Here is a 1,119,052-nt window from a genome sequence, read left to right as displayed (position 1 = left end):
AGACACTTTTGGCCTGATGAAACCACCTTCCCCTCTCTACCTGATCTTGGCTGGTCACACTCTGATGACTCCATCTTGCTCTCATCCCTCTTCTTCTTCTTCTTTAAATCTGAACTGGGCGAGTCGTCGGTCCATCTTCTTCTATTCCGTTGTTTCCTCTTCTTGCCACGACCAGCCTTAGGATTTGTTGTCTTCTTGGGCTCACTCGGCTTCCTCTTCAGAGCCCGTCTTCCTGCCATCTTCTCACTCACTTGCGCTTTTCCTCCAGCAGCTTCCATGTCCAGTAGTAGGATGAGCTCAGTCTTCCAACTGCCGTTCTCCACTTTGAAAGTTAACAGCCGCGTTACCCTGACTACAGGTGTGTGATGCCAGCGCACGGGCATCATGTGATCTCACCAGTCTTCCCCATATACACTATAATGTATTTATTATGGGAGAGGGTCTGTGTTTTAGAAAGTAGAATAATTTGTAGATTGTCTTGTAATTTTACTAATTGTATAATAGATTGAGCCCATCTGATATACAATTACTTATGTCACTGTAAATTGGGAGTGGTGCCTATGTTCATTTTCCTATGTTTTTATTACTGGATATCACTTCTCCTCCTGAATCAGCATAATTTCCCTAGAGAAAAGCAAATCATCCCCCCTCTGTCCTCTGATACCCTAACATGTTGCAGCTTCTCCAGAGTGTCCCCTCACCATGGGTATCATTTACTAGCCAGGTAATCTGGTGAATGACTGTGAGACTGCACGGTAACATGACATAGGCTCCCATGGCCAAACACAAATAATATGCCCCACAATGGAAGGATCACACATTGAGGTCTGACTGCAGAGCTAGAAATTTACATTGCAATGAAACAAATGTACATGTTCTTCTAGTATGTGAGAGTATTATTCTATGTAAGGGATGAAGGTGCCCATTCATCAGCCGATCTGGGCCTGTGCGCTCCATCACAGTTAGTGCTGAAATTACTTCCCCCTGCACGACAGATTATCTCTATGTGATATAGGTGACGTTCTGTGAAGAAGTTTCTCATCATGGGCCTGATTCTGAAGGTGGGTACACACCTGACAGATATATCTTTAGATGATGGTCGTTCATACACACTGAAGGACTATCATCTGCATGCTGCCACGGCCCCTTTGGGAAAAAAAACATTTGCGGCGCTGGGGAGTGGGGCGCTGTGTGCCCCTCAGCCCGGCACACAGCCAATGGGGAGTGCGATCCACGAGATAGCTCCACCCTTTGGCATAGGAGACTGCTCGGGCTGCTGCTTTAGCAGCCTCGGACAGTCTCCCAGTGCAGCCCAGCACACAGCAGCGTGTGGTGGGCTGCTGTGGATGAGGAGCTGTGCCGGACCCGGGTAAGTAGTACCCACTCGTGGCTCCCCCCCCTCTCTCTGCACCCCTGTGTACGGGTAATCAGCTGATCGCCCGTGCACACTTGCCGATGGACAGATATGTATGCAGACATATCTGTTCATTGGCTGTGCAGTACAGCCAATGCAATATGTCTGTGAACGACGTTGTTCACAGACATATCGTCTGTACACACTGGCCAACAGGGGCACGAAATATTGGCCGATCAATTGATTGGCCAGTGTGTACCCAGCATGAGTCACACACAATCCGCACACAATACTGATGATTATGTAGGTCTCCTTTTATTGTGAAGATTTATACAAAGGCCTATGGCATGGGCATTACATAGAGTGTGCGCACAAAGATGCTGCTGCGATCGGTACAGGTGCTATCAGAAATGGGGCAGAAAAGCAATGGGGGTTTCTGGGTGGTAATATTATTTAGCCATTACCAGGTATTTATATAGCGCACACATACCCCGCAGCGCTTTACAGGGAATATTTGGCCATTTTCACATCAGTCCCTGCCCCAGTGGAGCTTATAATCTATATTCCCTACCACATGTACACGCACATACTTACACACTAGGGTATGGGAGGAAACCCGAGTACCCGGAGGAAACCCTTATAGTTAGGGCCTTAGGCCCATATTCAATTGCCGGCGAAAAGTCGCCTGGTGTACTTTCTGCATACATCGCTGGTTTGGGTTCTGGAAAAGTATCGCACGCGTCCCCGCTATTCACCCTATTCAATTGCAAAGGACCCGAAAACGCGTCCCGACGAAACTTGGAGAGGTGGTAAGTCCAGTAAAAAATGGGGAAATCAGCCTGACACCCCCCAAAAGATGCACTGACATGGGGGATCACTGTGGATACCCCCGAATAGCCCTGCTGAAGGTATTTGGGGTACTTGAATGGTCTCTCAATAGGTGCTATTTAGCGTCTTTGCACAAGTGGTGAAGAATAGCATTTAGCAGTGTATTTTGGGGAAAAATAAGTAGTCCCACCAAATTTGGGCTACATGAAAACGGGTGCAACCATGGTTTAAAATAGCTAAAGTGCATTTGTAATAGAGATGTGCGGGTTCAGACCTAAGAGATCCGAACCCACCCGAATTTGGGGATCCGGGACGATCCGAGCGCAGCTGCCCCGGATCCCTGACCCAAGGCAAAACTTTGCAACCCTTCTGTCGAGTCGCGAGGTTTTGTTTTCAGCGGGCTTAACGCTGATTGGCTGAGAGAGCCGTCTGTCACGACTCTCAGCCAATCAGCGTTAAACCCATTGAAAATAGCACAAAAGAAGAAAAAGAAGATGGCGCCCATCATCCCCCAGCGCCGGCACCCTCCGCTGCCAACACCGCCGGCACCTCCACTGGCAACATCCCCCGCTGCCGACACCACCACTGCAGACACTCCTGCACTGCTGCCCAACGTACTGAGGACACCGTCAGCGACCCTCCCACTGCTGACACTCCCACACTGAGGACACCACCAGCACCCCTGCACTGCCGACACAGTCAGCAAACCTGCAATGAGGACACCACTGGCACCCCCGCTCTGCCGACACAACGCCGGCACCCTGCATTGAGAACACCTCTGCATTGCCGGCACAGTCAGCAAACCAGCAATGAGGATACTGCTGGCACCCCCGCTCTGCCGACACAACGCCGGCACCCTGCATTGAGAACACCTCTGCACTGCCGACACAGTCAGCAAACCTGTAATGAGGACACCGCTGGCACCCCCGCACTGCCGACACAGCCAGCGAACCTGGACTAAATACACCGCTGGCACCCCCGCACTGCCGACACAGCCAGCAAACCTGCACTAAAGATACCGCTGGCACCCCCGCACTGCCAACATCACCGGTACCCTTCACTGAGGACACTGCCAGCACCGCAGCACTGCCATTCCATGTACTGAGGAGGACACCGTTAGCAACCCCGCTCTGCCGACACTGCTGTCACAGTAAGTGCACTGTTGGTGATCCAACCAACACTGTATAACACAATGTATCAGTGTTGGAAATTAGAAACTGAACTGCCACATGTTAGTGCTGCCCACTGTGTCACTTAGCTTAGTCAGCCAGCTAGCTGGATGCAACCTTTTGGCCTTAACTAGATGAAGCAAATAATATTGTGAGGTGGTCAAAATTGATTGGAAATTACTGGAAATAAATGTTATTGAAGTTAATTATACTGTAGGAACAAAACCAGGCCCATTTTATGTGATTTTAGCTGTTTTTATGATTTTTTAAAGAAAAAATCCAGATCCGAAAACAAACCACTGAGGTGAGGTTTTGGCAAAACCAATCCAGATCCAAAACCAGGGTAGATCCAGATCCAAATCCAAAACCAAAACACAGGGGTCAGTGCACATCTGTAGTTTTTAAACAACGTAAAAAACGCACCTTCAGCAATCACCTGCAATCAAAAAAACACCTGGGGCATACTTGGGGGACTCCTGGAGTTTATTTCACTAGTTTTAAAGTTTGTCCCCCAACTTTGGTATTTTTCGCCCCCGAAATGAAAGTACTTTTTTTGGGGTGTTCTAAAGTCTTTTTAAAAAAAAATTTACGCAGCTTACCTTTGGGGGACTGTCCCAAGGCTGCAGAGGTGTTGGTGCAACTTTGCACCCCAAAACCCCAATTCTGCACTTTTTCTCACCTGCTTTCATAGGCGAATCTTTTCCGCTGGTTACAAGGCTGGTTACAAGGCGCAGACTTTTCGCACCAGCAGAAAGTCTTTGCAATTGAGTTGGGTGGAAAGTTTCCGCCTGGCGAAATTACGTCATCGGCGAAACTTTTCTGCCGATCGCGACTTTTTGCCTGCAATTGAATACGGGCCTTAGTTTTGAATTTAACCCACGACCTCAGTGTTGTGAGGCAGTGATGCTAACCAATACGCCGTCTGTGCTGCCCAAATAGAATACAAGTGCATACAAAAAATATCAATCTCATGGATGTAATGGGAGTGTCGCGGGCATGTCAGGGACAAGTTACTGCATCCACAGACGCAGCCAAAGCCTGATGTAGGAGCTGTACCTGCCATACTGTGTTCATTCCTTCCATCTCTTCTTAAGTGTGCAACTGCCCCCACCCCACCGTCAGTATATTTTCTGCTTTATATAGAAATACTGGATATAATTGTAAGATACCAGTTAACTGGAAAGTGATAAGTTTTGTAATGCAAATACAGGTTTCTTGAATGCTCTTAAGCCTGTAGGGACCCGGACTATTTTCATGTAATTCTCTTTTCATAAATCCCACTACGTTTTTCTCTCTTCTAAGTAGTTCTATTTGTAAAAAAAAACCCATCCTCTAAACTGGATGATATATGTAGTATAGTATTATATTCAACCAGAGGCGGAATTAGGCCTCATGGGGCCCTAAGCAAGACACCAATGTGGGGCCCCCTTCCTCAAACAATACATAACACTATATTTTCGTCTCACACAACACTACCCCTAACCCTGCTCCCGCTCTCTGCACACACTGTACTACCCTTAACTGTGCTCCTGCTTCCCACTCACACGACACTACCCCTAACCCTGCTCCCCGCTCACACGCAGGGCAGTTTCTAGGGTCTGAGGCTCCCAGTGCGAGCAGTCAAAATGCGCCCCCCCCCCCTTCCCTCAAGAAGCAGTAATATTGTGGGCATGGTCTAATCATGGGGGGTGTGGTACCACAGTAAGGGAGCGTTGTCTTGAAAGACCACAGAATGTCAGCTGCTGTGACTACTGAGCCCAGGGGTGGCTAACCTGTCAGAGGCAAAGCGCTGAAAAATTGGGGTGTGGCCTAGCTGTCACAAGCCCACGCCGCACTTGTGTGTGCATGCCTTTGGTGTGACATTTGCAGAAGTAGGACCTTGTATCACACCAGTTTTTACTTTTTAGTAAGGTTGGGGGTCGAGCCCAGCACATTGAAGATACAAGCCAGATCCACATAAAATACACTGAAAAGGCCACTTAGGGATTACACTGCAACAAACCACTTCCACATAAAATATATTGGAAAAGCCAGAACCACAAACTATGTTTTAAAACCACACGTGCCCCCTGTATTTATGCCCCTTATGCAGTGCCCACAGTGGTAGTGCAGTGCACCCAGTAGTAGTGCCCCCCGGAGTGGTGCCCCCTATGCCATGACCCCATTAGTAGTGCCACCTATAGTCTTGTGCCCCCTGTAGTCATGTCCACATTAGTAATGTCCCCAACAGTGATGTCCCCAGTAGTAGTGCCCAGGTGCCCCCAGTGGTAGTGTTTCCCCCAGCACAAGTGCCCCCAGAGTAATGTCCCCAGTAGCAGTGCCCAGGTGCCCCCAGTGGTAGTGTTTCCCCCAGCAGAAGTGCCCCCAGAGTAATGTCCCCAGTAGTAGTGCCCGGGTGCCCCCAGTAGTAGTGCCTCCCCCAGCAGACATGCCCCCCCCTCCAAGTATTGTCCCTAGTAAAAGCCGCGTGCACACACACCAAAAAAAAAAACACCAATACTTACCATAAGCCCCGCTCCGGCTTCCGCTCCGCTTGGCTGCTCCTCTGCACTATGGGAAAGACGTCATGAGTCATGACGTCTTTCCCATAGTGCACACTGGGGGAGCCGGAAGCCGGAGCTTCCATCTCCGGCTGCTCTGCTCTGCCCTGCCGGGCGCCCGCTGGTAACAATCTCAGCAGGCGCCCGGCAGTTCACAGGCTTTCTACAGCAGGGGTCGGAGGAGGCGCGCCCCATGCGATTGCACGGGTCGCCCGGCCCTAGAAACGGCCCTGCTCACACGACACTACCCCTGACCCTGCTCCTGCTTCCCGCTCACACAACACTACCCCTGAACCCTGCTCCCGCTCTCTGCACACACTATACTACCCCTAACCCTGCTCCTGCTTTCCGCTCACACTATACTACCCCTAACTCTGCTCCCGCTCTCTGCACACACTATACTACCCCTAACTCTGCTCCTGCTTCCCGCTCACACGACACTACCCCTAACCCTGCTACTGCTTCCCGCTCACACGACACTACACTACCCCTAACCCTGCTCCAGCTCTCTGCACACACTATACTATCCCTAACCCTGCTCCTGCTTCCCGCTCACACGACACTACCCCTAACCCTGCTCCCCACTCACATGACACTACCCCTAACCCTGCTCCTGCTTCCCGCTCAAACGACACTACCCCTGACCCTGCTTCCGCTCTCTGCACACACTATACTACCCCTAACCCTGCTCCTTGCTCACACGACACTACCTCTAACCCTGCTCCTGCTTCCCGCTCACACAACACTACCCCTAAACCCTGCTCCCGCTCTCTGCACACACTATACAACCCGTAACCCTGCTCCAGCTTCCCGCTCACACGACACTACTCCTAACCCTGCTCCTGCTTTCCGCTCACACTATACTACCCCTAACTCTGCTCCTGCTCTCTGCACAGACTATACTACCCCTAACTCTGCTCCTGCTTCCCGCTCACACGACACTACCCCTAAACCTGCTCCTACTTCCCTCTCACACGACACTACCCCTAACCCTGCTACTGCTTCCCGCTCACACTACACTACCCATAACTCTGCTCCTGCTTCCCGCTCACACACACTACCCCCTAACCCTCTCCTGCTTCCAGCTCAAACGACACTACACTACCCCTGACCTTGCTCCCGCTCTCTGCACACACTATACTATCCCTAACCCAGCTCCAGCTTCCCGCTCACACGACACTACCCCTAACCCTGCTCCTGCTTCCCGCTCACACGACACTACCCCTAATCCTGCTCCCGCTCTCTGCACACACTATACTACCCCTAACCCTGCTCCTGCTTCCCGCCCACACGACACTACCCCTGACCCTGCTCCTGCTTCCCGTTCACACAACACTACCCCTAACCCTGCTCCCGCTCTCTGCACAAACTACACTACCCCTAACTCTGCTCCTGCATCCCACTCACACGACACTACCCCTAACCCTGCTCCTGCTTCCCGCTCACACAACACTACACTACCCCTAACCCTGCACCCACTCTCTGCACAAACTATACTACCCCTAACCCTGCTCCTGCTTCCCGCTCACACGACACTACCCCTGACCCTGCTCCCACTCTCTGCACACTATACTACCCCTAACCCTGCTCCTGATTCCCGCTCACACAATACTACCCCTGACCCAGCTCCTGCTTCCTGCTCACACGACAGTACCCCTGACCCTGCTCCCGCTCTCTGCACACACTATACTACCCGTCACCCTGCTCCCGCTCTCTGCACACACTATAATACCCCTAACCCGGCTCACGCTCTCTGCACACACGACACTACACCTAACCCTGCTCCCGCTCTCTGCACACACTATACTACCCCTCACCCTGCTCCCGCTCTCTGCACACACTATAATACCCCTAACCCTGCTCCCGCTCTCTGCACACACGACACTACCCCTAACCCTGCTCCCGCTCTCTGCACATGACACTACCCCTACCCCTGCTCCTGCTTCCCGCTCCCACGACACTACCCCTAACCCTGCTCCTGCTCCCCGCTCACACGACACTACCCCTAACCCAGCTCCCGTTCTCTGCACACACGATACTACCCCTCATTCTGCTCCCGCTCTCTGCACACACTATAATACCGCTAACCCTGCTCCCGCTCTCTGCACACAAGATACTATGCCTAAGCCTGCTCCTGCTCTCTGCACACACGACACTACCCCTAACCCTGCTCCTGCTTCCCGCTCACACGACACTACCCCTAACCCTGCTACTGCTCCCCGCTCACACGACACTACCCCTAACCCTGCTCCCGCTCTCTGCACACACTATACTACCCCTGACCCTGCTCTTGCTTCCTGATCACACGACAATACCCCTAACCCTGCTCCCGCTCCCTGCACACACTATACTACCCCTGACACTGCTCCCGCTCTCTGCACACACGACACTACCCCTAACCCTGCTCTTGCTTCCCGCTCACACGACACTACCCCTAACTCTGCTCCCGCTCTCTGCACACACTATACTACCCCTAACCCTGCTCCTGCTCCCCGCTCACACAACACTACCCCTAACCCTGCTCCCGCTCTCTGCACACACTATACTACCCCTAACCCTGCTCTTGCTTCCCACTCACACGACACTACCCCTAACCCTGCTCCTGCTTCCTGCTCACACGACACTACCCCTAAGCTGCTCCCGCTCTCTGCACACACTATACTACCCCTGACCCTGCTCCTGCTTCCCGCTCACACGACACTACCCCTAACCCTGCTCCCGCTCTCTGCACACACTATACTACCCCTGACCCTGCTTCCGTTCTCTGCACACACGACACTACCCCTAACCCTGCACCTACTTCCCTCTTACACGACACTACCCCTAACCCTGCTACTGCTTCCTGCTCACACTACACTACCCCTAACTCTGCTCCTGCTTCCCGCTCATACGACAATACCCCTAACCCTCTCCTGCTTCCGGCTCAAACGACACTACACTACCCCTGACCCTGCTCCCCGCTCTCTGCACACACTATACTATCCCTAACCCTGCTCCTGCTTCCCGCACACACGACACTACCCCTAACACTGCTCCTGCTTCCCGCTCACACGACACTACCCCTAATCCTGCTCCCGCTCTCTGCACACACTATACTACCCCTAACCCTGCTCCTGCTTCCCGCCCACACGACACTACCCCTGACCCTGCTCCTGCTTCCCGCTCACACAGCACTACCCCTAACCCTGCTCCTGCTCTCTGCACAAACTACACTACCCCTAACTCTGCTCCTGCTTCCCACTCACACGACACTACCCCTAACCCTGCTCCTGCTTCCCGCTCACACAACACTACACTACCCCTAACCCTGCACCCACTCTCTGCACAAACTATACTACCCCTAACCCTGCTCCTGCTTCCCGCTCACAAGACACTACCCCTGACCCTGCTCCCACTCTCTGCACACTATACTACCCCTAACCCTGCTCCTGATTCCTGCTCACACAATACTACCCCGGACCCTGCTCCTGCTTCCCGCTCACACGACAGTACCCCTGACCCTGCTCCCGCTCTCTGCACACACTATACTACCCCTCACCCTGCTCCCGCTCTCTGCACACACTATAATACCCCTAACCCGGCTCCCGCTCTCTGCACACATGACACTACACCTAACCCTGCTCCCGCTCTCTGCACACACTATACTACCCCTCACCCTGCTCCCGCTCTCTGCACACACTATAATACCCCTAACCCTGCTCCCGCTCTCTGCACACACGACACTACCCCTAACCCTGCTCCCGCTCTCTGCACACGACACTACCCCTACCCCTGCTCCTGCTTCCCGCTCACACGACACTACCCCTAACCCTGCTCCTGCTCCCCGCTCGCACGACACTACCCCTAACCCTGCTCCTGCTCTCTGCACACACTATACTACCACTCATTCTGCTCCCGCTCTCTGCACATACTATAATACCCCTAACCCTGCTCCTGCTCTCTGCACACACGACACTACCCCTAACCCTGCTCCTGCTTCCCGCTCACACGACACTACCCCTAACCCTGCTACTGCTCCCCGCTCACACGACACTACCCCTAACCCTGCTCCCACTCTCTGCACACACTATACTACCCCTGACCCTGCTCTTGCTTCATGCTCACACGACACTACCCCTAACCCTGCTCCCGCTCTCTGCACACACTATACTACCCCTGACCCTGCTCCCGCTCTCTGCACGCACAACACTACCCCTAACCCTGCTCTTGCTTCCCGCCCACACGACACTACCCCTAACCCTGCTCCTGCTTCCTGCTCACACGACACTACCCCTAATCTGCTCCCGCTCTCTGCACACACTATACTACCCCTGACCCTGTTCCTGCTTCCCGCTCACACGACACTACCCCTAACCCTGCTCCCGCTCTCTGCACACATTATACTACCCCTGACCCTGTTTCCGCTCTCTGCACACACGACACTACCCCTAACCCTGCTCTTGCTTCCCGCTCACACGACACTACCCCTAACCCTCTCCTGCTTCCCGCTCACACGACACTACACCTAACCCTGCTCCCGCTCTCTGCACACACTATACTACCCTTCACCCTGCTCCCGCTCTCTGCACACACTATAATACCCCTAACCCTGCTCCCGCTCTCTGCACACACGACACTACCCCTAACCCTGCTCCCGCTCTCTGCACACGACACTACCCCTACCCCTGCTCCTGCTTCCCGCTCACACGACACTACCCCTAACCCTGCTCCTGCTCCCCGCTCGCACGACACTACCCCTAACCCTGCTCCTGCTCTCTGCACACACTATACTACCACTCATTCTGCTCCCGCTCTCTGCACATACTATAATACCCCTAACCCTGCTCCTGCTCTCTGCACACACGACACTACCCCTAACCCTGCTCCTGCTTCCCGCTCACACGACACTACCCCTAACCCTGCTACTGCTCCCCGCTCACACGACACTACCCCTAACCCTGCTCCCACTCTCTGCACACACTATACTACCCCTGACCCTGCTCTTGCTTCATGCTCACACGACACTACCCCTAACCCTGCTCCCGCTCTCTGCACACACTATACTACCCCTGACCCTGCTCCCGCTCTCTGCACGCACAACACTACCCCTAACCCTGCTCTTGCTTCCCGCCCACACGACACTACCCCTAACCCTGCTCCTGCTTCCTGCTCACACGACACTACCCCTAATCTGCTCCCGCTCTCTGCACACACTATACTACCCCTGACCCTGTTCCTGCTTCCCGCTCACACGACACTACCCCTAACCCTGCTCCCGCTCTCTGCACACATTATACTACCCCTGACCCTGTTTCCGCTCTCTGCACACACGACACTACCCCTAACCCTGCTCTTGCTTCCCGCTCACACGACACTACCCCTAACCCTCTCCTGCTTCCCGCTCACACGACACTACCCCTAACCCTGCTCCCACTCTCTGCACACACTATACTACCCCTGACCCTGCTCCCGCTCTCTGCACATATGACACTACCACTGACCCTGCTCTTGCTTCCCGCTCACACGACACTACCCCTAACCCTGCTCCCGCTCTCTGCACACACTATACTACCCCTAACCCTGCTCCTGATATATGTAGTATAGTATTATATTCAACCAGAGGCGGATTTAGGCCTCATGGGGCCCTAAGCAAGACGCCAATGTGGGGCGCCCTTCCTCAAACAAGCCATAACACTATATTTTCATCTCACACAACACTACCCCTAACCCTGCTCCCGCTCTCTGCACACACTGTACTACCCCTAACTGTGCTCCTGCTTCCCACTCACACGACACTACCCCTAACCCTGCTCCCCGCTCACATGACACTACCCCTGACCCTGCTCCTGCTTTCCTCTCAAACGACACTACCCCTGACCATGCTCCCGCTCTCTACACACAATATACTACCCCTAACCCTGCTCCTTGCTCACACGACACTACCCCTAACCCTGCTCCTGCTTTCCGCTCATACAACACTACCCCTGACCCTGCTCCCGCTCTCTGCACACACTATACCACCCCTAACCCTGCTCCAGCTTCCCGCTCACACAACACTACCCCTAACCCTGCTCCTGCTTTCCGCTCACACTATACTACCCCTAACTCTGCTCCTGCTCTCTGCACACACTATACTAACCCTAACTCTGCTCCTGCTTCCCGCTCACACGACACTACCCCTAACCCTGCTCCTACTTCCCGCTCATACGACACTACCCCTAAGCCTGCTACTGCTTCTCGCTCACACTACACTACCCCTAACTCCGCTCTTGCTTCCCACTCACACAAAACTACCCCTAACCCTCTCCTGTTTTCCGCTCACACGACAGTACACTACCCCTAACCCTACTCCCGCTCTCTGCACACACCATACTATCCCTAACCCTGCTCCTGCTTCCCGCTCACACGACACTACCCCTAACCCTGCTCCTGCTTCCCGCTCACACAACACTACCCCTAACCCTGCTCCTGCTCTCTGCACACACTATACTACCCCTAACGCTGCTCCTGCTTCCCGCCCACACGACCCTACCCCTGACCCTGCTCCTGCTTCCCGCTCACACAACACTACCCCTAACCCTGCTCCCGCTCTCTGCACACACTACACTACCCCTAACTCTGCTCCTGCTTCCCGCTCACACGACACTACCCCTAACCCTGCTCCTGCTTCCCGCTCACACGACACTACACTACCCCTAACCCTGCTCCTGCTTCCCGCTCACACGACACTACACTACCCCTAACCCTGCACCCACTCTCTGCACACACTATACTACCCCTCATGCTGCTCCCGTTCTCTGCACACACTATAATACCCCTAACCCTGCTCCCGCTCTCTCCACACAAGACACTACCCCTAACCCTGCTCCTGCTCTCTGCACACACGACACTACCCCTAACCCTGCTCCTGCTTCCCGCTCACACGACACTACCCCTAACCCTGCTACTGCTCCCCGCTCACACGACACTACCCCTAACCCTGCTCCCGCGCTCTGCACACACTATACTACCCCTGACCCTGCTCTTGCTTCCCGCTCACACGACACTACCCCTGACCCTGCTCCCGCTCTCTGCACATACTATACTACCCCTAACCCTGCTCTTGCTTTCCACTCACACGACACTACCCCTAACCCTTCTCCTGCTTCCTGCTCACACGACACTACCCCTAACCTGCTCCAGCTCTCTGCACACACTATACTACCCCTGCTCCTGCTTCCGCTCTCTGCACACACAACACTACCCCTAACCCTGCTCTTGCTTCCGCTCTCACGACACTACCCCTAACCCTCTCCTGCTTCCCGCTCACACGACACTACCCCTAACCCTGCTCCCGCTCTCTGCACACACTATACTACCACTCATTCTGCTCCCGCTCTCTGCACATACTATAATACCCCTAACCCTGCTCCCGCTCTCTGCACACAAGACACTACCCCTAACCCTGCTCCTGCTCTCTGCACACACGACACTACCCCTAACCCTGCTCCTGCTTCCCGCTCACACGACACTACCCCTAACCCTGCTACTGCTCCCCGCTCACACGACACTACCCCTAACCCTGCTCCCACTCTCTGCACACACTATACTACCCCTGACCCTGCTCTTGCTTCCCGCTCACACGACACTACCCCTAACCCTGCTCCCGCTCTCTGCACACACTATACTACCCCTAACCCTGCTCCTGATATATGTAGTATAGTATTATATTCAACCAGAGGCGGATTTAGGCCTCATGGGGCCCTAAGCAAAACGCCAATGTGGGGCGCCCTTCCTCAAACAAGCCATAACACTATATTTTCATCTCACACAACACTACCCCTAACCCTGCTCCCGCTCTCTGCACACACTGTACTACCCCTAACTGTGCTCCTGCTTCCCACTCACACGACACTACCCCTAACCCTGCTCCCCGCTCACATGACACTACCCCTGACCCTGCTCCTGCTTCCCTCTCAAACGACACTACCCCTGACCATGCTCCCACTCTCTACACACAATATACTACCCCTAACCCTGCTCCTTGCTCACACGACACTACCCCTAACCCTGCTCCTGCTTTCCGCTCATACAACACTACCCCTTACCCTGCTCCCGCTCTCTGCACACACTATACCACCCCTAACCCTGCTCCAGCTTCCCGCTCACACAACACTACCCCTAACCCTGCTCCTGCTTTCCGCTCACACTATACTACCCCTAACTCTGCTCCTGCTCTCTGCACACACTATACTAACCCTAACTCTGCTCCTGCTTCCCGCTCACACGACACTACCCCTAACCCTGCTCCTACTTCCCGCTCATACGACACTACCCCTAACCCTGCTACTGCTTCTCGCTCACACTACACTACCCCTAACTCTGCTCTTGCTTCCCGCTCACACAAAACTACCCCTAACCCTCTCCTGCTTTCCGCTCACACGACAGTACCCCTAACCCTGCTCCTGCTTTCCGCTCACACTATACTACCCCTAACCCTGCTCCCGCTCTCTGCACACACTATACTATCCCTAACCCTGCTCCTGCTTCCCACTCACACGACACTACCCCTAACGCTGCTCCTGCTTCCCGCTCACACGACACTACCCCTAACCCTGCTCCTGCTCTCTGCACACACTATACTACCCCTAACGCTGCTCCTGCTTCCCGCTCACACGACACTACCCCTAACCCTGCTCCTGCTTCCCACTCACACGACACTACACTACCCCTAACCCTACTCCTGCTTCCCGCTCACACGACACTACACTACCCCTAACCCTGCACCCACTCTCTGCACACACTATAGTACCCCTAACCCTGCTCCTGCTTCCCGCTCACACGACACTACCCCTGACCCTGCTCCCACTCTCTGCACACTATACTACTCATAACCCTGCTCCTGATTCCAGCTCACATGGCACTACCCCTGACCCTGCTCCTGCTTCCCGCTCACACGACACTACCCCTGACCCTGCTCCCGCTCTCTGCACACACTATACTACCCCTCACCCTGCTCCCGCTCTCCGCACAAACTATAATACCCCTAACCCGGCTCCCGCTCTCTGCACACACGACACTACACCTAACCCTGCTCCCGCTCTCTGAACAAACTCTACTACCCCTCACCCTGCTCCCGCTCTCTGCACACACAATAATACCCCTAACCCTGCTCCCACTCTCTGCACACACGACACTACCCCTAACCCTGCTCCCTCTCTCTGCACACGACACTATCCCTACCCCAGCTCCTGCTTCCCGCTCACACGACACTACCCCTAACCCTGCTCCCCGCTCACACGACACTACCCCTAACCCTGCTCCCGCTCTCTGCACACACTATACTACCCCTCATGCTGCTCCCGTTCTCTGCACACACTATAATACCCCTAACCCTGCTCCCGCTCTCTCCACACAAGACACTATCCCTAACCCTGCTCCTGCTCTCTGCACACACGACACTACCCCTAACCCTGCTCCTGCTTCCCGCTCACACGACACTACCCCTAACCCTGCTACTGCTCCCCGCTCACACGACACTACCCCTAACCCTGCTCCCGCGCTCTGCACACACTATACTACCCCTGACCCTGCTCTTGCTTCCCGCTCACACGACACTCCCCCTACCCTGCTCCCGCTCTCTGCACATACTATACTACCCCTAACCCTGCTCTTGCTTTCCACTCACACGACACTACCCCTAACCCTTCTCCTGCTTCCTGCTCACACGACACTACCCCTAACCTGCTCCAGCTCTCTGCACACACTATACTACCCCTGCTCCTGCTTCCGCTCTCTGCACACACAACACTACCCCTAACCCTGCTCTTGCTTCCGCTCACACGACACTACCCCTAACCCTCTCCTGCTTCCCGCTCACACGACACTACCCCTAACCCTGCTCCCGCTCTCTGCACACACTATACTACCACTCATTCTGCTCCCGCTCTCTGCACATACTATAATACCCCTAACCCTGCTCCCGCTCTCTGCACACAAGACACTACCCCTAACCCTGCTCCTGCTCTCTGCACACACGACACAACCCCTAACCCTGCTCCTGCTTCCCGCTCACACGACACTACCCCTAACCCTGCTACTGCTCCCCGCTCACACGACACTACCCCTAACCCTGCTCCCACTCTCTGCACACACTATACTACCCCTGACCCTGCTCTTGCTTCCTGCTCACACGACACTACCCCTAACCCTGCTCCCGCTCTCTGCACACACTATACTACCCCTGACCCTGCTCCCGCTCTCTGCACGCACAACACTACCCCTAACCCTGCTCTTGCTTCCCGCTCACACGACACTACCCCTAACCCTGCTCCTGCTTCCTGCTCACATGACACTACCCCTAACCTGCTCCCGCTCTCTGCACACACTATACTACCCCTGACCCTGCTTCCGCTCTCTGCACACACGACACTACCCCTAACCCTGCTCTTGCTTCCCGCTCACACGACATTACCCCTAACCCTCTCCTGCTTCCCGCTCACACGACACTAACCCTAACCCTGCTCCCACTCTCTGCACACACTATACTACCCCTGACCCTGCTCCCGCTCTCTGCACACATGACACTACCACTAACCCTGCTCTTGCTTCCCGCTCACACGACACTACCCCTAACCCTGCACCCACTCTCTGCACACACTATACTAACCCTAACCCTGCTCCTGCTTCCCGCTCACAAGACACTACCCCTGACCCTGCTCCCACTCTCTGCACACTATACTACTCCTAACCCTGCTCCTGATTCCAGCTCACATGGCACTACCCCTGACCCTGCTCCTGCTTCCCGCTCACACGACACTGCCCCTGACCCTGCTCCCGCTCTCTGCACACACTATACTACCCCTCACCCTGCTCCCGCTCTCTGCACACACTATAATACCCCTAACACGGCTCCCGCTCTCTGCACACACGACACTACACCTAACCCTGCTCCCGCTCTCTGCACACACTATACTACCCCTCACCCTGCTCCCGCTCTCTGCACACACAATAATACCCCTAACCCTGCTCCCACTCTCTGCACACACGACACTACCCCTAACCCTGCTCCCTCTCTCTGCACACGACACTATCCCTACCCCAGCTCCTGCTTCCCACTCACACAACACTACCCCTAACCCTGCTCCCCGCTCACACGACACTACCCCTAACCCTGCTCCCGCTCTCTGCACACACTATACTACCCCTCATGCTGCTCCCGTTCTCTGCACACACTATAATACCCCTAACCCTGCTCCCGCTCTCTGCACACAAGACACTTCCCCTAACCCTGCTCCTGCTCTCTGCACACACGACACTACCCCTAACCCTGCTCCTGCTTCCCGCTCACACAACACTACCCCTAACCCTGCTACTGCTCCCCGCTCACACGACACTACCCCTAACCCTGCTCCCGCGCTCTGCACACACTATACTACCCCTGACCCTGCTCTTGCTTCCCGCTCACACGACACTACCCCTGACCCTGCTCCCGCTCTCTGCACACACTATACTACCCCTAACCCTGCTCTTGCTTCCCACTCACACGACACTACCCCTAACCCTGCTCCTGCTCTCTGCACACACTATACTACCCCTAACGCTGCTCCTGCTTCCCGCTCACACGACACTACCCCTAACCCTGCTCCTGCTTCCCACTCACACGACACTACACTACCCCTAACCCTACTCCTGCTTCCCGCTCACACGACACTACACTACCCCTAACCCTGCACCCACTCTCTGCACACACTATAGTACCCCTAACCCTGCTCCTGCTTCCCGCTCACACGACACTACCCCTGACCCTGCTCCCACTCTCTGCACACTATACTACTCATAACCCTGCTCCTGATTCCAGCTCACATGGCACTACCCCTGACCCTGCTCCTGCTTCCCGCTCACACGACACTACCCCTGACCCTGCTCCCGCTCTCTGCACACACTATACTACCCCTCACCCTGCTCCCGCTCTCCGCACAAACTATAATACCCCTAACCCGGCTCCCGCTCTCTGCACACACGACACTACACCTAACCCTGCTCCCGCTCTCTGAACAAACTCTACTACCCCTCACCCTGCTCCCGCTCTCTGCACACACAATAATACCCCTAACCCTGCTCCCACTCTCTGCACACACGACACTACCCCTAACCCTGCTCCCTCTCTCTGCACACGACACTATCCCTACCCCAGCTCCTGCTTCCCGCTCACACGACACTACCCCTAACCCTGCTCCCCGCTCACACGACACTACCCCTAACCCTGCTCCCGCTCTCTGCACACACTATACTACCCCTCATGCTGCTCCCGTTCTCTGCACACACTATAATACCCCTAACCCTGCTCCCGCTCTCTCCACACAAGACACTATCCCTAACCCTGCTCCTGCTCTCTGCACACACGACACTACCCCTAACCCTGCTCCTGCTTCCCGCTCACACGACACTACCCCTAACCCTGCTACTGCTCCCCGCTCACACGACACTACCCCTAACCCTGCTCCCGCGCTCTGCACACACTATACTACCCCTGACCCTGCTCTTGCTTCCCGCTCACACGACACTCCCCCTACCCTGCTCCCGCTCTCTGCACATACTATACTACCCCTAACCCTGCTCTTGCTTTCCACTCACACGACACTACCCCTAACCCTTCTCCTGCTTCCTGCTCACACGACACTACCCCTAACCTGCTCCAGCTCTCTGCACACACTATACTACCCCTGCTCCTGCTTCCGCTCTCTGCACACACAACACTACCCCTAACCCTGCTCTTGCTTCCGCTCACACGACACTACCCCTAACCCTCTCCTGCTTCCCGCTCACACGACACTACCCCTAACCCTGCTCCCGCTCTCTGCACACACTATACTACCACTCATTCTGCTCCCGCTCTCTGCACATACTATAATACCCCTAACCCTGCTCCCGCTCTCTGCACACAAGACACTACCCCTAACCCTGCTCCTGCTCTCTGCACACACGACACAACCCCTAACCCTGCTCCTGCTTCCCGCTCACACGACACTACCCCTAACCCTGCTACTGCTCCCCGCTCACACGACACTACCCCTAACCCTGCTCCCACTCTCTGCACACACTATACTACCCCTGACCCTGCTCTTGCTTCCTGCTCACACGACACTACCCCTAACCCTGCTCCCGCTCTCTGCACACACTATACTACCCCTGACCCTGCTCCCGCTCTCTGCACGCACAACACTACCCCTAACCCTGCTCTTGCTTCCCGCTCACACGACACTACCCCTAACCCTGCTCCTGCTTCCTGCTCACACGACACTACCCCTAACCTGCTCCCGCTCTCTGCACACACTATACTACCCCTGACCCTGCTTCCGCTCTCTGCACACACGACACTACCCCTAACCCTGCTCTTGCTTCCCGCTCACACGACATTACCCCTAACCCTCTCCTGCTTCCCGCTCACACGACACTACCCCTAACCCTGCTCCCACTCTCTGCACACACTATACTACCCCTGACCCTGCTCCCGCTCTCTGCACACATGACACTACCACTAACCCTGCTCTTGCTTCCCGCTCACACGACACTACCCCTAACCCTGCACCCACTCTCTGCACACACTATACTAACCCTAACCCTGCTCCTGCTTCCCGCTCACAAGACACTACCCCTGACCCTGCTCCCACTCTCTGCACACTATACTACTCCTAACCCTGCTCCTGATTCCAGCTCACATGGCACTACCCCTGACCCTGCTCCTGCTTCCCGCTCACACGACACTGCCCCTGACCCTGCTCCCGCTCTCTGCACACACTATACTACCCCTCACCCTGCTCCCGCTCTCTGCACACACTATAATACCCCTAACACGGCTCCCGCTCTCTGCACACACGACACTACACCTAACCCTGCTCCCGCTCTCTGCACACACTATACTACCCCTCACCCTGCTCCCGCTCTCTGCACACACAATAATACCCCTAACCCTGCTCCCACTCTCTGCACACACGACACTACCCCTAACCCTGCTCCCTCTCTCTGCACACGACACTATCCCTACCCCAGCTCCTGCTTCCCACTCACACAACACTACCCCTAACCCTGCTCCCCGCTCACACGACACTACCCCTAACCCTGCTCCCGCTCTCTGCACACACTATACTACCCCTCATGCTGCTCCCGTTCTCTGCACACACTATAATACCCCTAACCCTGCTCCCGCTCTCTGCACACAAGTCACTTCCCCTAACCCTGCTCCTGCTCTCTGCACACACGACACTACCCCTAACCCTGCTCCTGCTTCCCGCTCACACAACACTACCCCTAACCCTGCTACTGCTCCCCGCTCACACGACACTACCCCTAACCCTGCTCCCGCGCTCTGCACACACTATACTACCCCTGACCCTGCTCTTGCTTCCCGCTCACACGACACTACCCCTGACCCTGCTCCCGCTCTCTGCACACACTATACTACCCCTTACCCTGCTCTTGCTTCCCACTCACACGACACTACCCCTAACCCTGCTCCCGCTCTTTGCACATACTATACTACCCCTAACCCTGCTCTTGCTTTCCACTCACACGACACTACCCCTAACCCTTCTCCTGCTTCCTGCTCACACGACACTACCCCTAACCTGCTCCTGCTCTCTGCACACACTATACTACCCCTGCTCCTGCTTCCGCTCTCTGCACACACAACACTACCCCTAACCCTGCTCTTGCTTCCGCTCACACGACACTACCCCTAACCCTCTCCTGCTTCCCGCTCACACGACACTACCCCTAACCCTGCTCCCACTCTCTGCACACACTATACTACCCCGACCCTGCTCCCGCTCTCTGCACACATGACACTACCACTAACCCTGCTCTTGCTTCCCGCTCACACGACACTACCCCTAACCCTGCTCCCGCTCTCTGCACGTACTATACTACCCCTAACCCTGCTCTTGCTTTCCACTCACACGACACTACCCCTAACCCTTCTCCTGCTTCCTGCTCACACGACACTACCCCTAACCTGCTCCCGCTCTCTGCACACACTATACTACCCCTGCTCCTGCTTCCCGCTCACATGACACTACCCCTAACCCTGCTCCCGCTCTCTGCACACACTATACTACCCCTGATCCTGCTTCCGCTCTCTGCACATACAACACTACCCCTAACCCTGCTCTTGCTTCCGCTCACACGACACTACCCCTAACCCTCTCCTGCTTCCCGCTCACACGACACTACCCCTAACCCTGCTCCCACTCTCTGCACACACTATACTACCCCTGACCCTGCTCCCACTCTCTGCACACATGACACTACCACTAACCCTGCTCTTGCTTCCCGCTCACACGACACTACCCCTAACCCTGCTCCCGCTCTCTGCGCACTCTATACTACCCCTAACCCTGCTACTGCTTCCCGCTCACATGATACTACCCCTAACCCTGCATATCAAAGAGGGATTTATGTGCCAGAGGATAGCTTCAGTTAGTGTAGGCTAAGCTGTGAGGGACAGATCATTGGAGGTTACAGGCAGGGAAAGTAATTAAAGGAAGGCAAGTGCTGCCCCTGCCTCGCGGCTGAGCCCCCTATCTTAACCACCCCCCCCTCACAGGGTGTGTGGGGGGGGGCACAGCACTTGCCCTCCTTTAATTGCTTTCCGTGCCTGTAACCACAAGCAGGGGAGCGGGGGGTGGGGGGGCGGTCGCGAGGGGGGGGCAGGCAGCACTTGCCCTCCTTTAATTACTTTCCCTGCCTGTATACACGAGGAGGGGAGCGGGGGTGGGGGATCCCACGGGAGGGAGGGGCGGACGCGAGGGAGGTGGCAATGACACGGGACTTACCTTGTATTTCCGCAATGTACCCTATCTGGACACACGCACCTTGCCTTCTAGGTTACATCTCGGCTCCTCCTCTCCTGTGTGCGTAAGATGTCACGCGCAGCACACAGAGCAGAGGACACAGTGAGCCACCAGACAGAGCGGCATCCGGCTGCTGTCCAATGTGCTGACAGTCTGCCGCTGCCGGTAATTTATAATGCAAGCCTCCTTTACGTAGCCCTATCAGCGGGCCCCCTGAGACTCGCCCTGCCCTAAGCAGCTGCCTGTGATGCCTAGCGGTAAATCCGCCCCTGTATTCAACCATAAAACTTAGAACATATCTTTAACTCTATAATCTAGGTTTTGTACCTAAAATAACATGATATTAAGTAGTATTCAAAACACAGGTAACACATCTGTAAATCCAATAAATATTTATGTTTAACAATGAATAAAACCAGTAAATATTTGTGGTTATTTGTTGTTTGGGGGAAAAACCCTGTACATTGCCCTAAACCCATTTAGAGCTAGGAGTATGTCCAGCCAATTTTTATTTATTTATTACCAGTTATTTATATAGCGCATACATATACCACAGCGCTTTACAGTCCTTCGGCAAACAAACTGCCTTCTGTTACAGCCAAATGTTTCAATTTTGACTCATCAGTCCTGAGCACTTACTGCCATTTTTCTGCACCCCAGTTCCTATGTTTTCATGCATAGTTGAGTTGCTTGGTCTTGTTTCCACGTAGATGGGTGTACCTGGGTCCCACTGGTTTCTGCCAGTTCTGAGCTGAAGGGCTGGAGAGCAGTACAATAATGAGTGTCTGCAGGCAACAGTGAAGCATGGTGGAGGCTCCTTGCAAGTTTGGGGCTGCATTTGAGCAAATAGAGTTGGGGATTTGGTCAGGATTAATGATGTCCTCAATGCTGAGAAATACAGGCAGGTACTTATCCATCATGCAATACCATCAGGGAGGCATCTGATTGGCTCCAAATTTATTCTGCAGCAGGACAACAACCCCAAACATATAGCAAATGTTATTAAGAACTATCTTCAGCGTAAAGAAGAACAACGAGTCCTGGAAGTGATGACATGGCCCCCACAGAGCCCTGACAGAAGGATTTAAGCAAGCCTACATCAACAGAAGATCTGTAGTTAGTTCTCCAAGAAGTTTGGAACAACCTCCCTGCTGAGTTCCTTCAAAAACTGTGTGCAAGTGTACCTAGAAGAATTTATGCTGTTTTGAAGGCAAAGGGCGGTCACACCAAATATTGACTTGATTTAGATTTCTCTTCTGTTCATTCACTTTGCATTTTGTTAATTGATAAAAATAAACTGTTAATACTTCTATTTTTGAAAGCATTCTTACTTTGCAGCATTTTTCCCACACTTGCCTAAAACCATTGCACAGTACTATATGTCCAGGATCACTATACCCCCACCTATTCCAGCAGGGAGTATAATGATGTCTTGGTGAGTTCCAAGCTGTCTCAAGGCTTGCCACTCGTCACTCGATAAGTTGGAATGAGTCCTGGAGGTTTTCTTACTCAGGTCAGATACCTGGATATCTGGGGCTTTAATAAACCCCATTATTGAGGTATTGTTGGAGACAGGGTTAAAGACTGATTTTTTTTCTTGAATTACTTGTATTTGTTTTCTGTAAATACTGGAGAATTTCCTTAGACGTGTAAAAATGTTGCAATCTAAATTGGCGATTGAAGCAATAGATATCAATTTTCCAATCCAGGTCATTGAATTTGTTGATGAAAAATTACTGCGCTCCAATATTTAAGTTGGGATCTAGGAACAACACATAAATGATATGTGTTACCACGCTGAGTCGCATATGGTTCAGTGTCCTGAATACCCAGGGACTGTGCTGATTCATCTACAGGTATATCATCGGCTCTAGCCATACCTAAGCTTACAGTTCTACACTTTGCATTCTGAAACGCCTATGAAGAACCAGCATTTATTATTATATAAGCCTATACCGGACTGTATGATCAGCTCCTATATACAGTATACGGCTGAGTTATGTTATAATGTCTGTGACTTTGCTATATCTGGCCGGAATTACCACTGTGACGGGCTCAAAGTATTAATGTAAATTCATTGATGGGGAGAGCTGCCAACAAGCTATAGGATTTCATCATTGCCTTTCTTATACTACAAAGATACAACATACCATTTGATAGAGTACCTAATGAGGTTTCTCTAGCTATACAATCTGGGACTGTTTTTGTACAGACATAAATTTTTACTAATTATTTGGAGATTGAGATACAATTTATTGGAGCCTGATCAACTCCTTTTATTTGTATTTATTTTCATGTTTTTCTTTCTTTTTTATTTAATATGGGCTAATTAGTGGAGTATATGTGACTATTGGTCTCCCATTTGCATATTTTTCATGTGTTTGGTACACTTTTACATATATTGCATCTTTTATAGGTAAATAAAATTCCAATCAATTTGTTATATCATTTATGTGTTGTTCCTATGTCCCAATTTAAATATTGGAGCACAGTAATTTTTCATCATTGTTTCTGCTAGCGAGGTTGGCAATCACTATTTACTGCTGTACCAATATTTGATTCTCTGGCTTGATTAGCGTTATGGTTTTGTGTGTGTGTTCATTGAATTTGTTTGCAGGAACAAAGGAGAGTCCTTTATTAAGAACTGATTATTCAGATGGAGATAGTTCTCTTTTATAAAGATTGAAACTTGAATTTTCTTCTGGCGTCCTCTCCTTCCCACGGAAGCACTATCACCCAACAGAGTGGACTGTCTCCTGTCTGGCGCCTTGCATTGGTATTCACCCCTAAAGGGCGTTTCTGGGTTGTATTTGCAGGTGCCAATTGGTCAGGACCCATTTCACCAGCAGAGGAGTATGCATAACTCGTGGAGACTGAATGAAGATTATGGTGTATGGGAAACTGTTTCCTTTTGAACACTTTTGGTCTATCTCTGTCTCCTGATCTCCCAGTAAGCCCTGGTTACAGCAGCATCAATTAGTCTCTCTTTGAAGAGTATTGCTTCTGTCTTGGTCTCTGAGAAGCTTAGCATGCCACCTAATGGTAATTTACCAACAACACCAATATCTGAGGTTGCTGTAGAGGGTTAAATGCACAACATTCTTAAAAATCAGCTGTCCCAGTCTTATGCCCCCTTTATGGTGTAAGTGACTGCGGTGCTAGACAACACCAACATAGATTAACCCATGCTGATCGGGTTAGTCCCAAATGTAGTCCCAGGGGCACTCTAGTACAAAAAATCTTATTTCCCTGATGCACTTAAAAATAATACATTATTATCCCTGAAAAAGCACTCTTCAGGCTTGAGCATTTCGAATTATATTTAATCCATCATCAGGGTTCACATAAACAAATTATACAGTACCAATTCTTACCTTATATAAACTATCATCTATTTGAAGGAAAAAAAAATCCTTGATTAAAAGTTGGTAATATCCTATCCAAGGATGGTTATCATATTAGTGGTGCAACTCATTAGCTTAAATATGAAGTACAACAAAAGGGAAAGGAAAGCTATTAACGGGTGCACCCACCAGTTATACTCTCAGTGTTAAAATATATGGTTTATATTAGGCATGCATTCAAAAGGAATTAGCATGTCGCCTCTATACCCAAACACTGCTCAAACATTAATAGGTATCAACGCAAGAATTCTTCAGATAACTAATAAAACTGTAAAAAAAAGCAACATACTAAAATATAGATGAATAGAAAGTGCAAAAACATTTTTTTTATATATGTGTAATAGTGCTTTGCCTTGTCCTCAAAGGTGCGTCTTACTAGAAAAGTATTCTGACATATAAGTGTGGTTGAGCGGAAGCTACTATACATGTAATATACTATTATGTAGAATAGCTGTTGCAGAGCAGAGTACAAAGTCTGGTAAATTCAAGTATCTCCTGCTTCTATGTTGGACATATTGTAACCGTGAATTAGTAACAATTCTTGATACACTCTGGGCCTGATTCAGAGATGGACGGAATTGCAGACCAACACACAAGCAGCTTTGCAATTCCGTCCATCTTAGTGCAAATGCAGAAGGAGGTGTCAGACACCTCAACCATCATCAACCGACAGTCGTGATGGTTGCTCCTTTAGTCAGGCTGCGGGAGCTGAAGCTTCCAGCAACCTAATCAGTGGCCACTTCAGAGGCTAGGAATTTGTATCCGTCAACACAGACCCTGGCCTCCTCCCTCCTGGGAATGGTGCCCAGCCACACCCATTCTCCACCCCCCAAACACCGCAGCATGTCAATCGATGTTTATGGACACAGACCCATAAACATCAGATGAACGTACATCTCTGAATCAGAATGAGATAACACAAAACAAAATATACCTGGTGCCAATCTTGTATGAAATTTAATTTAGAAAACTAGGATTTAAATGAAATAACAGAATTTAAAAAGACAATCAATTTATTGCTGAGTCTGCGGCTCTCTCAGTTGGAGATCTACTCAAAAAAACCTCCTAGCCTTATAAAGTAAAACAGAAAAAAAGAGAGAGAGAGCACTGAATATTCCTATTTTTAATTAGTACATTCACATATAACAGTTGCCGGCCAGCAAAATACAATACAATAATTAGTTGATAATCTCCATCAAAAATTGTATACCACACAGATAAAAAAACCTTATACAGAGTCAACAATAAAAAAAAACTTTTTTGAAAAGAGGAGTAATTAAACTAAAACAAATGATAGCTGATAAATAATTGTCTCTTATTGCCAAATAGAGTAATGTCTATTCAAGATTAGCCACAAAAAAATGCAACAATGTGCAAAAAGCAGTTATAAAGATACTTGTTTAGCAATAAGATTCCTTTTTGTTCTAGGATGAGTTGATACACAATATTTAGCTCCTGCTGTTTGATCTAGTGCAGAGCTTTCTAACAACACTCGTTTTCCAATGGAAATAATTAAACTGTTTCACCTGAGAATCAGCTTGAAGCGGCTTGATGATTTGCATGGCGTTTGCAATATTGTTCTCATTTGTGTTTCAGATAAGCACAATGTTCAATATAAATAGGCAATCAACAGTTACATGATTTTATATATGGATAACTGTTAGGTTGTACATTTGCCTAAAACAATATTTACAAAGCTCCTGCAGTATACGTTTTTTAGCAAGGTATCCCTCATGGCCATGTGGTAAAAAAAGAAAAAAAGTTAAGTACAATGTTCATTTACTGGGATGTTGAACCCGCAGGTTCCAAGGATTCACAAGACAGTCAGCCCGCTGCTAGAATCTAATACTTGGGGGCCCATTTATCAAAGGGAATTTGAGATAAATTCCCCGAAAACACCTGTTTTCGGGGGTTTACCTCAAATACTAAGTATCCCCCGGATGTATGAAGGAGGGACCGCAGCAGGTATCTCCGATACTTGCTGCGATCCCTCCATTGCCGCTGGCAGCCGCCTCCCCCATAGATTTCTATGGGGGATGTGATGCTGCAAAATGTATCAATATCGGGAATGCGAAGCATTCCCGATATTGGCCCCAGCAGCTAACGCTATCTAAAGATAGCGTTAGCCGCTGTAGCCTATGGGGACCTACCGCATATCAGCCGGCGGAGGGATCTGCCAGATCCCTCCGCCGGCAATGGGCACCGCTCATGTGCAGTCCGCGGGACTGCGCATGCGCAGAAGCCCCGACTGCCCTCCGGAGACATCGCAGGGACGGGCTCTTTTCGGAGCCCGTCTCCCTGCATGTCCCGGATAATACATCCGGCAGATAGGATCGCATTTTGCAATGCGATCAGGGGCGGCACTGCATGCCCTGATCGCATTGCAAAATGCAATCATTAATAAATGGGCCCCTTGGTCGCTTGTCTCCAGGTTTTTTTTTCCGTTCCCTCTGAGCATACACGGGCAGGTATGAGGTCTCTGCCGAAGTCACCTGGCAGCCTGATGATAAGCCCACTATTAGCACTCAGCGCTTAGTCACTCGTCTCCGGAGATTAGCAGGTGTTTGTTCCTTTGGGCAAATGACTGGTCAGTGTGGATCAGTGTTAGCCGGCACCACTCGTATAAAATGCGTTTCTCCACCTCTAGATTCGGCGGCTTCCTCAGTCAGCATATCTCCGCTTTATGCGGGACCTTCCTTTTATCTGTCTGTCAGGGTATGCACATGTGCAGCTTCACTTCTTATCCAGGACTCAATCTCATCTTCATCTACCTTAGCATTAGTTTTTTGCAGGCTGATTTATAGCTTTATATTTTGGCTTCTTATAGCTCTCTATCATAGAGCAATAGCCTATTTTTTTATTTATATATGGCGACTCAAATATAAAATTTTCTCTCCAGCATGCAGTATGTCCATATATAATAATAAACATTGATTTTTAAAGAATACCTGGTATAATAATTAAAAGTAAAAATAAAAATAAAAATAAATATATATAAATTGTTAAAGAAATATACATGAGGTTACTAATAAATTATAAAAGAATTATATAAATATAATCAATATACATGTTACTAGTAATAAATAGAGATGATTGTATGAATCATCATAAAGTGATTATGAAGGGTTAACACAACATTACCTTATAAGAGAATTATTATACATATATATATAGATTTTATAAAGTATGTATATATATAGAATATTGATATGGTAGTTAATATAGAATAAATAAATAGAGAATAGCTAGATAATAACTCCCCTCTGTATATAATATATTATATTAAATATAGTATAATCCAGACTAGAGACAACCAGAATAATAATGGTATATTATGGTTTTTGTATATACATGAATAATATATAGACATCTACTCATATGGAAAAGACAAAGAAGGAGAAGGGATAAGTGAGAGGAGGGGGAAATTATTTCTCATTGACTACATAATCTCCCAATAGGGACTGTATAGTCCAAAGGGTCCTTTGATCCTAGCCAGTCTCTGCGGTGGAATATAGGCATGGAACTTAATGAACATTGTTGAGTTCAATTGTGTCATTGAGACCTTCTGGGAATAAGGTTCCCAGTTGGTATATCCATAAGGCTTCTCTCTTGCAGAGATGACTAAATCTGTCTCCCCCTCTCACTGTAGACTTAATTTGTTCAATTCCTATGATGTTAATATCTTTGTTGGAGGTTTCCTTACAGTAAGCAAAATGACTCGAGAGAGGGTGTGTTTTTATTCCTTTACAGATATTCCTCCAGTGTTCCATAAACCTGATCTTGAGTTTATGGGTTGTTCTCTCCATGTATTGTTTTCCACAATTGCACTGTATTACGTATATCACATAGGAAGATTGACAATTTATAAATTCCTTAATTGGGAATTTTTTATTGTTTGTATGTGATACACTTTCAGTTGTTTTTTGTTTTGTGTGACTACATGTTTTAATTTTTATTTAATACACATCCCACTATACCCACATTTTATTTTTTACCAAAAATTCACAAATCACTCACCTCACCCCCGGAACGTCCTGTTATTTCTGGTGTAGGGTCATTAACTAATAATTTATCATCGTTTGTAGATTACTATCTGCAGAGTCACATAAGGAATCTAAAATCATATATAAAAGATACTAAACACTTTCTGAATGAAATAAATAATGTAATATGGAAAGAAAATTATATTTTATTAATATGTGATGAAGAAGCACTATATTCAAATATCCCCCACAAAAAGGGAATAGTGTAGTAGAACACTATCTTAGATATAATTATAGTATTTTGGATTCCCTGTGTGACTTTGTTTTACAGTCAATTAAATTTAATTAAGCACACAATTATTTTTTATTTCATTCCAAATTTTATTTACAAACCAAAGGTACAGCTAGGGGTACCAGGTTTGCTCCGAGCTTCGCCAACTTATACATGGGCCACCTAGAGGAGGAGCTTGTGTGGGGCAGAGAGTTCGGGGTGAACCTGGTATACTATGGAAGATTTATAGATGATTTATTCATTATTTGGGATGGGGATAGTTCACAGCTAGAATCATTTGTTGACACTTTAAATCACAATTTATTTGCTTTAAAATTCACTTATTCGGTCAGCACCAAAGAGATTAGTTTCCTGGATATTGCGCTTAAAATTAATGAAGGCAAACTGGTGACAGAGACATTTATAAAACCAGTAGACCAAAATAGATATCTAAACTATGGAAGTTCACATGCAAAAATATGGAAAAGAAAAATTCCAAAAGGGCAACTCATGAGGATCAAAAGAAATTGCTCTACGGAGGAGGCATTTGATAAGCAAGATCTTTGTTCAATTCTTTCAGTGAACAAGGATACCCGATTAACATATTACAGAAAGCCTAGAGGAGGTTAAGACTATTAATAGAGAAGATCTATTAAATACAGAAGGTAGAAAGGAACAAGAGCAACGGGAATATCAAAGAGGTAATATAGTAGGTGACAGGTCACCAAATTCAACAGCTGCAAACAAGAAATTAGATGTGTTATAAGGAAAAATTAATCAATTTTACAGATGGATACCATCCTTAAAGGACAGGTGGATCTAGGAGGCAAGGTTATTTTTAGGAAGTCGAATAACCTACAAACTAGTCTGGTTTGTAGCCATTTTGAAGTACCCCAGCAAAAGCTAGAGAGTAGGAATACCTGGTTACCCACAAAACCTAGGGGTTTCCACAAATGTGGGAGAAATGTATGCAATACATGCAGTCACACAAAACAAAAAACAACTGAATGTGTATCACATACAAACAATAAAAAATTCCCAATTAAGGAATTTATAAATTGTCAATCTTCCTATGTGATATACGTAATAAAGTACAATTGTGGAAAACAATACATGGGGAGAACAACCAGTAAACTCAAGATCAGGTTTATGGAATTAAGGATACTGGATGTTAACCTCTATACGCACCTACCTATACCTTCTAAACCCTGCCTATAAACCTCTAAAATTGACGCTATTTGCGTATGCAGTCATACAGTAAAATAAAGACTTTAGACCTTGAACATGTGTTCCAAAGCACAAAGTATTATTCAAGTAAAGTACAGTCAGTTACACGCTGTGATCTAAGTACAATTTAGCGCAAAGAATTATACAAACCCAAGATACAGTCATACATACGCACGCGCTCTGGACCAGATACCGGCATCAGCAAGAAACCTCCATCAATCAGCAATCAGCAAGAAGACTAGAAACCCAGGGTCAGAGCACACATATATATACCCCCCAGAAATAGACAACACAATAGAGGAGTTTGTTGCTGATCCCATTGGTTCCCAGTGCGGGTGCATTTGTTACAGGGCATTTAACAGGTTGATTCAAATGGCCACAGTCCAGCCTCAAACAGCTGGTTGCCTTTGTTTTCCCACCTCATGCAAATCTAGACTTGTGAAATGAGTACTTGTGAAATTAGTATTCCTCCTATATTCAATTATTCTAGGGATACTGTATTTGTACACAAATTCCTGCAATTTAAATTCTGTTATCAATATCTACTGCTCTAAATATTGCCTGGGCCCCTGGGTTGGACAGTATTCCGAGTATTTGACCTTAGCCTGATATGGCTGCCGTTTGTCCTTAGCGACCTTGTGTCCTGTGTGTGAGAGATAAAGCACAACAGTTTAATATCATTTAAACATGACCTAAAAACTGACAGTCAGGGTGTTAGGGCACAGGGAAGAAAGCAGAACAGAGATTGGGTATCAGTTACATCAATTACCATTACCAGTATTTTTCCTAGTACTTCCCGTCAACCTGTCTATCTGCAGATCACAAGTATGATCCGACTTCTAGCATTGGCTCCCACTTTCCAATAAAGCATTAATGGCCACAATTGGAGCTGGTGCCTGTTGGACATTTATTGGTCTCTGTGCATATCCCTTATGGGGATATCCAGGTACTCCCTGGTTTGGGGGTCCTACCCTCTTTGCCGTGCAGCTCTTACTTATGAGTCCTGGCAGGTTGCAATTAAAACACTTCCGTGGGAAGGATTGTTGTGTGGGTTGAGCAGGAGAGAAAGGTGGTGGGTATGGGTAAGGATATTGAGGAAAAGGATATTGTGGGAGGTATGGACCTTGTGGGTAGTATGGGACTTGTGGTTGTGTAGGATAAGTGGGATAAGACTGTGTTTGCTATGGTGTAGGATTAGTGAGGGCGTATAACTGTTCAGGTGCAGGTGTGGGTGTGGGTGCAGGTGTGTCTGCTGGCTGTGATGTTACCGTCATTCCTTCCAGAACTTGAATACTGACAGCCATTAGTTTCTCGCTCTGTGTCTCTCTCTTCTTTGAGATGTTTTTATCATGTTCTATGGCGGATTCTATGAGGGTATCTATTGTGACTCCCCTCCAGTCAGGCTGTGAGGTCTGAACCCGGGTTTTTAGGTTCTCTTTAAGGCCATCCATGAGTATGGTGACAATCATTCCCCTGTGGTGAATGCTATCTTTAATATCCTCTAACCCAGTGTACTGGGTGATAGCCTACAGAGCCCGGTCACAATAATCTTCTGAAGATTCACTCTCCTTTTTCTTTATGGTGAAAATTTTGTTCTAGTTAACTACTACTGGAAAATATATACCCAATTGAGTTATAATGCGGGAAATATTACCTTGGTTTACTTGGTCTGTTAAAGGAACGTCACCATCCAATACACAATCTGTGATAAATTTTGTCACGTCGATATTGCGTGGTAGACAGGCCCTTAACACCACCCGCCAATCTTTATTGGTGGGCTCATGAGAACTACCCAAATTTCTCAAAAATCTTTGACATTTGGCTAATTCCTTTTTGGGATCGGGGAAATCATTTATGATGGAATTTAGCTCTGCTCTTGTCCAAGGACAATGCATTACCACATCCCTTGTAGGTACAACTCCGTTCACGTCCGCATTCCCATTCGGAACAGTGATTGTCCGAATGGGATGCAGACCGGCCGCAGTTCTACCTTTGACCTTATTACCTGGCTGGGGGTTTAATCTGTTGCTGCAACGTATCGTATTAACAACTTCCTCCACGGGTGCAGAGGAGTTTAACACTTCCCGTGCTGTTACAGATGGAGATGGTGGCACCACTTGAGCTTGTCGTGGTGTCGCATCTAACATGTGCACAGCATGGGAAACGGCAGACATAACAATAGGCTCATCAACCACATCATAAACATTTTCTTTATGGTTACTTAAGAGAGGGTACAAGTTGCTTGTTACATTTTTATGAGTTGTTTTTCATGACTGTATCTGCACCTCCATCCAGATAAGGTGGCGGTGGTGCTCGTGAACTACTGGCAATACGTTCCGCAATGCTACCTTGCCGCACGTGCGCACCATTTTGCGGCTCGCACGCATTCCAATCCAGCGCCGCGGGTGTATTTGCTGGCAATGCGCTCGCAACACTAGTTTGTGTCACTTGCACATTTTTAAGCCATGCATCCCCTTCATGCTGCCACAATTTTAAACATTCATAATTTTTTACTTTTTTCTCTCGAGAACGCATCAGACTGATGTGATCCCGGACATTATCCAATACATCTTTATCAAAACTACCAATCCTGGGAAACGGTCTAACACTCTTCATCGTTATTTTAAACCATACGTCACAATGCCTTATTGCATAAGTACCGTACTTAGTATGTATAATACGACGGGCCGATCCAAGCGGTGCCTCCATTAGCAGCACATCATTGTCTAACATTTCTATTGTTTGCGTGGTTTCCATCTTGGGACAACTCCTACGTTTTTCAGTAAAAATTGAAACTGGTGAAAGACAATTAAGATACTTTCACTTACCTGCGGACGCATTTGAAAAAGGATATATCCGCAAACCCTATGGAGGACTTCTAGACGCTTCCACTCACCTACGGAAGTAAAGGCCGCTTCCGCTCAGCAATCCCTTTTTGACTACCTTTCAACTGCTAGGGGGCAACTGCTAGGGGGCAGCAAAGTACCCTTTGTGTTCCAGTTAATTTCTTCCACCCTCCCACCAGCTCACAATCATAATCTAACCAAAATTATGCGTTATGTTCAATTATAGTGTTCAAATGAGCCTAACAGATCACACACATTGATTACTGAAAACTGTAATCACGCTGGGGGCCAAACCCTAACAAAAATAACAACCCATACACCTGCTTTGTGTAAAGTAAAAAGTAAGCTGCTACCAAGCCACTAGGTCAACTCCTGGGCCTAGCACTTAAGGGTCCTACGATACCCTTAACATTTAGGTCCCGTTTTACACCCTAAACAAATACTCACTGATACACACTTTTTTCCTGCGCAGAAAAATACACGTTAACCCAGATATTAGCAACAATTGATAATGTAAACTCAATGGCTTTGTTTAAACACGTGGCAGCACAACCGGAAATACGTATACGCTATTTGTGCGACTAGTCGCATACACAATAATGTAACTAGTACACAACCGTATGACTTACCCTTAGCTGCGTACGCAAAAGTGCATCCCTATTGCGTGCAAAAATGCGACTTAGCCACGTGCGCAATACTACGACACCCCTTTTAAACGCAATATACTATCAACAAAGGAAAACAAACTTCTTCCTCTCTTGTCCCTGGATTCTAGTCAGCGTCTCTTGGTCACACGATAACGGGTAGCGATCTCTCAGCATCAAATGGTTGCAGGTAAGACTGCTTGTGGCCACTATCCACCCTTTGCTGAGATATAGATATCCGTGTATATATAGTGTGATTAGGTACGTGACTTCACTATGAGCCCCCAACTAAGGATACTGGATTTCAACCTCTATATGCACCTCCTATACCTTCTAAACCCTGCCTATAAACCTCTAAAATTGACGCTATATGCGTACGCAGTCATAAAGTAAAATAAAGACTTTAGACCTTGAACATGTGTCCCAAAGCACAAAGTATTATTCAAGTAAAGTACAGTCAGTTACACGCTGTGATCTAAGTACAATTTAGCGCAAAGAATTATACAGACCCAAGATACAGTCACACATACGCATGCGCTCTGGACCAGATTCCGGCATCAGCAAGAAACCTCCGTCAATCAGCAATCAGCAAGAAGACTAGAAAGCCAGGGTCAGAGCACACATATTTATACCCCCCCAGAAATAGACAACACAATAGAGGAGTTTGTTGCTGATCCCATTGGTTCCCAGTGCGGGTGCATTTGTTACAGGGCATTTAACAGGTTGATTCAAATGGCCACAGTCCAGCCTCAAACAGCTGGCTGCCTTCATTTTCCCACCTCATGCAAATCTAGACTGTTGGTTTTACAAAGTACATTTTGGTTCTTTATGTCTTTACGGTCCATAAGTTGCGAATGCATGTTCCGATCTTCACACCGATGGTACCGGAAAGCTGTGGATAAAGTGCAGATCAGTATAATATCAAACACGGCTTACTTATCATGTATTAAACCTTAGATACCAAAATAGTCTTTATTTCACAGCATTTGTAATAAATGAATAAAACTTGGATCTTTTACTTTATAGCTATGGAACCTTTTGTGTAAGTGTACATTATGTAAGTATTAGGGATATGAGAAAAGACGCTAGTTAGGTTTATCTGATTTGGGGCAGATGTGCATGCATGCAGCTAATAAACAGCGTTCACATGCAGGATATTGTGCATTCGCTATTGAGCGTCATGTTAGCAGCGCAACTGTGCGTAATGTGCGGTGTTTATGCATGAGATTCTATCTATGACGGACTTAACATATACATATATATATATATATACATATACACACACATATCTCATTCCTTACTAACAGTTTCAAACTGCAATGCAAATGTGTTCCGGGCAGTGAGCTTCACTTCTCAAACAAGGTGGAGACCCCCAGCTGTGAAGCTGGGGCCATTCTGTCTGGGAGTGAGACTAAAACCTGTTTAGGATTCAGACAAATTCAATTGTGTAGATCAATGTCTGGGTTATATTACAATTGCCACAACTATACTTGTCTATATACAGGGATTCCCAATTTGTATGTAAAACACTCACAGTATTCTGGTGTATTGTCTATTCTATTTACTTTTCTCAGGAGGCTTTTTTTCTAGTTGTTTTTGGTATTTCTCTATGCAAGGTGGTCCCCAGAATGGTCCTGTCATGGCTTCTAAAAAGATTATCAAAAACATTGTCATCTGTACTTAGCTCGTGAGTTGTAACTTAAAATGGCGCTGATCGCAAAATGGCGTCTTGCAGATTCTTATTTTTAACATGGAGTCTGGTTGCCATTCGCAAGATGGCGTCGCTCCATGCTAATTTTACACTGATTCTGTCTTAGTCACTAAACCAGCTTCGACAGAACACTGGAGGAATATCTGTAAAGGAATAAAAACACACCCTCTCTCGAGTAATTTTGCTTACTGTAAGGAAACCTCCAACAAAGATATTAACATCATAGGAATTGAACAAATTAAGTCTACAGGGAGAGGGGGAGACAGATTTAGTCGTCTCTGCAAGAGAGAAGCCTTCTGGTTATACCAACTGGGAACCTTATTCCCAGAAGGTCTCAATGACACAATTGAACTCAACAATGTTCATTAAATTAAATGCCTATATTCGCCCGCAGGGACTGGCTAGGATCAAAGGACCCTTTGGACTATACAGTCCCTATTGGGAGATTATGTAGTCAATGAGAAATAATTTCCCCCTCCTCTCACTTATCCCTTCTCCTTCTTTGTCTTTTCCATATGAGTAGATGTCTATATATTATTCATGTGTTGTACCCCAGGCCTTGGTGTACTCGTGCATGTTGTGTCCTATATGTAAATACTGTATATAGAATATGTAAATACAGTGTGCTCTGTGTATGTGGCAAAGACTAATCAATATAAACCATATTGTAACTGACTGATAAATTGATGCCCCACCAGAGACCGGGGGCAGTTACCCATATACCTATATGTACTGGTGCAGGTAATATGTGGTGTGTCAGCAGCAGGTCACATGACACAGAAGCTGCTGGAATCAGCTGTAGTGGGCGGAGTAAGACAGTTACGTCGGTTGCAGGGAGCCCTGAGAGGATGGTGAGGAAGGAAGGAGTCGCGCAGCAACGCTCACCGGAGTCTCTGCGGACACCAGAGTAACATCAGGAATCAGTAGCGCTGCACATTACAACTGGCTGCTAAAGCTCCTGGCGGTGTGCCTGTGATCCGAAAGTGATGTACAGTGCTTGTGGCCGGAGGTGGAGAGTGGAAGGTGGATCCCTTCTATCTGGAGGCCGGCTTTGAGCCATCTCTCCCTCCTACAAGGCGTGCAGGGAAGTGAGCAGGGAGCCCGATGTCAGAGCTGATATGAAGGAGGGCAGTGATCTTATTAGCTGATCCTCATTTCCGGACAAAGGTGACGGCTGGAAAGGTCTGTAGTCACACTAATCATAGCCCTGCATTATAGCACCACCTCCCAACTACTACACAGTAACAGCCAGCGCTCACAGCAGAGACTACCTCATCTCCCCAAGCCATAGTGTCTCTGTATAAACAGGATAGTTACATCTGTTCCTAGGACACCATTAGTAGCGCAAAGCAGCCAATAAATACTGTACTGAAAGACTTGCTAAAGTCACTGAATAGTTCTCAGTCCTCAAATTACAGTGATATGCCAAGTGTAACTTTCACAGTGTCTTGTGGTGGCAGAAAAGAGATAGTAAAAACTGTTTTAAGAATAATTTCTTTGCCACAAACAGAGCCAGCAGTTTTGGGATTTTCAAGGCCCTCTGCAGGGACAACTAATAATAGCCACTTCCCCTGGACACACTATCTGAGAATCAGATCTGCAACGTACAGTATGTGCACCACCTCTACAGATCCAGCGGGGTAATAGTACTAGAGAAAGTATTGACTAAATTAAGTTTATAGTAGTCTTAAAGGGTTTTATGCAAAAATGCCTTTTACGTTCCTGTTCCCTCCAACCTACTAGTGGTTCGGTCTAGATAAGCCGTTTAGGTGGTTTAAATTATAACTAAATGGTACTTAGTAATGTGGTAAAGTTTGGTTAAGGTAACCTGCATTGGTATTGTCAAACCAGTTTTGTGTCCTCAGGATCACATAGATCCAACAGTTGATAATTGAAGAAAACTTTGGATCTTGCCGAGTTCCAGTATAATAAACCTTGCTACATTGTTATGTGTATGTTACTTATCCAGAAATACCTTTTGCATGTATTTATTTTATGAAATGTATTGTAACTATATCCCTAATATTACTTCAACTGTGCTAATGAGTTAATACTGTCAATAAATAGAGTCTTGTTTGACACTAATTGGCATAATTCATTGGGTGAAGAATCAAACTCCTCCTCTGCTGTGAAGATAACCCTTGTAAGAGCTAATACAGAGAGTGACCAACCATCTATTCCTTCTAGTAAGATACATGAACCTCACTTAACAACTCTACCCTACCTGGCGGGGTGTCACACATGTATATACAAAAACCTTAATATACCATTATTATTCTGGTTGTCTCTAGTCTGGATTATACTATATTTAATATAATATATTATATACAGAGGGGAGTTATTATCTAGCTATTCTCTATTTATTTATTCTATATTAACATTCTATATATACATACTTTATAAAATCTATATATATATATATATATATATATATACATGTATAATAATTATCTTATAAGGTATTGTTGTGTCAACCCTTCATAATCACTTTATGATGATTTTTTTCATACAATCATCTCTATTTATTATTAGTAACATGTAAATTGATTATATTTATATAATTATTTTATAATTTATTAGTAACCTCATGTATATTTATTTAACAATTTATTTATTTTTATTTTTATTTTACTTGTAATTATTATACCATGTATTCTTTAAAAATCAATGTTTATTATTATATATGGACATACTGCATGCTGGAGAGAAAATTTTATATTTGAGTCTCTATATATAAATAAAAAAATAGGTTATTTCTCTATGATAGAGAGCTATATGAAGCCAAAATATAAAGCTACAAATTAGCCCGCAAAAAACTAATGCTAAGGTAGATGAAGATGAGATTGAGACCTGGATAAGAAGTGAAGCTGCACATGCGCATACCCTGACAGACAGATAAAAGGATGGTCCCGCATAAAGCGGAGATATGCTGACTGAGGAAGCCGCCAGATCTAGAGGTGGAGAAACGCATTTTATACGAGTGGTGCCGGCTAACACTGATCCACACTGACCAGTCATTTGTCCAAAGGAACAACAACAAACACCTTCTAATCTCCGGAGACGAGTGACTAAGCGCTGAGTGCTAATAGTGGGCTTATCGTCAGGCTGCCAGGTGACTTCGGCAGAGATCTCATACCTGCCCGTGTACGCTCAGAGGGAACGGAAAAAAACCCCTGGAGACGAGCGACCAAGTAATAGATTCCAGCAGCGGGCTGACTGTCTGGTGGATCCTTGGAACCTGCGGGTTCAACATCCCGGTAAATGAACATTGTACTTAACTTTTTTTCTTTTTTTACCACATGGCCATGAGGGATACCTTGCTAAAAAACTGTATACTGCAGGAGCTTTGTAAGATACTATTTTAGGCAAATTTACAACCTAACAGTTATCCATATATAAAATCATGGGACTGTTGATTGCCTATTTATGTATGAGTTTTTTTTCATCTGTGTGGTATACAATTTTTGATGGAGATTATCAACTAATTATTGTATTGTATTTTGCTGGCCGGCAACTGTTATATGTGAATGTACTAATTTATCTCTGAATCAGGCCCTGTATCCTCAGGGTACTTATTGGTTAAAGTAACAACATAAATTCCCCTGCAATTATTAGTGAGAGTCCATCTCAGTAGATTATGGGCCTGATTCAGACCCACTTGCGAGCGCTGAGCGCTCGCAAGTGGGTCGATGGTGCCCTAGTGCGCATGCGCACGACGGAGGGAGCTCCATCGTGCGCATGCGCAAGACGCGAATAGCGAAGGCCAAGCCTTCGCTATGGGTCTCGCACCAAAGGGGGCGTGCTGTCGATGGTGAGTGACAGCACGCCCCCTTTGGTGGGCGTGCCGGGGGCGTTGCTTCCCAGACGGAGGCGTTCCCATGGGAATGCCTACCGTCTGGGGCCGGCCCCACTGACATCACTAGTGATGTCAGTGGGAGTGCTTTTGGCTCTGATAGAGCCAAAAGCACTCCTGGGCAGGGTCTCATCGCAAGCCCAATGGTTGCGATGGTCTTGACCATCGCGACCATCTTTTTGGCCGCTCGCATAAGCTGTGGGTGGTAACCCACAGCTATGCGAGCGGCCAGGAGGCCGCTCCAATAACAGGTAAGAGGGCCCTGATTCAGAGCGAGCGCTCTTGTCAGAGCGTCCGGCTCTGAATCAGGCTCTATATACCTTACAAAATAGGTTATGGTGTTAACAGGTTACGCTGCCAAAGGGTTATGTTTAAAGGGGCTTGTGTCTGTGATAGGTCTTAATTTACTCATAATATTGATTAAATCTCCAGAGATCATCCATCTAGTAAGATTCTCACTTATAGATGTCAACTGGGGAAAGCAGCAGAATTTCCTGTCAGGAGTTAACGATGTATAATGAATTGTTACTGCACTGAGGCCAGTGTGATGTGACAAGCCAGCTCTGTGCAGCAGGGTGGCACCAGGCTGGAGAGTTGCCGCTGCCTTCTTGATTTGCCAGGGGCATGCTGAGATTTTGGTACCAGCTGGGTCCCAGCAGCTCCCTCCCTGCAGTTGGAGGATACAGCTCACTCCTGAGCTCCAGTTTCCACAGAGTGTGTAGGGAGAGATGTCATAGTGCCAAATGCGAGGAGCTGTCAGACAGTGGCGGGCGCAGGAGCATGGCTTAAGGTAAATACAGTGCTGGATGCCTGTGTGGCATAATGTGTAAGGGGCTTTACTAGTTTTTTGGTATAATGTGTAAGGGGCACTACTGTGGGCATTATGTGTAAGGAGCACTACTACTGTGGGCATTATGTGTAAGGAGCACTACTACTGTGGGCATTATGTGTAAGGAGCACTACTACTGTGGGCATTATGTGTGAGGGGAACTACTACTGTGGGCATTATGTGTTTAAGGGGCATACCACTGTGGTATTATGTGTATAAGGCACACTACTACTGTGGCATTATGTGTATAAGGGGCACTACTACTGTGTGACATAATGTGAATCAGGGGCACTACTATGTGGTGTAATGTGAATCAGGGGCACTACTATGCGATGTAATGTGAATCAGGGGCACTACTATGTGGTGTAATGTGAATCAATAGCACCATGTGTGGTGTAATGTAAATAAGATTGTGCTACTGTGTGGCATAACTTGATTTGTGGGTACTATTGTGAGACCATGCCTCTTTTTGCAGTGCTCTCCTTCGGCATGTGGTCCATTTATAAAAAGTGGGAGGGCGCAAAATTATAGTTTGCAGGAGGTCACGGAACACCCTAGCACCAGTCCTGACTGCACTCCACTATCCACTATAAAGCTCTGTATCTAAGCTTATCTTGTTTAATACCTAATTCAGGTTAATTAGTAGCAATATTGTGCTGACCAGGGTTGCTGGCCTTTTATCACCCTGGTTTTCCACACACAGATAATATACTTAGTAGGAGTCCCCTTTGTGAAACTGTCGCCTCTGGTTATACTCGTATTACTTGTATGTTTATCACATAGTCACATCATCACATAAGCTGTCCCCACATGAGTAATCCACTTAAAGAGAGTCCCACAATGTGGGATGGAGAGCACAGTATGAGGTGTTGGGTAGGGAGCATAGTGTGGGATGTGGGAATAGGAGCACAGTATGAGGTGTGGGGTAGGGAGCATAGTGTGGGATGTGGGAATAGGAGCACAGTATGAGGTGTGGGGTAGGGAGCACAGTGTGGGGTGTGGGAATAGGAGCATAGTATGAGGTGTGGGGTAGGGAGCACAGTGTGGGGTGTGGGAATAGGAGCATAGTATGAGGTGTGGGGTAGGGAGCATAGTGTGGGGTGTGGGAATAGGAGCATAGTATGAGGTGTGGGGTAGGGAGCATAGTGTGGGGCGTGGGAATAGGAGCACAGTATGAGGGTTGGGGGTTAGGGAGCACAGTGTGGGGTGTGGAAATAGGAGCACAGTGTGGGGTTTGGGATAGGGAGCACATTGTGGGATGTGGATTACAGTATGGGATGGGCGCAGGGGGTGGGATGGGGAGCACAGTGTGGGATAGGGAGCACAGTATAATATGGGGCGGGGTGGGATAGGGAGCACAGTGTGAATGGGGAGCATAGTATGGGATGCGGGGTGGAGAGCACACTGTGGGATAGCGAGCTCTGGGTCTTATTCAGAGATGGACGCAATGGTGATTTTTATGCATATGGAGCGATTGTTTGCCATTGCATACGCAGCGATCACAGGTTGTCAGCGTTGGGAGGTTGTCAGGGCCGGCTCTTGGGGTATTTGACCAGTGTGGTCGAATAGGGGCACCACCCCATAGAGGGCGCACCCCCTCCCAACATCCCAATTTCAGCGGGACAGCACTGTCCCGCTGTTCCACCCATGGGCCGAAGTGTCCCACGAGTGGTCAAATCGGGAGGTTTGGCACCCCCAATGCCGGTGCCGGACCCCAGAGTAGATTAATGGATGCAGCGTGCATGCGCGCGGCATCCATTCAGTGCCGGTTGAGGGCTGGGGGAAGCCCAGTTAATGACAGAGTACTGGGCTCTCCCCCAGCCTGATGTTACACATCTCTTGGGGGCGTGACATATGGTAATTAGGCCACACCACCATTTCCAGTCATGTTTGGCTTCGCCACGCATGACTAGAGGCGCTTTACACCGAGCCGGCACAGGGCACTGCTACCCAGGTGCCGGCCGTGGAGGTCGTAACAGGGGTGGTCAGAAAAATGCAGGTGTGGCTGTACGTTTTAACATCACTTCATGGGCATGCATAAATTAGCCACTGTGATTACATATGCGGTGGGAGAGCCCTCTGCGTGTCAGGAGAGCTGCCGTGTCTGCGGCTAGTCACACCTTCCCCAAGGGCCAGATGGCTGTTCGATGTGCATCGTTGTTACAGATATTATTTATGCAGGTAAGCGACGTTGTACACAGATAAGAAGGCAGCAGTGGGCGTCCCTGTGCTCGGGTGATCTTTGGAACCATTAGATTATTTTTGCAGCTGTGTTCCGTACGAAATCGCAGCTGCAATCGCATTAACGTCCATCTCTGAATCAGGCCCACAGTGTGGGATGGGGAGCACTCGTGTACATGTATGAGTGTATTTGTGTGTATATATGCAACAGTACATGTGTATATGTAATAGAGCTAATACCAGCCCCTTGTTGTTCAGGTTAAGTCCTTTGAGAATCAAGTAGACGGCGGAGTCAAGCCAATACTGAGAGGGGCAAGAGAGGATCTGGCACTCGGCAAGCTGAGGAGTGGCACTGATCCCACGGGAAAAGGTCGGAACACCTCTGTGCCCACCAGGGATGACAGAGCAGGCAAGGTTCCAGTGGGACACCCTTTCCATGTATATTTAGTTTTTCATACAAAAGCCGGAGATTGCTTGCTTGTGTTTGCCACCCAGCCTGAAAGCTGCAAGCCTGCTCCCCACTCCTTACCTTCCCTCCCAGCCAGTCATCAGATCAGTGGTGGATTCAGGACCCCTTGCTGTCATGTGGGATGCGACAGCTGGAGAATTTGACCTTCTGGTTCTGCAGGCAGCAGGAGGAGTCCAGAATGCAGGACAGGAGCCATCCAGCAGTGCTGTAGCTGTCCTTTAGGGCTTCAACACAGATCTCCTTCCCCTAGGCTTCACAGGTGTCAACACTACAGTGACCATTGTAGCAGCACAGCAAATGGTAAGTGCTTGATGTCTGTCCTGTCTGTTTGAATCCTGTCCTGTCTGTGTTCCATACCCAGTGTCTGCCAGTCGTGTCTGTGTTCTATATCCTGTGTCTGCCGGTCCTGCCTGTGCTCCATGTCCTTAATGTCTGTCTGTCCTGTATGTATTCTATATTCTTAGTGTCCTGTCACTGTTCCATATCCTATGTCTGCCTGTTCTGTCTGTCTGTGGGAACTGGACCATGGCCCTGATTCAGAGCCGGACGCTCTGACAGAGTGCTCGCTCTGAATCAGGGCCATCCCTGCTCCTTTTTGGAGCGGCCTCCTGGCCGCAGCCACCCACAGCTATAGCGAGTGGCCAAAGTGATGGTCGCGATGGTCAAGATCATCGTGGCCATCGGGCTTGCGACAAGACCCTGCGGTAGGGTCCCGCTGCTGCAAGCCCAGGAGTGCTTTTGGCTCTATCAGAGCCAAAAGCACTCCCACTGACATCACTAGTGATGTCAGTGGGGCCGGACCCAGACGGTAGGCGTTCCCATGGGAACGCCTCCGTCTGGGCAGCCATGCCCCCGGCACGCCCACCAAAGGAGGCGTGCTGTCAATCACCATCGACAACACGCCCCCTTTAGTGCGAGACCCTTAACGACGGCTTGGCCATCGTTATTCGGGTCTCGCGCATGCGCATGACGGAGCCGCCTCCGTCGTGCGTATGCGCACTTGGGCACCATCAACCCGCTTGCGAGCGCTCAGCGCTCGCGAGCGGGTCTGAATCAGGCCCTATATCCTGCATCGTCCTGTCTGTGTTCTATATCCTGCATCTGCCTGTCCTGTCCATGTTCCATATCCTGTGTCAGCTTGTCCTGTCTATGTTCTATACCCTGCATCTGCATGTCCTGTTTGTGTTCCATATACTTAGTGTCTGCCTGTCCTGTCTGTGTTCTATATCCTTAGTGTCTGCCTGTCCTGTCTGTCTTCCATATCTTGTGTCTGCCTGTCCTGTCTGTGTTCCATGCCATGTCTGTATTAACTACATTCCCCGAGTCCCTGGCTCATTCAGTTAGTACTTAGAGGTCCCTTTGAGGGGACAATAAAGTGTGTTCTGTGGCGGGTTGGCAGTTTTTCAGTGGGCCCCTAATATTGCATTCCCCTGGTGGGCCCTTCATGTTCCATTCCGACACTGCATATCATAAAATTGTATTGTGAAATATAATGGACTCTCACTAATAACTTAATTATAGAGGAATTTATTGTACTAACTTCACCCCGTTGCCAGCACCCACGTATCCAGGCCAGACCTGCTGCAATAGAAATAGCAACAAATGCAGCACTCAGAGGATTCAATATACACAATGTGTTTACTCCTGTGGTCAACGTTCCTATTAATCAACACTTGATGAAAATGTTGATTCATTGAAGGATATAGACACATTAGAGACGGTACAAAGAAGAGCAACTAAAATGGTGCATGGCCTACAGCACAGAACTTACCCAGAAAGACTAAAAGATCTTAATATGTATAATTTGGGACAGAGAAGGGAAAGGGGGGACATGATAGAAACTTTCAAATACATGAACGGTTTTAACAAGGGACAGGAGAGAAGCATTCTTCAAAGGAAGAGATGTACAAGAACACAAGGACATGCACTGCAACTAGAGGGTTGTAGGCTCAGAGGAAATTTAAGGAAAAATTACTTCACAGAAAGGGTAGTGGATAAGTGAAATAGCCTCCCATCAGATGTGGTTGGAGGTAAAACGGTGGAACAATTTAAACACGCTTGGGATAGGCATAAGAATATCCTTAAGAGAGACGTAAGGAGTAAATAGGGTTGAAGTTGCCTAAAGGAGATATGAAAAGGAGCAGACTAGATGGGCCAAGTGGTTCTTATCTGCCATCAAATTCTATGTCTCTGTGTTTTTATTGAAACGTTGACCACAGGAGTAAACACATCGTGTATATTGAATCCTCTAAGTGCCGCGTCTCTCTCTCCTCTCTTTCTCTCTCTCTCTCGTAACATTGGATATTGAAATGAGGACGGCAGGCGCTTGGTGAAGCAGTGTCTTTTTAATAGCAGAAAACACTGCACCTTAGCATACGTGAGCATAGGCCTGCCCACATACAGGCACATAATATTAAATAAACAAACAAACATAAAAGTCTCAGCACTCCTTGTGCTAATCAGTCAGCAATGGCTTGCAGCCACAATTTGGGCATGCTCTCCCAGCATAGCCCTTGGACCCTGGCTCTACAACACTGTGTCCCTATTTTCTGGCTGCTACTAAGCATCAGGGCAACGAGCATCAGGTGTGTGACAGTTTTAAACCCTTCCTGTGCTCCAGTGATTATTCCAATTGGGTCTGTGTTAATGTGAAAACCAGGAATTCCACACCTTCACTGCTAATGCAGAACGCACAGGTTTCACTCCAGCCTCCCTTTGAGGGAGCTGATTCCACCAGAATGTGGGTAATTCAGGTGAGAGACAATCCCTCTCACCACAATATTTATATTGTTTATATATATAAATATATATTAAATGTATATCTCTTTCAGGTTGCTTAGCAATAGTATGCTATATGAGTACCTATATACATATACCTGTATGTATGTTGATATTGTATACATCATCAATTGTGTATTACATCATCCACACCCCCTGGTATATTCTGGTGACACTATCATAGTAAATGCATGCATACTGTGTTTTTTGCAAACCTCTGTTGTGAGGTATAACCTTTACACTGACCAGTTGCATAACTTTGATTACATTGCAGTTTTTGGCCACTAGGTGGCGTCTTAATTTGCTGTGCTCCTACATCCAGGTGCTATTTAAGGAGGATCCTAGACCAGATGGTAAGGCCAGAACTTAAAGTCCCCATACACCTACTGAGGGATTGTGGGATCCTGCGATTGGATCGGAAAGGCCGACCAACTCGCGGCCATCGGTGTTCTGTGATCCGTCACAGGATCAGTGAAATCTATCATGTAAAATGTAACAAATTTGCAAATCACGATCATATTTTGATCGAGATCGGCAAATCTGTGAAATCCAACATGTCATCTTGATCCCCGGAACGAAACGATCTGTCGCAGATGTGTGGGGGCCTTAACTGTTCTATTATTCTCATAACTAAGATTCCAGAGGGGATCAAAGCGTTAAGAGGGGATGCTACAGTATGTTTAAAATACCTTCACTAATGGTGGATTACAGATATATTCTTATGTAGTCTGGTGATGGGATCCTGGTAATATACCTACGGCCAGGATGCCGGCTGCTGAAATCCCGATCAGCGTTAGAAGACCGGCACAGGAATCCTGACTTAGCTGGAGATGCCGACAGCCGGCATCTCCATCATAAGTACAACAGGGCCGGGTAGGTGTCAACCGCACTTGGGGGGGAGAGAGTTAGGTTTAGGCACCCCGGGGGAAGTTAGGGTTAGGCTGTGGGAGGAGGGGTTAGGGTTGGGCATTAAGGGGGGGTGGGTTAGAGTTAGGCACTAAGGGGATGGGTTAGGTTTAGGCACATACCTGCAGGCTTAGGGTGCGTCGTAGGGAGGGTTAGTGTTAGGGTGCAATAAAGGAGAGTTAGGGGGTGAATAGGGCAGGGGAACTCTACTTACCATTCCCCAGTCAGAATTGTAGGCAACGGGATGCCACTGTCAGGCTATTGACAGTCATACCGATTCCCTGGTGAGTGCCTCTCTAAACTCTTTAGCTTTATTTTGGATAAAGATATGTGTTATTGCGTGCAAAAATATAGACTAATATTAACTCAGAATACACATGAGGCTCTTAGGGCACATTTTTATCAAATTGTTGAGGACCATCTGCCAAGACCTGGACTCCCCGGGCCTCAAGCGTGATACACACTTGGTGGGCTTCTCTACTGGTATTTAAGGTATGTATTTTATTTATTTGTTGCTACTTACACCTTGACAAAGGGGTGCTTTAGGCCCCGAAATGTTGGTGCTTTGGATTAAACATACGTTTTTGAACGTTTGAAGTCTCCGAGTGCTGGTGCTTGTTTGTATTGCTTTTGGAAAAAGCGGAAATGAAACTCATGAAATGTTACGGCAAGCATACTGTGGAGAAACAATTAGCTGTGCTGCAGTATTTCAGTGGTGGTAGCACTCAAAGAGGGTAATATGCGAGTGACTGATGAAGCGCGTTCTGTGAGACCATCCACTGTGGTTACAGATATCAACATTGCCAAAGCTGCGGAGATGTTGCAAAATGACAGAAGGTTAACTCTACGCAAACTTTTGGCTTCACATGGCATGTCATTTGAACGGGTTCATTAAATTGTGACAAAGGCACTGTCAGGTTGCGGGCTAGGATTGGCCATTACTCACCGCGGTGTCGGCTTCCCCTGATCCCTCGTGTGGTCATATGCCAGGTGTAATGGTGGGTGACGTGCTGAGCATTATTCTTAGAGCCATGTGGACATCCATGTGCCGCGCCGTGCCTTGGTTACTGTGGTCGCCTTCATGGACGCGGCCATGACAGTTCACATCACATGACTACCCTTTACCCAATGGTAGCATGGTAGTGGTCAGCTGACGCTGTCCACCAATGATCTGCTACCTTAGGGTATAAAGCCTGTCTCTGGACAGAATGAAGTTGGCTGTGCAACGTTGTCTACTCGTTCCAGGTTCCCTCTTCATGATATCCTTGAGTCTACAAATACCAACTCCATGTGTACCAGTGCGTCCTAACATCTTGCCCGTGTGCTAACAAGTGCCAACTCCTTGTGTAACAGTGCGTCCTAAACATCTCATCTGTGTGCTAAACAAGTGCCTATCCATTGTGCAACAGAGCTTATTTACATCATTGCCTGTGTACCCACCAAGTGCCCTCTTGGTGCGCAGTTGTGCGTCAGGACACCACACCGGTGCGTAATCACCTGCGCCACCCTTTGGTGCAACTCTGCATCAAACCACCTTCATTTGAGTACTATTATGATTACCACCTCTCGGTGCAACTGTGTGTCAAAAGACCTTTCCAGTGTACAAGTTGCAATCTCCTCATTGGTGCCGTTTACCTCTTACAGAAGTAGTTCTCTAGGGCCACTGTGGTAATTTCTCTATTCCCGTGGGTACTGGACACCTGACCAAAGGACCGCGACCTGCCAGATGGGTGAAGCTAAACCCATATCCCGCTGGAGGGGTCACTGGTGAACACCTCCCAGCTGGTTAGACTCCGCACCATTGGTCAGGTCTCGTCAACGTCCGGTATTTGTGGATGAGGAGATCTTACATACAGGCCCCACGCCTCCGATTCCTACATCAGTCCGGGACCTCAGCTTTCATCCCCTCAGCAGGGGATTCCACACAGCCAGTCTTGACAGTTTGCACAGGCCCAATGGAAGCTACTGGTTCACAGGCGGCTGGGGTATTGCAAGACCTTGTCTCACGCATGGATTCTAAAGAGACGGCTCAGCGTCAGGTGGGACAATATCTGAAAGAAGTCCCCAGTCAACTATTGGCCATACAGGCGACCCTAGCTATGCTTCACCCTCCACCTGCTGTGGCAGCACTGACTAATTCTCCAGTTCAACTTTCGGGTTTCAGCCCCCTGAAGTCTTGTTATCAGTTGGCATCCCCTGAACGCTTTGATGGGAATCCCCGACGATGCCGGGGGTTCATCAACCAGTGTGAAGTTCAGTTTGAATGCCTGCCACAGAATTTCCCGACTCCTAGGTCAAAAGTGGTGTACATCATTTCTCTACTGACTGGAACTGCATTGGACTGGGTTTCTCCACTATAGGAACGTGCTGATCCGCTAGTCTCTAATTACGATACGTTCATTGCGGCTTTCAAAAGAATTTTTGATGAGCCCGGCCGTACTGCCTCAGCCTCTGCTGACCTCCTTCGAGTCTACCAAGGAACCCGTACTGTAGGACAGTACATGGGGCCTGATTCAGACCCGCTCGCGAGCGCTGAGCGCTCGCAAGTGGTTCGATGTTGCCCAAGTGTGCATGCACACGACTGAGGCGTCTCCGTCGTGCGCATGTGCGAGACCCGATAGCGACGGCCAAGCCGTCGCTATAGGTCTTGCACCAAAGGGGGCGTGCTGTCGATGGTGATTGACAGCACGCCCCCTTTGGTGGGCGCGCCGGGGGCGTGGCTGCCCAGACGGAGGTGTTCCCATGGGAACGCCTACCGTCTGGGGCCGACCCCACTGATATCACTAGTGATGTCAGTGGGAGTGCTTTTGGCTCTGATAGAGCCAAAAGCACTCCAGGGCTTGCGGCAGCGAGACCCTACCGCAAGGGTCTTGTCGCAAGCCCGATGGTCGCGATGGTCTTGACCACCGCGACCTTCATTTTGGCCGCTCGCTATAGCTGTGGGTGGTCACCCACAGCTATGCGAGTGGCCAGGAGGCCACTCCAAAAAAGAGGAGGGACGGCCCTGATTCAGAGCGAGCGCTCTGTCAGAGCGTCCGGCTCTGAATCAGGGCCATGGTCCAGTTCCAAACTATTTCCTCCAAATTAAAGTGGAATGAGGAAGTCCTTAAAGCAGCATTCCTACACGGGCTCTCTGAGAAAATTAAAGATGAACTAGCCTCTCGAGATCTTCCAGAATCCTTTTCGGAGGTAGTCTCTCTATGCATCAAAATCGATTTACGGCACAGGGAACGTTTGACTAGCAGAGGGTGAGGGGACTGTTTCCAAGATTGTTCCTCTCTGGAGGCCCATCCTTCTTCACCTGCCGCCAGTAAAGAAGAACCTATACAGGTCAATAGGTTTCGCCTGTCCACGGCTGAACGAACCCGTCGGTTCCAAAACAAACTGTGCCTATACTGTGCTACTCCGAGTCATATTGTTAAAGATTGTCCTCTTCTTGCGGGAAACGCCAGCCCTTAACTGGTGCATGGGGCCTCCAGTTAGGGGTTTTGATCAAGCCATCCCGTGTAATGGATAGTCTATTTCCAGTATCACTTTCCTATAAGAACCGGACAAAGGACTAATGGTGCATACACACGATCAGATTTTTTCTTCAGATATGGACGATAACGATTTAAAAATCGTTCAGTCGTTCATATCTGATGGAAAATCGTTCATATCTGACATGCCTGAACGATGGACGATCAACGATGCGCGTTCCCGATGGTCAGATAACGATTTCTGACATCTGATGGGTTTGCAGTCAGACTTGGACGATTCCATTCATTTTAATGCAGTCAAAAATCGTTCAATCGTTCAAATCGTTCAAAACTTTGGTAAAATCGTTCAAATCGTTCAGATCGTTTAATCGTTCAATCGTTCATCTGACAAATCTGACAAGTCTGACAAATCTGACCGTGTGTACGCTCCATTATGGTGCATACACACGATCAGATTTTTCCTTCAGATATGAACGATAACGATTTAAAAATCGTTCAGTCGTTCATATCTGAAGGAAAATCGTTCATATCTGACATGCCTGAACGATGGACGATCAACGATGCGCGTTCCCGATGGTCAGATAACGATTTCTGATATCTGATGTGTTTGCAGTCAGATTTGGACGATTCCATTCATTTTAATGCAGTCAAAAATCGTTCAATCGTTCAAATCGTTCAAATCGTTCAAAACTTTGGTAAAATCGTTCAAATCGTTTAATCGTTCAATCGTTCATCTGACAAATCTGACAAGTCTGACAAATCTGACCGTGTGTACGCTCCATTAGAAGCATTAATTGACTCCGGAGCTGCAGGAAATTTTATTTCTAAATCCCTGACTCATTCTTTAGGTATTCCGGTAAATCCACTGCCCAGCAAGCTAGCCCTCTCTGGAGTTGACGGCAGTATTATTTTGGGAAGCTCTATTTCTTCTATTTCTCATACGGTGTGTCTTCAAGTTGGCTGACTTCATAAGGAAAAAATTTAATTCCTAGTGCTTCTTAAAACTTCTTATGATTTAGTCCTTGGCCTTCCCTGGCTTAAAAAGCATAATCCTACATTGAACTGGTCAACTATGCAAGTCCTCGCTTGGGGTGAGAGCTGCTTCCATCAGTGTCTCTCCCACGTACTGCCTATACAGACCCAGCAAATTCCTCTGGAATTTCCTCCAGCTCTTAATCAAGTGAAAAACCTCTCTGCCTCGCTTGCCGGAAGCATACCAAGAGTTTACTGATGTTTTTAATGAACAAGCTGCAGACCAATTGCCTCCCCATCGCTCTTCTGACTGCGGCACTGATCTTGTTCCTGGAAAAATGCCTCCTCGAGGTCGTATTTACTCTCTTTCTGTGCCGGAGATGGCAGCCATGTCTGTTTACATTAAGGAAAACCTTGCTAAGGGGTTCATCAGACCATCTTCTTCACCAGCAGGAGCAGGTTTTTTCTTAGTCGAAAAAAAAGGAGGACTCAGACCTTGTATTGATTACAGGGGACTCAACAATATTACCTTTAAGAACCGGTATCCTCTACCGCTCATCTCTGAATTGTTTGATAAAGTCCGGGGAGCCTGCATCTTCACTAAATTGGAACTCCTTGGGGCTTATAATTTGATCCGCATCAAGTCCGGATATGAATGGAAGACGGCGTTTAATACACGTGACGGTCACTTTGAATATTTGGTGATGCTGTTAGGTCTATGTAATACCCCTGCAGTCTTCCAGGGTTATGTCAACTGCATTTTTAGGGACATACTGTACAAATTCATGGTTGTCTACCAGGACGACATATTTATTTTCTACAAAGACCTACAAAGCTATCGACGCCAAGTCAAGGAAGTTTTGTCTCGTCTTCGTGCCCACAGACTTTACGGGAAAATTTCCAAGTGTTTATTTGAACAGTCATCCATTTCATTCCTGGGGCACATCATTTCCGGAAGTCCTACAAATGGATCCAGATAAATTAAAAGCTATCCAAGATTGGCCTCAGCCAACATCATTGAAGGCCATCCAGCGCTTCCTGGGCTTCTCTGATTATTACGGGAGATTCATTTAAAGAAATTCTACAGTAGTTTCACCGATCACAGCCCTCACTAAGAAAGGTTCGAACCTGTCTCGATGGCCATCTGCAGCCATAGCTGCTTTTCTAGCTCTTAAGACAGCTTTTTCTACAGCTCCGATTTTGTGTCAGCCACAATTGGATAAGATTTTTATTCTGGAAGTGGACGCCTCTTCAGTAGGAGTTGGAGCAATCTTGTCACAAGTTGCTGAAGACAGGAAGAACCACCCTTGTGAGTTCTTTTCGCGTAAGTTTTCCCCAGCAGAAAGGAACTATGCCATTGGAGATCAGTAGCTGTTGACCATGCGCTTGGCCTTGGAGGAATGGAGACACCTGTTGGAAGGGGCGAAATTTCCGTTTACCATTATTATAGATCACAAAAATCTGGTATACCTCCAGACTGCTTATCGCCTCAATGCCAGACAAGCCTGCTGGTCTCTCTTTTTCTCTCAATTTACTTTCAAGCTCCAGTTCCGCCCAGGAATTTTAAACATAAAGGCTGATGTGCTTTCAAGATCTTTTTTGTCACCTCTAGAGGAGGATCAATCTCTAGTCCAAACTATATTAGATCCTCTTGTGTTTGCTCCCACTGAAGGTTTGTCTCCTCCTCCTGGGGAAATTTTTTGTTGTTCCGCATCTTCGAGAGAGATTGTTGACCTGGGCCCATGCCTCACTCTTTGCTGGTCACTCGGGTATCCTGAAGACATTTAAATTCTTACAACGATCATACTGGTGGCCTACCATGAAAGAAGATGTTCGGAGCTTTATCATATCTTGCGCCAAATGCGCCCAACATAAATCAAGTCGTAATATAAGGTCTGTGCCGGAAGCCCCTTGGACCCATATTTCTATGGATTTCATTTCAGTGTTACCACCTTCAAAGGAGCCCAATACTATTTGGGTGGTAGTGGACCGATTTTCTAAAATGGCCCACTTCATTCCCTTAACTGGCCTTCCGTCTGCCCCTCAATTGGCAAATTGGATCCATAGCTTGCCTAACAAAATTGTTTCCGATCGTGGAGTACACTTTGTGTCAAAATTTTGGGGGGCTCTATGTGCATCCTGTGGGATTAAACTAGGGGTGTGCACCGGCCACTTTTCGTGTTTTGTGTTTTGGTTTTGGATCTGGATCTTTCGTCGTGTTTTGGATCTGGATTGGTTTTGCCAAAACCACCCTTTGGTGTTTTGGGTTCTGGGTTTTGTGTTTTGGATCTGTATTTTTTTTTTTAAAAAAAGCATAAAAACAGCTAAAATCACAGAATGTGTTGATTTTTCTGCTCCTATGCTATTATTAACCTCAAAAACCTTAATTTCCACTCATTTCCAGTCTATTCTGAACACCTCACAATAGTGTTTTTATGTCCAAAAGGTTGCACCGAGGTAGATGGATGACTATGCTAAGCGACACGAGTGGGCGGCACAAACATGTGGCCCATCTAGGAGTGACACTGCAGTGGCAGACAGGATGGCAGTTTGAAAAACTAGGCCCCAAACAGTACATAATGCAAAGAAAAAAAAGAGGTGCAAGATGGAATTGTCCTTGGGCCCTCCCTCCCACCCACCCTTATGTTGTATAAACAGAACATGCACACTTTAACAAACCAATCATTTCAGCGCCAGGGTCTGCCACACGACTGTGGCTGAAATGATTGGTTCGTTTGGGCCCCCACAAAACAAGCTGGCAATTAATCTGGCCCTGCACAAACTGGCTCTACGGAGGCAAGATGTCATCCTCATCCTCCTCATTCACCGATTCCTCACCCTCTTCAGTGTTGTGTACATCCTCATCCTCACAGAGTATTAATTCGTCCCCACTGGAATCCACCACCACAGGTCTCTCTGTACGTTCTGGAGGCTGGTCTCCCTGGAAGAGTTGATAATTCATTTTTATGAACATCATCTTCTCCACATTTTGTGGAAGCAACCTCCTACGCCTTTTGCTGACAAGGTTCCCGGCTGCACTAAACACTCTTTCGGAGTGCACACTGGAGGGGGGGCAACTCAGGTAAAATAGAGCCAGTTTGTACAGGGGCCTCCAAATTGCCTCTTTTTCCTGCCAGTACATGTACGGACTGTCTGACATGACTACTTGGATGCTGTCACCGATGTAATCCTTTAACAGACAGGCGCATGCTTGTCGCTGCTGCTTTGAGGATGCAGGTGTGGCTACAGCCCACACAATTCACAAAGACAGGAAAAAAAAGAATTTTTTATTTTTTGTGGAGCGCACTTTGATGGTTACACCACCCTTTAACAGACAGACGCACGCTTGTCGCTGCTGCTTTGAGGACAGTATCATATGCAGTGACAGTAGACTTGTCAGAAATTGTTGGCACGTCCTTCAGTCCGGACCAGATGTCCAAATCGGCCCTTGACTTATGACACAGGCGCACGCTTGGCGCTGCTACTGTGTTGATGTACGTGCGGCTACATCGCACACAAGTCACAAACACATAAAAAAAATAGTTTTTTATTTTTTGGAGCACTTTGAGGGTTACACCACCCTTTAACAGACAGATGCACGCTTGTCGCTGCTGCTTTGAGGATGCATGTGGAATCTAGACGGGATTTGGAACCGGGGACACACTACCTCCATCAATTGTCTAAATCCCACTGCACTAATGGCGGATACCAGATGCACGTCTAACACCAACATAGCAGTCAAGGCCTCAGTTATACATTTTGCTTCAGGATGACTGCTGTCGTACTTCATCCTCCTCGCTAGAGACTGTTGGAGGGTCAATTGTTTAGTAAAAGTAGTGGTGTTCCTACTTCCTCTCTGGGATGATTAACAACTCCCAGCAGCAGCAACAGCACTAGAAGGAAGTGGTTCTTGATCTTTCCCTATTTTATTTTCATTGGAGAAAGTTTGGTCCTCCATTTATGTTATATTGATATATACGTGCGCACACAAACACAGAAAATATTTTTTTATTTTTGCTGGAGAGTAGAGCACATTGTGGGTTACACCACCCTTTAAGAAATGAACCAGCTGGCCCTTTACTTATGGGACACAGGCACATGCTTGGCTCAGCTCCTTTGTTGATGCACGTGCAGCTACAGCCTACAAAATTCACAAACACAGAAAATATTTTTTTATTTTTTTTGGAGTGCACTTTGGGGGTTACAGCACCCTTTAATGGTCAATCCAGCCGGCCCTTTATTTATGGGACACAGGCGCACGCTTGGCACTACTTTGTTGATGCACGTGCGGCTACTGCGCACACAATTCACAAACACAAAAAAATATATATTTTTATTTTTTTTGGAGTGCCCTTTGGGGGTTACAGCACCCTTTAGCGGTCAATCCAGCCAGCCTTTATTTATGGGACACAGGCGCACGCTTGGCACTACTTTGTTGATGCACGTGCGGCTACTGCGCACACAATTCACAAACACAAAAAAATATATTTTTTTGGAGTGCCCATTGGGGGTTACAGCACCCTTTAGCTGTCAATCCAGCTGGCCCTTTATTTATGGGACACAGGCGCACGCTTGGCACTACTTTGTTGATGCACATGCGGCTACTGCGCACACAATTCACAAACACAAAAAAAATATGTTTTTATATTGTTTGGAGTGCCCTTTGGGGGTTACAGCACCCTTTCACGGTCAATCCAGCCGGCCCTTTATTTATGGGACACAGGCGCACGCTTGGCACTTTGTTGATGCACGTGCGGCTACTGCGCACACAATTCACAAACACAAAAAATATATTTTTTTATTTTGTTTGGAGTGCCCTTTGGGGGTTACAGCACCCTTTAGCGGTCAATTCAGCCGGCCCTTTATTTATGGGACACAGGCGCACACTTGGCACTACTTTGTTGATGCACGTGCAGCTACAGCCCACACAATTCACAAACACAGAAAATATTTTTTTATTTTGCTTGGAGTGCCCTTTGGGGGTTACAGCACCCTTTAGCGGTCAATCCAGCCGGCCCTTTATTTATGGGACACAGACGCACGCTTAGCACTACTTTGTTGATGTACGTGCGGCTACTGCGCACACAATTCACAAACACAAAAAAATATATTTTTTTATTTTTTTGGAGTGCCCTTTGGGGGTTACAGCACCCTTTAGCTGTCAATCCAGCTGGCCTTTTATTTATGGGACACAGGCGCACGCTTGGCACTACTTTGTTGATGCACATGCGGCTACTGCGCACACAATTCACAAACACAAAAAAATATATTTTTTTATTTTGTTTGGAGTGCCCTTTGGGGGTTACAGCACCCTTTAGCGGTCAATCCAGCTGGCCCTTTATTTATGGGACACAGGCGCACGCTTGGCACTACTTTGTTGATGCACGTGCGGCTACTGCGCACACAATTCACAAACACAAAAAAATATATTTTTTTATTTTGTTTGGAGTGCCCTTTGGGGGTTACAGCACCCTTTAGCGGTCAATCCAGCTGGCCCTTTATTTATGGGACACAGGCGCACGCTTGGCACTACTTTGTTGATGCACGTGCGGCTACTGCGCACACAATTCACAAACACAAAAAAATATATTTTTTTATTTTGTTTGGAGTGCCCTTTGGGGGTTACAGCACCCTTTAGCGGTCAATCCAGCCGGCCCTTTATTTATGGGACACAGGTGCACGCTTGGCACTACTTTGTTGATGCACGTGCGGCTACTGCGCACACAATTCACAAACACAAAAAAATATATTTTTTTATTTTGTTTGGAGTGCCCTTTGGGGGTTACAGCACCCTTTAACGGACAAGCCAGACGGCCTTTTACTTATGGGACACAGGTGCACGCTTGGCGCTGCTCCTTTGTTGATGCACTTGCAGCCACAGTGCACACAATTCACAAACACAGAAAAAATTATTATTTTTTTTTTTTGCACTTTGGGGGAGCACCCCTGACGGACAGAGCACCCCCTGGACAACACTACAGCACACCTTTAGGACTGGGACACTGCACAGGACTTTGGAGTGGACACAGCCCCTATGGACAACTGACTGCACAACACAGTCCAGCCAGCCCCTATGGACTTTGAAGTAGTGGAGACAGCCCCTATGGACAACAGCAGCACAGCACAACACTACACTGCACTACACTACACTACACTACACAGCCCAGCCAGCCCTAACTCCCACCCTCCCTCTTCACTGTCCACAGCCGAGTGAGAAAATGGCGCCGACGCGGGTACCTTATATAGGATCCAAAACCCGCTAGACCCGGAAGGCGGGATGATGACGTTTTGCCTCGATTTCAGATCCGAGTCACGCGGGAAAAGTCGAGCCTGACTCGGATCGGCCTCGGATCAGGGGGGCTCGGGGGGGTTCGGATTTCAGAAATCCAAACCCGCTCACCCCTAGATTAAAGTAAAATTTTCGTCTGCATATTACCCTCAGACCAATGGCCAGACTGATATAGTGAATCAGGAGTTGGAAACATTCATCAGACTATTTGTGTCCTCTTCACAAGATGATTGGATCAATTTGTTGCCTTGGGCAGAATTTTCTCACAATTTTAGATATCATTCCTCTTCTGATTCCACTCTATTCCTTACAGTATACGGTAAACATCCATGTGTGTTATGTGTATGCAAACATCTACAATGTATTAAGGTCCATTTTGATACAGCTTCCTGGCATATAACCAGCTTTATGGGTTATCACTATACCTTTTGATTATTGCCAACACATTATATGCTCACTAATTAGAGGCTATTGGTAGCCATTCATATACATATATATATATAGATGGCTTTTTGTGTGCATGCAGACACGTGCACTTCTCTTGTGATTTAGGTATAGTTCATTGTTAATTAATTTCTCTGTAGAGAGCTAGTTGTTCAAAATTACAGCATGAACAACATGTATTTATTGATTTTTAACATGCCCAGATTGTGATTCTTCGGTAATATGATGTATTTGTGGATTTAATTATACACAGCTATATGTACTTAGATTGATTATTGATTAATTTACCTAGTTTTTTTGTTTTTTATTTTTCATCATTAGGAGAAAATACATTTCTTTCAGGAGAGTATATCTCCACCGATCCTGACAAGGATTGTCAATTTTGGCGATATGAGAAATCTGTGGATTCTATAACACAAAGTGATATTTATCTTGATCGATTATCGATTTATTCGCCCTATTGTCTATTAGCAGGAGAAAACACATCTCTCTCTGGAGAGTATTTTCTCCACCAATCCTGATAATTTTTATTTTATCTATGTTTGATTGTGTGTTTGTCCATATTTTGAATTTACGCTGATTACCTCTTTTAATATCATGTAATAAAAGTTAAATTTTAGCTCTTGTCATTTGACCATATAATCTCTACACCTATTGTGTGCCCCCACACAGAGGGGGTCATTCAGACCCGGTCGTTAGCGCCGATGCGCTCGGACCGGGTCGATGGCCCCCCACAGAGCATGCACACGACGGCACCGGTGCCGTCGTGCGCATGCGTGAGACCCGCTACGACCGACAGTGCCGGTCGTAGCGGGTCTCGATCCAAAGGGGGCGAGCTGTCCATGTTGATTGACAGCTCGCCCCGTTTGGAAGGCGGGCCGGGGGGGTGGCAGCCCAAACAGAGGCGTTCCCATGGGAATGCCTACCGTTTGGGGGAGGCCCCACTGACATCACTAGTGATGTCAGTGGAGAGCTTCCGGCTCAGACAGAGCCAGAAGCTCTCCGGGGCTTACGACAAGGGAGACCCTACCCTAGGGTCTCGTCGTAAGCCCCGAAGGTCGCGATGGTCTATGACCATCGCGACCATCACCGGAGCGGTCGTTAGAGCTGTGGGTGTTAACCCACAGCCTAACGACCGCAACAGAGGCGGGCGGTCAGGATGCAAGCGGCCGCCCAGTTTCTGAGCGACCGCTTGCATCCTCCGACCGCCTCTGAATGAGGCCCAGAGTCCTTTTCTCTTTTCTTTTTGTTAGTTCATATATTGTATATTGACTCTGGGGAGCACCATGGACTCACCATATAATAGTTTTTTCAGACTGAGGTCTTATAAACTAATTGGGATATTCAGGACATACAAGTGTTTATTTATAAAGTCCATTTATAGGTTTATTCAGATACATACATAAGTTTCTATAGACACAGTAGCAGTAATTTTGTTTCAGTGCGGTTCCCATTCTTTTCTTTGTATATCTTGCCTGTGTGCTAACAAGTGCCAACTCTTTGTGCAACAGTGCATCCTAAACATCTCGCCTGTGTGCTAAACAAGTGCCTAATCCATTGTGCAACAGAGCGTATTTACATCATTGCCTGTTGCCCTCTTGGTGCGCAGTTGTGCGTCAGGACACCACACCGGTGCGTAATCACCGGCGCCACCCCTTGGTGCAACTCTGCGTCAAACCACCTTCATTTGAGTACTATTATGATTGCCACCTCTTGGTGCAACTGTGCGTCAAAAGACCATTCCAGCGTACAAGTTGCAAACTCCTCATTGGTGCCATTTACTTCTTACAGAAGTAGTTTTCTAGGGCCACTGTGGTAATTTCTCTATTCCCGTGGGTACTGGACACCTGATCAAAGGACCACGACCTGCCAGATGGGTGCAGCTAAACCCATATCCCGCTTGGAGGCATCACTGGTGAACACCTCCCAGCTGGTTAGACTCCGCACCATTGGTCAGGTCTCGTCAACGTCCGGTATTCGTGGATGAGGAGATCTTACATACAGGCCCCACGCCTCCGATTCCTTCCTCAGCCTGGGACCTCAGCTTTCATCCACTCAGCAGGGGATTCCACACAGCCAGTCGTGACAGGCACTGAAAATGCATTGCATGTGTTCCAGGTGGGTACCCAGAAATCTCGCAGAAGAGCAGATGGGATGATGAGTTGAATCGTGCAAGAACACCGTTCAAATGTCGTAGAGGATACCCGATTTCCTGACACTGATTGGATTCCGGATCATAATGACAAATCTACGATTTGTCACATGTCACAAACAACAGTCCAGTGATAGTTAGAGAAGTATAAAGAAACTCCTATGTGTGAAGTCTTCACACATAGGAGTTTCTTTATACTTCTCTAACCATCACTTGTAATATCACACTAGTGTGATGCCATGGGGCGGTTCTTCTGGGCTGGCCTGGGGGGACCCGTGCCCTATACTAGTTCCATAGGAGTGTTAGGGACCTGCCTGATAGAGCTCACCTGGATGCTGGAGTGCCGGGGCAGACATTGGGAAATATTTAACCTGATAGTAAGATATGGGACGGAGTTTATCCAAGGCACCTGACCATAAGTAATGTCGAAATTGGTTTAGTGGCTGAGACAGAATCAGTGTAAAATTAGCTTGGAACGACACCATCTTGCGAATGGCGACAAGACTCCATCTTAAAAATTAGATTTGCACGACACCATTTTGCGAATGGCCGCCCAGCGCCATTTTAAGTTGCGGCTCACGAGCTCAGTATATTTGGCAATGTTTTAATAATCCTTTCAGAAACCATACCCTGATGTATCTTAGGACAACCTTGCATAAAAAAAATACCATAACAAACAGTATTCATGCAGAGTTTAGTAAAACAGCTTCCTGAGAAAAGTAATTAGAAAAACAATACACCAGGATACTGTGGGTGTTTTTGCATGTAAATGGAGAGACCCCACATGTAGACAGGTGTAGCTGTGGCAATTGAAATCTGAATGAACAATGGTAAGAAATCTGCTTGAAAAGAACTGACACAGGTATCCTAAAATAGGCAGAAGAGAACTTTTGAATTCACTGTCAGACGGGATGGCACCAGCATTCAGTTGGGGTCTCCACCTTGTTTGAGTGTGAAGCTCACTGCTCATAACCCTTGCATAGTAGTTTTAAAATAAACATGTGTTGGAAGGGTATGGTATGTGTATATATGTATGTTATCCATCATAGATAGACTTGCACACTGCACACTCACATAAAAGGTTCCATAGCTTCAAAGTGTAATATTCAAAGTTTATTCATTTATTACTAATGTTGTGAAATAAAGACTATTTAATATCTATGGTTTAGTACATAATAAGCAAACCGTGTTTGGTGTTGTACTGATCTACTCTGTCTCAACAGCTTTCCGGTATCATTGGTGAGAAGATCGCAACATGCATTCTCAACTTATGGACTGTAGAGCGTTAAAACACTAAAATGTACTTTGGAATGTTAGCAGCTTAGATTTGCATGCAGGGGGAAAAAGGAGACAAAAGGCTGTCAGAGGCTGAGCTGTGTCCATTTGAATCGACCTGTTAAATGTCCTGTAACAGATACACCGTGATGGACAATCAATGGGATCACAACAAACCTCCCTATTGTATTGCCTATTTCCGTAAGGGTATAAATGTGTGTTCTGACCGCAATCTGGAGTCTTCTTGCTGATGCTGTTGATGGAGGTTTCTTGTTGATGCCGGTAACTGGTCCCAGTGCGCGTGTGTATGTATAACTGTACCTTGGGTCTGTATAATTTCGTTGCGCTAAATTGTCTTTAGATCACAGCGTGTAACCTACTGTTTTTATGTTAAATAATATCCTTTGTGCGTTAGAAACACATTTCAAGGTCTGAAGGCTTTTATTTACTGTATGACTGCTTACGCAAATAGCGTCAATTCTAGAAGGTATAGGCAGGAGTTAGAAGGTATAGGCAGGAGCGTATAAAGGTTTAGAAGGTATAGGAAGGATTGTACCAAGGTTTAAATACGTTATAACAGTAACTACCTCATCGACATCTGTCAGTTGTTTTTCTGCACTTTACTTATATTGCTTGGTTGCACAGAAAGATTTTTTGCTGCACAATTTTTTGCACGTGCACTTTATTTTGCTTTTTTGCATATATAATTGAGCACTTTAATATTGCGACCCCTGAAGGAGATGGTGATTTTACTTAATTTTTTATTACAATGCAACAACTATGAGCCTTTGCGTTTCCCAGATATTGATGCTGAAAGCATTCTACATAAGGATCCTGCTTTGACTGATGAGTCAATTAATTCCAATTCAGAAAGGTTTAGAGATTTATTCAAACTAAAAAAGGACTCTGTCAGACTATTACCATGCTAAACATATTCCTCGTGGGTTCAGGTACATAATGTACCCACAATTGGATGATACGATATGGCTTTTGGCAAGAAGTGGATCTCTATTTTAAACAAATGTTGTATGGACTTAATTTTATTAGTGATCGAGGGAATCCACATGTGAGTTGAATTTTACCAAAGTAAAAATTAATGCCTTTGAAGTAGAACAACTGGCTACCATGACATTGGATCCTGCCACTGAGTGGATGACTAAACTAAAAGAACAGCTGGATACATACAGAATGGATCTTTTACAATATAAGAAAGAAAAATTCAGAAATGTCCAATTGAACTATTCACAACATAGGGTGTATACTTGGCTAAGCAACGCTCCTAGGACAGCTAATAATTTCCGGGTACCTCAGTTTAGAAAATGGAACACAAGGGTACGGTTTTCCAGTACCTCGGCCAGTTAATCTGAAGAAGCTCATTTAGCTCACCAGAGATCTGCTCAATCGTTGACCCGTTTAGGGATGAGTACTCGGGCTGAGGCAGCAGCCTGAGGAAGAGACCTACCAGACGAGGGGGCCAAACAAGGAGGCGAACAAGCAAGAAAGCCACCAAGATCCAAGAGGATCTAATTTTTAATTTGTCGTCTACCCTGCTGACACCTGCTGAACACAGTGTGTTAAGCAGAGGATTAACATTTGTACCTACGAATAAAGCAAATGCCTTTAAATGGAAAACGGATATGTATAAGTTACAGCCATCATTAAAATGAAAAGAATATTTTTCCAAACAGTAACCCCTTTCCTGATTCCAGGGTTTTACCTCCCAGCGTGATGAAGCTAGGTGCTAGATCCAGGTTTGACCCACAGACATCTAATGCATTGATTAAAACATTCTATCAACTTTTAGAAGACTCGGCTAAGATGGACTCTGGTTCTATTCATCATAATCCATCTATGGAAGAGAAAAAAGCTTTACAGTCTCTTAGTAAGCGTCAGGACATCGTTATCATGGTAGCTGATAAGGGGGGCTCTATTGTAATTCAGGATACGTCTATTTATATTGCTGAATGTGAACATTTACTCAGTGATGCTAACACATATGTACTACTTGTTGGAGATCCCATGGTGAGTTTTAAAAAAAAGATATTGATTCCATTCTTCGGCAAGCGGTTTGTCACGACCAGGGTATCGCGGCGTGGAGGTTTGCAGTCCTTACTGGTTAAAGTGCTGTGGCGTAGTCCTTCTGGCAAGGGAGCTGGCGTGTGGAGACGGGCAGTGGGTATGCGCAGGGGTCTGCCAGCGTTGGGCCATCCTGGCAAGGGTAAGTCTAGCAGTGTCTCAGCACCACAGGTACATGGGCGTGTCCATCTTGCCTCAGGTCACTATCCTGATGCGTCAGGTGATTTCACCAGCCATTCATCCTCTGCTGCTGGGTACTTAATGGGGTTTAGAGCTCCCTGTAGTTGCCAGTGCAATGTGTTTCAGCATCAGCTATGAGAGAGTTCTCTGCGCTCCTGAACCAGACCTTAGCTTCGGTGTTACCTCAGCTCCTTGGCAGTCCCTGGCTCCCTGCACCACTCTACCCTGCCTTGCTCCCTGCCATGGATCAAGTCCTGCTCCTTCTACTTACCCACTCCTCCCTGAACCTGAAGTTCCCAAACCTACCCATTCCTTCCTGAACCTGTAGTTCCCAATTACCTACTCCAGCCTGTACCTGAGTTTTCAGCAACTATTACAGCATTTCCAGATTACCCTGTTTAGCCATCATCTCAGCATTACCTGCTTTCCCTTTCAGCAACCATTGCAGAATTTCTGGATAACCCTGTTCAGCCATCATCTCAGCATTACCTGATTTCCCTTTCAGCTATTATTACAGTATTCCCAGATTCCCTACCCTGCTATTACCACTGACTTACTGGACTTTTCCTACAGCTCCACAGTTACCTCAGTTAATCAAGACTTTATTTTAATCCTGTCACTGATCTGGACATTCATTCATTGCATCACTATTGTTCCTTCAGTCACAGATGTTAATCAGTATTATTCTTGTATGTGTCTACTAGTACTTACATTAAACAACCTACTTTTCACTTTAAATCTGTTCCGGTATCTGCTCCTGATACCACCCCGGGTCCACAAAAAAAACACAGATCCTAACATGGTTGATGAGGGGGTTATCACCTCTGAGATTGTTGATATTCTTAGTGTGGCATTTCCAGTGGTCCTTATCTTTTATACTTTGCCCAAAATACAGAAAGGCGCACAGAGGCCCCCGGGTAGACCAATTATTTCTGCCGGGGGTCTCAGTGTGAACCTATTGCTATTTATTTACATGCATATTTGCAGCCTTGCATCCAGGAGATATTTACCCAACTTAAAGATCCCAGCACTTTATTGTGTAAATTGCGCAGTATTGGCCGGGTTCCTGCAAATACTAATTTAGCCAATTTAGACCTTACTAGCCTATATATGTGCATTCCCCCATGAGACAGGGTTGATGGCAGTGAAACATCTTCTTATGGGAGTTTGTAAAACAAGAGGCCTGATGTTGGTTTCCTAGATTATTGGAATTTACACTAAAGCACAATTATGGGACATTTTACAGACAGAGCTCGGGTTGTGCAATGGGCTTGGCAGTAGCCCCCTCCTTCGCTATCAGCTATATGTGGGAGGTTGAAAGAGGTTTACTTTTTTAAAAAAATTCCATTATGACAAACGCTATTATTTTATATTTTTAGTACATTGATGATGTATTAATTTTTTGCAAGATGATTTAAGTTTGCTATCTGAAGTTGTAACCAAGCAAAATTTGTCCGATAATCCTATAAAATTGTTATGGTACTGCACAAATTTGCTTCTGGATATTTTGATTAAGTTTAAAGATGGTGTTACAGGTACCACATTATGGGCCTGATTCAGAGCCGCTCGCGGCGCGTGCGCATCGACCCACTTGCGAGCGGGTCTGAATCAGGCCCTATATTCTAAGCCCACAGATCACAATATGCTGCTGCACTAGGAGAGTTTCCACCCGTTAGCCACTGTTACAGGTCTGCCCTATTCAGTTTCTATGTGTCTGTAGATGTAACAGTGGTAGGATTGAGACTGAGAGACAACTGGATTTAATGATGATGAAATTTGTGGATAGAGGATATTCCTTGGAAGATTTGAAAAAGGCTAGATTGAAAGCTTTGTCAGTGGATAGGGAGAGTCTATTATCCACTAAATAGCCTAAGAACCCTAGGAAGGGTTAACTAGTATAATACGAAGAGCAAACACACCAAAAAGAGAGCAAAAAGTCTGTGGCAAATTATTACATCTAATCCAGACCTTTAATGCCTACATGAGACCTGTTTAACCACTTAACTGACACTTTTTTTTTTCTAAAAACCGTTGAGCAACATCTAATTCAACGGATTTAAGATTTGTAAATATATATATCGGTTTTTCAAATATCAGAACAACCATCGGCAACATCACGACCATCACGACTTTCAATTTGACAGCGGTTTTAGGCACCAGGTACACTAAGGGGGTGAGGGGGGAGGTTAATTAACTTTTTCCCAGTGGCCGCTAATCTTTGCAGGCGCTTGGTAGGGGTCCTGCTTGGCTGACCTATCAGCAGTGATCGGCAGCACAGCAGACACAGGGGGAGAGGGTATAGGCAAGCAGAGGTACCGAAAGGTCCCTCTGAGAGCAGCAGCTGCGGGATGATTCTCTTCCTGCAGCCGCCCTCATATTTATCTGACTGGTCAAAATTTTGCAACCAGAGCAGATAAAGGTAATGGTTGGGTAGGACTGCGCTCTACTGTGTGAGCAGATGTAGTGTGTTAATAAGCTGAAAGGTGTGGTTGATGAGTTTGTGGGGTGCTGTACTTCCTGATCGCAGGAGTACCGGGTCCTGCGTATATTTAGATAGAGAATATGGGGGACGGAAGGTGCGCTCGCCCTGTGAGTGCAATGATACTTGGGGAGTGTTGGATTGTGTATGTGGTTGCTAGTGTGTTTGGTGTGGTTGTGTGGAGAGGGGTGGACCAAATGAATGAGAGAGGCGGCAGGGCCGGATTTCCAGCTAGAAATCCTAGGCTCTCACGTAGGGCCTGGCGGGACTCAAGGGGCCCGTGGATGGACCCCTTTGTCCGAAGAAATCTGCCTTATCACAGTGCTCCCAGAGGAGCACTGCGCGAGTACCGCATGACGTCATGACGTCACGTGGTCCCGCCTCCACTTCCAGAGAGTCCTGCGCCGCTGTCTGCACGGTGCGCTCTCGGGGAGTGTATGTGCAGACAGCAGACTGTCAGTGTGCCGCTGCCGCCTGCTGTCACCGGGTCCCTCCCAGCTGATCCAACTAGCACCGCCGCTGCCCCCCTCCCCCAGCAGCCACTCTGCCAGGCCCGCTGATGCCCACCAGCAGCAGCAAGGCCAACCAGGTAAGGACCAGATAGATTTAATCTACATGCTATATATTAGATATATATATATATATATATATATAATATGAGTGTATATCTCAATGGGAATAATCAACGTCTCCCATTACTCTGTTGTGTGTGTGTGTGTGTATATATATATATATATATATATATATATTTTCATGTAGTGACATTGTAAAAACTGCACATATCCAGTGGGTGTTACTAGTTCAAGACTTGACCTAGTGATACAGGTATATAATCGGGAAGCCGGCTGCCGGAATCCCGGCAGCCGGCTTCCCGACTGCTTTATCCCACCGTGGGATAAATGACCGGCGTCTATATCTAGACGCCGCTCATTTCCCCGACGCCGGGAGACAGGCGCCCGGCATCCTGATTGAGCGGATGCCGGGTGCCGCGAACGGACAGCCACGGGGGGGAGGGTTAGGTTTAGGGCACCCGGGGGGGACTTAGGGTTAGGCACCCCCCCGGGAGGGTTAGAGGTAGGCTAGGGGGAGGGAGGGTTAGGCACCCCCCGGGGGGACTTAGGTTTAGGCAGCGGGGAAGGGGGGGGTTAGGGTTAGGCACTTAGAGGGGGGATTAGGGTTAGGCACAGGGGGGAGGTTAGGGTTAGGCACCCATAAGGAGGGTTAGGGTTAGTGGGTTAGGTTAGTAGATACTTACCTTACCACGATCGGGATTTCCAGTGCTGTCTGGCTTCCGCTGCCGGGCTCTGCTGTTTTGTCGGGCTGCCGCTGCCGGGATTCGGACTCCCGGCCATGTGGAAGCCGGGATATCATACCGATTCCGTGATATCTACTGGATATATGCACAGTTTTTACAGTGTCACTATATATATATATATATATATATATACATATATATATATATATATATATTTATATACACACACACCAGAATAGTGGGGGAAATGGATTATTCACATTGATGGCACTAGATGAATATATAATATATATATATATATATATATATATATATACTGTATAACGTAGGTATGAAAACGGTATGCACTCCGGGACTCAGCAACGAATAATAGACAACCAGTCAAATGGTCAAGGGTCAACGTTTCAGAGAAACGTTGACCCTTGACCATTTGACTGGTTGTCTATTATTCGTTGCTGAGTCCCGGAGTGCATCCCGTTTTCATACCTACGTTATTTGGAGTTTTTCTCTGGGAGTGCACCTGTGCATGCCGCTCTGCCACAATTTGAGTGCCGGTCTTCTACTACATATTTATATATACTGTGTGTGTATATATATATATATATATATATATATATATACACACAAAAAAATGAAGGCACTACCCCATCAATTCAGCTTTTTCATGCACTGTTATTCTACTCGTCACCACCCAGTAAAAAAAATACCAATGCTGTTTACTACGTCCAGCTATCAACAGTTCATATATACTTCATAGTACTTATATTGTCATCTTGTCTGTGAACCATGCTGCTAATGTGGTGACAACTTGTTGGATGTCTAGAATGGCCCCCAGTTGGACCAAAGTCGACAGATGCGATGACAATATAAGTACTATAAAGTATATATGAACTGTCACTTGTCTATGATAGCTGGATGTAGTATACAGCATTGGTGGGGTTTTTTACTGGTTGGTGAAGATTAAAATAACACTGCATGAAAAAGCTGATGGAGTAGTGCCTTAATGTTTTCAGATATATCTAATGGGTGTAATGTGTACTGGTACATCTATTGAAGAGTACCCCAGGGATGGGAAGGGGGGCCCAAACTTGTATCTTGCCTAGGGCCCCATGAGGTCTAATCCGGCCCTGAGAGGTGGACACAAGGTGGGAGTAAACTGTTTTATTGGAGTAATAATAATAATAATTTTATTTATATAGCACTTTTCTCCTAAAGGACTCAAAGTGCTTTACATTTACAGTACAAAATACAAAATAAGCTTAAACAAGGGACATTAGTGAAATGCTTGGGTGAATAGGTGAGTCTTGAGACTATTTTTGAAGGATTCTAGAGTGGAGGCTTCTCGAACTGTGCGAGGAAGTGAGTTCCAAAAGGTTGGAGCCACAAAACTGAAAGCTCGACCCCCAGACGAATTCCGTGAGATTCTAGGTACTGTCAATAGTCCTTCATCAATGGATTGCAGTAATCGAGAGGGACGGTAAGGAATCAGAAGCTGCTTCAGGTACCCTGGGCCATGGTCATGTAGGGCTTTGTAAGTTGGCAAGCCAATCTTGAAAACAATTCGCCATCTGACAGGCAGCCAGTGAAGGGAGTAGAGAGTGGGTGTTATGTGGCTGGAACACGGCTGGTTGGTTAATAGCCTGGCAGCTGCATTTTGTACCATCTGCAAGCGGTGCAATTCTTTTGCTGGGAGACTGAGGTAGAGGGCATTGCAGTAGTCTAGGTGTGATGATATAAATGCATGTATGACTTTAGGCAGATCTTCTGAGGGAATTAAGTGCTTGATTCTGGCTATGTTCCTCAGATGAAAGAATATGGATTTGATTGTGGCTTATACCTGATGTTTAAGTGTCAAGCCACTATCCAGGACAACACCAAGATTCCGCACATGTTTAGTGTTTTGTAATTCAGAACCCCCAAGCGTAAGTCCTGTTGGTTGGCTATGCTGTAGCCCTGTCCTGTGACATATCATAAGGGTCTCTGTTTTATCAGGGTTAAGTAGCAGCCAACTGGCACTCATCCACTACTGAAGCTCTGCTAGGCAGCCATTTAGGGTTGTTATTGGGTCCGTTGTACCTGGAGCAAAGGGCAGGTACAGTTGTGTATCATCTGCATAGCAGTGGTAGACCAGGCCATGGCGTCTGATTATTTCACCCAATGGTAGCATGTATACTGCAAAAAGCATGGGAGATAGTATAGAACCCTGTTGGACACCGCATGGAAGTGGCACTGGTGATGAAGAGTTTACTCCAGAAGAAACACTCTGTGACCTGCCAGTGAGAAATAATATGAACCAGCTAAGGACTGTGCCATCCAGTCCACAGAAATTTTTCAGGTGCTCATTTAGAATCCCATGGTCCACAGTATTGAATGCTGCTGAGAGATCCAGAAGGATTAAGATTGAACAATCACCTCTGTCTCTTGCCATCAGAAGATCATTAAGCACACATACCAGGGCTGTTTCAGTGCTATGTCTTCTCCTGAGTAGTCACAATGCTTCTCCTATGTGGTCCCAGGCACAAGGTAGGTGTGGTGGTGGGTGAGAGAGAGTGAGAGACTGGGGAGGTGGGTCGACTCTTTCAGGGTGCTTCTTTCCATGCAGTTCAGTAGACCGGCAAGTTACCCCTGCTGGACCTTTGGTCGACAGACTTAGGAGTCTCGGTGGGTGGGAGGGGGGAGAGAGATTGAAGCAGCAGGTATGGTGGGTGGGTGTATACACCTGGCGGCGTCCCGCGTGTATATCAGAGTCTCGAAGTCTGATACCTACCGGTAGGTACGGCCTGAAGTTGGTTAGGCCGTTGGGGTGTTGCGTTGCTGCAGGTCTGTGTTGCCTGAGTGGAGCTGCTGCGGTTGTTGAGATGGGTTGTTGTTGATCGAGATGATCTCTTATTCTGTGGCGGTCAGCGACCGGGTGATGTTGGTAGTTGTAGATGCAGTTGCGGGGGTGACCTGCTGTGGAAACTGCCACTGGTGCCGGGTCACTGAGGTGGGGTGTAGGTGCCCCTGTGAGAGCCAGGGGTGCGGTGTGGGTCGCCCTTCTGGCAGGGGATGGACTGCCTGGGACGGGCTGGATGAGTAACACTTCTGGGGTGTAAATGGTAGGAGTGGAGGCGCTTGCACCAGCAAGTGCGGGGGCGATGAAGATGGGACGGCTGCGGCCAACCGGAGGTCCCTGTGGGGATAAGGAGCTTTGGTGGGAGTAAGCTGTGGGTCTCGAGTGTGGGCGTGGTGGGGTCTCCAATGCATTTCGGCAGGGGTTCTGCCTTCTTCAAGGAGGTTAGGAGACTGGTGTTGCAGGCATGGGGTTTAAATTCTGTGCCTGGTGATCATATGATGTGGGCGGCCAATGGTGGTCAAGGAGGTGGGGGATGGGTGTGCGTGGGGATTGGCTGCAGAGATAACTGTGTAGTGGGGCATGGGGAGGTTGGGCTATATCTGGTGATGTGTGCTGCTGGTCCGTGGATTGGTGGGAGGGGCCATGGCTGCACAGGTGTCTGTGAATAGCGTGTAGCTGTATGCATGCTGGGGGGCTGGAGCCGTGTTAGCGGCTGTGTATTCCGAGCGGCTGTCACGTGGTGTGGGCAGCTGAGGCATAATCAAGGTTGTGTGGGTGTGTGTTCGGGGATCTAGTGCGATTGGGTGGAGGGGGCGTGGAATGCGGGTGATGTGGAGGCTCCTGGTTGGTTGCTTGTGTCATGGCAACCATGGGGAATACGTACAAGCTGTCATGTGGTGTGGGCGGTTGCTGGGGAGCCGGGCTGAGCGGGTGTGAGCTGTGGGATAAATATGATTGGGTAAAGGAGGCGGGAAATCTGGGTGACGTGATGGCTCCTGTAAGCTAGGGTCGCGGTTGTCATGGCAACCATTCGGGGATGATGTGCAATACTGACCGGGGGGCTGGGTGGACAGGGGTGTGAGTTGTGCCTTGTGGTACAGTGTGTGGACGTGGAGAGGGGGCTATGTGAACATAAGGTGATATTGTGTACAGGTGAGGGGGGGAGGTGGGTGTAGTGGTGAGTAGTGCTGCCGTTAGATGTAGGTGGAAATGGTTGGTGTTTGCTGCGGTGGTCAGATGGTGCGTTATGTAGGGGATGTCGGTGTGTGGTGGGGCCGGATGTGGTGTGTGTCCCTTGCGTTTAGCGAAGGTGGGGTGTTGTGGTGTGAACTGTGGGGGGGTGGTGGCTGGTAGGATGCAGAGGGACCGCTAAGTGATTGATAATATACAAGTGAGCTGGATGTGGGAGGTGGGCTGTAACGTGTGGGGGGCGGGGTTTATTGGTGGGGTTGGGGGGCTAATATGTAGATGGTGTTGTGGGGGGGTTTAAGGCGAGGCGGTGCACTGCGGGACCCAGGTGGGCTGGGAGGGTGATGTGTAGGCTGCAGGGGATGGGACGTTCGGTGTTATGTGCTGTGTATATGGGCTGGATGTGGGATTTATGATGTAGATGTTGGGGTGTTAAATCTGGTGGGGTGGGGGAACTGGTGTGTAGGCAGGGTACATGATGGGGTGGAGTCTTAGTGTGTTATGGTGGGGGGGCCTTGGTCACGAGTGGGTGATCCTGTGTGTGTGGTGGGGTGAGTGTTGTGTGTGCGTCTGGGCAGGGATGCTGGGTTTGTGGCGTGGCTGGGATATGTAGTGTCTGTCTGCGTGCAGGTAACGTGGGGTGGGCTTATTTGGTGATAACTGATTTGACTTCATTGTCGATATTGAGTCCTGTGGGTGTCAGTGTTTTGAGTGTAAAGATCCACCGGAGTTCCTTTTTATTGAGGATTTTGATGTGGTCGCCACCCCTCCAGTGTCTCGTGACGTGAAATGGATGCCTAGGGTGTTGCTCTGGTGGTGTTCTTGGAAGTGTATGGGTATGCTATGTTGTCTGTTTTTTTGGTGATGTTTCAGAGGTGTTCCGCGATCCTGGTTTTGAGTGGTCTTGTGGTTCTTTCTATATACTGTTGGTTACAGAGGCATTGTATCAGATAAATGACGTTGGGAGTGTTGCATGTGATGTGTTCCTTTATTTTATAGGTCTCTCCTCTTTGTGATGAGGTGAATGACGTGGTGGGGGTGGTGCTGTGATACTTTAGGGTTGTGCAGTTCGTGCAGGTTCTGCAGTGGAAAAAACCTGCTGTGAGTTTGGTTTTGTCGATGGTGCTCTGTGTTTGTTGCGGGGGTGGGATGTGATTCTGTACCAGTTTTTGTGGATGTTGGATGCTTTTTTGTAGATGACTTTGGGTCTGGTGGTTAGGGTGTCTGCAAGTTGTTCGTCTTGTAGTAGCAGGTGCCAGTGCTTGTTGAAAATGTGTTTGCTGCTGTTACCGTGGGTGTTTTATTGCGTGATGAATGGGATGCTGTTGTGTGTGTCTAGTGTTCGTGGTTTGTAGTCTAGTAGTGGTTGTCTGTTGTCTTGTCCTATCTGGGTGAGGGTGAGTTCTAGCTTGTCCGGTTTGTACCCTTTGTCAATGAATTGTTGTGTAAGGGTGTCGGCTTTTTCCTTGTAGTCCGTGAGTCTCATACAGTTGCGTCTGATCCGTTTGAATTGTCCTGTGGGGGATGTTGTCGAGCCATGTGGGGTGATGAACACTGGTAGATAGAATGTAACTGTTGATGTCTACGGGTTTCTGGTAAGTTCTGGTGTGTATGTGTTGGTTGTCAATAAATATTTCCAGGTTGAGGAAGTTTATTGAGGTTTGGCTTTATTGTGTAGTGAAAAGGAGATTTCTATTGTTGTTATTGATGTATTTGATGAAGTCAAGCAGTGTATCAAGGGGACCTTTCCAAATGCAGAGTAGGTAGTCGATATATCTCATCCAGAGGACCAAGTTTGCGGCCCAGTCATGCCCCGTCCATATGTGGGAGTCCTCCCAGCTGCTCATGAACAGGTTGGCATAACTGGGCGCGAACTTAGTCCCCATTGCGGTGCCAGTCCTCTGCAGGAAGAAGTCCGCATTGAACCAGAAATAGTTGTGTGTGAGGATGTATTCGATGCCTAGTAGGAGGAAGGTTAATTGGTCTTTGTCCAGTGTATCATCTTGATTGAGGTGTTCTTTGATGCTGTTAAGTCCTTGTTTGTGGTCGATGATAGTGTATAGTGATGTGACGTCGCTAGTTACCAGCCAGTGGTCATCACCCCATGTGATGTTGTTGAGGATTTTGAGGATGTGTGTAGTGTCTTGGAGATGTGAGTGTTGGTGTCTAACGTATGGTTGGAGGTAGTGGTCGATGTATTGTGACAGATTGCTTGATATGGAGTTGATGCCGGAGATGATCGGACTGCCTGGTGGGTTGGTAATGTCTTTGTGTATTTTCGGGAGGTAATAGAAGACTGGGATGACGGGGTTAGGGTTTTGTATGAAACTATTCGCGTTTGGTCAGGATTCCTGTGTCTAGTCCGTTCTGTAGTATGCGCTTGAGTTTCTGATTGAATTTCTGTGTGGGGTCTGTGTTGAGGATTGTGTATGTGTTCTTGTCTTGTAGTATGCGTGCAGATTCTGCGATGTAGTCTGTCTTGTCAAGGAGTACTATCCCTCCTCCCTTGTCTGCCGGTTTGATAATTAGGTTTTTGTCGGTTCTGAGTTCGTTGAGTGCGTTGCGTTCACCATTTGTTACATTGGGGTGCTGTTTGGTCCGGGTGTTAAGTTTGTTCATGTCCTCTGTTACTAAGTGTTTGAAGGTGTGTACTAGGTGTCCTTTTAGATGGCTGGGAAAGAAAGTGGAAGGTGGTTTGAGTGACGTATGTTTGCATTTGTCGGGGGGGGGGCTCTGTGGTGGATTTGATGGACAGAAAGTATTTTAAGGGTGAGTTAAAGATAAAGAACTGCCTGGTGTGGTCAGAAAATTGCGACCATGCCAGGCAAAATGGCTGCTTCAAATGTTTGGGATGCACCACCTGCTCATACTTGAGCATTGGTGATACAATTTTGCACCCTTATTTTGACAAGAGATTTCAAATTAAGTGGCCACTGACATGTAGTTCAAGTGATGTTATCTATGTGATTTTTTTTGCCCGAGCGGTTTAGATTATGTCAGGAAGACGGAGTGCAAATTTAAAATCAGAATAGCCCATCACCGCTCAGCAGTACGGACGGCATTACAGTCGGGTACCAATGAGCAACCAGTGCTTTGTTCCACCATAGTATGGCCACTTTAAAATATAAAATCAAAGACTACGTACCAGCATCCATTTGTGGTGGTGACAGGGCAAATAATTTATTACAACTTGAATCCAGATGGATTTTCCATCTAGATATTTAGCCCTACGTGGTCTTAATGGGTCATTAGGTTTGATTAATTTTATTTAATATGATTCATCTTTGAAATATCTGCATAGCTAGTTTGATTTGTATATAGTTTAAGCTGGTAATATTCCATCTAATCACTAGATGGCGATAGTGTATACAGTATGGTTTGCAGTATGATGAGGTTATACGTATATGGTATTAGAGGACTATATGTGTGTTTGAGGGCATAGGCACACGCAGGGGGGGTTCCGGTTGCCTGGAAACCCCCCTCCCCAGCTCATAACCACAATAGAATTTGTAAAATAATAGAATTTTACTGCATGTTCTTCTCAGAATCACAAATGAAATAAATAGCACCCCCTGTTGATCTTTTAATATGTGTCAGCCATTATTAAATACACCTGTACACCAACTAGGAGATCTGGAAAACATGCACTGTTAGGGGTGCAATACTATAGACCATCAATAGGGTAAATTATTAATATAGTATAATACACTATTCAGTGCATAAGAAGACCAATATGTACATATATGCCCAGGGTAGTGCTAGGTTCTTCTGCTGCACCCTAGACTTCCGGACTTGCTCCAATGCTCTGGAATGGTGCCTACATCTGAAATAAAAATATTTAGCTCAGGCAGGATGGCCCTACTGCCACATATAATGGCTTACTGGGATCGCTGGTCTTGGATATGCTGGAATGATGCACATTACACTTTGTATGACACATATTAAAGATGGTTAAGTGGTAATTATTCATGGACTGGCCACACTCACTCTAAAATCAAGCATTTGGAAACCTCCCTCTAAAAATCCTGCGTTTGCCACTGGAGGGTTTCGTTTTTTAACAAGTATTGTTCACCTTATATTTTTCTAAGTTTTCACTCCATTTATGAGTGAACAATATATGTTTTATTTGCACTACAGTCTACTATGTCAGAGATTTGTGTAAATTTTAAGTGCTTTATATATAAGGATGGCCAGGGGGACCGAGACACCTACTAGGAGATGGGGGTAAGTTTGTTAAGACATTTGTACACCTATATAAGTTTGTTTTTTGCACAATGTGTGGTTATGTTTGTCCCTGGTGTACAGTTTTACTGGTTTTAAGTCTCTCTTTGTTCTCCCATTTTTTCTTTTTGTCTTCTCTCCTCTTTCTTTCTCTCCTGCTATTTACTTGTCTCCTCTTTCTCTTCAGCCCTCTGTCTGGCTATTTTTTGCATGGCAGACCTAACGTGCATGTGTGTGTGCTGGGAACGTGTGTATCCCTGTGTTTATCCTTTCTTCTATACCAGAGGTTCACAAACTTGTTTGAACCACAGCACCCTAGAGTATCAGCATTGTTTTCATGGCACCCCTACACCAAAAATTTGTTGACAAGAAATTCAGAAAAAATGTAGTAAAGTGAAGTAAATTGTGCTTAATTGTCATGCCTAGGTTCATTACATTGACCATAAATAATTTGATTTGGTGCTGGACCACCAATCTGAGGCACCCCTGCAAGTGTCCTGAGGCACCCCAGGGTGCCACGATGCACAGTTTGGGAACCACTGTTCTATATTGTTATTTATTTTTTTTAATTGAGTTGGGTTTTTTTTGAGTTTTATGAAGATACAATAAACTCCATTTATATAAATAATAAAATAAAAAAAAGAGTGGCAGAAATGTAGATAAACATGGTATACATAAAAATATGGGGCAGAGTGTAATGCAGTATAAGAGCAGAATATACAGATCAGTATATACATATGACTGCAAATCATATAAATAAAGCATGCCAAGTGCCCGAAGGTACCATTCTGGTATTTCTACCAAAAGAAAGAAAAAAAAAACACAGTACATAGCAAAAAGAAAATGACACAATTACCCCGTTCACATAGTTACTATATATATATATTAGATACAAAATTAACCCTTATATCGCCCGTACACTGGTTCAGCTGCACCAATTAGGTGGACCTCTGCTAGTAGAAAACCTAAAAATAGACATGGAAGAGAAGAGGTACCTTTGGTGCGCTACAACTTTGAGTATTAATTGAATAGAATAAATTTCCACCTCTTAGGGGTATTTATTGCAATATTAGCTGTTGGTCAAACACAACCTTCTAGTTAGTCTTCAAATCACCATAAGTTTATGTTTTGGATATTATTCATAAAATAAAAGCCCTATGGTAGCCCATAATTCTTATACCTGAATATTTTATTCTTGGTATATCAACAGAGGTATAAATATAAACAATTTACATACAAATCAATACATAAATAGCATAAAACATACTTTAGTAAACCTGCCCCAGTACAGAAGGATAGATGTTATCTGCCACCTACACCTTTACAGGTGTGAGCTCTTAGGTGGACCTCTTATGTGGTAGGTGCAGGTTTTTCAAAGCGATGATCCTAAGCGTTTTGTCTACCTATGGGACTTCATCATGGGGAAACACAAAAATGGAACTGGTCTGAATAAACACTTGATGATATGGAACTGGTTAGAACACTCAGTGGTATAAGCTTATTTTCTGTCCCCTTGATAGGGAGAAATTCCTAGAAAGGCTCTTAAAAGCCAAGTAGTTCTTATAACAATTTTACTGGAACGATTAGATGGATGTTTCTCAACCAATAAATGTAACTCTATTCAGTCCAATGAAGTGTATGTCTCCCTCTATTAGCAGTAAAACTACTTTACAGGTATATAAGTATCCTAACATGCTCCTGAAGAAGTCCTGCCATATCTGTGGCTGACGAAACGCGTTGAGGGTTATGTGGTGTTACTGATCCATACTCTACAAACAGATAAGCTGATCTCCTTAAACTTTAATGTATGTTTTAGATATTTTTTTTCTATTAAATGTATTTGTCATAATACTTGCTGGAATTATCTATATTTGTCCAAACCATATACAATATATGAGTGACAGTGTGGACGGCAGGACGAGATCATGAAGTCCACTGGTATGAGCACTTGCACGTTATTTTTGGTTTTAAAAGGACTATTGGTCTAGTGAATTTTTGCACAAAGCACGGTGCACTTGGAAATTTACTGTTTGCAGTTTTTTTGCACAAGCACGGTGCATTTTATATATATTTGCTGCTATTTTTTATTTATATATATATATACATTTTTTCTGCACATAGCACTTTGTTGCAGTAAGAGTGACACGTATGCACTTTTTGAAACAGCAGAGTGAACTGCTGATGAAGATTCTATCACGTGTGGGTGATGGTATTTATATTTGAATAAGATTATTTTCTTTTTATTAATACACATTTTTATTTCTTTTTTTGATCGCTGCTATATGGGAGTTGTCCTTGTAAAGAGATAGCCTCCAACCACAATATAGTGTTATACTGGATTCTATACACTAGAGGGCACCAAAGCCTCACACCTTTTTGACTATATATATATATATATACATATATACATATATACATACACACACACACACACACACACACACACACGCACGCACGCACGCACAAGTGATCCTGCACTCACAGCAGTGAAATCCAATATACCTGTATATACCAAAACAAAGTCATACAATATATAACAAAATAAAAACTGACCACATCTACTAATCTAACAAAACTAAACAAAAACCCCTTAAAACAAACCTTCCCCTTAACCTCCCACTCTGTATAACCTAACCACAACCTAAGCATACCTGGATCCCCGTAACACATCCCCCCCACCTTAATATAAGAGATAATAAACCCACATTCAATAATTTAATGACCTTAAACATGGCCAACTCTCTGGAAGAAAAAAAATATTACTCCCACACCTTAAAACATTAAAATACAAACTCATAACAAATCAGGATATACAGGTATAAGTATAAACAATACATTGAATTTGCACCAAATGGACAAAACAACATACATAACAAAAACATCAGCAGTGAAACAAAACAAAATATTTCAAAATATTAATCGGGCCAGGTCTCAGCCTCTTAAGAAAAAATATATAGTAAAAAGTCCCTGCATAGACCACCTGAAAACACATAGAAAAATACCTAGAATACTGAAATGTAAAGTCCCAGAACATTGTTGTAGCTGATCAGAAAAGTGGTGCAGATTTAAAGTACCCAATAGCTGAGTGATCTGCAAACTTGAACACATTTGCAGCTGCGGAATATGTGTGCGCTATATAAATAACTGGTAATAATAATAAATAATTTGCAGAACAACATAACATGAAAAACAAAAGATGTGAGAAAACCCCGAAACTTCCACATCCGGTATACCTCCCCCAACCTAAGCATACTTATAACTCTAAACCAATTAAAAAAAAAAAAAAGGGATATTAAAACTTAGAATGCACCTACATTTCTATAAACCATACAGGAAAGTACAGTATGTGGAGGAGAGCCTGGTGGGAGAGGCCTGGTAGGTATGCAATGTGCTCTTTCCACAGCAAGTTGAGGAGTAAAAGATTCACGGCCAAATATATCAACCAGCAATTTCAGCAGAAAATCCTGTGGGTCAGAACCTTCTTTTTCAGGAAGACCAATAAAGTGCACGTTGTTCTGCCTCAGGCGGACTTCCATCTCTAATATTTTGCTGTGCATGGCAGTCATCTGAGTCACCAAGGTGGTGACCTGTTCTTTTAAAGGAGAGAGAGAGAGAGTCCTCCAGTGTGGAGATGTGAGTCTCAGCTTCCCCAACCCGTTCTTGAACTCTTTTGAAGATCTTGGCGTAGTAACGAAAGATCCAGTTGTACCTTCTCCATTTTATTAGACAGATGCTTTTCGGAGGTGACAGCTTCTAGAATCTGCTTCAAGGAAACTTTAGGTGTAGAAATCTGCTCAGAGCCAGAAGATGTAGAAGCAGGGGGTGAAGAGGAGTCTTGGGCAGCACCTCCAGGGGGCGGCTGTGGGGCAGAGAAGCTTGTATATATTTCCAGCTTAGCAGCAGCAGCCTGCCCAGACTTCCCCATTGTGACACCCACTATACGGCCACGTAATGCTAGGTGTGGTGTCATAGCTTGTTAGCTTACCAAATAAAGTTCCTGTTTTGTCGGGGAATCTTCCAAATTATTCAAGTCAGATATCGACAATAAGTTGAACAATGAGGTGAATTTATTCACACATTACAATTTCACAAGAGAGCAAATTTGTACAATACAATATTAAATAAAAAATTCACAACACAGTAAATGCACTCAGGTCCTGGGATAATTTTATTAAACTGGAACACTTCGGTCTTGTGCTGTGAACAAATGGGTTAGTTTTACCCTTATACACTGCTAGCTACACATATAATGACCCAATACCTTAACCAATAGTAGAGTATAAGGTGGAACGAAGGTAGCGCTAGTATCTAAACCTGAACACAGGTAGCTGCCCCAAAAGAGGATAAAAATAGGGGCTCACCTTCCCTTAGAGTTTTATAGATAAATGTAGTTATAATAACAGAATAAAATTTGCAATAATAGTCAAAGTTATGTCTAAAAAAAATAGCAATTTTATTGCAATAATAATAAAAATTTGCACCTCTGTGCTAAATCAAAAACACATAAAACAAACTCACTCACAAACAAATAACATAAAACAGGACACTATGCAAATATATTCCAATGTAGAATGACAGACACTCTATATTAGCATTTTACTCTGCCATCCTATGTGTTATATTCCATTTGGGTATTTTTCATAAAAATGATAGTCATGTATTTGTCCCCTGGAGATAATTCCAGTATAGGAAAGAGTCCAAGTCCGAAGAAAGCTGATGCTTACCGTGTCTTCAGAGAGAAAGAATCAGTCAGGTTCGTTTGCCAGCAAACTAGGGGATAACTTACATGCTGCAGACATGAACAAGATGCCCCTCCACTGTCAACGCGTTTCACCTAATGATAGGCTTCTTCAGGATCTGGAAGAGTAAAATGCTAATATAGCTATTTTTTAGACATAACTTTGACTATTATTGTAAATTTTATTCTGTTATTATAACTACATTCAAATTACATACGGAACCCACAGGAAGCGCCAGAGGATATATCCTTAATCTATAAAACCTTAACCAATGGTGCATACCAGCATTCCATACCTAGTGAGCTCAGTAATCCCTAAAGTCTGGCCAATACCCCTTTTACTTGGTGCACGTTTGCATTAACAAAGGTGTTTATGGTATAACTCCCTGACGACTGAGGATGACTGCTGTACTGAGACTTTGTCCTGTCCCTTATGCTGTCACTTTAACGTTGCAAGCCCGGGCCTGTGAATGCCTTTAGGTAGACTGTAGCTGTCCCTGAAGACGACTGACTTTGCTTATTATGGATATACCCCTGTAGTTTTATTAACCTCTCATGAGCTGTTATGTGGCACCACTTTGCATTAGTTTCCGGAGCACACCGTTTTGGCTATCCTGAGCTGTCACTGTCCTTGCTTAATACTGTGAATTTTACTTCAGACAATTAAGAAGGCTAGATGGGAAGAGATTACTCCTCTGCTATAAAAGTTGCTGAGACTTTAATTAGCTAGAATGCTCTATCCACACTGAAGGCCGGTGTTACATTTGCCCTAATTGTCTTCAGAAGCTACTGTAACGAGGGGATGACAGGTAATTAGCCCTTTGCTCATCTTTTTCTACCAGCAATTTCTTAAAAACTTTGTGTGGTGCAAAGACACTGTGGGGGGAATTCAGTTGTTTGATCACAGTGTTTTTACCCGTGATAAAATTTAGTTGCTATTCAATTGAACATTTTTTTGGCCGTGATAATTGTGATTTATCACTCCTACATTTCAGACTATCTGTAACATGGCAAGGGCTATTCAAATTGTTGAAAATTAGGCGTGATAAAAAAATATTGGTTGACCTATTTTTCACTTCATCACCTATCACTTCTCACCACCCCTAAGGGGAGTGAGTTTTTAATAGAAAGTATTTAAGTATTTAAATTTTATTTATATTTAACTGGTATGTAATTGTTAAGGGTTATTATCAATTATTTATCCAATAAAATAATTTTTTTTTTTTTGCCTTTTTCATTCCCTTCTTTTGCAGGGGATGAAAGGTTTCTTAAAAGAAACTACAGCTGTGAGGAGGGTTACAGACAGACCCCAACAGCTTGGGAACACAATTTTATATATTTTTTCTTTTTTTTGGGGGGGGGGGGTTAGTTGCAGACAGTCTGGGTCTGTCCGCGGGGCTAGCTAGCAAGGATCCCCGGGATGCCCACCGAAACCCCCAGCTGAAGCTGGCGTTGCGGCACCCGAAGGGGTGATGGAGCGGCAGCGCAGGGCGTCCTCTGGACAGTCTGCTGCTGCTTGCTCAACAGGAAAAGTATAAAAAATAATAAATAGATCATGAAATAAAAGCTTTTTGGGCTGCCTAAGCAGCCCACTGCATAATGGCGGTGAGACGGCGACCTGGCACAGACGAAACGGAGGTGCCTCTGGATCCGGGTATAAGGGGTTGGAGCAGTGCATCCTGGGAGCTGAAAGTTTTAACTGTGTGGTGCATGGTCCTCAACCACCTATAGTGTTCACTCTAGGTCCGGCGGCAGGCAGGGTGCCGGAAATAGAGTAAGGGCACTTATGCGCCCGCTGAAGGGGGCATGACTAATGAAAAAGGGGCATGTCTTTATGATGCATCCCCTTTTCATCACTCTTGGTGGCGTGCCAGTGCTTACGGACATGCCTCTCAGCCCCCAAGCTCCGCTGTCACTGTGAATGGATGCCAGTCGCATGTGCCCGGTATCCATTCAACGGCGGTGACCGCTGCTCTGCCATTTTGCCCACCCACGGGACACTGCAGCCCGCAGCTGGAGGACAGAACCCACAGGCTGTTTCAGCGGGGCGCCGCGCTGGAGGGCAGAGTGCTTTCTGCCCTTCAGAGATCGGGCAGGGTGCAACCCCCTGCTGAAACAGCCTAGCGGGAATGCTACACCACCAACATTCATCATATAGACACTGATGAAATGCCGTCATTTTAGAATGTCGACATATCGTCCCTGGTGGCCCAGTGGTCACTTGCCTGGTCCTGACAGCTGCAGTGGCCATCATTGCAGTTTCCTGGTCCCGACGGTCATATGACTGTCACTTTCAGGTCAGACCTCCGATGCGCCAGAGTTCTGGTGAACATTTCTCCCCTAGTGCCTACCCCTAACTCTCCCGTCCACAGCCTAACTCTATTGTCTACATTCTGCCTGTTGAGTTTAACAATGATAATACCATAACTGTTGGGACTGTGGTGTCAACATTGTAAATGTCAACCTATATTGACTACATCCCATCTATGACATATGCTATATCTCAGGCTCTGGTATAGGCAGAAATACGTTTTGTTTTGTTTTTTGCACATGCATTTTTAGAATAGTAACACTCTAATTTTGCAGCTGACTCTGCATAAGCCCCAGGTAATCATATCTGGCAGTTAGGGCCCCAAAATACTGTTTCAGAAGGGGTGTATTTTTATTCTAGAGCATGTAACAAACTGTGAGCTAATTATGACCCTCAAAATCACTTGTGTGGCCCTCATCTCATCACCTAGTATAAAAAAAAAAAAATATATGTATCTCCTGGATGAAGGAGAGCACAAAAAAAATCCCCCATGGCTGGGCGATAAGAAAATATCCTGGGCATCCAATCCCAGCTTGTCATCTGTGTGATCCTCCTCAGCAGCCCAGAGTCCACTCCTGGTCACTGCTCTAGCGCTGCTAGAACTGGAGGAAGAAGAAAATATTTTGAGCAAGACATAGAGGGTGACAGGGAGAGGAACGGGGTGACAATGAGTGGCAGGGTTAGGTAATGGGTTGATGGCGAGGCAGTGGGTGTAAGCTGCTGCCATATTGTGCTGCTCTCTCAAAGCCGTATGTCCTTTATTGTGTTTTCCCCTATCTGTATAACCAGATATGAACATACTAAAAGAACACACCACATTGACGTACTGATTACACTTATATTCAACAGACTAGTGCATCCCTAGAAATGTGTATCATCCAAAACAGCAGGTCTCCAGGCAGACATGCAACATTTTACTTCATGTTTCGCAGCTCCCTATTTAAAGCCCTGCTACTGGGAGAGGAATGGAGGTGAAACATTATTGAATATACTAGGAGTTAAATAACAAAACAAAAAATAAAACAACCTAATCTCATCAAAAATGTCTGCCAGACTTCTAGGAGTCTTCATTTAAAAAAAAAAAAAAAAAAAAAAAAAAGCTTATACTGCTATAATAGCAGTTACCATCTCATATTTTTTTTTTAGAAAGCAGGATATTGGGGGTAAGAACTTACCCTTGTTATCTCTACGAAGTCCATAGGGCTCCACAGTATACCTTGGGGTATAGGCGATGGGTCTGCCGTCAGGCACCACACAGTTAAACTTTTAGTCACAGGATGCACCGGGACCTCCCCTCCTATACTCCACCCCCAGGCCAAGGCACCTTCAGTTAAGTACCAAGCCATAGGCCGGAGGAGGAGAAAAAGAGACGGAAATCTGGAACACACTCACATAGGAGGAGACTGAAAAACCGGTAACCAGAACCAAACCCATATGAAGCACAAGTGCGACAGGGCGGGAGCCCTGTGGAACCCTATGAATTTCGTAGAAAGAGCTAACAAGGGTAAGTTCTTACCATCTCTCATATTTTCTACTTCAGGGTAGATAGGGTATCCACAGGATACCTTGGGGATGTGCCAAAAGCAGTATCCTTCATGGGTGGGGATGCTCTTGTACAGAAAGGAGAATCCACCTCCTGAAGGAAGCATCCTGAGAGGCGACGGTATCAAAAGTATAATACCTCACAAAAGGTATTGACAGTGGCCACCTAACAAAGCTGAACAGCTGAGGCACCACGGCACACTGCCCACGAAGGACCCACAGACCTCATAGAATGAGCAGAAACAGAGGGCAGCACTGGAACGCCCTCATGAGTGTAAGCCTCAGAGATTGCCATGCGAATCCACCTTGCAAAAGTTTGGATATTGGCAGGCCAACCCTTCCTGTGGAAGCCGTAGAGGAACCAACAAAGGGTCCGACTTCCGAAGGAAACTGGTACAGCCCACAAAAGTCCGGAGAGCACGTACCACATCCAAAAGAGGCTTCACCAGCTGAAAAGGTCAGGTGAGTTAAAAGCTGGTACTATAATTTCCTCATTAATGTGGAAACTAGACACCACCTTAGGAAGGAAGCCAGGGCGATTCTGAAGCACCGCCCTGTCCCGATGAAAAATCAAAAAAAAGGAGGGCAACAGGAGAGAGAGCCCACAAATCTGACAGCCTTCTGGCCGAAGCAATAGCCAGAGGAAACAGCGTCTGTGCTGTAAGCCATTTGAAATCCGCTGAGCCCAGGGGTTCAAATGGCGGTCCTTGGAGAGCCCTCAGGACCACAGCCAATCCCAAGAAGCCACTGGACGGATAAAGGGAGGCTGAATGCAAATGACACCTTGCATAAAGGTGCGGACATCAGGAAGAGGAGCAATCCTACTCTGGAATCACACTGACAGGGCAGAAACATGCACCTTCAAATTAGGCAAGGCAGAAACCTTGATCTAAGGCCACCTGCAGGAAAACCAGAATCCTGGATATCCGAAACACCTGGGGATCGTAAGCAGTAGGGGGGGGACAGAGCAGCACTTTTAAGGAAGCGCAGCACATGAGAATCCACCGCATTTGGAGGTGATTCCCAGTTGGTACAATGTTCCTCAGAAAGGAGATAGGCATAAACTAGGTGCCTTTGAGGCTGGTATTGTCTATGCGCTCCACTAGCTGATCAGATAAAGGCAATTCCGCAGAAGTAACCTTTATATCCCTGAACAGAACATTTGGATCGAGGAGCTGGCGTTCGCCCTTCTAAAACCAAGGCAGAACGGTAACTTAGACTCGAGTCCTTTCCACAAGAGGCGGAGATTGACATCTAGAATCTCCCAGATGTCATGTCATCAGTTAGTGTAGACAGCGATGACGGCATAGGCCTGAAGGCCAGACTAAGGGATTTATCCCCCTGTAGGGCAATAGATCTATCCGCCAGGGTCTGCACTGTGGTAGAGAGTATTTACCCATGGAGAAGGCACAGAGGGAACTCGCATGGGTGTAACTTGTTGAGGCAGGCCCTGTGAGGGCAAAACAGACTACTGTGGGAACCCAATCTGGGGAAACACAGGTGGTACTGCTAAACACCTCACCATGAACGCCAAAGCAAAGGACGCCCAAGAAGGCCTATGCAAGGTGACTGAGACAATAGAGGGGCCAGGAGGATAACACAACCTCACATGAAATCCCTCTTGCACCATGTCTCCCACACCCAACCCTGCAGCACATGCGTTGCATGACAGCAGAGCAGGAGTAGAGTTGTGCACACTATATGTGACAAACCACACAGATACTGACATAAAGGTGAGGTTAAAAAAAAACACACCCAGACCACCCCTGCACTTTATGACATACATGACCGCAGGACTGGGGTGGAGACGTGCACAGCTTCCCCATTACGGACATAACAATGGGGTAAGTGTACACAGATTGTGACAAACCACACAAATATATATTTTTAAATGCGTGGAATAGAAACACCCTGACAAAAACAACGTAATTGTAAGGGCTTTAGAAAAAGAGAAAAGGTATAGTTATATAGTCTGACAGACAACTACACACAGAGTGGGTGTCTGGTAGGCTATAGTGCTACATACACTGACCTTACTGGAGGAGAGGTATGTAGAGGGGGGGGGGGACCCTGGCTACGCACCACATAGAGACCAGCGCTAAAGCTCATAACCTAAGGGGGGGAGGGGAGGATCTCTGCAACAGACCGCAGAGGAAAGGCACTGTGTGCAGCGGGTAGGAGCCGTCTGTGCCATACAGGGGAGGCATGCAGTGGCATGCTTTTAACACCCGGGATGCTGCAGTGTGTTCCGCAATGCTGCAGCCCAATATCCCTGGTGGTCTAGTGATAGCGCAGGCTGTGCCTGGCTCCACTGATGCTATCCCCAGGGAGCCCCCAGCCCTGGGGACCAGCTAGACTGTGCACCAGCGGGCGCCTGCCGCAGACGCTCACTGCTTACCTGAACGTCCCCCGTGCGATCCAGCCACAGTCCAAGATCCCCGGGGATTCCTGCTTGCGGAAACCCCTAGGAGCCCATCGAGTTCCCCCGGATCAGTATCGGTGGCTCGACGCCGGCGGGGTGTCGGAGCGGCAGCATGGACGTCCTCTGGACTGTCCGTGATGACTGCTCTTGTAGATCTTCAGCAGCCCCTCTGTGCAGTGACCAGACTCCGGCCGGGCACCTACGAAACTGAAGGTGCCTTGGCCTGGGGGCGTGGTATATGAGAGGTGGTCCCGCTGCATCCTGCGACTAAAAGTTTAACTGTGTGGTGCCTGACGGCAGAGCCCTCGCCTATACCCCAAGGTATCCTGTGGATACCCTATAGACCCTGAAGTAGAAAGGTCTATCCTAGTATCCGGCTTTCTGAAAGAAAAGTTAACAAAACTTAATAATCCAGTCTTTGATCTGGAGATGGTCGAATTAAGGATATTCTGCAAGATGTGAGAAATAAGGGGATTAATGGATGTTTTAAATGCAAGAAATTTAATGTATGAAAATGTATACAAAAGACCCAAGATGCTATTTAGAACTAATAGCCATATAAAATTTAAATACATTGTCTATATGTTGAGATGCACCTGTGGGTTAACTTCTATAGGGAAAACCAAAAAAAAAAAGCTTTTAAAATGAAGAATTCAGAAGCATATGAGAGGGATAAACGAGAAGTTGGTCAGTTATTAAGTCGCTAAAGGCAGGTAAACACTACACAAGGTCTAGAGTGTACCGAGCTTGTTTGCTAGAAGACCTGGTGGGGTTTCTGCATCGGCAAGTGTATACACACTTGCCGATGCCGGAAGCAACAGCGGGGGCCATTCTGCATTCAGTAGCATGGCCCCCGCTAACTTTAACACCCACAGGCAAAGTTGCCGACGACGTGCAGGAGTGCGCATAATCAGCGACATAGCAGGTACATAGACCAGGGGTGTCAAACTCATGACTCTCCAGCTGCTGCGGGACTACATTTCCCAGCACGCCCTGCCACAGTTTTAGCATGCCCTAAAAGCAAAACGGTGGCAGTGTACGCTGGGATGTGTAGTTCCACTGCAGCTGGAGGGCCGCTAGTTTGACACCCCTGCACTAGACAATGTGCCTGATACATCGCTTCGATCCGCCGGATTGGACGAAATATAGTCGTGTGTACCCCGCTTAACATTTTTTGTAGGTACATACTGATCAGGCCAGTCAGGCTTATTATGTAAGGCTATGGAACATGTCACTCTTGGTATAAGAGGTATTTAGGTTCTCCTTCAGAGTGACTGCAGCTGGAAAATCCTGAACATTTCTCTCATGATAAAAAGGCTTGGGCCCCTATGTATCAAGCGGATTTTACGTACCAATAAGCTCAATGCAGGAAGTTTCACAGAAATCTCAATGGGACTATGATATCAGCCCTATATACTAGCACCGGTAGCTTACACCATCTACTGTAAGCCTATGGGGGCTCCCGATGCAGGAGAGAGATCTTTCTGTCTCTCCCCCCCCCTGGCCAGTTTCGGAAGCTGACACTGCACATGCGTAGTGTCAGCTTCCCCCGAGGGAGTCTCACTTCTGTGGAAGACTTCTTCTAAATGCCGGCGATATAACTCCTGGGGACGGCGGTTACCACAACCCCTGTCCGAGAGTTGGGAACTCTATGTAGCACATAGCAGGATATTTTTATTATAGATTAAAAATATGCCCCGGTACATAATGATCTCGGCAGTACTGCGACTGCTGAATCGCAAATGAAATTGCTCCAATTTTTATAATCCCCCCCCCCTCCACATTTTTATATTTTTCTCCCCTTTATTATTGTTTTATATAATGTATTATAGTCAAAACCTCTGTTAAACCTTATATACCATATAAAAACAACATTAACTCTCAAGATCCAAGTGTCAGATAAATCACACATAGCCGTATCTACTGTATAATACATTAATCCAGGAGATATTAAACTAAGGTGACAAACAAATCAAATCCAAAAATGGCCACGGTTATAACTTCTACTATTTCGAAAACTGGTCTATACTAGTACAAAAGTCATTAGCCGGATATTCTGCTTTCAAAAAAAAAAAAAAAAAGTCTATCCTAATAAATAAAATACAAAAACAAAATATTACAAACTAGGTTTAAAAATGCTCCAACATTGCTTAGTTGAGATCTGCAATTTTTTTTTTACAAATAAGCAGCACTCAGATGTCTCCACGTGCAGCTCTTTATTAACATTATTATAGGTCAATAAACTTTAACAATTAGGAAAGATTGACAGAACAAGAGCAAGAAAGGAGATAGTGTCTGAGGCATGGATCTCTCCACGTACATAGTTGTATCAAGAATGTCCCACAGCTCTCTGTTGGCTCTTCATAAGGGGAGAGCAGAAAAGGGGATGCCGGCAAGGAGAAGGTAGACCAACTCTTAACATGAGGGGAGGTGGAGGGGATGAAGGAGTCATCACCGGATGGCAATTAAACCAACATCCATCAGTTTTTGAATTTTCTGGGCAATAACTGGGTTCTTCAAATGTCTAAGAAACAAAGAAATGTGTGTTAGTCAAGAGAGATTTACCCTATTGCAGTGGTTCCCAAACATTTTTGAATCATTGCACCCTAGCGTATCAGCATTGTTGTTCAGAAAGAAAAAAAAAAAAAAAAGAAAAAATCTAGTAAAATAGTAAAGTGAAGTAAATTGTACTTATCTGTCATCCTTAGGTTCAGTTATAGTATGTAGTGGTGGACAGGTTTACACTCCTGTTTGTTCACATATTTACATTACAAAGACCATAAGTAATTGAATTTGGTGCTAGACCACCAACTTGTGGCAACCCTGCAAGTGTCCCAAGACACCCCAGGGTGCCACGGCACACAGTTTGGAAACCACTGCTCTATAGTATATACAACAGTGCTCGAAGTGTGGCGGTATGCAACGGTATGGCATACCGCCACTTCAAGCAATAAACCTCTCTCTTTTTTTTTTTTTTTTTAACTAGTTTATATAGCAGTGGACTGAGCAGCAAAGCTACATGTCTTCTCCCGCTAGGCTCAGTGATAAGGGGTGGACTGTGTCAGTGTGCTGCTGCCCTTCCACTCGTTCCCCACCGGAAGGTCTCTGGAGTCCTCCTCCCCAGCGCTGTTGTGGCTACTGGCTTGTGTCTCCAAAACCCCGACCGCCCGTCCGCGGGTGCCGCGTACCTTTCCCTGTCCAGCATTTTGGCTTGCTTGTGCCTCCAAACCCTTACTCATGTGTTCCGGGTGCCTGTTAATCGCCCAAGCCGGGTGTTTGTTCCCTACCTGCCCATGCTGGGTACTTGTCCCGCCGAAGGTCTGCAGCATCCATTACATGCTGCAGTGCAGATGCAGTCTGGCATCGTGTCTCTGTCAGTGGCCTCCCTTCCGGCCATCAGCGAGTGCCCATCCCCCCCTGGTTACAGTGATAGGAGCCATAGTAATCCAACTCCTTACTGGCCTTCGCGGTGAGGGTGACTGCGCTGGCTGAGGAAGCCCTGGGGCTTGGTTCTACAGCTGGGGGCTGGTGGGGCTTCCCCCTCCCCAGTACAGCTGTTGGTGCCACTGGCTCCCTGCTTCCTTCCTCTGAATAAATCGGACAGCCTCATCCTCAGCTCTGTTGCAGCAGCTTTCAGTGAGTTTTATTCTTGTTTTAAATTATTTTTCCTATGTATTGTGTACCCCCCCACCCCTGTGTACCCCACCTCCTGCGTGCCTCCCCACCCCTGTGTACCCCAGTGTGTGTGTGTGTGTGTGTTTTCCTGTAGCCTAGGCATTTCTTTATTTTCCTATTGGTACTATTAGGGGCAATTCAATTTCGTACAATGTTGAATAGCGTCGGGTAGGGGTTCCTGGAGCTATTCAATTGACTGCACTGTAAAGATGGGTACAGAGAGGATTTTTTGAACGATCTGGGCATTTCCGATGTATCAGAACAACATATTGTTCAAAATAGTCTGTGTACCCACTATGTCGACCATTGCGTTCTCCTGTTTAGTAGTCAGCCGCATCATTGGGTCATCTCTGCATGCAGTTTAACCTGACGAAGCAGCTGACAACCCCATGCAGCAGGATATGGCAGGGGCCGACATATCGGGTAGTCGGGCACTGCAACGTCTAATGTGTCCTGGCCACCCAATATGTCGGCCAGTCTCTGTAGGGGGGGTACCAGTCGCATCATTGGGTACACATCGTCTAATGTGTACCCAGCTTAAGTCTGACTAAAGGATTTATGCGAGCAGAAATCTAACTAATGTGACATCCGTGATGCTGTTTTTCAGTTTAGCGAGGTGCTTTAGTTGGAAAATGCTGGTTAGCACGCCTAAACACCTGGCTTAGGGTGCACTAACCGGCATCTCGCAACTAAGTGCTGGGCACGGGGGAGACAATTGAATAGCTCCAGAAACTCAAAACCCATGGGGGAAATTAAATTCCTCTGGGTGATGTTTAAAGTAATGGAGGTCCAACGGATCAATACTATTTATTCGGGCATCCATTACTTTTGAAGCACCCTGAAGCACTGGGTTTAGCCATGCATAGCGGCCAAACCTGTCTAAACTTATGGTATCAAACCAGACTTTTCGCAGTTTTTCGCGCCCCGTCAGGAAGCTGCGTGAAGCAATGTGTCATCCACAGTAATGAGGTAGGTGTAGCATGAGAGTGATGTGTGTGTGTGTGTGTGTGTGTGTGTGTGTGTGTGTGTGTGTGTGTGTGTGTGTGTGTGTGTGTGTGTGCGCGAGCGCCAATGTGGTTTTTTTTATGCAAAGCTTATGGGACTTATCTACTTTTTGCTGCAGGACCTATGTGTTTGGTTTTTCCTATGGGTGCCAATGTTTTTTATTTTCATGTAAAGCTTATGTGATTTTATTAATTTTCTGTGTGGCCTATGTGTTCGGTTTTTCCCTATGGGTGCCAATGTGTGTGTTTTTTTCCCCATGTAACGCTTATCTGATTTAAATACTTTCTGCAGGGGGCCTATGTGTTTGTTTTTTCCTTATGGTTACCAATGTGTGTGAGTGTGAATGTGTGTGTGTTTTTTTTTTTTCATGTAAAGTTTATATGATTTAAATATTTACTATGGGGGCCTATGTGTTTCCTTATTCCCCTATTGGGTGGGACCCTATGGATTATTTTTTATTTTCTTATCGGTGCCAATGTGTGTGTGTTTTATATGCGAAACCTATGGGGCTTATGTAATAGGTTTATGATCTGCAGTTGCTGCGGTGATTTATGCAGATCTTCCCGTATGTTTTTAAGTGTCAATTATTTTAAAGGCAAAACCAAGGTAGTTTTGCTTTTAAAAGATGACAACTGATTACCTAAGCCCTTATGTGTGTTTTTGTTCCAGGCATGCTGCAGTGAATCAGGTAATGAGTATGATGCATGTATAATGAGCGGTGTATAACATGTATATAGCATTCAGTGAGTCTATAGGGAGTGAGAGAGGGAAGGAGAGAGTAAGAGGTACAGGGGATGAGAAAAGAAAACGGAGTGAGAGATGCAGGAGGTTACAAATAACTGGAAGTGAGAGGTGCAAAGAGTGAGAAATGGAAGGATGGAGTAAGAGGTGCAAAGCTTGGGAGATGAAAGGAAAGAATGAGAGATGGATGCATGACAACCCAGTTTTGAGTGGCCACACCCCTCATGACACGTAGCCACACCCTGGTGTGACCACGCCCATTTCTCCCACACGCACGCACACTGAATCCCCATACCCCCACTTCAAAATTCCCACTTCGACCACTGATATACAAACACTAAAGCCAGGGCCGTAACTAGGGTAGTGCGACCAGTGCCATGGCACAGGGCACCGCAGGGCAGGGGGCGCTGTTCGGGCTGTCAGTTTTCCTGTTTATTATCACTTGTAGCTTCCACTTTTTATCCCCAGCATCTCTTCCCTGGCCCTTCCCCATGAGGCCAATAGGACAATCATTATTATGAGGAATACTTTTCAATACACCCTGAATTAGAACATGCTAGGGAAGCTTAGGCATTGAGCATTTGGGGAGTGTACATGTAGGACCAGAGGAGCAGACTTGAATGACTAAAGTATTAGTTATAGCAATGTAATAATATTAAATGTACACGGAGACTGGGGTATATTTACTAAATGCTGGATTCTCAAAGCAGATGACTGTAGGAGGTTTTGCCAGCAGAGTTTAAAAACAACAAAAATACTCAATGCAAAGCCATGCCTGGATGTCTATTGAATATTGCAGTTTTAAATTCAGTGGGCAAAAGCCTAGTGGTAGATTTACTAGCTGCCATTTAGTAAACATACCCCTTGGGGCCCAATGTCTATTTCCTAGTGAAAGGCTCAGTCACCGCTTTACACCAGTTATTGAGAGGTTAGCCCTGGGGAAATCTCAGACTTCCTCAGCCAAAGGGTACAGCTTAACACCATCCCCCCATAGACTTCTATGTGGACAACAAAAGGAGTCAATTTATGAAGCATCGAACTAATGACATATCAGATGGTGAACTTTTCAATGGAGTCTAGTGGAATCAGAGGCCTGGGCCTGGGCCAGGTTCCTTGCATAAAGAGGAGGAAAAAAAAAAAAAAAAAAAAAAAAAAAAAAAAAAACACACATTGCAGGGGGGGTGGGGAACATTTTTAGCAGTAGATTTTCATGAGGAGGAGGGGTTGTAGCGGTACAACATTCTCCATCTCTGCAAGGTGTCACATTATGGTAACGGTGTGTAATCTGGTCACACATATAATGGTGTTCATGTAATCATAAGCTACAGTAGTCACACAGGCTGATTGTGGTGGTCAAACTATTTACCAACATGTGCAACAATGACCTTATCAATATGAGTCAGGAAAACATTGAAATAATTTGACAGATATGCCCGCATGAGCGGTCAGCTTTTGAGATGTTCGACAACCACTATTTGATTAGGTAGTTTTGCTGTCAGATATGCGAGTGCTGGAGGAACAGCATTCTATTAAGCTGCTTTGCTCTGCTTATACAACTTAGCATTTCCCCCTCCCAAATCTCCTTTTGCTGGAGAAGTCTATTGGTTCCTTGCAACTTTGAAAGCAATATACTGCTAACAGTCTTATGGAGGAATCAGCTGAAGCTGTACAAGCAAATCACATATTTTTATTAATTTATATAGATCTTTTTCTCACTAATACAAAGATCTAATTTAAATTTGGGGAGGCAGTGTGTATACAGTAGTGCTGAAAATGTACTCACTCGCTCAGTGCCTGCGGGTCCTTTTGCATCTGTTCCAGTATAAGTCTCATTGCTGGATCACTCATGATCTGTTGCACTTCTGGATCACCCATTGCTCTTCGCTTTACATCCTCAGGACTGTCATTTCGGTGGTACTGGGACATCATGCACCTCTGATAACCATCAGTTGCTTCCTGTGTATGAGAGTGAACACATGATATTAAGTGATAAAATCTAGGAACCCTAAAAAATGATTGCTTGCTTTCCACTGTCAGCAATCCTACAAAAGTTACTTATATGCGGGCGCACTGCCCGCCAGAAACAGCCTACTACCTGGCACTCTTTTCCTTGCTACAGTTACTTAATAAACACTAAAAGAAAAAAAAAATGTTTTTGCAATAGTCCCTTGAGATGGGGAAAACATACAAATGGTACACTGGAGAATCACACTCTCATACTGAGAAGGAAACAAGTGACCAAGAGAAGAAACCAATAAAAGCCAGGTGCGTCAGGGTGGGTGCCCTGTGGACTTCGAAGAAAGAGTTAACAATGTTAAAGCTGGCCACACGCACAGCGATATTTTACCCAATCTGGCCGATTGACACATTGGAACGAAAGATTGTGTAAAATATGGCCAAATCGTGAGTCCCCACTCACGATCACGATGCGATTCCCCACTGGTCGCACATCGCATAGTCAGATCTGCCGTGCAGTAGGGCAGATCTGACAATCTAGGAGGCGATGCACTGTGAAAAGTTTGGATGCAGGAGAGATCTATGAAGATTGGACACCAAACTGTGTGCAGAGCTGCCGGGGAGAGTTTCAAGGGAAATCGTACACATCGGTTGATAGTGTGCAGATCGCTATGTGTGTGGGCACCTTAAAGTTTTACCATAACTCCTTTTCTTCAGGGCCCATAGGGCTCCACAGGAGAACAACTGCTTTTGGACATCCCCATTGTCTCAAGGGAGAGTAGAACCCGGCGCCCGAAGGAAGCATCCAGAGAGGCAAATGTATCAAGGTTTAAAACCTAAGAAAGGTGTGGACAGAAGACCACGCGGCCGCCTTGCTTAACTGTTCAGAGGCGCCACACCGGGCTGTCTATGAGGGACCCTGGCCAGAGTGTTTGTTATACGGATTCCATAAAAAGAAATGGCCAGCTAAGATGAAGAGGGAGTCAGATTTCTTGATGGAACTAGTACGGTCCACTTAGATCTTCAGAGCACGGACCACATCCAAAAGAAGCCTCACCTGCCGAGAGATCTGGTGATTGAAAGGCCGGAACCACAATTTCCTCATTAATGTGGAAACGAGAAACCACCTTGGGAAGGAAGCCCGGGCACGTTCTAAGAACAGCCCTGTCCAGATGAAAGAATAAAAAGGGGGAGAGACATGAAAGCGCCCCTAAAGCAGATACCCTACGGGCAAGATGCTATAGCCAGAAGAAAGTCTTTGCAGCGAGCCGCTGATTCCAGGGGTTCGAATGGAGGTTACTGAAGTGCGTGGAGAACCACTGACAAATTCCACGGAGCCACAGGAGGGACAAAGGGAGGTTGTATGTGTAGAACACCTTGTAGGAAGGTGTAGTATAGTCTGCGCACCCGGTGCTGTAAGGAAGATTCTCTGAAAGGGAAAGTCCAGGAGGGCTCCCAGATGTACCATACTTTAAGGTGTCAAGGAAGACTTTTTCCAGTTGATCAGCCAACCGTGCGTTTGTAGAAAGACAATGGTTACATTTAGATGGTTGTGAAGAATTTCTGGCGTGCTGGACAACAGCAAAAAATTGTCTAGGTATGGGAGCAGTCTAAACCCTTAATGACGAAGATAGGCCGCCATAACTGCCATGATCTTGGTAAAGACCAGAGGAGCCGTTGAAAGGCCAAAAGGCAGAGCCTGAAATTGGTAATGTTGCTGTATTATAGCAAACCAGAGAGATCATTGAGGAGTAGGCGCTATAGGTACATGTAGGTAAGTGTCCTGAATGTCTAGAGACACCATAAAGTCCCCAGGCTCCATAGCCAGGACAATAGAGCGGAGGGTTTCCTAACAAAACCTGGGCACCCTGATAAACTTGTTCAGAGACTTGAGGTTGAGGATAGGCAGATGAGACCCTTCTGAACTAAGAAAAGGGAATAATAGCCCTTCCCTCGCTGTGAGGAGGGCACCGGAATTATTACCCTGAGAGCAGTAAAAAAACTGAATGGCCTTTTGGAGCAGTAGTGCCTTGCTTGGGTCCGATTGAGGTCCTCAGGAAGGAGAGGGCATATCCGTGGGAGACTATTTCTCTTACCCAGGCATCTGATGTAGTCTGACACCAGAACTGGGTGATTTGAAGAAGTTGGCCTCTCACCCTGGGAGGAGAGGCCCACCCAGTCAGGCTGAAGGCTTGTCCTCAGACATGGTAGGTGGACGTCTAGTAGCCCAGATAGGTTGATCCTAGGCTTGGAGGCCTTCGTTGATGCCCGATTCCATGGAAAGGACTGACCTTTAGATTTTCCTTGAGGACGAAAGGATGACATCCGAGGCTTTGTATTATATGGGCAGGAACGCAGTCTTGGAAGTTGCCATGGTCGTCACATTTGTGTCCAATTGTGGGCCAATCAGGATATCCCCAGAATGACAGCGACTCCAATGCCTTTTTAGAGTCAGTCTCTGGCTCCACTCATGGAAGGCAAACAATACAGCGGGCTACTACAGAAGTGACAGATGCACTGGAAGCTAGGAGTGCCGTATCAAGAGCTGCTTCACCCAAATAGGAGGCTGCATCTTTAATAATGTGAGATATGTAGGACAGCTGTTCCCTCGAAGTATCAGAGAAACGTCTCTTCTAGGACCTCTGCCCAACTCTCAATGGCTTTTGCCACCCAGGCCGTAGCCCTAGTAGGATGAGTAACCGCTCCTGTAAGAGAGTATATTGATATTAGACATTCTTCTATCCGTAGTCTCCTTCAAGGAGGTTGCAGTATAGAAAGGTAAGGTAGCATTCTTAACCAGACGTGTCACATGGGAATCCACTGCTGGGGGAACTTCCCATTTAGTGCAATCAGCAGCAGGAAGAGGGTAAAAGGAACTTAAACGTTTAGGCAGCTGAAATATTTTACTGGCAATATTCCATGCCTCACTTATATGATCAGATAGCTGATAAGAGTGAGGGAACTCTGGTAAAACTACCTTTTGTCGCTTAAAGAGCGGATCTTGTCTTAGGAACGGGTTCTGTTTCTTCTATTTGAAGAATAGATTTTACAGCTCTCATAAGTGCAGGTATATTCAATTTAGAAGGGGGTTCAGTGTCTCCAGAGTGAGAGAGGTGAGTCTTCTGCCTCCCCAGATAATTCGGAATCGGATAGCTGGGTGGACTGGGAAGATAACAGCACGCTTAGTAGGTTTACTAGGTAAGGGTCTCTCCTTTTGCAGCATTTGTTGAAAGGCTGTAGGAGGTATGTGCCAGACTCTGCACGGAGGTAGAAAGTACATCTACCCATGGGGGAGGCAAAGGATTCTGCAGGGAGTACCTGCTGTGGCCATCCCATAGGGAGAGCTACCACAGGGACCAATAGGTGGTCCGCAATTTTTGGCAGCACCTGTGAAAAAGTAGCCTAGGGCAGGTCCTGAGGAGAGGACACCAGGGCTGTTGGGCCCGGGGCAGTATAACAAGATGCACAAAGACCATCCTGAATGAGGTCCTCTGAAGCTAAGCCCGCTGAGCAGGACGTACAAGACACCAGAGTGGGAGTAGCAGGCTGCTTGTTATTCTTGCCTCTGCCAGACATCGCTGCAAGAATAATGTAACACACAATCTGACAGTGCAGTGAGCAACCTAGGTGTATGTTTAATATGGCACAGTGTAGTGCGCAACAGCAATATATAGTATGCGACAGCCCTCACAAATATAGGGAGATATGAGGTACAATGAACCCCCTATACCAGAGTAGGCCAGGGTTATAGTGGAATAAAGGGAAAGGTATAAGCTGACAGTAATATGAAAAAAAAAAAGAACACCGACAGCAGCACTAGCACAAGTCACATACAAATGCAGAATATACAATATAAATACAGTGGGCACTAAAATCGACTACACAGACCGCAGTGGCTGGTAGGATATAGTGCTGTATAAATCTGGCCCTTGGGAGAGGTATACAAGGAGACTGGTCCCAGAGTACCCAGAGACCTGAATGCAGAAAATAGCTGTCGTGAGTCTGAGGGGGCGGAAAGTGAGGGAGGAGCAAGACCGCAGTGGAATGGCACCCTGAGCTGGGGGAGGGGCCGCAAGGAGAGCCCTTACCCACCGGGTTCCCTGGCTTTAATTGTGCCCTGTGCCAGTGCTTCTAATGCCCTGGTGGTCTAATGGATTCCCAGGCGCACTGGTGTCCACATCAGTGCCTCCGGTCTGTCTCCAGAGACAAGACTGCGCATAGACACGGGTCCCCGCAAGGGGGGGGGGGGGAATCTCCCTTACCCGTTCCCTTGAGTCCCGGCTGCAGTCTGGGGTCCGGCCCCGCCGGGAGTACCTAGCCAAGTACTGGCGTCACGGCGCCGCGGAGGGGTGATTGAGCAACAGTGCAGACGTCCAAAGGACTATCTCGCGCTGCTGCTCAGTAGTAAAATATTGTAAAAACAAGTTTGGACTGCTTAATAGCAGCACTGTTAAAACTGTGATCCTGCCGTACACCAACAAAACGGAGTTGCCCTCAGGCTGTGGCAGGGTAAGGACCGGAGCATCCTGGGATTGAAAAGCTTTGCTGTTGGTGTCCGGTCCTCCAAGTCCCACCTACACCTCCGTTGTCTCCAAAGTGACATCCTATGGACTCTGACGTAGCTGCTTTAGAGACATTTATTGAAAACTGTAAAACATGGCTTTTGTGCTGCTCTCTGCAGCAGTTTGTGGAGCTGGAGAGGTGGATATTCTGCTCAGACTGTTACTTACTGTCCTGCGATGGCTGTAAGAGTTTGCTATTTCTATCATCTTATTTAACATCACCTGAAACTACATTTTTAGTTTTGGGTAGAGTTACCCATTAAAGCTGTGAATAGATCTTAAAAGCACAATGAGCCTTCATTTAGAGTTAGGTGTAAATCCAGCTAAAGTGTCCGAATTAGTACATGGTAAGCCATGTTATGATGCAAAAGGTGCAGATGCAGAGAAAAATACTTCCTCCATGTACATGTAGTACAGAAACACAACAGCTACAGTAATTTTACACTGTGTGGAGTTTGGCCACCTGCATAAGGGGGGCTCATCCTTTATATATGCTTACCCCCTCACAACAAATATTGCAAGGGGCAAAACTCCATCTTGATGCAGTTACTCATAGCTGTAAAATGAGGAAACAGATAATCTTGCTGCTTTATTTCTAACATGATTTTTTTTTAATTATCATTTGAAAAAAAAAAGTAAATTATAAAATGTAGCATGTTTCAGGGGAAAAAAAAAACAAAAAACTACCATGTCGATTGTGGTTTTAAAGTGATGTAGACTGAAACAAGAATACATAGAATAGTCCCAATCATCCATGTAGGATGGATCAGAGCATTAAGTACAGTTTATCACATATTATAGAACAGTGATATTAATCACCAACAACATTTCTGGCATCGTCCAAATTGTGTCGCAAACTGCAGCAGCATTTTGTGCCCTACCTTGCATGCAGAGTCCAGATCCAGTGCTTTCTGATAAGCATCCATAGCCTTAGTGTAATCTTTCATGGCCTCCAGTGCTGCAGCCTTGCGAGTGTAGCCTTTAACTGGAGTGAAAAAAGGCAGGGTTATAACATGCTCAACAATGACAAAAGATATACCATTTTATGCTAAGTATTCAAGTGCAGACAGAAAATTAGTTATGGTAAGAACTTACTTTTGTTAACGCTTTCTTCGAACTGCATAGGGTCCACAGGGAGACCTTGGGGTGTAGGTGATGGAACTGAATCTGGGCACCATGCAGTTAAAAGCCTTCAGCTCCCAGGATGCATTGGTCCACTCTCCCTATACCCCGCCCCCGAGCCAGAGGCACCTCAGTTGGTAATAAGCCAAAGGCCAGAGGAGGATAAGAGAGAAGGAAGACTGGTCCACTCAAGAAACACTCAGAGAAAAAGACGAGAAACAGGTGACCAGCAAGACTGCCCTTATGAAGCCAGGTGCGTCAGGGCGGGTGGCCCGTGGACCCTATGGACTTAGAAAAGAGGGCTAACAAAAAGGTAAGTTCTTAGCATAACGCATTTTCTTCTTCAGGGTCCACAGGGAGACCTTGGGGATGTCTCAAAGCAGTCCTTTTAAGGGTTTGGACGCTCCTGTGCTGAAAGGAGAATCCGGCGCCCAAAAGGAAGCATCCAGAGAGGCCAAGGTATCAAAGGCATAGAACCTTTGTAAGGCGACCACGTGGTCTTCTGTTCAGACCTTTCTAAGTTGAACAGCCGAGGCACCACGGCGAGCTGCCCACGAGGGACCCACAGACCCAGTAGAATGAAAATTAACAGAAGTTGGAACAGGCAGGTCCGCCTGCGTGTAAGCTTCGGAGATAGTCATACGAAACCATCTAGCCAATGTTTGTTTGTTGGCTGGCCATCCCTTCTTGTGAAATCCATAGAGCACAAGTAAGGAGTCTGATCCGAAGGGAACTGGTACGGTCCACATAAATCCTGAGGGCGCGGACCACATCCAAGGAGGCCTCAACGGCAGAGAGGTCTGGTCATTGAAAGGTCGGTACTATAATCTGATTAATATGGAAACTAGAAAACTTTAAGAAGGAACTCAGGGCGAGTACAAAGCACTGCTCTATCCTGGTGAAATATCAGAAAGGGAGAACGACAGGAGAGCACTCCCAATTCTGACACCTTCCTGGCAGATGCTATAGCCCGAAGAAAAAGTCTTAGCCGTCTACCACTAAAGTTCCACCGAATCTAATGGTTCAAATGGAGGACACTGGAGGGCCCGAATAACTACTTCCAAATTCCAAGGAGCTACTGGGGGGACAAAGGGAGGTTGAATCCGGAGGACACCCTGGAGGAAGGTGTGGATATCCGGGAGCAGAGCAATTCTACGTTGGAACCACACTGACAGTGCAGAGACATGCACTTTCAACGAGGCCAGGCGTAGGCAGAGGTCCAAACCAACTTGAAGGGGCGCCAGGACACTGGAAATCCAACACACCTGAGGGTCGTACTCTCTAGTACGACACCACTGGAAATATGTATGCCACACTCTGTGGTAGATCCTGGCAGAAGCACGCTTACGCAGTCTAAACAGTGTTGATGACAGAGCTAGAGAATCCTTTGGACCTTAGGAGGGATGTCTCAAGAGCCAAGACGTCAAAGACGGACTATTCAGGTCCGGGTAAAGGCAAGGACCCTGAGACAACAGGAACAGAGTGTCAATGGAGAGACTCCGAAGATTTGAGTACCAATGAGGTCTGGGCCAAGCTGGAGCCACCAGCAGGACAGTGCCTCAGTCTTTCTTGAACCTCCGAAGAACCCGAGGAAGCAGGGAGACTGGCGGAAATCGGTACGCATACCGGAAGGTCCATTTCACTGACAGAGTGCCCACCATGCTTTCTTTGGCATCTCAAATTCTGGACCCGTACGCTGGCAGTTTGTTTCGGAAGGCCATGAGGTCCACCTCTGGGAGACCTCATTTGTCCACTAGAAGTTGAAAAACACCTCTTGGTGCAGAGACCATTCCCCTGGATGCACGTCGTGACGGCTGAGAAAGTCTGCTTCCTAATTGAGAACTCCCGGAATGAACACTGCCGAAATGGCCGGAAGATGAGATTCTGCCTATATCAGAATGCATGACACTTCTGTCATTGCTGCCCGACTTAAGAGTGCCTCCTTGATGGTTGACTGCGGTGGCGTTGTCGGACTGAACCTGCATGGGTTTTCCATGAAGAATGTGCTTTGCCATCATGAGTGCCCTGTACACAGCCCGAAGTTCCAATATGTTGATAGGCAGGGATGCCTCGACCGATGTCCACTGGCCCTGAAATGAGTGTGGACCGATCACTGTGCCCCAGACCCGGAGACGGGAATCTGTTGCTAGGAGTGTCCAATCCGGGATCCAAAAGGGGCGACCCTTTGTTAGATGAGACGTCAGTAGCCACCAGGACAGAGACTGGCACACCTCTGGAGAGAGCACAATCGTCTGAGCCCTGATCCAGTGGGGTAATACGCTCCACCTGGAGAGGATGAGCCCCTGCAGGGGCCTAGAATGAAACTGAGCATATTCCACCATGTCGAAGATGGACACAATGGATCCTTGATCCTGCATCGCCGAGTGGACTGACACCCAGCGACTGCGGAGGCATCTGCGTACTCGTTGCTGTAGCTTAGAGGAGATCTTTTCTGGAGTCCTGGATTCTCACCAGCAGAGAATCTTTCGAAGGGCGCTTAAATGAACCATCCTCTGTGAGGGAATTAGGGAGGACTTTTTCCAATTGATTAACCATCTGTGCACCTGTAGAAAAGCAATTGTCAGTTTCAAATGGTGGCGAAGTACTTCTTGAGAACTCTGGATACCCCGACTTCGCAGATGGACCGCCATGACAGCCATCATTTTGGTAAATACCCTTGGAGCCGTGGATAGTCCCAAAGGGCAGCACCCGAAACTGGAAGTGTTGCTGCAGTATAGCAAACCGTAGAGAACGCTGGTGAGAAGGCTTTATGGGAACATGTAGGTATGCGTCCTGAATATCCAGTGAGACCATATATTCCCCAGGTTCCATAGCCAGTATGATGGAGCATAAGGTTTCCATCCTGAACATGGGCACCCTGAGAAATTTGTTCAGAGATTTGAGATCGAGGATAGGCCGATGAGACCAATTCGATTTCTGAATCAGAAAGAGTTTAGAACAACCACCAGTCCCTCATCGAGATAGTGAAACTGGTACAATTACCCCTGCTTGCAGCAAGGACCGTATGGCTTTCTGGATCCGCAAGGCCTTGTTCTTGTCCGAAGGAGGACCTGTGCAGAAAAACTGGTTGGGAGGTCTTCGAAGAAATGAGAGTGCATACCCCTGAGAGACCACTTCTCTTACCCAAGTGTCCTTGGTGGTTTGACACCAGCACTGGGCGAACTGAAGAAGAAGTAGTCTGTCTCCCACTCTGGGGTCCCCCAGAGGGAGGCCCGCACCATCAGACTGAGGGTTTATCCTCTGGTTTGGAGGCTGGAAGTCTTGTGCTCCAGGCCTGTTTCTTAGGCCTGGCGGACTTCTTGGCAGTGGACTGTCTAAAAAAGGACTGCCCTTTGAGTTTTCCTTGGGGGATGAAAAGGACCTAAAAAGGAGGAGGTTCGAGACTTTGAAGGAGCAGATGCTGAAGGCAGAAACGCAGATTTTGATTTTGCCAACAAACTTGTCCAGGTCTGGACTAAACAAAATCTCCCCATTATAGGGTAAGGCCTCCAGGCCTCTCTTAGAATCGGCATCTGCGCTTCAAGAGCGCAGCCACAGGGAACGGCGAGCAGCCACGGCCAAGACCCTGGAGGTCAGTAGACTAGAATCCACCGATATATATGCAGCCGCATCCCGGATGTGGCCAACCAGTGACACCAGATTCTCTGGAGCTTCCGAGGGGAAGGAGTCATCAAGTGCATCCGCCCAACTCTCTATAGCCTTAGATACCTAGGAGATATCTATGGACGGGCGGGCAACAGCTCTTGAAAGTAAATTTATTTCAGGCAAGTTTCCACTTTCTTATCTGTAGGATCTTTCAAGGAAGAATTCATAGGTACTGTAACGTTGCGCTTCTAATCAATCGTGTAATGTGGGAATGCACTGCAGGGGGAGATTCCCACTTCTTACAATGAGCCTCAGGAAATGGGTAACATGAGGCCAAATGTTTTTGAGGTTGATAATCCTTACCAGATTGCCTGGCAGCAGTCATGTGATCCACTAGCTAATCTGAGAGGGAATACTGCCGAAGGTTACCTTTATCTGTTTAAACATAGGGTGTTTGGATTTAGGGGCTGGCTCGTCATCCTCTATAACCAATACGGATCTGACCGTACACACACCGAGGCAAGAATATTAATCCTTGACTTAGTCTCCGCCTCTTGCAAAGGGGAGTCTGGGTTAGAGGCATCAGCCACTTCTCCGTAATCAGATGACATCTCAGACTCAGATAGCTTTGTGGATTGAGAAGACAACACAGGATGCTTAGCTGGCCGGACAGGTTTCTCACTCTGCAACATTGTCTGAATGGCCGTAGAGGAAGCTGCCAGACTCTGCACTGAAGTAGAGAAAACAGCCACACATGGTGGAGGTATACCCTGTGGTAATCCTGGTGTGGGAATGACAGCCTGCTGTGACACAGGAGGGGTCTTGCATGATGAACGGTAGTCCCTGTGAGGGAATTACAGGCTGCTGTGGTAGCCCCATAGGAGGAAAAGCAGCTGGGACCGCTAGACAGCCTGCAATGGAGGCCAGCATGAGACAAGACTAACCAAGGGGACTCCTGTACAGATGTTGGGGGGAGTTTGAGGTACCTGGTGGATTATAACACCTCACACAACCCATCCCGAACCAAATCCTCCTCATTGAAACCTGCAGTACATAATCTGCATTGCAGAATGGGTGCAGAAATGTGTTCATTACCCTTGTCGGACATCTCTGCAGGAGTAAGATAAAACACAATATGGCACTGGGTACAATACAACCACGAGTATGTACGAATACTAGCAGGGAAGCAATATACTGGTCCGGTCTTTTATGCTTGGGTAAGCGGCAGGGACCTGCTGCCTAAATATGGTACAGTGCAGTACACAACAGTATGTGACAGATACAAATCATCTCAAGATTTGTGAGGTCTATCTCATGTAATGAACCACCCTAACACCTGTATTAGGGCATGAAATAGAGAAAGGATATAGCCATAGCCTGACAGATAGAAAAAAAGAGACACAGACAGGCAGCGCTAGCACAAGTCACATACAATGTAGGAATTACTGCAAATTGGCACTACACAGACTCAGTGTCTGGTAGGAAATAGTGCTACATATGCTGACCCTGGGGAGAGGTATGTAGGGGGACCAGACCACGCGCTGTCCTGGGAGAGCTGCAACTGCACCATGAAGAAAATGGCTGCCAGAGACCTCAGAGGGGACGTGGCCTTAGGAGGAGGAGAACAGCTCAGAGAAGCCAGACCTCAGAGGAAAGGCTGAGGGGAGGAGCCGCTTAAACAGGGAAGCTGTCTCCCCTGGATGGTTATTAACCCCTGGGACGCTGGTTTCCCGCACCAAAATGTCCCTGGTGGTCTAGTGGATCGCGATGGCTGGAGCCTGTGTCCACAGTCAGCCACCTCTGGTCTATCCCCTGAGACTGGAGGTATCGACTGCCTTAACATGCAGGTCACCGCCCACCTTACCTGTCTCCTATAGTCCGGTTGCAACCTGGGTACTCTCCGGGGACTCTGGCTCCACTGACCCCCAGAATGCCTGCTGAGATCCCCAGATCGGTACTGGAGTCGCAGCACCGGAGCGGCAACGCAGACGTCCCTAGGACAGTCTGCTGCTGTGCGCTCTAGTTGAAGAAAAGATGAAACAAATCAAATCATAAAAAGAAGAGCTTAAGGGCTGCCCAAGCAGCCCTCCCGTGTAATGGTGACCCGACTCTGGCCGGGCACCAACGAAACTGAGGTGCCTCTGGCTCTGGGTATAGGGAGTGTGAACCAATGCATCCTGGGAGCTGAAAGCTTTTAACTGTGTGGTGTCTGGATTCAGTTCCATCACCTACACCCCAAGGTCTCCCTGTAGACCCTGAAGTAGAAAACACCAACTTATGCATACACACCTATACTGGGCTTATACTGTACACAAACAAGTTCTGTGGGCCACAAATAGATGGCCTTATTTAGCAATTCCAGAAAGTAATGCTGGGTACACACTGGCACATATATCAGACGTTCAATTGTGGGCACGACGGCAGGTGTGTACCAGCGATATGTCCGTGAACAACATAGTTCACGGACATATCACATCGGCTGTGCAGCACAGCCGTTGGCTGATATATTGGTGAATCGTGCAGTCTGTATACTGGCTGCAGAGGCTGCTGATGATTGACAGCTGAAGTGGGTGGACACGTGTAGATGCCCGCCCACTTGTGATAATCACGACACATCATGCCGACAATTGGCAAGTGTGTATGCACTTAATCGTCAGATAGGATGGCAGAATGGCCAATCAGTCGTCCTAGTGTGTACCCAGGAAAAGCAGCATTAAATGTATACTGTTTCCATGTTTAATTAGTAACATTATACACTATCTTATTGTCACATCTACTCTTATTATGTGACACTTTAATAAAACTTGTTAAAAATAGATAAATAAATACTGGGGCATGTGTCAAAACATGGTCGTAGCAGCATGTACCATGCAAAAAAAAATAAAAAAAAATTTAAAAATAGGTTGTATACTTACTGAATGTGGGTTCTAGTCGTATACATTCTTCACAATCCTGGATATAAAAAAAGGAGGGGTTACTCCATGGTTACAATTAAGAATCCACACTATTATTGCAGTCATACAAACATTCTGAACTTGAAGTTTGAACAGATAAAAATCCAATCTAGAATTTTAATTTACATTGTTCATATTATGAAACAAAACATTAAACAAGGATGTTTAAGACATGACAAAACAGGAAAGGGGATTTAGAAGAAGGACACTGGCTTGTGTCAAATAGCCCTGAGCTTGCCTGATCAATTGAGACCTGGTGCATAAACCTGTGGCAGTCATACCTTGTGACGTGCACTGCAGAGGTTTATTTACCACCAGTTATTTATATAGCGCACACAAATTCTGCAGCGCTTTACAGAGAATATTTGACCACTCACATCAGGTATTGCATATGGGAATGAGACACACACACACACTGCTCTACGGCAGTGCTCTTCATTATTTGACAGGATGCTGCTTACACTACAGGTACAATGGATGCCTATAGTGTAAGCAGTATACATTCCATTTTGTTTAATACTGTTCTGCTGTACGAGTGTCTGACGGGATGGTGTTATGTGACCGCTGGTCACAATCCCGACAGCAGAATGCCAGCTAGGGATTCATGACAGGCGTCGAGATAACGACGCCTGTCACAATTCCGATGCCGGAATCCCGATTGTCGCGGACGGGGTAAGTATTCACTTAGCCGCCGCCGCCGCCTCCCCCCCTCCCCCCCCTTCTTCCCGGAAGAGTTAGGTTTAGGCACCCCTAAGGGAGGATTCCGTCCTGAGGGGCTAGCCTTGTTGGGATTTGAACCATCGGCATAACAATACCATGACATCTGCTGCCTGAAGTGGTGTATATTTAGGCTTGGCAGATAATCCCTTTAATTCAGGACAGATATGACTGAACGAACAGATTTTGTGGCTGGATGACCTTACATCTCTATTTCACCTGGTTTTAATCAGCCACAAAACCTGTGTAATGCACATGTCCCGAATTAAAGTGTAAAAGAATAAAGTGAGGGGTCTGGATAAAGATACCCCACCTGTTCTGCTACAGTCACCCATCTACAACTTTCATTTTAGAGTCAGCGAGTCCCAAACACAGGGAGTGGCTAGTAAGCACCAATGCAGCACTCAAGGTGTAGGTTTCATAAATTATTATCACTGCGCCAATCACCTCACCAGTCATAGGTCTGTTAGGGCCTAAACACAACAGCATTAGTGATTAGTGGGTGGGACTACAACTGGGAAGAATTAAATTAGCTCACCAAAAGCACTAAGGGGAGACAATTTCCTTTTTGCATGGACAAGAATAGCCACACCCCAGTATAAGGAGACTTGCTTCTTCCTCTTCTGCAAAAAGTAATGGGGAGGCACAACCTGTGGCAGCATAATTGACTGAGCAAACCAGTGTAACTGATCTAACCAAGTTTCAGAGGCAATTACTACATATAAAAAAAAAAAAAAAAAAAAAAAATCATTGCATACCTAGCCTCTGAAAATACAGAGAAGTAGTATTTGGGTGTTCAGAGTGTTAATGGCACAATATACTGTAGAATATAGTGTGTTCTGTCAGTCTTGTTTTTTTACGATTTTGTTAAGAGGAACAATATATGCTGGTAATCATTAAAGAAATAGAAAGATCACATCAAATCTGGACTTAAGACCCCCTACCCATCACACAAAATCATAGCAGACGTTTTTGACTACAAGGACAGATATACGATCCTCAGGTTCAGCGCATATATAAAAAGATACAGCTATTGCAATACACATGTGGGTCTGTACCAGCAGTGGATGCATCAGGTTCACCTAAAAAGCATACATCATCTATACTCAAATACGATTTGCATGTTTCGAAGTAAAAATAAATGGTCAAAAGCCTTAAGTTTCAATAAAACATAAAAAATTCAGACACTTGCTAAAACACGCACACAAAGACCTTTACATATGCGCAAGCAATGAAGGAAGTATCTGAGTGTCTGCAATGCATTTGTGATCAGCCAGTTGCTAGTGCTGGCAATTCTCATCATTGTGTATTTGCATTTTCAAATAATACGACCACCACAGATTTATATCCATCTGTGTGCTGATCTACAGGTATGTTCAACTGCATGGACACACACTTACTGTACTCGGCCAATGTTAGAGAGGTAGGACTTGGGAGGTAATGAACTTTCTAAAGTAACGCTTTTCTACCCAAGCCCCGGGCCTGGCCTGAAATTTGGAGCAGTTTCAAAACTGGTCAGACCCCTTTTCCACTGCGGCACCAATCCGCGGTTAACAAAACACATAGGTGCGGTGTAACTTCTCCCGGCTCCGAGAACACTGGAAGTCCCCATGCTGTAAATGGGACCCAGGTCGGACGACCAGGTTACCCGTTTACACTGCAGGGTTACATGGGCCGTTCCAGTGTTAAACCCTGCAAGCTACCCGGGTTAATTTGCCGGATCACTCGACCCAGAAATCCAACCCTTGCCCCTTTTACAGCTAGCAGCAACTCGGATTAACCCTGCAATATCCCAGGTATTAGCTGTGGTGTAAAAGGGGTATTTGTGAAAGCAGGAATTGGTGTTAAAATCATGCAAGTCTGGATAGGTGCAAGTTTTTGGGGCATGCACAGACTGATTTTACACTAAACAAACTGGAATAATCGGCAAAGAAGCAACCCTTCGCTGGAACCAGCCTGACAGCGCAGAAACCTGCACTCTCAGGGTGGCCAGGCGGAGACCATGGTCTAGCCCAGCCTGGAGAAAAAGTAAAGTACCCAGGAAACCCTAAAAACATTAGGGTCTTACTTTCTTTTGGAACACCACTTACCAAATGAATGCCAAGTTCTAAGATGCGGGCAGAAAGGTTTTTGTGCCCTAAGCATCGTTTGAATCACAGAGCTGGAGAAACCCTTGGCTCTTAAGATGGAAGACTCAAGAGCCACACCGTTAAAGACAGATGGGGAAATTCCGGATGTAGGCAGGGACCTTGCGCCAACAGATCCGACCATAGAGGCAGAGTAAACGGAATGTCTATGGATAGATTCCGCATGTCGGTGAACAAATGACGTCTGGGCCAAGTAGGAGCCAGCAGTATTACTGTTCCGCCTTCCTGCTTGAATTTCCTGAGGAACCTTGAGAGGAGGGAAATCGGAGGAAAGAGATACGCCAGTCTGAAGTCCCATCTTACTGCCAGGGCATCTACTAAGGCAGCTGAGGGGTCTCTTGTCCTGTACCTGGGGACTTTGTGGTTGCGCCGTGATGCCATGAGGTCTATGTCCGGTAGTTCACTAGGAGTTGAAAACCCAGTGTATGGAAAGCCCACTCTCCGGGGTGTATGTCCTGACGACTTAGGAAGTTTGCTTCCCAATTGACAACCGCCAGGATGAATATTGCCAAGATAGCCGGAAGATGACGTTCTGCGCACACCAGAATGTTTGTCACTTCCCTCATGGCTACATGACTTTGCGTGCCTCCCTGATGATTGAGATCGGACTGGATCTGGACCGGCCTGCTATGGAGCAGGTCCTGTGCCATGATGAGTACTTTGTATACTGCTCAAAGCTCCAGATGACTTTTCTGAATTGTCCAATTCCCCTGAAAGGTGAGATGACTCATCACTGCCCCGCCATCTGCGAAGACTGGCATCCATGGTGAGAAGCACCAAATTTGGAATCCAGAATGGGCGACCTTTGTCCAGATGATCCTTTTGTAGGCACCACTAGAAAGAAAGACAAACCTCCGGAGTGAGAAGGATCCTCTGGGACTTAGAGGATACAGTCCGTTCCACCGAGAGAGAATCAATGTCTGCAGAGGCCTGGAGTGGAACTGAGCATATTCCACCATGTCGAAGGTGGATATCATTGACCCCAGGACCTGCATTGCTGATAGAATGTATACCCTTTGATTGCGTAGCAGTTTGCGAATTCGCAGTGATAAGGCCGCAATCTTGTCCTCTGGCAGAAACACTCTGTTCCTGAGAATCCAGATATACCCACCATCCGCTGTGTTGGAAAGAGGATTTCTTCCAATTGATGATCCAGCAGTGTGTCTATTAGACAGGCCATGGTCAGCTGGAGATGGTGTTATAGAACAGCTGAAGACTGTGCCAATATCAGAAGGTCGCCCAGATTTGGCAGTATTCCCTGATGCCGGAGGTAGGTCGTCATAACCACCATTATTTTGATGAAGACCCGAGGGGACATTGATAGACCAAAGGGCAGTGTCTGAAACCGGTAATGCTGTTGCAGGACAGCAAATCGTAGAAACTGTTGGTGGGATGGTTCAATATACACATGCAGAAACGCATCCTGAACGTTCAGGGAAGCCATAAAATACCCAGTGTTTTCAGATTTAGAATAGGGCCGCAGCAGGGAGCAAATAGCCTCCTGGAGGGCCAAGGCCTTGATAGAATCTGATGAGAGAGTTGTGCAAAAAAAAAAAACTTCTGGGGACAACGCCTCCAGAAAGTAAGGGCATACCCCTGAGAGACAACTTCTGACCCAAGAGTCTGTTTAATGCCAGTAGTCCGCAAACCGGAGCAGTCGGCCCCCCAGGAGGAGGCCCACCCCATCAGGCAGAGGGTTTGTTGCCAGGCTTAGAAGCTGGACTACTGGCCGGCCAAGACCTCAGTTTAGTTCTCGCAGGACAACCAAGAAGCGGACGGTCTGGAGGAAGACTGTCCTTTTGCTCGTCCTGAGGGACGAAAAAAAAAAAGACTGCCTAGACTTCAATGTAGCTGTTGATGGCAGACCTGCAAGTTTTTAAGCTGCCAGAGTAGCCATTATCTTATCCAACTCTTCTCCAAAAAGTATAATCCAAAAAAAAGTTAAGGATTCCAAAGCCTTCTTTGACCCTGTATCTGCTTTCCAGGATCTTAACCAAAAGGACTCTACAAGCCACAACTGAGGTTGCCGATTCCTTAGAAGCTAGGAGCCCAGCATTTATTGCAGATTCTCCCAAATAGGAGGCAGCTTCCCATATGTGGGAGATATAGGTCAGCTGTTCTCTGGTCGTATTTAGTAGATTCTCTACCAATGCCACCGTCCATTCTTTAACAGCCTTGGCTACCCAAGCCCCAGCTGATCGAGTATTCACTCCATATAATGAAAACCCCGCTATAAAGATAGGTATACATTTTTCCCTATCTGTAGAATCTTTAAGAGAACATGCTGACGAAATAGGCAACGTAGCATTCCTGACTAAATGTGTCACATGAGCATCCACAGTAGGAGGGATTTCCCACCTATTACATTCAGAAGCTGGGAAAGGATACAACAACGCTTATCTTTTTGCAAGATGAAACAGTCTATCCGGGTTACACCATGCCTCTTCCATAAGCTCAGTGAGCTGCTCAGATTTAGGAAACTCAGAAAGGATGTATAGTAGGGGCAAACATAGCATGCTGTGGGTATCCCATTAAAGGAGGCAGCAGGGGCGTAGCCAAAAGATCTACTAGCTGCGTCATCACCTGAGACAAAAAGGATGGCTTTTGTACAGAGGCTGGTATACTGGACTAGTGAGGTGGTTCTTTATAACAGACACCACACAAACCATCCTTAATAGAGTCCTGACAACACCGCCAAACAGCATATACATGAAACCAGCACAGGGGCCTTCAGCTCCTGTTTCCCTTTACTTTTTGACATAGCAGTTATAGAAGGTAACAATGCAATGTAATGCAACAGCCTTCACAAATAAGTAAATGTGAAGTACAGAGAAAAAACCCTCACACACCAGCAACAGATTGATGAGGAGATAAACAGTGATAGTTATAAAATGGACAGTCATAAATAAAAGGCAGTATCACACACACCAGTCACATACAATACACATGCAATTTAGTTGCAATGGGCTCTGAAGCTTGGTAGGATATAGAGCACTATATACCTGACCCAGGGGAGAGGTATACAGGGAGACTGACAAAAAAAAACCCGAGATCAAATCGCTTCAGCAGAACACCAATAGTGGACTGTAAGCTTCTCATATGCACGAGGAGGGTAGGAGGAGCGACCCAGACGCGGGAAACATATGAAGGATATGAGTCTGGGTCATGGGAGGAGCTGCCAGGGAAGAGCCTACTTCCCATAAGCTGCATCAACCGGTCACGTATGCTGGCCTCATGGCAGCAGAAGCGACGATAAGGCCCCGGTGGTCTAGTGAGGACGTGGACTGCAGTGGCTTCCGGTGAGTCTCCAACGCCGGAAGCAAGGACTGCCACGAGCAATTCCCAGTAAGCATGGAATCACCTTACCAGACATCTCCGTGCGTCCGGTTGCAGCCCGGACCCCAGCATCGCTGCTAGCTCGCTCAGCCGTGAGGTAGACTGAGTCGCAGTGCATGCATCTTAATACAGACGCTCAGCACTGCCAACTCAAAAAACATAGAAATAAAACATAAAATAAAAAAGCTTGAGAGTGCCTGAGAAGTTCCCCATTACAAAGGTGCGTTTGAATCCTGCTTCACCAAACGAACAACTGAATGCCTGTGGCCGGGGTATATGTGTAGGAGGACCAGAGGCAACCTGGGAGCTGAAAGCTTAACCATTCGGTGCCTGGATCTCTCCATCCACATTATCCCCCCATGGTATCTCTGTGGATCCTGAAGAAGAAATATCAGTTTTTGCAGGTAAAGTGGTGGAGCAGAGATACGTAGCTCTCTTATGGCAGAGGATGCGCCTAGAAGTTCTTAGTTAGGGCAAGATCTTTAGTACTAAAAAGGTCTCATGTTCAAACGATTTAGTGTCCACAGCAAGGGACATATGTGCAAGACTGGGTGCTCAGACCGCATTGAGGTGTATGGGTGCTTATTCAGAAAGAACTAGGTTTTGTCATGAAGACACAAAGCAGTCCCATGGGCCTGTTGGTGTTTAGAACACAATCAGGAACTCCTGTTAATATACAAACGGCCATTAGCAGTGAACTGAGTGCAACTGGTGTTTTTGTCAGTGCAAGAACGGTATGGAGAAGACTAACGGAGGTTGGCCTAAAAGGTAGGATTCCCCCCAAAAAAGCCATTGCTGAATAAAAAGCAACGGCAGAAACAGTGGGCTAAAGAATACATTGCATGGACAGAAGGTCAGTGGAAACCAGTGATATGGAGTGACTAAACTAAGATAGATATTGGGTAATGAGAAAATATGTGAGACGTCCCATCAGGGAAGAGGTACATCCAGATTGCATTCAAGCGACAACAAAGAATCCTACAAGTGTTATGATCTGGGCATGTATGACAGCAGATGCTGTCGGCTGCCTTTAGGTCATAGATGGCACACTGAACAGCAGAAAGTACACGGACACCATCCTACAACCAATACTTCTACCAGGGATCTTTTTTCAGATAATGCCCAATTTTTTTTCAGCTCCCTGCCACACTGCACGGATATGCAAACAGTGGTTCAAGAAGAATGACATACAGGTGCTGGGATGGCCAGGAAACAGCCCAGACCTGAACCCCATAGAACATTTTGGTTCAGTTTTAAAAACAAACAAACAAACAAAAAAAAAAAAAAAAAAAAACACTGGTACATATGGAGGCGTCCATCCAATAAAATAATTAATTCAGGCTATAATTGTCTCATGGCACCACATAAAGGAAGAGCTCCAAACATCGGTTGGCTGAATGCCATGTCGCTGTGCTGCGGTCTTGAAAAATAAAGGATACCCAACAAAATACTGATAGGACAGTAACATCATAAGTACACAGGGATTTTCACCCTAAGAGGGGAATTCAATTAGAGGCGAAAAGCCATATTCGCCTGTTTTTTTGTGAAAAATTCACCTAAAATAAATTCGCCAAATTCAATTCCAGGACAATTTCGCCTAAGTGGAAACAATTCTCCAAAAATGATTCTCCAATCAATAGCTGGTGAAAACAAATGCAAAATCTTTATTTTGGGGTGCAAACATGGGGAAACAACTCAGACCCCTTGGGACAGCCCCCAAAGGACAAATACGCAAAAAAAAACAGAAACTAAAACCTAAGAACACCCCAAAAAAGACATGTCATTTTTGGGGTGTAAATTTAAAAAGTGGGGGGATAAACATTAAAAGTAGCGAAAAATACTTCTTGGGGGTCCACAAGTATGGGTAAGGTGTTTTTGGGATTGCAGGTGCATGCAGCAGGTGGATTTTTCACGGTTTTTAAAACTTCACTTTAGAGACATAAGAATATGCTAGCACCCATTTTCAAGCTCCCCAAATTTGTCTGGACTACTTATTTTCACCAAAAAATACAGCTTTATGCCATTCTTCACCACTTTTACAAAGACGCTAATAGCAGCCAATTTACACAACTTAAGTACGCAAAATAGTTTTATTAGGGCTATTAGTACACATCTATATTGATTCCCTATGTTAGTGCATCTTTTTCTGGGGTACAGACTGATTTCCCCAATTCTTTCAGTACTTTTCACCTGTTCCGCATTCGCCTATTTCCGTGTTCGCCTGTTTTGCAATTGAATTAGGCGAAAAGCGGGGACGAGCACGGAATAAATTCGCCTCTGAAACAGGCGAATGAAGCGAACAGTCGGACAGGCGAAAACTTCGCCTCTAATTGAATATGGCTCTAAGTGTTGTTTTCACTGCATAACTTCCATTGTAATGCAAATATTTGACCTGTTTATTGTGTCGAATTCAGCATTAAATTTCCTTTCATTTAATATATGAATCATAGCACTGCATGAAGGCTAACAGTTTTTATAAGCATTCGAAGTTGAAAAACATTCAAGTTTCAAGAAGTGTCCACAACTTTGGCCTGCTTAAGAGAAAAAAGGATTCAACTGTGCTATTTGGGGGGGTCCCGCTATGCGCACATCGGCAAGCTGACTGACAGCTCCCGCCAGCACTCACACTGTGTGCCGCTACAAGCACAGACCTCAGTAGCATTTGTATTTGTAAATTTTGTTTATTTTTTAAACTAAAAATGTGCCCTACTCTGTGAGCACCTAAAGAACACTGGAATTGTGGATTGCAGGGGGGGGGGGGTTGCTTACTTTTAAAGCTAGTTTAATTTAGGTGTCAGGTCCAGTCTACAATCCTATTGTCCAGTGTTCCCCAGCCTTGCTGCAAGAGAAACAGCACTTTTCCAGATAACCATTAACAGTGGAAAAACGAATACACTCGAACATTGTGAGCATAAAGAATCACAGTATCATCTACAGGAAAAATATAGCAACATTTTGCCAGAGCAATTGCTAAACTATAAAAGTTACCCACACCCTAATTACCTTAAGTGCGAGCTGGAACTCCAGTAGTTTGGTGTAGCATGCTGCTCTGTTGCTGTACAGTTTGGCATCTTTAGGATTCCTCTTAATTGCCTCTGTGTACTGTTTTGTTGCTTGTGGATAGTCTCCTGCAGAGAGAAATTACAGATCATCCATACAGTAACTGCCGGCTTTATATTTTATGTTTGTCTAATGTGGGTTTTTTTTTCTTTTCAATATGCATTTTTAAAGTTTTATGCTTTTACTAAAGTTAAATAAGAATTAAAAAATTATTGGTATGATCTCCAAATTTGTAGGCAACATGTCTCATTAGTGAGCCGCTCTCCTACTAGGCACAATGCTCCCCTCTTACTCCTCCACCTCATTCCCTCAGAGAAACTTCTATTTTCTTCTTCTGGGAGACACTTGAGGGTTGAGGAGCCAGCACTTAATGAGTTAATTTCCACAGTTTTCATTAAGTGCTGATAGGAGAAGGTTGGCACTAGTTCGCTTAGTATTTGTTTCTTTTCTTCTTCACATTTGCAGTCTTTCCTTCCTCTCCCCCCCCCCCCCCCCCCCCCCCCCCCAAGAGTGTGTCTGTAGGTCCACCCTGTAAATTTGGGCCTCAAACCCTCTCCTTACCCGACGGTCTGGCTGGCAGCAGGGACTCCGACTCTGTGCAGCGTGGTGGCAGATGAACGGGGGCCTGGAGGAAGAGGGTGCAGCAATGGCACTCCTCTCAGCGGCATGCAAGCTGTAAGACACTGGGCACCCTCTCAGAGTGGAAGCGGCCATTACAGATGACATCTGCCATAACACAGGAAGTAAGCTCTGGGACCAGTCCACACTGCCTAAAGGGGTGTTAACGGCAGGCTACTCTCTCACCCTATAATGAAAGTGTTTAAGAGTTGGAGTAGATGCCCTCAGGGCCTACCATTATTCAAAAAAGTAATGTGCTGAGGTAAGAAGTCAGGCTGAACAGGGAAGTTGAGCCAGAGGATTATTGGTACAGTCCTACAGCTGAAAAGACGATCTGCTGATTAAAAATGGCAAATTTCCTCTTCCCTCTACTTTGTGACGCCATGCGGCATGGAGACTAGAGAAATATCTGACAAAGTTTATTTTACCTCAGATAGATAGATATATATATCTATCTAACAGTGTTGTGACTATTATACAGTCACAACACTGTATAATACAGTGTTGTGACAGTTAAGCTGGGTTCACATTTAACAATGTGAACCCAACCGACCTATCATGCGACAGGACACGGCGGGGGTCCCAGCATCGGCAAGTGCATACACACTTGACGTCGGGAGCGATAGCAGGAGCCATGCTGCATTCGGCAGCATAGCCCTCGCTGACTATGGTGCCCATCGGACCTGTATGCACAGGAGCGCGCATGGTCAGTGACATTGAGGGTACACACTAGACGATGTTGCAGACATGTCATCCGAACTGGCCGGATCAGACGACATTGTCTAGTGTACCCGGCATTACCTTGTAAAGGTTTGGTTATGTCTGAGAAGGGAAATACTTCTAAGGCTATGCAGGAGGGAAGTCCAGTCTGCAACATTTTTGTTCCAGTTGTCATTCTAAATTATGTTCTGGGGACACGCATGCTCGATGTGCTGCTTGCGAGGAGGCACGTGGTCCGTGACTGGTTGCTGAGAGGCCTGCCGGTCCGGTGGAGGAACCAGATTGGGTCAGGTCTTTTTCCTTTTCCATAGCTTCGGTTATGGGAGAGGAATTGTCTAATTTTGTATCCACTCATAACATAAGTGTGATCCACAACATGGTGTAGGCAAGGTAGAGCAAGGTCCTATCCTGTTAAACAACCATTCTCCTGGGGAGGACCGGACTCTTTAGGTCTTCTGGAGGCTCCCATTCTGGGCCACAACAATAGAAAGGAAAGCTTTAGGCTTAGAAAGAACGTCCTCTTTACTGGAGAAATAGTTATCCTCAGGTGGGCCCAAGTCACGCAAGCGACAGTTTTTGGGACAAGTGCCTGGCTTCTCAGAAATCTGATTTTCTTGGATGAGGAGTGACAAATTGAAGATTCTGGAGGTAGACAATTTAGTTTCCTTTATTGAAGAAGCATTTGGTCCCCAGGGAGTGGAGAATTTGGTTATTGCAGTCCGTCCAGTCCTTGACCTAGAGCAGGGGTGGGGAGCTATTTTGATATAAAACATTTGCGGGCGCGATGCAGGCCACACTACCTCTGCGTGACATCACACGGAGGCAGGGGCACAATCGCCGGTGATTACAGTAATGCCCGGAGCATCCTCGGGATACTGTGGGGAGTTGTAAGGGCAGCGAAGTGTCCGTCTGAAGCGTCCTAAGGATGCTCCAGGCGGCACTGAATAGATTCTGGCAGCAGGGTACTGTTCTAGGCACTCTGCTAGCCAGATAAGGATAGCAGAAAAAAAGATTAGAGGGCCAGACCAAATTATTCCGCAGGCCTTATGCGGCCCCCGGGCCTGAGGTTCCCCATCCCGAGGTTCCCCATCCCTGACCAAGAAAATGGTGACGAAAATGTATCCAATTATTTGTTCAGAACAAAAAAAATAAAAAATAAGATGGAGGTCCATTGTTTTGCCCTCCTCTTCACAAATTGACCGATTTAATTGCAGAACCATGGTCAATATGGAAAAGTTGTTCCTGGTGTCATGCAGGTTTCCTTCCATGTACCCAAATTCAGATAAGGATATTGTATATAGAGAACAAACCACCTAGGAGTAGATGTTCCTATAGCAAGATTATCCAATGCTCTCCCTAATTCTGATGGAGTCGCTCTTAAAAATAGCTCTGACCGTAAATGTAAAAGTGTGTTGAAATCTGTTTATGTAGCAGCTGGTGCAGCTTTAAGACCTAGTATGGCCTCCGCCAGAGTAGTGAAGGCTATGGAGAAGTGGATCGATCTTTTATGAGGCGTGATCCAGTCAAACAACCTTCGGTGCCAATTGTGGTCTAAGGCAGAGCCACTCAAAATGGGAGAAGCTGCTTTGGATACATCTTTGGTTCAGTCAAAGATTACAGGTCTAGCAGTGGTGGCTAGATGTGTGTTGCGGTTAAAATCATGGGACCAGGGGGTGGGGGGCAGGACCGTACACCCAGAAGTATCTCGGGTAGGTGCCAGTTTGCTGTCATTCAAGGACCAATGGAGCATCTTCCTCGTACAGGAGGGAAACAGATATTCTAGACAAAGGGTTACTTGATCAGTCTTTCGATTCCACAACCAAAAAGGGGTTTTTTCTCTCAACATGTTGGTCAAACAACAGACAATGTCTTGAGTTAGGTAAAGCAATAAAGGTTCTTCAAGATTCAAAGCTAATCATCCCAGTGCCTAAATGTCAAAGAAAAATAGGGTTTTATTACAATCTGTTTTTAGTCCAAAAACCAGATTGGAGTTACAGCCCCATTTTAAATTTAAAAGGATTTAAACACCAAACTGAGAATAGACAAATTCAGAACGGAGTCTATAAAGGTCAGTCATAAACTGATGTCTGTACATGCCAAAGCTTAGTTTATCTACATTCAAAGATGCCCATATTTATGTGTCTATTTGGGAAGGCCATCAAAGTTGCAGTCAGACAAAGAAATTTCCAATTCAAGGCCCTGCAGTTTGGTTTAACAGCCGCATTCTGAGATGTTAATTACACTAAAGGTGCGTACACACGGTATGATATCTATGAACAATAACGTGTCGATGATAAATCGTTAATTTTTATGTAGTGAACGACCAACGATGCGCATTCTCGCATGGACGATAATGATTTCTATGGTCGTCCGTACATGCAGGCCAAATTAGATGATTTCATCACGATGTGCAGGTTCAGAGATGTGGAAGGATGACTTCACTGAAAGATATCTATCAGAGATCTTTCAGTGTGTACACCCAATATAGTTTGTCCTGCACTACAGAAAGTTCAAGGGAAATCGTTAATCGATATTGTTGGTTGTGCAGATCGTACCATGTGTATGCAGTTTTAGGAGTTAGTCAGAGACCAACCATTGACTATAAAATAAATTCAGATGCCAGTTTCCAAGGTTGAGTGGGGGGGCAGGGAGTTAAGCAGTCAACTTGATTCATCATTTTCAGGGTCTATTGACCTAGCAAGGCTTCCTATCACTGTATTGGAGCATATCTAAATACACTCTAAAAAAAAAAAAAGAATAAAAAAAAAAAAAAAAAAAAAAAAAAAAAAGAATGGTTAAAACAATAGCGTACATAAATCATACAAAGAGCTCCCCTATCTATGAGAGAAACACTTCAGATTCTGTCCTAGGTAGAGATCAGGAGTTCCAGCCATATAGTTAGTTTTTATTACGGGAATAGAAAATTGGACAGCAGACTTTCTTAGTCGCCAGTCAATTCTTCTAGGGGAAATGGCCTCTGCATCGGAAAGTTTTCAACATGCTGGTTTTGAAATGGGGTGAACCATAAGATAGATTTAATGGCTTCTCGATTGAACAAGATGCACAGGTTTTGTTGCAGAACCAGGGATCAGTTAGCCTTCCAAATAGATGCAATGGTGGTTCCTTGGAAGTTTTATCTGGCCTACACATTTCTAGTGTTGCCACAAGAATGCAGTCAGGCCCCCGTATGTCTGTCTGATTGGCAGTCAGAGGAGTTTACGGGGTGTTGCAGGCCGTCCCTGCATTCCCAGAAACAGGACTGCATCACCCCCGTTTTTCGGGAGTGGCAAAAATCAGGATCTCGTTCGCAGCACTGGGATTGCAGATGCAGCAGGTTGTGTCAGACACCTCCCGCTTCATTTGCATTTGAGCAAAGACTTAACTGAAGAGCTGCTTGTATGCGGCTTTGCAATTCCGTCCTCTGTTGAATCAGGCCCTCTATTAAATTTCACGCCTCACAAAAGATCCTAATGCCATCTAGCAAAGATCTTTACTGTACCCTGAAAACTCAGTCTTTTCATTACTGCCTTTCACAAAAGGTGCCTATGCCATCTTGGTACACTGACCAACACAGCTATTCCTCTCGCCACAAACAAGGATAAAAACATACATAGAGTGCATAAATAAACCAGACCCTGGTTCTACGAGCTCAAACAGCGAACCTCAAGCCAACATTTGAGACCAGGCTTGAGACCATACCCAAAAAAGATTACTGCAGACGTAGGAAACGGCTACTATACAAAACAAACACCTGTGCCAATCTCTTCTGGCCTCAATTACAGGCACTGCACATACCTGGGAACATGAAAAATAAACTCAACTATATCTTTGCAAGGCTTAAATGCAATGCAAATCCCACTCAAACAGTATTTATAACCAGTGCATATGGTAGCTACCAACCACTCTCTGCTTATTAATGTAAAGCTTGTCTCAACTTCTGGCAAATAGATTCGTTGCAGGCATATGCCTCCTAGAAGGTGTATCTGTCATGTGGCTACATCTAATTCGGTTGTAAATATGTTAACACGCCATTACTGTACTATTCATACACTTACCAGCTCTCAATGTATGCCTAAATTGTTGTTGGTGTGCATGTGCAGTATGGTCTTTATAAAGACAAAAAAAGTCCCTACTGGTACAGTTCCTGGCTCATACAGTATTAGGATACATTGTGCTTACCTTTTTGAAAGGCTTCATTGCCCTTATTCTTTGCCTCTAAAGCCAGCTCAGGATTGATGTACGCAAGACGCTCTTGTTCTTTTAGGATTTTCTCCCCCTAGACACAAAGCCACGCACAGAAAATGTACAATTCAACATTACATATAGCTGAATGTACCCCCAACTGTCAAGTTAAATTGAACAAATGACACAATGGCCATTTTTTGAGTAAGTAATTAAGCCAGGGGACTGAAAGTTCAGAAGTAGGTGGCCACCACAATGGGCTGCTTACCGCTATGCATGGGCAACAATGGGCATGTGCCCACCTCTTGGAAAAGTAGCCAATATGCTTACAATTACCAGTTAGTACTTTACCTAAATTATTTAACTTTAGAAACCAATTAAAATAGATTGCCGGGTGAGAGGTCATTAAAATTCCTCTGGTGGACTTAAACATGGTGAATCGGGGTCTCCATGCTGATTAAAGGTGGTGTCTAAGCCAAATAAATAATTTCTATGTTTTACATTGTGAGGAAAATGCATAATAATTGGATAGCTCCGGGCATAACAGAGCTTTACCTGCGTGGTGAACATCGCGGCTAATTAAAACGGACAATGGGGCAGATTCTTGTTTTAGTAATTTAAGATCTTAATGTTGACCAGCAGATACATGTGCTACTGAAAATACATAGCCAAAAACACGATTCTATAGCTATAGTTTTCCATCCTTGTTTCTAGGGCCATCTCTAATTGATGTCCTACTGTATATATGTTATACATACAATGCATTTTTTTTTTTTTTAAGTAAGTTTCTAGAGCAGTGGTGTCAAACTCGGGCCACCCAGCTGCAGTGGAACTACACATCCCAGCATGCACTGCCACAGTTTTGCCATTATGGCATGATAAAACAATGGTAGGGCAAGCTGGGATGTGTACTTCCACTGCAGCTGGATGGCCAGAGTTTGACACCCCTGTTCTAGAGCATAGTGTGCTTGTCTTATACATGAAAGACTAGTGTTGGGTGAATTAAAAGTTTGCTCCTATGATTAGTTTTTCTAGAATATTGATGCAGTCTTTGGGATTATATGGATACAATGCAAAATTGCTAATGTTACGCTTTTTACACACCTGCTGACATTTCTTGAGTACTTCTGGCGTTCTGTGCTCTGCTAACGATTTGTTGTAGAAGTGAATTGCTTCTTTGTATTTATCTTCTTTGTAATAGGAGTTTCCAATGCGGGCATACGCTCTGTACAGAGAACATCAGTGACGTTATGGATACATAGGATAGCTTTTGCTTCCATGCCTGCTTGGGGGGGGGGGGGGGGCACAAATCAACAATCCTACATGTTGAAAATCCCTGACTTGCTGATTCTTATGATTTTTGGGTCGGAATCAGCAAATAGAGATTGTCCATCATGTTGGACTTTGATAATCACCCGATTCAGATATAGGCAGAAGGAAGTGCCAGATAGATACTAGATGTATGACCAGCTTAAAGCCCCAAATGTCAACTACTGGATAATCCAGTTTATGGTAATGGCAACTTGCTGTAAATTGGATCTTTAAAAGTTGCAGTGCACCACATGCCCCAGTGCTAGATTATGGTAAAGGCACAATTCACCAATAGATGGAACCCTAGATTGCTTGTTCAATAAGGGTAAACCTACAGAATGCCCAATAACTTCATAGAAGTATGCCACAAAAAAAAAAAAAAAAAAAAATTATGAGAAGGAAGCAGGAGGAGATCATTCAGCACCTGCTGACTCAGCAGAGAGGGACAGCACCATCTCCCCTCCTATTAACAAGCAGGCTGGGAAGGGCTGAAGCAGAGTTAGCTGTTCACCTCCTCAACTTGAAAGGTCAAATAGGAGCAACTACGTATTAAACTGTAAAACCTGGAAAGTAGGATGGGCGAGATGTGGGTCACCCCACCCATAATACATAAAACAGAAGACAAAATTTGCAAACTATTAGAGAGTAATCTGGAAACTTCCTGCCCATCAGCCTATAACCCGTTACACTTACTTGGCAATCTGTCGATAGTCCTCACGATTTTCTCTTCCTACTTCAATGGCCGTCTCACATAAGTCTCTGCACTGATTGTAATTCCCTTGTTCAAAATGTACAGCTGGATAATAAAGAGTGAACACACTAGGTTAGGGACAGATTAGAAAATCGCTATATCTTACATAAGACTTCTGGCCAGACGAAATTATATCTGAAACTAAAACGCTACAGACTACATGCAAGTTAGAAACTTACCTGCCTGATTGGTAATATAGGCCATATTAGTTGGATCAAGTTCCCTGGCCTGTCCATAATGTTTCAGAGCTGTATCAAAATCTCTCTTCTTGTAAGCTTCATTGCCTAGCTCTTTTTCCTTCTGAGCCTGAGGGGAACAAAAACACTGTTTCCCTTTGCCAAATATCTGGGGCTCAACTTGATCTATAAGGCTACCATTCTGGAAATCCCTTAAATTCAAGAAGATTTTTATTAATTGCATATTATATATGGTGACTGCACACTTCCAAGAGAATTACTTCTTGAAAGCTCAACTATAGCACAGTGTTATATATTTCTAATTTGATCAAATTATAGAGAAATCATTAAGTAATCCCCTCAATAATATGCCTAAAGAGGGCAACACACCACCACTTGAAATAAATAATAATAGCAGAAGAAAAAAAGAAAAACCTTGCTTCTCCTATGCAGTCTGGAATTAGACAGTTGGGTTGAACTAGTTTTGGCATCATGTTGCTGGAACCACCATCACCATATTTTTGCTCATGTTTCGGTGCATATCACAATCAAAATATATTTATTGCAATATTCTACAAAAAGGGAAGTCCCATTTGGCAGAGTTATGGCTGTTGTACTTTATCCAGAACATATTTGTAGGGGAAGAAAAAAAAAAAAAAAAAAAAAAGGGGGATATATAGGCAAGACTTGTAAAGGTGGAAAGGTCACAAAGTGGACATGACACCATTAGTTCTCCTGAAACTGAGGAGCAATGCTGTGGAGGAGGTCGACCCAGAAAAGGACATAGAAGAAGGTTATAGCTCAAGAGCTTTTTTTTCCCTCCTGTCCGTTAAAAGTTTAGCATATCAGACAGTTTATAATAAAAACACAGCACCCACACTCCCCTCCATCTGGTGATCGGTTACCCAGCTTGCAGAACACCGAACCATTCATAATGTACAAATTCTTACCTGTTTTTTGTTTTCAGGGAGATCTTCTTCCATTGGCTCAGGCTGGGTCTTCTTTGGAGGTTGTTGGGGAGGCGGAGCAGGAGGCTCCTCTTCTTCATCGTCAACACTTCCAAGATCCACGCCAAGTAGCACACTAAGAGTGGTCATGACTCGTGGGTCCTGCAGCTTCCTGGAAAGTAAAAAGTCATAAGTCAGGCAACATCGGTTTCCCAAAGTAATATGTCATCTTACTAAGGACCGCCAGTTTGAAAAATCAACACTTAAGACAAACAAAAAAAACCCCTACTCACTCATTCTGGGAAATATAGCTTACAATATAAATAATTTATTATGTATTGTTGCTGTACGTACATGTCCTTATCCTCTGCCTGCTCTTGCATAGTACATACTGCTCATTTTCAAGAGATCTAATAAAAATAAAACCTAAATAATAATTGAAGATCTTACTCACGTGCCAAGATCAGATGGCTTGTTTCTCAGTTGCTCTATCAACTCTCTGTAACTGGGATCACTAAGGAGGGCTCGTGTACGTGGGTCAGATTCCAGCTTCTGGAATAAGTTGGGGGAATTGAAAGGATTCATAAACTTTCTCTCTGTGATAGAGTAAGAGGGTAAGAGAGAGAGAAAGAATTATTGTCAGACATATGAAAGCGAGAAATCATTCCTCCCATTCCCATGAGCTATTTTAGTACCGGCTAGCCTTGCTTCCATATTCTGCAGACCCTCTTTCAGTTGCGCATTTGTTGGCTCATGCCTAAGGCCCTCTTCATAAGTCTTCTTTGCCTCTTCAAAGCGATTAAGAAATTCCAGAGCTGCTGCTTTTCTTGAATACCCCTGTATGAGAACAGACATAAGTGAGCTGACAGTTCACACACACACACACACACACACACACAACACAGCATTTTGCGCCTCATTTCAGGCTTCAAACACGCTGTTGTGTATCTTACACTTTAACAATAGTAAAACTACATAGCAAATCCATTGTAGGCTTCTCTGTTTAAATGTGACAAATGCCCAAAAGGAGGAAAAAAAAAAAAAAAAAAGACAGGCAAAATGAACACATCATGATGACCAGGAGACACCAACCACTTGTGGAATGGCATCAGGAGTAGCAGAGAATGATAAAGGTGCTAAACAGAAAAAGTGGTTCTAAACTGACACCAATAGATTTCTGAATCAGTCATACAAAACGCCCAGTGAATGTTTAGAATGTAAGTATTACATATAGCTATACACATGTACCCAACTTCTACAAAAATGTGTTACTGACTGTAGGCAAGCTTAACTGTAGAGGCACAGAGGACTAAGAGCCACATCTACCTCATAATCTAAACACCCCTCTCTCTCATTTCAGTATTATGTGATTGCATCAGTCCTGTGGCCTAGGTGCAAGAGAGGTGTCCGACATAATTATGAGGAGTTAAGGAGAGACATGGTCAGAACAGAAGTGGTACAAAGATTGGGAGGCAGGAGTTTTCCCCACAGAGTGTACATAAACATACTTTCTCCAGCATCCAGCACCAACATCTGACATTAGTGTTTTTGAGATCTGTTCCTTCACAGACGTGAAGGTTGGAGTTTCTAAAATTATAAATCTATGCCATACTATACAGTACAGGCTAAAATTGTATGCAGCTCCAAAAGCTATCTACATTATTCACCTAGCAAGGTTTGGAAATTTGCATAAAACACTGTAGACTAATGATAAAGCTATCACTCCACCCATAAACAGAAATACCCTTGCACAATCCTGCCACAGAAACACTGACCACATATTTTGGAACATGAATGAGCAAGTGCTACATGATTCTCTGAGAAGTTTTTGTCAGAGGACATTTAGGCCTTGTACTGCCCGACGGCTTTGGCTGCATTGTATGGGCTTGCCAGTTTGGTATCCTTCAAGGTACAAAACAAGGCTGTCCTCTCGCCCTTAATATTTGTACTGCTGATCATCAAGCTCTTTGCATGTAGAACTCAAGGTCAAGCAGGAATATGTGGCATCACCAATGGCCAGTCATAATCTACGCCGAAGAGGTCTACTTATTGGTGGAAATAGCAGGGTTTAGTAGGTGCTCAAAACACAATGAGATTGTCACTGATACAGAGACTACATTGGAAAATAGTTTCATGTTGAATTACAACTGAGAAAACAAAGATACGCAAGTGTATTCCACACAAAGCAGTTACACCAATTTTCCAGGCCCATTTTCTTCCTCTTCTAGTGCAAATCAAACTGACCAAATTAAATGAGCATTTTACATTTCAGTCATACACAACCCAGTTGCATCTCAAAGTGCAGCTGAAGAGGTGTAGAGACGCATTCACACACAACGACATGCCAAAAGTAGCCTAGGAGGGTGTGTCAAGGCTATGCTGTGCTGTGTGTACATAAAGTTCTGTCTGATTTGAGACCATGGGCCGTATTCAATTTGTAGCGAAAAGCCATTCTCTGCAAAACCTCCCCCCCCCCCCCCCCCCCGATAACTTCATTTTCGCCGATTCCACTTTTCCCCGTATTCAACTTAGGCGACTTTTCGCCGGTGCAAAAAGTGAATGCATCAGACCCGGCGAAAAAGTAGCACCTAGGAAAAGATGGCGAGAAAAAGTGCAGAATTGGGGTTTTGTGGTGTAGACTTCTATAAACCACCCTCCATCCTTGGACAGTCCCCTAAAGGTAAATCGGTGTCAAATTTTTTTTATTATTTTTTTTTTTTATTAGGACACCCAAAAAAATACTTGCGTTTTGGGGGCGGAAATAAAAAAAAAAAAAAAAAAAAAAAAAAACAACTATTCACCACCTTCTTAAAAACGCAAAAAGAAGCTATTGAGACAGTTTAAATACTCCACATACCCCCGAATAGCACTGCTAAAGGTACCAAAAGATAACCCCCATGTCAGAGCATCTTTTGGGGGGTGTCAGGCTGATATCCCCAAAAATTACTGGACTTTTCGCTGATTTTGAATTCGACAGGTCCAGTTTTCGGCAATTTCAAATTGAATACAGGGATACGTGCGATACTTTTTCGCACCCAAAATCTCAAATGATGGCGAAAAGTCCGGCATCTCACTTTTCGCTCCAAATTGAATTTGGCCCCAAATCTCTAGGGCTGGTGCAAAGGTGTACGGATAATGATGATCGCTATGAAGCCAGACATTTGGATAGGGGTGGTGTGGACGAACAGAGGGGTTTAACTTATACAGGCGAATGTATATCTTTATGTCCACGCACGTAATGCAAGTGTAATATAGCTGCTGACTTGCATGCAACTCTGAATAGGCCCCTATACATTGAAGATAATTTAATACAAAACTTTGATCTTCATATGGGCAAAAACGCCCCAAAGATATAGGTGTGCATCTTCCAGCACTCTGCCCAGGTCAGAGGCCTGGACATTCCAAGAGTCAAGCACTTTACTGAACGTGTCCTAAGACCTCTAAAATTTAGCCTGCAATTGAGGTAAGAGAGTCAGGCAGAGTCGTTTCCTCCCCTAATAAGGCACAATTTATTATTATTATTCCGATTCAGGTGGCTCCAAATTCATACCCCATAGTACCAATATTCCCTCAGGTCATTTGGCAATTGGTTGGCAGGTAACATTAGATAGTTTAACAGCCTTGATTGCGGCCAGTCAGTTGCAGCCCTTGCAGAAATAGAAATCTTTCATTCCAAATGATACAGTTTAGTCTCAGCTAAATCATTATTTTACAGATGAGTCTGTCTGAGACAGGTTTCCAGAAAAGGTCTAATTAGGACTCTATATAGTGAATTTATAAAGCCCAGGGCTACTCTAAAGCTGGGTACACAAAGATTTTCTGTCCAACCATCCAACTAGTTGATTGGTTGGAATGAAAATCTAGTGTAACTGATGATCAGCAATTTGCTCCTAAATACCAGAAAACAGATGAAAATGGTCATCAGACAAGTTTGTTAAATGCTTGATCTAAACAATGTTTTCAGTTTTTGTCCATTTTCCGGCGTTTGGGAGCAAATTGCTGATCATCAGTTACTCCCATACCTTATCAGATTTTCATTCCAATCAACTAGTTGGATGGTTGGACAGAAAATCTTTACGTGTGTACCCAACCTAAAAGACCCATACAAAATGTGCCTCGAAGACCACATTTGGAAACCATAGATGGTGAAAACAGAGGGAACACTGCCAGCAGTTCACTTTGCACCAAAATAGAAGTAAACTACACACTATTATTCTGTTGGTGTACATGCCAACGATATAAATTTTGATAGATCATATGCTTGTTGGCTGAGATGTTCTTCTGTTGGTTCCTTTTTCCACATTTGGTAACAGTGCCCCATACGGATCTCTTTTTGGAGAGACAAGCTTGGGGACAATTCAATTGTTTTGGGCTCCCCACACTGGGCATCTATACGATTGGTTACGCGAGGGAGCAAATTCAAATTGTTGGTCTATTCAGATATCTAAAGGGTGTGGGTGGTGATAGTTTCTTCTCGCAGCCTCCTAAGGCGCGAGAAGAAATGTGTGCAAAGTCCATCGTTAGTGCGCCCTAACAGTAGCTTGAGCTCCCAGACGTGCGCTTGGGTGTCCTAACCACTTCTAAACCCAGTGCTTTAAGTTACGTTAAATACTAATGGGCGCCTGTACGGAGAAACAATAAATGGCTCAGTCAGGCACTTATGTGTATAGATGCCCGGCAAGGGGAGCGCAGCTTAATTCTGGATCTAGACATTCCTTTGTCTCTAAATATTTTCTTCTACCAATGAGTGTAGTCTTGTTTACCGGACAATATTAGTGGTGAACTGGAAATTTGCAGCCAAAACAGACAAGCAAACCTCAGAGTTTGGCATATCAAGTGTAATTTATAAATTGGTGGCCCAGTACTAATTAAAATTATTCAGCTTCAGCTCCCGCAGCCTGACCGAAAGAGCAACCATTACGATGGCTATCCCAGCCAGCGACGTCAGTCGCAGTGCTGGGATGGCAAATGCAGCAGGGTGTGTCATACACCTCCTTCAGCATATGCATCACAGATGGACAGATTTGCACAGCCGCTTGTATGCAGCTCTGCTAATCCGTCTACCTCTGAATCAGGCTCATTAATAGAAACATACTAACCTAGAATAGTACCAGTCCCCTCAGCACAGGACATTTCTGGCCAATTATGCTGGGCTTATTTAATTACAGCACCTGTCAAATCAGTTACCAAGTAGAATCTAGATTTCAGTTTGAAGAAAACCAATGTCATCAGCAAGACTACACCAAAGAAGTCACTTCACTGGTCTCAAAGTATTTCCCAACTCAACTCCTCCGCTCAAGATTTGAGTCTCTCATCCACACTCATAACCTGCTTCCGTTCCAAATTAAGAAAATTCTATGGGGCTGCACTCACTCTGCGGAATGACCTCCCTCGCACAAGGATTTCTTATAATTAAAAAAAAAAAAAAAAAAAAACCACTTACATGCATCCTCTTTATACACTAAAACATTCCTCTGACCCCAGAACGACACTGATGTGTGGTTGGACTACATAGCCCACCAAGCACTTCATACCTTTGCAATCTACCTGGGCCAATATTCAGCATGTAGCACTTGTCCTCTTGTATTACACTCCCATTACCCAATAAGACTACAAGCATGACCGTCTTACCTTTATGTTACTACTCAGTCTAGTTCTATTATAGAGTTTAGTCCCAATTGTAAAACGTAAATATGCTGGTGCTATATACATAACTACTGAGCCTGGATGTCCAGCACACCTTAGTTATTTTTAAAATAGATAGTTATAAAAGGAAATACATTGCTAAATAATGAGACATTAACTGGTGGAGTGGAGGTAGAATACATACAAATCACTTCTTTGTGATGCAGCACATGGATCAGACCCAGCTTTAACATGATCCATTACTTTGGAAACAATTGATGTCTATGCGAGACCAGGTCATACCTTGCCCCAGTCGGGTTTGAGCTCAACAGTTTTGCAGCCATCTTCCAGTGCTTTGGCATATTCTCTCTTTTTGGCATAAGCTGCAGAGCGATTACTATACAACACATGGCTTTTGGGATCTAGTTTGATGGCTTCTGTATAGTATTTCACAGCTTCATCCAAATTACCAGCTGAAAGAGCTTTGTTGCCTTTCTCCTTCAATTCATTTGCCTGATAAAGGGATAAAATAGAATAAACAATTTTTAGATAAAATTAATCCACAGCCTGCAATTTATAATATATTATTTACGCTGTAAATAAGATAAATGAAGTGAACAAGTGTAGCATATTTTGTCTATATATTACGATGAAGTGGGTAACAAAAAGCAGCAGCCTGTACAATCCCTCAGACATGCCAAGGCCCCATCTGTCATACCAGGGCCTGAATGAAACAACAAAGCTTCTGTGTGGTCCTCACCTTACAATCCTCAGTGTACTGTAGGACATTTTTTTAAGTAATATTGCACTGCTATATTTAACAACTATGTGGTTCAATAATCATGCAGCAGTCTTCATGCTGACAGCAGTTTTGTGTGCCATATAATGAGAAAACACAGCACATATTAACCTCTTCCCTGCTAGTGTGCTGCATTCAACCCCAATAGCCCTTCAGCGCTACCACCCCCAGATCTGACTCACTCCGGGCAGCGTGGGTTGGATAGAGAAAGAAAGCAGTTTTAACGATTTTCTTTTCCACAGGCAACCATACAAACAGTGAGCTGCAAGGCTATTATCATAAGCCTCAGTACACTATAATTTTAGTACTTAAGTCAAGATCCAGATAGGGAGCAGAAAATAGTGAAAAATCATTAATTAAAAATAAATAAATAAACCACAATCTACTAATCTGAAGAACATATTCATATGTGAATATTGGTAAGGTGGCAGGAACACAAGCCAACTATTATTTAGGAATGTGAACAACTATAAAATGTGATTTAAATGTGGCTTCTCTGCAAGTACAAAGAATAAATTGCTGCAGTGAAAGCACAATATAGCAGCCTCTGCCCTCTTTCCATTTAAGCTAAATACCATTTTTAAATGCCAGTGGAATCAGTCAGTGTGCACATCCTGACGAGACCCCCTTCATATTCTGTTTAGAAGGATACTATTTATCAAAGCATTAGAGCAGCGGTTCCCAAAGTGGGTGCCACAACAATAGGATAGGTCACAGGTTCGCAAACTCGGTCCTCAGGACCCCAAACAGTGCATGTTTTCCATTGAATCAAGTGAAATAATTAGCTCCACCTGTGGACCGTTTAAAATGTGTCATTGAGTAATGACTACACCTGTGCACCTGCTGGGTGACCTGCAAAACGTGAACTGTGTGGGGTCCTGAGGACAGAGTTTGAGAACCACTGCGATTGGCAAAACCAGTGCTGGTGGCTGCCAATCATAAAATATGTGGACAAACCGAAGCGGAACCCTGTCCACCACTACATAACCTAAGAATGACATATAAGCACAATTTACTTTATTATTGAGAAATTCAGCAAAAATTATTCAATAAACATTTGGCATAGGGACGCCATAAAAAAAACACCTGAAGCTCTATAGCAGGCCTGGCCAACCTGTGGCTCTCCAGTTGTTGTGAAACTACAAGTCCCAGCATGCCCTGCCACAGTTTTGTTATTAGGGGATGCTAAAACTGTGGCAGGGCATGCTGGGACTTGTAGTTTCACAACAGCTGGAGAGCCACAGGTTGACCAAGCCTGCACTATAGAGAGCAGTGTTACAAGAAAGTTTTGGAAGCACTGCATTAGAGGGTACTTACATTGCAATAACTGACACCTGGATGTTTTTGTTTGTGATTCAACAAAAAAAATATAAAGGTCTATGTTTCCAGAAGGTGTATGAACTAGTCTAGTGTCTGGTATTTCCAGTTAAAATACTTATGGAGAGAGAGGAAAAAATTAATATATATATATATATATATATATATATATATATATATATATAAAATTGGAACATAGGTATGAATAAAAAGATACTGCAGCATATATGCTCTAGGTAGGAGGAAGTAGAGCCACACACACACAGTAACATTGTTTTCTTCAATTTTGCAAAACGTAGACTTGTGCAGCTGCAGACTAGGCTCAGCGCCGCGGCATGCCATTTACACAAGACAAGTCCCCATCCCAGGCACCTCTGACGCTGCCATAGTGCCATGAAAGTGCTGCAGCACCGAGCCTGGAGAAGTGCAGTGTAGTTACGATGTCCTACATGCGAACTGTTAGGAATCTGGCCAATACAGCAATAATACATAAGGTAGCAGAAGCACAGCATGGCAGCCTCAGGGCGGAGACCAGCTCTGTGCAATGAGGGATGTCAGGAAACTGGCCGCAAAGTTTAACAACAGAGCTAGCAGGCCGGTCACCGCTCTCATTCATCCTGGGCGACCACACAACAAGTCGCAGGACAACCATTTCACCGCAACCATTAGACGTGGTGCTTGCCTTCTATCACTCCCACCCACTGAGCTGGGCACAGCTCAGCCTCTGCCCTCTTACCTTCTCCATAGTTGCTGTGTGACGCTCTCCGGCCTTTCCACGCGTCTTCTCGAACCTACTAGAAGATGACAGTTCAATGCCCACCCAGGAACCGTGATATCATTGGTTGATGGCTTTAATTGTCCTCAGTTGATTAGCTGGAACGTATGTCCATCAAGAAGCCGCTCCTCTCTCAGCCTTTCGCAAGGTGTTGCCGGGTGTCCTTAAACCCCGCCTGCCACAATGCTATTGGTTTAAGGTTATCGTGAACTGGGTAGAATTGGCTGGTGAATTCTGGAAGCTTCTAATCCGCGGATTGGTCGCCTTCAAGGGCTGCCGTGTGCATTGGACCCATGTGCTTGTCAATCAAGATATCCCGCCCTTACTGCCTTCATTGATAAAATGTGATGTCATCAGACTGTTCATGGACTTTATTTCACTGTTGGTTGTTTCCTATCACAAAGGAACCCATTTATCAATAATCAGATACTCAATTCGCAGAGCCGTAACTAGACTTCTTGGTGCCTTGTGCTAGAGAGAGCATTGGCTCCCCCCCCCCCATTTTTTTAAATAGGGACATAAAATAGTGCACATGAAAAAGGGCCATGGCTTCATGGGGAAGGGCCAGCGAAGAGATAGGGGAGACCAGGGGAAGAGGAGGAAGAAGAGGAAGCTACAAGTGAGAATTATAATAAACAGGAAAATTGACAGGCCCAAACAGCGCCCTCTGCCCTGCACGGCCCTGTGCCATGGCACTGGTCGCACTACCCTAGTTATGGCCCTGTCAATGTGATCTGGCCACGATATTAGCACCCATGATCGTACTGCAATATGCGATAACAGCAACAGAATGTATTGGGGACACGGGGTACGAAAGGAGCCCGTCCCTGAGATGTGCTCAGAGTGAAGTGAAGTGATTGTATTAGCAGTCTCTTCACTCCTGTGCCATGACTCCTGCACATGCGTGGTCTACTGACTACGTATGTGCAACAGTAGTTATAATACGCAAGTGAGTATGGTGCCAGGTAGAAGAGGGTGCCAGGGTCCCTGCAACAAGCCACCTGGCCAGCAACAACCCCTGCGCTCCCTGCAAGGAGCAGCACAGAAAATATCAACCACCATCCCGCCTTGCTTCTGTGCCGCCTTAGAGTGAGTTGGAAGCATACTTGCCTACCCTCCCGATTCGGCCGGGAGCCTCCCAAAAATCCCCCGGAAAGGCAGGCAAGCCTCCCAGCGGCTGCTGACCCTCCAGCCCCCCCCCCCCCCGTGGTTAACATAAAACCACTGCAGCGAGGGGGGCTGCAATTCGGCATTGTGTAGCGGGGGCAGGGACAAAATGACGTGATTCTGTGTCCACGCACCCCCGCTCCGCTCCCATTGCCGTGTAGTATCTCCGGCCTCGCCCCCTCTACTGCGCCATGCCCCCTCCCGGAGGGAGCTGCCAGAATGTCTGGGTAGAAGGGAGGGGAGTTGAGAGGGGGAAGGGGCGCATGATGTGCTGCTTACATATTCCAATTGGGTCAGTCCGCCCCTGTGCAGCAGCCATTGCCAAGGAGGGTTCCGGAGGAACCTTCAACCGTTAGTTTTGCAAAGTGTAGCCCTTAGGCTACAGCAGCACAACACCGTCTGTAGACAAGGCCATGCCTCTTTTTGTGCAAGAGGATGCCTGATCCCCACACCGGGTGTCCCGAAGGTTGTGACGCCGCTGGACTGGAGCTAAATTGGTAGAATCCATTGAATTGCCCCTTATGACTTTTTTGGGAAAAAAAGCTGCCTGTTCCACTAAGATGTAATGATATCTCATCACAAACACATTTGCCACAGGAAAAGATCAAAACGGTTCACGTCATACAGATTATCAATTGCATCTGTTACTGATGACTGCCATCACAAAAGATACAGAATGTAATCCAAAGATGCCTTGCCTCGCTAACACCTTACATACAGTATGTTACCAAAAGATGCCTTGCCTCTCTAATGCCTTACATACAGTATTACCTAAAGACGCCTTGCCTATCTAACACAGTAGGTTACCCAAAAACACCTTGCCTCTCTAACACCTTACATACAGTATGTTACCCAAAGACGCCTTGCCTAACACCTTACATACAGTATTACCCAAAGATGCCTTGCCTAAAACCTTACATACAGTATTACCCAAAGACGACCTTGCCTATCTAGCACCTTACATACAGTATTACCCAAAGACACCTTGCCTCTCTAACACCTTACATACATTATGTTACCCAAAGATGACTTGCGTCTCTGACTCCTTACATAAAGTATGTTACCCAAAGACGACTTGCCTCTCTAACACAGTAGGTTACCCAAAGACACCTTGCCTCTCAAACACACAGTAGGTTACCCAAAGACGGATTGCCTCTCTAACACCTTACATGCAGTAGGTTACCCAAAGACGCCTTGCCTCTCTAACACCTTACATACAGTATTACCCAAAGACGCCTTGCCTCTCTGAAACCTTACATACAGTATTACCCAAAGAGGTCTTGCCTCTCTAACACCTTACATACAGTATGTTTTCCAAAGACGCCTTGCCTAACACCTTACATACAGTAGGTTACCCAAAGATGCCTTGCTTCTCTAACACCTTACATACAGTATTACCCAAAGACGCCTTGCCTCTCTAACACTTTACATACAGTATGTTCCCCAAAGATGCCTTGCCTCTCTGACTTCTTACATACATTAGGTTACCCAAAGGCACCTTGCCTTTCTAACACCTTACATACAGTAGGTTACCCAAAGACGCCTTGCCTCTTTAACACCTTACATACAGTATTACCCAAAGACGCCTTGCCTCTCTGAAACCTTACATACAGTATTACCCAAAGACGTCTTGCCTCTCTAACACCTTACATACTGTATGTTGTCCAAAGACGCCTTGCCTAACACCTTACAAACAGTAGGTTAACCAAAGATGCCTTGCTTCTCTAACACCTTACATACAGTGTTACCCAAAGACGCCTTGCCTCTCTACCACTTTACATACAGTATGTTCCCCAAAGATGCCTTGCCTCTCTGACTCCTTACATACATTAGGTTACCCAAAGGCACCTTGCCTTTCTAACACCTTACATACAGTAGGTTACCCAAAGACGCCTTGCCTCTTTAACACCTTACATACAGTATTACCCAAAGACGCCTTGCCTCTTTAACACCATACATGCAGTATGTTACCCAAAGATGCCTTGCCTCTCTGAGTCCTTAAATACAGTATGTTGCCCAGAGATGCCTTGCCTCTCTAACACCTTACATACAGTAGGTTACCCAAAGACGCTTTGCCTAACACCTTACATACAGTATTACCCAAAGATGACCTTGCCTCTCTAGCACCTTACATACAGTATTACCCAAAGACGCCTTGCCTCACTGACTCCTTACATACAGTAGGTTACCCAAAGACGCCTTGCATCTCTAACACAGTAAGTTACCCAAAGACGCCTTGCCTCTCTAACACCTTACATACAGTATTACCCAAAGACACCTTGCCTCTCTAACACCTTACATACAGTATGTTACCCAAAGATACCTTGCCTCTCTAACACCTTACATACAGTATGTTACCCAAAGACGCCTTGCCTCTCTAACACAGTAGGTTACCCAAAGATGCCTTGCCTCTCTAACACAGTAGGTTACCCAAAGACACCATGCCTCTCTAAAACACAGTAGGTTACCCAAAGACGGATTGCCTCTCTAACACATTACATACAGTAGGTTACCCAAAGACGCCTTGCCTAACACCTTACATACAGTATGTTACCCAAAGATGCCTTGCTTCTCTAACACCTTACATACAGTATTACCCAAAGACGCCTTGCCTCTCTAACACTTTACATACAGTGTGTTACCCAAAGGCGCCTTGCCTCTCTAACACCTTACATACAGTAGGTTACCCAAAGACGCCTTGCCTAACACCTTACATACAGTATTACCCAAAGACGACCTTGCCTCTCTAGCACCTTACATACAGTATTACCCAAAGACGCCTTGCCTCACTGACTCCTTACATACAGTAGGTTACCCAAAGACGCCTTGCCTATCTAACACAGTAGGTTACCCAAAAACGCCTTGCCTCTCTAACACCTTACATACAGTATGTTACCCAAAGACGCCTTGCCTCTCTAACACCTTACATACATTATGTTACCCAAAGATGCCTTGCCTCTCTGACTCCTTATATACAGTAGGTTACCCAAAGACGCCTTGCCTCTCTAACACCTTACATACAGTATTACCCAAAGACGCCTTGCCTCTCTAACACCTTACATACAGTATGTTACCCAAAGATGCCTTGCCTCTCTAACACCTTACATACAGTATGTTACGCAAAGACGCCTTGCCTCTCTAACACCTTACATACATTATGTTACCCAAAGATGCCTTGCCTCTCTGAATCCTTACACACAGTACGTTACCCAAAGCCGCCTTGCCTCTCTAACACAGTAGGTTACCCAAAGACGCCTTGCCTCTCTAACACAGTAGGTTACCCAAAAACACCTTGCCTCTCTAACACCTTACATACAGTAGGTTACCCAAAGACGCAATGCCTCTCTAACACCTTACATACAATAGGTTACCCAAAGCCGCCATGCCTCTAGCACAGTAGGTTACCCAAACACGCATTCCCTCTCTAACACAGTAGGTTACCCAAAGACGCCTTACCTCTCTAACACAGTAGGTTACCCAAAGACGCCGTGCCTCTCTAACACCTTACATACAGTATTACCCAAAGACGCCTTGCCTCTCTGAAACCTTACATACAGAATTACCCAAAGACGTCTTGCCTCTCTAACACCTTACATACAGTATGTTGTCCAAAGACGCCTTGCCTAACACCTTACATACAGTAGGTTACCCAAAGATGCCTTGCTTCTCTAACACCTTACATACAGTATTACCCAAAGACGCCTTGCCTCTCTAACACTTTACATACAGTATGTTCCCCAAAGATGCCTTGCCTCTCTGACTCCTTACATACATTAGGTTACCCAAAGGCGCCTTGCATCTCTAACGCAGTAAGTTACCCAAAGACGCCTTGCCTCTCTAACACCTTACATACAGTATTACCCAAAGACACCTTGCCTCTCTAACACCTTACATACAGTATGGTACCCAAAGATACCTTGCCTCTTTAACACCTTACATACAGTATGTTACCCAAAGACGCCTTGCCTCTCTAACACAGTAGGTTACCCAAAGACGCCTTGCCTCTCTAACACAGTAGGTTACCCAAAGACACCATGCCTCTCTAACACACAGTAGGTTACCCAAAGACGGATTGCCTCTCTAACACATTACATACAGTAGGTTACCCAAAGACGCCTTGCCTCTCTAACACCTTACATACAGTATTACCCAACAACGCCTTGCCTAACACCTTACATACAGTAGGTTACCCAAAGATGCCTTGATTCTCTAACACCTTACATACAGTATTACCCAAAGACGCCTTGCCTCTCTAACACTTTACATACAGTATGTTACCCAAAGATGCCTTGCCTCTCTGACTCCTTACATACATTAGGTTACCCAAAGGTGCCTTGCCTCTCTAACACCTTACATACAGTAGGTTACCCAAAGACGCCTTGCCTCTTTAACACCTTACATACAGTATTACCCAAAGATGCCTTGCCTCTTTAACACCATACATGCAGTATGTTACCCAAAGATGCCTTGCCTCTCTGACTCCTTAAATACAGTATGTTGCCCAAAGACGCCTTGCCTCTCTAACACCTTACATACAGTAGGTTACCCAAAGACGCCTTGCCTAACACCTTACATACAGTATTACCCAAAGACGACCTTGCATCTCTAGCACCTTACATACAGTATTACCCAAAGACACCTTGCCTCACTGACTCCTTACATACAGTAGGTTACCCAAAGACGCCTTGCCTATCTAACACAGTAGGTTACCCAAAAACGCCTTGCCTCTCTAACACCTTACATACAGTATGTTACCCAAAGACGCCTTGCCTCTCTAACACCTTACATACATTATGTTACCCAAAGATGCCTTGCCTCTCTGACTCCTTACATACAGTAGGTTACCCAAAGACGCCTTGCCTCTCTAACACCTTACATACAGTAGGTTACCCAAAGACGCCTTGCCTCTCTAACACCTTACATACAGTATTACCCAACAACGCCTTGCCTAACACCTTACATACAGTAGGTTACCCAAAGATGCCTTGATTCTCTAACACCTTACATACAGTATTACCCAAAGACGCCTTGCCTCTCTAACACTTTACATACAGTATGTTACCCAAAGATGCCTTGCCTCTGTGACTCCTTACATACATTAGGTTACCCAAAGGTGCCTTGCCTCTCTAACACCTTACATACAGTAGGTTACCCAAAGACGCCTTGCCTCTTTAACACCTTACATACAGTATTACCCAAAGACGCCTTGCCTCTTTAACACCATACATGCAGTATGTTACCCAAAGATGCCTTGCCTCTCTGACTCCTTAAATACAGTATGTTGCCCAAAGACGCCTTGCCTCTCTAACACCTTACATACAGTAGGTTACCCAAAGACGCCTTGCCTAACACCTTACATACAGTATTACCCAAAGACGACCTTGCATCTCTAGCACCTTACATACAGTATTACCCAAAGACACCTTGCCTCACTGACTCCTTACATACAGTAGGTTACCCAAAGACGCCTTGCCTATCTAACACAGTAGGTTACCCAAAAACGCCTTGCCTCTCTAACACCTTACATACAGTATGTTACCCAAAGACGCCTTGCCTCTCTAACACCTTACATACATTATGTTACCCAAAGATGCCTTGCCTCTCTGACTCCTTACATACAGTAGGTTACCCAAAGACGCCTTGCCTCTCTAACACCTTACATACAGTAGGTTACCCAAAGACGCCTTGCCTCTCTAACACCTTACATACAGTAGGTTACCCAAAGACGCCTTGCCTCTCTAACACCTTACATACAATAGGTTACGCAAAGACGCCTTGCCTCTCTAACACCTTACATACATTATGTTACCCAAAGATGCCTTGCCTCTCTGAATCCTTACACATAGTAGGTTACCCAAAGCCGCCTTGCCTCTCTAACACAGTAGGTTACCCAAAGACGCCTTGCCTCTCTAACACAGTAGGTTACCCAAAAACACCTTGCCTCTCTAACACCTTACATACAGTAGGTTACCCAAAGACGCAATGCCTCTCTAACACCTTACATACAATAGGTTACCCAAAGCCGCCATGCCTCTAGCACAGTAGGTTACCCAAACACGCATTCCCTCTCTAACACAGTAGGTTACCCAAAGACGCCTTACCTCTCTAACACAGTAGGTTACCCAAAGACGCCGTGCCTCTCTAACACCTTACATACAGTATTACCCAAAGACGCCTTGCCTCTCTGAAACCTTACATACAGAATTACCCAAAGACGTCTTGCCTCTCTAACACCTTACATACAGTATGTTGTCCAAAGACGCCTTGCCTAACACCTTACATACAGTAGGTTACCCAAAGATGCCTTGCTTCTCTAACACCTTACATACAGTATTACCCAAAGACGCCTTGCCTCTCTAACACTTTACATACAGTATGTTCCCCAAAGATGCCTTGCCTCTCTGACTCCTTACATACATTAGGTTACCCAAAGGCGCCTTGCATCTCTAACGCAGTAAGTTACCCAAAGACGCCTTGCCTCTCTAACACCTTACATACAGTATTACCCAAAGACACCTTGCCTCTCTAACACCTTACATACAGTATGGTACCCAAAGATACCTTGCCTCTTTAACACCTTACATACAGTATGTTACCCAAAGACGCCTTGCCTCTCTAACACAGTAGGTTACCCAAAGACGCCTTGCCTCTCTAACACAGTAGGTTACCCAAAGACACCATGCCTCTCTAACACACAGTAGGTTACCCAAAGACGGATTGCCTCTCTAACACATTACATACAGTAGGTTACCCAAAGACGCCTTGCCTCTCTAACACCTTACATACAGTATTACCCAACAACGCCTTGCCTAACACCTTACATACAGTAGGTTACCCAAAGATGCCTTGATTCTCTAACACCTTACATACAGTATTACCCAAAGACGCCTTGCCTAACACCTTACATACAGTATTACCCAAAGACGACCTTGCATCTCTAGCACCTTACATACAGTATTACCCAAAGACACCTTGCCTCACTGACTCCTTACATACAGTAGGTTACCCAAAGACGCCTTGCCTATCTAACACAGTAGGTTACCCAAAAACGCCTTGCCTCTCTAACACCTTACATACAGTATGTTACCCAAAGACGCCTTGCCTCTCTAACACCTTACATACATTATGTTACCCAAAGATGCCTTGCCTCTCTGACTCCTTACATACAGTAGGTTACCCAAAGACGCCTTGCCTCTCTAACACCTTACATACAGTAGGTTACCCAAAGACGCCTTGCCTCTCTAACACCTTACATACAGTATTACCCAACAACGCCTTGCCTAACACCTTACATACAGTAGGTTACCCAAAGATGCCTTGATTCTCTAACACCTTACATACAGTATTACCCAAAGACGCCTTGCCTCTCTAACACTTTACATACAGTATGTTACCCAAAGATGCCTTGCCTCTGTGACTCCTTACATACATTAGGTTACCCAAAGGTGCCTTGCCTCTCTAACACCTTACATACAGTAGGTTACCCAAAGACGCCTTGCCTCTTTAACACCTTACATACAGTATTACCCAAAGACGCCTTGCCTCTTTAACACCATACATGCAGTATGTTACCCAAAGATGCCTTGCCTCTCTGACTCCTTAAATACAGTATGTTGCCCAAAGACGCCTTGCCTCTCTAACACCTTACATACAGTAGGTTACCCAAAGACGCCTTGCCTAACACCTTACATACAGTATTACCCAAAGACGACCTTGCATCTCTAGCACCTTACATACAGTATTACCCAAAGACACCTTGCCTCACTGACTCCTTACATACAGTAGGTTACCCAAAGACGCCTTGCCTATCTAACACAGTAGGTTACCCAAAAACGCCTTGCCTCTCTAACACCTTACATACAGTATGTTACCCAAAGACGCCTTGCCTCTCTAACACCTTACATACATTATGTTACCCAAAGATGCCTTGCCTCTCTGACTCCTTACATACAGTAGGTTACCCAAAGACGCCTTGCCTCTCTAACACCTTACATACAGTAGGTTACCCAAAGACGCCTTGCCTCTCTAACACCTTACATACAGTAGGTTACCCAAAGACGCCTTGCCTCTCTAACACCTTACATACAATAGGTTACGCAAAGACGCCTTGCCTCTCTAACACCTTACATACATTATGTTACCCAAAGATGCCTTGCCTCTCTGAATCCTTACACACAGTAGGTTACCCAAAGCCGCCTTACCTCTCTAACACAGTAGGTTACCCAAAGACGCCTTGCCTCTCTAACACAGTAGGTTACCCAAAAACACCTTGCCTCTCTAACACCTTACATACAGTAGGTTACCCAAAGACGCAATGCCTCTCTAACACCTTACATACAATAGGTTACCCAAAGCCGCCATGCCTCTAGCACAGTAGGTTACCCAAACACGCATTCCCTCTCTAACACAGTAGGTTACCCAAAGACGCCTTACCTCTCTAACACAGTAGGTTACCCAAAGACGCCGTGCCTCTCTAACACCTTACATACAGTATTACCCAAAGACGCCTTGCCTCTCTGAAACCTTACATACAGAATTACCCAAAGACGTCTTGCCTCTCTAACACCTTACATACAGTATGTTGTCCAAAGACGCCTTGCCTAACACCTTACATACAGTAGGTTACCCAAAGATGCCTTGCTTCTCTAACACCTTACATACAGTATTACCCAAAGACGCCTTGCCTCTCTAACACTTTACATACAGTATGTTCCCCAAAGATGCCTTGCCTCTCTGACTCCTTACATACATTAGGTTACCCAAAGGCGCCTTGCATCTCTAACGCAGTAAGTTACCCAAAGACGCCTTGCCTCTCTAACACCTTACATACAGTATTACCCAAAGACACCTTGCCTCTCTAACACCTTACATACAGTATGGTACCCAAAGATACCTTGCCTCTTTAACACCTTACATACAGTATGTTACCCAAAGACGCCTTGCCTCTCTAACACAGTAGGTTACCCAAAGACGCCTTGCCTCTCTAACACAGTAGGTTACCCAAAGACACCATGCCTCTCTAACACACAGTAGGTTACCCAAAGACGGATTGCCTCTCTAACACATTACATACAGTAGGTTACCCAAAGACGCCTTGCCTCTCTAACACCTTACATACAGTATTACCCAACAACGCCTTGCCTAACACCTTACATACAGTAGGTTACCCAAAGATGCCTTGATTCTCTAACACCTTACATACAGTATTACCCAAAGACGCCTTGCCTCTCTAACACTTTACATACAGTATGTTACCCAAAGATGCCTTGCCTCTCTGACTCCTTACATACATTAGGTTACCCAAAGGTGCCTTGCCTCTCTAACACCTTACATACAGTAGGTTACCCAAAGACGCCTTGCCTCTTTAACACCTTACATACAGTATTACCCAAAGATGCCTTGCCTCTTTAACACCATACATGCAGTATGTTACCCAAAGATGCCTTGCCTCTCTGACTCCTTAAATACAGTATGTTGCCCAAAGACGCCTTGCCTCTCTAACACCTTACATACAGTAGGTTACCCAAAGACGCCTTGCCTAACACCTTACATACAGTATTACCCAAAGACGACCTTGCATCTCTAGCACCTTACATACAGTATTACCCAGAGACACCTTGCCTCACTGACTCCTTACATACAGTAGGTTACCCAAAGACGCCTTGCCTATCTAACACAGTAGGTTACCCAAAAACGCCTTGCCTCTCTAACACCTTACATACAGTATGTTACCCAAAGACGCCTTGCCTCTCTAACACCTTACATACATTATGTTACCCAAAGATGCCTTGCCTCTCTGACTCCTTACATACAGTAGGTTACCCAAAGACGCCTTGCCTCTCTAACACCTTACATACAGTAGGTTACCCAAAGACGCCTTGCCTCTCTAACACCTTACATACAGTATTACCCAACAACGCCTTGCCTAACACCTTACATACAGTAGGTTACCCAAAGATGCCTTGATTCTCTAACACCTTACATACAGTATTACCCAAAGACGCCTTGCCTCTCTAACACTTTACATACAGTATGTTACCCAAAGATGCCTTGCCTCTCTGACTCCTTACATACATTAGGTTACCCAAAGGTGCCTTGCCTCTCTAACACCTTACATACAGTAGGTTACCCAAAGACGCCTTGCCTCTTTAACACCTTACATACAGTATTACCCAAAGACGCCTTGCCTCTTTAACACCATACATGCAGTATGTTACCCAAAGATGCCTTGCCTCTCTAACACCTTACATACAGTAGGTTACCCAAAGACGCCTTGCCTAACACCTTACATACAGTATTACCCAAAGACGACCTTGCATCTCTAGCACCTTACATACAGTATTACCCAAAGACACCTTGCCTCACTGACTCCTTACATACAGTAGGTTACCCAAAGACGCCTTGCCTCTCTAACACCTTACATACAGTAGGTTACCCAAAGACGCCTTGCCTCTCTAACACCTTACATACAATAGGTTACGCAAAGACGCCTTGCCTCTCTAACACCTTACATACATTATGTTACCCAAAGATGCCTTGCCTCTCTGAATCCTTACACACAGTAGGTTACCCAAAGCCGCCTTGCCTCTCTAACACAGTAGGTTACCCAAAGACGCCTTGCCTCTCTAACACAGTAGGTTACCCAAAAACACCTTGCCTCTCTAACACCTTACATACAGTAGGTTACCCAAAGACGCAATGCCTCTCTAACACCTTACATACAATAGGTTACCCAAAGCCGCCATGCCTCTAGCACAGTAGGTTACCCAAACACGCATTCCCTCTCTAACACAGTAGGTTACCCAAAGACGCCTTACCTCTCTAACACAGTAGGTTACCCAAAGACGCCGTGCCTCTCTAACACCTTACATACAGTTTTACCCAAAGACGCCTTGCCTCTCTGAAACCTTACATACAGAATTACCCAAAGACGTCTTGCCTCTCTAACACCTTACATACAGTATGTTGTCCAAAGACGCCTTGCCTAACACCTTACATACAGTAGGTTACCCAAAGATGCCTTGCTTCTCTAACACCTTACATACAGTATTACCCAAAGACGCCTTGCCTCTCTAACACTTTACATACAGTATGTTCCCCAAAGATGCCTTGCCTCTCTGACTCCTTACATACATTAGGTTACCCAAAGGCGCCTTGCATCTCTAACGCAGTAAGTTACCCAAAGACGCCTTGCCTCTCTAACACCTTACATACAGTATTACCCAAAGACACCTTGCCTCTCTAACTCCTTACATACAGTATGGTACCCAAAGATACCTTGCCTCTTTAACACCTTACATACAGTATGTTACCCACAGACGCCTTGCCTCTCTAACACAGTAGGTTACCCAAAGACGCCTTGCCTCTCTAACACAGTAGGTTACCCAAAGACACCATGCCTCTCTAACACACAGTAGGTTACCCAAAGACGGATTGCCTCTCTAACACATTACATACAGTAGGTTACCCAAAGACGCCTTGCCTCTCTAACACCTTACATACAGTATTACCCAACAACGCCTTGCCTAACACCTTACATACAGTAGGTTACCCAAAGATGCCTTGATTCTCTAACACCTTACATACAGTATTACCCAAAGACGCCTTGCCTCTCTAACACTTTACATACAGTATGTTACCCAAAGATGCCTTGCCTCTCTGACTCCTTACATACATTAGGTTACCCAAAGGTGCCTTGCCTCTCTAACACCTTACATACAGTAGGTTACCCAAAGACGCCTTGCCTCTTTAACACCTTACATACAGTATTACCCAAAGATGCCTTGCCTCTTTAACACCATACATGCAGTATGTTACCCAAAGATGCCTTGCCTCTCTGACTCCTTAAATACAGTATGTTGCCCAAAGACGCCTTGCCTATCTAACACCTTACATACAGTAGGTTACCCAAAGACGCCTTGCCTAACACCTTACATACAGTATTACCCAAAGACGACCTTGCATCTCTAGCACCTTACATACAGTATTACCCAAAGACACCTTGCCTCACTGACTCCTTACATACAGTAGGTTACCCAAAGACGCCTTGCCTATCTAACACAGTAGGTTACCCAAAAACGCCTTGCCTCTCTAACACCTTACATACAGTATGTTACCCAAAGAGGCCTTGCCTCTCTAACACCTTACATACATTATGTTACCCAAAGATGCCTTGCCTCTCTGACTCCTTACATACAGTAGGTTACCCAAAGACGCCTTGCCTCTCTAACACCTTACATACAGTAGGTTACCCAAAGACGCCTTGCCTCTCTAACACCTTACATACAGTATTACCCAACAACGCCTTGCCTAACACCTTACATACAGTAGGTTACCCAAAGATGCCTTGATTCTCTAACACCTTACATACAGTATTACCCAAAGACGCCTTGCCTCTCTAACACTTTACATACAGTATGTTACCCAAAGATGCCTTGCCTCTCTGACTCCTTACATACATTAGGTTACCCAAAGGTGCCTTGCCTCTCTAACACCTTACATACAGTAGGTTACCCAAAGACGCCTTGCCTCTTTAACACCTTACATACAGTATTACCCAAAGACGCCTTGCCTCTTTAACACCATACATGCAGTATGTTACCCAAAGATGCCTTGCCTCTCTGACTCCTTAAATACAGTATGTTGCCCAAAGACGCCTTGCCTCTCTAACACCTTACATACAGTAGGTTACCCAAAGACGCCTTGCCTAACACCTTACATACAGTATTACCCAAAGACGACCTTGCATCTCTAGCACCTTACATACAGTATTACCCAAAGACACCTTGCCTCACTGACTCCTTACATACAGTAGGTTACCCAAAGACGCCTTGCCTATCTAACACAGTAGGTTACCCAAAAACGCCTTGCCTCTCTAACACCTTACATACAGTATGTTACCCAAAGACGCCTTGCCTCTCTAACACCTTACATACATTATGTTACCCAAAGATGCCTTGCCTCTCTGACTCCTTACATACAGTAGGTTACCCAAAGACGCCTTGCCTCTCTAACACCTTACATACAGTAGGTTACCCAAAGACGCCTTGCCTCTCTAACACCTTACATACAGTAGGTTACCCAAAGACGCCTTGCCTCTCTAACACCTTACATACAATAGGTTACCCAAAGCCGCCATGCCTCTAACACAGTAGGTTACCCAAAGACGCATTCCCTCTCTAACACAGTAGGTTACCCAAAGACGCCTTGCCTCTCTTACACAGTAGGTTACCCCAAAACACCTTGCCTCTCTAACACCTGACATACAGTATGTTACCCAAAGACGCCATGCCTCTCTAACACCTTACATACAGTAGGTTACCCAAATATGCCTTGCCTCTCTAGCACCTTACATACAGTATTACCCAAAGATGCCTTGCCTCACTGACTCCTTACATACAGTAGGTTACCCAAAGACGCCTTGCCTATCTAACACAGTAGGTTACCCAAAGACGCCTTGCCTCTCTAACACCTTACATACAGTATTACCCAAAGATGCCTTGCCTCTCTAACACATTACATACAGTATGTTACCCAAAGACGCCTTGCCTCTCTAACACCTTACATACATTATGTTACCCAAATATGCCTTGCCTCTCTGACTCCTTACATACAGTAGGTTACCCAAAGACACCATGGCTCTCTAACACACAGTAGGTTACCCAAAGACGGATTGCCTCTCTAACACATTACATACAGTAGGTTACCCAAAGACGCCTTGCCTCTCTGACACCTTACATACAGTATTACCCAACAACGCCTTGCCTAACACCTTACATACAGTAGGTTACCCAAAGATGCCTTGATTCTCTAACACCTTACATACAGTATTACCCAAAGACGCCTTGCCTCTCTAACACTTTACATACAGTATGTTACCCAAAGATGCCTTGCCTCTCTGACTCCTTACATACATTAGGTTACCCAAGGGTGCCTTGCCTCTCTAACACCTTACATACAGTAGGTTACCCAAAGACGCCTTGCCTCTTTAACACCTTACATACAGTATTACCCAAAGACGCCTTGCCTCTTTAACACCATACATGCAGTATGTTACCCAAAGATGCCTTGCCTCTCTGACTCCTTAAATACAGTATGTTGCCCAAAGACGCCTTGCTTCTCTAACACCTTACATACAGTAGGTTACCCAAAGACGCCTTGCCTAACACCTTACATACAGTATTACCCAAAGACGACCTTGCCTCTCTAGCACCTTACATACAGTATTACCCAAAGACACCTTGCCTCACTGACTCCTTACATACAGTAGGTTACCCAAAGACGCCTTGCCTATCTAACACAGTAGGTTACCCAAAAACACCTTGCCTCTCTAACACCTTACATACAGTATGTTACCCAAAGACGCCTTGCCTCTCTAACACCTTACATACATTATGTTACCCAAAGATGCCTTGCCTCTCTGACTCCTTACATACAGTAGGTTACCCAAAGACGCCTTGCCTCTCTAACACCTTACATACAGTATTACCCAAAGACGCCTTGCCTCTCTAACACCTTACATACAGTATGTTACCCAAAGATGCCTTGCCTCTCTAACACCTTACATACAGTAGGTTACCCAAAGACGCCTTGCCTCTCTAACACCTTACATACAGTAGGTTACCCAAAGACGCCTTGCCTCTCTAACACCTTATATACAATAGGTTACCCAAAGCCGCCATGCCTCTAACACAGTAGGTTACCCAAAGACGCATTCCCTCTCTAACACAGTAGGTTACCCAAAGACGCCTTGCCTCTCTTACACAGTAGGTTACCCCAAAACACCTTGCCTCTCTAACACCTGACATACAGTATGTTACCCAAAGACGCCATGCCTCTCTAACACCTTACATACAGTAGGTTACCCAAACATTCCTTGCCTCTCTAGCACCTTACATACAGTATTACCCAAAGACGCCTTGCCTCACTGACTCCTTACATACAGTAGGTTACCCAAAGACACCTTGCCTATCTAACACAGTAGGTTACCCAAAGACGCCTTGCCTCTCTAACACCTTACATACAGTATTACCCAAAGATGCCTTGCCTCTCTAACACATTACATACAGTATGTTACCCAAGGACGCCTTGCCTCTCTAACACCTTACATACATTATGTTACCCAAATATGCCTTGCCTCTCTGACTCCTTACATACAGTAGGTTACCCAAAGACGCCTTGCCTCTCTAACACAGTAGGTTACCCAAAGACGCCTTGCCTCTCTAACACCTTACATACAGTATTACCCAAAGACGCCTTGCCTCTCTGAAACCTTACATACAGTATTACCGAAAGACATCTTGCCTCTCTAACACCTTACATACAGTATGTTGTCCAAAGACGCCTTGCCTAACACCTTACATACAGTAGGTTACCCAAAGATGCCTTGCTTCTCTAACACCTTACATACAGTATTACCCAAAGACGCCTTGCCTCTCTAACACTTTACATACAGTATGTTCCCCAAAGATGCCTTGCCTCTCTGACTCCTTACATACATTAGGTTACCCAAAGGCACCTTGCCTTTCTAACACCTTACATACAGTAGGTTACCCAAAGACGCCTTGCCTGTCTAACACCTTACATACAGTATTACCCAAAGACGCCATGCCTCTCTGAAACCTTACATACAGTATTACCCAAAGACGTCTTCCCTCTCTAACACCTTACATACAGTATGTTGTCCAAAGACGCCTTGCCTAACACCTTACATACAGTAGGTTACCGAAAGATGCCTTGCTTCTCTAACACCTTACATACAGTATTACCCAAAGACGCCTTGCCTCTCTAACACTTTACATACAGTATGTTCCCCAAAGATGCCTTGCCTCTCTGACTGCTTACATACATTAGGTTACCAAAAGGCAACTTCCTTTTCTAACACCTTACATACAGTAGGTTACCCAAAGACGCCTTGCCTCTTTAACACCTTACATACAGTATTACCCAAAGACGCCTTGCCTCTTTAACACCATACATGCAGTATGTTACTCAAAGATGCCTTGCCTCTCTGAATCCTTAAATACAGTATGTTCCCCAAAGACGCCTTGCCTCTCTAACACATTACATACAATAGGTTACCCAAAGACGCCTTGCCTAACACCTTACATACTGTATTACCCAAAGACGACCTTGCCTCTCTAGCACCTTACATACAGTATTACCCAAAGACGCCTTGCCTCACTGACTCCTTACATACAGTAGGTTACCCAAAGACGCCTTGCATCTCTAACACAGTAGGTTACCCAAAGACACCTTGCCTCTCTAACACCTTACATACAGTATTACCCAAAGACGCCTTGCCTCTCTAACACCTTACATACAGTATGTTACCCAAAGATACCTTGCCTCTCTAACACCTTACATGCAGTATGTTACCCAAAGACGCCTTGCCTCTCTAACACCTTACATACATTATGTTACCCAAAGATGCCTTGCCTCTCTGAATCCTTACATACAGTAGGTTACCCAAAGCCGCCTTGCCTCTCTAACACAGTAGGTTACCCAAAGACGCCTTGCCTCTCTAACACAGTAGGTTACCCAAAAACACCATGCCTCTCTAACACACAGTAGGTTACCCAAAGATGGATTGCCTCTCTAACACCTTACATACAGTATGTTACCCAAAGATGCCTTGCCTCTCTAACACCTTACATACAGTATGTTACCCAAAGATGCCTTGCCTCTCTAACACCTTACATACATTATGTTACCCAAATATGCCTTGGCTCTCTGACTCCTTACATACAGTAGGTCACCCAAAGCCGCCTTGCCTCTCTAACACAGTAGGTTACCCAAAGACGCCTTGCCTCTCTAACACAGTTGGTTACCCAAAAACACCTTGCCTCTCTAACACCTTACATACATTATGTTACCCAAATATGCCTTGCCTCTCTGACTCCTTAAATACAGTAGGTTACCCAAAGCCGCCTTGCCTCTCTAACACAGTAGGTTACCCAAAGACGCCTTGCCTCTCTAACACAGTAGGTTACCCAAAAACACCTTGCCTCTCTAACACCTTACATACAGTAGGTTACCCAAAGATGCCTTGCCTCTCTAACACATTACATACAGTAGGTTACCCAAAGCTGTCTTGCCTCTCTAACACAGTAGGTTACCCAAAGACGCATTCCCTCTCTAACACAGTAGGTTACCCAAAGACGCCTTGCCTCTCTAACACCTTACATACAGTAGGTTACCCAAAGACGCCTTGCCTCTCTAACACCTTACATACAGTATTACCCAAAGACGCCTTGCTTCTCTAACACAGTAGGTTACCCAAAAACGCCTTGCCTCTCTAACACCTTACATACAGTAGGTTACCCAAAGACGCCTTGCCTCTCTAACACCTTACATACAGTATATTACCCAAAGATACCTTGCCTCTCTAACACCTTACATACAGTATGTTACCCAAAGACGCCTTGCCACTCTAACACCTTACATACATTATGTTACCCAAAGATGCCTTGCCTCTCTGACTCCTTACATACAGTAGGTTACCCAAAGACGTCTTGCCTCTCTAACACAGTAGGTTACCCAAAGACGCTTTGCCTCTCTAACACAGTAGGTTACCCAAAGACACCATGCCTCTCTAACACACAGTAGGTTACCCAAAGATGGATTGCCTCTCTAACACCTTACATACAGTATGTTACCCAAAGATGCCTTGCCTCTCTAACACCTTACATACAGTATGTTACCCAAAGATGCCTTGCCTCTCTAACACCTTACATACATTATGTTACCCAAATATGCCTTGCCTCTCTGACTCCTTACATACAGTAGGTTACCCAAAGCCACCTAGCCTCTCTAACACCTTACATACAGTATTACCCAACGACGCCTTGCCTAACACCTTACACACAGTAGGTTACCCAAAGACGCCTTGCCTCTCTAACACAGTAGGTTACCCAAAAACACCTTGCCTCTCTAACTCCTTACATACATTATGTTACCCAAATATGCCTTGCCTCTCTGACTCCTTAAATACAGTAGGTTACCCAAAGCCGCCTTGCCTCTCTAACACAGTAGGTTACCCAAAGACGCCTTGCCTCTCTAACACAGTAGGTTACCCAAAGACACCATGCCTCTCTAACACCTTACATACAGTAGGTTACCCAAAGACGCCTTGCCTCTCTAACACATTACATACAGTAGGTTTTCCAAAGCCGCCTTGCCTCTCTAACACAGTAGGTTACCCAAAGACGCATTCCCTCTCTAACACAGTAGGTTACCCAAAGACGCCTTGCCTCTCTAACACCTTACATACAGTAGGTTACCCAAAGACGCCTTGCCTCTCTAACTCCTTACATACAGTATGTTACCCAAAGACGCATTGCCTTTCTAACACCTTACATACAGTATGTTACCCAAAGATGCCTTGCCTCTCTGATTCCTTACATACGGTAGGTTACCCAAAGATGCCTTGCCTCTCTGACACCTTACATACAGTAGGTTACCCAAAGACACCTTGCCTCTCTAACACCTTCGATACAGTAGGTTATCCAAAGATGCCTTGCCTCTCTAACACCTTACATACAGTATGTTACCCAAAGATGCCTTGCCTCTCTAACACCTTACATACATTATGTTACCCAAATATGCCTTGCCTCTCTGACTCCTTACATACAGTAGGTTACCCAAAGCCACCTAGCCTCTCTAACACCTTACATACAGTATTACCCAACGACGCCTTGCCTAACACCTTACACACAGTAGGTTACCCAAAGACGCCTTGCCTCTCTAACACAGTAGGTTACCCAAAAACACCTTGCCTCTCTAACTCCTTACATACATTATGTTACCCAAATATGCCTTGCCTCTCTGACTCCTTAAATACAGTAGGTTACCCAAAGCCGCCTTGCCTCTCTAACACAGTAGGTTACCCAAAGACGCCTTGCCTCTCTAACACAGTAGGTTACCCAAAGACACCATGCCTCTCTAACACCTTACATACAGTAGGTTACCCAAAGACGCCTTGCCTCTCTAACACATTACATACAGTAGGTTTTCCAAAGCCGCCTTGCCTCTCTAACACAGTAGGTTACCCAAAGACGCATTCCCTCTCTAACACAGTAGGTTACCCAAAGACGCCTTGCCTCTCTAACACCTTACATACAGTAGGTTACCCAAAGACGCCTTGCCTCTCTAACTCCTTACATACAGTATGTTACCCAAAGACGCATTGCCTTTCTAACACCTTACATACAGTATGTTACCCAAAGATGCCTTGCCTCTCTGATTCCTTACATACGGTAGGTTACCCAAAGATGCCTTGCCTCTCTGACACCTTACATACAGTAGGTTACCCAAAGACACCTTGCCTCTCTAACACCTTCGATACAGTAGGTTATCCAAAGACGCCATGCCTCTCTAGCACAGTAGGTTACCCAAATACGCCTTGCCTCTCTAACACCTTACATACAGTAGGTTACCCAAAGACGCCTTGCCTCTCTAATACCTTACATACAGTAGGTTACCCAAAGATGCCTTGCCTCTCTAACACCTTACATACAGTATTACCCCAAGATGCCTTGCTTCTCTAACACAGTAGATTACCCAAAAACGCCTTGCCTCTCTAACACCTTACATACAGTATGTTACCCAAAGACGCATTGCCTTTCTAACACCTTACATACAGTATGTTACCCAAAGATGCCTTGCCTCTCTGATTCCTTACATACAGTAGGTTACCCAAAGATGCCTTGCCTCTCTAACACCTTACATAGAGTAGGTTACCCAAAGACACCTTGTCTCTCTAGCACCTTACATACAGTATGTTACCCAATGACGCCTTGCCTCTCTGACACTGTAGGTTACCCAAAGACGCCTTGCCTCTCTAGCACCTTACATACATTATGTTACCCAAAGATGCCTTGCCTCTCTGACACAGTAGGTTACCCAAAGACGCCTTGCCTCTCTAACACAGTAGGTTACCCAAAACGCCTTGCCTAACACTTTACATACAGTATGTTACCCAAAGATGCCTTGCCTCTCTGACTCCTTACATACATTAGGTTACTCAAAGGCGCCTTGCCTCTCTAACACATTTCATACACTAGTTTACCCAAAGACGCCTTGCCTCTTTAACACCTGACATACAGTATTACCCAAAGACGTCTTGCCTCTCTAACACCATATATACAGTAGGTTACCCAAAGACGCCTTGCCTCTCTAACACAGTAGGTTACCCAAAAACACCTTGCCTCTCTAACACCTTACATACAGTTGGTTACCCAAAGACGCCTTGCCTCTCTAACACCTTACATACAGTAGGTTACCCAAAGCCGCCTTGCCTCCTAACAGTAGGTTACCCAAAGACGCATTGCCTCTTTAACACCTGACATACAGTATTACCCAAAGACGCCTTGCCTCTCTAACACCATATATACAGTATGTTACCCAAAGATGCCTTGCCTCTCTGACGCCTTAAATACAGTATGTTACCCAAAGGCGCCTTGCCTCTCTAACACCTTACATACAGTAGGTTACCCAAAGACGCCTTGCCTCTCTAACACAGTAGGTTACCCAAAGATGCCTTGCCTCTCTAACACAGTAGGTTACCCAAAAACACCTTGCCTCTCTAACACCTTACATACAGTAGGTTACCCAAAGACGCCTTGCCTCTCTAATACCTTACCTACAGTAGGTTACCCAAAGATGCCTTGCCTCTCTAACACCTTACATACAGTATTACCCAAAGACGCCTTGCTTCTCTAACACAGTAGGTTACCCAAAAATGCCATGCCTCTCTAACACCTTACATACAGTAGGTTACCCAAAGACGCCTTGCCTCTCTAACACCTTACATACAGTATGTTACCCAAAGATACCTTGCCTCTCTAACACCTTAAATACAGTATTTTACCCAAAGACGCCTTGCCACTCTAACACCTTACATACATTATGTTACCAAAAGATGCCTTGCCTCTCTGACTCCTTACATACAGTAGGTTACACAAAGACTCCTTGCCTCTCTAACACAGTAGGTTACCCAAAGACGCCTTGCCTCTCTAACACAGTAGGTTACCCAAAGACACCATGCCTCTCTAACACACAGTAGGTTACCCAAAGATGGATGGCCTCTCTAACACCTTACATACAGTATGTTACCCAAAGATGCCTTGCCTCTCTAACACCTTACATACAGTATGTTACCTAAAGATGCCTTGCCTCTCTAACACCTTACATACATTATGTTACCCAAATATGCCTTGCCTCTCTGACTCCTTACATACAGTAGGTTACCCAAAGCCGCCTTGCCTCTCTAACAGAGTAGGTTACCCAAAGCCGCCTTGCCTCTCTAACACAGTAGGTTACCCAAAAACACCTTGCCTCTCTAACACCTTACATACATTATGTTACCCAAATATGCCTTGCCTTTCTGACTCCTTAAATACAGTAGGTTACCCAAAGCTGCCTTGCCTCTCTAACACAGTTGGTTACCCAAAGACGCCTTGCCTCTCTAACACAGTAGGTTACCCAAACACACCTTGCCTCTCTAACACCTTACATACAGTAGGTTACCCAAAGACGCCTTGCCTCTCTAACACATTACATACAGTAGGTTACCCAAAGCCGCCTTGCCTCTCTAACACAGTAGGTTACCCAAAGACGCATTCCCTCTCTAACACAGTAGGTTACCCAAAGACGTCTTGCCTCTCTAACACCTTACATACAGTAGGTTACCCAAAGACGCCTTGCCTCTCTAATACCTTACCTACAGTAGGTTACCCAAAGATGCCTTGCCTCTCTAACACCTTACATACAGTATTACCCAAAGACGCCTTGCTTCTCTAACACAGTAGGTTATCCAAAAACGCCTTGCCTCTCTAACACCTTACATACAGTAGGTTAGCCAAAAACGCCTTGCCTCTCTAGCACCTTACATACAGTATGTTAGCCAAAGATGCATTGCCTTTCTAACACCTTACATACAGTATGCTACCCAAAGATGCCTTGCCTCTCTAACACCTTACATACAGTAGGTTACCCAAAGACACCTTGCCTCTCTAACACCTTAGATACAGTAGGTTATCCAAAGACACCATGCCTCTCTAACACAGTAGGTTACCCAAATACGCCTTGCCTCTCTAACACCTTAAATACAGTAGGTTACCCAAAGACGCCTTGCCTCTCTAATACCTTACATACAGTAGCTTACCCAAAGATGCCTTGCCTCTCTAACCCCTTACATACAGTATTACCCAAAGACGCCTTGCTTCTCTAACACAGTAGGTTACCCAAAAAATGCCTTGCCTCTCTAACACCTTACATACAGTATGTTACCCAAAGACGCATTGCCTTTCTAACACCTTACATACAGTATGTTACCCAAAGATGCCTTGCCTCTCTGATTCCTTACATACAGTAGGTTACCCAAAGATGCCTTGCCTCTCTAGCACCTTACATAAAGTATGTTACCCAATGACGCCTTGCCTCTCTGACACTTTAGGTTACCCAAAGACGCCTTGCCTCTCTAGCACCTTACATACATTATGTTACCCAAAGATGCCTTGACTCTCTGACACAGTAGGTTACCCAAAGACGCCTTGCCTCTCTAACACAGTAGGTTACCCAAAAACGCCTTGCCTAACACTTTACATACAGTATGTTACCCAAAGATGCCTTGCCTCTCTGACTCCTTACATACATTAGGTTACCCAAAGGCGCCTTGCCTCTCTAACACCTTTCATACAGTAGGTTACCCAAAGACGCCTTGCCTCTTTAACACCTGACATACAGTTTTACCCAAAGACGCCTTGCCTCTCTAACACCATATATACAGTAGGTTACCCAAAGACGCCTTGCCTCTCTAACACAGTAGGTTACCCAAAGATGCCTTGCCTCTCTAACACAGTAGGTTACCCAAAAACACCTTGCCTCTCTAACACCTTACATACAGTAGGTTACCCAAAGACGCCTTGCCTCTCTAACACCTTACATACAGTAGGTTACCCAAAGCCGCCTTGCCTCCTAACAGTAGGTTACCCAAAGACGCATTGCCACTTTAACACCTGACATACAGTATTACCCAAAGACGCCTTGCCTCTCTAACACCATATATACAGTATGTTACCCAAAGATGCCTTGCCTCTCTGACTCCTTAAATACAGTATGTTACCCAAAGGCGCCTTGCCTCTCTAACACCTTACATACAGTAGGTTACCCAAAGATGCCTTGCCTCTCTAACACAGTAGGTTACCCAAAGATGCCTTGCCTCTCTAACACAGTAGGTTACCCAAAAACACCTTGCCTCTCTAACACCTTACATACAGTAGGTTACCCAAAGACGCCTTGCCTCTCTAACACCTTACATACAGTAGGTTACGCAAAGCCGCCTTGCCTCCTAACAGTAGGTTACCCAAAGACGCATTGCCTCTCTAACACAGTAGGTTACCCAAAGACGCCTTGCCTCTCTAACACAGTAGGTTACCCAAAAACGCCTTGCCTCTCTAACACCTGACATACAGTAGGTTACCCAAAGACGCCATGCCTCTCTAACACAGTAGGTTACCCAAAAACGCCTTGCCTCTCTAACACCTTACATACAGTAGGTTACCCAAGGATGCCTTGCCTCTCTGACTCCTTACATACATTAGGTTACCCAAAGGCGCCTTGCCTCTCTAACACCATACATACAGTATGTTACCCAAAGATGCCTTGCCTCTCCGTCTCCTTAAATACAGTATGTTACCCAAAGGCGCCTTGCTTCTCTCTAACACCTTACATACAGTAGGTTACCCAAAGATGCCTTGCCTCTCTAACACAGTAGGTTACCCAAAGATGCCTTGCCTCTCTACCACCTTACATACAGTAGGTTACCCAAAGCCGCCTTGCCTCTCTAACACAGTGGGTTACCCAAAGACGCATTGCCTCTCTAACACAGTAGGTTACCCAAAGCCGCCTTGCCTCTCTAACACAGTGGGTTACCCAAAGACGCATTGCCTCTCTAACACAGTAGGTTACCCAAAGACGCCTTGCCTCTCTAACAAAGTAGGTTACCCAAAAACGCATTGCCTCTGTAACACCTGACATACAGTAGGTCACCCAAAGACGCCATGCCTCTCTAACACCTTACATACCCTATGTTACCCAAAGGTGCCTTGCCTCTCTAACACAGTAGGTTACCCAAAGACGCCTTGCCTCTCTAATACAGTAGGTTACCCAAAAACGCCTTGCCTAACACCTTACATACAGTAGGTTACCCAATGATGCCTTGCTTCTCTAACACCTTACATACAGTATTACCCAAAGACGCCTTGCCTCTCTAACACTTTACATACAGTATGTTACCCAAAGATGCCTTGCCTCTCTGACTCCTTACATACATTAGGTTACCCAAAGGCGCCTTGCCTCTCTAACACCTTACATACAGTAGGTTACCCGAAGACGCCTTGCCTCTCTAACACCATACATACAGTATGTTACCCAAAGATGCCTTGCCTCTCTGACTCCTTAAATACAGTATGTTACCCAAAGGCGCCTTGCCTCTCTAACACCTTACATACAGTAGGTTACCCAGACACCTTGCATCTTTAGCACCTTACATACAGTATTACCCAAATACGCCTTGCCTCTCTAACACCATACATACAGTATTACCCAAAGATGCCTGGCCTCTCTAATACAGTAGGTTACCCAAAAACGCCTTGCCTCTCTAACACCGTACATACAGTAGGTTACCCAAAGACACCTTGCCTCTCTAGCACCTTACATACAGTATGTTACCCAAAGATGCCTTGCCTCTCTAACACCTTACATAGATTATGTTACCCAAAGATGCCTTGCCTCTCTAACACAGTAGGTTACCCAAAGACGCCTTGCCTCTCTAACACAGTAGGTTACCCAAAAACGCCTTGCCTAACACCTTACATACAGTAGGTTACCCAAAGATGCCTTGCTTCTCTAACACCTTACATACAGTATTACCCAAAGACGCCTTGCCTCTCTAACACTTTACATACAGTATGTTACCCAAAGATGCCTTGCCTCTCTGACTCCTTACATACATTAGGTTACCCAAAGGCGCCTTGCCTCTCTAACACCTTACATACAGTAGGTTACCCAAAGAAGCCTTGCCTCTTTAACACCTTACATACAGTATTACCCAAAGATGCCTTGCCTCTCTAACACCATACATACAGTATGTTACCAAAAGATGCCTTGCCTCTCTAACACATAGTAGGTACCTTTAGTACATAGCAGAAATATTTTCATTCAAAAATAAAACATCCATCCCAATATATAATGCAACATGGCCACGATTATTAATACATAGGCCCGTTATCAGAAAATAAATCATAAGATAAAATAAAACTACAAACAGGACAAACATTATGTAAATTTTTGGTCAAATTGGTACAATGTTGATTGTGTTCCAGTGTCTATTTTTTTTTTTTTTTTAAATCTGTTTTTATTGGGTTTTCAAAGAAGACATAAAAGACATACAAAAAATTTCGATGTAGACAAGAATTAGATCAGATACAGTCATAATCATGGACAAAATGATAGGAAACAGTATAGGTGTTCCAAGTTGGACACTTAAAAATATATAAGATCCAATGGTATATGAATACCAATAACAAATATCTGAAACAAAAATATAGCCATCTTAAATTTGACCATAATTGGAATTTTTAATTATTAGAGAATATGGTCTCTGTAGCAAAACATTTATCTAAACATAAAATCATAAAAGGATAGAGATCAGGAGGGGGGCGGGGGTGAGGGTTTTTTGGGATGTGGTGGCAGATGGTGTACGTCTGACTATAGCTATAAGAATTTTCTATTGGTGGAGTGGGAAGAGGACCGGGCATACATTGGTTTTCCAAGCAATGTTAAGTACCAGGATGATTGTCTGAATCAGCTAGGAGTTTTCGGTACAGGAACCAGTCAGTATTTTCGAAGAGCTTGAATATTTTGGTTTGGGTATCAGGCTCCAGGGAATCTATGAATTTTCCCCAATTTTTGTAGAAGCGGACAATTCCTTTTTCAATGTCAGGAAGGGTGGACTTCCTTTCTAGGTATAGTAAGTGAATTAGGTTTTGCTTAACTTCTGATGGAGAGGGGGATGAGCAGGAAGTCCAATGCAATAAAATTACTTTTTTTGAGATAGTAATTAATATTGTTAGAAATGGGGTTACATATTTACCACATGGATCAATGTTCCAGTTTCTAAAATTTGCTAATAAACACGCTAAGGGGTCAGGAGAGAGAAAAATAGAGAGAATGGTTTTTATATAGTTAAGAATTTTATTCCAAAATCTTCTGATCTTTCCGCACGACCAGAAACAGTGGAATAGTGTTGCTTCCGAGTGGTGACACTTAGGGCTTTGAAGTAGGCTAGAAGGGTCTATATGTTTATATTGGGTTGACGATATGTATGCCCTCTGCAGCGTACGTGCATGTACTTCCTGTAAATAAGCTGAACCTAGAGCTTTTAAGGTTGAGTCATAATAGTGAATTTTTCTCGCAAGGTTGAAAGTTGTTTTATGTTGCCTCCTGGGTCAAAAACTTTTGAGGCTATATTGAGACCTTTATTTCTCCATGAAAGAAAATGTGTGTTACAAAGTGAGGGGGCAAAGGAGGGATTTCCCCAGAGAGGTGCGTAAAGGGAAGCATATGGATTCCTTTAAAAATTTTTGTTAAGTGAGATCCACGATTGGTAGGTGTCATGGAAAATTACATGATTAAGGATTTGTGTAGGGATATCTTTTGGTTTGGAGTGGAGGAGAGCGCTGGGGGAAAAGGGAGTGAGCAATGCTTTGTCAAGTAGATAGTCTGTGTAAGATGATTTGTCAAGAAGCCAGTCAGCAATGTACAGTGTCACGACCAGGGTTTTTTGGCATGCTGTGGCGTGGTCATTCCGGCAGAGGGGCTGGTGTCTGGCGGCAGTTGTCGGCTGTGCGAAGTGTCCTGAAGGCAATGTGTCATTCTGGCTGGGGTAAGTCTGGTGGTGTTTGCATTCCGCTCTGGTATGGGCGCCGCCATCTTGCTTCTAGTCATGTGATTAGATGCTCCAATCCTGGCATGTCACATACTCTCTCCAACCTATCACGATCCTGCACTGGGTACTTAAGGGAGTTCAGAGCTTCCCATAGTTGCCAGTGCAACGTGTTTCACAGCACATGCTGTGAGAGAGTTCCTGTGCTCCTGAGACCTGTCTGTTCCAGTGCTTGCCTGTGCTCTTGCTGGATCCCAGCTTTCGAGCTGCCTTCACTGCTCTGCCTGCTCCCAGCCTCGTGCTGGAACCACCCTGCACCTTCAATCAACCCTTTCCCTGCCAAAAGACCTGAGTGTGCAGTTAACCCTGCGCCTACACTGCCTCCGCTTACCTAGCTCTCTGTTGACTCATATTGCAGCTAATCCAGTTCTACACTAACCCATCTTAGTACAACTCTCCAGTTAACCCAACAGCTATTACTATTCAAATTACTCCATAACCTCTCTGGATTTTATCTCACCTGTATCAATTTGTAACCTGATATTCTGTCTGCAGCCTTGCAGTGACCATTTGGATTACAAAGACTTTTTATTAATTCTGCCACTACATGGACATTACCCATTCATACTTCACTACAGTTTCTAGTCATCACTTCCCTATCTATATTCTGGACTTTATATTATCTGTGTACATGTCTTCACGTTCACACATTAAAAAATCCACTTTTCAGTTTAAATCTGTCAGGTGTCTGCTCCTGGTACCAATCCGGGTCCCCAACAAACTCAGGGCCTGATTCAGAGCCAGACGCTCTGACAGAGCGCTCACTATGAGTCAGGGCCGGGCATTTTTTTTTTCAGAACGGCCTCCTGGCCGCTCGCATAGCTGTGGTTGACCACCCACAGCTATAGCGAGCGGCCATGATGATGGTCGCGATGTCAAGACCATCGTGACCACCGGGTTTGCGACGAGACCCTTGTGGTAGGGTCTCGTTGCCGCAAGCCCCAGAGAGCTTTCGGCTCTAACAGAGCCGAAAGCTCTCCCACTGACATTACTTGTGATGTCAGTGGGGCCGGCCCCAGACGGTAGGCGTTCCCATGGGAACGCCTCCGTCTGGGCAGCCACGCCCCCACCACGCCCACCAAAGGGGGCGTGCTGTCACTCAACAACGACAGCACGCCCCTTTTGGTACGAGACCCGGAGCGACGGAGTGCCCGTTGCTATCCGGATCTCGCGCATGCGCACTGGCCTACCATCAACCCGGTTGCGAGCGCTCAGGGCTTGCGACCGGGTCTGAATCGGCCCTTAGATCCTAACATACAGTATCTATGAAAAATGGATAAGGAGTACGTAGAAAAATCTGGGACTCCGAGTCCACCAATTCGGCGAGTAGATTGCATTCTGGTTAATGCTATCTTTGTTTTTTTAGACTGCCATAAGAAATGAGTCATTATTTTATTGATATGTTTAAGATCATTAGCTTTTAGGTGAATGGGGAGCATTTGCATTAGAATACTTTTGGGAATATAACACTTTTGAGTACTGCCATGTGACCCATGAGGGATTGGGGGAGGAGGTTCCAGCTATCCAGCATAGTAGCTATTTTAGAGATGACAGGGGTAAAATTTAAATCATATAGATTAGAAAGGTTGGGGGAAATGGTAACTCCAAGATAGGTATCTTTGTGGAGTCTATATGAAAGGAAGATGCGGATTGTTTTTGGGAGAGTGGAGGTTGAGGGTCCCCTAAAGGCATCAGTTCAGACTTTGAGATGTTGATTCTATAGCCTGAGATTGCTCCTAAAGAAGATATAATCCTCATCACTTCAGGAATGGAGGAAGTTGGGTCCGAAATGAAAAGGTGCATGACGTCCGCGAAAAGCGCTACCTTCAGTTCTACATCTCCAATCTGAATGCCCCTGAAAGAGGGTGAGGTCCTCTAGGCTATTGCGAATGGTTCTAGTGCAATGGCAAATAATAGAGGGGATAAGGGACACCCCGGTCTGGTGCCTTTCTGGATAATAAAGGGAGCGGAAAGGTGACAGTTACATGAAATTTGGGTTTGAGAGAGAAAGTAAAGTAATTTTATTGTCTCAATAAAAGGGTCTGGAAAGCTGAATTTCCGAAGAGTACAAAATAAGTGTTGTCAGGGTATGAGGTCAAAACCCTTCTCTGCATCTAGGGAGAGGATTAACCTGTTGGAGTAAGTAGAGGAAGTAGCAGACGCAGAGATAGCTGTTATTACTATTCTAACGTTTACTATGGAGTGGCGCTCCCATACGAATCTGGTTTGATCCGGGTGAATGATATGGAGTAAAATTATTTTTAAGCGGTCTGCTAGAATTTTTGCTAGGAGCTTGTAATCAAGATTTAGTAGGGAAATGGGTCGGTATGATTCTGGGGAGCAGAGATCTTTACCTGGCTTTGGGATTAGTTTCAGGATAGCTGAGTTAAAATGGTCTGGAGGGGAATTTGCGGACGACATGGAGTTCAGTACAGATACTAGTGCGTCATCTAATCAGGGGAGTAGGATTTTATAGAATTCGCCACTGTAACCATCCGGGCCAGGGGCTTTGTTAGGATGTAGATGTTGAATAGCCTTACAGAACTCCTCTAAGGTGATAGGGGAGATTAGTGACTGAGCCATTCAGCTGCAATATTTGGGCAAGTCTGAGATTCCTAGGAGTTGGGGTTGGGGAGGGAAGCAAGAGGAGGGGACTGATCTGCTAGACCTTTTGTAGGGGGGGGTGCAGGGGGTTGGGAGGAAGAATATAAATTATAAAAAAAAATGATCACATTACTTTCGCAATCTCTGCGTTAGATTTGGTCAGGGTACTGGATGAGGTTTGTAGGAGGTTGACAACCATTGGTGATCTAGTACCATTAAGTAGATTTAATAGAAGGTGACCTGTTTTATTGACGAATTTGTGGAATTTATGTTGAACATTAGGTTATAAAAAACTTGAAACGTGTCTGAATAGGTATGCAATATATTGCAGTACAGTAGTCAGTACAATCTCCTAATGCAAAGTTAAACTTTGACTAATGTACAGGAACAACTGAGTGTTAACTAAATGACATCCACTCAAGTTGGGTTGCTAAATGACATATATATTCAGTCATAATTTCACTTACAGTGAGCATGGAAGGATACTAAGAATTGAGTAATTCGCAGAGTGATTACTCCTTGATCATCACCTTGGGTTAGCTGTTGAAGTATCAACATCATGCATGGTGGAAAGCAAGAGTTTACGCAAATATTCCGAGGCGTCATCTGATGTAGATAATTCTTTGTATTCTTTATCCTCATAAATGCGTAGCCTGGCGGGGTAAAGCAATCCAAACTGGCGACCTTCCGAGATCAAGCAGGAGCATAGTGGTGAAAAGGCTTTGCGGGCCCTTGTGAGTTCTGCAGAGTAGTCTTGAAAGATATATAGATTATTGTTCTCCCATTTCAGCCCTTTTATATTTCTAGATGCAGACCAGATGATTACCCTGTGTAGGTAATTAAGACATTTAAAGAGAACAACCAGTGGACGAGGTTTAGACATGCGTAGGGGCGGGGCCCACTCTGTGTACCCATTCGATAACCATGTCTCTGCATTCAGCTTCAATACCCAGGAGAGATGGTAAGGGATTGCGTACAAAATGATCACGTGCTGTTCCTTTAACTGTTTCAGGGACGCCTACTAGTCTAATGTTGTTCCTTCTAGCCTGTTTTCTAGGTCGTCGGCCTTATTCCATAACTGGTAGTTTTCTTTGTGGAGGGTTGAGACTGGGGGCCTGATTCAGAGGCGTACGCTATTTGCATGCGCTCGCTCTGAATCAGGGCGTCCCTATTTTTTTTAATTCCAGCCTCCAGGCCGCTCACACAGCTGTGGGTGACCACCCACAGCTTGTTTGAGCGGCCTGACGATGGTCGCGATTATCGCGACCATCGGCATTACGAGGAGACCCTTGTGGTAGGGTCTCAGCACTCGCAATGCCAAGTGGACTTCCAGCTCTAATAGAGCCGGAAGTCCACTACTGACATCACGAGTGATGTCAGTAGGGCCCCAACAAATGGCAAGCGTTCCATTGGGAACGCCTCCGTTTGTTCAGCCACCCCCCTCTACCCGCCTACAAAACGGGGCGAGCTGTCGATCAACATCGATAGCCACCCCATTTTGCTGTGAGCTCTGGAGCGAGTGAAGGACTATGCGCTCGCTAGCGGGTCTGAATCAGGCCCTGAGTTCTGGAGATTACCAGTCTCATGTTGTGCTGCTGTTAGCTGCTGTTCTGTATCTGAGACTTGTGTAAGCCTATTGAGCTGGCCTATGATGACTGCTTGTGTGAGTAATGGGGTCATTGTGTTATTAATGGCCTCAACTATATCCCCATCTGGAGCACGGCATACCTTGTAGGGAGAAGAGCCCTCTCCCTTTGCAGCAGCTTTTTTGTATGCCGGGGACAGCACTTCTGACTCGGCGTCCGGCATCATGTTGGCAGCAGCGCGGCACTTCTCCTGCCGAGTTGTCTGCACGGGCTGGTGCTGCTGGGTGTAGAAAAATTTGTCCATGCGGGTGACAGGTACTACTCGGGACTGGACTGGGGGTGCTATCGAGGCCTTTAGGGCCTTGTAAAGGGTGTCACTGGGATGCAGTGCGGGAGCCCTTGTCATGAGTCCTACATGGATAGAACAAAGAGTTTATGGACTTATGGTTGGAGTACACCTTGTAGAACGGTGTGGCCACTGGGCCGTGTAGCAGCCTTGGGGGCTGGTAGCAGATGCAGATATTGGATAATGTAGCAGCCTTGAGGGCTGGTAGAAGATGCAACCACTGGGCTGAGTAGCAGCCTTGAGGGCTGGTAGCAGATGCAGATACTGGATAAGGTAGCAGCCTAGAGGGCTGGTATAAGATGCAGCCACTGGCTGTGTAGCAGCCCTGAGGGCTGGTAGCTGATGCAGATACTGGATAGTGTAGCAGCCTTGAGGGCTGGTAGAAGATGCAGCCACTGGCTGTGTAGCAGCCCTGAGGGCTGGTAGCAGATGCAGGCTCTGGATAGTGTAGCAGCCTTGAGGGCTGGAAGATGGTGTAGCCACTGGGCTGTGCAGTAATTGATGCCATGGTGCGGTAAGTGCCGCCAAGATGACACAAGCTTGGAGACGAAACATCGGAGGTACTGCTCAAGAGACTGGTTCACTCGTTCCATTTGTCCGTTTGACTGTGGATGATACCCGGAAGACAGGCTGATGTTGATACCCAAGGTAGAGCAAAAATTTCTCCAAAACCGTGCCACAAACTGAGTCCCTCGATCGGACACGATGTCAACCGGCAAGCCATGGAGTCTGCAAATATGGAGAATAAACAGGGAAGATAATACTTTAGCAGACTGTAATTTGCTGAGTGGAACGAAATGAACCATATTACTAAAACGATCAACAATAGTCCAAATAACGGAACAAAGGGAAGAAGATGGAAGGTCCACAATAAAGTCCATGGCAATATGGGTGGGGGGCTTAAAAGGAGTAGAAAGAGGAAGCAGGAGACCAGGAGGAGTGGTGCGAAGAGATTTGTTTTGAGCACAGGTGTCACAGGCTAACACAAACTCACGAACATCTTGACTCATGGACTGCCACCAAACTAAACAGGACAGTAACTCGGTTGTTTTAGCGATGCCCAACCAGTTTAAAAAAATGAAAGTCCAACAAAACCGTCCTCCGAAATCTCTCCGGGACAATCAAGACCCCTTGTGGCATTTCTGCTGGAGCTTCGGACTGACAGGCACAAATGAGATCCGCAAGACTTCTAGTCACAGCAAAATGGATGTTGGAAGCGGGAACAATGGTTTCATCCAAAACAGTGAGCGGTTGAATAGGCTGAAAACTACGAGACAATGCGTCTACCTTTAGGTTCTTGGAGCCAGGCCAGAACAAAATGATGTAGTTGAAGCGAATGAAGAACAATGCCCACCGAGCCTGTCTGGCATTCAACCTCTTGGCGGTCTCGATATAAGACAAGTTCTTATGGTCGGTGAGCACCATGATAACATGATTCACTACTTCCAGCCAGTGCCTCCAATCCTCAAATGCCCACTTGATGGCCAAAAGCTCATAGTTCCCCACATCATAATTCCTCTCGGCAGAGACGAACTTCCTGGAGAAAAATGTGCAGGGATGTAATTTACCACTCTCAGGATCTTTCTGTGATAGGATATCACCCACACCGATCTAAAAAGTATCCACCTCTACAATAAATTGGTAAGTTCCACAGGAGGAGCGATAATGGACGAGCAGGATCTTATAAATCTTCTGTAATAATTGGCAAAGCCAAGTGAGCATTGTACAGCTTTCAAATTGGTTGGTTGGACCCAATCGAAGATGGCCTTGACTTTGCCTGGATCCATTGAGAACCCCTGGGACGAGATGATGTATCCAAGGAATGATACCTCTTGGATCTTGAATTCACATTTCTCTGGTTTCGCGTATAAATAATTTTCCAGGAGTTTGAGTAGCACCTGTCTCACATGCTGACGGTGTTCTTCCAGGGAAGCAGAGTAAATCAGAATGTCATCAAGATAGACGACTGCGAACACTCCAAGATATTCTCTCAACACGTCAGTGATGAAGTCTTGGAAAATGGCTTGAGTGTTGGACAGACTGAACGGCATCACTAGTTATTCATAATGACCGGAATGGGTGTTAAAGGCTGTCTTCCACTTATCATCTTCCTTGATACGTACAAGGTTATATGCTCCTCTGAGATCTATTTTGGTGAAGATAGAGGCCCCTGGAGCTGGTCAAACAGGATGGAAATAAGGGGCAGTGGATAGGAATTATTCACAGTGATGTTGTTCAACCCCCGGAAATCTATGCACGGTCGGAGGGAGCCATCATTCTTCTGCAGAGAAAAGAAGCCCGCTCCGACCAAAGATTTGGAGGGCTGAATAAAGTCTTTTTCCAAAGCGTCCAGAATATACTCTTGCATCGCTTTGCTCTCCGGAAGAGACAGAGCATACAATCTGCCCTTAGGAAGCCTTGCTCCAGGAAGCAAGTCAATTGCACAATCACAGGAGCGATGAGGTGGTAGAGTATCCGCTTTTTTTGGAAAAGACTTCTGCCAAATCTCGGTAGGGAGCCGGAATCTTGGAGGACAATTCAGACTGAACGGCAGCAGCCAGACGGACAGGAAGAGTGATGCAGGTAGAAGAGCAGGTTCTTCCCCATTGTGTTTCTTGAGCCATGGTAGGCCTAAGACCAATGTCGCAAGTGGACACTGGAGCAACAGGAACGTAATTTCCCCAACGTGCAAAGCTCCTATGGATAATCGGAAGGAAGCCGATTAAGAAAAAATATCCATCCTGGATAGTTCTTCACCACTGAGACCAACAACTGAGAGAGGTTGTGTTAAAGGCTCGGACGCCAATCCCAAGGTATTAAAGAAAGAGATGTCCATAAAATTTCCTGCTGCACCACTATCTAAGAATGCAGAGACAGGAACTCGATGATCTTTCACCTGAATTATTGTGGGGATAAGGACTGAATTAGTAGGAGAGACAGAGGCAAGCTCTAGATGTAACCCTCCCAATACACCTAGACCTTGCATTTTCCTGATTTGACTGGACAAATAGAGGCAGTATGTCCTTTTCCTCCACAGTAAAGGCAGAGACCTTGGGAACGTCTTCTCCATTTCTCTTCAGCAGAGTGGTGGTATGCCCCCAATTGCATGGGTTCCTCTGGGTATGGAGGAGTTGCCCACACTGGTAACTGAGGAGCAGAGGTAGGAAGCTCCTTTTCCATCCTTCGTTAGGTGGCGGTCTATTCAGCCTGTTAGATGCATAGGGTCATCCAAAGTTTCTGGCACTGAGTGCTGCACAAGAATGTCCTTTATGGAATCTGAAAGACACAACCGGAATTGACTCCATAGTGCTGGATCATTCCATCCAGAGTCAACTGACCACTTATGAAATTTGGTACAGTAGTCTTCTGCAGCTTTTTGCCCCTGTGTCAAAGACCGAAGGTTAGACTCAGCCAATGCTGCCTTATCAGGGTCGTCATATAGTAGACCCAAGCTGGAGAAGAAGGCATCTACTGTCTGAAGAGCATTGTGCGTTGGAGGGAGACCAAAGGCCCAGGTCTGGGGATCATCCTGAAGCAGGGAGATTATTATGCCAACTCATTGTATTTCTTTTTTTTTTTTTCAAAATGTTTTTATTTGAGTTTTCAAACATTTTAGTTATGCATACTGTAACATTTCAGATAGTAATACAACAATATATTAGTTGACAAAAACAAAATTACATCATCATATAAACCATTTAAATTGGAATATAATAGTTTACATTTCAATATTCATAAATCAATAATGAGAGAAAAAGAGAGAGAGAAAGAAGAAAAAAAAAAGGGAAGAAAAGAAAAAAGGAAAAGAAGGGGAAGAAGAATCACCTGTTGCCTCACCTCATAGTTACATTTTTTCAACTAAGTTGAACAGGAGGATCTAATTGAAATAGTCTGGTTTCATACCATAAGGTTGTTCGAAAACAACCATGAATTTGTTGTTTAATTCAAAGTGTCAATAAAGGATTCCCAAATTTCAAAAAATCTCTCCACACATTGTTCTTTGTGCAAGGATGTTTCCGTCCAATTCATTTTAAAAGTGTGGAAAAGTTTTTCCTTGAACATTTGTATAGACGGAGGGGAAGAATGTATCCAATGCTGTAATATACATTTCCTTGCTACGGCTGAGAGTATCAAAAGAAGTTTCGCATCCTGGTGAAACTTTTGAACCTGTTGTTAAGATTCCAAAAATAGCCCACGCAGGAGTCAGTGGTAAAAAAATTAATTAAATCTGCATTCGCCAATTGTTTTATTTGGTACCAAAATTTTTTATAGAAATACAGTCCCAGAGACAGTGATAGAGTGAAGCTTCAGAGCTTGTGCGTTTCGGGCAGATTGAAGAGGAGGTGAGACCAATTAAATGGCAACGAGAAGGTGACATATAACTCTTATAAAACAATTTAAAAAACATTTCTTGGTATGTAACAGCTGGAAGAACTCTATTAGAATATAGAAGTGCCCTTAGAATTGTTAATTCGCTGAGATCCGGGAAGTGTCTCTGCCAGCGAGTTATACCAGTTTCATAATAATCGCTGTAATAAGGAGGTTTCAATATTTTATAAAATAAGGAAATAGCTCCTTTGGAATTATCTGGGGACTGGAGTGCCGTGTCTAACCGGTTCGCCCAGTCCACGGAAGAGAGAAAAGAAATTACTTTGGATATGTAATGCTGTGCCTGCAAAAAGGCTAAAGGGAGAGGAAGACAAACCATTTTGAAAATCTGCATTCCCAATAATGGGAGGAACAAAGAGTGAGAAGCATACAGCACAGACAGCATCCTGATGACATGCATATATCACAGACACAACATCCCAGTGACCACAATACAGTATACACTTTTAGAAAGCTGTATGCTCCCCAATGTGCATACATGCTGGGCACTAGGACCCATAGCATGCTTGTCTACTTTTCAAAATGCTTGTCAGGGAGATTGTGAAAGCAACACCTATGAGCGCGGCAGTAAAGTGGGCGTGTACTGCTACATCTGAGAGGTGTGTCATACAATTGACTTACATCCACATATAAATGAGCCCCAAAGCAATTAGTAATATCTACTTGTTGATAAAAAACAGACTGATACTTTTCAGAAAATGCATGTAGCCATAGGGATCGTTGTGCCTTATAACCAAGGCAGGAAAATTATACTAATGAACCCTTTTGAATGTATATATCTCCGTTTTATTAATATATAACAGCTTCATAATGGGGTTAAGATGCAATCAGGGAATAGAATATAGAAGTGCCTTTAGAATTCTTAATTCGCTGAGATCTGGGAAGTGTCTCTGCCAGCGAGTTATACCAGTTTCATAATAATCGCTGTAATAAGGAGTTTTCAATATTTTATAAAATAAGGAAATAGCTCCTTTGGAATTATCTGGGGACTGGAGTGTCGTGTCTAACCGGTTCGCCCAGTCCACGGGGGAGAGAAAAGAAATTACTTTGGATATGTAATGCTGTGCCTGCAAAAAGGCTAAAGGGAGAGGAAGACAAACCATTCTGAAAATCTGCATTCCCAATAATGGGAGGAACAAAGAGTGAGAAGCATTGAGTTTCCATTTATTACGGATAATATGCCAAGCTGACCATACCGACATTAGAAGAGGATTATTTAACACCTCCGTAGAAATTTCAGATTTATTTAAATGTAAAAAACTTATTAGTTCAATGTTATTGAGGAAGGATTCTTCTATTAAGTAGTTAGAATATAAACTAGAATGTGAAATCCGGTCTTTGATTTGTCTACAAACCGCTGCTTAATTATATATTTCCATATTTGGAAAATTAATTCCTCAATCTGATCTATCACGTTGTAATAATTGGAGACTAATACGAGGCCTTTTTCTTTTTTAGATAAATTGTCTAAATGCCGCATCAATCTGTTTAATATCCGCTTTAATGAAAACTACTGGCAGAACTTGTAAAGGATATAATAGTTTTGGGAAAAAAATTATTTTTATAAGGTTTGCTCTACCTCGATAGAACAATAGTAGAAATTGCCAATCCTCCAATTCTCTAATAGCTTTATCTATAATATGCTTGATATTAAAAGAGTATAGATTGTAAATATTTTTGGGAAGTCTAATCCCCAAGTATGGGATGTCAGTGTTCGCCAATTGTAATCTACCAAAATCTAAGCTATTTTTAGTAATGGAATTATTCAAGGCCATTATTGTGGATTTAGAGGAATTTATGGTAAAACTGGAAATATAACCAAATTCATCCAATTTTGAAAGAAGGGGAGCCACACTGTCACTTGGGTTGAAAATGAAAAGTAGAAGATCGTCAGCAAAAGCTGCGACTTTGACTTCAACTCATTGTATTTCTTAACCAGACGACCTAGGTTGTAGTCTAAAATATAACCGTCTGGTTTCCCTAAAGTTTAGGAAATCATTACGTCTGCCAAAGAATCGGTCTGGTAAATTTCATTTTGGCTCCAGAGGACCAGCTGGAGCAGGAGCAGCTAGAGAAGGAACTGCTTGTGATTCTTCGACCTGGAGGGAAAGTTCCTGGACTTTCTGGGTCAAGACCTGGATTTGGGCTGCAAGAATTTGAGCTGGGTTCTGGCCAGGTTCCATGACCACAATCCTGTGACTCAGAATCACTCTATATTTTTTATGGCCAGTGATAATGCTATGAGTCCTACGTGGATAGAACAAACAGTCTATGGACTTATGGTTGGGGTACCCCTTGTGGAACAGTGCGGCCACTGGGCCATGTAGCAGCCTTGACGGCTGGTAGAAGATGCAGCCACTGGGCTGAGTAGCAACCTTGAGGGCTGGTAGCAGATGCAGATACTGGATAATGTAGCAGCCTTGAGGGCTGGTAGAAGTGCAACCACTGGGCTGAGTAGAAGCCTTGAGGGCTGGTAGCAGATGCAGATACTGGATAATGTAGCAGCCTAGAGGGCTGGTAGAAGATGCAACCATTGGGCTGAGTAGCAGCCTCGAGGGCTGGTAGCTGATGCAAATACTGGATAGTGTAGCAGCCTTGAGGGCTGGTAGAAGATGCAGCCACTGGTTGTGTAGCAGCCCTGAGGGCTGGTAGCAGATGCAGGCTCTGGATAGTGTAGCAGCTTTGAGGGCTGGAAGATGGTGCAGCTACTGGGCTGTGCAGTAATTGATGCCGTGGTGCGGCTAGTGCCACCGAGATGATACAAGTGGCAGAATGCTGGTGTGTGGCTAATGTTGCCGGGTTGACACTAGCGGTTGATGTCGCTGGAGTGCGATCTGTACCGCCGGGATGACACAAGTGGCAGGATGCTGGAGTGCGGCTAATGTTGCCGGGTTAACACTAGCGGTAGATGTTGCTGGAGTGCGACCTGTGCCACCGCGTTGACTCAAGTGGCAGGACGCTGGAGTATAGCTAGTGCCGCCGAGATGACACAAGCAGGCTGGACGCTGGAGACAGACAGGCTGAGGTACTGGACACTCGACCAACACGATGCAGAAACCGAAACCGGAAACACGCAAAATGCTTTCACCGGCACCTGGGCAACGCTCCAGCAGGACAGAAAAAGGAGGAAGCACCAATCCCACTCCAGCAGGGATGATGTACCGCCTAAAGGGAGGGCTTCATGAACAGACAGTGTGGCATGTCTGTTTCCCAACAACCAGCCTGATAGAACCACCGTCCAACGGAACGTGGCTGCGGCTTGTGACAGCCCTGAGATGGAACTGCCTCACTCCATCAACCAGGAACCAGAAGTCACTCTATAGTGTCTATTCTTAGAGGAAATCCAGTAAGTGACTGAGGATTCAATTGTTCGCTCATTTTTTTTCCCCCATTCCAACATTTCCAGATGTAAAGGTGATCCTTCACTGATTCCTTCTGATGTTTGTAAATGAGTGTCATTTCTCTCTTCACACCAATCTTGCAATCGTTATATTCAACAAACAAACATATATACACGTTAGCGATGAGTGGTTTGATTTTGGTTCGAATCGTCCTGCCAAGTTCAAACCTTAGAACAAGGCAAAACATCATCTTTTACGGACATCTCGGCACAGGTTCCGAACTTGGTTGCAAGATCCGAGCCAAAACTGAACGGCTCATAAAATTGAAGCATGATATAAATTAAGTCATCACGGACATTTTTGTGATAACCTAATTGCAGCTGAGCAACATGCATGTCAGTCCTAACCTTTGCGGCTCACCCCACAGCTCCCACTGCACGCACTGTCCATGTTAGGTGTGATAATCACATGAGTGCCACACCGATGGGTCTTTAAAAAAATTTAGACTGAAACGTTGGATCACTTTGAAATAGACCCTGTGTCACATCTATAATTGACTACAAGTACCAGTGAATGCCGACTCGTTGCATTTTGTTACTGTATATCTATACCCCCTGTGGTTGGTGTATTATGCGCACGCTTATATATAGCTGAAATATGTTCAAGTGTTCAGCAGCGTAAGGTGAGCTGGGCAGAGGGTGGCCCCCAAAGCCAGAAACAGGACCTTATTCAGAGGCGGCCGTACGGTCTACGACCGCACGGCCGCCTCGATGTTTTGCCAGTGCGCATGCGCATGAGGGAGCCGGCTCCCTCGTGCGCATGCGTGAGACCCACTACGACCGACAGCGCCGATCGTAGCGGGTCTCTTTCCAAAGGGGGCGAGCTGTCGATGTTGATTGACAGCTCGCCCCGTTTGGAAGGCGGGCCGGGGGGTGGCAGCCCAAACGGAGGCGTTCCCATGGGAACGCCTACCGTTTGGGGGAGGCCCCACTGACATCACTAGTGATGTCAGTGGAGAGCTTCCGGCTCTGACAGAGCCAGAAGCTCTCCGGGGCTTACGACAAGTGAGACCCTACCCTAGGGTCTCGTCGTAAGCCCCGATGGTCGCGATGGTCTCTGACCATCGCGACCATCACCCGAGCGGTCGTTAGAGCTGTGGGTGTTAACCCACAGCCTAACGACCACAACAGAGGCGGGCGGTCAGGATGCAAGTGGCCGCCCAGTTTCTGAGCGACCGCTTGCATCCTCCGACCGCCTCTGAATGAGGCCCACAGTCCCTTTCCTCCTTGCACCCAATGTAATTAGGCTCCTGGTGGAGCGGTACTAGTGGCGGATCCAGAAAAAAAATCACAGGGGGGTGGGGCACTTAATAATAGGTAGGAGGGGAGAGCTGAGCGGGACTGTGGATATGCCCCTGGGTATGGGACCTTGTCGGCATTGCTGTGTGAAAGTTGTAAGAATCCAATACAGAAAAACGTGACCTTGCTGTCCTGGTGCAAATAGCTAATACTGCCTTCTTTATATATGGGCTCCTAGCGTAAAAGAATATTATAGCAAAAGAGATAAAATAAAATCGGCACAAAAGGAAAAGCACACCCTGGGCCCCTCACACAACCACTACATAACATACTGATATTCACAATGTTATATAGCACACAGAACAATATAATGAATGCATACAGCACAGACAGCATCCTGATGACATGCATACAGTCAGGTCCATAAATATTGGGACATTGACAGAATTTTCATATTTTAGCCATTGTTCACCACCACAATGGCTTTGAGATGAAACAAACAAGATGTGATTTAACTGCAGACTTTCAGATTTAATTTGAGGGTAATTACATCCAAATCAGGTGAACGGTGTAGGAATTACTATGGTTTCTATATATTTGCCTCCCACTTTTTAAGGGGCCAAAAGTAATGGGACAAACTAAACAATCCTAAATCTAACTTTCACTTTTTAATACTTTGTTGCAAATCCTTTGCAGGCAATTACAGCCTGAAGTCTGGAACGCATAGACATCAACAGACGCTGGGTTTCATCCCTGGTAATGCTCTGCCAGGCCTCTACTGCAAATGTCTTCAGTTCCTGCTTGTTCTTGAGGCATTTTCCCTTCAGTTTTGTCTTCATCAAGTGAAATGCATGCTCAATCGAATTCAGGTCAGGGGATTGACTTGGCCATTGCATAACATTCCACTTTTTAGCCTTAAAAAACTCTTTGGTTGCTTTTGCAGTATGCTTCGGGTCATTGTCCATCTGCACTGTGAAGCGCCGTCCAATGAGTTCTGAAGCATTTGACTGAATATGAGCATATAATATTGCCCAAAACACTTCAGAATTAATTCTGCTGCTTTTGTCAGCAGTCACATCATCAATAAATACAAGGGAACCAGTTCCATTGGCAGCCATACATGCCCACGCCATGACACTACCACCACCATGCTTCACTGATGAGGTGGTATGTTTTGGATCATAAGCAGTTCCTTTCCTTCTCCATACTCTTCTCTTCCCATCACTCTGGTACAAGTTGATCTTTGTCTCATCTGTCCATAGGATGTTGTTCCAGAAGTGTAATGGCTTTTTTAGATGTTGTTTGGAAAACTCTAATCTGGTCTTCCTGTTTTTGTGGCTCACCAATGGTTTGCATCTTGTGGTGAACCCTCTATATTCACTCTTGTGAAGTCTTCTCTTGATTGTTGACTTTGACACATATACATCTACCTCCTGGAGAGTGTTCTTGATTTGGCCAACTGTGGTGAAGGGGTTTTTCTTCACCAGGGAAATAATTCTTCTGTCATCCACCACAGTTGTTTTCCGTGGTCTTCTGGGTCTTTTGGTGTTGCTGAGCTCTCCGCTGCGTTCTTTCTTTTTAAGAATGTTCCAAACAGTTGATTTGGCCACACCTAATGTTTTTGCTATCTCTCTGATGGATTTGTTTTGATTTTTCAGCCTAATGATGGCTTGCTTCACTGATAGTGACAGCTCTTTGGATCTCATATTGAGAGTCGACATCAACTGATTCCAAATGCAAATGTCACACCTAGAATCAACTCCAGACCTTTTACCTGCTTAATTGATAATGAAATAATGAGGGAATACCCCAGACATGTCCAGGAAATAGCTTCTGAGTTGATAGTCCCATTATTTTTGGCCCCTTAAAAAGTGGGAGGCACATATTGAAACCATTGTAATTCCTACACCGTTCACCCGATTTGGATGTAATTACCCTCAAATTAAATCTGAAAGTCTGCAGTTAAAGCATATCTTGTTTGTTTCATTTCAAAACCATTGTGGTGGTGAATATAGGCCAAAATCTGACAATTCTGTCAATGTCCCAATATTTATGGACCTGACTGTATATCACAGACACAACATCCCAGTGACCACAATACAGTACAGACTGGACCTCATTCAGAGCCGCTCGCAAAAAGCGAGCGCTCGCTCCGAATGAGGGCGGCCGCTTTTTTTTTAAAAGCCGGCCTCCTGGCTGCTCGCTAAGCTGTAGGTGACCACCTACAGCTTTTGCGAGCGGCCAGGTGATGGTCGCGATGATCGTGACCATCGGGCTTGCGATGAGACCCTTCTGGTAGGGTCTCGTCTTCCACAAGCCCCAGTGAACTTTCGGCTCTAATTTCGGCTTTCCCGCCCACAAACGGCTTTCCCGGCCACAAACGGCAGGCGTTCTTTCAATAGACCAACACCACTGGTTAAGTATCTGGGCTGGTCATAGTTTGAGTCATCCGCTGGTGTGAGCCTATATAACTCAGTATCAACACCTGCACACACATCATTTCCAACACAGATAGCAATCCAGTTATCGTGACACACTGACACAGTACACATAGAATGCCAATGACTGCTATACAGCAGTCAGAATCACTATGACCACTATAAAAGACATTGAGCATCCCAGTGGCCGCCATACAGTATATTGATCATATAATGCAAATTGATTGTAATGTTAAATATATATATAGGCCTCCCACGTAATTTCAAGATACAATGGTCCCACAGGGTTCAGCTTCTGGTGGACTACAGGAACCCTGCAGCCTGTCTCTGTAATGCATTGCATGGGCTCAGGCCTGCCAAGAGCTGTTGCCGGGCTCGGGTAAAAGGGGGTGTGGCCTAATCAAGGGAGGCGTGGCCATGCCTCCTTAGGTAAAAAAGAAAAAGAAAAGTTTTGTAGCGGCGCTGCCCGCTGGTGAGGGGGCGCAGTGAGCCCCCTCAGCCCGGCGCATTATTAGTGGGGTGCGCAATCAGCTTGATCGCTCCCCCCAAAGGCACAGGAGACTGCTGTGGCTGCTTCTTAGCAGCTGCGAGCAGTCTCCTAGTGGAGCCCAGCACACAGCAGTGTGTGCTGGACCTATGTGATGTAAGAGGAGGGGGCCCGGAGGGGGGCCCGGTGTCGGACCCGGGCCCCCTCCAGCAAGCCCGGGCCCAGGTAATTAGTACCAGCTCCCTCCCCTCGGCGCCCCTGCATCGTCTGCACAGTCATAGGCAGTCCCAGACTACGTCCAGCTACACAGCTAAACAAAAACTTCCCTGCCAAACTGGTATACATAAGATGTAAAAACTGTTTAATGAGGAGTGCTTTGGCGCTATCTCAATCCATAGGTAAGCAGACAGACTGATTCGGCAGTCTCTAGGACCTGCCAAAGCACAGCCAGCAAGAGCGACCTTTGACATGCTTTATTATACATACACGTAGTTTATGCACGTTACCTATACTGTATTACTCTATGCTCTGTGGCTATTCAGGTTGTTTGGTTATACTATTGTGCTGAACCTGTATTGGTTTCCCTGTGCTGTGTGCTATTTTTGTCTTGGGCTGGTTCAGAAAAGGGTGCTGGTTCCAGGGCTAGGGTTCAGTGTGCAGTGGGCCCGATTCAGACCCACTCGCAGCGGGTCGATGGTTCCTCACTGCGCATGTGCACGCCGGCTCCGGCTCTGTTGCTACGGGTCTCGCACCAAAAGAGGGCGGCTGTCGATTTTGATTGACAGCTCGCCCCGTTTTGGAGGCGGGCAGGGGGGTGGCTGGCCAAACGGAGGCGTTCCCAAAGGAACGCCTGCCGTTTGGGGGCGGCCTCAGTAGTGAGCTTCCGGCTATATAAGAGCCGGAAGTTCACTGGGGCTTGCGATGGACGAGACCCTACCACAAGGGTCTCGTCGCAAGCCCGATGGTCGCGAAAGTCGCGGCCATCACCTGGCCGCTTGCAAAAGCTGTGGGTGGTCACCCACAGCTTAGCGAGCGGCCAGGTGGCCGGCGCACATAAAAAAAATGCCGCTCTGAATCAGGGCCATTGTACCATTATGGTCTGTACACAGAGGTGTTCAGTAGCTGTATTACTTGTCCTGACTCTCAGTTTCTGAGTTCCTCACTGGTTTCCAGTTCCAGGTCTTGTGTCAGAGCAGCATCAGAGATGCAGCTTCCTCAAGCTGTACTCTGACAACATTAGACTCTGATTCCTGGCCTGAGTTCTGAGTTCTAATCTACCAGTACTATATTGTTTTGAGTCCTGGCGTTCACCTTGTTTCTGTAGTGTATCCCAGGTTTTGCTGACCATCACAGGTCACTAGACATGGGGGTCGCTCAGTGGACCTGGCCTGTTCATTCTGGTTCCAGTTCAGTATCCATGCATATCACAAGTCTGTGGTTCCTACATCGTCACTAGTGTGCCTACACTCCTGTTTATACCCATGAGCCAAGGTATCATTAAGCCTCCACGTTTCCTATGCACATCCGTCATACCTAAGGGTCCCAAGTCAGATATACATAATATTAAAGCCAGTGGCACACGCAGGATTTTGAAAGGGGGGTTTCTAATACTTGGTTACAAAACCAATGGTAAAAAATCTAAACACATACAAGCAGCAATCCTCCTCCTCCTCCTTCTCAATAATCCAAGTTTGTCAATCCATTACTGTGCTACCTTTCAGATGCCTTGACAAAATATGTAATAAATGTATCAGAAACGTGGCACAGAAATGGATTAATAAACTTGGATTATTGAGTACACGAGGAGTGCTGCCTGTATCTGATTGTATGAGACTGAGCTATGCTTAGATCTTAGGATTTGCACCCAGTCTGTTGAATATATACAGTATATATATATATATATATACATACATACAGAGGTCGAAGTGGAAATTTTGAAGTGGGGGTATGGAAATATCAGTGGGGCTTTGCTTAGGCTTACCCAAATCTTGAATCCCCCTGATATTTCCATATCCCCACTTCAAATTAAGGACAGTGACCTGGGCCTAATGCCTAGGGTCACTTACCAAGGGAACGGGCTCTTTGCCTGCTAAACAAGCACCAAAGGCCTTGAGACTGACTGGGCCCACGGGCCTAGTGTCCAACAACCCCGGTGGTCTAGAGAGGATTAAATAGGTGAAAGTGGGCGAAGCCACCGACCATGGCTCTGTGAGAGGCTGCAGTGGGGAGATTCATTTAGGTCTTTTCCTTTCCACCATTGCAGCATTCTCCGGTCCTCAGCTTCTTGATCCTCATCTTCTTGCTGCTGGTCCGTCCTGGCCAGCGTCGCCTCCTATTCTTGGCCAGCTCTTCCTTCTTCTTTTCTCTGGAAGTCTTCTTTCTTCCCTCTCTGCTCCTCTCCCTTTGCAGCAGCACACCTTTCCTCACTGCAGCACTCACCTCTCCTCATGCTCACACCTCCCCTCCCCACAGCACTCACCTCTCCTCACACCTCCCATCACCACAGCACTCACCTCTCCTCATATCTCCCCTCCCCACAGCACTCACCTCTCCTCACACCTCCTCTCCCCACAGCACTCACCTCTCCTCACACCTACCTTCCCCTCACAGCAGCACATCTCTCCTCACACCTCCCCTCCCCACAGCACTCACCTCTCCTCGCACCTCCCCTCCCCACAGCACTCATCTCTCCTCACACCTCCCCTCCCCACAGCACTCACTTCTCACTTCTCCTCACACATACCTTCCCTTCACAGCAGCACATCTCTCCTCACACCTCCCCTCCCCACAGCACTCATGTCTCCTCACACCTCCCCTCCCCACAGCACTCACCTCTCCTCACACCTCCCCTCCCCACAGCACTCACCTCTCCTCACACCTCCCCTCCCCACAGCACTCACCTCTCCTCACACCTCCCCTCCCCACAGCACTCACCTCTCCTTAGTGGCGGGCTGGGCTGGGGGGCAGGGGGCCATGTGCCCCCCGGGCCGCAGCGTCATGCGGGCCGCGGGCCATGGGCAGTCTGTGTCACTCACTGTGACACAGACTGCACCGCGTGTGTAGCGCTGACCGGACGGAGTTCGGTCAACGCTACACAAGTGACAAACACACAGCCGCCGGCTCCGGCAGCTGTGTGATTGTTTTGATTAGCAGCCAGTGAGAGTCTGTCAGACTCTCATTAGCTGCTGCTGCGCCCACTGCAGGAGCCGCTCCATCTTCCGGCTCCCGCAGTGGGCAATGGGAGAGGCGTCATAACGTCATATGACGTCTCTCCCATAATGCAGAGCGGCCCGGCATGGGAAGGACAGACGGAGGAGTGGATGGCAACGGCGGGAGCGGGGATTCAGGTAGGTATTTTTTTTTTTACTATGTGTGTCTACTGGGGGGGAGGCTGGCACTACAAGGGGGGAGACCACTACTGGGGGCACCACAAGGGGGGAACCACTACTGGAGGCACTGCAAGGGGGGACTACTACTAATGGAGGCAATACAAGGGGGGGGACTACTACTACTGGGGGCACTACAAGGGGGAACCACTACTGGGGGCACTACAAGAGGGAGGGACTACTACTGGGGGCACTACAAGAGGGAGGCCACTACTGGGGGTACTACAAGGGGGAGATCACTACTGGGGGCACTACAAGGGGGGACCACTACTGGGGATTATAACTGGGGGCACTTCAAGGGGGGACCACTACTTGGGGGACTACTACTGGGAGCACTACAAGGGGGGGGGGACTACTACTACAAGGGGGGACTACTACTGGGGCACTACAAGGGGGGGACTGCTACTACTATAGGCACTACAAGGGGAGGGGACAACTACTAGGGGCACTGCATAGGGGGGAGGGGACTACTACTAGGTGCACTACATAGGGGGAGGGGACTACCACTGGGGGCACTGCATCGAGGGACCACTGCTGGGGGCTCTATAAAAAGGGCAATACTGGGGGTACTGCATAGGGGGGAGATTACAACTGGGGCCACTATTTAAGGGGCACTGCATAAGAGTTACCACTATTGGGGGCACTGCATGGGGTGTGGACTGCTACTGGGGGCACTATATAAGGAGCACTGCATAGGGGGTACCACTACTGGGGGCACTATATAAGGGGCTTACTACTGGGGGCACAAGGGTCACTGCACAGGGGGGACCACTACTGGGGGCACTGTATAAGGGGCACTGCATAGGGGGGATCACTACTGGGGGCACTACTGGAGGCCTGCATAAGGGGGTCCTCTCCTGGGGCACAGGGGGGCACTGCATATGGGCACCACGACGGGGCTGTCCCTAATCTTTATTTTTACTTTACATTAATCCCATATGGCCAGCCTCCTCCCTGGAACACTTGAGTGGGGGGCGCCGTAGCATGCACGTTCTTCGGGCACCCTGGCTACACGATACTCCTCTGCCAGGGCCACCTGCATGCATTTGCCCCCCAGGCTAAAAGTTGGCAGCCAGCCCCTGCCTCTCCTCACACCTCCCCTCCCCACAGCACTCACTTCTCTTCATACTTACCTTCCCCTCACAGCAGCACACCTCTACTCACATGACCACTCACCTATCCTCACACCACTCACCTCACTGCAGCATTCACTTGTCCTCCCCTCACCACTCACCTCACACCACCCCTCCCCTCAGCGGGATGTAGTCTGGAAGCCGATAGTCTAAATGCCGAGCGCCGGCTTCCAGACTGCTTTATCCCGACTAGGGACGAATGACAGGCGTCTAAATCTAGACGCCTGTCATTTGCCCGATGTCGGGAGACAGGCGGTCGGCATCCTGGTCGAGCGGATGACGGGCACTGCAGCGGACAGCTTAGGTTTAGGGTTCCCGGGGGAGACTTAGGGTTAGGCACCCTCCCGGGAGGTTAGGGTTAGGCTAGGGGGAGGGAGGGTTAGGGTTAGGCACCTCCCCGGGGGACTTAGGTTTTAGACAGAGGGGAAGGGGGGGTTAGGTTTAGGCACTTAGAGGGGGGTTAGGGTTAGGCACGGGGGGGAGGTTAGGCTTGGGCACCCGTAAGGAGGGTTAGGGTTAGGTTGGTTAGTAAATTCTTACCTTTAGGATGATCGGGATTTCCTCCTTTGTTGGGCAGCCGCTGTTGGGAATATCACACACCCCCAGCAATCACCACAGCACTCTGTTCCCCTACACACACACCCTCTGTTCCCCTACACACCCTCTGTTCCCCTCACCATATGTACCCACAACCCCTCACCATTTGTACACACAACCCCACATACAGCCCCTCACCATCTGCATACACAGTACACACAGCCCCTCACTATCTGATCTGCATACACACAGCACCTTACATCTGATATGGATATACAGTGTATATGCCGAGCAAATGTAAGTTGCTGTGTGTATGCAGATTAGATAGTGAGGGTTTGTGTGTACTGTGTATGCAGATGGTGAAGGGTCTGTGAAACAGCCCCTACACCATCTGCATACACAGTACACAGAGCCCCTTCATCATCTGCATACACAGTACACACAGACCCTTCACATAGCCCCACCCCCTCAGCACTCGCTTCACTGAAATGGTGTGCTACACACTGCACCCTTCCCTTCAGGATCCCCGGTGGCACTTTAGAATAATGCGCCGGCTGTGTGGACCGACAGCCAATTAGGAGCGGCCACGTGCTGCTCCTGATTGGATGCCAGTCCGCGAGCCGTGATTTGCTCGCGCGACTGGCATTAGTGGCCAAATTTGCAGCCGGGTGCCTTATTAAGCTGCTCGGCGATGGATCGGCGGGCAGGGGGATTTCTAGGTACTCAGAAACCCACCCTGCATGCACACCTGAAAGCCATGACAGAACCCCAGCATTGTGTTAATTCTATACTCTGCTTATATTTTATGGGCCTAGCATGCAGCATGTTGACAGACGTTTGCTGAGACACCGCTTAAAGAAGCACAATAAACATCTCTCTAATCACCAGGCTAGCGCAAGTGGGTTCTGTACCAAGGCTGTTGCCATGCATGAATCTGGCTGTCAAAGGTACAGAGGGCCTGATTCAGAGCCGGATGCTCTGAACGAGCGCCCGCTCTGAATCAGGGCGTGTTTTTTTTTTTGCGAGGCGGCCTCGTGGACGCTCGCATAGCTGTGGGTTACCACCCACAGCTTATGCAAGCGTCCATGATGATGGTCGCGATGGTCAAGACCATCGCGAGTTCGCGACCATCGGGCTTGCGACGAGACCCTTGCGGTAGGATCTCGTCTGCTGCGAGCCCTCGAGTGATTTTGGCTCTATCAGAGCCAAAATCACTCCCACTGACATCACTAGTGATGTCAGTGGGGCTGGACCCAGATGGTAGGCGTTCCCATGGGAATGCCTCCATCTGTGCAGCCACGCCCCCGGCACACCCAACAAAGGGGGCATGCTGTCAATCACCATAGACAGCATGCCCCCTTTGGTGCGAGACCCATAATGGCGGCTACCCCGTTGTTATTTGGGTCTCGCGCATGCGTGCGACGGAGGCGCCTCCGTCGTGCGCATGCGCATTTGGGAAACATCGACCCGCTTGCAAGCGCTCAGCACTCTCGAGCGGGTCTGAATGACACCCAGATTCCCTTGGTGTGATATAAACTGATACAATTATCAGCAATGCTGTAAACAACATGGAGCAAGAGGATCTGAGTGAGTACAGAAAGAATCTTGATCAGTATGATAAAAAATGTAAAGTGCAGCCTGGATCAATATGAATTTTGAGGAGCTTGCAGGTGCAGAAAATTACATGGAAGTTTGCCATGGAGATGCAGTTAAAATATGAGAAGATAGGGAAGGTCACTAGCAATTCTGGTAAAAATCCTAACTCTGAAGAAGTAGATAGAGCTACGGGGACAATTGGTCTAGCAGTGGAATCACATGTCCTCTATTACTGACAGTGAAGCGACAACACATGATAGGTGGGTCACTCTACAGATGACTTATGAAGATAAAGGATTAATGATAAGAATTAATTTGAGGTGCACATTGTATACAACAAAGCTTAGTGCATGTAACAACATGAGTGTATACACATACAGAATATTATCCATTTCTTGGCATTTAACTCCTGTTGGCATCATAATAGATGATGAAGAGGTTGCTATGGCGATGCTGCAAAATCTTATGCAAGAGTAATTGCCCGTACACATGGTCTGATCAGATATCATTGTCTGATTGTCCTGCATGTGCTGGATGTCGAACATCCAGCAACATGCACCAACCCCCAAACGACATAGCGACCGCGATCAATGACCGTGGGTGCCTTAGTAAATAGGCTAACCTGGTCAATATCGACCAGGTTGGCCTGCATGCACGGGCAATAGTCGATATCAACCATCCATGCCCGCGCATCGACCATCGTTTGGTCGTTGGAGGGGTTAAAAAAAAGGATGATATAAATGATCAAACAATATCGTTATCGTTTATATCCTCTTTTTTATCTGACCATGTGTATGCACATTAGACTTTTTAGTAGTAGCTTTAAAGTCAAGTACTACGAAGCTAACCACAAAGACTGTGCATGCTAAATTATTGCAGTTTCAAGAGCACATACCTACAGAAACAAATATTGAGAATTTTGTCCTATTGTCTAAAAGTTCAAAGAACAGAAAAAAAAACTTAGTATACAGCCATGGCCAAAAGTTTTGAGAATGACACAAGTATTGGTTTTCACAAAGTTTGCTGCTTCAGTGTTTTCAGACCTTTTTGTCAGATGTTACTATGGTATACTCAAGTGAAATTACAAGCATTTCATAAGTGTCAAAGGCTTTTATTGACAATTACATTAAGTTTATGCAGTCAATATTTGCAGTGTTGACCCTTCTTTTTTAAGACCTCTGCAATTCGCCCTGGCATGCTGTCAATCAACTTCTGGGCCACATACTGACTGATGGCTACCCATTCTTGCCTAATCAATGCTTGAAGTTTGTCAGAATTTGTGGGTTTTTGTTTGTCCACCCACCTCTTGAGGATTGACCACAAGTTCTCAATGGGATTAAGGTCTGGGGAGTTTCCTGGCCATGGACCCAAAATTTCGATGTTTTGTTCCCCAAGCCACTTAGTTATCACTTTTGCCTTATGGCAAGGTGCACCATCATGCGGAAAGGGGCATTGTTCGTCACCAAACTGTTCTTGGATGGTTGGGAGAAGTTGCTCTTGGAAGATGTTCTGGTACCATTCTTTATTCATGGCTGTGTTCTTAGGCAAAATTGTGAGTGATCCCACTCCCTTGGCTGAGAAGCAACCCCACACATGAATGGTCTCAGGTTGGCATGACACAAGACAAAGACTTTTGGAGGATGGCCTGGTGTCAAGAAGGGCAGCAAAGAAGCCACTTCTCTCCAGGAAAAACATCAGGGACAGACTGATATTCTGCAAAAGGTACAGGGATTCGACTGCTGAGGACTGGGGTAAAGTTATTTTCTCTGATGAATCCCCTTTCAGATTGTTTGGGGCATCTGGAAAAGCGCTTGTTCAGAGAAGGAAAGATGAGCGCTACCATCAGTCCTGTGTCATGCCAACAGTAAAGCATCCTGAGACCATTCATGTGTGGGGTTGCTTCTCAGCCAAGGGAGTGGGCGTGCTCACAATTTTGCCTAAGAACACAGCCATGAATAAAGAATGGTACCAAAACATCATCCAAGAGCAACTTCTCCCAACCATCCAAGAACAGTTTGGTGATGAACAATGCCTTTTCCAGCATGATGGAGCACCTTGCCATAAGGCAGTGATTCCCAACCTCGGTCCTCAAGGCACACTAACAGTCTTGGTTTTAGTGATATCCTTGATTGTGCACAAAAGGTTAAATCAAAATAACTGAAGTACTAATTAAGTCACTTGTGCTCAAGTATGGCTATCCTTAACACCTGGACTGTTAGTGTGCCTTGAGAACCATGGTTGGGAACCCCTGCCATAAGGCAAAAGTGATAACTAAGTGGCTCGGGAAACAAAACATCGAAATTTTGGGTCTATGGCCAGGAAACTCCCTGTCACAAGCCGCCGCACTGCCAATGCTGTGCAGGGTGACTGCCGGGAAAGCGTTCGCTGAAGTCTCCTCCTTCCTCCTGTTTGGATCTGTGATTAGCAGCATATTGTTTGCAGTTCCAGTCCTGGTTGCTGCTGAGCCTCTGCACTAATTACTGCCTGTCTGTGTTCACTATCAGATGCACACTGATTGATTCTCCTGTCTGAACACAGCCCAGGTGCTCAATAATCTGTCATTAGGGAGACTTGCTCTGGTTGGGCCCTGTTCCTGTTAAATTCCAGCCAGCCCTTCACTCCATGCCGGTGATAGTGTTCCACGTGTTTCTGGTTCCAGTGTGGTCTCCTGTTTTCAGTTGAGTTACCTATGACTAGTCAGCCCCATTGTACCAGCCGCTTGTGTCATCTAGGCGGCATGGTCTGCCATAAGTATTACCAGCCCTTTGTGTCACCTAGGCAGCTCGGTCTGCATTCCTGTCTCCTGCTGTTTGTGCCATCCAGGCGGCACGGGTGCACCTCAGCGTCCTGAGTACGCAATCTTGTGTACTATTGCTGGTGTCTTCCCGGCGGCACTAAGCGTCCCGAGTACGCAATCTTGTGTACGATCGCTGGTGTCATCCCGGCGGCACTATGCGCACTTCAGAGTCCAGAGTACACTACCCAGTGTACATCCGCTGGTGTCATCCCGGTGGCACTCAGCGCACCCCAGCATCTCCTTGCCAAGTTCATTGAGCCCTCAAGGCTGCTGCACAGCCTGGAGGCTGCCTCACAGCCTTGAGCTGCAACTCATTTCAATGACTGTTAGTACTGGCCCTCAGGCCACAACCAACCCAGAGGCTGCTACCGGCCCAAAGGCCGCACCTCATCGTACTGGCCCTCAGGCCACAACCAGCCCAGAGGCTGCTACTGGCCCAAAGGCCGCATCTCATCTTACTGGCCCACAGGCCTCAGCAAACCAGGTTACTCCAGCCCTCGAGGCTGCTTCTGGCCCAAAGGCCACACCTCACCCTACTGGCCCATAGGCCACAGCCAATCAGTTATCTTCAGCCCTCAAGGCTGCTACACAGCCGCATCAAGCCAAGGTATACCGGCCCTCAAGGCATATTTGCCTACTCTCCTGGGACAGACTCTCCTACTCTGTCGGGAGCCTCCCGAAAATCGGGTGCCGCTCCCAACACCCCGCAAGACTAGGCAAGTCCCCCTGAATGGATGCTGGCACCCCGCTAGCCCCCGCGCCAGCCGCAAAAGTGGGCGGTGCAGGGGTGTGATGACGCGATTCGCGCTGAATTATGTCATCGTAGCACCACCCCCTGCCTTATAATGCCAGTAATATTGGCATTATAAAGTGGGGGTCAGGGCCACTATGACGCAGTCGCATCGGCACGCCCCCGCTCCGCCTATTTAACCCGCCCCCATCCTCCCTGCTGGATGGAGTTGCCAGCCCCCTCCCGGATTCCCCTGCCGAAATTTCAGCAAGTATGCCTCAAGTCCATAGCGGAACTAATACCCAATTATCTGACCTGAGCCTTAACACTCTCCAGACCTTAATCCCATTGAGAATTTGTGGTCAATCCTCAAAAGGCGGGTGGACAAACAAAAAACCACAAATTCTAACAAACTCCAAGCATTGATTAGGCAAGAATGGGCGGCCATCAGTCAGTATGTGGCCCAGAATTTGATTGACAGCATGCCAGGGTGAATTGCAGGCCTTGAAAAAGAAGGGTCAATACTGCAAATATTGACTCTTTGCATAAACTTAATGTAATTGTCAATAAAAGCCATTGACACTTATGAAATGCTTGTAATTTCACTTCAGTATACCATAGTAACAGACCCTCCAACATGACTCGTTCCATTAGGTACAAAATACTCTGCTCCTGGAATTCCTTCTTAATGTATGATTGCAGTCACCTGTGGGGAAACACCTGTCATCAATTAACTAGTTCAACACAGGTGATTGCAATCATACATTAGGTGGAAAGTCCAGGAGCAGAGTGTTTTGTACCTAATGGAACGGGTCATGTTGGAGGGTTGGTAGTAACGTCTGACAAAAAGGTCTAAAAACACTGAAGCAGCAAACTTTGTGAAAACCAATAATTGTGTCATTCTCAAAACTTTTGGCCATGGTTGTAAATGTTTCAAATGTCACAAGTTGGGTTTAATATGAGTGAACACGGTGGCTGCATAAAGCATAATCTCAGTGCTTTTTATTGCAGTGAGAGGAGGGGTAAATCTCCAATGCTGGGGCTCCAAGAAAATGGCTTCCGGTACGTGATTTTGCAGACATTTCAGTACTAAAACCCTACTACCTAGAGTACTAGACCAATGATAGACGTTTAGCTCAGACGTCAGAGAAATGAACCGCATTTGCGTTCCAGACCCGTTTCCTGCTAGAGAGTCGGACTCCGAGACTCGAGTCGAGTTGCTGCCAGTAGTCACTTATAAGGAAGAACCTTTTGTCCGAGCTAATTATAATCTGCCGCCAGCAGTGTGTCCAGCCTGTGTGCTATATTTATCCACATGACTACTAGGGTGATCAGAGACCGCTGGGTGCTCAGCCCCTTGCTGCTCTATTCTGCCAGATCTGTGACAGCGGTCACCTGGGCTGCAACCCGCCACTTCGGGGTTTCTGCCTTCACTCGAGCTACGCCGCCCGTACCTCATCCCCAGTGCCCTAGAGCAGTGCAGCCGCCGCGGAGAAGCGCCCCTCTCCATAGCCCCCCGGCGTTCAGCTGCTTCTCGCCTATCACCGCCGCCCGCCAGCACTGTACCCGCAGGATTACCAGGGAAGGTGTTCTGCTCCCTCCTTGTAGTGCACCTCAGTCTGCGCTGCTGCGTATATATAGCGCTGCTCTGCGCTGGTTCATTTCAAGGCCATTGACTATTTCAGCTTGCACCATGGCTGCCAGTGGGAAGATTGACCTGAACTCTCCCTCCATCAGCTGGAAGGAGGCCAAAAGTGAGAACACAACACTGCACTTATGTCTAACACCGTCTGCTGTGACTCGTCCTAACACCTTGCCCTGCTTACATACAGTAGCATGACATTCTCCATTTTTATTCGGCGATGTTCTTGTTGGGGCAGAGTTGCTGTACATCCCTATTTACTAAAAAAAGAATAGTGGGATGGTCTCATTCAACTTGGATACCTTTGCTTATTAGTGACTTTTAGCCACTGGGAAATGCATGACTGCTAATACTTTGTATTTAATTCCAGGGACAGCCACAGTCAAGTGTATCTAATAGGTTATGTGGTGCAGATCTTGTAGTGCTACAGGGTCTATCATGAACTTTTCAGTGAACATGATTATAGTTGGTGAATTTTATATACACATTATTCAGGAACGTTGAGACAATAAGGAACTGTGTCTATAGATACAGTCTAAAATAAATCTGTGCTGTACAGTCAATATTAAACATTTCCTGAGACAAATCTTTAAAAAATTGGGACTGAAAGATTAGCTGCTATTAAATTGTTATTCCCCTTGTCAGCCAAATCATTATGAGAATGAAAAAAATGTATGGCCTTTTTTTTGTTTGGCCAGAATCATTGTTTGCATTTGTTACATCCTCATAGAATTCTCCCAATGCTGAGAAGGTTTTGATACCTGTGTATAATATCGCTATGGAGAAGAAGTTAAAGAGAATTATCATGTGAAGTAGAGTTTCTTCCCCTTTGGGAACTATACCATATTGTAGATGTAATATTACTCTTGCTCCACACTCTGCTGCTATTGGTCACTATCACAGAGTTCATCGCTCGGAAAAGAGCTCGAGGTCATGTAATTGATTCAAATCAATCTGGTTATTAGGGATGTTGTTGGTACAGTTGAATGAGGCCAGAAGGTGACCTGTGTGGGAGTTCATCATCTTACCACACTATTATCACCGAAAGGGATCCGTCTGCCCGGTACAAGTGTTCAGGCTGAGCTGCAGGATCCCAGTGCATGTGGCCATCATAAAGGAATACATTGCTTATGTATTACTTTCACAGATATGAATAAACATTTTATTTTTTGTTTGGCTTGGTCTCTTTTGAGTGATCTGGTAAATAACTGACCTGGCCCCGTACACATGGGCTTTGGGAGATAACACCTGTTTTATTAAGTCAAAACCTTGTACCTCGTCCTCACTTCTAACAGTGTTTTAAAGCATGTACTCAACGCCCACCTACATAATATTATATTAAAAAGTGAAGGAGTGTTATTAATATTAATGTTATTTTTTTCTTGTCTATACATAGATTACCTAAAGGGCCTCAACAGCAAGCAGAGGAGGGAGCATTACGCTGTGAAAGATTTTATCAAAATTAAGGAGATTCCAACATGGAAAGATACTGCAAAAAGTGAGAGACAAATGTCTAATCTAATGCACATATGCTTAATAATGACATGTTATGTAAGATATATACAAGTCTCTGCGATTTAACGAATTTTAGTTATATTAGACTTAACAGAGTTAAGCTGATTGGGGGAAGAGCATTTTGAAAATTTCAGCAAATAAAAGTATGTGATTTAGGGCAGCTTTGGTTGTAGTTTGCAGTACAATCACTGTATTACTTTACGGCGCTATGGACAACTTGTGGCGCCCGATAAACAAAAGATAACACTAGGATGCTACACCTCTTCTCGCAATGCAGTTTTGCTGTGACAGGCTGGTAGTAGTGATGGATGAATACAAACACTGTTGCATATAATCCTCTCCAAGGGTTTTCTTGGTAAGGCCACTTACATAGGATGTTCTTTGTCAGCGCTGGATCACTTGCTCTATAAATCTGCTGGTTGTGGCAGTGCCTTAGGTGTCTGCCATGTAAGTGACTTTTACCAGAGGTCTCATTCTCCAAGATTTTTTTATATTCTCCATAAGGAACGTTGTTTGGAATTTTTCATAAGTTATCTCCTTGTACTAGTGAGGCTGTATAGTTCAAAATTGACCACAAATGCAGAAGTGCCAGGAGTGCTTTTATTTTTTAAACAATAATCCCTGTGATCTCATCAAGGACGCTTGGCTGAAAAGTAGGCCAAAGTAGTTGCATGGTGGAGTACAAGTACTTATATCATACAAAGCATTATAAAGAGATCCATGTCTTGGACTTAATAATAACTGCTTTTTGTCTTGACGTTGTTGACTGTGTTATAGTGTAGCACTGCGTAGGGACGGCATTGAACATCCATATTTAGCAATCGATGTCTGATGGGTTTTTTTCCCCATCGAAGGTGAGTGAATGATGTTTCCCCACCATCCCTGGTTATGTTCCGATGTTAGTTCATTTAACTTCCTGATGTGTTCTGAAGGACGATGTCCTCTTAGAGAATGCTTTGACAGCCCCTGCATACCCCTACCGAGTTGGCACTCCACTGTGTTACTCACTATCCTGCGTCAGTAAGCAGTTGCAGTGTTTTGTATACACATCTCCAACACGCTAGCGTCTTGTTGATCCATAAGCAAATTTTACATAGACATGCAAGTGGCATGTTAGCCTAGAGGATGCCAGAACCTCATTAGTGGCTTCTGGACTCAGCAGGATACCTCACAACATACATTAGTAGTTGCGTGCCTGGGTTGCATCCTGGTGCTCTGGTTCTGATGTTCTTTACCAAGTTTGAAGTTGTGTACACCCATAAACATGAGTCTGTTGAATATCGGTGTGAGTGACTTGCTGGTGTACCTCTTCAGTACTCCAACTTTGCAGGTGATTCAGAGGTGCACACAGCTGCAGTAACGTTGCAACTGCTACTGCATCTTTATGTTTATGCCACAACTAATGGGCATCCTATTGAGACACTCACTGGCAGCGATGCAAATCCGCCCATGTGCATACAAAGACGCACTATTAACGGATCATCGGACATTGCACCTGCCTATGGCAGCCCAAGGGACCAAGGCTGCTGTTGTCATTTTTTTTAAGAATTCATTTATGCACAATACTGTGCAAGAGTTTTAGACAGATGTGTAAAAAATGCTGCAAAGTAAGAATGCTTTCAATAATAGAAGTGTTAATAATTTATTTTTTAGCAATTAACAAAATGCAAAGCGATGAACAGAAGAGAAATTTAATTCAAATCCATATTTGGTGTGACCACTCTTTGCCTTCAAAACAGCATCAGTTCTTCTAAGTACACTTGCGCAAAGTCAGGGATTTTGTAGGATTATGGTCAGGTGTTCGATTAGCCAATCATACCAAACAGGTAATAATGATCATCATTTTCATATGTAGGTTGAAACAGAGTCATTAACTGAAACAGAAACAGCTGTGTAGGAGGCTTTAAACTGGAACTGCCAAACTCTGCTACAAAAGTGAGGTTGTGGAAGACCGTTTCAGGTCATACACCATGGCAGACTGAGCACAGCAACAAGACACAAGGTAATTATACTGCATCAGCAAGGTCTCTCCCAGGCAAAGATTTCAAAGCAGACTGGGGTTTCAAGATGTGCTGCTCAATCTATTTTGAAGAAGCATCAAAGAAACGGGGCAACGTTAAGGACCGTAGACGCAGTGGTCGGCCAAGGAAACAGTGCATCAGATGACACATCATGCTTACTTCCTTTCCAAATCGAAAGATATGGAGCAGTGCCATCAGTGTGGCCCAGGTACACCAATCTACTGTTCGGAGAAGTCTGGCCAGAAGCGGTCTTCACAAAAGAATTGCGACCAAAAAGCCATACCTTCGATGTGGAAACAAAGCCAATTGAATCAGCTATGCACGAAAACATAGGAACTGGGGTGCAGAAAAATGGCAGCAGGTGCTCTGGACTGATGAGTCAAAATGTGAAATATTTGACTGTAACAGAAGGCAGTTTGTTCGCCAATGGGCTGGAGAGCAGTACAATGATGAGTGTCTGCAGGCAATAGTGAAGCATGGTGAAGGTTCCTTGCAAGTTTGGGGCTGCATTTCAGCAAATGGAGTTGGGGATTTGGTCAGGATTAATGGTGTCCTCAATGCTGAGAAAAACAGGCAGGTACATTTCCATCATTTAATACCATCATGGAGGCATCTGATTGGCTCCAAATGTATTCTGGAGCTGGACAATGACCCCAGACATACAGCCAATGTCATTAAGAACTATCTTCAGCGTAAAGAAGAACAAGGAGTCCTGGAAGTGATGATATGGCCCCCACAGAGCCCTGATCTCAACATCATCGAGTCTGTCTGGGATTACATGAAGAGACAGAAGGATTTGAGCAAGTCTACACCCACAGAAGATCTGTGGTTAGTTCTCCAAGATGTTTGGAGCAACCTCTCTGCAGAGTTCCTTCAAAAACTGTAGGCAAAGGGTGGTCATTTAGATCTCTCTTCTGTTCATTCACTTTGCATTTTGTTAGTTGATAAAAATAAACTACTTATCACTTCTATTTTTGAAAGCATTCTTACTTTGCTGCGTTTTTTTCACACCTTCCTAAAACTTTTGCACAGTACTGTATTTCATAAATGACTCCAAAGTTTTCAGTCACAAACATCATCGTTTTGCAGCTGCTCTTTACCTGCCATTGATGGTAATATCAATGTTAGTGCTTCAATGCCCCATCCCTACCACCACGTTACCACTTCTCACATGTATTATTTTTAATTAGATTAACCACTTTTTTGTATGTTTTATTTTCCTTGCTCTTGTCTTTATTTTATTGTGTAACTGACATTTTTTTGTTCTCACATCCAGTCCACATTGAATCAGTTAATGGCAGAGTGTTCATTCTAGCACCCTGCACCTGTCACAACTGGTGCAGTTCCACTTTCTTGCCTGTCACTCGATGCTCTGATGCTTCTAGCACGCTCTAGTCTGTATCTCAGCAGTTTGTCGCATCAGAAAGCGACACCCTAGGCAGCAAAGCGTAACTGCATGGGTTGTGACAGGTGTAGGGTGCTAGAATGAACACTAGCAGAGTCTAATGAATAGCTAGTGTCACTCCTGTAAAAAAAAAAAAAAAAAAAATAGAAAAAATGATTATTAAAAAGAAAGGTATAGCACTGTTTTGTACATATAACTTACTGAACCTGAGTACAGTATACATATGTGGCTAGGTCTGGGATTGCTCCAAGTATGTAAATAATAACAAATAATAAATATTGTAGAATTAAAGAAAACTATATTTGTGTGATTTTTGTCTGTGTTTTTTTGTCTGTAATAATAGAAAGATTAGATTAGGCTAGCAAATGAAAAGTTACTGTTAGCAGGAAAAAAAAAATGTATTCGGGCAACTAAATGAAAGAGTTGTTACTGACAGAATTGGAACATGGCAAAAATGTGAAAGTACAAAGCTGATAAAGACCCTTACTAAGCGCTCCCAATGGGTGCTACCTTATTTATACAAAAAGTGCCACCTAATCAAAAAGTATCTATGTTCCTCAAAAACAGTATTAACAGTGGTGCTCTAATATACATACACAAAATTAAAAACTCCTGTTACTATGGAAACAAGTTTCTACAAATATAACATTTGAATATTCTCATATATGTGTGTGTATTAGGGGCGAGCGGGTTCGGATTTCTGAAATCCGAACCCCCCCGAGCCTCCCGATCCGAGGCCGATCCGAGTCAGGCTCGACTTTTCCCGCCTGACTCGGATCTGAAATCGAGGCAAAATGTCATCATACCGCCTTCCGGGTCTCGCGGGTTTTGGATCCTATATAAGGTACCCGCGTCGGCGCCATTTTCTCACTCGGCTGTGGACAGTGAAGAGGGAGGGTGGGAGTTAGGGCTGGCTGGGCTGTGTAGTGTAGTGTTGTAGTGTAGTGTAGTGCAGTGTAGTGCTGTGCTGCTGTTGTCCATAGGGGCTGTGTCCACTACTTCAAAGTCCATAGGGGCTGGCTGGACTGTGTTCTGCAGTCAGTTGTCCATAGGGGCTGTATCCACTCCAAAGTCCTGTGCAGTGTCCCAGTCCTAAAGGGGTGCTGTAGTGTTGTCCAGGGGGTGCTCTGTCCGTCAGGGGTGCTCCCCCCAAGTGCTAAAAAAAATATATTTTTTCTGTGTTTGTGAATTGTGTGCACTGTGGCCGCACGTGCATCAACAAAGTAGTGCCAAGCGTGCGCCTGTGTCCCATAAGTAAAGGGCCGGCTGGATTGACCGCTAAAGGGTGCTGTAACCCCCAAAGGGCATTCCAAACAAAATAAAAAAATATTTTCTGTGTTTGTGAATTGTGTGCACTGTAGCCGCACATGCATCAACAAAGGAGCAGCGCCAAGCGTCCCATAAGTAAAGAGCAGGCTGGCTCATTTCTTAAAGGGTGGTGTAACCCACAAAGTGCACTACTCTCCAGCAAAAATAAAAAAATATTTTCTGTGTTTGTGTGCGCCTTAGCCGCACGTATATATCAATATAACATAAATGGAGGACCAAACTTTCTCCGATAAAAAATAAAATAGGGAAAGATCAAGAACCACTTCCTCCTAGTGCTGTTGCTGCTTCTGGGAGTTGTTCATCATCCCAGAGAGGAAGTAGGAACACCACTACTTTTACTAAACAGTTGACCCTCCAACAGTCCTTTGCGAGGAGGATGAAGTACGACAGCAGTCATCCTGAAGCAAAACGTATAACTGAGGCCTTGACTGCTATGTTGGTGTTAGACGTGCGTCCGGTATCCGCCATTAGTGCAGTGGGATTTAGACAATTGATGGAGGTAGTGTGTCCCCGGTTCCAAATCCCGTCTAGATTCCACCTGCATCCTCAAAGCAGCAGCGACAAGCGTGCATCTGTCTGTTAAAGGGTGGTGTAACCCTCAAAGTGCGCTCCACAAACAATAAAAAAATTCTTTTTTTTTTTCTGTCTTTGTGAAATGTGTGGGCTGTAGCCGCACCTGCATCCTTAAAGCAGCAGCGACAAGCGTGCGTCTGTCTGTTAAAGGGTGGTGTAACCCTCAAAGTGTGCTCCACAAACAATAAAAATATTCTTCTTTTTTTTTCCTGTCTTTGTGAATTGTGTGGGCTGTAGGCGCACCTGCATCCTCAAAGCAGCAGCAACAAGCGTGCGTCTGTCTGTTAAAGGATTACATCGGTGACAGCATCCAAGTAGGCATGTCAGACAGTCCGTACATGTACTGGCAGGAAAAAGAGGCAATTTGGAGGCCCCTGTACAAACTGGCTCTATTTTACCTGAGTTGCCCCCCCTCCAGTGTGCACTCCGAAAGAGTGTTTAGTGCAGCCGGGAACCTTGTCAGCTAAAGGCGTAGGAGGTTGCTTCCACAAAATGTGGAGAAGATGATGTTCATAAAAATGAATTATCAACTTTTCCAGGGAGACCAGCCTCCAGACCGTACAGAGGGACCTGTGGTGGTGGATTCCAGCGGGGACGAATTAATACTCTGTGAGGATGAGGATGTACACAACACTGAAGAGGGTGAGGAATCGGTGAATGAGTAGGATGAGGACGACATCTTGCCTCCATAGAGCCAGTTTGTGCAGGGCCAGATTAATTGCCAGCTTGTTTTGTGGGGGCCCAAACGAATCAATCATTTCAGCCACAGTCGTGTGGCAGACCCTGGCGCTGAAATGATTGGTTTGTTAAAGTGTGCATGTCCTGTTTATACAACATGTGGGTGGGAGGGCCCACGGACAATTCCATCTTGCACCTCTTTTTTTTTCTTTGCATTATGTACTGTTTGGGGCCTAGTTTTTCAAACTGCCATCCTGTCCGCCACTGCAGTGTCACTCCTAGATGGGCCACGTGTTTGTGCCGCCCACTCGTGTAACCTTTTGGACATAAAAACACTATTGTGAGGTGTTCAGAATAGACTTGAAATGAGTGGAAATTAAGGATATTGAGGTTAATAATAGCATAGGAGCAGAAAAACACACAAATTCTGTGATTTTAGCTGTTTTTATGCTTTTTTTAAAAAAAAATACAGATCCAAAACACAAAACCCAGAACCCAAAACACCGAAGGGTGGTTTTGGCAAAATCAATCCAGATCCAAAACACGAACAAAGATACAAAACCAAAACACAAAACACGAAAAGTGGCCGGTGCACACCCCTAGTGTGTATGTATGTATTTCATATATATATATATATTAGGGATGTGCAGGCTCGGATAGGTTCGAGTTTGCACGTGGAGTTCGGATTTTTCCCTCCAAAAAAACGGAACTCAGAACGAGGCAAAACGTCATCTTACATGGACGAACATCATCATTCCTGGACAAAAGACCAGGAATGATGATGTTCGTCCATCATTATCCTTCTGTGAATAGGTATCAAATCCTTTGGGAATGAAGTGCAGTGTAGTGTGGAATCCAATTAATAAATAATGAACAACATATATAAAGAAGGAAAGGAAAAAAATGCATTTGAGTGTAGTTTATTGTGTAACAATGGGGGCGGAAAGGAGAAGCGTTGAGTACGGACCACCAAGACCTCTGTAACAGAGATTCCCATTGGAGACTGGTGGTTTGCAACCATCAGTGTTTCCGATTCCCATCTGAATCTGTGATTGTGATGGTTGCCTACCATGGCATGCTTCTGTCCTATTCTCATCTGATGGCTGCTGACAAGCATTCTGCTGCTGATAATGCACACCAGTTAACCAGAGATGTTTAAGCTATCGAATGTTTTCTATGTGTTGGCTACTGTACATGCCATGGCAAAGCAGATTGCGATGGCAGTGACACCAACACCTATGCATTGGCCACCTGTGATGACTGTACTAGCAATGTGCTTTCTGGAAAAAAAAAATTCTACTGCTCAGGTTTTGCTTGTTTGTGGCTGCTTTCTGTGAAACGTTTTATAATAATCGATCTAGGAATTGTGTTTGTGTTTAGTTCTTCTGATATTACTACTTTGGTAAATCACCAATCACACAAACGTGTTTCTTTGCTTTTCATGTAGATCATTATTAATAGCACGGTAACACCTAACTTGCCAGAGAAAATTTTATATATGCAAATTAGTCTAGTTAATTTCATGAACTTATGTAAATGCTGAAAGTGCAGCTTTTAAACAACAATTATTGTAATGTCTGGCTGAATCTGAGCACAAGCATCAGCACTTCGTTGTTGCAGATAATGATCTTGTATCTTCACAGCATAAACACGTTCCTTCAGGTAACCTCAGAGAAAGAAATCCAACAGAGTTACATCGGGGATCTTGGTGGCCACTGGACTGGACCTCTATGGCCAATCCACCTTTGGGGAAACTGCACATAAGCATATTCCCTGACAATGAGTCCATATTGAGGTGGGGCACCATCTTGCTGGAAGAAATTAGGATATGACCCATCCTCTGATAACAATGAAGGAAAAATCTCTTCATCTAACAACCTCTTGTAAAGTGCTGCTCTTAATGTTCCATCAATGAAGAATGGTCCACAATATGGGTACCCTACAAACCACATAATACCAACTATTTTGCAGAGGCTACAACCCTACAGGTATCTATCCAGGGAGGGTTTGTCTCTGACCAGTACATATGGTTCTGATTATTTACCTCACCACTGACAAAGAAATTTGCCTCATCACTAAACAATACCTGGTGTGGAAAATGAGGGTTTGTTGAAGTTGCCGTGTTACCCAGTGTGCAAACTCCACCCGATGGTCTGGGTCATCCTCGGTCAGGTGTTGCAACATCTGAACCTTGTAGGGGTGCCATTTATGTGTAGGCAAAATTCTCAATTGGTCGTACGACTAACCACACATTCACGAGACAGACGACAAGTGCTACATTGTGGGCTATTTGATAATGATGCCAGCACAACAGTTGTTGTGGCTTCATCAATAACCGTTTTTGGTCAACCACTTTTGGTTTCTCTGCAACTGATCCGGTTTCTTTAAGTTTGGCAACTGCACTGTGAGTAGTGGGTGGCGTCGGTTGAACTAATTTATTTATTTTATTTATTACCAGTTATTTATATAACGCACACGTATTCTGCAGCGCTTTACAGGGAATATTTGGCCATTCACATCAGTCCCTGCCCCAGTGGAGCTTACACTCTATGTTCCCTATCACATGCGCGCACACATTATTGATACCTTTTAATCGCTATACCTAAATGTCGCTATTTATTGCTGCAAGTCGCATAAGAAATAAATGCTTTCAAATCCAATTGTGGCTCCAAAGCACAAAAAGTTATATTATTCAAGGAAAAGTATAACGCGCTGTGATCTAGACAATTAGCGCAAAAAGCAAGTGAATAAAAAGGTACAAGCCGATACATACGCGTGCGCCCTGATCCCAGTATACAGTCATCAATCCAGAAGCCTACGGTCATCCAAGGAGAATGGCTGTATACTATAATCAGAACTCAGGTTATATACCTTACAGAGTTCAGCTCTAACAAAGAAACTAGTTGACAGATTTCCATTGGTTCTTGCTCCTAGACATTCTGGTACGATGCAGGTCATAGGTCAGTTCATATAGTGTCACTAGTGGTATGTCCCAGTTCCTCAGAAGTTGCTTTGTGTGGTTTTTCCACTGGTTTAAACTAGCCAAAGACACTACATACAGAGGTATACATTCTAATCACTAATTCCCTATAATTCATAACTTGCGGACGCATGATGCGATCTCCTTGCCGATAGAACCGGAGATCTGCGAATAAACAGGGATTTAGAATGGTACCAAACATGACTTGTCTACTAGTTTCTGTACCTTAAATATCATATACATTACATTTCACAACATAAGCGTTTGCTAATAAAACCTCTAATAAGCTTAATGTGAGGGAACCTTTTTATAAGTGCGTGCATGTATGAGTGTGAGAATATTGTGTAATTTCGCTAGTATGCGTTGTGCATCTATGTGTTTTGTGCTTATCTATAGGCTTTGATGTACAGCGCAAGTGTGCGTTGTGCGTATTGTATATTTTATATGTATTATCTAATGTGCGTTTAGGTTTTGATTGGACTTTCAACAATATGCAGTAGCATAGACTCACAACGCTAATAACCAAGTATGGGGTCGTACACAATGGTATATTGTGCTGACGACGCAAAATGGCGTCGTTAGAGGCGATGCAAAATGGCGGTAACAGATATTAATTTAAAAGATTTGGTCTCAGCCAATCATCTGGCTTCGACAACATACACACACACATACACACGAGGGTTAATTTTGTGTTGGGAGCCAATTAACCTACCAGTATATATTTTTGGAGTGTGGGAGGAAACCCATGCAAGCACAGGGAGGATATACAAACTCCACACAGGTAGGGCCGTGATGGGAATCGAACCCATGACCTCAGTGCTGTGAGGCACTAATGCTAACCATTACACTGTCTGTGTGCAAAATCATGTGTGCTTCATTCTCCAGATATCAAGACAATCTCAACACTGTTGTGTTAGTGCCATTCTCATTAATGTCACTACCTGCAAAAGAGAACTAAGGCCCTGATTCAGAGCCGTTCGTTAGAGGCAGTACGCTCGTTGCTTTCCGATGTTGAGTAACCGCGCATGCGTCGGTGTTACACTGCGCATGTGCGTTCGGCAGATTGCGAGGCTTTTTTGTCTCGTTCGTCAAATAGCGTACAGGAAGTGACATGTCAAATGTGATTGACAGAACAGGCCGTTTTTGGGTGTTGACGGGGGTGGAGATGGAAAAACGCAGGCGTGGCGAGGCGTTTTTGGGGCGTACATACATTAACAAATGCGAACGTCAAATGTGTTCGTACAAACTCATACGTCACTGGATGATCCTCTTTCCCTTCAAAATGCTCGCACAGCTTAGGGGCTGGATAACTCGACCACAGTGGCGATGGCCTTCTCCTCCGTCCCGGCACTCCACGATGTTGCATCGATTAATCACGGCTTGTCAGAAACTCAATTAGTGTTGGATTGAAAACCGGCTTGGTATGTGTTTGGAAAGCAGTTTTTTTGGATAGCACAAAACCGAACGCAGGTGGAAATCATAGCTGCTAATGTCAGGATTACACAATCAATTAGCGTACATTTGTGGTGGTGTATTTTTCCCGCAATGTGTTCGTTTTTGGACTATTGTAACAATAATGTCATCATGTTTAGGTTTGGTCCCTCATTTTGTGTTTGCAAGGTGTTTTTTACTCCTTAGGTAATGTTTTAAACGTTCCTTAACGTGCACTTTTTTTTACAATGTGTAATTTTTTTTTTTTTTTAACGTTGTTGGCTTGTGGGCCCGGATTAAAAGTAACCCATTTTGTCAATAATGTCAGAATACAAAGTCGTACATTTCTGGGAAATTTATTTGTATCCACCCATAAAAAAAAACACATATTGAACTCCAACATTTTGGGCAGTGTTCCACAATATTTATTAATTGTGCAAACAATAATTTTTGAATAAACGTAAATGTAAAAATTAAAAACAATTCACAAGAAAGGAGAGGGAAGTTTTGGCCAGAAAGGAATATGAGGCAAGCACAGAAGGAGTGTGGGAAAAGTAGCCAATGGTGTCACCGTTTTTTCGCCCGTTTGGCTGGGGGAGGGAGGGCGCCAGACCGGGTCCGGGATGTCATTGGGCTGGCCTGTCCAGAGGCAGATGTTGTGGCCTCTGGACTAGGCACAGGGCTAGGCACATTTGGAGGATTGGCTGATGTTGTGCCAGAGGTGGAGGATCCTGATGTTCCGGCAGGAAGGGAGGTCGGCTCCACCATGTGCTGGCGAACGAGCTGCTCCAGGGCAGTGGCGATGCGGATATTTTCCGCCCGGGCCTGACCAATGGTCACGTTGGCCGCAGCATTTTGCTCCAGGGCCTCAGCCACCCGTACCAGACTGGCGTCCATCCTCTGCAGAATCTCCGTATGGAAATCCGATTTAAAATTGAGTTCTGTGAGGAGGGACACTGCCTGCGAGGGGGATTGCCCTGGACTGGCTTCTGCAGGGTCCTCAGCCGGATGTACTGGTTCCTCCCCTGCAGAGCCAGCAGAAATTCTGCGGCCAAGGCTCCCCTCTGGAGCAGACTCATCCGCCTGTGTCTCTGTTGGAAAAATGAGAAAAGACTCACATTAGAATCGACATATTGGCACAATAACATTTCACAGTTGGTGACATCACAACATTTACCTGGGACAACATGAGGAGCCGCAAAGTCTGGCATGTCCGTATCCATGTTGGACACGCCAAACACCTCCACAGGCTGCACACACCCCTGTGCCAGCTCTTCTAAATCAGTAAACTCCAATGACACAGGGGTGGGACCTCCACCTGTCCCCCTTGCATGCCTAGCCCTGTGTGCCATTTTTTGTTTCAGGCGATATTTGAAGTCTTGCCATCTGTGGGTTAAATTGGAACCATTACTTTTTATTTGATTTGGTTTTTGGTTTTAGGGTGGTCAAGTGTTTACTTACCGCCGTTTGACATCCCGGGCTAGACGGACATAATCACCCACCCTATTGACATCCACGGCTACCTCTTCCCACATTCTCCACTTCTGGCTTGCACTCATATTCCTGTCTGCCTGTGGCAGGATGTCCACACACTTCTGAATCAAAACCTCCATCTCCTTTCTTGTGAATTGTGGCTGCCTTTTCTTTTTGTTAGCTTTGCCCGGAATACTGGGCCCAGCAGCCTCTTCTATGTCATCCTCCTCACCTATTTGGGGTAATTTGAAGAAATCTCAACTTCCCAACTTGCACAATAATATGTTTTTAATTAATCATTGAGTCAAAATGCATGAAATACTTACCGCGTGACTGTTGTCCATTGTTTTCCTGGTCTGTATCCATGTGTGTTGTTCAAACTAGAAATACACCAGAATTGTGTTTTTGTCTCGTGACGTATTTATACATGCGTCCTTATTTTGCGGCCGCATCATTGATTGTGCGTTCCTCTGATCCTTCCTTAATTTGGGCGGGAAACAAAACACTATTTATGGGTTGGGGCATCTCGACTCGAGGTGGCGTTTATTGAATGTTGGAGGTTACGTTGGTTGGAGTTGATTGTTGGCTGGTGTAGGAGATTGCGTTTATTGTTTTTTTTGGGGGGGGGTTAGCGGTTTTCCTTGGTTTTCCGTTCCTTTTTTTTCACTTTTGGTTTTTTGGCTCGTTTCCAGTTTTGGTAAGTTTGGGGAAGTATAACTTCGGCTCAATTTGTCTCTCATTGTGGTGTCGATTTTTCTAATAAGTTTTTTCCCTCATTTCATCTCTCTTAGGTTTTTTTTTGGCTCTGCCCCAAAGACATTTTGGTCCGGTTTCTTAGATATTAGCTCTTGGTAAGTTCATGTGTTAAATTTTTTCGGAAATGTTCTTGTTTGTCTGTACGCAACTTTGGTTGGCCTTCCACATGTAACGTTGTTTTTTGCCAAATCGAACTCTGTGTTGTTTGATCTTATTTTTTGCGGAGTTATTGTGCCCTGTATTTGCGAACTAATTAGCGCATTTTAAGTGCTTGCTATTGTGCCCTGTATTTGCGAACTAATTAGCGCATTTTTACTACTTGCTATTGTGCCCTGTATTTACGAACTAATTAGCGCATTTTTACTACTTGCTAATGTGCCCTGTATTTGCGAACTAATTAGCGCATTTTTACTACTTGCTATTGTGCCCTGTATTTGCGAACTAATTAGCGCATTTTTACTACTTGCTATTGTGCCCTGTATTTGCAAACTAATTAGCGCATTTTTACTACTTGCTATTGTGCCCTGTATTTTGCGAACTAATTAGCGCATTGTGAAATGTGTATTCATCCCTTAATAATGTTTTGTTCCGCCTGGAGCATTGGTTGATTACATTTGGCCTCTATTTGACGTAGTGTGTGTAACGTCGTTTTGCTCTTGGCCCAAATGTGTGTGTGTCCCCTTTTATGTTTTGTGTTGCTTAAATTTGTGATAATGACATGGCCAGCATAAAATGATGTATATTTTTGATGTTATTATTTGCAGTTACAACATATCATGACAATACCTCGGCATGTAAGCATCAATGGATGGTATTTGAAAGCAAAGTTGCATGTATTTTTATTGGGTGTTGTAAAAAGGCAGACCTTCTAATGTTGTCATTTCAGGTTGATTTGGGTCGGATTGTTCTGGCCCTGCTCCCGGAAGCCGACCAACCTCAATCTCGTCCCAGGCGTAGGCATCGTAGGCGTGCAAGGCCCCAGATATTTCGAACACGTGTCACCCTTTTTGGAATGCCAGATGATGAGGTTTTAAGACGATACCGTCTTCCTCCAAAAATCATCATAGACACTCTCTCATTAATAGAGAGTGATCTTGAGCGGCAAATTGACAGTCCTACAGCAATTCCACCACTTACGCAATTAATGGCGGTGTTACATTTCTGTGCCTCAGGATCGTTCCAAACAACGGTGGGAATAGTGGCGGGCATCTCACAATCCTCCTTTTCCCGGATCCTGAGGGCAGTGATGGAGGCACTTTTCAAGCACCTCCATCATTTTATTCAAATGCCTTTGGATATGGGTGCCCTTAGTGTGGCCAAGGCCAATTTTTACCAAATAGCTGGCTTCCCACACATCATAGGGGTTGTGGATGGTACTCACATACCACTTCAGCCTCCAGCACGGCTGGAGGCAATATTTAGAAACCGTAAACACTATCACTCCCTCAATGTAATGGTGGTATGTGATGCCTCCCTCCAGATCCTGTCCCTGAATGCAAAATTACCAGGAAGTGCACATGACTCCTTCGTCATCCGGCAATCAGGGATATGGCACAAATTAACCAACCTACAAGCTGGTGATGCGTGGCTTCTGGGTAAGTGGAGACCTTTAGTACATAACAATGTTAAGCTTCATACAGAGTGAGCCTGATGTTGTCTTTTCGTTTTCACAGGAGACAGTGGCTACCCTTGCACGCCCTGGCTGCTCACTCCTTATTTGGCTCCCACACCAGGCCACAAAGTGAGTATAATTCCGCACTTACAGCCACCAGGCAAGTGGTGGAGCGCTGTATTGGCCTTTTAAAAGGCCGATTCAGATGCCTCCACCGCTCTGGTGGCGAACTCATGTATTTGCCGGATATGGTTTCGAAAATTGTGGTCCTGTGTGGGATATTTCACAACATCGCCATAAGGAGTGGTGTCCCAATGCAGCCAGAGGATGCCTTACCTGAGGATGGCCCCCCCGAGGTTGGTCGGAGGTCAGTATGTGGGGGGGCCATACGCGATGATGTGGTGGCCAGATTTTTTAGGTAATTATTTGCAAAAAACCAGTGTTGATACCTAATGTGTTTGGGTTTGTTTGAGAGCATCTAATTTTTTGCTAATTTTTTTCACCCTCTTCTGTTTTTTGACATAATCTTTGGCCCTCCAACGATGACTACTTGCTACCCTTACAAAACCTGTATGTGGATATTTTGTGGCTATATTCTGGAACACTTATTGCCACGCCATATATGTGGAATCATGTTGGCATGGTCCTTCGTCAACCAGTTCTTGATTTTTTTTTTTTGATGTTTGTTTTTTGGTATGTGTTGTATTTGAGATTATCACTGTGTGTTTTGTTTGTGAGTGACCACTTTGAATTTTCAGTTATGTTGCTAATAAATGTTTTTAGAGTGAAATGTTGTCCCTTTTTTGTAACGTTACCACCAAGTGTAACCAGGTTCACACACGTCACATTTGACTAAGGGGTAATCCAGTACTGACGCCATTTGAGCAAAAATGAATCCTTTATTCAGGGTCCAAACCAACACCAAAAGGAAGCCTGTACAATCCTTTTGCTTCGTAATATTGCCCTAAGCTGCTTGCACACCAACTAGGAACCTGGGAAATGTAGAAATATCTAATTGTGACTACACCAAAAAAGGGAAATCAGATTTGTACTGTTAGGTGTTTCTTGTGGCTGTTTGACCAAAAAATACAACACACACTCTTATTGGCCCAAATTTGAAATCCTTGCAGGAACACTCTACTTATGTCAGGGTAAAGAATATGTGGTTGGGACAAAACGAATGAGCCAGAACGTAACTTCAAACAAAACAATTTATTTACAGAATGTAGAAAAAAAAAAAAACTACTCCCTAAGGAGGACCGACATACGGTCAAGGACCACCAGCACCCCGATGATAGTGCTGTGCATCTGGGCCACACAGCCGGATAAATTGGCCCGAAGCCTCTGTTCCTCTGTGGGTGAGAAAAATTGGGGGATTAATACAACAATAGTGAAACCACATTAAAAAACAATAAAAAAAAAAGAAAACATTTTAACAAAAATGCATTAAAAATCATCACACTAAAATGGTGTAGGGCAAAAATACAAGGCCTATGTCCAAATTCCGACAGGTGTGCTATGTGTATGTTGAAAACAGCAGTAACGGGTTACGGCAATCGGCCAAAACCACTTAATTTTTGTAAAAAAACACACAAAACAAAAAAGTTAGAAAAAAAAATACAAACAGTTTGTGTCGATAAAAAACAGCAAAATAAAACATACCGGAAGACCCAACGCCAGCTACAGAAGGCCCTCCATCGTCCTCCTCAGAGGTGGGTCCATTCCCCAAAGATCGGGGCGGTGTAATGACCGACTCCGGGGAGGGGGTCATTCGAAGAGGGGTGGTTGGAGGAGAGGGGGAATTAGGACGGAGGGGAAGGAGTCCAGAAAAATCTGGCGGAGGGTGTAGGAAGGCTGGGGAGGAGGGGGGAATAGGGGAAGGAGTGGAGTTGGAGTGTTGGCTGGGGGTGGGGGAGAGTGGCCGTGCTCGCCGTCTGGCGGGACGCTGACGGCGTAGTCTTCGCTGGGCCCCTAAAAGATGGGAAACAAATTGGGGTTAGTTCCAACACAAATCCGCAAAAAAACCCAATTTCAAATGCACCCCCAAAAACAAAAAAAAATAAAAATTGAGGAGAATGAATACATCTGAAAGACAGGGAAAACATGGCCATGCAGATAGGAGGAGAATGAATAAATATGAAAGACAGGGAAAACATGGCCATGCAGATAGGAGGAGAATGACTAAATATGAAAAACAGGGAAAACATGGCCATGCAGAGAGGAGGAGAATGAATAAATATGAAAGACAGGGAAAACATGGCCATGCAGATAGGAGGAGAATGAATAAATATGAAAGACAGGGAAAACATGGCCATGCAGAGAGGAGGAGAATGAATAAATATGAAAGACAGGGAAAACATGGCCATGCAGATAGGAGGAGAATGAATAAATATGAAAGACACGGAAAACATGGCCATGCAGAGAGGAGGAGAATGAATAAATATGAAAGACAGGGAAAACATGGCCATGCAGATAGGAGGAGAATGAATAAATATGAAAGACAGGGAAAACATGGCCATGCAGAGAGGAGGAGAATGAATAAATATGAAAGACAGGGAAAACATGGCCATGCAGATAGGAGGAGAATGAATAAATATGAAAGACACGGAAAACATGGCCATGCAGAGAGGAGGAGAATGAATAAATATGAAAGACAGGGAAAACATGGCCATGTAGTTAGGGCCACAAAGACAAACATGAAAACCACAATCCATTAAACTTACTCGCAGCGATCTGCATGCGAAAGCATGCCAGCAAGCGGGGCGTCCGCCGTTGCAGGTCCGACCACCTGCGCTCCAGCTGCCCGATATGGCGGCGTGAGCCGAAGGAGCGCAGGCGGGCCCGAACCTCCGCATATGCGGATCGTTTCTCGCGGTTGGTGATGGGTGGAGGCTGGCTGGTGATCCGCCGATCCATCACCTCCGTAAGCACCAGCAGCTCGCGCCTGGTGAATGCGGAGGCTCTCATGATGGCAATGGAGTTTTTCATAAAAATCATTTTTGATAAATTGCTCAAAAATTTTCTGATTGGCTAAAGTATTTAGGAAATTAACAGGAGCAATTCTATTGGTTAGTGTATGAGTCATGTGTTCGACAGGGCCAGAAATCTGTGGAGACTTATGATAGGCTTAATGCAGTGACATGCGTAAGCAAATTTACATAAAGAAATGAACTCCATGAAATATGCGGGGCGAAAAACAAATAGACCAATTATTTAATAGGGGTTAACATGTATTTTGACAAATAAAAGCGAATGTTTAAGCCGTACGTATTCTGCGGGTAAACACAAACACGGACATAAATAAAGTTTATTGCATTGTGTAAAAAAAAAAAAAAAACAATTAAGGTAATTGATATATTGATTGGCATGTTACGATTGAGGGAGGTAGGCAGAATAAACGAGCAGTTAATCGAAAAATGTCGCAGTCCAACTTCCGGGTAGTACTAGTGCGTGCATTCCCTTCCAACCACTTCGGGGATGTACGCTCGCTATTTGGCACGCTCGTTAGTTAGAGGAGGGGTCGCCGGAGTTTGGGGAGGATGTTTTGATGCGAACGAAAATACGAGCGTGTGCCTGAATTTAAATATTTTTTTACGTTCGCCTAACGTACGAACGGCCACTTGCGTCCGGGTCTGAATGAGGGCCTAAGTTAAAACTTGAGAATTAATAAAGGTACATTAAAACAAAGAACACAATTGTTTTTCTTATGAAATTCCACATCTGTTTGATATGTCACATGACTACCTTCCCAATTAAAAAATTAGAGTTGCATCCAAGATGACCAACTTAAAGATGGCTGCCATACTGGTAACATACCCTAAAAAGTTTCCCCCCACTACCATATCATATGTATAGACGCTGGATTAATATTTCCTTACTCATTTCCTTTTTATAAGGGTATTTTCACACTGATGGAGCACCATGTACTTTTGATTACAACTCTAAGTGTAGTCTTAACTTAATTAAATAAATTAACTTGTTGTTTTGGAGTTATCTCCTTTTTGTACAGTGAACTTTTACTGGGATTATGCTATTTTTTGTGTCACATGGTATGTCGCCTGGTCCTGGGGTCTTAGCCAAAGTGCAGTATTTTATCACTTGCAGCCACCATAATTCACCCCTGTTCTTAAAATAAATATGTTGATTGTGCTGCAGCTTTTTCACCTATACAGGATTGCAGTCACGGTGTATGAGTTTCCTACCTTTGTCCCCACATCTGCTTCCATACACTGATTATCTGGGCTATATAAGATTTTTTTCTACTTCTGCGAAGGCCGTGCAAGTAGTTACTCTGTATGTCACACATATACAGGCCCTTAGTGCCCTCCTACACCACTAAGGTATGGCTGAACCAATTTTGAAGCTGCGTCATAACTAGGGGTGTGCACCGGCCACTTTTCGTGTTTTGCTTTTGGATCTGGATCTTTCTTCGTGTTTTGGATCTGGATTGGTTTTGCCAAAACCACCCTTCCGTGTTTTGGGTTCTGGGTTTTGTGTTTTGGATCTGTATTTTTTTTAAAAAAAGCATAAAAACAGCTAAAATCACAGAATTTGTGGGTTTTTCTGCTCCTATGCTATTATTAACCTCAATAACCTTAATTTCCACTCATTTCCAGTCTATTCTGAACACCTCACACCTCACAATAGTGTTTTTATGTCCAAAAGGTTGCACCGAGGTAGCTGGATGACTATGCTAAGAGATACGAGTGGGCGGCACAAACACGTGGCCCATCTAGGAGTGGCACTGCAGTGGCAGACAGGATGGCAGTTTGAAAAACTAGGCCCCAAACTGTACATAATGCAAAGAAAAAAAAGAGGTGCAAGATGGAATTGTCCTTGGGCCCTCCCACCCACCCTTATGTTGTATAAACAGGACATGCACACTTTAACAAACCAATAATTTCAGCGCCAGGGTCTGCCACACGACTGTGGCTGAAATGATTGGTTCGTTTGGGCCCCCACAAAACAAGCTGGCAATTAATCTGTCCCTGCAGAAACTGGCTCTACGGAGGCAAGATGTCGTCCTCATCCTCCTCATCCACCGATTCCTCACCCTCTTCAGTGTTCTGTACATCCTCATCCTCACAGAGAATTAACTCGTCCCCGCTGGAATCCACCACCACAGGTCTCTCTGTACGTTCTGGAGGCTGGTCTCCCTGGAAGAGTTGATAATTCATTTTTATGAACATCATCTTCTCCACATTTTGTGGAAGCAACCTCCTACGCCTTTAGCTGACAAGGTTCCCGGCTGCACTAAACACTCTTTCGGAGTACACACTGGAGGGGGGGCAACTCAGGTAAAATAGAGCCAGTTTGTACAGGGGCCTCCAAATTGCCTCTTTTTCCTGCCAGTACAGGTACGGACTGTCTGACATGCCTACTTGGATGCTGTCACCGATGTAATCCTCCACCATTCTGTCAATGGTGACAGTATCATATGCAGTGACAGTAGACATGTCAGAAATTGTTGCCAGGTCCTTCAGTCCGGACCAGATGTCCAAACTTTGTCCTGCCTGCCCTGCATCACCGCCAGCGGGTTGCTTAGGATACCTAAGTTTTTTCCTGGCAGCCCCAGTTGTGGGAGAAAATGAAGAAGGAGCTGTTGACGTGCCACGTTCCGCTTCAGCTGACAGTGTTTTCACCAGCAGGTCTTTGCACCTCTGCAGGCTTGTGTCGGCTGGAAAGAGAGACACCACATAGGCTTTAAATCTAGGATCGAGCACGGTGGCCAAAATGTAGTGGTCTGATTTCAACAGATTGACCACCCTGGAATCCTGGCAAAGCGAATGAAGGGCTTCATCCACAAGTCCCACATACCGAGCGGAATCGCTCCGTCTTAGCTCCTCCTTCACTTTCCCCAGCTGCTTCTGCAAAAGCCTGATGAGGGGAATGACCTGACTCAAGCTGGCAGTGTCTGAACTGACTTCACGTGTGGCAAGTTCGAAGGGCTGGAGAACCTTGCACAACACGGAATTCATTTTCCACTGCGCTTGAGTCAGGTGCATACCCCCTCCTTTGCCTATGTCATAGGTGGATGTATAAGCTTGTATGGCCTTTTGCTGCTCCTCCATCCTCTGAAGCATATAGAGGGTTGAGTTCCACCGCGTCACAACCTCTTGCTTCAGGTGATGGCGGGGCAGGTTCAAGAGTGTTTGCTGGCGCTCCAGTCTTCGGCACGCAGTCGCTGAATGGCGAAAGTGGGCAGAAATTTTTCGGGCCACCCAAAGCGTCTCCTGCACACCCCTGTCGCTTTTCAGAAAATTCTGCACCACCAAGTTTATTGTGTGAGCAAAACATGGGACGTGCTGGAATTTGCCCAGATGTAATGCCCGCACAATATTGGTGGTGTTGTCAGATATCACAAATCCCCAGGAGAGTCTAAGTGGGGTAAGCCACTGGGCGATGATTTCCCTCAGTTTCTCTAAGAGGTTGTCGGCGGTGTGCCTCCTACTGAAACCTGTGATACACAGCGTAGCCTGCCTTGGAACGAGCTGGCGTTTCTGAGATGCTGCTACTGGTGACGCTGCTGCTGTTGCTGCGTAAGGTGATACATCTACCCAGTGGGCTGTCACAGTCATATAGTCCTTAGTCTGCCCTGTTCCACTTGTGCACATATCCGTGGTTAAGAGGACATTGGGTACAACCGCAGTTTTCAGGACACTGAGGACACTTTTTCTGACGTTTCTGTACAGTCTCGGTATCGCCTGCCTAGTGAAGTGGAATCTAGACGGGATTTGGAACCGGGGACACACTACCTCCATCAATTGTCTAAATCCCACTGCACTAATGGCGGATACCGGACGCACGTCTAACACCAACATAGCAGTCAAGGCCTCAGTTATACGTTTTGCTTCAGGATGACTGCTGTCGTACTTCATCCTCCTCGCTAAGGACTGTTGGAGGGTCAATTGTTTAGTAAAAGTAGTGGTGTTCCTACTTCCTCTCTGGGATGATGAACGACTCCCAGCAGCGGCAGCAGGAGGCGTAGCAATGCAGGATCCTCCAGAGGAATCCCAGATAGGAGAGTCAGTCATGCCAGTGACATGGCCTGCAGGACTACTTCCGATCCTGACTAAGGAGGAAATTGACGAGGAGGGAGTTGACGGTGTGGTTTGCAGGCGCTTGGATACAACAGGACAACGGGATTTAGGTGTCCCTGGACTGCTTACGGTCTTAGCCAAAGTTTCTGAACTTGACAGTAACTTTTTATGAACGCGCTGCCGGTGCCGTATAAGGGAGGATGTTCCTAGGTGGTTAATGTCCCTACCCCTACTTATTTCACCTTTACATATGGTACATATGGTAAGACAGTTGTTGTCCGGATTTGGATAGAAATATTGCCAGACCAAAGAGGTGGAATGTTTGGTCTTCTGCCCAGGCATGACCGTGATGGGCTTTTTCATCCCACAGACAACAACTGTCTCCCCCGGAACCTGATTTAAACAAACCACATCACCATCAGAATCCTCCTCGCCAACTTCCTCCTCAGCGCCAGCTACACCAGTATCCTCATCCTGTTGTACTTCAACAGTGACATCTTCAATTTGCATATCAGCAAGTGGACTGTGGGTGCTCCTTTCAGCACTTGCAGGGGGCGTGCAAATGGTGGAAAGAGCCACCTCTTCCCGTCCAGTGCTGGGAAGGTCAGGCATCTCAACCACCACCACACTTGGACTCTCCTTGGGGATTTGTGATATCTTCTTAGAACGCACAGTTCTTCGCTGTGCTTTTGCCAGCTTAACTCGTTTGATTTTTTTAGTGGGAGGAGGGCTTCCATCGTCATGTGAAGCTGAACCACTAGTCATGAACATAGGGAAAGACCTTAGCCATTCCTTGCCACTCCGTGTCGTAAATGGCATATTGGCAAGTTTACGTTTCTCTTCAGCTGATTTAAATGTTTTTTTCAAGGTTATTTTCCTGAACTTTGTCATTTGGGATTGTATGTGCCCTCTACTATGACATTGGGCATCGGCCTTGGCAGACGACGTTGATGGCATGTTATCGTCTATGTCATGACTGGTGGCAGCAACTTCAGCACTAGGAGGAAGTGGTTCTTGATCTTTCCCTATTTTATTTTTATTGGAGAAAGTTTGGTCCTCCATTTATGTCATATTGATATATACGTGCGGCTAACGCGCACACCAACACAGAAAATAATTTTTTGTTTTTGTTGGAGACTAGTGCACTTTGTGGGTTACACCACCCTTTAAGAAATAAGCCAGCCGGCCCTTTACTTATGGGACACAGGCGCACGCTTGGCGCTGCTCCTTTGTTGATGCACGTGCAGCTACAGCCACACAATTCACAAACACAGAAAATATTTTTTTATTTTGTTTGGAGTGCCCTTTGGGGGTTACAGCACCCTTTAGTGGTCAATCCAGCCGGCCCTTTATTTATGGGACACAGGCGCACGCTTGGCACTACTTTGTTGATGCACGTGCGGCTACTGCGCACACAATTCACAAACACAAAAAAATATATTTTTTTAATTTGTTTGGAGTGCCCTTTGCGGGTTACAGCACCCTTTAGCGGTCAATCCAGCCAGCCCTTTATTTATGGGACACAGGCGCGCGCTTGGCACTACTTTGTTGATGCACGTGCGGCTACTGCTAACACAATTCACAAACACAAAAAAATATATATTTTTATTTTGTTTGGAGTGCCCTTTGGGGGTTACAGCACCCTTTAACGGACAAGCCAGCCGGCCTCTTGCTTATTGGACACAGGCGCACGCTTGGCGCTGCTCCTTTGTTGATGCACGTGCACACAATTCACAGACACAGAAAAAATATTATTTTTTTTGCACTTGGGGGGAGCACCCCTGATGGACAGAGCACCCCCTGGACAACACTACAGCACCCCTTTAGGACTGGGATACTGCACAGGACTTTGGAGTGGACACAGCCCCTATGGACAACTGACTGCACAACACAGTCCATACAGCCCCTATGGACTTTGAAGTAGTGGACACAGCCCCTATGGACAACAGCAGCACAGCACAACACTACACTGCACTACAGTACACAGCCCAGCCAGCCCTAACTCCCACCCTCCCTCTTCACTGTCCACAGCCGAGTGAGAAAATGGCGCCGACGCGGGTACCTTATATAGGATCCAAAACCCGCGAGACCCGGAAGGCGGGATGATGACGTTTTGCCTCGATTTCAGATTCGAGTCAGGCGGGAAAAGTCGAGCCTGACTCGGATCGGGGGGCTCGGGGGGTTCGGATTTCAGAAATCCGAACCCGCTCACCCCTAGTCATAACCATATTTGAACATAGTTAACATTTGCCAATTTGACCTATACTGACTTGTGAATAGGGTGTGCTATGTTATGACGTCATTTAATATGCCAACACCATTACATTACCAGGTTTTCATTTCAACCAGCCAGATTGGACAGATATCTGACAGATAATTGCATAGTGTATGCCCAGCATTACCCTTACTGCAGCCTAACCCGGTCCCAAACCCTAATTGCAGCCTAACCCGGTCCCAAACCCTAATTGCAGCCTAACTCTGTCCCAAACCCTAATTGCACCCTAACATAATCCCTAATTGCACCATAACATAAACCCTAATTACACCCTAACATAAACCCTAGTTGCAGCCTAACCCAGTCCCAAACCCTAATTGTAGCCTAAAATAGACCCTAATTGGAGCCTAACATAAACCCTAAGTGGAGCCTAACATAAACCCTAATTGAAGCCTAATGTAAATCCTAATTGCAGCCTAACATAGACCCTAATTGGAGCCTAACATAAACCCTAATTGCAGCCTAACATAGACCCTAATTACACCCTAACATAAACCTTAGTTGCTGCCTAACCCAGTCCCAAACCCTAATTGGAGCCTACCATAAACCCTAAGTGGAGCCTAACATAAACCCTAATTGAAGCCTAATGTAAACCCTAATTGCAGCCTAACATAGACCCTAATTGGAGCCTAACATAAACCCTAATTGCAGCCTAACATAAACCCTAATTGGAGCCTAACATAGACCCTAATTGGAGCCTAACATAGACCCTAATTGGAGCCTAACATAAACCCTAATTGAAGCCTAATGTAAACCCTAATTGCAGCCTAACAGACCCTAATTGCTGCCTAACTTGGTCCCAAACCCTAATTGCACCATAACATAAACCATAATTGCACCCTAACATAAACCCTAATTGCAGCCTAATGTAAACCCTAATTGCAGCCTAACAGACCCTAATTGAGGCCTAACATAAACCCTAGTTGTATCTTACCATAGACCCTAATTAGAGCCTCACATAGACCCTAATTGGAGCCTAACATAAACCCTAATTGCAGCCTAAGATAAACCCTAATTGCAGCCTAACATAGACCCTAATTGCAGCCTAAGATAAACCCTAATTGCAACCTAACATAGACCCTAATTGCAGCCTAAGATAAATCCTAATTGCAACCAAACATTAACCCTTATTGCATGTCCACATTGTGACTCAACATTCACCATTTTGACATTTGAACACGTAGACAGTTATTATTATTATTATCATTTATTTATATGGCGCCACAAGTGTTCTGCAGCGCCTTACAATGTACATAAACAAAAAGGTGACCAGTGACTTACAGTACAATACAATACAATACAGGACAAGGACATGGTTAATATACATTGCTACATTAGCGACCATACAGTTAGTCAGTGTCCACATTCTGAACGTTGACATTATGGTGACGGCAGTTTGATTGCTGACATTCTGACTAGTACCCCGTGAGTGCTGTTAAGCTTTTACATATTATACACTTGTAGCTATATTGCAGGGAAATAACATAAAATTAATCTACAACTGTAAGAGTACAGTATGGGCAGCACAGATGGTGTAGTAGTTAGCATTACTGCCTCAGCACTGAAGTCAAGTCCCCGTCATGGTCCTTCGGTGTGGGTTTTGTACATTCTCTCTGTGGTTTCCTCCAGGTGCTCCGGTTTCCTCCCATACTCCAAAAACATACTGGTAAGCTAACTGGTTGTTAACAAAAATTTAACCCTAGTGTTACATTGTAATCTCCACTGGGGCAGGTACTGGTGTGAAGGACTGAGATATTCTCTGTAAAACGCTGCGGAGTACATACATTACAAACGTAATAGATGGGGTCTAAAAATGTTAGTGGATTGCTGAGGCTAGTTTGATAATTTGTTTGGAGGTGAAGACATGGTAAAGACATGATTCAGTATTTTGTACTGGTATTCCATTGTGAGCTGGACTAATTGAAATTACATGGAAGTGACCATATGTTCAAAAATAACTCTTCCAAAGTTCAAAAAACATAGTGCTTATCTGATATAGATCAAATTATACACTGGATATAACTCCCAAAGTAGTTTTCAGCATCCAAATCACAGAAATATTGGAGTTTATATATCTTGTGGTATTTTGACTTGTACTGTAAATACTACACTAGGGGGCGCCAGTTCTCTTGATTTGTTTTAGATTTTTACCTGTTGGAACAATAGGATCCTAATCTAAAGGCAGCATCAGAAACACTGGATTTCAGACAAGACTTTTTATTGGACTATATTAAAAGGACAAATAATTTAGGATTAGTGTAAATCACTTTTATATATTTTATATACTTTAGTAAACTGATAATATACTATGGGCCTGATTCAGACCCACTCGCGAGCGGCTGTCCGCTCGCAAGTGGGTCGATGTTATGCACTGAGCATGCGCACGACGGAGGGAGCTCCGTCGTGCGCATGCGCCAGACGCGACGAGCGAAGGAAAGTCCTTCGCTCGTTGTGTCCGATCAAAGGGGGCGTGCTGTCAATGTTGATTGACAGCACGCCCCCTTTGGTGGGCGTGCCGGGGGCGTGCCTCCCTGACGGGGGCGTTCCCACGGGAACGCCTCCCGTCAGAAGCCGGCCCACTGACATCACTAGTGATGTCAGTGGGAGTGATTTTGGCTCTGGATTGGTTTTGCCAAAACCACCCTTCCGTGTTTTGGGTTCTGGGTTTTGTGTTTTGGATCTGTATTTTTAAAAAAAAAAAGGCATAAAAACAGCTAAAATCACAGAATTTGTGGGTTTTCTGCTCTTATGCTATTATTAACCTCAATAACCTCAATTCCACTCATTTCCAGTCTATTCTGAACACCTCACACCTCACAATAGTGTTTTTATATCCAAAAGGTTGCACCGAGGTAGCTGGATGACTATGCTAAGCGATACGAGTGGGCGGCACAAACACGTGGCCCATCTAGGAGTGGCACTGCAGTGGCAGACAGGATGGCAGTTTGAAAAACTAGGCCCCAAACTGTACATAATGCAAATGCAAAGAAAAAAAAGAGGTGCAAGATGGAATTGTCCTTGGGCCCTCCCACCCACCCTTATGTTGTATAAACAGGACATGCACACTTTAACAAACCAATCATTTCTGCGCCAGGGTCTGCCACACGACTGTGGCTGAAATGATTGGTTCGTTTGGGCCCCCCAAAAAAACAAGAGTCTAAGTGGGGTAAGCCACTGGGAGATGATTTCCCTCAGTTTCTCTAAGAGGTTGTTCGCTGCTGTTGTTGCTGCATAAGGTGATACATCTACCCAGTGGGCTGTCACAGTCATATAGTCCTTAGTCTGCCCTGTTCCACTTGTGCACATATCCGTGGTTAAGTGGACATTGGATACAACCGCATTTTTCAGGACACTGAGGACACTTTTTCTGACGTTTCTGTACAGTCTCGGTATCACCTGCCTAGTGAAGTGGAATCTAGACGGGATTTGGAACCGGGGACACACTACCTCCATCAATTGTCTAAATTCCACTGCACTAATGGCGGATACCAGACGCACGTCTAACACCAACATAGCAGTCAAGGCCTCAGTTATACGTTTTGCTTCAGGATGACTGCTGTCGTACTTCATCCTCCTCGCTAAGGACTGTTGGAGGGTCAATTGTTTAGTAAAAGTAGTGGTGTTCCTACTTCCTCTCTGGGATGATGAACGACTCCCAGCAGCAGCGGTAGCAGTAGGCGTAGCAATGCAGGAGCCTCCGGAGGAATCCCGGATAGGAGAGTCAGTCATGCCAGTGACATGGCCTGCAGGACTACTTCCGATCCTGACTAAGGAGGAAATTGACGAGGAGGGAGTTGACGGTGAGGTTTGCAGGCCCTTGGATACAACAGGACAACGGGATTTAGGTGTCCCTGGACTGCTTCCGGTCTTAGCCAAAGTTTCTGAACTTGACAGTAACTTTTTATGAATGCACTGCAGGTGCCGTATAAGGGAGGATGTTCCTAGGTGGTTAACGTCCCTACCCCTACTTATTTCACCTTTACATATGGTACATATGGCAAAACAGTTGTTGTCCGGATTTGGATAGAAATATTGCCAGACCAAAGAGGTGGAATGTTTGGTCTTCTGCCCAGGCATGACCGTGATGGGCTTTTTCATCCCACGGACAACAACTGTCTCCCCCGGAGCCTGATTTAAACAAACCACATCACCATCAGAATCCTCCTCGCCAACTTCCTCCTCAGCGCCAGCTACACCAGTATCCTCATCCTGTTGTACTTCAATACTGACGTCTTCAATTTGCATATCAGCAAGTGGACTGTGGGTGCTCCTTTCAGCACTTGCAGGGGGCGTGCAAATGGTGGAAAGAGCCACCTCTTCCCGTCCAGTGCTGGGAAGGTCAGGCAACGCAACCGCCACCACACTTGGACTCTCCTTGGGGATTTGTGATATCTTCTTAGAACGCACAGTTCTTCGCTGTGCTTTTGCCAACTTAACTCGTTTGATTTTTTTAGCGGGAGGAGGGCTTCCATCGTCATGTGAAGCTGAACCACTAGTCATGAACATAGGGAAAGACCTTAGCCATTCCTTGCCACTCCGTGTCGTAAATGGCATATTGGCGAGTTTACGTTTCTCCTCAGATGATTGAAATGTTTTTTTTAAGGTCTTTTTCCTGAACTTTCTCATTTGGGATTGTATGTGCCCTCTACTATGACATTGGGCATCGGCCTTGGCAGACGACGTTGATGGCATGTTATCGTCTATGTCATGACTAGTGGCAGCAGCTTCAGCACTAGGAGGAAGTGGTTCTTGATCTTTCCCTATTTTATTTTTATCAGAGAAAGTTTGGTCCTCCATTTATGTTATATTGATATATACGTGCGGCTAAGGCGCACACAAACACAGAAAATAATTTTTTATTTTTGTTGGAGACTAGTGCACTTTGTGGGTTACACCACCCTTTAAGAAATGAGCCAGCCGGCCCTTTACTTATGGGACACAGGTGCACGCTTGGCGCTGCTCCTTTGTTGATGCACGTGCAGCTACAGTGCACACAATTCACAAAGACAGAAAAAAAGGAAGAATTTTTTAATCTTTGTGGAGCGCACTTTGAGGGTTACACCACCCTTAGACAGACGCACGCTTGGCGCTGCTGCTTTGAGGATGCAGGTGCGGCTAAAGCCCACACAATTCACAAAGACAGAAAAAAAAGGAAGAATTTTTTATTTTTTGTGGAGCGCAGTTTGAGGGTTACACCACCTTTTAACAGACAGACGCACGCTTGGCGCTGCTGCTTTGAGGATGCAGGTGCGGCTAAAGCCCACACAATTCACAAAGACAGAAAAAAAAAAAGAATTTTTTATTCTTTGTGGAGCGCACTTTGAGGGTTACACCACCCTTTAACAGACAGACGCACGCTTGGCGCAGCTGCTTTGAGGATGCACGTACAGTGCAGACAATTCACAAACACAGAAGAAAATGTTTTATTTTTGTTGGAGTGCACTTTTGGGGTTACACCACCCTTTAACAGACAGACGCACGCTTGTCGCTGCTGCTTTGAGGATGCAGGTGCAGCTACAGCCCACACAATTCACAAAGACAGAAAAAAAAGGAGAATTTTTTATTGTTTGTGGAGCGCACTTTGAGGGTTACACCACCATTTAACGGACAATCCAGCCGGTCCTTTACTTATGGGACACAGGCGCACTCTTGGCGCTGCTCCTTTGTTGATGCACATGTAGCCACAGTGCACACAATTCACAAACACAGAAAATATTTTTTATTTGGTTTGGAGTGCACTTTGGGGGTTACAGCACCCTTTAACGGTCAAGCCAGCCGGCCCTTTACCTATGACACAGGCGCACGCTTGGCGCTACTTTGTTGATGCACGTGCGGCTACTGCGCACACAATTCACAAACACAAAAAAATATATTTTTTTATTTTTTTTGGAGTGCACTTTGGGGGTTACAGCACCCTTTAACGGACAAGCCAGCCGGCCCTTTACTTATGACACAGGCGCACGCTTGGCGCTACTTTGTTGATGCACGTGCGGATTCTGCGCACACAATTCACAAACACAGAAAAAATATTTATTTTTTTTGCACTTGGGGGGAGCACCCCCTAGACAACACTACAGCACCCCTTTAGGACTGGGACACTGCACAGGACTTTGGAGTGGACACAGCCACAGTCCAGCCAGCCCCTATGGACTTTGGAGTAATGGACACAGCCCCTATGGACAACAACAGCAGCACAGCACAACACAGCCAGCCCCTATGGACTTTGGAGGAGTAGACACAGCCCCTATGGACAACAGCAGCACAGCACAGCCAGCCCCTATGGACTTTGGAGGAGTGGACACAGCCCCTATGGACAACAGCAGCGCAGCACAGCACATCACAACACTACACTACACAGCCAGCCAGCCCTAACTCCCACCCATCCCTCTTCACTGTCCACAGCCGAGTGAGAAAATGGCGCCGACGCGGGTACCTTATATAGAATCCAAAACCCGCGAGACCCGGAAGGCGGGATGATGACGTTTTGCCTTGATTTCAGATCCGAGTCAGGTGGGAAAAGTCGAGCCTGACTCGGATCGGCCTCGGATCGGGGGGGCTCGGGGGGGGTTCGGATTTCAGAAATCCAAACCGGCACACCCCTAGTAGAGACATATGATAGGTAGGTTGGGGTAGTATTAGTAGTAGGGGCACATGACAGCTGGTGTTGTAGTTATAGTAGATGTAGAGACATCGAACAACTGGAGGTAGTAGAAGTAGGAAGATAGATGTCTGCTGGGTAGGGCGTAGTAGTAGAGAGATATGATAGCTGGAGATGGTAATAGAGGTATGGGCACAGATGACAGCTGGGGTGGTAGTAATATAGTAATAAAGTAGGAACACATAATAGCTGGGGGCTGCATATGCCATTTGATTTAAATTGGCACTGAATTGCTCTATCAAGTTCTCCTTTACACTATTATTGTGACCACAGTGTAACACTCTCCAAACAATCAATTCTTATGTATAGCTTGTAAGCATTTAAGCTGTCTGCAAAGGGCTGATGACAGAACTGCACTCGCTCGTCACATACCTCAACACCCTCCTCCTGCTTCCCTGCAGCCTATGCGGCCAGTGTTTGTAGTACACCGCTCAGTAAACAGTGCACTGAATACGGCACCGTGCTGCCATCACGTCACTGTGGGTAGTGTGAAGATGGCAGTGATCCGATCGGTGGCAGGCAGTGGGGGGCCTTACAGAGAGAGGGGGCCCCCGGGCTTGTGCCCCCCCTTTAATCCAGCACTGCCACCGATAAACATACATATAAATACACTATATAGACAGAGAAGAAGAGCTGCTCTTTTGTGCAAATAAACTACAGTTTTTGCAATTATTTCCTGCTTAGAGTGCCGTTCTTCTCCGTCTGATTATAATTCCCTGAGTTAGACACCAAGATATATAAATAAATGTATTTTCACAAGAAGAAAACAGCACTCCAGGATCACATTCCAAACACCAAAAGTGTTTCTGTCAGCTATGATCTTGATAAAGGTCCATGTTAGCATTTTATCTTGCACGATGGTACTTGCTGAATAAAATATTGCTTTGTTCAAGACTGGTGAGTGCACCGGATAATGAAGCTTACGGAAGTTTAGGAAAACGCATGGTTATTTTTTCTTAAATTATTTCTATCTGTTAAAATTTTTGAAACTTTTTCATATATATTTGTACATTTTATTAGTGGTTCTTTAAAAAAAATATATTTTCAAAATGTATAAGAGCCCTAAACAATGGAACAGTACAATGTTGGTAAAAATGGGATTTTGGAGTACTTACTCTTGAATCCTTTTCTCTGAGTCAGGCTGGGGGACACTGGGCCATGGGTTGTAGGTGGGAAGACATGGATTTAGCACTAACACTGAAATCTATAACTCCTCCCCTCTGAAACCCCTGACTTCAGTACAACTTCAAAAGTGCTTGGTTAGGAGAAGCACTCTGTCACTCCAAAAAATAAAAATGAAATTGACGGTTAATACGACCCAAAATCATAAGTCATACTCAATACCGCTGAGCGTGAGGGAGGAAACACAGTGTCCCCCAGCCTGACTCAGAGAAAAGGATTCAACGGTAAGTTCCCAAAAATCCTATTTTCTCTCTCGTCTGGGCTGGGGGACACTGGACCATGGGATAGAACCGCACAAACGTGTGGACAGAGTACCAGGTAGCTGCGCGACAAACCTGTTCAGCCAAGGACCTGTGACGCGCCACCCAGGAGGCCACCACGGCCCTAGTGGAATGAGCCAACACCCCAGCTGGTGCTGGGCGCCCCACCTCTGAGTAAGCCCTTGAAATCACTGAGTGGAGCCATTTTGTGGCTGGCGAGCTCCGTCTGTGGGTGTCGTAGAGAACCAATAGAGAGTCCGTCTTACATAAGATCGAAGTTCTGTCTAAATAAATGCGTAGGGGCCGGACATCATCCAACAGTGATAGATCGTCCTGGTCCCCTGAGGACTGTGAAGATGAGAGAACAGGAAAAACAATCTCCTGGTTTAAGTGGAAAGATGAAACCACTTTCGGTTGAAAAGAAGGAACTGTCCTGAACACAGCCCTATCGTCATGGAAAACAAGAAAAGGTGGTTTGCAGGATAAGGCCCCCAACTCAGAGACCCGTCGAGCCGAGGCAATGGCCATAAAAAAAAACACTTTCCACGTTACGAACCGAAGGTCCACGGATTCCAAAGATTGAAGCCGTAAGCCGGCCTCCAGATCGCCCTGCAGAAATGCTAAAAACCTTGGGAGGCGGAACTGGCACTATGTACTCCCCGCTGCTCACACCACACAATATAGGTTTTCCAAACCCTGTGGTAGTTCTGCGCGGAAACCTGCTTCCGTGCCCGGAGCATGGTCCTGATGACTGAAGGGGAAAAACACCTGGCCTTCAAGAGCCCGGTCTCAACAACCAGGCTATTAAAGTCACCCGAGGTAGACCCTCGTGACAGAATGGCCCCTGTAGCAGAAGATCTGGATGCAGAGGCAAACTCCAACTCGGTCCTGCTGCTAGCCTGAGAACCGTGGCGAACCACGACCAGCGCGGCCAGTTTGGAGCCACTAGAATGACTGAAACCTGCTGCTTCTTGACTCGACGGAGTACTTTTGGTAACATGGGAATTGGAGGAAAAATGTAGGCCAGACGGAAGTTCCAGGGAACTGTCATGGCATCCACTGCAAATGCCAAAGGATCTCTGGACCTTGCACAAAATCGAGGGACCTTGCAATTGTGGCGAGACGCCATCAGGTCCACCTCCGGCAGCCCCATCTCTGGGCCAGCTGCTGGAAAACCTCCCGGTGGAGAGTCCACTCCCCTGGCAGGAACATAGTCCTGCTGAGGTAGTCTGCCTCCCAATTCTCTATCCGGTATGAAGACTGCTGAAATTGCCGGGAAGAACGTCTCCGCCCAAGAGAGAATGAGACTTGCCTCTGCCATGGCAAGTGCGCTTTTGGTTCCGCCCTGTTGGTTTACATATGCCACTGCCGTGGCATTGTCTGATTGGATCCTCATTGGTCGGCCCGCCAGGAGTGCCTGAGCCCCGCACAGTGCCCGATCAATGGCCTGGAGATCCAGCATATTTATTGGGAAACCTATCTCTGATGATGACCAGGTCCCCTGTAGACAGAGGTTCTCCATCACCGCTCCCCAACCTCTGAGACTTGCATCTGTGGTGACAATAATCCAGTTGGGAGTCACCAGGGACCAACCCTGGAGAAGGTGATTGGTAATCAGCCACCAGCGAAGTACTGATGAGTGCTGTCTGACAGAACCAGTAACTGAGAAGAAAGGTCGTCTGAGCGGCCTGTCCAATTCCGGATAATCTCCCACTGGAGAATCCGTGAATGGAAGCGGCCATACTGGATGGTCTCGAAGGTAGAGACCATCGTGCCTATTAACCTCATGCCCAGCCAAACGGATGGCCAAGGGGCAGACAGCACTTTCCTGACTAAGTCCTGAAGGGCCCAGGCTTTGGGCTCTGGCAAGAAAACCCTTTCAAGTGCTGTATCGAAGATCACCCCCAAAAACGTCAGACGTTGGCACGGCTTGAGGTGACTCTTCTCAAGATTCAGTATCCACCCATGATAATCTTTGTGAAGACCCGCGGAGCTGTAGCCAAACCGATTGGCAGAGCCTGGAACTGGTTATGGGCTCTTCCGACCGCGTACCTGAACAGAGATTGATGCCCCGCCCAAATCGGTGTGTGGAGATACGCATCTCTGATGTCGATAGATGGCAGAAACTCGTTTGCTGACATACCCTGGATCACTGAACATTTTGAAGTAAAACTCCTGTTCCTGTTGAGACTGTGGAACAGGAACTATAACCCCTTCTGAACAGAGGGAACTGATAACCTGGTTTAAGGCCCGTCTCTTCTCCGGCTCCCTGGGTAATACTGTAGCGAAGAAACATTGTGGCGGCTGTCCCCTTAGGTCGATCACATAACCTCGGGAGACAAATGCCCCTTACCAAGACATCTACTGCCGAAGCTACCCACCTGTCTCGGAAAAGAAGGAGACGGCCCCCTACATTCCCTGAAACCGGATGAGCTGAGATCCTGTCAGGGACTCGGCTTCTCAGATGCCCTAGCACCCGGGCACCTGAATGTGCCGGAGAATCTAACCCGGGGGGCAGAACCCCTACTGGGAAAAGATCGTCCTCATGCCCCCTGACCTCTAATCGTTCCCCCTCCTCAAAAGGAAGAACAGAAGACTCGGAAACGTTAGCCCTTTAGCTTTTGGGGCACCACAGGCAGGAAAGTGCTCTTTCCACCTGTCGCCTGGGATATAATAGTATCAAGCTCAGAGTCGAACAGGATGCCTCCACAAAATGGCAGAGTCTCTAAAGCGCATTTAGATTCGGCGTCCACCTCCCAGGTGCGAAGCCATAGTGCTCTGTGTGCCACGACTGTCGTGGCTGAGACTCTAGAGGAAATCTGCGCTCCATTTTGTGCGGCCTCACACACACAGTCTGCAGCCGCACGTATCTGTTCCGCCAGTACCAGTAAGTCCTCTCTGGATGAGTCACCGGCAAGGCCTGCCACTAATTTGTCAGCCCACTTCTCCATGGCTCGAGAGACCCATGCAGATACCAATAATGGGCGAATAACCACTCCAGCGCCCATAAAAATACTCCAAAGGCATCCCTCCAATTTTTTATCCAGCGGATCCTTAAAGGAGGCCGCCCCTTGGACCGGCAGAGCAGTGTGCTTTGGTAAACGAGCCACAGCCGCATCCACTATTGGAGGCAGCTCCCACTTAGCGACCTGCTCCTTTGAAAAGGGATAAAGGGCTGCAAACTTACGAGGAGTAGCATACTTTTTATCTGGGGTCTTCCAGGCTTCCTCTACCAGATCTGAAAGATCCTGAGACTCTGGGAAACAAACGACCCTCTTATGCCTCCGCTTAAACGGCCCTTCCTCTCAAGCTGAGGCGTCAAGGTCCAGACACTCCAAAGACTGTCGTACTGCCATAATAAGGTCCTCTACGCCCTGACTTGACGCAGAGTCTGAACCTTCCTCGTTGGGCAGAACCTCCTCTTGGAGTTCCCCCTCTTCCTCTTCTTCTTCTCCCTCAGGATCTGACTCCAACAAGATACTGGAGGACGCTTATGCATAGTGCGTAGTTTAGACTCCTCAAAGAAGCGTTCCATAAAGGCCGATACTTTCTCAACCCCTACTGCCGAGTGCTCCATGGTACGGACCCAAGAAGGATCAGTAGAAAAAAATAGCAATTGATATCACCAGCGCTCCTTTAACATATCTCAATGGTTCTTAATGATTCTAACATAATGCAGCCAGAATTCCTCAGCTGTTATCCTGAAATGCACTCCCTTTGATTGCTCAGAGAAGAGGGGAGAAGAAAAAGGGAATATATAGTATAAAACCCTGGGAGCCTGCATTTTGCCATTGGAGAGCAGGGGGAACCAGCAGCCATGGCTCCTCCCCCTGTCATACTGAAGCGAGCCTCACTGCTGATTCCTTCAAGTGTTAGTCCCCTCAGTGGGGAAAGCACTTGGACTGACCCGCATTTACCTACAGCACCTGGTATTCCCAGGTGGTCTCCCATCCAAGTACTAACCAGGCCCAACACTGCATAGCTTCCAAGAACAGCATGTCTAGTGAGGTGTTGCTGTAGGTCTCTCCTGCGGTCGGTCTGTAGTCGGCGCTCTCCCCACAGGAGCCGCCAACAAGAAACCCGCAAGATGGCTCCCGCCATCCAGGACCACGCTGACTGCCTGCACCTCTACCAGGTAACAGCAGCGCGCTATCCTCGGGCCCAGACTGTCTCTTCAGAGATCGGAGTGTGTGGAATGGGGGAAGCACTCAGCGCCATCCTCCCCTTAGATGCGGCTCTCACTGCCGCTTTACACTCCAGCTGAGTGCTGCTATAAGCAGCGCACAGTACCTAACGTAAAAAATAAACATAACATTACAAATAAAGGAAAAAAAATCCCTAAGCTAAACCAGGGCTGCAGAGCAGCGTGCCTCTCTCCACGGGCACTAAACTTACACTGAAGTCAGGGGTTGCAGAGGGGAGGAGTTATAGATTTCAGTGTTAGTGCCAAATCCACACCTACAACCCATGGTCCAGTGTCCCCCAGCCCAGACGAAAGAGAAATGGCTAGACATTATGCAGGATACTTCCTTAAAAGACAGAAAAATATACATACATACATACGTATACAGTAGTCTCAAGGAACATCTATTCAGTAATGCAATCAACAAAATTATAGCATCAGCACAATTCCAAGAGAGAAAAAAAATAAGAAAGAAAAGGGGGAGGGTAGGGAATGTGTCAGAAAAGGTACACCAATAAGGTCCAATATACAGTTCAATTCAGGAGTTTGCTTCAAGTTGTCTATATACAGTATGTGTATGTGTGTATATATATATATATATATATATATATATATATACCAGTTGGTTGACTCAAATAGTTTAGTGGTTCTTTTGTTTAAAATAAGGTGTATTTCAAGTTTAATTGTCCTTTACGATGCTCTTCTCCATCCTATAGAGACACATGCCAAACAACCTGAAGAGGTCAAGTTCCCAAAGAACAAGGATCTGAATGAGAAAATCTCAATCTTCAGAGGTGACATCACTAAGCTGGAGGTAGATGCCATTGTCAATGCAGGTAAGCAGAGCAATGTGCCAGTCCCATGTACGTTCTAAGAGGTGAGGTGGGAAAAAGGATAAGTATGTGCACTGAATTATTTGCAGTTAGAAAAGCAGTTTCAATGATAGAATCTTGAAATCTTCTTGAATTGCAATCTTGAATCTTGAAATCCTATTGAATTATACAGTGTATCGTTGTATGTAAACACCGCTCACCTAATAAATGCAAATTCTGAAAAAAAAATTCTGTTGTATGTAATGGGAGGATACTCTTTTAAAAGGTCAACTGAAAAATAAAATATAGTGTATCAGTATAAAGCATTTTAAGAAGTGTAATGAATTAACCCAAGATAAGTGGGTCTCATCCTCCTGATATCATCTAGACTTGGAAGACTAGCCCCACTCATTCTCTGTAGTGGCGGGTGTAGAACCCCAAAAATAACGTACCTTGTGTCCACACGTCCAGGAGATGGGTAGGACGTCCTTGCAGCAGCCGCTGGCAAATTTGGAACTGCTCCCAGTATGCATACGCACCTCAGCTCAAGTGAAAATGGTGGCAGGAGGGACTTTAGGTACCTCTATCTCCTTCACCATATAACATATAAAGATAGGTTATCCTCATTTGAAAGAGGGTAGTCTCCTCTTTCAAACGGTGTGCCCAGTTAAAGGCTAATATTTAGTTACCACACTGATCAACAGACACTAACAACCTGTACTACAGAAAAATAATATAGTCCAGGCATGGATCACCAGACAATACTATTCTGCTCTATGGAAAAAAGATATATAAAGTATACGGGTGGGATGGCACTATATGTTCTATCACACCCATTTACACATGGGGTCACTAAAATATGAAAGAGGAGAGTCTCTTCTTCGAAATTATGTGGCCCCCTTCTCAGCTGTTGTCTATTATAGAAATATCACCCAGCTCTACAGAAAAAATTAGTTTTCCTTAGATGGGGGAAGGGTACATTATGTCCTATGTCTCTCATACTGGCCTGTACACACATGGGGGCACCCTGTCTTATAGGAGACGAGTCTCTTTCAAACAATGGGGTCTGTTTACTAAGCCTTGGATGGAGATAAATAGAATGGAGATAAAGTACCAGCCAATCAGCTCGTAACTGCCATGTTACACGCTGTGCTTGCAAAATGACAGTTAGGAGCTGGTTGGGTTGGTACTTTTTCTCCATCCACTTTATCTCCATCCAAGGCTTAATAAATAAACCCCAGTGTGCCCACTTAGTAGTTATTTTCTGGTGATCAACAGACAATACCTGGAACAGTAAAGCCCATTTCTTCTTCAGGTTCCATAGGGTCCAAAGGAATTACCTTGGAGTATGTGGTTGGAGTGATCCAGGCACCTAACAGTCAAAAAGCTTTCAGGTCCCAGAATACCCTGGTCCTCTTCCACATATATCCTGCCCCCAGCCACAGGCATTCAGTTTTTCGTTTGGTGCGCCAGGATTCAGACGCAACTTTATAACAGGGGGACTGCTCAGGCAGTCCCATGCTTTCATTTTTTTGTTTTATTTTATTTCTATTTTATAGAGTCAGCAGTGCTGTGTCTGAATAAGACGCTTGCACGGCGACTCCATCTACCTCCGCCGGTACCGCAACACCAGTACCGTCGCTGCGGTAGGTTGTCTAGTGTATAAAATGGTGGTCTTGTTGGTCTACTATATTCTTTGAACACATAGAAAGCGTTTGAATTGAGACAGTAAAAATTTGTTAAAAAATGCATTTTCATTTCAAGTGCAGATTTTTTCCTCAAAACCTACACATAGAATCCTGGTTTTTACTGTTTTGGAGAGGTGGATTATTGGTGAAACAAGAACCACAAAGTATTTCTTTGTGATGTTTAGAAGATAGAATAAAAAATCATGTTTGCTTTTGTTTCTTGAAATATCAATAAAAAACACTTTTTGGCAATTTGGGTAAAAATGTTGTGATGTGTTAGAATGAATAAAAGAGCTAATGGTATTTTCTGATAATACAAAGTCTTCAGAAAAAAAGCAAGTTAGAATTTGTGTGTGTACCGCATATAAAATCAATGACATTGATGTTGGAATGTGACGAGCACAAATGTGAAACAAATTACCTCAGCACAAGGGTCAGAAACCCCTCAGCAGCGAAGGTTTTAAATGGACCTTTTGGCTTTCTTATTTTCTTACCTATCTCATCATTGTGACCCCCTGTTCCTGACACACTCTCCCCTCCCACCTGCAAATCCAAATACAAGTGGCTGCAAAGTGTCCAGGCTAGACATCCTTTTCATGCAACTTGCTTGTTTTTTTCCTAAGTCATTCCCATGATGGTCATTTAACCACAAGGTATCTGTATGTAAATGTAGAATCATTTGGTATGAAGATACTCTGCTAAATCTTCGATTTAAAATATTGAGTGTTTTCTGTTTAGTGAATAAGGTTTGTGAGAGGAATTCTACCACAACCAATGTTTTTTTTACTCGTTTCTTAATCTTTCCTTTTATTTTATGTTCAGTTTATTGAATCATGAAATCTGTACTTGATTCTATTGAGCGCATATTTTTCAAAAATGTATGTGGCATTACTAGTGATTTTGGATTAAAATTTTACATTTTTCTCATGGTGAAGTTTTCTATGTATATTTCACTATTGGAATTGTAAACGCTGGCGCTCATACATGTTTTGACATCTACACATATGTTCTGTAAATGTACTCGGTAGAATATAGACTTTAATGTTTTTACTACTTTGCTTCACTTGCTCCACATGTTGGACAAACACAATTAAATAACTTTATTTATAACAAAGTAATTTGACATATGTCACATTCAGTTCCAGAGAGATATGAATGGCAAGGGTAGATTATACTGAGAGATGAAACCTGTATTTATGCCTAAGGGCCATTTGTTTACACTGTGTTAGTTACCCACTGCAAACAGTGTGATTTCAATTTTCAACTGACTTCTAATGTATCTAGTTGTAGGCTACAAAATGAACGCAAACGTCTCATTGATTGATATGCCATACAGCACATTTCATCGTGTTATTAAGTTAGCCCATTGATGTGTAAAGACAAATGTGTTCATGGTAATAATAACTATACTGATGTATGGCAAATTGGCCTTTCCCTGCTACTTCCCAAACCTCTCAGGGCTCGTTCACACCTGTCCATTGTTCTGCACTTTTCAACCAGTAACGCGTGAAACCTGCATTAGAATAAGGATAAATGCTTTCTTATAGGCTTGTTTCCACCGTTGCATTCTACACTGCATTTACATTTTTTGAAAGAGCCCTTACCTATTTCTCATGCGTTAATGCATGGTAGCAGGAGAATAGATTATAATGGTAGAGTTGTTTTGCGTTCATTGACTGTTATGCATTTAATCATAGAACATTCATGACTGAGCCATGTGACAAAAGTGACTGGGTTCATTTTATTAAATGTTTGTAGCAGCCAGATGGATTCAGTACATATAAAAAATAACTGACACAGAGACCTACCATTTTCATGTTAGTAGGGTTCATACTTCTCTCTTGTGCCATAAGAAGCTACAATTTTAATATCATCCCCCAGTACCATTCTGGTTTCTCTGATCTGCAGAGAGAGCAGAGGATGGCGACTCACACCATAATTAGGGGAAATGGAGGGAGGATATTGCGACTTTCCCTCTCTGGCCCCTGTACTCACAATTACAAGCTAATGGTGTGTCATACTGCCCCTTTTCCTGCTGTCATTGTTGTAGAGTATATACATATTTGTTATCTGTAAATGTTAGCAGTCGCAGAATAATAATATATATATATTGTGGGTTGAATTAATTTCTTGAAAGTAACGAGAAATATAATGAATGTTTTTGGAAATCTTTTCCTTTTTTCTCCCATATACAGTAGTAACCATAAATTGATTGTACTATTCTACCCCAAAAAAAATATATTTCTGGTGAACAAGCACGTGTCCTCTCTTTTCTGGGGGAAGAAATAATAAATTAGGAATTTCACCGGCTTTTGTAGTAGAGACGACTATCCCACCCCTTCCCACCCCTTTTCATCCTTTCTCTTCCCATCCACCCCCCCTTTTTTTTTTCTTAAGTGTGCATCGTTTGGATATGTATATTATACTTGCTTTAATTGCTTTACTGTTCATGCTATAAATAAAGAATATATAAGGTGTTCCAAGGCTGCTAGGGGTCACTTTAAAATGAATTAATTTGCCCCTCAGCTGTCCCATCTGCCGGAGTGAGTAGGGAATTCTCCTGATGGCATGTTGGTTGCTTGCTTGCTGGGTGAGCAGATGGGGTTAGTCTGTTCACCTTTGCAGTTTCTGCTTGTAGACTCCATTTCTGGGAGCATAGTTGCCAATTAAGGCTGCCTCCTCCAGAATGGGACAGCCATGTGTAAAGTGCAGGGGGCATGATGCCACAATCACATTATCGTGGCATTGCCCCCTGCTATACAGTTCTGGAAGAGGTGTCATGCAGGGGTCTGGCTTACTGTCTCTAGAGTTACGGAAAGCCTTTAAAGTTCAGGAATCTTGCAGACATTCCAGGAGAGTAGGTAAGTCCAGGAGGATTCCTCCTATCCTTAGGCAATCACCATTTGGAAATGTCAACGGGCTCTTGGGCTGGCCAAACATCGATCCTGTACTCAATTTTGTTTCTATAAGATATTCCCTGACAGTCTTGTGTATGTAGATCTGAGGACAGTACGGTATTAGTGGTTTTCCAGTTGAGGATTAGTACCAAATACTTTGTAGGAATCAAGATGCTACCTTAGATATCTCTATGTTCTCCATAGGGTGTTTGTTTTAGATGGGTAAGCGTGCTTCTGGAGTGCCCTAGATGAAGTGACCCCTCTGGCTCTTTTCTACACATGATTTGGCAGTGTCCTCCAATTTATAACCTCTGGACATTTGCCTGGGAGTCATTTCATAGACACGGGGTAGAGGTACCCATTTAGCCCTAAAATACTGAAGGAGGGGCTGGGCGGTTGTTGGTGTATGTCTTTTACTTTGGATGGCAGACTGCCTCCACTTCTCTATTTTTAGGTACTATTGGTAAATACTACTGAACAACACAAAGGCTTTACTTACAAGATTAGGTTTACCCTTCAGGAATTCCGTAAAGTCTGGTCGCCATGGTTCCACTCTAGACTAGACGTATATATCCTTCTGATGATGATATAGACAACTTGCCAACCCTGTACAGTCTACATGGTGATCATACAGTATGCAGCCCTTATTTAGATTTTGACGACTCTCAGGTTGCCCCTGTTACACTGAGATGGCGGGACAATTTTGTATTTTGGTTTCCCCTCATGTGATAGTGGTGTTTATGCCGATTTTTGTTCCCCCTTACCTCATTAACTATGCTGGACCTTTGACTCAGTTACTTGTCATGTCATGTAGCTAATTTATTTAGTACATAGGTGCAGATTCTAGTACTCTACAGTTTATGCTCATTTTCATTACTTCATTTATTTTTATTATTATTTCTTATATATGTATTTGGGGTTGAATTTCTGTTGTATGTTTTAATTGTTACAAAATCTTCATATAACCACAGAAAGTAAAGTATTGCAAAACTGCATTGGGGCACCTCCTCAGGTGACATTTGGCATAAACCCCTGTCAGCCTAAGGGTTAATAGTGTGAAACAGAAAGTGTCAGAGGGTGTAAAAGAGAGCAGGAGAGAGAGAAAGCAGGATGATAAAGCAGGATAAGTGGAAGAAAGAGGGATGGGGCGGTAGAGGAACAGAGCAGGGAGAGTCTCGTTAGCCAGCTGTCAGGAGATAAATTGCATCTATCATGCTGCGCCACTGACATCCATTACTGCTGGGAACAGAACTTCACGTGGCATCATCTCACCTGGGACTGTCACTGTACGATTCTACTCCCAGATAACTCATGTTTTTTTTTTGTTATTATTATTCATGTTTAACTATAACTGTTCTGGCTGTAAATAAGTTTAACACTTCAATAAAAGCAGAACCCATGTAATTAAGGTATTTGTTTATATTGGACGTGCCCCCATGAATTAACATTTTCTTATATAATCGTATATCACACATTGTTTGTGATTTATAGCTACTGAAAAATGCTGCTGTACATTACATGTTTTTTTTTACACAAATGGGCCTATTTCTCCTCTACATATATGCCCTCATACAGCTAGCCTCAATACGCCATCCAGAAGGAGTAGCCATCTTTTTCTTAAAATTTTGTGTCTTATTCGCATCATGTACACAGCAAAACACCATTCAAACGGGAGTAGATTTTTAGGCCCTGCACACGTGCAGCAGCCGCACTGCGCGTGCGTAAGCCCCGGAGAGAGAGAAATTCTCTCGCTCCGGAGCTCATTACAAAAGGGGCGGCTGTCGATGGTGATCGACAGCTCGCCCCATTTTGTAGGCGGGGAGGGGGTGTGGTTTCACAAACAGAGGCGTTCCTTAAGGAACGCCTGCCGTTTTGTTGGCGGCCGCACTGACATCAGCAGTGATGTCAGTGGGGAGCTTCCTGCTCGATCAGAGCAGGAAGCTCCCTGGGGCTTGCGGTTGCCGAAACCCAATCTTAGGGTCTCGTCGCAAGTCGCGATGGTCTTGACCTAGCTTAGCTAGCGACCAGGAGGCCACACTTTAAAAGAGAAGCAGCCGCCCACATTCAGAACGAGCGCTCACATTATGCGAGCGCCTCTGAATGAGGGCCAAAGTGTACTACAAATGCTGGGCTGAGACTTTAACACGTACAAAGTCGCCGATGAAGCACAGCGCAACTTGGCGTGAGATAAAGCAGCAGCCGCTGCATCGTAGCACTTCTTATACAGATTCTCGGACTCATTCGCGCACACATGTACAAATGTAGCACATGAAATTAATCAGTGCAAACTTGTTTTGTCGCTTCCAGTTGTTTTATTTGTGTGAATACGGCACACACTTTGATGCTCGGCGTGGCCCTGCATCTTTTTTGCATCTCAACTACAACAAAATGTTTATGTTTATAGTCATGAGAGTGAGGGTACAGTACTTTGAGAGTTCATCAGTTAATTTATGATTGTATATTCATTATGTTTTATAAATGCTTCTTTCCATTTAAAGGGCACTTAGATGGTGCAAATGGTGGTCCATGGAAAGTACTGGTTGGCTCCTGATCTTCATGATCTCCTCAGAGGACCTGTACAAAGCGAGTAGTTTAGTGAGATTGGAGTAACTTTGCACCTTGGGAACCACAGTGTTGCACTGTAGGTGGGTCAGATATAAAATGTGCAGAGAGATTAATATTTGAGAGGGACGTGTTTTAGCCATACTTGTCTACTTTTGAAAACTAGTTTCAGGGAGATTGTAGGTGGTAGCAGAATGTGCCACATGTTTGGGGCGTGTCATGTTCCGCCCAGGGGGCGTGTCTAGCTCCACCTATGGGTGTGTCCGTTGTCATTTAGGGGCATGCCCTGCAGTGGCAGGTGAAACCTATAGTACTAAGAGCAGCATGCCACCAGAGCTAGTTTTTCTATTGGCATCATACTACCATACTATTGTTTGAGGACATTTTATGGTTAATATCAGGCTTGCCTACCCTCCCAATTTTAGCAGAAGGCTCCTGAAAGTACAGCTGGCTGTTTAAATATATATATAACTCAAATATTGACTATTGTTAACCATCAAATGTCCTCAGACAATAGTTTCCAATGATTAGGGACAGCTGTATTTTTAGTCAGAGCTCCCTTATTGTGATATATATCCAGTGACCAGTCACAAGCATTAACTGCACTCTGAAAGGGCACTCACTGACAGCCATCCATTTATTGGCTGTTACTGAGTTCCCTTTCAAAGTGCAGTTAATACTGCCTATGACACTCAGCCCCGAGCCCCCATCAGTGTATATGATGCAGGTGACAGGTCTCATTGGCCGCTTATAAGTACATTGAGGCCACTGTGGGGGGAGAAAAGGCCACCACACCTGTCCTGCGCTGATGTCCCTGTACAGTGCAGAGCTGCTGGCTCGGCTCTGCTCCAGTCTGCCCGCCGCCATGCCCAAGCACACTCCGTTTGCGTGCTGACTAGCCGGCCACCGCTACCCACAACCCCACGGTGGCCGGCCATTAAGTATCATGGCGTCACGCGGTGTGACGTCATGACATTCCCCCTTGCAGACTCCGCCCCCTGACAGTCCGGTTTTAAAAAGGGATGAAGAAACCGGGAGTTCAAGTAATGTTTGCGGGGGAACGGGAGGGTGTATTAATGTCCGAGAAACTCCCGCTAAAATTGGGAGGGTAGGCAACCCTGGTTTTAGCTCAAATCTAAATTGATGTGTACAGTACTAATAAAGCTGTCCAGCATTTGTAGGCTACATGCAAAGAGCAGACAGTATTTATCCTGCATTCAAAAACAATAACTGTACAGACGTTGGTACCCATCGACGAAAAGAGAACACATATTTTTCTCTGAAATAACTTGAAACTGACAAAAGTAATTGCCATCCATCATTGTTTATTCCATGTTTAATAGAAACCAGACTTTGATTTAACAGAATATTTTAAATAATAAAACAAATGAAAATGACATGGACAAAAATGATGGGACCCTTATCCTAATATTTTTTTGCATAACCGTTAAAGGCAATCACTGCAATCAAGCAATATCTGTAGTTCTCAATGAGACTTCTGCCCACTCTTCCGGAGCAAACTGCTCCAGCAGTCTCAGGTTAGATGGGTGCCTTCTCCAGACTACAGGCTTCAGCTCTTTCCATAGATTTTCGATAGGTCAGGGCTCATAGAAGCCAATTCAGAATGGTCCAATGTTTTGCGCTTATACATTTTTGGGTGCATTTAGCAGTGTGTTTTGGGTCATTAACCTATTGGAGGGCCCATGACCTGCTACTAAGACAGATTTCACACACTGGGCAGTATGTTTTGCTCTCAAATGCCTTAATAGACTAGTGATTTCATTGTGCCCTGCACAAATTCAAGGCATCCCGTGTCAGACACAGCAAAGCAGCCCCAAAACATAACCGAGCCTCCCCCATGTTTCACAGTAGGTATGGTGCTCTTTACAAAGCTTATTATTTTGTCTGTGAACTGAAAGCTACAGCTTGACTCATTTGTCCAGATAACATTTTCCCAAAGGCATGTTGGCTTGTCAGTATGCATTGTAATATTTTGCAGTCTAGCTTTTTTATGTTGTTTTTTTTTTTACAGAAGTGGAGTCCTTCTGGGTCTTATGTAGCCCACTGTTGCTCAAACAATATGAGATGGTGCGATCATACACTGATGTAACTTGACCTTAGCATTCAGCTTGTATCTCTTTGGAAGTATCAGGATGCGGCCTATGATCGTCCGCTACTCACCTCCGCACCGGCGCCCTTGGGCTTAGGTGTTCAGTCGCTGGGAGTGGAGGTGAGTGGTGTCTGAGCATTCTCCCCAGGGTCTGCTAGGGCTTCCGTGTGTGCGTCCTGGTTTCAGGTGTGCCGGGCATGGACGCAGCCATGTTGGTCCATATCACCTGACTAGTCTCTTTGAATGGTAGTTCTGTGGTCACTCAGCTGATCCTCTGATCCAATGACCAGCTACCCAGGGGCATTTAAGTCTGACTCCAGGAACAGGAAACTGCTGTTCAACTTCGCTGTTCCAGTGATTGTTATGCTCACGAACTATGTACAGTGTGTTATTTCAGCCCTAAAGCTGACCACCAGTGTTACTTGTATTAGTTCCCATGCTAAGTCCCTGCATGTTAATTCAGCTCTCACTGAACTCCAGTGTTTCTTGTAAATCCCTGTGTTCTTTTAGTGTGCTGCTCAGCTCTCTAACTGCCTCCCTGTGTTCATGTGTTGTCAGCTTTCATGCTAATTACTAGGTAGCTCTCGACTGGAGCTCTAGTAATTCCAGTACATGCCTGTATCCACATTTCTCTGTGTTTCTCTGTGCAAGTCAGGACCTGGATCTCCTGTGCTCAAGTATTCAGTTCATTGCTGATCTTCTGTATACAAGTATTCAGTTCATTTGCTGATCTCCTGTATTCAAGTATTCAGTTCATTTGCTGATCTCCTGTATTCAAGTATTCAGTTCATTTGCTGATCTCCTGTGCTCAAGTATTCAGTTAATTTGCCAATCTCCTATGTTCAAGTATTCATTTCACGCTCATCTCCTGTGTTCAAGTATTCAGTTTATACACTGGTCTCCTGTGTTCAAGTATTCAGTCCTAACTGATCCTTTGTGTCCTAGCTATATAGTTTTCACGCTGGCCACTAGTGTTATTACATTCTTTGGGTTCCCAGTGCTAATTAATTCTAATATAGTTGTGGTCTTCCTGCCACTCCCAGGTACCTGTCCAGAGGGCTGCGACCTGCTCACTTGGTGCAGCAAAACCCATATCCCAACTGGAGGGGTCACCGGTGAAGACCACCAAGTGAGTTAGACTCCGCGCACCTGGGCAGGTCTAGCCAAACCTGTGTTTGACCGCAATAGGGAGACCTAGCACTGTCACTCAACTGCTTGTTTCCTAGCCACCCTAACCCCCTGGCTTTTTCCAATACGGTTCCTGACAGGAAGTTTTACTTGGCTCTTTTTTCTACCATTCTCACTATGCTTCTGTTTAATGTTGGAGTCGATTTACCTCTTGCAGCTGCGTCCAGGGAGGTTGGCTACAACCCCATGGACTTTAAACTGTAGTCACAGGAACATCAAGCTGCTTGGCGATGCTCTTATAGTCTTTACCTTTAACATGCTTGTCTATAATGTTCTTTCTGATCTCCTCAGACAACTGTACTTTTTCTGGTCCATGTCAGTGCGGTGCACACAATGATACTAAACAGCAGAGAGACTGCTTTCGCCATTTAATTAGGCTGAATGATTATAAGATTAAAGACATTTGTGATACTAATTCAAGACAGCAATTAGTTTGAAACATCACTATATTCCAATTATTTATTATCTGTTCTAAGGGATACCATCTAATCTGTCCGGGACATTTTAGAATGACTTTGGAGAATAAGCAATAATTTATCTATTTTCACAGTTTATTTTCTTTGTTTTATGACACAATAAGGACAAGCAGGTATACATGATACATTAGTGTTTAATTGTATCGCCTTTCAGGAGGAATGACGCACTGTTCCAATGAGCTGTAAAGCTGGCCACACACTAGACCAACTTACATCCAACCAGCCAACTAGTTGATTGGTTGGAATGAAAATCTGGTAACGTATGAAAGCAAATAACAATCTGCAATTTGCTCCAAAACGCTGGAAAATGGACAAAAACTGTTGTTTGAACAAATTGTTTACATAAAACATTTAACAAACTTGTCTGACGACCATTTTCATCTGTTTTCTGACATTTGGGAGCAAATTGCTGATCATCATTTACTCTCATACCTTACAAGATTTTCATTCCAACCAATCAACTAGTTGGCTGGTTGGACAGATAATCTTTAGATGTGTGGCCAGCTTAAGGGTACTAACAAATTTCTCCATGTCTGTATTTGCACCCCCTTTTATTGTAACATGGTTTGTCCAGGTGCAAAGTCACTTGATTTTTTTTCTTTACTCCCAACTCAGAATCAAGTTAATATCTTTTGGGGTGCAGGTGTACTGAGAATAAAATAAAATAAATGTAGTTTACAGTAGAAGTTGCTAAATTAAAGTTTGTGATGATTCCCGACTCTTTTGGTGAGATCAGATATCAGTTTAAGGAAGGTAAGGATGCACCCAGTAGTTAGGAGTAGTTCTTGTAGAAGTAGGTAAACATTTCCATTTTAATCCATTTTAATTTGGCTAGAATTATTCTTAAACTAGACATATTTTCGATGGAGCATAGTGGATGGCTTAGATGAAAATTTACGCATACGGGAAAGTCAGCACAAACTAGATATGTATCCTAACATTGTCCTTCCATCTATAGACAGCCTCTAAGTAGTGTAGCCTGATGTTCAAAATGTAAAATTAGTAACACACATAACAGCCTATTATCAGAGGAGATAACATGTTCTATATTTTTTTTACAATATTTTATTGAGGATTTTACAATACAATAAGAAAAACTATACACAATAAATAAATAAAAAGTTGAGGGAAAATAAAATAAACGCCAGGGAAGAGACGACATACAAAAAAAATGCAAAAGTAGATTAAAATTGAAAGAATGCTTTATTTAATTAAATAAAGGCTTTTTTTCTCTACTGACCCCTGATATCACCATCCTGAGATGTGTTGCTACAATCAATGTTAAATAGGACACAGCATGCTGTGCATGGGTGAAGTTATCGTCAGAGGAGGCCAGCAATAGCTCATGGCGATAACTTTTGCCAGCTTCAGGGCTTGTTAAATAGGACAAGGCCCTATCTCCTGTGGGGAAAAAAAAGAATATTTGCCTGATTTAAGGTTCTTATGTCTTTAACAAATACATCCCTTTTGTATGTCGTCTGCAACTCTCCAAAGTGGAGTGAATTAATAGGAGAGATGATAAACAAGCAGCGGCAATATAACTTGTGTCCAGTAGATGTAGCTGTAGAGCCCTCTTATGCACCCAGTGAATACTTATAGTTAAATATAACTTCTATAAGATTTGTGTATACTGTACAATTGTTAATCAAATTTGTCATTTATATATGTGTTTGTGTGTGCATATATATTATCTATGCCATGTATGTATTTCAATATAATCTAACCACATTTTACAAAACTTGAGGATGGAACTGCAGGAGAATCTTGTATGTTTTTTGTCAGGGATCTTTCATGGACTTTACACTAGTAAGCACCACAGAACTGCTATACCCAGAATTATAATCATAGGATTCTATGGTGCTGCATTTCTTATGTGGACTTGACCTTATTAGTTTATGAGCATTACCTAAGGTTACTGCTACTGGTTGACTGTTTCCCAGTACTGAACATACAGCTATTGAAAAAAGTATTAAAGGTATATTATGCTTGGGAAAAAAAATAGGTTTAGATCAGTACAGAAAGCATCTACAGGCTTATAAATAATTGCAGGGTTCCCAGTGTAGGCAATTGTTTGTGCCTTGACCGCTGCTCATTTTACTTTAGTAGTGTTTATGCTTGTTATACTTGCACATGCTTGTTTTGTGTGTTATCTTGTGTGTACCAATTGGAATGTTTGTGCACTGGCCTCATTATTACTAGAACATCTTGAGGAATTTATGATTTGTTTGTTTCTCACCTTGCTATTCAAGTTATTGTAAAAGTATTCATTATACTATGCAAAGCTATTAAGCCCTCTTACCATTTTGTCTCACTATTAATACCCAGCTTTGTTTTATTACTGTGTTCGTTCCCTCTGTTGAGTATACAGACACTATTTCAATAAAGGTTAAGAAATAATGAGAGGGATGTAGTCAGGATCCCGACTGTCAGAATGCCGACGGTAACAATACAGACAGCTGCATCCCGGGATGCAGGATAGATAGCGATCTGTGACAGCTGGGTTTTAATACAGTTCAGGTTAATGCCAAAAGGCCAATGGTATACATATCACTCAGCAGAGGTAGTGCCGAGGAAGCAATCAGTATGTAGGAACAGTCCCATAATAGCTGTATTGAATGAATCTAGATGCTATAACAGACAAAAATGAAAGTGCAACAACTTTATTTTATACATTTCTCATGTAAATAACACATAAATAAAATCACATTTTTGCTATAGAGGTAGAAGAATGACATACTGTAACATAAGGTCATTTTAATACACACACATCCTGCAGCACATATCCTAATCCACTGCTCCATGCTCCTTCCTCACTATCTACTCCATCTGTGTCGCCCCTGTCTGTCTGTCCCTCCTCTTTAGAATGTAAGCTCTCACAAGCAGGGCCCTCGTCCCTCACGTGCTAATCCTTCCCCTACTTATACTATTATTTAATACTAAATCCCTACAAGGAACCTAACACTTGGTTGCTGATGCACTGCTGCTTATTTCAGTGTTATGCAGCAATGTTTATATACCATGTCCTTGTCCTGCATTGTTTTGTACTGTTAATAACTGTTTCTCTTGTGTGCTAATTTGTTTATGTATTGTGTAAGGCGCTGCGGAACCCTTGTGGATGAAAAGTGCAACAACTTTATAACAGAATTTTATTTAACAACTAGTTCAGCATAAAATCACATTCCATATGGGTAAAGGATGGAGGCTTTTACCAGAAATAAGTTCATTAGATGCATACAGATATACCGGTGGATATAAAGGCTCCGGAACCCCTTCAACTCAGCACCTAATTTCACCGACTCCTTCTATCTCAGATCAGGGAGTCTTATTTATTCTTTGAAGGTGAACTTCAAACCAGTGGTGCCTGGGTGCATAGAAGAATATTCTCATAGAGGAAGTTAGCACTATGGGCCTGATTCAGAGCCGGACACTCTTTCAGAGCACTCGCTCTGAATCAGTGCCCGCCTATTGTATTTTTAGAGCGGCCTCCTGGCATAGCTATGGGTGACCACCCACAGCTAGTGCGAGCGGCCAGGATGATGGTCGCGATGGTCAAGACCATCGCGACCATCTGACTTGCGACGAGACCCTTGTTGCAGGGTCTCGTTGCTGCAAGTCCCAGTGGACTTCTTGCTCTTACAGAGCAAGAAGACCACCCAATGACATCACGCCCCCTTTGTAGCAAGACCCGGAGGAAGGGCTTGCCCGTCGCTATCCGGGTCTAGCGCATGTGCACGAGGGAGCCGCCTCCGTCATGCGCACTGGGCCAACATTGACCCGCTTGCGAGCGCTCAGCGCTCGCGAGCGGGTCTGAATTAGGCCCACTGTTTCTTAACGGGCACACATAATGTGTAAAAAGGTCGTTTGAGCTTCCCATGAACAAAAACTACAAAGTGAAGGGAAGTATTACTCCACGACTATACCTTAATTAAGGGATTGTAGGTGTGAATTGAAGCTCTATTATTTGAACCATATTGCGTATCAATTATTAGGGGGGAGTTTGTATGTTCTTGTCATATTGGAGCCTCATCGCAGACCCGCAAATTGCGGGCTCTTCTGTAAAGGGGGCTGGGCCTAATGACGCCTACAGTCTGTCCGCACCTCTTTAAGCTGTGAGCAGCATCTCCTCTCTAGGCTGCTCCGGTAAGTATAACTCTAGTACAGTATGTATGGTGTGCAAGTATGAGCTTTAGGGAGTTTAGAGTAGGGACTGGTATAAATGATTTCATATTATTTGTACAGCGCTGCATAATATGATGCTGTATAAAGAAACAATATTGCATACACACAAGTGCGTAGTTATAGTAAATGCAGAATGTGCGGCTGCTACGGGGCCTAGGCCACCTCTAAGGGCCCGGACGTCTCCCTGCACCAAGCTACACTGCTATCCCCGAGCCCCGGCTTTTCTATTCTCACTAGGGTGCTGTTGCAGGGCATCTGGGCCCAGAGCTGTTCTAAGCTACAGCCATCTCTAGCTGCTCCCTGCATGCATTGTGATGTTCTCTCAGTGCAGGTCACAGCCCTATATAAAGGAAGCCCAGCTACTGGCAGCCATTTTGTGGTGACATTTTGTTTTACATTGATACTCTGAGTAGTTCCTGCTTTATTAATGAAACTTTGGATAACGACTACTTTTTGGATTACATATTCCAATAAGGTCCTGAACGGCAACATCTTCAGAAAAAAATATGAATAACATCTTCAGGTAAGGATTATATAACAAATTTTGGCCTGTCACGCTCACCTCCTCAGACACCTCCCTCCATTGTATCTGCAGTTTTTAATTTAGAAACAATGAATAAAGCAAATTATTCACCTTATATGATGGTGCATGACTTAAGATAGGTACACACATGTGCAATCCTCTTGGGTTCCATCTCCAGGCCAGACTGTTGACACAATCATACTGGTGGCCTGGGCACAGATTCAACATCCTATATAGGCTTACACATCTGTCCAATTGTGCAGCAGATCTCAAATCTGCATCTGCTGAAATAATTTACTAAAAGTATTGTGTCACTGTACACACTCTTCCAATCTTTGGTAGACCAGCTGCCACTCACAGGCAAAGGCGTAGCTACAGAGAATGGGACTGCTACGGGGCCCAGGCCGCCTCTGGGGCCCGGCCCTCTCCCTGCACTGAGTTATACTGCCATCTCCTGAACTTTTCTCACCATACTGCTGCTGCAGGGCATCTGCTGTCACTGGCTCAGCCGGCTTCACCTCTGTCTCTCCTCACTGACTGATTTATTAGTGAAACATAGCCGTCTTATATACCATATTATATTATAATAAATTAGGATTAAGGAGACTATATAATTGTTTTCTTTTTATATATTTTTTCATTTATAATACTTACGATATGCTAATCACCATTAATTTAATCCTGCATGTCAACTAAGTAATCAATTAGTGCAAATATTAGATAATTTACAATCAAAATGGATAAACTGCTAAATCATTTGTACAGAGAGGTCCTGTGGAAATTTGCTATAGGACCCTTATAGGTCTTACTATGCTCTTGCATACACATACCATTTAGCCACATCAATATAACTTGCACAGTTATTCTTTACTCCATGCACCAACTATTTTGCGAACTACTACAGTACTACAATTTTGATTATCTTAAAGAAGCACAAAACACCTATTCTTAAAAAAAGAAAAAAAAATGTAGGCTACTCAAAGTGATAGAGGCAGACATCCCCAATGCTTTCTCTCTTCTTCACCTAAATGCCACTACAAAAAACCCTTATTGATCCACATCTTGAATTCAAGTCTTTCCTTGCGGTCATCGGATTCCAGTCCATTACAGTCTTCTGAAAATGACCTTTTCATTCAGTGACTGAAATGTATTGAAGAAATTGAGTAATCATCAACATCAATCAAACCTATATATATTTCTCTACTTTTAATATTAACATGGAGTTCCGGCTTTAAGTATGTGTGCATGTGTGTGTGTATATATATATATATATATATATATATATATATATATAGCACTGCACAATACTATAATATACAGTCAGGTCCATAAATATTGGGACATTGACAGAATTTTCAGATTTTGGCCTCTATTCACCACCACAATGGTTTTGAAATGAAACAAACAAGATGTGCTTTAACTGCAGACTTTCAGATTTAATTTGAGGGTAATTACATCCAAATCGGGTGAACGGTGAAGGAATTACAACAGTTTCAATATGTGCCTCCCACTTTTTAAGGGGTCAAAAGTAATGGGACTATCAACTCAAAAGCTATTTCATGGACAGGTGTGGGCTATTCCCTCATTATTTCATTATCAATTAAGCAGGTAAAAGGTTTGGAGTTGATTCTAGGTGTGACATTTGCATTTGGAATCAGTTGCTGTTGACTCTCAATATGAGATCCAAAGAGCTGTCACTATCAGTGAAGCAAGCCATCATTAGGCTGAAAAATCAAAACAAAACCCATCAGAGAGTTAGCAAAAACATTAGGTGTGGCCAAATCAACTGTTTGGAACATTCTTAAAAAGAAAGAACGCACCGGAGAGCTCAGCAACACCAAAAGACCCGGAAGACCATGGAAAACAACTGTGGTGGATGACAAAATAATTATTTCCCTGGTGAAGAAAAACCCCTTCACAACAGTTGGCCAAATCAAGAACACTCTCCAGGAGGTAGATGTATATGTGTCAAAGTCAACAATCAAGAGAAGACTTCACAAGAGTGAATATAGAGGGTTCACCACAAGATGCAAACCATTGGTGAGCCACAAAAACAGGAAGACCAGATTAGAGTTTGCCAAACAACATCTAAAAAGCCATTACTGTTCTGGAACAACATCCTATAGACAGATGAGACAAAGATCAACTTGTAACAGAGAGATGGGAAGAGAAGAGAAGGAAAGGAACTGCTCATGATCCAAAACATACCACCTCATCAGTGAATCATGGTGGTGGTAGTGTCATGGCGTGGGCATGTATGGCTGCCAATGGAACTGGTTCCCTTGTATTTATTGATGATGTGACTGCTGACAACAGCAGCAGAATGAATTCTGAAGTGTTTCTGGCAATATTATATGCTCATATTCAGTCAAATGCTTCAGAACTCATTGGACGGTGCTTCACAGTGCAGATGGACAATGACCCGAAGCATACTGCAAAAGCAACCAAAGAGTTTTTTAAGGCTAAAAAGTGGAATGTTATGCAATGGCCAAGTCAATCCCCTGACCTGAATCCGATTGAGCATGCATTTCACTTGATGAAGACAAAACTGAAGGGAAAATGCCCGAAGAACAAGCAGGAACTGAAGACATTTGCAGTAGAGGCCTGGCAGAGCATCACCAGTTTGAAACCCAGCGTCTGGTGATGTCTATGCGTTCCACACTTCAGGCTGTAATTGCCTGCAAAGGATTTGCAACAAAGTATTAAAAAGTGAAAGTTAGATTTAGGATTGTTTAGTTTGTCCCATTACTTTTGGCCCATTAAAAAGTGGGAGGCACATATAGAAACCATTGTAATTCCTACACCGTTCACCTGATTTGGATGTAATTACTCTCAAATTAAATCTGAAAGTCTGCAGTTAAATCACATCTTGTTTGTTTCATTTCAAAGCCATTGTGGTGGTGAATAGAGGCCAAAATATGAAAATTCTGTCAATGTCCCAATATTTATGGACCTGACTGTATCTATATATATATATATATATATATATATATATATATATATATATATATATAATATATATATAAAATAGAAAAGCCAGCACTCCACAATACTATAATATAGATGCCCTGGTGCCCTTTATAGTACAGAAATACCTCACATGTATATATAAGATGCAGCGGCACTCGCAGGTCTTGTAAAGAAGAATGACTTCACAACTGCTGTGCTTGTTCGCTTAAATATATATATATATATATATATATATATGTACACACACACAAACGTTAAGCCTGAACTCCACATTACTATGAAAAATATGCCCAGGTGCCATCATAAGGTAAATAAAATACCAATGAATAGAGAGTGAATAACTGTGAATAACTGCAGCACTCACGAAGACTCCAGATAAAACATGTTCTCTCTCTCTCTCCCTCTCTCTCTCTCCCTCTCTCCCTTTCTCTTCGTCCTATGTGAAAAATAAGACTTGGGTGCAATATAATATATATTAAAATATATTCAAAGCTTCTAACCAGTGTAATTACACCCACAATTCCTATGACAAACCAAAACAATATTACATAACACATTACCTCTACCATGCTTGACAGATGGCGTCAGGCACTCTTCCAGCATCTTTTCACTTGTTCTGCGTCTCACAAATGTTCTTCTGTGTGATCCAAACACCTTAAACTTCGATTCGTCTGTCCATAAGACTTTATTCCAATCTTCCTCTGTCCAATGTCTGTATTCTTTTGCCTATATTAATCTTTTCCTTTTATTGGCCAGTCTCAGATATGGCTTTTTCTTGGCCACTCTGCCTAGAAGGCCAGCATTCCGGAGTCGCCTCTTTACTGTAGACGTGGACACTGGCATTTTGCGGGTACCATTTAATGAAGCTGCCAGTTGAGGACTTGTGAGGCGTCTATTTCTCAAACTAGAGACTCTAATGTACTTGTCTTCTTGCACAGTTGTGCACCGTAGCCTCCCACTTTTCTTTCTACTCTGGTTAGAGCCTGTTTGTGCTATTCTCTGAAGGGAGTAGTACACACCGTTGTAGGAAATGTTCAGTTTCTTGGCAATTTCTCGCATGGAATAGTCTTCATTTCTAAGAACAAGAATAGACTGTAAAGTTTCACATGAAAGTTCTCTTTTTCTGGCCATTTGGAGAGTATAATCGAACCCACAAATGTGATGCTCCAGATACTCAACTAGCTCAAAGGAAGGCCAGTTTTATAGCTTCTCTAACGAGCAAACCCTATTTCAGCTGTGCTAACATAATTGCACAAGGGTTTTCTAATCATCCATTAGTCTTCTAAAGTGCTTAGCAAACACAATGTACTATTAGAACACTGGAGTGATGGTTGCTGGAAATGGGCCTCTATACACCCATGTAGATATTCCTTTAAAACCAGATGTTTGCAGCTAGTATAGTCATTTACCACATTAACAATGTATAGAGTGTATTTCTGATTAATTTAATGTTATCTTCATTGAAAAGAACAGCACTTTTCTTTAAAAAATAAGGAAATTTCTAAGTGACCTCAAACTTTTGAACGGTTGTGTGTGTGTGTGTGTGTGTGTGTATATATATATATATATATATATATATATATGTGTGTGTGTGTGTATATGTATGTATATATATATATATATATATATATATAACAATGGTATTGATGTAGCGCTACAACCAAATAATTTGTATATGGTCGTGTCCTTTTCTTTGTTCCAATACACTCCCCGTATTTCAGGTTCAGGTGGCTACTGTATGTTCTCCTTGGAGACCATCATTGAAAAAAATCTCGATGTGGATGTGTACTAAAAGGGGGATGAGAAAGAAATGCCTTCTAGTGTGGTAACCTTAGTAATAAGTAATTATCATATCTAAATATCAATATGTGTACCGATCATAGGTGTTAAAATAGGTCATGTGCAAATAATCACATGAAGGTATAACTGTTATCCAAAGGAACTACTTTTCCCTCTGTTCCTAGGTTTGTGTCATGATGGTGCTTATCTCCATAAAGCCTTATTTTGTTTCTTCTATTACAGTGAGTGTGCATTCCAGTTAGTACGCTTTTTCTACGTTCCACTGTGATTGCAGGATCAGACTGGGACTGCTTGCCTGGGTATGCTCTCTCCTCTCAGTCAGTCTCCCCCTGTGCAGTGTGATTTCTGTGAATGATGGCCCTGGTGAGTAGTAGAAGCTCCTCTATTTGCTTGTTCCTTTGTCCATCAAGTCACAGAGGAACGTAGTAGAAGCTTACAAACGGAAATGCACACTGATAGAAGAAACAAAACAAGGCGTTATGGAGATAAGCACCAACGTGATACAATCCTAGGTCAGAGGGAAAAGAAGATAACGGTATCCAGTACACCTTCATGTGTTTTTTTTAGCTATTTTAACACTTATTTTCGGTATGCAGACTGATATTTATATATGCTAATTACTTATTACTAAGGTAACTACACTAGAAGGAACTTCTTTCTCATCCCCCTTTTAGTGTGTGTGTGTCTGTGTGTGTGTATTTATGTACAGTCAGGTGCATAAATATTGGGACATTGACAGAATTTTCATATTTTGGCCTCTATTCACCACCACAATGGCTTTGAAATGAAACAAACAAGATGTGCTTTAACTGCAGACTTTCGGATTTAATTTTAGGGTAATTACATCCAAATCAGGTGAACAGTGTAGGAATTACAATGGTTTCTATATGTGCCTCCCACTTTTAAGAGGCCAAAAGTAACGGGACAAACTAAACAATCCTAAATCTAACTTTCACTTTGTTGCAAATCCTTTGCAGGCAATTACAGCCTGAAGTCTGGAATGCATAGACATCACCAGACGCTGGGTTTCATCCCTGGTGATGCTCTGCCAGGCCTCTACCGCAAATGTCTTCAGTTCCTGCTTGTTCTTGGGGCATTTTCCCTTCAGTTTTGTCTTCATCAAGTGAAATGCATGCTCAATCGGATTCAGGTCAGGGGATTGACTTGGCCATTGCATAACATTCCACTTTTTAGCCTTAAAAAACTCTTTGGTTGCTTTTACATTATGCTTCGGGTCATTGTCCATCTGCACTGTGAAGCGCCGTCCAATGAGTTCTGAAGCATTTGACTGAATATGAGCATATAATATTGCCCGAAACACTTCAGAATTCATTCTGCTGCTTTTGTCAGCAGTCACATCATCAATAAATACAAGGGAACCAGTTCCATTGGCAGCCATACATGCCCACGCCATGACACTACCACCACCATGCTTCACTGATGAGGTGGTATGTTTTGGATCATGAGCAGTTCCTTTCCTTCTCCATACTCTTCTCTTCCCATCACTCTGGTACAAGTTGATCTTTGTCTCATCTGTCCATAGAATGTTGTTCCAGAACTGTAATGGCTTTTTTAGATGTTGTTTGGCAAACTCTTATCTGGTCTTCCTGTTTTTGAGGCTCACCAATGGTTTACATCTTGTGGCGAACCCTCTATATTCACTCTTGTGAAATCTTCTCTTGATTGTTGACTTTGACACATATACACCTACCTCCTGGAGAGTGTTCTTGATTTGGCCAACTGTTGTGAAGGGGTTTTTCTTCACCAGGGAAATAATTCTTGTCATCCACCACAGTTGTTTTCCGTGGTCTTCCGGGACTTTTGGTGTTGCTGAGCTCTCCGGTGCATTCTTTCTTTTTAAGAATGTTCCAAACAGTTGATTTGGCCTCACCTAATGTTTTTGCTATCTCTCTGATGGGTTTGTTTAGATTTTTCAGCCTAATGATGGCTTGCTTCACTGATAGTGACAGCTCTTTGGATCTCATATTGAGAGTCAACAGCAACTGATTCCAAATGCAAATGTCACACCTAGAATCAACTCCAGACCTTTTACCTGCTTAATTGATAATGAAATAACGAGGGAATAGCCCACACCTGTCCATGAAATAGCTTTTGAGTTGATAGTCCCATTACTTTTGGCCCCTTAAAAAGTGGGAGGCACATATAGAAACCGTTGTAATTCCTACACCGTTCACCTGATTTGGATGTAATTACCCTCAAATTAAATCTGAAAGTCTGCAGTTAAAGCACATCTTGTTTGTTTCATTTCAAAGCCATTGTGGTGGTGAATAGAGGCCAAAATATGAAAATTCTGTCAATGTCCCAATATTTATGCACCTGACTGTATATGTTTTTTTCAGTATGTCCTACCTTCTGCTGTTAGTTAATCAGCCTGCAGTTTCCGGGAGTGCCCATGTACTTTGGCCTTTCTTGCCTTCTCCGAAAGTTCAGGAAACTCTGCCTAAGAGAGTGGATCAACTTCCAGGGTCCCTCCCACTCCTCAGTCAAGTGAGTGGTCAGGGGGTTTGATGATAAGATTCACAGCTAATTGCATACTTATGGCCCAACCACATGTTGTGTGATTATGTGTGGCTGCTCTGTGCAGCAATGGGCAGACCGCAATGATGTGAATCATGTCACCACATTCCCCCTCTCCCCCTCTCCCCCTGCACTCCTCAGTAGGTATACAAAGGAAAATCCCCCCCAATTATTTTCACTTCTCCCAGAATATACATTTATCTTCGACCAAAGGACACTGTAATTAACCTGTTTTGGCTTTTTTTATAGCAGCTCATTATGTTTTAATTTTGTGCTTAACATAATTTGATAAGAGCTTAAAAAAGCCTGTAGTCCCAAAATATCCATCCCTGTACCTCCTTCTACTATGTTGGGCTTAACTAGAAACAGAGACAGTGGGGTTTATTTATGAAGTTTCGGGTTGTAAAGCACAAAATGTATTTTTGTGTTTATGCCTGATATTTAAAAGGGCAGTGCTTTTACTATCTATGTCTTGTGAGTTAAAGCACTGCCCTTTTAAATATCAGACATAAACACGAACAGAAGTGTCGGGTTTTACAACACAACATAAACCCCATTATCTCAGTCAGCCATGCAAATAAGCCCTTTACACTCCCTTTATTCAGTTCCTAGCGCTGTACACCATGTGGCTTCGGAATGGCTTGGGCACATCACAACATCGCTTATTGTACCTTGCACCCGTACAGGGTTGCTCTACCATAATGCTGAGTGATGTGCGATTCCACACATTGTGAGCCTACATTACTTAGAAATGAATTGTCCCGTATAACTTGTGTCTCATCACTTGACTGATTTGTAATAATAATAATAAAAAAATCTTACATATTTTAGACATTCCATTCCATCTATTGTTTGCTATGATATTATCCTTGTTTATATAAGTCAATCTAACTGAGTGTTTCCGCAGACAGTGAAGAAATAAATGTTGCATTGTAGCTAAATTTGATTTGTGCAATGTACTTGATATTCCTCCTAGATGCAGAATGACAATGCGTGGTTAAACATTCACTTTGATGGAAAAGTGGCTGGATACTTGACAAGCCTCTTAATCTTAATAAATGAAGATAAAAAATGATTCTAGACCATTTAGGCACATATCTACTCATTTGCTGTAATTTCTTCCTTCCGCAGTAGCTTCTTTCTCACTTTGCTCAATGCGTGTTTTTTTCCATATATATACAATTTAATCCTCTCCTGCGTGAATCAATGCTTTTTTTTCAGAGCTGGAAAGCTCTCAGGTCGGCTTTTAAAGACTGCGCGGTGACAAATTATTTTCTGAGCTGGGCATTCATTAGCTCAGAGTACTTGGTGCCCTGGCACACCTTCTTGTTTGTTTTAAGAAGCACGAATCTCAATTTTGTACGGGTAAAGGGCATCGTAGAAGCTGAGCATCCTGCACCTCACACCCCCCTCCTCCGCTCTGTTTCCTCAAGGCAGGAAATTAATCTCTAGAGACTATAAATCACCCTGTTTATTAAAAGAATAAAGAGCTTTAACTAACAAGAGGTTTTGTCAGCGCTCCATAAATCTGTTCTCCTGCCTTTTGGATACCCATATGTGCTTAATTCATATGTATAAGTCCAGAGCGTGAATATAATACTTGTCCATTAAATTCTTCTTGACCTGATTAAAGTCATTAGCTGTGAATAATTATCTCCTCTGCGTTTCTATGCTGAGACGATATAATGCAAATGGCCTCATCTCTACCACGGATGAGAAGTGTTTGCTAGGCGATTGGTTTCAAAAGAGTGTTCTCTCTTAATAAATCAAACCTGGGCTCACTCTTACCGTAAAAATAAATGTGTTTTAATAGAAATGATAGCATATGCTCTTTTCCTTGCGGAACTGCATAGAAACATAAAAGATGATTATGAAGACTCTTCTTTTGCTGTCTTTGTTGAGAGCACGCAAGTGGAATGACATTTATTCTGACTTCTGCAAGTGCTGTATTCTTATAAAAGACTTAAGGTTTCTATGGAGTCCATTCCTGAGGAGACCAAATTAAATTATAGATTCTGACTTTGTTAATCTAACTCAAAGCCATTATCAAACAGTAAGTAGGCAAATTGACATTGAACTTCAATAGGTTGAATTTTCCCATAGTAAAGGACACAAAGGGTTTTTTTATTTTATAGTAACCAAGTGTTTTGTTTAAGTTTATGGAAATGGGGCTTGTTGTAGATAAATAGTTGGGTAACATTTTTACTGGTGAGTGCTTGGTAATGACAGAAATGTTTCATTAAGATTTATCGGTAAGGAAAAGATCTCCAATGGTACGATCGGGGTTGGATTAGAGCCCGCTTTGCAACACATGGGGCTCAATTCAATTAGGCACGATAGTGTCACACCTCGGAGTGCGTGGCTATATGGCACACACACACGGTACTTTCGGACTTGCTGATTTTTGTTCACAGCCTCATAGGGCTGCGGACAAAACTCGATGAGTGAGGGGTGGGATTGGGCCGCGAGGAAGGCAAGTACAGCTGCCGTTGCCCTCATCCTTAATTAAATTAACCCGATGGTGTCAAATTGGAAGACACCTAGATGTGTCCATTACTCTTTTTCATGGCAACTGAGCCTCTTAGAACAGCCAGCAGATGACTGCACAGCAAGGACAAGAGGCCATCTTCTCTCATCTTCTGACTACCTCTACCAGTGCCCAAAGAGGATTCAGATGGTTTTTGATTTAAAGCTTTGACTAAAATAACATGCCAGGAAGTTTCTTAATCACATTACTGGCGTGGTCGCTTTGGGATGCTGCCGCAGGCAGCTGGGCTTTAGCTGACACGGTCGCATCAGAGGTTTTGACATCAAAATTGAAATTGGCACTAAGGGCTTTGCACCTAATATTAGTATGGCTTTAAATTTTGAGGTCATTGCCTCTGAGAAGCAAGCTTCCACTTTGTAAATGTACCCCATAGTCATAGGGGTATATTTACTCAAGTGAGAGTTTTTCGAAGTGGAGATGTTGCCCATAGCAACCGATCAGATTCTAGCTATTATCTTCTAGAAGGTGCTAGATTACTGTTAAGTAGAATCTGATTGGTTGCCACAGGCAACATCTCCTTTTCTATGAACTGTCACCTTAGTAAATATACTTAGTGAGGCAAAAATCTTAAAAGAAGATGATCGTTTCAAGTAAGACTATCTCTATGCATGCGTGCAGTGTCATTTGATGACACTTGTTGTCGGCGAGGGATCGCCAGACTCCTCTCCTACAAGAATGCCTACATAGGCCGAAAGCAGTTAACGCCATCTCAAAAATGGCGGAAGCCAACAGAACCAAACTTTGAAAAGCAACAATTTTTGGAGCTTGGTATTTAGGGGCCAGACCACCTTCCCCATTGAGAAAAATGGGCGTTTTGGTTGTGCTAATTAGCCCTTTGCAGGACATTTCTGAGATATCTCCTGTTTGAACATAGCCAAGATACTTAAATTCATGCAGACACTGAAGTTCCGGCATGATTTTAGTAGATGTGATGTTTTGCTAAATACCCACAAAGTACTGTATACTGAGCTGAGCGAAATTTCATGTGAAGGTTTCTCAGTAGAACCAGCTGTTATGAAGTAGTGTGAACTTCCGTTGATACAATCTTTAAATTCCCCTTTTACTTAGCTCTGTGGTGTTGTTAGATAGTGAATAAAGATAAGACTAGTACAGCAAAAGTAGTCAACACAGTAGCCAAAATTTATACAGTTGAATTGGTTTAGAGTTATAGTACTAGAATCAATATAAATTAACTGTACTAGTCATTCGTTTTTTGCCTAGTGACTACCTGGTGCGCCTTTTGGGCCTGATTCAGCATGGATCGCTGTTCTACTTGTATGCATGCAACTGCGTTGCTAATATCAGTGGTGATATGTAAATGTTTGCAATCGCAGCCTAACATAAGGACGCCCACTTCCCCTTACATCCGTATACTAGGGCAACATAGCGAAACATCGAGTAACATCGGACCCATACGCACAATTAAGTCAGGGCAGACTTCACTCAGGAATTGCTAACTTCGGCGCACGTTATGAGACTTCTGGAGGCGTCTGGTATCGCAGTGGTTAATTAATGCATTCCCATGCAATGGCATTGAAAACTGCTGGCACGCCTGTGTTTGCCAGACCCCCCCTCCCCGTCACCACCCACAAACGGCACTTCCTGTCAATCACTCTGTCATGAGTCTGCATAGCCTCTACGTACGCAGTTCTGAACGCAGTATCTGGCTCACGTGCTGCGATGCATGCGCAGTGCGAATTAATCGACCGATTGTGTGCATATTAGCAACTGCATTCCTTGCTGAATCAGGCCCATTGTTCACTGTGAGAATTGCTCTTCCTTGTTGTAATAAGTCATTTTAAAGCCATGTCTGTGGTCAGTGGCCCTTGGCAGTGGAAATGTTCTGCACCATCTTTGTATGCCTGTGTTGCTTTTAAGTAAAGCAATGGGACTTCTCCCTTATTGTATTTCAAATTTGGGACGTGTATAGATTTTTTGGCTCATTTGCCACTTTCCTATATTTTGCCCAATTGTTTCCTGTTACTTTAAAAAAGGCAGTATATTATATATGAACATTGCCAGAAGGGATACATTTCAATTTGACTGTAACTAAATCATGCATGTAAAGAAATGTTCACCAGCAGAAGTAGTTCATTAATTTCCAGGCAAGCAAACAATACCTGCATCTGGCTACAGCTTTATACTTTTCTTTTTATTGCTTGTGATCTGATAATGTAGTGTGTAATGCATCAAATTGATTCGATTTTGTGTTGTGTATTTCATTATGTTTTGCTGACAAGATTCATCGTTTTACAAAAATATCCCCAGACCAATTTTTCAGCAGATAAATATTTTCTGTTAGGCAGTTTCTTGGCTTTGCATACAGGAGATAATTCTAATAAAATATCAAATTAAGACACAAAATATTAAAAGTTTTTCGTAAAGTGTTAATTGTTATTGTGCAAATGCTCCATATGGAAGCAGGGTAAATTGCATTGGCATACAGTTATGGAACACTCCCATAGACTGGCAAATGCAGGAGATTTAGGGAGGGAGGTATGTGTTTTGTATGTTTCTTTGTTCTCTCTCTTTCTTCCTATTTCATCCCCCTCCTTTCTCTCTCCTTCTCTCTCTCACTCCACAGCTATCTTCTTCATTCTTTCTCCCGATGAAACTACTGCCCCTCTTTCTAGCCCATTTTCTTTGTATTTACCACTTTCTTGCTCTCTTACTGTTTTTCCCCTTCCCCTTATATATTGGAGACGCAATTGAAGTGCATCCTTTCTGCTTAAGTTCAAGGGGTGGAAGAAAAATATTGTATGAAACCTTTGGGAATTGCACCAATTTTTATACACAATTCCCTATTTTTTGGGGCTCAAATGTAATTGGACAAATTAACATAATCATAATTAAAATGTTAATACTTTGTCGACACTTCTTTACAGGCAATGACTGCCTGAAGTCTGGAACCTGTGGACATAACCAAATGCTGGGTTTACTCCTTTGTTACACTTTGCCAGGCCTTTACTGCAGATGTCTTCAGTTGTTGGTTTGTGGGTCTTTCTGAAAATCAAATGCATGCTTAATCAGGTTAAGATCAGGTAATTGACTCAGCCAATGCAGAATATTGCACTTCTTCCACTTCTCCTTAAAAAACTCCTAGGTTGTTTTCGCAGTACATTTTGGGTCACTGTCCATCTGTAATGTAAAGTGCTGTCCAATCAACTTTCCTGAATTTGAATTAATCTCAGAAGACAGTATATCCCTATATACTTCAGAATTCCTCCGTCTGCTTCTGTCTTCAGTCACATCTTCAGTAAACACTAGTGCCCCAATGCCATTGGAAGTCCTGCATGCCCATGCCATCACACTGCTTCCACCATGTGTTACAGATGATGCGGTATGCTGTGGATCATGAGCCATTCCGAGCCTTTTCCATACTTAGTTCTTCCCTCCTGGTACAGATTGATCTTAGTTTCATCTGACCAAAGAATACTACTCCAGAACTGTGCTGGCTTTTTAAGATGTCTTTTTGTTTTTTTGCAATGTCTAATCTGGCCTTTCTATTATTGAGGCTTATGAATGATTTGCACCTTAGGGTGAACAGGAATGGGTTTAACTGCGAAGACAGGCTCAGGCAGGAGTGGGTCTGGTGGAAGGTGCAGGGCGATCTCCACCAGAGTGCAAGGCAAGGCAGAGCGGTGCAGGATGCAGGGAGCCGAAGGCAGCACTGGAGCACAGGTGTCAGGTTCAGGAGCGCAGGAACTCTCTCTCACAGCTGACGCTGTGAAACACGTTGCACTGGCAACTACAGAGCGCTCCAAACACCCTTAATTACCCAGCAACAGAACGTGATAGTCCAGAGAGAGCAAGTGACCCACAGACGATTGGCCTGCTATGTCACATGGCCAAAGACAACATGGTGGCGCCCAGACAACCGTGACTTGGAGACGCCACTAGTCTTACCCATGTCAGGACGGCCCAACGCTGGCAGACCTCTGTGAATATGCAATGCCAATTTCTACACGTCAGCTCCCCCACCAGCAGGACCGCGCCACCGCGCCCTCACCGGTAAGGACCGCAAACCTTCACGCCGCAAAACCTGGGTCATGACAACATACTTACACACACAGCATACTTAGTATAACCGAAGCCTGAGGGATTGCTACCCAACTCAATCAGAGCTCTGTGTCTGAAGAGCTGCGTTGCGAGACGTGGCCGGTGCAGAGAGACCGCTATTATTTGGTCCATCAGGGAAGGTTTTAGGGTACTCAGAACCCATGGACCAACCATCCCCCCAGGGGGCGCCAATTTTAATGATCATATTTCATGATGATACAGATGTCTCCACATACACATTCTCAAATTGCAACTTTTATGGCACCATGGTGGACTTTGCTAAAACATTAATCCTAAGTACCTAGGGCCTGATTCAGAGATTGACGCAATGTCGAAGTTGGACACTGTGGAGCAATTTTTCTGGTACTGCACATGTGCCAAAGTTGCACTGTGCATGCACGGCGATGGGTTATCTGCACCGGTCGCAGAGAAGATTTATTTGCAAAAATATTGAATGGTAGCCAGCGTTTGGGGTAGTTAACGGGTGGATGGAATAATGCTGGGCATCCTCTAGAGAGTCTCTGCGAATTCCTTCTCAGCTGCAGTTGCCCCAACATCTTAGGAGAGCCGCTCTGTCTGAGACAGCATAGGCTTACTCAGAAGTTCAATGTGTGAATGATCTTTCCACTTTTGTACGTAAGCGGTGTGTCACAGCAATGCGCCCCAGCCTGCGCTCAGATACGCCAACCTGATGCAGGTGGGTGGTTGTGACATGGGTTTTACTCTAGCTGCCACCACGAAGAGTATTAGAATAGCGCTCTTGCGATCGCCAGACACTTAAATCCTTCTTAATAATCCACAAATAATTACACAAATGTAGCATGGGCCTCTTCAGGCATGTGAATTCATAGAGATCAAAGGTACGCTGATAAATTTTTAGGATTTATTGAGAAAATATCTCCAGGGTTAAGTTACAAGGAAAAACAGGTAAATAAACAAGACATACAGATATAAAATGCACAGGCTGATTTCAAGTAAAAGAAAAGGATATAAAGTCAGAACCCTAAATGATCTTACTCTGAAGTTTAGGTGATCTGTGTGGAGGGAGACCACAGGAGAAAGAAAATGGGGAGCACTCCTAGCATGAAGCTACTCCCTTGTAGAGTGAACACAGTAGTGTGGGGTGCTGATCCTTATAGTTCCACAACTACCCTCCCCCGCAACAGCGACCACCCTTTTCCGGGCTCAAAAGGACTGTCTTTTTGTTCTCCACAGATCTGTGTAGATGTAAACCAGAATATCTACAGAGACCTAAGCGTCATATATCTTCATGGCTTAAAAGGGTATTTGCAGGACAGCTGATAAACTGAAATGAAAAAAAAATTCACTCTATCAGCTTGTTTGTCTGTGTGTAGGGCTTGAACAAGGGCCCCCTACGGTGAAAAGCAAACACTCTAACAATGAGGCTTTTGTCTTCAAAGGACCACCTAGCCCTTCTCGGTCCAGTGAGTAGCCAATACAATGCAGACACAGATTTGATCTACCAATTCATGTTGACCAGACATTCCTGAACTATACATTTTAGGGAAATTTATAATACACATTATGCTCACGGCCAGGTTTACTCATAGTAACGTGAGCACACTTTACCCAGGGTACACAGAATGCACACAGTCATGACACATGATCTTGAGGAATCGCCGTAACCCATGGCGATGGTCACATGGTGGGTTTCCTAATGCATCAAAAGATCAGCTAAGTTGGGTTAGTGTAATTGGTTAGTTATACTTTATAATATTGGAGGTGGCATATGAAGTTTCTTGGCTTCTACTGAAAGCCCACTTGACCAGTGCTTTAGTATGTACTACTTTCAAGTGCTAGAAGTTCCCTACAGCTTAGATCACATTACAGTTTTATTTTAGAGATTCATTTTAAAGGTACCAAATCAGCTAGACTTGGTACATGATTTTGCATCATGTTATAATAGATTCTAGGCACGGTATCTGGAATATCCCAACCTCTATGCATCTTGAATAATAGCCCCCATACCTGTATGTGTATGTTGCATATGTGCTTTTCGTTTAATTGATTTTCAATTGTGAAAAGGCAGCAAATGTTGAAAGTACATGAAAACCATTTAATACACAGGACTTACTTCATTATGTGACCACTTCCTCATTTGCAGCATGTAGCGTCAGGTTGGATTTACAGCTGGGGATCCAATAATGGTGGCATATGTGCTTAACATGTGGATGTGATATATGAAAAAAGTGGATCTGTTATGCCTACACTGTCTCCTTAAAACATTTAAGATTTCTTTAGATCACTGTATGTTATAAACAGTAATAAAGAAAAAGAGAGTGTCAGGTTGCGGACTAGGATCGGCTGTTACTCACCTCGGCGCTGGCTTCCCCTGACCTCTCGAGCAATCAGACGCCAGGTGCAGCAGCGAGTGACATGCTGAGGATTATACCTGGGGTCTGTTAGAACATTCATGTGCTCGCTCCGTGATTTGGTTCCTGCGATTACCGTCATGGGTGCACATCACCTGATTGCCCTTTACCCAATGGTAACATTTGTTGCTGTCAGCTGACACTATCCTCCAATGGACTGCTACCTTAGAGTATTTAGCGGGGCTCCAGACAACAGCCTGTATAACTTTGTTACTTCCAGTGTATAATAGCTGTTGCAGCGTTCCAGGTTCCAAGGTCCTTTCTTCCAGTGATATTCTCCTAGTGTTATCCACGGTGTGTGTATGTACTCAGTATGTCATCCGAGTACTACCTCCGAATTGTCATCATCCTGTGCCAGTTCTGCGTCTGAAGCCACAGCGTGTGTACTTAGTACGTCATCCAAGTACAATCTCCTAGTGCCATTCTCCTGTGTCAGCACTGCGTCTGGATCAACAGGGTGTGTACGCAGTACATCACCCAAGTGCAAAACTTCCAGTATCATTCTACTGTGCTTCCCCTGTGATAGTGTTCTTCCATTTCCCACTTCTGCCGGATACCTGACCAAAGGGCCGCGACCTGCTTGCTGGGTGCAGCTTAAGCCCAAATCCCGCTTGGAGGGGTCACTGGTGAACATCTCCCAGTAAATTAGACTCCACGCCTTTGGTCAGGTCTAACCAACATCCGGTACTTGTGGATGAGGAAGACATATATCCAGACCCCTCTTCTCAGATTCCTTTCTCAACCCGTGTCCACGTCTTCTAATCCCTCTACAGGGGACGACCAGAGCTTGAACGTGACAGAGAGAGCTCATTTATATTAAGGGCCTATTTATTAAAATTTGTGGCCAGTGTCCGTTAACCTTCCCTTGTTATTGCTGCGATAAAAGATGAAGTTTCGGGGTGATCTAAGCCACTAGTACCTCCAAAAAGAGGCTGTCCCAGCTATCACTTTACTTCCCAGTACTGGCCCAGCTTTTACATTGTGCAAAAATAATCTCGCCCAAAATGGAGAGGAAGAGCTGTGCAATCTCAAAAAATCTGTGTCCGGTGCTGAATCACCCATAGGTAAACCTAGCGACATCTTCAGCTTTTGTTAGAGAACTATGGAAAGGTTGCTGCGATCGGTTTAGTACTGGCCACAGAAGATCTCTCTGTTATCTGCTGCATTACAGTATCATAAATGGCAATGAACATTAATGTTGCTGTAATCCTGTGAGAATATGGCATTACAGTAGCTTGTCTTACTCATGGCTGATGCAGCGATAGAAAGGGATCTCCTCATCCCTGCCTGGGTGGTTGAATAGCTCTTCCCCCTCCATCTTGGGCAACATTTTTTTTGCACATGCATGTAGTGACTGTGGTGCAGTGTGCATGCACAACAAAAAATCCTGGATGGGCTGGATGGTTTTCATAAATAGGCACCTTATTTCTTTATTATTGCTTATATAAATGTATTTGTCTGTTTGATTGAATCTTACAGTTGGGTTTTCCCTCATCTTTCTTTAGTACGTTTATATTTAAGTCACTTTATTACAATTAGTGTGTGGTACGACCATACTTTCCAGTGTGTACCAATAGCCATTTCTTGTCTTGGCTTGTGAACATCAGTCACTTTCACCTGCTGTCACATCCGGCATACCTACACTGATGCAGCCTTACCTAAAAGGCGTCTAACTGGGGAAATAATGTAATATTCCTGATAGATTCCCTTTAGGTAATGGTCAAAACTCAGCAAATTGAAAAGTGCATCTTCTTCCAGATGATAACTCTCAGAGCTTTGAAAATGTCACCCTATATATAGTATAGTGAGGATTCAGGAAAATGGATGGTTTTGCAGGTTTCCATTTCATTCAGTGATTCAGCTGTGCCTGCTTTGATTTCCCTGCTGTTTTACATGGTGTTAGAGCGCAGAGATCTGTCCCCCCTGTGAGATACACATGAAGCCACTTTCCATTCAATCTCTACATCTATTAATTGGGAATGCCTTCCCCTCGAGATATAACCTGCCTATGAGTCAGCTGTTACATGGTCTCTTGGTGCCGTCGTCCCATATACATCTAATATATATATATATATATATATATACATACATATATATATATATATATATATATATATATAGTGCTATTTAACTATGACGTAATGTCCTGGGCCAAAATGTATTTTCCATAAGGTAAGCCTTCTTTTGTAAATACAATATATATATAAATAACATACCTGTGTAGAATCACAATGCTATCTGGGTGCTCTCCTCATGTACGTTGATACACCATATACTTAACCAACGATCAGAATCTTAGCACTAATTAAAAATGATAAAAAACAAACAACATATAATATTAGTGACTAATGAATAAAGATCATCAAGAATAATCTTTCTAATTCAAGCAGCAGATAAAGACAATGTGCCTGTAGCAGCACACTAAAATACACCTGGCAACCAGGTTTACCAAACATAAACACAATAAACTGAATATCTGCGCTAATAAAGTAGGTAGAAAGAAATTCCAAAAGGATTGATACAAGCAGATCACCACAAAGACAAGAATTACAATGTAAAAAATAATTTTACTATAATAAATTCAATTTGACCGGTCAATATAGAAACAAATAATAGTCACATACAAATGGCAATAGCAATATTTATAAGCTGAATAGCGAATGGATTACTAATTAATACCAAAGTTAATGTTAATAATAATAATGATAATAATAAGAAAAAATTGCTGGAGGAGGTGGATCCCAAAAATATATATTAAAAACATAAATGTTGATCCATAATGTCCGCATCTATATTAAATGGCCTTCAATCTCACCGGGTAAGATGAGCTGTTTGTTACAAAGTCACAGATTGCCTGTATCCTCACTTGTTGTAAGCATGTCACATGCGTAACGTACAAATCATTAGGTTCATGTTCAAGCAAATAGAAAGCTGTAAGCGGCGGAGGAGGCTCCGGAGAGACAGGGTATAAGCTGCGCCTTACTATTCAGGTGTTGTTAGTATCAATCCGGCCGTGTCTCAATCCTGCCTCGACTCCTGGCTGCTGGCTGATGTCCAGCGGGACCGCGAATCTCACGTGCCGGTGAGAGGATGATAGGATCAAATATTAGATGCAGATACAAAGTCCAAATGGGTCTGAAAATTAGTCCACTGACGCGTTTCGCTCCGCAAATCTGGGGCTTTTTCAAAGAGTGAATCTATTTGCTTGAACATGAACTTTGGTATTAATTAGTAATCCATTCGCTATTCATCTTATAAATATTGCTATTGCCAATTGTATGTGACTTTTATTTGTTTCTATATTGACCAGTCAAATTGAATTTATTATAGTAAAAATTATTATTTTTTACATTGTAATTCTTGTCTTTGTGGTGATCTGAATCCTTTTGGAATTTCTTTCTACCTATTTTATTAGCGCAGATATTCAGTTTATTGTGTTTACCATATACTTAACCCTGCAAGCGGCGTCACTCTCAGGACTTAGACAGATAATTAAAGCATACTGCAGACACACAGATTATCAATCCAAAGTTTCAATTCTTTTAGGAATTTTCATCAGGGATACACCAAAAAAGACATAGACAACTTACCCTTAAGTAGGTACACCCAAGATGCATCGAAGCATCCCGTTCCTGCAAGCCGCCACGGCCAGATGACGTCATCGGAATGCACCTGACTAGTAACTCCCGGCCCCCTGCCTTGCGTCACTGGCTACAGGTTTCCAGGGCCGGCTCCAGCCCTAGCCGCGCCCTGTGCGGCGAGGGACCCCCACGCCCTATCTGTCGACCAAAAAGGGGGTGTGACCTAATAAACATGGGCCATGCCCCCTAAATTACGCTGTTTAACGTCAGGCTGGGGGAGAGCAGCATGTATGTACGCGGCATACATTTTTGTTTCCAGCACTGACGTACAGCTGCAGCAGTAAGGTGCACAACATCCTGACCAGCGGGACAGTGCCCGAAAAACGTGACTGTCCCGCTGAAATCGGGAATGGCTGGGAGGGGTGCGCCCTCTATGGGGTGGCGCCCCTGTTCGACCGCACTGGTCGAACATGCCTCAAGCCGGCCCTGGCGGTTGCTATGGAAACAGATGCTGAAAACGTTTAACCATGCAAACCCATTACCAATAAAACAATACATTACCCGTACCTCCCAACATGACCCTCTCCAGAAGGGACACAGGGCCTGATTCAGACCTGCTCACACGCGCTATGCGCTCGCAAGCGGGTCGATGGCCGGGCAGTGCGCACGCGCGAGCCCCAGAGCGAGTGAGAAATTCACTCGCTCCAGGGCTCGCTACAAACGGGGCGGCTGTTGATGCTGATAGACAGCTCGCCCCATTTAGTAGGCGGGGAGGGGGGGTGGCTGGTCAAACTGAGGCGTTCCTGAAGGGACGTCTGCCATTTGAGGGCGGCCCTACTGACATCACGAGTGATGTCAGTAGTGAGTTTCAGGTTCTATTAGAGCCGGAAGCTCACTGCGGCTTGCGGCAGACGAGACCCTACCACAAGGATCTCGTCGCAAGCCTGATGATCGCGACCATCACCTGGCCGCTTGCAAAAGCTGTGGGTGGTCATCCACAGCTTAGCAAGCGACCAGGAGGCCGTTTTTTTTTTAAAAAACGGCAGCCCTGATTCAGAGTGAGCACTCGTTTTTTGTGAACGGCTCTGAATCAGCTCTGGTCCTGGACTTCCCTGGTAAGAGGTGAGGCTGCAGTGCAGTTCAAAATCCAAATAGGGGAGAAACACCAACTGTCATTTCAGATGCTGCCAAACATCACTGGCTGGGACTCACTGGCAGTTGGTGTGACTCCCCTATTTGAATTTTGGACTGTGCTGCAGCCCCACCTCTGGAGCTGCCACCAATCATAACTTACCAGGGAAGTCCAGGACCAGAGCATTGTGTCCCTCCTGGAGAGGGTCATGTTGGGAGGTATGCATTACCCAAATATCAAAAAACTGTTATAGTCAAAGCTAACCTGCAAGTCCTATCTAGTAAATGTAATATTGGTAAACATCAAAGTCCATAGCAATAATGCGTTCTGACAGTCCTAGTGTACTGTATCATATCAGTTAAAAAACAAACAAACAAGCAAATGGCAAATTTTAATTTGATCCATAAGGTTGGACCGTATCTAACTTAAAAGTCCAGTGTGCTTCTAGTTGCAGAAGCATTCGGTCTCTGGCCCTGATTCAGAGCCGGACGCTCTGACAGAGCGCTCGCTCTGAATCAGTGCCGTCCCTCCTAGTTTTTGGAGCGGCCTCCTGGCCGCTCGCATAGCTGTAGGTGACCACCCACAGCTATAGCGAGCGGCCAAAATGATGGTCACGATGGTCAAGACCATTGCGACCATTGGGCTTGCGACGTGACCCTGCGGTAGGGTCTCGCTGCCGCAAGCCCTGGAGTGCTTTTGGCTCTATCAGAGCCAAAAGCACTCCCACTGACATCACTAGTGATGTCAGTGGGGCCGGCCCCAGACGGTAGGCGTTCCTATGGGAACGCCTCCGTCTTGGCAGCCACGCCCCGGCACGCCCACCAAAGGGGGCGTGCTGTCAATCACCATCGACAGCACGCCCCCTTTGGTGCGAGACCCATAACGACGGCTTGGCCGTCGTTATTCGGGTCTCGCGCATGCACACGACAGAGCCGCCTCCGTCGTGCGCATGCGCACTTGGGCAACCTCGACCCGCTTGCGAACGCACAGTGCCTGCGAGCAGGTCTGAATTAGGCCCTCTGTCTCCAACCCTCAGACTTGGGAGGAAAAAGTCAATGATTTTATACTTCAAGGCGGATAGATTATGTTTGAAACTTTTGAAATGGTGAGTCACCGGTTGGTCAACATCCATAAGGCTCCCATCCACTTGTAGATGCAGAACCGACGGCACGATTACGACATCGTAATCGCGCCGTCATCTCCCTAGGGGTGAAGTGCCTACACTGAATGTTCAGACGTTCAGTGTGTGCACATCAATCATCCCTGAACATGGGCAACCTGACGACGGTTGTCAGGTTGACCGTCATGTTCGGGCGATGATAGATGTTAGAAACGACCAGCGGGCGCGTGCCTCGCTGGTCGTTTTAGACATTTAAATGCCCGATTTGCAGCCGATAACTGAGCGACTGCACGGCCACGATGTCGTGCAATCGCTCAGTATTATCTGCAAATGGATGGGCACCTTAACTCTTAATCGCCTGTCTGATTGCCGATCGGTCGAGCGCCATTCTCTCCTTGAATTTACGAGAGATGTTCCCTACATACAGATGTCCACATGGCATCTGATGTAGTATATGAAGTAACTGCTTGTACAGGTCAGGGTGTAATTGATTTTGAATTTTCTTCCTGAGTGCGGATGCACAAAGGAATCTCCGGTTTCCATATATCCGCAAGTGGTGCATCCTAAGCACTTAAAACAACCTTTTTTCTGAGAAAGAATGTGTAAGCCTTCACTGCTAGTGCGACTGGATATGTCCTTGTGGACTACCCAGTCACCAATGTGTTTTCCACGGCGGTAACAGGGTAACAATTTAGAGTCTCTTAACAACAGGAGATCTTTGTCCGAATTTACTAGTGGCCAGGCCCGCTGAGAGCTGCGGCGGGCCCGGGTAATAGGGGGCATGGCCTAATCGCTGGGGGGGGCGTGGCCACGCCCCCTTCCCCCCAAAAAAAGATGCGCTGCGCACTGGGGAGGGGGGCGCTCTGGGCCCCCTCAGCCCTGCTCAAAGCCGGGGGGCGCGATCAGTGTGATCGCTCCCCCCCACAGGCATAGGAGACTGCTATGGCTGCTGATCAGCAGCCACGAGCAGTCTCCACTGCAGCTCAGCACACGCTGTGTGCTGGGCTGCTGTGAGGGAGGGGGAGCGGTGCTGGGCCCCTCAGGAAGCCCGGGCCCCGGTAATCTGTACCCGCTCCCCCCCCCCCTCTCGGCGCCCCTGCTAGTGGCCAAAGCTGCTTTGCAGACTTCATTACAGAACGTGTTGTATTATTATAGTCCTTAACCCATACTACGGTTTTAGACATGTCTTTCTTAGCTCTGGAAACAAAGGTGTCCTTTCTGGGAATAGCTCGCACCTTGAGTTTGATCTTCTGTAACTCCTTGGGGTTATACCCCCTCTCAACAAATTTATCAATCAAATGATCCAGTTGCTTGGTGGTTTCTGTGATATCATCTGATATGCGATGTATCCTTAGCATTTCGGAGAATGGGAGGCCTCTCCTGAGTGGTGAGTGATTAAAACTATCAGCATGCAGCACCATATTGTGGCCTGTTGGTTTGTGAAATACTGTTGTATGTATTTGATTATCAGACAGAAAAATTTGTACATCCAAAAAATGAACTGAATTTTTGTTTATGTTCTAGGTGAATTTTATGTTCTCATTTTGTGCATTGATTTCCTCCATGGTGTCCAAAAATGAACATTCAGTGCCTGACCAAATTAAAAACAGGTCGTCTATATATCTCGTACAAGAAAAATATATTTTAGTTGCAACCTTCGGATTTTTGAAAAATAAGTCCTTTTCTAAAGAAAACCTAAAGGTGTATATATATATATATATATATATATATATATATATAGCTATATAGCTATTCAACTATGAAGTAATGTCCTGGGCCAAAATATATTTATATGTATGAACCAAATGGGAGGCGGCAGTCAGAAGACGACACATGCAGCAGTTTGAAGTTACCAACGTTTCAATGCTGGAGGCAAAGCAGTGGCCCATCTTTAAAAGGTGACTTTAGATATAGAACATGGGCTGATATATTAAAATGCAATAAGCCATTTTGGCAGAGAAAACAGGTATTTAGCATTCGAAAAATACTTATTTTCCCTTTTTTACTATTTATTACCTCTCATGCTAGCCTTATATACCAAGAACCATTATGGTACTCCCATTTTTGCTAACACCTTATATCATACTTGCCTACTTTTGAAAAAGCATTTCAGGGAGATTGTGAAAGCAGCACCTATGAGCGCGGCGGTAAAGTGGGCGTGTACTGCTACATCTGAGAGGCGAGTCATAAACTGACTTACATCCAAATGTAAATGAGCCCCAAAGCAGTTAGTAAGATCTATTTGTTGATGAGAAAACACTGATACTTCTCAGAAAATACATGTAACCATAGGGATCATTGGGGTAGATGTACGAAGCCCAGAAGTGGTATCGGCGCACGTTATGTGCGCTGATACCGCTTCTCCCCGATGTATGATCGGGGGTCTGGGCGGTAATTGACAGGGGCGCTATGCGCCCCCGTCATTATCGACGCTGCTATCTACAAGATAGCAGCGTCGATAGCCTGGGCTATGTACGAACGGTCATAACGTCTGACCGTTCGGCCGACTGTAGCTGTCGTTAGCGACAGCCACAGCCTGGTGCTAGCCTATCCCCACAGCAGGGACAGCGCTGTCCCTCCTGCGGTGGCTGCCGGCTCCAGGCTCAACGTGGGGATCTTGCGATACTTGCGAGATCCCGCGCATGCTCAGTGGAGCCGGCCGGGAAGAGACACAGCGCATCAGCACTAGGCTGATGCGCTGCCATCTCTAGTGGGTAGCGCCGGAGGGGGGGTTAACGCTCCACCTCTCCGGCCGATGAGATGTTTATACATCTCATCGGTAGTGCTTCCTGCTTCGCCTCGGTAAAGAGGCGAAGCAGGAAGCGTTATAGCGGCACGGTAAGTGCCGCTATAATACATCTACCCCAATGTGCCTTATAACAAAAGCAAGGAAATTATACTAATGATCCCATTTGAATGTATATATCTCTGTTTTTTCTTTTATATAACAGTGTCATAAGGGGGTATGGTAACATGAGGGAGATTGGTAGACTCTTCAGAGAGTCAGGGAGATTGCTTCTATTTCAGGTAGTCTCCCTGACAATGAGGGAGAGTTGGCAAGTATGGCTTATATGGCGTTACCAGAACAGAAGCATTTAAACAATGCTTTATTTTATGCAGTACTGTGTAAATTATTTTATTTACAAAAAAGAAGGCACTTTACTGAGCTCACCAGTTCTTTACATATATATTATACACAGAAGGCTTACATAAAAGTTCCTATATTTCCTCTCTGTCTCTTCTCTCTCATCTGTCTTCTATTTGTTCTCTCCTGGGCTGGCTAAGACAAGATGTCAGTCTCCGATGCGGGAATAGACCTTATGGTTTCTATTCTAACTCAGGCTGCGCTATTACATGCTTCTGCCTATACAGCCCAACACACAGTTCAGAGGGGGCAGACTGCAAAACACATGGGGAGACATTTGTAAACATAGAACAGTGAAGACAGTGATAAGGGCACCAATGTGGGCAAAGAAATGAACAGACATACAGAAATAAGAAATGAGAGCTACAGATGCACACAGATACAAGAAGGGAAGCAGCAGCAGACATTTGGAGACAGGTAAACATACGAAATTGGAGACAAATGAACAAAAATAAAGGAGATAGAGAGACAGAGATGACAGATGCATAAAGGATGGGTGGGGAAGTCAGCTGCAGAAACCATCTATTGTTAACATGGCGGGGAAGAAAGAGTTGTGTGATCTTGACAGTCAATGGTAAAAAGTGAGCGCTCTACTGTACTGGTTGATTCTTATTCAGATCAGTGCTCGAAGTGGGGCGGTATACGGCGGTATGACATACCGCCACTTCCCGCCGCCACTTAGTTTTGCCACATTAGAGATTGTACCAGCGCTGGGATCGCGTATGGGATCCCAGCGCTGGAACAGCAACGGCAGTGCGTGGAGATGCGTTCCGCTGGGGACATATCTCATTGGCTGCTGCTCTGGGAGGGATGGAGACTGGAGGTACACTGCAGGAGGGATGATGACTACAGTTAGCACTGGCATGATTGACTCACGGAACACAAACCAATGAGAAGCTGCCAAGCTTCTCATTGGCTTGCGGCCCGCGCAGATTTAAAATGCCGCCCTGTCTCTCCACTGCACTCGGCTGTAACTCATTCACGAGTGCTACTTCGAGTACTGAGCAGCCGGTGTCAGCGTGCAGCTCACAGCAGTGTGCCCAATCTTCCCCCATAATGACCAAGGCAGCAGGGACATTACAAGGCAGGGTGAGTATGTATGCAGTACACGGGTTACCACTCTGGCTGACACATGCCCAACTGCTATCACATGCTCTTGAGTTGGACCATATAGCATATGAGTCCTTAATATTGACACAATAATTAGCAGGTCAATTAAGTTGTGTAGTGGATGCTACTGATGTTACATAGTGCCCTGTGACTGCAGTTTAGGAAAAGCCCATATCCATACTGTGCTGCATCTCTATAGGGGAAGTTACAGATATGCAAATTGATCTTTGATACATATTTAAATCCAGAATGGAGAGAGTACCATTGATCCTTTCTGTGTATAAATGTTTTGTGACTGACTTAAGATTTTATTTACCACCTATCAGCCTGCTTACTGATTTTGGTTATCACTAATGGATGACCTATTTATTATGGGGGGGTTGATTCAAAATTCCATACCCCCACCTCTAAATTCCCACTTCGAGCACTGATTCAGATCATAAAAAATTTTCTCTGTGATAATATCTCATATGTACCTATAGAGAGTGCTACTTCTGATAATCCATCAATCAATTGGAAGCCAAAATATAATTAAATATACTTTGTTATTATACAACAAATAGAAGAGTGATGGTGCTGCTCTTTTATACTTCTATACCAGGGGTGTGGAAACTTTTTTTCTGCCGAGGGCCATTTTGATATATATAACATTATTTGCGGGCCCGGTGCAGGCCACGCCCCCTCAGTGTGATGTCACACAGGGCGGGGCCACAATTGCTAGTGATTACAGCAATGCCCAGGGCATCCTGAAGATGCTCTGGGGAGCTGTAAGGGCAGAGGTGTGACCGTCTGAAGCTTCCTAAGGATGCTCCTGGCAGCACTGCTGCATAGATTCTGGCTGCAGGGTGACATTCTAAGCACCCTGTAAGCCAGATAAGGCTATAAGAAAAAAGCTCTGAGGGCCTGACAAAATGATTTTGGGAGCCTTATTACGGCCCTCGGTTCCCCATCCCTGTTTTACACAATCAATACAGACAATTCGGGAAATATATAATATCTGTATAGAACCCCAATAGTTAGTGAGGGTTCTGTCACACTTTCTCACTACTATAGGAGGATGGGAGTTCAGTTCTTTAGTAAGCCAATGGGTGGGTCAGCAGAATGTGTAGATACAAATGGAGACAGAACAAGCACCTGATAATGTAATATGTCACAGTAATAATGAAATGGTTGAAAATCATATGATGATGATATGCGTACCAAATATACACTTGTTCAAAAGCTTATCTGCAGGATTTTAACTTTTCAGGTTTGGCACTCCTCCCAGAAGAGAATACTTTGTCACTTATGAATGGAAAAGCTTCTGCTTCATCAGATGTCTGCATGCAGCCTCATATATAAATAAAAGATATCTCCATAGCATAGTATGTACATTTAAATATATAGGAACATTTATTTCAGCAATAAATAGCTTATCTGTGAACCAAAATCTGAGGGCAAAAGTGCAGTACAGTAGGATGTCTCCTTTTGAGATGCAAAAGTTCAGCTCAAAAAGTCACCCTTGAAGAATCCTACCACTGGCGAAATGCGTCAGTCTTACCTACATCTACTTATCTCCATCAAGGAAATTTACTTTATGGACTGAAGTTTTGGCCAATGTTCACACAGATGATCCGATGCTGCGTCCTCAGACATTGCAGCAGATCAGAGAAGGCGTCATGAGATTACTATTTACACAAGACTCCTCCTGCTGCATTAGCATATTATCACACAGCCACTGCATGCAAAGATGCAGCAGCTGTGTGACATGACCACAGTGTCTGTTTACACTTTATAAACACAGGTTCAGTATAAGCTGCTACCTCAGGATATCAGTTCTGCCATAGAACAATCGGCTTTAGGGATTGTGCGGTGCATAGGACAGTTAATAGAAGACATTGGGACTATGGCCAATAGAAGACACCAGAGGGTGAAGTCAATACATTAAGCTGGGGTGGAGAGCCAGTGGATGCCAATAGAAGTAGGCAGTGAGGGATGGCCAATAGAAGAACCAAGTGAGGAGGACCAATAGTCGAAGCCCGGGGGTAGGGCCAAAATAGAAGCTGGGAGGAGGATCAATAGAGGAAGCCAGGGGGCTGGGTCGTCAAGTGCTCAGCAAAAGGCTGTACTTGTGTTATATAAATGGCCGTCCTACGTCCTTTAGCCCTTCAGGTCCCGGCAGCCGGACCAAGATATAAAAAATGGGTCAAACCAGGAGTTCATCTGCCTCCTGCACAAGCCCCCCCAGAGCCTTATGTATGGCCTATATTAATCATAATAGTGATTACATTGGAACTGTCTTTATTAAATGTGGAAATTGGGTTTTTGTGAAACTCTTCATTACATTGTTCAGAGTTCACTTCTCTGCCAAAGAGCAACATAGAGGAACAAGAGGCATCCCATTAAACATATCGGATGAGACACGATGACTACAAGGTTTGACCTGGTGCAAATCTAAACTACACTTGCTGATTATAAATGGCGGTGGTCTCCTCAGCACAGAAAGAATCATCCCTAATAACACGTTCTCTCCACCTTTTCGTCTCATTTCACTAATCTTGCTCGGCAGAAGAAAAGATCTACTTTGTCCATTTAGTCCATGCCGTTTATTAGATACCATGCAAACATGGGCCTTTGTATGATCATGAATATCTTTTAATATAATCATTAATTGCAAAAGGGGATATCCAACGGGGATATCCAACCTGATGGCTAAATCATTTAGAAAATTGTTTAAAGTCCATATAAGGACAGAGGGGAAAGACTCACATGTGACCTATAATATCCCATATTAAAATGTCTTCGCAGTAATCTATTTTATGGATTTGCCTTGGCAATGGAGATGTTAATGTATTTTCTTTGCATTGAGCTAACAGCTGCAACCACATTACCCAGGCAAAATAATAACGATAAAAAAAAGGCAAATAAGTTAGCAGGCCTTGTTTTGCAAGCTGACTTAATTTCCCTCGGTATGCATAATTATTTATGAGCAGTGAAGATTAAATGTGGTATTTCTGTTTGCTCTCTAGTGTTACAGGACACTTTAATTCTAGAGAGAACAAGTCCCTGATGTTTGTTATTTCACCAGCTTGATAAATGTTGGTTAAATCTTTGACTGTGATTAAATATACAGGAGTATGCAGTGATGCTGAGTATCCCTGTGTGGTGTGCAGATATCAATGTTTCTGATGTGTGTTCTCTCTATCTAGCTACTGTATAAACCAAATTGTCCCATTCTGTAAGCACTGCTGTAGTACATGTTCATAGTACATACCGCCTAGTAGTGACAATACTTCAAGCACTCATCCATCTGTTGTAATGGTTTAACTTCTAGCACCAATGAAAGCAGGTCAATTGGGAAATAATACCTGCAATATCCAAATATGTGTATATATATATATATATATATATATGTGTGTGTGTGTATATATATATACTGAGGACAAAAGTCCAGGAATGATGATGTTCGTCCATGTAAGATGACGTTTTGCCTCTTTCTGAGTTCCGTTTTTTTGGAGGGAAAAATCCGAACTCCACGTGCAAACTCGAACCTATCCGAGCCTGCACATCCCTAATATATATATATATATATATATATATATATATATGTATATAAAATGTGTGTGTTTTGGATTCATTATGTGCATGAACTCAGGCCCTGATTCAGAGGCGGACGCTCTGGAAGAGCGCTCGCTCTGAATAAGGGCGTTTTTGTTTTTTTTTGGAGCGGCCTCCTGGCCGCTTGCATAGCTGTGGTGACCACCCACAGCTATTGCGAGCGGCCAGGATGATTGTCGCGATGGTCTTGACCATCGGGCTTGCGACGAGACCCTTGTGGTAGGGTCTCGTGACCGCAAGCCCCAGAGAGCTTCTGGCTCTAATAGAGCCGGAAGCTCTCCCATGCCTACAAAAGGGGGCGAGCTGTCGATCAACATTGACAGCCGCCCCTTTTGTAGTGAGCCACAGAGCGAGTGCTTTTTGCGCTCGCTCCGGGGCACGCGCAGTGCGCACTGGGCCACCATCGACCCGCTTGCGAGCGGGTCTGAATCAGGCCCTCAATCCTTACTTAACTTTCCATACCATCCCCTTCCTCAAATAACACAATCCATGGGGGTCCAGGATCATCACCGTTGGAACCTAAAATAGAGTTGTCCATTAAGTAAATTCTGTAAGAGTAGTTAATTGCTTTATTACATAGAAGGAAATGGTGTACTAAGCGCTCACCTATATATAAGGAGTATAATGGAGTGAGTATATTGTTGTGAAAATGATAAAACAAGAACAAAGAGAAATATGGTTGTAGAATGTGATGCTTTATTCCTCTGGTAGGCACAGTGCTCCAGTATAATCATTCAATCTGTGTAAAATCCCCAGAAATGGGATTGGTTGCTAGGATGGTTAGAAGGGTCCTTTAGGGTGCCTCTATCCGAAGGCAGAATACACTACGTCGCCTCTGGGGCACCTGTGGTGTAGCAACTAGATATATAAACATATTCCAATGTAGATAAGTCAATTAGATGTCCGGGTAGTAGGTGTGCCCTTTGAGGGGGTTACCTTCCGTAAATAAATACGTTACCTTATGTCTTGCAATAAAGACTGGTGTGTGGTCATCTGGGGATGTGAGGATTACCTTATTGTATAAGGTGCCTCTCCGTATGTGTGTAAGTACATATGTGTCCCTACACTGTCATGTGCAATGTGTCCTGTTTGACAGTGTGCAGCCGCAGCGTCCCGCGTGTGTGGCTTACCGCTGGACGTCTTCAGTAGCCGTGTGATCTCCTCTGACCTTGTGGTGTCTGAGCGGGGGAGCGGTGTGATGATGTACCCTTATCACAGCTTGTGAGTCCAGCCGCAATGACCAGACCGGATGCTCTACCCTCTGGCTTCTGCGATGTGTGCAACCCGGATGTGCAGGTTTGCCGGGTGCTGGATCCTGAGTGGAAAGTAGGTAGCGGCAGCATGAGGCTGTGCACTAGTCTCTCTGATGTTCCTGTATTGCGTGTGAGGCAAGGTCATGTGACGCGTTTAGGCCAATAGGGCCTTCTTCAAGAATGGGTGTATGCAGATGTGGTCTGGTTGATAAACTGTGATTCAACCAATCATCTGTAGAGTGGGTGTGTTACTGGCTAGTGCGTGGAGTAACTGAAATCTTCTACATAAAAGATATTGGGGCAAATGTAATAGGGTGAGAGTTTAGAAAATGTGAGAGTTTAGCAGTAAACTCTCACATTAGTTGAGTTTTATCTTCAAAATGGGAAAACATCTGAATGAGATTTTAAAGCAGGAGAGTTTTCTAAGTCTAAAAAAACATGCAAGTTCGCTCTGTTACTTTGTTTTCGGACTCTATTACATTTACAAAGTTTAAAAAGTGTCAGAAACTCTCACTTTTCTAAACTCTCACCCTATTACATTTGGCCCATTGTGTTCCTGTTTCTATTGTGCTAAATATGTGTATCAACAAACTGTTGCATATGCATGCATGTTTCAAATGATTAAATGATCATGGGGATATCATGCAAGTGAAATATAAAATATATCAACAGAATATAAGAAATAAAAATATAAGAGTTTAGAATATGCAAAAAACTTGGTGCCAAACGTTTTCTTTTTATGGTAGTGTGTCTGATGTTCTGAAACCAGATTATTTGATTGTATCATTGTGATTTTCAAGTTCATTAGCAGAATGGTGGGAAACCTTCCCCTAGCGTAGCTTAATTTTTAAATGACAGTGATGACTGCCATGTAAGATTGGATAAGTGTCCTTGGTAATCCAGTCCAGGGACAGCAGTTTTAGTACCCACTCCTTTGAATATTCTATGGTGGATATAAACAGAGCTGCTGAGATATTGGGCAGGCCCAGGTACTGGGTGGCAGGTCTATGCCCCATTGTGGTGCAGGTTTCTATGTTACTTTCGTGTTATGCCTCTATTGCAGTACCAGGCCCTTATAGAGTCCCAGGCCCAGCTATTTCCTTCCCCCTTTCCCCCTCATTTAAGCACCCCGGGCTATACAGATAAGAATAAAGATTATTGCAATTACTATATATGGGCGCTGCTTTAAGTAGATAAATAATTAAGTACTTCACTCTAGGATAAAAGCAAAGATTCAAATAATTCAAATAGCTGAATTTTGATCACAATGATGTCATATAAATCGATTTATTGAACCGCACATGTCACAGGACATACTAATACATGAATAATACAATAACATTGCTAAGCTAAAATTCATCAAGGCTGTTACTTGTCATCAGGCTGTACTTCTAAGCCCCGACATGTCTCCCTTCTTGCATTCATCAGGGCTACAAGTGCCCCCCATGAATCCCTTAAGCAAGAGTGGTAAGAAACATGTCATCCTAACAATTGATGACAACCCAGTCTTTGGTACCATTCATCCTGTGTGAATTACCTGAGGCTGGAAAATCAATTCTATGTTTGTTCTAAACTACATTGTCTTGTGGCAGCACTGAGTTAGATATGTGATGTAATGATCTTTGGGATATATATAGGAATTCTGTGACTGGCATATAAAGTGTCAGAGTGTCATTAACCCTTTCAGACCTAGAGTGTGTCACCTGGGGGGAGCGGGGAGTGATACTATCACAAGGCGCTTTTTAACTATACTACAGCTCATGTACCACACACCTGTTTATGCTTTAAGGATATTCCATTGCCATATATGCTGTTATGAAGTTGTATATATATGCAGATGGTTGTTACTTAACTATGTATGTTTTATTTCTGTTTCCATGTGAAATGCACATATTCATATTCCCTGGGGGATATGTATTAGTATTCTGCAAGGTAATTTTTGATACATTTTTCTGTTAAATCAATGTGAGTGCCATTTAGCTATTTGAGTCCCTCTTCTCCTTATTTGTAGCTCTACATTAAACATCTGGGCAGATATGTTCAGAGGATGGAGACTGTTGGTCTGCAGCTTTGTAATTACTGAGTCTCAGAACAATAAATGTATATAATGTTGATTTATAGCCTAAAGCTAAATAACACATTTCTTTTTTTCTATTTTTAAATTGTTTTCAAACATGTTTTTCTGTTCTTTAAAGCCTCTAATGTAACTATATATAAATTGTATATAGTAATCAGACAAGATAAAGAGCAAAGTATATACTTCTGTATGTAGCAGTATGGATGCCAATTCATTTTATTCACTACTAATACACTTCTACAACACAAGTTGTGTGTCTGAGTACATCCAGTCTGCATCAGAGTCTGAGTGCATCCAGTCTTTCACTTAGCCACAGAACTGGTATAATCTAATTAAGGGGATGACTTGGTAATTTTGTGTTGTACAGGTTGAGTCTCCCATATCCAAAAATTCAGAAATACATAATATTCCGAAATGCAGATTATTTTTTAGCATGACTGAGATAGTGACACATTTGCTTTTTGATGATTGTGTACACAAACTTTGTTTAAGGCACTAAATTATTAAAAATATTGTGTAAAATTACCTTCAGGCTCTGTGTATAAGGTTTATATGAAATATAAATTAATTTCATGTATGTACATGTATGTTTGAGCCACAATATTGTATAAAATTACCTGCAGGCTGGGTGTAAAAGGTGTATATAAAACATAAATGCATGCTCTGCTTAGATTTGGGTCCCATTCCCAAGATATATCATTATGGTATGCAAAAATACGGAATATTCTGATATCCAAACTACCCCTGGTCCCAAGCATTTTGGATATGGGAGACTCAACCTGTACTTGTAACGGTGCAATGTTGTATATAAATGCTCTGTATGGGGTACAGATAGGATTCCTACAAAAGTAATGCTGTGCGTCACAATTGTATCTCTCTGTTGTATATCAGATCAGCTTAGGAAAGTGTACCAAATATATGCTTTATGGCTTCATCAGTCTTTACCGAAGGCAATGGAACACTCATTCTATTTTCTTAAAGAGCAGCATTGGAAAGTCCGGGTATCAGGGCTTATTAGCTTCATGTAAGATACTGTATATGGACTAGATTGTTTTTGGTGTTCTGCTTTATACTGAAAGAGAAGATAAAAAAAAAGAGAAACAATTCCCAGCTTTATGCTAGCCAAGACTCAATACAGTTACTGTATTACAGTTGTGTAATAAAATACTACTCAATCTCATTACTGAATTAGAGGAGAAGGCTAGAGAACCACACCTGAATAATACTCCTTTTCCACTAGATTGCCGGGTCACACCCAGGATATGTTCATGCGCCCATCCCGGCTGAGACCCCTGTCAGCAGGGGCTGGCTGGCAACTTTCAGCCTGGGGGGCAACACAAGCAATGGGCCCGGCTTTCTCCAAAAAAAAAACAATCAACCTGTGAATATATATATATATAAATGCAGGGACTGGCACTCCACCAAAACATGTGTAAAGAAAGTACCTTGCCTCGGTTTGAATCTCCTTTGTTTATTCATTTATTATTTAGGGTCCCTGAGGAAGATCTCCAATAAAGGAGATTGAAACGCTGGCATTAAGAAAATGACCTAGTGAAATTTTATTGAATGGATTGGAGTCCCGTCTATATATAATGCCAAAGGGTCCGGCAGTGCGCCTGGGTGCCTTGCCTGAATAAATCAATACAGTTAGCCGAGTGGATGGCACTCCAGGTCTATGGATCACTTCATACAAAAGAAAGGCTGAACCAGTATGACTGCCAATGTTTCAGCGATTCAACGCTTCTATCAAGACAACGTTGAAACGTTGGCAATCATAATGGCTCAGCCTGTCTTTTGTATGAAGTGATTCATAGACCTGGAGTGCCATCCACTGGGCTATCTATCTATATATTCGTATATGAATAATATATATTCATGCACACATTCTTACATACATACATACAATCATTTAGACCAGCGGCACTCTCCTTTGTAAACAAACAGCAGGATGGGATTCTGCCTCTCGGAGAAAACACTGCCTATGTAACAAAAGGCGCAGGAGGGAGGGGATGCAGAGCAGATGGATAGGGGGGAACCTGGGGTGTCTGGGGAGGGGGCTGCCCTAATGATGGTGGGAGGGTAATAAGTGGTGGCTGCAGTGTTCCCTGTTAGGGAGATAGTCAGCTGGATGAGGGGGTAAAAACTGTGAGGGAGTGATTTATGAGGGTGATACTGGGCTGGATGAGTGACAGTGCGATGGGGGGGACACTCGGCTGGAGAAGGGGGGACACTGTGACTGGAATAGCTAGGGGTTCTAGGTGAGATGGGGCAGTGCGCTGGTTGGGAAGGGGGGAGACACTGGGCTGGTTAGATGGAATTTGGGGGATTACTTATAGATGGGCTGGATAAGGGGAAGACACTGGGTGGGGGTCGGTGATATGGGGGGGCACTGGGCTCGGGGGATGGTTGCACTGACCTGGGTTTGCTGCTATTACAGTAGATGGCATGCCTGGTCCCGCACACACTCTCCAGCACCACACACATTGACAGCTGCCTCCTGAGCAGCCCCTGCTTAGTCTCCATCTCCCTGCTGCGGCTGCTGCTGAGATCAGGAAGAGGTAGCTGCCTCACTTTTTGGCCAGTGTTTGTGGAGACTTTTCTATAGGAGCTGGGGTCACGGCCAAGGGGAAGGGGGGTGTGCGGGTAAGGTGTCAGGTCGGCTTGGTTGGAAGAGAAGAGACTCTGGGCCTGATTCAGACCCGGTCGCAAACGCTGAGCGCTCGCAACCGGGTCGATGGTGGCCCACAGTGCATGCGCAAGACCCGGCTAGTGACGGGCAATCCGTCGCTCCGGGTCTCACACCAAAGAGGGCGAGCTGTTGATGTTGAGTGACAGCTCGCCTCCTTTGGTGGGCGGGCCGGGGGGGGGGGGGGGGTGGCTGCCCAAATGGAGGCGTTTGGGGGTGGCTCAACTGACATCACAAGTGATGTCAATGGAGAGCTTCCGGCTCTGTTAGAGCCGAAAGCTCTCTGGGGCTTGCGATGAACGAGACCCTACCACAAGGGTCTCGTCGCAAGCCCGATGGTCGCGATGGTCTTGACGATCGTGACCATCATCATGGCCGCTCGCTATAGCTGTGGGTGGTCACCCACAGCTATGCGAGCGGCCAAGAGGCCGCTCCAAAATAAAAAAGCACGGCCCTGATTCAGAGCAAGCGCTCTGTCAGAGCAAGCGACTCTGAATCAGGCCCTCTGTTATGCCCAGCCAGGCCAGGCATGCAGCCAGCCACCGTCAGAGGCAGAGCTGAAGAGCGAGGACTGGAGGCCTCCCTACAGCTCTCTCTCTCTAGTTGGCTGAGGGGTGGCTCCCAATCTGCGCTGGCCAGGGCACATGCTTAAGAAAAATAAAATAAAACAACGGCCCCAAACTCCCGCTGAGGTCTACAGGAGACATGCAGAGGATGCTCCCCGCCTGCTTAGTTTGTTATAAGAGCTTCAAGGACGGCTGCACTGATTGTCCTTGTTACACAAACTGAGTGGCCGGGGATCATCCTCTGCATGTGTCCTGGGCATCAGACATGTATGGAGCATAAGGTAACTGCCGGCCCCATAACACTGAAATCATACCGGCCCGGGGGCAGATGGCATCCTGCCTCCCCCGGCCCGCCCGCCCCTGCCTGTCAGATAGGCGGCATGACCTTCAACTAATGCCTGGGTCGAGGACGCCATCGGCGTCACGTGATGAGCCGACACTTGGAGATGGTCTCACCTCCAAGGGCCAGCTCTTCCTATGCAGAGAACGGGACCTGGGTCACATCAACCTGGGTTACCTGTTCACACTGCATCACAAGCAGGGTTGAACACGTGTTAAATCATTCTTGTGACCAGGGTTGAAATGTTTCACACAGCAGAATAACCTGGGATGCTGTGTGCTCACGTGCAAACACCCGGGTGATTGGAGCTAGTGGAAAAGGAGTATAAGTGACTATAGATTGTAGCCAGTAAGGAAGCAGTTTGGAAACCACAGTGTGATAAAACATCTTAGTGGAAACTGGTGCAATTTTACTTTGACTGTTTTTAATAGCATGAAATTATAATTCCCCTTCATGCAGCATTCGTGTAGCAGTTCAAGGATGTGTTTTCTTAAATCTGTTCTAATGTGGCTTTTTATTTTTTGCTTCTTAGCCTAACTAAATATAGAATTTCTTAAATACATATTATCATAATGTTGCATTGTATTGTGCACTAGATATGGTGCTTTGTATAATGGTAATGTTAAGATGAATATGGCACTTTGTCTCACGCTGAGTGTCTATGCGATGGTAATGAAGGTTTAATGTTCCTGAGTATCTGTTTACACACACTGTAAAAGATGCTGTGTGTCTCTCTGCATTTACAGTGACTCATTCCTGCTGTCTGCATACACTGGAATACGACCCAGGCATTGGAAGGGCTTGCATCTGCCACTTTAAATACACATTGCAGCTTTGCAAAGTGACTCGAACGGGTGAAGGTTAATTAATTCAGACCAAGCGTATGTTTGTGCAAAATAAAACACCACTTCCATCTCCTGCAATTAGCAGCCTTTCCTTTCTGTTCTCCATCACCATCTTCGGCTTAAACTTTCCACACTCTGACATGTTTGCTGCTTCCCTGAAGAATAATCTAGTGATTTCACATAGAGTCCTGATATTATGCTGTCATAGAGTTTGGAATTTAGTTTGCAGCTCTCTTCTTATGCTACGTTTGTTATAATTACTATCATTTATAAGGCGCAGTACTAAACATTACTCTAATACCACACATTAGGTAAGGTGGGGACAAAATGATAATATGACATATATGACCATTGCAAATAGGCAGAATAACAATGAATGGATGTGATTTTTACCAAATTACAAGGCAAACGGAACAATTCTGCATATGACATGTAGGGCAGGCATGAACATAACACTTAAGATAAAAAGATTCAGCTTAATTAAAATAAATATAGAACCAAATCAGCATAACAGGGACACGTGAGGAAGAGGGAGAAATCACAGACAGGAGATGTAAGGTAGGGGACCCTGGCCGTGAGAGCTTATATTATTATTATTATTTATTATTATTTTTATTATTATTTTTAAACTTATATTTATTCAGAAAAGAGCAAATAAAAATAATACAGAAATCGTACCATAACCAATGTAATGTACATGGAAGATACAATAGTTGGCAAATACACAAAATCATATAATATATATCAAATAAAATAAAGTACCTGGCATTTAAAGCAAAAACCAGCAATGTATACATTAAACGGGTTAAGTAAATGATATCAAAATCAACAAGCGTGATCGGCAATTCTGTCAGAGAGAGCGTATATTCTTACAGGTGGGATTATAAGTGACTATAGGAGCCAGTGGGACAATATGTATAATGGGGGGCAACTGGGGTCTGGATGGTGTTAGATTGGAGCAGGTAACAAGATATCTCTATTATAATGTTGTATATAGAAATAACCTTGCAGTATGATAATTATAGGTCTAGCACTAGATGTTTGATCAGTGGGCTATCCTTAGGAAATTAAGGTTGAAGATGATTTATAAAGCGAGCCTAAATGCCTTACAATAATTAGCATGAACTCCTTGTAGTTGCTTTGCCGCCTTTTCTGTGTCTCTGGAAACTGTGTAGAGTGCCCACCTTCCCCGATTATGGTGCTGCTGCTATCCTCACACATATTTTCTCCCTTCCTGTCCAGCTTCAGAGTGGATAAGCCAGAGAAGTCCATCTCTTTATGCAGATGATAGATCGATCGATTCGGCTGAGCTGGCCCACTTGTAGGACCATTCTTGATGTTATCTGTTTTACTCTGCCTCAAACGTAACTTGGAAATATACTGTATCTGATACTGTACATCCTTGTCAAGACTTTCCCTCTTTTTGGGAGTCAAGATATATATATATATATATATATACAGTTGAATCTGTGCTTTTTGTCTTATACTGTATATGCAGCATTGGTCCACTGTTTCCTCAAATTTAAACAGTCATATCTGTTTTTAAATGTATGTTTTTTTCACTTAAGCTGGATTACGTATTTCATAACAACAATCCAGTTCATGCTGTAGTTTTGATAGCAAATTGTTCCTTGGCTTACTGTATTGGGGCTATGGTTTCTTAGGGGTCAGCCTTGCCATGTATAGGTGGACTTGACTATTCAGATTTATATTTATGCTTTCTGATAACTCAATTGGTTTATGATAATGGGGCTGCATTAGCAGATGCAGTCACTGGGCCCCTATGAGGTACATTTCTTGCCACCAACCTCCTGGAATTTCCCTTCAGTAGGAAATTATATAGTTTATACAGGTTATATCTGAGGTTCAGCCTTTTAATGTTTTGCAAAGAAACATTACCCTTCCTTACCGTATATATATTTCTGTCATACTGCGTCCAAGCAACTCCGTAACCTCTTTGCTACAGAGGCGCTATCTGCTTTTAGTAATACTAATTCTTCTTTCAATCTTAAAAACTCAGCTTAAGTTATTTCGCCTTTAGCTTAAAATGTGGTGCAAAAAGGGCACGTTTGTACACATGACCTGGCAGTGTCCTCAGGCCTCTTCTCTGAGAAGAGTTCAGTCCTCGTGTTTTCTTATTGCAACTCATTTTTCCTTACAATTTGCTCTATTGAGGTGAGCTTGGTAGACCTACTGTATGTGCACGTGCCCTTATATTCCGACAGACCCTTTCCGTCTTACCTTCTGAGCCAGGAAGGCAATTTTTTTGCGCATGAACTAATTAGCCTTAATGGTTTTAGCTGGTTAATAAATTTCTGAAATGTTAGAAATTGGCCTTGCTGTTCCCAGTAATCAATAAGACCTGAGGCGGGTGTTTGGACTGTGTTTCATACTAATGCTTCAATGGTTCAAAGCTGGCCATCCACTATACAATTTTCTGTCAGATATCTGTCCAATCTGGCTGGTTGGAATGAAAACCTGGTAATGTATGGGAGCAAATGACAATTGTCCATTTGCTCACAAACACTGGAAAATAGCCAAAAATGGTAGTTCAGACAAATTGATTAAAACACACAAATTTAACCAATTTGAAATAAAATGTTTGTCCTTTTTTCAGTGTTTTTAAAACCATATGATCGACTGTCATTTTTCATTTTCATTCCAACCAGCCAGATTTGACAGATATCTGACAGAAAATTGTATAGTGGATGGCCAGCTTAATTCAGAGGTTCTCAAACTGAGTCCTCAGGACCCCACACAGATAACTTTTTCCAGGTCACCCAGCAGGTGCACAGGTGTAGTCATTACTCACTAACACATTTTAAAAGATCCACAGGTGGAGCTAATTATTTCACTTGCGATTCTGTGAGGAGACATGGAAAACATGCACTGTTTGGGGTCCTGAGGACCGAGTTTGAGAACCTGTGGTCTAATCTGATGCTGGTCAAATAATAAGTATATAAACCATCTTGTTCTAAATAGACATTTTAATTCTAAATATAATTTTTGTCTTTAAGCTTGTAAAATGTAACATGTACGCAAAAGGTTATGCGATAAGAAGTATTTATTCAAATACTTATTTTAAGGTACTCTGCTGTTAATGAATAATGGACCTCTCTCTGTGAATAGCTGATGGCTTAACGTGTATTCTGAACAGATGTGTTGCCTAAGCAATTTGAAAGAGTATAATTATGACTACTTGGTTAAGATAAACAGGGGTATTCAATATGGGTGCGATAACATCGTTTTTGCGTTAATATCGGAGGTATGACGTCATTATCGCAGGTTTTACTTTTACACCCTATTCAATTTCAAAGACTTATCGCAGTTTTGACAAGTCTTTGATAGAAACCGGTGATAACTTTTCACCATTGAATAGGTGTCGAAAAAAAGTGCACAATTGGGGTTTAGGGGTGCAGGCTTAAAAAAAATAGCCTGCACCCCTGGGAATGACATTTAAAAAAGAACTGTCTCAAAAAAAGTTAAAAAAAAATAGGGACACCCCAAAAAATTAATTTAAAAATTGGGGTAAAAAAAAAAATGGGAAAAAATTGTTAAACAATAGGGAAATAGGTTCAGGGCTATTCTGCAAGTATGCGGCAGATGTTTTCTATAATAGAATTATAGCGGCAGGTGCACAAATGCAGAATTTTTAGAAACTGACTTTAGGGACATAAAAATATGCTAGTACCCATTTTCATGTACCCCAAATTTGATGGGACCACTTAAAAAAACGAAAAAAATAACCTAAGTGCTCTTCTGCAACACTTCTTCAGTGTCGGGAAAAAAGCACCTGCTGCGGCTATTTAAATCCCCGACTTTCAATTAAAGGCTAAAACGGGGGTATCCATAGTGTTCCCCCATGTTTTTACAACTTTAGGGGGTCTTACAATTATTTTAAGGAAAAATTCGTAACTTTACGCAAATCCAACTTCGGAGTTTCCCGTTTTCTTTCATTTTATATTGAATACGGGGATAAGCGGGAGCGCACACCATACCTTAACGCAGAAAAAAACTCCGATATGAAATGTTAACTTCGACAGTGAAGTTAACGTTTCATATTGAATACCCCTCTAAAAGTCAGAGAAAGATCCGTGCTACACAGTCTTTGGTGTGGTGTATTTTTTATCTCTCCAATTGATCATTAGAAAGCTTTGAGGGTCGCCAGAGCTCAGTCCATTTAACCATAGTTATTTGGGCAGAATTGACAACTTTCTAGTCACTCTGAATTTTGTATATGAGTGGTTATAAATGTTCTGATGCCTTATTTATCATTACAGATTAAAACATTAAGGGCTGATTCTGAGGAGCAAAAAAGAGCAAATAACTTTGCAGGGGTGCAAATACATTTATTGTTTTGCATGCAGGGTAAATACTGGCTGCTTTTGCATGTATTAGCTTTATTTTTACACAGCAATTTCGATTTCAATTTGGATGCCCCTCCCAAATGTAAATCTCTCTGCACATTCCAAACATATACAAGCAGATTATGAAAAGAATCTAGCGCACCAGAGATAATGGGGCATGGTGTGCCACAAGTAATTAAGAAGTGCCCACTAATTCTTATAGGTATAAATGCAATAATGCAAAATAACTGCGCTCACCCCTAAAGTGTTCTGGGTGATAGTCAGTCCTAAGAATACGATGTTAATCTGTATGGTCTAATTATGATAACCTGTTATTCATCTCACAAGACTGGTATTCTAATTAGTAATAAATCAATTTAATATATTGATAGAGTAAAAAACATGTACAGGTTGAGTCTCCCATATCCAAAATGCTTCTGACCAGGGGTATTTCGGATAACGGAATATTCCGTATTTTGGAATATTTGCATTTAATAATGAAATATCTCGGGAATGGGACTCAAATATAAACACAGAATGCATTTATGTGTTATATACACCTTATACACACAGCCTGCAGGTACTTTTATACAATATTTTCAATAATTTTGTGTCTAAAACAAAGTTTGTGTACAGAAATGAAATTCATTTATGTTTCATATACACCTTATACACACAGCCTGTAGTTAATTTTACACATTTTTAATAATGTGTGCTTAAGACAAAGTTTGTGTACATTGAACCATCAAAAATCAAAAGGTTTCATTATCTCAGTCATGCCAAAATAATTCTGTATTTTGGAATATTTGGATATGGGAGACTCAACCTGTACATGCGAATAGCTCATGAACATGATGCCTGAATGGTAACACAATTGCAAATAAAATTGATAGCAGATGGATCGAATGCCTAGCAATTGGTAAATGGGTGCTAGCGGTCTAGCAATATACATACATTAATATTTGTGCAGATGTACATTAATTAGAGCAGGGCCGGATTAAGGTCTGTGGGGGCCCCTGGGCAACAAACGTGTGGGGGCCCCTATCAATAAAAGTAGATTTTTATATAGTATGAAGGACAGTACACACATAGGAACAGTAAGGGAAGGACTGTATATACACAGGGGGGTAGGGAGGGGAGGACTGTATATACATAGGGGAACAGGGAGGGGGGGACTGTATATACAGTACATAGGGGGACAGGAATGGGAGGTCTGTATATACATAGGGGGACAGGGAGGGGAGGACTGTATATACATAGGGGGACAAGGAGGGAGGACTGTATATACATAGGGGGGCAGGGAGGGAGGACTGTATATACATAGGGGGGCAGGGAGGGAGGACTGTATATACACAGGGGGCCAGGGAGGGGAGGACTATATATACACAGGGGGACAGGGAGGAAGGACTGTATATACACAGAGGGATAGGGAGGGGAGGACTGTATATACACAGGGGGACAGGGAGGGAGGACTGTATATACACAGAGGGATAGGGAGGGGAGGACTCTATATACACAGGGGGACAGGGAGGGGAGGACTGTATATACATAGGGGGACAGGGAGGGGAGGACTGTATATACATAGGGGGACAAGGAGGGGAGGACTGTATATACATAGGGGGACAGGGAGGGAGGACTGTATATACATAGGGGGACAGGAAGGGAGGACTGTATATACATAGGGGGACAAGGAGGGGAGGACTGTATATACATAGGGGGACAGGGAGGGAGGACTGTATACACATAGGGGGACAGGAAGGGAGGACTGTATATACATAGGGGGACAGGAAGGGAGGACTGTATATACACAGAGGGATAGGGAGGGGAGGACTGTATATACACAGGGGGACAGGGAGGGGAGGACTGTATATACACAGAGGGATAGGGAGGGGAGGACTGTATATACAGGAGGAAACGGAGGGGAGGACTGTATATACATGGGAGCAGGGAGGGAGGACTGTATATACACAGAGGGATAGGGAGGGAAGGACTGTATATCCATGGGAGCAGGGAGGGAGGACTGTATATACACAGAGGGATAGGGAGGGGAGGACTGTATATACACAGGAGGAAAGGGAGGGGAGGACTGTATATACACAGAGGGATAGGGAGGGAAGGACTGTATATCCATGGGAGCAGGGAGGGAGGACTGTATATACACAGAGGGATAGGGAGGGGAGGACTGTATATACACAGGAGGAAAGGGAGGGGAGGACTGTATATACATGGGGGCAGGGTGGGAGGGAGTACTGTATATACACAGGGGGACAGGGAGGGTAGACAGTGCAGACATAGTGACAGGGAAAACAGTATGTGCACAGTAAAAGAAAGGCCTGTGATATACTCGTATGTCACCTTTTTCCTCCTCCTTGTCGGTGCCAAGTGGCAGCAGGATTTAGGTGTGTGGCGGAGTCCAGCTCCACACTTATGATCCCCTAGTTGTTAATCAAGTGAAAGACAAGCAGCACATTGATACTGCTAATCTGTACCTTATCCTTGGAACCAATCTACCAAGCAGAGGTAGACGCCCAGCGGATCACCTTTAAAAAGTTTGCTGCATCCCCTGTGAATTCAGTATGGACTCCATCACTCCAAGCACCAGCTGTATCCACCACGCCACACGGGATTGGTTCCAAGGATAAGATACAGATAAGCAGTATCAATGTTACTCCCACCTCAGGATCAAGCCTAATATCTGCAAAAAGAAAAGTGCATCCTAAAAAAAAAGACGCATTCACTGGTCGCAACACGCCCACGACATGTCCGTGTCTGACTAGCTACAGCCTTATTACCATAGCAACCAATCAGATTCTAGCTATTATCTTGTAGAAGGTGCTTGTTACATATTAAGCAGCATCTGATTGGTTGGTATGGGCAACATCTCTTCTAAAACTCACTTCTAAAAACTCTCATTTTAGTAAATGTACTTCTAATTGTCCGGTGTTTAGTCTCGGTAACCAACACTCTCTGACTAAAGTGATGGCCACGATGCTGTTAGCATACATGCTAAGCCGGAAACCAGCATCGTGGCACTACTTAGTCGGATTTCTAGTTGCACCTCAGGTGGGGGTACGAGCAAAAATGCTCTAGTCGGGAGTTTACAGCATGGTCAGTTGAATAGCACTGGGAACTCCTTCCCGGAGCTACTCAACATCTCACTGAATTGAATTGCCCCCATACTTTCTTTGTGGTCATTCAAAGGTCTACTTGCCAATACAGGTTGAATCTCCCTTATTGGCACCAGGGCTATTTTGGATATCGTAATATTCTGTATTTTGGAATATTTGCATACCAGAATGAAATATCTTGGGAATGGGACCTAAATCTAAACACAGGATGCATTTATGTGTTATATACAACTTATACACACAGCCTGAACGTAATTTTATACAATATTTTCAATAATTTTGTGGCTCAAACAAAGTTTGTGTACATACATGAAATTCATTTATGTTTCATATACACCTTATACACACAGCCTGAAGGTTATTTTATTCAACATTTTTAATAATTTTGTGCTTTAAACAAAGTTTGTGTACATACATGAAATTCATTTATGTTTCATATACACCTTATACACACAGCCTGAAGGTTATTTTATTCAACATTTTTAATAATTTTTTCTTTTAAACAAAGTTTGTGTGCATTGAACCATCAGAAAACAAATGTTTTAGTATCTCAGTCATGCTAAAAATATTCCGTATTTCGGAATATTTGGATATGGGAGATTCAGCCTGTACTAATGATGTGGGAGGAGCGTTGCCTGTCTGTAATGGAGAGCGGAGGACTGTGCAGTTGTGTTGTGTGGAAGATAATGCAGAACCATGAGCTCCACTGGAGCAGGACTGGTGTGAATATTAAATATTCTCTAAAAAGCGCTGCATAATGTATGAGTGCTACTGTATATAAATCATGGTTAAAAGTAATAGGTTAATAATAGTCTGACCTATAAAAGCAATGTTGGTAATAGCAATGTTTGTAATAGTAATACCTTGAAAACAAAGGGCAACCTGTGATTTCATAATATCCAGCATTAAAGTGTAACGGGTAAAGCATTTGCTGTCCTATATGACCACAATTAATATCAGTATTCCGCTAACTCCTTATGTTGCCTAGCATAATTTTCCCCATTTGGCTCTATCGCTCCTATTAATCTCTCTATGTTTGTCTTCATTTTCTAGTCTCACTAATGTAAATATTTTACTCCGTTTTACTAGTAAAGAAGCCACAAAGCTCCCGAGGTCTCTCTGTCAGTGCAAAGGATTAATTGTGGTGGCCTAATTTAGCAAAACTGTCCAAGTGTTCACCACATTCGTTGTCTTTCATTACTCAGGGCCTATTTTATTCACTTGGGTCCTGCTTTAAATAATTTTATTTTTCCCATTTATTCTAATCACTTGGCTGTAGGACTAGAGTAAAATGAAATGTAAATAAAACCATGCTGTACAAAGTCTTTCATCTAATTGTGCTTATTTTTTTCCTGTGCCTTAAAAATATGAAACTGAAACACGCTTGAACTACATATTCACAATGAGCTTCCTGTGCTGGTGGCTCCACTAAAATAATATTATATATACATATATACACACACACACACAGTATGTTGGTACTGTAGGTCATACGCATCAATTCCTGCCCCTTTGCGTCTTACAGTCAACATTCCCTACAACATACACGCACATCTATTTTTCACAACCTATCAGTACATTTTTTAACTTAGTGAGAGTTTAAATGGAGTACCCGGAGTAAGTTCATGTGAACACGGAAGAACATACAAAATCCTCACAGATTTCCGAGAACATCTAGGAGACTCTCACAGCTTATGGACACCAGGAAGATTAAGTGATCCTCCTGCAAACTTCCTATTGAAATTGATAGGATGTTGAGCATAATATTGCAGATTGTGGGTCCATGAGGAGGTGGTGTGGCTAATATGACACGATTCTACGAAAATACCCTCATTTTGGCTCAGCCCCCTTTTCATAGACCTGAATTTCATAGACCTGAAATTCGCTGTGTTATTACTAAAGGGTATTATTACTGTATTATTACTGTATTATTACTAAAGGGGTAGGGCCTAATGACAAGAGGCCCAATACCCAAGTTCTGTGAGGCAGCAATGCTAACCACTGTGTCAAAGCACCCACAGTCATGACCATTGGTGGGACCTTCTCACTTGAAGAGAAAGATAGGTGTGGGCCAGGACTATTATTATTATAGCTATGAAAGTGACACGGGAGTTCCATGGTCATATAAAAGCAAGAGGCTGTGAGTCGAGTAAATGGAAATCAGAGGTGATATCTGATATCCATAATAATGTACATTAGAAGGTGTGTTATTACTTATAATACAGGTTTTCATTTACACAGAAGCAGGGGTGCTTCTACAGAGGAGGGGGCCCTCGTGCAGTCTCCGACACGGGTCCCCTCCTCTCCGGCGGCCGGCAGCGCACTGAGCCAGCGCCGCTCTTATAAACTCTGGGCACTAGAGTGTGTCTGGAGTCTATAGCGCATGCGCAAATCACCGGGAAAATGGCAGCGGTGGCCATTTTCCTTGTACTGCGATTACGCAAGCGGCGGGCATTTTCCAGCCGTTTTTACAGCGCCGGCTCCCCGCGCCGACGTGGGACTCTGGAGAGGTAAGTATACTATGGGTGCAGGGTGTGCGGTGCGGGGCCCACAGGGGTCTGTGTGCCCCGCACACCCTGCACCCATTATAGATATACCCCTGCCTTGAAGTAATGACGATATAACTCACCAATTATATAAACATTATTTGTGGGACTATCGCTTTTGCTTTAGTAATGGTTCAAGACCTGTAAGCAAAACACAACATTTCTGTAAACTAAAACAGGTTGAGAGAGTCCCTTAGTCAGGTGTGTGTAACACCATAAATTGGTATAAATACAACATCATTTAAACTCATTATACAACCAATTAAAATTAATTACTTTTGATCTTAAGGGAAAAAAGTCACAAATTAGTACCACATACTGTATAGGATATAAATAGTCTATTTTAAGGATTGCTAAGCAACAGGCAAACATATTTACGTATATTAACAGACAAGTGTACAGTGTAATATTAGCTACATTTCATTCAGCCCTAATCATTTCCAATCCATATTAAATAAATATAATAATTGGTACAAAAATAGCTACTACCAAAGTACAGTAAGCAGTAACTTAGAGAAACAGTGGGACTAGGCTTTAGATCACGATTCACGACTATAGAACAACGGGGTTGGCAACTACCTGGTTGAAACGGCCAAATACATTACAGACTGTGCTCAGTGCATTACAGGCTTAAGTGTTGTCATGTGATCTCACATCCAAATATCCACCTGCACTTTTTCTGATGAAGGACGTGTTTAAAACCTCTTGCATATTGTTCAAATTCAACCCAATTATAGTCACTTGTGAAAACAGGCATTTGCTATTATACTGTTATTTATCTTCTTTGCACGTTAGGCGTAGACAAACAATATATTTTTTTCTTTATACATTTCCCCTACTTTTATTGCTTTTCTGTTGTTTATTTATTTATTTTTGTCACTGCATACTTGCTCCTAACTTAGCTTCCAGCTTTGTTTCAAAGAACAGGCATTTGTTTAACACTGCTTGGGGCCTCATGTTCTACAAGCTACTCTACTACTGGGAAGCTACCCTGCTAGTGTCGCAATTCTAATGATGGACGGAAAGCTTCTACAGTGCATTACACTCTAAACTCATTAAATCAATGCGATTTCCTCATCTAATAGAACCAAAGTAATATTCTATTGTATATGATTTGCCAATTAAATGTTTCCTTTACTAGCAGGACTGTATGACACAGCATACATGTTGGTACAGTAATTAAGGATACCAGAATGTTGTTATTAAGATATACGCACACAAACATTATTGTTTTTAATATAGTTGTCCTGGTTACAGCAGGGATCAGATATGGATAATACACCAGGCTATTTTTGCTGGTGTCTTTGCCCAGGAAATAAGAGTTTTATTTCTGCCACTAACACATCACTGTTTTTATAGATTACAAATAGGTATTAGTTTTATGTTTACTGTTTGTGAATGGTAGAAATTAGTGTCCTCCCACTAGATAAATAGCCGGATTTAAAGCATTGCAAAATAGTGTCTATGCGCCAACCAATGTTAGGATTATTATCCAGACTCATACAGTCACCAATGGTATCCACAGCTAAGGGATATATTCACCACTCCATATAGGACGACCATCTGTTCTTCTGTCTTTAAAACATTGGATCCACTTTCAACATATGTAAAGAAAGTCAGAAAGGACTCATATGGTGAAGTACTTCTAGATATACACAAATGATGAAAAGGTAAAAAAGTAAAAGGTAGACCTATACCTATCACCTGATAGATAGGCCCCGTACCGTAAAATGCGGGTGCAGTTCCCAGACACCCAAACAGGCATGAGATGTTATACTCCATGCTTTCCCGGGCAAGATCATGGACCTCCTGGTAGTCTGGAATATCACTGTCCCCCAAACGGCACTCCACACACACCAATGCGTTTTAACTCCTACAATGCTGGAGTCTTCCTCAGGGCATGTGTGTGTTGTGCCATGCACGTCTTTAAATACACCTCCCTTAAACCTGATTGGTGGGTTAGGGAGAAATTTCCTGAAATACGCTATATACACAACAGGGGTTCCTAAATCTCCTTCACTACTATATCCGTTTGTGCACATCATATATTTCATTATTGCAAGTTGATACAAACGATAAAACCAATATAAAACAATTCATTACCTATACAGCGGGGTTTGCGTTCCACTGTGTGTTCCACTTGCTCCCTTAGCTGTGGATACCATTGGTGACTGTATGAGTCTGGATAATAATCCTAACATTGGTTGGCGCATAGACACTGTTTTGCTTGTATTTACATTTGTGGAAGGGGAACAATTTATGAGACTTTTCCCCTAGTGTCAAGTGCTGCCGACTGTAGAAGCGCTAGGGATAGTCTATTTTTGTTATTGGATTTAAAGCATTGTTCATCACAGACGATAATGTAACATAGATTGTGGGGTCTAGTCATTGTTCTCCTGTTTTTCGTGGTGCTTAACATACCTGTTGCACCAGTGCAATTTATCAAAATACACCACAATGAAAAGTAATGCCCACTGCAAAGCCATGAAATTGCCTTTGTGGGCAGCATAATACCCCCCGTGAAAGGCTCCATTACAATCATATCACAATTCTTTATTCCACATGTGGAGACCCCAGAAGACATTCTCACTCAGCACAATGGGCGCTCCGGGTACACGGGGAAGATAGAGACAAAGATGACTCTTCTATGCTGTTTCTTCTCTCCAGCGGCTGCTCCGCCATCATAAGACCAGTCTGAGATAAGGTTATGTTTTAAAAGAAACAGCAAAAAGCTTAGCTTTTCACAGTTTGATCAATGTAATAACCTACTACATAGTCCTCATAGCCAGCTATGGGGATGGTGGAAACAAACAATAGAGGGTTCGCTAGAAAATTCTGTATTTTTCTGCAGTTTCCCTCTTGTTAAATAGGACGAATCAGTGATAACCTGTTTCTCTGTCAAAAAAAATAATGGAGAGGAGAGGGTTTATCACTGCTTGATAAATAGACCCCTATGTGACTTGGGAGGCATTTTTATGTCAATAGATCAATACAAATTTAACTTGCTGACATGTCCTGAAACCCTACAAAAGGAGAAAGGCAGGAAGTCAAGTTTCCCATCATTCCCTGACCAAATCAGATTTGTTCAAAACGCTAGAATGTTTTGCCATTGTCGAGTACTGTAGATGGATAGTGCTAAGTTATTTATTTTTACTTGTAACCATATACCTTATAATTACTCACTTAGAGTATGCAATTTTGTATATCTCCACCAGAGAGCAGCAATCATGGCATTTCGGTGTACAATGATCGTCCTTTTCCTGTACACGGCGGATAATTATAGCAATGCATATATTCCTCCCCCTTATTTCATGAAAGGACGCTCAGTAAGTTATGCTGCTCCTGAACACAGCTAAGGTGTTTGTAAAAAATTAGAGAAATCTCGGAGCAAACACAATCATAAAGCTATTCCTTAACAGATTTATAGTGGCTAGTATAATGTAATACTTAGCAATCATGCACTGCATGGACAGTTCTGTTTCTCAAACTTTACATTTAATTAATTCTCAATGTCATGACTGTTTTAGTGTTGCGAAGAGTGGAGATAACAAATCTTTTTTTCCTTAACTCTATTCCACCTTGTGCTAGGAGTTTTCTCCCTCCTCTTTAATTGCTCAGCACTTTGAAATACATGAATAGATGCCCAGGACGTTTAATAAGTAATTTAATCATCATCTGTTTATCTCCACTTTAATGTGTGCCTTTTTTATGTATTTAAAAACTGACTAATGTAATGAAATCTATTAACCTAGCAACATGCACTATATAAATTTTTATGCACTCACAATATTTTTACTGGGTGTATTATAAATGAAATAACATTTATTGTGGGTCTTTGTTTGTACCATACTTGTTACCTCTCCGAGGCTCGATGACCAGATTTGCACAGTGCCATGATTCTTGGTGTCATGCCCCCTACCCCGCTCACTGGGCATCCCCCATATGGGTAAAACGTATGTGTATTCATAGTAATATGTATCCTGGGTGTAAGACATCTCCCTCTATGGGCTATATTCAATTAGCCACGGGACTTCACCCGCAACTAATTGCCGGGCCAAAGTCCCGCGGCGCGGGGATTAGCTATTCAATGAAATAGCTTTTTCCCTGAGTCGTAAAATCGTGACTCGTGCGCGAAAACTGCGGAATCGGTGCGTTTTTCCCTCACGCACGAGGCCGATTAGGCCCTCTTTACGCGGATTTTACCTCACACCTCCATGAGGTGCGTGGTAAAGTCCGACTGCGGGGACTCTCGCGGCTAATTGAATATGGCCATAAGTGATGCAAAAAAAGACACCTTATTTTTTTTTCCTATTACATCTTAACAATTATGTGGTATATATATTTCTTTGGCAGACATTAGTCAGTGATAACTCTGCTTCCAATATGTCTCTGTAGAGGCAGATACTGTAGGCCGCTGTGAAAGTGTAGTGTTTGCATCCTCGTGCATTTCACTTTCAGATTCTGATCCAACGATTGTCAGAAGAGGAGTGATTGCTGAACCCCATAATGTTCCCTGGCTGTGACCTTGCACAATAATCTCTTTTCAGGAATTTATTCTCTGCAGTAATTCAGGCTGGCATTCATAAATCCTTTGCCGTTTTATCCCTGGTATATTTTGCTTAAACCCAGAGACAGTTGGAGCACAAGGTGATTAACCTTCAGATAAAATCTTGCGTGTTCAGATTTAAACCCTCAGCCGCTTCTGTTATAATAATTATCGTTATATTGTATTAATCATAAAACCTACTCTTTATATTATAGGCAATATCCTTCATGTGAGAGAAGTGTACATTTATCCCAGCCTGTGGTAATACATTATGTTGCCCCAACAAATCTCTCCATGATGGAATGGTTGTTTACACATTTGTTAGAGCATCTCGCACATTAGTGTCTGTCTCTTTGTCGGGAAATAATGCTATACTATAATTACACTCAGTATTTCTGCTGTCTGCCATTTCAACAGATGCACATGAAATATATGAAATCTCATTTTCATAAACTAAACTAAATCAAAACGCTCTAAAAATAGGCAAATTCAGTTGTATGTTTACAGCCTTTGCATATTATATACAAGCACAATGAAGCACACCACGATCCAATCTATTGGATTCAGGTTTAGTTCCCAGCTCCCGATGCTGATTTGCTTACTGTTTTAATGTATACTGTAGAGTTGACCAAAAATGACAGCCACCACATATTCATGTGTACTAGGCTTATTATCTATGTAAAGATTCCATATTGGCTTTTATGTGCAAAAGCCTTTGTCTTGCAACCAGGTGGGGCCCAAGTACTTGAGGATGCGAGGCTAAATTATGGAGGCCCACATAGGATTCCATGTCTTGCCTGGTCCCTGGTTCTAGCTGTTTGCAAGCTGCCTAGGAAATATTGCTGGTTTCTTCATCTGCTAAGTATCCTGACAGGGGTGTTTTAAGTGAAGAGGGTGCTCGTGTGCACTCCTCTATGACAGCGCACAGAGGGCCTGATTCAAACCTGGATGCTATTTGCGTCCGCTCGCTGGCTAAAAGGGGCCGGCTATTTAAATCATGTGCACGCACTGCGTCGCGTAAAGCCGCCCACTAAGTAATAGCGAGCAGCCGCACTATGCGCTCGCACCTGTATAAAGACGCCCCTTTGCCACTCGCAACACACGTCATCTCTGGCAGTTGTAGGATTAATCGGTAACATTGAGAGACATCGGAGCTGCTTGCATTGCTTGTGGTAGCCTTTTCCTACCACAACATTGCTGGCATGTTCTGGCTAAAATACAACCCAGTCACGTGTGTAATGACGCTACTTTGCTAATTATGCATATCCATTAAACGCCATTCTGACGGTCGGGCACGCCTGCGGTCGCACAACCACACACCCTTTTTCAAGCATCTTCACTTGTTACCACCCACAAATGGCACTATCTGTCACTCAAAATAGCGGCCCGATTGCGGGCTACGAGCGAGCACTTTCCCATCGCAATGACTGTTTCGCGCATGTGCATTGCGACTCATATGCATGCGCAGATTGCGAAAGATCGCTCAATGCGAGCGAGCACAGCATAGCGTCCAGGTCTGAATCAGGCCCAGAGTGCGGTAGATTCTGGCTTACTACTGAACATGCACAGGTCTCCGGGAAAATGGCGTCCGTGCCTTATTCCCGGAGATTTCTTTTCTGTGCATGTGTGAGTCACAGGGAAAATGTCCGCCAACATTTTCCCTGTGATTTTTGCTGCTCTGCATCGCAGCACTCTGAAGATGGAGGAAAGGTAAGTATAAACAAATGTGTGCAGTGTAGGCCCCCCTGCACCCATTATAAATATGCCCCTGTATCCTGGATACATTCTATTACAATTTATTGCTAGTAGATATACAACTGGCTAATATACTACTTTGGATAGTCCATGTGTTTTGAAATGTCATCCTGCAGTTTGCTGCATATCTAAAGAAATTGCTGAGTTTTGCAATTACACTCATGTTTATTGAATTATCATTCTGGAATTATTATTCTTGCTGAAGTATGTATATATTATTAATGTAGTGAAAATATTACTGCATACCCTTCTGTGAGTTGCTTAATTATAAGTAGCTAAATTGACCCCTTGGGGCACATTTATCAAAGATCATTTGAGGTAAATTCCCCGAAAACACCTGTTTTCGGGGGTTTACCTCAAATACTTAGTATCCCCCGAATGTATGAAGGAGGGACCGCAGCAGGTATCTCCGATACCTGCTGAGATCCCTCCATTGCCACCGGCAGCCGCCTCCCCCATAGGTTTCTATGGGAGATGCGATGCTGCCAAATGTATCAATATATTGACCCCAGCAGCTAATGCCATCTGCAGATAGCGTTAGCCGCTGTGTCCTATGGGCACTTACCGCATTTGAGCTGGCTGAGGGATCTGGAAGATCCCTCCGCCGGCAATGGGCGCCGCTCATGTGCAGTCCGCGGGACTGCGCATGCGCAGCAGCCCGGAATGCGCTCCGGCCACATCGTAGGGACAGGCTCTTTTCGGAGCCCTTCTCCGTGCATGTGCCGGGTCATACATTCGGCCGGTATGATCGCATTTTGCAATGCGATCATGGGCGATACTGCATGCCCTGATCGCATTGCAAAATGCGATCCTTAATAAATGGGCCCCCTTGTTTGTTACTAGCTTGCAGTGACATTAACTGCAGGAGAGTATTCTGGTAATCACTGATTAGGAGTGCTATTTGTATGTCTACATTAATTAGCTGTAGACTGACTGACTTCTGTCTACCTTGGGAAGCTAAACAGCAAGGGCTTGGGTTTATTCCTGGATGGGAGACCTCCTGAGAATGTAGATATAGTTCCCTATATGAGGTCTTAGAGTGTCACATTCCTTTGTCTACATATTGATACCTCTGCTTCCTGCACTATTAATTTAAGTGCGAAGTCCAGGCGGCTGCCGAATACCTATGAATAAGTGTGTGTTCCGGGAAAGGGTGTTGTTATTGGTGAAGGGGCTTTGTTTAGGTTTTGACAGTGCAGGAGTTAATCAGATATAATAACAAGTTAAAGCTGCCTATCTGAACCCTCTGCAGCCCAGCACACAGCAGAATGTGTTGGGCTGGGGAGAGAGACAGGTGAAAAGTGTTACGAGTGTGTGTGTATGGGGAGTTTACTTAGTACCTGCCCCCCTGTGTGTGTGTATGGGGAGTTTACTTAGTACCTGCCCCATATCTTGCGGATATTCAGGGGTTAAGTGATGGTAGGCTACTATATCATTTAGTAAATTTTCTTCCTAGTAATTATGTCAAAGCTAGCACAGTGCATTGCTACCGTTAGTCTGTGTTGGGATGGTGATGTCTTCTCGCAGGTTTGATTACCCAGCCACGGATTAATCTGCAAATCTGCACTGAGGACCTGATTCATTACAGAGTGCAACTGCAATAGCGTACGCAGATCGGCCGATGGTGCTTACTGCTCATGCGTATGCATCGCAGTGCACGCACGTGATTTAGCATTGCGATTGCACTGCGATCACCCACACAGATACAAAGCCATCGTAGATTGAGTGACAGGAGGTCAGCGTTTGGGGGTGGTTGGAGAAACGCAGACGTGCCTGTCTGTGTGAACGCCTTTGCATGGGCATGCATAAATTAGCCACTGCAACGGCATACGCAGCCTGAGTACTCTCTGCGTGCGTCGAGGTTAGTAATTTCTGAGTAAGGTCAGACCTGTTGTAATTGTGCGTGAGGGGCCGATGTTACTCAATGTTCCCGATGTATGCGCAGGACTGCAAGGTATTACGGATGTGAGAAAGTGGTAGTGGGCATCTCTATGCTGGCTGTGCGAATGCATTCATTAGCATATTTTCGCAGCAGATCTGCATGCGTAATCGCAGCCGCGATCGCAATAGCGATCCATAATGAATTGGCCCCTAAGAATGAACACTCATAATGTAAATCAGTGCCTCCCTGAAAGGATAAGAACCAAGTGTTGCTGCCAAATTGCTGCCAAATTGTTAATGTTGCTCACAATGGACAGCACAAGTACACCGTATTGATTAACAAATCCTCTTCAAGTTAATGCCTTAACTCAGAAGGTATGTACAGTGTATATATATATATATATATATATATATATTGCGTGTAAGATTTGTTTAACACCAAGCGTTAACTTGCTGGAGAACTAGCGTCCGCTGCGGATCTGTACAGGGGTGTCCCAGTCCCTGATGTGGGTTGCGAGGTGTAAGGATATGGATGACCTGCGCTAATGACCAATGTAGGTTTAAAGTAGTTTTGCTTCTGTGTTTATCCCAATATATGTTTATCCCAATATATCTGTATTGTCTCTGTCTTTGTAACAATATATTCGTCACAGATGCCTTTATAGTATGAAGAACAATCATGTATGTTTACTACAATATTTATTGAGTCACAATGCTCATGTTATAATTGTATATTACAATCTATATCAGAGTCAAATCAGTAACGTCATATACCGTACAATATAAATGTAAATGCCATATAAATATAGAATGATGTCACTGTCATACAGTGAGGGTCAGTGTGTGGATTTCGTGTTAAATACCTCAATACTAATTGTTTGTTCAGGTGACACGAGTGGCCGGTGTCCCGTGCCCTGTGATGAATATATTGTGACAAAGACAGAGACAACACAGATATATTGGGATAAACACAGAAACACAACTACTTTAAATTTACATTGGTCATTAGCGTGGGTCACCCATTTCCTTACACATATATATAATTAGCCTGTGCTTCCAGGAATATCTCATTTCTACCTTTGATAAGTCTCACGGCAGAACAAAGCTTTCCAGCAATCTTCCTGCAATTGCACGAACACAGAACTTACACTGGTCACGGAGGAGTAAGCTTTATCTGAGTGCCAAGGCAGACCATTCATTTTCAGTTTATGGCAAATGGGAAAAATCAGTTGGGCATGATAGTGAGGTCAGTATATGTCCTCACAGACAGCCTGACAGTGGTATTCTGCCAACCAGATTTCGGTCATGTCTGCAACCAGTTTAGATTTGGTCATTATCGGGCATCTTGGCAATGTGTTGTTCACTGTAACATTCCCCCAAGTTTCACTTTTTAACCTGTTTATGGAATTGGAGAATGATAGTTCTTTGTCATGTTAATAGATAAACAGCACAAAATCAGAAGCTGTAGCCTTCCATCTCTTCTATATACCTTGAAACCAGTTTAAATATAAATTTTCATAGAGACCTTTAGTGATCCTCTACTAGGGCATTTTTCAATTGCAAAGAATTATAGCCAATTATTCAATGCTAACTATTCCACCTTTACTATTAGTATTAAGCCAGATGTAAAAGCCTGGAGTCCTGTTTATATCTCATGGCAGGCTAAATACCATTACAAGGAATGTCCTGCCCAAGCTCCTGTTCTTGTTTCCGACATTTCCAGTTACAGACCTAGCTTCCTTTTTTATTTTTTACAAACCTTGCAGTTTCACTGCTGTAATTGCATTGGGTTGGGGGAAAAAACTAGAACAGAAACATAATTTAGCAAAACCCTTTTTAGTGTAAGCACTAAGTTTCCATATTCTTGACTGATATTATGAAGCCACGCAATTAAGCCACATCATATCCTTCCTGTCCATGTCTAGAGAGATGGGTTGATATTGTGGATGTTTTGATCAAGGCTTGAGCTTTCTCTCTTAGCTTTATTTATTGGGGGTTAGGGATAGTGGGAGTACTTCTGCACCAGAGGGAAATGGATATCATGAATCAGTTATCTTCAATCTCTAGGACATCATTTCATTCGTATAACTCCGTGGGTGCTGCCAGAGACAAGAGGTACAACTAAATATAAACAGAAAGGAAAGAATGTCTCTGTTGGCACACTGAAAAAGATTATTTTACTAAAATATAACTTTTATTAGTTTCAATAACGTAATATGCCCCTTAAAGTGAAATATTAAAAACAAAGATATGTGAAAAAATGTGAATAAAGAAAATGTGTATATCTGGATATATAAAAAGATCTCGCTCGCTAGCTCTATTTGTTGCACAATCTTGATCTAGTACATCATGGTTAATCCATTGGGTTATTTCACTTTGGACTCTTTATTATAATCCCAGTATGTATAACACCCAATAAAATTCTGTGTCCCCCTGAGTGATTTATTATCCATTCATTTATATATCCTGTATTTTTCTTAAAAGTTAAGGATAATAATAATGCTAAAATAACTCATGAATTACATAGTTTAGGGATACTACTAACACTAAAGAGATGGAACTACATAGTATATTAATAAAATTATAGTATGCATGAGAGATAAACAAATCATTTAGAGCAAGTATTTCATATAGAACAGGGCATGGACCCATTAATGTGTTAAATTGTATATGATTGCAATAAACTCTGCTTACTCTATTTTTCAATTCCCTTAAATATTCTGAGGTTCTTTAACTTACTGTACACGGCAGTGGCAAAAGTCATGGAATAGATGCTTAGTATCTTGTAGGACACCCTCTAGCCCGGCAAAGTACAGCAACTCAACGTGGCATTGATCCCACAAGTGGACGGATGACCTCTAGAGAGATGGTGACCCATGCCGTCTGGATAGCTTCCCACAGATCCCTGATATTTGTAGGAGCAGGATCTTGGGTGCAAATGGACCTCTCCACCACAACCATAAATGCTTGATTGGGTTCATGTTGGGCAAACATGGTGGCCACACCATTCATCGGACAACTTTGTACTGATGACTTGGTGCATTATCCTGCTGGAATATTCCATTATTGTGGGGGTATATGAAGTCTATGAAGGGCTGCAAATGGTCATCAAGCAATGCAACGTAGCGGTTACCGGTCAGTGACGTGTTCAGGTTGACCAGTGGATCCAATCCATGCCATGTGAACACACCCCTCACCATTATGGAACCACCACCAGCCTGCACTGTGTCTTGTTGACAACTGGGGTCCATTGTCTCATGTGGTGTGCGACACACCTGAACCCTACTATCGGCCTGAATCAACTGGAACCGTGACACATCGGACTATACCACATGTTGCCAGTCCTCCAGGGGCCAATTAGCAATGTCACGATCCCGGGTTAGGTGCTGTGTCCGGTGTTGTAGTGTTAACAGGAGCACTCTGGTAGATCTTCTGCTCTCATATCCCATGGAAACTAAAAAACGCTGCACTGACCTACTGGATATGTGTCTGGTACCTCCTGCATTGAATGTGAATGTGATTTGAGCCAGTGTCACTTGTCTGCTGGCCAGACGCTTCTGGTCACAATCATTAAGCACCTGTGGGCAGCCACTGCACTATCCACGGTGGGTGGTAATGCCTTCCATGAGGTATTACTGGTACACACGTGACACCGTAGATGAGAAATGTTGAATGACCGCAAAACTTTGAAAATTGAATGTCCCATCCGTCGGGCACCAACTATCATGCCCCGGCCGAACTCCGATAATTCACTTAGCTTTGCCATGAGCAGCCTAGTCTGTGTTCAAACTGACTCATGAGATGTCAGATTACAACTGATGCAGGTCTGGGCATTTCTGAGATGTCACAGTACGGTGATTCCACCTACTATTACCTTTACATACTGCTATCTCATGACTTTTGGCCTTTCAGTGTATATCCACAGTAAAACTAAATGTTTATTTCCTTTCCTAAAAATCACAAAGGACAAGAACAGCCTTTTCGTTTGTTAGACTGCTTGTTATACAGTATGTGTCTTCCCTTTCACCTGCATGTAATGAGTCTGAGAATTAGATAACATTAGGTAAGAGTCAGAAGGTAGAAGGAAAAGGTGTATAATGAACATGCTGTATAGGTAAATGTTACACGAGTCCACTTTAGTGAAATTTTGTAGGAATTATAGTACTGTAATCTGGACTTCATTCAAGTTTCTATTATTTCTGCTCTTTTATGATATAAACTCCTTCATAAACTAACAATAAATGCAGTACTGCTTGTGCTTTTGTGTGACGGCATATGTGGGAATGTTCGGATGGAAATGCTTTCTGTTATCACTTTATCTCTTGTATCACTTCTGCTTAGCAATCTCATTATAACTGTAGTGTAGGCCTTCAGCCAGTACAGCTACTGTATCCTTGTTCTTTTACTCTCAGCCTTCTAATATCAAGTTGTATTCTCTCTCACCTCCCTTCCATGCACACATTTTCCACCATCCCACTACTTATATCCACTACTACTACATCCCACTACTTATATCCACTCTTGCCGACATCTTAATTCTATTTTTCACTTACTTTCACTGACTGTACCATTAAATGCACCTCTCCCTCATTGTGTGTGATTTGTGACTTTTGCACTTTTATTGATCGACTTTACTACTAAATGGTTTTTGACTGTTCCTCCTCTTGGATGTGTTAATCCCACTGTTCCCTTCCCTTCTTGCTTTCTGTCACCCTCCTCCCTCTACACCACTTTAATATTTAAATAAAAAAAAATTGTAGAAAACAAATATATAAAATGCTCCTACCCTTACGCTCTCCTCACTGCCCAGGCAACCAAGACAGGAACGGCACCCTGAGGGGTATATTTACTAAAAAAGAGTTTTTAGAAGTGGATCTGTTGCCGTATAAGTCCCCCCAGAATGATTTGGTCTGGCCCTCTGAGCTTTTTTCTGCTAGCCTCATCTGGATAGCAGGGTGCCTAGAATGGTACTCTGCAGCCAGAATTTATGCAGCAGTGCCACCTGGAGAGTCCTTAGGACGCTTCAGACGGTCACCCCACTGCCCTTACAGCTCGTCGGAGCATCCTAAGGATCACTGACGATTGTGGCCTGCCCCCGTGTGACATCACACAGAGGGGGCGTGGCCTGCACTGAGCCCACAAATAATGTTATATATATCAAAATGGCCCTCAGCAGAAAAAAGGTTCCCCACCCCTGTTCTAGAAGGTGCTAGTTAAATGGTAAGTAGAATGTGATTGGTTGTTATGAGCAACATCTCTACCTCTAAAAACTCTCACTTTAGTAAATATACCCCTTATTCTCACATTTCCCCCACTATCTGCTCAGATTCCTCTTTGCACCACAGAACCTTCCACCCACTGTGTACTTCCAACCTTTCCAACTTCATTGTCATCTGCTGCACAATGATTCTCTAGTCTAACCTACCAACCCGATTCACCTCTCTCATCACTGATAATTAACCTTGCATCTTTGAACATAGGTTCATCTCTCTACTCGCTCAGCTACTGCCCCATCTCTTTAATTTACTTTGCTTCTATATTACTCGAGTGCTTGTGTAGAACTGATTGACCCACTTTATTTCCATTCACTCTGATTTGGTTCATTTGCAATCAATCTCACACTGTCTGTGTTCCACCGAAACTGCCCTCACTAAGCTGTCTGATGATCTTTTCATGGCTAAGTTGAAGGGTCACAGCTCCCTACTGATCTTCCTTGATTTTTCTGCTGCTTTACATACAGCAATACACCCTCCTCAATGTTCTTCGCTCCTCCACTACACTCCATCTATCTATTAGGGTTCCTCAAAACTTTTTACTCTGTGCTTTCTCTCTTCATATGATTTCTCTTTGTAAACCTCCTTTGGCCTCCACTATCACCTCATTGCAGGCAACACACAAATCTACCTGTCTGCCTCTTTTTCTTTTTAATTCCATGTGTCCAACTGTTTCTCACCCATCTCCACCTGTCCCAACGCTGCTAAAAGCTCCAGATATCCAAGAGGGTACTCAGCATCTTACTCCTCCTTTACTTTTCCTCACAATTGACAATATCACATTCTTCCTTTATCCCCAAGCTTCCCCCTCTGCAGTGTTTCGCTTCTACAATCCATCCTAAATGCTACTGTGAGATGGATCTTACTCTTTTGACATTTCACATTTGCTGAATAACTCTGCAAATCCGTACACTTGCTCCCTGTTACCAGAATTCAATTCATGCTACTCATCTTCAAAGTTCTCAACCCTTCATACATTTGTGACCTTGTCACAAGATAACATTCCCTCTCACCGTCTTCTATCTACCTCTCCTTATGCCTCTCCTCCATAGGGTGTCTTTTGTTCTAGTAATTGCATAACTGAAATTTTTCAAAGCAAGATATTAATATGATAGACCAACGTACTTCTATAGATTATGGTGTTACCTTTGTGATTGTGTCAGGCAGAAAGGTCTGGCCCTGAGAAATTCTGGGCATGTTGTATAGTGTTTGCTTTTGCATAACATAACAGACTTTATATCACATACATAGATGCAAAGTTTGACATTTTAGGGGCATAATGCAACAAATCTGGGGATGTGTGGCACATAACAATGACGATAAAATGTAGAAAATAAAGTGCTCTTAGCTAGACTTTAGGCGAATTATAATGACATGTAAGACAATCATCAAAACCGTCTCACTGGTTTGCGCCTGGCTGTTTGATGCTAAACTTCCTTTTGGATTTTTAATCTAAGGCCTAAATGTGCTCTGAGAACTGCTGATTTGTATTTCCATCAGTGCCAGTCTCTAATCTTGTAAGCAGACAGCGTGATCATGGCCTTGATTTCTAAAACAAATTTTATTAGCAGTAGGATTCAATTCTACCACAACTTTAAAAGTTGGAGATAGAGAAAGCATCTGCTATAATCATTTTCCTTTTAATCTACAGTACCTCATATTTACTAAACTATGCATCCCAACCTTTGGAAAATATAAAGCAGTGAAGCAGTGCAAAGCCAAAAGGAGACGTGTATGCATCATACATGCCCCTGGAACATGCATAACGCTTTGAAAGTGCTAGGCCTTCACTCCTTAAAAACACAACTTCAATGTGCATTGATACAGCAAACAAGTGTAATGCTGGGTACACACTGCACTGGCAGATATATTGTCAATTGATCGGCCAATATATCTTGTGTGCGTCGGCCAGTGTGGACCTATTGCGTCGGCTGTGCTGCACAGGCGATGACCAATATATCTGCAGATATATTGGGGCATTGTGCTGTGTGTATGGGTAATCAGCCGACTGCCCGTACACTTGCAGCAGAGGCCACGGGGAGGGGGGCGCAACCCCCCCCCCTGCTAGCCAGCGGGACCCACGGCCAGATGACAGATGATGATTGTTCATCTGTAGATATATCTGTTAGGTGTGTACCAAGGTGCATACACACTAGATGATGTGTGTACACAGCGATGCGACCGGCGAACCCCCCGCTGATAGGCTGACATATCAAGCGGCCTGTACACACTAGACCACAGGTTCTCAAACTCAGTCCTCAGGACCGCAAACAGTGCATGTTTTCCATGTCTCCTCAAAGAATCACAAGTGAAATCATTAGCTCCACCTGTGGATCTTTTAAAATGTATCAGTGAGTAATGACTACACCTGTGCACCTGCTGGGTGACCTGGAAATAAGTGACCTGTGTGGGGTCCTGAGCACCGAGTTTGAGAACCTCTGCACTAGACGATCCGGTGCCCGACCACCCGATGGGCAAATGTAATAGGGCGAGAGTTCAGAAAATGTGAGTTTAGCAGTAAAATCTCAATTTATTACATTGGTCGAGTTGTCTCTTCAAAATATATCTGGATGAGTTTAAATCGTGAGAGTTGTTTAAGTCTGAAACACATTTCCTAAACTGTCACCCTATTACATTTGGAATCCCGCTGCGTGGGGTCATCAGCCGCATTGTCAGGTCGGCCTGCATTTAGGGCTGTCCTGACAATGCGGCTGACGACCCCACTGGAGCGTGCACCGCACGACATAGTGCGTACAGACATAATGGTTTTAATGATTTGACGCTCAGTCGGAATTGGGTGAATCGTTAAAAAATTGTTTAGTGTGTACGCACCTTTAGTCCTGATAATCGGAATGATGGCTCAATCAGCTAAAATTGGGACTGTCCAATCTAAATTGGGTTGATTGGGAGGTATGACTATACTCTTCATGTTTTATCATCATCATCGATCCTGCCCTCTTCTTTGTTTCCAATATTCAGATTAATACTGAAGTCTAATGCTGGGTAGACACTGGCAGATATAATGTTTCACTTGACTGGCCAATTTATATTGTGTACAACGTCGTTCACAGACATATCACGTTGACAGTGCTGCACAGCCGATGCAGATATATTGGGGCATCTGCTGTGTGTATGGGTGGTCAGCCGACTGCCCCTACACTTGCAGAAGAGGCCGCAGGGCGCCACACGCCCCCCAGCCAGTGGACCAGATGACAGCTGATGGTTGTTCAGTGTGTATGAACAACCATCATCTGCAGATATATCTGCACATCACTTGATCTGCATATTTATCTGTTAGGTGTGTACCCAGTTTAATAGTTATCAATTAATACAGTAAATAAAACTTCTGTTTGTTAAACAAGGATCCCCCAAGCTATGAATAGTCTGGAAATTGAGGACATGATGCTAATCATCCTGCTGTAGCTCAGCAAGGACGTCACGGTAAGAAGACTTTATGTGAAGCACATCTATCTCTCTCTGACTACAGCTGATTCTTCCAGGAAAGGCTCTCAATATAGTGCCGCTACTGATTTTCAGAGATATTAGATATTGAGTGACCTATCTGTAGCTGGAATTTTTCTTTGCCTGGAGACCACTATGTCTAACAGTTTATTCAGCTTTCAGACTCCTCAAACACCAGATACATTATACAGAGACTACTCAAGAGTTTTCTAATCAGTGTGATTCAAGTGCTCTCCTGATGCTGATTTTATTATTTCTTTTTTTGTCTTTAAATGGAAAAACCCTGTGTTTAGACATCTTTTTTTACCACACATTTCTTACTGCAATCGCACATGTTTGTAGTGAATTAAAAATGGATTATTTTGAAACGGCTGAGGTAGATTATTTTGTGGATTGCCCTAATATGCTATGAATGTGTGTGTTATGTTCGATTTTTGTTCCATGACATTTGGGGCTATATGTACTAAAGGTCAACTTTAATTGATTTCAAATCGATCTAAATTGATGAACAACGTTGTGTTTCTGTGGCTAAATCACACATTAACTAATGCTGGCCATACACCCTACAATTATCAGGCCAATCTGCCCGATATTCGCGGATCGCCCCGATAATTGTAGTGTGTGTGTGGCCGACTGAGGGTTAAATATCGATCAGTCGGGAATGCCGGTTTGCCCAGCATGCACGTCCGATGCGATATCTGCAAGTTAAAATATCGGCCGCATCAGGCAGTGTATGCCCAGCCGCAGCCGACAGACAGACATTTCCTGTGTTCCATTACATGGAAGGAATGGGGAAATGTCTCCTCCCCCGGGGGCAGAGCGCAGATATCGGGGCCAATACACTGTGAGACATCTCACGGTGTATGCCCGCGATATCTGCGGGCTGACAGGCTGCCAGATAAAATGTCTGTCGGTCTGACAGGTATTTTATCTGAAAATGTATGCCCAGCATAACACTTAAAAAACAAAATATACAATTGTCTGTTAGTAAATGTGTGATTTAGCCCCAGAAACACAACATTGATGTTATCGATTTTAAAATTGATTAAAACCGAATTTTAGTAAATATACCCCTTGGTTTCTGATCACACTTGCACTTTCATCCATGTATCCTTATGTCTGTTTAAGACAGATCATATTTGGTTTAGTATGTTGTATTGATTGCTAACTTTGAAATCCAATTAAATCCAATTGGGAGCTGGAACATAAATAGTGAGTAAGTGGCTTCTATGCACACATTATTACCCTAATTTTAATATAGTACACACATCCTCTTTCATGTAAAAGGTGTTAATGCATGGGTTCCGCGTCCCCTAGACGGAGTCTTGGGAGCTGCTTTCACACTGCTGTGTTTCCTGGGTCTCTACCAGTTCTGCAATAGAGAGCCAACAAATCAGTTTAGTCATTAGGGTTACCATCCGTCTGGGATTATTCCGGACAGTCCAGAGGCCTACTCTTCCTGGATGGTGCATTTTAGATGTTCTTTAACCTAGGTTACCTAACATTAAATATCCTTTTGTTTCTTTCAAATTCTTTGGTTATTTAAGTTTTGCCTTATGCACACAACACAAAACTTCTTTACATTTTAGTAGCAAACATTTGTTTAACAGTGCAGATATTGTATTATTTTACTGATCTGTTTCTCTCTGGGGCCCTATAGTCCTGTAATTGCTTGTTCTTTAAAGTAGCATACCAGCATGCAAACACTTACAGTAAACATTTAATTAAACTCAAAAGAGTGTTTATATAGTTGAGGAAGTAGAACTCTATTACCTTATCTATTACCTTACCCATACCCTTATCTTTGCCTTATCCATACATCTATCTATGTATTATCCATACCATATCTATTACCTTACCCCATACCCTTATCTTTGCCATATCCATACCTCTATCTATGTATTATCCATACCATATCTATTACCTTACCCATACCCTTATCTTTGCCTTATCCATACCTCTATCTATGTATTATCCATACCATATCTATTACCTTACCCATACCATTATCTTTGCCTTATCCATACCTCTATCTATGCATTATCCATACCATATCTATTACCTTACCCATACCCTTATCTTTGCCATATCCATACCTCTATCTATGCATTATCCATACCATATCTATTACCTTACCCATACCCTTATCTTTGCCATATCCATACCTCTATCTATGTATTATCCATAGCTTATCTATTACCTTACCCATACCATTATCTTTGCCTTATCCATACCTCTATCTATGTATTATCCATACCATATCTATTACCTTACCCATACCATTATCTTTGCCTTATCCATACCTCTATCTATGTATTATCCATACCATATCTATTACCTTACCCATACCCTTATCTTTGCCTTATCCATACCTCTATCTATGTATTATCCATACCTTATCTATTACCTTGTGAACAAGATACTCTCAGCGCTGATTGAACACCCGAGCTAAAACACCACACCTGCTGCAGAATAAACAAAGAGGTATTGCCCACCTCACAAAAGACACTAAAACAAAATAATGGTAATTCTGCGCTGGTGTGTATATAATTAGAGAAGGATTTATTAAAATAAATCAGGTAAAAAAACAACAACATGTACTGTATATAGAAGATTTTTCTTCTTCGGGGTCCATGGGATCCACAGCCAATACGTTGGGGTATGATTCCCGGTCACCAAACAGTTAATACAAATGAGCTCTCTGCTCCCAGGATGCACCGGGTCCCTCCTCATATACCCCACCCCTTGCCTCAGGTAGCCAGTTCTTCCTGTTTGGTGTGTACACCACATAGACAGTGGGACTGCAGGAGCAGTCCCGCAGACGAGTAACAAGAAAAAAAAAAAAGGCGGGTGGTTTGAGCAGGTCCAAGCAGCATAGGGGACGTCCGCTTCCCTGGTGGCCCCTCCCCCAATCCACATGCTAGTCCAGTCTTCTGGCGCAGCGGGGTGGGTTGCTCCTCTCAGCCTCCATATAAGGCAGCCAGCGTGTATGTCAGTTGTTCTCTGATAGCTGCTCCTTCAGGACGCTGGGCAGTCTCCCTGTATACCTTTCCTACTGCTGGTTCAGGTTTTACAGGGCTCTATCCTACTAAGCCTAGCGCTGATTATGGTAGTGAGAGCTTATATGCGTATGACTCATAGAAGTGTTTATGCATGACATGTGATTGTCTGTGGATACTGTTTCTTATGTAAAAGAACTGTAATTCCTGTAAACTGTCACTGTCTCTCCCCTTCCCTTACTACAGGTGTGTGGGTTGAGAGTAGAAAGTCAGCACATTATACACTCAGAACCTTGGCATAGTTGACATGTCTAAGGAGTCTGAGGGTCAGGTGGCGGGAGCCCCGTTGCTGATATCCTGTATAGCCTGCAAGGCAGGCTTGTCCACACAGGACTTTCTACAAAATGGGCTTTGTGGGAACTGTTTTAGACAGCCACCACACCAATTAAGTCTGCCTGTTACAGACCCTGATACCCCTTGGGCATCATTTTCTCAGGTTATGGCTCAGGTGGCGGAGCGGCTGGCTGCCCCGGTACCACCGGTTTGGGGTTTGCCTCAGCAGATGCATCCTATGCCTATGATGTGGCCACCTTGGATGGACCCTGGTGCTGGTAAGGTTATGGCATCACCCTCAGAGGTTTTTCAGCCTCCTCAGGCTGTCAAACCAAGCAGCCTAAATCCAGGCGCCATTTACCTTCTCACATGGGTGAGTACTCCAGTGCCTCCTCCGAGGAGGAACAGGCACTGGACTCTTCTCATGAGTCTATCTCCGAGGAGGGTGATGATCATTTCCCAGTAGCCGATGTCCTCTTTCTGATTAGGGCTGTGAAATCGGTATTAAATATCGAGGAAGCGGATCCCCCGCTTAGGAAGGCACCCCTGTTCAAGCGCCAGAAAGTTGTCAAGGCAGAATTCCCAAAGTCTGAGCATTTATCAGAACTTATGGAAGAAGCGTGGGTCTGTCCGCATAAGAAAAGCCATCCTTCTAAAAGAATGGCGCTTCTATATCCTTTTCCAGCAGTGGACTGTGCTAGGTGGGAGAATCCACTGTCAGTTGATGCACATGTGGGATGGAAACATTACAATCGATTGTGTTGGCAATGGAGCAGGGGACTATATGGTATCCTTAGATATACAGGATGCCTACTTCCACATACCAATCACACAGGCTCATCAAAAATGTCTTCGTTTTGCGGTAGGGGGGAACATTTTCAGTTCTAGGTCCTACCTTTTGGCCTGTCCACAGCCCCTCGGGTGTTCACCAAGGTGATGGCAGTGATGATGGCATGCCTCAGACGCCAAGGCGTCAGGATCTTGCCTTACTTGGACGATCTCCTGTTGCTAGGGCAGTCCCCGCAGCAGTTACAGGATCATTTGGGGCTGACAGTATCATGTCTGTACAGTCACGGCTGGATCCATAAACGCTCAATTCCACTCCAGACCACTGCAGCAATTCTGTCTTGCTGGGACAAGGATCACCGCCCGCTCAGGTCTCAGTTGCTGCATCTCGCTCCAGAGGTGCGGTTGTCCCTGTCCTGGTGATTGCAGACAAAGCATCTCAGGCAGGGTCGCCCCTTTTGGGTGTTGGATTGGACATTGCTCAAAACCGACGTCAGGGTTGGGGGGCGATGACGGGGTCACACACTTTCCAAGGAAAGTGGTCAGTGGCGGAAAGCGGGCTACCGATAAACATCCTGGAACTAAGATCTTAGCTTAGCTGGAACTAAGCTTTAGTGCAAGCTCAGGAAATCCTAAAGGGCAGGCCGGTGCAGATACAGTCAGACAATCGCACCGCAGTTGCCTACATAAATCATCAAGGGGGCACAAGGAGTCGGGCTGCCTTGGCAGAGGTATCAAAAATCCTGGTGTGGGCAGAGAGTCCTCTTCCCACGATATCTGCCGTGTTCATTCCATGGGTCCTGAATTGGGAGGCTCTTGAGGCCTCCGTCATGAGGAAGAAGGGGTTTTCCGAGTCCGTTATACGGACAGTGCTGAAGGCACGGAAACCATCCTCAGCTCGTATATACTATAGAGTTTGGCATACTTGCTTTCAGTGGTGTGAACTGAAAAGGTATGACCCAGAGAAATTTCTGATCTCCAGGGTGCTTGATTTTCTTCAAACCGGTCTGGAAAAAGGGCTCCGCCTGGCCTCTTTGAGAGTGCAGGTGTCTGCTCTTTTTCAGTCTGGTTCCAACAAAAAATTGCTCTGAGACCAGATATAAAGGCCTTTTGTCAGGGGGTGTTGAGGATTCATCCTCCCTTCGTTCCCCCGGTTGTTCCGTGGGATTTGACTCTAGTTCTGAGGGTTTTACAGGCTCCTCCGTTCGAGCCTTTAAATTCAATAGACATCAAGTGGCTAACAGCAAAGACAGTATTTCTTCTTGCTATAGCATCTGCATGCAGAGTGTTGGATTTAGCTGCACTTTCCTTCCGTGAGCCGTTCTTGGTGTTTCATCAAGATAGAGCAATACTACATACTAGGCAGGGTTACCTTACAAAAGTAGTGTCAAAATTTCATATTAATGAAGAAATAGTAGTTCCAGCGTTTCAGGGCACTAGTCTCTCAACAGGAGAGGCTTCCCTGGATGTGGTCCGTGCATTGAGAATTTATGTGAAACGCACGAGCAAATGGAGGAAGTCTGATTCAATCTTTGTGCTTTATGGTTGTCATAAACGTGGCTGGCCAGCCAATAAACATACACTGGCCAGGTGGATTCGCATGGTCATTTCATTGGCTTATACACAGGCTGGCATGCGGGTGTCGGATTCAGTAACGGCACATTCTACTAGGGCGGTAGGTCCTTCGTGGGCGGCCCGTCGGGGTGCTTCTGCTGAGCAATTATGCAGGGCAGCCACATGGTCCATACCTTTGTCAAATTTTATTCCTTTGACACTTTTGCCTCTCAGGATGCCTCCTTCGGGCGTAGGATTCTCCTCTCTCCCGAGAGTCAGGAGCATCCCCGCCAATAGGGTTAGTGCTTTGGGATATCCCCAACGTACTGGCTGTGGACCCCATGGACTCCGAAGAAGAAAATAAGAGTTATGGTATGACATACCTTTGTTAACTCTTTTTCTTCGAGGTCCATGGGGTCCACAGGACACCTACCCAGACGCACATGTAGTTCCGGTGGGGGGGGGGAATGTCTTCTCTTGAGAGTCTGGACTCATGAATATGGGTTTCTTCTTTCTTACCCTTTGTATTGTCTCTGCCTGCTTGAGCTTGGTAACGAACTGGCTACCTGAGGCAGGGGGTGGGGTATATGAGAAGGGACCCGGTGCATCCTGGGAGCAGAGAGCTCGTTTGTATTAACTGTTTGGTGACCGGGAATCATACCCCAACGTATTGGCTGTGGACCCCATGGACCTCGAAGAAAAAGAGTTAACAAAGGTAAGTCATACCATAACTCTTATTTTTTTGCTAGTACAGCAATTTAAGTGACATGACCACAATTGTACAAAAAGTATACAAATAAAACAATAAGAAGGCCAAACCAGGATGAAGAAAAAGTTATTGTTAGTGTCTGAGATCCATATCTACAAATGTAACAGACTTCAATGTACTCACTTTGGCAAGTTTTCTGTGCCAATTAAGTGTCAGTAAATGTAACTTGTGGATATATTCGAATATATTGGTGTAATGGTCTTATTAGAAGTTATTTCATGATATAAAGCAGATCATTTAGCATGTGTAATTACCTCTGGTGGATTTGTTGAAATTAGACCCGATAGTTTAATACTAACGGCACTTGCCCTGATGTCTGGGACTTCTGTGAGCTGTGGATGTCCTCAAAAAGGGCACTTGTCCCTGGCGTGAATAGTCAGCCGCGGCTCCAGACAGTATCTCTGTGTGAGCCTGATTGTAGTGCCGGGTGGGCAGGTAATTAGCCTCCGTGATTGGCCAATAGCCGTCTACAGGGTGCACGCTGACCTAAGGTCTGGTCAGTTGTGCCCAGGTATTGTATGTCCCTCAAATAGGACGCACAAGCAGCTTCTATTGATTAAAATGATATGCGGCATGCCTATATTCTGTGTGTAGCTGCAGGTGTATCTGCATAATAAATGCTACGTTAGGGTCACAGCCGCAGACACTGTAATGTAGCATTTCGAATGCAGATACACCCGCAGTCGCACACAGAACATAGACATGCCACATATCAGGAATAAAATAGTCAATGGCGCTAAACCATTGTTGATGTGATGCACAGCCGCTGTTAATTACAAAAAGGTGAGCAAACCTTTACTAGCACAGTTTAATGCCTTCTCTAGATATGCCACATACCATTTTAATCAGTAGAAGCTGCTTATGCATCTATTCGCATCGCTTTGTGAATAAGACGCATCTGAAGGTAAAAAGCCGCACAAATAGACAGTTGGCGCTACTAAGTTGCACGGCACTCATGCGTTATGTTTAATGTGACTTGTAGCACACAGAGGTAAAAAATATATGTGGGCACATCTGTATTTAGTAAATAAATAGTTTTGTAATTAGTGCCAAAAGTTTGGGTCTTGTCTGAATTTTGGAATAACTAATATGATAGTTGTGGTTGAGTCAAAGGCTGACTCCTTTAATATAGTGATACAGAATATCTGTTACTCTTTGTGCCTCCGTGTTTCAGCACCTCATAATATTGGGATTTAAGCAAATTTTAAGGCTCTTGTAATATTAAAGGAACCATTAAAGGAGCCATGTATTCTTTGTTTGGCTGGGGGGGGACCCACTCACACAGGGTAGAAATAGAAAATGTGACCACACCTAAAGGCTGCCTTGTGTGCAAAGCTCAGGTAAGGCTAACGAGGCAGACCAGTCAAGCTGCCAGAGGAGACAGTCTAATTAGAACTGTGGCAGCTACAGAGCCTAGTGTGCCTGGAGGCCTGTGTCCAGACCTGCAAGAGGCAGGGAGGACCACAAATCTTTAAGACTGTGTGAAGTTGTGGCAGGCCAGGAGCCCAGTGTCCATCCCTGCAGGATGCAGGGATGGCCCACAAGGGAGACTTTGTGTGAAGACCAGGAGGCAGTGTTTATACCTGTGAGAGACAGTATTGAGACTTTTGACAGACTGTGTTACGTTTGCAGAGTAGCTGCCCATTATAGATAGTGTTCAAGAAGCTAGGTAGTGCCCTGCATAGGGGCTAGGTTTTTGTTATTTTTGCTCCTGAATGCTAACAGTAAAGCTCCATTTATTTAATTTAAACCTGAAAAGCATGTGGACCCTTATTATGCACCTAGGCACTGCACCACTGACCCTTCTACTGAGCTAATCCTAATTTTAGGATTTGGTAAATCCTTAGATATCACGTGTGCAGAACTTTGTATAATGTAAAAAAAAAAAAACACGACAAAGTTAGAGCTACATTTACTTTAAGAGCCTTAATTATTTTAAACTTTTATATTTTTCATCAAAAAACTCTTTTTATTTGAGCCTTTTTTACTGAGTAAAGGTGCGTATCCATTAGGCGATGGGGTAATGACAGTACAATTACAACATTGCAATCGTACAGTGGTTCCTCATCCCCTGTAGTGCCTACACTACATATGTAGTGCCTACACTACGATATGTCATTCAGTGCAGGCACCGTCCCTCATTCCCGAACATGCCCAATCTGTCGTTATCGGCAGATTGACCGGCATGTTCAGGCGATGATTGATGTAGAAAACGACCAGCGGGAGTGCACATCACTGGTCGTTTCCAACATTTTCATGCCCAATTTATGCACAATTAATTAGCAATTGAACGATTACGATGTCGTAATCGTTCAATCACTGTTTAATCAGTAAGTGGATACGTGGCTTAAGTTGTCAGAGTAAGGATATCTATTTACTGGCTATCTCCTTGGGCTTTCATAGTATTTAATGTTTTTATTGCATAATACATAAATGTGTATATAAAAAATATTAAAACTCCTCCAACTTGAATTATTGGTACTTCTGAAGACATGTAAACATCAGGTTAAGAAGAATACCCCCTAAATGTACAATCTTCACCCCTTATGGCTCACATAGGGGCCTATTCATTAACCGATAAATTGCCTGGTAACCATGCGGAAACGCTATTTAGAAACGCATATTTAGGTTACCGGGCTATTCATTATCAGGTGTCCCAAATGGATGCCCTGATATTCAGCCGTTGTCCCCGCATCAGAGCAATGATTGAATTGATCTGGTGTCACGTTTCCCTCGCTGCGAGTTGGATACTTAAGTACCCCTCACAGCGAGTTCAATACGTCATCATCAGATGCCATACGGCCTCCGATTATGAATAGGCCCCTTAATCCCCCCACCAGTAAACAAAAATAAATACCTTTGTGTTTTGTGTGGTGGAGTGTTTTTTTTTTTTAATATAAAAATGTATGCTGGAAGGAGATCTCTCTGACACGTGATGCAATGAGTGACATCCAACTGAATTGCGCTAATAACCATTAATGCACCATGACCACTGATACATACTGTACTGATTACTTGGACACCACTGTTTAGTAAAATACCCTTATGACCTGTGGGAATGGGATTGAAATGCCGGCGGCTGTTTCAAATCCCGACAGCGGATGTCCCACAGGATCAAGATCCTGACAGGGACAGGTAAGTACCCTAACTTCCCTGTCCCCCCCTAACCCTCCCTTAGTGGTGCCTAACCCTAACCTACCCCCTTAGTGCCTAACCCTAATTTACCCCCGGGGGTGCCTCACCAAAATTCTCTCCCCCCCAAACCTAACCCCGCTAGACTCCCTAATCCTTACCCTGCCCCCCGCGGCTAATGCTAAGGGTGCCCCGGATTTACCTCAGTTCGGGATGGCATCCTCAGCGTTCCGGCATAGGGATTATGATAGGCGTCAGTATTTCGACGCTTATCATAAATCCCTAGCTGGCATCCCGCTTTCGGGATTGTGACTGCCGGCCTTGCGGCCGTCGCTCAAATGACTACATCCCGACCTGTGGCATGGTTATTAGCACTAGTATACCATTGTGTCAATATCAGCTTTTACTATCTGCTTCACAAGTTCTTTATTTAGGTAACTGCTGTTGCCAAGTCTAACATTTAACTCTTTATATCACCATGTGAGCAGTTTAATCTCCTCCTTAGTATAGCTTCTGATGTTCATAACGTGTTCTGGAATCGCTGAGATTCTGCAGAACTTTGAGAACTCAGTCTATAATGAGAAATGTTTTCCTTAAGAATAAAAACAATAAAATCTAAGTAAATATTAATACTTAAAGAATGTTATAAATATTTCTTAATGCGGCTAGCCTTAAGAATAAAATAAGAAAGCTGTGCTACCTTAGCTCAGCAAAAGATTTAATGGTCAGAACTGTGAAGGTTGCGGTTTAATTTCACAGTTCACCAGTTGGGAAATTGATGCCGAAAAGATGCAGAGAAGCCAGGTTGTGTTATTCTCCGTTCTACCAGACAGATACAGCCAAGGCTCTGATAGAGGATTCCCCAGGGAAATCTTTCTTTTTTTTTCTTTTTTTGTCTTAATTTTCTCCTTCTTTCCTTACTGTTTCTTTTTTCTTTACTTCTTCCCTTCATTTCTCTCCTTTTTTTCCTCTTTTACTTTTCCCTTTTTTCTTTCTTTGCCATTTTTTTTCTTATCCTTTTTTTTTTTTTTTTTTTTCGTTTTTTCTCTTTCTATTCCATTTTATTCTTTCCTTACCCTTTTCTATTTTTTCCCCTTATTTTTTTTTCAGTCTGTCCATCCATACTCCCTAAAGACACCTTACCAGGAAGTACCAAAAAACCTTCCTTATTTCAGAAGGGGAAATGTCACCAGACAACACAAACTGTATTCAGTGGCCCTGTTGAAGTATTGTTCTGTTCATACTCTTCCCCATGCACACTGATTATCTACAATAATCACAGTCTTCCTCCATACCAATGATAAACTGGTGGCCAAAATCTCTCTGTTCTGGTGGCAGTCCATGCCCTATTTCACCAGTATAGTTTTACCTTTTACCATCCAATCCTTTTATTCATTTATTTTCTGGTGTTAAATGTGTGTGACCAAAGTAAAAAAACAAATAAAATGTGATCATTTACTTGGGCACCACAAAACTGCAGCACCAGACAGTTTAAGAAATCTTAGAAACAAAATCATACAGAGAAACAGATCAAGAACATGTGTGGTTGGCAGAGGGTAATGAGGACTCTTTTCATAACAGTTTACAATCTAGAGGGAGAGATGTATGTGGAGCAGGTACTGGTGACATATATGAAGGTGTTTGTGAGTAGATAGAATTAGATTCCGTAGACATTTAGGACAGATTGGAGCGGGGATAGACAGGTGAGAAAAGGTAAGATAAGATAAGGTTGCAGGATATAATAAGAAAGTAAATAAGGGTTTTGACGCTATGAAAATAACATGTTCTAGCAATGTTTTGAGAGGTGACATAACAGTGCAAGCTGGGGGCTTAGTCCAGGATGACATCAAGGCTTGAGCATGGGGGACTGGGGAGATAATGATGGCTACAGTGAGTGAGACTAGAGGGGAGATTATAACTGGACATACTGGTATTGCATTTTAAGTACTATTGGGACATCCAGTGCAGATAGCAAGAGGCACTTGGACAAGAGAGATAAAAGAGAGATACAAGATAGGTCAAGAGAGGAGAGGTAGAATATGGATGTATTACCACTCTCATAGAGGTGGTAATAAAAGTCAACGGAACATTAGATTACCTAGAAAAAAGTATATACTGTGTGTGTGTGTATATATATATATATATATATATATATATATATATATATATATATACAGTATATAGAGAGAGTGAGAGAAAATAAATGCAGAAGGCCGAGTGCAGAGCCTTGATGGACCCCAAATGATAGAGGGTAATTGGAATGGAGGATGTGCCAGAAGTAGATACTGGCAAACATGAGGGCCAGGGATTGTCTATCATGACGGGTGGGAGAGGATTGCATAGGAGTAGCTAAAACGGGCAGTGTGGAGCAGTGAAAGTGGCAGTTGGGAGATATAGAGAATGCTATTCAGTAGAGATAGACAAAGTATGTGGCTATATATGATCACTAGGAAGTACAAAACTTTTTTGTAAACCAAGGTGAATACAGTGAGGTAAGAAGTAGTAATGGGTCACACAGAACATGAATTAGCAGGCTTAGGAAGCATGGGTAATAAACAGTTCAGTAGGGAGTGTCCAGGCAGTGCACAAAGCAGGTTAAGGAGTAGGAAGGTGACAGGAACTCAAAGGGGACTGTTGGATTTTGTCCTATTGCAGCAGCGTTTCTCAGTAGATTGTTGACCTCTTTTTTAACTACTGTATACCTGGTCAAGATGGTCATAATGTTAACATGCTCGCAATGTCGTAATTGAACCGGTCGACATTCATCATGTCGACACTGATGAAATGTCATCATGATTAGAATGTCTCAAAACATCCCTGTTGGTCTAGCAGTGACTTACCTGGTACAGCAACTCCAGCGATGTCTTTTGGGAAATGGTGAACAGCTGGTGAGGACCTGGCAAATCCAGCTGCGCTTCCAGTGGTGATTATGCCTAACCCTCACCACTCCTCTCGTAGGCTAACACTCACCTCCCCTCCCGTAGCCTAACCTCCCCTCCCATGTCCTAACCCTCAACTGCCGGTTCATGCTAAATGTCAGTGTTTAACATGTCAACATTCTGAACATGCCGACTTATTAACAATGTTAACATCATAATTATAAATACAGGTATTTACATTTTGACTAAACCCCAACTATACAATATACATCTTAACACACAGTTATATGAAACACATTAATAAAAAGTATTTTTCCCTGTCAATGATACCCTGTCTCCCTCTTGTTCAACTGTTGAATAACTCTTAAATAATCTTAGTGTGCACTTCTAATAATAAATACTTCAGATTTTTTTTTAAACTGAATTGTAATTGCTAACAATAGTAACCCCTACAGTGCCTCAAACTTACATCTCAGTAAGTCACGTGGACACTAAGTAATACCCCCTTTTATTTCTGTATCTTACTATGCTCAATAAATGGTCAGGATAAAACATACTTACTCTCCCGGAAGATGCAGGAGACTCATGATTTTGAGGTAGTCCCTGTACCCCACTGGGCGGGATGCGGGAGATAATACCAGGAGACACGGGTTTGTAGCGAGGCGGTGGGGCCAATATTGTGCAATTTGCATAATATTGTGGACCCATGATTTGTGGCATATTGCAATGAAGGGGGCCGGGCCTGATGACATCAAGGCCCCTTAAAGTCGTCCTTATAGGATAAAATACATTCATTAGACACTGTTTACCCTGTCTCCATATATCCGTTCCCTGATGGTAAAGGTGATACTGTTGGTGTACAGTACCTCTGTTCCTGGAAGTATTTTAGTCTGGGTGTATCAGGGCTAGCTGTGGGTAGACTGAAGACAGGGTTTATTTTGTTTAACTTTTATGTGTCTAAATGTTGAAAGATAGGTTAATGAATATAATGTTATGCTGTAGTTTATAGATACACTTATCTGCAAATCACACGATTCATACAAAATGCTTAACAATACAAAGAGCTTTAATTTTTTTTTTAAACATCACTAACTTTTATTTTTTTTCACAAAAATAGTGTTTTTGGGGAGGGGGGGTAGAATACAGAGGAAAATGGTAAGGTATCAGGGCATCAACAACATGTGATTACACCTATATCGCATAAAACCTGAGAAAAACTGACATTACAGTTGAAACGGACGTCGGGCTGTTGCAGCGCTGCTGCTTATCATTCTGTGAATAAAGGAACATTTCTCCTTACTAACGTGAGTGCTGGTTTGTACACTTTGCCACTTCAGGAAGTTTTAGTGGTTTATATTTTGTTTAGGACCATGCACCCCCTTGCCTATTATGAATGAGTGCTACCTTCTCTGATCTATATACATATATATAATATATATATATATATGTATATATACGTAAAAATTAAGCCCGGCATTCCAATGAGTAGATCAATATATTAACTGCTGCGGTGCCCTCCTAGGATGTCGGCCCATCCAAACACATAGAGGGTAAAGGAAGGTGGCACTCAGCAGTCTTGTAAAATAAGTTTAAAACTCCTTTATTCCAACTTTTCGAGGTTAGACCCCATCTTCAGGGATACATATATGGCGACAATGCCACTAAACAAGTCTTTATGTACGTTGTGGAACAAAATTTATTTTACTCAGCAGGCATTATTAACCAGGATATAATTCTGTATTTGAGATTTATAGACGACTTATTATTTTTGTGGCAAGGCACAGAAGGGGTATTGAAAAACTAGTTAAACCAACATAATTCATCTAGCAGTGTGGTGAAATTTACTTACAAATGAGCAAAGACTGCATAAAATTTTCAGATGTTAATATATGTCTTAAAAACCAACAGCTAAGCACCTCCTTACATAGCAAGGATACTGATAGAAACACCTTATTAAGACACGAGAGTTTCCATCCTCTCCACTTGCGCAGAGGGTTACCATACTCGCAATTCTTAAGGGTTAGACGAATCACATCTGATCCAGATATGTTATGCTGGAGAAATTTGTGGCCAGGGGATATAGCCGCAAGAACTTAGAGAAATTGAAGCTCAAAGTGTTAAATATCCCACGACAGGTCACCTTAACCCCTAGGAATGTGTCTGGCACGGCAGTGCCAACAAATACTATTCCTTGGGTCAAAAGATTCAGTTTGAATAGTTGTAAGAATATCAAACAAGCGAAGAAGTGGAGACCAATGGTTACCAGTGACCCTGATTTACCGTACCTACATAATTGTAGATTATTGCCCAGCTTCTCGAGGAGCTGTAACATTAGAGATAAAGTTGTTAAATTGGACATTACAGGTTTAGGCAGGGTTAAACTCACGCATTTCCTTAGCCGTAAAACTGGGTGCTATAAATGCCTGGGCTGTATCACTTGCCGGTCACTTCTCACAGGTGACACTTTTAGTCACTCACATACAGGCAAACGTTACAAAATTGCACATGCAGTGACTTGTACGACCACTGTGGTCTACATGCTGAGCTGCCCCTGTGGTTTGGCCTATGTTGGCAAAACTCAGAGGCAGTTCAGGGAACGCATGGCACTTCATCGGAGTGCCATTAGATCAGCTATAGCCTCAGGGCATAGTGATTAGCCTGTAGCCAAGCTTTGGGTCTAGGCCAAGCACGGGGTGGCTACTATCCGTGCTATTATCATCGACCATGTCCCACCTAATAAAAGAGTAGGAAACAGGGATAGGGTTTACTACAAAAAGAAAGTAGATGGATTTATACCCTCGGTACTTTGAATCCAAGAGGGCTTAATGAGATACTAGGACTGCAGTGTTTTCTGTGATTTCTGTTTTTTATTTTTTATTTGTTTTTTGTGATGTGTGTTGAGGTTTGTGAAATTAGTTTTTTGTGAAACTAACTTTCTTACAAGGATCCTTGCTATTTTGATTAGCGTTATGGCCACTTTACAGTGTCAGTTCTACGATGCTCGCATCGTTAGTATAGCATTTAGAGAATCATTATCCTATTCTTATCAACCCCTGTGATTATGACTTTTAATGAGCACCACTTTTTCATGTTTTCAGTCTTGTATTTGTATTCGCACAGACGCAGTAGTTGCTTAGCAACCGCGTCATGTGACCTCTGGTAACTCAGACTGCATGTCCCCGTTGGATGACATCATCGCACCGAGGGCGCTGGAGTTCAGCGGGCAGCGTGGCGTCTGGCGGGTATAGACAGGTGAATGTGATGTATGTTTAATGTAAGTGTATTTATAGACTTGTTTAGTGGCATTGTCACCATATATGTAACCTCGAAACGTCGGAATGAAGGAGTTTTAAACTTACTCTACAAGACTGCTGAGTGCCACCTTCCTTTACCTGTATGTGTGTGTATGTATATATATATATATATATATATATATTTTCATATATATATAGCATGAACGGCGACATTCGGGTGAAAAAATCAATCGCAGGCAGGTAAGTATGCTCCAACGTTTCGGAGGACTATTTACTACTCCATCTTCAAGGTACAATAATATTGTTGACGCAAGTGGCCGATGTTTTAGTTATGCGCATGTGTCCTGATGTTTACCGCCAGCTGTCATGGACCGGAGCTGCAGTGAGATCCGATAGGCGTTCCTCGGTGGTGACAAAGGGGAGTAGCTCCTGTCGGGGGCGTGCGGATGTCAGGGACTGCGTTGGAAGACGCAGTTCTGTGGCCCCAGTGCCCAAATTCTGACAGTCTTAGCAACCGTAGCGTTGCTCAGAAGGTCAATGGTACGGCAGATGGCCTCTCGATGGTGCCACGCAAGATTAGAGCTGCAGCCAGTGGGTGTCCCAATAGTCAGCCTATCAGCTGCGGATTAGCATCATTTTGCAGTAGCGGCTGCGCAAAAAAGTCACAGCTGCTAATGCTTTACGTCCACCTCTGAATCACCCCTTTTATGTGTAATTTAAGTAAAATTAATCTGGTTAAATGTAGTCCATGCACTGTGGAATTTTGTACTATACAATGCTGATGCGGTGGTCTGCATGTTTCTGTATACAGATGTGTTTAATTATTTTCTTAGTTGTAAACTAGGAAATACTTGATCGGAACATGTGGCCAATACTATATTAAATATATTTTACTTCGATATAGTAATGCTGTCTAAGTGCATAGCTGCCAAACCAAGAAAGGAGTTTCTCTCGCTTTACTGTTTATATGATAACATCATTCCATTTTGATTTGCATAATCTCTTGTTTAGTTATATCATACCCATTTCATTTTATAAACTGCCTCTATTTCTTGCATTACTCCTTCACCTGTATGTCTCCTGCTATTGTGTGTACTCTCCGTCTTGCATTTTTTTCATGATCAAGTCATACAAAAAATGTATTTGCCAGATGATATTAAGATGTACAGATAATCAGGCAGCACTATGCCTATCTGCTAACAAGTCACTTGGGGAATTATCCCAGGGGCTATTATATATCCTAACATAAGAAGCAAATTAGAGTTTGTCTCGCTTGAATGTTGTGTATCAAGAAATATTTTTCCTTTAAAATGAATACAGTTGCATTATTGCTATGTTTTATTTATGCAATCAATCTTGTTTGTGCATTCCTATAAGGGTATACCTGACATAATATATGGATAAATGTAGTGCACAGTATAAGAAAGTAATTATTGGGGATTGCAGCTCCTGCCTCGGACGGCTCCTGCTAACTGGTTTACTGAAAATGTAACCGAGTAAACTCCTGGCTGCTAGGAGAGATTTTAAATTCACAAGTGAGCAATTCTTCACAAAGTCTGATAATATATTTTATCCGTATTTCAATAAATAATGTGTATTATTGGATAAAGGTGCATGCAAATACAGGCAGCCCATGCTAAAGCACTGTTGCAATTTAGATCTGCCCTGTTAATGAGCTGTGATAACTATAGAAATTTAGAATTGCTTTAACACTATAATCAGGTTAATAATACCTATAACAAGTGACTTTCAGGTTATATGTAATAAATGTCACTGTTGCAGCATGGTGTGAAACATATTAAAACGTTATTGCCCCGTTTTCCTGGCTTTTTTATTCCCAATATAATTTCTTGCGGTTTCAACATATATATTGACCATCCATAATGCTAAGAGGAATTATACCGTGCCCAGCGAAGAGGATGTGCAAACAATTAATGCTGCAGTATGCTATGTAAATCCGGGCTTTGTAATGATTCTGAGGCTTATACTGACAGCTTCAGGCTAATCACTGAGAAGCCGCCTGAAATTCTCACGCTGCTCACGGTTATCCAGAATAGCAGTAGCTATCACATGTGTGACAGATCTCTTCCCTTGCTCAGAACGTCTTGAGAAATTTAAATGAACTTAAATCATTTATCAAGTGTAATAATGTAGTGTTTTGTAACATTTTTAAATGCTAATAAGGTATTTATTTTCAAATTGGTAAATAAATAATGAGTGTTGTAATCTTTTCTATTAGTTTTTAGAGCTTCCGTTTACATTTGTCTAGTTCAAGGATCCTCTACATAATAGATGGGACAGCTTGTTCTTTCCAATATCATGGCGTAGCAGAAAGAGGTCTGGGAGCGGTTACTTATAAAAGCATACTAGGTAGGGGTTTTGATGGAGTCAAACCATTTAGTGGTTATTAGACAGTCAGGTTAATGTGATACATTTTGTAATGGGATGTTATAGAGACAATTTTAGACTGTTAAAAATATTAATAAAAAATAAGTCATAATGTTAATTGCTTATATAATTATGTAGGAATAGAAATAGTAAATACAGTATTGTCTCAATATGGGCTCCTTTTTGTCTTTGCTGATTCGCCATGATTGTTCCTTGACAGACAAAACATACAGTGGCTTCTGCTGTAGCTCTCCCTGGCCCAATTACATTGCGTTACCAGCCCATTCATTTGCACAGTTTCTGATACTGGCCTAGTGGTGGTAGTAGCTTATTTATAAACTGCCAACATATTATGCAGAGTTGCACGTTCAGTAGATCAACAATACAAACAAAATACATGCAATCAAATAAAACAGAAGGTACTGCTCAAATGAGTTTACAATGTAAAGATTTGGAATACACTTATTGCAGCTAACAATTGTAGCTGTTGGAGGGGAGACTGTATCATGGATACTGGTATTGTGTTAAGCCGCGTATCCACTAGCCAATATATTGAATGATAACGATATGGTTCAATCGTTCATTATATCGGCCAGTGGATAGACCGTCAATGACCAGCGTTGCACGTTCGCGCTGGTCGTCGACGACGTCGCTCTTCGCACGAACCAGCTGTCCAACGATATCGTCAGGTTGTTCATGTTTTGGGATGAGGAAGGTTGCCGGCACTGAACGATATCGTGAATGATAACATTCAGTGTGTGTGCTCAATGTCGTTAAGGACATTGAGCACACCACTGCCGGGGGACACACTACATGATATCGCTCATGGAGCGATATCGTGTAGTGGATATGCGGCATTAGATCCTGACTACTTCAGGTGATGAATACAGGTTTAACTCTAGGTCCTCGTTCTGGGCAGTTGCAAAATACAGCCACTGAGCTAGATCCTGTCTCTGGGTAGTTGGTGATTACAGGTACACAACTATTTCAAGTTAGGCAGGACAGTCCCAATTTTAGGGCCTTTGTCCAGATTCAGCTATAGTTGAGATGTATGTACCCGTCAGTCTGATGCCCTTTCAAAATATGCATGTGGCATGGTAGTGGTGTTTTTAAGGGAGGAAAGAGAATAATTTAGTGGCCTACCACTTTGGAAGCAGCAGGAACATCCTTTGGTGCGTGCTATGCCTACTAAGAAATGGACACACCTTACAAATGGGACATGGTCTTGCTGCTTTTCGACCATATCCCAATTTACAATTTTGCAATATTGGAAGGTATGTGTACTAACTCCTGGGTCTGGCCAGTATGATATACTATGGTCTAAGGAACATGCAGTAGCGTGTGCCACTGCAGCAGTCTAGTATTCAGAGTGGTAGCATGTCATGCTGTACTCATAGGCTGATAGTTTTAAAAGTGTTCCCAACTTTGAAAGGACTTTATTGTCTTGAGCCATTGGCAGAATGAAAAATGAATACTGACTCTGACCTGTGCTGACTTCATGGGCCCCAAAAAACTTTTTTTTTTTTTTAAATTAAACATTCAGAATTATTTAATATGTTATCTGGATCATCTCTATGAGCTCACATTTTCCTAAGACATTACAGAAATCACTTTCCCTTAAAAGAATATTTAAATCACCCAAGATGTCCACCACTGAACAAAAACAATTTTTGACAAAATATTCAAAAGTATTATCCATTTAGTGCAGTAATTTATTATTTTTAAATATTTTTTTTTAAATAATAAAAATAAACAAGAAAATTCACTCTAATGAAGTAAGGAAGACTTTTTTTTTTACTCCTCTCATTTTAGATCAATTCAGTTTACTGTTGTTGAATAATAAGTGGCGAAAGATTGCTGTCTTTATGGCACAGTGGAGAAAAGTATCTCTAAGTGCTCACAAAGTCTCCATGTCTTTGGTCTCTAGCCAAAAGTCCCTTCTTTCCCATCCACCAAAGATATAAAGGGTATTTGAACCTTCCTTTATCGGAAGGCTAGGGAAGGCCCTTTATTGTTCAGTTCTGTGAAGGCTTCTTTAATGAAACACGGCAACTCCCCTGAAGAGAGTATCTTTTTGGGCTAAAAGGATGCCCCAGCTGATAACACATCATGGCCAAACGGTAATGAAGGACATCCTGTAAAATCTTTAGGTAATGGCTAGTGCAACTTACCCTGGATTCCCTAAAAAGTCCAAGTATACATAGCTGTTTTAGGGGGAAGCCGACGGACGGAATCCCGACCGTCGGCTTCCCGGCTGTCTAATCCCGGCAAGGGGTTAAATAACGCGTTGAAATCCCGATGCCTGTCATTTTACATACGCTGGGAGCCCAACACCCGGCTTACCGATCAAATGTAAGTCGGCCACCGGGTGCAGACAAACGCAGGGGGGGGGGAGGGTTAGGTTTAGGGTTCCCAGGGGGGACTTAGGGTTAGGCGCCCCCCCCCCGGGAGTTTAGCGTTAGGCTAGGGGAAGGGAAGGTTAGGGTTACACACCCCCAGGGGGAGGTTAGGGTTAGGCACCCCCAGGGGGGAGGTTAGGGTTAGGCACCTGCCCAGGGGACTTAGGTTTAGGCGGCGGGGAAGGGGGGGTTAGGTTTAGGCACTTAGAGGGGGGATTAGGGTTAGGCACCCCTAAGGGAGGGTTAGGGGTTAGAATAGGTTAGGAAATACTTACCTTGGGATGATCAGGATTTTCACTGCTGCCGGGATGCCGCTGTTGGGATTTGAACCACTGGTCATGCGGCTGGCGGTCAATCATACTGAATCCCTTTTAGGGACCATGTTAGAAAAGCTATTGGTACTTAATGAATGTACCTCACAACAGGTTTAGCAAGCCCTTTGGCCCCTTAAATAATACAGAACAGCAGTTTCTGCATTATTTAAGTGAAGTGGCTATTTACCAATATCTAATGGGGGGGGGATATCACAGATAATAAAAAAGAAGAATAAAACCAGGCACTCTATACCAAACACATGTATGGCAATAAATTTAAAAAAATTTATATAATCTTAGTCTAAAGCTGCTATCAAGAGATAGGTAAATGCCTCTACCAATAAAAAACAAAGAGCAAACATATGTAGACAGCGCTAATTGACAGATAAATTTAATTAAATAACAATTAACATATAAATATAGCAGCATATAAAAAAAGATTTAATTTGTGTAACCGGCCGGTATGACCACTCATCAACAAAAACAAGCTAAAAAAATCATATCCATATTGCACCCAATAGAACATTTATTTCTAATTAAAACTTAATGGACTTTGTTAGCAATAATCAGGCAAAAATGTGATCGCCATATAGGACTAATCTATTAGGTAAATAAGTAATGACCCAGGCAAGCTATTTGGAAGAATAGACAAAATTGGCTATAGGTGTTAACAACACATCATAAATAGTTAGTGCCCCCAAAAAAATTATAGCAAGCATAAAAAGATCCTAGGCTCAGACTCTGTCAATACAGAGTATATGTTTTAGTTCATGCCCATAGCAAAAAATCTTAGTGAAAAATTCTCACAGATAACTTCATGAATTGGTTAGTATTGTGATTAGTGTTTGGTATGCATGCATCCAGACTTCAGTTCTGTTGCTATAGGATAGATGTTAGTTTTTGCCCAGAGTGTTAGTAGGCAGTCCAATAAGCAGGCAATTGGAGCTTTCAAATCCCTTTCTATGGAGACAGAAACCAGTAGGATTTCTCCCTTAAAAAGTTATTTTGGGAAATTCAGGGACACAGCCTGTTAGCTATTTGTCCTGTACTCACGATTCTCCCGAGAGAAGAAATGAGTGTTAAGCGACCAGCTGGCTCACAATTATGAAGTATAACGCGTTTCTCCGCCTCCGTTCAGGTTCAGTGGCTTCCTCAGAAGTGTCAGTAATCGTTCTAAATCATCCGTTTTTTAAATTAAATTTATCTGTCAATTAGCGCTGTCTACATATGTTTGCTGGATGTCACAGATAACTTCTTAATTTGACACACAATTGCCGCATACTTCCATCCTCATGTATTGTAGGGCTTTACAGTACTGCAATTTAGCAAGTACCAAAAACCAAATGTTTTTGGAGCTTGTCTGCATAAGATTGCATCACCTGAAATATTTTACTCTGCTGGCCTCTATGGAGCAGGTCAGCTGAAGAGGGATCTTGCAATCCCTCCTCTGTAGGCTATAGCTACATTAAATACCTATCGCAAATACCTATCTTACCTTTTTACTCTTCCCTTGGACAGGCTCTCATAAAATCCCGTGTCCTGGCAACAGCACATTGTAAATTGCACAGGCGATGATAATGAATGCTCATTTTTAGGGCTGTCCCAAATGTGTCGATAAATAGACTCCTAAACAACATGTTAAACACCATGCATCAAACTATATTACTACAGGCCAGAGCAGGTAGACCGCTGTTTCCCCTTACGGCCATTAGATTGCACCTCATATTAATCATCTGTCCCAATATCAGTTGTACGATAGTGGGGCTGGCAGAAACATTCGTCAAACATTGAGGTGCGTAGGGGATCCAGTCAAGATGCCGGCGGACGGGATACCAGACGTCAGGATACCAATGCCGGAATTCTGACGCCTGTCAGAATGCCGATGCCAGCATCCCAAAGGAATCAAGATACTGGCAGCTCGGGATCAAGACGACTGCCGGCATCCCGAAAGTAAGTATGTGGGTTAGGCCGGGGATGGGGGGGTTAGGTTTAGGGACCTGCTGGGGTGGGTTAGGGTCCGACCGGGGGGGTTAGGTTGCAGGGAGGAGAGGTTAGGGTTAGCACCACCGGGGGGGGTGTGTGAGGGTTAGGCACCACGCGAGGAAGGTTAGGTTTAGGGTGCAGGAAGGGGAGGTTAAGTTTAGGTACCACCGGGGGGAGGATAGTGTTGGCACCACTGGGGGAGGGTTAGGGGGGGATACGGGGAGGGTTAGGTTACTTAACGGTCCCTGTCGGGATCTTCACTATCGGGGTGCCGCTGTCGGCCTTCTGACCACCGGCATTCCGCCCGGCGATATATTATACCAATTCCATGCATAGTGTAATCATATTTCTGCGTCTAGAGGGCACATCAGCATCTGAAATTCATCGCCAACTTGTCAAGGTGTACGGTAATAAAAAACATTATTTCATGGATACAGGTTTGGGATTGATCCACTGCCTTTGATAATGGCAGGACAGACGTTCAAGATGAGCAGCGATCCGGCCGACCAAACACATCCACCACAGATGACAATTTGTGCCACATTGAGTTAGAGATATTGAAGAAGCTTCTGGGTGGAAGGCGATTCGCAACCGATGGTGAAGCTCAACAAGCCATCATGTCCTGGCTTCATGTGCTTGACACTGAATTCTTCTATGCCTGGATAGATGCCTAGGTGTACCATTGGAACAAATGCTTAGGCAAGTATACGGACTATGTGGAAAAATAATCTTTACCAAAGCCATACTTTTAATTATACACATATGTACAAATTGAATACATTTATTAAACCACCCTCATACAATGTCGGTCCATAACAGGACACATTTGACTTCTGGTATCTTATTTTATAAATTGTGTTGGATATTACTCAATTTGGAATGTTAACTCCATGTCCAGCTCTCCATAACTTTTTATACGAACAGACTGTGGTTTAAACGTGCAAGTGTGATCATTTCACTGGTTGGTTGATAATTTGATAATCAGTAATAATGCTTGACTGTGGAAGATGTGTGGAAAATGGTGTTGATAATTTCTGGTTAAATGTGATTACTTCTCTGTGTTAATAGTATATTCTAAGTACTGCTGACATGGTATATATTTTTTATATGCAAATGCCATTCTTTTATACTTCTTCTATTAATGCCAGTGAGATGCAATCTGCCAGCAAGAAAGGTGCTGTGTGCATTATTATTAATGTAAATATTGATTTTTAGGTTTCAGTGGCAGATTTCTGACTTTTATCCAAAATAACTGGCTATAGCTAAGCTGTTTTGGGGTGGATGGCTAAGTTTGCTAATATTATTTAGCAATTTATTTTAAAAAGAGGTATACTTCAGAAGTAAAGATATAAGCCCCATCTACAGCACCAAAGGAGCACAGCCACAAAGTAAATCTAATATTCTAATAGATACCTAGGTGTAAAACATTAATATAACTCTCCCTCTCCCTCCTGTATATCATTTGAATTCAGGGGATGTTGGTTCCAAAATGTTGCTATAATTTGTCAAGCTGACCAACAACATCAGTCTCCCTTCAGGACAGTCCCTACACTGACTTACAAAACTTGAGAATTAATTGCTCTGCATATTTTGTCACAATGGGGTCTATTCAGCAATAGTGACAATGTTGCCCAGAATATTATCGGACAACATTGTCAGGATTTTTGATCAATTATATTTATGGCTGCTATTCAGCCTTATTTTGAGCAGGGACAGCGGTTGCGGTAACACGCTGTCCCTGTGATGTTACAGAGGGAATTGTTTTCGGTTTCCAAAAAACAATACCTTCTGTTACCTCTACTGCGCATGCTCAGTCATGCGCTTCCGAACAGTCTCTGTCCCTTCTTTGAGATGACTGCAGATGGTAAGTGCATCTCCAGACTGTCCAAAGTGATTGACATGTGTATACAGGCTTTATATTAGCCTGTATACATGTATATTTCTGTGCTTTTATATTTAACATTTATATGTAAATGTTAAATATAAAAGCACACAAATATAAATGTATACAGGCTAATATAAAGTCTGTATACACAAGTCAATCAGTTTCGGCAGGTTTAACAGGGTCTAATTGGACTTACCTGTCCGCGGTCACCGGGAAACAGGGACGGAGACTGGGCGGTGTTACACGATGCTGCAGGGACTTATGGGAAAATTTCCCTCTGTCCCTGCAATTTTTGGGGAATTTAATGCATTTTCTTTATATAACGCCATTCTGAGATGACGTTATATAAAGTAATGATTTTTCAAGCAATTTAATGCTTTTTGCTTTCCTGAATAGCACAAAGCATTAAAGCACTGTAGAGATCAATGGCTGATCCCTACAGTGCGAGATTGGTATTAATGGAGAAGATAAATAAAAAAAAAATCATATATGCTCTGCATTCACCTAATTATACTCCAAACTGTATTATATGGTATATAGAGGCCCCAGAAGAAAATCACCAGGGGTTGCTTAAATCGGCTGTTTGGCACCTGCTAAGTTGTCCTGTTCCATGCTTGTTCTCCAATAAACATACCATCAGAGCTAAATGTGAGTGCTGGTCGGTGCTAGTGTGCTGAAATTGTTTAACCATTTGCACCCTGCACCACATCTCACTGTATTGAAAGTTTTGAGTGCTACAGTATCTCATATCCAGACTGCATCTATATATACAGAGAGAGATAATTCAGCAAATTACCCTATGCTTACCATGGAGAGTTTAGATACTGAATGCTGCAATAAAGTGCTATGGAGAAATGTTATTTTAATTTAGAGGTAATCACATCATCATCCATTGTTATTTGTACAGATTACAATCGCAGCTTGCTAATAACCTCCGATAAGGAACTTATTTTTTCTCAATTGGCAGGACTTTGTAGCACAGTAAATGAGTCATATACAAATGATAAAGCTTGTAGAGAGATAAAATTGTGAGAGATAAAGTGCCAACGAATCAGCTCCTAACTAATTTTTTAAACACAGCCTGTAACATTACAGTTAGGAGCTGATTGGTTGGTACTTTATCTCCCTCCACTTTATTTCTCTCCAAGCTTTCATGAATACCCCCCAAAGTTGCTTAAATATATACTGTCTTGGTTTTTTGAGGATTATGATTTTTAAAGCAACTATAATACTAATTTATTCTTGGTGTGTTTTTGTTTAATCTATTTCGACCCTCACTGGGTGAGGGAGATCAGATTAAATCAATTTTCAGTGCTAGGAGACCAATCAAAAATTAAAGTTAGCAGCAAGTTGCACTTTGGACTTGGGTTGTGCACGTTGCCCCTGTGTTGGAATATAGAACTATTGTGATACTGCAGGGGGTGAGTGTGGAGTGTCCAATCAGAAGCCACAATCAAGAAATTGTGGCATCAGATTGGTCCTCCTCCTTCACCATTGGGAAATGTGCATGAAATCAATTTGCTGGTTCTATATTACAGAATTGTCAGAGCCCAGGAGAAAAGGCTCCTGCAAGTGAGTAAAATCTATAAACTAGGTGATAGTGCAGCTTTAAATAGATTTAACACATTACCAGGCATTGATAAGCACATACATGGTAGATTCTGTGTTTTCATAGAGATCAATAATTCCTGCACACAGCGATGATGTCCATTCACCTATTGTTTTCCTACTTCTCATTCATGTGAGTTTTGTTGATTTTCCTAAAATCCTTGAAATATAATGTTTTGTGATTATGTAACTTATTAAATACTTGTAGTGTGAAATTGATTGCATTCCAAGTTGTTTGGAAAAATGTAAGTGTGAATTGAGGTCACATTAACAATTGAATTGTATCTACTGAATTTGTTATTGCTTTGTGTTAAGGTATGCACACAACATGCATACAATGGTATTGCAATAGTTGAGCTTCTAACGTAAGTTAAGGAACATTAAAAAAAAAAAATTATCATGGAACGAAATGATACTGGTAATGTTTTTGGCTTTGCAAATTTTCTGGGAATTTCCTATGCTTGCAGGTACTGTATGTATTCTTCATAAGAGCATATAATAAGAGAATTACATTCGTAATTTGAATCCACATGCATAACATGGGTGTCTCAGCGCCATACACCTCCCAAGAAATAGATGTAATGCTGTGGCAGTGGCGGCTCCAGAGGTGGGGTTGCAGTGCAGTCCAAAATTTAAATAGGGGAGCCTCACCAAATGCCAATGTGTCCCGGCCAGTGATGTTGGGCAGGGTTTGGGGTGGCAGTTGGTGTGGCTCCCCTATTTGAATTTTGGTCTGTGTTGCAGCCCCACCTCTGGAGCTGCCACTGGTCAGTGGTATTAACATCATGTGGACATAAAACCCATTGCCTTCTGCCGGGAGCTTTCTATCTGGGGGCATGCCCAGATTAACTGCCAGAAATCTGTTTGAGGTTTATTACATTTATGTGTAGAGATTAGGTATATATTAAACAAGTAAAAAAGTCCTCTTCATACCCAAAACTTCCCATCCAGCTCATATGTCCAATCCTTCTGATCATATCTCTCCATTACTCACCCTCCCCATTTCCTACACAGTCTTGAGTGTGAGATTGACTGTAAGAAATGCTTATCCATGATCTAGCATTTTGGAGTCTCCCAGCCCTCTTGCCAATACAGAAACCTATCCTACCTCCCCTGACGCTATGTTACCCTTGCAGATCTCTCCTGGAGAGTCTCTCACTCCCGAACCAGAGTACAGACAGCATGGCAGAGTCGGCAGTGCACCCTACTTTCTCCATTCTGCACCTAGTCTTATTCCCTTCCTCCTCCTCTTCTTGTCCTTTGAAGTTGACTCCAATGCGTCTGTTCTGTGTTTCTGTCATTTTTTTGCCTCCATGTCCAGTCTTCCTATTGTTTCACAATTTTGCTTTCTTTAGAGGTAAAAGCTGCTCACTGCTTAACTGCTGTCTCACATCATTGTACCTACCTATTCAACTACTAAGGGAGGGGGTATTTACTGAACCTGGGTACACACTATATGATTTGTGTTCCCAGCGATGGTCTGATGCAATGTAATGATTCATTGTGTGTGACGTACACACACTGTACAATCCGGTGGATGATGGTGCGATGTGACGTTACATGCTGCATGATTCAGCCTCGGGTCTGCGGAACAGCAGATGGGACAATGCAATGAACGGCCATTGTTAATGATGATTAGGATGTACACACTATACGATGTGTACGATATATCGTTCCGATCTGTTTCTGAATGCTATATCGTACAACATATCGTATAGTGGGCCTGGTGCAGTGATGGACAAGTAGCCAGTATTTAAGCAGATTGATTGATAGTTTTCATTGCGCATGCATGTAAGCCACACTGCACAAACGCAGCTATTGTTTTGTGATTACACTGACAAAGAGCATTCACTCGCAAAGTGAGTGACAGGTAGTCACCATCAGACTGTTTAGACACTATTTTCTGGGCATCCATAAATTAGCCCCTGTGTTCTTGGTGGCAGCTGCAGAGCCCTCTATGTGTGTGCGGAGACTTGCTGTGTCTGCGACAGCTTAGACTTACTCCGAAAACCGCCTTATCTGTGTTCCATGTTTTCTGTGTGAGCGGTGGATGTGAGATGCTTTCAGTGGGCGTCTCTAAGCACTGGTCGGCGAGTGAGTCATGTGCATATTTTCGCTATTGTGATACATGACAGATTGCAGCTGCGATGGCATTTGCGTCCATCTCTGAATCAAGCCCTGGGTACACCTAGCTTAAGCAGGCGAAAAGTGCTGTCAGAATATGGGGAAATCAGCCTGATACCCCCTAAAACATGCACTAACATTGGGGATCAATGTACATGCCCCCGAATAGCCCTAATAAAGCTATTTGGGGAACTTAAGTTGTGTCAATTTCTTCTAATTAGCATCTTTGCACAAGTGGTGAAGAATAGCATTAAGCAATATTTTTGGGTGAAAATAAGTAGTCCTGTCAAATTTGGGGTACCTGAACATGGGTGCAAGCATGGTTTAAAGTCGCAAAAGTAAAGTTTTAAAAAATGCACCTGTAGCAAGCACCTGCAATCAAAAAATCACCTCACCCATACTTGCAGACCCCCCAAAAGTCTATTTCACTAGTTTTGAAGTTTGTACCCCCACTTTGCACTTTTTCGCCCTCATATTCACAGTACTTTTTTGGGGTGTTTCTCTTTTTTTTACGCAGTTATCCTTTGGGGGGCTGTCCCAAGGATGCGAGTGGTTTCCCCACCTTTGCACCCCAAAATAGCGATTTTGCACTTTTTTTCTCCACCTATTAAGAGGCGAATCTTTTTCGCCTATTACATTGTACTGCGTTTTCGCGTGCGTGAATAGTGTTTGCAATTGAATACGGATATAAGTTTCCGCCTGGCGAAAAGGCGCAATCGGCGATACTTTTTCAAGGATTCCGACTTTTCTTGGCTAATTGAATACGGGTCTTTGCCTGACAGATTTAAAAGGGCAATAATACTTAATGCAAAACAAGCCTAATTTTGCATTTACTATTATTACCCCTTTAAATATGGCAGATTAAATCTTGGGCTTTGAAAATTTACTCTAGGTCATTTCAGCATTCTTATTGACAACCTCTAGCAGCCACAAAACTTATTTTGCTTACTTTTGTCTTTGGTCTCTCCCCGTGATCACCATGGGCCTGACTCGGAGGTGCACTCAATGCCAATATACTCACATTTCAGCCATTATTTGCAACTGCAAATGCTCAAAAAAATTCAGAAAAATTCTCTGAACATTTTTATTACAAGACCGATCATCCGTTGGGGGTGTGGTCAGAACAGGAATTGGGGGAGGAGCACATGTGCGCACGTATTACCATCTGCTGTCTTGCACCATTCCTTCCTTCCTGTGTCAGAATCCTCTATAAGCTCTGTTCATCTTTTTCTTATATTAGTTCAAATTGCATTACAGGCCTTTTAGAACCATATATTTCTGTAATTTCAAAATACCTTTTTAGTACCGGACCTAAAAACTGTATGTGACAAGTTCTGAATGCAAAGAAATGTAGTTTCTGCTATAATATTGTCCTACCAGGACAGAGGAGAGGAACTGAAAACTCACCCAACACACCGTGGCCTTGTGTTAATTCCGCAAAACGTAGTCTGCATCTGCTGCGAGAAGCCACGTGGCAGCTTTTTATATTTCCCAATGACAGGTTTGATAAATTGCCAGACAGAAGGGTACATCTGTCTGCTGCGTTTGCTAACCTTTCGTATGATGTTACAGATAGCCGGAGACGGCACACCGAGAAGACAGCTCTGACAGATTTGGATGGCTGGGTGGGGAAGTTGTTGGATAAGAAAACTGTCTGGGTGATGCGGTGGATTTGCATGGTTTCTGTGCCTAGAACATTGCAGTTCAGAGTGGGAGGTTGGATAATTACACAGAAGTCGCATATGGTTAAAATCTAATAAAAAGATTAAATAAAAAAAATACACACCTCACATCCCGCAATGTGTTTTTCTGCTGAGCAGGGGAGAGATGCTTCCTGGATGCATATGACTAATCAAGACTTGTGTGTTTAACTATCACCTGTGATTACTTTACAAATGAGGAATAGAAAAGAAAATGTAAATGACTCAAAACTCATACAATATATAATTTCACAGGAAAACTACCATTCATCCTTGAATGCTGGCTTTTTAGAGAACAAAATTCTGTTATGTCTATTCTATAAAATACTAGAGAAAAAATACTTTTACAAAACCCCTTTTCAGCTCGGCACTATATTCCCTAACAGGTAAATCTATTGATCTGAGCCTTTCACACATTCCTAGAGATGAATGGATGAACCATCTGCAGCCATGCGTATAAGCACACAGTATTGTGATCTCATGCCTACAGCGTTTTGTTACAGCAGCAAGTGGATATAGCAGATTGATGTGTTATTTGTTTATGCAGTCTTAAAGTTTTATGTCTCATACAGATTGTAAGCTCTTTGGATCTCTTTCCCACTCACTAGTTTAAGTATCTACAGCTGCTTTGTACAGCTTATCCAGTCTGTGTGGTATTATAGTTCTGTGGTCTTGATGGTTCTGTGGTTTCTCTTTATGCAAATTAATTCTTTCCAGCGCAAAGCAATTCATTTTCATGAATTACCCATCGACTCTGTCAAAACTGGGGTTTCAACCCATTTTTCTCCTGGCGTATGCATTCGTGAGCAATTAGGCAAGTAGAAATTATTGATCTTCATTATGTTTTTGAAAACAGCCCCCAAATATGGTGGCATAAAAGTACTCGGTAACTTGGAATATACATTAAAATGTACGTTCAAACATTAGCTGCTGCACCAGGTTGTTGTGCTGTGGTTACAACGGAACATTAGTTTCATTGCATTGCTGTTTTATACAGTATTTTATTTTTTCTTATTGATGGTTTCCTTTTAAAAATGATATGTAAGAGAGTATAGGCTGCTTTTAGGAAGCAAGGATATTGTAAATTATACATTTTATGTCTCTTTTATTCTGTAAATAAAATAAACTCATCTTAAATTAGATTTTCCAAGAAGACTATAATTCACTTATTTTTGTAATTCACATGTCCTTTTAGATCTTCTATCTTACATTGGGTTGATGTGTTCTTTTATTTTAGCTGATAAAAGGAGAACAGGCTGTTTTGGAGTTTGTTGTGAGAAACCAATGAAAATATTTTAAGATAGCCTAAATTTAAAGCAAACCCATCAGCCACACGCAGTAGACATATCCTTTTTTGGATGCCAAACCAATGAATATTCACCATGGAAACTAGTTACCGTTCTGAAGCATGAGGCCCATCTTTGATAGAAGAGTAGACCACTGCATGTATAATAATCCAGGTAGCGCCACTTGGAGAATGAAGAGCGCGTGGGCTCCAATTTCTGGTGGCATTGAGGAGGCTTCCATGGCTTTGCTAGTTTGTATTAGGGTTTGCACAAAAGCGCTCTGTATTACTACGGACATAATTTTATTGAGCACAATAAGAACTTCATTGACAAGTTCCTTAAGAGGGATTTATGCTCTCCCAGTATTTATCAGGAGTAATAGAAGGGAGTGTTCCATGGTGTGGCAAAGTTTGCACTGTTATGGAGAGAGGATGAGTTCTGCTCCTAATTTTTTACATGTTTGTAAATGTAGTGGAAATCAGTCCTTTTACTTTTTTTTATAGGGATATTTATTGCCATATTTCCACTGATGTAAGTAAACGTTCAGTTGTGTATGATAGTGAAATACAGGGCTTGATCCAGACCCTCGCATGCGTGTCGATGCTCCCCGACTGCGCATGCGCCGCCTCAGGCGTGTGCATGCGCGAGACCCGTACTGCAACGGCAGCTCTACGTTGCAACAGGTCACGCTACAAGACGGGGCGGCTGTCGATGTTGATTGACAGCTCGCCCCATTTTGTAGACGGAGAGGGGCGGTGGCTGCACAAACGCAGGCGTTCCCTTAGTAACGCCTGGCATTTCTGGACGTCCCTACTGACATCACTCATGTGATGTCAGTAGTGGACTTCCTGCTCTATTAGAGCAGGAAGTCCACTCGGCCTTGCGAGTGCTGAGACCCTACAACAGGGTCTCCTCGCAAGCCCGATGGTCGCGATAATCGCGACCATCACCAGGCCACCCGCAAAAGATGTGGCTGGTCACCCACAGCTAAGCGAGCGGCTTTGCGGCCGGAGAAATTAAAAAAAAAAAACCCGCCCTGATTCAGAGAGAGCGCTCGCAAACAGCAAGCGCCTCTGAATCAGGCCCACAGTCCATAGTATTTCACTTAGTACTTGATTCTCCCGATTAGGAGTAAAAAAAAAGAAAAGTAATTTTCACCTTGACAAAACCACGTTGCACTGCAGGTGGGACAGATGTAAAATGTGCACACAGATTTATAGTTGGGAAGTGGCATGTCCAGCTTAATTTTAAATGTCAGTGTAGAAACAAAGCTGTCCAGTGTTTGTTTGCTACATGCAAAAGCAGCCAGTATTCACCCTGCAGGCAAAAACAGTATTCTACCCCTTATCCATTTTTGGGACTCGGACCCCATGTGCATGCCACTTGGTTGAGCGCACAGACGGGCAGTGGAGTTCCAGAAAGCAGAGCCTGGACGTTGCAATTATTGCACTAAGATCAATGTGTCAGAAAAAGTTTAAAGCATTTATTTATAAAACAGTCACACACGTAGTCTATATATATATATATATATATATATATATATATATATACACACACAGTCAGGTGCATAAATATTGGGACATTGACAGAATTTTCATATTTTGGCCTCGTTTCACCACCACATTGGCTTTGAAATGAAACAAACAAGATGTGCTTTAACTGCAGACTTTCAGATTTAATTTGAGGGTAATAAGCCCTCTATGCCCTGAGGCGTTAGATCCTTACACAGGTGTTATTGTCTTAATTGACCTTAATGAAGACACGGACAACTGTAGTGGAATCAAAAATTGAACAAATATTTATTAAAATACACATCTCTTTGGTGGCGAATAAAAGCATTGCTTTCCGAGCTCTAGCCCACGAATAAACTATAAATGAGGCTACCTGAAGGCCTCTGACGCAACCTGAGTTACGATAGGCTACACCCCCTTTCATTTGGCTTAGTACTACTGAGCCCCACCTCTAGGAAGAAGCCCAGGTCCCCCCTTAAGGGCAGAGACAACTTGCCCTGGGAAAGGCAGGTGCCCCGCAACTACCACTTGCGCCCTGTTGGGCCGCCGAGAAGCAATGCTTTTCCGCCAACGCTAGGTCTAAAAGCACCGCAGCACGCCACCAAAACTACAATTCCACCCCAAATGCGGAGAAAAGGCTACCCGCTTCATTAAGGTGCACCCCGTCAGAACGAAACAAACTGGGGTCATCATATTTGACATAAGGGTGTTTAATGACAGAACCCCCTCTTGCTGTAACGAAGTTACCAACAGAAGCATTGACTTTCTTCCTCGTCCGGTCTAAGACCGCTGCGCTGTAAGGGCATCGCCACACTTGACGTTGGGTGATGTCAGACCATATTATTCTAATGGGACCCCACCGAGACTGCACCTCTTCTAAATCAGCTTTAATACGAAGTATAAGGCTGATACCTGTCCCTCTCCCCAGATCGTTGCCACCGGCATGCAAAACCAAGCACCCGGGTGTCCCCCATTTTGCAATGGACTCAGTGACGGGTGGAATGATTCCCTCCCATCTAAGCCCCCTGACACCTAACCTCCCGACCGCCCAATAGACCTGCTGCCCTGGTGGATAAATGAGATTGCCCCGCCCAGTAAATGAAGGAATGCCCGACCAAACCAAATAGGCGAGCCGTCTTGAGATGTATCTGTAATCAGATTAATCCCAAAACAGTTAATGTTAATCCATTAACAAGGACATACAGGCCAATACAACAATTTCAAACAAACAACACCAATATGCAACAATATTGGGCAGCCGAAGGAAAGGAGGGGTAGCGCGATAATGAGGAAAGGAGCAGGCGACCCAGGCGAAGGTAAAACCATCTAAAAATACCCCCGGGGGTATAAATTCTTTGTCATTTCTTTGTGTTTTTTTTTTCTTTTTATATATTTCTTTCTTTATTCATTCATTTTATTTTGTTTCATTTCTTTCTTTATTCATTCATTTATATTTAATTTTTTTCTTTCTTTCCCCCGAGGTAAAAAAAATTACTTTCGGCCAAATCCCTTCACACCCCCACAATAGTGACGAGTAAAAGTCTGGGTCAACCCCGCAGGGAGCGCATTCCTAGCTGCTGGTGTTAGGCCGGATGTACCGCTTGTAAGCGGACGATTTCCAGCGGCCAAGCGACTGAATATGCTGCTAACTGACATGCCCTCCTCCGCAGCGCAAGTGGCAGCCCCTATCCTGAAAGAATGAGTGCCGTACGCAGACGTATCCAATTTTAAGGCCATTAAACAACGCTTAAATACAGCTGAAAATTGGAATTTTGTGAGGGGAGAGGCATTAGCGTGCGCCAGCCAGTGTGAACAGCCGTCGGGGCGTAAACTGGCGAACTTAACTGCCAACGAAATGGGGCACGCTGTTGACTGAGGCTGCTCCTTGAGGGTGATCCATCGTCCCCGGCCCAGCTGATCGTTTTTTGAGCGGTGAATTTTGCACAACAGGGAATCTGCCTTAAGGACTACATTCTCCGCTAACATTCCAGAATCCAACGATCCTTTGGATGACGCAACCAGCTCGCATATTCTAAAGGCCCCGTAAAAAGCCATTGAAAAAGCAACCTGGAACAGGGCTGCCTCGTGTGGATCCGCAGCTACCGTCGGGACTATTTCAACTAGCGAACGCAACAACGAAAGGTCAATGGGCCGCCTCCTATCCTCCTTGGGCTTGTCGCAACGAGCCCATCCTTTCATGGCTTTAGAAACTAAAAAGGATTTAGTTGGATCTGCTCTGCCATATAATTTTGAAAAATAAGCAATCCCCGCTAGGGCCGTGCTAGTGGACGGCCTGGATCTGCCTCCTTCGTAACAGCCCCAGACAAAAGCGCTAAGACATTGCTCTTCTGTCTTACCTGAAGCAACCTCTGACCCGAGGAAGTGCTCCCAATCCCTCCAGGCCGCAAGGTATGCGCGACGCGTAGACGGCGCTAAGGCCATGGTCGCCAGCCCTTCTATGCCGGCTCGACAATCTGTCACACAGAAGGAGGACAAATTAAACCTCGCAAACTCGCCTTCGGAGCTAAGCCCCTAAACCTCAACCACTGGAAACATGACAATGCATCTGCTATACAGTTGTCAGTCCCCGGGACGTGGCACGCTCTAAAACCAATATTCGCCTCTAAACAACGGAGGACCAAATGCCTGACTAAGCGCAAAGCAGGCATGAAAGACGACTTTTGGTTATTGATGGCTTGCACAACCCCCAAATTGTCGCACCAGAACACAATGTTCCGATTACTCAATTTGTGGGTCCAGAGCTCAACGGCAACAATTATTGGAAAAAGCTCCAATAGAAGCATATTAGCCGTCAAACCCGAGGCATGCCAAGCCTCCGGCCAAGGTTCGGCGCACCAATCGCCATCAAAATAAGCGCCAAAACCGAATGCCCCGGACGCATCTGTGAACAACTGGAGACACTTGCTATCGACGGGCGGGGAGGGCCAAATCCTAACTCCATTGAACTTGTCCAAGAGCGACAACCACAAAGTCAGATCGTCCTTGATTTCCCTAGGCGGTTGCAATTTGTAATGGGGTAAAGATATACCCGAAGTGGCCCTCTCCAGCTTCCTACAGAAAACTCTCCCAATTGGTATCACACGGCATGAAAAATGCAACAACCCTAACAAGGATTGCTCTTCCCGTAACGAAACCTTATTTGCCGCTATACAATGACTAATCTGCTCTCTCAACCGCTGAACCTTGTCCCCAGGTAAGTGACAACAACCGGCCGATGTGTCTATCTGTATGCCCAAGTAGGATAAGCACGTGGCTGGACCTTCTGTTTTCTCATGCGCGATGGGCACCCCAAGGGTATGGAACAATGAGTTAACTGAAATAAGCACATCGCCGCATGTGGTCTGACCCGCTGGTCCCACAACTAAAAAGTCATCCAGGTAATGTGTAATACCTGCATGACCAGAACCCGTCTGAATGCACCATTGAAGAAAAGTACTAAACTTCTCGAAGAACGCGCAAGAGACTGCGCAGCCCATAGGCAAACAGCGATCCACGTAATAAGAACCGTCGAACTTAAAACCCAGCAGCCGGAAAGATTCGGGGTGTAATGGCAACAAACGGATGGCCGACTCGATATCCACCTTCGCCATTAGTGCCCCGAGCCCAAAACTTCTAACTAGCCGTAGTGCATCGTCAAAAGATTGGTAACTCACGCTACAAATGTTAGGCTCGATGGCGTCGTTAACAGACCGGCCGACAGGGTACGACAAGTGTTGTATGAGCCTGAACTTACCCGTGACTTTTTTGGGGACTACACCCAGTGGCGATACGCACAAATTGGGAATGGGAGATTCACAAAAAGGACCGACCATGCGACCCAATCTCAGCTCTGCACCCACTTTTGCTCTGACCACGTCGGGGTACATTCTGGCAGAGCGCAGGTTGCGAGAAGCTACAGCTGTAACAGGTGCTACAACCGGGATGCGAAAACCGAATGAAAAACCGTGAAATAAAAACTCTGCGGATGCCCTATCCGTGTAAAAACTTAACCATCTGCTCAACGCCAGCAAACGAATCGGGGACGGAGCTAACTCCAGACTACTTGGCGCTGTCGCCGCGAGGGGTGCTTGAAGACCCGACTGTCTTGGGGCAATCTTTGGCGGAGTGGTTTCCGCTGCAGCTAGTACAGGAGTGACTAAAACGACACTTTGCACCCCTGTCGCATTGTCCACTGTTAAAGGCAAAACATTTCCCTTTAACGAAAGGAATGGCCTGCGATTTGCCTGTGACCGGATTCTTACGCTTTGGGGCGCTGTCACCCACAAATTTTCGTTGCTGCGTAACGTCGAGCCATACTTCGACGTCCTTGAAACCCAAAGCCATGGTTTTTTTTACCGTCCTGCTTCCTACGAAAATCTTCATCGTAGGAACGCCAGGTGGTGCCGCGGGACTTAACCTGCATGCCATGAATGAGATGAATGTACCTAAGTACATTCATGTGCTCCGCCGGCCTTGTCTCTAGGTAACAAGCACCGAAAACCAGCATGCCAGTCATCCAAATTGTCATAAGAACGGTACGCTTCTTCGCCCATTCCCCCGCGGCTTTAGCTGACGCTAAGCCTTTCCTGCCTAACTCCGTAATTTTAAGATGTCTACATAGCGACCTTTGTTAATCTTCTCCTTAATACGCTTCCTAACACCTCTAGTGATAGCCGTATTGGAGCAATGTACTAAATCGGCCTCTGGCTTAACCCCTACTCCTGCGTCCTTTCCTTTAAAATGCCGCTCTAGCATGCACATGAGCTTGCGCGGCCTCCTAGGCGAACCCTAGGTAGAACTAGAATTGCTGGTGCTTGAGCTATCACTGCCAGGTACAATATCATCATAACCCTCCTCACCAACGCCGGCGACCACGGTCGTAGCTCTTCCGTCTTTATCTGTTGCTTGCATCTGTAGGGTCTGCGGGGTCCCAAGCGAGTTCTCCACTCTGTTCTCCGGATTTTCGGAAGGGGCTGTAAAAGAAAGAGGAGCAGCAGTATCAACAAGCCCAACACTGTGTGTCGTATTAGCAACAGGAACTGTCCCTACAGTTTGTGGTTGTTCAATCATATTTAACGACCCGCCCTCTGAAGCAGGGTGTAGGCCGACGAGAGGGAGTTGGTTAGAACTTGGCGGCGTAGTAGAACCCCAACCTGGAGGAGCCCAGTAGGGGTAAGGACCCGTCGCAGCAGACCCTTGCGCCAAAGGCTGGTAAAATGTGGGCCAGTAAGGAAACATTGAGTGTTGCGGTGCGTGCAAAAAGGAGGCTGGCATGGGTGCATGCATCCATGGGGATGTGACCTGTGAAGTGTGCGGAACACCCGACCCACTAAGGCCAGGGTGGGCCCCAACACCTACTGCGGGCGAAAATGTGGGAGTGTTAGGGACGAAAGCCGGGTGTGCGATTGCGGAAGTTGCAGCTGGCGCGAAGCTAGTATTAGAATAACTGACCTGTGACAGTGCAGGAGCCTGCACCGTGGCCAGACCAGCGAGAGCAGGGAAAATGTTCGCCTGCAGGGGGGTCTGCGGATCAGGAGTAGGGGCAGCGAGTCATGTGAGCTGCCCCCCTGAGGCCTGAGCTGTGGGGGGGCCTGATAGGGGACAGCCGCCAGGAAGTCTCCCTCATCGTCTGTGGAGACTGCCTGGTGTGAGGGGGGGAGGGGGGCCTGCGTGTGGGGGACCTGCGCCTGGGCCTGGGCACCTAACATAGGAGCTGGAGGGGGAGGGCGCAGCCCGCTGAACGCTGTGCCGAGAACCGGCGTGGCTGAGGCGGGGTCATGTGACCCGCGAGCCGGGAGAGCAGGGGCAGGCTGGCCGGGAGTCAGTGCAGCGCCCGGCAGCACGCTTGGCTGGCGGGGGGGGAAGAGGGAGCCGGCGGGCCGCGCGCGACCGGGCCGCTGGAGGCGCCCGCCGCGGGGACAGCGCGGCTATCGCTGCGGGCGGAGGAATGGGCAAAGGGGGGTCGTGAGCCCGCGCTGTTCAAAACTGGTATGCGGGAAGGAGGAGGGAGGAAGCGGGCGGGGGGGGGGGACGATGAAAGTGGGTGAGAAATTTCAGCCAGGACAGAGGGGGGAGGGGGGGGGGGCGGAACGCCTGGGAAAAGACATGGTGAGGGAATGGAAAGAATAAAAGAATTGACAGGGAAGAAAGTGGTGAAAAGGGAAGTGATAGCAGGAAGATTGTAGTGTTGAGTGTCAGGGATGAATAAAGTAATATAAAGAATTAAATTAATGAGAGTCTGAAAAACAAGATGGCCGACGGAGATAGATGATGAACGCACTTAACTTTCAATTTGCAAGTCACAAAGAGGAAGTAAACCCTGCTTCCCCTTTTTTAAGTATGTGAGCTAAGGCCCTCCCCACCAGAACTTGTGATAGGCTGTTTTAACCAGCCTAGACCTGTCAATCATAAGGCAGATTGACACGAAAAACACCCAATGAGCTTCTCTAACCCCCATATACAGAGTCTTATGTAGCATCAGGCATATGCTGCCTTCAGCTACCTTTACATCCAAATCAGGTGAACAGTGTAGGAATTACAACGGTTTCTATATGTGCCTCACACTTTTTAAGGGGCCAAAAGTAATGGGACAAACTAAACAATCCTAAATCTAACTTTCACTTTTTAATACTTTGTTGCAAATCCTTTGCAGGCAATTACAGCCTGAAGTCTGGAATGCATAGACATCACCAGATGCTGGGTTTCATCCCTGGTGATGCTCTGCCAGGCCTCTACTGCAAATGTCTTCAGTTCCTGCTTGTTCTTGGGGCATTTTCCCTTCAGTTTTGTCTTCATCAAGTGAAATGCATGCTCAATCAGATTCAGGTCAGGGGATCGACTTGGCCACTGCATAACATTCCACTTTTTAGCCTTAAAAAACTCTTTGGTTGCTTTTGCAGTATGCTTCGGGTCATTGTCCATCTGCACTGTGAAGCGCCGTCCAATGAGTTCTGAAGCATTTGACTGAATATGAGAATATAATATTGCCCGAAACACTTCAGAATTCATTCTGCTGCTTTTGTCAGCAGTCACATCATCAATAAATACAAGGGAACCAGTTCCATTGGCAGCCATACATGCCCACGCCATGACACTTTCCTTCTCCATACTCTTCTCTTCCCATCACTCTGGTACAAGCTGATCTTTGTCTCATCTGTCCAGAGGATGTAGTTCCAGAACTGTAATGGCTTTTTTAGATGTTGTTTGGCAAACTCTAATCTGGTCTTCCTGTTGTTGTAGCTCACCAATGGTTTACATCTTGTGGTGAACCCTCTATATTCACTCTTGTGAAGTCTTCTCTTGATTGTTGACTTTGACACATATACACCTACCTCCTGGAGAGTGTTCTTGATTTGGCCAACTGTTGTGATGGTGTTTTTCTTCACCAGGGAAATAATTCTTCTGTCATCCACCACAGTTGTTTTCCGTGGTCTTTTGGTGATGCTGAGATCTCCGGTGCATTCTTTCTTTTTAAGAATGTTCCAAACAGTTGATTTGGCCACACCTAATGTTTTTGCTATCTCTCTGATGGGTTTGTTTTGATTTTTCAGCCTAATGATGGCTTGCTTCACTGACAGTGACAGCTCTTTGGATCTCATATTGAGAGTCAACAGCAACTGATTCCAAATGCAAATGTCACACCTAGAATCAACTCCAGACAGACCTTTTACCTGCTTAATTGATAATGAAATAACGAGGGAATAGCCCACACCTGTCCATGAAATAGCTTTTGAGTTGATAGTCCCATTACTTTTGGCCCCTAAAAAAGTGGGAGGCACATATAGAAACCGTTGTAATTCCTACACCGTTCACTTGATTTGGATGTAATTACCCTCAAATTAAATCTGAAAGTCTGCAGTTAAAGCACATCTTGTTTGTTTCATTTCAAAGCCATTGTGGTGGTGAAACGAGGCCAAAATATGAAAATTCTGTCAATGTCCCAATATTTATGCACCTGACTGTGTATATATATATATATATATATATATATATATATATATATATAATTATTTAGACATATGTCATTCAATGCATGATCCCTGGATATGGCCCAGAAGTAAATACTGTGTGCAGGCAGCTGATTATCGCGGCTATAAATACGATGGCACATCACCGCTTGAACCAGGAAGGGTAGTGTAGGGGACTATTTGCTATGTGTGGGGGAATATTTATTGTGAGGATTTGTCATCCAAATTGGTCAGCCTCTGTGGCACATAAATGGGGCATACAGTGCATTCGGAAAGTATTCACAACGCTTCCCTTTTTCAACAATTTGTTATGTTACGGCCTTAGTCCAAAATGGAGTAAATTTATTTTTGTCCTCAGTATTCTACACACAATACCCCATAATGACAACGTGTGTAAAAAGTTTTTTTTGAGATTTTTGCAAGTTGAATAAAAAAAAAACAACTAAGAATTCACATCCTTTGCTCAACACTTTGTTGATACACCTTTGGCAGCAATTATAGCCTCAAGTATTTTTGAATATGATGCCACAAACTTGGCACACCTATCTTTGGGCAGTTTCGCCCAATCCTCTTTGCATCACCTCTCAAGCTCCATTAGGTTGGATGGGAAGCGTTGGTGCACAGCCATTTTCAGATCTCTCCAGAGATATTCAATCGGATTCATGTCTGGGCTCTGGCTGGGCCACTCAAAGACATTCGCAGAGTTCTCCTGAAGCCACTCCTTTGATATCTTGGCTGTGTGCTTAAGGTCGTTGTCCTGCTGAAAGATGAACCGTCGCCCAAGTCTGAGGTCAAGAGCGCTCTGGAGCAGGTTTTCATCCAGGATGTCTCTGTATGTTGCTGCATTCATCTTTCCCTCTATCCTGACTAGTCTCCCAGTTGCTGCCGCTGAAAACCATCCCCACAGCATGATGCTGCCACCACCATGCTTCACTGTAGGGATGGTATTGGCCTGGTGATGAGCGGTGCCTGGTTTCCTCCAGACATAACGCCTGGCCTTCATGCCAAAGAGTTCAATCTTTGTCTCTCATGGTCTGAAAGTGCTTCAGGTGCATTTTGGCAAACTCCAGGCGGGCTGCCATGTGCTGTTTACTAAGGAGTGGCTTCCGTCTGTCCACTCTACAATACAGGCCTGATTGGTGGATTGCTGCAGAGATGGTTGTCCTTCAGGAAGGTTCTCCTCGCTTCACAGAGGAATGCTGTAGCTCTGACAGCGTGACCACCGGGTTCTTGGTCACCTCCCTGACTAGGGCCCATCTTCCCCGATCGCTCAGTTTAGACGGCCGGCCAACTCTAGGAAGAGTCCTGTTGGTTCCGAACTTCTTCCATTTATGTATGATGGTGACCACTGTGCTCATTGGGACCTTCAAAGCAGCAGATATTTTTCTGTACCCTTCCCCAGATTTGTGCCTCGAGACAATCTTGTCTCGGAGGTCTACAGACAATTCCTTTGACTTCATGCTTGGTTTGTTGTCTGACATGCACTGTCAAGTGTGGTGCCTTATATAGACAGGTGTATGCCTTTCAAAATCATGTCCAAACAACTGAATTTACCACAGGTGGACTCCAATGAAGCTGTAGGAACATCTCAAGGATGATCAGTGGAAACAGGATGCACCTGAGCTCAATTTTGAGCTGCATGGCAAAGGCTGTGAATACTTAGGTACATGTGATTTCTTAGTTGTTTTTTTTTATTAAATTTGTAAAAAAAAAAAAAAAAAAAAAAACCTTTTTACATGTTGTCATTATGGGGTATTGTGTGTAGAATTTTGAGGCCAAACATTAATTTATTCCATTTTGGAATAAGGCTGTAACATAACAAAAATGTAGAAAAAGTGAAGCGTTGTGAATACTTTCCAGATGCACTGTAATTGAGCAATACTTTATGAGAAAATTCTAAACCGTATCTGAATGAAGGGGATGATCCTACACTGATAGTAGATTGGAAGTGATGTATTTTCTCTTCTACCATTCACGTTTCCCTTCAGACCTGCAGAAGATCACACAAAGCAATTTAACATAGAAAAACATTTATGTGGTTGAGCATCTTGCTACAATTTATTGCATTTATGTAGAATTAAAAATGGTCGCCATCATATTAATGTTTTATAATTGATTCCTTCTCCATACTTACCTACTCTCTTGAGAGAGTCTTGAGTCTTGGCTAGTTCTCCTAGGCTCCCAGTAGAGCATTATAGCCTCCCTCCTCTGCATGATGCTGCTAATCCCAGCACTGCTCAGCAGGCACCATGATGATACCATTTACATCACCGCGTCCCCTGCATTTACCACCTAATGCTCTCTCTTGTGTGTTTTGACCTTTTGCTTTCACTTTCTGTTACCCTCTGGTGCATCCTATATTCTTTTTCCCATCTATCGTTATAGAGCCCTCTCTCCCTCTAACATTTCTCTTCTCCTGTAGCTTCATAAGAGGCCTGGCAAAGTCTTCCCCCGAAGTTCGCCATATGCTCACCTTTTTTCTAATATTAATTATGAGAGGAGTTAATTACATCTTTAGGCTCTTTTCGTTCCTCTCCACTGCTTTTTACCCACAGATTGAAATGCAATCACACTCCATAACGGATATCTGAACTGTCACAGAGAGAGATCACGCCACTCCTTGCTAAAGGGGATTTGCATACAAAAAGCAATCTGGAACTGTTTTATATGTAGTGTATGTTATTTAGAAAAGTATGTTCTTCATTAAATTTATACAACACAATAGATTTATTGCTTATAATATAAAATCTTCTATAAACATTTATAGACTCCTTTCAATATTGACCATATAAACTATTTACCATTCCTTCTTATAATTATGTCTTAATGTAAATGTTAAATACGTAACTATGCCTACCTCTGATTCCTTACCGTCCCTATCGATTACTGCGATCCGTTGACGAAGGACTATTAACAGTACCTAGAATCTCACGGAATTCGTCTGGGGGTCGAGCTTTCAGTTTTGTGGCTCCAACCTTTTGGAAGTCACTTCCCCGCACAGTTTGAGAGGCCTCCACTCTAGAATCCTTCAAAAATAGACTCAAGACTTACCTCTTCACCCAAGCATTTCACTAATGTCCCTTGTTTAAGCTTATTTTGTATTTTGTACTGTAAATGTAAAGCACTTTGAGTCCTTTAAGAGAAAAGCGCTATATAAATAAAATTATTATTACCTTCAGTTAACTGTTATCCGTTGACTCGGTGCTCTAATATTCTGTAATCTCTTTGCTAACACAACTGAAGCTACTGCATGGTTCGGTCTCAGTTTGAATTTTCCTCTTCTGTTTATCTAGGAAAACTGGTCGCAGAGTAGCAAGCCGAAACCTGCATACACAGTCACACTAGTGGGCCACAGGGGAGGGTAACTTCCTCTTAATGAAGATATGAAGGCCACGCCACCAAAATGGTATGTCCATAGTCCCTTCAACATCTAAGTAGGGGGTCCGTTATTCGCAATAACCACACCCCTTCACACTTAGTGGCAGATTCATTTAGCCCCAGGGCTATCCCACACATTACAACCCAGAGGGTGCACTTAACACAGATGCTGCAGAAAAAAAAAATCCACATTAAATCCACCCTCTGGGTCTTAACGCACGGGGTGACCTATAGATTCCAGGCACTTAACGCCGAATGTATGGGTTAATGTACATTAGCTGCAGGTATACCATGCGGGTGAAATGTATAATAATTGAATAGCTCTGGGTGTTAAATCCAGAGCTTTACCAGTGCAGTAAACACCTCAGTTAATTGAATCTGCCCCTTAATGGTGAGATGGAAATGTAGGAAAAAATATCTACTATAACAAATGGTCCTTTGCATAGCCAGACATCACAGTGATGGCCTATGCCTCCCTTAAAAGAAAGGTATATCATTTTAAACTACTTGATCTCATTTATTTTTGTACATATTGAGCACAAAATGAAAACAAACAGTTCACTTTACATTTTATTAATGACATCTTTACTTTAGACATGATAAAATTTGAATTCAAAAGATAGAAAGATGAACTAGTAAGAAACAAAAAAAGAAGAAATATAAAAGGAGTGAAATTGATGTATAACAAAATATTGAGAATATAACTGAGTCGACTGTATTTAAAAATTCTTATTAGTCATTAGCAGGGAAAGGGTTTAATTAGGTGTTGGTGGTGTGGGGAGTGCTGTAAGATGAAGGTCATGTAATACTAATCTGTTATAGTCATTGACGACGAAAGTGCTGGAAGCCGGCAACTTCCGACAGTTTGATGATATCAAAAAGTTTCTCAGGAGCGAAGTCATCATGGTCTTGTCAGTTTATGCAGCACTCAATAGTAATTCTCAAATCAGTTACAAATTTGATTTACAACTGGTAGTGCGAGTACCTTCAGTGTTAGGCACTTGGGGGAGGTTAGGATTAGGCACCCCTAAGGGAGGGTTAGAGTTAGGGGTGGAGAGGGGCAGGGCTGCCATTAGAAACTGTGGGGCCCGGGACTGATAAATAGGCAGGGCCCCTGGGCCCCCCTTCCCTTGCTTATGGTGCGTACACCTAGTGCACACTCTAGTGCCAAAAGTCTACTAATGCTCCGGTGGCGGGCCGCTGGGAAGAGAGGAAGACAATAAAAATTAACGATATGAATGATAACGATATTGTTCATATCATTAATTTTTTTGTGCCTTCCGACCCCCAAATGAACAGCGATGCATCGGCACGTATGGACCATAACGATATTGTTCATCGACCGTGCATGCAGGCCAACCTGGGCGATATCGACCAGGTTACTTATGGATCCGCGATCATTTATCGCCGGTCGCTGGCCCGTCGTTGATGGGTTGGTGGTGTGCTGGATGATCGATACTGATCATCCAGCACACCGGGAAGGTGCAGCGAGATCAGTCAGCGATATCGTTATTGCTGACTGGTCGTACCATGTGTACGCCCCATAAGTCTCATGAGTCATGACTTACCTTATTGCCTTGAAGAATGCTCCTTCCTTCTGGTTACTTCTCCTCCAGGTCTGGCTGGCGCTGTTCCTCACGCGCTGTGGCTTCTCCGACCTCTTCCTTCCAGCGGCATGGTATGGCGTGACGTCATGAAGTCACTCGCGCTGATTCCAAAGGGAAAAAAAATGATTGAACAAAAGGCAGAGGCAAACGCAGGATAAACACACATATATAATATATACAGTATATAGCAAACATGTATCCATTATATATACACATATACAGTATACACACCAGGGGCGTATCTATAATGGGTGCAGGGTGTGCTGTGCAGATAGGCCCCCGGGTCCAGGGGCGGCCTGCACCCATATTATTTAAAACTTACCTCTCCAAGGTCCCGCGCCGGTTGTCAGCGCTGTACAAAAAGCTGGAGAAATAGCCACCGTGGCCATTTTTACGCCATTTTGCGCATACGCAGTAGACTCCAAGCACACTCTAGTGCCCAGAGTGTACTAATGCTCCGGAAGGCCGGCTAGCCGCGTCAGTCAGCTGCCGGCCGCCGGGAAGAGAGGAAGTCGCCCATGATACACACACTAACACATACATACACACTAACAGATACATACTGTAGATACACACTAACACATGCACATATATACACACTAACATACATACACACTAACACAGACAGATACATACACACTAACACATACAGACACATACATACTGATGACTTACATTAGATGCAACAGGAGGTTGCTAATGAGGACGGGCGCCTTGTATAATTAGGTGCCGCATTGGCTCCACCCCAGTGGCGGGCTGGGCCAGGGGGCAGGGTGCCATGTGCCCCCCGGGCCGCAGCGTCATGCGGGCTGTGGGCCGCGGTGCAGACTGTGTCACTGTGATACAGCTGCACCGCGTGTGTAGCGCTGACCGGATGGAGTTCGGTCAGCGCTACACAGCACAAACACACAGCCGCCGGCTCCGGCAGCTGTGTGTTTGCTTTAGCAGCTGATGAGAGTCAGACAGACTCTCATCGGCTGCTGCTCCCACTGCCAGAGCCGGACATCTTCCGGCTCCCGCAGTGGGTAATGGGAGTGACACGTCACTCCCATGACGCGTCACTCCCATAATGCAAAGCGGCGGACGGAGAAGCTGATCTCGGCGGCGGGAGCAGGAGCGGGTGTCAGGTAAGTGTGTTTTTTTTATTTTTTTTATTATGTCTCTACTGCGGGGGGGCACTACAAGGGGGGGACTCCTGGGATCACTACAGGGGGGGAATACTAATGGGGGCACTACAAGGGGGGGAATACTACTACTGGGGGCACTACAAGGGGGGGGACTACTACCAGGGGCACTATAAGGGGAGGGGACTACTACTACTAGGGGCACTGCATAGGGGGGAGGGGACTACTACTGGGGGCACTGCATCGAGGGACCACTGCTGGGGGCTCTATATAAAGGGCAATAGTGGGGGTACTGCATAGGGGGGAGACTACAACTGGGGCCACTATTTAAGGGGCACTGCATAAGGGTTACCACTACTGGAGGCACTATATAAGGGGCTTATTACTGGGGGCACAAGGGGCACTGCATAGGGGGGATCACTACTGGGGGCACTACTGGAGGCCTGCATAAGGGTGTCCTCCTGTGGCACAGGGTGGCACTGCATATGGGCACTACGACAGGGGGCTGCCCCTAATCTTTATTTTTACCTTACATTAATCCCATATGGACCCGCCTCCTCCCTAGAACACTTGAGGGGGGGGCGCCGTAGCACGCACGTTCTTTCGGGCACCCTGGCTACACGCTACTCCTCTGCCAGGGCCGCCTGCATGCATTTGCCCCCCAGGCTAAAAGTTGCCAGCCAGCCCCTGCTCCACCCCCATTGCATTCCGAGGCTGATGAGGGGAATAATCGGCCCATGGGAAGGTGCGGGCTGTGCATTAGGAGTAGGAGCTGGCGCGGGACCCCTCCCGTTCTGTGTCCAGTCACGGCAGTCCCCCCCTGATGGCGGCCTTGGAGAGGGGTATGGATAGTATACTTACCTGCACTGTCGGGATTTTCACCCATCTGGCTGCTCGCGTCAGGATTTGAACCGCCGGGCTGACGTCCGGCGGTCATTCATACTGATTCCATACCTAAAATACATACATATGTGTAACGTTTATAGGACACCTATACTTTTAGGACACTTACAAGTACTTAACTTGAGAGCTCCTTGTCATCAGTTACATTATCCTTTATTTTAAATCACACATTTCTTAGCAGTCATACCCAGGACCTGAACCCAGCAACTCTGAAATTGACAGTCAGGAAGGCTCTTATAAGTACATATGTGCACCTTCAGTTACAAACTCCTTTAAGACACACATTTTCTCAATACTGCCATACTCGGGACTAGAACCCATCACTTCTAACATTTGCAGTCAGGCACCTTACACATGGAGCTATTTACTCCTGCAGTGGAACCCTGTGAATTATAACTATGATAGTATTTTGAAATGTGTGTGCTAAATAAAGGATGATGTGACTGAAGGTTGGGGAGGTGGCCAGATGGAGGGGGAATCAAAGGATAGGAATTTACAAGTATTATTATAAACAGAAAATTGACAGGCGTCGCCGAACAGCGCCCCCTGCAGTTCCCTAGCCATGTTACATGTTCTACCACCCTAGTTACGGCCCTGCCTACATACCTCCTAAGATTTTCACTGATGAAACTGGATGGTGTGCCACTGCAAATTGGTAAGCACCACCGTAGAGGGTGTTTGTCATGGCATGGCTAGGTCACCCTTTTCCCATAAATAAAAACCTCTGCATTTGAGACCTACAAACAGATCTGGCAGTCAGCAGTGGGATTGCCCAGCCTATATTGTGACGGATGAAACATATGATCCTATTACTTTAAAATGGATATCCAAGGCACATCTCACAATACCCATTATAACTACTTCAGGAGTGATGCTAGGAACCTACTTTATAGTCTTCCAAAAGTCTGTGGAAATAAATGTTCAACTTTATAAATTTGTTGGGGAAAAATCTGACATAACCTTTAAAAAAAGATCAAAATACATGTGAGGCCTGTTCATTTTACATAATTATTGCTAGATCTGGTGCAGTTTAATCCCTTCAAATAGTTCGTAGCACGCCCATGAAAAAGGCTCATTCTGAATAGTAATTGAAACACAGTTGGGTGCAAATAAAGTTTTTTAATTATTACTTTTCTAATTAAATGGATTGCAAATTTAATTTACATTTAATTTTACACAACATGAAACAATCTAAGGGGAAAAAATATCTAGTACTAAAGCCACATCATTGTTACTGATGTATTGACAAGTAAAATATAAATAATTTGATCTTTATTATTAGAAATAATATTGAAAAGCAGCAACACGGCACATTTTCAAGCAAAGAAGCTTAATTGTAAAAAGTGTTAAATGCTAACTAGGTTTTGGCGCGGTACAGGACCTACTTTGTGTTAGTGTATAATTAGCTGTCATTGTCTCCCCATAAACCTCTCTCTATTAAGAACGCTTTTACATTTGACCTCATCATCCTTCTCCTGTATATACTGTAAGGATCTTTCATGTTCTGTACCCTGAGTCATTATCTTGGTGTGGGTACACATTTTACAGCATGCCATGCCTATTACCGACATTAAGATAATTTGCATCATTTTACAGTACTGTGCTCCCATTATCAGTGTATATTCTTCTAACATCATTATTATACAGCTGCTCAGAGGTGTATGGAAATAGTATTTGGGTTATGTCTTCTTCTCTGAACATGAAATGCTGCATTAATCATAATGTTCACAGGGTGAAATACTGACATACATCAGAACGTTTTCCATCTGAGTTCCTTTCCCTAGAAGGCAAAGCATCAGGCAAGTTAACCTGATGAAAGGTTGTGATTTATATCCCTGCTGTGGTTTCCCCTTTTGGATAAAAAGATTTTAGAGGTTATAGACATACTTTACTGAAAGAGGATGCTGCTCTTCATTTGAGACCATTCTAAGGTCTGAGCTACCTGGTATTCACTTCTTCTCTTTGGTCAAATTATCTCACCAGGTGATATTACCAAATGAAAGGGTACACAATGACCAAATTAAAAGGTACACAATCAGGGATGGCAACAGAAATTTTGGGGCCTGCCGCACTTATGTTTTTGGGGCCCCATCCATCCACGATTGGTACAGGCCGATCGGCTTTTGGCTTATCCCCTCGTCTTTCCAGTCTCATCCCTGCCTGTGCCTCTTAGGCTCATCTTCCCTGTGTCTCTTTCCTTGAGAAAGGACCAACAGGTCTGAAACGCGTTGGTGATTAGAAGAGGACAGCAGCAGTACCTGACCGCCAAGTCCGATTGTGCCACCAGGAGTCTGACGTCACTACCCGGCGCCGCGACTGTGTAGGGCCGGGCCGGAAAGAAAAAGTCTCCGGAGGAAGCGGTTTCCCAGCGGCTGACTCCGGCGATCGAAGGAGAAGCCCCCGACGGGAGAAGGAATCCAGCACTGACAGTAAGGTAGGGACAGTCAGATTAGGGATTGGCATTACGGACTATTATAGCTGCGGAATACCAACAGGACGCTCACTGCCTCAAATTAGTCTAAATAGACTATAAACATCAAAATATGTGATTGTTTTTATTTTATTTTATTTACCTACATTTATCTATTTTTATAGCGCTCAATCCTATTTTATAAGTGACATTTTTTATCTCCTCTTGTATTTCTTAAGCTTAGATGATATTTTGAACGATTTGCCCTATTCCGCCGGATTGGAATAACAAATTGTTCAAATTGTCAAGTTTGTACGCACTCTGAACGATCCCATGGTGTTGTCTGTTGCATCTCCAGGTCGGCCCTACATGCTGCTAAATCTGAAGATATGATTGACGATGCCATGCTTGTAGATGCGACGGGTAAATCATGTGGTGTGTACAGACTGCATGATATGTCATCTGTCGCATCTGCTGTCGGCTGGGTACACAGGTCGTCTAATGTGTACCCAGCTTTAGCCTTATTCTTCCCCTTTTCCTCTCAGCATTATCCCCCCATGGCTCTCAGTCTCACCCCCTTGTCTCATCCTCATCCGCCCTGTATTTCTCAGCCTCGCTCCACATGCCTCCCCTATGTCACAAGCCGTGGCAGCGGCTTGTTTCCCACAGGCTCGGACCTACACTGACTCACAATATTCGGAATTCGGTTCCGCTGATTACCAAGGACCAGGGATGCTGCAGAGAGTGACTCATACTCCCATATGCTGCTGATTGGCTGCCCCTCCTATTTGTAGCTTCCAGATTCATTCTGCCTCACCGGTTATAGAGTTTCCTCCTACCGCTTGGTCTGGTTGCTCCAGCTATCCTCCGGAATCGTCTACACCCAAGCCGCTGCTTCCGTTCAGCTCTCTCCGTCTCCCTCCACGCTGCCTTCCAAGCTTCAGCAGGTAGCTCAGTTATACAGACTGTTCAACTCTGCTCTGATGGCCGTTAGCTTGCTGTTTGTTTTCACTATCCACATGCTGTGCTCAGTATATGCAGGCTCAAGCCTTTGGATCCATGTTTCCTCTGTGTAATCAGCAACTACAACTTTCTCAGACGCACTGTGTGTAATCGAACTGTACCTTTGCACCTGTACTGTTTCAGCCTGTTATTAATCCTGCCCTCCTGGCAGTCAACTCAGCTAGCCAAGTAATCCTGCCCTCCTGGCAGGCAACTCATCTAGGCAAGTAATCCTGCCCTCCTTGCCAGGAAACTCATCTAGCCAAGTTATCCTGCCCTCCTGGCAGGCAACTCATCTAGCCAAGTAATCCTGCCCTCCTGGCAGGCAACTCATCTAGCCAAGTTATCCTGCCCTCCTGGCAGGCAACTCCTCTAGCCAAGTTATCCTGCCCTCCTGGCAGCCTTCTCTACAAGCCAAGTTTTCCTGCCTTTCTGGTGAGACACTTTTCATTCATTGAGACACTCTCATAACACCCTATCTCTCAAGCCCTTCACTGGCTCCCTTTCCCCTTCAGAATCCTCTTCAAACTCCTAACCATCACGTACAAGGCCCTCTCCAATTCCACTGCTCCCTACATCTCCAACCTCATCTCCTTACATACTCCCTCTCCCCCTCTCCAGTCGGACTATGACCGCCGCCTTTCATCCCTTCTAGTTACCACATCTCACTTAACCATGTCACCAAGTAGTGTACCTCACCCTGTTGCACTCTCCAATTCTCTCACTCCTGCTTCCTGCCCTTAGCCCCCAATACACTGGCTTACTCCTTATGTCTTCCATTTGTCTTCCTCCTCCCTTTAGACTGTAAATGCCATAACAGGGCCCTCCTTCTTCCTGTTCTCATTACCTACTTCTCTTGCACACCAGCTATACTCTACCCCTACTCCTTGGGCTCTCTACTCCTACACTCTAATACTCCATTATTTTAGTTTTTTCAGATGACCTAGAACCATTATCTGTGCCCACGCTAATAGGTACAGGTTTCAGCTTATGCTGAATATTTCCATTGCACCCCTTGCGTCAGTGGCTGTGTTGACATTTGTAGTGCTATTTGTTACGTGTCTACTTTATTGTTCTCTACTGTTTTACCCTGTACTGTCTTATTGTTTTGCCCTCTATGCGGTGCTGTGGACCATTTGGTGCCCTATAAATAAAGTTTAATAATAATAATGTAGAAAAAAAAATCACATTCACACTAACACAATAAATGTTCATTTGCACACAGATAACTTGAGCTAATTCTTAAAAAGAAAGCTGGCTTTTGATTCTTTTTAAGAAGATGCATTCAAATTTTAGTGTCCACTCTAGGATTTTTTTGGGGAGGGTGCTGATCACTGAGGAGGGCACATTTTAGTTTCTGAGGGGAACATTTTGGAAGCTATGTGTCACTACAGCCGTGCGGCATGTAATGAATTGGGGGAACTAAAGTGTAGCATAGTATTATATTAATATTTAAATTCTTAACCATTCAATTTCCCTCATAGGATGTATTGAATTTACCGACGGCCAGGATGCTGGCTTTCGGAATCCTGACGTCGAAATACCAACGCATTACTTTAGCCCGACGCCATAATCCCGACAGCCAAACAAAGGTAAGCGGGGACAGGTTATCATTAGCCATGAGGACGGGAGGGTTAGGTTAAGGGACCCCGGGGGGGGAATTAGGGTTAGGCACCCCCTGGGAGGGTTAGGGTTAGGCTCTAGGGAAAAGGGGGGGGGTAGGATTAGGCACCCCCTGGGAGGGTTAGGTTTAGGGTTAGGCACCACAGGGGGAGGTTAGGATTAGGCACCACTAAGGGAGAGTTGGGGTAGGGAGAGGGGATGGCTAATATTCTTACGAGCCCCTGTCAGGATGTTGAGCCTTCAGGATGCCGCTGTCGGGATATGAATCGTCAGCTACTCAGCCGCCGGTATTTCATACCCATTCCCTCCTTCATGCCTTATTCAATGCCCTAGAACCCCCCACATGGAATTAAATGCCCCTGAGAAAGCCCCACAATGCCCCTTCAGTGTCCAGCAGACTTCCCTTTAAACCATTAAACAACCTTACATACCTCATCAGTACCTGTCAGAAATATCCTTTCAATAAGTTGGATATCTACATGCTGGAACAGGCAGCATGCACTGTTAATAATTAAAATGCTCCTTGGTGATCTGTTTGGTGGGTAGCCTGGGTAGAGAAAAATTCTGGCCACTAGGCAGGGATGCATCATGTAACCTGCAGACACAGAGAAGCAGCGTTGGCTTGTTGAAACAGATTCATCATAGGCTTGAAGTTACTGTGGTGTACAGCAGAGAAGGTACTCAGGCCAGTCTGACCAGGGTGCAGTTATGATGACAGCAGAGATATGCAAAGTGTGGGGTCTCAGAACCAGTCAGCTTTATATTTCAGCTCCCACCCACTGCTACTGTAGAGCCGGCCACGGCTCAGCGGGTTCTGTCCACATGGAGCTTCTCTCAAATATGGCACTCGCAGTGGGCAAAGGAGCTGCCGAAGATATTGGGTGAATCCAAAACTTGAGAGGGTAAATGGTGCCATGGGCTTCCAGGACTGCTGGCCTCCCCAGCCAAACTACACCTCCTGCTGTTTAAATTGCAATTAATTCATGGCGCTCGAATAGAGGGCAGAAAGCATTTCCTCATTTAAAAAACTGACAGGGTTAGTGATATTATATTATGAGCTTGCTTCAGGTATATAGTCCCATATATGAAGTTACTAGTGGATGTAGTTCTGATGACTAAGAATTAATTACACTTTTGACACTTTAAATTTCAGAGGAATATAGTCCTTGCGTGACTGTATATCTCTTGTGTCTGGTGCTATCAAACTATTCAATTCGTATTACTCTGGGGTGATGATAGTGCTACCAGGTTAATTCTACACAAGCCACATATTTAACTCAGGAAATCAGTATGCTTATCATGGATAGATTTTAGTCTATGGCTTCCAATTCCTACATGCATATTTAGAGGTCCCTCCTGCTGAGGGGATTTATTTTCAACGAACTCTGTTTCCTTATTATGCAGCTACTATACAGAAATAAGATGATATGGTTTTTGACCAAATTCTCAATGTGTGTGATCTGACAGAAGTTCCACAGAATACCCCCTGACGCGTTTCTCTGGGTGTCCCAGTTTCATAGAGGAATTCTAATGTATCTATTCTGCTGTTAAAAAGTATGAGGTAAGAATAATATTTTTACCAGTTTTATATTTTTGCCTATATGGTTTGTATAAAAAGAAACAATCACAATTGTGTTGTTTATTTGTACATAGGTGTGCATCTTAATATACTTTCACCTACTGCACAAACTAAACTATTTTTGCAACTCTTATGTCTTAGCAATATAATGGTTACCTGGGTTACAGAGGTGTTGTATGAAAGGTTCAACATTTACAGAAAGGTTTCAGAATGAGATCTCTACGTCTGTCTGTCAAAGTCCCAAATGCACATAGCTGTGGCCAACAGGAATGTTAATTGATTTTGACTAGTATACTGAAGATTCAGTGCGAGATGGACAGTACCAGATTTTCTAACAGTATGACATCCGGTAATTTATTGGCAGGTAATTTGTAATGTCTTTAAATACAAAAAACTGCAGCTCTGTTCAGGGCCGTAGCTAGGGTAGTGCGGCCGGTGCCATCGCACAGGGCACCACAGGTCAGGGGGCGCTGTTTGGGCCTGTTAAATTTCTGTTTATCATTCTCACTTGTAGCTTCCTCTAATATCATCCCCAGCATCTCCTGGCCTCCCCTATCTCTTCCCTGGCCCTTCCCTATGAAGCCATTCCCCTTTTTTGTGTGCATTATGTCCCTTTGAAAAATGAGGGGGGCGCCAATGCTCTTTCTGGCACAGGGCACCAAAAAGGCTAGTTACGGCTCTGGCTCTGTTATTACTTAAAAGGGAACTGCTCTACGGTTTGCATACAGCACCAATTGTGAGAGACGCATGTGCAGGTCTCCATCTGCGAGATCGCTTACAGTTCCCTCAAGTCGCAGCCTGATTAACAGGCTGCGGATGTTTTACGGCAGGAGAGTGGGTGGGGCCAGTCTCCATTCCAGAAAACAGGGGCGTGTCATCCCCGTCTTCTGGGAGTGCCGAGGCCAGGGTCTGCGTCTTCTGGTGCAGACTTCCTGGCCTCGGGTACTGAGCTGTGAGGGGCAATCTGAGTAACTTCAGGGCTACTCAGATTACTGATGATCTCGCAGAAGATCCAGTGCTCCATCTTAGGACACAGAACTGAAATCTGCAGTGCTGTCAGCAGGCATCTATTTACACCAGACGCCTCCTGCTGCATGACCATATTAGTTGTACAGTATTAAACAGCCGCTTCCCTGGCCCATAGTGTACTAGGTACTTAGAATTTTTTTTGCAAAGGAATTGTTAAAAGAATTAAGCATACTTGAAATGGGTAAAGCTTATGTATGCGAACCCTACTGCCAGGGTGTCAGTGAATGGGTTTATCTCCCCTTCCTTCCCCCTGTCTCGGGGCACAAGACAGGGTTGCCCCTTGTCCCCAACCCTGTTTGCATTGGCTATTGAGCCGTTAGCCTGTATTATATGTTCTCACCCTGATATTATAGGTCTACAATTGGGTAATAGAATGGACAAAGTTTCCTTATATGCAGATGATTTATTACTTTTTTTGTCTGACTATGTAACAGCTATGCCTGTGGTTCTTCAAGTCATAGAACAATTTGGAATTTTTTCTGGTCTTAAGATAAACTGGGACAAATCATCTATCCTTCCTCTTAGGGGGTTGTATCCGACTGTTCCCATTGTCACTCTCCCTCTCTGTTGGGTAAATAAATTTAAATATTTAGGTATCTGGATAACTAATTCCCCAAAGGACTATATAGTATTGAATGTTGAGCCCCTGTTTGTCTACTTAAAGGGCAAACTTCAGTCCTGGCGCCGGCTCCCTCTTACGGTTACTGGTAGAATTAACTTAATAAAGATGGTGGTGCAGCCAAAATTTGTTTATGTTTTGCAGCATTCTCCTGTTTGTATTACAGATACATTGTTTAGGCGTTTGAATAGTCTTCTTTCTTCATTGGTCTGGGTGAATCGTCGACCACGTATTCAATTGGCAGCTCTGACCCGATCTAGGTCTGGGGGAGGTTTGGCTCTTCCAAATTTCAAATTTTATTATTATGCGGCGCAGATGGCACATATACGGTTATGGCTTCAAGATGACTCCCCTAATGCCCTGCACGTTTTGTTGGTTTCTCAGATTTTCCCTAAGTTTACACCATTACAGGCCTTGCTTGCGGGTAGAATTATACAGAAAGGCCCTCCCCTGTTGATGCAAGCTATTAAGATATGGAAATTGGTATCTAGTATTCTACAGTTTACGGGATTTTTCCAGACACTTCTCCATGTAGTTGTCGTATATTACCTGAACTGGTACCTTTACAGCTTGAGGTGACATGGGGTTCTAACGGTGTAACTACATTGGGTCATTTATATGACACTTCAATTCTTAAATCTTTTGCACAACTCCAAGAAGCTCATCATCTCCCTCAATCATATTTCTATAGATATTTACAATTACGGCATGCTCTCTCGGCTCAATTTTCAGATGGCCCTCCTCTAATTCAAATGTCCCCATTGAAGTCATTCCTTTTATCTTTAGGTCCCCGGAAGACGCTTTCTTACTTATACTACTATATATTGTCTTCTTATCATAAGGATAGTTTACCACATCTTGGATCAAAGTGGGAGAGAGATATTGGCCTTATAAGTGATACGGAATGGGATAATGCTCTAGAAGCTCCTCGTATTTCCACGACTACCATAAGATTTCAACAGATTCAACTGTTTATTCTACACCGTACCTATTTAACTCCTGTTCGTTGCTAAAATTTCGGGGGAGAGCATCTGACCTATGCCCTAAGTGTAAAATTAGTAGCGGTACTTTCTGGCACCTTCTATGGGATTGTCCGGTGGTTAGCACTTTTTGGAATAAGTTTTTGAGAGTTTTGTCCAATACAGGTATTGCTCCCACTTTAGCTACGCCATTGACGTGCTGTTAGGCTCTATGGACGATGAGGTAGTGGACAGATATCTTAAACAATACATTGTCAATATGTGTACACTAGTATGAACGTATCTGGAGCAGTTGGCTTAAATCCTGTTATGCCCGTGCACTGCCCGTGCACTGCCTAATGATTGACCGGTATATTATTGTTAGGATAATGAGGTAGATTATTACTTTGTTGGAGGTAATGTGCTGTGTGATAAGTTGAGAATTTATTGGGATCTAGTTGATTTTGCCAATTTTTCAGGTGTTATTTTTGACAATATTCCAATATTTGTATAGGGTGGTATTTTTTTTTATTTTTTATTATTATTATTTTTATTTTTTATATGTTTTATGTGTATATATATATATATATATATATATATGTATGTATGTGTGTATGTATATATATATATATATATATTCTCTATGTTTATTGTTTTGGTATACACATTAATATTATATTTTTTATAAGCAATGGATCTGGGATGCAGTTTGTAGATCTAGGTTTTATATTCCAGATACTGTTATTTGATTATGTATTTATGTGTATATGTATGTATGTATGTGTGTATGTTTATATATATATATATATATATATATATATGTATATATATATATATATATATATATATATACACAGTGCTCGAAGTGGTAATTTAGAGGTGGGGGTATGGAGATTGAATCTTCCCCCCCCTATGGGCCCCTGCTTCCATATCACTCCATTGTACTTCTAACCCCCCCCCCCCACACACACACTTCTCCCTGCCTACTCCCCTCTCTCACACCCTGCCCTTACTGATTCCCTCTTTCTTTCACCCCCTACAATAGCTAGCCTGCATCTGTCTGCCCCTCTCTCTATTCCCTCTCTCACATTTTTATAAACCAATAAAAATTTACTCAATTAAAAAAAAAAAAAAAAAGAATTAAGCATAATGATGTGTGGTGCGAGGCATGGCATGGGTCACTCTGTCTTTTGCATACTTTTTCCTAAATTTTGTATCTTAACTTGTTTATAGTGTACTAAGTACTTAGTATTAGTAATTTTGGGACCTATGCATCATTACTAAATATTCGATGGAGGTACTGTAATTAGGTTTAGAACTTGCATGGAGTGCTACCTAATTACCGGAGGAATTCATAATTCCTCCTCTCCATAAGTATCTATTTCGAAAAGCTGTCATTTTTGCGATGACAGCTTTTTTGGAAACGGATACTTTTGCCTGTCTGCTCTACCTCACCGCAGCTGTAATCAGTGCTGCACATGCGCCTTTATATTCACAAAAAGTGGTGCATGCGCAGCACTGCCTACAGCTGCAGTAATTCTGTGTCCCCCAACACCCCCATCCTCCCCTCCGCTCACCTCCCTGTCCCCCACCTACCTGGCCCCTGTAGCCGGCCCGGATGCTGCTCTGACACTGTGTTCTTCTGGCAGAATACAGTAAAGTTTAGAAAAAAAATATATATTTTTTTCTAAACTTTACTGTGTTCGGCTGGGAGAACACAGTGTCAGAGCAGCAGCCAGAGGAGGGACCAGGGAGCGACGGAAGGAGCTGAGGAGGACCTGCCCAGTTGAAAGCAGGTAAGTGTAACCCGCTATACCCTACCTCAGAGTGGCGTATAGTAGCACCATCAATTTCATGAATAGCCAAATTTCTACATCCCCATGCTAATGTATGGGGAGTGTGGATATTAACGCAGGCAGACTTAACCAGGAGATATCAGTGATATCTCCTGTGTTAAGTGTGTTTATGAATACTTAAAAAACGGTAATTAAGGAAAATGTCCTTAAAACAGTTATTTTAGTGTTGATGAATAGGTCCTTTTGTCACAAAGGAATTGGTATAACGTAGCATATTTGAAGAAAAAGTCACCAAGTCCCGTGTCTCTAGTTGGGGTTATTTGGCGTGATTTGTGGATATGTGTATGTGGACACATCAGTATATACATTACTATTCCTACCAGTCCAGATTTTGGAGAGTGTGACAGTCCTGGTTTGAGCGGACTGTTCCACATTCCTGCAGTCTGCATAGGGCATGGGAGGTATTCCCTTGCAGCATGAACAGAGACACTTTGTAAGGCAATAAATTGAGGTTTCTGTAGCAGGACAGCTTAGTGCAGTCACTGTTCCCACACTGAATGCAGCCTGCATAAAGCTAACAGGTTTAAAACCAGCTGATGCAACCAGGGGCACCAAGAAGATGGTGGTGGGGTACAAAGCCTCTCTAGGGTCCCAGAAATGCAGGGGAGTCATAACCACAGCATGGAGGGGAGTCATAACCACAGCCCCCACCTTGATAAACACAGAGTAAGCTAGGGGGCATAACCATTCCCTCAGTGCCACCCAAAGTCTCGCCAACCCTGAATTTTACCAGAGTTCATGCAGCTTGGTGATACTGTTACTGGGGAGATACTGACTGTGTTTAGTATGCACGTATAATAGAAGGTGTAGTTTACTATTTACACAGAGCTGTCTTGTTACCTTCAGGACTTAATTTCATCTTGCCTCCAAAAAAGCACAGGCGCTTGTAAATCTATTGATTTAACCCTCTAATTATCCTACCGATATACTGTATGTCACATACCTGAATCTTCAGTTAATATATCTCTGTGCCGCAAATATTTTCTTATTCGGAAATAAAGAACTTACATGCTTTATTAGCACCACAGTTTCTTATTCAATCTTTATTGAGTATACAAAGAGTATACAGTGTATGACTCGTACATGACAATAAATCCTTCTGTGGTATGAAAGCCTTTCTGCTTTCTAAATTAATTTATACTTATCAGCCATCCGAACTATATTGCTCAAAATTCCTCATAACGGTCTGACTAGTGTAATGTTTATATAAATAAATTCTCCTAAACCGCTCACTAAAAGTTGGAGGAGAGGAGGATCTCCGTCGGATCAGGAATACTTCCTTTGCGCCATTGTTTAGATATTTTAACACTGACTTTTTGTTTTTAACTTGATAAGGATTTCATGGAGACGGATCTGTACCCCTCCTTCCAGTATATCCCTTAATTATTATATGACGATGTAAGAGAAGAAACGTATAAAAAAATGGATACGCATTCAGTTCATTGCCCCTAATATTTTTATTTGTCAGAGGAACATTTGGGGCTAACTTATTTTTGAAGATTGTTAGGCTTATATATAGAAATGTAAGCTTAATTATGTGTGTAGCCAAGATCAAGTCCTTTAATATCTTCCAGTTTTGTGTACATTTTTTTCATATTTGTACTGTTTGTTTAAAACTGTAACCAGTGTGTTTACTCTTTTGTACATCCTTGTTATTGCTTTTTTTTTTAGGAATTTACATCAGTCTTCTTTGCCGATCTTCATTTTTAACTCTGTTTGAAAACTGAATTGTGAAACAAGTTACTAGCAAGTCAGCCTGTACATCTTAATCTTCATGGGTAATTCAATTTCACTGTAATCTTAGTTTTTGGCAGCCCTTTCAGCCGTGTGTTTTTATGTGTTCTCTTGGCGAACACTATGCACCACTTGGAAATATGTGGATACCTTCAAATGGAACTGGTATGTAATGCCGGCAGTTGAATAGCCGCCGGATCAAATACAGACAGCGGAAGACCGACAGTTCCAAAATCACGACGGACGGTGAAGTGCCCTAACTTTCCTCTCTCTCTACCCTAACCCTCCCTTAGTGGTGCATAACCCTAATCTCCCCTAACCTCCCCCCGTTGGTGCCTAAACCTAACCCCCCTTGCCGCACCGTAAACCTAACCCTCCCGTGGGGGGGGGGTGCCTGACCCTATCCTCCTCCCAGGGAGCCTAACTCTAACCCTCCCTTTGCCAACCCTAACCCTCCCGGTGGGGGGTTTCCTAACCCTAAGCCCCCCCGGGGGTTCCTAAAGGTAACCCTCCCCCCCCTTCTGCGGCTATAACCTAAGACACCCATCTTACCTTCGTTCGGTATGCCGGGTGTCGGGATTTCGTCTTGTGGCTAATGATAGGTGTCAGGACTTCGACGCCTATCATTAGTCCCATGTCGGGCTTCCAGTGTCAGGATTTCGGCGCCCGGCATAGGGGCCCCCGGTATCCTGACTACATCCCCTTCAAATCACCATTTTCTGTTTTCAGTTAGAATGGTCAGAATACAGTATGTTTTCCATGTAGGTATTTACATAAAATGTACGTCCCAAATGTAAAAGCTATTCCAGTATCCTAACAAAACAGTTGCCAGGATTTGTGCCAGTTATGCCCACATAGTAGCTACTCCCACGTGTTGAATATAGAGTCTATCATCATATTTGAAGTCATAATGTTTCAAAATAAAAAGGCTTTTCATACAAAAAAATGAAAAAGTGTTTTCCAGGAATACATACTGCACTTTTTGCAACTGAATTCTTATGTAAGCTCTCACAGGCCACAGGCAGGGCCCCCTTCCCTAGGAGATGTTTGTGGATTTTTAGTAGTAATTGGTGAAGATCAGAATGCAGAGATTTTTTTATATAGATTATTTAATATTCTTCTTTAGTAATAATTTTGGGCCTGATTCAGAGGTGGATGCAAATCCTGTTACGGCTGTGATCCTGTACGCAGAGGTTGAGAGAAAATATGCAAACACCAGTGCCTTAACCAGTGCCTGCGAATTTTAGTCGCCATTCCCCCGTTTCCTCCCCAAATGGTCACTGTCTGTCAATCACTCTGTATCCTAATCCATACTACGCCGTCACAAGACCATCGCAGCACATACGCAGTGTAACTCTGCATTAAATTGTGTCAGTAAATATATTGACACAATTTGCAATGGTACATATCCTTCCACAGTAGTCTTTTTTTCTCAGATTGCATTTTCTGCTGTACATTTACATTTTCCAGATTTTGTTGCATAATGACCAAGCAATTAAACGCTTTAAGTGTGAGTTGGTAAATGGTCTCTATAGAGTACCCCTGGTGTGCACAGGTTTGAATGTGGATTTTGGTTTAATTGGATCATGGGGGTGTTTAGAAATATCCACGGTGATTCTCATTTGTATTCTGTGTACCTAATAATTAATCTCTAGTCTGTGTAATATCCTCTGGCTTCATTTGATTGAATATATTGTGACTTTTCCTTTTGTTCTTACGTTGTATTATGGGGCCTATTTATCACTGATGACAGTGGAGCCCTATAAATTATTATTTCTTATCACCGCCTATTGCAGTGATAAGAAATAATTTTTGATTTTCTTGCCAGGTCAGTGGCTCCGATAAGAGGATTTCCCAATGAAGAGTGAGACCTAAAGTGATATCTTTACTGTACAGCTGGGTTTGCAGCAATCAGTGCATACTGTAAATAAACATCCCCCCTAAGTGCTGACACTTGTTCCTCCGTGAAATATCTATTGCATCTGCAAGAGTGTATATGAGAGAACACCCAGATATCTGTTTCTTTCGTTTTCTACCTGACCATAAAACTTTTCATTTTAATATTCTTCAACTTAATTGTAGATCCCCAAAGTTTGTTGTTTTGATGTTTATTAACTTTTTGTGCTTGAGAATTTATATAGTAAATTATGGTTTTATGATCTGTGGGGTCAATTCAAATCTTAATGATGGCCATGATTTGCCGGTGTTCGGACCGTTTCGCTAATTTCGCTTTTGAACCCTGTAGTAGTGCTCGGGAAAATCTGCGATGTTGGTGAACTGTAATTCGCACACAATGCTAAGAATTAAATCACCCCTCACAAGTCTTTAATTATCTATAACAACTAGAAGTAACCTGCGTTTTAAGCTCTACAGCTACGATCCTTTCTATAGGCTCACCAACACCTACAACATATACATAATAAAGAAGAAAGGCCCAGCAGTGTAGTGCCAAATTAATACTCTGTAATAAAGAGAATACCTTCCCATATAAAATAACACAAAAAGCAACTTAACTTCTCAGGAGTATAATCCTTTAGAGATGATGAACCATATGTGAATCTCCCAATAAATGTTCCAAAGAGGTATTAAAATTTTGCATACAACAAAATGGTGGTGCCTTCGTATTTTTTTAGGTGTTTATTGGGCCCAATCATCTTCTCCCAATAAGAAGCTTGATACCACCAATAGTATACACCATGCAGTTTGGCCTGAGCAGCATTCAGTGTAAGGTTTTGTTCTCTGCAACAAATTGGAGGAGTTCCTGCCCTTCAAATTACAGGATACTGAAATGGTTTGGATCGGCTGGACACAGCGAGCAACTTTTTCTTTGTATTTGCAGATGGTCCTCAGCGCTGAGTCTGGGGCTGGAGGTAGCGGGATTTCTAGGGTTTCATTTATCTGTTTGTCTATTGATGCAAAATAAGCAAAACAGTATCTTCCCTCATTGGTTATTTCTGTCCGTAATGGTTTAGTTGCAAAAATTTTATTTTATTCTAATATAACAAAAATGCATATAGGATTTGGGAACCTAGAATTATCATATGGAGTCGTAATACAGTGTAATGCGTAACAGTTTCCTAGGACAATTCAGTCTATGGTTACTGCTTATAATTTTCCCCAAGTAGTTATTCCTCTGAAAATCATTAACGGTAGGAACGTGTTTATGATCAGACAGAGGAAAACACAAGCCCTTATTATCATTCTTCCGCTTGTTGTGAAATGAAACAAGTCACTGCCTCTTCAACAGACAGGCTCACACAGTAATTAATTTCCCTGTAGTGATGTTTCTCTATCTATCAGAATTGATTAGCGAGCTGACACAAAAGTTTAAACAAAAAACAAAAAATTTGTGATGTTTATATGGGAGATGCGTTCCTCATCCTAGACATGTCTCAGCTGGCTGGTTGGAATTACAGAACAGCCAGAGATGGCCACTAAAGGTCACATCTCACCTGCTGCTAGCGTATTTACAAAGTGCTGAGCTGCACATTGGTCATGGCCTGTAAACCATATTTGCCTGTCACATGGTATTCCTGCTATACTGGCTGCAAAGCCCCAGAGTACAGCTTCCCTCATTGCTGGCAGGAGTTTTAACCATCATAAAATAGTTTAAAATGGTGGTCGTATAAAAAGGTATTTTACTGCGGGCACAAACAACGTATAGGTGTGCAGCTTTTTTGTCGAATAGTGATAGGTATTGAACTCTAGACATATCTATATCTATATATATATATATATATATATTTCTGATACTTAGGGGATTAGTTAATTAGCCGCAGGGTTTACCCCGCGACTAATTGACGGCAAAAATTCCTGCGGTGCGGGGGAAGCCTATTAAATCAAACAGCCTTTTTCCCCGCGCCAAAAAATTGTAAATAGTAAACTGCAGAATCAATGGGTTTTTCCCCGCCAGCGAACCCGATTTTGTTTTTTTTTTTTCCAACGGTCCGATTTGCAAGGACTCACACACGGGTTAATCCCGCTAAGTGAAGAGCTCCGGCACGGTGATACCCCCCTATGTCATTGTAAATAAATGTATGTTTGTGTGTTTGGTAGTGATTGTCAGATTATGAGGCCTGGTTCAGTGGGGAGGCCCGGCTTCATTTGAGGAAAGGTCCTCTGCCTAGTACAATAAGTCATGTGAAGGCTAAAGGTGGATGTACAAATATCCTAATAATGACAAACACAGCGAGTTCTAGGTAAATGTATAATAAGTTAATCACAACTAGATTGTTGCTTTCCAAACGGTATCCCATATGCCGGAGGCATACTTGCCTACACTCCCGGAAGTCGCGGGAGGCTCCTGATTTTTCTGGTAGCCCCCCACGCCCCCGGAAGCGTAACCAGATCTCCCGCATCCTGCCCACTTCCTAGTGAAATGGGCAGGATGGGGAGATTTAACGGGGAATTTGCGGGACCGTACGGAGGGGGTGGGACTAAATTAAGCAAATTGCGTAGTTTAGCCCGGCCCCTCCCTGCAGACCCGCGAATCGCAGACTTTTCCCATAAAAGGTGCAGGGCTTAATTTCGTCCACAGCCCGGCCCCACCCCCCCAAACTTTCCAGAAGCGAGTCCCATCCCAGAAAGCAACTTTACAAAGTCGATAAGTTTGGCCAGAGGTTTCCAAACTCTGCCTTTACAGTCCAGGTTTTAAGGCTATCCATGCTTGAGTTCAGATGGTTAAATCAAATTGACTGAGCTACTAATTAAGTCACCTGGGCAGGGATATCCTTAAAACGTGGACTGTAATGGCAGAGTTTGGGAATCTCTGCCATATGCCCTCTAGGCTATGACAACTAGTGTTTTGAGCTCTGAAACCACCAATGTTAAAAGCTGACTTATTAAAATCCTGGAAGATGTATTGACTGCTGAAGCTACAAGTAACCTGCTATTTCAGTGGTCATCTCCTATATTGTTTATCGTTCCAGTGGAAACTATACAGCTCTTGTAGCATTCGTGTAATTCATTCTGTCTTTATTATAGGCCAGGGGTTCCCAACCACGGTCCTCAAGGCACACTAACAGTCCAGGTTTTAAGGATATCCATGCTTGAGCACAGGTGACTTAATTAGTACCTCAGTTATTTTGATTTAACCATCTGTGCTCAAGCATGGATATCACTAAAACCAGGACTGTTAGTGTGCCTTGAGGACTGAGGTTGGGAATCACTGTTATAGGCATTTGCAGAGCATAGAATCTATGACATAGAATATGTTTTATAGCTGGCTCTCGACAATGAGGCAATCAGTGTATATGAGTCTCCATGCCTATGAAATTGGACAGCACTGACACTCTTGTAAGAGACTTATATGAGTTAAGCCATTTGTATTTATTGTTTCATTGCTCAATAAAATATGGACCCATCTGATTCGCTACTACATGCTAAAGCTTGAAACACCAAACATAATTTCACTTTTGTGTTCGGTTTAACCATAGATAAAGAAACCGAAATTCCCTTTTCTTCTGTTCAATCAGTCTAGAAATGTAGCAGAGACTCCTCTGTCAGCTTCTTCTGTTTTATGGTATCCAATGGACCATATTTCATGTAAAGGTTTTGCACATCAGTACAGCATCTTCTCAAAGGAGCAGGAGGTCAGCAGACAAATTCCTTGCCAAAGGTTTGCAGTTACCTATAAATCTCTGCCCATATGGCCCCGAATTTGACATTTGGTAAGGTCTTATCTCCAATGTTCAGCTGCTGACGGCAACAAATCCTAGTATGAAAGTGACGCTCCATATAGCTAATAAAATTTCTTGTGTTTTTTTTTTATTTGTTAACAAGTTTTAAAGCTGCAGTTTCAGATAGCCATTGGCATTATCTCTGTCCTCTTCTTGTAAATGGCTGCTGATGTGAATGGGAATCGTATCCGTTATAACACAGAGATTGAGGCTATATATATATATTTTTGGGGTCATCCTAGCATACACCCACTATTTCCATTTCTAAGACCTACTGTACTATAAATGGCTTATTAAAGATAGAGGGCCTGATTCAGAGATGGACACAAATGCCATTTTGTATGCATCTTTGTATGCAGCAGCTGTGTGAATCTGCCTCTTGCGTACAAGGATGTATGCATCGGATGCACATCGGTCGATCAGACTACTGAGTAACCCTATGGTTGCGCAAAAAAGGCAAACAGAACTAAGACGCCTCAGGCTTAACAATTGCCTATGGGATCGCAGACGCAGATAGTGACACAGTCATGACACTTCCGTGTCTGAGCTGCCACCCAGTGGCGTAGCGAGGGCGGAGCCGGTGGAGCATGTGCTCCAGGCGCTTGCTCTGGCCAGGGCACCACAGTCACCCAACAGCTGACTGGCACTAGGTCCCGGTGTGACCACAAATATGCGCCTTCTGCTCATGCGTGTCTCACCCACCGCCGTGTCTCTCTCCACGCCGCACCGAGGAACAGGAAGAGAAGCATGTACGCTGAATTGAAGAAGGTAAGCACAGGGGGCTGAAGAGAAATGGGACTGGTTGTGAGGTTCTGGTTATGTTGTGGGCGTGGGGTGGTAATAGGAGCAGACACTGAAGCAGATTTAAAAATAAACGTGGAGTTTTTAATGAGTGGATTAGCAGACATGAATGTGGCAAAACAAAAAGTCCGGGTATAGCACTAAAGTGCACTTGGGAACTGTAATGAGGCAATGGGAAAAGGTCCAGGTACTGATAACAGAAGGCAGTCCAGTATTCCAGGTTTTGTGAGGCTGAAATGAATTGCAGGCTGAAGAAATAATGTCCAGAGGTAATGCAAGTGGAGGCAAGGTGCAGGGTAACAGCTGACATGGGTACTCAGGCAAGGGAGAAGCAATGGAGGAGGCAGGAGAATCCAGCAGGGCTGGAACAGGCAGGGTGAAGTAGGCTAGGTAATGATCCCAACAGAGCACAGGAACTCTCTCTCAGCTCTCGCTGAGAAACACGTTGCACTGGCAATGAATGGAAGCTCTGGACTCCCTTAAATACCCAGTGCCGCACTGTGACAGGCCAGAGAGAGCATGTGACACACCAGGATAGGGCGTCTAGGTCACATGTCCGGAGGCAAGATGGCGGCGCCCATACCAGAGCAGAATGGAAGCACCACCAGGCCTAACCAGACCAGAGTGACAGCATGCCCACACAGGACTACGCACAGCCAATGCACCCCGCTAGACACCAGCGCCACCGCCAGACGCCCCTCGCCACAGCGTCCTCACAGGTATTACCTGCCGGCCGGCATGCCGAAAAAAACCTGGTCTTGACACTGGTGTGAAAGAGGATTGGTGTGACGGGGCTGAAGAGAAAGGGGGCTGGTGTGACAGGGGGCTGAAGAGAAATGGGACTGGTGTGACAGGGGGCTGAAGAGAAAGGGGGCTGGTGTGACAGAAGGGTGGTGTGACAGAGGGGTAGTGTGACGGGACTGAAAAGAAAGGAGGCTGGTGTGACACAGGGGTGGTGTGACAGGGGGCTGGTGTTGCTGAGAAACCACCATATAGATAAGGTGTATTTTTATTGCGTGCACACAAAACTGGATTTTATGAGTGGAATTGGAATATATATCTGTTTGGGTACGGGATGCCGGTGCTCGGGATCCCGATTGTCAGAATCTCAATGCTGGCATCACGTCTGGGTTAGAATACCGACACTTCTTGGTCAGTATTCTAACCCTCTCCCTACCCCTAACCTCTCTCGCTAGTGCCTAAACCTAACCTCCACCTCCCTGCTCGTTAAACCTAACACTCCCACCTTAGTGCCTAACCCTCCCCGTAGTGCCTAACCCTAACCTTACTTGCCATCTCTCCCTGATTGTCAGGGAGACTCCCCGAAATAGTAGCAATCTATCTGACTCCATGACAAGTCCATCAATCTCCCTGATTGCACCTTACCCCCAATATGTAGCTGAGATATACTTGGGGGAAAAAAAATAGAGAGATATGTATTCAAATGGGATCATCAGTGCCATTTCCCTGCATTGGTTATAAGGCACAATGATCCCTATGGCTACATGCATTTTCATACAATTTCCTGTGGAACCCTATGTAAAACACAATACATGAGCAAACCCTGAAAAGTATCAGTGGGGGGAATTCAATTCAACGTGATGTTGAATAGCTGCGGGAGGGAGCTCCCGCGGCTATTCAATACACCGCGCTGTGTGGTCATAGAATTCCGGTTATCGCACCTTAACAAGGGTGTTAAGGCGCGTTAATCGGCATTCTCTGACCAAAGTGCCAGGTGTGCGGCTGTTAGCGCTGCGCTAAGCAGAAAAACAGCTGCGCGCCCGGCACTTTGGTCGGATTTTCCTCACATCCCCAGGGGGTGCGAGAAGAAATCCTTAGCGCGCCCAAACAGCGTGGTGTATTGAATAGCTGCGCTAGCTCCCTCCCGTGGCTATTCAACATCGCGTTGAATTGAATTCCCCCCAGTGTGTTTTCATCAACATGTAGGTCTTACTAACTGCTTTATGGCTCATTTACATTTGGATGTAAATCAATGTTATGACACGCCTCTCAGATGTAGCAGTACACGCCCACTTTACCACCATACACATAGGTGCTGCTTTCACAATCTCCCTGAAATGCTTTTTCAAAAGTAGGCAAGTGTGACCCTATCCCTCCCCCTAACTCCGCTACTTACCGTCAGGATGCCTGGGCCGGGATTCTGACAGGTGTCGGGATTCTGTTGCCAGTATTCTAAGCTTCGGCATCCTGACTGTCGGGATTTTTTCCGCATCCCTGCCCCAGTTCGATACTGCCCATAATGTTTACTTTTATTGCCTTTTAATTTAACCCCACATGCTGGACACGGCTTCTCCCTGGTACACTGGGGGGGGGCGTAGCTCTGGTCGCCCTGGCCACAAGCTCCACCTCTACCGCCACCTTCCTCCTGTTACCAGCCACAACCGGTCCCTAACTGTCTGCGACCGCTGTCACATGGCCATCACAGCACATGCGCAGTGCGACTCCAACATGCACAATAGAAAAAAACATTGCCCATTTGGCCAAACGTCGGCATTGCGTCTGGCGTACATAAATTTTCAAACTACACGTATCTCTTGCATTTTTTTTGCACAGCCCATAATTTGGAGATTCCCACCCTCTTTTACTATAACACGCATGTATATGGGTATGCGTGTGTGTCTCAGGATAGATGAAGAAATGTAAGGGAGGAAGTGAGAAAAGTGAAAATAAATAAATAGAAATTAATACTAAGATCATGGTAATAATGTTTGTGTATAGCCAGCACTGAATCTCTAATGTGTTTAGCTGTGAAGCAATAAGCACATAAGACCCTTTGTTTACGCTCATGGTGAGGGTGCTTCAGCTGTTCCGAGTTTTACTCCGCTAAAGAATTTGTGTGGGAGCTGGAGCTAAATGAAACTCATCAACATTATGAATCGACTAATTAAAGAATCCCCTTTCCCAGAGGCTCCACCCCATTTTCGGACGTAAAGTATAACCATTGCGTTGGTTATACTATCTAATGGTTACAATGTGATGGCTAGTTGCCATTGCATCGCTGGATTTGAGGTCTGACGCCCGGCAACCATACCTTGACAGGCTTTCGATGTCCAATCCTAGATCAAAAGATTATTGTGAGAAGTGGAGGAGTTGTGGCCAGAGCTGTGTGGGTGTGGCCAGTGCCTTGTGGGCGTGTACTCCCCCTACACTGTAAGCCCCAATGTCTCACTACATACTTAAACATTGAAAACTTACATAATTTTATGAGGAAAATATAAATACAATTTTAATACTTAAGATTTAAATTCGACCCTGCAGTCTGCTGAGCGGCTGGTCATCATCCTCTTGTCATGATGATGGGCGTATTGCTCTGTGGAGGTCTTGAGCTGTAGTCCCATCCTCCTCATGGTTAATCTGGCTCTGTATATAGATCGCTTAAATTGTGAATAACAAAAATAGATTTTAATCAGCTTGTTTGATAAGTGTGGACTTTCAACTTATTTATTTATTATTTTATTTATTACCAGTTATTTATATAGCGCACACATATTCCGCAGCGCTTTTACAGAGAATATTCGGCCATTCACATCAGTCCCTGCCCCAGTGGAGCTTACAATCTATATTCCCTACCACATGCACACGCACATACACACAATAGGGGTAATTTTGTTAGGAGCCAATTAACCTACCAGTATATTTTTGGAGTGTGGGAGGAAACCGGAGAACCCGGAGGAAACCCACGCAAGCACAGGGAGAATATACAAACTCCACACAGGGCCGTAGTGGGTATCGAACCAACGACCTCAGTGCTGTGAGGCAGTAATGCTACCATTACACCATCTGTGCTGCCCTAATCTGTCACTTAGATATAATAGGGATCAGAATCATCCACGTTTTATGGATATATCAATAAGAAATAAAATAATAGTGCAGTATGTTCCACACAAAGGAAATTAAGGGCTTATGCTTCCTAATAAACACATGTGCTAAAGCACCAATCTGCAAACCAAATAAGATCGCCTAGTGCATTACACTCACCCAAAAGGCAGGTGAAGAAAGAGTGACTGTGGCATATAGCAGAATGAGCGCCCTGCATGCATGTTATGGCTAAGGAAGGACCCATCAAAGGCAGGCACCTAGGTCCTGATTTGTACTTACTTTAATTATTTAAAGCAGCATCACATTATTGCAGGCTTCCCTGAATATTAGTGGGTTATGCTTCATGAGTACATCCTTATAAAGAACATACTGCTCTTTCTGTTATAATGAATTAAGAAGTAGCTGACATCTGTTTCGTTTAAAGGAACCCAAGTGTGGTATTTAAGAGATGAAGAGATTTCATTAATTCTCTGTTTGGACTCAAATATATTGATTTTTCTTTTTCTTCTACATGCTATCTAATTTGACATAGGAGCATAAACTTACAATTGGCAACACGTGGGCAGCACTGCTCTTTGCATGGCTGCTTCCACATGATTAACCCGAAGTGGCTACTTTATATTAATTGCCTAAGGGCTTTACAGGGGTTATTCAAATATAATTAGGATTCATGCCTTATCACAATGCAGGTCACACCCCTCGGCCCACGGCCCGGTTCATGTAAGTCAAGGGTCTTCAACCTTTGGCCCTCCAGCTGCTGTGGAACTACACATCCCAGCATGCCCTGCCACTGTTTTGATATAACAGCATGCTAAAACTGTGGCAGGACATCCTGGGATTTGTAGTTCCACAGGAGCTGGAGGGCCAAAGGTTGAAGACCCATGATGTAAGTAGTCTACTTTAATGTGGCACAGACAGGGTCGGAGAACCCCATCGGAAAGTCGGGATATCCATGGTGGGCCCTTCTGCCTGATGGACATGCCCACTACCATAGGGGGTGGTGCCAAAGCCGGATTAAGGATGGGTCCTCCTCAATCCCAGATATAGGTACTGATCACCTGGGGATCTAGGCATGGGTCACCTGGGTGATCCCTTGATAACAATATGCTTCTCCACTACCCATAGCATAGAGTGACTAGCTGTCTTAGTATGCTGCTGTGACACTGTCTGTGCAGGGTTCAGTGAGAAAGAGGGGACGTAACATGTATGATGTTATCAAATGAGGAGCCCAGCTGTATCCTCCTTCCCATACTTGCCAACTTACTGGCTGCCCCCTTCGGGAGATGACAGCAGGTTGGCTCTGCGGGGGGAGCATGTTGGGGCAAAATGGAAGGGGGTGGTGGGCATGATGACACGATTGTGTCATCATGGTCCCGCCCCCTGCTACACAGTGCCGCAATTACTGGCATTGTAAAGCTGAGGGCGGGGCCACAATTACATCATTCAGCACGAAGCTGGGAGACCTGCCCACTCTTACAGGCGTAAGGGAGAGCCACATGGATGTTCAGGGATAAAAAGCTAGTATGCTTCTTCCCAGAATGGCTGCTGCTCTGTATGTCTGGCTGCTGCACAGTTTCTAAAGGCTCATATTCACTTAATGATATCGCTCATAGAGCATATTGCGAAGTGTTATCCCTTGAACTCCCGGGCTCAGTGTTGGGAATGACATTGAGCATACACAGAGCACGCATCGTTAACAATATCATGCAATACTGGACGATATTGAATGCTATGAATGATAAGGATATTGTTTCGGTCCATATCGTTCACTTTATCATCTAGTGGCTGGTTGGAATGAAAACCTGGTAATGTATGGGAGCAAATGACAATAGTCCATTTGCTCACAAACACTGGAAAATAGCCAAAAACTGCTGTTTTTAGAGGTTTACTGTGGACAGCAAGCCCCATAGGATTCTATAGTGCCGCGATGTACCCAGATGCAGCAAGTTCCGCAAAGTTACCCGATAGGCAACTCCATCTAGAAGCCTATGCCCTTCTATTTACAAGAAGTCCCCAGAGAGGGATTCGAAGGATGCCTCTCTGTTCCCAGAGGCTTGTGCGTGCGCGGGCCGATGGCCGTTCATGTTCATTAGTACTTCTGGGTCATAAACCCAGACTTCACTTCTTTGCTGGGATAGCTCTATATAGGAAGGTAGGCATGTGAATAGGGATGGGATGTATCACAATGTATTTGTGATATATGATACATCCCGCCCGAAGTCAACTTTTGCTGTATGGGGTGAAGGATAATAATAAGTAATGCTTCATTTCATTATTCAACAATTGCATGACCTAGTTAGTACTTACCATTTAGATCAATGGAAAAACAGGCTGAGTGTGCTCTTCTCTACCCAGAGATTGAAGACCATGGAGTTTGATGTGTTCAGTCATGCAGGAATTACACCAAAACTAGTTTCTCTTCATTTATTATATTTATATTTCTTGAGACATTGGGTAAATTTTTTAACAATGTTCTGATGTGTAAAATGTGACACTTGGAGCTATTTATCAAGCCCTTTAGCCCTATAAATAGTGCGTAAACAATCATGATATCTGTATTCAAGCAGGGAGAGCATTAGCTTTGTATTTTGTAATAAGTAAAATGGAACTTTTTGTACTAGATACTCACATAATGATAGCTGTAACAAATGCGGTGCAACATGTGCTACCGCCTAGAGTTACTACTACTGCACTCACCAAATGTGTGGTGTGGATGAGGGCGCTGGTGTTGTCTCTTGCCCATGGCACTAAAATGTCTTGTTGCCACTCTGCATAACCTTGTATGTTTTTAACTATAATCTGCAAGATCTCTGTATAATACTAGAATTGATTCTTTATAATTATCCTAGTATAAATATTATTTATCTAAACGTACAAACTCCACACAGATCGAGGCTATGCCTCATAGTACGTACTAGTGTCGCAGTGGCAATGGCGTTCCACCAACCAAGATGAACTACTGTTTGGGCTGTGTGTGTTGTGTGGTGATGTGGTTCCTGTGTAAACAGACATCAGTGGACCTTACACAGCAGTTCTGTTTCCCAGAATCTGAGGGTGCATAGTATTAAGCCATGTTCTTTGTGCCATAGCCATGCCCCTCAAGTGGATGACCACACCCACCCAATAACTGGTCATGCCACTTCAAGGGGGCCCCTGCCATTGCATACCCCTAGTCGGCCCGTAATGCCCCAATTCGACACTGGGCACAGATTATCTTTAATGCAGCTCTCGCCCTGTAGTGTGGCACACATGCCCTATAATGCAGAACACAGACCCTGTAGTACGGCACACATGCCCTGTAAAGCAGAACACATGCCCTGTAATACGCAGAATACATGCCCTGTAATGCAGAACACAGTCCCTGTAGTACGGCACACATGCCCTGTAATGCAGAACACAGTCCCTGTAGTACGGCACACATGCCCTGTAATGCAGAACACAGTCCCTGTAGTACGGCACACATGCCCTGTAATGCAGAACACAGTCCCTGTAGTACGGCACACATGCCCTGTAATGCAGAACACAGTCCCTGTAGTACGGCACACATGCCCTGTAATGCAGAACACAGTCCCTGTAGTACGGCACACATGCCCTGTAATGCAGAACACAGTCCCTGTAGTACGGCACACATGCCCTGTAATGCAGAACACAGTCCCTGTAGTACGGCACACATGCCCTGTAATGCAGAACACAGTCCCTGTAGTACGGCACACATGCCCTGTAATGCAGAACACAGTCCCTGTAGTACGGCACACATGCCCTGTAATGCAGAACACAGTCCCTGTAGTACGGCACACATGCCCTGTAAAGCAGAACACATGCCCTGTAATGCAGAACACAAGCCCTGTAATACAACAGCCATTTCCAGTAATTCAGCAGATATCTTTGGGTATAAATCACCTGTAATTCAGCAGACATCTTTGGGTCATACTTGCCTACACTCCCGGAAGTTGCGGGAGGTTCCCGATTTTTTGGGTAACCCCCCGCATCCCCGGAAGTGTAGGCAGATCTCCCGTATCCTGCCCACTTCCTAGTGAAGCGGACAGGACGAGGGAATTCACGGGTCCACGAGGAGGGGCCGGGGCTAAACGGCACGATTTGCATAATTTAGCCCCTCCCCCTCCTCGCGAATCGCCGACTTTCCCAGGAAAGGGCCGGGCCTAATCGGGTCTTCAGTCTGGCCCGGCCCCCCCCCCCCCCTCCCCCCGAACCAGCCTCTAAAGGCAGCTCTCAGGACTGCTCCCGGAACGGATGTCTATAAGGTCGTTAAGTATGCTTTGGGTATAAATCACCTGTAATTCAGCAGTCATAGTTAGACATACAGCTGTTCATGTTCCATCAGTGTACTGGAGACTGGCATCCGTTTTCTTGTGGTACACATTCTCTTTATTCTCCACAGTGTTTCCTCTATGGTTGACACAGAGACATCATTGTTTCTCTATGGAATGCTGACCCAGTCTGGGCTCTGGGAGATTGCTAGACTCTTCTGTGAGATCACTACTAGTTCAGGGAGTCTCCCTGACACTCAGGGAGAGTTGGGAAGTATAATGTAGGTCGCTAACAGCCTAAACATTTCACTGTAGTCCCCTATTTTACCAATGGCCTATAATGTAACATATTTGAATTGCAGTTGCTAAAATTTTGCTAGTGAGCTATTTTGTTTTGCGTCTGCTGACTGCAGAGAACCGTTTTCACTAGGAATTTGAATATATGAAGAACATTTCTTCAGAACTATGTGCAGCATTTTCAGGCCATAGTATAAGTCTGTATTATACTGCAGTGATGTCATAGGGCAGCGCTATGTTCTCTGTCTTAGAAACTGCAATGGGAGATTTATACATGAGCTACTAGAAGCGCATGGGTCACTTCTCCTGAGATAACTATGTGATTCAGAAACAGAGCCTTCCACAGAGAATAGAACGTCATTAAACGCTCGACTGAGCCAACTGCACGATGCAGATTATTAAGGTCAGACATTCACATTGCTCACGATAGTAACTGTTGCAGACTCGGTGGCAGAGAGGAGAGGGCATTTTACTTAGTATGTTATTAGTGTAACTTTCTGTTTTAGCAATAGTAATCCATTATTAATCCTTCTGGAAGCAATACCTACGCTCCAATTTTAATTTTGTTCCCATTATAAAAGAAGTTGTGATTGGTACCAATACACACTTTTCATATAGAGCAGTGATAGGCAACCGAATTCAGGGGACACATTGGGTGCCCCTCTAATTTTCCAAGGGCCGCATATAACCCATAATCGATACATTTAATAAAAGTAAGAGGGGCACCCTTTAATGATATGCCATCTGTAATGGCATATCCGACAGCACTTTAAACAAGCAATACAAGCTGTAAAAAACAAGTATAACAACAACGCAGGAAGGAGCTGGGGCCATAGTGTAAGACATGAGGGCTTAGAGCCTCCTGTTGTCCATCACTGATAGAGTATTTACCCCCTCATGGTCTTTATTTATTTTTAAATATGGTAAACAACTAAATAGCACAACCAGGCTTCTCCCAACAAAAGATAATATATATATATATCTATATATATATATATATATATATATATAATTATTATTATCGTTTATTTATAAGGCGCCACAAGTGTTCCGCAGCGCCTTACAAAGTACATAAACAAATAGATTGATTTACAGTGACTTACAGTACAGTACAATACATTACAGGACATGGATAATGTACATTGCTACATTCACGACCATAACACCCAGATAAGCAACAATGCAAAGCAATCAAGTGTTAGGTGCCCTGGTAGAGAGTAAGAAGTAGATGAAGGTATAGTAAGGAGATGCACAAGAGGGTAGAGGGCCCTGCTCATAGGAGCTTACATTCTAAGGGGGAGGGATATAGATATATATATATATATATATATATATATATTTGTAATTACTAACATATAAAAAACAGAACATTTATAGTAAAAGTATTTTCTCCCTTTGCTTTGATACAGTGTCTGTAATAATCTTGAATGATGTTCTCTCTTTGGCATGCTCAGTGGAAGCCGGAGTGTGCTGTAGGCTTTCACTACTGGGAAGGTCATGGAACGACCTAAAATAGAAGATGGGCTATCCTCACCAAGGACGCTCACCCACCTTTTCTTACCCTCTAATCTTTGACAGCACCTTTCAGTTCTGCTGTAAATCAATTTGTAGTGCTGCACAGCCTGTTGGAGCCAGGGGTTGGGTATTAAATACCGGCAGTCGGGATGCCAGCTGTCAAAGACCGACAGCGGCATCCCAATGCTCAGTATCCCGACTGTGCCCTGACTGGGGCTCCATATGCTACTCCTACCCCCTTCTCCCCCTAACCTTCTGTTCCTGCATCTTAACCCTCCCCCCCCATCCTAACCCTTCCCGTTAGTGCCTAAACCTAACCCTCCCCCTTTGGTGCCTGAACCTAACCCTCTCCCCATAGTGCCTAACCCTAACCCCACCCACAGTGGTGCCTAAACCTAACCTTCCCGGTCCATAACCTAAGCCTAACCTCTTACGACCCCTGTGGTGCCTAAACCTAACCACCACCCCCCCCCCCCCCCCTGTTATACTTGCGTTCGGGATGCTGGCTGTCGGGATTCCGGCATCTGCATCTGAACTGGCGTTGGGATTCTGGCGCTGGTGTTATGTCCCAGGTCGAGATTCTGGCGCCGGGATTTCATAACTACATCCCAGAGCCAGCATGTGCCTGCACATCTGCTGCGTGCACATGTCCATGATGATGTCTTAGGTGCCCAACCCGAGGTAGGCTGTACCTTACTGCAGCTCTACCGGCAATGCTCTCCTCCTCCACAGCTCCCCAGTAGTTGTAAACACTGCACCTTAGAGCCTGCTCTTCCCAAAGCATTTTTCCCTACCTTCTTTCCTCGGAACCTGCTCTCTGCTCTCTTTTTCAGTCCCTGACCAAAAGCCCATATCAAAGAGAGATTAAACAACGCAGTGGAGGCTGGGGGTGAAGAAATAAACAGTCAAAAGAAAAGAGAGTGCAAAGTAAACACACAAGCAGACTAGAACAAAGGGGGGGGCAGGTAAGAAGGATAAAAAAGAATGACTGGGGAGTGGCAGTGAGATTTGGAGGAGGGGGATAAAAACAGACAGAGGGGAGGTGTCAGAGAGATGGGTTGGGAACAGACAACTACCCGGTGACAAGTTCGTAATGATAGTACCTAAATAAACCCTGGATTGATCAGTTGTCTTCAGAGATTGTCACATAAGTAATTGTCTGAATTTCTCCTACTTACATTTAAACAGGATGTAGTCAGCCCAGCGGGTGACGGGATGCCAAAGGCCTATATACCGGCGGGATCCCGGCTCCAGAATACTGACCGTCAGCATCCCGAAGGTATCGGGGGTTAGGGGGAGAGTTAGGCTGCAGGGTTAGGCACTAGGGGGAGGGTTAGGATTAGGCACTAAGGTGGCAGCATTAGGTTTAGGGTGCTGGGAGGGGAGATTAGGCTCAGGCGCTAGGGGGAAGGTCAGGGTTAGGCACCACGAACGGAGGGTTAGAGTAGGGAGAGGGGGAGGGTTAGGCTACAAGTGTCGGTATGTTAACCCTGTCAGGATCTCGGCGTTGGGATTCTGACCGCTGGGATCCCGACTGCCGCCAACTCATACCCAACCCCATTTAAACATTTCAATTTATTTTAAAAGCACTTGTTCACAAAAGGACTTAAAGTTGGTTAACACATTTCTAAACAAGAGCTTCATCATGAAAATCAAATATCTACGAAAGGTACTGTTGTTAACAGCTCCAGTCAATAATAGGATATACAGTATGTTATCAAAGTCTTATAATATCAGCTCTGTCAAGAAACGAAGAGCATACAGTATGGCACAATAGGGAATTTTCGAAAACAGGTCATCAACTGAGCATCCATTCAATAAGGGCACATGTTAGTGAGGCTGCCGGGGGTCAGAGTTACAGACTTACATGGCAGAGATGAGAGCACTGGATATAAAATATTGTGGAGAAACATGTAAAATATTTGGAATATTAATTTATATGCTGAATGTTTTCTCTAAAGTATAATCATTTGTTTTTAAATCAGACGTATGTAAGTTTGCAATGTCTCATCTGCATGCACTGCTGTGATAACACGGCGCTGTTCTATAGATACGTGTGATATGAGCATACTTCCCTGTGAATAGATCTGATTGTTTCCGGAAGATGCCTGCACAGAATGATAAATAATGGCCAGGCAGAAAAACTGTTGGGTTTTCCCTTGTTTTTCTTTGTTTATCTACCATATTTTGTTTGTTCCAAAGGGCTTGTTTAATGTACGTAATATATTTCAACATGAATTAAATACTTACATGGCCTGAAAGCTCTCACGGAGCACTTCTCTCCCTCCTCCTCTGCCTGCGGCTTCCTCCCTGCAAGGTGCTTCGGTACAAGGAGAAGAGACAATAAATGAAAGATTCATCATGAATCATTGGGCTTGATTAAAATGCTTTGTTAACAAAGCATCAGCCTGAGTGCTTCATTATAACTTCATTTACACAGCAGTTTTTTTTATTTTAAAGGGGAACTAAAGATGATTCTGTTAAATATATTATACAAAATGGCAATAACAATCAGGCTAGTCTCACTATTAGTGAATGTCTGGTTTATATGTTCTATGAAAAGGCTGATGTCATGCATTCACTTTGTATTTTTTTTACCCTGAAGAACACTGTTTGTAAGCTCTTAAGCTGGCCACACACATAGCGATATTTTACCCGATCTGGCCGATTCCGACACATTGGAACAACAGATCGTGTAAAATATGGCCAAATCCTCAGTAAATTGTGATTCCCCACTCATGTTGCGATGCGTCAGATCTGCTGTGCAGTAGGGCAGATCTGACAATCTAGGAGACGATGCACTGTGAAAGTCTGGATGCAGGAGAGATCGTATGAAGATTGGACACCTAATTGTGTGCAGATCGTGTGCAGAGCTGCCAGGGAGAGTTTCAAGGGAAATCGTACACATATCGTACACATCGGCTGATCATGTGCAGTACGCCATGTGTGTGGCCAGCATTACAGTATAGAATTTTTTTTTTTTTTTTAATTATTATTATTTTAAAATTTGATCTGTTACGACCATTCTGAGAACAATCCAGTGAATCTAATAGAACTGTAATAAGGCCCCCATACATCAGCAATCTGAAAGCCACAACTGAACAATTAGAAGATTTTTTGCCCGATTTTAGGTTTTCCCAATCTAGCAATCTGCGCCCCATACATTACAGATCTTTTTAAGTGATTTGCAGATCATTTTCAGCAAACACAGATCTGCCAATCTTGAAAGGCCCATCATTTTACTGGTAATGGTCTGCAAATCTGCTGATCATCTCCATACACTAGCAATCTACAGCCCCAATCCATCTGTAAAAGCCAACATGTTGGACAATCTGATTTAACAATTCCAATCACTGTTTGGTTGCAATCTGGGATCTGTGAACCCCATACATTGCACATTTTTTTTATACAATCATCTGCAAATTGCAGAATTGCCACAATCGATTGCTGATGTATGGGGGCCTTTACACAAATTGGAGGTATGCCCTAAAATACGCTGACTTCCAGATTGGAAATGTTAGAAGATTTTAACACCCCAAGAGATTACTTCATAGCTTCCAAAATAGTTTTGAATTGCCAGAGGTCCATGCCCACTGTCCAATGACTCCAGTCTGTGCCAGAGAGAATGACAATTTAGCCCACTAAATAATGAATGTTATAGAAATAATTGCAGTAGATTGCTTTCCAAGTAGCAGGGCTTGCTCTGCAGCTCACCGATATAATTGGGAAACTCTGCTGGCTAGAGTTCAGTATCTTTTGCTGATATATTCAGAAACAGCAGATGATTCATAATTAGTCCTACAAGACCCAGCCTACAACTGCCTGTCCGACAAGGGCTCTTTAGCCATCATTCTCCACACCATCTCCCCATCATTCCCATCTGTATTCATACATTTTATCATGTTATCTGTATAGTAGATACCAAGGATGTATACATTTTTCTGTATGTCATTCCTGACATAACATCATCAAACACAACAGTCAGTATATAATTCTGCCATTAACCTATAGTAGAAGCACAGTTAAATAGCTTCAGTGTAAAAATGTAGTAAATTACTTCTTCTTGCCTCATTTTTCTTGGATTTTCTAACAAATGTAAGATTATCACAGTTGCAGTTTTGTAGCCAGCATTGACCATTACATTAACTAAATGGAAAATAAAGGGGTCTATTTACTAAGCTGTGTTAGGAAATAAAGTGAACGGTGATGAGGTACCAGCCAATCAGCTGTGTTTGAAAAATGGCAGTTAGGAGCTGATTGGCTGGTACCTTATCACCCTTCACTTTATCTCCTAACACAGCTTAGTACATAGACCCCAAAGACTTATATTTACTATTACATGTATTTACTACCGCATATTAATATTTCTTATGCCCTAACTCTTAGCAATAAGGAATATTTTTTCAACAGAATATAAGAAAAGATAATATAGCCTGTCCTGGTGATTAGTAAGAAGTAAAGTGATCGCTTATGCATTAATTTTACTTCTAAGTTTGGACCCTGGCACAGCTACTGCTCATTCGCGTTCATCCGGCCATGTATGCAAGCAGACATTACTGGGCAAGGATCTACCACATAAAATTCCGTAATGTAGCTCATAGGCTTCAATAGCTAATGCCACATCTAAAGATGGCATTAGCTATCGGGGAAAAGTTCCTGACGTAGCATGGTACAGCTACATTTGTTTGTCCATGACAAATATTGTATGTTATCTTAATGTCATTTAGAAATGAATTAAAAATTGATTAGGCAAGAATAGGCGGCCACCACTCAGTATGTGGCCCAGAACTTGATTGACAGCATGCCATGGTGAATTGCAGAGGTCTTGAAAAAGAAGGGTCAGCACTGCAAATATTGATTCTTTGCATAAACTTAATGTAATTGTCAATAAAAGTCTTTGACACTTATGAAATGCTTGTAATTTTACTTCAATATACCATAGTAACATCTGCCAAAAAGGTCTAAAAACATTGAAGCAGCAAATTTTGCGAAAATCAATACTTGTGTCCATGGCTGTACATTTCACAATTCGGGAATAGGAATATGGATGGCGCCAAAGGGTACTATGTACCTGCAGCCTAATGCGAAAAAGGGGTTCTCCACAACCCCTAAGAGATAAGTAATTAGAAAGAGTGGGTTCTTTGTTGCTTGTAAGGGTAAAAATATTGGAAACCACATCTATGGCATGGAGACTGGGACTAGACTAATCCTTACTCTTCTATTTCAGGAGATCTATTAAAACTTTTGGGATAGTTCAATAATTTGTCACAGATCATGGAAATGAATCCCCTTATACTCACACAATGTAAATGGGTTCTATGTACAAAATGGGAAATAACCCAAGACATTTCATAAATAGATACTTTTTAGTTCCTTTATAAATGGCATTAAGATCACATACAATAATTGTCATGGATAAACAAATGTAAAATGTACATTAAAATGAAATCACTATTACAGACAGATAACTGATATAAACCAATGCTTGGGGCAATTTTTAATTGGTTTTATATCAATTATCTGTCTGTAACAATGATGATGTTTTATGTACATTGTAAATTAGTTTCTCCATGGCAGTTATTGTATGTTATCCTGTTTTTGTTCCAATTATATTTCCCAATTTAGCAGACCCTCCAATATCGTTTTTGTGAACCATATTGGAGGAACCGTGGCAGATATCTCCTCCTGATGGTGATTTTCTGCAAAATTCTTTTGATAAATGTGCCCCAAGGCCTGATGAAAAGTACAACTATACCAAAATACACTAAATGAAATGCACTAAGGGCGGAGGGTTAGGTTTAGGCACTTACCAGGAGGGTTAGGGTGCGGGGCAGGGAGGGTTAGTGTTAGGCTAAAGTAAAGGAGAGTTAGGGGGTGAATAGGGGAGGGGAACACTACTTACCGTTCCCCTGTGGGATTGTAGACATCGGGATGCTGCTGTCAGTCTATTGACAGCCAGCATCCCGCCTGTTGGGATATCATACCGATTCCGTGGATTTAGTTTGCGTCAGAGACCTCAATAATTCACAGCTGTCAACTATATTTGGTTTTGTAAGAAACTGTCTTCAAACATTTTTATTTTCTTTCAATTTAATCAAATTCATATTACAACGTTCTGCATCTGCTTTCCACTGTGTAATGTACAAATGGGACATTGAAGGAGTATTTAGGGCTCATACAGAATTAGCTGACCCCATGTTCTGTGCAGCTAGGCAGATGTGTATTCTGCGGGTTAGCTCTGTTGCTGCCACCCACAGTTTCTGCTGCTGCTCATATGAAAACCTTTATCACTGATCCTGGTGGCTGCAAGTCGCTGTATTCTTACAAGCAACTGTATAAAGTGCAGGTCACAGCAAAATGCCAAAAACATTTCCAGAGCAGTTTTCTCCTGTCACATTTAGTTTGCATACAGCAAATTCTCTCACCTGAATGAGCACTTAAAATATTTTATGACCTATTTTACCTTCTGTGCAGTGGTTTCCTCCAAGTTTTTTTCCGTCTAATTACAGTAACCTTCTGAATTAATCAATTAAATCATTAAATATTTTAGAGGATGAACTGTTTTATCTTTAATTTCACTTAATGTATCACTGGCCATGTTCACTTATGGAACTATTCAGAAGTTGCTCTCTGCATCTAGCCATATTTCTTTGACGTTTCTTTTGTCCAGCTATCATCTTAAAAGCACTGTATATTTTAGCAACTGCTTTACTATTTATTACTGTTTTACATACTTAAATGTTATATGGGGAAGAGCCCATCCAATATAAAGAAAAAATATTTCACCCTGATGTAGGCAGGGGCGGATTGGTCATGTACATTACCTGGACCTTACACTAGTAGGCTGGTGTCTTATCTATCTGTCAGTCTGTGTGTGTATGTATGGCTTGAAATAAATGGGGGAGTTTGAGTGGGGGCTGCTGTACAGCCCAGGACTAATTGTGACCTGTTTTTCTCTGACTATTGGTAGCTATCTTCTCTGCAGGGACAAACCACCTTCCTATTTGTGCCACTCTTGGCTGATCCATGTTTGCCCTTTTCACTACCACAAAGGAGTCATGGAAAGGTGCTGGAGTTCTGCCTGACTGGCATCTTGGGCAGTACATAAACTGCATTGCTCTGGCACTGGGTAACGATATGCCTTGAGCTCATTGAGTCGGGTCTCTGCACACAGTGCTCTGACACTCAGCTTTCTCGTGACTTAGGTTCAGGGATGGAGAAAGAATAAAAGAGGAAGAAGAATAAAGAGGATGATAGAGATGGTTGAAGGAGAAAAATGGAGGGGGGTAACTCAATCCCCTGCTCTCAGTTCCCATTGTGTGACTGGACCTCCTTGAGCACCTTCATGACATGAATGGTGAAGCCTACAGTCTAGAGCTATTGTGTGGGTGGGAAGAAGGAAGAGATCGCATGCAATTTATGCAGAGAATTTTTTTTGTCCTGATTCAGGTACCAAGGACAAGTAAGTAGCTGTGTGAATGTGTGTTTGTGTGTGTGTGTAGGGGAGGGGGCGAGCAATAGTATAATCCCAACAATCTATAAAAAAATATTTGAATGCCACAACATGTACGGAAATGAAGAATCAACATCAAAAATTAGGTGGATCCACTTATAATATCATAATGTAAGATGCACTAAACAAATAAAAAGTAGGGGGGGCGTGGCTTGGGTGGCTGGATGTAGGAGCTAACTTCCCTGCTCTCCCGCTGATAATCCTGCCAATCATCCTGAAGGAGTGTTGCCCTAAACTTAATTTTGCCCAGTCTGGTGGCTAAAAGTCCTCTGCCCCTTCTGGACCTGGAATCGGGATTCTCCTCCAGCGTTCAGAGGTACCGCGGGCGTCTGGAACTGCCTTGCTTCTTCTCCTGTCTCCCACGTGGACAGCTGCATCCTACGGCGTTGCTCTCCAGCAGCTTTTGTAAGCTGGGTTGCTTGGCTGCAGGTGCTTTCACTGAGTGGACGTTTCTTACCCTTACATGCTGCAGTGTGCAGTGGCCTGGCTCCTGTGTCAGCAGTGCACATTGACGGTGGCCATCTTGGATTTGGCTCTGCATAGCTTGAAGCTGTTTGCTGGCTGGTGAGAGACTTTTAGTGTCCTGTATTTAATTCCTATCACCAAATATCTTGTCTCCCTGCTGCTTGGGCTCTCTGGAGAGGTGCCTATGGTTCCAGTGGACGGATTTATTATACTCAGTTACTCCTTGGAGCCGGCAGTCTGGGAATTGTAGTTCCTCCTCTAACTACAGTCTTCAATCATGATCCTGCTTTTCTGATTGCCTATATTGCTTCATAACTGAATTGCTGGGTGGCCTCCTATTATCTCCTGATCCCTTGCTGTGGGTAATTTTTTCCTAAACATGGTTACCTCTCTGCAACAAATCCTTCAGGCTGTTAATGCCTCTACTCAAAGGCTTCTTAAAGTGTTTGATAATATTCAGGTAGATCTTCCTTTTCTGAGTTGTGCTCCTGAGAAGCGCCGTGAAGAGGATGAGCAAGTTATATAGCCAATTCCTGCATCTGCAGCTCTCGCAGCTTCTGTGACTGATTGCTACCAGGCTTTACCCTTTCCGTTGGATATACCTCATTTGCAGGCCTATAATATTGTAATTATTCTCCTATGGATTGTACTCCATTTTTAGACATTGCTGGAGAGCTGGGGTTAGTCTAACCTATCTTAGGGTCATTCAGTCTATAGCCCATGTCATTTATCTTGTGTTATTATCCTTTATTTTGGTATTGGGGGGGGGGGGTTAGGCACTTAGATAGTTAAGTATAGTTGGAGGGTTGGGGGTTAGGGGCTCCAAGTATACCTAGGTTGGGGATAAGTTATACAGGTTGGGGGTTATGGGGAGGTTTGCTTTGGGGTGTGTGTTTTTTTGTGTAGGGGGGGGGCTTATATTTTAATTTTGCTTAGATTTTCTATGTTGGATACAATTTATTTTATTTTTTTTTGTTATTTTTATATTTCACTTTATCCTGTTTTGTGATATTTTCTGCGGCTTATCAATTATATATACGACCTGTTTTCACTTAGCTCTATATTGCGCGGCCCCAAATGGCGCCTTTGGGGACGCGTTATAATATTCGTAGGGTTATCTACATATATTAAACAATTAAGGCTCGCCTTGATGATTACTTTAGATCAAGATATGGGGCTCATGGTTGATGACTTTTCCAGCATGTAGATATTTGGCAGCAGAGATTACTAAGTTTTGCTTTGTCATACTTTACTTGCATGCATGAACAAATTATTGAATAAGGTTTTCAACCCTGACTTTAATCTGTTTTAATTTCAAGAATATGCTTCCTTGAGCTGTTGGCTTTTATTTGCAATTCCAAACAATCATCTGTTCAAATAATTATTTAACATCTATCTGGCCTTTGCATGGTACTAATTTCTGTTGTCCTCTAAATTATATGATGGACATGTGCCTGGCATGTCTGCAACACTTGGAACTCATTAGATTATCATACACAGCATTTGCCAGGTTCCAGTTTCTGATGTCTACAGAGCGCTTTTGTCATGCTAAAGCATATTTCTGCCCACTGCTTTACTATAAGAATGTATTATTGCGTTTTCAGTTACAAATAGCCCACCCAGTGGTATTCCAGTATGAGTACTCCTGTTCAGTGCCATATTTGATTGTTATTGTTTTATTGTTTATTTTTTATATTGTATTAAGTTATATTTTATATCTGCCGATTTTATTATTATATTGTATTTTTTTTATTTTGTTTGGATGTATTTAAAAATTTAAATAAAAAACACCTCAAAACAAAAAGTAAAAATATCTCTGAGAATAAAATCAACACATGTCCATAATTTCACATATAAATGTACCAAGGTATCACAAACCGGGCTTTGCAATCTAACAATCCATTGGATCCCACTTTGTGAGACCTCTTTCTGCAATCTGGTCCGATAACATTAGATCTTATGCTGTAGGTGTCACAGCTCATGCAAGCACTTGATCCAATGTTAATGAGATATCATAGCCATGCATACTGTAAGTTAGTTCAGGCAATAATTCCTGTTAATATGATACATCAATTATGATGTTAATATCGCAAATGTAGCCAGTACTGGATCCAATGTTAGTAAATGAACATGCACAAGTCAGCACGAACACTTGACTCCTTTTGTGGTGTTAGAAATCATATAAACAAGCCATCTGGCTCTCATGAAGCAGCAACCCTTCTATCCTCTAATGTTGGCATGCACACATGGAATGTATTTGGTGCATGTATTAATTGATAAAAAGCAACATGCAGCTCTCACTAATATTAGTTCATATGACAGCAGCTTGCTTCCGACTGTTTAGTATCAGTGCAGATGGTAAATGATGTTGTGACCAGATGACTTCGCATCCACCAAGCGATCACAGATTACTTTGATCCCACTGGATCTTGGGGTATTAAGGGATTCCCTCCTACCACCCCCACCGCATGTTACTGAGTCCACCCACTGCGCAGGGGGTGGATAACTCGCTGCCACCAACAGGCTTCTTTTAAACAGCAAAAAATATATCATCACCTGCACCCTCGCACTGAAGAAAGACTGCTCCTACCTGAGTAATAAACACCAAATCACAGAAACAATTATAGCAATAAAAGAGGGTCCAAGCGCTCTACCTCAAAAAGATACAATAAAACCAGATTTTAACAGTTGAGGGTACACCCAAAATTAGATACACATATATGATAAGAAATAAAAAATTAATAGTAATAGTCACGTGATTTGAGGAAGAAAATTTAGAAAACGTTGATTCAAACAAAAGTTCCACATCAAAAGGTCGAATAATAATCCAATCCTGAAACCTTCAATATAAGTAAAGTTTTATCAACACTACGTGTCCCTTAATGAGTTATTGTTCCTTGTGAAGATGTCATAAAAAACTTAAGGGAAACATATCTATAGTGTAAAACAGTAAAGCATTTATTTAAAATAAACACACATAACAAGTGGCTGGGTACCATATGAGTCTTTTTTTGGAAAAGGTACAATATAATGCATATAGGGGAAATTTACATTAGCTCCCCCTACTGAGCTGTACCTTCTCTACTCTAGGATCAAAGTTGTTGCTGCCACCAATTACTCTACCTGCTTAAAACTAATATCAGGTAAGGGACAGTCAAGATGTGATGCTGCAGAAAGGGAGGTAGTTCTCTGCACAGTATATACAGTAGGCTGCAGAACCCCATATTTGTGAGATTAAGAACACACCTGAATTGCCCACATTCCTGTGGGATCAGCTCCCTCCTAGACAGGCCAGAGTGAAGCCTGTGCATTCTGCAGTAGCAGTGGAGGTCCAGCTGCAGCTCATCACTGAGAGGCGCCAAGAGTTTAAAACTCTCATACACCTAGTGCTCTGGGCACTGATGTTGAATAGCGGCCAGTTTAGTATTCCAAAGTCTTGTAGTGCCAGGGGACTGATGATTGGCTGTGCTAAGAGAGGATGGCAGATTGTGGCTGCAGGCCATTGCAGCAGACTGACCAGTAAAGCGCTTGGAGTGCTGGGACATTTAGTTTGTTTATTTGTGTTATATGCCTGTGTGTCCAGGCCTAAGCCTATGTGTGCTAAAGTACAGTGTCTGCTGCTATTAATGACACTGCTTTACCGAGTACCTGCCTGTCTTGAGTCCTCATTTCTACACACCGTGTTACAGTATATATGTGTACATATGTGAAAGTGTGTGTGAGGAGAGCGCACAACAATGATTTCCCTCAAGTAATTTTTTTGTTACATACAGTATAGGAATAATGAATGTGTACATATAAAAAGTGCAACAAAATGATGTGGTATTAGCTATTTGGTTTGAAGCCCTGTTGTGCACCCATCCTGTATGTGTCTATGGAATATTGAAGGGATACCAAAGGATTTTCTTGGAATGTACTACTATAAGCTATAACTATAGCACTATCTGGTACGCAGTCCTTTTTCTATTGCCACAATATCTATGTTCGAAGTAATACACTATATTATTTTTTCTTCTCATGGGCCTGCATGAGCTCCTCAAAGGTTATCCAGTCAACAAGATCCAGACCCCGCTCCATTCAGTGAGAATCCCACAAATTGGAATTCAGATAAGATGTAAATTTTTTTCTTTTGGTATGCACATCTGATTTAAGCACCAGTTGCCATTTTTATTTTAACAATAATACACTATTAGGCGCATGTCTTTTTAACCTTTTGTTACATGTGTATATATATATATTTTATATGTATGTGTATATATATATATATATATATATATATATCTATGTAATCTCTTCCCCCATGTGTCACTCTCTCCCCCATGTCTCGTGCTCTTTCCTCCCACGTCTCGCGCTCTCTCCCCCCACGTCTCGCACTCTCTCCCCCAAGTGTCTCTCCCCATTGTCTCTTTTTTCCTGTCTTTAACCCCCCTTCACTGTAGCAATCATGGTGACAGCACCCTGATCCTCCTCCAGTCACAAGGGCCTCGCTGTCTGCTAAGTCCATGTATCTTAGCCCCCTCTGAGTCTGTCACACAATCAGAGCAGGAGTGTAGTAAACGCACTGAGGTAACTTCAGTCACAACACTCCTCAGATGAGGCTGCCAGGCAGGGGGTGGGAACTTGCTGCATGGAGGTTAGACAATGGGGAATTAGAACGTGTTCTCAGAGACGCCGCTCTAGCATCTTGTGTACAGGGTTCTTTTATATCTCTAATTAAAGTGAGTGGCTGTTGGAAACTCCTATCCAGCTGTGTCAGCAGCACTGTGTGTAGGTGGAACAAAATCGGGACTATTGTGGTGAATTAAGTTTGTACTGTGCTGACAGCTGTGTGACATTAACACCCCAGCGGGTGTGGGTGTTGTGCCGGCTCGAGACTCTCGCTTGTGGAGGGAAGTTATGAATTTGGCATAATGTGAATTGTGGGGACTACTCTTTGGGTTGCTTTGGACCAACAATTGAGAAGAGGACACAACCCCCACCCCCTCTCAGTGCACACCGCCACTATGTAGCCATGCTCAAAATTTTAATAGCATGCATTTCTGAGCAGTCGTGGCCACACTACTGAGCTTTGTCACTCCCACTCAATAGTAACTAGACCTGCAAGATTTCTTGGCGACCCAAGGGGTTAAAATTGGGACCACCCATTACCAAAAGTCTAGCTTCGCCTATGGATATCATTTATATTGTGTGCCCCTACAATGCTCTAAATTTTGAATACCTGCAGGCAATGTAATTTATTTATGTTTTAACACTGCTAGGGATATGTATTTTAACCTCACTTACTTCTGTTTAAGTTCCAAATCCACCCCTGGATGTTAGGCAATATAACATACTCTAACCGTGGGCAGGAAGTTGAACCATTCTCAAAGAGTTTATACAAAAGACTATGCCTAGCCTGGTCTGTCTTTAACCAAGAGGTGTAAAACTGGGTATGCAGTCGGGAAGCCGGCGGACCTAATCCCGACAGCCGACTTCCCGACTGCTTTATCACGGCGAGGGTTAAATGACAGGTGTCTAAATCTAGACGCCTGTCATTTTACCGATGCTGGGAGACCGGCGCCCGGCATCCCCCGGGAGGTTAGGGTTAGGCTAGGGGAAGGGGGGGTTAGGCTAGGGGAAGGAGGGGTTAGGGTTAGGCACCCCTGGGGGGGACTTAGGGTTAGGCACCCCCCCGGGGGACTTAGGTTTAGGCGGCGGGGAAGGGGGGGTTAGGTTTAGGCACTGGGGGGAAGGTTAGGGTTAGGCACCCTAAAGGTGGGTTAGGGGGTTAGAAATAGGTTAGTATATACTTACCTTCGACGATCGGGATTTCCTCCTCTGCCGGCCTCCTTTTGTCGGGATTCCAACTGCCAGGCAGGGGTCCGGCGGTAAATCATACCGCTTCCGTAAAAATGTGGCAATGACTGCAAGTGAAGCAAACAGAAGCGTCTACATACTCAGCTACTTCATAGCCTCAATATCTCTCAGAGTTTTATACCAGCTGTAAATTATAGCTTTGTAAATGCCTCCACTTCCAGACAGACCGATCTTCTCATGGCTTCACAAGCTCAGGAATGCTTCAGTTTTACACTTGTTTACATGATTTACAACCACTCTATGGCAGATACAGTAATAGTAACTTTTAATGTATGTACATTTTATTTTTTCTTATTGGCAAGAGAAATTATTATTCACATTATTCATAAAGGAATTATATACAAAAGAAAAATAAAACTGCTGCTCTCTAATGATAATGGGCCAGATTGCAGAAAGCTGTCTCTCAAAGTGCGCATCTGTAGATTGTTAGATTGCAGAGCCCGGTTGTGAATTGTACAGTTGCCATTGCCAGTTTGATGATAATGTCACGGAGACACAACCTAATTTTTCAGTATGGATGTCAAATCCAATTAAATCGTATTGCACTGGCTACACTGGTAGTGACTTCCCATTGGAAGCACTTCCTGCCAATCACGCACAGGACAAAAAGTCCCAGTAGGAGATGTTTTCTCCCTCTGTGACTCCTTGTCCGGGCCACGGACCAGTAAGAAGTCACTCTCCTACCTTCCTGTCAGCCTTACTCAGCTCCTAGGGACTGCAGCTGATGCAGTCTCTAGAAGCCAGTCTTGTAGACATGCGCCGGTCTGCAGGACTTTGTGCACCTATCCCGGCCCCTGCCAGATTAATTGGCAATGTGCAATGAACCTGGCAGGCGACGAGACATAGGCACTGCAGTCTGTAGTGCCCAGTGCAGTCCGGGACCGGAAAAGCAGCATAGCGATTACCTGGGGTCCACGCATATATAGCAGTGGTCAGTCAACTTTGCCCTCTAAGGGCTTGATTCTGAGTTGTGCTTGTGCCCGCTTCCAGCGATCAGAAATCTTATGCCATCATCAACCTTTATTCTGCACACCGCCCCAAGCCCTCTGCTTACAAGAACAGCTCTCATCAATATCATCAGCATTTGCACCAGTCCCATCCTTGGTACAAGAGATTCAACTGACATCGAACTGATTTTGCATATGATCACCACAGGGGTTGGGTACAGGATGCCAGTGTTTGGTATCCCGGCAGTCAGAATCCTGACACCGGGATCCTGACAGGGTTAGGACACCGACACTTGTTGGTCAGTATCCTAACCCTCCACCTCTCCCTAACCCTCCCTCCCCGGTGCCTAAACCTAACCTCCCCACTAGTGACACAGGACAAAGACATTTGGAGGATGGCCTGGTGTCAACAAGGGCAGCAAAGAAGCCACTTCTCTCCAGGAAAAACATCAGTGACAGACTGATATTCTGCAAAAGGTACAGGTATTGGACTGCTGAGGACTGGGGTAAAGTTATTTTCTCTGATGAATCCCCTTTCAGATTGTTTGGGGCATCTGGAAAAACGCTTGTCCGGAGAAGGAAAGGTGAGCGCTACCATCAGTCCTGTGTCCTGCCAACAGTAAAGCATCCTGAGACCATTCATGTGTGTTTGCTTCTCAACCAAGGGAGTGGGCTCACTCACAATTTTCCCTAAGAGCACAGCCATGAATAAAGAATTGTACCAAAACATTCTCCAAGAGCAACTTCTCCCAACCATCCAAGAACAGTTTGGTGATGAACAATGCCTTTTCCAGCATTATGGAGCACCTTGCCATAAGGCAAAAGTGATAACTAAGTGGCTCGGGGAACAAAACATCGAAATTTTGAGTCCATGCCCAGGAATCTCCCCAGACTTTAATCCCATTAAGAACTTGTGGTCAATCCTCAAGAGGCTGGTGACAAACAAAGACCCACAAATTCTGACAAACTCCAAGCATTGATTAGGCAAGAATGGGCGGCCATCAGTCAGTATGTGGCCCAGAAGTTGATTGAAGCATGCCAGGGTGAATTGCAGAAGTCTTGAAAAAGAAGGGTCAACACTGCAAATATTGATTCCTTACATAAACTTAATGTAATTGTCAATAAAAGCCTTTGACACTTATGAAATGCTTGTAATTTTACTTCAGTATACCATAGTAACATCTGACAAAAAGGTCTACAAAAACACTGAAGCAGCAAACTTTTGTGAAAAACCAATACTTGTGTTATTCTCAAAACTTTTGGCTATGGCTGTATATATCTCTGTTTTTTATATATATATATATATTTAACAGCTACATAAGGTGCTATCAGGGAGATTACTAGACTTTTCAGGGAGTCAGGGAGATTGCTACTATTTCAGGGAGTCTCCCTGACAATCAGGGAGAGTTGACAAGTATGCTCTAGGGGTAAATGTAATAGAACTACTAAAAGACTGCTACTTTAAAATATTGGGCAGTCTCGCACGGGACTCGCCATTGTATCAAAGCAGCAGCCTATTACATTTACCTCTTGGTGTTTTACCTTGCTATAAATGTGCATGCAAATTTTGCTCTAGTGTGGAGGACAGAACAAATATGTTCCTACCTGAACTGACATATAGAAAGAGGTGGTTTAAGTGTCTGCTAGAGCCATCAGCCTGCAGCTGACAAAGAACAGCATTGGCTGGAATGATGTGGTTTTACCTTCAAGCACTTTATATTATACATTTTAAAATGGAAATCCCTACAATGTACGACTCCCAGAAAACCTGCAGGGATTTCTGTGGGCTTCACTGCCCCTGAACAATGCTTGCCTTTATAAGTCTGTCCCTTAGGATTTATGCAACTTTTCTGTCCCCGAGTCCTTCTTTCTTCATCTTTATACATAAAGTGAACATCTGATGTCAGAGCCACTGACCTGGCACTAAACTCTGACACATGTTATTAAAAGAGGCTCACTCTCTTTCTTTTACTTAATGTATTGGCATCCTGCAAGCCACAGAACAAAGGGAGAAATGCTGCATTTACACCTGTAATAAACTCCAAATGTTATTTAAAGGGACTCTAACCTCATCTTTTTCCTCTAGTAACTTGGCAGCCAAGCTATAATAATATGTTATGAATACTGAAAGGCTTGCTCTCATCAAGTGTGCCCTGGTCGCCACAGCCCCATCAGCGTTCCCCTGGTGCCCCTGCACTTCTTACCATGTGCGGAATGAGAACGGGAAACATCTTTCTCCCCTGGAGATTCTGGCAATGGACCATGACATTTTACTCCAGTGCCGTCCTCCCAGCCCATTACCAACATAGAGGAGCTGGAGCTTCACGGTTTAGAAGTAAATGAGTATTTACATATTTTGTATTTATTTTTTAAGCAATAACAGTGTAGTATTTAGTGTTGCATATACAATTGTAACCTTGTTTCCCGGGCATGGTGTTGTGTAATACTATATTATGTGTTTCCTTGTTGTTAATCATTGTAGTGTAACATTTGCATGTCTATGTTGTGTGGTAGTGATAGGGTCATACTCGCCTACTCTCCCTGGAAAGCAGACCAACCGCCCGGATTCACTCACTTCCACAAGGGTAAATGGGGTATGTTTACTAAAGTGCGAGCTTTTAGAAGTGCAGATGTTGCCCATAGCAACAAATCAGATTCTAGCAATTATCTTCTATAAGGTGCTAAATTTTAAGTAGAATCTTATTGGATGCTATGGGCAACATCTCCACTTCTAAAAACCCTCTTCAATGGAAGTTGCCCAGCAGTCTGTGGTTTGGGCGAGTCCAGGGCAGGGCCATTATTTATGGCCAGGATTTTCTAGCTTACAATGTTGGCAGATATGCTCTGCTGACAAGTCTACACGTTAATGACATGCACCTACTACCAGGTCCGTAACTAGGGTGGTGTGGTCAGTGCCGTGGCACAGGGCACTGCAGGGCAGGGGGTGCTGTTCTGGGCCTGTCAATTTTCCTGTTTATTATCATTCTCACTTGTAGCTTCCTCTTCTTTTATCCCCAGCATCTCCTGGCCTCCCATATCTCTTTTCTGGCTCTTCTCCATTAGGCCATGGCCCTTTTTCAGGTACACTATATTATATCCCTATTTAAAAAAATTATGGGGGGGGCACCAATGGTCTCTCTGGCACAGGGCACCAAAAAGTCTAGTTACGGCTCTGCCTACTACTAACTTATTACACATGGATACCACACAACATTGGTGCCGACGCCGGCATCCTGAAAGGGCTAGCATACCGACACTTGTTGGTCAGTATGGTAACCCTCCCCTTAACCCTCCCTCTTTGGTGCCTAACCCTAACCCCTCCCTGTTACCTAACCCTCCCCCCTTAGTGCCTAACCCTAACCCCTCCCTGTTGTCTAACCCTCCCTCCTTAGTGCCTAACCCTAACCCCTCCCTGTTGCCTAACCCTCCCTCCTTAGTGCCTAACCTTAACCCTCCCTCCTTAGTGCCTAACCCTAACCCTCCCTCCTTAGTGCCTAACCCTAACCCTCCCTCCTTAGTGCCTAACCCTCCCTCCTTAGTGCCTAACCCTAACCCTCCCTCCTTAGTGCCTAACCCTCCCTCCTTAGTGCCTAACCCTAACCCTCCCCCCTTAATGCCTAACCTCCCTCCTTAGTGCCTAACCCTCCCTCCTTAGTGCCTAACCCTAACCCTCCCTCCTTAATGCCTAACCCTCCCTCCTTAGTGCCTAACCCTCCCTCCTTAGTGCCTAAGCCTCCCTCCTTAGTGCCTAACCCTAACCTCCCTCCTTAGTGCCTAACCCTCCCTCCTTAGTGCCTAACCCAAACACTCCCTCCTTAGTGCCTAACCCTAACCCTCCCTCCTTAGTGCCTAACCCTAACCCTCCTTCCTTAGTGCCTAACCCTAAACTAGGGGTGAGCGGGTTCGGATTTCTGAAATCCGAACCCCCCCGAGCCCCCCCGATCCGAGTCCGATCCGAGTCAGGCTCGACTTTTCCCGCCTGACTCGGATCTGAAATCGAGGCAAAACGTCATCATCCCGCCTTCCGAGTCTCGCGGGTTTTGGATCCTATATAAGGTACCCGCGTCGGCGCCATTTTCTCACTCGGCTGTGGACAGTGAAGAGGGAGGGTGGGAGTTAGGGCTGGCTTGGTTGTGTAGTGTAGTGTAGTGTAGTGTAGTGCTGCTGTTGTCCACTACTTCAAAGTACATAGGGGCTGGCTGTGTTGTGCTGTGCTGCTGTTGTTAATAGGGGCTGTGTCCACTACTTCAAAGTCCATAGGGGCTGGCTGGACTGTGTTGTGCAGTCAGTTCTCCATAGGGGCTGTGTCCACTCCAAAGTCCTGTGCAGTGTCCCAGTCCTAAAGGGGTGCTGTAGTGTTGTCCAGGGGGTGCTCTGTCCATCAGGGGTGCTCCCCCCAAGTGCTAAAAAAATAATATATTTTCTGTGTTTGTGAATTGTGTGCGCAGTAGCCGCACGTGCATCAACAAAGTAGTGCCAAGCGTGCGCCTGTGTCATAAGTAAAGGGCCGGCTGGCTTGACCATTAAAGGGTGCTGTAACCCCCAAAGTACACTCTAGTCCAAACCAAAAAAATATATATTTTCTGTGTTTGTGAATTGTGTGCGCAATAGCCGCACGTGCATCAACAAAGTAGTGCCAAGCGTGCGCCTGTGTCATAAGTAAAGGGCCGGCTGGCTTGACCGTTAAAGGGTGCTGTAACCCCCAAAGTACACTCCAGTCCAAAACAAAAAAATATATATTTTCTGTGTTTGTGAATTGTGTGCGCAGTAGCCGCACGCGCATCAACAAAGTAGTGCCAAGCGTGCGCCTGTGTCATAAGTAAAGGGCCGGCTGGCTTGACCGTTAAAGGGTGCTGTAACCCCCAAAGTACACTCCAGTCCAAACCAAAAAAAAATATATTTTCTGTGTTTGTGAATTGTGTGCGCAGTAGCCGCACGTGCATCAACAAAGTAGTGCCAAGCGTGCGCCTGTGTCATAAGTAAAGGGCCGGCTGGCTTGACCATTAAAGGGTGCTGTAACCCCCAAAGTACACTCCAGTCCAAACCAAAAAAAAATTATTTTCTGTGTTTGTGAATTGTGTGCGCAGTAGCCGCACGTGCATCAACAAAGTAGTGCCAAGCGTGCGCCTGTGTCATAAGTAAAGGGCCGGCTGGCTTGACCGTTAAAGGGTGCTGTAACCCCCAAAGTACACTCCAGTCCAAACCAAAAAAAAAATTATTTTCTGTGTTTGTGAATTGTGTGCGCAGTAGCCGCACGTGCATCAACAAAGTAGTGCCAAGCGTGCGCCTGTGTCATAAGTAAAGGGCCGGCTGGCTTGACCGTTAAAGGGTGCTCCCAAAGTACACTCCAGTCCAAACCAAAAAAATATATATTTTCTGTGTTTGTGACTTGTGTGCACTGTGGCTGCACGTGCATCAACAAAGGAGCAGAGCGAAGCGTGCGCCTGTGTCCCATAAGTAAAGAGCCGGCTGGCTCATTTCTTAAAGGGTGGTGTAACCCACAAAGTGCACTACTCTCCAGCAAAAATAAAAAAATATTTTCTGTGTTTGTGTGCGCTTTAGCCGCACGTATATATCAATATAACATAAATGGAGGACCAAACTTTCTCCGATAAAAATAAAATAGGGAAAGATCAAGAACCACTTCCTCCTAGTGCTGTTGCTGCTGCTGGGAGTTGTTCATCATCCCAGAGAGGAAGTAGGAACATCACTACTTTTACTAAACAATTGACCCTCCAACAGTCCCTAGCAATGAGGATGAAGTACGACAGCAGTCATCCTGAAGCAAAACGTATAACTGTGGCCTTGACTGCTATGTTGGTGTTAGACGTGCGTCCAGTATCCGCCATTAGTGCAGTGGGATTTAGACAATTGATGGAGGTAGTGTGTCCCCGGTTCCAAATCCCGTCTAGATTCCACCTGCATCCTCAAAGCAGCAGCGACAAGCGTGCGTCTGTCTGTTAAAGGGTGGTGACACCCTCAAAGTGTGCTACACAAACAATAAAAATATTGTTCTTTTTTTTTCTGTCTTTGTGAATTGTGTGGGCTGTAGCCGCACTTGCATCCTCAAAGCAGCAGCGACAAGCGTGCGTCTGTCTGTTAAAGGGTGGTGACACCCTCAAAGTGTGCTACACAAACAATAAAAATATTGTTCTTTTTTTTTCTGTCTTTGTGAATTGTGTGGGCTGTAGCCGCACTTGCATCCTCAAAGCAGCAGCGACAAGCGTGCGTCTGTCTGTTAAAGGGTGGTGTAACTCTCAAAGTGCTCCAAAAACTAAAAAACTATTTTTTTGAAGTGTTTGTGACTTGTGTGCGATGTAGCCGCACTTGCATCTTCAAAGCAGCAGCGACAAGCGTGCGTCTGTCTGTTAAAGGGTGGTGACACCCTCAAAGTGTGCTACACAAACAATAAAAATATTCTTCTTCTTTTTTCTGTCTTTGTGAATTGTGTTGGCTGTAGCCGCACTTGCATCCTCAAAGCAGCAGCGACAAGCGTGCGTCTGTCTGTTAAAGGGTGGTGTAACCCTCAAAGTGCGCTCCACAAACAATAAAAATATTCTTTTTTTTTCTGTCTTTGTGAATTGTGTGGGCTGTAGCCGCACTTGCATCCTCAAAGCAGCAGCGACAAGCGTGCGTCTGTCTGTTAAAGGATTACATCGGTGACAGCATCCAAGTAGGCATGTCAGACAGTCCGTACCTGTACTGGCAGGAAAAAGAAGCAATTTGGAGGTCCCTGTACAAACTGGCTCTATTTTACCTGAGTTGCCCCCCTCCAGTGTGTACTCCGAAAGAGTGTTTAGTGCAGCCGGGAACCTTGTCAGCGAAAGGCATAGGAGGTTGCTTCCACAAAATGTGGAGAAGATGATGTTCATAAAATGAATTATCAACTCTTGCAGGGAGACCAGCCTCCAGAACGTACAGAGGGACCTGTGGTTGTGGATTCCAGCGGGGACGAATTAATATTCTGTGAGGATGAGGATGTACACACTGAAGATGGTGAGGAATCGGTGGATGAGGAGGATGAGGATGACATCTTGCCTCCGTAGAGCCAGTTTGTGCAGGGACAGATTAATTGCCAGCTTGTTTTGTGGGGGCCCAAACGAACCAATCATTTCAGCCACAGTTGTGTGGCAGACCCTGGCGTTGAAATGATTGGTTTGTTAAAGTGTGCATGTCCTGTTTATACAACATAAGGGTGGGTGGGGGGGCCCAAGGACAATTCCATCTTGCACCTCTTTTTTTTCTTTGCATTATGTACAGTTTGGGGCCTAGTTTTTCAAACTGCCATCCTGTCTGCCACTGCAGTTTCACGCCTAGATGGGTCACGTGTTTGTGCCGCCCACTTGTGTCGCTTAGCATAGTCATCCAGCTACCTCGGTGCAACCTTTTGGACATAAAAACACTATTGTGAGATGTGAGGTGTTCAGAATAGACTGGAAATTAGTGGAAATTAAGGTTATTGAGGTTAATAATAGCATAGGAGCAGAAAAACCTACAAATTCTGTGATTTTAGCTGTTTTTATGCTTTTTTTCAAAAAAATACAGATCCAAAACACAAAACCCAGAACCCAAAACACGGAAGGGTGGTTTTGGCAAAACCAATCCAGATCCAAAACACGAAGAAAGATCCAGATCCAAAACCAAAACACAAAACACGAAAAGTGGCCGGTGCACACCCCTACCCTAAACCCTCCCTCCTTAGTGCCTAACCCTCCCTCCTTAGTGCCTAACCCTAACCCTCCCTCCTTAGTGCCTAACCCTAACCCTCCCTCCTTAGTGCCTAACCATAACCCTCCCCCTAGTGCCTAACCCTAAACCTAACCCCCCGATACTTACCCACGGTATCCCGGTGGTCGGGATGCGGGCGCCGGGATTCTGACCAGCAACAGAATTTCGATTACGGTGATAGGAGCGTCTGCATCCAGACCTCCGGGATGCCGAATGCATACCGTTGTCACATACATGTCATGTCAATTTAGGAAAGCAAAATATAAGGACACAATTGCTTCCCATCTGCCAATTACAGTATCTCACAATGCAGGTGGTTGTTATACAGCATCTTCCCTGTTTCATACAGCTTGAAATTACACCTCAGAGGAAGCCATAGGCTGTGCTAGTCTTTAACCTTGAATTTAAATACATTAATCTTGTAAAATCATTTAAGTCTTCTGGCAAGAGCAGAGCTGTTCATTTCCTTACTACCAAAAGCAGTGTACTAATTTGTGAAAGATCTCTGTCTGCTGTCTCCCACCAGTCATTACTATCGTTGTTAAAACAATGTACATAATGATCAATAGTATTGATACAAACCAGACGGACCATGTAGTTGCATCTAGAGCCGCAGACAAAAGCAATAAAACCTGACTCTCTCACTCACTCAGCAATGATGTCAATGATTGTGTGGGATCTGCATCTAATGGAACATGCTTTATTTTACAGACTTGGGTCAGTGATATGTTCTTACCCTTAGCGGGTAAATGGTTTTAAAGCAGCATTGTGTTTGTTTAATGACTTATTTTATCTCTCCATAGTGGGCTCAGCATCCCAATTGTAATCTCTATAGCGCCCCAGTTGTTCACTTGCAACTATCCGGCATTATGAAATAGGCTGACAGTGTCACTGTTGTCAGTGGGGAGCTATGTTCATCCGGATGGTGAATGCAGCTTCAGAGGACCTAAGAATAGTGATCTGTATCCCTTTGGAGGAACACATTGAAAGTAATCACAATACTATTACCTATTGCCTAATTGATATCGAGCAAAATACAGTAAGGGCTCGATTCTATTCAGCGCGATGTAAATAGCTCCGGGAGTGAGCTCCCGGAGCTATTCAATACACCGCGCTGACAAGTCCGTTTAATGATTTCTTCTCTCATCCCTCCGGGGATGAGAGAAGAAATCTGACAAAACTCCCGGCGCGAGGCTGTTTTCTGCCCTTAGCGCCGGGAAAACAGCCTCGCGCCGGGAAGTTAGGTCGGGGAATGCCTGTTATCGCGCCTAAACACCCTGTTTAAGGCGCGATAACGAGCCTTCCCTGACCTAACAGCGCGATGAATTGAATAGCTCCGGGAGCTATCTCCCGGCGATATTTACATCGCGCTGAATTGAATCGTGCCCTAAGAATTTTATAAAATGTCAGGAGTTTAGGCAGTGTCCTCTTGGGAGGTAGCTGAAATCCCGACTGCCGGAATGCAGGTGCTCATAATGCCGGCACCGGAATCCCAACACCAGTCAGAATCCCGGCACCAGCATCCTGATGGTAAGTAGTGGGTTAGGGTTAGGCACTAAGGGGAAGGTTAGATTTAGGGCGCAGGGAAGGAATGGGGTTGGTTAGGATACCGACTGACAGATGTCGATGTATGATTTGCAGAAATTGAATCCTCTATGGAGTACTGAACTCTTTACATTTATCATCTCCTTTAAACATTAGTAGACCAGGTACATAATGAATGGAAACGCTCAGCACTGTAAAAAAAAGATGCTAATTGTTGTCACTTTAAGGCACTAGACATAAGAGCACTTTTTGTATCTGTGGAAACTGCTGAAATATATAATGCGCCAATAAAAGTTATCCTTTTCTATTTATAATTTCTGGAGAGAATGTCACAGAATATAAACAGCAAAAACAAAGCAGAGAATAAAACACAAACTTTTGTATACAGACCCTTAATTTTAATTGAGTTTATAATTAAACTTTAATTGACAATCCTGAGTAAATGTATAGCTCTCTTCCCTAAACCCCTTAAAAGGAACTGTAGCAGAAAGGATGCAAAACTGACATCAACTAATCTTTCTGCTGTGCGGACAGCAATATGTAACACACTGCAGCATAAATAGACCTAAGGCCAGGGTCACCCAGCAATGTCAGCACAAATCTACAGTCAAGAGTTTTATTTGTGGTTTACTTGTAGTTGTTAAGGGTAGAAAATTACTTTAAAACCCTTCTGCCCTAGAACAAAAATCCAGACATATTGCGTCGGCTGTGCTGCACAGCCGATGCCCAATATACCCGCAGATATATTGGGCCGTCGTGCTGCGTGTACGGGCACTCAGTAGACCGCCCGTAAACTTGCTGCAGAGGCTACGGGGAGGGAGTTGTGACACGCCCCCAGCCAGCGGGACCCGCGGCCAGATGATAGTTGTTCAGTGTGTATGAACAACCATCATCTGCAGATATATCTGCAGAACACTCGATCTGTAGATATATCTGTTAGGACAGATATATCTACAGCTTAACAGACAGCTCACTTCAGCTTAACATGTCAGCTTAACAGACAGCTCACTTCTATTGTGTCCTTAATTTTACAGGGTATGAGCACAAAAGGACTTATCTCCACACTCGTGAATCCTAGTTCTGAGGCAAAGGATCCACACAAGATGGCATGGAAGGTTTGCCCCGAGATAATGAAGACTGGAATGATTTATCTCTATATGTGTTCGAATAACAGAGAAAGCTTACATATTGTTGGGTGGTATTATGTTCCTTCCAGGTTAAACAAAATGCACCACGGAATCTCCAATTTGTGTTGGAGGTGCGGATCGGACATTGGAACGTTAATGCATACATGGTGGAGCTGCCCGAAGCTTGTTCCCTTGTGGAATGAGATTAATACTCTCACTCGCTTCATGATGGGCTTACACGTTCCTCTCACTCCTAATTACTTTCTGCTACCGATGTTTGTCCCTGATTCCACTCACCATCAGCTTATATTATTTTGGTCCTGGTAGCCTATGTTTGCCTACTTTCCCGGAAGTTGCAGGAGGCTCCCGATTTTTTCCCTGCACTTCCAGAAGAACATCTCCTTTCCGGTCTGCACCCGGCAGCGGTCCAGGTCCGTTTCAGTTAGTGTGGTGCGGTCTGCACTACACAATAAAACAGTATAGCAAGTCTACTGCGCTCAACCCCTATCTGTGGCATGTGTGTGTGTAATCAAAAATCTGATGAGAACTGGAATAGCTGACTAGTATCTTTATTGGGTAATGTTATACCACGTGTGTGTATATATATATATATATACCAAGCAGATGGCGGCACTCGCGGCGACTAACAAAATGCACAAAGGCCCGTTGATATCAACGTTTCAGGGACCTTTATTCTCCCTTTCGTCAGGATATAGAAAACATAAGACAAGAAAAACATCCTACCTTAAATAACATCACCCACGAGTGAACAGACGCAGAGTGCCCGTCGCAGACGCGGCTTCATCATGACGTCATCATAGTGTGACTCACCCATCACCAAAGAAACAGACGAACACATATACAGACAGAAGCCTAGGAGGGACAAAATTAATACGATTACTTGTATAAAATCGTGCTGAAACAAATATTCATAGACATGCCTGCCCTAGTATTTAGTTTCATCGTAATTGATCAACAGAGCAGATATTGAAAGATTTACTGGTTAAATCGGATGTCACCTCTAAACCACAAAGTTAGTTAAATAATTTTTTGGGCATTAAAAAACAGGGATGTTTCAAATGTGTAAATTGCATAACATGTAGATAGATATATGACAGGCAAATCCTTTACGATCAGACATTTTTTGACATGTACCACGAAATATATGGTCTACTTGATAACATGTCCGTGTAGTAAAAATTTTGTCGGCAAGACGGATAGGATGTTCAAGGAGCGGATGGCACTTCACAGAAGCGCAATTAGATTGGCGCTTGATAGAGGATCCAGTGACCAGCCGCTGGTGGCCAAACATTTTTTGGAAGCGAAACATAGTTTGGCCTCGATTAGGTATAAAATTATTGACCACGTCCCACCTAGTTTTAGAGGGGGCGATCGGTCACGACAGTTACTTAAATTAGAATCCAAGTGGATTTTCCTATTAGACACGCTGGCCCCTAAGGGTTTGAACGAACAGCTAGGTCTACAGTGTTTTTTTTGACCATCTACATAGGGTCTTTTTACCCTTCACAACTTAGGGCTTTGTTACCCATTTTTGGTTGTGTCCTAATCCAGTTCCATAAACGAGATAGCTTTATGCCGTACCTTCATATAATTTATTGTGTCCACTGGTTATTCAAATGCATATATCTGCTCTGTTGATCAATTACAATGAAATTCAATACTAGGGCAGGCATGTCTATGAATATTTGTTTCAGCACGATTTTAATACAAGTAATCGTATTAATTTTGTCCCTCCTAGGCTTCTGTCTGTATATGTGTTTGTCTGTTTCTTTGGTGATGGGTGAGTCACACTATGATGACGTCGCGACGAGGCCGCATCTGCGACGGGCTCTCGGCGTCTGTGGGTGGTGTTATTTAAGGTAGGATGTTTTTCTTGTCTTATGTTTATATTGTCTTATGTTTATCCTGACGAAAGGGAGAATAAAGGTCCCTGAAACGTTGATAATATCAACAGGCCTTTGTGCATTTTGTAAGTCGCCGCGAGTGCCGCCATCTGCTTGGTATCATTTATGTTCACCGAATCACGGTGATTCATATGGAGGGCACCGGGCGCAAATACTAGCTTTTGTAGCACGGAAGTGCCAGCTTCTTATGCACTATATATATATATATATATATATATATATATATAATGTGTTCACCGACAAGCAGTTTATAGAATGTTGCGACCCTGTTTTATAGCAACATAACAGGATGTGAGGAATAATGTGGATAAAAAAGTTTGCACAGTGGACACAGAACTGAACAATTGTGCTGGGCATCTGTGTGCCTTACAGTTTCTGTGTATGTGTCGTGGTAAGTATAGTCTCCAAGTGGATGAATGGTGGTAGCTGCCCGGAGAGTATAGTAAAGTGTACACAGTACTTAATGGTGTGCAGTAAGCGCTGTCCCGCTTTTCTGCTGTGCGTTCTACCTGGTCCTGTGGTGCTGCTTGGGCTGCAAGACATGCGGTGGTGGACAGCATTGTTGCCAATCAGGTGTGTGGGTGCCACCTGGTGCAGAGTTTCAGTGGGTTCACTTCTCAGGCAGAGATGCTGCCGGCGGTTCTCTTTGTGGGGATTATTTATATTTGTTTTTATATTTATTTTTCATTCATCTTAATTTTTACCAATTTTTCACCATATATATGTCCATTGATACAGACATATACCAACACAAAGATGGCTGACTGGATGCCTATACCACCACCAAGATGGCCACTGAACCCCATATATCCCATCATTCATTGACTCTATCATTACCAATGAAAGTGAGAGGGATCATTCCGTCATTCATTACATCGCTCAATGTGTACCCGCGGTACAATATGTAGGCCCGTCAGGCCAACATATCGTCCGAGTACATATCACTACGTTTGTACCCAGCATTAGGTACTCTCCCACTTTGGGCGCCAGCAACTACCTTATCTTCTCCGTTATTTTTTAAAAAGACAGTTTTAATTCAGAATTATCACATCAACCTCACTTTGTAGTTGGCAACATTAGATCAGACTAATATCTTGACTGGATATAACCCTCTGGTTAAAATTAAGTTTACTTTTCCCCAATTCTGTAGCTCAAGACAATTGTTTTCTGGGTTATTTTGTCTGTTTGAAATTCCAGTCTTTTACGCTAGGTACTGTATGTAAATGGAGCAGGGGCGTAGCTACAGGGGGTTCAGTTTCTATGGTGCCTCTCATACGACACCAACATCAGTGAGAAGAGATATATATTGTCTCCCTATTTCTACAGGCATGTAAATTGAACTACCCCCAGTGTAAGTGTAATAAATTTGAGTTTTCCTCATTTTGGGGGACTGGCTATGATATTTTTAGGTGGTGGCTAACCCCGTGTTGGGAATAAGACATGATCCATATGGACTGTCTTCATTCTTATGTGGGAAAATATAAAAGATCTATCATCCCAGTAAATTAAAGGTGGAGTGTAGGTATCAGTTGTTAAAAAGCATATTGCTGTATAGATAGCCCAATTCAAATATATGTAAATTATGTTACCCATAATGCATTTTGTTTGTTTTTGATTCAATGTTTTTAAGCTTTTCCTGTGTTTTTTTGCATAAATAAATTTATATATAGTGGTTTGCAATGGAGTAAGTTCTATAAAAGATATATATATATTACAAAGAGAAATAAAAATTATACTCTCCCTATTTCTTCACGTGTGAATTAAACTACCCCCAGTGTGTGTTATTTTTTTTTATTTTATTTTAGTAGAAGCAGTCATTGGAGGGGGGCGCCAGTCCCTTAGTTTGCCAGGGGCGCTCGGACCCCTAGATATACCCCTGTACCCAGGGTTAGTATAGCCAGTCACTCCCTGGCACTACACCAAGCAAGCATCACTCTTCTAGAATACGGTCAAGAAATCTTTACTAAACAAATAATAATCTCTAAAGGAAAATGCATGAGACTGACCTGAAATATAATTACCCAGCTATTGTATTAGGAAGGGTCATAAAATGAGCAGTGGTTATAATAATAGATTCCATTCCTGTATTTCTTTAACCTTTGTGTATGTGTGTTTTCAGCTGTGGGTCATTGCGTTCGCTTCCATTCCGTTCAAATGTAAATGAAACTTGCTGCACACGTTGTCTCAGTGCAAGTACCCCGGGGATATGCTAAACAGAGCTTCTGGCTGCAGGACTCCCAGCCAGTAATTACACCTCTTTGCTGCTGCAAGCATACAGGGACTGATGGATAGCAAATATTACAAAGTGCTTACCCAGGGTTTATTTTATCGGAAGCACCACTGAAATGTTCTTGATCACATTGAAGAGATAGCAAGATTATAAAGAACACAGCAGACTTCTTACTCATTTTTGTATTGTTTTATTTTTTGTGACTTTTACACCACTGGGCTAAATCATACTAGGTCCCTTTTGAAAAATCATCTCATGGAGATGGCACAAAGGGGGCAGATCCTGCTCCACCCATGGACATACCTAGTGCCATAAAGGAGCGTGTTAAACATCACCAAGTGAATCTACTGTATATAGCATACTTGCCTACTTTTGAAAAAGCATTTCAGGGAGATTGTGAAAGCAGCAAATATGAGCGCGGCGTTAAGGTGGCCATACACGGTGAGATTCAAAAGTTGGTCAGATTAGTTGTACGAAATCCCTTGAAAATTCTCCCCTTCAGATACAGGACGATTTGTATTTAAAATGCAACTATTTCACATAAGACCATACGATTTGATCAATCACATCACATAATGTGTGTCAATTCCTACACGATCAGTTGAGATCTCTCTGCAAAACCATCTGATCTGCGATCCAACTAGACGACGGCGGGGACGTTCATCGGGGTCGCAGAAGACTCAAAATACAACTATTTTCAAAAGATTGGTCTGTCCAACCTGTAGAAACTGCCCAAATCGTGTGATCAATCGTCCCGTGTATGGCCAGTATTACAGTGGGCGTGTACTGCTACATCTGAGAGGCGTGTTATATAACTGACTTACATCCAACTGTAAATGAGCCCAAAAGCAGTTAGTAAGATCTGTTTGTTGATGAAAATACACTGATACTTTTTAGAAAATGCATGTAGCCATAGGGATCATTGTGCATTCTAACCAATGCAGGGAAATTATAATAATCATACCATTTGAATGTATATATCTGTTTTTTTTTTTAATATAACAGCTTCATAATGGGGGTAAGGTGCAATAAGGGAGTACTGTGCGTTGCATGCTGCCCAAGGGGAATGTTGTGTATGGGTTGCAAACTGCCAAAGACTTTATAATGTAGCAGGACTGAAGGGAAGATTTTTATATTACAGTAACAGTTATTCAGAGCCGCAATAGTGAAATTATTACTGACACACTGTGATAAATAAGAGAATCTCCCATGCAGAGTCATGGGGAGGGGGTTTACAATCTCTTGTGACAACTGGGTGAATAAAGCAATCTCTTGTGACAACTGGGTGAATAAAGCAATCTCTTGTGACAACTGGGTGAATAAAGCAATCTCTTGTGACAACTGGGTGAATAAAGCAATCTCTTGTGACAATTGGGTGAATAAAGCAATCTCTTGTGACAACTGGGTGAATAAAGCAAACTCTTGTGACAATTGGGTAAATAAAGCAATCTCTTGTGACAATTGGGTGTGACAATTGGGTGAATAAAGCAATCTCTTGTGACAACTTGGTGAATAAAGCAATCTCGTGACAACTTGGTGAATAAGGCAATCTCTTGTGACAATTGGGTGAATAAAGCAATCTCTTGTGACAATTGGGTAAATAAAGCAATCTCTTGTGACAATTGGGTGTGACAATTGGGTGAATAAAGCAATCTCTTGTGACAATTGGGTGTGACAATTGGGTGAATAAAGCAATCTCTTGTGACACTTGGGTCACTAAAACAAAACAATAGCCCTATTGCTGCGATAAATGTTTTATCCCATTGCTCAGGCTTGATGAAAAGGCCCTACAATTTTTTAATTACCAGAGATCTCTCAATCAAGCTTTAATAAGTACATATTTAAAATTCTAATAATATACTAAAATATAATAAAAACATTTAAGTAGACAAATTTATACATCCACCAAGCACTGCTGTACTCACTGCAGCTTCTGACGCCACTTCTACTATACAACACTCCCTTTATAGAATTAATTTCTCCATTTTCACTAGACAACACTCCCTTTACAGAATTCATTACCCCACTTCCACTAGACAATGCTCCCTTCACAGAATTCATTACCCCACTTCCACTAGACAACGCTTCCTTTACAGAATTCATTACCCCACTTCCACTAGACAACACTCCTTTTACAGAATTCATTTTCCCACTTCCACTAGACCATGCTCCATTCACAGAATTCATTACCCCACTTCCACTAGACAACGCTCCCTTTACAGAATTCATTACCCCACTTCCCCTAGACAACGTTTCCATTACAGAATTCATTACCCACTTCCACTAGACAACACTCCTTTTACAGAATTCATTACCCCACTTCCAATAGTCAATGCTCCCTTCACAGAATTCATTACCCCACTTCCACTAGACAACACTCCTTTTACAGAATTCATTACCCCACTTCCACTAGACAATGCTCCCTTCACAGAATTCATTACCCCACTTCCACTAGACAACGCTTCCTTTGCAGAATTCATTACCCCACTTCCACTAGACAACACTCCTTTTACAGAATTCATTTTCCCACTTCCACTAGACAACACTTCCTTTACAGAATTCATTACCTCACTTCCACTAGACAACACTCCTTTTACAGAATTCATTACCCCACTTCCAATAGTCAATGCTCCCTTCACAGAATTCATAACCCTACTTCCACTAGACAACGCTCCCTTTACAGAAATCATTACCCCACTTCCACTAGATAATGCTCCCTTTACAGAAGTCATTACCCCACTTCTACTAGATAACGCTCCCTTTACAGAATTCATTACCCCACTTCCACTAGACAACACTCCCTTCACAGAATTCATTACCCCACTTCCACTAGACAACGCTCCCTTTACAGAAATCATTACCCCACTTCCACTAGATAATGCTTCCTTTACAGAAGTCATTACCCCACTTCCACTAGATAATGCTTCCTTTACAGAATTCATTACCCCACTTCCACTAGACAATGCTCCCTTCACAGAATTCATTACCCCACTTCCACTAGACAACGCTCCCTTTACAGAATTCATTACCCCACTTCCACTAGACAACGTTTCCTTTACAGAATTCATTACCTCACTTCCACTAGACAACGCTCCTTTTACAGAATTCATTACCCCACTTCCACTAGACAATGCTCCCTTCACAGAATTCATTACCCCACTTCCACTAGACAACGCTGCCTTCACAGAATTCATTACCCCACTTCCACTAGACAACGCTTCCTTTACAGAATTCATTACCCCACTTCCACTAGACAACGCTTCCTTTACAGAATTCATTACCCCACTTCCACTAGACAACGCTTCCTTTACAGAATTCATTACCCCACTTCCACTAGACAACGCTTCCTTTACAGAATTCATTACCCCACTTCCACTAGACAACGCTCCCTTTACAGAATTCATTACCCCACTTCCACTAGACAACGCTCCCTTCACAGAATTCATTACCCCACTTCCACTAGACAACGCTCCCTTCACAGAATTCATTACCCCACTTCCACTAGACAATGCTTCCTTTACAGAATTCATTACCCACTTCCACTAGACAACATTCCTTTTACAGAATTCATTACCCCACTTCCAATAGTCAATGCTCCCTTCACAGAATTCATTACCCCACTTCCACTAGACAACACTCCTTTTACAGAATTCATTACCCCACTTCCACTAGACAATGCTCCCTTCACAGAATTCATTACCCCACTTCCACTAGACAACGCTTCCTTTGCAGAATTCATTACCCCACTTCCACTAGACAACACTCCTTTTACAGAATTCATTTTCCCACTTCCACTAGATAATGCTCCCTTTACAGAAGTCATTACCCCACTTCCACTAGATAATGCTTCCTTTACAGAATTCATTACCCCACTTCCACTAGACCATGCTCCCTTCACAGAATTCATTACCCCACTTCCACTAGACAACGCTTCCTTTACAGAATTCATTGCCCCACTTCCACTAGACAATGCTCCCTTCACAGAATTCATTACCCCACTTCCACTAGACAACGCTCCCTTTACAGAATTCATTACCCCACTTCCACTAGACAACGTTTCCTTTACAGAATTCATTACCTCACTTCCACTAGACAACGCTCCTTGTACAGAATTCATTACCCCACTTCCACTAGACAATGCTCCCTTCACAGAATTCATTACCCCACTTCCACTAGACAACGCTGCCTTCACAGAATTCATTACCCCACTTCCACTAGACAACGCTTCCTTTACAGAATTCATTACCCCACTTCCACTAGACAACGCTTCCTTTACAGAATTCATTACCCCACTTCCACTAGACAACGCTTCCTTTACAGAATTCATTACCCCACTTCCACTAGACAACGCTTCCTTTACAGAATTCATTACCCCACTTCCACTAGACAACGCTTCCTTTACAGAATTCATTACCTACTTCCACTAGACAACACTCCTTTTACAGAATTCATTACCCCACTTCCAATTGTCAATGCTCCCTTCACAGAATTCATTACCCCACTTCCACTAGACAGCGCTCCCTTTACAGAAATCATTACCCCACTTCCACTAGATAATGCTCCCTTTACAGAAGTCATTACCCCACTTCCACTAGAGAATGCTTCCTTTACAGAATTCATTACCCCACTTCCACTAGACAATGCTCCCTTCACAGAATTCATTACCCCACTTCCACTAGACAACGCTTCCTTTACAGAATTCATTACCCCACTTCCACTAGACAACGCTTCCTTTACAGAATTCATTACCCCACTTCCACTAGACAACGCTTCCTTTACAGAATTCATTACCCCACTTTCACTAGACGACGCTCCTTTTACAGAATTCATTACCCCACTTCCACTAGACAACGCTCCCTTCACAGAATTCATTACCCCACTTCCACTAGACAACGCTCCCTTTACAGAATTCATTACCCCACTTCCACTAGACAACGATTCCTTTACAGAATTCATTACCCCAATTCCACTAGACAATGCTTCCTTTACAGAATTCATTACCCCACTTCCACTTGACAATGCTCCCTTTACAGAATTCATTACCCCACTTCCACTAGATAACGCTCCCTTCACAGAAGTCATTACCCCACTTCCACTAGACAATGCTCCCTTCACAGAACTCATTACCCCACTTCACTAGACATTGCTCCCTTTACAGAACTCATTACCCCTTTAACCATTACTCCTTTACAGAACTCATTACTAGACATTGCACATACAAAACACATTATCACACTTCCACTAAACAATTATCCCTCTACAAAACACATTACCCCACTTCCACTATACAACCCTCCATTTACAGAACTCATTACCCCGCTTTACACTAGACAATGCTCCCTTTTACAGGTCTCACTACCCCACTTCTACTAGACAGTGCCCCAATAAAACGGAATGGTATTGAAATGCCGGCGGTTTAGCCGCTGGTTCAAATCCCATCAGCGGATGCCCGACAGGATCTAGATCCCAACTGGGGCAGGTAAGTACCCTAACCCTCCCCTGTCCCCCCCCCTAAACCTCCCTTTGTAGTGCCCACCCCTAGCCCACCCCTGGGGGTGCCTAACCCACCCTTACCGCTCCCTAAACCTCACCCTCCCGGGGGAGTGCCTAACCCTAAACTCTTCCTGGGGGTGCCTAACCCTCCCCCCTAGAGGTGCCTAACCCTAATCTCCCCCCCCCCAAACCTAACCCTAATCCTGCTAGACTCCCTAATCCCTAACCCTTCTCCCCCGCAGCTAACGCTAAGGACACCCTGGACTTTCCTTCATTCAGGATGGCGTTCTGGCATCGGGATTAAGGTAGGTGTCAGTATTTCGACCCTAGCATAAATCCCTAGCCAGCATTCCTTGCGGCCGCCAGTCACATGACTACATCCCCTATAAAACATCTTACTCTGTTTCCACTAGACAATGCTCACTTTACAGAACTCATTTACCCTACACAATTCTTCCTCAATAGAATTATCAGGACATCTTCCACCAGTCACTGATCACAAAAGAAATCAGTATATTTCCAAAAGTCATTGCTCCCCACACTTACAGAACTCTGCACCTCATTTCCACTAGACACTTCTCACTCTTCTACTGAACTCTTACCCCACTTCAATTAGACACTCTCCCCTAAATGACTCCTCCCTACCCTTTACCAGTCCCTAGAGAAGTTTGTTCCCCACTTTCCATAGACTCTGCTCCAAGCCCCTACCAAAGTCTCTGCCCTACTTCCGCCTTTCCCTCCTTTCTGCGGAGCTCCTCTCCTGGCCACACAGGATCCATTGCCTAGCTCACAGCTGCCCTGCCTTTGTCTTGCTCTCAGCTGCCGTTCCAATTGGCTGCTCCTATCCTGGAGAGTTCAGGAGATCTCTCAATTTTCTGTGAGTCTCTCTAATATTCTGTGAGTCTTTCTAAATACCCAAACATAATCGAAAGAAGCAAATTAAAAAAAACAGACATCCACTGGATCATTGTAAATCAAAACTGCTTACCTCATACCCAAATACTTTTGATAAAGTGGGCACACCCTGTGAAACTAGAGCATGCACACCTTACAGGCCGGTAAATGGTCTTCATGGAGACTTACCTAATCTCTTGGGACTCTCCAGTAGGTCTACCAATAACCAGACATTCTGGTAAAGGAGGAGACTATGGAGTATATTTACTAAAATGCAGGTTTAAGAAGTGGAGATGTTGCCCATAGTAACCAATCAGATTCCACTTAACATTTATTTAGCACATTCTAGAAGATAATAGCTAGAATCTAATTGGTTGCTATGGGCAACATCTCAATTTCTAAAAACCCACACTTTAATAAATATACCCTTATCACCTGAAATGTGGAATGTGTGTAGCCAGCTTTAGGGGTTGCCAGGTGAGGCATTTCAGACCAGCTACAAGATATGAGGAATTAATTTGTGTGTTTATTGCATTTGTGGTTACTAGATCAGCCATCTAAATCCAGACAGACATAAAATATTCATGCAGCTTGGATGCACAGTCGTTAGGTCATAAACATGCTGTAAGCAGGCATGCCACATTATTACAGTGAGGCCATATAGTGTTTCATATGTGTGCAGATGGATGTGATAACAGCACTGCAGTTGATATACTGTAGGCTTGCTTTGCAGAAAGTTCATTTGAACTCTTGAATAGTGACCTCTATATACCAGTTCAGAAAGAATTCTCAGTGTGACAATGACTAGTGACATTGCAAGTGGCTCTCTGCACGCTTGAAGCCAGAACTCTGTGTAACTATTTTTAGAAAGACATGCAATATTTATTTGTTAGAAGCAACCATAGAAGATCTGCTTTAAAATTAAATGTGAGTGTGTCTGTAAGGCATTGAACAGGAACAAAAGTAATGGTATGAACAGGTTAACTTTTCTATGCTATTTTTATCTAGTGGCCCCAGTGCTAGCACCTGTTGCTGTATGACAGCCCACAAGTTCTCTCAGATTCTGCTCTGTGTTAACACTGTTGGTGTTCTTCTGCATATGTTCTATAGCATTTTACGGCTAACACATTAAGGGCTCTATTTATTAACATTATTTTGACTAAAATAAAGTGAAAAAGGGTGTTTTCACACCCTTTTCACATTATTTTAGTATCACCTATAGTTATTACAGGGCAATTGGAGTAGAATTCATAAAATTCTACTCCAACCCCTAATTATCACTTATTTTTAGTAAAGCAGATCGCATTTCCCATAACTGTAATGGGAAATGTGATCCGACCAGAGTTACTAAAAATAAAATGTGAAAAAATATCGGAGAAAGCCCTGTGATAATAACACCCCCTGGAGGTGGCTTTATCCAGGGTCTCCCCCGGTTACCGGACTCCTGCCCTGCTCTAACGGACAGAGCAGAGCCGGGAGTCGGTCCCTGCAATCAGCTGTGTGGTCTAAACAGACCGCAAGCTGATTACTGTAAAAAAAAAAAAGAAAAATAGTAAAAAAAAAAAAATTTACTTACCTGACTCCAGGGACCGGTGATCGGGCCTTCGGTGATGACTCCCCTCCGGTCAGCTGGTCTCCCATAGTGCACTGCTGCCCGGTCATCAGGTGATCGGGCCCCAGTGCAGTATGGGAGATCACCTGACCGGATGAATGGAGAACATCACCGGAGTCCTGGAGCATGCAGGTAAGTGTAATTAAGGGAGAGGGAGGGTTGCTGGGGGGTAGCAGCGGCGACCGGTTGGCGCATGCGCGGGCACTTAATCACGGTATTTTTTGCGAAAATACCGTGATAAGGCTCCGAAGGGAATTCTCAGGGACAGAGCTTTATCGCAAGCTCTGTCCCTGCAAGGGATTTGTAGTAAATCCCTGTGATATTGCCTGAATTCATTCAGTCGTTAATATCACACTACAATCTGCATTCAGTATGCGGATTGTAGTAAATAGAGCCCTAAGTGGGATTTGTCATTTTATTTTTACATAGTCCCTTTTGTTCTAGTCATGCGTTAAAAAAATAAAAATAAATCAGTTTCATCGGCCTACCTCACCCTTTCAGTCCCTCTACCTAGCCAAAGCTCCTCATAAACATTTGATCTCTACCATATATAATCTTTGCTTGGATAACTCGTCCTACTTGCCCCTGCATACACCCAGACGCAGCACACAGAGTTGGGAATGGAGCTCTCTGATGAACAATGGTCTAAACGATTTTGCTACCACCTGCTCTCACTGTTCTGGAAACGCAATATAAAATTCTTTCCAGATGGTACAGATGCCCCATCATTGTTAAGTAGATGTACCCAATGCTTTTGAATCTTTTTTTTGGCGTTGTGGCCTGACATCAGGTACACACCTTCACATTTGGTGGCATTGTCCGCTGTTGTCAAACTTCTGCCATAGGGTGAGGAGACTCTACGGGAACCTCACTTCTCACCCCCGAGTTTTGGTTCCTAAATTTAATGGATACACCCATCTACCGAATTAAAAAGTCATTGATCAGACATCTCATGAACGCAGCTAGAGTGGTTATTTCCTGTCTTTGGAGATTTACATCTCTTCCCTCTGTCTCTCAGTGGTTCAAGAGGATCGATCTCTACATGGCGATGGAAGACATGACCACATCAATTCTGCTCAAAAACACAGATTTTATTGCAATATGGTATGACTGGTTGAGAATGAAGGAATCTGAGGAGCACAGTAGTAGACCCTTCCCTGGAGATCGCTCTCTACTCCCACAGTCAGTCCCTCTGGTCCCTTCAGCACAATTATAACTTTTCCTATCTTAAGTAAAATTCCCTTGATTGACCATGTAGGTTCCTAATATCAGACAGCATCTTTCCTTCCCTCTTACCTGAGAAAGAGACCCGTTCCAGTTCCACTTTCTCCCCCCCTATTCATTATCCCATGTATGTTATTGCTCTCCCCATACCCCTATTACAACTTTTCTTGCCTACTACCCCCTCCCCTTTTTTATTTTATTTCATTTCATCTTAATGTGCTGCTGTATTTCTCATTTTCTTATGTTCTGTCGGCATTATTAGCTCTGGTTGTCTTTATTCAGTATGCTCCCTGGTTCCTTCTTGTATTCTTCAAATCCAGATTTTATGCTTTTACTGTTTATTCTTTATTTATGTCAAAAAGGATATGTTATGGTGCTTTTTTATTGTACTAATATACATAGATTGCATTAAGAAAAATATCAGTTTTGCTTTTCTCCATTTGCTGTGGTCACTTGCGAGGCAGAGGAGCTGTGACACATCCATGAAAGCTCCCAGGAGCAAGCATAGTACTATTTGCTCACCTTATCTTATGTCAATCAAAATCAGGATATTCATTAACTGTGGCTGATGGAAAGTTACATGCAAGTCCATTTTGGAGACATGGCTTGTGTCTTTTCGCATTGCGCATGCTCAGTAGCTGAGCGTACATCTTTTAAGCGGTTCTCAGTCGTACGCAACTCAGTTCCATCTCTACTTGTGACTGAAGAAGCGTAAATCGGTGTCATCAGGCATTTGCATATGTGCTAAGTTTAGTGAAGGCATGTCAAGCACATACACATTGTGGGCTAAGGCAGAGGTTCCCAAACGCGGTCCTCAAGGCTACCCAACAGTTCTCTTCCTCAAAGCTGCCTGTGTCATCTTCAGCCTGTGTCATCTTCAGCCTTGAGGAAGAGACCTTGCGTCTCGAAACGCGTCGGCCACCTGCACCTGTGTCATCTCCTGGACTTAAAAAGCTTTTCTACAGGAGTCCCTCCCCGTTTGGATTAAGCGACTGGAGCCACTGCAGGGCAACCCGGGTACCCTGCAGCCTAACACCCGCTGGCTCCACACCACTCTACGGGTAGGATCTCCTGAATTTTGTCATAAATAATTATCTGACAGACCATAATATGTTTTTTTATGCATGTCTTTATATTGCATGCACTTGATCATATACATATTGATAAACCCGAATCACGTGCGGAAGAACCGCCCCCCCCCCCCTTTTTTCTGAGATCAATTGATCACTGTACTGAAAATCTTGGACTCATTGCGTGATATATGTACTGTTTCTTGTTGTGAATGATATATTTTTTATCTACGTTTTATTTTATTTTTATAACATTTTTTATTTGATAAATGTTTATGTTTTATGTCTAATCATCACGGAATATGTGAGCCTCAATTTGCTATTGGTTATATCTGAGTAGCGCCTATGTACAGGTAACAATCCATTTTAGAATAAGTACAGAAAAACTGGTGGAGCGCTTACGGGCAGTAACGGAGTAAAGCAGCTGTTAATAGAGGTTAGTCAAACCTCAAAAATGGATAAACATAAAACAGCAGAAATACAGCGCTAGAACAACATTCTAATACCATAAAATTAATATTTCATATGTAATTGAAATTAAAAGACATGTGCAATGAATTCATTCATTAAACACAACATCCAATCCACCCCAAAATCCTAATCCATATGTCCTGGGAGGCGTTTTTATTCAATATATGTGGTGCTCAAATACTGTGTAATCCAAGCCAGATAATTACCAAGTCCAATGTCCAAATATTATGGGGTCCCAATTAGCAGTGCTGGCAAGCTTCCGCATACATCCGATCCCCTGGTCATAGGTATGGCGATATGCTGGTACAACTGAAGAGGCACGTGAAGATTTAAAGCTCGCACTCCTTGTAGGAAATGGGGTGGTGGAGGCTATCACAACCACAGCTTGACGCGTTTCGCGGTGCCAAAACCACAGCTTTATCAAAGGTGATAAAGCTGTGGTTTTGGCATAAGTAGTCTAGTAACCATCGGGACGCATTCTATGTTTTTTTTTTTTATAGCATTCTATGTTTTAAATACATCCACTGCTTCTGAATCAGGACTATCTGTACTATATTGTGTAAATATATTTTTTTCCATGATGCACCTTTGGAATTAGACATGAAGAACTGCAACATCTCATACCACGTGATAAATACTGAATGAGATCTAGTTCCTTTAAAGCAGGGGTGGGAAACCTTTTTTCTGTCAAGGGCCATTTTAATATGTATAACATTATTTGCGGGCCCGGTGCAGACCATGCCCCCTCCATGTGATGTTACATGGGGACGGGGCTACAATCGCCAGTGATTACAGCAATGCCTGGAGCATCCTCAGGATGCTCTGGAGAGCTGTAAGGACAGCGGTGTGACGCTCCAGGCGGCACAGCTGCATAGATTTTGGCTGCAGGGTGCCAGCCTAGGCACCCTGCTAGCCAGATGAGGCTAGCAGAAAAAAGGTCAGAGGGCCAGACCAAATGAATCCGGGGGCCTTATACAGCCCCCGGGCCTGAGGTTCCCCAACCCTGCTTTAAGGTTTAGTGCTCACCAAAACTAGATGAGTACGCTGACCACAACAATTCTTGATATGTTTTCACATGATGTGCCATTGAGAACACCTGGATTATGCGGCCTATGTTTCAAGCCATTTTTTACATAAAATTATGCAGAAACGGTAGTTTCTGCATAATTTTATTTATCGATCCTATGTACTAATGGCACATTGCAGGAGATTTCACTGAAACCTCCTGCAAAGTGCTAATTAGCACTGCTGATCGCACTCCCCATTATTATCAATGGGGACTACAATCTGACCCCTATGTACTAAACTCCAAAAAGCTATGCTTTTCGGAGTTTAACCCCGGTAGTTTACACCATCTTCAGATGGTGTCATCTAATGTAAGCCTATGGGTGCTCCAGGGGCAGGAGAGAGATCTTTCGAGCTCTCCCCGGCAGCCCCTGGCCAGTCCAGGAAGCTGACGCTGTGCGCATGCGCAGTGTCAGCTTCCCCCGAGGAAGTCTTTCACTTCAGTGAAAGACTTCTCTGAAGTGCCGGGATATAACTCGCGGGGATAGCGGTAACCGCAACAGCTGTCCATGCGAGTTCCCGGTAGTACATAGCCGGGATATTTTCATTAAAAATTAAAATATTCATGGCGAGTTGGATTGTTAATAATAGCGGCAGTACCACAATTATTAATACATAGGCCCCTAAGAACTGGAGAATCACAACAATGTATTCCACACTGTGTTCTCACCACTATTAGGTGAGTAGCTCATACGTTTTTATTCATGTACATAAGATAAAAGCAATACACATTATTTTGAACTTTCCTTTCAGGTCCACAGAACATGATTTTTCTTATGACAATGGTCAAAACCTTTTCATGTTTGATGGTTGCAATTAATTAATTAGTTCAGTATAAACATTAAGAACCATCTGGCAAAGTCAATTAATGATCACAGAATAGAGTGTGAATAATCACAACTATCAACACTATAGTATGTAATAACAAGCAATGCATATAGATTATTAGTGAAATGTGTAATTCTAAAACAAAATAGATAAAATAAATATTAAATAAATAACCATAATGCAAGTGTGTTTGTTTACACAAAATATATCATTGACAAAATAAGCTATTTTGTAACTTTTACAATACAATAGGTAAAAAAAAATAATATACTGTAAATGTAAGCCTTTTGGAGTGAGTCTATTAGGAACATGCTAATGTTTTTTTGTACATTTTTTTTTTAGGATTATTTTTGTGGATTGTATGGTATGAATTTGAGTATTGTAGTATGGAATATACCTTATCCTGTTAATGTTTGTCTGATCTTGAATCGCAAAAACATATGTAATTCTTTACTTTAATAAAAGGCTCCATTGAAACAATGTGCTTACTTGTATCTTCAGCTCTACCTCTTGATCTACCTTAGAGCAATTTTGCCTGACTTTATTATATTGTCCTGTATGTTTGAGAGCCGGCGTGGGTGGTGGTTACTACAGTAGTTGCTAAAATGTAGCTGTTGAAAATCTAATGTTTTGTGGAAAGTGTTTCAACTTTGTTCTCTTGTATGTAGTTCTTATCTGCCGTCAAATTCTATGTTTCTATGTACTGTAGACATAGGAGTATTTATAATGGGTCCTGTCCTGCACCCAGAGCATACTGAGCTGATGCCGTGAAGTGGGTTGACCTCTTCGGAAACATGCCACCACACAGTGAGAGCAAATAAGCCTTTGTGCGCATGCGTCATCTTCCAGAATATCATTCGGAAGATGGCACAGCATAGGAGTAAGGAACCCACTTGCAGAGAGGTAGTATATGTGGGGCCCACTGCTCAAAGGAGCGGGCCCACGCCCCTGTAGATGTTCACATCTAAATATGGCTCGCAGGCAGTGGCAGCTTACTTTAATCTCACAAGAGACACTTATTATGAAAAATAAAAAAGAGAACAAAAATACCAAAAACAGTGTTATATCACAGAAAGAGTGAGTCATCGAACATCAGGACAAAACATTATGGTCCTCATTCAGACCCGGTCGCAAGCGCTGAGCGCTCGCAACCGGGTCAATATTTAGGCCCTGCGCACACGCAGCAGCCGCACTGCGCGTGCGCAAGCCCCGGAGTGAGAGAGAAACTCTCTCGCTCCGGAGCTCACTACAAAAGGGCTGGCTGTTGATGTTGATCGACAGCTCGGCCCGTTTTGTAGGCGGGGCAGGGGGGTGGTTTCACAAACTGAGGCGTTCCTTAAGGAACGCCTGCTGTTTTGTGGGCGGCCGCACTGACATCAGCAGTGATGTCAGTGGGGAGCTTCCTGCTCGATCAGAGCAGGAAGCTCCCTGGGGCTTGCGGCTGCCGAGACCCAACCTTAGAGTCTCGTCAGAAGCCCTGATGGTCACGATGGTTTGGACCATCACGACCATCAACCTGGTCGTCGCTAAAGCTGTGGGTGGTAACCCACAGCTTAGCTAGTGACCAGGAGGCCGCACTTAAATATAGAAGCGGCCACCCTCATTCAAAACGAGTGCTCGCTTCTTGCGAGCGCCTCTGAGTGAGGACCTATATGTGCAGGAATTTAGCAGTGTATAACAAACAGAGGTAGGAGTTCAATTCACAGTCACATGAAGAATAACAAATGGGTCAAATATCAGGAACCATCTGAGCCCGTCTGGCTAGTAGTGGTATTAAATTACAGTGGCAAAGGCAAGGAGGACTCAAGCCAAGGAGACCATTCTGATTCACTGCCAGAGTGTCCAATCTCACTGGCATAATCCACACTCCTATAACATACCTCCCAATATGGCCCATTCCAGGAGGGACAAAATGCTCTGTTCCTGGACTTCCCTCTTATTTGATGATTGCCATCACCTGTGTTGAAACACCTTTCTTATCAATTAGCTAGTTCAACACAGGTGATGGCAATTATAAATTAAGAGGAAGTCCAAGAACAAAGCATTTTGTCCCTCCTGGAAGGGGTCAGGTGGGAGGTGTGCCAATAATCACAGTGAGACCCAAGACAGTGCTAGTCAGGTATAGGGGACCCTACTACCACAGCCGCAATTATGCCCCTGTGAATAACGTATACTTGCAATAAAGCCTCTAGTCAGGTTCATGAGAGTCCTCCTAAGTAGACGACTCTGGAGACAAACAGACATCACACAGGCCATACATATTATCCCAGTCTAAAGGGTAGCTTACAGGTCAAATGTCTCAGGTGTTATTTATTTATTACCAGTTAATTTATATAGCGCACGCATATTCCGCAGCGCTTTACAGAGAATATTTGTCCATTCATATAAGTCCCTGCCCCAGTGGAGCTTACAATCTATATTCCCTATCACATGTACATACACATACTTACACACTAGGGTTAATTTTTGTTGGGCGCCAATTAACCTACCAGTACATTTTGGAGTGCGGGAGGAAACCGGAGCACCCAGAGAAAACCCACACAAGCACAGCGAAAATATACAAACTCCACACAGTGGAGTCCGTAGTGGGAATTGAACCCACGACCTCAGTGCTGTGCGGCAGTAATGCTAACCATTACAATGTCTGTTACTTCTTCTTGAATGCCCACAATCACTATCTGATAATATAATCTAATTTCAAAAATGATTTATACTGTAGGTTCAACACTGCTAAATTGCTTGACCTGAATGCATACTGACTGGACCATGCTTGCCGACTAATAAATTCTCCTCCCCGGGAGAAGCCTGGGGAAGAGAAGCAGGTGGGCCGGTCCGGATGGCCCGTGTCATTAAGACATACCCCCTCGCTGGAATGTGCCGTGAACTCCGGATATTTAAAATAGGGGCGGGGGTAAGTGTCACGATTCTCATAAAATCGTGCCATTAGGCCCCGTCCCCAATGCACGGACCCGCCGATCCCCTGTAATAATCTCCCCATTCTGCCCACTTCACTAGGAAGTGGGAAGAATGCAGGAGAAGTGCCTACCCTTCCGGGGAGCGAGGGGTCACCTGAAAAATTGTGAGCCTCCCGCGACTTCCGGGAGGGTAGACAAGTATGGACTGGACCTATGTCTGCCCACTAATCTATTTTTTTTGTATATCTGTTTATTGAACAGCAAAGTAAAATGTACATTATACAGTCCATATCGAGAATGAAATAAAATACAATACAATATCTGAGAAGTAATCTGAGTTATTTCTTGACATAAAACAGAGATAGAGATTGCTGTTGTGATTTTATGTTATACAACTCTGTCTGTATACAATTGTACAGAAAAAATATAAGAAAATATGAATAGAAAACTTTACAAATGTGACAGTATTTTTCTAAAGTATGAGAGATTTGAAAAGATACCTCAACAATATCTGGAAGATCACAACAAATCCCACAGAACAGGCATTAAACATCAAATATACAGAAATACACACATACAAAATACAAGTAGACAAGATGAAGCATCAAAACAACAGTATAGCGCTATATATATATATATATATATATATATATATATATATATATATATATATATATGACATCATTTACCCATGTTGCAACGGGAACCAATTGGGAGCGGGCAAGGTTGATAGCCTAGAGAACCTGAGATATGAAATATAAGTCAAACCACACCAAGAAGAGGGGGTGTGCCCAGATACGCAGCAGACAGAGATATGTGTTATAATCAATATTAAAGTGTGATGTAATAAAATAAAATAGTCCAAATGGAGAAATAAAAATTGTACGGGAGGGTACATTAAATGATCTTTCATAACAGAAACCACTCCATATGTTCAAAAACGTTCCATATGTTAGTCTGAGTTTGAGTAGGCGGAAATTCAATATATGCTTCCCATTTTCTGAAGAAGGCCAATACTCCCTTTTCAATATTGAAAGTAGCCATACATCGTTCACAGTAAAGTACGTCTAGCACAGAGATCTTCCATTCACTCAACGTGGGAGAAGACCGTGGGATCCAGTGCTTAAGAATTAATTGCTTGGCTACTGTTACCATAACCACCAAGGAAGGCTTCCAAGGGCCCAAGGAGGTTTCTGCTTTCCAGGTGGAGAAGTCATCAAAAAGGAAAGCTGATTTCACTCTTAGGTAGTTTAAGTTTCAGTATGTTGTTAAACTAATAAAGGAGTTTGTTCCAAAACCTGCTAATCCTTCAGCAATACCATAAGTTATGGCAGAGGTTCCCAAACACGGTCCACAAGGCTCCCCAACAGTCCAGGCTTTAAAGATCACCATGGTTGAGCACAGGTGGTTAAATCAAATTGACCAAGTTACTAATTAAGTCACTTGTGCTCAACTATGGACCTCTCTAAAACCTGAACTGTTGGGGATTCTTGAGGACCGCGTTTGGGAAACTCTGAGTTATGGGAAAGAGAGGTATTTGAATGGCCACATTTGACACAATTACCAGTATCCGAGGATTTGGCAACTAATCTTATGCCACACATCCATTAGCAGACCGAAAAACGACTGCACGATTACGACATTGTAATCGTGCAGTCGTTTCATAGTCTGTGCTGTAGCTACACTGAACGTTCAGACGTAGTCACATCAATCAACCCCTAACATGCTCAACCTGAAGTTATCGTTAGGTTGACCAGCATGTTCGGGTGATGATTGATGTCAGAAACGACCAGCGGGAGAGCGCATCACTGGTCGTTTCAAACATTAATGTGCCCGATTCATGCACGATTCATGAGCGATTGAACGATAACGATATCGTTATCATTCAATCGCTCATAGAAATCATCAAGTAGATGTTAGCCTTTAGTGCTATTGGCTGATGACATCATACAATGCGATATCTTTTTATTGTATGTTTTTTAAATTTGAACATCATTTGTTAGTGTCTGATGACTCAGAGTTTACTGTTGGATGAGTTAATGCTTCTTTCATTGATTACTATAAGGATTACACCTGATTTTAATAAACATTGTAGCATAAAGCATTTTAGACCAGTGTTATTACTATTAATCTCTTTTGCCTCTATTGCTTCTATGAATAAAGTGATTACCTTCCAGCGTCTTTGAGTGCTGCCATCTCCTTTGTTATGATTTGATTGCTGTAACAAGCTTTGGTTTGGATAGGTCAGACTGGGTGCAGATTCACAATACAGCCTTTGAATGGTTTAATGTTTTCTATCTCCATCGATCCTCGCTGTTGATCAGGATTGCTGGTCATGTTAAACTCTCATACTGTATGCAGCATTTGGTGTAAAATGTCCAAAGTACAATAGCCCTACTGTGTGTGCAGCTTTATTTCAGTGCTTTGTGATTAATATATTCTCCTGGATTTGGAGTGTGAGAATAAGCTAACCATTTACTCAAGCTATCAACAGGCTTATTTAACAATACAACAAAACATGAAGTACAAACATGTCTTCCTTGCTTTTAATATATATCAGAATTCAGCAAAAAACAGGTTTTGAAGCTTCATAATTTGCTAATTTTCCTCAGCAATAATATGTTGTCTGCCAATCAAACTTGGGGTCTTATTTATCAACGAGTTGTATCACTCACAACGAGTGATAAAACTTGTTGCGTATGATAATGGTGCTCCAGCCAATCAGCTCCCAACTGTCATCTGTTTGAAAAGTTGGGAGCTGATTGGCTGGAGCACCATTTATCATACACAATGATTTTTATCACTCATTGTTAATGATAAAACTCATTGATAAATTATGGCCCTAGGTGTTTTCACGATGACATGTTCAGCACTTATTTTTGAATTGACAATAATGTTAATGATATTATTTGCTACATCTTTACACAAGTGTAATATATTTCCCTACAACATAAGCATTTAAAATGGTGAATTATCAGGGCTGTAATTAATAGAGATGTGCAGGCTCGGATTAGTTCGGATTTTCCCGCCAAATTCTGTTTTTTCCCGACACAAATCGTGTCTCAGAGGCAAAACGTCTTCGGTCATGGACAAGCATCATCTTTCCAGGACAAAAGTCCATGAAAGATGATGCTTGTCCATGAAAGATGATGTTTTCCCTCTTTCTGAGACCCAATTTTTGTTGGGGAAAATCCAAACTATTCCGAGCCTGCACATCTTTAGTAATCAACATATATCTGTCATTAATGTGGCAAATTATCAGGGCTGTATTTACCATACAACAATTCATTAATGTGGCACCTTCTCAGAACTGTACAGTCTCTCTCTCTCTCTCTCTCTCTCTCTCTCTCTATATATATATATATATATATATATATATATATAAAATCATAAAGTCCCTGGTTTAGGGGTCTGTCTGTTAGTTTGGTCTAATCTTGTTATCTCTGATTGGCTCTCTGAGGCAGTGAGAGCCAATCAGAGATGGCAATGTGTCCTTTTGCCTAACAGCAGCCTAGGAAGGGGAGGAAGTCAGGGACTGAGCAGGGTCATGTCTTTGGCAGACAAAGAATGAGGGAAAGCCTCCAATGAACCCATGAAGATGCCCTGATGCAGACACAGTCTTGGAGGAGCCAGGGGAGGCATAGCTACTGTATCAGGAATGAAAGAAAAAAACAAAACATTGGAACACCATCAAATGATTTCTGTTTGATGGTATCAAACATCGTAACACCACCATTAAATGGTAAAAACACTACCATCGGAACAAAAGCATCAATGGTTAGTAACCATCGGATTCCAATGTCCATATCTATGCTAAACCTGCAGGCGGACTGCGGCCACCATTCCTTCACTGTGACATGATGTTCCCACTCAGCCACATGTCCTCAGTGAACAGGAGGCAACTCTCATGGAAGTCGGCGCTGTTCTCGGACAGGGGCACCATGGCGTGGAAGCTCAACAAGAACCCCAAGAAATACAGGGTACATTGTGCAAAGAGGACATTGCTCCTTGCCATGTTTAGTAGCTGGGGAAGGGTGCGCATGGAAGTTGCGGAAATGTGCACAAAGGACATGCTGCTGATAGTGCTTATGGTAGCTGCAATACAAAGCTCTCATCCATGATCCTCCGGCCCTTCCCAGCACATCCCAGTGGCCAGGCCCCAGCCAGCTGCAGGGCAGCAGCAGTGGGGGTTATGGTGACACTGGTGAGATGCAGGGGGCAGGAGTGAGAAGCAGTGGGTTGTGGTGAGATGCAGGTGGCTATGGTAACTTGGCGTAGGTTGTTATGAGATGCAGGGGGCTGTGGTGAGATGCAGAGGCCTGTGGTGTGATGCAGGGAGCTGTGGTAAGAAGCATGGGCCTGTGGTGAGATGAAAGGAGCTGTGGTGAAATTTACTATGCTGTGGTGAAAAGCAGGGGAAAGTAGTGAGAAGCAGGAGGCTGTTGTGAGATGCAGGGGCAGGAGTAAGAAGCAGAAGACTGTTGTGAGATGCAGGGGGCTGTGATGAGATGGAGGGGGCTGTGATGACATGATGTACTTTGTTATGGGATGCAGGGCGGCTGTGGTGACATGATGTACGTTGTTATGGGATGCAGGGGGTTGTGGTGACATGATGTACGTTGTTATGGGATGCAGGGGGCTGTGGTGACATGATGTATGTTATGGGATGCAGGGGGCTGTGGTGAGATGCAGGGGGCAGGAGTAAGAAGCAGCAGGCTGTGGTGACATGATGTACGTTGTTATGGGATGCAGGGGGCTGTGGTGAGATGCAGGGGGCTGTGGTGGCATGATGTATGTTGTTATGGGATGCAGGGGGCTGTGGTGAGATGCAGGGGGCTGTGGTGGCATGATGTATGTTGTTATGAGATGCAGGGGGCTGTGGTGACATGATGTATGTTGTTATGGGATGCAGGGGGCTGTGGTGAGAAGCAGCAGGCTGTGGTGAGATGCAGGGGGTTGTGGTGACACGATGTACGTTGTTATGGGATGCAGGGGGCTGTGGTGACATGATGTACGTTGTTATGGGATGTAGGGGGCTGTGGTGGCATGATGTACGTTGTTATGAGATGCAGGGGGCTGTGGCGTGATGAAATTGCTCCCGTGCGATGCCAGGGCGGGTCGCTAGTTTTTCATATTTCTAATCCAGTGGTTCTCAAACTCGATCCTCAGGACCTCAAACAGTTCACGATTGCAGGTCACCTAGAAGGTGCACAGGTGTATTCATTACTCTCAGAGATTTTAAAAGAACCACATGTGGAGCTAATATCTCACTTATGATTCTGTGAGGAGACCTGGAAAGCATGCCCTTTTTTGGTTCCTGAGGACCGAGTTTGAGAACCTGTGATCTAATCAATAATCTGATAAATTATCGGGCTGCACATGTATAATCATTAATGTGGCAAATTATCTGGGCTGTATTTAGCATAAACGAATCATTATTCTGGCAAATTATTGTGTATTATTATTATTAGTGTTTGCCATATATATAATCATTAATGTAATGAACTAGGGATGCATTCATTATGTTAACATTTGCAATGTTGACAATCATGATGTCGACACCACAATGTCATCAGTTATGCTGTTGATGATGATATGTTGACATGAAACATGTTGACATCTGCAGAATGTCAACATGTTCACAATGCGAACATGTAAAATGTCAACATTCAGCAGCAGAGGGTTAGCCTACGGAAGGGTTAGGATTAGGTACTGGAGGGAGGCTTAGGGGTTAGCAATACTCACTGCCGGAAGCACTGCAAGATCAGGTGGAAGTCACTGTCAGCTATGCACCAGACACTGAAGTCACTGCTGGAGCCGCCGAACCACTGGACCACTAATCATGTCAACATTTCATCAGTGTCAACATAATGAATGTCAATGCTGCAAATTGACATTACCATTATGTCGACATTCTCACGTTAAAATTATGAATATTGCCATTCTGCATGGATCCCATAAACTAGCAGGGTTGTATTTTCCATATAACTAATCATTAATGTGGCAATCATTATGCTGTACTTAACACGTAGCCAGTGCCATGTGAGTGGCGCCGCAGTGCGCCACCGAAAAGGGGGTGGGATCCAGGGGAAGGGGGCATGACCTCGGTGGAAGGGGCTTCAGGGCCTGTGCTATCACTAGGCAAATTTAGGCATTTGCCTAAGAGCGCCGTTTACACTACACTATTAGGAACAAACACAGAGCCGCCGGCGCCGGCAGCTGTGTGTTTGTTTTAGCAGCCGATGAGAGTCAGACAGACTCATCGGCTGCTGTGCCCACTGCCGGAGCCGGGCTGGAGCTCACTCATGAACTCCATTTTCCGGCTCCTGCAGAGGCTGATGGGAGAGACGTCATGACCTCTCTCCCATCATGCCGAGCGGGCACACCCAAGGGACAGAGGAGCGGACGCCAGAGCGGGAATTAAGATAAGTGGAGTTTTTTTTTATTCTTTACGTCTGTGATTGGCCTGGGATTACTGCTGGGGGGGGAGATTACTGCTGGGGGGGATATCACTACTGGAAGCACTGCTGGTGGGATATCACTACTGGGGGCACTGCTGGGGAGGAGATCACTACTCGGGGCACTGCTGGGGGGAAAGCACTACTGGGGGCACTGCTGGGGGGAGGTTACTACTGGGTGCACGATTACTATGGGGGCATTGCTGGGGGGGAGGCTACTACTGGGGGCACGACTACTACTGGGGGCACTGCACAGGGGGGGACTAGTACTGGGGGCACTATGTGAGGGGCACTAAACGGGGGGGACTAGTACTGGGGGCACTATATAAGGAGCACTGCACAGGGGGGACTACTACTGGGGGTATTACAGTCAGGTGCATAAATATTGGGACATTGACAGAATTTTCATATTTTGGCCTCTATTCACCACCACAATGGCTTTGAAATTAAACAAACAAGATGTGGTTTAACTGCAGACTTTCAGATTTAATTTGAGGGTAATTACATCCAAATCAGGTGAACAGTGTAGGAATTACAATGGTTTCTATATGTGCCTCCCACTTTTTAAGGGACCAAAAGTAATGGGACAAACTAAACAATCCTAAACCTAACTTTCACTTTTTAATACTTTGTTGCAAATCCTTTGCAGGCAATTACAGCCTGAAGTCTGGAATGCATAGACATCACCAGACGCTGGGTTTCATCTCTGGTGATGCTCTGCCAGGCCTCTACTGCAAATGTCTTCAGTTCCTGCTTGTTCTGGGGGCATTTTCCGTTCAGTTTTGTCTTCATTAAGTGAAATGCATGCTCAATCGGATTCAGGTCAGGGGATTGACTTGGCCATTGCATAACATTCCACTTTTTAGCCTTAAAAAACTCTTTGGTTGCTTTTGCAGTATGCTTCGAGTCATTGTCCATCTGCACTGTGAAGCGCCGTCCAATGAGTTCTGAAGCATTTGACTGAATATGAGCATATAATATTGCCCGAAACACTTCAGAATTCATTATGCTGCTTTTGTCAGCAGTCACATCATCAATAAATACAATGGAACCAGTTCCATTGGCAGCCATACATGCCCACGCCATGACACTACCACCACCATGCTTCACTGATGAGGTGGTATGTTTTGGATCATGAGCAGTTCCTTTCCTTCTCCATACTCTTCTTTTCCCATCACTCTGGTACAAATTGATATTTGTCTCATATGTCCATAGGATGTTGTTCCAGAACTGTAATGGCTTTTTTAGATGTTGTTTGGCAAACTCTAATCTGGTCTTCCTGTTTTTGAGGCTCACCAATGGTTTACATCTTGTGGTGAACCCTCTATATTCACTCTTGTGAAGTCTTCTCTTGATTGTTGACTTTGACACATATACACCTACCTCCTGGAGAGTGTTCTTGATTTGGCCAACTGTTGTGAAGGGGTTTTTCTTCACCAGGGAAATAATCCACCACAGTTGTTTTCCGTGGTCTTCCGGGTCTTTTGGTGTTGCTGAGCTCTCCGGTGCATTCTTTCTGTTTAAGAATGTTCCAAACCTAATGTTTTTGCTGTCTCTCTGATGGGTTTGTTCTGATTTTTCAGCCTAATGATGGCTTGCTTCACTGATAGTGACAGCTCTTTGGATCTCATATTGAGAGTCGACAGCAACTGATTCCAAATGCAAATGTCACACCTAGAATCAACTCCAGACCTTTTACCTGCTTAATTGATAATGAAATAACGAGGGAATAGCCCACACCTGTCCATGAAATAGCTTTTGAGTTGATAGTCCCATTACTTTTGGCCCCTTAAAAAGTGGGAGGCACATATAGAAACCGTTGTAATTCCTACACCGTTCACCTGATTTGGATGTAATTACCCTCAAATTAAATATGAAAGTCTGCAGTTAAAGCACATCTTGTTTGTTTCATTTCAAAGCCATTGTGGTGGTGAATAGAGGCCAAAATATGAAAATTCTGTCAATGTCCCAATATTTATGCACCTGACTGTATATAAGGGGCACTACATAGGGGGACCACTACCTGGGACAATGCGTAGATGGGTCTACTACTGGGGGCATTATACAAGGGGCACTGCATAGGGGGACTACTACTGGGGGCATTATATATTAGGGGCACTGCATAGGGGGCCCACTACTGGGAGCATTGCATAGGGGGCCACTACTGGGGGCACTGTATAAAGGCTTGTGTAGCTATCCGAGGGTGGGGGGGCGCAAGGCTGAAGAAATGCCTAGGGTGCCAAGAAACCTTGCACCGGCCCTGAGGGGCTTGACCTCACGGCACAAACCCTGTTACCGGCCCGTGATCAAACTTATCAATGGGGTGGTGGGGGTTGCCGGAGGTGTGCGCAGTGGCGACTCCTTCACTGTGACAGGAGCCGAATGCTGCACTTAATACTACAGTGCAGCACCCAGCTCCTTTCACTGAGGGGGAGCCTGCACCTTGGTGTCAATCCTCGGCGGGTGACACCCAGGTGCGGCCCGAACCCCCTGCGCCTTCCTTGTGACACCACTGTATGTAGCTATTAATGTGCCAAAGTATCACGGCTGTAATTACTATATACCAATGTGTTCTCACTTACTGGGCATCCGTAGTACACAAGAGGAGTAGTGTAATGCATTTTTCTTTAAATTCTTCATCTTTGACACATTACAAATATAACAAACATTTGTTCACAGTGTACTAGAGAACAAGGCTGCGGCTTTAACAGGACATGCATTGGCTTTAAATACGTGGTGAGAGGAAAAGCCGTACTGTACCTACTTGCATCGGTGCCGTTTTTACACAGATTCAGTCACACACATGTACAAATGTCGCACACCCCATTGATCAGTGTATGCTAGCAATGTAGTGTTTTCGCTTCTAGTTGCCTGAATTTTGTGAATAATATGTTTATTTTGAGCGAAAAAGGCGGACCTGGCGGGCTGAGAGTAGCTAAATGGCACAACTGAAGCAACAGTAAAAACAAGGTCACATCTGTATCTATCATTAATGCTGTAAGAAATGCAGTGCATGAGGGTGTGTTGGATAGAGAGGCATGAGCTTGTATAAATTATAATTTAGGAATAAGTTACAAGCTCTGCTTAGGGCAGCAACATCTCTACATACAATGCAGGGAATCTGGCCTGTATTGTGCAAGGCTGTGGGAATAAACGTAAAAACCCCTGTGTTGGAACCTTTACTGACCTCTGTAGTGTACATTAGATGCCATTTGACACTTTCTCTGCCTCTGTTCCCTCTTTAGTGCGGAGGCCTCTGTCTCCTACAAAGAGCGGGCACCATCTTGGATTGGGATCAGTATGATTTACTGCCGGACGCATGTCCGGCGGTTCAAATCCCGACGCCGGAAGACCGGCACCACTGAAGATCCCGACTACACTAAAGGTAAGTACTAACTAACCTAAACCCCCTAACCCTAACCCTCCTTTAGGGGTGCCTAACCTTAGCCTTCCTCCCTAGTGCCTAAACCTAAACCCCCATTCCCCGCTGCCTAAACCTAACCCTCCCGAGGAGGTGCCTAACCCTAACCTCCCCTGGGGGGTGTCTAACCCTGACCCCCCCTTACCCTAGCCTAACCCTCCCGGGGGGTGCCTGAACCTAAGTCCCCCCCAGGAGCCCCTAACCTAACCCTCCCCCCCGCGGCAGTCCGCGGCCGGCTTCCCTTCTATCATTTTACCTACGTCGGGCTCCCGACGTAGGTAAAATGACAGGCGTCGGGATATCGACGCCTGTCATTAGACCCTTGCCAGGATTAGACAGTCGGGATGCTGATCTGTGGCATCTCTTCTAGCTTTTTGATACCACTGCTTGTGGATGCACCCACCGCTGCCACCTACCACCCATACCTGGGTGCCTTGAATGCCCTTGCAACTCCGGTTCTCTGCCAGGACCTCCCACGCTGACAGATATTCTCCCCATTCGGCTGTCCCTGTTGCCAGCGGCACAGCCCCATAATACCAGTTCCCAGGCTCCAGGGCTTCCCTCCTACTCCTATGCTCCTTCTTCACAATCTGCCCTCTGCAGAGGAAGGTCGGCGGGGCGCCATCTTGGAAATCAGCACTGACGTTCGCAGCGACTAACACTACACTGCAGCTACCGGTTTTCAGCTGCCTAATTATCTGTGTTGCTGCCTTGCTGACACCTCTCCTGGTCTCCTGTGGTGTTGACAGCCTGTCTGAGGGTGTTGAGTGCTGCGGCTGTCATCTCTTATTTCTCCTCCCTCTTGTGGTGCTCCTGGGCCCCTTACTGCTGTTCATCTCCACTGCTATTTACTATTAGCAAGGGGTCTCTACTGTGTTCCCTGGGTGGCTTCTGGTAGCTCTACTCACCCTATAGCCGGTTCTGTCCCTGTGGATACTTTGCTGGACTCTTCTGTGGCTGCTATATATATATATGCCAGGTTCCATTCCTGGTGCTGGGACAGTGTAGTCCTGCTGCTTCCTGCATAGAGCCTCCAGTGTGGACTTTATTTACCCTAGCATACACTGTGTCCTGCTTGTGTTGGGGAAAGCTGTGTTGCTCTGTGCTCCTCACAGCTGTGTTCCTACAGTTCAGTGTCACCCTCTGGCCCCATCCTGTAAGCCATTGCTGATATTTAAATTTGTACAACCCTGCTGCTGGTGTCCTAATTTTGGACTCTGGACTCTATAACCATGTCTCATTATATACTTAACCCTTGGTGTGAAGGTTGCACGCTTTGGGGGCGGCTAAGCTGGCAACGTTTGCACACGTGAACACAACTCTGGTTCCTTCTGAGGAGTCATACCCTCCTTCCCCAGATTCTGCACCATCTTCTGCTGACACGGCTGCACCTGCTGTGGTAACTATGGAGCAGATCTTATAGGCTATTACTGACTCTGAGAAAAGGCTAGCGTATCAAGTCGCAGAGGCCCGTATTGATATTTATCTCATCCACCAGGATATGAAAAAAATGTGGGACAGGATTGTAGAAACAGAGAATCATATTTCTACCCTGGAGGATAACACTGCTCCTATTCCAGGAAAGTTGGCAATCTTGGAGGCTCAGATGGCGACATGCCAGCAAATGTTAACAGATGTTGAAGGGTGACTAAAGCCCAACAATGTCCACTTTGTGTGGTTGCCTGAGAAGGTTGAGGGTGTGAAAACTGAACAGTTTCTGGAATCTTGGCTGCTGTCTGTATTTGGCAAAGATAATTTCACTCCACAGTTTGCTGGTAAGCGAGCTCAATATAGCCCTACCCGTTGTATCCCACCTGGGGCAGTGCCGCGGACTTTCATCGGTGAGTTCCTCAATTATAAGGATCGTGATGCTATTCTTCGGCTAGCCAGAACCAAAGGACCTCTGCAATATAATGGTCAAAGGATTTCAGTTTTCCAAGACTTTTCACATGAGGTTCAGAAATCACATTCCCTCTTTTTTCATGTAAAACGACAACTGCGGAACCTTCAACTACCATATTCTTTGTTATTTCCTGCCTGCATGGGGGTGGTGGCTGAGAGTCGTTCTCACTTCTTTGACACTCCTCAGGAGGCTGCAGTGTGGATTGAATTGTGGGCACCGGATTGAGCTGCTCTGCCCTGATGAATTCTGTTACACTTGAGTGTTGTGTTTTTACTTGACCTTGTTTCTATTTTTCCCGAGTATGATTGTTGTGCTGATATTTCCATTTTTTTATTTTTATATATGTGATGACAACACTGTGCTGTGTTTCTCTTTTCTACTGATTTCCAGCTCATTTTTATCCCTGGGGATTTTACCAATGACTTGTTCCCCATGTTTAATTTTTGTAGTTCTGACTCAAACTCCTATGGTTATAGTTTTAGGAGTTCTTCCAATGGTCCATGTTCTCCGTGGCTGGGTGTAGTCACCTTATACACTTATTTTTATTTTTTTATACAAATTTAGTTTTACCTTTTGTTTTATTAGCAATGTATATTCCCCCTCCCTTTAGTTGTCTAAGGCCTGTGATTTTCTTCTGAATTTTCCAAATGTGCCTGTTATCTGTGTTGGGGATATCAATAGTGTGCTGCATGAGTCCATGGATAGATGGGGGATACTCAGTTGGTGGGGGGGTTGGGCCCAGTCCCTTTTCAGGCCCTTCTTACAGAAATGGGTTTGGTGGATGTATGCCGACAGATTCCCTCAGGCCCATTGTTACTCCTGTTTTTCTAAATGTTATAATGTTTTTTCCCGTATTGATATGGCTCTACTTTCTTGTTCCCTACTCCCTGTGGTTTCTAAGATAGAATACTTGTCAAGGGGTGCCTCTGATCACTTCCCTCTGCCATTGGTCTTGAACCTTAATTTTCCCAGGGGTGTCTCCTTTTGGAAGTTTAACCCTTTTTGGCTGACACAGATGGAGGCGGCTTCTGAGCTCCTTGCAGCATGGTCTGAATTTTTTGTTAATAACTTGGTTGCTGATTCTGCACTTTTGGTTTAGGGCACCTTTAAGGTGTTTTTGAGGGGCTCTCTGATTTGTAGTGTTTCACAGCTCAAAGTTTTTCATAAAAATTGTGAGGTGGAATTGGAGTGTAACAGTAGAGCCCTTGAGGCTGCCTATACTGCTAGTGGGCTTCCGCCTGACACGGTAGAATGGCTTATTGTACATAAGCAGTGGAGAGATGTCCTGTCTGATAAATCTAGACGGCGGCGTCTCTTCACAGCAAATGATTACAACGTTCAGGCGGATCTTACTGGTAGGTTTATCGTGTATTTGGCTAGGACGGAAATGTATCCTACCACTGTGCACAGATTGCAGGATGCTGCTGGAATTATTCATAGGATACCTCCTCTAATGCTGCTGCATTTTACCTATTTTGTTAAGGTTTACCATTCTACGGCCCATTACTCCCCTTCAGCACTGGCCTCCTATGTTTACCAATTTACTTTAACCACTCTGTCTGAAACACATTTACAGTACTTAGATTCTACCATTAACCTGGAAGAAGTAGAGGACGCTATAAAATCCTTTCCTGCTAGTAAAGCTCCTGGGGTGTATGGTCTTCTCAATGAATAGTATAAGACTCATTTAGGCTTTTTTGTCCCTAAATTGCTAGAAATATTTCAGACCCTGCTTGAGGTTGGTTCTCTTCCTCCCTCTATGGTTGAGGTCCTTATAGTGGTTACTCCAAAGCCGGGTAAGGACTTGCTATATCCAGATTCTTATCGTCCTATCTCGCTGTTATCCACGGATATAAAAATTCTGGCAAAAATTCTGGCCCTTCGGCTTAATAAGGTTGCAGTTTGTTTCGGCTCAGCTCTCGCTTTCCCATTGCACCCCCCCTGTTGCAACAATCCCGTAAAGTTTAGCTTTCTGCAGCTAAAATACTAGTCTATACAGAGACTGACTCATGTTCCCCACTCTGGAATAACTTGGCCTATCTTGAACTTCGTAAAGTTGAGGGTAGTTTTATATGGCTAAATTATGGGGTTCCTGTAATTAGTCAGTTATTTCAAGATGGTATTCTCCACACCTTTGTTTATTTATCCTCTACTTATGATCTTCCAGCTCATCTGTTTATTAGGTATTTGCAGCTCAGACATGCTCTACATTCTCGGAGTCACTGGTTCGTCTACTTGTCCATGCCCTGCTTGGACGGAGGTCCATCTCTTTGGTTTACTCCTCTTTGCTGTCATATCAAGGTACTGATGGGTTGTGTAATCTTAGATCTCGCTAGGATGTGGACTTGGATGCACTGTCCGATCCTGGAAACTGATATTAGCCTCTCCCAGTGCTGCCACAGCGTATGCCAGATTACAGCAAATTCCAGCTTTCATCCTACTCAGGGTCTATTGGACCCAGGTTAGGCTTTGTGGTTTTGGTGGATTGTCCTCGAACATCTGTCCTAAATATGTAGTTCGCACTGCTGACATTTGGCATTTGCTCTGGACTTATCAACGGCTTGTCTCCTTCTGGTCTGGAAATGTTTCATGTGTTCAAAATACAGGTGTACGACTCCCTCTACTAGCTCCTCATTTGCGCCTCTTTGGTCTATGCCTTGAGGACTCCCCCCCCCCCCCCCCCCCCCTCTACAATTGTATGTAAAGACTCTACTAACTCTTGAGCGGGTTTGTGTTGCTAGGGCTTGGATGGCACATGTTTCTTCTTCTTTTTCCCAATGGGTAGTGCTGGTTAATTTTACTGTATCCCACGAGCACTTCATGTATCACAAAAGAAAATGCCCTCTAAAGTTTGATAGGATCTGGAATCTGTGGCAAGAATCTACATAGGCTCTTGAGCCCCCTTATTCGGTCCATTCCTAGTTTGATTTTCACTCTGTCTGCTAAGTCTCGCCAGCCCTTGCCTCTCCTTTTTGATGTCCCTGGTTCAGCTCTGTGCTTTAAATGTTAGCCTCTGTTAAATCTTATAATTGTCTTTGTTATTGATAGTTTTATACATTTTATGGATAGTCAGTATTGGTTAAATAATTTCTATGTGTATTCTGTCTGTTTGCTTGACGAATGGTGTATTCCCCGAGCTTCTCTTATAATACACTTGTTTTCTCTAGCACACTGACATGTTCTTGATGTTTTTAATATATATTTGTGCGGTCTGCTTTTATTTTTATAGTTCTTTTTGTTTTTTGTTATTGAAAATTTCAATAAAAACACTTGATTAAAATAAGAAGAATTGAGTTAACACCTGTTAAAGACAATTAAACCTTTAGTGAATTGGCTTCTTCTTACACGGTGTAATACAAAGCAGCTTAGTGCTGCTCTACTAATGATTGTATGGTTCCAAACTGCATGTACTCCAGAGGAAAACAGTCACCTCCACACTGACAGCATATAACCCTGCCTGGGAGTTAATATCAGCTGCTCTTTTGTATTGTCCTCTATTCAAAGACCAGCAGCCTGCAGCAAGGACCTCGGTGTCCTGTGGGATTGAGTGAGGTCCTGACACACGTCTCTTGATAGAGCTGCCTTTCAATCTAGGAACTGATTATGGTTCAAATTCTATCTTCCTTAGTCCGCTCAGACCACATACTCAGTAATATATTAGTTCTGTCCGCACATGAGCAATTACTTGATACACACTTCTTACAGATACAGCTCCACAAGTATACTTTTATGAAGTTCAAGATGTGAGTGGGTATTTAAAAAATATATTTTATCTTCATGTGGGAAAGTAACATTACTCATAACTTGCCTAAATACCTACTATAGCCAATAGTACCATGCGCCTTTTGCCACTGTTTAGAAGATCCAGGTACTGTACAATTGATGGCTGTGACCACTGTATGATGTAAATGTGCGCATTTTAGGAGAGTTGAAAAGTATGGGCTAATTGTCTCCTGGTTTCGGATTAACGGGAGCGGAGGGGACCCTCTGTTTGCTACTTAGGTAGATAACCCAGTAAAGAACAGCACTTCTTTATCACAATTGTTTTACTCTTTTTAGCCTTTCAACTTTTTTTTTTTTTTAATTTTTGCTTTTTTATGTAGCATAGACATTTTATACAGTAATTATAACGAAGTCATGAAGTTATTTTTTGATGAGAGTAAAAATGAAGCTACTCTTGTCATATTTTCCTTGTTTCGTCCATGCTACTGTAGCTGGGCCCCAAATGGATGGCCAGTTAACTCAATAGAACATTACAAGCCAATATGCAATAAAGAAAATACACTAATGGTAAATTGGAAATCTGAGCACAGAAAACTATGCGTAATAGATTGAGTAATTTTTTTTTTATTTGTCTCAAGGTTTCTGCTGACTTTGACAAATGTTTGTGTTGTAGCAGCAAGGTTCATTAATAATGTTAGTGAGTCTTCTGCTCGTGTTTAATTCAACGCTTCGTCTGTCTGGCTAGTAGCGAGAGGAATATGTTATTATGTTATCTGTCTCCTCTATGCAATACACCCTTTTTAGAAGAGCAAAGTTGCATCACCAGCAGTTCTAAGAATTGAGATCATGCAACTGTGGAGAGAGGACATTTAGGATGAAATGTATTGTTTTTAGTAAAATTATATAAATCTCAGTGGTGGAAGAGTGATAGTTCTATATTTGGGGTTCATTAACCCATGAAATCTTTATAATTGAATGCACAACTTTGATTTGCTGCATTTACCTGCATTCATCTGTTGGGCAGGTAGAGGAGAACGTAATAAACATCAATTATTCTGATTCCTTTCTGTCTTCCCAGTGAGACTGTGCATCAAAAAGAAAAGTAATCTTTTTGCGTGGTGAACAGATGTACATGGAAATGGAATTACAAACATATCCACTGACATTTGAAAACCACCTCTGCAAATAGACCATGATAAAAATATTTTGACACATTGCACTTGTACAATTTAGAATGATTTTTAGAAATGTTTTATTTCTGTATGATACTAATCACAGTGTAAAAGTATTGAAGCTCAACAATCATGGTTGGAGAAGACTTTTATTATAATTGAATGTATGTGGTTTGTAGGTTGTTAGCGTTTTTTCATTAGTATTTCTATTACGGTAAGGATGGTAATGGCTGGGTTAATGCACAGAAATACTGTAGATCGGTTGGTGTGTTCACTAAAGGTGACAGTTTCAGCATGTGATCCTATTAGTTACTTAAGTTGTAAGGGCCACAACGAGTAAACTTTAGATGAGTTCAGTAGTTAAGATAATTGACTGAAAACAAATTCAGTCTATTCTTTTTATTGTTTGCAAACACCTAATATTTGTTTTTTTCATTATGGGTTGTGAAATTGACTTGAGGTGCATGCTCCATTCACCCAGTGCAGTATTCGGACTGCTGGTGACTTCGGTCTGCGGACTCCTTGCGAAAGAAGAATGGCCCCGTTCTCCCTGTCCCCTGGAACCATAACACCCCTTTGATGAATAAGGTTTTTCAGTCTACCCCTCACTAAAGCTAGAGAAAGCCTCTTGATATCCTCACCCCTATAGACATAAGACCCATTATGGAGTTAGAACCCTCAGGCCCACCTTAACTAGAGGTTTTGAGTGGGCCCCTTTCATACCGAGGTTGACCGATGCTTCACAAGGGGAACTAGATCTTCAACACTCCACAGCAGGGGATACCTTTGACAACTTATGAAAATCGTCACCAGAAAGGGTCTCCTCCGCACCCATCAAAAAAACAAACAAAAGTATCAAACACAAAAATGAAATAGTGCCATAAAGACCCCAAACTTAGAGCCAAGAATATAAAAGTTGTCCTTGCCCCAGGCTGAATGCTAGTACAAAGGTTTAATGGTCCAACCTAAAAAATTAAAGTTCAATGTGCTCAACACTGTGCATGTAGGTACCAGCAATCACCAAGTGCATTTTCGGGCTCCACCATTTCAGGCAACACTGTGGGGCCACAGGTACTACTACATTCTGGGGCACCTTTAACCACTTACCTGGTGTGGTCGCATCAGATGAGACCACGCCAAGCTGGACTTAACTTGACATGGTTGCCTCTAATGCGACTGTGTCAAAAACGCCTGCATGGCTGCTGGAAGTCCACCTGGCCGTCCCCTTGGTTGCCAAGGCAACCACCCCCAAACCTCCGTCCATTGTACAGATGGGTGATCCTAAAAGGAATGTCCTCCTGCAGCTACTGGCAATGCCAGAGGGTGTGGCTGCAATCTGCAATCCTATTAGGATTGACCCCCTGCTCTTTTCCCCTCCCAGCCAGCAGTGATTGATGGGCGATTTTTAGGATTGTCCCTTGTTGTTGGCTGCTTTACTTGTATGACTGTGAAGTCCTGTAAGAAGTGTAGTAAAAATGTTTTTCGTAGTTACAAAAAAATCACAATATTTTACAGTGTGTGTTTATAACTGTATAAAACAAAGGCCCTGATTCAGACCCACTCGCGAGCGGCTGTCCGCTCGCAAGTGGGTCGATGGTCTGTACTGCGCATTAGCACGACGGAGGGAGCTCCGTCGTGCTCATGCGCGAGACGCGACGAGCGAAGGACTTTCCTTCGCTCGTAGTGTCTGATCAAAGGGGGCGTGCTGTCGATGTTGATTGACAGCACGCCCCCTTTGGTGGGCGTGCCGGGGGCGTGCCTGCCAGGCGGAGGCGTTCCCAAGGGAACGCCTACCATCAGAAGCCGGCCCCACTGACATCACTAGTGATGTCAGTGGGAGTGATTTTGGCTCTGATAGAGCCAAAATCACTCCTGGCCTTGCGGTTGAGAAACTCAACCGCAGGCTTCTGCTCGCAGTGGCGATGGTCGCGATGGTCAAGACCATCGCGACCATCATCCTGCACGCTCGTATATGCTGTGGGTGGTGACCCACAGCTATACGAGCGTCCAGGAGGACGCTCCATATTTATGGAGGTGGGCCCTGATTCAGAGCGAGCTCTGGTCAGAGCGTCCGGCTCTGAATCAGGGCCAAAGTTTCCTAAAAATGTACCCAAAATTGTGGATTTTTCAAGTGATCAAATTATGTAAATAATACCTATTTAACTCTAGTTCAGTATAACTGAATCAGGTTTAAAAAGTTATCATTTACATAATTTGATTAAAATGTTTGCACGCTGTATTATTCTTGCATTGTTTACCTGTTGATGACGAATTGTATGGTCCCAATGTCAATACTTTCTATTTTGTACTACTGAAAAATTAACAAAATGCTTTTCAAAAAAAGAAAAGAGTTTTAACAATTTTGTGGACATTTTTGTAGAAAATATTAGCCAGCCAAGTGGTTAATCACCACAGCATACGTGAGCTACTGTAGAAAAATTTACATGGGGCTGTACAACGTAAGCTTGATTCTAAAAGGGCATGTGTTTCAACAAATAGCATAGGCATATAAAAAGAATGGGCACAACTAACGTTTCCCTATTCAGTGCTGTCTATAGCTATAGTATAATTAAGAGGTGGAGTGCCACCAAATGTAATGGCACCCTACTGACAGAATCACTGCTTTGGCGCCGCTGGAGCATTTTTCAGACGCACCCGGCAGGCACCATGCAGTCTGTGCCGCTGATTAGACCATCCTCAGGATCAGCGTTACACTTACTGGTGCTGCCAGACTCGCCCACTCCGCATGAAGTCAAGTGCTAAGGAGGCAAACCGTCACGGCACAGGACACTTTTTAGCCTTGTTACGGTGCTGCCCATATCATTCAGTAACAATATGTTAAGCAAATAAATTTGCACGTAATTCATAGAATCTTGTTCTAAAAGCTTGTCTGATACTGTCCGTATCTACCGCACTTCTGGTACTGTATCTCAAAATGGTCACTAGAAGAATGGACTCAGTAGTGCATTACAATTATTAAAAACTAATGCTTATCTGGATAATAGTGACAACAGGTCAACAAGGACACCACTGGTCCAATCCCACCTGGATTATCAATCAATATCACCAGCACCGATACGAGCAGATCTACCAGAAAGTTTTTTCCTTCAAAACTCGATTATATATTAACCAGCTGGGCTTTTGCTTGCACTTTTTCTGCTGCTCCGTCTCCTGGCTATTTCAGTATAGATCCGTTCTGTGTACAACAGATATTTTTCTTCTCCTCCTGGCAGTTATGTGACAATCGACATCACTGATTCACGATTCAGAATGTGCAAGCGGTTTGGGAAGCGCATGCGCCGGACATGTTAAATTTAAGTGCAAAGAGTTGGACTAGGGAGGTGTCACAAGCCGCCGCAATGTCTTGTTTGACATCAGTACTCTAGGTGGCTCTCTCGCTCATATTGCTAGGAGACGAGGATGCCGGGCTGCTACTCCATGAGGTCCTCCTACCTTACTACTCTGCCACCTCCTCCCTGCACTGATTGGATCTTCTTCCTTTTTTACCCCCGCTGGTTCTCTGCTCTGATGCCGGCTATAGCATTCAGTAGGTAGCTTCTGGTTCCTGTGAGTGAATTCACGTTCCTGTATGTTCCAGCTCCTCGTGTCCAGTGTGTATCTCAACTGTGTCTGCTGCACTTCAGCGTCTGTGTGGACTATCTGCTACTGTAGTAACACCACAGCAGTCTCTGATGCACTGCAGCGACAGTGTGGACTTTCAGTCAGTAACACCACAGCAGTCACTGCTGCAATTCAGCGTCTGCGTGGACTATCCGCCAGTTACATCACAGCAGTCACAACCAAACTTCAGCATCTGTGTGGACTATCTGCTAGTTACTGTACATCAGCAGCCTCTGCCGCACTTCGGTGTCTATATGTACTTTCTGCTAGTACACCACAGCAGTTTCTGCAACCAGCCAAGTTTATATCAGCCCTCAAGGCTGCAACTTGGCCATCAGGCCACACTCTAGTCCTCAAAGCTTCTTTATTAATTGACTCCTCATCACTCGATTACTCAAAGCATCTTTATTAATTCACACCGCTAATGACGAACTTTAATTTCTGTTAAATCATTCTTCCTGTGAATCTTCCTAGTGATTCATAACATTAGGCCAATCTCAGGATCTTTGGGATCCCGAGATTTTTGCCCCAAAATGCCGATATTTGAATCCAGGGATTGGTGCTTCCAATCCAGGGATTTCCGGGATTACAGTGCGCATGTTCAGATAGTTATTTTCACCAAGTCACAAAGGAGGTGGTGATGAACCTGGGTCTGATATAACATTTTGGGATCAGCTGTCAACCCATCTAATAATATGGATTGGGTATGAAATCCCGGCAGCTGTATAGCCGCTGGGTGAAATGCTGTCGCTGAAAGCCCGAAGCCGCAGAATCCTGAGGGGGCAGGTAAGTAGGCTAACCCTACCCTTCTCCTCCCCCGCTAACCCTAACCCTCCCTTGGTGCCTAACCATAAAACTCCCGGGGTGGTGCCTAACCCTAAGTCCCCCAGGGAGTGCCTAACCTAACTCCCGCACCCTAAATCTAACCCTCCCAGAGGGCTGCCTATCCCTAACCTCCCCCAGTGGTGCCCAACCCCCCCTTCCCGTAGCCTAACCCTCCTCGGGGGTTGCCTAACCCCAAGTCCCCTGGGGGTGTCTAAACCGTGACTAAGTGCTAAAATTCCCCGCTTACCTTCGTTCAGGAAGCTGTCTGTCGGGATCCCGGTGTTGGGATTTCAATGCCTATCTTTAGTACCAAGTCGGGACTTAGACCCCGGGATTTCGTCAGATGGCTCCAGATCAACCCTGGCAGTCCCAGGGAAAAGGGCCTCACCACAAAAGGGACGTGGTTACATCTCACAGGGGTGTGCCGCAAGTCACAGGGGCCTGGCCTTGCGGAACTCCCTGGTCTTTCAGTATCCTGGTCGAGCAGAACGCCGGGAGGTGGAGCTGGCCACCGGCCCTTCTGGCATTTGCCAGAAATGCCAGATGGACAGTCCAGCCCTGTGTATATATATATATATATATATATATATATATATATTCACAGGTATGGAGGCAGCACTCTCTCAATTTTAAATGTGTAATACAGCTTTGGTGCAAGATCCATAAAAAATCAACACTCACTCACCTATCTTAGGGCCTGATTCAGAGCCGGTCGCTATTTGCGCTCGCTCGTCCAGAAAATAGGGGTGGCTATTCAAATGAACCGTTCGCTGTTTGCGGTCTGTTCACGCCTCTAGGTCTGAACGAGCGAACAAAACTTGCGGTCGTTTTTTGGGAAACTACGCCTCCTGGCCGCTCGCATCCTACGTCATGTCCGCTATTTATTAGATTAATCGAGTACATCGAACAGGGTATGAGCTGCTCGCTATTCTTGTGGTTGGTTTTTGCTACCACAATTTTGGGAGCAGTTCTGGCTAAAAAAAAACCCAGTGACGTGGTCAATGATGCTGCTGTTTTAAATATGCACACCCATAAAACGCCCGTTTTGACCTTTAAGCACGCCTGCGTTCGGATCTCCACTCCCCGTTTTCAAGCACCTTCCCCTGTTACCACCCACATACGCCTCATCCTGTCACTCAAATTAGCAGTCATTCACTATTTTGCGAGCACATGAATTTCGGCCGCACTGACTGGTTCGCGCATGCGTATAACGATCCGTATGCATGCGCAGTTTGGCAAACATCGCTCGGAGCGAACGAGCTGCCGCTTACGAGTGGCTCTGAATCAGGCCCTTAATTTCTTAGATAGGGTAGGATCAGCACACATAGCACCTCATTCAGAGCCACTCGCAAAATGCGAGCGCTCGCTCTGAATGAGGGCGGCCGCTTCCTTTTTAAAATCCGGCCTCCTGGCTGCTCCTGACCACCCTCAGCTTTAGCAAGCGGCCAAGTTGATGGTCACGATGGTCAAGACCATTGGGGCTTGCGATGAGACCCTTGTGGTAGGGTCTTGTCTGCCGCAAGCCCCAGTGAGCTTTCGGCTCTAATAGAGTCGGAAGCTCACCACTGACATCACGAGTGATGTCATTGGGGCCGCCCCCAAACGGCAGGCGTTCCTTCGGGAACGCCTCTGTTTGGCCAGCCATCCCCCCCACCTTGCCTACAAAACGGTGCGAGCTGTCGATCACCATCGACAGCCGCTCCTTATGTAGTGAGCCCCGGAGCGAGAGCTGCGCGTCCACAGGGCCTCATCATTGGCCCGCTTGCGAGTGGGTCTGAATGAGACCCATATTCCAGTTGAGTAGAAGATTTATATTTATTGTGAATAGTACATCACATTGGTCATGTCTGAGATTGGGACTGAGATATTTTCAATCCTGGGATTGGCTTCCCTAAGTGGGACTTCCTGCGGACGCAGGTGTGGGGAGTAATGTAATTGGGAATCTATTACCACTGGGAGGGGGGCGGCATTCATTGTTACTGGGGAATCTATTGTCAGTTAGGTGGTTAATAATTGAGATTAAACATTGTAATGAAATAATATATAGTTACTGATTTTTTTATTTAATATGAAGAATATATACTATTATTACCAGCAATTTTGCTAACTTGGATGTTTACTGCATGTGTAGAATGTATTATTGTTAGTCCATTCGTTATTGCAATAAATATACCAGTACCCAGTGAAGGTTGGAGGGCCAGGACAAGAAGTAATCTGGATAAATAAATAAAACTAAAGACCACACTCAGGGCAAAAGCAGTCAAAGGTGTCTCACAATTCCACACAAGGATTAATACCTGGGAAACGCTCGTATTCACTAAATATTGCCTATGTGAGATTTACATATAAATAGTGATACACTGCCCAAATTAGCTGGCAAAACAGGCCAACTAGATGGAAACAAACATCAGTATGTTGTACGCAGCTTCATAACTATCTTCATGCTTTACATACTATGAATAAATTATTTAATCATAAATTGCTTTCACCATCGCTAGAGCAAACAACACTACATATTTTGCATACTGACATTCCCTACCAGGTCCATATTTATTCATGTCAGACAGAGAGCCTCTAACCAACAAAGGGGAGATTCAATTATCCGCTGAGAACAAAAATCAGCAAGCCTGGAGCTACGACATGTGACACATATAGCCGCACGGGGCAGGCCAACTGACTCTACCCCTATATCTAGATCTTCATTTAAAGTCAGAAGATTCCAATATTGGCAGGGAGATAAAAGTTTCCCAGTCTGATACATATTATGATACAAATTAGACAGATTGAGGTTTTTTTTTGTTCCTTGTCTGATACTATGCTCTATAAAAGCCACATTAAATATCACAACGATTGTATCCTCTTTGTCTAAAATGTTAGGTTAGATAACTGGCCTGAGAAATTAAATCCTTTTCCTAATTGCAGTTTCTATGACAATGTACCAGGGATACCTGTAATAAGAGGTAGTTTATATGCCAGAATAGCACATTTCCTGCAGTTTGCTTTTGTTAGGTCGAGATGATTGAGTGCTGGTCCCTAAACTTGATTTTTGTAAATTCACAAATTTCATTTCACATTTACTTATTGTTTCTGTTAAGGTCATTTTAGAGCATTTTCATATAAATTAGCCACAATATTATTTTTCACAATATCATTGATCTGCACAGACAAGTATTCAAGTTGCTTCCTGTCCTCATCAAAAATAAATAACATTGCTCATAAAGAGTGTGCAATACATTCATCATTTCATTTAGCCATAAAGGCATAATTAATACGGCCAACCTGTATGATCTGCTAGCGGAGATACCGGAATTAGTATTCTAGAAAAGCACACATCTATGCCATTCCTCCGGCAGCTTATTTTCTCAGTTAAATCTTGCTCTCAACCATCAAAGTTTAATCTTTGGTAAAGGCCATCACTGCGGTGATAAACACTTCAAAATATATGGCCACACCTGTGTGTATAAAACTGAAAAGAATCTTCATGTCTACAGATGAGCAGGCATGTTCCATAGTAAAGAAAAGAAGTAATATATTAACCAGTTAGAAGCAAATATCATAACACTTATACAATGATAATGGTGGGTGCGGACAATTGGGAAAAAAATAAATGATGCTTATCAATAGTTTTCTATATTTTGCCGCGAGCAGTAGAACTGCACTGGGCAAACTATAGAGGCGAGTACTGTACCATTAAGGACAGGCAAAATGTGTCAGCCATAGTTATGTGTTCATAGACCGCTGACCAGTGGACTTGTGGTGCATCTAGTATCAGGTTGGACTTCCTGTATCGGGTTAAAGGAGGCGCTCATCGCTGCAGTATTAAACTGTTGGAGAATGCTGCTTCTTCCAATGTCAGCCTGCCAGTCTGTAGCTTCTTGCTTCCCACTAATACAACCAATTAGGAGTGCTCAAAAAAGCATTCTACTCCCCTGTGCTGATAAAAAAAAGAAAAAGAAAAGGTTAATTGGTAATGGTGTTTATACACTTGCTGCAACTCTAAAAAGTCTGGCTGCTTGCTCAATCAAAGCTTAAAAACCTTTAAAAATATATATTACAATTATAGACTGCGCTAGTGTAAAAAAACGTTAAGTAGGTTGCCGTATTAATTAGCATAACTGCCCATCGATAAGATAATCAGGAGGATGGCTTCTCTTATTTGCAAGAAATTTATTATCCTAAACATATTAGTAAAAATAAAACTGAATTTTTTAATCATAATGACAATAAAAAAATGTGAATAAATAAGGTCACTAGTAAATAATTGCTAAGGAACTAGAGCTGCTACTGCCCGATATTATTATAGTAATAAAGTAATACAAGTATATAACAGAATGCAATGTTCAGTGTTCTTATTACCCAGTATGAGCAGTATCCAAATTATAATGGGCCTCCCTTAATTAGAATGGATCACCTTCACTATATAGTATCTGGGTCCCACAGTAATTCACTCTGGAGGTTGTTTGGACTGCTGTTTACACCGGTCAGTGATACCTCTTTCACACTAAAGACCCGGGTCTTACTCAGGATTTCAAAAAAGGTTCCAAACCAGGTAAGACCCGGGACAGACACCTTTCACACCGTGACGCCGGGGTGTAGTCGGCACACTGGCATGAAGGATGCCGATGGTCTAAATACCGGCGGCAAAATCCCGACAGGTCGGGATCCCGGCACCAGTATCCCGACCGTCGGAATCATGAATAGTAAGTATCGGGGTGCACGGGGAGGGTAGCGTTAGGTAGCGGGGTTAGGTTTAGGCATTAGGGAGAGGGTTAGGGTTAAGTACCGGGAGTGAGGGTTAGGATTAGGGTGCGGGGAGGGGGAAGTTAGGTTTAGGCACTAGGGGGGGAGGTTAGGTTTAGGCACCGGGGAGGGCATCTTAGATTTAGGGTGCTGGGAGGGGTTGGTTAGAATTAAGCACTAGGAAGGGGGGGTTTGATTTAGGCACCGGGGAGGGAGGGTTAGGGTAGGGGTAGGGAAAAAACTTACCTTGCGTTCCAATGGGTGTTGGTATACTGGCTGTTGGGATGCCACTGTCGGTATTCTGAACAGCGACATCCCGACAGCGGGATATCATACCCAACCCCATGACGCCGACCCAGGTTATTCCAGGGTGAGTGCCGTTTCCATTGTACACGGGTGCAGTTCTTCTCTCCTGCCGGCGCTTGGAGATGGCATCATGTCCAAGTGCCGAGAACTCAGGATCTAACATGCTGTAAACAGGACCCAGGTTACCCGTTTACACTGCAGGGTTACATGGGCAGTTCCCATGTTAAACCCTGTAAGCTACCCGGTTTGGATTGCCAGCTGAGTAGACTCGGGAATCCAACTCTGGCCCCTTTTACACTGAGCTGCGACCCAGGTTGATACGGCAATAACCCGGGTCGAATTGACGGTGTTAAAGGGCATGAGACATAGTAATACACATGGTCCATGTAATACTATAACACCAGATGGGATAATGCAATTAACGGCCATCGCAAACGACCGATAGGATGTACATACTGCACAATCTGTGCGATATATTGTTCCGATCCACAACGCAACAATATATCGTACAACGGATGGTATAGTGTGTACCCAGCTTTACACTTCAGACATTCAAATCCTCCAAAATAACTCTTTCCACTTGGTTCAAGTGCTGTGCTCCTGAGTTTCACACTTACTTTCCTAATACAGTTACCTGAGTTCATTTATTGATGAGAGCGGTATTTTAAAAATATGTTAATTCAGGCCATGTCCAAGAGATTTGTCAGGGGGTATGGCCAAGCAACCCCATCCTCAATCACACAAGTGATCACTGGCTCCCAAAAGATCAGCTCACCCAAGTCCTCTAATACTCTGTGCTGTTGTGAACAATTGATGAACTGATGATTACATATTGTCCCACTTGAAAACAGGGCACACACACATGCAGAAAATATCCAGTAGATTCATTACAAGAAGGTGTGCTGACCCAAGTCAAATACACCCTAACAGTATTGATTGTCGCAGATCCTTAGAATCCCTTGGGCCCTGTGTGGAGGTGTAGGAAGCCAATATACATGTTTAGCTGATAATTTATCTTTATTAAGTTAAATGTCACATTGTTGTGGCCTGTCACATTAGTCATTAGATGGACTTGGGGTCTGATATTCTAATGCATTGACTGGTTATTATTAGACCATCATGGCTAAAGGTTTTTTATTCTATAAAAGTTTGTCCCTTGATTCTACTGAAGATGCATTTGTCTTTGAATTATGTTGATGTTATATTAATCTAATTATTGATTTCATATAGCTGTCATTAGACCACAGTATACTATTAACCCATTATTCACATTTATAACGTGCCAGCACACGTTATACACCTTAGAATGCTTATTACAGCAGTAAAAAGGATATGTAGATAAGTGAACTAAAAATTATTTTTAATTAGGTTGTGTGAAATAAAGAGATAAAATTTCTGTCCTTATAACACTTGGTGATCTACTTATTAAGACCCTTCTGAAAAGAAAATTGTCTATCACTTCTCATTTAAGGACATATTTATCACAATCCGCATTCAAGGATGTATCAAATATCGCATGCAGGGACATCGTACTTCTCATTGTGTTTTTCAAAACAAAATACCCTGAGAGTGTGACCGTGCATGAGCCGCCAGCTAAACCCCCCTCCCTTTGTGATTTCCCCCCTCTCCCCCACTAAGCTGACACTTAACTGCACAGTGGCCCTGATTCAGAGCCGATCGCAAAAAGCGAGCACTCGCTCTGAATCAGGGCGGCCGCTTTTTTTTTAAAACCGGCCTCCTGGCCGCTCGATTGTCGCGATGGTCAGGCCAGGTGATGGTCGCGACCATCGGGCTTGCGACGAGACCCTTGCGGTAGGGTCTCGTCTGCCGCAAGCCCCAGTGAGCTTCCGGCTCTAATAGAGCTGGAAGCTCACTACTGACATGGTGATGTCAGTAGGGCCGCCCACAAACGGCAGGCATTCCTTCAGGAACGCCTCTGTTTGTCCAGCCACCCCCCCCCACCCCGCCTACAAAACGGGGCGAGCTGCGATTTACATTGACAGCCGCCCCGTTTTTCTGCGAGCCGCGGAGCGAGTGATTTCTCAGCGTGCGCACTGCCCGGCCATCGGCCCGCTTGCGAGTGCACAGAGCTTGCGAGCGGGTCTGAATCAGGCCCAGTGATCGGTGATCTGGTGAGCTCCTCTGTGACTCCAGTCAGCTGATCTGGGCTTCTGCTCTGTGACTCCGGCATCTGACTTGTGCTGTAAACTGAGATGCCGATTTACAGCACAAGTCAGATGCCGGGGTCACAGAGCTGGATCCTGGCAATCAGCTGACCAGAGTCACAGAGGATCTGACCGCATCACTACTCACCGGTTCCCTGTGTGCAGCCAGGTTTTTCTTTTACTGTTATCAGCAGGTGGTCTATTTATACACACAAAGCTAATCACAGGTGCCAACTCCCAGCTATACTCTGCCTATCAAAGCAGAGCAGGAGTCGGTGAAATGAGGGAAAGCCCTAATAACGCCATCTCCAGGTGGCATTATTAACACAAGGCTTTCCCCGCTATTTTTTTTACAATTTTATTTTAGTAAATTTGAGCAGATCACATTTCCAATTACTGGTATGGGAAATGCGATCTGCTTACTAAATTAATGAAAATTTAAGAGCTTGGAGTAGTTGGTTTTTTTTTTATGAAAACTGCTCCAAAACCCCTTTAATACATTTAGGTGTTACTAAAATAATCTAAAAAGTATTGTAGTAAAAATAATAATGAGAAATATGCCAGTTAGTGTTTTAAAATCCTCTTTTTGGGTTTATATTAAGAAATTGTCCTGGGTAAAGCTGAAAGCCAATGTTAAGGGCTGTCTTACTGCTTGCCAGGCCAGTTAGGTGCCAGGGTGCAAAGCTTCTTGGCACTAGAAGCTTGGATTCAGGTTTTCAACTACGGGTTCAAAAATAAATAAAGAGGGAAGAAAAAAAGAGAAAACTATAAATAATAATGATAATAAAATGCTTAATTTTTATATCAAAGAATTTCTCTGTGGACACCCTCATCTAATGCAGTACAGAGATGGCATTAGCTGTGGATAGTTGCGGTACTTTGCAAAATAGACTTACCCAATGTTAGGAACACTATAACTGTAACTCACTCTCTGCCAAGCATTTCGTCATAAGATTGGAAGAAAACACTTGTGAAGAACTTGTAATACATTGTAAGCTATTTCCATTAAGTGGTTCTGAATTTTTACTTGCTGGAACCTGCACCATAAGCGACTCTGGACCTGATTTAGACCCGCTTGCTAGGATGCATTTGCTCGCAGCCAGGCGATTTTCGCATTGTGCACATACGTATGCATCTCAGTGCGCGTGCGCGAACCAGTGCGAGAGATTGGGAAGCGTTCGCTCACTGCGCATAGACAGCCCAGCAGAGTGAGTGACAGGAGAAGCCGTTTGTGGGTGACAGGGGCTGGCCATTAAAAACGGGGCAGTGGAGGTGTAAACGCAGGCATGCCTGAGCATCTCAACGCCGCTTCAGAGGCGTACATCAGTTAGAGACAGTGTCATAGTACACGTCTCTTTGCTGGTTTTTACACTGAAGTGCTCGTAGTGCTTGCAGTAGGGTATGGTCTGCCTCAAGCGCTGCGATCGCATCCGATGGTACCGATGGTTGCATACACTTCCTGGAGATGACGTGCACAAGTGGGTGTCTTAAGAAATGCTGGGAGATTAAAACCACCTCTATGTTCTTCCTATTCTCCCAACTGCTGAAACCTTGCAGTAATTATATACCATGTTAAGAACAGAAAATACTTTACACAGTGAGACTTCTTGTAGGTGTGAATTATTGTGTCCCAAAATAATTAAAATCCTTTTTCATCCTATAACTTTTCTGATAATTCACAGAGACATATTCTGCCATCACTATGTTGATCATAGCCTCCTGCACAGTTTCCTATCATAAATTATATTTGTATGGCATTTATAAGGATTCGTCATGAGAATGTCAACAAAACATTCCAGGTGGTCCAGCGGTCATCTGAAAGTGACTTCCGGCTGTTACTGTGGTGGTGAGTATCGCTAATTCCTAACCCTCCCTCTATTTTACCCTAACCCCCCCCTTTAGTGCCTGACCCTAACCTCCTCTCCCCCTAGTGCCTTTACCTAACTTCCCCACTAGTGCCTAACCCTAACCTTTCCCTCCTGTAACCCAACCCTAACCTTCCACTGCCACAGCCAAACCCTCTGATCCGTGCAGTGTGAACATGTTGACTTTTTCAACAGTGTCAATATTATAATTGTTAACATTGTGGTGTCAACCTCAGAATTGTCAACATTGTAACTGTGGACATCAGGGCCGTAACTAGGGTGGTGCGGCCGGTGCCACCGCACCGAGAGCATATGAGAGGCGGCTGCCGCTTCCACCTGTGGTCACGCCTCTCATCTGCACTGCCCACTGCACTGCATAATAGTAGCACCACTAACACACATTACAGCGGGCAGCGCATGTAGCTGCCTACTCCCTGTGGTCCGCCCCCACCCCCGTCTTCATGCACTGGGAGAGATGTCATGACGTTTCGTCCGGTCCCACAGTGCCCTGGCGCCGCTGGGGAGGAGTGGAATCCTCTCAGTGGCCAGTCTCACTGCCACCGGCCCGGAATGCACTGTTACCGGCTGTTGCATCCTCCATCTGGTGCCCGGGAGATTTCTGTGCAGGGAACACTTCCTGTGTGCTCTGCTGTCCCATCCCCCGCCCGCCGAGCAGGAAACAAACATTCATCAGCTCAGCTGCACACACACAGAGCAATGAGCACAGACAGATGCAGCCGCCCCGCCTTACACTGTGCCTAGGTATGTGCAAATGGTGTCAGTGTTGCTAAATTATTCTGTCACTTACCGCCTTCCTTATACTGGACCTATGTATGTAAATCTGTGCCCTGTAATTACTACCCACAGACCATCACTGACACCCTCTGCCCTTCACTCTTTGCCTCTCCTTGACACCCTTTGCCTCTCCCTGACACTCTTTGCCGCACCGTCACCCTCTCCCTGTCACTCTTTACCTCACCGTCACCCTCTCCCTGACACTCTTTGCCGCACCGTCACCCTCTCCCTGTCACCCTTTGCCTCACCGTCACCCTCTGTCTCCATCTGTCACCTCTGCCCTTCACTCATTGCCTCTCCCTGTCACCCTTCGCCTCACTGTCACTCTCTGCCCTTCACCCTCTGCTTCACCATCACCTTCTGCCTTTCCCCGTCACCCTTTGACCATTACTCTTTGCCTCTCCCTGTCACCCTCTGCCTCTACCCATCACCCTTTGCCTCTCCCTATCATCCTCTGCCTCACCGTCACCCTCTGCCTCTTCCCATCCCATCACTCTTTGCCTCTACCCATCACCCTCTGCCTCTCCCGTTCACTCTCTCCCTGTAACTCACTGCCTGACACGCACCTATTTTAAATAGCCATACTTCTGTGATGCGTGACCACGCCCATTTTTCATGTGCGCCGACATTGTTTATGCTTGCACCACTGCCACAACTTCTACATTTTCAATATCCCCACTTCAAAATTCCCATTTTTATTTATTTTATTTACCAGTTATTTATATAGTGCACACATATTCCGCAGCGCTTTACAGAGAGTATATTTGGCCATTCACATCAGTCCCTGCCCCAGTGAAGCTTACAATCTATATTCCCTAACACACTAGTGTTAATTTTTGCTCGGAGCCAATTAACCTACCAGTATATTTTTTGGAGTGTGGAAGGAAACCCATACAAGCACAGGGAGAATATACAAACTCCACACAGTTAGGGCCGAAATGGGAATTGAACCCACAACTTCAGTGCTGTGAGGCAGTAATGCTACACCGTCTGTGCTGCCCTTTGACCACTGTTCTAAGGTGGTGTGGGCTAGTACTATTCCACTGTGTGAGATAATATGTAAATGTGTAAGGGGCAGCATAAAGTGTAAGGTGGTGTGGGCTAGTACTTTTGCTCTGTGTGGCATAATGTGTTAGGGGGGCATAATGTGTAAGGTGGTGTGGGCTAGTACTTTTACACCTTGTGGTATAATGTGTAAGGGGGAATGGGCTTTGTACTTTTGTTCTGTGTGGCATAATGTGTAAGGGGGTATGGGCTCTGTACTTTTGTACTGTGCGGCACAATATGTAATGGGGGGGTATTTGTACTGTGTGGCATAATGTGTAATGGGGGAATTTGCCTGTGTGGCATAATGTGTAAGGGACACATGTAAAAGGCACATGATTATGTAGTGTAATGTGAATAAGGGGCGCTACTGTGTGGCGTAATGTAAATGGGGGTACTATAGTGTGGCCATGCCCTTTCCTTAAGAGACTACGCCTCTTTTTTTGGTGCCTGAGGTGCACACTGTCTCTGTTTGGAGGGGGGGGGGGGCACCAATGCTCTTTCTGGCACAGGGCACCAAACTGTTTAGTTATGGCTCTGGTGAACATAATTACTGCATCTCCATTTATAAGCTTCAATACAGAAAATATGTGATTACTATAGATTCTATATGCTTCTGGTTTTGCCTTATAAATTTTTGGTGCTTTAAATCTGTAGCCGAGTTTGCCGGAATCACGTTGCTTCTGAAAACTCAGACCCTATTACATAACCCTTTATGTCTCCTACTGTGTAGAGTGCTTTTTCCGTCATATACCTCACACATGGTCCTGTTCTACCTTCAGTAACCTTTGGTAACCCCCCTCCCGCTCTTCTGATAAATGCCTTTGGATAAAAAAAACAAACCAAAAGGCAGACTAGTACTGTGAAACAATTCATATTACCTGCCCTCTATGACCTTCCATTTACTAAAAAAAAAAAAAAAAGGTATACATTTTATATATATATATATATTTATATGTATATATATATATATATATTAATTGTCATATTATAATTAATTTCCTGACTGTGCCCTGACTGTCACACACATGCTTTGCTTTGCATGAGGAAGCATCGCAGAATGAAGACTATAATGTGTGATAGCCTTTACCGTGTGCATGGCTTTGATAAATAGGGAAAAATTTAAATTTTTCACAGCATTTTGGACTTTATGCCTTTGAAAAATACACCCATTTGTCTGTTTAATCAAATGTGAAATTCCCCAAAGATTGTGTGTGGTGGTGTCAGGAATCCCTAAAATTAAAGCTTGCAGGCAAGGCTAGTATTTTAGTTTTTTTGTTGTAGGTAAAATGTGGTAGACAAATTTATCATAAGCTTACATTTTACTTCCATATGATACCTCCAATGAGTCTTCTAACCAATCTTATACAGATCCTCGTCAGACTCACCAACTGATAACCTCCTCGTTTTGCTTGATTGCTGCTTTTAAGTAAATTCAGCTCTTGATCCGGCCAGTTTCATGGGGTCACTATGCTATGATGTAAAGCAGGCCTTTTCCATGGCATAGGATTGCACAGGAATCTCCAGGGCTTCAAACCATTAACAAGATTACTCCTGGTATGTTGCAGCAATTCATCCAAATCCCCTTGTGATTTTATGCTCTGCAGTGCTAATGGTATTACATATGTACACACAAAACACTGTAACACTACCCGTGCTTTACACAATGGTGTTAAAAGCACATGTACACAGGGCCTGATTCAGCAAGGATCGCTATTCTACTTATACGCACGCACCGCAGTTGCTAATATCAGCAGTGATATGTAAATGTTTGCATTCGCATTGTGATCACAGCCTAACATAAGGATGCTCACTTCCCCTTACTCACATCCGTATACTTTGGCAACATAGCGAAACAATCAGTAACATCGGACCCATAAACACAGTTAAGGCAGGTCAGCCCTCACTCAGTAACTGCTTACTTCAGCGCATGCTATGAGGCCTCAGGCGTGCGTATGGTATCGCAGTGGCTAATTTATGTACGCCCATGCAACGCACTGGCATGCCTATGTTTGCCCGTCACCACCCAAATGGCACTTCCTGTCAATCACTCTGCGATGGGTCTGCGTTGCCACTGTGTTCGCAGTTCCGATCGCCGCTTCTGGTTCGCGCATGTACACTGCGAAATAATCGGCCAACTGTGTGCATATTCGCAACTGCGATCCTTGCTGAATCAGGCCCATCGCTCTTATGTGTGCGCAGTGCATGTCAATAATCCTTAGAAGCATATAGCTACACACCAACAACTAATCCAAGCATTGCCTATTGTAGCACTTGTCAGCTGCTACATATAATTACTGAAAAAACCTAATCTTTCCAAAACCTCTCTCTCTCTCTCTCTCTCTCTATACATATATATATAACAGCAAATGAAATAGGTGGCACTCCAAGATTTTGTGAAAAAACGGGTGTATTTCAAGCCAACGTTTCGGGGACATTCACCCCTTCATCAGGACATACATACAGTGAATGACAAACTGTGCAAATAAATACTAAGACTAATCAAGACTTACCCGTCCTCCCGCGGGTCCTCAGCATCCAGCACAAGCTGTGCCTCCGCTCCCGGAAGTGACGCCACAATAGAAGTGACGTCATACGAGATGGACCCGGGGGAGCAAGGGTTCCCTGGTGTCAGAGTCTACATGGCGACAGGTGCGCGTGCAGGCCAACGGGGCTGCGTCATTGCTGTCAGTACAAAAATGTGATACTTTAGTGAAACTTGTACATATAATTACATAATAACAATAAATACAACATTGTGAACAAAACCAAATTAGTGACAGCAAAACTACTGCGGCACTACTCGTACCTCAAAACATTTGAACAAATGTACACACAACATGTATCTGTGAAACATTGTAAAAGTAAGTGATAGAAGTACACATATTATAACCTATTTATAAATAAATTATATGCAAATATTTTCAATATTTTAAAACCATAGATATTAGATTCAATTACTAAAATATCAAAATCTATATGTGCTACCTCCCAATGTGGACCATATCTGTGTTAAATACTGTGCTTAATTATGTTACATATTAGAGATTAAACTTCTGTCTCCATCTACTTGAAACAAAATTACACATAACATTGGTCACCTATATGATGAGTGATACTGTGCTCAACTTTTAGGCTAAAAACAAACCACTAACATGGCAGCTCCCATTGTCACAAAATGTGTCTCATCAAATAAATTACATAAACCAGACTTTAAATTTGAATAATCTATGACTCCTTCTAAATACATTTAGCTCGTGAACCATGTCACATAACAACTCCCTAGTGGGCGTATGTGACAATACCCGAAATTAGAAATCAACAACCTCTACAGAAAGCAACTAAGGCTTTAAAGCTTCATTGAGCCCTCTAGGACTCACTGTATCTAAGCAGAAGATACAATTACATTCCAATTCAAGTAACTTCCTCGACCTATCACCCCTCCGCAAAGATGGGGGTACATGGTCAATAACCCGGTATCTTAACGTAGCCATGTTATGTCTGGCTTCTGCAAAGTGTCTGGCCACTGCTTGTTCACCAGTCCCTGACAACAATGCTGCCCGGATGGCTGCCCTGTGTTGTGCCATCCTCTCTTTAAATTGCCTATCTGTCTTGCCCACATAGTGCAAACCACATGGGCAAGACGGAAGGTATACACTTTTGCACACCAGGGAACCCTTGCTCCCCCGGGTCCATCTCGTATGACGTCACTTCTATTGTGGCGTCACTTCCGGGAGCGGAGGCGCGGCTTGTGCTGGATGCTGAGGACCCACGGGAGGACGGGTAAGTCTTGATTAGTCTTAGTATTTATTTGCACAGTTTGTCATTCACTGTATGTATGTCCTGATGAAGGGGTGAATGTCCCCGAAACGTTGGCTTGAAATACACCCGTTTTTTCACAAAATCTTGGAGTGTCACCTGTTTCATTTACTGTTATATATATATATATATATATATACACACACTACAGGTGACGTAGTCCGCCTTCCTCAGTCAAGTCAGTTATCAGTGGGGTCAGCTGCCAGCAGAGTGCCGGTTCTTCGGAAGGTATATATATATACATATATATATCATTTTATCATTATATTGTGAGCAAGGACTATGGCCCTCATTCAGAGCCGGACGCTCTGAGCAGAGCACTCGCTCTGAATGAGGGCTGTCCTCCATAAAAATGGAGCGTCCTCCTGGATGCTCGTATAGCTGTGGGTCACCACCCACAGCACATACGAGCGTGCTGGATGATGGTCGCGATGGTCTTGACCATCGCGACCATCGCCAGTGCGACCAGAAGCCTGTGGTCGGGGTTTTCGACCACAAGCCCTGGAGTGATTTTGGCTCTATCAGAGCCAAAATCACTCCCACTGACATCACTAGTGATGTCAGTGGGGCCGGCTTCTGACGGTAGGCGTTCCCTTGGGAACGCCTCCGTCTGGCAGGCACGCCCCCGGCACGCCCACCAAAGGGGGCGTGCTGTCAATCAACATCGACAGCACGCCCCCTTTGATCAGACACAACGAGCGAAGGAAAGTCCTTCGCTCGTCGCGTCTGGCGCATGCGCACGACGGAGCTCCCTCCGTCATGCGCATGCGCAGTGCACACCATCGACCCACTTGCGAGCGGACAGCCGCTTGCGAGTGGGTCTGAATGAGGCCCTATATTTGCAACATAATAGCCCCATTTAACGTTAATTTCTCCCATTAAAATCAGGCTTCCTCTGTTTACAATATACAGTATTATGTTGCAACAGTTTTATTTGTTCAGTAGAATGTGCTGTTTATAGAGTACTTATAAATGATTGCTGTCCCATGTTTGTTTTTCGTCGTTATAATAACTACAAACCAGATCAATTTTTTATGATTTCCAAAGTGAAGCTTTCTGGAACAGTATTAAAAGGGATATCAGTAAGTTAAGGCTGGCCATTAATATTACCAGAGGATATTCTTTGGTGCCGTGTGGCATTTGTGATTTGGGGAAAGCATGTGTCTTTATTGGTCTTTGTTGTAAAAACGTATTCCAAAATAACTTTGTTAGCCTGTGGTCTTCAGTTTAACAAGTCGCCAGGTATTTACTGTACATTGTTTGCACCAATATATTCTATACAAGCCAAATAATTGATAGATTTGCCATTACTTATAGAGACAAATGTTCTCCATTGTGCAAATAACTAGTTGTCTGTGACTGACATAAAGAACAGTTCCCAGAATATACAGCTATACCATCACCAGTACTGGTTATGTCAACTTTGAGTGGACACCATTATCTATATATCTGTGCTAAATATTTCTTCTAGAACTGTCTGTTTCCCTTAGAGTTCAGGCTGAGGGTGAATATCTTTAAAGCCAGGAGTTCCAAAGTTATGTAGTTTTCTTTGTTTGTTTTTGGGAGGAGGGGGGAGGGTGTTGAAGAATAAATTATTGTTAACAGGATATATTTATGTAAATTTTTCCTTTTAATTATTAAAGATAATGATGTGTTCATTAGTATATGTATTTTTTTCACCCTGTGCGCTCATTATCACAAAATAGCCCAGTAGATTGTTCTGGGCAAAGAGCCAGCTAAAATGATTTTATACTTGTGTGTAGGTTTAGTGTTACTAACACTTTCTTCTTTATTAAGGCATTTTGCAGAGTTTGGTAGGTTTGCCCGTTTTCTTGTCTTATAGCCTTATTTTTGACTATCCTATGGCCATATTAAGAGTTGATGCCACCTTTGGCATTTTAAATGGTCGCTCCATTACATTTACTTTTACTGGCAAAAGGTTTGTTATTACAGTATGTTTTATAGTAACATATACCATGTATATCGTGGCCCCAGACAGGATGGGTACATGATCCCGGCGCACACAATGCTGGCAGTCAGAAACACGGCAGCGTAATCCAGATGATGGAAATCCTGACGCATGCATCCTTACCCCACTTTTTCCGCAGCCTACCCCTAACCGCCCCCCTGCAGTCTGTCCCTAATACTGCCCCCCCGCAGCCTAACCCTAATGCTCCTCCTAGTGCCTAGCCCTAATATTTACCATTGCAGCCGTCGGGATTCTGGAGCTGGTATTCTGACTGCTGTCGGGATTCCGGCACTGGAGTTTTGAACGCCGGCATTGTGTGCACAGGGATACCGACTACATCCTGCCCCAGACAGGTGACTAGTAAGTTAATACAATTCCAAAGATATTCATATCCAGCAGCTAACAAGAGGTGATCTGCACATCAAAAACATTAGGAAGAAAATAAAACTATAAATGGGGTAGATATACTAAACCTTTAACAATTTAAAAGTAGTGGTGTTCTCCATAGCTACCAATCAGATTGTAGCTATAATTTTTCCTATTGCATTCTAAAAAATGAAAGACATAATCTGATTGGTTGCTGTGTGCAAAACCTCCGCTTCACTGTTTTAGAAGCTTTAGTAAATCGACCCCAATGTGTGGTCTGATTAAATTAAATTAGCTCCCAATGAGGGTGTAAAGGTGGGTACACACTTAACAGATATATTTGCAGATGATGGTCGTTCATACACACTGGACGGCCACCATCTGCTTGTGCCCTCGGGTCCCAGCGGCCGGTGGGCGGGTCGGGGGCGTGTCCCGTCCCCCTCCTCGCGGCTGCCGCTGTGTGTGTACAGGTGGTGATGGACAGATAATGTATGTCTGCAGACATATCTGTCCATCGGCTGTGCAGCACAGCCAATGCGATATGTAGGTGAGCGCCGACGTTCACTGACATATCGCGGGTAAACACTGCCCGATGGGCAGCAGATACATTGGCCGATCAATTGATCGGCCAATGTATCTGTCAGTGTGTACTCAGCTTAAGTGATAAGACAGAGGTGCTCACATTTGTGCTTACATAAGACAGGTAGGATATTTTCTTATCAAGGTATCTTTAGAAATCCTTCAGTGTATAGGAAAGCATATGCTTACACTGCAGCTTACATGAAAATAGCGTTTTGCAGGCACATCAAGGTTTCTAACTCCATAGATCAGTGGTTCCCAAACTTTTTTGAATCACGGCGCCCTAGAGTATCATTGTTGTCTTCACGGCACCCCGAAGCCAAAGGTTTGTTATTGAGAAATTCAGAAGAAAATGTAGTAAAGTAGTATAGCGATGTCAATTGTGCTTATATGTCATCCTTAGGTTCAGTTATGTGGTGGTGGACAGGTTTGTGTTCGTCCAAATATTTACATTATATTGACCATAAATCATTTGATTTGGTGCTGGGTCACCAACCTGAGACACCCCTTCAAGTTGCTTGAGGCACCCCAGGGTGCCACGGCACACAGTTTGGGAACCACTGCCATAGATATAGAGATAAAAACAGAAAAACTCCTCATGGTGCAGTAAGAAAAACACTTTAATAAAAACACAGATATAAAATAAAAGGAGAATGAAAGCCTCTGTACCAGATGACAAACAATGATCCAGATGTACCAGCAAAGGAGATGGAACACATGTGTTAGCTTGTTCTGGTGGTAACTGTGGCTGGTCAGACCCTCTTCTCACTCCTCCTCAAAGAGGGCTACAGATGATGTTGTTTTTCTTTAATCTCATGTTTTTTTTTATTTATAAGGATTTAAAAATGTAAACAATACACCCATTATAATGTGTGCGTATGAAGAAACCTAATTTCCTCAGGCCAGGCCCGAGATATTCAATAACGAAAAAAAATACTAAACATTTTATTCAGAATTGAACAAGCTTTCATTTTATATACAACATGGCTGAGTTTGTGGTAGTTAACATCTCAAGGTCATGGACTAAAAAAAATGTAAAAACAATATACAAAAAACTCCTAGAACATATGACTTTTACAAAAACAGTGTGTTTAGTCCTTTATTCAAAACCAAAGAGAAATCAAAGGGTTGCAGAGTATAAGCCCATCCTGTTACTTTTCTGCAGCACAAATGTCTAAACTTTTGATCCTCATTCTCGTTAATGTCTTCTGTCAGATAGTTGTAGTACGCCGATTACGTGTTCAGCTATAAAATAGTTTGTTTTAATGATAGGAGCTGTTCACAGAAAGTGTCGACAAAATCTTTAGCACTTTGTTTCAAAACTTAACTTGTCAACTGACAGCCACTGTTTGTACTAGCACTTTCCATCATATCCTCTTCTAATATGTACATCAGCTGTTCCTTTAACTCAGGGGTGGGGAACCTTTTTTCTGCCGACTACCATTTTGACATATTTAAAATTATTCACGGGCCTGTTGCAGGCCACGCCCCATCTGCGTGACATCACACGGAGGCGGAGCCGCTGTCACCGGTGATTACAGCAATACCCGGAGCATCCTGAGGTAGCTTCGGGACGCTGTAAGGCCAGCGGTGTGCCCATCTGAAGCATCCTAAGGACGCTCCAGGCAGCACTGCTGCATAGATTCTGGCTGCAGGGTGCCATTCTGCCAACTGGCGGCCATCGATGTTCCGCGATCCGTTGCAGGATCATTGAAATTCAACATGTTAAATATCACCGATCAGCCAATCACGATCATTTTTTGATCGTGATCTACAGTTCATTTATTCCAGCATACATGAGGCCACAATTCACAATTTTACAGGGTCTCTCTAAGCTCCTAATTTGCCCCTGGGTAGAACCTAAGCAATGCATGAGAGAGCAGGCAATTTTCTCACTTGCCTGTTTTACGTGCGGATGCTATGTAATAATGCACATTGCATCATCAAATTACACCCATATTAGTGAACACTGAGTAGGCAAGGGTATGGTGCTGCAACTAGCATCATAACTCACTCTCACATGCTCCTTTTCATGCCTACCGTCCACATCTCCTGGAGGATAGATATGTACGCTGGTAAGTATGCTGATAACATTGGTGCTTAGCCAAGGCGCTTAAGACATTAATTTATTTCTTATTCCAACCTGACTTCTGTAAGACTTACATCGCTGCTGTCTTATATTATTTACATTTTATAATTACAGATAGCACGATTTGTGTATCCTATGTAGCTTATTTCTGTGTAACTAGTTTACTTTCTTTCTCACCTCTTCCCATTCATAAATAGCATATCATTTAATACATTTCTTTCACTATCCTGAATAGCTCCTATTTATCAACAATAGTTGGGTATGATGTGTATAGTAGCGCTAGTATCTATGTCATCTGACCTTGGGTAGCAGAAAAAACATATACTTAGCAGCGAGGTAAACGGTAAGGTTTCTTTACTTTTGTTCAGTGGGAAATCTCAATGGCGATGGATTTTAACCATGGTACAAAAAAACAAATAACAATGTGTAAAACAAAGAATCCAGTGAATCTTTAGATTCAAACAAGTATATGACTAGGAGTAGGTATGACGGAGTGTACCCCCACTCACTGATCAGAGAGGGTAGAGAGGGGCAGCAGTATGGGCTGTGAGGGGGGACATTCATAGCTATGAGTGGGGGCAGTATGAAGCGGTTGTGAGCTCTGAGAGTGCATTAAGTTGGAGGGGGAGCAGTGAGCTATGAGTGGGGGCAGTGTGAGGAGGGCAGTAAGCTGTGATGGGGGGCTGGTGAGCTGTGAGTGGAGTCAGTGTAAGGGCAGTGTGAGGAGGAGCAAGGTGAGCTGCTAGAGGTGACAGTATGAGCAGTGAGTGGGAGCAGTGCGATCTATAATAGAGAAGTGGTACCCCAAGTGCACAAAAGCAGGCTGCACGGAAATGATCTAATAAAATAATATAAGGTGGTCATGTAGTTTTACATAAGATGTTCCTGCACAGTATGCTGTAAATTTATTTTACACATTCACCATCATGTTGTCATGTTCTTCTTATTGATGCATATACACACAATATATTTTGTACTGATACCGTATTCTTTTGCCAATTGTGATAAGCCGCTAGATTTAAAGCTGCATTATTTTAAAAGGCAAAAACAGGCTGGTTTTGCCATGTAAATTATTGCTTCTTTAAAACTAGCAGATACAAATCAGGAATCCTGTCATGTGCAATTAGTAGGCCTTTTACTCTTGTTTCTAAAGAGCCGAGTCTGGCTGCTCTGGTTCTACAACAAAGTGTGATACTCATACAGACAGGACGTGCATATGAAAAATGACTCACACAGTTGTTATAGATTTTGGTAAACATGTATAGGTGCGTACACACTAGACGATATTTTAAACGATATTGCTGATAACGACACATCGTTACTACAATAGTTTTATCATCCAGTGTGTATGCACTCCATCGTTAATGATGTGCGCTCTCGCGGGTTGTTAATGATATCCCCAGTCGTCTGTACTTGCAGCACAATCTGGGGATATCGTTAGCGATGCCATGCTGCATCCCCGCCGTCATTCCCGGCATCGGCAAGCGTGTATGCACTTACCGATGTTGTCACCCCCGCCGGTTCGCACGCGTCCGACATCGCTGGGTACACTCATTGTTTAGTGTGTACCCAGCATTAGTGTGGTTTTATGTAAATAAACTGAAAGTGTGTATTGGGGAAATAGGGGCTGTAATGTGAAGCTTTGCCTAGGGCGCATACAAACCTTGCACCGGCCCTGTGTTTTATATTTCACTGCCATTATACTACTGCTAATACTACTTTATTATATATGATCGACCCTTATTGTTGTTAAAAATTTTACCTTTATACAATTAATAATAAATTTGTATATCCTTTATTACCTTTGGTGTTTGTAGTGAGTTTATTTTTATGGGGCTGTTTAAGTATTTCATATATGCGGACACATATTTTATTTATGAAGTGAAAAGCCCAAATGTCGCACAGCACACAGTGTACTCAGAGTTCGTCTGACTCTTAATTTATACCAACTAACCATCCATCCGTCAGGCCTTACAAATGCTTATCCGATAAATCCTCAGGAGGCTTATTGATTCACAGTGAAAATTAAGCAATTTCTGCACAGATAGATGGCAACATGTTTATGTATAGAGGAGTATAGCTGCTAAGATGCCCGCGCCTGGTTATTAATTACCATTGGTCGGTTTATTTTTCCTTCTGCCTTCTAATTTTGAGATGAGAGGTTAAGATTAGATTTTTGTAGCAAATGTATTTTCTGGTATGTCCATGTTTTCCCATGTGCAGTAATCCAATTCTTTACATTGCGTGTACAGCTCAAACAGGATCACAGCGACTCATAATATTGTTACATTAAACCGTGTTATCTGCATAATAGTAAAAATGGATGGAATAGTAAGAGGTGGATATATCCACTGAGGAATGATTTAACAACCTCATTTTAAAATACAACAATGTTGAGTCAGTGTGTGAAATACAGCCCAGGCAGAGAGAAGTGAAGTCAAATACAAACACAATTAAACATATAAATAAATAGAATTTATTATGTTTAATTCACAGCTTAAAAAAGACAAATACATTCAGCAGTGTTATCTAACTTTTTTTATGCATGACCCATTTTAGTAACTGGAGTGTCTAACCATATTAAAACAATTTAATATAATAAAAGATGTGACTGTCTCTTTGGGACATGTTCTTTTTTAAAACTCTTAAAGTTTCATGCAGTCTCGAGACATACACATTAACAACCATTATAAGGTGCTGCATTGGCAATGCAATGGGTACAATAGTTATTCCCATGCAGGGCCATAGGGAGGTGCGTGTGAGCGGTGCCGTCAGCACAGGACCCTGGAGGTTCCACCCTTGCTGCCCCACGGCCCCTGCATCTGGCTAGCATTGTGCCTGGAACGGCACCACGCGGCCAGTAGCTCTGCAGCAGTGCTGCTCAGAGCATCTAAATGACCCACCGGGCACACACCCTGGAGTGTGCAGAGCTGCCTAGTGAGTCCCGGCAGCTCTACACAGTCTCCTGCCTGTGGCCCCACCACCGCCGGTGTTGACAAGGGGGTAAGCCGCCGCAGGGTTGGCCGTGAGCTCTGTTTCCAGGATACTGTGCATTTTTTCAAAGGCTGAATGTGGACCACTTCACCCTGTCCCCCCACCAGGAACACGATTCTCCCACCTTCTATAGTTAGTTTCTTTATGCTTTTCAGTTTTTAAATATTATATTTTTTTCCTTTTTTTTAAATTATTTAATATTGATTTTTTTCATTTCCAAGTAGAGTTGAAACTGAAAACACGTGCATATCGGCAAGACTGGTACAGGTACTGCAAATCTGTCATTGTAACCCTTACCACTCTGAAAAAATATACTGGCAATTTAATTGGCTCCCAACAAAACTTAACCCCAGTGTGTATGTGTGTGTACATGTAGTAGGGGGCAGGGACTGATGTGAATGGTAAAATATTCTCTGTAAAGCACTGCAGAATATGTGTGCGCTATATAAATAACTGGTAATAAATAATAATAATAAAATAATATGCTCTGTTGAAAAATGATCATGATCGCCACGTGATAAATAGGAGGCCCCTTATAAAGCACTTATTATCTTCCTGTGGCATCCTACATACCGTGGCATCACTATAGGGGTGCGGGCTGCACCGGATGACACCAAAATAGCATAGCTGCTCTGCTATTTTGGTGTCACCCCTCAGATGGTGTCACCAAGCAGAGCGCTGCAGTGGTGATGGATGACACGCGTAGACTGGGGGCTTTCCAGCATCCTCCGGTGCGCTGGGCAAGCCCCCAACGTTATGAGACTGAGGGTGTGACACATTGCCAGAAGGGATACCTAAAAAATTGAGGAAGGTGTATCTGAGTCCTAAATGGAAAGGTTGAAGGGATGACTTTGATTCATAGCAGATATTTTCAATCTGTTATGGATTACGTTTTCTTATATTCCCACTATAAATACAGACAAACACGCAGGCATCTACAGACTGTCATTCTCAAAGAATACAGCAAACAACACAAATCAACACTTTTGTACCCAAGTGGATATAAAACACAAGAAGGTACTTTAAATAAACATATGAAATGATTTAAATGTAAGAACCATGCTGTATTTATCTCTAGGCACAAAACTGCCCAGGGGAGCCAAAGGCAGGGCAGCATCTGTCTACTTGAATTGTTGGTGGTCAGCTGGTGTAGGTATGGGAGTGTTGGAGGGTATGCACAGTCCTAGTGGCTCTGTTAGCTCCTATCGGGGATTCTGTCTTCATGTATTTATAAAAGCAGTACTGTGAAATGTGTAAAGAGAGGAGCATACTGCCCTGCATGTACAATGGTGCTTTCCTATCAGAAGTTCAGCAAATAAATAAAACCTTTCCAATAGGTCTTACAGCTGATCACCTTGTCCCATGCACACAACTTGCCAAGCAGGTACATTTGATGTTATTTAAAGGCGCCCCAAAGGCTGCGATATGAGAGTCATTATAGGGCAATGGGACAAATTTCACACTGTTTTTAGGCTGCAGCCTTATAATGATCTTATAGAAATTGAGAAGAACATTGTTTGTAGTGGTTGAAATATACTTGGTAGATGGTCACAATTGGTTTGTGTGTGCAGTCATACTCATATAAAAGTTTATGAGCAAGCAGGGTCCTTTTGCCTCTTTATTGGTCTGTCTTGTTTTATTATGATGATTGTTTCCAGTTGTTAAGCGCTGCGGTGTATGCAGGGTCATAAGACAAGGGGGGAGAGGTCTGGGTGTATGTGTGACAATGGGAAGGTAGAGTGGAGACACGTGTGACAAGTGAAGGGACATGTGTGACGGGATGATAGCGTGGCGGTGCATGTGTGACGAGGATAGTAGAGTAGACGGGCATGTGTAACATGGGGATGGTAGAGTAGACGGGCATGTGTGACATGGAGAGGGTAGAATGGACGATCATATGTGACATGGGGAGGGTAGAATGGACGATCATATGTGACATGTGGAGGGTAGAGTGAAAGGTCATGTGTGACATGGTTGAGGGTAGAGTGAAAGGTCATGTGTGACATGGGGAGGGTAGAATGGACGATCATATGTGACATGGGGAGGGTAGAGTGAAAGGTCATGTGTGACATGGATGAGGGTAGAGTGAAAGGTCATGTGTGACATGGGGAGGGTAGAGTGGAGGGATATATGTCACGTGGGCAAGGTAAAATGGAATGGCATGTGTGACATGGGAGTATAGAGTGGAGGTGCATCTGTGACATGTGGAGGAGTATGTGTGGCATGGGGGTAAAGTGGAGGGGCATGTATGACATGGAGAAGGTAGAGGGGAGAGGCATGTATGACATGGAGAAGGTAGAGTGGAGGGGCATATATGATATGGTAGAGTGGAGGAGCATGTGTGACATGGGGAAGGTAGAGTGGAGGGGCATGCATGACTTGGAGAAGGTAGAGTGGAGGAGCATGTGTGACATGGGAGGGTTGAGTGGAGGAGCATGTGTGACATGGGGAAGGTAAAGTGAAGGGACATGTTTAAAATGTGGAGAGTAGACTGAATGAGTATATCTGACATGGGTATGGTAGAGTGGAGGGTCATGTGTGACATGGGGAGGGGGGAATGAAAGAGCATTTGTGACATGGGGAGAGTAGAATGGAGAGGCATGTATGACTAGGGGATGATAGATTGGAAGGATATATAGTAAAGTGGAGGGTATGTGTGCTCACTGGGAATTTTAGAATAACCCACCTCACTGGGAATTATAGAATACTAGCAATTTTTTTAACCGAGGTCTTATAAGATTGCCGTGTATACGCCATTAGTAGTTCTTTCTCCTGATGTCAATCTGAAAAGATTTCATTTTGACGTGACACACAAAAGTTGTCCATGAGAAAAATAGTCTCCACTTAGGTAGACTCCAGCCACATTGTGTCTGTCCCTGTGCTTTATTTATTGTCATGCCAAAGCCGACTCTTACCGGGAATTGGACTCTTTTAAAATTAAAGAATTGTTTTTCATATAAATAATATATATCAATCTCTACATGGTATAAAATAAAGCACATCGTTGTCGATCATTTAATGATTTAGGCAGTGTAAGTTGAGAAAGCTCTCCGACATCACTTTGTTTCATTGACTTGCTTCACTAAAATAAATAAAAGGAAGCTACAAGTGAGAATGATTTTAAACATAAAATTGACAGGCCAGAGCAGCGCCCCCTGCCCTGCGGTGCCCTGTGCCGTGGCACATGTCGCACCATTCTAGTTACTTAGTAATTTAATCACCACTTCCAGTATAGTATAGAGAGAGCAGGTTGTTGATTCAGTGTTGCTATTTATGGTTTATTGGTTCAGAGATGTTTTTACTTTTATATTCATTATTATACATCTTTACTAGAAGGTTTGCTATTGGCAAACATTATTTACAAGAATTAAGTGATTAAAACGCTCTACTTGTGTCCTGTGTGCATTATAACTATATTTTAGAAGTGAAGGACTGAACCCCCCCAGTTACTGTATAAAGTGACACTATATTCTAAATAAAATATTATCTTACTATTGGATAATATCTCTATTATTGATATATCATGAAAATGAGTAATTAGTTGATCTTCTATTTTTAAACATTGTTTATGAGAATGACCCTGAAATCAGAGCCCTTAATTATTTAGGGTTCACACATTTTTGGGATATAGCACATATCTCTCATATCATGTTTTGGGGGTCCCTAATCTAGTGCTGGAGATAAACAAGTCTATAATGGGGAAGTCCATCTGCGAGGAGGAGAAGTATGCGCTGTGGAACTGATTTCAAATTACATATTCTTTAATTTCATGCGCTTGCCTATAGTTTTGTCCCCACAATCCGTCCAGATCCCCCCCCCTTTCTTTACAGGTGCTACTATCACAACTCACAAAGTCATAACCTTTCTTGTAAACACTGAAGCATTTGAAGAGAGTTCATAAGAAGTGAACATATTAAGGAAATAAAATGTGGGAATAACTATCCCTAGCTGTCATATTGATGATAAGCTACTGTCATTATGTACAGCAAAATACAAAAAAGGGACAATGCATATATTTATTTCTGAGCCATCAAACACCGTCATTTTCTCCATGATGCATCGACTCTCTTTCCTAAATTGATTACATTTTGTTATTTTACATATGCTCCAGTTCAGAGTAAACGTCAGCCTAGCAGAGCAATGTCATTGTTATGTGAACATTTATAATGGGGGAAAAAACCTACTGTCTGCTTATTTAATCAAAATATTTGTCTCCTGGATTTCCTAAGACACCATCACTCTCTGTGAATCAAGGATGATATTACAACAAGTAGGTTAAAGAAACAATTAAAATATTTAAAGAAATCCTTTCTTTAATTCTACAATAATGGATGCAAGTGTGATGTAATTAGCCCTTTCAAAAAGGTCAAAATAAATCCAGTTTTGAAAGCTAATCCTGCTATAGTGAGATATGATGTACAAAATATATTATTGTATAATGTGCACTAAACTATAACATCTACAAATATCTACAGCAGGCTTGCCTACCCTCCCGGCCTCCCAAATATCGGGTGCCGCTCACGGATCCCCGGAAAGGCAAGCAAGCCTCCCGTCCAGCCACCCTCCCCCGACAGTAATGATAGAAACCCCCACAGCGGGAGGCCGGTGAGGCGTTTCGCGCTGAATCGCGTCATCGTGGCCCCGCCCGCTGCTTCACAATGCCGTTAATTTCGACATTGTGAAGAGGGGTCGGGGCCACGATGACGCGAATGCCCCCGGTCCTGCCCCCAATACATTATCACCGCCCGGCCACGCCCCCCGCTGTATGCAGACATTCAGCTCCCTCCCGGATCTACAGTATAAAAGGTAATAAACAATAACCTACAAATGATTGTACCAAAAAGATATAGGATTCTATGAGGTTATGAACAATGCATGTGTATGATTGATGTATTAATCATCGTAAAAAAACAAAACGAAAAACAAACAAAACATTTTTTACCCCATGGTGGATTAGGTACTAAAAAGGCAGTTGAGATTTAATATTTATGATAGTTTAAGATATTTATTTGTATTTTTCTACATTCATTAATCTACATTGTAGCTGTACACAAAACATTGGAACTGCTGGCTTCTGTGCCTTTCCTGTTTATATCAACTATTTGTCTGTTGGCAGATATGTTATCAAGAGTGATAGATTGAAACAGACAGTGCAAGCGCCCCTGTGATCTTGGATTCGATCACTGTGTGTTATTATGTTCAATATACACCATCATAGAAGCCTCTGTGAGTATTGATGGATCATACAATAAATTGAGATACATAAAAATACTATATGAAATACAGTGTAGTCAGGAAGTGTTACGCATGCCCAGTACTCCACACTATTCCTGCAGACTAGAGGGGCTTCACCTATAACGCCCGCCTTTCCCAGGTGAAGTAAGTTCACCTGGTACTCATAAGGAATAGATACAAGGAGATAATGTGGAGTCTCAGTGTACACAAAGTAAGAGACTGGCTTCAATGAGAATATAAACAGGGATAAGGAAGGAACAAGATGCTGAAAGCAACTAAAGAATCCAAAGCAGAGGAAAGCAGAATACGGAAAAGCAGACCCTGGCAAAGTATCCACAGGAACCACAGCAGGTCAGGTAACCTCTAGCAGGGCAAAAACTACAACTGACAAGGAGGCTAAGCTTTCCATGTCTTTTAACACATGCAGGGACCAATCAGATTGCCCCAGGAGGGACAAGGCCCTTAGATCAGAACAACCTGCAACTGTAAAGCCACACGTAACAGAGTGCAGTGATTTGGCGTCCCGGTCTCCTATTGACAGCCGGGACCTGGCATATAGGGCAGCTAGTGACGCTGTGATCCGGCCGGCTGGTCTCCTAGTGACAGCCGGGTTCCGGAAAAATGTTGTGAGCCATTGCGCTCATGACAGAAAGAAGTATTTTATCTCCCATATTTATTCCGGCTTTGTTTCTGTCTCTCCCCATTGTCATTTTAAGAATTGTCGGATAATTTGGCACCAATGCCATTTCCGCTTTGAGCATCATAGAACCCTGTGTTTTAGTTTTCTCAAATTAGACATTTCCTCACCTTCCTCCCCTCTACAGATACAGTAAGGGAGCTAAAGTCATTTGGAAAAAAATTGCATTAGGACCACAATAAATAAAGGTTTTATCCTTATGATTTACAATCTACTCTAGAAGTTTCTCTTTTCTGGCTGACATGAGATTGATCCTGGTCCATGCCATGACAAAACATGTTGGAAGCAGGTCAGGGAGAAAATAGCCACAGGTTCCATATCAACTTGGATAAAGTGACCACATATAAAATCTATTACAATGGTATTATATGCCAGAACTGTTAGCTAAAATGTTTCCACCCCTGGAGGAACTCTGACCAAAGTGCCACTTTACTTACATGTAGTGGACTTGCCCACGCATCATACAGTTCTGAAATAAAGTACATACAAAACACGAACAGTAAGGGCGCTGTGATTAACAGTAAAGAATATTCTACTGCTGCTCTCTGAGTGGTGACTAGCCACTCTAATGGGATAAACCCAAGCAAAAAATAGTGTAGAAGAAAGCGCAAATAGAATATTGATTTGATATATTTAATATAAAAATTTTTTAAACCTTAATGGTAAAAACAGGGGAAGAACCACCTGAATCATATATAAATCCACAAAATAAGTACAAGAGCTATATATATATATTCAACAGTATAAATTTAAATTAAATTCACATATAAAATAGAATTGAATTAAATAATATTAAAAATAAAATACATGTATAATTGCTGCATATATATTGATCAAATTGTTCTATATATATCCTTTGTGGGACAAAAGCCTCAATCCGATGTTATAGGTATACAATCATTCCCAAATGATAAAAGGATTCTTGTTAGATGAATAGTATAATCACTTGTGCATATTGCACTAGTATTGGTTAATTGAACAATGGTATTGTGCACAATACTAGCTGACCTGTTATGTAACTCCCAATTGCGCTCCGAAAACAAAAAGAGGGCAGTGTCCGGAATGCCTCTCTGATGTTGAAAAGTCACCGCACAGTACATCATCATCATTACCCCTCTGTGCGGTGACTTTTCAACATCAGAGAGGCATTCCGGACACTGCCCTCTTTTTGTTTTCGGAGCGCAATTGGGAATGATTGTATACCTATAACATCGGATTGAGGCTTTTGTCCCACAAAGGATATATATAGAACAATTTGATCAATATATATGCAGCAATTATACATGTATTTTATTTTTAATATTATTTAATTCAATTCTATTTTATATGTGAATTTAATTTAAATTTATACTGTTGAATATATATATACAGCTCTTGTACTTATTTTGTGGATTTATATATGATTCAGGTGGTTCTTCCCCTGTTTTTACCATTAAGGTTTAACATTTTTTTTATATTAAATATATCAAATCAATATTCTATTTGCGCTTTCTTCTACACTACTGAAATAAAGTACACTCATCATCAAAACATCCAGTACCTAACAATACGTGGACATTTTTACCCTCAAGGCCCCCTCATGATGTGGGAACCCAAAACCAAATAACTGAGAGCCTACATTCTTTACAGCTGCAAAGGCTCAAATAAAAGCCAAAAATGTAAAGCAACAGAAACCCTGGGTCAGGCTGCGAAGGGTGCAATGTGCCAGTCAGTTGCCGGCGTTTTAATGCCTTTGCAAAGGCACATCGCACTCTTCGCACGGAATAGGATTGAGCCCATATATCTGTATTCAACAACTTAATTTGGCATGTCTAATGCATGAAAAACATTATATAATACTTCTGTAACGAACAACCTAAATTTGATATTTGATCTTCCATGTATTCCAGGGGACATTGTTGTGACTGCACTTATACCCCCTAAGCCATACAGCCTTGCTTCACTATCTAAACTTTCTTGCGCCCATCTCCTGGACTTCCTCATGGACGTCATTGACCACTTTTGGCCATGGACGTCATTGACCACTTTTGGCCATAATGCTATTGTTATACTAGACTCTGTAGTTTTAACAGGTAGCGTGATATCAGCAATACTAAGTGATAATATTGCAGGGCAACTGCGGACAATAACAGAATACGATTGCATATAAACACAACTACATAAAATAGTGACAATCACAAATTATTGCAAGATGGTATAGCAATAAACTCAGATACACTTGCAGTTGGCAGTATGGAATTGCATCATAACATAATGCAGAATGGAATACCAATATATTAACCAGCATCTGTTTTACAGAGTATAATAGCAGCAAGAGAAATGTACATATATTGCAGGATGGAATAGCAAAAGTACACAACACCTATGGCTTGCAGAGCGGATTTGCAGAACAATGAATGTTCCCGATACACATGCAATAGGTACAGCTAACGTAAGGCAGACCCAGGACAGGAACCAGGAATACCAAAAAGCAGATACAGGAACAGGGACCGGATGGCACGACTTTCACAAGAAACTATCTCCGGCAAGGACCCTGCGCTGAAGCAAGTCAGCAAAACAACAGCAGGTAACATGCAGCATTATACCTCCACAGGGTAACCCTGAAAAGGAGAGGGAGAGGTAAGGTTACCTTGATCACAGTGAGCCCTGGATAATACAGGAAGTCCAGTACCTCAGAAGCAGCCAGGAAAAACAGCAAACTCATCTGTAAATGCAGCCACAGGAGCCAGGCAGTGATGAGCACCAGCTTGCAGAACGGATGAGACGAGACCACAGCATACTGCAGGAGTTAAGCACCACGGACAGCAGCAGCAACTGGGCTAACACAGACCCCAGCAAGGGACCTCCAAGCTGGCAGCAGACCGGAGAGCACGACATAGAGTCAACAACAGTGGGGCAGGACCAGGCAGCAGAAGGATACAGGCAGTGCCAAGTAAGGAGTCACCGGTCTCCAACAAAGCACCGTCAACCAACAGGCGGCAGACAGGAGAGTGGTGTAACTGTGGCTTGGCATCCAGAAGCACCAGAGGCCCAATACAGTGCGGCGGAGCAGAACAGAAAAGCACAGCAGAGGTCCGGAGCTCAGCCTAACCACCCCTAGAGCAGCGGAGAATTTACCACTTCATTGTGTACACATATACGCCATGCCCGACCGGGGGGGAGGGGTAGGTTTTGGCACTTCACAGGAGGGTTATGGTTCGGGGTAGGGAGGGTTAGTATGAGGGTACTCACAGTTCCCCTGTCGGGATTCCAATCATTGCAATCATTGGGTTGCCGCTGTCAGTGTACTGACAGCCGGCTTCTCCTCCGTCGGTATTTCATACCAATTCCGTGGTTACACCTGTGCTCTGCATGTGTTATAGTTACCAAAGGGAGTGAGCAGTTTTATAATTTATTTTCAAATGTACAAGGGGTGCTGTAAAAGAGCAAATTGGAGTTGTAATGGTAAAGCAATAGTCTGTTTCTCTCCATATCCTGAAGGATGTGTGCTGAAACTATCAATATAAAAGGCTTTTTGCAGTAGCACAACAGAGTCAAGTTATAGTCAAGCTACAAAAGATGCAAATGTTTACATTATAGGCCTGATGCAGAGCTGAACGTAACTCAGCTGCAATTGGTCCTGCAGGGAAATCAATGTGTATACTTTCCCTTATGCAGAGTTGTGCACATATTTGTAGTGCACCTGCCCCTTATCCGTATGATTAGTATGAAAATCATCATCATCATCATTGTGTATCGGCCACAAGCTATACTCAGTGCAAATGATATGCAAACACACAAGATACACTTCTCAAACAGGCGTATGTTCAACTCTGCATCATCTCTTATTTGGTTATTGCTACAAAATGTAATGGTAGCTGAAGGCATCTTTTATTTAGCTGTATTTACATATCTCTCAGTTTCATGCATTTGACTCAAAATGTGTGGAGGTTATGAATAAGAATTAAAGTTGTCGAAGCCGGATGATTGGCTGAGACCAAATTGTAAATTGATATCTGGCGACGCCATTTTGTGTCGCCCCTGACGACGCTATCTTGCGTCTTCAGCACGAAACCATTGTGTGCGATGCTATATTTGATTATTAGTGTCGTGCGTCTGCTTTGCTACCGCATATTGTTGAAGTCCTATCAAAACCTATATGCGCATTAAATATTACATATAAAATATACAAGATGCACAACGCACAGTTGCACTGTTTATCAAAGCACAGATAAGCACAAAACACATAGATGCACAACGCATACTAGCGACTTTACATAATATTCTCACACTCACACATGCAATCTCTTATAAAAAGGTTCCCAAGCATTAAGCTTAATATTAGAGGTTTTATTAGCTAATACTTATGTTAGACAAGGAGACAAGTCATGTTTGGTACCATTCTGAATCAATGTTTATTTGCAGATCTCCGGTTCTATCGGCAAGAAGATCGCATCATGCGTCTGAAAGATATGAATTATATGTAATTAGTGGTTAGAATGTAAAATCTGTATGTAGTGTCTTTTACTAGTTTAAACCAGTTCTTCGGCGGGAAAGATCCACAAAGAGCCATTGGACGGCTGAACTATCACTGGACAAACTGACCTATGGCCTGAATTGTACCAGAAGAACCAAGAGCAAGAACCAATGGAATTATGCCAGCTCGTTTCTATTGTATTATCCACTCTCTGAAAGATATATAAACTAGCGCTCTCGGGGTCTGATTCAGAGCCGGACGCTATTTGCGAACGGTCGTTCAGAAAAAGGGGCCGGCTATTTAAATTGAGCGCTCGCTCATTGCGGTCTTTTGACGCCTCTATGTCTGAGTGAGCGAGCGAAACATGCGCTCGCTATTTTGTAACGATGCCCCCTGGCCGTTCGCATCATACGTCATCTCCGCTATTTATTAGATTAATCGAGTACATCGAAAGGCGTCTGAACTGCTCGCAGTGCTTGTAAGTTTTATTTCCCGCTATCACTGCGAGCAGTTCAGGCTAAAAGACAACCAAGTGACGTGGTCGATGACGCTGCTTTATTAATTATGCACACCCATTAAACGCCCGTTTTGACCGTTTGGCACGCCTGCGTTCGGATCTCCACTCCCCGTTTTCAAGCACCTTCCCCTGTTACCACCCACAAACGCCTCATTCTGTCACTCAAATTAGCAGGCCCTTGCTGTTTTGCGAGCACACGATTTCCAACCGCAATGACTGGTTTGCGCATGCGCATTACGACCCATACGCATGCGCAGATGTGCAAACATTGCTGGGAGCGAGCGAGCGGCCGCTTACGAGCGACTCTGATTCAGGCCCTCGGTCCTATAGTCAGTCATCTTCTTTCTTTCTTTGACGGAGGCTTCACGTTTGATGCCGGGAAATCTGGATCCAGAGCGCTAGCGTATGTATCGGCTGTACCTTTGTATTTCATTGTCTTTTGCGCTAATTGTGTTAGATCAAAGCGTGTAACTTTCTTTTTATTGCAATAAGAACTTTTGTGCTTTGGAACCACAATATAAGTCTGGAAAGCAATTATTTCTGTTTAGCGATTATTGGGTATTCATAAAGTTATAGGGGGATTTATGGGTGGATTACATGCAGTCCCTTTATTGTCCCTTGTTCCAAGTACTGAAAACATTTAGCTTGTGTTACTATAGAATGTTGAGAACACTGCGGCAGCATCTAAAAGTGTTCTGAAAATGTTCTGATTACCCTCTTACTACAGCAGGTACAGGGAGGATGGCGGTGAGGATTTACTGTATATGCTACAAAAAAAAACATAGGCGTTCATTACTTCTTGCCTTTGTAATGTTAAACACCGGGAGGAAGGTGTTATGTTTTAATGACATTATGAAACTGAATCAGCACTTCTATTGAGAAGAAAGGGCTTTAATCTGTCATACAGTGGCGGAACTAGGTGATGAATATATCTTCGGCCTAACAGTAATGAGAGAGAGACGGAGAAGGGGGAACAGAGATACCTGTAAGAGAGAAATTAAAGGCAAGGCAGACAGAGATGAGAGAAAGATGGAGCTGGGAGGCATATAGCTGGGGGGGCAGAGATGAGAGAGTGAGACAGATGGGAGGGACAGAGATAACACAGACTGGGAGGAGAGGGGTGTCAGAAATAGGAAAGTGGGGTAAAAGGGGAAGAGAGAGGAAAAAATAACTATGCAGCGCTGGGAACAATGTGACGGGTCCAAAATACTAGTTAATGTTATAACTGCCAAAATGACTTCCAGAGTTTGCAGCTAGTGGTTAGATAAGCCCTGATGACCCGCAGAGTATAACCTGCTACCGTACTCCTCTCCCCCACATTCCACATCTGAGTCCTAGTTATACCAGTGCCTCCAAGTAATGCCAACACATGAGTAAATCAGCAGAGCAGTACCAGAGGGATGGAGTTGAAATCCCGGCTATGGGGATGCCGGCGCTCGGAATGCCAGCATCAGAATCCTGGTGCCGGCATCCCTACAGTAGGGGTAGGAAACTTACCAACAGGTGTTGGTATCCTAACCCTGTCGAGATGCCAGAGTCTGGATTCTGACAACCAGGATCCTGAGCTCTGGCATCCCTTACCCAACCCGTCCCAGATATCACCCAGTGCCCAAGCAGGATTGTTGTTGTGTAGATGCATCACATTTACAGCAGTGCATGAACGTATACCTTCCAGAGTCTAGATATTCTAAATTTATAAAAGTGGGACATGTGAAAGGATGGGATGTAGTTAATAGACCAGCAGATGAGATGCCGCTGGTCTGTATCCTGAAAGCGAAAGCCCAACGGGGGACTTAAGATAGGTGACGAAATACCGATGCCTATCTTAATCCCGACAACGGAATGCAGAAGGGAGGGTTAGGCTAGGGGGAGGGGGGGTTAGAGTTAGGCGCCACTGGGAGGAGGTTAGGGTTAGGCACCCCCCAGGAGGGTTAGGTTTAGGGTGCAGGAAGGGAAGGTTAGATTTAGGCACCCCGGGGGGTGATTTAGGGTTAGGCACCACCCCATGAGTCTTAAGGTTAGGCACCACTAAAGGAGGGTTAGGGGGGGAGAGGGGAGGGTTAGGGTATTTACCAGCCTAGTCGGGATCTTGTCCTGTCGGGCTTCTGGAGTCAGGATTTCATACCCATTCCAAAAGGACAACAAAGCAAGGAAACAGGTGGTCGGAGTAGATAACATATAAATATTGCGTTTGAGCTGAATTACTGTAAATGTGTTGGGGTCAGTGTTGCACTTTCTCTCTCCTGGCCATTCTGCACTAGGATAGTCATGTTGCTGGCAGGGGCATTGAATAGGTTCCAGTTGAATGTACCTGGCACTTTTTGTAGTCACTGCCATGGAGAAGCATTGTGTGGCATACGTCATTCTGATTTCTCCACACAAGCCACAGGTGGTGATGACTATCTCTTATTAAGTGTAGGCATCAGATATATGCTGGTGCCAGTTACACATGCATGACAGAACTAGTGCCCATGTTCCATTTATATCTTGCTTTTGTCGCCATAGCATAGTTGTTTCTGAGTATGGACAAAGAACTTCTGGCAGAAATAATGGAGATTATGTGGTTCGTATCGATATTGATAACCATACCGATTGTAAGGGAATGAGCTTTCTGGCATGTCCAAATTATAGTACATGCAGCTACCGTGCCTATAGAAAATCACTTTATCCTTTCAAAATGTTTACCTTTTACAACATTCAACTAATGACATTACAGCCATCAGTCTGCTTGAATATATCTTTATCAACTTTGAGCATCTAGACTAGAGAATATTTGCCCATTGTTTCTCGCAGAATTGTTCAAGTTCAATCAAATAAAGCTGGAAAAAGTTTGATTTCATTTATTTTATTTACCAGAGTACAATGTGACAAAAGGAAGCGGGTGTCCGTGCGGCTAATGTACACGGGATTACAACAATTTACAAGCGTTCACTGACCACACCAAGGGCTGTATTCAGAGGCAGCCGTACGGTCTACGACCACACGGCCGCCTCGAAGTTTGTCAAGTCCGTATGCGCACGAGGGAGCCGGCTCCTTCGTGCGCATGCGTGAGACCCGCTCCGACCGACAGCGCTGGTCGTAGCGGGTCTCTTTCCAAAGGGGGCAAGCTGTCGATGTTGATTGACAGCTCGCCCCGTTTGGAAGGCGGGCCGGGGGCGTGGCAGCCCAAACAGAGGTGTTCCCATGGGAACGCCTGCCGTTTGGGGGAGGCCCCACTGACATCACTAGTGATGTCAGTGGAGAGCTTCCGGCTCTGACAGAGCCAGAAGCTCTCCGGGGCTTACGACACGTGAGACCCTACCCTGACCATCGCGACCATCACCGGAGCGGTCGTTAGAGCTTTGGGTGTTAACCCACAGCCTAACGACCGCAACAGAGCCGGGCGGTCAGGATGCAAGCGGCCGCCCTGTTTCTGAGCGACCGCTTGCATCCTCCGACCGCCTCTGAATGAGGCCCCCAGTGTGCATCCAGCCAATAAGCGCACGCACTGTGCCATGGGGGAAAGAATTGACAGGGTATGATGATTTTTATAAGCACTGTACTTAGATGCTAGACCTAAATTTTGGTAAATTGGTTTCAATCAGACTATTTTGACATGCTCCAACAAGTGTGTGGTCTACTGTACATTGTAGTTTGCATGTGTGTAGATTGGGAAGACTACTAGACAATTTAAGGAAAGGATAGCCCTACATTGTCTGCAATTTGATTGGCCATGGAGGAAAAACCAGCGATCACCCAGGAGGAAGACCTTTTGCTACAGCAGCACTTGACCTATAAGCTTTACAATATAAGATCAGTGATCATGTTCCTGTAGCAAGACGTGGAGGAGATAGAGCCATCATTCTGCTGTGTTTGGAAGCTTCGTATCTGGTATAACACAGTGGCACAAGTGGGACTTAATGAAATCTCTTCCTGAATTGTTTTTGTAAAGACATCTCTCGTCTACTTGGTGAAAATGTTTTTGTTTTTGAACAGCCTTGCTGGGCTGGGTATGTCGTCTATTTTTCATTATGTATTTCTCTGGTTTCTCTTTTTTTTCTTTTGCTTGTAGTTTTTTTTAGGTTATTCTTGTCCATAATCACATGCAATAGAACAAGTAGCGCTAGTGGTGTAGTTGTTAACACAACATATAGACTGTGGTATTGGATATATAAAACAATTTATTATAAAAAATGTTGCTGATTCCACATTAGGATATTATCTATCAGCACATAACATTAAAATCACAAGTTCTCACCCATAATCTCAAGTCTGTATTAAACTTTGATATAAGATCCTAGTGAGGTACCATCGATGTTGCCTCAATTGGGGACTGTTCTTTGGATGTTGTCACTTAATTAAAATAACATCTACATCCAATTGCTAATGATGAGCTTAACTACGCACCATGTGACTTTACGTCACATAGGGGGAGTGACTCCGGTACATGACCGGACTATGAGCTATCGAACGCGGCTACGGAGATTTACAGCTTAAAAATAAAGGTAATCACGATTTAGTGACCCTGTATAAACTCTCTTATAGGAGAGAATTTAGTTAGACAGCCGCGATCGGCAGGAATAAGTGATTAAATACAAACAGTACTCCCTTGTTTACATCACATGATGAGGTATTGAGCAACCGGAAACTCTAATAATGTTTTCTATATAATATGGTAACAAAAGTTTTTTTGAAAAATGGGTCTGCACTCTAAATGTTTATATGTCCATATGTTTGTACTTACTTATGTATGGTTAAAATGCAAATCTGGTGAAAACTAGTAACAATTGTATCTGTGGTATTTTCTTAATTGAAATCAGGTGCCTCTTAATAACCCTACTTAAGGGTATAAAAGCACCATGCTTGATATACATTCCTTACCTTTGATAAAGCTGCGCCTAGACGCAGGGAAACGCGTCAGGATTTTTCTGAGACATCACCCTACTTTATAGATCCTTATTGGAACATCGCTTGTACCATTATCTCTCACTCCAGCAGCTCTTGGAGCTAAGGACCTGGAAATTGGGCGACTATCTTCATATACAAGCAGACTCTGCTGCTCAATCACCACACTAGCCCTTGGAGCTGAGGACTCCGTGATATGCTCAACATCATTTATGCTGCATCCAGAATTTTGCTATCCAGCTACCGCATGAATTGAGGACCCATTACTGGAACTATCTTATATAAGGGACATTCCTCTAGCGGCACTAGGCACTATACTAAGCAGCAATTACAATATATAGGAGACCGCATCACTTGAGGACCCACCAATTGGATTATAATGCCTAAGGGACATTCCTCTAGCGGCAGCCAGTGACAACATCCAAAGAACAGTCCCCAATTGAGGCAACATCGATGGTACCTCACTAGGATCTTATATCAAAGTTTAATACAGACTTGAGATTATGGGTGAGAACTTGTGATTTTAATGTTATGTGCTGATAGATAATATCCTAATGTGGAATCAGCAAAATTTTTTATAATAAATTGTTTTATATATCCAATACCACAGTCTATATGTTATGTTAACAACTACACCACTAGCGCTACTTGTTCTATTGCATGTGATTTTGTACCTATAGGGAGTGACTCCCCTACTTTTCATAGTAGCTGCTAGAAAAGCAACACATTTCAGCGCCTGTTTATACCCAATCGGGTACCTTTTTATCTTGTTTTATTCTTGTCCATACACAGTTTTCCTTCTTTGTTTTATCTCGTCCCATCGCAGGAAGTTCAGTGTACGCTGAGTACTATCGCCCGTGTTCCTGGGTGTCCATAGCTATAAGGTTGATGGTTTGTCTCTTTGAATTCTAGCCCTAATGCAAGTTGGACAGCACAGAAATGTTTGTGCATCTGCAGATTCAATTCACTATTTATTTTCAATTAAACTGTTGGAATTTGCTGTCTTGTGGGACAAGTTTTGGTCTGTGGTTTATCTGTATCTTTGTGTAACAGTTTCATACATTTAATTAAATTGGCGCATGATCAGCAATGAAGGTAGTGAAATGCATTATATTAATTGCTGATTGGCACATTAGTAAGCATGACTTGCTTGCACTGGCACACAGGGATTTTGGGGAACTATTCCACATCTGTCTGTGTGAAGGTTGGCGTGGACAGATGGGATAGGACCTGTGTGGGTGCATCAAGGCAAAATCAAAAGTTCAGCCTCCACCCTCTAATTATTATAACTGAAATAATAGGCACTATTGTGAAATGTCATAGTCAAAGCGTGTGTTAATGTCCTATAATGTATATCTGGGACAATTTAAATCATAATATGAATAGGATAGCAGTTGATCGCTTCCGCAAAGTGCTGGTGCAGTTACGAAAAGTTGCTGCGTGACCTTGGAGCATGTAATTGCCTGTGGATGTGCCAAGCACTCCTAAAGTGCGAAGGCTTTTTGTAGACCATTCTATTGCCCCAAATACACCACTGCATAGCCGTGTAGGTCTTTGACTAAAATTAGGACTGTACTGCCTAAATGAGAACTGTTGGGAGGTTCAACAGGACCACCAGTGGGTTCCCATAATCTATTTTTAGAGCCCACTAATGTTAGATAAGCATTATACTGTATCTTATTAGAAAGCACATTTGCAACCCTGAATAATGCATGTACAGTATTTGCACCCCATGTATTCCAACATGTTTTTTTCAGAAGCAAAGCTATTTTTTATTTTTTGCTTTGCTCCCCACTCAGAATCAACCCCTTTGTTTTTTTGGAGCTTGATAAGTTACACTACTGCCGCGTCCCTATACATTATGGGGGGCAATTCAGTTAGCCCCGATAATTTTTCAGGCCTTTGGGCAATTCAATTAGATACCGTTTTATTCGCCGAAAAATATATCCGTTTTCGAGCGAATAAACATAGAATCTGTGAAATGGTCACACACCTATGTGTTTTTGCGGCTGCGAGCACGAATACAGGTCTGTTTATCTGGGATTTTTTTTCACCTGCCTCAGGTAGGTGAAACAATAATCCTCGTTAACTGCCGGCTTCGGGGCTAATTGAATGACCCCCAGGGGATCAATTAGCCGCCGTAAATGTATTCTTCCCTATATGATGATAGCGTGAAGCTACAATTTTATGCCAAATCCAGGAGATATCTCATATATTTATTTATATATCTCATACACTAAACACTTGGTAAATACTATAGCTACATCAGGGGTGTCTTCAGAGAGGAGGGGCCCGTGTGCACTCCCCGTGCGGGGCCCCCTCCTCTCTCCCCGATGGCCGGCAGCTTACTGTCGTGGCTGGCCAGGCACCGGAGCATTAGTAGACTCCGGGCACTAGAGTGTGCCCGAAGTCTATTGCGCAAACGCAGAACAGCTGAAAAATGGCCACGACGGCCATTTTCCGGTGTTCTGAGCAGCGCTGACACCCGACGTGGGACCACGGACAGGTGAGTTTAAAATAATATACATGCAGGGTGTGCGGTGCGGGGTCCCATGTGCCCCGCACACACTGCACCCTTCATAGATACGCCACTGAGCTACATTACGTAAACTGCTGTTTCCGTATAATTTGTAAGGCTTAAGCAATAAATAAATAGTCCCCTGAATGAGGAAAGTCAACATATTTATTGCATTCATCTATTGTTTCTTTCTGATATTCTTTGAGATGGTAAATGAAGATTTCTATGCATTCCTGATGACTCGGTGAAACAAGCAATAAACATGATGTATGATAAAAAATAAAGTACACATGTATCTACAATAGCAATCGGTAACCTTCACTACTCCAGGTGTTACTGGATAACATCTGCCACGATACTCAACCAACCAGTGTTTGGCATGGGAAATGTAGTTCTATAACAGCTGGTGTGCCATAAATTGCTCATCTGTGATCTACAATGTAACATTCTCAGTCTTGTTTGTAAATTATTCACGCAAAGTCTGGTAGAGAGCAATATAGCCCAGGCATGAATCAGTGGTTATTTAAATGGCTTATACCATGGGATATTTAATTCAATGAATACATGTTTATATAAAATTGTCCATCATTGTTTATTCCATATATAACAGAAATCAGACTTTACGTTTGATTTCAAATAATTTACATAATAAATATATAAAAATGTAATGGACAAAAATTATAGGACCTTAACCTAATATGTGGCTATTAGACATACTGTAGTCAATGGGATGCACAATTCCGACGGCAGAATGCCGGCCAGGGATTATTGATAGGTGTCAATGTACCGACAGTTATCATAATCCCGACACCAGAATCTAGAACGACACGAGACCGAACGAGGTAAGTACTATCCACGTGTCCTCATAGCCGCGGGGGGATAGTTAGATTTAGGGCACCCGGGGGGGAATTTAAGGTTAGGCACCCCCCCGGGAGGGTTAGGGTAAATCTAGGGGAAGGGGGGGTTAGGGTGAGGCACCCCGGGGGAAGGTTAGGGTTAGGTACCCCCACGGGAGGTTTAGGGTACGGGGAGGGGGGTTAGGTTTAGGCATCCCAGGGGGAGGTTAGGGACTAAGTGGAGAGGTTATAGTTAGGCACCCCTAAAGGAGGGTTAGGGGGGGAGAGGGGAGTGTTAGGTAGTTAACTCACCTCCGTCGGGATCTCTACTGTTCGGCCTGCCGGTGTTGGGATTTCGACAGCCGGGCTCTCGTCTGGCGGTCATTCATATCGATCCCTACTCAATGTCCTAAATTAGGTGATTATCTAATGTTTAATATCTCCAGATACTAATAGCATACTCACAAAGAACTACTAGCCACTGGGTTGGATATGATATCTGGCAGTCAGGATGCCTGCTGTCAAAATGCAGATAGCGGCATCCCGATGCTCGGAATCCCGACAGGGGTCGGGTAAGTATACTAGTCCTCCCTCCTTCTCTTCCTAACCCTCCCATCTTGCCCCCTAACTCTCCCTGTTAGTGCCTAGCCCTAAACCTAACCGTTACCACTTAGTGCCTAACCCTAACCAACCCCCAGTGGTGCCTAATCCTAACCTCCCCCCCCTAAAGCCTAACCCCCCTGTGGTGCCTAATGCTAACCCTCCCCGCGGCTATCAGCTAAGGGCGCCCGCTTACCTTTGATTGGGATGCCGTCTGTTGGGATTCCAGCGTTTGTGTGTAGGCTGGCTTCAGGATTTAGCCGTCTATGTTTAGTCCCAGGTCGGGATTCCGACACCGGGATTTCTACAGACAGCATCCCGGCTGTCTGTATTTTGACTACATCCCCTAGCCACTGTAGCACACATTTCTCTATTATACTCTATTAATTGCAGTTTCAGGGTAATTTTGAAAAGTGGAACAAAATTTGGGAATAAATGTGAATCTATCTAATTTCTTGTTTACTTTGTTTATTGAGAGATCAACATATAGCAGTGCAGTGAATGTTTTTAAGCCATGCCTCTGATCAATTGTATATACTGTAAGTACCTTTATAAATATATTTCAATAGGCAATACATAAAATGTGACTGTCATTTGCCATCTTTTGAATTAAAAAAATTATTGGTATAAGTTAAAAAGCAACAGTCTGTTGTTATTGCAGCTGGAGCATGCAAACCCCTTAAATTAATATTAAAAATATAGAATTCCCCGCTCATCTGGTCCAATCACTCACCTATACCTTCTGATATTTCAGGTTTACTCACTCGCCCTCGTCCTATGACGTAGCGCCTTAATGACTCTTAACTGCACAACCCTGAAATACTATCCCAACTTCAGGCACAAATTTCTGATTACTTTGCTCTGAACGATAACCCAGATATTTCTAGATCTACTTTTTGGGTTGCGCATAAAGCGGTCTTGTAGGGGCACTTGATCAGCATGGCCTCCAGACGCAAAAAAGAATCTCTTACCTAGATTAATAAACTCTCTATCAAACTTCACACCTTGGAATCGCAACATAAATTACTCCCTGATCCTACTACCTTGTCGGAACTCTGGATGACCATGTCCGAACTTGATCTACTTCTTTCCAATCGGGTAGCCATCAGTCTTAAATGGCTTTGCAAGTCCTTTTATGAGAAAGCAGACAAGGAGGATAATATTCTCGTATCATGACTTCGATCTGCCAGAACCGATAAAAATATTATTTTGATCCATGATTCTCACCACCAGTTGGTTCATGATCCTACAGCTATTAGGGCCGCCTTTCAAGGTCAAGATATGTTGACCTGTATAATCTGCTTGCTCCGGGCCACCTAATCCCTCTCGTCTCACTCTGACCCGTTTTCTGACTTTCTTGCTAAGTCCAACTTACCAAAATTGTCCCATAGTGCTATAGAACACCTTAACTCAGTTGAGGAGATTGAACAGACTATAAAAACTCAAGAAACCGGCAAATCTCCCGGTCCTGGTGGAATTAAGGCTGCGCATTACAAAAAATTCTCTGACATGCTCGTTCCTCATCTCCATACCCTCTTTAATAAGGTTCTTCAGAGCGACCCTTTCCCTCCTGAGATGCTGGAAGCTAGAATTGTTGTGATCCCTAAAAAAGGCAAATACCTACTTAACTGTGCTAGTTATAGGCCTATCTCCCTCCTTAATTTAAATTGTAAAATATTTGCTAAAATTCTGGTGACCCGCCTGAACCCATTTCTTTCCTCCTTGATCCACTATGACCAGGTAGGATTTATACTGGGTCGCCAGGCGAGAGGTAACACCAGAAGAGCTGTTGACCTTATTCATACTTTAAACTCCAGGAGATACCCTATTATTTTACTCTCTCTAGATGCTAAAAAAGCATTTGATAGGAACTCCTGGAGTTTTATGAAGGCTGCTCTTGAAGACTTTGGCATATCTGGTGACTTCCTCACTGGTCTCCTGGCACTGTATTCTGCCCCTCTGCCATTGGCCTGAATAGTGTCCCTTCTGGCCCAGTCAATATCAGTAATGGCAAAAGGCAGGACTGCTCTTTTTCCCCCTTGGTGTTTGCCCTTATAATTGAACCACTTGCCGCTCATATTAGATTCCATCCTGATATTCATGGGGGAACAAGTGGGCATCTTAGAGCCTAAGATTTCTCTCTTCGTGGACGATATCCATGACTTAACCGGCAATCTCTCTCCCCAACCTTTTTTTTGTCCTTCGGCCCTATAGCACTGTATCAGGCTATAAAATTAATTACTTCAAATCGGAGGCCATATTGCTCCATGTTCCCCTGCAAGATACTGAAACCCTCCGATCTAATTTTAACTTTAAGTGGCACCCTAAAAAATCAAGTACTTAGGAATTTTGTAGACCTCTCATTATGACACTCTCTTTCATGAAAATTTTCCTCCTCTGCATTCCAGAATGCCGGCCGACTTGACCTCCTGGAATTGTCTAATTATTTTGTGGCTGGGTAGGATCATAGATGTCAAAATGAATATTATTCCAAAATGGCTCTATCTTTTTCAAACTGTCCCTGTAGCTGTTCCAGCTGTTTTGATAAGCCCTTTTCCGCTTTATTTGGAATCACAGACGCCCAAGAATTGCAGTTAAAGTTTTGGAAAGGTCAGTCACGGGAGGTGGGAGGGGTCTTCCTAATGTCAAACTCTACTACCTGGCCTCCCATTTCTCCCATATTGTTGCTTCCTACTCTTCCCCAGGCTCTAATTCATGGCTAGACATTGAATTGAAATATATTCTTCTCCCAGATTTAACTTCCTTATGGGGCCTATCAGCCACACACCGACCCCCCGCTTCTAAACTGCTCCCCACTATCAAATTTAATTCCAAACTCTGGTATCTCTATTGACACAAAATTAATCTTACTTCCCCAGCATCTCCTTTAACTCCTATCTGGCACAACAGCCTGTTTCCCCCTGGATCCTCTACTGTGAGGTTCCGTAACTGGACTAACTTAGGACTTAGATTCCCCGCTGATTTTTCTGGCCAGGGACAATGGTTGTCCCTGTCAGCACTACAGCAGAAAACCCCATCCCAGACACTTCACTCTTTTGAATTTTTTCAAATTCGCAATTTTTTACAATCCTCTCTGTTTTCTAAGCCCTTAGAAACTTAGAATTTGACGGCAGATAAGAACCACTTGGCCCATCTAGTCTGCCCTATTTTACCTTTTGCTAACCTCAACCCTATGTGATCATTAGTTCATTGTAAGGATATTCCTATGTCTATCCCAAGCATGTTTAAATTGTTCTACTGACATAGGCTCTACAACCTCTGATGGTTGGCTCTTCCACTTATCTACTACTCTTACCCCTTTTAGAGTTTATGTAAGCATCACCCCTTATCTAAGGCTTTAATTTCCCAGCTATATGCTCTTTTTTTAGACACTATCCTCCCCTCTCTTAGACCGCATGAAATTGCTTGGCAACAAGATCTTGTACCTCTCCCAGATGATGAGGCTTGGGACGACACGAGATTGGGGATAGCCAAAAGCTTTATTGCAACAAAAATAAAAGAGACTTCTTACAAAATGTATTATCGTTGGTATTATACCCGAGAGACTTAATAAAATGTTCCTGTCTTCTTCACCCGATTGTTGACGAGGTTGTGGCTGCAGGAGTACCATGATCCATATTTGGTGCACCTGTCCGATTATTGTTCCCTTTGGGACTCGGTTCATGGCCTCCTGAATTCCCTCCTCAAGGCTCTAATTTCAAAAGATCCCTGCACATTTTTATTGTGCTACAAACCCCCGGACATAGGAAAATTTTCTAAGAAACTGGCTGCACACATTCTGGGGGCAGCAAAATCCCTTATTGCTCTAAACTGGAAAAAGACCTCTCCACCACTTCTCTCTGTACTTAAGAGTCATATATGGCATATTGCAGCCATGGAGGAAATAACTTTTTATCTTCATGACCAAGGACATGTTTTTACTCCCTGGGCTCCCTGGTTGATTGCTTAGTGTAGTCCCCCCCCCTTTCCACTAACCTCATGCGTGGACCCATGGGCAGCGACTGATATCTTCTCTCCAATTCTTTTATATATATATTTAATTTAAATTAGCGCACATAAATAGCACCGATTCCTAATATGTTTTGGGAGTTAGACCCATCCTCTCATAGCTGTTGCACACTTTATACATGGAGACTCAGGAAGGGTTGTACTGAGACATAATCAGAACACTTGTTGTTACAGAAGCTAGGGACTCACCTACAGGAGAAGCCTTGTGCACACTGTGCCTGAGGCGGACGCACTATCGATGTCGGACACAATCAGACAATTTGTTTTTCAGTTTGTGCATACGTCCCGATGGCTACTGCTGGGAGACGCAGAACCAATATGGATTCAGAGAACCAATATGTCATTGGGTGTTCCTGGCTGGTAACGGGGGTGGCTAGCCAGACGCGGGCGTGTTGCAGTCAGTGTTCGCGTCTTTTTAAGCAGTTGCATTGATTTTGGCGGCCATGTTCACATGGACATCCTGCGTCTACATAGGGCTGGTGCAATGTTCAATGATGCGACAGTTGTGCGACCGACCACTAGTGTGTCTTAATATGCAATGGCGTCCGAACGCACAGGCACGCCTGTGTTCGCCCGACCACCCCCCCTCGTCACCACTCACAAACGGCACTACCTGTCAATCGCTGTGCTCTTGGTCTGTGTAGCCTCTGCAAATGCAGTACCTATCACAATAGCTAGTTCGCGCACTACGATGCATAAGCATGCGCAGAGCTAAACCATCGGCCGAGTGCATGCGTTCTCTCCTGTGCGTTCCTTGCTGAATCAGGCCCATTGTTTTCAATAAATAACATTGGCCCTCATTCAGAGCCGTACGCTCTGAGCAGAGCGCACGCTCTGAATGAGGGCCGGGCTCCATTTTCATGGAGCGTCCTCCTGGATGCTCGTATAGCTGTGGGTCACCACCCACAGGCTATACGAGCGTGCTTTGTGATGGCTGCGATGGTCGAGACCATCGCGACCATCGAATTTGCGAGCCGGAGCCTGCGGTTGAGGTTTTCAACCGCAAGCTCCGGAGTGATTTTGGCTCTATCAGAGCCAAAATCACTCCCACTGACATCACTAGTGATGTCAGTGGGCCGGCTTCTGACGGGAGGCGTTCCCGTGGGAACGCCCCCGTCAGGGAGGCACGCCCCCGGCACGCCCACCGAAGGGGGCGTGCTGTCAATCAACATTGACAGCACGCCCCCTTTGATCGGACACAACGAGCGAAGGAATTTCCTTCGCTCGTCGCGTCTGGCGCATGCGCACGACGGAGCTCCCTCCGTCGTGCGCATGCTCAGTGCATAACATCGACCCACTTGCGAGCGGACAGCCGCTCGCGAGTGGGTCTGAATCAGGCCCATTGTCAGCAGAGTTTATGTTTTACAATACATTTTTTTGCAAAATAGATGTCACTACTGGAGTTGATATTATGCTTGTATCTTTTTGTTCTGTCAGTGACAATAACTAGTTACTTTTCACTGTGCTGCAAACAATAGGCAGATATATTATAAGTTGCCTGTGTTTCGTATTGCATGGGGAGTCGGAAGCAAAATCCTTGACTGAATAGATTAGAAAAGCGCTTTTCACTTTTAACTCTTTGCTGAACGAATACTGTTAAAAAAAAAACAACAACAGGCATCTGTATCTATGGAGCTGTCAGAGATGATAGAGGCCTTGAAAAAAACATCAAAGATGGAAGAGCCCTGCATAAGAAATATCAAAATATAAGACTGACTGGGGTGTGTTAGTCTCTTGTATTGGTTAGGTGCCTACACACATAGCGATGTGCTCACAATCCCACAATGTATGCGATTTCACTCTGAACTCTCCCCGGGAGCTCCCCGGCAGTCATGGACACGATTTGGTCTGAAAAAGCTGCCAATTTGACACATGATCTATCGTGCCTCCTAACTATTCAGTGCATCGTGACTTGAGATTGTCAGATCTGCCCTACAGTACGGCAGATCTGAAGATGCGATGTGCGACCTGCGGGGACACCCATCGCATCGTGATCGTGAGTGGGGACTCACAATTTGGACATATTTTACACGATCTGTCGTTCCGTTGCGTCGGAATCGGCCAGATCGGATAAAATATCGCCATGTGTCTAGGCACCTATAGAATGGACCTGAACTTAGAGATTTCGAGTCAACAAAAATAGAAACAAAACACTAAAGATGTCCACAAACAGGAAGATTGAGCAGTAGTGCTGAGCCTATGAATGTCTAATTATTTCTTAGGCTAAATGGTGGGATTTTATTAGGCTCAATAATTGTGTGTTCATTCTGGCCCCATACATGCAGTACTTGTGCCCAGTTTTATTTACAACAACCAAATTAAATACCTAAATAACTACATGTATGCGCAACTTAAACAGGGCTGGCATCAGAAATTGTGGGCCCCTCCAAGCTGGTAGAAGCAGAGGTGTAACATGTAGCCCTGGCATCCAGCGCAAGCACACTCTATGATGCCACCCTACCCTCAAAGTACTAACATGTTTACAGAATTTACTGTTAACCACCAATTACACAAAGGTGGAAAAATGTTAGTACCCTTACAGCTCATTGAAACAAGCTTCATTCAACCATTTTATTTCCTGGATAGGGCAGGTGAATTCGGTGAAGATGAATATTCTCCCTCAGATCCTCTACCTTTTATAAACTCTCCCAATCTATGTTCCCCCATATGTACAGTATTTCCATTTCTGCAATTTTATACCTTACGCTTCAATTGGGCACCCCAAACTTCAAGAGATACTATATGGCTGTGCAACTTACACAGTGCATACTATGGTGCAATCCTGGAACGAAAAAGGTTTAGTCAGGCATTGAAGCAAATGTACTGGGGTTGTCCACTGTCTCGTCCCTCCTCTGGCTCCCTAGACCATGCCGCCCTAGACTCATCTCCTCTCACCCAATAGTATCCCACTCGCTAACATGCTGGGATTACGCTATTCAGAAATATTTGCTTTCTCCTCCTTTCCCAATTATACAGATTTATTATAATCCCGACTTCCGCCCAGGTATGTCCCGAAATATGCTCATTCACTGGAGGGTGGGTGATATCAGATAATTAAATGATATTACATGGGATAACAATTTTCCCTCTTTTTCAGAAATTCAATCTGAGTTAGCCATTACCTCTAAACACTTTTATCAATTCCTCCAGCTTAGACACTACCAGTCTAAAGTTAAACAACTTCTTTCTCGTAGGCCTCTCACATTTGAAGCCCTATGTTTGAGACGATCCTCAACTAGAGGTTTAATTTCCCTATTATATTCACTGCTGATTGAGGAGTTGTCTTGTTCCCGTGACTCTCATGAAGTTGCTTGGGAAGCTGATTTGGGGGATGCACTGGATGGGTATGGGTCAGAGATCTTGGAAAATGCGGCCTCCAGTTCGATTTGTGTTAAAATAAAAGAGAATTATAACATATAAATTATTGTATAGATGGTACTATGGACCTCATTCAGAGTTGGTTGTTGTGGCCGCTCGGTCGCACGCCACGATGTTCCCTAAACTGCGCATGCGTAAAATTTGCAATACGCATGCGCAAACTAGCTATTACGATCAGAAATTGCTCTCTCCTTGAACACAGCCAGGTCGTTAGTTTAAGTGACAGGATGAGGCGTTTGTGGGTGGTAACAGGGGAAGGTGCTTGTGAACGGGGGAGTGGAGATCCGAATGTAGGCGTGCCTGACTATGCAAATGGCATTTTATGGGAGTGCATAATTTACTAAGTAGTGTCATGGCACATGGGAGGTTTTTACACTGACTTGATCGTAGTGCTTAAGAGAGGGTATGGTCAACCTTAAGCTCTACTAACAGCTCCGATGGTTCCCGATGGTCTCGATTAATCCTTATATGCCCGGAGATGACGTGTAATGCGAACAAGAAGGGGGCGTATTTTTAGTCTTACGGCCACGAGGATTCCCCTCGCTCGTCCAGCTAATGATCCCATCTTAACGATGCAACTTGCATATTCGGCCCCTTTTACCTTACGACCGAGCGGCCGCAATGACAGACTCCGAATGAGGTCCAATGTACCTTCCAGCCCAAGTAAAATGTTCCCAGGTACATTGAATAGATGCTGGAGAGGCTGAGCTTCTAAAGGTACCTTCCACCACATTTGGTGGGTCGTGCCCAAACATTTTGAATCTTTGGCAGAAGGTCACTGGCCTCATCTTCCAGATCGCCGTCCCATGTGAACCTAAAGGCCCCCATACATCAGAGATGGATTGCAGCAATCATGCAATTTGCAATCGAGTGTGTATAAAAATCTGCAATGTATGGGCTTCGCAGATTGCAACCAAAAAGTGATTGGAATTGTTTAATCAGATTGTCCAACATGTTGGATGTCACAGATGGATTGGGGCTGTAGATTGCTAGTGTATGGACATGATCAGCAGATTTGCAGACCCTTTCTAGCAAAATGATGGGACTTTCAAGATTGCCAGATCTGTGTTTGCTGCAATCGATCTGCAAATCACTGAAAAAGATCTGTAGTGTATGGGCGCAGATTGCTAGATTGGGAAATCCTAAGATCGGGCAATAAATCTTCAAATTGTTCAATTGTCGTTTTCAGATTGCTGATGTATGGGGGCCTTAAGTTTCTCCTTCTGCCTCTGGGACTCTCTACGGCAACGAGGCACCAATATAAATATGTCACATTGCTCTTTTTTTTCTAGTTTGGTGTCCATCCACCCAGATCACTCTCCTCTTTCTGTTTCTTCCTCTCTTTTCTTTACTACGGTTTGCCAAACCATCACTTCTCTAGATTTTCTATTCTTTTCTTCTCCCCTCAATAATAATAAAACCGGTCACTCTGTGATATGCAGCATTTAGGCACTGACTTTGGCCCTGATTCAGAGCCGCTCGCTATTTGCGGTCGTTCGTTCTAAAACAAGGGGTGGCTATTGAAATGAACCGTTCGCTAATTGCGGTCTGTTCACGCCTCTAAGTCTGAACGAGCGAGCAAAACTTGCGGTTGTAATTTTGAAAGATACGCCCCCTTGCCGCTCGCACCATACGTCATGTCCGCTATTTATTAGATTAATCGAGTACATCGTACAGTGTATGAACTGCTCACTATTCTTGTGGCTGTTTTTTTCAACCGCTATTTTGCGAGCAGTTCTGAGTAAAAAAAAAACAAGTGACGTGGTCAATGATGCTGCTGTATTAATTATGCACTCCCTTAAAACGCCCGTTTTGACCTTTAAGCACGCCTGCGTTCTAATTCCACTCCCCCGTTTTCAAGCACCTTCCCCTGTTACCACCCACATACGCCTCCTTCTGTCACTCAAAATAGCAGGCATTCGCTATATAGCGAACAAACGATTTTTGGCCGCACTGACTGGTTCGCGCATGCGTATTAAAATCCGTACGCATGCGCAGATGTGCGAACATCGGTCAGAACGAACGAGCGGCCGCTTTCGAGCGGCTCTGAATCAGGGCCTTTGTTCAGTTTTTGATGAGGTTTCTTAAATTACTATCACATGAGTCTCCAATCTGCTAATCAGTCATTCAGTCTATTTAAATGGTGAAAAGTAATCATTCTGCTGTTTGTAGCATCGTTGTACCACACTGACATGGACCAGAGAAAGCAAAGGAGAGAGTAGTCTGAGGAGATTAGAAAGAAAATGATAGACAAGCATTTTAAAGGTAAAGGCTATAAGACCTTCTCCAAGCTGCCGCAAGAGGAAAATCAACCCCACATTAAACAGAATAGTGAGAATGTTAGAAAAACAGCCAAGGAAAACTTCCAAAAGTCAAGGTACGTCCAACACTTTTTAAACAACATTGGGCTTAATGGAAGAAGACCGGAAGGACTCCCCTTTTGAAAAAAAAAAAAACATTAAAAAAGTCAGACTGGAATTTCCTAAATTGCATACTGACAAACTACTAGGCTTCTGGGAGAATGTCCTTTGAACAGATGAGTGAAAATTTGAGCTTTTTGGTAAATCACATCAGCTCTATGTTCACAGATTAAAAAAATGAAACCTTCAAAGAAAAGAGCACCATACCTATTGTGAAACATGGAGGAGGCTCGGTTATGTTTTGGGGCTGCTTTGTTGCATCTGGCACAGGGTTCAGTTAATCTGTGCAATGAAATAGCTTGATTATCAAGGCATTCTAGAACAAACCATATTGCCCAGTGTCAGAAAGCTCTGTCTCAGTCGCAGGTCATGGTCCTCCAACAAGATAATGACCCAAAACACACTGCTAAAAGCCTCCCAAGAATGGATAAGAACAAAACATTGGACTATTCTGAAGTTGGCTTCTATGAACCCTGATTTAAATCCTAACAAACATCTATGGAAAGAGCTGAAACCTGCAGTCTAGAGAAGACACCCATCCAATCTGAGACATCTGGAGCAGTTTGCTCAGAATGAGTGGGCAACCTACCTGTTGACAGATGTAGAAGTTTCAATGAGAGCAACAGAAATCGCTTGATTACCTCTAAAGGTTGTGCAACAAGGTATCTTTGGAGAAAGAAATAAAAAACACTATCAAACCTACTGCTTTGTGTTGTAGATAGTCTAAAGCAAACACATCACCCTTATGTAAATGAAGGGCATAACATTTCTCTGGAATTTGCATAGAGCCCTCAACACTGACCAAAATAAAGTATTTTGGATGGTAACATTCTTTTTTATTGTATTTATACACCTCAGGAAATCTGGGCCCAGTCTTTTAGGGCCTCATTACTGTAATAGTCACAGTATAATGTACCCGGGTGGTTTTAGCACCAAGATTTTCCATTTCAACCAGGCAACGCCAAAATGAATCTAGAAGCTTTTGCACTGCTGGGGTTCCTGTCCATTAAAATGTAATATCCCTCTCTATCTCTGGCATGCATGGCCTCGTGTCTGTCTTAGCCTCATGGGCAACTTTTGGAAAGTGCCTCCTTTCAGTTGCCTCAGCATAGGTAGGAGTATACATTTCAAGTAAAATTCGGTCAGCAAAGTATGTCTCTTGTAGCATCGGCAGAACAGTTGGTGAGGGTAGGCTATATTTCCCCTTCATCCTAAAAGCCCAGTCGTGACATGCAGTGAGGGCGGAAGTGCGGTTCCATGCCCATAGAGGCCACCAAGATAAGAAATTTGTCCCCTCATGGGCTCGCTTTGCTCGCCACGCTTTGGGCATGGTGGCTTGCTTTGCTCGCCAAGTTTTTATCCCCGCCCTCTATGTCCACGTGGATAGTAAGGAATGACGTTGGACAGTAACTGATGACATCAGGGTCTGCTCGGTGAAGGGCATCAGACACTATCAGTTGGTGAGTGGTTAGTATTAATGTCTCATAGCACTGAGGTGTAGAGTGTGATTCCCACCAAGGCCCTATCTGTATGGAGTTTGTATGTCCTCCCCATGTTTACATGGGTTTTCACAGGGTACCCTGGTTTCTTGCAACAATCCAAAAACATACTGATATGTTCATATTGTCTGTGTGCATACAGTACATGTGGTAGGGAATATTGATTGTAAGCTTCATCGGAGCAGGGACTGAAATAAATGATTACATATTCTCTGTAAAGCGCTGCTGAATATGTGTGCACAAAATAAATAACTTCTGATAAATAAATCTTTTCAGATTGCCTCCTCAGCTTTCATCCAATTGATTTTATGAGCTTGTGCAGGAAATTAACATTACATTTACATTAGTCATTATAATTACCCATGAGTACAGAACAGCCGAATCGGACCTCTGAGGTGTTGTGAGGGGCCAGAGTGGCCACTGTTTTCCATGCTTACACTTTCTATTATATAGATGGAACGTTGCGATCCACATGACCATCCCAACAGTTGATGGCATGACAGCTGAAGGGGTAACACAGAATCAGTCATCAGCAAAAGCAGCATGTCTTTATCTCAAATTAGGATGTATCCTCTGCTACTGACATGTAACTTACAGCAAGTACATCCACTCTTGCGGCCCCTTCTTTTATGCTTTTTACAGTGATCAGCCCAGGAGACTGAAAAGAATGATGTGCCATAGCACAGAATGCAGCATGATTATTGTGAGCCAGTGCAGACGGCAGATGATTGGCAGCAGCGTTTAGCTAACAACACGTTATCCAGGAAAGAGTAGATTTTGCTGCATTAAAAATAAAACTTTGAACAGCCTTTGAATATCAGTCATTGTGATTACTGCTTTTTTGACTTGCTATACATCACTCAATATTATCCCCTTTCCTTCCCAAGTGCTAGGTTAGCCAAGAGCAAGTACTGCTATAATCAGTATTTATGATGCATTCCTTGTTTGTAAAATCAAGTATTCAAATGATTCTGTAATACCCCTTTCAGACATAGCGAGATTCCCAGGTTTTTGCCTGGCTCGGCCAATCTACCCGGGTCTCGCTTAGGTCTGAAAGGCACAAAAATGCTCCCGGGTCAGCGCCTCTGCTATTGACCAAGGTTTTTCCCAGGACCAAGGTCGGCAACAGAAATCATGGGACCCATGCCCTGATTCAGAGCTGGACGCTCTGTCAGAGCGCTCGCTCTGAATCAGGGCCGGGCTTTTTTTTTATAGAACGGCCTCCTGGCCGCTCGCATAGCTGTGGGTGACCACCCACAGCTATAGCGAGCGGCCAGGAAGATGGTCATTTAGGCGGGTTAAAGAACGTAGGTTGTTGGACCCATTAAACTTGGTGGGAGAAGCCCAAAAAGCTGGACTTGGGGACAAACTGACTGCGCCCTCTGCAGCACTGCCGCCCTTCTTGCCTCCCTCCTCCCCCTGAGCGCTTACCTTTCCGTGCAGGGGGTGGAGGGTGGGGCGAGATCTGCCGCTGGCGTTCTTGGAGCGCCGCGCACCACTGCAGGAGGTCTACTCCTGCAGACCTCCGGAGCCGGAAAGTGTGTGGCAGTGACCCTGAAGGATTCCGCCCTGTGCGGAGGCACCAGCCGCATGACCCTTCCTACGGCCCTGCCTGTCTGCATAGGAATATAGCCAATGTCATCACCATATAGCAGAGGTTCGACCAGAGAATATGTAGTAACAAGTTTTGGTGAAGGGCAAAATATGAACTTCCCTGATCAAACAATTTTTATATTATTAAATTGTATTTGCTAGTTTGGTACCATGTGTATCAGTAGTGTTTCTTTAGAATGAAGATTACTGTCCCCAAGCCTTTTCCTTCTAATCCTGCCTGTTATAATCTCCAGCCACTTCCCCTCCCCCTTCCCATCTCTCCAGTCCTGATGTGTCTCTCCAGTATCATTCCCCTGTCTCCAGCTCCATTCTGTCTCTACAGCCCTCCGAGGCACACTAGAACCTTGGGGCCCAGTACAACTGTGCCCCTAGTCCTCCCTTGTTGCCGGGCCTGCCCGGGATGGATAGACAACCTGGGTTATGTGTGAATGGTGCGACCTGGGATTTTACTCCAGGCCCGCCCATATATACTCCTGATAGGCTGGCCAGTGCTGCCTGATGCATGCTGATGACATCGGCAGCAGCAGCCAGAGAGTGAGCGAGGCCACATGCGGAGTGCTAGTGGGGACAGTGTACACAGGAGAACATTGCCAGTGGGTATATATATATATATATATATATATATAGTATGTGCTCTTAACATGAGCTATTCAATCTCTTTCATTTGGAACAAATATGGGAATTAGCCCTTAGCACATGTCTTTTGAACTTTGACAAAAAAATTTATACAATAAAAATTATTGTTGAGCGACAAATATCTTTCCTTTTATTATATTTCTAGCATAACCTCATTATTGTGGGCCAGTAAAGTGAAAAAAACTGTGACAAACCCTGCTTATGTCTGAAAGGGGTCAACCTGGATCCTGGCTCAGGGCCTGATTCAGAGCCGCTCGTAAGCGGCCGCTCGTTCGTTCCGAGCGATGTTTGCCCAACTGCGCATGCGTACGGATCGTAATACGCATGCGCGAACCAGTCAGTGCGGCCGAAAATCGTTTGTTCGCTAAAGCGAATGCCTGCTAATTTGAGTGACAGGAGGAGGCGTATGTGGGTGGTAACAGGGGAAGGTGCTTGAAAACAGGGAGTGGAGATCAGAAAGCAGGCGTGCTTAAAGGTCAAAAAGGGCGTTTTATGGGTGTGCATAATTAATACAGCAGCGTCATTGACCACGTCACTGGGTTACTTTATAGTCAGAACTGCTCGCATGATTGCGGTAGGAAAAACCAACCGCAAGAATAGCGAGCAGTTCATACGCTGGTCGATGTACTCGATTAATCTAATGAATAGCGGACATGACGTAGGATGCGTGCGGCCAGGGGGCGTAGTTTCCAAAAAAAGACCGCAAGTTTTGTTCGCTCGTTCAGACATAGAGGCGTGAACAGACCGCAAAGAGCGAACGGTTCATTTGAATAGCCACCCCTTTTTTCAGAACGAACGACCGCAAATAGCGTCCGGCTCTGAATCAGGCCCTCAGTCCAGCTTCCCAAAGCTGGTCTGAGCCAGGTCTCTGCTATAGGGTGAAGAGGAGTCTCAAGCAAAAACCCATGATTTTGCTGAGATGAGAACGCTTGCTGGCTTGTCATAAGGGCTCAGTCGCAGATGTGTGTTATCAAATAAAGCACATTACTGCTTTTTCATGTATAATAATTTTAGGTTATTTAAGAACAGATTTTGTTTGTTTGTATCCAATATTCTGTATTTGCATTTTACTTTCACTGGGCAAAGCTGTTATAGCTCATAAGAGCTAACATATAAAAATATCAACAGCAGACAGCACCACCAACACGATGAGGAATTAAGCGGTTTAAAACTTGGAAACAATATTCTCTTTTATTTATAAATAACCAAGGTCTTATGTAGTGCAATACATTGAGAGCTTAATGACACAAATAAATGACATACAATGACATGAAACAGAAGGTAAAGTCAGCCCTGCCCTAATGAGCTTACAGTCTAAGAGGTGTAGGGAACATTATACATTAGGTAGCAGAATGACAATTGTAGATGTTGGTGGGAGAAAGTGTAGGTGAGCCTTATCAACCACCCGCAATAAAGTGGCCATTGGAGACTGGCCTTTCTATACACCTTCCAGTGGTATGGTACGGTTAAAAAACAAGTCAGGTAGGGACATTGATACACTAAATAGAAGTTTCTTAGTCAATTCATAGATGAGAGTAGGAAGAAAGGTATAAGAAAGGGATTGGTTATCTGAGAAAGAAACAGAAAAATCCCCCAGCACACTGCTGTGAGTCAGTAATAAAGCTGTAATTCTATTTGTACATGGACGCATCGGAACAACAGATCGTGCATAATATGTACAAATTGTGAGTGTCCACCAGCGATGGACTGGGGCTGTATTTCAGCCCTGGCAGTCTGCCCTGCACTCGCATGTGAAGGGGGCGTGGTTAAATCAAGGCACGCCCCATCTCCCTGGCCCAGCACAGCAGCCGCCGGCCCATCCATGCCTCCACCCCTTCCGTCTCCATGATATTATAGTGATTCCGGAGCCGTTGGGGTGGAGGGCGGGGGACTTTTCCTTCCCCTCTCCTCGAGACGGCATATGCCAGAAGCGCCCGATGGCCAGTCCGGCCCTGGTATCCACTCACGATGCCGATGCGCGTCCTCATGGGTCATACATCGCATCTTCAGATCTTACCTACTGCAGGCAAGAACTGCCAATCTCGTACACGATCCACCGGCATATCGTTCAGTGTTTATGCCTGAATGATATGTCGTTTGGATTCGCATACGATGTTTGCATGCATGGATCAGGGAGATCCGTGCTGCAAGCATGAAGACACATATGTGTTTGATGAATAACCTGTTTAAAAAAAAAAAACAGCGTGCCCTCCCCCCCAAAAGAGCAACCAGCCCCGGGCTTTAGTGGACCAGTTCTGGTTGTGCAAAATACGGGGGACAAACGACATAAGGGTCCCCCATATTTAAGCACAACCAGCAGTGGGCTAGTCAGAACCAGCTCTGGTTGCCAAAATACAGGGGAAAAACGATGTAGGGGTCGCCCATATTTTGAGCAACTAGCACTGGGCTCTGATCTGATTCTGTAAATACAGGAGGAAAAAATGAGTAGGGTCCCCCTCTATTTACCAGAACCAGCACCTGACTTTTTCTAAGGGGGCTAATGCCCCGGCCAAAGCATTAACCCTGACCACTAGTCAGCCCAGGCTGGGGATCCCTGGGGAGCTGCCCCCCCCCAATAAAGGGGTCCCCCTCTCCAGGGCACCTCAGGCTAAGCTGATAGCCCGGGGCTATCACCGACACTGCTGGCGGGTGGGTGCCGGGTTTATAATGTATTGTGGTGCATTTGAAATAGTTAAAAATATTGTATTTTGCTGTGGAATTACAGGTTCCAGCAAGTCTCTCCCGCATGCTGGTACTTGGAAAACCACAAGAACCAGCATGCGGAGAATTACGGGCTGGCTGGTACCTGTAGTTCCACAGCAAAAGCAATATTAAAAAACCACAGAACACACACACCATAGAAAGTAAAACTTTATTAAAACATACATGCACACACACATGCACACTTGTCAGCTACTGATACCATGAATGCCTCACAGCCGATGATACACAAAATGGAAGTTACTCAGTCAATTTAAAAGTGACAGTGCAAGCTAGAACGTGGGTATATAGAAAATAATTCCCACAGAGGGAGATGTGGCAAATGAACCAGTCCCTGTCAGCTGGTAGAAATACCTGTCCTTTACCACCCATACCAACTGAAGCTTCTTCCTCTCATGATTCTGGAGAAGGCCACCATTCAGCTCGGGGTAGTAATGTGCGCAGCACCATTCCCTGGCATCATGCTTGTTTCTAGACACCTAACTCGGACATCGGCTTCCCAAGTGCACAGAAGCTGTGACTGCAGTTGCTGCAACCAAGCAACTGTGAAGATCACCATTAGAAGAACAAAGATGGCAACAGCAATGACAGTTGAACTCTCTGGATCCAGAAGCTGAAGCAGAGACAGTGTTCCAGTAGATCTTTATATAAACATTCCGTCCTTTGTGTGATGATGATCCTCTGCACTATTCTATCATTTCCCACTGTCTTCACAAATTCCCAACTGCTTGTAAGAAGATGATGGGGCAGGGTGCACATCCCATCCAAAATGCACAAAATACACTATTGTTTAATGCAGTGTTGCTGTTGTGCTTCATTCTGCATTTCATTAAGTCATATTTGGATCAGGTCGTCCTTGATAGTTAATTTGGAGGGAATGGTGCACATGTAGCCTCAGATACAAACATAACCAAGTCTGAGAAAGTACTTCTGATTAACTTGTAACAAATTTGAAGCCATTTTCAAAATAAGTAGTACTGATTTTCTCTAGAGATGAGCGGGTCCGGCTCACAGAGAACCGTACCCACCCGAACTATGCAATCCGAGCTTGGCTCGGGTATTCCTGCCTGATCCAAAAATGAGGCAAAATGTCATTCTCCCGCTGTCGGATTCTTGCAGGTTTTGGATTCTATAAAGGTCCTGGTGATCGGCGCCATTTTCACTTCGGCTATAGAGTGTGCAGAACAGACGTGGTCTGTCTGTGCTACTGTTGTTCAAGGGTGCAGTGTTGTCGGGCTGGGGTTGCAGTACATAAAGGAGGGGTGCAGTACATAAAGGGGTCAAAGCAAAATACAGATCCAAACCACGAAGGAGATACAGATCCAAAACATGGGGGTCAGCGCACATCTCTAATTTTCACTTAGTAGAACACGAAAAATGGATACTTTGCTACTGGTCCTTCATAGGCAACAAGGATTCCTAATTGAATTATACTGTGTTGAGTACTACATGCCTTGGGTAGATAATAAACTACTTGTGTATATGTAAACTAACTTGTAGCCTGAAAGTGATCCTCTGCAATGGAATATGGCTCATATTTGCCTACTCTCGAGGAATGTTCGAGAGACTCCAGAATCTCGGGTGGCTCTCCTGGACATCGGGAAAAGTAGGCAAGTCTCCCATAGGCCGCTGCCACTACTACCAACTTCCAAAGTGAAGTAGGCGGACTGGGTGGCTTGATGTATGTTACTGAGCTATTCTCTATTATTTGCCTAATCTCCCAGAGTGACCAGGAGATTCCAGAGTTCCCCCTTACTCTCGGCAGAACAGGGAACCCTTCATAGTGAAGAAGGGATTTGATGACGCATACCGCCGCCCCACTCCCTGCATTGGGATGCTTTGGTTCAGTCATCATGGACCCTGTACTTTCCACTTGAACTTCTTCCCTCTTAAAAGTCTGCAAGCTTGTATTGCAATATGCATCATAAATATCCTTTTATAGATACCAGCCCTCTCATGTCGTTACCCAAATGCTGCATATCATTATTTTTTGGTCCCAATTGCTTGCAAAAATATTAATTCTGCCTAAAGCTATACAGGGCAGGGTTTGTGTTTTATAGGTGGTAGAAAGAGGTGGATCTAATTCTGTAGTTCTCTTGATTCTGGAGTTACTACTCACATTTGGGTATTGGAGCATAAATTTTAAAACCCCCTTGCATGTTAGTGTGAATGTGCTGGGTGTATGACTATGGGGGGAATTCAATTGAACGCGTTTTTGAATAGCGATGGGAGGGACTCCCGAAGCTATTCAATACACTACGCTGTGTGGTCGGAGAATTGCCGGTTAACGCGCCTATCGCGTCTTAACAAGGGTGTTAATGCGCGTTAACCGGCATTCTCTCACCAAAGTGCCATGTGCGCAGCTGTTAGCGCAGCACTATGCTGAAAAACAGCTGCGCGCCCGGCACTTTGGTCGGATTTCTCGCATCCCCTGGGGGGTGTGAGAAGAAATCCTTAGCGCGACCACACAGTGCAGTGTATTGAATAGCTGCGGGAGTCCCTCCCGTCGCTATTCAATTGCGCCTTCAATTGAATTCCCCCCTATGTTTGTGTTAACCTTCAGAATCTTTTGTTGCGAGCTTTCTTGTAACACATAGTCCATTAATTTTCCTACACCATACCATAGTGAGCATACATTTTACAAATTATCTTACCAAACATCTCATTTGTATTCAGTGCATCTATTATGTTGCTTTTACATTGCAGCCTTAAAGCAGTGAAAGCTGATCAAGCTATGAGGTTGAATTGTTTGTTCATAATTTGTGGGTAGGTGCTTTGTCTGAACACACAGCTCTTCCAATCTGCAACACTCGTTCACAGGGCCAGACTGGGACTTATAATAGGCCCTGGCATTTAAAGCACACATGCCCACCTCTTGCACACCAAAGTAGAGCCGTAACTACACATTTTGGTGGCCTATGTACATAAAGAGCATTGGTGCCGCCATCCATAAGTGAAGCAGGGAGAATGTAAGATGAAAAATACAGGTGTCTCGCTGAGAAGGGGCGTGACCACACAATAGTACCCCCAAGTCAAATGATGCCACACAGTAGTGCCCCTTCACTTTGTACAGCACAGTAGTGTCCCTTATTCACGTTACGGCAGGTGCTGCTGATTAGCTCGCGACCGGCGCCAGCTTCAAATAAAGTTGGCACTGTCCCTCAAGGGCTGTGGCTGCATGCCAACCAGTGGTGGCACCAGAGGTGAGGCTGCAGCGCCAACTTACAGCATTTGAGAGCATGGACTAAGCTACTTCCATGTTTTGCAATATGCTCAACAAAGAGCATGCCACATAGACCAGCCTTAGTTACTTGTTCACAATCTGGAAGTGTGTCGACTAACGAGATAAGCGGCTTTAAAGAACAGGCTCAATGCTGACAACCTTCCTTTGGCATACAAATGGCAGCTTTGCACCTGTCCAGAGCTAAACAACTGAATGACATACTGTAGCTCGTAGTGCTTTAAATGAAATGCTTGGAACATTTATGTAAGTGGCAGTATCCAAACTGGGTTAATGAACACAAATATCAAGCTGTTCAATATAAAGTAGAAGCTTGATGTCTCACGCAGCAGCAATTTAATGAAACACAATAAACAAAACTTCAGCCCTTATTATGAAGAAACCGCAGGCTGGCCTGTCGACAGCTGAAGACTGCCCACTTATCAGCTACAATACAAATGATGCATAGTGGTACATAGTTACTCTTCTTGCAATTCTTTCATCTTTCTCTTGTCCATTGTCACGGAGACATTATACACTTGCTTGTATCCGTGTGAGCATTGTCTGTTTAGAATGTGGCATATTTACCACCGTACAAGTTTATACAGTATTGGGCGGTACAATGAGCCCTTGCTGTTGTCTGCATGTACTGCCAAGTGCCTAGCCTCTAAGGTCACTGTGCTTTTACTATTAAAGTTACATTATAAATATCGCCCTTTGTGTTTTCATTCTGTTATGGTGACATTGTATTGATTACATAGGTAGATTGGTAAAAGTATTAACTAGTTCTCTTTGCATGGAAACTGTTGTGATAGAAAAGTCAGTATATATGCAGTATATAGTGCATATTGGTTAAAGTGATGCTATACAATATACATAGTGCCTTAAAATACCAAAGTAAACAACAGCCTTGTTAATTATAAGGTGCACAATTGACGCAGTCCTCCTTTCATTTTAGTTATCACCCATCTCTGTGCCACCTAGTCCGAGCTCTGTCCCCCTCCCATGCGATCCGCCCTCTGCACCACCCATACTGATCTCTCAGAGACAGTCTTTCATATCAGCCAAACCCCTCCCCTCCTAACATGTCTCGTAGTCAATGTTCTTAATAAATAAGTGTAGTTATAGGCAGAATATTGCAGAAGTGCTGTCTTATAGGGACAGGCTATGAGCTAACCACAGAAATGAAATGGTGACCTTCCCATCTCTTACACAGACACACACACACACACGTAGTGTGCAAGGTAAAGGTTAACCACTTTCATTTCAGTAGAACTCTCCCCGAAGGGTGAAGCTATAAGTGTACTGCAGCAAAAATATACACATTTCATATACTGATTTCCAGCATTTTGTTTTTCCCCAGAAACCTGCTGTCCCTAAAATGTCCTACATCAGCATTAATATTGTTTTTAATGCTGTGATGCATATTTGAAAATTAAAGACAGTAAAGTAACACTAGGGGGTATATTTACTAAAGTGAGAGTTTTTAGAAGTGGAGTTTTTGCCCATAGCAACCAATCAAATTCTAGCTATTATCTTCTAGAAGGTACTAGTTAAATGTTAAGTAGAATCTGATTGGTTGCTATGGGCAACATCTCAATTTCTAAAAGATCTCACTTTAGTAAATATACCCCTTGTTGTTAGTCACAGGTTTTGTACTTTAAGACCTGCGCATTTACTTTTATATCTCAGTATATATAGCTAAAGGCTTAAATTATTGTGCAAAAAGAGACTGCAACAGTGTGGCATGAAGAGACAGTCATTTGCGCTTTATGTGATCCCTCAACCTCCCAAGTCTCAGGAACATCCCTAATCTAGAAAGCTTTTAGATAAATGTTTAAAACTTTCAAAGCAGCCTTTAATAATTTGCCAGTGATGAGCATTTGGTACTGAATGCCTGTGGAGATGGCTCGTTATACACGGATTGCCTGATTGAAGTGCTAGTCATCATCATCACCGAAGCAACTAAGCTGAACAGCGGGTGAATCACAGCACTCACCCTGACAGAAATGAACTGCACACTTCTACCCTGTTACACTAAATCCCACAATGGTAAATTCTGATTATTCCCACCCATTGTTGCCAGCCTTGGGCATACATGAGGATGGAACATTTTGACTTGTATGTATGCAATAGATGGCAAGCGTGAAGTATTACTGCGAGACCACTGATTGCTTTATCAGCCCTGACTGTCCCTCTGTCTTAACCTGCAAGACCTGGTAATTTGTGTTGTAGAAGTGACCTCCTCACCACTCTGAAAATTGCTTTTCTGCTGCAAAAGATTGGAATCTGAATTATATAATTATTTGTTGAAGCCTGTGCTTGGTATGTGCGGTATCTATCGGGAAGGACTGGAGATCCTGGAAATGATATTTGCTCAGTTTTTATCTGCTAAAATTTGGAATATAATATAGGCCATTTTTCTTATGTCATTCTGTATTTTCTCTGGCTATAAACCTTAACAATAGAGAGGTTTTTTTTAACTTAAATTCATTTTTACCTTCCAAGGCATTCTGCAGGTCAAACACTATTCCCAATTTGCTTGCAGTTGTGAAGAATCAAAGATGTGTTGGAGCTTTTCTATTTCTTTTTGCCTTCTCAAATCTTCTTTCATTTATTTTTTTATTTTACATTTTGAAAAGTGGTTAGCACTAAATATTGTTAAATACGTTGGCTGCTTTGTGACAGCTGTAACAGAGACTGTGTATTGTGCCACAGCCATAGGCAATAGTTGTAGCTACTGTAGGTTTTACCTCTCCTCCCGTATATGAAACTTAAGTAGACATTTGTCATATGTGAGCCTCAAGTCAGATATCTCTTGACGATACTGGCCTACTTGTCTGTACTGTCCAGGACACTCAAGAATTTCGGGGATCTCTACTGAACGTTTAAAAGAGTACTCCAACCTCCCACAGAGGTTTATGTAGGGAGCACCCAAGCCGCACTCTTACATTGGTCTGGAAACGCGTCCCTCCACTTCCGCGGCACCATCTTTCCAGTGATATTCGAGAAGATTGCAAATGCACACAAGAGAGGCTTTGATTTCACTGTGCAATGCCATCTTTGAGAAAATGTCACTGTGAAGATGGCGCTGCAGAGGAGGAACCTGCTTTCCAGAACGAGGTTTAAGGTATACTTTGGGTGCAGGGTGTGTGGGACACCCTACATCCATTATAAATGCGCCTATGCTCCCAGATAAGTGTGGAAGTGGGTGGTCGGGCTCTTGATGACGTGGTTCATGGTCCGGGTGCTCAATTAAAAATTCCCCAATTTGTGGCTTTGTGCAGTGGGTACGTGGGACCATAAATTGCGGCAGTACAGTGGTGACATCATTCATCGCATCACATCATCTTGGCCTCTCTTTACAAAACCTCTCTGGAGTCGAGGAAAATGTCAGCAAGCCTCACCCTGAGATTAAAGTGATGAAGCTCACCTGATCACTGTGGTGTCTATTGTGGGTGTCAAACCTAGAGCATAATAAAAGCTGAAGAGAGATAGCGTAATGGACAAGTGAATATATGGAAAAGAAAAGTGGAGAAGTCATGAAAAGTGTAAAGGAAAAAACATCTCCACAAATAATGGCAGATTGACCATCTTTGTTCTTGTGCAATAAGCAAGTCTGGGTTCTGATTTATCCATGCTGCATGTTCATCCCCTGCTGTCAATGTATATTCCCACAGTTCCCACCTATAGCTGGCCACACACTAGACCAACTTACATCCAACCATCCAACTAGTTAATTGGTTGGAATGAAAATCTGGTAAGGAATGAAAGCAAATGACAATCAGCAATTTGCTCCCAAACGCCGGAAAATGGACTAAAAACTGTTGTTTGAACAAATTGTTTTGATCAAACATATAACAAACTTGTCTGACGACCATTTTCATCTGTTTTCTGGCACTTAGGAGCAAATTGCTAATCATCAGTTACTCCCATACGTTACCAGATTTTCATTCCAACCAATCAACTAGTTGGCTTGTTGGATAAAAGTTGGTCTAGTGTGTGGCCAGCTTTCGTCTGACACTTTCAATTTTCTTTATCAATTTTATATAATTATAGTTCATATTTGCACCATTGTAGGTTGAATGGTTATAATTTGGGCCCTGTACTGCCCTGGGCGGTTGTAGTCTACCAGTGGACCGGGTACATACAGGGGGAACATAATGTCATTGTTGATTCCTTTTCCTCAAACTGTGTAATGGCAAAAGCCAGGGCATGAATCCGGTATTCAAACTGTGTACAGTAGAGTAGACTGCAAATGGATATAGATGGAAAACTCAGTGTTGTGTTTCGATAAAAAGTAGCTTCAGATTTCAACTATTAAGTACTATTGTTTAATTGTGTAACCCTAATTAGAGATTGGTCATCACAGTAGAACCTGTAAAGTCAGTTTATGAAAAAAATGAGAATCTCTTATTGGCACTTGCTGGATCTTTCAGATAGAACTGATTCGAACGCTTCAAGCTGCCGTTTCCCTTTGCATGTTAGGATTAGGTCAGACCCCTGGCTGCACAACTTCTGGAAAAGAAAGATACTTTCTGCCTTCTAGGTGGGGCAGCAGCTAGACACCAACAGAAGTCCCAGCTCCCCATCATACTTCCACCTTTCTCCCTCTCCCTGATGCATATTGCACAGAGCATTCTGTCTCTCCCAAATGCTGCATCTCAATGCGGGAATCAGATCTCAGAGACCAGGCCTTCCCTACAATAACGAAAAAAGATGGCATCTCTGAGCAAATGCTAAAGTAAAATAAAAATATGTTTTGTGAAAAAGCAGTAAAATGTGACTATGTGGAGAAATAATTAACCCACTATGGCTCCCAGGCACATGCTTTCCCCTTTCTCCAGCGTTTTCATTGTATAAAGAGCTTTCCTCAACTTTTGTCAATTTATTAACTGGTTAACATCAGATAACTCCGATATTTCTCTAGTGCTCACTTAGTTTGCGCTGCTTACTTCTGCCCCCATAAACCCACGGGTATAGAGGCTTACCGCAATTTACTAAGCAATGGAAAGATTGCTTCTCAGCGCTGGGTAACACCATTTTGAGATGTATTAATAACCTATACCCAGCAACAGAGACTTGGAAAGTTTGCTTCATCCCCATCAGTTCAAGCTACTGGCCGCACATGCACATTTTGATGTCAGATACAGACATGCCTGGTACCTTTTCTATACTTTGAAACCTTTTCAAATAAATAGAGTAGTGGTTGTATTCATCTGTAAAGAGGTTTTGATCCTTTGGGGAGAATTTACGAAGCAGCGGTTTCTGTAAGCCGCTGCTTCCCGGCTTATTGCAAGTCAGTATTTTAAATGGCACCCGGAATCAGTGTTAAGCACGCTGGGCTTTACACTGACTGCGGGTGCCGTTTTAAATAGAAGCCGCTGTTTCGTAAATTCTCCCCTTTGTGTGTGGTATATGGAAAACTTTGCAATGCTCAGACTATTATTTGTGTTGTGGGTTTTCTGTCAGCTGGAGAATTATAGGTGAGAATAACATCTGGTGCATGATTGATCCTGTCCACCTGTCATTTTCATTAGTGTAGGTCTATTGTTTTTAAAGTTATTTTGTTCTGTTTGTCCTTCCCTTGAAATAAGGAGTCCATTTTAGATTTGTCCCACTCTTAAGTCAATGACCCATCACATAAACACATCATGGTAACTATAAAGAGAGAGGCACCATTTTCCCTGCACCCTATATATGAAAGGCATAATGCCAGAGAAACTCCTAATTTCTTCAGTACAACCCAATTTTCGGCGATTATCGCTGTCCTAGAGCTCTATGAGGACAGCGCAAATAGGCAATTTAAGAAGTGTCGAAAAGCTTAATTTTTACCACTTGGATCGTTTTCTGTGGAATAGTTAATGGTAACTGCCGATGGCATTAACCTAATAAATAACTAAAACAGTACCTGCATGTACTTTGCAGAGGACAATCAGCAACCTCTTTCATTCTTGAGTGTACATTGGCTGCTATAAATCATTGCCATCGATGTGTCTGAATTTTCAGTGCACATGTGCTGACATATTGCAGCATATGCACATTTTCAACAATGAGGTTACCAGGAAGATGGAGCTTTCGCTGCAATGTTGAGCTAGCAGTGACAACGTACACCACTCTTGCAGGGAAAGACAGTTTTCTTTCACTCTGTTCCAGGGAGGTAATCTTGTTAAAAAGTTGCAAAATAATATTTTTTTTTATCTGCAATAAGCATTGAAAAATAATTATTTTCAACAGAAACAGGGTCTTATTCATAAATGGATGACTTAGAATATGTGTTGATGGTTCAGATATTTTTTTTAATGCTTACTACAGTGATTTACTAATACAACTGTGGCTGGGAAGCTGAGTGATGTACTACTGTGATCCTTCTTAAATGAAGTTTCCAATGCTGTGCAGAGAAGCTATTGCCATAGGTAGCTGTCAGAAGCTAGCGCCAACGTTAACTGGCAATAGCTCATGCCAGCTATGGGTCTTAAATAGCGATGAACACTGTGGCCCTAACCAATTTGGTGCCCTAGGCAAGATTTTGTCTGGTGCCCCTTAGCAGATAATCCCACTACACTATACTCTACAGACACTCTCCCCCACCTCTTCATACATGATACTCACATTTCCCTTACCTCTTAGGTGTTCATCCCCTAACTTTCTTCCTCTTCTTTCTTCCTTTAGGAGTCTGGCAGAGGGAACAAAATTGTGATTCACTTGCCTCCATTTTAACTTATCTATTACATCTCTCTAGTTCAATATATATCTACATACGCACACACACACATACATACTGATCCAGTTATGGCCCACCTCACAGCATTCCCTGACCCTCCTCACATACCACATACTGCCTCCTTCACTGTCTGCCTCACAGCTCAGCACCCCTCTCCCAGTATAGCACCCCTGACCTTATTATGCACCCTTTTCCCAGCACAGCACCCTTCATCCAGCACAGCACCCCTGGCCTAATTATGTACCCCTTTCCCAGCACAGCACCCTTCATCCAGCACAGCACCCCTGGCCTAATTATGTACCCCTTTCCCAGCACGGCACACCTCATCTAGCACCCCTCGCCCAGCACATCAACCCAGCCTCATCCAGCACCCCTCTCCCAGCACAGCACCACTGACCTTATTATGCACCCTTTTCCCAGCACAGCACCCCTCATCCAGCATAGCACCCCTGGCCTCATTACAAATCCTTTGCCCAGCACAGCACCCCTCTTCCAGCACAGCATCCGGCCTCATTATGCACCCCTCTCCCAGTACAGTACCCCTCATCCAGCATAGCATCCCTGACCTCATTACACACCCTTCTCCCAGTACAGCACCCCTCATCCAGCATAGCATCCCTGACCTCATTACACACCCCTCTCCCAGTACAGCACCCCTCATCCAGCATAGCATCCCTGACCTCATTACACACCCCTTTCCCAGCACAGCACTCCTCGTCCAGCACAGCACCCCTGGCCTCATTAATTATGCAACCCTTTTCCAGCACAGTCAACATAGCACCGCTTCCTGATTAATTATGCACTCCTTTCCCAGCACAGTCAGCATAGCACCCCTGCCTCATTAATTATGCACTCCTTTCCCAGCACAGTCAGCATAGCACCCCTTCCTCATTAATTATGCACTCCTTTCCCAGCACAGTCAGCATAGCACCCCTGCCTCATTAATTATGCACTCCTTTCCCAGCACACTCAACATAGCACCCCTTCCTCATTAATTATGCACTCCTTTCCCAGCACAGTCAGCATAGCACCCCTGCCTCATTCATTATGCACCCCTTTCCCAGAACAGCACCCCTCAGTCATCCAGCACAGTCAGCACCCCTGGCCATGCTGGCTTTTATGCACCCAGCACTGGCCTTTTACCAACACAGTCAACACCTTTCAGTCAATCTTGTCAGATCCAGGCTCCAGCATCACCCCTCTGCCCCTAGAGCCTCAGCTTCAGCTAACTAATACCCCTTTTCCCGGGTCCCAGGTCTGATCTGAGATTTGGAACATAGTTTGAAACTGAGTCAGACTTGGGAGAAGATCCCTTTTCCACTGCAGGACCGATCCAGGTTATTCCGGTAGGCGCTGCAGCCAGCACCGTCATAGCTGCAGGGTGACCCTAAGGTGTTTCAGAATCCCTAGCCATTTGCCTAAATTGTCTAGGGCCGGCTCAGGCATTGAACAGTATCAAGGGCTTATATTATATGATGTACAGTAACTGCAAGGTTAATTGAGGTGAACCTTGCGGTTACCATCAAAGGCTACAATGTAGTGGTTTCCACCATAAACTTCAATGGAGATTTCCCACCATTGAAGTTTATGGGGGAGACAGGCTGACCACGCACAGCCAGTCAGTGGCTAGCTCCTACGGAGGCGGCCGCTGATTGGCTGATGGCTCCTGCAATGACTGGGCACACGTGGATCCCAGTCATATGCGCGGAGGAAAGGTATGTGTAAACATACCCTTCCTCCTGTCTGTGCTGGATTGGGATTTTTCGGTTTGTTATTTTTAACCCCCTGAATGCCTACATGGAACGAAGAGGGCATGATCAATGCTATACTTATTTACTATAATTTTTTGGGCTTTACTATACCTGAAAAAAAAAAAAAATCATTACATTTGCGAGTGAGTAAAAAATGTGAGTTTAGCACTAAACTCGCATTTTTTACAAATTCGCAGCCTATTACATTTGGCCCCTGGGGTCTGATTCAGATTTAGGAGCAATTCAAAAACAGTAACAAACAAGGTGCAATTTGATCCTGGAGCAAACCATGTTGCAGTGCAAGGGGTGCAGATGCATTTATGTTTATTTTGCATGCAGGGAAATACTGTCTGCTTTTGCTTTTAGCGCACAGATACTAGGAAGCTCTGTTTTTACTCTGACCTTTAGCATTAAGCTGGAATACACCCTTTCCCAAATCTATATCTCTTTGCACATTGTAAATCTGCCCTACCTGCAATGCAATCCTTTATTTTTTATTTTATGCTACAACTCTGAATCAGGCACCTAATTTGGTTTTGTGACACGGTACAATAATCAGTATGTAACATTTGATTGTGTACTTTTGTCAGTAGGACACTTGCTACGAATTGTTATAGAAAAATAAAAGCCCAAACAACCTGCTGGTTCATTTTTACAGTAGAACATTTCTCTCTTTGTAAGAATCAAATGTTTGTACTTGGTCATTAAATTGGAAGCACCTGATTTGATTTACCCTGTGCTTGGTTTGATTAAATACTATCACGGATAATTCTTTCCTAAAAAGCTTTGCAGCTGCATTACTTACAGGGGAAAAACAACATTCTCACTTTTATTTACAGTATTTTTTCCAAAGCAAAACTAATCTTTTTTGTGGTGCTTACGCTGGTGCACACTGTACAGTATATCGTATGTACATCCGACGAAAGTATATATCGTTTAGTGCGTCAGCTGGTGTGTACACACGATACAGTATATCTGTGAATGCCGTTTATAGATATATCCTGTAGACAGTGCAGCACAGCAGATGCAATATATCTGAAATATATATAGTGCACATCTACCTGTGACCGACCCGTTATGCTGGCTGCAGGAACCAGCGACAATAACATAACAGCTGGACGGGCAAATCTAAATGGCCGGCCGTTGTGATGTGTGGCCAGACATATTGAGCAGCCGATTGATAAGTACGTACGCTTAACAAATCGCTTGGCGAGTCAGATGGTGTACCCAGTACCCCGCATCAGAGCATGTTTTTTTTTTTCTACTTGTTTATCCTTTTTTATATGTACCAATAGGTGCTGCTGAATACCACTAAGGGGGTCACTGTCCCCTTTCTATACAATTCACAATAATAATGTGGTACAGCGCTTCCACAATTAGAGTATAAAGCAGTCTCTCCAACTTCAAGAAGGATTTCTTCCACAAATACCTCTAGAGTAAATCACAAAAACATCCAATGCATAAAACGTAACAATGTTCTTTGTTACTGGAACTGCTCACAGAGGTATTTATTGATGAAATGCACGTAGTAATCCTTTTTGAGCTGCAGATCCTCTTTAATTGCTGGTGCTTCAGTATTCCTCAAAATAAAACACAGTCCATGATATTAGCCCACTGAAGGTTTTAATTATCATTCATATGAAAGAAAACGAAAAAAGACACTTTAGTTCCACTAATGTAAATCAGACTGTATTTTGATTTACATGTACATTGATCGCACCAAGATGAAATTTATGTAGGTCCCAGGGACCCATCATTGAAACCATTTTGGGTCCTACTTCGGTAATTTTGGGTCCCATCATATTGTATGGTTATAAAGTATATAAATTATATATATATTTCAATCAGACCTCCCCACATTATTATTAAATGCACTCCTCCCTGACCTCTCTGCATGCCATTAGGTCACCCAACATGCCCTTAAATCTCCCTCAAACCTCCCAACATGCACATTAAACACTTGTCAAACCCCCCACGTGCCCTTATGTCCTCCCCACATGCCCGTTGAAAGACCATTGGATTTCCCACATGCCTTCATACATCCCCACAAGCCTGTTAAATGCCCCTCAGACCCCCCCCCACACACACACACACACCCACATGCCCTCAAGACACCTCATATGGTTAATTTGGCCATTAGATCTGCCACATTCCTGCAGATTCCCCCACATGCCCCTTATACTGTCATTACCCCCCATGCATGTTATAGTTATATAACTTCACACCTCCTCTGGCCACAATTACACAGTTAATATCACAAAGTTTTTTGTTGTTTTATTCCACATCAAAAGTAACAGGTTTGTATTTGCATGTAGGTTCACAAGGACATTATCTGTAAATTTTTTTATTTGTTTATTGAAACATCTTTATTAAACTCTTTTTTTTAAATGTACAAGAGGAAAACACAATATAAAATATAGTATGGGCGATGTTGATTGACTTATACAGGCTAGTACAATTAAATAGATACAACAAAACCAAAACGATTTACAGAAGAATAGCAGCATACCATCATCAAAGTATGGCAGGAATGAGATGAACAAAGGGGGGGGGGAACACATTGGTGTGAGATGTTTATTTTGGATATAGTTTTTTATATATGAATCAAATTACTTTTCTTTTGATGTGCCAGTGAAGATGTAGCATGACAGTAGCTTAAAGTACAGGACAGATCTGCTGATTGGTCACAGAGCGTCCTGAGGGACCAGGACTTTATTGAGTCCACAAAGTCATTTCTCATGTGTGATAGAGCTTGTTAAGTACATACTCTGATTTATAAAAAATATACTGGCCCTAATATTTGGAAATAATATCTTTAAAATGCAGATTATCATGGGTTATCATGGCCAAAGAACATGTCTCCTCTACAGATGACAAATCTGAGAGCAGCCTTACAGGGAATAGTGGTGGCTTGCAGTGCTACATACATGATTAATTTACTGAATGCCACACCTATAGGGAGATGTATGAAGGGGTGATATATAGGTAAAATCAGTAACTGTGCAGATTATGTGCTGCAGTTAGCGCATCCCTACATGTAGTAATGCAGGGAAGTGATCAGAATGACAAGGGCACTATACTCCACTGTCATTATCGCCACAACTATACTTAAGCTGGGTGCACACTAGTCGATATGTTGCCTGATCCTGCGGATCAGGCCGACATGTCGTCCACATCAGCCAGTGTGTACCCGCTATGTTGCTGACTATGCGCGCTCCTGTGCGTCGTCAGCAACTTCGTCCGTGTGACGTGCATGGCCCCCACCATCATTCCTTCGCTGCCAGCATCGGCAAGTGTGTATGTCGTACACACTAGACATTGTCAACTGCAGCTATCAATTTGGACAGCTGCAGCTATCGTTGCTGCACTGTCGCTGGCTGTTGGAACATGCAGCCAGGGATTGGTGATTAAAAAAAAAGAGGTTTTTATTCTTATTTTTTTTTTTCAATTAGCTGCAAGTGTCACAGGGGATTTCTGACCTGCGCATGTGCAGATTCACTGCAAGCGCCCATCAAAGCAGGGGCAAGAGGGGAGTGGACTTCGCCAGATAGGTGAGTTAACACTCTCCCTCTTCGGCAACTGCTTTTATAATACATGCCGTCGGTAAGTGGTCCTGCTTCGCCTCGATAATGGGTGAAGCAGGACCATGCTTTTAACGAACATTAGCTGCCCGGTCATACATTTCCCCCCTAATTCCAAGTGTTATCTGATAATCAGTGCAAACATATTATTTATAAGGATTTGCAAATCATCTTATCATGCGCACCTACAAATTAGTTTTCTGCGTCTGAAAAGTGGCAACCGTTCTGATTTCCAAATTGTGTGTCTTCTGTTCATATTGCCCATATGAAAACCTTGGTGGAGATTTACTGTAAAGCTGGCCACACACATAGCGATTTTTTCCCCCGATCTGGCCGATTCCGACACATCGGAACGACAGATCAGGTAAAAAAAATGACCAAATCTTGAGTACCCACTCACGATCACGAGTATATTCGGTATGTTTTTGGCTTTAGAATAGTGAGCCTGCACCTTCATGATTTCAAGAACTCACAGAAACTGAATAGTAAAAGATACAATGTAGCATACAGTAGTATAATCTCAGCATGTTGACGGTCACAATATTGACATTCATAATGACCGTACAATGTGAACAGTTATAATGTGACAGGTAAAATGTCGACATCTGAAAAATGTCAATATGTTTACATATCAACATCGTAAATGTCGACAAGTGAAATGCCGATGTTAGGCATGGGCACATACTTACCACTGCAGCCGCAGTTTTGCAACATTAGCTACGACCTGCAACTAAAGCTGCAAACATAGGGTTAGAGTTAGGCTTACGGTTAAGGTACTTTGCGACTGCAAAACTGCATCGCCGTCCCGCCATTTGTCAACAATGTTAGCATGTCAACATTTCATCAGTGTCGACATGGTCAATGTCGTCATGCTAAACATGTTGAGACAAAATTTGGAAGGTACTCAAAGATGGCGCAAGACAAAGCTGCCTGGGTGTGGTCAATATGTAGAATACATATATATCACCACATATACAATAGATCATGAAGCATACAAAATGTAAATGACTCCACCTTTGGAGCTAGAACAGATACTGGGCAGTCTCTTCTCAGAGTTGTTTTAGCGTCCTTTCACTCAGTGTATATGTGTATACAACCAATGTGTAGTAAATTATTTTCACAAGAGATCGCCCGGTCCTACTGACAACGACGACCGGTGGACATTTTGTCAGACACCTAGAAAGGAACGTTTTGTCTCTAACATATGTGGTTACCAACAAATATTTTTAATTTGTATAATTTAGGTGTATCTTATCTAGCGCTAAAGGTGGAGTCATATACATTTTTGTATGTGACATGTTGAAATTATGACCATTCCGACTTTCTAACCGTGAACAAAATTTATCGAACCCGAATACAATGCATTTATATTATAAAACGATTTACTAATTTAATTTAACAATTTATTCTATAGCAAATTAAAAACATAGGGCCTGATTCAGAGATAGACACTAATGCTTCCGCAGCTGCAAATTGTATGCAGCGGCTGTGCGAAAATATGCAAATGAGGCAGCCGGCGGCTTCTCAAATCGAAGCAGCTGCGTACAAAGATAGATTGCGGTGAATTATCAGACTTCTGCATTACCCTATGGCTGCTCAGAATGGCTGTAGGAACTGAGACGTTGGAGCAATTTTTCCTTGGATCGCAATCGCAGGCTGAGACATGCCCAGAAAATGGTGGCGACATGCCTGCGTTAGAGAAAATTGCTGCCCACACACGGTCCCTGCCTGTCAATCACTTTGTGAATAAATCCTCATTGCGAGGATTAATGAAAATGAAACTTGACACATGCGCTGTGCGACTCAGATGAATGCGCAGAATACCGGTAATCGCTCTACTGCGTAAACATCAGAATTGCGTCCATCTCTGAGTCAGGCCCATAGACCATACACAATTCAGAGCCATATGCAAAAATGAAAATTCCCATAAATAAGACAAGTTGTGTGAATATTCAAATGACTGGCACAAAACAATGGGCTGACCTGCAGCTATACCAGCTGTTACATGGCAGTGCATGACTCACATAGAATAATCTAATATTATAAGTACATCATTCTCTTGACAAATTCTAATGCAAATTCATATGAATATTCCCTGAAATAATTGCATGCAGCACAACCAATGTTATGATTTCTACTCACATTCAATGTAAATGTAATTCCACATATTCTTTAGTGAACAAAATCCCAGCATGGCTGAAAGACATCAATGCAAAAACATAGGGGTATTAACAGTGCCTCACTAACATTGTGTTAGATAACCTGCTACAGTTGAAAACCCAAGGGAACCTGTACACACCACATCAAACACGCTAAGCTCAGCACATGTTCTTGCCTAACCGGCACATTTCACCCAGACCAGTTGGCTATCATCAGCTGACTGCACTGTTCTAAATCGACTGATACAGTAGCATCAACTTCTCAAGAAGTAGTGTGAACTTGACGTTATGCGCATGGAGTAACCACCTTTCTTTTCTTATTGCCAGTACTTCTGTATAGAAGGGTATGATTCAGTTCTCCGAGTTGACTGCGGAATGTTTCCCAGAACGGTCACATGAGGGCACTTTGCATAGGGGGCACTACATAAGAGACACCACTCCTGGGGGCTCTGCAAAAGAGGCACCACTACTGGGGCGGACTGCACTTGTCTGGGGAGGAGGCGCAGCGGTTGTGGCTTGTGGAAACCAAAGACCGCACACCCCCTCCGGAACAAGGCTTACCTCCCTTGCACTCGACGGAGTCCCGCTCTTGCCCCTTGCTGGCTGGTGTTGCTTGAAGTCCTCTCATACTTCATACAGTGATTTCAGGTAACCTACCTCCCTACTGGAGGGAGGTGCTGCAGTACTGAGGTCTCTCTATGTTATAGCAGACGGCTAAGATCTGACCACACACCGACACATGACCACACACAGACACACATACAGTCACACACAGGCACAATTCAACAGCTTGGAAACCATGCCCATACAAAGTCACTGCACACAACTTGCTGTGGCATCTGTCACCCAGAAGCAGCCCTGCACTGTAAGGTGTGTGGTCAGCTCTGTGTTATAGCCATCTGCTATAACACAGAGAGACCTCAGTACTGCAGCACTTTTATCGGAACGTCAGTCAGGGCATGGAGACATCTAGCACTTCCATAGCTCAGAAAAATAACTTAAATAAATGTCCACCCTCTGTATCTCATTATGCATGTTTAGCAAAGGGCACTACGTCCATAGGTGGAGCTAAACGTGCCCTTTGGGCGGAGCAAGACAGACCCTGTCAACGGTGCGCTGCTACCAACTGTAATCTCCCTGAAACAGTTTTTCAAAAGTAGGCAAGTACTGTATGTTCTAAAGTTGTTTTACTGATGGTCATCAGGAAGATCACAGTATGTGTCAATCGCTGGCTTCAACTTCGGACACCTAGATGATGTTTATGGGGTTCTTAAGAATTAATTCTAGGGCTATCACTGTTTTTTAAAAAAAATGTTTTATAAACAACCTACAAATAGACTAAATCTGCTTCATTCCATATGTAAGCAGATTACCTTGTACTCATACTGGTAACTGTTAATAGGTTCCCAACGCATGTATGCTTTTAATTTTGCACTAATTGTCTGTAGAGGGAAAAAAGGTCAGCACTGGATGGGAAATAGAAGTTGAATTTAATGTTGTGCTAATCGCGGTAGGCCGTGCAGACCAGCTGATCGGCCACAATGCGAATGGTAGGTGGCCTGAGCTTCGGTCCAGGTGTCACTTATAATAATTATGGATTATGACTATCTATGGCACCATTGCCGTTGGTCAGGCTCCAAGACTTTTAGGCGGGTTAAAGTACGTAGGTTGTTGGACCCATTAAACTTGTTGGGAGAAGCCCAAAAAGCTGGACTTGGGAACAAACCGACTGCGTCTTGAGATAAATCAGACATTTTGATATATGTATAAGCTTGATGTGAGCAGATTTGTCTCAATAGGTAGAAAAGCAGAAAAGCTGTGTGCACTTCTCTGTATGATGCTGGCTCTGCCACACAATCAAATGATACTTTATTTGTGCACAACACAAACCCTTCTGATTTTATACTGCAATCTCAGTTTTATCATGTTGAAAAACACTGGATAGCTCAAATTCTGATAGTATAGCATCTCTGTGAGTAGGCAAAGACCGGTGTTACACTTCGTATACTTATGTGATAAAACGTGGCTACATGCTTACCATTACAGTAATTTAGTATCCAGAATATATTCCAAGATAGGCTTGCTCTATAGCAGCAAATCCTTCCTAACGCCCACAGCCAGAAAGTGCATCACACAATGCGCCTGAGTCAGAGGTGCACAATAACTGCACGCAATGCTGATAATCACGCGGTTAGCCAATGTTAAAAGTACCGAGCATGCATCTCACTGCGCATGTGCCCTGATGGTTATCGCAAAAAGACGCAGAACAAGTTTGGACGCAAGAGTTGTGGATTTCAGTGGGAATTTCTGGGAGGTAACGGGGGGTGGTTAGGAAGATGCCGTTGTGTCGCTGTCAGTGACTGCATCTAAAAATGCAGAAGCACTGACACAGGACGCCGGAGAAATTGCACCTGCATAGGGCTGGTGCAAATTTCAACGGTGCGTCTGACAATACACCTATGGTGACTCAAACAACGCACAGAGACAAATTAGCAATGCAGCCTCTGGGAGTCTGAATAGGAAGAATATCAGGCACGGCATTGGCATAAAGATGCAGACATGGCTACGGCAAAAGTCATGGCCACAACTGCTTGCATCTGAGTCAGGCCCAATATTACTAGTTATAGGCTATGGCAGATATGTAGTTCATGGAACTACTTATCAAATTTACTTTAGTAAGGTCACCACCGTAATGAGGCATTGCGTCCGGTTACATCATAACGTCATGCCTAGGGGTGGGGCCGACATCTCTGGGCAGAAAAGTTCTGCTCTACAGGCTGCAGGGTGCATGCCCCTTGGCATCTGCAGTAGTGCTACTGGCAGCGGAGTTCCGTTCCAGACACCCTGCAAGCCAAGTGCAGATGCCTTTGGGCAGGGGCGGATTGGGAATTTAAAGTGGCCCTGGAAAAAATGTGGAAGAGGCCCTATGTGCGCGCGCTGTAGACGCGCGCCCGGAAAAGTTGGTGTGGCCTAATTACAAGGGATGTGGTCTAACGAGAAATGCCATGCCCACAAGCCACTCCCCCCATTATTTCATGCTTGGGGCATGCCCACAGCTCCAGGAGATGATAGCCATGCCCCCAATCCCTCTCTCCAGTGAATAAGCACAGCGAGCAGGTGAATGAGTATTTTCTTACCTATATGATCTCTCTGCAGCAGGGAACCTCTGAAGAAATTGATCCTTCTTGGACAGGCAGTTTCTTGAGTCGGTGATCACTATTCATGCTGAGATCACATGGTCCGGAGGCCGCCTGTTTGTGTAGCAATAAAGCCAATGTCATCATCATGCAACAGAGGTTCAACCAGATAATACATAGTAACAGATGTTTTGGGGCAGGACAAAATGGGAGTTTCCTATATTGAACAATTTAATATTAATAAAATATATTTGCTCATTTGGTACCATGTGCATTAGAATATGGTTTCATTAGAATTGTTATCTTACTGAAGATTACTGTGCCCCACTGTTTTTTTCTAATAGTACCAGTGGTCCTACCGGCCTCTATGTGTGTGTCCAGCATCATCACCTTGGTGTGTCTCCAGCCTATCCCCTTACGTGTTTCTTCAGCGCTATCCCCCTGCGCCTCTCCAGTGCCACCCGCAATTCTCTCTGGCACCATCCATCTGTGTCTCCCCACAGTGCCATCCTCCTGCGTCTCCCAGGCGCCATCATCCTGCGCCTCCCCAGCGCCATCATCCTGCATCTCCTCAGCGGCGTCTTCCTGCCCTAGCACAGAATAGCCCTTCTTTATCACACTCAGGTCATCTCCCCTTAGCACAGAATACCCCCCTCCCCACAGATCATAATCTCCCGCACCCCTAGTGTAGCAGAGCCCCTCCCCACAGACAGATCATCTCCACCTAGTACAGCAGACCCCTTCCTACAGAAATATCATCTCCCCTTAGAACAGATCATCTTCCCTCACCCCCTCCCCCTTAGACACATCATCTCCTCTCACCCCCTCCCCCTTAGACACATCATCTCCCTCTCCCCCTTTGACAGATCATCTCCCCTCACCCTCTCCCCCTTAGACACATCATCTCCCCTCCCCCTTAGACACATCATCTCCCCTCACCCACTTCCCCTTAGACAGATCATCTCCCCTCACCACCTCCCCCTTAGATAGATCATCTCCCCTCACCACCTCCCCCTTAGACAGATCATCTCCCCTCACCCCCTCCCCCTTAGACACATCATCCCCCTTTCCCCTTAGACAGATCATCTCCCCTCACCCTTCCCCTTAGACACACCATCCCCCTTTCCCCTTAGACAGATCATCTCCCCTCACCACCTCCCCCTTAGACAGATCATCTCCCCTCACCACCTCCCCCTTAGACAGATAATTTCCCCTCACCCTCTCCCCCTTAGACACATCATCTCCCCTCCCCCTTAGACACATCATCTCCTTTCACCCCCTCCCCCTTTGACAGATCATCTCCCCTCACCCTCGCCCCCTTAGACACATCATCTCTCCTCCCCCTTAGACACATCATCTCCCCTCACCCCCTCCCCATTAGACAGATCATCTCCCTCACCACCTCCCCCTTAGACAGATGATCTCCCCTCACCCCCTCCCCCTTAGACAGATCATCTCCCCTCACCCCCTCCCCCTTAGACACATCATCCCCCTTTCCCCTTAGACAGATCATCTCCTCTCCCCCTTAGAAGGGCCCCCACCCCAGACATCCCGAGTCTCTCCTGATGGACCTATCCCCAATGCCCTGCACTGCAGCTAGCCAGAATGTCTCCTCTCCTCTCTGCTCTCTCCCCAGGCTGTGAAATTAAACTTGACACTTCAAGCCTGGGGAGGGAAGAGTAGAGAGGAGACAGTCTGCCTGGGCGTCCTCCCATTCCCGCCGGCACCGCAACTTACCTCCGCCGCTGTCACCCGCAGGCCGCTCCACTTCTTTTCTTCTTCACTCCTCCGCGGCGTGTGATGACAAAGGCATGCTGGGCGGGGTTTAAATAGGCCGCGCTGGCCTTGCGAGAGAGGCTCAGGCGCGGCAAGGCAGAGGCAGAGCTGACAGTCAGCCTGCCTGGGTTCCTGTAAAAAAATAGTGAGTCTGTGTCAGGACCCAGCGGCCGCGGGTGACGGGGATAAGGGGGCGGGGCCTCAATGGAAAAGCCAATCGGCCCACCGGGATTTTCCCCGCAGAATGTAACTGCCAATCCGACCCTGGCTTTGGGGCAGTGGCAGTGCTGCCCACAGGGCCCTGCACCCTGTGTGTTGGCACAGGTTGCACAACCCAAGTTACTGCCGTGATTAAGCTTGATACAAATAGCTCAATCAGTCAATCTGCAGTTTTGTTTTGCTGTTTAACTACAAAACATTCAATCATGAAGTGATATCAGATCTAGTCTGACTGTCTTTGATTTATTTGATTTAAAGCTATAGATTTTCACTTTGTCTGTTTGTCCTTCAAATAAGAACAGGTTATCCATTTATCTGAACATATGTATTATCCCCGCAGCAAACAACACTTACCAACTAAGATCTACCTCCAGGAGCCTGCTAAGAGTTACTCATTCAATAAAAAAAAAAAATCTGGACACTCTGCCTTCCCAATTTGAGAGAACCTATCCAAGTCACATAGATCTGCCACCTGTTCGAGAACCTTCAACAATTCTGCACTTCAGACATGTTTGTAATTGTAATTCTTAATGCATTTTATTTGCAATTAGGTCACATACTGTAAATAATAGGGTTTTTCAGTATATTAATTCCTGGTAAACTATGTTTAAATAATTTGAACTATTTTATATATTTGCATTGACTGTTATATGGACACGGTTGTTGATACATCTGATAGTGAGCTATTTTAGGACTTCATTCATTATATTAGGACACCTTCAGTACAAACCTTTTCATATTATTCCCATGCTAGTTGCTGTTGGAGATAGTTATATTTGTCCATAAATGCTTTACAGCCAAGATTGTCTACAGTTATTTTAGTGTTTCAGTGAATAATTGGTTACCACAGTGTGTAGATCATGCATACTATAAACACTGTTAAATCAAATCATTTAAGGGAATATTCCTATGAAGTAAACAATTTTTTTTTAGTTCTTGCATATTTCTGCCACTGTTTTAGCATCCTCTAATAGCAAAACTGTGGCAGGGTGTGGTGCGACTTGTAGTTTCACAACAGCTGGAGAGCCACAGGTTGGCCAGGCCTGTCTTATAGGAACAATGACAGTAAAGCCTGTCAGTCAGTCAATTTTATTTAGCCATCTGTGCTCAAGCATGCCTATCCTCAAAACCTGGACTGCTAGGGTGCCTTGAGGACCAAGTTTGGGAACCACGGGAATAACCTTTTCCATTGCTTAATCAGCCACCACTGCTACAGAGAAAGCACTGACATTGGTTACAACCTCTTTTTTCTTAGGATTATTCTTATTGGAGTTAAATAGGATTTGTTATGCCATAGCCAATTACAGCTCTGCTCTGTGGTATATAATTCCATTAAAAAAAGCTTGCTATGTAGATCTGCTCCACAATCAGTGGCGTATCTATCATGGGCGCAGGCCATAGTTGCTGACTTACTGGCTCTTCCCTCCGGGAGAAGCCAGCCAGGTCCGCTCAGCAGAGGGTGGGCTATGCTCTCCCTCATGTCGAGTATCAAAATGCTATCACTATGCGGTAGACTACAGGATAGAGTGTTCCATTGTTTCTACGCCCTTGAAGCAATAAGAAAAAATCTTACTAGTAGTTTATGTATTGATGCTGAAGTTAATTTTAACTTATTGAATTCACTAGACTTCAAGGCCATTCCTAGTCTGAGGTAACGTGGGCATCTTGTCAAGATTATACAGTCTTAAGCTGGGTACACACCTTACGACGCAGCAACCCAATGATGTGGCGAGAGATGTAACAATGTAACATTACTTGCGCCGCACACACAGCATGATCCACCATACGATGGCACGATGTTTCATTACATGTTGCATGTAAGTACATCACATCATTCAATAAAGCTGTCACAAGCTGCCGCACTGTGAACGCAGGGTGAGGCGAACGCCGGGCGATCGTTCACTGAACTCCTCCCCATCAGTTGTCAATCATCCCTGGTTTGATCCGGATTGGATCCTGTGATTGTTTCCTGTGGGTGCGAAACCGGTGATAGCGTTGTTTCGTGTTTCTGGTTCTGGCTTAGTCTCCTGTTTGTTCAGTCGAGTACCCAGTCCTCCTGTCAGCTTTGATTATCCTGCCGTTTGTGTCATCCAGGTGGCACGGTCCTCATACCAACTTCCTGCCATTTGTGTCATCCAGGTGGCACGGATAGCAGTCCTGAGTCCAGAGTGTGCTATCTAGCATCTAGCTGCTTGTGTCAGCCCGGCGGCCGCATTCAGAGTACGCAAGCAAGTATACTACTGCTTGTGTCAACCCGGCGGCATAGGCCGCACTCCAGCCTCCAGGGTACGCAATCCTGTGTACCACCGCTTTTGTCAACCCGGCAGCACAGGCAGCACTCCAGCATCCAAAGTATGCAAACTTGTGTACCACCGCTTGTGTCAACCCGGCGGCACAGGCCGCACTCCAGCGTCCAAAGTACGCATGCTTGTGTACCACTGCTTGTGTCAACCCAGCGGCACAAGTCACATCTCAGGGACCACCAGCCTGCAAGGCTGTTTCACATCCCAAAGGCCGCATCTTGTTCTACGGCCCACAGGCCGCTTCTTGCCAAGAGTTATGAGCCCTGAAGGCTGCTTCACGGCCCAAAGGCACATCTTGTTTAAAGGGCCACAGGCCGCTTCTAGCCAAGAGTTACCAGCCCTCAAGGCTGCTTCACGGCTCAAAGGCCGCATCTTGTTCTTCGGCCCACAGCCGCTTCTAGCCAAGAGTTACCAGCCCTCAAGCCTGCTTCACGGACCAAATGCCGCATCATAACCTACGGCCACAGGCCAATACCAGCCAAGGACTTCCAGCCCACAAGGCTGCACAGCCCAAAGCCCGCAACTTATTCTAAGGACCACAGGTCACTACCAGCCAAGAATAATCAGCCCTCAAGGCTGCTTCACGGCCGCAGCAAGCCAAGTTATCCAGCCCTCAAGGCTGTTGCTGGACTGAGTTATTGAGGTGCCTCTATCCTTAACATTACCATCCCATTTCGACGTGCACCACATCCAATAGGACGATTCAATGAACGACGCCTGGGAACGTCAGATCGGGTGTACACACAATGTGTACAATATATAAATCTGTTCTGCGTTGGGGCAGTATATCGGCCGTTATAGCGTATGGTGTGTACCCAGCTTTAGGAATGGGAGAGAAAGATTTTACCTCCCAGCTAACCTGAAACTCTGGTGACCATTTGGGCCCTGCATAGTTTTGTTGGTTTGATATTAGGCAGCGGTACGAAACACAAGAATGACGAGTTCTGCAAATTTCAGCAATGGCTAACAGGAAGTTGCCATGTTGATGTCTCTCAATATCTGTAGTAATTGAAGACGCTCAGAGATCACTTAGTATAGCCACTGTAGAGAAACAGTTCTTTATCTCTAAGATGAAACTGGATTCCAGCTCCATGGAGACCGAGACTGAGCAGTAATACTGCTTCTTCCTTAACAATCAAGCTTGTGCAGTTTCTCTCCGTACAATGTTGGCCAGATATCGTTTGTCTTCGTAGGCAGCAAACGTTTGATCTCTATGTATCTGAATGTTTCTGTATACTGGTTGACATATACAATTTATTAACAACCTAAATAATTGTATAGCTCTTTCTTTCTGTACAGTTGCCTCAACTTAAGCCCACCTAGTCTGAACAAAAATATCAGTTTGTTTTGCAGTAAATGTAAGCTTAGTGGTGTTTGATGAATCCACATTTGCAATGTAGATTTCCTGGCAGCAAACACTAGAAAGCCAGCCAATTTTTTGTCAAGTTTCAGTAAAATGGTGAGCGATCTAGTATTGCTAAACAGGCCTATTCCGGGAGCAAAGGAGGTTCCTTTTACAATAATGAAGGACTGTATCCCAAAAAAACTCGTTATTAGAGGGTGGGACTACAGACAGGGTGATAAATCACAATTAAATATTCTGCTCATACAGCAATGTGTGTGATTCCTATATCTTTTACAGAATTGCAGGAAAGTGATGAAATAAAGGAATAAGTGGCCAGAGGTAATATAAGATACCAGCAGAGTCCAGTGGGTCAGCTCCCTTCATAATAGCAAAGGGTAGAAGCCTGGTCTGGTTTACTAGCCAATAACTTTTTATTCCAACATCTTAAGCATGTGAATGGCCTTTTATACATCAAGTGATGCTCTTTAACACATGCTTTGCTTTTCATATAAGGTATTTTGGTGTAATGTACATTTCCTTTGCAATTGCACAGTGAGTTGTGGTGTGTTTAAAGTGAAATAAGGATGTGTTTCTTTTTATTAAACAAACATGTTTTTGTCCCCTGTGTAAATGTAGAGGTCTATTTATCTGTATGGCCCCCAATGATTATATGTTTTTGTCCCCTGTATAAATGTAGAGGTATATTTATCTGTATGGCCCCCAATGATCACCTCGTCGCGGGGGATACTTATCATTCAACATTGCTCCAGTGTGGAGACAGCTGCTCTGAAAGGCAGCGTTACTTACCTCTTCCTGCCGCCGGCTTCTGCGCACGTGTGACCCAAGGTACACGTGCACAGAAGCCGGTACTAGCATATTTACACACAGCAGCTGAGTGCAAAGACGTAACTACTGTGTGTGCTGCACCCCTCTCTGCATCAGGCCCATAGAATCAAAATTCTTTAACTTAACCCAGTGGTATGAAAATGAGAGGAGGAGGAGGAAGAGGAGGTAAAAGCACTTCTGGCAGCAGTTGTATCTCATGTGACCCTGCCAGTCAAGTGGTAAAAAAAAAAAAATGGTAGTGCTGACTGAAAGATAGACAGACACACCAATAAGAGAGACATACTGTAATTCGGTATGTAGTCATAATCGCGGTGCACGTAATGTCAGCGTTTAGAATTCCGGTGCTGGCATCCCAACTGTAAGTATTGGGTTTAGGGGGAGGGTTAGGAGTTAGGGTTAGGCACTAGGGAGAGGGTTAAGCACTGGGGGAGAGGGTTAGGTTTACGCTGCTGGCGGGGTGGCTAGATTTAGGCACTAGGGGGGGAGGGTTGTGAATGCTTTTTTATTATAAGACTTGGCTGTAGGGTCATGCTGTGTGGAATAATATTAACATGATGAACTTGATTTTATAATTTAATCAGAGAGGTACACTACGTTCACACTACTACATATGATGATGGGGAAATATGTGCATGTAGTGTACCAGCAAAAAATGGAATAATAAAGTAAGGCAAAACAAGGATAACTTGAGGTGGGTATCGATGCGACCAACGATCCGAGTGCCGACATATCAGGCAGTCCCTACACACAGGGCGATCCGGTGCCCGACCGCCCCATATATGTCGCCCCAACCACCATAGCGCTGCATGGGATCGTCAGTCGATCGCCTGATCTTTTGAACATGCAGAAAGATCAGGCAAAGCGTCAGACGGGAGTGCGCAATATACAGTATCGTGCATACACACGGAACGGTTATTGCTGATTTATCGTTCCAATCCGTCGGATCATTGGCAATATCGTTCCGTGTGTAGGGGCCTTTAGTCTTACTAATTGATATCCTAGAAGCCTTTCCCGTGTAGTCATGTAATGCAAGTATTTCAATCTATGTATTTAAACATAACAAATACAGTGTTGTGGAATGCATCATGCAGGAGCTTTATATTGTCTGTTTGTTATATTGTTCCTGCAAAATATTTGTTTTTTTATTCATTTTATTCATTGAACAAATAGCTATTATTCCTCCATGAATGGAAAAAATGCACAAAAACATAATAGAGAGCTTAAATTCCTTTTATGAACCTGTAGATAAGTCTCTTCTGCTACTTTTAATCATTGGAAAGTTATGGAAAAGACTTTACACATACAGTATCAGCTGTGCTGTTTCACTCATCCCCCATATCTTTCCCATTATATACAGTATTTAGCAGTGGATATAAAGATCTTAGGAGCATATATATTAATTTTGTGAGTGGAGAAAAGCACTTTTCTCTGATTTATGAAAGTCTGCCGCCGTCTGTTGCGCCTTCGCTAGCGTTCTAAGGTGAAGGCTTTTCCCGGCAAAGCATTTATTTTACTTTTTTATGCGTTTGGTTTTACCCTTTAAGACTGCAATAACATTTTCTGTATAGTATACAATAGCCAGCACACGGATGTCTAGTGATTACATTTTTAATTCATAGTGGCCTTTCAACAGACTTGTATTCCTATGGCACCTCTGGAAGTTATTTAAACAGAGTGATACCGTGGAGAAGGTTTTCCATGTTTGCACTTTGCTGGAGAACATATGTAGTCAAGAACTGACTTATGACCACATTCTTATTTTAAACACAGTAGTACAGGATATGGTTATATTGCCTTAATAGCCAAATTAAGTTTGATTCATTGCTTTAAAATATAGGGGTCTGTTATAGTGTGACAAGATATCACAAGGGAGTTTTCCATTAACCCAGCAGGCAGGAAATCCAGAAATTGCTACACACCAGGGAAGGACAGATCCCAAACTCCTTGGAAGATCAGGACAGATGTCCCCTTGAGGGGGTAGCAGAGAGATGAGATTGTAAAAAGGCATCTCGGGAGATGCCACATCAAGTTAAATCATTGGAGCGAGGACGGTCCTTTCATTCTGAAGGCTGAGTTCAGCGTAACCAAGAGATTTGTCCCCAGGGCTCATCAGATGTGACAGGTCTGAGACTAAAGTCTCTCCGGAAAGCTGGAGACAGAGGTGCAATAAGGAAAGAAAAGAGATTAGAACTAAAATGTATATATATACATTCCCAAAGATGCAGGTGCATGCACATTTTAAGCACTACGAACATATTTAAATATCTGTTAAATAATGCAAAGATCTAGAGTTCTTTAACTCACTTGTAAAATAAAGATGAGGCTCTTAGTGCACACTTTGATCAAACTGTGGATGCCCATCTGCCACGGCAAGGTGACCTCTTACAGATTGGAACTTACACTAATAATATATTAATGTGGGACTTATCTTACTTAGGGGCCTGTTCATGATGTTAATTATCGGGGTCCGAACGGACCCCGATAATTAACATTCTAATTCGCCGTGGCCACCGGAGCAATTCAGCATTGCTCTGGTGCGGTGGCAGCTGATGTGAAATCAGCTGCCTCCGCGAGCGGTCTCATTGCTCCTTTTCGGAGCAGTGAATCTTTTCACTGCTCCTGACGGTCGGTGCGCATGCGCGGCCTACAGGTCACGCATGCGCACAAGAGCCCCAACGTCCGGCGGAAGGAGCCGGACAGGGGCGGAGGGATCCGAAAGGATCCCTTCTCACAACCGAGACCTACTTCCCATAGGGAAGAGCGGGTTGCGAACCCCAAGCGGGGGCATTCACCATCTGAAGATGGCGAATGCCCCGGCACTCAAGCTCCGAAAATATAACATTTTTGGAGCTTGCTGAATTCTGTACCCATACTAGTGTATGGGGACAGCGGGCCATCCGCAAACAGAAGGTAAGTAGGAGATATCTGTGATACTAGTGTATGGGGACAGCGGGCCATCCGCAAACAGAAGGTAAGTAGGAGATATCTGTGATACTAGTGTATGGGGACAGCGGGCCATCCGCAAACAGAAGGTAAGTAGGAGATATCTGTGATACTAGTGTATGGGGACAGCGGGCCATTCCACAAACAGAAGGTAAGTAGGAGATATCTGTGATACTAGTGTATGGGAACAGCGGGCCATTCCACAAACAGAAGGTAAGTAGGAGATATCTGTGATACTAGTGTATGGGGACAGCGGGCCATCCGCAAACAGAAGGTAAGTAGGAGACATCTGTGATACTAGTGTATGGGGACAGCGGGCCATTCCACAAACAGAAGGTAAGTAGGAGATATCTGTGATACTAGTGTTTGGGGACAGCGGGCCATTCCACAAACAGAAGGTAAGTAGGAGATATCTGTGATACTAGTGTATGGGGACAGCGGGCCATTCCACAAACAGAAGGTAAGTAGGAGATATCTGTGATACTAGTGTATGGGGACAGCGGGCCATTCCACAAACAGAAGGTAAGTAGGAGACATCTGTGATACTAGTGTATGGGGACAGCGGGCCATTCCACAAACAGAAGGTAAGTAGGAGATATCTGTGATACTAGTGTTTGGGGACAGCGGGCCATTCTGCAAACAGAAGGTAAGTAGGAGATATCTGTGATATCTCCTGCTTCACCTTCTTAATGAATGGCCCGAATACTTAATTGTCACAATTGCAGGTGAAAATGTGCTTTTTCACCTGCTTTTGTGACAATTAAGTGATGATGAATAGGCCCCCAAGCCTCTGAACTACTAATACAAGTTATGCTGGGCATACACCTTCAGGTGAAAATGTCTGTCAGACTGACCAATAATCTGACATGCTGACAACATCCATTATTGTTGCCGTACACTGTCAGATTTTGGCAGCGATATTGGAAGCTGTCAGCATGTCAGATATTTGAAATCGGAGCACCAGTTAATCGGATCTATCACACATGCTGGACGATTTCCAACAGAACAATAATTACTGCTCAATCGCTGCAAAACACTGTGCAACTAGTGGCCCGATCAGCTGATTATCGACTGATTGGGCCGATAGTTGAACAGTGTATGCCAAGCAATATATTACTACTAAAAAAACACCTGTAGATAGAGAGGTGGGAGGCTGATCCACATAGAAGGCAGTCACTAAATCCAAAATACATACATAATTCCAGGGGAGGGGGGATGTTGGTCCATACACTCTAATTTCCAAATATATTTGAAGGTGCTACACTGCTGTAACTTAAAGTTGAAGACACAATCCAAAATTGCATTTGCACACTTTCGGGGTGAATCTGAATGGGGGGGAGCAAAGCAAAAAAAAGCAATTAACTTTGCACCTTGGCAAAACCAAATAGCACTGCAGATGAGGCAGATCAGAGAGATTAAGGGCCTCATTCAAAGGCGGTCGTTAGATGCAAGCGGTCGCTCTGAATCAGAGCGGCCGCTTGCATCCTGAACGGCCACCTTCTTGTCGATCGTTAAGTTGTGGGTTAACACCCACAGCTCTAACGACCGACATGGGCGATGGTCGCGATGGTCAAGACCATCGCGACCATCGGGGCTTACGACCAGACCCTAGGGTAGAGTCTGGGCACTCGTAAGCCCCAGGAAGCTTCCTGCTCTGTTCGAGCAGGAAGTTCCCCACTGACATCAGCAATGATGGCCAGACACGCCCCCGGCCTGCACAGCAAACGGGGCGAGCTGTCACTCAACATCGACAGCTCGTCCCGTCTGCTACGAGACCCCTAACGACGGAGCACCCGTCATTAGCCAGGTCTTGCGCATGCGCATGACGGAGCCGGCTCCATCGTGCGCATGCGCTGTGGGGCAACATCTAGTCGGTTGTGAGCGCTCAGCGTTCACGACCGATTCTGAATGAGCCACTAAGTGCCTAATTATCCAGCATTCATTTTCATAAATTATCTAGTAACAACAGTTTCTGCATAATTTTATGAATTGTTGCTATGTACTAACAGCCTAATGCAGGATATTTCACCTGCTTAGTGTTAATTAGCCATGCGTACCACAGTCCCTATTATTATCAATGGGGACTACAGTCTAACCCTTATGTACCAAACCCCAGGGGCGTAACTAGGTATTTGAAGGCCCCAGAGCAAAGATTTGTAAGGGCCCCTATGTACCACACAATGGTGAAAAATGTATATAACACATGTAATTTTTACAAGGTCTCCACAGCTCTGGGCCCAATAGCAGCTGTACTTCTTGCACCAATGGTAATTACAGCTTGTTGATATACAAAAAATTGACATTTTTTTTTAGTGTAAAAAAATAAAATAATCTGCAGTCTCTTATAATTCAATTTAAATAGTATTTCAAGAGTGTGTGTCTTTGAAGTGCAGCATATATTATTATTCTTACTGGGTGTTGTTGTGTCTCCAGTCTCTTAATAAAACTGCATGGTAAAGGTAACAGTCCCTCATTCCTGTTATCTCATTGTACGTTCACTTGTTGTGGTGGCAGCTAAGCTCCACAACAGTAGCTTTACTCCTGTCCTTGTGTAAAAAATAAATAAATCATGGATCAGACAATAGAAGAAGAGCAAACCAGCACTATTGCTGGCAGTCATAGTACTTCAACATCTACTTTTAAAAGAAGTCATGGTGTAAGAAAGGGCACTGCAAATCTAAAAAGTATTTCACAATCTTAAAGACAACATCACCTCTAACTTGAAGGGAAAAGTTATTGCCGAAAAACTTAAAATTGCCAACATGACATACATAACTTGCAGACACAAGGAAAGTCTCAGACCATGGCCTTTCTTTGCAAGTGGTGGTCCTATTATTGCTCTTTCATGCACTAGAATGCCCATTGCGAAAGCCAGGGACAAACACTATATGGCATCTTCGATAACCACGCATGTGCCACCTTCTCACTCTGAGTCTAGATGTGTCACCTGTAAAACAAGCAAATCAGTACACAAAAAGAACACTAAGGCTGAAGAACAAACTGAGGTTCACAACTTCACAGATTCCAGAGGCGAGTCTAAGGGTGTCCACGAGTGCTAGGTGTGAGTCTCACACATCTGAAATTGTAATCCCAGAGAACCCTCCTTCCGCCATTTCTGAACCCTCTGCAAATGTGAGGAAGAGCAGTAGTAAAAGTAATGATGAGATAAGACATAAAAATTTAGGATGCTACTGTGGAAGTGCAACAGGAGGAGGGGATAATTGTGTATCTGACACTAATGAGGATGTTAATGATGAATGTTAATCACCTAGGCACCTCATCCTTGTTATGTCATTTGCAGCAATCTCATGTAACTTTTTTGTCAAAGTCTAAAAATTCATGTAAAATAATAACAAACATTCCAGCATCAGCTACCAGCAGCATGGATAGATCCCAGCACATGCATTCTCCACCACCAACACCTTCGTCAATCTCCTTATAAATGATCGTAGGTAGTTCTCCTGCATCCATTTTGCAATAGCAAACTGACCCCCCCCATCCTCATATCCAAGATTCTCAAGAAAAATTATTGCGTGCTAGTGCTGCTGTGGGTGAATATTTATTACAGAAGGGACCAAGAAGACTAGTTGTTTCAAACAGCAATTGACTGTGAAACAATAATTTGCAAGCGTGTGCAAGTAATTGGCAAGTATGACAACCGCCATCCTGTTACACAGTGGATCACTGAAGCCATAACGGCCATGTTAGCATTAGATCTTCATCTAATATCAGCCATCAATGCATCTGGTTTTAAACAAATTGTTGAGGTCACGTTTCCACGCTACCAAATTTCATTACCAGAGCAGCAATTTCTCATCTGTACCAGAACGTTAAAAAAAGTTATTCTTTGCCTAGAAAATGGCAACTATCCACTTAACTATAGATATGTGGACAAGCGGAACTGGTCAAACTAAAGATTACATGACTGTGGCAGCCCACAGGATGGGTGTAACGCCTTCCACAGCAGCAGTATCTAACACACAATGACAGCTCACTGACAGGCTATTCTCTGTATCTGCAGACCTGTGACAATGGGCTCTATTTATTAACATTATTTTGACTAAAATAAAGTGAAAAAGGGTGTTTTCACACCCTTTTCACATTATTTTAGTATCACCTATAGTTATTACAGGCCAATTGGAGTAGAATTCGTAAAATTCTACTAAAACCCCTAATTATCACTTATTTTTAGTAAAGCAGATTGCATTTCCCATAACTGTAATGGGAAATGAGATCCGACCAGAGTTACTAAAAATAAAATGTGAAAAAATATTGGGGAAAGCCCTGTGATAATAACGCCACCTGGAGGTGGCGTTATCCAGGGTCTTCCCCCGGTTACCGGACTCCTGCCCTGCTCTAACGGGCAGAGCCGGGAGTCGGTCCCTGTAATCAGCTGTGTGGTCTAAATAGACCGCAAGCTGATTACTGTAAAAAAAAAAGAAAAAAAAAATAGTAAAAAAAATAATTTACTTACCTGACTCCAAGGACTGGTAATCTGGCTTCTGGTGATGACTCCCCTCCGGTCAGCTGGTCTCCCATAGTGCACTGTTGCCCGGTCATCAGGTGATCGGGCCCCAGTGCAGTATGGGAGATCACCTGACCGGAGGAATGAAGAACATCACCGGAGTCCCGGAGCATGCAGGTAAGTGTAAGTAAGGGAGCAGGGGGTCCGCGATCGCAGGGGGCGGGGCTTAGCACCGGGGGGGTAGCAGCGACGACCGGTCGGCGCATGCTCGGGCACTTAATCACGGTATTTTTTGCGAAAATACTGTGATAGGGCTCCGAAGGGGATTCGCAGGGACAGAGCTTTATCGCTAGCTCTGTCCCTGCAAGGGATTTGTAGTAAATCCCTGTGATATTGCCTGAATTCGCAGTGCGAATTCAGTCGTTAATATCACACTACAATCTGCATTCACTATGCGGACTGTAGTAAATAGAGCCCGATATCTTGGAAAAACTCAGGGATGTGATAGGAAACTGGCTTATCCCACTAAAACACTGCTCAAGATTTGTCATTTCTGATAATACAAGTAAATTTGTACTAGCATTACAACTTGGTAAATTTCAAGACATACCATGTTTTACACACATAATAAACTTGGTGGTTCAGAATTTCTTCACAAATGAAGAAATAATGACTGTGGCCTATAACATTTCTGGGCATTTTTGCCTTTCAGCAACTGCATGTAGAACATTGCAGCAGCTGCAAGAACAGTTCCATTCGCCATACCACCAACTGAAGGTTACTACAACTTTTATATGCTTCAGCTGGGGGAACCGCAACAAGAATCCAAATGTACACATCCGAATATGACATAGTGCAGCACACTGGAGATACTCTGTTTTATGCAAGCTACTGAAACCATTTGAAATTGAAAACAATGAAGTGAGTTTAGACACTGCCAGCCCGAGTCACATCATACTCTTAAACTACTGGAAAAGCAGCTAGCGAAGCTAAAGTGGAGATGAAACTAAGCGTTTTCGCTACGTATATTGGACTTTTAGATCAAGTTCTTTCTTCGATTCGCCAGGACCAAAGGGTTTGCAACATCTTGCAATTGGTTCAGTACATTTTGGCAACTATGCTTGATCCCAGGTTTAAGTCGTATATATATTAAACTGGCACAGCCGAGCCACTATGTTTCCTAGATGTACTATATTCTTTTAAACAGCCACGTGTTTGTGCCGCTGCTCTGTCGCTTAGTTTAGCCAGCCAGTTCGCTGCAACCTTTGGCCTATATTGGTCAAAACAATACTTCGACCGATCTGTAAGGTGGTCAAAATTGACTGGAAATTAATGTTATTGATGTTAATACTATAGGAACAAAAACTGGTCCAAATTACTTGACTATAGCTGTTTTTATTTTTAATGAAATCCAGATCCAACCAGAAAATTTGAGGGTGTTTCTACCAAAACCAAAACGCGACGATGATTTAAAACCATAACCAAAACACCAGGGTCTGCATACATCTCTAATTAATGCTAAAACTTATGCTCGTTACACACTTGTCCTATCCTTGGCAGATGAGACTGTTGATACAATCCTACTGCAGACCTGCTCTCAGATTATACATCTATCTTCTCTACTCTCTTATCCAGTGTTTCAGCAGACCTCCAATCTGTGTCTGCTGAAACAGTCTGCTTAAAAAATGCATTCGTCTGTGTAGGAAAGGGAATTTATTAATGAGGAATTTAATTAAGTATAATGGTGAAGAGGGAGAGGTTGAGAATTAATAACTTGATTATTGGATGGGGACAGAATTTCCCAAAAAACTGAACACAGCGGCATAACCAGCCCCGGGGTCTTTGAGTTGGCCCTTGTTCAAAAAAATACAGGGAATAAAACGTGTAGGGGTCCCCCATATTTGATGAACCAGCAGCAGGCTCTTGGAGCTGGCCGGGGATTCCTGGAGAGGTGCCCCGCCCCCAATAAAGGGGTCCTCCTCTCCAGGGCACCCAAAGCCAGGGCTGAAGCCCGGGGATATCCCCAGCACCCCTGGGCTATGGGTGCTGAGTTGCTAGTCCATTATTAAAAGTGTAATATTGTCTTTTACAGGTGGAACTACCAGACCCAGCAAGCCTCCCCCACATGCTGGCACTTGGAGAACCACACGTACCAGCAGACTGGGAATTAGGGGCCTGCTGGTACCTATAGTACCCCTGTAAAAGAAATATTAAAATAAAAAAATCACACCTAATATTTTAATTTATGTTACTGCACCTTCACCCGGGAAGGGGGCGCGGAAACCTTTAAGCTCTTTTAAATGGCTGCCCCCCCATCCAGGACTTCCCCCGGCGTCTTCAGCAGCTCTTCATCGCTCCTCTGCCATGTGTACCCAGCATTGAGGCCAATTTTTTATCCTTCATGGCATAGTGAGCACATTCTTCATCAATTTTGCCTATTTTCATTGAAGCTGTTATATAACAATGTTCGCAATTACCTGCCATGGCTACAAATATGTTATGTGCTCCTCTTTAGTGCCAATGAGTACTCTGAGCTGCAATGTTTTTGATGTAACATTTGGACAACATTTTGTATTGTAATTCATTTTCTTTCACCATATCCTCAACACATACGTGTAAAAAAGCATCCCGCCTTTGCATACTGTGCAGTCTGTGCTTACTACCCATTAGCACAGAATCATGTGTGCAGGGAAGGCTGCACTTCTATTGGTGAGAGAGAGAAGGGAGATGAAGTCAGTGAATGAGCCGCATGGGAGCCCTTAACTGACCCGTATGTGAAATGGAATAAAAATTACAAAGCTGGAAGGTTCCTGGGTGAGAAAGGGAATAGCTGTTAATGTGGGTTTGTTTAAAGCAGCCTGCAGTGAATGTTGACATATTCTTTGCATAGCCTGGAGAATCACAGGTAATTCTGCAATGCTCTTCAGAAGCTTTCTATGTCTATGCAGTTTTTCCTGTGTTACTGTATAGAGCAGCTGTATTTTATGGTAGTCCAGCTATTTTTATTATCTGGGTATGAGCTGATGATCTTTATTTTTAGGTTTAGTGCTGACTAAGCCCTTTTTTTACTCATTTGATAAACCTGTTTATAATTAAACAAGTCTTTATTCTTGTTTGTGCTAGACAAACCTTTCCTGGAAGATCTCACTGTACAGTTCTAGGGTTTTACCAAGGACGATGTTGTGATTCTTCCCGCCGGGCCCCCCACATTACACCACTGGTCTTAATGTAATACCTAAGGCAGTAAGAGGCCACTAGTTTCAAGTCATTGTAGTGCGCGGTCCGCACTACACAGTAACAAACACCGGCACCAGGTAGTACACTCGTACTACCCGCCGGCGGTGTTTTTTATTTTGGCAGCCAATGAGAGTCAGACAGACTCTCAATGGCTGCTGCGCCTACTGCAGGAGCCGGGCTGGAGCTCACTCATGAGTTCCGCCTTCTGGCTCCCGCAGTGGATGATGGGAGAGCAGGCCGGGAGGTTGGAGAAGCGGACAGTGGCGGGCGGAGCAGGAGTGGGGATTCAGGTAAGTGTTGTTGTGGGGGGGGTTGTGTGTTTTTATATAAGGGGCAATGCATAGGGGGGACTACTACTGGGGGCACTATATAAGGAGCACTGCATAGATAGGTACTCTGTCTCCTGAAGAAGCCGCCGATGTTTCTAAGGTGGAGAAACGCGTAGAGAGAAGGACGGGACGTGAGACCGCAAGCCGGGCAAGTGAGTCACTGACCACTCTACACTGACCACTTTACACGGAGGAAGAACAATAACGCTGCACGCTGCACACCGACGGGTGATTGCACCGGAGCTGATCCCTCTCCTCCGTGGATTACTGTGAGGCCACTGCATGTGAAAGATAAGTGGGGAGTACGGTATGACTTATGGTCACAACTGGATCGTGAGTGACAGACCCTATAAAGCATGCATGCTTGAATGTGCACTATTCTAAAAAAATTTTTTACATTTTTATTCTCTGATATATTGAACAGAGCTGTCTGCAGCTGTGCGGTCTACACGTATTAGGAGTGGCTTCAAATGTTAGAAACAGCCAATGCTCCTAGATGAACAATCTATAAGCCCAGCTCCTAAGGGCTCAATCTATATTCTAACTTTTTTTCAGAATATCACTGGACATCAACAGTCCCCCTAAAAATCCGTTGTGCCACATAGGCTGGAATACCTTTATTATGGTGTACTAATTAACATTCTCCTACAGTCTCAGATGTGTGAGAGACATTAATATATATATGTCTACACGGACCATCTAAGAGCTATATAAACATCAACACCTTTAATGTTATTTGTGATTGTTTATATGCAAGCCACTATACACTGCCATTGTTGCTACATATTTACAATTTATCTTGCAGGTTTATTATTCTCTGCTTGGTGCAGATTGTATGCAATTACAACAAGTATTGCTTTTATTTTCCTATTCATTTTTTATTGTCTTAGTTGAAGCAATTCTCTAATTTATTTATATATATATTTTTATTCTTTATTTTTTATTTTTATTTTCATTATCCCATTATTATGTCATTTTAGCATTTCCTATCCTATATGTATTTTTATTAATTTTTTGAGTGTCTAATTTACTATTTACTGTGGTCTTCTTATTAAATATTAGTATCTTTAGCGCCTGTCTATCTGTGCTTTCGATTTCTTGGTAATTGTTGGGAGGGTCCTGATTCCTCCACCTCTATGACGGCTGCTTTATACTAATTAATCCCCTGGTCCTCTACACACTCCCTACATTTATCCTGGTCCACTGAGGTGGTTATAGTCCAGCGCCTATTTTTTGTCTGTGGATGATGGGAGAGCAGGCCGGGAGGTTGGAGAAGCGGACAGTGGCAGGCGCAGCAGGAGTGGGGATTCAGGTAAGTGTTGTTGTGGGGGGGTTGTGTGTTTTTATATAAGGGGCAATGCATAGGGGGGACTACTACTGGGGGCACTATATAAGGAGCACTGCATAGAGAAAACTACTACTGAGGGCACTGCATTAGGAGGACTACTACTGGGGACACTCTTTAAGGGGCATTACTGAGGGCCCTGCATAGGGAGGACTACTCCTGGGGGCACTATATAAGGGGCACTGCATAGGGGCGACCACTACTGGAGGCACTGCATAAGTGGGACCACTACTAGGGGCAAAGCTGGGAACTACTGGGAGCTACTAGGAAAACTCAATAGGGAGAACCACTACTTGGGGCACTGTATAAGGGGCACTTCTGGGGGCACTGCATAGGGGAGACCACTACTGGGGGCACTGTATATGGGGCACTGCATAGTGGAACCACTACTAGCAGCACTGTATAAGGGGCATTACTGGGGGTACTGTATTATTGGCACTACTGGGGGCACTGTATTAGGGTGCATTACTGGGGGAACTGTATAAGGGGCTTTACTACAGGGGACATTGCATAAAGGGCGCTGCTACTGGGGACATTGCATAAGGGGCACTACTACAGTGGGCATTGCAAGAGGGGCAGTACTGCTGGGGGCATTAAAGTGCATATGGAATGGAAAGGAATGTTCCCAGAGTGACTGGTCACACCCCTGGTGACATGTGACCACACCCACTTTTTCGGGGCGCGTCTTCAGTGCACGCACATTCTTTGGGGGGTGGGGCTCCATTTTTTAACTTGCCCTTGGCTCCAAATACCCTAGTTATGCCACTGATTCTGAGACACAAAGGGGCAGAATCAATTAAGAGGAAGCCTAGCGCCATGTACTCCTGTGTGCACTTCTGGCTATTTCAGTACAGATGTATGTTACTAGTGATATCACACTGGGCTCCTACAGGACCTCACGCTTAACTGAATATGCCCCAACATCTGCAGGATAACCACACCCAATGGAATGAATACATATCCATTTACTTGTACAACATTGATTGACTGATTTTTCCAGAATCATCACTTCTACAGATATGGGAAAGTGCCCTCTTCTACCATGGTAAGTATATATTTTGAAGGGCATCTCATTTACAAACCAGAAATTGCCCCAAAGCGGGATTTATTTAGATATTTTTTTTTTCCTGCCTACTTATGATATTTACTTGTACAAGCGGAGAAAATTATGCCAACATAAAAGTCTTGTTTAATCTCGTTTTCAGACCTCATTGCTCTTCATGTGGTAGCACGGCATATCAGTAATTGGATCAGTAACCTGCTCTATATTTTCATGTGCCCTGTAGATAGTCTGCCTCTATCATATTTGTGACCCTATGAGGCCAATTTGTCTATATGTGCTGACATTTTTTTTTATCACTGATTACCGTGGAGTTAGAAATCCTTTTTTTGGGTTAATTAATCAATATAAGTTTGCCAGGGCTGTTCAGCTCTCTAGAAGAGACCACTTCTGCTAGTCCCGGTCCCCTATGCAGATGCGTAACTCTGCTCTGCCGGTTCACACTGCTTTGTGCAATGCACTGATAGCCCAGACTAAGGTTTTCAGTAGAAGATACTAAAAACATAAATGACAATTGTAGTCAAAATTAGAGAAACATTATTTTACTGAACTATGGCTGAAATGCAAAGTAATATATTTCTTTGCCCTCCTACACCACCCTGAGATGGCGATAGTGTTCTGTGGTCAACAATGGTACTTTTACTGCTCCTGTCCTTGTTAAGTAGGCAATAATTGCTGTAGCTTTCCTATACGAAGCATGGGAAAGTTATCCTCAGAGATGGCTACCGCCAGCAATAATCAGCTTTGACCGCAATAGTCCTTGATATAAATAGCAAAACAAACCTATATCCGATAGAAAAATTGCTCTCGGTGGGTTTTTTTTTTTAGCGCTGAATAAGTAGACCTGTCTGACACTCTTGATTAAATATGCAAAAATGGTGGTAAGAACATTTGGTCAATCACAATGTAAGCATTGTTGCTGTCAGATGGTCACCGGTATAGGAGAGTAACAAACCAACTATCTCATTATATCTCACATATAATGCGCAGGAGAGATCCGGGCCTAATTGAATGTTGACTTCCGGTGTTTGGCACAGATATGTCCCCATACCATCTATTCTCTGTCCGCTACAAGTCGTGTTACACATAACCTGTGAGCAACTAGTGATTCATTAGCGCAGAACATCTTTTCATTAGACTTTTTTCCCTTCAAATGTGTCTTATTTGCAAAGCGGTGCGAATAGGACACTGACTGTGCACAGACAGCCCAGCAGAGAGAGTGACAGGAGAAGCCGTTTGTGGGTGGTGACGGGCTGGCCATTAAAAAGGGGGGACTGCAGGTGTGAACGCAGGCGTGCCTGAGCGTCTTAACGCTGTTTCAGAGACGTGCATAATTTATAGACCGCGTCATACTACATGTCACCTGGCTGGGTTGTACACTCAAGTGCTCGCAGTGCTTATGGTAGTGTATGGTCTGCCTCAAGCTCTGCGATCGCATCTGATGGTACCCGATATAACGATAGTTGCATACACTTCCTGGAGATGACGTGCGCTAGTGGGCATCTTAAGACAGGCTGGTGGGCGTCTGCATACACAAAGCGATCGCACGAAAAGACATAGTGGGTGTGCTTATGCCTTGCCGTGCGATCACCTGCCTTGCTGTGGGTTGGCCGGATTTGCATACGCTGGGTGCGAGCGTACGCATCTAGCGAGCAGGTCTGAATCGAGCCCTGAGTTTGGGAACCTATGTGCTAGTGGATTGATGGTGCACTATGATTCCTAAACGATAATAACTACAATGTTCTCAGAGGAGCTGATGCTAATTGGCTGCAATTACATGCACAGAACTCAATGCATATTTTTACTTGTTGTATGCATCTCTGCGATCAGATCGCCAGTTATACTCTATTAGTCACAAATGGAGATGTGCCTGAGATGCGTACCACTTTGCATCACCCATAGTTGCACTGCTGCAAGCCCAGTCCCTGGCAGTGATATAGTGGTATGTGACAACTGCCACATTTGTGCCCTAGGAGCAGTATGAATGGCATTCTGGAGCACATGCGCAAGACAGTGCAAATACAATCTGATGCAAAGTGGGAACTGAAGTTACCCTTTATAGGATAATTAGCTGATGTCTGCACTCCCAATGCAGACATCAGCAGGGGGACTGATGATCAGTCCCCTTTGACCTGCTCTGCCTTGCTGGAGGAGGGGTAAGTGATTTAGGAGCTATCCCTAGCCACAAGTAGGGTCAACAGTTAAAGCGGAGGTTTAATGCCCCAAGGTGACAAGAAAGGCATGGCAATGGATGTTCCCCCTTCCTGAGGCCCCTGAATCCCACTCAGGGCCGGCTCGAGGCACGTACCGTGCGTGCGGCCACACATGGGTGCCAGGGTCCAGCTTCGGTAAAACTCCACACTCCGCCCACCTGCTGGCGTTATTAGTATTAGCTCAGGGGGAGGGAAGGGGCAGAGGGGGAGTACAGGACAGTGCTGGGTGCCCAGTAACCTAGCACCGGCCCTGACCCCACTGAACAAGACCCCTCCTCCTGCCCTGCTTAGAACTCTCATATAAAAACATAGGGACAATGAGGAATAAATTCTGAAAATACTCAACATGTTGTTTAAGCCCTGATTTGTTTGATGTGATATAGATTCTCTGATCACTCCCAATAACGGTCTATAGAAGTGTAGTCCTTAGAACCCAAGTTTTCTGTATTATCTTATGACAGATTGTGGAGTCATGTAAAACTGCACAGATCTGACAGATCCTGGCTGCACAATCACATCGACTTTCTGGCAGCTGCTATAATATTTGCTAATGTTATATCTATAGTAGAGAGGATGTGTGTACTATAATATATATGCATTATAATGATTGCAATGCCTTTTTTCTGAAACCTACATACTGGCCACATAGAGAAACCCTGAGATAGAACATGTTTAACACAACAAAGTTTAATGTTTGAGTGAAATATTAATGTGGAGCAGCTGGGCCAGAAGACTGGGGAGTGGTTAGATCCCGCAGCAGTCCCAATCCCGCACTGTTATTTCATCTTCTTCTGAACCTTTCAGTATCTATCGGCAGCTTTTCCCCTCTGACATAGCTAACACAGATAACCTTTTATTGCAGCGGATGAGATGTGGTGAGAAGAAAAACCACAGAGCTAAGGGGTCAGTCAGTACAGTAGAGTTGGCTGAGCTTGGGCGTAATGTAAAAGCATTGTTGCATTATACCAGCACCTTTGGACTATGTGGGTTCTTTCCAGTTCTTTATGTCTCTTATTATTGCCCCAATGATTCCAATAAGCACCTGCTCTAGCCCTACCACAGCTAGAATCCTGTTTATAGATAGCATGATGTATGTGTTCACTGTTACCTTTTTAACGTGTAACTTTCTTTTCTTCAAACTGTACTTGACCTTTGATGACCATTGGGCAGACACACATCAGGAGCATATGGGGTGCACAATTTCTAGTATAAGGACACACTGGCTGGTATGACATTAACTGTAAATGTAATGCCCAGGTAGGGGTACAGGGTTTGTTCCGCCTGCTGCAGACCTAAGCTATGGAGCATTGCAGCCTCAGCACAAAGACCCCGGAGGACCACTATACTGTCCAGGACACAGAGGGACTTGTACCATGAACTGTGAACACTTTCATGTCATCTCTTATTAGAGTATTTAAATTTAATTTAACAAGTTTTTCCGGTTTAATTTATCAATGTATTAGCTGTTACCTTACTCACATTAATTTGTGTGTTCCGAACTTGATACCAAGATATTTTCTAGTGCTATCACATATACAGTAATTTTATTACATATGCAATAAAAGTTACTGTTTAATCTTGTAAACCTGTAATTTGGTATATAGAGTGTGCCCCTCTCTAAAGCTGGGTACACACTAGACTAGTACACATCAGCCAGTGTGTACCCGCTATGTCGCTGCAGATGAGCGCTCCCGCACGTCGTCAGCAACATCGCCCGTCGGACCTGCATGCTGGTCCGATGGGCGATATAGTCAGTGGTGGCCATGCTGCAGGATGCAGCATGGCCCCTGCTGTCGTTCCGTTGCTGCCAGCATCGGAAAATGTTTATGCACTTGCCGAAGCTGGGTTCTGCGCTAATGACATCATGCTGGGTACACATCATTTTGTGTGTACCCAGCATAACAGTAGTATACTGTTTTGCCCTGGGTGCACCTCTATGTATTTCATAATACCAGTCATATGTCATAAGTGGATTTGTTATCTTTTATACCTAATTATAGTATTTTTTACATCATCATGTAAATTTTGAAGCCACGTAGCTCCTGTGCGTTAGCCTTTCTTCCCCTATCACGAGTGTATATTAAGGGCGGGATATACTAAGCATCTCATCCGCAATGTGGTACATCCCGCCTCTCATCAGGTACAAACCGTGGTTGCATGCGCAGAAGGCCATGGGGGGAGATGGAAGGGGCCTGATTGGATTCCTCTCAGGGGAGGTCTCCCGATAGGAAACTCCATAGACTTCTATTGGGTAACGCCACCTGAAGATTACGTTACCCACTGAGACAAAGATGCATTCCGGTGCTTTGTACATATGAAAAATGTGGTAAAACTGCATTTTCGGGGGTTTTACCATATTTTTCTTTTTAGTACATACCGCCCTAAGGGCAGTATTCAATTTGAAGCGAAAGCTCGTTATCGGTGATAATTTATCGCCGATGACGTAATTTTCGCCTGTTTGCATTATCCCCGTATTCAATTTAAAGACTTTTCACCGGTGCGAAAAGTCTTTTTTTAAAAAACGGGGATAACTTTTCACCATGTTTTACATGGCGAAAAAGTGCAGAATTGGGGTTTAGGGGTGCAGGCTTAAAAAAAATAGCCTGCACCCCTGGGAATGTCCCCTAAAATTAATGTGTGTCAAAAAAAGTTAAAAAAAATAAAATAATTCGGGACACCCAAAAAATTGACTTGAATTTTGGGGTTAAAAAAAAAAATATGAGGGGTTAAATCCTAAAGTAGCTAAATAGATTCCAGAGGGGTTCCCATATATGCAGCAGGTGTTTTCTTCATTGTGGGTAGTAGCGGCAGGTGCATTTTTTAAGAATTTTTAAAAATCATTTTAGGGACTTAAAAATATGCTTGCACCCATTTTCATGTACCCCAAATTTGATGGGCACAGTTATTTTTCCCCCCCAAAAAATCCTAAATGCTATTCTTCATCACTTCTTCACAGGCACATTTATGCACCTGCCGCGGCTATTTAAAACCCCGACTTCCCTTCAGCAGGCAAAAAAGGGGGTACCCTTAGTGATCCCTCATATCTGGACATCTTTTGGGGGGCCAAGGATGTTTTCCCGAAAATTTACAGGTTTTTTCGAGGCTTCCAGTTTTGCCGGGTCCTGTTTTCACATCCATAGAAATTGAATACGGGGATAAACGGGCACGCGCGAGATACTTTCCGCCTGGAAAACAGGCGAAGGAGGCGAAAAGTCCAGCATGCGAAAAGTCTGGACTTTTCGCCTCATATTGAATACGGGCCTAAGTCTGTAATATTGATTAATTTTAGCACCTATTTAAATTTGCTGGGTCGGGTGCTTCACAATCATTAATCAATAAATACCCCTCTTGGTGTGGCACTCCAGGCAAGGAATAAAGAGTTCTCAAACCAGCAGCATCAGGTGAATCAACTTTTTAATGCCGTCTATTTAGGCTGATGAAAATGCAGTTTTCTGTGCATGAGAACTCTTTATTCCTTGCCTGGAGTGCCACACCAATATATATATATATATATATATATATATATATATATATACCAAATTATCTTGTTAGCAGCATACCGTGTGTGTATATATGTATGTACAGTGTATATATATATATATATATATATATAATAAAGTTGGAGCCTGATCTAAATTAGATCATCACGCACGTTTGTGTGATGACCTAATTGTGACTATGACACGCACACACCAAACCTAACTTGCACGACCCCAAATAGTAGTATAAAAATGACTCTCATCAGGTACATACCACAGGTACTTGCTATAGATTAGAATAACGTTGGCCTTGTTCATCCGAGCCGGGACTGTTTATAGAGGAATCTTCCCTCTGGAGGCTTTGACAATGGTGAGCTGTGTTTAAGGAAACAGGCATTTAACTTATGGATGAGTGGGAGATATATCCACAAATGTGAGACCATAAATCCATTTTTCTCACTGTATTAGAGTGGTAATAAAATGGCCTGAAATGTGATAAATAAAATGGTGATAACACTACTGCAGATTTGACCACGCCCCTTGTAACACATCCTGTCCGGGAATCTAAAAATAGAAAGGTGGCAACCTTGGGGCATACTTGCCAACTCTCCCTGATTGTCAGGGAGACTCCCTGAAATATTAGCAATCTCCCTGATTTTCTCTGCCCACATTATGAAGCTGCTACTGTCTGTATAAAAAACAGATAAATACATTCCAATTGGATGATTAGTATCATTTCCCTGCATTGGTTATAAGGCACAACGATCCTTATGGCTACATGTATTTTCTGAAAAGTATCAGTGTGTTTTTATCAACAAGTAGAAGTTACTAACTGCTTTTAGACGCATTTACATTTGGATGTAAGTCAGTTTAGGACACGCCTCTCAGATGTAGCAGTACACGCCCACTTTACCCTGCGCTCATAGGTGCTGCTTTCACAATCTCCCTGAAATGATTTTTTAAAAGTATGCAAGTATGCCTTTGGGGCATCCAAGGGTGGGTTACCCCTGGAGGAGGGAGAGGGATGGGGAAGGGTGGTAGGAGGTTGTGGGGGGTGGGTGTAGGTGCGCTGCAATGGGAATCTTAGAGGAGACCACCCTCTGTCAAGTTAATAGGAGTAATGGGTGTTGGTCTTTGTGCTTAACTTGGTTGTGTGGTGTCATATATGTAAATTGATGGTTTAAACAGAATGTTAAATGCTGAGTAATACATTGTGTTAACATGCAGCAAACACAATTTACAAATTAACAACTTATAGCTCCGATATAACCAAGAAAAGGAGAACACATTATTCCCTACATCCATCGTATCACATTTATCAACATTTAAGGAAACATCATTAGTCAAACAACAGGCAGGGACACCTCAAATAATACTTCCACATTCTTCTCCCCCCTCTGGACCCCAGATGCTAGGCTACCACCCATAACGGCATCATGTGCCAATAATCTTAATGTATTTTAAAAAATAATTACAATTCTTACACTCAATCCAAAATCCCAATAATTTGATGCTAAAGTTATCTGCAAACACAACAATATTTTCAAACCATCTGAAGCCTTAGAATGATGCATTGGAATCAGTCTGCTCATTTTCGAACATGCCCAGAAGTCTTCTGTACTGGGTGTGTGATCATCTTCCAATGTACAATCAGGCACCCATTTGTCTTCTGTACTGGGTGTGTGATCATCTTCCAATGTACAATCAGGCACCCATTTGTCTTCTGTACTGGGTGTGTGATCATCTTCCAATGTACAATCAGGCACTCATTTATTTTACAAAGAAACACAGTAAAAATACTGAAGGAGCGCTATAGTATATTTTGTATTTACTTTATTTTTTATTTCTATTTACTTATATACTAAGTTTATTATATATATTTATTTACTTTTATTTAGATATTAGTTTCATTTATATTTTTGTATGTTCATTATCATTAGCCATTACTCTCCACTGCAATATGATCAAAATGCAGTATGCTATGAACGTAACTCATGGAACATGTGACGTATATTAACGTTACATGATCGTGATGTTGATTCATTGCGTGCATCTATATTATGCCATGTGTTCCTCCCCTACCGCATCTTGTATATTACGGGTGAAACATATGGCGTGTCACGTGTGTAAACATAGTGACCACGTGAGGCACACTGATACCGCGTGATCAGATTTTGTGTTCATTACGGAAGTCCGCAGCATGTGACATGGAGAGGTGTCACATGGATAGAATGGGCCTATTAAATATAGGCAAACAGCGGTTACTATGCCAACAATCCCCTCCTTTTGATTACCACGTTTGTTTACATCATGTGGTCACAGAAGATCGTGGATAATACACGTTTGAGCATGTAGATGATCTAACTAAGATTACTTATATAAAGATTCAGTTTCACTTTGGGTAAGTCTTTCTCCTTCTAGTAGGTTATTATATATGATTAATTTATTGTTTGATTCATCAATTGCAGAGTAATTTGTACCAGCTGCTAGTTAGCAGCCATTTTAGGTAGCTGCTATAAATAAGCTTCATCACAACCATGCCAGCACCTTTGATAAAGCTGTGGTTTTAGCACAGCGAAACGCGTCAGGCCCTGGTTGTTTTTATCCTCCACCACCTCTCCACACTAAAGGAGTGCCATCTACAAGGTTTACCCGCCTACCTACTCAAATTGTACCAGTTCACCGCCATACCTGTGCTCAGGGGACCGGACTATAGCAGAATCCTGCCAGCACTGCTAATTAGGACCCCTCATTCATGTTGGACATTGGACTTGGTAATTATTTAGCCTGGACTTATCCTATAACAATTGAGTATTAACACTCTTGGAATTCAACCTAACCTTAAGAGCACTCATGGATTAGTTCTACATGGTGGATTGGATGATGCTTTTTTATATGTCTCCATATTGATTTTATTGATATATGTTTATATGTTGTTATTAAATATACCACTTGTGTAAATTGTCAGATTAGCGCTGTTATTCTTGTTCTATTACCCATTTGTTTTAGTTCAAAGACCACATTCACAACTGTGTCCAATTAGCCAAGTTGCCTAAGTACGGTAATTTCATGGCATAACACAACCATTATTAACATTATTCCAACACAACAACACAGACCCCATGATTGGCCCGTTATCTGTATTATAAACTGCAGAACGTATCCCTTCTCCTTCCTATTGACCATCTACAAATGGGGCCTCTATGATTGTAGAATGATGCTAATTATAGCAATCTTGAGAGCAAGGCAAATTGCCATCTCTGTTTGCAGCAACAAACTCGTCTTCACCAAGATAAATGACTCAAGACAATGGAATAGTCACTCTAATATAGAGTGGTTGCTGTTGTCACAGTTTCTTATTGTTACATAAAAAAAACCCACAAAACAAATGACAACTAAAATGATACAATTCGGTAATAATGATGTAGGTCCTGGGCAAAACCTCATCTTGGGTGCTTAGAGTGCATCTTGTGAGGACATGCAGTTTATGTTCCCGGCGGAACAGACAGGTGTTTGGCTTCCAAATGTTATGTGCATGCAAGTTCCTGATACATCTAGCTGACAGGGTTCCAGTTTTGGGGTGAATTTAATCTTACGTCACAAAACTGGTCAAACAAACCTGCCATGGGTGAGAGTTATACTATCAGATGCAGATTCATTCTTATGATTATTACTGTAAGGGTAACTGACATAAAGGGTTAAGCAGTGATTTATATGAAGGGTAAATTAATATGTCAGCCATGGATGCAAAATTATTTCATCTTAGATTTGAAATGGATATGACTGAAATGGTCTGTGGTGGTCAATCCTATTTATGTTTGCATTAATAGCTAAATTAATTATTTACACATCAATATGTTTTTTATAATGTCTCACTAGGAGAACTGGATATTTGTGCAATGCAGCCAAGTATTTCATAACAACGACCTTGACCCGATCTCCTCCATTTAATGTCACCCTGATTATTTGATGCAGTGGTATGACTTATTTTGGCTTATGCAGCTTCTCCATTGCTTTTAATATATTGAACTCAATTTATAATCATACTTGCCTACTATTCATACTTCCGGAATGGCAGTTACGATAAGACACAGACATGACCCTTTCCCATTTGCAACGTTAAGCATGACGATCAGTGGGTATGAAGACTCTAATGACCTCATCACACCTCCGCCCGCTCAGTGTTCATTAAAGCGCATCCCCACCCACCGGTACTAGAACTGCCTGCTCTTCCCTACTGTAATTTCCAAGTCTCTCTCTAGCGTTCCGGGGAGGGGGGGGGGGCAAGCGGCTGTATAACAAGTAGATTTTCCCACCGTTGGAAAAGGGAAACCCACCACCTTGTTCACCAAACTGGAAATGTTAATATCTACCGATAAAATGTTTACCAGCAGCTGCAATGTAAAGATAACATTTATCTCATGCTGACATTTTGTGCATTAACATGTGGTGGAACCTTCTTTAAGTTGTGGCTTCACTGGGTTTTTTTTTAAAACCATTTATATGTGTATCAGTGATAGACTCCATCCCAGTGCTTTGCTGACTGATACAGAATGAAAACGTGCAATTGGATTTGATCATTGAGATGAAGACTGCATATTGACGGGGTTTAAGAAGTAGTAAAATCTTTACTTGTGCTGAATGTTATCACACAGCATTATTACTTTAAACCTGTATGTATATCTGTAACTAAAGGTCTACTGGTCCTTATCCTTATGAAACAATGTGTACTCTTAGTGAGCAATCAGAGGTGCTGCATGCATGGCAGGAAATTATAGCCATCCCATAGTGGACCTTTAGTTACAGAACTACCCATTCCATTTCAAGTGGACCAATTTTGAAGATCGTCCCCACCTGCTGATTGTGTACTGTGGAATCGGTGACAGTTGCACCCTCCCCCACTTTGAAGGCCATAGTTTTGCTACTATTGCATATTGTGAACTAACATTTTTCCAAAGTTAGTCTGACATATAGTCCACTTGACATGGATTGAGCCACATTCTGGATCAGATATTTTCTGTACAGCGCTATATGAATAAAAACTAAGGTTTACTTACATTTATGTGTCTATTTATCAAAAGAAAAAGTTTTGCTCTACCATCCCCACTGTGATAGCTTCCTTATGCACAGCATCAAGAAGCATAATTAACAAGGGTCGCAGTGGTACAAGTAGTGCCACCATCCTTGTTCTTTTATTACCATCTCAGCATGGTGATAACAGAGAAAAAAAGGGAAAATATATATATTTATTTATATATATATATATATATATATATATTTAATAAAGATGCTTTTTCCAATCAATAGTTTTCTAATGTATATTGTTTCTTCATGTGTGTGTATATATATATATATATATATATATATATATATATATATAGTGTGTGTGTGTATATATTTATATATATATATATATATATATATCTTTTTTTTTTATAAAGATGGTTTTTCCAATCAATAGTTTTCGAATGTACATTGTTTCTTCATGTGTGTATAAATATATATATATATTTTGAAACATTTTGTTTTTGTATTGGTGTAATTGAAACCTCTGCGTGCATGTTGGTTTACAACTACATCAATTTGTTTCAGACACACTGAAATGGATCCAGAAACATAAAAATACAAATGTGTTTGGATTCCTTTGGCACGATGATTATTTTTTTCCCACTGTGCTTTACTTTCTTTAGAAATGGATAATAGATGCAGAATTGTAACTCCAGTGTGTTCATAACCTTACTCAAACAGCATCTGGTCACATTTTCTAATGTTTATGCGTGTATAAAGCCTACATCGGAAATATTCTATTAATCAACATTGCCAGTTATTTCAGAAATGATTCATATATTAACCTTCTTTTTATCTACCCTGTCCATTACTCACAGCACCGCTCTAATGCTAAGAAGAGGGAGTTGGCAGATTTTGTATTTTTAAAAGCAATTTTGCACCAGTTGCAAAACTATTATGTGGGTGCTGGGGGTGCAGCCATGCTGGACGGGTACCGGCGGCACATGCCTATGAAAGGCTCCTTTCAGAGCAGAGCAGGGAGTTTGGGAGGCTTACAGGTTACTATACTATATAGTTTTTCTATGGGTCCGGCGATGCATTGTTCCCTTCCTGGATGGCACCAGGTCATTGTAGATTTGGGTAGGAAAGACCATAAAGGAAATCACAGACTATTTTATTATTATCATAACATGATTAACACTTTTAATATAATGATCTGCTCGTTACCAATGATAAAATAATAGCATTTCAGTTTGACATGTTCTCTCCTTTATATTTATTTGGACATGGAGTGCATCTCATTTACTAAGTTCACTGGATACAAACCACACATTTCTTTGATGCACCTAGATAATCAAGTCAGCGCACTTCATGCTCCACACTTAGGGGCCCATTTATCAATTATCGGGTTTTAGACCCAATAATTAGAATTTCTTATATCCGCTAATCTTAATATGGCGTTAGCAAATGGGACCAAGCTCCAGAATGCGAAGGTAAACCTCACAATGTGTATAGCTGCCCCCAAAAGCAACCTATGCTGGCTGCTATTGTGATCATAAACGGGAGCAGAACTCCTGTAATACATTCAGGGCAGGGGCGTTTCTAGAGAGGAGGGGGCCCGTGAGCAGTCTCCGAAACGGGCCCCCTCCTCTCCACCTGGCTGCCGGCAGCGCACTGAGCTGTGCGTGGCCAACGCCGGAGTTATAGACTCTGGTCACTAGAGTGTGCCCAGAGTCTAAAGCGTATGCACAGGGCAACGGGAAAATGGCCGCGGCGGCCATTTTCCCTGTACTGCGCATGCGCAAACGACGGGAAAATGGCCACTGCGGCCATTTTACAGTCGTTTAACAGCGCCGGACTCCCGCGCCGACATGGGACTCCGGAGAGGTAAGTAATATTATGGGTGCAGGGTGTGCGGTGCGGGGCCCCCCTTGACCTAGGGGCCCGTGTTCCCCGTACACCCTGCACCCATTATAGATACGCTCCTGAATCATTGGATAATTATATTTTGTGGGAAATCCTCCAAAAACTGATGTTTTCCAGGGATTTCCCACAAACTTTGTGTAATAAATATGATCCTAAGGTATTGTTTAATTAGGTGCAATTATAGCTAGTAGGTGCAGTTTTGCACATATATAAAATGTGTGTTTAGCTTTTGATTCAGAATGAGGGAATGTCGCTGTGTAAATATAAAGCTGCATGCAATATAATTGTCTGTGCACCTCTTGCATACGACCCTGGCTTATTAATTGCATTGTGCAAAAGCCCAACTTTTTATCATTTTAGCCACCAGCTTTGTTAAATAAAACGTTTCGGTTTTAACTCCTCAGATCCTGCTTGGCTTAGTCTCTTGTATATATTATATAACAACGAGGGGAAATCCTGTTTGTCATTATTTCTTTGTACTTTTCAATGTTTTTGTGTTTTTTATTGGGGAAAGTGCACCTAGAATTGCTCTTCTCTACCAAAATACTACTAGAAGTTGCAAAATGTGTAATATTAAATATATACAAGACCTAGGGGTAAATTTACTAAAGTGAGAGTTTATAGAAGTGAGTTTTAAAAGTGATGTTGCCCATAGCAACCAATCAGATTCTACTTAACATTTACCTTCTAGAAGATAATAGCTAGAATCTGATTGGTTGCTATGGGCAACATCACTTTTAAAACTCACTTCTAAACACTCTCACTTTAGTAAATTTACCCCTAATATCTACCTCTAAACTCCCTTAAAATGCAACTTATACAAATATTAGTATTTTATTCATCACATGAAATCTCATTTTTGCAATGCTCTGCACACCTCCCAACATTGGCAGAATGGAAGTTATAGGATGGGAGCCTTGACTGGCAGGAAATCAGGGCAAACCTCCAGATTGCAGGACAGTCTTCCTTTATTTGATTTGTAGGGCATGACAACTAACAATGGGCCTAATTCAGAGCCGTACATAAATCTGGTGGTTTACGTACATTTCCGATGGTTACAGATCAGCACATGCACAGGATCTATACCTTTCTGCAACCACAGTTGCAGAGCCCCTAAGCCGCAGCATGATTGACAGGGGGCGACGGGGCATCGATGGGCTGTGTTCCCGAAAACGGTGGCGTGTTGGCCTATTTGGAAAACGTTCCCAGCATTATTTTTATGGAAAGACAAAATAAAAAAATGGGGACTTTGCACCCCTCCCCATTTATTTCCTATCCCCTGTGTTCAGATTATAAGCATCTCCTTCATATTTCTTGTACATCCTATTTTTTCCTCTGTTATTCATCTCTTCCCCTTATCAGTGACCTGTAAAATTACCTGCTCATGAAATCCATCTTCTCAGAAGCTGCAATGCTTTGCTTGTACTATTCTGTCATGTTGTTGCAGAATGAAATGTAAGTTTGTAATTTAACCCCTGCCAAAGAGTAGCTTAGTAGTGTATACCAATCAAAAGGTTCAGCGGTCTTAAATACATATGTAAAAAGACTAAATGGGTATAGCCTGTACAAAAAAACAAAAATCATCTGCTACGGAAAAGATAGTGGGATTAATTCTGTTTGTTTACTGCATTTATCTCCTGCCCACAAATCCTAATGAAATGCATGTAGAAATGGGTGGCGTGCTTCTGTATTATTACCATAGCACATAGCAGGGGCGAAAATAAAGTAACGCAAGGATACTTATCTGCATGTTTGCACATTGCAGCTTCCTCTCTTAGGATAAAAGGGGAGCGCTCTCTTCTTCTTCTTCTGTGTTCATATACTAATCACCCCATGGAGAGAGACTGCTCTCACATTCACTCTGGCGGAAGGAACCAACCATCAATTTCTCTTGTATTCTTTTTACTTTTGTGTTCTCCTCTCCATGTCTCTGTTTTTTCTTTATTCCTTTTATGCAAGGGATAAGTTCACAAGGTACTGGTGCAAAGTAGGACGCTGGAGAATGACATTAGGTTTGCAAATAAGCTTTATGTGCGATAATTGGCAGGCAGGGGAGTCGAGATGTATGATGTTTATGTAATTTAGAAATAGCCATTCATTTATATTTCACCCAGACATGGACTACAGATTTTTCAGCTCAGCTGTACATCACAATGTAGCTGTTCAACAGGTGGGAGCACAGACCGTGGACACAGAGAAAGATGACATTACTAATAACAGGACAAGACGGCTTGTCACATAGATAATGATGACAAATGGCCCTGTCAAGGACATTAAATAGACCATGTTTGGTGTTGAATTTAAATCTGGGTCCAGCTGGCAACTGTTGACATTTGTTTCAGTGTTGGGACACATATAATGCTGTGGCACATTCTGTTGCAGCCCGGCCCCATCTCTGGCCAAAACTGTTTTTCAGAGCAATGTGAGCAAATCAGAAAACGCAATAGAAAAGGTGCAGACCTATTATAAATGTACAGCTGTACCTCTTCAGCAAATTTTTCCAACTGTCCCGATTTCAATGAGACAGTCCTGAATTGCAGGGACTGAAATCCTGCGACCGTCACATTTGTTCCAATTTATGAGAGTTTGGGAGGTATTTACCCTGCTGTGTCTCCACTGTGTATGGCAAAAAAAAAGTTTTAGACTAAGCACGCCATGTCCATTATGAAAGGAAAACCCCTAATCCCCCTGTCCTGATTCACCACCTCCAAATGTTGGGAGCTATATTTAATACCTATATTGTTTTATTTGGGGTATTACTGGCACATTCCTAGTCTTTTTAAAAGAAAAATAATGTAGGGTTGCTCCATTTGTTTAAATCCAAACTGTACTGAGCACATACTGGATAACTGTGTTGCAATTAGTTGATGACTTTGCTGCACTGTAACAATTGCTAACATACAGAATAAATGGAAATTCATTCCTACAAGTACACCAGCATGATTAGTATATGTGTCTGTTTTTATATGACTGACCTATAATTCCAAAAAGGGCATCATCAGTAGGACGTGGGCATCACTGTGATAATGTGGACTTATGGAGGATACACGGTCAGATTTTGTGGAATATATGAACGATAACGATTGTAAAAATCGTTACATCGTTCATATTGTTGACATGTTTGACACGCATCGACAAACGATGCGCGTGCCCGCATGTCAGATAACGATATCTGAAATCAACTGTGTTTGCAGTCAGATTTGGACGATTTAATTCATTTAAATACTGTCAGAAATCGTTTGTCGTTCATGAATTCATTGGTAAAATCGTTCAAGTCATTCATCATTGATCTAGCCAGTATGACCGTGTGTATGCACCATAAGTGTTTAGAAATTAGGATAAAAAGGAGATAATTTATTTTGGAAACAACTTCTGTTTTGGAATAGTAAGAAACTTTCTTCCATACATCACAGCTTTGTATTATTATTTGTGTGTTTCATGCAGTTAAGCTGCAACCAGGTGCTTATAGAGCAGAACCGTATACTTCTCTGGAGTGTCAGTGCTAAAGCTCCCCTGACCAGTACACATAGGCCTGATTAATTACCAATTGCAACTGCGATTCTGCACGCAACTGGCCGGTTGTTGCGTTCTGCACATGCGTATGCGCGAACCAGCCACTGCGATTGGGACTACGCAGAACCATCGCAGAGTGATTGACAGGAAATGCCGTTTGGGGGTGGTGACGGGGGGGAGGGTCGGAGAAACTCAGGCGAGCCAGTGCGTTTGAACGCCATTGCATGGACGTGCAAAAATTATCCAATGCTATGCCGTACGCAGCCTGAGGACTCATAGCGTGCAATGAAGTTAGCAATTCCTGAGTAAGGTCAGAGCTTGTGCAAGTGTGTGTGAGGCTGCGATGGTACTTGATAGTCCGATGGTTGCGCAGTCTTGCTAAACATTACGGATGTGTGTAAGGTAAAGTAGTGCTGCGACGGCATAGCGATCACAATGGATTAGCATACTGTCGCATTTGAACTGCGTGTGTAATCGCTATTGCATTCGCAGTTGTGATCCTTGCTGAATCAGGCCCATAATCCTGTCCTGCCAGAATGCAGGGGAGCTTCCTCTAACCCCCTACATTAAGGAACACATGCTGTCTTGCAGTATAATATTGGGAGGTCTCCTTTGTTGGTTTGCTCTTTATTTGTAATTGTAGTTCTTACTTCTCTTTTCACGCAAAGCTGAGACAGATTTATCTCTGTATCTCTGGGTCACAATTCCTCTTGACATCCCTTTTATCAGCCTTGTCCCCTCCATGTTGTGGTTTCTCAATCAAATTGACAGGTTTCCCCAGGTGGAGAGGGCTACTTTCCTGCGTCAGGGTTGGCACCAAGACCTGCCTGTCAGACACAATTTCTTTTTAAATGAAAGCTTTGGTTTCAGCTTTCTGCACGCATTAATTTATAGGTGTTTGTGGCTGACAGAACCTTTAGAGGACTTCACTAGAAAGGTTGTACGATTAGGCCTAAATGAATGGAGGCGAAGGGGGAAAAAAGAGCACAGGTGAAGCATATATTGACAGGAAAATGTACTCAGAGACTAACTGGGGAAAGGAGCTTGTAAGTAGCAATGAGAGATGATTGTGTGAGAAAACATTATAGGCTTTTTCACACTAGCTTTGCATGGGGACCAGCAGAAATATGCTACCAGTATAGGGATTATTGATTCATATCAACAGCAGTAACAGGCCCAATATTACATCATCTGTCTCACCAAAATGAGCCCAGTGCCCGATACTAACTGATTAAAATAATCTGATTACCATCAGTCATGCTAATAAATAAATTTGGAAGAGGAACTCTTTATCTATCGTCTGTGGTCACCAATCAGTTGCTAAGTACTCTAACTTTGTGGAAGGATCAGTCTGTATATAGCTAACTATACTCTAGCCCTTGCCAGAGTGAATATGTTTCGACACACTGGTCCTAGAAACATGTCATACCACGGGATGTAGTAAATATACCGGCGGACTATATGCCACCAGTCTATATCCCGCCAACTAAAGCCCGACGGGGGACTTAAGGGTAGGCATTGAAATACCGATGCCTATTTTAATCCCAACGCCAGAATACAGAAGGACGCCGAACCAATCGATGTAAGTCTGGACATGTTAGCACTTAGCCACAGGGGGGGGTTAGGCTTAGGGACTCCCGGGGAGGGTTAGGGTTAGGCACCCCCAGGGAGGGATAGGTTTGGGTTAGGCACCACTGGGGGGAAGATAGGGTTTGGTTTAGGGTGCGGGAAGGGAGGATTAGGTTTAGGCAGCCCCGGGGGGGACTTAGGGTTAGGCATTACCTGGGAGTCTTAGGGTTAGGCACAACTAAAGGAGGGTTAGGGAGGAGGGGGAGGATTAGGGTACTTACCAGCCCTAGTCGGGATCTTGTTATTTCATACCCATTCCCATACCACAATCGGATGAAATTCCTGGCAAAGGTTTCAAAGCAATGTCTTTGGATCTGTAGCCCCACTGAAATACATAATTGTCCAAATAGAGAACAATTGTACTAATAGTCAATCTTACAAGTGGTAAAGTCCTTCTAAAGTTGTCCATAAAGTTCTAAAGAATCTACAGGCCTTTCAAACCTCAGCTAATGTCATTATTCCTGGTCTTACCATCAGAAAGATTTCACAGTTTGGGGTTTCAGATCCGAGACAGGTCCCTACGGCTGAACTGATGAGGTGTAATGAAACCTAGGAGGGATAATGGGACTTCTGTGCATGAACCAGAGGGGACCAACAAGTTGGGCTGCCTCTGGACCACGATCGATCCTAACCAGGAACTGGCACCCACTGGCTAACCCCAGAACCGTGAAGCTGGAACTTGCTCAGTGTACTGAAACAGCAGGAACTGAACTTGGCTTCAGGCTGATAACAGGAGCGCTGTCACAGGGCTGAATACAGGAGGGCTGATTTTATACAGGTCCAGAGGTACTGGATACAAACAGGTTTCAGGATGCTAAACACAGGCTGTTGACAGAGGTAACGGATTCAGGCTGATAACAGGAGCGCTGGCACAGGGCTGAATACAGGAGCACTAAATGTACTAAAGGTACCGGATACAAGCAGGTTTCAGGAATGCTGACTATAGGCTGATCACCAGATACAGGTTTAAATAGGAAACTCCTGGCTGTCATTGGATGCAGAGTTCATGTGAGCGCAGCATTCATAATCTGACTGGATGGATCAGTCACCTGACTGCATACAACATGGCTTCGCCCATGTAATCCAGAAAATTAAAACAAACAGAAGAGTAGGAACTCTGCAGAAGATACAGCCCATCTCAATATGACTGTCTCGGATCAAATATGACAGACTTAAGGCTCCCATACACAGTGAGATTCAAAGTTGGTAAGATCAGTTGTACGATTGCCCTTGAACTTCTTGCCTTGAAATTCTTCATAAGATGTGGTCAAATGGTGTACAATTGATCATTAAGATCATAGGATAAGGTGCATAGAAGTGTATCACATCGTACACGATCAGTTGAGATTTCTCTGCAAAACCATCTGATCTGCAATTCCAAACTAGACGACGGCGGGGACGCGCATCGGGGTCGCAGAAGACTCAAAATACAACTATTTTCAAACGATTGGTCTGTCCATCCTGTAGAAACTGCCAAAATCGTGTTAAAAATTGTCCCGTTTATGGCCACCTAAAGACCCCAGTTTGTGACAAAAGACACTTGGCAAAATGGGATGAAAGGCAATGTATAAATGTGGATATGACTGCACACCAAGAAAATGACTGCTCATCTAAAGCTTGCCAAAATCACATGGATAATCCTCAAGTGTTCTGGGACAATAATCTATGGGCAGCATAGCTTCCAAATTGTAGCTAAAAGCATTGTGTCAAACAATTGGGTAAACTACTGATTTAAAGACGCTGTTTCCCAGACTTGCCTACTCGACCAGAACGACCAGGATGCTCACGAAAATCAGGCGGTGCTCCTGGCCACCCGAAAGTGTGGCCAAGTATCCCAGAGCCGGCCAGCCGCTACCTGCTTGTGCCCCTCCCCGGAGGGGGCAGCCAGAATGCAATCAATTATGCTGTTTTCCCAACATAAGACTGCCCCTTGACAAAAATCAGGATCATGGCTATCCCACAGAACTCTGATCATTTAGAGGGATAGGTGGGGTGGACTATTATGATTATGGGTGATATTTCTTCTGAAAGGTTGTTTTGGGATCAATTGAATTTAGCACTAATGGAGCAGAGCTCATTGATTCCAACATGCACCTTTCACTGTGGAGGTCACTGATGCAGTTTATCATTTCTGAACAAATGCTCTCACTGTGAGGCAATCTGAACATTCACCAATCCCAAATGCACACAACTATTGACCAGTACTGTGCAAGCCAAGAGTTCTGAGCAACAGGGGATCAGTGCTCCATCTACACTTCCCATTATTATGTCGACCTGTATAATAATATAACTCTAAATACAGTTCCACACGGAATGCTTATTAATCCAGTTCCAATGTGATTAAAGCCTGGAAATCATGTTTTGCTATATTCTAAAAAAAAAAAAAAAAAAGGATAAGCTGTATTGTGTTACCTTTTCTTCAATATTCAAAGTGCTCCAGATAACAAGAAAAGGTAGTCAAATGTTGCTCTCTGCATACTGCATACTGACTTAAACCTAGACCTTCCTGTTTCAACAGTATATGTTGCAGCAGACGCCTGTTTATTTCCTTTTCCTAAAACTAGATAATCTCAGCAAAAGATATTTACTTTATTATATCAATGTAATTACTTTCAGTATATAGGGAACAGTACCACTAACTTTGAGAAACCCCATACAATTAATCACATGCATGAAAAGGTTCCTCATACATGAAGTTTTTAAATAGGCATACATTACCTGTTGGCAGGGTAAGTAGTTTGTGTCCATGGTCTGAAGATGGGCCCATTAATATGTTACAGGCTGATAAGAGAAATGTTGCTTTACCTAAAAACCAGACAGTCCCCATCAATGTGTCAGATTTTAGTTTACAAAAACAGTTAATGTTTATACACATACAAATAATTCTGTTTCCAGGTGCTGCTACCTGAGATATAATGGATTTGCTGCTGACTTCCGGCCATTCTATTGATAAAGTTGCCTTTGAAAATTTAAGACCTAGGGCCTGATTCAGAGCCGCTCGTAAGCGGGCGCTCGTTCGCTCCGAGCGATGTTTGCCCAACTGCGCATGCGTACGGATCATAATACGCATGCGCAAACCAGTCAGTGCGGCCGAAAATCGTTTGTACGCTAAATAGCGAATGCCTGCTATTTTGAGTGACAGAATGAGGCGTATGTGGGTGGTAACAGGGGAAGGTGCTTGAAAACGGGGAGTGGAGATCCGAACGCAGGCGTGCTTAAAGGTCAAAACGGGCGTTTTAAGGGTGTGCATAATTAACACAGCAGCGTCATTGACCACGTCACTGGGTTATTTTATAGCCAGAACTGCTCGCAAGATTGTGGTAGCAAAAACCAACCACAAGAATAGCGAGCAGTTCATACGCTGGTCGATGTACTAGATTAATCTAATAAATAGCGGACATGACGTAGGATGCGAGCGGCCAGGGGGCGTATTTTGTCAAAAAACGACCGCAAGTTTTGTTCGCTCGTTCAGACATAGAGGCGTGAACAGACCACAAAAAGCGAGCGGTTCATTTGAATAGCCACCCCTATTTTCTGGACGAACGACCGCAAATAGCGTCCGGCTCTGAATCAGGCCCCTAGTCCCATTTCATTTTCATGGCCAGTTTGTATAATATATTTCTAGATAAAAATGAACAGCTGGCTTACCCAAAAATGGTCTAAAATGTAACAATGATTATTCACCCAATTGTTATTTTTACTGTTAATATACACATTAACCAGTCTTAATTTACCTATAACATTCCTAATACACTTCTTAACTACTCTTGACCTACTATATGTTTCAGTATATATGTAAAGACTGCTATTGGATGTGGTAAATTTATATATGAATATATTATGAAAAGGTTGTCAAGGGTAGATATATATGCCCCAGGTTTTTAGCTTCTATCTGGTAGATTGAAACTGATTAGCAGCCTTGATTGCCAGGCCACCTGTGAGAGGCTGATAAAGGGTGTGTCAGTCTCTCACTGCCTGGGGAACAGGTCAGAGGTCTGTTGAGAGACACTGTGATTATTGAATGTAAGTGCTGTGCTAAAGAGTTCTGTTTTGTGAGTGGGACTTTGGGTCCCTCCACTTTGACAGTGTGAATCATTTTGTATAGTTAGAGCCAGACAGAAGACAGGCCAGGATTTATTATTTTATGTTTTGTTTATTTTTGTGATGCTAACTAGCTGTGGATTCTTGTACCAAGGCCCTGGACTGGTTACTGCTACTTGGCTGCTACATGACAAGTGCAACCGTTTACCCCAGGAGGCTGCTCCCTTATCATAATCTTGCAACAATTAATAAAACATTTATTTTAATTTTGGGGTTGAGGGAAGAAATATTTCAATCAGATGTATAAAATCTATCTATATGTTTCAACAGATTTGGCATATTTACATGGTGTCTCGTAGACTATTGCTCTTATTCTGCTAAATTACAGTATAGTATGTTTTTTTTTATTACAGTGTTCCTACTGTGTAGAATATTTGTAAGATAAGCCATGCAAAACTAAAGATGGCATACATAAGAACTAATCACAGAGCATTAAACTCTTTTACATAGATTTTATGGAATCTCTATTAGTACACCTGGCATTGAAGAATGATGCTTGTTAATAGGTTAGACAAGGCCTTGCAATACGAGTTGTGTATTAAAAGCGAAGACAAACTGTGTTCTCAAAGGCTTCCTGTAGCATCATTTATTATATAGTTAATGAATGCTCTTATATAAAATCATTATATTGTACCAGGCATTAGTGCTTGTGAATTCAGGCAACATTGAAAATGACGCAAAGCAAACGCTATAAGGAAAGTGGAGGTAATTTATGATTTTCTGCCCAGTGTGCTGCAAGGTACACAAATAATCTCTGCACTCAGGAGACTCTCTGTGAATTAGACGTGCAGCTCGGTGCACGGAGAGGCAGAGAAATCACTGCGCAAAAGATTAAACTCCGCATCTAAGGCCGACCTACACAATAAGTGCCACCATTTTGAACCAAGTCACCTTTAATGTTTTTGTCCTAAAATACTGTTTGGGTTAGACTCGTCTATGGCGTATAAGTATATGGGGAATATCTTTATCAGAGGTGGGATTGTTTTCTATATAAAGTGTTTTATTAAGCACATTGCCCAGGACGCAACATGGATTTATAAACTGGGTCCTATTAAAAGTATAGGAGAAGAGGCAATCACTGTCTGTGAGCTGGTGAAAGTATTGATGTGCAGCAGAAATGGCTGTGCACCAATCTCATTAGTAAGGATCACCCCTAAAAAAAAATTTCCCTCTATCCTTACGTCATTCACACTTGTCATACTGATGGGATCACCCCTCCAGGAGGGAAAATCCAAGGAACATGATGGTGTGATTTGTGTCAGTGTGGCCTGTTCCCCCGCTGCACAATGCCGCGCTTTGCAGCATCACAGTTGGGGGTGGCCTACAATAAGGTGACTCACCATGAATCATAAAGCCCCCTTCCACTCAATGTGGAGGTAGAACGGATCCAGGAGGCTGCACTGCTCTCTCCGAAATTCAAGAGTCTTTTGGACATTTTAGGAGAGTAGACAAGTATGGTTTCAGTAATTGTGCTTTGCAGAATAAATTCTTGTCTTTTACACTGCTCCACAAAACAAAGCTCACTGTTGCACCCACTTTGTACCTTGCTAGGAACACCTTCTTTCCACCTACCTCCTCCCCTTGGACTCCTTCAAAATGCATCCCTCCTGCTCTGCATACCTAGAAATTTACCGTGGGGTGGCTGTTATAATGGCATCCGGTCTAAAGATCTACAGTAGACAATGTCTTGATAGATGTTAGACAGGCAATAGGTCGACAGGGACAAAAGGTTGACACACTAAAGGTCAACATGTAAGAAGGTTGACATGGTAAAAGGTTGACATTCAATTTGTAGACATTAAAATGGTCAACATGATTTTTTTTTTTGGGGTTAGGCACTTACCTTAGGGTTAGGCAACAGTTAGGGTTAGGCACTTACCCCAACAGTTAGGCACGAGGAGGGAGGATTAGGCACTTACCGGAGGGTTAGGCACTAGAAGAGGATGGTGAGGCACCTATCCCGACGGTTAGGGTTAGGCAGCGGGGGGGAGGGTTAGGCATCAAGGGGAGGGTTAGTGTTAGGGTAAAGATTAGGGTTAGGAAAAAAAAAAAAGTGACGACCATATGCATGTCGACCATATGCATGTTGACCTTTTGACCCTGTCAACCATTTGTACCTGTCGACCTTTAGTGTGTCAACCTTTTGTCCCTGTTGACCTTTTGTCCCTATTGTCTGTCTAACATCTGGTGTCTATCTAGACATTGTCTACCTTTGTACTGTAGATCTTTCAATCCATAACCATTATAAATAACCTCCAGTGTATGTGTACAGGTCCATTCACTTACAATTTTTTGACTATAACACATATATACGCGGTGTGGCTATTAAATAAGAAGACTGTACTTGCAAAACAATAAACCATACTGCATGAATTAAAAGGAAGTGGGGGAACATTGGACTATCCCAAAATGGTTTTGCAAGTTTCACCCCTCTCGCACAGATAGTTTGCTGTCACAGCGTTCGAAGAAGTTGTGTTTTTTCCGTGCATCGTAAAAATGCTTAGTTCAAAAGTAGAGCAACTTAAATGCTTTAGTTAAATTGAACAATACACCCACCGAATCTTTCTGTATGCTAACTGAAGCTTACGAGGCAGATTGTACACGTGTGTTTGAGTGACACAAAAGATTTAGTGATGGTCATGAGGATGTCGAAGATGATGAATGTCCCAGTAGGCCTTGCACATCAAAAACAAATGAAAATGTGGAAAAAATTATGAAAATTGTTCTAGTTGGACGTTGACTCCAAATGATAGTAGAAATGGTAATCACCAATAAATAAACTGTTAGGCAACTTTTGCATCACGTTCTTAACATGACAAAAGTTTGTGCTAAAGGCCCCCATACAACAGCAATTGATTATGGCAATTCTGCAATTTGCAGATGATTGTGTAAAAATGTCTGCAATGTATGGGCTTCACAGAACGCAGATTGCAAGCAAACAGTAATTGGAATTGTTAAGTCAGGTTGTCCAACATGTTGGATTCCACAGATCGCTTGAGGCTGTAGATTGCTAGTGAATGGACAGGATCAGCAGATTTGCAGACCGTTACTAGTAAAATGATGGGCCTTTCAAGATTGGAAGATCTGTGTTTGCTGAAACCGATCTGCAAATCACTGAAAAAGATCTGTAATGTATGGGCGCAGATTGCTAGATTGGGAAATCCTAAAATCGTGCAACAAATCTTTAAATTGTCCAATTGTGATTTTCAGATTGCTGATGTATGGGGGCCTTTAGATGGTTCCAAGGCTACTTACTGCTGAGCAGAAAGAATATTTGAAAGCGAATTTGTACAGACATTTTGGAACAAATTCAAGCGGATTCCCATTTTTTAGATAAAGTTATTACCTGTGATGTAACATGGATCTTCCAGTACGATCTTGAGACAAAACGTCAGTTCATGCACTGGACAACACCATCGTCACCAAGAATGAAGAAAGCAGGTCCAAGGAAATCCAAATTCAAAGCCATGTTAATTGTTTTCTTTGATATAAAGTGAATCAACAGTGAATCAACAGTACTACAAAAATGTTCTAGCAACTTTGCAGGAGAGGAAGAAAGATGCCAGAGCTGTGGGAATATGGTTTCATCCTCCACCAGGACAGCGCACCAGCCCACACAGCTCTCTCTGTGTAACAGATTGCAGTGCTAGAACATCCTCCATACTCGCCAGACCTAGCACCCTGTGACTTCTTTCTTTTCCCTAAAGTCACATCTGTACTCAAGGGAACCCATTGTGCATCAGTTACTGAGGTAAAGAAGAAAACGACGAAGCTGATGAGACAGACAGATAATGAGCTACACCATGGCTTTGACCAAAGGAAAATAAGAATGCAGTGGTGTGTGGATGCACAAGGGGAGTACATAGAAGGGGAACAGAGTTAAAATATACTTAATATAAATTAACATAAGTTATAGCATCTGTCAACCTCATATGTCAAGAGACTTATATTGAGTTCTTTTCTGTTTCCTTTTGCATTTGTGACAGGAACCTTATTTCTTTTTCACAGCTTCCAGTACACACGGATTTGAACATACCTATATGTTTTGTTTTATTAATTTACATGTAAAGCATTTTTGTCAGACTTTGAGAGTGTGCGTTATATATGTGATATTCACTCCTGTACGTACTAGTTCTTGGTGTGTATAAAACATTTCAATATTTACAGCAGTACTTTGTAGAAATGCAGATGTGCACTGAGAATAGCTCCCAGAGTAAATATTGGTCTATCACAGCTGTGTTTATAAAATAACTATATTTCCTTATTGTTGTCTGTGTTACTGTACTTGCCCTCATCTTCCAGCTGCCAATGCCCAAACCTGCTTTCCATCATAAAGGACGGCTTATATTGCAGGCAATCTCAATGTTGGATTATGGGGCGCTTTATTTTTATTTAATTTATTTGAAGAATGTGCTCGAGACATCGGAGAGGGAGCAGTGGCAGTGTAGAAGAGGGGACAGAGGATGGGGAAGCTACAGGGAGCAGATTCATGTATGTATTGTGCACTGTGTTTATCCTGTGATAAATCTCCTGTTGGTAAATAAGCTCCCTTTATGGTTAATGAGGTGCTAAGACCCCATGAGATAATGTACTCGGTGTCTGTTGCTTTTATTCTTCTCAGTGTCTTGATCACCTCTGCGTGAATCCGCTTGTTTGTGAACTCTGGCTGTGATGTGGATATTAGGCAGTGTTAAGCATTCCTGGTGACAACATAATACTCCTCTTGCCCTCTCTAGTGCCATGTTCTGCCAGCCTCCAACATCAGTACCAGGCTAGTGTTGTGTTACTGTACCTCATATGTACCCCAATCACTATGATTTATCATTTATTAAATTAATAGTACAGCAGAATATACGTTTATTTGCAGGGGTGTTTCTAGAGAGGAGGGGACCCGTGTGCAGTCTCCGACAAGGGCCCCCTCCTCTCCGCCCTGTGGCCGGCAGCGCACTGAGCTGTGCATTGCCAGCGCCGGAGTTATGGACTCAGAGACAGAGATTCAGAGACTCAGTCACACACAGATATACAAGTGTCACATATTATATTGATCAGCACAGTCTGCTGGTGTGTCCTAATCGCATCACATTGTAGCACTTCATATACAGATTCAGAGACTCAGTCACACACAGATATACAAGTGTCACATATCATATTACTCAGCACAGTCTGCTGGTGCGTCCTAATCGCATCACATTGTAGCATTTCATATACAGATTCAGATACTCAGTCACACAGATATACAAGTGTCACATATCATATTAATCAGCACAGTCTGCTGGTATGTCCTAATCGCATCACATTGTAGCACTACAGATTCAGAGACTCAGTCACACACAGTGGCGGGCTGGGCCGGGGGGCAGGGTTCCATGTGCCGCCCGGGCCGCAGCGTCATGCGGGCCGCGGGCCTGTGCAGTCTGTGTCACTGTGACACAGACTGCACCGCGTGTGTAGCGCTGACCGGACGGAGTTCGGTCAGCGCTACACTGACAAACACAGCTCCGGCAGCTGTGTGTTTGTTGTAAGCAGCAGCCAATGAGAGTCTGTCAGACTCTCATTAGCTGCTGCTGCGCCCACTGCGGGAGCCGCTTCATCTTCCGGCTCCCGCAGTGGGCAATGGGAGAGGCGTCATGATGTCATATGACATCTCTCCCATAATGCAAGTGTCACATATCATATTAATCAGCACAGTCTGCTGGTGCGTCCTAATCACATCACATTGTAGCACTTCATATATAGATTCAGAGACTCAGTCACACACAGATATACAAGTGTCACATATATTAATCAGCACAGTTTGCTGGTGCGTCCTAATCACATCACATTGTAGCATTTCATATACAGATTCAGAGACTCAGTCACACACAGATATACAAGTGTCACATATATTAATCAGCACAGTTTGCTGGTGCGTCCTAATCACATCACATTGTGACTTGGATGCATTTTAGGCACAAAAAGACACAAAAAAAGACTGGCAATGCTGGCAAAGTCTCTAGACCTGGCGCGCCAAGAGGGGCTTTTTGAAGCGACTGCAGCAAGGATGTGTAAGGACACATCTGTACAGGTGTAAGCAGTATTCAAAAGATGGTTTTAAGGGAGGGAAAAGTGCTATTCTCATGACACGTGACCATGCCCCCCTTCCTCAACAATTGGGAAGTATGTTAAAATTACTAGTAAAACGCATTAAGTCAGCGGATAAAGGAACAAATGAGAGACCCACGTCTGTGAACAATGGCCCCTGATGAATGCAGTCATGGGTGCCCCCACTTTGCTACTATACTACCAGCACCAACCTGTTTTTTTTAGCACTGGTTGTGATCTTCTAATAGCATACAACTCCGATGGTGGCCAATTGGCGTATGTGCGGGATTTGTACTGTGCATGTGCCAATCGTCTGCTACGACAGTTGAAGTGCCCTCTAAGCCGCAGCATGATTGACATGCTGTGGCTGTTTGGCAGTGGGGAATGGGCGGCGATAGCCATCATCCCATAGAACGGGGGGTGGGCGTCGGCCTTGTTTTCAGGACGTGCCGAGGCCAGTGTCTGCATCTTCCCCTGCAGCTTCACTGGCCCCAGCTGTATGAATTACACACCCAACATGGGTAACCCTCAGGTTGGCAGATGTTCATGCAGTTGAGCCGATGCTGCTGACGCAGCAGCGGATCACAGAAGCCAGCAGCAGGCGTCTATTTACACAAAATGTCTCCTGCAGGCATTAGCAAACTTTCACAGTAGCTACTGCAGACAATACAACTCTGAATCAGCCCCTAAATTACTGAGACTACCTGCACAGTAGCTTACAAGTGAAGGCTAATAATAAATGTAATCAATTAACACACGTGTATCTGTCAAATGACGTAAAGTAAAACATTTTTCTTTGTGGGTTTTTCTTTTAGGGAGGAGGATTGAAGTATAATGGAGCGTACACACGGTCAGATTTGTCAGACTTGTCAGACTTGTCAGATGAACGATTGAACGATTAAACGATCTGAACGATTTGAACGATTTTACCAAAGTTTTGAACGATTTGAACGATTTGAACGATTGAACGATTTTTGACTGCATTAAAATGAATGGAATCGTCCAAGTCTGACTGCAAACCCATCAGATGTCAGATATCGTTATCTGACAAACGGGAACGCGCATCGTTGATCGTCCATCGTTCAGGCATGTCAGATATGAACGATTTTCCTTCAGATATGAACGACTGAACGATTTTTAAATCGTTATCGATCATATCTGAAGGAAAAATCTGATCGTGTGTATGCACCTTAAATAATAATAATAATAATAATAATAATAATAATAATAATAATAATAATAATTAGTCTTTCCAAAAACAGAGTTGACATGTTTACATGATGCCTTGCAGAATCTGCGACAGAATCTTAGAAATAATACATTGCTACATTTAAAAAAAAAACATTTTTGGGACAAACAGTGAGTCATTTGTGTTCCTATTGTTATATATATTACAAGTGTGCTTTATACATCCTGCAGGGAGCTGTTCTACACTGTAATTCATCATTTAGAAGAAGTATACAGGATTATGAGTACTTCGTATTACAATAGTGTGCCTGTTACCATGAAGTGTGAAGTAATCAGGGAACGATGTGTGAGCTGAATGAACGTTTCTGTGCTTACTAATATACATGGGAGAGAATTGGTAGCTGTGGATGTACTCCTGTGCTTTCATACTGCTGTCTTTCACTCTAGCAAGGTCATCTAAAAAAACGGTGCTAATATGCAAGTTTTTTTTAGGTCCTGCAATGAATAACTACAGCTATGTGTCTTACTATTTTTTTTTGCATTAGGTTATTTATTGCTACGTAGATTAATCTTACTTGGAATAACGCAGTATTTCACTTGGTGCTCATTTTTATTTGTTTAGCACAATAGAGCTGAAGCTGTGTTGGCCACCATAACGCCCTAAAATGCAGACATAAAATGAGCTCTCTAACAAAGACGCAATTGCGGGCATATGCGTGGTTGCCCATATAACAAGGCATTTGCAGTTTGGCACCAGCAGCATATGGACCAGATTTATGTTAGGCTTGTGTCACATACACTTACACCAGGACTGGCCGCAGGTCTACTATCACTTTGTGTGAGAAATTTTGGAGCACGCCCCCCTTCCTCCCAAATTCCATCTATATCCACAATTAATACAGAAGAGAAATAAAGAAATTCAGAGGAGTCTAGACACATTGGGCCTGACTCAGAGTTGTACACAAACCCGATGGTTTGCATACAACTCCGATGTTGGGTTGGCTGGGAATGCACTGGAGCCACATTGCTCATGTGCTACGGTGCAGCTGCGGCTCTGGTCACAGTGTCGTGGAATCCGCAGCCTGATTGACACGCTGCGGCCAGCTGAAGGTGTGTCAGAGACAGCCTGCGTCCCAGAAAATGGAGGGAGCGCGTCTGCCCTAATTTCTGCCCGTGCCAAGGTCAGTATCTGCATCTTCCAACGCAGCTTCACTGGCTCCGGCAACGTGAAAACACCGGCCATCCTGAGTAACTTGAGGGTTACTCATATGGCCAATGTTCATGCAAGTGAACCAATGCTGTGTCCTCAGGCAAAGCAGCGGATCACAGAAGCTGGCAGGAGGCATCTATTTACACAAGACGCCTCTTGCATAATTTCGCAGTAGCGGCTGCGACAACTGTGTTTAGCATACAACTGTGAATCAGGCCCATTGTCCCCTACAGGAAAAAAAAACACATTGTCCACCACACAGTAAAAAAAACGCACACACAATGTCTGCCACAGGAAAAAAAAACACACTTATTGTCTGCCACAGGAAATAAGCACACACACATTGTGCACCACAGGGAATAAAGACGCACACACACATCTGCCTCCACAGGAAAAAACAGAATAAAGAATAACTCATATATTTATTAATTGTCCCTCCAGCCGCCTGTCTTTCCAACCTCCTGCCCTCTATCACGCCATCCTGTTTTTCTAGCATCTTGCTCCCTGTCACACAGTCTTCTGTCTTTCCAGTCTCCTATCAAGCCAGCCTCCTGCCCTGTATCACTTCTGCCTCCTGTCACTCCTGGTCCATGTTATTCCAGCCCTGTCTTTCCTGATTAATGTCTCTCCAGCCTCCTGCCCCTTGACCCCTCGGCCTCCTGCCCCGCTACTCCAGCCTCGTGCCCCATCACTACTGCTTTACCTACATGTCTTTTATTCACCCAGGCGACAGGTGGCCCCACAGGTGTTGGCCCACCAGGAATCTTCCCGGTACACCCTATGGCCAATCTGCCCCTGATAGTAAGCGGTGTTAGCCTCCCACTATACCGGGACACTCAGTGTTCACTTGGGTAGTGGATAAGTGTAATAGCCTCCCATCAGATGTGGTTGAAGCTAAACCGGTGGAACATTTTTTTTTTTATTATTCTTTTTATTGAATCAGAGACATAAAGACAAACAATTAAATTCGATAGTAAGTCAAAAATAGATTTGTGGATACATAATAGTAAACATCATCAACTTGGTTTAACAAGAAATCAGGGTATATATGGTACAAAATGTGAATAGCAAAATGATGAAAATATAGGTAATATAAGTAGTGTAAGTAATATATGCGAAGGATGCACCGTGTGGGATCCCACTATTGAGCCGCTGGAGTATCATTATCCAGCAAACGTAGGAGGTACCATGAGGAAGAAGAAAAACATTTGATAAGAAGTTGTTGTGTAACTACTGGAAGCGTAAAAATATAGCTGTACCATATTTCAAAAAATGTAGCCACCCTGGATTCTTTGTCCAAAGAAGCCTCCACCCAGTCCATTTGGAACAGGTAAAATAACTTTTCTTTAAATAATGAAAAGGGGGGAGTGCCTGGCTGGATCCAAACCTGTAATATAGTTTTCTTGGCGACTGCGCTAATTGTCAACAATAGTTTGCGACAACCCTTTGTGATTCATTGATCTTGGGGTAAGATACCCAATATTGCCCATATAGGATCAAATGGCACAAAATTAGCTAGATTATCCAGAGCGAATTTACGAACCCTTAGCCAATAAATTCTAATCAGGGGGCAGGACCACAGACAGTGAAAAATATCTGCGTTGTCTTCCCCACAACGGGGGCATGCATGTGAAGTCGAGGATCCCATCAGGAAACTACAATGTGGGCTAATATACGTTCTGTGATAGACATTTTAAAATAGTTCCTGATAAGAACTAGCAGAGATAAGTAGGCAGGAGTCATATAAGTTCTTGAGCAGTATATCAGGAGTGAGTTGAGGGAATTGGCGTGACCATAAGGGCAGACCTGTTTGAAGAGTTTCGTAGTCCAATATATGTCGCAGGAATAAGTAATGGTGGGATATCGCCTTGCATGAGGGTGGGGGAACCGATAGTAACGCATCTAAATTATTAACGCATCTAAATATTCGGTGACCTGTCTTATATAATGTTGTACTTGGTAGTAAGCAAAAGGAAAACAGGATAGAAACTCAAATTTCTCAACCGCCTGATGGAACGTGAGAGGACCTCTAAGATTAGAATCTACCAGACATCTCACAGAGTGAATACCCCGGACTGCCCAGATTGGGAAAGGGATTGTAGCACACCCATGTTGAAATTCTGAGTTTCGGATCAGAGATACAAATAGAGTTTTATGGGCATTCAATCCCTGTTTTTGCCGTAATATGTGCCACATCCGACGCATGGACCACAAAAGAGGGTTAGCTTTTTGAGTCAGAGTAATTTCACAGTCATGGAGGTGTAAAAATGAGAGTAGGTTATAGTCCATTAGAAAGTTTTCTTCAAGGACTAAGTCAGTGTAGACAGACATGACATTCAACCAGTCCCGTAGATGTCGTAATAAAGCGGCATGGTTATAATGGACAATGTTAGGGAAATTAATTCCTCCGCCGAATCAGACCAATTCTACTACGTTTATTGTTCCAAATGAACTTGACAAATGATGTGTTAAGTTTTTTTATATCTTCTTGAGAAAGTAATAACAGTAGAGATTGGAGAGATAAATTAATTGTGGAATCGCTACCATTTTGAGCAAGCTTGCCCTACCCAGATAAAAGAGCCAGAGATGTCCTCAACCTCTCAGAAACCCAAGTAAAGTTTTAATAGCCCTGGAAATATTAGTATGATAGAGGGATGAGGGATTTTTAGTTATCTGAACTCCTAGATATGTGAAACGCCCCTTTGCCCAGGTAAAGGGTACATTGGCGTGCCAACTTGGAGGAGTAAACCCAGGCCATAGATACAGAGCTATAGATTTTTCCGAATTTACCTGGAGTCCAGAAATATCTCCAAAATCATTAAGCAAAGACAATAGATATGGTACAGAAGTAATGGGCTGGGACAAATACAGGAGTACATTGTCCGCAAAAGCTGTTACCTTAAGTTCACTAGCACCTATCTTAATGCCTCCAATATTAGAGTCTTGTTGAATTAGATGAAGTAGGGGGTCCAGTGACAAATTAAAAAGAAGAGGGGACATTGGGCATTCCTTCCTACTGCCTCTATGTAGTCTCATCATGCCCCCAGTAGTCCATTAATTAGAAAGTTAGTCTGCGGGGAGTTATAGAAATAACGCATTAAACTAATAAAGTCTTGTCCAAAGGCTCTACGTGACAAAATTTAGAATAGATGTGGCTAAAGGACGGTATTAAAGGCCTTGTGTGTATCAAGACTTAACAGTAAATTGGAGGAGGAAACATCTTGGGAAGAAACGACAGTAGCCGCTATCGCTGACCGGATGCCCTTGCCCGAATGTCTGCCCTTTACAAATCCAAGTTGGTGTGATGTCAATAGGTTAGGGAGAATAGATTGTAGTCTATTGGCCATCATTTTTGCCATAATTTTAAAGTCGACATTAAGCAAGGAAATAGGTCGATAAGAGACCACCAGCTGGGGGTCTCTATCAGGTTTAGGCAGAAAAATAGTATGAGAAGAGTTAAATGATGGGTAGGGGCGGATTGTCTAATTGTCTATGTATTAGACGATATACGTCTAACAAAATTGGAGACACCTCTTGGCGCAACATTTTATAGTAGTCTCCACTCCATTGAAGCCATCGGAGCCTGGAGCTTTATGAGAATGTAGACCCGAAATAGTATTTAAAAGTTCCTACATCGATATATCCTCCTCCAAACACTCCACCTGCTCTTGGGACAGTTTGGGAAGACAAGTACTGTCTAGTAAAGTGTCTTGCCTAGCAGTGTCTATATTCCTAGAACTATACAGTTGTTCATAATAGGAGTAGAAGTGCGAGGTGTGAGGGTCGAGTAATGTAGGAGCCTGTAGATTGGTCTCTAAGGGAATAAATGAAAGTTTTTCTTTGTTTAGGCCTAGCCAAATTCGCAAGTAATTTTCCCGGCTTGTTTCCCCACCTAAAATATTTATTTTTAACATAATCTAATTTAGATTTGGACTGAGATAAAAGGTAAGATTCTAAGAGACGACAAGCTTGTTTATATAACAAAAAAGTTTCATCATTGGGACCATCCACATATGCCTGAAAAGCTACTGCCATAGTTTTCTGCAGGGAAGCATAGCGAGACCTCTCCTCTCGTCGTTTTTTAGCAAGATAACTAATACAATTGCCCCGCATTACGGCTTTGGATGTCTCCCAAAACAATATCGGAGTATTCCAGTGGCCAACATTACCATCTAAATAGTCGTTCCAACTGCGGGTTAAATAATTTTTTTAATCTGCTGAGTTTGACAAGTAAGAGGAGAATTTCCAAAGGCGCGAGGATAACATAGGGTAGGGGTAGTGAAAAGACACGCTTATAGGGGCATGGTCTGATATTACGATGTCTTCTATGGTCACATTTTGTACGTATGAAAACAAGGATTCTCCTATTAATATACGGTCAATCCGCAATAAGGAACGGTGAACAGCAGAGAGGTGTGTATAAGAATGATCGGTGGGATTAAGTATGCGCCACGGATCGACTAGGTCACATGACGTCTTAAATCTAGTGAGGTGTTCCCAAGCACGGTGGAACAATTTAAACACGCTTGGGATAGGCATAAGAATATCTTTAAGAAAGACGTAAGGAGCAAATAGGGTTGAAGTTGCCTAAAGGATACATGAAAGGGGCAGACTAGATGGGCCAAGTGGTTCTTATCTGCCATCAAATTTCTATGTAATCCCTTGATACAACTACCTATGGCCAGGTGGCGGCCCTACACAACTGGTGAGGTAAAGCACTGCCAAAGAAAGACTAACCAACCCTGTGCATTGAGTTTCTGAGGAATTGGTCACCCAGTGCCCAAATAAGATTGTTTTATTCTAGATAGAAGTAATCCACCTGGCAACAGACTGCTTGGAAGGCGGCCTTTTTTCTCTGAGTATTGTAGAGGATCAAAACTTCAGTGGTGTTACAGACACATTTTGTCATCTTAACATATGCCGTATGGTAAAAATATGGTTTTGTCCAAAGTACAACCTGATCTTGATAAAAATGAGAGAACCTATAAGACAGCAGGCCTGATTCTGAGATTTACGCAATGCCAATATTTACACAGATCGAGCGAGTGTTTGTCATTGCACATACACGAATGCAGTGATTGTATTGAGATCTAGCTCACACAGAGAATTAAATTACAAAGAGAGTGACAGGTAGTCAGCATTTGGGGGAGGTAACGGGGGGAGGGGTTGCTAGGCAAACGTGACTGTTTAAAACAAGAGTGGGGAATGTCCGATCATTTGATCTGGCCCTAGAAGCAATTTTCTGCAGCCTCATCTTGTTAGCAGGGTGCCTAGAATGGCACGCTGCAGCCAGAATCTAAGCAGCAATGCCTCCAGGTGCATTCTTAGGATGCTGCCCTTACAGCTCCGAGGAGCATCCTTAGGATTCTCAGAGCGTTGCAGTAATCACTGGTGATTGTGGCCCTGCCCCCGTATGATGTCACGTGGAGGCGGCATGGCCTGCACCGGGCTCACGAAATATGTCATATATATCCAAATGGCCCTCGGCAGAAAAATTGTTCCCCACCCCTAGTTTAAACTCTGTTTCATGGGCGTGCAGAAATTAGCCATTGCGATCTGCTTTGCAGCATGAGATCTCTCTGCGTGTCAGGAGAGCCGCAGTGTTTGAGGCAGGTCAGACTTCATTTACAAGCTGTGTGGCTGCCTGATCTGCATCGATGTCACCAATGATTACACTGTCGTACGTCATCAGACAGATGTAAGAAAGCAGCAGAGGGCGTCCCTTTGCTCGGCTAAACTTTGGAAGGCTTTAGCATATTTTAGCAACTGCGATCCGTAAGAGATTGCAGTTGCAATTGCATTAGCATAAATTTTGGAATCAGGCCCTGAGCCTTTAGCTCCGAATATCTCCAATCGTAAGGAATAGCTTAAAAAAACAAAACTTTTTTGCAGGTGAATAATGTTAAATCCACTGAATCTAAAGGCTCAAAAGAAGGATACTGCACAGTAGTGCTTCTGCCAGGCATGGGGTTATCGGGGGAGGGAGCACAGGCACATCTTTTTTAAAGTGCTCACATTCCTCTACACAGACTATAGTTATATTATACCCAACTTATTTCCAGTGTCTTCCCGTGGAAAACTAAGACATGGGGAATTTCTTAAGACCACATCCCATAGACCAAATGAGGATAATATTCCACAGAACATTTTTTAAAAGCTTGCTGATTTTTAGGTAGAAAGATAATAGTTACTTTAAGTCTCTCATATCGATCAAAAATATTCATGAAATGTGTAAAGGAATTATTGTTGACAAATATATGACTTCACTACTTATCAAGGGTAAATTGTATTTTTTTTTTACTGTGTAGTACAGTATATAAGTAATCAGAGCCGTAACTAGACTTTTTGGTGCCCTGTGCCAGAAAGAGCACTAGCGCCCCCCCATTTTTTAAATAGGGACATAACTCACCCAAAAAAAGGGAATGGCCTCATGGGGGAGGGTCAGGGAAGAGATAGGAGTGGTCAGGAGATGCTAGGGATGAAATAAGAGGAAGCTACAAGTGAAAATGAAAATTGACAGGCCCTTGTCCTGCGGTGCCCTGTGCCATGGCACAGGCCGCACTACCCTAGTTACAAACCTGTAAGTAAATATATCAATAAACGTTGTTTGAAAGCATGAAATTATTTGTAATTATTATTTAAAGTTATTTATATAGCGGCAGCATCTTCCATGGAATTTACAATTGGGAACAAACAGTAGTAAGCTTATAATCGATAGGGTTATCACAATGTTAAAGTATGTTTTCGTGAGTACTGCATACTTGCGTACCTTCCCGATTCGGCCGGGAGCCTCCCGAAAGTCGGGTTCTACTCCTGGCCCCCCAGAAAGGCAGGCAAGCCTCCCGGTCCCCGGTGACCCGTCTGGCCCCTCCTCCTGCGATTACCATATAAAGCCTGGCAGCGGAGGGGCCGGTGACGCGATTTGCGCTGAACTGCGTCATCGTGGCCCCGCCCCCTGCTTCACAATGCCATTATTCTCGGCTTTGTGAAGAGGGGACGGGGCCGCGATGACGCGATCGTGCTGTCATGCCCATGCCCCACCCCCATTTTAGAGTCATTTACATGGCCACTATTCCCCCCCTTCTCCGCTGATGAAGCCCGACAGCTCCTTCCCGGAAGGAGGGAGCTAAGAGTCGGCAACCCTGGAGTACTACAATAGTATTATGATTAGTCACCTTTTAATAGAACCTTCACACCTACACAGCACAACTGTTGCAATCAGTGAACCTGACGTCAAGGACGAGGAGGAAAGACGAGGCAGTGAGCCGCGCATGAACGCACGTGTTGGAGGTTGTGCCTCCGTGCAGAGCCGCTGGGTTCTAGTCATACATGCCTACCCTCCCGGTTTTCGCGGGAGGCTCCCGATTTTTCAGGTAACCCCCTTCACCCCGGGAAGGAGAAGCCATAGGTAGGCAACTATGGTGCTAGTGCCCAGCAGCTGTTGGCCAGCAGTATAATAGAGGCCTGTTGGTCGCCTGTAAGAGATGGCTCTAGCGGGATGACTGCGGCTGCGCCCGCAGGCCCCAGAGCCTAGGGCAATAGACCTGCCTGCATGCCCATGGAGCCACCTTTATATGTACTGTAGCAGAGACTTTTGTAATTAACTATAAGTTAGTGTTCACATTGGCAGACTAGGGTTAAGCATTTAACTGGAGTAATCTGCCATAGCAGTAGAAATGGAGCTCCGCTCTTCTTCTTTTTTGGGGTTGTTCCCCCCCAGCACATCCCTTCCTGTGTAGTTATTGTACAAATGTCCTCCAGGAAATGTCTTTATAGTTTGAATGAAGCTATTAAATTAAAGGAAAGAGACAGGAATAGTGTCTGCAGCCTAAAGACATGGTTGTCTGGCATAGGCAGTAGTGAATGCTGTATTCATGCTCTCAGATGTACCTGCTAGATTAAAAAACAGCTGTTTTTAAATCAAATTTGTGCTACAATTTGCCTCCTGGGAACGGAATGCATTGGATATTAGTTTGTTTTTTAGATAAGCATTTCTAAATTAGCTTTGTACAGTAAGAGCTCCCTTAATAGGTACAAACCAGGCATCTATATTCATTTGTGTATTTTATCTTTCTCTGTGTGTTATACACTATTGCAGGTCTGGCTAATGATGACCTTAGCAGAATTTCTGTAATGCTGGTAGTAAGATCTAGCCATGTTAAATGGGGTGTGGATTAACAGATAGACAGTAAAAAGGTAGACAATGTTTAGATAGACACCAGGGGCCAAATGTAATAGGGTGAGAGTTTAGAAAATGTGAGAGAAAACTGTCACATTTATAAACTCAGCCAATGTAATAAAGTCACAGAACAGGCAAACTCGCATGTTTTTCAGACTCAAAAAACTCTCAAGATTTAAGCTATCATCCAGGGGTTTCCTGTTTTGAAAATACAACTCGATCAATGTATTAGTGTGAGGGTTTTACTGCTAAATTCTCACATTTTCTAAACTCTCCCCCTATTACATTTGGCCCCAGGTGTTAGACAGTCAATAGGTCGACTGGGGAAAAAGGTCAACACACTAAAGGTCGACATGTAAGAATGTCGACAGGTACAAATGGTCAACATTTTCAAAATGCTGACATGAAAATTATTATTATTATCATTTATTTATATGGCGCCACAAGTGTTCTGCAGCGCCTTACAAAGTACATGAACAATAAGTAACCAGTGACTTACAATACAATACAAAGCAGGACATGTACAGTATAATAAACATTGCTATATTAGCGACCTTAACACCCACATAAGCAGCCAAGTGTTAGTTGCCCTAGTGGGGAGTAAGATAGAAATTAAATTAGGGAGTACGGAAAAGCACAAGAGGGCCCTGCTTGAAAGAGATTACTTTCTTTAAGGGAGGGGCAGACAAACAGGAGTGACACAGATGGGGTAGGCAGGGAGGAACGAAGATGTAGCAGCAAGTTACGATGAGAGCTGGAAGGCTTTAATGAAGTAGTGGGCCTTAAGAGCTCGTTTGAATGATTGTAGAGAGGTGCAGAGTCTGATGGGGAGTGGGAGAGAGTTCCAAAGGTGGGGAGCAGCGTGGGCAAAATCTTGGAGACGGGAGTGGGAGGAAGTAACCAATTGGCATGAAAGGCGGCGCGTATTAAGTGAATGAAGAGGGCGGACAGAAGAGTGAGGGGAGATGAGATCAGAGATGTAAAAGGGAGAGGAATGGGTGAGGGCTTTGTGAGTGTGAAAATGGTCTACAATTAAAATTGGTCGACGCATGATTATTTTTTTTAAGCCCTAATCTTCACCCTAACCCTCCCCTTGGTGCCTAACCCTCCCTCCTGGTGCCTAACCCTAACTGTCAGGGTAAGTGCCTAACCCTTAAGAAAATAAAACTCATGTGTCGACCCTTTTTGGCTTATTTTTTCATAACTTTTGACCATGCCCGGAAATCCAATGTGTTGGAATAAGTTTACATATTACACCAGACCACCTAGCAGGGCCGTAGCTAGGGTAGTGCGGCCGGTGCCATCGCACAGGGCACCACAGGTCAGGGGGCGCTGTTTGGGCCTGTCAAATTTCTGTTTATTACCATTTTTGCTTGTAACTTCCCCTTCTTTTATCCCAGCATCTCCTGGCCTCTCCTATCTCTTCCCTGGCCCTTCCCCATGAAGCCATGGCCCTTTATTGGAGTGCATTATGTCCCTTTGAAAAACGAGGGGGGTGCCAATACTCTTTCTGGCACAGGGCACCAAAATGTCTAGTTACGGCTCTGCCACCTAGCGTTACTGTGTGCCAATTTTTCATTTTGGAACCTGGACCATGGCACAGAAACACCTTATCTCTCTCCTGACCATCATAGTCATGATGGGTTTGGTACAATATCCCAGCGGTGACCATCCCGGCGGTCACAATACTGACAGTGGAATTCCCGACTGTCATAATTTCAGTGCATGTTGGTAAGTATTCTAACCCACCCCTACCGCAGCCTAACCCTAACTGTCCCCTTTGATACCCTAACCCTACTCGTCCCCTCCCGCAGCCTAACCCTAACCGTCCCCTACTGCAGCCTAACACTATCCCTCCCCCTAGTGCCCAACCCAAACCTAACCCTACTGTTCACCACCAGGATTCTGATCGTTGGGAATCCGGAGCCGGTATTGTGATGACAGTCAGGATTCTGCCGTCAGTATTGGATTGTGACCAACAGGATGTTAACTGCCGGAAACCTGACTACATCCCATCATGATGGTAAAAAAAAGTGATACTCCTCAAGTAGACAGTGAAAGCTTCCACCCTCTTGGACAGGGTAAAGGTTTTGCTTTTGAAAACTTTATATCCAGATAGACAGTCAGTCTTCTTTACCTGATATTGAAAAAGGAGTGGTAAGATTTTATAAGAAATGTACACCCTGGGCTCTACGGCTCAAGACCAAATGTTAGGAATATTTGAGAACACAGAATGGATTCTATATGGCCAATTAATGGCCTCTACTTAAATGGGTATTGTGATCACTTGTGGGCTGGAGTTATCAGCTGGGGATGTACCATTGGAAACCACTAAGCTGCTTTCCTTTCCAATTCTTCTCCCCTTTATGTTCCTCTATGTGTCTTTGTCTATGTCCTCGCTTTCTCCTAATGAAATTATATGTTTTGGTTATATGGACCACTACAGGGACTAGGCACTGGTCACCCTTTCCAGTGGCAAATGCAGGATTTCTAGAGGGGGGTTTCTAAATGCTTGATTTTAGAGTGAGTGTGGCCTGTCCACAAAGAGGGCATAATTAGCACTTATCCACCTTTAATATGTTACATACAAAGTGTATTGTATGTCATAATCCCAGCATGTACAGGACCAGCAATTATAGTAAGCCATTAAATGCGGCAGTAGGGCCATCCTGCCTGAGCTGAATGTTTTTATGTCAGATGTGGGCATCATTCCAGAGCATTAGTGGAAGTCTGGGAGTCTGGGGGAGAGGCAGAAGAACCTAGCACTGCCCTGGACATATATGTACATATCGGTCTCATTATGTACTGGATAGTGTATTATTATACAGTGTTAATAATTAGCCCTATAGATGGTCTATAGCAGTGCACCCCTAACAGTGCATGTTTTCCACATTTTCTAGTTGGTGCACAGGTATATTTATTAGTGGCTGACACATTTTAAAAGATCCACAGGTGGTGCTAATTATTTCATTTGTGATACTGAGAACAACATGCAGCACTAGTAACATTCTATTATATTACTATTTCTGTTGTGGTCATGGTGTTGGCTGGGGAGGGGGGGTTTCCAGGCAGAAGGAACCCCCCCCCTGCGTTTGCCTATGCTTTCCCACCTATCACTAGTAGAATGATCCACTTCTTGTGATTGTATGACTTACAGTATATGATGTCATTTTCTATGTTTGTATGATGTTGCAATGTTTAATGTAATAAAACTCAATAATACATTTACAAAAAAGAAAAAACCCCACACAGTGATACAGCACCTACAAATTTACAACAGACACTGGACATTTTCTGGTCATTCTTCTTTATAATTTATTGGGTACAGCAGAATAAAATACTTAAGGGAGGGCAGAGTAAAATAACTGGGGAAAGCAAGTCACAGAGAAAGATTATGGAGAACCCAATAAAACTTGGCAGTATGGTGGAATGCGTGTGTATAGTGATTGTGTAAATGTTATTGATGATGGTGCTGGTGGATGTCAGGAGGTGCCCAGGTTAGATTCTGTTTCTGGAGCTTAAGTGATGCTACATGTGCTGGCCACTCTTTGTACAGTGGATGGACACCGCTGGGTGTAATATGCAGAGTTATACGGCAAAAAATATTGGTGGTGCACAGGCATACCCAGACATTGCATTGCAGCAGCCATTTTTGTGCTCCATAAATCCTGTTGTTTTGACCTTACCACTCCATTGGTTTATCTTGATAGCTGAAAGGTATCTCTGGATTTTATTCCCCAGTGTTGTCAGCTATGGGTTTTAGAGCTGCCACTTTTGTAAATGTTTACTGATGATCACCTTTCTCCTCAATAACATTGCTTATGGTTGCACTGATTTGAAAAAGCAAAAACATGTTGGAATTATCTAAATATTTGTTTTTTTCACATATCCAAATGCGGCATTGATTGCAGAGTGTCATTGTAACAGCTGTACCTCACAAAAAGCCAGCATAGCCAATATTTCCTTCCACCCCAGAAAAGGAGTGCAAGAGAATTGGTGATGTTGGGATACAATATTCTGCCTTGATGTGCACAGCCGCACATGAAGAAGAATTAAGTGAAAACATTAATGGACCATTTGTAAAAAAAAAAAAAAACTAAACAATTTGGCTTCTATGAAATACTTACTGTACTTATAACATCAACAAACTAACGTGAACATTTTTAATTGATGTACAAGTTTCTGGAGCTCTCTCTCTGTTTGTCTGTCTCTCTCTCTCTGTCTCTCTCAACTCTGAGCAAGATTTACAAGAACAATAACTGTTCTATGTAAAGCATGTACTGTACTGTCATGGGTGTAATATTACACTGATTTGGAACAAATAAATATTCAGCAACCACCAGAAATTAGTCTTCTCATTTTTTTTATTGTAACTTTTTGAATTTTCAGCAAGAGCCTCTTGAGATATGTCATCTTGAATCATACTTGCTTACTCTCCCGATTTGGCCGGCTGCCAACCCGCTGGCATTCCCACGATTCCCAGACAAACCACCGCAGCGGTAATCTTGGCATTGTGTAGCGGGGACGGGCCAAAATGACGCTATCGCGTGGTCATGCCCCGCTAGGCCCCTATTGCCATGTTATATCCTGGCCGATCCCCCCTTTGCCGCGCCATGCTCCCCTGCCCCGCCGACCTGGCTGTCCCCTCCCGGAAGGGGCTGCCAGAATGTCGGCAAGCAGGTCATGAATGCCTTTTTTTGTGAAAGTGCATACAGTAGTGTTGGGGTTCAGGTTTTGGTGTTTGCACCGGCCAATGGGAAAAGGTGGGTGGAGTGAGGGCTTAGTTTTCTAAATGCAGAAAGCGCCTGATTCTGAGCAGTCGGGCAATGAGAATTTATTTTTTTGGCTTAGAAGAATTATATAAATAAGTCACAGTGGCAAATAGTGCAGATCAGTATCAGGAAATACTATTCACCTAATGCCAATAGAAGGTGTTTGTTACTTAACTAAATGCATCATAATAAATGGAGTACAGTCGGCAGTGCTCCTCTGGTCCTTGTCATTCTGTGTGACATACGCTATGCTTCAATCTACTAGATTGCTTCATGTTTCCTCTTTTCATTTTCTGTATTTTCTTTCTTTGTACAATAAACATCATCATAAAAAACAGACACAACAGTGATAGCTATATGGCAGAACAATGCCGGTTATACATTATGAGGACATAGTCACCAGACACAAGGATGGAACAGTTATACAGCACACATTATAACAGAGCCATTCATTAGTAAAACATGTTTTATGTCTCAGGATGAGATAAAGGCTTTCATGCTTAGCTGGATGCATAACAGGGCTATAAAACCCAACAGGTAACAATAGCGTATTTCAGCATCAGACTCATTATGCACCGCCCCAGTCACACATTCGTCAGTTTTGTGTCAGGCTACTTACTCCCAGATACTCCTGCGGAAGCTGGACATTAATATACCCAGCGAAACGCGTTGAGCCCATTATTGCTACTGGACCCACCTTTCATATCTCCTCTGTTCTCCCTATATGTGGTTTGGACTGGAAAACCCTTAATATTGGCAGCTATAAAGAACTTCCGGTGGATCTACATCAGCCTGGCTATCTGCAAGCAACTGCTGCTAAAGGAATGTATGAACTTTGTGATTCTGGAACCGGTAATATCCTGCTGCTTATTTGGGATTTATGGACACAGAGGAATAATCCTTGACTTTCAATCTCGAGACTTAATTGCTCTTTCAGATGTGGGGGTCCCATTGCGATCTTTTATATTATTTAATGGTCTTTGTGATTGACACATTCACACAATTATATTGAGATGTTATTTGTTTTATAATAAATGTAAATAAATAAATGTTAAACTTTTTTATTAGAAACCATCCATTTGACTGTCTTATATGATTATAGCTTAAATTTGCTAGCGCTGGTATTCTTTTCCTTTTCTTTCGTTGTGACATTAGGGGCTGACACCCAGACAGCACTTTGGTCGATATTACTAACTTACTCCCAGTTAGACTTACACTCAGCCATGTCATGTTATAAACATTTGCTTTGGCTTAAAAAAAAATCCCGCATGTGACTGAATATATGCAGACCAAATAATACAATGCCATACTTGCTAACTTCAGCAAGATCCTCTCCAGGAGAAGAAGGGGTGCTAAAGATCACATCATTGTAGTCCCCCCCCTCTCATGTGTAGCCAAGATTTCTGACTTCGTGTCATATTGCACCTCTTAATACTGCCCCTTGTCTAGCCCACTTCACAGGGCAGCCTGAGGATGAGCTAAGGTGTGTGTAACAGTGGCTCACCTTCCCAGGAGCCGGGAGACTCCACCACCAAATTTGTTAGTCTCCTAAGAGTTTCAGGAGAGTGGGCATGTATGTATAATCATGATTGATAAAAAAAACTTGAGGGTAAAGCGTAGCCAGACAATCAGAAGCTCCTAGATAGTTCTAGTGGTTGTCATCAACAGCAGCGTACAGGGGCGTAACAGCCCCCGCAGACCCTGCGGAGTATTGGGGACGCGGTGGCTTGGGGGCAATGTTTATGCAGGTTCCATGCGGTCTAGCAGTCCACATGAAATCTGCTGGAAATGTCCCTCCAAAAATGGCCGCCTACTTGACCTCTAGCATCTGTCAGGGAAGCACACGCGCATAGCGTTTCCCAGAGGTGCCAGGAATGCTGGCGCCGCCGGGAGAAATCCCCTGCGAACGGGCATGAAACCCCTGACAACGAGCATGAAACCCCTGGCAATGAGCATGGAACCCAGAGCATGAGACCCCTGACAACCAGCATGGAACCCCTGACAACAAGCATGGAAACCCATGGCATGAAACCCCTGGCAACGAGCATGGAACCCAGAGCATAAAATTCCTGGCAACGAGCATGAGACCCTAACAACGAGCATGAAACCCCTGGCAACGAGCATGGAACCCCTGACAACGAGCATGGAAACCCATACCATGAAATAACTGGCAACAAGCATGGAACCCAGAGCATAAACCCCTGACAACGAGCATGAGACCCCTGACAATGAGCATGAAACCCCTGGCAACGAGCATTGAACCCCTGACAACGAGCATGGAAACCCAGAGCATGAAACCCATGGCAACAAGCATTTAACCCAGAGCACATATCCCTAACAACAAGCAAGTAATTTAAAAGTAATTAGGAGCTCTACTGTGGGGCATTAAATGGTGTCAGGGGCATAACTGTATGTGGCATAATGTGTAATCGGCATTACTGTGTGTGGCATAATGTGCAATGGGTGGTACTGTGTGTGGCATAATGTGTAAATGGGCATTATGGTGTGTGGCATAATGTGTAATGGGCATTATGGTGTGTGGCATAATGTGTAATGGGCATTGCGGTGTGTGGCATAATGTGTAAGGGGCATTACAGTGTGTGGCATAATGTGTAAGGGGCATTACTACAAGGAGGAAAAATTACAAATAATGTAAACTGTCTAAGGGGGGTGGGGGCGCACTTTTAACTGTTCTCACTAGGAGCCAAATTATCTTAGTTTTACCAAAATGTCATGGGATAGGAGGGGGGCCAGACTCTTTTTTGGCAGGGGGGAGAAAAATTTATAGTTACGGCACTGGCATCGTGTATTTGCACTGGCTTTCTGGTACCCATAAGTAATATGGCTACTGACAGGCGTATTTTGGCTTTCATGCTGGTCTGCTTCAGTTTCCTCTATAGTTGAAAGTGTAGATGTGATCAACATGCGTACAACTTTGCATCACCTGCACTTGCTGCACCTATTTTCATCACTTCCACAGTGAAACTTTATGCAACATACACTCTGCAAGTGGACACCCATTCATCTCTGCCTCAGCTCTAATGTCTCTTTGTTGAAACTGTTATTACAGGTCAAGAGGCCTATTCATCAAAACTAAAATAAAGTTTTTAAAGACATTTTCCTTAATTACCATTATTTTAGTATTCATGAAGACACTTAACACAGGAGATATAATAATATCTCCTGGTTAAGTCTGCCTGCGTTAATTTCCACACTCCCCATACATTATTATGGGGAAATGGAAATTAGGCTATTCATCAAATTCCGAAAATTATGTATTTTCCGAATTTGATGATGTCACTATACGCCGCTGTCAGGTGGTGTATAGCAGGTTACACTTACCTGCTGTCAGCTTGGCATGTCCTCCTAGTCTCCTTCCGTCACTCTGGTCACTTCTCAGGCTCCGTCTGCTGTGCTGACACTGTGTTCTCCTGGCAGGACACAAAAAAAAGTTGTTGTTTTTTTCTTCTAAACTTTACTGTGTTCTATCCGGAAGCACACAGTGTCAGGACAGCAGACGGAGCCTGAGGCGGCTGCAGCGGCCAGGTAAGTGGGGGACAGGGGGGAGGTGAGAGGGGGCGGTTGGGGGGGACAGAATTACCTCAGCTGTAGGCAGTGCAACGCATGCGCTGCTTTTACGGATGTAACAGCGCATGCGCAGCACTGCTTACAGCCAGAGGCGTCACTTTCCTTCATTGCACCCGGTGCGGTGATCGATATGGGGTCCATATTCTTGCATGCCTCCGTCGCGCGCAGGTGGAAGGTGTGGCTTTGTCCCACTAAGCCACGCCCACTTGTTGCAGTCAGTGGGCAGGGGAGAGGCATGGGGCTGCTGTGCTGCTCTGCTGAGTAAGCCCGACTCAGCGCAGCAGCAGCTGCTGGACAGCCAACAGCCTCTCCCTCCTCTCACGAGTTCGACTGCTCGGTGACACCTTCCGAGGGGGTGACACCAAAATAGCAGAGCAGCTCTGCTATTTTGGTGTCACCCCCTCGGATGGTGTCACCCTGTGCGGCCCGCACCCCCCTTGTGACGCCAGTGCTTACAGCTGTGGTAAGTTAGTGTAGATAGGGAAAAGTATCTATTTCCCTAAAAGCTGTCATCGCAGAAATGACAGCTTTTCGGAATAGATACTTATAGGGAGGAGGAATGATGAATTCCTCCGGTAATTAGGTAGAACTCCATGCGAGTTCTAAACCTAATTATCTCCAGAGAATTTTTAGTTATGATGAATAGGCCCCCAAGTCTTTAAATTTGCATCTACAAAGTCCATGTTTCAATCAGTGCTATTTTCAGCAGGAACTCAGCTCCTGAACCTCTCATTAACTATAAAGTAATGTCTTGGGCCAAAATGTTTTATTTTAAAGTCCCTTTTGAGTGCCTTCTTTTTTAAATACTATATATATATTTGTTTTTCTATAGCTCTACTCCCAGTGGCTCCGCTCACAGTTCCTGAATCTACTTTTCAAAATAAATGACAGTCCCACTACAATAATGTAATTGATACAGTTACTAATTAGTGTTGTATGCTTTTTGTTATCATTTATTTATGTAGTGTCACCTACCAGCAGTGTACAAGGAATATGTCATTCATACTAGTCCTTGCACCATTGAGTTTACAGATTAACTTACATGCGCACACACACAATACACACTAGGGTTAATTTTTTCCCCAAAATCATTCTATTACAATGTGGCACAGTTGGCACATTTGTTACCATCGCAGGATAACTCTTTTGACACTTTACACACTTTATTAGCCTCTCAGGCAGCCCCTGGCCACACTCCTCTACAGGCCTTATTAAGTGGTAGGGAGTTACGGTTGGGGCCCTCTCTGATCACACAGTTAAGATTTGGAATATAGGCACCAGGCTGCTACACTTTCAGTGTTTAGACCCAGACTCTACACTGCGGAATGTTATGTCCCTGACGGGGCTCCCTGATTAGGTTTGTTTGGGAAGTTAGGTGGGTGACCTCAATAGCACAGCTCTGTGACAATCCAGTATCAAAATCATTTGCTCAGCTTTGTTTAGAATTTCAGCTACTTTCTACCCAGTTCTATAGATACCTGCAGCTCCAGCTTCTTAGACTGCACTGGAAGTCTGATTTGGGACCTTTAGACAATGAGATTTTATCTATGACCCAGGGGAGCACACACATCCACTACATCTATAAGATTCCAGCAAATTCAGTTATTTTTATAACATAGAATTTATCTTATCCCTCAGAGACTAATAAAATATGGTGGCTGCACTACTGATGTGTGCCCTAAATGTCCGGTTTCCCGGGGCACCATTTATGGGTTTGTCCACTTGTTCAACAATTCTGGGTCAAGGTAATTTATGCAATTTCCTCTACCACTGTTTCACAATCTATTCCCACGCATATAGGTCCTCATTCAGACCCGGTCGCAAGCGTTGAGCACTCGCAACCGCGTCGATGGTTAGGCCCTGCGCACACGCAGCGGCCGCACTTCACGTGCGCAAGCCCCGGAGCGAGAGAGAAACTCTCTCACTCCGGAGCTCACTACAAAAGGGCCGGCTGTCGATGTTGATCGACAGCTCGTCCCGTTTTGTAGGTGGGGTGGTTTCACAAACGGAGGCGTTTTGTGGGCGGCTGCACTGACATCAGCAGTGATGTGAGTGGGGAGCTTCCTGCTCGATCAGAGCAGGAAGCTCCTTGGGGCTTGCGGCTGCCAAGACCCAACCTTAGGGTCTCGTCGCAAGCCCCGATGGTCGCGATGGTCTTGACCATCGCGTCCATCAACCTGGTCGGTCGCTAAAGCTGTGGGTGGTAACCCACAGCTTAGCTAGCGACCAGGAGGCCTCACTTAAAAATAGAAGCAGCCGCCCTCATTCAGAATGAGCACTCGCTTCTCACAAAAATATATGTATATAAAGCTGAGACGATGTTGGCACAAATAGTCGTTTCCTGTCGAATCGGAATGACATATATCGGCTGCATCGCTCAGCGTGTGTGACCTATTTGCCAGCTCCCATGGTCGCATTCGTTATTGTCCGGGCGGCTGTGGTGCACATCCAACCAGACGATATCGCATGTGGCCCCGTTGCAGGTAATGAAGGACGGAACGTGGGAACGTTCCGTCGTTCATTACCTCATTCTGATGTGTATCCAGGATCCGATATGTCGGCCCGTCTGGGCCGACATATCGGCTGAGTACACATCGCTCAGTGTGTACCCAGCTTAACTAGAAATACTGAGTCAAAATTTGTCCTTATATAGCATAGGTGGCAACAGTCCTGTTCTGCTAAGGAGGGTACCCGATGTGATGCTCCCTCCACGCCTTTACTTCCCAGCTAGCACTAGAGACTGTCATGATTTCTCTACATAATGCCATCCCAAGTTACTTCTTTTTACACTGTGACCCAGATGCGAGCGCTTACTAATACATTCTCATCTGTCCACCTTAGAAAGTGTTCTTTTATTATTTATGTTATATTGGCTAATATACTCCCGGGACTCCAGTGTTGTTTTCATATATCTTTCCATCACCAATATTGACCATTTTTTTTTCTTATTTAACAGGTAAGTGCTCAGTTGTCATTTTATGTTATGTTATGTTAATTACTTATCATAATTTTGTGTGGCACTGGCTATTCAGACGCACAAAATGGTCGTCTTATAGGCTTGTAATAGGAATGCTGAGGGCGGGTCACTGAAGTGAATGTGTAAACAGACTCATAATCGCCAACATTAGAGGCCATACTCTGATGGAGAATCTGCACCTAGCATGGAGCTGGTGCAAATTTGGTGTGACTGATAATGGCTTATAAATATGCACTAAGCGGTATTACAGAGTGTGAAGATGATAAAAGTGGGCATCTCAGTCCTCGCACATTCAGAGGCACATATGTACACCAGGGGAAGGACTGGTACTAAAATTAGCATATCATTGCAGCGCTACTATGACAAAAGATGCTAAAGCGATTGCAGTAACGTGCGACTCAGAATCAGCCCCTATGTTAGTTAACATTTGAATAATGACTGTAAATTATGGGTGTGGTAATGTAGGGGAAGACAGGGACCTCCTGTAAGGATAATGCTGGGTGTGATAATGTAGGGGAAGACAAGGACCACCTGTAAGGATAATGTAGGGGATGACCAGGACCACCTGTAAGGAAAATGCTGGGTGTGATAATGTAGTTGATGACCAGGACCACCTGTAACGATAATGCTGGCTGTGATACTGTAGGGGGAAGACAAGGACCACCTGTAAGGTTAATGCTGGGTATGATAATGTAGGAGAAGATAATGACCACCTGTAAGGATAATGCTGTGTGTGATAATGTAGGGGAAGACAGGGACCACGTGTAAGGATAATGCTGGGTGTGATAATGTAGGAGAAGACAAGGACCACCTGTAAGGATAATGCTGGGTGTGATAATGTAGGGGAAGACAAGGACCACCTCTAAGGATAATGCTGGGTGTGATAATGTAGGGGATGACTAGGACCACCTGTAAGGAAAATGCTGGGTGTGATAATGTAGGGGATGACAAGGACCACCTGTAAGGATAATGCTGGCTGTGATACTGTAGGGCGAAGACAAGGACCACCTGTAAGGTTAATGCTGGGTATGATAATGTAGGAGAAGATAATGACCACCTGTAAGGATAATGCTGTGTGTGATAATGTAGGGGATGACCAGGACCACCTGTAAGGATAATGCTGGGTGTGATAATGTAGGGGAAAACAAGGACCACTAACGATACTGCCTTTGAACCTCTATATACCTCTGCCTATACCTTCTAATATCCTGCCTATAAACCTCTAAGGATGACGCTAATTTGCGTACGCAGTCATACAGTAAATAAAGACTCCAGACCTAGAACCTGTGGTTCCAAAGCACAAAGTATTATTCAAGTAAAAGTACAGCAGTTACACGCTATGATCCTCATATAATCTTAGCGCAAAGAGATTATACAGACCCAAGTACAATTATACATATGCAACGCTCTCTGGTCCAGATGTTAGGCATCAGCAAGAAACCCCTCGTCAATCAGCATTCAGCACAAAGACTAGGAACCCAGGGTCAGAGCACACATATTTATACCCCCCAGGAATAAACAACACAATAGAGAAGTTTGTTGCTAATACCATTGGTCCTAAAGGAGAGGGCATATGTTACAAGGAATTTAACAGGTTGGTTCAAATAGACACAACCCAGCCTCTAACAACTGGAGGTCTCTTGTTTCCCGCCTCATGCAAATCCTAACAGTTGTTCATATAATGTAAATTTTGTTGCTTGAAGTCTCTGCGGTCCATAAGTTGAGAATGCATGTTGCGATCTCTCCATCGATATTACCGGAATACTGTTGAGAGAGTACGCATCAGTACAATACCAAACATGGCTTACTTATCACGTACAAAACCTTAGTTACAAAATAACCTTTATTTCCTAGCAATGATAATAAATGTGCATACTTGAATCTTATACCTTAAAGCTTATGGAACCTTGTATGTGAATATGTAATGTGTGAGTATGTGGGGTTTGATGTAAAGATGCTAGTTAACTTGGGGCAGATGCGTGTGCATGGAGCTAATATTCAGCGTTTTCATACAGGGTCTTATGCATTCGCTAATATGTGACTAGTTAACAGCGCAATTGTGCATATTAATGTGTGTATGAGAAATGGTGCACTTAAATCTCACTTAAACTCACAGTGATTACGCAATTATAGCATGAGCCTCTACAGGCAAGTGAATTCATTAGAGCACAGAGATAATGCTGATCTGAAGTCTTAGAGAATCTGTGTGGAGGGAGACCACCATAGACCGACATGGGGAGCACTTCTTCGCTCTCAGCTATCCCGAGAAGTGAACACCTAGCAGTGTGGAATGCTGAGCATTATAGTTCCATGACTTGCTCATGCCCCAGCAGCCCCCACCCTTTTCAAGCTCCAAAATTCTGGTCTTTGTTCTCCCGAGGCCTGTGTAGATGCAAATTAGCACAGCTACAAGACCCAAACCTCAGATAACACTCTTGGCTTTGAAGGTATTTTATTGTAGGAAGCCTGCTAATGTAAGGTGCTACAAATGACCCTCTTGCTGTATTCGAGCAGGGCCACCTGGAGTGAGAGCAGACGTTATGTCCATGAAGCTTGTCTTCACAGACTAGTTGTCACGTGGCCATTTGCTCTGTTTAGCTAATGCAATCCAATTTTGACATACTGTACAGCCATTTCTGAAATATATCCTTTAGGGGAATTATAATAATATACACTTTATCCAGAGCACCCAAACTACGTAAAGTCATGAAATGGGCTTTTGATGAATCGCCGTAACTTATGGCGATGGTCACAGATGTAATCGCATGATGCTAATAGTAATATAGCCACATGTACTAAAGTGTGAGTTTATCTAAAATGGCTCTTAGGCGGCCATTCGCAAAATGGCGTATTGCGATCTCATTTCCAAGATGGCGTCTTGCGGCCAGTCGCAAGATGGCGTCGCTGCGATCCAATTTTAAACTGATCTTGTTTCAAAGGAAAAAAGGGGATGGTGCGCAATGATACTCAACCTGAGAACAATTTGATCTACGAGTAGCTGCTACAATGTGTGGGACCTGCAACCCACCAGAATAAACATAGAAGCAAAAAGAGACAAATGTACCACTTGTAGAACAAAAAATACAAACAATTTAATGACAAATGTACAATCAATAAAAACATTAAATCTGTAGCAATAAAAGAGTACACTGCAATCCCTAAATAGTAGGTGGGTTGGAGATGTATATCTCTCTATTGGATGAATGAAAGATAGTCAATGTCACTCAATAGATCCAATATAAACTGATATATAATGATGAGTGTATAGACCAAATGACAGGCTGGTGAGATAAGTCTCCAAAAAGGCTGATGAAATTGGAGCTGTGAAATGAAATTAATAAGCGGCTCACCTAAGCTTGAGAATATGTCCAACCTTCAGTGGATACACACAAGCCGTGTACATATGCCCCGGTACCTGCACGGGAATCGGTCTGGAACGTGAGGACATCCGCTGTGAGCGCTCGGTCCGTACACGCTGACCACGGCTGCTGTGAATGGAGCTGGAATTCACAGCCGCTGACAGTGCATGTGGGAGCCCAGCTCAACGAGTGATTGAAAAAATCAGCACTGTGAGTACTCAGACTGTGAACGGAAGGTACGTCCAGCCGTCGATGGGGCCTGTATGAAGCGGCTGCTTTATATTAAAGCTTGATATCGACGTAGTGTCAAACGAGTCTCCTCTCGGCTGGGACTCTCCAAATCAGGAATGGACATCAAAATAGGCTGGTGTATAAGCAGCAGTGTACAGCCCAAAATGCCTTAACGCGTTTCTCCGGGACAGCACTGCCGGTTTCCTCAGAAGGTGGGCTCAGATGGTTAGCACTTCCTGGCAGAGTATATATTGGCTCCACAATCACACACCTCTTAGCATTAATCATTTAAGAAAGGCAATTGTGATTATACCATGGTCTCACTGTCCTGCTGAGAGTGACTCCGGCTCATCAAGCAAATGTCTTAGCACTTCAAAAGCCTCCTCAAATCATCATAGAACTGTGACCAGAAATAGTTCTGTGATGATTTGAGGAGGCTTTTGCCAGGAAGTGCTAACCATCTGAGCCCACCTTCTGAGGAAACCGGCAGTGCTGTCCCGGAGAAACGCGTTAAGGCATTTTGAGCTGTACACTGCTGCTTATACACCAGCCTATTTTGATGTCCATTCCTGATTTGGAGAGTCCCAGCCAAGAGGAGACTCATTTGACACTACGTCGATATCAAGCTTTAATCTAAAGCAGCCGCTTCATACAGGCCCCATCGACGGCTGGACGTACCTTCCGTTCACAGTCTGAGTACTCACAGTGCTGATTTTTTCAACCACTCGTTGAGCTGGGCTCCCACATGCACTGTCAGCGGCTGTGACTTCCAGCTCCATTCACAGCAGCCGTGGTCAGCGTGTACGGACCGAGCGCTCACAGCGGATGTCCTCACGTTACAGACCGATTCCCGTGCTGGTACCGGGGCATATGTACACGGCTTGTGTGTATCCACTGAAGGTTCGACACATTCTCAGGCTTAGGTGAGCCGCTTATTAATTTCATTTCACAGCTCCAACTTCATCAGCCTTTTTGGAGACTTATCTCACCAGCCTGTCGTTTGGTGTATACACTCATCATTATATATCAGTTTATATTGGATCTATTGAGTGACATTGACTATCTTTCATTCATCCAATAGAGAGATATACATCTCCAACCCACCTCCTATTTAGGGATTGCAGTGTACTCTTTTATTGCTACAGATTTAATGTTTTTATTGATTGTACATTTGTCATTAAATTGTTTGTATTTTTTGTTCTACAAGCGCTACATTTGTCTCTTTTTGATCTTGTCTCAGCCAATTATCCAGCTTCGAAACCACCTGTAAGGATAATGCTGGGTGTGATAATGTAGGAAAAGACTAGGACCACCTGTAAGGAAAATGCTGGGTGTGATAATGTAGGGGGAAGACAAGGACCACCTGTAAGGATAATGCTGGGTATGATAATGTAGGAGAAGATAATGACCACCTGTAAGGATAATGCTGTGTGTGATAATGTAGGGGAAGACAAGGACCACCTGTAAGGTTAATGCTGGGTGTGATAATGTAGGAGAAGACAAGGACCACCTGTAAGGATAATGCTGGGTGTTATAATGTAGGGGATGACTAGGACCACCTGTAAGGAAAATGCTGGGTGCGATAATGTAGGGGATGACAAGGACCACCTGTAAGCAAACTGCCAATTTAGCACAGAGGTCCATAATGGGAATTAGAATGATTAATTGAATCAAGCAAACCAATTATATTGTTTACTAATTATATTTCCAAATCCCACTTCTAGTGAGAAAGGCATCCAATCTAATTATTAAGTCTAATTGGTAAATCTGCAATTAGTTTCTCATCTCTCTCTGTATACTGACAATTAACTGTTCTGGGTATGCAACACTTGATAGCTAAGGCTTTGTATTAGTCACGGATATATTTACACATGTTAGTCTGGTCTCCTTTAAGTTATACCCCTTTTCCACCTAAATTCCAGGTCTGACCCGGAGTTGGAACAAAGTTCCTATCCGGATCAGACCCGGAATTTTGCCGGCGCCGACTCGGGATATTCCCGAGTCAGCGCCGCTCACACCGCAGTCGGGTCTGCATAGACCCGGCTTTTGCGGAGTGAAAGTGGTCGCTTGGAGATGACGTCATCTCCAAGCGCCACTGAAGCCGGACCGATCGGCCGGCTAGCAGCGCACTCCAGGTCATCGTGACCCGGAGTGCGCTGTTCTCACAGCAGGGTTTCATGGGCTACGCCCGTGTTAAACCCTGCTAGTTACCTGGGTTGGGTTGCCGAGTCACTCGACCCGGCGATCCAATTCTCTCCCCTTTTACACCAGGGAGCTGCCCGGGTTAACCCTTCAAAAACCCGGGTTTTAGCTCCGGTGTAAAAGGGGTATTTGATTGTAAGCTCATACGTGACCTGTGTGTATTACTTTCTATGTGCAGTGCTGCATAGTTTTGACACTTTACACATAAATATTATTTAAATTGTAAATTAAATTATCTACTCTATCATTTTAATATTATTTGCAACCTCCAAATCCTTTAATGTTCTTGTATGCCTCTCTTAAATAGGTGCTCAAGAACCCATATTCAAGCCGTTTTATAACCAGTGGGTGTTATTTACTAAGATAATAACCTAATAGCTACCAATTAAAGTACAACTGCTTTCATTGTCTAACTGACACTACACTAATCAAAGCTAATTGCTGATTGGTTAACGCACATTAGCACTGAGTTGGAACATTAAAAAGAGTGACCTGTACAGTTATTCAGCTAATTTCCTCTGTGCTGCTATCTCTTTTTATTCCTGAGTTTATTAGCCCTTGCGGCAGTTGCATGGCACTTGACTTACTGTCTACTAATAGTCTTAAGACTCCCAAATCATTTAGTTTTTCCCTAGTTGTATCCCAGTTTAAAAATTATTGAGTCCAGGGCAAAGAGTTTAAGTGGCTTCCACTCCCCTGTGACGTGCCACTGTATGAAAAAAGCAGTGCGTGTCAAAAGGTGTGCGCACGGTTTGTGCAGGGCACACCCCTTAAGCCACCCCAAACTCTATCCAAAGCGTCTCTTGAATTTTGTCTGGCTCCCAGAGAATAGGCTGTCTCTTTTTGAATCCAAGATGGCTGATGTGAAACCGGTCCAGATAGAGCAGTTTCACATTGGCCATCTTGAATTCAAAACATGGCTGCCTCTTAACTGGGAAATGAGGGGAGGGGAGTAGGGACTGCCAGGCCACCCTTGTGAGTATTGTATATCCCTGTGGAGCAGGTGGTGGTCTATGGGGGAGATGTATCAAACTTTAGAGAGACATAAAGTGGAGAGAGACAAAGTACCGACCAATCAGCTTCTAATTGCCATTTTACAGGCTGTGTTTGAAAAATGACAGTTAGGAGCTTATTGGTTGGCACTTTTTATCTTTACAGTTTATATCTCTCCAAGGTTTGATGCATCTCCACCTATATCCCAGTAGGGGATCATTTGCAGTAGCATATGCCACAAAGGGAGGGTAGCAGCAGTGGTGGTCTGTGTCCTTCAAGGGCTGGGGACGGCGCCTGCACGTGCTTATGGTCAAGAGACCAATACAAGTCAAATTATTGCCTTGATGTGTATTATCACTTGTACAAATTACGCTGTGTGGGGATTCCTTTTGTATTTTAAGATGAGTAATGTCAGCTGTATCAGGATTAAGGATAGTTTTAGGGGATTTAGCATGAATTAGGTTATAATACAATGTTATAGTAGGTATAGGTTTAAAGGTAAAGCTAAGTGATCCTTCAACTGCTCTTCTGGGTCGTGCCCAACCTAGTGCCTGTGAAAAAAGTCTGAGTCAGTTGAGCGAAGAGATTGTCATCACTGGTCTCTGGGTGGAAGTCTGGGTCAGTCTATTGAGGAGAATGTGGCAGTCATCTCTGGGCTCAGTATGGGATTTCGGGTCAGCCATGTGAGGAGTCTGTGGCAATTAACAATGCACTCTTGAAAGTATTATGGGTCAGCCAAGTGAGGAGAATGTGGCAGTCACCACTGGGCTCTGGATGGGATTATGGGTCAGTTTAGTGAGGAGACTGCGATGATCTACAAGGGGCTCTAGGTGGGATTATTGTTCATCCTAGTGAGGAGACTATGACTATCACCACTGGGCTCTGGATGGGAATTTAGGTCAGTCTAGTGAGGAGACTGACCCAACAATGGCTCTTGATGCGATTATGGGACAACCTAGTGAGGAGGCTGTGACGATCAACACTGGGCTCTGGATGGTCAGCCTAGTGAGAAGCCTGTGACGATCAATAATGAGCTCTGTGTTTTGATTATGGGTCAGATGAATGAGGAGACTGTGGCAGCCATCACTGGCCTCTGGGTGGAATTATGGGTTAACCGAGTGAGGAGACTGTGGCAGTCATCACTTGGCTTTGAATGGGATTATGGGTCAGCCTAGTGAGGAGACCAACGATCAACACTGGGCTCTGGATGGGATTTTGGTCAGCCTCGTGAAGAGACTGTGGCGATCAGTATTAGCCCTGGATGGGATTATGGGTCAGCCTAGTGAGGACACTGTGACATCAACACTGATTTTGGATAGGATATGGGTCAGCCTAGTGTGCTAGGCTGTTTTAGTGGGGCGCCGTGCCCTGCCCAATTTTAAAGTGGCAAAATGTGCCGTGCCCTTCTAGCGGCCTGCTATTAAAATGTTACCTGTGCCTTCCCCATTCACAGGCCGCAGTGTCCCACGGGTGGGAAAGGTTGTGGTGACCGATCTTCGCTGGGTGAATAGATGCCGTGCGCATGCGCACAGCATCTCTTCACTGTGAAGGAGACCCAGCACCTCCGTAAGTGCTGGGCACACCTCCAAGTGCTGGCCATGCCCCCTTTTCGGACATGACCAGGCCTTCAGTGTGCACAGAGACTCCCTGCCCGCACCCTCAGTGTCCTGCCCTGCCTGCGGTCTAGCAGGAATACTAGGAAATGGGTCAGCCTAGTGAATGGACTGTGACGATCAACACTGGGCTCTGGATGGTCAGCCTAGTGAGAAGACTGTGATGATCAATACTGAGCTCTGTATGGGAATGCGGGTCAAATGAGTCAGGAGACTGTGGCAGTTATCACTGGTCACTGGATGGAATTATGGGTTAACCGAGTGAGGAGACTGTGGCAGTCATCACTGGGCTCTGGATGGGATTATGGGTCAGCCTAGTGAGCTGATTGACAATCAATACTGGGCTCTGGGTGGGATTTGGGTCAGCCTAGCGAGGAGACTGTGGCAATCAATAATGAGCTCTGGATGGGATTATGGGTCAGCCTAGTGAGCTGATTGACAATCAATACTGGGCTCTGGGTGGGATTTGGGTCAGCCTAGCGAGGAGACTGTGGCAATCAATAATGAGCTCTGGATGGGATTATGGGTCAGCCTAGTGAGGAGATTGTGACATCAACACTGGGTTCTGGATGGGATTATTGGTCAGCCTAGAGAGGAGACTGTGATGATCATCACTGAGCTGTGGATGGGGATATGGGTCAACCTAGTGAGGAGACTGATGATTTTCATTGGGCTCTGGATGGGATGTAGTGTTCCCGCTAGGCTGTTTCAGTGGGGTGCCACACCCTGTCCAATTTTAAAGTGGCAAAATGTGCCCTGTCCTTTTAGCGGTGCCCTGCTAAAAAAGCCTGCCCTGTGCATTTCACATTCACAAGAACACGCCCCCTCCCCAGGCGGCCATGTCCCCTTTTCGAGAGCGACCGCGCCTTCAGAGTGCACAGAGACTCCCTGGCCGCACCCTCAATGAACTGCCTAGTCTAGCAGGAACACTAGGATATGGGTCAGCCTAGTGAGTGGACTGTGACTATCAACACTGGGCTCTGGATGGTCAGCCTAGTGAGGAGACTGTGATGATCAATAATGAGCTCTTGATCAAATTATGGATCAGATGAGTGAGGAGACTGTGGCAGCCATCACTGGTCTCTGGGTGGAATTATGGGTCAACTGAGGAGACTGTGGCAGTCATCACTGGGCTCTGGATGGGATTATGGGTCAGCCAAGTGAGGAGACTATGGCAGTCTTCACTGGGTTCTTTATAGGATTATGGATCAGCCTAGTCAGGAGTCTGTGGCGATTGGCAAAGGGCTCTGCATAGGTTTATTGGTCAGCCTAGTGAGGAGACTGACTATCAACACTGGGCTCTAGATGGGATTATGGGTCAGCCTAATGAGGAGACTGTGGCAATCAGTAATGAGCCCTGGATTGATTTATGGGTCAGCCTAGTGAGGAGACTGTGACATCAACACTGGTTTTGGATGGGATATGGGTCAGTCTAGTGAGGAGACTGTGACATCAACAATGGTTTTCGATAGGATATGGGTCAGCCTAGTGAAGAGACTGTGGTGATCAGTAATGAGTTCTGGATGGGATTTTGGGTGAGGAGAATGTGACAGTCATCACTGGGCTCTGGGTTGAAATTTAAAAATCCTGAACTAACTATGCTTAGTGCTCACATTGGTTTCTCAGGTAGCCCCCCGCACCCCCGGAAGAGTAGGCACTTCTCCTGCATTGCACCCACTTCCTAGTGGAGTTGGCAGAATGGGGAGAAACTTACCCGGATTCAGCGGTCCGTCATTAGGGGGTGGGTCGTCATTTGATCCCTACTACGATTAAAATATGCACAATTTGTGGTCTTTCATTGTGAGGGGCGGAGTCTAATGATACAGATAGTCCAGCCCCACACTTATCACTGCCCGACTGCTGACCTCCCGGGGAGAACTGATCAAAAGTCGGTAAGTATGGTATAGAGGGTGGCAGGACCATAATGACGCGGATCGCGAACTGGAGCATATTGTTTTGGTAAATTTGGGCATGTTCTGGACACTCCAGGAGAGTAGGTAAGTATCAATTCCTCTTGTTTTATACAGTATGGATAGCTCCTGATTTGCTTTTTTCTTTCATTCATTCATTGTACTACGTATTATTTTTGCATTGTATGTGTAGCAAATTTCAGAAAATGTGGGTTGTCATTAGTTTGAACATGTGAAGTTCATGGGGCATGATTCAGCAAGGAACGCAGTTGATAATACGCACGCAATCGGCCTATAGTTGCGTACTGCAGTGCACATGCATCACAGTGCGCGTGTGCGTACTAGCCATTGCCATCAGGACTGCGATTGCAATGACTGCGCAGGCCCATCGCAGAGTGATTGACAGGAAGTGCTGTTTGTGGGTGGTAACGGGGAGTTGTCAGCCGAATGCAGTGCGTTTGAACGCCGTTGCATGGGCGTGCATAAATTATCCACTGCGATGCCATACACAGCCTGAGGACTCATAGCGTGCGTGGAAGTTAGCAATTTCTGAGTAAGGTCAGGGCTTGTGCAAATGTGCGTGAGGCTGCGATGGTACTCGATTATATTGATGGTTTCGCAGTCTTGTTAAACATTCCAGATGTGTGTAAGGTAAAGTGGGCGTCCTTGTGTAGTGCTGCGGTGTGCTTTTGCAGTTGCGTTCCGTAGTGAACAGGCCCACTGACTGATAGGCTTTGCTAATTACCTCAGTGTAGAGTGTATTACTCATTTTCTTGGTGTGGATCCTGAGGTGTCCTGAAGGAGCCTACATTGCCATTGGCCATTGTTGCTGTGTTTTTGAGGCACTTGATAACAAAGACTAGGACAAATATTTAATTCTGTTACACAAAGACAACACTTTATTAAGGGCTGGACTTTGCACCTTGGTAAAACCATGTTGCGCTGCAGGGATGGGGGGTGACAGATGTAGAGTGTGCTGAGAGATTTGGAAAGGGGCGTGTCCAATTGCAGTGTAAAAATAAAGTTGCTCAGTATATGTGTGCTACATGCGTAAACTTCCAGTATTTACACTGCATGCAAAATAAATAAATGTATTTATACCCCTTGTTTTGCAGCTTGGTTTGTACCAGGTGCAAAGTTACTTGCTTTTTTAGTTTTACTCTCAACTCATAATCAGCTCTCTATGATGCAGTTTTCACATCTAAATTGCAGGATTTATCTACCTGTGGTTTGGAGGCTGAATTCTCAAACCGCATCTGAGTTGTGGTTCTGTAGTTTACAAGCCCTTTTACTGCCTGCGGTTTAGGCTAAACTGCACAGACAGTTTTATATAGCGGTTTTGTAATGTGGAGTGCCCTGCGTGAGAACATCTGCAGGGACATAAAGCATGAGAGGCTTGGCCGCTGGGTGCCAGTTTGAGGAGACTGTAGCAGTGAATACTGGGCTCTGGATTGAATTACTGGTCAGCAGAGTAAAGGTGCCCACACACATAGCGATATTTTACCCGATCTGGTCGATTCCGACGCATTGGAACGACAGATCGTGTAAAATATGCCAAAATCGTGAGTCCCCACTCACGATCACGATGTGATGCACCACTAGACTTTGGCGGGACATTAGTCGTGAAGGCTATTCTGTTTTTTTTTTGTAGCATTTGTTAAAATTTCCATCCAAAATATTTATGAATAAATAGAAAGAGAAGACTCTCCTCTCTGAACTAATTGAGTTTGATGTCTCCCTATGACATTAGGGACCTGAGATAGGAACTCTATTTAGAGCCTCTCCTATTCATTCACAATTGCTATGTCCTTGTGGGCTCAGGACAAATGCCCCTTTAATAAAACGGACCTGTGCCTTGCCCTGCTTATCTTGCTATTTTGTCCTGTAATTTATTTTGGGAATTACTATCCCATCTAGTGTTAACAACCTTACAGTCTATTATTGTCTCCAGATATGGTCACTTTGCTTTCCTTGCCAACGTCAAGGTCAGTAATAAAAAGATTAAATATGACAAGGCCATTTACTGTACTCTGTGATGTAGCAACTATCAATTTTAGACTGTTCTAAATATGTTCTATTTATTTCCCCATGTGTGTTTACTGAATGGCAGGCACTCTATAAGCACTCTGTGTGTGGCCAAAGCATTTACTATGTGTATTGCCAAAATGGGAAGTATGCACTGTGTCATCCTGATAAACACAGAACATTGTGTCCATCATGTAATAGATCATATCACAGCTATTACTGCAGCCTCTATGCCTCTGTAAGCGGCACACATGTCGCTAGCTTGGAAGAGCTCAGTCACAGCTCTGGTGAAAGGCTGAAGCTGCACCTCTTCTCCCCATCACAATAGTGCTGTTCTTCTTTCCTGATGCTGCATGCAACATTCTCATAGTTATATTGTGACAACAAAAGTGTTTCCTCTGTCAAAATGGCTGTGATTAAGCTGGAGATCGGCAGCAGGCAGACAAGGTTAACTCTAATGCAGGTGAGACATCTATAGCCCGATTCCCCCGATCTTCTAATGTCGATCGACGAACATTGATGATCGGCGATCCATCGGGGGATCAGTGAATTTCACCATGTTAAAAATCCCCAACTCTCCAATACTGACCGTTTTTTGGGTCGGAATCGGGGAATCGAGATTGTCCAACATGTTGGATTTCTCCCATACCCCACATTGGCAGAATGGGGAATTGCCCCAAAACAGCCTAGATGTATGAGCCCCATTACAGGTTGAAAGTCAATACTATGTGTACATAATATCGAATAACCGGTTGTAGTAACTCATTTAGGAAACAATCTAAAATATTTGTTTCTAGTAGAGAATAACTCATAAACCATATCACCATCTTGTATAGATAGCACTGATCTTTTTTTTTTACCTACGCATATAGCTCTTCTACTAGTGGTATGTGTTTAGGCACTTAGCAGTGCAATCTAGCACCCTGCTTACTTAATTACGTACGTTTTCAAAAGCTGGGGTAGTGGCCTACTCTCCGGTGAGTCTCCACTTAAAAAAACGTCTACAATGTTTATGCTGGAACAGGTGGAGCATACTGACGTCATTACGGGTCTGATGTAATGGCTTCATCAAGCCCCATCTCCTCCAAGGTGAACAGGTGGAGCTTACTGACGTCATCATGGGCATGGTGTAATGGCGTCAACAAGTCCCATCTCCTCCCAGGTGAGCAGATGGAGCTTACTGACGTCATCACAGGCCTGATGTAATGGCGTCAACAAGCCCCATCTTCACTAAGTGATAACAACTATGAGAGAGTATTTTTAGGTAGGCCCTCTCCCCTATTTGAGCCCCACTTGTCCTTATCAATGAAGGGGTTAAAGATTATGCAAATAATAAAAAACAAGATACAATTATTTAATGTAACATTCGTGAATTGATGCACTGTTTATAGGGAGTCTCTGATGTAATGTCTTTCCACATAGCAGTCATATATGCATCGGAGGCCGACCAAGATGAAAAATGCACAAACAATACCACATGTGAAATGCTATTTATTTCAAGAAAAGAGACGGACAGTTGTCACTTACAGTTTCCTTTTTATACTTCTATGAAAGGAAATATATGGGAAAAGAACAAGAGACACATTCATCAGAACAGTGAAAAGATCAAGGCACCTTCTAGAGTCCAAAGGGCTATTTAGCAGTGCACTTTGGTTCTGTTTATTATTATTGTATGGAAACCCTTATTTATGTTTATATTTCCATTTCTTTAACAAAATCTCACTCAGAATATACAAAAACATAATGATAAAGTTACTCCAGAGAAGGCAGGGATCTGTAGTCTCTAACATGAGAACCCCTCAGGCAGGAAGAGGTTTGTAAATTGTGGGACAGGAGTTCTGTCAGCTGTCTCCCTTGATTATGGGACCGCTATAGGAATCAGTATGTACAGTTTGGAAAATCTCCTTTTTAAAGTTTGCAGTTTAAACAATTTAACTGAGCAGCTTTTGAGCAATACAGGTAAATATAGAATATAGTACAACACAGACTGTAAAGAAGACATAAAAGTAAAATTGACAAATGATGCTTTCCTGTTGTCCAGCGACAAGTTCACAGCTGGTCACAGCCATGTGGTACATTGAGAGAAGTAATAATGAACACAACCATTTTAATAGAAGGACCCAACATCTACATGATTGATGCCTCACAAGATACCTCATCTCTGGATTAATTTTGTCCAGATCAGATTTTTGTTCTTCCTGGATGTAGAGTTGAAATGAGTTCGTCTTGCATGCTCAAATTTTTGCACACATGGAGCATTGATGAACTATAAAGTTCTCATATAAAACATTGATGATTAGATCTCAAAACGACCAGTTATTCTCTCATTAGGGCAAGGCTAGGACTGGAAGAAACTAATGCGAGCACTAATTCAGCAAGGTGAAACACTGATATATATATATTTTTTTACTTTGGTAATAATTTTTCTTTCTGATGTTTAGCATAGTTAGTAAATATATGCAGTCAGCAGTTTATATCTTTCTCACAAGGCATTTATCAAAATCCAAATCAATTATATGACATGAATATGCAAGTTGACTGGGGTTTTGGAGAGTGCCTCTTCCTCTTGGCACTGTAAATGAAATCTCTCACCCATTGAGAAAATGAATCATATGGACGTGATCTTTAGATGGGTGTGTGCCCTGCAGGATCTCCAAATGCCAGCTACAGTAGCTATGGTTTCACTTCATTTGCAAAATACACTTAATTTCCCTGTTTTTATATTTATTTATTTATATGTCTATTGAAGTGTATAAATCACTATATGTAGTATAAGATTTGTCATGCATTCAACTGAAAAGTTATAACAAAAATGTTTTGACCGTAGTCAACTTTACCCTAAAATTTAATGTGATGCCATCATTGCAATGTAATATGATGCCATCATTGCAATGTAACAGAGCCAAAAAAATTTTGTCATTAACATTCTGTCACGAACAGCTAATATGCCATCTGTGTCTCTTTAGTGTTAGCTACACTTTAGAAGCTATGAAATTGCCGGAATATTTGAGAATAAAGGTGCGTATACACGGGACGATGTGCGCCCTGAACGAACATCATCCCGTGTGTCCCCGGCAGGAGTGTGCTCGTTAACGACACTGAGCACACACACTGAACGAAATCAAGAACGATTTAGTTCAGTACCGGGCTCCCTCCCTCATCCCCGAACATGTCCAACCTGACAATAAAACAGGCTTGACGTCACTAATGTGTTCTGTTGTGAACCCTGTTCCTTCCATTATGTCACTCACAGGGGCAGAGTCTATTAGCAGGGAGCTCCCGTGCGTACTTCTGGGTATTACGGTAGGTAAAATAAGTGCTTCTTTTTCTTGAACCTCTGTGGGGGGAGGGCAAGCAAAAATAAACAATATTTTATTACCCTTACATCCAACAGAGAGTCATTGCGGAACCTGATTGAACAGGCCCCTCAGTATGTGACTTCCTTTTTACCTCCATTCCTCTCCTCACATCATGGCACTGCCCTTGTCACATGCAGCCAACCTCACTAACATAATCACACAAGTCATTACCTCCCACAAGATCAGCCCACTCATCTCCTGCTGCTGTGACAATCCTGATGGATTGGCTACAGATTGATCTATCCCTGTCCAAATCAGAAATGAGAAATTTCTGTAGGAACAGAAGTTGATAATAGAAACAAATAAGGTTCTCTGATAGATAGTTAAGTACACATATAAACAAACCAAAGTATTAAATGTTTCTTTTTGTGTACAGCGTGGAATACGCCGCTGACCTACCCCAACACAGACAGATATACTGTGCACTTTTCTAGTACATAATCTCACAATATATATTTTGTTGCATAAGCACTTTAAACAGAGGGTCAGGGCTCTTTGATACAGGTGAAGGTTTGCATATTGCTACTAGCCACTTTGTTTAACCTCCTGCTTAAAGGTACGGGAGAACAAATTGAGTTTACTACGTGTGTTGTAAAGCACAATGGAATATGCTGAAGCTATATAAATAAATAATGGGTTGAGTTTCGATATCATTACAGGACAGTATATTTATATTCAGATATTGTAGTCCTGGAAACCTGCATGTTATGCCAGTACTGCTGTGTGGTCTGATTTCTGTTTATTTGCCTGTTCTGTTAGTGACTGTGTAATTCTATTGGCGACTTATAACTAATCATTAACTGGAATTCTGGAAGTTACAATAAAATATGGAAGCACTGTTTTTGCCCGATTTGTTTTGTTTCCAAACCATGACTTTAAGGAGTAAATCTTTAAGTGTAGTGAGAGATATTCCTCAGTCCTATTCTCCCTACTCAGCCGGTCTGTCCTGGAAGTCCACAGAAAAAAATCAATAACCCAAATGAAGGTTAAACAGAGGAAGGTAGCATAACTGGCTGTTCCAGCTGAGATCTGTGCTACAATGATTTGAAAGACCAGTGTAATACAATAAAATACATGATCATGACTGTATTGCTTTAAAACAGAATTTCAGACTCAGTGTCATTAATGTCCTTTTCTTGAACTGTACAAAATTTCATTCTTTAAAATAGTATCTAGAACCTGGGTGCACGAAGCTTGTTGTAGAGTTGTCTCTTTGGAGTTTAATTTGCTTTGTAAACTAACTGGTGGAAGAGAAATAGACATTAAACAGTAGGCACAGAATGATGTTTTAACAGAGTATATTCAAGGCCATGTATCACAATTGTGGAGATCTTGCTTTCACTCAGGGGCCTATTCATGATGTTAATTCTCGCCGCGGCTACCAGAGCAATTCATCATTGCTTTGGCGCGGTGACAGCTGATGCGAAATCTACAGGTCACGCATGCGCACAAGAGCCCCGACGTCCGGCGGAAGGAGCTGGACAGGGGTGGGGGGATCTGAAAGGCAGATGTTTTCTTGTGAGGTACTACTCCACATAACAAAATCCACATAACAAAATCGCTAAATGAAACTGGGTGTGCATTTTAGCCGAAACCACAGGCACTAAACTACCACAACTCAGATGTGGTTTGAGATTTCAGCCTCCAAATCACAGATTGATAAATCCTGCAGTTTAGTTTATATGTGAAAACTGCATCATAGGTGTGCAAATGTTCAAATCACATATAGAACCGGCCTTAATAAATTATTGTCTTTGTGTCACAAAATTGTTCTATTCTGTATTGCCAAGTGCCTCAAAAACACATGGGTAACAATGGCAGTGCAGGCCCCTTCAAGACATTTCAGGATCCACACCAAGAAAATGAGCAGTAGGACACCTATGAATGGATTGCCGGATCCTGCAATGGGATCAGAAACGCCAATCTTCCCGTCAGAGACACCGACCGGTGGCCATCGATGTTCCACGATCCATTGTAGGATCGGTGAAATTCCCCATGTTAAATTTCACCGATTTTCAAATCACGATCATATTTTCATCGTAATCGGCAAATCAGTGAAATCCAACATGTTGAATTTCACCAATCCACAGATGCCGGGTTGTAGGAACGCAGTGATCCGTCGCTAGTGTATGGGCCCCTTAAGGTAATTTACACAGCCGACAAGACAGTGATCTGTGCATTTTCATACAAATAGTAACACTTGCTGTCACAAGTACATACAAAGCAAAAACAACATACAGGATAAAGTATGAAAGGATGAAGCAAAGCAGAGTCTACCCATATAAGAATGGGAACTTCTACTTTTCTTCTCTCCTGAAGTACCCAGGACATGTCCACTTTTCTCAAAACAGTAGGTTACTCTCCAGGAATGGTGTCATTATGGCCCTGCCACCCCCAAACCCCCCTTCCTGCACGGGAATGTACAATGCGGCATTGCGCAGAGGTGGAAGGGACCATGATGACCCCCTACACTTGGCACCAGGACATCCCCTCTGGGAGATACAGAATGTATGCGGACCTCTAGTCAGGAAGTAACTGCTTGGAGTCCCACATTAACACTATCCTTTTCTGGTAACCGTAGAGTAGCTGTGGTGCAACGATCATGACCTCTGAGGTCTAACACAATCTCACCCCTCTGATGGGTTGTCAGACATAAGCTGATTATACATAGCCATGGTTTGTCTTGGCAGACACTGTCTTGTAGCCATCACACACCACAGGTTGTATTGGCACTTGCCTAGGATATCATACTTGGAGAAGCAAACTGTGTATTCACCTTTATGGGAGAGGTAAGTATAACCCAAGCATGAGCAGCACTTTAAATATTCAATGTATTCACAGCTCTGTCCTAGATCTCGAGGATGTAATATTAGACAGTGGAACACTATCTGATACATCAAGGCATCATGACTTATTTTCAGATATGAACTTTCAAGGTCAAATACATTTTTCAATCATTTATCTGACATACAGTATACTAAAGACAATTTCATTTCCCACCTATTTAGAACATGTCCTAATAGTATCTGAGACTAGGTCTCTGTGACATCATTGGCCCTGTCCCAGTGTAAGAATCAATCAGTCTACACTGCATTTCTAGGAAGCAAGTCTGCCAAGCTGTCAGTCTACGTATCTGCTGTGTTATAGAAGAACCTCCCACCTAGCATTGCAGCATCCTGGAATTAAGTATGGAGGACAGCATATTACATTTGAACACTATATTTCACATATAATATCCAGCTCTTTCTATTTATATGAATGTCAATGTGTGACTTTACCTGCTTATTAAATAAATTGTGCATTGGTAATCACCACCTTTCACATGTTGGTTCAGCTTTACACTTCACAGTTTCTATATGCTCAGCTCTACATCTATAGCTTCAGTCCTGCCACATTCAGTAAATGCGCTGTACAAATAGACGTTATCCAATTTAGTCTCCCAGATGCTGGTGTCTTGGAGGTCACAGACTAACAGGTTTAGCTCAGACACAAGCCGGCGGAGATGACAGTGAGCCTGACAGCTGCGATTCCCACATCACTTTACAGCACATAACTACTAACACTCCCATTGAGTGCCCTCTGCTTCCTGCGGGACTGATCACTAATCTTATATACTGGCACCTTATTGTGAGGTGTGGCGATGATTCAATAGCAAATGTGACAGCAAAATAAATTAATATGCAAATAAGTAAAATAAACATTAAAATGCTCTATATTCCCTGGTCCCACCCATCAGCCATAGAAATCAATGATCTCTATATTAACATGAATGTCTCCTCCGTTCACCTTTAAAAAAAAAAAAAGGATGGAGAGGAGACAGATCAGGAAGCGCTCGCTTGCCCAGCATAGACAGCCCAGTTGAATGAGTGACAGGAGAGGCCGTTTGTGGGTGGTAACAGGGGCAGGCCACTAGAAATGGGTGAGTGGCGGTGCGAACGCAGGTGTGCCTGTGTGTTTCTACGTCGTTTCACAGGCGTGCATAATTAACAGGCAGCATCATAGTACACGTCACTTGGTGGCATTTCACACTGAAGTGATCGCACTGCTTGCGGCCAGGTATAGTCAACCTCAAGCGCTGCGAGCACATCCGATGGTGCTCGATGTACCAATGTTTTCATGCTCTTCCAGGAGATGACGTGCGCAAGTGGACATCTTATGAATGGCTGGTTGGCGTCTGCATACACAAGGTGATCGCTCGCCAAGACATAGTGGGCGTGCTAATGCCTTGCCATGCGATCACCTGCCTTGCTGGGCGTGCACTGGATTTGCATACGCAGGGAGCGAGCGGCCGCATCTAGCGAGCGGGTCTGAATCAGGCCCTTTATCTTTTGTCCACTTTATCTCTCTCCAAGCTTTGGCAAATTTCCCCCAGAATGACCTAATGGAATATGCACATCAGGCTCTACGGTGTAACTACTTAGTATCCATAGCAGTCCAGCAACACAAGAGATCCTTGTCCTAGAGCAGTGATTCCCAACCTCGGTCCTCAAGGCACACTGAAGGCGGGTATCCACTACAAGATCTGAAAACGACTGCACAATTACGACATTGTAATCGTTCAGTCGTTTGTCAGTCGTGTGATGAGCCTGCACTGAACGAGCAGTCGTTCAGTGCAGGGTCATCAATCATCTGGAAACATGCTGAACCTGACGATATCGTCAGGTTGACCAGCATGTTGGAAAGATAATAGATGTCTAAACGACCAGCGGGCACGCGCTTCGCTGGTCGTTTTAGACACTTTAGCAAACGATTGAACGATCAAACGATCGTAATCGTTCATAAAAATCGCTAAGTGGATACCCCCCTTGACAGTCTTGGTTTTGGTGATATCCATGCTAAAGCACAGATGGTTTAATCAAAATAACTGAGGTACTAATTAAGTTGCCTGTGCTCAAGTATGGCTATCCTTAAAACCTGGACTGTTAGTGTGCCTTGAGGACCGTGGTTAGGAACCCCTGTCCTAGAGAAACACATGTGCCTTAATGTACAAAAATAATATAAATTCATGACACATTAATGCATGCAGTTTATCGGGTTTGGGAATGAATGAGTGAATAGTTCAGAGACTAATCTGTCAGATTGCTGCTAATGCAATAAGTAACCGTCTCCCTGTCTGCTATGGGGCCTGGACATACGTAGTTGCTCCCTAGTTTAGGATAGTGATGCATGAATGCTTTATGACCCTGCATAACAAACTCTGGAGTATGTTTACTAAAGTGAGAGTTTTTAGAAGTGGAGATGTTGCCTATAGCAACCAATCAGATTCTAGCTATTGATTCTAAAAGGTGCTAGTTAAGTGTTAAGTAGAATCTGATTGGTTGCTATGGGCAACATCTCCACCTCTAAAAACTCTCACGTTTGTAAATATAGCCCTCTATGTTTATACACTACTTGTAATGGACAGAGCAAGTGGCATTGATAAACTGTGAACGCTGCCGCCAGCGTTCTTAGAGATTACTATGTATTGTGTGACAGAAACACAGCGGGCACCATTCAATTGAGCGCGATGTAAATAGCGCCGGGAGATAGCTCCCGCAGATATTCAATTGTGTGCGGTGTTTAGTCGGAGAATGCCCGTTCTCGCGACTAAACACCTTGTTTAAGGCACGGTAATGGGCATTCCCCGACCTAACTTCCCGGTGCGATGCCGTTTTCCCGGCGCTAAGGGCAGAAAACAGCCTCGTGCCGGGACTTTTGTCGGATTTCTGCTCTCATCCCCGGAGGGATGCGAGAAGAAATCCTTAGTTGGACTTGGCAGCGCGGTGTATTGAATAGCTCCGGGAACTCACTCCCGGCGCTATTCACATTGTGAAGAATAGAATCGAGCCCAATGTCTGAAAAATGGTTATTTTATACTGACTTTCATATCAAAGTGAATGGTACCAGGTTGTATGTAGAGACATAAACAAGAATTCTATCATAACATGAATATTTTTCAATAACTGTCAAGTTTAAGTTGTTAAAATAGGTTTAAAACAAAGTTTCTAGAGCCCTATACTACTAGTAATTGGGACTTTTATTAATTAAAATCAGTGACTCTCATATAAATATGGCAAAGGTCATTGAACAACCTCTGAATCTGAGTAAAAGAGAACTGCTCTGGCGTTTACGGAGACCAAAAGCAATGCAGAGCACTCACGTCTACGAGATATGCCAATTCATGTTCACATGTAGGGCATTAAGTGTTACCAAGAAGTTATACTGTGAATAGCCTTGTTTTATCTGACGGTAATTACATTACAGAGTTTGTTTTAACACAAGCCTGTACCCCTCGAGGGAGTTCTGATTATCCAACTACCTAAGTAACTGGATTACTGTCACATGTCATCATGTTAACTGGAGTAACTAATGTGTTCTTAAGTAGATGATAACAGGCTTATCCCTTCTGGGAAGAGCTGTGTAATATGTTTATAGGCAGAGTATTCCTGGAAATGCTTCCTTAGGGAACATGGCAGCCCCTTTCGCTGCTCTGCTCTGGGATTACTGTTTTATAAACTTCTCTTTGCCTCTTTCCTAACTCTTTCACTACTTCTCTATATAAGTTTAGTTGCTGGGTGTACAGACAGTATTTTCAGTGGCCGAGGTCAGTAGCAGCAGTTTACCCCCTGGAGAATGCAGCAAGATCACCATAGATGGTTGTACTGGCACCTGATAGTGATTTTGCAGTTTATTCAGTTACCAATAGCAAACAATACCAATAATTCTAAACTGACCAATTTAATTACAGTGTAAACTCAGTCTGCGTATTGACCTTGCCGCCTACCGCTAATTCTTTGATCCTTTCACTCTCACTACTTCCCCCAATTTATAGTTGTGTTGTTGGAAAGTTATTACATATTTTCTATAATTATAGAATTATAATCGGCTGCTAGTCACTGCGGTGGAGATGGCATTTTGGTGTCACCCCCTCGGAGGATGACAACCGGTGCATGCCGCACCCCCCTTGTGATGCCACTGCAGGTGGCACCCACATGGATAAAATGCTCTAATTAGCATTACAATTGTGTCAGGATCACAGCATTGTCATGTAGAAGTACTTACTGTGGACATAGTAACCTCCTTACTGCATTCCAGGGTTGATCTGGCCCACAGGGGTACAGGGGAAATCCCCTGTAGGCCCCACTGACTAAGGGCCCCCCCTCTCTCCTTCCATCCTCTTGGAGTTAGGTTCTAGATTGCACACTTAAATTATATAAGTCAGAAATTGGGTGCTTGGTTCGTCTTTATGAAAACTACATAGAAATTAGTCTTACTGTCAATCAAAGGCCCTCATTCAGAGCCGTTCGCTATTTGCGGTTGTTCGTTTAAAAAAAAGGGGTGGCTATTCAAATGATCTGTACGCACATTGCAGTCTGTTCACACCTCTAAGTCTGAACGAACGAGCAAAACATACGCTCGTTTATTTGTTAAAAACGCCCCCTGGCCGCTCGCACCATACGTCATGTCCGCTATTTATTAGATTAATCGAGTACATCGACCAGCGTATGAACTGCTCGCTATTCTTGTGGTTGGTGTTTGCTACCACAAATTTGCGAGCAGTTCTGGCTCTAAAATAACCCAGTGACGTGGTCATTGACGCTGCTGTTTTAAATATACACACCCATAAAACGCCCGTTTTGACCTTTAAGCACGCCTGCGTTCGGATCTCCACTCCCCATTTTCAAGCACCTTCCCCTGTTACCACCCACATACGCCTCATTCTGTCACTCAAAATAGCAGGCACTTGCTATATAGCGTACAAACGATTTTCGGCCGCACTGACTGGTTCGCGCATGCGCACTAAAAAGCGTACGCATGCGCAGATGTGCAAACATCGCTCGGAACGAGCGTACTGCCGCTAACGAGCGGCTCTGAATGAGGGCCAAAGTTGGCGTTCCTGACACACCCTTGTCCTCTTCTTCATAGGGGCCCTGTGTTTTGCAGGCTGATTATACCCTATCTAATGGTTGGCCAAGTCTTTCTGTGGTGGTTAGCCACACCCCCTCTGGAGACTGGCCGCACCTTTTAAGCATGGGTGCCTACCACTGCATTCCCTGGTGGGCCCACAGGGCCTGATTCATCATGGATCGCTATGGCGATCACATCTCCGTAATTGCTCGCAGGTCTGCTGCGAAAATATGCTAATGATTGTAATCACAATGCTGTCGCACTGCTAGCATAGAGACGTCCACTGCCTCCCACTACCGCTAACTTTGTTGCACGCAGTGAGTACTCAAGCTGCATAAGCAATTGTAATGGCTAATTTATGCAAGCCCATGCAACAGCATTCAAACGGTCTGACACGCCTGCTATTTTCTGCCCATCACCACCCCCAAACGCTCACTGCCTGTCAATCACTCTGCGATGTCCCTGCGTGTTCTCCGTGATCGCAGTGGTGCCTTTGCGCACGGCAATGCATGCGCAGTACGCCACAATCACCCATCTGCGTACGTTTTAGCAATAGCGATCCTTGATGAATCAGGCCCACAGTCCGACACTGCTGCATTCTGTTATATATCATGGTTACTGCTGTTCATTTATCCTATGTCAATTTATAACTGTAAGTTATGAAACTTTTAGAGCAGATTTAATAGTCTGCAATGCAATAGAAACAACTTGTTGCTGACCAAACTGCACAAAAATATGGAACCCGTCTGAAAGTAAATTTAGATTGAGTTTATTACTAATAAATGCGGAAATGTAAATTATTATTCCCACACAGTGGGCAGGCCTATGTACATGTAATTAATACCCTATGCATTTGTTAGATTTCTTTGAAGTCCAATAAATTGTAATCTTTTGTAAGTAAGGAAATCGTGATTACCAGTTTTTGCTTTTGAAATAACCATTTCAAAAACCTTCAATAAGCTGCAAGATATTAAATACATTGGGCAAGTTTGAAACACAGTGATTATCAGGTAATTGGATGTTCCAGTGGAAAAAAATATATTTCTTTTATCTTGAAACATACTTTTATACCTTGTAAGACACATATGCTTTTAAGTGGCAATGAACAATTTATATTCCTTCAAATAAATGGAAATTAGTATTTAAAGCTCGTGTGTGGGTGATTTCCACCTTTTACATATCAAGTTAAAATGTTAGATGCTAACTCTGGGCCTGACACAGAGATGGGCGCAATTACAATGTTTTTGCAAATGGGTAATTTTTTCTATCTACTAAACATAAGTGACACTGCGCATGTGCCCTGATGATCCTGCGCCGGCGTTCACAGTGAAGACTTATGCGCAAAGTGATTGACAGGCAGTGACCGTTTGTGGGTGGCAAGGAGGGGTGGGTCTCAGCATGCAACTGTGATCCTGAGCTGCGAAGGCTCCCACATCTCAGTTCTGATGGCAATTTTGAGTAACTGTAGGGTTACTGAAATCTTCTATAATCGACTGATCTAAGGGCCTGATTCAGAGCCGGACCCTCTGACCAGAGCGCTCGCTCTGAATCAGGGCCGGGCTACCTAAAATTGGAGCGGCCTCTTGGACGTTCGCATAGCTGTGGGTTACCACCCACAGCTTATGCGAGCGTCCATGATGATGGTCGCGATGGTCAAGACCATTGCGACCATCGGGCTTGCGACGAGACCCTGCGGTAGGGTCGCCGTGTCTCGCTCACCGTGTCTCGCGCATGCGCACGACGGAGCTCCCTCCGTCGTGCGCATGCGCACTTGGGCACCTTCGACCCGCTTGCGAGCGTACAGCGCTCGCGAGCGGGTCTGAATGAGACCCTAAGTCTGATGCTGAGTGTTTGTATTCAATCATTTGGTTTAGCGTCGATGGGCGTATCAATGCAAATCATACCGGCTGTGATATTTGCATATTTTTGCACAGTTGCTGCGTATGAAGATGCAGTCACAATGAGATTTGCACTCAACTCTGAATCGGGTCCTATGTACTATATAATTCATATAAATATCCCATTTTTGGCCAGTATGATGCATATTTTTAAACAATGGCTTTTCACAATCATGTATCTGTTGTAAATACCACTTCATCAGTGACATGATTGAAATCCTTTATATAGAAATAAATTGCAACCTAATGGTGCGTACACACGTAGCGACCTGCCAGCGATATGGTATCGCTGTCTGATCGTTATGCACCCTCCCTGGTATACTGGATGATCAATATCGATCATCCAGCACAACGCCGGCTATAGCGATCCGCGATCGCGGATCCCTATAGTAACTTGCTCGAAATCGAGCAAGTTGACCGGCATGCAGAGACGATGGACGATATCACTATCGTCCATACGTGGCCGCGCATCACTGGTCGATGGTAAGTTGGTAGGGACCATTTAAAAGAACGATTTGAAAGATAACGGTAACGATATCCTATTCATTCAAATCATTCTTTTAAATCGCTACGTGTGTACGCACCATAAGATAACAATCCACCATCCTGTAAAAAAAGTCTTGCTTCTGAGTGTGATAAACACTTGTTTGGATGCAAGATAATCAAACAAAATGTCAGAAGGCATCAGGGCCAGATTAAGGTCTGTGGGGACCACTGGGCAACACACTTGTGGGGGCCATTATCAAATAGTGCATATATATATATTTGCACTGTCACACTTGCTCTGCTTCCCTGACAACAAAGTTGGATCATCAAAAGCATTTTAACTTATGCACAAGTCTCTGAGTGCCGCAAGATTGCTGTGGTGTGTGTATGTATGTATGTATATATATATATATATATATAGATCTTCATAACAGATGAACACTTGTACACTTGCTTTTCAGCGTTTCAGAGTAATACGTCATGACAAATTGTGTTCGTCTTTTGTGAAGACCTTTGCGAAGTCCTAGAGTGCCGCCCATCAAACTTGCTACTGTGTACTAACCCTACCTCTACACAACACAACTGATGGTCTCAAACACATTAAGAAGGCAAGTAATTCCACAGATTGACTTTTGACAAGGCACACCTGTTAATTCAAAACCATTCCAGGAGACTACAGCTGGCCACACACTAGACCAACTTTCATCCAACCAGCCAACTAGTTGATTGGTTGGAATGAAAATCTGGTAAGGTATGAAAGCAAATGACAATCAGCAATTTGCTCCCAAACGCCGGAAAATGGACAAAAACTGTTGTTTGAACAAATTGTTTAGATCAAACATGTAACAAACTTGTCTGAACGACCATTTTCATCTGTTTTCTGGCATTTAGGAGCAAATTGCTGATCATCATTTACTCCCATACGTTACCAGATTTTCATTCCAACCAATCAACTAGTTGGATGTAAGTTGGTCCTGTGTGTGGCCAGCTTACCTTATGAAGCTGATTGAGAGAATGCCAAGAGTGTGCAAAGCTGTCATCCAAGCATAAGGGGGCTACTTTGAGGAATCTAAAACATACAGTAAAACTTATTTTGATTTGTTTAACACTTTTTTGTTTACAACATAATTCCATATGTGTTCCTTCATAGTTTTGATGTCTTCAGTATTAATCTACTATGTTGAAAATAATTTAAATAAACAAAAACCATTGAATGAGAAGGTGTGTCCAAACGTTTGACTGGTACCATATACATATATATATATATATATATTATACTGTGTGTGTGTGTGTGTGTGTGTGTATATGTATATATATATATATATATATATAATCAGTCTGTATGTGTATGTTCGTTCACATTGTAAGACAACACATGGATGGTTTACCCAATGCATTTTACTTACTGACTGTGACTGACACAGACTTGTGTGGCACAGGCAAAAGTGGCTGGCCGCCTGCCGTCTCAGTCCTGTTCCTGGCTGCTGCTTCAAACAGCCAGAGGCCCGGAGCTGTGGGCGGACCCGTCAGTGTTGACTGATGGGCTCCGCAAAAGCTTATGGAAGGAGCTGCTGCGGCTGCACATGTGCAGAAGCTAACAGCTATCGCTGCCCGATCGCGGCAGCCAGCCCAAGGGAAGGATGATGGGCGGCCACTGAGGGGATAACGGGATCGGCCCAGCGCGATCCGGCCCTGCGGCCCAATCTGCCCCTGTCCGGGATCCAGATATTTTATGTCTTTCATGACCAGTTAATCCGGCCCTGGAAGATAAAAAAACTTCACCTTTGTAGCCTCTATAAATTCCTGTTATATTTTCCTGTGATTCCTTCCACCGTGTCCTGTATGCTGTTATGGCTTGGCGACTTTTGGAGATTGTTGTTTTGGACCATGCTGACATGTTCCTGCCCTGCGTGCTATTCACTTTGAGCATATCTCCTCTCCACCTCCTCCCTGCCTATGCTGCTTCCTGCATACTATTTTCTATTAGCATATCTCCACTTTCTCCCTGCTCATGCTGCTTCCTGCGTAGTATTCATTATGTGCATATCTGTGCCTACTACCTGCCTATGCTGCTCCCTGTGTACTATTCACTACGAGTATATCTCTGCTTCCTCCCTGACCATGTTGCTTCCTGCGTATTATTCACTATGATTATATCTCTGCCTGCTTCCTGTGTAATATTCACTATGTGCAACTCTCTGCCTCCTCCCTGCCTTTGCTGCTCCCTGCATACTATTCACTACGAGCATATCTCTACCTCCTCCCTGCCCATGCTGATCCCTGCATACTATTCGCTACGAGCATATCTCCGCCTCCTCCCTGCCAATGCTGCTCCCTGCGTACTATTCACCATGAGCATATATCCACCTCCTCCCTGCCCTTGCTGCTCCCAGCGTACTATTCACTATGAGCATATCTCTGCCTCCTCCCTGCCCATTCTGCTTCCTGTGTAATATTCACTATGTGCAACTCTCTGCCTCCTCCCTTCCCTTGCTGTTCCCTGTGTACTATTCACTATGTGCATATCTCCACCTACTCCCTGCCCATGCTGCTCCCTGTGTACTATTCACTATGAGTATATCTCTGCTTCCTCCCTGACCATGTTGCTTCCTGCGTATTATTCACTATGAGTATATCTCTGCCTGCTCCCTGCTTCCTGTGTACTATTCACTATGAGCATATCTCCGCCTCCTCCCTGCCCATGCTGCTCCCTGCATACTATTCGCTATGAGCATATCTCTGCCTCCTCCCTGAACTTGCTGCTCCCTGCATACTATTCACTATGAGCATATATCTACACCTCCTCCCTGCCCATTCTGCTCCCTGCGTACTATTCACCATGAGCATATATCCACCTCCTCCCTGCCCTTGCTGCTCCCTGCGTACTATTCATTATGAGCATATATCCACCTCCTCCCTGCCCTTGCTGCTCCCTGCGTACTATTCACCATGAGCATATATCCACCTCCTCCCTGCCCATGCTGCTCCCTGCGTACTATTCACCATGAGCATATATCCACCTTCTCCCTGACCTTGCTGCTCCCTGCGTACTATTCACTATGAGCATATCTCTGCCTCCTCCCTGCCCATGCTGCTCCCTGCGTACTATTCACTAGGAGCATATCTCCGCCTCCTCCCTGCCCTTGCTGCTCCCTGCGTACTATTCACTATGAGCATATCTCTACCTCGTCCCTGTCCATGCTGCTCCCTGCGTATTATTCACTACGAGCTTGTCTCCGCCTCCTCCCTGCCCATGCTGCTCCCTGCGTACTATTCACTATGACCATATCTCCACCTCCTCCCTGCCCATGCTACTCCCTGCATACTATTCACTATGAGCATATATCTACCTTCTCCCTGCCCATGCTGCTCCCTGTGTACTATTCACTATGAGCATATCTCTGCCTCCTCCCTGCCCATGCTGCTCCCTGCGTACTATTCACTATGAGCATATCTCCGCCTCCTCCCTGTCCATGCTGCTCCCTGCGTACTATTCACTATGAGCATATCTCCACCTCCTCCCTGTCCATGTTGCTTCCTCCTCCCGGCCCATGCTGCTTACTGCATACTAGTCACTACGAGCATATCTCTGCCTCCTCTCTACTCATGTTTTTTCTCGATTTCCTTACAATTGGTAGTTATAGGCCCTTTTAGTGTCTTGCGTACCAGAGGCAGGTGCTCCAGGCATGGGAGGTTTTTAGGGGAGGAGAAGAGGACATGATGAGCACACCCATAGGAAATTGTAGCCATGCTCCATGTTGTGTAATCACATTCCCTTTTCATTGGGGATCCCAAAAGTTGGAAGGTATGTATTTATTCTTGCATTACTATGGTCACACACTATTCTTGGCATAGATCATAGCTCCTATCCATGTTTCTAACATGACCACAATCCTTGCTGACACCTGTGGCACAGCCCTGCCTGCTTCCTGTATACACTTCCATTCTACATGCTGTCCATCTCCAGTGTTTAACAATTTAGAATACTGCACAACCTATTTCCTGTGTGAGAGCAGCACATAAAAAATGCAATAAAAAAAACACGTCATGTCTAAAACACGCAATCATTTTCATGCCTTCTTATCTCTTTCTCTAGCACATGTGTGAACGAGGCCATTGTGTTAGCATGCCATCTGGTTATTATAGGTAAATAGGTTTTGCCTTGATAATAAGAACACAATACAAATATATGCGAACACATTTCGTTTTATCTCTGAAATCACACACTGTCATCGATATACTCCCACTTCCTCTCCTGTTACAATTGGCATGAAATTTGCATTACTCTCCCAAATCTTTTTTTTTTCTTTTGTCTGCTGTTTTCCCACTTTCACATTTCAGCTCCTTTCCGCATATTACAGATAGAGGTTCTCTAGCAAAGAGAGCTGCAAATTGCTTGTTAATATAAACCCGCCAGCTACAAAAAAGAAATCCGTGAGAATAGAAGAAAAACCGAATGCCAGTCTGAGAGTGGCTCTATAGTGCCTTTTCTCTCCTGGTAACTTCTTCAGTGATAGAAATCTGACTTAATGACACCAACATGTCGTGATTAGTGGGTTAAAGGGTGAGAACCCAATTCCAGAAAGGTAGATTGGATCAGATGACAGTGATATGATTTTATGTGATTAAAAGTGACCGAGCACCAGAACAAAGGTCTCCCTTTTTCAATTTTTTTTTATTTTTATGTTTCAACTAATATTTCTACATAGTTCACCAGCATGACTTGGCCGTGTGTGGGTCTAATTTGGGACCTATGTGACTAAACATCAAATTATATCGCTATGTGAAACTGTGAACTTCAAATTAAAGTACAGCATGTTAATGTTACATAGCAATAAGGCACCCTAATAGCAAACTATAAAAATAGTTATTGGCATAAGAGCAGGGTACAATAAAGCCTACCTTTTTCATAGAGTGGATGATGATGCTGCTGCTCTGACAACGCACCATAGAGACCAATTCCACTCTGTTGGGAAAAGGTCAAAAGTGCCATCTCTCCATCTTTCATGGACTATCCTATTATTATCTGTCACATGTGATTGAAATAAAACAGCACCCTGCCTCTACCTACCCCTTTCACTGCATAGTAACTCAGTTGAAACTGCAGAGCTTACCATTAAACTTGGGGATCAGCGCTATCATCATAAAATCATATATAGCATATCACTTGATATATCAACATTAATCTTCAATCCTACAAGATGTAATATTGAATCAGTCAATGTCTAGCAAAATTAATACGGTAGCTATCGACTTCTGCGAGACCATAAGAGGGGGGGTTATTTTATTTGACTTTTAGCTTGCTTGAGATTATTAATTGCTATTAGCGAGTATTATGTACACTTATCTGAATGTTGTAAAATGTGTTTTTTTATATTGGATAAACCTGTATTGTAGCTATATATTTTATTTCTCTGAACACAGTATTTTACATTCTTTCACAAATAATGTAACAAGTCTTCATTTTTCTAAGATTCCATACAATTCCCAAGTAGAGCAGAAAATGATAAAAATGTGATATTCTATTTCTGAAATGTGCCTGCTTCATAAAAACTGCCTTTCCAGATGAATGAGAGGGGCCTGCAATGCATTGTAAACGAGGCTGTCATTCTCTGCCTAATTAACCAACCCATGATCTGGTAGCGGGAGTGTATGATACATTGGGATACTGAACACGTATATATTACCATCACACGCTACAGATATCTGCTGAAAGATTTAAGTGTCAGTAAGGGTTTCCACAGAGACTGATTAAAAAAAAAAAGTCTATTGTATATAAAGTCTATCATAGGTAACATTTCATTTTTCTCTTTGCTTCACAACTACTTTTATATAATTCAGTTCAAACTAACGTTTTGGAAATGAAAGCCAGTTCAATATTAATTGTTGAAAACAAATTTGCATTTAAAGTAATAAAAAAAAAAAATTCCTCTGCAGAATTATTTGCCGCCTTCATTTTATCATTTATTTCCAGTAGTGATAAAATAATAGGTAAAAAAAAAAAAAACTTGTAGAGAAAAAATCTATACGTTCTATTGGTGAGAAACTGTTAAACAAATGTTCATTGCACTGTCTTCATTTTCACCCTGAATTTAACAAACGGAGAGAAAAAAAGAAGGAAAAAAACTCCTCAGGTTATACGCAAATTCTATCCAAGTGCTTGAATCTCTCTGAATTTATTTCCTTGTTCTAAAATGATTTAAACTGCTGTTTTAAATGTAATCGAGTTCTCGTGTGACCCTTTCAACTTGTAGCAAATCTACTACTGTTTTTTTCTTCTTCTTCTTTATACTCATGTGTTGGGAACTTGGGATATGAATATTGGTATATTTCATTTCCTACAAAATATCCCATGGAGTCCCGTTTCTACTTTGACTCACAACTTAAGTTTACTTAATTTTTTTATTATTTTGCTTGCACCGTTATGAATCGTTTGTGGGCACCAGGAGAAACGAGATTTCACTATGGGGAAGAAACTGGTCAGTCCAAGAAATAATGGTTCATCATGTGTAGGAGTAGTCTGTGTCAGGGATACCACCATCTCTATATCCCCTGTGAGTGCCATAACCTATCGTGTGGGTACTTTTATAAAGACTGGTGCCATTAGATGGGAATATGGTATGGATCACATATTCTTCCTTGGCTCTGTGAGGGTTTATGGGCAGCATTTGAAGCCCTGGTCCTCTAATCTCCAATATAGAGTTATCTTTCTTTGTGCCAGACTCAATATAATCGTCCTTCTTTCGGCTGCCCCGGCTGCAAGATCTTTCACGAGTTAGTAGCTGGCCAGCTCGATGGACATACCAGCAGATGGACGCCAAGATGAGAAAAAGGAAGACAAGTGTGACCGCACCTCCTATAATGCCAGCAAGAGGTAATCCAGCCAAAGTATCAGCATTTTGTTCCCGATTGAGTGTAGTGGTAGGGCCATAAACATCCCCTGTCTCTGCCTTGGCACATACAGGTGACTCATCTGCAAGATAGGTGTTCCCTGTTTCCATGGTTACCATACAGATTATGTAGGTTGATCTGGGCTCCAAGGCAGTTAGTAAATACTCTGTTTTGTCTCCTTGTACCAATGTTTCTGTGATAGAGCCAACCGCTGGGCTGTGACCTAACCTTAGCCAGCTCAGCCGAAAAGAACTGGCTGGAACAGATGACTTCCAAGTAATGCGAATGCTGTCAGCTGTCAGTGGTTTAACACTGATTACCAAAGCTTTTGCCCCTGCTCCGGTTTCCATAGGGTAATCCAAATTAGAATCTGGCAATCGCATACCTGGTCTCTTAGATTTGAGAGTAAAGAGGGAACCTTGGGGTGGGGAAGTGATTACAGGACCTGCAGGTGTTGCACGAGGAGATGCTACATTGCTTTGAGGACCTCCCTCAAAGCACTCATCCATCTCATGAGTGATATCTTTTATGGCCATTCCCCTTACCTTTTCAGGACCCTGACACATTAGGCCACGCACATTGACCACAGCAGCTCTAGCTTTTACCCAGTCCCGCAGCCAGATAAGATTACAGCCACAAAACCAAGGATTATTCCTGAGGAGGAGTTGACTCAGGCTTTCTAGGTCATCAAAAAGGCCACGAGGGAGGGCAGTGAGGTTATTATTGGATAGGTCCAGTCTCTGTAGTTGTCTCATCTTGGACAGTGTGTTGTAGGGAATATGGGTAATAGCATTGTCCTGTAAATACAGCTTCTGAAGGTGAGCACTAGGCAAATTTAAAGGAGGAGCACCTAGTGAGTTTCGGACTAGGGACAGCTCAGTCAAATTTTGGAGACGGCTAAATGTGTCATCTGCAATGCGCTGATTAGCCAGTAAATTGCCATCAAGCACTAACCTCCGCAAATTATTAAGTCCCTTGAAGGCATGGAGTGGAATGGTTGAAATGCGATTATCATCCAATCTCAGCTCTTCCAAAGTGTGTGGTAAACCATTGGGAATGCTACTGAGATGGTTGCGTGAAAGGAAGAGTAAGCGGAGCTGATGGCTGTCTTGGAAGGCATCATCTTCAATGCTGACAGTGGACACAGAGTTGTCATCTAAATGAAGCTTTTCTATGAGTGGTAAACGGGAAAGAGCATCCCGAGTTACACTGCGGATATTGTTATCTTGAAGATGGAGCTCTTTTAATGATCTGGGAAGGTTAAGTGGGAACTCATCTAAATCATTCTCATACAGGTAGATTACTCTTACGTTGGTTTTAGTTTTCAGCTCTGGTGGAACCCCTGCATTGTTTATCTGATTGTTTTGGAGGTAGAGGGTAGTTGCATCGTCTGGAATCTCTGGTGGGATAGAGGTCAAGCCTCGGTCATTACAGTAGATGAAGCCATTGTCACAGCGACATACGTAGGGGCAATTGGTGCTATCTATTACCTCTGTCAAAAATGCAATAAGTCCATAACATAGGAATAGCCAGTCACGCAAGTCCAAGGTAGCCGTGGTCATGGCAACTGTAGTAGCAGTTGCTGTCGTGGAGGCCGCTGCTGAGGCAGCGGCTGCAGTAGTGGTGGTAGTTGTGGTGACTGTCATGTTGCTGATGAATCTACCTCGGCAAGGTTCTAGGGTTCTGAAGGATTTGGATAAATTCCTGGAAGAAAAAAAATATGTATTAAAAAAAAAAAAAAACAGAAATCTAATATAAAAGAAAATGTCACTATTGTGCATTACAAGTAGTTTAATTTTAATTGTCATGTAAGTATGCTTGAATTCAAACACATTATTATATTACTGTTACACTACAACAAGAATAAGTTCTTAAGCAGAATTTATTTATACCGTGTTACATAATGCTGATCATTGAAAGTGAAATAGATATTATGGGGTCAATTTACTAAAGTGAGAGCTTTTAGAAGTGGAGATGTTTCCCATAACAACCAATCAGATTCTAGCTATTATCTTCTAGATGGTGCTAGTTAAATGTTAAGTAGAATCTGATTGGTTGCTGTGGGCAACATCTCCACTTCTAAAAACTCTCAATTTAGTAAATATACCCCCATGTATCATTTTATACTTAGTTCCTCCAAAGCAGTTTTGTTTTTGTTATCTTTTTATATGACCATATTTACTTTCCAAGCTTGGACAGTAATCCATAGTATATTATGGTAAGGTTGTATCTTGTGAGTGTGATAACAGTTCTCAGCATAGGATGCAGATATTCTTCTCCCTTTTTCTGAATTTATGACCGACATCAACAGACGTGGTAATCTGTATGACAATCTGCACTTCTAGTTAGATTGCTAGCTCTGTAGGGTAGGATTCCCTTTGTCCCAGAGATTCCCCTTACCATGCTGGCTGTTATCCCTATATTACATCTATTTTCTCCGCTGGCACATTACACTGCCCGTGTGAATCACAGTGGCCGTGTTTTGCTCCACATAAAAGCAAATTAATAAGTGAGGAGATGCAGAAGATGAAGTGATTATAATGTGTGAGGAAGTTCTGAGAGTGATTTTTAAGCGCATGATTGTAAAAGCAAGTCCATCTTTTGACTTTCATAATAGCTTCTCCAAGCCATCTCAGCTGGGAGATTAGAGCCTGCGTCACAGGCATTATGATGGAAATTACATTCTGATAATGATTGAACCCTTTTTCGGCCCTTAGAGATCTGCATAATATAACTCTCTTCACAATGCACTGGTGCCGTGCCAAACTTTAGCCGCAGCTCTCTATCTATTTAGAGGGTTAATAACTTAATACCCATTAAGTTGAACGAAAACCATATTTAACACTTTAGGCCACACAGACAGAATTAGCATTTCAGCATCAGTAACTACGTCTGTACAAACTGGTAGAATATAAATATGTTCCTCCTCACAAGAAGCACATGAATATTTTTTAAGTAACATGAGAACAAATAAAAACTTCCAGAAAACATGCACATATTACAGTTTATGCAAACCTGAATGATTAAATCTAAATTAAATGTTTAACATGTCTCTGTCTTATGTAGGTTTTAACATGGATTTTTTATTTTTTTTTCATTGAGCTGATGTGCTGGACATAGGTAATAATATATCAAAGGGGCCTTATGAGACTATATAAAGGGGAATCGCCACAGGCAACATTGTTCTTTATACAGTGCGTATCTGTACAGAATTGTATCTTCTTCCTTATACAAGTGTTACTAATGTATACCTTAAGGAAGGCATTAGAAAACAGCAATATTATACAGATTTTTTTGTACAACCATTCCTATAAAATGTTATATTATATATACAGTCAGGTGCATAAATATTGGGACATTGACAGAATTTTCATATTTTGTCATCTATTCACCACCACAATGGCTTTGAAATGAAACAAACAAGATGTGCTTTAACTGCAGACTTTCAGATTTAATTTGAGGGTAATTACATCCAAATCAGGTCAACGGTGTAGGAATTACAACGGTTTCTATATGTGCCTTCCACTTTTTAAGGGGCCATAAGTAGTGGGACAAACTAAACAATCCTAAATCTAACTTTTACTTTTTAATACTTTGTTGCAAATCCTTTGCAGGCAATTACAGCCTGAAGTCTGGAACGCATAGACATCACCAGACGCTGGGTTTCATCCCTGGTGATGCTCTTCCAGGCCTCTACTGCAAATGTCTTCAGTTCCTGCTTGTTCTTGGGGCATTTTTCCTTCAGTTTTGTCTTCATCAAGTGAAATGCATGCTCAATCGGATTCAGGTCAGGGGATTGACTTGGCCATTGCATAACATTCCACTTTTTAGCCTTAAAAAACTATTTGGTTGCTTTTGCAGTATGCTTCTGGTCATTGTCCATCTGCACTGTGATGCGCCATCCAATGAGTTCTGAAGCATTTGACCGAATATGAGCATATAATATTGCCCGAAACACTTAAGAATTCATTCTGCTGCTTTTGTCAGCAGTCACATCATCAATAAATACAAGGGAACCAGTTCCATTGGCAGCCATACATGCCCACGCCATAAAACTACCAGCACCATGCTTCACTGATGAGGTGGTATGTTTTGGATCATCAGCAGTTCCTTTCCTTCTCCATACTCTTCTCTTCCCATTACTCTGGTACAAGTTGATCTTTGTCTCATCTGTCCATAGGATGTTGTTCCAGAACTGTAATGGCTTTTTTAGATGTTGTTTGGCAAACTCTAATCTGGTCTTCCTGTTTTTGTGACTCACCAATGGTTTACATCTTGTGGTGAACCCTCTATATTCACTCTTGTGAAGTATTCTCTTGATTGTTGACTTTGACACATATACACCTACCTCCTGGAGAGTGTTCTTGGTTTGGCCAACTGTTGTGAAGGGGTTTTTCTTCACCAGTGAAATAATTCTTCTGTCATCCACCACAGTTGTTTTCCGTGGTCTTCCGAGTCTTTTGGTGTTGCTGAGCTCTCCGATGCGTTTTTTCTTTTTAAGAATGTTCCAAACAGTTGATTTGGCCACACCTAATGTTTTTGCTATCTCTCTGATGGGTTTGTTTTGATTTTTCAGCATAATGATGGCTTGCTTCACTGATAGTGACAGTTCTTTGGATCTCATATTGAGAGTCGACAGCAACTGATTCCAAATGCAAATGTCACACCTACAATCAAGTCCAGCCCTTTTACCTGCTTAATTGATAATGAAATAACGAGGGAATAGTCCACACCTGTCCATGAAATAGTTAGGTTTAGGGTGTGAGGAGGGGGAGGTTAGGTTTAAGCACTGGGGAGGGAGGGGTAGAGCCGTCGGGATTGTAACCTGGTCGGGATGCTGCCGTCGAGATTCTGACCTCCGGGACCCCGAGCACCGGCATCCCGTACCCATCCCTATTAGATAAATATGTATTTTGTTTCCAACATATAGATCATGACAGATGACATGGAGTTTTAGACCTCCAATATACTAATATCATTGTATTTATTTACAAGTATTTATGGAGAGCATCATGCATATGGATACTTAATGGACACCTCATTTTTGAAACTTGACTACTTGAGTTCAGGGACAGGCGCGCTGAGAGCTGCGGCGGGCCCGGGTAATAGGGGGCTTGGCTTAATCGCGGCCACGCCCCCTTCCTGGAAAAAAAAAGATATGCAGCCCGGCGCAAAGCCAGGGGGGCGCGATCAGTGTGATCGCTCCCCCCACGGGCTTAGGAGACTGCTGTGGCTGCTGCTCAGCAGCCACGAGCAGTCTCCACTGCAGCTCAGCACACGCTGTGTGCTGGGCTGCTGTGAGGTAGGGGGAGCGGCGCAGGGCCCGGGCCCCCGCCGGGCCCCTCAGGAAGCCCGGGCCCGGGTAATATGTACCCGCTCCCCCCCCCCTCTCAGCGCCCCTGTTCAGGGATAAGGCAGAGGGTGGTCTTGAGACTCTGTGTCACCACATCTGCGCCCCCTGCTGGGGTAGTCCAGGAGCATGTTAAAAAATTCAGTCTCCCAGACATTCGGGGAGAATATGCACTTAGCAATGATATGGTCTACAGCAGAGTTTCCCAAACTCTGCCGTTGCAGTCCAGGTTTTAAGGATATCTATGCTTGAATCCAGATGGTTAAATTATACTTGCCTGCTTTTAAAAAAGCATTTCAGGAAGATTGTGAAAGCAGCACCTATGAGCGCGCGTTAAAGTGGACGTGTACTGCTACATATGAGGGGTGTGTCATATAACTGATTTACATCCAAATGTAAATGAACAGTTAGTAAGATCTACTTGTAGATGAAAACACACTGATATTTTTCAGAAAATGTATGCAGCCATAGGGATCACTGGGGAACATGTAATATAGCGGCACTTAACGTGCCACTATAACGCTTCCTGCTACGCCTCTTTCCTGAGGCACAGCAGGAAGCACTAACTATTAGATGTATCAACATCTCATCAGCCGTAGTGGAGGAGTGAAAACTCCCCCCCCCCCCCCAGCGATCTCTGCTAGAGCCTACAGCGCATCAGCCTAGTGCAAATGCGCTGTGTCCCACTCCCGGCCGGCTCCCCTGAGCAAGCATCGCGAGATCCTGTGTGCAGCCCTGGAGTCGGCAGCCCCTGCAGCAGGGAAAGTGCTGTGCCTGCTATGGGGATAGGGCATCACCAACCTGCAGCTGTCGATAGCAATAGCTGCAGCGGGCCGAACGGTCAGGCGAACTGACTGTTTATACATAGCCCTTCCCATCAGCGCTGCTATCTTGTAGATAGCAGCGCTGATAATGACAGGGGCGCATAGCTACCCTGTCATTTACTGCCCAGTCCCCTAATCAGACATGGGGAAGAAGCGGTATTAGCGCACACAATGTGCGCTGATGGTGCTTCGGAAGTTACTACATCTCCCCCACTGTGCCTTATTACCAATGCAGGGAAATTATACTAATAATCAAATTCAAATGTGTATATCTGTTTTTTTTTCTATATAACAGCTACGTAATGGGGGAAAGGTGCAACCAGTGAGATTGCTAGACTCTTCAGGGAGTCAGGGAGATTGCTACTATTTCAGGGAGTCTCCCTGACAATCAGGGAGAGTTGGCAAGTATGGGTTAAATCAAATTGACTGAGATACTAATTAAGTCACCTGTGCTCAAGCATGGATATCAATAAAACCTTGACTGTATTGATGGAGTTTGGGAGCCTCTGGTCTACAGAATTGCTGTAGTGATTAGCTGTGTTAGTCTAGTTACTGTAGACAGCTGAAGGATGTATATTTTTTATTTGACAATGTAAGTATTAGGTGCACAGAGTAAACATGAACGACAGCTCTTCACATTGCTATTGAGTAGAGCCTTGTACTAATCATACAGTGCATAACAATACTGTTAGCGATGCACAGTGTCTTTGAAACCATATAACCTCATTGCATCAAGAGGAAAGTATGTCTATTATAATCTATTTACTTCCTAGTTCCACTATGGAAAGGTTTAGGGGTCTATTCATGATGTTAATTATCGGGGTCCGAACGGACCCCGATAAATAACATTCTAATTCGCCGCGGCCACCGGAGCAATTCATCATTGCTCCGGCACGGTGGCAGCTGCTCCGGCAGTGAAATGGAGCAGTGACGGCGGTGCGCATGCGCGACCTACAGGTCACGCATGCACACAAGAGCCCCGACGTCCGGCAGAAGGAGCCGGACAGGGACGGAGGGATCCGAAAGGATTCCTTCTCGCAGCCAGGACCTCCTTCCCATAGGGAAGAGCGGGTTGCGAACCCCAAGCGGAGGATTTGCCATCTGAAGATGGCGAATGCCCCGCAGTCAAGCTCCAAAAATATAATATTTTCAGAGCTTGATGAGTTCTATCCCCATACTAGTGTATAGGGACAGCGGGCCATTCCGCCAGAGGAAGGTAAGTAGGAGATATCTGTGATACTAGTGTATAGGGACAGCGGGCCATTCCGCCAGAGGAAGGTATGTAGGAGATGTCTGTGATACTAGTGTATAGGGACAGTGGGCCATTCCGCAAACGGAAGGTAAGTAGGAGATATCTGTGATACTAGTATATGGGGACAGCGGGTCATTCAGCCAGAGGAAGGTAAGTAGGAGATATCTGTGATACTAGTGTATGGTGACAGCGGGCCATTCTGCCAGAGGAAGGTAAGTAGGAGATATCTGTGATACTAGTGTATGAGTACAGCGGGCCATTCCGCAAACGGAAGGTGAGTAAGAGATATCTGTGATACTAGTGTATGGGGACAGCGGGCCATTCCGCAAACGGAAGGTAAGTAGGAGATATCTGTGATACTAGTGTATGGGGACAGCAGGCCATTCCGCAAAAAGAAGGTAAGTAGGAGATATCTGTTATATCTCCTGCTTCACCTTCTTAGTGAATGGCCCGAATACTTAATTGTCACAATTGCAGGTGAAAATGTGCTTTTTCACCTGCTTTTGTCAAAATTAAGTGATGATGAATAGGCCCCTAAGTGTGCAAATAAGTTACCTATTGATTAGGTACAGAAATAGTAACAAGTACAGACAAAAGAAATTAGTAAACATGATAGAAAATGACTAATAACTTTTTAATTATTGTTTTTGCAAATGTATAAAGCTTATAGAACCACTCATTAAAATACAACTTGTTTATGGCTTAAATGAGAGAAAACTGACATCAGGCTGTCTTATTACATTTGTCACTTTTGTGTGTTAGAAGCTTTGCATTAGTTTGAACACAGTGCAGCTATGATTGGGCTTCTCCATCAAAGCGCGGAAGATGCAAAATATGAGATTCTGGCCCCCAGTATTTGCAATGCGATCAGGACCGCCCATGATCTCATTGCAATATGCGATCATTTCATCCGGGACATACAGGCACACATCCTGCGATGTCTCCGGAGAGCTGCCGGCCAGTGCCGGCTGCTGTACATGCGCAGTGCCGGGGGAGGGTTCCCTCCGCCGGCTGATTATGCGGTTGTAGCCTATAGACTACAGCGGCTAACGTCCTCTTCAGATGGTGTTAGCTATGGGGGACAATATCTGGAATGCGTCGCATTCCGGATATTGGTAAGTTTGGTAGCATTGTTTCTCCCATAGAAACCTGCGGGGGATGCGGCTGCCTGCGGTAATGGAGGGATCACAGCAGGTATCGGAGATGCCTGCTGCGGTCCATCCTTAATACATCGGGGATACTTAATATTTGAGGTAAACCCCTGAAAACGGGTTTATCGGGGATTTTACCTCAAATATTCAATGATAAATGGACCCTCAATGCTTTATTCGGAATCGCAAAATGCGTTGGAAAAAGTTGCATTTTAGTGTCCTATTCAGACGTTGTTGCATATGCAAGTTTGCAGCTGCAGCTCCCTCCCCTTCATGTACTTGGGTTAGATGAGAATGCAGTTGGGTCAGATGAGAATGCAGTTGGGTCAGATGAGAATGCAGTTGGGTCGGATGAGAATGCAGTTGGGTCGGATGAGAATGCAGTTGGGTCGGATGAGAATGCAGTTGGGTCGGATGAGAATGCAGTTGGGTCGGATGAGACTGCAGTTGGGTCGGATGAGAATGCAGTTGGGTCGGATGAGAATGCAGTTGGGTCGGATGAGAATGCAGTTGGGTTAGATGATAATGCAGTTGGATTGTGGCTTCACTGTTAGTACAAAAAAAGCTAAAAAATAATATGTAGTGGGAGCAGCAAGAAAAAGTAACTTATACCCCTTTCATACATATGACCTGGGAAATTTCCTGCACAGACCCGGGGATTAATCCTGGACAAATTCCCGGGTATTTGGTCGAGACCCCCCTTTCACACTACAGCATCTACACGGGAGATTCCCAGGTAGACCCCTTTCAGAAAAGAACAGGGTCTTTTAGATTACCTGCCTCTCCTCTGCCGTCTGCCCCTCCTAGCCTATCCCCTCTCCGTCTGCCGCTGTTGAGGTCATCAAAATGAAGCAGGCAGCCGGCCAATCCCAATCCAGCCATTTTTATTTTATTTTATTAATAACTTATTTGTTTTAACCCCTATTTACCGCCGCCCCCCCCAATGGGGAAGAGATAGAACCCCTTAATGTACTGCCCTGGTGGTGCAGCGGGAGTGCGGGCGGCCCGCTATGGCAGAGACCTGTCGGCGGTCTCCAGCGCTGGCGGGTGTCCCCGGTGTCTGGCTGGGGTCCTCTGTGTTGCGATCTACAGTGACACAGCAACCGGCGCCGGGGGTGGTGAGCGGCAGCGCTGAGCGTCCTATAGGACACTCTGCGCTGCCAACTGAAAGCAGCAGCGCTGAATGTCCGCGTTGCCAACTCAAAGCAGCAGCGCTGAGCATCCTATAGTCCCGGGAAATTCCTTGGTCGATTGAAGGGTCGGCTACCCGGGAATGTGTTCCTGGGTGGGTACCTTTCAGACATACACGGCAACCCGGGAATTTGGCTGAGGCAGGCCAAATTCCTGGGATTCTCGGAATGTCTGAAAGGGGTAATATTGGGAGCAGAAAATGGAGAAAGAGGAGCAGCGCATGGTGGGAACAGCATTGATATTAAAGCCAAATTATGACCACCAGACGATTTTATGCAAAGTAACTATTGCGCAGATAATGCAGATGTAGGATGTCTGAATCTGTAAAAGAACAGAAAGGTGAAGGTATGCAAAGACTAAGAAATAATGGATAAATTAGGTGATCTGACATACTTTGAATGTGTAATGAGTATTGGTGCATACAGATCATTATCATAACAGTTGCAGTTGAGGGTGGCAGTTTGTAAAGTGTACACAGAGTGGACCAGCAGACTCAAAACTGGGTCTGAGCACATGGTCTGTGGTTGTAAATGGCTACTGGATGATGAAGTGGAACAGAGAGTGGGCTGACTTGTTCAGACCCACAGATGGGCAACAGTGCATCAAATTATGTATAATCTGATTAAGGAACCAAATCACATGGCCTTTCAGCGAACAGTACAACGCACATTACATAGTATACAGTACATTGCATTTGGTCTAATAATCCCCACAAAATATACACAGTTAGTAGAATCCATGCCTAGAAGAATTCAAACCATATTAAGGGCAAAAGGCGGCCCAACAAAGTACTAACCTGGTAGTCACAATAATTTGCAACTCCGTGTGTGTGTATCTACATTACAGCAATGAAATGTTAGACAGATTTTGCTGCCTATTGTGTGTTGACCTCAATGTCGCACCTCTATTGCTGATCTATATATAAATATACAGTGGCGTAACAAGGGGGGTGTGCGGGCCACACCCGGGTGTCACCCGCCGATGGGTGACACCAAGGTGCAGTCTCCCACTCAGTGATAGGAGCCGGGTGCTGCACTGTAGCATTAAGTGCAGCACTCGGCTCCTGACACTGTGAGGGAGCGGCACTGCACATTTGGTAGTCCGCACCTCCAGAACCCCCCCATACCCAGGTAATAAGCACGGGACCAGGGAGGTTCGGGCCGCATGGCCACGCCCCTTCCCACATGGCCACGCCCCCTTTTCCAGGGCACGTGGTGGCGCCGCGCGCACAGCATTCCTCCCCGCTCTGGGTCACACTGCGAGGAGGGACACCACTGTATGTATGTATTTGTATATTGTGATAGGATCACTGGTAAAGTGGTCTGTGGCAGGTACATTTGTCCCAGATTCCTGTCTTTTGTCTTTTAAACCCCCAGGAGAAAGTCTGCAGTGTAGTAGGCTTGAGTTTCGGCTTTTTGAAAAGCCGGTTTGGGACCTGGGGGTTGTGGGTGAGAGGAGAGGGAGGGCTCCACCCACGGCCACTCCAGGTTTTGGTTCTCGCAGCCTGGTATCAGGCTTGTTAGTTTTCCACCTGAGAGTGGCCAATATAAGCCTAGTGTGTTGAGGGCTGATTGTCTCACCTGGGAGAGCAGACAGGGAGTTTGCTCAGAGACACTTGGAAAACCTATCTGTGAGTACTGTGCTGTGCTTTGTTGCTGGCGAGGGCATTAGGCCCTGCCAGGTTCTGGTAGTGAGGGAACTACCTGTGAAGTTAGTGCCCCGACAGGGCTAGGATTTACGTTTATGTTTTCTTTGTGTTATTTCTGACATTGCACAATAAATACTGGCGCCGACCAGCTTGTACTTGCATCCAGTCTGGCGTACTGTTTCCCAGCTGCTGTGTGTGTAAGGAAGGAGTCCTCTACCCAGGAGAGGGACCCCCTAACCTAACTGTGTCACAATATGGTGGAGAATGCGGGCAACCACACACACTGAAGTTGCAGCGAGAGGAAAACTTTCCATTTAAAAATTAAAGGGACAGACACCCAATTTGTGAGTGTGGAAATAACACTGTGTCCTTGAAGTCCCATAGAGGAAGCGTCAGCCAATGCTCAGAGAGGCAAGGTTCAGCTTCCAACCTACACCCCAGAACAAAATGGAGGAAATTATTTAGGCCTTGCTCCAAGCTACAGGAGCTCAGCAGGAGACGAACAAACTTCAGCAGGAGGCGAACCAACTTCAGCAGGAATTTACCAGAGCTCAGCAGGAAGCTACCAGAGCTCAGCAGGAGACTAACAGACTTCAACAGGTCGCCATTGAGGAAACCCGCCAGGCCTTAGCGGAAAACAGCCAGGCCATAAGAGAGGTGGTACAGCACCTGGTCGCCCGGCCCAGAGATGTTAATACTGGTCCTCCCACCACCACTCACTCCGTACGAGCCAGTCACTTCCTCCAAAAGATGACTTCGGGCGATGATGTGGAGGCCTATCCCGCTGCATTTGAAAGAACGGCTGAAAGGGAGAGTTGGCCCCAGGAGCAGTGGGCAAGTCTGGTGGCACCTTTTTTGTCTGGGGAGCCACAAAAAGCATATTTCGACTTATGCCTGGCTGATGCCAAGGACTATAAAAAACTAAAACAGGAGATCCTAACTCGCTTGGGAGTCACCACCTTTGTTCGTACCCAACGGGTCCACCGGTGGGAGTTCCATAAGGACAAGCCTCCACGTTCACAGATGCATGACCTCGTCCATCTGTCCTCAAAATGGCTACAGCCCGAGACGCTGACGGGACCACAGATCGTGGAAAGGGTCGTGATGGACCGGTACCTGCGATCATTACCTGTGACTCTGCGCAAGTGGGTGAGCCATGCAGACCCTAAGTCCGCGGACCAGTTGGTCAAGCTGGTGGAGAGGTACGTGGCGGCTGAGGAGCTGATGAGTATGCCCCACCGAGCCCCGATGGCGCACCGGCGAACTCCCAGAGACACTGGTAAGACTGTTCCAGGGGAGAAGGGTGCTGGGCGGTGGAATGTACCTAAGACTGAGGGTGTAGAACCTGGAGACAGGCCTGCCAGGCCGGGAATGTTCTTGCCCCGTAAACGACCAGACAATATGACTCAGTGTTTCCGATGTGGTGGCTTCGGCCATATTGCCGCTAATTGTGCACTTACAACTGAACCTATGCAATGTGATACTGCTCATGTCTACCGCAGGGGGTCTTTCTTTGCACAGATAGCCTGTACAGCTGACCGGCAGGCTGAGACTGATAAGCACATGTGTGTACTCACTGTAGATGGCAACCGAGTAGAGGCACTGTTAGACTCTGGTAGCTTGGTGACACTTATAAAAGCTGAGCTGGTGAACCCCTTGAGGCATACAGGGAAAACTGTTGGTGTGACCTGCATACATGGGGATACTCGATATTATGTTACGGCCGAGGTGAACATCGAGACACCATGTGGCTCTGCTATAGTTTCTGTGGGTTTGGTGCATGGTCTGGTGTACGATGCAATATTGGGGAGAAATTTTGCTCACTTCTGGAAGTTGTGGGAAAGCCGTTTTTTTCCAGAGGTGATCGTCTGCCTGATTTAGAGGTCAGAAGAGAGGTCTTTGCCGTCGAGCAGTTGAATGACCCTACTTTGGTAAAAGCCAGGGAGAATGTAAAAGTAGTTGATGGTAAACCCGTAGACCCTGATAGTCCTTTGTCCTATCCCCACATGGCAATGTGTCAGGATTTGTTATATCAGGTGACTAAGAAGGGGGAAGATGTTGTGGAACAACTAATAGTTCCCAAAGCCTACAGAAGAACAGTGTTGGATCTGGCCCATAGTCATATAACGGCAGGCCATCTAGGGGTAGAGAAAACCACTGAGCGAATAATGCAGAGGTTTTTCTGGCCCGGGCTTCATAAAGAGGTATCTGACTTTTGCGCATCCTGCCCTGAGTGTCAGTATCATGCTCCCAGGCCACATTTTAAGGGTCCACTAGTTCCATTGCCTATCATAGAGGTGCCCTTTGAAAGAATAGCGATGGATTTGGTTGGACCCTTAATAAAGTCGGCCAGGGGACACCAGTATATTCTGGTCATAATGGATTACCAGGTACCCGGAAGCGATCCCGTTGCGCAATACGTCAACCAAGACCATTGCCAGAGAGCTAGTTCATGTCTTTAGCAGGCTGGGTATACCTAAGGAGATACTAACTGACCAGGGTACACCGTTTATGTCCAAAGTCATGAAAGAGTTATGCCGCCTGTTCAAAATCGAACAGTTAAGAACTTCGGTTTATCACCCCCAAACCGATGGGCTGGTCGAGAGGTTTAACAAGACGTTAAAACACATGCTTAGGAAAGTGGTCGACAAGGATGGTAGGGATTGGGACTACTTATTGCCGTATTTATTGTTGGCCATAAGAGATGTTCCCCAGTCCTCCACCGGGTTTTCACCCTTCGACTTGTTGTATGGGAGACACTCAAGGGGGTTACTAGACATTGCCAAAGAGACATGGGAGGGGCAGTCTAGTCCTTACAAAACGGTGATTGAGTATGTTTCTCAAATGCAGGAGAGAATTGCTGCGGTAGTGCCGATAGTGAGAGAGCACCTGGAACAGGCTCAACAGGCACAGCAGAGGGTATACAACCGCAATGCTCGGTTACGCAGCTTTGCTCCTGGGGACAGAATGTTAGTATTGGTTCCCACTGTGGAAAATAAACTTTTGGCTAAATAGCAAGGGCCCTTTGAAATCTTAGAAAGAGTGGGACAGGTCAATTACAAAGTTTACCAGCCGGGGAAAAGAAAGCCGGAACAGATATACCATATAAATCTGTTAAAGCCCTGGAAAGATAGAACAGTACTGTCGGCCGTCCGAGACCCTCCAGTAAGTCCAGGGCCCTTAGTTCCCGAAGTGACAGTGGCAAAAACCCTATCGGCAATTCAACAACAAGAGGTCAAGGAGTTTCTGATTAGAAATAGGGTGCTGTTCTCTGACGTACCTGGGAAAACCTCGGTCATTAAACATGACATCATCACTGACCCAGGGGTTAAAGTTAATCTAAAGCCCTATAGGTTACCAGAAGCACAAAGAGAATCGGTGTCGAAAGAAATTAAAAATATGCTAGAGTTAGGGGTTATTGAAGAATCACATAGTGAATGGTCAAGTCCCATTGTGTTGATTCCAAAGCCCGACGGGAGTGTGCGTTTCTGCAATGACTTCCGAAAGTTGAACAGTGTTTCAAAATTCGATGCCTACCCGATGCCAAGAGTGGATGAACTGATTGAGAGACTAGGGACGGCAAGGTATTTAACCACTCTTGACCTAACCAAAGGGTATTGGCAAGTACCGTTAACCGAGAGCGCCAAACAAAAGACAGCTTTTTCAGCACCAGAGGGCTTGTTTCAGTACATGATGTTGCCCTTCGGGCTACATGGGGCACCTGCTACCTTCCAAAGAATGATGGACAGGATTCTAAGGCCCCATAGACGGTATGCGGCTGCTTATCTGGATGACGTGGTCGTTCATAGTCCTGCTTGGCAGTCTCACTTACCCAGGGTGCAAGCAGTGTTGGACTCCATCTATAAGGCAGGTTTAACAGCCAACCCAAAAATGTGTTGTCTAGGCATGGAGGAAGTAAAATATCTGGGATACACCATTGGCAGAGGCCTGATAAAGCCTCAGCTCAATAAAGTTGATGCCATACAAAACTGGCCACGGCCTCTGAATAAGAAGCAGGTGAGAGCCTTCTTGGGAATTACGGGGTACTACAGGAGGTTTATACCCAACTTTGCCACCATGGCAGTCCCACTGACTGACCTGACCAAAGGCAAACAAAAAGTCATGGTAGAATGGAGTCCTGAGGCAGAGAAAGCTTTTCAGGAGTTGAAAGTAGCGTTGTGTTCCCAACCAGTCCTGATGACTCCTAATTTTGAAAGGGAATTCATAGTACAAACCGATGCATCAGAAGTAGGTATAGGAGCGGTCCTGTCCCAGAACAAGGAGGGTGAGGAACACCCTATTTTCTATCTTAGCAGAAAGTTGAATGTACATGAGAGAAACTATGCCACAGTGGAGAAGGAGGCGTTAGAGGCTTTCAGGTACTACTTGGTCGGAAGAAAGTTCAAATTGATCACTGACCATGCCCCTCTGAAGTGGATGTCTGAAAATAAGGACAGTAATGCGAGAATTACAAGATGGTTCTTGGCGTTACAAACTTTTAAATTTTCAGTGGAACACAGGCCAGGAAGCCAGCTGGCCAATGCTGACGCGTTGTCACGCGTTCATTGTTTGGGGGCTTCAGTTGTTCCGCCCCACAGGTCGAAACAAAGGGGGGGGATATGTGATAGGATCACTGGTAAAGTGGTCTGTGGCAGGTACATTTGTCCCAGATTCCTGTCTTTTGTGTTTTAAACCCCCAGGAGAAAGTCTGCAGTGTAGCAGGCTTGAGTTTCGGCTTTTTGAAAAGCCGGTTTGGGACCTGGGGGTTGTGGGTGAGAGGAGAGGGAGGGCTCCACCCACGGCCACTCCAGGTTTTGGTTCTCGCAGCCTGGTATCAGGCTTGTTAGTTTTCCACCTGAGAGTGGCCAATATAAGCCTAGTGTGTTGAGGGCTGATTGTCTCACCTGGGAGAGCAGACAGTGAGTTTGCTCAGAGACACTTGGAAAACCTATCTGTGAGTACTGTGCTGTGCTTTGTTGCTGGCAAGGGCATTAGGCCCTGCCAGGTTCTGGTAGTGAGGGAACTACCTGTGAAGTTAGTGCCCCGACAGGGCTAGGATTTACGTTTGTTTTCTTTGTGTTATTTCTGACATTGCACAATAAAGACTGGCGCCGACCAGCTTGTACTTGCATCCAGTCTGGCGTACTGTTTCCCAGCTGCTGTGTGTGAAAGGAAGGAGTCCTCTACCCAGGAGAGGGACCCCCTAACCTAACTGTGTCACAATATATATATATATATATATATATATATATATACACAGTCATGTCCATAAATATTGGGACATTGACAGAATTTTCATATTTTGGCCTCTATTCACCACCACAATGGCTTTGAAATGAAACAAACAAGATGTGCTTTAACTGCAGACTTTCTGATTTAATTTGAGGGTAATTACATCCAAATCAGGTGAACGGTGTAGGAATTACAACGGTTTCTATATGTGCCTCCCACTTTCTAAGGGGCCAAAAGTAATGGGACAAACTAAACAATCCTAAATCTAACTTTCACTTTTTAATACTTTGTTGCAAATCCTTTGCAGGCAATTACAGCCTGAAGTCTGGAATGCATAGACATCACCAGACGCTGGGTTTCATCCCTAGTGATGCTCTGCCAGGCCTCTACTGCAAATGTCTTCAGTTCCTGCTTGTTCTTGGGGCATTTTCCCTTCAGTTTTGTCTTCATCAAGTGAAATGCATGCTCAATCGGATTCAGGTCAGTGGACAGACTTGGCCATTGCAAAACATTCCACTTTTTAGCCTTAAAAAACTCTTGGGTTGCTTTTGCAGTATACTTCGGGTCATTGTCCATCTGCACTGTGAAGCGCCGTCCAATGAGTTCTGAAGCATTTGACTGAATATGAGCATATAATATTGCCCGAAACACTTCAGAATTCATTCTGCTGCTTTTGTCAGCAGTCACATCATCAATAAATACAAGGGAACCAGTTCCATTGGCAGCCATACATGCCCACGCCATGACACTACCACCACCATGCTTCACTGATGAGGTGGTATGTTTTGGATCATGAGCAGTTCCTTTCCTTCTCTTCTCTTCCCATCACTCTGGTGCAAGTTGATCTTTGTCTCCTCTGTCCATAGGATGTTGTTCCAGAACTGTAATGGCTTTTTTAGATGTTGTTTGGCAAACTCTAATCTGGTATTCCTGTTTTTGAGACTCACCTATGGTTTGCATCTTATGGTGAACCCTCTATATTCAGTCTTGTGAAGTCTTCTCTTGATTGTTGACTTTGACACATATACATCTACCTCCTGTAGAGTGTTCTTGATTTGGCCAACTGTTGTGAAGGGGTTTTTCTTCACCAGGGAAATAATTCTTTTGTCATCCACCACAGTTGTTTTCCGTGGTCTTCCGGGTCTTTTGGTGTTGCTGAGCTCTCCGGTGCGTTCTTTCTTTTTAAGAATGTTCCAAACAGTTGATTTGGCCACACCTAATGTTTTTGCTATCTCTCTGATGGGTTTGTTTTGATTTTTCAGCCTAATGATGTCTTGCTTCACTGATAGTGACAGCTCTTTGGATCTCATATTGAGAGTCGACAACAACTGATTCCAAATGCAAATGTCACACCTATAATCAACTCCAGACCTTTTAGCTGCTTAATTGATAATGAAATAACGAGGGAATAGCCCACACCTGTCCATGAAATAGCTTTTGAGTTGATAGTCCCATTACTTTTGGCCCCTTAAAAAGAGGGAGGCACATATTGAAACTGTTGTAATTCCTACACCGTTCACCCGATTTGGATGTAATTACCCTCAAATTAAATCTGAAAGTCTGGAGTTAAAGCACATCTTGTTTGTTTAATTTCAAAACCATTGTGGTGGTGAATAGAGGCCAAAATCTGAAAATTCTGTCAATGTCCCAATATTTATGGACTTGACTGTATATATATATATATATATATATATATATATATGCTAGCTGTTGAACCCGATAGACCTTAGATATTTAGTGTTTCCATCTCACCACTCCAATAACACATTAACTTCACCACCTCTATAGTAAGACTTTACCTTCCCTCCCATGTGTACTAAAACATTCTACTCCCTCACCACTGGAGTAACAACACCTTTCCCTCCCACACCCATGTTGTAACACATTCGACATTCCCCTCCCTCACGCCTGTGGTAACACGATACCCTCACTCACACCTGTAGTAACTTATTCCCCTCCCTCTCCTCGGGAGTAACACATTCCCCTCCCTCACCTCTGTAGTAACACATTACCCCTGCTCACCCCTGTAGTAAAAGATTCCCCTCTCTCACCTCTGTAGTAACACATTACTCCCACTCACCCCTGTAGTAACACATTCCCCTCCCTCGCCCATGTTGTAACAAATTCCCTTCATTCACCGTGTAGTAACACATTTGACATTCCCCTCCCTCAGCTGTATAGTAACACATTTTTCTCTCTCACCTCTGTAGGAACACATTTCCTTCCCTTACTATTCAAATGGGGAGCCACACCAACTGCCAGTGATGTTTGGCAGCACTTGGGACATGCTTGCCGACAATCTGGCTGCCTGAGGCAGCCAGATCGGCACAGGAGCAGAGCGGTGGGCGTGACTGCACGATCACGTCATTGCGGCCCTGCCCTTGGTACACAATGCCGAGATTACCAGAATTGTGATGCCAGGGGCAGGGCCACGAGGGTTGCAGGGGGGTGCGGGCGGTCAGTGCTGACGGGAGACTTGCCCACTCTTAGGGGGCCCGGAGCGACACACAATTTTGGGGAGGCTCCCGACCATTTCGGGAGAGTAGGCAAGTATGACTTGGGATGACAGTTGGTGTTTGAATATGAACTTTGCTCCAGCCACGATGAGATAGTCAGCCAAGACATTGCGCAGGGGAGGAAACATTTAACCCTTTTAACCCCCTTAAGAGTTGAATTTAGAAAAACCCCTTCTTAGTGGGCACCTACTTTATGGAAGGAATATTCTCCCCAATTTTCATGTTTCTAGGTCCAGCGGTTTGGGCTGGGCATTTATGAGTCAGTCAGTCAGTCATTGAACTGCAGCAAACAACAAACAAAGGGCCTGAGGCCCTGATTCAGAGCCGAACGCTCTGAGAGAGCGCTCACCTCTGAATCAGGGCCGTCCCTCTTACTTTTTGGAGCGGCCTCCTGGCCGCTCGCATTGCTGTGGGTGACCACCAACAGCTATAGCGAGCGGCCAAAATGATGGTCACGATGGCTTGCGACGAGACCCTTGTGGTAGGGTCTCGCTGCCCTGGAGTGCTTTTGGCTCTATCAGAGCCAAAAGCACTCCCACTAGTGATGTCAGTGGGGCCAGCCCCAGACGGTAGGTATTCCCATGCCTTTGTCAATCACCATCGACAGCACGCCCCCTTTGGTGCGAGACGAGGGTTTTGGGCATGCGCACGACGGAGCCGCCTCCGTTGTGCGCATGCGCACTTGGGCAACATCGATCCGCTTGCGAGCGGGTCTGAATCAGGCCTTGAGTCAGCTTTGGGGATAGAGTAAGATATAGTAAGTAATTATGAACCAGGACAAAGCGTTTTGCAATGCAAGGGGTGCAAATACATACATTTTATTTTACATGTAGGGTAAATACTGGCTGCTTTTTGCATGTAGCCCACAAATACTGCACAGCTTTATTTTTACACTGCAATTTAGATGTCAGTTTGGCAACCTCCCTCCCAAATCTAAATCTCTCTCATACTTTTTTTTTCTCTTCCCGGGAGAAGCCTGGGTAAGAGAAGCAGGAGGGTGGCGATAGGGAGCGTGGCCTGGCGATTTGCGTCATTAAGCCCCGCGCCCTTACTGTAAATTGCCACAATTGGCTCAAAGGTAAATAGGGGGTGGGGCCAAATGACGCAATTCATGAAGAATCACGTAACTGAGCCCCGTCCCCTACACGGAGACCTGTGATCGCCACAGAAAAGCTCACTAGGAAGAGGGCAGACATGCGGTAGAAATGCCTACCCTTCCGGGGCTGCGGGGGGTTACCAGAAAAATCAGGACCCTCCCTTGAATTCTGGTAGAGTAGGCATGTGTGATCTCTCTACACATTATAAATCTGCCCCACCTGCAGTGCACCATGGTTTTACCAAGATGATCAGTTACGTGCTATATCTTACTCTATTCCCAAAGCTGAATCAGGCCCAAAGATCCTTAAGGGCAATATTCAAATATGGAAACTGGCCCTGAATATCAAGGATTTCCTTTCCTTCTTTCATTAACTTTGCTGTTATTGGATGCAGTAGTTGTACTGCTGCTGACACCCTCAGAAACATGCCAAAGGGAATGTATAATTGGAGCTAAATTGCATGTCCCACACACCACGTTTAATGAAAAACAAAATCTTGAAAAAGTATAATTTCTTCTTCCCATTCTTACCAGCCTGTTGGGAATTCTGTCTCCAGCATACAGGCACATTGTACACCCTACATATTGGCAAGCCAGCAAATAAATATCAGCTAAGATTGAGAAACACTCAGGTCAAGTGAAAACTGCATATTTTTGGAGACATCTGTATAGCTGACAAATACATTGTATATAGAAGCTAATTAGCATAAATGCAAATATCCTTCTATATTAATGCTCCTGATTCTAAATGATCTAGAGTACAAACATCTTATGCTGAGCATACACAGACAGATAAAGTGTCTGTCACCCGGCAGATATTGTGGCCACACTGTGAGATATGTCAGTATATGGCCACAGGATAACTGGCTTCCTCCCCTGCGAAGGAACAGCGGTTATGTTGGTCGGTCGGCTGCGGCAGAACATACACTGCCTGATGCAACCAACTTGCAACTCCAAAAATACCGCGACGAACATGCTGGATGATTCGGTATGTCTGACTGATCGATATTTTGCAATCGGTCATGCAAATACTCAAATTATATGGCCAATCTGCCAATAATTATATAATGTATGCCCAGCTTAAAGTAGAAAATAGAATTCTGTATCAGAGATGGATTTCCAAAACTGTCTTACAATCCCAGGTGGTTCTCTGGAAATGTAGTTTTTCTGCTATGTAGTTTTGCCTCAAATCTACAAATTAAAAATCACCAGTGAGCCCTCTCCTTCCATTGACATTATATTCCCAAACAGTCTCTCCCCCTACATTGTGTAGCTTCACTTTATTATAACCTGAAAAGCCCATCACTATACAAGGAATGCCCCCCTCCCAATCCCCTAAAATTTTCACAATTTTGCAGGACATACAGGGGAGTGTAATTTTCAGCATTCATACAGGATTTATATTTTGGGAATCTTAAATAATATACAAGCATCAGCAAGCTCTCTCCTTACACTGACAGTCCTCCACCAGTCCCAGCTGTTGAAAATGTAGTCTTACTTTCCCTCCAGGCAGGCTTCATTCCCTGTACCAATATGGCCGTCGGACTTAGTAATGTGCATGCTTGGCGCAATTTTGTTTATTGTGTTGAGTGTCACAGTGGGAGACTGATGTCTCCTACTTAGTCCAAGAGAGCCAGTATTACCGCTACCCACAACGCTGTTCCAGCATCCTGCACCGCTATTCGTTAGCACCAGCTGGTGATCTGTATGAAACCCTGCTTGCTCAAGCTCCACTGCATCCACCACAAATGGCTGGGTACGGGATTCCAGCACTCGGGATTCCAGTGGTCAGAATCCCCATGCCGGCATCCTGACAGACAGGGTCACAATCCCGACAGAAGAAGGTAAGTATACTCTCCTACCCCTAACCCAAACCCTCCCTCCCCGTAGCCTAAACCTAACCTCCCTTCTCCGCAGCCTAAACCTAACCATCACCTCCTAGTGCTTAACCCTGAACTTCCCCCTAGTGCCAAACCCTAACCCTCCCCCTTACCCCAATACTTACTGACAGGATGCCGGGAATCGGGATGCCAGCGCCAGGATTCTGAATAGTGTCAGGATTCCGGCGCTGGCATTTCGAGTGCCGGCATCCCAACTGCTGGCATAATCCGGACAATTAAGGTAAAGGTACAGCGGACTGTTTGTCACTCAACAAAAATTATCACTACAGTTGCTGATACCTAACATTATAAACTTGATAAGCATCGGGACTATTCCACAGACTTTGGAACTGTGGACATCTGACTCTAACATTCCCCTGCCAGTGGGAGCAGATGTGCAATACATGTGTTTTAAGTAGGATTATTAGATCTAGTGGGTGAGTACCTATGCGGGACGTCGCTCACTCACAACATCCCACCTGATCACATTACAGGTAGAATATACTGATCCATTCTTTTTCTGCCTCTCACTGACGACCGCACAGCGGCCTCCTGGGGGACATATGCTATAAGCATTAGCAGAGACCATACGGAGAGCTGATCCCTCAAAGAGAAGCTGACCCCCCACAGTGACACAGTGACAGATGCCTACTATTGGGTCTACCTTTTTAACCTCGCATATTAGACCTATTCCTGTCTATATGATATGCCTGTCTATCACTGACGACTGCACAGCGGTCGCCTGGGGAACATATGGTATAAGCCTTAAGCAGAGACCATATGGAGAGCTGATCCCTCAAAGAAAAGCTGACCCTCCGCAGTGATTTTTTATGACAGAAGTCATTCATTGCAAAGACTTATTTCATGCTTGTATTGTTGATTCATATACTTGGAGACATAGTAGCACTGCAAGTGGAGTGCGTTCTAAAAATTAGAATCCATATACCACCGATGATCACTTACTAAATAAATTAGTTACCATATTTACCATTATTGTTTTTTAGTATTCATTATTTCGATTCATATTACGATTAGTTCAAATACAGTTTGACCACTATTGAGCGCACCTCATTTCTATTTCTTTCATGCTGGCATAATAACTACATCCCTGTACAACAGTGAGTATGGATGTACTATCTTCAATAAACCATCACTACTGGTTAAGTAATGGTCATTTGAGTCATCTGCTAGATTTGTGCCTAACTATTCTGTAACATCAACACCTGCATACACACATCATTTCCTACAGATAATGAGTGGATGCGCCCATAAACCCAGACACACAAGGTATTTGGATGCACAGAGCAGCACACAGATGCCATATTGAGCACGTGTAGTGCAGACTGCATAAGAATACAGAGTAAAGGCAGCACAGAATGTTTCATAGAGCGTTTCAAGCACACTATAGTAGCAGTGAAGATTAGAGCACAGAAGCTGCACAGTCATGTCTATAAGAACCATAAATACAGAAGCTTTACCCACAATGGGGTTTATCAAGCTAAAAGGTGCAAAAAATTATACAACCTGGAAGTTTTGCTAAGGAGATGCAATTAAAGCGTGAAAGGTTGTCGAAGGTCACAATAGATGCAGATGCAAGCCCAGATGATATAGAGAGAGGCATGGGTACAACAAGCTTATGTGTAGAGCAACACGTGTACTCTATAACACATGGGAAGTCAGCAAAAGGCATGTGGACAGCACTGCAGGCAGCATACCAAGATGGAGGTCTCATGAGGAGGATACATTTAAGATGTGTTTTGTGTAACACCCATTGAGTGAATGCAGCACTATAGTTGATGACATACTGTAGACAAAATGATGTCTGTCTCTCAGCAACTAAAGTCTATTGGAGTGCAATTAGATGATAAGGAGATTGCTACAGCAATGCTGCAGATCTTGACAACTGAGTTTTACTTCTTAGTTGTGGCATTAGAAGAAAACACTGCAAAGTTAACAACAGACACAGCCATAGCAAAGTTAATAGAGTTTCAAGAGTGTGTGTCCTGTCATTCAAGTGTTGAAACTACTGCGTTACCTACAAAAGTGAAATATTTTGAAAATTTAAGTTGAAGTGCTACAATTGTCGCAAGATAGGTCACGAAACAATTGAGTGCAAACAAAAGAATGTGAATCCTATGCAGAGCAAAAAATGCAATGGCAGAGATAAATCCACCCTGAGTGTTAAATATAGCCACAGAAAAGATTGCTGGTACATTGATTCAGGTGCAACAAGGCATTTCAGCTGCAATGAGAAGTGGCTTACCAAGTTAACCAGGTGTGACCCTATCACTATCAAAGGAATTTGCAATCAAGGCCTTATAGCTTAGACAATTAAAGCTTGCCTAAAAATTGAAAGAAGACTAAAAGTCACAGATATCCAAGATGTGCTTTATGTGTCAGAAATGGGAACAAATCTTATAGCCATAAGTGTCCTAGAACAGAGAGGCTGTAGAGTTCACATCACTAAATGAAAGTGCATTGTTCGAAACAGAACTAGGACAGTAATAGCTACAGGCACAACATGTCAGCAATTGTATGTCCTTGATACACAGCAGTGTTACACAATGATGACAACTGACTCACAGTCATTAAAACTCTAGCATGGAAGATTTGGTCACCTTGGATATGATGGTGTTCAGAAGCTACAGAACGGGATGGTTAGAGGAATATCAGTGACTAACGCAGAGAAACCTGTAGGTGAGAGCTGCATTGCAGAGAAACAAATATATCAGCCGTTTCCAATATCAACAAGCAGAGCTACAAAGCAAATTGAGTTAGAACATTTAAATGTGTGTGGTCCAATGGAAATAAAGTCTGTGAGTGAATGCAGAAATTTGTGACATTTACAGTTGACTTCACAAGAATAACACACATGTACTTTATCAGAGAAAACCTGATGGGCTGAAAAAGATTGCAGAGCTTGTAGAAAATAAGATAGGTTACAGACTGATCCTGAGATCTGATAACGGTGGAGAATAGCTCAACAGAGAAGTGAAGCATTTCTTAAGAAAATATGGAATAGAGCCTTGCCTATATTTTGAGCAAATCTGTGTCTATGAACAGGCAAACCATACACTAGTGGAGAGAGCAAGATACAGTATATGCTGAAGGGCATGGGCCTATACAAGCAGTTTTGTTCAGAAGCCGTGTCCATAGCAGTTTATCTCAACAACCGCTCTCCTAGAGAACCCAATACCTATTGAAGTGTGGTCAAAGAGGAAACCTTTGCAGCTGGAGATCTATCTGAGCCAGAGACTATCAGCGTGGAAGTTCAACCACATATAAGGTCTTCTGCAAGATAAAATATTGGCAAGTCACCTAGGAGGTATGATGAAGAATTTGCAAACATTGCATTCAGTGAGTCTTTAGAAATCCAGAAGCCAGAGGACCTCATTCAGAGTCTCTCGCTAGATACGATCGCTCGCCCCCAGCGTATGCAAATTTGTAAAAGTGACGCCACGGGAAGCGATCACTCGCCAAGGCGTACGCCCAATCGCACAGGCAGAGCCGCCCACCAGCACACGTCATCTCCAGGAAGTGTATTAAAACATTGGTACATCGAGGACAATCGGAAGCGATTGCAGCACTTGTGGTTGCCTTACCCTACCGCAATCACTGCGAGGACTTCAGTGTAAAAAACAAGCATGTGATGTGTACTATGACGCTGCGTGTTAATTATGCATGCCTCTAAAACGGCGTTGAAACACTCAGGCACGCCTGCATTCGCACCTCCACTCCCCCGTTATTAGTGTCCTGCCCCTCTTACCACCCACAAACGGTCTCTCCTGTCACTCATTTCACTTGGCTGTCTTTGCTGGGCAAGCGAGAGGCCTGCGATCGCACAGAGTAGTTTGCGCACGCGCAGAACAAAGTATTCGCATGCGCGTACGCAAACCATCAGACCGCTTGCAAGCGCACAGCGCTATCGAGAGACTCTGACTGGTAATAGTGGAAGCTCAATCCAGGAAAAAATACTTTGCAAGATCAAGTAGACAAGTGTGAATAGCATCAAGAATCGTGATCATGACAGCAGAAGTTCGTAAGTTGAGAGACTGTTGTTATGGCCCATACTGTCAGTGAAGGAACTTTGGGCCTGATTCAGACCCACTCGCAAGCGGCTGTCCGCTCGCAAGTGGGTCGATGTTGTGCACTGCGCATGCCCACGACGGCGGGAGCTCCGTCGTGCGCATGCGCCAGACGCGACGAGCGAAGGAAAGTCCTTCGCTCGTTGTGTCTGATCAAAGGGGGCGTGCAGTCGATGTTGATTGACAGCACGCCCCCTTTGGTGGGCGTGCCGGGGGCGTGCCTCCCTGACGGGGGTGTTCCCAAGGGAACGCCTACCGTCAGAAGCCGGCCCACTGACATCACTAGTGATGTCAGTGGGAGTGATTTTGGCTCTGATAGAGCCAAAATCACTCTGGGCCTTGCGGTTGAAAACCTCAACCGCAGGCTCCGGCTCGCAGTTTCGATGGTCGCGATGGTCACGGCCATCGCAGCCATCAAACTGCACGCTCGTATAGGCTGTGGTGGTGACCCATAGCTATACGAGCGTCCAGGAGGACGCTCCAGAATTATGGAGGGCGGCCCTCATTCAGAGCGTGCGCTCTGCTCAGAGCGTACGGCTCTGAATGAGGGCCCTTGTTGAATGTGTCAAACTAAAATCATGTGATATTTTGATGCCTTTTATTGTGTTTAACCAGATTTGTGTTATAAGTTGCTACAGGGAAGTGTAAATGTTTCTGTAACATGGAGAAGCTTGTAGTAAGGGGTGGAGTGTGATACTGCGCAAACTCCAACATAATTCTGTCCCTCCAGGGAGAATGATCATCCCCTGTACCAAGATGGCCACCGGACTTAGTACTGCACATGCCCAGGGTCGTCTTGTTCACTGTGTTGAGTGTCACCATGGCAGATGCAGGGGCGCCAAGAGGGGGGGGGGCGGGTACAAATTACCCGGGCCCGGGCTTGCTGGAGGGGCCCGGCGGGGGCCCGGATCCGGCACTGCTCCCCCCTCTTACATCACACAGCAGCCCTAATAAGCAGCCACAGCAGTTTCCTACAGTATACCTGTGGGGGGAGCGCTCAAGCTGATCGGGCTCCCAACTGGTTATGCACTGGGCTGAGGGGGCTCACTGTGCCCCCCCTCGCCAGCGCGCAGCACTGCAAAACTTATTTTTTTACCTAAGGGGGTGTGGCCACGCCAACGCGATTAGGATACGCCCCCTTTTTACCGGGGCCCGACGCGGCTCTTGACGGGCCTGAACAGATGCATGTCACCTACTTAGCTCCAAATAGAGACCTGGTATTACAGCCACCCACAATGCTGTTCAAACATCCCACACTGCTAGCAGCATACAATTCACTGGCTGGTGAGATTTATGAAACCTGCTCCGCTCCATCCACCAGTGTGTCCAACATTGAGTACGGATGTACCATACTTGCCTACTCTCCTGGGAGTCGTGGGAGGCTCACAATTTTTCGGGTAACCCCCCGCACTCCCGGAAGTGTAGGCAGATCACCCACATCCCGCCCACTTCCTAGTGAAGGGGCAGGATGGGGAGATTTTCCAAGAAATTTGCATGTCCGTAGGGAGGAAGCGGGGCTAAATGATGTAAACTGCATCATTTAACCCCGCCCCCTCCTCACGAACCAGCAAATCGCTGAGTTTTACTGTAAAGAGGGCGAGGCCTAATGGCGGCTATCGCCTGTCCCCGCCCCCCGAAGCTGAGAGCTGCAGGTCCTCTACAGCTGCTCCCGGAAAAGACAACTGAAAAGTTGGTAAGTATGGGATGTACTAGTTCTATCTTAAATAAACCATCACCACTGGTTAAGTAACTGGGTTGTTCATAATTTGAGTCATCCGCTGGACTGTGTGCCTAAGCACTCTGCAATATCAAAACCTATACACACATCATTTCCACCTCCAGCAAGCTCTCTCCTTTAATTGACAATTCCCCAACAGTCCCAGCGAGCCTTCTCTTACACTGACAGTTCCCACGCAGTAACAAAAAGTTCTATACTGACAGTCCCCCACCAATCCCAGCAAGCTCTCTGCTTAAACTGACAGTTCCCACAAGTCTCGACAAGCGCTCTCTTACACTGACAGTTCCCACACAGTACTAAAAAGTTCTCTCCTTATACTGATAGTCCCAGCAAGCACTCTCTTACACTGACAGTTCCCCTACCAGTCCCAGTAAGCATTGTTCTTACACTGACAGCCCCCCACCAGTCTTAGCAAGCTCAACCCTTGATTCAATGCAAGAGAATAGCTGATCTTAGTTTACCAGGATTCACTCCCCTCTACCTAGATACTCGTTAGTAATGGCTTCCTTTCTTCACAATGAAAAAAATATTTTCTTCAAAATGTACTTTTACTTCAGACATTTTTTGGGAGATGTATCAAGCCTTGGAGAGATATAAAGTGGACACAGATAAAGTACTAGCCAATCACCTCCTAACTAATTTTTCTAGCACAGCCTGTAACATGACAGTTAGAAGCTGATCGGTTGGTGCTTTATCTCACTGCAATTTATCTCTCTCCATTATTATATAAATCTCCCCTAGACATATTATTGTACTTTCTGTACAATAAAATAACTTCCCTTTCACATAAAAGTTTACACATTTTAAAGAATAGTTTTTGCAAATGTGTTTGCCTGAATACACCTTTTATATAACGTTATTAAAATATGGCAGATGGCTTTCAAATGCTAAAGTAAAATCAGAATAAAAGGTGACTATTACAGACCAATAGTTTATTCTTCTTTAAGATGTACTGAAGCCAAATGTAGGATGGAAAGAAATACATGTTACCCCTTGGCAGAGATTTTAAGGGGACCAGAACTGTCTCCCTGTTTAAAGTATTCAATGAACAAATAGCAGATAGAAATAAGTATATTGCCTCCAGAATGATGGTTTTATTCATTCCCCAGAGTCAAATCCAGCAAATGTTCCTTTCAGTCTTCCCCTCCTGTATGCTGGGATTACAGTGAAAGACTCAGAACCCATCTGACAGTGTCAATACTTCACTCTCCGAGCTCATTCTTTAATCTCTGCTTTGCTCTAGGAGCCGCTGGCAAGTTGTCCCTGGTGGGGTCAAACCTGGAGACTTACTTACCTCATCACTATTTGACGCCAGTCGTCCTTTTATGTTCTCTCGGGATGTATTAGCCTATCACCTCCACGGCTTGCTAAATAACTATTTTCCGTTACTGAAACTATCATCTGTTTTTCTTTCTAAATGTTGCATGGGCTTGGGGGGTTTATACCATTACTAATTTACTGCAAGAGCTGTATCTGTTTCATTATGTTCGCGCGCGTGTTTTTGTATTGCTGTATGGTGCTTACTGTTATTGTTCGTGGTCTTCTACACACATGCTAATGTGGAGCTCTCAGTCACATAACAGTTACTTTCATTGGTCACTGGCCTCTAATACTTCTTACAACTGGTGTAGTTTACCAGTAGCCAGTGGTGCCCCTCTGCTCATATAGGGCCTGACTCTGAGTGGCACGCAAGCGCTGTCTCCGGGCTGGCCGCAGTAATCATAGGCATCTCTGTGTATCTCTGAGCCATCCTGAGTCACTGGACGTTTCTCTCAGTCCGCCCCAAATGGGAGTTACTGGGCAGCAATCAGGTTTCATTACTGTTGTCGCTCAAAGTGAGGATTTAGTGGTAAAGTAATTGACAGGCAGGGACCTTTTGTGGATGGTAATGGTCGGAGGGGGGGTTCGACTCAAACGCAGGTGCCTGGCAACCATTCATGCTACCAGTTTGCACAACTATAGGTTTACCTGGAACTCCGATAATTTATATTTATCTGCGACCGATGCTGCGTCTTTGTACGCAGTCACTGGCGTTAATACAAATCCAGATGGCTGCAATATTTGCATGTTTTCGCACAGCCGCTGCGCACAAATTTGCAGCTGTGGTGGCATTAGCGTCCATCCCTGAATCAGGCCCATAGTTCCCAAGTACCCTGATTTCAGTGAACAAGTCGCTAGTCTTTTTAGGAAAGGGGAAAGTAAATGGAGATAGCCTAGTTCTCCACTATGTGACAAAGCCACACCCTCTCCCTCCTTTCTTTTTAATTTTTCAGGATAATGATGGGAATTAAGGATGCATAAACTGAATGTGTAAATGTGTGTGAGTGTATAAAGGTGCCCATCCACTAGCAGACATGAAAACAACTGCACGATTACGACATTGTAATTGTGCAGTCGTTTGTCAGTCTGTGATGAGCCTGCACTGAGCGAGCAGTTGTTCAGTGCAGACTCATCAATCATCTGCAAACATGCTGAACCTGACGTTATCATCAGGTTGACCAGCATTTTTGCACGATTATACATGTCTAAACGACCAGCGGGCACGCGCATCGCTGGTCGTTTTAGACATTTTCGCAAACGATTTGCAAACGATTTATGAACGACTGAACGATCGTTATCGTTCAATCTCTCAACTTAATCATCTAGTGGATGGGCACCTTTAGTCTCCTATATAATCCTACTTGCCAACTCTCCCTGATTGTCAGAGAGACTCCCTGAAATAGTAGCAATCTCCATGACTCCCTGAAGAGTCCAGCAATCTCCCTGATTGCACCTTTCCCCCATTATGAAGCTGTTATATATAAAAAAAAAAACAGAGATATATACATTCAAATGGGATCATTAGTATAATTTACCTGCATTGGTTATAAGTAGGGGTGAGCGGGTTCGGATTTCTGAAATCCGAACCCCCCCGAGCCCCCCCGATCCGAGTCAGATCCGAGTCAGGCTCGACTTTTCCCGCCTGACTCGGATCTGAAATCGAGGCAAAACGTCATCATCCCGCCTTCCGGGTCTCGTGGGTTTTGGATCCTATATAAGGTACCCGCGTCGGCGCCATTTTCTCACTCGGCTGTGGACAGTGAAGAGGGAGGGTGGGAGTTAGGGCTGGCTGGGCTGTGTAGTGTAGTGCAGAGTAGTGTTGTGCTGTGCTGTGCTGCGCTGTGCTGCTGTTGTCCACTACTTCAAAGTCCATAGGGGCTGGCTGTGTTGTGCTGTGCTGCTGTTGTTAATAGGGGCTGTGTCCACTACTTCAAAGTCCATAGGGGCTGGCTGGACTGTGTTGTGCAGTCAGTTCTCCATAGGGGCTGTGTCCACTCCAAAGTCCTGTGCAGTGTCCCAGTCCTAAAGGGGTGCTGTAGTGTTGTCCAGGGGGTGCTCTGTCCATCAGGGGTGCTCCCCCCAAGTGCTAAAAAAATAATATTTTTTCTGTGTTTGTGAATTGTGTGCGCAGTAGCCGCACGTGCATCAACAAAGTAGTGCCAAGCGTGCGCCTGTGTCATAAGTAAAGGGCCGGCTGGCTTGACCGTTAAAGGGTGCTGTAACCCCCAAAGTACACTCCAGTCCAAACCAAAAAAAATAATATTTTCTGTGTTTGTGAATTGTGTGCGCAGTAGCCGCACGTGCATCAACAAAGTAGTGCCAAGCGTGCGCCTGTGTCATAAGTAAAGGGCCGGCTGGCTTGACCGTTAAAGGGTGCTGTAACCCCCAAAGTACACTCCAGTCCAAACCAAAAAAAAAATATTTTTCTGTGTTTGTGAATTGTGTGCGCAGTAGCCGCACGTGCATCAACAAAGTAGTGCCAAGCGTGCGCCTGTGTCATAAGTAAAGGGCCGGCTGGCTTGACCGTCAAAGGGTGCTGTAACCCCCAAAGTACACTCCAAACCAAATAACAAAATATTTTTTCTCTGTTTGTGAATTGTGTGCGCAGTAGCCGCACGTGCATCAACAAAGTAGTGCCAAGCGTGCGCCTGTGTCATAAGTAAAGGCTGGCTGGCTTGACTGTTAAAGGGTGCTGTAACCCCCAAAGTACACTCCAGTCCAAACCAAAAAAAAAAATATTTTCTGTGTTTGTGAATTGTGTGCGCAGTAGCCGCACGTGCATCAACAAAGTAGTGCCAAGCGTGCGCCTGTGTCATAAGTAAAGGGCCGGCTGGCTTGACTGTTAAAGGGTGCTGTAACCCCCAAAGTACACTCCAAACCAAATAACAAAATATTTTTTCTGTGTTTGTGAATTGTGTGCGCAGTAGCCGCACGTGCATCAACAAAGTAGTGCCAAGCGTGCGCCTGTGTCATAAGTAAAGGGCCGGCTGGCTTGACCGTTAAAGGGTGCTGTAACCCCCAAAGTACACTCCAAACCAAATAACAAAATATTTTTTCTGTGTTTGTGAATTGTGTGCGCAGTAGCCGCACGTGCATCAACAAAGTAGTGCCAAGCGTGCGCCTGTGTCATAAGTAAAGGGCCAGCTGGCTTGACCGTCAAAGGGTGCTGTAACCCCAAAAGTACACTCCAAACCAAATAACAAAATATTTTTTCTCTGTTTGTGAATTGTGTGCGCAGTAGCCGCACGTGCATCAACAAAGTAGTGCCAAGCGTGCACCTGTGTCATAAGTAAAGGCCGGCTAGCTTGACTGTTAAAGGGTGCTGTAACCCCCAAAGTACACTCCAGTCCAAACCAAAAAAAAAATATTTTCTGTGTTTGTGAATTGTGTGCGCAGTAGCCGCACGTGCATCAACAAAGTAGTGCCAAGCGTGCGCCTGTGTCATAAGTAAAGGGCCGGCTGGCTTGACCGTTAAAGGGTGGTGTAACCCCCAAAGTACACTCCAGTCCAAACCAAAAAAAAATATATTTTCTGTGTTTGTGAATTGTGTGCGCAGTAGCCGCACGTGCATCAACAAAGTAGTGCCAAGCGTGTGCCTATGTCATAAGTAAAGGGCCGGCTGGCTTGACCGTTAAAGGGTGCTGTAACCCCCAAAGTACACTCCAAACCAAATAACAAAATATTTTTTCTGTGTTTGTGAATTGTGTGCGCAGTAGCTGCACGTGCATCAACAAAGTAGTGCCAAGCGTGCGCCTGTGTCATAAGTAAAGGGCCGGCTGGCTTGACCGTTAAAGGGTGCTGTAACCCCCAAAGTACACTCCAAACCAAATAACAAAATATTTTTTCTGTGTTTGTGAATTGTGTGCGCAGTAGCCGCACGTGCATCAACAAAGTAGTGCCAAGCGTGCGCCTGTGTCATAAGTAAGGGGCCGGCTGGCTTGACCGTTAAAGGGTGCTGTAACCCCCAAAGTACACTCCAAACCAAATAACAAAATATTTTTTCTGTGTTTGTGAATTGTGTGCGCAGTAGACGCACGTGCATCAACAAAGGAGCAGCGCCAAGCGTGCGCCTGTGTCCCCTAAGTAAAGAGCCGGCTGGCTCATTTCTTAAAGGGTGGTGTAACCCACAAAGTGCACTACTCTCCAGCAAAAATAAAAAAATATTTTCTGTGTTTAGCTGCACGTATATATCAAATCGATATAACATAAATGGAGGACCAAACTTTCTCCGATAAAAATAAAATAGAGAAAGATCAAGAACCACTTCCTCCTAGTGCTGAAGCTGCTGCCACTAGTCATGACATAGACGATAACATGCCATCAACGTCGTCTGCCAAGGCCGATGCCCAATGTCATAGTAGAGGGCACATACAATCCCAAATGACAAAGTTCAGGAAAATGACCTTGAAATAAACATTTAAATCATCTGAAGAGAAACGTAAACTTGCCAATATGCCATTTACGACACGGAGTGGCAAGGAACAGCTAAGGTCGATCCCTAGTATGTTCATGACTAGTGGTTCAGCTTCACATGACGATGGAAGCCCTCCTCCAACTAAAAAAATCAAAAGAGTTAAGCTGGCAAAAGCACAGCGAAGAACTGTGCTTTCTAAGAAGATATCACAAATCCCCAAGGAGAGTCCAAGTGTGGTGGTGGTTGCGATGCCTGACCTTCCCAGCACTGGACGGGAAGAGGTGGCTCTTTCCACCATTTGCACACCCCCTGCAAGTGCTGAAAGGAGCACCCACAGTCCACTTGCTGATATGCAAATTGAAGATGTCACTGTTGAAGTACAACAGGATGAGGATACTGGTGTAGCTGGCGCTGAGGAGGAAGTTGGCGAGGAGGATTCTGATGGTGATGTGGTTTGTTTAAATCAGGCTCCGGGGGAGACAGTTGTTGTCCGTGGGATGAAAAACCCCATCACGGTCATGCCTGGGCAGAAGACCAAACATTCCACCTCTTTGGTCTGGCAATATTTCTATCCAAATCCGGACAACAACTGTCTTGCCATATGTACCATATGTAAAGGTGGAATAAGTAGGGGTAGGGACGTTAACCACCTAGGAACATCGTCCCTTATACGGCACCTGCAGCGTGTTCATAATAAGTTACTGTCAAGTTCAGAAACTTTGGCTAAGACCGTAAGCAGTCCAGGGACACCTAAATCCTGTTGTCCTGTTGTATCCAAGCGCCTGCAAACCACACCGTCAATTTCCTCCTTAGTCAGGATCGGAAGTAGTCCTGCAGGCCATGTCACTGGCATGATTGACTCTCCTATCCGGGATTCCTCCGGAGGATCCTGCATTGCTACGCCTCCTGCTGCCGCTGCTGCTGTTGCTGCTGCTGGGAGTCGTTCATCATCCCAGAGAGGAAGTAGGAACACCACTACTTTTACTAAACAATTGACCCTCCAACAGTCCTTAGCGAGGAGGATGAAGTACGACAGCAGTCATCCTGAAGAAAAACGTATAACTGAGGCCTTGACTGCTATGTTGGTGTTAGACGTGCGTCCGGTATCCGCCATTAGTGCAGTGGGATTTAGACAATTGATGGAGGTAGTGTGTCCCTGGTTCCAAATCCCATCTAGATTCCACTTCACTAGGCAGGCGATACCGAGACTGTACAGAAACGTCAGAAAAAGTGTCCTCAGTGTCCTGAAAAATGCCGTTGTACCCAATGTCCACTTAACCACGGACATGTGGACAAGTGGAACAGGGCAGACTAAGGACTATATGACTGTGACAGCCCACTGGGTAGATGTATCACCTTATGCAGCAACAGCAGCAGCGTCACCAGTAGCAGCATCTTAGAAACGCCAGCTCGTTCCAAGGCAGGCTACGCTGTGTATCACCGGTTTCAGTAAGAGGCACACCGCCGACAACCTCTTAGAGAAACTGAGGGAAATCATCGCCCAGTGGCTTACCCCACTTAGACTCTCTTGGGGATTTGTGATATCTGACAACGCCACCAATATTGTGCGGGCATTACATCTGGGCAAATTCCAGCACGTCCCATGTTTTGCTCACACAATAAACTTGGTGGTGCAGAATTTTCTGAAAAGCGACAGGGGCATGCAGGAGACGCTTTGGGTGGCCCGAAAAATTTCTGGCCACTTTCGCCATTCAGCGACTGCGTGCCGAAGACTGGAGCGCCAGCAAACACTCTTGAACCTGCCCCGCCATCACCTGAAGCAAGAGGTTGTGACGCGGTGGAACTCAACCCTCTATATGCTTCAGAGGATGGAGGAGCAGCAAAAGGCCATACAAGCCTATACATCCACCTATGACCTAGGCAAAGGAGGGGGTATGCACCTGACTCAAGCGCAGTGGAGAATGATTTCCGTGTTGTGCAAGGTTCTCCAGCCCTTCGAACTTGCCACACGTGAAGTCAGTTCAGACACTGCCAGCTTGAGTCAGGTCATTCCCCTCATCAGGCTTTTGCAGAAGCAGCTGGAGAAAGTGAAGGAGGAGCTAAGACGGAGCGATTCCGCTCGGCATGTGGGACTTGTGGATGAAGCCCTTCATTCGCTTTGCCAGGATTCCAGGGTGGTCAATCTGTTGAAATCAGACCACTACATTTTGGCCACCGTGCTCGATCCTAGGTTTAAAGCCTATGTGGTGTCTCTCTTTCCGGCCGACACAAGCCTGCAGAGGTGCAAAGACCTGCTGGTGAACACACTGTCAGCTGAAGCGGAACGTGACACGTCAACAGCTCCTTCTTCATTTTCTCCCGCAACTGGTGCTGCCAGGAAAAAACTTAGCTATCCTAAGCAACCCGCTGGCGGTGATGCAGGGCAGGCAGGACCAAGTTTGGACATCTGGTCCGGACTGAAGGACCTGGCAACAATTTCTGACATGTCTGCTGTCACTGCATATGATACTGTCACCATTGACAGAATGGTGGAGGATTACATCGGTGACAGCATCCAAGTAGGCATGTCAGACAGTCCATACCTGTACTGGCAGGAAAAAGAGGCAATTTGGAGGCCCCTGTACAAACTGGCTCTATTTTACCTGAGTTGCCCCCCCTCCAGTGTGTACTCCGAAAGAGTGTTTAGTGCAGCCGGGAACCTTGTCAGCGAAAGACGTAGGAGGTTGCTTCCACAGAATGTGGAGAAGATGATGTTCATCAAAATGAATTATCAGCTCTTCCAGGGAGACCAGCCTCCAGAACGTACAGAGGGACCTGTGGTGGTGGATTCCAGTGGGGACGAGTTAATACTCTGTGAGGATGAGGATGTACACACTGAAGAGGGTGAGGAATCGGTGGATGAGGAGGATGAGGATGACATCTTGCCTCCGTAGAGCCAGTTTGTGCAGGGACAGATTAATTGCCAGCTTGTTTTGTGGGGGCCCAAACGAACCAATCATTTCAGCCACAGTTGTGTGGCAGACCCTGGCGCTGAAATGATTGGTTTGTTAAAGTGTGCATGTCCTGTTTATACAACATAAGGGTGGGTGGGAGGGCCCAAGGACAATTCCATCTTGCACCTCTTTTTTTTTTTCACGTCCACTTTACCACCGCGCTCATAGGTGTTGCTTTCACAGTCTCCTTGAAAAGCTTTTTCTAAAGTAGGCAAGTATGTATTGACTATGGGATGTAGTCAGCATCCCGGCGTGCAAGATGCGGATGGTCGAAATACCGGCGCCGGAATCCTGAAGGTAAGTATCGGGGGTTAGGAGAGGGGGGGGAGGGTTAGGCACCGGGGAGGGGAGGTTAGGGTTAGGCAGGGCCGGCTCCAGCCCTAGCCGTGCCCTGTGTGGAGAGGGACCCTACGCCTATACTCCCATGCGCGGTGAAGCTGTGCGTGCCCAAAAAGGGCGTGGCCTAATTAATATAGGTCACACCCTAAATTACGCTATTTGGGGGGGGTGTCCGTATGGCATGCCTCCCATTTAACTTCAGCCCAGCAATACGTCACTAGCTGGGCTGCCCCCAGCTCTCTCCCTGCACTGAATGGATGCCGTGCGCATGTGCGCGGCATCCATTCTTGTTCCCAGGGGCCGGCACCGCCGCACAGCTGCAGCGATGATGTGCCCAACATCCCAACCATCCGCGGGACAGTCCCGTTTTTCAGGAATGGCTGGAAGGGGTGCGCCCTCTATGGGGTGGTGCCCCTGTTCAACCGCAATGGTCGAACATGCCTTGAGCCGCCCTGGGGTTAGGTATCGGGGAGTGAGAGTTAGGGTTTGGGTTGAGGGTTAGTGTTAGCTTACTTACCTAGAGAGGTCGGGATTCTGACTATCGGGATGCCACTGCCAGTATTCTGACTGGCGGCATCCCGGCCGTCAGGATCCCATAAGAACCCATTGAATACATTTCTTCTGAGGATAGCTGCTAATAGGAAATACATCATTAGTCTGCCCACATTACACAGAATGTGGTACTTTATAATGTGTCTTTAGCCACAGTTTATAAGAATGGTACAACCATTTCTACTACAGGTGCTGTGCAACACATTGTCCAAAAGTTATAGCAAGGAATGACATACATAAATCAAAGCTTACATCATGCAGTTGTCACTGGTTACACTGAGGTCTATGGAGGGAATACATAATTGAAGAGATAGAGCTTATTGAAATTTACTGCAGAATTATACAAAGAAGGAGCAGAACAGGAGCTGGGTACATACTAGACAATATTTTGGACACATTGACGATTTCCGACGGATCGGAAGGACAAATCGTTCAAATCGTGTAGTGTGTACCCACCATGTCGGGTGGTGCGCGCCCCTCTGGGCAGCCGCATTGATGTCAGCCGCATCGTCAGGTCGGCCCTACAGCCCTACATGCAGCTCAATATGACGATGCTGCTGACAACCCCACGCAGTGGGGTGCGTCAGGGGCAGACATATCGGGCACCGGATCGTCTAATGTTTACCGGTATGTCGGCCTGTCGGCGGGGTAGGGGTTGCTCATCGGATCGCTGGGTACACACATCGCTTAGTGTGTACCCATCTTAACAGCAAGTATGGAAGATCCCACTTCTGCAAAACACAGGGGGGGGCTAGATTAAGATATTCTCTTTGTCCCTCTAATCTACTCATGTAGCAAGTTCCCTATAAATGGATGTGTGATCCAACATATGCCAGCATGAGGGAATCGGCGCACTGCGTGATAAGTCGGATTGTGTCATCACTACCAACAGACCCAGTTTGCATGGTCAGTAGGCACGATGCTTATTTGGGTGTGTAACATTAGCAAATAGTGGTACGGAGAGGATCAAAACACCTTTGGTCTGATTATTTTGTTTTGCAATGCTGGGAACTACAGACACAAGAACATGATATTGACTCTTCTTTACGGTCTAAAACATTCAGATTTTAAGGAGTTGAATTATTGATAACTACATATAACTACACTGCGAAATAGATTGCAGTTGTGCTTGTACAGTATTTACCATGTTGGAGCCCTAGTAAAAAAAACCCGCTCCTCTGCAAAGTTTTTCTCCTTGGTTCCAGCAGCATAATGGTACCGACAAAGGGGGGATAAAGCTAAGCCTTTCCAGCTCTGCAGATCCCCTATCGTCACCTGATGAATTCTGAACAGTGGTAAGCAGCAATACATAGGTGAGCAACAGAGACATTTCTAATTTCTTCATTTCAACCTTTTGATAACTTTAGATAAGATGAGAAACTCTGCTTGTGAAAATGCCAGAGAGAAGGCTTTTCTCACATTCATAAATAGACCCCCCAATCTTTAATAAAATCACTCCTGTAATGTGTTGAGCTTGGGGATTCCCTTTACTGGACATTCATACACCAGTGTCTTACTTACAATGGGTGCAGGGTGTACATTGCACATGGGACCTCATTCAGAGTCGGTCGTTGCGGCCGCTCGGTCGTAGGGGAAAGTGGTCGGATATTCAAATGAAGCGATCGTAAATTGCGTCGCTAAGATGGATTCGTTAGCTGAACGACCGAGGGTAAGAAGAGGTCATAAGACTAAATACACGCCCCCTTCTTGATCGCAACACACGTCATCTTCGGGGATATAAGGATTAATCGAGACCATTGGGACCCATCGGAGCTGATTGCAGAGCTAAAGGCTGACCATACCATCTCTTAAGCACTACGATCTAGTCAGTGTAATAACCACCCATGTCACGTGTGCCACGACACTACTTTGTAAATTATGCACTCCCATTAAACTCCCCTCGCATAGTCAGGCACGCCTGCGTTCGGATCTCCACACCCCCGTTCACAAGCACCTTCCCCTGTTACCACCCACAAACGGCTCATTCTGTCACTCAAACTAACGACCAGGCTGTGTTCAAGGAGAGTGCAATTTCTGATCGTAACAGCTAGTTGGGCATGCGCATTGCGAATTTTACGCATGCGCAGTTTAACAAACATCGGTTGCGTACGACCGAGCGGCCGCAACGACCGACTCTGAATGAGGTCCATGGTCCCTTGCATCACCTGTGGTATTGAAGTCATGTGGGGGCCTCCCAGAGCAAAGCAAAGGAGAAGAGTTGAACTGCGGGGAGCTCTGCCTCAGTCCAGGACACAGCCTGCTGACTAGGGATGGACACTGGAAGCCGATGGTTAGCAACCATCGATGTTTTTATTTGATGTACAGTAGGAAGTACTTTTTCGATTGATTTGCGGGAATTTGATGGTTGCCAACTATAGGATGCGGCTTCTAATGCCCATCCGTTAGCTGGATGTTCATTATTAGCTGCGGACAACCGTAAGTGGTGTCTGCAGCTCAGCCAAAGTGCACATGTTCAAAGCTATGACTGCTCCTGTGCAAAGTATAATCATCGCGATGGTTATACCATCACATGGTTGCGATCCGATGGCTAGTAGCCATCGCATTGCTGGATTTGATGTCGGAACCCCGACTACCATTCAATGACAGAATCTGATGTCTATCCCTACTGCTGCTGCTCTGCAAAGTTTTTCTCCTTGGTACCAGCAGCATAATAATGGGACCGAGAAAGGGGGGTGGAAGGTAAGCCTTTCCAGCTTTACAGGTCCTCCATCTTCACCCGATTACTTCTGCTTAACCTCCATCCCCATAGAAATCTAAGATGACACAGGTAAGAAGCGCTAAATAGGTGAGCAACAGAGAAATCTCTAATTTTTTCGATGTCAAACTTTTGATAACTTGAGAGAAGCTAAGGAGCTCATTCAGACCCGTTCGCTAATTGCGGCCGCTCGCTTCCAGCATATTTAAATTTTGCAAAGTGACGTCAAGGCAGCTATGTCTTGGCGAGCAATCACTTTGTCAATGTAGATGCCCATTGGCGTGTATTTAGACGCCCACTAGCGCACATCATCTTCAGGAAGTGTCTTAAAACATTGGTACATCGAGGACCATCGGAAGCGATCGCAGCGCTTATGGTTGACTCTACCCTCCTGCAAGTAGTGTGAGCAGTTCAGGCTAAAAAACAACCAAGTGACGTGTTCAATGACGCTACTTTGCTATTGCACACCCATTAAACTCTGTTCTGACGGCCAGACACGCCTGCGTTCAAGCATCCACTCCCCCTTTCACAAGCACCTTCCCCTGTTACCACCCACAAACGGCACATTTTGTCAATCAAAGTAGCGGGCAGTCTGTGTACTACGAGCTCATGATTCCCCATCACTAAGACTGGCTTGCGCACGCGCATTGCGAATTATACGCATGTGCAGACGGGCTACTATCTGTCAGTACGAACGGCAGCAGCTTAGCGAGCAGGTCTGAATCAGGTCCTAAATTCGATGAATTCTGTTTAACCTCTATCTCCATAGAAATCTAAGATGACACAGGTAAGAAGTGCTAAATAGGTGAGCAAAAGAGAAATCTCAAATTTTTCCGATGTCAACCTTTTGATAACTTGAGAGAAGCTGAGGAAAGCCCTTTAGCTTGTGTAAATGCCAGAGAGAGCTTTTCTCAGCTTTATAAATAGACTCCCCTTTGTTCAATAAAATCACTCCTGTAACGTGTTCAACTGTGGGAGTCCCTTTACAGGACATTCACACGCCAGTGGTATACTTACAATGGGCGAAGGGTGTACACTGCACACGATCCCTTGAACAATTGGGCCCCCATTACCACCCACCATGCACCCAGATCGGGTTTTCACCGGTCGTATTGAAGCCTTGTGGGGGTCTCCCAGAGCAAAGGAGAAGAGCCAAACCAGGGGGAAGCTATGCCTCAGTCTATGTCTCAGCCTGCTGACTAGGGATGGACATCAGAAGCCGATGGTTAGCAACCGTTGATGTTTTCTAGTCGATTCACAGGAATTCGATGGTTGGCAGCCATTGGTTGCAGCTTTCCGATGCCCATCCGCTGGCTGGCAGTTCTTTATTAGTTGCGGACACCCATAAGTGGTGTCTGCAGCTCAGCTAAACTGCCCATGTGCAAAGCTAGGACTGCTTCTGCGCATGTGCAAAGTATAATCTTTTTGATGGTTATACCATTGTATGGTTGCGATCCGATGGCTAGTAGTCATTGCATTGCTGGATTTGATGTTGGAACCCCGCCACCCATACAATGCCAGGCTTCCGGTGTCCATCCCTATTGCTGATGTCTCTGCCACTAACCAGATGGGTTCCCTGACTTGCTGGTGTTGCATGCTGCATTTGCCGAGGAGGGAGTGAAGGGCTCATCAGCGGATCTAAAGACTGCATTGTGAAGAAGAAAGCAAAGGAATACTCTGCCCCATTCATTAAGTACTATATAGAGCTGTGCAGGGGGAGGACAGGAGCCTGGTACCTGATATAACTTTATATCTATTATATGGGAGGGAGGGCACACGCAAATAACATGTACATACCATCTTTATTCCTTAAAATGCCCTGTCACTCACTCATTGTTTTGACAGCCATCTCAGCTGCTCAGAGAATAAAATGAATGAACGTGGCAGAGGGTGAGTGACCACAGGGTCCCACTAAGGTAAAACCTGCTTGTTGTACTAGATGTGTATATTTAGAAAAAACATGTATATTTTCATTTGTGTAATCCTGTAAGGATAAATAATGTCTTTTAAGATCTGCACATCGAGTAATCGATTACAAATGTCTGCGGTACTGCTGCACTGTTACTCTGCTTCCTGCAGCCAACCGGGAACGTAGGAACTAAGGCCCTGATTCAGAGCCGGACGCTCTGACAGAGCGCTCGCTCTGAATCAGGGCCGTCCTTCTTAATTTTTAGAGCGGCCTCCTTGCCGCTCGTATAGCTGTGGGTGACCACCCACAGCTATAGCGAGCGACCAGGAAGATGGTCGCGATGGTCAAGACCATCGCGACCATCGGGCTTGCGACGAGACCCTTGTGGTAGGGTCTCGTTGCCGCAAGCCCTGGAGTGCTTTTGGCTCTATCAGAGCCAAAAGCACTCCCACTGACATCACTAGGCGCTCCCATGGGAACGCCTCCGTCTGGGCAGCCACGCCCCCGGCACGCCCACTAAAGGTGCAAGACCTTCGGTGCAAGACCCATAACGACGGCTTGGCCGTCGTTATTCGGGTCTCGCGCATGCGCACGACGTAGCTGGCTCCCTCGTGTGCATGCGCACTTGGGCAACATCGACCCGCTTGCGAGCCCTCAGTGCTCGTGAGCGGGTCTGAATCAGGCCCACATTTCCTTCCCTTACTATTCAAATGGGGAGCCACACCAACTGCCAGTGATGTCTGGCAGCACTTGGGACATGCTTGCCGACAATCTGGCTGCCTGAGGCAGCCAGATCGGCACAGGAGCAGAGCGGTGGGCGTGACTGCACGATCACGTCATTGCGGCCCTGCCCTTAATACACAATACCGAGATTACCGGAATTGTGATGCCGGGGGCAGCCGGGCCTCCGTCTGGGCAGCCACGCCCCCGGCACGCCCACCAAAGGGGGCGTGCTGTCACTCACCATCGAAAGCACGATGGAGAGTGGTACGAGACCCGGAGCGACGGCTTGCCTGTCGCTATCCGGGTCTCGCGCATTCGCACGAAGGAGCCAGCTCCATCGTGCGCATGCGCACTGGGCCAACATCGAACCGCTTGCGAGCGCTCAGCGCTCGCAAGCAGGTCTGAATCAGGCCCTAAGAACCGTTTACTGCACATTTCTGAACTGTACGGCGAGAGCGTCTCTGCAGCTGCCACAATGTGACTGTGATGATAAAACCAGGCCTGCCATTTCTGCAGCTTTTAGGCATCTACAATCCATCATTACAGATATTTCCCTGGTCTTTCATGTGCTTATTTATTACGCTTAGAAGTGTAAAATTGCAAAGTGAAGTGTAAAATATTATAATATTAAATTATGTATGTTATAGTCCAATGTGTCTGCTGGAAATTGGCATTTAACTGCTGGCTCTCCCCTTCACATTGTTCCTGGCTGCCAGAGGCAACCATAGACAGACTTTAAGGTACAGTAGTTTGACTTTTCTTCTAATTGGCTGATTGAAACTTGGGGCTGTCAATCAGCCAATCGCAATATAGAGAAAGGCCAAACTGCCCGGCCCCAGTCTACAGTGATCTATATTAACTCATTAGTATGAGCTAAATTGAAATGATCTTTTATGTGTTGAGAAATTACAGTGGCATAAATGTGTAATGATATAACTTCACTGCATACAGTCTTTGCCAACTGTTTTATTACCAGAACAGCCCAGATTTTAAGACTGGAATTTTTTATCTTCTGACAATATCTGTGTGGTTTGTTGTTTGTTTGTTTTTTATAATAACTTTGTTTACATTTACAAAAATAAAAATACAAACGGCAGTGTGCACTGTGCATTGACGGAATACCTGAGTTTTTATCAGTGAGTTTTTATCACCTCAATTTCTGCTGCATTGCCCCTGAAACATCACCAATTTGAACAATATTTCATGGTCAAATGCAGAATGTTGCCCCTCTCAGAGGGCCTAATTCAGACCCGCTCGCGAGCGTAGGACGCTTGCAAGCGGGTCGATGGTGCCCTAATGCGCATGCGCACGCCGGATGGAGCTCCGTCGTGCGCATGCGCGAGACCCGCATAGCGACAGCCAAGCTGTCGCTCCAGGTCTCGCACCAAAGGGGGCGTGCTGTTGATGGTGACTGACAGCACGCCCCCTTTGGTGGGCGTGCCGGGGGTGTGGCTGCCAGACGGAGGTGTTCCCATGGGAACGCCTATCGTCTGGGTCCGGCCCCACTGACATCGCTAGTGATGTCAGTAGGAGTGATTTTGGCTCTATCAGAGCCACGGCAGGGTCTCATCGCAAGCCCGATGGTCGCGATGGTCTTGGTCATGGTAACCCACAGCTATGCGAGCGTCCAAGAGGCCGCTCCATTTTTAGGTAGGAGGGCCCTGATTCAGAGCGAGCGTCTGGCTCTGAATCAGGCCCAGAGTCTTGTGGGCATCCCCAGCCTTTTATACACAGTCCTAAATATGACATGGCCTAGCCCATACAGTGCCAGATGGGTTTTTTTATTCTTTAATTTTTTGTTCTACCAAAATAAAGTTTGCATTATATTTTTATGGGGACATAGGTTCCTTTTAGCCACTTAGAAATAAGTATTTTTTTATATTTACATCGTTTTCCACTTTCATTTCTTTTTAACAACCTCAAATTATAATTGCATTGAATAAGAAAAAATGGTTGTCTATTGAAATGATAGTTATTATCAGATACCAGATATCTGATTTAAGTAATAATCATGAGTAGGTCTATAATTGGTTGCTTCAAACTTCTAAATGGAAAATGGTCCTTTTAAAGATAATTAAAGCTAAATCAATTTCATGGGTATAATATCCTATTAACCGATGGAGAACACATGATGATATAAAGGATGAGAATATTAGGATGTTGGATCTCAGAACTTTGGCCCTGATTCAGACCCACTCGCAAGCGGCTGTCCGCTCGCAAGTGGGTCAATGTTGTGCTCTGCGCATGCGCACGACGGCGGGAGCTCCGTCGTGCGCATGCGCCAGACGCGACGAGCGAAGGACTTTCCTTCGCTCGTTGTGTCTGATCAAAGGGGGCGTGCTGTCGATGTTGATTGACAGCACGCCCCCTTTGGTGGGCGTGCCTCCCTGACGGGGGCGTTCCCACGGGAACGCCTCCCGTCAGAAGCCGGCCCACTGACATCACTAGTGATGTCAGTGGGAGTGATTTTGGCTCTGATAGAGCCAAAATCACTCCGGGGCTTGCGGTTGAAAACCTCAACCGCAGGCTCCGGCTCGCAGTTTCGATGGTCGCGATGGTCACGACCATCGCGGCCATCAAACTGCACGCTCGTATAGGCTGTGGGTGGTGACCAGAGCGTAACGCTCTGAATGAGGGCCTTTGATCATTCCTCTTACCCATGCACCTTCTGAATAATTGAATTCATGAAGCCCTCCATGTATTTTTACAGCCATTAATTTGAAATTACACACATTAATTTTAAGATACTCTTCCATTATTATGAACATCCCTTTTTTTTTTAATCTCAGTTTGCCTACTATGACCACTGTAGGTCTTTAGACCTGACTTAGTTCTGAGTTCAGTTCTTGATAACTTACCATTGGATGGAGGGATGATTAAATGATGGTTGATTTAGGAATGCATCAGGGTAGAGAAGTAACGTGTGATATTGTTTGTGTATCGGGGTAGAGAAGTGGTGTGTGATACTGTTTGTGCATCAGGGTAGAGAAGCAAAGTGTGATATTGTTTGTGCATCAGGGTAGAGAAGTGGTGTGTGATACTGTTTGTGCATCAGGGTAGAGAAGTAACATGTGATATTGTTTGTGCATCAGGGTAGAGAAGTAACGTGTGATACTGTTTGTGCATCAGGGTAGAGAAGTAACGTGATATTGTCTGTGCATCAGGGTAGAGAAGTGGTGTGATATTGTTTGTGCATCAGGGTAGAGAAGTAACGTGATATTGTTTGTGCATCAGGGTAGAGAAGTGGTGTGATATTGTTTGTGCATCAGGGTAGAGAAGTAACGTGTGATATTGTTTGTGCATCAGGGTAGAGAAGTAACGTGTGATATTGTTTGTGCATCAGGGTAGAGAAGTGGTGTGTGATATTGTTTGTGCATCAGGGTAGAGAAGTAACGTGTGATATTGTTTGTGCATCAGGGTAGAGAAGTGGTGTGATATTGTTTGTGCATCAGGGTAGAGAAGTAACATGTGATACTGTTTGTGCATCAGGGTAGAGAAGTGGTGTGATATTGTTTGTGCATCAGGGTAGAGAAGTAACATGTGATATTGTCTGTGCATCAGGGTAGAGAAGTGGTGTGATATTGTCTGTGCATCAGGGTAGAGAAGTGGTGTGATATTGTTTGTGCATCAGGGTAGAGAAGTAACGTGTGATATTGTTTGTGCATCAGGGTAGAGAAGTGAATACATTTTGAATCCTAATTTTGTTCAATAAGTAATCTCCCTCTACAAGCGTTGAGAGGACGCTCAGGGCTACAGGAGAAAAATATAATAATATTGAAAATGAAGTAGATACTTGAGGGCATAGTTCTTAACAGTATTTTGCAGGAAACCATCTGAAAACAGATGTTTAAGGATGTTTCCACCAAATGTGTGAAGGTTATCTGCTGTGGTTCCTCCACTTTGATTGCAAATACAGAACCCATATGTTTCTATGGGGGCTGCTAAATGATGGAATTTTCCAAGCTCCAAAAAGCTATGTTTTGAAGGATTCCTCTCCATTAGCTTGCGCAGTGCCGCTTACACGTGCACGTTCTGGTGACTGTACAGTACCTGCGCCATAAGCATATTCAGTCCATACCCAGAAGCAATAAGCGATCGTTTTACATTTTGGAGGGACCTGAGTCCCTGCTGAATTTTCTTACTACATTGCCCCAATAATTACTTTTTATTGCCCTATATGCAGTGATAAGACATTATGCTGATCAGGGTTATATTCTGGACATTGGGAAAATTGCCCCTTGAAGAGAATTTGTACTAAAAAAAAAAAAAAATCAGTAGAGGAATTTCAATCTACTGATAAACACGTCTGGCTAGGATCAGACCTTTAATATGGAGTTAAACTAAATTGCCCTAAAAACTGGAGAATCTGGAGCCCCAACAATCATCAGAGTACAGCTGAGAGCAGTAGCAGTTGCAAGGTAACGGTTATAACTGTGTGCATGTGTTCAGTGGGTAACGGTACTAAAGGGCTCCATACAGTGCTATAGCTAGTGCTCCCGATGCAGACCACACCCCCTCCACATGACATCACGTGGATGGGCGTGGCCTGCCCCTGCCCCTGGGGTGCTGTAAGGGCAGCATTGTAACCGTCTGGAGCGTCCTAAGGACTCTCCAGGCGGCACTGCTGCAGAGATTCTGGCAGCAGGGTGCCGTTATAGGCACCCTACTAGCCAGATGCAGGAGCTGTGAGTGCCACCCACAGAGCACTGTGCTCAGTGCGGTTGCACCGCTTGCACACCCCTAGTTACCTCCCTGGCTCCATACATCACGCGCCCGTTTACCCGATCCGATCGTAAACTCTGATCAGCGCCCATCGATGTTTGCCGATCCGTCAGAGAACAGGTAAAATTCTTCATGTTACAAATCCCCTATTTGCAGGATCGGCAAATCAGCGAAATCCAACAAAATTAGCAGCGTTTCATGGGAGCAGGCGTGCTTAGAGGGGCTGTTTGGCGCGACTGTAGCAAACACGAGTGAGGGCACATCTGTATGTAAGGCCAATGCTGCTGTATATGTGTTTTTTACCTGAAGAAATTCTGCAGTCTAGTGGGAGATTACAGTGGATGGAGTCCTACAGAAGCAGATATTACTATCCTTTTCATTTCACCTCTTACAGATATCATTAAACTTTACAATCAGGAAAACGTATTTCAGAGAAACCAAAGTGCTGAAACAAAAGTTCATGCTCTGTAACTAGATTTTCATCTCAGGAAAAATATATGGTGTGTCACAGTATTGGGAAAAGAAAGTACCAACCTGCCACTGAATATGCAGTTCCTCTTGCTGCTATTCTAGGTTTTTAGATTAGAATAATCACTTAAAATGCCCTACAGTACATATATGAGGCACAGATTAGATTAACTGCAGACACTAGGTAGGTAGTTTCTAGCTATCGTATTCAAATGTGTTCATTAATTAACTCTGTCACACATTAGTAGTTTATGTAACACATAGATATGATGGGTTACAATTGGCAATATGAGCGTTCTAAAATGTCCACATCAAAGACACATTACTGAAAGGTGGGTATTGATGGAGGCAGGATACTCTTGACCGTGGGTAGCGCACATTTCATCTACTTTCACATGCCTGCTCACCCACTCCAAAATTCAGTTATACAACTGGACCAATTGTGGGTTAACTCAGGTGCAGTAATGAAAAATCTAACATTAATAGCTCAGCATCAGTACAATGTCCAGATACAATGTACAGTTAATAACAGACCTCCCTGTCACAATACTATGTACGCAGCGCCAATAATGTGTTTACTAGGTTTATTCACGGCTGGACTGTACGCTGCTCCCTTGTGCTCCATGGGCGGAATTCAATTGATTACGCGGTCTGGATCTCCCGTCTAAAGTGACAGGAGATCGCGAGCCGCCATTCAATTGCTGCCGTTCTTCGCGCTGATCGCGCCCATAGAGGTCCGGTTTAGCCGCGTAAAGCAGCTAAACCCGACCAAAGTGCTGGGCGCGATCGCGAAAAGTGATGTTTGGGCGCCCAAACATGTCACTTTTCGCACATTTCAGCTCTCATCCCCCAGGGGCTGCGAGCTGAAATGTTGCGCTTGGCAGCTGATCGCGCCCGACAGGAGCAAGAATAGAATAGCTCCGTCGGGCGTGATAGGGGATGAAAACAATTGAATTCCGCCCCATGCTGAGTATGTTACCAATGCCATCCACTATTTTCACTAGATTCCTATGGCTTCTGATACCTCTCCATGTATAACCTTGGCTCTCCTTTGACCATTCTCTGCTAAATCCCTTCCTCTACCTCTCTGTTTAGGAGAAGTATCAAACCTACGAAAGAGAGAAAGTGGAGTTACCCATATTAACCAATCAGCTTCTGTAATTTTATAGGCTGTGCTAAATAAATAACAGAAGCTGATTGGTGCTATGGGTAACTTCTCCACTTTATCTCTATCAAAGGTTTGCTACATCTTCCCTTGTGTATGAGCTTGGCTTCCCAATGACCATTCTCTACTATATTCCTATGGCTTCCAAGATTTTTCTGTATATAGAAAATGAGGACAGGTGCGCAATGTGCTCTGTGTGGGAACTATATTTGACTACTGAGCTGCTACACTAAGTGGGGACTGCAACCCACTAAACAAATTATATAGAAAAAGAGAAGGTAGCGCTGATAGACAAATATAAAACTATTTATTTCACCACAATAAAAAGCTAAACAATGGCAACAATTAAATAAACCAATGTTTCAGTGTGCTAAAGCAATAAAAAGACAGGCTGTTAAATCTGACACAATTGTAGCAATAGTCTCCCTAATATGACACTTCCTAGGTATAACTGTTCAGATGTAAGTGTGTAAACATGACACTTCTGAGATATAATACAACGAGTGGACGGTGGGCGCTCTCAGGATAATACTCTCACTAGCTACACCACTAGCAGCTTACTCTATGGGGTGTTCCAACCTCCTAGGGTTAATAGTAACAATGGTGGGGGAAGGGTAAGCACTCTGTGATGTAGACTGACGTACTGTTTGTCCCTTATTGTGTACACTACTGATATGGGTGCCTAATAATGAATATTATGTTTTTTGTGGAATTTTATGTGATGAGTGTATCCTAACCTATGAGTTAGTCCCAAAATCTCGATCCAACTGGTCGGCAATAGCTGTGGGCAGGATCTTCAATCAAAATTTATAGTCTATATGCAAAGTCAAGTGGTGACAAAAAACTGTTCAAAAGTTAGTTAATAATTATCAGTATGTCTGCTTGGCAAAAGCTGTAGGCAGTGTTTTCAATATAATAGACTTGAAGTAGGATCCTAATCCTGTATGTCGCTCCCGTTAATCCTTAATTGTTGCATGTATAGTGAGCACCTTCTCTCTCTTCTACTCCACCTCGGGTACCTCAAAACAATGAGTGCAGTATCAGGATATTGTGGACACTGGTGGTGCAGACAGGGGTAAGTTGAATAGTACTTACCCTAGCGGCTTCTGCTGGTCCTCCTGGTAACCGGCTCCTTTCCCATCACCCAATATTGACTTTTAAACACTTTATTGTATACGTGATTATATCGATGGTCATGTGACCATCTGTTAAATAAATCCAGATTTTACCTTACTCCCATCAGTAGCATCATTATTAGTGTATAGCACCATATGCCACCTCACACACCCACTGGGAAAGGAGGCGGTTACCAGGAGGACCAGCAGAAGCCGCTAGGGTAAGTACTATTCAACTTACCCCTGTCTGCACCACCAGTGTCCACAATATCCTGATACTGCACTCATTGTTTTGAGGTACCCGAGGTGGAGTAGAAGAGAGAGAAGGTGCTCACTATACACACAACAATTAAAGATTAACGGGAGCGACATACAGGATTAGGATCCTACTTCAAGTCTATTATATTGAAAACACTGCCTACAGCTTTTGCCAAGCAGACATACTGATAATTATTAACTAACTTTTGAACAGTTTTTTGTCACCACTTGACTTTGCATATAGACTATAAATTTTGATTGAAGATCCTGCCCACAGCTATTGCCGACCAGTTGGATCGAGATTTTGGGACTAACTCATAGGTTAGGATACAGCCATCACATAAAATTCCACAAAAAACATAATATTAATTATTAGGCACCCATATCAGTAGTGTACACAATAAGGGACAAACAGTACGTCAGTCTACATCACAGAGCGCTTACCCTTCCCCCACCATTGTTACTTCTGAGATATAATTGTCCAGATGGTAAGTGTGTAAATATGACACTTCTGAGATATAACTGTCCAGATGGTAAGTGTGTAAATATGACACTTCTGAGATATAACTGTCCAGATGGTAAGTGTGTAAATATGACACTTCTGAGATATAACTATCTAGATGGTGGGTGTAGATATTGATACAAGATATACCGCACTATACCCCTAAATGTGTTGCGTATTTCTGTGTTCTACAAATATACTAGAATGATATGCGTGAAAAAAGTATGCGTGAAGAATCTGTTTATTGGTTAATCAGTGCTAATCTCAGACCTATATCAAACTATATGTACAGTTGTTTAAACAATCATATATGGTAAACAATGTATGATAATTTCAAGGTTATTCATTACATACAGGGATAGCAGAGTTTTTAATGTTGCAGAGTATTAATATCAGTTATAATTGTAGTATATTTGCATATATAAAACATAACATATTAATCAAGGTGGGGCATACGTCTGTCTGCCTTAGGGTTCATGACTAATAGACACCTGTAGGGGTATACCACTTCCATAGTGGTGTGTTGCCAGGTGTCTTATTATTATAAGAGAGCGGCGTCCCGTCCTACTTATTGGTTACCATCTTTATACAGTACTGAGTTTGGAGAGCTGCGTACCATAGGGGGTAAAAATAGTCCAGAAAAAATATATATATAAGGGAGGACGGGTTTGTTGATTCAGCGACAACACTGTTACCTCAACCTTCGGTTCTCTGGTGTCCTGTAGTGTGGTCCTGTTGAACTTTAGGCTGTGCTGGCGCCCATTATTGAGGTGCAGCCAATGGCGTTGCTTGGTCTGGCTATACCATTGGGAATCAACTCTCGGAGAGGTGCCTGCTGGTCGAATCAGGTGGTTGTGGTGTTATTGGAGCTGCGTCATGGAGCCTCTTCCCCTTCCTTCCCGAAGTCTGGCTGTGGACCGCTGCATGCAGTGCAGCGGTCTCCCACTTCCGGGTTGGCACTTGGCAGCTGCGGTCACGTGATACGAGTGACGATGGTTAGTTGAAGGTATAATGTTGCCGTCTGGAGTGTGTATCAGCGGTCAGTTACCCAACGCGTTTCATCCCTTCGGCCTTACTCCGGAGGTGCATAGATGATGTCTGTTGTGCTTTGAGGCTTTAAATAACCCAGCAGGGTGTGATCTCCGTTCCTGATTGGATGTCTTTGTTGTGGGTGGTATCTAGAATGGTTGGGTGGTTTGTTTTGGTGGGTTCCAATTGAGTGTCCCTGGTAACGTAGTCCGGTGGCCATATTGTTGGAGTTTTATGCCTTTGGTTTAGATAATGTTCAGTGTCCATCCCATAAAGGGTTATTTGGCCATTTTTGGAGGGTTTGTTCTAGGTATTTCTTATTGTGTCTCTGGTAATGTACTCCGGTGGCCATTTCGTTGGAGTCTTATGCCTTTAGTTTAGATAATGTTCAGTGTCTATCCCATATGGGGTTAATCGATCATTTTTGGATAGTTTGTTGTAGGTAATTCTTATTGGCTTGTTGTGCCATGTTGTACTTATAGTATATTGAGCACATTATTAACACATTCTTGTGATATTGATCCTTGTGATGTAGCTTAAATTGTGTCTAGGAGGTTATACATAAGACTGGTCATGTAACGATTGTGGTTCCCATGCTTACCACTATATACAAATATGGAGTGCTGTTATTATATGGTTGCTACATTAAATTATTTGCATATGATCGATCTGGTTTCGTTATCCATGTTCAAGCCTTTTGGTGCTAAAGTGTCTAATTTGATGATACATCTTTGTTCCTCGGTATTTATGAGTTTGGTGTAGTCTCCCCCTCTCCATCTTGGTTTGACTTCTTTGATTCCACAGAATTTCAGTAATTTGGGTTTGCAGTTATGGTATTTACTAAAATGTGCTGAGAGTGGGTGGACTACTGTTCCTTTCTGTAGTTGCGTATGTTTGCATATTCGTGTTTTGAGGGGTCTTATTGTCCTGCCCACATACAATTTAGGGCAGGGGCATTGTAGGGCATAAACCACTCCTTTTGTGTGGCATGTTATCCTGTCTTGGATTTTTAGGGTTACTTTGTAGATATTGGGCAGATAGGGAATCTCACCTCGTCGGGATCATTAGCAATGTCCAATGCAGTATGGGGAATAAAAGTCTCTGTAGTATATTGTATATGTGGCACAGTGCAATAGGAGTGGAGGCCTCCAGAGTGTGCAGATAATTGAGGGTGCTGTGGTATAATTCCCGTTTGGTCCTGTGGCTCACCTCAGCTCAAAATTTACTTCTTATAAATCAGTCTCCGTTTAGGTCTCCCTAGGTGGTCCCCGTGGTGAGCTGTGTCTATAGCATGATTAAATGAATACTGTGTGGCCTCTCTCTTTTACTTCCAGGTACACTTTGGGATTATTTATTTAAAATAACTGATGATGGATATCCTGTAGAACTAATCCACACCTCCATCCCTAATGACTGACTTGTCAAATATGGGCATGTTTGGGTGGGTCAGGGGTGCTTTGTAATCTTACAATGCTTGGAAGTATGCTGATTTCATGTGCATACTTGCCAACATTATAAAATGGGGACAAAATTAGTAATGCTCTTTATGAACATCATTTAATAAATAAGTGCCAAGGAGTTTATGATGCTGAGCCTGTGCATAGCAATGGTTATGTATCGGACCATCTCTGGGATTCCTATAACATGTTTACTAGATATATAGGTAGGCTTGCCATATCATCCCTTTCATTCGAGACACGTGAACTGTACAGGTTCTGTGGCTGATTAAAACCAGGTGAAATGGAGACTTGAAGTCAGCCGGCCACAGAATATGTGCAATTCATATGTCCCGTATTAAAGGGATGATATGACGAGCCTATATATAGATGGGCGGTAGAACTGCACTCTCGTTGACCAGGGGGTGGTGTGTTGTGGTTTCGGGGTGCTGCACCTTTGTGTGGGAGTACCTTTCCCGCACTGAAAACGTATGGGGATAGGGGGGGTAAGGTGCGCTCTTCCTGCTAGTAATGGTGATGACTTGTGTGTGTTTGTGAGTGGTGTTAATTAGAATGTTTCTTCTGGTGGTGGTGATGTTTTGGGAGTGAGGAGGGTGTGATTGGGTATGGAGTGTAGTTTGGAGTAATGTGAAAAGGGGAATGGAATAGGATCAAAATGAGGCCAGCGAGACACAGCAATTTTGGGCAAAATCTTTTATTGAGTAGTCACAATGCTGCTCTGTTAAGATCCCGGGCAGGTGGGTGGGGTTCAGTGATGAGTGGTGATGAGACTGGGGAGGTAGGTGGACCCTTTTAGGGGGCTCCTTCCCGTGCGGTTCAGTGACCTTGCACGTCACCCCTGCTGGACCTATGGTCGACAGTCTAGGAAGTCTCGGGGGGTGGGGGGATTTGCAGAGTGGGTTGGAACACCTGTGCGGCGTCCCGCGTGTTGGTGTGAGTCTTGGCAGTACTTACCTACCGGTAGGTTTTTTGTTATGGTGATGTAGGTCGACGTTGCGGCCGTTGCAGATAGGTTGGAAGCTGCAGGTTTGTTGGTGAGCTGGATCAGCGTGTTGCTGGTGTGCTGCAAGTGCACGGCTGTTCTGCGGAGGTCAGCGACCGTAGTATGCAGCTGAAATTGGCTCTTGGTCGTGCCGCTGGTGGTGCGGAGCCAGAGGTGTGGATGGGTGAGCTGCTGGGAGGGTAGGTAAGTACTGCCAAGACTCACACCAACACGCGGGACGCCGCACAGGTGTTCCAACCCACTCTGCAAATCCCCCCACCCCCCGAGACTTCCTAGACTGTCGACCATAGATCCAGCAGGGGTGACGTGCAAGGTCACTGAACCGCACGGGAAGGAGCCCCCTAAAAGGGTCCACCTACCTCCCCAGTCTCATCACCACTCATCACTGAACCCCACCCACCTGCCCGGGATCTTAACAGAGCAGCATTGTGACTACTCAATAAAAGATTTTGCCCAAAATTACTGTGTCTCGCTGGCCTCATTTTGATCCTATTCCATTCCCCTTTTCACATTACTCCAAACTACACTCCATACCCAATCATACCCTCCTCACTCCCAAAACATCACCACCACCAGAAGAAACATTCTAATTAACACCACTCACAAACACACACAAGTCATCACCATTACTAGCAGGAAGAGCGCACCTTACCCCCCCTACCCCCAAGCCTATATATCGGCATACTCTCATTCCCAGTCCAGACAATAATGAAAATTACATTGGATACACAGAATAAAAGGAACTGTACTGTACAGTTGGTTAATACTGGTAATACTGTAGGGGGATGTTTCCAGGGATCCTGGATTGCGGAGACTATCCAGGATTTACTGGGAAATGAGAGCTGACTCTCAATGTATTTCTTCCTAACAAAACATTTTATAACTAAATGCAAATGAATTATTTTATCTGGAAGTGACATATATTATAATTGTATTATATTTGTTTGTAAAGGGAAAGTTCAGTTGAAGACATCTCTGCCCGTAACAGAGACCCCATGTGCACTTGGCTGACGCTGTAGCTCTCACTGGGATGTGCGTACTCAGATATATTTTGTCACTGATGCCTATTCCAGTACAGAAATTTATTTTATTAAAGGACACTGTTCCTATAATATACATGGTTTTATTGTGTAACTCTTCTCTCATGACATTATTCAGATGGCAATGTCAGGATTATACATCTTGCTGCCTGGAAATGCTGTCCAGATTTACATTTCTGAAGTGTCACATCCATTAATTACACAGTGATTGGTCCCTTCTGTGAGCATCTACCAGATGCTGCCCAGTGTTTTCTGTGACCCCTCAGCCACCTTCCTCCTGGCTGACCAGATCTGTTTCCTGTCGTTCATGGCATGGATAGATGGCACATGGCAATGACATCCAGTCGCTGGCCCAATAAACTGATCAATGCCTTGTTTTAAAGCACAAAAGCCTACTGTTGGCTTCCATATAGGGAAGGGTTAAAGAGCAATCCAAGTGTTAGATAACTTAAGGCAGTATCAGTGTATTCATTCTGAGCTATGTTATAATATTGCGAAATACAATCGAATATATTTTTTCCTATCCAAAGAGCTCTATGTAAAAGACATGTAAAATGGCTGACTTTAAACACAACCACATGAAGTTTGATTAAATTATTATTTGGCCATGATATGTTCTTGATAGGCCCTTTAAACATTGTGGTATGTATCAGCTGTTCAGTTATCATATTTATAAAGATGACAAATAACCATTGAATTTCTGGGTTTATTTCTGCAATTAAAGTATTTATTGCTATTATATTGCTGCATGATTGTGTGATCTATGTTGATGTATTTCTCAGTGTGTTGGTAATAAATTCTATTATTGTATTGTCTTTGCTCATTTACTATAATCTTTCATCCCATTTTCTATGAAATGACAAGAATAACAGCACTGGGCACAGCTGGTCCAAGTCAAATTTCCATTTTCATATTTTACACGGTTTAAACGATAAATTCCAATATTGCTTCACTTTGCGGGATTGGGCCCAGGTGCTGATGATTTCGTCCAACACTTCAATAAGGGTTTTCTCTTTCACTCACCACTTGGTAATGAATTGTTCCATAAGTTTATCACCAATCCTGAAACCATAGTGGATGAGCTATTTACATAGGTCATAGTTCATTTTTAGTCTCCAGAAAAATGGCTGGCGCTGCTGTCAGTAATAGTGACAGTTAATTCACCTGACACAGATGTGTGCACAAAACTCTATGTAGCAACTGTTCCTCAACTGAATGAACAAGTCTGGAGTTGTACTTATATGCCACAGGCAGGTTCTTTACTGATAGTGCCATATTTTTTCTGTCTCTTTTCTGTCTCTCAGTGTCAGTGTGTATGTTTGTATGTTTTTGGAATAGGAGAAGTTAGTGACCCAGAGGGCAGGGGCGTATCTATAATGGTTGCAGGGTGTGCGGGGAACACGGGCCCCTGGGTCCAGGAGGGCCCCGCACCGCACACCCTGCACCCATAATATTACTTACCTCTTCGGAGTCTCAAGTCGGCGCTGGTGTCCGGCGCTGTAAAATGACTGGAAAATGGCCGCATTTTCCCGTCGTTTGCGTATGCGCAGTACAGAGAAAATGGCAGTCGCGGCTATTTTCCCAGTGATCTGTGCATACACTATAGACTCTGGGCACACTCTAGTGCCCAGAGTCTATAACTCCGGCGCTGGCCGCGCACAGCTCAGTGCACTGCCGGCCGCCGGGCGGAGAGGAGGGTGCCCGTGTTGGAGACTGCACACGGCCCCCTCCTCTCTAGAAACTCCCCTGCCAGAGGGTCAGTCAGGTCCTGTATGTTTTATTTGTACTATGCCCAATAATTTCTGATGGCAGCTCTGTTTGTTCACTGTTCCCACTGAAATGTCCAAACTGTATCAAATAAATCTAATAACGAATGCTCATTGCTTCAAAGGCATGTAAATATGGGAGACCCTGCTATCCTGGGCTTGTTCCTATGCCCCCCCCCCCACACTATTTAGGCTTTAAAGTCTTTGCTAAATTAAAAACTAAGAACACTGCCCAAAGTCTAAAAAGAAGTATTCCTGAAAAAAGGTTCTATTTCACTGAGTTTGAAAATAATCCAGCTTTTAAATATAATGAGGTTCATGAGTCCTAATCAAATATTAATAGCTCAGAGGATGCACAGAGGCTTTCTTGCAATAATCTTATCTCTATACGAGGAAAGCGTAACAGGTGCAACCTCGCTACTTTGGGGTAGCAAGATTGGGTTTCAAAGTGTAGTGTGATCACAGTGCCAGCTATGGATTTATGTCTCACTCACATTTCCACATTTTTTACACAATTTCCATGCACTTTTACTAACACAATATAATGTACTGGTAGTGAACGCAATTGCATGAGACATAGATCCTAAAATTGGAATTGCTGTGGAAAAAAGTGTAAAACATTTGGGCCCTAAGTGTGCATAAAAGCTCCTGCTCGTTTAATGCACATTTCAGGAGCGTACAGTACAAGTTGCTGACAACTCAATAAACACAGCTGATGGGGATGAACAAGATCTTAAGGTGGGTACACACCTGATAGATATATCTGCAGACTGTGCAGAAAATATGTTCTGCATAGTCTGCACGATCCGTCGTGACTGACGTCACAGCTGGGCGGGCATTTACATGTGCCCGCCTAGAGCTGTCAATGACCGCCAGGCCATCCAGCAAGTGCTGATCGTAAGCAAGCAAGGCTGATCTTCCATACACACAGCACAATGCCCCAGTATAATTGCAAATATATTGGGCATCGGCTGTGCAGCACAGCCAACACAATCTGTCTGAAAAAGACATTGTCCACAGACATATCGCTGGTACACACTGGCCGACGCACTTACAATATATTGGCCGTGGCCCATATGTTGGCCAGTGTGTACCCAGCATTAGTGTGGAATCGGTATGTACTACCGCCGGGACGCATGGCCAGCAGTTCGATTCCCGGCAGCGTCAGGCCGACAGAGGAACAGATCCCAGCAGCGGCAGCCCGATAGCGCTGGAAATCCTGATCGTCCCCAGGTAAGTATGAATGAACCTAACCCTCCCTTAGGGGTGCCTAACCCTAACCTCCCCCCCAAGTGCCTAACCCTAATCTCCCCTCTAAGTGCCTAAATCTAACCCCCCCTTCACCGCTGCCTAAACCTAAGTCCCCCCCGAGGGGCTGCCTAACCCTAACCCTCCCTCCCCTAGCCTAACCCTAACCTCCCGGGGGGTGTCTAACCCTAATTCCCCCCGGGAGCCCTAATCCTAACCCTCCCCCCCTGCGGCTGTCCGCTTGCGGCGCCCGGCATCCCTTCGATCGGGATGACAGGCGCCGGTCTCCCGGCGTCGGTGAAATGAGCGGCGTCTACATCTAGACGCCGGTCATTTCACCCTCGACAGGCTATGACAGTTGGGAAGCCGGCTGTCAGTATAATGGCAGCCGGCTTCCCGATTGCATCCCATCAGTGTGCAGTGCATCTCCTCAGCTTGATCACACTGTTGTCAGACCACAGCAGTGCACATGAACAAGCTCAAATTATTAAAGGAAATTTGTGTTTGGTCAGTAAGTTAAAGATAGAACAGAAGGGAGGGACATGAAAACTTTCTATATTTTATACTTAGATTACAATTAGTCTTCTGAATGCTGAAGTAAACATATATGTCAGCAACTTTAGGCTGGTTATCCACTTGTGTTAGGAAAATGGCCGTGACACCTCAAGTCAAACATGGCTGCCTTGGACATACTAAGTAACTATTATTCACTTGCTGTTAGGGAAGGGGCTCAATGGAGGGCAATCCATTGTCCCCAATGTGTTCACATTCAGTGCTTGTAAGTAAATAGAGCAGGCAGTATCCAAAAGACACTGCCATGCCACCAATATTCCCGATCACTTGTGTAAGTGGGTATGGAGTCAGTGTAACCTATTAGGTCCCATCACAATTTGTACTGCTCTACATGATTTTATTAACTTGTAAAAATGATAGTAAATGCATGCTACTTTTTGAATACTAGTGGGTAATGGATCTTTAATCAGTGGTTTATTCCTGCTGGTAGGTTGCAGAGAAAAAAATAACAATAATGTTGCAAATCATCTGATATCAATGTCTTTTACACATGCAGTCTCTTTCCTTCCCCTTACAAAGAGTCTGTATTACCACCTGCACCTTCTCATCAAAATGAAATGTTTGGGAATTTTGGGTTCTATGGTGTTCTTGAATATCTCATATATCTTACATGAATGGACAATAGGATACAGTTTGAGGAACAACTTGCGCTGTCTATACATTGTATAGAAAGCTGTATAGTGTTTAGATTTCATTATTTTCTGCCAACTAACAAACCCTTTGGAAAAAAATAAGCAATTGTTTGGTTGAATAGTGTAAGACACAGAAATGGTAATTTTTGCCGGCTGAGACGTGAAGTCCTGATTACAATTTTCAGGTCATAAACGTTAGTGTGTTTAGAAAGAGTGCCATGGCTGAGCAGCGGCATACACTAATATTTTATTAAAGGGAAATTCATTATGAAAAAGATCAACAGTAGTATTAAGCTAATAACTGTTTATCTACATTGGAAGAGCTGTGGGCGTCTGTATAAACCATCCTATTAGAAAAGGTCATTTACTTTATGTAATCATCTCGATTTTCTCACTTTGTTTTCTGCCTTTCATCACTTTCTTACAGAACTGAATAGAAAGACTAAGCAAGCTCTTTATAGTAGTGCTCTTCAGGGTTCATAATTTGCTTGAGGGTCCCATTATTTTAAAGTTATATTATATAGGATTTTATTTACCCAAGGGAGGAGAGTGGCCAAAGGCTTTCCCCAGTTACCTATAAGTACTACGGCAGTACTCGTTTGGCGTTGTCAGATGCAGTCATGTTTAAATAATATTTGTTTAATTATTAAAACAAACAGTTATTAATGTATGTAAAATAATCAACATATGTGTTTGTGTATTTTATGCTGCTCAATAAACAGAATTGATAAAATAATAAATAAAACATATATAAAGTATACATAATGTTGTTTAAGTGTTTGTGGGTGTTCTTTAAATACTTTATTTTTTTTAACTAGTGGAACTGATAGCCCAAATCTGGGATTGTAACTCTGTTGCTCACGCATACGATTACGATAGAGAGTGGAAGGGCAAAGTGATTAGTTACTATTATCCCCCCATGGCATTATTCCTGGGGCAGCTGAGGAACATTCAACTGCCTCTGTGATATATTGTGATGTCATCGTGATAAGTGTCTATAACGAATGACAATTATTGCTGCAATCATTTCTATTTAAAAAAACAGGCCACACATTGGGGGGGGGGGGCATTTATCAAATCATGGAGAGATAAAGCACTAACCAATTAGCTTCTAACTCTTATTTTACGGCTGTGTTTGAAAAATGACAGAAGCTGATTGGTTAGTGATTTATCTCTCTCCATGTTATGATAAACACCCCCCTTTGGTGGTTCTGATAGAAGCTATACAAAAGAGCCCACCAGTTGCCCTGTCAGGTTTTATTGGGCCATAAAGGCAGCTGTCTCCTTTACAATTACTACTGAAGTAATGCTGAGTAGCTGTTGTAATTTGCTATGTTGTGTATGCTTCTTAAGCAAAGTCTTTAACACTACCAACACAGAGGGGTCTATTTATGCAGACCCCAGGCTACTGCCGCTTTTATCAGCAATAAAGATTTTAGTAGCACCACTATTTAGCAATTTGGGTCAACTTACAGAGCCCCGGCAAAAGTTCTTCTGCAGGGTTATCTCTGCTTCTTCGGCAGCCTAGAGTCACAGTAAATCATGCATGGACACACCAAAGTCACAGAAACATTTACATCAGCCATACATATTGGCTGAGAGATTTACACTGTATACCAGACGACCTCTGTGGGGAAGGGATGGGTTCGAGATGCCGTTGTTGGCGATCCTGGCGTTCAAAATCCCGATGCCGGTATCCCGACAGGGTTAGTATACCATCACCTGTCGGTCGGTATCCTAACCTTCCCACTCTCTCTACCCCAACTCTAACAGTTCCTCCCGGTCCCTAAACTTAACCTCCCCCTAGTGCCTAAACCTAACCTTCCCCACCCCACACCCTAAACCTAACCCTCCCCCTTTAGTGCCTAACACTAACTCCCCCCCTAGTGCCTAACCATAACCCTCCCCCTAACCCCGCTACTTACCTTCGGGATTGCCGGCATCCCGGCAGGGTCACAATCCCGACAGAAGGAGGTTAGTATACTCTCCTTCCCCTAACCCAAACCCTCCCTCCCCGCGGCCTAAACCCAACCCTCCTCCCTTAGTGTCTAACCCTAACCCTCCCCCTAGTGCCTAATCATAACCCTCCCCCTAACCCCGCTACTTATCTTCGGGATGCCGGCGCCGGGATTCTGAGAGGTGTCGGGATTCTGGCGCTGGCATTCTGTCCGCCAGAATCCCATCTGCTGGGATATTGAACATATTCCATGGAGAAATGTAACATTGCAGGCAAAAATAAACAACTGGTCAAAAACTGTGCATATTGGCACAAAAGCACATAAAAATGTATTTGTAAAAAGAAATGTACTTTATGCAGCTTTACCGTTTCTTATTATTTTATCAATAGAAAGCACTAAAATATAAATGTAAACAAATTACAATTCAAGCAATTGCCTACAGCTACTTGCAACAATGCAGTATTGGTGAAGATCGTACATTTCTGGGCCAACCCTGAAAAGAGGGTTACTCGTATACTAGCTACATACTGCAAACCAGTTATATTTGGAACAACTTGATCTAACGTGTAGGGCCACAGAATTGCCTGATTTTATGTGACTGTCCCAGTTTGTGGATTATAAAAAGGGCATAGCCAGCTAAAAGTTTCCAGCGGAAATTTGTTAATATATATAATCAAGAAACATTGCTCCCTATATAAAGATATCTAGATATCAGAATCACATGAATACACATGGATGAAGCCCATCTAGTCTCGCATCACTGGTCTGTGTTACATTTTGTGCTCATTGGCTGATACTCCATTCTGCTGTTAATTTGATATTCTGGATAGGGTATAATTTAGTAATTCAGTTGCTCTAAAATAATCTACTTGCAACTCTCTGTGTAGGGGGCTATTTATTAAAGTAATTTTGTGGTCATTCCTCTGAAAAAAAGCAATTTGTTAGAGGACTGTTGCATTATTTAATTCCAGGAGCTATTTATTATGAGGGTAGTGCAGCAGATATCAGAGAAGCAGGCTAATAGCTTTCTATGGGGACTGAGAAAATGGCCATTAGCTTATATAGAGCCTAGCTCTAATAACAAGCACCACCTTTAAGGAGGGTATCCACTTAGCGACTCTTATGAACGATTGAACGATAATGATCGTTCAATCGTTTGCAAATCGTTCATAAATCATTTACAAATCTATTGCAAAAATGTCTAAAATGACGAGCGATGCGCGTGCCCGCTGGTCGTTTAGATATCTAAGATCTCTCCAACATGCTGGTCAACCTGAGGATATCGTCAGGTTCAGCATGTTTCCAGATGATTGATGACCCTGCACTGAACGTCTGCTCGTTCAGTACAGGCTCATCACACAACTAACAAACGACTGCACGATTACAATGTCATAATCGCGCAGTCGTTTTCATTTTTTTTATTAGAGAGAGGAATCCACAGCCTCCCTTTCCAATAGCCTATAACTGCAGATACAAGGCCCAATGGTCACACATGCGCAGTAGACAAGCTGGGGCCAAATCTGGCATGTGTAACCACTTTACTTTTAGTCTTCTCCAGAATAGACTCTTATTAGAGTCACTGTCCAGGCAAGAGAAATGTGAAGGGGCCTCTTCACTAAGCGATACATGGCCCGGTAACCATGCGGAAACGCTAATTTAGGGTACTGGGCCATTCATTATCAGGGGTCCCAAATGGACCCCCTGATATTCAGCAAACTGAAAGTTTTCGAAGTTTGCTTCCGAAAACCAGCGCCATCTTCAGATGGCACTTGTTCTCGGATCCCCGATCCTTCCTATGGGAAGGAGTCCTGGGAACGCAAAGAGGGATCCGTCCGCCGCCTCCTCACTACCTCCCCGGTGGCTGTGCGCATGCGTGACGCGGGCGCATGCATAGCCGGGGCGACGGGGAGGAGGTAAGAAACGCAGCTACATCTGTAGCTGCGATACTAACCGAGGGGACAGCTGCTTTTCGAAGAAGCTGCCCCGCACCAGAGAAATGATGAATTGCCCCGGTGTCACGTTTCCCCCGCTGAGAATTGGATACTAAGTATCCCTCACAGCGAGTTCAATACTTCATCATCAGAGGCCATACGGTCTCCGATGATGAATAGGCCCCTAAATTTGTTCCTTTATGCTATAATGTGCAGCAATAAGAAATTGAAGTTATCGGCCAGGGGACTTTGCCAATTGATGATAAATCAGCTTATAAGTCACATTATTTTCCCTATTTTCCCTTGTGTAATGCCACTTGTTTCATGTAATATCTTCCATACCACTCCTTCACCCCTCTCCTCCCTTCCGTCCTCTTCTTTTTCTTCTTCACCTTCCACTGAAATATTGTGCGTTATAAATCTCACAGAAAGCCCTGAGTCACCTTTATGTCTCCTGCAGTTAATAACAGGAGAGGGGGGAACAAGATTCACTTTATGAATCTGTCAGGGCTAAACACTAACAATGCACTGAAAGCAGCATTCTTCCCTGCCTGGTTATACTTTATTATAGAGTCAATAGCCCCCGGCATTATCACTCCTACTTCACAGCTAATCCTGATTCCGAAACAAACCAGATGATCCGATCTGCTGCTATTATGGATATTAGTAGTAGTTCTGCAAGATCTCCTTCTGATCTATTCTGTCAGGACTCTCTTCTTTAGTCTGTATGGAAAACTGATAAAAAAATCTACTGTTGCCGGAGTGAAAGAAAAGCGACATCTCCCAGTCCGACATCTTGTAACTGTATTCCTGCTATATCCCACAAGATTGTGTACAAGTCACACGGTCTGTATCACATGGTCCCCAGTCATTGCTTTTTCTTGTGTGTGTATATTGGGCCTTTATGGGGCCATATGAGAAGACAGAGGGCCTGATTCAGAGCCGGACGCTATTTGCGCTCGCTCGTTCAGAAAAAGGGGCCGGCTATTTAAATTGAGTGCTCACTCTTTGCGGTCTGTTGACGCCTCTATGTCTGAGCGAGCGAACGAAACATGCGCTCGCTATTTTGTAAAGACGCCCCCTGGCCGCTCGCATCCTACATCATCTCCGCTATTTATTTGATTAATCGAGTACATCGAAAGGCGTCTGAACTGCTCGCAGTGCTTGTGGTTGGATTTTCCTACCGCAATCATGCGAACAGTTCAGGCTAAGGCCAAGTGACGTGGCCGATGACGCTGCTTTGTTAATTATGCACACCCTTAAAACGCCCGTTTTGACCGTTTGGCACGCCTGCGTTCAGATCTCTACTCTCCGTTTTCAAGCACCTTCCCCTGTTACCACCCACAAACGCCTCATCCTGTCACTCAAATTAGCAGGCACTCGCTATTTTGCGAGCGCTCGATTTCCGACCGCAATGACTGGTTGGCGCATGCGCATTACGACCCATACGCATGTGCAGTTGTGCGAACATCGCTCGGAGCGAACGAGCGTCTCTGAATCAGGCCCAGTGTCTCTGACATCAACATTTGTTTTGCCATACAGTGCGTGCACATTAGATATTTACACATTTTGCGCCTCAAAAAATATATATAAAATTTACCATAGCACATATGCCAGAGTCACTTTTATGCCGCAGTCTACATTTTTTTATATACCATGTCATTTATATATTGTTTTCTACATTATGTGTTACATATATGTGTATCCTTTATATATTGTTTTCTACAATATGTGTCACATTTATATGTGTATGCTTTCAAATGTTATCGCTTATTGCTCGCTACTTTAACAAATTAATTTTGTTAAAGGCCTATTTATCAATATGACCTGAGTGATGCTCAGCGCTATGGCAACACTGGCTGGCAGCAGTAAGTCCAGGTCATCTCTGTGCATGTGATTCCAGCACTAGCAGGACACACATGTGCACTGCACTGGAATAGAATTAAAGTAATAAAAAAAATACAAATTTTTCAAACAAAAAAATGCTTACTACCAATAATATGGTGTCTCTGCTATTGCCATCCTGAGATAGCAATAGAAGATGGCTGGCGGTATAAGCAAGGCCTGATTAACGGCCTATAATGAGAAGCAGAGGAGGTGTGGGCATGGCCAGTGCCATATGAGTGTGTACCATACTTGTCTACTTTTAAAGTCTCCTCTCTGGGAGAAGAGATGCAGCATACCACTTTAGGGGATGGGGCCAGGCTGTCACGTCATTAGGCTCCACCCTGTCACGGCAAAATGGGACGGAGCTAAAATGACGCCATTGAGTAATGCAATCCCCTCCCCTTCCCTATGGACCGGTTATTCCTGGTATTATCTCCCCATCCTGCCAACATCTCTAGGAAGAGGGCAGGATACGGGAGATCCAGCCACTCTCTAGGGGGTGTGGAAGACCAGGGCCGTAACTAGGGTAGTGCGACCTGTGCCATGGCACAGGGCAGCGCAGGGCAGGGAGTGCTGTTTGGGCCTGTCTATTTCCTGTTTATTATCATTCTCACTTGTAGCTTCCTCTTCCTTTATCCCCAGCATCTCCTGGCCTCCCCTATCTCTTCCCTGGCCCTTCCCCATGAGGCTGTGGCCTTTTTCAGGTGTGCATCTTATGTCCCTATTTATCCCCAGAATCTCCTGGCCTCCCCTATCTCTTCCCTGGCCCTTCTCCATGTGGCTGTGGACCTTTTTCAGGTGTGCATCTTATGTCCCTATTTATCCCCAACATCTCCTGGCCTCCCCTATCTCTTCCCTGGCCCTTCCCCATGAGGCTGTGGTCCTCTTTCAGGTGCACGTCTTATGTCCCTGTTTATCCCCAGCATCTCCTGGCCTCACCTATCTTTTCCCTGGCCCTTCCCCATGAGGCTGTGGTCCTTTTTCAGGTGCGCGTCTAATATCCCTGTTTATCCCCAGCATCTCCTGGCCTCCCCTATCTTTTCCCTGGCCCTTCCCCATGACGCCATGGCCCTTTTTCAGGTGCGCGTCTTATGTCCCGTTTGAAAAATGGGGATGCGCCAATGTTCTTTCTGGCAAAGGGCACCAAAAAGTCTAGTTACAGCTCTGTGGAAGACTGCCCAAAAAAAAATCACATCTCCCAGACCTTCAGGAGTGTAGACAAGTATGGTGTATCCACTTAGGGCCTGATTCAGAGTTGGGAATAGAGAGAGAGATAGCAGCACTTAACTGTGGGCCTGATTCAGACCCGGTCGCAAGCGATGAGCACTCGCAACCGGGTCGATGGTGGCCCACAGCACATGCTCACGACGGAGCCAGCTCCGTCGTGCGCATGCACAAGACCCGGCTAGCGACGGGCACTCCGTCGCTCCGGGTCTCGCACCAAAGGGGGCGAGCTGTCGATGTTGAGTGATAGCTCGCCCCATTTGGTGGGCGGGCCGGGGGGGTGGCTGCCCAAACAGAGGAGTTCCCATGAGAACGCCTGCCGTTTGGGGGCGGCCCCACTGACATCACAAGTGATGTCAGTGGAGAGCTTCCGACTCTGTTAGAGCCGAAAGCTCTCTGGGGCTTGCGATGGGCGAGACCCTACCACAAGGGTCTCGTCACAGGCCCTGTGTACCTGGACAAACCATGTTGCAATGCAAGGAGTATAAATGCATAATTTTTTTTTTTTTTTGCATGAAGGGTAAATACTAGTTGCTTTTACAAGATGATCAGTTGAGAAAGATATCTCTCTCTATTATTCCCAACTCTGAATCAGGCCCTTAGTACACTATCAGCCTCAATGTCTCCCAAAATACATAACATTGCATTATTTTGTAAGGAAACAGCTGGTCATTGTCTTGCTATCATGATGATGGGCCTACCTTTATGTAGAGACTTTCACCCCATTTTTAATCTGGCCATGGGTATTTACCACAACGGTCCTCAGCAGTGGCGTAACTAGGGTATTTGGAGCCCAGGGCAAATGTAAAAATGGAGCCCAACTCCCCGTCGAAAAATGGGCTTGCTCAAAAGGGGCGTGGCCACTTAAAAATGGGGCGTGTCAACATGATACACATACCCCTTTCTCGTCACTCTGAACATTCCTTTCCATTCCATAAGCACCTTAACCCCAGTAGCGCCCCTTATACAGACCCCCCTATGCAGTGCCCCAGTAATGGTCCTTCTTATGCAGGCCTCCAGTAGTGCACCTTATATAGTACCCCCAGTTGCAATGTCCCCAGTAGTGGTCTCTCTTATGCAGGCCCCCAGTAGTGCCCCTTGTATAGTACCCCCAGTATGCAATGTCCCCAGTAGTGGTCCCTCTTATGCATGCCCCCAGTAGTGCCCCTTGTACAGTACCCCCAGTAGTGGTCCCCCTTATGCAGTAACCCCAGTAGTGATCCCCCTTGTGCAGTGCCCCATGTAGTAGTCCGCCCTATGCAGTGCCCCCAGTAGGGCCCCTTATGCTGTGCCCCCAGTAGTGGTCCCCCTTATGCAGGCCCCCAGTAGTGGTCCCCCCTATCCAGTGCCCCCTGTAGTGGTCTTCCCTATTCAGTGCCCTTTGTGCCTCCAGTAGTAAGCCCCTTATATAGTGCCCCCAGCAGTGCCCCAGTAGTAGTGCCACTTATATAGCGCTCCCAGTAGCAGTGCCCCCCAGTAGTAGCCCCCCTATGCAGTGCCCCCAGTAGTGGTCCCCGATGGAGTGCCCCCAGTAGAGGTCCCACCCATTAGTGCCCCCAGTAAAGGTTCCCCCCATTAGTGTCCCCAGTATAGGTCCCCTCCATTAGTGCCCCCAGTATAGGTCCCCTCCATTAGTGCCCGCAATATAAGTGCCCCAGTATAGGTCCCCTCTATTAGTGCCCGCAGTATAGGTCCCCTCCATTAGTGCCTCCAGTATAAGTGCTCCCAGTATAAGTGCCCCCAGTATAGGTCCCCTCCATTATTGCCCCAAGTATAGGTCCCCTCCATTATTGCCCCCAGTATAGGTCCCCTCCATTAGTGCCCCCAGTATAGGTCCCCTCCATTAGTGCCCCCAGTATACGTCCCCTCCATTAGTGCCCCAGTATAGGTCCCCTCCATTAGTGCCCCAGTATAGGTCCCCTCCATTAGTACCCCATTAGTGTCCCCAGTATAAGTGCCCCCATTAGCGCCCCAGTATAAGTGCCCCCAGTATAAGTGCCCCCATTAGTGTCCCCAGTATAAGTGCCCCCAGTATAGAACCCCCCCAACAAATACACACTGAAGATAAAAAAAACAATAAATAAAAGAAAAATACTTACCTGAATCCACGCTCCTGCTCCCGCCGCCGTCCGCAAGTCAGTCCTCCTCCCAGGCTGGCGCGCTCTGCATTATGGGAGAGACGTCATGATGTCTTTCCCATTACCCACTGCAGTAGTGGTCCCCCCTATCCAGTGCCCCCTGTAGTGGTCCTCCTTATTCAGTACCCCAGTAGAGGTCCCCTCCATTAGTGTCCCCAGTATAGGTTCCCTCCATTAGTGCCCCCAGTATAGATCCCCTCCATTAGTGCCCCCAGTATAGGTCCCCTCCATTAGTGCACCCAGTATAGGTCCCCTCCATTAGTGCCCGCAGTATAGGTCCCCTCCATTAGTGCCCCCAGTATAGGTTCCCTCTATTAGTGCCCCCAGTATAGGTCTCCTCCATTAGTGCCCCCAGTATAGGTCCCCTCCATTAGTGCCCCCAGTATAAGTGCCCCCAGTATAGGTCCCCTCCATTAGTGCTCCCAGTATAAGTGCCCCTAGTATAGGTCCCCTCCATTAGTGCCCCCAGTATAAGTGCCCCAAGTATAAGTCCCCTCCATTAGTGCCCCCAGTATAGGTCCCCTCCATTAGTGCCCCATTAGTGTCCCCAGTATAAGTGCCCCTAGTATAGGTCCCCTCCATTAGTGCCCCCAGTATAAGTGCCCCCAGTATAGGTCCCCTCCATTAGTGCTCCCAGTATAAGTGCCCCTAGTATAGGTCCCCTCCATTAGTGCCCCCAGTATAGGTCCCCTCCATTAGTGCCCCATTAGTGTCCCCAGTATAAGTGCCCCTAGTATAGGTCCCCTCCATTAGTGCCCCCAGTATAAGTGCCCCAAGTATAGGTCCCCTCCATTAGTGCCCCCAGTATAGGTCCCCTCCATTAGTGCCCCATTAGTGTCCCCAGTATAAGTGCCTCCAGTATAGAACCCCCCCAACAAATACACACTGAAGATAAAACAATAAATAAAAGAAAAATACTAGCCTGAATCCACGCTCCTGCTCCCGCCTCCGTCCGCAAGTCAGTCCTCCTCCTCCCGGGCTGGCGCGCTCTGCATTATGGGAGAGATGTCATGACGTCTCTCCCATTACCCACTGCAGGAGCTGGAAGGGAGCCGGCTCTTGCAGTGGGCGCTGCAGCAGTCAATGAGAGTCTATCTGACTATCATTTGGCTGCTGTTTAACACACACATCGCCGCCAGTTCTGGTGGCGATGTGTGTGCAGCAGCAGCCAATGAGAGTCTGTCTGACTCTCATTGGCTGCTGATTAACACACACATCGCTGCTGCGCTGGCGGCGATGTGTGTTAGAATGCACAGCATGAGCCCAAATAGGGTCTTAAACAATTAGCGCTACCAATACACCCATTTTCCTGTAAAAATTCTGTCTTGAAGTTTAGTATTTCTTCAATTTGTGTTTTTTGGAGCTGCAGTATTGATTTTTTTGCGTCTACAAGTTTAACTCATCCTCTAGTAGATTACAGCATGAGCCCGCCTGCTACCCTCCCCCTGGTGCTATTGGGCAAGCGCTCAGGGGGAGGGAAGGGGCTCGGCTGTGCAGCACAGGACCGGCGCTGGGAAGCCTAGAACCGGTCCTGTGTAAATGTGTAGTGCTGACCGCACCCACTGCGGTCGGCACTACACTGGCTGACTAGGATGGGCCGGTACCGTGGCCGGCAGCGCCGCCGGTCCCACGGCGCACAGGGCACGTGCCCCGCTTGCCCTGCCCTAGTTACGCCACTGGTCCTCAGTAAATATGCCATAACCAGCTTCCCCAAGGTCGCCGGAGAAGCTTACCATTGCAAGAAGTGGGGCTTGTTAAATAAGGAAAAGCCCTAACTCTGGTGAATACAGCAGGTTTTGCTAGATTTAGGCTCTTCTTACATTAAACATTAGACCTTTAAAGCTCCTATCCTAGGCTAACTTTGCTTTGACTATCAAAGTGGTAGCCCATTACGCTTTTGAATGAAGCTGCTAGTCTTTGCAGCCTTTTAAAACTGGTTCTGGTGTAGAAGTGTATAAACCAGGCCTGGCCAACCTGTGTCTCTCAGCTGTTGTGAAATGACAAGTCCCAGCACACCCTTCTACTGATCAGCTTGGTAAGCATGCTGGGACTTGTAGTTCAACAACAGCTGAAGATCCACAGGTTGGCCAGACCTGGTGTAGAAAATGTCAGAGCAGCACATTGGAATATAGGGCCTGATTCACAACGGAACGCAACTGCGAGTGCAATAGCGATTATTGCACGCAGTTCAACTGCGATAGTATGCTAATCCATTGTGATCGCTATGCCACTGCAGCACAATATAAAGACGCCCACTTTACCTTACACACATCCGTAATGTTTAGCAAGACTGCGAAACCATCGGTACAATCGAGTACCATCACAAACTCGCACACTTGCACAAGGTCTGACCTTACGCAGAAATTGCTAACTTCAGTGCACGCTATGAGGCCTCAGGCTGCGTATGGCATCGCAGTGGATAATTTATGCACGCCCATGCAACGGCATTCAACTGCACTGGCACGCCTGCGTTTCGCTGACCCCCCCCCCGTCACTACCCCCAAACGGTACTTCCTTAATCACTCTGCGATGGGTCTGCGTAGTCACAGTCCCGATTGCAGTGGCCGGTTCGCGCACTGCGATGTTTACGCATGTGCAGTAAGCAACAATCGGCCGATTGCGTGCGCATTAGCAGTTGCGATCCAAGCTGAATCAGGCCCACTGTGTGCAAAAATGTAGTTTTAAGAGCCTGAGGAGTAAAAAGGTGGAACTAAACAGGTTAAATCCATTTCACTGATCTGTGTGTCTTTCTAAATGATTTTCCTGTACAGAATGAGAGAGTGCAAGTGACGAAAAGGTTTTCAAGAATGAGCATCAGTTTTAAAGGACAGGTCGTAAAAAAAGAGTTTATTCTAGCGCACGGGCTGTGTTAATGTGTTTCAGCAATAAGCGGCAATAAATTCCAGTAATAAACCTTCTATGTCTTTCTGTATTTTCCAGAGGAAAAATATTTACATTCACTTAAAGAAATCATTGCACCTTTCCTAAGCTTTTACACATAAATTGTGCGTGGTTGCGTTTTGGAGAAATGGGGGTTATTTGAAAATGCAACATAATGCTTATCGTGCATTGATGGCTGCTAGACTATATTATAAATATAAGCAACTGCAATTAAATCAAGGAAAACAAGATTAGATACTACTGGAAAGTAACCTCCAGACTGCAGCATGTCTGGCCCAGACTGTACAGTGTTGGCCAATGCTGAGCATATATCTTGTGTAGGTCGGATGATCTCTCTAACAAGCGATTATCAGGTACAGCCTTGGCCATTGCTGGGCTGCTAGCTGGCAGACCCGCAGAATGCATTTATCAAGGGCAGGCGCATGCACTGCCGGCATTATCTCCTCTTCCTCCCATTTGTATTTTAGACTGTACCTGGCATTATTTCCATAACTTGTCTCTGCAGGGCCCATGAGGTTACTGCTAGTGGAATAAGTAGCGCCAGTGAATCAGTCTGAATACAGAGTAGGCCGCTGATAAACGTTAAGCCTGATAAGGCCTCTATTTTATAACTAGCCTCTATATCTAGTGATATTTTCTGAATAATTGCTGAAGTGCATAACAGCGCTGAGTACTATATCTGCACTCTGGTAAACAGCATGCTTGGTCTGCTAAATTCAACAATTTATGTGTTGTCTTGTATGATGTGGAGTATGTATATATTGATAACACAGAGAGTACATCTTACATAATGCTCCCAGCCAGTACAAAAAAAGAAATTCTGTACACAGTCCGTGTAGAGATTCATAGCTTGTACCAAGGAATTGTGGGCAGAGACATGCCAATGACTCTGTATACTGAATGCACTGATTAAACCATGCAACCATGTCAGCATACATTTAAGCGAAGATGCTTGTGGTGTTATGATTATTATTATTTATTATTATTAATATGTATTGTATTTATTCATATCTTAGTTTCTTTGGTGCATTTAGTACGGATTCTATTTTTATTATCAGCATAAAGTGATGTTTTTGTGCATATTTGAGTATTTGTAAAAGTGTATAGTACCCCCTGGTATGGTTGCATCAGACCTTGTGCCAGGTATTCGTTTTTGAGGGAAATTCAATTAGCGTCTAGGCCACCATGTGACATTCCGGAATGGTACATCATGGCAGTAACATCGCCAAATATTTACTTTCACCTAACAGAGGTACCAGGGCCGTAACTAGGGTAGTGTGACCAGTGCCGTGGCACAGGGCACCACAGGGCAGGGAGCGCTGTTTGGGCCTGTCAATTTACTGTTTCTTATCATTCTCACTTGTAGCTTCCTCTTCTTTTATCCCCAGCATCTCCTGGCCTCCCCTATCTCTTCCCTGGCCCTTCCCCAGGAGGCCATGGCCCTTTTCAGGTGCACTATCTTATGTCCCTATTTATCCCCCGCATCTCCTGGCCTCCCCTGTCTCTTCCCTGGCCCTTCCCTATGAGGCTGTGGCCCTCTCTCAGGTGCACTATCTTATGTCCCTATTTATCCCCCGCATCTCCTGGCCTCCCCTGTCTCTTCCCTGGCCCTTCCCCATGAGGCCATGGCCATCTCTCAGGTGCACTATCTTATGTCCCTATTTATCCCCCGCATCTCCTGGCCTCCCCTGTCTCTTCCCTGGCCCTTCCCTATGAGGCTGTGGCCCTCTCTCAGGTGCACTATCTTATGTCCCTATTTATCCCCAGCATCTCCTGGCCTCCCCTATCTCTTCCCCGGCCCTTCCCCATGAGGCTGTGGCCCTCTCTCAGGTGCCCTATCTTATGTCCCTATTTATCCCCAGCATCTCCTGGCCTCCCCTATCTCTTCCCTGGCCCTTCCCCTTCCCTGGCCCTTCCCCATGAGGCAATGGCCCTTTTCAGGTGCACTATCGTATGTCCCTATTTATCCCCAGAATCTCCTGGCCTCCCATATCTCTTCCCTGGCCCTTCCCCATGAGGCTGTGGCCCTCTCTCAGGTGCCCTATCTTATGTCCCTATTTATCCCCAGCATCTCCTGGCCTCCCCTATCTCTTCCCTGGCCCTTCCCCATGAGGCTGTGGCCCTCTCTCAGGTGCCCTATCTTATGTCCCTATTTATCCCCAGCATCTCCTGGCCTCCCATATCTCTTCCCTGGCCCTTCCCCATGAGGCTGTGGCCCTCTCTCAGGTGCCCTATCTTATGTCCCTATTTATCCCAAGCATCCCCTGGCCTCCCCTATCTCTTCCCTGGCCCTTCCCCATGAGGCTGTGGCCCTCTCTCAGGTGCACATCTTATGTCCCTATTTATCCCCAGCATCTCCTGGCCTCCCCTACCTCTTCCCTGGCCCTTCCCCATGAGGCTATGGCCCTTTTCAGGTGCACTATCTTATGTCCCTATTTATCCCCAGAATCTCCTGGCCTCCCATATCTCTTCCCTGGCCCTTCCCCAGGAGGCCATGGCCCTTTTCAGGTGCACTATCTTATGTCCCTATTTAAAAAATTAGGGGGGGGGGGCGCTAATGCTCTTTCTGACACAGAGCACCAAAGAGTCTAGTTACGGCTCTGAGAGGTACCCAGGGAAACTTGCGATGCACTAACCGTCTCATCAGTGAACGTGAAAACTTAAAATTCATGTGATACTTCTATGAACAGATAAGACATAGGAAGAATCAATACCCAAGTAAATAGCTGCTTTAATCAATGAATGCAGTTCATAGAATAAAAAATATATATATTCTTGTAATTAAGTTTACTTTCCTTAAATGAAATTGTATATTATTTTATTATTATTTGAATCATAATTATTATTATTATTTTTAAATAATTGCCTTGAAATAATATTCTATGATAGATTTTTGCTGAGATTAGGGTATGATGATAACACCAAGTGAGTAAGCATGTCTTTGCCCTAAGAAAACACTGTGGGCTACATTTATTCAGTAAAGTCGCCACTTCTTGATGGGTTTGATCTTGAAATATAAAGCTGCATTAATATTAAGTGCAAAACACAGCACACTTTGAACTTTATATTAGTACAGATTTAAATTTGAAGGCCAGAGTCAGACCCGCTGAGAAGTGGCGGCTTCAAAAGCCATGCTTAGTAAATCTTGCCCTGTGTCTTTTACTAATAAATGTTCCCTCGTCATTGAAATGTTTGTAGTTCTTAAACAGTAATTACATTTACTTTCTTGTAAATTGAGCAGCTTTTCTCCTATCTCTGTTGGCAATCAGAACACACTGGATGAAAGCTTAGAACCTCTACATCTTTTCCTCATCAGTACGTACTCTGTTATGGGAGAGGTCATCAGTAAGGACTTGGCGATGGGGAGAGGTGATTTACAGTATTAGCATAATCATCTCAGACAGTCCATGAGAATTAGTGTGAGAAGTCCATAGGTTAGTAGTTGGCTTGTCGATATGAGCAATCATTTACTGATTGTAATAAATGCAGAATTAATAGTTATGAGTTGTTAAAGGGCCACTAAAACCCCAAATAAACAGGATGAAGGTAAAATGCATTGTGTTAACCTGGACGTGGCCGCAGCTGAGTTATAAAATATTAGCTCCCCACTGCATTACAGACAGCTGAAGCCCCTCTCACATCTTCATGACAGTATCCTAGTGGGCTCTCATATAGCTTAGACTGCAGGCTTTTGAGCTGTTGTGAAGTTGCTGGCCCTGCCCCTGTATATGAATGCAGCAGTCCACACAATGTATTTATGCAAACCAAGTCTCTCCAGCTCTCAGTCACTCTCTGCTTGTTAGTAATAGAAGACCGCGCACAGCGGAGTGAACTAAATAGAAGAACTATAGTTATTTCGGGATCGGTATGGAATCCCGAAATACTGGCAGTGAAGGGCCCAACACGTAAGTATTTTAACTATTTACTAACCTACCCCCCCTAACCCTCCCTTAAGGGTGCCTAACACTAACCTCCCCCCCAAGTGCCTAACCCTAACCCCCCCTGTGAGTGCCTAAACCCAACCCCCCCTTTCCCGCAGCTTAAACCTAAGTCTCCCGGGGAGGTACCTAACCCTAACCCCCCTTCCCCTATCCCTTAGTCACCCCCCCGGGAGCCCCTAACCTAACACCCCCCCCCCGCGCGGCTGTCCGCGCCCACCGCCCTGGCTTATCTTAGATCGGTATGCCGGGCTCCCGGTGTGGATAAAATGACAGGCGTCTGGATTTCGATGCCTGTCATTAGATCCCTGCCGGGATTAGACAGTCGGGATGTTGACGGTCGGCATTTGGGCCATCGGCATCCCAACTGCCACCTGTTATTTCACATAATACACTAATACCCCTTTTACACCGACATGAAAATACCGGGTTCCTGCATGTGAACGTGCATCAACCTGGGATTTTTGTCTGTGTAAACTGATCCACCCAGGTCCAGTAACCTGAAGATCTAACTCTGGTAGCTGGCAGGGTTGGGTATGGGTCGTTCCCGTGTCACCATGCAGTGTAAACGGCACGATCCGCATGCTACCACATTGTCTGGCTTCAGTGGCGCTTGGAGATTACATAATCTCCAAGCGTCCACTGCAACGATGGAAGAGCCGATTCACTGCAGACGCTGGCCTGGTGTCAACGGTGCCGACTCGGGTATAACCCGGGTTGGCGCCACAGTGTAAAAAGGGTCTGTCCCGGGTCTGATCCAGGATGGAAATGTGTTCCAAATCCCAGGTCAGACCCAGGACTTTGGTGTAAAAGGGTTCGTTTTATACACATTAATGGCAAATATTGGATTTAATCGCAATTTAAAGATATAATATATATAATATAACTTAGATATATATATATATATATATATATATATATAAAATCTATCTTTCCTCTGTATGAATGGACAATAACTCCATTCATGAGCAAGCCGGGGGAACATTGTGATGCCCTACCAGATTACCTAAGGACAATGCTGTTACAATGAGTGGAAGAAGTAGCAACAGTATGGGTAAAGTGATGTAATCACAGCTAAATGGATCTTATTTCAAAGGTCATTCTCATATAGGAAGACATTGATAAAATTATGGAAACTTGAGAAGCTTTCACAATGTCTACACTGTTCTATAGCCGACCCCACATCTCATTAAAGTAACTTTCCCAAAGTAACATAGTATAATGCCTCATTTCTCATCATTTTACTTATTAAACAGTTTGGGGAATAAGGATACAATTGGGAGACGGTTCATTAGTGTTGGTTATTGCATTTTTAGTCTTTTAATCACAATGATGTTAAACACACAAGTGCAAGCAAGATAATGCTGCCATTGGGCCTGGTGTACTAGGCTAGTCTGTATGCCTGAGAAGTTTTATATTAGTTGATTTAAATGCTGTAGTCTCACATTTACCATGTTACAGCAGTTTCAACATTTTGGCCTGCAGCCAGGGGCGTATTTATAATGGGTGCAGACACACCCTGCACCCATACTTTTTTTTTTTATACTAACCTCTCTGATGTCCCATGGAATAGCGCCACAGAAAACGTCTGGAAAATGGCCACAGTGGCCATTCTCCTGGCATTTTGCCCATGCGCAGTAGGAAATCACCGGGAAAAATGGATCTGTGCATGTGTAGTAGACTCCGGGCACAAACTAGTGCCCGGAGTCTACTGGTGCTGTCAGTTCACTGACGGCAGCCGGGGAGAGAGGAGGGGGCCCTGGATGGTGAGTAAACACGGGCCCCCTCCTCTCTTAATACGCCCCTGACTGCAGCAGTTGTCCAGACAGCTGTGCGTAGGTATTAAGGCCTATGGGCTGCCTTCATCCACCATTCCTTCTGTAAGACTCTTAGAAGAAATCTTTGGGGCCCCTACAATCTGATAAATAGGGCCCCTGCCTGTTTAAGCTCTCAGAGGATCACATTGCAGGGTCCTCTCTATTGGAGAGTGTGTAAAGCAGAAGCCATTATAGTGAACAGTAGTGAGTAGTTTACAAAGAAGGGTCCATTCTGTTGTGAACTTTCCAATGCAGAACTTATTCTAGTGATCACTGTACAGAGCAGCCTCGATAAGTTGGCTATATATATTGCAGACCTTCAATCTATTGATTAATGTGTAGTAAACCATCAGTCTGGCAGCTAATGCATAGCTGTACCCTAGTATGGTGGTTAGGCTCAGATCCACCAACCTGGTGGCCAGTTTATAGCAACACCCCCGCCCCATGATGTACCCACCATACAGATGGACCATTGAACAGTGGTTGCGTTGCCGCCATCACAACTTTTACCATCGATTGCATGGTGGTACTCTTGCAGTGAGCAGCTGATGTTTGTGCATACACAATTGACCTCTGCAGCAGACACCCTGTGTTTCTCCTTCCTGTGGGAGTGACAACAACAGCCATTGGAAAGAATCATGCAATGGTGGCAACCATCGCAATCCCAGCATTGAACAGAAGAAGCATTTCCATTTGTTCTGAAGCATCGATGGTTGCCAAGCATCGGTTTCCTATCTATAACTCACCATCTCCCTGCGCTCCTCATATGCCTAGCTGTTGCTAGGGAAAAGAGCTGCTGGGAACCATCACTAAAATCTAGAAGTCGAGTAACGGCGCTCTGATTTTATAGTGCGCGACAAGTCTGTGTGTACAGTTTCTGCATCCTGGCACACTAAGCGAATGATAATTGGGGCTGTCTGCTAGATGTTACTGAGCTCTCGGCAGCTCTTCACCCTAACACAGAACAAGTGGGATAGCTGAGCTCAGCTCTATGACCCTGGAGATTATCAGGCCCCCTTTTTACAACTGATCTCCCAGGAGGACACATACTCACCCCTCTCCTGACTCTTCCCTGATGGTGCCCCTGTTACTTGGAGGCTAGGCACTAGCACATGCAGCAATTTCATCACAATTTTTAACCCCATTATGGAGCATAAAAGCTAATATCGATGTCACAAGATTTTTAATTGTATAGTTATGTCATTAAGGAGAAAATAAATAATAAAAAGTCATTTTTAAATCAAACAAACTGTGCTGAACATTAATTATTGTTGCACTGCCTTATACATTAATCATGTGAGCCTCCCACCCTCTCTATGTAATTACCAGCAGCACATACACGCCAAGCTGGAACGCTCTGTCAGCTGCACAGACTTCATTTAATCAGAAGGAATAGGGCCCAGGCTTGCAGCCTCGGAAGGTGCATGTCAGATTATATGAGGCAGTTGAAGGAATATTATACTGAGAGCCATAAAAAGAGCTGTAAAGAACTGAAATTAGAAGACCAATATTAGAGTAAATTTATAAGAACAAATAGCTTTATGAGATAAAAGGAGGAGCTGGGTCTAACCTGTACAGTTGTCATCTGCCCCTGTTCCTTGTTATAAAGATATCTCCCTGGACATTTTGGACTGTAGACATTTTTTTTTTTTTGCAGTATTGATGAAAAGCACAATGAATCATTTATTCTACCCACAATATACAAGTCTCACTAGTTATTATTGTCTGGGCCTTATAGCTTAATAAGCACTATTTTTTAAAGGGATCAAAGCCCTTTCTTTTGAGAAAACAGGATTTTGCGTTGCACATAGTGCTTCTCTCTTTTAGAGGGTTAGACAGTACAAGTACTTCTCTCACCAACTAAGGAAAATGTATTTAACAATAAAACTTTTATGTCTACCAAATATATAACAGTTGTTGGGGTATATTTACTAAAGGGAGAGTTTTTAGAAGTGGAGATGTTGCCCATAGCAACCAATCAGATTCTACTTAACATTTAACTAGCACCTTCTGGAAGATAATAGCTAGAATCTGATTGGTTGCTATGGGCAACATCTCCACTTCTAAAAACTCTAATTTTAGTAAATTTACCCCTTTGTCTTCTTTGTTTAAAGCTAATTATTATTATTTTTTTATTTTTAAGTGCAACTGGAATCTACAACCGAAGTAAAATAGAACAAGTATGAAAGGGAAGATGGGTAAAATATAAAATTGTGAGAGAGGTGTGGAAGATAGCTGAACAATTGGGACTCAGGAAACAAGTAATAGAAATACATAATGTATTGCTGTAGGAGAAAAGCTGGCGATAGAGGGGGTGATTCAGAGGTGGACGTAGTAGTGGTAGCATCTGTGAGTTTTGTCGCACCCGCTACTGCGTGTTTATGTTAATGCCGCTGGCGTTGGGTGTCCTATTGAGACGCCCACCGGCAGCAGCGCGAATCCGCCAATGTGTGTACAAAGACACACTATCGGCACCATCGGACATTGCACCAGTCTAAGGCAGATGCAGAATATCCGAGGCATCATGACCGCCGCTGCCAGGAGCCTCCTGAAATCGTGTGCCGCTCCTGGCCCCTGTGAAGAGTAGGTAAATTCGAGCTGAATCGCGTTATCGTAGCCCCGCCCCCTGCTTTACAATGTCAGAAATATCGGCATTATAAATTGGGGGCGGGGCCACAATGATTCGATCGTGCTGGCACGCCCCCGCTCTGCCAACAATAGCTGCCTCCACACGCCCTGCTGCCAGGAAGGGGCATGTCGGTAAGTATGGCATGGACCCCGATAATTAAGTATCCAACTCATTGCGAGTAGCAGCAATGGATACTAAAACTTGGAAGCAAGGACCGTTTAGCCCCCCTCTCACATGCATGTCGCTCCTCTCAGGTCTCCCACCGGGTAAGCTTTGCTTCCCTTCTTCTGTCTACCACTACAGATGACCGGCCCCCAGCTCTCCTCTCCTGCTCCCATTGGCCGGACATAGTGTGAGAATGCACTGCACAGAAAATTACAATGTGGGTGAGAGAGCCCTGCCATACACAGCTGCCCCAGCCCTCTCTTCTGTCCCATCATCCTCTTTACCATTCCTACCTCTGCCCCCTCCCCATATCTGTGCTTCTGCCCCCTCCTTCTATGTTGCTGTGCTCTTTACCAGCTTTCCTCTGCCCTACCCGATATATGTGCCCCTGCTGCCTACCAATATCTGTGCCTTGCTCAGACTACCATATTTTTGCCTTTGTCCCATCCTTATATGTGTTTCTGCCCTTTAAAATCTTTCACTGCCCCTTCCCCATACCTGTGCGTTTGCCCCTTCCCCATATCTGTGCGTTTGCCTCTTCTCCATATCTGTGCGTTTGCCCCTTCCCCATATCTGTGCGTTTGCCCCTTCCCCATATCTGTGCGTTTGCCCCTTCCCCATATCTGTGCATTTGGCCCTTCCCCATATCTGTGCATTTGCCCCTTCCCCATATTTGTGCGTTTGCCCCCGTTTGCCCCTTCCCCATATCTGTGCGTTTGCCCCTTCCCCATATCTGTGCGTTTGCCCCTTCCCCATATCTATGCGTTTGCCCCTTCCCCATATTTGTGCCTCTGTCCCCTCTCTATGTATACACCTGTCCCCTTTTCCCTTATGTGCCTCTCCCCATTTGTGCCTCTGCCCCTTTTATCCATGTGTGCCTCTGCCCCCTCACCCAATGGCTGCCGATCAGAAGACAAAAGACGGAACGGAGGAGTGACCGCCAGGTAAGCACAATTTTCAATGCTTTATTTCTTTTTAATTATTAAAAGTTTGAATAAAATTGTTTAACCACTTGCCTGGCGTGGTCACATCAGATGCAGCCACACCAAGCTTGGCTTCCCCTGACATGAATGCATCTGACGCAACCAGTCAGTAAAGCTCACCGGCCCCACTGCACCCGCAGCTCCACCCCCAGTGTAACCTGATCACTGCCGGCCACATCTCCCAGCAGCCACTGGTCCGCTCTGCCCCAATCACTGCCGGCCACATCTCCCAGCAGCCGCTGCTCCGCTCTGCCCCCAATCACTGCCGGCCACATCTCCCAGCAGCCGCTGCTCCGCTCTGCCCCCAATCACTGCCGGCCACATCTCCCAGCAGCCGCTGCCCCAATCACTGCTGGCCACATCTCCCAGCAGCCGCTGCTCCGCTCTGCCCCCAATCACTGCCGGCCACATCTCCCAGCAGCCGCTGCTCCGCTCTGCCCCAATCACTGCTGGACACATCTCCCAGCAGCCCCTGCTCCGCTGTGCCCCAATCACTGCTGGCCACATCTCCCATCAGCCGCTGCTCCGCTCTGCCCCAATCACTGCTTGCCACATCTCCCAGCAGCCGCTGCTCTGCTCTGCCCCCAATCACTGCCGGCCACATCTCAGTGCGTGTATGTTTATATATATAAATATATAGCTGTGTGTAGTAGTTTGGCACTCTGGTTGATCTAATAAGCAGAGGCAGCCTTCCAAAGCAATTGTATATACCAGGTATACTTCTTACTAGGAGCTATGCAGCCCCGAATGTAAGGAACAATGGTGGCCCTCCTCCATTGGTGAAAACAAAAGGTGAATTTAATCCAATAACATCACACGTTTCAAAGTTACATGAATCTTTTTATCAGGACATGTGTAGTACTACACATGTCCAGATGAAAAGATTCATGTAACCTTATTGTATACACTGTCATACTGTGGGTGTGTGTACTGTGTGTAATAATACAGTGTTTATCTCTGCCCCCCATTCCGCCCTCCACTCTGTCCTGCCGTGCCCCCCTCCACTTTGCCAAAGCTCCACCCCGCCAACCCCACTGCTCCATCCAGCCCTCTTGCCACGTCTCGCCTGCTCCACACTCCGTCTCTGCCTCTAGTACAGTAAAGTATTTTGTTTTTTAAACCGTAAAACTATCTTTTCAAGAAAATATTATCACATTATGTAATAATAGCTATTTAAACTTGATTTTGCTTTTTTTGTTTAAATAATATTAAATCAGGTTTAAATAGCTATTATTACATAATTTGATTTTAAAAATAGATTAAATGGTAAATACTTTATATGTCTATTATATTTTTTTTGTGTGTGTACACGCGTGCGTATATATATTATATATGTGTGTGTGTCTGTGTGTAGATCAAAACCCACAGCACTGGTCACACCCCCATCGTGTTTGTCATTCCTCCTGCGGCAACACACAATAGGCCCTTCATACATTTCAGCTCCAGACCCATGTGGACCTTAATCTGGTACTGACCTGAGTAATTTAACATTTCTCTGGTGTGGAGACTGCTGATCCGAAGATCATCTCTTCCTTTGTTCCCTATAACCGCTACTTCTGTAACAGTGTAAATTAGTACCGCCGACTGTGCATGCTTGAACTTGGGTTCACACATTTTGCGTAAAAGATGCAAGCCAAGTCGCACAGGACCTAGTGGCTCACTTGTGCCACGTACTTAATGCTGCATGGCATATTGAGGCTAGGTGTAAGAGCAGACATCTTTCAGCATGGCTTGTACATGTGGACACATGAGAAGACGAAACAAGCTCTATGAGATCCCATGTTGTATATAAGCAGGGCCGGACTATGGTTTGAGAGGGTCACAACTCACAACTAACTTGTGAGGGTCCCTACAAATTAAAACTGTCAAAATTAGATACTGGTAATGTTATTAAAAAGTGCAATGTAATCTATACAAGATAGTACTTGGTTCCCACTAGATTGTGTAAGATTTTCCCCTCCTCTTCCCCACTGAAATTGTGGTCAGCAGGGTGATATTATACATATTTGATGGTCCTGTCCCAAAATTATTAATTATTGGAATGAGATAAAGTCCTTATTAGACAATGTATTTCGTATCTCGGTTCCCCTGAATCCATGGACTGCCCTGTTAGGGCTTCCTGTACCTGGGCTGAATTCCTCCTCAAATAAACTTGTTCTTCAAATAGTACAGACTGCAAAGTGTACTCTGGCCAAGTCTTGAAAACAACCTCCCGCGTTACATTTAGTGCATTCCAAGATTTGGTTTATTGCTAGTATGGAAAAACTCACCTTTGCTCTTAGGGATCAATAAGATAAATTTAATAAGATTTGGGACCCATGGTTTAATTATTCAGCTACTATTATCCCTAGGTCTTGATACCTTGTCACTGAATATCCTATTGTAGAAATGTTATGGTGGTTTTATGTGTATTGAATGGGTTCCAATATGAGTACTAGACCCCCCTCCCCACGGTCTAATATATACCAAGACATTAAAGGGTTTACATTCCTTTTTTGAAGAAGTTATTGTATATGTATTCAGGTTGGTGGTCCCCCCCCTCCCCCGTTTGGCCTGACCGGCTTGAGGTGAGAATGCTTTGGCCCTGGAGACCCAGTAATAGGGTCTCCTGGCTATGGCATTACACCCGGTCGGTTTGGGTCTCTAGCTGGTTTTAAATATAGGGGGACCCCTACGCATTTAGCCCCCCTATATTTAAAACCAACACTGGCCCTGCAGCCTGGTGTTGGTTCCTAAATTACGGTGGAACCCTACTCGTTTTGTTCCCCGTAATTTTAGGAACCAGGACTGGCTGACAAGTCCGGGGCTAGTAATTTTGGGGGGGACCCTACATCTTTTTTTTTTTTTTTTTTAATTACCATAATTTAACTATTTACAGGCAGAAACATACACAAATCACAATGATTTGTGTATGTTTCTTCCAAACTCGCAGCTCAGGAGGTGGAGAGTTTGAAAAGTGAGTTTGGCAGAGAGTTGGCTGTCATCTCACCCGAGCTTGTCATCCCAATTCTTGGTAAATTTGAGAGAGGTATCTTTTAGGTGAAAAGTACTTCTGAGTTGTCCCGATGGTGAGTTGATTCGAGTTTTGTATCTCACCCAAGATTTACGAGTGAGTAGAGAGAAATCTCTCTCTAACTCACCCGACTTTGCCTTTAGTAAATTTGCAAGATGAAAATCGGTCCTAAACTTACCCGAGATTGCCATCTCGACCAATCTCGAATCTTAGTAAATTTACCCCTGAATATGCATTGTGTTTTGTGCAGGAGTCATGAGAATGCTTTCTGTATTGTACACAAGGCAGTTGGGGCTGTTTTTATGTACAGCTCTCTGAGATAATAATTGTTCATACTTCCATTGTCTATATAAAAGCATGCCTCCAGAGGTGTTTGTCGCACCCATTTGTCTGTTGGGGTGTGCTGGTAGAAATAATTGGGTTACTTGCCAATGCTGAATTGCTCCAGTGATGAATATCCCCCGTGGTGAGGTGGATATTTAATTATCAGGGCTGTCCAGCCCCCGATGATGATTACACCCCTAAGTATCCAGTATCCATCTCGCAGCGGGGAGATACTTATCACTGAAGCAATTCAGCATTGCTCCAGTGCGGGGACAGCTGCTCCAAAAATCAGCTGTCCTCGTTATCAGTAACACTGCTACTTCAGTAGCAACGTTACTTACCTACCCCGTGACCAGCTTACATGCGGAGCCGTTGGTCACGCAGTGAGGAGGTGGCGAAGGGATTCGCTCGGAGCCCTCTTCGCATCCCCGGAACTCCTTCCCATAGGGAGGAGAGGGGCTCCAACAACAGGCTCCATCCAAAGATGCCGTTTGTAAAGTTTTTGGAGTTTGTTGAATATCAGGTGGTTAAATCGGACCCCTGATGATGAATGGCCCATTACCTACAGTATGCGGAAACTAACGTTTCTACACGTGTAACGGGCTATTTAGTGATGATGAATGGTTCCCTATATGAGGTCTAAAGGTCAGGAGTCATACACAGATTTTTTTCCAATACTTTCATACTATTTTATGAGCAGCATCGTGTATTGCTTCTCTTACACTGTACCCAATTATCCTATGTATTTATTCTTTCTTCTTCTAGAGCCCTAGTGATAAGTAGTAACTGTATGGGTGGGGTTTGTTGCTTAGAAAGCAGCAGGTTGATCACTGGGTAACAATACCCAGTAGAGTAATCTGTGCTCAGTTTACATCATCCTTTCATCACCCTCAACCAGCTTTATCCTCACTGGTGCGATCAGAGAGTCAGACACCAGAATGCTTTGTCTGCCTTTGTTAGTCATATTTTTTTGAATCATAATTTTTATTGAGTTTTTTAAACACACCCAAACAAATTAACAAAATTTGCAATCTAATAGTATCGGCAGGCATACAATTTAGATCACATAAGAATAGCCAGATATAGTGATAAGAATGGAAATAACAGATCATGGTAGCTAACAAAAATATAGACCATAACTATCTCCAAATGTTACGGTTAATGTAACGCGGACCCATAGGCGCCATCTGGGCCCACGTAATCAAAAACTATATGGGATAGCCTATATAAAACAAACATACTATCGAGACAGTATATAGTGTTCAAAGATATCACATATCAAAATAAAATATACAGTAAACTTTAAAAGAAAAAGAAGAAAAAAAGGATAAACACTTCCATGTCTGCCAACATATAAATGTAAACAAACTTAAATATTACATAACCCCTCCAGAAAATCCCAAATCAAACCTCCCTAAAACCCCCCACCCAGTATGACCTAACCCCAAACTAGGTATACCTGGATCCCCTAATCCCCTATCCCATTACTAACTAATTTTAACCTTTCTAAATACCAAAATCCCCCCACCCCCCTCAATACTTAAAAAATTAAAATAAAACAGAGGCAATAGACTAGATGGCCTTAAGCTAGTGGAAGCTAACCCCAGCTCGCAACAGGCCTCCAAAATAGTTAAATCGAAAACCCTTCCCCCTCAGCAAGGAGACCAAAGACAAGGATATAAAGAGTACTTATATATCAGAAATATAACCCCTACCACCTCCCAGCCCAAATAAAACATATATATATATATATATATATATATATACACATATATTCATACATACACGCACATACATATATACATAACTTGCACAGGATAATTGACAGGGGCAATAGACTTAAGTGACCTACATCAGCAATAACCCGGCTCCCAGGCATAAAAAAAGAAAAAAGAAAATAATTCCTCCCACAGTGAACCTAAATAAAGTACAATTGTAACAGGAGAAATATGAACATTTGAAACATCAGAATATATATTTGTATGGCAGTGTGGAAAAATGAAAACTTGCTGCAAAGGCAATTGCGACAAATATATTAAACTGCGGAGCACTAATCAGGCCAAGCCTCAGATTCTTGCAAAATAATAAAGAAATGTAATGGCAAATCACAACACTCCATCGCAGCCAATAGGAATATATACCATTCTTCTTGAGGAGTCACTGAAAAATCAAAGTATCCAGGAATAGAGAGATTGTTAAACTTGAAGGAAAACCCAATCTCAAAGGAGGATAAGTCCAGGGATTGCTTTTTTGCAGGCAAAGTGAGGACCACACATTTAGGGAGAGAGGGAGAATATTGGGTACTAGCGAAACGCTCAATATTGACGACAATTGTTATCTGAGGCTTGAAAGTGGTTAGGCAAACAGAACCTGAAGAATCACCACACTCGTGATCACAGGCCTCCATTTCAGTATTCTGAACTTCAGAGTGTGATAAATCATAACATGAAAGAGATAACTCATAGTTCAATTTCTCCACCTGAACCACGAGCCTCTCTTCAGAGTTGGTGATGGCTTTAAGGAGAAGTTCCATATTATTTATAGAAGGCATAGCCATCTCAGGAGATAATCGTAAAAGCAGGTAAGTATCAGAAAATCGGATAACAGTATAATACAATACTTTACTGGAGATGTAGAAAAACAACAGGCACTGCAATCCAGGATACTCAGGATAGCCAGCAGAAAGTCCACCATCAGCCTGCAAGCCCCTGCTGCCACAGATTAACACTTCAAAATAAAATCAGTGCGACTTTGGACCTCTTCTTCTGTGGATTCTGTTACATAATGGTGGCAAGATTCAGAAACTGCGGATTCACAAGGATCATCATCAATCTAAACACCATCAGGAGAGACTTATCCACTCTGTAACTACTGAGAGCACTGTCCGGCGTGCATAGAGTTCCAGCAAAGGAAACAGGAGCAACAGCAGATATCCAGGCCGAGTACAAGATAGCGGCCAGGCCCGGGAGTCGCAGGTCCACAGAAGCCCACAGAGTGTCGTGGACTGACCGGAGCAGAGTCCTTCAACTACACGCCCGCCCAGGACTTCATACCGGAGGGTAATGGAGTCAGCGCTTGAGCCAGGAGCTGCAGCAGCCGCCGCACCCGAATCCAAAATGGCACTCGCGATGAAGAGACGCTGCAGGAGGAAAGTAACTGCTCTCACTTCACAGCAACCAGAAGGAATTAACAGACCGAGTTACTGCAGGAGCGTGGAGAGGTAAGTAATCCACAATTTGCCAAAGTGGAAGCCCAGTCAGAGGGAGCAGGATAATGATTCCAGATATTTGGGCCTAGGAGCTGTAAAATCAGCCTCCTTCACCTAGCTCGTCCTGGCCACGCCCCTTTGGTAGTCATATTTATGCTATAGGTACATACTAAGGGCACTAGTAACTATAAAGCAGTGATTACTACTTTTTCTGTTGTTTTCCTAGGAAAAGAGGTTACCACCATTTTATGCACCGGGCTGTGAAATATTTATCATGCAGCCCTTTTCCCATCCCCATGGTATGTTATAGGGACTGTGATCTGTGTGTAACTTATAAACTTGCGATAAGCTATGTGGGTTACAGGCAGAATGTGGTGTCATTATGATTGCACAGCACAAAGGCCGTTCTCTCTCATGCATGTCCAGGTTGGAGATTTGGGGAAATGTTTATTGTGCATTCGTGGGCTCTGTCTGCACATGGACAGTAGCATTATAGAATGTTATTCCCGCAGAGCATTTCACCAGATCATTACAGTTCCGGAGAAGGGACGTTGTGGAAGGGTGGAACAGCGCGTCTCTTGGTGACGGGGGTTCGTTTTTTTACATTGCAGCAGTGACACATGATACAAAATGTGTCTTGTCGCTGCAAAAACGCGTTGTGTTATAAATAGACCCCTAAACATCTGAGCAGAAATAAAGAAGGGGGAGGCAGATGCTTGCTGTAACCATGGGAGCACATTATAGAAATAGTGGTAGCTATATGGATCGAAAATAGCTTTACAACAATACCTTGGTCTGAATTTAGCTAGACAAACTGTGGCTTTCCAACTGTTGTGGAACTACAAGTATCAGCTTGTTTTGAGCATATTCTGGACTTTGTACAACACAATGCTACAAATAAGGCGCTATCCCTTAATAGAAATTTCACAACCTATTTTATACATCTTTTCATATGCTCCATCTATTGGTGCTATATTGTCTGTACACTCTTAAATCAAAATGTGCTATTTACATATATTTCGGTTTGTAATATAAAACAAAGTACTGGTCTTATAGCTGCCACTAACAATATAGCACTGGATTCCATCTATACATATGGAGCAGCTGTGTGTTATGTATAAGGTCAACCAGTATAAACAACTCTGCCTAAATGATAAAACGTTTGGCGATAGAAGGAAGCCAGAACCATGAATCATTGTAAATATTGCAGGGAGCCATGTAAAGACAAATACAATATATTTAGAGTCCTCCAATGTTTATAGGTACATACACACATGCAACAATTCTGTATATTTTAATCACACAATCTTTTTGATGAATAATTCACTTGCAGAACAATCTAGATCTGAAATGGTTGATATGTTAGGGATGTGCAGAAAAAAAGATTGCTTAATTAGCATTTTTCATCAGCCCACACATATTTAATTGTCTTCAAGTGTTGAATGATCTAAAATGTAAGGCTTGAACAATCGTATTTCTGAACAATCTTCTCAGTGTTTGTGCCATAGACGTACTAGTAATCATTTTCAGTGATCTCAGTAAGTATAATTTCGTCATAAAGAAATCTTTGCATGTTTGATCCTATGAGCAACAGGAGAAATCTATATTATCTTTATATTGAAGATCCTAATATTGTGTCCAATAAAATAAAACTGAGGCTTTACCATGCATCAGTGTTAAGGTGCAGCATACACACGTAAAAATTTTCTGTCCAACCATCCAACTAGTTGATTGGTTGAAATTAAAATCTGGTAACGTATGAGAGTAACTGATGATCAGCAATTTGCTCCTAAATACCAGAAAACAGATGAAAACGGTCGTTCAGACAAGTTTGTTAAATGTTTGATCTAAACAGTTTGTTCAAACAACAGTTTTTGTCCTTTTTCCGGCATTTGGGAGCAAATTACTGATTGTCATTTGCTTTCATGCCTTACCAGATTTTCATTCCAAACAATCAACTAGTTGGATGGTTGGACAGAAAATCTTTGCGTGTGTATGCACCTTAAGAATGAGAGGAGTGGGGGATCTAGATGTAACCACAAGTTCCAAGTGTTAATAGTTTATATTCATCAATTAACAAAATGCAGAGAGAATGAACAAAAGAGAAATCTAAATCAAATCAATATCTAGATTTCTCTTCTGTTCATTTACTTTGCATTTTGTTAATTGATAAAAATAAACTATTAACACTTCTATTTTTGAAAGCATTCTTACTTTGCAGCATTTTTTCTACACCTGCCTTAAACTTTTGCACAGTACTGTATATGCAAAGTTTTTTTAATACTTTGTTTAATCTGATTGTTATTAATAAATTAATGTAGCTCAGGCCAGTGGCGTAACTTCATCCCAGTTGCCCGGAGGCAAGATAAATGTTGGTGCCCCCTAGAAGTGGTCCTCTTATACAATGCCCCCCAGTAGTGGTCCCCTTATGCAGTGCCCCCAGTAGTGCCTCTTATACAGTGGCCCCATTTACAGTTCCCCCCTATGTAGTGCCCCCAGAAGTGGTCCCCCTATGCAGTGCCTCCAGTAGTGCCCCTTATACAGTGCCCCCAGTAGTGGTCCCCATAGGCAGTGCCCCCAGTAGTGCCTCTTATACAGTGGCCCCAGTAATGGTCCCCCTATGCAGTGCCTCCAGTAGTGCCCCTTATACAGTGCCATCAGTAGTGGTCCCCCTATGCAGTGCCCCCAGTAGTGCCTCTTTTACAGCGTCCTCAGTAGTGGCCCTTCCTATGCAGTGGCCCCAGTAGTGCCCCTTATACAGTGCCCCCAGTAGTGTCCCCTTATGTAGTGCCCCCCAGTAGTGGGTCCCCCCTATGCAGTGCCCCCTTATGTAGTGCCCCCCAGTAGTGGGTCCCCCCTATGCAGTGCCCCCTTATGTAGTGCCCCCAGTAGTGGGTCCCCCCTATGAAGTGCCCCTTATAGAGTGCCCCCAGTAGTGGTCCCCCTATGCAGGGCCCCTTACAGACAAGACACACACAGGTTACTTACCTCCTCTGTCCTCCCACTCGGCATTATGGGAGAACCGTCATGACGTCTCTCCCATCACCACTGCGGGACCCGGAAGGCGGAGCTCATGAGTGAGTCCGCCCGGCTCCCTCAGTGGATGCAGCAGCTGATGAGAGTCTGTCTGACTCTCATTGGCTGCTACAGTGCATCCGGAAAGTATTCACAGCGCATCACTTTTTCCACATTTTGTTATGTTACAGCTTTATTCCAAAATGGAATAAATTCATTTTTGTCCTCAAAATTCTACACACAATAACCCATAATGACTACGTCTAAAAAGTTTTTTTGAGATTTTTGCAAATGTAATTAAAAAAAACAAAAAAACGAAGAAATCACATGTACATAAGTATTCACTGCCTTTGCTCAATACTTTGTTGATGGACCTTTGGCAGCAATTACAGCCTCAAGTCTTTTTGAATATGATGCCACAAGCTTGGCACATCCTTGGGCAGTTTTGCCTATTCCTCTTTGCAGCACCTCTCAAGCTCCATCAGGTTGGATGGGAAGCGTCGGTGCACAGCCATTTTCAGATCTCTCCAGAGATGTTCAATCGGATTCAAGTCTGGGCTCTGGCTGGGCCACTCAAAGACATTCACAGAGTTGTCCTGAAGCCACTCCTTTGATATCTTGGCTGTGTGTTTTAATCCAGGATGTCTCTATACATTGCTGTATTCATCTTTCCCTCTATCCTGACTAGCCTCCCAGTTCCTGCCGCTGAAAACATCCCCACAGCATGATGCTGCCACCACCATGCTTCACTGTAGGGATGGTATTGGCCTGGTGATGAGCAGTACCTGGTTTCCTCCAAACATAACGCCTGGCATTCACGCCAAAGAGTTCAATCTTTGTCTCATCAGACCAGAGAATTTTGTTTCTCATGGTCTGAGAGTCCTTCAGGTGCATTTTGGCAAACTCCAGGCGGGCTGCCATGTGCTTTTTACTAAGGAGTGGCTTCCGTCTGGCCACTCTACCATACAGGCCTGATTGGTGGATTGCTGCAGAGACGGTTGTCCTTCTGGAAGGTTCTCCTCTCTCCACAGAGGAATGTTGTAGCTCTGACAGAGTGACCATCGGTTTCTTGGTTACCTCCCTGGCTAGGGCCCTTCTTCCCCGATCGCTCAGTTTAGACGGCCGCCTAACTCTAGGAACGGTCCTGGTGGTTCCGAACTTCTTCCATTTACGGATGATGGAGACCACTGTGCTCATTGGGACCTTCAAAGCAGCAGATATTTTTCTGTACCCTTCCCTCGACAATCCTGTCTCGGAGGTCTACGGACAATTCCTTGGACATCATGCTTGGTTTGTGCTCCGACATACACTGTCAAGTGTGGGACCTTATATAGACAGGTGTATGCCTTTCAAAATCATGTCCAAACAACTGAATTTGGGTAGACTCCAATGAAGCTGTAGGAACATCTCAAGGATGATCAGTGGAAACAGGATGCACCTGAGCTCAATTTTGAGCTTCATGGCAAAGGCTGTGAATACTTATGTACATGTGACTTCTTAGTTGTTTTTTTTAATTAAATTTGCAAAAATCACAAAAAAACTTTTTACACATCGTCATTATGGGGTATTGTGTGTAGAATTTTGAGGACAAAAATAAATTTATTCCATTTTGGAATAAGGCTGTGACACAGTGATTTTCAACCTTTTTTAATCAAGTCACACATTACACAAGATTTTAAAATTGACAAGGCATACCATCCGGCGATTTGGCGTGCACGACCTATGAATAAACACACTACATTGGCCCCCGCTGAAATAAAACAATCACATTTTTGGGCACCACAGAAATAAAGCAATCACATTGGCCCCCACAAAAGTAAAGCAATCACAGTGTCCCCCACAGAAATAAAGCAATCACATTGGCCCCAACAGAAATAAAGCAATCACATTGGCCCCCACAGAAATAAAGCAATCACATTGGCCCCACAAAAGTAAAGCAATCACAGTGTCCCCCACAGAAATAAAGCAATCACATTTGCCCCCACAAAAGTAAAGCAATCACAGTGTCCCCCACAGAAATAAAGCAATCACATTGGCCCCCACAAAAGTAAAGCAATCACATTGGCCCTCACAGAGAAAAAAAACACATTGCTCCCCAACTGAAATAAAAAAAGCAGATTGGCTCACCCATCCTCCCCCCATGAGCTGGAAACACTGGCTCAGTCACAAACACAGGTTGAGCTGGAAGCGCTGGTACAGGCACGCGGGGCAGGCAGGAAGCGCTGGCTCTCTCACTGGTGTGGGGCAGGCAGGAAGCGCCGGCTGGTCACTGGCGCAGGGCGGGCAGGAAGCCATGGCTCTATCATTGGTGTGGGCAGGTCACTAGCGCAGGCGGGCGGGATTGCAGAAGGCAACGCGGCGTGCAAAACCTTTGATGTCACGCCGCTGCGTCTAGCCAGCAGACGGCCCGGGCACGCCTGAGCCTCACAGAGGAGCTCAGCGGCAGCCCGGATCACAAATTACTGTATTATGTGCCTGGCGGCTCTGACTGCCGCCGCGGCACACTTCACAACTGCCCATGGCACACTAGTGTACCGCGGCACACCGGTTGAAAACTGCTGCTGTAACATAACAAAACGTGGAAAAGGTGAAGCACTGTGAATACTTTCAAACACATCGCCGGCGGCGTGTTTGTTACTGATGGCGGGCAGGGGGGTTACTACTCAGAAACCTCTCCTGCGTATGCGAATGGGCTCCACGACCATGGGGCACTCTGGCAGCAGCAGGTCATGGAGGTGGAGCGCCGATCAACGCTCCTCCATGCGGCGCAGGTGGATACGGAACGGCCGGGTGACAATGGAGCCGGGTTCCCCCTTCAGGCCTGGCGTCCCGCGGAAAATGACTCCATTGTCTCCGGGAGTTCCGCCACTTGCTCAGGCAGTGTGCCACAAAATGAAGGGTTTAAACTACTACATGTTGTATTGTTAGTGTGTTAAATTTGCTCAAACAGATTAACATGCAGTGCCCCACACACAACGAAATGAATAAAGAAGCATTGCACTCAGGGCCTGCACCTATTGTATACATCAGAATGTCATTACAGCAAAAATGAAACATGCAGTCTGTCATTCTCCATGCGGTCATGTTACGGTAAGATATTATATATCGGACTGGTCTGGCAAACACTTGGCATTGAGGTGCTCAATGCTCCTGAAGTATTTAGGTTTTAATGAACCGGTGACTCTGTAGGTAGGGAACATTACATATTGTCTCTCATACACAAAAAATCTTTTTTTTTTTTCTTCATTAAATTAATTAATTTGGTTCAGTTAAATCAGCAATTCTATATAATGCTTTAATTTTAATTTTTCCTTTAAATTGCAAGTTCAGTACCTTATAGGCATGAATCTAATAGTCGGTCTTTTAGATGTCCTCCTACGAATCATTATTCTTAGTAATATCATTAATATTATCTGTAACTTTTATATATAAGGTGCCACAATGTTCGCACAGAGGGCCTGATTCAGAGCCGGCGCTCGCTCTGAATCAGGGTGTTTTTTTTTTTTGGTGCAGCCTCCGGGCCGCTCGCATAGCTGTGGGTGACCACCCACAGCTATTGCAAGCGGCCAAGTGATGGTCGCGATGGTCTCGACCATCGGGGCTTGCGACGAGACCCTTGCGGTAGGGTCTCTTTCCCGCAAGCCCCAGTGAGCTTCTGGCTCTTAATAGAGCCGGAAGCTCACCACTGACATCACTCGTGCCGTCGCTAGCCGGGTCTCGCGCATGCGCACGTCGGAGCCGGCTCCGGCGTGCGCATGCGCAGTGGCCAAACATCGACCCGCTTGTGAGCGCATAGCGTTTGCGAGCAGGTCTGACTCAGGTCCAGAGTGTACCCATCTCCAAGGGCGTAGCTATAGTAGGTGCGGCTGCTACGGGGTCCATGCCTGGCCCTCTCCATGCACCGAGGTACACAGCCATCTCCTGAGCCCCCGCTTTACTATTCTCACCAGAGTGTTGCTGCAGGACATCTGGGCCCAGAGCTGTTCTAAGCTACAGCCATCTCTAGTTGCTGCCTGCATGCATTGTGTTGTCACAGTGCAGGTCACAGCCTTATATAAAGGAAGCCCAGCTACTGGCGGCCATTTTGTGGTGACATTTTGTTATACATTGATACTCTCTGAGTAGTTCCTGCATTATTTAAGCAACTTTGGATAATGACAATTGATATGGACTGTAGGTTTAAGGTCTTGAACAGCAACATCTTCAGAAAAAGAATCTGAATAACATTTTGAGGTAAGGCCTATATAACCCATTTTAGCCTGTCACCCTCACTCCTTCAGACACCTCACTCCATATTATCTGCAGTTTTTAATTTAGAAACAATGGATAAAGCAAATTATTCATCTGATATGATGCTGCATGACTTAAGGGGTTGGGTACGGGATGCCGGCGGTCATAATCCCGACGCCGGCATACCGACAGGGTTAGGATACTGACACCAGCAGGTAAGTATCCTAACCCTGCCCCTAAACCTAACCCTCTCCTCCGGCAGTCTAAACCTGACCCCCCCCCTTCCCGCAGCCTAACCCTCCCCCTGGTGCCTAGCCCTAACCGCCCCCCTAACCCCAATACTTACCGTCCCGACAGCTGGGATGTAAACTACATCCTGACTGGAGATGGGTATACACTTATCCAATCCTCTGGAGATCCAACTCCAGTCCAGACTGTTCACACAATCATACTGGAGACCTGGGCGCAGATTCAACACCCAATATATGCCTACACATCTGTCCAATTTTGGAGCAGGTCTGCATATGCTGCAACAATCTACAGAAAGTATTGTGTCACCGTACATACTTATCCAATCTTTGGTAGATCGTCTACCACTCACAGGCACGGGCATAGCTACAGTAGGTGTAGAAAATTGGGTTGTTATGGGGCCCAGGTCGCCTCTGGGGCCCGGCCCTCTCCCTGCACTAAGTTTCACTGCCATCTCCTGAGCCCAGGCTTTCCCACCAGAGTCCTGCTGCAGGACATCTACTATCACTGGGCCAGCTGGCTCAACCTATGACTATCCTCACTGACTGATCTATTAGTAAATCACAGCTTTTTTTTTCATTTCATAAATATTTATGATTAGAGAGACTATTTCATTGTTTAGAAAATATATTTTTTCATTTATAATACTTGCTATATTCTAATCGCTATTCATTTATTCCTGCATGTCAACTAAGTAGGCAGATAGTACAAATATTGGCTCATTTAAAATCAAAATGGATAAACTGCAACATAATTTGCACAGGGGGGAGGTCCTGTAGAAATTTTGCTATGGGGCCCCCATAGGTCTCTCTACACCCAAGCTCATCTCCTTTTTAAAATTTTTCTTAAAGGCAAGACAATTTGGCTGCAAAACCTCATGCACACACAGGGGCTGATTCAGAGACGCTCGCAAGTGGCTCAATGTTACCCCACTGCGAATGCGCCACCTCCACTAGAGATGTCAGTAGTGGACTTTCTGCTCTATTGGAGCAGGAAGTTCACTCGGGCTTGCGGGAGCCGAGACCCTACCACAGGGTCTCGTCGCGATTATCGCGACGGACTCCAGCCCGCTCGCACAAGCTTTGGGTGGTCACCCACAGCTTTGCGAGCGGGCTGGAGAAAAAAACAAAAACAAAACACGCCCTGAATCAGAGCGAGCGTGCGCCAGCGGCGAGCGGCTCAGAATCAGGCCCACAGTCTCTTAGATCTCAGCTTTAAGCCATGAGAAAGAGGAAGAAGATTTTACAGTGCACAGGGCAGATTGAGCTCAGATGGGTATTCCAAAGCCTCTCTGCTCATTACATCATGTGTCTTAAGGCTGTGGTTGCCATGACACTGTCAGACCCAGACATTACTAAACAATCTGAATAAACCAATGAGAATTTTTATTTACAAAGATTTTTTTATCCTGTCGCAGATTTATGCAATAAAAAAAAAAGTAATAAGCACCCAATTTATTTTGTGGCATTGCTACTTTAATTCAGCAAGCTGTATCATGCTGTAACAGGTAACAAACTCTATGGATTGTTTTGCAGCAATTTGAATACTTTTGAATCTGTTTCTTGAACATATCTTTAATGCTGGCCATACACCTGCACGACCAGCATACAATATGATTCACCTCACGATTCCCTGGAGCTCCCTGCAGTCCCGGCGGTACGATTTGGTGTTTTTTGTACACACGATCTGTCCTACTATCGATCGTGTGCCTCACGCACCCATCTGGAAAATGTCATTGAAATGACATGAATGGACGCACGATGCATCGCATGCACAAAATACACAGTACGATCTGCACACAATAGGATGGAACATATGTGCTGCACATCTGATCATACGATCCGTTTCAGGAGCTGCGGGAGCGCATCGGATCGTATCCTACTAAAAAAATACACAATTTTCACAAGATTCATCATGCGACTCGTCAAAAATCATCCAATCGGCCCGAAATCGTGCTGGTGTATGGCCAGCATTAGATACAGCTTTATAAAATCTCCTTTACATCCCTGCTTTATACATAGATGCAAATACTTTATAATACTTTTCATGGTCACTTTTATTCCTATCAGGTGCAATGTTGTGTTGTGGGATGTGGTACAAAATGTTGACGTTCAGAATGTCAAAATGTATGTTATGTTCACATATGGAAATGTCGACATGTCATTTTTCAACTTTGATAGCCCTAACCGCAACCTAACCCTAAACCTAACTCTTTAATGTCGACATTGTGACTGGCGATATTCACAGTGACGACATAATGACCATACTGACATTGTGACTGGCGATATTCACAGTGACGACATAATGACCATACTGATGTTGTGAATGTTGACATGCTCACTGTCGACATATTATCTCCTCTTCTATAAACATTAACTTTGAGTCCCAGAGCATTGATGGTAAAAATAATAACAATTCAGTATACAGAATATTAGGAATTATATTGTGCAGCTGGTCATTATTGAGAAGTGACAACATTTTAAAGGACCTGAAAGTCTTTAAACACTAAGATGGTTCCTGGAAATGGGGGGAACTGGCAACATATTCCTGCAATATAATAGTACATATGTGTAAGCCCTTTTGGAGTCCTAAAGACCTATAATCCTGTAACGGCACTGTGATTCTTTGCAGTTTTTTCCTCATGTACACAGTCCTTTGTTAAGTATGCCCTATAGAAATAACATTACTATAATAATTATTTTTCTTCTGGATTACTTATTTTTGCTTCTTCATTAACAGTCTTCTATAATACCACCCACACATTTTCTCACCAAGCAAAAGAAACACTCTTATCTTTACCATCTATGTCATGAAGAGACATATGTGGTACAAATGAGCACATTGTCAGATAAAATAGTTAGATATCATTATCTCTAGCCAAAGAGATAGAGAGAGCATTAATTATAGTTTTCGTTTCAGAAAGACTTAGTTTATCTAATTTTCCTTCCACCTCATTGTTTCCATTGTGAAAGTAACTGTCCATCACGTGTGGTCCACAATACACCATCAGGTACTAAGGATGATCAGAACTGGACTGTAACAGATTTAGAAGTGCCATAAGCCTTCTTCCAAGGTGCCCTTATTTGTTCTATTTGGTGGTCTTATGATTACATATTGTGAACACAGTCTCTCTTATTTGGCTACGCACATACTGCAGGTTGCCAAATTGATCAAGAACTGGACATATGTTCCCTGAGGCTGTATGGCAGATAACTTCTAGCACCATTGCTGCCCGTTGGTGTGGTCAGAAATAACCGCATGTGCAGGCCGATGGGGGCCATTTGCTATTGGTCAAATTGGGGAGCTCTAAAGCTCAGGAGTCCCCAAAATTGTTGATAGAAGCACTAGGCTATGGATGCCAGTGCTGTCAGCAGCATGGGGTCTCGCTATAATAATGACAACCAGCCCTAGGCTGCCGAGTCAGGAGTCAATTCCATAGTGAAATTGGGCCAATTTGATAATTGCATCAGAGGCCAATACAAACCGGACCTGCTGTGACACAATGCACTGGGCCCTGTATTCTACAAACTGTATGATACATATTTAGTAACTGGGGAGAAGGTAGGACGACCTTTAGAGCATCGGTCGCACATTGCCTCAGGTTTGTATAGCTGACACCAGAAGGAGCTGTTTTGTATAATAGCCAATAGAATTGCCTCAGGTTTGTATAGCTGACACCAGAAGGAGCTGTTTTGTATAATAGCCAATAGAATTGCCTCAGGTTTGTATAGCTGACACCAGAAGGAGCTGTTTTGTATAATAGCCAATAGAATTGCCTCAGGTTTGTATAGCTGACACCAGAAGGAGCTGTTTTGTATAATAGCCAATAGAATTGCCTCAGGTTTGTATAGCTGACACCAGAAGGAGCTGTTTTGTATAATAGCCAATAGAATTGCCTCAGGTTTGTATAGCTGACACCAGAAGGAGCTGTTTTGTATAATAGCCAATAGAATTGCCTCAGGTTTGTATAGCTGACACCAGAAGGAGCTGTTTTGTATAATAGCCAATAGAATTGCCTCAGGTTTATATAGCTGACACCAGAAGGAGCTGTTTTGTATACTAGTCAACAAAAGTGTCTCAGGCTTGTGCAGTGGCCAGCAGACAGGGAGTTGAGGCCTGAGTTGTAGTAACCAGAATTATGGTTTGTAGAGGTGGAGGTCCTGGTGTGAGTAAGCTCTCTACTGATGATTACTGCCAAAAGCCATTCATTATTAATAATCACCCTAACTTTTCATTGCAGTAAAGACAGGGAAGATATGTGTAGACACATGTAACATTGTGCCTGGTATTCCTGCAACGATCTCCCCCTTTCATCTCCTGTATGGAATTTCATGACACAAAACTGTCTCTTTGATTTATAAGTGCCCATATTTTCCTATACACCCCCAAAAAACTAACTCACTGGTAAATAATGTCACTCAACGTAACTGCAATCTCCCCTATACCTCAGGCAGATCCAAGCCTGCATTTCCCAGACTCACACCAGATGCTCTGCTACAACCATATGTCTCTATATTGATTAAATAACTTGTAAAAAAAAATCTCTCCAAAATGCACATAAAACTGAATTTATGCTCAAATCCAAGAATGTGACTAATAAACACTGATATGTTACCATGTTATTAAGAAGTAGAAGTGACAAGACAGAACTGCGCTAAAACATAAAATATTTTAGTGGAAAATAATTGACAAAAAACTACATTTAAGCACTACAGTTATAACCTAAATTCCTCTGGAGTAAGAAAATATGAGGATTTTTATTTCACTTTATTGATTTGCATCCAGTCTGAGGTAGTTTTTCTTCTGCTGTGTCTGATACACATATTTGGCTATGACTTGTATATAACTGTGTAATACAGGTAGATTAACAATGTGCATATTTGATGAGCATCTACATCTGTTTGGCCTAGGACATTTTAAATACTCTGTGCTGCTGGCACTTAAGCATATTTTCTCCTTTTGTATCTAAAACATCTTATGTAGGATGATTGTTACAGTCATCATCTATAAGCATGCTAAACTCTCGCCAGGGACGGCATTGACACAGTTTAATCTTGACTTTATTCAAACTTGCCAACTCTCCCTGACAATGGGAGACTACCGGAAAGAGTCCAGCGATCTCCCTGATTGCACTTTACCCCCATTATGAAGCTGTTTTATATATATATATATATATTTTTTTTTTATATATATATATACAGAAACAGAGATATATACATTCAAATGGGATCATTAGTATCATTTCCCTGCATTGGTTATAAGGCACAATGATCCCTATGGCTACATATATTTTTCTGAAAAGTATCTGTGTGTTTTCATCAACAAGTAGATCTTATTAACCGCTTTGGGGCTCATTTTACGTTTGTATGTAAATCAGTTTTATGACACGCCTCTCAGATGTAGCAGTACACGCCCACTTTACCACACGCTCATAGGTATTACTTTCACACTGTCCCTGACATGCTTTTTCAAAAGTAGGGAAGTATGACTTTATTGTTTACTGCTTCCCCCATTTTTATGGTACTAGGGACTCTATTTACTACAATCCGCATTGCAAATTCAGCCAATATCACAGAGATTTACTAAAAATCCCTAGCAGGGACAGAGCTTGCGATAAAGCTCTGTCCCTGCGAATCCCCTCCACACACTCATCACGGTATTTTCGCAAAAAATACCATGACAAGAGCCCGCGCATGTGCCGACCGGCCGCCGCTAAGCCCCGCCCACCTGCAATCACGAACCCCCTCGCGATCCTTCCCCTCCCCCCCTCGCAACCCCTCCACCCTTAATTACACTTACCTCTGGTGATCGATGCTTTGGTGTTGTCCTCCGTGGCTACGGTCAGCTGACATCCCATCCTGCACTGGGACCCGGTCAGCTGATGACCGGGTCACAGTGCAGGAAGGGAGACCAGCTAACCGGAGGGAGGATATCACCGGAGCCCCGATCTCAGGTCCCTGGACTCTGGTAAGTTGGTTTGTTTTACTAATTTTTTTTTCTTTTTTTTGCAGTGTATCAGCGTCTGGTCTGTTTAGACCACACAGCTGATCACTGAGGCCGGCTCCGGGCTCTGCTCTGCCTTTTAGACCAGAGCAGGAGTCCGGTAACCGGGGAAGACCCTGGATTTTCACAGGGCTTTCCCCAGTATTTTTTCACAATTTATTTTTAGTAACTTTGGCCAGATCACATTTCCCACTACAATTATGCGAAATGAGATCTGCTTACTAAAAATAAGTGATTATTAGGGCTTGGAGTAGAGTTTTACGAATTCTACTCCAATTGCCCTTTCGGTGTGAAAACACTCTTTTTCACTTTATTTTAGTAAAAATAATGTTAATAAATTGAGCCCTAGGTCTTCACCAACTCCCTATTTTACTAGGGAAAATAATAAGAAGATAGTATGCTGATGGGCATGTGCAGTGTACTAAATACTGACTGAGGTCATAGGTAATCACAATATCTAGGGCTGTGCCAACTTAAAACATGTATCTATGTATATTGTTACACCAATGAGAGGTTATTTGGAATAGTTCAGTACATGTCTAAAGTTGGGAAGACGTAGTGGGGTAGGCATGTCAACAATCACATCTACATCTAATATACTACATACCAGAAAACCAAAAGCATATGATTAGGTTGAATAACTACATAATTTATTCTGGCTGTTGAATTTACACGTCAAAGTAGCGGTTGGCCAATCAAGGTTTAAGACCTCCATGATCGAATACTATAGGACAAATGTAATCATGAAGACCACACATGATATAGGGGTTTATGTATCAAGCAGTGAAAAGTGAGGAGAAGTGGACCAGTGGAGAAGGTGTCCTTAGCAACCAATCATCTTTGAAGTAGCATTTATCAAGTACAGTCTATAAAATAATAGGCAGGAGCTGATTGGTTGCTATGGGCAACTTTTCCACTCGTCCACTACTCCATGCTTTTCACTGCATGATACCCATTGTTTGATGAGGAGCGCTCTGGTGCTGCCTCCAACCTCAGTGCAGACTAGTAAGAGCTGCCAAAGCTCAGTGAGAGGTCAAAACCTCTGACATGCGCCACAGTGCATACGCGGCGTCCCCGTGAGTCTGTCTCCTTAGTATTCATGTTAACTAGACGTGACTCCAAGACTGTCCAACATTCTAGCCATGCATTACGCGATTTGTGCTAAATTGCATCATTGTAGCACCGTCCCCTGCTTTACAATGCCGGTAAACTTGGCACTTTAGAGCACGGGCGGGGCTGCGATGTCGCGATCTCCCCACTACGCTCTGCACCACCCACCTATGCTGCCACCATGCCCCCATGCCCCCTGCTGCGCCTACCAGGCTGCTCCCTCCCAGAGGGGGCAGACAGAAAGACGGCAACTATGGTCTGGGGGTCTACTACAATTGTGCTTTTTTGAGACGTGACTTCCCGAGTGATGTGTAATGAAACTGTCACCTGTACAGGATATACAGTACTGTACCTATTCTGTTATCATTTTAGAGTAATAATGTTGTTCATTATTATAATCAGTCACTTTATAGCAGGGAATACGAAAAAAAAAAGGGCACAATTAATATATGAAATTACCGTGGAATGTTTTCCATGGGAGTCCAGTTCTGTTTTTGTAAGTGGTACTATTATAGTACGAGATTCCAATGGTATATAAGAAGCACATCCTATCATACAATCTCTGTGAAAGGTAGCATGCTCCTTGTCATCCTTGTATCATCATCATTATACATTGAAGCAGAGCTCAGCAATCTGTGGCTCCTTCCTGATTTATCACAAGTGAGTGATGGCTGGGCATGTTGGTACTTTTAGTTCTGTAGGGCCTATTCATCATACCTAAAAATTCTCTGGAAATAATTAGGTTTAGAACTGCATGGAGTTCTACCTAATTACCGGAGGAATTCATCATTCCTCCTCCCTATAACTATCTATTCCGAAAAGCTGTCATTTTTGCGATGACAGCTTTTCGGAAAATAGATACTTTTCCCTCTCTACACTAACTTACCGCAGCTGCAATCTGTGCTGCGCATGCGCTGTTACATCTGTACAACCAGTGCATGCGCAGCACTGCCTACAGATGCAGTAATTTTGTGTCCCCCTCCCCCCCCCCCCCGCATATCTCCCCCCCCATCCCGGCACTTACCTGCCCCCTGCAGCGCCTCTGGCTCCGTCCTGCTGTTTTGACACATGGTCTCCCAGCAGCACACAGTACAGTTTAGAAAAAATATATATTATTTTTTTTTTTCTAAACTTTATTGTGTTCTGCTTGGAGAACACGTCTCAGAACAGCCACTGGAGCCAGAGGACAGACCTGAGCGCCGGAGGAAGACGCCGGGGGACCTGCACATGCTGGAAGCAGGTAAGTGTTACCTGCTATTCGCCACCGCACAGTGGCGAATAGTAACTCCATCAAATTCCTTAGGACGCAGAGAACTGTCCTGTCCCTCTGCAGTTATCTATGTATTTTTGCCCCAAGGCAGAACCTCTCTTACAACTTTGTACACCTGACAGCTGGAAGCGGCCTAAATTGCCAGGGATTAATGAGCCATGTTTTATGTAATCCTCAAGAGTTGTGTTCTGATCACCACCTGACATGAGACTCCTGTGGTGTCTCTCATTTGTTTTTACCGATATTCACTTCAACTTCCCTGCTACACTTATATCAATGATGTCACTTACGCTTAATACTCAAATGTCAAGGAAATGGCATCAGTAATGGATGCTGTGTAAATGTATTTCTAGGGGTATATTTACTAAATTGCGGGTTTTTACAAGTGGAGTTGTTACTGATAGCAACCAATCAGATTCTATTTATCATTTATCTAGCACCTTCTAGAAGATAATAGCTACAATCTGGTTGCTATGGGCAACATCTCCACTTCTAAAATCCTGCACTTTAGTAAATATACCCCCTAGTCTGTGCAGAAGTGATGCTTCATGATCTGTCACACAATATGACAGTACCAGGCTACCAGCCAAATGTTCCCGGACAGTGATATGCAACTGTAAGACAGGTTACAATGGGTGTATTATTTGTAATGTAGAATACAGTAAAATGTCAGTTATTTGTCTGCTTGCTCTTCATAAAGACAATATATGAAAGTCGCTTCTTGAAAGCCTGGCCTGGTGTAGAGTCAGGGCCCAGAGAGGATGCTCGATGCCTGTTGGTGCCGCGTCGCCTGCCCCTGCCAGACTGTGCACACAGGCTACTTGGTGTGACTGCAAGTGCATGGACCAACAGGCAGCTAGTCATTCTCCTCCGCCAACAGTCTGTCTCGAAGGGGGCTGGAGCCCCATCTTCCCCAACCTAATGACTGGTGCTTGGCCCAGAGCCTGTCCTAGCTCCAGGACCGTAACTAGGGTGGTTCGACATGTGCCACGGCACAGGGAACCGGAGGGTAGGGGGCGCTGTTCGGGCCTGTACATTTCTGTTTATAGTCATTTTCACTTGTAACTTCCTCTTCTTTGATCCACGGCATCTCCTGGAAGCCCCATCTCCTCTGTGGCTGACTCCCCCTCAATGTGACCACCTCCCCAAGGACCTTCAGTCACATCATCTTTTATTTAATGCACACATTTTAAAATACTGTCATACCTGGGACTCTAACCAGCCGCTGATATTTGCTGCTTATACACTACAAGCAACACTCTTGTTTTATACCTTCAGTCAGTGATCTACACTGCCGACTCCAGGCTTGTGCACGGCTCTTCTTATGGACAAGTCCAGCTGCAGGTGCTGCTTCACCAGCGCTCTCCTACACCTAGAGCTGGTGAGTTATACCGTATATTACTGTGTATCATCACTGCAGCCATTGTATCCACACTGTATTTGGCAGTGATACCTGGACAACAGTGGAACAACAGGATCGGTACCCCTTCATCATCATACGGGACACGCCACATTTTTCGGGTGCACACTTTAACTCCCTATTCGAAAACTTGGGAGGGGGAATGCTTTTTATGGCCCAGGGCACCAAAAAGTCTAGTTACGGCTCTGCCTTGCTCTCAGAGCCCCTGTGTACAGCACCACTTGGTTACTTACTTCATGCTGATCACCTTTCTGGCAATGATGGCTGGCTTCATTACTTGTCTATACACGTCCTCTCTGGGCGTGCTTAAGCCGCCTTTTCCTGGTCCACGCATGTGCAATGCACTGAAAAGCCTGGTTTCAAGTTGCAGTTTCACAGAACAAATTGTTAAAGAAGTATATATATATAGAGAGATACATTTCAAAGCAAGAAATACTTTGTTTCAATAGTAAAGGATTCTCTATTATATGATTCCTCTGCTCTGCTTTTGTCATTTGGAGATAGGGGAGATAGCTAGGAGGATAGGCTGCGGTATTGGTATCACCACTGTTCTTATTAAATATGCTTTCCCATGCAAAGGGAACCCATCACTGGAGGTAGCCTGCAAAGACTATTGATGGGCGGTTGCCTTTTAAATACAGTGTTTTCACCGAATTTAGGGGTTTTGTTCACTTTTAAAAATAGACTCCATGGTGGATCTATGCTAACACCTCACAAATGGGAAACGTTATGTATTCTCTAATACTGTTCAAATATTATCTTGCATTCATGTTTTTAAACTTTATATAGTCACTTACTGCGTGTTTTATTCTTACTTTCACACCTCGGTCTTTATCAGCTCTTGATGTTCTCATTGCACAATCACTCATTTTTTCTAATTATTTTGTGCGCTATTCTTATCTTGTATTTTTGTCATTAATGACTTTTTACATCTCCATGTTTGTCAGCAGAAGTCATACTGTTTTTATTATGTCAGTTTGACCATTTAACAAACAGCCTGTTACTCTCTAGTGTCCTACATCAGCTATGTCACTGGCTGACTGAGAGTGACAGGATATTTGTAAATGCTGAATGCTAAAGTTTCGTCGAACCCATCTAAAAATCTGATGAGTCTAACCAAATGAACAGCACTCGTATCTTTCTGCATCGTTATTCAGCACAGATTACAAAACACGCATGTCATTTATCTTCATGAGGCAACATTTACATACCTCTTATTGAAAAACTGAAGGCATCTGTTTATTTTCTCTCGTGTCTCTTACGGCAGTTTCTCCATCTCACTTTCCTGGCATTTGTAAATCCAACAAAGTGTGGTAACGGTAAGGACACATACAATCCACTGAGGGCCTCTCCCTGCACCTGACAGGGCTTATTCCACGGTCTGGCTCAGCAAATTGGATTAGCACATTTCTTCCAATTTCTTTTTCCCTTCTTAGTAGAATTTTTTTATTCCACCCCTCCTATTCCTCCTCTTTATAGCAGCGGATGATCCTGCTTCATGGCAAGACACAGACGGAGGGGGGTTCGGCTTTATGTATAGAATAAGTGCAATGTTGCGTGTCCGGAAAGAAAACCTAGGGACCTTTCACCAGAATGTAATCATGGACGAGTGGTGGCTTGATCTTTTCGTAGAAACCGGGGACAGGAGGAACCTCCCTACCCAATATATAACCACTGGCTGTTCCACTTGAGAACATTAAGTACCTATTTGACTTTTTCTGTAGCTGGGAACACTGATGACAAGTGATTTTTGGAAGAACATGTAGGGAAGACTGCACACTCCGCTTACGTTGTCATTTTATAATCCCATGCACAACCATATGGTGATGTTGCCGTTTCCTGGTCGGCAGATTGCTTGGTGGGTTTGTGAGATGTTTTAATACCTGTGGGGAAGCAAAAGGAGAGAGATGTCTTTTAATAAAGCAGAAACAATCTGTTGTAACGTAACCTTTGCACAAGTGATAATAAGATGTTTACATTGAAAGAGATAGCTTGCTGCAGTATTGTTAAATCTGCTAATTACTCTCCTCATCAGTGAGTCGATGCTCTAAATCCTATTGTGTTGTGTCTACACAACATAAACCTCTCGGTAATCAGTGACAACTTGATGCAGACATTGGAGAAGTAACTTCTGCTAATAAGGCATTGTGTCACCTTAATACATCCCCATTGCTGATATGGTAAACAGGGCAACACCAAAATCTTCTTTAATCTTAATGCCCATTTAATAATACACCTTTAACCTTCAAGGTTAATACAAACACTTTGCAAACAACATCTTGCTCAGAGACACAATTTAATCACAAACATAAGTCAAATATAATACTCATTGGATTTTATATATATATATGTGTGTGTGTGAGCGTGTGTGTGTGACTGTCTATTTTTTTTTTGCTTCTTAAACAAAGCTTTTCACACAAATTGTTATGAGAATCATACAGGCAGCATGGTACATCTATAGCAACACACAGATGTACGATAAACATACTCTACCATTCATCCAACTACACAGGCATCCAGATGTTTAAGCACTTTGCGTTGGAGGGTTGTGTATAGAGTTTAGTTATTTTTAGTGAGCTGGCCCCTTTCGTTTTCTTTCTCACAATAGACATCACACACATACACACACACACCAGTCATGAATTGAGAAATGTGGCAGATATAACGGAGCCTGGAGGCGTACACACAATCTAAAAGCAGGCCGAGGAGAGGGAGGGAGAGAGAGAAGTGAGAACAGACAGTGCTGTCTGTGCGCTGTGAACCCAAGTAACGTCTCAGGCTAATTAAACGTCTTCGTAATAACGAGTACAATTGTCAGATGAACCGGAATATAAGTGTATGAGCTCCTAATGTGTTACCAGGAGGTGGGGAAAAGTAAGAAAAACAAGAGAGGTTCATCTTGATACTTGTCGAGCTTTGCAGGTCTCTTAATGAGGTGAGAGGCGGGGAATGCAGGAGACGTGAGGAGACATCGAAAGGCAAGAGTGTGGAGTGAGCCCCTTTAAGTGAATATTAGAACACACATTAAAGGGTCAATAGGGGTTTGGTATTGTTAGCATCTTGAATACAGGCAAAGGAAGTGTGGATAGTAGATTAGACTAACAGGTAAGGCTCTAGGGAGAAATAAGGTTCAACAGGAAAGTTCCTTTGATTAGTTGTATGGAGCAATAGTATCGGATGCTCAGTGTGGATATTGGTAAGGAACTGTTATATTTGGTTATAGGGAGATGACATGTGGCAACCAGAAGAGTTAAAATAACATTTACAATATAAGTAGTATGTGTTGAAAATGTTCTTTCAATTATACAGAGTGGTCTGAGAAGTTATGGACATTATTGTGAATATATACAAGTATGTGTGGATAAATAATAGGCACATTGTACATGGCAAGCACAATACTTATTTGGGATGGCAATGGAATGATTTATACAGCATTTGCAGAAGGAACCATACAAGTAGTTTTAAGAATCAGTTTTATAGAGCAGTAGTATATGAGGAATATAAAAATCTACCATCGCAATAGAATATTTCTTGTAAAAAGCTGTGAAATGGAAAAAATGCAGAGATGGAGAGAATGATAGAAATGGATCTTTCTCACCGCTGATATACAGTACATCTCCGTGCAGGAGCCGGTGTAGATAGAAGATGATCATATATGGTAGATAAATAGAGGTTTCTTCCTTGGTCCAATGGCCTCTCTGAATCAGCTCCCCTCCATTTATACACCCCAGCGGAAATAGTGACTGCACTTGCTAGCCTGACCCCCTCTGGGCAACCTCAGGGCAAAGATTGTATTGAATATCAGGGCACGCTTGTGAAATGCATTACAGCTAAAGCACAGAAAGAGGGAGGAGGAGGAGGGAGAGACTGAGAACAGGAGGAGGAGAAAGAGAGGGAGGGAGAAGCACCGAGCAGAAGGAATAGAGAGTGAGAGAGAGAGAGAGCTATCACAACCTGAAAATGGTCAGAGATGGAAAGAAGAGGGAAAAGCAAGTAGAATGATGCTGAGTAGAAATTGTTCCAATGTAAGAGAACAGTGTTGATGATGGAGGCAAAATGTGGGCCTCCTTCTTTCTCTGTGCACACCATATAATTGATTGTGCAAATTATAAAGCAATGGTTCTCAATCCTGTCCTCAGGCCTCACCTTACATCCATGTTTTGTGGATCTGCACATAAAAGCTTAGTTGGAATAATTGATGTCCCAGTAACTTAATATGTTCCCCTGAGCTCCAGGCAGAGGTCCACAAAGCACACAATGTTGATGAGGCTTCAGTCCTGTCCTTAAGCTACACACGCGGTGCATGTTTTCCAAATTTCCAGTGCAGAGCAATGGTGAGTTACATAGGGCTGGGTTTAGAGACATTTTTATTGGTGCTTTAGCGATAGGAAGTCTTATAATGTTACCCTATGCTGGAGGGCCTTGGGTAAATAAACGTTTTGTCCATCTATTAAAACAGCTCTCACATTAATAAAATCCCTAAGAACAGTCTCAAAATGCTTCTAATACTAAAGTGACCAGAGGACCCACAACTGCGCTCCTTACCTTGTTTGCTCTTACACAAGGAAAACATGGGAATAACTACTGTAGGGATGTGTATTAGACAAGTGATAGACTGGTACCACGTAATGGTGTGGAGTACAGGGCCTTTTTTTTACTAGTACGCAATACCGGCAACTTTTTTTCATCTAATTTTACATTTGTATAACTAGTTCCACACACAGGAAGAAGTCAGTGAAATCATGTCAGAAATTACTCAAATAATTATCTACCCTTATCCAAAGTATAAAAGCCTGTATAAATCTTTGTATTAAATTGTAACTTCAGGTGAGTATCAGCACATTTTTTTAATAGAAAAAAGCACTTTGTATAAATAATATACTTGGAGCGTTGTTGTTGTGTATGTGAGCACTTTTGTAGTTTTGTCTGAGTGTGGGCAGCAATATTGCAATAGCAGCACAGACGGTGTAATGGTTAGCATTACTGACTCACAGCACTGAGGTTGTGTGTTTGATTCCCACTACAGCCCTAATTATTTGGAGATTGTATATTCTGCCCGTGTTTGTGTGGGTTTCCTCCCACACTCCAAAAATATACTATAGGTTAATTGGCTCCTAACAAAATTAACCCTTGTGTGTATGTGCATGAGCATGTGATAGGGAATATAGATTGTAAGCTCCACTTGGGCAGGGACTGATGTGAATGGGCAAATATTCTCTAAAAATATTCTGTAAAGCTCTGCAGAATATGTGTGCACTATATATAGTTCCACAATAAGGAGGGCACTCCCATTCACAAAAATAGAAAAAAAATGTATTTATTCATTTGTATGGAAAAGAACCATAATATTTCACCACAATATTAATCCATAAACCATAACACAAAAAAAAGAGAGAATTCTTCATCACCACCCAGTTGAAAGGTATAGCAGTAAGCTCCTGGCTCAATAGAACATGCCTTTAACAGCCATCAGGCTGATCCATGTGCAAAACAGCATTTGAATTATATAACATAAGATCACATGAAAATACTTATTTCGTCTGTCGACTCCAGTCCCCTTACGTCGGGACCGTTAAAGACAAGCATCATCCCAACACATCAGCATGCTCAGAAGGAATACCAAACCTGCGCTATATATATATATATACATATAAACTAAATAAATAGCAACTCTTCCAGTGCTATGCAGGAAGGAAACACTGTTATAGGGGCCTATTTATCATTAAATATTTGCATGAAATTCACAGAAACAGCTGTTTTTGGCGGCACCCGCGTATATAAAGGATCCCCGGGATGTACTATGGAGGGATCGCAACAGATATCTCCGATACCTGCAGCACTCCCTCCATTTTTGTACGCAAGTGCAGTCCCCATTGGTTTCTATGAAGGCTGAACACTAATTCTATGAACACTACAGAGATTATTTTGGCGGATTTCTCCTCAGAGAAATTCCCTTTTAAGAAAGAAGAAATGGCCAAAGGAGTTTGCAGTCAGCGTAATGCTGACTTCAACAGGTAAAATTGCACCGGAGGAGAGGTGTTTTTTCGAACCACCTCTAGAGCGGGTGTAATATTGCTAAATCGCTGCGGTACTTAACTCTATTTTGCAGAAATATACAGGGCCCCATTTAACAACGAGACATAACACCTTTAGCACTTTAACAAACAGGGCTAAACCTAGTTTACCGCTGTTTGTCACTGTACCCCTTACACCATCTATAGAAGGTGATAGCGATACAGCCCCCATTGCCGGCAATCGGGACCCAGCACCAGCCTTTCTGGCTTCCAGTCAGTGCAGTGTCATCACTGGATGAAAGTGTAATGCGCATCCGCAGACTGACCATCGTACATACACATGACACAACAGCCCATCGCTGGTAGCGATAGGCTGCCAGCAACAGCTTGGAGGATGCCGCTGAGGGGTGGAACATTGCTGGACCTCGTCAGAGGGGTACATTATGTTAAATAGCAATGTATCACTGCAGGGGCCCACAGTATGCTAAGTACTGCAGTTGAAATGTGAACAATAATAAACAAAGCGGATCTGGGGTGGGGGCGGCATATTCTATTCTTAATTATAGCCAAGCACCACAGTCCCAACCCATCATTAACATGGAGGATAATTCCTCTTTTGATAGAATCCGGGAATCAGCGCTGAGTTTTTAGGATGTTCTGAGCAATGTAAGTGTGAGTCTACTTAATATACTGTACTGTATATTGTTTGGTAGTGTCGTGGCGCTGTAATATGTTTATACAATATTGCAGAGTATGACTTAGCACGCCTGTGTATAACACATAACTACTATTGCAGCTACCATCAACTGCTCCATACACAGAGGTAGAGGAGAAGTCTGTGAGTCTTACCCCAAAGGACTCATAAAATGCAGCAGTTATCGCCTGTCACTTCCACTGAGCGGACGGCATTAACATCAGTGTATTTAATTATGCTTAACGATCCTAAAACATCAAATATTTAGAACTGAACTCTGCTTCTCTTCTGGCTAAATAAACCTTCCCCTCCCTACGCTCATCACATGGAAAGCAGCCCGGATCCGAGCTCAGTGTTGCTCCACTAGGAGATACACTGTGCAGGGTCTTGGCAGGCGGAAGGCTAAATATTGCTGCCTTGGTGCATCAGAGGGGTTAAGCGGTTCCTGTAAGCAAAGATCCAGCCCTGTTTCAGATAAGTGTATGTATGTGTGCAGTAGCTCCGTGACATGCGTGTGTCACGTTTCATTTGCGATGTCACCACAGCCTGCTTTCAGCCTGTCCTCATGAATCACCGGCACAAGGCAGATCACATCCCCAAGAGGTGAATGCACACTTCCCCTTGCTAAGCTTTGCTCTGAAAGAAAGCCTGATTCATAAAAAGCACTTACATCTTAAGGAAAACCTATAGATCTACCCATATTGACCAACATGGCGCACATATCAGGTGTTATGTACTATAGCAAGAAAGGCCCTGACATGCAGAAACTGAACAGGCGCATCTATTGCACCACAATTCTTTCTTTTTTTTATTTTAACCTCTCGTCATGTTAATGATGATATAAGAAAATGTGGGTTTTACGGTTCATAGAACGTAAATGTTTCTCCTCTGCCTCACTCCTTCTCCCTGTTTTCTCTGAGCCAAAACTCACTTCCCGTCAGACCTCCGTCTGTCACTCCGTCTGGAAGTTTCAAGTGTTTTCTACGTTAATTAAAAAAAATTCTATTGACAAACCTGTTACATCTGACACAATGAGTGCCTTGCATCAGCAAACATCTGACATATTGTCCGTCTAAGTGCACCTAGATTTATATATTTAATGTACACTTTTTATGACCCTCTAAGTGCTTACACCTATATTTATACCTCTATATATTATTTGGTTTTTACACCCTTCAATTGTGAAACTTTTCATTACTTACACTCACGCTGACCTCCAGATAACTTTCGCTCAGCACAGCTACAGCCATATATATGTACAGTATAGACTATACATATTATATGCTATTATTTAGAATATATCTTTATATTATAATATTATTTGTTAACCATCCACGGGACACATAAATCAAGCTCCTTAATGGATTGGGAGTGAAGCAGTGTGTGTTTGTGCGTGAGAAGGGGGGGCAAGAGGGGAATAAATATATCTGGCAAGTGTTGGAGATAATGAATTAATATTGATTCTTAGACACAGGAAGGAGAGAGAGAAAAGGGAGTAACAACTTGTGCTCTGCTGATGTTTTATGGGGGGCTGCTCTCGCTGGACCCACCTAGCAGGATCCAGAGAGGGCAACTTTGAGAAAAACAAAGCCGTAAATAAGATAGGAAAGAGAGGAGAGATGTTGTTTTCCCAACTAAATCGCTATGGACTTTGCTGAGTTACGGAGCTCCTGGCTCCTTAGAATTTATAGCTTTCCAGCACTAATGCACTTGGCACATCTTCCAGAAACCTAAGTGCAGAGACTGAGCCCAAACAAGATACAGACACTGTGAAAACTGGTAGTCTGAGGAACTGGTTAACCCATGGGGTCGATCTACTAAAGACAAATGCTATTTTAAGGTCAAGCGCTATTTGCCTTCGCTTGCTATAAAGAAAAGCCAAGTGTGCTTGCTTCAGCCTCCAAACAGTGCATTTGCCAAGTAGTCAGCTTTATAGCCCACACAAGGATGGTCTAATTTGTCAGGCTGAAACAGTGTTGGATTAACTACAGGCTGGCCGTAGCGGTAGCCCAGGTGCCCCCATACAGTTGCCTCACACACATAGCTACATCACCAGTGTGGGGGGCACTGTGGCATATGTAAACTGGGGTTTCTGTGTGGCATAATGTGAACTGGAGGCACTACAGTGTGTTTAACAGATATATATGGTGCTGGCATTAGTTACACATTATACTTTTTAATAATATTGCCAGGGGATGTAGTTAAGTGATGCCAGCGGTCAAAATCCCAGCGCTGGAATCCCGACCCGCAGGCAGAACACCGGCGCCGGAATCCAGACCGGATTAGCTAATAGCCGCTTTGTAGGCAACCAGGAGAGGTTAGGGTTAGGCTGCGGGAGGGGGGAGGTTAGGATTAGGCTGCGGACAGGGGGGGGGGTTAGGTTTAGGCACTAATGGGGAGGGTTAGGGTTAGAGTGTGGGGAGGGGGTTAGGGTTGGGATGCAGGAAGGGAGGGTTAAGAGGTGAATGGGGGAGGGTTAGAATACTTACTAATCCCCTGTCGAGATTCTGAGCATCGGAATGCCGCTATCGATATTTTGACAGCCGGAATCCTGACTGTCGGTCTCCCATACTCAACCCCATTGCCAGCATATTATATAGACGATTTTATTGGTAGTGGCCCCCGCAAGTAGCTATTGTGTCAGTTTTCAAAAACGCCAATCTCTTTTCTATTTGTGTGGTGTGGTGTCTTAACTTGTTTGAAAAGATAATCTGGGAATTAAATATATTATGAAAATACACTGAGAAGAACTGCTGAAGAGTAAATCATGGGAAATTAGTTTAGAAATATTTGTCATGACTTAATATTCTACACAGCTTGATTTGCGGAACAAAATACTAGTATATTTTAAAAACGATACAGATAATAAGGGTTATTTATGATTATCTTTGGAGATAATGGAAACCAGACTTTGATCTATATTTTCAATAAAATGCTACCCAGACCAGTGATGGGCAACCCAATATATTTCAAGAGCCACACGTACGGCCCACCTAAACTTTAAATGAACAAACAGCCCCAAAACTAGTTCCGCGCACTCACATTACTCATCCCAAAATGTCTCACATGTCTCTCGTTTGCTCCAAAATTACACATCCCTCAGACCACACACTTGCTTTAAAATAGCCCCTATATGTCCAGGGGTGCTGAGAGGGGGGAAGGGGTACTAATTGCCCATACTTGCTAAAAGGGCCCTTGTCCGCCGCGCCTCACCCCCTCTCGGCTATGTGCTGGGCTGCGGTGGATCCAAGGGGGCTATTGCATTTGAGCTCAGCAGCAGTATCCTCTGCCTACACCTGATGTGCTGGAGAGAAGGGGGAAGCATCAAACGTATAGCGCCCCCCCCCCCTCTGGATCTGCCCCCCCCCATTGGACTTGCCCCTGGCTAAGAGATGCAAAGCGCCACCCCTGTGGTGATTTTTTTTTTATGTAGGGGGTGTGGTCATTGGTGTGCAATTAGGCCACTCCCCCTACAGTACTTGGGCCCGTAACCGCTCTCTACGGCCCTGTACATGTCTTCAGCACCCAGTTTGTCACAAAATGCCCACTCATGCAGTCAAACTCCCCACTTGTCATAAAATGCAACCAGATCCCATAGTAAAACAGAGAAGAAGTCAGATCGGGATCCCAGAACTGGGGTCTGCAGGTAAAAGCCCGCTGGGCTGATGGCGGCCCGCCTATCACCCACCACTGGTCCAGACACTACTCAAATGGTTAGCGCATTTGTGGGAGCAATTTAACCAATGTACTCAGAACATTTAAACATACAAAGGTCATATATATGTAACAAAATACTGTGCACACTCTTATGAATCATTTTAAGTAGACCTGTCACCTAAACACAAGTAACATTAAGCATGATCTGAATATAAAGTTACGCTTACATTCAGCAGGTGTTAGGGTTATATATATTCTCATTTTTATATCCCAGCATAAAGTCAACCAGGCAGCCATGGATATGCATGAGTGTGGCCAGCCCATGTCATGCTCAGGGCCTGATTCAGACGCGCTCGCGAGTGCTGAGCGCTTGCAAGTGGGTCAATGTTGGCCAAGTGCGCATACGCACGGCGGAGGCGGCTCCGTCATGCGCATGCTCGAGACCCGAATAAAGATAGCCAAGCCGTCGTTATGGGTCTTGAACCAAAGGGGGCGTGCTGTCGATGGTGATTGACAGCACGCCCCCTTTGGTGGGCATGCCGGGGGCGTGGCTGACCAGATGGAGGGGTTTCCATGGGAACGCCTACCGTCTGGGGCCGGCCCCACTGACATCACTAGTGATGTCAGTGGGAGTGCTTTTGGCTCTGATTCAGAGCAAGCGCTCTGTCAGAGCGTCCGGCTCTGAATCAGAGCCTCAGTGTGCTCCTCAAAACATCATGTGAGATACTGTACTGCCAGCTTTCAGTGCATTGGTTCTAAATTACCACATGAGCTTAGTAACATGGTAATGTTTCCCAATATCAACAGCTAATAAAATAATAATGCCTAAGGCATTTATAATACATAGGGGCACATGTATTAATTATAAATTGTTCCCGATATGTTTACTTTCTCAGTGATGCTTATCACAGCAATAAGAAACTAAGTATCGCCCCAATGTGCCAGTAAATGCGCAGGGACAGGGGCTCCGATACCTCAAATGTGTTAAAGTGATCGCTAATGCCCCCTAACATAAAATCGTTCCGATGCCCCTGTTTGTGAGGTATGTGCATGAACATGTGTAAGCAAACCAACATATTTTAAAGAAAGCATATTAAAATATTTGTCACTTGTAATAAAGACAGTACCCATGTCACTGTACTTTAGGGAGTAATGTGAAAAATAATTGAGTGTTAAACCAGAGGGGACAGCTAAAGGTGACAGTAGGTTATGCTTTGTGGTTTTCACTTCTGCAAGATAAGCATCTTCCACTTGTAACTTCCAAACCGCAATGACGGCACGTACTGAAGGCAGCAGGTGGGCCGTGGAGTGTGCGCATCGTATACTGTATATATGTTCAGCTGCACATAGACATGCTCTATAAAGGATCCGGCAGACTCCTATGTAACGGTGCTAAAAGTGGACAAATCATCATGGAATAAACAGTTCAATGGAATGTGACTTCCAGGGACAGGCGAAATGCAGGAATAAGGAGGTCAGGGACAATATGGGGCAACCAGTAAGTAGTTTTATTTATTCCTGCTCATTATCTTCTCTTTTGTTTCCCTAACCTAATTTCTTTCCATTCCTTAACCTCCCTTCAGCACCGCGACCTTCTACCCTCCCTCCTCCTATTACTTACTGAGACAGGATGGAACTGAAATGAACTAAAATGAAATCAATTTTGTAACCTTTATAAATTACAAGATCTGAGCTAAATATGTTGTTATCTGGCTAGTGTGGCTCATTTTTGATACGTTATACAGTATTTTACAGTATTATACAATATTAGAGACACAGGGCCTTATTCAAGTGTAAATGCCGACTGCCAACTTCCCGACTCTCTAATCCCGGCAAGGTACTAATGACAGGCGTCAAAAAACTGTGATGTGGCTCCAGGCGCAGTGAGGGGGAAGCCGCAGCCTGAGTGACAGGCTTCAGATGTTTGGGGACACATTTCAGAAAATGGAGTTGCGTCGTCTCTTGAGCGTTCCGAAGCCAGCGACTGCGTTGTCGGCATCACTGCTTTTGGCAGCTTGATATTCTGTGCAACCCTAGGGTTGTGCAGATGTCTGATGGCCTACACGATGGCCATCAGGCAACTAACTAACTAATAGCCATGGAATAAATGATCCCCTAATTTACTTCCTGCCGACATGTTAGGGCTGATTAAGTCCATTTTGCAGATGGATCTTGTGATTTCTTTGCAATGTGCATGCTCCATGGCCAAGCATACGCAACTTTAAGTAACTATGGCCGCATCTCCACTTGCACTTGAGTTGGTGTAACTGGTAGTTCACACGTAGACTAAGGCCCTGATTCAGACCCGCTCGCAGGTGCTGGTCGCTCATTGGGTCTGTGGGCATTTATTTTAGACCACACACAGCTTGTGAGAGTGGCCAAGAGACCATCGCGATAATTGTGACCATCGGCCTTGCGACGAGACCCTGCTGTAGGGTCTGGGCTTCCGCAAGGCCGAGTGGACTCCCTGGTCTAATAGAACAGGAAGTACACTACTGACATCAGTAGTGATGTCAGTTAGACCTCCCAACAAACGCCAGGCGTTCCTAAGGGAACGCCTGCGTTTCTCCAGCCACCCCCCCCTACAAGCCCACAAAACGGGGCAAGCTGTCACTCACCATCGACAGCCGCCCCATCTTGTTAAGAGCCCCGTAGCAACTGAACTTCAGTGGCTCTGAATTAGCTCCTAAGTGTTCTCTGGGAGTTTAGGTGGAATTGCTGGGTAGTCAGAGGTGATTTCAGAGGATAAGGCTAGTGCAAGTCATACTTGCCGACATTCAGCTCCCTCCTTCCGGGAGGGAGTTGAATGCCTGTGTACAGTGGGGGGCGTGGTCGGGCAATGACTAAGTATTGGGGGTGGGGCCAGGGGTGTGGCTGTGCTGAATTACATCATTGTGGCCCTGCCCCCTCTTCACAATGCCAAAATGAAAGTGCGGGGTTGGGGGGGTGAGGATCGTCAGCTGCTGAGAGGCTTGTCTGCCTTTCCAGGGGGGCGGGAGTGGCACCCGATATTCGGGAGGCTCCCGGCCAAATCGGGAGGGTGGGCAAGCCTGGTACAAGTGCGTGCTGACAGTGATGATGGATGCTTTCGCACATGGATTGATGGGAGTAATACAGTTGAATAGATGCAGCCAAATCAGAAATACATTCAGAGCAAGCAGTGCAGCCAAGTCTGGGGCCAACTTACGTGCGGCTCTGAATTAGCCAAATTGTTTATTAGCTGTGAATACGACTATTTACTAAGACCAGGAAATGTACAGTATCACATAACAAAAAGTTTAGTATTAGTAGTATAACTGATAAATGCTAAATACTGACTTGTTAGGGCTGCTACCTATTACCTATAAAATAAATGTGGATCGCATGATCGGTTTCAGTTTCAGGCTCTTGTAGTCTGCAGTCCATTTTATTGGAACCACATTTATTTATTTGATATTTTTTTGGGCGACTCAGTGAAAATGCAGCTTTAACGCTGCTGTCCTGGGCTCTGCTCCAAAGGATCTTTGTTGAGTGAGGGGTGAAAGTGGGAGGGAAAGCTGCAGAAGTCAAATCTCGGCATGACTAAACAGCCATCACCATTTATTTTAATGTCTTTCTGGGCACTGGCTCTGTAATATATATCCGTATTACACACACGCGCCGCAGATTTTATTGTTACATGCTGCTAAATTATTCCAGGGCAAGCTCTTGCTCCATAGACATAATCCTAATTGTGGAGCTATACATTAAATATCTGCTTTGCAACAAAAATAGATGAGCCACGTAATGCTACACTGTTTATGCAGTTGTGAGGATTGTGCATCTGCCTCCTCACTACCGATAGATCCACAATCTCACAGGCAGACTCAGCTATTGGTAAGCAGAGGCCCTCTCTTCCATGCAGTGTTTGCGCAGGCAACTTGTTCACGACATCTCTTATTGTTAAACGGTTAAAACTTATGTTTCTAGGTAATCCTGACTCACACAACACCATACCTGCCAACTCTCCCTGATTGTTGGGGAGACTCCCTGAAATAGTAGCAATCTCCCTGGTGAGTCCAGCAATCTCCCTGATTGCACCTTACTCATTCTTGCCTACCCTTCTGGGACCTACGGGAGGCTCCTGATATTTTGAGTAACCCCCCTGCAGCTCCGCAAGAGTAGGCACTTCTCCCGTATTCCCGGGGATCAGCGGGTCCATGAGTAGGGGGTGGGACCTAATGACACGTCTCTATGAGAATCGCGTAATTTGTCCCTGCCCCCTAATTAAATATGCAGCGTCCATGGCAAATTACTGCGAGGTGCCGGGGCTTAATGACGCGAACAATCCAGCCCCGCCCCCAACACTGCCCACCTGCTTCTTCTCCCCGAGAGAAAAACTTAGCGGTTGGCAAGTATGATCATGCCCCATTATGAAGCAGTTATATAAAAAAGAAAACCAGAGATAGATACATTCCAAGGGGATCATTAGTATAATGTCCCTGCATTGGTTGTGATGTGCAGGCTCGGATAGGTTCGAATTTGCACGCCGAGTTCGGATTTTTCCCTCCAAAAATCAGGTCTCAGAAAGAGACAAATCGTCATCTTTCATGGACAAATATCATCTTCCATGGACTTTTGTCCAGGAATGATGATGTTTGTCCATGAAAAATTATGTTTTGCCTTTTTCTGAGACCCGATTTTTGGAGGGAAAAAATCCGAACTCGGCGTGCAAATTCGAACCTATCCGAGCCTGCACATCCCTAGTTATAAGGCACAAAGTATCAGTGTGTTTTCATCAACAAGTAGATCTTACTAACTGCTTTGGGGATCGTTTACATTTGGATGTAAGTAAATTTGTGACACACCTCTCAGATGTAGCAGTACACGCCCACTTTACCGCCGCACTCATAGGTGCTGCTTTCACAATCTCCCTGAAATGCTTTTTCAAAAGTAAGCAAGTATGCATAACACAAGATAATAATAATAAAACATAATAATACATATAATATATACACAAGCGAGGTTAATAAATATTAAACCTCACAAAATGCAGATTTTACAACCCTATTTGACTCCACCCATATAAGCGTGAAATAATCGCTATACCCACTTCTCTCATGTGAAGTGAACAGCCGTCTGTTTCAACATATGTAAAAATGCCCTCATTCAGAATAAGTTATTGCATAATAGACATTAACAGCAGTATATTCATGGCCATATACATATGATTAATCCTAGATAATAATCATTCAAATAGTGAGCAATTTACCACATCCAGTATTCCAGAGAGTATTTAACAAAATTTGAAGATGCTGCTGGCCAAGATCCATCTGAGACTACATTAGTCCTCTTACTAATGAGAGTACAGGGAAAAGAGAGAGAGTAGAAGTAATGGGAGTACTAGGTTAAATCTGCGGTATATTAATTCAATAAAAACTATGGTAAAAATACAATTAATTATATAAAAAAAACATTGAGGACCTGTTTCAGACCCGGACGCTATGCTGCGCTCGCTCGCATTGAGCGACTTTTCCCATCTGCGCAAGCGCATGAGTCGCAATGCGTGTGCGCGAACCAGTCATTGCGATGGGAAAGTGCTCGCTCGTAGCCTGCTGTCGGGCCGCTAATTTGAGTGACAGATAGTGCCATTTGTGGGTGGTAACAGGGGAAGGTGCTTGTAAACGGGGGTGTGGATGTGCGAACGCAGGCGTGCCCGACTGTCAGAACGGCATTTAATGGGTGTGCATAATTAGCAAAGTAGTGTCATTACACACGTGACTGGGTTGTATTTTAGCCAGAACTGCTCGCAATGTTGTGGTGGGAAAGGCTACCACAAGCGCTGCGAGCAGCTCCAATGGCTCTCGATGTTCCCGATTAATCCTACAACTGCCGGAAATTACGTGTGTTGCGAGTGGCAAAGGGGCATCTTTATACAGGTGCGAGAGCATAGTGCGGCCGCTCACTATTACTTAGTGGGCGGCTTTACGCTACACAGTGCGAGCACATGATTTAAATAGCCGGCCCCTTTTAGCCAGCAAGCGGCCACAAATAGCGGCTGGGTCTGAATCAGACCCTGAGTCCATGATCCTCAAACAATCCACTGTCCAATCACATTCACTGTATTTAATTTACACAATAAGTTGTGTCATGTATAGTGTGACGGAAGAGCTCCATTAGTATGCAAAATCATCTACTGTCACGTCTACTGTCACGTATACTGTCACATCTACAGTCACGTCTACCTTCCTGATCTTACAAATATAAACCTTTTTTTTTTTTGTTATAAACTTTAGTCGTTTTTGTAGCCAACTGAAAATAAGAAAATCCCCAGCATGAAACAAATTAATGGACTCAGACTGACCACATTGATGGAATCCCATTGCTACATTTATGTGGCATTTTTTCCTTTATTTTGCCATGTATTCTAATGCCAGGCACGTATAATGAGAGCTTGTTTTACCACTGTTGTTTTGTATTATTGATAGTGTGGCTTACATCCTGCCTATTAAATTTTCTGATCCTAACTGTAAGGCTTATAAGTTTAGTAAGTCACTTTATAAATAAAAGAAAGAGAAAATAAACCGGTCTCTAGCGGTATTTCAGTGAACGATCACATTGTTAGTGAATGGGATTCATAGTGCCAAAAGTCCAACATAGCCGAAACGCATTGTTTATTATATATATACACAATCCAGCAATCCCCAAAGTGTGGTGGACATGTATGTGTAACCTGTGCATAAACAGTTTCCTTTGCATATATAAAATGTGCCTATCACCTGCAGACACTAGCAGTCATTATGTGGTATGAAGCCATATTCAAGAGACGCAGTCTATCACTCCGGAACCAGTACCTAAAGCCGACTACACATTTGAACGATATGTAACTGGCCGATCCGACAGGGGAAATGGACCCTGCAACGGCAAGTGGATACACATTCGTATGATGCAGGGGGGGGTGATGGCGCGATGTAGGATGCCATGCTGCATTCGACAGCATGGCATCGTACATGATACCGTCTGATTGACCATGCAGCACAGCCAACCAGAAGATATCGCATGCGACTGTTGGAGCGCGCAATCAGATTTGTCATTACGATTTGCCTGGAAACCTCAAATCAGACCAATATCGTTCTACTATGTACCCACCGTTAGGAATACATTTGGTGGTGATGTGACTTTATTAGAGTTGTCGCTGTATACTAGAGAAGTGATTTTCTTTATTCAGAGCCGCAGAGAACCTCAGATCAAAGTACAGCTGATTATTGGGCCACACTGCCACCCCTCTAAGCTAGTCTTAACAAAACTCCCTGAGAAAAACAAGGTGGATTGTGTGTCCAACTTCAGCTAAAGCCTATGCTGAATGCACAGCTTCGGAGGGTTTGTGACCACATGGACAAATAAGAAGCTATTGATCTAAGCAGACACCCTCTCCCATAAACTGGCTCCATTTCACCAATGCCAACTCCTTACTCCTCTCGTCCCCCTTGGCTTCAGGCAGTCTCATGAATATTGGATAACCCCACAAAATGGATGCCTCTACTTTGTGTAGGGAACAAGAAAACTTTGAGAAATTAATGGTAAGGCATTCAAAATATGCATATTGAATTACTTCTTAGTCTCATATTTAAAAATGTTTATCTTACTAGTAACAAGCCATAAGGAAATTCAATATCATATATTATACTCTTTGTGATGCTAAACACTTGTTCCCATCATTTGCTTTTTAAAACTGTAGAAACGTAGAATTGTTTCTTTTCCCACTTACCGAAAGGATATATTAAAAACTAAACACTTATATTCAGAAGCCCAGAAGTAAACAACATGAGGCAAAACACACAGATAAATGTCATATAATTTAAAGTAAGGCTTCCCAGCTATGGCTGCTATGTCATATACAACCTTCATTGTGCAATCTATGTGTATATACAGTGCTAGAAGTTTGGTGTTCAGCATTGCGATTACACAATAATTGCCTGCTTACCTACGTTAGGGACCTCCCCACTCCCTCCAAATGGCAAGTGCAGTGGGTGTGGCAATGCAATTTGCATAGCAGTAGCCGCGCCCCTGCGGTGCAGTGCCACAATTCATGGCATCAGGCAGTGGCGTCATGATGGCCGGATTTGTGGCAAGCCCCAGATCCTTAAGGCACAACCTGGTGGGATGCCCTGCTCTCGTGGGTCTGGAAGAACTCTCCAAAATTTGTGAGACTCCTGGACATTCTTGGAGAATAGGCAAGTATGGATTATGAAGAATTAGCATCATAATGATATACAGTATGAGGAATACTGCACTGCTAAATCTCTTCTACAGTACTGTTATGCCATATAAATAAGACAATAGGAATGATACAAAAAATAAATGCCCAAATCTTTAGTATGTTATTGCTACATACAAATAGGCCAAAGGAATTATTATTATCTTTATAAGGTGAAACAAGGGTTCAGTAGTGCAGTACCCAGAGGATGGAACATAGAGCAAATATACATAGTACATGGGTGATAAAACAGAACAATATATACAGTTTCACAACTTTATTTAAATAATAACATAGTTATTCACATATCTCGTAATTATGTTGAGACTACAGAGAGAGAAGGCCCTGCTCACAAGAGCTTACAGTCTAGACGAGCTGTGGGTGGACACATTCAGGGAGAGACATACAGTCAGGTGCATAAATATTGGGACATTGACAGAATTTATATATTTTGGCCTCTATTCACCACCACAATGGCTTTGAAATGAAACAAACAAGATGTGCTTTAACTGCAGACTTTCAGATTTAATTTGAGGGTAATTACATCCAAATCAGGTGAACGGTGTAGGAATTACAACGGTTTCTATATGTGCCTCCCACTTTTTAAGGGGCCAAAACAGGACAAACTAAACAATCCTAAATCTAACTTTCACTTTTTAATACTTTGTTGCAAATCCTTTGCAGGCAATTACAGCCTGAAGTCTGGAACCCATAGACATCACCAGACGCTGGGTTTCATCCCTGATGATGCTCTGCCAGACCTCTACTGCAAATGTCTTCAATTCCTGCTTGTTCTTGGGGCATTTTCCCTTCAGTTTTGTCTTCATCAAGTGAAATGCATGCTCAATCGGATTCAGGTCAGGGGATTGACTTGGCCATTGCATAACATTCCACTTTTTAGCCTTAAAAAACTCTTTGGTTGCTTTTGCAGTATGCTTCGGGTCATTGTCCATCTGCACTGTGAAGCGCCGTCCAATGAGTTCTGAAACATTTGACTGAATATGAGCATATAATATTGCCCGAATGCAACAAAGTATTAAAAAGTGAAAGTTAGATTTAGGATTGTTTAGTTTGTCCTGTTTTGGCCCCTTAAAAAGTGGGAGGCACATATAGAAACCGTTGTAATTCCTACACCGTTCACCTGATTTGTAATTACCCTCAAATTAAATCTGAAAGTCTGCAGTTAAAGCACATCTTGTTTGTTTCATTTCAAAGCCATTGTGGTGGTGAATAGAGGCCAAAATATGAAAATTCTGTCAATGTCCCAATATTTATGCACCTGACTGTAAATTGAATGTTTTCTGAACTTGACGCTCATGTGTGACCCTGCAGGTCCTTCAAAATATTCTTGAAGGGGCCAACCAATTCCAGAAAGAAAGAAATAATGAATACAGCTATAGTATATTCCCTTCTGTTGTCATTTTGATCAGAATTCTTGGTGGGACATGGGTAATTACAACAAGAGGGACACTTAGGCGTTTGTACCCTTTAGACCAAACGCTTGCCAGTCCTCCCCTGGTGGCTTTGTCATAGAATGTGAAGACAAACATGCTGTGGCCATAAGAACTGAAACTGATGTGATAAACACTTCACTTAGCTTTTCCCAAAAGCACAGTCACTGAAACCATATCTCTCACCTATTACTCAGTAACAGGCAGTCCCTCAGTCACGAGTGTGTAACCTGTAATATAATAACTGCAGATACAATTCTGACTACTCAGTGTGACCTTTATTTATTGTTTATTTTTGCAAGGGACATTTTGCCCACTAATATACTTTATGTGCACACAACCGAGACAGACATTATTTGCATTGGTCCCGTCCAACACACAATATTGTGTGCTGAACCAATTGGTTTGAGAATACAGCCTACCCACCCACTAGGACATCAATATGGCAGGGGTTGAAAAATTGAGGCAAGAATCTAAAAAAATTGCACATTCTGGGGCAGATTCAATTAGAAGTGGTGCTTACTGCGGGCTGGTAGCAGTGCCTGGGACTGTTCAATTGCAGCTCGCAGGCTGAAGTTACCGCAAATTTCTGTACACCCCCCTGAGGTGCGAACATAAATATGCAGTAAGTAGGGCTTTTTCCTCTTAACCCATAGCTCCGGGGCATAAGCTACAGGTTTACCACGAGAGGAAAATCAGCATATAACTGAATAGCTCCGGACGGTAAAGCTGGAGGCTATCTGCACATGGTAAGCACCGTGATTAGTTGAATGTGCCCCTCTTCGTCTTTTATTGCTATTTCACCCATTTAAAAATAAAAGATGTATTACTTGTACCTACTGGTGCCAGTGTTCATCTGTCCTAGAAAGTTATTTCTTATTCTACTGCAACAAGTTACAAAGGTGAAATGGCTACATCAATTTTGTGCCTCAGTGATGTAACTTGTTTCTAGTAAAGTGATAGAGACCTTTGTCATGATCAATCTGCAATGTGGCTGCCTGCATTGTGTATATACACAGATACACTGCACCTAAACTGTATGTTAGATTTGTAGATTTTACTTTAGAAAATCCACCTTAAAGCAACAGCCCTTTATATATATATATATATATATATATATATATATATATATATAGTAAGGTAGAGTCTTATAGTCTTACTATATATATATATATATATATATATATATATAGTAGGGTAGAGTCTTATAGAACAAGGGAGAAGTCTTGGAGGTGGGAGTCAATTCAATCTTAAGGTGGCCATACACGTGAGATTCAAAAGTTGGTCAGATCAGTTGTACGATTTCCCATGAAAGTTCTTCCCTTCAGATACAGGACAATTTGTATTTAAATGCAACTATTTCACATAAGACCATATGATTTGATCAATATCATCACATAATGTGTGTCAATTCGTACACGATCAGTTGAGATCTCTCTGCAAAACCATCTGATCTGCGATCCAACTAGATGACGGCGGGGAAGCGCATCGGGGACGCAGAAGACTCAAAATGCAACTATATTCAAATGATTGGTCTGTCCAACCTGTAGAAACTGCCCAAATTGTGTGATCAATCATCCCATGTATGGCCAGCATTACTGTGGCAGCACAGTGATACTCTGCCACCTCAGGGACACTGGCCCAGAGCCACAAGGGTTAGCTTACAGTTTCTCTTACCACTCTCATGCCCTACCGTAGGGTAGGGCAACCAGTGCCATGGCACAGAGGCACCACAGGGCAGGGGGTGCTATTTGGGCCTGTCACTTTTCCTGTTTATTATCATTCTCACTTGTAGCTTCCTCTTCTTTTATCCCCAGCATCTCCTGGCCTCACCTATCTCTTCCCCGGCCCTTCCCCATGAGGCCATGGCTATTTTTTCAGGTGCACTATCTTATGTCCCTATTTAAAAAATGGGGGGGGAGCACCAATGCTCTCTCTGACACAGGACACCAAAAAGTCTAGTTACGGCTCTGTGTCAGGTTATCATGATTTGGCTAGCCATTCACATATGACCAATGGAACAGAAAAAGATAAGCCAACTGATAAATATAAAAGTTTTTTTAACCATTGACAAATGTTCTCCTATGGTTCGGTCTAAAGGACCTTCAACTTGTCTTGTGCGGATTGCAGGTTAGTTTTAATTTGGTATTCAGCAACCAAAATAGTGCCTTTGAAAAACTAAATAAATAAATTTGTAAGTTTAAAAAGTTGTACTTTTGTACAAGAATGTTGGTTTTAAGCAAATAACCCTTACTTGCACCATTGTTTTACTAAAAGCTTATAGGCTAATACTTCTAATGTGTGCAACCAAGTAAAATGCTGACTGCAGCGGTAATTATGATATTACATTTTCAAATTCAAGCCTGACCAAAAGGGATCCAAGAAATTATATCCATCTCTGGCCTCTCAAAATATATCACCTCAGCATTCACTGCTAACACTCTAGAAACATAGAAACACACACTCTACCCCCAGCATTCACTGCCAACAGTACAGTACAACAGCACCCAGAAACACTCTTCCCACCCCTCTGCATTGACTACTAGCACCCCAGCAGCACTCGAACACACACACTCCTCCCTGTTGTATTCACTACCGACATTCCAGCAGTAGCACCCGGACACATACTCTTCCCCCAATTAACTGCCAACACCCGGCACACAAACACTACCTGTTGCTGATCAGGGTTTTTCTTTTTTATTATTTGATGTTTTCTTAGCAACAGCATAAGCAGCAGGTGCCGCATGTGTGAGGGGGGAGAACTAACAAAGGAGGGAGGGGTTATGCACGCCAGCCTCTGCTTGGCCCCTTTTATGTGCATTGGCGCCATTTCCTTGCTGGAGATCAGTCCCTAGAGACAGAACTCCAGGTTGGGGTCCCTGGGAGAGGGCGGACCGCAGCACATGCCCCTGGACTCCCTGCTTATTTCTACTCTGGGGCATATTTGCCAATTTTCCCTCATTGTCAGGGAAACCCCCTGACTTAGTAGCAATCTCCCTGTCTCCCTGAAGAGTCTAGCAATCTCCCTGATTGCACCTTACCCTCATTATATTGCTGTTGTATAAAAAAAACAAACAGATGAACACATTCAAATGGGATCATTAGTACTATTTCCCTGCATTGGTTATAAGGCACAATTATCCCAATGCATTTTCTGAAAAGTATTAGTGTTAGGGATGGCCATCGAACATCGATGAGTAATAATAATCGATGGTTTATGGCCGATGTAGAATGCTTTTGCCATCGATGGGGGAGAACCAGATGGTTTCTCTCCATCGATATCTAAGTATAATAACTGAATTTTTTGTTTTGTTTTGTTTTTTACAAGGTGCTGGGACTTGGAGCATAGCTCCGCCCCCCGGCACCCGTGAAGCCCTGCCCCCACTTTCTGATTGCCAGTCAGTCAAAAGACAGGGATGACCATCGATTTGTGAAACTATCGATGGTCGCCCATTGAATAGTTTGCAACAATAGATGGCTACTTGCTATTTTACCATCGATTGTAACCATTGATGGTTACATCACCAATGCCCATTTCTAATTAGTATGTTTTAATCAACAAATAGATCTTACTAACTGCTTTTGGGCTTGTTTACATTTGGATGTAAGCCAATTGTATGACACGCCTCTCAGATGTAGCCGTACTGTAATGCGCACTCATTGGTGTTGCTTTCATAATCTTCCTGAAAAGCTTTTTCAAAGGTAGGAAAGTACGGTGTGGGGCACATAGAGCAGAACTTGGAGTAAATGTAGGAGATCAGTGTGTCCCCTTCAGGTCTGGCGCCCGGAGGCAACCGCCTTCCATTCTCTCCTGTATTTCTGCCCCTGCCTCCCCTTAAATGATTAACATGACCCCGCTGCCAGTTTTTACCATTTGTTTTTCAGATTGCAAATGGAGATGTAATTCTGCAGTAATGTGCAGTTGCAGCAATATTGACTGAGACGCCCGATAAGTGATCTTGTTGAGACATCGGTATATGTGATCTGAATATTACCTCTATTTTCTTAACAAGTCCCTGTGATGCTGGAAGTGACTCGGACGTGTGTTGTGTGCCAGATGGCCGCTTCTCATTGCATATGTCCACTGACATGTGGCCAATTTGGATGGGGATTCTTTTGCGCGGCTCTGAGTGCGTTGTTGCAGTAGCCAGATGCAAGTGGTTTAAATAGAAGTCAGTAAAGTCACTCTATGGAATGCTAGTGGATAGGCAATTATTATAAAGGTAAAATACTTCTACGTGTCATGTTTACAGGCTCATACAGTTGTTAGATTGTATACTGTCTAGACAGAAGTGAAACAGTTAAATGTAGTTTGTTCCCGAATAATCTATACTGGTATTCACGGGAAATCGATAATTCAATGTAACCCTGCGGAATGCATCTGTCATAATGAGTTCTGTCTTTAACACTTCCATTTCCAGAATTCATAGCTTAGACAGCAGACTTATCCATTGTCAGGGGTCAGAAATTATTCATAGGCAACTAGGTTTGTGTTGATGAGATTGCACAGCTTGCAGAGATTGACGGTTCCTTTGCAGGAGACTTCTTTGCTATTCGTATAGAATACAAAATAATGATCAGAATTTTATTGATATAGTGCTTTCTCCCAGAGGCACCCAAATCACTATACATGAGCTCCTGCAGGCAACTCATTTATTTACATAGCCGCAGTACTCAGTGTATTATTTTGTACATAGAAAGTCAATCTGCTTTTAAAGCCACAATTATTTTAGCGTCACCCTTGTAGAGTAACCAGCCGAAGGCCGTTTACACACTGTCATTTAAGCGCTGGATTTGACTTGCATTGTTTAAAGCAAGTGCAAAGCATGTGACCTCTTGTTAAAATATGACCATTCCTATTGCACATGTGTCTGTGTGTGGCTTCCTCACAACATGTCTTTTTGGATGCTGCTATTTCCATTTCGTTACGGGCAGATCATGTCAATGCATATGAAGTAGTCAATTTATGTCTATGGCAGAATATTGTATTCAATTCCACTAATGGGTTCATGTAGTGTAACATGCCAGTACAATATTATGAGGACAACATGCATTACCTTGCAGCACATATGCACGCAAAAAAAAGGATGAATATGTATCGGTTATACAGACTTGGATGCATCTTCCATATGCAACTAACCATAACCCTCACCTCTCGCTGCCTAATCCTAACCTCTTTGTCCGTAGCCTAACCCTAACCCACCCCCCAGTGCCTAGCCCTAACCGTCCCTCCCACAGCCTAACCCTACTGTAACCTAACTGTACCCTCCCCCAGTGTCTATCCCTGACCTTCCCCTCCTGCAGCCCAACCCTAACCTCCCCTCCCATAGCCTAACCTACCTTCCTGTAGCCTAACCTTAACCTTCCCCTCCCGTAGCCTAACCCACCCCCCCAGTCCCTAACCCTAAATGTCCCCTCCTGCAGCCTATCCCTAACCTACCTTTCCATAGCCTAACCCTATAAAAGAATTACAGTTCTAAAAAATAATAAAACATAAAATAAGATAAAAATATACAACAAAAATGAAATAGTAGAGACAACCAATGAGTGGTTACCTAACAATGCGTTTCACAGAGCCTACATCTGCTTTTTCAGGCTGGTCTTTAATTTTTTTAGTATATTTTTATCGAATTTGAAGTTTTATTTTTTAGAATTGTAATTCTTTTATATATTTTTCCATTGTGGAATTCATTGTATGTCTTTTTTGATGTAATTAGATTACACCAAAACAGACCAATAAATTTTTTTATATGTGGTTAATGGATTTTTGCAAATTAGTTTTTAAATCTAAGGACCAGAACACAGCTCCACTAATTCTACAAACCGACAGACATTGGTTTTTAAAAATAAATGTCCAAGGCTTACATCATACCCTATACAAGGTGAATCCACTACATAATCTTGTAGGACTTCGTATTGGGTTTATTGATTTGCAGTATGGAGGCATGTTATATGTGTTTGCCCCTAATGATCGACATCGATCTTGAGTGATCCAAGAACATTTTGGAACCACTGCCGGACCACGCTGGCTCACACCATAACAGGAGGATTGTACACACTGTGGGGTTCCCTGTAATAATGTGACTAGCGCATCCTGTCTAGCCTGGTCCTGGTTTAGCAGGATTGTCCCTCTGTTAGTCAGAACTAGCCCAGACTGTACAGCGCTAGCACCTATTTGTTTATTTACCAGCATAGTTTCTGCTATTTCTTTCAAAAGACCATTCAATTAAATGGGATTCCTACAAGCTAGGTACCCAACTGAATAGAATGAGATTTTGAATCAGTGGGAAAGCTCCATGTCGTATATGTCTGGACACATAGGTAAACGCATGCAAACATGTCCATGTCATATCTATCATGGCTATACTGCATGTAAATCACATATGAAATAAGGGCCTGATTCAGCAAGGATCGCAATTGCAAAGCTGCACACAGGCTATAAATATATGATGTATGCACACAGGCTATAGATATATGATGTATGCACGCAGGCAGCTTTGCAATTGCGATCCTTGCAGATATGGTAATGCACAGGAGGCACCACGCCTCCTGTGCATTACTTATCCGACCTGCGTTGTGCAGCGCAGCAACGGATACTCTGCGGGAAGGTGACTAAGGTGACCCATGATGTCACACAAGCCGGCCGCCACAGATGATAGGAAGAGGCCAGAATATCTCCGTCAGCCGATGGAGATCCTGGTCTTTTCCCTCCCACCCAACGGCGGCGACATGCTTTCCTGAAACGGAGGCCATCGCCGGCCCCTCCCCGTCCACAAACGGCAGCAGACTGTCAATAAATGACAGTCTGCTGCCAGTCTGCGTGTGGGATCACAGACCCATTCTGCACATGCCTGAGCAGATTCTCGATCGTCTGGAATCTGCGTTCAGCAGTGCACGCTAATAAGGCCCTATATCATACTTGCCAACTCTCCCTCATTGTCAGGGAGACTCCCTGAAATAGCAGCAATCTTGCTGTCTCGCTGAAGAGTCCAGCAATCTCCCTGATTGCACCTTACCCCCATTATGTAGCTGTTATATTGAAAAAAACAATAAAACAGAGATATATACATTCAAATGGGATCATTAGTATAATTTCCCTGCATTGGATATAAGGCATAATGATCCCTATGGCTAAATGTATTTTCTGAAAACTATCAGTGTGTTTTCATCAATAAACAGATCTTACTAACAGCTTTTGGGCTCATTTGCATTTAGATGTAAGTCCATTTCATGACACACCTCTCAGATGTAGCAGTACACGCCCACTGTAACGCCGCTCTCATATTTGTTGCTTTCACAATCTCCCTGAAATGCTTTTTGAAGAGTAGGTAAGCACTATATTCACAGATGGGATGTAGTCATGTGACCGGCGACTGCCGGGTAACAGTCCCTACAGCGGAATGCCGGCTGGGGATTTATGATAGGCGTCAAAATACCGAGCCCTATCGTTAGCAGCAGGGGGGGGGGATTAGGATTAGGGAGTCTAGCGGGGTTAGGTTTGGGGGGGGAGGTTAGGCACCCCCAGGGGGAGAGGGTTAGGCACCCCCAGGGAGGGTTAGGTTTAGGGAGCGGTAAGGGGGGTTAAGGTTCGGCACCCCCGGGGGGAGATTAGGGTTAGGCACTGGGGGGGAGAGGTTAGGGTTAGACACCACTAAGGGAGGGTTGGGGGTGGGACAGGGGAGGTTAGGGTACTTACCTGCCTTTGTCGGGATCTTCATCCTGTCGGGCATTCACTAAACAGCCGCCGGCATTTCAATCCCATTCCTTCACAGACACATAGCATTTATATTCATTTACACCCACAGTTAGTACTTGCGTTATGGGCCTCAAACTCAGCACTAGTGGGTAACCAGCCTTTAGTGCTTAAATATATCCACTTAACAATTACCAGGTGTATAAAAAATAGACAAGCAGAGCCGAATTGGGGCATAAAGGTCCCAACAGGGAGTGGTTGGGGCCCAAGCTTAAGGGGAGTGGCCAGCCACCACAGAGGGAATTGGCCAATCATTAGAGAGGGCATGCAAAGAACAGGGTCTCTTTTTAAAGGAGGGGACAGAGGTGTGTCAGGACCACCCTCTTTGATTGACAGGAGGACTAATCTTTGTGTGGTTTCCTTAGAAACAAACCAAGCACCAGAGGCGTCACAATTGGGGTGAAGGTGGTGAGGACCCCACCAGTGTGTCACCCTACCAGGGGATGACACCAAAATGCCGACTCTCCCGCCGTGACAGGGAGCCGGGTGCTGCAATGTGACATTATCGTGCAGAACCCAGCTCCTGTCTATGGAGAGGAGCTGGCAGTGCAGGCACAGTCTCCGGCTGCAGCCCAACATCTCCGGGAATGATAGGCAAGCCCCTGGAGTGATGTAAATGGGGACTTCCAGTGAAGCCATGCCCTCTGAATTTAGGAAATGGCCTTCTGCAAGGCCACACCCCTTCCCGCAGCACACGTGGGGGTGCTATTTAGCACACCAGTTGTCCCTGACCCCGGTGCCGCCACTGCCAAGCACCCAAGTTCATCCAGTATCCTGCTCCACCAAGATAGTGACCCCAAGAGTAGGGGTGGGGCCCAGAAGGGATCTCCCATGTACACCTGTGGGCCAGTCCGACCCTGCTCATAAGACAGCTACTGAGACACAGAATCCATAAAGCATAACTTTATGCTCTGCACCCTTCTCCCCTTTGGTCTATAATAAACTATTAAGTGGCGATAACGCTGGTTTTCTATCAATGCTTTTTGCAGTGAAAGAAAACCTCTTATCGCCACTATTGACCAGAGTACTTTTACCATTACGCCAGCCAATCCTGGAGATCTCTGCCAATGCAGTTCTAGCTTTTCCTCGATCTTACAGTCCCAGTTTCATTATAAAAAATACATAAAAGAAATTAAACACTTTGTCTGCATTCCAAAATTAAGATTGCGTCTATCCTTAATCTATTCAGAGCAGGGTTAAGCTTTTACTGGAATAACTGACAAATAGTTTCACCATCATGTTTACCGCCAGCTCTCTGATGGTAACCTTTTAACTCATAAGGAGAAGCAGGAGTTTCCACCGGAGAGAGGGATTATCTCCCTTTGATAAATACATCTGTTTGTCTCCAGACCGCAATATAATAAGTAACAGTTCCCTACTGAAGTAGAGAGTGAAAGTTGTTCTGAAGCATTTACAATCCTATCTACAATATATTACTATGAATCCTACTGTTTTAGGGCTCTATTTAGTATTAGTGCCGATGTTGTCCCGAATATTTTCAGGCAACAGTGACACGATAATTTTTATTATATAATATTTTTTCCCTGCTATTCAGCAATAAACTTCGCTGGGACAGCGGTTGCAATAACACACTGTCCCTGTGAAGATCCTGAAGTCATTATTTGCGGAAGTCCGAAAACAAAATAGTCCTTTTCTTGTTCTGTGCATGCTCCAACTTCTAGTTGGTCATGCACTTACTTAACATTGAAGGTGCATACACACACAACGATTTTTTGAACGATTATCGTTAAACGATATCGTTTAACGATAATCGTTTGAAAAAATCGTTCACTTTCTGAGTCAAACGATGAACGATTATTGTTCATGAGCGTTCACGTTTGTAGTTCAGTCAGACTTGTCAACTCAACGATTTTCATTAAGTTAATATGCAAAAATCGTTTGTAGTTCATAAAAATCGTTCATTACATTTAAATGAACATAGTAAATGAACAACTTTAGTAAAGGATTTTAGTTCATTTTTCCAAGGTAGAAAATCTTTTACTAAAATCGTTCGTTAACTAAATCGTTATGTGTGTATGCACCTTGAGAATAGTCTCCTCTTCCTGCAGTGTAGCGACCGACAAGTGTATGTCCAGCTCCAACCTCTCAAAAGTATCTAAATTGATTAAAATGTGTACAAAGGCTTTATATTAGCTGTATAGTTATATGCTTTTAAATATAAAATGTATATATGCATTTTATATATACATTTAATATATATATAAAAAAGAATAAATATAAATGTATACAAACTACTATAAGCCTTTGTACACATTTTAATCTATTAAAACACTTTTGAGAAGTTGGAGCTGGACATACACTTGCCAGTGGCCACACTGCAGGGAAGGAGAAGTTTTCTGTATAATTGAGGATTTTCTTCATATAACAGTACATCATTCTGTGATGGCGTTATAGAAAGTAAAGATTTTTCAACTATTTTAACAAACGTTGGCTTGCTTGCTGAATAGCCAAATAGCGTTAAAGCACTGTGGAGAGCAATGGCTTGCTCCCTACAGTGCGATGCTCTGCGAGATGGGTATTAATAGATAGAAAATGATTGCGTTATCTTCTCCGTTAACCCTTTGCTGAATAGTGAAAATACGTCAAAATTCGTAAACAATTCTTTCCGTATTATTTAAGTAAACATTCCATTGCTGAATAGAGCCCTTAGTATATCATTTTGCATGTGTTAGAGATTATTGTACTTTGTTGAATTAACAATGAATTGTGGGTTACAGAGTCAATAATTGTCTAATTGTGCTATTTTGGGCTACTTAGTACGAAAACTCTATTTTCTATCTTGTTAAAGTGCTCCTTATCAAGCACAGATAATCCCTTTCCTAACCCTTCCCCTTTCTATAGATGTATTGATCTCCTAGTGCAAGGAGGGGATGCTTGTTCTTCACTATCGACATCTGCATTAACATTAATGGCCTTCTCTCCACCATCTCGTGCTGTCTCTCCAGGATGCTCCCCATAACTCTGCACGGAGCAGACGTAGGTGGAGTAATGAGTCAAGGCGCTATTTCACGGGACACAGTCAGCCTTGTGGGAGTGTAATGAATCACAGAGGTCAAGGGGGGGATCAGCCGGGTCCTTTGTCTGCATGATAGATATACAATACATATACACACACGTGCTTTCAAATCATTGCTCATTGCCTGCTCATTTAGCCTCCCACCAAGCCAACCTCCCCAAATACATTTTCTTCCTTCTCTATAATACTTTCACTGACTGATCTTGTAATCGCTATAGATATATTTTCTTTATAGCTCCTCATATAAGAGCTTCATTTCCTCCTAAATGTGCTACTATCAGAATTCCTTATAATAAGTTCTTCTTATGCATGGAAAGAAGGTAACCATCTGTATATATTAGGCAGAGTATGAACAAATGAATATAGTATTTCTTTTCCTCTGCATAGTGAACGAGTTCATCGATAAGGTGATCCATGGGAGAGAGATAATATGTAAAAAATAAAATCGATGATACAGTCAAGTACACAGATGAGTGTTAGATAAATACAGTATTCCTGTGTGTGATGAATTAATTAATAACAGTCAAAAACCTTAAACTTGAACTACCACATACACAAAAGATGTTACTAATGTCCCCCACCCCTAGCCAGAACCGTGGGGGTGGGACGCAATGTCTGATTTTCTCCTTGGCTCCAATGCTCCTCTCTCAGCCCTTGCTGAAAACCATGGAGTGGGTGAGATAGAGACCAATCCCTCTTGCTCACACACTCCCTTTGCTGATATTCAAAAGTGGTGGATTGAATTGATTGGCCAGTTCTGTATTAGGGGCCCATTTATCAAGTAATATCTGCGTGATGTTCCCCTAAAACACCTGTTTTCAGGAGATATCTGCAAATATTAAGTATCCCCAAAATGTATCCCCTGAATGTACCATGGAGGGACTGCAACAGATATCAGATATGTGTCTCTCCATTTCCGACAGCAGCTGCAGCCCCATAGGTTTCATTCCGGAGCTTGACCCCAATAGGATAATGCGATCTCCAGGTGGTGTTGTCCTAGGGTAGCCTGATTTTGCGATCATCTCATTTATTTACAAATCGCAGGGATGGGTCCCCTCTCCCTGCATGTGATTTTTAGTACATTCAGACGAATGTTAAATATTAATCCCGCGAATAGCTGAGAATTCTGTATAAAACTATATGAAGCTACTTCACATTCTTATTAACTTAAAATAGTCATACCTGGGATTCGAACCTATCACCTCATGCTTGGCAGTTAGTCACCTTGCCAATGGAGCCATTTGCTACTACAATGGGTGTCTGGGAATTCTAACCATATGAAGCTACTTCACATTCTCCTTAATTTAAAATACAGTCACACCTGGGATTAGACCCTATCACCCACACTTTGTAGTCAGGCACTTTACCAATGAAGCCATCTGCTCCTGTGTTAGAAGTGTGTGAATGGTAACTATATAAAGGCGCAAATTTATAGTTTGTAGGGGGGCAACACCCTAGCACCGGCCCTGGATGAGAGCAATACCAGATAGCAAAATGCTGCAGTAGTCAAGGTGGGAAACGATGAGAAAGTGAATGAAAGTTCTTGTAGCTTCATAGGTAACAAACGGGCACAGTATTCTAAAGGTGGGTTTGACAGGCCTAGGAGAAAGATTGTGAGAAATAAAGCGGAGGCCGGAATGAAGTGTGATACCAAGGCTTGCAGGCTTGGGAGACTGAGAAAAGTGTTATTGACGGTGAGGGAGATTAGTGGGGAGGAAATGACTCTGGGAGGAGGGAAAATTATAAATTCTGTTTTGGGTATGTTCAGCTTTAGGTAACGTTGGGACATCCATGCGGTGATAGCAGAGAGACAGTTGGTTACATGAGATAATACACAGGATTGACCAAATAGATGAGTAGCACTGACCAAATGCACAGTAAATGTCCTATTCTGTTCACAAGATATAATTCTCATTAAAATCATATCCTCATTCATCAGTTTATATATATATATATATATATATATATATATATATATTGTGGTATTTAACATGAAAAAACAAATGACATTACAACCATGCTTCCTAAACATGTCCTGATGCTGGTGGGTACTGTAGTACACCAAAGCCCTCCTCCACCATTTACCTAGATGCATCTGTTCCACAGCAAACTGTCCCTAGAAAATTGTAAAAAGGCAGCAACTCTGTATTGGATTTGTCTATTCCTGAACACCAGCAATGATGGGGAAGCGATTTACCATGTATTTGGGTAAAGGTCACAGCTCAGATCTGTGAAATCCTCTGTTGATTCATGCCTCCACTCCACAGACAGGTCCTATGGGCATGATGGATGTCTTGGGCCACAAAAGCTAAGTGTCTCCGCAGGTTCTTTCATAAAGATCCACCTAAGGATTACAGGCACAGAGCTTACCCCCTGCAGTCTGAAATCATCTATATATCTTCAAGTTCATAATCTGTCCGCTACATTAAATCAGGCAATTAATAACTGTCCACAGAAGAGGGAATGAGGTCATAGCCAGAGATCAGGAGCCCAGTGTGTGATTAATACTGATACATAGAACTGCTTGCCTTATGTACATACTGACAATGTTGTATCACTAGGTACATTACCATCACCAGCTATACTTTGCATTATTGCATTTTCTATGCATACATACTCAGAAACTGTGTGCCGATTAAAAATTGGGACATAGGAGATGATTTAATTCGATCCCATGACAAAGCCTGCACATTGATGCCTTACTCCCCTTATACTGCAATGTTTTTAAATATCCTACATAGAGCTTATTTATCTCCTCATAGGAGTTATTTGATATGATCCTTCCAAATATCATTGCCTTTGGGCATCAGTGACAAACGCAGGATTTTGAAAGGGGGGTTTCCAAATCCTTGGTTACCGAACCAATGAAAATACATCTAGCCAGAAATAAATACTGTGTGTATATATATATATATATATATATATGTGTGTATATATATATCAATAGAAACTGCTTACACAGGATTTAGGACCACTACAGGAAAATATACCACTCAGCCTATGACGGTGTACACACACACTGACTGACACAGACACACGCCTAAAATACATGAAAGCAGCAGGCAAATAAATACAGCCAGCATGATTTATTAAAGCCCCCCTCCCCCCAGTAGTGCTACCTTATACAGTACCCCCAGTAGTGGTCCCACTATGCAGTGCCCCATATACAGTGCCCCCAGTAGTGGTCCTTCTATGCAGTGCCCCCAGTGCCCCTTATACAGTGCCCCCACTAGTAGTCCCCCTATGCAGTGCCGCCAGTAGTGGTCCCCCTATGCAGTGCCCCCAGTAGTGCCTCTTATACAGTGCCCCCAGTAGTGCCAGTACCCCTTATGCATTGCCCCCAGTAGTGGTCCCCCTATGCAGTACCCCAGTAGTGCCCCTTCTACAGTGCCCTCAGTAGTGCCCCAAGTAGTGGTCCCCCCTATGCAGTGCCCCCAGTAGTGGTCCCCCATGTAGTGCCACTTATACAGTGCCATCAGTAGTGACCCTTATACAGTGTCCCCAATAGTGGTCCCCCATAAGCAGTTCCCCCAGTAGTAGTCCCCCTTATGCAGTGATCCCAGTAGTGCCCCTTATACAGTGCCCCCTATGCAGTACCCCCAGTATTGTCCCTTATATAGTGCCCCCAGTAGTAGTCCATCCTATGCAGTGCCCCCACCCCTATGCAGTGCCCCTTACATATATAGGACAAAGACACAATTAACAAGAAAAAAACTTACCTGAATCCCCGCGCCTGCCGCTGTCCACTCCTCCGTCCTACAGGCCTGCTGTACACTATGGGAGAGATATCATGACGTTTCTCCCATCACCCACTGTGGGAGCTGGAAGGTGGAGCTCATGAGTGAGATTCAAGCCGGCCCCGGCAGTGGGCGCAGCAGCCAATGACAGTCTGTCTGACTCTCACTGGCTTCTATAACAAACACGCCGGAGCCGTGTAGTACGAGTGTCCCCCTCCCTGCGCGTATGGGCATGCCCCATTATTAGTTGTTTTTGGCTTAAAGTACATGCCTACTCCATTGCTAATTTGGGCCCTCATTCAGAGCCGTACGCTCTGAGCAGAGCGCACGCTCTGAATGAGGGCCGGGCTCCATGAAAATGGAGCGTCCTCCTGGACGCTCGTATAGCTGTGGGTCACCACCCACAGGCTATACGAGCGTGCATTTTGATGGCCGCGATGGTCGTGACCATCGCGACCATCGAAATTGCGAGCCGGAGCCTGCGGTTGAGGTTTTCAACCACAAGCTCCGGAGTGATTTTGGCTCTATCAGAGCCAAAATCACTCCCACTGACATCACTAGTGATGTCAGTGGGCCGGCTTTTGACGGGAGGCGTTCCCGTGGGAACGCCCCCGTCAGGGAGGCACGCCCCCGGAACGCCTACCAAAGGGGGCGTGCTGTCAATCAACATTGACAGCACGCCCCCTTTGATCGGACACAACGAGCGAAGGACTTTCCTTCGCTCGTCGCGTCTGGCGCATGCGCACGACGGAGCTCCCTCCATCGTGCGCATGCTCAGTCCATAACATCGACCCACTTGCGAGCGGACAGCCGCTCGCGAGTGGGTCTGAATCAGGCCCTTGGTCAATTATGTCCCTATGCCGGAATGGGCCTTGTTTGGTATACATGCCCCCCATACTCGTATTACTCAAGGTGGCAGACACCTTCTATTGGCATTAAGTGCAGCAGCTTGTAAGGCTATATTATACAAACCTTGATAAGCCCCCTCTCACCCTCACTTTCTCTTTTTAAAGCCAAATTACATTACTTGTTTAGAATTAATTGGGTTGAAGTCATTTTAGACAAAGACCTTAAAACTGTGAAATTTTTCCCTATGTGGGAGAGTTATATAGATAAACTTTCTACCTCTATGCGTTCCCAAATCCATAATAGTTTACAGAACTCGTCTTGGTATCTGTTACAACTTGCAGCTAATGACCCTCCGATACGATTATAACATTGAATTTTTCTTTTCAATAACTTTTCACATGTACATTTAATGGGATTTGGGGGGGGACGGGGGAGGGTGCCGACCTATTTTTTTTTTTTCTATGTTGTCTTTAGAATGATTTGTTGTACCATTCTAAAAAATTTTTGTATAGCAATAATTCCATATGTGAATAGAACCTATTGGTTCATCTTTTTACGGTTTGGATGACGTTATACACCATTTGCACTATTGTACAACTATTTGTGCTCATTGTTTTCCTTTTTCATGAACATTTGTATCATTGCAATGTCTGTAAATGTGACACTTGATGCTTCAATAACAAAAATTTGTAAATAAAAATTTGGGACATACACTGTGGAGTGCATATTTTAAGGGGAATTTATAGAGCTAAATATAACCAGGGCTGTCGAGAGCTGAACAGGGCCTGGGTACAGGAGTGTGGCCAAATCTGGGAGGCGTGATCACATCTCTTCCGGTAAACAAAAGAAAAATACTATGCATTGACTAATACATTTGTTCCCTTCAGCAGCAATGACCTGGGCACCCACATAAATGAAATTATTCCAGACAAGCAGCAGGTGCGTAAAGTGAGTAGTATACCTTGCAGATTATCACTGTCTTTAGTACAGATTATTTTTCCAATGCATTTATCTAGTTTTAGAAGAAATCAGTGTCAAGCGCCTGAAGCCAGGACATGACGGCTTGTTGAACTTAAAAAGTCGGTTACAAATCGCCTTCCTCCCAGGTGCTTCTTCAATGGTCCATAGAGATGGAAATCACTCGGTGCCAGGTCAGGGCTGCACGGAGGATGGTTCAGTACCTACCAATGGTAGCACCGTAACAGCTCGTGTGTGAGGTTGGCTGAGTGTGGCCTGTTATCGTGCAGCAATACGAAGCCTGTTCGCAGCAATCCAGGTAGTTTTCTACTAATTGCCCTCCGCAACTGGCTCAATGTGTCACAATAGCGGACAGCATTCACAGCATCTCCATTGGTGAGGAAATCAATAAGAAACACGCCCTTGTGGTCCCAAAACACGGTCACCATGACATTCTTTGCTGATGGAGTTTTGAATTTCTTTGAAGATGGGAATGATGTATGTTTCCATGTCATGGATGTTTGCTTCGCCTCCCGTGTCACATGATGCACCCACGTTTCTTTGCCTGTAACCATACGCTGCAGGAACTGCACTCACTCCTCATAGTAGCGCGTCAAGTGCATGAGAGACAATCCCATCCTATTGGTTTTGTGAACTTCTGTGAGTTGCTGTGGTACCCAGTATGAACGCTTTTTCCTGTACCCCAGTTGCACGATGCTGTGCACATTACCCACTGAGACGTTCAGTTCATCAGCAATATCACTAACTCAACTGTGTCTGTTCTCCTGAATCATACCTTCAATTCAGCACAAATTGTCATCTATGGTGGATGTGCTTGGCTGGCTGGATCACTGCTCATCTCGAACGGCTATCCAGCCGTTATCAAAGGCCAGGGCCGGATTAAGGCTTGTTGGGTCACCGGGGCAACTAAGCTATGGGGGCCCCCGGCAAACCACACGGCACCTGTGCCCTCCATTCCCCCCCCCCTCCGCAGCCACACGGTGCCTGTAACTATGTCTGGTCCCGCACCTCCCTCCAGCCCCATACGGAGCCTCTCTTACCTTCAGTGTCCTGGCCGGCAGAGCTGCTCCTGGATTCCCTCCTCAGCGTCACGAACATGTGTCACATGACACTGATGAGGGGACTCGGGAGCTGCTCAGAGTCTGTGCTGCATACCGCAGCACTGTTAGTGCTGCTGTATGCAGTAGAACACCCACGGCTTCTGAGCCCGGCCCCCATCTGGGAACAGGTTCCGCTGGACACCTGTTCTCGACAGGGTCACATCGATCCTGTGTGGGGGCCCAGGGACGACCGCCCCTGTCGCTCCACCCTTAATCCGGCCCTGTCAAAGGCAGTGCACCAAACCTATTTCTGTGACATGATGTTATCACTGTACACCACGACAAGTTAGCGATGAATTTCAGATGCTGATGTGACCTTTAGACACAGATACCTGATCACACAGCGCACCTCAATATATGACCATGTTTCTGCCAGTACTGACATCTTACATCTGATGTTGGGACAGTATGACTGATATGAGGCGCAGTCTAATGGCCGTGGTCTACCTGCTGGCTTGGCGGGAAATTAGAATGGAATAGAGAACTTTACACGCGTAGAGGTCTTGTTATCTTACTTATTGAACCACCCATGTATTTGCCACATTTTTCCAAAAGCTTCCCCATGGTTTGGATAGCCTATTTATCAAGGACTGATGCAATCCTCTTATATAGTTATTGCTATAATGGTGATAGCAGGAGATAATCATAGTAAAAATATATATATTTAAATGAAAGCATTTTTCCTTTTGGAATGCCGGCAAAGTGTTATTTTTTCTTTTGGAAGAGGGTATTTATGAAGGCATCTTATGATTATGGCTGCTTGTGTTTGTGTGCAGTATATACTAGCTAATACAATGTGATCTAATTCAAAACATCTTTTAGAAATATGATCAGCTTTTTTACTTGGAAACAATTGTCTGTTTGTGATGAGATTGAACAGTTAGAAGTAAGGATCTTTGTACAGGGGTTGGGTATGATATGTATACATTCATGATGTCAACATGTACAGAATGGCAACATTCAGCATGTCTAGAATGTTGACAGATGACATGTCGACATTTTCAGAATGTCAACATTGTGTGGTCAAATGTCAACATTACTATTTTAGCCTAAAGCTAACCCTAACCCTAATTGTAGCCTAACCCTAACAATAATTTCATGTGTCGACATAGTTGCTGTTGGTCTTTAAAATATTGAAATTTTGAACATGTTGACATTATTCCTACATCAACATTAGTGGATGTCGACATGTTATCTGCCAATATTCTAAACATGTCGACATCCAGAACATGTTGACATTCTGGTAACAACATTCCGATTGTTGACACATTGACTGGAACCCTTTTATGATGCATGCTGACAATCTCAAGTAAGTAACAGATCATTCTGTACAAATGGGCCAGTTCTTTTACAATGAAATTGTCACCAGCTCTCATTAAGTTTACAGTATATTCAATGATAAACCTCCAAGAACATGGAGTAACTAGTGTTATGCAGTGCAGAACAACTGTGCGCAGTTATTAATTTAGCGACCTGCCAGACAAGAAATTAAAAAAACCCGTGTTTTAAACAGAGCATAATTGTCCGTACACTGACACATAAGAATGGAAGGAGTCCCGGTGTTTATGTACTTTTCAAATATTCCATTCATTTATGTGTGTTAGTGCTTTAACGATTAAGCGCTGCTTTCAAAAAGTGCCAGTGGTCCCTTTGGCATCAGAAAATGTGAATCACGCCTAGGTGTATAAGTATACATCACTGTAAAATTTTACATACACACAAAAAAGTACAGAGTCTCCCAGATTAGTCCTATAAACCACAGTCATTCTATATGCCCACAGAAGCATGAACACAAATGCTGCTCCATGGAAGGTTATCAATTCGGCCAAGTTGATAAGCCATAGCAGAAATTGGCCATTTGTTTGAAATGTCAGAGATTGAGCATTTGCTTGTCTTTGCCCTGTACAACATCATTTTTTGCTGCCTATCACAAGCCCAAATCTGTTCATATGGACCTCAAATAAATAGATATTTTTCTTTTCCCCAATTGACGATGTTCAACAACAACTACAACATCTCTACTGTTTGGAGAGCATGACATTTTTTTGCATTTATGCTAATATTTATTTTAGACTCACTGGTGGCAACAGTGTTAAAATGTCAATTTCCAATGCATCCTATTCTCACATACAGATACACGACTAGATTATCCAAGGTGTTGTTTGGGCATGGATGTGAAAATTGCGTGTTTTGTGCAAGACTGACTGAACAATTTGCAGCAATGTGGCGTGGTGTGAAAAACATGCAAGTTTTACATCCTTACATGTAACTCTACATTATTCCCAGCTCTGCAATTTCCTGAAATATATACAATATAAAAACAACGTAACCGGCCCTCATACTTATATACGACACAAAAATAATGTACCCCTCAAATATTCTATAATGTCCTATAACGTCCTTTCTTCTCATATATGTACACTACAGTATGGCATTGTTTCCTACCTGTTCTGCTACCACACACCTCTGAAACATTGGTTTCTTTCCTTGCACATGCTTCCTGTATATTTACCACATGACTTATGTGGAGTATATATCAATAATAATTCAATAAACACAATTATGTACAAATTCTTCCTCAGAAATCAGTTTACACAAATATTTTATTAGATAATCCCTTAAAAAATACACATCAGATTAACAAACCTTGCCTACTTGAAAGGTTAACTGGCAACCTGGAGGATACTATAAACCGTTATCCTAACACAGGCATGTCAAACTCAACATACCAACCTGGCCGAATATTCAAGGTCTAAGAGTGTGTGGGCTGCAAGAAAAAAAAACCTCTTATATGCAATTTTGAGAGGGTTATTATTAATAAAAACCAGTGCAGTGCCCCCTGTAGTAGTGCCCCTTATGCAATGCCCCCTGTATTAGAGCCCCCGGTAGTGTCCAATATGCAGTGTCCCCAGTAATGCCCCTTAAGCAGTGCCCCCAGTAGTGCCCCTTATGCAGTGCCCCCAGTAATGCCCCTTATGCAGCACCCCGTGTATTAGAGCCCCTTATGCAGTGCTCCAGTAGTGCCCATTATGCAGTGCCCCAGTAATGCCCCTTATGCAGTTCCCCCAGTAGTCTCCCTTATGCAATGCCCCTGTAGTAGAGCCCCTTACGCAGTGCCCCAATAGAGCCCATTATGCAGTGCCCCCTGTAGTGCCCCTTATGCAGTGCCCACAGTAATGCCCCTTATGCTGTGCCCCTAGTAATGCCCCTCATGTGCCCCATTGATGCACCTAGTAGTGCCCCAGTAATGCCCCTTATGCTGTGCCCCCTCCCAGTAAATAACAGGCCCCATTCCCCTGTGCAGTACTTACCTCTCTTCACGCTAGCCGCTGGGCACCGCTCCCGCGTAGACGCTGCCACTGACTGGATCTAACTAAATCCAGCAGGGCAGGCTCCTCTCGCGAACTGCATCACTGGGAACACTGGCATTTGAAGCGATCAGAGGTTACTTTAGTCTCTGATCGCTTCAGAGACCAGCGTTTCAAGTTTTAAATAGAGTAAACACAAATATTATGTGGCCTAGTCACCCTTGCCACGATCAAAGCTCAGTTTCGATCGCGGGCCCACACTGTTGGGCCGCGTAAAATGTTTGTTTGGGCTGCGACATGCCTGTCCTAACACATAGCAATTATGGATGTATAAACTCTGTGGCCACTTTATTAGCTACACCATTCTGGCTCTGGGTGGAGCCCCATTTTGCCCCTGGAACAGCCTGAATGCTCCATGGCATGGATTCAGCAAGGTGCTGGAAACACTCCTTAGAGATTCTGGTCCTTGCTGACAGGATAGCATCACGCATTTGCTGTTGATTCTCGGCTATACATTCATGCTGAGAATCTCCCATTCTACCACACCACAAAAGTGCTTTATTGGATAGAGATCTGGTGTTTTTGGAGGCCATTGGATTACATTGCGTTAAGTGTCATGATCGTGGAACCAGTTCGAGATGACGTGTTTATGACATTCCAAATTGTCCCGCTAGAAGTAGCCATAAGAACCAGGGGCGCTGAGAGGGGGGGGAGCGGGTACTAATTACCCGGGCCCAGGCTTGCTGGAGGGGCCCAGGTCCGACGCCACCCCCCCCCTTCCTTTTATCTCACAGCAGCCCAGCACACGCTGTTGTGTGCTGGGCTGCTGTGGGAGACTCCTCACTGCTGCTGAGCAGCAGCAGCAGTCTCCTTTGCCAGTGGTGGGGAGCGATCGCTGTTGTGGTCTTATACTACTTTGGCCTATTCACTGCAATTTCCAGCATGGACCCTTATTCCATTTGAGGCGAAAAGTCTGGACTTTTCCCTGCCAGACTTTTCGCCTCCTTTGCCTTATTTGCAGGCGGAAAAGTATTGCGCGCGTGCCCGCTTAACCCCGTATTCAATTTCTTAGGACGCGAAAACGGGAGAAACTGGAGCAGGCGAAGAAGTCCTGCCAATTTTCGGGAAATCATCCTTGGACGCCCCTAAAGATGTTCTGATATGTGGGATCACTATGGGTACCCCCGTTTTTGCTTGCTGAAGGGAAGTCGGGTTTTTAAATAGCCGCGGCAGGTGCATAAATGCGGCTTTGAAGGTGATGAAGAATAGCATTTAGAAATAATTTGAGGGAAAAATAACTATGCCCATCAAATTTGGGGTACATGAAAATGGGTGCAAGAATATTTTTAAGTCCCTAAAATTATTTTTAAAAATTCTTCAAATATGCACCTGCAGCTACTACCTGCAATGAAGAAAACATCTGCCGCATACCTGGGAACCCCTCTGGAATCAATTTCGCTACTTTAGGATTTTGTTCCCCATAATTTTTATTTTTAACCCCAAAATGAAACTTAATATTTTTGGGGTGTCCCCATTTTTTTAAAAAAAACTTTTTTAAACACACATTATTTTTAGAGACCATTTTTTTAAGCCTGCACCCCTAAATCCCAATTCTGCACTTTTTCTCGCCACCTTTATCCCCGTTTTTTTTACAAAGACTTTTCGCACCTGAAATTGAATACGGGTATAATTGAAACAGGCGAAAATGACGTCTTTTCGCCAATAACCGGTTTTCGCCTCAGATTGAATACAGGCCATGGTGTGTGTTCAGAGATGCTCTTCTGCATATCACCAGGGCTTAAAGTGGTCCTGGACAGGTGGTGGCTCTCTGTCTGTGGGACTTCTGTGCAGGGACTTGATGGAGGTGGAACTAGTTCCATCTACCATTAGAGGTGACGGAACTCAGTTCACCCAGTTCCTGCCCACTTTAACCCCTGCATATCACTGTTGTTATGCATGGTTATTTGAGGTATTGTTACCTTCCTGTCAGCTTGATCCAGTCTAGCCATGCTCCTCTGACCCATCTCCAGTGGTGTAACTAGGGTGTTTGGAGCCCAGGGCAAATTTGAAAAGGGAGCCCCACCCCCCGATGTGCGCGCCGTAGGCACACGGCAAAAAAATGGGCGTGGTCACTTAAAAATGGGGCGTGTCAACATGACACACCCCTTTATTTTCAAACTGAACATTCCTATCCATATGCACCTAAACCCCAGTAGTACCCCTTATACAGTACCCCCAGTACGCAGTTGTGGTCCCTCTCATGCAGGCCCATAGTAGTTCCCCTTATACAGTATCCCCAGTAGTGGTCCCTCTTATACAGCCCCCAATTAGTTCCCCTTACTCAGTACCCCCAGTAGTGGCCCCCCCAAATGCAGTGCCCCACGTAGTGTTCCCCACAATGCAGTGCGCCCAGTAGCGGTATCCCCTTATGTAGTGCCCTTTATATGGTGCCCCCAGTAGTAGTCCCCCCCTATGCAGTGCCCTTTTATATAGTGCCCCCAGCAGTAGTCCCCCCCATGCAGTTTTCCCAGTATTGGTCCCCTTATGCAGGCACCCTGTAGTGATCCCCCCTATCTAGTGCCCCCTGTAGTGGTCCCCGCAGTGCCCCTAGCAGTAAGCCCCTTATATAGTGCCCCCAGCAGTAGCCCCCCCCCTCCCATGCAGTGCCCCCAGTAGTGGTCCCTCTGATGCAGGCTCCCAGTAGTGACCCCCCCTATCCAGTGGTCCCTGTAGTTGCCCTTCCTATTATTGCCCCCAGTAGTGGTCCCCCGAGTGCAGTGCCTCTAGTAATAGGCCCCTTTTAGAATGCCCCCAGTGGTAGTTCCACCCCCCCCAAGTAGTAGTCCCCAGTAGAGTAGCCCCCCCCCAGTATAGGTCCTCCCAATGGCGCCCCCAGTAGTAGCCACACCTCCCCCAGTAGAGGTCCCCCCAGTAGTAGCCACCTCCCTCCCCCGTTGTGCAGATAGGTTAAAAAAAAAATATATATATATATATATAAAAATATACTTACCTGATTCCACGCTGCTCCTGCTCCTGTCCGCGATGCCGCTCCCGCCCGCCAGTCCGCCCGGGCTGGCGCACTCAGCATTATGGGACAGACGTCATGACGTCAGTCCCATTTCCCACTGCAGGAGCCGGACGGAAGTCCGGCTCTTGCAGTGGGTGCTGCAGCAGTCAATGAGAGTCTATCTGACTCTCATTGGCTGCTGTTTAACACATGCATCGCCGCCAGCGCTGGCGGCGATGCGTGTGTTATGCACAGCCTGAGCCCGCCTCCTAGCACTATTGGGCAAGCGCTCAGGTGGAGGGAACGGGCTCAGGCGTGCAGCACAGGACCGGCGCTGGAAGCCTAGCGCCGGTCCTGTGCAAATGTGTAGCGCTGACCGCACTCATTGCGGTCGGCGCTACACCGGCTAACTAGGGCGGGTGGGCCGGTACCGTGGCCGGCGGCGCCCCCCCGCGCCGGCCAACGGCACCCAGGGCACGAACCCCGCTCGCCCTGCCCTAGTTACGCCACTGCACATCTCATTAGCAATGTGTTTTTAGCTAAAGAAGTGCTGCTTACTGGATATTTGTTGGTTGGACAGTACAATTTTTTGAGATAAACACATAAATGTGTTTACAATCAGCATGTGCTCAATCATATACACTGTAATCATCTAATGCTGTCTTTAATTCCAGCTCAACCCCTTTTGTGATATGTCAATTGTATTTATAATAAACAAATTAAATCACGCTATGGCTGGTCTGGTAGTCGAGCTAGGCATGTGACAATGAACCATAGGTTCTAAGGATATTAGATATAAGCGATTTAATAACACTTTACTTGAATACACATGGCGTGGTAAAAAAAAATTGCAAATATATCCATAAAAAGATAAATAAAAATTATATATATATATATATATATATATATATATATATACTGTATGTTACTAAATATTGAAACACAAGGAAGGAAGAGGTGGACAAGTGAGGGCAAAGGGAACGGGGAAGAGTATATACCAAAAACCCAATATATACAACAAATTGATAAAACGTCTTTTTGTAAAAATTTGCGACTAAAATTAATAAAGAAGAGCCCAAAGATGTCCGGCATACAGAATGAAGGTAAGCCGGACGGCGGGCGCGGACAGCCGCAGCGGGGGAGGGTTAGGTTAGGGTCAGGCTAGGGGAAGGGGGGTTTAGGGTTAGGCAACTGTGGGGGGAGGTTAGGGTTAGGCATCCCCCCGGGAGGGTTAGGCTGCAGGGAAGGGGGAGTTAGGTTTAGGCACTTGGGGGGGAGGTTAGGGTTAGGCACCCCTAAGGGAGGGTTAGGGTTAGGGGGGGAGAGGGTTAGTAATAGTGAAAAAACTTACCTGTCGGGATCTTCTGTTGCTGGTCTTCAGGGGTCGGGATTTGAACCGCCGGAAATGCGTCCGGCGGTGTTTCATACCGATCCCACCCAAATCACCCCATCTGGCACCAACAATAATTCCACAGTCAAAGTAATTTAGTTCACATTTCTTTGCCATTCTGGTGTATGGTCTAAGCAACAACTAAACCACTTGACCATGTCTGCATGCTTTTATGCATTAAGTTGCTGCCATAAGCTGGAATGACTAGATATTTGCAATAATAAACAGGTGTACTTGATTAAGAGGTTTCTCAGTGTATGTGTGTGCAGGGGCGTAACTAGGGGTATGCAAGTGGCATACGGCTCAGCAGGCAGCACTGTTGCTGCCCCATGGCCCCTGCATCTGGCTAGCAGAGTACCTGGCCAGTATCGCTGCTGCAGCGCCATCCGGAGGCATGCAGCATGCAGGCATGCAACCTTTTCAGCCAGTGCTGTACTTCCCGGTGCTAGTGAACCCGTCCCCTTGAATAATAATAATAGCCCTGATTCCACTATACAATCCGCAGCAATATGTGCACCTTGAACTTGTTAATGAGGATATGGCATGTGACATGCATCTTATTTACATAGAAACAAGTAATAACACAGAACAAGTACACAAGTATCCCTCAACACCACTCACAGCAAATCAGTATGAGCACAGATGCTTGCCACAGTACAATGGGCAGCATGTACTGGGGCCATTGGTCCCTTAATAACCAAGACCTGACGTATAGTATATAGAATACTGTTTTCCTGGTACACACATGCATCACCTGGCGGCACTCCTCCCATAGCTTACATATGCACACAGATCTTATGCAGGCAGTGTAAGAGGATGAAATGGAATGAAGCAGTTGCTTCTGAAGGCAGTGTACAGGTTCAGCATACAGATCAGCTGGACTTGCATCCTGCCAGTGTGCTGAGTATCTGTTCTATGCAGGCTAATAGGCTGGTGGCGACCATAACAGGGTTAATGCAGCTGCTACCTAAGAAGGGTGCGCACATATTTTACACTGTCAATCCATATTTTTATATCTACTCTACCTTGTTCTTTCTCTTTCATCCATCTCTTTCCTTACGTACACAAGTCTTCTATTACTCCTTCTGACTGATCATTTGTTCTCTCTGTCTACAGCTCCATCTCTTTAAACATCCTTCACACATATTTCTCCCCTATCTTCTCACACCCTCTCTCCCTCCCTTACTCTTCCTACATCACACACATCCCTTTTCCCTTATTACACACAAGCTCTGTCACCTTCCCTGACACATCTCTCATCTTTCTCTCTCTCACACTCCGTGTTTCAATCAGAAATAATCTTTTCATATCACAGATTTGTGCTATCCCTCAGTCCTGAGCCCCTGTCTTCTCTCTTCGTCCTCCTGCAGTCTCTCCATTTCCCCTTATCGCTCCATCATCTCTATTGCCTGCATTCTGCATATCTGTGTTTAGTCGGCATCGCCCCCAATTTTTCTTCTTCCCCACTCCATCTAATTGCTTCTCAGGGCCTGATTCAGCAAGGACCGCAGTGGCTAATACGCACGCAATCGGACGGTTAATTCGCACTGCGCATGAGTACGCATCGCAGAGGCTACACAGACTCTTTACAGAGTGATTGACAGGAAGTGCCATTTGTGGGTGGTGACGGCGGGTGTTCGGGCGAGTGCATTTCAACGCCGTTACATGGGCGTGCATAAATAGCCACTGCGATACCAGACGCCTGCTGAGGCCTCATAGCGTGCGCTGAAGTTAGCAATTCCTGAGTGATGTCTGGGCTTCCTTAACTGTGCGTATGGGTCTGATGTTACTCGATGTTACCGATTGTTTGCTATGTTCTCCTGGTATATGGATGTAAGGGAATTGGGTGTCCTTATATCAGGCTGCGATCGCAATGTGAATGAAAACATTTAAATAGCACATCTGATATTAGCAACTGCAGTGTGTGTGTAATAGCAGAATAGCGATCCATGCTGAATCAGGCCCTCAGTCTTGTCCACAGTGCCCATCTATTCTCTCCAAGCTTCATTCTTGTACCACTCACACTTCACCAGTTCCATTGTCAGCCATATATTCTCAGTTATGAAGGTGTCAAATTATTTGTGCAAATTGCAAACAGCACAGACTTTGAGGGCTTGCTCAGATGAGTATTTACTTTGTGCTGTATGTGTCCCATCTGGATCCACTCCACAAAACATGGAAGCTACACAGAAAGAAATGTAACATGAATAAGCATACTAATCACTGTGTGATGCGATCAGGTCTCCTCACATAAATGAAGCAGGAGGGTACATGCATGATTTCACTTGCCAGCCTCTTGCCTCATTTCACCTTATGCTCTTTAGAGAGAGATACTAAAGTGTTTTTCATTGATCAATGATCCCTATGGATATTAAATTTCCTGTAAGTTTTATTTGAAATACAACCGAGTACACACGCTAAACAAGACCTAAGAGAGCTACTTCAGTTCCTATAAAAGGGCCTATTTATTAAGCAGTGCCAATAACAAGGACTTTTTATCACAGTGATAGAAAAAAAAATCTGTTCACAATCTATGAATGAAATCTTGCCAAAGCCGCTGGACGCTACTGCTGTGGCCATGTGGCCTGGTGCAGTAAGGGTAAATTTATACCACTTTCCGTGCCAGTCTCTGACTGTGGGTCCTATTTATCAATTATTATTTGAGGGATAACGCAATAATGGGTGTTTTTGGGGGTACCCGCAAATCATATTTGGCTACCCTCCCGTCGGCCGGGAGCCTCCCGAAAATCGGGTGCCGCTCCTGGGCCCCCCGGAAAGGCAGGCAAGCTTCCCAGCGGCCACCGAACCGTCCAGCCCCCCCACGATTACAATAAAACCTCCGCAGCAAAAATCTCAGCATTGTGTAGCGGGGTGGAGCCAAAATGACGCCAAAATGACGCAATTCCGTGTCCACACCCCCCGCTCCGCCCCCATTGCCACGTAGTATTCCCGGCCACACACCCCTCTACCACGCCACGTCCTCCTGCTTGTCCATCCGGGCTTTCAGAATGTCGGCAAGCCTGTCCCAAATAGTAGTAAGTATCCCCAGAATGTACAGCCATGGCCAAACGTTTTGAGAATGACACAAGTATTGGTTTTCACAAAGTTTGCTGCTTCAGTGTTTTTAGACCTTTTTTGTCAGATGTTACTATGGTACAAGAAGCGGGTGGACAAACAAAAACCCACAAATTCTGACAAACTCCAAGCATTGATTAGGCAAAAATGGGCGGCCATCAGTCAATATGTGGCCCAGAATTTGATTGACAGCATGCCAGGGTAAATTGCAGAAGTCTTGAAAAAGAAGGGTCAACACTGCAAATATTGATTCTTTACATAAACTTAATGTAATTGTCAATAAAATCCTTTGACACTTATGAAATGCTTGTAATTTTACTTCAGTATACCATAGTAACATCTGACAAACAGGTTTAAAAACACTGAAGCAGCAAACTTTGTGAAAACAAATCGCCTGGTTTTGGTCTCAGAATTTACCTTTGCATTTCGGAGCTTGGCCCCATTAGCGAACACCATATGAAGATGGCATTAGCCATTGTATCCTATACACTACATATTGCATAAAAAGTACCAGGAGAGGGATCCGTAGGATCCCACTCCAGAACTCTTCACTTGCGCATGCGTGGTCAGCAGTGATCACTAATGCGATCACTTTACTTTTATGCATCGCAGGGTTGAGCTCCTATTGAAGCACCTACCCTGCATATGTACAATAGTACACCATTGTGATACTTAATTTCTTATTGCCACGAATAGCCGATTCCGTCTAAACCGAGGCGCCCACTTGCAGCATCTTGCAGCAGTGCATTTTTGTCTCTGTGCGTCTTTAGACACGCCATCAGATGCATCATTGAAACTTCTGTCTCGGGGTGTCTTTAGATGCACCATTGGACTCACCATCGAAACTTGCACCAGCCCTATGGCAGGAGCAGTTTCTCTTTCTGGCCATGACCTCCTGTGTGTGTGGCTGTGCGTGTTTGGATGCAGTTACTTAGAGCAACACATCTGCAACACACCCACATCCACATCTGCTTAACCACCCCCTGCACTAGAGCACGCATGGGGGGTTTCTGAGTACCCCCCTAACAGACTTGAGAGCAGGCACCATTTTATTAATCCCCGCCCCCTCGCTGCAAAATGCTACAATTCGCGGGTCAATAGGGAGAAGATGGAGCCAATTTGATGAGATTCCATTAGAATGAAGTCATTTGGCCCTGCCCCCTCCTAATTGACCTGCGAATCACGGCATTTTGCCGCTGGGGAAGGGGCCTAATGACATGATGCCAGACTGCCAGGTCCCATCCTCTTCAGAATAATCTACAGTCCAGCAGCTGCAAGGTGAGTGTGTGTAATGTATGTGTGACATGTGTGTGTATGTATGTATGTATCTATCTATCTGTGTGTGTATGGTATGTATGTCATATGTATGTGTGTATATATGTGCATATATGTGTATGTATAGCTATGGATGTGTGTATATATATATTGTGATAGAAGCACTGGAGAAGTGTGGAATGGCTTCTATGTATGTCCTAGGTTCCTGTCATATGTGTTCTGAAACCCCCAGGAGAAATCTGTTTGGGAAAAACAGACTAGAAATGTCGGCTTTAGAGAAAAGCCGGTTTGGGTCCTGGGGGTGTGGATGTGGGGAGAGGGAGGGCTCCATCCACAGGCCACTCCAGGTTTTGGGCCTTTCAGCCTGGTAACAGGCTCATTAGGGCTTGCAGCTGGAAATGGCTAATATAAGCTGGGTTTGTTTGTGACTGAGTGTCTCACACCTGGGAGAGCAGGCAGACTAGCCTGTTCAGAGACACTTGGTTACTTTCCTTGTAAGTACTGTGCATGTGTTTTGTTGATGGTGAGGGCAATAGGCCCTACCAATATTATAGAGAGAGAATCTGCTTTGTAGCTAGTGCCAAGCCAGGCTAGGACTTATGTTTATGTTTTGTTTATGTTTATATTCATTTGGCACAAAAAAGAGTGGCGCAGACCAGTTTGTATGAGAACCCCAGACTTGTATCCTGTTTCTACGGCTGCTGTGTGTGTAAAGAGGGAGTCCATCTACCCCAGGAGAGGGACCCCCTATCCTGACTGTGTCACAATATATATATGCATGCGCATATGTGCACACATATATATAAAAATCCTGCATTTGCCCTGTGATCTCCCCCCCTTCCACCTCCCCCCTTGACCCTATCCCTTCACGTCTCCTCCGCTACCTCTCTCCTTCTGCCTGCTCCCATCTTGCCCACCTCCTTAATCTCTCCCTATCATCAGGCACTGTCCCGTCTGCATTTAAACATGCCCTTGTCTCCCCCATACTAAAAAAAACAACCCTTGATTCCAACACTCTCTCCAACTACCGTCCCATCTCTCTCCTCCCTTTTGCTTCCAAGCTCCTTGAGCGTGCTGTTTTCAAGCGCCTTACCACCTTTCTTTCCTCTCATTCCCTCCTTGACCCTTTTCAGTCTGGCTTCCGTTCTCTCCACTCCACTGAAACTGCCCTCACAAAAGTCAGCAATGACCTCCTTGCTGCTAAATCCAAGGGCCACTACTCTCTGCTCGTGCTCCTTGACCTTTCTGCTGCTTTTGACACTGGACCACCCTCTCCTTCTGCAAATCCTTCACTCTCTTGGTCTGCGTGACACTGCCCTCTCCTGGCTATCCTCCTACCTCTCTGACCGATCCTTCTCTGTCTCCTCTCATGACTCCTCTTCTCCCCCACAGCCTCTTACAGTGGGTGTTCCCCAAGGTTCTGTTCTTGGACCTCTCCTTTTCTCACTCTATACATCCTCACTAGGTGAACTCATCAGCTCTTTTGACCTCCAATATCATCTCTATGCTGATGATACTTAGATCTACCTTTCCTCCCCTGACCTCTCTCCCTCTCTCCTCACTCGTGTCTCCAACTGTCTCTCTGCCATTTCTTCCTGGATGTCCCAGCGATTTCTTAAACTTAATATGTCTAAGACTGAGCTAATCATCTTCCCTCCCACCTACATAACCACACTTCCCACCATTTCTTTATCAATTGATGGCACAACTATCTCCTCTAGCCCCAAAGTGCGCTGTCTTGGAGTTATCCTGGACTGCACCCTCTCCTTCAAACCACATATCCAGAATCTCTCACAGTCCTGTCGCTTTCATCTTAAAAATATTTCCAAGATTAGACCCTTTCTCACCCAGGATGCCACTAAAACCCTCATACACTCATTGGTCATCTCCAGATTGGACTACTGTAACCTTCTCCTATCTGGCCTCCCCAAATCCCATCTCTCTCCTCTCCAGTCTATCCTTAATGCTGCTGCTCGGCTCATCTTCCTCTCAAAATGCTCGGCATCTGCCTCCCCTCTCCTACAAGCCCTCCACTGGCTCCCCTTCCCCTTTAGAACCCAATTTAAGGTTCTCACGCTCACTTACAAAGCCCTCAGCCATTCCTCTCCCATTTACATCTCTGATCTCATCTCCCTTCACTCTCCTGTCCGCCCTCTTCGTTCAACAAATGCACGCCGCCTTTTATGCCAACTGATTACTTCCTCCCGCTTCCAAGATTTTGCCCGTGCTGCTCCCCAACTTTGGAACTCTCTCCCGCTTCCCATCAGACTCTCCACCTCTCTACAATCCTTCAAACGGGCTCTCAAGACCCACTATTTCATCAAAGCCTTCCAGCTCTCATCTTAACTTGCTGCTACATACTCCTTCCTCCCTGCCTACCCCATCTGTGTCATCCCTGTTTGTCTGTCCCTCCCCCTTAGAATGTAAGCTCCTATGAGCAGGGCCCTCTACCCTATTGTGCATCTCCTTACTATACCTTCATCTACTTCTTACTCTCTACCAGGGCACCTAACACTTGATTGCTTTGCATTGTTGCTTATCTGGGTGTTATGGTCGTGAATGTAGCAATGTACATTATCCATGTCCTGTAATGTATTGTACTGTACTGTAAGTCACTGTAAATCAATCTATTTGTTTATGTACTTTGTAAGGTGCTGCGGAAAACTTGTGGCGCCATATAAATAAACGATAATAATAATAATAATAATACCCACTAAATTTCACAGACCATACATCCAAATCTGTTCTGCGTCTCTGTGCACTAACAATCAGGACACATGCGCTGGGCAACTGGGATGTATGCACAGGCATAACACATCGGCCTACTGTGTGCGGCATCGACAATGTGTACGTTCCAGAATCAGCCCCTTTATAACAGTTGCCCATGATAAAGATGCTTTATTAAAATAATTAATCATTTTTAAAAATCATTTTCTCCTGCCATTCCCATCTTGGTATGATCCGATTCCTTATTAAATAGGCAAAACATGATGAAACTATTGCTCTTGATATATTTCACCTTCTGTTAAATATAACATAGAAATATTAAGCAGGACCTAACTATTTGAGGTGGAGTATGAAATGCTTGTTGCTCTCTTACACCACTATATTCTGTTTTGCGCTACTTTGGGGTCTATTCAGCAATGACTTTTTTTACATAAAAAATGCGGAAACTATAATTTCCGCATTTTTTTAAGCAAGTCCACTATTCAGCAATGGGTTAATGGAGAAGATAACGCAATTATCTTCTCCATTAATTCCCATCTCGCAGATATTGCACTGTAGGGATCAGCCAATGATCTGAACAGTGCTTTAACGCTTTTTGCTATTCAGTAAAGCAAAAAACGTTAAATTATGCAAAAAATCATTACTTTATATAATGCCATCTCAGAATGGTGTTATATGAACAAAATACTTAATTATCCCAAAAACTGCAATGACAGAGGGGCATTTTCCCATAAGTCCCTGTAGGATCTTGAAACTCCACCCCAGTCTCTGTCCCTGCTTTGCGGTGACCGCTGACTGTAAGTCCATCTCCAGCCTGTCAGAACTGCTTAAATTGATTGAAATGTGTACACAGGTTTTATATTAGTCTGTATACGTTTATATTTGTGCTTTATATTTAAAATTTCCATATACAGTTTAAATATAAAAAGCACATAAATATAAATGTATATAGACTAATATAAAGCCCGTGTACACATTTCAGTCAATTAGGACAGTTTTGACAAGTTGGTCACCGCAAAGCAGGGACGGAGAATAAGTACATGACTGGGCATGCGCAGAAGCAGAAACAGAAGGTATTGTCGTTGGAATCCCGAAAACAATGCCTTCTGCAACATGGCAGGGACACCGTGTTAGCACAACTGCTGTCCCTGCATAAAATAATGCTGAATAGCTTACTTAAAATTTAATAATTAATAAAAAATCGTGATGTTGCCCAATAATATTCGGGGCAGCATCGTCACTATTGCTGAGTAGAGCCCCTTATGTTCTATCGTACTAATATGTACTGTCCTGTGAAATTATACAGTGGTTTGTGGACACTAGGTAGGGTACTGGAGATTTTGGAATGATATCCCCTTATCTGGTGTTACCAGACATTTCTGATCTGATTAATCCATTATTTTCCCAATACACATAAACTGTATGAGGGATCTCAGTTTACATAGAGCAACACACCAATAGGCAGGAGAACTATGAACACACTGCTAATGAGCACAGTGTCTTATTTAGTCAAAAGAAATGTGTGTGTAAGAAACCTTGTGTATATTATGGCACCTCTATGAAAATTACATAGCGATGAACAATAACTATTTTAGGATGAGGTGACAACCCTAGAGCAAGTCTGTGATGTAAGACCTCACCATCTGTCTCTTTCTCCAAGTCGTTCTTGCCTCACACACAAACCTAACAAGATATTATCCATCTAGATGAGAACCCTCCAAACAGAATACAAACACGCATTAGCCGAACAATACTGAGATTTACAGGATACACTAAAGATGATAAATGTCAGCAGAACAAAGACACTTTAAGTCCTTTATCTGAAGGGTTTATGCAGTCATTGTGTTATCCATGGTAAATGCATGTTTAACTCATTATAATATGTTCCCAATCGTTACCATATAGACTTACTCATTAGTTGCCCATTTCATTCAAAAGAAAACATTCTCATACATTACTTATTAGAAGTCAGTCCCATTCATTAGCACATTGACTCATTCATTACAATGTTGCCTTAGAAGGCAGTGGCACTCATTATGGCATAGTCTGAATTGTACATTGTTAGAAGACTGTGCTGCATTACAGTGCAAGTTTTGACATCTGCCCCGGGGACAGCAATAACAGCCCAAGTTTCTAGGAATTCCAAGAAGAAGCACAAATGAGCAAATAGCTGACTCTATCATTGAACTACCATTGGGTGATCTCTCACAGAGGAGCCGGCGTTACTGACCTAAGGATTTTATTTATTTCACGTAATGACAATATTTCTGGAAATGCTCTCTCCTGTCCTTACTTGTCTAATCTTCCAGAGTGTCCGGAAGACTGACAAATATCTGGGAATTCTTCCACATCTCAAGGAGTAGATGACCTCCCCGACACCACCCACTTCCCCAGAATAACAGCATTATATAATAACAAGGGCTCCCAGCACTTTCCTAGTGGATGCCCCCTCCGGGATTTTCCCTGAGCTTGCATTTTAAAAGTCGGTAAGCATGTTCCTGTTCAGTTCTGCCATTATTAACCAGTGCTATTAGCAGGGGCTGATAGAGGTACGGGACCACTGAAAGTGATCGCTTCTTCCACTGAGCTCTGCTAGTGTGACCCTTATAGGCATCAGGTGGTCACTGTATGGGTGAGATGTATCAAACTCTCTAAAGAATGGAGAAGTGGAGAAGTTGACCATAGCAATCAATCACCTACCTATTTTATAGAATGTACGCGATAAAGACTAGCTAGGAGCTGCTTGGTATAGGCAACTCCCTCTTTAGATGGTTTGATACATTTCACTCAATGTGCTGAGGTGTTAGAAAGCCAAGACCCAAAGCTGTAACTAGATTTTTTTGCTGCCCTGAGCCATAAAGAGCAGTGGCGCCCCCACCTCCCAATTATCAATAGGGACATGCCCCAAAAATTGGTGTGGCCTCATGGGGAAGAGTCATGACAAATCTGCATTGTCCCTTACAATGATGAAGGAAGATAGCTCCATGTGTAAGTTGTCTGAATACCATGTGATAGGTTTGAGTCCTTGGTATGACAGTATTTTGAAATGTGTTAAATAAAAGAGGATGTAAAAAAAAGGTGGCCAGATGGAGGGGGAATTGGCCAGGGAGTAGAGAAGGGCAGCCAGGAGATGCTGGGGATAAAAGAAGAGGAAACTACAAATGAGAATGACTGTAAACAGAAAATTGACAGGCCCGAACAGCGCCCCCTGCTCTGCAGTGCCCTGTGCCATGTCGCACCACCCTAGTTACTGCCCTGCCAATACCACCTCACTTCTCCAATGTGCATGGACTGTTAGGAACTTCATGGTATATCTTCAGTGCTTTGAGAGCTATGTCCTAGCATCTGATGGACCTTGATCAAGCAATATAAGGGGATTGTCCCAGAATGGTAAAAAACAAAATAGACTAATAATTGAAGTGGCCAGGTGCCTCCTTTTCTACTGCCCTAAGCAGAAGCCCATCAGTGCCTTTAAAGAAAATATAGTTCTACATAGTGTGATTCATTTCACTGAACCCATAAAACTGTTTGTATGGAAGAGGAGTGGGAAATACACTATTGTGCTTTTCCATTAAAGATCAGAAAAGAACTAGTTAGTCAGAAAATAACCATTATGTTGCCATATTTCTGTGCAAGTCTGCCTAACTTTCTTAAGCGATGTATATCAGAACGCTATATCATACACATCATATGGTGTGTATATTCGATCCATTGTTCCCAGCCGTCGTTCATCACATCAACCCATCTGCGGTTCTGCACGGCAGATGGGTCAATGCAATGAAGGAGGCGCTGCTGTTACATGCAGCATGTGAAAATTGCGCCGTCGTACACAGGATCGTGCAGCGTGTACGGCATGCATGATGTATCATTACATCGCATTGTTGCATCGCTGGGTCGCACACTGTGCATCCAGCTTTCCTCTTAGTATACAAGAAACAGCACCACCCAGTTTAAGAGAGCTCGTCATTACAGTTCCCAGTCAGTAAAGGCAGAGACTGCAGAGCCGATTTAAGTCAGTGTATTTGTTCATTGATCACGTTCAGATGTAGGAATACATGACTTATTCATGGAGTTTTAAAATAAATGCTTTAATTTTTTAGTTCTATTTTAAGTCCAATCTATCTTGAAAATTAAGTCGAGTAATTAATGTAATGAGGTATTGTTAATAATATATAAAGTGTCAGGTTAATTCTTACTAAAAGGTATATTGATCTCCAGCTCATGTCTAGGGATTAATTTGTACTGATCCCTGATTTTCCCTTTGCCTTATGATTGTGCAGCTGTTAGATTTTTTTTACCTGGTTAATTTCTCAGTTTTATTAGTTCAGACTCAGCATGAATCTAAAAATACAGATGTGTCCTCATACACCTTGCCGTGAGACCCCTGGCGCTAGTGAGCCGCCAGGACCTGCGCGACTCTGCTAGCGCCGAACATCTTTTTCACCCAAAAATCCGTCTTAGGGGCGGATTCAATTAGCCGCGAAAAGCCGAGATCGTTGAAAAGCGCAATGTTTTCGCCTCATTCGCGTGTTTTGAGGCGATGTTTTCGCCTGCTTACTCAATTCACGCTCCTGCTTTTCGCCCTACAATTGTAAAACAGGCAAAAACGTATATATGGGCGAATGCAGTAAATAGTGGAAGTGGCGAAAAGGTCAGTTTTTGGGGGGGAAATCAGTCTGTACCCCCAATAAAGCCTAACTCACCCAGGAAATCAATATAGAAGTGTATTATTAGCTATAATAAAAGTAATTAGAGATCTTATTTTGAGTCAAAGGGCTGTTATATGCATATTTGCGTAAGTGTGTAAAAATGATATTTAGCTATGTCTTTTATGAAATTATTTGCTGTAGTTAAATTGGGGGTACATGTTATGGGGGATGCAGTTCATTTACCGGCATCCGGAATGTCCGACCTGTACTAAAGATAGGCGTCTAAATACCGACACCTATCTTTAGCCAGACACCGAAATCCCGACGCCCGGCATCCCGAACGTAGGTAAGCGGGGACTGTTAGCCGTGGGGGGAGGGTTAGTTGTAGGCACCCCTGGGGAATTTAGGCTCTGGCACACCCCAGAGAGAAGGTTAGCTTTAGGCTAGGGGAAGGGGGGGTTAGGGCATAGTTGCCGACATTCAGCTCCCTCCTTCCGGGAGGGAGCTGAATGCCTGCATTGTGTGGGGGGCGTGGCCGGGCTATGATGCCGTTTTGGGGGCGGGGGCGGGGGCATGACCGCATGATCGCGTCATCGTGGCCCCGCCCCCTCTTCACAATGCCGGAAAAAAGACATTGTGAAGCAGGGGGCGGAGCCACGATGACGCGATTCAGCGCGAATCGCATCATCGGGCCCTCCGCCAGCGGGGGTTTTTACTATTAGTCTGGGGGGGTAGGCGGCAGCCGGGAGGCTTGCCTGCCTTTCCGGGGGGGTCGGGAGCGGCACCAGATATTCGGGAGGCTCCCGACCAAATCGGGAGGGTAGGCAAGCCTGGGTTAGGGTTAGGTGCTACTGGGGTGAGGTTAGGGTTAGGCACCCCCCCCCTCGGGAGGGTTAGGCTTAGGATGCAGGAAGGGGGAGTTAGGGTTAGGCATCACCAGGGGGAGGTTAGAGTTAGGCACCACTGGGCGCAGGTTAGGGTTAGGCACCACTAAGGGAGGGTTAGGGTACTTACCAGCCCCAGTCGGGATCCTGATGGTGCAGGCTTCCAGCGTTGGTATTTAGTCTGCTGGCAATACATCCGGCGGCATTACATACCGATTTCGCAAATGGATATTAGTATATTTTGGTGTTTGGAAAGTGCAGAGTTAAAAAAAAATTAAATTACACCTGCTGTAGCCTCCTGCAATCCTAAAAACACCTGTCCCATCCACACAGCACCTCAAAATAACTATTCCAGTACTTTAGCCCCATTTTCCAAAATTTTTTGCATTTCACCCCAAAAATTACATGTCTTTTTGGGGGTGAATTAAGATGATTTTTTTTTAAATGTTATTGCCTAATTAGTCATTCGGGGGTGTCCAAAGGTTTCTGAACCAATTTCCCCCATTTTACCCAAAAATAGGGATTTTGCACTTCTTTTCGCCTGACTTTGGGAGGAGAAACTTTTTCGCCTGTTTTTGCCTATGGAGGTTTCGCCTGTTTTTGCCTATGGAGGTTTCGTCTGTTTTTGCCTATGGAGGTTTCGCCTGTTTTTGCCTATGGAGGTTTCGTCTGTTTTTGCCTATGGAGGTTTCGTCTGTTTTTGCCTATGGAGGTTTCGCCTGTTTTTGCCTATGGAGGTTTCGCCTGTTTTTGCCTATGAAGGTTTCGCCTGTTTTTGCCTATGGAGGTTTCGCCTGTTTTTGCCTATGGAGGTTTCGCCTGTTTTTGGAGGTTTCGCCTGTTTTTGCCTATGGAGGTTTCGCCTGTTTTTGCCTATGGAGGTTTCGCCTGTTTTTGCCTATGGAGGTTTCGTCTGTTTTTGCCTATGGAGGTTTCACCTAGGCGAAAACGTCTGGGAATTGGATAGAGTGATACTTCGGAAACAGGCGAAAACTGCGCATCAGCGTAAATACGATGCGACTAAGATGCACCCCAAGACTACACTGGTTCATTTGATATGTGACACTTGTGTATCTGGGTGAGATTGAATCTGTATACGAAGTACAACGGAACTTGGCGTGGAAGAAAGCTGCGGCTGTTGCATGTTAGCACTTTGTATACAGATTCAGGCTGCGTCGCACACAGATATACAAGTGTCACATATCAGATTAATCAGTGCTGTCTCGTGTGTGTTAGTGGCCTATTCATCATTAAATATTTGCTGCATATTTGGGTGTTTTCGGGGGATAACCACAAATATAGAATACCCTCCAGATGTATTATGAAGGGATCACAGTAGATATCGGAGACATGTGCTGTGGCCCCTCCATTTCCGACAGAAGTCGCAACCCCCATAGGTTACTATGGGGGGGATGCGATGCTGTCAGATTTACCAAGTTCTAGAATGGTCCCCGCAGGTAACGCCATCTAAAGATAGTGTTGTGCTGATGTAGACTATGGGCTACAGAAATTACCAGAAAACCCTCCCCTGGTAATGGCCGCCGTGCATGCGTCTGTAGAATGCGCATAAATTTTTTATTCATTTTCCCATTACCTGGCTTCTCCCACACAATTTAATATATTTCAATTGAACATACATACAGTTTTATACAGCTTTAGTAAGTGCACACATGATTTTGTCTTGCAATCAAATATACACAGGACCTGATTCTGAGTCTCATGCAAGACCAAATGTAGCAGCATCTAGAGCTTTTTAGCAAACTGCAGGTGTTGTAGGCTGCATACGCATCTTTGCGAACATACGAGTGAATCTGGCCAGACTGTAAGCACAAATCAAGTCATGTGTAGACACATGTAAAGAAGTATACCAGCATTTTGGCCTGTTTTGATCCATACATTTTGCTGCTACTCACTTGTGAGCAATCCGTGTAATGCTCCGTCATAGACGAAGTGGACCAGGCAAAACACAAATACCAGCCCAGTGCCAGCCACGCCCCCCAAAGCATGATGTCATGGAATGGGAGGCGGAGCCACCAGCTACCAGAACAACAGCACAGCCTGGAGCATTGTCAGGATGTTCCAGGGGGCTGTTATGGCTGCAGTCTGCTGTTTGGAGCATCCAGAGGACTGTGATTCTGGCTGGAATGGCACCCTGCTAGCCAGATACAGGGACTGTGGGTGAGCAGCGGTAACTTCACATTGGTAATTTTTCTGCAGTGGTCATGCCAGCAAAAAAAAAAATCACAGCTAAGAATATGTTCCCATAGACATCCATTATATAGTATAGGACGATGTCACAACAACGATTTTGTAGCGATCCGCTGGCTGTTGCTGCTGACAGTGATTTAGCACAGTGGATAATGCATTAATGGAAAATGCAGTCCTATTGAAATCAATTGTATCCGACAATTAACTGGCACACACAGCGTAGCTGCTTTTATTCCTGCATGCCAGACCTCAAAATCGCTAGAAAAAATGCTCAATATTTAGAGCAGTGTAAAATCGCTGGAGACAAATTGCTCATGGAAACAGACCTGCCAATTGCCCGCTAAGGAAAACCTCATCTGAAAAATATCCAATAATCTAAAAAGTTCCACCCGGCCATTGTGGCTTTGAAATGAAATACCCTATTCTATATTGAATTTACATTAAGACAGTAGTGGAGTTGACAGGTCCATTTTAATTTAGTCAAGTCCAAGAACAATACACAATTAGTGTTAACACAGGGCAGTTGTTTTACCATACTGAGTTATCTTTTTGTAGACTAAGGGGCATATTTAATTATCCTTGGTAGAAACAAAAAAATTCTACAGCGGATGGAATTAATGCGCCTATCGCATGTTAATTCCGGTTACCACGTCTATGCGTGCTCCCAATTCTCGACCAATTCAATTGGAAAAAAGCTATAATTCTGACGCTTTAATAGACGTGGGTGAAAAATCGAGAAATCATCCTGTACCCCAAACAAAGTGCAAAAAGATATTGGATAATAGTATAGATGTCTATTAGTGGGCAGAATAAAAATATCTGGGACTCTTAAAATGTCTCAAATGGCAGATTTTTCTTTATTTTTATTACAAGTGAAAAAATGTAAGAAAACAAGATTTTTCAAGCAAATAAATGAGATGCATAAAATACCTGAAAATTTATTTTTTTGTGTCATTTGAAGCTACTTATAAAAATGTATGAAAAAACTCCTGTAACTCCTACCTACAGTACCTGCCAGGTCGGAGAAGCAGGCGGGCGGCGATGGGGGGTGGGGCCTGCCGTTTTGTGTTTTTAAGCCCCGTCCCCTACTTGGGACCCCCCATTCTGCCCACTTCACTAGGAAGTGGGCAGGAATATGGGAGAAGTGCCTACTCTACTAGGGGGTGCGGGGGTTACCGGAAAACTCATGAGACTCCCGCAACTTCCGGGAGAGTAGACATGAATGTTTTAAACCATTTTTCTGCACTTTGCAGAATATCATCCCAAAAATTACATGTAATTATTGGGCAAATTGAGCTAATTAAAAACTAATAAGTGCCTATTTAATCAATGGTGGGGGAGGTGTCCCAGGGATTCTGAACCAAGTCCCAGCATCTTTACCTTAAAATAGTGATTTTCAGAAACTTTTCACTTGCTCAGGGGTTGCAAGAAAAAAGTTGCTCTAAATCCTATTGAACATTACCGCTGCTAAATTTGCGTGGCTAAGTGAATAGGAAAAATGCACGGCTGGCCGCCTTAAGTTGAATTGCGGGTTAATGCAGCTAATTGAAAATTAACTTAAAGGATCTGTTTATTATCCTGTGACTAACTAAAAACTCCAGACAAATCTCAGAGATTTATCTGGCCTCACCCTACAGTATTTACTGGCACTTGCTGCTGCTATGGTCAATTCACTATATGCAGTCACAAACATTAGCCACATATGCACTCATCACTTCCTGCTCTCATTGATAGTGTCAGGCTGCTGGTGAAAGGAAAAAAATAATGTATCAGTAGAGATGTTGTCAGAGCTTGCAGAGGTAATCCGGTAAATAAACCCCTGATATTGTAGGTGGATGTTTCTATACCTAGAACTTTATGCATATTTACTGTACATGCACTAATTCAAGCTCTGAGGGCTGTTTGTAATGTCAATATCATTATGCATAAATGTTGGCGATTTTGAGAAGTCTGAGAATTGTTTAAATGCAACGATTAATGACTAAGGAATCACATTAGTAGCTATCCCCACAAGCCAGTAATCTCTGATGTCTTTTCTAGATCTGTAAAACTTAGCAGATAAATCCTTGAAATATATCTGTTTGGTAGAACTATTTCTATCTGACCCCAAATGCATGCTCTTCCCCATAAATGGTGGCTAAATGGTGCAAAAAGTAGCTAAATGTAGTAGGCAGCACCAGCGGATTCAGTATGATTGTCGAAAGGTAAGTATTGACTAACCTATTGTACACCCTGACCCTCCCTTAGGGGTGCCTAACCCTAGCCTCCCCCCCAAGTGCCTAACCCTTATCCCCCCTCTAATGCCTAAACCTAACCCCCCTTCACCTCCGCCTAAACCCAAGTCCTCCGGGGGGTTGGTTAACCCTATCCTCCCCCCGGGGGTGCCTAACCCTAACCCTCCCTTCCCCTAGCCTAAACCTAACCTCCCAGGGGGGTGCCTAACCCTGAGTCCCCCCCGGGAACCCTAAACCTATATATATATATATATATATATATATACATGTGGGATGATTGAAAAGTAAGGAGACTGCCTCTGTTTTTCTGTCCCATAGGTAGACGTGGCAACACTATGCTGGTTATTGTGAAGCTCATACATCCATGTGTCTGAACCTGCGGTTGGACTGCCGTAGTCGTCTTTGTTTGGTCACAGCAAGTGGAAAATCTTCGTATGTTGCGTCATGGTGTATGAGACGTGTCTGTGAGATGTGTGATTGAATCTAGTGTTAAACTTGGAAAAAGCGGAAATTAAACTCATAAAATGTTACGGCAAGCATACGGTGGAGAAACAATTAACCGTGCTGCAGTATTTTGGTGGTGGAAGCACTTCAAAGAGGGTAATACGAGAGTGACTGACTAAGCGCGTTTTGGGAGACCATCCACCGTGGTTGCAGATGTCAACATTACAAAAGTTGCGGAGATGTTGCAAAATGACAGGTTATCTTTACGCAAACCTTTGGCTTCATTTGGCATCTCATTCGAACGGGTTCAGCATATTGTGAGAAAGGAACTGAAAATGCTTTGCGCGTGTGCCTGAAGGGTACCCAGAAATCTCACAGAAGACAAGATGCGAAGACGAGTTGAATCGTGCAAGAACACCGTTCGAATGTCGGAGAGGATACTCTACTTCCTAACCCCGTTTGTGACGTGTAACGAATCGTGGATTCGTCATTATGATCCTGAATCTAAACAACACAAACTCGTGAATTCGCCTCCGCACAAAAAATTCTGTGTGATTCCTTTGGCGTGTAAAGTCATGCTTCTGCTGTTCTGTGATGCACACGGTATAAACCTACAGCACTGGGTTCCCCGTGGGCAGACAATTATGGTGACTACTATGCAAACGTCCTGAAAACCCATTTGCGTGGAGCCATGAGGAAGAAAAGACCACATTTGCTGAAGAAACAGTGGTTTTTGCTCCAAGACAATGCCCGACCACATGTTGCTGCTGTTGCATTGGCCGCACTGACTGAAATTAATGGGACAGCACTGGAACACCCTTCATATAGCCTGGACTTAGCGCTCTGTGATTTCTGGGTATTACCAACCCTGAAAAAACAACTGCGCGGAAAGAAGTTCTCAACAGATGAAGTGAAAAAGGCCACAGATGCAACACTAAAAGTGATGTCACAAAACAGTCTACTGCTCCTTGTTGAAAGGCTGCAAAAAATGTATTGAAAGTGAAGGACTCTACTTCGAATTAGAAAAATGTTTAGATCCTGTGGAGTCATCTGATTCTGAATAAAAAAATCAGTCTCATTACTATTCAATCAGCACTTGTGTATATACTGTAGGTCAGCTTCTGATGTCCATCCCCAGTTCTAGCTCCTTGTGACCTGCGAGGATATTCACCTCCCCTGTGTCTTTTAGTAGAATTTAGAGATGTGCGTGGACTCCCGTGTTTGGGTTTTGGTTCTAATTCATCGTTGTGTTTTGGTTTATCAAAACCATCCTCACGTGTTTTGGATCTGGATTTTTTTTTTTAATTGCTAAAAACAGTTAAATCATATATATTGGGCCTGTTTTTATTCCTACAGTATTCTTTACCTCAATAACATTAATTTCCAGTAAATTTTGACCACCTCACAGCTCACAATATTGTTCACCAATATTGGCTAAAGGCTGGCTGGATAAACTAAACAACAGAGCAGCAGAACAAACAGACGGCAGTTTAAAAGAATAAAGCACATCTATGAAATATTGTGATACAGCAGTGGCAGACAGGATGCCAGTTTAATAAACTATATAACCCCACAGAAAGAATGTTTTCATTAATCATCAACTTGAACAGAGGCCCGAGGGCAGTACAGGGAAATTGAGGTGGAGTATGTAGTGGAAGGCAGGTAAAGCATTGATTGATTGAATTAAATTTGAGACGTGGCCTTACAAGAGCTGCTCTGCAGCAACTGATAAGAGAAAAGGCTATAAAAGAATACTATGTTAATAGCCAAATATTTCTGACAAGGGTTGCAAGAGAAGCTGGGTTCAGAAGTTGGGTATACAGAAATTAGCCTGTCTGTGAATGAGCTGGTGTTGTGGTTAGATGCTGCTGCTGCTAAAAACAATACACCTACCCAGTGGGCTGTCACAGTCATATAATTTTCGTTTGACCAGTACCGCTTGTCCACATATCTGTGGTTAAGTGGATAAGGGGGTACAATGGCATTTTCTAGACCAAAAACTAGTTTTTTTTTGTTTTAATGTCCCAGGAAAGAAGAGAAAATGCTGTTCTTGTAAAATGGAATCGAGGTGAAATTTGGTAACAGGGACACAGGACCTCATTTATATATCTAAAACCACAGGCATTCATGGTGGATATTGGATGCAGATCTATTGCTAGCATAGCCATCATGGCTTCAGTGATCCGCTGTGCAACTGGATGTCTGCTTTCTTACTTGCTTCCACTTGCAAAGGATTGTTTCACAGCCAGTTGTTGTTTAAAAATACTAGTCTTCTTGGTTCCCTTTTGGAATGCAGATTGCCCCCACCAGTAGCAGCACTAGCGCGCAAGGATTCTTCTGGGCAATCCTGGATAGGGGAAGAGTCAGTTCGCTTTTACAAATTGGATGCTGGTGTACTACCTCCGATCATTAATGAGTAGATTTGTGAGGAAGGTGTTGGCGGTGGAGATTGCATGTGCTGGGTTCTAGCTGTGAGCTGGGAGCTAGCTGATGCTGGACTGCTTGTTTTTATTTTACAAGATTTATCAGATATTTCCAAAAACTTTGTACGAACTTGCTGCAAATGACATAACAGGTTCCTAGATGTATGTTAAAGATGTTAATATCCCTACCTCTCCTTACTTTGGCTTCACAAACAGGCTTCACAAACAGTAGAGATGGCTTGACAAATGTCAGGATTTGGGCAAAAACTAATTATTTTGCCCAGGCATGACAATGGCCTTCTTTTCACTGGCAAGAACTGTTGCCATGGGTGGCTGACTTACTTTGACACAAACAACATCCTTATCAGCGTCAGATACGCAAGTATCCCCCTCCTCCCGTTGCACTTCCACAGTAGCATCCTCACCATATTCACTTGTAATGTTCATCACAACATTTGCAGAGGGTGTAGAAATGGGGGAAGGGAGCTTCTCTAAGAGTACTTTGTCAGAAATGTCAGACTCACACATAGCACTCGTGGACACCATTGGGCTGGTGCAACTAAGCATGTCACATGCGATGCTGTCTTGGGGGAACTTGGAGTATTGCAACCTCCAGCATGTCACGTTTACTGCAGTTCATTGTACCATACTTATTTTTCATTTTATATGCTTCTCAGTAAATATTACTTAAATAACTGAAAGAATAGAAAGGGATGGTAACAACGTGTTTAACGTGCAGAAAAAGAGGTATTAATATGGTGCAATTGGTCAATATTGAAAAATTGGGTAATTTCCAAAGTCAAGTATTTAAAACCTGGAGCTGTCCCTGGACATTAAGGAAGGTTGGCAACTCTGGGAGCCAAGAAAATACAATTATAACGGTATCAACTAGCTGTCATCTCTCTCTCTATATATATATATATATATATATATATATATATATATTAAAAAAAACAGCTAACTAGTGAAAAAAATGTCTATAACGAACACAATTCATGGATCACAGGAGCTCATTCAGACCCACTTGCTAGATGCTTTCGCTCGCTCCCAGCGTATGCAAATCTAATGCACGCCCAGCAAGGCAGGCAATCGTACGGCAAGGCATTAGCATGCCCACTTGGCGTGTGATCACTTAGTGTATGAGGGGGCCTGTGTGCAGCCTCCGTTTCGGCCCCCTCCTCTCTCTCGGTGCACTGTAGATTCTGGCTTCATGCCAGAATCTACAGTGCATGTGCGGGTCTCCGGGAAAATGGCGCCCACGCCTACTTTCCCGGGGACATCTTTTCTGCGCATGTGCAGATCACTGGGAAAATGGCCGCCGCCATTTTCCCAGTGAGTGTTTGCTGCTCTGCAGCGCCAGTCTGGCGCTGCGTAGCAGCACTTCGGGAATCGGTGGAGAGGTAAGTATTATTACCTATGGGTGCAGGGTGTGCGGTGTGGGCCCCCTGGACCCAGGGGCCCGTGTGCCCCACACACCTTGCACCCATTATAAAGACGCCTATGCCCACCGACCATTCATAAGACACCCACTTGCGTACGTCATCTCCAGGAAGTGCATGAAAACATTGGTACATCGAGCACGATCGGATGTGCTCGCAGCACTTGAGGTTGACTATACCGTGCTGCAAGCACTGCGATCATTTCAGTGTGAAATAAAACCAGGTGACATGTACTATCACGCTGCCTGTTAATTATGCACACCTCTGAAACGGTGTTGAAACACTCAGGCACGCCTGCGTTCGTACCTCCATTCCCCCATTTCTAGTGGCCTTCCCCTGTTACCACCCACAAACGGCCTCTCCTGTCACTCATTCAACTGGGCTGTCTATGCTGGGCGATCGAGCGCTTCCCGATCTTTCACAGTGGTTCGGGCACGCGCATTGCGATACATACGCATGCACAGATTGCAAATATCGGCCAGCTATGAGTGATCGCATCCTAGCGAGCAGGTCTGAATCAGGTCCACAGTCCAAAAACATATACTGTACGTGCAATAGAATTTCACTGCAGCATAACTACTTGCATTGAGCAACTGAATGATTCTGGAAACACATACACACACGTTATAATTCCAGATTTATTTCTACTTTAAATGGTTTTCTGTGCACTAGGAATTAGTGTGCAATAATGAATCAACGGTATAAATATATATCGGACGTCACTGGAAAGCCTTTACAGATCAGGCCATTCATTGAGGTTTCAGTAAAGAAGGTTAAAGCATTTTCACATGAAAGAGCTGTTTATTTAGAGAGGCTGTAATGGGAGATTCAGTAACTGGGTAAACTTGCTGAAATGTAACGGGTTATAAAGGAATTCATTTTATTTTCTCTTCTAGACTTTTCCTTGAATGTTCAGGCTCACAAAATTGCTGTTTTTGAGATCTGCTAAAATAGCTGTGATGTTATTTTGGTTGGATTGCTTATCTGAAAAGTCGCTGTTTGATAGTGGATAAAATGTAAACTACTCAGGAAATCAAGGAACATGGAACACTCTGTTCTTGAAACGAATATAGCAAATCTAGCGCAAACATTATATACTCTGCAATACACAAATGACATTAACGAGTAGTGTTGTCATCCATTGTAAGTAGTGAGCAGTGGCAGCTGCCTTTATATAAATATTATAGGGCCCTGTCCAGTCAGAGTGCTAAGCTAATGTTCACTGAGTGTGGTCAATGACAGATTGGATTTTTTGCCGTCTTGAACAACATAATTGAATCAGACTTTGGGGACTATACATTAATTATTGCGGTAGTCCCGCATTTATTAACAGTACATCTCGCACCAGACCTTTTCACTTGTTACAAAAATGTCCTGGCGATGCACAAACTGTAACGCACAGGGGCAGTGGTAGCAATAACCGCTGTCCCTGCGAGTTACATCCCCGAGGGTATCAGAGGAGTCTCCCACATTTTAGAAAGACTGCTCCTGGGAAACTGACACAGTGCATGCACCCAGTGTCAGATGGTGAAGCCGGTGGCTACGGGAGAGGTATCGTAAGGCATAATGCAGTATCCGCCATCCGAGAATGGTGCAAACCAACTGGGCCAAACTGTTGCTTCTGCATAATTTTATGAAAATTATTTGGATAAATAAGCCCCTTTAGCTGGCATTGTTGGGCCACACTTCAGCGCGTCGTCACTAATTTGGTCTAAAATATCCAAACTGTTTGATCACATCACTGAATGTACGGGTGGCTTTTCTGTCTATATGTATAGTCCAAGGGCTCTCGACTGTTCTGTCAGTGACCCGTGACCAGGCATAGCAGGCAGGGCCATACAGGGAAAGATTCTCCCAGTGTATAACTGTGGGGTGCTCTGCTTGCTTATAGCTGAACTCTGGTGGCAACAGCAGTGTATAGGGACAATGACGGGGAGATAAAGCTGCAGGGTGACGGCATGTGCAGAGGTTGGCTTTGCTTTCACCAGGATTAACAGGGATAAAACATCATAGCTGACTGGCAAGTATTCAGCAGCATGTTAATGGAGAAGTTGTTGAGAGACACCAAAGTATCTGGTTGAGGGAGGCCATTGGGCTGCTATGCTGCCATTGCTGTAATTATATCAGTGTGTGTGGTGGTGTATGTGTGTGCGTGTTTTGGTGTGTGTGTGCAGTGGTCAGGTATATGAGTTGGTGTGTGTGGTGGTGTTTGTGTGTGTGGTGGGTGCGTGTGTTGGTGTGTGTGTGGTGGTGTTTGTGTGTGTGCGTGTGGTGGTGTGTGCGTGTGTTGGTGTGTGTGTGGTGGTGTTTGTGTGTGGTGGTGTGGTGGTGTGTGCATGTGTTGGTGTATGTGGTGGGTGTGTGTGGTGTCTTATGTGTTTCCGGCTCATCTGGTATTGTTTAATCCCCATTGGTTAAACTTTATTCGATCAATGTATTTCTTTCAATAACTATATAACTAGGCAGCTTATGTATTAAGCATTCCCCTTTCGCAGTGGTAAGTATAATTTTTATGTCTATTCACATCAGTGCTTAAAAAACTCACTTGTCACCTGAGTTTATTTAAAAAAAATAAAGTGACAGAGACCCAGAGCGCTAGCAGTTACCTCTTCGCTTTGCCCTTGTCCAGCTTTTATCGTTCTGCACATACGTGAGCCACATTGCTAACTCACGTATCCAGTAACAAAATAATACAAGAGTAAATGGGGAAAAAAATGACACAATATTATACGTAACATAATATATAACGTATTAAATGTTTATAAATTATACATCATATAATAAATTAATGTAATTTGTGGTATGGTGGTGGTACTAATATTCATAGATAAACAGGCTCTGTATGCAAAAGGGATAGCCTTTGGCAGAGAACTCTGGTGGGGTTACCCCCTTTAGTGAGATGTAGGTGTACTTATGTTACATTTATCTATGTCCTGTTCTTATGTGCTACAAGGAGGTAACAACATAAGCAATAAGTGCTCTCCCACTGCAGGTGATGTCACACAGGCGCTTTGAATATTAGTGGGGGGGGGGTTCAGTTTGAACTAGTATTCATGAGGCTCATATCACTCTGCGCTGACACATCAAAGTGAATGAAGGAAATTATTGCCCTGTAACACAAGAGGAATTATGCCCGGGTTTCTGCTGAGGCAAAATCATGCCCCCAAGATAGCATGACCACACCCCATACAGCAGCTGATGCAGAATGGTTAAAGGGGCATGGCTACACCCCATATGCTTGGCCACATCTCCTAGTATCGGTGCCCTCTTGGTCTAGTCTTCATTACATGGATGCTGCATAAGTTTCTACAGTCATATAAAATGTTACACATAGAGAAAACAGTTTCAATCACCTGCAGTACTAGGTGGATTGTCCCTCTAGGGCAGGTTGGCCCACCCACCACAAAGAAGGGCCTGAGACAGAGCAAACAGTGTGACAGAGCTGGTCATGTTAGTAGTTTAACAACATCGTATGCACCAAGGTATGTGATAATACTATATCACCATGGTCTAGTTACTTGCATACAGTATAATATACAAACAGAGGTCCTGATTCAGAGGCGCTCGCTATTTGTGAGCGTTCGCTCTGAATCAGGGCGGATTTTTTAATATAAAAATCTGCCTCCAGGCCGCTCGCATAGCTGTGGGTAACCACCCACAGCTTGTGCGGGCGGCCTGGCGTTGGTCGCGATTATCACGACCATCAGGCTTGCGACACGACCTTTGCGGAAGGGTCTCATCCACCACAAGCCCCAGTGAACTTCCTGCTCTATTAGAGCAGGAAGTTCACTAATGACATCACGTGTGATGTCAGTAGGGCCGCCTACAAACGGCAGGCGTTCCTTCAGGAACGCCTCCGTTTGTGCAGCCACCCCCACGACCCACCTACAAAACGAGGCGAGCTGTCGATCAACATCGACAGGCACCCCGTTTTACTGCGAGCCCCGAGCGCGCAAAGTTCTCACTCGCTCCGGGGCTCGCACGTGCGCACTGTCCGACCATCGAATAGCACTCGCAAGCGGGTCTGAATCAGGCCCAGAGTTCCATGTAAAGTGACCTCATCAGGCTCAGGAATAAGCGCTGATCTCCACCTGTATTCAGAGATAGCTGCATCTACTGTATGTGGCCGCACGGCCCCCATTCTTCCATTTGTCACAGTAGCCATTATCATTATCACTGTACATTTGATCAGGTCTTATTTTTGGTGCAAGAGATCCATCAGGAATCAGCTGGAACTCTCCATACACCCAACTCTGTATAGCCTGCAATTCCATCTACATACCCGCAGCATACTTTCCCCACATGCCAGTGCCCTGTTGCCGCCCAATTACACCCACTAAGCTGCATGTGGAGATGCGGATGAGATGTGTATGACTCTGAATCGCCCATTGTTGATCAAAGTCGTGTATGCAGGCTCCGACGCATGCACAGTTACCAACCATGAGATCATTCCACAGAGTGGTGTTGGGTAAGAGTCAGACCCATGGAGCACTAGTTATCCCAAAACATCCCATATGTTTTAAGCTTTATCCTGTACTATTTTAAACTTCTAATGCTCTGGAATAGAGTTTAGCAAATGGCTGCAGGTACAATTAGACTTGGTAGTTTGATAAATCAGTTTGGGATAACTATTACTCTGGCCCTGATTCAGAGCCGGACGCTCTGACAGAGCGCTCGCTCTGATCAGGGCCGGCCTTCTTGTTTTTTTAGAGCGGCCTCCTGGCCGCTCGCATAGCTGTGGGTGACCACCCACAGCTATAGCGAGCGGCCAGGAAGATGGTCGTGATGGTCAAGACCATCGCGACCATCGGGCTTGTGGTAGGGTCTCGTTGCCGCAAGCCCCAGAGAGCTTTCGGCTCTAGCAGAGCCGAAAGCTCTCCCACTGACCTCACTTGTGACGTCAGTGGGGCCGGCCCCAGACAGTAGGCGTTCCCATGGGAACGCCTCCGTCTGGGCAGCCACTCCCCCGGCCCGCCCACCAAAGGGGATGTGCTGTCACTCAACATCGACAGCACGCCTCCTTTGGTACGAGACCCAGAGCGACAGTTTGCCTGTCGCTATCCGAGTCTCGCGCATGCGCACGATGGAGCCAGCTCCGTCGTGCACATGCGCACTGGGCCGCCATCGGCCTGCTCGCGAGCGGGTCTGAATCAGGCCCTCTATCTCAACTTGATTTCTTTAAAAATTACATTGGGATAACTAATGCTCTGTTGACACACATTTTTCAATGCTTTTTCAATTGGTTATGCCGGGCATACACTATATAATTATCGGGGCGATCTGCCTGATATCAGTGGATACCCCGATAATTGCACTGTGTGCACGGGCGACCGAGGGTAAATATCTATCGGTTTGGCATGCTGGATTGTCTAGAATGCCTGTCAGATGCAATATTTTGTATGTTAAATGTTAGAAACATCGGGCAGTGTATGCCCAGTCACGGCCGACAGACATTTCACATGGAAGGAACAGGGGACATGTCTCCTCCCTGGGAGCGGAGCACAGATTTCAGAGCCAATACAATGTGAGATATCTCACAGTGTCTGCCCAGCAATATCTGCAGGGTGACAAGCTGCCAGATAAAATGTCTGTCTGTCTGATAGGCATCAGGTGCTATTGAGAGCAACAAACTACTATCTGGCTTCCTCCATACTCTCCTCCTCTAGGTTGAAACTAACTATTACAGCTACCAGGGGATCACTGGAAGTCCCAAGGATTGGCATGTCCAATGGGCCCTTCTGATTAATTGATGATACATCCCAAACCAACACTACATACTTCTTTCCTATTATTCTGAACTAAAAAATGTTTTCACCTAAGTTATTTTGATCCCTATCTTTCTCCTTACAAGGTATCTAGCTGCACCCTGTATTATGGGTGATGCTCACAGCCGCTGCTGCTGTCAGGAAGAATACGATTCATTAAATATGCAATATATTTTTGTCAAAATATAAAAAACGTGTAAATAATTGAACTTAACATACTCATAAGTGTTAGTTGATTTTGTTCAGTTTATGAAGCTAACACGCGCTCTCTCATCACAAAGTGACAATTAGCTTTTATAACAGCCTGGCAGATGCTGGTGATTGTAACAATCACCAAGTCCAGACTTTCCAGCAAAATGTTCTTCCAGTTTCCTTTGAGGCACTCCCACATCTTTGGAGTCTGTTTGAGGCACATTTCCCAGAATTTTATGTCACTTCCCACAACGGTTCATGCATAAAAATCCTAGAGCATAATCCCAATGACTGATGTACGTAACTCTTGCATCATTTAGATATGTTAATCTCTGTCTATGTCTCCTGCACCTGGCGGAAGTACGTGTCATTCAGTGCAATGATACGGGTATTCCACCTACATTATGTTAATTGTCACTAATGATTGTATGCTCAGAAATCTGGCCCTGCAGCAGAAATGATAGATAGATAGATAGATATAGATATACAGTCAGGTGTATAAATATTGGGACATTGACAGAATTTTCATATATTGGCCTCTATTCACCACCACAATGGCTTTGAAATGAAACAAACAAGATGTGCTTTAACTGCAGACTTTCAGATTTAATTTGAGGGTAATTACATCCAAATCAGGTGAACGGTGTAGGAATTACAAAGGTTTCTATATGTGCCTCCCACTTTTAAGGGGCCAAAAGTAATGGGACTATCAACTCAAAAGCTATTTCATGGACAGGTGTGGGCTATTCCCTCGTTATTTCATTATCAATTAAGCAGGTAAAAGGTCTGGAGTTGATTCTAGGTGTGACATTTGCATTTGGAATCAGTTGCTGTCGACTCTCAATATGAGATCTAAAGAGCTGTCACTATCAGTGAAGCAAGCCATCATTAGGCTGAAAAATCAAAACAAACCCATCAGAGAGATAGCAAAAACATTAGGTGCGGCCAAATCAACTATTTGGAACATTCTTAAAAAGAAAGAACGCATCGGAGAGCTCAGCAACACCAAAAGACCCGGAAGACCACGGAAAACAACTGTGGTGGATGACAGAAGAATTATTTCCCTGGTGAAGAAAAACCCCTTCACAACAGTTGGCCAAATCAAGAACACTCTCCAGGAGGTAGGTGTATATGTGTCAAAGTCAACAATCAAGAGAAGACTTCACAAGAGTGAATATAGAGGGTTCACCACAAGATGTAAACCATTGGTGAGCCACAAAAACAGGAAGACCAGATTAGAGTTTGCCAAACAACATCTAAAAAGCCATTTCAGTTCTGGAACAATATCCTATGGACAGATGAGACAAAGATCAACTTGTACCAGAGTGATGGGAAGAGAAGAGTATGGAGAAGGAAAGGAACTGCTCATGATCCAAAACATACCACCTCATCAGTGAAGCATGGTGGTGGTAGTGTCATGGCGTGGGCATGTATGGCTGCCAATGGAACTGGTTCCCTTGTATTTATTGATGATGTGACTGCTGACAAAAGCAGCAGAATGAATTCTGAAGTGTTTCGGGCAATATTATATGCTCATATTCAGTCAAATGCTTCAGAACTCATTGGATGACTCTTCACAGTGCAGATGGACAAAGACCCGAAGCATACTGCAAAAGCAACCAAAAAGTTTTTTAAAGCTAAAAAGTGGATTGTTATGCAATGGCCAAGTCAATCCCCTGACCTGAATCCGATTGAGCATGCATTTCACTTGATGAAGACAAAACTGAAGGGAAAATGCCCCAAGAACAAGCAGGAACTGAAGACATTTGCAGTAGAGGCCTGGCAGAGCATCACCAGGGATGAAACTCAGCGTCTCGTGATGTCTATGCTTTCCAGACTTCAGGCTGTAATTGCCTGCAAAGGATTTGCAACAAAGTATTAAAAAGTGAAAGTTAGATTTAGGATTGTTTAGTTTGTCCCGTTACTTTTGGCCCCTTAAAAAGTAGGAGGCACATATAGAAACCGTTGTAATTCCTATACTGTTCACCTGATTTGGATGTAAATGCCCTCAAATTAAATCTGAAAGTCTGCAGTTAAATCATATCTTGTTTGTTTCATTTCAAAGCCATTGTGGTGGTGAATAGAGGCCAAAATATGAAAATTCTGTCAATGTCCCAATATTTATGGACCTGACTGTATATACTGTACATATTCAGCAGTCGGGATGCTGGCGCTGGGACTCTGACTGGTGTTGGGATTCCGGCGCCGGCATTCGATCCGCCGGCATCCTGAGTGCCAGGATCATAACTACATACCATTATATATAGATAGATAGAGATATAAAAATGTTTACTTTTTTTTTTCTTGGATAGGAAACATGTACACAATGATTTGCCAGCACACAACACAGTGCAGTAGCGCGCACACACACACACACACAAATATACACTTTCAGTTTCCTAATGGAGTTAATTTCCATCTTGCCCTTCGAGCAGATGGCTACTAGGGAAAATTGCTAGATACAAAAACAAATCTGGATTTCACTTTGCGAGGTTGTATATATTATGTATGGTTTTTACGTCCAGTAATTGAAAGGACTTTCTCATTTATTTAATTCTTCTTTTATTCAGAGGGGAATGGAATGAATTGGGTTCTGAGATGAAATACAATAAACTAATCTAGGAAAGCTCCAAAAATCTTTTTTTTTTGTTATAAAATGTTATATGGCAAAAATACTTTTTTTTTTTTTATTATTTTCCAAAACAAATGTATACTCCAATGATGGGACTATTTTATCACTTATTAATTAACAGTTTCTTATATAGCGCAGCAAATTCCGTTTTGCTTTACAATTTCAGTATTTCTGAGTATATAACAAAATAAATTATATATGGAAAGTTGTGTCATTCTGCCATAATCTTCTAAATAGTATGTTTGAAAATTAACAACATTAAAAGCTTTTAGTATTTGGAGGTTGTGATAAGTAGACATGGTCTTGTTCTGAAAGGTTCGCACAATGAGTAATATCGTGCCAGTGGGTAATGGCTGGCAGATAAAAATTTTTTAATTCTGTGCCATTTTATGCAAATTTTAGCACAGTTGTCATTATAAATATTCATTACTTGTTTACACCCCCAGATAATATTAAATTATCATTACACATAACTCTGTCAACTGCCATGTTCTCCTGGGCATTCATTTATTCCCATGTTTGTAAACCATATTGCTTTGAATATATGTAAATTTGTGCCTGAAAATTGTGACGCTATTTCTACGCAGAAAGGCCTGGGGAACGTTCCCGTTTGTGGGTAGGAAGGTCAGGGCTGACAGGAAGATAGTGTCACACTCCAGTACTCTGAATGAACGCCTTGTATAGCAGTGCATAATTGTGAGCATTGTGTGCTGAGTCATTAACCCTTCATTTGTATATACAGTATGCTAGTAAAGGCAGGTTATACTGTGTAACTGTGAGTAACGCAGCAACACACTGCCTCTGGGTCAATGGAGAGAGAGATATGAAGGTGGCCGGGAGAGCAACCCAGTCAATGGGGTAGTACAGGTGATGACAAAAAGGGATATATGGGGTGCCTAGTATAGGGTATATAGGGGGTACCAACAAAAATGGGACTGTATCAACGCCACTACTAGGAAAAAAATAAAAGCAAGGCCAGAAGATGATGCAACCATACTGTACAGGGGGATGGTAAAGAGATGCACTATTCACATGCTGTGCCTGGGAAAAGTTACATCACTATTGTGGGCACAGCTGGCATTGTGTAGACAAATCAGGCAGCAATGCTCTTTCTGCTTGAGTTGTTCAGCTGCTGTGCCCTCTAACGCGGGCACTGCACATGAGTTGTTCTTCTTGACATGCCCATATTAGTCACCACAGTTAACTGCTAAGGAACATTGTGTAGCCTAACCATAGCACTGCCAAAAAACTGTACATGGAATTAAGCACAGGAACTGGCACAGTAGCCTAATGCTGGGTACACACGGAACGATCTGTACCACCAACGACTTGAAAGATATCTTTCAGTGAAGTCATCCTGCCACATCTCTGAACAGACAAAGTTGACATATCGTCCAGATTGGCCTGCATGTACGGACGATCATAGATATCGTTACCGTTCATGCGGGAACGTGCATCGTTGGTTGTTCACTGCATAAAAATGAACGATATATTGTTGAACGATATCGTTATCGTTCATAGATATCGTACCGTGTATACGCACTTTAATAATGCCATATCTATTACTATGTCTGCCCACTAACTCCTTCATTACCATCTCTTGGTGTGAGTCAGTTACAGTATGAATAAACCTGTATAAACATGTAAATACCAGCTACTATGCACAAACACCGTGCACTTCTACAATTTGATTGGGAAAAGGCGGAGTGTATTAGCTCTCCCCACATCGATACATCCACCTCTACCTTTATCTGCAATTGTAATTAATTGAGCCCTAATCAATAGCCTTTCCTTTTATTGACTTCATTCAGCTCAAGAGGTCAGTCTGTATATTGCTTGTTCTCTGCATTCAAAATAAGGTAGAAGGCTGGTGTTATCTATTCTATACTACATAACAGAGGAAATGCTGGTGACATTTCTAATGTTAAAAACTGACTTTGTTAGGGAACAGGACAGTGAACTACCAATTAAGACCTTTGACAGTTCATGCTGTCTAGGATATCTGTCACCTGGGGCAAGGCAGTAATTTTGCACCCCCTCCCTTCCTTTACCTGGATTTTGTCCTTGCTCCTCATAAGGCAGTGCACTAGTCAGATGTCCCTGGTATAGTGACTTAAATTACTCCACACACCATAATGCCCATTACACACTATGCCACACACTGTAATGCCTATTACCAAAGTGCCACTTACATATTTGCCCCTGACACCATTTTATGCCCCAAAGTAAGGCTTCTAATTACTTTTAAATTACCTGCTCGTTGTCAGGGGTTTTATGCTTATTACCAGGGGTTTTATGCTCGTTGCCAGAGGTTTCATGTTAGTTGCCATTGGTTTCATGTTAGTTGCCAGGGGTTTCATGCTCATTGTCAGGGGTCTCATGCTTGTTGTCAGGGGTTTAACGCTTGTTGCCAAGGGTTTCACGGGAGAAGATGCAGAAAGCTGCATCTTCTCCCGGCAGCACAAGCGTTCCCAGCACTTCTGGGAATACTATGTGCTGGCCTAACAGACACTAGGGGTCCAGTAGGACCTCTAGCATCTTTCTCCTTCTAGGCGGTGGCCATTTTTGGAGGGACGTTTTCAGCAGATTCCATGCGGATGGCTAGTCTGCATGGAATCTGCAGTCCCAAAGCCACCGCACCCCACAAGCCTCCGCACCCCCAAGTCACCACAGGGTCTGTGGTGGCTGAGGCAGCCCTTCAGCACCCCTCAAATCCGGCGCCCAGTGCACGTGCACCTCTAGCCCCCCCTAGTTGTGGCTCTGATGCCCAGACCACTCAATTTATTGGTTTGTATTTGGAAGTTACTTAAAACCTTTAAGTGATATGTCCAATAAATTAGTACAAATACAGTATTCTATTTTATTATTATTATTATTATAATTTTTATTACTACTACTGCATGTATATACGCGTATGTATGAGTAAATCATTTTTATAACTGTATATATAATTGCTGTACATTCAATTGTTATGTCACATGCCTCCCAACATTTTACAGCACACATATAAAAGGGTGTTTGGCCATGGTACAAAAATGGTGTTCGGCTATGGTACAGTGAGGTTATGGCCACCCATAGTAGTGTCCCTAAAGTCCCTTACCCCTCTCCCTAAAAACACCCACTCCCTTCTGCTTTGATATAGAATTGACCATGAACGGCTCTGCCATCAATGGACAATGGTTTAAACCATCGGTAGTAAGCCATTGATAACAGAGACATCAATTATTTAATGTCATGCATGCGCAGACCATGGTTGGCATTAGTTATCGAGACACCACTGGCCACGGTTGGTGGCCTCCCATTGATGGTAAAAAATATAGTTACCTTCGCCATTACACCATTGATGGTTGCTAATCATAGATGGTTGATGGTCAACACTACTTTGATATACAGAACAGTGAATCAGTGGAGCATTCCTCCCAACACACTACAAGTTTCCCTGTCCATAGTGGAAACTAGAGTAGCTGGTTTCCTTGTAGCAGGAGGTACCCACATGCTCCAGTGGGAACCAGCAGTGGCATAATCAGCTTTTAACAAGATGGGGAGCGAAGTTCAAAAAATAGACACCCCAAGTTCCCACTCCACATTGCTACTGCATTCCATTCTTTCATCACAAAGTTGCCAAAATCCTCATACCTCGTCCTGTGAGCTCACCCCCACTAATCAGCTATACTACTACAGTTACATACAAAACATTTAATACACACATAGCACATGAAGCACTCATGCCAAATCTCATTTAGAATAAAAACATATAATAGCTTTCATTATGTAGCTAAGTACCAATTTTGTAAATGGTCCTATAAAATTTTTTGGCACACACTGCAAAATAAATTATTTTAATAATTTTGCTAATAAAAAGGGAGAACAATTAAAGAGCAATATTTAAGGCCCTGTGGTGGTCACTTTCTTCATATAATCTCCCTCACATCCATGTCCCTACAAATCCACTATCATAACCACATATTTAATGTACAGGAATTATGTTTGATGTTTCTTTCAGCCTCTATAGGTCTCTCTGAAATATGTTCTCTGATTTCCCACAATGCTTCAGGATGTTCTGTCATGTTATACTACCAACATTTCAGTTCACTATCACACATATCACACCATAATGTTTGCAATTCTCTGTTAATTTGGTTTTATCTTCCACAGACTTTTTTCTGACTTCAGCACAGTGACAGCTAACATTTACCTTATATTACTGCACAAATCCTCCCCCTATTAATAATATCAGTGGAGCCTATTTGAGGACAAAGAACTTCTAACATTAAAGAGGGATTACATGGAATAGATTTCATCCGAAGGATGTTATTGCTCGTTTCACTGGGTGATAGAATGGGATAAAGTATTTTTCCTTTTTGCGTCCGCATGCAGAGGACAGAAAGCATTTCAAAGCAGACAGGCACCCCATATTGATTCCAAGGATGGCCATATTAACCATGCACGTACAAAGCTAATAATAACGACCTGGTGTAATATACAAGGGTATTTTCTAATAAACCTATTACCTTTTGCTTTGGTGTTAAGCAGCCACTAATACCCCTTTTCCACCAAAATTCCGGGTCTGACCCAGAGTTGGAACAGGGTTCCTATCCAGATCAGACCCGGAATTTAGCCAACGCCGACTCAGGATATTCCCTAGTCGGCGCCGCTCACACCGGAGGCAGGTCTGCATAGACCCGGCTTTCCCGGCGTGAAAGTGGACGCTTGGGGATGACGTAATCTCCAAGCGCCACTGAAGCCGGACCAATCGGCCGGCTAGCAGCGCACTCCAGGTCATCGAGACCCGGAGTGCGCTGTTCTCAAAGCAGGGTTTCACAGGCTACGCCCGTGTTAAACCCTGCTATTTACCTGGTTGGATTGCCGGGTCACTCGACCTGGTGATCCAACCCTCTCCCCTTTTACACCAGGGAGCTGCCCGGGTTAACCCTGCAATAACCCGGGTTTTAGCTCCGGTGTAAAAGGGGTATAAGCGATGTCGCAGTGTTGTGGGATGGACAGATTGGAAATGTGTCCACACATTATACAGGGGGTGTAATAACAGGCACACTTCTGTCACCCTGCAGTGGGAGGGACCGGCGGAAAGTCTCCTTTCCTCACTCAGCTCTTCTGTCCTACTTTCACATTTTCCTTATTAAATGCAAAATTGGCTGACAGAGTGATAATTAAACAGAGGAAGGTGCATTATTGCTTGATTACATTTTTATTGGCAGTTTAATTGGATTGTTAGAGGCCCCATGGGAAGCTGTGAGGTGCACAGGAAAGGATAGAATTCGGTGTGGAGATGGAGGGTGGCTGTAGACAAATAATAAGTGTGACTGATGTCATAAAAATAAAGTGAATAATGAGCAAAAAAATTGGAGTATTGAATGATGAGAGGTGAAAAGGAAAACTAGATATTAGGTCAGAGGGAGGGAAAATGAAAGAGTCAATGTTCTGTAATACCCCTTTTACACCGGAGCTAAAACCCGGGTTTTTGAAGGGTTAACCCGGGCAGTTCCCTGGTGTAAAAGGGGAGAGAGTTGGATCGCCGGGTCGAGTGACCCGGCAATCCAACCCAGGTAACTAGCAGGGTATAACACGGGCATAGCCCGTGAAACCCTGCTGTGAGAACAGCGCACTCCGGGTCACGATGACTTGGAGTGCACTGCTAGCCGGCCGATTGGTCCGGCTTCAGTGGCGCTTGGAGACGACGTCATCTCCAAGCGACCACTTTCACTCCGCAAAAGCCGGGTCTATGCTGACCCGACTGCGGTGTGAGTGGCGCTGACTCAGGAATATCCCGAGTCGGCGCCGGCAAAATTCCGGGTCTGATCCGGATAGGAACTTTGTTCCAACTCCGGGTCAGACCCGGGATTTAGGTGGAAAAGGGGTATTAGAATGTACTACTCTGACACTGATAAAGTAATCAGAAAATAAGATGTTCCCAGCAGAGCCGTAACTAGACTTTTTGGTGCCCTGTGCCAGAGAGAGCATTGGTGACCACCCATACACACTTTTTAAATAGGGACATAAGACACTTGAAAAAGGGCCATGGCCTCATGGGGAAGGGCCAGGGAAGAGATAGGGGGAGGCCAGGAGATGCTGGGGATAAATAGGGACATAAGACACCTGAAAAAGGGCCATGGCCTCATGGGGAAGGGCCAGGGAAGAGATAGGGGGAGGCCAGGAGATGCTGCAAGTGAGAATGATAATAAACAGGAAAACTGACAGGTCCAAACAGCGCCCCCTGCCCTGTGGTGCCCTGTGCCATGGCACTGGTCACACCGCCCTAGTTACAGCCCTGGTTCCCAGACACCGCCCTGCATTCTGTCTGCGGACTTTCACTGTGCAACTATTGGCTGACAGTCCTATTTCCTATTACCTGTGTACACACCATGGTGGTGGTATCTTATAGTAGGTAAGGAGGAGCAGTCCTAGCCAAGCTATATGTGAGCTGCTTCTCAGAGAAAATGTGTATAATGGAAAAGCTGGTATTTAATCGTCACTATAAATATATGTGTCATTATTATGTGGCAGGGTATGAACAGGCAAAGCAGCCACCTCCAGACAGACACGTCTGATTTCCAGCACAGCACTGCTCAGCAAGGCATACGTAGCAGCTCAGCGAGGCACACCAGCATCACACTATGGGGGTTATTTACTGGGGAAAGGTGACAATGCAAATCTGCAGCCCAGCAGACATTAGTTTTGATCGAGAGAGTACAAGCAAATAAATATTAGGTGGTTGCTATGGGTTATTATTATTGGACATTTGCACTTCATTAGTTAAGAACTACCAGTCAGGATGCTAATTAAGGTACAATATAGCAAAACCTGCAGATTGGGTTGTATAATATCCTTTTAATCCGGGACACATATGAATCACATAGGTCCTGTGTCTGATTACATCCAGGTGAAATGTAGACTTGAAGCATATTTGTCTACTCTCCGGGGACGTCGGGTGGCGCTCCCGGCCCCCCAGAAGAGTGGGCAAGTCTCCCGGCTGGCGCCACGCCTGCACCCCTCCACCATTAACCACTAACCCCCGCTGCCGGCGATCGCTTTCCCTTGTAAGTGGGTGGTCCAGCGGAACCCATGATGCGATTTGCGCTGAATCGTGTCATCATGGCCCTGCCCCTGGCTGCACAATGCCGGTAATCTCAGCATTGTGTAGCGGGGGCATGGTCACGATGACGGGATAGCGAAGTCCCACCCACAAATTTGCGTCACTCCCCCCTGCTGTGCCGATTTGGCTGCCTTCTCCCGAAAGAGGCAGCCAGATTGTCGGCAACTCTGACTTGAAGTCAGACACTTCTTTTGTGGGCAAAAGATGTTTTCCCTCTTGAACCCTGTTTCTGTCTGGTGGGTCTAATGCCAAATTAAGTTAACTCGTGAACAACTATATATACGCTAATAATATACAAAATGGTGGAAGAGCTGAGAGGTATGAAACCACTTGTATCCTTTTATATGTTACGTATAATCTGGCATTCAGGGGCATATTAAGAGAGGAGAGGGCCCGTGTGCATTCCCCGTCCGCTGCCGGACTGAGCACAGCGATAGACTCTGGGCACTAGTCTGTGCCCAGAGTCTACTGCACATGCGCAGGTCACTGGGAAAATGGCGCAGCCCCAATTTTCCCAGCGATTTTCCCACTGCGCATGTGCAAAATGCTGGAAAAATGGCTATGGCGGCCATTTTCCAGGCATTTTATGCAGGGCTGTAACAGTTGACGCTGGACTTCAGAGAGGTGAGTATTAAAAAAATAAAGGTGCAGGGTGTGCGGTGTGGCCCCCCCTAGATCCAGGGGCCCGTGTGCACCGCACACCCTGCAGCCATTATAGCTACGCCCCTGCTGGCATTAGAGGTATAAGGCAGGCTGCTGCAAAGCATATTTTGAGGTCAAACCTCTGAAAATGCACCAAGCTCCGGAATGCGATACATTCAGCAGCTTGGATGCAGTTGGCAATGCCATCTTTAGATGGCCTTACTAATTGGCCATAATTATTCCGTGAGGAAGGCCCTGAGGGCCGATACGCGTTGGAGCTACACGCTACCACACACTACCAATAAGAATCGAACAATACATCCAGCCTAATACGGAATCCCAAGTCTCCTCACCTACAGAGCGAGTGGAGCTGCTGACTTTGGTGCTAAGCCCGGGTGCCGCATGATCCCGCGAGATTGCGACACCCGTCAGTCTCACAGGAAACAGTGTGGACTGCATCCCAGAGACGCAGGACAGCGGAGACCAAGAGGACGCAGGAGAAACATGGTGTACGGAAAGGACGCGGAGGGTAAGTTTGGTGCACCTGGGGGATACGGGACGCCGCCCCGCCAGACACTACTTACACACCTCGCGTATAGTGACTGACATCGCACCCATTTACTCATACACAAAGGGAAATAGGAAGATACGATTGCACGTGAACTATTCACATTTACGCATTATCATCCACCCCAGAAGCTTATGCTTCTAGACTACAGCGCTATTATCTACTGAGGAACGGAACATTAATCAGAACTATCCGGGTGAACTCCCAGACTGATCATCCACTTATATCACTATACCCTTCATTTAATCATTAGTAGGAGCATTGTGACTCCAGTTTAAATAAATATAGTGTTCACTTACTATACTGTGTCGAGCTTCATTAGTTAACACACAAGATACAGGAGCTGATACAAGTCTCAAATTTATGGTCAACATACAGACATTTTATGACACCATCAGAATAGATTAGTCATTTGAGCGCAGAACCTCAATCTAGTCACATTACTAAATAGAAGCTTATGGGCTTCTATTCGGATTTCCTCCTTCGAGGAGTCCAATCGGATCCCTCCCAGCACCTCCATGTGGCGTATGCATCACTCGTCGCATGCGCAGAAGGACTCCTGTTTCCTAAACCCGAAAGTCCTTCTATTGCAAAGGACAGCTCTTACCGGGAGAAATGTCCTTTGTGATTTTCTTCAAGCATACAGAGGTAGTAAACTCCGTTATGCTTGCGGTGAGCGGTGGGATGCATCACATTCAAAATGCCATGCGTCAAGCATTCCCCCCATTGTGAGAACAAGCTAACCTAGGTGTTGCACACATGTAGCCTGACTTGTCACATCTGAGGTGCCTCGTACCTGTATCTTGTTTTATTTTTAACATATTACGCTAGAAAAAAACTGTTTCTTGGAGGACAAAGATATGTGTATGAGCCTGTAGGGTCTATATTTTAGTAACCAAGCTCATTGCAGTGGTACGTAGGATAGTGATAACATGCTGTGTGTACCCTCATCTACAAACTGGCACTGTGTCTGCAGAATAGTGTCATTGACGCTCTGTATGAATCGTATCATGCTCTCTGCGGCTGCCAATGAGTGTTAGTAACAAGGAATCTGCAGCATGCTTGCTAATGAGACAGATAACAAGATAGAGGGGGAGAGTTAGAGAAGGAGGGAAAGACAAGTGCAGAATGGATGAATAAAGGGGGGTGGGTAAAGTGACTTAGTGGATAACAGAAAGTGGGCCCATATGTATACAGAGCAGATTAGTAATTATTTATATAATATACACCTATATGATAGATACAGTATGTATTGGATACATACAGTCAGGTCCATAAATATTGGGACATTGACAGAATTTTCATATTTTGTCCTCTGTTCACCACTACAATGGCTTTGAAATGAAACAAACAAGATGTGCTTTAACTGCAGACTTTCAGATTTCATTTGAGGGTAATTACATCCAAATCAGGTGAACGGTGTAGGAATTAAAACGGTTTCTATATTGTGCCTCACTTTTTACGGGGCCAAAAGTAATGGGACAAACTAAACAATCCTAAATGTAACTTTCACTTTTTAATACTTTGTTGCAAATCCTTTGCAGGCAATTACAGCCTGAAGTCTGGAACGCATAGACATCACCAGACGCTGTGTTTCATCCCTGGTGATGCTCTGCCAGGCCTCTACTGCAAATGTCTTCAGTTCCTGCTTGTTCTTGGGGCATTTTCCCTTCAGTTTTGTCTTCATCAAGTGAAATGCATGCTCAATCGGATTCAGGTCAGGGGATTGACTTGGCCATTGGATAACATTCCACTTTTTAGCCTTAAAAAACTCTTTGGTTGCTTTTGCAGTTTGCTTCGGGTCATTGTCCATCTGCACTGTGAAGCGCTGTCCAATGAGTTCTGAAGCATTTTACTGAATATGAGCATATAATATTGCCCGAAACACTTCTGAATTCATTCTGCTGCTTTTGTCAGCAGTCACATCATCAATAAATACAAGGGAACCAGTTCCATTGGCAGCCATACATGCCCACGCCATGACACTACCACCACCATGCTTCACTGATGAGCAGTTCCTTTCCTTCTCTTCTCTTCCCATCACTCTGGTACAAGTTGATCTTTGTCTCATCTGTCAATAGGATGTTGTTCCAGAACTGTAATGGCTTTTTTAGATGTTGTTTGGCAAACTCTAATCTGGTCTTCCTGTTTTTGTGGCTCACCAATGGTTTACATCTTGTGGTGAACCCTCTATACTCACTCTTGTGAAGTCTTCTCTTGATTGTTGACTTTGACACATATACATCTACCTCCTGGAGAGTGTTCTTGATTTGGCCAACTGTTGTGAAAGGGTTTTTCTTCACCAGGGAAATAATTCTTCTGTCATCCACCACAGTTGTTTTCCACGGTCTTCCGGGTCTTTTGGTGTTGCTGAGCTCTCCGATGCATTCTTTCTTTTTAAGAATGTTCCAAACAGTTGATTTGGCCACACCTATTGTTTTTGCTATCTCTCTGATGGGTTTGTTTTGATTTTTCAGCCTAATGATGGCTTGCTTCACTGATAGTGACAGCTCTTTGGATCTCATATTGATCTCATATTGAGAGTTGACAGCAACTGATTCCAAATGCAAATGTCACACCTAGAATCAACTCCAGACCTTTTACCTGCTTAATTGATAATGAAATAACGAGGGAATAGCCCACACCTGTCCATGAAATAGCTTTTGAGTTGATAGTCCCATTACTTTTGGCCCCTTAAAAAGTGGGAGGCACATATTGAAACTGTTGTAATTCCTACACCATTCACCCGATTTGTAATTACCCTCAAATTAAATCTGAAAGTCTGCAGTTAAAGCACATCTTGTTTGTTTCATTTCAAAACCATTGTGGTGGTGAATAGAGGCCAAAATCTGAAAATTCTGTCAATGTCCCAATAATTATTTCACATGTCATTCTGTGAGAACACTTGGAAAACAAGAACTGCTTGGGGTCCTGGGGAACAAGTTTGAGTGGTCTATTCATTATCCCTTAATTTATACAAAAGTAGGTGAAATAAAAATAAGTATATGTAGAAAGTGTAAAGGTAATGCAGGAGACATCACTGATATCTCCTGCTTATCTTTTAGTCTCGATCTGTTCCCATACTAATATATAGGGACCAAAATTTATGAAGCTCCGAATATACTACATTTTCGGAGCTTGTCATGGGAACTTTTGCCATTTTCAGATGGCACTGACTCACGGACCCCTATGGGAAGGAGGTCCAGGCTTGCGAAGAGGGATCTGATCGGACTCCTATGCCCGTTTTTAGGTCCTTCCGTATGACACCTGGTTCTTTGTGAGCATGCGTGAACACAAGACTTGGCAATGCCAAATTTCACTGCTACAGAAGTAGCGGTGATAGGAAACGCGGGGACAGCTGGTCGGAACAGGCGTGGGAGGCTGAAGAGGAGACTTGGGAGGCATGGATAAAACTGGATGGCTTGAGCCAGGACCTCCTCATGTATGATGTGAGGAGTAATATGAACTACAGAGGATGATGGGCCTGAAGGTGAGGACAGTAAAGTGAAGGTCTTTATTGAACAGCAGGTTGGAATGGGAACAGTAAATATAATACTGAAGAGATGGGCAGAATCAGATTGGGACTGTTGATGCTGGATTGGTTTGAGACCAATACTGATGAATTGAAGAACTTGTTCTGTTTGAGACCAATGTTGATGAAATGGAGAACTTGATTGGTTTGCGACTGATGCTGATGAATTGAAGAACTTGATCGATTTGTGACCGATCATGATGATGAATTGCAGTACTGGATAGGTTTGGGACCGATGATTATGATTTGCAGTACTGGATCAGTTTAGGACCGATGATGATGAATTGCAGTACTGGATCGGTTTGGGACCAATGATGATGAATTTCAGTACAGGATTGGTTTGGGACCAATGATGATGAATTGCAGCACTGGATCGGTTTGGGACCAATGATGATGAATTGCAGTACTGGATCGGTTTGGGACCAATGATGATGAATTGCAGTACTGGATCGATTTGGGACTGATGATGATAAATTGCAGTACTGGAGCGGTTTGGGACTGATGATGATGAATTGCAGTATTGGATTGATTTGGGACCGATGATGATGAATTACAGTACTGGATCGATTTGGGACCGATGATGATGAATTGCAGTACTGGATCGGTTTGGAACTGAATGATGGAAGTATTGGATGGGACCGATAGTTAGAGGTATTGGCTGGAACTGATGGAGGTTAATGTTAATAAGTCTCTGTGGTAAAACCAGACTGGAATGTTATATGGAATAGGAGACTCGATAACCAGACATGGAACTGGAATGTAACAGACTGGGACCGTTCAGATACAGAGTACCTGGGAGTACAGAGGCCAGTCAGGAAATGGAATTTATAGGGGAGGATCCCCAGGGATTGGATTCTGCGATCAGCTGGTCTGGGAGCATTGCTGTGAGTGGAGGAAGAGCGTCAGGTGACAGTCCAACATGGCTGCACCCGTACTATGGTTTAGGAGGGAACTCTGGTGTGCAGCCTGTGTGCCATCATGCTGGGAAGAAACGCTGTGAGCAAGGGGCTGTGGAGAGCCATCTCCATGCTCAGTGACAGGACACTGAGTGGACGGGGCAGGAGCAGCGCAGACAGACTTCAGCACCAGCCTGGAGTGATGTGCAGTGTGAGCGGACCTTTGTGTTATCCGGGAGTGATGCACAGCTCAAGCAGACCTCAACGCTAGCCTGGACACGCACCGGAGAGGTAAAAAAGTGTGTGCTAAGGGCCGGAGCGTGACAGACAGACTGACATATAGATAGATAGATTGATTTGAGTAGCTAGATAGAAATGAGATAGAGATGAGCTATATATATATATATATATATATATATATATATATATTAGATAGAAAGATAGATATGAGATAAATAGATATTAGATAGATGGATAAATAAATAGGAGAGATGGATAGATGATAGATATGAGATTGATCGATATGATATATATAAATAGAGATATATGAGATAGATAAATAGATGAGATAGATATAATCATATTTAGGGTACTTGGCTGCAGAGAGGGGATGTGGCAGCCAGGAAAGGGAGCTGTACAGGAGCGCGGTGGCACAGTCATGTCATTGTGGCCCCTCCCCTTGCTATACAGTGCCAAGAAAACAGGCATTGAATAACAGGGAAACGGGGCTACGATGATGCTATTCACGGTGAATCTGCCACCACCAGACCGCTCACTTGTGCTCTGTAAGTGGGCTACCATTGGGGATGCGAACGGGTGGAGGGGAGGTTGCGGGGGTTCTGGACTGTGTGGGAGACTTGACTACTTTTCCGGGTGGCCAGGAGCACCACCCAATTTTTGGGAGCCTCCCGGCCATTTCAGGAGAGTAGGCAAGTATGGATATATTACATAGATAGATAGATAAGAGAGAGAGAGATGAGTTATCGATGGGTACCGCCGTCCCCAGAGATCCTTTTGCGGATGACAATATTACCTAAGTCTTTCTTTTCAGAGTGTGCCCAAATAACTAACACCATCTACAGATGGCATTAGATACCATTTTCTAACAGTAAAACTTCGGAGAAAGGGAACTGCGCGCACACAGACTTTTGCCCATGCACGTACAGTAGTTTAATCCTGGAAGTGAAGAGCGTTAAGCTAGCGGCGTAAGTCTTTACATTACATAGCTAATGTTTGAAGTTATCAACTTAATGGTTTGGAAAATTTTGCTTCAGGAATATTCATCAGTTGTTTCTCCAGAAGGGTAACTTAATGTATATAGCAGGAGAATCTGAGTGATAATGATTGAAAATCTTGCTAATTTTTGGTTCTGGTTATCAAAGGCTGACTTTTCAAATGGCATAAAGGAGTGCTGTAATAAACTGATAAACAAGAAATGAGATGAATGGAATCATTTTTCCATTGCTGATGGTATCTCTTTTATTCAATATTTGTATAGTGATAGTTACATAGGTATGAGCTATTTAGTTAAATAGATGTGAGGTAGAGAGATAGATAGCTGTTTATAGGTATACACTCCCTGCACACCCCTACATGTCTCTCCATCCTCCCCATGGTAACTAGTTCCTGGGACGTACCCTCAGGAGGCAATAGTCTCATAGAAACGCAGCCAAGTGATGAAACAGCGGGTACCCAAGAGCATGAACTTTGCCGTGATACCTGATACTGTGTCTATGAGGCACTTATGAGATAAATGATCTTACACCAGTAAATAGATGCCAAAGTAGTTGGCACTAAATCAAAGTAACAAAATACAGTTACAACAATACACTATCGCTTGCATGCTTAGGGTTAATAATTAGATGGGTATAATACACACACATCTGCACACTGGGTATCATGCGTGTTAAGTGTATAATAGCAGCACCCTAGAGAATAGCTAAACTAAATCACATTGACATATTGCTATGTTATATTACATTTTATCCATCAAGACCTTGCACTTTGTAGTAAAGGTGAAAGCCTTCATTGTATAAATATAATAGATAATATTAGTTATTGTCCCACACATGCACTGTAAAACATAGAAGTATACTTAATATTGTGCATAGAACTTTTTTGTTAATGTATATATGTGTGTGTTTGTGTGTGTATGCATATATATGTATATATACATTTTTTTTTATATATAACATATATATAGAGATAGATAGTTTAATTTTACTAGCTGCTATTTTCCCAGCAAATGATCATGTAAATTCTACATAGCTTGCCTAGCCATAACCGTAGATGGATAATAGACAGCTTTGCCTAATGAAGAAGGTATACAGAGCAATATGCTATAAATTAGACATTCCTCACTAATACGTTGCCACCCTGGGGTAGCAGGATTATAATTCTAAAGGCTCTTTTCATCACAGTGAGATAACTCGCTCATTTACTACTGCAGGGAGTTAGACAGTTGTTCACAGGAGTTAATTTAAATACTGTAAATTGAGACCAAAACGAATCAGTGAAAGAAAGCTTTGTGATTGCACACAGTAAATTATCTAAATGACTCACTAGCACAGCATAGTTTCAGGGACAGGAGATGCTGCTGTTTTGCACATAGCCTTCCCCCCTAAAACATCCCAGCACAACGCACACTCCACTTGCAACTAGACATACAAACTATATATATACCAATTCCGGTATATCTATTATGTAATTACGTCATCGATGCATCTCAGTCACCACCCCCTTTTACTAGACTACTTCCAGTCCCTGGCATTTTCTTTTCTGTTCCCCCATCTGTGTGCCGTGTTCTCCTTCCACATCTGAAGCCCCTCTACCTGCTGCAATGTGGATATACTGTAGCAGAGAGAGAGGCAGTGGAGTTGCTATCATGGTAATGGGCTCTGTAGGGTATCTATGCAATGTTACAGGCCAGTTCAGCATTGTCCATACTTGCATATGCCTGGTTTCAGTGCATACGCAATGCAAAAACACACAATATATGCTCAGCAAACATGCATATGGCCCTAAAATACAGAACTGAGAAAAAAATGGTCCAATCCAAAAATGTATCATTGTGATCATCTTAAAAAAAAATTAAGTGTAAATAAAGAACTAAGAATTTGCAGGTTTTTTACTATATGTTGTGTCCGATTGTAGTTTTATGTCAGCTTTGTATTAGAAACTCATCAAATAATTACACTCCACCATTTGTCATCTGTTTTCTTTCTATACTTCGTCTACTGTTCTTCGTAACATGTACTGTCTTATTTACCCTGTCTTTAAATTGTTTACACTGCCTGTCTTGTTCTTTGCATGTTGGTGTTAGCCTTTGTGGCCTCATGAATATGAGTATCTCTACCTGAGCACCTGTCTCCCTAAGGTTTGCTTGTGAATACTTTGATCCCACTTCATTGCACACGGTTTGTTGCCCTGGCATTGCTACTCCCTCTACACAAAGCTGTGTTCCACAGGCTCTGCGTGTACACGTTACAGCTCACACAGAGCAAGAAAAACATGCTAAGGTGTTCGCAATTAACACAGCAGTAATTATACCAGCAGTGCCACAGCAGCTGTACACAGAAGGGATCCTGTTATATATTTATAACAAAGTCAAATGAGGGACACATTCAGAAATCCATGGCGCATGCAAGTGTAATAACACAAATGTGCTAAAAATGTGCGATAGCCAGAGTGTTGTGTTGTAATCTTGGTTTCACTCATGCGGTCAGTATAACGGTGTGTGGTAACAGCATGATTGCCATAACCTGAGGCAATATCATTTGTATGATTGTATAAACAAGCATAATGACACTGATGATTTGTGAGAGCTTATATAAAGTGGTCGCAGTGGTGTGGTATTGTGCCTTCACCACATGCAAGTGATCCCTGTTATCACTGTATTGGTAGGGCAGCAGAAAGGAAGAGCCAGTGGAGCAGGGCACTGGTCTAGGACCTGCACTGGTACCGGTGTAAATTCCATAGTTAAAGTACTGTATAGTTAATGAATACAGACTGACTGATGTGTTTTCATGGCCAACGCCACCTTTAGCCTAATCTGGGCTCTTATCTAGGTTGCCAATGGAAAAAGATCGCCTAAACCACAGAATCATTCAGTGATTTTTAAGCCCCTGCAGTAACCCAACAAGGAGCATTTGCTGCTATGAAGGAGAAATATCCAGCAGTTTATTGCATACTAAGCTGCTGCTCCTTCATGTGTGACATGGACAATGAGTGTGGCCCCTTGGTATAATAAATACTTGCCAACTCGCCCTGATTGTCACGGTGACTCCCTGATATAGTAGCAATCTCCCTGACTCCCTGATTGCACCTTACCCCTATTATATAGCTGTTATACACTTGGGGAAAAAAAATAAATCAGAGATATATACATTCAAATGCTATAATTAGTGCTATTTCCCTGCATTGGTTATATGGCGCAATAATCAGGGCAGCACAGACAGTGTAATGGTTATCGTTACTGCCTCACAGCACTGAGGTCATGGGTTCAATTCCCACTACGGCCCTAACTGTGTGGAGTTTGTATATTCTCCCTGTGCTTGCGTGGGTTTCCTCCGGGAACTCCGGTTTCCTCCCACACTCCAAAAATATACTGGTAGGTTAATTGGCTCCCCACAAAATTGACCATAGTGTGTATATGTGTGTGAGCATGTGGTAGGGAATATAGATTGTAAGCTCCACTGGGGCAGGGACAGATGTGAATGGCCAAATATTCTCTGTAAAGCGCTGCGGAATATGTGTGCGCTATATAAATAACTGGTAATAGTAATAGTAATAATCTCTATGACTATCCATTTGCATATAAGGTTTCTAGTGGTCATTTATATGGAACACCTTGTAAAACACAATGGCCCTGATTCAGACCCGCTCGCTGGGTCTGTGGGCATATTTTTATTTATTTTTTGACTCCAGGCCGCCTGCAAATCTGTGGATTATCGCGACCATCGGGCTTGCAAAGAGACCCTGGGATTGGGTTTCGGCTGCCGCAAGCCCGAGTGGACTCCCTGCTCTAATAGTGCAGGAAGTCCACTACTGACATCACTACTGACATCACTAGTGATGTCAGTAGGTCCTCCCACAAACGCCATTCGTTCCTAAGGGAACCCCTGCGTTTGTGCAGCCACCCCCCTACCCACCTACAAAACGGGGCGAGCTGTCAATCACCATCGACAGCCACCCCGTCTTGTAGCGAGCCTCGCAGCGACTGAAGTTCAGTTGCTCGGGGGGCTTGCGCATGCGCACACTGGACGCGGCACATGCGCAGTGGCCAAACATCGAGCCGCTTGCGAGCGGCTCTGAATCAGGTCCCATATCTGAGCAAGACCTGAAAAGTATCAGTGTGTTTTCATCAACAAATAGATCTTACTAACTGCTTTGGGGCTCATTTACATTTGGATGAAAGTCAATTGTATGGCACGCCTCTCAGATGTAGCACTACACGCCCACTTTACCGCCGCACTCATAGGTGTTGCTTTCACAATCTCCCTGAAATGCTTTTTCAAAGGTAGGCAAGTATGATGAGTGGCCAGGATAATGCTGATTCCTGCTATGGGAGGATGCTGTAATAGTGCTGGGTGGATGACACAGAGGGGGAGGTGTGCTGGGTGACAGAGGGGGAACTGTGCTGAGTGACAGATGGGGTGCCGTGCTGGGTGATGTACTGGATGACAAAGGGGGTGCTGGGAGACAGTGAGGAAGCAGTGCTGGGAGGACAGAGGGGGTGCTGTATTGGGTGACAGAAGGGGAGCTGTGCCGGATGACAGAGGGGGACGTGTGCTGGGTGATAGAGGGGAAGCTGTGCTGGGTAACTAAGGGGGTGCTGTACTGGGTGACAGAGGGGAAGCTGTGCTGGGTAACTAAGGGGGTTCTGTATTGGGTGCAGGGCTGTTTTAACAGCAGTGTGGGCCCTGGGCAAAGTAATGCATTGGTGCCCCTATCCACCCATTCACGGGAAAAAAATGCAGTGCCCCTTTTACAGTGCCCCCAGTAGTGGTCCTCCCTGTGCAGTGCCCCTTGTGCCCCCAGTAGTAAGCCTCTTATATAGTGCCCCCAGTAGTAGTCCCCCCCCTATGCAGTACCCCCAGTAGTGGTACCCCCTATGCAGTGCCCCTTATATAGTGCCCCCAGAAGTAGTCCCCCCGGCCTGCATGGCCGCAGCCGAGGCAGCGGCGCCCTCCACTATGTGGCGCCCTACTTGGCTGCGTACCAGGAGGGGGAATCGCTCGTCACAATTTGCTTAAAAAAAAAAAAACATTTACTCATCACTGGCCGTGGCTGCAGGGGGCTGGAGGGCCCCTTGAAGCTTCGGGTCCTTGGGCAACTGCCCTAAAAGCCCAATGCAAGTAGGCCCTGATTGGGTGACAGGGGAAGCTGTACTGGGTGACAGAGTGAGAGCTGTACTGGGTGACAGAGGTGGAACTGTACTGGGTGACAGAGGGGAAGCTGTACTGGGTGACAGAGGGGAAGCTGTACTGGGTGACAGAGAGAGAGCTGTGCTGGGTGACAGAGGGGAAGCTGTACTGGGTGACAGAGTGAGAGCTGTACTGGGTGACAGAGGGGAAGCTGTACTGGATAACAGAGGGGGAGCTGTCCTGGATAACAGAGGGGGAGCTGTGCTGGGTGACAGAGTGAGAGCTGTACTGGGTGACAGAGGTGGAACTGTACTGGGTGACAGAGGGGAAGCTGTACTGGGTGACAGAGGGGAAGCTGTACTGGGTGACAGAGAGAGAGCTGTGCTGGGTGACAGAGGGGAAGCTGTACTGGGTGACAGAGTGAGAGCTGTACTGGGTGACAGAGGGGAAGCTGTACTGGGTGACAGAGGGGAAGCTGTGCTGGGTGACAGAGGGGAAGCTGTGCTGGGTGACAGAGGGGGAGCTGTGCTGGGTGACAGAGGGGGAGCTGTGCTGGGTGACAGAGTGAGAGCTGTGCTGGGTGACAGAGGGGAAGCTGTCCTGGATGACAGAGGGGGAGCTGTGCTGGGTGACAGAGTGAGAGCTGTTCTGGGTGACAGAGGGGGAGCTGTGCTGGGTGACAGAGTGGGAGCTGTTCTGGGTGACAGAGGGGGAGCTGTACTGGGTGACAGAGGGGGAGCTGTACTGGGTGACAGAGGGGGAGCTGTGCTGGGTGACAGAGTGAGAGCTGTACTGGGTGACAGGGAGAGCTGTACTGGGTGACAGAGGGGAAGCTGTACTGGGTGACAGAGGGGGAGCTGTGCTGGGTGACAGAGGGGGAGCTGTGCTGGGTGACAGAGGGGGAGCAGTGCTGGGTGACAGGGGGAGCTGTACTGAGTGACAGAGGGGAAGCTGTACTGGGTGACAGAGAGGGAGCTGTGCTGGGTGACAGAGTGGGAGCTGTGCTGGATGAGAGAGGGGAAGCTGTACTGGATGACAGAGGGGGAGCTGTGCTGGGTGACAGAGGGGAGCTGTACTGGATAACAGAGGGGGAGCTGTCCTGGATAACAGAGGGGGAGCTGTGCTGGGTGACAGAGTGGGAGCTGTTCTGGGTGACAGAGGGGGAGCTGTACTGGGTGACAGAGGGGAAGCTGTACTGGGTGACAGAGGGGGAGCTGTGCTGGGTGACAGAGTGAGAGCTGTGCTGGGTGACAGGGAGAGCTGTACTGGGTGACAGAGGGGGAGCTGTGCTGGGTGACAGAGTGAGAGCTGTTCTGGGTGACAGAGTGAGAGCTGTTCTGGGTGACAGAGGGGGAGCTGTACTGGGTGACAGAGGGGAAGCTGTACTGGGTGACAGAGGGGGAGCTGTGCTGGGTGACAGAGTGAGAGCTGTACTGGGTGACAGGGAGAGCTGTACTGGGTGACAGAGGGGGAGCTGTGCTGGGTGACAGAGTGAGAGCTGTTCTGGGTGACAGAGGGGAAGCTGTACTGGGTGACAGAGGGGAAGCTGTACTGGATGACAGAGGGGGAGCTGTGCTGGGTGACAGAGGGGAGCTGTACTGGATAACAGAGGGGGAGCTGTCCTGGATAACAGAGGGGGAGCTGTGCTGGGTGACAGAGTGAGAGCTGTTCTGGGTGACAGAGGGGGAGCTGTACTGGGTGACAGAGGGGAAGCTGTACTGGGTGACAGAGGGGGAGCTGTGCTGGGTGACAGAGTGAGAGCTGTACTGGGTGACAGAGTGAGAGCTGTACTGGGTGACAGAGGGGGAGCTGTGCTGGGTGACAGAGGGGAAGCTGTACTGGATGACAGAGGGGAAGCTGTCCTGGATAACAGAGGGGGAGCTGTGCTGGGTGACAGAGGGGAAGCTGTACTGGGTGACAGAGGGGAAGCTGTACTGGGTGACAGAGGGGGAGCTGTGCTGGGTGACAGAGGGGAAGCTGTACTGGATGAGAGAGGGGAAGCTGTACTGGATGACAGAGGGGGAGCTGTGCTGGGTGACAGAGGGGAGCTGTACTGGATAACAGAGGGGGAGCTGTCCTGGATAACAGAGGGGGAGCTGTGCTGGGTGACAGAGTGAGAGCTGTTCTGGGTGACAGAGGGGGAGCTGTGCTGGGTGACAGAGTGAGAGCTGTTCTGGGTGACAGAGGGGGAGCTGTACTGGGTGACAGAGGGGAAGCTGTACTGGGTGACAGAGGGGGAGCTGTGCTGGGTGACAGAGTGAGAGCTGTACTGGGTGACAGGGAGAGCTGTACTGGGTGACAGAGGGGGAGCTGTGCTGGGTGACAGAGTGAGAGCTGTTCTGGGTGACAGAGGGGAAGCTGTACTGGGTGACAGAGGGGAAGCTGTACTGGATGACAGAGGGGGAGCTGTGCTGGGTGACAGAGGGGGAGCTGTGCTGGGTGACAGAGTTAGAGCTGTATTGGGTGACAGAGGGGAAGCTGTACTGGGTGACAGAGGGGGAGCTGTGCTGGGTGACAGAGTGGGAGCTGTACTGGGTGACAGAGTGGAAGCTGTACTGGATGAGAGAGGGGAAGCTGTACTGGATGACAGAGGGGGAGCTGTGCTGGGTGACAGAGGGGAGCTGTACTGGATAACAGAGGGGGAGCTGTGCTGGGTGACAGAGGGGGAGCTGTGCTGGGTGACAGAGTGAGAGCTGTTCTGGGTGACAGAGGGGAAGCTGTACTGGGTGACAGAGGGAAAGCTGTGCTGGGTGACAGAGGGGAAGCTGTGCTGGGTGACAGAGGGGGAGCTGTACTGGGTGACAGGGGAAGCTGTGCTGGGTAACAGAGGGTGCTGTGCTGCATAACAGAGGGGGAGCTGGGCTAGGTGAAAGAGATGGGGTGCTGTGCTGAGTGACACAGATGGGGTGCTGTACTGGATGCTGTGACAGGTGCTGGATGACACAGAGCTAACAGAGGCTGGGTGGCATAGAATGAATGCTGACTAACTACAGATAGCATATTTGGGGTATTTTTTTCAGGAAATTCTGCATGGTACTAAAGCTGTACTGTGTGCCATAGGGGTGTACGTGATTTTGTGAGATGATTGACAAAAGTTTTAAAACTGGACCCACACAATTTAGAGGCAGCAGGCTGTGGTGCTGACATGTAAATATTGCTGTAAAAGATGATGGCTGAGGCTGAACTGCCAGAGCATACGGAGCAGCAACATGACCTGCCCCAGTCACACACTGGCAGCATGGGACTTGGAAAACAGGTAAGAGCTGGACAAGGGGGAGGCAGAGACATATGGAGAGTAGGGGCTCAGGGGTTGATGACACTGCTATGGGGGGGACAGAGACCTGGAGAGTGGGTAAGAGGGAAATTACACTGCAGGAAACACCCCTGAATAGAAATAGATAAACCCATAGGTGGAGCTAGACACACCCTTTGGGCGGAGCATGAAATGCTCGTCAACGGCGAGCGTGCACATTCTGTTACTGAATATAATCGTCCTGAATTAATTTTCAAAAGTAGGCAAGTATGGGTATAGGGGTGTACGCATCCACATGCCTCTGGCCATACCCACACAGCACTGGTCCCAGCTCCTCCCCTTCTCAGTATAGGCTTTTGAACATTTTCAGCCCCAGGTCCATGTGGCCCTTAATCCGACCCTGATCCCCGGCTCCTAAGACAGGTAGGGGTATATTTACTAAAGTGCGGGTTTATAGAAGTGGAGATGTTGCCCATAGCAACCAATTAAATTCTACTTATTTACTTAGCACCTTCCAGACGATAATAGCTAGAACCTGATTGGTTGCTATGGGCAACATTTCCACTTCTATAAACCCGCACTTTAGTAAATATGCCCCATAGTGTGGTGTTTAGCTTTGACATTATACCAGCTCCACTCTCTCCCTATACATAAAAATAAAATAATTGCATAATTGTGTGAGAAAACTAGAAAAACTATTTAATACTTATGATTTACGGCTGACTGGGTGACAAGCTAGGCAGATGGTCACCATCATGCTGAGATGACAGAGGGCCTATTTTTGTCTAGAAGCCTGGAGCTGTAGCTCCATCCGCCCGATTGTTAATCTAGCCCTGCCGGGTGCTTCACCTCCTGCCTGACGACGGTTGATGACCAAAGATGACGGTTGGACTCCTAGCATGGTCATTATTTTATCGGGGCAGCAGCTGCTACATATGTAGAGAGGTAATAGAGGTGACATATATAGCTGATGTACTGTTTGATGATTGTTGTTCCTACATGGAATTTCACAGATATATGGCAACAATTACGAACAACTTCATCATGATTTTCTTACTAAACAGTGCTCTCCTGATTTTATCAGTGATCCAATGCAGAGCTAGAAGTAAAAGCTAGAGCTTGATTAAGGTTCGCCAGAGCTCTTGCAATTAGGATATTGAATATGTGTTTTTACTGTGAGTTTTCTATCACCTTGCATTGTTTCTCTATGTACTGTATGTCTTGATTTAGTGATCATGAACATCACAGTATATAAATGCAGAGGTTCCCAAACGCGTTCCTCAAGGCTCCCCAACAGTTCAGGTGTTAGAGATATCCATGGCTGAGCACAGGTGGTTAAATCAGATTGACTGAGGTAAAAATGAAGTCACCTGTTCTCAACCAGGATATCTCTAAAACCTGAACTGTTGAGGAGTCTTGGAGGACCGCGTTTGGTAACCTCTGATATAAATGCATACCTCCCAACATGACCCATTCCAGGAGGGACAAAATGCTCTGTACCTGTACTTCCCTCTTCATTTATAATTGCCATCACCTGTGGTGAAAGCCTTTTTTTTCCATCAATTAGCTAGTTCAACACAGGTGACAGCAATCTTAACTTAAGAGGGAAGTCCATGAGCAGAGCATTTTGTCCCTCCTGGAATGGGAGGGAATGGTAAATCAGACTACATGAAGTGTATCAGAGCCTTGAAATTATGAATTAAGGCCTCCTCTCACGTCATGATATGGAGTCTATTATACCCCTTTTACACCGAAACTAAAACCCGGGTTATTGCAGGGTTAACCCGGGCAACTCCTTGGTGTAAAAGGGGTGAGGGCTGGTTCGCCGGGTTGAGTGACCCGGCAATCCAACTCAGGTAAATAGCAGGGTTTAACACGGGAGTAACCCGTGAAACACTGCTGTGTGTACGGCGCACTCCGGGTCTTGATGCCAATTGGTCCGGCTTCAGTGGCGCCTGGAGATGACGTCATCTCCAAGCGTCCACTTTCACGCCGGAAAAGCCGGGTCACCCGACTGCGGTGTGAGCGGCGCCAACTCGGGAATATCCTGAGTTGGCGCCGGCTAAATCTCGGGTCTGATCCGGATAGGAACCCTGTTCCAACTACGTGGCAGACCCGGAATTTGGGTGGAAAAGGGGTATTAGTTGCTAAAATAGTTCTAATGTGATCTAGAGCAGTTGTATCCAAACGGCAGAATTATGGCCAATGTGGCAGTGGTCCACAAATCTCTATACCTTCTATTACATAACACCTATCTTACTGGCATGCATTTAGCAAACATATTCATATAATGCATGTGGCCACCACCAATAAAGGCTTGGGGCACCGATCATCTACAATGTCATTCAGTGTCTCATTTAAATCTGCTTGCTGTCACTTGGATTAACAGTCTACCATATCTGATTGATTGTGACTAGAAGTTTCTCCTTGGGCCTTTTCACCCATTACTATTGTTATTTTAATTAATATATTATAAACAAGTTTAAAGATATCTTTTTTTTACAACTTGCACAGTAATACTGTCAGAATCGTATGTGTGTGTGTGTATATATATATATATATATATGTTATATAAAGCGAGAGGGAGACTTAAACATAGATACATGCTATGGTTACATAGTAGATACACATGTATATATGCCTATATATGCCGTATATGCATATAAGAGAAACACACACATATAAAGATAAATAGATATAGGGAATTCACAGCCACATGGGCAAACCACGTCCATCTACATCACAAGCTTTGTATCGCACCCTGGGAAAACTTGCAACGCCGGTGTTACCGTAACTGGCCAATATGGCCAAAATATGGCTGCTATTTCATATATCAAAGGACAAACATGAGATCATGCAACTTTGGTGCTGAAGAAGTCAGGTTGTTATTCTGTATTGGAGCATCCATAGCATTAATATTGTAGGAGTGATACACGTTAGTAATTATTGGGAAGCTAAAGATACTTACATCATGAACTGTTATGACAAGAGTGACATACAGTACATTCTCACAGCCCTATCAGGATGACATGGATGAGAACATTGTGTGAGCCAAACTTGAGATCATTTGCACCATGCTAGCATGTCTCAAGTCACATTAACCCCAATGTACAATTCATAATATTAGCAATACATATAGTAAGAATTTCATGAGCCGTAGTTTTTTTTTGTATTTTTGTTTTAAACAAAATGACACATATACAAAACATCCATAGTAATACACACACATAAACCTAGGAGCAGCTTTTCTGCAAAATTATGTTTCAGACTTGTGGGATGCATATGGTTAATCTTCATACAGCACAGTTGTGTCCTGTTACATAATCAATATGCTCATCATAATATCATTCCAACTACTAGAAAACAAATACATACAGATATAAATCTAAACACTCTGATAACCTAGATCCGTTATTGCAGACAGGATGAGCATTATCATAAGAGAACTGCACTTTTTTATAGACACTGTAGTTAATCAGAGTGCGGTACACAAGCACCATGGTAAAATACACACTGGCAGGAGCACTGCCACACGTACACACCACGGGCTCTTTCCTACATACCTAGGTGCCATTGGCACACAGACACACAGTGGCACAGAATTCACCCACGCAGATCCACACACAAACCCTGGCACTGGATAACGGCTCTCACACCCCTACCTGCCCTCTCCCCCCTTACCAGCAGTCCCCCATTTCCTCCTCTATACCCACCTCACCTGCTGGACGCAAACTGGCGATCCTGTGGGCAAAGTTTGGTCGTATATGGACAATATTCCAGACAGGGAAGACCAGTCAAACGCTGGGCACACTGCAGTCAGCCACCCGTAAACCAGGACGGGGAGCCCCCCTCCCCCAATTGCTTCCTCCCCCACGGGGGCCACAGATGCCAAGAGAGAGATGCTAATGGAGGTGAGGGGCAGTGAGCGATCACTGTTGGTACTGCCGCTGGAAGAGGGGAGGGACCTGGAGGAGGGAGGGAGAGATGGGGAGTGCAGGAGGAGGGAGGGGAGAGGATGCAGGGAAGGAGAGACGCAGGGTACCCAGGAAAGGTGGCACACAGACACTCACCTTTGTACCATCACTCACACTTTATCCAGTGCTGCTCCATTCAAATGGACGCTAATATCCCGAAATTATTTATTTTTAAATTAATTATACACATTGGCACAATATGTTACATGGGCTATATATCCCTACTAGCTTTTATCTTCGTTCATGTATAAATGGTTATTTTTGTGCCTCTACATCCCCTGCATCATCTAAAATACAGTACAGTATATAAGCAGTGATTTCTCTCTCTCTTGTACTCAGATATTACCAGTTATTAAACAGTTATCAGACCTGTTTGCCATAGAAGGAACAGGTCTTACAGTAAAGTAATGGACTGTGTTAAACAGAAACTATAATACTCTAGTAGCTCCTTAGGTGGCATTTTAGTATATTCGATTTTCAGATATTTATATAGCCAGTTTACCTTACTGTGCACAGATTTGGGCCACCGTTTTGTAGTGTACCATTTATTTATTTATATGAATATTTAGCAGAATATTAGCATTCTTTATAGAGTGTTGCATGTGATTTTTTTTAATGGATACAAATATATTGATAAGTATGAATTAATATATTATTTCTGATCATCTTTAGAGACTTGCGATAGCCTAATAAGTGTAGTTTTTTAGAACAATACTTTTTTGCATGAAAATTGTTACTGCTTATTCCACTTATGTTTCCTAGTTGTATATTATTTCTAGAATATTTTATAAAGTTACCATACGGTTATAAATCTGGTATAATACTTCAAATATATAGGACAAAGAACACACACACAACAAAAATGTAAGTGGTAGAGAAACATTTATTTGATTTTAAAATTCTGATATTTTGATTCCTTGTCATCTCTCCAAAAAGGACAAGTGATGAAAAAAAACAAAAACATTTTATGTTTTGCTTTATTTAAATTCTTAGAAAATAATGAAATAAACTTTTTGGAGAACGTAATTAAAAACAGCATCCTTTGATCATGTACTATTATTTAAAAATAGGAAAAAAAATATTGGCTTTATTACAGCAAAATAATTTATAATTTTTCTTGTGTGGTCATTACTTAATATCTGAAAGGCAAAGAATATATTAAATGGGTTGTCAATATAGGGGACCCACTCTTACCAGGCAAGAGGCATCTCACTGAGCCCTAGTTAGTCCATAGGTCTATAATAGAACAATAGAATGGGCAAAGGATGACACTATGGGGTACATTTACTAAAGTGAGAATTTTTTTAGGTGGAGATGTTGCCCATAGCAGCCAATCAGATTTTGCTTAACACTTAACTCGGACCTTCTAGAAGATAATAGCTAGAATCTGATTGGTTGCTATGGGCAACATCTCTACTTCTAAAAACTCTCAATTTAGTAAATTTACCCATATGAATTTTACTGCAGCAGTGTTGCAATGAAAATGAATACCATTCAGAACTAGTCAACTAGGTAACAGGAGGTTGCGGGGGAGTGGTTGGTGTGGGTGAACATTTAAGGAGATGTTTATAAAATTGGGCAACCCTTTAACTAGATTTCTGTCAGCAACACATTGTATAAAGGGGATGTAGTTAGCAGACCTTACTGTTGTGTGTGGGGTCTGTATGCATCATGACGTCTCTACGATTATTTACCTGTATGTATTATGCAGGATAGTTTACAGGGGCAGTCATTTACCTCCTTTTTGTGTAGCAAGGAGGGTGTGGTGGTTGGCATTGCTGTGTCGCAGCGCTGGGGCTTCGGTTACCACTGCAGTTCTGGCTAGGTGGAGTTTATGTGTTCTCCCTATAATATAACCTATGGCCACACCACCCTGAATACACCCTTGAAATACCAGGTGTTGTAGGTTTATGCATCCTGAACAATAATCTTCAGAGATAGGCAGATTCGCCATCTTGAGTGGCACAGGTTAAACTAACAAAGCTTTGGATTGGCTGACTGCCCTTACGGAGCGGCGTCTTACCTTGGTGTCCTATTACAGTTGCCTTATACGCCTCCATGAGGTGATTCGGTGCGTAGAGCGCTGTTGCTTACGCAGTGACTTCTCTACGGGCTTCCAGGTTAGGCACTCTAGAAGCATGACCTAGGCTTAGAACAATGGCTCTTTCCCGTACCACTACAGTGTCATATGCGAAAGAGGCTTCTTTTCTGCAGTACGCCAGGTATTGTAGTTACAGGATAAGGACACTAGTATGGTTCCATTGTATTTCATGCATTATCGCAGTAAGACTTATTCCACTACAGTAGGTCCATTGGTTTTCGTTATTATGACGTTACCGGTTCCTGGGACCATGCCTTTTGAAGACATCAGGCTGGAGTTTCGAGTATACTCTAAAGTCCATTTATACTGCTGCAGGTGTGATACTACGGCCTGTCATTGTAATCTGCTCAAGGGCGGATGTGGAATTGAAACAGATGTAATATCACTTCCATTAGCGGATAGTGTATTGCTTACAGTAGATCTAAATAAATGGATTTCTCAAGCTACTGGAGGTAACTCCATTTATATTCTGTCTGCGGCTCCTCCTCTTAGTAGTTCTGGGGACCCTCACCTAGGTCATTTAGTGCTCCGGCTTGTTCACAGGATCATCACCTTCACGTGATTCCGGAGGTCAGGGCAGAATCGCAACAACATCCCTACTAAGCTTAGTACTCGCTGGGATTTCCTCTCTCCTGGGGAGCGCTTCTTATGGACTTCAGAGTAGTAGGAACGGAATTTGGTATGGACGCTTGGGTCTGGGTTCTCTGTCAGCAACACATTGTATAAAGGGGATGTAGGTAGCTGACCGGCGGACGGGATGCTGCCGTTCTAAATCCTGACAGTGCAAGCCCTTCACAGAATTTAAGATAGGCATTGAAATACCGATGCCGGAATCTAGACAGACGCCAGCCCGAACGAGGTAAGCCGGGGCGTCTTTGCAATTAGCCACGGGATGGGGGGGGGGAGGAATGTTAGGTTTAGGCAGCATAGTGGGATTAGGGTTAGGATTTGAGGGGGCACCACTGGGGTGGTTAGGTACTAAGAGGGGACGGTTAGATTTAGGCACAAAGGGGGGAGACTTAGGGCTAGGCACTAACGGGGAGGGTTAGGGGGTGGGGAGGGTTTAGGGTTAGGCTCCAAGAAGGGAGGATTAGGGGAAGAAGGGGGGCGGGTTAGTATACTTACCATCGGAATGCCGCTTCTCTGTATTTCGACAGGAGGCATCCTATACACATACCCATTACAATTACATAACCATTCTGAAACAAAGAAGCTATTGTTATACTGTCCTTTCCTAAGGTCCAACTAAATGACTACAAATGGAAGTGTGAAAACTACTTGCTTTTATTAACATTTTGAAACCATAAGTATTTAACTAATTAATGAGAATGTCCATGATATCTGGCCTTGAATATCGGGCAACATCGCAAATTCTTATTTATTGCGCAAATCCTTTTAATATGAGCAGAGGAAACAGATCGTGTCAATAGCTTTATCTCCCAGGCGTGAGCGTACTTTGGTGCAGATGATGCCAGCTGCTGAACATGCACGCCCTGCCTCAAAGTGTACAACATTATAAAGTGTACTGCCTGCGGTGGTGAGAAGTAGGCGTCTGTCTTTCACTACCATGGCTTCCGTATGATTGTTTTTTAAAAATTTTACTAATCCCGAAACATTGGGATTTCTCCTTCCAATCCTGCGATTAAGATCCTGGACTTTTTGAAGCAAAATCACAGGATACCGTCGATTGGGATCCTGGAATTGGCTTCCTTACTGATCACCACTGTGAAGGCTAGGTTGATTGACTTATTGGGATTGATACTAGGACGCTTTACAAGGCTGTCAGCAGCACACTCTCATTGCCTGTTATAGCGTTAGCTTGCTTAGGCTCTGTATCTGTTTGGTTATCTATTAGATTTTTGTCCTACTTGTTTTTTAACCATCGTTGTTTTCCACCTGCACTGACCACAGTGTGTGACCCCTCCCTACTTTTGTTGTCTTTCTCTTGCACTGACCTCAGTCTGTTTATTGATTATACTTATCTATCACTTGCTCTGACCACAGTTTCTGAACCCTACTATTCTTTTCTACCATCTCGACTGATCTCAAAATGTTTATTGATTATCCTCATCTGCTACCTGCCCTATCCTTGAATGTGACCCCTGCCGCATTCTACTATTGTGAATTACATCTGTCTTTTTATGTTCAGTCTCTATTTGCCATCTGGTATTCGCTCTGCATGATTCAGAGTACTAGTCTTCAGTATATCCTTGTATGTTCCAGCTTCATGATATAAACCTGTACTATTGCATCAGACCTGGGGGCAACTGGGTACCACTGATCAAATACAGCTGTATGGGCAATAGAAACTGCTACAGATGAAGACATTGATTCAGTTCTATAGGTTTTTTTTTAAATAACAGGTAGCATACATTACAGAACAAGGGACTAGGCCAGGTGGAAAATGGCACCCTTGTAAGCCCATCTCTGTCAGATCACATTGATCAGCCGCCCATTCTTACATGAAATATGGAAAAATTAAGTTTTCAAACAACATTACATTGGAGAAAACAGATGGTATTGGAATTAATGCGGAGCCAGCGCAGATGTGCTAAATGGGTAAATTTGATGTCTGCAGTAAAGGGAAATTGACAAATGCTTAAATAATTTTTAAAACTTTTTTTTTCATGTAACATATGTTGCTACAGTATTGATGATTTGATGTTGCCTGGCAACATATTACAACACTTCTGTATTGTAGCCAACAGTGCTCTTCTCATTCACTGCTGCAACAGTGGCCTGCTTCTCATGGGGGAAGATGTATCAAAGCTTGGAGAGAGATAAAGTGAAGATGTTACCCTTAACAACCAGTCAGCTTCGACTATAATTTGTCTAACACAGTCTAATGACAGAAGCTTATTGCTTGCTATGGGTAACTTCTCCACTTTATATCTCTGTTTAAGGTTTTCTAAAGATGTATCCTCATAAACTAAGCATCTTTACGACACAAGACGCCCGGTGTCACTGAGATGCTCCAGGACAATTAGCATAATGTATTATTCTTTCAATTTTGCTTGTTAAGCTGACCGATCCGACGGGCATTGAGACCCTGCATTAGCAAGTGCATATAGACTTGCTAGATGCAGGAGGCAATTGTGTGATGTAGGATGCCATGCCTTGCAGGTAGGGGGCGTGGCCAACGCATCCTGGACCCCTGCTGTAATCACTCCGGGGGGGTTCCGAAGGTGCGGACTGCCCCCGGGGGCCACATTATGTGCAATGCCAAGTGCTGCACGTAATGCTACAGATAGATAGATGTAGACAACCCCAGAGAGTGAGAAACTGTAGATAGATAGATGTGGAAACCCACCCGAGAGTGAGAAACTGTAGATAGATAGATATATAGATTGATATAGAAACACCCCAGAGAGAGAGACTGTAGATAGATAAATAGATGTAGAAACCCCCCAGAGAGAGAGAGACTGTAGATGGATAAATAGATGTAGAAATCCCCCAGAGAGAGTGAAAGACTGTAGATAGATCACATACCAAACCAAAACTTACCTCTGTAGGATCCCAGCTATTGATCCTCATGAGTGGGATCTCTGGAATCCCCCTGACTCAGGTCTCTCTCCCATGCTGTGTGCTCCCGCCTCTGAGCTGCATGCCATCCGTTAGTCAGCTCAGCTTTCACTTTGTGGTCAGCACTGCAGGGCCGACTTCTGGCTGATGGAGATGGGAGCATCTAGTGGCACCTGGCAGTACTGCACTCAACAGTGACACTGACAACGGCTTATTCTGCACCAAGCTGGCTCTTAAGAGCCATCCTCTTGTTGGAGCTGTAGACAGAGGCCCTAATTCAGAGCCGGACGCTCTGACAGAGCGCTCGCTCTGAATCAGGGCCGTCCCTCCTACTTTTTGGAGTGGCTTCCTGGCCGCTCGCATAGCTGTGGGTGACCACCCACAGCTATAGCGAGCAGCCAAAATGATGGTCGCGATGGTCAAGACCATCGCGACCGTCGGGCTTGCGACGAGACCCTTGCAGTAGGGTCTCGCTGCCGCAAGCCCTGGAGTGCTTTTGGCTCTATCAGAGCCAAAAGCACTCCCACTGACATCACTAGTGATGTCAGTGGGGCCGGCCCCAGACGGTAGGCGTTCCTATGGGAACGCCTCCGTCTGGGCAGCCACGCCCCCGACATGCCCACTAAAGGGGGCGTGCTGTCAATCACCATCGACAGCACGCCCCTTTGGTGCGAGACCCATAACGACGGCTTGGCTGTCGTTATTCGAGTCTCGCGCATGCGCACTTGGGCAACATTGACCCTCTTGCGAGCGCTTAGCGCTCGCCAGCGGGTCTGAATCAGGCCCAGAGCGTCTGCCGGGCAGTACTGATCTGGGGGGGGGGGCTTCTGGGTACTCAGAACTCCCCCTACATGCATCACTGTAGAGCATATACTAAGGTCAATATTAAGTCCTTCAACCCATTGGCTTATGATTCTATCACTAAAATAACCTTATTTTAATAACACACACTTAAAAAACTCCATGATTTTGTTGAAATATTCACTCATTAAAAGAAAAATTGCTTCAGGGCCTTTCCGGGGTTGGGGGCCCTGAAGCTTACGCTTCATTAGTTTCACAGTAGATCCGCCTTTGTGCACAGGTGACAATCTTGTTGACTGGGTCAGTATTTATCCTCCTGCTTCCACAGACAAAAATCCTGAAAACATAGGGCCTGATTCAGATCCACTCGCAAGCGGCTGTCCGCTCGCAAGTGGGTCGATGTTGTGCACTGCGCATGCGCATGACGGCGGGAGCTCCGTTGTGCGCATGCGCCAGACGCGACGAGCGAAGGACTTTCCTTCGCTCGTTGTGTCTGATCAAAGGGGGCGTGCTGTCGATGTTGATTGACAGCATGCCCCCTTTGGAGGGCGTGCCGGGGGTGTGCCTCCCTGACGGGGGCGTTCCCAAGGGAACGCCTACTGTCAGAAGCCGGCCCCACTGACATCACTAGTGATGTCAGTGGGAGTGATTTTGGCTCTGATAGAGCCAAAATCACTCCGGGCCTTGCGGTTGAAAACCTCAACCGCAGGCTCCGGCTCGCAGTTTCGATGGTCGCGATGGTCACGACCATCGCGGCCATCAAACTGCACGCTCGTATAGGCTGTGGGTGGTGACCCACAGCTATACGAGCGTCCAGGAGGACGCTCCAGAATTATGGAGGGCGGCCCTCATTCAGAGCGTACGGCTCTGAATGAGGGCCATAATCTGCTGGGGGCATGAGAACCGGATTTGGGAAACTGGTGTAGTTGATAGAAGCTATCAGTAAAATCAGATGTGTTGTTTGTTTTTTAACATGAATGATTGTAAGATCAACTGACAGTTCCCACGTGGTGTGACTCGACCACGTAGGAACTGTCAATAGCCGGAGCCTATCAGCGCCCGCGCTACAGTCAGCGCTGCCGCTGATTGGCTGACGGGACTGCAATGCCCCGTGAAGTGCCGATAGCGGGCATTCGGGAGCTATCTGTATGTGTGACAACACACATACAGATAGCTGTGTTCCGTGGCTCGGGTAACTCGTTTTTTTTTTTTTTAAATCCCATGGATTACTACGGAGACCAGCGCTGGATGTAGGTGAGTATGAAATCTTCCTTGCAGGGCCAAGTTGTAAGGATCTACTGGAGAAGGGGATAGAAACTTCTGGTATAGGTAAGTATGTGTGAATGGGGAGGTGTATGTAATAAACTTATACTGGGCACGGTGTGTGTGTTTTGTCTTTTTTTAACTATTTATTTTACAGTGAAATTACAGGTGCCGCATTTCTGCTGGCACTTGTAGTTCCACAAGTGCAAAATGGCAGGCATGCTGGCACTTGTAGTTCCACTGTAAAGTACAATAGTGTTACATTAATTGGCCCCCCTATTATCCCCATACTCACCGCTCCAGGGGTATGGGGATGAGCCCCAGGCTTCAGCGTAAGCCTGTGGTGCTCGGGAGAGGGGGGACCCTTTTTTGGGGGGTCCCCAACTCCCCTGAGATCACCGGCTTGCGCTGACCGACTTGGGGTGTAATGCTTTGGACCTGGAGCCCCGGTGATTGGGTCTCCGGGCTGTGGTATTACACCCCGGTCGGTTGGGTCTGGTGCTGGTCTTAAATATAGGGGGTACCCCACGTCGTTTTTGCCCCCTATATTTAAAACCAGCACTAGTCCCTGCAGCCTGGTGTTGGTTTCTAAAATACGGTGGAACCCTACACATTTTGTTCCCCGTATTTTTAGAAACCACCACTGGCTGGCAAGCCTGGGGCTGGTTTGGCTATTGGGGGGGACCTTATGTCATTTTTTTTCTACATTTTTACACATTTTTTTTACAGGTTAACAAAAACGGGAATTTTCTGGAAATATTCTAGGGACCCCCCTAATGATGTCTAGACATGGGGGATCACTATGGGTACCCCTATTTTTAACTACTGAAGGAAGTTGGGGTTTCTAATAGCCACGGCAGGAAAAAACACCTGGCAAAGCTATTTAAAAACCCGACTTTCTTTTGCAGGCAAAAACGGGGTTACCCATAGTGATCCCCCATGTCTGGACATCTTTAGGGGGGTCCCAGGCATATTTTCCGAAAATTCCAGTTTTTTTCCTTAAATGGGGTCAAGGGTAATTTTTTTAAAAACAGGGATAATTTTTCAAATCACTATAGCAAGTGAAAAAAAATGCAGAATAGGGGTTTGGGGGTGTAGGCTTATAAAAAATAGCCTGTAGTTTTGGGAATGTCCCCTTAAAAGGAAATGTTAAAAAAAAAATGTCCCAAAAAAAATCGGGACAGCATTAAAGGAAAAAAAAAATAAAAAATTGGGGGGTTAAAAAAAAAAAATTAGGTAAAAATATTGCCAAACTACCGAAATTATTTCTGGTGGGGTCCCCAAGTATGGGGCAGGTGTTTTATTCATTGCGCAAAGTAGCGGCAGATGCATTTTTGCAGAATTTTTTTAAATTACCTTTAGGGACATAAAAATATGCTAGTACCCATTTTCATGAAACCCAAATTTGATGGGACCACTTAAAAAAACGAAAAAAAAAACCTAAGTGGTCTTCTGCATCACTTCTTCAATGTCGGGAAAAAAAACACCTGCGCGGCTATTTAAAAAACCCCACTTTCTTCTGCAGGCAAAAACGGGGGTACCCATAGTGATCCCCGAGGTCTGGACATCTTTAGGGGGCTCCTACAATTATTTCCAGAAAATTCCAGTTTTTTTTCGCCGATCCAAGTATCGCAGGGTCCCGTTTTCGACGATTTCAAATTGAATACGGGGATAAGCGGGAGCGTGCGTGATACTTTTTCGCTGGCAAAACCTCCCATGTGCGGCGAAAATCTCGCTGGCGAGGTTAACGTTTCGTATTGAATACCCTTTTTAGGGTATATAAATGCCACTACAAGTATAGATCATTATCCTTTGAAAAAGCTGTGGGACACACAGGGAAAGCGTCAGAAAAGAATTTGTACTTGATTTCACTCTGCATTGGGAATCTGTTCATTGTGGAACACCTGAACCAAGCCCTGGATTGGCATACATCAACTGGATGCCATCACGGCGGGTTCTTTTGTCACCTACCCAGTTACTTTACCCACAAGAAGGTCCATCTCCATCTGGGACTATCAGCGTGGATGATTTTTCCGCTAAAGATCTCCCTATTTGGACCACAGTGGTAACTATACGAGACTGTGTTTATACACTAAAGTGACATTTACCTACCAACTCCAGCATCTCAAGAGGCTCTAATAGGAACAGGTGTTCTTTCACTTTTATCACTGCCAATTGTCCCAAATGCTTATTATCTACCAATAATGATTTTATTCATGTATATTTTGACAAATATTTTTTTTTCTACTAAGATATGATTACTATGTAATATTATTCATTAAAATAATTTATGTTTAAATCCATTCCATTACATGAATCTACTTGTTAATCAAATATTTTAGCGCTGTTTTTACACCTTTATTCCATTTGTTTAATTGAGGGTGACTAGCCTCAATTTCCACAGCAGTTTTAGAAATACAGCCCTAAGCAGCGCCTGATACAGAATTCACTTGTTAATTCCTTTCTTGCATGTTTGTGGAAGTGTATCATGCCACGAACAAAGGAGATTTCTGAGGACCTCAGAAGAAGAGTTGTTGATGTTCATCAGTCTGGACAGACCTCTGCCTTCCAGCTTTGTGGAGTGACGTCATGAAGTCATGCGCACCGACTCCAAAGGTCCCCTTGCAATCACGCAATCTTTGTTGATAAATCAGTCACGGCTAGTACACTACAGATGTGTCCACATACATCTTCCTTCTTTGCACGTTAAACAGCCCTTTTAGCCGCACCATGCCGTGGCGTGACTCTGTAGCGCCAAGCATTTTTTCGTGTGCCTTTTTACCTTCAAATGCGTAATATTATAAATGAGGGTGTATCTGCATTCAAAATGCTACATTACAGTGTCACAGCCATTGACAATGTAACGTAGCGTTTTGCATGTAGATACACCCATACTCGCACACAGAATATAGGCATGCCACATATCATTTTAATCAGCAGAAGATGTGCATCCTATTTGCATCACTTTGTGAATAAGACGCATTTCAAGGTAAAAAGTTGTATGAGAAGACGCTCGGCTCTACTGAGTCACACGGCGCTTACGCATTATGCGTAATGTGACCTGTATCACACAGAGGTAAGATGTGTGTGGACACATCTGTATCTGGCTTGCTGCACTGATTTTGACAGCTCTTTGGATCTCATATTGAGAGTCGACAGCAACTGATTCCAAATGCAAATGTCACACCTAGAATCAACTCCAGACCTTTTACCTGCTTAATTGATAATGAAATAATGAGGGAATAGCCCACACCTGTCCATGAAATAGCTTTTGAGTTGATAGTCCCATTACTTTTGGCCCCTTAAAAAGTGGGAGGCACATTTAGAAACCGTTGTATTTCCTACACCGTTCACCTGATTTGGATGTAATTACCCTCAAATTAAATCTGAAAGTCTGCAGTTAAAGCACATCTTGTTTGTTTCATTTCAAAGCCATTGTGGTGGTGAATAGAGGCCAAAATATGAAAATTCTGTCAATGTCCCAATATTTATGCACCTGACTGTATATTATGTACAATGACACGGTGTGTTAATACTAAAATATTTCAAACTTTTATGATAATTTTATGTCTTTCACATATAAGAAAACTTACTAGAGATCATTACCATTTTGTGCTGCTGCCAATATATGTCCCAATATTTAAATTTTATACACCTGACTGTACATCAAGGGGATTGTTTAAGGAAATAAATTAAAAGTAAAGAACAGGCCTAGATAGTTCTCATTTTCATTATTTTAACAAACAGGCCAAAGTGAAAACCTCATGTAGCAGATGATCCCAAATAAAACTTACAGTGTGAACAAAAATGTAAAAACATGGCTTTTTGAGAGAATCAAAATTTTGATTTTAAAAAACCTTACATTTTTTTTTATTGAAACATACTGTTATATATCACATGAAAGCCCATAAAAAGAGGTTTAAAATGAGACCTTGCCCAACTCTCTAGCTCAATTAGGTGAGCTGCAAAAGCAATAAAAAAAAACTGTTAAAAGCAAATTGTTTGTTAAAAAATTGCATTTTTTAAAGGCATATAACTTCAAAACGTGTGTACTTATCAGCCTACGATTTTGAATTTATCTTGACACTTAAGGAATCAATTAATATACCAAACTTCATTACAATCTGAAATGGTCAGGTTGAAACCCTGGGGTAAATTTACTAAAGTGAGAGTTTTTAGAAGTGAGTTTTAGAAGAGATGTTGCCCATAGCAACCAATTAGATTCTAGCTATTATCTTCTGGAAGGTGCTAGTTAAATGTTAAGTAGAATCTGATTGGTTGCTATGGGCAACATCTCTTCTAAAACTCACTTCTCAAAACTCTCACTTTAGTAAATTTACCCCCTGTGTTGTTTTGGTGTGGAATGACCGGCAGTAAGCTCACGCAAAGCGGCAAAACTTCCAACTTTTCAACGGCTTCAATTTAGGCTACTGATTTCATATTTACACTTGTTTCTTGAGAAATGAGCATGTTTCTCAGCACGCATTTTGCTTCTCTGACAGGCGGTGTTGGTGCCTCCTAGAGTGTTATCTCTAGAGTAATTTTGAATTCATATTTGCTAGAACTGTAGGGACCTTGAGAAGTGAATCTGTAAGTAGCTGAGGGCAAGGGAGACTACTTGGGGCCATTGACATACAAACGAAGGTAGCATGTGATAGACCAAATATACATTGCCTTGCAAAAGTGTTCACCCCCTTTGCATTTTTCATGTTTTGTTGCCTCATAACCTGGAATTAAAATGGATTGTTTGAAGGTGTGCGTCATTTAATTCACAGAACATGCCTACAACTGTGAAGTTGTGTTTTTTTTATATTGTGAATCAAACAACATTTAGGACAACATAACAGAAAACTTCAGCGTGCATAACTATTCACTCCCCTAAAATCAGTACTTTGTCGAGCCACCTTTTGCATCAATTACAGCTGCCAGTCGCTTTGGATAAGTCTCTATGAGTTTGTCACATCTTGCCCCTGGGATTTTTGCCCATTCCCCATACAAAACTGCTCCAGCTCCTTCATGTTGGATGGTTTCCGCTTATGAACAGCAATATTCAAGTCTGACCACAGATTCTCAATTGGATTGAGGTCTGGGCTTTGACTAGGCCATTCCAACACATTTAAATGTTTCCCCTTAAACCACTCGAGTGTTGCTTTAGCAGTATGCTTCGGGTCATTGTCCTGCTGGAAGGTGAACCTCAGTCCCAGTCTCAAATCACAGGCAGACGGAAACAGGTTTTGCTCAAGAATATCCCTGTATTTAGCACCATCCATCTTTCCCTCGACTCAAATCAGTTTCCCAGTCTCTGCTGCTGAAAAACATCCCCAAAGCATGATGCTGCCACCACCATGTTTCACTGTGGAGATGGTGTTCTTGGGGTGATGGGGTGATGGGATGTGTTGGGTTTGCGCCAGACATAGCTTTTTCCTTGGTGGACGAAAAATTCAAGTTTAGTCTCATCTGACCAGAGCACCTTCCTCTATACATTTGGTGAGTCGCCCACATGCCTTTTTGGCAAACTCAAATCGTGTCTTCTTATTTTTATCACTAAGTAATGGCTTTTTATCTGGCCACTCTTCCATAAAGCCCAGCTCTATGGAGTGTACGGCTTATTGTGGTCACATGCACAGATAGACCAGTCTCTGCTGTTGAACTCTGCAGCTCTTTCAGGATTATCTTTGGTCTCTGTGCTGCCTCTATGATTAATGCCCTCCTTGCCCGGTCTGTGAGTTTTGGTGGGCGGCCCTCTCTTGGCAGGTTTGTTGTGGTACCATGTTCATTCCATTTCATGATGATGGATTTGATGGTGCTTCGGGGGATCATCAAAGATTTGGATATTTTTTTATAACCCAACCCAGAATTGTACTTCTCAACAACTTTGTTTCCAACAGGTGGACTTAATTTCACTAATTATGTGACTTCTGAAGGTAATTGGTTGCACCAGAACTTTTGAGGGGCTTCATAGCAAAGGGGGTGATTACATATGCAAATGCCAATTTTCAGAATTTTATTTATTAAGATTCTTTTTATATATATCTTTCTCATTTCACTTCACCAAATTATTTTGTGCAGATCCATCACATAAAATTCAGATAAAAAAATAAATAAAAAAATACAGGTTGTAATGTAACAAAAAAGGTAAAAGCCAAGGGGGGTGAATACTTTTGCAAGACACTGTAAGAGAAAATAAGACGAGGCAGGAAGTAGCTTTCCATAAATAGGAAGTGTAACCTGAAGTTATAAATAACCACAGAACAAAGGTATCAAAGGGCTGGTTATTAATGGGGTCGTTGTAGAAGTGTTTGCTGCAGCAGAATAAGTTTGGAATAAAATAATGGCTAATATCACAGATGTATTTTTGCAGTGACAGTAAGACCTTAGAGCAGAGGTTCCCAAACACAGTCCTCAAGGCTCCCCAGTAGTCCACATTTTAGAGATATCCGTGGTTGAAAGCAGGTGACTTAATTAGTACCTCAGTCAATTTGATTTAACCACATGTGCTCAGCCATGGATATCTTTAAAACCTGAACTGTTGGGGAGCCTTGAGGACCGCGTTTGGGAACCTCTGTCTTAGAGAACAAGTGTCAATGAAGTCCCGTCAATGCTTTATGGGACTAGCAAGGTTACACTTCCTATTTATGGAGAGCTACTTCCTACACTCTTGATAAATAAGGCCCTGAGTGGTGTAGGAGAGGTAAATATTTCCCAGGCTGTCAGAAGAGAGAAAATCTTGTACTGGGAAGATTTAAGAAAAGAGTAACATGTTATTGGGCCTAACTTTATAAATGTTGTTCTTGAACAAAACTAATGCTGGTCAGACCTTTGAAAGAATAACTGACTTGGTAACATTATAGCAAGTCAAGGACCATGGCAGATGAGAAAACTAGGTGCAGTTAGGTGGCTTTCATATTGTCTCTGCAGACAAAAAGTACTAACAGGACCACATTGCTATGTGTTTCGTTATAGTATGAGAATGAAACATTAACGGTATAACATAGGGTGTTCTCAGGTGTGCTCTTCTCTGATTATATGGGATCGGTATGAATGACCGCCGGACGTCTGGCCGGCGGTTCAAATCCCGACACCAGAAGACAGGCAGGTATCCAAATCCCGATCGGTAAGTACACTACCTAACCCTAATCTTCTCCCCCCCCAACCCTAACCCTCCCTTAGGGGTGCCTATCCCTAACCTCCCCCCCCCCTAGTGCCCAACCCTAACTCCTCCTCTAAGTGCCTAAATCTAACCCTCCCATTCCTGCAGCCTAAATCTAAGTCTCCGGGGAGGGGGATGCCTAACCCTAACCTCCCCCCGAGGGTGCCTAAACCTAACCCCCCTTCCCCTAGCCTAACCCTAACCCCCCCCCCCGGGAACCCTGAAACCTAAACCCCCCCTGCGCAGCTGTCGATATTTCGATGCCTATCATTAGTCCCCTGTCGGGTTTAACAATCGGGAAGCCTGCAGTTGGCATTTCGACCGTCGGCTTCCTGACTGCATCCTGTTTCCATATACTGAAACCTATGTGTGACAATATTAGAAGAGTAGGGCAGCATTGAGCTGCCCCTGAAAATTTACAGTCTCTGCTCCTTCATAAAATGTCTGCACTGTTCTTCAGAACTAGGTTAACTGGTACACCTATTCCATTATCTCCCTGATGGAACACCTGTAACAGTATTTGATTGTGGCAGGAGAGTGTGATAGGTGTAGAAAATCACTTGGGTCCTGTGGTTGCAAATTTGCCCAAGATACCCCAGGGCAACCATTTGATTATGACCAACAATAGTATGCAGGTCTCAAAATCTCCTGTATAGTGTAAACCTAAAGTGCTGACACAGGGAAATCTGGCTATCTATGTTTGAACACTAGAATCAGATTTAGTTATACAGTATAAGCATGTGGTCAAACCTTGACCACATAAACAATCAAATGTGATCATTGTCTAAATGCTTTTACCCTATGTCCTGATCAATATCTGATGGTGTCTCATCCAATGTTGAGTTGCAATCTATTTGGGTCAATGTACATTGCATCTAGTGACTATTTATGTCCAAAATGACCAATTAGCCGAGAAATCACAGCATCAATGGGCACCGCTAGAGCAGCTATTGGAGAGCATGCCATACGCTTATAGGGGGTTCTTTAAATCTTCTGTTATAGGACCAGTGATGTATGCTCTGATCACGGCATTAGCTACTATGGATGTATTATAAGAAAAAAGATTGATTTAAGGTGCATGAATTCCCTAAACACAATATTACATTGTAATCTCTGTTGGGCTGATGCTGCAGGTCTATATTATCTAATGAATATATATATATAATATATGTTTTGTAACATTTTATAGCCAGAAAACTATGTAATCAGCTGGGGAATCTAACAACCCACTTTTTCATCTTGCTGGTAATCCCTCCTTCCCTTGGCACTTTATCTTACTTAGCCCTCTGTATTCATCTAACAAACAATGTGCCCTCCAGTGCTGGGAATAAGGGATCCCACACTAATTATACCCCAGACACTTAGAAAGATGAGGGGATGCGGAGAGAGAAAGGGATACAGGAAAAAGATTTCATACGTCTCTTAATAAACCATTGGGGCTTGTCTCCATCCACATTATATGCACTTCTCATGTGTTAATAAATGCATAAAACCACATGATAATATGACAAGAAAGAGTCAGTTTGTCCCCTGCTGACATGGGCTAATGCGATCGCAGCTGCAATTTTGAATGGACCACAGCTGCGAAGTTATGCTAAAAGTACCAAAGCTTACCCGAGCATAGAGACGCCCACCGCTGCCTTCTCATCTGTGTCCGACGTCGCGTACCAGCCATGTATCCCTTGTGGAAAGCCTGACCTGTCTCAAAGCCGCTGCTTCCCGGCGGGTTGCAGGTGTATATTTTAAACGGCACCTGGAGTAAATGTAAAGTACGTCGGGCTTTACACTGATTGCGGATGCCGTTTTACATATGTATCTGAAACCCGCCGGGCTTCGTAAATTCTGCCCTTAGTGTGCACATCTGAATCAAGCCCACAGTGTGTAGTATAGTTTGCAGGTGGACAGGGCAAGTCCTGATAGCTGATGATGATGATGAAAGTCACCCGCTGTTGCTAATAGGTAATTTACGTGTTGCTTGGACATCTGAGTCATGGAGTTTTTTTCTGTATTAAGGAGTTTGTTTAGTTTTTTTTTTATTTCAGTGATGCATTATGGGAAATGCATTTGTCATACTTAAAAGAAATGGTTTAAAACTTGGGCAGAAGTGTGACTTAAGTGTTTAAGGGGTCTATGTACTAAGCAGTGATAAGAGACAGAGTGAAAAGTGATAAATCTGTGATAAGGTGCCAGCCAATCAGCTCCCAACTGCCATCTCACAGGCTGTGTTTGAAAAATGACAGTTGGGAGCTGATTGGCTGGTACCTTATCACAGACTTATCACTTTTCACTCTGTCTCTTATCACTGCTTAGTACATAGACCCCTAAGTGTCTGTAACATAGTCAGGGCCGGTGCTAGGGTGTTCGCCCCCTCCCCCCCCATCTGCAAAAAATAAATTTGTGCTCTCCTCACCTCCATCATGGACAGGCAGTTGCCTCTCTCTCTCACACAGAGCGGGTGTATGCACGCGGCATGATGTCATTGCATACGTTGTGTGTGTAAACTGCCGGTCTACATGCTATTCCTGGTAGTGTTGCTGCTTATAACAACTTAACAAGGCAGCGGAACAAACTAGCTCCTCCCGCTCAGGGATGGGCAATGCCGGGCAGTTAAATCTGTTCCTGGCCAGGCGGCTGCCCGGATCACCCTTTAGTTTCGCCCTGCCAGGCCCGCCCATGACACTGCTGCACTGGCTGCCTCAGCCTGCCTGTCACAGGTGCAGCACCACTGCGAGTGCAGCAGTAAAGGCGCTCAGAAAGAAAGCAGCAGGGACGGCGCATCTCCTGCCTACAATGCTCACCCCGAGGACTGCATAACGCCGGCCCTGGAGATATTCATGTCAATTTAGAACTCAAATGCGGTAAACTCTGCACCAGGCGCTCTGTTTAACAGTTTAGAACACAGGACAATGTGTCATTTTTATTGTCAAAACTCTGCAGTATGACAGGGAGTGTGACAGGGGAGGCAGGACAGGGGAGTGTGACAGGGGAGGCAGGACAGGGCAGTGTGACAGGGGAGGCAGGACAGGGAGTATGACAGGGGAGGCAGGACAGGGAGTGTGACAGTGGAGGCAGTACATGGGAGTGTGACAGGGGAGGCAGTACATGGGAGTGTGACAGGGGAGGCAGGACAGGGGAGTGTGACAGGGGAGGCAGGACAGGGGAGTGTGACAGGGGAGGCAGGACAGGGGAGTGTGACAGGGGAGGCAGGACAGGGGAGTGTGACAGGGGAGGCAGGACAGGGCAGTGTGACAGGGGAGGCAGGACAGAGGAGTGTGACGGGAGGCAGGACAGGGGAGAGTGACAGGGGAGGCAGGACAGGGCGTATGACAGGGGAGGCAGGACAGGGGAGGCAGGACAGGGGAGTGTGACAGGGGAGGCAGGACAGGGAGTATGACAGGGCAGGCAGTACATGGGAGTGTGACAGGGGAGGCAGGACAGGGGAGTGTGACAGGGGAGGCATGACAGGGGAGTGTGACAGGGGAGGCAGGACAGGGGAAGCAGGACAGGGGAGTGTGACAGGGGAGGCAGGACAGGGGAGTGTGACAGGGGAGGCAGGACAGGGGAGTGTGACAGGGGAGGCAGGACAGGGGAGGCAGGACAGGGGAGTGTGACAGGGGAGGCAGGACAGGGGAGGCAGGACAGGGGAGGCAGGACAGGGGAGTGTGACAGGGGAGTGTGACAGGGGAGTGTGACAGGGGAGGCAGGACAGGGGAGTGTGACAGGGGAGGCAGGACAGGGGAGTGTGACAGGGGAGGCAGGACAGGGGAGTGTGACAGGGGAAGCAGGACAGGGGAGTGTGACAGAGGAGGCAGGACAGGGGAGTGTGACAGGGGAGGCAGGACAGGGAGTATGACAGGGGAGGCAGAACAGGGAGTATGACAGGGGAGGCAGTACATGGGAGTGTGACAGGGGAGGCAGTACATGGGAGTGTGACAGGGGAGGCAGGACAGGGGAGTGTGACAGGGAAGGCAGGACAGGGGAGTGTGACAGGGGAGGCAGGACAGGGCAGTGTGACAGGGGAGGCAGGACAGGGGAGGCAGGACAGGGCAGTGTGACAGGGGAGGCAGGACAGGGCAGTGTGACAGGGGAGGCAGGACAGGGAGTATGACAGGGGAGGCAGGACATGGAGTATGACAGGGGAGGCAGCACATGGGAGTGTGACAGGGGAGGCAGTACATGGGAGTGTGACAGGGGAGGCAGGACAGGGGAGGCAGGACAGGGGAGTGTGACAGGGAAGGCAGGACAGGGGAGGCAGGACAGGGGAGTGTGACAGGGGAGGCAGGACAGGGCAGTGTGACAGGGGAGGCAGGACAGGGGAGTGTGACAGGGGAGGCAGGACAGGGGAGTGTGACAGGGGAGGCAGGACAGGGCAGTGTGACAGGGGAGGCAGGACAGGGCAGTGTGACAGGGGAGGCAGGACAGGGAGTATGACAGGGGAGGCAGGACAGGAGAGGCAGGACAGGGGAGGTAGGACAGGGGAGGCAGGACAGGAAGTATGACAGGGGAAGCAGTACATGGGAGTGTGACAGGGGAGGCAGGACAGGGGAGTGTGACAGGGGAGGCAGGACAGGGGAGGCAGGACAGGGGAGTGTGACAGGGGAAGCAGGACAGGGGAGTGTGACAGGGGAGGCAGGACAGGGGAGTGTGACAGGGGAGGCAGGACAGGGGAGGCAGGAGAGGGGAGTGTGACAGGGGAGTGTGACTGGGGAAGCAGGACAGGGGAGTGTGACAGGGGAGGCAGGACAGGGGAATATGACCGGGGAGGTAGGACAGGGGAGTGTGACAGGGGAAGCAGGACAGGGGAGTGTGACAGGGGAGGCAGGACAGGGGAGTATGATAGGGGAGGCAGGACAGGGAGTGTGACAGGGGAGGCAGGACAGGGGAGTGTGACAGGTGAGGCAGGACAGGGGAGTATGATAGGGGAGGCAGGACAGGGAGTGTGACAGGGGAGACAGGACAGGGAAAGATGAGGGGATGCGGAGAGAAAGGGATGCAGGAAAAAGATTTCATACGTCTCTTAATAAACCATTGGGGCTTGTCTCCATCCACATTATATGCACTTCTCATGTGTTAATAAATGCATAAAACCACATTATAATATGACAAGAAAGAGTCAGTTTGTCCCCTGCTGACATGGGCTAATGCGATCGCAGCTGCAATTTTGAATGGACCACAGCTGCGAAGTTATGCTAAAAGTACCAAAGCTTACCCGAGCATAGAGACGCCCACCACTGCCTTCTCATCTGTGTCCGACGTCGCGTACCAGCCATGTATCCCTTGTGGAAAGTCTGACCTGTCTCAAAGCCGCTGCTTCCCGGCGGGTTGCAGGTGAATATTTTAAACGGCACCTGGAGTAAATGTAAAGTACGTCAGGCTTTACACTGATTGCGGATGCCGTTTTACATATGTATCTGAAACCCGCCGGGCTTCGTAAATTCTGCCCTTAGTGTGCACATCTGAATCAAGCCCACAGTGTGTAGTATAGTTTGCAGGTGGACAGGGCAAGTCCTGATAGCTGATGATGATGATGAAAGTCACCCGCTGTTGCTAATAGGTAATTTACGTGTTGCTTGGACATCTGAGTCATGGAGTTTTTTTCTGTATTAAGGAGTTTGTTTAGTTTTTTTTTTATTTCAGTGATGCATTATGGGAAATGCATTTGTCATACTTAAAAGAAATGGTTTAAAACTTGGGCAGAAGTGTGACTTAAGTGTTTAAGGGGTCTATGTACTAAGCAGTGATAAGAGACAGAGTGAAAAGTGATAAATCTGTGATAAGGTGCCAGCCAATCAGCTCCCAACTGCCATCTCACAGGCTGTGTTTGAAAAATGACAGTTGGGAGCTGATTGGCTGGCACCTTATCACAGACTTATCACTTTTCACTCTGTCTCTTATCACTGCATAGTACATAGACCCCTAAGTGTCTGTAACATAGTCAGGGCCGGTGCTAGGGTGTTCGCCCCCTCCCCCCCATCTGCAAAAAATAAATTTGTGCTCTCCTCACCTCCATCATGGACAGGCAGTTGCCTCTCTCTCTCACACAGAGCGGGTGTGTGCACGCGGCATGATGTCATTGCATACGTTGTGTGTGTAAACTGCCGGTCTACATGCTATTCCTGGTAGTGTTGCTGCTTATAACAACTTAACAAGGCAGCGGAACAAACTAGCTCCTCCCGCTCAGGGATGGGCAATGCCGGGCAGTTAAATCTGTTCCTGGCCAGGCGGCTGCCCGGATCACCCTTTAGTTTCGCCCTGCCAGGCCCGCCCATGACACTGCTGCACTGGCTGCCTCAGCCTGCCTGTCACAGGTGCAGCACCACTGCGAGTGCAGCAGTAAAGGCGCTCAGAAAGGAAGCAGCAGGGACGGCGCATCTCCTGCCTACAATGCTCACCCCGAGGACTGCATAACGCTGGCCCTGGAGATATTCATGTCAATTTAGAATTCAAATGCGGTAAACTCTGCGCCAGGCACTCTGTTTAACAGTTTAGAACACAGGACAATGTGTCATTTTTATTGTCAAAACTCTGCAGTATGACAGGGAGTGTGACAGGGGAGGCAGGACAGGGGAGTGTGACAGGGGAGGCAGGACAGGGGAGTGTGACAGGGGAGTGTGACAGGGGAGGCAGGACAGGGGAGGCAGGACAGGGGAGTATGACCGGGGAGGCAGGACCGGGGAGGCAGGACAGGGGAGTGTGGCAGGGGAGGCAGGACAGGGGAGTGTGACAGGGGAGGCAGGACAGGGGAGTGTGACAGGGGAGGCAGGACAGGCAGTATGACAGGGGAGGCAGTACATGGGAGTGTGACAGGGGAGGCAGGACAGGGGAGGCAGGACAGGGGAGTGTGACAGGGGAGGCAGGACAGGGAGTATGACAGGGGAGGCAGTACATGGGAGTGTGACAGGGGATGCAGGACAGGGGAGTGTGACAGGGGAGGCAGGACATGGGAGTATGACAGGGGATTCTGGACAAGGGAGGCAGGACAGGGGAGGCAGGACAGGGGAGTATGACAGGGGAGGCAGGACAGGGAGTGTGACAGGGGAAGCAGGACAGGGGAGGCAGGACAGGGAGTATGACAGGGGAGGCAGGACATGGGAGTATGACAGGGGAGGCAGGACGGGAGTGTGACAGGGGAGGCAGGACAGGGGAGTATGACGGGAGGCAGGACAGGGAGTATGACAGGGGAGGCAGGACAGGGGAGGCAGTACATGGGAGTGTGACAGGGGAGGCAGGACATGGGAGTATGACAGCGGAGGCAGGACAGGGGAGTATGATAGGGGATTCAGGACAAGGGAGTATGACAGGGGAGGCAGGACATGGGAGTATGACAGGGGAGGCAGGACAGGGGAATGTGACAGGGTAGGCAGGACAGGGGAATGTGATAGGGGAGGCAGGACAGGGAGTATGACAGGTGAGGCAGTACATGGGAGTATGACAGGGGAGGCAGGACAGGGGAGTGTGACAGGGGAGGCAGGACAGGGGAGGCAGGACAGGGAGTATGACAGGTGAGGCAGGACAGGGAGTATGACAGGGGAGGCAGGCAGGGAGTATGACATTGGAGGCAGGACAGGGGAGGCAGGACAGGGAGTATGACAGGGGAGGCAGGATAGGGAGTATGACAGGGGAGGCAGGACAGGGAGTATGACTGGGGAGGCAGGACAGGGGAGTATGACAGGGGAGGCAGGACAGTGAGTGTGACAGGGGAGGCAGGACAGGGGAGTGTGACAAGGGAGGCAGGACGGGGAGTATGACAGGGGAGGCAGGACAAGGGAGTGTGACAGGGGAGGTAGGACAGGGGAGTGTGATAGGGGAGGCAGGACAGGGGAGTGTGATAGGGGAAGCAGGACGGGGAGGCAGGACAGGGAGTATGACAGGGGAGGCAGGACATGGGAGTATGACAGGGGAGGCAGGACGGGAGTGTGACAGGGGAGGCAGGACAGGGGAGTATGACAGGGGAGGCAGGACAGGGGAGTGTGACGGGAGGCAGGACAGGGGAGGCAGTACATGGGAGTATGACAGGGAAGGCAGGACAGGGGAGTATGGTAGGGGATTCAGGACAAGGGAGTATGACAGGGGAGGCAGGACATGGGAGTATGACAGGGGAGGCAGGACAGGGTAGGCAGGACAGGGGAATGTGATAGGGGAGGCAGGACAGGGAGTATGACAGGGGAGAGTGGCAGGGGAGGCAGGACAGGGGAGTGTGACAGGGGAGGCAGGGCAGGGAGTATGACGGGAGGCAGGACAGGGAGTATGACAGGGGAGGCAGGACAGGGAGTGTGACGGGAGGCAGGACAGGGGAGTGTGACAGGTGAGGCAGGACAGGGGATTGTGACAGGTGAGGCAGGACAGGGGAGGCAGGACAGGGGAGGCAGGACAGGGGAGGCAGGACAGGGGAATGTGATAGGGGAGGCAGGACAGGGAGTATGACAGGGGAGGCAGTACATGGGAGGCAGGACAGGGGAGTGTGACAGGGGAGGCAGGACAGGGGAGTGTGACAGGTGAGGCAGGAGAGGGAATATGATGGGAGGCAGGACAGGGGAGTGTGACAGGGGAGGCAGGACATGGAGTATGACTGGAGGCAGGACAGGGAGTATGATAGGGGAGGCAGGACAGGGGAGTATGACAGGGGAGGCAGGACAGGGGAGTGTGACAGGTGAGGCAGGACAGGGGAGTATGATAGGGGAGGCAGGACAGGGAGTGTGACAGGGGAGACAGGACAGGGAATGTGACAGGGGAGGCAGGACAGGGGAGTGTGACAGGGAAGTATGACAGGGGAGGCAGGACAGGGTAGTCAGGACAGGGAGTGTGACAGGCGAGGCAGGACAGGGGAGACAGGACATTCTGGAAAATGGACACAAGCGCATGAAAACACACATTTTAAATGTTTTTATCATGTGCTTTATACTGTGCTGGTAGCATGTACTAATGCATGAAAAATGCATTAGTATTAGTACATGCTACCAACACAGTATTTAGCACTGCCAAAAGCACATGATGAAAACATATTTAAAAGGTGTGTTTTCATGCGTTTGTGTCCATTTTCCCAGCACATATGTGTGAATAAGCTTGAAGCTGCTACTGGGTCATTAACAGTAGATTAATGAGAGATCCTGTTCCCTATGGAAATAAACAGATATTAATATATCATGTTAAATAAAGTTATGACTTTTTGTTAGTGTCATGTGCTCATTTCTGCAGGTGTCTAATAATAATTTCTCTTTTCTCTTCTCTTCTCTCCCTTTCCCACCCCACCCCTCACCCTCTCTCCTTTACTTTCTTGTTCAGCAAACAGTACTCTCCTGGGAGGAGGAGGAGGTAAGTCTGTGTTTGTTTGTCTTCTGCTCCCTGTGAGACACTTTACATTTTATAAATGCAGCTAACAGATATGTACAACGCTAGCTGTCAGCTACATTTCTAACTACTGCTTATATATAAGGCATCCAGCCGGCCTTTATTTACTCTCATCTACAGGACATGGGCCTCTTACATACATACATACATACATACATATTTAAAGTTCAAAATTATATTACCTAGCTGCCATGGAGTGTCTTACTGAAGGCTGGATAGTTCTGCCTTGTTGTATTGACCTAGTTCTGATTTTAATGTGGAAAAGCCATTACTTGAAATGTCAATAACTGAACAAGTCACACAATCAGACACAGAGCCCTCCAAATGCAATAGTATTGCAGGTGTTTAGCCACTGGTTCAAATACCGACTGAAGATGCCCGACAGGATGAAGATCCCGACTGGGGCAGGTAAGTACTATTAGCCTCTCCTGTCCCCCCTTAACCTTAACCCTCCCTTAGGGGTGCCTGACCCTAAAACTCCCGGGGGGAGTGCATAACCCTAAATCACCCCAGAGGTGCCTAATCCTAACCCCCCCCATCCCACATCCTAAACCTAATCCTCCTGGGGGGGATGCCTAACCCTAACCTCCCCCCAGTGGCGCCTAACCCTAACCCCCACATCCCACATCCTAAACCTAATCCTCCTGGGGGGGATGCCTAACCCTAACCTCCCCCCAGTGGCGCCTAACCCTTCCCGGGGGGTGACTAACCCTAAGTCCCCCCTGGGGTGCCTAAAGCTAACCTTCCCCCCCCGCGACTAACACTAAGGGCGCCCGGGACTTACCTCATTCAGGGCCTGATTCAGAGCCAGAGGCTCTGACAAGAGCGCTCGCTCTGAATCAGGGCCGTCCTACCTATTATTGGAGCGGCCTCCTGGCCGCTTGCATAGCTGTGGGTGACCACCCACAGCTTATGCGAGTGGCCAAAAGGATGGTCGCGATGGTCAAGACCATCGCGACCATCGGGCTTGCGACGAGACCCTGCGGTAGGGTCTCGCTGCCGCAAGCCCAGGAGTGCTTTTGGCTCTATCAGAGCCAAAAGCACTCCCACTGACATCACTAGTGATGTCAGTGGGGCCGGACCCAGGCGGTAGGCGTTCCCATGGGAACGCCTAAGTCTGGGTAGCCACGCCCCTGGCACGCCCACCAAAGGGGCAGCACGCCTCCTTTGGTGCGAGACCCATAACGACGGCTTGGCTCGCGCATCGGGTCTCGCGCATGCGCATGACGGAGCCATCTCCATCGTGCGCATGTGCACTTGGGCACCATCGACCCGTTTGCAAGTGCTCAGCGCCCGCGAGCGAGTCAGAATCAGGCCCTCAGTCCGGTGTCCTCCTGTGTTCTGGCGTTGGGATTGAGATCGGCGTCAAAATGCCGCCTGTCTTACATCCCCCGTCGGGCATTATCACCGGGATTTTGACCAGCAGCATCGCGGCCAGCGGTCATTTAACTACATGCCCTCCAAATATAGCATGACAAGTGGACAATACATTTATATAGCATTGTAGTTGAAATCTCAGCTCACTCATCATACAGAGTATGAGCAGACTGTAAGGTACAGAACAGTGAAGTTGGTCAGAATTACAAAGCAGGTTCATAAAAACTTTCCTCCAAGGCCTGTCACTGCCCATGGAAACTAGGGACATTTGTCAACCATGCGCTATATGGCAATTGTTTACAGTTATTTGACTAATATGTATGTCCCTACTTAATTGTCCTATACTAAATAGCAGGGGTCTACAGGACACCCCTGTGACTGGCCTTCCTCTGATGTCAAAGCCCCATGCACAGTGGCATAATGATAAAGGGATAATGATAAAGCTCATATGGCTGCCGTTATGGCCATCTGTGAAGAAAGTCTAAGTGGTCTAACAATGGCTAACTTTATTGAAACTGCTGTCCCCTGTCAACATTTAAGATCTCAGTGACTGCCCAGTGATTGTTATTTCTACTAGGTGGCAGTAGCTGCTCGATATAATTTTTTTGGGCACCTGGTCTATCACTGTGTGTTTCTGGTTGGCAATGAAGTAGCTTTCCAAATGACAGACCAGGTGCCCAAACACTGATTTGTAAAGAGTGTGGGAGACCATTGCTGTCGGCTAGTATTTGACAGCTGGAAGAATCACCGCTGTGCAATCATACACTCCAGCGGAAACATGTGCAGCACTGAAAAAGGCCCCCTTCATTCTTTGCGATCTCTAGCCAGTAACATCTGGTTATAAAACTGGACTAAGGGCCTGATACAGAGATAAACGCAACTGCAATTTGCACGCAGATCGAGCGATTATTTGCCATTGCGCATGCTTATGCATCATAGTGCGCAAAGGCAGAAGTGCGTCCGCTGTGTGTTCACGCAGACCACGGAGGCCCATTACAGATTGACAGGAAGTGACCATTTGGGGGTGGAGACAGGGGGTGGCTAGCGAAAAGCAGGCGTGCCTGGCCGTTTGAACGCTATTACGTGGGCGTGCGTAAGTTAGTCACTACAATTGCATACGCAACTCTTCGTGGCAGAAGAGCTCCCTGGCCTGCGTCAGGTCAGACCTGCCGCAAGAGTAAAATGGCCGCCGATGTACTTCGATGTTACTGATGTTTCAGTAGGTATGCGTAGTTGTACGCAGGTGAGAAGGCAGTAGTGGGCGTCTTTATACTAACGGGTGTTCTTTGCTAACATTAGCATATTTTTGAACCTGCATTGCGTACGGAGACGCAGTTGTGGTTGCATTAGCGTCCGTCTCTGAATCAGGCCCTAAACACACCTGTTTCCCCACATGAAGCTTGATCACTAGCCCACAATATGTATTATAGAGGTTACTGTGTTTCTCATTTGTACTTGAACTCTTAGCGCTCTATTCAGCCATGTAATCAGGACCGTAGAGAGACTTCCTGGACAAGAGGGCGTGTCCTTTTTGTGGGAGGCGTGGTCACGCCTCCCTTCGTGGAAATTGTTTTTTTAGCACTGTGCACAGGGGAGAGGGGTGCTGTGAGCCCCTCACCCCGGTGCAAATCAAGGGGAGGGGGGGACACGATTAGGGATGGCTATCAGTGGTTTTCAATTGATGGTATAATAACCATCCATGGTGAGCCATCGATGGTTTGCAACACTCGATGCCCACCGCTGCTGGGTGCCTGGCAAACTGTGTGCCAATCAAAAATGGGGGGTAGGGCTTAGCAGTCCGCCAGAGGGTGGGGCTAAGCTCCATATTGGGAGCAGAAAAAAAAAACCCATTGGATTCCACTTTGGAATCAATGGCAAAAAACCATTGGCTCTCTGCCATCGATGGCAAAACCATCAACCATCAGTAGTAAACTATTGATATTTGTAAACTATTGATTTCGATGGCAATCCGTGTGATCGCTCCCCCCTTCATGCTGAGGAGACAGCAGCGAGATGTCTCCCACTGCAGCCCGGGCACACAGCAGCATGTAATGGACTGCTGAGAGGTAAGAGGGAGGGGGGGGCGATGTCGGACCGAAGCCCCCACCCGGCCCCTCCAACAGGCCAAGGTAATTAGTACCCGCTCCCCCCCTCTCTGCGCACCTGAATGTATTTACTATTCAGAAAAGGCTTAACAGAGAAGGTAACGCAATTATCTTCTCTGTTAAGTATCGCACTGAAGGGAGTATCGCACTGCAGGAAGCAAGCCATTGCTCTCTACAGTGCTTTAACTTTTTTTGCTATTCAACGAGTAAAAATTTTTTAAAATACTCGATAAATCTTTACTGTCTATAACTCCATCACAGAATGATGTTATAGGAAGAAAATCCTTAATTATCCTGAAAACTGCAGGGACAGAAGGAAATTTTCCCAGTAGTCCCTGCAGGATCCTGAAACTCCACCCCAGTCTCCTTTCCTGCAATGTGGTGACCGGCAAGTGTACTGTATGTCCAGCTCCAGCCTCCTAAAAGTGTCTAAATTGATTAAAATGTGTACATAGGCTTTATATTAGTTTGTATAATTTATATTTATGTGCTTTTATATAAAAAAATATATATATTTAACATTTATATATAAATCTCTCTCTCTCTATAAAAAATAAAATTCCCGGTTCTGGGGTCTGTGTGTTAATTCAGACTAATCTCTTGAACCACTGGTTTTAATGGGGTTTTCACTGTTCTATACAGCATTGGTCGAGGAAGGTTTAGGTGTATGAACCATTCATCTGTGACAAAAGGGAGCCGAGCAGTGACTATTTTAGTCACACACAAAAAAAATCAAATTTACACCAAGTTGAAGTACAGTAGCTGTCCATAGTGCTGAAACAGCAAGGTGAGAGCCAATCAGAGCTAGCAATGTGTCCTGTTGCTTATCAGCAGCCTAGAGAGTGGAGGGAGTCAGGGCACTAGCGCACGCAGGGGGAGTTTCTGAGCACTCAGAAACCCCCCCTGACCAACCAACAAAACTTTTTCAGAGATGGAGACAGCCGCGCAGAACGGAGAATGCTCTGGGAGCGGACTCGGCCACAGCTGCAATTTCTATTTGCCGGGTGCCCGCTGCGATGTATATACCCGGCTGTCCTGACTGCATTTGAGGGTTATGTATAGATCCCCTTCTGTAGGTACACCTATGGAAGGGGATCTATCCACAACCATACTATGAGCTTATGAGCTCTGCCTCCCCCGGCTCCCGCATGGCGCACTGGCTTTAAGGAGAGACGTCATGACGTCTCTCCAGTGACTCAACTCCAGTCTCCCACAGTGCATACAAGGGATCGAGGAGCTGTTTGGCGCGGCGTGGGATGCCTGGATGGCAGTGGGAGACTTAACTCTGCAGAATCATGTCAGGTCTTGTTAGTATTGGCTGGGTAGGTGGTATGTATGTGTGTGATGTGTATGTGTGTGTGTGACATTGAAGTCCCAGGGAGAAAGAGTGGGAGGGTGTTTGTGATGTATGTATGTGTGTGTGACATAGGAGTCCCAGGGTGGGATATAGTAATATAAAATACAGTTTAGTAATATTAATATAAAATACAGTATAGTAATATAAAATACAGATAATCACCCAGTAACAATAGTCCGGCAAATAGGGTGTGTGTAAGCATGCTATATGTATGTATGCAGGGGCGCCGAGAGGTGGGGGGAGCGGGTACAGATTACCCGGGCCCGGGCTCCCCCCTCCCTTCTCTCTCTCTCAGCAGCCCAGCACACAGCGTGTGCTGAGCTGCAGTGGGAGACTGCTCGTGGCTGCTGAGCAGCAGCCACAGCAGTCTCCTTTGCCTGTGGGGGGGAGTGATCACACTGATCGCGCCCCCCATGGCTTAGCGCTGGGCTGAGGGGCTTACAGCGCCCCCCTCCCCGGCGCGCAGCGCCGCAAAACTTTGTTTTTTTTACTTGAGGGGGCGTGGCCACATCTCCCGCGATTAGACCACACCCCCTCTGTACCTGGGCCCGCCGCGGCTCTCTATGGCCCTGTATGTATGCTGTGTGTGTGTGCTTGTAAGTATGTTGTGTGTGTATGTATGCTGTGGGTATGTGTGTGTACTGCGTGTGCATTTAATATGGAAACACTCCCCCCCTAAAAATCCAGCGTTTGCCCCTGCAGGGACTGGAGCAGGATCATGTCTGAGGCAGACAGAGGGTCTGATTCAGATTTGGTAATAGAGAAAGAGAGAGCAAGTAACTGCATCTTGCTAAAACCATGCTGCATTGGTGGGGCAGATTTAAAATGTGCAGAGAGAATTTATATTTGTGAGGGTTGTGTCCAAACCGAAACCTTGTCCAGGTACAGAGGCCCTGATTCAGAGCCGGACGCTTTGACAGAGCGCTCGCTCTGAATCAGGGCCGGTCTTTTTTTTTTTTTTTAGAATGGCCTCGTGGCCGCTCACATAGCTGTGGGTGACCACCCACAGCTATAGCGAGTGGCCATGATGATGGTCGCGATGGTCAAGACCATCGTGACCATCGGGCTTGCGACGAGACCCTTGTGGTAGGGTCTCGTGGCCGCAAGCCCCAGAGAGCTTTCGGCTCAAACAGAGCCGAAACCTCTCCCACTGACATCACTTGTGATGTCAGTGGGGCCGCCCCCAGACGGTAGGCGTTCCCATGGGAACGCCTCCGTCTGGGCAGCCATCCCCCCGGCCCGCCCACCAAAGCACACCCCCTTTGGTACGAGACCCAGAGCGACGGATTGCCCAGAATCAGGCCCAGAGAGTGAGAGACAGCTTCCAATGAACCCTGAAGATGCCCTGATGCAGTCACAGTAGCGAGGAAGGATCCAGGGGAGGCATAGATATCAGGAATTTAATAAACACAAAAAACTATCCGAACACTGGGCCTGATTCAGAGTTGGGAATAGAGAGAGATATCTCTCTCAACTGATCATCTTGGTGAAACCATGCTGCACTGCAGGTTGGCAGATTTAAAATGTGCAGAGAGATTTAGATTTGGGAGGGAGGTGTCCACACTGACATCTAAATTGTAGAGTAATAATAAAGCTGTGCAGTATTTATGGGCTACATGTAAAAGCATTCAGTATTTACACTACATGCAAAATAAAATTATGTATTTACACCCCTTGCATTACAACATGGTTTGTCCAGGTACACAGTTAAGTGCTATCTCTCTCTCTATTCACAACTCTGAATCAGGCCCACTATTCGATGGCGGCAAATACTGGACCACCACCATCAAATGATAAAAACACTACCATCGAATCGATACACAAACATTGATGGTTAGTAACCATCACACTCCGATGTCCATCCCTATGATAAACCTGCAGGTGGACTCTGGCCACTATTACTCTTCTGTGAAGTGCTCCATTTCCAGCGTCATGTTCCCACTCAGCCACACATACTCTGTGTACAGGAGGCACCTCCCATGGAAATCAGCACTGTTCTCGGACAGGGGCACCAAGGTGATAAAGCTCAACAGTAGGCCCAGGAAATACAGGGTACATTGTGCAAAGAGGACATTGCTCATCGCCATATTCGGCAGCTGGGGAGGGGTGCGCATGGAGGCTGTGGAAATATGCACAGGTGCCCCAGCCCCGGGGACATGCTGCTAATAATGCTTATGGTAGCTGCAATACAAACCTCTGATCCATGATCCTTCTGCCCTTCCCAGCACATCCCAGTGGCCGGGCTCCAGCCAGCTGCAGAGCAGCAACATTGGGGGTTGTGGTGCCACTGGTGAGATGCAGGGAGCAGGAGTGAGAAGCAGGGGGTTGTGGTGAGATGCAGATGGCTGTTGTGTGATGCAGGGGGCAGATGTGTCACGAATCGGGATCTTAGCATCCCTTTCGGACTCAGACATTCTTTTATTTCCATTTCCAAGACATCCCAAGGATGCCTCCCTGTGATTACCAGATGCAATTGTGTGCTCAACTTGTCAGCTAGACCAATAGCTATTGACCACCTCCTATTAAACTAGTTCCTGTGTGCAACCCATTGCCTGAACAACGTGTTCCTACCCCGTATAGTTCAAGGCTTCAGGCTTACTCTTGAATCCTGTGCCTGTGTCCTCTGTGACTTCATCTGCTACTTTGTAAGTCCTTCCTAATTACCATCTACGCTGAGTATTGTACAGCCATATTTGCCAACTCTCCCTCATTGTCAGGGAGACTCCCTGAAATAGTAGCAATCTCCCTGTAGAGTCTAACAATCTCCCTGATTGCACCTTACCCCCATTATGATGCTGGAATATATAAAAAAAAACCAGTGATATATACAGTCAAAAGGGATCATTAGTATAATTTCCCTGCATTGGTTAGAAGGCACAATGGGCCTGATTCAGACCCACTCGCGAGCGGCTGTCCGCTCGCAAGTGGGTCGATGTTCTGCACTGAGCATGCGCACGACGGAGGGAGCTCCGTCGTGCGCATGCGCCAGACGCGACGAGCGAAGGACTTTCCTTCGCTCGTTGTGTCTGATCAAAGGGGGCGTGCTGTCGATGTTGATTGACAGCACGCCCCCTCTGGTGGGCGTGCCGGGGGCGTGCTTCCCTGACGGGGGCGTTCCTAAGGGAACACCTACCGTCAGAAGCCGGCCCACTGACATCACTAGTGATGTCAGTGGGAGTGATTTTGGCTCTGATAGAGCCAAAATCACTCCGGGCCTTGCGGTTGAAAACCTCAACCGCAGGCTCCGGCTCGCAGTTTCGATGGTCGCGATGGTCAGGACCATCGCGGCCATCAAACTGGACGCTCGTATAGGCTGTGGGTGGTGACCCACAGCTATACGAGCGTCCGGGAGGACGCTCCATAGTTATGGAGGACGGCCCTCATTCAGAGCGTGCTCTCTGCTCAGAGCGTACGGCTCTGAATGAGGGCCTATGATCCCTATGGCTACATATATTTTCTGAAATGTATCAGTGTGTTTTCATCAACAAGTAGATCTTACTAACTGCTTTGGGGCTCATTTACATTTGGATGTAAGTCAGTTTTATAACACGCCTCTCAGATGTAGCAGCACACACCCACTGTACCGCACGCTCATAGGTGCTGCTTTCACAATCTCCCTGAAATACTTTTTCAAAAGTAGGCAAGTATGTTGTACACCTGTCGGCATTGTAGCTTCCACGCTGCATAATACTGACCTGTGTTGCATCTGCCGCTGTGTTTCCATTACCTGTCAACGCTGCATCCACACTGCATACAGACCTGTGTTCCATCTGCCGCTGTGTTTCCATTAGCTGTCAAAGCTGCAACGTCCACGCTGCATACAGACCTGCCATAACTACATCATCTCATCTGCAAGTACATCACATTCATCTACCTGTGTACCATCACCTATCAGTACTGAGCCATCAAGTTCAGCCACGGTCTAATTCAATCATACCACTGGGACAGTGCATGCAAACTACCTATGCTGTTGTACTCTATGCTCAGTGGTTGTACAGGTTTTCAGGTTATACTATTGGCTTCCCTGCACTGTATGCTATTGTCTTAGGCTGGTTCAGAGAAGGGTGCTGGATCCAGGATTAGGGTTCACTGTGCAGTATACAGTCTGTGCACTGAGGTGTTCAGTAGCTGTATTAGCAATCCTGAATCTCAGGTTTTTTTTGTGCGGCCTCCTGGCCGCTCGCATAACTGTGGGTGACCACCCACAGCTATTGCGAGCGGCCAGGTGATGGTCGCGATGGTCTCGACCATCAGGGCTTGTGACGAGACCCTTGTGGTAGGGTCTCGTTCTCGCAAGCCCCAGTGAGCTTCTGGCTCTTAACTCGTGATGTCAGTGGGGCTGCTCCCAAACGGCAGGCGTTCCATCGGGAACGCCTCCATTTGGCCAGCCACCCCTCCTGCCCGCCTCCAAAACGGGGCGAGCTGTCAATCAAAATCGACAGCTGCCCCCTTTTGGTGCGAGACCCGGAGCGACGGAGTGCCCGTCGCTATCCGGTTCTCGCGCATGCGCACGTCGGAGCCGGCTCCGGCGTGCACATGCGCAGTGGCCAAACATCGACCCGCTCGTGAGCGCATAGTGCTTGCAAGCGGGTCTGAATCAGGCCCTGAGTTCCTCATTGGTTCCACTTCTAGGACTTGCATCAAAGCTGTACCAGAGTTGCAACTTTCTTAAGTTGTGCTCTGACTACATAAAGCTCTGATTCCTTGCCTGAGGTCTGAGTTACTATCTACCAGTCCTATACTAGTCTGAGTTCCAGGGGGTCACCATTGTCGCTGGAGTATATTCCAGGTATTACTAGCCTTCACAGGTCACTAGATGAGGGGTTGCCTAGTGGGCCTGGTTTGTTGACTGCGGTTCCAGTCTAGTATCCTTGCATATCACAAGTCTGTGGGTCCTACGTTGGCACTAAGTGTTGCTAGCTCCTGTTCATACCCATGAGCCAGAGTTTCATTAAGCCACCTCGTTTCTTATGCACGTTGGTCAGACCTAAGGGTCGCGAGCTGGATCGATGGCTGTGATGAGATGCAGAGGATTGCGGTGACATGGCGTAGGTTGTTATGAGATACAGGGTGCTGTTGAGATGAAATTGCTCCCATGCAAAACTGGGGCGGATCGCTAGTATATAAAGTAAAGTCCTAGTTCAGGGGTCTGTGTGCTCGTTCAGCTAAGTTTCTGAACCTCTAAATGGATTTTGATGGGGTTTTCACTATTCTTTACAGCATTGGTCGAGAAATGTTTAGGAGTATGAACCAGTTATCTGTGATAAAAGGGAGCCAAATAGTCACGATTTTAGTGATGCAGTCACAGAAAAAAAATCTTGCACCAAGCTTCTGTACAGGAATTGCCCATGGTTCTGAAACAGTGTTGTGCTGTTTGTTTGAGTGACTGACTGCTGCTGCTGCAGTGCTGAAGGCTGTGCTCTGATTGGCTCTCTGAGATAGTGAGAGCCAATCAGAGCTAGCAATGTGCCCTGTTGCTTAGCAGCAGCCTAGAGAGAGGAGGGAGTCTGGGACTGAGCAGGGTCACGTCTGTGGCAGACAGAGGGACTGATTCTGCAAAGATCGCAACTGCGCGCAGTCGGCCAATTGTTGCGTTCTGCGCATGCACAAACCAGCCACTGCGCAGACCCATCGCAGAGTGATTGACAGGAAGTGCCATTTGTGGGAGGTGATGAGGAGGTGGGTGGCAAAACGCAGGCATGCCAGTGCGTTTGAACGCTGTTGCATGGGCATGCATAAATTATCCACTGTGATGCCATACGCAGCTTGAGTACTCACAGTGTGCAACGAGGTTAGTAATTTCTGAGTAAGGTCTGACCTTGTGCAAGTGTGCGGGAGGCTATGACGGTACTCGATGTTACCGATGGTTTCGCAGTCTTGCTAAACATTATGGCTGTGTGTAAGGTAAGGTGTGCAGCCTTATGTAGTGCTGTGATGGCATAGCGATAGCAATGGATTAGCATATCTTCACAGTCAGACTGCGTGTGTAATTGCTATTGCATTCGCAGTTGCGATCCTTGCTGAATCAGGCGCAGAGAGTAAGTGACAGCCTCCCACAAACCCATTAAAAAAAAACGCATACCCTGATGCAGATCCAGTAGCCAGGAAGGAGACAGGGGAGTCATAGCTATCAGGAATAAAAAAAAACATCGAAACATCATCAAATTATTTCCATTCGATAGTGGCAAACATCGGAGCACCACCAGTAAATGGTAAAAAAAACCTACCATCATACAAAAACATTGATGGTAAATCTCCATCGAATTCCGATGTCCATCCCTACAATGAATCTGCAGGTGGACTATGGCCACCACTACTCCACCGTGAAGTGGTCCCTCTCCATTATGATGTTCTTGCTCAGCAATATGCCCTCGGTGAATAGGAGGCACCTCCCATGGAAGTCAGTGCTGTTCACGGACAGGGGCACTACAGTATGTAAACTCAACAGAAAGCTCAGGAAATACAGGGTACATTGTGCAAAGAGGACATTGTTCATAGCCATGTTCGGCAGCCGGGGAGGGGTGTTCATAGAGGCAGCTGAAATATGCACATGTGCCCCAGGCCCAGGACATGCTGTTGATAATGCTTATAGTAGCTGCAATACAAATCTCTCATCCATGATCCTCCTGCCCTTCCTAGCACATCCCAGTGGCCGAGCTACAGCCAGCTGCAGGGCAGCAGCAGGGGGGATGTGGAGACACTGGTGAGATGCAGGAGGCAGGAGTGAGAAGCAGTGGGCTGTTGTGAGATGCAGGGGACTGCGGTGAAATAGCGTAGGTTGTTACGGGCCTGGGGCGAGATGAATATGCTCCTGTGTGACGCAGTGGCAGGTCGCTAGTTTTATATATAAAAGCACATAAATATACATGTATACAGTCTAATATAAAGGCTTTGTACACATTTTAATCAACTTAGACAATTTTGGGAGGCTGGAGCTGGACTTATGCCGGTCACTACACTGCAGGGAAGGAGACTATTAGCAAAGTTAAGTAAGTGCAAGATCAACTAGAAGTTGGAGCATGCGCGGAACAAGAAAAGGAAGGTTTTGTTTTCGGGCTTCCAAAAACAATGACATCAGGTACTGTCCCTGCAAAGTTTATTGCTGAATAGCAGGGAAAAACATCATAATATAAAAATTATTGTGTCAATGTTGTCTGCAAATACTCGGCACAACATTGGCACTAATACTGAATATTAGCAGTAACGGTAAAACAAAGAAATATACAAACACATGGTTCATCCGATTGAGGAATGTGCTGGCTACAAGCTATATCAGTTCCCCTAATCCTCTCTGCTGCCCGGCCTGGATTTGTAGGAAGGATAAAAAGGGATATGCCGTGACAGGAGAAAGCTGTCCTTCGTGTCATGTGTCTTACCACAAGGCTGCTAGAACCACTGTGAGAAAAAGTGGGGGATTACTTTATGGTATCATCATCACCACAGAAAACCACAAATGAGATTTATGGAAATGTTCCCTATCTTAGGAACTGTAACATTTTTCAAATCATGACAACTTAAATTAGCATTTTGAAAACTAGCAGAATTGCACATGAAGGTTCATCATAATAAAGAGATGATATAATTGCAGTGGAACAGAAGAGGCGATGGAACATATGGTCCCGCGGTGTCATCAGCATGTATATCTGGATGCATACATTATAGACACAACAGCTTTATTGAAAGTGTGTGAAAAGTTAACTAGGGACAGAATCGTTAGCCTCATCCTCCCTTATCCAGAGGTTATAGCACGGGAAATGCGCAGATATTGTCCTATGCTGACCTCAGTTTTGCTGGCACTTGTAGAATCTAGAGGACATACCAAACATAGCTGTAGCCAGGAGGGGCAAATGAATCTGTCAGGGAGAGATAGCCGCCATCTCAACACTGATCCAGATGGTTCAATAATGTGAAGGTCCGGACTTGCATTCAGAAGCACACGCTTTACTGCTACTCTTTAATGCATTTGGAATAAACAACAATCTGTGTAACTGATTCAGCATTATGGAAGCTCTGTCTGGATTGGAAAGTGCCTACAGTATTGTATTGTTCCTCTTACCTACAGTTGTCAGATTCAGCAGTTCATACATATGTGAGTAGCAGTGTAATTATACATTTAGGACGCTCTGTTGGCCCTCTTCTGAGAATGTGACAGTTCCCATGCATGCTCTGTAGAATAGGGTCCATTGGAGCAGTAAGTGGATTCACATAGGCACCTCCCAGAAAAATTGCTGTAGGTCCCAGTGAGTACTAGTTACGTCTCTACATTACTAGTTACACCTCCACATTACTAGTTACGCCTCCACATTACTAGTTACGCCTCCACATTACTAGTTACGCCTCTACATTACTAGTTACGCCTCTACAGGTGAGTGAAAGATGCTCTGGTAGATCTACATCTGGAGAGGTTTAGAGATACAGCACTGGGGATTTCTGGAAGAGTCTATGCTGGGAACATTATTGGATTATGCTAGGGTCTGTTGAGAGCATGTCATTGAGCAGTGTTGGTTTTCATGCATAGGCAGTGGAAGCATTAATACAATTGTTAGCTTGTTTTATATGCCCAGAAACTCACAGTCTCCCTTTCATAACCAATGATTGCAGCCCTACTGAGACACCCCTGGGAAATGAAGATGCCACTAAGTATATGAGGTTTATGCAATAGCTACCAACTAACCCCGGCTGGAACCAGAGTGACTATGGCAACATAGCTGGTAAATTTGAAGCGGCCCGATTTTGCCTAAAACAAAATGCTGCTTGAAAGTAAGAAGCTGTATCACCAAAACTCACTGGTTTCAAAAATCAGTTTATCACATACGCCCCCATATCTCATCCTACTGGTTAAATATGAGGCTTGCATGAGTATAACTAATGTTGGGGAATGTATTTCCATTATCTGAAGTGAAAAGCATATTGGTTCTCAACCCATGCAATAGGCATTCAATTAGTTGAGGTTGGCTTGTGCATAATTTGTACGAACTGTGCACAAGTTGATTCAATAACATTGCCCTAAATGGACGACCATTACATAGTTACATTTAAGGAAAGGGCAGTAATACCCATGGATTCTAGTTGACTGAGGGGTCTATTTATCATACCTTAAAAATCGATGGAGGTAATTAGGTTTAGAACTCACATGGAGTTCTACCTAATTACCGGAGGAATTCATCATTCCTCCTCTCCATCAGTATCTACTCCAAACAGCTGTCATTTTTGCGATGACAGCTTTTCGGGAAATAGATACTTTTCCCTGTCTACTCTAAGTTACCGCAACTGAAAACAGTGCTGCACATGCGCTGTTACATTCGTAAACCCAGCGCATGCGCAGCACTACCTACAGCAGCGGTAAGTTTGTGTGCCCCCCCAAATCCCCCTCCCTCCTCCCCCCTCAGCTCACTTCCCCCCGTCCTGCCCGTGCAGCAGCCTCCAGCTCCGTCCTGCTGGTCTGACACGTGATCTCCCAGCACACCACAGTATAGTTTAGAAAAAAAACAAAAACTTTTTTTTTTCTAAACTTTATTGTGTTCTGCTGGGAGAACACAGTGTGCGAGCAACCACCGGAGCCAGAGGAGGGACCAGAGCGCCGGAGGGAGCTGCGGGGGACCCGTCCAGCTGACCGCAGGTAAGTCTCATCTGCTATTCGCCACCTCACAGTGGCAGACGGAACCTCCATTGAATTCCGAAAATACATAATTTTCTGAATTTGATGAATACCATAATCTCCATATCCCCATACTGATGTATGGGGAGTGTAGAAATTAACGCAGGGGGACTTAGCAAGGAGATATCAGTGTTATCTCCTGTGCTAAGTGTCATCATGAATACTAAAATAACGTTATTTAAGGAAAATGTCCTTAAAAACGTTATTTTAGTGTTGATGAATAGGCCCCTCATTCTGATGTGGCAACAGCACCTAATGTAACATCTGATAGTTCCTGACTAAAGTAAGGATTCCTGAGCCCTGAGGGAAAAAAGACACTGTATACACAGACAAACCGTATACACAGACACACCATAAACACAGACGCACCATATACACAGACACACCATATACTCAGACACACCATATACACAGATACACGGTATACACGGACACACCATATACTCGGCACACCGTATACACACCATATACTCAGACACACGGTATACACGGACACACGGTAAATACGGACACACTATATACACAGACACACCATATACACAGACATACCATATACACAGACATACCATATACACTGACACACCGTATACACAGACACACCATAAACACAGACACACCGTATACACAGACACCTCATAAACACGGACACACCATATACACAGACACACCATATACACAGACACACCATAAACACAGACACACCGTATACTCAGACACACCATATACACAGATACACGGACACACGGTATACACGGACACACCATATACTCGGACACACCGTATACACAGACACACCACATACACAGACACACCATAAACACAGGCACACTGTATACACAGGCACACTGTATACACAGACACACCATATACTCAGACACACCGTATACACAGACACACCGTATGCACGGACACACGGTATACACGGACACACCGTATACTCGGACACTCCGTATATTCGGACACACCGTATACACAGACACACCATATACACAGACACACCATATACACAGACACATGGTATACACGGACACACCGTATACACAGACATACTTAACCTTTCCTAAACCAGGTTGAAAAAAATCAACATGGTGAACCATGTGGGGTATCTCAACAAGTAATTCCCACTGTCATAACATCGATTCTTGTCCCTTAAGGTATAAAAATAAAACCAAATAAAAAAAGTGAATAAGCTCTTTAAACTTTTAAAACAAGAAAACAAAAATAAAACTTTTTTACTAACTAAAAAGTCTTTACCAACAACTTTTTTTTAAAAAAGTGCTGCATATATGTCTTCATCTCGAAGTCAAGAAGACATTACAAAGTCTATGGGGCCCTTTTATCAACAAGTTTTGTTATATACATTGGGGGGAATTCAATTCAATGCGATGAAGAATAGCCGTGGGAGGGAGCTCCTGGAGCTATTCAATACACCGCGCTGTTTGCCTGGTTGGGAATTGGTGAAGTCAGAGAATGCTGCACTGCTGGCACTTTTATTGGATCTTTCCTCGCATGCCCAGGGGGGTGCGAGAAGAAATCCTTTGGCCGCTCAAAGAGAACGATGTATTGAATAGCTTCGGGAGCTCCCTCCCGTGGCTATTCATCATCGCATTGAATTGAATTCCCCCCAATGAGTTTTAAAACTCGCGTATGAAAAATGATGCTCAATCCAATCAGCTCCCATCATTTTTCAAACAGATGACAGTTAGGAGCTGATTGGTCGGAGCACCATTATCATACGAAACAAGTTTTAAAACTCGTTGCATATGATAAAACTCATTCCAAAAACCAAGCATAAAACAATAAAAATATGTATCAAAATGTCATAAAAAATTTTTTTATTGTTTGCCAGACCAGGTGGGGTATGAGATGCCCCCACGCACTTTACGCACGTGTACTTGCTACGCTAGCACTCGCTGCACTAAACCGCAATCACTACGCAAACTGGCAATGTTGCAGCTCCAGCTACATGAAACGGTAACTTGCGCGCAGTATGTTTTAAAACGTTATAAGAGTTTAAAGCTTGCTGGGGTATGTCACACTCCACCTAGTTCACCTAAGGTTAAGAAACCTATGATGGACAATGGAAGCAGAATATCTTATTTAGTTCTGTTCATGGAAACTCACACATTCATTATGAACACTTACGGGTATAGTGTGTCATTCTCAATGTGTATCGGTGATTACTGACATTTAATTTGTGCCGGATAAACCCATCCGAGCTCAGTCAGGCCACTATATGCCCTAAATCATTATGGACAAGACAGTATTATACAATTGTGTAGCATTAAGTCTTTGCAATTTGCAAAAGGCATTCATGTAGAACACATCACCTGTCACTTTATGCTATGTGCATACTGCATATTGTAGATGGGAAAAATTTGTATGTGTGTAACTTGAATTATCAATAATTACATTTGAACAGTGTACCACAACATTTTAAAAATAGCTTTTATTTTTCATCCTGTAATAGCGGCAGTTTTCATACTTAAGTTTGATACAAATGGTTGTAATTACTATTAGTGGTAATTACACTAATGTTGGAGGCTAAATTAAGGTACACCCGCTTCAAACCTCATTAACATAAAGAACCCACAAGTCGGCACAGCGGTAAATAATTCTACTTTTATATTACTCTACATCCTTAGTAACAATTTTCTCCTGCACTTTATAGCAGCCAAAATTGAGAATGATATATGTATTTTTTTACATTTTTTTAATAGTTGGGTTACCTTTTTTTTTTCTTTTTTTGCAGTAAACACTTTTAGATGCTTGTTACACTGTAGCCCAAATACTCATCTAGTGTATATCCTATGTTAGGCACTGCTCTGCTGTATATAACCTGTTCCCTGCTATCTGTACTGTCAGATGCATTTAACATTAGTTGCATTTTCTTTAAGATATTCCTAGCTGTCTGTTGAATATACAGTGCTATATGTAGGTGATACAGAACTGCCTGCAGGTTATATGCTGCCGCCGCAGGGTATACAGAGCATTATGTAGGCTATACACAGCGGTCTGTGGATTAAACAGAAATGTCTGTAGGTTATAAAATAAAAATTGTAAATTATATACAGTGACAAATGGCTATAAACAGATGTGTGTAATTTACCTGTATGTAGTTACGTAGAGCTACTGTATCTGTGAATTATTTATTGAGAATGATATAACTGAATACATTTTAGTATTATGGGGGCCGTTTGCATCTTCTTACATTACAGTTTGGAGATTATACAAAAACAAATGGTCTGTATATTATACACAGCTATCTGCAAAGGTATTTCTTGTCTGAAGATTGTACACAGCTATCTAATAATGTCTGCAAGTGTTTGGTAACAGGCTGGGTGCAATAGGCACAGAATTACCTATTTAACCACTTAACTGGCGGCGTCTCTTGTGATGCGACTTCAGCCAGAAGTGCTTCAGCTGGCAAGCAGTGGTGTATCTAGGGGGGGTCAAGCAGGGCTCGTGCCCTGGGCGCCATCAAACCATCGACGATGGGAGGGGTGCCGCCGGCCGCGGTCCAGGACACTAGTCAGTGTAGTGTGGTCAGCACTACACAGTAACAAACACCACCTCCGGCGCTACCCGGCGGCAGTGTGTATATTTTGGCAGCCAGTGAAAGTCAGACAGACTCTCATTGGATGCTGCGACCACTGCTGGAGCCGGGCTGGAGCTCACTCATGAGATCCGCCTTCCAGCTCCCACTGTTTGTGATGAGAGAGTGACGTCTCTCCCATAGTGCAGAGTGGGCCTGGAGGACGGAGGAGCGACGGGTGCAGGAGCGGGGATTCAGGTAAGTGGTCTTTTTTTTGTGTGTGTGTCTTTGTCCTTATATATGTATGGGGCACTGGCATTGCATAGGGGAGGCCACTACTGGGGGCATAGGGGTACTACTACTGGGGGCACTATATATGGGGCACTACTGGTGGCACTGCATAGGGGGGACTACTACTGGGGGCACAATATAAGGGGCACTACTGTGGGCACTGCATAGGGGGGACCACTACCGTGGGCACTGCATAGAGGGGACTTTTACTGGGGGCACTGCATATGAGGGTCTACTACTGGGGGCACTACATAGGGGGGACTACTACTGGGGGCACTATATAAGGGACAATACATAGGGGGAACCACTACTGGGGGCACTGTATAGGGGGGGCTAGTACTGGGGGCACTGCATAGGGAGGACCACTACTGGGGCACTGTATAAGGGGCACTACTGGGAGCACTGCATAGGGGAGACCACTACTAGTGGCACTGTATAAGGGGTACTACTGGGGGCACTGCATAGGGAGGACCACTACTGGGGCACTGTATAAGGGGCACTACTGGGAGCACTGCATAGGGGAGACCACTACTAGTGGCACTGTATAAGGGGTACTACTGGGGGCACTGTATAAGGGGCACTACTAGTGGCACTGTATAAGGGGTATTACTGGGGGCACTGTATAAGTGGTACTACTGGGGGCACTGCATAAGGGGCACTGTATAAGCTTGCATTACCGGGGCACTGTATAACAGGTACTGTATAGGGGCACTACTACAGGGACACTGAATAAGGGGCACTGCTACTGGAGACATTGCATAAGGGGCACTACTACAGTGGGCATTGCAACAGGGGCACTACTACTTGGGGCATTAAGGTGCATATGGAATGGAAAGGAAAGTTTCCAGAGTGACGAGAAACTGTGGTGTCATGTTGACACGACCCCATTTTCCAGTGGCCACGCCCCTTGTGGCATGTGACCATGCCCACTTTTATACTTGGGGAGCTCTGTTTTTTAACTTGCCCTGGGCTCCAAATACCCTAGTTATGCCACTGCTGGCAAGGTTGCATCACCTGCGACCGCACCACCTTGCTGTGTGCCCGGCTTTAGAAGAAAATATTTGTTCTGCATAAGTGCAGGATGGATCTTCTCTGACTACTCGGACGTGATATGGTGATCTGTGACTGTCGACATCACTCCTGCAATCACGCCCCAGAATGCCTTGCGAATGGCATTCTGGAGAACATGCACCGGGGATCAAAGTGTGAGATCAGCTGCAGCACAGGGGCTGATCATCAGTCCTGCCTGGCACATGTGGGGCAGGGGGGTATATGGCTATGGATGTGGAGGAGTAATATAAAGAAATATGATGCTGGAGGGGGGAGGGGGAGGGCGGGATAATAAAAAAAATAATACATTGGTCACAGGGTAGGAGGAGGAAGAGGGGGTGCAAAAAACGGGTCTATTACAGTGGGGGGTTGGGATTTGTTTACTTCTAAGGGTGTGTGTGTGGGGGGGGTACTGTTAGGATTTACGACTACTGGGGGGTCTATTGCCAATGGGGGATGGGAAGTTATTTTATAATGGTGGCCTATGGACACGGGGTGATGATGTGGTGCAAACCACCCCCTAGATATAGGTTTGTTTTTAAATAAAATTATGCGATACATTATTAAAAGTGGTTTCTAAACTTTATTAAATAATTAAAAAAAAAACAATTTTTTAACGATTTGTGGGGGGAAAAATTCATCAGTTAAGTGGTTAAAGGCACGCCGTCACTAATCCCAAATTGTGTTTTATTAACTGTAGGTTGTTCATGGCTTACCTGGGTGATTTACGTGTAGCTTGTGTACACAGTCTGCACATTCTATATGAGTGGCTAGTACACACCTATCTTCATTTATATGAAATGTTCTATTGATTGCACATAGCCTACGTGTACATTATACCCCCTGGGGGTAAAAGGCTGCACTCTACATGCAACAGCCAATCAGTATCACATCAGTCCAGGGCCTAGGTACAAGTGTCCACAGCAAAATAAACCAAATCATAAAAATAACTCCTGGCCTGTCTGGCTCTAAATAAACAGATAATTCCCTCTCTTGGGTGGAAGGACCTAGGAGTATATTCATCGTCACATAATTATCACTTGTGATAATTATGTTTCAAACTTGATGCTAGTTTAAAAAACTGTTTGGAGGCATTCATCATGCCTCACTAACAAAGTATCACGTCCGAAAAGCTGCTCTTCTTGCAGAGTCAGCTTTTCGGAAAAGTTATACTTTTCCCCTGTCACCAGCAGTGTTCCTATGGATTTACCCACTGCCGGTGCCCCCTCCCCCCAGCTCCGCTGCTGTGTGTAACCCCCCCCACCCATCCATTCCCCAGTCTCTGCTCTGTCTCCCCATCGAGTAACATTGGACCCATACGTACAGTTAAGGCAGGTCACTCAGGAATTGCTAAATTCAGGTCACGCTATGAGGCCTCAGGCTGCGAATGGAAATGCAGTGGATAATTTATGCACGGCCCTGCAGCACCGTTCCAACGCACTGGCACGCCTGCGTTCGCCCGTCCACACCCCCCGTCACCACCCACAAACGGCACTTCCTGTCAATCACTTTGCTCGGGGTCTGCGTAGCCTCTGCTAACACATTTCTCATCGCAATTGCTAGTTCGCACACTGCGATGCATACGCCTGCGCAGTGCAAATTAATCGACCGATTGCGTGCGTCTTTGCTTCTGCGATCCTTGCTGAATCAGGCCCACAGCACGGAGGGATCCGAATAGATCCCTCTGCTGGCTGCAGTGGCTGCCATGTACATTTTCACAGGCTGCCGTGAAAAGTATGTGAAAGTGTTCATTTTCCCATGCTTTTGTATAAATTAACTGTTGATGAATAAACCCCCTAGTGTCCAACTCACAAAACAGCATTTAGCACAGCACTTATAATCACAAGCAAATTTCTTTCTCTCCCCCCCTTCTTTCTCAACTCTCTCCCTCACCCCTCCCATAGCAGTGAGAGACTGGCCAGAAAAGCTGACAATCAATTAGCTGATTGTCAACCAGTCAGAAGGTAGGAACCTGGGGCATATATATCTCCCATCAACAACTGTGTTTTTGTCGCATATCATCCCCTCCTTTTTCGACCAGTGGAGCAGAAGACCTGTAGTCCCTAAACAAAAAATAGTGGCAAGAGTAACATAATTTCACTCATGTATATTTAATTTCTTACTTAAATAAGAGGATGTTCTTTACCATCTTTGCTTTGAAACAGCACAGCACCTACCCCTACGGGATGTAGTTATTATACCTACCATAGGGATGCCGGCTCCCGAAATCAGAGATGCTGATGCCGGATTCCCGACAGCCGGTATCCCGATCTTAAATATACCGATGGCTGTTTGGGGGGGGTTAGGTTTAGGCACCCCAGAGGGTTAGACTGTGGGAGGGGGGAGGTTAGGGTTAGTCTGCGGACAGTGGGGTTAGGGTAAGCACCACCGGGGGGGTTAGGGTTAGGTACTATGAGTGGAGGGTTAGGTTTAGGCACTAAGGGGGGACGGTTAGAATTAGGCACTAATTGGGAGGGTTAGGTTGCGGGGTAGGGAGGGTTAGGGTTAGAGGGATGCGGGTTAGGATACTTAACCTAAACCCTGTAGAGATACCGAGCATTGGGATGCCGTTGTCGGTCTTTTGACATCTGGCATCTCGACTGCCGGTATCCCATACCCAACCATCCCTACATCTGATGTATCTGTCTGCACAACAAATTAATTTTTAAAGTCAGGTTTCATCAGAACTGGTTGGGTGCCCACAACTGACTCTTTCCCCTTGGTAAGGTGAGTCAAAGGGACAGCAATGGTGGCAAAACTGGGTATAAAACTTCTATAAAACCCTGTGATTCCCAAGAAAGCTCTAATCTTCTACTTATTTATGGGTTGCAGGGGCAAATGCAAGATTTTTACTGGGGGGGGGGGTGTTTTAAAAACCCCAGGAAAAGTCTGTTATGCCAAACAGACCAGAAGTGTTGACTTTTGGTAAAAAAATGGATAATGGGTCCTAGAGGTGTGGATGTGAGAAGAGAAGGGAGGGCTCCATCCACAGGCCATTCCAGGTGTTGGGCCTTTCAGTCTGAGAGCAGGCTGATTAGTAGTTGCACCTGGAAGTGGCTCAGATAAGCTGTGTTAGGTTTTGGTTCAGTGTCTCACATATCCTGGGGAGAAACAGACACTGAGGTTTGTTCAGAGACACTGTGATATTTGGAAGTGCTGTGTTTGTGATTGTGGTAAGGCAGTAGGCCCTGCCACTTGTAGAGAGGGAATAAACTGTCTAGTTAGTGCCCAGACGGGCTAGGATTTATTTTATGTTTATTTTGTTGTGTATATTGCACAATAAAACTGGTTCCGACCAGCTTGCACGAAAACCCTGGACTGGTGTGCTGTTTCCTGGCTGCTGTGTGTAAGGAGGTGTCCATCTACCCCAGGAGAGGGACCCCCTACCCTGACTATATCACAATATATATATATATATATATATATATTATATATAAATACATACATATGCACACACATACCTTACACACACACATATATATATATATATATATATATATATATGACATATGTGACACATACATTACACACACACACTTATATTGCAGGCCTGGCAAGCTGGCATTGCAACCATGTCATTAGGCCCCTCTGCCTAGCGGCAAAATACAGCGATTTGTGGGTCAATCATGAGGGGGCGGAGCCAAATGTCACGATTCTAATGAAATTGCGTGATATTGGCTCTGCCTCCTCCTTATTGACCTGAGAATTGCGGAAATTTACCGAGGTAGGGGCCAGGGCTTAAGAACATGGTGCCTGCTCTCGAGTCTGTCAGGGCCCCCCTGGGTACTCAGAAACCCCCCATGCGTGCACTACTGCGTTGTGGCCACTTTTGTATTGCCTCAATTTGTTGTAAGGTGGGGCTTAGTCCCCTATGGCTCTTAAACCCAAACTTTTAGGCAATCCTCTGCCTTTGCTGTATAAATGATACTTAACCTCTTCCATCTCTAAGAAACACTTTTTTGGGGTTAGCTGTCAATAGTGCCTCATGCATGGTATCCAACATGCTTCTACCCTTGGTAAGTGAGACTGGCAATCAGGACTATAGCTGACTACATCATCAAGATGAGCAGCAGCATACGGTCTATGAGGCCTTAGAATTTTTATCCATCATCCTCTGAAATGTGGTAGGTGCCCCATATAACTCGAGCATCATCTTGTGTTGAAACAGACCCTCCAATGCAGAAAAAGTATTTTCTTCAATGGCACTTGCCAGTACCCTTTGGTTAAGTCTAGAGTGGTTAAGTACCATGCTGTTTAAAGTATTTCAATAACTTCATCCACACTCCACATAAGCATTGGATAGGCATTTAGACACTCTATTCAATTTACGGAAATCATTGCAGAAGCGCAAGTTCAAGTTGAGTTTCAGAATGAGTACAATGGGACTTGACCACTCTCTATGTGAATTTGCAACATATCTTACCCCAACATTTTTTTTGATTCCCGTTGGGCTTCTGGGATTCTATAGTGCTTTAGGTTATCTTTAACCCCTGGTTCCGTGGTTGTCATGTTTAATGACTGTTGTTTTACCAGTTATGTCAAAACAAATTTCTACTTCTTATGAGAAATTCTTATGCCTCATAATGTTGACTACTTGAGAGAGTTTTGGCTATTGTTATGTCAGGAACCAAAGGTACTGCGGTTACCGGAGGGTCCAAGGTTTTAGAACATTTACATGGGAGATCTGTTATGGCTTTCTTTCCCCAGGCTTGTACACTTATTAATTAACCTCATCCACTTTTGATGTGATTTCAAATGGTCCTTGCTACTTGGCTAGAAATTTAATTTGTACTGAGGGAAACAAAATAAGCGCTCGGTCCTCAGGAGCAAAGGTGCGTAATTGAGCATTACGATTATTCTCCCTTTGTTGCGCCAATTCTAAGTGCTCTCTCACTATCGGCACCACTGTAGCTATTCTTTACTGAATCTGAAAAACATGCTCAATAACAGTTTTATAAGGACTGGGTTGCCCCAACCTTGTCTCTTTTGAAATATCCAGCAATCCCCTTGGGTGACTACCATACAGCAAATGAAAAGACGAGAGCCCTGTGGAACCTCTCTAATGGCCAGCAGTAAATAGGGTAACAAATAATCCCAATCTTTCCCATCTTTATTCCTGAGGGTGATACATGGAGGTCCATAGATGAGTAACCTTAAACAGGGCACAAAACTCTTTCATGATTCTTGACATAAATGGGGTACCCTGATCAGTCAGGATTTCCTAAGGTATTCCCACTCTGGTACTGACGTGTACAAGTTTCTTTTGCTGACGTATTGCACAATGGTATCGCTTCCGGGTATCTGGTTGTGTAATCCATTGACACTAAAATATACCGATGACCCCGGGCAGACTTTATTAGACGTCCAACCAAATCCATAGCTGTTCTCTCAAAACAGGATCTCAATAATGCATAATGGGACAATCAGACTTCTATCATGTGGCCTGGAAGCTGTCACAATCCTGACTATTTCTCTCATTTCTTGTTAGTTGTCTCAGCTTTTACCTCTGACACTTGTCCTGTGGATCAGGATATTCTGATTTGCCTGGGAAGTTTGCTTAGCATGCAGCCTGATTATTCACCTGAGTTTCCTTCTGTCTGTGAACTCTGCAGAGTCCTGATCAGAACAGTGGCCCTCATTCAGAGGCGCTCGCAAAAAGCGAGCACTCATTCTGAATGAGGGCGGCCGCTTCATTTTTGAAGTGCGGCCTCCTGGTCGTTACCACCCACAGCTTAACGACCGACCAGGTTGATGATCGCGATGGTGAACACCATCGCAACCATCGGGGCTTGCAACGAGACCCTAAGGTTGGGTCTCGGCAGCTGCAAGCCCCAGGGAGCTTCCTGCTCTGAAAGAGCAGGAAAGTCCCCACTGACATCACTGATGATATCAGTGCGGCTGCCCACAAAACAGTAGGCGTTCGTTAAGGAATGCCTCCGTTTTGGAAACTACCCCCCCTACAAAATGAGGCGAGCTGTCGATCAACATCGACAGCCGCCCCTTTTGTAGAGAGCTCCGGAGTGAGAGAGTTTCTCTCTCGCTCCGGGACTGGCGCACGCATATGTGGCCGCTGCGCGTGCGCAGGGCTAACTATCGACCCGGTTGCGAGCACATCGGTGCTTGCGACCGGGTCTGAATGAGACCCTGTGTGTGCAATCCAAATGTAGTGCTGGTCTTGACTGCAGAGATTGAATATGTAATGCTCTCTGTGCATGCTGTTCCCCCTACACTTTCACAGCATGCTAGTACTCAGACTACACGCCAGAGTTCCTTCCAAAACTCAGTCATCTCACTCTCCTCCACCACTCTGTGGTGCTTCCAGACCAGCTGATCACAGCATCCAATCCCTGGGGATCCGGCCCTATAAATTCCATTTCTTGACTAGCTCACATTGCCAGTACAGCATTGCTTCTGCTGAAGTTACAGCTCTTTGCTGAGCTCCCAGGTACTCTGTATCTGTACGGTCCCAGTCTGAGCAATCCAGTTCCAAGTCTGGTTATAGAAGTCTCGATCTCCACCACTATTCCAGTATGGACTTACCTAATGACTTGCTTCTATCCTATCCAGCCGATACCTGATACCATTGGGTCCAGCCGACACCCAAACATCAATCTCAATCTGATTGTGTCTAAAAATTGGTCCCAATCCGATTGTCTCCAGACATTGGTCCCAGTCCGATTGTCTCCAGACATCGGTCCCAATCCGATTCTACATCATCGATTCTACAATATCTGTTCCAATCCGATCCTTAATCATCAATTTTAAATCATCAATTCTACATCATCGGTTCCTATCTGATTCTGCAACTACAGTTCCAATTCAACTTCCCATCTAATAAAGTTGTTCCATATCTGTCCTCCCTTTCAGGTCAAACATCTCCAGCAGTTTCTCTGCCTCTACTTCAGCCTTCCACGCCTGACCCAGCCAACATCAACCCTTAGGTGTGACAGTTTGTACTGGCCAAATGGATTAGGCCCAAGCTGCAGGATTTGCACAAGACTTTGCAATATGCCTAGAACATCAAGAGGTGGCACAGGGTTGTGTGATACAGTTCCTGCAAGAACTGACCAATCGGCTGGATAATATTCAAGCTACACTCAGTGCTCAGTGGTCCTGTAGCATCCAGGACAGCTTTCCAGAATCCTCCCACATCCATTTCTTTGGTTGAAGCCCATCTTCAACTATTTATTCCAAGCAAACTCAGTGGCACTTCTAGATTAATTTCTCCTGAGAGGGCAACTTACCCTCTCAATTGCACTCAGACTTCTCAGTCCCCTATGGCTCTTAGGGCCTGATTCAGAGCCGAACGCTCTGTCCAGAGCGCTCGCTCAGAATCAGGCCCTCCTCCATGAAAATGGAGCGTCCTCCTGGACCACCCACAGCATATGCGAGCGTCCATGATGATGGTCGCGATGGTCTTGACCATCGGCCTTGCGACGAGACCCTGCGGTAGGGTCTCGCTGCCGCAAGCCCTGGAGTGATTTTGGCTCTATCAGAGCCAAAATCACTCCCACTGACATCACTAGTGATGTCAGTGGGGCCAACTTCAGATGGTAGGCGTTCCCATGGGAACGCCTCCGTCTGGCAGGCACGCCCACCAAAGGGGGCGTGCTGTCAATCAACATCGACAGCACGCCCCCTTTGGTGCGAGACCCCGAGCGACGTATTCCTCGTCGCTCGCCGGGTCTCGCGCATGCGCATGACGGAGCTCCCTCCGTCGTGCGCATGCGCAGAGGGGGAACATCGACCCGCTTGCGAGCATCCTGCGCTCGCGAGCGGGTCTGAATGACCCCCTTAAACCCAAACTTTTAGGTACTTTTCATCAATTGTCAAAACAGTTACAAGACCTTCTCTCCAGAATGTTTCAGATTATTCCCAAATTCCTTGGTGACACTCCTCACACAATTAAGTCTTCTGCTCCATATCCTGTGTCTGACAAGACTTTTGTCGCAGACTCCCCTAAAGCTATGCAAAATAAAGTGAGACACTGGAGTTACCTGTGCCCCAAGCTCTCCATGGCTGAGCACCAACAGCACAAGGAATTACATCTGTCTATACTGTGGGAGTTCAGACCACTTCATTAAAGACTGTTCCATTCGCAAGTCAAATAATGGAGACAAGTGCCAGCGCCACCATGTTCGTGTCTTCAATACTTTCCATGTGCCATCTGCAGTTCCAGTTTCCATAGCCCCAGGAGGGACATCTGATTTCATAGCCCCAGGAGGGGTGTCTGATTTTGCGGCCCCATGAGGGGTATCTCATTCGCCAGCCTCCGAAGAGGTATTTTATGTTCTGACCCCCGATGGTTTATCCGATGTTCTAGCTCCAGAAGTGGCATCCAAGCCTTTAGCTCCAGGAGGAAAATCTGATCTACCAACCCCAGGAGGGGTATCCTTTTTGCCAACCCCAGGAGGGGTATCCTTTTTGCCAACCCCAGGAGGGATATCTGAGCAGGGGTCCTCAGTGCCAAGATTCCAGGTGTGATTCATAGTACCATAGAGGCAGTCATGGACTCCTGTCAGCCACTTTCTGAGAGTGCCATTATGATGTCGACCAGCATAGTTGAGGTCCTAGATCAATCATCTGAACATTTGGATTCTGCCTGCTCTGGTTCTACCTGGATTTTTGCTTCTTTCAGTTCCAACTAATTCAAGTTCCTCTGGACCCAATCCAGTCCTATCAGTCTGTCCAAAAGTCTCTCTGGTTTCAGCTGGTTCAAGAAAATCCGATTCCAATCTGGTCCAGTCTCCCTCAGTTCCAACTGATTCAAGTTCCTCTGGACTCAATCCGGTTCCAGTCATCTGTTTAAAGGCTCCTTTGGTTCCAGCCGGTTCCTGTTCCTCCGGACTCCATCTGGTTCCATCCGTCAGTCTGAGGTCACCTCCGGTTGCTGCCGGTTGAAGAAAATCAGATTCCAATTTGGTTTTGACTTCTCTGGTTCCAGCCGGTCCAAGTAAATCCGATTCCAATCCAGTTTTGTCTTCTCCAGTTCCAACTGATTCAAGTAAATCCAATTCCAATCCGGTTTTGACTCCTTCATTTTCAACTGATTCCTGTCCCTCCGGACTCAATCTGGTTCCAGTCGGTATAGAAAAATCTGATTCCAATTTGGTTCAGTCTCCTTCAGTTTCAACTGATTCAAGTTCCTCTGGTCTCCATACTGTTCCACCCATGTGTCCAAGGCTTCCTCCAGTTCTAGCCGGTTCAAGAAAATCCAATTCCAATCTGGTTCTGCTTCTTCCACATCAAGCAGGCTTAAGTTTCTCTGGACTCAATTCAACTCCATCTTCGGTCAATACCAATTGAAGTGTCTCCTTACCCAATCCGGTTCCATCCATCTGTCCAAAGGCTCCTCCAGTTCCAGCCGGTTCAAGTGTCTTTGGACCCAATCCAGTCCCATCTGTTTGTTCGAGTAAAGGACTCCAGTCAGTTCCAGACATGATATTCTCTCACCAGTCTGAGGTTCCGCAAGCTAATTCCATTTTTGCACCTGAGAGTGCATCATAAGCTTCAACCTTCCAGAACTCGTCTGGTGCTCCAGCGCCATTTACTTCATTGGAAATTTTAATCAGTTCCGCACTTTGGCACGCCAATGCCTCACTGATATTGAGTCGGTAACATCAATGAGTATTACTTCCGGCAATGTTGTTAAATATTTGCTTCCATCCTTTAGAGGAAAAGCCTTGGAATGGGCTAATCCATTTATCGAATCCAAAGATCCGCTACTTAATTATCTCTCTGCTTTCACTAAAGCTGTTCTAAGAGAATTCACTTCAAAATCAGTCTATATGGGACCATCTGAGTATCCTTCCCAATCTGCCCAATATCTGCCTATTGCTCAGCCCTGTGGCATCGCTGCTTGAGCAAGATCAAGTTTTATTTGACCAGTGTATTAAAAACCTTCAAGCCGTCAAGAGACAAGACATTTCAAAGTCTATACAAAGCCCACAGACCATGGACTTGAAAGTTGCATGCACTTTCTTGTCTCCTTCCTTCAGCAGCTCCTCTGAAAGTACTAATCTCCAGGATTCATCATCCACTCACTCTTCTAAATATTCATCCAACACTCAGTTTTCAGACCTATCACTTTCTGAGCAAGATCAAGCTTTGTTAGATCCATAAATCAGGAATGACAAGAATAGGAATACTCCAGAAATAGTTCAAAGACAACAGCCTGTTGACTTCAGTGTTGGCTATGTTTTCTTCAGTTCATCCTCTGATTCCTTTGGATATTCCAGTCATATAGATGCACCATCTGACTTAGACTCTGCTGTTGCCAGGAAAAAGAATCCAATGTTCACTTTGGATATGGACTCTGATTATGATCGTGATCATGATGCTACTCCCTTCCTTGATGGTCCCATGTCTCCTGACACTATATTTCCTAGTAATGTATTTTCCCAGGAAGAAAATTCTGTTTACATTGATGACGGATGGTCCACTTATTCTGACAACAGAAGGACTTCAATTTGAGAGTGTTCATTGGTTCTTCTGGATTCCCCTTCTTTAGTTATTCTGTATGGAAATTCTTCTTCAGGTACATCTGAGATTCAGTGTGGGTGTCCAGAGTCCACCCATGAAGAGGAGGGTACTGTCACAAACCTGACTATTTCTCTCATTTCTTGTTAGTTGTCTCATCTTATACCTCTGACACTTGTCCTGTGGATCAGGATATTCTGATTTGCCTGGGAAGTTTGCTTAGCATGCAGCCTGATTATTCATCTGACTTTCCTTCTGTCTGTGAACTCTGCATGTTCTGCTGGTATTGACTACAGAGATTGAAGATGTAATTGCTCTCTGTGCATGCTGTTCCCTTTACACTTCCACAGCATGCTAGTGCTCAGACTACACGCCAGAGTTCCCTCCAAAACCTTGTATGAGCGCAGCTATGTTGGACTCAGTCATTTGACTCTCCTCCACCACTCTGAGTGCTGCTTTCAGACCAGCTGATCGCAGCTCTCATGGACATTCATCTCAACCTTGGTTGTCCCATGAACTTCCCTTAGTTCTTACCTCATTGTGCTCTCCAGCATGTCCGTTCAGACTGGATAGGACCCAACAGTATGCCCGCTGAATACATATAGCTGCCTCCCCTGAATAAAACAGGAACGTCCCAATAGCAGTGTGGGTGATCCTGCCTGGTGATTATTAAGAAATATTAAGAATAAATATTAAGAATAAATGCAATTATATGCTGCAGTCTACCCATCTTATTCAGTGTACCATGTTTGTGATTATGGTTAATGCTGAGAGGAAGCATTTCTAATGTTCGCTTAAAAAATGTTTACCCCACATGGTCATACCCTCCTAATCAATACCACTCTCCCACCTACAGGGGGATTGTAAGGCCAAAGGTCAAGAGAAAGTAAAATGAAAAAACTAACTAAACAAATTTAAAACCACTTCTGTCCTACCCAGACACGCCACCCTTGATTTTTTGGTAAATACATCCCTGATTATCACACTATCGTCAATTTTTTTAATTCTCTATAATACTATCTGCAAGATTTCCGTTACTGTGTGTAGTTTATGCAATATCTGTGACTTGTAACTTATAGACAGCTATCTGGGAGTTGCAGAGTAGATTATACACAGTTCTCTATGAGTTGTAAATTCCTTTCTGTATGTTAAACTGGGCCGACCCGCTGACCTAACCGATTAGTATAGTATACACACTTGCCAATCTTCTGCCCAATGTGCCGGGCTTGACAGCTCAACTGGGCAGGCATTTAATTGCCCTCCCAGTTTAGCGGTCAATCACGCAGGCAGCTTTGCAATTGCGATCCTTGCAATAATGCAAATGCAGCAGGAGGTATATGACACACCCTGCTGCATTTTCGATCCCAGCACTGCGACAGAGATCGCAGGCTGGGATCACCATCGCGACCATTGGTGATCAATGGTCGAAATGATGGATGGCGCCAGGCAGGCGGCCGGCCAGCTGAGTATGCCTCAGCTTACTCAGGCTGGCCGGCTCGTGAGCCCAGCAGACTGCGTACGTCCACGCAGTCCCTTGGCTGGCCACTCCCGGAAAACGGGGCAGACATGCCCTGTTTCCAGGAATGCCGTCTGACCCCGGCCCTGCACCGCCCCTTAAATACCTCTGCCTGTCAATCAGGCAGAAGCTTATTTGATGATATATCCACGCTCAAGATAAAAAGCAGCTTATTTTCAAAGGATTGACTGGGTAAAAATGATGTATAAGCGCTATTTGTTTGTGTGGTATAGTATAGGAATTTATGGTAATGCAATGGTGATTAATAGATGAATTGATATATAAAATAGAAATATTAAATTAATAAAAATTGTGAAATAAAATATAATAAAAACAAGAAATGATACAAATTTATTGCTGATGGTACTTGGGGAAGAAAGGGGGGTTAATAAGTGCATTTTATATTCGTTTTGTTTATAGCTCTTTTGAGTGAAAAAAGATGGAGTCCCGGGGGTGCCAGCTGAGGTCTTATCTAACTGTCCCTACCTTACCGCTGCGTGATCTTCTGAGTAGCAGTCTGGGGAGTAACTTGCAGACTTCCCTCGTGAATGCCTCTCTGTGTGCCGTGTCTCTGGCATGCCTGGCCAGGTGGCCAATGATAGCGTCACCGGAGTGGGTTGGAAGTCAGCGGGGGTTAGCGGTTATGAGCGGCTGTGAGATGAATGAACCTCCGGGTTCTCCTCTATGCTGAGGCATTCAAGGGCTTGCGTGCATCTTAGCAGGACCCATTCTGCACACTCACACTGCTGCATCAGGCCCTAATGCTGGGTAAACACTGGGTTATATATTGGCCGATCAATTGATTGGCCAATGTATCGTGCCCTCGTCGGCCAGTGTGTACAGACGATATGTCTGTGAACGACGTCGTTCACAGACATATCGCATTGGCTGTGCTGCACAGCCAATGAACAGATATGTCTGCAGACATATCTGTCCATCGGCAAGTGTGTACAGGCGATCAGCTGATCGCCAGTACACAGGGGCACCGAGAGGGGGGGGACGGGTACTAATTACCCGGGTCTGGCACCGCTCCCCCTCCCTGTTAGGTCACAGCAGCCCAGCACACGCTAAAGCTGCAGCCAGAGCAGTCTCCTATGCCAAAGGGGGGGAGAGATCACGCTGATCTCGCCCCCCCATTGGCTGTGCACCGGACTGAGGGGCACACAGCACCCCCCTCTCCAGCACGCAGCGCCGCAACGCGAATTATATTTTTCTTTTTTTTTTCAAAGGGGGTGTGGCCACGCCTTCCGTGATTAGGTCACGCCCCTACACGCCACCAGGCCGACCCGACCCGCTGCAGCATGCAGATGATGGTCGTTCAGTGATCTGCAGATACATTGGTATAGTGTGTACACACCTTAAGATTCATTTTGTCAGAAACATACTTGCCAACTCTCCCTCATTGTCAGGGAGACTCCCTGAAATAGTAGCAATCTCCCTGACTCCCTGAAGTGTCTAGCAATCTCCCTGATTGCACCTTACTACCATTATGTAGATGTTATATAAAAAAAAAACCAACAGATATATACATTCAAATGGGTTCATTAGTATAATTTTATCACTTTCCAGAGCTTAATACATCTGCACCAATGATCCCTATGGCTACATGCATTTTCTGAAAAGTATCAGTGTAGATCTTACTGACTGCTTTCGAGCTCATTTACATTTGAGTGTGAATCAATTTTACGACACGTCCACTTTACCGCCACGCTCATAGGTGCTGCTTTCACAATCTACCTGAAATGCTTATGTAAAAGTAGGCAAGTATGGTCAGAGGCCAACTAACCTGGAAATACGGCTTTTATGGTGGAAATTGTGAGAGGAAACCGAATGGCATTGTCTGTCGAATGTGCAGAGATGTCTAAGTAAAATACTAAATTCAGTAGGTTATAAAGACAGCTGGCTTTAGGTTATAATCAGCTGTCTTCTATCTGAGCGCATCTGCTTACAGGTTATTCATAGCTGTGTATAAGCTGTATGCAGCTGTTAGTCACTGTTACAAGGCTATCTGTCAGTATCATGCAGTTTTATATTTTCCAAATTGTCAGTATTATCTGCAGTGTTTATATATGATGAACTCACCCATTATGAGCAGCGTTGTGTTAGTCATATACTGCCATTTGCCAGGTAAACCACCATCTCTAGTTGGACACCGCTAAATGTGAGCTATCCAGTTGTACGTGTTATTCGGACATAGCTATATGTCATGACCAGCTGTACATGGCTATCTGCCTGAGTACACAACTATGACTATTCCTCTCTGATTTATTGCTCCTCTAAGTACCTGAGCTTAGAATTAATGGGATTGAAAAAGCAATTAAAACAGTGAAGACAAACAGAGAGGAGAGGAGAAGGGGGAGGCAGGCTGACACACAATGGATAGGGGAAGAGTGAATAGGGAATACAGAGGGATCCAAGGGTTGCCGGAAGTGAAAGGAAGGAATGTAGTATTTATTGGCTTTGTCTCTATGGGGGAAAGTTTGTAGGCTTCTTTAATTGTAAGGTTTACAAAGATCATTTATTTATTGACTGAGAGATTATAGTAGTTTACTTATGAAGCCCTATATTTCCTGGGGACCTTTATCCTCAGGATGGCGCTTACCTGTTTACTCTACAAATTAAGACATAGTGCATTTCATATGCAAGGAGTAAAACTAAACACCCGAGCCAGGGAGTGCCTGACTACAGGCTAGAGAGGGTTAATGACTTAGGTTGGAGATGGTGTTATAGGATGGGGTGAGGTGGGTCAGCCTCTAGGAGGGATGCAAGGAGGTGGTGGTTTAGTGCCATTTCAGAAAGTTCTGTAGCAGCCATTTTCGTGATATCTTCCTGGTTGGTTTGTTCCATGCCATCCCTCCCTGTTTTTGTTGAATAGCTTGGTGTCAGCTTTGGTGGTTGGCAGGAAAGTAAGGTTGCAGTCGCCATCTGTCTATGGAGCTTGAGGTGCTCTCCCCTCCAATATATGGCTTAGGCTGATTCTTCCCTACTAGGGTCAGTGGCACCATTGTTCCAGGTTGGCCTCATGTTGTGTCATTGGGGTGGAAGGTGGATTCCGTGGGCATGGTAATGGGCTGGCTGGTCACCTCCCATTTTGAAGTGGTGGAGTATGGAGTGACAGTTGGTGGATCTTGCATTGTTGGGCTGTTCTTTCAGTGCCAACGTACTTTGTATAGTCTTTGCTTCTTCTTAGATTATTTAATTCTCTGTTATATTAATTAGTTTTAATTAATATTTTAACTAGATTATTTAAATAAAGCTAACCTTCCTTTCCCCTTAGGCACGTCACAGTGTCGTTATTTCAATATTGTTATGGTTTATTGGTTTTACATTACACTGGGAGTGGGAGGACATTCATCTGGCGATAGTGAGTTTAAAGGATGACTCTATCACAATAGGCTGAGACCTGACTATCTTCTGGTGCAGTGCCTCTACCCCAGGATGTCTGTACTGTTGGACTATCTCCTGGTGCAGTGCCTCTACCCCAGGATGTCTGTACTGTTGGACTATCTCCTGGTGCAGTGCCTCTACCCCAGGATGTCTGTACTGTTGGACTATCTCCTGGTGCAGTGCCTCTACCCCAGGATGTCTGTACTGTTGGACTATCTCCTGGTGCAGTGCCTCTACCCCAGGATGTCTGTACTGTTGGACTATCTCCTGGTGCAGTGCCTCTACCCCAGGATGTCTGTACTGTTGGACTATCTCCTGGTGCAGTGCCTTTACCCCAGGATGTCTGTACTGTTGGACTATCTCCTGGTGCAGTGCCTTTACCCCAGGATGTCTGTACTGTTGGACTGTCTCCTGGTGCAGTGCCTCTACCCCAGGATGTCTGTACTGTTGGACTATCTCCTGGTGCAGTGCCTTTACCCCAGGATGTCTGTACTGTTGGACTATCTCCTGGTGCAGTGCCTCTTCCCCAGGATGTCTGTACTGTTGAAGGTTGACTGTTTGAAAGTGGAAAATAACCCAAACTCTATATTAAATAAATGAAACAATAACTGCACTTGAGGATAAACAACGGTATAAAATGTAGACCCTCTCTTCACTAAGATACATGCCACTCTTTACTATAGTCCTCTGTTAAATGAACTCTTTGTTGGAACAGCAGACACTAATATATATACCTCTTAACAACTGCTAGTCATACTTGCCTACAGGTTCGGAATGGCCCACAGGGGTACAGGGGAAATCCCCGGTGGGCCCCACTGCCTGAGGGCCCCACCTACTTTTCTAATGTCAGGCTTTAGACTGTTCACTCAAATTATACATTGTTACTCTATTACAGGGTGAGTTACCTGGTCGAGCAGAAACATGGATGAACAGACCATGCAATGTAGCATCAATGTTGTTTGCAGGTTGTGTCCTAATGGTTGGGCAAGCCTCTGTGGTGGATGGCTACACCCCTTAAGCCTGGGGCCCTACCACTGCCTTCCCCTGGTGGGCCCTTCATGCCCCAGTCCAACACTGCTTGCCTACTTTTGAAAAAGCTTATCAGGGAGATTGTGAAAGCAACACCTATGAGCGCAGCGGTAAAGTGGGCGTGTACAAGAAAGATCTACTTGTTGATGAAAACACACTGATAGTTTTCAGAGCTTGCTCATGTATTGTGTTTGTGACCGGATGACATCGCCAGGCGATCACAGATTATTTTTGATCCCACTGGATCTTGGAATACTACCACCAGTAACGTCTGTTTCTAACTCCGCCTGCTGTGCAGTGGGCATGCGACTTGCTGCCACCACCAAGCTCCTACATCCAGTGGCAAATCTAGACTTTTCTTTTAGGGTGGGCGGTTTACTGTTTAGTCCCGACTCCTCCCATCTCCAGTCCCGACTCAGGCATGACAATCACTTTTGGGCAGAATGAGAGAGGCGACCGCGATCTTTACAAAGCAGAATGCCATATCTGATATCTGCTATGGTATGCCAACATACATCTGGGTGGTACTTAATATTTGCTGGTACTACCAAAAATGGGTGTTTTCGGGGATATACTGCAAATATTTGTTGATAAATAGGCCCCTATATAAAAGGCATTTATATAAAATACAATTTATATAAAACACAATATAATTGAATTATGCATATTTAGAAATATATAATGGTTTGCTTAATAATGAAAGTTAATAATTAAAAGTTACAAACGGGTTGCAGGAGAGGAATCTTGGGAGCAGCTGCAAGTGCCATTGTGGAGTAAGCAGCATGTGGAGTGGAGAAAAGATAGGTAAGTCGGGAGAAAGATGGGGAAGGGTGAGCCTGAAAATGAATGCAGCCAATTGGTGGCTGATCCTGTGGGAGGGACCAAACACACAGAAACACAACAGAGTGACAGCACTAGGGTTTAGCTGCACATAAAGATCATGTGATCGCGGGATCGTGACCGCGATCACAGTATCAGACTCCCGGTTTCTATGGTGGGGCACAAGTCCTCCTGCCCCCCAGGCCATCTGAGCGCTCTGCCTGTGAGTTGCTACAGCAAGCAGGCTCAGCGGGGGTTACACAGACTGCCGGGACAGTGCGTGTGTGTGTCCCGTCAGTTGCACATGAAAAGATTCATTTTCAGGAGCTTGATACATATGGGGAATGCAGTCAAACCTCTGAAAATGGTAGTTTTTGGACTTTTTTTACCGCATTTTGCCATTAGCACATCCCGCCCTAATGGTGCATACACACGGTACAACCTGCACAACAAACGATATCACTGATAGATTTCCCTTCAACTTTCTGTAGTGCAGGGCAAAAGATTTCAGGTGTACACACTGATAGATATCTATGATAGATATCTACAGTATGATAGATATTTTAGGGAAGTTATCTCTTAACATGCAAATCGTGTTGAAATTGTCCAAGTTGGCCTGCATGCATGGACGATTAACGATATCGTTATCGTCCATGCGGGAACACGCGTCGTTGGTCGATCGTTGACAGCATATAAATGAACGATTTATCGTTGATCGATATCGTTATTGTTCATTAAAATCGTACCGTGTGTATGCACCATTAGGCTGTACCTCTGTATCCTGTTGTCAGTTTTATCCCTTTGTACAGCACTATATAACTCTTTATAAATAAAAGTTAATAGCTACAGCTATTGCAATGTCTCATCTATTAAAGTGAATTGGATGTTGCATTCCAACAAGATATGGATGATCAGCTTTGCCTACAAAGTATTCTTAGTGCTGTTCCTGCCCCATAGCTGAGAAGCTCAATCACAAACAATATCTTGCTCATCTGCCTCAGCCGACTGTCCCTTCCTCAGCTCTAATCTCTTCTCTGTCACCCAAACTAGCTTAGACTGGCTCCATTTTACTTCTGATCCTACTTCACTTTATGCTGGTAGATGTAGCCTCTCCCCTGTGTTATTCCAAGCTTAATGTGCTCAATAATGTGTCTCAGAATGTAACCCTGCACCCTGGCTGTAGCACTACAATCATACCACAATTTATAATACACCAGCGATCTGTCAGCTTTACATTCAGAGATGCCTCCACGTCCTGCAGCTGTGTTCTCCAGACCATGACTGGGCCACTTTCAGCTACTGCAGTCTGTCCTTTCACTAGATTCATTTTCTATCACAGGGAGCAAACTAATGCCTGCACGTCACTCATTCCCTTCCCCTGGCACTCAGTCTGTTTGGGGCATTGTGTTTCAAAGAGACTGGAAGGGTCCTATTTATCTACAGTATGTTTGCATAAAGTATCTTTTACGGCCCCTATTTGCAGTGATAACAAATGATACTCTGGACCAATTTTTCAATAATGTCATGCTGGGCCGGCACATCCAGTAAGAGACTGTCCTGGCAATGATACAATCCCACTGAGAATTATCTCGCTGCTTACTTATCACATAAGTGAAGAAATAAACTAACAATACATATGAGCGTGGAGGTAAAGTGGGCGTGTACTGTTACATCTGGGGGGGGGGGGGGGGGTCACAAAATGTACTTCAATTCAACTGTAAACAAGCCTAGAAGCAGTTAGTAAGATCTACTAGTTGCTGATACACACTGATACTTTTCGGAAAATGCATGTAACCCAATGGATCACTGTACCTTATAACCAATACCGGGAATGATACTAATGATCCCATTTGAATGTATATATCTGTTTTATATATATATATATATATATATATATATATACACAGTATAGCAGCTACATAATGGGGGTAATGTGCAATAAGGGAGATTGTTAGACTCTTGGCAAGTATGCTTTTGACCCAGTATATTCATTTGTACATATGTGGTAAGTGATCAGCACATAGGCAGCCTGCTGAGGAGGTATCTCTCTAGCAATGCTTTAACCATAAGTTGGACATACTAACGCCATCCTCAGATGGCATTAGCTATAGGAGGTGCTGATTCAAAGTTGTATGCATACCCCACCGATGTTTGGTGATCTGCACATGTGCAGATCTCATTCTGGGCGAGATGCACTAAACGGAAAATGCGGTAAAAACCCCGTTTCCAGGGTTTTACCTCATTTTCCGTATGCACTATTGTCCTGGCCGCTGTGCTGCGATGCGGTGGGTAACGCCAGTTTTTGCTTCTACCACATCGCGCTGCTATGAGGGATCCGATCAGATCCCTCCCAGCATGCCCCGCAGCCGCTGCGTCACTCTGCGCATGTGCAGATGGGTTCTCGGGTCATAAACCCGGAAGTCCAGGGGGCGCAACGGAGATCGCAAAGGACAGCTCTTATCAGAAGAGCTCTGAACTGCTCGCAGTGCTTGTGGTAGGTTTTTCTTACTGCTATCACTGCGAGCAGTTCAGGCTAAAAGACAACCAAGTGACGTGGTCGATGACGCTCCTTTACTAATTATGCACTCCCATTAAACGCCCTTTTGACCGTTAGGCACGCCTGCGTTCGGATTTCCCCTCCCCCGTTTTCAAGCACCTTCCCGTTACTACCCACAAACGGTACATTCTGTCAATCAAATTAGCAGCCCTTCGCTGTTTTGTGAGCGCACGATTTCCGACCACAATGACTGGTTTGCTCATGCGCATTCCGACCCATACGCATGCGCAGTTGTGCGAACATCGCTCATAGCGAACGCGCGGACGCTTACGAGGGGCTCTGAATCAGGCCCTCTGTTCCTTTCCATCAACCTATAGCTGACTTTTCAAAATGTGCTACCCTATAGTCAAGCCTTAGGCTTGTGGATTTCATGGCTATTTTTTTTCTTACTGTAATTTTAGCAGCAGGCATATAGTTGTATTGTATTTGTTACCTACAGTATGTCAACATTGTGCAGCACATCAACCTCTACAGAACATGTGTTGGGATGGAGTATTAATGCAATATGTGTGTGAGGTGACATGTGGTGTATAATGTAAAAAGAAACTAGTAAATATATCCTCACTGATTCTAAGATTATATGTATAGAACGTCCAGCAACTATATCGTTTTCTTCTTTACCTCAGTAACTCATGCACAATGAGGGCCTGATTCAGACCCGCTCGCGAGCGCTGAGCGCTCGCAAGCGGGTCGATGGTGCCCTAGTGCGCATGCACACGACGGAGGGAGCTCCGTCGTGCGCATGCGCGAGACCTGCATAGCGACAGCCAAGCTGTCGCTATGAGTCTTGCACCAAAGGGGGCGTGCTGTCGATGGTGAGTGACAGCACGCCCCCTTTGGTGGGCGTGCCGGAGCGTTGCTGCCCAGATGGAGGCGTTCCCATGGGAACGCCTACCGTCTGGGGCTGGCCCCACTGACATCACTAGCACTGACATCACTAGTGATCACTAGTGATGTCAGTGGGAGTGCTTTTGGCTCTGATAGAGCCAAAAGCACTCCTGGGCTTGCGGCAGCGAGACCCTTACGCAGGGTCTCGTCACAAGCCCGATGGTTGCGATGGTCTTGACCATCGCGACCATCGTTTTGGCCGCTCGCATAGCTGTGGGTGGTCACCCACAGCTATGTGAGCGGCCAGGAGGCCGCTCCATTTTTAGGTAGGAGGGCCCTGATTCAGAGTGAGCGCTCTGGTCAGAGCATCCGGCTCTGAATCAGGCCCTGAGTTCCCTTGTATGCAGATGTGACATTAGGGAAAAGAAAGAAGTCACACGGTGCTAGGTCTGGCGAGTATGGAGGGTGTTCTAGCGCTGCAATCTGTGTCACAGAGAGAGCTGTGTGGGCTGGTGCATTGTCCTGATGGAGGATGAAACCATTTTCCCACAACTCTGGCCTCTTCTTCTGATTCTTTCCCACAAAGTTGCTAGAACATTTTTGTAGTAATGTTGAGTCAGTGTTGTGCCTTCTGGTACCTAGACTTCCAACATTACAGCCTTGATATCAAAGAAAACAATTAACATGGCTTTGAATTTGGATTTTCTTGGACCTGCTTTATTCTTGGCGATGATCGTGTTTTCCAAACCATGGACTGGCGTTTTGTCTCAGGATCGTACTGGAAGATCCATGTTACATCACAGGTAATAACTTTATCTAAAAAACGCCAACTGGTTTGAATTTGTTGCAAAATGTCTGTACAAATTATCTTTCGATTGGAACCATCTTAACACAAATTGTTGTCATGTTAGGATCTTAATGCAAAACTTACCTGTTTCTTTGTCAATGTTTACCATTTTGATGCACAAGGTCTTCTGGGACGTTCATCATCTTTGACATCCTCATGTTCATTCTGCCACTTAGGTGTATTAATTACGCCAGTATGTACCTAGAAATGCAACTAAAATCGCAAAAGACAGCTCTCCCGATAAGAGCTGTTCCTTTGTGATAGAGAGACTTCTGAGTCTATGACCCAGAAGTCCTTCTGGCGTTCTTCTGCGCATGCGCAGAATGACACGTGTGCCACAGAGGACACTGGGAAGGATCAGATTGGATCCCTCTCAGTGCAGGACGCGAAAAGAAGCACATAGGCTTCTATTGGGCAACGCCATCTGAAGATGGTGTTGCCCACCAGGTCGAAGCTCCAGAATGTATCACATTCCAGAGCTTGGTACATATGGAAAATGCTGGCAAATTCCGAAAACTGTAGTTTTCGGATTTTTTACTGCATTTTTCCTTTTAGTACATTCCTCCCTTCATGTTTTATGCCAGTCAAACACACGTGCACGTGATATACAATCTGCCCCATAAGCCTCTGTTAGCATACGGAAAGATTTTGGTGGGCGTTTTGTTCAGTTTAACTAAACATTTTAAGTTAACACGTGGCTCTTCTCTTGAACTAAGCATTTTACAACGCACGCACACAAAAAAAAACCCACAAAAAAACCACAACGTTCAATTAACTGTGGTTATATTGCCAGTCTGTACCCAGCATGAGACACATTTTTGGACAGTAAAGATGCAAAAAAGAGGCTTGGTGCAAGCAGAGTAGCACGAGACCTGGGGGCTTATTGAGACTAGGGTGTCTATTTACTAAGCAGTGTTAGGAAACAGAGTGAAAAGTGATAAGGTACCAGCCACTCAGCTCCCAACTGTCATTTTTCAAACACAGCCTGTGAGATGGCAGTTAAGTGCAGATTGGCTGGCACCTTATCACTTTTCACACTGCTTAGTAAATAGCAGGCTTGCCTACCCTCCTGATTTGGTCGGGAGCCTTCCGAATATCGGGTGCCGCTCCCGACCCCCGGAAAGGCAGGCAAGCCTCTCGGCTGCCGCCTGAGCCCCACGTTAATTACAGAAACCCCCGCAGCGGAGGAAGCCAGTGATGCGATTCAGGCAGAATCGTGTCATCATGGCCCCATCCCCTGCTTCACAATGCCAATATTTTCGGCATTGTGAAGAGGGGGTGGAACTACGATAATGCAATTGCGCTGCCCTGCTCCTGGCTCTGCCCCCAATGCTACATCATAACCCAGCCACGCCCCCTGCTGTGCTCAGACATTCAGCTCCCTCCCAGAAGGCAAGTATGGTAAATAGACCCCTAGGTGTATGAGAACACATCTGTATGGTGTGCCCAGTGCTGAATTTTACCTGCTGTCAGAGTGCCTCTTTACTCCTCATGGACTGCTCAGAACTGGTGGCAGCAGATAGTGCTTGTAGCTGGGTCAGCTGTCCACTGTATGCAGCAACTGGATGAAATGTCCCTCTCCTTTTACATTCATAAGGCAGCAGCAGCAGTCAGTCTGAGGAAGGCATGGGTAGCAAGAGTCCTCACAAACTGTCCCTGTAAGCCCCGCCCCCTTTCTCCGTTCTCCAGCCCCTTGGGTTCTTCGAAAAGTAAACTTGGCTCCCCATTGGTCGACTATAGCCATCTTTTCATAATAGCCATGTTCTGTTAGACCCTGCTGGGCTACACATGTTATAGCAACATGCAGCCTTCCGCAGCCCTGGATACTAAAATTGTACTGGCCCAAGGGAGTAGATGGCACCTCCGCCCCCCCGGCCCAGGGTGGGGGAGGCCAATATTTCACTGGCATTTGTACAAGTGTGGGTTTCTTTTTTTTAAAGCAAAACAAACACTATTGGGTATAAAACATTAAATCTTCAGAATAGGCATCTTTATATTTAACATAAAGGTACATTCACAGGGAAAGACAACCAGTTTGACTTCAAGGGCCTGATATTTGGTCTAGAGCCCTGAAAAATGCCAGATGCTCTGATTAATCTTTTTGTTTGACCTGTAAAAGCTACACACAGTGAGATTCCTTGCAAGCATGTAAGATATAAAGGTATTACTGAACAGTGCGGATGTGAAGGGATGTATGCTGTAAAGCCTAAGCAATAAATACAATACAATTGAAGCAGCAGATTAGTCATTAATGTATCCAGAAAGTGAAGGTAAAGTATTCATCCTTGAACACAGCAAGCATAAATCATAAACCAACCCCCTCAGTTCAGTGTAAGGCAATACCTTTACTGTGTACACTGACATTGCTCATTCCTCTTATACTTGCCACCTTTTAGGTGCTCCTCTCCAGACTTCGAGGAGATGCAACTGATTATTTCAGGGGCGGGGCCAGACTCTTTACACCATTAGACCACACCCCTGTTGCGGCAAAATGCTGTGAATCGCGAGTCGTGGGGAAGGGCTGGGGCTAGAATTATGCAAATCATGTCATTTTAACCCTGTTCTTTCCAGATGGAGCTGCGATTCCCAGTATTATCTCCCCATCCAGCCCACTTCACTTGTAAGTTGGTGAAATGCGGTAGGTCCACTCACTCTTCCGGGGGTGTGGGGGACTACCTGAAAAGTCGTTAGTCTCCCGCACCTTTCCGGGAGAGAAGGCAAGTATGTTTATACCTCATGGTTTGGCTGGGTGTTATATGCAGAAAGTGATGGCCTTTTAACATCTATACATTATAGCTGCAGGAACATTTGGTATTGCTATAATCTTTTATTTATATGGCTTCACACGGGTTCTGTAGCAGGTACATGGTGAATAGAACATACAACAAAAGTACATGAGTGTCAAAATTAGATAAATACAAACAACACATATATATATAATGACACAATAACAATCTATAACTAACATAACTAGGTGGAATTACAATAGGAGATAGGCTCCTGCGTGTAAGAGATAACATTCTAGAGGGGAAGATTGCACGCAGAGAACTAAGGAAGCAGAGGTGGGGAGATGCCAAGGCCATAGAGTTAGGAGGAAGGCTGGTAGGCTTGAATGAAAAGATGAGTTTTAATGCCATATTTAAAGGCTTGAAGGCTGGGTGAAAGTCTAATTGTGCACGGGAGGGCGTTCTAGAGGTTGGAAGCAGCACAGGACAAATACTGAAGGCAGAGTGGGAAGCGGTGAGCAAAAAAGAAGAGAGGGGGCCGTCATTAGCAGAGCAAATTGGACGGAAGGTATTGGGGGCGGGATGTACTAAAGGGGAAAATGCGGTAAAACCTCTGAAAATTGTCCCTATGCCATTGATATCTGCTGCAAACAGGGTGAAACGACTCCAGTATGCTCAGTAACACCGAATTGGACAGTAAATGATTGGGAACGTGTCATGTGGTCTGACGAATCACATTTTCAATTACATCATGTAGATGGTAGTGTGAGGATCTGGAGACAACAGCACGAAAGCATGGATCCTAACTGCATCATCGTGACTCTTCAGACTGGTGAAGGCAATGTTATGGAGGTGCAGTTCATTGCATTTGAGCTAATATTCCCCCCAAAATATACTGATAGTTAGTAGAATACATGCCTGGAAGCTCCTTCTCATTGACTGACTGCGTCTTGATGGTAAATATTACAAAGTGCTGTCTTTTGCAAGCTACTGCTTCTTGATGTGTTTAAGCCTGAAATTTAAACTACCAATAATATTAAAACCAAAATATGACATGTTTTGCTTTTATTATTATTCCATTTTAAATTGTGAGATGCATCCAGCTCTGCAAGCTATACAAAAGGTGTCTATTTAAGGCACATTTTACCCCTGTGTTTTTGGCGCACATCTGTCCAACTCCACATCAGTCCCTATCCAGGCCCAACAACAGGATTCTTTAAGTTTAATACACTTAGGTTTTCAGGAACATTTCTCACCATATACAGTTTATGGAGGCTAAAATAAAAGCATGAATTAAATTACGCAGTGCGAATTGCAGAGAGTCATTATTTTTACAGAAACATATTATATGCCACACACTGCCCCCACAGTACACATTGTAGTCCACACTTTGCTCCCAGCTCATATTGTATGCCACACTGTGCCTCCAATTCACATTGTAGACCACACTGTGCCCCCAGTTCATATTGTATGACACACTGTGCCCCCAGCTCATATTGTATGACACACTGTGCCCCCAGTTCATATTGTATGACACACTGTGCCCCCAGTTCATATCGCATGACACACTGTGCCCCCAGTTCATATTGTATGTCACACTGTGCTCCCAGTTCACATTGCATGACACTATACCTACAGTTACATTATATGTCATGCTGTGCCCCCAGTTCACATCGTATGTCACACTGTGCCCACTGTCCACCCCACTGGTACAGTCTCCACCCTCATCAAGATATGTGTTATGTGAATTCACTGATCCACATGGGCTCCCTGCAGCATTGGACTCTAAAGATTTTCTCATGAAAATTAACTTCTTGAAACTGGCAAGCACAATGTGCGGTTACTGGCTGGGACAGTGACAGAAGGTGCCAAAGCCTGAGTCTCCAACTCCGATACTCCTGATTTGATAATGTGTGCGCCATACTGCCAATGATTGGACTGGGCAGTACCCCACTCTATTGGCCAGAGCATGTACTACAGGACCCACTCAGTTTCTAAAAAAACAAGTCACTCACCCTCATGTGCTTAGTATTGTGTATAAGGAGGTGCTGTATGAACTTAAATGGTCTGATCCAATTATTAGACAATGCAAAAGATGAGAAAAGACGGCTTTACACAGGAATTAATGGAAAGGAAACAAGGACGGTATATAGACGTTCTTATCTGTTAGAAATTATTCCTTGTGTCAGGTATTAGGTATAGGTATCAAAACACCAATGTCAGACTTGTCCAAGAACCCTTGTAGCTCTCCATTGATGTACTGAGTAGATTGCCAGTTCAAATATTATTATTATAATTATTATCATTGTTTATTTATAAGGTGCCACAGGGGTTCCACAGCACCGCAGCAGGGGATAAAACTGACAACAGTATACATTAGTAGAGACTGATATAGGCAGTATATAAATTCACATAAATACATGATTACAGTTCGCAGTTAGCATAATAATGTAGCAAAGAAGACAAACAATATACTTGGTTTAGTTAGTAGTGCTGTACAGCAAAAGCATAAAAGTCTAACAAGAAGACTAATTAAAGTGAATGCTACAAAGTACATAGTTTCAATAGTATCCAGGTATGTTAGGAAAGAGATGTGTCTCCCTCATCATGTACCTGGAATTTGGGAAGCAGTTTGGATGGGGTGAATCCGGGACTGACTAATCTAGTAGGATAGGAAATGAGATGCAGTAAGTATATAAGAGTGGGAGGATAAGATTTAGGTCAGTAGATAAGTAGGTGACTCAGAGACAATCATGCACTGATGCAAGAAAGGAGGAGGATGGGAATGACAGGGATATTGTGGAAAGGGTGTGGAAAAGCCGAAATTAATTAAAAGCAGTTGCTGACTTGTGTTATGTATGTAAAGTATAAGCTATTAAACATAGTAATACTAACAGGAGACCTCAGTTTCAGTGATCTCTGCAGCACAATCCATAGTGATAGTCGGACAAATCCTATGGCAGCTCTCCCAAAACACATTAGAGCTTTGGGTACTGCTTAGTGCTTAGGTTCCAGGCTTATTAGGAGACAAACACTCAGCAATAAACTGCAGGAGAGTGCCAGGGATATAGTGGCTCTGGATGTCCAGAGAGCTGCATTTTTATTCTATCGTTAGGGTACAGCCACCTATACATAGCAAAGTTGGGGAGAGACCATAAATGAATTGTATGGCTTTGTGGTAAAGTGTGTCCTACTTTCCAATGTAAGAAGTAACCCCATAAGCTTTATTTAAAGGAAGCGTAGTCAATTAAGGAAAATCCAGTAGACAACCAGCTGTATTTTTGTCTTTGGAGTTAGTAGCTAAAGCTGAAGAAAGGCCTAGTTGTTACATTTGTGGTAATTTCTTCTAAGAAATCCACAAAGGAGAGTTAGAAGTCCAGCCAAGATCCCTGGGGATTTGAATTTGTATACAAATTCCAGGGTTTCTTCTAGGATGGCTATGTGATACGGGGTAGAGCAGGGTAGGCTGTGTGGCTAATAGGTGACAACTGCATCACTTTTGGCGGTGTTTTACTAAAGAGTTATTATTCAAATGTAATGAAGTTACCTTACAAGTCACTTCACACAGAGGTTTATGTATCAAGGAGTGAAATGCGTGGAGAAGTGGACCAATGAAGAAGTTACCCATAGCTACCAATCAGCTCCTACCTATTATTCTATAGACTTTACTTGATAAATGTTACTTCAAAGCTGATTGGTTGCTATGGACAAGCCAGTCCTCCTTCTGTCTCTACAGCCCCTGGCCACCCGCATCCAGCCCTAGCAACCCACAAATACTTACCATATCTTCTGGCTGCAGCTGTGCAGCGTTTCGGCGCTCATGACGTCATGCACCCCTTGTGTAAAAAATAAATAAAACCCAAATCTTTATTCATTAATTGTGCATTTCAGACAGCCGCAGGTAGGCGCCAGCGGTTACCCGGCCCTGGACATCTACCCTGGGTAGGTGCCAGGGGCTTACCCAGGAGTCCAGTCCTGGCATTTCCGTCCTGATTCTACCCCCTGGCCACGAGTGGCACCGCCGGATGTCGGCGCCCCCCTCAGCCGGCGCCCCTGGCACGTGCCAACTTGGCCAAGAGGTAGATACGCCCCTGCAGCAAGAAGGGTCACAGACATGTACTGTAATGGTTTAGAATGATCACAGGGATCTGATAAGGAATTATTCCTTGTGGCAGGTACCTAGATATATATTACAAATCACAGATGCGAGCCTTGGAACATTGAGTTCCTTACCCAGGGGAAGATGTACTAAGCCTTGGAGAGAGATAAAGTGGAAGAAGATAAAGTACCAACCAATCAGCTCCTAACTGTCACTTTACAGGCTGTGTTTCAAAAATGATAGGAGCTGATTAGATGGTACTTTATCTCTATCCACCTTAACTCTCTCCAGGGCTTAGTATATTTACCCCACAATGAGGACACCAGATCTTTATAGGGGGATTCTCTGAGACATAGGGCCATATTCAATTAGGCTGCGAAAAGCCATTATTTGCTATACTTTATCGCCGATAATGTGATTTTCGCATTTCTCACTTATCCCTGTGTTCAATTTTCCCGACTTTTCGCCAGTGCGGAAAGTAAGTGGATCGAACCCAGCTATAAAGTATCACCTATGAATATAGGTGTCGAAAAAAAGTGCAGAATTGGGGTACAAACTACCAAAAACCACCCTGCACCCCTTGGACAGTCTCCCAAAGGTAATCTGTGTCCAATTTTTTTTAAAAGTTTCACAGGGCACCCCAAAAACAGTACTTTCGTTTTGCGGCAGGTGGATATTTGACTTTTATAAAATCTTCACATTAACAAGTTTAGATATGTAAGTACCCATTTTCATGTACCCCAAATTTGCTTGGACTACTTACTTTTCCAAATAAAAGTTGCTAAATGCTATTCTTCACCACTTTCCCAAAGACGCTAAATAGCACCTATTGAGGCCATTTAAAGACCCCCGAGTGCCCGGTCACAGGTGTCTGTCCTATATACACTCACTGTACAACATACAGCGCCAGCTATCCTGAGGGAAACTTCTGAGGGAACAAGTTACTAGATGGTTCGATTAGTCTTTCGCCCATATACCCAGGTCGGACGACCGATTTGCACGTCAGGACCACTGCTGACCTCCACCAGAGTTTCCTTTTGCAGTGCTTTTCAGGGAAACCCATAGTGAACCCCCATGTAAGAGCATCTGTAAGGGGGTGTCAGGCTGATTTCCCCAAAAATGACAGCACTTTTCGCTGATTACCTTTTCGCCTATTTGCAATTGAATACGGGGATACGCGGGGACGAGCGTGATACTTTATCGCAGCCATAACCCCCAATGATGGTGAAAAGTCCGGCCACGGACTTTTCGCTTCTAATTGAATATGCCCCATAGTGGTATATTTAATAATGATCTGAACTTGGTCCCGAAAATTTAAATTTCTTTTAAGACAACACATATATATAAATTCATACTAAACCTGTCTGGCAACATAAGCAAGCTGGTTCTTAAAAGGGGTTTAGGTATAACATGTCAACATTTATAATGTTGACTTGAGAATGTTGACATTCACCTTGTAGACACTGATGAAATGTCAACATAATAGAATGTTAGCATATTGTCCCTGGTGGCCTAGTGGTCACTTACCTGCCCCTGGCAGCAGCAGCGGCTCCTGGGGCCCAGCAATGATGTAACCATCAGTTCCAGTGGAGTCCTCTGATGCACCTGTGATCAGGTAAGTATACCTGCCTAACCCTAATCCCTACCCCTGACCCTCACTCTAGTGCCTGACCCTAACTCACCCCCCCGTAACATGATCCTAATGTCGACATTCTGAGAAGGTCAGCATACTGCCTAAGGAATCTATATTTGAACCTCTATATACCCCTGCCTATACCTTCTAATATCCTACCTATAAACCTCTAAGGATGACGCTATTTTGCATACGCAGTCATACAGTAAATAAAGACTTCAGACCTAGAATCTGTGGTTCCAAAGCACAAAGTATTATTCAAGTAAAAGTACAGCAGTTACACGCTATGATCCTCATATAATCTAAGCGCAAAGAGATTATACAGACCCAAGTACAATTATACATACGCAGCACTCTCTGGTCCAGATGTTAGGCATCAGCAAGAAACCCCCTCGTCAGTCAGCATTCAGCAAGAAGACTAAGACCCAGTGTTGGAGCACACATATTTATACCCCCCAGAAATAGACAACACAATAGAGAAGTTTGTTGCTGATGCCATTGGTCCTCAAGGGGGATGCATCTGTTACAGAGCATTTAACAGGCTGATTCAAATAGACACAACCCAGCCTCCAACAACTGAGGGTCTCTGGTTTCCCGCCCCATGCAACATCCTAACAGTTGTTCATATAATATACATTTTGTTGCTTGAAGTCTCTGCGGTCCATAAGTTGAGAATGCATAATGCGATCTCCACACCGATAATACCAGAATTCTGTTGAAAGAGTACGCATCAGTACAAAACCAAACACGGCTTACTTAGCATGTATAAAACCTTAGTTACCAAATAATCTTTATTTCACAGCATTTATACTAAATGAACAAACTTAAATCTTATCCCTTAAAGCTTATGGATGTGGATATGTGGATGTGGATATGTAATGTGTGAGTATGTGGGGTTTGATATAAAGACGCTAGTTAACTTGGAGCAGATGCGTGCGCATAAAGCTAATGAACAGCGTTTTCATATAGGATCTTATGCATTCGCTAATATGCGATTAGTTCCCAGCGCAATTGTGCATATTAATGTGTGTATGAGAAATGGTGCACTTAAATCTCACTTAAACTAAGTGAACACCTAGCAGTGTGGAATGCTGAGCCTTATAGTTCCACACGCCCCCCTCTCTCAGCAGCCCCCACCCTTCCCAGGCTCAAAAGTAAAGTCCTTTGTTCTCCCAGGCTTTTGTGTAAATGCAAATTAGCACAGCTACAAGACCCAAAACCTAAGATAACACTCTTGGCTTTGAAGGTATTTTATTGCAGGAAGCCTGCTAATGTAAGGTGTGTATTTGAGCAGGGCCACCTGGAGTGAGAGCAGACGTTATATCCAGGAAGCTTGTCTAAACAGGCTAGTTGTCACGTGGCCATTTGCTCTGTTTAGCTAATGCAATATATCCTTTAGGGGAATTATAATAATATACACGTTATCCAGAGCACCCAAACTACGTAAAGTCATGAAATGGGCTTTTGGTGAATCGCCGTAATTTATGGCGATGGTCACAGATGCAATCGCATGATGCTAATAGTAATATCGCCACATGTACTAAAGTGTGAGTTTATCTAAAATGGCGGTAGGCGGCCCTTCGCAATATGGCGTCTTGCGGCCAGTCGCAAGATGGTGTCGTTGCGATTCAATTTTAAACTGATCTTGTCTCAGCCAACAATCCAGCTTCGACATGCCTATCGACATTTTAACGGTGTTGACATAATGAATGTCAGCATTGTTATTGTCTACCATATGACTACATCTCTTTAAAAAGTACTTAGGAATAGCGGACCTGATTCAGACCCAGACGCTAAGAAGCGTTCGCTCGTAGCTGGCCAATGTTCGCATTCTGCACATGTGTATGCATCGCAGTGCACGTGTGCGAACCACTGTGAAAGATCGGGAAGCATTCGCTCGCCAAGCATAGACAGCCCAGCAGAGTGAGTGACAGGAGAAGCCGTTTGTGGGTGGTGACAGGGGCTGGCCATTGACAACGGGGGAGTGTAGATGTGAATGTTAGACCGTTTCAGTGGCGTGCATAATTAACAGGCAGCGTCATAGTACACGTCACCTGGTTGTATTTCACACTGAAGTGCTCGCAGTGCTTGTGGTATGGTATAGTCAACATCAAGCGCTGCATTCGCTTCTGATGGTACCCGATGTACTGATGGTTGCATACACTTCCTGGAGATGACATGCGAAGTGGGCATCTTAAGACAGGCTGGTGGGCGTCTACATACAAAAAGCGATCGCACGCCATCACATAGTGGGCGTGTTTAAGCCTTGCCGTGCGTTTGCCTGCCATGCCGTCACTTAGCCGAATTTGCATATGCTGGGTGTGAGTGTACGCATCTAGCGAGCGGCTCTGAATCAAGCCCACAGTCTATCTCTGCATACGTTGTGGTCTCCTTAAAAGTGCAAATAGGTTCAAAGTAACTCAACAATACTACCAAACATGAATTAGTCCTGTGTTTTCCAAACTCCGGCATTACATTCCAGGTTTTAAGGATATCCATGCCTGAGCACAAGTGACTTAATTAGTCCCTCAGTCAGTTTGATTTAGCATGAATATCCTTAAAACCTGGACTGTAAATGGCAGAGTTTGGGAAACTCTGAATTAGTCTGTTTGATTGGTTGGTACTTTATCTCTCTCCACGGCTTAGTACATCTACCCCTATGACATTAATTTTTCTGTTCTCGATTACTACCCCTCCATATAACTCTGCAGTTCCTGCCCTCTTTTCCTTATTGTATCCACCCATATCGTATTAGATTGTAAGATCATGCAAGCAGGGTCCTCTCCCCTCTGTTTTCCCTAGATAATGTAAGGCTGTTAACTTGTTTGTACTAGTCTGTACTCAGGGCCGGCTCCAGGGGTCAGAGCACCGTATGCAGGCTCTCTCTAAAGTGCCCCTACATCGCTCGTGGCCGAAAATGGGGGCATGGCCTAATTACCATAGAACACGCCTCCTACATGACATTTGGAGGCGTGCCCGCATGGCATGACTCCAAACAACGTCAGGTTGTGGGGGGAGCCTCACTAGCTGGGCTTACCCCAGCCCTCTCCCGTCACCGAATGAATGCCGTGCGCATGCGCGCAGCATCCATTCAGACTCCGGGGTCCCCAATCTTCCGATTTGATCACCCGCGGGCCACTTCGGCTAACGAGTGGAACAGCGAGACAGTGCTGTCCCGTTCAAATCGGTATGTTGGGGAGGGGTGCGCCCTGTATGGGTGGCGCCCCTGTTCGACCGCACTGGTCGAACACCCCTAGAGCCGGCCCTGTCTGTACTCATCTACAATATTGTAGTATTCCCCCTCTTCTGCGCTACTGATCCCCTGTAGCCCCTAATAAAGGCAATTATAAAGTGCCATATAAAAGATAATAACTATAGTAAGGTATAGGACCACAGATGTCGCTGTTTCAGTTTGTAATGACAGACATTCAAAGGCATTGATGGTTAAGGAAGTGTCCTGTGTAGCAACCAGTTATACCACCACATCTGGTTAGTTATTAGCTCTGAATACTAGATACTGTAGTTCTAGGACACATATACCTTTTATTATTATTATTTCTCAAACAATTTTTCCGGCTTTTCAAGACATTATTTCCCCCTACCTTTAATCATGCTGTCAGACTTTATTTGTCCTCTTATTCTGATTTTTTTACCAGCAGCAGAAATGTGTTAGATTACAACCAGCAAAGCTGACGCTGTTAGGTGACCCATGAAAGAGATACTGAGTCCATCAGAAGTTTCCATAACAACCAGGCTTGTCAATTCTTAACTATCATCCCTGTTTATATTGTGGCTAGATTAAATGATCCTAGAGGTGTAGTTGGGAAGTGTGAAAGTTACCGTCCTGAAGGATACTGAATGTTAATAACAGAATGTAAGGTAATATTTACACCCTTTTCTTGTAACAGCCACAGAATATTGTTTGTTCAGCCAACAGAAGTCATCACTAATGACCTGCCAGTTGCTGTAGGACTTCCGGCAAATGGAACATAAAATGGCTGTGCGGATTGCATTTAATGTAACAACAAATGTCATACACAGATAAAAGCTAGGGATTTACGGCTTTAGACCTCAATTAATCACTGCCTCATTCCAGTTGACTAAACCATTTGGACAGTAACAGATATTTAAATGCAGCCTGTTTGTGGTCACCATTGAGGACATTGCTGTATGAAGACCTTTTATCTTTTCCCCTTTTTAAGCATAATTCCACATTATATCACTCGTTTATTAGGCCACCAACAGTTCTGCGTGCACAGGACTAAATGCGTATAATAGCTCCCATGCTGAGTTCATGCATCTCTGGTAGGACTGCCTTAAAGTTTATACATACGCTAGCTTTCACAGCCGTCATCATTGTCAGTGCGCACGTGTACCAGCCCTATCCTTGAGGCACAACATAGGTGTAATTATTCTGCATAGCCAGCAGTTCTATCAGCACGCTCTATCAGACTGTAGCCTTTGTGCCAATGCTACTGTTACCACATTGAGCTGCTTATGAATCAGCATCATTGTATATTCCTTACTCCGGAGCATCCGCAGTGCCAACACACACAAGATACTTTCGCTTAACGCTGCATCAGCCCCCAACTCTCTACCATGTAGTCTTTGCTCCGTGCCATCTTTCACTCCATCTCACTTATTTAATGTCTGCCCATTTCATTAGTAAGTTAGGAGTTTAGTAAAACAATATGCTACAATGTTGATCAGAAATATCTCCGCCACCTCCACACATTTATTGCAATGTTGCCACATAAGAAATAGCTAACTACAGCCCTATGTAAGTATGGGTACAAGGGACAACTTTAAAGTTGAAAGGGGATGTAGTTGAAATCCCAGCTGTCGGGAAGCCAACACTCAGAATGCCGCACCGGAATCCCGACACCTGACAGAATCACAGCACCAGTATCCTGACCGCCGGCATTCTGACGGTAAGTAGTGGGGTTAGGATTAGGCATTAGTGGGAGAGGGTTAGGCACTGGAGGAGGTTAGGTGTAGGCACTAGGGGTGAGAGGTTAGGTTTAGGGTGCTGAGGGGGAGAGTTAGGGTTAGGATACTTACAGACAGATGTCGGTATCCTAACCCTGTCGGGATGCCAGCGTTGGGATTCTGACCACCGGGATCCCAAGCACCGGCATGCCGTACCCAACCCGTTGAAAGAATGTTTTATGCAGTACACATTATACGCCATAAGTACACAGTTATTTGCAATACTGCCATTCATCTGTGATTATTTGCTTCAAATTTTACAAATATTGAAAATGATCCTTACATGTGACAGGAGCCTACCCACTCTCCATGTGACTTAGGGCCTGATGGAGCAGTGCACTGCTGAACGCAGATTCACGATTATTGGGAATCTGGGCGTGCGCAAGACCGATTCTGCGAGTGTGCAGAATGGGTCCTGCTAAGACGCACACCCTTGAATGCTTCTGCGTGTAGCTTTGCAGTTGCGATCCTTGCTGAATCAGGCCCTTGGTGGACAGATCCTCCCAGCTTACATATATCTGAGGGAATGGAGAGTATGCAAACAAGTGTCTGTGAAAGTGAACCACATGTTTAACTCTCATATGATATTCAAATATGCCTCTGAATCAGGGCATTTTTTTTTTTTGTTGCGGCCTCCTGGTAGCTCGCTAAGTTGTGGGTTACCACCCACAGCTTTTGCGGGCGGCCAGGTGATGGTCGCGACCATTGCGGCTTGCGACGAGACCCTTGTGGTAGGGTCTCGTCCGTCGCAAGCCCCAGAGAGCTTCCTGCTCTAACAGAGCAGGAAGCTCTCCACTGACATCACTGGTGATGTCAGTGGTGCCTTCCACAAACGTCAGGCGTTCCTTCGGGAACGCCTCCATTTGTTTAGCCAACCCCCACGCCCCACCTACAAAACGGGGCGAGCTGTCGATCAACATCGACAGCCGCCCCTTTTGTAGTGAGTCCCAGAGCGAGAGAATTTCTCTCTCGCTCCGGGGCTTGCACATGTGCGCGGCGCGCAGTACCCCACCGTCAACCCGCTTGCGAGCGCTATGTGCTCGCGAGCAGGTCTGAATCAGGCCCAGTATGTGCCATACTTGCCAATTCTCCCTCATTGTCAGGGAGACTCTCTGAAATAGTAGCAATCTCCCTGACTCCCTGAAGAGTCCAGCAATCTCCCTGATTGCACCTTACCCCCATTATGAAGCTGTTACATAAAAAAAAACAGAGAATATATACATTCAGATTGGATCATTAGTATAATTTCCCTGCATTGGTTATAAGGCACAATGATCCCTATGACTACATGCATTTTCTGAGAAGTATCAGTGTATTTTCATCAACAAGTAGATCTTGCTAACTGCTTTGGGTCTCATTTACATTTGGATGTAACTCAATTGTATGACACGCCTCTCATATGTAGCAGTACACGCCCACTTTACCGCCACACTCATAAGTGTGGCTTTCACAATCTCCCTGACATTCATTTACAAAAGTAGGCAAGTATGGTATTGTGCACCTTATTTCTTATAGGTATTGATGTGTGGCTGCTCCCCTTACTCAAAAATACAGTAGAGCAACATCACTCATTTTACTATGCCACCCTAAGGGGTTGCTGTTCAACATGAGCGATATTGGTTCAAGATATGGTGCCATTGATGCCACCATTTGTAATTGAATCGACCCTTAAGAATCATAGATGTACTTTGTGTTTCTTCCCCTGTTCATGAATTTCACTTGAATCAATTCTCAGTTGATCCATTTAAAGAGATAAGCAGTTTGGTTTTGGCTGTAATCTTCCTGCCAAATTTGGATCTCAAAAAGAAGGTAAAACATCATGTTTCATGTACAAAGAAGACGTTTGCCTCGTTCTGAGATCCGAACTGGATGGGAAGATCCGAGCCAAAACTGAACTGCTCATCCCTAATATAAATGAAAGTACACAAGTTCTATGACTCTTTTCATCCAGGTGACATTTCACCAGAAGTTCAATCAATCCATAGGCAAACACAGAGGGGTGGGAATGTTTCTAGTTGCCTGGACACCCAGCAGCTTGAATAATGACCACAATAGCAGTAGTATGTAATACAATTTTACTAGAGCTACTGTCACAACATGCAGTATATAAAGGACGGAACAAAGCTGCTTTGCATGCCTAGTGGCAGCAGCTAAAGCTAGCCGACATTCTGGCTGCCCCCTCCGGGAGGGAGCAGCCAGGTCGGCATAGCAAGGGGGCATACGGGGGGTGCGGCCATGCGATTGCATCATATTGGTCCCATCCCCGCTACACAATGCTGAGATTACCGGCATTGTGAAGCAGGGGACTGTGCCATGATGATGTGATTCAGCGTGAATCATGTCATCGGCCAACCCCGCTGTGGGTGTTTATGTTGTAACTGAGGGGATCTGCAGGGGTCGGCAGCCGCCGGGAGGCTTGCCCGCTATTCAATTTACGGTGGCCCGGGAGCCTCCCGGCCGAATCGGGAGGGTAGGCAAGAATGCAGCAGCTTCTCCTAACAAGTATGCTGTGTGTGTGGATGTGACTGCTCAATCAGTGCACTAGACCAGAGAGCAGCTGCCAGCAAGAAGAGACAGGCATTTTAATATTAGGTATTTAATATTAGGTGGGAGTATATGTGCTTAGAATTCTCAGATATGTCTCCTGATGGTTATATTATGGGATATTTAACATTTTCCTGACCAAGATAAATATATTTGATAAAGAATGTCTTTTAAGGCTACCCTACAGCTTAAACTGAAGACCAGTGTTTCCCAAACTTGATCTTGAGGGGACCATAACAACTTGTTAAATGCTATTTATGTCTTCTGACCAGACTCGCTCTAAAATCAAGCATCTGGAATCCCCCCTCTAAAAATCCTGTATTTGTCCCATGCAATCACTCACCAAGCCTGTGTTATGTATGTTTCTCTAATAAAGGAATGAGTTTCTAACCCTACAGTGTGTGGTATGGGCCTTTTTCTGGAATGGCAGATTATTTGACAAAATGGTTCAAAGTCTATGTTTAAAGGTCAAAGTGGCCTGAATGATTCTTTTGAATTTCATTTACTGTAATCAGATCACCTTTTTGTATTTAGTTTTCTTCTCCTGCGCTTCTTGGATGTCCCGTTTTGGCCAATGAGAGAAACAGAAAGTTCACAAAGTATGACAGAGCTGGTGACATGACGTGTGCTGGTCTTGTGGGTGGCAGTCTACTTGAATGATTATATTAGTGAGGGGGCTGCATGGATTATGGAAAGAGCATGGTCCCAAACAGAACAGAACACTGATTTCTCAGACTCCTATCAAATGAGTGCGGGAAGATCTATGTGAAGTGAAGCTCTTACATCTAACTTCTTTTTGTGTATAAATAGTCTGATTCAGAGTCGCACATACAGTTGACGCAATAGCAGACACTTTATACATTCCTAAATAAATGCAAATAACTGCCTGTATTCCGCATGTATGCCTCTGCGCCACGCCATCCCTTAGTTGTATAGGTAGTTGTCATCATCATCATTCGTATACCCTGTTGACGCCCATTCTCAAGTGGAGACGCGACTGAGATCCGTACGATTCTGAATCACCCATAGTTACCCCAAGTTGTGTAAGCAGGATCCGATACATGTGCACTGTGCTGAAAATCCTGAGATCAGTATGCAGACGTAATAGCTTGTGTCTCTAGATATGGCCCAAACTGTCCAGCTATAAAGACTTCAACAAGTGATTAACTAAGACGAGACTATAAGAAATATATTTACCATATCACTCAGATACTAATTAAGCAATTATCATGTTAAGAAAAACAAAAATGAAGATTTTAGGGCTTGCCGATTACAGTCATGGTTGATAGAATGGAGGCCGAAGGCACCCAATTTATAAAATCCAGTAACTTTCACACTGGAGTAATCATTTCTTCAGGTCGCCTGTTCTTAATTGGGTGATTAACCTTTTCATGAGCAGTAAATTTTAATTTGCTGTGTAAATAGTAGCTGGCCTCATTGTAATGCATTGCCATGGAATTTTCTTCACTTGGTCTATGCCCTATATATTGAAATATCTCCTATTGGCACTTTTATGTTACACAATTCTGATTTCATTTGGTGGGTAGTGCAACCAGCATATATTTTAAAATAGGTTTAAGTTAGCAGATATACAGCCTCTGTTATAGGGCAATCATTTCCAGTGCATGCATGGAAAATATATATATTTAGTATGCAGAGGGGCCGATTCAATTAGGGACTATGTGCCGAGTGATATCCTGTGATACGCCTCTGCCACATATTTCCCATTATGGCAAGTTCAATATCACAAGTTTTCCTTTGGACCTCTATGGTGTGCAAAGAAAAATGTGCAATGCTGCTGAATGCACTCAAATGTGATGAATGCAGAGATGAGGGCTCTCCAGGTACACTCAGTCTTGCATTGCCAGCATAGGTGTCAAAGTTACACTAAATGTAAAAATATCATAAATCCGCTCATATCCAGGGGAGTAGCGAGGGTGGGTCCAGTGGAGCACGAGCTCCAGGCGCTAAAATGTACAGAGGGCGCCATTCAGGTTTCCGGAATTCATGGGGCGCTGCACAGTATGACGGTCGCCTGTTAGTTTTATCTCGGTTTGTTTGCTCTATATCCTAAATAAGTTATGGATCTGAGATCCGTCTCTACATTTCATGATCCCTCAAGCTGCCCAGATTGCCTCCCCTCTGGCCCTCCCTCCTCTGTGATCATCTTCTGTCACCTCTCCTTTTCTGTCAGATTGATTAGTCACTTCTCACCTCTTTAATTCCCTCCCCTATCTACCATGGGATCAGCTCTTTGGCTTCTGTCACCACCCCTCTCTGATCAACTCTTTGTCCCTCCCCTCTCCTTTTCTTATTGGCTTCTGTCACCACCTCTCTCCTCTCCATTTCTTATTGGCAGGTATGACTTTAAAAAAAAGTCACTGCTTTGCTATATAAAATGATGAGGTGTTCCCAGGCATGACCGCAAAGTGTTATTTGAAAAGTCTTTTTAAAAATACTGCATTAGGAGACCTGAAATAATGGTGTTAGACAGAACATGATTAGTAGTACTCACATTAATATAGGTGCAATGTATATTTGCTAAGTAAGAGCATAGCTGAGAATGGAGCTTCCCTTAGGTGTTCCCACTCCAGTGATAGCTGCTTGGGGAAGTACTCGCAGTAATAAGCTGTGCACCCTGTGGACTCTCACTCTAGCACATGTATTCTGTCAATTTAAGTTAAATGATCAGAATATATAATACAATCTGCTCTATTGACTAATGACAATGATTAAAATTAAATGAAATTCAGATCCTAGGTGCTATACATAAATAAATAAAGCAGTGCCAAAGGAGCTACCCATTAATGTCAGATAGTGTATCACCGAAGCATTTAATTCCCCCAATGGGACCTCAATGCCCACCCTGATACTGCCACTGTTTGCTGTTTTTCTCTTAATTTCAGTATTCCCACCGCAGGCTGGCTATACCCCACTGGCACAGTTGAGTACAGGGGGGCGCTATGACATGTACATTCTCCTGGCGCCATGGTTCCATGCTACTCCTCTGCCCATATACCTAAGTAATTAGGAGCAAAGGCACCACTATTACTACCAGTGTACGCACACTTCAATCAGACCAGCAGGCATATATGTGTATAAACCCAACTCTACTTATTAACCAGCACGCAGGGATGTCACTAAGTCATTCTGACACCATTTTTTTATTCAGACTCCTATTCACTAATACATATAAGAAAAGAGTATTTCTCCCAACATTTGACACACTTTATTGCATTACTGCCTCACAGCACTGAGGTTGTGGGTTCCGATTCCCACTACGGGCCTAACTGAGTTTGTATATTCTCCCCATGCTTGCTCCCACACTCCAAAAATATACTGGTAGGTTAACTGGCCCTCAACGAAAAATTTACCATAGCGTGTATGTGTGTGAGTGTCACGTCCGAGCACTAGGACTACCTCTGATGAGGTTAAGAACCGGGGGGTTTAGGATGATTGTATGGAAATGACAGGGGTGACAGACTAAGTCTCCTAGTTGCGGCCAAACCCAGGTTTGGTTAGACCTGCCCAGAGGTGCGGAGTCTAACTCACTTGGTGGTTTTCTCCAGTGACGCCTCCAATGGGATTTGGTTTTTGCCGCACCAAGTGAGCAGGTCGCGGCCCTCTGGACAGGTACCTGGGAGTGGCAGAAGACTGAATTAATATATAGGAGATGGCTAATACCAGGAACACTAGAATTAGCACAGAGGAATGGTTTGTATTGAGACACAGGAACAGAATACGCTAAGATGCTCCGGGGATGTACTGGAGGTGCAGAAATGAAGTTGAGACACAGGAACAAGTACATGAAGATGCCACTTGGGGCGCACTGGAAGTATAGACAGAACTTCCACTGAAGCACAGGGATAATGTACACAAGAACGCCACTTGGGACGAACTGGAGGTGTGGACTGAACTTGTACAGAAGCTCGTAGACTAAGTACACCATAGTGTGTATGTTGTACACTATATGTAATTCCAGATGCACCAGTAGTTGATAGGAAGTTGTACACAACGGTGCGTACTTTGTACACGATGGTGTGTATTTTGTATTCAAAGGTGCGACTCCGGACGCACCAGCAGATGACTTTGGAATAGTACCTGAAGATGTGTATGTTGTACACAAAGGTGCGATAGGAGACACACAGGATGAACTTGTACTGAACATGGACCAACTACACAGAGGTGCGATTGGAGACACACAGGAAGCTAGAAACTTGTACTGAACATGGGGACCAAATACACAGAGGTGCGATTGGAGACACACAGGAAGCCAGGAACTTGTACTGAACACGGGGACCGGGTGCACCGAGGTGCGACTGCCTACCCGTCCAACATTACCCCTCCCATCAGGTACAAAATGCTCTGCTCCTGGACTTCCCACCTAATTAATGATTGCAGACACCTGTGTTGAACTAGGTAATTGATAAGATGGGTGTTTAAACGGTATGCAGTCGGGAAGCCAGCAGACCTAATCCCGACAGCCGGCTTCCCAACTGCTTAATCCCGGCGAGGGTTAAATGACAGGCGTCTAAATCTAGACACCTGTCATTTTACCGACGTTGGGAGACCAGCGCCCGGAATCCCGATTGAAGTGATGATGGGCGCCAAGTGTGGACAGCCGTGTGGGGGAGGGAGGGTTAGGTTAGGGGCTCCCGGGGGAACTTAGGGTTAGGCACCCCCCCGGGAGGTTAGGGTTAGGCTAGGGGGTGGGAGGGTTAGGGTTAGGCACCCCGGGGGAAGGTTAGGGTTAGACACCCCCCCGGGGGACTTAGGTTTAGGTGGCGGGGAAGGGCGGGTTAGGTTTAGGCACTGGGGGTGGCAGATTAGGGTTAGGCACCCCTAAGGGAGGGTTAGGGTTAGAGGGTAGAATTAGGTTAGAAAATACTTACCTTGGACGCTCGGAATTTCCTCCGCTGCCGGGATGCCGCTGTCGGGATTCTAACCGCCGGGCATCTGTCCGGCGGTATATCATACTGATTCCGTTTAAACACAGGTGGCTGTAATAATCAATTAAGAAGGAAGTCCAGGAGAAGAGCATTTTGTACCTTATGGAATGGGTCATGTTGGAGGGTCTGCGATTGGAGACGCACAGGAAGCTAGGAACACTGAGGGAAGCAATACGGCCTCTGGAACATAGGACGGTTGTCACCAGGAACGACTATTTGCAGTCATACAGCGATGTTGATCAGCAACTTCCTGTTGCATGAGTCGGACCTAAATACCCCTAGGCAGCTGGTCATTTGATCATGAGATCAGCTGGGAGACTGCCGGGCTGTCATTGGAGGAGACTGACCAGGTGAGATGAACCAACGTGGCTGCGTCCATGCCTGTATACACAGGAGTCAGGACGCACGCATGGAAGTCCTAGCGGACCGCTGGGAGAATCCTCAGCCCTAACCCACCACTACAACTGGCGTCTGCACGCCTTGAGACACCAGTACAGCGGTGAATAAAGACCGATCCCAGGCCGCATCCTGACAGTGAGCATCTGGTAGGGAATATAGATTGTAAGCTCCACTGGGGCAGGTACTCATGTGAATGGCCAAATATTCTCTATAAAGCAAAACCATATAAAATATAATCAATCAAAAAGTAACCATGCTCAACTTCATTAAAGTGCAGTGATAATAATTGTCTCCGTACCAGAAATAGACAAGTTATAACCTTATCTTAGATATTTCCTTTCCTTTTCCGGTTCCAAACGAGACAATTCAAAATCTATCTCCTCCTCTACAGCTCATATAATAGAAAATAATTTTCATAGTGAAGTATATTTAACATTTTAATACACGAGACAAAAAATCATGTACAGTACAGGCAGATAACACCAGCCTATCTGTTTACAAGTAATTCCTTAACCACTTAACTGGCTAATATTTTTTCCAAAAACCTGTTGTTCTTTTTAATGATTGAATTAAGTCCTGTACAGTTATTTAAAACATATACACAATTATTTTATTAAACAAAATTCATTTTTTAAACACAGTATACCATAAACATAGCAATCTGTATGGCATGCTGTTCACGAACTTGACCTTTAAATACTTTTACACTTTTAAACTATTTAGAATAATTGGCCATCCATAATCAGAGGTCCCCTATCAATATTTGTGATTGATACAGGATCACCACAATCAAAATGATCCATGAAATTTGCTATCATCTTAGATAATCACAAATATTGAGATGGGTACGGGATGCTGGTGCTCGCGATGATGGCCGTCAGAATCCTGACACCGGCATCCCGAAAGTGTTAGAATACTGACATTTGTCAGTCAGTATTCTAACCCTTCCTCTCTCTACCCTAACCTCCTCCCTCCCTGCACCCTCCCCCCTTAGTGCCTAACCCCGACAGTCGGGATGCATGCGCTGGGATTCTGACAAGTGTCGGGATTTCGCCATCGGCATTTTGAGCGCCTGAATCCCCGCAGTCTGGATATTGACCACATCCCCAAATATCGATTCCTTCCGATATATTAAAAATATTGAAATTGGTTCACACTAAGGGGGACCAGGGCTCTGATATGTTTATATGTCCCCAACGGATGCTCCTCTCTGCAGCTGCTGTGTATGCTGTGGGGGGCAGCGGTGGATGTACAAATCCCTGACAGCTGCTCCTTTCTGCAACCAGATGGTGGTGCCACCAGGCTGTATTTGGGGGGGGGCTGATGCAACCGTGTCAGGGATAGCCCAGGCAAGTGGTTAAGATAACTGGAGACTCTCTAACCTGGCTAGGAGTAGTAGCAAGCTACGTAAGTCCAGGTAGTATACAAAGAAATGGCTATATAAATCAAGGCTATATGAAGGATTGTTGATGGACTATGGTCTCTAGGAGCCCATTCTGCTATTTTCACAGTAATAGTACTGATTACTCCATAGGACTACACTTTGCCAGCAGATACAAATTTTGTTTAGGTGGAGGGAGTGCTAAGTTACATCATGACTCCATTTAAAGCAGTTAATACAACAAAACACCTACATACTGTATGGGCCAAATTCAATTAGGCTCGAAGCTTCAAATAAACTTGAAGATGTGTCTGGGGCCATTCTATTGCAGCCCTCAGGCTGCACCTAACATGGATTTCTGTTTGCCTCCCTCTGAGGCTTGCACAGAAATCCGTGTCAAGTAGAGCTTTCTGCAACATTTCATCCGCTGTGAACGTTTTAGCCCATAGCTCTGGGTACTTATCTCGGAATCTATGGGTTAACACGTGTTAGCTGCGAATCTACCACACAAGGAAAAGGGCTTAAAATTGAATAGGGATTGGCGTAAAAGTCAGAGGCTACAACCCTTTTCCTTGTGTGGTAAGGTATCAAGCCTAATTGTATCTAGCCCTATGAAGTCACATCACTTGCCTTGGCCAACATAGACTCAGAAAATAGCTACAATGTTTGCCTAGAATTGAAAACATAGAAACAACAGATAGATAAACAGATCACAAGAGAAAATGCTACAGTTATTACCGTCTGCCACATTGGCTCCTTGGTTACGAATGCTCCCCTCCTCCTCCTATTCTTCCTTTGATCTCCCCTTATGAAACTCAGGGTGGCCTTACCCAGGCCTTTGTACCGATTCAAACAAATAAATAGAGAAATCTAAAGTTACATTTAAAATTTTTATTTTTCCTCTTTGTAAAAACTGAAATAGAAACTGAACTTACCTGAATTTTAATTCCAAAATAAGAAAAAGTGCACTGCTACTTTATAGTTCATTTATTGTTGGTACCTTTTCATGCATTTTACCTTGTACAGTGCATTATTTTCCCCTTACAGCAGATTATGAAATTAAATTTTTTTCCACAAAATCCTTCTCCCTATTTCTTCTATAGTGTAATTACTTACTACATTCTATCTATGAGTTAGAGCTGCAGACACCTGAATAAAGAACTTTAATTATGGCCAGGTTGTATTTGTTGACCTACGTTTACATAATTTTTCGTTGCAGCTTAACAAGAAAGTCAGTAAGTGTATACCATAGGTCAGACTTGTCCCTCCAGCTGGTCCACTGACTACCTGGACTCAGCCCTTTGCAGCATGTTTATTGGTCAACTTGTAGCCTAGTTTGCAGTCCATAATCCACATGAAAAGTAGCAGCTCCTTCTATGAGAAGTCCCCTGCCCTCATACCACTTTCTGAGCATGCACCGTTATGCTACATAACGAGACCTAATACTCACTGTACAGTACATGAGCTCCAATGTCCATACTTTCAGTTACCACTGGGGGTTTAGCCAACCATCACTCACAAATGGTGGGGCCTCACGCTGAAATGCCCCTATGTGTCATAGAATCCCTGATATGTTGTAGGACTCATGTGAAAGAGAAGACATACAAGTCCGAATTCTAGGCCCAGAAAGTAGCAATTTCGACTGTTTATGAATTATTTTTTTTCTTACAGCCTGAGAATAGGAGGATTCAGTTATGGCTAAATTAAAATGTGAGACGGTCTTATTGGCTTTTAGTGGTAAGATTGGATTTATGGAAAGTATTGTGAGCAAATGAAGGAATGATCTTGCATAGTGAAATATTTATTGACATTCTCATATATACATGTATTGTACTAGGGTTTATATTTGTACAAGTAAGGTACAATTATTAGTCAGATGACAATAATCATATATATGGCTCAGAAAAAAGAGATGTAAGTGGTAAAATATATATGACTGCAAGTAGATTAGTGGATATAGAACAAGACATGGCTGCAAGCTGAGTGTATACTGTCCATTTATCCCTGACTGTGTACAATGTGGTTCATTTGTGGTGCAGACAGACTAATGCTAAATGATTAATACAATATTCAAGGGTAGCTTATATTAGACATCAGTAGAAACCAGTGTTGAGAAACAGTAATGTAGGGGACTGCAGTAAAATCCTTTTTTAACTCTTTCTTGTCCTACATAAAGATTTTTGCACTTTTTTGATACAGAAGGCTGAAATATGGAAGACTTTTGCATATCTACCAAGCATGGCGTGTGTTATAAAAACCAAGCTTGATAACCGAATTAACAGCAACATGAAGGAAGCTGTCAGACCACCTGACACATTTCATGAGAGTAGCACACAGACCCAGTATATATAATCTAAAAAGTACTAATAAATCTGGCAAGAGCTTCCCACAAATTAATTTATTTTAGTGTACTTCAGACTATGGGGCTTATTTAGCAAATTATTTATATTCATAAAAAACGTGGAAATGACTGTTTCTGCTTGTTTAAGGCAGAAGCATGACACCTCTTTAAGAATAATGTAATGCGAGCGATGTAATGTCATGCAAGAGAGATAGCAAATATTCCTGCATTCAGTAAAGTAACGTTCTCTGCATAGAGAACTATTGTCAGGATGCAGCCTGGGATCAGCCGCTACTCAGCTCCACGCCGGCGTCCTTGGGCTTAGGTGTTCAGTTTATGGGAGTGGAGATGAGTGATGACTGAGTATTCTCCCCGGGGTCTGCTAGGGTTTCCATGCATGCATCTTGTTTCCCGGGGTGCCGGGCATGGGCGCAGCCATGTTAGTCCATATCACCTGACTAGTCTCTCCAAATGGTAGTCCTGTGGTCACTCAGCTGATCCTCTGATCCAATGACCAGCTACCTAAAGGTATTTAAGTCTGACTCCAGGAACAGGAAACTGCTGTTCAACTTCACTGTTCCAGTGATTGTTATGCTCTCCAGTATTTTCCACGAGGTATCTCCAGTGTGTTGTTCCAGCCCTCACGCTGACCTCCAGGGTTACTTTTATTAGCTCTCATACTAATTGTCAGTGTATTACTTTAGCTTTCTCACAGAACTCCAGTGTTTCATGTAACAGTTCCTGTGTTGTCTTTTTCAGTGTGCTGCTCAGTTTCTGCCTCTCTGTGTTACATGTGTCAGCCTTCAAGTTGATTACCAATTTAGCTTTCTAGCTGCATCCCTATGTTTATTTTGCTCCTATAGTGGATTCTACTGTGTCTGCGTCTCAGTCTCCACAGTGAACCCTCCTCGTGACTACCACCGTTCTTTAGATATTCATACCTAGTGCTGACTTCCTTCGGTTCTCAGTATTTCATATCAAGTACTGACTACCACCGATTCCCAGTATTTCATATAAAGTGCTGGTTACCATCGCCATTCAGCATCTCATACCAAGTATCGATTACCATCGATTCTCAGTGTCTTATTCCAAGTGCAGATTACCATTGATTCTCAGTGTCTCATTCCAAGTGCTGATTACCATTGATTCTCAGTGTCTCATTCCAAGTGCTGATTACCATACTTTCTTAGTGTCTCATTCCAAGTGCCGATTGCCATCGAATCTCAGTGTCTCATTTCAAGTGCTGATTACCATTGATTTTCAATGCCTCATTCCAAGTGCTGACTACCATCGATTCTCAGTACTGGCTACCATCGCCACTCAGCACCTCATACCAACTATCGATTACCATCGCCTTCAGCATCTCCTACCAACTATCGATTACCATCGATTCTCAGTGTCTCATTTCAAGTGCTGACTACCATCGATTCTCAGTGTCTTATACCAAGTCCTGATAACCTTCACTATTGAGCATCCCATACCAGGTGCTGATTATCAGTGCAACTCACATATAAGTCTTTGGAGCATCATCCTTGCTCCTCAGTGTTTATATAGTCCTCCCATATCTATCTCTGTGTTTTCTCCAGGTACCTGCCTCAGAGACCACGACCTGTTCACTTAGTGCAGCGAAACCTACATCCCGCTTGGATGGGTCAATGGTGAATACCATCGAGTGGACTAGACTCCGTGCCCTGGGGTAGGTCTCGCAAACACCTGGGTGAGACATATGAAGAGGATGTATATATTGCTTTCCCGTTTCCACTCACCCGCTACTCTTAGCCCACCGGCCCTAGCTCCTGCAGTTGAAACCTATATACATCCGAATGTGACAACTACGGGGACAGCCATACGTTGTAATTCTACAAGCTCCAGATTAGCTTTCCAGAGCTTCTTTCTGTTAGATGTTAGCCAGTGTCTCCAATGGGGGAAGTCTGACTGGTGAGAGGGCTGATCCCTCAAAGGCTTTTAGGGATGGAATATCCAGGCTGAGGCTCCATGGTAATTTACTCCACTGCAGCTCTTATCGCCATGAACAGTGGCGATAAGAGATTATATTTAATGGGGTATATTGGCAACTTTTTTTTTATAAATATGACCCTATTTGCATTAAGGGCCTATTTTTGATTTACACGTAGGTCTGATTGCGTCCACATCTTGTGATTATTTTTTTTTTACGTACAGCACATGCATCACGGATTGCATACGCTTCTTTGCGAAAGTACGCACAATTAAGAGCCATACATAACCGGACCATTTCTCTGCGATTGCTAAATGGGCATTTCTGGGTGGCAACTATACTTACCGGCATTTCTGGGTGGCAACTATACTTACTGCATCTCCAGGAGATGCACGGAGACGGTGGAGAGGAGACACAGCTTTAAAAATTAAACTGCTGCGAATCGTGGTACTGTGATGAGGGGTGGAGCTACGTGACTTATTTTTGCGTGATTCGTGAGCCGTGATTCCCGCCAATTATACCGCATATAGCTACAATTATCTCCCTGTCCTGCCCACTTCATTAGGAAGTGAGCGGAAGGCAGGAGATCCGAATACTCTTCCGGGGTTGCAGGGGCCTACCCATAAACTGAGGAGCCTCCCACAATGACCAGGAGAGTAGGTAAGTATGGTGGCAACAAGTCGAGTGCATGCAAGAGAACCGCTGTGGGTTTGTAGCCAGAGTTATGGATTATTCTGAGTCGTGTATGCATTGTGGATGCCAAATTCAGATAGATCTCCTGCATCTATCATGGGGTAGGTGTAAGTGGCGATGATAATGATGACTGTTTTCTGTTACTTTTTCCTTACCACTTAACGTTATATTTCATGCAAGTGGCAGCACCACGTTTTCCTGCTGACGTTTTGTGTTCCATATTATGTAATACATTCTAGGTGCTTACAGCAACAAAAATGTAACGCTGCAATGCATCTCACTTCTTATGGTATTCATATAAACTATATAGTACAAATTACAATTACCATGTGAACTTGATTCTTTATGGATAATTATCCCACTAGCATTTTGGATGCATTTTTGAATGGTAGTAAAAGTGCATATCACTAAAAAGACCACTCCTCCTCCTACCCAGCCCTCAGTAGTGTATGGAGTCAGTAACATTCTCTACAAGATATACAGAGCTTGGGTATGAAAAGACTGCGTAAGGTAAGTAGTGTTGTGCATGTTAAACAGTCCTGAGTTTCTAAGCCTCTTGTAAGTCATGTAGGTAATGCTCCGGGCGCATGAAGAACCCATTCAAAAGGTCTCTGCAATCCAAATATTTATCTACTGTGAATACACTTTAGAAAATTGCCAATGGCTTATTGCTAGCCTCATTCACAAATGTTTCAGATTCATTGGGTTTGATCCTAGACTTTCAATCTGTACCTCCCTTCCAGCCACAGTATTATTTTTAATGAAGGAACCAGCTGAACTAAGCTGCCGTTTATTTCATGAGAAAGATCTGTGGATTTAATCAGTGAGGTCACTTTCTCCTGCATGCTGAAGTGCAACATACAGTTATCAGGACCACCTTACAGATCATGGCCCTCATTCAGAGGCGGTCGCAAGAAGCGATCGCTCTATCTGAATGAGGGCAACCGCTTGATTTTTTAAGTGTGGACTCCTGGTCACTAGCTAAGCTGTGGGTTACCACCCACAGCTTTAGCGACCGACCAGGGTGATGGTCGCAATGGTCAAGACCATCGCGACCATCGGGGATTGCGACGAGACCTTAAGGTTGGGTCTCGGCAACCGCAAGCCCCAGGGAGCTTCCTGCTCTGATCGAGCAGGAAGCTCCCCACTGACATCACTGCTGATGTCAGTGCGGCTGCCCACAAAACGGCAGGCATTCCTTAAGGAACGCCTCCGTTTGTGTAGCCACCCCCCCGCCCCGCCTACAAAACAGGGCGAGCTGTCGATCAACATCAACAGCCGCCCCTTTTGTAGTGAGCTCCGGAGCGAGAGAGTTTGTCATAATCCAAATGTACTAAATGGCAATCATTTAATTTCTCTATCATGAGCCGGGGCCGTTCTATGCATACAAAGTCTGCTGACCACGCAAGTGCGGCGCCTATTGCAAAGGAGCGTTTCTCCAGAGCCCTCTCCCAGTAATGTTTGTGAATAAGTATCCTATAGGCTACTATAGGAGATGGTGTAACCTCCAGAAAACTTCCCATTCTGGAGCTTGGTAAATCTGACAGCTTTGCATCTCCCTTAGGGGCCTATTCATCATTACTAAAAAATATATGGAGATAATTAGGTTAAGAGCTTGCATGGAGTTCTACCTAATTACCGGAGGAATTCATCATTCCTCCTCTCCATCAGTATCTATTCCGCAAAGCTGTCATTTTTCCGATTAGGGCTTTTCGTAAAATAGATACTTTTCCCTATCTGAATTGTCTGCCGTCCTTGTCTCCTCCATTCCTTCAGCTCTGCACTGCCAGGGATCTGTCCCCCGATGGCTTGTCCAGCTCTTCCCCAGTGCCCGCTCCATCCACGATATGTCCCCGCACCCCCTCCCCCTTCCCAGTCAGGTCTGCCAAGCTGTTATATGCTGAGCTGCAGCCACTGCCCGGCTGGAAGGTAGCAGCCACGGACCACCGAATCCCCGTCCGGCTGTTACTTATGTGGGGTAAATGATATGGACGCGGCCGGCGGGGAGATGCTGTGTTTGCCCCAGCTGTGCCTCCATGCTTTAAACTGCACCTGTTACACAGCATGGAGCCGCAGCTGGTGCAGACACAGCATCTCCCCGCCAGCCATGGCTCCGTGCTCTGTAACAGGTGAAGTTTAAAGCTGTACCCCGGGGGATGGATACTGCCGGCAGGAGCTGGGCAGAGGGGGGCTGCAAAACTTAGACTTTTTTTTTCCCCAAAATGCTTTTCTATGTTCTGCATGCTGCTGAAGATGGAAAGTGTCTCCCCTCTGTGTGTTCCCCGGTGTCATTTGTAAAGTGCTTCTTTATTTAACTGTTTATAGTAAATAAATAGGGGTGTGCAGGCTCGGATAGGTTCGAGTTTGCACGTGGAGTTCGGATTTTTCCCTCCAAAAAAACGGAACTCAGAAAGAGGCAAAACGTCATCTTGCATGGATGAACATCATCATTCCTGGACTTTTGTCCAGGAATGATGATGTTCGTCCATGCAAGATGACGTTTTGCCTCTTTCTGAGTTCCGTTTTTTTGGAGGGAAAAATCCGAACTCCACGTGCAAACTCGAACCTATCCGAGCCTGCACATCCCTATAAATAAACAGTTAATTGAAAAAACACTTACACGTGTCACTGAGGAACAGAGGGGAGAAACTTCCCGTCGGCAGCAGCAGCCGCAGGTAGAACACACTGTGCAGCCGGAGAGCAGAGCAATGGGGCGAGCTGGATGAAGACCTGTCGAGCTGAATCCAGGTAAGTATATGCCGCTGCTACAGCCTTACATGGGCTGTACGCCATCTAAACTTGGCGTATAGTAACACCATCAAATTCCGAAAAGACATAATTTTCGGAATTTGATGAATAGCCTAATTTCTACATCCCCATATTAAAGTATTGGGAGTGTGGAAATTAACGCAGGCGGACTTAACCAGGAGATATCAGTGATATATCCTGCATGAAGTATATTAATGAATACAAGAGAAATGTAATTTAAGGAAAAAGGGCCTTAAAAATGATAGTTTAGTGTTGATGAATAGGCCCCTTAGACACCTATGGGTGCTGCATCTGCTTTAGGAAAAAGGACTTATTTGTTGTGGTCCCTCCATGGTACATTCGGGGGATACTTAATATTTAGGATATTCGGGGGATTTATTATTTAGGATATTCGGGGAATATCCCTCAAACATTACTTGCTATGTAGGCCCCAAAGTCATGACTACACTGTTTGCAGGGCCGGCTCCAGGGGTCGGAGCACCCTGTGCAGGCTATTAACAGGATGCCCTTCACCGCGCGCGAACAAAAATGGGGGCATGGCCTAATTCACATAGGCCACGCCCCCCTACGTGACGCTATTTGGAGGCGTGCCCGCATGGCACACCTCCAAATAATGACAGCCTGGGGGAGCCTCACTAGCTGGGCTTCCCCCAGCCCTCTCACATCACTGAATGGATGCCGAGCGCATGCGTGCAGCATCTATTCAGACTCCGGGGTCCAGCACCGCTGCACAGCTGCGGTGGTGGGGTCCCCAACCTCCTGATTTGACCACCTGCGGGCCTCTTCAGCACACGGGTGGAACAGCGGAAACCAGGATGTTGGGGAGGGTTGCGCCCTCTATGGGTGGTGCCCCTGTGTGACCGCACTGGTTGAACACCCCTAGAGCCGTCCCTGACTGTTTGGATTAGTACAGCATCTCATAAATGAATAAGTGAATAAAATCGCTATCTATAGCATTTCTTAGAATAAGATTTATTCAGCAAAGAACCCTTCCCTAATTGCTAGGAGGCTAACACTGAGATCTTTTTTTTTTCTGTTTCTCAATTCAAAGTAATTTCCTTAATACGGTGTTCCCAGAAAAAGTTTGGATGCTCCTGTGCTAGAGGCACAGAGGATCCATTATCCAATCACAATCTTTATAAATATAGGCCCTTAAGCAATCAGCAAGTCATTGTAACATATGCTGAACTAGAGATGAGTGACTCACCCGAACCTTGAGATCCGGACCGAAATCCGAACGCGGCTCGAGGTTTCTTGCGTGACTCGGTTCTCAAAACGAGGCAAAACGTCATCCTCCCACTGTCAGATTCTCGTGGGTTTTGGATTATATATAGTGATCCCTGCAATCGGCACCAATTTCACTCTGGCTGTGGAGAAAGAAGCTAGCAGATGTGTAGTCACTGTCAGTCACTCAGTGTGTGTGTCCAGTCGGGGTCTTGGGTTGAAGGATGCTGCTGTGTTGTCCATAAAGGGGCTTCTTTCAGTGGGTGCTGCAGCTGCTGTGTCACTTGTCCTGTCAATTAACTGTGGCTGCTGCTGTGTTGTCTTGTCCATCAGGTTAGGGCTGCAGTCCATAAAGGGGTGCTGTGTTATCCAGGGGGGTGCTCTGTCAATCGGGTGCTCTTACCAAGTGTAAAAAAAATAAAAGTGCTTTTTTATCTTTTTGTGTGTGTGTGTTAGCAACTTAGCTGCGCTATTATTGTTCGGTGACACTGCTGCAGTTTATCATCCACGTTTTTGTGACTTTGCAGGTGGTCTGACAGTACTCGGCAGGGGTGCTTTGTTGTCCATAAAGAAGGGGTGCTGTCTGTGTTGTTCATCAAGGGGCTGGTGCCTTGTTCAGGGGTGCTCTTCCCCAGCGTTAATATTAATTTAATTTCACTTTTATTTTTTTATCAATCCACAAAAAGTAAAAAATAATTATATATTTTTTTGTGTGTGTGCGTTAGCAACTTAGCTGCGCTATTATTGTTTGGTGACACTGCCGGCCAGACCACAGTGTATCGTCCACGTATTTGTGACTCTGCACTGCAGGTGGTCTGTCCGCACTCAGCAGGGATGCTTTGTTGTCCATAAAGAAGGGGTGCTGTCTGTGTTGTTCATCAAGGGGCTGCTGCCTTGTTCAGGGGTGCTCTTCCCCAGTGTTAAAAAAATAAAAGTGAAATTAAATTAATATTATCAATCCACAAAAAATAAAAAATATTTTTTTTTTTGTGTGTATGTGCGTTAGCAACTTAGCTGCGCTATTATTGTTTGGAGACACTGCCGGCCAGAACGCAGTTTATTGTCCATGTATTTGTGACTCTGCAGGTGGTCAGAGAACTACAAGCTGCTTTCCTCTGATGTAAATAGCAAGTCTTGGTCCCATTATCTCTAACAACCTCCCTGAGTACAAAGTAAACGTCTGTTTACAGTATGTTCTAGCAGTACCTCCACAAGCAAGGCCACCTCATTTCTATTAGATGTATAAAAATTAAAAAACCTCCTCCAGATCAAAGATGTATTTTAGGAACTGAAGAACTTGTTCCTAGATTGATCTTCCCTCATACATTTTTCAAAGAATCAAAACATTAAAATAAATAAATTAAAAACTAATTAATCCTTCAGTCCTTTCCCTGTCTTCAGTCCATAAACATATTCCAACTCCATCGAGCCTCTGACCCAGTTAAGGAAAACATTCTTGGTTTTTAAACTTCCTAGGGGTCGTATAGTTTATTAAACAGCCATCCTGTCTACCACTGCAATGCCACTCTGTGCCATGTTGGAAGCTCAAATGGCACATATTATTGCCACCCACTGTTGTTGCTTAGCTTAGTCAGCCAGCTAGCTGGATGCAACCTTTTGGCCTACACTAGATTAAATCAATATTGTGAGGTGGTCAAATTGACTGGAAATATATGTTATTGAGGTTAATAATACTGTAGGAACAAAAACAGCCCCAAATTATGTGATTTTAGCTGTTTTTATGATTTTTTTTTAGAAAAAATACAGAAACAAAACCAAAACACGCAAGCGGCGGTTTTAGCAAAACCAAATCCAGATCCAAAACACTAGGAGATCCAGATCCAAAACCAAAACACGGGGGTCGGTGCACATCCTTATGCTGAACATTATCTCATACTTGCCAACTCTCCCTCATTGTCAGGGAGACTCCTTGAAATAGTAGCAATCTTCCTGATTGCACCTTACCCCCCATTATGAAGCTGCTATATTAAAAAAAAAAAAAAAAAACCAGAGAGATATACATTGAAATGGTATTATTATTATATTTCCCTGCATTGGTTATAAGGCACAATGATCCCTGTGGCTACATGCAGTTTCTGAGAAGTATCAGTGTGTTTTCATCAACAAGTAGATCTTACTAACTGCTTTGGGTCTCGTTTACATTTGGATGTACAGTAACTCAATGTTATGACACACCTCTCAGATGTAGTAGTACACGCCCACTTTAACGCAGTGCACATAGGTGCTGCTTTCACACTCTCCCTGAAATGCGTTTACAAAAGTAGACAAGTATGCATTATCTAGTATTAATTGGTATGTGTGCATCATTTTATTCAGCTACATTTACATATGATTACAATCAAATTAGGGGCGTCTTTAGAGAGGAGGGGGCCCGTGTGCCTTCGCAGTCCGGGGCCACCTCCTCTCTTCCCGGAGGTCGACAGCCGACTGTCGTGGCTTGCCGGCCACCAGAGCATTAATAGACTCTGGGCACTAGAGTGTGCCCGGAGTCTACTGCGCATGCGCAAAACACCAGAAAAATGTCAGCCGCAGCTTTTCGTACAGTGCCTTCACCCGGCGCGGGACCTCGGAGAGGTAAGTTTTAAATAACATGGGTGCAGGCCCGCCCTGGACCTGGGGGCCTGTGTGCACCGCACACCCTGCACCCATTATAGATACATCCCTGAGTCAAATACATCCATAGAGAGAATCAGGGGCAGAACTATGGGAGACAATGGAGGCACCTGCCGCCGGGCTCCAGCTCTGTAGGGGGCACCTCCTCCATTGTCCACAACATATTCACCCCACTTAGGGCTGTTGTTATGTACCCGGAGTGTACCCTCACGGCCGCCCAATACATGGCACCCCTTCCCGGCACCTGAGAAGCCACCACACACTAGTGTAGTGCTTAATGTTGGACCATCAGCTGCTGCCTTCGTCTATCTATAGCCTGTCTGCAATCGAATTGTTACATTACAGTGTCAGCGGCTGTGACAGGGGGAGGGGGCACCAAATTGTAACTTGCCTCCGGGCGTCTGGGATGAACTTACGCCACTGGAGAGAATTATAATTTGTTCACTGGAATCTATACATTAAATGTCTCCCTTGTATAATGTAAAGCAAGCTCCACATGGAGGTTTAGTCTAACTTACTATAAATGGCTGCAAAATATCTGTGTTGCCTATTTCTGATGTCCTGCCTGTCAGTTACAGATGTACCAATAAAAGTTGAACACAATTTTATGACTTCTTCTTTAGTTTATTTTAATAAAACTTTTATAAGCTAACCCTATGGTCTTTCTTAGTTGTGCCATATATAGGCTTATTTCATTACAGATGCTGTTTCCTAGGGAGGGAGATACATACTGTATATACTTAGTTTGAATTCGTTATATTAAGAAATATTGACATTTTATAAATGTATTCATGTGCTTAATTAGGGATGAATTGTTTCCATGTATTTATCACAATAGGAGATGCAGTGTAGTTTGGAACCATTGATCGCCATGGCAGAGGGGGGAGGGGGTGTATTCGACTGCACAGAAAAAATTATTGTGAGGTAAAAAAAGGGGGATGCAGTCAGAATGCAGAAGCTCGGGAAGCCGTCTGACGACATTGTGGCATCTAAATCCCGACTTGGTACTAAAGATAGGCGTCTAAATACCGATGCCTATCTTTAGCCCGGCGCCGGAATCCCGTCAGACGGCTTTCCGGATGAAGGTAAGCGGGGAATGTTAGCACTTAGCCGCGGGGAGGAGGGTTAAGTTTAGGCACCCCTGGGGGGACTTAGGGTTAGACACCCCCTGGGGAGGATTAGGGTTAGGCAAGGAGGGGTTAGGCACTCCCCGGGAGGGTTAGGTTAGGGTGCAGGGAGGGGGGGTTAGGATTAGGCACACCTAGGGGGGCTTAGGGTTAGGCACCACTCCGGGAGTTTTAGGCTTAGGCAGGGGAGAAAAGTAGGGTTAGCCTACTTACCGGGCCCATCGGGATTCTGTGGTTTTGGGCTTCCAGCGTCGGCATTTCATACAGGCGCTGGGATTTCATACCCAACCCCTTTAAGGTAACTCTTGCCCAGGCAATAGTGGAACTGATTCATCAGAAAAGTGCCAGTCTCCTGTTGTGTAATAAAGGAAAAGATATATTAGAGGTGTCGACCAATCTGAGCAAAGCAGCCCCTTACAGTCCCCCAGATATGTGTGGATCTCACCTAATCCACAATACCAAACACTATACATATACAAATAGGAAAGGGGAACCACATAAGGGCGCTCAAAACAAAAAGGAATTTACAAATAAACAATAATGAATATACATTCCTTGCAATTGTTGATCTTCGTCTATAGTTCTCTTTGGTTAATCTGTTCATTCAGTAGTGTAGTCTTTCCTCATCACACAGCATGTAGCATGTTAAGATTATCAATGTGTAAATGGAATGTAATTCTGCCTTGTATAAAAGGAGAAAGAGTGTGTCAGCATACAACACCCCACGTGCAAAAAGAGCGTACCCCACTCACAGGAGAAAAAATAACTGTACCCATCAAATTTGGAGTACATGAAAATGGGTGCAAGCATATATTTAAGTCCCTAAAATGATTTTTACAAATTCTTCAAAAATGTACCTGCCGCTACTACCCGCAATGAATAAAACACCTGCCGCATATATGGCAACCCCTCTGGATTGATTTTAGTTATTTTACAAGTGTCTTCCCTATTTATTTATTTTTAACCCCAAAATGTAAAATATTTTTTTGGGGTGTCCCGATTTTTTTTAAAAATCTTTTTTTTTTTTACATACATTGTTTTTAGGGGGCAGGCCCATCGGTGCAGGTTATTTTTTTTTTAAGCCTGCACCCCTAAACCCCAATTCTGCACTTTTTTTCACCAGCTAACGGCTGGAGCAAAATTATGCCCATTTTTTTACATTGACTTTTCGCACCGGCGAAAAGTCTTTGTAATTGAATACGGGGATATTGACAAAAGGCACAAAGGACACCATCGGGCTTTCGCCTGGAATTGAATACGGGCCTAAATGTTTCTGTGATGTAGTGAAAAGTTTTTACATTTTTTTAAATCTATGTTTTCTGATTTATCACACAACACAAGACTAGCATCAAGGAAATGGTCCCAGATATCTCCTTGAGCCTGTCTAGTTATATGTGAGCCATCTGACCTGTCTGGCATCGCATCTTATCATGGCAACTAAGATTTACCATTCACCTACCTGCTGACTATTGCACATTATGGGGACTGTCTATGGTGTGTGCTGCCTTGTTTGTTGTACTTCATTTGTAATTACACTTAGTGATCCATGCATTACCCTGGCCACATCACAACTAAATGTGCGCCTTTTACTTCTAAATATGCTAATTTTGTATTTAACATCTCCATTTTATGTATAATCCCACCAATCTTTACAATAGCTCTTCTCTTTTATTGATCTATGAAATTATACTGTTACCAGTGTTGTGCTGCTTGACGTGAAAACATGATCACGGTTAGTTTTAGACCATTGCATTTAATACAGGTGGTTTGCTATCCTCGTCTTATTTAAGTGTAAGTAGAGTCTTTACCTATTAGCTCTTAACATGCCGCTGGAATGGAATTATTGTTGGGTAACTGGGATGTAAGACAATAATGCAGTCTTCCCTACTGTAAATAATATGCATGTCACTGCTTACGTACATTGGTTCACAGGATGTTAGAACTCAATCCCATTACCCATAAGAGACAATAGCTATTGTTATCGCCTGCCTTCATCATAAGTTTGTATATTTTGTTCTAGATTCTGTAACAAAAAAGTGGGGGGAAAAAGTTAATACATACAAATTACTGTAGATAACATCAGAGCGTTATTAAATTCAGTGCATACAGAATTTCAGTTTACAGTTAAATATAATTACCTACAGTTTTAGACATGTTACAGATAAGAAACAATAGACATTTTCAGTGATGTTAAGCTGACGGATGACTTGAAAGAATTAGGGAAATTATAACGAGTCGGTGAGCAACAGAATAATTGAAAACAGAACGACCTTGTTTTCTCTGCATAGTTTTGGAGCTCTAAATGTTTTTCAGACATATCAAAGTTTATATAGCAACATTTGCTGCAATTCCATTAAGCTAAAAAATAATGAAATAACTAAAACACTAATTTAATTACACGCAAATACCTCCCAACACTTCTTTCACTGTCTGGTAACCAAAGCAAGATTAAATCAATACGATGAAACCAATAAAAACAATTACATTTTATTACAAAGCATGTGATTACCTGGTCACTATTTCCCATTTTTGAGCCATAATTTTAGCATGCCAGTGTCCCATGCAATTTTATTCTTGGGGTGAAATTAATGAGAGCTTCCTAAATTAGCAGCTTTGTATTCGTTCCTAATTATTGTTACTATACATAATACAGGTACTTTCATCATAAACATATAATAGATGAGATTTAAATTGTTTAATTACAAATCAGGGCACTGCACCATATTAACCAGTGCAATTGAATCAAAACTTAGTACTTATCATTAAAAAACAAAGTGAATATTATTACTTTAATAGTTGACTACAATAAAATAAATTCCAAGCGTTGGGAACTCTGTTGGTCATTCACCAGCTGCCATTAAAGTCATGATATGTTAAAACGTACATTAAAATGTTTTCTAAAGTGTCAAATAATATGTTTATGTGACAAAGGACCATGAAGTTCTGAAGCCTGGAAATGTTTTTCTTCTTAGTTATATATTAAATGTTGCACATATCTGAATCTTTTGTTGTTTTTATTGTATTACAAAAGTACTTGCTATTGCATCTAAATGAAGGATAATCATTTGTGATCCTTTAATTCTGCATATATATGGGCTGGCTGCTCTGTGTATGTTGTTGATTTGATTTCCAGCTAAATTACAAGTTACCAGATTAGAACCAATTCATGAGATGATATTTAATTGTGTCCCACAGGGGTAGAGAACACAACAGAGAGAGAGAGAGAGAGTAAGAGAGGATTCATCACACAGAGAGGGAGGGTAGGGGGGAGATTAGAACAGTGAGAGATGGAGGACTTATAATATTGACAGCAAGAGGCACATTTATAAAGGTTAGAAGGACAGGAATTGTGAGCTGAAGTTAAAGTAGTGAATTATATTGTAGATTATCAGGTTGACATGTATTAATGAACTGAACACTAAAAACACAGGAACACTACAGTAAAAGCTCAGTCTTTGCATTCCCCTAAGAGATTCATGTACTGTAGCTACTTTCACAGCTGGAAATAGCTGGTTGCTATCCATGGTGCTGATCTCCTCTATCGTTTGTCATACAGTATAACTAAGCAAATTTATTGTCCCCATCCACTATTATTGTCCTGTCTGTCACTCCAGCATCCATAACATCTCACATGTATCCCCATCTCTTCTTCCAGTGGACGGATGCATACATCGGGCAGCAGGCCCTCTCCTCAAGCTTGAATGTAGCTCTCTTGGTGGCTGTGAAACTGGGCAGGCTAAAATGACCTGTGGCTACATCCTACCTGCCAAATGTGAGTGTACTTCCCAGGTCCCAGCTCTAGGAGCTTTGCTTCCCATTATAGGTACTGAAGTATTCCTTAATGCTCTGCCATTGGTTATGTCTGTATAGCGTGTGCTATTCCTGTATGTGTGATTGTCAAGACATCTAGATTGTGCCTTAAAATGAAATTTCCTGTATCTCTGTATGATCCTGTTATTGTGATTTCCCGTGACTGCAATTTATCTTGAAATATAAACATTGTTATGCCAAGAATTGCTATTCTCATTTGTCCATTTCCAGTGCCAGCTGGGCATTTCTCTGTTACCTGAGGTAATTTTCCTAGCAGCTGCATAGAACTATCATTTTACATGGCAATCAAGACCTACAGGATATACCATCTCCTCTATTTCCTGTGCTGTGCAGTCACCCCTTCAGTCCCAGGTGTATTCCTCCTCAGGACAATTCTGCTGTTTATCCCCCCTAGGTGTTATTCACACAGTGGGTCCAGTGGCACAGGGCCAACCAGGCACCAGCCAGGAGCAGGAGCTGATGAACTGCTACAACAACAGCATGTACTTGGCATCTGAGGGCAAGCTCCGCACTCTGGTGAGAAATGGGGGCAACAATAGTTTAGTTTACTGCTTCACCGCCTTTGCTTGCAATACATGTTTCATCTGAACAAAGGTTTATTCCCTTCATTTGCTGTCTCTTTCTAGTCCTCAGATTTCTTTTTATTTCTCTTTTATTCAGATAACCAAATACTCTTTGTTCTTTCTTTCTCTCCCTGGATTAGATCTCTCTAGCTTCTGTCTCATTCCTCCTCTATGTCTCCTCCTCTCCATCTCTCAATACAGACCATGCACGCCTCTAGTGGTTACATAACATAGTACTGATTATAAATGTTATTAGTTTTTATATCTGTAGTCTAATTAGTTAATATTTCTATAAATTATGCACCATCTTTTATTTTATTTTAATATATAGTGCAAATTGTTCATTATATTTTCACGTCTACCTGTTAAGACGACAAAATAAAAGATGAAAAGTGCTAAAAACTATAATAAAGTATAGTTTTCATAGAAAAATTTAGAATGAGCACTTTGCACCCTTTTATATATAAGGCAAGGCGGTGTCTTTAGTGGTGGATTTGGAGAAGAGACACCTTAGCCTTCACCTAGTGCAGGATGGTACGAATTTGTTCAAAACCCCATAGCAACCAAATATTAGCTTTCATTAGTCTATTTGCCTTATGTTATTTATAATGTTATTAGGCTTTGCTTTCTTGCTATCCCTGAGTAATATGATTGATCGATTGCAAATGAGTCATTCAGCACACAAGTCATTTTAATTTTAACGCCTGCAGCTAATCAGAAACATATCAGCAATCTACAGATGTAGAGTTTTTGCACCATATGATGTAATCACAAGGTGCGACTTAGACTCTCCACCGCAGTTAGCGATTCCTGGAATCTCATACTTATCCCTGAATAATTTGCACCGTAGCCTCACACATATTTGCATGTCCTAGGCCCTTAAGCTGGCCACACATCTAAAGATTATCTGTCCAACCAGCCAACTAGTTGATTGGTTGTAATGAAAATCTGGTAAGGAATACAATCAGCAATTTGCTCCCAAATGCAGGAAAATGGACCAAAACTGTTGTTTGAACAAATAGTTTAGATCAAACATTTAACAAACTTGTCTGAACGACCATATTCATCTGTTTTCTGGCATTTAGGAGCAAATTGCTGATCATAATTTACTCCCATACGTTACCAGATTTTTATTCCAACCAATCAACAAGTTGGCTGGTTGGATGTAAGTTGGTCTAGTGTGTGGCCAGCTTTAGGATTAGTAGTTTTGTCACAAAGGAGTTGGTATAAAGTTGCAAATTAAGTAGAAATGATGTGTGCATGGTGCAGGTCACTGGTATCGGACCTTTTTACCCAGACTAGAGACTGAGTCACATCCGAAGTACATGAACTGCCAGCGCCAGCAGTCAGGGCACCATTGCATTGTACTTTTGTTGCAATAGTGATGCCAATAAGATGCATATTTTGTCTCTGGCAAGACGCATGGCGCAGCTACTTTGCAAGGTTGGTGATACACCAAATGGGGCTATTCGGCGCAATTTGAGGACAGGTGTATGTGGAAACATCTGTAGCCTGTCAGTGGCTTTCTACATTAGGGATTGTAGTTCCCCACTTCTGATGTGGTAAACTGTACCCCTGTATAACAAGGCTTCGCTTTATTCTGGCCCTCCAACATGATGCACTGCACCCAATACAGAACCCTTTGCTACCAATTTTCCTATTAATCTTCCACTGCAGTTACCTGGACTAAATTATGTAACTGATGAGAATGTTGTTTTTACATTCATTTACTCAGCCCATCTTACAGCAATAGGGAAATACGTGGGAAATTGGGGAGCAGAGATTTGTGTATCAGGTAGTATAGTGCATCATATGTATCAGGTAGTATAGTGCATCATTTGTGTCAGGTAGTATAGTGCATCATTTGTATCAGGTAATATAGTGCATCATATGTATCAGGTAATATAGTGCATCATATGTATCAGGTAGTATAGTGCATCATTTGTATCAGGTAATATAGTGTATCATTTGTATCAGGTAGTATAGTGCATCATATCTATCAGGTAGTATAGTGCATAATATGTATCGGGTAGTATAGTGCATCATATGTATCAGGTAATATACTGTATCATTTGTATCAGGTAATATAGTGCACCATTTGTATCAGGTAGTATAGTGCATCATTTGTATCAGGTAGTATAGTGCATCATATCTATCAGGTAGTATAGTGCATCATATGTATCAGGTAATATAGTGTATCATTTGTATCAAGTAATATAGTGCATCATTTGTATCAGGTAATATAGTGCATCATATCTATCAGGTAGTATAGTGCATAATATGTATCGGGTAGTATAGTGCATCATATGTATCAGGTAATATAGTGTATCATTTGTATCAGGTAATATAGTGCATCATTTGTATCAGGTAATATAGTGCATCATATCTATCAGGTAGTATAGTGCATCATATGTATCAGGTAATATAGTGCATCATATGTATCAGGTAATATAGGGGGTCATTCAGACCCACTCGCGAGTGGCAGTACGCTCGCAAGTGGGTCAATGTTCCCCACTGCGCATGCGCACGACGGAGTAAGCTCCATCGTGCGCATGCGCGAGACCCGGCGAGCGATGGGCTTTCCATCGCTCGGGGCCTCGCACCAAAGGGGGCGTGCTGTCGATGTAGATTGACAGCACGCCCCCTTTGGTGGGCGTGCCGGGGGCGTGCCTGCCAGACGGAGGTGTTCCCATGGGAACGCCTACCGTCTGAAGCCGGCCCCACTGACATCACTAGTGATGTCAGTGGGAGTGATTTTGGCTCTGATAGAGCCAAAATCACTCCTGGCCTTGCGGCTGGGAAACCCGACCGCAGGGTTTCCCTCGCAAGTCCGATGGTCGCGATGGTCACGACCATCGCGACCATCTTTTTGCACGCTCGTATATGCTGTGGGTGGTGACCCACAGCTATACGAGCATCCAGGAGGACGCTCCATTTTAATGGAAGAGGGCCCTGATTCAGAGCGAGCGCTCTGGTCAGAGCGTCCGGCTCTGAATCAGGGCCATAGTGCATCATTTGTATCAGGTAATATAGTGCATCATTTGTATCAGGTAATATAGTGCATCATTTGTATCAGGTAGTATAGTGCATCATTTGTATCAGGTAGTATAGTGCATCATTTGTATCAGGTAGTATAGTGCATCATTTGTATCAGGTAATATAGTACATCATATGTATCAGGTAATATAGTGCATCATATATATCAGGTAATATAGTGCATCATATGTATCAGGTAATATAGCGCATCATATGTATCAGGTAATATAGTGCATCATATGTATCAGGTAATATAGTGCATCATTTGTATCAGGTAGTATAGTGCATCATTTGTACCAGGTAGTATAGTGCATCATTTGTATCAGGTAATATAGTACATCATATGTATCAGGTAATATAGTGCATCATATATAGCAGGTAGTATAGTGCATCATTTGTATCAGGTAGTATAGTGCATCATATGTATCAGGTAGTATAGTGCATCATTTGTAACAGGTAGTATAGTGCATCATACGTATCAGGTAGTATAGTGCATCATTTGTATCAGGTAGTATAGTGCATCATTTGTATCAGGTAATATAGTGCATCATTTGTAACAGGTAATATAGTGCATCATATGTATCAGGTAATATAGTGCATCATATGTATCAGGTAGTATAGTGCATCATTTGTATCAGGAAGTATAATGCATCATTTGTATCAGGTAATATAGTGCATCATTTGTATCAGGTAATATAGTGCATCATTTGTAACAGGTAATATAGTGCATCATATGTATCAGGTAGTATAGTGCATCATTTGTGACAGGTAATATAGTGCATCATATGTATCAGGTAGTATAATGCATCATTTGTATCAGGTAGTATAGTGCATCATTTGTATCAGGTAATATAGTGCACTAAATGTATCAGGTAGTATAGTGCATCATATGTATCAGGTAGTATAGTGCATCATATGTATCAGGTAGTATAGCGCATCATTTGTATCAGGTAATATAGTGCATCATTTGTATCAGGTAGTATAGTGCATCATATGTATCAGGTAATATAGTGCATTATATGTATCAGGTAGTATAGTGCATCATATGTATCAGGTAATATAGTGCATCATATGTATCAGGTAGTATAGTGCATCATTTGTATCAGGTAGTATAGTGCATCATTTGTATCAGGTAGTATAGTGCAACATTTGTATCAGGTAGTATAGTGCATCATATGTATCAGGTAGTATAGTGTACCATTTGTATCAGGTAGTATAGTGCATCATTTGTATCATGTAATATAGTGCATCATATGTATCAGGTAGTATAGTGCATCATTTGTATCAGGTAGTATAGTGCATCATTTGTATCAGGTAGTATAGTGCAACATTTGTATCAGGTAGTATAGTGCATCATTTGTATCAGGTAGTATAGTGTATCATTTGTATCAGGTAGTATAGTGCATCATATGTATCAGGTAGTATAGTGCATCATATGTATCAGGTAATATAGTGCATCATATGTATCAGGTAATATAGTGCATCATATATATCAGGTAATATAGTGCATCATTTGGATCAGGTAGTATAGTGCATCATTTGGATCAGGTAGTATAGTGCATCATTTGTATCAGGTAATATAGTACATCATATGTATCAGGTAATATAATGCATCATATATATCAGGTAGTATAGTGCATCATTTGTATCAGGTAGTATAGTGCATCATATGTATCAGGTAGTGTAGTGCATCATTTGTAACAGGTAGTATAGTGCATCATATGTATCAGGTAGTATAGTGCATCATTTGTATCAGGTAGTATAGTGCATCATTTGTATCAGGTAATATAGTGCATCATTTGTAACAGGTAATATAGTGCATCATATGTATCAGGTAATATAGTGCATCATATGTATCAGGTAATATAGTGCATCATATGTATCAGGTAGTATAATGCATCATTTGTATCAGGTAGTATAGTGCATCATTTGTATCAGGTAATATAGTGCACTATATGTATCAGGTAGTATAGTGCATCATATGTATCAGGTAGTATAGTGCATCATATGTATCAGGTAGTATAGTGCATCATTTGTATCAGGTAATATAGTGCATCATTTGTATCAGGTAGTATAGTGCATCATATGTATCAGGTAATATAGTGCATTATATGTATCAGGTAGTATAGTGCATCATATGTATCAGGTAATATAGTGCATCATATGTATCAGGTAGTATAGTGCATCATTTGTATCAGGTAGTATAGTGCATCATTTGTATCAGGTAGTATAGTGCAACATTTGTATCAGGTAGTATAGTGCATCATATGTATCAGGTAGTATAGTGTACCATTTGTATCAGGTAGTATAGTGCATCATTTGTATCATGTAATATAGTGCATCATATGTATCAGGTAGTATAGTGCATCATTTGTATCAGGTAGTATAGTGCATCATATGTATCAGGTAGTATAGTGCATCATATGTATCAGGTAATATAGTGCATCATTTGTATCAGGTAATATAGTACATCATATGTATCAGGTAATATAGTGCATCATATATATCAGGTAGTATAGTGCATCATTTGTATCAGGTAGTATAGTGCATCATATGTATCAGGTAGTATAGTGCATCATTTGTAACAGGTAGTATAGTGCATCATATGTATCAGGTAGTATAGTGCATCATTTGTATCAGGTAGTATAGTGCATCATTTGTATCAGGTAATATAGTGCATCATTTGTAACAGGTAATATAGTGCATCATATGTATCAGGTAATATAGTGCATCATATGTATCAGGTAGTATAGTGCATCATTTGTATCAGGTAGTATAATGCATCATTTGTATCAGGTAATATAGTGCATCATTTGTATCAGGTAATATAGTGCATCATTTGTAACAGGTAATATAGTGCATCATATGTATCAGGTAGTATAGTGCATCATTTGTGACAGGTAATATAGTGCATCATATGTATCAGGTAGTAGTGCATCATTTGTATCAGGTAGTATAATGCATCATTTGTATCAGGTAGTATAGTGCATCATTTGTATCAGGTAATATAGTGCACTATATGTATCAGGTAGTATAGTGCATCATATGTATCAGGTAGTATAGTGCATCATATGTATCAGGTAGTATAGTGCATCATTTGCATCAGGTAATATAGTGTATCATTTGTATCAGGTAGTATAGTGCATCATTTGTATCATGTAATATAGTGCATCATGTGTATCAGGTAATATAGTGCACTATATGTATCAGGTAGTATAGTGCATCATTTGTGACAGGTAATATAGTGCATCATATGTATCAGGTAGTAGTGCATCATTTGTATCAGGTAGTATAATGCATCATTTGTATCAGGTAGTATAGTGCATCATTTGTATCAGGTAATATAGTGCATCATTTGTATCAGGTAATATAGTGCATCATTTGTATCAGGTAGTATAGTGCATCATATGTATCAGGTAATATAGTGCATCATTTGTATCAGGTAATATAGTGCATTATATGTATCAGGTAGTATAGTGCATCATATGTATCAGGTAATATAGTGCATCATATGTATCAGGTAGTATAGTGCATCATTTGTATCAGGTAGTATAGTGCATCATTTGTATCAGGTAGTATAGTGCAACATTTGTATCAGGTAGTATAGTGCATCATATGTATCAGGTAGTATAGTGTACCATTTGTATCAGGTAGTATAGTGCATCATTTGTATCATGTAATATAGTGCATCATATGTATCAGGTAGTATAGTGCATCATTTGTATCAGGTAGTATAGTGCATCATTTGTATCAGGTAGTATAGTGCAACATTTGTATCAGGTAGTATAGTGCATCATTTGTATCAGGTAGTATAGTGTATCATTTGTATCAGGTAGTATAGTGCATCATATGTATCAGGTAGTATAGTGCATCATATGTATCAGGTAGTATAGTGCATCATATGTATCAGGTAGTATAGTGCATCATATGTATCAGGTAGTATAGTGCATCATATGTATCAGGTAGTATAGTGCATCATATGTATCAGGTAGTATAGTGCATCATTTGTATCAGGTAGTATAGTGTATCATTTGTATCAGGTAGTATAGTGCATCATTTGTATCACGTAATATAGTGCATCATGTGTATCAGGTAGTATAGTGCATCATTTGTATAGACGTAGCCTTCTCTAATCTGCACATTATACTGAATTGAAATGTTTTGGCTTCCTTTGAATAAGAATGAACACTTCATACCTTTTGGTTGATAAACATTTTAAATTATTTTACTTGTTTCTGGAAGGTGGTTACAGTCTAGGTGTTTTCATTGTAAGAAACGTTTTTTGAAATACAGGTTGAGTCTCCCATATCCAAAATGCTTGGGACCAGGGGTATTTTGGACAACGGAATATTCCGTATTTTGGAATAATTGCATACCTTGATTAAATATCTTGGGAATAGGACCCAAATATACACACACAATGCATTTATGTGTTATATACACCTTATACACACAGCCTGCAGGTAATTTTATACAATACTTTCAATCATTTTGTGGTTAAAACAAAGTTTGTGTACAGAAATGAAATTCATTTATGTTTCATATACACCTTATACACACAGCCTGAAAGTAATTTTATACAATATAAAAGTTTGTGTACATTGAACCATCAAAAATCAAAGATTTCATTATCTCAGTCATGCCAAAAAAAATCCGTATTTCGGAATATTTGGATATGGGAGACTCAACCTGTAATACTTTGCACCATTTATTAAATAAGAGAATCCGATACTAGTAGTTTTATTTGCTAAATTTCATAGTGTATTAAAGAAATTGTCATGTATTTTGGAACTGAACAGGTGCCAAGTGTTCGTGTTTTGTTGAAAATGATAAATGATTATTGGACACTGGGGGAGATGTGTTATAGCGGCACATATCATGCCGCTATAACTCTTACTGCTTCACCTCTTTAGTACCGCGCATAGCGCCCCCTGTCATTCTGCTCACTTCCCTGCATTACTACATACAGGGAAGCGGTAACTGCAGCTCTTAACATGCTCAGTTACCGGTTTTACCTCTTTATACATCTCCCCCACTGATCTAAATGTGACAATATATAAATATATAGGGACTTATGTAATAGGTTAGCAACCGCTGTGGGAACCCCTGTGATGGGTTTAAAGTGGCATATTAGGCAATACTATGGGGCTTATGTAATAGGCTGCGACTTGATGCTGCTGCAGGAACCCCTGTGAGTCTTCCTGTATTTTTTAAGTGACAATCATTTTAAAGGCAAAACCAAGCTGGTTTTGCCTTTAAAATGATTGCCACTTTAGAAATACAGGAAGACTCACAGGGGTTCCTGCAGCAGCATCAAGTCGCAGCCTATTACATAAGCCCCATAGTATTGCCTAATATGCCACTTTAAACCAGACAGATAGACTGCATGTCTCCTTTGCTGTTTGTTGTACTGTATGTTTCAAAGTAGCATCTGCAAACATTAAGAAAGGATCTGCATTTACAGTATATAATGCACCCAGCAGCATGGGTATTTCACAAGTTATTTAGGGGTCTATTTACTAAGCAGTGTTAGGAGACAGGTGCCAGCCAATCAGCACCCAACTGTCATCACACAGGCTGTGTTTGAAAAATGACAGTTGGGAGCTGATTGGCTGGCACCTTATCACTTCCTTATCACTTTTCACTCTGTCTCCTAACACTGCTTAGTAACTAGACCCCTTAGTTTTAAACTGCTTACCTGGGAATCCTAATGTTTAACATAAGACAAGATAATACACTTCATAATACACTTCATCCTCTTTTGCAACATATTCAAATGGTCTTCTTTAGCTTAGTTCTACTTAAGATTAGTTACACTAGATTTTCTCAGTTACAAATATTCAGACCTGTGCTGGTCATATTATACTGTACCTCCCAACTATCCCGATATATAGGGCCTGATCCAGAGGTGGACACTAATGCGTACGCAGCCGCGCATTCCCACGCAGGCAATGGGAAAATATGCAAAGATCACTTCGTACTTGCATGCGCGATCGCATGCACATATAAATATCGGTAACATCGAAGGACATCGGCGGCCATTTTACCCTTGCAGCAGGTCTGACCAGCCTAGCGAGCTCATCTGCCACGCAGGGCTGCGTATGCACTTGAAGTGGCTAATTTACGCACGCCCTTGAAACGGCGTTCAAATGCCCAGGCACCCCTGCGTTTCCTTAACCACCCCCTTTCAACACCCCTAAATGGTCACTTCCAGTCAATTAATCTGCAGTGGGCCTCCGTGGTCTGCGGGCTCGCACGGTGATCTCTGCGGGATCACACAGCTGCCTTTCGCACACGCACACTGCGATACATACGCAATGGCAAACAATCGCACAGTTTGCGTGCGAATTGCAATAGCGTCCACCTCTGAATCAGGCCCATAGACAGGACAGTACTGATTCGATAAAGGTATCTCTCCTGTGGACATGCCTGTACTCTGGTGGGAAAGTATGGTGGTATGTTCCATGGAATGGGGGCTATGGGAGTTCGGAGGTGGCAAGGAACAGCCTAGTATCCCAGAAAGCTAGGCATGCCCTAGTAGGTGGGAAACTTTGGCTACTGAGGTGTGACACTGATCGGGTATCAGACAGCAGTCCTTTATGTGGCATATGGTAGAGAGGAGCATTTATTAGATCTTCCACTACGTTGTTTATTTTAAAAGTAGTATAACAACACATTTTTATTTTTTGCAACTTCTGATTACATTTATAACTTAATTTTTCATTATTGTTAATTAATATTTATTAAGAAAATGGCTGTTCTTTTTTCAGGCGTTTCCGTGCATCTCCACAGGCGTGTTTGGTGAGTATTCTCTCAGAGTTTCTCATTTGGGATTTTACACATTTGTTTTAGTAGTTAGTAGTAGTTATATCGCTCTCTGTGCAGGATACCCAGCCGAGGACGCCGCTGACGTGGCCCTGGGAACCATCAGGAAATATCTGGAGGAGAACAAAAACAAGGTGAGAAGCCTGGTGATAGTGTAACAGAAGGCTAATGTAAGGAAGGAACAAGGGAAGCAGAGCAATTAGAAAACTCAAATGGTTCAGTAAGAAAGGAGTTTGGATCTGAGGGGTATATTTACTAAAGTGTGGATTTTTAGAAGTGGAGATGTTGCCCATTGCAACCAGTTAGATTCTACTTAACATTTATCTAGCACCTTCTAGAAGATAATAGCTAGAAGCCGATTGGTTGCTATGGGCAACATCTCAACTTCTAAACACCTGCACTTTAGTAAATATACCCCTGAGACTAGGTAGGGAGACAGGAGAATACTTAGGGGGAGATGTATCATACCTTCTAAAGAGTGGAGAAGTGTACAAGTTGTCTATAGCAACCAAACATCACCTACCAATCGTTTTATAGAATGTACTTGATCAATGCTAGTTAGATGCTGATTGGTTGCTGTGGGGAACTTGTCCACTTCTCCACTCTTTAGAAGTTAAGTGACAGGGCAGGTAGGAAGAAGTCACAGGAAAGGTGACAGACATCGTTCACAGACATATCAGGTCAGCCCTGCATCTACATGTGTGTATGGACGACCCGCCGACTGCCCTGGCTGCAGGGCCCGCTGACAGTTTACATCACAACTGGGCTCTAAAATTTAAATGCCCACCCAGTTGTAATGTCAGCCCAGACAGATTAAGCGTCCTATTGGTTAGCGTATATAGCTTACCAGTTAGCTGCGCTGACGGCGGATCGATCTGCTGACCGATCCATCATCTCAGTGTGTACCCAGCATAACTGTGGACTGAATTTAGTTCCTTTTTTTATTTCTTTGTCTTTACACTTTATCTGTTGGCTTTAATTGTAACATAATCTTTTTTCCCAAATTATAGAGTACGTAAACATTAGTTCTCATTTTAATCAGACTTCCTTCATTAAGAGTTTATATATATATATTAGGGGTGTGCACCGGCCACTTTTCGTGTTTTGTGTTTTGGTTTTGGATCTGGATCTTTCTTCGTGTTTTGGATCTGGATTGGTTTTGCCAAAACCACCCTTCCGTGTTTTGGGTTCTGTGTTTTGGATCTGTATTTTTTTGAAAAAAAGCATAAAAACAGCTAAAATCACAGAATTTGTAGGTTTTTCTGCTCCTATGCTATTATTAACCTCAATAACCTTAATTTCCACTCATTTCCAGTCTATTCTGAACACCTCACCTCACAATAGTGTTTTTATGTCCAAAAGGTTGCACCGAGGTAGCTGGATGACTATGCTAAGCGACACGAGTGGGCGGCACAAACACGTGACCCATCTAGGTGTGATACTGCAGTGGCAGACAGGATGGCAGTTTGAAAAACTAGGCCCCAAACTGTACATAATGCAAAGAAAAAAAAGAGGTGCAAGATGGAATTGTCCTTGGGCCCTCCCACCCACCCTTATGTTGTATAAACAGGACATGCACACTTTAACAAACCAATCATTTCAGCGCCAGGGTCTGCCACACAACTGTGGCTGAAATGATTGGTTCGTTTGGGCCCCCACAAAACAAGCTGGCAATTAATGTGTCCCTGCACAAACTGGCTCTACGGAGGCAAGATGTCATCCTCATCCTCCTCATCCACCAATTCCTCACCCTCTTCAGTGTGTACATCCTCATCCTCACAAAGTATTAACTCGTCCCCACTTGAATCCACCACCAAAGGTCCCTCTGTACGTTCTGGAGGCTGGTCTCCCTGGAAGAGCTGATAATTCATTTTGATGAACATCATCTTCTCCACATTCTGTGGAAGCAACCTCCTACGCCTTTCGCTGACAAGGTTCCCAGCTGCACTAAACACTCTTTCGGAGTACACACTGGAGGGGGGGCAACTCAGGTAAAATAGAGCCAGTTTGTACAGGGGCCTCCAAATTGCCTCTTTTTCCTGCCAGTACAGGTATGGACTGTCTGACATGCCTACTTGGATGCTGTCACCGATGTAATCCTCCACCATTCTGTCAATGGTGACAGTATCATATGCAGTGACAGTAGACATGTCAGAAATTGTTGCCAGGTCCTTCAGACCGGACCAGATGTCCAAACTTGGTCCTGCCTGCCCTGCATCACCGCCAGCGGGTTGCTTAGGATACCTAAGTTTTTTCCTGGCAGCCCCAGTTGCGGGAGAAAATGAAGAAGGAGCTGTTGACGTGTCACGTTCCGCTTCAGCTGACAGTGTGTTCACCAGCAGGTCTTTGCACCTCTGCAGGCTTGTGTCGGCCGGAAAGAGAGACACCACATAGGCTTTAAACCTAGGATCGAGCACGGTGGCCAAAATGTAGTGGTCTGATTTCAACAGATTGACCACCCTGGAATCCTGGCAAAGCGAATGAAGGGCTTCATCCACAAGTCCCACATGCCGAGCGGAATCGCTCCGTCTTAGCTCCTCCTTCACTTTCTCCAGCTGCTTCTGCAAAAGCCTGATGAGGGGAATGACCTGACTCAAGCTGGCAGTGTCTGAACTGACTTCACGTGTGGCAAGTTCGAAGGGCTGGAGAACCTTGCACAACACGGAAATCATTCTCCACTGCGCTTGAGTCAGGTGCATACCCCCTCCTTTGCCTATGTCATAGGTGGATGTATAGGCTTGAATGGCCTTTTGCTGCTCCTCCATCCTCTGAAGCATATAGAGGGTTGAGTTCCACCGCGTCACAACCTCTTGCTTCAGGTGATGGCGGGGCAGGTTCAAGAGTGTTTGCTGGCGCTCAGTCTTCGGCACGCAGTCGCTGAATGGCGAAAGTGGCCAGAAATTTTTCGGGACACCCAAAGCATCTCCTGCACGCCCCTGTCGCTTTTCAGAAAATTCTGCACCACCAAGTTTATTGTGTGAGCAAAACATGGGACGTGCTGGAATTTGCCCAGATGTAATGCCCGCACAATATTGGTGGCGTTGTCAGATATCACAAATCCCCAGGAGAGTCTAAGTGGGGTAAGCCACTGGGCGATGATTTCCCTCAGTTTCTCTAAGAGGTTGTCGGCGGTGTGCCTCTTACTGAAACCGGTGATACACAGCGTAGCCTGCCTTGGAACGAGTTGGCGTTTCTGAGATGCTGCGACTGGTGACGCTGCTGCTGTTGCTGCGTAAGGTGATACATCTACCCAGTGGGCTGTCACAGTCATATAGTCCTTAGTCTGCCCTGTTCCACTTGTCCACATGTCCGTGGTTAAGTGGACATTGGGTACAACCGCATTTTTCAGGACACTGAGGACACTTTTTCTGACGTTTCTGTACAGTCTCGGTATCGCCTGCCTAGTGAAGTGGAATCTAGACGGGATTTGGAACCGGGGACACACTACCTCCAGCAATTGTCTAAATCCCACTGCACTAATGGCGGATACCGGACGCACGTCTAACACCAACATAGCAGTCAAGGCCTCAGTTATACGTTTTGCTTCAGGATGACTGCTGTCGTACTTCATCCTCCTCGCTAAGGACTGTTGGAGGGTCAATTGTTTAGTAAAAGTAGTGGTGTCCCTACTTCCTCTCTGGGATGATGAACGACTCCCAGCAGCAGCAACAGCAGCAGCGGCAGCAGTAGGCGTAGCAATGCAGGATCCTCCGGAGGAATCCCGGATAGGAGAGTCAGTCATGCCAGTGACATGGCCTGCAGGACTACTTCCGATCCTGACTAAGGAGGAAATTGACGAGGAGGGAGTTGACGGTGTGGTTTGCAGGCGCTTGGATACAACAGGACAACGGGATTTAGGTGTCCCTGGACTGCTTACGGTCTTAGCCAAAGTTTCTGAACTTGACAGTAACTTATTATGAACGCGCTGCAGGTGCCGTATAAGGGAGGATGTTCCTAGGTGGTTAACGTCCCTACCCCTACTTATTCCACCTTTACATAAGGTACATATGGCAAGACAGTTGTTGTCCGGATTTGGATAGCAATATTGCCAGACCAAAGAGGTGGAATGTTTGGTCTTCTGCCCAGGCATGACCGTGATGGGCTTTTTCATCCCACGGACAACAACTGTCTCCCCCGGAGCCTGATTTAAACAAACTACATCACCATCAGAATCCTCCTCGCCAACTTCCTCCTCAGCGCCAGCTACACCAGTATCCTCATCCTGTTGTACTTCAACAGTGACATCTTCAATTTGCATATCAGCAAGTGGACTGTGGGTGCTCCTTTCAGCACTTGCAGGGGGCGTGCAAATGGTGGAAAGAGCCACCTCTTCCCGTCCAGTGCTGGGAAGGTCAGGCATCGCAACCACCACCACACTTGGACTCTCCTTGGGGATTTGTGATATCTTCTTAGAAAGCACAGTTCTTCGCTGTGCTTTTGCCAGCTTAACTCTTTTGATTTTTTTAGTGGGAGGAGGGCTTCCACCGTCATGTGAAGCTGAACCACTAGTCATGAACATACTAGGGATCGACCTTAGCCGTTCCTTGCCACTCCGTGTCGTAAATGGCATATTGGCAAGTTTACGTTTCTCTTCAGCTGATTTAAATGTTTTTTTCAAGGTCATTTTCCTGAACTTTGTCATTTGGGATTGTATGTGCCCTCTATTATGACATTGGGCATTGGCCTTGGCAGACGACGTTGATGGCATGTTATCGTCTATGTCATGACTAGTGGCAGCAGCTTCAGCACTAGGAGGAAGTGGTTCTTGATCTTTCTCTATTTTATTTTTATCGGAGAAAGTTTGGTCCTCCATTTATGTTATATCGATTTGATATATACGTGCGGCTAAACACAGAAAATATTTTTTTATTGGAGAGTAGTGCACTTTGTGGGTTACACCAGCCTTTAAGAAATGAGCCAGCCGGCTCTTTACTTATGGGACACAGGCGCACGCTTGGCGCTGCTCCTTTGTTGATGCACGTGCGGCTACTGCGCACACAATTCACAAACACAGAAAATATATATTTTTTTGGTTTGGAGTGTACTTTGGGGGTTACAGCACCCTTTAACGGTCAAGCCAGTCGGCCCTTTACTTATGACACAGGCGCACGCTTTGCACTACTTTGTTGATGCACGTGCGGCTACTGCGCACACAATTCACAAACACAGAAAATAATTTTGTTTTTGGTTTGGACTGGAGTGTACTTTGGGGGTTACAGCACCCTTTAACGGTCAAGCCAGCCGGCCCTTTACTTAAGACACAGGCGCACGCTTGGCACTACTTTGTTGATGCACGTGCGGCTACTGCGCACACAATTCACAAACACAGAAAATCATTTTTTTTTTGGTTTGGACTGGAGTGTACTTTGGGGGTTACAGCACCCTTTAACGGTCAAGCCAGCCGGCCCTTTACTTATGACACAGGCGCACGCTTGGCACTACTTTGTTGATGCACGTGCGGCTACTGCGCACACAATTCACAAACACAGAAAATTATTTTGTTTTTGGTTTGGACTGGAGTGTACTTTGGGGGTTACAGCACCCTTTAACGGTCAAGCCAGCCGGCCCTTTACTTAAGACACAGGCGCACGCTTGGCACTACTTTGTTGATGCACGTGCGGCTACTGCGCACACAATTCACAAACACAGAAAATCATTTTTTTTTTGGTTTGGACTGGAGTGTACTTTGGGGGTTACAGCACCCTTTAACGGTCAAGCCAGCCGGCCCTTTACTTATGATACAGGCGCACGCTTGGCACTACTTTGTTGATGCACGTGCGGCTACTGCGCACACAATTCACAAACACAGAAAATATATTATTTTTTTAGCACTTGGGGGGAGCACCCCTGATGGACAGAGCACCCCCTGGACAACACTACAGCACCCCTTTAGGACTGGGACACTGCACAGGACTTTGGAGTGGACACAGCCCCTATGGAGAACTGACTGCACAACACAGTCCAGCCAGCCCCTATGGACTTTGAAGTAGTGGACACAGCCCCTATTAACAACAGCAGCACAGCACAACACAGCCAGCCCCTATGGACTTTGAAGTAGTGGACAACAGCAGCACTACACTACACTACACTACACTACACTACACAGCCCAGCCAGCCCTAACTCCCACCCTCCCTCTTCACTGTCCACAGCCGAGTGAGAAAATGGCGCCGACGCGGGTACCTTATATAGGATCCAAAACCCGCGAGACTCGGAAGGCGGGATGATGACGTTTTGCCTCGATTTCAGATCCGAGTCAGGCGGGAAAAGTCGAGCCTGACTCGGATCGGACTCGGATCGGGGGGGCTCGGGGGGGTTCGGATTTCAGAAATCCGAACCCGCTCACCCCTAATATATATATAAAATGTATTTATTTTTCGTCCATTATGACAATATAATCATTTGGTATTATTTAAGAATACACAGGTATAGGATTCCTTATCCAGCACTAATGGAAATTTGATGTTTGGCATAAGCATTATTTTCAGAATGTTTCATTGTAAAAGTGACCCCTCCCATTCCCCACCCTGCCCCTGACCTCACCCATTACATGCCCCTGTACAGCAATGCCCTCCATAGTAACTATGATCGTGTGTGATGTCAGAGGGCAGCAGCTATATTTTTGGGTATTGTAACAAAATAAGAGATTGCATACTCATACAGTATTATGTATGGCAGTTTTTGTATTTCACAGGAGCACAATGTCATTTTGTTGTATTTTCGCTACGTCTTCTCTTTTAAACATTTTATCTATAGACTCATATTTTTTTCTTTTTTCTATTTTGTAAAATTGTTGTGAAAGTATAAATGAAGAACATTAGACATAAGCATTTGCAGTATAGTATAGGAGATAGAAGAGGGGATTAGGGGAGTGTGAGAAAAGACATCTCTGTTGTACACACCAGTCTTCCCCCAATTTACATTTCTAATTTTACTTCCCGGCTCATTCTTTTTCCTTTTCTCATCCTTTGATGTCCATTGAAACCCCCTCCCCTATCCTGTGTATCAGTGTAGCAGTAGTCGTCTCCCATCTGAGCACATCACAATTCCTCAGCTACTTGGTTGTATGCATCACAATCTTCCTGCCCCTAGGTCATCCTCTCTCATCACTGCCAGCCTTTAGCAGCTTATTTATAAAACTGTTTCCTAACTGTATCAATGTCTTCATTTGTTCTCAGTTTGACCGTATTATAATCTGCGTCTTCTTGGAGAAAGATGAAGAGATTTATCTCAGCAAACTACCTGAATATTTTCCTTTTGGTGAGTGAGCAGATGTGGTCAGTGCTGAGTGTGCAATACACACTTGGGTCTATTTTATTGCACTATTTACAGTCACACTTAACAATGTGAAGTTCAAGTGATACCCTTTGTTGATGAACTGAATAGATTTAAATTGATACTACTGTATTACTGTATATATAACGAAGTTGTGTTGAAGATTGCAGTTTAATTCTATGCAATTCAGCCATCATGTGTTTGCCATTCCCCTGGTTGTGTCACTGGATAACACAGTACGGCACTTTCATGTTCCTTTTTTAAAGTGTGATACCAGTTGAAATAAAAAAGTAATGAATTTCATTGTGTTGGCAAAACACGGTGCACAAGCAGAAGGCTGCCCATGCCCAGGGATGCCGGCATTTCAAAGGGTTTGGTTGTTGTGAGACTATGTTTCCGGGGATTAGTATGTTCCTTGCTGCCATGACTCCCACTCTTCATTTCTCTTCATTATGCTGCTACAATTCCCCTGCCTGACTACTTCCTACTTATAAATACACCAAGAAATAAGTATAGAAAATCCACCATTTCTCTTATAATTTAATTCATTTATGACATAATGGTAAAACTGCAAAAAAGTGGATATATAAATTAATTAGCATTATATGTAGTATGAATATGTCACCGACCAACAGCACTTTACCTTTTGATTGGCTCCTTTCACGAGTTAAATAGACTGTACCACATCCATAGCTGCCATTCATGGGTAGAGAAATTTCCAATTTTGACTTCTATAATAAATGAGAAATTGAAGCAACAGCCCTGCTGCTAGGGGCAGCCTGGAAGAGCCAACTTCTCATGTAAAAACAGCCGGTTATCTCTTCTTCTCATCACACTGCTTTATATGATTACTGCAAGACTGAAAGCATTAAAAGATTCAATATCAGATGAGAGAGTTAGGAAATGTACAGGGAAAATACAGAGCCTTTGAAAGCATTGGAGGAAAGTCATATTTGTTGTAAGCGGTGGCATATTTGTTCCTAGTGCATTGTTACGCCATATGCTCATGACTTGACTGAATCTATAAAATGTTTGCCTTATCTGTGTGAAGGATAGTGGTGCAATTTAAGTCATCCAAAACATTAAATTACAAATTTTTTTATATTTCGTTAATATAAATTTGCTATATTGTTAAGTGAAATTCACCTTTGATTGGGAACTGAATAGTAGGTTTGTATCAGCATAGTGTACATTATGGCAGTAGACGAGAAGTGCTGTATATTATTTACGTAAATTACAACTCTTTCTGCTTTTCCAGTGTAGCACAGAAAACGCCATCTGTGTGTGGGGTAAGACAGTTGTGTGTACAAACTGTAAAGTGTGTGCCTGATGCTTGCACACTAATAGTTGTTTACATTTTAACATGTGCATGTTGTGAAGTGATTACTGTATAGATTATTTATTAACTGTTATTTATATAGTGTACTATACACTCACTCCATAGTACTTTACAGAGAATATTTAGCAATTCACACCATACTTACCGACTTTCTGGCTGGGGGGCAGCCAGGTCAGCTTCCTTGTCAGAGCAGGAGGCGTGGCATGGCCATAGGTGGGTGGTGTGGGAGGCATGGCGGCTCAATCATGTCATCGAACCCCCCCCTGCTATACAGTGCCGATATTACAGGAACTGTAAAGCAGGGGCGGGGCTACAGTGATGCAATTCAGTGCAAATCGCGTCATCAGCCTCCCTGGACTGCCCACTTTTGCTCAGTAAGTGGGCGGCCTCAGGGGGTGCGGGCATCTTCGGGAGGGTATTGGGGGCACTGCTGGCCGGTTCCAGGATACTTGATTACTTTTCCAGGTGGCTGGGACCACCACCCGATTTTCAGGTGCCTCGCGGCCGTCCAGGAGAGTAGGCTAGTATGATTCACATCCCTCCCTGCCCCACTGAAGGTTATCTATGTACTAATCTGCTAAGGTCTGTCCCATCTCCATCATACATGTGCAGTGGGAGCCGAGACTGTCTACCCTCCAATGGCACCCTTTGCAGCGAGTGATGGGACAGACCTTAGCCAGAGAGAACGGTGGACCTGCTGGGAACAGGGTAAAGGGGAGGGGGCACAATGGAGAGCTTATGTGTGTGGTTGGTTGGGTGTGTTGATTTGGGGGAGACTGAAGTGACTCAGCATATGCCCGGTCTGATATACTAGTAAGCTATATTCCATATCACATGGACACACACAGACCTCAGGGCTGTGAGGCAGCAAGCTAACCATTGCCCCACTGTGCTGCTACTACATTAGGAACATTTTGTAAAGCTGTGTAAAATTATGTCTGTATTTTTTTGCTTTTTGCATTAAGAGCACTTATCGAAAAACAGGATTATCAGGCAGGAGGAGCACAAAAGAAAAAGGAGGGAGGGGAAGGGACTACAGGGGATGCCAAGCATACAACAAGGAAGGCACAATTATCATGTACCGCAATACATGATAGTAGGCTCTCAATATAGAGAAAAAGAAACAATATAACCTATTCAGGTTGTGAAGTTTTATTTAAACTGAACAGAAAGGATCAGAATCAGAATTTGAAGTGCTCTCCCTTTGTAGTATATACTTCATACCAACTGAGCCATTTTACAATAGGTCAAGTACAGGACAGTGTGGTCTCCATTTCAAGACTGAGGAGGTCTTTCCGTGTTAGAGCTATAGCAGCTTGTGCTGCAATAAGAATGTGGCCCAACATACAATATATCTACAGTGCTTAGGAAGCTGAGACAGCTATAAATACAATAGCACAAACTCCGGCATAGGGGTCAGATTACAGATAAGAGCCTTATTCACTAGAATAAAATTGTCTAACAAAAAAAATCTGGATCGGAGGACATGCCCAGCAAATTATGAAAGGTATGAACCTTACGCCAACAAACTTTGGATTGGGTACGCCAGTAAGATATAATCGATATAAGTATTTGACCTGCATGGAAAGCAATGGGTCAGGTGGTGTGCGAGCATGGACAGCAATGGGTCAGCTGGTTTGCAAGCATGGAAAGCAATGGGTCAGGTGGTGTGTGCGCATGGAAAGCAATGGGTCAGGTGGTGTGTGAGCATGGAAAGCAATGGGTCAGGTGGTATGTGAGCATGGACAGCAATGGGTCAGGTGGTGTGCGAGCATGGACAGCAATGGGTCAGGTGGTGTGTGAGCATGGACAGCAATGGGTCAGGTGGTGTGCGAGCATGGACAGCAATGGGTCAGGTGGTGTGTGAGCATGGAAAGCAATGGGTCAGGTGGTGTGTGAGCATGGAAAGCAATGGGTCAGGTGGTGTGTGAGCATGGAAAGCAATGGGTCAGGTGGTGTGTGAGCATGGAAAGCAATGGGTCAGGTGGTGTGTGAGTATGGACATGATGTCTAATCAGGTCAGATAACCAATGTTGGACTTGGTAGTGTTTATATCAATTAGTTGTGTGTAAGTTCAAATGTTCTTGTAGAGATTTAAAAGAGTGAAGACAATCAATAGAGAGTAAGTTACTTAAAGACAAGTCCATTCTTATGACTGTAACACGGGGTATAGAAATGAGGATTCCAGATAGGCCAGATAGGCAGCTGCTTGGTATAGCAGTGTTTCTTTAATGGTAGCAGACTCTGCACCTTAGCATACGTGAGGTTAGGCCTGGACACAAACAGGCACATAACAGCAAATAAGAAAACAACATAAAAGTAAATGTCTCAGCATTCCTTGTGCTAATATATTCCAGGTCCTGGCACCCTAATGCTAACCACCACCCCCAGCCTATCGCCTGGCTAGCTTATCCAGCATCAGGAGCAAGGAGCATCAGGTGTGTGGGAGTTTTAAACCCTTCCTGTGCTCCAGTGATTATTCAATCTGAGTCTGTGTAAATGTGAAAACCAGGAATTCCACACCTCCACTGCTAATGCAGAACGCACAGGGTTCACTCCAGCCTCCCTTGGAGGGAGCGGATTCCACCAGAATGTGGGTAATTCAGGTGAGAGACAATCCCTCTCACCACACATCTCCCCCTTTTGCTTTTCCAAGCTTGGGATAGCGCACATCTTCTTTCGTGACAGCCGACTCCACTCAGCTTTCTCAAACTTCCGGGACAATGCGTCCGCGTTTCTATGTTGAGCTCCTGGCCGATGCTGTACAACAAACTGGTACTGCTGGATGGTCAAGAACCAGCGCGTCACTCTGGGGTTAACATCTTTGTTGAGGTGCATCCACCGTGACCAAGACAAATTCTGTTCCCAGGAGATACTTCAGGGCTTCTACTGCCCACTTTATCTCCAAGCAGTCTAGCTCAACTATGGCGCATCTGGTCTCTCGTGGTAACAACTTTCTACTTAAGTAGAGGATCGGCTTTTCTTCGCCCGCAATGGACTTTGACAAAACAGCTCCTAAGCCTTTCGTGGAGGCGTCGGTTTGCAGGACAAAGGACTTCCGGAAATCCGGTGCCTGTAGAACCGGTTTGTAACGCAGAGCTGTCCTCATATCTTCCCAGGCTGCTTCAGTTGTTTTGGCCCTGATAATTCTTTCTGGTTGAGCCTTCTTAAGGGTCTCAGTCAGGGGTAAAGGTCTGGATGCAAACTTTGGAATGAAACGGCAGTAATAGCCTACCAGCCCAAGGAAATTTCTCATTTGTTTCTTGGTTGAGGGTCTTGGCCAGGATTGAATCACCTCCACTTTCCGTAGTTGTGGTTTCACTTGCCTATTGCCAATCACATAACCATGGTAATTGGCCTCTGAAAGTCCAATGGTACACTTTGCTGGATTAGCCGAAAACCCATGCTATCTTAAGCTGTTTAGCACTTCTTGGACTTTGGGCAAATGTTCTTCCCAATTTTCTGTATAGATGACAATGTCGTCTAGATAGGCTATAGTGTACTCCAGGTGTGGCCTCAGCAGGCTATCCATGGCATGCTGAAATGTCACTGGTGCCCCATGAAGGCCAAATGGGGAGCATTTTATATTAAAACAGGTCATCAGGGGTCGAGAAGGCAGTCTTCACCTTGGCGGTCTCACTTAGGGGAATTTGCCAATATCCCTTTGTGAGGTCCAGTGTCGGCTGCTCACCAAATTTTCTACTAATTCGCCCACCCGTGGTAGCGGGTATCCATCAAACCTAGAAACCTGATTCAGCTGCCTAAAGTCGTTGCAAAAATGTATGGCTCCTGATGGCTTGGGGACAAACACAATAGGACTTCTTTACCAGTTACTGCTGGACTCCTCAATGGCTCCAAGTTGGAAAATCTCTTAGATCTCTTGCTGGCCTGCTTGCCGCCGCACCGATACGGTCGCTGCTTTACAACCACTCCTTCAGGCGTATTTATCTTGTGCTCTACTAAGGCAGTGCGTCCTGGCAGGGAAGAAAACACATCCTGATTATTGCGTACTAAGGCTTCCGCCTCTTTTCGCCATTTTGCTGACAAGGTGTCCACCCACGGAACTTCTGTATGGCAAAGCGAACTAGAGCGGCCCCCAGGAACCTGTGGGGTGACAGTTTCCAGCACATCCATGGCAACATCTGTATTGGGTATGACATCTCTGCCAATATTTTTGTCTGGCCGTAACCAGGCAAAGTGTTGTGGATTTCTTTCCTCAGACATTAATTGTGCAGAGGTTCTCTCTCCAAAGAGGACTGGCCGTGTTTTCCACTCTTTCCCTTTTCTGAGGTAGGGCCTTGGAGACTTTACATTGGCGTTGCCTCTGTGGTTCCTTTACGAGATCAACAATTCCTAGGAAAGTGCATCCCAATATGATAGGATAGGGGAGTTTAGGACCAACCGTGGCAACCACCTCATAAGTGCTCCCCTTTATGGTGAGGCTCACTTGCACTCAGGAAAAGTTTTCTGTAGATTCATGAATGCAGAGTACGTCAACTAACCCTGGCACCTTTTCCACTGGCCTGGGCAGGACTGCCTCTGAGATCAGGGTTAGTTCACTGCCTGAGTCAATAATAGCTGGGAGTTCTCTGCCATTCAGCAACACAGTTTTCCACATTAATGGGGATCTGGAATCCAGGGGTACCATCATGCAAAAAGCGGGGTAAGTAGCACCCCACACTCCATAGACTCTGTATTTCTGGTACAATCTCTCCTTATATGACCTGGCTCTCACTCATAGCAAACGACCCTGCCATCTCCAGTGGCATTTCCTTGAGGAGGGGTGACAGTCGGGGTCACAGGCCAATGTGGTGCCATCTTAACGGGTCGCTAATTTCCTTGTTTCTTTTCTGGCAGCTTTGTCATATTTCCTGCGGTCTCATATCACTCCAATACTGTGATTAATTCATCTAAATTCTGAGGATCAGCGTGTATGACCCAGCGCTGCATATTCCGCCCTACGGTTCTTATACACTGGTCTTATACACTGGTCAACCATCTCTACAGTCTGAGCGGCAGTGCGGTCTTCTAGCTTTAGCCAACTCCGCACCTGTCTGGTGAGTTCTGCAACCTGCTTCCGAATAAGGACCCCTGGTAATAGGGCCCATTCATGGAAGCGCTGCGCTTTCCCAGAGGGAGTGAGACCTAACCTGGCCAGAATAGCACTTTTGACTAGGTCATATTTCTCCGCATCAGCAGAGGACAAATCAGCATAGGCTTTCTGAACCTCACCAGTGAGATGGGGGGCAATTCTATCAGCCCAAGTATCTGTTGGCCATTTTAAATGCTGTGCCACCCTTTCAAATATCAGCAAATACGCCTCTAGGTCATCTGGGGCAGATATTTTCTTCAGATTTCCAGCACCTGTTGTGCCCATTGACTGGGTCACTAACTGTAACATTTGTTCCTCTGTCTTTTGATGAGAAGCCAGCAAATTTACTATAGTGCAAAAAACTTCCTCCATTATTATAGTGGGAGGGGTATGTACAAGTGTAGGTGCTTTTAGATAACAAGCCGGTTTACACAAATAAATATATCTCTTTCTTTCAGCAAAGCAATTGTAATTCACATTTAACACAGAAAAAGAAAACACTGCTTTTTTTTGCTCCACCAATGCAGGGGTTAAACAGAACACAGGGGAAAAAATTGTCTTTTTCTCTTTGCAGTGCTTAATTAGACCTCAGTATTATGTGTGTCTTGCTCAGTCAACAGGTGAACTTAATTAGACAGCATACTAGCTGGTGAAGATACTAATCAGCATCTGTTATATCTTAAGCACCTTAGTAACAAAGCAAAGTAACTTTTTTTTCAGTACATATAAACAGCTTTTGCTTAGCAAGTTACAGTGTCCTTAATATAACTGCGGTTTTTCTGCTTCACCAACCATACTCACATATACCAAACGTTTTGCCTTGTCAGTTCCTCTACTACGCCATAGGCGTCTAGCAATTGCGCTGCGACACAGCAGTGCAGAGGTCCCTGTACAGGACACCATATGTAACACGAAGTATAGAAATGAGGACTCCAGACAGGCAGGTACTTGGTAAAGCAGTGGCTTTTTAATGGTAGCAGACACTGCACCTTAGCATGTCTGCTACCATTGCTACCTCATTAGCGTGAGGTTAGGCCTGGACACACACAGGCACATAACAGAAAATAAGCAAACAACATAAAAGTTAATGTCTCAGCACTCCTTGTGCTAATGTCTGTGGACCTCCAGGTCCTGACACCCTAATGCTAACCACCACCCCCAGCCTATCACCTGGCTAGCTTATCCAGCATCAGGTGTGTGGGAGTTTTAAACCCTTCCTGTGCTCCAGTGATTATTCCATCTGAGTCTGTATAAATGTGAAAACCAGGATTCCACACCTTCACTGCTAATGCAGAATGCACAGGTTTCACTCCAGCTTCCCTTGGAGGGAGCTGATTCCACCAGCATGTGGGTAATTCAGGTGAGAGACAATTCCTCTCACCACATGACATAAAGGGCCTGATTCAACAGTGGTCCATCTGCCAATTTATACAAATGCTACTACAAAGCCCTTCCCTGGTACACATCCATACGTAGAAATGTGCAAGGGCTGAGACACCCACTTTCAGCATCTGTAGGCACTGTAATACCGCCTGTAATACTGCCTGGTGCGTCTTTAGATGTCACAGTCGATCGCACCATGGAAACTTGCACTATCCCTATGGCAGGGGCAGATTATCCGCCTGAATATGGCGTGCTTTGTGAACATTTGAGTGTCTCTGTATGCAAACAGTTCAGCAATACACTCACAACACGGACCATCTCCAGGCATCTGTTTAGCCACCAGCATTGTCCAGTTCCTTTCCAAGACCTTTCTGATACCAAGGGGTCTATTCATGTACATGCCCCGAAGCGTTATGATAGTGTGCACTACACTTCGTATGTTACGATACTCTAATATCACAAAACTATGTAGTAATTAATGAATACTTACCTGTTCCACGATGCGAACTGGTATCCTGCTCCCTGCGATCCTGTTTTCTTCTTCCTTTCTGATTTTTCCTCGTCCTTAAAAGCTGTGTGTTATTCCAAATTCTGTATTGTAAATTATTTCACCTACTCAGGAAAACAGATACAGCCAGTATCCAGGAAAGCAGGGCCACCTCTTCCATTGGGCTTGTTGGGCAGTTGACCAAGGGCCCGAAGCTTGTAGGGGCCCACCAACCCGCCCCCCTGCAGCTCGGCCAGTTGGTAAATTTGTGATATTTTTATAAGCCGGTGCTCTGTATTCTGATTTAACCTCCCCCCGCCCCCCCCCAGTGACGAGTACTCACCTCATTCCCAGTTTCACTTCATCCGCCGGCTTCAGACCAGTCAGACAGAGTCTCTTTGCATGTGTGGGTGGTCTGATGGGCATGCAGGAGGGTTTTATGGACCATTTAAATTTTTTTCCCGTGAATGGATGGGTGGGGGCCCCAGTGCATTGCTTTGCCCAGGGTCCACACTGCTGTTAAGACAACCCTGCAGGAGAGGCCCATGCATGTGTGAGAGACATTAATTAGGTTGGGTCTGCATGAAATCTGTTTGTTCATACTAACCAGCTATGTTCTTTGAAATCTCCTTGTAGGTTTCATTACCAAAGCTTGCAAATAAATGGATGGACAGATTCAGGGCCAGAACTATGGGAGACAATGGAGGCGCCTGCTGCCGGGCTCCAGTTCTGTAGGGGGCACCTCCTCCATTGTCCACAACATATTCACCCCACTTAGGGCTGTAATTATGTACCCGGAGTGTACCCTCATGGCCGCCCAATACATGGCACCCCTTCCCGCCACCTGAGAAGCCACCACACACTAGTGTAGTGCTTAATGTTGGACCATCAGCTGCTGCCTTTATCTATCTATAGCCTGTCTGCAATCGAATTGTTACATTACAGTTTCAGCGGCTGTGACGGGGGGGGGGGCACCAAATTATAACTTGCCTCCGGGCGTCTGGGATGAATTTACGCCACTGGACAGATTCATAACAGGAATCCTGATCTGATCATATGCAATGTGCCCAAATCATGCTTGCCAACTCTCCCTGATTGTTGAGGAGACTCCCTGAAATAGTAGCAAGCCCCCTGACTCCCTGAAGAGTCTACCAATCTCCCTAATTGCACCTTACCCTCATTATGTAGCTGGTATATACTTGGATAAAAAAGAAATCAGATTCAAATGGGATCATCATTGCCATTTCCCGGCATTGTTTATACGGCACAATGATTCCTATGGCTGCATGCATTTTCATATAAGGTTTCTCTTGGCCACTTATATGGAAGACCATGTAAAACACAATACATGAGCAAGCCCTGAAGAGTATCAGTGTTGCATGTGTATGTAAGTCAACTTTAGGACACGCCTCTCAGATGTAACAGTACACGCCCACTTTACCGCCGTTCTCATAGGTGCTGCTTTCACAATCTCCCTGAAATGTTTTTCAAAAGTAGGCAAGCATGGCCCAAATGCTCGTGCAACTATGAGCAAATATGCAAGTTCTCATTCACTCCATCAGTTTTATTTCTCATATTATGGAGATCTGTGGGCCAATGTGCAGTGGCGGGCTGGGCCGGGGGGCAGGGTGCCATGTGCCCCCCGGGCCGCAGCGTCATGCGGGCCGCGGGCCGGTGCAGTCTGTGTCACTGTGACACAGACTGCACCGCATGTGTAGCGCTGACCGGACGGAGTTCAGTCAGCGCTACACGTGACAAACACACAGCCGCCGGCTCTGGCAGCTGTGTGTTTGATCAGCAGCCAATGAGAGTCTGTCAGACTCTCATTAGCTGCTGCTGCGCCCACTGCAGGAGCCGCTCCATCTTCCGGCTCCCGCAGTGGGCAATGGGAGAGGCGTCATGATGTCATATGACGTCTCTCCCATAATGCAGAGCGGCCCGGCCCGGGAAGGACAGACGGAGGAGCGGATGGCGACGGCAGGAGCGGGGTTTCAGGTAAGTGTTTTTTTGTTTTTTATATTACGTCTGTCTACAGGGGAGGGATCTGGCACTACTGGGGGCACTACAAAGGGGGGGACTACTACTACTGAGGGCACTACAAGGGGGATGGAGAACTACTACTACTGGGGACTACTACTACTGGGGGCACTACAAGTAGGGGACTACTACTACTGGGGGCACTACAAGTGGGGACTACTGTTACTGGGGGCACTACAAGGGGGGGGACTACTACTAGGGGCACTACAAGGGGAGGGGACTACTACTAGGGGCACTGCATAGGGGGGAGGGGACTACTACTAGGGGCACTGCATAGGGGGGAGGGGACTACTACTAAGGGCACTACATAGGGGGAAGGGACTACTACTGGGGGCACTGCATAGAGGGACCACTGCTGGGGGCTCTATATAAAGGGCAATACAGGGGGTACTGCATAGGGGGGAGACTACAACTGGGGCCACTATTTAAGGGGTATTGCATAAAGGTTACCATTATTGGGGGCACTGGATGGGGGGTGGACTGCTACTGGGGGCTCTATATAAGGGGCACTGCATAGGGGGTACCACTATTAGGGGCACTGTATAAGATGCTTACTACTGGGGGCACAAGGGGCACTGCACAGGGGGGACCACTACTGGGGGCACTATATAAGGGGCTTACTACTGGGGGCACAAGGGGCACTGCATAGGGGGGATCACTACTGGGGGCACTACTGGAGGCCTGCATAAGGGTGTTCTCTCCTGTGGCACACGGGGGCACTGCATATGGGCACTATGACAGGGGGCTGCCCCTAATCTTTATTTTCACCTTACATTAATCCCATATGGACCTGTCTCCTCCCTGGAACACTTGAGGGGGCGCCGTAGCACGCACATTCTTCGGGCACCCTGGCTACACGCTACTCCTCTGCCAGGGCCGCCTGCATGCATTTGCCCCCCAGGCTAAAAGTTGCCAGCCAGCCCCTGCCAATGTGTGAAAGGAGCCTTGTGCAGGAATATTGTTAGGACCACACCTTTCCAGGGAATGCTAGGCCACAAAATTGTGATGGTGCAACATTAAACGCCCTTTCTGGCCTTCGGGTCACTCCTTTCCTCACTGATTGCATTGCAAGCAGCCCTGCTCCTGTTTCTGCATGCTGTGTAGCAGAGGTGTTAGTCCTTGTTATTTGTTCTCTATTTTCTGTCTCTAATTATTTACCCTGGTGTCAGAAAAACCATCATTATAATTATTAGCCAGTGTCCCACATGTTGGGCCTCTTACTATTCATTATACCGCTCCCCTATTGTTCTTTGTCACACTTGCCTCGCTGAAAGAAATATACTGCAAGCTGTAAATTTAAATTGAAATTAAGGTCGTTAAAACACCAACATTAACTGCAGTGCCGATCAGCAATTAAGATTAGTATAAACTAACACATTCGGAGGCACACATGCTCTTCATCAGTTTTCACACGAGTTCAAGGATCAAATGACAAAACTTCCCAGATATAATTTTATTGCTGAATCTTCATAGAAAACCATTAAATAATACATTGCTGCAGACACAATTTATAAACAAAAGCTTATTGTAGCATCATAGAAGACCAAAATACCCTTTAGCAAGATAAAATAAATCTGCATATATTCATTTCTCAGTTATATACTGCAGAACAATATTCCTGTGATGCATATTGCAGTGGATGAGACCTTCAACACATTACAGCCATGCAGAGCCGTAGCTAGACATTTTGGTGCCCCCCAACTTCCTATATAACAAAATCTGAGTCATCTGAGTGCTGCCTCATTCCGCTACATTTCATTGGTGTGCCCATCGAGGTTGGACACACGAGAGGGCAACGGATGCGGCTGTTTGCTTACAGCAAGGGAGTGCCAGCCATTGCACAAATTTTTATTTATATATATATATATATATAATTATATATATAAGAAGACAAGAGTGTGGACCTATTTGGACTATATATATATACACACACACACACACACATATATATATATACACATACTGCATATATATATATGTATGTATATATATATATGCTACACATACATATGTATGTATGTGTGTGTGTGTGATATATATTATTATATACATTTATTTATTTCATAAATTCAGCACACAAGTTGTAATGGGGAGGCTACTGTGCTGGGCTGGCCATTACTTTTAATACTGCCAGTGGAACTGCCAGTCACAGTCAGACCTCACCTGGCAGTAGCAGCTCTTCGGTCCTGTATCATCTGGTTTCCAGCCCTGCTGTGTGCTGTCTGCTGTGTCCACACTACGTGCCTTTCCTTGCCAGCTACCCCCAGCACACAGGACAGCAGCCAGCAGCTCCTCTGTCCTCTGGGAGCCTTGGGCGGGGAGACATCATGACGTCATCACGTCTGCATCTCTCCTGCCCGGCTGCCCTAATACTGTGGATGCCGGAGCCGGAGGCTTTATGTCACAAGGAGGCAGGGCGCCGCGGACACGCAGCAGCGGCCGCCCGGCACTAGATGAAACAACAATATAGAGAGATGGTGGGCGGTCGGTGTTCCGCCCTCAGCAATGTTGCGCTCTGTGCGGAGGCACCGACCGCACCACCCTAGCTACGGCCCTGCAGCCATGCACCACTGTGTTAGAGATAGTAGGATGCTGGACTTCCAATGGTACTAAGGGGAAGGTGCTAAGGAAGCCTGGTGATACGTTCTATTTATTAACGCTTTTATTTGTTTTCTACTTTCATGGTAAAATATAAGCAATATGTGCAGAAAAGGCCTTTCTGTACTTAGAGAGTGGGAGGATCTCTCGCTCACACTCTTTTTCCCATCCATCCTCAATGTCAGTGCTCTACTTATTTTCCTGTGTATCCGCTTCTCCTCTCTGCCTGTGACCATGGCCCTGATTCAGAGTTCTACGCACACCCGATGGTTTGTATATGTTCACAGTGTCCCCTATGCTGCAGTATGATTGACATGCTGCGGCCGACTGGGGGTGAGGAAGAGGCGGTGACTGCCAGCGTCTCAGAAAACCAGGGCATGACAAGGGAAGCGTGAAATACACGGTCACCCTCAGTAACCCGAGGGTTACTTAGATGGTCAATGTTCATGCAGTTGTTTCAGTGCTGTGTCCCCGGATGCAGCAGCAGATCACAGAAGCTGGCAGGAAGCGTCTATTTACACAAGATGCCACCTACGGCATTAGCATATCGCATTTCTGCTGCATACAAAGACGTAGTGGCGTACAACTCTGAATCAGGCCCTATGGCTCCCTGTCCCCTACAGAATCTATTTTAAAGTCCATGGGCTCTATTTTACTACAATCCACATTTGTAATGCAGAGTGTAGTGTGATATTATCAACTGAATTCGCATTGCGAATTCAGGCAATATCACAGGGATTTACTACAAATCCCTTGCAGGGACAGAGCTTGCGAGAAAGCTCTGTCCCTGCGAATCCCCTCCGCACTCTAGTCACGATATTTTTGCAAAAAAATACCGTGACCAGTGCCCCGCGAATGCGCCGAAAAACCACCGCTGCTACCCCCCCGGCGCTAAGCCACGCCCCATCGCTAAGCCCCACCCCCTGCGATCGTGGACCTTCCCGCCCCCCCCCTCCCTTAATAGCACTTACCTGCAGTCATCGGTGCTCCAGTGATGTCTTCCATGCCTCCGGTCAGCTGATATCCCATACTGCACTTGGACCCGATCACCTGATGACCGGGCCGCAGTGCAGCATGGGAGACCAGCTGACCGGAGGAGAGTCATCCCCGAAGCCCTGACCACCGGTCCCTGGAATCAGATAAGTGAATTTTTTTTTTTTTACTATTTTTCATTTTTTTTTTACAGTAATCAGTTTGCGATCTGTTTAGACCACACAGCTGATCACTGGGACCGGCTCCGGGCTCTGCTCTGCCTTTTACAGCAGGGCAGGAGTCCGGTACCCGGGGGAGACCCTAGATAACACCACCTCCACGTGGCGTTATTATCACAGGGCTTTCCCCAATATTTTTTTACAATTTATTTTTAGTAACTTTGGTCGGATCACATTTCCCATTACAAATGCGATCTGGGAAATGCGATCTGTTTACTAAAAATAAGTGATACTTAGGGGTTGGAGTAGAATTTTACGAATTCTACTCCAATTGCCCTGTAATAACTATAGGTGATAATAAAATAATGTGAAATGGGTGTGAAAACACCCTTTTTCACTTTATTTTAGTAAAAATAATGTTAATAAATAGAGCCCCTGATCCTTATTTATACATTCCTCAGTCTGCTGTCCTCTCCATTATCACGTCTTTCCACTCCCTCTCCATTCTGCCAGCGACTATCACCTCAGATCAGGCAGCTATGCAGCAGAGGTGCTTTAAGAGAGGAGGGGGCCCGTGTGCAGACTCCGTTCGGACCCCTCCTCTCCAGTGTTGCAGGAGACTTTGGCATTGTGCCGGAGTATACTGCAGGTGCGCAGGTCTCCGGGAACATGGTGCCCGTGCTGCATTTCTGGGACATCACTACTGTGCATGCGTGAATCACCGGGGAAATGGCCGCGATGAACATTTTCCCGGTGATTTCTGCTGCCAGCAACGGGCCAACAGACAGGTAAGTATATTTAATTGGGTGCAGGGTGAGTGATGTGTGGGCCTCCCTGGACACCGCACACCTTGCACCCATTATAAATACGCCCCTGCACTCTGCAGCTCTCCTGACATGCAGAGGGCTCCCATGCAGCGAAGGAGATCGCAATGGCTAATTTATGTATCCCCATAAAACGGTGTTTAAATGTTTCCGACACGCCTGCGTTTTTTCTAACCACCCCCATACACTGACTACCTGTCATTCACTTTGCGAGTGGTTCCTCTGTACGTGCGTAATCACAATGCAATCACTGTGCGTGCGGCTTACACAAATGCGCAATGGCAAACAATCGCTCGGTCTGCATAAATATCAGCATTGTATACATCTCGGAATCAGGCCCTCACTCCCACATCCAATCAGACAATCCCATTAAGGCTTCTTAGACATCTGAAATTTCACAAAACCTATTGAATTTTTGCTGCTCAAACTTAAAAAAGCAATGAAATTCCGAGCAGGGGAGAAGGGCAATAAAATGGTACACTAGCGCGGGTGGTGGAAGGGACAGCACACAGGAGGTGTTTTGGGGGTGCAGACGGAGAGATGGCTGCGGGGGCAGGCTGCAGGCGTGCGGGCCAATGGCAGCAGTGGGGCAGTGCACAGGGGCAGCAGCGGGGGACAGCGGGGCTCACTGGCGCTGATGGTCCCAGTCCTGAACTGCTTCTAATTGAACAATTTCCTTTGAACTCTCCCCAGCACTCCAGGACACGATATGGTGCTTAAACAGCACATTTTAACATAAGAACTATCGTGCAAGATCTAAAGATAGCTGACTGCATGCAGAGATCAGTGAGATCCGTGATCTGTGTAAAAAAAATGATTCAGAGATGCACGCACGGATCAGTGCGATCCGTGCGGCATGCATCTAAAAAAAAGAAAATCAATAAGAGACAGATGCATGGACGAGTCAGTGAGATCCGTCCATGCGTCTGTGTTAAAAAACAAGTGAATTTGTTTTTTCTTTAAATGGCGTGTCCCACCCCCAAAGCACAACCATTCAGCTTCTGTTGTCCTCTTAGTACGTCTTTGAGCTCTTTTGCATGGGCGCCGCCCACTAGGACTTCATCCGTCTTCTTTCTTTAGGAGCTCTTCCACACTTCCTCCCCGCCGACAGACTGCCATGCCGTTGCCTTGCACTGGCTTATATAAGCCAGCCGAGGGGGCGGGGCGCTGATATCGTGAGCCATGAATGCAGCTGAGGCGCCATTTTTGAAATTGGCACTGCTGCTGAACTCTGCAGAATGGCTGGTAGGGACTGGATCCTCTCAGATCCAAGCCTGCCGCCATGGCAGTTACCTCTGCCGGGATCCCGACGCCACTAGTGCCCGCACCACCGCCACCGCTAACGTCCGCACTGCTGCCGGGTCCCTAACCCTTCCCCCTTAGTGCCTAACCCTAACCAACCCCCTTGGGCCTAACACAAACCCCTAAACCTAACCCTCCCCCCAACCCAGCTACTTACCAGCGGCAGGATTGTGACCAGCATCAGGATTCCAGGACCGGGAATGTAAGCGTCGGCATCCCGACCTCTGGTCAGAATACCAGTGCCAGTAAGTAGCGGGGTTGGGGGGGTTTATTAAGAAGGTACCTTAATCATGCAGAAACAGACATCTTTGGATCATATACAGGCACCTAGGTATGTTCATTTCCTCCTGCTGGTATTTATGAAGGTCTGTCCTTTGCATCCCCGTATACATTGTGTAAGGGGCTAGTTTCTTTTTTCTCCTTGCTGACATTCATGTGCTCAGGTTTTCAGTCCTCATCCACTGCAGCCAGCCCAGGAGATGGCTGCAGTGGATGATAAACTAGGTGGAGTTGCCATCCCCACATAAAATGACATTGGTGTCTGGCTGTAAAACATTAATTAAGGATTTTTATAGCTATTTGTTATAAAGGAACTTTCAAGATTGATATATAGCCCTAGGGAGTGTTTATACATTTCTCAATCAGAACATTGTAATTAATGGTGAGAGACGCACTTGAATGAGATTTAATGTGCTAAACACTGGAACTACGCTCTTGCAGTCAGGTTATTAAATTCTCCTACATGTAAGATTTTGCTCTGTGGGATTAATGTGAGGTCACATGTCAGAGCGAGGACATCGTTTGAATTTTGCATATTGAACCCTCATGAAATCACTTATAAGATTATTTTAAAAATAAGCTTGAAGAATTACAAACACAAAAAGTAGTGCATATAGGAGGCATAGGATATAGTATTCAGGAGAAAGCATTGAAATTAATTTTATATAATTATACATACATGCGTGTGTGTATATATTGTGATAGGATCACTGGTAAAGTGGTCTGTGACAGGGACATTTATCCCAGATTCCTGTCTTATGTGTTTTAAATTCCCAGGAGAAAGTCTGCAGTGTAGCAGGCTTGAGTCTCGGCTTTTTGAAAAGCCGGTTTGGGACCTGGGGGTTGTGGGTGAGAGGAGAGGGAGGGCTCCACCCACGGCCACTCCAGGTTTTGGTTCTCGCAGCCTGGTAACAGGCTTGATTGGGTTCCCACCTGAGGGTGGCCAATATAAGCCTAGTGTGTTGAGGGCTGATTGTCTCACCTGGGAGAGCAGACAGGGAGTTTGCTCAGAGACACTTGGAAAACCTATCTGTGAGTGTTGTGCTGTGCTTTCTTGCTGGCGAGGGTATTAGGCCCTGCCAGGTTCTGGTAGTGAGGGAACTACCTGTGAAGTTAGTGCCCCGACAGGGCTAGGATTTATGTTTATGTTTTCATTATGTTATTTCTGATATTGTACAATAAAGACTGGCGCCGACCAGCTTGTACTTGCATCCAGACTGGTGTGCTGCTTCCCTGCTGCTGTGTGTGTGTGTAAGGAAGGAGTCCTCTACCCAGGAGAGGGACCCCCTAACCTAACTGTGTCACAATATATATATATATATATAATTATATATATATATATATATATATACACCCACAGTAAAAACAGTAGAGAGGCTCTGGGGAGTGTGGAGCAGGCACTGCCTGCACTCACTGAGTGACCACCAGACATGGCCAGGCCGTGGCCAGTTTTGTATGGCATCAACTTTATTGAGCTGAGGCTTTATCTGCCAATGGTGTATCCCAGATATTTTACTTCCTCCATGCCTAGACAACACTTTTTTGGGTTGGCTGTCAAACCTGCCTTATAGATGGAGTCCAAAACTGCTTGTACCCTGGGGAAGTGAGACTGCCATTCAGGACTATGAATGACCACGTCATCCAGATAAGCAGCCGCATACCGTCTATGGGGCCTTAGAATCCTGTCCATCATTCTTTGGAAGGTAGCAGGTGCCCCATGTAGCCTGAAGGGCAACATCTTGTACTGAAACAAGCCCTCTGGCGCTGAAAAAGCTGTCTTTTGTTTGGCACTCTCGGTTAACGGTACTTGCCAATACCCTTTGGTTATGTCAAGAGTGGTTAAATACCTTGCCGTCCCTAGTCTCTCAATCAATTCATCCACTCTTGGCATCGGGTAGGCATCGAATTTTTAAACACTGTTCAACTTTCGGAAGTCATTGCAGAAACGCACACTCCCGTCGGGCTTTGGAATCAACACAATGGGACTTGACCATTCACTATGTGATTCTTCAATAACCCACAACTCTAGCATATTTTTTATTTCTTTCAACACCGATTCTCTTTGTGCTTCTGGCAACCTATAGGGCTTTAGATTAACTTTAACCCCTGGGTCAGTGATGATTTCATGTTTAATGACCGAGGTTTTCCCAGGTACGTCAGAGAACAGCACCCTATTTCTGATCAGAAACTCCTTGACCTCTTGTTGTTGAATTGCCGACAGGGTTTTTGCCACTGTCACTTCGGGAACTAAGGGCCCTGGATTTACTGGAGGGGCTCGGACGGCTGACAGTGCCGTTCTATCTTTCCAGGGCTTTAACAGATTTATATGGTATATCTGTTCCGGCTTTCTTTTCCCCGGCTGGTAAACTTTGTAATTGACCTGCCCCACTCTTTCTAAGATTTCAAAGGGCCCTTGCCATTTAGCCAAAAGTTTATTTTCCACAGTGGGAACCAATACTAACACTCTGTCCCCAGGAGCAAAGCTGCGTAACCGAGCATTGCGGTTGTATACCCTCTGCTGTGCCTGTTGAGCCTGTTCCAGGTGCTCTCTCACTATCGGCACTACCGCAGCAATTCTCTCCTGCATTTGAGAAACATACTCAATCACGGTTTTGTAAGGACTAGACTGCCCCTCCCATGTCTCTTTGGCAATGTCTAGTAACCCCCTTGGGTGTCTCCCATACAACAAGTCGAAGGGTGAAAACCCGGTGGAGGACTGGGGAACTTCTCTTATGGCCAACAATAAATACGGCAATAAGTAATCCCAATCCCTACCATCCTTGTCGACCACTTTCCTAAGCATGTGTTTTAACGTCTTGTTAAACCTCTCGACCAGCCCATCGGTTTGGGGGTGATAAACTGAAGTTCTTAACTGTTCAATTTTGAACAGGCGACATAACTCTTTCATGACTTTGGACATAAACGGTGTACTCTGGTCAGTTAGTATCTCCTTGGGTATACCCAGCCTGCTAAAGAAATGAACTAGCTCGCTGGCAATGGTCTTGGTTGACGTATTGCGCAACAGGATCGCTTCCGGGTACCTAGTAGCGTAATCCATTATGACCAGAATATACTGGTGTCCCCTGGCAGACTTCATTAAGGGTCCAACCAAATCCATCGCTATTCTTTCAAACGGCACCTCTATAATAGGCAATGGAACTAGTGGACCCTTAAAATGTGGCCTGGGAGCATGATACTGACACTCAGGGCAGAATGCGCAAAAGTCAGACACCTCTTTATGAAGCCCGGGCCAGAAAAACCTCTGCATTATTCGCTCAGTGGTTTTCTCTACCCCTAGATGGCCTGCCGTTATATGACCATGGGCCAGATCCAACACTGTTCTTCTGTAGGCTTTGGGAACTATTAGTTGTTCCACAATATCTTCCCCCTTCTTAGTCACCTGATATAACAAATCCTGACACATTGCCATGTGGGGATAGGACAAAGTACTGTCAGGGTCTACGGGTTTACCATCAACTACTTTTACATTCTCCCTGGCTTTTACCAAAGTAGGGTCATTCAACTGCTCCACGGCAAAGACCTCTCTTCTGACCTCTAAATCAGGCAGACGATCACTTGGCCCAACAACACTTCCCACCTCAATGGGAGGCACATCAGTTGGTGGGCCACCGTCATGTTCCGCATTCTCTAGTTCGCCAACCATAGTAGAAAAAGGGAATAACTCTGACTCAGAAGAAACTCCCTCCTCCACTACATCGACAACCTTCTCAAATGGATCGGGGTTGTTCACCTCTGGACCAAAACGGCTTTCCCACAACTTCCAGAAGTGAGCAAAGTCTCTCCCCAATATTGCATCGTACACTAGACCATGCACCAAACCCACAGAAACTATAGCAGAGCCACATGGTGTCTCGATGTTCACCTCGGCCGTAACATAATATCGAGTATCCCCATGTATGCAGGTCACACCAACAGTTTTCCCTGTATGCCTCAAGGGGTTCACCAGCTCAGCTTTTATAAGTGTCACCAAGCTACCAGAGTCTAACAGTGCCTCTACTCGGTTGCCATCTACAGTGAGTACACACATGTGCTTATCAGTCTCAGCCTGCCGGTCAGCCGTACAGGCTGTCTGTGCAAAGAAAGACCCCCTGCAGTAGACATGAGCAGTATCACATTGCATAGGTTCAGTTGTAAGTGAACAATTAGCGGCAATATGGCGGAAGCCACCACATCGGAAACACTGAGTCATATTAATGTCTAGTCGTTTACGGGGCAAGAACCTTCCTGGCCTGGCAGGCCTGTCTCCAGGTTCTACACCCTCAGTCTTAGGTACGTTCCACTGCCCAGCACCCTTCTCCCCTGGAACAGTCTTACCAGTGTCTGTGGGAGTTCGCCGGTGCGCCATCGGGGCTCAGTGGGGCATACTCATCAGCTCCTCAGCCGCCACGTACCTCTCCACCAGCTCGACCAACTGGTCCGCGGACTTAGGGTCTGCATGGCTCACCCACTTGCGCAGAGTCAGAGGTAATGATCGCAGGTACCGGTCCATCACGACCCTTTCCACGATCTGTGGTCCCGTCAGCGTCTTGGGCTGTAGCCATTTTGAGGACAGATGGACGAGGTCATGCATCTGTGAACGTGGAGGCTTGTCCCTATGGAACTCCCAGCGGTGGACCCGTTGGGCACGAACAAAGGTGGTGACTCCCAAGCGAGTTAGGATCTCCTGTTTTAGTTTTTTACAGTCCTTGGCATCAGCCAGGCATAAGTCGAAATATGCTTTTTGTGGCTCCCCAGACAAAAAAGGTGCCACCAGACTTGCCCACTGCTCCTTGGGCCAACTCTCCCTTTCGGCCGTTCTTTCAAATGCGGCGAGATAGGCCTCCACATCATCGCCCGAAGTCATCTTTTGAAGGAAGTGACTGGCTCGTACGGAGTGAGTGGGGGTGGGAGGACCAGTGGCAACATCTCTGGGCTGGGCGACCAGGTGCTGTACCACCTCTCTTATGGCCTGGCTGTTTTCCGCTAAGGCCTGGCGGGTTTCCTCAATGGAGACCTGTTGAAGTCTGTTAGACTCCTGCTGAGCTGCTGTAGCTTCCTGCTGAGCCCTGGTAGATTCCTGCTGAGCTGCTGTAGCTTGGAGCAAGGCCTTAATAATGTCCTCCATTTTGTCCTGGGGTGTAGGTTGGAAGCTGAACCTTGCCTCTCTGAGCATTGGCTGACGCCTCCTCTATGGGACTCCAAGGACACAGTGTTATTTCCACACTCACAAATTGAGTGTCTGTCCCTTTAATTTTTAAATGGAAAGTTTTCCTCTTGCTGCAACTTTAGTGTGTGTGGTTGCCCGCATTCTCCACCATATTGTGACACAGTTAGGTTAGGGGGTCCCTCTCCTGGGTAGAGGACTCCTTCCTTACACACACACACAGCAGCAGGGAAGCAGCACACCAGTCTGGATGCAAGTACAAGCTGGTCGGCGCCAGTCTTTATTGTACAATATCAGAAATAACATAAAGAAAACATAAACATAAATCCTAGCCCTGTCAGGGCACTAACTTCACAGGTAGTTCCCTCACTACCAGAACCTGGCAGGGCCTAATACCCTCGCCAGCAAGAAAGCACAGCACAACACTCACGGATAGGTTTTCAAGTGTCTCTGAGCAAACTCCCTGTCTGCTCTCCCAGGTGAGACACTCAGCCCTAAACACACTAGGCTTATATTGGTCACTCTCAGGTGGAAACCCTAACAAACCTGTTACCAGGCTGCGAGAACCAAAACCTGGAGTGGCCGTGGGTGGAGCCCTCCCTCTTCTCTCACCCACAACCCCCAGGTCCCAAACCGGCTTTTCAAAAAGCCGAAACTCAAGCCTGCTACACTGCAGACTTTCTCCTGGGGTTTAAAACACAAAAGACAGGAATCTGGGACAAATGTACCTGCCACAGACCACTTTACCAATGATCCTATCACAATATATATATATATATATATATATATATATATATATATATATATACGATCCACAGAGGCGGCACTGTGTGCTGCTATATATATATATATTTATTTATTAAGCGGAACTGTCGCCCACAGTCAATCCACCTGTGTTTTTATATATATATATATATATATATATATATATGTATATATATATATATATGTATATATATATAAAATGATTATCCATTTAGTCGACATCGACTTTCGGACACTTTATGGATCAGTGAACTCCACGCTTCTCTTTCTCTGACCGCTTCCTTTAGGTAATTTATGTGAATGTTTGTGTCAACCTTTATTGTGTCCAGCCAACGAGTTCTATGGCGTCCTCTTCTTCTGGACCCGCTGACTAATCCAAGCATTAGCGCTGTTTCTAGGGAATTTGCCCGCATGACATGTCCAAAATACGAGAGTCGTTGTTTGGTGATCTTGCCTTCTAGTGATATTTGTGGTTTGACCCGCTCTAGGACTGCCTTGTTCGTATTCATTGCTGTCCATGGTATGCGCAGCATTCGCCTCCAGCACCACAATTCAAAAGCGTCAATTCTCTTGCGATCTGCCTTCTTGAGTGTCCAGGTTTCGCATGCATATAAGATCGGAAAAACAATTGCATTGACCAACTGTGCTTTTGTTGCGCTGCTGATATCGTTGCTCTTCCATATCTTTGTCATTCCTAGCATAGCATTGCGGCCAAGTGTAATTCGTTGCTTTATTTCAGTAGATGATTCTCCACTGCGATCAATCTTAGAACCCAGAAAGAGGAAGTCTCATACCGATTCGACTTCCTCATTATCGATTGCAATATGGACTGCATCGTCACTTGCCGTAGTCATTATCTTTGTTTTCTTGATGTTGAGGTACAGTCCCATGCTCTGGCTTTCTTCTTTGACTCTTCTGACCAGATATTCTAGGTCTTTTCCAGTTTCAACAAGCAGAGTCTTGTCATCGGCATATCGTAGATTGTTAATGTTCCTCCCTCCGATATTTACTTCAATTGTAGACTCGTCCAAACTGCATCATCTCATGATCATTTCAGCGTAAAGATTGAATAAAGGTGGCGAGAGAATGCAGCCTTGTCGAACGCCTTTTCCGATCTTGAACCAATCCATGTTGCCGAAAGCTGTCCTGACTGTGGCTTCTTGCCTCATGTAGAGCGATCGCATCAGTTTCTCCAGGTGCTCCGGAATGCCCATCTGCCGTAAACACTTCCATAGCTTGTCGTGATCAACGCAATCGAATGCTTGCTGTAGTTAATGAAGCAAATATATATATACAGTATATATATATTGTCACAATCCAGGGGTTTTTGTGTGTGCGTGTGCATGAAGTACTCAAAATAAGGTTAATACAGCCATCAGGTGACCTGAAATAATAATTTATTAAACAGCAAGATTTACTCATCAATGCTGAAATGGTCAGGTTTGAACAGAGCAAATGCAGACGGATAATCACTGGGTTTGGAATGGAACTATTAACAGGGAGTCTATGAAGGTGCATGATCGATGATTTTAATAGACAAAGTGGCCAGTGGATGTCTTGCGTCTTTGAAATGGCTGGCCACTGGTTGATCGCTTTCCTTTCCTTCAATCGCTTGTCGGATGGCTGTTCTGTGTTGGCCCATTCTTATCCGCATTGTGCATGAAGTTTTGCCGATATATGTTAAGCCACATGGGCATCTGATGATGTAAACAATATATTTACTGGTGCAAGTTAACACGTGCCTGATGGCAATACGTTTCCCTGAATGGGGATGCACCACATCCGATCCAGTGTCCAAGTATCTGCAAGTTGTGCACCCCGTGCACCTGAAACAACCTGTTTTTTTGGTAAGAAAATGGGATCCAGAAATGTCATTGTGAACCAACCAATTCTTGAGGTTTTTTCCTCTTTTGTAGCCCAACATCACTTTAGAGTTCTTTAATGGTTTAAGGATAGGGTCTGTGTTGACGATTGGCCATAATTTCTTGGTAGTGGAATTGATGTAGTTGCTTGCTGTACTGTAATGGTTGATGAAGAACATCACTCTTTCTTTCTTTATAGGCTGATTGCCAATTTCGGGGGTCCAAGATTAAGCTTTCAATTTGGCAGCAGTCAGGTCCTTCCAACTGTACCCTCTATTCAGAAACTTCTGCATCATTGTGTTGATGTCAGCTTCAGCAACAAAGGCATCCTTGGTGATCCTTTTCACCCGAAGAAATTTGGAATAGGGAAGACTCTTTTGAAGGGATACTGGGTGGTGGCTTTTGGCGTGGAGTAGTGTATTGCAATTGGTGGGCTTATTGTATACAGAGGTATCAAAAGAGGTACCAGTCCATCTGATGTTCACATCCCAAAAATGCAGCACTTCATGACTGTATTCAAAGGTGAATTTAATGTGTTTGTGCATGGTGTTGATTTTAGTCATGGAGTTCACAAACTCAAGTTCGGTGCCTGTCCACAAGACGAATATGTCATCTATATATCTAGTTAAAAAATATTGTGTTACGGTTGAAGTCGTTATTGTCAAAAAAATAGAGGCTTTTCCACAAAAAAACATGTATGTTTTGGCAAACGCCGATGCAACATGAGAACCCATTGCACATCCCTTTCGTTGAAGGAAGAGCAATCGAATAGTAAATAATTCCTGGTTAAGGTCTTTTCCAGTAGCTGTACAAAAAACAATATGTTCAGGCCTTGATAATCATCTTGGGATTTAAGGAACAGTTCCATGTATTCAAGACCTTGTGTATGCGGTATACTGGTATGTAGGGATACCACGTCAATAGTGCACATTAACAAATTAGGTGGTTATTGTCAACTGGCTTAATTTGTCCAAAAAGGAATTAGTGTCTTTGAGAAATGTTCTTATTTTGAAAACAGAGGCTGCACGAAATAATCTAGGTATTTGGAGATGGAACTGTACAGTGAACCCCTCGCTGAGACTTGTGAATTTTGGGTAGTGTGTATATTAGAGGGGCCACAGGTTTGTCAGTGGTTAATTGTTTACTGGTTTCCACACTTATCACCTTATTAGAGGTGGCCTCAAGGAGCATATTGTCTAATTCCTGTTTGTAGAAAGCTGTCGGGTCATTGTTCAATTTACAATACACATCTGGATCATTCAGTTGTCGATATATTTCATTCTTATTGGCAGAGGTGTCCTGAAGGACTACTGCTCCGCCCTTGTCCGCAGAGCGGATGACAATGTTTCTGTCTTTACTTAAGGATTGGAGAGCTAAGAACTCATCTTTAGAGAGGTTACGTTCCTTCCGTCAAATTATTTTTGAATTCAGTCATGACTTATTGGTCTAATAGCCTAATAAAACTTTTTATGGATGCGCTATGGGTTTGAGGTTCAAAGGTTGATTTCTTGCTTAATGGACCTTTGGAATAAGCCAGGTTGGTAGTTTCTGTATCTACATAAAATTCTTTTAAGTTTTAAACTTCGATTAAAACGCCATAAGTGTTGTTTCCAATCCACATTGCCATATGGGACCTGATGTCTGACACCCGGGCACTGACGTCATCTCGTAGTGGAGAGCGCCGGTGACGCATGAAGTCATCACACACACGGCGCTGTGCCGGGTGCACGCGAGTGACGTCATCAGCCCGGAGACAGACGGAGTGTAAGTGACCACCAGGCATGGCTTTTCCCATGAGACAATTCCCCCTTAATTTGTTTGGATGCGCGCACAGTACCACAGGGGGCGCCGGAAAAAAATTCTGCTTACCTCAAAATTTGGCTCAGGCCGGCCCTGTGTCTTTCATTGGATCACTTTTGATAGGTACTGACCACTGCATATTGGGAATACCCCACAAGACCTGCCCCTTTGAAGATGCTCTGACCCAGTCATCTACCCATCGCAATGTGACCCTTGTCAAGGTTGGTCAGATCCTTTTGTATTCCCATAAGTGTTCACTTACTGCCTAATAAAAGGTTTTCCCAAATCCATGGTTGAGCACAGGTGGCTTAATTAGTATCTCAGTCAATTTGATTAAACCACCAATGCTCAAAATGGATATTGCTAAAACCTGAACTGTTGGGGTGCCTTGAGGACTGCGCTTGGGAACCTCTGGACTAATATATCCCACCCCTAGACAGGTGGCATTGCAATCAGAAAATCAATGTTATTCACTTCACCTGGCGGTGGATTTAATGTTATGGCTGATGGGTGTGTGTGTACACATACACACACACACACACACACACCATTTCTGAGCCCTTTTTAATGCCCCATCATCAAGGACCTTGATGATGGGGCATTAAAAAGGGCTCCGAAACATTGGTGATATTAACCTGTTTTCTTGACTGATTAATCACCTAAGTGCCACCGAACTGGTATTGAATTGTGGACCATCGGCTGATAGTCCTAACCGAGGGCACCAGGGACTAATTGTGGTATTTATTGGAGTGCCGTCCAAGTGGATTTGCTATATATATATATATATATATATATATATATATATATATATTCTGCACATGTCCTTTAAGCAATAAAATCTGTTAATCAACTTCATACAACAAATAATAGTGAAAGCTCACTGTGGCTAGTCAGGCACAGAAATATTGTTGTGAAGTTTTGTGATTGTACAGCAGAACTACCTCACACCTTCCCATGTGTATATGCCGTATATTGTACTGCAGAACCACCTCACACCTTCCCATGTGTACATACCGTATATTGTACTGCAGAACCACCTCACACCTTCCCATGTGTATATGCCATATATTGTACTGCAGAACCACCTCACACCTTCCCATGTGTATATACCTGTATATTGTAAAGTAGAACCACCTCACACCTTCCCATGTGTATATACCATATATTGTACAGTAGAACCACCTCACACCTTCCCATGTGTATATACTGTATATTGTACAGCAGAACCACCTCACACCTTCCCATGTGTATATACCATATATTGTACCGCAGAACCACCTCACACCTTCCCATGTGTATATACCATATATTGTACAGTAGAACCACCTCACACCTTCCCATGTGTATATACTGTATATTGTACAGCAGAACCACCTCACACCTTCCCATGTGTATATACTGTATATTGTACAGCAGAACCACCTCACACCTTCCCATGTGTATATACTGTATATTGTACCGCAGAACTGCCTCATAACTTCCCATGTGTATATACCATATATTGTACCGCAGAACCACCTCACACCTTCCCATGTGTATATACCATATTTTGTACCGCAGAACCACCTCACACCTTCCCATGTGTATATACCGTATATTGTACAGCAGAACTGCCTCATAACTTCCCATGTGTATATACCATATATTGTACAGTAGAATTACCTCACACCTTCCCATGTGTATATACCGTATATTGTACAGTAGAACCACCTCACACCTTCCCATGTGTATATACCGTATATTGTACAGTATCATTACCTCACACCTTCCCATGTGTATTGCACACTGCAGCACTTGGATGGTTACAAATTATAGCAGAAATGTGCTTAGATAGGTATATGATACATCCCATGGCCTATTAAACTAATGTAGATTAATTTTATCATTGCAGATTGATGCCTCTAAGGAAACATAATTGGACTGTGATTTGATGTAATTTAAGAGAAATGTTCTTATTACAGTGTTTCTTTCTTACTTCTTTTCCAGACCCGGCGGACATGTCCTGTAAACTGTAATGTTTTATGTGGAGACTAATCCAGCAGGATACCTCGGTCCTCTCTCTGATGTCATTTTCACCCTTTATCTGTTATTTCAGTAAAGTCAGTGCTACTCAAACCTTAATTGTGTGATTATTTAGCCCAAACAGGAGGCACTAGACAGAATGAAAGAGGAGAGCACCGCCCTAATCATTTCATTAAGAGCTGAGCCTATAACCGCTTATTGATTTGTTTACCCATTAATCTGAGACAGCCACTGACCCATCACTTTGAGGAAAGATACGTACAGAAAACTCTTAGCAGCAGACAGTCACCCATCAGAACATAAGATCATCCATGCAGAAAACAAGTGACAAATAAAAAATAGGTTAGTCTGAAAAATAGACAGTTTCAAACATGTATTATAACTAAAGCCAGAATTGTATTATGGATGAATAAAAATGGCAGATTATAAGTCTCAGGAAAAACAAAGGTCAAATATGGCAAGAACAAAGAGATAGCTATAGAAAGTAGGCTGAGGGAAAAACATGCAGAATTTATGCTAATATTTACACTGGTAGACCATAGGTTCCCAAACGCAGTCCTCAAGGCACCCCCAACAGTTCAGGTTTAAAGCTGCATACACACACAAAGATTTTTTGATCGATTATCGTTAAACGATATAATTTAACGATAATTGTTTGAAAAAAATCGTTAACTTTCTGAGTCAAACGATGAACGATTATCGCTCATGCGAGTTCACGTTTGTAGTTCAGTCAGACTTGCCAACTGAACGATTTTCATTAAGTTAATATGCAAAAATCGTTTGTAGGTCAAAAAAATCGTTCATTACACTTTAAAAAATCTGACAGATAATCTGAAAGATATTCGTTCATAAAATCGTTCATAAAAAGATATACATGGTAGCGCACAGGTGGTTAAATCAAATTGACTGAGGTACTAATTAAAGGTCCCCATACATCTGCGACGGATCGTTGCGATGTAGCAATGGGATCGGAAACACCGATCCGCCGGTCGGAAATGCAGACTGGCGTCCATCGATGTTCCACGATCCGTCGCAGGATCGGTGAAATTCTACATGTTAAATTTCACCGATCTGCCAATCACGATCATTTTTTGATTGTGATCGGCATATATGTGAAATCCAACATTTTGGATTTCAGCGATCCTGCGATGCCGGGTTGCAGGATCGCTACATCGTAACGATGCGTTGCAGATGTATGGGGCCCTTTAGTCGACTGTGCTCAACCAGGATATCTCTAAAACCTGAACTGTTGGGAAGACTTGAGGACCATGATTGGGAACCTCTGTGCTAGACTATAACTGACTGTTCTGTGCATGGTGCAGTGGTTCGGTGGCACTTTGTTTAAAATAAATAGGTTTTCCTATAATAATAATAATAATAATAATAATAATAATAATAATGCTAGTATACATACATGCAGATACTTATTTTACTCCTATATAGTACTGAGCATTCAGTTCACAAAATTTGTAAATAAAGTATTTAACTATGTGCACAATGTCTTCCATAGTTATGTGAATTTATGACATATTAAAGGGTAGTCTTCACCAGCATACAGTGGGAGCAGCCATTTTGTGGGCTGGACCTGTATTCAGCCAATTGGTTCACTATAAACTAGTGACCTTACTGAGGTACTGCTTGACCATTCATGAGGTACTGGTGTCTAGTGAATCAATAGACTACAAATCAGCTCACAAAATGTACACTCAAGTGTGTGTAGCAGCCTAGCAGGTAAATGGCACAAGAAAGAGAAATGATCATGTATTGCTTTAAGAGACTCTTCCCAACGTTCCCTGCTATGGTAAAAACTTCAGCTCTGCATATTAAGGAGGCCATGCAAAAGCCGACCCCTCTGGCAATAATCAGTGGCCACACTCATAGGTAGTCAAATTGTGCAAAATCTAGAGGTTGGCTATCTTCCAGCATCATTGTGATCAGAAGATTACCACACACATAAGCTGCTGATTGGATATCCAGGCACTGGTGTGGCTGCTTTCCTCTCAGTCCTTTATCTCGGCACGTCTGGTAGGCCTGTTCCATGGCTGACGCATTTTGTTACTTGGGCTTGTGTCTTGGATAAAATGATGTTAAGTTTTAACTATCACTAGTGGAGCTACAGCGTTTTTTGTTTTCTTTTAAATGCTGTGCATATCCCTCGGTCTCAGCAACGAGTGTCTTTTTAATTTGCTGCACAGAATTACAATCAGTACTATCACTAATTAGCTGACAGTGTTGCTGGTGTGCACAGCTACGAGTGAATGGATCATCAGTGAGGCCAAACAATGGTTTTGTCTAGTGCCATTTCACACACTGAATCTGCACAAAATGGGGAGAAAAAAAAACAAAAACCTGAAAAATGTTTAGATTTTACTTCTGCAATGCTAACAATCTAATGGGGCATACACACTAGACAATAAAAGTGAACGATAACGATATCGTTCAATGATATATTATTCATATCGTCCAGTGTGTATGCACCAAACGATCAACAATGCACACTCCTGACGGTCATTAATGATGTTTGCTGTTGTGCAAACATGCAGGTCATTCTCACGATATTGTCAGAAAGTGCCTGTTCAGGTATGTGGCAGGATGATGTCACTGAATGATATCGTTCAGTGTGTACACCCAATAGCTTTCACCAATATCTTTCAGCACATCGTCTATTGTGTATGAACCTTAAGGGAGATCTAGTTTTGTCCAGACAATACCCACTTAGACAAGTTTCTTGTGTTATATGATTCTTATGTTGTCTTCAATGCCTCTATTAAACAGTCAGCCGTGATTGTTTTTTATTTTTATTTTTTTTTAAACCTAACAGATTAAGCAAACGTGCATTTATGGCCTACTTACAAAGGGCCCTATTTCTCAATGTTATTTTTACTAAAATAATGTGAAAACTGGTGTTTTAACACCCTTCTTACATTATTTTAGTATGATAAATGTGTAAAAGGGCTTTTTTAGCAGTTTTCGTGAAAAACTATTCCAAGCCCTTAAAGTTGCACGTTTTCAGTAAGCAGATCACATTTCCCATACTTGTATAAGCAGATCACATTTCCCATACTTGTAATGGGAAATGTGATCTGCTTCAAAGATACCCTGTGATGATAACGCCACCTGGAGATGGCGTTATTCAGTCTTTCCCTGTTACACTGACTCCTGCTCTGGTCTGATAGGCAGAAGCTGATCACTGTATAAAAATATACAGTATTTATACAAAGAAAAAAAACACCTGCATCCACGAGACCGGTGATTGGGTGAGCTCCTCTGTGCCTCCAGACACCTGATCACCAGGATCCTGCTCTGTGACCCCGTATCTGACTTGTGCTGTAAATTGACATCTCAGTTTACAGCACAAATCAGATGCCGAGGTCACAGGGCAGGAGCCCAGCGATCAGCTGACACTGTGATAGGTGGTTATAGACTATACTTAAACAACAAATAAAGTCAGTGTTGTTTAGCACATTTGCTATATGCCACACAGGTACCATGTAGCCAATAGCAAGTTGCTCCCCCATTTGTCTTCAGTACATCCTGGAAATGACACGCAGTGATGCTGGCCCAGGTCAACTCCATGTGTCCCAAAGGTTTTGATGATTGGCAGAGGTTGAGTTTCCAACGCACTTTAACCAACAGGTGTGGCCATTGAATCACCTGTTCACTGCCATAGGCCTGTGCTAAATTCAACTTCAGGGGCTGACTAACTTTTTATTTCTTATTCTTCCCAAGTCAACTGTACGTTAAACCGCAAAATTCAATATTCAATATGTCAGACCTATTCCAGGCCCTGCACCAAGACTGGGGCACAGTCATCATATATTTCATCTATATTTTGGCCTCATATGGACATTAGCAATATATTCTTAATAGCATAATTACATATGATACTTGGCAATAGATACAAGATAGCAGCTGAACTCTTACAGGCTGCCTGTAGATATACAGCATTCATATGTGTGCAGAAACTGCACTGAAGCATTTATTACACCACACAATACTGTATATCCACGAGCAGTCAGTAAGGCTACCATTGCTATCTGCTACCATGACTGAGAACAGCCACAGGCGCCGACACTGCTCTATTCCAAAAGGATAGGAAGCAAAACAATCTGTTACATGCCAAGAGCTTCCATCCACGCCCACAGATGGAATTTCTGAGGGCCAGACACAATGATTTAGATGAGGATGTGCTTGAAAACATTTAGGAGCGAGTTTTAAACAAAGGTTATGAAGAAGCAGAATCAAATTGCTGTGAGTGGAGAGCACAGGATCACATAATGAAGACAAATACAGAAATCTGATCACCGAAGGATAACATTGGCCTTCAAACAAAGTACTGCTGCTCAACTTATCTGCACGTGCACCAAAGAGTTTTGTCTGCTGGGTAATACAGATACTAGCCCCTAAAAGGACTACTATATAAACTCCAAATAGCCTGCAAGATGGTCAAGAATTCTAGAAATATGAATTAGTTTAAGTTAAGTTATTAAAAATGAAACTATTATGATTCAGATGCATGGTCAGTATACATGTACATACAAGGTGCAACATATGAACAGACACACAATTCCCATAAATCTAATATTAGATATTGCTCAAGTTGTATCTTTTATCCTGTCCATGAGGTCTGCACCGTGTGGGGAGGACGGAGAAAACATTTCCAGAACACATGGCTGGTAATCAATCAATCTCCTATTTGCCTAGCAATAAAGGAAGTTAAATCAGAAAGAACAGCTACAGTACATGACTTTGTGTATATATTAGATGTTTAAGGGAAACTAACATCCAGCTCTCTCAAATACATGATCATTCACTGGGAAACAAGGAGAAGAGGCAACTGGTCTACACTGCTGCTAGAGAGATGGATTTGATTATTGCACATAATTGCTTCTAAGGGGTTGAATAACAACATATATTGTTGATACACGCACACAAAAATAACTCTCACCTAATGCCTTGTGAGGAAAAAGTGCCCCTACAAACCTGCAGAGGCATCACTAGGGGAGTGTGAGCCACACCAGGTGCAACCATACGAGGGCGTAACACCAAATTAGCAGTGCTTCACTGTTATTTTGGTGTCAGTAACATGGAGCACTCCTAGCATGAATGGATGCCCCTGACCAACATTGATGAACTGAGCCTATGTTTTTGGATACTCCTCTGGAGGTCACGTGGAGGCGAAGGAACACCTCCCAACAGTCTCATTTCTCCATGACTTTTTATGTGCCATAAATGGGAGAGGAGTTACCATTTGGAGTGTGGCATTGATAAACTGGGCATGGTGTTTGTGGCTCTGCGGAAGGGCTTGTACGGGGCCTCACTACATGCGTCCCATCTTTTCATGTTGGGAAATACTATTTTTTTAAAGAAGTAATGAAACCATATACTAAATACCGAACACCACCACCCACACATGTATCCCTGAGATGACAGGTCCGGTCTTGTATACAGAGTGCTAGCACCAATCTGTATGAAGGAATAATGCTGCCACTCTTTTTATTATTTTAAACATTGTACACAATTTATATATTTAGAGCTTATTTAAATAAGCTCCTTCTTTGCCCCCGCCATCTACCTGTATGTACCTATAGGTACCTATATGTATTTGCATGTATGCCTAAGTCCTCATACAACCTGGTGTCAATTACATGTATTTTATAGGGCATAGACTATACTTAAACAACAAATAAAGTCAGTGTTTAGCACATTGCTATATGCCACACAGGTAAATGTAGCCAATAGCAAGTTGCTCCCCCATTTGTCTTCGGTACATCCTGGAAATGACACGCAGTGATGCTGGCCCAGGTCAACTCCATGTGTCCCAAAGGTTTTGACGATTGGCAGAGGTTGAGTTTCCAACGCACTGGAACCAACAGGTGTGGCCACTGAATCACCTGTTCACTGCCATAGGCCTGTGCTAAATTCATCTTCAGGGGCTGACTAACTTTTTATTTGTTATTTGTCCCAAGTCAACTGTATGTTAAACCACAAAATGTAATATTCAATGTGTCAGACCTATTCCAGGCCCTGTATCAAGACTGGGGCACAGTCATCATATATTTGATCTATATTTTGGCCTCATATGGACATTCAGCAATATATTCTTAATAGCATAATTACATATGAAACTTGGCAATAGATAAAAGATAGCAGCTGAACTCTTACAGGCTGCCTGTAGATATACAGCATTCATATGTGTGCAGAAACTGCACTGAAGCATTTATTACACCACACAATACTGTATATCCACGAGCAGTCAGTTACCATTGCTATCTGTTACCAGCCATGTGGGCTGACACTGCTCTATTCAGGAAGGATAAGAAGAGAAACAATCTGGTACAGGCCAACTTGGTATCAATTTTATTAGTGCTAGTACTATCTACGCATAGATATGGGTCTGACAATAGAACCCATTGTATTTAATGAGTTGGGTATGGGATGTCAGCGCACGGGATCCCGGTGGTCAAAATCCTGACGATACCATCCTGACAGGGTTAGGATACCCTCCCCCCTAGTGCATAACCCTCCCCCTAACCCCATTACATACCTTCGGGATGCCGGCAGTCAGGATGCTGGCGTTGTGATTCTGATAGGTGTTGGGATGCCGGCGCCGGTATTCCATACTTACCTAATATCCAAGAAGTTGCGGGAGGCTCCAGAATTGAATTGAAGTGGGCAGAATGGGGAAATGATTGCCGGGAATCGCGGCATAATTGGTATGAATCGCGGCTATGTATGGAGGGGTGGGGTTAAATTATGTGAAAACACGTCATTTAGCCCCGCTCCCGCGATTTGTGGCAGTTTGCCGGAACGGGGGTGGGGCCTAATGACATAGAAACCTGTCCCCACTCCCCATGGCCTGCTGTGTCTGCAACTCCCGGGGAGCAGATAATAAATGTCGCTAAGTATGCGGTATTCTAAGAGCCGGCATCCCCTTTGCCAGGATATTGACCGTATCCCTTTTAATGACCCCATACAACCGTTGCTCTTTTCCAGAGCTGTATCTTGTACAATTCACATACACTTACTGCAAGTAATCACATTATGGAAGCTTTAAGTGGCCCCCATTGATCGTACAATGCTGTAAACACATCAGCATACAGTATGTCAGTCAGTCAGGAGTTTGTTTTAATGCAAAAAATTATTTTTAGTGGTAATGAGGCCTAAGCAGGCGTTTGCTGTCTCCAAGCCAGGAGTGACATAGGGAGTGTGATGCAGTGCGGACACCTCAGCTGGCAGAAGCGTATAACTAATGGCAGCACATATGTAATAGAAGATGGTTCTTGTCAGCACAGGGGAGTCCTACTGAGAGCTCGTTCAAGCTTCTGTTGTGTCTGTGTCCCTCAAGATCACAGAGGTTGCATTGAAACAACAAGTGATGAATATTAGTAGGGGCTGATGGAAAATGTTCCGGATTATTTCCTGCCACAAAAAGGCCATTTATTGGCTATTAATGGGAAAAGTAGCAAATAAAGGGGGGAATTCAATTCAGTGCGATGTTGAATAGCGATGGGAGGGAGCTCCAGCAGCTATTCAATACAACGCGCTGTTTGGGCAGGCTAAGGACTTCTTCTCGCACCCCCCTGGGTATACGAGGAGAAATCTGACCAAAGTGATGGGCGCAGCTGTTTTTCTGCTTAGCGCGGCGCTAGCATCCGCGCACTGTGCACTTTGGTCAGAGAATGCCGGTTACCGCGCCTTAACACCCGTTAAGGCGCGAGAACCGGCATTCTCCGACCACACAGCGCATTGAATTGAATAGCTCTGGGAGTTTGCTCCCGGCGCTATTCAATTTGCGTTGAATTGCCCCCATATACACATATTTCATAATACTCACAGTGCATGACAGTACACACAATAGGCCTGATACAGAGATGTATGCAAGTCGGCCTCATTTTCACTCAAAGCCATTATTTACGCAGATGAAGTGATTGTTTGCAGCTGCTCATGTGTGAAAGTCGCACTGCGCATGCGCAGCAATTGCATTGTGTTTACACTCGTATAGAGGAACCACTCACAAAGTGAGTGACAGGTGTTTGGGGGTGGTAACGGGGGCATGGTAAAAAAAAAAAGGAAGACGTGTCTGATGGTTTAAACACCATTCAAGGGCGTGCATAAATTTACCATTGTGCTCTCCTCCACAATATGAGAGCTCTCTGCGTGTCAGGAGAGCTGCAGGGATGGCAGCAGGTCAGACTTGAATCACATGCTGCGTAGCTGCACGATGTACATCAATGTTACCGATGTTTATGCTGTTGCACATCGTCAGACAGATATGAGAAGGCAGCAGTGGGTGTCCCCAAGCTCGGCTGTGCTTTAGAAGGTATTAGCATATTTTAGCAACTTTGTTCTGTGAGAGAATGCAGTTGCAATTGTATTAGCGTAAGGCAGAGGTTCTCAAACTCGGTCCTCGGGACCCCACACAGGTCATGTTTTGCAGGTAACCCAGCAGGTGCACAGGTGTATTCATTACTCACTGACACATTTTAAAAGATCCACAGGTGGAGTTAATTATTTCACCTGCGATTCTGTGAGGAGACCTGGAAAACGTGCACTGTTTGGGGTCCTGAGGACCGAGTTTGAGAACCTGTGGTGTAAGGGGTACATTTGCTAAATAGAGAGTTTTTAGAAGTGAGTTTTAAAAGTGATGTTACCCATAGCAACAAATCAGATTTTAGCTATTATCTTCTAGAAGGTGCTAGTTAAATGTTAAGTAGAATCTGAGTGGTTGCTATGGGCAACATCACTGCTAAAACATACTTCTAAAAATTCTCACTTTAGTAAATTTATCCCTAAGTCTCTCTGGGGCAGATGTATGAAGCTCTGAAAAGTGATAAAGTGGAGAGTGATAAACGACCAGCCACTCAGCTCCTAACTACCATGTTACAGGCTGTGAGGTCTATTTACTAAGCAGTGTTAGGAGACAGAATGAAAAGTGATAAGGTACCAGCCAATCAGCTCCCAACTGTCATTTTTCAAACACAGCCTGTGAGATGGCAGTTGGAAGCTGATTGGCTGGCACTTTATCACTTTTCACTGTGTCTCCTACCATGATTAGTAAATAGATCCCTATGTTTGAAAAATGACAGTTGGGAGCTGATTGGCTGGTGGTTTATCACTCTCCACTTTATCACTTTTCAGAGCTTAGTAGTGGCCCTGTGTACAGAACTTTATGTTGATATTCGCCCATACACTTGATTTCACAGCCGTCATTATTATCAGTGCGCACGTGTATCAGCCCTATCCTTAGCACAAGAGATGGATCTGCAAACATAGGGCCTGATTAGCATGGATCGCTATTCTGCTTATACGCAGGCAGCGCAGTTGCTAATATCAGCGGTGATATGTAAATGTGTACATTTGCATTGCGATCACAGCCTGATATAAGGACGCCCACTTCCCCTAACTCACATCCGTACACTTTGGCAACATAGCGACAAAATCGGTAACATGGAGTAACATTGGACCTGGAGTGGGGTCCCCTGGAGTGGGGTCTGACCTGCACAGTTCAGGCAGGTCAGACCCCACTCAGGAATTGCTTATTTCAGCGCACGCTATGAGGCCTCAGGCTGCGTATAGTATCGCAGTGGCTTAAGCACGCCCATGCAACGCCGTCCCAACGCACTGGCACGCCGTCCCAACGCACTGGCACGCATGCATGACCATCCTCCCGTCACTACCCACAAATGGCACTTCCTATCAATCACTCTGCCATGGGTCTGCATGGTCAATGCAATCGCAGTCCCGATCACACTGGCTGGTTCGCGCAGGTGCACTGCGATACGTATGCATGCGCAGTACGCAACAATCAGCCGATTGCATGTATATAAGCAACTGCGATCCTTGCTGAATCAGGCCCTTAGATACAGTTCTGCAAACATAAGCACAGTTCTGCATAGCCCACAATTCTGTCTGCATCCCCACGGTAAGCCCTCACTAATCTTCAGGGCCGGATGAAGGTCTGTGGGGGCCCCGGGCCTATAAGCGAATAAACCAATGATGCTAATACTAGTATTAAAAATAAAAGAAGTTTCAATAAAGGAGAAACATGATAAAAAAATTTCTGAAGTAGCAATTGTATATAGTCATGTATATGAGCATGATATATCTTAATGTTCAAAATTCATGTCTCTTAGGATTGTTGTTATAGGTGTTCTTTTATTGTCCAACTTATGACTACTTTCTTCGGAACCTGTTTGGGATAATCAATTTGTTCACAGGTGATTTCCAGTTGTATTTTCAATCGTTTATAGCAGATACCAGGATCTCAGGATCTCCACTCCCATATATGGCTACAGTACCTAGTCTTCCCCAGAGGTCTCCCATCCAAGTACTGACCAGGCCCAACGGTGCTTAGCTTTCAGGATCAGATGAGATTGGGCGCTTGAACCCAGGTCTGACTGTAGATATCATTAGGATGCAGAGTGTGCTTCCCCTCTCTGTATATCTCTTTTGATTGTAGAGCAGGACAGACTATGTATGTAGTAGTGGAATTATCTTTCAATATTCAGAGTTCATATATCTTCAAGTAGTAGTATGAGAGTTCTTTATATGATCCAGATTAAATGAAGGCTGTCTCTTTGTAAATCAATTTGATGTCCATTCTTCAATAATAATTTCTAGTGTAATTTCAGCAATTCATAATAAGTATCATGATCTCAAGTGGTTACACTTATGCCTCCCATATAGAACTACAGTACCCGATCTTCCCCAGAGGTCTCCCATCCAAGTACTACTCAGGCCCAACAGTGCTTAGCTTCCAAGGTCAGATGAGATTGGGCGTACAAACCGTGGTTTGACTGTAGATGACATTAGGACGCATTGTGTATTTTCCTATCATTATATGCCTCTTGTAGTTATAAAAATGGAGCTATTTCATAGCTATCGTTGAATCCTTTAGGGATCATGGTGTCAAGTTCGAAGATCCAGTACATCTCCCTTCTGGATAATTTATTGGCTAAATCTCCTCCTCTGTTCAATTGCCTTAAATGTGAGTTCATCCGGATCTGAATTATGACATAAACTGAAATGTTTTGACACCAGATGGCCTTCCACTTTATTCCTAATGTTTCGTACGTGTTCTTGTATTCTTAGTTTTAACGTGCGTTTAGTTTTACCCACATATTTTGTTCCACAGGAACACTCCAAAAGATATATGACCGATGAAGAATTACAGTTAAGATGCTGTTTGATTTTATATTCCTTGTTATTCATGGAGTTGTTAAAAGTTTTCCTTTGTCGATGTATGTATTTACATACATTACATCTGCCACATTTGTAGCTTCCAGGGCAATTCTGTAAAGGAATGGATCTCGAAATATTGGAATTTCTTAGCATACTGGGTGCCAGGGCATCTTTCAAATTTTTTGCTTTCCTGAAGACAATGGGGGGTCTAAGTGGTAAAATTTCTTTTAGGACTGGGTCCATTAAGAACATTTTCCAATGTTTACTGAAGGAGTTCTTAATAATTTTCTCTTGTGCATTATATGTAGTGATGAAGGGAATTATTTTCTTTTCTTCTCCTTTCTTATTCTTATATTCCAATAGGTCGTTTCTCTCCAAAATTTTGATCTTATTTTCTGCTTCCAATAACACCGTAGGAGGATATTCTTTTTCCAGAAATCTGTTAGTGTAGAGCTTGATTTGTTCATCACATGTTTCCATTTTGCTACAGTTTCTTTTTATTTTGTGGAACTGCGAGAATGGTATGTTCTCCTTCCATTTCTTCAAATGTCCACTTTTGTAATGGAGGTAGTTGTTCGTATCCACTTCATTTATAAAATTCTTTGTGATCACTTTTCGCCCTTCTCCAGTTAAAACCAAGTCCAGAAACTCAATGGATGTAGCATTCATATTGTATGTAAATTTTCAAATTCATGTTATTGTCAGCAATATGATCCAAAAACAATTTAAAAACTCCTTTAGACCCTTCCCATATAATTAAAATGTTATCTATGTACCTTTTATACAATATGATACTCTCTTTGAAGGGATTATTTTCATAAATATAATTTTTCTCCCTGCACCCCATAAAAAGATTGGCAAAACTGGGTGCGAAGGTGGTCCCCATTGCTGTACCACAGATTTGCCGATAAAAATCATCTAAAAAATTAAAATAATTATGATCCAGAATAAAAGTCATTATGTCACATAAAAACTCTTTGTGTGGGGTGCTAATTGATGGATCCAATTCAAGAAATTCCCTGCAAGCATTGATCCCTTTGCAATGTTCAATACATTTATATAAAGATTGGACATCGATTGTTACCCAAAAATAACAATCTTTCCACTCAATGGGCCTGATTCAGAGCCACTCGTAAGCGGCCGCTCGTTCGCTCCGAGCGATGTTTGCCCAACCGCGCATGTGTACGGATCGTTATATGCATGCGCGAACCAGTCAGTGCGGCCGAAATTCATGTGCTCGCAAAATAGCGAATGCCTGATATTTTGAGTGACAGAATGAGGTGTATGTGGGTGGTAACAGGGGAAGGTGCTTGAAAACAGGGAGTGGAGATCTGAACGCAGGCGTGCTTATAGGTCAAAACAGGTGTTTTATGGGTGTGCATAATTAAAACAGCAGCGTCATTGACCACGTCACTGGGTTATTTAATAGCCAGAACTGCTCGCAAAATTGTGGTAGCAAAAACCAACCACAAGAATAGCGAGCAGTTCATACCTTGGTCGATGTACTCGATTAATCTAATAAATAGCGGACATGACGTAGGATGCGAGCGGCCAGGGGGCGTAGTTTCCCAAAAAATGACCGCAAGTTTTGTTCGCTCATTCAGACCTAGAGGCGTGAACAGACCGCAAACAGCGAACGGTTCATTTGAATAGCCACCACTATTTTCAGGACGAGCGAGCACTAATTGCGTCCGGCTCTGAATCAGGCCCAATATCTTTTATGATCTGTAGTACATTGGTGGTGTCTTTAAGATGACATTGAAGTTCTTTAACATATTTCTGCAGGAAAATGTCCACATATTCAGATAAATTTGAGGTTAGAGAAGTTATTCCTGCGATATTTGGTCTTCCAGGTGGATTCTCCATGGATATGTGAATTTTCGGACGAAATAAAAGATGGGGGTGGTGGGATTAGTCTGGAGAAGATATTGAAATTCGTCTTTTGTAAGTATCCCATTATGTAATCCACATACTAAAAGTCTCCTTAGCTCATCAAGGTATTTCTCCAAGGGGTTCTTATTTAATAACATGTATGAATTAGCATCCCATAGAAGTCTGGTTGATTCCCTGATATATTGGGATCTATCCATAATGATCAATTCCCCCCCCTTTATCAGCTTGTTTTATAATTATTTTAAAACATAATAATAATTATTTTATTACATTAAGTCTTATGAGCAGTTTAGATATAAGAAACAAATATACAAGGAATAGTTTCCACTTCCCCTCCCCATCCCTTATGCCTGATGGATATATATACTAACATCTTCTTTATTGTATTATTTAGTAATTGAAAGCTACTGCATTTAAAAATCAGATCAACAGCACAAAAAAGATATCTGCGGGTGTACCAAGATGGCTACCAATGAATCTAATAATAGGAACACCAAGATGGCTGCGGGTGCAGATGTGATGTGGCGTACTAAGATGTCCTCCGCTGTGACTCAAGGGCGGAAGTGATGACTCTGGGCGGAAGTAATGGACGGCAACATCGGCATCCGGTTAAAGAATACAAGCACCCTATTCACATGGGCGGAAGTGACGCGCATTGCATTAAAGTGGGCGGAATTAATGAGCGCTGTACGTGGAGAGGGGCGGAAGTGATGTCATATCGGGACCCAATCATGGGAGCCAATTTACTACTCTATGAACTATTCACAATAAAATATCAAACATGACTATTAATATATATATAGCTAACTAATAATGGGATTGGTCCATCTTACAAGTCAGTGATTTTATTTTTATTTAACAACACATGGTGGTCCAAACCGGAAGTGAGGTCATAACTGACTGGGACCTCTGCTTGTTTGTCCTAATGAAGGGGGTATAAATATCAGACACCCCTGAGGAGCTCTTGTATCCCTTGAAGAAGTCCAAGGAAAGGACGAAATGCGTTGGCGGGTTCTACATCTTCTCCTTTCATGAACTTACCATTGTTATGATCAGATAAGCTACTCCTATATATTTTTAAATTTTTTACTCCTTTTTGTACATGTTTTTTTTATATACTGTCCTGATGGGTTTGACCACAGTTCTGTTGTTCTAAATAAATATATTTATTTGATTTGATTTCAACTTTACATTTCTTCATTGCACTGATTATTACACAGTATTATATGAATTTTGTTTTAAATATTTTATGAAATATTTTCTAAAAATATTTTATCAATTATTTATTAAGTTTGATATATACATATCAATATTGTATGTATTAAGTGAGGTTATATTGAGCACGATTGCACTTTCCATTTATCACTAAGCACTTTGTCATATTTATTTAAAGGTATACCGGCACGCTAGGTGCTCTGTTCCAGTTTTTCTATTGTACTTATCTATGTTAGCAGATTGCCACTGCTACAGGTTTTCTGGTTGAGCTGACACCCATATTATTGGGGGGTGCTTTAGATATACCTGAGTTTGATTTGCACATATATGTTTGATTATAAGTAAATATCACTATATATAAAATGTATTAAGAACTCCAATTAGTGAGGGCCTATAATAAAAGTGGCGCTATAATCTTCATTTCTTTTTACAGTGTGTATGTATATATATACATATATATATACACACACACACATGTACCAGCATACAGCAGCATTATATGCAAGAAAGAATGAACCAGGCTCGTCCTTTGTTACAAGGTATGCCGCCATATGCTGGGTTTGGATACATAGACAAACACATATATACATATATATATATATAATTATATATATATATATATATATATATATAGTTTATATACATACATACATATATATATACATATACATATATTACTGCTTACTACTCCTGGTTTCAGAGGCAGTAGCAGAAGTTGGTCCAGCATGATTTGCGGGTCTTTGTCGAGGAGGTGGACCCATATGCAGGGAGGGGAGGTTAATCTGGGATGTGGCCCGGGGCTTGGGTCAGTGTGTGGGGGCCCTGGGACGACCGCCCCTGTCGCCCTGCCAATAATCCGGCCCTGTAATCTTAGCCTATTTGCGCCCCTTCTGCCGTAAGTAGTGACGATATTAAAATGAACCTCTATATACCCCTGCCTTGCCTGTACCTTCTAAAATCCTTTCTATAAACCTCTAAGGATGACGCTAATTTGTGTATGCAGTCATACAATAAATAGAGACTCCAGACTCAGAACATGTGGTTCCGAAGCACAAAGTATTATTCAAGTAAAAGTACAGTCAGTTACACGCTATGATATGTGTACAATTTAGCGCAAAGGAATTATACAGTCCCAAGTACAGTATACATACGCAGCACCTCTGGTCCAGATGTTAGGTATCAGCAAGAAACCCCTCGTCCGTCAGCATTCAGCATGAAGACTAAAACCCAGAATACATGTTTATACTCCCCCAGAATAGACAGGACAATAGAGAAGTTTTTTGCTGATATCATTGGTTCCCAGGGGAGAAGCATCTGTTACAGAGCATTTAACAGGCTGGTTCAAATAGACACACCCAGCCTCTAACAGCTGGTGATCTCTGCCCACCCACCCCCTGCAACATCATAACAGTTATTACATTTTGTAGCTTGAAGTCTCTGCGGTCCATAACTCGAGAATGCATGATGCGATCTCCCCACCGATATCACCGGAATACTGTGGAAAGAGTACGCATCAGTACAAAACCAAACACGACTTTCTTAGCATGTATAAAACCTTAGTTATCAAATATCTTTATTTTACAGCATTTATACTAACTGAACCAACTTAAATCTTATACCTTAATGCTAATGGAACCTTGTAAGTGAATATGTAATGTGTGAGTGTACGGGGTTTGATATGAAGACGCTAGTTAACTGGGGACAGATGCGTGCGCATTAAGCTAACAACCAGCGTTTTCATACAGGATCTTAAGCATTTGCTCGTATTAATGTGTGTATGTGAAATGGTGAAAGATGCAATTGCATGATGCTAATAAACAGCATTCGCATGCAGGATTTGTGCATTCGCTACTGAGCATCATGTTAGCAGCTCCATTGTGCGTAATGTGCGGTGTTTATGCATGAGATTCCATCTATGATGGACTTATCATATTTATATATATATATGTACATACATACACATACATATCATTCCTCACTCACAGTTTCAGACTGCAATGCAAATGTGTTACCTCCAGCTGTGAAGCTGGGGCCATTCTGTCTGGGTGTGGGGCTAAAACCTGTTTAGGATTCAGACACATTCAATTGTGTAGATCAATGCCTGGGTTATATTACAATTGCCACAACTATACTTATCTGCATACAGGGATTCCCAATTTGTATGTAAAGCACTCACAGTTTCTGGTGCATTGTCTATTCTATTTACTTTTTCTCAAGAGGCTGTTCTTCTAGTTGCCCTTGGTAGATTATCAAAAACATTGCCATCTGTTCTTAGCTCGTGAGTTGTAACTTAAAGTGACGCTGGTCGCAAAATGGCGTCTTGCAGATTCTTGTTTCTAAAATGGAGTCTAGCTGCCATTCGCAAGATGGCGTCATGCATGCTTCAATTTTAAACTGATCTTGTCTCAGCCAATTATCCAGCTTTGACAGTAGAGATGTGACTGAGATGCAAAAGACTCTGGACCTCATTCAGAGCCGCTCGCAAAATGCGAGCACTCGCTCTGAATGAGGGCGGCCGCTTCTTTGTAAAGAGCCTGCCTCCTGGCCGTTTGCTAAGCTGTGGGTGACCACCCACAGCTTTAGCGTGTAGCCAGGTTGATGGTCGGATGGTCAAGACGATCGCAACCATCGGGGCTTGCGACGAGACCCTTGTGGTAGGGTTCTCGTCTACCGCAAGCCCCAGGCAGCTTCCTGCTCTAACAGAGCAGGAAGCACCCTACTGACATCACTGGTGATGTCAGTAGGGCCGCCTACAAATGGCAGGTGTTCCTTCAGGAACGCCTCAGTTTGCCTGGTCACCCCCCCAACACGCCTACAAAACGGGGCGAGCTTTCTATCAACATCGACAGCCGCCCCTTTTGTAGCGAGCCCCAGAGTGAGAGAATTTATCTCGCTCCGGGGCTTGCGCACGCGCCGTGCACACCTGGCGCGTACTCAGTGCACCACCATTGACCCGCTTGCGAGCGGATCTGAATGAGGTCCTCTGAATGACCCATAGATGCATGCACATGACTCTAGAGCATGTGCAGGGCGAAAACACTCATGATCCGTCCACAATATGGACCTGCATGCTTTCTGCATCAGCCCCAATATTTATATTGCCCAGTAACCTGAAAAGTCTTGTCTTATGGTGGGTAAACACGGTACAATAAAATTGTACGATATGAACAATAACAATATCGACCATATCGTTATCGTTCCGATCGTTAATTTTTTGGTGTCCAACGACAAGCGATGCGTGGGCACGTATGGATGATAACGATATCGACCATCGCCCGTGCATACAGGCCAATCTGGCCGATATCGACCATGTTACATAGGGACCCGCGATCATTGATGGCAGGTCGCTGGCCTGTCGGTGGGTTGGTGGTGTGCTGGATGAACGATAACGATCATCCAGCACACCACATATCGTTATCGCTGACTGATCGTACCGTGTGAATGCACCATTACATAGATGATCAGCTAGAACAGGACACATGTATACATGTCACTCACTTTCCACAAGAACTATTCTACAAGTAGGTCCCCATCTAGAGATATTGCTTTGTCCTGCAAAGGTCGTGTACATGAATAATTTTTATTCATCATAACTGATCAGATACTGTACTGTATATTTTTGAATGAGGACTATGAAGGTAATTTACGAATGTCATTCCTATGGTTACTTGTTTCCATATGTATAACAACGACACTCCGACATTCTAAAAATTGGACTTGCTGAACTTTGAGAGACCAGATTACTATGCTATAAAATGCCATCTTCATTAAAATACACTTTTTAGCTTTTATAGAAATATACAGCTCAGTAAAGCCTCATCTATGCCGCAAATAAATCAGCAGATAAAGGACCAATGAGTCTGTCTTTTTTCAACATATTTTCTTGAATGATTGTCATACAAAAACAAAGACGAGGGACAAGGTATAGCTGTGTTGGACTGGGACATGAAGGGCCCACTGGGGAAATGCAGTGGTAGGGTAATTTGAGGTCTGGAACCTGAAACCTAGAGGAGGAAGTGTGGGCCCACAGGCAGTCGGGCCCACCGGGGATTTCCCCTGTACCTCTGTGGGCCAGTCCAACCCTGAGGTATAGGTTAAAATGGAATACTCAGATGGAAACAGGTCCGCAGGGCATCTGACCTGAGGTGAGAGAGGGTGAATATAGGGCTACCATATATTACTATTTTTTACTGTTACGCCTTAATTATTCACAGAGGTCTCCATCCAATACACCATGAATAGGAAAGAAATTCTTGGAAACAACAAAGTTAGATTGTAAGATCTAGGAGCTATACACTGGGAGAGTATAGGTTTCTAAGTCTGTCTTTAGTATGTGTCCCTATCGTACATATCAATGTTTGGATTACACTGGTAGAAATAAAATGTGGATGATTCAATTGTTGCAAGGGTGGTGATAATTAATGAGTGCCCAGTTTTGCAATTCAATTGTTCTAGGCGCTCATTATCGCCCTATCATACCGTGTATAGCCGTGTAAAACGGCTAAAACTGCCTAAAGTCCAGGTTAGGGCACCATATCTGTGGTTAGGGCACCCTAACCATGGATTTCTTGCACATTTTTGCTCACACCCTCCTGGGAAATACCGGGGCCTGCGACTATCACGCTCAGATGGAGGAACAATTGATTTAAAAAATAGCTGCCGGCTAAACAGTTGAATCGCCCCCACTGGCAGGTGTAAAAGGTGTTATGTTCTGGGTTATTTGTGGACCCGGGGTGGTAGCAGGAGTGATCACAGAAGCGGGTTTGAATAAAAAACTAGGTTTTTTAATAAGTGCTTGAGTAGACATAAAATATGGCAGTAAATAAAAGTTCAGGAATATATAAATGTATAAATGTGCACAAGAGTTCTGTGGTGGGAGTAATGGGTTAATGTCCAAGTAGAAACAATTAGAGCTGTACAGGTGTGCAGGTAGTGATGCAGGAAAATAATAGCCAGGTATGCAGGTAGTGAACTAAGGCAATGAGCAGGATATCAGCAGGCTCAGGCACTCAGGTATGGGCAAGGGTGATGGAGGAAGTGGGGTAGTCCAGCGGAAGCTAGGAGCTGACAGGCAGACTGGCAGACAGCGAATTCGCAGGAACAGGATAAGCACAGAGAACTCCCTCTCAGCTAGGCTGAGATACATGTTGCACTGGCAAAGAAGGAAGGCACTGACCCTTCCTAAATACCCCATGCCGTGCTGTACTGGCCAGAGGGAACATGTGACTCACCAGGATTGGCCAGCCGCATCACATGGCCAGAAGGCAAGATGGCGTCGCCCATGCCAAACGGAACGGAGACACCGCCAGGCCTTACCAGCGCAGAGTGACAACAGGCCCGCACAACAAAGCGTGCAGCCAAAGCCCCCCGCCAGACACCAGCTCCGCCACCAGACAGCCCGTGCCACAACGACCTCACAGGTAACACCCGCCTAGCGCCATGCTGAAATACCCTGGCCATGACAGTACCCCCCCTTTTGGGGTGGCCTCAGGACACTCACCAGGCTTCTCCGGATGGGCAGAATGGAATCTCCTGATGAGCGTGGGAGCATGGACATCACGAGCATCGGTCCAGCAACGTTCCTCTGGACCATAACCTTTCCAGTCCAGCAAATACTGTAGATGACCTCTGCGCAGACGAGAGTCCAAGACCTGGGTGACCTCAAACTCAACTTCTCTCTCCGTCTGGACTCGAGGAGAAGCAGGTAGAGCATTATGGAACTTATTCAGGACCAGGGGCTTTAATAAGGAAACATGGAAGGAATTAGGAATTTTTAGGTATGGGGGTAACTGTAAACGGTAGGCCACTGGATTAATGACTTCTGTTATGGTGAAGGGACCGATGAAGCGGGGTGCAAATTTCATAGAAGGAACTCTTAGACGAAGGTTCCGAGTAGACAACCAGACCTGGTTTCCTACTTGCATGCGTGGAACTATTCTATGCTTCTTATCGGCCTGGGTCTTATAGCGAGAGGATGCCTTCAACAAATCAGACCGTACTTGAGTCCAGATGGCAGCAAAATTCAGCACCGTGTCCTCCACAGCCGTAACATCAAAAACAGGCAGGCTTCGGAATTCAGAAACACGAGGATGAAGGCCATAAACAACCTGAAATGGCGTTTGGTTAGTTGATGAGTGGTAGGAAGCATTGTGTGCAAACTCGGCCCATGGCAGCAAGACAGCCCAATTGTCCTGGGAAGATGACATAAAAATTCTTAAGAAAGTCTCTAGATCTTGATTAACTCTCTTGGTGGAGCCGTTGCTTTGCGGATGGTAGGCCGTGGAAAAGTTTAACTTCACTTGAAGAACAACACAAAGCCCTCCAGAATTTGGCAGTAAACTGCATACCATGGTCAGAGACAACTTCAGCAGGAAGGCCATGTAGACTAAATATGTGTTAGACAAACAACTGTGCCAAGTCAGGGGCAGAAGGTAACTTCTTCAATGGTATATAGTGGACCATCTTAGAGAATCGGTCTATTACAACCCAGATAGTGTTGAAGCCTTGATAGACCGGCAGGTCTGTGACGAAATCCATGGAGAGATGCGTCCATGGACGTGATGAAGTAGGTAGTGGAAGCAATTTCCCCAGCTGGAGCTTGTCGTGATGATTTATGCTGGACACAGGAGGAGCAGGAAGAGATGTACCTCCAATATATCTGCCTTCATAGAAGGCCACCAATAGTGTCTTTTCAGGAAGTCCAAGGTCTTCTGAGTGCCCTGCGAAGCGAGAGGAATGTGCCCAAGTGAGAAGCTGCTTCCTTAATTCCGGGGCCACAAATGATTTTCCCGTAGGAGGCTGAAGCTGTAATGCGGCGACGACTCTTGATTCCAATACAGGGGTATTGCTTTGATTTTCAGATTGATCATCACAGAGGAGAGATCTCGATAGGGCATCAGCCTTCTGATTAAGTGCTCCAGACCGGAAGGTCAGGGTGAACTGAAACCTGGTAAAGAATATTGCCCAGCGGGCTAAACGAGGACTCACACATTGAAGGTTTTTGAGAAATAGGAGATTTCTATGGTCCGTAAATATAGTAAATGGGAACTTAGCACCTTCTAGTAAATATCTCCATTCCTTCATCGCCAACTTAACAGCTAGTAGCTCTTGCTCACCTATGGTGAAGTTCCTTTCGGCAGGTGAAATTTTTTTAGAAAAGAACCCACACGGATGGACTCAGTTGTCCTCATAACGTTGAGACAAGACTGCTCCCACAGCTTTAGATGATGCGTCTACTTCCAACAAAAAAGGCCTGTCCAGATCTGGTTGTCGAAGAACTGGTGCTGTGATAAAGGCCTGTTTTAGAAGATGAAAGGCAGACTCTGCCTCAGGTGACCATTGGGAAGGATTAGCACCTTTGCGGGTCAAGGCTGTAATGGGAGCCAGCAATGTAGAAAATCCCTTGATGAAGCGTCTATAATAATTGACGAAGCCCAACAATCTCTGGATGGCTTTCAGTGTCTGAGGTCGGGTCCAATCCAGAATTGCTTATACCTTCTTGGGGTCCATTTCCAAGCTGGAGCCAGAGATAACATAGCCGAGAACAGGTACACTGGGCACACCAAAGACGCACTTCTCCAGTTTGCAGTAAAGGTGGTTTTCTCTCAAACGGGTCAAAACTTCTTTAACATGTTCTTGATGTTTAGCCACAGAGGGTGAAAAAATCAGTATGTCATCCAGATAGACAACAACCGAAACATATAACAGATCCCGGAATATCTCATTAATGAAACTCTGAAAGACAGCAGGGGCGTTGCACAATCCAAAAGGCATTACTAAATATTCGAAATTTCCATCTCTGGTATTAAAAGCGGTCTTCCATTCATCGCCAGCTCGGTTACGAATGAGGTTGTAAACCCCTCTCAGATCTAATTTCGAAAAAATGACAGAGCCCTTGACCCTATCAAACAACTCAGTAATCAGGGGAAGAGGGTATCGATTCTTTACAGTAATGTCATTAAGGCCTCGGTAATCGATACATGGTCTTAGACCACCGTCCTTCTTGCCAACGAAGAAAAACCCAGCTCCGGCAGGTGAAGTAGAGGGGCGAATGAACCCCTTTGCCAGGTTGTCCCGGAAGTACTCGGTCATGGCTTGAGTCTCAGGTAAGGACAGCGGATAGGTACGACTACGAGGTGGTGTCTTATCAGGTATCAATTCAATTGGACAGTCCCATTCCCTATGAGGAGGTAAGGTATTTGCTTGCTGCTCAGAGAACACGTCGGTGAACATCTGATATTCCTTGGGAATGGCAGAAGAAACTAATGGAACTGTCTTTCTTACAGGTCGAATTTTTGGAAGACAGGATTTCTGACAGTCCATACCCCATGACAGAATCTGCATAGAACTCCAATCAATCCTGGGATTATGTTGACGCAACCAGGGTAGACCAAGAACAATTTCTTGAGAGGCCTCTGATATCACCAGAAATTTTAAGGACTCAGAATGAAGTGCCCCAATTCGGACCAATACTGGTTGAATCTCCTTGGTGACTATCCCGTTAGTTAGAGGGCGTCCGTCTATAGAGGTCAGAGAGATGGCATGGTTGAGAGACGAACAGGGAATCTGAAATTTATCTATGAAACTAGACGTTATGAAATTTCTGGCTGCTCCCGAGTCAAGTAGAGCAGTAGCAAAGACAGGTTTGGGTTTAAGATCCAACGCTAGGGTAATTGTGAAATCTTTAATTTTTGGAGACGGGCTCATAACTCTTAACTTGATGTCTCCAGGGTCAGTTAGGATTTGGCATTTCCCGGTTTACGGGGACAGGAGATCAGCAGGTGACCAGACTCTCCGCAGTACAGACAGAGGTTCTTTTGCATTCTTCTCTGACATTCTTCTTTGGAGAGGTGTGTATGATTCACCTGCATAGGCTCCTCTTCAGTAGGAGAAGGAATGGGACAGGTAGAAATGGAGGGGGCAAATGACCTTTGCCGGTCAGTTCTGTGTTTTTCAGCCTGACGTTCCCTGAAGCGTAGGTCAACTTTGATACACAACGAAATCATGTCGTTCAGATTAGTAGGAAGCTCTCGAGTGACTAGATCATCCTTTAGTCGGTCTGACAACCCATGCCAGAAGGCCGAGGTGAGGGCTTCCTCATTCCATTTGAGCTCTGATGCTAAAATTTTAAATTGCACGGCATATTGACTGACAGGACGGACCCCTTGTCTCAGTGTCATGATATTTGATGATGCTGATACAGTACGCCCAGGTTCATCGAAAATCCTCCTGAAAGATGACACAAAGCCTGCGTAATTATCCAGCAGCGGATCTGAGCGCTCCCAGAGTGGGGAAGCCCATTCTAAGGCCTGGCCGGATAACAAAGAGACTATATAAGCCACTTTAGTTCTTGCAGTTAGAAAGTTGTCAGGCTGCAGGGTAAAATGTATGTCACACTGATTTGGAATCCTCGGCAGAGTTTAGGGTTGCCGTCAAATTTACTTGGTAAAGGAAGATGTAAGCGGGGAGATGATCTGCCTCCTATATTCCCAGACGCTGATGCGGATGTAGATGCTGGTATTACAGGGGTAGAAAAGGAAGTTTGCAAACTATCCTGTCGCTTGGACATCTCTTGCAGAAATTGAGCCATCTGATGCTGCATGTTTTCCAGATTTTCTAAATGACCAGAAATGCACCGGAACAAATCCACTCTTGACTCCTGATCCGTGGCCGGCTCCATGGGGCCAGTGCAAACTGTTATGTTCTGGGTTATTTGTGGACCCGGGGTGGTAGCAGGAGCGATCACAGAAGCTGGTTTGAATAAAAAAATAGGTTTTTTAATAAGTGCTTGAGTAGACATAAAATATGGCAGTAAATAAAAGTCCAGGAATATATAAATGTGCACAAGAGTTCTGTGGTGGGAGTAATGGGTTAATGTCCAAGTAGAAACAATTAGAGCTGTCCAGGTGTGCAGGTAGTGATGCAGGAAAATAATAGCCAGGTATGCAGGTAGTGAACTAAGGCAATGAGCAGGATGTCAGCAGGCTCAGGCACTCAGGTATGGGCAAGGGTGATGGAGGAAGCGAGGTAGTCCAGCGGAAGCTAGGAGCTGACAGGCAGACTGCGAATTCACAGGAACAGGATAAGCACAGAGAACTCCCTCTCAGCTAGGCTGAGATACACGTTGCACTGGTAAAGAAGGAAGGCACTGACCCTTCCTAAATACCCCATGCCATGCTGTACTGGCCAGAGGGAACATGTGACTCACCAGGATTGGCCAGCCGCATCACATGGCCAGAAGGCAAGATGGCGACGCCCATGCCAAACGGAACGGAGACACCGCCAGGCCTTACCAGTGCAGAGTGACAACAGGCCCGCACAGCAACGCGCGCAGCCAAAGCCCCCCACCAGACACCAGCTCCGCCACCAGACAGCCCGCGCCACAACGACCTCACAGGTAACACCCGCCTAGCACCATGCTGAAATACCCTGGCTGTGACAAAAGGTGCCTCATTGAAAGAATAGTTCAACCTCCAAGGATATGGTAAACCCATGGGGAAGGAAAGGCTGTGGAGCTTCCTCAGCCAAGGAATGTGGACCAGCACAACAAAACCTAGTGTCTGCATTGCAGTGTATAATGAGGCACAAGAGCACCCTTGTTTCTGCATGCAATCACTTACAAGCATATTTATCAATATTATTTTTACTAAAATAATGTGATGGTGAGACTCCGGTCTGTTTCCCCAGTCCCACAAAGAGCCAGGCAGGAGCTGTGTTAATATAATATGCAGGCAGGGAGGGCTGGAGGAGCACAAAACCAGTCAGAAACTGTGAAGCTATATAATATATCAGCAACACACAGAGAAAGCCAGGCAGAAGCTGCAGAAATGTAAAATGTAGTCCTGAATCATTTCTGGAAACATGGCTTGTTGAATCCTATGGCAGGGACTCTTTTACCTTACAATTTGCTGTGGAAAGGGCGCACCGTGTTTCTGCTCGCCGCCCTCCGCCTGGTGCTCCACCTCGCACCTTTATTGTGAAAATGCTAAATTATAAAGACTGGGATGCAGTGTTACAGCTGGGACGCATTAAAGGTCCTTTGTCTAGAAATGGCGTGAAGATTTCTACTTTCCCGAATTTTGCAATGGAGGTCCAAAAGGATAGGGCTCAATTCCTATTAAGCGTAGACTCAGAGACCTTAATTTATGATATGCTATGCTATTCCCATCCAAACTCCGGATTGTGGTGGATGGGGAATCTAAATTTTTTTCAACTCCACGGGAGGCGACTACGTGTCTAGATCGTTACGCTCCGGGGAATCGTCAATTGGCTCCAACCTGAACTTCTACGTGTTTATTGCTGTTATATAATAGTTCTTTTTTTTCTTGAAGTAATTTACCAACATTCTATATTTTGTTTTTCTAACTTTGATGTGTAAGGTATAGATTTAATTATATGTGTCTATTGTGCTGTTTTTTTGTTTATTTTTATTGCCGGGGGGCTCCCTTGCAATAACTGTGGGTTTGATATCAGTTAAATTTTATAATTTGTGTGTGTTTGGGATATAGGTATGCCGATGTTGGGGGTGGTATACTGGGTGGGGGGTAGAGGAGGATTGGGAGTTTTCCTTTTATTTTTATATTTGGCGCTATATTAGGTGTTATTTTTTTTTGTGTTTCTGTAAGCTGCTTTCGAGGGGGAAATGTGATGAAATTTGCAGTTATGGGCTCTCCATTGTGCTATGTCTAGGGTAAATTTTCTTACATGGAATGTCTGTGGAATTAATAATAAAGTTAAATGCTCTCTGGTACAGAAGATGCTTAAACAATATAACACTGATATCATTTGTTTAACAGAGACCCATTTAGTTGGTGGTAGACTCTTCTCTCTTCGACGGCCATGGGTGGGCTGGGCATACAACGCCTCCCACACATCATCATCCAGGGAGGTCTCGATTTTAATTAGAAAATCTGTCTCCTTTGTGTTAAATTCAGTTAAGTCGGACTAGAATTGATTTGGCTTTGATTTCCCCCAGTCTGATCCCCAAAATATGTCACATTACTTATAAAGCCAGAGGGGTGTCTGATCATTCTCCCCTCATGATTTCCTTGGAGGTAGATAGTCCTAGAGGTCAAGTATTTTGGAAGTTACATCCCTTCTGGCTTATTCAAGTGAAAGCTGGTTCTGAGTTAGAGGCTCTGTGGGATGCATATTTTGAGGATAACATCGGCTCTGCCTCAGTGGCAGTTGTGTGGGACTCCTTTAAGGCATATATGCGAGGTACTCTGATTAAGCGTGTTGCTGAACTGAAGTTGTTTTATAGAAGGAAAGAAGCCGAACTTGAATCAGAGTCACATCGATTGGAACTAGTCTATTTGCGTGACTGGATACGTCTAGGATCCATTGGTTGGCAGCTCAGTCTGTGTGGACAGCTCATATCTTGGATAGGAATATGTGTAGTCTATTATTTAAATCGCATACATACTATGTGAATGCAGATAGGACAGGGAGTTCTCTTGCACACCTAGTACATGCTGATCGTCCATCTCCGATCGTTGCTGAGCTTGTGCGTCCTGATGGTACAGTTGTTACAACTACTTCAGATATAGCTGACCTCACTTTCTATATAGTACTAGGTTGTCCTGTTCTATGGCCGAACTGCAGTCTTATGTGGCTAATATTAGGTTACCTTCATTGTCGCCTGAGGCACATGCCTTTCTTGATGCACCATTCACCCTGGAGGAGATAGAGGTTGCTATTAAGTCCTTCCCTGGCGGCAAAGCCCCAGGTAATGACGGCATACCGATTTAATTATATAAAAAACATGCTGGGATATTTATTCCTAGATTGTTTCATTTGTTTAATATTTGTATGAGGAAGGTGTATTTCCGTGCTCTATGTAGGAGGCTGTCATTATTGTCTTGCCAAAGCCTGGGAAGGATCCTAGATTCCCTGATGCCTATAGACCAATATCACTGATCCCCACCGATGCCAAAATACTTGCAAAAATATTGTCCCTGAGACTTAACCAGGTTATTGCCTTTATAGTGCATCCGGATCAGACCGGTTTTATGCCTGGTAAATCTACCTCAATAAACATTAGACGTCTTTACACTCATTTGCAGGCATCAGCTTCAGTCATTGCGGCAAAAACTTTTGACACGGTCAAATGGCCCTATTTGTGGGATGTTATACGATGGAAGGGGCTGGGGCCAGTCTTCCTCAAATGGGTACAATTTATATATGATAGACGCAGTGCTAGAATATCTGTTAACGGTTTTATTTCCCCTCCATTTTCATTATTTCGTGGTACGAGACAGGGTTGTCCTTTATCCCTTTTTGCCCTAGCAATAGAACCACTGGCATGTATTCTGCGGGATCACTCCAATGTTGTGGGATTACAGCTGTGGACTAGAGTTGATACAATAGCTTTATACGCAGATGAGCTACTTTTGTTCCTTAAATATTATAGGAAAACCATGCCCGTGGTTCTCAAAGAATTTGCAGAGTTTAGCGGCTATTCAGGCCATATTACTAATTGGGGTAAATCTTTTATATTACCATTGAGGGGTGCTCCTCCTGTTCATCCTGAGATGCCTTTGCCTCTTTGTTGGGTTCCTAGATTTAAATATTTGGGGGTCTGGATATCTAATCGAACAGGAGACTTTATAGATTTGAATTTAATGTCGTTGTTCATTTATTTGAGGGAGAAGATTGGTTCTTGGACTAAGCCTCCTCTTACAATTATGGGTAGAGTGAACCTGATAAAAATGGTGTTGCAACCCAAATTTCACTATATATTTCAACAGTCCCCAGTATATATTCCTGCATCTATATTTCGGAAATTAAATAGTATGCTTTCTTCTCTTATTTGGGAAGGTAAGAGGCCTCGATTGAAAATTGATGCTCTCACTAGATCCAGGGTGAGTGGTGGTATGGCCCTTCCGCATTTTCGATTCTACTACTATGCTGCACAGTTGGCTCATGTACGGTCTTGGTTGCATGACAGCCATGCTGACTCCTTACTTACTCTCTTTGTGTCGCGGGCAATGCCGGGACATACCCCACTGCAGGCCTTGCTAAGTGGTAAGATTTCCAGGCGTAGTCCTCCCCTACTTGTTCAAGCAATTAAAATATGGCGAGAGGTACATACACTAATCCAGTTTGATGGGATTGATCCGGACACCCCCTTGTGGTGTTCGTGTTGTTTCTCTGAATTGGACACTCATTCTATTAGACGGGTTTGGGATAAAAGAGGTATTGGTACAGTGGGACAGTTATATTTAAATGGGGTTTTGAAATCTTTTAATCAACTGAAGGAAGAATTTAATCTTCCGGCTACATATTTCTATAGGTTTTTGCTATGCCCTAACTGCCCAATTTCAGGATGTTCCTCCTTCTATTTCCAATTCTCCAGTAAAAGAATTTGTGTTATCTTTAGGTCCTCGGAGTCAGTGTCAATTGTATATTCTTATATGATGTCATCGCATCATGGGGATGGTTTAGCCACACTGCGTAGAGGTTGGGAATCTGTAGTCGGTGTTCTCAGTGATGAGGAGTGGGAATCAGCTTTAGGGTTTCCATGCAAGGCTACTGCGTCTATATGTTTTCAGCAGATACAACTATTTTACATAGAGCATATTTAACCCCTGTGAGATTGGTACGTTTTGGAGGTAGACAGTCTGATCTCTGTCCTAAATGTGGTATTATTCAGGGCACATTTTGGTATTTATTGTGGGAATGTTCGGTGGTTAAGGTTTTTTGGACTAAGGTATGGGCTGCTATATCTCACACCAGTAAGGATACTGAATTTGAACTTCTATACGCTCCTACCTATACCTTCTAAAACCTGCCTATAAACCTCTAAAATTGACGCTATTTGCGTACGCAGTCATACAGTAAAATAAAGACTTTAGACCTTGAACATGTGGTTCCAAAGCACAAAGTATTATTCAAGTAAAATACAGATAGTTACACGCTGTGATCTAAGTACAATTTAGAGCAAATAAATTATACAGCCCCAGAGATACAGTTATACATACGCACGTGCTCTGGACCAGATACCGGCATCAGCAAGAAACCTCCGTCAATCAGCAATCAGCAAGAAGACTCCAGACTGGGGTCACAACACACGCATTTATACCCTTACAGAAACAGACAACACAATAGAGAGGTTTGTTGCTGATCCCATTGGTTCCCCATCACGGTGCGTTTGTTACAGGACATTTAACAGGTTGATTCAAATGGACACAGGTCAGCCTCCAACAGCCTATTGTCTCCTCTATTCCCCCTGCATGCAAATCTAAGCTGTTGGTTTCACAAAACACATTTTGGTGCTTAATATCTCTACAGTCCATAAGTTGAGAATGCATGTTGCGATCTTCACACCGATGATACTGGAAAGCTGTTGAGAAAGTACAGATCAGTATAACACCAAACACGGCTTACTTATCATGTATTAAACCTTAGATACCAAATAATCTTTATTTCACAACATTAGTAATAATAATAACTGAATAAATCTTGAATCTTATACTTTCAAGCTATGGAATCTTTTATGTGGGTGTGCATTGTGCAAGTATTAGGGGTTTGGGTAAAGATGCTAGTTAGATTTATCTGATTTGGGGCAGATGTGCACACATGCAGCTAATAAACAGCGTTCGCATGCAGGATATTGTGCATTCGCTAATGTGTGTCATGTTAACAGCGCACCTGTGCATAATGTGCGGTGTTTATGCATGTGATTCTATTTATGATGGATTTAATATATATATATATATACATATATATATATATATCTCAATCATTTTTAAACTGCAATGCAATGTTTTATTAGTAATGAGATTCACTCTCAAACAGGGTGGAGACCCCCAACCAATTGCCACAGCTACACCTACCCACATGTGGGGTCTCTCCCTTTACATGCAAAAACACCCACAGCTCCTGGTGTATTGTCTTTTCTATTTACTTTTCTCAGGAGGCTGTTTCTCTAGTTGTTTTGGTATTTCTCTATGCAAGGTTGTCCCCAGTACCAAAAACATTGCCATCTGTACTTAGCTCGTGAGTTGTAACTTAAAATGGCGTTGTACAGATTCTTATTTGTAAGATGGAGTCTCGTTTCCATTCGCAAGATGGCGTCACTCCAAGCTAATTTTACACCGATTCTGTCTCAGCCACTAAACCAGCTTCGACACCAGTATTCCTATTACAGTATTTATGCCGAAATTCTGTAGTTTGGAGGATAGAGAAGATGATGAGCTGGACCGTTACAGCACTCAATTTGCGATTCATTTATGTGCTCTGGCAAAAGTCTGTTTGGCTCGATCATGTTTGGCTCCTAGTGGGCCTGAATTTCAGGAGTGGGTTTCTTTGGTTAATGCTACTGTGGAACATGAGAGATATTTAGACCTTACCCATAAAGCAGAGTATAAAAGATGGATAGAGTCGAGATATGCATCCCCTCTGACTTAGCTATAGCTATAATTTATATGATTGATTTCATTTTGGTTTATAACATGATTTCCTTATTTCATCTTCTATTACTTGTTGCTCAGGAATACTGAATATGAAATGTTCTTTTTGTTTATTGTGTGTATGTTTTATTTTGTATATGTTTAAAATTGGAAAAATTTTAAAAAAGAATACTTTATAAAAAAAAAATTTATTAAAGGGGTTTATAGCAGTTTTTGTAAAAACTACTCCAAGTCCTTAAATTTGCATATTTTTAGTGAGCAGATCATATTTCCCATAGTTGTAATGGGAAATGTGATCTGCTTTAATTGTAAAAAAAAAAATACCTGAGGAGGTCCTGCCATAATAACGCTACAGTATTTTGAGATAGCATTATGCCGGCTTTCCTCTGGTTTCTCAACTCTTCCTCTGCTCTGCCTGACATTTGACAGCCGGTGCCTGTCATCAGCCTGTGTATCTAAATAAACCACAGGCTGATGACAGAGGTGTAGGAATAGAAAAGAAATAAAACTTCTCTGCTCCAGACAGCTGATCGTTGATCTCCTCTCTGTGACCCGATCAGCTGATGTGTGCAATCAGCTAAGATGCAGTAGTTTCCTAAATTCAACTCCATTAAGGGCCTGATTCACTACGGATCGCTATTCTGCTTATATGCACGCAACTGCTTTGCTAATATCAGCGGTGTTATTTAAATGTGTGCATTCGCATTTTGATCTCAGCCTGACATAAGGATGCCCACTTCCCTTTACTCGCATCCATATACTTGACCAATATAGTGAAACAATCAGTAACATCAAGTAACATCGGACAGTTAGAGAAGCCCAGACCTCACTCATGAATTGCTTACTTATGTGCACGCTATGAGATAATTAATGCATGCCCATGCAACGGTGTTGAAACGCACTGGCACGCCTGCATTCCCCTGACCACCCCCCCCTGACCACCCACAAAGGGCACTTCCTGTCAATCACCTGCCTTGGGTCTGCGTAGCCTCAGCAATTGCAGTTCTGAATGCAGCGGCTGGCTTGCTCACATGCACTGCGATGCATATGCGGGGCGAATTAATTGACCAATTGCGTGCGTATAGGCAACTGCGTTCCTTGCTTAATCAGGCTCTAAGTGATTGCATGCAGATATGTGGGTATGGGGTGAATTTATAATGGGTGCAAGGTGTGCGGTGCACATGGGCCCCTGATTCCGGGGGCGTCCACGCACCTCACCCAATTAACTATACTTACTTCTTAGTTGGCCCGGCACTGGCTGCAGAAATCATTTCCTCGGTGATTCACGCATGTGCAGTAGAGATGTCCTTGGAATGCGGCGTGGGCGCCATGTTCCCGGAGGCCTGCACATGCCCAGTAGACTCTGGCACAATGCCAGAGTCTACTGCACCGCCGGAGAGGAGGGGGACCGATCGGAGCCTACACATGGGCTCCCTCCTCTCTTAAAGCGTCTCTGTGTGGGTAGGTACTCTCATGTGCCTCATTAGCCCCATGCATGCAAAAACGTGGGTAGGTGCTATCATATGCCTCATTAGCAGGGGCAGAACTATGGGAGACAATGGAGGCGCTTGCCGCCGGGCTCCAGTTCTGAAGGGGCACCTCCTCCATTGTCCACAATATATTCACCCCACTTAAGGCTGTAACTATGTACCCGGAGTGTACCGTCACGGCCGCCCAATACATGGCACCTCTTCCCGGCACCTGAGAAGCTACATACATTAGTGGAGAGCTCCATGTCAGACCATCAGCTGCTGCCTACTCTGCCTGATTGTCAGGGAGACTCCCCGAATTAGTAGCAATTTCCGTGACTACCTGATTGCACATTACCCTCATTATGTAGCTAATCTATATATATAAAAAAAACAGATATACAGTATATATATTGAAATGGTATAATCAGTTTCATTTCCCTGCATTAGTTATAATTATAAGGCACAATGATTCCTATGGCTAAATGCATTTTCTGAAAAGTATCAGTGTGTTTTCATCAACAAGTAGATCTTAGTAACTGCTTTTGGGCTCATTTACATTTGGATGTAAGGCAATGTTATAACACGCCTATCAGATGTAGCAGCACACGCCCACTGTAATGCCGCGCTCATAGGTGCTGCTTTCACACTCTCCCTGACATGCTTTTTCAAAAGTAGGCAAGCATGGTCTTTGTGCCCCAATGTGAATGCACCATGTTTTGCAGTACACAAGAATAAGGGCCTGATTCATTACCGATCGCAACTGCGTTTACACAATCGGCCAATTGTTGCATACTGCGCATGCGTTTGCATTGCAGTGCGCGTGCGCACACCAGCGACTGAGATCGGGACTGCAATACGCAGACCCATCGCAGAGTGATTGACAGGAAGTGCAGTTTGTGGGTGATGACGGGGGGGTGGTCGGCGAAACACAGGCGTACTAGTCCGTTTCAACACTGTTGCAGGGGCGTGCATAAATTATCCACTGCGATGCCATACACAGCCTGAGGCCTCATAGCGTGCAATGAAGTTAGCAATTTCTGAGTAAGGTCAGAGCTTGTGCAAGTGTGCGTGAGGCTGCGATAGTACTTGATTGTACCGATGGTTTTGCAGTCTTGCTAAACATTACGGATGTGTGTAAGGTAAAGTGGGCGTCTTTGCGTTGTGCTGCGGCAGCATAGCGATCGCAATGGATTAGCATATGATAGCAGTGAGACTGCGTGTGTAATCGCTATTGCAATCGCAGTTGCGATCGGTAGTTAATCAGGCCCTAAGCGTGCAGTGACACAAAATGACATTTGTGCTGCAGCTTGTAGTATTGCACTTTTGGAAAAGACCATTTATGCATTTGCTCAGCAGTCTGAGAAATGTGCAGCATATCACATTATTATTATTATTATTATTATTATTATTATTATTTTTCTATTTAGTTTAGGGGAAAAAAATATTGTCAGACCTGCAGGACTCACTGACACCTAAACATATGAGGTATATAGCTAAGGTTGGGGAGGGTAACATGCACACATCCATGTAATAATAGTGATCAGCATAAACACATAATCAGGAGGTTGCCTTATGATTAATACAGGGTAACACAGTATATATATACTTGCCTACTTTTGAAAAAGCATTTCAGGGAGATTGTGAAAGCAGCACCTATGAGCGCGGCGTTACAGTGGGTGTGTGCTGCTACATCTGAGAGGCGTGTTATAAAACTGACTTACATCCAAATGTAAATGAGCCCCAAAGCAGTTAGTAAGATCTGCTTGTTGATGAAAACACACTGATACTTCTCAGAAAATACATGTAGCCATAGGGATCATTGGGCCTTCTAACCAATGCAGGGAAATTATACTAATGGTCCCTTTTGAATGTATATATCTCTGTTTTTTTTTATATTCCAGCATCATAATGGGGGTGCAATCAGGGAGATTGTTAGACTCTTCAGGGAGGCAGGGAGATTGCTACTATTTCAGGGAGTCTCCCTGACAATGAGGGAGAGTTGGCAAGTATGTATATATATATATATATATATATATATATTGTGATAGGATCACTGGTAAAGTGGTCTGTGGCAGGTACATTTGCCCCAGATTCCTGTCTTTTGTGTTTTAAACCCCCAGGAGAAAGTCTGCAGTGTAGCAGGCTTGAGTTTCGGCTTTTTGAAAAGCCGTTTTGGGACCTGGGGGTTGTGGGTGAGAGGAGAGGGAGGGCTCCACCCACGGCCACTCCAGGTTTTGGTTCTCGCAGCCTGGTAACAGGCTTGTTAGTTTTCCACCTGAGAGTGGCCAATATAAGCCTAGTGTGTTTAGGGCTGATTGTCTCACCTGGGAGAGCAGGTAGGGAGTTTGCTCAGAGACACTTGAAAAACCTATCTGTGAGTACTGTGCTGTGCTTTGTTGCTGGCGAGGGCATTAGGCCCAGCCAGGTTCTGGTAGTGAGGGAACTACCTGTCAAGTTAGTGCCCCGACAGGGCTAGGATTTATATTTATGTTTTCTTTATATTTCTGTCATTGTACAATAAAGACTGGCGCCGACCAGCTTGTACTTGCATCCAGACTGGTGTGCTGCTTCCCTGCTGCTGTGTGTGTGTGTAAGGAAGGAGTGCTCTACCCATAAGAGGGACCCCCCTAACCTAACTGTGTCACAATATGGTGGAGAATGCAGGCACCCACACACACTGAAGTTGCAGCAAGAGGAAAACTTTCCGTTTAAAAATTAAAGGGACAGACACCCAATTTGTGAGTGTGGAAATAACGCTGTGTCCTTGGAGTCCCATAGAGGAGGCGTCAGCCCATGCTCAGAGAGGCAAGGTTCAGCTTCCAACCTACACCCCAGGACAAAATGGAGGACATTATTAAAGCCCTGCTCCAAGCTACAGCAGCTCAGCAGGAATCTACCAGAGCTCAGCAGGAATCTACCAGGGCTCTGCAGGAATCCACCAGGGTGCAACTGTCAGCCTTGGAGACAGCCCAGGGGCAACAATAGGTTGCCATCGAGGAAACCCGCTGGGCCTTAGTGGAAAACAGCCAGGCCATAAGAGAGGTGGTACAGAACCTGATCGCCCGGCCCAGAGATGTTGGTACTGGTCCTCCCACCACCACTCACTCCGTACGAGCCAGTCACTTCCTCCAGAAGATGACTTCGGGCGATGATGTGGAGGCCTATCTCACTGCATTTGAAAGAACGGCCGAAAGGGAGAGTTGGCCCAAGGAGCAGTGGGCAAGTCTGGTGGCACCTTTTTTGTCTGGGGAGCCACAAAAGGCCTATTTTGACTTATGCCTGGCTGATGCCAAGCACTATAAAAAACTAAAACAGGAGATCCTAACTCGCTTGGGAGTCACCACCTTTGTTCGTGCCCAACGGGTCCACCGCTGGGAGTTCCATATGGACAAGCCTCCACGTTCACAGATGCATGACCTCGTCCATCTGTCCTCAAAATGGCTACAGCCCGAGACGCTGACGGGACCACAGATCGTGGAAAGGGTCGTGATGGACCGGTACCTGCGATCATTACCTGCGACTCTGTGCAAGTGGGTGAGCCATGCAGACCCTAAGTCCGCGGACCAGTTGGTCGAGCTGGTGGAGAGGTACGTGGTGGCTGAGGAGCTGATGAGTATGCCCCACCGAGCCCCGATGGCGCACCGGCGAACTCCCACAGACACTGGTAAGACTGTTCCAGGGGAGAAGGGTGCTGGGCGGTGGAATGTACCTAAGACTGAGGGTGTAGAACCTGGAGACAGGCCTGCCAGGCCGGGAAGGTTCTTGCCCCGTAAACGACTAGACATTAATATGACTCAGTGTTTCCGATGTGGTGGCTTCCGCCATATTGCCGCTAATTGTGCACTTACAACTGAACCTATGCAATGTGATACTGCTCATGTCTACCGCAGGAGGTCTTTCTTTGCACAGATAGCCTGTACGGCTGACCGTCAGGCTGTGACTGATAAGCACATGTGTGTACTCACTGTAGATGGCAACCGAGTAGAGGCACTGTTAGACTCTGGTAGCTTGGTGACACTTATAAAAGCTGAGCTGGTGAACCCCTTGTGGCGTGAGGGGAAAACTGTTGGTGTGACCTGCATACATGGGGATACTCGATATTATGTTACTGCCGAGGTGAACATCGAGACACCATGTGGTTCTGCTATAGTTTCTGTAGGTTTGGTACATGGTCTGATGTACGATGCAATATTGGGGAGAGACTGCTCACTTCTGGAAGTTATGGGAAAGCCGTTTTGGTCCAGAGGTGAACAACCCCGATCCATTTGAGAAGGTTGTCGATGTAGTGGAGGAGGGAGTTTCTTCTCAGTCAGAGTTATTCCCTTTTTCTACTATGATTGGCGAACTAGAGAATGCGGAGTGTGACAGTGGCCCGCCAACTGATGTGCCTCCCATTGAGGTGGGAAGTGTTGTTGGGCCAGGTGATCGTCTGCCTGATTTAGAGGTCAGAAGAGAGGTCTTTGCCGTGGAGCAGTTGAATGACCCTACTTTGGTAAAAGCCAGCTAGAATGTAAAAGTAGTTGATGGTAAACCCGTAGACCCTGATAGTCCTTTGTCCTATCCCCGCATGGCAATGTGGCAGGATTTGTTATATCAGGTGACTAAGAAGGGGGAAGATGTTGTGGAACAACTAATAGTTCCCAAAGCCTACAGAAGAACAGTGTTGGATCTGGCCCATGGTCATATAATGGCAGGCCATCTAGGGGTAGAGAAAACCACTGAGCGAATAATGCAGAGGTTTTTCTGGCCCGGGCTTCATAAAGAGGTATCTGACTTTTGCGCATCCTGCCCTGAGTGTCAGTATCATGCTCCCAGGCCACATTTTAAGGGTCCACTAGTTCCATTGCCTATCATAGAGGTGCCGTTTGAAAGAATAGCGATGGATTTGGTTGGACCCTTAATGAAGTCTGCCAGGGGACACCAGTATATTCTGGTCATAATGGATTACGCTACCAGGTACCCGGAAGCGATCCCGTTGCGCAATACGTCAACCAAGACCATTGCCAGAGAGCTAGTTCATGTCTTTAGCAGTCTGGGTATACCTAAGGAGATACTAACTGACCAGGGTACACCGTTTATGTCCAAAGTCATGAAAGAGTTATGCCGCCTGTTCAAAATCGAACAGTTAAGAACTTCGGTTTATCACCCCCAAACCGATGGGCTGGTCCAGAGGTTTAACAAGACGTTAAAACACATGCTTAGGAAAGTGGTCGACAAGGATGGTAGGGATTGGGACTACTTATTGCCGTATTTATTGTTGGCCATAAGAGAAGTTCCCCAGTCCTCCACCGGGTTTTCACCCTTCGACTTGTTGTATGGGAGACACCCAAGGGGGTTACTAGACATTGCCAAAGAGACATGGGAGGGGCAGTCTAGTCCTTACAAAATGGTGATTGAGTATGTTTCTCAAATGCAGGAGAGAATTGCTGCGGTAGTGCCGATAGTGAGAGAGCACCTGGAACAGGCTCCACAGGCACAGCAGAGGGTATACAACCGCAATGCTCGGTTACGCAGCTTTGCTCCTGGGGACAGAGTGTTAGTATTGGTTCCCACTGTGGAAAATAAACTTTTGGCTAAATGGCAAGGGCCCTTTGAAATCTTAGAAAGAGTGGGGCAGGTCAATTACAAAGTTTACCAGCCGGTGAAAAGAAAGCCGGAACAGATATACCATATAAATCTGTTAAAGCCCTGGAAAGATAGAACGGTACTGTCGGCCGTCCGAGACCCTCCAGTAAGTCCAGGGCCCTTAGTTCCCGAAGTGACAGTGGCAAAAACCCTGTCGGCAATTCAACAACAAGAGGTCAAGGAGTTTCTGATTAGAAATAGGGTGCTGTTCTCTGACGTACCTGGGAAAACCTCGGTCATTAAACATGACATCATCACTGACCCAGGGGTTAAAGTTAATCTAAAGCCCTATAGGTTACCAGAAGCACAAAGAGAATCGGTGTCGAAAGAAATTAAAAATATGCTAGAGTTAGGGGTTATTGAAGAATCACATAGTGAATGGTCAAGTCCCATTGTGTTGATTCCAAAGCCCGACGGGAGTGTGCATTTCTGCAATGACTTCCGAAAGTTGAACAGTGTTTCAAAATTCGATGCCTACCCGATGCCAAGAGTGGATGAACTGATTGAGAGACTAGGGATGGCAAGGTATTTAACCACTCTTGACCTAACCAAAGGGTATTGGCAAGTACCGTTAACCGAGAGCGCCAAACAAAAGACAGCTTTTTCAGCGCCAGAGGGCTTGTTTCAGTACAAGATGTTGCCCTTCGGGCTACATGGGGCACCTGCTACCTTCCAAAGAATGATGGACAGGATTCTAAGGCCCCATAGACGGTATGCGGCTGCTTATCTGGATGACGTGGTCGTTCATAGTCCTGATTGGCAGTCTCACTTACCCAGGGTACAAGCAGTGTTGGACTCCATCTATAAGGCAGGCTTGACAGCCAACCCAAAAAAGTGTTGTCTAGGCATGGAGGAAGTAAAATATCTGGGATACACCATTTGCAGAGGCCTGATAAAGCCTCAGCTCAATAAAGTTGATGCCATACAAAACTGACCATGGCCTCTGAATAAGAAGCAGGTGAGAGCCTTCTTGGGAATTACGGGGTACTACAGGAGGTTTATACCCAACTTTGCCACCATGGCAGTCCCACTGACTGACCTGACCAAAGGCAAACAAAAAGTCATGGTAGAATGGAGTCCTGAGGCAGAGAAAGCTTTTCAGGAGTTGAAAGTAGCTTTGTGTTCCCAACCAGTCCTGATTGACTCCTAATTTTGAAAGGGAATTCATAGTACAAACCGATGCATCAGAAGTAGGTATAGGAGCGGTCCTGTCCCAGAACAAGGAGGGTGAGGAACACCCTATTTTCTATCTTAGCAGAAAGTTGAATGTACATGAGAGAAACTATGCCACAGTGGAGAAGGAGGCGTTGGCCATAAAGTGGGCGTTAGAGGCTCTCAGGTACTACTTGGTTGGAAGAAAGTTCAAATTGATCACTGACCATGTCCCTCTGAAGTGGATGTCTGAAAATAAGGACAGTAATGCGAGAATTACAAGATGGTTCTTGGCGTTACAAACTTTTACATTTTCAGTGGAACACAGGCCAGGAAGCCAGCTGGCCAATGCTGATGCGTTGTCACGCGTTCATTGTTTGGGGGCTTCAGTTGTTCCGCCCCACAGGTCGAAACAAAGGGGGGGATATGTGATAGGATCACTGGTAAAGTGGTCTGTGGCAGGTACATTTGTCCCAGATTCCTGTCTTTTGTGTTTTAAACTCCCAGGAGAAAGTCTGCAGTGTAGCAGGCTTGAGTTTCGGCTTTTTGAAAAGCCGGTTTGGGACCTGGGGGTTGTGGGTGAGAGGAGAGGGAGGGCTTCACCCACGGCCACTCCAGGTTTTGGTTCTCGCAGCCTGGTAACAGGCTTGTTAGTTTTCCACCTGAGATTGGCCAATATAAGCCTAGTGTGTTTAGGGCTGATTGTCTCACCTGGGAGAGCAGGTAGGGAGTTTGCTCAGAGACACTTGAAAAACCTATCTGTGAGTACTGTGCTGTGCTTTGTTGCTGGCGAGGGCATTAGGCCCAGCCAGGTTCTGGTAGTGAGGGAACTACCTGTGAAGTTAGTGCCCCGACAGGGCTAGGATTTATATTTATGTTTTCTTTATATTTCTGTCATTGTACAATAAAGACTGGCGCCGACCAGCTTGTACTTGCATCCAGACTGGTGTGCTGCTTCCCTGCTGCTGTGTGTGTAAGGAAGGAGTCCTCTACTCAGGAGAGGGATCCCCCTAACCTAACTGTGTCACAATATATATATATATATATATATATATAGATATATATATATAATTATATAATTATATATATATAATTATATATATATATATATATATATATATATATATATATATAAAATGACAAATGCAATTTACATCCAGCCATAGTGATACATACACCGACAGAGGGTCAAAACCAGAGCTGGGTTCCTCTGTATGCCTCTTTAGGAATAGATCTAGAATGCAGTAAATCTCATAAAATCAACTAAATGTCACTTAAAATGAACAAATGGTCAGAATAAATCAGTTGGACAGTAAATAACATCAGGCAGAGCTGTTTCAGCACACAGTATATGTATTTGAAATGCTGACAGCAGAGTAAGTGTGTGATGTCTATATGCTGGGAAAGTACATTATGAACATCCTCCTTTATTACCTCCAGATCTGGGATCCAGACTACTAAGCAGAGAGAGGGTTGTGTATGGGATGCTGGCGCTCAGGATTTCGGCAGTCAGAATTGTGACACCGTCATCAGGGCCGGCACGAACCTAATTTTTTTGGTAAGCAGATATAGATTTTGGTGCCCCCTCGTGAAATAATCCTGATTTTTCAGCGCAAGAAAAAGGCTATTGAATTGTACAGCCTTTCCCCGCGCAGCGGGGATTTTTGACGGTAATTAGTCATGGGGGAAACCCTGCGGCTAATTGAATACTCCGCATAGGCTACGCATAAAAAAAGAAAAACACATTAGCCCCCACGTGAAAATAATTATGCTTTTATACTTTACAAAAAAAAAAACATAGGCCCCACGTGAAAATAATTAAACACACATATAGGCCCCCACATGAAGTCCTTATACGGCAGGACCACCCTGGGTGCTAAGCTACAATTACACCCAAAGATACATATTCAGGGATAGGGTGACAGCACTTGGTGACATTGAGAGGGTGACAGCACTGGGTTAAGGGGAGAAGGTGACAGCACTGGGTGACGGGGAGAGGGTGACAGCACTGGGTGACGGGGAGAGGGTGACAGCACTGGGTGACGGGGAAAGGATGACAGCAGTGGTTGATGACAGGGAGAGAGTGACAGCACTGGTTGACGACAGGGAGAAAGTGACAGCACTGGTTGATGACAGGGAGAGAGTGACAGCACTTGGTGACAGTGAGAGAGTGACAGCACTGGGTGACGGGGAGAGGGTAACAGCACGAGGTTACGACACGGAGAAGGTTACAGCACTGGGTGATGACACGGAGAAGGTGACAGCACTGGATGACGACAGTGAGAGGGTGACAGCACTGGGTGATGACAGGGAGAGGGTGACAGGGTGACAGCACTGGGTGACAGGGAGATGGTGACGACAGGGAAAGGATGATGACAGCAGTTGGTGACAGGGAGATGATGACAGCAGGGAGAGAGTGACAGCAGTTGGTAACAGGAGAGGGTGATGACAGGGAGAGGGTGATAGCACTGAGTGACAAGGAGAGGGTGATAGCACTGGGTAACAGGGAGAGGGTGACAGCAGTGGGTGAGGGTGACAGCAATGATTGACAACAGGTAGAGGGTGACAGGAAGAGGGTGACAACATGGAGAGAGTGACAGCAGTGGGTGACAGGGAGAGGGTGATGACAGTGAGAGGGTGATACAACTAAGTGACACAGAGAGGGTGATAGCACTGGGTGACAGGGAGAGGCTGACAGCAGTGGGTGAGGGTGACAGCAATGGTTAACAACAGGGAGAGGGTAATGGCTGGGAAAGAATGACGGCAATGGGTGACAGGGAGAGAATGACAACAATGGGTGACAGGGAGAGGGTGACAGCAATGGGTGACAGGGAGAGGGTGACAGCAATGGGTGACAGGGAGAGAATGATGACAGAGAGAGGGTGACAGCAGTGGGTGACAGGGAGAGGGTGACAGCCAGTGGATGACTAATATACAAATCAGGTCACAGTATTTAAATGTTCTTACCTGGGCCAAGAACTCCTTGGACTGAACGCTGGGGCCGATCACGAGATCGTGACGTCAGATCTCCAGTGCCCAAGCACAGCCTTCAGAGAGAGGAGGCTGGGGGAACATAAGATGGAAAGGGGAGGAGCTGACTGAGTAGAGGGGAGAGCGCTGCCCCTCCTCCCCCTCCAGCCTGGCACAGGCAGACTCCAGTAAGCCAGGTTGTCACTCTGGGGAGAGGAGCTAAGGAGAGGGGAGGAGAAGAGAAAGCGATCCCTCTTCCTCCTCCAGCTGTGCCTGTACTCAGGGCCGGGTCTAGACATGTTGGAGCTCAGGGCGGAAATTCCCAGTTGCCCCACCCCCCTCCTAAAAAAAGACTTTACAGATGGCGTTCCTCAGCGCAAGCCACTTTCAAAGAGAGGGCGTGTCCTTGCGAAACATCCCCAATTGATCACCCTTTCTAATACATTATGCCACATGCAGTAATGCCCTAATACATTATGCCACATACCTGTAATGTCCTTTATAATATATTATGCCACAGAGATGTAATTAATTTAAATGTATTAAAAATGTATTAAAATTTTAAGCTTTTAAGTAACAACTATAAGTGAACTATAATTGACTGTAAATGAACTAGCTAATAAGAGAAAGCAAAGAGACAGACACAGTATGATGGCGCCACCATACAGGACCTAGCACCCTAGCAGTTTCCTCAACTACATCCTAGATAAACACACAAAAAACCCTCCTCCTTTAAATAGACACCGTAAGGTCCAACAGGGTGAGCGCCCTTGAATCTTATGAGAGGATAAGGAATAACCTTGAAATAAGTAATGAACAAGAAAAGGAAGAAAAGAGAAGAGAAGTAACCTACAACAGAGGGCCTATCATGAAAGAAGGGGGTGTGGGCAGATGGGCAAAAATCCCAACTTGGCCTGAGGCAAAATACAAAACATCCACCAGCCGGCTGTAGCCGGGGCTAAAACTAGTGGTAAAACAAAATTCCTCAGGACCCCCCTAATGGTGAGTAGCTACTCCCCAAGTTAGGATTTTTGAAAACCAACTTACCGAAGTCTAATGTACTCTTTATAAGCACCAGACTTTCAACGGCCCAATGCCTTAATCTGCTCCACAGAGGAACCGGATTTGGCAGCGGCGCCAATCCGGAACGAATGAGTTCCGAAGTCACGCGGGGGCAACCCGACCACCTCTAAGCAACGCTTTAAAACCCAGCCAAATTGAAAATGAGTCATGGGGATCCATTTGCATGTATCAGTCATGCCCCATCTACGAGGGGGCGAAGTTCCTGGTACCACTTTGCTCATGCCACTGGGCACACCTCAGTATTATCACATGCCTGCATGGAAACCCAACGACCCATTCGCAACTGGTCGGTTTTAGAACGACATATCCAGCAAAGCACCGCCGTGTCTGCAATGGAAACATGGGACCCGAGCATGGATGGAGGGCCTCACCTAGAGGGAGCTCCTATTTCTGACACCCGGAAAGCTCCATGAAAGGCTATCAGTCTCAAATCAATGGGTCGCCGTGAGTCCGGAGGAACTGGAGCCAATCTGGCCCAACCTTTCAAAGCCATCTGGACTAAGATACTCTTCGAAAGGACCTCCAAACCATTGACCGGAAAAAAGTGGGTCAAACCTGCCAACAATTTTACCACCACACCCCTAGACCTGCCCGACTTGAATAAACTCCAAACAAACTCGAGGATAAGTGTGCGGCCGGCCTTACCTCGATTCTTGCTGCAGGACGGGAACCTGCGCCATTCTGCCCAGGCCGCCTGATAGCTTCTCAGGGTTCGTGGTGCTAGGGATCGATGGGCTAGCCCCTCCATGCCGGCTCGATAACCTGCCAGGCATAAGAAGGGCACCGCTCACCGATCTGACAGGCCGATGGAGCCAAAGCGCGGAACCGTGGCCAATCAAAACGCGACAGGGAGTCTGCAATATCATTATTCACCCCAGGCACATGCTGTGCCCGAAACATGATATTGTACTGCAGACAACTCAACACAATTTGTGACAGCAAACAGAGCGCGGGCAAAGAAGCAGCATGCTGCCTATTGATCGCGTACACCACTCCAAGGTAGTTGCACCTAAACAGGACACTGCGGTTACACAAAGAAGGACCCCAGAGTTCGATGGAGACCATAATAGGGAAGAGCTCAAGAAGGAGAAGATCCCTTGTCAAGCCTCTGGTCACCCACTCAGCGAGCCAAGGGGCAGAGCACCAACAACCATTAAAGTATGCCCCAAAACCCGAAGAGCGTGCTGCATCTGTGAATAACTGGAGAACGCAACTGGGCTCCACTCGTGAAACCCAAATGCGTGATCCGTTGAATGCAGAAACAAACTTTACCCAAACCCTGAGGTCCCTCCAGAGCTCACCTGACATCCTGATAAAATGATTAGGCCGACGCACTCACGTTGTAGCATGCTCTAGCTTGCGACTAAAAATACGGCTCATGGGGATAACCCAACATGTAAAATTTAGTAGTCCTAGCAATGATTGAGCCTGGCGTAGGGTAGCCTTACCTGCAGCCAAAGCTAGGGCAAGCGCGTTGTGTAACCGGGTCACCTTGATCCGGGGAAGACAACAAACCCCTTCTTGGGTATCAATTTCAATCCCCAAAAAGGACAAGACCGTAGAGGTCCCTTCCCTCTTTTTGCGGGCGACGGGAACGCAGAATCCCGCGAACAACGAAAGAGCCCAATGCGAAGAGCCTGAGGGACCCACTAAAAGGAAATCATCCAAATAGTGAGCCACCCCCAACTCGCCCGACTGCCTGCAAATGCACCAGTGCAAGAAGGTGCTAAATTTCTCGAAAAACGGACAAGAAATCGAGCACCCATTGGGAAGGCATCTGTCCAAATAGAACCCGTCCTCCAGCCGAAAAACCTTGAATCGGAAATATTCCGCAATGCAGTGGCAACAACCGGAAAGCAGGTACCACATCTATCTTGGCCATGAGAGCCCCAGCTCCAAAAGATCTGACCATATCCAAAGCCTTCTCAAAGGACTGATAAGAGACCCTACACAGGTCCTCCGGGATTGCATCGTTAACTGAGGAGCCCTCAGGCCAAGACAGATGTTGTATTAACCTAAATTTACCTTGCACCCTCTTCGGAACAACCCCCACCGGAGACAAAACCAAGTTGGGGAGGGGGGGCTCAGGAAAGGGGCCAATCATCCTGCCCAAATATGACTTCTTCATGACCTTCCCCCTCACTTCCAACGGAAAATCAGTCACAGAACGTAAGTTCTGCGGCGACCCCGTACTGACTAGGTCAACAATGGGAGGACGAAAGCCATGAAGGAAACCATCCCGTGCATCTGCGCTACAGGGATAAGCATCAAGCCAAGGGTACATGGCTTGAACGTCCACAGGTGTGGGCGCCCTACTTCGCACCAGGTCCTCCAGCCTGTCCCCCAGACGAGAATTGGAAGCGTGCATGCACAGTGTGACATATAACGTGAATTGGCAGCGTGCATGCACGGTGTGGCATATAATGTGAATTGGCAGCATGCATGCACAGTGTGACATAAAATGTGAATTGGAAGCGTGCATGCAGAGTGTGACATATAATGTGAATTGGAAGCGTGCATGCACAGTGTGACATATAATGTGAATTGGAAGCGTGCATGCACAGTGTGACATATAATGTGAATTGGAAGCGTACATGCACAGTGTGACATAATGTGAATTGGCAGCGTGCATGCACAGTGTGACATATAATGTGAATTGGCAGCATGCATGCACAGTGTGACATATAATGTGAATTGGCAGCGTGCATGCACAGTGTGACATATAATGTGAATTGGTAGCGTGCATGCACAGTGTGACATATAATGTGAATTGGCAGCGTGCATGCACAGTGTGACATATAATGTGAATTGGTAGCGTGCATGCACAGTGTGACATATAATGTGAATTGGAAGCGTGCATGCACAGTGTGACATATAATGAGAATTGGCAGCATGCATGCACAGTGTGGCATTTAATGTGAATTGACAGCGTGCATGCACAGTGTGACATATAATGTGAATTGGTAGCGTGCATGCACAGTGTGACATATAATGTGAATTGGAAGCGTGCATGCACGGTGTGACATATAATGTGAATTGGTAGCGTGCATGCACAGTGTGACATATAATGTGAATTGGTAGCGTGCATGCACAGTGTGACATATAATGTGAATTGGCAGCATGCATGCACAGTGTGACATATAATGTGAATTGGCAGCATGCAAGCACAGTGTGACATATAATGTGAATTGGCAGCATGCATGCACAGTGTGACATATAATGTGAATTGGTAGCGTGCATGCACAGTGTGACATATAATGTGAATTGGTAGCGGGCATGCACAGTGTGACATATAATGTGAATTGGAAGCGTGCATGCACAGTGTGACATATAATGTGAATTGGCGGCGTGCATGCACAGTGTGACATCTAATGTGAATTGGAAGCGTGCATGCACAGTGTGACATATAATGAGAATTGGCAGCGTGCATGCACAGTGTGGCATTTAATGTGAATTGGCAGCGTGCATGCACAGTGTGACATATAATGTGAATTGGAAGCGTGCATCCACAGTGTGACATATAATGAGAATTGGCAGCATGCATCCACAGTGTGACATATAATGTGAATTGGATGCGTGCATGCACAGTGTGACATATAATGTGAATTGGAAGCGTGCATGCACAGTGTGACATATAATGTGAATTGGATGCGTGCATGCACAGTGTGACATATAATGTGAATTGGAAGCGTGCATGCACAGTGTGACATATAATGTGAATTGGTAGCGTGCATGCACAGTGTGACATATAATGTGAATTGGCAGCGTGCATGCACAGTGTGACATATAATGTGAATTGGTAGCGTGCATGCACAGTGTGACATATAATGTGAATTGGAAGCGTGCATGCACAGTGTGACATATAATGTGAATTGGTAGCGTGCATGCACAGTGTGACATATAATGTGAATTGGAAGCGTGCATGCACAGTGTGACATATAATGTGAATTGGTAGCGTGCATGCACAGTGTGACATATAATGTGAATTGGTAGCGTGCATGCACAGTGTGACATATAATGTGAATTGGAAGCGTGCATGCACAGTGTGACATATAATGTGAATTGGCGGCGTGCATGCAGAGTGTGACATCTAATGTGAATTGGAAGCGTGCATGCTCAGTGTGACATATAATGAGAATTGGCAGCGTGCATGCACAGTGTGGCATTTAATGTGAATTGGCAGCGTGCATGCACAGTGTGACATATAATGTGAATTGGAAGCGTGCATCCACAGTGTGACATATAATGTGAATTGGAAGCGTGCATGCAAAGTGTGACATATAATGTGAATTGGCAGCGTGCATGCACAGTGTGACATATAATGTGAATTGGCAGCATGCATGCACAGTGTGACATATAATGTGAATTGGCAGCGTGCATGCACATTTTGACATATAATGTGAATTGGTGGCGTGCATGCACAGTGTGACATATAATGTGAATTGGAAGCGTGCATGCACAGTGTGACATATAATGAGAATTGGCAGCGTGCATGCACAGTGTGACATATAATGTGAATTGGAAGCGTGCATGCAGAGTGTGACATATAATGTGAATTGGTAGCGTGCATGCACAGTGTGACATATAATGTGAATTGGCAGCGTGCATGCACAGTGTGACATATAATGTGAATTGGAAGTGTGCATGCACAGTGTGACATATAAGGTGAATTGGAAGCGTGCATGCACAGTGTGACATATAAGGTGAATTGGAAGCGTGCATCCACAGTGTGACATATAATGTGAATTGGCAGCATGCATGCACAGTGTGACATATAATGTGAATTGGCAGCGTGCATGCACAGTGTGACATATAATGTGAATTGGCAGCATGAATGCACAGTGTGACATATAATGTGAATTGGTAGCGTGCATGCACAGTGTGACATATAATGTGAATTGGCAGCATGCATGCACAGTGTGACATATAATGTGAATTGGCAGCATGAATGCACAGTGTGACATATAATGTGAATTGGCAGCAAGCATGCACAGTGTGACATATAATGTGAATTGGCAGCATGCATGCACAGTGTGATATATAATGTGAATTGGTAGCGTGCATGCACAGTGTGGCATGTAATGTGAATTGGGAGCGTGCATGCACAGTGTGGCATATAATGTGAAGTGGTAGCGTGCATGCACAGTGTGACATATAATGTGAATTGGAAGCAGGGCCGGATTAAGGTCTGTGGGGGCCCCTGGGCAACAAACTTGTGGGGGCCCCAATTAATAAAATTATACACAGTATATATGTATATATACTGTAGATATATGTACACACACACACACATACATATATATATATATATATATATTATATACATATGCGTGTGTGTGTGTGATTAACCTTGGTGTTGGTGAGTGCCCTTATGTGTGTGTACATTTTATTTATATATATATATATATATATATATATATATATATGTATACACACATATACTTATACTGTGTGCATATATATATATATATTAGGGGTGTGCACCGGCCACTTTTCGTGTTTTGTGTTTTGGTTTTGGATCTGGATCTTTCTTCGTGTTTTGGATCTGGATTGGTTTTGCCAAAACCACCCTTCCGTGTTTTGGGTTCTGGGTTTTGTGTTTTGGATCTGTATTTTTTTTTTAAAAAGCATAAAAACAGCTAAAATCACAGAATTTGTTGGTTTCTCTGCTCCTATGCTATTATTAACCTCAATAACCTTAATTTCCACTCATTTCCAGTCTATTCTGAACACCTCACACCTCACAATAGTGTTTTCATGTCCAAAAGGTTGCACCGAGGTAGCTGGATGACTATGCTAAGCGACACGAGTGGGCGGCACAAACACGTGACCCATCTAGGAGTGACACTGCAGTGGCAGACAGGATGGCAGTTAGAAAAACTAGGCCCCAAACTGTACATAATGCAAAGAAAAAAAAGAAGTGCAAGATGGAATTGTCCTTGGGCCCTCCCACCCACCCTTATGTTGTATAAACAGGACATGCACACTTTAACAAATCAATCATTTCAGCGCCAGGGTCTGCCACACAACTGTGGCTGAAATGATTGGTTCGTTTGGGCCCCCACAAAACAAGCTGGAAATTAATGTGTCCCTGCACAAACTGGCTCTACGGAGGCAAGATGTCATCCTCATCCTCCTCATCCACCGATTCCTCACCCTCTTCAGTGTGTACATCCTCATCCTCACAAAGTATTAACTCGTCCCCACTTGAATCCACCACCACAGGTCCCTCTGTACCTTCTGGAGGCTGGTCTCCCTGGAAGAGCTGATAATTCATTTTGATGAACATCATCTTCTCCACATTCTGTGGAAGCAACCTCCTACGCCTTTCGCTGACAAGGTTCCCGGCTGCACTAAACACTCTTTCGGAGTACACACTGGAGGGGGGGCAACTCAGGTAAAATAGAGCCAGCTTGTACAGGGGCCTCCAAATTGCCTCTTTTTCCTGCCAGTACAGGTATGGACTGTCTGACATGCCTACTTGGATGCTGTCACCGATGTAATCCTCCACCATTCTGTCAATGGTGACAGTATCATATGCAGTGACAGTAGACATGTCAGAAATTGTTGCCAGGTCCTTCAGACCAGACCAGATGTCCAAACTTGGTCCTGCCTGCCCTGCATCACCGCCAGCGGGTTGCTTAGGATACCTAAGTTTTTTCCTGGCAGCCCCAGTTGCGGGAGAAAATGAAGAAGGAGCCGTTGACGTGTCACGTTCCGCTTCAGCTGACAGTGTGTTCACCAGCAGGTCTTTGCACCTCTGCAGGCTTGTGTCGGCCGGAAAGAGAGACACCACATAGGCTTTAAACCTAGGATCAAGCACGGTGGCCAAAATGTAGTGGTCTGATTTCAACAGATTGACCACCCTGGAATCCTGGCAAAGCGAATGAAGGGCTTCATCCACAAGTCCCACATGCCGAGCGGAATCGCTCCGTCTTAGCTCCTCCTTCACTTTCTCCAGCTGCTTCTGCAAAAGCCTGATGAGGGGAATGACCTGACTCAAGCTGGCTGTGTCTGAACTGACTTCACGTGTGGCAAGTTCGAAGGGCTGGAGAACCTTGCACAACACGGAAATCATTCTCCACTGCGCTTGAGTCAGGTGCATACCCCCTCCTTTGCCTATGTCATAGGTGGATGTATAGGCTTGTATGGCCTTTTGCTGCTCCTCCATCCTCTGAAGCATATAGAGGGTTGAGTTCCACCGCGTCACAACCTCTTGCTTCAGGTGATGGCGGGGCAGGTTCAAGAGTGTTTGCTGGCGCTCCAGTCTTCGGCACGCAGTCGCTGAATGGCGAAAGTGGCCAGAAATTTTTCGGGCCACCCAAAGCGTCTCCTGCACGCCCCTGTCGCTTTTCAGAAAATTCTGCACCACCAAGTTTATTGTGTGAGCAAAACATGGGACGTGCTGGAATTTGCCCAGATGTAATGCCCGCACAATATTGGTGGCGTTGTCAGATATCACAAATCCCCAGGAGAGTCTAAGTGGGGTAAGCCACTGGGCGATGATTTCCCTCAGTTTCTCTAAGAGGTTGTCGGCGGTGTGCCTCTTACTGAAACCGGTGATACACAGCGTAGCCTGCCTTGTAACGAGCTGGCGTTTCTGAGATGCTGCTACTGGTGACGCTGCTGCTGTTGCTGCGTAAGGTGATACATCTACCCAGTGGGCTGTCACAGTCATATAGTCCTTAGTCTGCCCTGTTCCACTTGTCCACATGTCCGTGGTTAAGTGGACATTGTGTACAACGGCATTTTTCAGGACACTGAGGACACTTTTTCTGACGTTTCTGTACAGTCTCGGTATCGCCTGCCTAGTGAAGTGGAATCTAGACGGGATTTGGAACCGGGGACACACTACCTCCATCAATTGTCTAAATCCCACTGCACTAATGGCGGATACCGGACGCACGTCTAACACCAACATAGCAGTCAAGGCCTCAGTTATACGTTTTGCTTCAGGATGACTGCTGTCGTACTTCATCCTCCTCGCTAAGGACTGTTGGAGGGTCAATTGTTTAGTAAAAGTAGTGGTGTTCCTACTTCCTCTCTGGGATGATGAACGACTCCCAGCAGCAGCAACAGCAGCAGCGGCAGCAGTAGGCGTAGCAATGCAGGATCCTCCAGAGGAATCCCGGATAGGAGAGTCAGTCATGCCAGTGACATGGCCTGCAGGACTACTTCCGATCCTGACTAAGGAGGAAATTGATGAGGAGGGAGTTGATGGTGTGGTTTGCAGGCGCTTGGATACAACAGGACAACGGGATTTAGGTGTCCCTGGACTGCTTACGGTCTTAGCCAAAGTTTCTGAACTTGACAGTAACTTTTTATGAACGCGCTGCAGGTGCCGTATAAGGGAGGATGTTCCTAGGTGGTTGACGTCCCTACCCCTACTTATTTCACCTTTACATATGGTACATATGGCAAGACAGTTGTTGTCCGGATTTGGATAGAAATATTGCCAGACCAAAGAGGTGGAATGTTTGGTCTTCTGCCCAGGCATGACCGTGATGGGCTTTTTCATCCCACGGACAACAACTGTCTCCCCCGGAGCCTGATTTAAACAAACCACATCACCATCAGAATCCTCCTCGCCAACTTCCTCCTCAGCGCCAGCTACACCAGTATCCTCATCCTGTTGTACTTCAACAGTGACATCTTCAATTTGCATATCAGCAAGTGGACTGTGGGTGCTCCTTTCAGCACTTGCAGGGGGCGTGCAAATGGTGGAAAGAGCCACCTCTTCCCGTCCAGTGCTGGGAAGGTCAGGCATCGCAACCACCACCACACTTGGACTCTCCTTGGGGATTTGTGATATCTTCTTAGAAAGCACAGTTCTTCGCTGTGCTTTTGCCAGCTTAACTCTTTTGATTTTTTTAGTGGGAGGAGGGCTTCCATCGTCATGTGAAGCTGAACCACTAGTCATGAACATACTAGGGATCGACCTTAGCCGTTCCTTGCCACTCCGTGTCGTAAATGGCATATTGGCAAGTTTACGTTTCTCTTCAGCTGATTTAAATGTCTTTTTCAAGGTCATTTTCCTGAACTTTGCCATTTGGGATTGTATGTGCCCTCTACTATGACATTGGGCATCGGCCTTGGCAGACGACGTTGATGGCATGTTATCGTCTATGTCATGACTAGTGGCAGCAGCTTCAGCACTAGGAGGAAGTGGTTCTTGATCTTTCTCTATTTTATTTTTATCGGAGAAAGTTTGGTCCTCCATTTATGTTATATCGATTTGATATATACGTGCGGCTAAACACAGAAAATAATTTTTTTTTTGGTTTGGACTGGAGTGTACTTTGTGGGTTACAGCACCCTTTAACGGTCAAGCCAGCCGGCCCTTTACTTATGACACAGGCGCACTCTTGGCACTACTTTGTTGATGCACGTGCGGCTACTGCGCACACAATTCACAAACACAGAAAATAATTTTTTTTTGGTTTGGACTGGAGTGTACTTTCGGGGGTTACAGCACCCTTTAACGGTCAAGCCAGCCGGCCCTTTACTTATGACACAGGCGCACGCTTGGCACTACTTTGTTGATGCACGTGCGGCTACTGCGCACACAATTCACAAACACAGAAAATAATTTTTTTTTGGTTTGGACTGGAGTGTACTTTCGGGGGTTACAGCACCCTTTAACGGTCAAGCCAGCCGGCCCTTTACTTATGACACGGGCGCACGCTTGGCACTACTTTGTTGATGCACGTGCGGCTACTGCGCACACAATTCACAAACACAGAAAATAATTTTTTTTTGGTTTGGACTGGAGTGTACTTTCGGGGGTTACAGCACCCTTTAACGGTCAAGCCAGCCGGCCCTTTACTTATGACACAGGCGCACGCTTGGCACTACTTTGTTGATGCACGTGCGGCTACTGCGCACACAATTCACAAACACAGAAAATAATTTTTTTTTGGTTTGGACTGGAGTGTACTTTCGGGGGTTACAGCACCCTTTAACGGTCAAGCCAGCCGGCCCTTTACTTATGACACAGGCGCACGCTTGGCACTACTTTGTTGATGCACGTGCGGCTACTGCGCACACAATTCACAAACACAGAAAATAATTTTTTTTTTGGTTTGGACTGGAGTGTACTTAGGGGGTTACAGCACCCTTTAACGGTCAAGCCAGCCGGCCCTTTACTTATGACACAGGCGCACGCTTGGCACTACTTTGTTGATGCACGTGCGGCTACTGCGCACACAATTCACAAACACAGAAAATAATTTTTTTTGGGTTTGGACTGGAGTGTACTTTCGGGGGTTACAGCACCCTTTAACGGTCAAGCCAGCCGGCCCTTTACTTATGACACGGGCGCACGCTTGGCACTACTTTGTTGATGCACGTGCGGCTACTGCGCACACAATTCACAAACACAGACAATAATTTTTTTTTGGTTTGGACTGGAGTGTACTTTCGGGGGTTACAGCACCCTTTAACGGTCAAGCCAGCCGGCCCTTTACTTATGACACAGGCGCACGCTTGGCACTACTTTGTTGATGCACGTGCGGCTACTGCGCACACAATTCACAAACACAGAAAATAATTTTTTTTTGGTTTGGACTGGAGTGTACTTTCGGGGGTTACAGCACCCTTTAACGGTCAAGCCAGCCGGCCCTTTACTTATGACACAGGCGCACGCTTGGCACTACTTTGTTGATGCACGTGCGGCTACTGCGCACACAATTCACAAACACAGAAAATAATTTTTTTTTTGGTTTGGACTGGAGTGTACTTTGGGGGTTACAGCACCCTTTAATGGTCAAGCCAGCCGGCCCTTTACTTATGACACAGGCGCACGCTTGGCACTACTTTGTTGATGCACGTGCGGCTACTGCGCACACAATTCACAAACACAGAAAATAATTTTTTTTTTGGTTTGGACTGGAGTGTACTTTCGGGGGTTACAGCACCCTTAACGGTCAAGCCAGCCGGCCCTTTACTTATGACACAGGCGCACGCTTGGCACTACTTTGTTGATGCACGTGCGGCTACTGCGCACACAATTCACAAACACAGAAAATAATTTTTTTTTGGTTTGGACTGGAGTGTACTTTCGGGGGTTACAGCACCCTTTAACGGTCCTGCCAGCCGGCCCTTTATTTATGACACAGGCGCACGCTTGGCACTACTTTGTTGATGCACGTGCGGCTACTGCGCACACAATTCACAAACACAGAAAATAATTTTTTTTTTGGTTTGGACTGGAGTGTACTTTCGGGGGTTACAGCACCCTTAACGGTCAAGCCAGCCGGCCCTTTACTTATGACACAGGTGCACGCTTGGCACTACTTTGTTGATGCACGTGCGGCTACTGCGCACACAATTCACAAACACAGAAAATAATTTTTTTTTGGTTTGGACTGGAGTGTACTTTCGGGGGTTACAGCACCCTTAACGGTCAAGCCAGCCGGCCCTTTACTTATGACACAGGCGCACGCTTGGCACTACTTTGTTGATGCACGTGCGGCTACTGCGCACACAATTCACAAACACAGAAAATAATTTTTTTTTTGGTTTGGACTGGAGTGTACTTTCGGGGGTTACAGCACCCTTAACAGTCAAGCCAGCCGGCCCTTTACTTATGACACAGGCGCACGCTTGGCACTACTTTGTTGATGCACGTGCGGCTACTGCGCACACAATTCACAAACACAGAAAATAATTTTTTTTTGGTTTGGACTGGAGTGTACTTTCGGGGGTTACAGCACCCTTTAACGGTCAAGCCAGCCGGCCCTTTACTTATGACACAGGCGCACGCTTGGCACTACTTTGTTGATGCACGTGCGGCTACTGCGCACACAATTCACAAACACAGAAAATATATTATTTTTTTAGCACTTGGGGGGAGCACCCCTGATGGACAGAGCACCCCCTGGACAACACTACAGCACTCCTTTAGGACTGGGACACTGCACAGGACTTTGGAGTGGACACAGCCCCTATGGAGAACTGACTGCACAACACAGTCCAGCCAGCCCCTATGGACTTTGAAGTAGTGGACACAGCCCCTATTAACAACAGCAGCACAACACAGCCAGCCCCTATGGACTTTGAAGTAGTGGACAACAGCAGCACTACACTACACTACACTACACAGCCCTAACTCCCACCCTCCCTCTTCACTGTCCACAGCCGAGTGAGAAAATGGCGCCGACGCGGGTACCTTATATAGGATCCAAAACCCGCGAGACTCGGAAGGCGGGATGATGACGTTTTGCCTCGATTTCAGATCCGAGTCAGGCGGGAAAAGTCGAGCCTGACTCGGATCGGACTCGGATCGGGGGGGCTCGGGGGGGTTCGGATTTCAGAAATCCGAACCCGCTCACCCCTAATATATATATATATATATATATATATATATATATATTCACATACAGCATAAGTATGTGTGTATGTATACAGCGTGTGTATATATATATATATATATATATATATATACACACACATACAGACAGTATAAGTACAGTATGTGTTTGTATGTATACAGTGTATGTGTGCATGTATGTATATATATATATATATATATATACACACACACATACAGACAGTATAAGTACAGTATGTGTTTGTATGTATACAGTGTAGGTATACCTTTCTGCTATCTTCTGCTGACTGCTCTTCTGCTCCACGGCCAGACGAACAGGGAAACGCTGAGGCAACTGCTATGCCCTGCACGCAGTACTAGCAGCCTGGGCTCTTCTCTGAGACCAGTCAAAGTCTCGCGAGATTTGACATAATCTTACGAGACTGTGACTGTCTCTGCAGTGAGTCACTGTCCTCGGCAGCCGCTGTGTAAGGGAAGAGCTGAGCTGCCGAGGGCCGCAGCAGTTTAATTAGTAGAAGCGCCGGGACCGGGTACAGTGTGTGTGGGCCCCCTATGTGTGGGGGCCCCTGGACGATCGCCCCTGTCACCCTGCCCTTAATCCGGCCCTGATTGGAAGCGTGCATGCACAGTGTGACATATAATGTGAATTGGAAGCGTGCATGCACAGTGTGACATATAATGTTAATTGGTAGCGTGCATGCACAGTGTGACATATAATGTGAATTGGAAGCGTGCATGCACAGTGTGACATATAATGTGAATTGGCAGCGTGCATGCACAGTGTGACATATAATGTGAATTGGCAGCGTGCATGCACAGTGTGACATATAATGTGAATTGGAAGCGTGCATGCACAGTGTGACATATAATGAGAATTGGCAGCGTGCATGCACAGTGTGACAAATAATGAGAATTGGCAGCGTGCATGCACAGTGTGACATATAATGTGAATTGGTAGCGTGCATGCACAGTGTGACATATAATGAGAATTGGCAGCGTGCATGCACAGTGTGACATATAATGTGAATTGGCAGCGTGCATGCACAGTGTGACATATAATGTGAATTGGAAGCGTGCATGCACAGTGTGACATATAATGTGAATTGGAAGCGTGCATGCACAGTGTGACATATAATGTGAATTGGCAGTGTGCATGCACAGTGTGACATATAATGTGAATTGGATGCGTGCATGCACAGTGTGACATATAATGAGAATTGGCAGCGTGCATGCACAGTGTGACATATAATGTGAATTGGAAGCGTGCATGCACAGTGTGACATATAATGTGAATTGGCAGCGTGCATGCACAGTGTGACATATAATGTGAATTGCTAACATGCATGCACAGTGTGACATATAATGTGAATTGGATGCGTGCATGCACAGTGTGACATATAATGTGAATTGGATGCGTGCATGCACAGTGTGACATATAATGAGAATTGGCAGCGTGCATGCACAGTGTGACATATAATGTGAATTGGTAGCGTGCATGCACAGTGTGACATATAATGTGAATTGGATGCGTGCATGCACAGTGTGACATATAATGTGAATTGGTAGCGTACATGCAGTGTGACGTATAATGTGAATTTTTTTTGTGGCCTAACATTTCAGTCTCAGAAGGTGGAAGGAGTGTTAAAAAAAAAAAGCATCTAAAATTTATTTCACAATATCAAATACATTAAATCTTCTGGGGGCCTAGACAGCCTGCAGGCTACCAACCATTCACTTAAAATTTCGATCCCACTTTGGCAATCACATTTATGGGGCCAAGCCAATTAGCCGTGAGTTGGCTGAAAATTGCTTAACTCACTGCTACGACTGTTTGCTATTTCATTATAGAATCCGTGTTATATGTTAATATGAGTCTCAGTGGGAGTTTACGCAGATTTTAGTTTGCTGCCCCTGAGTATGTGAAAGTAGGGAAACATATTTTAATGTAAGAATTTCCTTGTCTCATAACTTATTGTACAAACTTCCCAATGAATAATCGTGCACTTGGAGACATTTAATTAGCATAATTTAGCCAATAAAGACATAATCTTTCAAGTTAGTTTCTGTGAAAAGCTCAAAAAGGAGTTTATTTATGTTGGGCTTGTATAGATGGGAAATGAGGTTCAAATTACCAACATTTTTATATACCCCAAAATAATCTAGAGGCCTTAATTTGGTTAAAAAAACACTTGCTGACTAATACTTTTTTCACTGTTAATAAAAAAGGTAAAAATCAACCATTTGACACTTTTTAAGAACCTGAAATACTTCCCTATTGTGATACCCCTGAAAAGTTTACTGCCCCATTTCTAAAATATTTAATTCACATATATTCACTGTATATAATTAAAAAATTTTAAATCATATATGTACTCGGAGAACATTTTTGTGTATTGAGTTAGAAATAATTTATGTGTTTGCACAGTTATATGTAAAAATATCTAGCTCATTTGTCTTGTGGAAAGAGAATGGAGCCTGCTGCACACCCCGGACACAGAGAGTCAGTGGGCACACGGCCCGCAACAGAGGGGAAACCTTCTCCCTCTGAACTTACACAGGGGGCCAGGGGAGAGCGCGGCATTTGTGGTGAGCAGGTAGGTGACTGCCACGCGACTGTTAGTAAGAGGAGAACCTGTGGGGGCTGATGGGAAGTGTGGACCTGAGGTGGCTGAGCGGTAACGGTCTCCTATGTCGGCAGCTCTTACCTCAGAGACACGGCAGAGGCTGGGACATGGTGGCAGACAGAGGCGGGACTTTCCCTTCTGGAGAGGTGGCAGCAAGGCGGAGCCTCGGTGGCCTCTGAACACAGGCACAGGCAGTGGGGGATGGAGCTGATCCTCCTAGAAGCCGGAACTTAGCCCCATAAGGCAGAGAGTGGGCGGCATCCTGGGAAGCAACCCATCCTCAGTGGGGGTCACAGCATGAGACAGGTTGGTTGATCTGTCTGGATGAGGAGAGAGCAGCAATTTCTGCAGTCACGGACAATTGCTTCAGGACAGCTAGCCCAAGCATCAGAGTGAGGTGTGTAATATATTGCCTAACAAAGCCCTGCATTAGAGTTCTACACTACAGCGACAGCCCAAATAAATTGCTAGTATCAGACGAGAGTGAGCAGGATAGGTATCCATTTTAGGTACCACTTCTGCCAGTAAGAGACTACAGTGCCAGAAGTTGTAATAAATCTGCTAGGATCTGAGGTGGCTAAGTAGAAGCCACATGGATTATAATACTACAAGAGGAATCCTATTGCAGACACAGGGAAATTAGCCAAGAGGGCTAACTACAAGTAACTGTAGTTAAACCCAGGAAAAAGTTACAATAGTGGTGTTGCAGCATAAAGTCCAATATCTCACCACAGGGTTGATTACTCTAACTTATTGGTCCTGCATGCTTTTTAGTTCACCACTCCTATATTGTGCAGCGTAGCATAGACATTTGTGACTAGAGACATTGTTGCTGCTTTTGGGACATCTATACATCATTACAAGTAAATGGAGTACAATATTTCCAATTTGCAATAGCAGGAAGGAAGGAAAGAGTCAGCTGTGCTTAATTAACTAACTTTATCTGGAAAGGGAGTCAGCACCCTAACGGAGCATAGGATTACAAAGTTACAGTAGTGCACCACTGTTAAAGAAATACCTGGCCAGCAACTGTTATTATGTGCTGACTCAGGGGTCTATTTATCAACACTAAAATAACGTTTTTAAGGATATTTTCCTTAATTAACGTTATTTTAGTATTCATGAAGAGACTTAACACAACACTTAACACTTAACTTTATTGTAAAGTTGGTACAATATTCTGTGTTCTTGCCTTGAGTCTTAACCTCCTTCAGTTTCGCAGATGTACAAACACGGAGCCGAGATAGTTCCCATTTAATAAAGTTTATGGACTCCGAAATTATTTTCTGTCTTAAATGTGTGTGTAATAAATTGTATTTCAAATTGTTGAATTATATTACTGATATAGAAGTTGTTACTTTGCTGAACTGATACTGTTGAATAAATTCACCATTTGATTATATTTCCTGTATCTATATTTGGTAATGTTACGGAAGTACCCAAGGGTATTCAGAGTCAGTGTTATTTGGTAAGGAATCACCACAACACACCACTCTTAGAACAGTAACCTTAGTGGGGTGTTATACTATGGCCGCTAATAGCCTTCTATACTGTTATCCAGTGTAATTTGCCAACTTTCTGTGGTTCAGGGTGGTCTCCCCACTCTCTTATTCAGTTCCCACAAGTTGCGCAATGTATAATTACTGGCCAACAACATTTTCTATTTCAATAGCAAGAGTCGCGGGAGCACGCATGCTGAAAATCGGTCACTATATGCGTGTTAAGTTGATCAGCGGCAAAATCTTAATGATGTTAATTGAATTCTTCCCTATGTGTATGTCTGTACAATTGTAGGAATGAGTCAAGTGATGGTGAAGAGCACCAGCTGACAGGCTTTTGTAAGGGAGAGGTTAGATGATGTTGTCATACTTTAAAATGAGCAATCAAACTCCTGTGCCATCATCCTACCGAAATATAATTATTATGGTGCATATAGAGGCCTGTAAAGGTCATTTATATTAGCAGAGTAATCTGTGACAACACTCTGGCCCCCTCTGGAGTAAAGAATTAACACTATGCTGGAGATCTGGGCCCTGAGCCTATGACCTGTCAGCGGAGTGTGAAGTGTGAGCGGACGTGCTGGGTACTGTAGTTCTCCAGACTAAATGCTATGCCAGAATACAATATACTTGGCTAAGGAACATGAAGTATTGAATATGTAACGCAGGTGTTGGTGCGATAAAGTGAACGGGAGATAAATTGTATGCGTCGGCCAGTGTGTACAGACGAGATGTCTGTGTATTACGTAATTCACAGACATATTGCATTGGCTGCACAGCACAGCCGATGGCCAATATATCTGCAGATCTTTCTGCTCATCGTGCTGTGTGTATGGGAGGTCAGATGACTGCCCGTACACTTGCTGCAGAGGCCGGCGGGGAGGGGGGCGTAACATGACCCACGGCCAGCAGGACCGCAGTTGTTCACTGTGCAACTACCATCTGCAGATCAGTTGATTTGGTGGGTACCCACCTTCAGATTTATTGAATCAAGTAGAACAAATAGTATAAGACACAGGGATGTCACAGATGTAACAGCGGTATGCAGATATATATATATATATATATATATATATATATATATATGAGCAGCCTGGAGCTTAGTTTGTTATTGGGCATTGTAGTGCAATGGTAAATAAATACACTGGTGAATGGTAGCACTATTGTCCACTGTAGCAGTGGTTATATAGTGTACTTGCAGTGTCCAGTATGGGCTCTACATGGCTATGCGGCTGTGAGGTCTCATCGAACGACAGGGAAGAAAGGAGGAAAGACAAGCAGAGAGATATCCTAGTGACTGCTGAGTCAGCCTATCTTGCAGGGTACTGGACAGGAGGATGGTCTGTATCCCGACAGGGGTCAAGTAAGTATACTTACCCTCCCCCCTTCTCCCCCTAACTGTGCCTTCTTGTAGCCTAACCTCAGGGGCGTAGAAAGCCGGCAGTAGCATATGCAGGGGGGTTTCTGAGTACCCAGAAACCCCCCTGACAGAGGTGAGAGCAAGCACTACCATGTTATTAATCCCCGTCCCCTCTCTGCAAAATGCTGCAACTCGCGGGTCAGTGGGGAGGAGGCGGAGCCAATATGATGCAATACAATTGGAATTGCATAATTTGGCTCCACCCCCTCCCAATTGACCTGTGAAACACAGCATTTTGGCGCAAGGGGGCGGGGCTTATTGACATGGTGCCTGGTCCCGTCTCCATCTCCAACCTTCAGCATGGTAAGTGTGTTTACATATGGGTGTGTGTGTGTGATGTATGTGTGACATATGTGTGTGTGTGTAAATATATAGATATATATACACTAGAAACCCCCCTTTAAAAATCCTGCGTTTTCCCCTGAGCCCGGCCGGGCCTAGGTGGTGGCCTAATCGCAGGATGCGGGACCACGCCCCCTTGAGAAGAAAACAACACTTTTTGCAGTGCGCGCTGGGGAGAGGGTGCTGTAAGCCCCTCAGCCCGGTGCAAAGTCAGGGGAGGGGCGTGATTGCTCCCCCCCACAGGCATAGGAGACTACTGCAGCTGCTGCTCAGCAGCCGCGAGCAGTCTCTCCCTGCAGTCCAACACATGCAGTGAGGGAGGGAGGGAGGGAGGGAAGAGGGGGGGGCGGTGCTGGACCCAGGCCCCTCTAGCAAGCCCAGGTAAATAGTATTCGCTCCCCCCCCTCTCGGCACCCCTGCCTAACCCTCCCCACCCCATACCTTAACCCTCCCCATTAGTTCTTAAACCTAAGTCTCCCCACTTCGTGCCTAATCCTAATCTTCCCCCCTTAGTGCCTAACCCTAAACCACCCCCTAGGGGTGCCTAACCCCCCCCCAAAACCTAATGCTAACCATGCTATGCTGCCTAAACCTAACACCCCTCCCCACGGCTAATAGCTAACATGCCCCCGGCTGTATTCCAGCGTTGGGATTAAGATAGGTGTCAGTATTTCAACGCCTATCTTAAGTCCCGTGTCGTCGGGATTCAGACCGGCAGCATGCCGTCCGCCGGTCTGCTAAACACATCCCCACCGGAGCAATACTGAATCTCTCTGGTAGATTTGGATCTGCAGCCGGAAAATGGCGGTGGGTCAGATCCTTAAATTGCGTGGGCCAATTAATAATGAATAGACCCCAGAGAGAGGGACTAGAGTGTCAAGTAACAAAGAACTGAATGTGGGAAGGCTAACTTGTCAGCAGTGTGGTAAATATGTGTGGAAAATACAATGACTGTTTTATTGATAGGCATTGTATATAAAACAATACTTTGTGTGCAGCTCTGAACAGTTTACTGAAACTAGCTAAGGTCCCCCAAAACTGAAATAATTGACCATCCCTGCTTTCTCTCTCTCTGCAATGGTCTAGTGCAAGCTGCTACATATCAGCAATATTAGTAAATAACCTTAATCAAAAGATAATGCAATGAAAAGCAATTTACATTGCACTCTTAATTATGTCCTTTATTGAGTCTGGATCAAACATTTTGCAAATAAAAATATTTAAAAATGTATGTGTGGCTTGTGTAAGTTTATTTTTTATTATATATTTGTTAAAGTTTTATGATGTTCATACTTATAGACATATATTGAATTTTCCCTTCTGTTAAGTTCCAACTGTTCTAATTAAAGTGTGTCACATGGGGACACTTCATATTTCAGGAAAAAATAATGTAACTGCATTAACACAACTGTACATTTCTATAATATGAGCTTACATCTATGCTTACTTTATTAAAGCTCTTCATTCACATAATACCCTTAAGAGTCTTTATTGCATTTATTAGCATTTTCATTAGCTGTACTATGCAGTCTGGCTACTGTTGCATTCAGGAGCTATGATTTGTGGTTTGGGGGCTCCTACTATCACTAAGCAAATAAAAACTATAAAATAACTTTTAACCTTAGTCACTTTATATAAACACCGTTCCACATGCTCAACAGTCTGTGATTAGTATGTTATGAATAGTTGGTGTGTGCTACGTGTTAGTGTGTGAGGGTCAGATCCGTAACTAGACTTTTTGGTATCCTTGACCAGAAAGAACATTGGCGCCCCCCCCCCTCCCCTATTTATCAAATAGGGACATAAGGCGCATGCCCAAAAAAAGGGGCATCGCCTCATGGGGAAGGGGAATGACAAGTCGAATTTGTCCGTACAATGATGAAGGGGTACCGATCCCATTGTACTACTATTATCCAGGTGACACTGACAAATACAGTGTTAATCCAATGGCTGCAGTGATGATGCACAGTACTTATGCTGTATGACTCACTAGCTCTAGATGTAGGAGAGCACTGGTGAAGCTGCAGCAGAATTTGTCCATCAGAACACACGTGCACAAGCCTGGAGCCGGCAGTGTATATCACCGACTAAAGGTATAGCAAGAGTGCTACTTGTAGTGTATATGCAGCATATAGCGGCGGGGAGATCCATGTATGTACCCTGCACCGGCAGCTGAACTCACTGGTAAGGGTACTCCAGGTATGCTGGTAACACTTGGGTTGGCAATCGGAGGCTGTGTTCAGGGCTGCCATCAGAAATTGTTTGGCAGATAGCTCCAAGTGTAGGGTGCCTGACTGCCAAGTGAGAGGTGATAGGTTTGAGTCCCGACTCCCGGGTATGACAGTATGTTGAAATGTGTGTCTTAAATAAAAGATGATGTGACTGTACATGCTTGGGGAGGTGGCCAGATGGAGTAAGAGTCGACCAGGGAAGAGATAGGGGAGGCCAGGAGATGCCGGGGATAAAAGAAGAGGAAGCTACAAGTGAGAATGATTATAAACAGAAAATTGACAGGCCCAAACAGCGCCCCCTGCCCTATGGTGCCTTGTGCCATGGCACATGTCACACCACTCTGGTGAGGGTAACAGGATACGAAGGAATAGAATGATAGTGATTAATAATAAAAAATACTTTTATTGAAACAATGGCTTCCTGTGGTCAATAAGCTCCACTGTAATACTAGTAGCATCCATACTTAGGGGAAAATAACTATAAACTATAAATTATATATCACAATTTATTAAAAACAATAATGCAAAAAATACACAATAAAAAACCCGTACTGAGTATGGTTAAACCATTGGGAAATGTCAATACATGATGATACATGTGATAATTTAAGTACGTACAAAGCAATCCAGAAAGGCATAAATCTTATATACCCTGTAGGCATTGGATACTTCAGCATATTATAATGGATATGCATCGGGCAAAGAGTCATTCAAAAATGGCAGAAAAAATCCAGTTGTATTGTAGGTATATTACCGGCTTGTATCCAGATAGTGAGTTTTCCTTTAATTAGTGATGGTATAACAGTCAGCAATGTTCCAATGCAAATGGATGTAGCCTCATATTGACCAGCACTGGAAATATTGCAGAGAGTCCCAAGTCCAAACTGGTGCTCCAATGAAGGGTAAAGTGCTGATGTCCAAAGTGACAAGTGCCAATAGCCAGGGAAGAGAACCACCAACGTGTTTCACTGCATAGGAGCAGCTTTTTCAAGGTGTCTGTATGCCCGTTGAATAGCCTTTATATACTACCTTTATACCAAATAATACTCAGGTGTGTTCATTTGAAATCGTCATTCACATGTGTACATATATTTTAAAAAAAAAACATGATTATATGTGTATAGATAATATTAGGCAAGCATATAAGTAAAAACTAGTAAACATAAAAAAAGAAAAACTAAAATAACCTCACTTACTGCATATACTGTAGGTCTGATCGTGGTGGGGAAAAACCCACCATTATTTGCTTGCATCCCACTGATCCGTCAAAGGTCGCGTGACCGGATCCTGGCTATGAGACGCGACGTCATCATGGGCCGTGTTCCAAGCCTCTGGCCAGGTGTATCCATTCATTACTCTTTCACGCATACATCACGTGTCATGGTCTCTCTGACCAAGTGAGTACGTGAAGGACGCTAAATCCATAGAAACCGGCAAACAGTTGCTAAGCAACAAATTAGAGCCGGAAAGATGAAAATTATCAGGTATAGAGAGAGTGTCTCATGATATTAATAAATAGTCATAGATAGAGCAATCAATAGCCATCTATCTATGCATTTATTATACAGAAGTAAAACGTAACACATATCAGACACTGAACCAATCGTTATCAGCAGTATGTCACTGAGTAAATAAATAGCACATTTCTAGATAGAAAGTGTCACATAATATGTCAATAGCTATTATCATCCCTCTGAAAATTGGTTATGTTATAAACACATAATGTAACTCATAAACCAGGGGGGGGGCGGTGATGCGATTCTGCGTGGCCCCACCCCCTGGTTCAGAATGGCAAAATCTTGGCATTGTGTAGCGGGGACGTGGCCAAAATGACGCAATTCAGTGCCCCCACCCCGCCCCACTGCCAGGTGGTATCCCCCTCTACAGCGCCACGCCACCCTGCTTGTCTGACTTGGCTGCCCCCTCCCGGAGGTGGCTGCCAGGATGTCGGCAAGCCTGCTAGTAACTAGAACAATAGCTTCAAGATACTTCTATGTACTGAGTTACTGCATAGAAAGGGGGAATAGAGACAGTGTGTGAGGGCTAATCCTCCTGATCCATACTTGCCGACTATCTGGCTGCTCCTTCCGGGAGGGAGCAGCCAGATCGGCAGAACAGGGGGCGTGGCCGGGCGGGCTGAAGGTCGTTTTCGGGTGTGACAGGGGGCGGGGCCATGCGATCGCGTCATTTTGGCCCCACCCCCGCTACACAATGCCGAAAATACAGGCATTGTGAAGCAGGGGGCGGGGCCAAAATGACGCGAATCGCGTCAGAGGCCCCCCGCTGAAGGGGGTTTATCAGGTACTGACGGGGGGGAGACAGGGGATCGGCGGCATGCGGGAGGCTTGCCTGCCTTTCCGGGGGGGCGGGAGCTGCACCCGTTTATCGGGAGGCTCCCGCCCGAATTGGGAGGGTAGGCAACCCTGTCCTGAGCGCTCCGCTGCTGCAGGGGTGTAGTCTCTCACTCCTCCATGTGACCAGCACTGATGTCCCTGTTGTACGGAGGTGAGGACAGGTTTGGTCCGTTATGAGACTGGCACTTTATAGTATTTCATTAGAATGTCACAAAAATTCCAAAAAATCTAAATAAATCCTGCCCTTTAATAAAATAAAATGGGCACATAAATTTATTACCAGGGTTTTTATTTTTTAAGTGCGTTTGATTTGGGTAACAACAAGTGGGTAGGGACTGGCAGGCTAATTGGCTCCTACCAAAAAATGAACCCTAGTGTGTATGTGTTTGTGCATGTGATAGGGAACATAGGGCCTGAATCATCAGGGATCGCAACGGCAACATCGTACGCAGATACAAAGCCATCGCAGAGTGAGGGACGGGACGCCAGCATTTGGGGGTGGTGACGGGGGAGTGGTCGAAGAAACGCAGGCGTGCTTGTCTGTTTGAATGCCGTTTCCTGTGCGTGCATAAATTAGACACTGTGACGGCACACGCAGCTTGAGTACTCACTGCGTGTAATTCTGCGTGAGGGTCCGATGTTACTCGATGTTACCGACGTTTATGCAGGACTGCGAGGTCTTACGGATGTGAGAAAGCGGTAGTGGGCGTCTCTATGCCGGATGAGCAGTTGCAAACATTAGCATATTTTCACAGTAGAACTGTGTGCATAATCGCAGCTGCGATCGCAATAGCTATCCGTAGTGAAATCAGGCCCATAGATCATACGCTCCATTGGGGCAGGGACTGATGTAAATGGCCAAACACTCACTGTAAAGCGCTGTGGAATATGCGAAAATAAATAACAGGTAATAAATAAATGAAGAACAACCCATATTCAATAAGACTGTTCCCTGCAGCACACAGTCTATCAGGAGAGGTCATATACTGATCTTGTGGGCAGAAGCGGTGTACAGGGCATGTTAAACTAATTTAACTATGAAAAAATTAATTATACCATCTTTTATTTCTGCCACCAGTTCATGTAACACACCACCGATTACAATGCCTGCAACTTATAGTACACCCCCTCTGGTAAAGGGCAGCTAGGTCAGCGAGGTGGGGTACAACAAATGTGGGTAAAGCGGGGACCTGAAACGCAATTGTATAATCATGGCCCCATCTCACTATAAAATTGTTCACCATTGGGTGGTACATAGGGGCTCTTACAAACTTTTTCTATGGGGCCCTAAAATACCTAGTTACACCATCCTGGCAATCATGACTTTGGCATGTACCACCTACCTAAACAATGTTGCACACCAAGTACTCCCCTTCATAGTAACAGTATTCCCTGATGGCAGTGGCCTCTTTCAGCAGGATCATGGTCCCTGCCGCCCTCCTAAAACTGCTCAGGAATGGTTTTGAAGAACATGACAAGAATATGAAGAGTTCAAGATGTTGACTTGGCCTACAAATTCCCCAGATCTCAATAAAATAGAGCACCTGTGGGATGTGCTGGAAAAACAGGTCCAAGCCATGGAGGCATCACCTCACAACTTACAGGACTTAGAGGATCTGCTGGTGCCAGATACCACAGGACACCTTCAGAGGTCTTGTGGCATCCCTGTCTCAGAGCTGTTTTGGGGGCACGCGTGAGACCTACACAAATTAGGCAGGTGGTTTGATTGTCATGGGTGTGTGTGTATATATATCTATATACTGTGTATATATATTATATATATATATCACCCTATATTCAAATGGCCTCACCGACTCAGCACTCTTGGTTTACATGTCCAACCGCTCATAATCACAGACTGTGGGGTAATAAATAAATATACATACAAAGTACAATAAAGAATTGTTAAACTCTAGAATGATTATTTGGCTATATATAAAAATCTCATCAACTTGATGAGCCCCTGACCTAAAATTATAAACATGGGTGGTGACAGTGGCATTGCTTAATCACGGCTGCCTGGAAAGACTGGCAAGGCTTCCCCAGAACCAAAGAATAGCTGCTGTTCCTGAGGCGGGGATCACCAATATGGCCAAGTCCAGCCACATAACTCTTTACAGGGAGCTTTGCACCATTTCTGCTGCTCTTTAGAATCAGCTGAGACACCAGTCACCAGGGGGCCTACTCATGATGTTAATTATCGGGGTTCTAATTTGCTGCGGCCACCGGAGCAATTCAGCATTGCTCCGGCGCTTATATTTTCGGAGCTTGATGAATTCTGTCCCAATACTAGTGTATGGGGACAGCGGGCCATTCCGCAAACAGAAGGTAAGAAGGAGATATCTTTGATATCTCCTGCTTCCCCTTCTTAATGAATGGCCCGAATACTTAATTGTCACAATTGCAGGTGAAAATGTGCTTTTTCACCTGCTTTTAAACCCTTCTAAATAAGGGTTTAAAATTCGCCCCCACTAACAAACTGGACAAATTCCACACATATCTAGACGTTAAAAATTTCACAAGGAAATTGAGCCTCAAAAAATATTTCCTAGATAAAAGTATAGTCACACATACCTCAAAAAATGGCGAGACAGATAGATTTAAACACAGTGGATTAAGATCAACATCCACATTTAACCCCACACACTTGAAAGGATGCTTTATACAAACTTTTGAGAAAGCAGTCCTAGATGATATTAAAAAATTAGATATAAAGACTAGTTCCACCAGACCAAATTTGTCAAAAGCTGAATGGGAAGCTTTAAGATCACTAGAAAGGGACCAAGATATTGTCATCAAACCCGCAGACAAGGGTGGGGGAATAGTCATCCTTAACAGATCAGACTATGAAACAGAGGCTCTTCGGATCCTGAACGACATCACTACGTATCAAAAATTAAAGGGAGACCCTACCATTACATTTCAAAAAGAACTACAGACATTTTTGGATAAAGGTAAAAACAGCGGGATCCTCAACAAGCCAGAACACAATTTCCTAACTCCCACAAATCCAGTAATACCAGTTTTTTATTATCTCCCCAAAATTCATAAGAACACTACCCATCCACCAGGAAGACCAATCACTTCTGGTATCAATTCAATCACTTCCCCCCTTTCTGAGTATATTGATTAATTCCTACAAGGATATGTTCAAAAACAACCATCTTACATCCGAGACACGACTCAGGTTCTTTTAACATCACAGGATATGGAATGGAATGACAATCTCTGGTTGGTAACCAGTGATGTCACCTCATTGTATACCATTATCGATCATGATTTAGGTCTAGATAGTATACAACATTTCCTCGATCAAGATCAGGATATGGATGAGGAACAAAGAGTCTTTATACTCCAAGGTATCAAGTACATCTTAACACATAATTACATGTGGTTTGGGGGAGACTTTTACCTGCAACGTAAAGGGACAGCCATGGGGACCAAGTTCGCCCCTAGTTATGCAAACCTTTTCATGAGCCATTGGGAACTTAATAAGATCTGGTCCAGTGAGAGGTTTGGGGCGAACTTGGTCCTATGGAGACGTTATATAGATGATGTGTTGTGCATTTGGCGAGGTGATGAACACTCATTATTACAATTTCTGTCCTATATTAATGATAACAACCTCAATCTACAGTTCACTTCAACATTTAGTAAAAACAAAATCGTTTTCCTAGATTTGGAGATTTTCATTCAAGACAACAAACTGCACACTAAAACACATCATAAGGCTGTAGACGTAAATAGTTATATACTGGCACAAAGCAATCATCATCCGAGTTGGATAAAGGGAATACCCAAGGGCCAGTTCACATGTCTGAGACGCAATTGCACTAAATTAGAGGATTATACTGAACAAGGTTTGGATTTAAAACAAAAATTTAAGGAAAAAAAATATAATATGGAGGTAGTGGAAGGAGCTTATAGGGAATTGGAATCGAGACCGAGAGAGACACTACTTAAATATTCAAAAACGGAACCAGTGAACATTAATGAACAACATGAGAAAGTATACTTTGTGACTAATTATTCAGGTGCCTCTAGCAAAGTACAGAACATATTCAAGAAACATTGGCATATTCTGAGTCTGGAGGAGAATCTTAAAAATGTAATTCAAGACAAACCAAATGTGGTGTTTCGGAAAGCTACAGATATAAAACAAAAATTAGTACATAACCATCTCCGAGACACTACTAATAATGTAAGACAGAAAACCATTGATGGGATTAATGTCAGAGAGGGATTCTATCATTGTGGAAGGTGTTCCAATTGCAAAATGTTGGGGTACATAAGCACGAGACCCATAAGTGTTATAAAATCGAACCAAACTGAGGTTCACTATCATGTGACAGTGATAACCTAATATATCTGCTTGAATGCCCATGTGGGTTACAATATGTGGGACGAACCATAAGAACCCTCAGAAAAAGGATTTATGAACACTGTCGGAACATTCGAAGGGGATTTGAGAGCCACAGTGTTTCAGAACATTTCAGAAATACCCATAGTTGCGACCCCAAAGGCTTGAAGTTCACGGGGATCGACAAAGTCACTTACAACTGGAAGGGAGGAAATAAATTAGAAGCCATCAACCGCAAAGAGAGCAGATGGATATTTAATCTGCAGACCCTACACCCTGAGGGCCTCAACATAGACCCCTAAATGCATTAGAAGAAACACCCTTAAAATACACCTACTACAATGGTCGATCATATTCTAATAGGTATAGTGTATATCAAAACACTTTTCTCTATTTGATTACTTTATTTATTTTAATTCACTATATTTTATTTATGACATATAATGGGACATATTTGGTAATGACTTTTAGCAAGATTCGTGCCTTATTTTTCATCAAAGGATTCACAGTTACATAGAATCAATATATCAACATATATAACCTTTATTGTTAGTTTAATCCGGTATGATTGCCCCCATATGTCATTAAAGCTCTATTTTATTATATATGTTAACAGTAGCTTTCTACCCTATATGGATGTCCTACTCGCCTTTAGTAGTGTATATCCAGATTGAATCCAACACAAAATGGCCGCCGCCATATATGAGGACATAGAAGCCAGGCTTCTATGTTGCCTCTGATGTGTGCAAACGACTGTATGGATGCCTTATTCACCCTTAATAGTATGTACTCATATTAAACCCAACCAAAAATGGCCACCGCCATATCTGAAGACATAGAAGCCATGCTTCTATGTTTCTCCTGATGTGCGCACCCGGATGGCGGTGCAGCGGTTCTTGCTACATTACTAAGACACCTAGACAGATGCTGGGATCAGCAATATAGGACTTCCGCCGGGACACACACGCGGCACACGCGAACCGGAAGTGACTACCCGGAAGTGCGGCGCCGCTACACGTGGGCGATAACGATCAAAGAAGCTGCCTATATAAGATGCAACATGCACTAACAACACCATTTCCCTTGATAAAGTCTCTATTAGAGATGAAACGCGTTGGGACATTTATATGAGCATATATGTATTTTTAATTACAATCCCTGTTTGAAGGGTATTATTTGCTTTTCTTACTACTTTGTATCATCTCCATACTGTTTAATAAAACAGTGTTGTAATATTTGACGGCCAGTCATTTATAGTATTATAGCCTCCCCCTGCATACTCACACACAGTGATGGTGGACACAGAGTGACACAGGACCAGCAGACTTCATGGTCAGGTGGAGAGAGCAGTGGAGGAGAAAAGGTCACGCTTTTGGCGTATCCTGGTTAAAGGTTTATATTACATACAACAACCGGCCCACAGTTTTTGCCTATTTGCAATCAGCATATTGCTACAAGAACACTATATCTCTGAATATCTCTATTTCTTGTCATCCCTGCAGGTATGTTACCCATTCTACAAGCTGTATAGTCTAACTAGTGCTTTGCAATCACTCAGATCAGCTGTTTGGATTTTAAAAAGTATGTTACCCATTCCCATCTAGCAAGCAACATATTGCTCTTACATTTCTGCATAATGGAATTTATTTCTGTTAGCAAAGATTTAGATGTAATGACTTGATTGTATTTTGTATTACCTGGGTGGGGGATGTTGTTCAGTGATGCCTAGTTTATGGTAGGATACTGCTTGTGTTTACACAAACCCAGTGCCAAATTTCTTCATTGATTAGTTAGCATTTGTGGTCAGCTGTAGCATGTTTCATTCAGACTTTCTTTAAGTTTAGAATCAGTATAGAGGCAGCCGTGGATGTCGATGGCAGCCGTGTATTATAAGCACTAAGTGTGTTATAACACAAAGTGTAATTATATAACAGTTAAAAAAACCAGTTGAACAAACATTGAACAACATCTACGACAAGGTAATTACAATATCATTCCTTACCAGTAGTTTGTGTGTTGTACATTATTGAATGTATTGCAAAAATGTATCAGAAACTTCTATTAATGATCTTAGTCCATGGAATCATCTCTAAGACTACTACATCCTTTACTCTCCCTGCAGCTCATCCTTTTGTACATATTGCTGCCTCAGTACTTTCCTCTTCTCTTACAAACACATATGAGCTTTTAACTTATCTAAACACATTAACAATAACATCCACAACCTCTCACCATAACAAACATTCAGTCAAATCCCACAAATATATTTATATCTCGCTCCTGTTGCTTCTATTAGCTGGTGACATATCTCCAAATCCAGGCCCAACCCACATGCCACACCCACAACGAACTATAAATCCAGCTAACCTCATAAATATTGCATGCCTCCCTTCACCATCCAAGTCACTAAAATGTGCCTTATGGAATGCACGCTCTGTCTGCAACAAACTAACATCCATCCATGACCTCTTTATTTCAACCAACCTCAACCTTCTGGCAATAACAGAAACATGGCTAACTCAATCAGACATTGTCTCCCCTGATGCACTTTCACATGGTAACCTACACTTCTCACACACCTCCAGGCCTGGCAATTGTAAAGGAGGTGGGGTAGGAATATTACTCTCCCAATCTTTCACATTCACAGTTCTCCCACTGGTACCTTCACTCACATTTACATCATTTGAAGTACATTCTATCAGGACTTTCACCCCTTTCTCTCTGCGAGTTGCTGTTATCTATCGCCCGCCTGGGCCACCGCACCAATTTCTGGAACATTTTTCAGCCTGGCTCCCTCACTTCCTATCCTCAGACATCTCCACCATCATTATGGGTGATTTCAATATCCCGATTGACAGTCCACAATCTTCTCATGCCTCCAAACTATTCTCTCTAACCTCCTCTCTTGGCCTCTCCCAATGGACTGACTCCTCTACTCATCAGGAGGGCCACTGCCTTGATCTTGTATTTACCAGACTATGCTCAGTTTCTGATTTCACTAATGCTCCTTTCCCTCTCTCAGATCACAATCTTATCACCTGCACACTTTCCTCCATTACATCAACCTCAATGTCAGTGAAATCAACCAAACCTTCTAAAACCCGCAGAAATATTAATGTGATTAACTTTCAACAACTATCTACCTCTCTACAACAACAACTCTCACCAATTTCTGTACTCACTTCTCCTGAGACTGCTGCATCACAGCTAAACCAGATTTTAGTAAAAGCCCTCGATGAAGTAGCTCCAGCTACCCATCACACTCCGCGTAGACTCAGACGTCAACCGTGGCATTCTAACTTAACAAGGCATCTACAAAAACTCTCACGTAAAGTAGAACGTCAGTGGCGAAAGTCTCGCACTCCAAGTGACTTCCTCACATATAAGTCTATCTACAACTCTTATCGTACTGCTCTGGACACTGCCAAGCAAATATATTTCCAATCTCTTATCTCTGCTCAAGCCTCTAACCCCAAGCGACTTTTTAACACATTTAAACTGCTTCTTACCCCTCCCTCACCCAAGCCACCTGCTACTATCTGTGCACAAGATCTTGCTTCCTATTTCAAGGACAAGATTGATAATATCCAAAATGAAATGTTATTCTCTTCCTCAGCTAGTGACCTACTCAATTCCCTACCTGAACCCTCTGGCACATTCTCTTCATTTGACCCCACAAATGAAGATGAAGTATCTACACTCTTCTCATCCTCCTACTCTATTATCTCTCCTCTAGATCCTATACCCTCACAAATTAGTAAAGCTCTGTCTCCTGTGCTCATCCCAACCCTAACTAAAATCTGTAATCTCTCTCTTTCTACTGGCATCTTTCCATCACTGTTCAAGCATGCAGTGATTACTCCCATTCTGAAAAAACAAAATTCTGACCCTAACACTCTCTCTAATTACCGTCCTATCTCCCAGCTCCCATGCCCCTCCAAGCTACTGGAGAGACTTGTCTACACCCGCCTCACACACTTTCTTAACACCCACAACTTATTGGACCCACTTCAGTCTGGCTTCCGTTCCCAGCACTCCACAGAGACAGCACTGACTAAGGTAGTAAATGATTTGGTCACTGCCAAGGCTAAAGGCCATTACTCACTTCTAATTCTTCTAGATCTCTCTGCTGCTTTTGACACTGTTGACCACTCTCTTCTCGTACAAACATTACAATCCCTAGGTCTTAAGGACACAGCTCTTTCTTGGTTCTCTTCCTACCTATCTGATCGCTCTTTTTCTGTTCGTTTTTCTGATTCTGCCTCCTCTTCGCTACCTCTATCAGTTGGAGTACCGCAAGGCTCTGTCTTAGGTCCTTTGCTATTCTCAATCTATACCACCTCTCTTGGCAAACTAATCCGCTCTTTTGGATTTCAGTACCATCTGTATGTGGATGATACTCAAATCTACCTATCCTCTCCAGATTTATCACCATCTGTATTGGTCCGTGTCACTGAATGTATTTCTGCCATTTCATCTTGGATGTCATCTCGCTACCTGAAACTTAATATTTCTAAAACAGAATTAATTATATTTCCACCAGCCAATAACAGTTACCAATCTGATCTCTTTATCACTGTTGATAACTCAACAATCCAACCCACCCCACAAGCTCGTTGCCTTGGTGTCATCCTTGATTCTGAATTGTCCTTTGTTCCCCACATTCAATCTGTCTCAAAATCATGTTACATACATCTAAAAAACATATACAAAATTTGACCATATCTCACACAAGACACTGCAAAAACTCTAATCCATGCACTCATTATTTCCCGCATTGACTATTGCAATAGTCTCTTTACTGGTCTTCCCAAAAACAGGCTATTGCCATTACAATCCATTATGAATGCAGCTGCGAGGCTTATCTTCCTTGCCAAACGTTCATCGTCTGCTGCCCCGCTCTGTCAGTCCCTCCATTGGTTATCGGTTTTCTACCGTATTCAATACAAAATACTGTTACTTACACATAAGGCCATTAACCGAATTACACCAACATACATCTCTTCACTCATCTCAAAATATCTCCCAACCCGACCTCTCCGCTCAGCACAAGAACTGCGTCTCTCATCCCCACGCATTACTTGCTCCCATTTACGGTTACAGGACTTTCTTCGGGCTGCACCCACTGTATGGAATGCCTTACCACACACAATAAGACTTACCTCTACTCTTCAATCCTTCAAGCGTTCCCTGAAAACTCACCTCTTCAGACAAGCTTATCAGATTCCAGAACCGAACACATAACCTTCATAGCTTCCATGTCTTATCACATCCCCTCTCACAGTCCACACATTACCTCACATATTGTCTTTCTTTCACATACTCCTGACATTTTGCCGACATTCCTGTGTGACTGGATCATGCAGACAACCAAGAAACTCTGCATTCTGGCCAGACCAAATTGCAATATATATAGCACCTATCCTTGTGTATCAATGCCTGTTTCCCTATAGATTGTAAGCTTGCAAGCAGGGCCCTCTTACCTCTATGTCTGTCTGTTATTACCCTGTTTTGTTCTATCAATGTTTCCAATTGTAAAGCGCAACGGAATATGCTGCGCTATATAAGAAACTATTAATAAATAAATAAAATAAATAAATATCCTGCCAACAGTTCTTGCCCACCTGTAATTTATGGTGTCTGGATAATACATCTATTGAAGATACACATCTCAATTATTCTAGTGGTGTCTATGCCAGACCAGAACTCCAGACGTTTATAGTTTTAGTCTTGAAAACCCAGCCTCAAGTTATTGCCCACCAGCTGGTTAATTGAAGCAGACTGTAGTATACATGTAGAGAGCCGTTACATCAAACGACATCTCATACATAATTAATCCAATTTTGAACACACAGCCCCAAGTTTTCGCTAACTATCGCTTTGATATTTATAGATTAGATCCATCACCACTGAGCGCTTTATCAGATTATTACATATACCTGCTTTTGTGACAATTAAGTGATGATGAATAGGCCCTAAGGTGTGATATGAAATGTTGACATTCAGAATGTCAACACCATAATGACACCATAATGTTCACATAGTCTGAATGTCAAAGCTCAGGATGTCAACATGTTCAGAATGTTGACATTTAACATGACATAAAGTGAATGTCATCATTCAGTGCTAACTCTCCTATTAGTCTAAACTTAACCACAGCCTAACCCTAATTTCAAGAGTCAAAATTCTAACTGTTGACATTTTCACAATGTCGACATTGTGAATGTTAAAATGTTAAATGTTGACATTCTGACTTCATCTCCCAAAGACCTTGCCTTTCCCTGTATGGCAAAACATGAAGCTCTTATATTCCTTACACCAGTACCTATTGCTCTATGATATAATAGCACAGTGGTTCCCAAACCTTCTTGAATCAATATTAAATGAAGTAAATTGTGCTTATATGTCACCCTTAGGTTTAGTTATGTAGTGGTTGCACTTCCGTTATCCACATATTTTATTATTGGCAGTCACCAGCACTGGTTTTGCCTATCACATTGACCATAAATAACTTGATTTGGACCTGGACCACCAACCTGTTACACCCCTGCAACTGCCCTGTGGCACCCAGCTGGGGAACTTCTGCCATAGGCTATTCTGTGATATTTTATGCTAATATGTACTATCCTTTACATACATTGCATCCTGCGAGATTCTATAACTGTTACTGTAATAAAAAGGTAGCTATTATACATGCATTTTGTCAAAACTGGATTATTGGCTGAGACAAGATCAGTTTAAAATTGAAGCGTGCGCGACGCCATCTTGCAAATGGCAGCTAGTCTCCATTTTAGAAACAAGAATCTGCAAGATGCCATTTTGCGACCAGCGTCACTTTAAATTACAACTCAGGAGCTAAGAACAGATGGCAATGTTTTTGATAAACTACCAAGGGCAACTGGAAGAACAAGCTTCCTGAGTAAAAGTAAATAGAATAGACAATGGGTATTTTTACATACAAATTGGGAATCCCTGGATGCAGGCAAAGTATAGTTGTGGCAATTGTAATATAATCCAGGCATTGATCTACACAATTGGATTTGTCTGAATCCTAAACAGGTTTTAGCCCCACACACAGACAGGATGGCCCCAACTTCACAGCTTGAGGTGGTAACACATTTGCATTCACACAAGAGTCTGGGAGAACAAAAGAGCTTTTTCCTTTGAACACAGGAAAGGTGGGGGCCTGCTGACAGAGGACATGTGGAACTACCATGCTCAGCAATCCACACTGCTAGATGTTCACTTCGTGTATGAGAAATTATGCACTTAAATCTCACTCATTAATAACTAGCATCCTTATATCAAACCCTGAATACTCACACATTACATATTCACACATAAGGTTTAATAAGCTTTAAAGTATATGATTTAAGTTGGTTCAGTTAGTTTAAATGCTGTGAAATAAAGATATTTGATAACTAAGGTTCTATACATGTTAAGACAGCAGTGTTTGGGTTTGTACTGATGCATACTCTTTCAACAGAATTCCGGTACTATCGGTGTGGAGATTGCATCATGAATTCGCAACTTATGGACCGCAGAGACTACAAGCAACAAAATGTATATTTTAGGAACAACTGTTAGGATGCAGCATGGGGAGGTGGGAGGGAAAAGACCCTCAGTTGTTAGAGGCTGGGCGAGTCTATTTGAACCAGCCTGTTAAATGCACTGTAACATATACTTCTCCCCTGGGAACCAATGGCATAAGCAAGAAACTTCTCTATTGTCCTGTCTATTCTGGGGGGTATAAACATGTGTGCTCAAACACTGGGTCTTTAGTCTTCTTGCTGAATGCTGAATGACGATGGGGTCTCTTGCTGATGCCTATCACCGGGTCCGGAAGCGTGGCGTATGTATACAGTACTTGGGGGTCTGTATAATTCCTTTGCGTCTAATTGTGTCTGGATCAATAGCGTGTAACTGACTGTACTTTTTACTTGAATAATACTTTGTGCTTTGGAACCATATGTTCTAAGTCTGGAGTCTCTATTTACTGTATGACTGCATACGCAAATTAAGCGTCATCCTTAGAGGTTTATAAGTAGGATTTTAGAAGGTACAGGCAGGGGTATATAGAGGTTCATTTTAATAATAACAATTTCAAATAAACTTTTGCAAAAAAAGTGGACAAAAAGAATATTAGCGTTATTTCTGTAATCGATACATGATGTAAGTTGGAAACAATAAAGGGGTTAATATGGAAAGAACGTAATAACAATACTTTACATTGCACTTTCCCTAATGACACTAAAAGCACCTTAGTCATGTGCGTGTGTTTTTATTTATTTGATAATTTATTGCCTGACCTTAAAATCAATGACTATTATTTAGTGGATGTTACTGAAGGATTAACCAACTAAAATGTTGCCTATAATTATTCCCAATGGTATCAGACATTCAATTAAATCTAAGAATAACCTCAATTAAATGAAAATAAATTGAAAAGCACACCTTTAGCTTAATCATATTTTCTAGGTTTTACTTTTAAAATAAGGGTAATTTACCTCAGAACAGGGGTCAACAACAGTTTGCTATTAATGTGCCGGCTAAACCCTAGCTAATCTCAGGGTGCCAGTTTCTACATTTGTGTTATATATTAAATGTAACTCATTTTAAATTATAGAGAATATGTACCACATTTCAAACCACACAACTATAAAGCAGGGGTAGTAGTGAGAGCAGTGGTATTGAAGATGGAAGACAGCTAGACTATTACACCGACAATGGTGATAGATACATTGGTCAGTCTAGGCTTGTTGGTGATGTTTGTGTTAAGGGGGACATCCACTAGCAGACATAGAAACGACTGCACGATTACGACATTGTAATCGTGCAGTTGTTTCACAGTCTGGTGCTGTGCCTACACTAAGCGTTCAGTCACATCAATCATCCCCTAATATGCTCAACCTGACATATTTGGGCCTTGATTTATGTCGGAAATGACCAGCGGGAGCGCGCATCGCTGGTCGTTTCTGACATTTACACCCCCGATGTGTGCACGATTTGTGCCCGATTACTGAACGATTGCACGATTACGATATCGTAATCGTACAATCGCTCTATGTTATCTGGTAGTGGATACGCGGCATTAGAGAGCAGTGCGCTCCCGTACTCTCTCCTCTGTCTACTGTACATGCTGGGTACTAGGACCCAGAGTCAGACGGAGGCATGACCCTATGATGTCACCGCTGGGCTACTACTCATGTGCAGCTGGCACCATCTGTACTGTGTAGTGTCACAGTACTGTGCAGATGCATAGTACTTAGCACCTGAGGTGAGACACCTACCGCTATTCTGCTTATTGCTGATACCGCTGTGTTACAGCTGTTACCCGTTACCCTGTTGATATCAATAAACCCAGTATCCTGGTTAAGAACTCTCTTTGTGGCCTAGCAGACACTTTCACATTCCATCTGACACACAGGGCCGTTTTTAGGGGCGGACGGCGCGCACAATTGCATGGGGCACTCCGCCCTGCCCCTAGCTGTCACACAGCGAGTTTGCTCATGCTCACTCGCAGTGGCAGGCATTTTGGCGCAGTGGCTGATGCCCTGCGTTCGCCGCTCCCACCTATTGTCTCTCCCGGCCAGTCCCAGCTCACTGCATGACGTAGCTGCGTTGTGTCATCACATTGAGCAGCCACGCAAGAGCAACTTATTTTTGGCAAACCCGGATGCCAAGGAGACCGGGCACTATTTCAAACAGTGAGACTGGGAGGGAGAGAAGCCACCGCCGGGCACGGGGCACCCAGCAGGCAGCCAGTCTCTCTCCCTCCCTCCAGAGAGACTGAAGAGAGAAAGGAGAGGGGGCTGACACTAAGTCCTAAACATCACCTCACCTTGAAAACAGTTACCGAACAAGTATGTATTAGGATGTCTCTGTCTTTCTTTTTGGCATAAACTATTAAAATGAACATTATGTGGAAGAAGAGCCTGGTAGTGGTACAAAGCAGCAGTAGTAGCTAGAGATGTGCGGGTTCGGTTTTACTAGGTTCTTTTCGACAAAATAATCGCAAGTTCAGATTTACTTTATTGGCTATCTAAAACACGTGATAGCCGATAGCTAATAAGATGCCGTTTTTGAGATCCCAACATATCCGAGTAAAACCGAACCCGCACATCTCTAGTTATATTACAGGCTGGCTGGCTGGGCAAACAGTAGGGGGCTGGCTGGGGACATAGAGGAGCAATATTATTTCCTCTGTGGGGAGCAATGTGATTTCATCTATGGGGAGCAATGTTATTTATCTCTGTGGGGAGCAATGTTATTTCTTCTGTGGGGAGCAATGTTATTTCTTCTGTGGGGAGCAATGTTACTTCTTTTGTGGGGAGCAATGTTATTTATCTCTGTGGGGAGCAATGCTATTTCTTCTATTGGGAGCAATGTTATTTATCTCTGTGGGGAGCAATGTTATTTCTTCTGTGGGGAGCAATGTTATTTCTTCTGTGGGGAGCAATGTTACATCTTTTGTGGGGAGCAATGTTACTTCTTCTGTGGGGAGCAATGTTATTTATCTCTGTGGGGAGCAATGCTATTTCTTCTATTGGGAGCAATGTTATTTATCTCTGTTATTTCTTCTGTGGGGAGCAATGTTATTTATCTCTGTGGGGAGCATTGTTATTTCTTCTGTGGTGAGCAATATTATTTCCTCTGTGGGGAGCAATGTTATTTATCTCTGTGGAGAGCAATGTTATTTACCTCTGTGGGGAGCAATGTTATTTCTTCTATTGGGAGCAATGTTATTTCTTCTGTGGGGAGCAATGTTATTTCTTCTTTGAGGATCAGTGTTATTTCTTCTGTGGGGAGCAATGTTATTTCTTCTGTGGGGAGCAATGCTATTTCTTCTATGAGGAACAATGTAATTTCTTCTGTGGGGAGCAATGTCATTTCTCTTGTGGGGAGCAGTGTTATTTCTTCTATTGGGAGAAATGTTATTTCTTCGGTGGGGAGCAATGTTATTTCTTCTGTGGGGAGCAATGTTATTTCTTCTAGTGGGAGCAATGTTATTTATCTCTGTGGGGAGCAATGTTATTTATCTCTGTGGGGAGCAATGCTATTTCTTCTATTGGGAGCAATGTTATTTATCTCTGTGGGGAGCAATGTTATTTCTTCTGTGGGGAGCAATGTTATTTCTTCTGTGGGGAGCAATGTTATTTCTTCTGTGGGGAGCAATGTTACTTCTTCTGTGGGTAGCAATGTTATTTATCTCTGTGGGGAGCAATGCTATTTCTTCTATTGGGAGCAATGTTATTTATCTCTGTGGGGAGCAATGTTATTTCTTCTGTGGGGAGCAATGTTATTTATCTCTGTGGGGAGCATTGTTATTTCTTCTATGGTGAGCAATATTATTTCCTCTGTGGGGAGCAATGTTATTTATCTCTGTGGAGAGCAATGTTATTTATCTCTCTGGGGAGCAATGTTATTTCTTCTATTGGGAGCAATGTTATTTCTTCTATGGGGAGCAATGTTATTTGCTCTGTGGGGAGCAATGTTATTTATCTCTGTGGGGAGCAATGTTATTTATCTCTGTGGGGAGCAATGCTATTTCTTCTATTGGGAGCAATGTTATTTCTTCTGTGGGGAGCAATGTTATTTCTTCTGTGGGGATCAGTGTTATTTCTTCTGTGGTGAGCAATGTTATTTCTTCTGTGGGGAGCAATGTTATTTCTTCTATGAGGAGCAATGCTATTTCTTCTGTGGGGAGCAATGTTATTTCTACTAGTGGGAGCAATGTTATTTATCTCTGTGGGGAGCAATGTTATTTATCTCTGTGGGGAGCAATGTTATTTATTTTATGAGGAGCAATGTTATTTCCTCTGTTGGTAGTAATGTTGTTTCTTCTGTGGGGAGCAATTTTATTTATCTCTGTGGGGAGCAATGTTATTTATCTCTGTGGGGAGCAATTATATTTATCTCTATGGGGGAGCAATGTTATTTCTTCTGTGTGGAGCAATGTTATTTCCTTGGTGAGGAGCAATGTTATTTCCTCTGTGGGAGAGCAATGTTATTTTTTCTGTGGGGAGCAAAGTTATTTTTTCCGTGGGGAGCAGTGTTATTTATCTCTGTGGGGTGCAATGTTATTTCTTCTTTGGGAGCAATGTTATTTCTTCTGTGGGGAGCAATATTATTTCTTCTATGGGGAGCAATATTATTTCTTCTATGGAGAGCAATGTTATTTCTTCTTTGGGAGCAATGTTATTTCTTCTGTGGGGAGCAATATTATTTCCTCTGTTGGTAGCAATGTTATTTCTTCTATGGGGAGCAATGTTATTTCTTCTAGTGGGAGCAATGTTATTTAATCTGTTGGTAGCAATGTTATTTCTTCTGTGGGGAGCAATATTATTTCCTCTGTGGAGAGCAATGTTATTTGGGCCTGATTCAGACCCACTTGTGAGCACATAGTGCTCGCAAGCGGGTCGATGGTGGGGTGCTGCGCACGCGCAGCGCCTGCCACGTGCATGTGCATGCCCTGGAGCGAGAGAGAAATTCTCACTCCAGGACTCACTACAAAAGGGGCAGCTGTTGATGTTGATCAACAGCTCACCCTGTTTTGTAGGCAGGGAGGAGGGGTGGGTACACAAACGGAGGCATTCCCGAAGGAACGCCTGCCATTTGTGGGAGGCACCACTGACATCACCAGTGATGTCAGTGAAGAGCTTCCTGCTCTGTTAGAGCAGGAAGCTCTCTGGGGCTTGTGACGGATGAGACCCTATCTCAAGGGTCTTGTCACAAGCCCCGATGGTCGCCACCATCGCGACCATCACCTGGCCGCTTGCAAAGCTGTGGGTGGTCACCCACAGCTTAGCAAGCAGCGAGGAGGCCGCAACCTCCCCAAAAAACCACACCCTGATTCAGAGCGAACGCTCTTAAAGAGCGTCCGGCTCTGACTCAGGCCCTTTATCTCTGTGGGGATCAGTGTTATTTCTTCTGTGGGGAGCAATGTTATTTCTTCTGTGGGGAGCAATGTTATTTCTACTGTGGGGAGCAATGTTATTTCCTCTGTTGGTAGTAATGCTATTTCTTCTATTGGGAGCAATGTTATTTCTTCTGTGGGGGGGCAATGTTATTTCTTTTGTGGGGAGCAGTGTTATTTCTTCTGTGGGGAGCAATGTGATTTCTTCTGTGGGGAGCAATGTTATTTCTTCTGTGGGGCGCAATGTTATTTCTTCTGTGGGGAGCAAAGTTATTTCCTCTGTTGGTAGCAATGTTATTTCTTCTATTGGGAGCAATGTTATTTCCTCTGTGGGAAGCAATGTTATTTCTTCTGTTGGTAGCAATGTTATTTCTTATGTTGGGAGTAATGTTATGTCTTCTAGTGGGAGCAATGTTATTTCCTCTGTTGGTAGTAATGTTATTTCTTCTATTGGGAGCACTGTTATTTATTCTGTGGTGAGCAATATTATTTCCTCTCTGGGGAGCAATGTTATTTACTATATAGGAGCAATGTGATTTTCTTTACCTGGGGGTAATTTAATAGAAAAAACAATAGTTGGGTTTGCTGTTCCTAATCCTAATGTAACTTATTCATAAGGAAGTTTTTTATTTTAGGCCAAGCCCCTTAATGTGAAACCATGCCCCTTTACATGAGACCACACACCCTTTCCGGGGAACGAGCAAACTTACTATCTTAAGCATTTTGACTGTTCGCACTGGGAACCTACACTCCTAGAAACGGCCCTGCTGACACCTAATGTGACCACCACCCCAATAGGCTATATCTGTAACAGAATAAATACACAAACTGCTCTTTTATTTATGAAATACTGAGACCTAAATCTTATGCTGGCCATACACGATACAATTATCGGGGCGATCCGCCTGATATCGGCGGATCGCCCCGATAATTTTAGCATGTGGGGGGGGCAACCGAGGGTTAAATATTGCTCGGTCGGGCATGCCGGATTATCCAGCATACCCGTCTGATGCGATATTTCCCGGTAAACTGTCGGCCGCATCGGGCAGTGTATGCCCAGCCGCGGCCGACAGACAGACATTTCCTGTGTTCCTTCCTACGGAAGGGAAATGTCTCCTCCCCGGGGGCAGAGCGCGGATGTCTGCCGAATACACTGTGAGAGAAATCTCAGTGTATGCCGGCGACATCTGCGGCTGGCAGCTGGCCAGATAAAATATCTGTCGGACATAGCATTACTACCAACAGAGGAAATAACATTGCTACCAGCATAAGTCATACAGACTGGTCCTAGCTAGTAAATCTTTCAAATTTTCCATGTGCCACTTATAGCTGTGCCAAGTGCCTTGTCTGGTGTGGGCTGATGACCCCTGCCTTAGAGTAATGGTTTCTGTTACAAACAATATATAAATAGACAGACGCTGCAGACCTACTAATGCAGTTATAGAATAGTATACTTACTTCTCAAAAAACTGAACTAGAGGAAACTTCAATTTTTAAGAGAATATAATTTTTTTTTCATAAAGCTACAGTACAGTAGCCCTGCATTCTGTCTTTTTACACGACAGAACATCATATATTATCTTTCCTCCCTCAGTGTCAACGACTGTCACTTCACACTGTGCTGCAAACAATAGGTGCCTGTATTATCACTAATTAGCTCATAGTGTTGCCTATAGCTCACAGTCTGCAGGAAATCTTATAACTGAATAGAGGTAGAAAAATCCCTAAGTGAGACTGAATGCTTCCGAAAAACTCTTGCAGAGATTACCTAAAATAGAAACGGAATGCAGTAGGTGCATTGCACCGGGCCCCTGGGTACTAAGGGCCTGTCACTGCTCAGACCAAAAAAATGTTTTCCCTTGCCCTACCATTTTGAGCAGGGTTGGACTGACCCACTGGAGAGCAGAGATGGCCCCTGAGGGACCTGCCCCTTCCTTGTGTGCAGCATCATAATACTACACACAGCCGGGTGCCTTCCAATGAGAGCCTTCTGTGGAAGGTGCCCACTCCTGCCAAGGCTTTAATAGCCGCGGACTAGCTTACAGTCACCAAGACTCCCACTGGGCGCCTGTAGATGTCAACCACTTGTGTCCTCCAGGAATGACCATCTACTCTAAACATCGCTCTTTCAGCAGATATTGGGGCCCTGACACAAACTTGCCTCCCGCTGTCACTATATGCTGGCAGACCCACATCTCTGCAACACATATTTTCATATATCTGAGGGACACATATTTCACAAAAGAGGTTACAGATTATCATTATTCTACTAAAGGCAGTACAGATTATTATTGACTAAAAGGAGCATTGATTATTTTATTTGAACTAGAAGGGGCTCAACTTATTATTATTCTATTTAAGGGGCACAGACTATTATTAGACACTGGAACGTTTGCTGAACTATAATAACAGTCACTAGAATGCTTTTGGTATTGTATGGCAGTCAGGGGCGGGCTGGGCCGGGGGGCAGGGTGACAGATGCCCCCCCGGACCGGTCCCATTTTCAGCACTTTGGGCCGACCGCACCAGCGCCACGCGTAGTAAATGTTGAATCCGGATAATTGGCTGAGACAGAGGCCCTGATTCAGAGCCAGATGCTCTGACAGAGCACTCGCTCTGAATCAAGGCCGTCCTTTCTCCTTTTTGGAGCGGCCTCCTGGCCGCTCGCATAGCTGTGGGTGACCACCCGCATCTTTCACGAAATAGAAAGATGTTAAAAGTCCTCATTATATAAATACAGACAGTTATTAAAACATATAATATGATCAACCCTGCAAAACACATACCACAGTGTACTTCACAAAACACGTAGTCGCACAACGCAAATTTGCGTCTTTTCTTAATACCCCAACACTTACACACTGCACACTTACATAAAAAGGTTCCCTAGCATTAAGGTTAATATTTAAGGTTTTATTCATTATCAGTAATGTTGTGAAATACATGTTATTTGATATCTAAGGTTTAGTGCATGATAAGCAGACCGTGTTTGGTGTAATTCTAAACCACTGTGTCTTTGCAAATTTTTGGTTCATCGTGGAAGAAGTCGCAACATGTGTCTGCAAGTTATGGATCATAGAGAGTTAGGCATTAAAATGTATCCTGTAATGCAGCCAGTCTAATTTGTTATGCAGCGGGAAAATGGACACAAAGAGCTGTTGGAGACTGGAATCTGACCATACGAATTGACCTATGAACTGTATTGTAATAGAAGAACCAGGAAGAAGAACCAATGGAATCATGCCAAACTGTTCTATTGTATTGCCTATCTCTGTAAGAATATATATGCAGGCTCTTTGAAACTAGATGCTAGTCTTTTTGTTTTGCTGTTGACTGAGGTTTCATCTTTGGTGCCGGGATCTGGATTCAGAGCACGTGCGTATGTAACGACTTTACCTTATGACTGTATAATTTGTTTGCACTAATTGTATTTTGATCACAGCGTGTAACTATCTGTTTTTATGGTGAATAATAACTTTTTGTGCTTTGGAACCACAATCAAAGTCTGAAAGCAATTATTTCTTGTGCGACTCATAATGCTAAACAGCGACAATTTTAGAGTGTATAGATAGGTAGGAATTGATAGTTGGGGGCTTACAGTGTGAAATCACGCTACCGGTCACACGGTAACACTCGGTCAGTGATCTCTCAGTAAAAGGGTGGAGGCGCCATAAGCAGGAAAGAACACATTGTGCTTTCGAATACCTGCTAGCACTTTGTTGCTGAGAGCCCGCTACTCGTTATTATGTGAGATCAAGGAGCGCTGTTTAGAATCCAGAGACAAGGGAGGAAAAAGTTTGTTTTCCTTCGTTGATAGAATTTTCATGTTAAAAGGGGAAGTCGCACAATAGCGTAAGGATAATAATACGTTTTTGTGTAGCAGACTAGTCACACAATAGCGTATACGTATTTCCTGTATTGCTGCCATTGAGATTGCATTGTGATATTGATAGATAGCATTGTTGTAAATGTCTTAGTCAGTGTTGCCAAAATCTGGGAGAACATTTATTTTTTTGTCAGGAAAAGAGTGTGTAACAGTGAATGTGTGTTGGTAGGGGTAACATGTTCCCTAGTTAAGGGTATCGTAGGACCCTTAAGTGCTAGGCGTATGGTGTCGGCCTAGTGGCTCCGTAGTAGATACCGCAGTCTATACACATAAGCAGGTGTAGTTGTCCTTGTTGTAGATATCGGCTCTCAGTGTTATTGCAGCATTCAGTGATCAGTTAGGGTTATTGAGCATTGTAATTGAACCGCACAGTTGTGGCAAATTGTGATTGTGAACATAGGGTGGACGAAATCACTGAAAAGGGTAGGTGTTATTGGAATAGCTAAATGCTAGCAGTGAAAGGTAGTCAAAAAGGGATAAGTGCGTGAAAGCAGCCTGGTTATTCTTCCATAGGTGTGTGGGCGCATCCTGTTAATATCGTCCACAGGTAAGTGAAAGTAGCCTTGACGTTCTTTCACTGATCTAAATCTCTATTGAAAAGTTTAGCATTATTTTCCCAAAGATGGGAGCCAAACAAACGGTAGAGATGGTAGATGATGTGCTGCTGTTGGAAGCCCCGCTTGGGTCGGTACGGCATATTATGCATACTAGGTACGGTGCTTATGCAACTAGGTACTGTTATGTATGGTGTAAAATGATGAGGAAAAGTGTGAAACCGTTTCCCAGAGTTGGCAGCTTTGATAAGGAGGTATTGAACAATGTCCGAGATAGCATCTGTATGGTGCACTCTCGAATTAAAAAAATAAAGTATAACGATTGTTTAAAATTGTGGCAGCATGAGGGGGATACATTGCTTAAGGGTGTTGTTCGAAGCTGAATAATTGGCTGAGACAAGTTCAGTTTAAAATTGAATCGCAGCGACGCCATCTTGCGATTGGCCGCAAGGCGCCATCTTGAAAATGAGATCGCAAGATGCCATTTTGCGAATAGCCGCTTAAGCGCCATTTTAGATAAACTCACATTTTAGTACATGTGGCGATGATACTATTAGCACCATGCGATTGTATTTTTCACCATTTCTCATACACACATTAATACGCACAATTGCGCTGTTAACTAGTCGCAAATTAGCGAATGCATAGGACTTTGTATGAAACCGCTGTTTTATTAGCTTTATGCGCACGCATCTGCCCCAAATTAACTAGCGTCCTTATATCAAACCCTCAATACCCAGACATTACATATTCACACATAAGGTTCAATAAGCTTTAAAGTGTATGATTTAAGTTGGTTCAGTTAGTTTAAATGCTGAGAAATAAAGGTATTTGATAACTAAGGTATTATACATGCTAAACAAGTCGTGTTTGGTCTTGTACTGATGCATACTCTTTTTACAGTATTCCGCTGTTATCGGTGGGGAGATCGCATCATGCATTCCCGAGTTATGGATCGCAGAGCCTACAAGCAACAAAATGTATATTTTAGAAACAACTGTTAGGATGCTACGAGAGGCATGAAGAGGAAGATCCCCAGCTGTTAGAGGCAGGGAGAGTCTATTTGAACCTAGCCTGTTAAATGTGCTGTAACAGATGCTTCTCCCCTGGGAACCAATGACATCAGCAACAAACTTCCCTATTGTCCTGTTTATTCTGGGGGGTATAAATATGTGTGCACGAACGCTGGTTCTCAGTCTTCGTGCTGAACGCTGTATGACTAGGGGTCTCTTGCTGATGCCTATCTCCAGGTCCGGAAGCGCCTGCGTATGTATACTGTACTTGGGTCTGTATAATTTTCCTTTTGCACCTAAATTGTGTCTGGATCAATTGCATGTAACTGTCTGAATTTTTATCTGAATATCACTTGTGCTTTGGAACCACAGATTCCACATCTAAATCTTTATTTATGGTATGACTGCGTACGCAAATTAGCGTCATCCTTAGAAGGTATAGGCAGGACATTAGGAGGTATAGGAAGGTGTGTATGGAGGTTCTGATCCAGTATCGTTAGTTGGGGGCTAATGGTGAAGTCACTTACCTGCTCACACGGTACATACGTCTATCGATATTTCAGCAAAGGGTGGAGTGGCCACATGCAGGGTTTGCCTGCAACCGCGTTGTGCTGAAAGATCACTATCCGTCTCCGTGTGAATCAAGGAAGCTGACTAGAATCCAGGGACACGAGAGGAAAAAGTTTGTTTTCCTCTGTTGATAGAATCTTACGTTTAAAGGGGTGTCGCAGTACTGAGTACGCGGCTAAGTCATAGGTTTGCGCATAGCAAAGACGCACTTTTGCGTACGCAGTTAAAAAGCCATTATACGGTTGTGTGGTAGTCGCATTATTGTGTATGCGACTGGTCACACAATAGCGTATACGTACTTCCGGTTGTGCTGCCACGTGTTTGAACAAAGCCATTGAGGTTTACATTTTTTTCTATTACCAATATCTGGGTTAACGTGTATTTTTCTGCGCAGGAAAAAAGTGTGTAACAGTGAATATTTGTTGAACAAAGTTAAGGGTATCGTATGATCCTTAAGGGCTAGGTGCAAGGGTTAGTCTAGCCGCTCAGTAAGCAGCTTTACCGTTCTATACACAGTAGCAGGTGTACATGTTGTCTTTGTTGTAGAGAGTTGCGTGAGAGTAGCCGACATATAAACTCTCATAGGTGTGGAAGTTGCCTTTTTCAAATCTTATCCAGGTGTGGAAGTTGCCTTACTAAATCTTATCCAGGTGTGTGGGTGCCGCCGACTTAAATTGTCCACAGGTAAGTGAAAGTGTCTTGATTGTCTTTCACCGGTTTAAATCTTTATTGAAAAGCGTAGGAGTTGTCTCAGAATGGGAGCCATGCAAACAGTAGAGATGTTAGGCAATGATGTGCTGCTAATGGAGGCGCCGATTGGATCGGCCCGTCGAATCATGCATACCAAGTACGGTACTTATGCAATAAGGTATTGTGATTTATGGCTTAATATGACGAGGAAGAGTGTTAGACCGTTCCCAGAATTGGTAGTTTTGCTAAAAATGTGTTAGACAATGTCCGGGATCACATCAGTTTGATGCGCTCCCGAGAGAAAAAGGTTAAATATTTTGAATGTTTAAAACTGTGGCAGCAGGAAGGGGATGCGTGGCTTAACAATGTGCAAACTAGCGTCGTGAGCACATTGCCAGAAAATACATCCGCGACGCTGAATTGCAATACGGGCGAGCCACAAAATAGCGCGCACGTGCGGAAAGGTAGCATCATGGAGAGTATTGCCAGCAGTTCACGCTCACCTCCCCCACCTTATGTGGATGGAGGTGCAAGTACAGTTACCAAAAATACCAATAAAAATTTAACAAGTAATTTGTACCCTCTCTTAAGCAACTATAAAGAAAATGTTCATGATGCGGATGATGAGCCTATTGTAATGTCTGCCATTTCCCATGCTGTGCAGATGATAGATGCTGCATCACCACAATCATGAGTGGTGCCGCCATCTCCATCGGTAACAGCAAGGGAAGTGTTAATGCCCTCTGCACCTGTAGAGGAAGTTGTTCATACCATACGTAGCAGCAGCAGATTAAACCCCCAGCCAGGTAATCAGGTCAAAGGTAGCAGCGCTACCGGTCTGCATCCCATTCGGACAATAACTGTTCCAAATGGAAATGCAGACGCGAATGGTATAGTGCCCACGAGGGAAGTTGTAATGCATTGTCCTTGGACAAGAGCAGAACTAAATTCCATCATAAATGATTTCCCCGATCCCAAAAAGGAATTAGCCAAATGTCAAAGATTTTTGAGAAATTTGGGTAGTTCACATGAGCCCACTAATAAAGATTGGCATGTAGTGTTAAGGGCCTGTCTGCCACGCAATACCGACGTGACAAAATTTATCACGGATTGTGTATTGGATGGTGACATTCCCTTAACAGACCAAGTAAACCAAGGTAACATTTCCCGCATTGTAACTCAATTGGGTTCCAGTAGTAGTTAACTGGAACACAATTTTTACCATTAAGCAGAAAGAGTGAGACTGCAGAAGATTACTGTGATCGGGCTCTGCAGGCTATCACCCAGTACACTGGGGTAGAAGATATTAAAGATAGCACTCACCACAGGGGGATGATAGTTACAGTACTTGTGGATGGTCTGAAAGAGAGTTTAAAAACTCGGGTTCAGACCTCACAGCCTGGCTGGCGGGGACTTACAATAGATACCTCATAGAAACCGCCACTGAACATGATAAAAAAATCTCCAAAAAGAGAGAAGCCCAGAGCGAAAAACTAATGGCTGTCAGTATACAAGCTCTGGAGGGAATGATGGAAACATCACAGCCAACAGACACACTTGCACTTGCACACACACTCACTTCTGAACAAGTATGTGCTCTCTCTAACCCCACTCAACAACAAACACAACTCTATCCCACTAACCCGATGCAACTACAGGTCCCAGGCTATCCACCAACTTCTTATCTCCCACAATACCCTTACCCTCCCTATCCTTACCCATATCCACCACCTTTACCCTCTGCGCAAACCTCACAACACCACATGTCTTCACCCGAAACACGAACCTGTTTTAACTGTAAACAAACAGGACACTTAAGTAGAAACTGTACAGTAAAAGGAGTAGGGATCCCACATCAGGGAAGACCTAGATATCCCCATAAGGGATATGCACAGAGGCCAGCAAATGTTCAGCAGGCACCAGCTCCAATTGTAGCCGTAAATGCTTTATTGGAGAATGGTAGCCAACGCTAGGGGTCAGGTCATACCTGTAGTCTACAGATGGTCAGGTTAACGGGAAGTACTAGGGAAGAACCGGTCATGATGGTTGATGTAGCTGGTACTGAATATCCTTTTCTTGTAGACACAGGGGGGACCAGGTCGGAGATATAATCTCACGTTAATTTGCAGGTGACCAACGAGACAGTACCAACAATGGGTGTAACAGGTAAAGTGGAATATTATCCTTTAACAAAGTCCACAGAGGTTACTATTGGGCCGTTGCATACCAGGCATTCTTTTCTCCTGGCTGCTGCGGCTCCTACTAACCTACTGGGCAGAGACTTGTTATGTAAGATGGGATGTGTTATATATTGCACCCCTGATGGTGTATTTTTAGATATCCCAGAGAGAATGGTATATGAGGTGCGGGATATGTTAGACACTCCACAAAGGATAATGTATCACTCTACCATTTTAAATGAAACTCCATCACAGGTAGATGAAATGTTGTCCCTAATTCCAGATTCCCTTTGGACTAAAGATGGGCAGGACACTGGATTAATGGCAAACGTAAGCCCAGTAATGGTAAATTTAAAAAGTGGAAGGCAAGCTCCAGGAGGTAGAATTAGGGGTTTTTCCAATAATTGAGCGATTATTGCAACAGGGAATTTTAGTTCGTACAGCTAGTATAGCCAACAGTCCCATCTTTCCAGTGAAGAAGAGTGGTGGGAGGGGTTATAGGCTGGTACAAGACCTTAGAGGTGTTAATAAGGTAGTAGAGAGCCAATTCCCCGTAGTGCCGAATCCAGCTGTCATTTTGATGCAAATCCCACCAAGTGCAACCCATTTCACGGTCATTGACCTCTGTTCAGCTTTCTTCTCTGTGCCTCTCCATCCTGACTGTCAGCATCTATTCGCCTTTACATACAGAGGTTTACAATACACATGGACACGATTACCCCAAGGTTTCATAGACAGCCCCAGTATCTTCTCCCAGGCATTGCACGACTGTTTACAATCTTTTCAACCTGCCAATGGATCTGTTCTAATTCAATATGTGGACGATTTATTGCTATGTTCTGACTCGTTTATGTCATGTTTGAATGATACTAAACTTTTGTTACTTCATCTCTCACAAACAGGACACAAGGTGGCTAAGGACAAACTACAGCCGTGCCAATCCAGAGTAAAATATTTGGGACACTGCCTAACCCAGGGGTTACGACACCTTACAACAGATAGAATCCAGGCCATACAAAACATGACACTGCCGCAGAATCAACAGCAAATTCGTACCTTCTTGGGAATGTGTGGATACTGTAGAATGTGGATACCAGGTTTTTCTATTTTGGCCTTACCTTTACAGGAATTAGTCTCTTCCTCAAAGCCCGATCGTGTCATACACACAGAGGAATCAGAACAGGCTTTCCTCAATCTTAAGGATAGTCTGACAAGAGCTCCTGCATTGGGAATATTGGGCATATTGGGCATATTAGCAAATGCATAGGACTTTGTATGAAACCGCTGTTTTATTAGCTTCATGCGCACGCATCTGCCCCAAGTTAACTAGCATCCTTATTTCAAACCCTGTATACCCACACATTACATATTCACACATAAGGTTCAATAAGCTCTAAAGTATATGATTTAAGTTGGTTCAGTTAGTTTAAATGCTGAGAAATAAAGATATTTGCTAACTAAGGTATTATAAATGCTAAACAAGTCATGTTTGGAGTTGCACAGATGCGTATCCTTTTTACAGTATTCTGCTGTTATCGGTGGGGAGATCGCATCATGCATTCCCGAGTTATGGATCGCAGAGCCTACTAGCAACAAAATGTATATTTTAGAAACAACTGTTATGATGCTACGAGAGGCATGAAGAGGAAGACCCCCAGCTGTTAGAGGCAGGGAGAGTCTGTTTGAACCAGCCTGTTAAATGTGTCGTAACAGATGCTTCACCCCTGAGAACCAATGATATCAGCAACATACTTCTCTATTGTCCTGTTTATTCTGGGGGGGTATAAATATGAGTGCACGAACACTGGTTCTGAGTCTTCGTGCTGAATGCTGAATGACTAAGGGTCTCTTGCTGATGCCTATCTCTGGGTCTGGAAGCACCTGCGTATGTATACTGTACTTGGGTCTGTATAATTTCCTTTTGCGCCTAAATTGTGTCTTGATCAATTGCGTGTAACTGTCTGAACTTTTACCTGAATATCACTTGTGCTTTGGAACCACAGATTCCACGTCTAAGTCTTTATTTATGGTATGACTGCGTATGCAAACTAGCGTCATCCTTAGAAGGTATAGGCAGGACATTAGAAGGTATAGGCAGGACATTAGAAGATATAGGAAGGTGTGTATAGAGGTTCTGATCCAGTAAAGTTACAGGTAACACAAACCTTCGGAACTCGGGGAGAGCCATTTATACACTTTTCTTCCACAGATGAAATATACATTATCAGGGAGAACATAAGGAATGGTATGCATCATTATCATTAAGCACATTTCCCTTGCAAACAATCCTATTTCTGGTTCTTCCATCTGGTATATGCAAGTTTCTGGCTGTATTATTTTAGCACAATAACCATATGGCACCTTACCAATAATTTCTTTGTTGGAACTCAATATATACCGATACCTAGAATATTTCCCACCAGACTTAATGGAGCGCAGCAGATCATGGTTTATGGACTCATTATAAGCTCTTTGTGAGAAGGTCATCGTCTGATTATTCCCCGTCACTTCCCAACTCCCGGGTTTATTGGGGTTGGTTATGTTTAGACACAAAAGTGATCTATCTACTTAGAATTGATAGAGTTTGAAATGAGGTGGTTTGGATGAGAGGAATTTTCCATCCAATGTTTTCCCTTTTTGCAATTCTAACATTTCCGTGATATTCAGCGGAAATGACGCCAACCCTACGTTATGCTGTCCCTGTGGCACATGTAAACACACCCAGCAATCAGTTTGATTTAACACTTTGCCTACCATGCTATTATAATCCTCTAGAGGATACCCACCCCAGTACGGATTATATTTAGGTTGGCACCGTTGGATACAGTTCTCATCAACTAGGGACCCACAAAGCTCACAAATACAGGAATCTTCAGACGATAACCCTCCACACCTTCCCCGAGTATCCGGAATGACAGCTCTTTTAACAATAACAGTACTAAGATTGGAAAGACACTCCCCTGATTGGCATTGCACTCCTCCTGATTCCACTCCATCAGCACTGCCATCAGCTCCCGTTTCCTCAATCGGTCCCCCATCACAGACACTGGATATCCCCGGACTGACCAGGATGGTGAACACTCTAAAAGAGAATATGAAAATGAACACAGCAGGCCTGTCCATTGTCACAACAAGACCTGCAAATTTCTCTCAGTTCAGGTATCTTACTACGACCTTTTCAATCCTCCCAGAACAAGCTCGCAAGCGACAGGTCCACGCTATCAGCTTTGTCTACGACTTGTTTCTCCACCGGTTGATTGATCTTTTTGCACTGAGTGGAATGGACCCAGGTATCTCTCTCGGCCACCTTCAAAGATGTAGTACTCGTCAGCAGCACCTGGTACGGACCTTCCCACTGATCACTCAAGCAACCTGAACGCAAGAAATTTCTGATCATTACATGTTCTCCTGGTTCAACATCATGACAGTTCGTTTCAGGCATATCATTGGACAACAATTTCAGTTTCTGCTGCTGTTGCTTTAACTGCTTACTCATTGATATAAGATACTTCACAGTTACCTCATTGTTACCCTTTAGATCTTCCTGTGGACTTATAATCAAATGAGGTTGTCTACCGAACAATATTTCAAATGGGAACAGATTCAGAGGAGGTCTAGGAGTGGTCCCTATGCTATGTAGGACCAAAGGTAACACTTCTGGCCATCCTAGTCCAGTCTCTGCCATGATTTTACTTAGCTTATTTTTAATAGTCCCGTTCATCCTCTCTACCTTGGCACTGGCTTGCGGTAGGTAGGTGGTGTGAAGTCGGCTATTAATACCCATCAGCTTACACATATTTTGAAAAACATCACCTGTGAAATGGGTACCCCTATCACTCTCGATGATTCTAGGGATACCGTACCTGCATACAAATTCCTGAACTATTTTCTTGGCAGTAAACGCAGCAGTATTAGTGGCCGCTGGGTAGGCCTCAACCCAGTTAGAAAATACGTCTGTGCACACTAATACATACTTAAGGTTCCTGCAGGGTGGTAATTGGATGAAATCAATTTGTATCACCTGGAAAGGTCCATCAGTCGGTGGAATGTGGGAAGGTTCGGTAGGGATCGCTTTCCCTATCTTCTCTGCTTGTGAAGAAAAACCTGGTGCGCACCAGTATGCCCTCACCAACTTGCACATACCCTGTTTACCCAGATGAGTCAGACCGTGTGCTGCCTCAGCCAGGCTGGGGTAATATGCCTTGGGGGCTACTGGCTTACCATGTCTGTCCCTCCAGAGCCCAGAGGACTCTTGCCCACATCCCTTGGACTTCCAAATGGATTTTTCCTGAATTGAACACAAATTTTGCATCTCAATTAATTTCAGCATATCAATAGTTTGAAATGACATAATTGTTTCAGTTGGAGGAAACATTTTTAGCCCTGCTGCCCATTTTGCAGCTTCATCAGCTCTGTTGTTGCCCAGTGACACCGGGTCATCCTCACATGTGTGGGCTTTGCATTTAATTACTGCCACTGCTTTGGGCAGTTGGATTGCTTCTAGAAGATGTTTTATGTGTCGGGAATGTGCAACTGGTGTGCCTGCTGCTGTCATAAAATTTCTCAGACGCCATAGAGCCCCAAAATTGTGCACCACCCCGAACGCGTACCTCGAGTCAGTGTAAATGTTAGCAGATTTGCCTGCTGCCAGTTCACATGCTCTAGTCAGTGCTACTAACTCTGCCACCTGGGCTGAGTTTGGAGGCCCGTGAGGTTTAGCTTCTATGATGTCTGTGTCATTTACAACAGCATGACCTGTACATAATTCACCTGTGTCTGTTTGTCTATGACAACTCCCATCCGTATAAAAAGTTATATCCACATTCTCTAAAGGTGTGTCATGTATGTCAGGTCTAGCAGTAAAGGTCTGATTCAGATGTGTCATACAATCGTGCGTATCATTATGTCTGCCGAACTCACCTCCCGCCAGCAACTCCTCTCCTTCCACCCTTTGTACATCATGTTGTACATATGGTAGGTATGTTGCTGGATTCAGCGTACTGCAACGTTTAACAGTAATATTTGCAGGAGCGATTAGAGCTAGTTCCCATTTGGTGAACCTAGCCGAGGAGACGTGTCTGGTTTGAGCTGAGTTCAACAGAGCAGATACAGCATGGGGAGTGTAGACAATCATATCATGGCCCAATACTACGTCCTCAATTTTACTCACCAATAAAGCGGTAGCTGCTACACTTCTCAAACAGGTGGGGAGTGATCTTGCTACCATGTCCAATTGGGCACTGTAGTATGCTACGGGCCTACTGGCATCACCATGTTTTTGTGTAAGGACACCTGCAGCACAACCATCAGCTTCCGTACAATACAAATCAAAAGGTTTTTCATAATCAGATATTCCCAATGCAGGAGCTCTTGTCAGACTATCCTTAAGATTGAGGAAAGCCTGTTCTGATTCCTCTGTGTGTATGACACGATCGGGCTTTGAGGAAGAGACTAATTCCTGTTAAGGTAAGGCCAAAATAGAAAAACCTGGTATCCACATTCTACAGGATCCACACATTCCCAAGAAGGTATGAATTTGCTGTTGATTCTGCGGCAGTGTCATGTTTTGTATGGCCTGGATTCTATCTGTTGTAAGGTGTCGTAAGCCCTGGGTTAGGCAGTGTCCCAAATATTTTACTCTGGATTGGCACGGCTGTAGTTTGTCCTTAGCCACCTTGTGTCCTGTTTGTGAGAGATGAAGTAACAAAAGTTTAGTATCATTCAAACATGACATAAACGAGTCAGAACATAGCAATAAATCATCCACATATTGAATTAGAACAGATCCATTGGCAGGTTGAAAAGATTGTAAACAGTCGTGCAATGCCTGGGAGAAGATACTGGGGCTGTCTATGAAACCTTGGGGTAATCGTGTCCATGTGTATTGTAAACCTCTGTATGTAAAGGCGAATAGATACTGATAGTCAGGATGGAGAGGCACAGAGAAGAAAGCTGAACAGAGGTCAATGACAGTGAAATGGGTTGCATTTGGTGGGATTTGCATCAAAATGACAGCTGGATTCGGCACTACGGGGAATTGGCTCTCTACTACCTTATTAACACCTCTAAGGTCTTGTACCAACCTATAACCCCTCCCACCACTCTTCTTCACTAGAAAGATGGGATTGTTGGCTACACTAGCTGTACGAACTAAAATTCCCTGTTGCAATAATCGCTCAATTATTGGAAAAACCCCTAATTCTACCTTCTGTTTTAGTGGGTACTGGGGAATTTTTGGAGCTTGCCTTACGCTTTTTAAACTTACCATTACAGTGCATACGTTTGCCATTAATCCAGTGTCCTGTCCATCTTTAGTCCAAAGGGAATCTCGAATTAGGGACAACATTTCATCTACCTGTGATGGAGTTTCATTTAAAACGGTAGAGTGATACATTATCCTTTGTGGAGTGTCTAGCATATCCCGCACCTCGTATACCATTCTCTCTGGGATATCTAAAAATACACCATCAGGGGTGCAATATATAGCACATCCCATCTTACATAACAAGTCTCTGCCCAGTAGGTTAGTAGGAGCCGCAGCAGCCAGGAGAAAAGAATGCCTGGTATGCAACGGCCCAATAGTAACCTCTGTGGACTTTGTTAAAGGATAATGTTCCACTTTACCTGTTACACCCATTGTTGGTACTGTCTCGTTGGTCACCTGCAAATTAACAGGAGATTTTATCTCCGACCTGGTCGCCCCTGTGTCTACAAGAAAAGGATATTCAGTACCAGCTACATCAACCATCATGACCGGTTCTTCCCTAGTACTTCCCGTTAACCTGACCATCTGTAGACTACAGGTATGACCTGACCCCTAGCGTTGGCTACCATTCTCCAATAAAGCATTTACGGCTACAATTGGAGCTGGTGCCTGCTGAACATTTGCTGGCCTCTGTGCATATCCCTTATGGGGATCTCTAGGTCTTCCCTGATGTGAGATCCCTACTCCTTTTACTGTACAGTTTCTACTTAAGTGTCCTGTTTGTTTACAGTTAAAACAGGTTCGTGTTTCGGGTGAAGACATGTGGTGTTGTGAGGTTTGCGCAGAGGGTAAAGGTGGTGGATATGGGTAAGGATAGGGAGGGTAAGGGTATTGTGGGGGATAAGAGGTTGGTGGATAGCCTGGGACCTGTGCTTGTATTGGGCTAGTGGGATAGAGTTGTGTTTGTTGTTGAGTGGGGTTAGTGAGAGCACATACTTGTTCAGAAGTGAGTGTGTGTGCGCAAGTGCAAGTGTGTCTGTTGGCTGTGATGTTACCGTCATTCCCTCCAGAGCTTGTATACTGACAGCCATTAGCTTCTCGCTCTGGTCTTCTCTCTTTTTGGAGATGTTCTTATCATGTTCAATGGCGGTTTCTATGAGGGTATCTATTGTAAGTCCCCGCCAGCCAGGCTGTGACGTCTGAACCCGAGTTTCTAAACTCTCTTTCAGACCATCCACAAGTAACTATCATCCCCCTGTGGTGAGTGCTGTCTTTAATATCCTCTATCCCAGTGTACTGGGTGATAGCCTGCAGAGCCCGATCACAGTAATCTTCTGCAGTCTCACTCTCTTTCTGCTTAATGGTGAAAATTTTGTTCCAGTTAACTACTACTGGAAAATATATACCCAATTGAGTTACAATGCGGGAAATGTTACCTTGGTTTACTTGGTCTGTTAAGGGAACGTCATCATCCAATACACAATCCGTGATAAATTTTGTCACATCGGTATTGCGTGGCAGACAGGCCCTAACACCACACGCCAATTTTTATTAGTGGGTTCATGTGAACTACCCAAATTCCTCAAAAATCTTTGACATTTGGCTAATTCCTTTTTGGGATTGAGGAAATCATTTATGATGGAATTTAGTTCTGCTCTTGTCCAAGGACAATGCATTACTACTTCCCTCGTGGGCACTATACCATTCGCGTCTGCATTTCTATTTGGAACAGTTATTGTCCAAATGGGATGCAGACCGGTAGCGCTGCTACCTTTGACCTGATTACCTGGCTGGGGGTTTAGTCTGCTGCTGCTACGTATGGTATGAACAACTTCCTCTACAGGTGCAGAGGGCATTAACACTTCCCTTGCTGTTACCGATGGAGATGGCGGCACCACTCGTGATTGTGGTGATGCAGCATCTATCATCTGCACAGCATGGGAAATGGCAGACATTACAATAGGCTCATCATCCGCATCATGAACATTTTCTTTATAATTGCTTAAGAGAGGGTACAAGTTGCTTGTTACATTTTTATGGGTATTTTTGGTAACTGTACTTGCACCTCCATCCACATAAGGTGGGGGAGGTGAGCATGAACTGCTGGCAATACTTTCCACGACGCTACCTTGTCGCATGTGTGTGCCATTTTGCGGCTCACCCGTATTGCAATACCCACACATTACATATTCACACATAAGGTTCAATAAGCTCTAAAGTATATGATTTAAGTTGGTTCAGTTAGTTTAAATGCTGAGAAATAAAGATATTTGATAACTAAGGTATTATACATGCTAAACAAGTCATGTTTGGAGTTGTACTGATGCGTGTCCTTTTTACAGTATTCCGGTTTTATCGGTGGGGAGATCGCATCATGCATTCCCGAGTTATGGATCGCAGAGCCTACAAGCAACAAAATGTATATTTTAGAAACAACTGTTAGGATGCTACGAGAGGCATGAAGAGGAAGACCCCCAGCTGTTAGAGGCAGTGAGAGTCTATTTGAACCAGCCTGTTAAATGTGTCGTAACAGATGCTTCTCCCCTGGGAACCAATGACATCAGAAATAAACTTCCCTATTGTCCTGCTTATTCTGGGGGGTATAAATATGTGTGCATGAACGCTGGTTCTCAGTCTTCGTGCTGAACGCTGTATGACTAGGGGTCTCTTGCTGATGCCTATCTCCGGGTCCGGAAGCGCCTGCGTATGTATGCTGTACTTGGGTCTGTATAATTTTCCTTTTGCGCCTAAATTGTGTCTAGATCAATTGCATGTAACTGTCTGAATTTTTACCTGAATAACACTTGTGCTTTGGAACCACAGATTCCACGTCTAAGTCTTTATTTATGGTATGACTGCGTACGCAAATTAGCGTCATCCTTAGAAGGTATAGGCAGGACATTAGAAGGTATAGGAAGGTGTGTATAGAGGTTCTGATCCAGTATCGTTAGGGTGCATGCGACGCACACCATGTGCACGATGCAAGGGAGTGCGCATGCAGCACTAAACTGCAGTGCGGGTGCGCTGTGAAATAGCGCGCATGCACAGCAAGGTAGCAATGTGGGAGGTAATTTCAGTTGTTCACGCGCACCACCACCACCATATGCGGATGGGGGTGTAGGTACAGTCGATGTAAAAACTCATAAAAATGTAACATGTAACTTGTACCCTCTCTTGAGTAATCACAAGGAAAATGTTTATGATGCGGATGATGAACCTGTTGTTATGTCTGCCATTTCCCATGCTGTACACATGTTAGATGCTTCATCACAACAAGCACGAGTGGTGGCCCCATCTTCATCAGTGGTAGTACACGAAGTGTTAACATCTACTGCACCCGTATAGGAATTTGTTAACCCTATACGTAGCAGTAATAAGCTAAATCTCCAGCCAGGTAACAAGGTCAAAGGTAACAGTGTGGCTGGTATCCATCCCATCCGGACAATAACTGTTCCAAATGGGAATGCGGATGCGAATGGTGTAGTGCCCAGAAGGGATGTAGCAATGCATTGTCCTTGGACAAGAGCTGAGCTAAATTCCATAATTAATTATTTCCCTGACCCTAAGAAGGAATTAGCAAAATGCCAAAGATTTTTGAAAAATTTGGGTAATGCTCACGAGCCAACTAATAAGGATTAGTGAATGGTCCCTTAACAGACGAGGGTAACCAAGGTAACATTACCCGCATAATAACTCATTTGGGTGTATATTTTCCAGTAGTAGTTAACTGGAGTAAAATTTTCACCATAAAACAAAAAGAGAGTGAATCTGCAGAGGATTACTGCACCCGAGCTCTGCAGGCTATCACCCAGTACACTGGGATAGAAGATATTAAAGATAGCATCCATCTCAGGGAAATGGTCATCACAGTACTTATGGATGGTCTTAAAGACAATCTAAAGACCTGAGTCCAGACCCTTCTACCTGGCTGGAAGGGAGTTATTGTAGACACACTCAGGGAGTCCACTATTGAGCATGATAAAAACATCCACAAGAAGAGAGAGACCCAGAGCGAGAAGCTAATGGCTGTTAGTTTTCAAGCTCTAGAAGGAATGAATGTAACATCACAGTCACCAGACACACATACACCTGCACAACTAAGCACCCTCACAAATCCTGCACCACCACAAACACAGCCCTACCACACTTATCACACAGAGCCACAAAACCCAGACTATCCACAGCCACCATATTAACCTCAAAATCCCTATCCACACCCACAATCTTTCTCTGCCACTCAACCCACACAGCAACCCTTTCACCCACCCCACCCACGAAGGTACTTTAACTGCAACCAAGTGGGACATGTAAGTAGGAACTGTAAGGTGAAGAAGGTAGTACCCCCTAACCAGGGAGTACCTGGATATCCACATAAGGGATATACACAGAGTGCAGGAAATTTCCTATAGTCACTAGCTCCAATTGTGGCCTTAAATGCTGTATTGGAGAATGAGAGTCAATGATAGGGGTCAGGTCATACCTGTAGTCTACATATAGTCAGGTTAACTGGAAGTAATAGGGAAGAACCGGTGATGATGGTTGATGTAGCTGGTACTAAACATCCTTTTCTTGTAGACACAGGGGCGACCAGATCAGTGATAAATCCACAGAGGTTACTATTGGGATATTGCATACCAGGCATTCTTTTCACCTGGCAGCAGCGGCTCCAACTAACCTACTAGGAAGGGATTTGTTATGTAAGATGGGATGTGTCATATATTGTACCCCTGATGATATATTCTTAGATATCCCAGAGAGAGTGGCACACAAGGTGAGGCATATATTGGACACTCCCCAAAGGTTAATGTATAACTCTACCGTTTCAGGTAAAAATCCATCTCAGGTAGATCAAATGTTATCCCAAATTCCAGATTCACTTTGGACCAAGGATGGACTAATGGCAAATGTAGCTCCTGTAATGGTAAATCTAAAAAGTGGTAGGCAAGCTCCAAAACTTCCCCAGTACCCATTAAAACAGGAGGTAGAGTTAGAGGTTTATCCCATAATTGAGCGATTATTACAGCAGGGAATTTTAGTCCGTACAGCAAGTGTAGCCAACAGTCCCATCTTTCCTGTGAAGAAAAGTGGTGGGAGGGGTAATAGGCTGGTACAAGACCTTAAAGGGGTTAATAAGGTAGTAGAGAGCCAATTTCCCGTAGTGCCAAATCCAACTGTCATTCTTATGCAGATCCCACCAAATGCAACCCATTTCACTGTCATTGACCTCTGTTTTGCTTCTTTTACCTCTTCATCCTGACTGTCAGTACCTATTCGCTTTCACATACAGGGGTGTACAATACACATGGACACGATTGCCCCAGGTCTTCATAGACAGCCTCAGTATCTTCTCCCAGGCCTTACACAACTGTTTACAATCTTTTCAACCTGCCAATGGATCTGTTCTAATACAATATGTGGATGATTTATTGTTATGTTCTGATTCGTTTATATCATGTTTGAATGATACTAAACTTTTGTTGCTTCATCTCTCGCAAACAGGACACAAGGTTGCTAAGGACAAACTACAGCCATGCCAGACCAGGGTTAAATACATTGCCTAACTCAGGGGTTACAACATCTGACAAATGACAGAATCCAAGCCATACAGACCATGACACTGCCGCAGAACCAACAGCAGATCCGTACCTTCTTGGGAATGTGTAGATACTGCAGAATGTGGATCCCAGGTTTTCCTATTTTGGCCTTGCCATTACAGGACTTAGGCCCTCATTCAGAGGCACTCGCAAGAAGCGAGCGCTCTCTCTGAATGAGGACAGCTGCTTGATTTTTAAAGTGCGGAATCCTGGTCGCTAGCTAAGCTGTGGGTTACCACCCACAGCTTTAGCAATTGACCAGGGTGATGGTCGCGATGGTCTTGGTCATCGAGGCTTGCGACGAGACCCTAAGGTCAGGTCTCGGCAACCACAAGCCCCAGGGAGCTTCCTGCTCTGATCGAGCAGGAAGCTCCCCACTGACCTCACTGCTGACGTCAGTGCGGCCGCCCACAATATGGCAGACGTTCCATCGGGTATGCCTCCATTTGTGTAGCCACCCCCCTGCCCTGCCTACAAAATGGGGCGAGCTGTCGATCACCATCGACAGCCACCCCTTTTGTAGTGAGCTCCGGAGTGAGAGAATTTCTCTCTCGCTCCGGGACTTGCGCCCACGCAGTGTGGCCACTGTGCGTGCACAGGGCCTTAACATCGACCCGGTTGCGAGTGCTCAGTGCTTGCAACCGGGTCTGAATGAGACCCTTAGTCTCTTCCTCAAAGCCCGATCGTATCATACACACAGAGGAAACAGAGCAGGCTTTCCTTAATCTTAAGGATAGTCTGACAAGAGCACCTGCATTGGGAATACTTGATTATGAAAAACCTTTCAATTTGTATTGTACGGAAGCTAATGGTTGTGCAGCAGGTGTCCTCACACAAAAACATGGTGATGCCAGTAGGCCCCTAGCATACTACAGTGCACAATTGGACACTGTGGCAAGATCACTCCCAACGTATTTAAGAAGTGTAGCAGCAACTGCTCTATTAGGTCAGTAAGAGTGAGGATGTGTTATTAGGCCATGATATGATTGTGTATACTCCCCATGCTGTATCTGCTTTGCTAAACTCTGCCCAGACTAGACATGTCTCCTCAGCTAGATTCACAAAATGGGAACTAGCCCTTATAGTACCTGCAAACATCACCATCAAACGGTGCAGTACGTTAAATCCAGCTATGTATTTACCATATGTGCAACAGGATGCACAAAGGGTGGAGAGAGGTGAGTCGCTGGCGGAAGGTGAGTTCTGCAGGTATATTGATGCACATGATTGTATGGAATATCTGAATCAAACCTTTTCTGCAAGACCTGACATACGGGATACACCTTTAGAAAATGTAGATGTGGCATTTTACACGGATGGGAGTTGTCATAGACAAACTGACACTGGAGAGTTATGTACAGGTTATGCTGTGGTAAAGGACAAAGATATCATAGAGGCCGAACCTTTAGGCCCACCTCATTCAGCCCAAGTGGCGGAGCTGGTGGGATTAAGGAGACCGTGTGAATTAGCAGAAGGTAAATCTGCTAATATCTACACTGACTCTAGGTACGCCTTCAGGGTGGTACATGATTTCGGGGCTCTATGGCGTCTGAAAAATTTTATGACAGCAGCAGGCACACCAATCGCACATTCCAGACATATAAAAGGACTACTGACAGCGATCCAATTGCCTAAGACAGTGGCGGTAATTAAGTGTAAAGCCCATACATGTGAGGATGATCCGGTGTCACTGGGCAACAACAGGGCAGATGAAGCTGCCAAATGGGCGGCAGGGTTAAAAGTAAATGTGCCAATTAACCAAATGATGTTTCAAAGAATTAACATGCTGAAATTAATTGAGATGCAAAATTTGTGTTCCATTCAGGAAAAGGCAGTGTGGAGGTCCAAGGGATGTGGGCTAGAGTCCTCTGGACTCTGGAGAGATGGACAAGGTAAGCCAGTGGCTCCAAAGGCTGGCTAAGGCAGCGCACGGTCTGTCTCACTTGGGAAAGCAAGGTATGTGCAAATTGGTGAGAGCATACTGGTGTGCACCGGGTTTTTCTTCCCAAGCGGAAAAGAGAGCAATGTCCTGTCTGACCTGCTTGAGGAAAAACATTGGGAAAACGATCCCTACCGAACCATCCCACATTCCTCCGACCAACAGACCTTTTCAGGTAATACAAATTGATTTCATCCAATTACCACCCTGCAGGAATCTCAAGTATGTATTAGTGTGCACTGATGTGTTTTCTAATTGGGTTGAGGCATACACAGCTGCCACTAATACTGCTGCGTTTACTGCTAAGAAAATGGTTCAGGAGTTTGTATGCAGATACGGTATCCCTAGAATTACTGAAAGTGATAGGGGTACTCATTTCACAAGTGATGTCTTCCAAAACATGTGTAAGTTGATGGGTAGTAATAGTAGACTTCACACCCCCTACCGACCACAAGCCAATTAAGTAAAATCATGGCGGAAACTGGACTGGGTTGGCCAGAGGCACTACCACTTGTCCTTCATAGTATCAGGTCAACTCCTAGACCCCCTCTCAATCTGTCCCCCTTTGAAATACTGTTTGGTAGACAACCTAATTTGATTATAAGTCCACAGGAAGATTTGAAAAGTAACAACAAGGTAACTGTAAGGTATCTTAAAACAATGAGTAAACAGTTAAAACAGCAACAGCAGAAACTGAAATTGTTGTCACATGATATACCTGAAACAAACTGTCATGATGTTGAACCTGGAGAATTTGATATGATCAGAAATTTCTTGCGTTCAGGTTGTTTGACAGATCGGTGGGAAGGTCCGTATCAGGTGTTGCTGACGAGTACAACGTCATTGAAGGTGGCGGAGAGAGATACCTGGGCCCATTCCACTCACTGTAAGAAGGTCAACCAACCGGTGGAGAGACAAGGTGGAATCGAGGCAGATAACATAGACCTGTCAATTGCAAGCCTGTTCTGGGAGGGTTAAAGGTTACAGTGAGATACCTGAGGTAAAGAAATTTGTAGATCATTGTTTTCAGCAATGGATTGGTCTGCTGTGGTTATCTTTGTGTTTCTCCCAGAGTCCTCATTATCTTGGGTTGTTTCGGTATCTCTGGTTTCTGTGATGGAGGACAGAGGACAGAGAGGGGAGCTGATGGTGATATCAATGGAGTGGAGTCGGGAGAAGGAGTGCTAAACCAACCGGGGGAGTATCTGACCAAACTCAGTAGAGTAATTGTTAAGAAATCTGCTATTGTAGAAACTCAGAGACAGTGTGAAGGGCTATCATCTGAGGATTATTGTATGTGTAAGTTCTGTGGGGCCGTAGTCGATGAGAGATGCCTCCAACAGTGCCAACCTAAGTATAACCAGTATTGGGGTGGGTATCCTTTAGAGGATTATCATACCATGGTGGGCAAAGTTTTAAACCAAACTGACTGTTGTGTGTGCTCTCATGTGCTCCAAGGACAGCATAATGTAGGATTAGTGCCATTTCCATTAAATGTCTCTGAGATCTTTAAACTACAAAAAGGGAAGACACTGGATGGAAAATATCTTAACACCAAACCACCCCATTTTAAACTCCACCAGTACCAAGTAGATAAATCTCTTTTATGTTTGAACATCACCAACTCCAATGACCCAGGAAGTTGGGAGGTGATGGGGAATAACCAGACGATGACCTTTTCACTAAGAGCTGATCATGCGCCTATGAATTATGAACTGTTACGCACAATTAGGTCAGGTGGAAGACACTTCCGGTATAAATATACACTAAGTAACATCAAAGAAATGGTTGGCAGAGTACCAGAAAGGTACTGTGCCAGGGTTATGCAACCAGAAACTTGTATGAGTCAAATGGGAGAACCTGATGTAGGATCACTTGCTAGGGAAATGTGTGGGTTACTGATGTTTACTATCCCTTATGTTCTCCCCAATGATGTATATTTTATATGTGGAAGGAAAGCGTACAAGTGGCTCTCTCCGAGTTCCGAAGGTTTGTGTTACCTGGGAAGAGTAGTCCCAGAAGTTATGACCCTTACACATGGTGAAATGCTTGGTATTCATAAAAACACGCCTTCACCATATCTTCACACACAGTATGAACACAGAGACAAAAGAAATATGATACCTGGTGACGTACATATAGCCACACAGTTAATTAGTGAGACAGCTGGCTTTCAAGTTTTAGTCGCATTGGATCCCACCAGGATCGCTCAGGGTACACTAAATTTTAGATATATCCAAGACCTTGCTAAATTAATAGATAATATCACCGAGATGTATGATGACACGTTTAGATATACAGGTAGGGAGTTGCAAGCTTACAAGAAAGAACTCGTGCAACATAGACTAGTGTTAAATTATTTAACAGCTGTCACTAGAGGGTATTATGCAACTTTGGCTACTCAATTTGGTGTAAAATGTTGCACATATATTACAAATAACACCAGTGACCCCAAGGAGGTGATAGACCGGAAGATGGAAGAATTCTGCAGCTGAAATGGGAATTCCGGGAGAACCATAATGCTTCAGTGGCTGAAGTAGAGGAGAAAGTAGAGGAATGGGTTTCATGGCTGAACCCAGTGAAATGGTTCTCCGGTCTAAGAGAGTGGGTCCAGGAAATGGTTGCTAGTATAGGTAAACTCCTGATCCTCATACTGGTTGTCATCATAGTAATTGGCTTATGTGTCAGGTGTGTTCCTATGTGTTGAAATGTGGAAAATGTAAAGATAAGGTAAATTGAAAGAATGAAATTTTGATGGTGGTTAGAAGTAACAATATGAATACTGAGGTAAATGTAGGACTGCATTACAACCCTGAACTAGAAGGTACCATCAGATGATATATAAATTTAGACATGCATAAAAATGTGTTATTAAAATTTTATTTTAAAACATTTAAAAATAATGTAAGTCCCTATTCCCCTTCAAGACTTCCATTATAGGATTGGTGCATCCCCACATCTTTCCCATGATCTCTCAAGATCCGCGGTGTGCGTATAAGGGTAGTTTTATGTCCCTCCTTAGAGACACATTAATGTTGGTTTAAGAACCACCTTGTGCCATCCCATAATATAACATTAAATGATATGTCATAGTGTAAGCCTAAATTTTATTGCAAAATCAGAGTGTGATAGCATGTTGTTTGCTATCAAAGGGTTGACTGTCGAAGCTGGATAATTGGCTGAGACAGAATCTGTTTAAATTAAATCTGCACGACGCCATTTTGAGAATGGCAACAAGATGCCATTTTGCAACTGGCCGCCTAGCGAATCCCACCCATTATAAGTACATACGGCGATGCTATTATTTAGCGTTGTGAGATTCCCACACAATAGAAAGATGTTAAAAGTCCTCATTATATACTGTAAATACAGACAGTTACTAAAACATATAATATGATCAACCCTGCAAAACATGTACAATGGTGTACTCCACAAAACACATAGTCGCACAACGCTAACTAGCATCTTTTCTTAATACCCCAATACTTACACACTGCACACTTACATAAAAAGGTTCCCTAGTATTAAGGTTAATATTTAAGGTTTTATTAATTATCAGTAATGTTGTGAAATACATGTTATTTGATATCTAAGGTTTAGTGCATAATAAGCAGACTGTGTTTGGTGTAATTCTAAGCTACTGTGTCTTTGCAGATTTCCGGTTCAATTGGGGAAGAAATCACAATATGTGTCTGCAAGTTATGGATCATAGAGAGTTAGGCATTAAAATGTATCCTGTAATGCAGCCAGTCTAATTTGTTATGCAGCGGGAAAATGGACACAAAGAGCTGTTGGAGGCTGGAATGTGACCATACGAATTGACCTATGAACTGTACTGTAACAGAAGAACCAGGAAGAAGAACCAATGGAATCATGCCAAACTGTTCTATTGTATTGCATATCTCTGTAAGAGTATATATGCAGGCTCTCTGAAACTATATGCTAGTCTTCTTGCTTTGCTGTTGACGGAGTATTCATCTTTGATGCCGGGATCTGGATTCAGAGTGCGTGCATATGTAACGACTGTACCTTGTGACTGTATAATTTGATCACAGCATGTAACTATCTGTTTTTATGGTGAATAATAACTTTTTGTGCTTTGGAACCACAATCAAAGTCTGAAAGCAATTATTTCTTGTGCGACTCATAACGCTAAACAGCGACAATTTGTATATATATATATATATATATATAGGTGTATAGATAGGTAGGAATCGATATAAAGTTCCATTGTGAAGACTGTGTCAGTCAGTATGACACAGCTGCCTGTGCAGCACCGTGGCATCCAGCCCCACCCCTTACAAGTCAAGGGAACTGCCCCCTGTCGGCCCAGACCCTGCTGCCTGGCTCCTGAGTCCTGCATGCTGAATCAACCAATAACCCCTACCTTCCCCTCTGCTATGGCTCCGCCCCCAGTCTCTCTGCCTGAGGACAGCACAGCCATAGCCTAAAGTGTCAGCCTGTTACAGAATAGCCAGCCAGGTGCCTGCTATGAATGAGGATGAGAGTACCGCAGTGCCTATAATCCTCACCTCCTCTCCATTCCTAATACCCAGTGTCACCCAGCTCCTTCTCCTGCCCCTGCCTATTCCTCTTGTCCCCAGCTCCCTTCCACCTCCTCCTGAATGTGGCTCACCACCCCCTCTAATACCCGGTGGCACCCAGTCCCTTCTCCTGTCCCTGCCTACTCTTCCTGTTCCAAGCTCCCCCTCCACCTCCTCCTGTATGTGGCTTCCCTTAACATCTAATACTCGGAACCCAGCTCCTTCTCCTGTCCCTGCCTACTCCTCTTATCCCCAGCTACTCTCCAACTCCTCAGTATTTTTTTAGGGTTAGGCATTTACCGTAGGATTAGGGTTAGGCACTTGCCCCAACGGTTAGGGTTAGGCACTTACCCCAACATTTAGGGTTAGGCACTTAGCGGAGGGTTAGGCACTTGCCAGAGGGTTAAGGTTAGGCACTAGAAGGGATGGTTAGGGTCAGGCTCCTACCCCGACTGTTAGCGTTAGACACCAGGAGGGAGGGTTAGGGTTAGGCACCTTGGGGAGGGTTAGGGTGAAGATTAGGGTTAGAAAAAAAAAATGCTGACCATATTCATGTCAACCTTTTGACACTGTCGACCATTTGTACACGTCGACCTTCTTACATGTCGACCTTTAGTGTGTCGACCTATTGACTGTCTAACATCTATTGTCTATCTAGACCTTGTCTACCTTATTACTGTAGATCTTTCAATCCATAACCAGTAACTTGGTTGCTCATGGCAGTCACTAGGATGATCTCTTATTGTTTGGTGGTAAAGTGGTGCACTACAGCATATAATGAACTTGGGGTGAGGTGGAGCAGAGCCGTAACTAGACGTTTTGGTGCCCTGGCTAGAAAGAGCATAGCCCCCCTCTCCCATTTTTTAAATAGTGTTGAAGCTGAATAATTGGCTGAGACAAGTTCAGTTTAAAATTTAATCGCAGCGACGCCATCTTGCGAATGGCAATGTTTTTGTTAACCTACCAAGGGCAACTGGAAATACAAGCTTTCTGAGTAAAAGTAAATAAGAAGAGACAATGGGTATTTTTACATACAAATTGGGAATCCCTGGATGCAGATAAAGTGTAGTTGTGGCAATTCTAATATAATATCTACACAATTGGATTTGTCTGAATCCTAGACAGGATGGCCCCAAATTCCACAGCTTGAGGTGGTAATACATTTGCATTTCACACAAGAGTCTGTGAGAACAAAAGAGGTTTTGTTTTCCTTTGAACACACAACAGGTGGGGGCCTGCTGACAGAGGGCATGTAGAACTACAACCCTCAGCCATCCACACTGCTGGATGTTCACTTCGTGTATGAGAAATTATGCACTTAAATCTCACCCATTAATAACTAGCGTCCTTATATCAAACCCCGAATACTCACACACTACATATTCGCACACAAGGTTCCATTAGCATCAAATTGTATGATTCAAGTAGGTTAAGTTAGTTTAAATGCTAAGAAATAGAGGTTTTTGATATCTAAGGTATTATACATGATAAGCAAGGTGTGTTTGGTTTCGTTCTGATGCGTACGCTTTTTACAGAATCCCGGTGTTATCGGTGGAGAGATCGCATCATGCAAACTCAAGTTACGGATCGCAGAACTTACAAGCAACAAAATGTTTAGTTGATGGAATGTTACAGGAGGCGTTACCAGAAAGACTCCGGCTGTTAGAGGCAGGGAAAGTCTATTTGAAACAACCTGTTAAATGTTTCGTTACATATGCTTCTCCTCTGGGAACCAATGAGATCAGCAGGAAGTTCCCCCTTTGTCCTGTTTCAGTCTGGGGGGGAATAAATACATGTGTCCGAACACTGGTTTGCCAGTTCATGCTGAATTTTGGGTGAACTGAGGATATCTAGTCAGAAGTCTGTCTCTGGGTCCAGAGGCGCAGCGTATGTATAACCGTACTTGGGTCTGTATTATTTCCTTTTACGCCTAACTTGTGTATGTATAGATTGCGTGTAACTGACTGTACTTTTACCTGAATAATACTTGTGCGTTGGAAACACAGATTCCACTCCTGTCTTTATTTGCGGTTAAACTGCGTATGCAATTAGCGTTCTGTTTAGAGGTTTTAGCAGGATTTTGTCTTAGAGGTTCTAGGCAGGTGAATCTTAGAGGTTTATAGGAAGGAATATATTAAAAGGTTTATTGACGAATTCAACAGTGGGGGCTCATCGGTTTATCACACTATCTGATACACGATAACACTCGGTCAGTCCACTCTCAGAAAAAAAGGTGGAGGCGCCTTTTGGGAGACGCATTAGTCTTTCATTACCACAGTGTTGCTGAGAGCGTACTGCCGGTTATTGTGTAGAGGAAGCGCTAATTAGAATCCAGGGACAACAGAGGTAAAAAAAAGTTTGTTTTTCCTCTGTTGATAGAACCTTGTGTTTAGAGGGGTGCTGCAGTATTTGCGTACGCAGCTAAAACGCATTTTTGCGTACGCAGTTAAAAAAAAAAAGTAATTATACGCTTGTGTGGTAGTCGCATAATTGTGTATGCGGACGATCGCACAATAGCGTATATGCACTTCCGGTTCTGCTGCCAGGTGTTTGAACAAAGCCATTGAGGTTTACATTTTTTTCTATCTACCAATATCTGGGTTAAACGTTTATTTTCTGTGCAGAGAAAAAGTGTGTAACAGTGTGTGTATTGTTGGTAGGGGTAATTTATTCCCTAAAGTTAAGGGTACCGTATGATCCTTAAGGGCTAGGTGCAAGGGTTAGCCTAGTCGCTCGGTAAGCAGCTTTACCGTTCTAAACACAGTAGCAGGTGTACATGTTGTCTTTGTTGTATAGAGGTGCGTGAGAGAGGCCGACATACAAACTCTCATAGGTTTGGAAGTTACCTTACTAAAGCTTATCCGGGTCTGGAAGTTGCCTATTTCAAAACTTATCTAGGTGTGGAAGTGGGCTTACGAAATCTTATCCAGGTGTGTGGGCGCCGCCGACTTAAATCGTTCACAGGTAAGTGAAAGTATCTTGATTGTCTTTCACCAGTTTAAATTTTTATTGAAAAGCGTAGGAGTTGTCTAAAAATGGGAGCCACGCAAACGGTAGAAATGTTAAGCAATGATGTGCTGCTAATGGAGGCTCTGATTGGATCAGCCCGTCGTATTATGCATACTAAGTACGGTACTTATGCAATAAGGTATTGTGATATATGGTTTAATATGACGAGAAAGAGTGTTAGACCGTTTCCCAGAATTGATAGTTTTGACAAAAATGTGTTAGATAATGTCCAGGATCACATCAGTATGGTGCGATCCCGAGAGAAAAAGATTAAGTATTTTGAATGTTTAAAAATATGGCAGCATGAAGGGGATGCTTGGCTTAAAAATGAGCAAACGACGCAAACTAGCGTTGCGAACGCATTGCCAGAAAATACATCCGCGACGCTGAGTTGCAATACGGGCGAGCCGCAAATTGGCGCGCACTGGTGGCAAAGTAGCGTCATGGAGAGTATTGCCAGCAGTTCACGCTCACCTCCCCCACCTTATGTGGATGGAGGTGCAAGTACAGTTACCAAAAATACCAATAAAAATAAAAAGTAATTTGTACCCCCTCTTAAGTAACCATAAAGAAAATGTTTATGATGTAGAAGATGAGCCTATTGTAATGTCTGCTATTTCCCATGCTGTACAAATGATAGATGCTGCATCACCACAATCATGGGTGGTGCCGCCATCTCCATCGGTAACAGCAAGGGAAGTGTTAATACACTCGGCACCCATTGAGGAAGTTGTTAATACCATACGTAGCAGCAGCAGATTAAACCCCCAGCCAGGTAACCAGGTCAGAGGTAGCAACGCTGCCGGTCTGCATCCCATTCGGACAATAACTGTTCCAAATGGAAATGCAGATGCAAACGGTGTAGTGCCCACGAGGGAAGTAGTAATGCATTGTCCATGGACAAGAGCAGAACTGAATTCCATCATAAATGATTTCCCCAATCCCAAAAAGGAACTAGCCAAAGATTTTTGAGAAATTTGGGTAGTTCTCATGAGCCCACTAATAAAGATTGGCGTGTGGTGTTAAGGGCCTGCCTGCCACACAATACAGACGTGACAAAATTTATCACGGACTGTGTATTGGATGGCGACGTTCCCTTAACAGACCAAGTAAACCAAGGTAACATTTCCCGCATTGTGACTCAATTGGGTGTATATTTTCCAGTAGTAGTTAACTGGAACAAAATCTTCACAATCAAACAAAAAGAGAGTGAAACTGCAGAAGAATATTGCGACCGGGCTCTGCAGGCTATCACCCAGTACACTGGGATAGAAGAGATTAAAGATAGCATTCACCACAGGGGAATGATAGTCAGTAGTCACGATATTAATGGATGGGTTAAAAGAGAATTTAAAAACTCGGGTTCAGACCTCACAGCCTGGCTGGTGGGGACTTACAATAGATAACCTCATAGAGTCTGCCATAGAACATGACAAAAACATCTCAAAAAAGAGGGAGACCCAGAGCGAAAAATTAATGGCTCTCAGTATACAAGCTCTGGAGAGAATGACTTTAACATCACAGCCAACAGACATGCTTGCACTTGCACACACACTCATGCCAGAACAAGTTGCTCTCACTAACCCCACTCAACAACAAACACAACTCTATCCCACTAACTCAATGCAACCACAGGTCCCAGGATATCCACCCACTTCTTTTCCCCCACAATACCCTTACCCTCCCTATCCTTACCCATATCCACCACCTTTGCCCTCTGCTCAAACTTCACAACAACACATGCTTTCACCTGAATCACGGACATGTTTTAATTGCAAACAAACAGGACACTTAAGTAGAAACTGCACAGTAAAAAGAGTATGGACCCCACACCAAGGGAAACCTGGATATCCCCATAAGGGATATGCACAGAGATCAGCAAATATTCAGCAAGCACCAGCTCCAATTGTAGCCGTAAATGCTTTATTGGAGAATGGTAGCCAACGTTAGGGGTCAGGTCATACCTGTAGTCTACAGATAGTCAGGTTAATGGGAAGTACTAGGGAAGAACCGGTCTTGATGGTTGATGTAGCTGGTACTGAATATCCTTTTCTTGTAGACACAGGGGCGACCAAGTCAGTGATGAAATCTCCCGTTAATTTGCAGGTGACCAACGAGACAATACCAACAATGGGTGTGACAGGTAAAGTGGAACGTTATCCTTTAACCAGACCCGCAGAAGTTAGTATTGGGCCGTTGCATACCAGACATTCTTTTCTTCTGGCTGCCACAGCTCCTACTAACCTGCTGGGCAGAGACTTGTTATGTAAAATGGGATGTGTCATATATTGCACCCCTGATGGTGTATATTTAGATATCCCAGAGAGAATGGTATACGAGGTGCGGGATATGTTAGACACCCCACAAAGGATAATGTACCACTCTACAGTTTTAAAAGAAAATCCATCACAAGTAGATGAAATGTTGTTCCAAATTCCAGATTCCCTTTGGACAAAAGATGGACAGGACACTGGATTAATGGCAGACGTAAGCCCGGTAATGATACACTTAAAAAGCGGTAGGCAAGCTCCAAAAATTCCCCAGTACCCACTAAAACAGGAAGTAGAACTAGGGGTGTTTCCAATAATTGAGCGATTATTGCAACAGGGAATTTTAGTTCGTACAGCTAGTGTAGCCAACAGTCCCATCTTTCCAGTAAAGAAGAGTGGTGGGAGGGGTTATAGGCTGGTGCAAGACCTTAGAGGTGTTAATAAGGTAGTAGAGAGCCAATTCCCTGTAGTGCCAAATCCAGCTGTCATCCTGATGCAGATCCCACCAAATGCAACCCTTTTCACTGTCATTGACCTCTGTTCTGCTTTCTTCTCTGTGCCTCTCCACCCTGACTGTCAGTACCTAGTCACACTTACATACAGAGGTGTGCAATATACATGGACACGATTGCCCCAAGGTTTCATAGACAGCCCCAGTATTTTCTCCCAGACATTGCATGACTGTTTACAAGCTTTTCAACCTGCCAATGGATCAGTTCTAATTCAATATGTGGACGATTTATTGCTATGTTCTGACTCATTTATGTCATGTGTGAATGATACTTAACTTTTGTTACTTCATCTCTCGCAAACAGGACACAAAGTGGCTAAGGACAAGTTACAGCCATGCCAGCCCAGAGTAAAATATTTGGGACATTGCCTAACCCAGGGGTTACGACATTTCACAAATGATAGAATCCAGGCCATACAAAACATGACACTGCCGCAGAATCAACAGCAAATTCGTACCTTCTTGGGAATGTGTGGATATTGCCGAATGTGGATCCCAGGTTTTTCTATTTTGGCCTTGCCTTTACAGGAACTAGTCTCTTCCTCAAAGCCCGATCGCGTCACACACACTGAGGAATCAGAACAGGCTTTTCTTAATCTTAAGGATAGCCTGACAAAAGCTCCTGCATTGGGAATACCCGATTATGAAAAACCTTTTGATTTATATTGTACGGAAGCCGATGGTTGTGCTGCAGGTGTCCTTACACAAAAACATGGTGATGCCAGTAGGCCCATAGCATACTACAGTGCCCAATTGGACATGGTAGCAAGATCACTCCCCACCTGTTTGAGAAGTGTAGCAGCTACCGCTTTATTGGTGAGTAAAAGTGAGGACGTAGTATTGGGCCATGATATGATTGTCTACACTCCCCATGCTGTATCTGCTCTGTTGAACTCAGCTCAAACCAGACACGTCTCCTCGGCTAGGTTCACCAAATGGGAACTAGCCCTAATCGCTCCTGCAATTATTACAGTTAAACGTTGCAGTACGCTGAATCCAGTAACATACCTGCCATATGTACAACATGATGTACAAAGGGTGGAAGGAGAGGAGTTGCTGGCGGGAGGTGAGTTCAGCTGACATGATGACACCCACGATTGTATGACATATCTGAATCAGACCTTTACTGCTAGACCTGACATAAATGACACACCTTTAGAGAATGTGGATGTGACTTTCTATACGGATGGGAGTTGTCATAGACAAACAGACACAGGTGAATTATGTACAGGTTATGCTGTTGTAAATGATACAGACATCATGGAAGCTAAACCTCTCGGTCCTCCTCACTCAGCCCAGGTGGCAGAGTTAGTAGCACTGACTAGAGCATGTGAACTGGCAGCAGGCAAATCTGCTAACATTTACACTGACTCGAGGTACGCGTTCGGGGTGGTGCACGATTTTGGGGCTCTATGGCGTCTGAGAAATTTTATGACAGCAGCAGGCACACCAGTTGCACACTCCCAACACATAAAACATCTCTTAGAAGCAAACCAACTGCCCAAAGCAGTGGCAGTAATTAAATGCAAAGCCCACACATGTGAGGATGACCCAGTGTCACTGGGCAACAACAGAGCTGACGAAGCTGCAAAATGGGCAGCGGGGTTAAAAATGCCTTCTCCAATTGAAACAATTATGTCATTCCAAACCATTGATATGCTGAAATTAATTGAGATGCAAAATTTGTGTTCAATTCAGGAAAAATCCATATGGAAGTCCAAGGGGTGTGGGCAAGAGTCCTCCGGGCTCTGGAGGGACGGACATGGTAAGCCAGTAGCCCCCAAGGCATATTACCTCAGCCTGGCTGAAGCAGCACATGGTCTGACTCATCTGGGTAAACAGGGCATGTGCAAGTTGGTGAGGGCATACTGGTGCGCACCAGGGTTTTCTTCACAAGCAGAGAAGATAGCAATGTCCTGTCTGACCTGCTTGAGAAAGAACATAGGGAAAGTGATCCCTACCAAACCGTCCCACATTCCACCGACTGATGGACCTTTCCAGGTGATACAAAATTGATTTCATCCAATTACCACCCTGCAGGAACCTTAAGTATGTATTAGTGTGCACAGACGTATTCTCTAACTGGGTTGAGGCCTACCCAGCAGCCACTAATACTGCTGCATTTACTGCCAAGAAAATAGTTCAGGAATTTGTATGCAGGTACGGTATCCCTAGAATCATCGAAAGTGATAGGGGTACCCATTTCACAGGTGATGTTTTCCAAAATATGTGTAAGCTGATGGGTATTAATAGCCGACTTCACACCCCCTACCGACCGCAAGCCAGTGCCAAGGTAGAGAGGATGGACGGGACTATTAAAAATAAGCTAAGTAAAATCAATGTGGAGACTGGACTAGGATGGCCAGAAGCTTTACCTTTGGTCCTACATAGTATAAGGACCACTCCTAGATTTCCTCTGAATCTGTCCCCATTTGAAATATTGTTTGGTAGACAACCTCATTTGATTATAAGTCCACAGGAAGATCTAAAGGGTAACAACGAGGTAACTGTGAAGTATCTTATATCAATGAGTAAGCAGTTAAAGCAACAGCCGCAGAAACTGAAATTGTTGTCCCATGATATGCCTGAAATGAACTGCCATGATGTTGAACCAGGAGAATATGTAATGATCCGAAATTTCTTACGTTCAGGTTGTTTGACTGATCGGTGGGAAGGTCCGTACCAGGTGCTGCTGACAAGTACTACATCTTTGAAGGTGGCCGAGAGAGATACCTGGGTCCATTCCACTCACTGTAAAAAGGTCAATCAACCGGTGGAGAAACAGGTCGGAGACAAAGCTGATAGTGTGGATCTGTCACTCGCAAGCTTGTTCCGGGAGGATTGAAAAGGTTGAAGTGAGATACCTGAACTGAGAGAAATTTGCAGGTCTTGTTGTGACAATGGACGGGCCTGCTGTGTTCATTTTCATATTCTCTTTTAGAGTGTTCACCATCCTGGTCAGTTCAGGAATACCCAGTGTCTGTGATGGGGGACCTATTGAGGAAACAGGAGCTGATGGCATTGCTGATGGAGTGGAGGAAGGAGGAGTGCAATGCCAATCAGGGGAGTGTCTGACCAATCTTAGTACTGTTTTTGTTAAGAGAGCTGTCATTCCGGATACTCGGGGAAGGTGTGAAGGGTTATCGTCTGAAGATTCCTGTATTTGTGAGTTTTGTGGGTCCCTAGTTGATGAGAACTGTATTCAACGGTGCCAACCTAAATATAACCCGTACTGGGGAGGGTATCCTTTAGGAGGATTATCACAGCATGGTAGGCAAAGTGTTAAATCAAACCGATTGCTGGGTGTGTTCACATGTGCCACAGGGACAACATAATGTAGGGTTGGTGCCATTTCCGCTGAATATCACGGAAATTTTAGAATTACAAAAGGGGAAAACATTGGATGGAAAATTCCTCTCATCCAAACCGCCTCATTTCAAACTCTATCAATTTCAAGTAGATAAATCACTTTTGTGTTTAAACATAACCAACCCCAATAAACCCGGAGGTTGGGAAGTGACGGGGAATAATCAGACGATGACCTTCTCACAAAGAGCTGATAATGAGTCCATAAACTATGATCTGCTACGCTCAATTAAATCAAGTGGGAAATATTTTAGGTACCGGTATACATTGAGTTCCACCAAAGAAATGATTGGTAAAGTACCAGATGGTTATTGTGCTAAAATAATACAACCAGAAACTTGCATATACCAGATGGAAGAGCCTGAGATAGGATTGTTTGCAAGAGAAATTTGTTTAATGATAATGATGCATACCATTCCTTATATTCTCCCTGATAATGTATATTTTATATGTGGAAGAAAAGTGTATAAATGGCTCTCCCCGAGTTCCGAAGGTTTGTGTTATCTGGGATGAGTTGTCCCAGAAGTTATGACCCTCACACATGTTGAAATGTTGGGAATACATAAAAACACACCGTCACCATATCTTCACACACAATATGAACACAGAGGCAAGAGAAATATGATACCTGGTGATATGCATAAAGCCGCTCAGTTAATCAGTGAGACATCTTGCTTCCAAGTTTTAGTCGCCCTGGATCCCACCAGAATTGCTAGGGGTACATTAAATTTTAGATATATCCAGGAACTTGCTAAATTAATAGATAATAACACCGAGATGTACGATGACACATTCAGGTACACAGGGAGAGAATTGCAAGCGTACAAGAAAGAACTAGTGCAACACAGGCTAGTGTTGAATTATTTTACTGCTGTTACTGGAGGGTATTGCGTAATGTTAGCCACCCAATTTGGAGTAAAGTGTTGCACTTATGTCACCAATGATACCAGCGACCCTAAGGAGGTGATAGACCAGAAGATGGATGAGATTCTGCAGCTAAAGTGGGAATTTCGTAAGAACCATAACGCATCAGTGGCTGAAGCAGGGGAAAAGATAGAAGGATGGGTGTCATGGCTGAACCCAGTGAAATGGTTCTCGGGTCTAGGAGAGTGGGTCCAGGAAGTGGTCGCCAGCGTAGGCAAATTCTTGATCCTTATACTGATTGTCATCATAGTAATTGGCATATGCGTCTGGTGTGCTCCTATTGTGTTGAAGTGTGGAAAATGTGAAATCAGAGTGAAACGAAGGGATGAAACTATGATGGTGGTCAGAAATGATAATATGTATACCGAGGTAGATACAGAACTGCACTACAACCCTGAGCTAGGAAGTACCGTCATTTAAATGTATAATATTTAGACATGCATAGAAGATATTATTGAAATGTTATTTATAGAACACCCAGACAATGTAAAGTCTCAAATTCCCCTTCAAAACTACTGTTATAAGACTGGTGCATCCCCACATCTGTCACATGATCTCCCAAGATCCGCGGTGTGCGTATAATAGTAGTTTTATGCCCCCGCCTAGAGACACATTGTTCATGGATTAGGAACCACCTTGTGCCATCCCATGATAACACTAAATAATATGTTAATGTAAGCCCAAAATAAATGTTTATAGCAGATTGTGATAGCATGTTGTTTGCTATCAAAGGGTGGACTGTCGAAGCTGAATAATTGGCTGAGACAAGTTCAGTTTAAAATTTAATCGCGGTGACGCCATCTTGCGAATGGCCGCAAGACTCCATTTTGGAAATGAGATCGCAAGACACCATTTTTGTGGTCAGCGTCAATTCAAGTTATAACTCAGGAGCTAAGAACAGATGGCAATGTTTTTGTTAACCTACCAAGGGCAACTGGAAAAACAAGCTTTCTGAGTAAAAGTAAATAAGAAGAGACAATGGGTATTTTTACATACAAATTGGGAATCCCTGGATGCAGATAAAGTGTAGTTGTGGCAATTCTAATATAATATCTACACAATTGGATTTGTCTGAATCCTAGACAGGATGGCCCCAAATTCCACAGCTTGAGGTGGTAATACATTTGCATTTCACACAAGAGTCTGTGAGAACAAAAGAGGTTTTGTTTTCCTTTGAACACACAACAGGTGGGGGCCTGCTGACAGAGGGCATGTAGAACTACAACCCTCAGCCATCCACACTGCTGGATGTTCACTTAGTGTATGAGAAATTATGCACTTAAATCTCACCCATTAATAACTAGCGTCCTTATATCAAACCCCGAATACTCACACACTACATATTCGCACACAAGGTTCCATTAGCATCAAATTGTATGATTCAAGTAGGTTAAGTTAGTTTAAATGCTAAGAAATAGAGGTTTTTGATATCTAAGGTATTATACATGATAAGCAAGGTGTGTTTGGTTTCGTTCTGATGCGTACGCTTTTTACAGAATCCCAGTGTTATCAGTGGAGAGATCGCATCATGCAAACTCAAGTTACGGATCGCAGAACTTACAAGCAACAAAATGTTTAGTTGATGGAATGTTACAGGAGGCGTTACCAGAAAGACTCCGGCTGTTAGAGGCAGGGAAAGTCTATTTGAAACAACCTGTTAAATGTGTCGTTACATATGCTTCTCCTCTGGGAACCAATGAGATCAGCAGGAAGTTCCCCCTTTGTCCTGTTTCAGTCTGGGGGGGAATAAATACATGTGTCCGAACACTGGTTTGCCAGTTCATGCTGAATTTTGGGTGAACTGAGGATATCTAGTCAGAAGTCTTTCTCTGGGTCCAGAGGCGCAGCATATGTATAACCGTACTTGGGTCTGTATTATTTCCTTTTACGCCTAACTTGTGTATGTATAGATTGCGTGTAATTGACTGTACTTTTACCTGAATAATACTTGTGCGTTGGAAACACAGATTCCACTCCTGTCTTTATTTGCGGTTAAACTGCGTACGCAATTAGCGTTCTGTTTAGAGGTTTTAGGCAGGATTTTGTCTTAGAGGTTCTAGGCAGGTGAATCTTAGAGGTTTATAGAAATGAATATATTAAAAGGTTTATTGACGAATTCAACAATAGGGACACAAGCAAGTGCACCCAAAAAAGGACCATGGACTCATGGGGAAGGGCCAGGAAAGAGATAGGGGAGGCTAGGAGATGCTGGGGATAAAGGAAGAGGAAGCTACAAGTGAGAATTATAATAAACAGGAAAATTCACAGGCCCAAACAGTGACCCCTGCCCTGCAATGCCATGTGCCATGGCACAGGTCACACTACCCTAGTTACGACTCTGAGGTGGAGGAGAGGGTCCATTATTTTATAACCTGGGCCCACTACTCACAAGTTCCACCACTGACCTCAAATGTCCTGATTTTTGTTAAACAGTCCTGCTTTTTGAAAACTTTACCAACAAGAGCCACCTGGGTATGTGTGACATGTGATTGTGAAAGGGGTAATCAAAACAAAACCACCTGGCCTGTCAAAAAATTACTGTAAATATATATGTATTTTTATTTACAAAGTACGCATTACGTAGAGCTGTACATTAAAGGGATCATGACAAGAAACAAATGACATATATACATATATACATGCAATGACATGAAACAGAAGGTAAAGATGGACCTGCGCAAATGTGCTTACAAACTAAAATGTGTGAGAAACACGTGATACAGAAGATAGCAAAAAAGCAATTTGTGGAGAAAATGCATAGGTGGTTGGTAGGCAGTTGTTCCGCTGCTGGTTCTTGAGGAGGATATTAAACACAAACTTGTGTCTCCATTAAAATTTTAATCAAGAGCTGTCACAGGAAGTCTTCAGTTACACACTGACTAATCACAAAATGGGATCACAACCTAATATAATCAGAGTGACTGGGTAGTGACAATTCATCAGACCACGAAAGCTGATACAAAATGTGAGGAGGGCAACCCGAGTGTACAGTCCCAGGGTATAGGGATTCTCTTATCTCCATCAGGCACTATTCTGGTAGTCATAGGATACAAGCAGTTGCAGGCATTCTTCAAGCAAGATGTTGTCTATTAGCAGTAAAATGGTTTTAAAAAGACAAAGTAATTTCTTAGCTCAGTGGTTCTCAAACTTGCTCCTCACACAGGATTGGTGTGAAGCGGTAGCTGGGGGTATGCATTGCAGGACGGCGCCGGACCATAGATGCGCCGTCCCTACTCCGTCAACCTTTTTTTAATTTAAAGGGCCCATGCGAGCAGTTACGGTTCAAGACACGGGCTAGCTGGAGCCTTTAAGGGCACATCCCTGCGCCCCCTAGCTGAAGTGATGAAACTGCTGTGTACAGTGGGCCTGATTCAGACACGCTCGCAAGCGCCTGAGCGTTTTGCGCGTGCGCAAGCCCCGGAGCGAGAGAGATATTCTCTTACTCCATGGCTCACTACAAAAGGGACGGCTATCGATATTGGTCGACAGCTCGCCCCGTTTTATAGGCGTGGTGGGGGGGTGGCTTCACAAACGGAGGCGTTCCCATGCAAACGCCTGCCGTTTGTGGGCGGCCCCATTGACATCACCAGTGATGTCAGTGGGAGAGCTTCCGGCTCTATTAGAGCCAGAAGCTCTCTGGGGCTTGCGCCCACGAGACCCTACCACAAGGGTCTCGTTGCAAGCCCCGATGGTCGCAATGGTCTTGACCATCGCGACCATCATCCTGGCCGCTCGCAATAGCTGTGGGTGGTCACCCATAACTATGCAAGCGGCCAGGAGGCCGCACAAACAAAAATAAAAAACACCCTGATTCAGAGCGAGCGCTCTTTCAAAGCGTCCGTCTCTGAATCAGGTCCAGTATCCCATGCCGCAGCTGAGAAGTTGTGCCGGCGACGCCACCACGCGCCCTCTCTGACATTCCTAGCTTGACCTGCCCGCCTCCTCCTCTGCCTTCATAATGGATACACAGGGTATCTAGTTATATGGGGGGAAACGGTCAACAGTTATATCAAAATAAAATAGCAGCAGCCAGACAGCCAGCAAGTGACAGTTACTACAGAGAAGTCAGCAGGTTGTGATGTATGGGCATGCTATGGATGTATACATACTGTGACACAGTTAGGTTAGGGGGTCCCTCTCCTCTGGGTAGAGGACTCCTTCCTTACACACACACACAGCAGCAGGGAAGCAGCACACCAGTCTGGATGCAAGTACAAGCTGGTCGGCGCCAGTCTTTATTGTACAATGTCAGAAATATAAAGAAAACATAAAAATAAATCCTAGCCCTGTCGGGGCACTAACTTCACAGGTAGTTCCCTCACTACCAGAACCTGGCAGGGCCTAATGCCCTCGCCAGCAACAAAAGCACAGCACAACACTCACCGTTAGGTTTCCAAGTGTCTCTGAGCAAACTCCCTGCCTGCTCTCCCAGGTAAGACACTCAGCCCTAAACACACTAGGCTTATATTGGCCACTCTCAGGTGGAAACCTTAACAAGCCTGTTATACTGCAGACTTTCTCCTGGGGGTTTAAAACACATAAGACAGGAATCTGGGACAAATGTACATGCCACAGACCACTTTACCAATGATCCTATCACTTATCCCCCCCCTTTGTTTCGACCTGTGGGGCGGAACAACTGAAGCCCCCAAACAATGAACGTGTGACAACGCGTCAGCATTGGCCAGCTGGCTTCCTGGCCTGTGTTCAACTGAATATTTTAAAGTTTGTAACGCCAAGAACCATCTCGTAATTCTCGCATTACTGTCCTTATTTTCGGACATCCACTTGAAAGGGGCATGGTCAGTGATCAATTTGAACTTTCTTCCGACCAAGTAGTAACGACCTCTAACGCCCACTTTATGGCCAACGCCTCCTTCTCCACTGTGGCATAGTTTCTCTCATGTACATTCAACTTTCTACTTAGATAGAAAATAGGGTGTTCCTCACCCTCCTTGTTCTGGGACAGGACCGCTCCTATACCTACTTCTGATGCATCGGTTTGTACTATGAATTCCCTTTCAAAATTAGGAGTCATCAGGACTGGTTGGGAACACAACGCTACTTTCAACTCCTGAAAAGCTTTCTCTGCCTCAGGACTCCATTCTACCATGACTTTTTGTTTGCCTTTGGTCAGGTCAGTCAGTGGGACTGCCATGGTGGCAAAGTTGGGTATAAACCTCCTGTAGTACCCCGTAATTCCCAAGAAGGCTCTCACCTGCTTCTTATTCAGAGGCCAGTTTTGTATGGCATCAACTTTATTGAGCTGAGGCTTTATCAGGCCTCTGCCAATGGTGTATCCTAGATATTTTACTTCCTCCATGCCTAGACAACACTTTTTTGGGTTGGCTGTTAAACCTGCCTTATAGATGGAGTCCAACACTGCTTGTACCCTGGGTAAGTGAGACTGCCAATCAGGACTATGAATGACCACGTCATCCAGATAAGCAGCCGCATACCGTCTATGGGGCCTTAGAATCCTGTCCATCATTCTTTGGAAGGTAGCAGGTGCCCCATGTAGCCCGAAGGGCAACATCTTGTACTGAAACAAGACCTCTGGCGCTGAAAAAGCTGTCTTTTGTTTGGCGCTCTCGGTTAATGGTACTTGCCAATACCCTTTGGTTAGGTCAAGAGTGGTTAAATACCTTGCCGTCCCTAGTCTCTCAATCAGTTCATCCACTCTTGGCATCGGGTAGGCATCGAATTTTGAAACACTGTTCAACTTTCGGAAGTCATTGCAGAAACGCACACTCCCGTCGGGCTTTCGAATCAACACAATGGGACTTGACCATTCACTATGTGATTCTTCAATAACCCCTAACTCTAGCATATTTTTAATTTCTTTCGACACCGATTCTCTTTGTGCTTCTGGTAACCTATAGGGCTTTAGATTAACTTTAACCCCTGGGTCAGTGATTATGTCATATTTAATGACCGAGGTTTCCCCAGGTACGTCAGAGAACAGCACCCTATTTCTGATCAGAAACTCCTTGACCTCTTGTTGTTGAATTGCCGACAGGGTTTTTGCCACTGTCACTTCAGGAACTAAGGGCCCTGGATTTACTGGAGGGGCTCGGACGGCCGACAGTACCGTTCTATCTTTCCAGGGCTTTAATAGATTTATATGGTATATCTGTTCAGGCTTTCTTTTCCCCGGCTGGTAAACTTTGTAACTGACCTGTCCCACTCTTTCTAAGATTTCAAAGGGCCCTTGCCATTTAGCCAAAAGTTTATTTTCCACAGTGGGAACCAACACTAACACTCTGTCCCCAGGAGCAAAGCTGCGTAACCGAGCATTGCGGTTGTATACCCTCTGCTGTGCCTGTTGAGCCTGTTCCAGGTGCCCTCTCACTATCGGCACTACCGCAGCAATTCTCTCCTGCATTTGAGAAACATACTCAATCACCGTTTTGTAAGGACTAGACTGCCCCTCCCATGTCTCTTTGGCAATGTCTAGTAACCCCCTTGGGTGTCTCCCATACAACAAGTCGAAGGTGAAAACCCGGTGGAGGACTGGGGAACCTCTCTTATGGCCAACAATAAATACGGCAATAAGTAATCCCAATCCCTACCATCCTTGTCGACCACTTTCCTAAGCATGTGTTTTAACATCTTGTTAAACCTCTCGACCAGCCCATCGGTTTGGGGATGATAAACCGAAGTTCTTAACTGTTCAATTTTGAACAGGCGGCATAACTCTTTCATGACTTTTGACATAAACGGTGTACCCTGGTCAGTTAGTATCTCCTTGGGTATACCCAGCCTGCTAAAGACATGAACTAGCTCTCTGGCAATGGTCTTGGTTGACGTATTGCGCAACGGGATCGCTTCCGGGTACCTGGTAGCGTAATCCATTATGACCAGAATATACTGGTGTCCCCTGGCAGACTTCATTAAGGGTCCCACCAAATCCATCGCTATTCTTTCAAACGGCACCTCTATGATAGGCAATGGAACTAGTGGACCCTTAAAATGTGGCCTGGGAGCATGATACTGACACTCAGGGCAGGATGCGCAAAAGTCAGATACCTCTTTATGAAGCCCGGGCCAGAAAAACCTCTGCATTATTCGCTCGGTGGTTTTCTCTACCCCTAGATGGCCTGCCGTTATATGACCATGGGCCAGATCCAACACTGTTCTTCTGTAGGCTTTGGGAACTATTAGTTGTTCCACAATATCTTCCCCCTTCTTAGTCACCTGATATAACAAATCCTGACACATTGCCATGTGGGGATAGGACAAAGGATTATCAGGGTCTACGGGTTTACCATCAACTACTTTTACATTCTCCCTGGCTTTTACCAAAGTAGGGTCATTCAACTGCTCCACGGCAATGACCTCTCTTCTGACCTCTATATCAGGCAGACGATCACCTGGCCCAACAACACTTCCCACCTCAATGGGAGGCACATCAGTTGGCGGGCCACCGTCACGTTCCGCATTCTCTAGTTCGCCAACCATAGTAGAAAAAGGGAATAACTCTGATTCAGAAGAAACTCCCTCCTCCACTACATCGACAACCTTCTCAAATGGATCGGGGTTGTTCACCTCTGGAACAAAACGGCTTTCCCACAACTTCCAGAAGTGAGCAAAGTCTCTCCCCAATATTGCATCGTACACCAGACCATGCACCAAACCCACAGAAACTATAGCAGAGCCACATGGTGTCTCGATATTCACCTCGGCCGTAACATAATATCGAGTATCCCCATGTATGCAGGTCACACCAACAGTTTTCCCTGTATGCCTCAAGGGGTTCACCAGCTCAGCTTTTATAAGTGTCACCAAGCTACCAGAGTCTAACAGTGCCTCTACTCGGTTGCCATCTACAGTGAGTACACACATGTGCTTATCAGTCTCAGCCTGCCGGTCAGCCATACAGGCTGTCTGTGCAAAGAAAGACCCCCTGCGGTAGACATGAGCAGTATCACATTGCATAGGTTCAGTTGTAAGTGAACAATTAGCGGCAATATGGCCGAAGCCACCACATCGGAAACACTGAGTCATATTAATGTCTAGTCGTTTATGGGGCAAGAACCTTCCTGGCCTGGCAGGCCTGTCTCCAGGTTCTACACCCTCAGTCTTAGGTACATTCCACCGCCCAGCACCCTTCTCCCCTGGAACAGTCTTACCAGTGTCTGTGGGAGTTCGCCGGTGCGCCATCGGGGCTCGGTGGGGCATACTCATCAGCTCCTCAGCCGCCACGTACCTCTCCACCAGCTCGACCAACTGGTCTGCGGACTTAGGGTCAGCATGGCTCACCCACTTGCGCAGAGTCACAGGTAATGATCGCAGGTACCGGTCCATCATGACCCTTTCCACGATCTGTGGTCCCGTCAGCGTCTTGGGCTGTAGCCATTTTGAGGACAGATGGACGAGGTCATGCATCTGTGAACGTGGAGGCTTGTCCCTATGGAACTCCCAGCGGTGGACCCGTTGGGCACGAACAAAGGTGGTGACTCCCAAGCGAGTTAGGATCTCCTGTTTCAGTTTTTTATAGTCCTTGGCATCAGCCAGGCGTAAATCGAAATAGGCCTTTTGTGGCTCCCCAGACAAAAATGGTGCCACTAGACTTGCCCACTGCTCCTTGGGCCAACTCTCCCTTTCGGCCGTTCTTTCAAACGTGGTGAGATAGGCCTCCACATCATCGCCCGAAGTCATCTTTTGGAGGAAGTGACTGGCTCGTACGGAGTGAGTGGGGGTGGGAGGACCAGTAGCAACATCTCTGGGCCGGGCGAGCAGGTGCTGTACCACCTCTTTTATGGCCTGGCAGGTTTCCTCGATGGCGACCTGTTGTTGCCTCTGGGCTGTCTCCAAGGCCAACAGTTTCACCCTGGTGGATTCCTGCTGAGCTCTGGTAGATTCCTGCTGAAGTTTGTTTGTCTCCTGCTGAGCTGCTGTACTTTGGAGCAAGGCCTTAATAATGTCCTCCATTTTGTCCTGGGGTGTAGGTTGGAAGCTGAACCTTGCCTCTCTGAGCATTGGCTGACGCCTCTTCTATGGGACTCCAAGGACACAGCGTTATTTCCACACTTACA

The 1,119,052-nt window shown here is 44.4% G+C and overlaps 3 protein-coding genes and 3 pseudogenes across 8 annotated transcripts; 1 reads left to right on the top strand and 5 right to left on the bottom strand.

The window, feature by feature from the left end:
- Window positions 1-88,858: 88,858 nt before the first annotated feature.
- Window positions 88,859-132,894, bottom strand: STIP1 (stress induced phosphoprotein 1). Its single transcript, XM_088480067.1, has 14 exons — window positions 132,725-132,894; window positions 130,176-130,385; window positions 124,943-125,084; window positions 124,702-124,843; window positions 124,251-124,419; window positions 123,304-123,430; window positions 123,067-123,169; window positions 122,167-122,287; window positions 121,060-121,156; window positions 115,486-115,610; window positions 106,244-106,280; window positions 99,482-99,585; window positions 93,866-94,038; window positions 88,859-89,185 (listed from the first exon to the last, which is right to left on the bottom strand). Exons 1-14 carry the CDS (start codon window positions 132,731-132,733, stop codon window positions 89,113-89,115), a joined length of 1,632 nt encoding a protein of 543 aa, XP_088336193.1. The 5' UTR covers window positions 132,734-132,894; the 3' UTR covers window positions 88,859-89,112.
- A 55,866-nt stretch (window positions 132,895-188,760) lies between these two features.
- MACROD1 (mono-ADP ribosylhydrolase 1) lies at window positions 188,761-991,091 on the top strand. 3 transcript variants are annotated; one of them, XM_088480065.1, is made up of 11 exons: window positions 188,761-189,359; window positions 190,644-190,745; window positions 227,335-227,454; window positions 863,678-863,707; window positions 943,699-943,815; window positions 944,269-944,390; window positions 954,244-954,274; window positions 954,359-954,432; window positions 961,475-961,556; window positions 962,830-962,860; window positions 989,641-991,091. In XM_088480065.1, exons 1-10 carry the CDS (start codon window positions 188,921-188,923, stop codon window positions 962,832-962,834), a joined length of 1,122 nt encoding a protein of 373 aa, XP_088336191.1. In that variant the 5' UTR covers window positions 188,761-188,920; the 3' UTR covers window positions 962,835-962,860; window positions 989,641-991,091. The 3 variants fall into 3 exon arrangements, with proteins under 3 accessions (XP_088336191.1, XP_088336190.1, XP_088336192.1); XM_088480064.1 differs by lacking the exon at window positions 962,830-962,860; XM_088480066.1 differs by lacking the exons at window positions 863,678-863,707; window positions 962,830-962,860.
- On the bottom strand, window positions 342,225-343,096 carry LOC148515375 (uncharacterized; annotated as a pseudogene).
- On the bottom strand, window positions 630,137-839,489 carry FLRT1 (fibronectin leucine rich transmembrane protein 1). 4 transcript variants are annotated; one of them, XM_088480062.1, is made up of 3 exons: window positions 839,298-839,489; window positions 739,292-739,963; window positions 630,137-634,503 (listed from the first exon to the last, which is right to left on the bottom strand). In XM_088480062.1, exon 3 carries the CDS (start codon window positions 634,443-634,445, stop codon window positions 632,412-632,414), a length of 2,034 nt encoding a protein of 677 aa, XP_088336188.1. In that variant the 5' UTR covers window positions 634,446-634,503; window positions 739,292-739,963; window positions 839,298-839,489; the 3' UTR covers window positions 630,137-632,411. The 4 variants fall into 4 exon arrangements, with proteins under 4 accessions (XP_088336188.1, XP_088336186.1, XP_088336189.1 ...); XM_088480060.1 differs by having other exon boundaries at window positions 839,303-839,489; XM_088480063.1 differs by lacking the exon at window positions 839,298-839,489 and adding an exon at window positions 771,099-771,121.
- An 8,874-nt stretch (window positions 991,092-999,965) lies between the features above and the next one.
- On the bottom strand, window positions 999,966-1,000,084 carry LOC148515372 (5S ribosomal RNA; annotated as a pseudogene).
- Window positions 1,000,085-1,000,364: 280 nt separating this feature from the next.
- Window positions 1,000,365-1,000,483, bottom strand: LOC148515371 (5S ribosomal RNA; annotated as a pseudogene).
- Between the last annotated feature and the right edge of the window lie 118,569 nt (window positions 1,000,484-1,119,052).

Source organism: Taudactylus pleione, unplaced genomic scaffold, assembly GCF_031769625.1.
Source record: "Taudactylus pleione unplaced genomic scaffold, aTauple2 ptg000250l, whole genome shotgun sequence".
In the NCBI taxonomy this organism is placed as follows: Eukaryota; Metazoa; Chordata; class Amphibia; order Anura; family Myobatrachidae; genus Taudactylus; species Taudactylus pleione.
This window is presented reverse-complemented; position numbering and strand designations above follow the sequence as displayed.

Excerpts from the sequence above, each read along its gene's own strand:
- MACROD1 (XM_088480064.1), top strand. The coding sequence starts at position 188,921 with ATGACTACTAGGGTGATCAGAGACCGCTGGGTGCTCAGCCCCTTGCTG. Across the intron at positions 943,816-944,268 it reads CTACATCCTACCTGCCAAAT|GTGTTATTCACACAGTGGGT; the intron begins GTGAGTGTACTT and ends TATCCCCCCTAG. Across the intron at positions 961,557-989,640 it reads ACCTGAATATTTTCCTTTTG|ACCCGGCGGACATGTCCTGT; the intron begins GTGAGTGAGCAG and ends CTTCTTTTCCAG.
- FLRT1 (XM_088480062.1), bottom strand. The coding sequence starts at position 634,445 with ATGACAGTCACCACAACTACCACCACTACTGCAGCCGCTGCCTCAGCA.
- STIP1 (XM_088480067.1), bottom strand. Across the intron at positions 124,844-124,942 it reads TATGGAAGCAAGGCTAGCCG|AGAGAAAGTTTATGAATCCT; the intron begins GTACTAAAATAG and ends ACTCTATCACAG. Across the intron at positions 99,586-106,243 it reads ACGACTAGAACCCACATTCA|TTAAAGGCTACACTCGCAAG; the intron begins GTAAGTATACAA and ends TTTTCACTCCAG.